Source organism: Pleurodeles waltl, chromosome 3_1 (genome assembly GCF_031143425.1).
Source record: "Pleurodeles waltl isolate 20211129_DDA chromosome 3_1, aPleWal1.hap1.20221129, whole genome shotgun sequence".
Classification (NCBI taxonomy): domain Eukaryota; kingdom Metazoa; phylum Chordata; class Amphibia; order Caudata; family Salamandridae; genus Pleurodeles; species Pleurodeles waltl.
The window spans coordinates 723,841,248-724,994,680 of NC_090440.1; the positions used below are offsets into that span (position 1 = coordinate 723,841,248).

General features: G+C 46.0%; 1 protein-coding gene across 1 annotated transcript; it reads right to left on the reverse strand.

Annotated features, from left to right (window-relative positions):
* Window positions 1-12,353: 12,353 nt before the first annotated feature.
* On the reverse strand, window positions 12,354-965,545 carry LOC138284568 (intermembrane lipid transfer protein VPS13C-like). Its single transcript, XM_069223471.1, has 22 exons — window positions 965,367-965,545; window positions 888,656-888,699; window positions 812,108-812,150; window positions 715,442-715,537; window positions 691,170-691,271; window positions 612,250-612,359; window positions 569,862-569,921; window positions 537,624-537,683; window positions 515,644-515,724; window positions 415,905-415,962; window positions 354,703-354,830; window positions 312,554-312,660; window positions 296,142-296,313; window positions 289,742-289,804; window positions 229,457-229,598; window positions 220,614-220,708; window positions 219,504-219,646; window positions 173,517-173,709; window positions 111,707-111,815; window positions 107,863-107,999; window positions 62,102-62,228; window positions 12,354-12,619 (listed from the first exon to the last, which is right to left on the reverse strand). Exons 1-22 carry the CDS (start codon window positions 965,464-965,466, stop codon window positions 12,453-12,455), a joined length of 2,337 nt encoding a protein of 778 aa, XP_069079572.1. The 5' UTR covers window positions 965,467-965,545; the 3' UTR covers window positions 12,354-12,452.
* Between the last annotated feature and the right edge of the window lie 187,888 nt (window positions 965,546-1,153,433).

Genomic DNA, 1,153,433 nt, shown 5'->3' on the forward strand with positions numbered 1-1,153,433 from the left:
TACACACCTGTATAGGATACCTAGCAGCCTGGAGATGGCGACATTTGACAATTTTTTGTTGCAGATCCCCCTACCGGCGCGGAGTCTAGTGGATAGGGACAGCCTAGGGGGGCCGGTGACTACGGAAGAGATAAACGATGCCATAGCGCAGCTGGCCCCTGGGAGGACCCCTGGTACAGACGGTCTTCCTATGGATTTTTACAAAAAATATAAATCCTTACTGGTTCCCAGGTTGGCGGAGATGTATGCGGAGGCAATGCAGTGTGGAGAGCTGCCACGCACACTGCTTGAGGCGCTGGTAGTGCCACTCCCCAAGACAACTAATAGGGAAGCCTCGGTGGCGATGGTTAACAGAGACTTCAAGATCCTCAGCAGGATCTTGGCCGGCCGACTGCTTCCCCACATGTCCACACTGATACATGCTGACCAAAATGGCTTTATCCCTGGTCGCAGCACCTCCCTGAATCTTAGGCAAATTTTCTCTATCTTACACATGCCCGAAGAATTGAAACCACCAGCGGGAACCCTGTTGGCGGTGGATTTCGAGAAGGCTTTCGACTCGGTTAGGTGGGACTATCTGAGGTCGGTGATGTTAAAAATGGGCCTGGGGGAGAGTTGGGTTAGATGGGTGGACCTGTTGTACTCGTCCCCACTAGCAAGAGTGAAGACGGGCAGAATAATCTCTAGAGCATATCCGGTGTTTCGTGGAACCAGACAGGGGTGCCACCTGTCCCCACTACTGTTTGCCCTGGTGATTGAGCCTCTGGCGGCCCGGTTGCAGGGGGAGGGTGTGGGAAGGGGGGTTGAATGGGGGCCAACTGAGCACATTGTCTCCCTGTATGCAGACGATATACTAATTTATCTTAGGGACGGCGCTGGTGGTCTCCCCTGGGCCCTAAGGGTGTTGGAGGACTTCGGGGAAGTTTCGGGACTGTGCCTTAACCGCGGCAAAACATATGCGTTTCCCTTGGCACCTGGCTGCACGCGCCCAGCAGTATGTCCGATAGACATGAACTGGGACCCACGGACCTTCAGATACCTGGGTATTCAAATATTCCACGAGTTGGGAGATCTCAGAGATGGTAATCTTGGCAAAGTGCTTCGATCCTGGAGGTCCTCGGCTGGGTTTTGGCGCTCTCTGAAATTATCAGTAATGGCCAGAGTGGCCCTGTCCAAAATGATTATGCTTCCCTGACTTCTCTACTACTTCGCCAACTTGCCATTGCTGATCCCCCCGGCATGGTTCCGTGATTTGAACGTGTTGCTCAGGGAGCTAATATGGGACGACGGACGTAGACGTACTGCACTTACGACCATCTGCAGGCCGACCCACATGGGTGGACTGGGTCCCCCTGACTTCAAGGCTTACTACTTGGCATCCCAACTACAGTGGGTGTCCGGCTGGCTGGTGGGCAGAGGACACCTGGACTTGTGTACTGCCCAGGGGGTAATGGATACGGCATGGATTGCGGCACGCATGGCAGACAGGAAAGTAGCCCTACCTGGAAACAACATAATGATAAGTGTTGCAATAGCATGCTGGAAAAGGTGTGCGAAAAGGGTAGGAGTGGGCCCGCCATATTCTCCGGCTCTACCGCTGTCGGCACTGGCTCTGGAATCTGGGGGAAAGGGACCGGGAAGTCTGGGGCTTGGTCCCTGGACTAGTGCAGGGATAGAGACAGTGGGTGGGCTCTTTGAGGGGGGAGTACTGAGGGAATTTGCTGACTTATTGGGCGTGGGTGTTCCCCGGGGACAGTTTCTGCTCTTCGGGAGGCTGGTGCATACTCTGAAGGACCACTAGAGCACGATAAACGCAGAGCCCGCTGCCCACGGGGTGTTGCACCTACTGCTGACATCAGGGGAGGAACCTCATTTGATCGCCAAAATATACCGGGCCCAGGTTCAGGCCGTATTAGATCCTTTACAGTCCTTGAGAGAACGATGGGGGAACACGATCGGGCGGGATTTGTCTGACTCAGAATGGAACAGAACACTGGCTTACCCCCGGGTGATCTCGCGTAACGCGCGGTTAAAATACATTCAATACAATTACCTACACAGGACGTACCTTACACCTCACCGACTATTCCGTATATACGGGGGGCCCCCCAGGACATGCCCGAGATGTTGGGGGCGAGATGCAGACTTTTACCATATGGTGTGGGGGTGCCCGGTACTTCAGGCTGGTTGGGCCACCCCTCGCTGTCTCACTGGAAAGGGAATGTCACGAGGTGGTCTAGGGCTGAACTGCAGGTCCTGAAGGCTGAGGAGGCCAGGGGCCTCCGTCAGGTTCCTATCGCCCTGGAGTGGGAAGATTTAGTGACGAATTGGGATGGTCTATTCAAGAGATCAGCAGACCCCGAAGTAGTAGTAGTAGGAGATGACTAGCACAGTCTATGAGGTTGACCCAGGGGGAGTCTCCCAAATATGTGCCCGAAGGTGACCGAACTTATAAATAGACCGCACCGAGGAACGTAATATGGAGACGCACGAGCCGCTAATTGCCACATCACCATTAGAGACGGGGTGGAGCGAGTGGACTGCCGTCCCCCCAGTACATTGGTGCGCCCTGGGCCTGGCCTCCCCATCTATGTTGCTATGCTTTAGTTCCTTAAATAATATCAGCCACAAATCCCACCCACGCAATGCTGTAAAGTTGACCTCTTGTTTTGTTTATTTACTCCCCCCCCCCCTTCTTTTCTCGTTTTTCCTTTTCCTATCGTTTTCTCCTCCAAGCCATAGCTTAGAACGGGTCTAAGTTTGTTGTTTATACATGTGATTCAAAACGATACTGCAGAACAGCGAGGAACATAGCACAGTTTGTCAATGGGATTAGTTTATTAGAGTCAAGGACAAATGAACAAATAAAGAATGTTAACAGTACCAAAGAAATATGCAACGAATCACAAGTAATGTATACCACAAATGCGGATTGTTTAATAATCATGTAGAATGAGTGTAAGATGTTAACATGAACAGACATACAAATGTAAAACAACAAAATGTTAATAAAATATATTAAAAAAAAAAAAAAAAAAAAAAAGGCGATTAATATGGATCACCCTCTTGGGGTCCTGCTAGTACCCAGGCCCACTAGGTAGATGACCTGACTCTTCTTCTCGAGCACTGGGTAAGGGCCACTCCATTTGTCCTGAAGTGCCCTGGGAGCCACAGGCTTCAGAACCCAGACTTACTGCCCTGGCTGAAACTCAACCATGGCAGCCTTTTGGTCATGCCACAACTTCTGGAGTTGTTGGCTGGCCTCAAGGTTTTTTCTTGCCATTTCCATGTACTCTGCCATCCTAGACCAGAGGCCTAGTACATAGTCCAATACATCTTGTTTAGGTTCATGGAGAGGTCTCTCCCAGCCTTCTTTTACAAGTGCCAGTGGTCCCCTGACAGTACAGCCAAACAGAAGCTCAAAGGGGGAAAACCCTAATTCCTTCTGTGGCACCTCTCTGTACGTGAAAAGCAGGCATGGCAAGAAGACATCCCATCTCCTTTTGAGTTTTTTAGGGAGCCCCATGATCATGCCCTTCAATGTCTTGTTAAACCTTCCTACAAGACCATTGGTTTGTGGGTGGTATGGTGTGGTGAATTTTTAAGTCACCCCACACTCATTACACATGTGCTTCAGGTAAGTCAACATGAAGTTGGTACCTCTGTCAGAAACCACCTTCTTAGGAAATCCCACTCTGGTAAAAATACCAATGAGTGCTTTAGCTACTGCAGGAGCAGTAGTGGACCTAAGGGGAATTGCTTCAGGGTACCTGGTAGCATGATCCCCTTCTACCAGAATATATTGGTTTCCCGATGGTGTGGAAAGTTCAAGTGGACCCACTATATCCACTCCCACTCTCTCAAAGGGGACCCCCACCACTGGAAGTGGAATGAGGGGGGCCTTTGGATGGCCACCTGTCTTACCACTGGCTTGACAGGTGACACAGGAGGTGCAAAACTCCTTAACCTTCTGGGACATACTGGGCCAATAGAAATGGTTGACTAACCTCTCCCATGTCTTGGTTTGTTCCAAATGCCCAGCAAGGCTCAGGTCAGAATGAACTCCCTAATCGCCTCAGGCACTACCACTCTCCTAACGGCACCAGGTTTGGGATCTCTTGCCTCAGTGTAAAGGAGTCCATCTTCCGAGTAGACCCTGTGGGTTCCACTGACAGTTCCTTTTTCTTGCTCAGCTGCTTGCTGTCTTAGGCCTTCAAGAGAGGGACAACTCTTTTGTCCCTTACACAGCTGTTTCCTTGAGGGTCTCCCTGGTCCCAAGAGCTCAACCTGGTAAGGCTCCAGCTCCATGGACTCAGTTCCCTCAGGGGATAGAACATCTTCCTGGGGAGAGAGGTTCTGTTTTTTTGTGCTCTGCTGAAGCTGGTTCCGCGGTCTTCTTTCCTTTTCTCTTGGAAGGTTGGGCCATTATTCCAGATTCCAACACTTCTTTTTCACCCTGAGCCCTGTACTGTGCCCTTGTCTTGACACACACCAGTTCAGGGATACCCAGCATGGCTGCATGGGTTTTGAGGTCTACCTCCGCCCATGCAGAGGACTCCAGATCATTCCCTAGCAGACGTTCTACTGGAATTGCAGAAGAGACTACCACCTGTTTCAGGCCATTGGCCTCTCCCCATTCTAAAGTTACCATTGCCATGGGATGGACTTTAGTTTGATTGTCAGCATTAGTGAATGGATATGTCTGTCCAGCCAGGTATTGTCCTGGGGAAACCAGTTTGTCTGTCACCATGGTGACACTGGCACCTGTATCCCTCAGGGCTTCTACTCTAGTGCCATTGATTAAGAGTTGCTGCCTGTATTTTTGCATGTTAGGTGGCCAGGCAGCAAGTGTGGCTAAATCCACCCAACCCTCAGACTAATGTAGCTTTAGTGTGAATCCTGATTTCCTCTGGGCACACTGTTGATCCCACCTGGAGACTGGCTATTCCAGTGCTAACTGGAGTAGTTGTTGTTGTGGGACTTTTCTTTGGACAGGCCTTGCCTCCAGTTTGGTGTCCATGCTGTCTATCGTTTTGACACCAGGCCTTCATGGGATCAAAGTTTTTACCCTTATACCCATTTGTGGACTGTGACGAGGCTAGGGCCCACCCTCCTGAGCAGGTTTTTGGGGCCGTGTAGAAGACTCCTCACTTTTGTCCTTGGCTGTCGCACCAATCTTCCCCTGAGGAGGCTTTGTGACCCCTTTCTTTTGGTCACCCCTATGGACGTCTTGGTCACCCTAGTCTTGACCCAGTGGTCTGCCTTCTTTCCCAATTCTTGGGGAGAAATAGGACCTAGGTCTGCCAGATATTGATGCAGTTTGTCATTGAAGCAATTATTTAACAGATGTTCTTTCATAAATAAATTATACAGCCCATCATAATCACTTACACCACTGCCAGTTATCCAACCATCTAGTGTTTTGACTGAGAAGTCAACAAAATCAAACCAGGCCTGGCTCGAGGATTTATGAGCCCCCCTGAACCTAATCCTGTACTCCTGAGTTGAGAATCCAAAGCCCTCAATCAGGGTAGCCTCCATGAGGTCAGAAGATTATGCATCTTTACCAGAGTGTGAGGAGTCTATCCCTACACTTTCCATTGAACATATCACAAACGAGAGCACCCCAGTGAGATCTGCTTACTTTTCTGGCTGCACAAGCCCTCTCAAAAGCTGTGAAACACTTGGTGATGTCATCACCCTATTTATATTTAGTGACAATCCCTTTGGGGATTTTTAGGAGGTCAGTATTTTCTCTGACCCTATTTAAGTTGCTGCCACCATTGATGGGAATTAAACCCATCTCTTTTCTTTCCCTTTCTATGGCTAGGAGCTGCCACTTCAAAACCAATCTCTTGGCCATCCTGGCTAACAGGAGGTCCTCTTCATTGAGGCTGCCCTCAATGCTTCCAGAGGTACTGGTCTCGCCTGTGTAAGAACCAGGCTCTCTGACTATGTTTTGTGGAGTCAGGGTTTTAGGAACCCTGTTATCCCTGATTAGGGCAGGAGGGGTGAGTTCTTCCTCCTGTTCACTAATTTCCCCATCTGAAGGAGCATCCTCCAACTCAGAGGGGTGGTCCCTTGTAAACTCTGCCAAGAGCTCCTGGAGCTTGATATTGGTAGGGTGGGACCCAGTCTATCTTTTTTTAGCTTACATTGAGTCCTTAGCTCTGCCATCCCTAGATGCAGGTAAAGTGTGAGGTTGAGTTCCACCACCATCTCATCTGTGCTAGACATTATCACTGTAAAAGTTGGGATTACTTTTTGAGAATCTAAAAACTACTTCTAGAACTTAAATCCTAACTTTTAAAAACTTTTAAACTCTTAAGGAAATGCTAACAGGGACTTACAGAAAGCCCTAGCAGGACTTTAATAAATATAGAAAAACTGTTCAAATTGCAAAAATCTATTTCTAATGACAATTTTGGGAATTTAGTCGTGTGATGGGATATTGGCTGAGTAGTCCAGCAAATGCAAGGTCTTAGACCCCACCGCTGATCACCAATGTAGGAAGTTGGCTCTGTATATACTATCTCAAAGTGGGCATAGTGCACAGAGTCCAAGGGTTCCCCTTAGAGGTCAGATAGTGGCAAAATTAGATAATACTAATGCTCTATTTTGTGGTAGTGTGGTCGAGCAGGAGGCTTATCACAGAGTAGTGTTAAGCATTTGTTGTATACACACAGGCAGTAAATGAGGAACACACACTCAAAGACTTAACTCCAGGCCAATAGGTTTTTATATAGAAAAATATATTTTCTTATTTTATTTTAGAACCACAAGATTCAAATTTGAGGTAAGTACATCAAATGCAAGGTACTTCACACAGGTAAGTATGGAACTTTGATTTAAAACAGTAGTACACACAGTTTTGGTTAAAATGTCAATAAGCTAGTTTAAAAGTGGACACAGTGCAAAAATCAACAGTTCCTGGGGGAGGTAAGTTTTGGTTAGTTTTTGCAGGTAAGTAAAGCACTTACAAGTTCAGTCTCCTGGGCATAGACAGCCCACCGTTGGGGGTTCAAGGCAACCCCAAGCCACAGCACCAGCAACACAGGGCCGTTCAGGTGCAGAGGTCAAAGGGGGTCCCAAAACACATAGGCACCTATGAAGAACAGGGGTGCTCTGGTCCTAGTCTGCTTACAGTTAAGTACCTACGTCATCGGTGAGTGGACCAGGGGGGTTTTGTAGAGCATTGGGGGAGGGACGTACACACACAACCACACAAAACACATCCTCAGTGGCACAGGGGCAGCCGGGTGCAGTGTGCAAAGCAGAGATCGGGTTTGCTATAGAAAGCAATGGAGGAACCCGGGGGTCACTTAGGCGATGCGGGCAGGGCACGGGGGGCTTCTCGGGCCAGCCACATGCTGGTCACTTCTGCATTGGTAGGTGGTTCCTCTCGCTCCTGGGGGCTGTGGTACAGTGCTTGGTCCAAGAGTCGGGTTCCTTTGTTACCAGGCAGTTGCGTTCAGGGGGAGCCTCTGGATCCTCTGTGCAGGCATCGCCGTGGGGGTGCAGGGCGGTTGACTCAGGGTGTCCACGTCGTCGGAGTCACCTGGGAGTCCTCTCTGCGGTGTTTGTCGTCCTGGACTTGAGCCGGGGGCGTCGGGTGCACAGTGTGAAGACTCACACTTCTGGCGGGAAGTGAGAGTCTCTTTAAAAGTTATTTCAAAGTTGGCAGTTTGTTGCTGTTTCTGAACAGTGCCACTGTTCTCGGGAGGTTCTTGGTCATTTAGAGATCACTAGTCCTGCTAGATGCGTCGCTGTGTAGGTTCTTGGAGTCTGGAGACAGGCCGGTAGGGCTGGGGCCAAGTCAGTCTGTGTCTCCGTCGTCTCTGCGGGGCTTTCAGGTCAGCAGTCCTTCTTTCTTCAGTTTGCAGGAATCTGATTTCCTGGGTTCAGGGTCACCCCTAAATACTCAATTTAGGGGTGTATTTAGGTCTGAGGTAGTAGCCAATGGCTACTGTCCTTGAGGGTGGCTACATCCTTTTTGTGCCTCCTCCCGGGGGGGGGGGGGGAACGCATCTCTATTCCTATTGGGGGAATCCCCCAAAATCAAGATGGAGGATTTCTAAAGGCAGGGGTCGCCTCAGCTTAGGGCACATTAGGGGCTGTCCTGACTGGTAGGTGATTCCTCCTTGTTTTTCTCATTATCTCCTCCGGACTTGCCACCAAGAGTGGGGGCTGTGTCCAGAGGGGCAGATATCTCCACTAGCTGGGATGGAAGAGAGGTGAGAAGCACCTCCACCCAGTGCAGGCTTTGTTCCTGGCCACAGAGTGACAAAGGCACTCACCCCATGTGGCCAGCAATTCGCCTGGTTGTGACAGGCTGGCAGGAACTCATCAGCTTAACACTAGCAGACGGACTGGCATACAGGGAGCATCTCTAAGATGCCCTCTGTGTGCATTGTTCTATAAATCCCACAGTGGCATAAGTGTGGATTTATTGTGCTGATAAATTTGATACCAAACTTCCCAGATTTCAGTGAAGCCATTATGGAACTGTGGAGTTCGCAACTGACAGACTCCCAGACCATATACTCTTTATGGCAACCCTGCACCTACAATGTCTACGATTTGGCTTAGACACTGTAGGGGCATATTGCTCATGCAACTATGCCCTCACCTGTGGTATAGTGACCCTGCCTTAGGGCTGTAAGGCCTGCTAGAGGGGTGACTTACCTATGCCACAGGCAGTGAGATGTGGGCATGGGACACTGAGGGGAGTGCCTTGTCGACTTAGTCATTTTCTCCCCACCAGCACACACAAGCTGTGAGGCAGTGTGCATGTGCTGAGTGAGGGGTCCCCAGGGTGGCATAATACATGCTGCAGCCTTTAGAGACCTTCCCTGGCCACAGAGCCCTTGGTACCACGGGTATCATTTACAAGGGACTTCTCTGTGTGCCAGGACTGTGCCAATTGTGGGAACTAAGGTACAGTTTACGGAAAGAACACTGGTGCTGGGGCCTGGTTAGCAAGATCCCAGCACACTTTCAATCATAACTGGCATCAACAAAAAGCAAAAAGTTAGGGGGTAACCATGCCAAGGAAGGCATTTCCTTACACTTGGGCATTGGGGAAGAGGGCGGCTGGGTGGTGGCTGACCTTTGGCTAGACCCTCTGGGTCTGAAGGTACCACAAACTTGTTCTCGCACAGGATGCTGTGAAGCCGAGGACGTTGGCTAACCTGTGGTTGGCGTTGTACCACGCCCCTCCCGAAGCCTCGAAAGGGACAATAGGCAGACTGCTGGCAAGCCGGCGCTGAAAGGCCCAAGGATCTAGCCGTAGCTCGAGAATCCTTGAACCTCTTAAGCACAGAGTGTCTTTTCACCAAAAAGGCGTGAGCCATCGAAAGGCATGTCCATCAAATTGGACTGTATATCCACTGAAAAGCCAGTGGTACGTAGCCAGGCGTCACATTCGAGGGCCACTGTCGAAGAAATCCCCCTGCCCAGCAAGTCGGTCGTGTCCAATCCACACCTGATGGTAAACCTGGCTGCATCTCTCCCATCCTTGACCGCTTACTTGAGAATGTCCCGTATGCCCTCTGGGACCCGGGGCAGCACTTGCGCCATTGTATCCCATAAAGTATGGGAAAAACAGCCCAATAGGCAAGAGGTGTTTACCGATCTCAATGCCAGGCTGGAGGAAGACAACATCTTCTTTCCAAGTTGGTCCAGCCTCTTGGATTCCCTATCGGGGGGAGCTGAAGGGAAGGCACCACAGGAAGTGGAGGCTTGGACCACCAAGTTCTTCGGGGTGGGGTGTTGGGTGAGGAAACTAGGGTCACCTCGACTATGGAGGCGGCCGATTGCCCTTTTCACAGGAGCCCCTGTGCTGGGTTTGGACCACGTTCCCAGAAGGACATCTGTGAGGGCTTCATTGAAGGGTAACATCGGCTCTGATGTAGCAACCCCTGGCTGAAGTACCTCAGTCAGGAGATTAGTCCTGACTGGCACCGTAGGTAAGTCTAGGTCGAAGACCTCAGCTGCCCTACCTACCACCTTGGCATAAGATGCCCCCCTCCTCCGTACCCACAGCAGTAGGAGAGAGCATGCCAGTATCTGGAGAGGTATTCAGCCCAATGGGCTTCCCCTAGATCCTCATACCAGTCCTGTTCATGCTCCAATCCATATTCTAAAGGGTCCTGAGACGCCTCCCACTCCTCATCTGTGCCGGCTGTTCTAAATAAACCTCGGGCACTGATCTGGGCCTAATCGGCGCAGTTGACGTCAGAATTGGCGTTGTACAACATTGTTCCTGCTCCAGATTATCCAGAATGAGGATGGGGCTACCACCACCAGAGGGGGCCAGCGGTGGAGGGAGTGTCGACGTCGGGCCCGGCGCCTGTGAGAACCCAGCACCGGTCTGGATCCACTATCGGATCCTGGGGCACCCACGGCACCGGGGCCAAAGCCGCCAGCGTCTAATCTGATGGGGCCTCTGCTGACCTCAGGGGGCCCAAAGACCCACCGAGGGGGCAGCCCGCTCAAAAACAAGATGCATAGCCTCGTAAAATTCCTTTAGTTGAGCGGGGGTCGCTCCAGCTCCCGGAAAGGGGGGTGAGATGCAGAGTTGGCACTGGCAACAGCTCAGCAGAACCACGCTCAGATTGTTGAGGTTCCGTAGACACCTCGTCAGCCGACGGGTGTGGCGAAGTCGAAGTAAGCTTGGACTTCTTCTTTTTGTGCCTCTTACCTGAATGCTCCGAGGACCTTGAGTGCGAGGAAGATAACTTGGAGCTCTTGGAGCGGTGCCGCAACCGCCTCCTTGAGCGGGACTGTGACCACCTTGGAGTTGCGCCGACCAAAAACGACTGCCAGGCTGCTAGAAATATGAGAGATCTCTCTCAACGCCTTCAGAGGCATGGCCTGACAGTCGGAGCACGACTTTGCGTCATGGTCCTTGTCAAGGCACCAGAGACAAACTTGATGTGGATCAGTGACCAACATGGCGCAATGACATGCGCCACACGGTTTGAATCCAGTCTTCTTTGAAGTCATTTGCACAGACAATCAAAAAAATCTTCGATAATGTGCTGAAAAGGGTAGCTCTATCCGGACCTGCGCGGAAGGAAAATAATTGACGTACACGTGCCAGGCGGTGCCTATATAAAAGACCATGATATCACAGTCGGCTCCAATGACGCTGACGATGCCACGCGGATCCGAAAGACACCACCCGACGGCACAAGCAAAATACTGCTCAGCAGAAAAATTCCAGATTCCAAGCTGACGTCAGGGAATTCTAAGGTAAGGAATCTGCAGCTAGAAGTCTCTATCAGATTCCTTGTGTGTGATGAGGGCAATGCTGCCTCTGTGCCTGTTAATGCGGTCATGGTGTTTCATTTTGCAGCCAGGGGTATTGCCATGGCGCGGTCCGGGGTCGAGACAGGGGTGAGCTATGTCTCTGTGATGATGGTTACATCAGGGGCGAGGGTGGAGACGGTATCCCAGACTTCAGTTGTGTGTTTGCAGAGCAATCTGGCATTGAACAGGATGTACCTGAGTTGTTCCAAGGCTGACTCAGTCAGCAGGGATGGCAGGTATTGGTGGCAGCGATGGCTGTCAGTCCTGAGGTGGAGAATTATTAGCAGTGGGTGCAGGTGATTAGTCCTGCTTTGCAGCTGGGTGATGCAATGCAGCAGCAGTAGTTGAATCTGGGTAGACAGCATGGAGATTTGCAGAGGAGTATCTGTGGGATTGAGTAGGGCAAGGGTTCCTGGTGCAGGGTGCAGTCCAGGCAGGTGCAGACGGACTAGTCTTTGGTGCATGCATGGCACACTCGCTGCACAGTAACGCAGCGGCTTCTATAAGTAGTTCTGGGAGGTGGGAAGGACTGGCAGGTTGGTGGGTGGGGGAGGGAAAAAGCAGCAGGAAAAAATGGAGAAACAGTACAGGCAACAACTGGGCACAGCAGGGAGCAAAACAGAACAGGGACCAGAAAGACAAGACTATAATTATACTTTACAAAAAAAAAACTTTACAAATAAACAATTACCGTGACACCAATTACAGCAATTATATAAGCCGAATAGTCAGTCCAGGCAGACTGCTGGATGGAACCAACAGCCTTGTGTGCTGCATCTGGGCAAGGCAGAGGCAATGAGGGAGAGCACTGAGACTTAAGTCAGAGACTACTTAAATGGATAAACTAAACCCAAGCCAGTAAAATGTAATGCTGATTTAATATTAACACAGTGTGTCGCTGAAATGTGTTTTTCTAAACTCTATCCTTGACAGATTTTACTTCTTTTATTTACTCAGATAAAATTACAATTGCCATTCCTCAACTCAGTGTACTCCATTCATCTCCTTTTCTTTGTTAAAAGGGGCTCTATACCAATGGTGGTGGTAGCCATACGTGCTCAAGGAAATCAGATCAGAAGTACAGGTTTTTGACAATGCTTGAGAGATGTCGTCATAAGGTAAGCACTCGCTTTTTCTTGTCACTGCCATGAGACAGAGACAATGCAACATAAGTTTGAAATCACATACTTGGCCATCCTGCTGTCCTTCTCCACCATAGCTTTAGAAAATTGAACTTGGACATCCATTGGCTGAAGTATATGTAATTTTGATGGATGTTGAAATCTAGCTGTTTTCCAGTTTTCACCTGAAAAAGCAACAATAAAGATAAGGTTACATTTAGCTGACCAGTAGTAATCGTCTCAAGAGGCTTTCTTATTATCAACTTACTTGTATGGCTAGAAGCTGCTTCTATAGCTGGTAAAATACACAAAAAGAGATGGATGCAATGTTTGCATTAACTTCAGCCACTGGTTATTAATCAGGGCTGCATCCCAATTCACACCATGCTACCTCAGTTTGGACCCAGCTATATGCAAATCAATCTTGACCCTGCTCCAGTGGGAATAGTTCAGCCTATACTGCCAAGCCAGGTCCTCCCTGAATTGGAATACAAGCAATCCAGGAACAATGTTGCTGTTGTTATGGGCTCATCTAAAGGGTATAACTTGGTTCCAGAAACACAGTGTGCATGGGACCCACGTTTTGACATACCGGTCCCATTGAGGGTGTCATACTAAAATCTACAAAAAGTGATGGATGGAATGCTTGAATTGATCTGATCCACTGGTAATTACTCAGGGCCACATCCCAATCCATTGCTATTTTGCACACCATGCCACCTCAGTTTGGACTCAGCTATAAGCAAAACGGTCTTCCCCATGTTCCAATGGGAACAATCCAGCACAAACTGCCAAGCCAGGTTTAAGGGCTTGTTGTCTGTCCTTGTGGTAGCTCGTCTGATGTACTTTATCTTCTTGTTAGTGATAGGATGCTACAAGAGGGTTGGCCAGAAGTTGAGAGGGATATTTACCACTAAATTGGTCAATAAAATGCAGGACGTTGAGGAGAACATATACACACAGATGGATACGTGCAAAAGGGAAGGTGAGGAAATAGTTGAAAGATTAACTAAAGGGGGGAATGTTATGGTGAATGTAGAAAACAGAGAAGGCCCACTCTTGCTAATGCACGCATCAGCAGAAAGAAGCACAGAATTGTATGTGGTTAAGGACCAACACAAGCCTAAGATGTTTATGAATACAGAATAGAGAGAATAATAGAGTGGGGCCTGGAGGGAAAGCAGACACGAGTTCTAGTAGATAGAGAAAAGTAATTAGTAAACACAGCAGAAATGGAAGGTCATAGCATGCACCACAGGCACGCGGTACAATTCACGTCTTTGAGAAAGAATGTAGATGACAGCAAACACGAAGGAACGAGATAAGCATGTGGTTACACATTGCAGAGCATCAGACGTGTAGGGAGGAAAGTACTGATATGCTTCAAAGAATAAGACTGTGAAGGACACCATGCTTCAGAGTACATAAAGTATGAATAACATGTGCATTTCAATCAGAGTCTGTGGTTAGATGATTTTGCAGAAACTATTGCTTCTTGCTGAAATGATAAGACATGTACTTGAGCAAGCACTTGATTTAATATGCATAAAAATGAATAACACATCGTTGTGGTTTTATACAAGCCATTGTCTGTTATTGAGTTCAATTTCAGTTTTACAGAACTGTTCTGACCTCCCAGCTTTATTTGATAAAACCTACACTATATTGTCAATGGGAATTGTGTTGCTTCTTTATTTCTTCTCCGACAACAGCATTATGCAGCTTTGTCTATCTCCCGGCATTTTCCTCCTAACTGTATCTATAACGGTTTCCCGTTCAGTTTACTTAAGTCCTCTTTGATGTGCATGTTTAACACCTATGCCCTGACAGTTCACTTTTCTATTCCATTTCTCTACTCTTTCAGTTACATATCTCTCTATCCTGACTTACCTATTTATCCACTGTATTCAATATAGCTCTATAATTCTTTCTTTGTCTTTCTGCCTCCTGCTTTCTGTTGATATCCATCTAATCACCTACATTTTATGCTCCTGTTCCCATTTTTTTAGTTTTCTCCTACTCTTTCAATCCTTTCTGCCCTTCACTTCTCTTTTTCGGATTCCTTTGTTCTCTCCCTTTGTTGTTCTATTCCATTTTAAATGTTTCTTTACCATTTTGCATTTCTTTGTTCATTCTCCCACCCCTTACTTCTATGCTTTTGCTATTACATCTCCTTTATTTTAAAACTCCCACTTTCACTATCCTTCAAGTTCTTCTCATTCTCTTAACTTAGCGGTCTTTCCTGTTTTTCCTTCTCACTCCTTTTAGCCCTTATTTTTATTTTCCTATTAATTTTTCTTCCTTTTATCCTTCCCCTTTCTCTTATGTCATATGCTTCTCTGTATGTGTGCTTTATTCCCAATTTTGTTACACTCTCTTGGTTTCTTTTTCAGTCATTGTCACTATGTTTGTCAGATCAGTGTCTTGCCCTCATTTACTTATAAGCCCCAGCCAGAGTGCGCTGAGTTGAAAGCGCAAACAGGAAACTCATTTTAAGGTCTGTCCAATCACTGTCAACAAACTCTGCGACCGGTGCTTGATTAAAATGACACCTTTAATGAAGTTTTTTCATAAACTTTTTTAAAAGTGAACAAATCATTCAAGTTTGCTACATACAGCAGAAGGCATGACTATATCCCAAGCTTTCCCTGCTCCAAAAGTCATGAAAATAATTCTATCTAGACACAGACGAAGAATGCATACATGATGCAATAAGTCATTCATCCACCAGAAAATCTGCTAGATTTTAAACCGAAGAGCCTCTTCTATTCAAAGCAAAAGACGACATCAAAGGGACCGACAAACGGACAAAATAAACTTCAACTTTATTGTAGGAAAGTACCCTCTTTCTTGGCATGTTTACCCCATTTTTTGCCTGTTGTCAGTGTGTTCGACTGTGTTCAATGGGACATTGCTAACTAGGAACCCCAGTGATTATGCTTGCTCCCTTCTAACTTGCTTTTTACACCACACATTTGGCACACTGGTGCCCCCATGTAAGTCCCTAGGATATGATACCTAGGTACCCAAGGCACTGGGGTACCAGGGGATCCCAATGGGTGGCGGCATGCATTATGCCACCCATAATGAGCCCATAGAAATCTTTCTGCAGGCCTGCCATTGCAGCCTGTGTGAAAGGGTGCATGCACCCTTTTCACTACAGGTCATTGCACCAGGTCACTGTAAGTTACCCCTACAGCAGTCCCTGTTAGCTCAGACGGCAGGGTGCTAGTACCTGTGTGTGAAGGCACCCGTGCACTAGCAGAGGTGTCCCCGTGCACTAGCAGAGGTGTCCCCATGCACTCCAGCTCCATTTTTCTGGACTTCCTGAGTGTGGGGCGCCATTTTATGCGTGTACTGGACTACCTATGTCCAGCTACACAATGGTAAATCCGAACCTAGGCATGTCTGGTATCAAACATGTCAGAATCATCCCTCAATACTATTGCCAGTATTGGAAGTATGAGTCTATGCATTCTGGGGGCTCCTTAGAGGACCCCCAGCATTGCTGCCGCCAGTCTTCCAGGGTTTCCGGGCAGCCCAAGCTGCTGCCACCCCTCAGACATACTCAGGAAGGCAAACAAAGGATTTCCTTTGGGAAAGGGAGGTAACACCCTCTCCCTTTGGAAATAGGTGTGACTGGCTTGGGAGGGGCAGCCTCCCCAAACCACTGGTATGCTTTGAAGGGCACAATTGGTGCCCTTCATGCATAAACCAGTCCACACTGGTTCAGGGATCCCCAGTCCTTGCTCTGGTGTGAAAGAACAAGTTACTTACCTTCGGTAACAAATTATCCGGTAGAGACTATCTAGCTGCAGATTCCTTATCCTAGATTTCCCTGGCATCAGCTTCGAATCCAGAATTTTTCTGCTGAGCAGTACCCTGCATGCGCCGTCGGGTGGTGTCGTTCGGATCTGCGCGCGTTGTCCGGCTCAGCGTGGCCTCGTCAGCATCACTGGAGCCGGCTGTGACGTCACGGTCTTCTATATAGGCACCACCCCAGCGTGTGTACGTCAGTTCTTTTCCACAAATTCCCAAGCCAGAAGCGCAGAGTCATGGAAGAATCAACTTTCTCTGTTTGTCTGTGTGAAATGACATGCCCTGAATGTGAGAAAGTAGACTCTTTCTAGCCTGGTTACCCCCATTGTTGGCCTGTTTTTTAGTGTTTGTCAGTGTGTTTTTACTGTGTCACTGGGATCCTGCTAGCCATCTGCAACCTTCATTCCAGCGTGGGACATCTTCTGCATCCCTCAGGAACACTTCTTCGGCTCCAGGGCTGCAGTGAGGACCTGATCTTCATCACCGTTGACCAACTCCTGCAAGTACAGCTGGGTGGTTAGTAGCTCCTACTCCTCCTGGATTCCACTGTGACTCTTGGACTAGGTCCCCTCTCCACAGGTCTTCCTCTCCAGGAAACAACCACTGGTTTCTTGCAGTCTTGTTTGGGTGTCTTATTTTCTTCTTTTTCCTCCTTTTGGGTAGTTTTGGGAAATTCCTGTGATTTATTCCTGCTTTCCTGGTTGCTTGGGGGTACTGTGTTACTTACCTCTTTAGTTGTCTAGCACTCCCAGGTCCCCTCTACACATTCCACTTACCTAGGTGGGGGTCCTGTGTTCGCATTCCATTTTTTTGTATATGGTTTTGGCTCCCTCTAGGGTCACTATTGTCTAAATGCATTTGCACTTTTTTCTAACCTTTTGTATGCCTATTGCTGTTTACTACTGTGTATAATTGGTGTATTAGTTACCTCCTATTGTAGGTTTGCCCTTCTAGTACTTTGTTATATTGTGTGACCAAAAATAAAGTATCTTTATTTTTGTACAACTGAGTGTTTTCTCTAATGTGTGTAAGTGCTGTGTGACTATAGTGGTTTTGCGTGAGCTTTGCATGTCTCCTAGATAGCCTTGGCTGGCCATCCACAGCTACCTCTAGAGAGTCTGGCTTCTAGACACTGCCTACACTTCACTAATATGGGATACCTGGACCTGGTATAAAGTGTAAGTACCTTAGATACCCACCACACATCAGGCAAGCTTCCTACAGTCATGCAGTGCTCAACCTGAATCTTATGCAAAACCTAGTGTCACTTGTACAGACCACAGCAGCGTGCTGCTTCCCAGGCCCCGACATCCAGCTTTGTTGAGTTCAGTGGTGTGTAAAGTGCCACTCTTTCAAACAAATAAGCAGTACCTGCTGGTTCCCCTGGCAACCACCATGTGTGGCACCTTGGGCGCATTATTATCTGAAGCTGTTGATCAATTTGTGGCAGCTCAGTGAGCGCTAGTGCCTAATTCCAAAGGTACTGGATATTTGAGAAGCACTGGATAGGTGAGATTCATTTCACCTTTTGAACAATGTCTCCAGCTGTCTTCCCTACTGGTTTTCAAGACAGATGTCAGTCAAAGCTGAAGAAAAAGAAAAATTGACATTTTTTTACCTGATGGTTTCCTACTGTGCTTCGTAGTTTTGCCTCTATTGATGCCACTAGTCAGATTCGTTTTCACATTGCTGGGGAGAGCTCAAAATACATTGCTTTTCTTGCTCTTACTGAAAAGATTTGGAAACTTGAATACAGTAGGCAATTCACCTTTTCTGTTATGGGATTTGGCTGTGGTGTTGCATGTCCTGCAATATGTTCTTTTTTTAACCACTTTATTTTTAACAGTTTATAAGAGAAATCGTAGAACAATTCAAAATGGAGAAAAGCAGAATTACATAAATTGAGACGGGAGTGAGATACACAAAACATTGGCCCACATGACATTGTCGAGAAGGTAATCAAATGATAAGGCTAGCTAAGTTGCATAGAAGTTGTCATTTGTGTGCCTATAGGGACTTGGCACAGTTGATCATTTCAATAGATAGTGAAATTTCAGACTCAGATCAGCACCTCTGTTGCCAGTATTAAGTGTTATACCAGGATCATTTAAGTGCTCTGGTCTTATTGGGATAAGTTGCAGATGCCAGAACTGCGTAGGACAGGTGCCACTACCGGTAGGACCCTTGCAGCACCGTGCTCTCTTTTCACATAGGCGATAAGGGGGCATCAGGTTTTCTCAAATTTGCACATGAGGTTATGGATCAAGGCAGGCAAATATGTTCTTTTCTCACTATAATGCTGGGTTTGCAGTGTTAGAGAAGCAACGCTTTTGTGTCAGAGCGGTTTCTTACTTTTTTTGGATAAGCTTGACCTGCAGTTATCTCAGTTTCAGCTGAAAACAGAATCCCCATTTCATGGCATAGCTTTGACAAAAAAAATGTAAACAGAAAGCCATAGCAAAGATAACAAAAATTGAAGACTTTCTCTCAAGGAGTAGATTTAGCAATGGTAGTGGCTTTGCCAGCTTTCAGCATAAAAAATAATAGGTGCAGCATGGCAGGAGGGCATTATTTACTCACACAGAGAACCGGTCTACCAGAAGCAGAACTGTGCAAAAGTCACTCTTACATATATCACAGGCTCAGTATATGTAGCAGCACTGCAGGCTTCACTTAGCCTCACCAAGTTCTGCATGTATAGGTGTGCAAGAATCTCTCATGTGTGGAGCAATTGGAGCAAAGTCTTGGAAAAGTATTTACCTTCCAGTGCGAAAGGTATTTTGCACTGGAAGGTGTCCTTTTTCAGTGTCAATAGCGCTTTGCAATGCTTTGTGCACTTCGAGTTAAGGGGTCAGTACACCGGGGTAACTTGGATGGATCAGTGCAAGCACCCATAGTATTGATGCAAAGCTCTTCAATCATGCACGTAAAGGCTGTGCATGGCACTAGACAGCCTGTTTGTGCACCAGTGCAGGGAAGGATAGCAGTAACATACCATATTTTAGGTCTCTCTCTTAGACAGCGCATGCGCTGTCTCTTCGAGACATATTGTTAACTTACAGTGGACTTCCAGCCCACCCATTACTCACCATTAGTTGGCTTCATTGTCACTTTAACTTGCTTGCTTCTCGTTGGTCAGCTGCTGTAAACTTCTCTCGTCTTCTTCATTTTTTCCCTTCGCCGGATCATGGATGCATTATGTGTGTATTTCACTGATACATTTTCGGGACCTACTTTTTCCTTTTCAACTAAAGACTCCACAAGAGTGCATGCTTTGACCAGCTGTGCCCCTTTTGTGTTTCTCTTTCCCTCCCTGGTTTTGTGTTGCTGTCTCTTCATCCTCTCCCCCTTCTGAGCTCACCCTCTTGTGCATTCCATTTCTCTTCTGGGCCTGTGACTGCCTTTGTTCCAGATCAAATTGCTCTCTCCCTGGCCAACCATCTTTTCTTGCCTCGTTCCTCGGAGTGACATGCTGCTTGGCCCCCGTTCACTTCGGTTTCCCTGACCATCGCATACCCCTCCTGGCCCCAGTTACGGTTTTATTGCACACCAATTTCTATCAGCAGTGCATGTAATTTAAAAAACAACTGAGCACAATAAAATCGGAAAATAAATGTTATGAGGAAAGGATTCTTGGAAATAATGATTTGAGTAGACCTTTAAGTGCTCTATTGCTGCTCATAGCATCGTTTGTATTGCACAGACATCACTGAGCCATACCTGTCATTCAGCGAAAAATCGGGTAAGAACATGATGAGTATTTTACTACCATTTTACAGCGAACTACATTAATAAATAGGAGTGCACCCTGTGTATTTGACAGCATACCCTGAATTTATGAAAGCGGGTGACCTCAGGTGACCGAGAGCTGATAATATCGTGTAACACATGGTGCCGCCCAGTCAGGCAGTGCCTCAAGCAGTGGCAAGCACCCACTGAGTGCTTGCTGTTATTGCAGGAGGTGAAGGTGCCCTGTTCCTTTCTCCACCTCAGCCATCCGCAGTTAGCCCCTGGTCTTAAGCCTTTCTTCTTTTAAGCGCCTGCCACTTTCCTGCCTTCTACTGGTCACCCAGCTGTCCCTCTCCTAAATAGGGTCTATCTACCAAGACTGGAAGGCACTTCCCTGTGGAGCTTTATTATTTTGTCAAGCGGATCAAAACAAAGCCTCTCTGTAGAGTTCCTCTTCTATTTGTTGCGCTTTCACACGTGGCAGCCATGTCTCCTTCAATAAACCTGTCCATTTTACAAGCTGAATTCAAAAGTACTTATCTGCAAGTTTGGCTTTGTGAGGGAAGTATTTGGTTACCAAGTGGAAGAGTGAATAATGAGCCAATGGCTGCTGTGTGGATACCATATGGAATAGTTCATTACCATCTTGTGGTTGATTTTTTATCTAGATTATATGGTGCATTTCCAGCTTGCTGCTGCTGACTACTAAATGGAATGGTGTTTTGCAATATGTGCTCTACATGGTCTCTGTGCCCACCTTAGAAACATCGTCCTAGCAGCTTTCTCTACCCTCAGTCACCCGGTCTCTTCCCTCCCCTTCCTCCTCCATGGCGCATCAGAAAGCAGCCTGGTAATGTTTAGGATAGTGTCCTGCTGCACGTTGCTGTGCCTCCCCCCTGTCTAGGTGTCTTCTACTACAGTAGTTCCCAACCTGTGGTCCGGGGACCCCTAGGGGTCCGCGAAGCATTCTCAGGGGGTCCGCGAGAGCCTAGAAAATTAAAAAATATTAACAAATATTGAGAAATTAGGTCTCCAGCTTTCAGTAATGACTCAGACGGGGGTCCCCGGATTCTAATGATGATTCAGTGGGGGTTCCTGGGTTCCATTAATGTTAAAGTGGGGGTCCACAGAAATCAAAAGGTTGGGAACCACTGTTCTACTAGACAGCGCTTGCGCTGCCTGCTGTGAGACATATGGTCCGTTTATAGTGGGCTTGGAGTCCAACCATTGTTTTTCACTGGTTGGCTTCATTATCACTTTCATCCGCTTGCTACCTATTTGTTAGCTTTCACTTTTTATGCTGCCATGACCCTGGAGCATGGATTCCTTATGTGTCCTTCCAAGGCTACCTTTTCGGGCCCTACTTTTTTCTTTTTAAGTACGGCATGGGTGTGAATATTTTTTCCAGTTGTCTTACTGAAGTACTTCTCTTCCTCTCTCCATGCTGCTCTCTCTCGCCAGTGTGCTTCTACCCACACCATCTGTGATATGCTTGCATTTGTGTGCTCTCCCATCCACGTTGCTTTCTCACCAATGTGCTTCTGCTCCCTCCCAGCTCCACATTGCTCCCCCCTCGCATGTTTGTGACACACGTGCTCTCTGTGTTGCTTCTCCCTCCTGTGCCCTTCAGGTTGCTTCAAACCCTGCCTGTGATGCTTCTGCAATTATTTCTTTTTTTTTTGGCCGATCCAAGTTGGATCAGTAAATAAAAAACAAACTGCCTGTGTCATTATGTAAGCACATAAAAATGTGGTTAGCCTTTTTATGTCCTACTTAGCAATACTAAACTGTAAAAAAAAAAAAACATTGACAAAGCAAATGGATCCCAAAGGCGAGACCTACTGGCTTTGCCAATGCTTGCTAATATATGGCTCTACTGTGCTTTTGACCCCATTTCCCCCTCCCACTCACACAAGCAGGGAAGCCCAGCAACTCTGACTAATGTGCTGCGTTTCATTAATTGTTAGTACATTTGCCCCAAAGTGTGCATATAGCGTAGGCAGCAGTAATTCAGGCGTTTCACACAGAGCAAATTCAGCAAAAGCAGCTTCAGTGCAAGTATCCCTCTCACAGGAGAATAGCCTACAGACACATCCATCAAGCTTTCCTGGCACGAAAGAGGTACAACACAGTCAGGAGCTGTGAAAAGCTCATTTCATACGGAGAACATTTACAACATGGCCCTCTAACAGCAGTCCCCTGTAACAGAAATCCCCTCTAGCAGAAAAACGCACAGGCAAAGCCAATAATTCTTGTATCAAGACTTATTGGCTTTACCAGTGGTTTAGTTTAAGCAGTGGTGGCTCCTCCATTATGGGAGAGGAGCATTGCCCCCCTGCCATCAGAGGCAAACGAAAAATACGATAGCAGTATTAGTATAATTGTATTTTTCGGCAGGAGCTGAGTCTTGGGGGCAGACCATCTGAAGAGTGGTGGGCAGTGCCGACAGTGCGCATGTTGGTTTGGACGGCCTTTTTAGGATGGCCAAACAAATATGCACAAGGACATCTCTCAAACCCAGCTGTGTTGCTGGATCGAGAACAACAGCAGAACAGGCTCCCAATCCCCGATGGAGCCCAAAACCAGCCCATTCTTCCCAATCCTGACCCTGCTCTCATTGATATTACAAGCATGAGAGCAGCATCTGGATTGGCTGTAGGGGGTCTGGGAGCCGCAGCCTGTGCACAGCAGAAGAGTGGCAAGTGAGCTAAACAACTGGGTGTTTCCTTTGTAAAATACGTGTGTTTTTTTTTTGGGAGCCAGAAGTAAACAAGGACAGTGCTGGAATAAAGCCAAAACAAATGTCAGTGATATGGGAGGTGGTGGGAGGAACGGAATGCTGCAATTAAACAGGCAGCTACCGGCCAAGAACACCCACATTGAAATGGGAGCAACAAACACATAGCAAAAAAGTCCATCACAGCAACAGATAAAGAAACCAAGGTAGAATAACACTGTAGGTGTCACTGGTCTGAAACAGAAAAAGGAGGCAGAAAAAGGCAGAACTGACCACTAGCGAGCAAGATTTTTAAAGGACACTGCAACCAAAAAATGCAATTGTGTTAAGCCATAAGAAGTATACTAACAGTATACACAAGGTTGAATGCTTATGCTCAACCTAAAAAAAAGTGCAAAAACTTTCTTTTTTCCGATAGCGGGTAGGAGACGCACCATGGGGGCACCGTTGGGGTAAAAGCAACACAGGACGAGGGACGGAAGTAGCATATGGGTGCAGGAGGGGGGTAGGCTTTAAAGCAGGTGGGGGGAGCAACATGGGATGTGAGTGGGGGACAGAAGTAACATGGGGGTCGAGGAGTGGAAGCAACATACACATTTAGGATACAGCATATGAAGGAAATAGCAATACAAGGCTTTCTCGCAAAATAGAGTAGACTACAGACAGTAATGAAAGGGTTGTTGTATACAGCTGACAAGTAAAACAATGAGATGTGTGACACCTTGGGGATCTCTTGGCTTTTTTATCCAAGAGCACTATTTAAACTGGGAAGTATTTTAACCCCATGCTCATAAAGGTAAAAACAAAACTAGCAGACTGGAACACACACAATAACACATACCTGCCAAGTTTACTAGGGCTATGTATGATGTGCTACTCTAGTCCTGTTTTTTTTCCCCCAATTCTGGGACGTATAGTCCTGTTTGAGAAAGGAATACACCCAAGATTACAAGTCCCAGAGTTCAAATAAAAAGCCTGGGCTGGAGCAGCACACCCTGCATGGACCAGAGAAACTTGGCAGAACTGATAATATGGAATAAGCTGGGAATGGTTTACGGCATCACATGTGAAATGGAGCTGTGTGTGAACCAACACAAACGCGCACCATAAACGCAGTGTCAAGATGGTGAGTTGCAATATGACTGAGATTTATGATTTATATTTTGAACCTAGCAAGTTGGATTTTGGGGTGGAGGTTCAGTTTCCTGAATGTCTAAATATTTGCAATCTAAACATCACCTACTTTATATGTCTACATTCTAAGGCCCTCATTACAACATTGGTGGTAAATGCTGCCTACCGCCGTGCTGATGGCCGCCAACATACCGTGACCACGGCGGTATACTGCTACAAGTATTATGACCCACACACACAAGTCCGCCAAACCAAAGGTCAGTGATAAACTGGCAGTACCAAAACCCACACTGTTACGCCAACAGAAATACGCCCACAATATCAGGACCCACAAATCACTGCGGCAGTCTTTCAATCGCGGTAAACCATTGGTGGTACACACCGTCATGCTCAGAATACACACACACTTACAAAACGACACCACATTGGACTTTTCAAACTACACACACCTGACACACATACACACACCACACCCACAACACTATAAAACACACATCCACATTACCCACAACCCTTTCAACGAAAAAAAAGATTGCTAACAGAGAGAGAGAAAGACGAGCCAGGAGCACCCACTCAATCTGAGCCACAGAACACCATCACCCATACACCATCCACGCACCTCACAGCACACACCACAACACATCACGCCACACATACTACTCACACCACATCCATGGCACCCCAAAGACACCCCAGGTTTTCAGAGGAGCTGCTAAGGGTCAGGGTGGAGGAAATCATCCGGGTACAGCCACAGCTATTCGGATCACAGGTGCAGCAGACGTCCATTGCTAGGAACATGGAGCTATAAGGGAATGTCGTGGACAGGGTCTATGCCGTGGGACAGCACACCAGAACAAGGGATGACATCAGGAAGAGGTGGAACGACCTACGGGGGAAGGAGCGTTCCGTGGTTGCAAGACACCAGGTAGCCATACAGAGAACTGGTGGTGGACCCCCACAACTAACAACATGGGAGGAGCAAGTCTTGGCGATCATGTATCCTGAGGGCCTTGCAGGAGTAGCAAGAGGACTGGACTCTGGTAAGTCAAATTGTTTCTACTATATCCCCACCCTACCTGCATGCCATCACAAACTCCTACCCCTACCCTCACCCCCCATCACTCCACCACCTCACATATACCCCAATATCACAACCCACCCATCCCAATATGAAGCCCTGCCTGCAACACCAATGCATGGACACCCATCACAGACCTGCATGGACACCCATCACCATAGCATGCACACTAGTGACAATCACTTAGCCAAACAAATCCAAACTCACACAAGTGAAAGCTGCCTTGGTAATAACAACCATAGAGGGAAACATACCCATGCACAAGATGACACATGCAGATACAATAACACTGCATTTACATCCCCACAGGACCCCCCCCCCCACTCAACATCACCGGAGAGGAGGTGCCACCAACATCCAGTTCCCCCCCACCCCCCAGAAGAGGCCCACAGTGATGAGAGCAGCTTTGCACGCTTGGATCATGATGACCAACCTGGCCCATCAGGGACCTCTGGACAGTCAGTTACCCTGCCACAGTCCCATACCATTACAGACCCTCCCCCCTTAGGAAACACCAGCACAGAACCCACCCAGCGGGCCCATACCATGTCCCCAGGACACGTCAATCAGCAGTGTGTCCACCACTACAGGGACCCCAGGCAACCCCACAAACCCAAGACAATCAGGGACCTGGGGTCAGTGGCAGTGGGCACACGGTTCAGGGGACAGAGGCACAGGACAACAGGGAAGCTGGGAGGACTGCTGTGCGACAGGTGGAGGACAGGCCCAGGGAACCCACTCTCAATGAGGCACTTGCAGGGATCCTGGGAGCATACCACCATTCCCAGGAGACCTTGGGCCAGATACTGGCCAAGTTGCAGGAGACCCAGCGGCTGCAGGAGGGACAGTACCTGGAGATCAGGGAGGACCTCAAACACATCAACACCATCCTGGTCACCATTGCAGGGGTGCTGGCTGACATGGTGTAGGAAGTTGGCCCTGTGTATATACTATCTCAAAGTAAGAGATAGTGTGCAAAGAGTCCAAGGGTTCCCCCTTAGAGGTAAGATAGTGGCAAAATTAGATAATTATAATGCTCTATTTTGTGGTAGTGTTGTCGAGCAGTAGGCTTATCAGAGGGTAGTGTTAAGCATTTTGTTGTACACACACAGGCAATAAATGAGGAACACACACTCAAAGACAATTCCAGGCCAATAGTTTTTATATGGAAAAATATATTTTCTTAATTTATTTTTAGAACCACAAGTTCAAGATTTGAAGTAAATACATAAAATGCAAGATACGCCACACAGGTAAGTTAGGAACTTTTAATTAGAGCAATAACATATTCAGTTTTTATTAAAATGGCAATAAGCTATTTTAAAAGTGGACACGGCAAAAATCAACAGTTCCTGGGAGAGGTAAGTATTGGTTAGATTGTGAGTTAAGTAAGCCACTTACAAGTCTCAGTTCTTGGGCATGGGCAGCCCACTGTTGGGGGTTCAAAGCAACCCCAAAGTTACCACACCAGCAGCTCAGGGCCAGTCAGGTGGCGAGGTCAAAGAGGTGCCCAAAACACATAGGTGCCTATGGAAAACAGGGGTGCTCCGGCTCCAGTCTGCCAGTAGGTAAGTACCCGCGTCCTTGGGGGGCAGACCAGGGGGGTTTTGTAGAGCACTGGGGGAGACACAAGTAGGCACACAAAACACACCCTCAGCGGCACAGGGGCAGCCGGGTGCAGTGTGCAAAGCAGGTGTCGGGTTTTGTATTGGTTTCAATTGAGGGACCAGGGGGTCACTCTAGAGATGCAGGCAGGGCACAGGGGAGCTTCTCGGGCCAGCCACCACCTGGGCTAGGCAGAGGGTCGCCTGGGGGTCACTCCTGCACTGAAGTTTGGTTCCTTCAGGTCCTGGGGGCTGCGGGTGCAGTGCTTGGTCCAGGCATCAGGTCCCTTGCTACAGGCAGTCGCGGTCAGGGGGAGCCTCTGGATTCTCTCTGCAGGTGTCGCTGTGGGGGTCCAGGGGGGTGGTCTTGGGCTACGCACGGGGTCGCAGTCACCAGGGAGTCCTCCCTATGGTGTTGGTTCTCTGAATCTCGAGCCGGGGGCGTCGGGTGCAGAGTGTGAAGTCTCACGCTTCCGGCGGGAAGAGTGATGTCTTTGAAGTTTGTAGAAAAGTTGCAAGTTTTCTGCTGGTTGTTGAGCAGAGCTGCTGCTCATGGGAGTTTCTTGGTCCTGAGATTCAGGGCAGTCCTCTGAGGCTTCGGACGTCGCTGGTCCCTGTTGGATGCGTCGCTGATTGCAGGTTTTCGAGTCAGGAGACAGGCTGGTAGGGCTGGGGCCAAAGCAGTTGTCGTTGTCTGTCGTCTCTGCAGGCTTGTAGGTCAGCAGTCCTTCTTCTTAGTTCAGGTTGCAGGAATCTGATTTCCTGGGTTCAGGGTCACCCCTAAATACTCAATTTAGGGGTGTGTTTGGGTTTGGGGGGCTACACCCTCTTCATGCCTCCTTCCTGAGAGGAGGGGGGTACATCCCTATTCCTATTGGGGGAATCCTCCAAAACCAAGATGGAGGATTTCTAAAGGCAGGGGTCACCTCAGCTCAGGGCTCCATAGGGGCTGTCCTGACTGGTGGGTGGTGACTCCTTTTTTTTTTCCTCACTATCTCCCCTGGACTTGCCGCCAAAAGTGGGGGCTGTGTCCAGGGGGCGGGCATCTCCACTAGCTAGAGTGCCCTGGGGCATTGTAACATGAAGCCTGAGCCTTTGAGGCTCACTGCTGGTGTTACAGTTCCTGCAGGGGGGAGGTGTGAAGCACCTCCACCCAGAGCAGGCTTTGTTTCTGGCCTCAGAGGGCACAAAGGCCCTAACCCCAGGGGGCCAGAAACTTGTCACTCAGCAGCAGGCTGGCACAGACCAGTCAGTCCTGCACTGAAGGATTGGGTAAAATACAGGGGGCATCTCTAAGATGCCCTCTGTGTGCATTTTTTAATAAATCCACCACTGGCATCAGTGTGGGTTTATTATTCTGAGAAGTTTGATACCAAATTTCAGTGTAGCCATTATGGAGCTGTTGAGTTCGTTATGACAAACTCCCAGACCATATATTTAATATGGTCACACTGTACTTACAATGTCTAAGAATAGACAGACACTGTAGGGGTATATTGCTCATGCAGTTATGTCCTCATCTGTGGTATAGTGCACCCTGCCTTAGTGCTGTAAGGCCTGCTAGAGAGGTGACTTACCTATGCCACAGGCAGTATTTTGTGGGCATGGCATCCTGAGGGGGATGCCATGTCGACTTTGCCTTTTTCTACCCTCTAACACACACAATCTACAATGGCAGTGTGCATGTGTTAGGTCAGGGGGTCCCTTACGGTAGCACAACATATGCTGCAGCCCTTAGGGACCTACCCTGGTCACAGGGCCCCTGGTACCTTTTACGAGGGACTTACCTGTGTTCCAGGGATGTGCCAATTGTGGTACAATGGTACATTTTTAAGGGAAGAACACTGGTGCTTGGGCCTGGTTAGCAGGGTCCCAGCACACTTCTCAGTCAAGTCAACATCAATATCAGGCAAAAAGTGGGGGGTAACTGCAACAGGGAGCCATTTTCCTACACAGGGCCAACACCATGAGGGAGGCAGTGGCACACCAACGGGCCACTGCAACTAGCCACACCAAAGCACAGCCATCCACCTCGGCCGGAGCTAGTGGACAGGAGGCCCCGCCACAGGACCAACAGGCCATCAGCACCCCACCCCCTTCAGAAGGAGAACCACCCCAAAAACGGTCCCTGCGATCCAGGCAGAAGCCAGAGAACATTGTCAAGACCCCCGCCAGGAAATAGGACTCTCCTTAATGTCACCCTTCTGTCCCACTATGCCATCCTGTCCACCTTGAACTGCCATTACTCCCCTTCCTATGCCCCCATGGACAATGCACCTCTGATACAAAAAGACTGGACTCTAACTGGACATTCCTCCACCATCACCCCCATCCCATTGCACATCCCCCTCCACCTCTTAGCACTTAAATAAACACCCTGGAACAAAGTCTGGAGTCTGTCAATTGATTGAAATATGTATTAGTTCAACAATCTGTAAACATTTCAATTCATATGTACAGTTATATATACATTGGTATGACCTGTAGTGGGTAGCAGTAAACACACCAGGAGCCAGAGTAGGGCACAGAGATCTGAAAATAGAGATGGCAAAGGGTACAGTAAGTGGCCATAGACATAGGGAAATCATGCTGCCATGTCCAATGCCCAACACAAAACTGCAATGTAAAGTGAAGTTACAGTGTCTTACCTGTGTGTCACTGGAAGTAAATCTGAATGAGAGAACTTCTGTTGTCCACATCTTCATCCTCTGCCTCCTCTTCCTCACTATCCACAGGCTCCACCACTGCCACAAGACCATCTCTAGGCTCATCCTCCTGCAGAAAAGGCACCTGGCGTCTCAAGGCCAGGTTGTGCAACATGCAACGATGATCTGGCACACCTTCTTGGGTAAGTAGTACAGGGATCCACCAGTTAGATGGAGGCACCTGAACCTGGCTTTCAGGAGGCCGAAGGTTCTCTCAATTATCCTCCTTGTTTGCCCATGTGTCTCAGTGTAGAGTTCCTCTGCCCTTGTCCTGGCATTCCTCACTGGGGTCAGTAGCCATGAGATGTTGGGGTGACTTGAGTCACCTTCAAATATCGAGGGATACCTGTTAGACATACACTCACCCTTAGGGACAACCCCCATACCATATACCAACATATACTGGGTGGGGACCTTGGACTCAACTATTAGCCACACCCACTGCCTCTTGAGTTGAGCCATCACATATGGGATGCTGCTATTCCTCAAGATAAAGGCATCATGCACAGAGCCAGGATACTTGCATTCACATGGGAGATGTACTGGTCCGCCAAACACACCATCTGCACATTCAGAGAGTGATAGCTTTTTCTATTCCTCAACACTTGTTCATTTCTCCGGGGGGACAAATGCTACATGGGTACCATCAATGGCACTAATGATGTTGGGGATATGTCCCAGGGCATAAAAGTCAGCCTTCACTGTGGCCAAATCCTCCACCTGGGGGAATACGATGTAGCTGCGCATGTGTTTCAGCAGGGCAGACAACACTCTGGTCAACACATTAGAGAACATTGGCTGAGACATCTCTGATGCCATGGCCACTGTTGTTTGGAAGGAACCACTTGCCAGGAAATGGAGCACTGACAGGACCTGCACTAGAGGGGGGGATACCTGTGGGGTGGCGGATAGCTGAAATCAGATCTGGCTCCAATTGGGCACACAGTTTTTGGATTGGATCAAGTCTGTAGGTAAGGATTATATGCCTGTCCTCCATAATCGCCAGGTCCACAAGGGGTCTGTACACGGGGGGATGTCTCCATCTCCTATTCATCCTCAGCGGTTGAACTCTAGGGTGGAAAACACTGAGCAGAGGGTAATAGTCACACATAAGTGAAAATAAAAATGCATTTCTTCCTTTACAGAAATAGTATATGAATTTGAAAGTCAGTTGATGTGCCAATGTCTGCTGTGACGCAGTTAGGTGCCATGGCCTGTGCCCCCCTGAAATGGCGGCTGCCTGACCTCTGAGGAGAGACAAGTGGAAATAAGTAATTCCGCTGGCATTGAGGGCCGTTGCCGTTGGCGGTCAATGACCACTGTGCAACTTCGCATTGGTTATCACTGGGCCCTATGGGATCCAGGAGCCAATGGCGATTTATGCCGGCGGTGATGGTATGCACCACAGCGGACGTGACTGCCATTTTCTATCTGATCAATCACTTGCTACCTGACCTTCAACAGGAGGGGACCTATACTGAAAGTGCTGCTGTGACCTGTGTCTGGAAGCGACAATGGCTCAAGTGTCTGGGGAAAGGGCCCCTGTCTTCACTTCGGAGGAGTTGGAGAGACTGGTGGATAGGGTCCTACCCACTCTATGGTCCTCCAGACAAACAGGTGAGTGCACTGTGAGCATGATGCGTGGGCCATGAATGTATGAAGTGCTGTGTGTGTAAGCCTTGTGTAGGGGGGCTGAGGGGTCCTGGGTAGATTGCTGCATGCCTGGTGGTCAATTTCTGTGCGTATGGGGATGGGAGGGATATTGTGGGACTTGAGTGTAACAGTCCGGACGGTATTACTAATCCCTTTTTTCTATGCATATTTCCCTGCAGGTCAGCGCCCATCAGAAAAAGGGTATTTGGCGAGCCATCGCCAAGGAGTTGCGGACCCTGGGGGTCTTTGACAAGTAGAGCACCCACTGCAGCAGACGGTGGGAGGACTTGCGCCGCTGGGCAACGAAGACAGCGGAGGCCCAGCTGGGGCTGACCTTCCAATGAGGAAGGGGTGCCCACCATACCCTGACCCCCCCGATGTTCTGCATCCTGGCGGTGGCCTATCCGGAGTTGGACTGGCACTTGAAGGCATCACAGCAGCCACAAGGGGTGAGTACAGAATCAGATTCATTACTTTGCGCGTGTTAAGGTTGTACATGGGTGGGGGATGTGAGCTGTGGGTGCCCATAGGCCAGGGCAAACTGGCAGGGTTAGGTCCCTTGTTGGTGAGGCTCTGAAGCACTCCAACTCCAATAGTGTTAGTGGGCATCTACTACTGGGCAGGGTCCTGTTGGTTTCAGGTGTGCAGCTGATGGCGTTAGGCAATCTACCCCATGGGCTGGTGACTAGCTTTGTAACTGGTAGTGCATGGCCTTGTGCATAGGGCTGATCCCTGTGTGTTGTGTACGCCAACTCTAGTGTTGTTGCTGGCATTGACTAAGTGTATCCTCTGTCTCTCCCCTCCCTTTTTTGTTTTGTCACCCTATCCTTGTGTGCATTAGCATCATCTGGCGGAGGACCAGAGGCACCGGCGACAGGGGGAGCTGCATCCCACATGGGCCTGGAGGCCGAATCCACCGACAGTGAGAGCTCCATTGGGACGGAGGGCGAGGGGAGCACCACGACGGAGACAGGAGGGGACACTACAGACAGTGACTCCTCCTCCGATTGAAGCTCCCTGGCAGTGGCAGACACCTCTGTGCCCACCCCAACAACAGGTACAGCCGCCACCCCCATACCAGCACCACCTTCCCAGCAGCTCCTCAGCGTGTTTCCCGTGCTTGCTCACCCAGTAGGGTGGGCATCTCCTTCGCCCCTGGCCCCTCAGGCCCTGCCCTAGTCAGCCTTGCTGCCCTCAGTGAGGAAGTTATTGACCTCCTGAGATCCCTCACTGTTGGGCAGTCAACCATTCTGAATGCCATCCAGGGTGTCAAGAGGCATTTGCAATAAACAAATGCATACCTGGAGGGCATTTACTCTGGCGTGGCGGCCCAACAGAGAGCATTTCAGGCTCAGGCCTCAGCACTGATGGCAGCCATTGTCCCTGTCTCCTGTCTCCTGTCTCCTGTCTCCAGCTTCTCCCTCCAACTTCCTCTACCCAGTCCCAATCCCCTCAACCCCATCCTATCCCAAGTACACCTTCAGACCAGCATTCACCCAAATCAACACACAGAAGTGGCTCAGGCAAACACAAGAACCACAAATCATCCCACAGGCACTCACACAAGCACCATCCAGAAGCAGACACACCAACATCCACTGCCTCCACTGTGTCCCCCTTCTCGTCCACCTCCCTCCCAGTAGTGTCTCCACTCTCACTTGCAGGCACTACATCCTCATCCACAACCTCCATCACCGGCATGCCTGTCACTACACGCCCCTCACTGGCAGTTACCACCCCCACATCCATGCACACGTCCCCTGTGTCCTCTCCCACTGTGTCTGTGACCCCCTCCTCGCAAAGTACACAAACGCAAGCACACACACACCCAAAAGCCATCCACCTCACAACGGCATCCAGCTCATGCACCTGCACCCACACACAGCAGACTGACACCTCCTACAACCACTCCCTCTTCCTCCACTCCCAAACCTTCACCCTATTCCCGCCCCAGAGTCCCTAAGAAGCTTTTCCTCGTCAACATTGACATCTTCCCTCCCTCTCCCCCTTCCGCTACCCTTCCCTCTTGCCCTCACAGTACTTAACCTCGGGCTAGGGTAGCATGAACCCAGCCCAGCACCTCAGCCACCAAGTCCACGTCCGCTGTGGTTTCTGCAGCTCAGAGAAGCTCTAAGGAGGCACTCGTCAGGCCAGCCAGTGTGCCACCAACACCTGCCAAGGACAAGAAGGTTCCGTCACCAGGAAAGTACAAAAAGGCGAGAGCATCCAGCAAGGAGAAGGAGGCACAACCAGGCAGCAAGGCAAAGGCAAAGACTCCAGCTGGCAGAAGCAAGGAGGCACCACCATCTGCCAAGGGCACGAAGAGGCACAGAACACCAGCCAGGGCACTTCAGCTGTCCGAGGCTGCAGGGGAAGGGCTGTAGCCTCCCCCTCCACTAGCAGCACCGCCACCTGCACCGCGACCAGCACGCCACCTGCCCTGCAGCCAGCAACGCCACCTGCCCCGCAGCCAGCACTGCCACCTGCCCCGCGGACAGCAGCACGACACCAGTAGCAGCAGCCTCAGTGGACAGCTGTCCGAGACTGCAGGGGGGAAGGGCTGGAGCCTCCCCCCTCCACTGGCAGCACTGCCACCTGCACCGCGGCCAGCACCGCCACCTGCACCACGGACAGCAGCACCGCCACCTGCACCACAGACAGCAGCACGGCCACCTGCACCACAGACAGCAGCACCGCCACCTGCACCACAGACAGCAGCACCACCAGCAGCAGCAGCCCCAGTGGGCAGCCGTCCGAGGCTGCAGGCGAAGGGCTGGAGCCTCCCCCCCTCCACTGGCAGCACTGCCACCTGCACCGTGGCCAGCACCGCCACCTGCACCACGGACAGCAGCACCCTCACCTGCACCACTGACAGCAGCACCGCCACCTGCACCACGGACAGCAGTACCGCCAGCAGCAGCCCCAGTGGGCAGCCGTCCGAGGCTGCAGGCGAAGGGATGGAGCCTCCCCCCACCACTGGCAGCACCGCCACCTGCACCGGCACTGCAACCACTGTATAGCGGTCCCCGTCGGAGGATGGACTGTAGTCATGCATCCATGGTGTGTCATGCATCCTGTCCACAGAAAATCGTGTGGATCTGACACCCAGGTGAGTGACTGACCTTGCACACCCCATGTGCTGCATCACTGGGCACCAAGCCCCCTCCAGAACCAGTGAAAGAAGGCATCCACTCACCCTATCCTAGGCAGGATGAAGCACACTGGGCACCAAGCCCCCTCTAGAACAAGTGGAAGAAGGCATCCACTCACCCTATCCTTAGCAGAATGAAGCACACTGGGCACAAAGCCCCCTCCAGAACCAGTGGAAGAAGGCATCCACTCATCCTATCATTGGCAGGATGAAGCACACTGGGCACAAAGCCCCCTCCAGAACCAGTGGAAAACTGGCACCCACTTGAGAGACTGTGGCTCTGCACTCCCCAGGACCAAGCAGTGGACAAACCGCCCACTTGAGAGACTGTGGCTTTGCAGCCTCCAGGACCAAACAGTGGGCATGGAGCCCCCTCCAAAAGCAGTGGCGTTGTATCATCTTCTGGCTGAGGTTCCCCCCTTCCCTATCCTCCTGAGGTGCCTGTGTGTTTTCGACCTGATGCCCCTGCAGTGTTCTCTCCGTATTGAGGCAGGAGTATTGTCCAACCTTTTGTGAATATTGTATATTTTGTAAATACAGTTTTTTAATTATTACTGTATTTCTACATATTTCAAATATAACACTCATTTGAATCCATTCCTTTTGTCCTTGCGTTATTCCTGAGGGTTATGGGGTGTATATGTAATGTTGCATGTGTTTGTGTGTATGGTGTTGGGGGTGAGGGTAGGGGTGTTGCGTGTGTGTCACTCTTTTTTTCCTCCTCCCCTCCCCTATGTGCTAGGTGCACTACTCACTGTGGTCGTCTTCGCCACCGTTGGTACTCCTGGTATATGAGCAGATACACCAGCATGGGGAAGACATGCAGCTCGGGCTCCATGGCGTCCTGGTTCTTCCTTGAGTGTTGAGAAGTGAGTAGATTCCCTTCAAAGTACTGTTTCCGCCATGCTTTTTTAATGGCGTTGGTACCGCCCCAGAAAAGCTGGCGGATGGGAGGGTTGTAATGGGGTGGGTGGTACATTGTCTTCCGCCGGCCTGTTGGAGGTATTACCGCCGCTTTAACACCGACCGCCAGGTTATAATGAGGGCCTAAATTTGATCTATTTTTATTTTATGGATATGGATTTTATAGATAATTCACCATCACACATCATAAGGCAAGATGAACTACCCATTTAAAAAGGAGCCATTTTATCACAGGTGTTTGCTTGAGACAACACATTAAAAATAAAAGGAAAAAATACAGTCAGCTGAATTCACATTGCACTCGCGACAGAAGACGGACGGACTACAGCAAGAGGCCTCCCCAGAAACAGCATGTTGCAGATGTAGGGTCACAGCACCCTATGCGAGCTCTCCGCTACTCTCTCTCAGTTTGAGAGGCAGGTCACATACAGAGCATCCGTTTTAGAACATCCTCATTCCTCACTCCTCATCCCTGCATCTCATTCCTCCTTCTCACCCATCATCCTTACTTCTCATCCATCATTTTACTTCTTATCCATGATCCCTGCTGCTCTTCCATCATCCCTACTTCTCCTCCATCATCCATCATCCCTACTTCTCCTCCATCATCCATCATCCCTACTTCTCCTCCATCATCCCTACTTCTCCTCCATCATCCCTACTTCTCCTCCATCATCCCTACTTCTCCTCCATCATCCCTACTTCTCCTCCATCATCCCTACTTCTCCTCCATCATCCCTACTTCTCCTCCATCATCCCTACTTCTCCTCCATCATCCCTACTTCTCCTCCATCATACATCATCCTTACTTCCCATCCATCATCCCTACTTCTCATTCATCATCCCTGCTTCTCATCCATACTTCTCATCCATCTACCATCATTCCTACTCCTACCTCATCCATCATCCCTACTCCTCATTCCTCATCCCTCAGTCATACCAACACATATTCAATTTTGTGAAACACCTTCAAACTGATTGGTTGGCAACATCCAATCAGAGTTGTAAGAGGCCTGCATTCTATTTCACTGAAAAAAAGGTTTCTCATTGCATGTGCTGGATGAAAATAGAGGAGAGGAAATGCAATTGTGTTGGTTACCAGTGAATTCAAGGCTGTACAACATTTAATTTTCTCTAATTAAGTGTGTTCTGTTGGCACAGGCCTCTGCAGAAAGCTCTGCTGGTTTGGGAACTACAAGAAACTCACACCTTGGGCCAATAATCATCTCTTGGCGAAACGGTTATACAGTTAATCTACAGTTCAACCGAGAACCTTTCTGGTTTCAGTTTCATATGTAGAATGCAGATGTTTAAAATCAACTCTGGTGACAGCGCAATCCAATTCTATGGCAGGACCAGAGGCTTCGGATTAAGCTTTCTCTTTCATTTACTGACAACATAGCAGCCAATGAAAACAGTAAAAACTTTAAATTACATATCCCATGAACACTCAGCCATCCAATCATAGCTCTTCTCTGTCAATAACAATAGCATTAACACTATAGTCCTTCCTCTTTATTTGCTGCTGCAGCAGCCAGTTAAGTGTTTAGTACCTCGTGCATAATTGATTTGTTGCATGTTATCTTGAATGTGTATATTTGATGTTTCAAGCATGCGTGCTCCCTCTCTAAATTTTGCCTTGCCACGCTATTCTTTTTTTACAGGGATCCCTTTTATCTGCCGGTGTGGATCGGGAGCAAGGCCGACAGAGGTTTCTCTGTGTCTCATTCTGAGGACGTAGTCCTCTTTCTATTATTCTTGTGAGGCACACACGGTGAGCCGGATCAGAGATTTTCCTTTCCGATCAGCACAAAGTGTGTGTCTTGTCCAGGGCACATGTTATACTGCAAATCGGCCTGTCAAACGCCCAACGAACTGTAATAATATGAATAGGGCCTGGAGAATTAATTAATTGATTGAGTATTTACCATCTTACATGAGCAGGTGGCTCCCTCCACAGGTAGTTTTTCTAGCTGATTTTTTTTTTCTACAGCTAGTGTACCTGCTTCAGGGTTTTTCCCCCCCCTTCAACTTCTCCATACCTTCCAGTCTTTAATATCATGGCATACCACGCCTCCGAGGAGGAGCAGTATCAGGAACTGCAAGAAGTGCCAGTGGAGCACCAAATGGAGGAAAGATTGGTGGAGGCACTTGGACACCATGTGCAGACTCCGTGATTTGGGCCCTGATCCAGGCCTCAAAACCTTTCACTCAACCCTTGACTAATTTGGCAGGAGAGAGTTCTAGGGTGAAGGCAGTCAGCAAACTTGCTTGCAAGCTGGTGAGTCTATGGAGGTGTCTGGCCTCGCTCTGGAGGATCTTCCTCAGCAGAAATACTGGCGCAGATGGCAGCTTCAGTGCCGCTATATCATGAATATTGGAGTTTCTTCCCACAAGAATCAAGAAATATCTTTCCCAAGTCCTCACTCTCTGTCGGGCTTGTAAGAGCATTCGTCTTCTAAGTCATAGTCGGATGACTCGCATGCAGATTCTGTCCAGTGCAAAAAGGAACCTCAAGTCCCGTCATGTTATTTCTGATGCACCGGCCCCAGATAGCCGGAATCTCCTATTCTCCCCTGAAGATATAATTCATCCACGTTCCTCCGAGTGGGTTCCCAGTGCTGAGGTGGCTCATTATGTGCAAGATAGGCTGCACACAAATTTATAAAAGAAAGTGCGCAACACTTTCAGATCTGAATGTCCACAGCCTTCAATGGTCAGCAAGGTAGCGAATAATCCAGAGTTGGAGCCCAGTATGGCGACGTTTCTGAGGAAATTCGTGAATGATCCCAAAAAGGGACTGGACCATCCTTGGCATTACTGTTAGATTTGTCAGGTCCCTTGACGAAAATCCTGGACTTAGCTGTCCCATCTAAAGAAACTTATACTCCTCTCGACCCCTAAGTCATGCTGGAATGGGCGCAGCGGGCTGTCTTTTGGGCAATGCCGACTGCGCCATGTCGACTGAATGCAGGCGCTCTTTCCTAATATGCCTAAATCCCAAATTGGCAGAGTTAGCAACTAACAAGGCTGGTTCCTTAGCCAATGGCATACTATTTCAGGTTCATCAAGGATTTCGGCAAATATGTCACAACTTTCACAGCTTTGGACAAAGCTCCATCCAACAGCAAGAAAGTATTCAACAATGCTCTTTTTGCCCGGGACGGGTGCTTCAGAGGCCGAAGATTCCAGGCTTCCAGATTTGCCACTCAAAGGGGCAGAGGAGTTCCTCCCACTATCAGGCCTTCAACCCCAATCACTATAGAGGACATGGCTGTTCCTTCACATGATATCATGGAGGTGGTTCCACTCAAGACAGCAATCCCTCAGGTAAGGATCATTCAATTTTTTGAAGTAGTTTTGGGGGTCAGGGTGCAGCAGTTCCTCCTGGCATTGTAAAATATCACACAAATCCCATGGGTGTTACAAACAGTCCAGGGATTCCACTTAGAGTTTTACCCTTCTCCAATTCAGAGGGTTCTTCCTCCTCCTCTTCTTTTTTCCCTTGCAGATCACATAATTATCTAAGAGGAGATTTTTGCGCTCACACAGAAGGGGCCAGTTGTAGACACTATGACTCATCCTCACAGGTTCGTAAGCACAATTTTCTTAGTGCAAAAGAAGGGAGGTGGTGGTTCCCATCTTGTATTAAATTTCAAACATTTCAATTCATGGGTTGTATACCGCCATTTCAAAATGGTGGGCATACATGTTCTCCGAGATATGTTAAGAAACAGTGACTGGATGGTATGATTGGATCTCAAAGATGCGTATCTTTCAGCACCGATTTTCGCTCCCCACAGACATTTTCTTCAATTCCAATGGGAGTCCCAATGGTTCAAGTTCACCGCTCTTCCCTTCGGGCTGTCCTCAGCTCTGTGGTGTTTCACAAGTGGTGGTACAATTTCTGAGGGAACGAGGAGTGGGACTTATTGTATACCTTGACGACATTCTAATTATGGCTCAGGACAAGGACAGATTCCTTTGTCATCTCAATTGGATAGTCGAATTGTTACAAGATCTCGGGTTCGTCATCAATTCTGAGAAATCCGGCATGGTGCCAGCACAGACTATTGAGTTCTTAGGTTTTCAGATAGACTCTGTCAAGGCCTTGTTACTTCTCCCTCTAAGCAAACAGATTTTGATCAAGAAAGAGTTGAGGAAAGCCGTTGCCTCTCTGACTGCATCATTGAGGACACTGGCATGCCTAGACGGCCTTCATGTGTCATCAATTAAAGCAATTCTTCAGGGGCTGCTGCATTACAGGGCCCTTCAGAGGCTAAAGATTTTACATCTTCAAAAAAGTCTTCAGTATTCAGAGTTGGTTCCACTCACAGAGGAAGCCAAGACTGAGATATCTGGGTGGCTCTCCCACATGAGCAATTTTTACATCCAGCCCAGATGTGAAACTAGAGTCGGATGCCAGCCGGTGGAGCTGAGGAGCTTGTTGTGGCTTAGTGGAGACAGGGGAGGGGGGTGTTGGTCCCAAGGGGAATTGAATTATCACATAAATTGTCTGGAACTCTTAGCGGGGCGTTTACAATCAGATTGCTTCCCCTCGCAGAGTCCTTTGTTACATCCTCCTTTGGATGGACAATGTGTCCACGGTCAGTTATATCAATCACGTAGGAGAGACCAGATCTCGCCTTTTAGCAGATATCGTGAAGGATTTTTGGCATTATTGTCTGCATCACCAGATTTTGGTGATAGTGGAATACATTCCGGGTCGTTCCAATACCACAGCAGATTGGAATTTGCGATTCCTGCAGCGATTGGAAGCTCAAACCGCAGATTTTCTATGCTCTTCAAATGAGGTGGGGGACTTGGCAAATAGATTTGTTTGCTTCCCGGTTGAACAACCAGGTTTTGTGTTACTTCACCTGGAGGCCGGATCCTCAGTTGATGGGAATGGATGCATTCCTTTAACGTGGCTAGGGGATCTGCTTTATGCATTTCCCCCCTTTGCTATGATTCCACATGCCCTAGCCCAAGTACTGCAACATCAAGCAGAAATTATCTTGGAGACTCCATTTTGGAAAGCACAGCCTTGGTTCCCATCTGCGATGGACCTGCTGGGTGACCTTCCAGTAATGCTGCCAGTGTGCGAGTATCTTCTTGAGGATCCGGTGGGCAGCTTGCATCCTCTGATTCTACAAGGACTATTGTCTCTGATGGCTTGGAGACTTTCAGGAGATAATGGCAAGTGCCTGGAGTTTCAGAATCTGCACTGTTTATTTTATCCCAGTCTTGGGCTCCCTCCACTCAAAAGATATGAGCAAGCCTGGAGGAACTGAAAGGACTCTGGATCCCGTGGGGTCAGAAATTCATGTCATAGCCAATTTTCTGTCCAACTTGGCTTCACAAGGTTTGGCTTACAGGACAATTATTAATGGTTGTTCAGCTCTTTTAGCTGGTCATCCTCTTATTCAGGGTAGTCCGGTGGGGGAACACCCTTTAATTTGTAAAATTCTTACGGGCATTCATATGGTTAAACCCCCTCAGCCAAAGTATACACCTTTATGGGATGTTAATATTGTCCTTCGTTTTCTTAGAAGTTGGCCTTCTAATGAGGACCTGTCCTGTAAGCAATTGTCAGAGAAACTTTCGATGTTACTATGTTTACTCTCTTGGCGAAGAGTTTCCAATGTCAAAGCTTTGGACTTATCAGGTAGAGTATTTTTCCTGAGGGAGTATCTTTTTCCATTACCAGACGTTATAAGACTTCATCAAGGTGTATTTTATACCCGTCTTTTCCACATAGTAAAAAGCTATGTGTTGTTTAATGTATAAAGGCTTATGAGGATTGTACTCGTGAATTCAGACAGCATGTTTCTAGTCAATTATTCATTTCTTTGCAGAAGCCTTTTCTACCAGTCACTGAGGAAACTTTAGCCTGTTGGGTCAAATGGTTATTGGCAGAACTGGGTATAGATGAAAACATCTTCGGAGCTCATTCTGTCAGAGGAGTTATGGCTTCTAAAGCATATTCAACAGGAGCTAGATTGGAGGATATTAAGGCTACAGCAGAATTGTCAAATGATTCTACTTTAAAAGTATTTGATCACAAACCTTTTGTTGATGTAGTATCAGAAGTAGTAAATAGACTTTAAACTAGAATAATCCGAAGCCTCCGGTCCTGCCATAGAATTAAACATTTTCTAGCTATTGCGTCAAGAATTTTAGATTCTATTAAGGACATGGAGGCGAGGATTATCTCACCCTTCGTAAGTTTATGCTGTGCATGCTTTGTATGATATAACTATTGTTTATCAAATATTAACATAAATGTTAATAGTTGGCAAAGGTACCTAACCCGATATATACGTGTAGATATTAGTTTTTGCTTGTCTTATTCTGCAGGGACGAATACTACTGTTTCTTGAAGTTTTCAGTTATGATGTTGGATCAAGTGGAGTTCTGATCTTTGGCTAAAGTCGCCATAAGAAAAAGTTTTTGGAAGGTTGGCACGTTCCAGGACGGTGTTGGTCGGCCCAGTGTTCTGCAAGTTCTATATTGACTCTTAATTTTTTTGTTTGTCGCAAAGAAAGAGGAAGGACTATAATTTTAATGCTATTTATATCGACAGAAAAGAGCTATGACTGGATGGCTGAGTGTTCATGGGATATGTAATTTAAGGTTTTTACTGTTTTCATTGGCTGCTGTGTTGTCAGTAAAAGAAAGAGAAAGCATAATCCTCGCCTCTGCGTCCTTAATACAATCTACAATTCTTGACGAGATAGCTAGAACATTTTTAATTCATCCAAACCTTTTCTGGTTTCATTTTTATTTGTAACAAATAACATGTTTAAATCTGAGGCTGCTTTTATCTCCGAGAGCTGTTTTTTTCTTTTCTGAAACCAGAAAGGTTTTCAGTGAACAGTAGATGAACTGTATTACCCTTTCTCCAAGAGATGATTTATGGCCCATGCAGTGGGCTCCTTGTATTTCCCAAACCAGCAGAGCTTTCTGCAGAGGCCTGTGTAAACGGAAAAACACTTAGTTAACCCCTTAAATGCGGGCGACGGCCACTGGCCGACGCCCGCACTACCTCCCTGGTGCGGGTCACGACCAGTGGCCGACACCAGGGAGGGTGTTAATAAATCCTCGGGTGCGTTGCGCCTGAGGATTTATTTATTTATTTTTTCTTTCCCCGGGAGACACAGAAGCTTCCGTAACTCCCCCCCACCCGCCCCTTTGTGACGTCAGCGCGCCGCGAGGCGCACTTACGTTACAATGTTGTTTTCCCCATCGAAAAAGGAAGCAGCCTTGCGGCCTCTTCCTGCATTGATGGGGAAAACGGCCTTCCCCACGTTCGGGAAGGCCTCGTAAGAAAGGGGAGAGTCTCCCCTTTCTTACAAGGCCTTCTGAAAGTGTTTCCTGGCCCCCGATTGCAGCACAGCTGCGATCGGGGGCCAGGAAACACCACTAGACGCCAGGGATTTCACTTGGAAAACGGGCCGACACCCCCATGGACAAACCCCCCCCCCCCCCCCCCAACCCCCCGGCATATTTTTTTTTTATTTCTTTTTTAAACAAGGTAGGTGCCCCCCCCCCCCATGGGATTTTTGTTTTTTAAATAAAAAAATAAAATAAAAGGACAGGGGGTTGCCCGTGGGCAGGGTGACCCCCTGTCGGGGCAATTTTTTTTTTTTTTTTTTAGATGTTGTAGGGTTTCCCTGGGGGCCATTTTGGCCCCCAAGGAAACCATACAACAACTAAAAAAAAATAGATCTATATATAGATCTATATGTATATCTATGTAGATAGATATATCTATGTACATGGATATATCTATAGATAGATCTATGTAGATAGATATATATATAGAGATAGATCTATATATATCAATCAGTCAATCAAAGAGATTTATAAAGCGCGCTACTCACCCGTGAGGGTCTCAAGGCGCTGGGGGAGGGGGTGGGGGGAGGGAAAGGGGCTGGGAGGTTCACTGTTCGAAAAGCCAGGTTTTGAGGCCCTTCCTGAAAAGAAGTAGGTTTTGGGTCTTGCGAAGGTGGGTTCGAAGGGCGTTCCAGGTTTTGGGTGCAAGGTAGGAGAAGGATCTGCCCCCGGTGGTGGTGTGTTTGATGCGGGGGACAGAGGCGAGAGACAGGTCAGCTGAGCGGAGGTTTTGTGTGGGGGTGTGGAAGGTGATTCTCGTTGAGGTAGGCAGGGCCTGTGTTGTGGAGTGATTTGTGTGCGAGGATGAGGATCTTGAAGGTGATCCTTTTGTCAATGGGGAGCCAGTGGAGGGATTTGAGGTGTGGAGAGATGGGTTTGTGTCGGGGGAGGTCGAGGATGAGTCGTGCTGCTGAGTTCTGGATGCATGTAGTTTGCGCTTGAGTTTTAGAGTGGTGCCGGCGTAGAGGGCGTTTCCGTAATCAAGTCTGCTGCCGATGAGTGCGTGAGTGACAGTTTTTCTGGTCTCTGTGGGGATCCATTTGAATGTTTTTTTCAGTATACGGAGTGTGTTGAAGCATGAGGAGGTGAGAGCGTTGATTTGTTGGGTCATCGAGAGGGAGGAGCCTAGGATGATGCTGAGGTTGCGTGCGTGGTTGGCGGGGGTGGATGCAGGGCCTAGCGTGGTGGGCCACCATGAGGGGTCCCAGGTGTTTTTGTGTGGGCCAAAGAGGATTATTTCGGTTTTGCTTGAGTTGAGTTTCAGGTGATTGGCTGTCATATATCTATCACTTTTGTCAATATGTGTGTGGTTTCCCTGGGGGGAAAAGGGTCAGACTTGTCTAGTTGCAGTTTTAGTGCCATAAAGAAGCGCAGAAGGTTTATATGCCTACTGCAAAGAGCAAATCTGTATTTTATGTAAATAGCTGAGTACATTAGTAAAGTCAGCCATTACCTGCGCTATAATACCAATTAAATGTATGTGCGGGGTGGAGGGCGGCTATGGAGAGATGAAGGGCACTTTTGCTGGGTGGTAATGAGGGAATCCGAGGAGGAGGGAGATGGAGCACCAATAATGATTTTTGGACTGGGCGCAGGAGGTGCTAAAGACTGTGACGAATGGTATGTGACAAGGTGTTTTTTAAGAACGTGCTGATTGAGGGAAGAAGCGCAGGTAAGGTGGCCTCTACTGTTGCACGTATCTCACACACACCATCGATTTTGTGACTGTCTACGTAGGCTAGTGTTTTAGAGCAACAGTTTAGCCAATAGCAGAGATGGCATCTTGATGGATGACTGCTGCCTGCACTCAGGTTATAGAGGACCGCTCTGACATAGGATCAGAGACTGAGACAGCATCTGAGGGATAGGACAATGGCGCAGACTCTGGGAGTGATATTTCAGGCGGAGGAGTCCCATTCGATAACTCCTCTTCCAGTACATTATGAGGGAGGTGATGAAGACAGTCCTGCTGTCCCTTCGCAAGCTGTTTGTGCAACTGGGTAATAGTGGGTTAGCCCAACCCAGAGAGCAGGTGAATGTGGCGGCAAGGAGAGAGAGAGAGAGAGAGAGAGAGAGAGAGAGAGAGAGAGAGAGAGAGAGAGAGAGAGAGAGAGAGAGAGAGAGAGAGAGAGAGAGAGAGAGAGAGAGAGAGAGAGAGAGAGAGAGAGAGAGAGATATATATATATATATATATATATATATATATATATATCTCTCTCTCTTGGGAGCTCCCCAATTTAGTTCAGCCCCAAATTCCACCACCCAAATCGTATTGTGGAGACATTAAAATTATCTATGGCAAAACAAACTGGTTTTGTAAGGCAGGCACCTGTGTTTTTGGTCCTGGATTTGGCGGCCATATAGAGAAACACACTAAACCCAAACATTTCTGGAAACTAGACATTCGGGGGAGTCCACAGAGGTGTGACTTGTGTGGATTCCCCAAAGTTTTCTTACCCAGAATACCCTGCAAAGCTGAAATGTTGAATAAAAACTCTATTTTTCTCGCATTTCTGTCACACAAACTACAGGAATATGATGGGATCCACAAAATTCCTACCACCCAGTGACTCCCCACCTGTCCTGATAAAAACACTACCCCACTTGAGTGCCTACACCTAGTGCCTGCGTCAGGAATGGATCACCCCAGGGTCAACAGCTGCTCACATAAGGACCAACATTCACCGTTGTGTGATCTATTCCTGTCGCGGGCACCAGGCCTACCCACACAAGTGAGGTATCATATTTATCGGGAGACTTGGGGGAACGCTGGGTGGAAGGAAATTTGGGCTCCTCTCAGATTCCAGAACTTTCTGTCACCGAAATGTGAGGAAAACCTGTTATTTTAGCCACATTTTGAGGTTTGCAAAGGATTCTGGGTAATAGAACCTGGTCAGAGCCCCACAAGTCACCTCATCTTGGATTCCCCTAGGTTTCTAGTTTTCAAAAATGCACTGGTTTGCTAGGTTTCCCCAGCTGCCGGCTGAGCTAGAGGCCAAAATCCACAGGTAGGCACTGTTTTCTATGAAAAAATGTGATGTGTCCACGTTGTGTTTTGGGGCATTTCCTGTCGCGGGCGCTAGGCCTAGCCACGCAAGTGAGGTATCATTTTTATCAGGAGACTTGGGGGAACTCTGGGTGGAAGGAAATTTGTGGCTCCTCTCAGATTCCAGAACTTTCTGTCACTGAATTGTGAGGAAAACGTGTTATTTTAGCCACATTTTGAGGTTTGCAAAGGATTCTGGGTAACAGAACCTGGTCAGAGCCCCACAAGTCACCCCATCTTGGATTCCCCTAGGTCTCTGTTTTTCACAAATGCACAGGTTTGGTAGGTTTCCCTATGTGCCGGCTGAGCTAGAGGCCAAAATCTACAGGTAGGCACTTTGCAAAAAACAGCTCTGTATTCTGTCAAAAAATGTGATGTGTCCACGTTGTGTTTTGGGGCATTTCCTGTCGCGGGCGCTAGGCCTACCCACACAAGTGAGGTATCATTTTTATCGGGAGACTTGGAGGAACGCTGGGTGGAAGGAAATTTGTGGCTCCTCTCAGATTCCAGAACTTTCCGTCACCGAAATGTGATGAAAACTTGTTTTTTTAGCCACTTTTTGAGGTTTGCAAAAGATTCTGGGTAACAGAACCTGGTCAGATCCCCACAAGTCACACCATCTTGGATTCCCCTAGGTCTCTCTAGTTTTAAAAAATGCACAGGTTTGGTAGGTTTCCCTATGTGCCGGCTGAGCTAGAGGCCAAAATCTCCAGGTAGGCACTTTGGAAAAAACAGCTGTGTTTTCTGTCGAAAAATGGGATGTGTCCACGTTGTGTTTTGGGGCATTTCATGTCGCGGGCACTAGGCCTACCCACACAAGTGAGGCGTCATTTTTATCGGGAGACTTGGGGGAACATAGAATTCCCCCTTATCTTTCTCTACATTTTTTCCTTCCAAATATAAGAGAGTGTGTAAAAAAGACGTCTATTTGAGAAATGCCCTGCAATTCACATGCTAGTATGGGCACCTCGGAATTCAGAGATGTGCAAATAACCACTGCTCCTTAAAACCTTATCTTGAGCCCATTTTGGAAATGCAAAGGTTTTCTTGATACCTCTTTTTCACTCTTCATATTTCAGCAAATGAATTGTTGTATACCCAGTATAGAATGAAAACCAACTGCAGGGTGCAGCTCATTTATTGGCTCTGGGTACCTAGGGTTCTTGATGAACCTACAAGCCCTTTATATCCCCGCAACCAGAAGAGTTCAGCAGACAAAACGGTATATTGCTTTCAGGAATCTGACATCGCAGGAAAAAGTTACAGAGTAAAACAAAGAAAAATGGCTGTTGTTTTCAGCTCAATTTCAATATTTATTTATTTCAGCTGTTATTTTCTGTAGGAAAACCTTGTAGGATCTACACAAATGACCCCTTGCTGAATTCAGACTTTTGTCTAGTTTTCAGAAATGTTTAGCTTTCCGAGATCCAGCATTGGTTTCACACCCATTCCTGTCACTAACTGGAAGGAGGCTGAAAGCACCAAAAATAGTAAAAATGGGGTATGTCTCAGTAAAATGCCAAATTTGTGTTGAAAAATGTGGTTTTCTGATTCAAGTCTGCCCGTTCCTGAAAGGTGGGAAGATAGTGATTTCAGCACCAGAAACCTTTTGTTGATGGCATTTTCAGGGAAAAAACCACAAGCCTTCTTCGGCAGCCCTTTTTTCCCATTTTTTTGGAAAAAACAACATTTTCACTGGATTTTGGCTATTTTCTTGGTCTCCTCCAGGGGAAACCACAAACTCTGGGTACCATTAGAATCCCTAGGATGTTGGAAAAAAGGACGCAAATTTGGCGTGGATAGCTTATGTGGACAAAAAGTTATGAAGGCTTAAGCGCGAACTACCCCAAATAGCCAAAAAAGGGCTCAGCACTGGGGGGGGAAAGGCCCAGCAGCTAAGAGGTTAAATAAAATGAAAGTACTGCCTTGAATTCACTGAAATCAAACACACAGTTACATTTTCTTTCCTCCCTCTTCACCCAGCACATGCAATGAGAAGGCTGTTTTTCAGTGAAATAGAATGCAGGCCTCTCTCACAACTCTGATTGACTGTTGCCAACCAATCAGTGTGAAGGTGTGTTTCACAAAAATGAAAATGTGTTGGTATGACTGAAGGATGAGGAATGAGGTGTATGGATGATGGATGAGGTATGAGAAGTAGGAATGATGGAAGATGGATGAGAAGTAGGAATGATAGAGGAGAAGTAGGGATGATGGAAGAGAAATAAGGATGAGAAGCAGAGATGAGGGAAGGGGAGTAAGGATGATGGGTGAGAAGTATGGATTATGTATGATTGATGAGAAGTAGGGAGGAAGAGAAGTAGGGATGATGGAAGAGAAGTAGGGATGATGGATGAATGGTAGGGATGAGAAGCAGGGATGAGAAGTAGGGATGCTGTATGATAGAAGAGAAGTAATGATGATGGATGAGAAGTAGGCATGATGGATGAGAAGTAGGCATGATGGATGAGAAGCAGGGATGATGGATGAGAAATGGGGATGATGGATGAGAAATGGGGATGATGGATGAGAAGCAGGGACAAGAAGTAGGGATGAGGATGTCCTAAAATGGATGTTGTACATGTGTGAAAGTGAAACTACAAACATTCCACGGAGAGGCCCCTTCTTCCGGTCTGAGAGGATATGGGTGGGCTTACACCAGAGAAGGAAGCCCTAAATCCCTACATCCATCACCAAATGAGCTGCGCGGTGATGGGTCATGCTTGCTTCGGGGCTTATATTTAAAATGCCTTTTGGTTATTTAGCTTTGGAGGCTCCCGTAAACTCAGGATACTAATGGGGGTGATGGGGGGGTGTACATTACGCCCCTGCAGCATATGTATGTCTATGACGACAGAGGTAACACTCTGCCATTATCCAAGTAAAAAAAAAACTTTCATCTTTGGAAGTACGTTTCTTCCTCTGAATATTATAAGGCAATTATCATGAGCAAAAGACGCTTTCACAAAGTCTAATAAAATTATTCTTAAATCTGAAAAAAAAGTTAACGTGCAGGCTCATTTACAAGAGAAACGGCCAAAGTAATATTTTCAAGGCTCCTGCGATGAGGATGGATAAGCAGAAAAGTAAGCAGGAGGACACAATCTGTGTTGTACATGAGTAAGCAGCAAGTCTTGCTAAATAGTGAGTCTGTTCTGTTGCTTATTTCAGTGCAACACACACTTGCTTAGCGGGAGAGCCGGGTGCAGACTTGTTTATCCGTACTTTTTTTTAAAGAGTCTGCTGTTTAGCAAGGCCGGACTGGACGTACCGGGCATCGGGAGTTTCCCTAGGAAGCTAGAGGGGGTGGGGGCGCTTTTGTTTCTGGGGGCCGGTTTTGTAGCAGTGCAGCGGTTTTAAAAGCACTGCAGAGTTCCTTGCATATCCAACAGTTTTCAGGGAACAATAAACGTGCCACAATAACTCTAGTGATTGATGTACCTGCTGGAGAGAGAGCACTATTTTATTTGCAGTGCTTTCGTCACAGAGATCCTTTTATTATTGTATAGTTCATAAGTTACAATCATAATCTAGCACAGTATGCTATGAACCGCCAAAAAAAGAACTGCATGCAACTGCATGGTCCAGGTTAGAAAGTTATGTTTTCTCCCAGTCTGTTTTTCTTAATCCTAATTTTGCTAAAAAGGGTTTGGTTAGGCACAAATAAATTGTTATTAGTAAAGTCAACCCTAACCACCGTGTAATGTTCTGAATCATGAGTTTATATTTTCTCAGACCAAGCACTCTTAAAATGCCTTTCAGTATGGATGGAATGTGAATTCTACACCTTGAAGTCTCCTTTGTCTTATCTAACATTTTCTGTACACTGATTTACACACGATTCATTGCCTCTGTATGTGTGTGTGTGTGTGATGTGAACACCCTACGCTGGTAAGAGGCGTTATAAAACAAATGAAATGCATGTAAGAGAGGGGTTATGGAGAGATGAGAGGAACTGTTAGAAGGTGATGTTGATGCAATCATTGAAGAACCCCAAAAAGGTCATGTAGGGGGCACTGTAAGGTCATCATATAGTAAGCTTTAAAAACAAATACAATTGAATAATGTGTTGTAGAATGCAACGTTTTTGCCAATTTCCCCAGATTTTCTTGGGGGTGGTGGGATCCCTCCAATCCCCATTGTAGTTGTCAGGCTCACTTGCTATGCACACTTGGGGGGGCTGGTCTGACAAAATTTGCCAGGGCTGTTTTGGGTTCCCACTCCGGCCCTGCTGTTTAGCTATTTTACTTATACGTAGGAGTCATTCTGGAAGACATTTAAAGCTTCTTTTTCGCATCAAGATGTTGATTTATTCCTTAAAGTACTTCTGAATGGTAGTTAGACAGTGTCTCCCGATGCTGTAGTAACAAAGACCCCACATAATTTATCGCATCTCGGTCGAAACACCATTGACTATTGTAAACATAGACTACCTTATCACTGACTGTTAACAGACAATGTATTTCATTCCTCGACTAAACCTCAATTTGAGGTCCATTAAAAAAATACACCCAACTCATTTTTTTTGTATTAGCCTGTTAATCGTTGTATACCAATTCAATACCACTCTGTCACCACTCACCTTTCAATGTCACCCTGGTTATGTTGAACACAATATTGCGATTAATTATATGTGCAGCATACCATACATTAAAATCTATTGTCTCAAGATTGAATGGTGTCATGCTGTACTGATTTTGCTGGTGTTCCACAGAAATATGAAAGTAGACAGTTGTATTTCTGCTACTTTTCAGACTACTACAGCAAAAAAGACACTTCCTAAAACTGGTGGACTAGGTGGCAAGACCAGTAGAGCCACTGTTGATGTATCTAGCTGTGAGAAAAGGCCTCTTTTGAAATGGTTAGCTCCCCACTTTTTGCCTGGTATGTGATGTAGCCTCAGAGTTGTTGGTGCCCAGGGCCCCTGCTAACCAGGTTCCCCAAGTCACATCTCTTTCCCAGAACTGTGCAGTGGCACAATTGGAAACACCTTTAGCTGCAATGATAAGTCCCTAGTAAATGGTACTTAGCTAGGTTCATCTGATAGAGACTTCTAGCTGCAGCTTCCTTACCTTAGAATAGATACCCAAGCTATAACCCATGGTGGTGGGTCTGAAGGAGATTTTTTTTTTTTTTTTTTTAATATAAGGAAGTCCTGCAAGACAGAACGGGCAAAATGCCCCTCTCTTCTCACCTGGCTATCCAGGCAGTAGTGCTTCGCAAACGTGTGTAAAGAAGCCCACGTTGCGGCCTGACATATGTCCACCACCGGTACGCCACGGGCTAACGCAGTGGTAGCAGCTTTCCCCCTAGTGGAATGAGCTCTCAAGCCCTCAGGAGGCTGCTTCTTCGCCAAAGCGTAGCATATTTTTATACAGAGAACGACCCAGCGCGAAATGGATAGTTTCTGTACTGCCCGACCCTTCTTTGCACCAACGTACCCCACAAAGAGTTGGTCGTCCACCCGGAACTCTTTAGTGCGGTCAAGGTAGAACGATAACGCTCTTTTTGGGTCCAGTCGATGGAGACGCTCCTCTTCCTTAGAGGGATGCGGTGGTGCAAAGAAGGTGGGCAGGGTGATATTTTGACCCAGATGGAAAGGGGTCACCACCTTGGGGAGAAAAGAGGCACGAGTTCTTAACACCACCTTGTCAGGATATATCATTAGATAAGGAGGTTTAGAAGATAAAGCCTGCAGCTCACTCACTCTCCTGGCAGATGTAATTGCCACCAAAATAATAGTCTTAATAGTGAGCAGCCGGAGAGGACAGTTATGCAAGGGCTCGAAAGGAGCACACATAAGGAAGGTAAGAACCAGATTAAGATCCCACTGGGGCATAACGAAAGGCACAGGCGGAAACAGATGTACAAGCCCTTTCAAAACCTCTGCACTATAGGTGATTTAAACAGAGATGGCTGATCAGGCAACTGAAGAAAAGCCGATAAGGCTGCAAGATAGCCCTTAAGAGTCCCCAAGGAAGAACCCTGCTGGGCGAGAGACAAAATAAACAAAAGGATGTTAGACAGAGAAGAAGAAAGAGGATCAATAGACCTCTCTGAACAATAAGAAACAAAACGTTTCCAATGGCAGGCATAGATCGACTTAGTTGAGGGATGCCTGGCAGCCAGAATGACATCACAGACCTCGGGAGGGAGGTCATAAACCATCAGCCGCTTAATCTCCACCCATGAAGGCGCAGAGTTGACAGGTTCGGGTGGAGAACCTTCCCCTGCTGCTGCGACAGAAGATCCTCCCGAAGAGGCAGCCTGATTGGAGGACCGATGCTCATTTTTAGATGCTCTGGATACCAAACTCTCCGTGCCCAATCCGGAGCACCAAGGATTATTTGGGCCCGGTCGTTCTCTATTTTCTTGAGAACTCTGGGCAGAAGTGGTATAGGCGGAAAAGCGTACAGGAGGCCTGAACTCCACTCGCGACGAAAAGCGTCACCTAGCGATAGCCCCCTTGGAAACTCCAACGCGCAAAACTGCTGACATTGCGCGTTCTCTGCGGAGGCGAACAGATCTAACCAAGGCTCTCCCCACTGATGAAAGAGTCCTTGCGCTACCTCCGGATGGAGACACCATTCATGATCCTCTAAGCATTTTCGGCTGAGGCTGAGGTCATCTGCTCTGGCGTTCAGAGAACCTGCCAGGTGTTGAACCACCAGGGTCATACCCTGCTGCTCCAGCCATGTCCAGAGGCGTAAAGCCTCTTGACAAAGGGTCCACGACCCCACACTGCCCTGCTTGTTGCAGTACCACATTGCGGTAGTGTTGTCCGTGAACACCTGCACCACCTTCCCTTTCACAACAGGAAGACATGCTTTTAATGCTAGCCGGATCGCCCGAAGCTCCAACAAGTTGATGTGGAGCCCTGATTCCGCCTGAGACGAGTGACCTCAGATCTCCACCTCCCCAGATAGCCGCCCCATCCCAGAAGTGACGCTACTGTCACTACCGTTAGATCTGATTGGGGAATGGAGAGGGGTCTGTCCTTGAGCCACTCGCAGTTCACTAACCACCACTGCAGATCTTCTGCAGTCCTCTCCGAGATCTGAACCACGTCGGTAAGATTTCCCTGATGCTGTGCCCATTGGAACTTCAGGTCCCACTGCAGAGCCCTCATGCGCCATCTGGCATGCTTGACCAACAGGATGCAGGAAGCCATGAGTCCCAGCAGCCTCAGAGTCTGTCTCACCGAGATCCAGGACAGAGGCTGAAACATCGGTATCATAACCTGAATATCCTGGACCTGCTGTTCAGGAGGATAAGCCCGATGCTGCACTGTGTCCAGAACAGCTCTGATGAAAGAGAGCTTCTGAGAGGGAGTCAGCTGTGACTTTGGGACATTTATAGTGAACCCCAGCGAATGCAAGAGGTCCGCCTTCGTCTGGAGGTGGGTGACGAGAGCCTGGGGCGTAGGAGCCTTCAAAAGCCAATCGTCCAGGTAGGGGAAGACTGAAATCCCTGACCTGCGCAAATGAGCTGCCACCACCGCCATCACCTTTGTGAACACCCGAGGGGCACTAGGGAGACCGAAAGGAAGCACGGTAAACTGAAAGTGCTCGTGGCCCACCTTGAACCGCTGGTAACGCCTGTGGCTGGGCAGGATAGGAATATGGAAATACGCATCCTGCAAATCCAACGCTACCATCCAGTCTCCTTGGTCTAGGGCAGACAAAACCTGAGCAAGAGTGAGCATCTTGAATTTCTCCTTCCTGAGGAAGAGATTGACGTCCCTTAAATCCAAAATAGGGCAAAGGCCTTTTTTCTTTTTGGGAATCAGAAAGTAGTGGGAATAACAACCACTGCCTACTTCTGATATCGGGACTCTTTCTATGGCTCCCTTGTTAACTTCCTCGCGGAGCAAAGCTAAATGGTTCTCCATCAGCCATTCCTTTGTCGGAGGGATAGAAGGAGGGAAAGACTGGAAGGGAAGGGAGTAGCCCTTCCATATGATCTGCAGGACCCACTTGTCTGTGGTGATGGACAGCCAGTGAGGGAGATGAAAACAAATCCTCCTCCAACTGGACGGACGTGATTCCGCAGAACCACACTAGGAGGGCTTGGGCGCAGTGGAGAGGGGGCTGTGTGGCAGCCGACCTCTGGCCAGACCCTCTGGGTCTGACGGTACCATGAGCACGTCCTCTTCCGGGATGCTGTGAAGCCTGAGGACGGTGGCTAAACTGTGGCTGGCGTGGTACCACACCCCTCCTGAACACTCGGAAGGGGCGAAAGACAGACTGCTGTCGTGCCGCGTTGAAAGGCCCAAACATCTGGCCGTGGCTCGAGAATCCTTGAACTTCTCAAGCGCGGAGTCTGCCTTTTCGCCAAAAAGGCGAGAGCCATCAAAGGGCATGTCCATCAAGCTGGACTGGACATCCCCTGAAAAACCAGTAGAACACAGCCAGGCGTGGCGACAAAGAGCCACTGACGATGAAATCGCTCTGCCCAGCGAGTTGGTCGTGTCCAAGCCACACCGGATTGTAAACTTGGCTGCATCACTCCCATCATTTACAGCCTGGGTGAGAGTGTCCTGTACGCCTTCCGGGACCTGGGGCAGCACTTGTGGTACCGTATCCCATAAAGTATGGGAATAACGGCCTAATAGGCAAGAGGTGTTTACAGTCCTCAATGCCAGGCTGGAGGAAGAAAACATTTTTCCCATGCTGATCCAGCCTCTTGGATTCCCTATCCGGGGGAGCGGAAGGGAAGGCACTGCGTGAAGTAGAGGCTTGGACAACCAAGCTCTCAGGAGTGGGGTGTTGTGTCAGGGAACTAGGGTCGCTGGGAGCGGGTCTACGGTGGCAGCCATCCGTCCTATTCACAGGAGCCCCAGTGCTGGGTTTGGACCAGGTACCCAGAAGGACGTCTGTAAGAGCCTCATTGAAGGCCAACAACGGTTCCGATGTTGACACCCCCGGCTGAAGCACTTCTGTCAGGATATTTGTCCTGACTGGCACCGTAGGCAAATCTAGGTAAAAAAGACCTCAGCTGCCCTACGCACCACCAGAGCGAAAGAAGCCCCCTCCTCCGTAGCCACATTCCTGATTCTAAAGGGTCCTCAGACCCGTCCCATTCCTCTCCTGTGTCTGGCTGTTCCAAATAATGCTCAGACAATGATCTGGGCCGTATCGGCTCCGTTGGAGTCGACGTCGTACGACGTTGCTCCGTCTCCGGATCATCTGGAATAAGGATGGGGCTGCCACCGGTGGGCGCCAGTGGCGGAATCGTCGACGTTGGACCCGGCGCCGAAGGAGGTCGATTGTGAGAGACCGGCGCCGGTCCAGATCCGTTATCGGATCCTGAGGTCCCCAATGGCGCCAAAGCCGCTGGCGTTGAATCCGAAGGGGCCCCTGCTGACCCCACGGGGCCCAAAGACCCACCCGAGGGTACAGCCCGCTCAAAGACGAGACGCATGGCCTTGTAGAATTCTTTAATTTGAGCGGGGGTCGATCCGGTCCCCGGAAAGGGGGGAAGACGCGGAATCAACCCTGGCGATGGCTCCGCAGAACCACGCTCGGAACGTCGACGTTCCCTAGACGCCTCGTCGGTAGACGGCCGTGGCGAAGACGAAGTCCACTTGGACTTCTTCTTCTTCCTCTGCCTCTTACCTTCCGATGACCTCGAATGCGAGGAAGAGGACTTGGGGCTCAGGGAGCAGTGCAGCGACCTCCTCCTACTGCAAGACCGTGACCTCCGCGGAGTCACTCCGACCCAAGACGAATGTCGGGCCACAAGAAGCTTAAGGGATCTCTCCCTCAAGGCCTTCGGCGCCATGGCCCGACAATTGGAGCACGAGGTGGAATCGTGGTCCTTGTCCAGGCACCAAAGACAAACTCGGTGCGGATCCGTCACCGACATGGTGCGATGACACGCACCACACAGCTTGAATCCTGTCTTTCTCAAAGACATGACTCCAAACAGTCAAAAAAGCATCGACAAACCGTCGAAGCAGGGTAGCTCTTTCCAAAACTGCGCTTAACCGGTGCGGAAGGAAAAGAACTGACGTACGCGCGCCGAGACGGCGTCTATATAGACAACCGTGACGTCAGATGACTCCAACGATGCACGCGGAGCTGGTCGACGCACGCGGATCCGAACGACGCCGTCCGACAGGGTACTGCTCAGAAAAAACTCCGGATTTGAAGCTGACGCCAGGGAATTCTAAGGTAAGGAAGCTGCAGCTAGAAGTCTCTTTTAGATTGTGCCTCCTTCTAGGACCATTCATCCAGATGCACCCAGCACTGTCATTGCAGACTGAGTGCCCTGGTGCAACTCTAAAACACAAACTCGACATGGCACACTGCCTGTGTGGCCTGTCCACTACACACTGCATGCAATTTAGGTAGGACACTCCTCTGGCAGGCCTTCCAGCAGGGTGCATTATACTGTATTTGAAAGCATAGCTGCATGAGCAATATACCCCCAATGTGCCCATTCCAAGCCTGGGACATAGTAAGTGAACAGAGCAGCCATTTTAAATTAATGTGCTGGGCAGTGGTCAGTACGAGTTTCACAGCTACATGATGGCCACTGTGAACCCTGGGTTGTTTGTTAGCAAGCTACTCAGAATGATAAATCCAAACTGGTACCAGTATTGAGTTTATTACAAAATGTACCCAGGGGTCACCTTAGAGCTGCCCCCTGCAAAAGCTAAAAACCCTGGCATGGTTGCTGGCCGTCCCAACCAGCCTGCCACCACCAGACAAATCTGAAACCGTGGGGTGAGAGATCCTGCTCTCTGGGTTTCAGAACAAAGCCCTTCCTGGGTGGAGGTGCTCACACCTCCTCGCTCAGGCATGTGCACTACCCTGCTTTTGAGCTTAAAAGGGCTTAACGCCCTTGAAACTTGACCCCCAGGCCTACTGCTAGCAACAGATGTCTGCCACTGTTGCAAACCCCCACTTTTGGTGGAAGCAACAGCAGGAAAACCAAACAAAGGACAGAAGGAGTGGTCCTACCTAGCTTGCACCACCCCGAGTTGTTGCATTCAAGTTGACCTTTCCATTTCATTTTCCTCCATTTTGGATGGACAGAAAATAGCCAATCAGGTGTAGGGAATTGACCTCAGATTCTATGGACATAAGAAGACTAGCAACAAGGAGGACCCAAGGCACGAAAACTGAAGACCTGCTGCACAAAGAAAAGGTGCCAAACCCTGCCTGCTGCAGCTAGGACTCGACAATCACCGCTGAGGGGTTGCTTCAGCACTGGAAGGACTCTAGAAACCCCAGAGGACCTCTACTCTACACAAATCACCAAAGAACTCCCTCCAGACTGAAGGTATCACTCCACATCGAAAAGGAGCCAACAAGCCAATGAGTTCCACTTCATTGACCGGCTGCTAACATCTGAACCAGACACTGCAGCCAGACCAAACTCCACCTGACGGATCGCAAGAACTAACCCTGCAAGTGTTCCAAGTTTGGTGACACTGTGTCCTCCAGCGACTGAACCATACCATTACCCTGGGTAGTGGTCACCTCAGCCCACACCTGACTATAAAAAGACCAGGAGGACACCCTTGTTGAGGTACTTCAGAAACCACAAGGACCTCTCACCAGAATGCTCCTGCTGACCTGCAAGCGATCCTTAAACCTACCTGCCTTCTGCTTCCAAGGGTATCTTCACACACTGCTCCTGGCTCACCGATTTGCACTGCACTCTGCTGCCATGTGGCTTGCATCGAAGATCCAACTGTGTGCTAAGGGTCCCCCACACCTTGTGACCTCAACACTCCAAGGGGACATGCTAGACTTACCTTGAAATCTGTCTGTGCAGTGCAGTGCTTTTGCAAGTGGCCCCCCGCAGTGGCCTGGCACCAGCTACAAAGACCACTTCCTGCTGCTCCTGCCGGAACCGGGAGGCACCTGAACTTCTGCAGCTGATTAATAGTGGCCATTGATGGCCTCAGCCTACCTGCAAAAGGAGAATTTGGTAATTGCACTGCCTGATTTTATAGGTATTTTTTAAGGTGATCCACCTTTGGTTCCTATGGTGTGTAATTACGAACAAAAAAAAGATTATATTTTTATTAAACTTAAAAAATTCATATCTCGAAAAGTACCAAACCAATCTTGATGATCTGGGTCTTATAATTTTCATAAAAATCTGAAGTATTGTTTAAAATTGGTCTCGAGTTATTCGTTTGAGTCTGTGCTGTGATTTATTAACATTGAGTACAACTAATGCTTTGCACTTCTCTAAGATTAGCCTAACTGCTCAACCAACCTACCCACAAAAATTCGAGCATTAGATGGTTTAGTTTCTTAGCTCTGTAAACCAACGTGTGGCTTCCCGGACCCTCTGCACAGTGTGCCTAGTTTTGCACACTACATAGAGGGCCAGCCTCCTATACTAGCCCACTGACATTTTGCAAGCCTAAATACAGCACTTCAGTGTAATGAGGTGGAAGGAGATTGTTTGCCTCCTTATCATCATCTGTGTTGCAAGCTGTGGCGGTGCTTTACACTCGGATACAACTGGTGTTGAGGGAAAGGCCAAAGCTGAAGCTCTGGCTGCATAATCACTGGTTGCACCTTTGCATTTTAATAAAGCGACATAGGCCTGGGCAGGCAGAAATCATATCTAGGTCTGAAACCAGTATCACAAATGGATTTGGTACTGTCGCCAGTACAGAAGGAGCTGGCATTCTCTCTATGTTTGGAGTGAAAGTCTGCATCAGTCTTGCTGTGGGCTCAGCAATGGGTCCAGAGGGGGCAGTCCGAGTCTGTAGAATGCACCAGCAGGGATCAAACTGGAAGCTCCATGGGGTCCAAAGGCACTCTAGAGGGAGCCAGTAGTGTCTGGAAAATTTGCAGCATGGCCTTCTTGAAGGCTGCTATCTGTTGGGGTGGTCAAGGGCAGCAGGGGTAATAAATAGTGCTCTGGGCCAGGTGCAGGACGGGCTCAGATAGTGACACCCTTCCATCTTTTCGCCAGGTTTTGAGTGGTGGGATGGGGATGAATCCAACTTGGCTCTTTTAGTGATTATGGTGTGTTTTTGACTACAATTCACTAGACGACCTAAAGCAAAAACAGGGTTTCTTGTGAAATTGAACTCATGATTTCAATCAAGTACGGACCACAATTTGGAGGGGGGCCTCTGTTTTGAATACAACCTCTTCTTATTCTCGACAGAGTAAAGCTTTGACTGGTCCATGATTGGCTTCAGGTGCACAATGAAGCACTTATTTATTTTTAGGACTGAGTTCTGACCAGAGACTAAGCAATATAAAACACAGTGTGCAAGGCCGTGACTGATATCTGTTTCCGGCAGTCATGGCACAGCTTAAAACCTGTTGTTTTGGGGAGAAAAATCTTTTCTGGCACACTGTCTTTGAAACAAAATGTAGGGTTGTCCTTAGGAAAGGAAGTGACATCATCATGCAGATGTGGTACGTATATGTGGTTCTGCTCTGTCTCTTCTGGGATAATAAGAAATCACCAAGAAGGTATATATCACCATCACCTGGTGTGTAGGGAGAATTGCTGAAAAAAAAAAAAAAATCAAGTCAGACACCTGGAAGTATTCTAAACATGAGGAATTTACAGTTCCAATTTTTTGACTGTATCTCTGCTGGGATTCTCGTAGCAATATTTAAGAGGAGAAAAGGAGGCCTAAATATATACCATGGGGACAAGTCAATTATAAAGGCTCTAGGTCTGATTGATTCACAGTGAAAAGTTATGTCACATGGCAAATATCTTATCTGTTTATTATACAACTGTTTTGCTTTACTGCTGACCGAGCCAAAATACACACACTGAAAGGAGTCAAAAAGAATCTCTGGAATGCACTTCTTATTCTAAAGAAGACATTATATCACTTCGCAAGGCTTGTGAAGGAAGGTCAGTACAACTGAAAATGCACCGTTAAAATGTGCAAGAAAGTGAGAACACGTACAAAGAATCTTCAATCTATAAAAAGCAAATATATACATGCAACGATATAAACACCTATATTGATATATATATATATATATATACATACATAATGCAAAGCAAATATTTAGTAAAAATACTTGCACCTTTAACGTGGCGGTGAAGCTAAGGCTAAGCTAAATACAAAATGGAGTCTATAACTTGTGACCGCTAATGTGACGGTGGACAGCTAAGCCAAGTGCAAAGTGTCGAGACGTGGAGTCAGTGGTCAAAACACAAATATCACTACAGTAGCAAGCTTATGTGTATATGTCAAAACCATATGTTAAATCAAATAGGCCTTTACAGATCTATTATTATTCCACTGTGTTAAAGCCTACAAAGATATTTTTACATTGAATCTCGCAATTTTATCTAGTGGGCAAGGTTTCTATCATTGGTTATCCCACTATGGCAAACCGTGGAAGTAGATTTGTCATTAAAATCCTTATTACAGCCCTCTTTAAGAGGTACTGTATATTATTTCCCCAACTGCAATTTTGTACATATTTATAATTTGATGCTTTCCATGTGAGAAACATTTTGCTCACTATAGCAGGCTTCAGCTTGTCATTGTGACAAGGCCACAATAAAGGCTGAAGGTCTGATTGGTCTATAGCCTTTGGCAAAGAAAGGACATTTGCCTTTAAGGGTAGATGTTATTAAACTGTGTTACCTCCTATATACAGTTACTTTGTTACACGGAAACCCAGAAACTTCTTTAGTAGGCAAGCGTTTTTGTACTGTATATCCCCTTTGACAAACTATGGGGGTATACGATTTGCACTGCGATAATACTTGCCAGGCCCTCATAGGCAAACCGATAGGTTTAGTTCCCTGCCAGGCCCTGTCATCAAAAAAGTAATAACAAGTACATACATGTATACACATTCATTGACATGCATAATGGGGATATTGGTTAGCTCTCTTCTGCCTGAGGTCTATTTGTATGTCATTAACATTTTGGTTCTGCCCATGACAACATGGAACAATTGGTCTATTGCAAACGGATGAAATTCTGCCTGATCAGTTGTGGACATCCACCTGAAAATGAGTGCATTTCAGTGCCAGGAATGGTGAACCAGTCTTTCAGTTTCCCTTTCTTATTTTCTCTAAGTCTCTGTTCATTTCTATCACTCTACGTTCATTTTTTTATAGAGCTTTCTGCAGCCCCGCAAACTGTGCTATGAAGCTGCTCGTCTTCCGCTTTAGCTGCTATGAATCACATCCAGTGTTGCCACTGCTTCTAATGCAGGCGGAGATTTTGAAGTGTATTGTCCACAGTGTATCAATGATTAACCCTTACAAAATGGCTGCCATATTTAGAAGTATTGTCAGCCATTTGTGATTTAAACCCTGATGCGCTATGCACCATACTATGTGTGCATTTTTGTGGATGGCAATATAAATGAATGCATAAATGAGTCATGGTTGAGTGATTGGATACATGAATGCAACACTGATTGATAGCGTATGAAGATGTAAGAAGATACATTATTTAATGCCCAAATGTATCCGCTACTGAAGAGGCAGTTTCAATAAAAGCCAGACCAATTTGCACTACTGGTGCATTGCTTGTTCCTGGTGTTATCCCTCACATAACTGACATGAAATGTGAGTAACAAAGGCTTAGAAAAGGCGTTGTTTATCAGGGGGCACAAACAAGTATTCATTATCCAGCCCATTTGCAGATGGCGTTGGGTGACAAAGTTTCTATTTTTGACATTTGGAGACAGCCTCTAATTGCCTTGATCCCCTCAGAACTAAGATTTCAATAGCTGTCTGTAAGTGTTCGTAATGTTTGATCCCTTTTGTGTCTCTGGTGTTTCTCTAGTGCACATGTAGAGCTTTGCACTGTTAACTCTGCATTTGTGTTTTTAGCCTCGAGCAAGAGCATCTGTTCGTTAGTTCCCTTTGATGTGGAACAGTTACTTGAACTGCATTTCAAATGCACTGCCTCCCAAGTTCTCCTTCGAGGTCTACAGAACTGGGGTTACGTTTTTAGAGGCCTGTAGTTGCAGGATACTACTGCTCGCCTACTACTATGGTGTTTTCAGTTCGCTTCAGTTTGTCACCTGCTTCCTGCTATAATTGGGTGCAATCTAGCTATTGCCTGTGTATGGAAAAATAAGTATTTGTAAAAAAAAAATATATATATATATATATATATATATATATACACACACGTATACACATACGTATGTGTATATATATATATATATTTGTATCTATCAGGTATCATAAATTAGTATGTACCATTTGATGATACGAAATGTCACATATGCAAATTAGTGCACAGTAACAGATTGCCTGCTAATCATGTGACGGAGCTTGGGCACAGAAACATCTAGATTACCATATCTGCTGTTGGCTGGACCAATACTGCTATTAACAAACACCAGTAATTGCTCAATTGTGAATTAGAATTTGGCAGAAATATTAACAAACAAAACGTCATCTTTGAGGAATTCCCTATTTCTGCTAGTTTCCTCAATCTTACATTTTCTTACCCTTTGAAACATTATTGATTTCTCTTATTTAGGAAAAGTCTTCGCTGGACCAGGATTAGAACGAACTTGCCTCAAGGTGAAAACCAAAAAGAAATTCCCCTTCTATAAATTGTGAAATTTCAACAGTCCCACCACACTTCTAAGATGCTTACTCCTATGTGGAAAGCATATTTTTTAGGGAGTCATCAACGCAGAAACGGCATTATCTTAATGTAATATTTGTTTTACGTTGTTAACATGAATTTTATACCTGGTCTGCTGAAAAGTAATTGCACGCTTTTTAGCTTGATATCGAACTTGTCATATGCTTCATCCATTAGCTCTTCCAGAGAAGACATGTTGGTAGTTCGATTAGCTCCTTTATTTATACTCCTGAGCTGTAATTAAATGAGGGTGTAAGTATAATCATTTGCATAGTTCGGCGAGAATATGGTTTAATATGCAAGACAGGTCTACTTAATACGAAAAAAATTAAAACTGGAAGACATCTTCAATAACCATCACTGATGAATACACAATACTGCAGATGTGTGCACAATGACCGCCATAGTTTGTGATGTTCATTGCCATTCCTCAAGTTAAATCACGTAAACAACTAAAACATTGAGTATTTTGTTGCATTTCCTGATTCCATAGGAAATGTCATATATGCTATTTTATATGCACACTGACCAAGTGATCAATGTTGTGCAATATCACTGATCCCATTAGTCGTCACGCCAGTTCTGCGATGTTTATGTACTTTTCGAGAACTATTAATTACATGTAGATACTTCTAACTAATACTAAAGTAACCTCCTTGAAGCATTTGTTTGGAAATTGGATTACTGATTGCAGAGGGTGTAAGAATCTTTGTCAGAATGAAATACAAGTAAACCCCAAATTAACTTGTACTTTCCCCACTGGTAGCTTGGCACAAAAACAGTCAGGCTTAACCCCAGAGTCATTGTGAAAAGTATTGGTAGGAAGCTGGCTCTGTGTATACTATATAAAAATGAGATGTAGCGTGAACAGACTCCAGGGGTTCCCGAGAGGCTTGACAGAGGCAATAATAGATAATACTAATGCTCTATTTGTGGTAGTGTAGTCGAACAGTTAGGCTTATCAGAGGGTAGTGTTAAGCATTTGCTGTACAGACACAAGCAATAGAAAAAACACACACTCAATGACAACTCCAGGCCAGTAGGTTTTTCTATAGAAAAATATTCTTTTGTTAATTTATTTTTAGAACCACAAGATTCAGATTGCAGGTAGGTACATTACACGAAAGGCACTTTGCATAGGTAAGTTCAGGACTTTGAATCAAATCGACAATACATACACTTTACTTTAAAATGGCAAAAAGCTATTTTAAAAGTGGACACAGTGCAATTTTCAACAGTTTCTGGGGGAGGTAAGTCAAGCACAGTTTCTGAGGTAAGTAACAAACTTACAGGTTTAGTCTCCGGGGCATAAGTAGCCCACTATTGGGGGTTCAAGATAACCCCAAATACCCAGCAACAAGGGGCCGGTTAGGTGCAGAGGTCAAACAAGAGCCAAAATAATGTGGGCCCCTAAGAAGACAGGAGGTACACCAGTTCCAGTCTGCCTGCAGGTAAGTACCTATGTTGTCGAAGGGCAGACCCGAGGCGTTTAGAAGAGCACTGGAGGTGCCCCAAGAAAGCACCAATCCCACACCCTCAGCAGCACAGGGGCGGCCTGGTGCAGAGTGCAAACAGGGTGTCGGGATCCAAATGGAAATCTATGAGGGGACCCCGGGGGCCACTTAGCAGCTGCAGGCAAGGCACAGGGGGGCTTCTCAGGCAAGCCACCTGCTGGATAAGGAGGAGGGCCGCCTGCTGGTCGTAGCTGCACCGGTGGTCGGTGTAGGAAGCTGGCCTGGCTTATAGTGGGTACCTGATGGTACTTACACCTTGTATCCTTTATTAGTAGTGTTCTAGCAGCTTAGGCTGATAGAGGTAGCTATAGTAGAGCAGTTTAGGCTGAACTAGGAGACATGCAAAGCTCCTACTATACCACTTATATCATATAGCATTATATCATACGAATCACAATACTCAGAGTTACTAAAAATAGAGGTACTTTATTTTAGTGACAATGTGCCAAAAAATATCTCAGAGGATATACTCCCTTAGGAGGTAAGTAAAATACACAAAATATACACACAAACCACAATCCGGTAAGCAAACAGTTAGAAAAATAGTGCAAACACTGTAGAATACAATAGGATGTAATAGGCTTAGGGGCAGCACAAACCATATACTAAGAAAGTGGAATGCAAACCACTTAGGGACCTCTGGCCTAGTGTGGTGTGTAGAGGGTCACTGGGAGTGTAAGAACACACTAAGGGTGTCCAAGATACCCCACCCCAAGAAGACCCTGAAAAGTAGGAGTAAAGTGATACTACTTCCCCAGAAACACACTAAAGTCGTGATAGGAGATTCTACAAAGACCACAACAGACTGCAAAGCACTGAAGATGGATTCCTGGACCTGAGGACCTGTAAAGGAAGGGGATCAAGTCCAAGAGTCACGAAAGTGTCCGGGGGGGGGGGGGGGGGGAGGGGGCAGGAGCCCACTAAACCCCGGATGAAGGTGCAAAATGGCTGTCTCAGGATGGAAGAAGCTGAAGATTCTGCAACAACGAAAGGTGCCAGGAACTTCTCCTTTGTATAGAAGATGTCCCATGAAGTGCTGCAGGATGCAGAGTTGTTTCTTTGGGGAAAGACCGCAAACAAGCCTTGCTAGCTGCAAAGGTCGCGGTTGAAGAAAACGGGTGCTGCCCAGGCCCAGGAAGGACCAGGAGGTAGCCACTTGGAAGAACAGAGGGGGGCCACAGCAACACAGAGAGCCCACACACAAGAAGGCAGCACCTGCAGAAGTACTTGAACACGGGTTCAAGAAAACTGAGCACGGCAGTCATCTCAACACTACAAAAGAGGGTCCCACAAAGCCGGTGGTCAACTCAGCGAGTTGAGCATCGCAGGACGGAGTGCTGGGGACCTGGGTTAGGCTGTGCACAAAGGATTCCTTGCAAAAGTCCTAGCATCTGCAGTTCACACAGTACACAGCATTACTGTCTGGAGAGGGGAGGCAAGGAATTACCTCCTCCAAATTTGGACAGTTGGACCACTGGACAGTCTGAGTCACTTGGGTCCACCACCTGTGTTCCAGGGGCCAGCTCATCAGAATGAGAGGGGACCCAGAGTACCAGTGACGCTGAAGTTTGGTGCCTGCTGGAGCAGGGGGAAGATTCCGTCGACCCACGGGAGATTTCTTCTTGGCTTGCAGTGCAGGGTGAAGGCAGACAGTCCCCAGAGCATGCACCACCAGGAAACAGTCGAGAAAGCCGGCAGGATTAGGCGCTACAATGTCGCTGGTAGTCTTCTTGCTACTTTGTTGCAGTTTTGCAGGTGTCCTGGAGCAGTCAGTGGTCGATCATTGGCAGAAGCCGAAGAGGGAGATGCAGAGGAACTCTGATGATTCTTGCACTTCGTTATCTGAGGAAAAGCCCACAGGAGAGACCCTAAATAGCCCTCAGAGGAGGATTGGCCACCTAGTGAGGTAAGCACCTATCAGGAGGGGTCTCTGACGTCACCTGCTAGCACTGGCCACTCAGAGGCCTCCATTGTGCCAGCAGACCTCTGGATTCAAGATGGCAGAGGTCTGGGACACACTAGAGGAGCTCTGGGCACCACCCCTGGGGTGGTGATGGACAGGGGAGTGGTAACTCCCCTTTTCTTTGTCTAGTTTCGTGCCAGAGCAGGGGCTGAGGGTTCCCTGAACTGGTGTAGAATGGCTTATGCAAGGAGGGAACCATCTGTGCCCTTCAAAGCATTTCCAGAGGCTGGGAGAGGCTACTCCTCCCAGCCCTTAACACCTATTTCCAAGGGGAGAGGATGTAACACCCTCTCTCACAGAAAATTCTTTGTTCTGCCTTCCAGGGACTGAGCTGCCCAGACCCCAGGAGGGCAGAAGCCTGTCTGTGGGTTGGCAGCAGCGGTAGCTGCAGAGAAAACCCCAGAGAGCTGGTTTGGAAGTACCCGGGGTCCATGGTGGAGCCCCGGGGATGCATGGGATTGGCACCTCAATACCAGATTTGGCATGGAGGGACAATTCTATGATCTTAGACATGTTACATGGCCATATTCGGAGTTACCATTGTGAAGCTACATATAGGTATTGACCTATATGTAGTGTACGCGTGTAATGGTGTCCCCACAATCACAAAGTCCAGGGAAATTGCCCTGAACTATGTGGGGGCACCTTGGCTAGTGCTAGGGTGCCCTCACACTTAGTAACTTTGCACCTAACCTTCACCAAGTGAGGGTTAGACATATAGGTGATTTATAAGGTACTTAAGTGCAGTGTAAAATGGCTGTGAAATAATGTGGCCGTTATTTCACTCAGGCTGCAGTGGCAGTCCTGTGTAAGAATTGTCTGAGCTCCCTATGGGTGGCAAAAGAAATGCTGCAGGCCATAGGGATCTCCTGGAACCCCAATACCCTGGGCACCTTGGTACCATATACTAGGGAATTATAAGGGTGTTCCAGTGTGCCAATTAGAATTGGTGAAAACCGTCACTAGCCTATACTGACAATTTTAAAGGCAGAGAGAGCATAAGCACAGAGGTTCTGATTAGCAGAGCCTCAGTGACACAGTTAGACACTACACAGGGACACACATTCAGGCCACAAACTATGAGCACGGGGCCCTGGCTAGCAGGATCCCAGTGAGACAGGCAAAAACAAACTTACATACATGTGAAAAATGGGGGTAACATGCCAGGCAAGAAGGTACTTTCCTACAGTCGGTTTCTCTAGAGTCTGGGGGCTGCGGGTGCAGTGCTTCTCCAGGCGTCGGATATCTTCGTTCCAGGCAGTCGCGGTCAGGGAGGTCCTCGGGATTCCCTTTGCAGGTGTCGTCGTGGTAGGGTAGAGAGGTCAGCCCCAGGGTGGACACTATCGGAATTGCCTGGGGATCCTCTCTGGCTAGTTGGGCCACCTGGACAAGGGCCGTGGGCTTCGGGTGCACGCTTCTGGAGTGAGGTGGAGTCCTTTAGAATCAGTTTCTTCTTCTTCCTTGTTGGACAGGTTCACTGTCCACAGGATTTTTGTGGCCCTGCAGAATGTGTTGCTCTTCTTTTGCAGCTTTTTGAAGCAGGAGACGGGCCCACAGGGCTGGGGACAAGTCAGTTGTTTCCTTCTCTTCCCTGTGGGGTTGTTAGCTTAGCAGTCCTTCTAGCAAGGTCATCAGAAATCTGGTGAGCTGGGTTCAGGGAAGCCCTTAAATTCTAGATTTAGAAGCATGTTAGGGTCAGGGGCCAGTAGCCAATGGCTATTATCCCTGAGGGTGGCTACACCCTCCTTGTGCCCCATCCCTTTGGGGAGGGAGACACATTCCTATCTCTATTGGTCCCTGTCCTCCAAACCAAGATAGAGGATTCTGCAGGGAGGGGAGTCACCTCAGCTCAGCTCGGGACACCTTAGGGCTGCCGGACTTGCCACCAAAAGTGGGGCTGTCCGGGGGGCGGCATCTTCACTAGCTGGAGTGCCCTGGGGGCACTGTAATCAGAGGCTTGAGCCTTTGAGGCTCACCACCAGGTGTTACAAAAGTGGGGCTGTCCGGGGGGCGGGCATCTTCACTAGCTGGAGTGCCCTGGGGGCACTGTAATCAGAGGCTTGAGCCTTTGAGGCTCACCAGCAGGTGTTACAGTTCCTGCAGGGAGAGGTGTGAAACACCTCCACCCAGGACAGGCTTTGTTTCTGACCCCAGAGTGCACAAAGGCACTCACCACAAGTGGTCAGAAACTCGTCTGGAAGTAGCAGGCTGGCACAGACCAATCAGTCTTACACTAGCAGTTGGGCTAACATACAGAGAGCATCTCTAAGAAGCCCTCTGTGCATTTTTCAATAAATCACACACTGGCATCAGTGTGGGTTTATTGTGCTGAGAAGTTTGATACCAAACTTCCCAGTATTCAGTGAAGCCATCATGGTGTTGTGGAGTTTTTAATGACTTTCAATCAAAGTTGACATCAACACTAGGCAAAAAGTGTGTGTGTGTGTGTGTGTGGGGGGGGGAGTAACCATGCTAGCAGTGGCACTTTCCTACAGTATTTATGCAGCATTTCAAACAGTAATAAAGTGAAAACACACAATATGAAAAATCCAACACCATTTTAGACGAATAGAGTAAAATGTAATAATATGATACCAAAATGTCAAAAATCTCATCAGTAGAACTACAGATATGCAATTTTAAAGATGTAAGTGAATACAGTGCCTAGAACCACGAAGCAACAACAGTGGTTATCTGGTCCCGATGGACCAGAACAAAGTCACAAGTTCAGGCCAAATGCAATGAAGCAGAACCGGATACAAGGAGCAGGTTACGTGCCCTTAAAAAAGTGCCTTAAGTACTGGCTGCTGAGGTTTGGGAGACCCCTTACCGGAGATGCGTCTCACTGCGGCAGTTCAGAGTAGTTGTAAGGCAGCGATGCAAGGTCCTGCATCGGTGTCGAGGGTGTCATCGGCGAGGGGTTCATGATGAGAAGTCTTGCTTCAAAGATATGTTTTGCAATAGCTTGTTCCAAAGATTAAGTTGCGGAGACTGGAGTTGTTGTTGAAAATGTTGTTGACAAGTGACTTGTGATGCGAAAGTCTGCGTCAAAGATACAAAGCACAGTGTCGGTTCTGAAGCGGAATGTGAAGAGATGTGTTGGTTCTGCCCACCAGAGCTAGGCTGACAGAGAATCGTAAGGCCCACTTCCAATGGTCCAGGACTGCAGTAGCACCACTTGGGTTTGTCAGACTCACAGAAAACAGAGCCTATGTGCTGAGTTCAAGGTGGTTGGAGCCTTCTGTCCCCCCTGTCCTTTCACGTAGGCAGTAGGGCAGCAGAGTAATAGTCCTCCTTGTAGAGCAGCACAGCAGTTCTTCTGAGTCTTCCAGAAGTCCAGAGGGATACTGAAGAGTTGGATCTTAGGGTTCAATATTTATACCTGCTGCCCGCTTTATAGTTGGAGAAGGTTCAGGAGGTTTCTATCCCTAGAGGTGCTTTGAATTTCCTGCCTCCCTGCCCTGGCCCCAGACTGTCTGGAGTCACAATAGGTGCTGAGGCAGAGACTTTGTGGTGTGCAAGTGCAGTAGGTGACAGCTCCCCCCCACATCAAGTAAGGGATGACCCATCTTGTCAGCTCCTATTGCCCTTTGTCTCACTGCCTGGGAGCAATACACAAAGACCAACTGCCTGCTATGCCTAGTCATGTGACCCAGGATACAGGTAGCAGGAACCAAATAGTAAGGAGGGAAAAATGGCATCTTTCTAAAAAACAAATTACGTTTTCAGAATTATAACTTAAAATCCAACTTAACCATTTAAAAAGAACTCTAAATTACAATTCTGTAGGCACCAAAATTCAAATTCCATTTGCTCCAAATTGAAAGGTATCACGTAATAAAGTTAACACGTTAAACCAGTGTTATCCTATGGGACAGGTAGGCCTCACAGTAGCCAAAATACAAATGTATGTGTTCTTTACTACCAGGACATGTGAAACTTAAAAGTACATGTCCAATTTTTTAAATACACTGCACCCTGTCCTATGGGCTATTTAGGGCCTACCACAGGGGTGACACATGTTTTAAAGACAATGCTTTGGGCCTGGCAAGAGGTTTATTTTGCCAGGTGGAAATGGCACATCAAACCTGCACACACAGGCTGCAGTTTCAGGCATGAGACAAGCTTAAGGGGTGACTGGAGTGCGTAACACAAGAGATGCATATCCACTAGCACAATTTAATTTTCAGCCCTGGGTACGCATAGTGCCACTTTTCTAGAGAATCAGAGGTAACTTAGATATGTCAGTTGGGTGTAAGTCAATGTTACTGTTGGACCTCGTCCCTTTATGCAGGGTTATCCCCAAACATTTAGACTTTTTCCTATTTTTTCTGACCCATTTGTGTTGGCTTTAGGACTCTAGGCACTTTACCACTGCTGACCAGTCCCAGTGCTCTCTGTCTAAATGGTATTGGTGATTGGTTTACCCATGATTGGCATATCTGATTTGTAAGTAAGTCACTAGTTTAGTGTATCATGTGTGCCCAGGGTCGGTAAATCAAATGGTATTAGTGGGCCTGCAACACTGATTGTGCCACCCACATGAGTAGCCCTGTAACCAGATCTTAGACCTGCCACTGCAGTGTCTTTGTGGGCAGTTTTAAACTGCCAGTTTGACCTGGTAAGTGCACTCACTTTCCAGGCCCACCACTTCTCTTTTACTACATGTAAGCCACCCCTAAGGTAGGCCCAAGGCTGACCCCACGCGCAGGGTGCAGTGTACATGAAAGATATAACATGTACTGTTTTGATTTACATATCCTGATAGTAAAACACTGCTAAACTTGGTTTTCACTATTGCAAGTGTAGGAAGGTCACTCTTTTTGGCATGATTACCCCCACTTTTTGCTTGTTTATCAGTGTGCTTAGACTGTTTTCACTGGAATCCTGCTAACCAGGACCACAGTGATTGTGCGCTCTCCTCTAAATTTGGTTGCTTTGGTAAACTCAACACACCACAATTGGCATACTGGTGTACCTCTGTAAGTCCCTAGTACATGTTACCTAGGTATCCAGGGCATTGGTACACCAGGGACCCCCCCCCCCCATGGGCTGCAGCATGAATTATGCCACCCATGGGAGCCCATGCAAACTATGCCTGAAGACCTGCCATTGCAGCCTGCATGAAAAGGTGGATGTACCCTTTCATTGCTGGTCACTACACCAGGTCACTAAGTCACTGCTATGGTAGGCCCTTTCAACCCAAAGGGCTGGGTGCAAGTTACTGTGTGTGAGGGCACCCCTGCATGAGGAAGAGGTGCCCCTACAAACTCCAGTTCCAATGCACTGGACTTCGTAAGTGTGGGAAAGCCATTTTACCCGTACACTGGCCACAGGTCACTCACTACCTGTGGTCCAGCTACATAATGTTAACTCCGAACCTCTGCATATTTGGTATCAAACAAGTCAGAATCATATCCCAAAACTAATGCCAGTATTGGTGGCACGATTCCATGCACTCTGAGGGCTCCTTAGAGGCCCCCCCAGTATTGCTTCTACCAGTCTTCCAGGGTTTGCGGGCAGCCCACACTGCTGCAGCCCCTCAGACAGGTTTTTGCCTCCAGCTGCTTGACCAGCTCAAGCAGGGGAAGGCAGAATAAAGGATTTCCTGTGGGAGAGGGGATACAATACCCTCTCCCATGGAAATTGGTGTTACAAGCCTGGGAAGGGGTAGCCTCCCCATGCCAGTGGCTTGCTCTCAAGGGCATATTTGGTGACCTCCTTGCATGATCCCGTTTGCACCAGTCCATGGACCCCGGTCCCTGCTCGGGCACAAAATCACACAAAGTAAAGGGGAGTGACCACTCCCCTGTCCATCACCACCCCAGGGGTGGTGCCCAGACCTCCTCCAGGTAGCCACTTGATTCTGCCATCTTGTTTTCAAGATGTGCAGAGGCCCTCTGGAGCACCTGGTTGGCCAGGACAGGTGACTAGACCTCAGTGACCCCTCTGATAAGCGGTCACCCTGCAGAGTATCCAGACCCCCTGTTAGGGCTATTTAGGGACTCTCTTGTGGGTGGGTCCCGAGATTCGGCTGCAGGATTCCACCACGTTGCCTCTGCATAGGCCTCTTCTGCTCCTGGCCACCAGAACCACTGCTGGACTTCACAGGAACCAAACAAGCCTGCAACTCGAGACAACCTCACCTAGCAACATTGTTTCTCTGGCATCTTCCAGCGATTTCTACATTTCCACAGCTGTGCATCCTCTGGAGTCGGCAAGACTTCGGCTGCACCAAAGAAGCAAGAAGGAATCTCCCTTGGAGCAAAGGAGTCACTCCCCTGCATCCGCAGGCACCTAAGGCAACAACGTCTGGCTGCTGGGATCTCCTCTCCACAGGAACTGTGGTTCCCTTGGTCCTCTGTCTTCTGTCTGACTTTGGAGATGGTGAGCCCTTGCCTCTCCTTGTAGGACAGAACCCCTGTGCACTACGACTCTTCAGCAACCAAGGCCTGTTGACTCCTGCTCCGAGGGATCTTCAGGCTCCAAGTAGCCCTGGCCTCCAGCACTCCATCCTTGCAAGCACAGTCTCTCCTCTGCTGCTCCAGCAACATGGGGCTCCTCTCCAGGGGTGCTGACTGGGCCTCACTGCAACTTACTGTGCCTGCGGCCAGTGGGTTGGCTGTGGGGGTTACAACAGTTTCTGCTGTCTCTCCCAACTGCTGAGGGTCAGCTTGGGCTCCCTTCCAAGGGTTGAGACCCCTGGGCCTTGCTGGTCCTCTTCTCTGCAAATCCTCTTATGCCCAGATTGGCGTTTGCCAAGGCTTGTTGGTGGTGGTCCTGACCACTGATCATCTGCGACCTGGCAACCGACGTGGGACATCTTCTGCATGACTCCAAGGAGCTCTCTGCAGCTCCTGGGTTCCACAGCTGATCTACATCTTCCTTTGACCCAGATCTTCATTCACAGAAGGGTGGGTAGCAGCTCCTGCCCCATCTGGATACTCCTGGGTGGACTGGACTCTGTCTCCTTCTTTTATAGGTACTCTTCATCTGGAATCCACCAATGGGTTTGACTGGACTGGTCCTGTTCTTGCAATCATCCTTTTCCAAGTCCCCTTGTTGGTCTTTGGGAAGACCAGATATCTTACCTCTGCTCTCCTGGACTCTGGGGTTCACCTAGGTACTCCCATTCAGGGGTACCAAGTTCTCCCAGCTCCTTTCTAGCTATTCCAGATCCTTGGGTGAGGGACTTTACTTTGCATTCCACTATTTTAGTATATAGTTTAGTTCCTCTATAGGGCCCTAGCTGTTTTCTGTTATGTCTTGCCAGTGCTTGTTGTTTCTTTAGGCTAATTCCTAATACTTACTGTGTATATATAGTGTGTACTTACCTCCATTTGGGGGACTGCCCTTAAATAATCTAGTTCAGTGTTACTGTAATAAAGTTCCTTTATTTTTGCAACACTGTGTGATGCTTTCACGTGAGATAAGTTGATGTGTGACCGCTGTGGTATAGCAAGTGCTTTACACTCCTCCTAGATAAGTCTTGGCTGTTCACCACAGCTATCACTAGAGAGCCCTGGCTTCCTAGACACTGTTTCACTAACTAATAGCGGTTGCCTGGATCTGATATAAGGTGCAAACACCACAGGTGTCCACCACACACCAGGCCAGCTTCCTAAAGCAAGGACTATCGTTTCCATAGGGTAGCATGGGGATTGCCTTGAAATATCTTTCAAGTGTAATTTTTCATTGAGAACAGATAGAGTTATGGAGTTTGGGGTCTCTGAACTTACAATTTAAAAATGCACCTTTGATGAAGATGTTTTTTAAACTGTAAGTTTGAAAATGACACTTTTAGAAAGTGGGCATTTTCTAACTTAACCATGCTGTGCCTCTGTCTGGCTGGGAAATACAAGCCTGGATCAGGATGACAGCTGGGCTGTATGTGAATTTACTCTATACAGTCACTCAAAGGGAGCTGATGTGTGCCCTGCATATCTTGTGCACTACAAAGACTTTCCTTTGAAGACTGCCTACTTCAAAGGCAAAAATTAGTAGAAATAATGGACTTCTGAGGCCCAACTTTAGTAATCCTTCTGGACTGAAGAAATTCTTTCTAGGAAGAAAAGCCAGTTGCCGTCGGAGGGACTCCCACTCTGCCTGTTGCTTAGCTGTGCTGGCCTGCTGCTTCTGTCCTGGGAAAGGACTGGACTTTGCTCTCTACATCCTGCATCCAACGATTCACCAAGGGCTTGGACTGTGCTTGCCTCCTGTTAAAAGTCTCTGGGACATCAAAGACTTTATCTGCCAGCACTTGGGCTCTCTTGGTGAGAGTCCTGACTTGCCAAGTGGTGCCAAATCTAGTCCTTGGGCCCTTAGGGGTGAGTTCTGGTTCAACCAAGAAGAAACCAAGTACATAGACTCCAGACTGCCTTCAGAACCAGCCCCGCTGTCGGACTCTGCGCCGCTGCCTGCACCGGAATCGTGGTCTCCGCTAAGTTCAACAACCATGACGCTGCAAGCCTAATGCAGCTACAGCACCTCTGAAGTCCTGCCACAGCATGAGTCCTGACTGCTGTGTCACAAACATCTGTGACTTCCAACATCTCTGGCATCTGTGGCCCTGTGGTGTGATTGGGACACTATGAAGTTGACTCCTCGCATCTTGACCTGCTGGATTAATCGACCCCGCCAGATCATAAGGAACCAACGCCACATCACCTCCCTTGCAACTGTAAGGAATCGACGCCTCATCTTCCATGCCTAGCAATAAGGAACAAAACGCACCGGCTCCAGCGACGCCTCACCTCCCCAGCTCCATGCAACGTCTTTGTTACCTCATTGTTTTCCAAGGTACTGTACTTGTGGTCCATGCAACTCTGTGACTGGCCCGCACTCCCTCGCGAGTGGCGTCAGACTGTTGGGAAATACTCCATCAAGACATTGTTATAGCCCTGGTTGGAGCTATTTTGTTTCTAAACACTTTACTGAGATTTAATCTTTAAAACTTCCTATCTGTGCTTGTGTATGCTGGATTGTTGACATTTTGGTCTTGTTTTACTCAAATAAATATTGGCTCTTAACTGGTGTGGAGTACTTTTGTGGTGTTTTCACTGTGTGTGTGTGTGTGTGTGTACCAATACTTTACACGTTGCCTCTGAGATAAGCTTGACTGCTCATGCCAAGCTACCAAGGGGGTGATCAGGGGTTACCCTTACCCTGACTAGAGTGAGGGTCCCTACTTGGATAGGGTGCAAACCACTGCCAACTAGAGACCCCATTTCTAACAGGTAGCATGTTCAAAGGAGAGATCACACGGATGTTAGCACTGGTTAGCTAGCAGTGGCAAAGTGTGCAGAGTTTTAAAGCCAACAAAAACAAATTCAGCAAATACAAGAGGCTAGAAGGCAAAATGTTGGGGGGGGGGAGGGGGGAACCACGCCAAGGATGTCAGGGCCAACAGGCTGTTCTTGCAGGATTTTTAAAAAAATTCTGCATTTTCCAAATAAATCTGTCTGCTCCAAAGAGGACCTCCACACAGCTCATAAATTATGACTGTCAACCACCATGTTCTACTGTTGTGTCTGTTATGAACCTGGGATAGAGCAGAACTGCTCATCTGAATCTGGGATTAAACGCTTAATCCACATTATTAAGGACTTGATAAAACTAGATTTAGGAATGAGGCAATTTTTATGAGGCTGGTGCTGGTTATCAAATACATTTCGACTTCCATACCTACATTTCTGAGAAAACAGATTACCTCTTCGTCCACTTCCCCATTTCAGTCATGACTATATGAAACATGTCCATCTACTACAGATAGGCGTTCCCCACCAGACATCAAACCATAAAACATAAGCCTAGCTTACTTACTGCAGAAACAAGATAGGACCACCTGCACCCATCACAAGCTGTTTTATACTGGACATGTAGTCAGTATAAACAGTGCTTTAGTTATAAAAATTGCCTCTGTGCTAAATTCAGCAAAGGAGCACTTCTGCGGGGATTATCCTGGAATGCGTGACTAGGAAGCTGGAGGTAGCTGTGGATGAGCAGCCAAGACGTATCTAGGAGACATGCAAAGTTTATGCAATACCACTATAGTCACACAGCACTCACACACATGAAAGAACCACAAAGTGTTACAAAAACAAAAGTACTTTATTATAGTAACACAATTACTAACATACTGTATAGGCAATTCCCCACTAGCAGGTGAGTAAACACACTATTATATACACATTAGAAGTCAGGGATTGGCATAGAACGCAATAGAAAACAGTGAAATACCAGAAAATAATGGAGACCCTGGGGAGAGACCAAACTATATACTAAATAAGTGGAAAGCAAAAGTCAGTCCCCCACACGAGGAAGTGGAATCTGTGGAGAGGAGCTGAAGGAACTAGGAACCCCAAAAGGTAAGCACCAGGGTAACCCAGCGACCAGGAGAGAAGAATTAAGTACCTAGTTTTTCCCCAAAACCCTTAGTACACTTTGGAAAAGGACTGTGCAAGCAAGACTGGAAGAAACCAGAGTTGGATCCTGACAGAAGAGGACCTGCAAATAAAGGGGACCCAGTCCAGTTCGAGTGTCCAGTGGGGGCAGGAGCCAGTACCAACCCTTCTGGAGATGTGGGACCAGGTTGACTGTAAAGACAAGGAGCAGGAGAAGAGTTCCAGAAGTGATGCAAATTATGTTCCACATCGAAAGATCAGTTGCAGTCAGTCAGTGGTGAGGAAAAGCCACCAACAAGCCTTAGCAAAGGCAAGGGTTGCAGATGAAGAGTTGCAGAGCTGCCGGGGACCAGGAAGGTCTAGCAGGACTTAACCCAAAGAGGGGAGTCCCAGGTGAACCTCAGCAGTGAGGAGAGTCAGAAGACAAGGATGCAGCCCCCACATACAACTCACGGACAACAGGCACAGGAGTCGCAGTAAGGCCCAGTCAGCACACCTGAAGAGGAGTTCTACATCACTGATGCAGCAGGCAGGGGACTGTGCTTTACAGGGAAGAGTGCTGGAGGCTGGGGCTACACGGAGCCTGAAGATCCCTTGGAAGAAGAGCTAACAAGTCTTGGTAGCTGCAAGAGTCGCAGTGCACATGGGTACTGTCCTGCAACGAGAGGCAAGGGCTTATCGCCTCCCAAGTTGGACAGCTGGTAGACAGGACCATGGGGACCACTCCAGACCACCATCTGTGTTGCAGGATCCACACAGTTTTGCAGGAGAGAAGATCCATGCAGCTAGACTTTGTTGCAGTTTGTGTCTGCTAATGCAAGGGAGTGACTCCAAGAGAGATTCCTTCTTGCTTCTTGTGCAAGCTGAATACTCGTGCCCTCAGAGGATGCACAGCCAGGGAAATGTTGCTGTTGCAGTGCTGGAAGGAGCTGGAGAAACTATGTGGCAAAGCAGAGCCATCACTGGATGTTGCAGATTGTCGGTTCCTGGAGAGTCCAGTTGCAGTCCTGGTGGCCAGAAGATAAAGTAAACAATGCAGAGGAGTCCTGCTGGAATCACGCACGTCGAATCGGACCCACCCTGGAGTGAGACCTTAAATAGCCAAGGAAGAGGGATTGGTCACCTAGCAGGGTGACCACTTATCAGGAGAGGGCTGTGATATCACCTGCCTGACCTGGCCACTCAGATGCTCCCAGGGACCTCTGCCCACCTTGGATTTCAGGATGGTAGAATCCATTGGCCACATGGAGGAGCTCTGGGCACCATCCCTGGGGTGGTGATGTACAGGGTACTCCCCTTTCTATTGTCCAGTTTCACGCTAAAGTAGGGACTGGCCTGGTGCAAACTGGTTTATGCAAAGAGGGCACCAAATGTGCCCTTCAAACCATACTGGTGGCTTGGGAAGCCTAACCCTCCCAAGCCATATAACACCTATTTCCAAAGGGAGAGGATGATGCCTCCCTCTCCCAAAGGAAATCCTTTGTTCTGCCTTCCTCTGCCTGAGCAGGTCGAGGAGCAGGAGGGCAGAAACCTGGCTGTGGGGTGGAAGCAGCACGGGCTCCCCGGAAAACCTCAGAAGACTGGTAGGAGCAATGGTGAGGGTCCTCTAAGGAGCCCCCAGAGTGCATGGAATCATACAACCAATACTGGTATGATTCCGAGATGTTTGATACAAAGGTTTGGAATTATGCAGCTGGACACTGTCCAGTACACTGGTAAAATGGCCTCCCCGCACTTACAAAGTCCAGTGCAATGGAGCTAGAGTTTTAGGGGCACCTCTGCTCATGCAGGGGTGCCCCCACACACAAGTACTTCCACCCTCCCCTCTGGGCTAGGAGGGCCTGCCATAGGGGTGACTTACAGTGACCTGGTGCAGTGACCTGTGGTGAAAGGGTGTATGCACCTTTTCACACAGGCTGCATTGGCAGGCCTACAGGCACATTTTGCCAGAGTTCCCATTGGTAGCACAATACATGCTGCAGCCCATGGGGAACTCCTGGTGCCCCAGTGCCCTGGTGTAGGAAGTTGGCTCTGTATATACTATCTCAAAGTAAGAGATAATGTGCACAGAGTCCAAGGGTTTCCCTTAGAGGTAAGATAGTGGCAAAATTAGTTAATTCCAATGCTCTATTTTGTGGTAGTATGGTCAAGCAGTAGGCTTATCAGAGAGTAGTGTTAAGTATTTGTTGTACACACACAAGCAATAAATGAGGAACACACACTCAAAGACTTAACTCCAGGCCAATAGTTTTAAAATAGAAAAATGCACTTTCTTAATTTATTTTTAGAACCACAATTTCAAGATTTGGAGTAAATACATAAATGCAAGGTACTCCACACAGGTAAGTTAGGAACTTTGGATTAGAGCAATAACAAATACAGTTTTTGTTAAAATGGCAATAAGCTATTTTAAAAGTAGACAGTGCAAAAATCAACAGTTCCTGGGGAAGGTAAGTATTGGTTAGATTGTGAGGTAAGTAAGACACTTACAAGTCTCAGTTCCTGGGCATAGGCAGCCCACTGTTGGGGATTCAAGGCAACCCCAAAGTTACCACACTAGCAGCTCAAGGCAGGTCAGGTGGCGAGGTCAAAGAGGTGCCCAAAACACATAGGCGCCTATGGAGAACAGGGGTGCTTCGGTTCCAGTCTGCCAGCAGGTAAATACCCGCGTCCTCAGGGGGGCACGCCAGGGGGTTTTTGTAGAGCACGGGGGGGACAAGTTGGCACACAAAACACACCCTCAGCGGCACAGGGGCGGCCGGGTGCAGTGTACAAAGCAGGCGTCTGGTTTTGTATTGCTTTCAATGGAGGGACCCGGGGATCACTAGCGGTACAGGCAGGGCACAGGGGGGCTTCTTGGGCCAGCCACCACCTGGGCTAGGCAGAGGGTCGCTTGGGGGTCACTCCTGTACTGAGGTTCGGTTCCTTCTGGTCCTGGGGGCTGCGGGTGCAGTGCTTGGTCCAGGCGTCGGGTCCCTTGCTACAAGCAGTCGCAGTCAGGGGGAGCCTCTGGATTCTCTCTGCAGGCGTCGCTGTGCGGGTCCAGGAAGGTCATCTCGGGCTACTCACGGGGTCGCAGTTGCTGGAGAGTCTTCCCTGCAGTGTTGCTTCTCTGGCTCTCGAGCCGGGGGCATCGGGTGCAGAGTGTGAAGTCTCATGCTTCCGGCGCGAAGAGTGAGGTCTTTGAAGTTGTAGAAAAGTTGCAAGTTTGTTGCAGGTTGTCGAGCAGAGCCGCTGCTCATGGGAGTTTCTTGGTCCTGGGAGTCAGGGCAGTCCTCTGAGGCTTCAGCGGTCGCTGGTCCCTGTAGGATGCGTAGCTGGTTGCAGGTTTTCAAGTCAGGAGACAGGCCGGTAGGGCTGGGGCCAAAGCAGTTGTCATCGTCCGTTGTCTCTGCAGGCTTGTAGGTCAGAAGACCTTTTTCGTTCATTCAGGTTCCAGGAATCGGTTTTCCTGGGTTCTTGGGTGCCCCTAAATACTAAATTTAGGGGTGTGTTTAGATCTGGGGTGGCTACACCCTCTTTGTGCCTCCTCCCTGAGGGGAGGGGGCACATCCCTAATCCTATTGGGGGACTCCTCCAAAACTAAGATGGAGGATTTGTAAAGGCAGGGGTCACCTCAACTAAGGGGCTGTCCTGACTAGTGGGTGACTCCTCCTTGTTTTTCTAATTATCTCCTCCAGCCTTGCCGCCAAAAGTGGGGGCAGTGGCTGGAGAGGCGGGCATCTCCACTAGCTGGGATGCCCTGTGGCGCTGTAACAAAAGGGGTGAGCCTTTGAGGCTCACCGCCAGGTGTAACAGTTCCTGCAGGGGGAGGTGAGAAGCACCTCCATCTAGTACAGGCTTTGTTCCTGGCCACAAAGCGACAAAGGCATTCTCCCCATGTGGCCAGCAACTCATCTGGTTGTGGCAGGGTGGCAGAAACTGGTCAGCCCCACACTAGAAATTGGATTGATTCAGGGGGCATCTCTAAGATGCCCTCTGGGTGCATGTTACAATAAATTCAACACTGGCATTTATTGTGCTGAGACGTTTGATACCAAACTTCCTTGATTTCAGTGTAGCCATTATGAAACTGTGGAGTTTGTGTTTGACAAACTCCCAGACCATATACTCTTATGGCTACCCTGCACTTACAATGTCTAAGGTTTTGCTTAGGCACTGTAGGGACATAGTGCTCATGCACATATGCCCTCACCTGTGGTATAGTGCACCCTGCCTTAGGGCTGTAGGGCCTGCTAGAGGGGTGTCTTATCTATGCCACAGGCAGTGTGAGGTTGGCATGCAACTCTGAGGGGATTGCCATGTCAACTTAGTCATTTTCTCCGCACCAGCACACACAATCTGTTAGGCAGTGTGCATGTGCTGAGTGACGGGTCCCCAGGGTGGCGTAAGACATGCTGCAGCCCTTAGAGTCCTTCCCTGGCATCAGGGCCCTTGATACCAGGGGTACCAGTTACAAGGGACTTATCTGAGTGCCAGTGCTGTGCCAATTTTAGAAGCAAAGGTACAGTTTAGGGAAAGAACACTGGTGCTGGGGCCCGGTTAGCAGGGTCCCAGCACACTTTCAATCATAACTTAGCATCAGCAAAGGCAATAAGTCAGGGGGTAACCATGCCAGGCATTTCCTTACACCTGGGTACCTAGGTACCATATACTAGGGACTTACAAATGGTAAGTATGCCAACTGTGGGGTGTGCTAAGTCTTATGTAACCAATTTGAGAGGTAGAGAGCACAGTCACTGGGGTACTGGTTAGCAGGATCCCAGTGAACACAGTCAAAACACACTGACAGCAGGCAAAAAGTGAGGGTAACCATGCCAAAAGTACAAGTACAAGTACAAGACTTTTTGGTGTGATCTTGGTTCCCAGCCCACCACCTGGGATGGTATTGCTTGGGTATCTATTCAGAAGTAAGGAATTTGCAACTAGAAGTCTCTATCAGATGTACAAGTTACTTACCTTCGGTAACAATATCTGGTAGAGTCATATAGCATCCATAGATACCCAGACCAATACATCCCAAGTGGTGGGCTGCGAACCAAGATCACACCAAAAAATCCTGCGCACAGAATGGCCAAAATAGCCGTCCCTGCGCACCTGACTGTCCAGGCAGTAGTGTTTGGTTAACGTATGTAAGGACACCACGTTGCGGCCTGACAGATATACAGGACTGCGACTCCGCATGCTAACGCTATGGTAGCAGCAGTTGCTCTGGTAGAATGAGCATGCAAACCCTCGGGGTTGCTTTTTCGCCAAAGCGTTTCACATCTTAATGCAGAGGACTACCCATCGTGAGATTGTCCTTTTCTGCACAGCCTTCCCTTTCTTCGCACCCATATATCCCACAAAGAGTTGATCATCCATCGGAAATCTTTGGTACGATCTAGATAGAAAGCCAACACTCTTTTTGGATCCAGGCAGTGAAGTCTCTCCTCCTCTTGAAAGGGATGTGGGGGTATATAAAAAGTAGGCAAGGTGATAGTTTGGCCTACGTGAAAAGGTGTTACCACTTAGGGAAGAAAGGAAGCCCTGGTACAAAGCACAACTTTGACAAGATGCACTGCTAGGACTGTTGGCATCACAGGAAAAATCCTGAAGCTCACTTACTCTGCGGGCAGAGGTGATGGCAATCAAAAAAGCTGTTTTAAGGGTTAAGAGGCACAAAGGACAGTTGTGGAGTGGCTCGAAAGGGGTGCACATGAGATATGTGATGAGCAAGTTCAAATCCCATTGGGGCATGATTAACGGGACGGGAGAAAACATGTGAGTGAGGCCAAATCTCCCAACAATGGGAGATTTGAAAAGAGAAGGTTGGTCTGATAGCCTTAAGAAGGCAGATATGGCAGACAAATATCCCTTGAGAGTGCCCTGAGTAGAGCCCTGCTGGGCAAGAGAGAGAATGAAGAGGAGAACCTCTGAGAGAGGTAGAGAGAGGGGATCAACAGATTTGTTAATAGACCATGCCATAAATTTCTTCCAATGACAGGCATATACTGTTTTGGTGGAGGACACCTGGCTGCCAAAATGACAGTACAGACTTCCAGTGGAACGTAAAAAAAAAATCTCCACACAAGGAGGCGGAGACTGGATAAGTTCGGGTGGATAACCGTCCCCTGCTGCTGCAACAGAAGATCCTCCCGAAGGGGCAGTCTGATCCGAGGATCGATGGCCAAGTTCAAGAGCTCAGGATACCAGACTCTTCGTGCCCAGTCCAGAACCACCAAGATGACTTGGGCCCACTCTTGCCTGATCTTCGTCAGAAGTCTGGGCAGAAGTGGTATTGGTGGGAAGGCGTACACGAGGCCTGAGTTCCACTCATGAGGAAAAGCGTCGGCGAACGAGTGCCACCTTGGAAAATCCAACGCGCAAAACAGCTGACATTGCACGTTCTCTGCGGAGGCGAACAGACCTAACCAAGACTCTCCCCACTGCTGAAACAGACCTTGCACCACCTCCGAATGGAGACGCCATTCGTGATAGACTACGCATCAATGGCGGAGTTCGTCTGCACTGTCGTTCAGAGAGCTTGCCAGATGTTGAACCACCAGGGAAATGCCCTGCCATTCCAGCCATGTCCAAAAGCAAAGAGCCTCTTGACAAAGGGTCCACGACCCCACGCCGCCCTGCTTTTTGCAATACCACATGGGGGTGGTGGTGTTGGTGAACACCTGCACCACTTTCCCTTTGAGAGAAGGAAGGAATGCTTTCAATGCAAGTCGGATCGCCCGAAGCTCCAAAAGGTTGATGTGGAGCCCGGTCTCCGCCGGAGACCAGAGGCCTCTGATCTCTGCCTCTCCCATGTGGCCGACCTTCCCAGGAGTGAGGCATCTGTAACTACTGTGAGATCTGGTTGGGGAAGGGAGAGGGATCGGCCATTGACCCAATCTGGGTTCGACAACTACCACTGCAGGTCTTTCGCAGTTCCCTCCGAGATCTGAGCCATGTCAGAGAGATTCCCCTGATGCGGCGCCCACTGGAAATTGAGGTCCCACTGCAGAGCCTTCATATGCCATCTGGCATGTTGGACCAGTAGCCTCAGAGTCATTCTCACTGAAATCCAGGATAGAGGCTGAAACATCAGTATAATAGCCCGAATATCCTGGACTCGCTTTTTGGGAGGGTAAGCCCGAAACTGCACTGTGTCCAGAACAGCTCTGATGAAAGGGAGTGTAGGAAAATGCCACTGTTGGCATGGTCACACCCCACTTTTGCCTAGGTGTTGATGCCAGCTTTGACTGGAAGTGTGCTAGGACCCTGCTAACCAGGCCCAAGCAGCAGTGTTCTTTCCCTACAAAGGTACCTTTGTTTCCACAATTGGCACAGCCCAGGCACACAGTTAAGTCCCTTGTAAAAGGTACCCATGGTACCAAGGGCCCTCTGGCCAGGGAAGGTCCCTAAGGGCTGCAGCATGTATTATGCACCCTCAGGGACCCCTCACTCAGTGCATGCACACTGCTTTGCAGCTTGTGTGTGCTGGTGGGTAGAAAAGACAAAGTTGACATAGTACTCCCCTCAGAGTGCCATGCCCACAAACCACTGCCTGTGGCATAGGTAAGTCACCCCTGTATCAGGCCTTACAGCCCTATGGCAGGGTGCACTATACCACAGGTGAGGGCATAGTTGCATGAGCACTATGCCCCTACAGTGTCTAAGCCAAATCTTAGACATTGTAAGTACAGTTGTGGCCATATTAAGTATATGGTCTGGGAGTTTGTCAAAAACGAACTCCACAGCTCCATAATGGCTACACTGAATACTGGGAAGTTTGGTATCAAACTTCTCAGAATAATAAACCCACACTGATGCCAGTGTTGGATTTATTAAAAAATGCACACAGAGGGCATACTAGAGATGCCCCCTTTATTTTACCCAATTGTTCAGTGCAGGACTGACTGGTCTGTGCCAGCCTGCTGCTGAGAGACGAGTTTCTGACCCCATGTGGTGAGGGCCTATGTGCTCTCTGAGGACAGAAACAAAAGCCTGCTCTGGGTGGAGGTGCTTCACACCTCCCCCCTGCAGGAACTGTAACACCTAGCAGTGAGCCTCAAAGGCTCAGGCTTCGTGTTACAATGCCCCAGGGCACTCCAGCTAGTGGAGATGGCCTCCCACCTGGACACAGCCCCCACTTTTGGCAGTAAGTCCAGGGGAGATAATGAGAAAAACAAGGAGGAGTCACCCACCAGTCTGGACAGCCCCTAAGGTGTCCTGAGCTGAGGTGACCCCTGCCTTTAGAAATCCTCCATCTTGATTTTGGAGGATTCCCCCAATAGGAATAGGGATGTGCCCCTCTCCCCTCAGGGAGGAGGCACAAAGAGGGTGTAGCCACCCTCAAGGACAGTAGCCATTGGCTACTGCCCTCCCAGACCTAAACACACCTCTAAATTCAGTATTTAGGGGCTCCCCAGAACCTAGGAAACTAGATTCCTGCAACCTAAAGAAGAAGACGGACTGCTGACCTGAAGCCCTGCAGTGAAGATGGAGACGACAACTGATTTGGCCCCAGCCCCACGGGCCTGTCTCCATACTTCGAAGAAAACTGCAACATTGACGTATCCAACAGGGTCCAGCGACCTCTGACGCCTCAGAGGACTACCCTGCATCTAAAGGACCAAGAAGCTCCTGAGAACAACGGCCCTGTTCAAGAAACTGCAACTTTTTTAAACAAAGAAGAAACTTTTAAAGACCACTCGTTTCCGGCGGAAGCGTGAGCATATCCACTCTGCACCCGACGCCCCCGGCTTGACCTGTGGAAAACTAACACTACAGGGAGGACTCCCCGGTGACTGCGAGCCTGTGAGTAGCCACAGTTGACCCCTCTGTACCCCAAAAGCGACACCTGCAGAGGAAATCCAGAGGCTCCCTCTGACCGCGACTGCCTGCTTCAAGGAACACAACGCCTGGAAACCACACTGCACCTGCAGCCCCCAGGACCTGAAGGAACCGAACTCCAGTGTAGGAGCAACCCCCAGGCGACCCTCTGCTTAGGCCAGGTGGTGGCTACACCGAGGAGCCCCCGTTCCTGCCTGCATCGTTGAAGAGACCCCCGGGTATCCCCATTGATTCCTATTAGAAACCCGACACCTGTTTGCACTCTGCACCCGGCCACCCCTGTGCCGCTGAGGGTGTACTTTCTGTGCCTGCTTGTGTCCCCCCCGGTGCCCTACAAAACCCCCCTGGTCTGCCCTCCGAAGACGCGGGTACTTACCTGCTAGCAGACTGGAACCGGGGCACCCCTATTTCCATTGAAGCCTATATGTTTTGGGCACCACTTTGACCTCTGCACCTGACCGGCCCTGAGCTGCTGGTGTGGTAACTTTGGGGTTGCCTTGAACCCCCAACGGTGGGCTACCTTGGACCCAAATTTGAACCCTGTAAGTGTTTTACTTACCTGTGAACTTAACAATTACTTACCTCCCCCAGGAACTGTTGATTTTTGCACTGTGTCCACTTTTAAAATAGCTTATTGCCATTTCTGTCAAAACTGTACATGCTATTGTGATTATTCAAAGTTCCTAGAATACCTGAGTGAAGTACCTTTCATTTGAAGTATTACTTGTAAATCTTGAACCTGTGGTTCTTAAAATAAACTAAGAAAATATATTTTTCTATATAAAAACCTATTTGCCTGGAGTAAGTCTTTGAGTGTGTGTTCCTCATTTATTGCTTGTGTGTGTAAAACAAATGCTTCAATACTTACAGTTTCAGTCTCCAGGTTTTAGGAAGTCCACCGGTTGGGGTTCAAGTTAACCCCAAACACCCACCACCAGCAACACGGGGCTGGCCAGGTGCAGAGGTCAAAGATGAGCAAAATTGACGTGGGCTCCTATGGAAACAGAGAATACTTTGGAATCAGGCCTATCTGCAGGTAAGTACCTGTGGCTTGGAGGTCAGACCAGGGTGGATTAGAAGAGCACTGGAGGGGCCACAAGTAGGCATCAAACACAAACCATCAGCGGCACAGGAGAGCCCGGGTGCGAACAGGGCGTCTGGTTTCCAAACCTGGTCTATGAGGAGACCCCGGGGTTCACTCAGAGGCTGCAGGTGAGGTCAAGGGGGTTGTCTCGGGCACACCACTGGTTGGACAGGGAGGAGGGCCGCCTTCTGAACATTGAGGCACCAGGGGTCGGTTACTCCAAGCCCTGGGGGTGCAGTGTGTTCTTAGATGTTGGATATCTTCGTCCGGAGCTTTGCGGTCAATGGGGTCCTCAGGATTCCCTCAGCAGACGTCATTGTGGGCGGGTGTAGCGGTCAACCCAATGTGGGCATATGCTTGCAATCGCGTGGGGACCCTCTCTTGCTGGGTGGACACCTGGACACCGGCTGTGGGTGTCTGGTGCACAGGGGTCAAGACTCACATACCTGGAGTGAGGTGGGTGTCCTTGGTTGTAAGTTTCTTTAGACAAAGCAACTGTCCTCTGGAGTTCTCGGTCCTTTTGGGTGCAGGGTAGTCCTCTGGAGTTGGTAGAGGTCGTTGGGCCCGCTGGACGTGTCACTGGACTTTTTGCAGGCTCTTTGAAGCAGGAGACAGGCTGGTAGGGGTAGTTGTCTTCCTTCTTCTCTGCTGGGGGTTTCAGCTAAGCAGTCCTCCTTCTTCTTGTAGTTCGCCAGGAATTTGGTGAGCTGGATTCAGGGAGGCACTTAAATCCCAGATTTAGGGGCCAGAGGGCAGCAGCCAATGGCTGCTGTCCCTGAGGGCGGCTACACCCTCCTTGTGCCCACTCCCACTGGGGAAGGGGGCACATTCCTATCCCTATTGGTCCCTGTCCTCCAAACCAAGATGGATGATTCTGCAGGGAGGGGGTCACCTCAGCTTCGGACACCTTAGGGGTGGTCCTGGCTGGGGTGGTCACTCCTCCCTGTTTTCCCTAATTTCCCTACCGGATCTGCTGCCAAAAGAGGGGCTTTCTCTGGGGGGGCGGACATCTCCACTAGCTGGAGTGCCCTGGGGCACTATAATCCGAGGCTCGAGTCTTTGAGGTTCACCGCCAGGTGTTACAGTTCCTGCAGGTGAGAGGTGTGAAGCACCTCCACCCAGGACAGGCTTTGTTTCTGGCCACAGAGTAGACAAAGGGACTCACCCCATGTGGTCAAAAACGTGTATAAAAGTGGCAGGCTGGCATAGACCAGTCAGTCCTACACTAGCAGTTTGGCCTGTGTGCATTTTTCAATAAATCCCACACTGGCATCAGTGTGGGTTTATTGTGCTGAGATGTTTGATACCAAACTTCCCAGTATTCAGTGAAGCCATTATGGAGCTGTGGAGTTCGTAATGACAAACGCCCAGACCATATACTCAAGATGGCTCCACTGCACTTAAAATGCTTAAGAATGGACTTAAGACACTGTAGGGGCATATTGCTCATGAAGTTATGCCCTCACCTGCGGTATAGTGCACCCTGTCTTAGGGCTGTAAGGCCTTCTATAGGGGTAATTTACCTATGCCACAGGCAGTGGTTTGTGGGCATGCACCCTGAGAGGGGTGCCATGTCAACTACCTTTTTCTCCCCACCAGCACACACAATCTGCAGTTGCAGTGTGCATGTGTTTGGTGAGGGTCTCCTAGGGTGGCACAATAATGCTTCAACCCTTAGGGACCCTCTCTGGTCACAGAGCCCTTGGTACCACTGATACCATTTTCAAGGGACATAGCTGTCTGCAGGGATGTACCAATTGTGGAAGCAATGGTACAGTTTTAGGGAAAGAACACTGATGCTGCAGTCAAGTCAGCATCAATATCAGGCAAAAAGTGTGTGTGTGTGGGAGGGGGGAAACCATGCCAAAAGGGGCATGTTCCTACAATAATGTCTTGAATAAATGGGTATAGACCTCCAAGTGGCTGCCTTACAGATCCATGAAAGGGACTTGTCTGGCCCAAGCTTTAGTAACTGCCTTTGTTCTTATAGAGTGTGCTTTGGGTTTACCTGTGGTGGGTACCTAAGGTACTTGCACCTTATACCGGGTCCAGGTATTCCCTCTTAGCGAAATGTAGGCAGTGTCTAGAAGCCAGGCTCTCTAGAGGTAGCTGTGGATGAGCAGCCAAGGCTTATCTAGGAGACATGCATAGCTCATGCAATACCACTTTAGTCACACAGCACTTACACACATGAAAGTATACACTCAGTGTTACAAAAATAAAGGTACTTTATTTCGGTAACAACACCAAAATTACTGTAGAAGGAATACTCCCTTAGGAGGCAATACAAGTTATATACCCTAGGTAAGTGGAGTGTGTAGGGGGGGGGGGGGTCGCTGGGGGCACCAGGGGAGTACAAAGGTAAGTACCACATCACCCCCCAGCAACCAGGAAAGCAGGAGTAAATTAATAGAATTTACCCAGAACACCAATTTAGAAGAAAAGAAGAGAATTGCAAAACCCAGAGTTGACAACAAGAAACCAACGGTGGATTCCTGAATAGGAAGACCTGTGGAAAGAGGAGACCAATTCCAGAAGAGACAGCAGAGTCCAGTTGGGGCAGGAGCCCCTACACAAAAAGCTGAGGATAGCAGGAGTTGGTCGACGGTGAAGAAGAAGAGTCAGAACTGCAGCCCGTGAGTTGGAGTTGAGTTCCTGGAGGATGTAGGTTATGTCCAACACCAAAAGGAAGATTGCAGTCAGGTTTGCGTTTCCGGATTCAACCAACAAGCCTTGGCACAGGCAAAACTCGCGGCTGACGGGAATAGGTGGTGCCGGGGACCAGCAAGGCCCAGGAAGACTCAACTCAGGAGAGGGAGTCAGAGGGAGACCTCAGCATCGCAGAGAGCCCACAGAAGCACAGGCAGCACTCACAGGAGTCCCTCAGGATGGGGACACAGAAGGTGCAAATAGAGCCCACGCAGCACTACGAAAAGAAGTCTCACACTTCAGGTGAGTCACTCAGGGAGCTGTGCGTCGCAGGAAGGAGTGCTGGGGGCTGGAGCTACACGAAGACTAAAGACCCCTTGGAATAAGTGCCAACAAGCTTTGGCAGCTGCAAAGGACGCCGTGCACGGGGGGTAATGCCCTCCAAGGGAGGGCAAGGGCTTACCTCCACCCAAGTTGGACAGCTGGTAGAGAGGACCATCTGGACCCCTTCCGACCTCCACACCTGTTGCAGGATCCACGCAGCTTAACAGGAGAGGGTATCCACGCAGCCAGTCGTCACTGCTGTTGGTGTCTGCAGATGCAGAGGGAGATTCCTTCTTTTTTCCTGTGCAGACTGAAGATGGGCTGTCCTCAGAGGATGCACGACTGGGGAAATGTTGCAGAAGCTGGAAGGAGCCGGAGAAACAATGTTGCAGGTGAAGTCTTCATCTTTGTTGCAGATTGTCGGGTCCTGGAGAGTCCAGATGCAGTTTCTTTGGTCAGAAGTTGAATTAAGAGATGAGCGAAGTGAGAGAAGAAAGTCTTTGAGAGCCAGATGTACTGCTTTGAGCTCCAACAAATTGATGTGATAAGACGTCTCCTTCTGGGACCAACGCCCTTGGATCGAGAGGTGGTCCATATCTGCACCCCATCCTGACAGAGACATGTCTGCTATGATAGTTTGAGAGGGTGTTTCCTTCTGAAATGGTAATCCCTCTAAGATATTGTGAGATTTGGTCCACCAGTTGAGGGATTGATGAGCATTCTCTGTTGGAGTGATTCTATCTTCCCAACAACTATTTTTTTGTGACCACTGGTCTTCCAGACAAGACTGCAGGGGTCTAATGAATAGTCGTGCATTTGGAACTATGAATATACAGAATGCCTTTGATCCTACAAGAGAGGCTATTTGACAAACAGTTGTAACTGTGTGCATTCTGTCTGGCTTGATGATACTCGCTCTTCCGAATGAAACACTTTTTTTCTCTGTGTATCTATTGTTGCACCTAGAAAGGTAAGGCACTGAACTGGGGTGGAGATTGGTTTTTCTGCATTGATTTGCAAGCCCAGATTTTTGTTAAAGTGGTGTTGTGGTTTTGAAGTTTGTCTTGTTTGAGAGAGACTGCTTTTATCAGCCAGTCATCCAAATATGGATACAGGAAAATGCCTTTTTTCCGTAAATGTGCTGCTGCTAACACCATGCTTTTGGAAAATGTTCAGGGAGCTGATTTGAGTCTGAAAGGAAATGCAGCATACTGATAATGATCTGTTCCTAGTACGAATCTGTGACCTTTTTCTGTGATGATGAACTTTTGGGATATGGAAGTATAAATGTTGAAGGTCTACTGCACAGAGCCAATCCCCCTTTTTATGTGTGCTTTGATGAAGAGATAGCATCTGAATTTTTCCTTTTTGATATATTTGTTGAGTAGCCTGAGATCCAGAGTAGGGTGAAACTGTTTGAATAGGCTTTTCTTTTGAACTGGAAATTATCTTGAGTAGACCCTCTTTGTTGATCCGATCCAAGAGATGTTTTCCATTGCTCTTTTCTGTAATAAAACAAGTCTTTCATTGTAGGTTGCCTAGATGAGGTGTTGAGTCAGGTAGTAGACAGACCAGTGGTGGAGTGTTCTTGAACCGGAGTGTGTACCCCTTTTGTATCATGTTTAAAACTCATCTGTCTGATGTAATGGTTCTCCACTCTTCCAAGAAGAATTTAATCACTCCCCCCATAGGAGTGGTAAACTGTGAAGGCAGTGTTTGAGCCTCATTTTTTGTTTGAAGAATTGTTTGCCCTTAGGTTGTGAGGGCTTAGCTGGGGTGGACCTTCTTTGGTAGAGACTCTGATATGGCCTTTGTGATTGTCTCTGTTTTTGGGCATAGTGGATACGGCCATCTAGGGGTTTGTGTCCTATGGTAGTAAAACTTCATATCTTTGGATCCGTACTGTTGTCTGAAGGCTTTCTTTTGCTCTTCCACATCCATTGCCTTCAGTGTCTCCGACATTTTCTCATCCTGATCATCTCTTCTTCCATATGTTGACCAAATAAGGAAGAACTTGAGAACAGTAAATCTGAAATCTTCTGTTGGGCCTCTGGCTTTAATGAAGATAATCTTATCCATGATGTACGCCTTCATGAAATACCATGGCAAAAGTATGTAGCTAGTAGCTCAATAGAATCCACAGCTGCAATGGTGGATTGATTAGATACTATGGAGTCCTCATTTAACATCTCCAGAAAATCCTGTTGCCTGTGAGCAGGTAGGTAAGACATGAAGGCCTTCATTCCTTCTCAGATCTCCTGGTGGGATCAGCATAGCAGGGCAGGTGCATTAGCATTCCTCAAGTGTGTGGAAAACCGTTATATTAATGGCATCCATTGTCTTGCTCTCTCTGTCTGATGGAGCCATAGATTCAGGAGGAGAAACCTGCCTTCGCCTCACCGCTATTGTGATTATTAAGTCTGGTTTTGAATTAGATCTCAGGAAATCCAGAAATTGTTGTGGAGGCCTGCATGTTTTTCAGGAGCCTTGGCATAGCAGATGGAATTTAACTGTAGCTGGCGTAGGAACTTTTCCTCCGTTTTGTCAATAAGACCAGGAAAAAATGGATGGCAATGTCTTGCCTGCAGGGTTTCCAGATCATCAGTACTGTAACAGAGGAGTGGAATGTAATAAAATATCTACTTATCCATGGTACAGTTTGCTTCTTAAATATACTTGTCCTGTAAAAAAATTTACTTCTCTCTTTGGTGCCATGAAATGAGGGTGACAAATTATTGCAGCAATCTAATTATGTACGAGCTCTGATAATAGCCTATTTGATTCTGCCAGGGCTAATTTCAAGCCCAACTATAGCAATTTCCTTATTTTGCAACCTTTCCGCAGATCTACATATTGGGGCTGGAGGAAGCGGTAAGCAATAGTTCCAAGGCTGCAATGCCTTTGAGCCTGTGCAAATCTACTAACTTGCATGTTTTTAGGATTGTCACCAGCTCTTCACTAATCTGTTGGAAACTTAATCCTGACAAGCACAGAAGTAAAAGTTCTTCCAGGGTTTAGAAAAAAATGGTTGGAGGGAAAATTAACTTGTAAATGCCCAACAGATTTTTGCATGAGTAAATCAACCTGTGCATATATTCTTGTGCTAAAATACAGTTCAGAAATATTTTCTAGGAGTACAATTTCCTCGTCTACTGCCGTAAATTCTTGGGAATTAATGAAAGCCACTAATTTAAATACATATACATAGTTGCGCTTCTGTGACTTTCTTCAAGAATTGGGCCCTTAATTAGGTCTGGCATTACCACAACATTTTGCTTTTATTAAAATTGCTTTTCTCTAGCTCTCGATCGGCTGGCTTTACTGTGAGTGATAGCATTCTGCTGTTCCAGAAAGTGCATATTGGCACACAAAGTAGTTTTGTTCGGTGACAGGAACTACTGTGGCAATGTGTGCTTTTTTTTTTTAGACCAAAAAACAATTTTTTGCTTTATGCCTATGTTTGGTACAATGGGGAGAGCCTGGCAGTTTCTGAAACAATAATGTGTTACAAAAGCCAAGTCTAAACAAGACACTCATTGAGAAACCAAAAGACTGACAACCAATGTCTGAATGGTTGGCTTTGCCAGTGCTTGTTTATTTTCATGTTTCCCATCACCTTGTTGAAAATTGTTACACTGATTTTCCATTAGGGATATTTTTTGGAAATGCTAGCATGCATCAACACATTTTACTAAATGATGCTTCAAAGCAATGGTACATAAATTTTCATAGTAATTTAGTAAACTTTTTTTTTCCTACTTGCATTTTTTTATACATTTTTTTTTTAAAGCAAAGAATCGTCAATTTTGCTTATAAGTATCTGTAAACATTTGCGTCTGATCACTTAGCATTCTTGGAGCAATATAAGTAACTTCATACTGTTAAACATTTCAAATGTGTACACTTTTTTTTTTACTGGAACCACTGTCAATAGTGCAGTGTCACGTTGCAACTTTTATTTAGAGCGCTCACCCTAATAATAAAGTCTTTGCACTAATGAACCATAAATACAAGCTCGAACAGCATTAAAATATGGACACAAATATTACCTCAACTGCAGACAGTTCCCTTTCCTGTAAACTGGCATCCAAAGGATTTGTGCTGTAGGGGGTTGGACCTACGTGTCTCAAGGACAAAATAAATATTAAAGCTTGTTATTCTTGACCCTAAACACTATGTTGTGGGCGTTGGGCTAGAGGAATTCCGCATCCCTGTGTAGGCTGGGGTGCATCTACGGTTGTGTTTGGTGGCAACCTTCACTAATGCTTCCTGATAAGTCTTAATGTCATCCACTGGGGAAATCTTAGCAGGAGACTGAGGTAGTGAAGTCGGGGTATATGAAGAATGAGTTGACGTGGTATAAGGCCATCTTGACCTTGACCGCAAAGAGGCAATTGATGCCAATAACTCCTGTGGTAAAAAAAGAAGCACTGTTTTCTTTATAGCTCATTTTAGAGTCTACCCAGTATAATTAATCTCACTCCCTGGGACACTCTCCATGTATTCATTGCATTCTCTGTTTCCTGCTTCAGTCTCTAAGTTCTGATATGTTAGTTGGAGTTATTTTTTCAAGACACTGTTGAAGCTGAAACCAGTGTCAATTTTAAGAAGGTGAATAGAACTGAGGTAAAGAAAATGTTTATAGTAGACATTTTGCTTATTATCCTTAATTCATCAGATTTCCAAACACTGGAAGAAAAAGGTGAAAGCAGGTGTGCATCCCAGTCCCATCCTAGGGCCAAGGAAGTGGGAACATAGGCACAGTGTGCCTAGGTGAACCCTGTATGTGACCTGCTCCAGTCGAGAGATGGAACTCACATCAGAAGCAAAGAATCAGTAAACTAATTGTCAGAAACATTATTTCCCAACTACACTTTACAAGATAGAAGTCTCACCCTCTAGGCATTTAATTCACCTACTTGTCTTGACAATTTTATTTCTACAAGCGTAACAACTCACAAGGAACAAAAACATATTGGGTCAAAGTGTGAGCTAATCAGACCTCAGTACCAGGTTCAAATCCAATGCTGACACAATGAAAGGAGTGGGAGTAAATCTAACATTTCAAGAAGTGAGTGTAAGGGAATGCCTCTTTTTGCATGATCACCCTCCAAGAGTTGGCCAGATGGTGCTGGTTCTGTGACCCAAAGTGCACTGAGGCCTGCTAACCAGACCTCAGTGCCAGTGCTCTGACCCTCAAAATTATATGTATAATTGGCTCATACCCAATTGGCATATTAACTCATACATCCCTAGTATATGGTAGCAGGGATACCCAGGACCTGTAAGTTTAAGTGTCTATCTTTGCCAGCAGTTTGGCACCATGACTGAGCAAAACATTGCATAGCAAAATGTGTCTCCCAGCTTGCCGTGAAGACTAGTAAAGCAGTTTTTAACTGTTAAGTCGACATTCGAAGCAATAACAAAGACCAGACCTCCTTTTTTAACACATATTTCACCCTTAAGGTAGGCGTGTCAAACCCTAGGGCAGGGTGCTGTATATAGAATTGAAGGACATGTAATTTTATGGGCCTGATTACAACTTTGGAACTCGTAATATGGTGGGCGGGATATCCGTCACATTTAGGACGGATTAACCCCGTCCGCCAAAGTTGGAATCAGGCCCTATATGTCCTAACAGAACAAAATGGTCATTTTTACTGTGGAAGAGCTAGTAGGCCCATTGGCAAGTACAGGGTTACATGGTGACAGCTCAGCTGTGCTAACTCTTAGTGGACTACTAAAGTTGGTACTGTAAGCTATCAAAAGAATTGTTAAATTAAATCCAACTTGTTGCCCAAGTCAAATTTAGAAAGCTGCCTCTCTGTTGACCAGGTTTTCCAGTGGCCATTTGCAGATTCAACAGCCTTCTGCCCACTTGGGGAGAGGAGGTGTGAACAACTGCAAGTAAAGGCCACAATAGAAATCTGGCGCTGGAAGAGGTGTTACCTCTCCCTGGCAGGAGGACACTTAAGGTGGGAGCCCAAAAGGAAGGCTTCAAAGGGGAATCCACCTTTAAAGGGAAAATGGTGGACACACAATAGAGGCTGCTCTTTTCTTCTGGTAGAAAAGTTTGCGTTAGGAACAGACAGGAGTAAAACAGCTGCCAAACACGTTTTTCAGTGAGCATGTGGCCCTCAGGTAGCCACATCTCCAGGGTGGGCTACCAAGCTCCACACACCAAGAGACAGGTCTGCCATCTTGGGACTGCAAAGAATATTGCCTCCTGGGAGTGCTAGATACCGCTTACTGCAGGAAGTCAATGTCAGGCAGAATGGGACCTAGTAGTCTATTGATTAGTAGAATCCACATCCCCAGATAGCATGTTGTGGGCATAAAAGTAGACACCCTGGCACCTGGACCTCAGATCACATTTGTATCTGAGAGGGGGCCAAAGATTAACGGCCCTAATGTTCCCTTGACCTGGCCAACAGAGGCTGCACAAGCGACTGGTCTGCACCTGCTGCTCTTGATATAACACAGACAGGACTTTGCCTGTGGTGTCCTGCTTAAGGAAAAGTCATCCCTCAAGCCCCAGAGAAAGGGTGAGCTCCAAGAGTCAGTTGGCTGACTTCATGTTACAGCACCAGGGCCAGAAAAGCTAAGGAATCTGCCTTGGCAAGTTGGTAGCCACAATCGCTTGATAACCACTGACCACCAAAGCACAGCTCAAGAGACTGAACCCAATGCTGAAAAGTTGCACCTTAGGCTGGTATACCCAGGAGTGCCAAAGTGAAGTTTGGACTCAGAAGACAGACACTAGCTGCAGTTAAAGAGAATTGCTGGTTTCACTTTGACGGGAGGCTAATAGCCAAGTGGTAACTGTTTTTTGGCTGGAGTTCACCTGGACTTCGAGGGACCAGTGTCACCACACCGTGTTCAGGCACTAAAGGATGGCTACAGTAAGATCCCCATTGACTGGATCAGTATCCTGTATTCGTAGCTTCAGGACCATCTATGTCCATGGCAGTTTGTCCAGAGAGCCTGGAACAGACTGGAAACTGATTTGACTGCAAGATAACTGTCCTACTCAGTCTTACTGCTCCCCTTGATTTTCTGCCTGCCATTGTTGGTTGTCCAATGTAGGTGGAGCTAGCAGAACACAACTTTACAATAATTTTCAAAAGTTTTCAGAGTAACCCCTAACCACAGCAGTTGCCAATTATTGTTTGCATTTTGAGTAAAAAGCAGTGATTAACCATGTGCTTAAAAATTCATATTCCCAGAACGCTATAATGGGTTTTGTTAGTTTTTTGTCTTTGGTGTCTACAAATTCATGCATTTGTGTTGTGTTTCTTTTTTATGGAATTGTTTTGGTACTTCTATGTACTTTGCATTTTTTAAAAACTTTTATGTATCGTGACTACTTGAAGCCACACCTACCCAGGTTTGACCTAAAATTTTACAAATGAGCCTGACAGAACCCAAGATAGGTTTATGAGTTTATAGTATTGTAGGAAGTTGGCTCTGTATGTACATTTCAAAGTAAGAAATAGTGCGCACAGAGTCCAAGGGTTCCCCTTAGGGGTAAGATAGTGGCAAAAAGAGTTAATTCTAATGCTCTATTTTGTGGTAGTGTGGTCGAGCAATAGGCTTATCAGAGGGTAGTGTTAAGCACTAGTTGTACACATACAGGCAATAAATGAGGAACACACACTCAAAGACAATTCCAGGCCAATAGGTTTTTACATAGAATAATATCTTTTCTAAGTTTATTTTAAGAACCACAGGTTCAAGATTTACAAACAATACTTTAAATGAAAGGTATTTCACTCAGGTATCTTAGGAACTTTGAATAATCACAATAGCATGTACAGTTTTGGCAAAAATTGCAGTAAGCTATTTTAAAAGTGGACACAGTGCAAAAATCAACAGTTCCAGGGGGAGGTAAGTAAATGTTAGGTTCACAGGTAAGTAAAGCACTTACAGGGTTCAAAGTTGGGTCCAAGGTAGCCCACCGTTGGGGGTTCAGGGCAACCCAAAAGTTACCACACCAGCTGCTCAGGGCCAGTCAGGTGCAGAGGTCAAAGTGGTGCCCAAAACACATAGGCTTCAATGGAAATAGGGGTGCCCCGGTTCCAGTCTGCCAGCAGGTAAGTACCCTCGACTTCAGAGAGCAGACCAGGGGGGTTCTGTAGGGCACCGGGGGGACACAAGTAGGCACAGAAAGTACACCCTCAGCGGCACAGGGGCAGCCGGGTGCAGAGTGCAAACAGGCATCAGGTTTGCAATAGAGATCAATGGGAGACCCGGGGGTCTTTTCAGCGATGCAGGCAGGCAAGGGGGGGCTCCTCGGGGTAGCCACCACCTGGGCTCGTAAGAGGGCCGCCTGGGGGTCGCTCCTGCACTGGAGTTCGGATCCTTCCGGTCCTGGGGGCTGCGGGTGCAGTGTGTTTCCCAGGCATCGGGTTCTTTGAAGCACGCAGTCGCGGTCAGGGGGAGCCTCTGGATTCCCTCTGCAGGCGTCGCTGTGGGGGCTCAGGCGGGTCAACTCTGGCTACTCACGGGCTCACAGTCGCCGGGGAGTCCTCCCTGTAGAGTTAGTTTTCCGCAGGTCGAGCCGGGGGCGTCGGGTGCAGAGTGGAAAGTCTCATGCTTCCGGCGGGAAAGGTGTGGTCTTTAAAAGTTGCTTCTTTTTTGCAAAGATGCAGTTCTGTGGAACAGGGCCGCTGTCCTCAGGAGTTTCTTGGTCCTTTTAGATGCAGGGTAGTCCTCTGAGGCTTCAGAGGTCCCTGGACCCTGGGGGACGCGTCACTGTTGCAGTTTTTCTCGAAGTGGGGAGACAGGCCGGTAGGGCTGGGGTCAAAGCAGTTGGTGTCTCCGTCTTCTCTGCAGGGCTTCAGGGCAGCAGTCCTTCTTTGTCTTCTGGTTGCAGGAATCTATCTTCCTTGGCTCTTGGGGCCCCTAAATACTCAATTTAGGGGGTGTTTAGGTCTGGGAGGATAGTAGCCAATGGCTACTAGCCCTGAGGGTGGCTACACCCTCTTTGTGCCTCCTCCCTGTGGGGAGGGACGCGCATCCCTAATCCTATTGGGGGAATCCTCCATCTGCAAGATGGAGGATTTCTAAAAGTCAGAGTCACCTCAGCTCAGGGCACCATAGGGGTTGTCCTGACTAGCCAGTGACTCCTCCTTGTTTTTCTCATTATCTCCTCCAGCCTTGCCACCAAAACTGGGGGCAATGGCCGGAGGGGCGGGAATCTCCACTAGTTGGGATGCCCTGTGGCGCTGTAACAAAGGGGGTGAGCCTTTGAGGCTCACCACCAGGTGTTACAGTTCCTGCAGGGGGAGGTGTGGAGCACCTCCACCCAGTACAGGCTTTGTTCCTAGCCAAAGAGTGACAAAGGCACTCTACCCCTGTGGCCAACAACATGTCTTGTGTGTGGCAGGCTGGCAAAAACTAGTCAGCCCACACTGGAAGTCGGGTATGTTTTCAGGGGGCATCTCTAAGATGCCCTCTGGGTGTATTTGTACAATAAAATGTACACTGGCATCAGTGTGCATTTATTGTGGTGAGAAGTTTGATACCAAACTTCCCAGTTTTCAGTGTAGCCATTATGGTGCTCTGGAGTTCGTGGTTGACAGACTCCCAGACCATATACTCTTATGGCTACCCTGCACTTACAATGTCTAAGGTTTTGCTTAGACACTGTAGGGGCATAGTGCTCATGCACCTATGCCCTCACCTGTGGTATAGTGCACCCTGCCTTAGTGCTGTAAGGCCTGCTAGAGGGGTGACTTACCTATGCCACAGGCAGTTTGAGGTTGGCATGGCACCCTGAGGGGCGTGCCATGTCGACTTAGTCATTTTCTCCCCAATAGCACACACAAGCTGGCAAGCAGTGGGTCTGTGCTGAGTGAGTGGTCTCTAGGGTGGCATAAGACATGCTGCAGCCCTTAGAGATCTTCCCTGGCATCAGGGCCCTTGGTACCAGGGGTACCAGTTACAAGGGACTTACCCGAGCGCCAGGGTTGTGCCAATTGTGGAGACAAAGGTACAGTTTAGGGAAAGAACACTGGTGCTGGGGCCTGGTTAGCAGGCCTCAGCACACTTTCAAATCATAACTTGGCATCAGCAAAGGCAAAAAGTCAGGGGGTAACCATGCCAAGGAGGAATTTCCTTACAAGTATGGTGAGTTTGCACAACCACAAAAATTAAAAAACTGCATCTTCTCACAGTGAGTTTTTTGGATTAAAAAACAATGATTAAAATGAGGTAGGTAAAGGTTTATTGTTTAGTTACTTAAAACTATAACAAAAGTAAAAAGAACCAAACACTTTTCAAATGCATTTGTGATATTGCTAAATCATCATCAGAGGGTTATGCGCATTCTCCAATAATTTCGATATGTGCTCCATATGAGCTCGTTTTGAAACATAGGGCCAGATGTACGAAAGGATTTTACCCATTCTGCGTCTATGGGAAAAAGCTTTCTTACATATGGGCCATAGTGAGAAATTGCTGCTTAACTTGCCCCAGTATGAGTAGAGCATCGCTCAATACCCTTAGAATCCATTGTCAGGCATTGAGCTGTGAACTATCCTCCTGTGAGACACAGGGAGGATGGTGCTGATTTGTTAAATGTTGCTTTTGCGTCACCAGTGATAGAAACATCACTAAAGCACAGTTCAGCTGCAGGTCCCCCGGTGCAAAGCACACCATCACTGCTTGTCTCCATGTCCGTATACCTTTTTCATTGAATTTGTTCTTTAGTAGCGCTTTTTGTTCTGGTGCAAGACGGTTACATGAGCAGAGGACATGCAGGAGATCTTCCGTGTCCTCACCACACAGGTTGAAGATAGAGTTGGATACGTCCCTCAGCCAAGGGGCTGCATTTGAAGCAAGTGACAGAGACGATACTTTAAGAATTGCTCCTTTGTTCGTCTCGAGAAACCCTGGCCTAGATATGATTGTGGTGCAAGAGAAGTGTGGGTCTGCAAAGTCCTCCATGCATGAGACCTCTGTGAGAAGGCTGCATTGTCCTCAGGTAGTGACTGAAGCCTAATTGATTTCCCAAATGCTTTCTTAAAGCGCCGTGCGGGATTGGGATCCTCCAAGGGTCAGTGAGCCCGGTCTATTTAAGTGGATTCTGAACGGGGAGGTGTGCTTGCGTTCGTGCTCTTGCTACATATAGTAGCAGAGTGTGTCCCGGGTGGCACCACGGGCTTTGCTCAAGAAGTTTATATATGCACTGCGTCGTGCCAGGGATTGGTTCAGTAGGACAAACTCCAGTCTTAATTGGGCAGGGGAGGTGAATCTGGGGATGTTGAAGATCATCCGGTAAACTTTGTACACTGCGTGGTTTAAGATAGCTAAATCCCTGCCTCTTTGTACTTCGCTCCCGTATGTTATTGTGGGCAGGAGCTTGGCTTTTAGCACTTTTAGGAGGGGGCGTGTATGAAGGCCCATTCAGATGAGTTTTAGTCTTTTTAAGGATAGTGCTATGGCTAGGCTTTTTCACATTAGGCTTTGTCTTTGATGCAGGAAGTTCCCTGATTTATCAGTAATGACTCCAAGATATTTGTACTTGTCTGTTTTAACAAGTCGTGTCTTACCCCAAAACCATGCTCTCGAGGGTACCTTTGATTTAATTGACAGAGTACGTGTTTTTCCAAAGTTTGCAGTCAAGGCATGAGTAATGTTGAGTAGCGTTTAATAGTCTCTGAAGGCCATTTTCTGTATGGCCGACCAGTACAAGGTCATCAGCGTACATGAGGCATGGTAGTTCCAGGTCCCCGATTTTTGGGGGGTGCGAGTTTGTGAGGGTGAGTGAGCTCGCTAAGTCTGCTAAATATAGATTGAACAGTGTGGGGGGCCAAAACACAAGCCTGTTTTAAACCTTTGATAGTAGGGATCCGCCTTGAAAGAGGAGTGCCTGTACCCAATTTTATCTGGACTCATGTATCCGAATGAAGGGCTATTATCAGGCGTAGAAGTGGATGTGGAAGCCCCCAGGTTTCAAGCTTCTTCCACAACAGGTTCCTGTCCACGTGGTCAAATGCGACCTTGAAGTCAACAAAAGCATAGATGGAGCTGACATTTTAGTGTTATAGCTTTGCCGATTAAGTGGGCAATGGCCATGATATTCGTGATGGTGCCAGTCTGTTTAGAAAATCCTGTTTGGATCATGGGGATTATTCCCTTTTCAGTAGTCCATGCAAGCAGATGATCCAATAACAGACCTGGGAAGTACTTTGCATCATTGTCAATTAAGGCAGTCAGACAATAGCTATTGGGGAGTGACCTGTCGCCAGTTTTAAAGATGGGGGAGATTATGGACCCCTATCAGGACTGTGGAATCGTTCCTGTCAGATCTATTTCCAGGTAGAGAGGTTCGAAAATCTTTTCCCAGAAGGGTCTGCTGTGCTTGAAGACTGCAGGCAGAAGTCCATTCAGGCCCGGGGTGCCCTCTATCCTGTCCTTGGCTATCTGATTGGTTATAGTAACGGAGTCAGTGAGTAGTGTAAGAGAGGGCTTTGATGAGGGCTTGTATGGGAGAAGAATTCCTGGCGAAGTCATGCTTTGTGTGGCCATGCTAAGTGATGTCTGGCTGTTAAAATGGACTCCAAGATGTTTGGCCCAGACAGCTTCTGGTATATGCGATGTAATGTCGCCGTGATATGGGCATGTAAGGTTGCATATTGTATGCCAGAAGCGTGCGCTGTTGCTCCTCGTGCCAGAGTGTAGCCTGGCCCACAAGTCTTTACTGCAATTCCTATTGATTGCCCATTTTAGTTTATTCATGGACTGTTTGTGGTGCCTTAATGTTGCCAGAAGGTCTGGATTGCCAGGGCTGCCACGGAGATGCCTTATACTCAAGTAAATGTTTCTCTTTGCGTCTCATAGTACTGTCCTATGGGCTTGTGCCAAGTGAGTTAAGGCTGAGGGAGGTGGCAGTCGCCTGTTAGTGATTGGCTCAGCACAAATTCCACTAAGCCTGGTTGTGAGTTGTTCCCATTTCTGCACTTCACTATCATAGTTTGTTTCTAATTCAAGTGCAAGATCCTTTGCTGCTTCGATGACCAGATCTATGTTTGATTGCCGACATTTGGCCCATTTGTGGTGAAAGTGGTAATGTGTGCAGTGTTCATTTTCTCCATTTTGGTTATCCCCAGGATGATGGATAATTTCTGTGGGCAGTGGTCGCTCTCACTCCTGTTGCCTAGATGGTAGGAGACTACTTGTTTGAATAGTGGAAGGGTGACAAACGTGTAGTCCATTGTGGTAGAGGCCGTGGTGGAAAAATTTGATGCTGTTGGAGGTGAGTCCTCAATAAATCTGCCGTTCAGGGCTCTTAGCTGTAACAATTCTAAGCCATTGAAATTCTGCTGGTCTTTGTGGGACGGCCGTGTTTGTTGGCCCCCCTGTATAGGGAGGTCCCAAGCGCTGGAAAGGGCAATTGAGGTTTCGTCTGTGGAGGACCCTAGTAGATGCAGATTGAAGTCGCCTGAGACGATGATATCAGCCGTATCGGCAATGCCACTGCTGCTTATATAACTCTCAAGTAGAGCCACTAGGTTATTAGCGTCACTGGGTTTAAGTTTGGGGTGAAGGTAGGTGTTTACAAGAACTATCTCTGCTGTGGGCACACTCGTTGTGGCGGCAATTGTCACAATATTGGTAAAGGAGAAGGTGGAGTGCAAAGGGGTTGCTCTGACCGATAGTGCTAAAGAGAGGTAAGTGGCCAGGCCACCTTGCAAGTGACCATACTTCACCGTCCTGGTTGTTGAGGTGGGATAGCACATATAGCCCTGCAAGTGGAATGGTTCATCAAGCCACGTTTCCTGCATTAAAATAATGTAAAAAATGCTGATGCATTGGATGAAATCAGGGTCCAAAGCTTTATAAAAGGAGGCAATTTACATTCCAAGAGCACAGGTAGAGGATCTCCTTTGACGATGTGGAGCCCCACTTTTTATCTGAGGTTTGTCACCCTTGCCTATTGCTGTTGATCGTTTTTGAGAAACACCTTAAGTCATTGTTATTTAAAGAGAAATTGGGTGAGGTGAAGAGGTTTTGGGGTAGAGAATCACCCCTAGCAGTAGTGGAGGAACTTGAGGTCACAGGAGAGCAGCCCCGGGCGCTCCTAAGTATCGAGCGTGTTTCCCTGCACTGGGGGCCTGATTCAAAGGCGGGGCCCGGAGTTAGTAAAGGGGTTGGATAGCCAACCTCACAGTGTGTGATAATACTGATGCCCCAACGTTCGAAGGTTGGGCTTTCTCCTAAGATTGTTTAGCCGATTAGTCTGGTCTTCCATGTGGCCTTAGAAGCTTCAAGGGCAAGGGCAGTAGCGTTAGTTGGGTGGAGAAAGTCTACTGCTAGGAGATCGGTTGTATTCAGGTCACTTGTGGAGGGAATGTGTGAAAGTAGCCGATGAATATTCCCCCTGTTCAAGATATCACCAGTTCCCCTGGATTTGTAGTGAGGATGACAAGTTAATGAATTGGTGGTTGAGGGATCTGGTTGAGTTTCATGTTTCTGCAGCGGACGGAGAGGATTCCCTGGTGGGTGGGGTGGGGGGAATCTCCTCCCAGATTCCAGCAGTTGTCAGACCTGTTGGTTGTAGAGATCCCCACTTGTGGATGATGTGTGGGGCTAGAAGGTATAATATTTGCTCCCTGGTCCTGTGGGGGAAGGGCCGTTAGCTGGGCCGGGGAGGGAATGGGGGAAGTTGCTTACATAGGCTGACTGTGACTGCTGGGAGATAGAGCCAAAGCAGTTCGCTGGAGCTGCTGGGAATGCAGTACCCTGGCACTGCCTGCCCCTTCTGGAGGCCAGGGGTGGTTATTCTTGGCTGTGTTCCTCTGCTTGATGGCCAAATTTGAGGGTGGGTCCTCAGAGATTGTTGCTGGAGCAGGTGACCCGGAAGACATCATTTAATTGGTGGCCCAGATGTCAGGTATTGTTAGTTTGGGGGCAGCTGCCAGGTTCACTCCATTCCCTGTGATTCCCTTCTTGCGGCCTTTCCTCTGCTGAGTGCGTCTCTGCTTGGCATTGAGTTTCACCAAGACGTTGCCCTCCACAGGGCTCCCAGTTCAGAGCTGGTTCCTTAAAAGTTCAGCTGCAGTAACTGTTGGAGTCAGATTGTAAGGGGATGCTATTGCAGGAGACACCTGGTTAGGACCATTTGTCCTGTCATCACTTCTTGTTCCCTGGCTGATGGTTGTAGTTACGGGTAGATCCAAGTAAGTTTTTCCAGGACATGTGTTGAAAGGTCAGATGAAGGGTGAGAGCGTGGATGATGACTGGAGGCTCCCACTTTTAGAGAGGCACAGAGGTTAGTAAGCATCAAAGGTAATGTGGAAAGTTTGTCTATTATTGGCCAGCATGAGCAGCTCGTGGAAGTGATCATGGGGTTTTTCTTGCGAGTGCATGAAGAGGGATTTGAGGTCACCTAATTTCTCATCAATACCTTCTACAAATACTGCCAAGGTGTTGAGCAGAGGTAGTTGGACGTCCATTTTGTCCGATCGGTAGTGAAGTGCTTCAACTAGAAGCTGCATGGTATTGAGCAGGGAGGCCCAGGCACCATCCATGTGCGGATTGTGACAGTTTGTAACAGGATCCTGACCAGTTGTTGATGCAACGCTTGTGTCTGTGCTTACTCTAATTCTTGCGCTGTCATTGGGAGACGGGTGACTGAGGGGTGGAATGGTCACGTTAATCCTTGCTTCGTCATCTGAAATCTGCTGGTTGGGATCTAAAGTAAATCGAGTAGCAGAAGGGGAATCTTGAGAGTATGCGACAAGTATGTCTTCCCACTCTTGCATGTTTAAGTAAGATAACGTTTCTTCATCCACCCTCCTACTGAGGCACTCTGTTTTCGTATTTACTGAAAGAGATAATGGGGAGGGGGGTGAGAACCTTTGTTTGTTGCGGTTCCCTGGAAAGCAGCGTCAGGAGCCAAAGGTGTGGCCAGGGCATCTGTGGGCAGCTGGCCCTCCTTATTGATGAAGTCGGGCTGTGCCGCTTTCAGTCCACGGAGAGGTAGATGGATTTGGTGGGGGCAAGCCCACCATGGGTTCTCTGGGGATTGCCTAGGCTTTGCATGCACCTCTGCCCTGAAGAATTTCGCAGGTTGCCCAGGGGCGACAAGGTTGTGTTGATTACGGGAGGCTGAGCAGGGTTCAGGCTTGGTGTAGCCCCTGTTGTGACAGAGTCCTTTTGTGAAGGAGAGCTTTCTGCTGTGTTTGTAAGGATTGATGGGATTGATGGGATTAATGGTGGCTGTAACCCCTGTGTGTCAATGCTATTTGAAAGGAGGACAGGTCCGCTGTTTTTTTTTTTTTAGAAAGGAGAACTTTGTGTAAGTTTTCGATTGGCAGTTAGTGTTGCGACGTTCTTTAGATTGTTCCAGGCTGTTTTTGGGTTCCAGACTATGCCCAGCATCAAGTCTGGAGATGGGTTGCTCCCATTCTTCTTCCTGATCTGGCTCTGACTCAATCTCAATAAGAGGTAGGACATTCTGTGCCTCATGATGGCTCCTCTTCCTTTTTCCCGTTGTGGTTTTGTTAGGGGCGTCTTTCTTGTTTTGCCTAACCGCATAGTCATGTGTTCCCTTTCCTTCTCTTCCTTCCCTTTTTTGCCTCCTGCAATCCCCGTGGGCTTCCGCTGATGGGGTAATAGAGGTAGTGGAAGTGGTAGTGCGGAGGAGTTGCCGGTTAGCTGTTGAAGCTGTCACTCGTAAGGACACTGGATTTCACTGGGGCAGAGTCAGGCGCAGCCTTAAGAGAACCTGGAGGTACCGGTGCTGGTGCTACTAATGCTGCTGGCTAGGCAAGTGGGGCTCACCAGCCGTCCGCAAGCCGCACCCACCTTAGGAGGGCCGCTTCCACGGATGCTGGGGCACACCCTTGGTGGTGGCTGAGTACAGTCACCACACTCGCCTGTCCGCTGACGCCCGCACACTGAAGAATAGGCCTAGCTGATCCAGGAATTGTCCCCAAAACTGAGGGCAGGTTGAGTTGCTTCAGGTTTGCAGCGTCTAGCCTAGGGTCAGAGAGTCCAAATGAAGGGGACCAGGGGGTCTGTTGAGCTGCAGGAGAGTCAGGGGGGGGCAGAACAGAGGGTGGGATGGTCAAGGGCAAGGCAGGGCCGGGCAGAGCGGTCTCCTGCTCCACCACCTGCCCCGACCAGCACCAACTTCCCTTGCCACCCTCTCCCCTCTGCCTGCCCCTACTGCTTATCAGCACCACCGGGTGCCTGGCCAGAGCTGGGAGGCTCAGGAGCTGAGAAGCTCAGAGGCTTGGAGGTCCCGGGGAGCAGGGGGCAAGATACAAGTCAGTGGGTGAGAGGGGCCCCCACCCGCAAGACGGAGACAGAGAAAGGTGGGAGAGTGAGGGCAGGGTGGGTAGGGTGGTCAGAGCCGAGTGGGTGGAGCAAGGAGGGAGGCAGGGTGCAGATGCCAATAGCAGCAGCAGCAGGACGGCAACTCAGGCAATCCAAGAGAGTGAAGCCCACAGACACGCCTCCACCTGGTCAGTCCTGCCTGCCCTGAGGCCGCATACCACGTCCTCCTGCCTCACCGCTCTCTCCTCTCCTGTCCCACTCCTCCTCCACAGCCTCTTCGCAGCCCCCTTGGCAGTGGGGGCCCGAACATGGACGCGGATGGCAGATGGCGAATGGCGCTCCTCTGCTCCCGGCTCGGTTCTGTCTCTCAGCTCTGAGTTTCTGCTTCCGGTGCAATCGCCTTACCAGGAGACATACACTCTTCAGCTCCAATAGGAGGGAATGATAATTTCTAATTGGCAGGAGAGAAACTGGCTGATCCCAATGGAAAGAGAAAGGCAACTATTACAACGAGAGATGTGCAAAAGTGGGTATTGCTGTCAAGCAACATCTGACTGTCGTCACGTAAAGTCTTTTGACGACCAAGGCTAAAGCAAAAAGTACCACATTGTTCACTTCTACATGTAGAGGGTACAGCTCATTTTCAAAACAATCTTCTAATTTATTTCTGTCTCACTACTATGCTGTATTGTTTTCCACAAAGGTAAAATAAAATCTGACCCTCATCAGGCTGAGAATATTATCTGAAATTATCTTTTACATTTTTACGCATTTCTGGACATCCTCTGGCCCAGAATACATCTGAGAGAACACTGGCATTCAGATCCTATTCGAATTTTGTTAAAGGCATCCTGCATAAGGTGCCTGATCTTCTGCTAGATGGCTGGCAAGCAGCACAATGTTTCTGTTCATGTTCCAATGCTGTTTTCTTATCTCCTCTGCTTGGGGAAGCTCTATCCTACACCTCGTATCTTGCTTATGTAGAGTCATTGCTGTGGTATTTGCAAAACAACCTGGGGTGAATCTTAGTGTGTTAGAGGGCGGGAGGAGGGGGTTTGAGGTGCGAGCCTGGTATTCCCCAAAAATTATGTGGTTTATTCAAGTAAGAAATATGTTGCAACTGGGGGTTAACTGGGGTTGGGTTTTGTTCAGGGATAGGCGTTTGGAGGAGGATGTAGGGGTGCCAGAGGGAAGTATGGTGATACTGGGGAATTAAAAAGCCGTCTTCGTAGCATAATTTATAGAAACCTAAACCCAACCAAAGTGAAAGCAGAATGCATTTAGATTTTAGCATCACCAATTGCAAAGCAAGTCAATACCATTGGTTACAGCCCTCATCCCAATTCTACCCAATTCTTGCAAAGTACCTCTGTCCTGACTTACTGTTTGTGCTGATAACTGAGTACTCTGACACTAACATTTTTGGTCTCAAAGTTTTTCAGTAGAGAGTTTTAGTAAATGCCAGGTCCAGGTAATGCAGTTCAGGGTTTAACATGTCTACTGCAGAGATAAACAGTTTAAATCTAGGAAGGGCAAACTCCACTTTTTATTCTTTCAAGTTGATAAAATGTATACAATTGAGTTTACTAGTAATAAAACTTTGTCTCAATGTAATTAGTTTTTAATTTACTGTCCAAATGCTTTGTGTCTTATCTATGCAGACTATAAGCATATACAAAATGAAAAAGGAGCAGTAACTGTGTAAAACTACTTTACACATATGCTTCATTTAATCTATTTAAAGTGTGACATGCATTTGATCAGCTAATTACTGTATTTAGGTACTTTCTGATGTTAAAATGTTAATCCTTACTTGCAAACTCCCAAAGTCCAATATCATAAGATCAGAGTTATCATGGTAGAATCCGGTCTGTGGAAGAACAAGGTATGAAGGCTTCAGATCAATCCTCAAGTCCAGGACTTTTCGTGTTTCAATAATATGTACTAATCCTGTAAACGAAAATACAGTGACTGAATTAGAACCGCAGAACGTATTAGTATCAGAACAAATATCATTCATTAATAATTAGAGTTTGGCAGATGACTGAACCTCGTGGTCACATAAGAATGTATAATTGCACAGAAACCCCCTACTTAAAAAAAAAAAAAAAAAAATATATATATATATATATATATATATATATATATATATATATATATATATATATATATAGGCTTTGTTTTTATGTATATTTTGATAATAAACATACTCCAATTATGTTAAATGTTGATTTCCTATTTTCAAACAACAATAACAGTGATTTAGAACACTGATATGGCAAGTTGAGGCCAAAAGTAAGGTAAAACAAACAAGAATAAAAAATGAAAAGTTCTCCACCACCCGTTCTTGTTGATCCTTTGAGTTGGTTGTTAGATGTAGACAATAAACTGAAATATGTCTCATCCCAAACCACTGGAAAAGACCACTAGAGCAGAATATGCGAGAAGGAGGAAAGCTATGGAGAGAGGGGCACCGGCTAGTAGATTGAGTGTATAACCAGAGTGTAAGAGATATGGAACAGGACCTGACAAAGAAGTCACGGCCTGACAGTACGAGAGAGGATTTACCGCCTGAAAGTGAGAACCTAGAACACAGCAATTGTGATTCCTTCAGTTCCTTCCACTGTACCCCTTTACTCTTCCCTAATCAGTGCATTCAGCAATAATTCGGTTTAACAGAACAATGCTTAAAGGACCAAAAGGAGAAATACTAGGCTTACATTTTAATTTTTCTAAGGACTGAGAGGCTGTAGGAGAGGACTTAATTTAGAGTGACATTGAATGTGTTGCAATGTAGACCCAGCCACTATACTTGCGTACAGCAGCCTATCCAGTCTACATGATGTTTATGGCTGTCCACAACTTGAGCAGGTGGTGGCTTAAGTGAGAGACGAACTTTAAAATAAGAACGATCAAGATGGAGAGGGGAAAAGGGCAGATGTTAGACACCAACCAATAGTTAAAATACATTTATCATGAAAAGGAGAACGTACTAGCAATACACAGCCGAGGCTGAAGTTTGTAAGTAAGCTTTTAATGAACACATTATAAACCGAGGATAAAATGATAATATGGGAAACACCTACAAGTGAAAAATCTAGCAAAATAGAAGTCTAGGCAAATTAGCATGACCTTGAAAAGACCAGGTCAGAAGTGAGGAATGAAGACTTCATCCTGAAAGATTAACACATAAAATCTTCTTACTTAAGATTAAACATTTGCTTACTGCAAAATACTTTAGTTGGCGAAAGACCTGCAACTAAATTACACCAGCAAAATATTAGTTTTTTTTTTTTTTTGCTGCACAGAACTTTATATGCAAGTAGATGTGCAAATGCACTCTACATCTAAATAACAGCATGAAACACTAACAAGGAACTGCACATTTTTCTGCAGTACCAATCAAATAAGTACTGAAACCACAGGTAAGTAAATTCATAAGACATTAAAAATATGGGTATAAAATTATCTATGTTAGTATGACCAGTCTGTGTCACAAGCCAACCAAAAATATTAATATAAATTGCACCCTTAATGGGGCCAGACCCATGCATGCTCACCCCATAAGAACTGTGGAAAGGACCACAGTATTTAAAGTCATAAAGACACTGAAAACACAGGGATAACGTTACCCATGACAGAAGAACAATTTCACCAATGACTCTGACTATAAATTTATTTGGTCATATATCCAGAGATGAACGGAGAGTTGAATACTTGTGACGCACAATTCACTGTGCCATGCCACTGAGCAATACGTTTTTGCTGTATAAAGTTCTATCCCAGCCAGACCTGCTCTATAAAAACACAGAGAAAGGCCCATCTCCTGTAGAGAAAGCATGACGAATGCTCTATTTAAAAAGAAGTCGAAGACAACAACAGCAATTATTGGCATAGAAGCAGTCTCTTCCCTAGGAAGATTAATTAGAGATAATATAAATACTTCTAGGATACCCCTAGTAAAATAAATACATGTGTATGTACTAACAATAGAAACATTATTACATAGAGATACAAAAATAAATCAGAGTAATCAGACAGACAATACTGTCTTAACAGTATGGACAGTATAGTGGGCATCATACCATTTAGGAAAGGAAAACCCATCCAAATCTTTAGAGTAACGCCAAGTGAAAACCAAGGTTATTACATTGCAATACTACATGATCGTAGACCCATCTGCAGATGAACTAGAAAAGACCTTCCATACTGAAACCAAAATAACCACATAAGAAAAACCCGAAATGTTGTATAGCCCACAAGCAGACCAGTGCCTCATGCTACACATTAGAATAGTGAATACTAACGCTTTTGAGGGCATGGGAAGAATAAGCCACCACCTTGGAAAATACTGCTCCTACAGCACTTATATTGGTTTCCATTATCTACTCTAAACCCACATTTCTCCTTCTTGACGGTAAAACCACTAGGTTTCAATTCCTTTAACACCTGCAAAAACTAAAATATCGTTTATGAAAAACATGGCCTAACATGCTCCACCTATGACCCATTTAATCATTATTTGAAAACAAACTTCAACAGATGCCAACCCGAAAGGCATAACCTCAAACTGAAATGCTTCAAGAGGTGTAACAAATTCTGTCAATGGCCTATATTCTTTCTGAAGCAAAACTTGATGATTGGCTGTGGATAAGAGTGGTATACTGAACTTTTTGGTATCACATAACATCGCAAAAGCCCCTGAAATACTGGGAAGGACCTGTCTGCCATCCTAAATATTCCTATTCAGGTTCCACAAACTGACACACATACACATCTTGCTACCACATCTTTAGCCGCCAGAAGCACTGGCACCAACCTCTCTGTGGCTTCCGTTTCCCCGATGACCCCTAGGCACAGCAATCTGTCGAGTTCCTCTTTGAGTGGTGCCATCATCAATTTAGGAACTCATCTCACTTTATGTGCCACAGGTTTGGCACGTTTCTTCTTTTACACAAAATCAGTTTTCTTTCCATCCATTTTCTATCTTCAAAAACCCTAGTGAACAAGTCCTCATCTGCTTGTAAATGTGCCACCACCATGCAGGCAGATCCTCCATACCACAGCAACTACCTTGCTCTCTAAATTAAAGCATTCCAAATTATGTGTTGGCATTTTAATGAGCAGGATTATCTGGCAACAGAATAAAACAGAAAACAGGCCTCAACATTAGTACTCAGGACTCACTTCAACATCATCAGGTATGCCTATGGAACACACATTTTCTCAATCTCCTACCAACGCACTAAGATATTAGAAGCTTATCCAAGATGGGTGATAGAATGACTGCAAACAGAATTAAACCATCATTCGCCTCAACCCCATGCAAAATATAATTGCCCTGAAGAGGGGGTCGTAATTGTCCATTACACATCCTTTCCATGGATGATAATTTCCTGTACTTTTTGCTCACCTTAATATACCAACAAAGTGATGAACGAAGTTGTGTTAGGCCACAAAAACAGGGCCTTCTTCAGAGTTAATGGGTGAATGACACCCTGCCTTCAGTAATTCCCATCCGTTCATCACTAGCACCTCAAGGAATTTAAATCAAAGAGATGAGGAAATGCTCGGAAAATGCAGTAACAATCACTCATGGTATTTACAACAAAAATGAGAACACGGTTGATTTTTATGTATTTTGTGAATTCTCAGACCTGCAGCAGTTCTTTCTTTGATTTCTTCCAACTTCATTAGAGTAACTGATTTCAACTGCTCAAGGTCCAGCCTTGTCTGGAAAAATTCCACCAATGCATTCATTGTTCTCTGTAAAATATTCAAACACGATTATGTTAAAAAAAATATATATATTTCCTATAAACTCAATATTTCACAATCAGAATAAGAAGGATATGTGCACACTCTGATGCTCCTGCTTAAAACAATTGAAGTGCATTTATCATGAAGATAAAGGGTCTGATGCTAGCCTTCCCCGATTCCACACCACTGGCACTGACCACAGGTACAATCCTTTGGACTAAAATCGGGCTAGCAAATAACCTTGCCCAAACACTTTTATCATCTATGCTATGAAGGAATCCATCACACATGCTTTTAAGTAAGCCATCGAGCTAGAGAAGATGTAAAGCATGAGCCTAGGCAATTTAAACGAAGGAACAAAACAAAGCTTTTGTCAGACTTGTGTAAAATTTACATATTTTACTTTTTATACTACACTGTGTCCCTCCACAGTGACAATCTTTGATAAGTGAAACATCTTTCCAACAAATAAGAAGTAAGGTCATTGTGATTGTTGAGATTTCTCTTAGAATATACGAGTATGTATGCTAATTGGCAGGGCAGGGAGGTCCTCATTCTAATCCTTCATACTTGAGACAGTGAGTAATTAGACTCACTCATTTGTGTAAGTTTCCTGCTGGGTGTATCATTACAGTAATAGACGCTGACATCTTCAGTGTATCTGCACTAAAAAGTTGAACTGAGATGAAAGACGGATAAAAGTAACCGTGATAATTTCATTTGAAAAGAGAAGCTTTCTTGAAATGCCCGTTTTCTAAAGCACGTGTTTTGCAAAGCAGCAGTAAATATCAGAGCGCATGGACTTTTCTGGGCAATACTACAAACACTGCATAACACTTTTGTATATGATGCTGACTAGCTGTTAACCAGTGTGTTAAAAGGGTTGATACTAGTTCCCTACAGTACCTCAAGGACATAATGACCTTCCACACCCCCTCCAGAAATTTACGTTTTTCACACCAAAACATACTAATCACACCTAATCAGCCCCACTTCTATGAACGGATTCTTCATCTGATAGGCTCGCACCACTGGACTGCTCCACCCTCAACTGTGCCAGCCCCACACAATGAATTTAAAACCAGCCTAAAGAGTTTTCATGCAATTGGAGAGAAAGTCTGAATGCACACATCAGATCCAAAATGTATTGTCCATCTATGAGCAATACCATGTAATGTATCTATTTGCTAGTTTTTTTCAATGATCATTTCTCACACCATCAAATGCTTCAAGAAACGTTTCTGGTTTATGTTTCCTCCCACAACTGCTTTGATTCTGTGTACCGCTTGTGATCTTATTTGTGACATATCTGGTCAATTCAATTTAAAATTATTTGATTTCAGAAAGCAGATCATAAAAGATACTAAATTAATTAAAAAAAAAAAGCTATGCATACATGCTAAACTCGAATACATTCATATATAGTGATTACAGGCACGATGAAAATAGACAAAAACTCGTTGTAGAATGCACACATCGAGTTTAAGATCAAAATATACAAGAGAAAAAGGAGACCTGTTAGTACCATATTAAACTAAGCAAAGTGCAGGCGTCATCATAAAAACATCCTACCAAAACCTTTTTTCTGCAGAGCCTAAGCAGGACATAGTGAATTACGTGCTTGGTCTTCGTTCCAGGATGGCTGAATACTTAGAAACAGTTTCCAAACATCTTGAGGCCAGGCAAGAGCTCAAGAAGCTCTAGTATGCCCTAAAAGCTGCAATGGTGGAGTTCCAACCAGGACAGAAGGTATGAGTACTGGTGCCTGTGGCTCCTAGGGCCCAGAGACAAATCGAGTGGACCCTACCCCATATTAGAAAGAAAAGGGAAGTCACCTAACTAGTGAACATTGGCTCTTGCAGGACCCCCAAAAGGGATATCCATGTAAACCCCCTCAAGCCCTACCATAACAGAGCTGAGATGGCCATGCTCATGTTCACTAATGAGACAGGAAGCGGAGAGTGAACCTCTCCTTGATCTCCTCTCCAGCAATCCAAAAGACGGCTCGGTAGATTGAGTGGTCTTTTCAGACATCCTCACTGGCCAACAGCAGGCTGACTGTAAGCAAGTCTTACAGCAGTATGTGGAGTTCTCTATGACCCCTGGCCAGACTACCTGGTGCACACAAGATGTAGGCAGTCTGACCATGTCAAAGAGAGTATTAAAGCTGAGGTCAGCAAGATGCTGGAATTGGGAGTCATTGAACACACTGGGCCAGCCCAGTGGTTTTAGTACCCAAATCTCATTCACAGGGTGGAAATGAGGTTGTGTGTGGACTATAGGGGTCTCAATGCTGTCACAAAAATGGATGGTAACCCAATTTCTAGGGCTGATGAGCTGATTGGCAGGTTAGGGAAAGCATTTCTCAGTACTTCTGATTTCACTGCAGGGTACTGGTAGATAGGTCTGACCCCTGGAGCAAAAGAAAAATCTGCATTCTTCACTTCTGATGGGCATTATCATTTTACTATTTTGCTCTTTGGACTAAAGAATGCTCCTGCCACACAACGCAGGAGGAGCTTGGAAGCTCTAGGCCTCCGTCTTCAGAGCCTCAGTCTGGGTCCGCTCCGTGCCTCCCCAAATTTTCGGGAGCCGGGGATAACCCTGCCCAACTAAAGGAGTTCTATGAGGCCATGCGCCTCACATTTGGGCAGCCGACCCACCCTCGGCACCTTCGGGCTCAGGGGAGTCGGTGAGGGCCCCCACAGGTTCAAAGTCAGTGACTTCGGTCCAGACTCTGGAGGGCACCTCAGGATCCACTTCAGGATCCGTTCCGATGCTGGTCGTGTCAACGCGACCTTCCCCAGCGTCTGGTCAGACGTTGATGCTCCCGCCATCGATTGGGCCCACAATCAACATCGACCCTATACTCATTCCCAACGACCTGGAGCCGGAACAACGTCATTTAACGCTGATTCCGTTTACCATAGGCTCTGCTGTGCCCAGGGTTGATCCTGAATCCTATTACTATGGGTATGGATACAGGGCTAGTGTAGAGGGGTCACTGGACCCTTTAGAAGACCAGCTTGAGCCTGAATTGGACTAGGTACAGGATTAGGGTGATGCCAGTGGGTTGGACGCCTTCCCTGACACTGGCATGTTCTGTCCCTGTACCATGGCTAAAGAGAAGGGAGCATCTTAATCTATGGTGGTGAGAAGGGCAGCTGAGGTTTTGAACCTCGAGCTTCCTTCTGTGGAGGTCAGGCCTAACCTCCTGACCAAAGTGCTTCAGCCTGGGGCCTCCAACTCGGAACCCCTTCTTCCCTTCAACGAAGCACTTACAGGCGCCCCTACTGGGGACTAGGTCCAAACCCAGCACAGGGGCTCCTGGTAATAGGACGATTGCCCACCGACATTGGCCTGCGCCGAATGACCCAAATTTCCTTACCCAACACCGTATGCCTGAGAGCCTTGTCATCCAGGCTTTTTCATCCTCTGGAGTATTCCCTACCGCTCCCCCAGACAGGGAATCAAAAAGACTGAACAACTTAGGGAAGATGATGTTTTCTTCTGCCAGTCTAGTGCTGCGGTCCGTGAACACAGCATACCTTTTGGGCCGCTATTCCCATACTCTCTGGGATACAGTCGCCCAAGTGCTGCCCCAAGTTCCGGAAGAGGCCCGGAACATTCTCTTCCAAGCCCTGACAGATGGGAGAGAAGCAGCCAAGTTCATGATCTGTTGTGGACAGAATAAGACTGACTCACTAGGCAGATCGGTTGCATAGATGGTGGCACAGACGCTACACCTGGTTGAGGACATCTGGCTTTTCGGGGAAATGTCCAGCAATCTTTGATGGACATGCCCTTTGATGGCACTCGTCTCTTCGGAGACAAGGTGGACTCAGCACTCGAGCGCTTTAAGGATTCCCGGGCTACAGCTCGGTCCTTTCGCCTTGCAGCCGCTCCTCGCCCTCCTCAGTCCACCTCTCTCTCCTTTCGTGGCTATGGAAGGGGCACCCAACTGTGTCCATTTGCACTGGGCTATCGACCCACACATGCTGCACAGCCCCTGCACGGACACGAGATTCCCTGAGCTTGTGGATCAGGGAGTCAGAGGGCCGCTGAGTCCACCCCCAACCACTCCTCTGCCTCAAAACCTTCCTAGTCCATTGGGACATCCAGGACCACTTGGCAGCAGAATTCACCATCATCTGCCCCACTGGGAATTCATTACCAAGGACAGGTGGTGTAGGAAGCTGGCTCTGTATATACTATATCAAAATGAGATACAGCGTGCACAGAGTCCAGGGATTCCCCAAGAGGCTTGACAGAGATAATAATAAATAATACTAATGCTCTATTTGTGGTAGTGTGGTCGAGCAGTTAGGCTTATCAGAGGGTAGTGTTAAGCATTTGTTGCACACAGACCGGTAAAAATTGAGAACACACACTCAATGACTTAACTCCATGCCAATAGGTTTTTATATAGAAAAATATTATTTTCTTAATTTATTTTAGAACCACAAGAGTAAATTGCAGGTAAGTACATTAAATGTAAGGTACTTTGCATAGGTATAGATAGACATTTGAATCAAAACAGTAATGTGCACAGTTTTTCATAAAATGGCAGTAAACTATTTTAAAAGTGGACAGTGCAAAATTCAACAGTTCCTGGGGAGGTAAGTACAGTTAGGTTAATGTGGTAAGTAAAGCACTTACAAGTTCAGTCTCTGGAGCATAGGCAGCCCACTGTTAAGGGTTCAAGTCAACCCCAAACACCAAGCACCAGCAACACAGGGCTGGTGAGGTGCAGAGGTCAAAGTGGAGCCAAAATAACATGGGCGCCTATGGAGACAGGGGGTGCTCTGGTTCCGGTTTGCTGGCAGGTAAGAACCCCCATCCTCGGGGAGCAGACCAGGGTGGTTTTGTAGAGCACTGAGGGGGGCCCCCAAGTAGGCACACAACACACACCCTCAGTGGCACAGGGGCGGTGGTGCAGTGGGCAAACAGGGCGTCAGGTTTGCAATAGATTTCAATGGAAGGACCCGGGGTTCACTCAGACGTTGCAGGCAGGGCCCAGGGAGGCTTCTCGGGCCAGCCACCGAACGGGCAAGGGTGAGGGCAGTCTGCTAGTCACTGCTGCAGCAGTGGTCGGTTCTTCATGGGCCTGGGGGCTGCAGGTGCAGTGCTTCTTCCAGGCATCAGATTTCTTTGTCCCGGGCAGGTCAGGGGGGTCCTCGGGATTCAATGTGCAGGCGTAGGTATGAAGAGAGGTCAGCCCAGGGTGGACATGTTGTCAGAGTCACCTGGGGGTCCCTCTGGGTCATTGGTTTCTCTGGACACAGGCCAGGGGCGTCAGGTGCAGAGTGGAGGGGACTCACGCTGCAGAAGTAAGGTGGGAGTCCCTTTAAAGATGGTTTATTTTCTTCTTGATGGACAGGTCCGCTGTCCACAGGAGATCTTGGTCCTTTTCTTAGGTGCAGGGCAGTCCTCTGAGTCGGCAGAGGTCGCTGATCCTTTAGAACGCGTCGCTGGTGCAGGGCTCTTTGAATCAGGAAACAGGTCGGTAGGGTTGGGGCCAAAGTAGTTGTCTTCCTTCTTCTCTGCAGGATTTTTCAGCTAGGCGGTGGTCCTTTGTAGGTCAGCAGGAATCTGATTTCCTGGGTTCAGGGTCACCCCTAATTAAAAAATTTAGGGGTGTGTTACGGCTGGAGGGCAGTAGCCAATGGCTACTGTCTCCGAGGGTGGCTACACCCTCTTTGTGCCTTCTCCCTTTGGGGTGGTGGCACATCTCTATTCCTATTGGGCTAAATCCTCCAAGACAAGATGGAGGATTTTCTAAGGAAGGGGTCACCTCAGCTCTGGACACCTTAGGGGTTGTCCTGGCTGGAGGGTGACTCATCCTTGTTTTTCTCATTATCTCCCCCTGGACTTGCCGCCAAAAGTGGGGGCTTGTCTGTGGGGCGGGTATCTCCACTGGCTGGATTGCCCTGGGGCACTGTAACACCGGCTTGAACTTTTGAGGCTCACCGCCAGGAGTTACATTTTCCTGCAGGGGGAGGTGAGAAGCACCTCCTCCAGGACAGACTTTGTTTCTGGCCATAGAGTGCACAAAGTCAATCACCCCATGTGGCCAGAAACTCATCGGGAAGTGGCAGGCTGGCACAGACCGGTCAGTCACACACTAGCAGAAGGGCTGGCATACAGGGGGCATCGCTATGATGCCCTCTGTGTGCATTTTTCAATAAATTCCACACTGCAGCTGTGTGGAATTATTGTGCTGAAAAGTTTGATACCAAACTTCCCAGTATTCAGTCTATTTATTATGGTACTTTGGAGTTCGTAATGACAGACTCCCAGACCATAATCTCTTTATGGCTACCCTGCACTTACAATGTCTAAGAATTGACTTAGACACTGTAGGGGCATTGTGCTCATGCAGTTAAGCCCTCACCTGTGGTAAAGTGCACCCTGCCTTAGGGCTGTAAGGCCTGCTACAGGGGTGACTTACCTATGCCAGAGGCAGTGGTTGGTAGGCATGGCACTCTGAAGGGCATGCCATGTTGACTTAGTCTTTTTTCTCCCCACCAGCACACACAAGCTGTGAGGCAGTGTGCATGTGCTGAGTGAGGGTTCCCCAGGGTGGCATAATACATGCTGCAGCCCTTAGAGACCTTCCCTGGCCACAGGACCCTTGGTACCAGGGGTATCTTTTACAAGGGAATAACTGTGTGCCAGGGCTGTGACAATTGTGGAAACAAAGGTACAGTTTTAGGGAAAGAACACTGGTGCTGGGGCCTAGTTAGCAGGGTCCCAGCGCACTTTCAATCAAAGCTAGCATCAACAAAAGGCAAAACATTAGGGGGTAACCATGCCAACAGTGGCATTTTCCTACAGGTGAGTTCTACAGATCGACCAAAGGGGCTACTCCCTCACCTTCAAGACGTCTCCTCCAGCCATGCTACCATCATTCGATCACCTGTCGGAGGATCATTTGGCCCTTCTCTGCGAGGAAGTCAAGGCTCTCCTGGCCAAGGAAGTCATAGATAGGGTCCCTGCACCAGAAGTAGGTCGTGGTTGCTATTCCCACTACTTTCTGGTGACCAAAAATGACAAGGGTCTTCGCCCTATCCTAGACCTCCAGTACCTCAATCTCGTCTCACGAAGGAGAAGCTCAAGATCTTAAGCCTGGCTCAGGTCCTTTCTGCCCTGAACCCTAGAGACTAGATGGTTGTGTTAGACTTGCAGGACGCCTATTTCCACTGCTCAAAGAAAAATCCTCCGGATCCAGTCTGATGCCTGGGGAAATTCAAAGGTAAGGAATCTGTATCTAGAAGTCTCTATCAGATACTGGTCATTAGGAGTTCCCCAGCTTCATGATGGCTTCTCTGAATCCCGGGATGTTTGTTATCAAACATCTCAGAACAATAAGCCTTCACTGACCCCAGTGATGGATTTATTAATCCACACAGAGGGCACCTTAGTGGTGCCCCCTGAAAATCTCCCAACTGCTGTTGTGTTGACTGACTGATCCTGACCATTTCAGCCACTACAAATGTGTTTCTGGCCCCCCTAGGTGACAACCAGTCTAAAGGGCCTCAGACAAAAGCTTGCACTGGGTAGAGGTGGGACCTCCTCTTCCATGCAGGATGGACATTCCAGGGCGAGGGAGCTTCAAAGGCCTTGCCACCTTTGTAATGCGACCCAGGTCTCTCCAGATGGTGGAGATGACCAACTCCCCTGACCTGACCCTACTTTTGGTGGCAACACAAGTGGAAAATTAGTTAAATTAGGAGGAGTGCCCACTTCATGTCAGTCCCACACCTAAGGTGGACAAGCTGCAGTGGACACTACTTTTCAAATTCCTCCATGTTGCTTGGAAGGAATTAGGCCACTAGGGTTAGGGTTATTGCCTACTTCCCAGTGTGAGTGGTCATAAGAAGGGTATAGTCATCCTGAAGGCAGTCAGCCCATTGGCTACCACCTGGCACTCGCTGCAATGCCCCTCAATTGAGTTTAGGTGGCACCCCTGAACCAAAGAACTCAGATTTCGACAACCTACGAAGACCAGACAAAGAAGAGTTGCACACACAGAAGAGGAAAAGAAGCAACAGCTGACCTGGAACCAGCTCCTCCAACCTGCCTTCTGACCTCAAAGGATCCTGCACAAGAAGCCAACTTGCCCAGTCTTCAATAAAGACTGAAGTCTCCTGTGGACAGCGGACCTGCTGTGCAAGAAGAAACTCCAAGGAAAATACTCTGCAGATGCTGGAATCCTGTAAGCCCGACACCAGAAGTGACTGCTGCACCCGACATCCATGAACCAAGGAGAAGTCACTGGACGGTGCCAGCATGGGTCCCCAACTGCCCAGAGACTAAGTCCAGTGTAGTCTCACCCATCTTGGACTTTCCTGAGACACCTGCAGCCTGTGCACGCAGGCCTCCTTTCCCAGAGGATTGTGGAGGGAGAAAATTCGACAGCTAGAGCAACCATTACATTCATGACCCCTTACCCCAGCTGAGGCGGGTCACCAGTGTCAACAATGTCCTCTGGCTCCTAAGAGTTCGAGTCCACCTTGGACTCACCCATGACGCCTGCAACCTCAAATGCCCACGGACCAGGAGTGCTCCCGGACGTGAAAACCATATGCCTAAAAACACCCCTGCATCCGTTGCCCCTGTACACAGGAGAAGAGGACCAAAGATGCACCCCCAAGTCTACTACCTACCTGCTTGCTGTCCCTGACTGGCTTCCTACCCAGAGCCTGCAGCCTGTCTTCACAAGGACCAAACTCCCATAGAAAACCATTGGGCACCTGACGCCTTACTATACCTATGCACCCGGCTGCCCCAGTGCCACCCGTTGTGACCGGTTGGTGTGGTTCAGATCAGTGCCCAGTACTTACCTTAACTCCCTGAGATTTGCTTTGTAAATCGTTGTTTTCCCTGTGTTGGCTGAACATTGTATTCCTCCCACAGGATAACATTGAGAGACATCTGAAAATTGTGCTTTGTTCATTCCTGAAACTGCAAAGTATTTATGCTTAAAAGTCTACTTTCCTGATTACAAAAAGTTCTTGGGGTTGAAAAATATACAAAAATAATTGTTATTTTTCTCAATTGATCTCGGATTTATTCTTTGAGTGTGTGTCTCGTTTATTGTCTCTAGGAAAAAATGCTTAGCACTATCCTCAAATAAGCCTAACTGCTCACCCACACTACCAGAAATGGAGCATTAATCCTATCTACCTTTGCCTCTGCAATACCAATTGGGGACCCACTGGACTCTCTTCACAGTGTACTCAGTTTCAGTGCACTATATGGAGAGCCAGCTTCCTGCAGCAGGTGAAAAGCTCTTTTTGGGATGAAGCTTGGCTACATTACATATATTTAGGCCCTCCAGTTGTAATAAAAAGAAGCCAACGCTGCAAATAAGATGGATGTAATTCTTAAAACATCAGTAGCTCTCGGCATTGGGCGACCTATTGCCTTTGACAATGGGCTGGGGGTAGTGAATGGGAGGGTGGTGGGGCTGGTTAATGGGATGGCAGGCATGGTTGTAAAAAACCATCAGCCCACGTCCTTCGCTGCTGCACTGCTGAGGGCGGAGCACTGATTGAGCAGAGTGGCAACAAGACTGAGCCTGTATTTGGGCCCCAAAGAAAGTCGCACTTCAGGACTAAGTACTCTCGGGTCATCCTGGTCACTGATAAGCCACAGAAGGGGTTGTAAAATTGGTATGACGTAACAACACATGCCTTTAATATGTGTTAAGTACAACACATGGTCATTACCACGCATGGACTTACCAAGCATATGTTTTTACCACGCATGCCTTTACCACAAAAATGTCATACTAAAGGCATGGTTGGTAAAGACATATGCATCGTCAAAGGTAGAGGTGAGTATAACATACATTATTTTTTATATATATATATATATATATATATATATATATATATATATATATATATATACACACACACATACATGTACCTTTGCACCCAAAAACCCTAACTACCCCAAAACCCATACCCACTCTAAAACTTAAACACCCCTTACCACACCCAAAGCACATGCTAACCCTAAACCCTAAAAATGCCCTTACCACCCCAAAACCCATACCCACCATAAAACCTAAAAAATCCCTTACCACCCCAAATCTCATACCCACCCTAAAACCTAAAAATACCCTTCCCACCCCAGACCCATCCTAAAACCCAAAAATGCCATTACCATCAAAAAACCCATACCCACCCTAACACCTAAAAATGGCCTTACCATCCAAAAACCCATACGCACCCTAAAACCTAAAAATGCCCTTATTATCCAAAAACCCATACCCACCCTAAACCCTAAAAATGCCCTTACCACCCCAAATCACATACCCACCCTAAAACCTAAAAATGTCCTTACCACCCCAAATCCCATACCCAACCTAAAACCTAAAAATGTCCTTACCACCCCAAATCTCATACCCACCCTAAAACCTACAAATACCCTTACCTCCCCATACCCACCCTGAAATCTAAAAATACACTTCCCACGCAAAAAGCCATACCAACCCTAAAACCTGAAAATGCCCTTACCATCCAAAAACCCATACCCACCCTAACACATAAAAATGCTGTTACCATCCAAAAACCCACACCCACCCTAACACCTAAAAATGCCCTTACCACCCCAAAACCCATACCCACCCTAACACCTAAAAATGCCCTTACCACCCCAAAACCAATAATCACCCTCAAACTTAAAAATGCCCTTACCACCCAAAACCCATACCCACCCTAAAATACAAAAATGCCCTTACCAACCACAAAATCCATACCCACCCTAAAACCTATAACACCCTTAGCACCCCAAAACTCATACCCACCCTATAACCTAAAAATGCCTTTCCCACCAATAACCATTACCCACCAAAACACTATGGGGGTTATTCTAACTTTGGAGGAGGTGTTAATCCGTCCCAAAAGTGACGGAAAAGTGACGGATTTACCAGTCCATTATATCCTATGGAACTCGTAATACGGCTGGTGGTATATCCGTGACTTTACCGTCACTTTTGGGACGGATTAACACTCCTCCAAAGTTAGAATAACCCCCTATGTGTGCTCCCTTGCGTCTGGACAAAGCTAAACCCCTCTGAAGAGCTCTAATGAGAGCAAAACGTGTCACTGGCTGCCTTTACTCATTCCAGGTTGGCTTGGATGGTATTTTACCAGTCCAAAGCTGTAATACTGTGCCTGGAGTGGTGAATGGCTTTTGTCATTTTATAGCTCAGCAGGGATGACACTGTCAATTCTATGCTTAAAGATTTTGCTGTACAAATGGCAAAAGACTTTGTCCCTATCTAGCTCGGCGTGGATAGCAATGTACTGATCCTATGCTTAAAAACTGCTAGATAAACATTTGAGGTGAGCAAATCTAGAGTGTTGCAAGGTGGCGTGACCTTCCCTCACCTAACCATCAGTGGTGCCGAACAGATGACGCTCGCCACCCCGTTATATATATATATATATATATATATATATATATAGCGAGAGAGCTCAAACCAATTAATACTTACCTTTAAAACCTTTACCACACACACCCCTTTTCCATTCATGCCTTTACAATGAGATTTGTTGTAAAGGCATACATGATGGACAAGTTACTTTCCTTCGGTAGCGCCTTTTCTGGTGGATACACTAGATACCTTCTTGCCACCGACCTGTTCACGGCAGTCGAAGTCACAGGCTTCTTCCACACCTCCCTAATAGGGTCCATAAGCGCCTCATTAAACGGAAGAAGTGGCTCTGCCATAGCTGACGATGGATGGCAGCCTCCTCCGTAAACTCCCCCGGAGAAGCCAAGTCCCATTCCGGGGAAGTGCCTAAACCACTTGCCGTGTCCAAGCCTTGCAGGTCTCCTGACGGCTCCACAATCTCTCCCTCCTCCAAGAGCTGCTTCTCATATTCCTGCTCGACCTCAGACGGCGTCGACCATCGGAGTCATCCGACGCCGGATCCATCGACGCCATAGGCTTCTTCATTGGAACTGAGGAGAACCCATCGGCGCCGGGGCGGTGGACATCGTCGGTGTCACCGGTCTTCTAGGCGACGCCATTGGTACCGGCACTGAACCAGCACTTCCTGAAGGAAGAAAGGGCATGAAGGGCGTTTGTCTATAAGAAGCCGGAAAACACCCATATCGAAGGCCAATGGACCTGACGGCCCTGCATGCACACCTCCCGGTGCCATGGTGGCGAAGATGTTAAACATTGCATTAAGGAATGCAGCCGGATCTTTACCCGCCGACTGGAACGATGGATAACTTTGCGGAGCCGGTTCATGACGCAAAGCCGGCGTCGGCTCAGGCATCTCCATCTGCGCCAGAGAAGCCCTTGGCTCCTGATGCAGATCCACTTCAAACACCAATAGTGGAGACGTTGGGGAAGCTGGATTCGTCGGACTGACCTCCCAAGTCGATCGACGCCGAGCCGATGGCGACCTCAAGCGTGTGCGGTCCTTACTCGACCGGCACCGCAACCCATGCAATGAGTCTCGATGACGCCGGTGAGATCTCGAGGATTTAGAAGAAGATTCATGACGATGATGCTTCTCCTTCTTCTTGGACCTTGCCAGGAACAACTTGGCCTCCCGCTCCTTTAGGGCCTTCGGATTCATGCGCTGACATGAACCACACGCCTCAACTTCATGGTCAGAACTGAGACACCACAAGCAATTTTATGTGGGTCCGTGACCGACATCCGAGCTCCACACTCTCTACAGGGTTTAAAACCGGACTTCCTTGGCTGCGACATTGTTACACCGAAGTGTAACAGTAGCTCCCTGGTAGCATCGAAGAAAAAACTGTTACTCGAAGGCACGGTGTAGGAAGTTGGCTCTGTATATACTATTTCAAAGTAAGAAATATTGTGCACAGAGTCCAAGGGTTCCCTTTAGAGGTAAGATAGTGGCAAAAAGAGAATTCCAATGCTCTATTTTGTGGTAGTGTGGTCGAGCAGTAGACTTATTAGAGGGTAGTGTTAAGCATTTGTTGTACATACACAGGCAATACATGAGGAACACACAATCAAATACAAATTCCAGGCCAATAAGTTTTAATATAGAAAAATATATTTTCTTACTTTATTTTAAGAACCACAGGTTCAAGATTTACAAACAATACTTTAAATGAACGGTATTTCACTCAGGTATCTTAGGAACTTTGAATTATCACAATAGCATGTACAGTTTTGACAAAAATGGCAATAAGCTATTTTAAAAGTGGACACTGCAAAAATCAACAGTTCCTGGGGGAGGTAAGTAAATGTTAAGTTCACAGGTACGTAAAACACGTACAGGGTTCAAAGTTGGGTCCAAGGTAGCCCACCGTTGGGGGTTCAAGGCAACCCCAAAGTTACCACACCAGCAGCTCAGGGCCGGTCAGGTGCAGAGGTCAAAGTGGTGCCCAAAACACATAGGCTTCAATGGAAATAGGGGTGCCCCGGTTCCAGTCTTCCAGCAGGTAAGTACCCGCGACTTTGGAGGGCAGACCAGGGGGGTTTTGTAGGGCACCAGGGGGGCCACAAGCAGGCACACAAAGTACACCCTCAGCAGCACTGGGGCAGCCGGGTGCAGAGTGCAAACAGGTGTCAGGTTTGCAATAGGATTCAATGGGGAGACCTGGGGGTCTCTACAACGATGCAGACAGGCAAAGGGGGGGCTCTCGGGGTAGCCACCACCTAGGCTAGGAAGAAGGCCACCTGGGGGTCGCTCCTGCACTGGAGTTCGGATCCTGGGGGCTGTGGGTGCAGTGTGTTTACCAGGCGTCGGTTTACTTGAAGCAGGCAGTCGCGGTCAGGGGGAGCCTCTGGATTCCCTCTGCAGGCATCGCTGTGGGGGCTTAGGGGGTTCAACTCTGGCTACTCACGGGCTCGGAGTCCCCGGGAGTCCTCCCTGTAGTGTTGGTTTTCCGCAGGTCGAGCCGGGGGCGTCGGTGCAGAGTGGAAAGTCTCACGCTTCCAGCGGGAAACGTGTGGTCTTTAAAAGTTGCTTCTTTGTTGCAAAGTTGCAGGTTTGTTGAACAGGGCCGCTTTCCTTGGGAGCTTCTTGGTCCTTTTAGATGCAGGGTAGTCCTCTGAGGCTTCAGAGGTCGCTGGACCATGGGGGATGTGTCGCTGTTGCAGTTTTTCTTGAAGTGGGGAGACAGGCCGGTAGGGCTGGGGCCAAAGCAGTTGGTGTCTCCGTCTTCCCTGCAGGGCTTTCAGGTTAGCAGTCCTTCGTCTTAGGTTGCAGGACTCTAGTTTCCTAGGTTCGGGGGGCCCCTAAATACTCAATTTAGAGGTGTGTTTAGGTCTGGGAGGATAAAAGCCAATAGCTACTAGCCCTGAGGGTGGCTACACTCTCTTTGTGCCTCCTCTCGGTGGGGAGGGGGTCACATCCCTAATCCTATTGGGGGAATCCTCCATCTGCAAGATGGAGGATTTCTAAAAGTCAGAGTCACCTCAGCTCAGGACACCTTAGGGGTTGTCCTGACTGGCCAGTGACTCCCCCTTGTTTTTCTCATTATCTCCGCCCCTCCTGCCAAAAGTGGGGGCAGTGGCCGGAGGGGCGGGCATCTCCACTAGCTGGGATGCCCTGCGGCACTTTAACAAAGGGGGTGAAGCCAGGTGTTACAGCACCTGCAGGGGGAGGTAACAAGCACCTCCACCCAGTACGGGCTTTGTTCCTGGCCACAGAGTGACAAAGGCACTCTCCCCATGTGGCCAGTAACATGTCTGGTGTGTGGCAAGCTGGCAAAAACTAGTCAGACCACACTGGAAGTCGGGTATGTTTTCAGGGGGCATCTCTAAGATGCCCTCTGGGTGTATGTCACAATAAAATGTACACTGGCATCAGTGTGCATTTATTGTTCTGAGAAGTTTGATACCAAACTTCCCAGTTTTCACTGTAGCCATTATGGTGCTGTGGAGTTCATGTAAGACAGACTCCCAGACCATATACTCTTATGGCTACCCTGTACTTACAATGTCTAAGGTTTTGCTTAGACACTGCAGGGGCATAGTGCTCATGCACCTTTGCCCTCACCTGTGGTATAGTGCACCCTGCCTTAAGGCTGTAAGGCCTGCTATAGGGGTGACTTATCTATGTGATAGGCAGTGTGAGGTTGGCATGGCACTCTGAGGGGAGTGCCATGTCGACTTAGTCATTTTCACCCCACCAGCACACACAAACTGGCAAGCAGTGTGCATGTGCTGAGTGAGGGGTCCCCAGGGTGGCATAAGACATGCTGCAGCCCTTAGAGACCTTCCCTGGCATCAGGGCCCTTGGTACCAGGGGTACCAGTTACAAGGGACTTACCTGGATGCCAGGGTGTGCCAATTGTGGAGACAAAGGTACAGTTTAGGGAAAGAACACTGGTGCGGGGGCCTGGTTAGCAGGCCTCAGCACACTTTCAAGTCATAACTTGGCATCAGCAAAGGCAAAAAGTCAGGGGGTAACCATGCCAAGGAGGCATTTCCTTACACACGGAAAAAAGGAAACTGACGTCTGCACGTCGAAGAGGACCTCTTATTGCCTGGATGACATCATACGGCGTCGCATGGGAGTCGGGCAATTGTGACGTAATCGTCGACGTGCAGAGCTAGAAGAAAATGTCTGTTGAAAGCTGTTGTGTGGGGAAAGTTCTTTAGGTGAGGAATCCATAGGGGGTTGTATCCATCAGAAAAAGGTATGTTTGCGGTAAAGGCATGCGTGTAAAGCCATGCATGGTAAACACATTTGCAGAGTAAAGGCATCGTGGTAGATGCATTGCGCTGTATAATGGAACAGTGATGTATAATGGAAGAACGCATGCACTTTCCACGCATGCCTTTACTACGTGGTAAGTACAAAGAATGGTCATTACCATCTATGCACTTACCACAAAATGTTTTTACCACACACATGCTTTAGCAAGCATGTCCTTACCATGAAAATTTCATAGTAAAGGCATGGTTGGTAAAGTCATATGCATGGTAAAAAGCAGTGGTAAGTATAACATACTATATTATAGATATATATATATATACACACATATATATATATATATATATATATACACACACACACACCCCTTTCCAACCAAAACCCTACCGACCCTAAACCCTTAAAATGACCTTACCACACCAAATCCCATACCCACCCAAAAACCTAAACATCCCTTACTACCCCAAAACACATGCTTACCCTAAAACCTTAAAAATGCCCTTACCACCCCAAAATACATACCCACCCCAAAAACCTAGAAATGCCTTTACCACCAATAACCACTACCCACCCTAAACACTATATATATATGTGATATATATGGAAAATGTCACTTACCCAGTGTACATCTGTTCGTGGCATGAGACGCTGCAGATTCACATGCTTTGCACATCCCGCCATCTAGTGTTGGGTTCAGAGTGTTACAAGTTGTTTTTCTTCGAAGCAGTCATTTCGAGTCACAAGATCAAGGGACTCCTCCCCTTTCGGCTCCATTGCGCATGGGCGTCGACTCCATCGTAGATTGTTTTCCCCGCAGAGGGTGAGGTAGGAGTTGTGTATTATAGTAATAGTGCCAATGCAATGGAGTAAATATGTATGTACATAATGTGGTTTACAGCGATATATTTACAAATTTACAAATGTTCAAGATCAACTTCAAACGGCTACAGGCTCCCGGGGAGGCGGGCGGGCTCATGTGAATCTGCAGCGTCTCATGCCACGAACAGATGTACACTGGGTAAGTGACATTTTCCGTTCGATGGCATGTGTAGCTGCAGATACACATGCTTTGCATAGACTAGTAAGCAGTTATCTCCCCAAAAGCGGTGGTTCAGCCTGTAGGAGTTGAAGTTGTTTGAAACAAAGTTCGTAGTACTGCTTGTCCTACTGTGGCTTGTTGTGCTATTAACACATCCACACAGTAGTGCTTGGTAAACGTATGAGGCGTAGACCATGTGGCTGCCTTACATATTTCAATCATTGGAATGTTTCCTAAAAAAAGGCCATGGTAGCACCTTTCTTTCTAGTTGAGTGTGCCTTTGGTGTTATAGGCAGCTCTCTTTTTGCTTTGAGATAACAGGTTTGAATGCATTTAACTATCCATCTAGCAATGCCTTGTTTGGATATTGGGTTCCCTGTATGAGGTTTTTGGAAAGCAACGAACAATTGTTTTGTTTTCCGAATTTGTTTTGTTCTGTCAATAGTACATTAACGCTCTTTTGATGTCTAATGTATGTAGCGCTCTTTCAGCTACAGAATCTGGCTCTGGAAAGAACACTGGTAGTTCTACTGTTTGATTCAAGTGGAACGGTGATATGACTTTTGGTAAGAACTTAGGATTTGTTCGTAAAACTACTTTATGCTTGTGTATCTGAATAAAGGGTTCTTGTATGGTAAATGCTTGTATCTCACTTACTCTTCTTAGAGATGTGATGGCAATTAGAAAAGCTACTTTCATGTTAAGTATTGTATCTCACATGAATGCATGGGTTCAAACGGAGGACCCATGAGCCGTGTTAAGACAATGTTAAGGTTCCACGAAGGAACTGGCGGCGTCCTTGGTGGGATAATTCTCTTCAGACCCTCCATAAAAGCCTTTATGACTGGGATCCTAAATAGTGATGTTGAGTGCGTAATTTGCAGATAAGCTGAAATTGCGGTGAGATGTATTTTAATGGATGAAAAAGCTAGCTTTGACTTTTGTAAGTGCAGTAGGTAGCTGACGATGTCTTTAGCAGATGCGTGTAAGGGTTGTATTTGTTTATTACGGCAGTAATAAACAAATCTTTTCCACTTATTTGCATAGCAATGTCTTGTGGTTGGTTTCCTAGCTTGTTTTATGACCTCCATACATTCCTGTGTGAGGTCCAAATGTCCGAATTTTAAGACTTCAGGAGCCAAATTGCTAGATTCAGCGAGGCTGGATTTGGGTGTCTGATCTGTTGTTTGTGTTGAGTTAACAGATCTGGTCTGTTTGGTAGTTTGACATGAGGCACTACTGAGAGGTCTAGCAGTGTTGTATACCAAGGTTGTCTTGCCCAAGTTGGTGCTATTAATATGAGTTTGAGTTTGTTTTGACTCAATTTGTTTACCAGATATGGAAGGAGTGGGAGAGGGGGAAAAGCGTATGCAAATATCCCTGACCAACTCATCCATAACACATTGCCCTGAGACTGCTTCTGTGGGTATCTGGATGCGAAGTTTTGGCATTTTGCGTTTTCTTTTGTTGCAAATAGGTCTATTTGTGGTGTTTCCCATTTTTGGAAGTACGTGTTTAGTATTTGGGGGTGAATCTCCCATTCGTGGATCTGTTGGTGATCCCGAGAGAGATTGTCTGCTAACTGATTCTGAATCCCTGGAATAAACTTTGCTATTAGGCGAATGTGGTTGCGAATCGCCCAATGCCATATTCTCTGTGCCAGGAGACACAACTGTGTCGAGTGTGTTCCTCCCTGTTTGTTCAGATAATACATCGTTGTCATGTTGTCTGTTTTGACAAGAATGTGTTTGTGGCTTATTATGGGTTGTAATGCTTTCAACGCTAGAAATACTGCCAGTAGTTCTAAGTGATTTATGTGAAACTGTCTTTGCTGAGTGTTCCATTGTCCTTGGATGCTGTGTTGGTTGAGGTGTGCTCCCCACCCTATCATGGAGGCATCTGTTGTTATTACGTATTGAGGCACTGGGCCTTGGAAAGGCCGCCCTTGGTTTAAATTTATATTGTTCCACCATTGAAGCGAGGTGTATGTTTGGCGGTCTATCAACACTAGATCTAGAAGTTGACCGTGTGCCTGTGACCATTGTGATGCTAGGCACTGTTGTAAGGGCTGCATGTGCAATCTTGCGTTTGGGACAATGGCTATGCATGAGGACATCATGCCTAGTAGTTTCAGCACCATCTTGACTTGTATCTTTTGTTTTGGATACATGGCCTGTATTACATTGTAAAATGCCTGTACTCTTTGTGGGCTTGGAGTGGCAATCCCTTTTGTTGTGTTGATTGTCACCCCTAAGTATTGCTGTGTTTGACACGGCTGAAGGTGTTGGTTTTGATTAACCAGTCGTCTAGGTACGGGAACACATGTATTTGCTGCTTTCTGATATGAGCAGCTACTACTGCCAGGCATTTTGGAAAAACTCTTGGCGCAGTTGTTATCCCGAATAGCAACACTTTGAATTGGTAATGTACCCTTTGGAATACAAACCTTAAGTACTTTCTGTGTGAAGGATGTATCGGTATATAGAAGTATGCATCCTTTAGGTCTAGTGATGTCATATAGTCTTGTTGTTTGAGCAATGGGATTACGTCCTGTAATGTCACCATGTGAAAGTGATATGATTTGATGTAGATATTTAGTGTTCTGAGATCTAATATAGGTCTTAAGAGTTTTGTCCTTTTTGGGTATGAGAAAGTACAGCGAGTAAACTCCTGTTCCTCTCTGATGAATTGGTACTATTTCTATTGCATCTTTTTGTAACAACGCTTGGACCTCCAGTTGTAGAAGATCCATGTGTTGTTTTGACATATTGTGTGTTTTCAGTGGGACATTTGGAGGGAATTTGAGAAATTCTATGCAATAACCATGCTGGATAATTGCTAGGACCCAAGTATCTGTTGTTATTTCCTCCCATTGTTTGTAGAACTTGGTTAGTCTCCCCCCCACAGGTGTTATGTGTTGGGGATTTGTGACGTCTAAGTCACTGCTTTTTTTGTGGAGTTTTGGGACTTTGGAACTTCCCTCTACTTTTTTGGAATTGTCCCCCTCTATATTGTCCTCGAAAACTTCCCTGCTGATATTGGCTCTGATAAGTGGGTCTTGTTTGTGAGGTTGTGGGTTCCGTGCTTTGTCCTCAAAACTGTGTTTTTTACGAAATGTGCCTCTGCTCTGTGGGGAGTAGAGTGCGCCCATGGCTTTTGCTGTATCAGTGTCCTTTTTAAGTTTTTCGATGGCAGTGTCCACCTCCGGGCCAACAACTGCTGTCCGTTAAATGGCATATTCAGCACGGCTTGTTGTATTTCCGGCTTGAATCCTGATGTACGCAGCCATGCGTGTCTCCTTATTGTCACTGCTGTGTTTACAGTTCTAGCAGCTGTGTCTGCTGCATCCATTGCTGACCGTATCTGATTGTTTGAGATACTCTGTCCTTCTTCCACCACTTGCTGTGCTCTCTTTTGGAACTCCTTGGGCAAATGCTCTATAAAGTGTTGCATTTCGTCCTAATGAGCCCTATCATATCTGGCCAACAAAGCTTGTGAGTTGGCAATACACCACTGGTTTGCTGCCTGTGCCGCCACCCTTTTCCCTGCTGCGTCGAACTTACGACTCTCTTTGTCTGGAGGTGGTGCATCTCCTGAAGTGTGTGAGTTCGCCCTCTTGCGAGCTGCCCCTACTACCACTGAGTCCGGTGTTAACTGTTGTGTGATGTACACGGGGTCTGTTGGTGGCGGTTTATATTTTTTCTCCACTCTTGGAGTAATGGCCCTTCCTTTCAAAGGCTCCTCAAACACTTGTTTGGAGTGTTTTAGCATTCCAGGTAGCATGGGGAGACTCTGGTACTGGCTGTGTGTGGACGACAGTGTATTAAATAGAAAGACGTCTTCAACTGGCTCTGCATGCAGGCTGACATTATGAAACGCCGCTGCCCTTGACACCACCTGTGCGTAGGCTGTACTATCTTCTGGTGGTGACAGTCTAGCTGGATAACAGTCAGGACTGTTATCTGACACTGGCGCATCATAAAGATCCCACGAGTCTGGATCATCCTGACTCATCCCTGTATGAGTTGGGGATTGCATCATTGGTGGAGTGGCTACCGGTGAAGGTTGCGGAGAGCGTTGTGGAGATGGTGGCGGGGTTACTTGTTTAGCCACCTTTGCCTGTGGCTGCTTGTCTTTCTCTTGGAAGGCAAGTTTGCGTTTCATTCGAATCGGAGGGAGAGTGCTGATCTTCCCTGTTTCTTTTTGGATGTGGAGCCTTCTTTGGGTGTAGTCTGGCTCCATTGTCTCCAGTTCCTGTCCAAATCTATGTGTTTGCATTTGTGAGGACAGGCCTTGTTCCTCTGTGTAGGAACTTGATTTCGGTTCCGAGGCCGGATGTTTCGGTATCGAAACCTTTTCAGCTGCCTTTTTCGTTTCCGACGACACTTTTTTGCTCTTCGCCGTACTGATTTCTCGGTGCCGACTTGGTTTGGTGCCGCACTCTCGGTGCCGAGATTGCTCTGACCCGGTGTCTCGGGGTCGAGTCTGCTCTGACCCGGTGTCTCGGGGTCGAGTGTGCTCAGTGCCGGTATCTCGACCGGAGTCGGATGACTTCAACACATGCATGCCCTTTTTCGGTGCCGATGCCCTGTCACCTATTTTTCGGGTTAAGCCATGGCCTGTTGGCGGTGGCGTCCCCTGGGCTTTACTGGTCTTTACGTGAGTCTTGTGTATCGACGTCTTACTCACGGTTTTCAGTGTCTGTTCAGGATCGACCTCTTCAGAGTCTGAATCCTCGATGGAGAAAGCTTCCTCTTCTTCCTCCATGTGTTTTTGACCTGTCGGCACCGACGCCATCTGTAGTCTTCTTGCTCTTCGGTCCCTTAAAGTCTTTCTGGACCGAAATGCTCGACAGGCCTCACAAGTATCCTCTTTGTGTTCTGGCGACAAACACAAATTACAGATCAAATGCTGATCTGTATAAGGATAATTGTTGTGACATTCGGGGCAGAAGCGGAATGGGGTCTGTTCCATTAGCCTTGAAGACGCACGCGGTCGGGCCAACCAGGCCCCGCCGGGGAATCGAAAACCCCAAAGGGCCACCAGAGCTCTTCCAAATTCGGTGTCAATCTGTTGTAACTAACCCGATACCGAACGCAAACAATACCGTCTAATTTTTCGAGTTTTCACTAACTTTCCGAACCGAAGCGCGGAGCGAAAAGGAAAACGTCCGAACCCGATGGCGGAAAGAAAACAATCTAAGATGGAGTCAATGCCCATGTGCAATGGAGCCGAAAGGGGAGGAGTCCCTCGATCTCGTGACTCAAAAAAACTTCTTCGAAGAAAAACAACTTGGAACACTCCGAGCCCAACACTAGATGGCGGGATGTGCAAAGCATGTGTATCTGCAGCTACACATGCCATCGAACATATATATATATATATATATATATCACTCAACCCATTTAATACTTACCTGTACTTACCTTTAAAACCTCTACCACACATACAACTTTACCGTTTATGCCTTTAGAATGAAATTGGTTGTAAAGGCTTGTGTGGTACAGGTATATTCGTCGTAAAGGCAGGCATGGTAAAGTCATGCCTGGTAAACGCATATGTGTGGTAAAGGCATCATGGTAAATGCATTGTGTTGCATTTGACGCATTGTAAGTGATGTTTCCTGTACAATCCAGACATGAAAGAAGGCAGGTGGGGGTGGGGAGGAGATCAAACCGGGACAGAGGCGGGTGGTGGTGAAGAAGAATGACGGGGTGGGTGGGTGTCATGGAAAAGAAGCAACAAGGGACAGGGATATGGCAAACAACATAGTAACAACAAGAAACGAGCAATGGGAGGGAGCCGGGAAAAAGAAATTTGATGACAGTGCAAAAGATGGAAAATAAACTGTACAACAATGCCAGCAGCCATGGATGTCCCCTAGAGACTGTCAAACTCGATGCTGCGCTCGACCATGCACAAATTGCGTACCAATGAACCACTTCCCTGTAGCCCGAGTCACTGCCATTCTGTCCTTAGAATATCAAGACACACAGTGCACATATAAGCATTGGAGCCCACTGGTACATAAACATCCCTTTAATAGAGCCTGCACAAATTGTAATCGAACCCCTCCCGGTACAGCTGTATGTAAAGGTGGCTGGAGGCAAGTATCTAAAACAGTTTCCCACAGAGTAAAAAGAGCAAACCTTTAATTACTTGCATAAGAAATCACAGGAAATTAATTGAGAAAGTAAATGTGGTAACAAGTGGGTGAAACAACACTGAACTTTAACAAAAACAAAGGACGGGTCCGAGGGCGAGCAATCTAAATCTGCAAAGGTCACTTGAAGTAATGTAGACAAACTTAATTGAGTCAGGATGGCTTTTTGCATGGTTACACTTTCAGCATGGGTCTTATCGCAACACGATAAACCAAATATACTGTGGAAAGCCTGCAAAAATACGGCCTTGCAGCAAGGAGAGGACACGTGGGGAAGTTCAACACTGCATCTTAGCATGGGGGAACACATATGAGCATTTGGAGGAAACGCCTAACATGCAAGCCATCTTCACAGCAGGGATCGGGGTGACAGAAAGGAGCACTTTCATGTGGAGATTACACCTGGAGTGCAAGAAGGCAATCTCAACACAGTATTAGCACTTGTAGATTTGAAAGGAACACTTTGGCATGGTGATGTACGTAAACATGGCAGAACAAACAAGATCAGAAAACTGCAGTTCAAAGGAAAGGTGCATGTCACACACGGATTCACACATGAGCAATAAAATGAACTTTAACAAGGATGCAAGAGTACAGACTTACAACACGGGGGCTTCGAGGGAGCACTTTAGAAAATACGGCAGTGAAGACTGAGACAAGGACCGAGGAGACACAAAGAAAGGACTACTATCCTCTTTGTGCCCAGTCCTGTATTGCATAATTTGGGTATCTAGACAATCTCTGGCATTTACTATGTTGAAACATTGAATCAGTAGGCTTAGTGCATTGAACAAGCAGATGAACAGTTCTGCTCAAAAGCTAATTACCATAAATACATTGTGTGGCAAAACCTGCACCCACGGAAAGTGCTCCCAGATGCACACACAATCATGCATTTAAAAAAAGAAGAGAGTAGTCCCAAAACAATGGATGAAAAGGGTGGCTGTATAGGTTTAAAAGTAGCTGTGCAGTGCTCTCGGGAAGGGCCAAATACCGGAAGAGGTATGATGTATGCATGCCATTGACAAATGGGGAGAACTAAAAATGGAACAACAATATTGCCAGCAAATGGGAAACAATGGTCCAGCTGTCAACACACACAGTAGATACAGTATGTCTCGGTTCAACACAGCACATGCGTACCATCTAGAGCACAGACCTAAAAAGAAGACAAACGCAAAACATGTATCATGATCTTCTAGCTGTAGTAAAAAGATTAGTGCCACTCAATACTTGCTGAATTTACATTTGCGAAGCAGAGGTAATAAAAACAGTTCGGTGTGCCAAAGATAGTATTTGCAAAACAAAAGAAAGTGTAAAAGGGTCTGAGGAGACAACTCATCACATGGGCAAACATGTATGTCTGAGAGAGCAAACTGACCTTACAGGAGGTACAAGAGTCATCTAATAGCACCTAAGATAATGCTAGTCAACAGTATCTGTTCCCAAGTTTCCTGGACCATGTTCAGATATGGAGCCACCTAATCAGTAGTTTGTAGAAGACAATCTCTGACGGTGGGTTTTATTACTTCCCTACCCTCATTCTGAGCCCATCTATAGGGAAAAAAGCAGTCCTTAACCCATCCTTTGTCCCTACTATTAATGCCCTCAGGCTTCTCCTATATATGGGGACAGCCTAAAGCAAAAGTTGTCTCCCTGATAGTTAAGCCAGAGAATTGTAGACCCCTGCAAACAGGAAAGGCAATCTGCAATAATTGCACGCATGTGTCCATATTGAACGGGCGAGATTTATTTAATCCTCCTCATATTCCTGCCCTAGCTCCAGGTGCAATTAGTGAGAAATAGACAGGGGAGACCCCTAGCACCCACCTACAAACTGTGTTTTCCTCCTTTTGTATTCTAGCCATAACCCTGCAACCCCATATCCCAGGGTGGGAAGACACTTTCTCCTAAAAATCTCCATGATGGGTGCAATAGGCTTTTTCCTATGGAGGCAGCTAGAAAAAACAGAGCCCACAGCAAATAGAAAGCTGTTAATCATGTTCCTGACACATGGGGGCCAAGTACAAGCATCATCAAATATCAACTCGAGATATGGGAACAGACTCACTTTTTCTATTCCCATCCCCCAATTAATGTTGGGCATATTTAAGTATTTTTTGGTCCGCACATCATTATACAGGTTTTTGAGAGGTTTGCTTCTAGATCCAGCTTTTTCGTGAAATCCACAAAGCTTGAGATTAACAATTTAAGACCATTGGCCGTCCTGGCAAGTAGCACACCATTTTGTGAAGAAGTGCTAGCAAGGGTTTTTTATTTATTAGATTTTTAAAGTTTCATGAGATCACCTTCTATGTCATTTAGGTACCTCAAGAATAAAATTAGGGCTAGCACGTAATCCTGGCACACTCCCAGGATAACCGGGAAAGGGAGTGTATACAGTGTCTTAAGAACACAATCATATCCACCTTAAGACCCAAAGAGATTAAAACTTCCCACAGTTTGGATCTATTTATGCAGTTGAATGCACATGTTAGATCCATAAATGCCAGTTGCAGGGAGCTACCCTGGGTAAATTTATATTTGGCTACCAAAGGATGGAGGTTTAAACACTCTTCTATGGTGCCAGGGCCTTTCCAAAAACCTTAGTGGGCTGGGGAGAGTATATTTCTCTCTGTCGTCCAAAGGAGCAAGCGATCCAGTATAATTCTCCTGATTATTGTAGTTACAGAGTCAAGTAGCGAGATTGGGCAGTAACATGCATATTGGGAGAAAAAATTGAATACATGACTATCTCCAATACTCACATACACTGTCTCCACTCACTTAGCTGCTGATCACTTCTCTCTGCATGAGTTGACAACAGCCAGCTCCTCCGCAGTGTTCTCAGAGTGGCGCTCCCCTCCTTCACAAATGTATTCCAACTCTGAATCTAGGCTCACACGCTGACCCCTGACACCTCCAACAGCTGTGCATACAAACCACTCCGAGACCCCAGGCCTTCCTCTAACGGACAATCCAGAGGCAAGGTCATAGCTTCCTTTAGCTGGGTACAATGAACAATTGTTTCCTATGTTTTGCTTATACAACATTCTCTATATGTTATATCTGGCACTGTACCTTGTGCTCATTTTGCTTCATTTTTATTTACTATGTGTTTGTCCATGTTTGGCACTGGGCTTCTTTTGGTTTCTGCTGATGCTGCTTTTCTGTATAGAATAAAACGGCTACACTCTGGCCACTCGAGGAGAAGGGGTCTGAAAGCATTGTTGTGCCCACTACCTTCTCCCTGCCTGCCCAGCAACCCTTGATACCTACAAATACATTTAATCTGTTCCTGGGCAACTGCTGTGTCTGGTGGTTTTCTTTCATTGCTCCGAAAGGGTTGTATAAGTGTGTCCCAAAAATGTACATTACCCTTTATTTTAAATATGGGGACAGTTATCAATTTGGGCCAGGAAGAAAGGGCTTCAGCTTTGCAGGCAATGTTAGTAACATTAGTGAGAAGGGAGGACCAGAACCCTGGGTTTTCCTTAAATAAATCCATTGGGATCTATTAGGATCCCATCTGGCCTAAGGGCCTTCTTAGAGGGACTATTCTTCTTAGAGGGACAAGGATAGATTTAAGATCCTCCTTTGGACAAATGTGTATAGTCAAGGGTAGAGAGCAGTTCAGCAGACCTATATCTGGGCTTGAAGAACTGAATAGGTAGATTGCACGAAAATGATCTAATCGGTTATCAGGTCCATTATGGGTACTCACTTTATCAGCGGAAATCCTTAGGGCAAGGCAAACACAGACTGCCTTTCAAAAGGGCTGGGGGGGGGGGGGGGGGGGGGGTCTTTATTCTGACAGGCAGTTACAAGGGTTTGCCACTTCTTGTCCTTGAGCTTAGCCCTTTTTGTTTGGGCCAAAGTGTATGCTTCTCTACATGCACTTATAATTTCCTTGTCCCTGGGGGGTTTGCTTCAGTTCCCTACGAAGGTTAGCATTGGCAAGTCTACAGGCTTTGTCAAACCATGACTTACTACGGCTTACATTTTTCCCAGTGGGCCTAGACATCAATTCTCTTACACAGGAGGTTAATCAAACTATTTAGTACATCAGGGTGCCCACATGTGTCTGATATGCAGGAGTTAACCAGCTCTTCTTGTCCCTTGATGACCGGTTTCTTTATTACCTTCATATCAGTGGAGTGCCAAACAAGCCTACACAGTCCATGTTTTCTGGTTAGGATAAACAAGCTTCCCTTGTCAGTCCTCTGACCCTTTGCAGGAATTTTTACAGAGAGCTAATGGATTATGGTCTCTATATATGGAAGGTAGAACCATCCTCGAAGAGGCTGGCTAGGTGTGTAGTGGGTATCTATGGTACTAACACCTTATACCATGCCCAGTTATCACTTATTAGTGTAGTGTAGGCAGTGTCTAGAAGGCAGGCTCTCTAGAGGTAGCTGTGGATGAGCAGCCAAGGCTTATCTAGGAGACATGCAAATCCCATGCAATACCACTTTAGTCACAGTTAGTACTTACACACATGAAAGAAAACATGCAGTGTTATAAAAATAAAGGTATTTTGGTTACACAAATACAAAAAATACCATAGAGACTATACTCCCTTCGGAGGTAAATAGTACACAAATTATATACACTAGTACAAAGAAATAGGCATAAAACAGTTATACAACAGTACAAATAGTGTAGGAGGCTGGCCTGGTTTGTAGTGGGTACCTTGGGTACTTACACCTTATACCAGGTCCTGTTATCCCTTATTAGTGAAATGTGGTAGTGTTCTGGCAGCTTAGGCTGACAGAGGTAGCTTTAGCAGAGCAACTTAGGGTGAACTAGGAGACATGCAAAGCTCATGCAATACCACTTTTAGTTACACAGTACTTATGCACAAGTAAAGACAATACTCAGTGTTACTAAAATAAAGGTAGTTTATTTGGGTGACAATACCAAAATATCTTAGAGACAATGCTGCTTCTGGAGGTAAGCATTATACACAATTTATACACAAGACACCAAAATTAGACAAGTAAATAGTCATAGAACAATGCAAACAGTAGGAAATGCTATAGAATGCAATAGGAGAAAATAGGTCCAGGGGCAACACAAACCATATACGAATAAATTGGAATGCGAATCAAAAATTCCCCCCTAGACAAGTGTAGTGTGTGCAGAATCACTGGGAGAGTAAGAATACAGTAAATGTAAGTAAATTACCCCACCCCAGAGCCCAGAAAAGCATGAGTAAAGCCCTGCTAGTTTCCTTAGGACACACTGCACCTCGTGACTGGGAATTTGCAGTAACCAACCAAGTCTGCGAACAACTGCTGGATTCCTGGACCTGAAGACCTGCAAAGGAAGGGGATCAAGTCCAGAAGTCGAAAGAAGTTCCAGGATGGACAGGAGCCCCTTCCAACCCAGAAGAGGGTGCAAAGGAAGAGTCCCCGGTTAGTTGAAGACTGCAGGAATGCACCCTAGGAAGATACCAGCGGGTTCCTGTGTGATGCAAAGGATGTCCCACGACGTGAAGCTCGTTGCAGACATGATTTCGTGTTGGAAGTCGCCAACAAGCCTTGTGTAAGGAAATGCCTCCTTGGCATGGTTACCCCCTGACTTTTTGCCTTTGTTGATGCCAAGTTATGATTTGAAAGTGTGCTGGGACCCTGCTAACCAGGCCCCTCAGCACCAGTGTTCTTTCCCTAAACTGTACCTTTGTCTACGCAATTGGCACACCCTGGCATCCAGGTAAGTCCCTTGTAACTGGTACCCCTGGTACCAAGGGCCCTGATGCCAGGGAAGGTCTCTAAGGGCTGCAGCATGTCTTATGCCACCTTGGGGACCCCTCAATCAGCACATACACACTGCTTGCCAGTTTGAGTGTGCTGGTGGGGAGAAAATGACTAAGTCGACATGGCACTACCCTCAGAGTGCCATGCCAGCCTCACACTGCCTGTGGCATAGGTAAGTCACCCCTCTAGCAGGCCTTACAGCCCTAAGGCAGGGTGCACTATACCACAGGTGAGGGCATATGTGCATGAGCACCTTTGCCCCTACAGTGTCTAAGCAAAACCTTAGACATTGTAAGTGCAGGGTAGCCATAAGAGTATATGGTCTGGGAGTCTGTCAACCACGAACTCCACAGCACCATAATGGCTACACTGAAAACTGGGAAGTTTGGTATCAAACTTCTCAGCACAATAAATGCACACTGATGCCAGTGTGCACTTTATTGTAAAATACACCCAGAGGGCATCTTAGAGATGCTCCCTAAAAACATACCTGACTTCCACTGTGGGCTGACTAGTTTTTGCCAGCTTGCCACACACCAGACATGTTGTTGGCCACATGGGGAGAGTGCCTTTGTCACTCTGTGGCCAGGAACAAAGCCTGTACTGGGTGGAGGTGCTTCTCACCTCCCACTGCAGGAACTGTAACACCTGTTGGTGAGCCTCAAAGGCTCATGCCTTTTGTTACAGTGCCCCAGGGCATCCCAGCTAGTGGAGATGCCCACCCCTCTGGCCACTGCCCCCACTTTTGGCAGCAAGGCTGGAGGAGATAATGAGCAAAACAAGGGGGAGTCACTCCCAGTTAGGACAGCACCTAAGGTGTCCTGAGCTGAGGTGACTCTTACTTTTAGAAATCCTCCATCTTGTAGAAGGAGGATTCCCCCAATAGGATTAGGGATGTGCCCCCCTCCCCACAAGGAGGAGGCTCAAAGAGGGTGTAGCCACCCTCAAGGACAGTAGCCATTGGATACTGCCCTCCCAGACCTAAACACACCCCTAAAACCATTATTTAGGGGCCCCCAGAACCGAGGAAGATAGATTCCTGCAACCTAAAGAAGAAGGACTGCTGACCTGAAGCCCTGCAGTGAAGACGGAGACGACAACTGACTTGGCTCCAGCCCCATCGGCCTGTCTCCCTACTTCGAAGAAAACTGCAACAGTGATGCATCCAACAGGGTCCAGCGACCTCTGAAGCCTCAGAGGACTACCCTGCATCTAAAGGACCAAGAAGCTCCCGAGAACAGCGGCCCTGTTCAACAAACTGCAACTTTCTGCAACAAAGAAGCACCTTTTAAAGGCCACACGTTTCCCGTCAGAAGCGTTCGACTTTCCACTCTGCACCCGACGCCCCCAGCTAAACCTGCAGAAAACTACAGGGAGGACTCTCACAGACTGGAACTGGGGCACCCCTATTTCCATTGAAGCCTATGTGTTTTGGGCACCACTTTAACCTCTGCACCTGACCGGCCTGGAGCTGCTGGTGTGGTAACTTTGGGGTTGCCTTGAACCCCCAACGGTGGGCTACCTTGGACCCAACTTTGAACCCTGTAAGTGTTTTACTTACCTGTGAACTTAACATCTACTTATCTCCCCCAGGAACTGTTGATTTTTGCAGTGTCCGCTTTTTAAAATAGCTCACTGCCATTTTTGTCAAAACTGTACATGCTATTGTGATTATTCAAAGTTCCTAAAATACCTGAGTGAAATACCTTTCATTTAAAGTATTACTTGTAAATCCTGAACCTGTGGTTCTTAAAATAAACTAAGAAAATATATTTTTCTATATAAAACCCTATTGGCCTGGAGTAAGTCTGAGTGTGTGCTCCTCATTTATTGCCTGTGTGTGTACAACAAATGCTTAACACTACCCTCTGATAAGCCTACTGCTCGACCACACTACCACAAAATAGAGCATTAGAATTATCTCTTTTTGCCACCATCTTACCTCTAAGGGGAAAACTTGGACTCTGTGCACACTATTTCTTACTTTGAAATAGTATATACAGAGCCAACTTCCTACACCTTGGTTAGGACAAAAGTGAGTTTTGCGTCAAAATGGGGCTGGATGGACCCAGGAGGGAGCTGGGGGCCTGAACTCTGTGTGAGGAGGAAGAGGGGGTTCTCAGTACTTTAGAGAGCCCTCAGGATGCCAGCCAGTACCCTCAGGAGTCGCAGGTTCCCTAAGACAAAGGAGGTGCAAAACGCGGTAGATGCAGCACAACAAAAGAAGGTCCCACGCCGCCGGAGACCAACTCAGCGAGTTGAGCGTCACAGGATGGAGTGCTGGGGACCTGAGCCAGGCCGTGCACGAAGTAATTTTGCAAATAGGGCACAGAGGCCTCAGGAGGTGAAGATGACGCAGTACACAGGGATACCATTGCTCTCTGGGAAGCCAAGGTCTTACCTCCTCCAAATTGCGTCAGCAGGACCTCAGGGCAGACTATGTCAATGATGACCACTGTCTGTGTCCTTAGGAGCACACTTGTCACTGTGAGAGGAGTCCAAGGGTACCAGTCGTCGTCTTGGAAGGTGCCTGCTGGAGCAGGGGAGTGACTCCATCACTCCACAGGATATTTCTTCGGCTCTTCTGGTGCAGGATGAAGACAGGGAGTCCTCAGAGTGTGCACACCGTGGAAACTATTGCAGCTGCTGACTTGGAGCTGAGGTTGCAGAAGAAAAGTATCTCTTGGGGATACTTTGTTGCATTTACAGCTTTTCTTGGAGCAGGCTGCAGTCTGAGGTCAGAGGATGCTAAAGTAGTTGCAGAGGATTCCTGAAGGAAACTTGCAAGCAGAATCTGAAGAGAACCCACAGGAGAGGCCCTAAATAACCCTGAGAGAGGGATTGGCTAGCTTATCAGGTATGGACCTATCAGGAGGTGTCTCTGATGTCACCTACTGACACTGGCCACTCAGAGGCCTCCAGAGTGCCCCTACACCTTGCAAAGCAAGATGGCTGAAGTCTGGGACACACTGGAGCCACTCGGAGCACCACCCCTAGGGTGGTGATGGACAGGAGAGTGGTCACTCCCCTTTCCTTTGTTTAGTTTCGGGCCAGAGCAGGGGAGAAGGGGCTCCTGAACCAGTGTAGACTGGCTTATGCAAGGAGGGCTCCATCTGTGCCCTTCAAAGCATTTCCAGAGGCTGTGGGAGGCTACCCCCCATCCTGTAACACCTATTTCCAAAGGGAGAGGGCGTAACACCCTGCTCTCAGAGGAAATACATTGTTCTGCCTTCCTGGGACTGGGCTGCCCAGATCCCAGGAGGACAGAACCCTGTCTCTGAGGTGGCAGCAGCTGTAGCTGCAGTGTAAGCCTTAGAGAGCTGGTTTGCAAGTACTAGGGGTCCATGGTGGAGCCCCCAGAATGCATGGAATTGGCTCCCCAATACCAGATTTGGAATGAGGGGACAATCCCATGATCTTAGACATGTTACATGGCCATATTCGGAGTTACCATTGTGAAGCTACATATAGGTATTGACTATATGTAGTGGACGCGTGTAATAGTGTCCCCGCACTCACAAAGTCCGGGGAAATGGCCCTAACTATGTGGGTGCACCTTTGCTAGAGCAAGGGTGCCCTCACATTTAGTAACTTTGCACCTAACCTTCAGCAAGTGAAGGTTAGACATATAGGTGACTTATAAGTTACTTAAGTGCAGTGATAATGGCCGTAAAATAACGTGTGCGTAATTTCACTCAGGCTGCAATGGCAGGTCTGTGCAAGGGTTTGTCTGAGCTCCCTATGGGTGGCAAAAGAAATGCTGCAGCCCATATGGATCTCCTGGAACCCCAATGCACTGGGTACCTAGGTACCATATACTAGGGATTTATAAGGGGGGGTCCAGTGTGCCAATTAAAATTGGTAAATGAAGTCACTAGCCTAAAGTGACAAATTTGAAAGCAGAGAGAGCAAAAGCACTGAAGTTCTGGTTAGCAGAGCCTCAGTGACACAGTTAAGCACTATACAGACACACACATTAGGCCATAAACTATGAGCACTAGGGGCCTGACCAGCAGGATGACAAATGAGACAGGCAAAAACATACTGACATACAGATAAAAATGGGGGAAACATGCCAAAGAAGATGGTACTTTCCTATAAATAGTGAAAAACACAATACTTAGAAATAAGCCTAGGGGGAGCACAAACCATATACTAAGAAAGTGGAATGCGCAAGTTGGTCCCCCACTTAGGCAAGTGTAGTGTGTAGAGGGGAGCTGTGAGTACTAGGAAAGCCCAAAGGTAAGTACCACAACCCACCACAGCGACCAGGAATACAGGAGTGAATCACAGTAAGTTTCCCAGAACACAAACAGAGAAGTAAAAAAGAATATTGCAAAACCCAGACAAGACTGCAAGACACCAACAATAGATTCTTGGGCAAGAAGGCCTGTGGAAAAGGGGACCAAGTCCAAGAAGCACAGAAGAGTCCAGGAAGAGCAGGAGCCCCTGCTAACCTGGATGAAGGTGCAAAAGGTGAACCTCCGGTGAAGAAGAAAAGTCCAAAGCACCAAGGAAGACGAAGTCGGGTTCCTGGAGAGTGCAAGTGATGTCCCATACCAGATGGAAGGTTGCAGTCGGGTTTGCGTCGTCGGAGTCCGCTAATGAACCTTGGCACACACAAAGCTCGCAATTAGCGGAAATTGGCTCTTCCGGGGACAAGGAAGGACCAGGTGGACTCTACCCAGGAGGTGGAGTCAGAGGGGGCCCTCATCAATACAGAGCCCACAGAAGGCCAGGCAGCGCACACAGGAGTCCCACAGGACTGGGACAAGAAAGTTTCAGAAGAGGCCCAAGCAGCACTACGACCAATCCTCCCACAGTGCCGGAGAATGACTCAGGAAGCTGTGCCTCGCAGGATAGAGTGCTGGGGGCCAGAGCTTCAAGAGGCATGAAGATCTTGGGGGAAGGATGCTAACAAGCTTTGGCAGCTGCAAAGGATGTGGCGCATGGGGTACTGTCTTGCTTGGGGAGGCAAGGTCTTACCTCCACCAAAGTTGGACAGCTGGAAAAGAGGACCGTCTGGACCACTTCAGTCCACCACCCATGATGCAGGATTCATGCAGCTCAGCAGGGGAGGGGATCCACACAGCCAGTCATCATCGCAGTTGGTGCTTGCAGAAGCAGGGAAGGGACTCCTTCACCAAGGGAGACTCCTTTCTTCTGATGTAGGGTGAAGATGGGCTGTCCTCAGAGGAATCACAACCGGGGAAATGTTGCAGTTGCTGGAAGGAGCCGGAGATACTATGTTTCAGGAGGAGTCTCTTCTTTGTTGCAGCATGTAGGGTCCTGAAGAGTCCAGATGCAATTTCTTCGGTCAGAAGTCGAAGTGAAGGATGCAGAGGATTCCTTCTAAAGTCTTGCAATCCGAATCTGAGGAACCACCCAAAAGAGAGACCCTAAATAGCCCTGAAAGGGGGATTGGTCACCTAATCAGGTAAGCACCTATCTGGGGAGGGCTCTGACGTCACCTGCTGGCACTGCCACTCAGATGCTCCCAGAGTGCCCTGCCAACCTTGAATCCAAGATGGCAAAACCCAGGGACCCTCTGGAGGAGCTCTGAATACCACTCCTGGGGTGGTGATGGACAGGGGAGTGGTCACTCCCCTTTCCTTTGTCCAGTTTCGTGCCAGAGCAGGGACTGGGCGTCCCTGAACCAGTGTAGGCTGGTTTATGCATGGAGGGCACCATATGTGCCCTTCAAAGCATTTCCAGTGGCTTGGGGAGGCTACCTCTCCCGAGCCTGTAACACTTATTTCCAAAGGGAGAGGGTGTAACACCTCTCTCCCAAAGGAAGTCCTTTGTTCTGCCTTCCTGGGCATGAGCTTCTCAAGCAACAGGAGGGCAGAAACCTGTCTGGGAGGTGGCAGCAGCTGGGGGTGTTTGGAAAACCTCAAAGCTGTAATGGCAATACTGGGGGGGTCCTCTAAGGAGCCCCCGAATGCATGGAATCATACAACCAATGCTTGCAAAAGCATTGGGTATGATTCCAACTTGTTTGATACCAGACATGCCTATATTTGGAGTGACCCATGTCCAGTACACGCGTAAAATGGCATCCCCGCACTCACAAAGTCTGGGAAAATTGGCCTGGTGTTCGTGCGGGCAACTCTGCTAGAGCAGGGGTGCCCTCACACACAGGTACTTTGCACCCTGCCCTCTGGGCTAGAAGGCCTACAATAGGATAGGGGTGACTTATAAATTACCTGGTGTAGTGAACAATGGCAGTGAAAGGGTGATTGCACCTTTTTTCACGCAGGCTGCAATGGCAGTTCTGCAGAAGCCTTTGCATGGGCTCCCCCAAGGGTGGCAAAATATATGCTGCAACCCATAGGGATCCCCTGGTACCACAATGCCCTGGGTACCTAGGTACCATATGCTAGGGACTTATAAGGGGGGCACTAGTGTGCCAATTGTAGGTGAAATACAGAGTTTTGGGAGAGAGAGCATAATCACTGGAGTCCTGGTTAGCAGGATCCCAGTAAACACAGTCAAGCACAGTGACATCAGGCAGAAAAAGGGGGTAACCATGTCAATAAAGAGGGTACTTTCCTACACATCACACATTATTAATAATTAGATAGATGCTCCGGAAAACATAAATCAATTGCAAAGCCACACCCCCTACCTAAGTATGTCAGAATATTAAGGGTCGCCGAAGTGGGAAGAAGACTCCCTAGGTCATGAGTTAGCACGAACGGGCACAGTGAGCGCCACCTAGAGTTCATAGTATCCATCCAACCAGCTTCATCAGAATCTGGGTAAAAGATGAATGGTAAGAAAGTCAGCACAGTGCCCACTTTTGCATTAAAATCTGTTTGATATTGCTACAAGCTCATGACAGATAAACAAAATTATATATCACTTTGAGCAAGATACAAAGCCCCCAGTTCCCAGGAAGGTATCTTGGCCAATATAGTTGTAACAATATACTCCAAACATTTTAAAATGAAGTCACTGAGGACATGAGGTCCGGCATTCTCAGGGTCAGTTTCACCGAAATCCAGGATAGAGGCCGAAACATCAATATCATAGCCTAACTATCCTGGACTTGCCACTCAGGAGGATAAGCCTAAAACTGCTCTGTGTCCAGAACAGCTCCGATAAAAGGGACCATCTTAGGAGTCAGGTCTTACTTCGGCACATTGATAGTGGATCCCCTGCGAATGCAGGTTTGCCGTAGTCTGGGGATGGGAGACGAAAGTCTGCGTCGAGCCCGCCTTCAACAGCTAGTCGTTGAGATAGGGGAAAACTGGCACCCCTGATCTCCACAGATGAGCTGCGACCACCCCCATCAGCTTGGTGCATACCCGAGGGGAGCTGGTAATGCCAAAAAGGTGCACGGTGAACTGGAAGTGCTTGTGACCTATCGTAAACCGCAGATAGCACCGATGGGCAGGCAAGATGAGTATATGGTTATAGGCATCCTGCAAGTCCAGCACTACCAGCCAGACTCCTGGGTCCAGGGCAGACAAGACCTGAGCCAAAAGGAACCTCTTGAACATCTCCTTTTTAGGAAGTAGTTGAGGGTTCAGAGATCTAGGATAGGACAAACACTTTTGTCCTTATTGGGACCACAAAGTAGCAGGAATAGCAACCACAGCCTACTTCTGGCACTGGTACCCTCTCTCTGGCTCCCTTGTCTAAGACAGTAAGGACAAATGATCCTCCGTCAGCCAGATGTAAGATAGAGGTATGGAGGTAGGGGTGGTTTCAAAGGGGAGGGCACAGCCCCTTCAAACTATCTGTAGAACTAACCTGTCTTATGTTATAGACTGCTAGCAGTGGAGACGCCCATGATCTAAAAGGGCAAGATTAGGAAGGCTTGGAGGCTGCAGATGCTGAGGGGGCTGGGGTTGTTTGGGCCAGACAGCTGGCTACCCGACCCACAGGTTCAGTAGGAACTGTGCCTTTGTCCATGCAGAGGCTGGGAAGCCTGCATGGGCCGGGGGCTGGGATAGGGTTGGCACGGTTAAAAACCCCACAAAAAGGAAGAAAAATAACCCACTTCCAATACACTGCTCTAAATAAAGAGTCAAATATACAGGATAATGAGAAACCCTTTTTTTCTTCAGAATGAATCAAAGTTTTATCTTTATTTTCACATTCATGTTCACAGTCCATTACTCAAGACATAATAACTTATCTAAATGCTTTGAACAAGAGAACCATCTCACGCTCTGCCAGGGACAAGGAAGGACCAGGTGGACTCTACCCAGGAGGAGGAGTCAGAGGGGGCCGTCAGTAACACAGAGAGCCCACAGAAGGCCAGGCAGTGCACACAGGAGTCCCACAGGACTGGGACAAGAAAGTTTCAGAAGAGGCCCAAGCAGCACTACGACCAATCCTCCCACACCGCCGGAGAATGACTCAGGAAGCTGTGCCTCGCAGGATAGAGTGCTGGGGGCCGGAGCTTGATGACTACCCACAAAACTCACAAACTTCAAACAAACCTCTCATACTGACATCTTCCAGTACATATTAAAACTGTCTTGTGACATAGCCCAGTGTCATGTACCAAACACAGATACAAAGTAAGCAAATAGATAATCTCACAAGTGCTTTGCCATATAGGAAATAATCCTTATACATTTCCAAAAGCCTACTGGCCTGACTAACATTTATACTTTATACACTTGATAATCATCATTCTCATCTCAATGCATCATATTCCTTTGTCATGCCCCAGGAGAGGTGGCGCAGGTGCCAACACATGTTTTGGTGTGAGGTGGCCAGCCGGCCGCATACCTTCTTCAGGGCACAATTAGAAAATAATTTTGTACAAGAAAAAACAAGGAGGTGAAAACACAGGACCAAGTCCCTCCAGTTTGCTAAAAGAAAGAAATATTATATACATATTACTAACTTAAAAGAAGCCAGGCACCCCCAAAGTGCATCCAAATGCCTCCATAGCGACATCAAACACCAGAAAACACACACACAAAGGAAGAAAAGAAGAGAAATTCCCTCACCAAATGCTTCATCTGGTGTCTGAGAAGTAATACGTCTCAGAAGACAAAGCCACAAAAGAGATAAAAATAGGATCACATACTTACTTCAGCTATATACAGTGCATAAGACAAGACATCACATATACAGGCCCAATAAGCAAATCACCCAAAATACAAGTGACAAACCATGTGCCCTATAATCACCAAACATAAGTGCATACTAAAGCTGTCATACGTGTCGCAGGCACTCCTACGTATTAAATTGACATAACCAAAGAAAAAAATCCAGCACCCCCACAAAAGGAGCGAAAGGCAGACTGGGGATGTCGTGGTGTAGATGAAAGGCCGAAAGACTTGGCAGTGACCCGCAAGTCCTTAAAGAGCTACAGTGCTAAGTCTCCCTTCTCTCTGAAGAGACAGGTGCCATGAAAGGGCATGTCCATGAGGGAAACCTGCACCTCCCCAGAAAAGCCAGAAGTTCTCAGCCATGTGTGGCATTTGAGTGTCACAGTTGTCTAAATTGCTCTGCCCAGCGAGTCGGTTGTGTCCAAACCACAACGTATAGCAAACTTTAACTCGTCTCTCCTGTCCGTGACTGCTTGGGAGAGAATTGCCCGGGAATTCTCTGGGACCTGTGGCAGCACTTGCACAACAGTTTCCCACAGTGCCTGGGAATAGCAGCCCAATAAGCATGCAGTGTTCACTGACCGCAATGCAAGGCTGGAGGAACAAATCATTTTCTTACTGACTCTGTGCAGCCTGTTGGATTCCCTGTCCGGGGGTGCAGCAGGCAAAGCGCCATGGAATGTAGAAGCTTGGACCTCCAAGCTCTCCAGGGTAGGGTGAGGAAAATTGAGTCCCCTGGGGCAGGGTTGTGGTGGTGGGAAATTGTCCTATTCACAGGAGTTCCTGTGCTGGATTTGGATCAGATCCCCATAAGACTGTCAGTGAGGGCTTTGCTGAACTAGAGCAAGGGTTCAGAGGAGGAGGCTCCCAGTTGCAGTGCCTGTCAAGATGTTGGTCTTGACTGCCACTGAGGGCAACTTAAGGTCAAGGACATCAGCTGTCCTCCGTACCACCATAGTGTAGGTAGCTGCCTCCTCCGTAGCCACAGTACGGGGAGAAAGCATGCTGGTATCTGGAGAAGTGTCCAGTCCACTGGCATCACCCAGCCCTCACACCAGTCCATAGCTTGCTCCCCAGGCTAGTATTCCAAAGGGTCTAGCGACCACTCCCATTCCTCCCGAGACCCTGCCCATCAGAATAAGGCTCATGCACCGACCTAGGAAACAATGGTCGTGTCAGAGCCAGAATTGGCATCGGTCAATGCCGCTCTAGCTCTGTGTCAGATGTGAGGTTCACAATAGGGCTGGCGTGGCCGATGGGCGACAGGGACGCTAGGATGGCAACAGAACAGGCATCAGGGAAGGTTGCAGTGGCATGACTGGCTCCGGTCTTGATCTATGACCAGATCCATGGGGGCCCATCGGAGCCACCAGCACATAACAAGATGAGGCTCTTGGACACTGTGGGACCCTAAGTCGCTCTGGAGGGATCAGGCTGCTCAGAAATGAGGCACATGGCCTCATAAAATTATTTTATTTGAGCGAGGTCACTCCAGCTCCTGGAATATTGAGGAGGGGCAGAGTGGGCCCAAGCGTGAGTACTGAGGAACCATGTCTCCAACCCGATGTTCCTTTTTCATGTCAGTCAACGGACAAGGAGAAGCCGAATCACGTTTCGACTTCTTGTTTTTTTTGTGCCTCTTACCTGAGTGTCCCAACGATCTTGAATGGGAAGAAGAGGACTTGGGACTCCTGGAACGGGCCCGGGACCTTCCTCTTGACTGGGACCGAGACTTCTGTGGAGTTGCATGACGTGGAGTCACCTGCTGGGACACTAGCAGCTTGAAGGTCCGCTCCCTCATAGCTTTCGACGCCATGGCCCCCAGTCTGAGTATGACCTGGAGTTGTGGTCGCACTACAGACACCACAGACACACGAGGTGTGGGTCCATCACCCACATGGTGCGTGCAAGTGCTACAAGGGTTAAAACCGGCCTTCCTCAATGACATTTCCTGGACACACCATGAGCATACATAAAAATAAACGTCCACAAAAGGCCTGTCAAAAACTGACAGAGGGATAGCTCTTCTCTCAGATCAGCGCTGTATGACGCAGAAAGAAAATAACTGACATCAGCGCACCAAGCTGGTGCCTCTATAGGTGAAGGGGAGGTCACTCCCAGCATGGACGATGCCATGCAAAGTCGACTGACACTACCTACGGGAGTGCAGGAGTACTGCTCATGAAAAATCTTCTAGATCCAGTCTGGCGCCTAGGGAGATTTCAAAGGTAAGGAATCTGCAGCTATGCGTCTCGATCTAGTGTTAAAATGCTAAAATGTAATTTGGAATGCTTTCAGTTAAATATTGAAGCAGTTGATGTTGGGTAGAGGATATTTCTGCACGTTGATGGCACTGCTGCACAACTATTAAAAAAACTTCCAGATTATCATTCATGTTGTGCATCATCAACTGAACAGTACACGTGCAGACAAGGATGGGACTACACAGGGCACTGTGGATACAGTTGAGGAGGGATCCATAACAAGAAGTTTAGGTATGGATGATGGCAAACTGATGAGCAGGGGGACAGTTCGGAAAAAGGAAGTGTCTGGAATGGAAGTGTAGGAGGTTGGCTCTGTATGCACTATTTCAAAGTAAGAAATAGCATGCACAGAGTCCAAGGGTTCCCCTTAGAGGTAAGGTAGTGGCAAAAAGAGATAATTCTAATGCTCTATTTTGTGGTAGTGTGGTCGAGCAGTAGGCTTATCATAGGGTAGTGTTCAGCATTTGTTGTACACACACAGGCAATAAATGAGGTACACACACTCAAAGACAATTCCAGGCCAATAGGTTTTTATATAGAAAAATATCTTTTCTTAGTTTATTTTAAGAACCACAGGTTCAAGATTTACAAACAATACTTTAAATGAAAGGTATTTCACTTAGGAACTTTGAATTAGCAAAATAGCTTATACAGTTTTCACACAAATGGCAATAAGCTATTTTAAAACTGGACAGTGCAATTTTCAACAGTTCCTGGGGGAGGTAAGTGTTTGTTAGTTTTGCAGGTAAGTAAACCACCTACAGGGTTCAAAGTTGGGTCCAAGGTAGCCCATCATTGGGAGCTCAGAGCAACCCCAAAGTTACCACACCAGCAACTCAGGGCTGGTCAGGTGCAGAGGTCAAAGTGGTGCCCAAAACACATAGGCTTCAATGGAGAAGGGGGTGCCCCGGTTCCAGTCTGCCAGCAGGTAAGTACCCGTGTCTTCGGAGGGCAGACCAGGGGCGTTTTGTAGGGCACCGGGGGGGGACACAAGTCAGCACAAAAAGTACACCCTCAGCGGCACGGGGCGGCCGGGTGCAGAGTGCAGACAGGCATTGGGTTTGCAATGTAGTTCAATGTGCGACCCAGGGGTCTCTTCAGCGAAGCAGGCAGGCAAGGGGGGGGGGGGCTCCTTGGGGTAGCCACCACCTGGGTAAGGGAGAGGGCCACCTGGTGGTTACTTCTGCACTGGAGGTCAGATCCTTCAGGTCCTGGTGGCTGCGGGTGCAGTGTCATTACCAGGCGTCGGCTTCTTAGAAGCAGGCAGTCGACGTCAGGGGGAGCCTCTGGATTCCCTCTGCAGGCGTCACTGTGGGGGCTCATGGGGTTCAACTCTGGCTACTCACGGGCTCGCAGTCACCGGGTAGTGTTGGTTCTCCACAAGTCGAGCCAGGGACGTCGGGTGCAGAGTGCAAAGTCTCACGCTTCCGGCAGGAAACGTGTGTTCTTTCAAAGTTGCTTCTTTGTTGCAAAGATGTTTCTTCTTTGGAGCAGAGCCGCTGTCCTCGGGAGTTCTTGGTCCTTTTAGATGCAGGGTAGGCCACTGAGGCTTCAGAGGTCGCTGGACCCTGTGGAACGCGTCGCTGTTGCAGTTTTTCTTGAAGTGGGGAGACAGGCCGGTAGAGCTGGGGCCAAAGCAGTTGGTGTCTCAGTCTTCTCTGCAGGGTTTTCAGCTCAGCAGTCCTTCTTCGTCTTTGGTTGCAGGAATCTAGTTACCTAGGTTCTGGGAGCCCCTAAATACTCGATTTAGGGGTGTGTTTAGGTCTGGGGAGTTAGTAGCCAATGGCTACTAGCCCTGAGGGTGGCAATACCCTCTTTGTGCCTCCTCCCTGAAGGGAGGGGGGCCACATCCCTAATCCTATTGGGGGAATCCTCCATCTGCAAGATGCAGGATTTCTAAAAGTCAGAGTCACCTCAGCTCAGGGCACCTTAGGGGCTGTCCTGACTGGCCAGTGACGACTTCTTGTTTTTCTCATTATCTCCTCCGGCATTGCCGCCAAAAGTGGGGCCGTGGCCGGAGGGGGCGGGCAACTCCACTAGCTGGAGTGCCCTGGAGTGCTGTAACAAAGGGAGTGAGCCTTTGAGGCTCACCGCCAGGTGTTACAGTGCCTGCAGGGGGAGGTCCGAAGCACCTCCACCCAGTGCAGGCTTGGTTACTAGCCACAGAGTGACAAAGGCACTCTCCCCCATGTGGCCAGCAACATGTCTGGTGTGTGGCAGGCTGGTAAAACTAGTCAGCCCACACTGGAAGTCAGGTATGGTTTCAGGGGGCATCTCTAAGATGCCCTCTGGGGTATATTTCACAATAAAATGTACACTGGCATCAGTGTGCATTTATTGTGCTGAGAAGTTTGATACTAAACTTCCCAGTTTTCAGTGTAGCCATTATGGTCCTGTGGAGTTCGTGCATGACAGACTCCCAGACCATATACTCTTATGGCTACCCTGCACTTACAATGTCTAAGGTTTTGCTTAGACACTGTAGGGGCATAGTGCTCATGCACTTATGCCCTCACCTATGGTATAGTGCACCCTGCCTTAGGGCTGTAAGGCTTACTAGAGGGGTAACTTATCTATGCCATAGGCAGTGTGAGGTTGGCATGGCACCCTGAGGGGAGTGCCATGTCGACTTAGTCATTTTCTCCCCACCAGCACACACAAGCTGACAAGCAGTGTGTCTGTGCTGAGTGATGGGTCCCCAGGGTGACATAAGACATGCTGCAGCCCTTAGAGACCTTCCTTGGCATCAGGGCCCTTGGTACCAGGGGTACCAGTTACAAGGGACTTACCTGGATGCCAGGGTGTGCCAATTGTGGAAACAAAGGTACAGGTTAGGGAAAGAACACTGGTGCTGGGGCTTGGTTAGCAGGCCTCAGCACACTTTCAAATCATAACTTGGCATCAGCAAAGGCAAAAAGTCAGGGGGTAACCATGCCAAGGAGGCATTTCCTTACGCAAGCAACAAATTTGATAGATGTGGCAACCCTAACCACTCGTCCACTAGCAACAGTTATTTTGTCAAAAATCCTGTGTGCAGAAAGTGTGACAAGAAAGGGCATTAATGCACGATGTTCAAGAATGTGCTCAGTGTGGAGGAAGCAAACAAGTATGTGAAGAAAATAATTCTTCAAGTAGGTATGGAAGGAGATAAAGTAAACAGTGACATGGTGACAATGCCTGAGTGGACATAAGTGGCAAGAAAGTGATTTGCCTTGGTAAACTCAGGTTCATCTTACACATTGATTGGGACAAGAAGTGGGAACAAACATTTGGAATTAAATCAGAATTGCTGCCTTCTAACAACAAAGTTTGATCTGATAGGATGTATAGTGAGCACATATTAAATTCAATGCCAGGGAAACTATAAGAAAAGTTTATGTCAGCAGGTGGGGAGATAACCTTTTGTGATGGAGGCACTAGCACAGCATTGGCATCATATCAATCCTAAAGTCACCCAATCAAGTCATGTTGGTGCCACGTTTAAGTGAAGATGAGGTTCAAGATTATTGAATAAAAACTGCGGTTGTTGAAGGATTTTGAGCATAAGATAGTTGTGAGAAAAGAAATGCCAAATCAGTACTGCACAAAGGGAGAACAGTTCATAATATGACAATTGTGCCACTCAATGAAGAAGAGGACAAATTATTGAGCCTAGAAATTATGGTGGAAATTAAAGCCTCAGAGAGGTTGGCACCAGTGGATCTGGTGGCAAAAGTTAGTGGTAGGAAGATTTGTATGTGTGTCAATCTGCAGGACCTAAATAAGAATAACTGAGTGTATAGATAGCCCTTGCCCAATAAATGAGAGGCTTTTTTGATGTTAGACAAGGCCAACATTTTTAGTGTGATGCACTTATTTGCAGACTATCATTTAGTATTGCTGCAGGATGACTGTCACTGACATCACTTCTGCAGGCATTTAAAGGTGATGCCTCTCAGGTTGGTTTACACTGCACTCTGTTTCAAAGGGTGATTGCTGGACTTGGCTCTTTCTGCAGGGTCAGCCCCAAACCTTTTTCCCTTTTCCCTCATGTTTTCTGAACCCGTTAATGCTTGCTTTTAGGACTCTGTGCACTTTATCAGTGGTAACCATTGCTAAACTGCTTTTGCTCTCTCCTTCACAAATTGTAAAATTAGCTTACACTCAATTGCCACATTTAATTATAAGTCCCTAGTACAGTGGTATTATATGAACCCAGGGCCAGTAAATTAAATGCTACTAGTGGGCCTGCAGTACAAACTGTACCACCCACCTATGTAGCGTTTATAACATGTCTCAGGCCTGCGTGTGTGTGTGTAGTTTTGAACTGCCACTGCAACCTGGCAAAATAAACCTTGTTCTTTTTAATCTATGTCACTCCTAGGGTAGACCTTAAATAGCCCTTAGGGCAGACTACAGTGTATTAAAAAAGTTGGACATGTACTTTTAACTTTTACATGTACTGATAGTACTCTTTTCTTTTATTACTGAAGGCCTGCCTCTTCAATAGGGTAACATTGGGTTACCTATTACATTTAATAAGTGATAGCTTTCAGTTAGGAGCAGGTAGGAATGGCAAGTTTGGTGTCTGAAGAGTTGTGATTAAAAATCCTCTTTAACAATAACATCGAATTTTGTATCACAGTTCTAAAAATGCCACTTTCAGAAAGCTGGCTTTTTCTTGTCCTAACCATTTGATGCCCACATCCTGTATCCTGGGTCACATGATTAGGTGTAGCTGGCAGTTAGTGTTTGTGTATTTTCTACCAGACAGCGAGGCAAAGGAGGAATAATATGGGTTGGCAGAATGGACCATCTTTGACTTGATAGGGGGGTGGAGCTGTTAACCTATCACACTTGCACATCACAAAGGCTCTGACTGAACATACTCACAAAGGGTTTGACACTACTCTTTTGTGCAAGGGAGGGAGGCAGAAAATTCCAAACACTTCTGGGGGTAGAAACCTCTAAAATCTTCTGCTACTTAAAGCTAGCACCAAGTATAAATATTTGGCACTCAGACCCAACACTTCAGTACACCTATGGACCTGTGGATACAACAGAAGAAAGACTGCTCTGCTACCAGAAGGACCACTACTCTGCAATCTGCTGCCTATTAGCTCAAAAAGAAGACTGGACCTACAACCTCCATATTAGGTTGAAGTGACTCCAAGGGTCATCTGACTGACCTCCAGTTCTGAGCTACATGGACATAACAAGCTTCAGAGGCCTCCCTGCATCTGCTCAGCTGACCTGCTGCCTGGACCTGCAACTGGGCCTGTCAGAGCCCTGCTGACCTCTGCTAGAGTGAGTTTCTGATTCCCAAGAGGTGCCCCTTAGGTCCTGGACCCTTGGCGTGGCATCAGTTGAAATCCCTCCTCATGGAAAGGAGGAAATCCTGAAGTTTTGGACACTTTGAAACAGCAAACGTGCCAGCTCATGCCAAGATCTTGCCGTCCACGCCACCTACCAATGGGAAGCTCTAGAGTACCAAACTCGTCCCGCCACAGCGATCACCAGCAATGGGAGAACTGCACTTCGTGCTTCAGCATCGACAGCCTGTGAATCTCCAGCAACAACCGTATATGACAATATCTTTGTGTTTCAGCCACGACCACCTACGACACCCTTCGAGCTACAGAAACGACAAGCCGCAACACTCGCTGCTACTCTTGGCCCCCTACATCGAAACGCGACTCTTCTCGCTGGACTCTGAAGGTAACACTTTCAGTGGCACTAACCTGGACCTGGTATCTGGCCTGCCCTCCCATCGCAGCTATCCTGAACTTGTGTTTTTTACCCAGTCTCGCACGACCAGATAAACGCAAATGACGCTTTGTGCCTTTACGTGCTATTCTTACCTGAAATCTTCGAAATTGCATATCTCTGGTCCTACTATTGGATTTTTTTTTCTGTATCACATAATTTACTACATTTTTGCACTGTGTTTTATGTTATTACTGTTTGAAATGCTGCATAAATCCTTTACACATTGCCATTAAGTAAAGCGTGACTGCTTTTGTGCCAAGCTACCAGAGGGTTGAACACAAGTTAATTTGGGTTTTGCTTGTATTTCACTCTGACAAGAATTATAGTTGCTGCCAAGTAGGTTTTCCACCTCTTAACAAGTAACTCAGTTTTCTACAGTGATGAAGAAGATCCTAGAGGGGACAAGACAGGATATGCATTTCCACTATTATATTCGAAAAAATGGAAAAAATCAAGATGATCACAACAGAGAAGATGTTACCAAAATTGCAACAGAGTAGTTTAAACCTCAAGATAGAGAAGTGCAGGTTAGCAATGCAGTTTTACTGGGGAGATAATTCAAGGAGAGCAAATTAGCCACAAATTGGCATTAGCATGTCATTATCAAGGCACCTGTGTGTAGGGATAAAGACCCAGTAAAATGCTTCCTAGGTTTGACAGAGCATTACTCCAAATTCATGCACAATTTGCCAGTGTCGTCCAGTGGATTAGACGTCTGTTGGAAAATGTTGTCAGGTATGAGTGGACTCCAGAATGTGAGGTGGTGATTGTTGGAATGGCCCTTTCTGTAGGATCATGTCAAACTTCTGCCTGTTTTTGTGACTCATTTATGCTGACGTTTAGGATTCTGAGCATTTTACTACTGCTGAGCTGTGCTAAAGTGCAGGTGCTCCATATTCAAAATATGGTAACATCAGATTCTCCACAACTGGCATACTTAATTTACTTGCAAGTCCCTATTAAAGTGCACTGTATGTGCCCAGGGCCTGTATATTCAATGCTACTAGTGGGCCTGCAGAAGTGATTGTGCCACCAACTACAATAGCCTTTCAAGCATGTCTCAAGCCTAACACTGCACAACCTGTGTGTGCAGTTTTAAACTGTCATTTCCCACTTGCCAGGCCCAAACCTTCCTTTTTATTACATGTAAGTCACCTCTAAGGTAGGCCCTAGTTAGCCCCAAGGGTACAGTGCAGTGTATTTAAAAAGCAGGACAAGTACTTTTAAGTTTAACATGTCCAGATCATGAAAAACGCTTACATTTGTTTTTTCACTATTGCAAGGCCTATCTCTGATAGGATAGCACTGGGGTTGCCTTAAAGAACAAGGTACTTACCTTCAGTAATGCCTTATCTGGTAGAGACACAGACAGCCGCAGATTTCTTATCTTAGAATTCTCTCTCCTCCCGGCGCCAGACTGGATCCAGAAACTTTTTCTCAGCAGTACCTCTGCGTGTTGGTAGAGGGTGTTGAGTGACTCCGCAGCGACACCGTCCCAGGACATGATGTCAGCGGAGTCCATATATTCCCTCCTCGGACGCACGGATGTCAGTTTCTTTGGTGACTTGAAGTTGCAGAACAACATGGAGCCACAGAGAAACTGGCAGTGAAATAGTAAAGCATAGTAATAGTGTATATGCCAACCAGAAAAGAAAAGACACGTCATGAGATGTACAAAACTAGAAAACACACAAAATCACCTTAAGCTAGACTGAAGAGTACAGAGTCTGCAAGCGGGAAGGATGAGTGGGTCGATAAGGAATCTGCGGCTAGTCTGTCTCTCTACCAGATAAGGGGTTACCGAAGGTAGGTAACTTGTTCATCTGACAGAGAGAACTAGCTGCATATTCCTTATCTTAGAATTAGATACCCAAGCAATCCCCCCCGGAGGAGGGGTGCGAACTGATCACACCAGTCTTGCAAAGGGCAACCCAGTAGCACAGAGGAACAACCAGGCTCGAGACAGAGAGGGCGAGAGAATAACATAAGTAACTCACATGAAAAAATGACCAGCATATCCAAAGGGGAAATGCTAATTCAGGACTGGTAAAGGAAAGTGTCCACAGGAAATTAGGCAGCCACCACTCCCATAGGGGAGTACAAGCTGCAAAAAAAAGTGAGAAACAGAACTAGAAAACATGTGAAAGAAATGTGTAAGAGAGTCAAAGTAGAAGGACAAGCGTAAGCATGCTATAGAAGCAATCCCCCAGTGAGAATGAGATAGTACCCGAGCAGAGGCAATATGTGACAACACACAAGCCAAGACAGAGCACAGGGCAAGGAAAAGAACAAATGAAAAACCAAAAGAGTGGCTTCCTTGCTTGTCTTAGAAGGAGCAGGGAATAGCTCCAGGCCCCAAACGAATAATAAAGGGGGGGAAAAACAGCAAGGCCCTGTGCAAAAGTGCAAAGTGTACGGATATACACAAGGCAGGGTATGAAAGAAAGGCAAATAGAGAACACTGAGCGGAACTGGAACGACATGGTAAAACACATTGAAGGTCCCATGTGAACCCAGAGCAAAACATGAATGCAAGAAAAGAAATTAAGGGGAACACAATAGCCTAGACAATGAAAACAGGCTTGAAAACAAAGAAGCAGTCTGACATGGGAACTGGAGGCAGAATAAGCATCCGCACACAAAGGAGCCCACAGAGCTGTGCAGCAGAAAAGCAGAGAACATATTGAAAGGAGCATAACCGAAACGCAAACCAATCATGGCACCCCAAAGGAAAACGAGGGCAAGAAAGGAACATGAAAGTGGAGGCATGTTAAGAGACAAGAGTCTGAAAAGACCCATTCCACGAAAGAGCGTGGGCCTATGACTGTGTCCAGGAGGATGTGGAAGCATGGAAGACAACCGGTGGCCATACCCAAGGAATAAAGATAGGAATTATGCAAGGTGGCAAAAACACCAGATGTATAGAGAAAACATAGAACTCTCCCTGAGCCAGAAGGATGAAATGTACGGGAAGGAACTGACATAATAAGTGCTCAGAAACAATGAACAGGCAGACAAAGGACAGTTGTGAAGGAAACAATCCCTGCAGGCATGCCCAGAAGGGGACCAAACTACCTGTCGTAAGCAGATCAACCAAGAATAATGGAAGGAAGACCGACAACAGGAATCAAATAGTAGCACGCTACCAAAGCCATCACAATGAACAAGGAAGGCGAGGAAAAAAAGGCACCAAGCAAGGCGTAAAAGGCCCGCACAAGGCAGGAGCACCATATCACTCCAGTCGAAGTGGGTGGTGGAATGTGGTGGCAGGATAAAACATTTTTTTTAAAAATCAAAGAACAAGGGATACCCCTGCATAGTTCAGAAGGAGGAACAGCACTGCCTTAAGTAGAGGGAGTACGGCAAAAGAATCCACAACATCCTGTGGGAAAGAAAGAACCCGTGAACAGCACAGGGAGAGCATAAATTCAGGGAGGACCCAAAAGGAACGAGCAAGAGGAAAAATGGAAGGAGCGGAAGTACCCTCCAGAGGAAAGAATAATAAGAGCACTGTCCGTGTATGCTTGTATACAGAAACAGTGTTGCATAGGCTAGCCGGAGACCCACCATATGGGGGAGGAGGTGCCACAAAAGGCAAGAGACACAAACACTGAGCCAGTGTATAATGGTCCTGGAAGAAATGTAATAACAAAGCTTATGGTAGAGTTAATGAAGAAAATCCCAAAAGACAGGGAGGGGAATCTGCAAGAAGCACCAATATGAGCCTGTAGCAGAGGAAAACAAGGACAATGTAGAATCCATGGAAAGATTGGGAAAAGAAGCCTTCCCAGAAGACAAAAGAAGAGGAAGCAATACCAGAGGTGGATTCCCTACAAAAAGTATGCAAGAAATTGCTCCCGGAGGAGTACACATCCACACCACACACATCTACCACACATCAGCATACTATACAGGCACCTGAATCCACATCTCGCACACCTACACCTGGTACGAGCCCTCTCTCAACCTCCACTCTCAGACCTGCCTCCAAAACCTCTCCAACTGCACCTAAGAAGCTTTTCCTATCCTATCCTATGTTGACCTGTTTGAATGCCCAAAGCAGTCTGGACAACAAACCCCCTAAGAGTAGGAGGGTGGCGATGGCACAAGGGATCTTCCTGTGCTGACCGATGTCTGTCTGAAATAGAACGGTGCACCGAAGGACCAGAGACCGGGCGATTCCAGACACCTGTAAGAATGACAGAAGACTGAGCTATGCAAAAAGGCAGAACCAGGTTATTATCGGCTTGATCGGGATTAAAAGTTAACAAGGGATATATAATTGCACCACAGGTAGCTTTAAATTCAAAACATCTGCCACCCTCCTCAATACATCTGTGAAATCAGTGGTGGCCTCCATCACCAATCCAGGGGACGAAAGTAAGCTAGACACCGGCGAGGAATCTAGGCCACTAGCCGTGGCCAAATCAAGCACCCAATTAGAAAATGAACCTGGAGGGGGCCCCATGACGGGATCTTGAGTATGTGCAGAAGGTCCAGATAATGGCTCAAGAACCGGCACAGCATCTAAGTTAACCAACACCGCTTCGGCATTAGTGTCGACGTTGATTGTGGGAAGCTGCTTTGGAAGCGGCATTGTCAGACTCCAGGAAAATAAGTATAGGTGTGTCAAGCGAAGGCGACAGGCCTAACGACGCTGTCAGGGGCGTCGGAACAACAGAATCAGGTGGAGGAGACGGAGGTTGTACGGGCCGTGCACCAATGCCGATCCGACTCCGGAGTTGGAGTCGAGAGTGTCAACGAGCACCGAGGTGGAAACTACAGTTGAAGATCCCGTCACAGCACCCACCACCTCCATAGGTCCCAAAGGCGCTACAGAGGGAGGGGAAGGACCAAAGATGGAATGAAGGGTCGCATAATAACGTCGCACTGGGTCCAAAGTGCCCCGGTGCCGTGATATGGTAGAAGGGAAGGGGTCGATTTGGGTGTGGACTCCACAGAAGGAGAACGCTGGGGCAGTGACACCAAAGAGCGTGATGGCATCCACGAGGACTTACATGAAGATGCCGAGGGACCCCCTGAGGTCGACGTCACCATCCGAGAATGACGCCTGGAGCGCTCCGAGACCACAAGGATGAAGAAGGACTGATGCCGGCAAGAAGAGGACTTGTCCGCTCGAGCCACGAGGAGTTTCATGAGACGCGACCTCAAAGACTTTGGCTTCAGAAGATGGCAGGTGTCGCAGTCATCGGCATCATGATGAGACCGCTGACACCACAAACACACAGAATGTGGATCCGTAAATGAAATCTGTTGGGAACAAGATCCACAGGGTTTAAACCAAGAAGACATAAACACTCAAATTTGAAAAGGTTGTAAAAGTATACCTGAAGTTGGGTAGAAAAGGTCAAAGGGTCCGAAGAACTCGCGACACCGGATCCACGTTGCTTGCGTAAAAAGAAGAAACTGACGTCAGTGCATAGGAGGAGGTAATATAGGGACCAGGAGGCTGAATGAATCAAACCCACAGCTGCCCAGGTAAGTTTGAATGATGAAGGACTCAGGGACACCATCGGTGCAGCTCCACAAGGTCAAGGGGCTCCGGATGCAAGGGTGTTCTTTGACATCAGAAATCTGCTTACTGATCGGTCGTGGTCAGGGGTAGTCTTCGCATTGTTGCTGCAGGCTTCGAGGCAGAGTTTAGCAGGGGTCAATCCATGGTGGACGCGAGCTCAGAACCGCTCGGGAACCTTCACAAGACTGGTGGGCCACTCCGGCCATGGGCGTCGGGTGGATTAGTGGGTCCAGGTGCTGTTTCGCATTTCCTCAGGGCAGAGTTCTTTTTCTTCAGAGATGGTTTCTTCTTGAACAGGTCAGCTGTTCTCAGGAGATCTTAGTCTTTACTGGAGGTAGGTAGTCCTCTCAAGGTTTTGGAGGTCACTGGGCTGCAGGATAGGCCGTCTTTTGGCACAGGATCGTCGAGGGCTGCAGACAGGCTGGAAGGGCTGGGGCCTATTCAGTTGGTGTCTACAGTCTTCTATGCTGGTGTGATGCTGTAGTGTCTGGCTCTACTTAGGTTGTCAGGAATCGGAGTTCTCAATTTATTGCCAGGCAGTAGCCAATGGGCTGACCACCTTCAGGGTGACTACACCCTTCTTATGACCACTTCTGCTGGGAAGTGGTCATAACCCTAACCTGAGTGGCCTAATGCCTTCCAAACGAGATGGAGGAACTTTAAAAGTAGTGTCCACTTCAGCTTGTCCACCTTAGGGGTGGAACTGGCATGTAGTGGGCACTCCTCCTAAATTAACCAATGTTCCTGCCTATACTGCTGGCAAATGTGGGATCAGGACAGGGGGTTAGGTCAGCGCCACCTGGAGAGACCTGGGTAATATTACAAAGGCATCATGGCCTTTGAAGCTCTCCACCCTGAAATGTCCATGTGTAGGAAGCTGGCCTTGTTTGTAGTGGGTACCAATGGTACTTACACCTTATGCCGGGTCCAGTTATCCCTTATTAGTAGCGTGTAGTAGTGTTCTAGCAGCTTAGGCTGATAGAGGTAGCTATAGCAGAGCAGCCAAGGCTGAACTAGGAGACATGCAAAGCTCATGCAATACTACTATCAAATAGGTACTATATCATAAGAAAGACAATACTCATAGTTACTAAAAATAAAGGTACTTTATTTTAGTGACAATGTGCCTTAGAAGGTAAGTAACATACACAAAATATACACAACTAACCAAATCATGTAAGTAAAACAGTCAGAAAGTAGTGCAAACCCTGTAGAATACAATAGGATGCAATAGGCCTAGGGGCAACACAAACCATATACCAAGAAAGTGGAATGCGAACCACGAATGGACCCCTAGGCAAGTATAGTGTGTAGAGGGTAGCTGGGAGTGTGAGAAAACACTAAGGGTGAACAGGAGACCCCACCCTAAGACCCTGGAAAGTAGGAGTAAAGTACTACTATTTCCCCCAAAACAAACTAAAGTTGTGATAAAGGATTTTGCAAGGACCACAACAGACTGCAAAGCACTGAAGACCGATTCCTTGACCTGAAGACCTGCAAAGGAAGGGGACCAAGTCTAAGAGTCACTAAAGTGACCAGGGGGGTCAGGAGCCCACTAAACCCCAGATGAAGGTGAAAAATGGCTGCCTCCGGTTGGAAGAAGCTGCAGGTTTTGCAACAACAAAAGGAGGTAGGAAGTTCTTCTTCATGCAGAAGATGTCCCACAGCATGCTGGAGGATGCATAGTTGTTGCCTTGGCAAAATACCACAAATAAGCCTTGCTACCTGCAAAAGTCGCAGTTGGAGAAAAAGGGTGCTGCCCGGGCCCAGGACGGACCAGGATGTCGCCACTTGGGAGCGGAGACAGAGGGGGCTCTCAGCAACGTAGAGAGCCCTTGGACAGGAAGGAAGCACCCACAGAAGTCCTTAAACACGGGTTCAAGAAGACTGAACACGGCGGTCGTCTCAACACTGCAAAGAGAGGTCCCACGACACCGGAGATCAACTCAGGGAGCTGAGCATCACAGGACGAAGTGCTGGGGACCTAGGCTCAGTTGTGCATGCAGGATTTCTTGGAAATGTGCACAGAAGCCTTTGTAGCTGCAGATCACACGGTGCACATGATTACTGTATGGGGAGGAGAGGCAAGGACTTACCTCCTCCAAATTTGGACAGTTGGACCACTGGACAGTCTGGGTAACTTGGGCCCACCACCTGTGTTCCAGGGGCCACGCTCATCAGGATGGGTGGGGACCCAGAGTACCAGTGAAGCTGAAGTTTGGTTCCTGCTGGAGCAGGGGGAAGATTCCGTCGACCCACAGGAGATTTCTTCATGGCTTCCAGTGCAGGGTGAAGGCAGGCAGCCCCCAGAGCATGCACCACCAGGAAACAGTCGAGAAAGCTGGCAGGATTAGGCGCTACAATGTCGCTGGTAGTCTTATGGCTACTTTGTTGCAGTTTTGCTGGAGCAGTCAGTGGTCGATCCTTGGCAAAAGTCAAAGAGAAAAGTGAAGAGGAACCCTGATGAATTCTTGCAAGTCGTAATCTGAGGAAAAGCCCACTGGAGAGACTCTAAATAGCCCTCAGAGGAGGATTGGCTACCTAGTCAGGTATTCACCTATCAGGAGGGGTCTCTGACATCACCTGTTGGCACTGGCCACTCAGAGGCCTCCAGAGTGCCCCCACACCTCTGGCAACAAGAAGCAGAGGTCTGAGACACACTGGAGGAGCTCTGGGCACCACCCCTGGGGTGGTGATGGACAGGGGAGTGGTCACTCCTATTTCCTTTGTCCAGTTTTGTGCCAGAGCAGGGACTGGGGGTTCACTAAACTGGTGTAGACTGGCTTATGCAAGGAGGGCACAATCTATGCCCTTCAAAGCATTTCCAGAGGCGGGGAGAGGATACCCCTCTCAGGCTTTTAACACCTATTTCCAAAGAGAGAGGGTGTAACACTCTGCTCTCAGAGGAAATGCTTTGTTCCAGAACCCTGTCTGTGGGGTGGCAGCAACTGTAGCTGCAGAGCTGGTTTGGCAGTACTGGGAGCCCCTGGTGGAGCCCCCAGAATACATGGAATTGGCTCCCCAATACCAGATTTGGAATGGGTTGACAATTCCATGATCTTAGACATGTTACGTGGCCATATTCGGAGTTACCATTGTGAAGCTACATATAGGTATTGGCCTATATGTAGTGCACGCGTGTAATGGTGTCCCCGCACTCACAAAGTCCGGGGAAATGGCCCTGAACTATGTGGGGGCACCTTTGCTAGTGCAAGGGTGCCCTCACACTGAGTAACTTTGCACCTAACCATCAGCAAGTGAAGGTTAGACATATAGGTGACTTATAAGTTACTTAAGCGCAGTGAAAACAGCTGTGAAATAACGTGTGCGTTATTTCACGCAGGCTGCAATGGCAGTCCTGTGTAAAGGTTTGTCTGACCTCCCTATGGGTGGCAAAAGAAATGCTGCAGCCCAAATGGATCTTCTGGAACCCCAATACCCTGGGTACCTAGGTACCATGTACTAGGGAATTATAAGGGTGTTCCAGTGTCCCAATTGGAATTAGTAAATGTAGTCACTAGCCTATAATGACAACTGTAAAGGCAGAGGGAGCATGAGCACTGAGGTTCTGATTAGCAGAGCCTCAGTGACACAGTTAGGCACTACACAGGCATACACATTTAGGCCACAAACTATGAGCACTGGGGTCCTGGCTAGCAGGATCCCAGTGAGACAGGCAAAAACATACTGACACACATGTAAAATTGGGGGTAACATGCCAAGAAAGATGGTACTTTCCTACACCATGCTGCCTGGGAGAGGAGGTAACACCTCTGCCCAGTACAGGCTTTTGTCTCTGGGCCTCGAGAGCACTAACTCTCACCGTGGGGGTCCAGAAACACAACTGTGGTGGCTGAACTGGTCGGTCAGTCATCACATTAGTAGCTGGTAGGTTTTCAGGGGGTCACCTCTATGGAGGACAGACACATTATCATTTCATACAAACTTGATCATGCCACAATCCAAGAACTGTGTGCCCAATTGAAGCCAGACCTGATGTCAGCTATCCGCCAGCCCACAGGTATCCCCTCTCTAGTGCAGGTCCTGTCAGTGCTCTATTTCCTGGCAAGTGGCCATGGCATCAGGGATGTCTCAGCTAATGTTCTCTAACGTGTTGACCAGAGTGTTGTCTGCCCTGCTGAAACACATGCGCAGCTACATCGTCTTCCCCCAGGTGGAGGATTTGGCCACAGTGAAGGCTGACTTTTATGCCCTGGGACATATCCCTAACATCATTGGTGCCATTGATGGTATACATGTGGCATTTGTTCCCTCCACCCCCCCGGAGAACTGAACAAGTTTACAGGAATAGAAAAAGCTATCACTCTCTGAATGTGCAGATGGTGTGTTTGGCAGACCAGAACATCTCCCATGTGACTGCCAAATATCCTGGCTCTGTGCATGACACCTTTATCTTGAGGAATAGCAGCATCCCATATGTGATGGGCCAAGTCCAGAAGCATGGGGTGTGGGTAATAGGTGAGCCAAAGGTCCCCACACAGTAGGAGTATGTGTCTGGGTATGGGGTTGACCCTAAGGGTTAGTTTGTGTCTAACAGTTGTCCCTCGATATTTGCAGGTGACTCTGGTTACCCCAACCTCTCACGGCTACTGACCCCAGTGAGGAATGCCAGGACAAGGGCAGAGGAACGTTACAGTGAGGCACATGGGCGTACAAGGAGGATTATAGAAAGGACCTTCGGCCTCCTGAAGGCTAGGTTCCGGTGCCTCCATCTGACAGGTGGATCCCTGTACTACTCAACCAAGAAGGTGTGCCAGATAATTGTTGCATGTTGCACAACCTTGCCTTTAGACGCCAGGTGCCTCTTTTGCAGGAGGATGTACCTGGAGATGGTCTTGTGGCAGCGGTGGAGCCTGTGGACAGTGAGGAAGAGGAGGCAGAGAAAGAATATGTTGACAAAAGAACCAATATTATTCAGCAGTACTTCCAGTGACACACAGGTAAGACATTGTAACTTCACTTAACATTTCAGTTATCTGTTGGACATTGTACAAGGCAGCCTGTTTCCCTATGTCGAAGGCCAATGACTGTACGCTTTGGCATCTCTATTTTCAGATCTCTGTGCCCCACTCTGGCTCCTGCTATGTGTACTGCTGCCCACCAAAGGTCATCCTAAGTATATTTCACTGTACTTTTGAGTTGCTATGCTTTGATAATGCTGTTCTAATACATTTGTGAATCATTTGACAGACTCCAGATTGGAATTTGTTCCAAGTGTGTTTATTTAGGTGCTCAGAAGTAGAGGGGGATGTGCAAAGGGCTGGGGATGATGGTGGAGGGAAGTTCAGGGTAGAGTCCAGTCTCTTGGTATCTCAGGTGCATTGTCCAATGGGGCATAGGAAGGGGCGTAATGGCAGTTCAAGTGGACAGGGTGATAGTGTGGGACAGAAGGGTGACAATCAGGAGAGTCTTATTTCCGGGGGGGGGGGGAGGGAGCTTGGCAATGTTCTCTGGCTTCTGCCTGGATCGCAGGGACCGCTTGTGGGGTGGTTCTCCTTCTGCAGGGGGTAGGGTGCTGGTGGCCTGTTGGTCGTGTGGCGGGCCTCCTGTCTACTAGCGCCAGCTGAGGTGGAAGGCTGTTCCTTGGTTTGGCTAGTGTCAGGCACCCGTTGTTGTGTCACTGCCTCCCTCGTGGTCTTGTCCATGTCAGCCAGCACTTCTGCAATGGTGACCAGGATGGTGTAGATTTTTGTTAGGTCATCTCAGATCTCCAGGTCTCCTGCAGCTTGGCCAGTGTCTGGCCCATCGTCTCCTGAGAATGGTGGTATGCTTACAGGAAGATGGAGAGTTCCTCATGCAGAGTGGGTTCCCTGGGCCTGTCCTCCCCCTGTCACACAGCAGTCCTCCCAGTTTCCCTGTTGTCCTGTGCCTCTGTCCCCTGAACCGTGTGCCCTCTGCCACTGACCCCAGGTCCTGGATCACCATGGGTTTGTGGGGTTGCCTGAGGTCCCTGTAGTGGTGGACACACTGCTGATTGACATGTCCTGGGGACAGTGGCATGGGCCCGCTGGGTGGGTGATGTGCTGGTGTTTCCTGAAGGGGGAGACTCTGTGGTGGGTTGGGACTGTGGCAGAGGAACCGACTGTCCAGAGGTCCCGGATGGGCCAGGTTGGTGATAGTGATCCAGGCGTGCAGAGCTGCTGTTGTCACTGTGGGCCTCTTCTGTGGGGGGACTGGATGTAGCTGGCACTTCCTCTCCAGTGACGTTGAGTATGGGTCCTGTGGGAATGTAAATGCAGTGTTAGTGTATCTGCGTGTGCCATCTTGTGCATGGGTGTGTTTCCCTGTATTATTGTGATTTCCCTGTCAGCTTGGCCTTGTGTGAGTGGTGATTTTGTGGGCTGAGTGAGTCTCTCTACTGGGCATGCTGTGGTGATGGGTGTCCATGCAGGTCTGTGATGGGTGTCCATGCATTGGTGTAGCATGCAGGGCTTGGTTTTGGGATGGGTGGGTTGTGTTAGTGGGGTATATGTGAGGGGATGGAGTTATGGGGGTGAGGGTAGGGGTAGGAGTTTGTGATGGCATGCGGGTTGGGTGGGGGGATAAAGCGATGTGTGAGGATGTTTGGGCTGATGTGCGGGGTGATGTGTTGGGGTGTATGCTGTGATGTGCGTGGATGGTGTATGGGTGATGGTGTTCTGTGCCTCTGATTGAGTGGGTGCTCCTGGCTTGTCTCTCTGTCTGTGCTATTGTTGTTTTCGCTGTAAGGGGTTGTGGGTAATGTGGGAGTGTGTTTTATATTGGATTGGGTGTGATGTGTGTCAAGTGCGTGTAGTTTGAATTGTCCAATGTGGTGGTGTTTTGTAAATGTGTGTGTATTTTGAGCACGGCTGTGTGTACCGCCAATGGTTTACCGCATCTTAAAGACCGCTGCAGTGATTCGTGAGTCGTGATACTGTGGGCGTATTCCTGTTGGCATAATGGTGTGGGTTTTGCTATCACCAGTTTATCACTGACCTTTGGGCTGGCGGACTTGTGTGACTGTCTGTATTGTGGCAGAATTCTCAGTGTGGGTCATAATACCCCTAGTGGAATACCACCGAGGGCACAGTATGTTGGCGGCCATCAGCATGGCGGTAGGCGGCATTTACAGCCACAGTTGTAATGGGGCCCTATAAATGGAGTTGAGGAACGCTCTGGATCCGAGCCCAGAGACGGAAATGCAGCACCGGAGGATGAGGTATGGCCAGCTTCGAGGGCACAGGCACTTGCAGAGGTCAAGCTGGGCTCTTTAGAGGATCTTCATTCAGAATTTCAACTAACTCTGGCTACGAGAACGAAGATCCTGTAGGGGTCTGAGAACATTTGGGCAACTTACCCCGTGCATGCTTTTTCAACTTCTTTTGATGCTTACACTGCTTGTTGGATGAGGAACATAGGTAGTGGGAGCAATGTAGGTAACGTTTCCTACACCAGCAGTCATCCTTCACTCTAGCCATAAAAAGTTTATCCTCCGGTTCCTTGAGGACTTTGAGGTTCATTCTGAGGCATGAGGAATAGGCCTTGGAGTCATGGTCAGACACCAGACATCACAAAAAAACTGAGTGGAGGTTGTGAGAGATAGATGTACATCACCAATCTTGACAGAGTTTAAAACCTGTTTTTTGATAGAAGACCTTTTGGTACTGCTATTTTAAGTTTTTAAAGGAATTTCCTCAGAGATCGAAGCTCCAGATCCACATCAAAGGTGCAAATACAAAAAAAGACATACACCTGGGTGGGTGCTTTATGGCCTCAGAAGGGTCGCCTGATGTCACTTCTGGTGCTGAGTCGGGTGCCCTTTACTGGCATCATTGTGTCTTTAAAGTTTTATGGATCCAGTCTGTCACCTGGGGATTGTTCTACAGGTTAGGAATCTTCAGTTATTAGTGTTCATCAGAACTGTGGAGTCTCAGACATATCTTTCTCTCTTTTAGGAGTTTAGCTTATGACCAGGTGCAGCTCAGCCTCATGCTGTACTGTCTCTCTGTATGGTTAACATTTCCCCCACCAGCTCATCAGCATTTTCCCAAGACCGTGATCTGCTCCTGGGATTGCAGCGCTAGTGGAGTCAACAACTCTCTCCAACTGCCAACTGGGTCTCTATTTGTTTCTCTATTTATGTATCAGGATGGTCATCACTTTCTCCTCATCCAGGATGGGCTTTCTAATACAGTTGACCCCTTTGAACTGTCTCTGTCCATTGTAGCTAGTCCCTGAACTCCAGTCTCCACCTCAAATGTGGGCCTGCTCTTCAAAAATCCAGGTGTGACCACCAATCCCTGTCCGCAAGATGCAGTGAATGCACACTGTCCCATTCCATTTAGCTTGAATTCCTATTTAGTGTATGTTGGTCCTGGAAGTGAAGATTGAGACAAATACACATTGGTTCTGGTATTCAGCACTAGCCGTCTTCTTTCCTGGTCTCAAGTTCCACCTCTTAACCTATTACATAGGCCTACAGTTTTCATTTTGATTCTCTCTTCTAGGAAACAACAGCACACTTTAAATAAATGGTCATTATCATCATATTACAGTACGCTTTTTCAGGAAGCTCACTAAGGGATGTAATGCTACCGGTCTACAGGTTTAGAGCTCCTCCTACAACTTGCATGTAATCTATGAAACTGGCTTCCTGATTTTCAACTAATTAGATAAAGCCACCCCGCAGGTCTTTTTTTCCTCTTTACATGCTTGGTGATGAAAATACCCCTTTAATTATATGTTTGTATACATCTGCAACATTCCACATAAATAACTGTAAGACATCCTCTTCTCATACACGGACTGGTGTTTGTGATAAGATTATGGGTAGGCTGTCAGGAAAATTCTAATTCAAACACATTGGTGGCGCAGGCCATCTGTAGCACTAATGTGCAAGGGTTGTAGTGCACATTGTCTGAGGCTGTCCTGCCCTGTTATTGGAACGGAAAGTGTTCTTGAAGCCAGAATGGAATAAATAATCTTTCCACACGTGCCGGCAGGCCATTATTAACGCACTCAATTCGGAAAATACAGTTTTAAATATTCAACTAGTTTAGTTTGTGGACTCGGCCATTAACAAATTAAACAGGCAGGATAACACTTGCGATGAGGCATAAACCATACGTTTAAATATCTTCAATGACTCCCGCGACAGCTTTGCCAGCGCACGGTGGCAGCCTCAGCCAGTAAAAAGATCTAAGCAAAACAAAGCGTAATCCACAGATTCCTTTGACAGCAAGTAACCTTTAATGGGCTGCATAATGGGGGAGAGGGGTTCTGGTATGAAGGAACGGTCAGCCGGCAGTATCAAGGAGGAGCTCGGCTGTCACGCTTATCTTGAGGAGTTCCTCATACGGGGGGAACTTGAACTTTGCACAAGTCTGGCTTGCGGGGTTTGCACTTTTTGCATTGTCAGTTTCTGTCTGGCCCTTCTCAGCGGAATGCGGGTGGGCTTTGTTAAAATGTAATGAATCACACGAATAGTTAGTTATGTGTAGGGTTCATTGAGGTTTATAGTTATTTATGGTTTGAAGGCATATCGACTTTATGTATTAGTTTTAAAAGAAAAAACCCGTCACTGTAACTAATTCTCATTAAAATAAGCGAGTTGCTCCCTTGTTGTATGCATTTTGGACAAACCTTGTATTATTTTGGTAGCATTTTTATGTAGTTACAACTTCCTTTTTTATAGCCAAATTTAATTGACTTCAAAAGTTGAATTACTTGCTAGGCCGTTTATTAATTCTTGTCTCACAGTAATAGCAGAATATTTGATTCACTTTTGAGTACTACTGATAATTTGTCTTTTTTAACGACATTTTTGTATAACTCATGAACTTTTTTTAAAATGAACTGTTCAGGTTGTCCTATTTGCAATGGTTTTAAGAAACCGAACAATACATGCAAATTTGAATTTACTCGCGTTGCTCTCAATGGCTAAAATTGCTTGCTTCCTACTGTCCAACAGCAAAGGTCGCATTTTTGTTTGTTATTTTTTTTAATGTTATTTTTCCATGAAGGCCCTTAACAGGTGCTCACATTTTAGCCGCCACAAACTGTTCTACATTTTATATTTAATTATTTTAATTGTGGAAGAGAGAGAGGGTAACAGTTTAAAAGAAAATGTAACCCAAATAATCTGGTGCTAAAACATGCAAATAATGATTCTCAATATAACAAATAACGAGATAATTTACTAACAGAAATACTAATTGTCGAATACAATAGCAGATACTAGAGTCAAAGGTACCATCTGACCCTCAACCCCCTTAACTGTTGAAATGCTACATTGCTTTTGGAAGAAGAGCAATTACCACAATCTCACCTGTCAGTAAACAAATGAAGCTCGGCACTTCCAAGTATTGAGTCCACAGTTTCATACAGATGGAGGTGATGCTATGTGAAGAGTTGTTGGTCATAAGTGGAATACAAAGTAATTTCAAAATGTTTGGGTACTTACTGCATCGTATATAATCTCAACGGGCTGAGAGTTCAATATAAGGGCTTGGTCTGCACTGCTGTCCTGGGGGTTGGTCTCAAACTGTATTTTTAGAAGGGATGAATCAGCATTGCCAATGGATGTTATCAAAGAAGGTACAGTGTTTTGTTGCCTCAATCCGGTTACATACCAGTGTTCCAATTTAGCTTCTAGTCTGAAAAAGTAAAGTAATGTGAATAGAACATTTAGGAAAGTAGGTTGAAGAATGCATAAGCAAGCTAAAAAAATACAAGAAACTGGATATAATGAAAAGGTTACATTCGCATTCCACACTCAAATTAATACATGCAAGAATCATATCTGTCAGCCTCTAGGAAACTGGCTGTAGCTCAGTTGCACCTTACTGACAGGTCCAAAAAGGCTGAAATAAGACTGGGATTGCTTGTGTTTCTTTTCAAAGAGTGTGTCCTCTTGGAGCAGGACAAAGGCTGATTTGCGTGCTGTTTTATCCTGCCTGAAGTGATGCAGTGGAGAGTAAAAAAAAACAAAGGACTGTAACATGGCCATAAATGACTGCCATTCACTGGGATTTATGCATGCAGTCCACCCATAATCTTTTGTTGTTTTAATGTGCTGCCCTGAGCATGTCTGGATAACGTAGACATGGATCTGGGCTGTTGTATTCACTCTATAGTAAACTGATAAGTATGAAACCAGTCTGAGTTGTTTTCGTTCCCAGTCAGAGAGGATGTCGGATAGCAGTTCAGGCTTCGCTGTTCTTGTTAGATCAGGACCAAGTCTGAACTACATATGGCTGTCCATTTCTTGGGCGGTGCAGTGGTAAAAAAGCAATGGACTGGAGTGTGATCCAGGGTGTTTGCCAGTGGCAAAGGCTTTTGTTACCATTCCACCCACCACGTTTTGGTTTTTTTTGCTACTATTTTCATGATTATGACACCAGTGGAGTTTGTTGGGAGTAACTGACTAATACATGATCCTTGTTATGGTACAGTGGCACATTCATTTAGTAATTTATGCTTGTGATTGAGGCTGAAAATGGAACATAAGTGGGGTTGCACTAATGAGGATGATTCTGTGTTGCATGCAATAGATCTTGGCATTTTTTTTCAATCATTGGCTTTGAAGCACACCAAGAGGTCCTACCAGATCTTCTAAGTTGTGTAGCGCAGGTTTCTCTCTGGTAAACAATTTGGTTTGGGTCTTCATTGATGTATTTGACATAGTATTCTTATACCCCCTCCAAATGATGGCTTGCGGGCCACAACAGGAACAGATGAAGGCAAGGTACTACCACAGTGGTTTTTGCAGTGTGCATAGGAGATAGTTTGCTCTTGATTCAGGTAATAGGCCCAGTCACATAAAAGGCAAGCAGTATTCGTCATAATTAAAGGAATGCCGGGTGGTGGGAATGCTGTGGCTCTCTGTAGAATGCAGAACTTTCCCACACAGATATATGAAGAAAAATTATGATTTTATCACTATTTTATGTTTGCATGCTATTCTGGGTAAGAAAACAGTGTGATTCACATAGGCTACACCAACTGGGATTTGTCTGGGTCTCACTAACCCTGCATGCAGATTCGATAGCTACAATATAAGCCACATGTAGGGAAACTTTATGATTTGGTTGAAACAGAGGGCTCATGAGTCTTGGGGGGGGATACTATTTAACTCTCATGGAAGGAAAGGTTTCTAGATCGTGATAAAACATTTTGTGAAGAACGATTTCTATAGGCAGTAGTACCTGCCAGATGGATTTTAAGTGATGAGAAGTGCAAGCATGACAGTGACAAATAAATAAGATTTGATGATATAGCATCTTCTTGACAGCTAGTGGGACTGAAGTTGTTCTGAGAACACTAGCTGTAAATTCTCTCCCATTTGAATGCTTAGGAAGCCCTTGCCGAGGGGAGGGGTTAGCCTCTTTTAGAATATCTATACACTCTCACGAAGGGTTCATGGGCCAGGATGCCACATTTGGTGAGAAAGGATGGAGAATTTGGCCCCAGAACTGGTGGAGGAGATTCAGTCTGCACGGCAACATTTTTGTGTGGACGCTTCAATAAGTGATGAAGGTCTGTAAACTGTCATTGCCAGGGCCACTCTGGTGCTAGTAAATCATTCTGGCCCATGAGCATTTCAGCTTGATAATGGCCACTGGTATCAAGGGAATGGGATGAAAAGCATAGATACATTTCTCTGAGCAGTTCTTCCACATGGCATTCCCTGCCGTCTATGGGTGGCAGTACCTGGAGGTGAAATGTGGGAATTTCTTGTTGCCTGACTTTGTGAAGAAGTCCAACTGATGAAAGGTCAGTCACAGAAGATGTTGTGTGGACCGGTGTTGTTTAAACCCAACTTATGATTTTCTTGGAGGATCATGCTTAGCAAATCAGTTTAAGTGTTTCTGATGCCTGGTAGGTAAACTGCAGTGATCCTCAGGTTCCTGGCTATGAGTCACTTCCAGGTTGACCTTGCTTCCTGTGACAATGCTCTGGATTTCATTTTGCCTTGGTTGTTCATGTAATGCATATATATTGTATTATCCATTTGAACCAGCACTTTAGAGTAAAGGCAGGATGCCTTCAGGGCCGTTAGTTGCAGACAAGAAATTTTGGTGGATGACCATGTCACTTAAATCTGAAGATGGTCCATATTAGTCCAACCTATTACAGAGGCATCAGTCAAAATTGTTTGAACAGGGAGGTCATGGTGGAAGTCTACACCACAAAGAAGATTTTGGGGTCAGCACCACCACTGAACGGACTGGGCCGCATGACAGGACAGGATGAGTTTGTCTTCCTATCTTGACGAGTATTGGCGCCACTGGTCCTCTATGCACTGCTGCAGGGGTTTCATATGAAGATGGTCATGTAGAATCCAGAAAATGCACAATGCAGTTGAGCCCAGAAGATATTAAATCATTCTAGATGTTGGGTGGATTGTTTTCAGAAGACTAACGTGTATGAAGCTACATTAAAAAATAACTACACTACAGTGCGTTTTCATAGTTGCCGTGCAACCCCAGATTGAGAACAGAGGATGTTGTCTGGGAACACTGAAGAACTTGTTTTGAAGTTCAGGGCCTCATCAAGCAAGCATCTAAACATAGATGATTGTAGGAAGTTGGCTCTATATATACTATTTCAAAGTAAGAAATAGCATGCACAGAGTCCAAGGGTTCCCCTTAGAGGTAAGATAGTGGCAAAAAGAGATAATTCTAATGCTCTATTTTGTGGTAGTGTGGTCGAGCAGTAGGCTTATCAGAGGGTAGTGTTAAGCATTTGTTGTACACACACAGGCAATAAATAAGGAACACACACTCAAAGACTGATTCCAGGCCAATAGGTTTTTCTATAGAAAAATACCTTTTCTTAGTTTATTTTAAGAACCACAGGTTCAAGATTTACCAGTAATGCATCAAATGAAAGGTATTTCATTCAGGTATTCTAGGAACCTTGAATAATCACAATAGCATGTACAGTTTTGACAACAATGGCAATAAGCTATTTTAAATGTGGACACAGTGCAAAAATCAACAGTTCCTGGGGGGAGGTAAGTAATTGTTAAGTTCACAGGTAAGTAAAACACTTACAGGGTTCAAAGTTGGGTCCAAGGTATCACACCTTTGGAGGTTCAAGGCAACTACAAAGTTACTACACCAGCAGCTCAGGGCCGGTCAGGTGCAGAGGTCAAAGTGGTGCCCAAAACACATAGGCTTCAATGGAAACAGGGGTGCCCCGGTTCCAGTCTGCCAGCAGGTAAGTACCCGCGTCCTCGGAGGGCAGACCGGGGGGGTTTTGTAGGGCACCGGGGGGGGACACAAGCAGGCACAGAAAGTAGACCCTCAGCGGCACAGGGGCGGCCGGGTGCAGAGTGCAAACAGGCGTCGGGTTTCAGTTGGGAATCAATGGGGAGACCCGGGGGTAGGGAGACAGGCCAGTGGGGCTGGGGCCAAATCAGTTGTGGTCTCCGTCTTCACTGCAGGGCTTCAGGACAGCAGTCCTTCTTCTTCTTTAGGTTGCCGGAATCTATCTTCCTCGGTCTTGGGAGCCCCTAAATACTCAATTTAGGGGTGCGTTTAGGTCTGGGAGGGCAGTAGCCAATGGCTACTGTCCTTGAGGGTGGCTACACCCTCTTTGAGCCTCCTCCCTGAGGTGAGGGGGGCACATCCCTATTCCTATTGGGGGAATCCCCCAAAATCAAGATGGAGGATTTCTAAAGGCAGGGGTCACCTCAGCTCAGGACACCTTAGGGGCTGTCCTGACTGTGGGGTGACTGCTCCTTGTTTTTCTCATTATCTCCTCCAGCCTTGCCACCAAGAATGGGGGCAGTGGCCGGAGGGGCAGGCATCTCCACTAGCTGGGATGCCCTGTGGCGCTGTAACAAAGGGGGTGGAGCCTTTGAGGCTCACCGCCAGGTGTTACAGTTCCGGCAGGGGGAGGTGAGAAGCACTTCCACCCAGTACAGGCTTTGTTCCTGGCCACAGAGTGACACAAGGCACTCTCACCATGTGGCCAGCAACATGTCTGGTGTGTGGCAGGCTGGCAAAAACTAGTAAGACCACACTGTAAGTCGGGTATGTTTTCAGGGGGCATCTCTAAGATGCCCTCTGGGTGCATTTTACAATAAAGTGCACACTGACATCAGTGTGCATTTATTGTGCTGAGAAGTGTGATACAAAACTTCCCAGTTTTCAGTGTAGCCATTACGGTGCTGTGGAGTTCATGTTTGACAGACTCCCAGACCATATACTCTTATGGCTACCCTGCACTTACTATGTCTAAGGTTTTGCTTAGACACTGTAGGGGCATAGTACTCATGCACATATGCCCTCACCTGTGGTATAGTGCACCCTTCCTTAGGGCTGTAAGGCCTGCTAGAAGGGTGATTTACCTATGCCACAGGCAGTGTGAGGTTGGCATGGTACTCTGGGGGGAGTGCGATGTTGACTTAGTCATTTTCTCCCCACCAGCACACACAAGCTGTGAAGCAGTGTGTATGTGCTGAGTGAGGGGTCCCTAGGGTGGCATAAGACATGCTGCAGCCCTTAGAGACCTTTCCAGGCATCAGGGCCCTTGGTACCAGGGGTACCAGTTACAAGGGACTTACCTGAGTGCCAGGATTGTGCCAATTGTGGAGACAAAGGTACAGTTTAGGGAAAGAACACTGGTGCTGGGGCCTCCTTAGCAGGGTCCCAGCACACTTTCAAATCATAACTTAGCATCAGCAAAGGCAAAAAGTCAGGGGGTAACCATGCCAAGGAGGCATTTCCTTACAATGAACATCTTTTGTATCCTTATATTTGCCAATACCACTACCATGTGGTCAATAATGTTCCTCAGGCCAAATGGAACAGTTCAAGCTGAATGGAAGGACCTTGTATACATAATGTTCACTCCCTATAATGATTCTCAGGAACCTTTGATATCTCTTTGCAATGGGAATATGGAAATAAGCACCCTGGAGAGCTATGGAGCATAGCCAGTCTCCCCATTGGAGTGGAGGATTGATTTGGTGGAGTACTAGCATACTCAACCTCTCTTTCTGTATCCATTTATTTGGCAGCTTGAGATCCAGAACTGGTCTGAACTTATTTTTGGGTCACTTTTTTATTTAACAAGAAGTAACAAGAATATATTCCCAATCCTTCCACAGTCTACATCTGAATATGGATGATAGACTCCTGTTTATGTTCATATAGATCACGTTGGTGTGACTTTTTTGGAAGTATTGCAAATGGCGGGGTTCTGAACCTGAGACAACAGCCATTTCACATAATATTCTTACTATTAGTTTGAAATGCTTTCCCCCACCGAAGTTGGAAATAGAAGAGGGGGAAGTGAGAAGTCACTGCTTGCCTCCTGCATGAGGTTTGCCCACGGCTACAGATGGTTAATGTCATCCTTTTCCTCAAGATTGACACCTTTGCTACTGATAAGGCTGTCTTGGCTACTGATGATGAAATTGAGGACTTGCACTCTCTGATGGAAATAGTGATCATAAGCTTGAAGGAATGTTGTCTTGGTTCCTTTAATTTCTCAAGGCCTAGGGCTTTAACATCTCTATCTTTGACATCTTGTAGACCATTTCTTCGTCCTAATGTGAGCAAAGTTTAGGGCCTTATTCAGAGTTTGGCATACAGGATACTCTGTCAAAGCATGGTGGATATCCCATCTGCTGTATTTTAAGTGCCATAAGATGCAATACACTTATATTATAGCATATGGGACGTCCATCCTATTTGTGATGAAGTGTCCCATTAGCCACACTTTAAATAAAGTCCTACGTATTACCTGACAAGGGAAGATTCATACCGATTTGTTGAGCTACTGGTTTGAGAACTGTATAAATGGTCTTCCTGCAAGGCCATGACAGTAGAAATTTGCACCTAGAACTGAATAGTCTGCAGCAGCACTAATGCTTTGGTTAAAGAAAATCATCCTCGGTGGGGTGTGTCTCAGCTGTCGAAGATGGAGGCCGCAAATTAGATCAGCTCCGCGCCACCTGCCTCTTAATTCCAAATCAGAACCCGAGGCTCTGATTATGCTTCTCTTTCTTTTACTACTCAAATATAGCAGACAATTAAATACCAGTAACCATAAACTTCATATCCCAAAATGCTCAGTCCATATGTCCACCAGTCAAGACCCCCAAGCACATATTAATACAGTCAGCATCATGTTTTGAGCCTCTTTCTTTGCTCCTCAAGCAATACGTTTTTTTTTTAGTATTCATGTTTAGTGACTCGTTATTAATTTTTTTCTGAAAATGTGTATGATGTGCGATAGATGAATTGATAGGATCTCTTATGCTGGTTTGCCTTCGGCATCTTATTGAACTGGTATTATTCCCTTTCAGGATGCATGTTTTTCATAGCATTCTGTGTCTCAGCGCTCCTGCCAGTCTGGGGTCTGCCCGACCCCTCACTGCTGAGCTACTGATTTCCAGGTAGTTAGCGATTTTTTCAACATTCTGTCCCTTCTCTTAACCCTCATCAGGTTAAATTACGCAGCCGTTGGCTTAATTGAAGCAGCTGCTTACTTGGAGCCTCTCTATATCAGGCCCAGGCTGAGTGTCGAGAAACTGCGCATTTAGCCCAATTTGGCTACGGCTGGTAGACAATTGGGCGGCATGCAGTCCTCTGTCTACCACCTCCTCACTGACGCGTTCTTTTAACACTCGGCACTGCTTCAACATTTAAACTCCTGACAGCACAGAGAAACACTTCCACTCAGGCTGCAAAAATAGAGTGAGCCCTGTATTTCAGAGTGGTGTGCACACTCCATTTATCCAGCTTTGGCTCTCCCCGCTCGTGCTTAGTTTACTGGTGAGGGCTGCAATAATTACAAGAACAGCACATGCTGAGGAGCTTATAATACTGTTGATTGCATGCACTTCGGGTTAGCTCCCCGGTAGCCCTTTAGGTAGACATGGCAGCATATTTTGTATATTTGACATAGATATACAGCAAAATTAACCAAAAAGGTGACCAAGTGGGTGCCTTTTGAGGAGGGGGAATACGGGCACTTATACTGGTGCCCCCATATATGTCTCTAATATATGGTACTTAAGTATCCAGGGCATTGGGGCACCAGGGGTGCCCCATGGGCTGCAGCATGTATTGTGCCACCCATGGGAGCCCATGCAAAGTGTGTCTGCAGGCCTGCCATTGCAGCCTGCATGAAACGGTGCATGCACCCTTTCACTACAGGTCACTGCACCAGGTCACTGTAAGTCACCCCTATGGTAGGCCCTCTTAACAGAGGGCAGGGTGCAGGTACCTGTGTGTGAGGGCACTCCTGCATGAGCAGAGGTGCCTCTAAGAAATCCAGCTCCATTTTCCTGGACTTCGTAAGTGCGAGGAAGCCATTTTACCCATGTACTGGACAGCTACATAATGGTAACTCTGAACCTGGGCATGTTTGTTATCAAACATGTCAGAATCATACCCCAATAATGTTGCCAGTATTGGTGGTATGATTCCATGCACTCTAGGGGCTCCTTAGGGGACCCCCAGCATTGCTCCTACCAGTCTTCTGGGGTTTTCCAGGAAATCCACACTGCTGCCACCCCTCAGAGAGGTTTCTGCCCTCCTGCTGCTTGACCAGCTCAAGCAGAGGAAGGCAGAATCAAGGATGTCCTGTGGGAGAGGGAGGTAACACCCTCTTCCATTGGAAATAGGTGTTACATGGCTTGGGAGGGGTAGCCTCCCAAGCCACCAGTATGCATTGAAGGGCACATTTAGTGTTCTCCTTGCATAAACTGATTGCACCACACAAGGGACCCCCGGTCCCAGCTATGGAGTGAAACTGAACAAAGGAAAGGGGAGTGACCACTTCCCGGTCCATCACCACCATAGGAGTTCTACCTAGAGCTCCTCCAGGTGCCACTTAATTCTGCCATCTTGAATTTAAGGTGGGCAGAGGCTGCTGGTAGCATCTGAGTGGCCAGGTCAGGTAGGTGATGTCACAGCCCCCTCCTGATAGGTGGTCACCCTGCAAAATGACCAACCCCCCTTCCTGGACTATTTAGGGTCTCCCTCTTAGGTGGGTCCTCAGATTCATTGTGCAACATTCCAGAAGGACTCCTCTGCATTGTTTACTACATCTGGCCACTGGGACTGCAACTGGACCCACCAGGAACTGACAATCTGCAACTTCAGCGATGCCTCCACTCTGCAACACTGTTTCTCCAGATCCTTTCAGCAACTGCAACATTTCCCTGGCTTTGCGTCCTCTGAGGGTGACGAGTCTTCAGCCTGCACAAGTAGCAAGAGTAAAGGAGTCACTCCCCTGCGCCCACAGGCATCACCTGCAACAACTGGCTGAGCGGATCCGCTCTCCATTGGAGCTGTGTGGATCCTGCATCATATTTGGTGGTCTGAGGTGGTCCTCTCTACCAGCTGTCCAACTTGGGAGATGGTAAGCCCTTGTCTCTCCTTGCAGGACAGTACCCCTGTGCATTGCAACTCTTGCAACTACCAAAGCTTGTTTGTTCCTCCTCCAAGGGATCTTCGGGCTCCATGTAGCCCCACCCAAGCACTTCTTCATGCAATGCACAGTCTCCTGCCTGCTACTCCAGCGATGTGGGACACTTCTTCTGGTGTGTTGAGTGGACCTCACTGTGACTCCTGTGCCTGCTGCCCGTGGGTTGCCTGTGGGGGCTGCCTCCTTCTTGTGACACTCCCAGCTGCTGTGAGTCACCCCAGACTCCCCTCCTTGGGTCAAGTCGCCTGGACCTTGCAAACCATTCTTCTCCAATTCTTGCATTTTCAAAGGCTTGTTGGTTGTTTTCCAGCACCACTGACCGACTGCAACACGACCACCTCCGTGGGAAATCACCCGCATCACTTCTGGAACTCATCTTCTGCTCCTGTGTTGTACTGCTGACCATCTTCACCCACCGTCTACCTGTTACTGCAAACACAGAAGGGTGGGACTCGAACTGGACTTGGTCCCCTTCCTTTGCAGGTCCTCTTCTGTCAGGATCCACCTTTGGGTTCTTCCAGTCTTGGTTGGGTCTTGCACAATCCTTTTCTGAAGTCCTCATGTTGGTTTTGGGAAAAACCAGGTACATACCTCTGCTCTCCTGGTCGCTGGAGGTCACTCTGGTACTCACCTCTTGGGGTTCCTCATTTCTCCACCTCTCTTCTACTGATTCCACTTCCTAGGGTAGGGGATTGCCTTTCGCATTTCACTTTTTAAGTATATGGTTTGGCCCTCCCCTAGGCCCCCCACTATTTGCTATTGCTTTTACCAATGCCTATTGCTTCCTATGCTATTTACTGATTTCTGATGTGCATATAATAGTGTGCTTACTTACCTCCGGTTGGGGTATTGCTTATACAATATTTTAATATTTGTGTTACTATAATAAAGTACCTTTATTTTTGTAACACTGAGTGGTTCTTTCATGTGTTTAAGTGTTGTGTGACTATAGTGGTATTGCATAAGCTTTGCATGCCTCCTAGATAAGCCTTGGCTGCTCATCCACAGCTACCTTTAGAGAGCCCTGGCTTCCTAGACACTGCCTACACTTCACTAATAGGGGATACCTGGACCTGGTATAAGGTGATAACACCATAGGTGCTCACCACACACCAGGCCAGCTTCTTGCACTGGTCACCCTCCAATCCCTTTAATTTCAACCCAGACGACATTATCCATCCCAGATCATCTGACAGGGTTCCCGCGCCAGCAGTCGTGGACTACCTCCACAATAAATTGCGCAAAGGTTTCAACAAGTAGTTTGCGCAACAGGCCTAGGCCCAAGTGCCACAGACCTGATATGCCCAGGAACTGACTCCAGCATGTTGATCTTTTTCAAGCAGTTTACAAAGGGCCCGAAAAAAGGGGTCTACCTTTCTTGGCACTCATGCCAAAACAAAATGTTAGACCTCACAGGTCCTTTGGGGAAAATTCTTCAGATGGCCTTTGCGGCCAAACAAACAGGAATTGCAGTTAATCCAGATGTACTGGTCAAACGGCCCCAACGGGCCATATGCCTTCTGGGGAACACCAATTGGGCCATGTCATCAGAGAGGCATAAGTACCTTTTGCTACACATAGAATCTAACCCAACTGAGTTAGAGAGGGCAGACGAGGGTCCAATGACCAATGGTCATCACTTTGCAGACAGAATTGTAAAAGACATTGCTTAGTATGTCAAAACATTCACCACACTAGATAAAACCCAAGCCAGCCTGAAGAAGGCTTTCCACTCTGGACTTTTTGAGCAGGCAGGGTGAGGCAGGGGCCGCTCGCTAGGCTGCCAATACTTCCAAAGCTCTCAGTGAGGCTCTTATGGTTGCGGACAAGGAGAATGGCAGGATTCCACCAAGAGAGGAACTTTCTTACCCTCCCGGAACCATTTCCCGAGACAGTGATTTCATTGAGGTGGTCCCAGGAACAAATACCAGTCACCTCTCTCTTCAGGGAAGGGTCCTCAATCTCTCCCAAGTACAATTGGGTGGTCGAGTTCAATATTTTCTTCACAATTGGAGTCAGTTGTCTCAAGATGTATGGATGCTACAAACTGTTCAGCGTTTCCACTTGGAATTCTATCAAACACCTCAACAACAGGCGCTTCATTCCCGCCTGCATTTTTCCCTACAAGAATCCAACTTTATAGTTGCGGAAATACAAGATTTGCTGCAAAAACGTGCCATGGCTTTCTGCAACCCTCATCCTGCGGGTTTCTGCAGCAACATGTTTCTAGTCCAGAAATGAGGTGGAGGACACAGTTTGCTATTACATCTTAGAGACTTCAATTATCATGTAGTATATTGACATTTCAAGATGGAAGGCATCCATCTGTTGGCAGACTTCAAGAACCTGGACCTAAAGGAAACGTACCAAACTATTCCCATTTTTCAACCGCTCAGAAAATTCATCCAATGCAGTTGGAATGACAGGTGGCTGGAATATTTGGTCCTTCCTTTTGGACACTCTTCAGCACCTTGGTGCTTCACCAAGATGCTCAACCCAGTTCCCATACCTCCACCAAACCATAGCCCACCACCCGGGAAAAAAGGAATTTGCATGAGTATTTACCTAGACAATATTCTGATCTTGGCGCAAACCCAATAGTCTTCAGAGGACTCTTCCTCTGCTTTAGTACTTTGGATTTAGGAAAAAAACAATCCTTTGTCCCTCCCAAGCCATAGAATTCCTGAGGATTTAAATCAATTCAGAGACATCTCAAATGTTGTTACCCAAGAACAAACTGCGAGACATCAAGAGGTCAGTTCTATCTCGCACCTCAGTGTCCCCCAGAACGATTGCTTGCATAGTGGGCCTTTTAGCCTCCTACATACAGGGGGTAATTCTGGGTCCCCTACATAATGGCGCCTTGCGGAGGATAAAGATTTAGCATCTGAAGAAGGGCCTTAATTATTCAAAAGAAGTTCCTCTAACAGATGAGGTAAGATCAGAGCTCAGATGGTGGTTGGGACACACTGACACTTGGAATGGCAAAATAGGCCTGTTTGCTTCCAGGCTGAATCACCAGCCAGACAAATTCTTCAGTTGGAGGCCTGACTCTCCAGTGAAGGTGACAGAGGCCTTCTCTCAGGACTGGTCTGGAGACATGATCTATGCCTTTCCCCCTTCTCCATGATTCCTAGAGTGGCGACCCAGATCAAGAGAGGGTAGCAGTAGTGGTGTTCATCACCCCTGTATGGAAAGCGCAACCTTAGTTTTCACTCCTCCTAGAATTGACTTGCAATCCTCCTCTTCTTTTTCCATGGTCACAGAGGATGCTCATGGATCCCTAAGAGAAATTACATCCACTAGTGGTAGAAGGGCAGTTGACCCTATTGGCCTGGAGGCTTTGCGGCAACAGTGGTGTTAGCTAGGCATTTTGGATGCGGCTTAAGACATCATTAGCAGTCATTGGCCCCTTCCACCAGGAAGCAATATTCCTCAGCGTGGAGATCTTGGCTGAGTTGGAACCTGGAATGGAATGTGGAAGCAGAGGTGTCTGATATAGTGAACTTTCTTTCTCAGAAGGTGACAGATTGGTAAAAAATGTTTGGTCTGCTGTTTCTGCGGGACATTCACAGGTTAACAATAATCCCATGGGCATTCACCCTGTCATAATTAAACTTCTTAAAGGCATCCGAGTTTCAAATCCTGCTTTTTGTGGGATGTAAACCTGGTTCTGAATCATTTTGAAAGATGGCCCAATAATGTGCAGGTGACTAGCACGCAAATGTCAGCTAAATTAGCAATGTTGTTATGCCTCACTGCATGTAGAGTGACTTTGAAAGTGAAAGCTCTGGATCTTGCAGGTAACGTTTTAACTCCTGAAGGAATTTCTTTTCCTATCACAACAATAACAAAAACCTTTTAAAAATGTATTGACTATTATGCTTTTCCTCTTAACGAAAAATTGTGTGTAGTTAAATGTTTAAAGACATATGAGGATCGTACAAATGTACTGAAAACTGATGCTTCCGGGCAATTATTGATTTCTTTGTAAAGGCCTTTTAAACCTGTTTCAGCTCCAACAATTGCAAGATGGTTAAAACCCATAATGGTCGAAGCGGGCTTTGATGTTCAGACTTTTGGGGCTTATTCAGTTTGGGTGCAATAGCATCAAGGTCTTTTGAGGTAGGTTCCACAATTAAAGATATATTGAAATCTGCTGACTGGTCTTCTGAGTCAACTTTTAAACAATTGTATTATAAACCTATGGGTGATGTTGCCTCTATGGTGTTTAATTAGCTTTAAACTAGCATAATCAGAGCCTCCGGTCATGACATAGAATATAAAATTTGCTAGCATTTGTGCCAAGAATTTTCAATTCTATTAAGAACACAGAGGTGAAGATTATCCCCACCCAGGCATATAAATTTTTATTGAGAGTGTGACCGGTTTTCGGAACTTAATTACATATTTTATCCACCCGCTATTCAAAGATGATAGACACAGATTATGGTGCCTTATGCTTTCATTTTAGGTACGGATCAGAACGCAGAATGAGGATGATGTTGTCATTCCAAAGATTGGCGCTTCACGCTTCTTTCGCTGGTTGAGCTGTTGGTCATGGATGGAGCATTTCTGCTGGATTTCATTTTGGATTCAGATTTGTTTTGTTGATTGCAAAATTCTGGGAGTCTTCAGATGAGCAAAGAGGCTTACAAGATGGTGCTGACTGTATTAATATTGGCTTGTGGGTTGTAGCATGTGGACTAAGCATTTTGGGATATGTAGTTTGTGTTTATTGTTTCTTTTTTTTAAATCTGTTTATTAAGCAAGATATAGAAACTGTCAATGCAATACAGCTGTTTCAAAGGAGTATGCAGCTTCTTAGCTCATACAATAAGAAGCTTTTAATAATGTGCATCAAGTAAAAAAAAGAGCAAAAAAGTAACCAAGAAGAGACAAGAAGAGAAGGAAAAAAAGAAAAAAAGAACTATACATTATATAACTGTGATCACTCTGGTTATATCTTTTTGCATGTGTGCATAATGGCGTTTGAGCATTAGGATTGTCGTTGGGTTGCCTGGTGGGGTGAAGGTGCACAGTTGATGTGGGTACAGGTTTTAAATAAAGGTGCATGTTCTTGCGTGGGCATGGCATATGCATATTCGTTTGGGGGAGTTTATGGCCATGTTGTCTTGATGAATCTAGCTAGTTCTTTAGGTTATGTGACCATTGAATGTTTTGTTGTGGGTGCTTATTAGTAAAGAAAATGTAGGGAGTCATGGGGGGAACATGTCGTCTCTAGTTTCTATTTTAACCACAAAGCTGTCCCATATTTCGATTCCTTCCTGTGGCTGGCCCGTCTGTTGTACTTATTTCAGTGTATGGGCTTCTGCTTGTGTACGGTTATATAGGTCGCGCAGCCAGGTTATGTAAGGAGGAGTTTGGGGCGCCTTCCAATGTATAGCGATCAGGCGTTTGTACGGTACAAACGCCAGAGCTATGAATTTGTGTTGGTGTTTATCACCTTTGGTGCGGTGGCAGATTCCTAGGAGACATGATTCTGGGGAGGGGGTGAGTACATGATCAGCAATTTCTGAGGTAGTTTCTGTGATTTTCTGCCAGCTTGCATTTATTGAGGAGCATTCCCAGACCATGTGGTAGAAATTGGCAGTGGATGCTGCACATCTAGGACATTCCGATTTGGCATTGGGGTAAATTCTGTTGATGCGTGCTGGGGATAAATACGTCTGATGAATATAATTAAATTGAGTGTATCTCAGTCTGGTGTTTTGTGATACCGTTTTGACCGTGGCTAGAATGATTTCCAATGTTTTTTGGGAGATTGGACCAGCTAGTGCGGTGTCCCATCGAGATTTAGCTGGTGTTAGGTCTACACGGGCATTTGCTGTTAGGTCTTTGTATATCCTTGAAATAGTACCCTTAGTGTTGCCTATTGTCAGGAGCGTTGTGAGCAACCCGGATTCATCGGGTTCATTATTACTATTGCCCCATAGGTCACGTATCAGTTTGGTGATGGCCCCATACATTAAAAAAGCTCCGGTGTGCATTACTCCCAACTCCGCCTGTTCCGTAAAAGTTTTCATGTGGGAGTCAGAGTTTAGATCGCCCACATTTAGGGTTGCAGTTTCCCGTATATCATGGTGTAGTGTCAAATTCTGTATTTTCGGGATCTGTGATAGGGGTATTGTAGGTGAATATGGAGGAAGGTTGGACTTGCCCTGAACATATCTTTTCCAGCAAAATTTAGCAGCTTCCAATATTGGGGATCTATTGGGCAGAGAGGGAGCGCCCGCTAACAATGTTGTTAATATTATTTGCGATGTTGTATATCCCTTCACTGTAGTTGGGCCGCTGCATAATACAGTTCCAGGTTTGGCATACCCAAACCACCTTCCGCTTGTGAGTGTTGTGCAATAGCCAGTGATACCCTTCATCTATCTCTGCCCCATAGCATTTCAGTTAGCAGGGAATGCAGTTTATGGAAGAATGTACGTGGTAATGTTAGCGGGAGGGCTGTGAAATAGTACAGGAAACGAGGTAGGATTAGCATTTTAGCTATTGTGGTACGGCCCATGGGGGATAGTGGGAGCGATATCCAGAATGAGAGGGAGCTCCGGGTGGATCTAAGTAGACGGTCTAGATTACCCTCCTTTAGGTCTTTCATAGAGTGATAGATCTGTATGCCTAAATACTTAAAGGTTAAGGCAGCCCAGGGTAGCTGATATTGGGGTAAACTGCTGTGCTGTTCATTTGGTATGGGTGTTAGGGGAAAGATAAATGATTTGGACCAATTTATATGTAGTCCCGAAACCTGTGCAAAGCGATCTAGTATTAGCATTATTTCTGTGATAGATGTTGTGTGTTGGCGTAGGTAGATCAGGGCATCGTCGGCGTATAGTGACACAATAGGATGTTGGTCCACCTCTAGTATGCCCCATTTGTGAGCGTCTTTACGAAGTCTAATTGCCAGTGGTTCCATTGCAATAGCAAATAATAGGGGGGACAGTGGGCAGCCTTGCCGGGTGCCTCTGCCTATTGGGATTTCTTCAGATATAATTTGACCTGTTTTGACTCTTGCTATGGGCTCGTGGTATAACGTCCTAATCCAGTTTATGAAGCCTCGCTGGAATCCGAATGCTTCTAATGTACTGTAGAGATACTCCCAGCTGAGTGTGTCAAAAGCTTTTTCTATGTCTAGGGACATAGCTACTGCTTCCGTCCCGTTAGTGCCGTTAAGCGAATCAGTCTTTTAATATTTAAGAAGGTGCTTCTACCTGGTATGAACCCTGATTGATCTGTGTGTGTTAGCTCCGACAGGTAAGTCTATTTGCCAGGATTTTCCCTAGGAGTTTACAATCAGAGTTAATAAGCGATAGGGGTCTGTATGACCTGACGTCTAAGGGATCACAGCCTGGTTTTGGGAGCACGGCTATTAATGCTTCTCGCATGGAATCTGGAAGTTGCTTTCTGTTGTGTGCTTCATTAAACACCTCAAGAAGGGGTTGTAATAAATGGTTAGGGTATGATTTATAGTATTCTACTGGCAATCCGTCAGGGCCAGGGGCCTTGTTGCTTGCCATTTGCCAAAGAGCAGTTTGTAGCTCTTCTATTGTGATGGGGCCGTCTAGCATTTCTGAGTTGCTTATTATGTATGGGCTTTGAGGAATCAATGTTAATAGTGTAGCAAGCTGTTGTTTAGGAGGGGGATTAGAAGTTTGATAAAGAGTGCAATAGTACGCATGGAAGGCTGTGTTAATTTCGACTTGGGTGTTGACGACACGGCCTGTGTGAAGTTTAATCGCTCATATGGGTGCTGTCTGTATTGGTTGACGGACCAACCAAGCTAATAATTTTCCTGATCTGTTGCCCTCTGCATGTTGTCTCGCCTGTAGGTGTCTGTAATCATGTTTGCATAGTCTGGTGTCTGTTTCTTTATAGTTTGCTCTGAGATCACTCAGTGTTTGCAGTGTGGATGGATTTATTGAGAGCTTGACCTCCGCCTTGCGCATTTTAATTTCTAATTCCTGTAGTTCTTTAGTAAGCACTTTTATGACTCCTACTGTGGCCGCTAAACAGTGGCCACAGCTCACAGCTTTATGGGCATCCCATTCAGTAGCGCGTGTTGAGGCGGTGTCTTTGTTTACCGTAAAATAATTTGATAAGCATTTGGATAACTCTGCTTTGAAGGGGGGGGGTCTGTGAGGGCTTCTGATTGTAAGCGCCAAGTTGGAATAAGAGTATGTGTGCGTCCCCATGTTATTGTGACATGCAATGGATTGTTGTCCGAGATAGTGCGAGCTAGGTATTCTGATTTATTTATTTTATGAATTATGGCAGGTGTTGCGAATAGCATGTCTATTCTTGTGCGTATTTTATGTACTGATGAGTAATAAGAGTATTCGCGATGCGTGGGATGTCCCGCCCTCCATGTTTCTTTCAAGCCATTATTTGCAGCCCATTCTACTAGGTCGGCAGTTGTGCGCCTGGCTGGTGCAGTGATCAATGGGGGAATAGATCGATCCATGTGTATGCCTAACACCGAGTTAAAATCCCCACCCCATATACTAGGCTCAAATGGGTCTCCGAGTTTGCTGTTGTTGAGTGTCCATGAAAATTCACGTTGACCTGTGTTCGGGGTGTATAGAGCAACTATTGCTAATGGTTGGCCATCTAGTTCCCCCTCCAATATCACATACCTTCGGTTTGGATCAATCTGCGTGCAGGATATTACAAACGGGACCCCTGGTGCTATCCATATCGCCACCCCTCGGGCGTAGGATGAAAAAATGGTGCCATATATTTGGCCCGCCATTTTGCGCGCATGTTTTCTAGTAAGGCCCAGTTGAAGTGAGTCTCTTGCAGCAAGGCTATGTGTATCCGGTGTCGCTTAAGGTACGCATAAATTTGTTGCCGTTTACGTATAGCTGCCATGCCCCTGAAGTTCCATGTAATTATTTTGTATTGTGGAGTGTTTAAGTTGTGTTGGTGTGCCATGTTATGTGTGTTGTTTTGCTAAGTTAGGAGGATATATTGTCTGTGTGTTGGACTCTACCCAGCATTTCCGACTATGCTTTATAATTAGGATATTACCGACTTTAGCAACGAGTACATTATTTGTGTTGTATGATTGTTTACCATGCCTATTGCTACAATCATGGGTTACGACATGTGCCTTGAGTGAATCACATCTAATAAAGTTTGAAACAACAACTATATATAACTGTAACTGTGCATACAACACGGCTGTAATAAAGCCTGTGTCTGCCTTCTTAAAGAATCTGTCCATATGGAGTGGGGGGCGCTGTGGACAAATGTATCCGAGTTGTCGAGCTTCTCGGCCCGTTCTGCTCCCTGTACTGGTGCGTCCCTTCGGGCACCTCCGGCGGCTGTGGGTCCAGGCCTGGCAGTTCTCCGCTTCCTTGCTAGTCATCAGGCTAGGTGGGTTTTTGACACTGTGAGGAAAACTGTTCCTGACTGTAAAGTTATTTTGGACTTTCCTGTTTAGCAAATATCATCTGCAGTGTGCGGGGTCAGGCTAGGGCCGCGGTTGGAGTCTGTGGAATCATATTGTGTTTCGAGGTCCGGCTCGCCTTTGTTTTGGATGAACTGGGACGTTGGGGATGTCTTGATGAAGTGTGTTGTGGCCTGTAATAATGAAGAGAGTTCTGCTTGGGATTGTTCAGGTGAGGGTTTCACCTCCTGTTTCTTTCGTGGCTTGCGCCTAGACTTAGGTGATGACCATTTTTCGGCTGTGTTTCCCAAATTCGTTTGATCGGCCAGGCCTTTAGCGTGTAACCAAGTCCAGGCATCCTCAGGAGTATTGAAAAAGAGAGTGTGATTGTCACTTTGGATACGCAATTTCGCAGGAAACAGAAGGGCATATTTTATGTTATGTTCTCGCAGTATTTCCTTGACCTTAAAAAAGGAGTTGCGTTTCTTCTCCATTTCCGTAGTGAAATCTGGGTAGGCCGTGATCTCTGCATTTTCGAAGCTTACAGGGCCTCATTTACGGAACAGTTGCAGGATAAGGTCTCTGTCACGGAAGTTAAGGAGTCTTGCAATAAGCGGACGGGGCTGGGCCCCTGGAGGGGGTGTCCTTCCAGGCACTCTATGTGCTCTTTCCACTGAGAAAAATTTTGGAATATTATTTTGTAATATTGTGTTCGTTAGCCATTGTTCAATAAATAGTTCTGCGCTGGGTTCTTCTGCCCGTTCTGGAAATCCCACGAATCGGACATTGTTCCGGCGTGATCTGCCTTCGGCGTCCTCGGCTCTGTGCTTTAGGACTTCAACTTCCGTTGTTACTGTCATTAGTTGTTGCCGAAGGTCATTTATCAATGGCGTTACCCGTGCCGTTTCTTTTTCGATCGTTGTTACTCTTTCCGCCAGTGCTTTTTGGTCCGTGCGTAGAAGGTTAACATCTTCCGTGATCGCTCCAATTTTTGCCTCCGATGTAGATTTGGTATCTAGGATGGCTTGTAATATTTTCTTGAATTGCGTTGTGTGCGACTGTAGGGTTGTCTCAAGATTCTGAAGTGCCTGGTGTGTGACCGAGGACTCCGGCGGTGGATTAGGCTCGTTTGATTCCATGTTGCTTGGTGGCGCTCTCGGGGGGTCTTTGGTTTGCCCATTAAGGGAGCGAGTATAGTTTGATTCGTTGCTAGTGAATTGGCGAGGTACTTATAGGTCGATCCGAGAGCAGTATTGATCGAATTCGTCGATGTTTTTCTAGTTCCGTTTAGTTCAGGTTTTTACTTCAGTAATGATGATCTGGCCTGTCCCTCGTAGAGTTTTTGGTACTGTTGAATGTTGCACCCACTGTGTACTTTTATTCTGTAGCGAGCAGTAGTTGTTGGAAGCTGCCTGATGTGGGCAGCCGCAGTACGCTGTATGGTGCCCTAGTGGAGAGCCCGTTGCTGTGGGACAGTTGGCGCATCTAGGCACTTGTGTGGTGTCTGGTATACGTTATGTGGCCCTGGGGTCCAATCAGTGCCGCTGAAAGGGCTTGCAGTTGTATTCTACTAGGTGTAAATTATTTACAAGCTTTGAATATTTGGTGCGTAGCTTACTGTGGGCAGCCGCAGTGCGTTATGCAGTGTCCTTACAGGCACTGTGCTGTGGCGGAATAGTTATTCTAGTCACCTGTGTGGTGTCTGATGCTCCTTGGGGGGCCTTGCAGCCCGGTCAATGCCGCCGATGAGGCACGCTGTTGTGGTCCGCCGAGTAATGAACTTTTGCAAGCGTTTAATATTTGATGCGTAGCTCGGGCCTCTCTTGCCCGCCTCTATGTCCGCGCTACGTCGCTGGTACCAACCGTGGGTCGGGTATTTTGCTTGCTAGGCCAGGACCTGCATGTATTGGGTGATTGGGGACAGGTCCGCCGTCTCATGCCGCCACGGCCTGTCCGAGAGGCCTCCGAGGTCTCTCCTCGCTGTGTTCTCTTACCTGTCGCCTCTGCCTCCCCGTCAGATCCCTTAGCCCGCACGCGGGTTCTGTCCTCATTTCAGCTCCACCTCCGTCCGGGGCGCTGGGGCCACGGAGTCCGGCTCCTTGTGTGGCCACGCTGCCCGTCTTAGCGATTGACCATTGCACCTGTCTTCGCAATCACGACACCGCTTCTCAGGGGCATTCAGGGTGCGTTTCAGAGCCTACCCCTCGTAGAATTTTTGCTGCTTTTGTATGCTGCGCACATGGTGTACTTTTATTTTGTAGCAGGCAGTGGTTGTTGGAGTATGCTGTATGGTGCCTTAACAGACAGCCCATTGCTGTGCGATCGATAGTGCGTCTTCTAAGCACTTGTTTGGAGTCTGATATACGTTGTGGGGCCCGGGGGTCCGTTCAGTGCCGCTGGAGGGGCTCGCCGTTGTGCTCCTCGATGTGTAGGTTATTTACAGGCATTGAATATTTGGTGCAAAGCTTAATGTGAACAACCACGGTGCATTATGTGGTGTCTTTACAGACATTGCGCTGTTGCGGGATAATTGTTGCATCTTCTAGTCACCTGTGTGGTGTCTGATGCGCCTTGGGGATCCCTGCGGCCAGGTCAGTGCTGCCGATAGGGCACGCAGTTATGGTACTCAGAGTGAAGAATTTTTACAAGCGTTAAATATTTTGATGCGTAGCTCGAACTTCTCTTGCCTGCCTCTATGTTCGCACTACCCCGCTGCTGCTAATCGTGGGCTGGATGCGCCTCTCACTAGGCCAGGCCCCGTGTGCATTGGCAGGTCGGGGACAGGTCCTCCATCTTAGGCCACCATGACCTGTCCGGGAGGCCTCTGAGGTCTCTCCTTGCGATCTCGGGAGCTCTCACCTGTCTCTCGGATCTTGTGCTGCCGCTTCTGCCTCCTCGCTGGCTCCTTCAGCCTGCACGCGGTTTCTGTCCTCGTTTCAGCTCCACCTCTGTCCGGGGCACAGCGGCCACGTAGTCTGGGTCCTCGCATGGCCACGCTGCCCAGCTTAGCGATTGGCCATCGCACCTTTCTCCGCAGTCACGATACCGCTTCTCGGTGGCATCCAAGGTGTGTTTCAGGGCCGCCGAAAAGTACCGGTGGCAGCATGTTCGGCGCCTACCGTGTTTAAGCACCACAGGTGTCTTTTGAAGGATTTTTATTTGGGCCGAGAGCGGAGCTGTGTTTTATGTTGGCCACGCCCCGTTTATTGTTTCTTAATTGGCTGCTGTAATAGTAAAAAAATAAATCAATCTTAATAGAATTGCGAATTCTTGGTGCAAATGCTAGCAAATTTTAAATTCTTCACCATCCTGCCTCCCCAGGACAATATAACGGTCCCCACCCAGGATCGAGTGACACAAGAGCTTGTGGCACTGTGGGAAAGAGTTTTTTTTTCTATGCTGTCCACATCCCCCACAGCTGCAGGGAAGACCAGGGATCCAAAGAGTGTTGGGAGCTGGACACGACATAGGTGGCATTTGTGTGGGAAGAAAGCCTGTGGCTGTTCCCAAGTGAAAAGGACCTGCATGCAAATGTGCTGCTCTTGGGTTCGGGCAGTGCTGCTGGGGCCTATTCCAGAGCTGAATTTGCCATGTGGGCCTCCCTGGGGGCTTAATTTACACTCCCACCGGTGAGACCAGGAATGCCCTGCTCCCCAGTTGCTGGGTGTGACACAAGCAGGACGTAGAGAGGGCACCATACCAACAGCCATTAAAGGTGAGAGATGGAGGGGAGGAAGTGACCAGGCCCTCGCACCATCTACACCCCAGCCAGGGATTCAAGGAGACGCAAACTCAGGGCTCATGAAACCTTGCCGGCTTATTATATACTGCCGATGGGGAACAGACACCCACAGAGAAGAACTGTCTTACCCTTTTTTTTTTTTTAAATATATTTTATTAGTTTACAAGTGGAAGAAACATACACCCTCAAGAGGTGGCAAGCATTACCCTTTCCCCGGTACCGTCCTCCCACCTCACAATTGGGCGCTCCTTGACCTGCATGGTCCACCCAGGTGGTAAACCTGATCAGAGTTAAGTTACATGTACCGTTATGAATTAGGGTCTTCATCAGCATCTGTTCAAGCGACTGATTGCAATTGATCGGATGCTGTATCACTTGGATTCTTGAGGCAATCAAGCAAGGAGTCCCATTGTCTTGCCGTGTCCCGAGATCCACAGCCCCTCGTTGCCTCCCCGTGCAATATGCTCCTCTCTGCCTCTGCCCACTTTACTACTGCGTTCTGCCATCTTTGTATGTGAGGGCCCCTGGTGTCTTTCCAGTGTGTCGTGATCTCTCTTTTAGCCAGAATTAATGCTAGGTCAATATATGTGTTGGTTGTTTTTTTGCCGTGAGGGTGGGGAAAATCCCCCAGTATTTCCACCAGTGGGGACAGTTTGAGTCTTCTATCTGTCACCGCAGACAGACTCTGGAACACTTCCTCCCAGTGAGGCACGATTTTTGGGCAGCTCCATAGCATATGCTCTATTCCTGCCTCCGAGCAGCAGGGACACCCTCCGCCCCCGGATGCAAACATTTTTGCTATTTTAAGGGGGTAAGATAGGCCCTGTGATAAATATAAAGGTTAATTAATTTGAAGCACGCATTCCTGGATACTGTGGGTATGTGTGTAGAAATTCTGGCCCATCTCTGCTCGTCTATCGGTGTCCCCAGATCTGCCTGCCATGTCAGACGTAGTTTGTCAAGAGAAGGGGATGTGTCTTTATGTAAAGCCCTATAAAGGGCTGATACCACTCCTCTCTCCCCCCGTGTATAGATAGCCTGGCATCTATCATGTATAGTGGGGCTCATGGGGTCCTGATTTCCAGGATCTCTGTATAACTCTTATGATTGCATTATATAAAAGGAACATTCCCGGGGGGACATCAAATCGCTCCCTTAACTCAGCAAAGGTAAGCAGTTCCCAGCTATGACTGTAAGTTGCTGGTTTCAAGACCCCGGTCAGAGCCCATCCCCCCGGCATCTGGGTCAAACCACCCATTGGTATTTCTGGTGCATACAGGAGTGCGGCTCGTGTGCGCTGTAGTCTACGTCCCCAACACATGCACATAGTGTGTAGTATCTGTGGGTGCCGTTCGTGTCGCCCCCGGGGGTTCAACAATATGTTCAGGAGGGCAGGGAGAGACTGACCCATACCGCGTTGTGCATCCCACCCCTCTCGTTCCTCATGTAGTGGTCTCGCCAGCCATTGCAGCTGACAGGCCAAATAATATACCTCCACATTTGGTGCAGCCAATCCCCCTTCTGATGTGGGTCTTTGGAGTGTACTTAAGGCCAGCTTATGTCTGCTCGATCCCCTTATGAAACCAGTTACCGTGGTATTAATGTCTCGGAATACCGACTTTGAGACAACCAATGGGAGGGTGGAAAAGTAGTACAGCAGTCTGCGTAATGCTACCATTTTTATCAGTGCCACTCTTCCTGTCACTAAAAGTGGAAGTGTTTTGCCAAAATAGAATATCAACTCGGTTTCCTAATTCCCAGATGTACATTACCCTCCAGTAAGTCTTCCGATTTATGATATATGTTGACCTCTAGATAGCGAAATGTGGAAGGGGTCCAATTAAGCCACCATGTGTTTCCCACTCACAGAGCTCCCTCTTTCAGGAGAAAGATGTGAGATTTCTGCCAGTTTATGCGCAGTCCAGATGCATCGCCAAATCGTTCCAGCATTGCCATCGCTCCTGGCAGACTGGCTTCCATGTCTCCTAGAAAGAGCAACATGTCGTCCGCATAGAGCGCAATGTGGTGCTCTCATGTCTCAACCTGGAGCCCTTCAAAGTAGGCTCCTGATCTTGCTGCTCGTGCAAGCAGCTCCACTGCGATTGCAAAGAGCAGGGGCTACAGGGGTCAAACCTGTTTGGTGCCCCTGCCAATCAGAAATGGTTCTGACTCTGTCCTACCTGTGCTGTAGGGTTTGTATAGAGCAGATTTGTCCATCTGACAACATCTCGCCCCAAACCCATTCTCAGCATTACCTGTTCCAAGAAAGCCCACCTAAGGCTCTCAGAAGCTTTCTCAATTTCTACTGCAAAAATTGCCGCATTCTGTAAGGCCGGGGAACCAGAGTGTAGGATCGAGATCAGCCGTCTTATATTCTGAGCTGTGCTGCAATGGGGGACGAACCCAGACTGGTCCATATGAATTGGTGTCATCAGATGGGGTAAAGAGTTGGGTAGAAAGTATTCGGCTAAGTACTTTAGAGTCCATGTTAAACATGGACAAAGGGCGATATGAGCGCACATCCACTGCCAGGTTTCAGGAGTGGTCTCATTATGGCTTAATTTGTGGACTGAGGCAGTGATCTCCCCTCCCTCACCTCCGCATAGAGGGCAGAAATGTGGAGACAACTGCTCCAAGTATGTGTCAAAACTCCACTGGGAGTCCGCCTGCCCCTGTTACTTCCCCAGATTGGTTCCCAACTGTGGGAGACGAAGGTCATCCAAGTCCCTTAGCTGCACCAGGCTCAGAGCCTCCACAGGTGGGGCATACAATAGAGAATAATAGTTAGTAAACCTATCATTGATTTCTTTCTGCCCATATAGATGGCGTCCTGTAGAGTCCTCAATCTCCATTACCAAGGTTTGGAGTCGTAGGAGAGCCGCAAGCCAGGACAGCAGTGACCCAGTCCTATCTCCCTCTGCGTGTTGTCTAGATAAGTACCTTTTATAATCAAAACGGCTCAATTGCTCTGTTGCAACCTTTTCTCTGGCATCTGTGAGAAAGGGGACCAGCACATATTCAGTGCTTAATTTGTAAATAAAAAGGTGCCGCTGCTCAGAGCTCTCCTCTTAAACAAGCGGCTGTTGCAATTAAAAGTGCGAGCCACTTCGGGCCTCTTCAATCCATTTACAGCCACTCCCTGCCCCTTCAGCTCACTCTTGCAGCTTCCTGCTTTTCCCATTTCTGACGCTTTTTCGTTTTTCTCTTCCTCCGTCTTTTCCACATGTCTTTTGCTCGCAGTAAATGCTTGGGGCAGAAAACTAAGCGCCGGCCCTCAGAAATAAGTGCCGGTGCTCAGCACCAGAAACAACAAGCACAAATTAAGCGCTGCTCATATTTGTGGATGTCTTGTTCTAGGGTCTTATGAACCCCCACTCTCTCCGCGATACATTTACCACTAATGACCGTTTTAAATGTCTCCCACTCAACCACACGGGACAATGCCGTTCCCGTGTTATGATCAAAGAAATCTCCTTTTGCAGTTGAAATCGAGTGTTTGAAGGTGTCGTCCACGAGCAATTCCGCTCTGAAATCGCCAACTTGGTATATGCGTTTTTTCTCTTTTCCAGGCCAGCATCAACAGCAGGGGATTATGATCAGAGATTGTGCGGCAGAGATATTCCGCTGCCTCCACCACACGGTTTACTTCAGGGGAGGCAATGAATGCGTCCAAACGGACGTGCAGGTCGTGTAGGGATGAGTAAAATGAATCCTCTCTGTCTGTAGGTGGAGGAGTCTCCAACTATCAGTAAAGCCCCATTGTCACTGCCCGTCAGAAAACGATCTAGCCATTTTAATAGTTTGGGAATGCTGCGGGGGGGGTGCGACCTATCTAACTCTGGGTCGGCAATACAGTTAAAGTCTCCCCCTGTAAGAGTTGCCTGCACTAGGTGGGGTCCTAGATTACGGGAAAGTGCCATGAAAAAAGGCACCCTGTTCTTGATTTGGTGCGTAAATGTCCCCAATCGTTATATCTCTGCCCTCCTGTAAGAAAATGCCTCCTTGGCATGGTTACCCCCCTGACTTTTTGCCTTTGCTGATGCCAAGTTATGATTTGAAAGTGTGCTGGGACCCTGCTAACCAGGCCCCAGTACCAGTGTTCTTTCCCTAACCTGTACCTTTGTTTCCACAATTGGCACACCCTGGCATCCAGGTAAGTCCCTTGTAACTGGTACCCCTGGTACCAAAGGCCCTGATGCCAGGGAAGGTCTCTAAGGGCTGCAGCATGTTTTATGTCGCCCTGGGGACCCCTCATTCAGCACAGACACACTGCTTGCCCGCTTGTGTGTGCTGGTGGGGGGAAAATGACTAAGTCGACCTGGCACTCCCCTCAGGGGATAGATAAGTCACCCCTCTAGCAGGCCTTACAGAACCTAAGGCAGGGTGCACCATACCATAGGTGAGGGCATAGGTGCATGAGCCCTATGCCCCTACAGTGTCTAAGCAAAACCTTAGACATTGTAAGTGCAGGGTAGCCATAAGAGTATATGGTCTGGGAGTCTGTCATACACGAACTCCACAGCACCATAATGACTACACTGAAAACTGGGAAGTTTGCTATCAAACTTCTCAGCACAATAAATGCACACGGATGCCAGTGTACATTTTATTGTGAAATACACCCCAGAGGGCATCTTAGAGATGCCCCCTGAAAACATACCTGACTTCCAGTGTGGGCTGACTAGTTTTGCCAGCCTGCCACACACCAGACATGTTGCTGGCCACATGGGGAGAGTGCCTTTGTCACTCTGTGGCTAGTAACAAAGCCTGTACTGGATGGAGGTGCTTCTCACCTCCCCCCCCTGCAGGAACTGTAACACCTGGCAGTGAGCTTCAAAGGCTCACCTCCTTTGTTACAGCGCCACAGGGCATTCCAGCTAGTGGAGATGCCCGCCCCCTCCGGCCACGGCCCCACTTTTGGCAGCAAGGCTGGAGGAGATAATGAGAAAAACAAGGAGTCGTCACTGGCCAGTCAGGACAACCCCTAAGGTGTCTTGAGCTGAGGTGACTCTGACTTTTAGAAATCCTCCATCTTGCAGATGAAGGATTCACCCAATAGGATTAGGGATGTGCTCCCCTCCCCTCAGGGAGGAGGCACAAAGAGGGTGTAGCCACTCTCTGAGCTAGTAGCCATTGGCTACTAACCCCCCAGACCTAAACACACCCCTAAATTGAGTATTTAGGGGCTCCCAGAACATATTCCTGCAACCTGAAGACGAAGGAGGACTGCTGACCTGAACGCCCTGCAGAGAAGACGGATATACCAACTGCTTTGGCCCCAGCCCTACCGGCCTGTCTCACCACTTCAAGAAAAACTGCAACAGCGACGCGTCCACCAGGGTCCAGCGACCTCTGAAGCCTCAGAGGACTACCCTGCATCTAAAAGGACCAAGAACTCCCGAGGACAGCGGCTCTGTTCCACAAAGACTGCAACTTTGCAACAAAGAAGCAACTTTGAAACAACACACGTTTCCTGCCAGAAGCGTGAGACTCTGCAACCGACGCCCCGGCTCGACTTGTGGAGAACAAACACCGCAGGGAGGACTCCCCGGTGACTACGAGACCGTGAGTAGCCAGAGTTGACCCCCCCCTGAGCCCCCACAGCGACACCTGCAGAGGGAATCCAGAGGCTCCACCTGACCGCGACTGCCTGCTTGAAAGACCCGACACCTGGTAAACACACTGCACCCGCAGCCCCCAGGACCTGAAGGGTCCGACCTCTAGTGCAGGAGCGACCCCCAGGTGGCCCCCTCCCTTGCCCAGGTGGTGGCTACCCGGAGGAGCCCTCCCACCCCTTGCCTGCATCGCTGAAGAGACCCCTGGGTCTCCCATTGAAACCTATTGCGAACCTGACGCCTGTTTGCACACTGCACCCGGCCGCCCCCATGCCGCTGAGGGTGTACTTTTTGTGCTAACTTGTGTCCCCCCCCGGTGCCCTACAAAACCCCCCTGGTCTGCCCTCCGAAGACACGGGTACTTACCTGCTGGCAGACTGGAACCGGGGCACCCCCTTCTCCATTGCAGCCTATGCGTTTTGGGCACCACTTTGACCTCTGCACCTGACCGGCCCTGAGCTGCTGGTGTGGTAACTTTGGGGTTGCCCTGAACCCCCAACAGTGGGCTACCTTGGACCCAACTTTGAACCCTGTAGGTGGTTTACTTACCTGCAAAACTAACAAACACTTACCTCCCCCAGGAACTGTTGAAAATTGCACTGTCTAGTTTTAAAATAGCTATATGCCATTTGTGAGAAAACTGTATATGCTATTTTGCTAATTCAAGGTTCCGAAAGTTCCTAAGTGAAATACATTTCATTTAAAGTATTGTTTGTGAATCTTGAGCCTGTGGTTCTTAAAATAAACTAAGAAAATATATTTTTCTATACAAAAACCTATTGGCCTGGAATTGTCTCCGAGTGTGTGTTCCTCATTTATTGCCTGTGTGTGTACAACAAATGCTTAACACTACCCTCTGATAACCCTACTGCTCGACCACACTACCACAAAATAGAGCATTAGAATTATCTCTTTGTGCCACTATCTTACCTCTAAGGGGAACCCTTGGACTCTGTGCATGCTATTTCTTACTTTGAAATAGTACATACAGAGCCAACTTCCTACAGGGAGGCCTAAGGGAAAGGGGCCACCAGTGGTCACCCGATCAATGTGTGTTTTTTGCCAGTAGAAAGACTTCAGTTTTGTTCACGTTTAGGCGGAGGCAATTGGCATTCATCCATTCTGCAACTGCTAGCAGTCCTGTTTGGAAATTAAACCAGTCAAGTTTTTAGTTATCTGCACAAGCTGGGTGTCATCAGCGTAGGATATCAGTGAAATCCCTGTGGATTTAATAACCTGTGCCAATTGTTGGATATACACATTGAACAGAGTGGGGCTCAGTGAGGAGCCTTAGGGAGCGTCAAGGGGTAAAGTGTGTGATTGAGAGCTGCGGGTGAGTAAAATGACCTGGAAGGAGCATTCAGATAAAAAAAGATGCAAACCAGGACAGCGCTGCACCACCTATACCAATACTTTGTAAGCGCTGAAATAAGATTGTGTGAGACAAGTATCAAATCCAGTGCTCAAATCTAACAAGATCAGGACTGAAGATCAGCCTTCATCCAGGGCACTATGGAGTTGTTCAGTGACTGCAATAAGCACAGATTTTGTAATGTGCCCTGGCCTGAAATCAGTTTGGGAGATATCTAAGGTATGGTTATCATCCAGGAACTTGGGCAGAATACCGTTAACATGTCTCTTTTTTACCTTCGCAAGAAAAGGAGGGAGATAAATAGGTCGAGAATTATCAGGTTTGAAGATATCCAAGGAAGGTTTCCTCAGGAGAGAAATCCCCTTGGCATGCTTCCAAAGGCCGGGCACGTAAACTGATGGCAAGGAGAGATTAATTACTTTTAAGCAAGGTGGGAGGAGAGGGCAATGAATTTTAAGGAACAGATAAGGTTTGAGCGGATCTGCAGATAAGCAAGATTTAACTTGCCTACAGAGGGGGAGGAGCTCAGGCAGACACAAGAGAGGAAGCAAATAAAGTGCTGGCATGAGGATGCTACCAGTTGGCAACACTGTAGTGTCTAGCCCGCTGCAGTGACATCTGAGGGGAAGTGCCAAAAAAGTATTCTGTTAACGTCTCATAATGCACATTACAGGAGTCGATGGGGTCAGCAGAAAGTGCTGGTTTAATAAGGCTATTCATTAAGATGAAATGGGATTCTTATTGTTCCTAATTTTAATAACAAAATAATCAGCCTTTGCTTTCAGAATCAGTTTATGATGTGATTTGATGTTGGCTCTGTATAGACGTTTTTGTGGGGGGATCGTAAGCTTTACTCCAAGAACGTTCTGGGACCTTACAGTGCGTTTTGGCTGCAATAAGGTACTCATTAAACCAAGGATTGGAATGCTTCTTTATGTTGGCAGTCTATCTAGCAGGAATTTAAACATCTGAAGCAAACCAAAATTGCAGTGTTTTGTTGGCTGTCTCTGCATTTGAGGAGAGCTGAAGCCGGTTTCCCTGAATGAAATCCTCAAATTTATGGGGGTCGAGTTTATGCAAAGGTGTAGGAAGTTGGCTCTGTATGTACTATTTCAAAGTAAGAAATAGCATGCACAGAGTCCAAGGGTTCCCCTTAGAGGTAAGATAGTGGCAAAAAGAGATAATTCTAATGCTCTATTTTGTGGTAGTGTGGTCGAGCAGTGGGCTTATCAGAGGGTAGTGTTAAGCATTTGTTGTACACACACAGGCAATAAATGAGGAACACACACTCAGACAATTCCAGGCCAATAGGTTTTTATATAGAAAAATATATTTTCTTAGTTTATTTTAAGAACCACAGGTTCAAGATTTACAATCAATACTTCAAATGAAAGGTACTTCACTTAGGTATCATAGGAACGTTGAATCAGCAAAATAGCATGTACAGTTTTGGCAAAAATGGCAATAAGCTATTTTAAAACTAGACAGTGCAAATTTCAACAGTTCCTGGGGGAGGTAAGTATTTGTTAGTTTTGCAGGTAAGTAAACCATCTACAGGGTTCAATGTTGGGTCCAAGGTAGCCCACCGTTGGGGGTTCAGGGCAACCCAAAGTTACCACACCAGCAGCTCAGGGCCGGTCAGGTGCAGAGGTCAAAGTGGTGCACAAAACGCATAGGCTTCAATGGAGAAGGGGGTGCCCCGGTTCCAGTCTGCCAGCAGGAAGATACCCGCGACTTCGGAGGGCAGACTGGGGGGGTTTTGGACTGCACTGGGTGAGAAGCACCTCCACCCAGTATAGGCTTTGTTACTAGCCACAGAGTGACGAAGGCACTCTCCGCATGTGGCCAGCAACATGTCTGGTGTGTGGCAGGCTGGCAAAACTAGTCAGCCCACACTGGAAGTCGGGTATGTTTTCAGGGGGCATCTCTAAGATGCCCTCTTGGGTGTATTTCACAATAAAATGTACACTGGCATCAGTGTGCATTTATTGTGCTGAGAAGTTTGATACCAAACTTCCCAGTTTTCAGTGTAGCCATTATGGTGCTGTGGAGTTCGTGTTTGACAGACTCCCAGACCATATATTCTTATGGCTACCCTGCACTTACAATGTCTAAGGTTTTGCTTAGACACTGTAGGGGCATAGTGCTCATGCACCTATGCCCTCACCTATGGTATAGTGCACCCTGCCTTAGGGCTGTAAGGCCTGCTAGAGGGGTAACTTATCTATGCCATAGGCAGTGTAAGGTTGGCATGGCACCCTGAGGGGAGTGCCATGTCGACTTAGTCATTTTCTCCCCACCAGTACACACAAGCTGGCAAGCAGTGTGTCTGTGCTGAGTGAGGGGTCCCCAGGGTGGCATAAGACATGCTGCAGCCGCCCTTAAAGACCTTCCCTGGCATCAGGGCCCTTGGTACCGGGGGTACCAGTTACAAGGGACTTACCTGGATGCCAGGGTGTGCCAATTGTGGAAACCACTTGTCCGTGGTGATGGAAAGCCACTGAGGGAGATGAAAACAAATCCTCCCTCCAACTGGACGGACGTGATCCCGCAGAACCATACTAGGAGGGCTTGGGCGCAGTGGAAGGGGGCTGTGTGGCGGCCGACCTCTGGCCAGACCCTCTGGGTCTGATGGTACCACAACCATGTCCTCTTCCGGGATGCTGTGAAGCCTGAGGGCGGTAGCTGTGGCTGGTGTGGTACCACGCCCCTTCCGAAGCCTTGAAAGGGGCAAAAGACAGACTGCTGTCGTGCTGGCGCTGAAAGGCCCAAGGATCTGGCCGTGGCTCGAGAATCCTTGAACCTCTCAAGCGCAGAGTCTGCCTTTTCACCAAAAAGGCGAGAGCCATAAAAAGGCATGTCCATCAAGCTGGACTGGACATCCCCCTGAGAAACCAGTAGAACGTAGCCAGGCGTGACGACGTAGGGCCACTGACGATGAAATCGCTCTGCCCAGCGAGTCGGTCCTATCCAAACCACACCGGATCGTAAACTTGGCTGCATCTCTCCCATCATTGACAGCCTGGGTGAGTGTGTCCCGTACGCCCTCGGGGACCTGTAGCAGCACCTGTGCCACCGTATCCTATAAGTATGGGAATAACGGCCCAATAGGCAAGAGGTGTTTACGGATCTCAATGCCAGGCTGGTGGAAGAAAACATCTTCTTTCCAAGCTGATCCAGCCTCTTGGATTCCCTATCCGGGGGAGCGGAAAGGAAGGCACCGCGGGAAGTGGAGGCTTGGACAACCAAGCTCTCAGGAGTGAGGTGTTGTGTCAGGAAACTAGGATCGCTCGGAGCGGGCCTATGGTGGCGGCCGACCGTCCTATTCACAGGAGCCCCTGTGCTGGGTTTGGACCACGTACCCAGAATTACGTCTGTAAGAGCCTCATTAAAGGGCAACATCAGCCCTGATGTTGTCACCCCTGGCTGAAGCACTTCTGTTAGGATATTCGTCCTGTCTGGCACCGTAGGCAAGTCTAGGTTCAAGACCTCAGCTGCCCTATGCACCACCATAGCGAAAGAAGCACCCTCCTCCGTAGCCACATTAGGAGGAGAGAGCATACCAGTATCTGGAGACGTGTCCAGTCCACTGGCCTCCCGTAGATCCTCATACCAGTCCTGTTGTAATCCACATGCTAAAGGGTCCTCAGACCCTTCCCATTCCTCTCCTGTGCCTGGCTGATCTAAATAATGCTCAGACAATGATCTGGGCTGAATTGGCTCCGTCGAAGACGACGTCGCTCCGGCTCCGGATCATCCGGAATAAGGATGGGGCTGCCACCGGTGGGCGCTGGTGGCAGAATCCTCGATGTCGGACCCAGCGCCGAAGGAGGTCGACTGTGAGAGACTGGCGCTGGTCCGGATCCAGTATCAGATCCTGGGGTCCCCAACGGGGCTGAGGCCGAAGCCACCGACGTCGAATCCGCAGGGGCCCCTGCTGATCCCGCGGGGCCCGAAGACCCACCCGATGGTGCAGCCCGCTCAAAAACAAGACGCATGGCCTTGTAAAACTCTTATTTGAGCGGGGGCGATCCGGTCCCGGGGGGAAGACGCGGAGTCGACCCTGGCGACGGCTCCGCAGAACCGCGCTTGGAACGTCGACGTTCCCTAGATGCCTCGTTGGCCGACGGGCGTAGCGAAGACGAAGTCCGCTTGGACTTCTTCTTCTTCTTGTGCCTCTTACCTTTGGATGACCTCGAATGCGAAGAAGAGGACCTGGGGCTCCGGGAGGAGTGTCGCGACCTCCTCCTACTGCGGGGCCGTGACCTCCGCGGAGTTGCGCCGACCGAAGAGGAATGTTGGGCCGCAAGAAGCTTAAGGGATCTCTCCCTCAAGGCCTTCGGCGCCATGGCCCGACAGTTGGAGCACGAGGTGGAATCGTGGTCCTTCTCCAGGCACCAAAGACAAACACGGTGCGGATCCGTCACCAACACAGTGCGGATCCGTCACCAACACGGTGCGGATCCGTCACCAACACGGTGCGGATCCGTCACCAACACGGTGCGGATCCGTCACCAACACGGTGCGGATCCGTCACCAACACGGTGCGGATCCGTCACCAACACGGTGCGATAACACGCACCACATGGCTTGAATCCTGTCTTTCTCAAAGACATGACTTCAAACAGTAAAAAAAAAGCGTTTACAAACCATTGAAGCAGGGTAGCTCTTTCCGGAACTGCACTTAACCGGCGCAGAAGGAAAAGAACTGACGTACGCGCGCCGAGATGGCGTCTATATAGACAACCGTGACATCATAGACGGCTCCAACGACGCTGGCGATGCACGCAGAGCTGGTCGACGCACGAGGATCCGAACGACGACGCCAAACGGCTCGCGCGCAGGGTGCTGCTCAGAAAAAACTCCGGATTCGAAGCTGACGCCAGGGAATTCTAAAGTAAGAAATCTGCAGCTAGAAGTCTCTATCAGATAGACTATTGTTATTAAACTTTAAAAATGTATATCTTGAAAATTACTTACCCAATCCTGCTCATCTTGGTCTTGAAATTTATATAAAAACGTGAAGTATTTTTATAAATTGGTCTGGAGTTATTCCTTTGAGTGTGTGAGTTGCAAGATTGATGCTGTGAGCACAACAAATGCTTTGCATTTCTCCAAGATTGGCCTAACTGCTCTACCAAGGTAACTTAAGAATTAGAGCACTAGGAGATCTAGTCTTTAGCCCTGTAAACCATTATGTGGTTGTCTGGATCCCCTGCACAGGGGGCTTAGCTTTTCAGATTACATACAGGGCCAGCCTCCTACACAGAGCAGCGAGATCATCTATCAAATTGGCAGCATCACATTCATGAGTACCGTCTAGGTGGAGAATGAGGTCTCCCAAAACTTTAAAGTTAGTTGCATTAATAATCAATGGAGAAATACCATTATTCAGTGCCTCCCTAAAGGCTTTGGAAAGGCAGAGTGGATGATAAATGAGAAGGCCTGAAAAAGTAAAATTGCAGTTAAAATTTTAAAAAGGGCACTTTCGCAGTCTAAGATGGCGCAGTGGAATAGGCTACAGACATAACTATCTCGATAGATCACAGCAATACCACCCCCTCTGCAGTTAGTCCTGTTAATACTCTTCAGCTGACAGCTGGGGCGGACCGCTAAGGCAGGTTCCACTACTGTGACCTGGCTAAGCCAGGTTTCAGTAAGAACCAGGACATCTGAGGCATTGTCCTTAATAAAGTCAAAGACATCGGCTTGGTATTTAACCAGGAAGTGGACGCTGATGCTGTAAAGCCTAACCTCCATAAACTTAGGCAAAGTCTGAGAGATCAGCCTAGTAATAGGTGCAGCAGACTAAGCAACATCAAGGCAACTCCTCAGGAGCCCACTTGTGCTCAGTGCAGGGCTGTGGGTGGATTCTAAGATCACAGAGTTCACTAGAATATACTAGGCTGTGAGAAAAAGCAAAGACAGGATGCCTGGCCCCTGGCGCAATCCAGGCACGGACAAGCACAGATAGGCTTGCCTTTGGCAGGACTATGGCGTGCCCGTGGTACACCCACTGCACGCATCTACTTCCGGTTTATGCCGCCTCCTCCATTAAATGCTCTAACAGGTTCCTCCCAGGCCTGTCTGTGATTGGATTCCCACCAGACCAATCAGAATGTGGCAGCTGACATCAATGCCGCCAATAGTAGCAGTGTGGTAAATTACGATAAGATACATGCAAGCTCCAATACAAATAACAGTTTTTAAAAACTACACAGTTCGTGAAAGTTCTAAAAGCTGTTAAAGAAAGATAATGTGCAAAAACTGCAGCCAAGCAACAGCCCCACTTCAGAGGCCATCGTGTTTGCGCCACAGCCTCCATTAAATGCAAGGGAAGCTCTAAAAGGCTCCTCCCAGGCCTGTCCATGACTGGATTCCCCCTAGACCAATCAGAATGTGGCAGCAGGCATCAATGCTGCAGATAGAAGCAGTGCAGGAAAAGCTCCAATACAAATAACAGTTTTTTTAAAGCTACATGGTTTGTGAAAATTCTAAAAGTCTTTATAAAAAGATGCTGTAAAAAAAACTGCAGACAAGCAACAGCATCAGAGGCTGGCGCATTCATGCTGTGGCCTCCATTAAATGTCAGGGAAGATCTAACAGGCTCCTCCCAGGCCTGTCCATAATTGGATTCCCCCTAGATCAATGAGAATGTGGCAGCTGGTGCCAATAGTAGCACTGCAGTAAATGCTGATAAGACAAGTGCAAGCTCATAAACAAAACATTTTTTTAAAACTTCATGGTTCGTGAAAGTTCTAAAACCCTTTATAAAGATATTGTGTATATACTGCTGCCAAGCAACAGAGTGACATCAGAGGCTGGCGGGTTCAGGGAAGCTTTAACAGGCTCCTCCTAGGCCTACCATGATTACAGTCCCCCTAGACCAATCAGTATGTAGCAGCTGGCGTCAATGCCGCCGATAGTAGCAGCGTAGTAAATGCTGATAGCATAGGTGCAATCTCAAATACAAATAACAGTTTTTAAAAACTACACAGTTCGTGAAAGTTCTAAAGGCATTTATAAAAAGATACTGCGCAAAAACTGCAGCCAAGCAACAGCATCACATCAGGGGCAATCACAATCCTGTTGATGCTATCTTAAAATGCTCTTTGGTTAAATCACAGATGCAAAATTCTTCCCCTGATTTTCACTTTCCTAAAAAGAATGGTATACGTCTCAAATGGGAAAATGCAGACCACAAACATTTTTGAAAGCATAATTACCCTACAGCAAGACAAGGTTATGAGCTCTCTAACTGAAGGTGGCAAAGGTTGGGGAGGTTCTGGAAAGTTTTGAATGCCTTTGTAAACTTGGATCCAGTCTGTTGGTTACCAGGAAAAAGCAAAGGGACCCCTCACTCACAAATGGTTTAACATGGCTTCTACCATTGCCTTAAAAATGTTAAAAAGGGTATCTAAAGTGTCTCCTCCCAATGCTGAGGATGTTAGACATGCTAGGACCAAATATAAGTCCACTTTAGAAAGAGGAAACAGAAGTTAAGGAGACAGGCATAGGAAGATTTGCAAGCTGCTTCCAAACTTAGGGACTTCCAGGGCTTTTTGGGAAGTGATAAAGAGGCTTTTCATCCCCGCGTAGAATATAATGTCATATTCCTGCCAAGGAGTGGGTCTGTCACTTCTCCAAAAATATTTGGGCAGGACAATCCATCTCGTGCCCCAGCAGAGGTAATGATTCCCACTGCTGCTGAAATTTTAGCTCTAAGCAATTCTATTGAAGTTAGTGCAGTAACCAGAGGTATATTAAAGTCAACTGCCGGAAAGGAGCCAGGACCAAATAGGGTGCCCATCAACGTTTTTAGAGAGAATACCATTTTTTGGCACCCCTGCTAACAAATGTTTTCTGTGTGGTGGTAAGAAGTGATATTACTAATTCCTGGAAAGAGTCTATTAACATCCCAATATTTCAGGTGACAGAAGCCAACCACCCTGATACCAAACTATCTTCATCTTGGACTCCTCTGTGAAGATCCTCGAGAGGGTAGTCCTGCAAAAACTGGAAGATAGGGCTGCAGAGAAAAAAAATTTCACAGATGTGCAATATGGTTCTCATATAGGTGTTGGTAGAGTTGAGCAAACGCTGAACCTGCTCCTGCTATCTGGGAAATATGTCCAAGGTACAGAAGGAGCCTTCCAAATGGCTTTCATGGACCTCTCCAGTAAGTTTGATCTCATTGACAGGGGCAAGTTATGGGCTATGATGGGTAACGCAGGGAGTGATTTTGGCCTGAGTGACCTTTTGAAAAGTTTGCACTGTGGTACGATAGCCCAGGTCCTATCGGTATAAATGCTGAAAACACTCCCTCCTTTTACTCTAGCAAAGGTTTGAGACAAGGTTACACTTCAGACCCTTTTTTATTTCTTTTCATACAAACGCTCTCTAAGTCGGAGCTTCTCACTAGAAGCAAGGATCTCCGCCATGGTTGGGAGCAACACATGCCTCGTTTTATGAGGACAACCTCCTTCTCTAGATTTGAGTTACACATCTGTTTCCGTCCTCTTTTGCCTAGACACTTCATTACTACGCTGTATTGTCTGGCCTGTCAGTAAACTGGTCCAAAACAGGTCTATTCCCCTTCAAGTTCACATTGCCCAACAAGACCTTACTCTCAGTGGCAACCTACCATGTTCAGGTATCCAATGATCTAGGTATATCGCTGACCCCTGGATCTTTTTGAAGGCAGCCTCACTTGGGCTGTCACATCATTCAGGTCAGAAATGTCCCTCTGGCGTTCATTATTTCTGTCAGTAGTTGGACACTTTGCCCTTCTTAAAATGGTAGCACTCCCCAGACTCCTGTATTATTTTGCAAATCTTCCACTCTATATCTCCCCATCCCTTTGTTTGCTCTCTTGAACATTTCCTTACAGAGTTTATCTGGAATAACTCTTCCTGCAGGATTGCTCTTTCAAACTTTTACCTACCGACGGACCAGGGAGGGCTAGCACTTCCTAATTTTGAACACTACTACCTTGCATCCCATCTTCAATGGGTGGCTAAATGGTTAGTGGGGTTGTAGTTGTCTGATACTGCTATGACAGTACCTGCCTTGACCCACAGTAGCACCCTCCAGCTGTTCCATCCTTGTTCCAAACCCCTTACGCCAACCCCGTCCTTCTACATGTGGCCACCTGAGGTTTCTGCTTCAGTTTCTTCCTAACACATTCTTTTACCCCCTATGCTCTAGCGATCCCCCTTCATAGTACAACCAGGGGGTCCCAGGGTCATCTTCTGTTAGAACTGACTGACTGGCAATCTACTGGTATTCACATTTATTAAAATCCATCAAACCCAGCAGCAAAAGCAACTGTACCCTTGTTTTCGGTATAAGGGCATTCACCTTGGTCTGCACATGATTTTGCTTGAGTTGTATTCCATTTTTTGTGAAACAGTGCCCCAAATACTCCACTTTTTTCATTTTAATTTACATTTTGATTCTTTAAGTGTTAACCCTTTCTGTTCCAATGGATGCAGCACAATCCTCAAATTGACTAAATGGTCTTCCTCATACTTGCCGTAGACTAAAATCCTGTAAATCAATGGTTACTTCATTGCCTTCTAGTGTCTCTTTCATTAAAGGTTGGAAGATAGATGTTGCACTGGCTAATCCAAGTGGCATTTTCAAATTGGAACATGCCTTCTGTAGTTACAAATGTTGTCAGATGATGGGATTCTTCATCCAACTCAACCTGGTGATTGGCACTCAAGATCTAAAGTGGAAAAAACTGTAGCTCCAGCCAATGTGTAAAATACCTCATACAAGTGTGGAAAAGGATGTCTATTCAGTAATATTTCATTGTTAAGGCTTCTAAGAGCTATGCACAACCTAAGTTAACCAGACTGTTTCAGGGAAATCACAGCAGGTATAACCCATGGTTGTGACTCAATGGGTTGAATAACCTGTATGTCACATAAATCTTTTAACAGCGCTTTTAGTTTTGCTCTGTAGGTAAGAGGTACATTTCGGACTTTGTGTCATACTTGAACTGCATTATCCAAAAAAAAACACCTTATGCCTAAATCATACAAATTTTCCTAACTTCTCATGAGACACCTCAGGAAAATTATTTTTTAGCTTTTTCACAAACTGTCATTCAACCCTTTCACTTAAACCAGTCCACATAACCACCACATAAACCAGTGGTACAGCACTGAGGTCTAACCTAATACTCAATTTCTGTTCATGAGGTCAACCCAAAAAACGATCACCTTTGGCAGCCACATAGATCTCACCATGGTTAACTCTATCAACAAGCTGTACGTTAGTCCAAAAATAAGCCAATAACCCCCTGGCCGCACATCAGGAGGTAACAGTTTCTAATTTCTCCAGTTTATTTCCCATACAAAGTTACTAATTATTCTGTGCCAAGCACACAAAGCCACCATGAATTCCACATTTAAACCATTAATGTTATTCATAAGTTTAGGAAAACTATTGACACCTTGTAGGAAGTTGGCTCTGTATGTACTATTTCAAAGTAAGAAATAGCATGCACAGAGTCCAAGGGTTCCCCCTAGAGGTAAGATAGTGGGAAAAAGAGATAATTCTAATGCTCTATTTTGTGGTAGTGTGGTCGAGCAGTAGGCTTATCAGAGGGTAGTGTTAAGCATTTGTTGTACACACACAGGCAATAAATGAGGAACACACACAGACAATTCCAGGCCAATAGGTTTTTGTATAGAAAAATATATTTTCTTGGTTTATTTTAAGAACCACAGGTTCAGGATTCACAAACAATACTTTAAATGAAAGGTACTTCACTTTAGAAACTTTGAATTAGCAAAATAGCATATACAGTTTTCACACAAATGGCATATAGCTATTTTAAAACTAGACAGTGATATTTTCAACAGTTCCTGGGGGAGGTAAGTGTTTGTTAGTTTTTGCAGGTAAGTAAACCACCTACGGGGTTCAAAGCTGGGTACAAGGTAGCCCACCGTTGGGGGTTCAGGGCAACCCCAAAGTTACCACACCAGCAGCTCAGGGCCGGTCAGGTGCAGAGGTCAAAGTGGTACCCAAAACGCATAGGCTTCAATGGAGAAGGGGGTGCCCCGGTTCCAGTCTGCCAGCAGTTAAGTACCCGCGTCTTCGGAGGGCAGACCTGGGGGGTTTTGTAGGGCATCGGGGACACACAAGACAGCAGAAAAAGTACACCCTCAGCGGCACGGGGGTAGCCGGGTGCAGTGTGCCAACAGGCGTCGGGTTTGCAATAGGTTTCAATGGGAGACCAAGGGGTCTCTTCAGCGATGCAGGCAGGCAAGGGGGGGGTCTCTCCTCGGGGTAGCCACCACCTGGGCAATGGAGAGGGCCACCTGGGGGTTGCTCCTACACTGGAGGTCGGATACTTCAGGTCCTGGGGGCTGCGGATGCAGAGTCATTACCAGGTGTCGGGTCTTTGAAGCAGGCAGTGGCGGTCAGGGGGAGCCTCTGGATTCCCTCTGGAGGCGTCACTGTGGGGGCTCAGGGGGGTCAACTCTGGCTACTCACGGTCTCGTAGTCGCCGGGGAGTCCTTCCTGTGGTGTTTGTTCTCCACAAGTCGAGCCGGGGGCGTTGGGTGCAGAGTGCAAAGTCTCACGCTTCCGGCGGGAAATGTGTGTTGTTTCAAAGTTGCTTCTTTGCTGGAAAGTTGAAGTCTTTGTGGAAAAGAGCCGCTGTCCTCTGGAGTTCTTGGTCCTTCTAGATGCAGGGCAGTCCTCTGAGGCTTCAGAGGTCGCTGGACCCTGTGGAACGCGTCGCTGGAGCAGTGTCTTTAAAAGTGGGGAGACAGGCCGGTAGAGCTGGGGCCAAAGCAGTTGGTGTCTCGAACTTCTCTGCAGGTTTTTGAGCTCAGCAGTCCTTCTTCGTCTTAGGTTGCAGGAATCTATTTTCCTTGGTTCTGGGGGCCCCTAAATACTTGATTTAGGGGTGTGTTTAGGTCTGGGGGTTAGTAGCCAATGGCTACTAGCCCTGAGGGTGGCTACACCCTCTTTGTGCCTCCTCCCTGAGGGGAGGGGGGCACATTCCTATCCCTATTGGGGGAATCCTCCATCTGCAAGATGGAGGATTTCTAAAAGTCAGAGTCACCTCAGCTCAGGACATCTTAGGGGCTGTCGTGACTGGCCAGTGACGCCTCCTTGTTTTTCTCATTATCTCCTCCGGCCTTGCCGCCAAAAGTGGGGCGGTGGCCGGAGGGGGCGGGCAACTCCACTAGTTGGAGTGCCCTGGGGTGCTGTAACAAAGGGGGCAAGCCTTTGAGGCTCATCACCAGGTGTTACAGTTCCTGCAGGGGGAGATGAGAAGCATCTCCACCCATTCAGCAATATTTCATTGTTAAGGCTTCTAAGAGCTATGCACAACCTAAGTTAACCAGACTGTTTCAGGGAAATCACAGCAGGTATAACCCATGGTTGTGACTCAATGGGTTGAATAACCTGTATGTCACATAAATCTTTTAACAGCGCTTTTAGTTTTGCTCTGTAGGTAAGAGGTACATTTCGGACTTTGTGTCATACTTGAACTGCATTATCCAAAAAAAAACACCTTATGCCTAAATCATACAAATTTTCCTAACTTCTCATGAGACACCTCAGGAAAATTATTTTTTAGCTTTTTCACAAACTGTCATTCAACCCTTTCACTTAAACCAGTCCACATAACCACCACATAAACCAGTGGTACAGCACTGAGGTCTAACCTAATACTCAATTTCTGTTCATGAGGTCAACCCAAAAAAGGATCACCTTTGGCAGCCACATAGATCTCACCATGGTTAACTCTATCAACAAGCTGTAGGTTAGTCCAAAAATAAGCCAATAACCCCCTGGCCGCACATCAGGAGGTAACAGTTTCTAATTTCTCCAGTTTATTCCCCATACAAAGTTACTAATTATTCTGTGCCAAGCACACAAAGCCACCATGAATTCCACATTTAAACAGGTGTTACAGTTCCTGCAGGGGGAGATGAGAAGCATCTCCACCCAGTACAGGCTTTGTTACTAGCCACAGAGTGACAAAGGCACTCTCCTCATGTGGCCAGCAACATGTCTGGTGTGTGGCAGGCTGCTAAAACTAGTCAGCCTACACAGGTAGTCAGTTAAGGTTTCAAGGGGCACCTCTAAGGTGCCCTCTGGGGTGTATGTTACAATAAAATGTACACTGGCATCAGTGTGCTGAGAAGTTTGATACCAAACTTCACAGTTATCAGGGTAGCCATTATGGTGCTGTGGAATCCGTGCATGACAGACTCCCAGACCATATACTCTTATGGTACCCTGCACTTACAATGTCTAAGGTTTTGATTAGACACTGTAGGGGCATAGTGCTCATGCACTTATGCCCTCACCTATGGTATAGTGCACCCCTCCTTAGGGCTGTAAGGCCTGCTAGAGGGGTGACTTATGTATACCTACAGGCAGTGTGAGGTTGGCATGGCACCCTGAGGGGAGTGCCATGTTGACTTAGTCTTTTTATCCCCACTAGCACACACAAGCCGGCAAGCAGTGTGTCTGTGCTGAGTGAGGGGTCCCCAGGGTGGCATAAGACATGCTGCAGCCCTTAGAGACCTTCCCTGGCATCAGGGCTCTTGGTACCAGAAGTACCAGTTACAAGGGAATTACCTGGATTCCAGGGTGTGCCAATTGTGGAAACAAAAGTACAGGTTAGGGAAAGAACACTGGTGCTGGGGCCTGGTTAGCAGGCCTCAGCACACTTTCAAATCATAACTTGGCATCAACAAAAGGCAAAACGTTAGGGGGTAACCATGCCAAGGAGGCATTTCCTTACACACCTCCACCTGTAGCATACATAATAGTATTAGGATTGAGGCTATCATCATTCCAAATGAATTAACATTTGTTTCAGCTTTGGTTCTGTGAACTCTTTCAAAATGTCTCTTCTTCCTGCAATAATTCCAAGTATTTTCAATCACAGGGCATCCCTTAGAAATTAACAAAATGATAACTACTACCACACCTATAACAACGAGTGGAAGGTTTTCTTCTGTTAGGCACAACTGTTTGTTCTTTGTCATTCTTAACTACATGAATTCCAGCACCAGATACCAAAATGCATCAATCCCCATTACCGTTCGTGCCACTTGATCTGATCTTCTCTGAAAATTTCTCCAATTGCTCAATAGTCCTTGGGAGTACTTAGTTGCATGAAGCATAATTTATGTTCTTAACCAAAGCCTTGCTTGCACTTTTTTGCTCTTAGTTTTCATCATGACATGATCTCTCAAAACCAGGTCATAGGTAATTGTTTTAAATTCACAAGATGCTACCAATGTTCTTACGCCTGATACATTTCTTTAATGCCCTCATCCTCTCTTTGTGCTCTTGCTCTTGAGTATAATTTAAACCTGTCTATTGCATTTTCCCCATCACTAATACCAAGTTGTTTTACAACATACTTAAACACATTCATATTTTCAGGATTTTCCAAAGGTGGTAAAGACTTGAATTTCAAAATCATCGGTGATTCTCCTTTAGTTTTCAGAAATAAAGTTGGTGGTGCAATACTAGCCATATTAGCAATTTGAATGTGCCCAAATTAAGAGAGAGAAGGAAATATACATTTGGAAACCACAAACCAGTGTAATCACAAATGTCATGTTAGATTTCTTTCCACCAAGTGTACAAATTTCTACTATGTTTACACACTATATTTAACTATCAAGCTACTGAGCACCAGTACACATAAATTACTTATGTACAGTTCATAGTAGAAAACTTGCACTTGACATACTTTAACTATAACATCTCATGTGCAAATGTTCAAAAAGGTGTGCGAATCACTGTCATCTCCGTGCCATTCTTATTTAGAAAGTATTTCAAGTTACTAAATTCCATACGTTTATGTTCCAGAGGTATGCAAATGACCCTTGTCTACACACCATTTCAATATGGCTCCCAAGAAATACAATAGTATCTGGCATTATCACTTCCTGGTTCTGCCTAGCCGAGGCCCGCCAGCTTTTGTCACTCTGCCACACATGCGATACACAAATCACGTGCTAGCACTGGCTCCTCCCATCTCAGCCTCCTCGCATGTGCGCTGATCCTTCTTACGGGGCTGCGTGCACGAATCTCCTTTTAAAGACAGTATGATTAAAACAGCGTTTCCATGGCTTCGCTGTTTCATAACCTGCACTGCTTCCGCAGTAACTCAGAGAACGTGATCAATTTATCTGTGTCAGTCTGCTCCTGCTCGCCCTCAGCATGCAATAAACACCCTTTCAGGGTTTCATTGATAAGCGTTTATTTCTTGCAAATTACAGGAGCAGCCACGACAACTTCGCCGACATTGCTCCTCTTGACCCTTACAACTGTCTCGTAGAACCTTCTTCAACATTCGGACTCAGTTTCCTCCACATTCTAGGCCCTCCACATCCTATGTCCTACCCGGAACACAGCACATTGGCCGGTGGATTGAAAGATTTAGCAGGACTTGGAGGAGAAATCTCTATAGGCACATGAGGCTTAAAGTTGACTGGGTTCTTGAAGGTGGAGAATTGGATTTGGGCTTTGTAGTACAGTAGGCCTGTGAGTACGCCGAGTCTGAGAACAAAGGCAGTGGTGTTTTGATGTTGTAAACTGCATACAAGTTGTTGAATGTCTATGATTTCTCCATTTTAAATGTCTCCTCTATGGTAAACATGCAGCCACTGTACCTTGCCTTGATGACCTGAAATTAGAAGTCAGTCAGTTATATGGTGCCATTTTTCATGATGGTGTCTTGTCTTGAATCTTCCTCTAGGTCCTCAGAGATGGATATTGTAGCCCTGCTAGAAGGTACCTCTTCTCCTCATTCTTCTGACCTTCCAAGTCCATCCTGAGAGGAACTCTTGATGTTTGTGCTGCTCTTTCTCATGTCCATGAAGATGGATTTTCTCCCTGTCCTTCAGGGGGTGGCTTGAAAAATTCCTACATTGGTAGCATCTGTCAAGAATATAGGTTTCTGGAAAAGGAACAGTACCTAGATCTTGAGGATCAATTTTCGTCTTTTTTCTACCACAAGAAGTGCACTTAACAAAAAGAGAAAGCAATTTCTGTGAAGAAAGAAACATGTTTCAGAAAATGACAGAAAAATACTATAAGTCGTAAGGGATGTTGAGCAAAATTAGTTAAAGGAGCTTTCTAAAGATTGCCATTGGAAAAAAAGCCAAAAGAGGCCAAGCTCAGTGATCCAGGATCTTATCACCAGGAGCCAGAAAAAAGGAATTGAAGGATGATGGGATACCGGATGATTTGTGATGTTGTTTGATGTACGTTTTCCCGCCTTTCACGGCTGCAACCTACATGGCTACACTGCACAATGTTTCCCTTAATTTCTTTTAAAGAAAATTTGTGAAAGAGGTTTTTACTTGTTATCTAGCTCTCCTGGTGATTTTTATATTTGTAATGGAGTTTTGATCTTAAAGAAAATAAATGAAATTGGTTAGTATACCATTTTAAATGGTTGCCAAATTATTTTACATAAGATGCAGCTACTCCAAGGAAAAGCCTAAATGAATTATCATTTCGTTTTGAAAGAGTCGTTGAATCTCACGCAGGTGTGGGACAATTTAGAACTATCCCTTGAAGAACCATAGAATCTTAAAAGGGTATGCTTTATTTTTCACATCACTATAGTCGTATAATAAGAATAACTTTAAGGGAAATATAAAATATTTCCCTTCTTTTCAGGAGTTTCATTAAAAATGCAGGCTGACTCACAGAAGTTTATGAAATAGGTCACTGACAATGTGCACCAAGTTGAGTGCAGTTAATAAAGCTTCAGTTATTTGAAGAGCATGGAAATTGCATCCATACAATTAATTACGGAACCACACGCATGCTTAAGTATTACTCACTTCATTGCCTGGGCACCTGGTCTCTGCAAGATGATTGTGCTCAAGTCAATTATCTGTACTTTCAGGATTTCTGGCACATGTTGGTTTTCTCGAATGGTTATTGAGGTGCTTAAAAGTTTGAACGATAATATATGAGCAATGTACTGTAAAAGAAGGAAAGCATAGTTAAGAAAACGTTGCAGAACCACAGAAAAAAAGTAAAGTTATTTTACGAGAATATAATCATTTTGTCTTGCTTTTGGCCGACCTATTCCGTGTTTTTCTGAGTGTTTCTCTGCCTATTCTATCTCACTCCATCTCTCCTTCTATGTAACATGTCAGTTGAAATCAAAAAAAGGTGTCAGTGTCTCTGTGCATCTACCTCTGTGGAAGCTTACTTACCCCTCGATCCTATCTTTCCCTCTATACTTTTTTATTTCACACCAGCCTTTCCTGACCCCGCTGTTAAGTCTCTCCCTCTCATCTCTCTTGCTACAAGTGACTAACTAACCTGCGAGGAATTTCCAACCAAAGATATATACAATATTCTTCCTAAAGTAGCCTGCGGTTGCTGCACTTCACCGATCTTCACTGAGCATGCAGTGGAATGAGGGCAGAGGTGATTGGAACAGGAGAGGAAGGACAAGCTAGAAGAGAAAGGTAAAGGAAAACGAGAGGGAGAGAATTGTAAAGAGATTGGGACAGTATGCGAGGAGTGCAGAGTTCTGAGTGGGCGGTGGCTCTGTACACCAATGCGTAGGTTTGTGTCGGGCACAGCTATAAAGAATGGACACTACTCTGGGGAAGGTTAAGCAAAGAATGTATGAAACATCGCCACGCCAACACTATCAGTGATATGATTTATGGCGTTGTGATACAGTCAAGGACTTTGTGAACATAAGCTGTTTTCTACTCTAGTACATTAACTTTGTCTGGTGGAGCTAAAGGTTTTTTGGCTAGACACAAAAGGGTGGAGACCAGCTAAAACAAACCAATCTACTAGCACACTGGCGGCTGTAAGCAATCTGGTACATTCAAGAAACCCATATAGGTTTATTTGAGTTAAAACGCTGCATACGGACTGCCGAATGAAACATTACTTATTATTACCCTTCTAAAATGTTAGTTTACCTCTGTTGGTAATGCAAGGTTGTTCAGGCTCTCACTGTATCCAATAGCGGTAAAAAGCTTTTTCTTTTCTTCAGGAGTCATAATGTCATCTATATCTACAGAAAGAAATGAGTTGTTTAAAAAGTTCTGTGCTAACAATATTTACTTCGAGCACTATAAAGTTTAAACAGTTTCAGTGCAGATCTGCTTGTTTCATCCCTGGAAGTAGAAGGCACAACATGTTTGTAATTTGCTTATTCACAAAAAGCACACTAAGGGCCAGATGTAGTAAAGAAGCATTTTGCGAGTTGCAAATAGCGAGTCTTACCGACTCGCTATTTGCAACTCGCAAAATGTTATGCAGAACGGTGTCTCAGACACCGTCTGCGAGTCGGTATGGGGTCGCAATGACCCACCTCATTAATATTAATGAGGTGGGTCGCAAATTGCGGCCCCATACCGACTATGGGCACTCGCAAACATGGAGGCCTGCTGTAGTCAGCAGACCTCCGTGTTCGTGACTGCTTTAAATAAAGCAGTTTTTTTTTTTTTTTTTTAAGTGTAGCCCGTTTTCCTTAAAGGAAAACAAGCTGCACTTAAAAAAAAAAAAAACGAAACCTTTAGTTTCGGTATTTTTTCAGGGCAGGGAGTGGTCCCTTGGACCACTCCCTGCCCTGAAAAAATGTTTTTGGGTCCAGTCACAAACTGGAAAGGGTCCCATGGGGACCCCTTCCAATTTGCGAGTGGGTTACCATCCACTTGAAGTGGATGGTAACTGCAACACCATTTGCGACCGCATATGCGGTCGCAAATTGTATTGCATACCACTAGGAATCGCAAATAGGAAGGGAACACCCCTTCCTATTTGCGATTCTGAAATGCATTTTGCGAGTCGGTCCGACTCGCAGAATGCATTTCTGCATAGGAAAATGCGATTTGCAACTCGCAAACGGCAGTTTTTGCCGTTTGCGAGTTGCAAATCCTTTCCTACATCTGGCCCTTAATACTTTCAAAGTTCTTTACCAACTTATAGCATACATAGAAATGTTCTTTCTTGGAGATCACATTTTCAATTTGCCTTCGTCACGGACACGCTTTTTTCCTTCCATTTACTTTTGCAATTAGGTGAATCAGTAGAGAGTTAATGGGGGGGGGTTCTCAAAGGTACTCCTGCAGTCAGCAGCAAACTGTCCCACACTACGGAAATAGTAGCTAGAAGTTCAGGTGTGGGCAGTGGGAGATTATGTAACGAATGGCAGATATGTTCCCATAAGGGCCAAGGTAACTGCATATCTAGCGACTTGAAAAACTATTCTAAATTAGAGTCTGTGGATGTGCTGTATACAGCGCAGACTACTGCAACCAATTATCATCTCAAGGCAAATTGAGCCTAAAGGAGAAGGACCCAATGCTAGCTCAACAATTTGGTTGCCCCGCTCTCGAAGAGACCCAGGAGGGTCCTTCAGACCAAAACAAAGTTTGGGACATCTCCTTTAAAACTTCACAATTAACTTTGGACGCTTGATCCTATCATCTACAAAGATGGATGTGCAGGTGGACCTACTGAACATAATGGCGCATTTGGTTGCCGGGATTGACCAAAAATTGGCAGACTTGTATGCTTTGATCCAACAAGCCCAGACCTATGCTTAAACAACAGAACATGATCTTATCTGCGCCCCAATGATCAATAAGTTAGCCTCAATTCATTAGGTTATAAACTCCCTGATGACCGATTTTAAAGTCAATCTGGACACCTCAAAAAGCTACGATATGGACTTAAAGTTAACTATGGGTGAACAGGTCGATGTTGGAAACAGCGAAGGGGAAGAAGGGGGTGAAATACGGGTTGGTAAACAAAAGGTTTGTCATTGCCCTGGTAATGAAGGTATTATATAGAGCTACTTGGTATAAGAGGGGACAGTGAAACTAAGGTTTATCATAGCCCTGCTAATGAATGCATTACAGTGCCACCAGTAAATGACTTAATAGGAGCATGGGGTGGGCTATCCGACCGACTTCTTTTGCCCCTTTCTTGTTCCTCCTCCCTGCCTATAAAAAGCCAACGTCGACAGCTATCTAAACCACCAGAAACTAAAAGGCAAAGAAAAAAGCAAAAAAAGGCTAGGAAAAGGTTGAAAGGTCCCCTTATGACTAATGACGCAGATATGCAAAATATTCCAATTCCTGCAAGTACCAATTCTAAAAAAGGGTAAAGTATTAACAACTCCTCAAAAATTGGGAATAGCCTTTTAACGACCAAGGTGTACCCTTTATTCAACATTCAAAAGGAGGGGGGGCTTTCAATTTAGGTGTGTGTCCACCCCTTGTTTAGAAGATGCTGAGGCTATATCAAATATGGATAATCTATGTTATAGATAAGTAGAAGCCTAAGTACAACAAGAGGTAGGGTGGAATTATCAAAATCTAGGTCCCGAAATGGAAATCAGGAAAAAAGAAGGTCAAAGAGGGAATTGTAAAAGGAAGGCAGATGAAAAAGCTTTAAAAAATGTAGCTGGTCAGGGCGGCGGGTTTATCGAACCCTCTACAGAGCCGATTACGAATGTTAGTATAAGAATAGATCTTGATCATGGCAAATTGCCATTGAATGGTAGAGAGTGCCCCTCACATACCTCTACTAGTGACCAGCTTGGACAGTCCCTTGAAGTAGGTCCGGACCGAGTAGCAGAGGGTTACCAGCAGGAACCAGCCGGGGGTGAAAACAAGCTTATTTTTCTCCTGAGATATCTAACTAGGGGTTCACAAGACATATTAAATCCTGGGAATATACTTAAATGTCTGCAAACCATACCCCTGCTGGAAAGTATTCAATCCGCAGACATAGAATCCATAGAATCTTTAACTGGGGAATGAATGCTAAATAGCCCCCACCAAGATTCCACCCTGGTGACCTGGTCTTTGGCATTTGTCGCCAACAGGGTTCTCAAGGAGAAAAATGTCTTTCATAAATGGGACTCCCCAGCTGATCGGTTAACCAGAATCTTTGGTCTCGGTTAGCCGTAAGGTAGATCCCACAGGAAAGAGTAAACCCTTAAAGCCTTATTCAATTTTGAGGACAGCAACTGGAAAGCTTACACCGGCTATTTATTACACAATAAATTACACGCTAGATAACGGATATGATCCAGGGCAATTGAATATAGGATGGCTTTCAGCGGTTTTCCACCATGGTGTGAACCCCTGACGAAATTACTTTCTTTTTAGATCTCCCAAAGTTAACTGTCATCGTAACTCATTAAAAGTCTGTTCCTGGAACATAAATGTGATAAGTGCCAATAACCAGCTAAAACAAATCTATCCCTGTTAAGACTTTCAAATTGTGCTTCTTCAGGAGACCTGGGCAATAAATTCTTTCACAATTGATGGCTATTTGGGTTTCTTCTCCCCAGCCTAGAAGGTGAAGAAATTTGGGAGGTCGAATTGGGGTCTGGCAACCTTTATAGCTGAAGGTAATGTATATACAATTAAAAGAAGACTATGCTGATATTTTGGTAATAAAACTGCTAGATTGGCCTAAGACGTTAGGTAGACCTCGGTGGGTAATAAATGTTTATATACACCCACATGCCCACTCCAAGAAGCTATTGTCCTCTAAACTTGTGGAACTAGTATTAATGGGGATGCAAGATTCTGATGCCCCAGGGCTACTAATAGCAGGAGATTTTAAAATGAAGTTACTGCCACCATATGCTAGAGAGGAACAGATAGTAAATCAGTATTTTATATGGTCTGTTACACAACAAACTTTGGGGAATCAAGTTAGGGGAGGGGGAGAGGCTAAAGTAGTTGCTTTCGTTAAAGATTTGGAGGTGCCCGGCCTCAGAATCTTGAATGGGAGATACCAGCAGGACACCCCTCCTACTCCTCAGTTTTGGGATTTCAGTCAGTAATTGATTATGCAATGGTTACTCTACCACTTTTGGCGTTAATCGGATCCTATTGTATTGTAAGGACAGATTTAAGTGACCAGGACTTGCAAAGTATTGAGATAAATTATAGTGTTCCTACGCATAAACCAGCTATTACCTCTCCTAGGAGCCTTATCTCAACCAATTACAAGAAGCTTTGGTTGCATGGGGACGCAATCAAAACTATTGGGAAAACGTCTGAGGAGCTACTTAACCAAATTAGGCGAGATTCAACTGATGAACCAATAACCCTATGGTCATTATTCATGGAGAAATTTGCAGCTAGATTTCTCTCTGACACCCCGCCCCCCCCGTAAACCTCATCTGCACTATGAGTTAGAGAAGGAAAAAACTGAAATAAAATAAAAATAACAGCGGTCACTACACTGTTGAGGAAAAAGAGGAACCAGTTATCAAGATTAGCCAAAAAACACTTTAATGATCCCGTTATACAAAATGACTTAATAGTCATAAATTGTCAATATCATAAACAGATATGGGAAGAAAAATCAAAGAAAAGAAAAGGCAAGAATTTTGGGCAAAGGCCTATTTCCTAAGCAAACAAAAAAAGTCTCAGGCCTTCTGGAAAATGATTGATAACCTAAATAGGGCACCTACAACTCTATCAAATTCAAATATCTCTGAGTTATCTTGGTACGATTTTCTTACTCAGTATTTTAATCATTATAAACTAAAGAAGAGGCGCTTTGCACAGGAAGTCTATCAGTGACTTATGGGCTGCAATCGGATGATAATTCAGTCAGTTATAGATCTACGGATGCTAATGATCAAATGTTCTCTGTTTCGCAGATAACAAAACTTATTAATAGAAGTAGGCAGGACAGGGCCCCAGGCCCAAATGGGATCCCAAATGCTTTATATAAAACCAACCCAGGTTTCTGGGCAGAGAGGCGGATCATGATCTATAATAGTGCGTTGGAGTGTGAAACTATCCCATGCTCCTGGAAAGGTGCCATTAGCCACCCGATTTTTAAAGGAGGTGATCGTTCCAACCCTGAGAATTATCATTCAATCATCTTAACTGACACTGAGGTTAAATACTATGCGGGTACTCTCTTGGAAGATCTACAGACGTGGCTGCTAAAAAAGAAAATGTATTCTGATTAATCATTCAGGATTTATAAAGGGGCCTGGAACAGCAGTAAACACCCTATCCCTCACTATTATTATAGATAAATGTAAACAAAGAAAACACCCTCTGTATGTATGTTTTGTGGATTTTAAATCTGCCTTTGACTCGGTACAGCGTAGCCTGCTGTGGGCAAAATTAAACTCCTGTGATAACCAGACGAAAATATTAAAATCAGTGCAGATGCTGTATTCTGACACATGGATTAGAGTGAAAATTGGGGATGGTACCTTTCTATCAAGGAAGGTGGGGACTGAACGCTGTCTTAAACAAGGCTGCTTCCTAGCACCCTCTCTTTTCAATCTTTATTTATCAGATCTGTCATATTAAACGGGGTAAATGGGCACCCCCCAAATATTGGGGATCTCTTCAACTCAAATCTGCTTTATGCTGATGATGTCCTTTTAAGTTACACGAAAATTGGATTACAGTGTTTAACAAAATTGGCAGATTTTTCAGCACAAAATGGTTTAGTTATAAATGAGAAGAAAACAAAGATTATGGAAATAAGCAGCAAAATACAGAAAAAATATAAGTGGTACCTTCAAGGCTCAAACCTTGAACAAGTCAAATTGTATAGATATTTGGGGGTATTATTAGGGGAGAGAGGGTCATTCTCCCCCCCAGATAACGGATTTAGTACGAAAAAGGAAATACCTTGCTGCTTGCTTTTCGTTCCTTATTAAGAATTTTAGATGGCCCCAGTTATAGGCCTCTGTTACAAGTGACAGCCACCAAGTTAATTCCAAGTGTTACCTACGGTAGCGAAGCCCTGAGGTGTAGGGATGCAATCGCCCTGAATGGGATTATTAGGAAAGTTTTTAGATCTCTTTTCCACCTTCCCAAGAAAGCATCCCAGGCCCAAATTAGGCTGGAGTTCAGGTATGTGAATCAAGTGACTGTAAGACAGGGGGCCTATATTAAACTCTGGAAAAACGTGCAAATGAAAATGGGTTAAGCAAAGCTCTTTGAAAAGAGCTAAATATGGAACCAAGGTCCTCCTCACTGTTATATTTTGACCAGTGTCTGGATGATCTGGGTGGCCATTAATTATGGCATCAGAGTTTGTCAGTGGCCGCTTTAAAAAAAAATATATTAATTGTATGGTAAAGAAATAGTCCCTGGTTGTGAATGAGTCTCCTTGTTGGTAGATCCCATTTGTGGTTTATAATCAAGGAATATAAAATGCTAACATGCCAGTTGTATCTGGAACGGGGGTGGTAAAAAAAAAAGCAAAAGATCTATTTATTAAATATAGATTTGGTCAACTTCCAGGAGTTCAAGATTTTGCACAAAGGGCTAGCTCAGGATTAACGTCCTCTTGCTCTCTATGTGGGAGTGGAGTCAGAGGTCTGTTACACCTGATTTGAATATGCCAAAGCTCAGGGCAAGAATGAAGAAGGTATCTCAAGGTCTTGTTCAATTGGAGACTCATGCGTACTTGTAAGCAGGCTGTGACCGCCTGTTATAATTCCTCTGATTTTTCTTTGAATGTTAGGTTTGTAAAGTTTCTAAGTCAGGCCTCGAAAAAACTGGAAGCTCGGAGTATGCTAAATTCAGTAGTGGGTGTGGAACGAGTTTGAGTTCTGGTCATTAGATTTTTAACTGACACGATGCCAGCTGACATACAGCGATTGCTAGTTAATATGGTCTTAGCCAATGAGATATTGGTACGGTAGGACTTTTATTTTATTAATCAAATTAACAGTCGACTGTTTTAGGGAGAACAAGTATTGACTAATTTATTTTTATAAATATCAATAAAAATGTAATGGAATTTTATTTAGGGTCTTAAAAATTGTATAAATTATTTGATTTTGTATTCTTTTTTAAATGTGTTATTGGTTAAGGTTTAGATATGAAATTGTACTGAATTAATTAATAATATGGTCTGTGTAAAGGGTTTGATTAAGCATGTTAATTAATAAATAAAGAAATAAAAACAGTCATTCGGGTGCCATACCACGATGACAGCCATTTCTGATCTAAGAGTGTAAACAAGGGCCCATTTACGGAGTTCTAACTCAAAAAGCCATTACAGAGAGAAAACAGCTAAGATAATCAAACTGCCTGTAAAACAGCAAACAAGGACAGAGTAGTTTAGGATTAAACCAGCATTTCTCTGTTGGGGGTGGGTTGGGGAGAAGTGGGAGCAGATGCGTGATGCTATGAAGGAGAAAGCAAGTTACTTGCCTTTGGTAACCTTCTTTCTGATGGACATAAGGACTCCTGCATAATCTTTACTTGAACCTCTTCCAAGGCTTTAGACTGGATCTGGAACATTTTTCTAGCCTATTCCACTTGACCAATTTCAGCAGTCACTATTCTTATTTAACACCCATGGCTTATTACTGCACTAGAAATAATTTGCCAACCAAACATAGAAGGTGCCACATACATCAATTCTGTTCATTTTGTTTCACTCAACAGATGAAAGGACGTAAAATGAGAAAATAAAAAAATAAATTGTATGCAGAATCGTCATGTACCCTCAAATGGGGAGGTGGAAGGGAGTAAGAAATTGCTCAGAGAGGCAGTCATGAGCATCTGAAAGAATGTTTCACGAAGTAACTTGTTCTTCTAACGGATATTGTCTGCCATGAATTCATTACTTAAACATGGTACTACTTTACAGGTGCAAAAGCCAATAAGCAGTCACCATAAGATGGATTGTATATAACTGGAAATATAGAAGTTATTTTAAAAGTTAAGGTTGGGCCAATGAGTTTAATCAATATAATCACAAAAAAGAATCACCTTTTCAGTAATAAATAGAGAGTTTTATTTCGAGGAAATATGGGAAGGTTTATTGCTTATTTAATTAGTTTTTTACATACAAAATATTTCTGAAAAATGAAGAACGGAAAACTATATTGAGTACGAAGTGCCAGAAAAGGGAGAATAGTAAAAGCTACTAAGAGCCCTAGGGGTGAAGATGTGTAGAAGGCCTTGCATAATATCCCTTTATGCATGCTTCCTTCGTCGAAATTAAGTAATTAAGCTGGATAGTCTTGTCCATGGAACTTTTTCCAAGTTTCATGGATTACAAGGAGGTGTGAACGTGAGACCTTAGTATTAGGATCTAGGGCAGAGTTATTCCCAAAGCCTGACCAACCACAGTGCTCTGTGGCATTGATTGGACGTGGGCAAGGGAAACAAGGGAAAGGGGGCATGTTGCACTTCAACCCATTCCACAGGTGGTTTTATAACCTAGATGTTCCAGCTGGTAGCATCATCCTTCAACCGGGAAACCCAGGTGCAGGCACACTGGACCACTCATGATTGAGCAGAGCAGAATTCCACATGGATATTCCAGTAAGTGCAACTTATATTTGAGGTGATACTGGTGTGCAAAGTATTAATTACACAAGAAAAGTCTCGCATATATCAAAGGATTGTTGGCTTATCTACAGTCCATATTTGAACGCGTTTCCTATGTTTATGCCGGCCTAGTTTTTATGTGCAAACTGATACTTATTTCCCAAGAGTGCCAATTAATGCTAAATATAGATATGCTTATTTCAAACACAGTTATTTCTTAAAATCATTTTTCTCACAACTGTGAGACTGCATGGAGATTGGTGATATTTTTCATGAAAACAACTTATAGGTGTTACAAAGTCACAATTTTCAAGTGTAAATTTACATGAGAACTACGTATGCTAATCGTGCTGTTTTCGTAAATGGCAGTAAATTAGAAAGAGAAAAGGAATTGAAAGTTCTTAAATACATCAATACCCGTTTTCATATTTCTAGCAAGAGATTAAAATATGTTAGGGGCCTACCTTCTGATGCTGATGTTTCTTCTTCGTCTTCCTTCTTTTTAGCCTCTTTCTTTCCCCAGAAGCCACCAAACCATCCCCCTCTGCGTTTTTCTCCACGATGCGAAGATTTTTTTCCAAGAGGTTTTTGCCCTGATCTCACCATCTAAAAGACAAACAGATTTCCAACTATACACAGCTATATACATCTAAAGGTTACAGTTTCATGACTATGCCTTGGGATAGACTCTCAAAAACAAAGTAAATCTTCTCCGCTGTAGTATCCTAAGAATGGGCGAAGATTTATTACTTTTGCAAAGTAAAGCTCCACCAGGCACAGGTTTCTAGGTGCACTACTTTCAATGGCATGTTAAATGTTACCGGGCTCCCATTTCACCCATCTGAACTTCTATGTAGTGTGTGTCGTTGCTGTCATTTTTTTCTTTCTACAGGGAAAGCATTTTTCCCCGTGAAGAAACCCATTGCAGCACACCCCACTCCAAGTCTGGAGATGACCCGTTCCCCTTTCCACTCTGAAAGGGAGTTATTCCAGCTTTTGGCAGAGAAATCCACAGTGGAAATAACATTTCGGCAGCCAGGAATCTTCTGTAAATTCCTGATGGGCAGTGATGCTGGGACAATTTTCAGAGTTGGGTTGCTGCCATCTACGTTGCACCATAGCAGTCATGGAGACTGTGAAAAACCCAAGCATCTAAGAAAGAACAAGTGTAGCAAATTAGATGCACCCCATTCATCAGTAGAATGGTAAGGATGTAGTATGTGTCTAGCGATGTGTTTTGGCGTACACTGCTGAAAGTATATTACTAAAGCATGGTGTGGTAATCACTGTCATTTACAGACAGCACATCTTCCATTGAAATGGTCACTGAATATGCAGACACATATACTTTTACTGTAAAAACTAAATAGCATACAAATGATAATGTTTGGAATTCTAGTTTTAGTGAAAATTTATCATTTGCGCATCACCAAGAAAGATGTCTTAATTTGCTCTGATCCTATTAAAATGTTTGTTTCCATCACACTTCAGAATTGCCTCGTTTGTGCTTTCCTTGCTGTGGATACATTTTGAAATATTTGTAGAGTTCATTTACAGGTATTAAAATTGTGTTATGCGTTAGGAAAAAATGCCATCCGATAGCCTTTACCTTCACTTTTTCATATTAGTCGGTAAATCAATGTGTAGGAAATGTTACTTAAAATGATAAGGACTAGGAGGTGTAGGAATCAAGTCATCCATACTGGTAGGCATTATATGAAAAGAGTGCTTGGTCCAAAAGGGCAGATTAACCTATGTTTTTACGATGCACAGTAGACAAAGTTGCTGTGCATAGTCATGAAAAGGAGAGAGAGAGCATAACAGCACCATGTCTATTGAGATATGGTGCTGTTCCCTCCTCTCTCTTCTAGCGCCTGCGTACCTTAGATTACTTTGCATCAATCCACACACCTTTGTACCATTGTGCAAGGATGTGTGCAGGGTTTTATACTGAATTGATACCCTTTGCAGTACACATTTCTATGCTTTGACAAAGTTGGAAAGTTTTTGAGAAACAAAATCTTATATCCAGGTTTACGACTGTCTCAAAGAGATGTAATTGTTTGATGCAAATCCCTTTTGGACAAAGTTAGTAGATTGGGATCAGCATCAAAATCCATGTGTGGATGCATTGGAACTTCCATGTACCCCCCACGGTATGTCCCCTTGAAGTAAAGTAGAGGATGGTGCTACTTTAGAGCTCTTGTCCAATACAAAGATTTACGCTGGAAAGTAGGCCCTCAAACAACACTTTATCAGGTTTGCATCGTTTTTGTGAAGCAAACTAGGCACAATGTGTTAGTAAATTTGCCCAGTAAATTCAGGATTTGAAACATAACAGTGCTTGGGGTATAATACTAATAAAACTGTATTACTAAGCTTAAGAGCATTATTTAGCAACAGGAAAATAATACAAAATTGAGGCAAAAAACAAAGTTCTAAACCTATAACTTTCAACTTGCAAGCAGCGTTATGATGCCAGTACATAGCCAGTATATAGCTCAATATTTAATATTAGGAGTGCAACTTAAAAACTCCACATAACAAAAGGATCTCTGTGACAAAACCAGTAACTCACTTGAAATGTGTCACAAGAACATTAACCCTCCATGCTACTTTATCATGACTCAGAACTGTGACTTAAATTACAGATCTCTCTATCAAGTGCATTAACCAGCAGAGATGATATGCTGTTGTAATTATGCCCTGAAAAATGCCAAACCTACAAAGATCGCAGCAGGCAGATCTTATCTCGCCTCAGCCTCTTTTGTAAAGGGTGCCCCTTTGACCTTGGCACTAGGTGCGACAGCATCGGTCACACCATCCTAAATCGGGCACTGGGCCACCCACTGTTTAGAACAGACCCTTATCATAATCTATACTTTGTTCAAATATGCATTTTTTCAAGCTGTCATTTACTGACCATGCAGCTATTTACCTCTCCAAGGCCTTCCATTCGAATAACAACCAGTTCCAACTTTTTAGCTCATCTATTTGATTGTCCACCATCTATTTTGGAGGATCCTTGTAATGCTTCTCTCAGATAAAGCTGTGTGACAGAAATGGCTCCTGCATGAAGTTTAATGATGTCCCTCTGTCCTGAGTGCCCAATGGTATCCCAGTCTGATAACTTTTTTGGCCCAAGCATGTGTGTGTTCCTGACAATGTTGATCCTGGACCTGTTCTTGAACTTAAGGGCACACCCAGAGTGTGAACAGAGAACTACTGTGCTAGTCCTGGGTTTAATATGTAAATGTAAAAGAAGTTTTGTCTGCATACTCTGTTTTTGAGATTGATGGTTTACCCAGGCCTTTTTATATCTGTTACCAACAGTATGGCCCATAGGCCTCTTTTGTTAGCAAGGGGCTGCTGAACAGGATGGTAGGGATGAGGGTTCGGACTGCAGTTTTTGCTGTGTTATGTCAGAAAGTTCCTAGGTCAGACCTGCCCTTTGTCTAACTCAGATTACTGCTTCAGAGAGGCTTAGGACAGCCAAGTGTAGAGACCTTACACTACATTGTGCTGTGGGTTTTCCAGCCCCAGTGCAACCTGCTTTATGAGGCATCACTCTGCACATAGATTGCATTTGGCGAGCAGCATGATAAGGCCACTTGAAAGGAGGACCACCTGTAGGAAGCTGGCCTGGTGTGTGGCGAGCACCTATGATTTTATCACCGTATACCAGGTGGAGGTATCCCCTATTAGTGAAGTGTAGGCAGTGTTTAGGAAGCCAGGGCTCTCTAGAGGTAGCTGTGCCTGAGCAGCCAAGACTTATCTAGGAGACATGCAAAGCTAATGCAGTACCAATATAGTCACACAGCACTATCTCACATGAAAGAACCAGTATTACAAAAATAAAGATACTTTATTAGGGCAACACAAATACCGGAATATTAATAGGCAGTCCCCCACCTGGTGCTAAGTAAACACTATTATATACATGAGAGCAATCAGTAAAGAGCATAGAAAGCAATAAGCACTGGCAAAAGCAATAGCAAATAGTGTAGGCCGAGGAGAGGGCCAAACCATATACTAAAAAAGAGGAATGCAAGATACAGTCCCCCACCCAAAGATGTGGAATCTTAAGAGGGGAGCTAGGAACTAGGAACCACAAGAGGTGAGTACCAAAGTGACCGGAGTGTCCGGTCGTGGCAGGAGCCACTGCCCACCCTTCTGTTGATGCAGGACTGGGTCAATAAGGCATGAAGAAGACTAGCTGTGAAGCACAGGAGATGAAGAGGAGTCCCTGAAGTGACGCAGATGGTGTCCCACGTCGTCTGTCGGGTTGCAGTTGGTTAGTGGTGCTGGAGAACCACCAAGTCTAAGCAAATGCTGAAGAAGAGGTGCAAGGCTGAAGAGGACCAGCAAGGACCAGGGGACTTGACCCAAGGAGACGAGTCCGGGGTGACCCTCAGCAGTCAGGAGAGTTACAAGAGGAGGAGGCAGCCCCCACTGGCAACCCACTGGCAGCAGACACATCAGCCATAGTGTGGCCCAATCAACACACCTGAAGAGGAGTCCCACATCCCAGGAGCAGCAGCGAGGAGACTGCTTGGCATGTACAAGTGCTGGGGCCGGGGCTACACAAAGCCTGAAGATCCCTTGGAGGAGGAGCAAACAAGCCTTGGTAGCTGCAAGAATCGGGGTGCACATGGGTACTGGCCTGCAAGGAGAGGCGAGGGTTTACAGTCTCCCAAGTTGGAAAGATGGCAGAGGGGACCAATGGGACCATCAATACCACCACCTATGATGCAGGATCCAGGCAGCCGGTCAGCATTGCAGTTGGTGCCTGCAGATGCAGGGGAGTGACTCCTTCACTCCATGGGAGATTCCTTCTTACTTCGTGGTGCAGGCTGAAGTCTTGGCGACCTCAGAGGATGCACAGCTGGGGAAATGTTGCAGTTGCTGGAAGGAGCCGTGGAAACAATGTTGCAAGCAGAGTCATCGCTGTGGATGCAGATTGTCGGTTTCTGGAGGGACCAGTTGCAGTTTCAGTGGCCAGAAGTTGAAGTAAACGTTGCAGAGAAATCCTGCTGGAATCTTGCACTTCGAATCTGAGGACCCCCCCCCAAGAGGGAGACCCTAAATAGCCCTAAAAGTGGGATTAGTCACCTAGTAGGATTACCACCTATCAGGAGGGGGCTATGAAATCACCTGCCTGACCTGGCCATTCAGATGCTCCCAGGGGCCTCTACCCACCTTGGAGTCAAGATGTCAGAATCAGGTGGCCACCTGGAGCAGCTCTGGGCACCATCCCTGGAGTGGTGATGGACAGAGGAGTGGTTACTACCCGTTCCATTGTCTAGTTTTATGCTAGAGCAGGGGACTGGGGGTCCCTGGACTGTTGCAAACCGGTTTATGCAAGGAGGGCACCAAATGTGCCCATCAAATCGTACCAGTGGCTTGGGGAGGCTACCTCTCCCAAGCCATGTACCACCTATTTCCAAAGGAAGAGGGTGTTGCCTCCCTCTCCCAAAAGAAATCCTTTACTCTGCCTTCCTGGGCTTGAGCTGTTCAAGCAGCAGGACGGCAGAAACATGTCTGTAAGATGGCAGCAGCACGGGCTGCCCGGGAAAACCCTGTAAACTAATAGGAGCAAAGCTGGGGGTCCTCTGTGGAGCCCCCAGAGTGCATGGAATCATGCAACCAATACTGGAACAGTATTGGGGTATGAATCTGACATGTTTGATACCAAACGTGCCCAGGTTCAGAGTTACCATTATGTAGCTGGACAGTACACGGGTAAAATGTCTTACCCGTACTATGGAGCTGGAGATTGTGAGGGCACCTCTGCTCATGCATGGGTGCCCTCACACACAGGTACTTGCACTCTGCACTCTGGGTTAGGAGGGCCTGCCATAGGCGGGACTTACAGTGACCTGGTTCAGTGACCTGTAGTGAAAAGAGTGCATACTCATTCTCACTACAGGCTGCAATGGCAGGCCTGCAGATACTTTTTCCATGGGTTTCCATGGGTGGCATAATACATGCTGCAGCCCATGGGGAACCTCTGGTGCCCCAATGCCCTGGGTACAATATACTAGGGACTTTTAAGGGGGCACCAGTATGCCAAATGTGGTGGTGTGAAGTCCCAAGCAACCAAATTTAGAGGGAGAGAGCACAGTCACTGGGGTCCTGGTTAGCAGGATCCCAGTGAACAGTCAAAAACACAATGACAGCAGACAAAAAGTGGGGGTAACCATGCCAAAAAGAGGGTACTTTCCTAAATACCCCCACCCCCAAATAAAGGACAATAAGGCTCACCTTGTCCAGATTGTCGTAGTTTGGACTCTTGCTTTAGGCAAGACTGCTGGTTAAAGGATGACGGTACTTTTGCTTGTAGGCGACTATGCCTCTCCTACTCTCGCAACTGTTGTCCCAACCTTACCGGCTCACTAGCAGTACCTCACCAGAAACACAATACTAAAAGGTGATTTGTTGCAGCCTTTGCCCATGGACTTGAGAATAAGACATCTCAGGGAGTGTCGTTGTTAAAGGGAGATTACCCCTTTCTCATAGATATATCATGTCTCATAAAAACACAGGAAATGACAAAGATGCAGTAAAGTTTCAATAGTTTTTATTTAACACAACTGCAGTTTGTGATATGTTGCATGGGCTGCAATGATTAGGATAATGAATAATGCAAGAAACAGAATTGTGAAGAAGAAAGTCTTTATTACAAAGACCCCCACCATCTTGCAATGCATAAAAAAGACATACAAGATGTAATATGCCCTAATACCCTAATGTGAGAGGCCTAACCTCCGACCTAAAGGAGAGCTGGGTTTGCTAAACCTAATTTGCCAATGCCATGTCCATGAGAGGAGCCCCCAACCCTTGTTACCTTGGAATGAGGTCTCTATCTCAGACTCTGTAAGGACACGAAGACTGGGTCAGCGTCAAGACGACGTGCAGCATCAATATCAGCGATGGTGGCGATGCCCTCTGGTTGGAATCCATCTGATTGTCTGTCTAAAGTGGGATGTATTTATACAGATCTACCAGGACCCCTGACGTAGGTGTGTTCCCAAACAATAGATAAAAGACATGCTTGGGACGGCAATTAATATAAACAATCCCTCGAAAGTACAGAGGGAAAATCCCTAAGTGTTAACACCTACTGTTTGTTTGTCTTTGTTGCTTGATTTTGACGCCTTAGCGCGGTGGCACTGATAATGCAAAGCATAACAAGTGGCCTAACTATAAAAAAGGCAGCCATCTTAGAAGAGTTAAGTAAATAAATAGGCTAAGACAGAGCAAGCTAAGTAGGTTAAAAGTCACTAGGTGATGGAGGCACGAGTCTGCAAGCCAGAGGCTAAGCTAACTCCTGTTATCCCATTAAAACATACTAGGATTCACTACACCCTCCCCATTGCCGTAACAGGTATGACGAAGGTACAGGAACCCAAATGGTAAAATTGCTCTGAACTAAAAAAGCTAAAAGCATAAAAACTAGCTAACAAATCATTAAAATGTGTTAAAAAAAGGAATAAAAACTGTTAAAATACATACAGAGATGTTAATGTCAACCATGACAAGTGCAGCGTGCCAAAGCAAATCAATTAAAATTTATAATTTTTTAATCGGGAATGGCAAGTCAATTCATCAAATTATTTTCTGTACGCATGATCTTGAAGAGTGTCATCGAAGTCACCAACCAAGGACCTCAAAAATGAGTCAACATCATCTGATGTTAAATTGAGTGCTGGGCGAACAAACGGATCCACAGAGCAGTAGTGAGCAGTACTTTCTGGTGTAAAGTCATTCGTTGCAGTACCATGGTAGATCTCAAAATGGAAGGCTCATAGGTAGCCTCGCGGAGCAACCTCAGTCTCAAGGGGCATGACCGTGTATGAACCCTCATCAGGGACATCAGCAGTTCGTGGTCCACAGGCGATGTCAGTGAAACAGCAAGACAGACCATAGGCAGATATTCAAAGAGGCACAATATTCAGCGGAAAACTGGTTGTACGCACCAGAGAAGGGGCCGAAATGACAACGACCAGTCATGCTCCAGTTCCACCAGCAAGGGTGCACCAAAGATCCGAACCATGCGTTCACGGCACAGTGGAGTTGGTGGGAGCTATTGCTCTGCGTAGCTGGAAAGAAACAACCACTGCGAATCAGAAGAAATAGCAGTAATATTCCGCCAATCAAAGCCAAAATAATTGGAAAGCCACCAAACACGCTTGAAAAGAGTGAGTGGATGGCTGACGGGATGACTCCGAAGACAGTCTGGAAGATGGACACGAAACCAGACCCGAAAGCCTTAAAGAAATGAACAATCCCAGTGGTGCTATGAAGCATTGAATATTCTGGATACCAGTTCTCCAAAGTGCTTGGGGAAGTTGGTATTTGATAGGGATTGTATCTCGGCTGATGATCTCCCAATCTGAAGAGCATACGTCTCCTTTGCGGATGTCAAGGCTACCTGTTTTTGAAACAATAGCGCCTTTAGCCTGCTCAGCTTGTCATTGTTCACATTAATAGTATCTATGTGGGGCCACATGTCAGATACTTTTATCTCTCATGTGGGGGGAACAAAACATGTCCACAACAAGTAACGACCTTCGAGACTGAGATTGCGTAGGCAATTCCTGGTTGCATGCCGTAACAACTTTGATCGTTCAGTACCACATAACTTCCATTGGAAAGTACATGAAATACCGGGCAAATCAAAGGAACGGGAGTACCCTTCAGCAAACAGGCCAAGTTTGCAACCCCCGCATTGCAAAGACCGTGAAGGGACACCTGCTTACATATCATGGAATGACTAACAGCAGTCTCACATTCGCTTCTGCTAAGAAAGACCTCTGTTTCGCTGTTCAGACATTTATAGGCAAAGGGCAACTCCCACTCTCCCTTAATATAGCTATCTCCTAGTTGCTCGTACCTTCCCACTGCAAGATGTTTCAGGCAGCTTGAGAAACCAAAGGTCCAAATGGGTAAATTAATTATGCCATGTAAGAGCCAGACAGTTGAAGGAGTCTCTGCTACCGTGAAGGGCAACTTAAACTTTTCTACGTGAAGCATGGTGAAACTAGCCTCCCTTTTAACCATTGTCTGTTGTTCTCTGGAAAAATTAAAAGCAGTGAAGAATTCACTCCTGTTAATATACTTCCATGGAATACAGCCATTTTTCAGTGTCTGTAAAGTCCAACCCAGCTGCATGATGGAACGTAGCTGTGTTTGCCCATGATATAACTGGGACAAGTCTGTCTGAGTGATATCAATAGCAGACAACACTATATTTGATACTGAATAAATTCTGTTGGACAGAGTATTCATGCCGTTGTCAACAACCGCTAAACGCCTTTTTCAAAATTTTCCTTTTCCAATTGCCTTAAACGTGCAGCAGCCTCAATCTGTGAAAGTTTCCAAATTTCATTGTACATAGCATATACAGTAGAGACCTTTTTGAGCCCTGTTTTCTAGGACCCAGCAGAAAATCCTGCAAGACTACATCTTCAGAAAGTGTGTTCAAGTGTTTCTTAACCGCAGCTAACGTGTTGGTCTGTACCCATTGCTGGCACAGTTTACCCACACTGTATGTCATAGCTATACCTGTATGTTGACCCGATACAAAGCGCGGGTCTGGCCTGTTAATTGAAAAACCCCTTGAAGAGTTCAAAAAACGCATTTGACACTCAGTGTCAGTGGGCCATATTAATCACCCGCCGGGACTGGAAAGTGAAGAATTATAGGTACCAGCCTTGACCATTGCATCCAACTTTTCCTCAGTGACATTAAGGAAATATTGCCAATCTTTAAACCTTGCCGGAGTGGGGATACTGGGCGTGTTCATGTATAATTTTTGCTAACCCCAGACAGGATGTCTGCTGAATAGTGTCATTTAAGAAAATAATTTGCACAGGAATCATGCATGCTCAAAATAAAGCTCCCCTACCCCGTATCTGCCAATCTTGTGTTCCCCATACACTTTAAGTCAATAGTGCTCTTCCAGTATTTGTAATCTTCAACTGCGAGCAGGGAAACAAAGGGATCTGAATAAATCAGTTTTTTGTCAGTTAGCAAAATGTTTCTAATTTGTGCTGGAGGTATTTTAAATAATACAACTCTTCTTTTTTTGTATCATGCCCAGAAAAATATGTAAATTTATCACTATAGTATTTTGGGCTCCCCACCGGTGGTGTAGAACAGTGTTCCCACTGTGTGTAGTTTAATACTGGCCTGTATTTAGTGGCACGGTGTAGGTAGTAGTGTCCCCAATTATTATAGCAGAACATTTCCCCATAATTCATTGTATGTTCATATACATCATCACTTTCAAATGCAGAATAGTCCTTTATTTCAGTTAGCATGGAATCAACTGTTTGGACATCCCAATCATCAGAGACAACATGAGGTGTAATTACATCTGTCATAGAAATTTTGATCACGTATGGTATTTGAATAATTTCTGTAGGCCCGTATATATCAAATGGAACTTTGTCCCACACAATCCCATCAGAAATCGGTATTGCTGTAACATTTACAGGGTACAAGTCTCTTCGGACCTTATGTGAGGAATGATATGGAGTTAAAACGTCATCAACAAGCTCAACAGAGAAGCGATCAGGAATATAGTGACCATTTATGAGAAAAAAAAGAAAACAGTCACAAAACCAATCCATAAAAATAATGCAAAAATTGTCAAACAGAACCATAAATAATTCCATGGGTATATTAAATAGTTCTTTTTAAGCCATTGATACAGCTTACTTTTTGTTGATACATTGTCAATCACAGAAGTGGATGAGTCTGAAGAAAAGTCATCAATGTCAATGAAATAGCCAGAGGCAGTCTCTGCAAACACGGGAGCCGGTGCACTATCCGTACTTTGGTCCACTTCACGTGGAGGCTCTTGGTAGACAGTGTCATTACTCTGTGATGTGTTTGTGTAAAAAACTGCCAAATCTTGGACAGGAGTGGTCACTGAAGTGGTGACAGGAACTAGCAAGAGTTCATTTTACACCCTCTCCATGGTCGAGGAGGTATCTGGAACAGCGTTTGACATTGTTGCATAGTCCGTAGTAGTGTTGTTCATCCTACTATGTAGATATATGTCCTGTTGGGTAGTGAGAGGGGATCGGGAACCACCCAAGGGACCTCTTGGTCTACTGTGAAGGATCGGCCACATGGTGTAATTTGATGTCATCGATGGAGATAAATCTGTTCGTGAGAGAGCCAGACAGCGGTGGTAAGAGGACAGTCCTGGTACCTTGAATTCCCAAGACCGGTACAGGTGCTCTATATGATGGACCGAATTCCTTCTTAACAGCGATCTTCTCACGAACCAGATCCCCAACTTTAGGAATCGATCCAGTCGAAGTTTTCGCTAAATCCCTTATTCCTAAGGTGGCAACACTTGCAGATGATTTATCATCACTCGAAATTGCTGAAGCTCCTGTAAAACAGTGAGACATTCATTTATGTCAAATGGGGTTTCTGCTGCCACCATACCAGAGGCATCAAGATCTGGGACATACATAGGTATCCCAAAGAGAACCTCATATGGAGTGCGTCCCCCCAAGGACCGTCTAGGCAGATTATTCAGTGCTCTCTAGACCCCATATATGTGATGTAACCAACTGTGGCCTGAACCTAATACTCGAGCTGTTAAGGACTGCTTTAGATCACGATTCCGCCTCTCTACGACCAAATTTCCCTCAGGATGGTATGGTGAGGAGAAATGGAGTTCAACTCCCATCGTACCCATGGTATCCCTGAATGCCTTAGAGGGAAATGCAGGGCCCTGGTCCGAATGGAATGCTGCAACCGCATATGTACCGATAAAGATCAGCAAGTCTTTTATAACAGTCCGAGCGTCAGCCGACCGCTGTGGCCATACCCACAGGAATCTAAAACAAGAATCTACAGCGACTAGTATGTATTTGTATGCACCATCAGGTTGTAAGGGACCACAATGGCCCAGGTACACACACTGTAGTGGCCTGTTGGAAGCTAAGAGGGATGTCTGTGGTGGGCGTTTGATATTAGAGCCCTTTATCTGCTGGTAAATGTCACAGCAAAGGACAGTTTTTTGTTTGTCTGCATACACCAGGCCACCAGAAGAGTTTCTGTAGGAGTGTTATTGTGGCCGATATACCAGCATGTGCAGAAGCGACACCCTCATGCGCTGCTTTTATTAGATCTAATCTCTGGTCTTCGTTGGGGATCACTCTATCTCCAACCCCAGGAATTGTTGCGTAGGCAACATTCTGTGCACTGATATGGTATGGTTTGTAGGGTATCCCTTCGGAAGGGGCTTGCCTGCAGCCGACGCTTTCACGGCAGTCTATATTTCATTATTGTAGGAAGCTGCCTCTGTATATACTACTATCTCAAAGTGAGAGATAGTGTGCACAGAGTCCAGGGGTCCCCCTTAGAGGTAAGATAGTGGCAAAAAGAGATCATTCTAATGCTCTATTTTGTGGTAGTGTGGTCGAGCAGTAGGCTTATCAGAGGGTAGTGTTAAGCATTTGTTGTCTACACACAGGTAATAAATGAGAACACACACTCAAAGACTTAACTCCAGGCCAATAGGTTTTTATATAGAAAAATATATTTTCTTAATTTATTTTTAGAACCACAAGATTCACATTTTAGGTAAGTTCATAAATTGTAAGGTACTTCACACAGGTAAGTATAGAACTGATTTAAAACAGTAGTACACACAGTTTTGGTTAAAATGGCAATAAGCTATTTTAAAAGTGGACACTGCAAAAATCAACGGTTCCTGGTGGAGGTAAGTATTGGTTAATTTTTCAGGTAAGTAAAGCACTTACAAGTTCAGTCTCCTGGGCATAGGCAGCCCACCGTTGGGGGTTCAAGGCAGCCCCAAAGCCACTGCACCAGCAACACAGGGCCGGTCGGGTGCAGAGGTCAAACGAGGGCCCAAAACACATAGGTGCCTATGGAGAACAGGGGTGCTCTGGTTCCAGTCTGCTTGTAGGTAAGTACCTGCTTCCTCAGGGGGCAGACCAGAGGGGGTTTGTAGAGCACTGGGGGGGGGACACACACAACCACACAAAACACACCCTTAGCAGCAAAGGGGATGCCGGGTGAAGTGTGCAAAGTAGGCGTCGTGTTTTGTATTTAAAACAATGGAGGGTCCCGGGGTCACTCTGGCGAAGCAGGCAGGGCACAGGGGGGGTCCTCTGGCCAGCCACTGACTGGGCTAAGATAAGGCCCGCCTGCTGGCCACTCCTGCACTGGTAGGTGGTTCCTCTCGGTCCTGGGGGCTTCGGGTGCAGTGCTTGGTCCAGACGTAAGGTTCCTTTGTTACCAGGCAGTCGCAGTCAGGGTGAGCCTCTGGATCCACTCTGTAGGCGTCGCTGTGGGGGTGCAGGGAGGACGTCTCAGGGTGTCCACATCATTGGATTTGCCTGGGAGTCCTCTCTGCAGTGTTGGTTGTCCTGAACTCGAGCCGGGGGCATCGGGTGCAGAGTGTGAAGACTCACGCTTCTGACGGGAAGTTGGAGTCTCTTTAAGGTTGCTTTCTTTGTTGTTGTTTCTGGACAGTGCCGCTGTCTTCAGGAGGTTCTTGGTCCTTTAGGTGCAAGTCAGTCCTCTGAGTCCTCAGAGGTCGCTTGTCCCGCTGGATGTGTCGCTGTGCAAGTTCTTTGAGTCTGGAGACAGACCGGTAGGGCTGGCACCAAGTCAGTTGTCGTCTCCTTCTCTGCGGGGCTTTCAGGTCAGAAGTCCTTTCTTCAGGTTGCAGAAATCAGATTTCCTGGGTTCAGGGTCACCCCCAAATACCAAATTTAGCGGGGTGTTCAGGTCGGGGGGGAGCAGTAGCCAATGGCTACTGTCCCTGAGGGTGGCCACACCCTCTTTGTGCCTCTTCCCTGAGGGGAGGGGGGCACATTCCTATTTGGGGGAATCCTCCAAAAGCAAAATGGAGGATTTCTTAAAGCAGGGGTCACCTCAGCTCAGGACACCTTAGGGGCTGTCCTGACTGGTGGGTGACTCGTCCTTGTTTTTCTCATTATCTCCTCCGGACTTGTTGCCAAAAGTGGGAGCTCTGTCCGGAGGTCGGGCATCTCCACTAGCTGAAGTGCCGTGGGGCATTGTAACATGAAGCCTGAGCCTTTGAGGTTCACTGCTAGGTGTTACAGTTCCTGCAGGGGGAGGTGTGAAGCACTTCCACCCAGGGCAGGCTTTGTTTACATAATATAGCACCAAGGATTTTTAAAACTAGAGGAAGAAGTTTTGCTCCCACCTCCAGAGACGTTTTGCGGGCGTGATGTAGACTTCTTGGATTTTTCTTTGTCCCCACCCTTCTCTTGATGCTTACCTGCTTCCTTCTTTTTGTGGTCAGCCCCTGTATGAGTTTTCCCACACACCTTGTCATTGACCTACTTGCCTGCCTTCTTTCCTAATTCTTGGTAAGAGGTCAGATCAGAGTCCATGAGGGACTGATGCAGCTGATCAGATACATAGTTATTCAAAATGTGCTCTTAAGATTAGGTTATACAAGCCCTGGTAATCACTAACTTCGCTCCCATGCAACCAGCATTCCAGAGCCTTCCACAAAATCTACTCAATCTTGGGAGGACTCTTTCCTGGTCTCTCTGACCTTGACCTTATACTGTTCAGTAGTCAGACCAAACCCATTTAACAGTGCTGTTTTCAAAACGGTTTAATTGTCTGCATCTTCTTCTCTGACAGTGAGGAGTCTGTCCCTACGGTTGTCAGAGAAGGAGAGCCACAAAATTACTGTGCACTGCCTCTGGAGGACCTTCTGAACCTTACAGTCACTCTCCGAAGTAGTGAACCACTTGTAGATGTCATCCCCCACTTTGTAAGGAGGCACTAGCTTGTTCAAATTCCTGGAATAAAAAGAGTCCTCCCTGAAACTAAAACTGCTGCCAACATGTGGTGCTAACCCCATATCCTGCCTCTCTCTCTCTCCAATGTCAAAGCCTCCCTATCCAGGGCCAGTTGTTGCTGCTGCAGCCTCAGCTTGGCCTGCTCCAGTCTAAGATGTATGAGCTCCCTGTCTAGGGAGTCTTCACCTGAAGTTGAGCAATGGGTTCCCTCAGAGACTGAGGAGATATGAGTGTGCAGAGGAGGATCATTTCTTATTTTTGGAAACCCTCTCAACTAGCCCTCTAGGGACAAGGGTGGACCTACTCTTTAAACCTGTCTGACTAAGTATTTTTTACCCATGATTCTAATTATGTATTGTATGTGCATATGTGTGTGTATTCGTGTGTGTGTGTGTGTGTATATATATATATATATATGTATGTGTATATGTTGTTTCTGTGCTTGGCATGTTCGTGGATCATTGCATGGCTCCTGGTTCTTTGGGTTGTTATACTAGATATCTATGAATTCCTGCTCTCATCTTATCACACTTTTCTACTCATCACTCTTATGTCATGTCTCTATCAAACTATCCTCCATTCTCACTCTGACTCATCCCAAATCCCTTCTACCACTTTCATCTCCTAAATATCTCTGCCTAAGCTCTTCCCTCCACCTCCACATCTAACTCACCAAACCTCACTCTACCTCTGTGACCTCCCACACAACCCTACTAAATTCTCCTGCATTCATCTCACCCTGCTACTATGCTCTCCCTAACCCTTCCACATACTCTTCCCTCTCCGCCCCCCTTTACTCATCCCAAGCCTTTGGGTTGAGTAAATGAAGGATATACTCCTAATTAACACTTCTGGATTTCTTTCCTCCTCCACCCCTCCATTACTCCAGTCAATCTAACTAACAAACTCTCATATCCGCGGCTCAAATTAACTCATAATAATACTAAAACTGTACTCATTATTTAATGATACTAATCCATCACTAATTCTTGTTGGGTTCCAGAGTAGCGTGCTACTCATCGAAAAGCGCTTCGACGCCTCGTCAGGGGTAGTAAGCGCTATATAAATATGATTACAATACAATACAATACTTGTATGCACCCCCTTTCCTACTGCAAGTAGTGCTTCTAGCAGGGCTGAGTGTTTCTATGTTCTCTCTGATCCTCTTTAGGTACTTCATGACCCTCCTCAATATCTAAATCTACTCTCTCTAACACTGGGGGTCAGTCTACGTATTCCTCCTCCTCCTCCTCTTCCTCTTTCTCTTTCTGCTCCTGGCTACCAGCATGGTCCTTGTCAGCCTGGAGGAGCATGCCCAGAAGCAAACTCTTGTTGGTATTGCTCCCGATCTTCGGTTTTCTCTCATCACACATTTCCCTCAACTCTTGGAAAGTTAGACCCCCATATTGGGAGTCCAGGGCCTGAGAGGTGTGCTCTATTGAGGGCATGTGGTCTAGTTAGGGTCACCTACACCACCATAGCTAATCTAACTACTAGGCTCCCAAAGAAGTTTGGTGCACGGGCTATGCTAGACCCCTAGCTTACCCAAGCTCAGGAGACTAGATCCCTGACACTAAGTACAGTGTGTACCTACTAGTTAGCAAATGGTCTTTCCTAGTGACAGAATGGTAAGGCAACTGCAAGTGCTTATCCCACAGCTGCACCACCAATATAGGAGGCAGGCCTTATGTGTGGTGAGCACCTATTGTGTTATCAACTTATATTAGGTCCAGGTATCCCCTATTAGTGAGCTGTAGTCGGTGTCTAGGAAGCCAGGCTCTCTAGAGGTAGCTATGGATGAGTAGCCTAGACTTATCTAGGAGATATGCAAAGCTTATGCAATAACACTGTAGTCACACAACGCTTTCACACATGAAAGAACCACACAGTATTACAAACATAAAGGTACTTTATTATGGTAACAAAACCACCAAAATACTATATAGGCAATACCCCAACTGGAGGTAAGTAAACACATTATTATATGTACATTGGACGTCAGGAATATTCATAGAATGCAATAGAAAACAGTGCAAGCAGAAATAAGTGCTGAAGACCCTTGGGGGGGACCAAACCATATACTTAGAAAGTGGAATGCAAAAGTTGGGCCCCCACCCAAGGAAGTGGAATCAGTAGAGGGGAGCTGGAGGAACTAGGAACCCCACAAGGTAAGTACCAAAGTGCCCCCCCAACGCCCAGGAGAAGAGAGGTAAGTACCTGGTTTTCCCCAAACCCACAGAAGAGGATAATGCAAGACCCAGACAAGACTGCAAGAAACCAAGGGTGGATCCTGGTAGAGGAAGACCTGTAAAGGAAGGGGACCAAGTACAGTTCACGTTGTAGTGTCCGTGGTGGCGGGAGCCACTACCCACCCGTATGTGGATGCAGGACCAGGACAACGATGGATAAGGACAGTCAGCAGTACAGCACTGGAGCAGCCGCAGAGTTCCTGAAGTGATGCAGTCGACATTCCACGTCGGAAGAAGGATTGCAGTGAGTAAGTGGTATGGAAAAACCACCAACAAGTCTTGGCAAAAGCAAATGTTGTAGGAAAAGAAATGCAGATTTGCCAGGAACCAGCAAAGTCCAGGGGGACTCAACTCATGTACGGGAGCCCCGGATGACCCTCAGCAGTGAGGAGAGTCACAGGAAGAGGAGGTAACCCCCCCACAGGCAACATGCAAGGAGCTGAGGTGAGGCCCACGTAGCACACCTAGAAAGGAGTCCCACCTCACTGGAGAAGCATGCTGAGGGTCACAGGGAAGAGTGCTGGGGCTACTCGGAGCCTGAAGATCCCTTGGAGGAGCTGTCAATAAGCCTTGATAGCTGCAACAGTCATGGGGACAGGGGTACTGTCCTGCGTGGAAAGGCAAGGACTTACCATCTCTCAAGTTGGACAGCTAGTAGAGAGGACCCAGGGGACCACACCAGATCACCACCACCATGCAGCCGGTCGCCGTTGGTGTCTGCAGATGCAGGGCGGTGACTCCTTCACTACAAGGTAGATTCCTTCTTGCTTCTCATTCATACTGAAGACTTGTCACCCTCAGAGGATGCACAACCGTGGAAATTTTGAAGTTGCTGGAAGAAGCAGTGGAAACAATGTTGCAAGCAGAGTTGTCACGGTGGATGCAGATTGTCGGTTCCTGGAGGGTCCAGTTGCAGTTTCAGCGGACAGAGGTTGAAGTAAACGCTGCAGAGCAATGCTGCTGGAATCTTGCATGTTGAATCTGAGGATCCACCCAAGGGGGAGACCCTAAATAGTCATAAAAGGGGGATTGGTCACCTAGCAGGGTGACCACCTACCCGGAGGGGGCTATGATGCCCCATGCCTGACCTGGCCACTCAGATGCTCCCAGGGGCCTCTGCTCACCTTGGTTTCAAGATGGCAGAATCACACTGGAGGAGCTCTGGACACCACCCCTGGGGTGGTGACGGATAGGGTAGTGGTTACTCCCCTTTCCATTGTCCAGTTTCGCACCAGAGCAGGGACTGGGGGTCTCTCGACTTGTGCAAACCGGTTAATGCAAGGAGGGCACCAAATGTGCACTTCAAAGCATACCAGTGGCTTGGGGAGTGTTAGACCTGGTATCCGTGGCGTGGTTTCCACTGTCTTTTTGCCTCTGCTTCCCAGGTTTTGACTGTGTACTGGACTGTTTTTGCTACTCTGAGCACTTTACCACGGCTCACCAGTGCTAAAGTGAAAGTGCTCCTGTGTAAAATGTACGTGTGATTGGGTTATCCATGATTGGCATACTTGATTTACTAGTAAAGTGCACTAAAGGTGCCCAGGGCCTGTAAATTAAATGCTACTAGTGGGCCTGCAGCACTGGTTGTGCCACCCCCACTGAGTAGCCCTGTAAACATGGCTCAGACCTGCCACGGCAGTGTCTGTGTGTGCAGTTTTAAACTGTCACTTCGACCTGTCAAGCGTACCCACTTGCCAGGCCCAAACCTTCTCTTTTTATACATGTAAGGCACCCCTAAGGTAGGCCCTTGGTAGCCCCATGGGCAGGGTGCAGTGTATGTTGAAGATGGGACATGTACTGATGTGTCTTACATGTCCTAACAGTGAAATCCTGCCAAATTCGGTTTTCACTGCTGCAAGGCCTATCTTTCTCATAGGTTAACATGGGGGCTGCCTTTAAATATCTTCTAAGTACAGATTCCCTTTGGGATCAGATAGAACTATGGAGTTTGGTGTCTCTGAACTCACAATTTAAAAATAAATCTTTTGGCAAAGTTGTTTTTTAAATTGTCAGTTTGAAAATGCCACTTTTGGAAAGTGGGCATTTTCCTGCTAACTATTCTGTGACCGTGCCTGTTTGTGGATTCTCTGTCTGGGTTAGACTGACATTTGGGCTGTTTGTAAATCCCCTCTAGACAGTGAGACTAAGGGAGCTGGGGAGTAGCCTGCATATCTTGTTGGGCCATCTGAGCTAGAGTGGAGGAAGGAGTGGTCACTCACACCTAAATGGGCTGTGCATGCCCTCACACAATGCAGTCTCCAACCCCCTGATGTATGTCTGGGGCCTGGCCTGGGCAAAGCAGGATCTTGTGAACAACCAAGACATTCCTTTGACGTTTGCCTACTTCAAAAGGCAGAAAGGGGTATAAGTAGTGGACCCAAAACCTCACATTTTCAGATTACTTCTGGGATCAAGAGGAACCTCTGCAAAGGAGAAGAGCTGAGGAGAAGTGCTGCCCCCGTCTGTGACTGTGCTTTGTTGGGCTAACCTGCAGTTGCTGGTGCTGCCTGTGAAAGTGGACAAAGACTGGACTTTGTTGTGCATTCCCGCTTCAGAAGAATTTTCAAGGGCTTGAGCTGAGCTTGCCTTCTATTTTGAAGTTTCGGGCCATCAAAGACTTCCTCTGCCAGCACCTGGACTCTCTGCTGAGACTCCTGCCCTGCCAAGTGGTGTCCTATCCAGTCCGTGGGCCCTTGAAAGGTGAAGTTGGCAGAACAAGGACTGAAATCCATGCACAGAACTCCGTGCGGTAACATTTTCGCACCACTTGCAACGCAGCTGAAAAACGACAAGCCACCAGCTTCAAAGCAAAAATCGACTCTCCACCTGCATCGTGGATGGTAGATTGACGCATCGCAGCTGAAGAAACAACGCAACTCTGCTTGCGGCTGCTAACGATGCAAACCTGACGTAGAGCAGTTTTCCATCACTGTGCGGCCGGACTTCATTCGCATCATCACTGGGATTCAAAAGGCAACGCAAGCATGCGCGGATCCGAGGGACCCGTATGAAAATCGATGCATCGCTCTCTTTCGGCAGAGAAAAACGATGCAGCACCTACCTAACGGAGAAGAAAATGATACGCGGTCTCGCTTGCGAGTGAGAAATCAACGCATCAATGACTTTTTTGACGCACCCTTGCCTGTGCAGCTTTATTTTCGACGCAAACCAGGTACTTTGTGTAACAGCAATGTTTCCATTGTTTTCTATGGAGTAAGACTTTGTTGATTTTTGTCGTTTTGGTCTTGTTTGATTTATATCAATATTACCTGTTTTTGTAAACTGGTGTGGTGTCCATTTTGTAGTGTTTTCACTGTATGACTGTGTGTGTTAGTACAAATACTTTACATATTGCTTCTGAATTAAGCGTGCCTGTTTGTGCCAAGCTACCAAGGGTGTGAGTGGGGGTTAACCAGGTGTGTTTCTCCTTTTCCCTGATTAGAGTGAGGGTCCTTGCTTGGACCCTGGGTAACCTGACTATCAACCAAAGATCCCATTTCTAACAGGGAGGCTACCATTCCAAAAGCCATCTAACACCTACCTCCAAAGGGAGAGGGTGTTGTCTCCCACTCCCAAAGGAAATCCTTTTTTCTACCTTCCTGGGCTTGAGCTGTTCAAACAGCAGGAAGGCAGATACCTGTCTGTAGGATGGCAGCAGCGCAGGCTGCCAGGAAAACCCTGCAAATGGGTGGGTGCAAAGCTGGAGGTCCTCTAAGGATCCCCCAGAGGGCATGGAATCATGCAACCAATACTGACAACAGTATGGGGGTAGGATTCTGACATCTTTGATACCAAACATGCCCAGGTTTGGAGTTACCATTATGTAGGTAGCTATAGGTAGTGACCTGCAGGTACATTTATATGGGCTCCCATGGGTGGCATAATACATGCTGCAGCCCATGGGGAAACCCTGGTGCCCTGAGGACTTATACTGGGGACTTACATATACTGGGGACTTATATGGGGGCACCAGTATGCCACAGGTGGGGGGGGGGTCTGAAGTCCCAAAGAACCAAATTTAGAGGAAGAGAGCACAGTCACTGGGGTCCTGGTTAGCATAATCCCAGTGAACACAGTCAAAAACACACTGACAGCAAGCAAAAAGTGGAGGTAACCATGCCAAAAAGAGAATACTTTCCTTCACTTGGCCTAAAGAACATCCGAAAATAAAATGAAAAAGAGTCTGTACGCATGCTGAGCAAGTTTAGCAAAAAAATCACTGTGGCGTGATCATCTGAATTCATAGGGTTTTGCTTCCAAACAGCTTTACCTTTAATGCTGTTATTAGCATGGCTTACTCTCAGAATTTTTAATATCACATTAGCTCCTCCGATACTTCTCATCTTTTCTAACTGCAGCAAAATCTCCATTCCTGCCTCTCACACGGTCTTAACACTCCTTGAATTATTTTCATGAAGGCTGAAAATATCTGCTTTACCTTTACTATGCACAAGCTATTTCATCCTTCTCCGTTTTTGCAGCACCCACTCATTTCTCTATTTCCCTCAAATTTTCCTGCCACCAGATTAAAAACCCATTCTATTCATGTTCTATGGGTATTATTTCCACTGACACCATTGTTCCCATTATTCTCAACTTTACAACATTTCATTTCACATGGATGCTGTTTGGTTGTCCTAGGAGAACAAACATTGTCATTTCACTATTAAGAAAACACTTGTTAAACAACTGTCAAATCATCAACATATTACCTCACCCCTTCCCCCCCATTCACTGTCTGAGTGACAGAAGCAGCTGGCACTGTCCAACTGTTTGCTCATATAAAGTTATGGAGCTTTTTTGACCCTGCCAAGGCTTCAACCTGTCAAGTTACCCAAGAGAATCTCTGCTTTCTGCTACTCTGGGTGAAGTGTGGATGTCTGCTGACACAAGAAACTTGGGCCGAGATGTATCAAAGGATACCCATTCAGTGTCTATGGGAAAATGTGTTCATACATATGGCCCTTACTGATGTAGTCCTCCTGGATCTCTCCATTGCATTTGTACATCTCTCCTACCCCAGATCATTATGACACTGTAGTTGGGGTACGGTGTAGTGCCTCATCAGGCTGGCATCTCTTCTTTCTTACTACTGACAAGATGACAGCTCTTGCTCTGTTTGATTCACAAATTAGAGATCTTCCAAGTAGGGACTCATAGGAGTCCTCTCTTAGACTGAGCAATTCAATGTTTATGAGATGCTCCAAAAGGTACATTGATGAGGGCATTCGAATTTCAAATTCACAGCTCTGTTTACCCCACACACCACTTATCTTGAGTCTTGATTAGAACCCTACATCCACCCAGAAGATATTCGACCTCTGCCTCATTGCCATCACATTTTGGATGCAGAAAAATCATTGAAATCTCAACGAGAAGACTAAACTTCTCATTGTGGCAGTAACAATAGATAGGAATTTGATATCTGGAGGCCTACCACAACTGGACTTGATCATGCACTGGTTGGTTTTGCCAGAAATCGTGGGATGCTTTTCTATATCGGTGTCAATGTCAAGTGTTCACATTATTAAAGTACAAAAATTGTATTAGAACTCTTTAGAAAAGACAATCTTACCACGGTTTTCCCTTTAATTTGAAAGGCCAACACTCCGATCTTGATTTCTTCAGGCCTAGTCTATAATAATCAAGGTTTTAGTTGGCATAAAAAATGGGGGGGGGGGGGTGGGTCTCTGATAGGGGCATGGCTTATGTAATTAAAGGTGTGGTTTAAAAACAAACAAAATTTCAGTGATTCCTGCAGTGTGCCATCCAACTGTTATTTTGTTGCCTTTCTGAGCTTTCAGTTACTTCATCCAGATATATAACACACAACAGACATACACCTAAAAACTGCCTGAACTACTGGCTTTGTTAATGATCGTTAGCTGTTTAAAATAAATGAGTAACCACAATGATTTTGCTGTAAAATAATTAATAAACAGAATGTCCAATTCTGAAATTGTGAGACTGTGAAGTAAACATTACTGAGGTCTGTAAAAGTGGTGGTGGTCTTCATTGCCACAATCATTCCTGTTATGACCTATCTATGTTAGACATGTTTGCTCTTTTTCTCTCCATATCTCCACTCTCGGCATATCTTGTACGTAACCTCTTACATGCAGTAGTGAACCCGAGGTCCTCTACTGGGTAATGTGCTAGTATACACTGCAAGACTTCCCAGTCATACCACAAAATACTGCCACCTTGCTACATCACCTTTCATTTAGTAACAATATGATTCTTCCTTTTAATATTTCCCATTAGGTCTTAATGCCCTTCAGAAACAAAATCTCCAGATACTTAACCCTTAAAAAGGAGCACCTAAATCAAACTTTAGTCGGGACAACTTTCCTCAGACTTAACTGCACAAATATCAAAAGGGTGAATCTATGAAATAGTTCTTCAGTCATGTGTTTCTGTGTTTTTAGTCGTGCTGTGCATTGAAGGCCGGTTAGCAGAATTGTTTTTTAAATGAAAACAACATATGTACAAAGCTAAGCAAACCTCCTGCAGCTTTAACGTGATACCCTCATAAACACTCTGCTTCATACCACTCTCTCTCCAACACTCTTGAATTAAACTCCTACTCAGTAAGGACGTTAGTGATTAGAAAAATACAGGGTGTCATTATCCCAAGTTGTGACAGTAATTTCATCATAATCATTATCAATCTTTTCTTTACCCTGCATGTCACGCAGAACAAAGCCTGTATGCAAATTACTCTAATCTGTACTTTCCTGAACATCACATCTCTGCACCGTAGTATTATTGACACCAAAGACCATTCAGCTTGGTCACCAGTAACACTACAATCTAACACAATTCTCCTACCCAGACATTCTCAAACTGAAACCAGAAACCATCTACGTCATGCATTTAGCAAACAAAAAAATTGTAGATTTCACCTAGAAAACAGGAGTTTTCATTGTTGTGTTTTACTGCCATTAGCGTGCAATACTTTTCTGTAGTTTGGGAAAAAATGACACAAATGTAAACCTTCCTGAGGAATCTCAATAGTAGATATTCCTTTTTACCAAAAATGATCATTGAAATAAACCATCAACTTGAATTTTTCCATTTTTTCCAAATGCTTTTGCTAGTTTCAGGTATAGAATTGGTCTTTGTACAATTAAACTATTTTAAAGATGAATCACGTGGGAGAGCCCCTGAAGCCTTTTCCATCTCAGATTCAAGTTTTTATGTCTTAATTCCCCAGAAAGAATATTTGCAGACAGTGTTTTATAGAAAAGACCATCACACTGATTGCAGTTCTGGCTTCTAATTACTCTTGGTACCCACTGTTTCAATATTATTACTTACCTTTGGTAAGGATTTTTGTGGTAGAGACATGTTCTAGTTGCAGATTCCTTACCATAGAATTTCCCCCAGGCATCAGTCTGGATTCGGAGATTTTTCTATGAGCAGTTCCCTTGCACGCCATTAGGGAGCGTTGGTTGACTCCGTGTCCGTCGTGGTTGCCATGGTGACATCTTGGTCGTAACATAGGCGCCACCCAGGTGTGCTGACGTCAGTTTCTTTTCACGGCTTTCCAAGCCAGTTGCGCGTAGCCATGAAGAACACTAAAATTGGTGCGCAAGAGCTAAGGACCTGAAAGAGGAATCCCTGTCCCTAGAAATCAGTTCGCAAGTGGGGAGGATGAGAGGGTCGGCAAGGAATTTTCACCTAGAACATGTCTCTACCAGATAAATCGTAACCTAAGGTAAGTAACTTGTTCATCTGAAAGAGACTTCTAGTTGCAGATACCTTACCTTAGAATAGAAACCCAAGCAATACCATGCTCGGTGGTGGACTGTGAACCAAGGTCATACTAAAATGTCCTGCAAGACCGAACGACCAAAGCAGCCGTCTCTGTGAATCTGGCTGTCCAGATGGCAATGTTTAGTGAACTTGTGCAGAGATGCCCACGTTGCTGCCTGACAGACATCCAGGACAGGAACTCCACATGCTAGAACTGTGGTAGCAGCAGTTGCTCTGGTGGAGTGAGCACGCAAGCCCTCAGGGGGTTGATTCTTTGTCAAAGCGCACACATTTTGATGCAGAGCAATACCTATTGCAAGATGGTACGCTTCTTCCCGCCTTCCCTTTCTTCACACCCCCATATCCAACAAATAGTTGATTGTCCACCCAGTAATCTTTAGTACAATTGAGGTAGAATGCCAACATTCTTTTTGGATCCAGAGGGTGGAGCCCCTCCTCTTCATGACCGGGATTTGTGGGTGCGCAAAAGGTAGGCAAATTGACGGATTGGCCTACATGAATAGACTTAACTACTTTAGGAAGGAGGCCCTTGTACGGAGCCCCCCCTTTGTCAGGGTGGACAGATAAAAAAATTGTGGCTTGGAAGAAAGAATTTGAAGCTCACTTACTCTGCGATCAGAGGTGATGGCAATAAGAAAAGCAGTCTTGATTGTTAGGAGCCGCAGGGGACAATTGTGCAGTGGCTCAAAAGGGGCACACATAAGGTAAGTTAGGACAAGGTTCAAGTCCCACTGGGGCATAATGAGCAGGGTCAGAGGAAACAAATGGGTAAGTCCCTTAAGAAACCTTCCAACAATGGGAGACTTGAATAAGGAAGGTGGGTCTGGCAAACTAAAAAAAGGCTGAAATGGCCAATTAGTAACCTTTAAGGGTGCCCAAAGCAGAGCCCTGCTGGACCAAAGAAATAATGAACAATAGAACCTCAGAAAGAGGTGCAGAAAAGGAATCAACAGACTTCACTCAACTTGTCCAGTCTTTGCCTTCTTGCATGGAGATTAAGCAACGGCAGTTGACAGCTTTCAACGTTACAACCGAAGTCTGTGATGTTATTCTGGCAGCCAGGCATCTCCACCAAAACGGTATACTCCTGTCGGCATAAATTTGTGGCATGCTGTACCAACAAGTCTGTTGATCCCTTTCCTGCACCTCTTTCTGAGGTTCTATTGTTCAAAAAGATTCCGTCGACCCACTGGAGATTTCTTCTTGGCTTCCAGTGCAGGGTGAAGGCAGCCAGCCCTCAGAGCATGCACCACCAGGAAACAGTTGAGAAACCCGGCAGGATTAGGCGCTACAATGTTGCTGGTAGTCGTCTGGCTATTTTGTTTTGGTTTTGCAGGCGTCCTGGAGCAGTCAGCGGTCAATCCTTGGCAGAAGTCGAAGAGAGAGATGCAGAGGAAATCTGTTGAGCTCTTGCATTCGTTATCTGAAGAGAAACCCACAGGAGAGACCCTAAACAGACCTCAGAAGAGGATTGGCCACCTAACCAGGTAAGCACCTATCAGGAGGGGTCTCTGACGTCACCTGCTGGCACTGGCCACTCAGAGGCCTCATTGTGCCCTCACATCTCTGCATTCAAGATGGCAGAGGTCTGGGATGCACTGGAGGAGCACTGGGCACCAACCCTGGGGTGGTGATGGACAGGGGAGTGGTCACTCCCCTTTCCTTTGTCCAGTTTCACGCCAGAGCAGGGGCTGGGGATCCCTGAACCAGTGTAGACTGGTTTATGCAAGGAGGGCACCATCTGTGCCCTTCAAAGCATTACCAGAGGCCAGGAGAGGCTACTCCTCTCAGGCCCTTAACACCTATTTCCAAAGGGAGAGGGTGTAACACCCTCTCTCAGAGGAAATCCTTTATTCTGCCTTCCTGGGCTGCCCAGACCCCAGGAGGGCAGAAACCTGTCTGGGGGTTGGCAGTAGCGGTAGCTGCAGTGAAAACCCCAGAGAGCTAATTTGGCAGTACCCGGGGTCCATGCTGGAGCCAAGGGGATGCATGGGATTGTCACCCCAATACCAGATTTGGCATGGTGGGGGACAATTTCATGATCTCAGACATGTTACATGGCCATGTTCGGAGTTACCATTGTGAAGCTACATATAGGTATTGACCTATATGTAGTGTACGCATGTAATGGTGTCCCCGCACTCAAAGTCCAGGGAAATTGCCCTGAACAATGGGGGGCGCCTTGGCTAGTGCTAGTAACTTTGCACCTAACCTTCACTAAGTGAGGGTTAGATATATAGGTGACTTATAAGTGCAGTGTAAAATGGCTGTGAAATAACGTGGACGTTATTTCACTCAGGCTGCAGTGGCAGTCCTGTGTAAGAATAGTCTGAGCTCCCTATGGGTGGCTAAAGAAATGATGCAGCCCATAGGGATCGCCTGGAACCCCTGACCATAAAGGTGCCGCAGGTGGTTCAGTCTGCCCAAAGATGAGGCGCATGGCCTTATAAAATTCCTTGAGTTGGGCAGGGGTGGCTCCGGCTCCCGGAAAGTCGGGGAGCTGCGTAGCGGACCCAGAAGTAGGCTCCATGGACAGAGGCCTTGAGCTTTTACGCTCTTCCCACTTCTCATCAGCCCAGCGACATGGTGAAGTCAAAGAACATTAAGCTTTCTTCTACTTCTTTTTCTTGTGATCCGAAAGTCCCGAAGATTTTGAATGGGTTCCTGGTTGTTGCAGACGATGTCCCTTGCCAGATGGATGAATGTAGTCTGGTTTGTGTCACTGGTTTCCGCCAACAAGCCTTGGCACACGCAAAAACACGGTTAGCGGAAAATGGCGCTGCCCGGGACCAGGAGTGACCTGGTGGACTCTACCCAGGAGGCGGAGCCAGAGGGGGCTCTCAGCAACTCAGAGAGCCCTCAGAAGACCAAGCACCGTGCACAGGAGTCCCACAGCACGGGGACAAAGAAGGTGAAAAAAGAGGCCCACGCAGCATTACACAAAGGGATCCCACACCGCCGGAGAACCACTCAAAGCTGTGCATCGCAGGAAAGAGTGCTGAGGGCCGGAGCTGCACAGTACATGAAGAGTTTTGTGGAAAGATGCCAACAAGCCTTGGCAACTACAAAACACATGGTGCAATGGGGTGCTGGGGGAAGCAAGCTCTTACCTGCACCAAAGTTGGACGTCTGGATGGTCGGGACTACTTCAGTCCACCACTTGTGTTGCTAGATCCACGCACTTCTTCAGGAGAGGGGACCCAAGCCACCAGTCATCGCTGCAGCGGGGTGCCTGCTGAAGCAGGGAAATGACTCTTTCACTTCAAGGGAGATTCCTTCATTCTTCTGGTGCAGGCTGAAGATAGGCAGTCCTTGGAGGATGCACGACCTGGAAAGAGTTGCAGTTGCTGGCAGGAGCTGAAGATACAATGTTGCAGAAGTCGTCTTTGTTTCAGTTTGTAGAGTTCCTGGAGGGTCCAGATGCAGGTTCTTCGGTAAGAAGGTGAAGTAAAGGATGCAGAAGATTCTTGCTGGAGTCTTACAATCTGAATCTGAAGAACCACCCAAGAGAGAGACCCTAAATAGCCCTGAAAGAGGGATTGGTCAGCTACACAGGTAAGCATCCATCAGGGGAAGGCTCTGACGTCACCTGCTGGCACTGGCCACTCAAGTGTTCCCAGAGTGCCCTGCCAACTTGGAATCCAAGATGGCAAAACCCAGGGACAATCTGGAGGAGCTCTGAGCAAAACCACTGTGGTGATGGACAGGGGAGTGGTCACTCCCCTTTCCTTTCCTTTGTCCAGTGTCATGCCAGAGCAGGGCCTGGGGGTCCCTGAACAGGTGTATACTGGATTATGCCAGGAGGACACCATCTGTGACCGTCAAAGCATTTCCAGAGGCTCTGGGAGGCTACCCCTCCCATGCCTGTAACACCTACGTCCAAAGGGAGAGGGTGTAACACCCCTCTCCAAAAGGAAATTCTTTGTTCTGCCTTCCTGGGCTCGAGCTGCCTGTGCAACAGGAGGGCAGACACCGGTCTGTGAGGTGGCTGCAGCTGGGGCTGCCTGGAAAACCTCAGAAGGCTGTAAAGGCAGTACTGGGGATCCTCTAAGGAGTCCCCACAGTGCATGAAATCATACAACCAATGCTTGCAAAACACTTGGGGTATGATTCCAACAAGTTGGACACCAAACATGGCCATATCCGGAGTTACCATTGTGAAGCTGTACATAGGTAGTGAAGTATGTTCAGTGCACACGTAAAATGGTGTCCCCGCACTCACGAAGTCTGGGAAAATGGTCCTGGACGACGTGGGGGCACCACTGAAAGTGCAGGGGTGCCCTCACACACAGGTACTCTGCACCTAGCCTTCAGGGTGACTTATAAGTGACCTGGTGCAGTGTAAATGGCAGTGAAAGGGTGCATGCACCATTTCACACAGGCTGCAATGGAAGTCCTATAGAAACCTTTGTATGGTCTCCCTATGGGTGGCAAAAGAAATGCTGCAGCCCATAGGGATCCCCTGGAACCCCAATGCCCTGGGTACCTAGGTACCTTGTACTAGGGACTTATAAGGGGACCAGTATGCCAATTTTGGGTGAAATACTGGGTTAACAGTATGGAGTGACAAAATGTAGAGGAGAGAGCATGACTACTGGGATCCTGGTTAGCAGGATCCCAGTAGACACAGTCAAACACACTGACAAACAGGCCAAAAATGGGGGTAACCATGCTAGAAAAAGGCTACTTTCCTACACAGGCCAACCCAGCAAAGCATGCACAGCAAACGGGCAGTACTCCTCCTCACATCTCTTCCACTCTTCTCCTTGGCAGAGTCTCCTCTTGATCCAGAAGTGTTCCAAAGGTTTGGGGGTTATGGGTCCAATAGTTATACTAATGTCTGCCTTTGAAGTAGGCAAACGTCAATGGAAAGTCTTTGTAGTGCACAAGACCCTGCCTTTCCTGCCCTGGTCTAAGACACACTACAGGGGGTTGGAGACTGCACTGTGTAAGGACAGGCAAAGCCCTATTCAGGTGCAAGTATCAGCTCCTCCCACCACTCTAGCCCAGGAAGACCCATCAGGATATGCAGGGCACACCTCAGATCCCTTTGTATGACTGTCTAGATTGAATTCAAAACCAGCCCAATTGTCATCCTGACCCAGACGTGTATTCCACAGCCAGATAGAGGCACAGAATGGTTAAGCAAGAAAACACCCACTTTCTAAAAGTGGCATTTTCAGACACACGAGTTAAAAACTACCTTCACAAATTTTTTTTTTTTTTAATTTGTGGATTCTGAGCCCCCAAAATCAATAGCTTTATCTGCTCCCAATGGGACATTACACTTAAGAGATATTTCAAGGCAATCCCCATGTTAACCTAGGGGAGAGATAGACCTTGCAACAGTGAAAAATGAATTTGGCAGTATTTCACTATCAGGACATGTAAAACACACCAGTATGTCTTACCTTTTAAATACACTCACCCTGCCCATGGGGTTACAGTGGGCCTACCTTATCAATGCCTTACATGTATTTTTTTTTTTTTTTATCTTTATTTCGGCCAATTTGGCCATAAAAAATGTACACAAAAAACACACATATGAACATGTAAAACCATCAAGGAAAAGTAAACAGGAAACACATCAGATAAAAGACCATACAATTAAAATAAAAACTTAAAGTTTGATAAGAGCCTGCAACTTTAAAATACAGGTACGAATATGCCAGACATTGGTAAGGAATTTGGCTAGTGCAAACACAATTGGACCTGAAACATCAGTTTTTAAAATTCTGTACACCGGGAGGTACTCCCTAAAACCAAGGTTTCTAATAAGTGGTAGGAGCCAATATTTCCTGGCAGCCTTGTAAGTTGGACAAAACAAGACCACATGCAGATCGCTTTCCTCTGCTCCCACACATGTCGGACATAGCTTGGTAGATGGCAGTGTTGACCAGGAGCAGGTGTAAGATCGCAGAGGCAATGTGCCATATCTCCATTGGAGAAAAAGCTTCCTGGCCAGCACAGGAGACATAGCATCCAGAACCCTCTCCAAGCGGTATGAGTCCTTGCTTTGCGCGAATACAGATGTTAATGACCCCTCGTTCTTGCAGTCTAGGGCCATAGCTAATTTCTGCTCGTGGTAAGCACTGACCAAAGCTCTTCGTGGGATCCTTAGTGAGGCGTTAGCTGGATCCGACCACAGGTCAGGGAGGCCCAATCCCATACAGGACTTTTTTATATATTTTATCCACGGGATCTGTGGAGCTTTAGGGTGGGTTAAAAACTCCCTCAGTTCCGCCCTATAAGAAGAGAGTTCTTCGGTGCTCCATAGCCTTCGCCAGAAGACTATGGGTCTGAGACCTAATTCATCTGCTATTGGTCTCAGACCCAGATCCATCCTCAGGGGGAGGAGCGGAGTACTGGACGGGAGTGCTACTATCTGTCTAATGAAGTTGTTCTCAGTTATAGACAAACTGCAGGAAGCTGTGTGACCCCACAGTTCCGCCCCGTACATCAGAGCTCCTCTAGCCTGTGCCTTGTATATCTGGATAAGCGGCCCCAGCGGTCGATATGTGGAGCTTCTCATCAACCGAGCAATGCCGCCAGTGGACTGCACTAATTTAAGATTAACCCTAGTCTGGTGAGTTCCCCAGGACATGGTTTCATTCAACGTTACACCTAGATATTCAAAGGTGGAGACTCTCTCTAAACGTGAAGCTCCCAGTAAGGGGTTCGGGCGTGATCTTGGGGTTGGGTTCATAACCATAAACTTGGTTTTGTTAGCGTTGATTTCTAACCCCCTATCTGTGCAAAAAGCCACAAAAGAATCAAGGATCCTCTGTATCCCCATGGGGGTTTTGGACAGCAGCAGGGTGTCATCTGCAAACATGATTGCAGGCACCCTGCTGCCATTCAATTTTGGGGCATCAGTGTATTCAGTTCCATTGAGATGGGCGATTACCCCGTTGACGAAGAGGCAGAACAGGGTCGGTGCCAATACACAGCCCTGTCTAACCCCCCTGTCAACGGGGAATCTGTCCGTTAATTCCCCGTATTTCCCGCACCTGACCCGGGCATAGTTATTATGGTGCAATCTCTTTAAAATTATCAGGATGTCTGGGGGGATCCCCATCTCAGCCAGAACACTCCAGAGTTTCCCTCTGGGCACGAGGTCGAACGCAGCCCTCAGGTCCACAAATATAGTGTATAAACTACCCCCTTCCAATATTGCTGCCCTCCAATAGATAACGTTCAGACGAAAAACCTGGTCCACTGTAGAAACTCCCTTTCTAAATCCCGCCTGATACGGACTGAGGGCACCCGTTTCTTCCACCCAGTCCTGAAGCCGATTCAGCAGTATCCTGCCAAACAGCTTCTGTGACACGTCAATTAGACTGATTGGTCTGTAGTTGGCTGGGAGCAGGGGCGAGCCCTTTTTAAATATAGGAACCACCTCTGCCCCCAGCCAAGTACTCGGAATTTCCATGCCACACAAAACTCCATTAAACACTGCAGCCAGATAGGGGGCCCAAACACCGGGCTCCTGCTTGAACAGGTCCCCGGGCAGGCCGTCCAATCCTGGCGCCTTTCCAGCTTTAAGTCCCATTAGTGCTACCTTCACCTCCCCCACTGTTATCAAATCCCCGCCATACTCTACCAGTCCAGTACCGAAATCAATCTTAGTTTCTCCCTGCTCGGAACTGTAGAGAGACTGGAAGTGTGCCTGCCACACCCCTGCTGCAATATTTGGTTCTATTGCCGAATGGAGGTTCCCCGACCCCCCGTTTACTACTCTCCAAAACATTCGGTGGTCTCTTGTTGCGAGGGAAGTGGTAAGCTCCTCCCACTGGTTCTCCTCCCATTCGGTTTTAGCATGGATGACCAGTTTTTTATAAGCCCGTCTACTTTCTCGCAGCTTCTCTCTATCTGTTCCCTCCTTGATGCATCTGAGGAGTTCTCCCTTTGCCTTCCTGCAGACTGCATTGTACCATAAGGAGTTATGTTGTTGGATCCTCTTCTGATTCTGGACCCTGGTACAAAGCTCAGAGGCCGCTCCCTTTATAAGGTCCTCATGAGCCTGATATAATTTCTCATGGTGGAATATATTGCCCACATCGTTGGCTAGCTCTCCCACTTTTTCCAAAATGGGGATTAAACCTGCGTAGAGCTTCGAAAGTTTCACTTGGCTCGTAGCTAGTTTATCCCACCTGATTCTTCTCCTGTTATTGTCTAATAGTAGTTCAGGTTTGGACTCCCCCATGGTTATTATGGAGGCCTTTGGCCCAGGATGGCTAAGATCGAGTTCGAGGGCGTTATGGTCACTATCCAGTCTCTCCACCACCCTAAAGTCCAGGATAGAAGACCAGTTCACTATCTGTACAAGAGCATAGTCCAAGCGGGACTCTCTTCCCACTCTGTTGTACGTGGTTTTGCTTGGTACATCAGACTTAATACGTCCATTGCAGGCTCTAATTCCATGCTTTAGGGTGAGAGCAGTAATCTGCAAAGCCACAGGCATCCATGCCTTTGGGGAAGGTGCTACAACAGAGGGTACTGACCACCTGAACTCTTCTTCCATGGGAAATCCCTCTACGAGACCGACCAACGGCTCGAAATGGGAATTTAAATCCCCTCCCACTATGTAAGGGATGTCTCTTGGCATTTCCGCTAAATATACTGAGAGCTCCTCTATAGTGGGGGATTCACGCGAAGCTCCCACTGGCCTGGAGTAAATGTTTATCAGGGCAAGTTTCGCTAGGTTCGGCCAGGCTAATAAAACCACTAGGATATCATCTGATGGCACCGGTAGGCGTGAAGCCTGACATCCTAAGTGGGAAGCCACCCAAGTTGTGAGTCCACCAGAGGGGCGGCCCTTACCCTCCCACCTAGCCGAGATGGAAAATGACTCGTAACCTTGATGGTTGTACATGTATTAAAAGGGAAGGTTTGGGCCTGACAAGTGGGTGCACTTGGTAGGTCGACATGGCAGTTTTAACTTACACACACACAGACACAGACACTGCAAAGGCAGCTCTGAGACACGTTCACAAGACTACTCATGTGGGTGGCACAATCAGTGCTGCAGGCCCACTAGTAGCATTTGATTTACAGGCCCTGGGCACACATGGTTCACTATACTAGAGACTTACTAGTAAATCAAATATGCTGATCATGGATGACCAATCATAATCACAATTTACACAAGGGGCACTTGCACTTGAGCACTGATCAGCAGTGGTGCCCACAGTGCCAATACCAGCAAAAACAGATCAGGAAAAAATAGGAGGAAGAGGACAAAAGGTTTGGGGATAACCCTGCAAGAAGCGCCATTTCCAACAGCCACCATTTCCCCATCAGCCACAACACTAAACTACTGCACCCCTGCTAAATACAAACTCTCTTCTCATCATTACTGACCCTTTTTTCTCAACCTTCCACCTTTCTCCGATACTGAGCCACTCTCCTTTTGTTCCATCTCTATTCTTCACCATACTAACCAGACCCTCTCTACACCACAAAAGATTCTGAAAAGCTGACCCACCCCCATCTCTTGTTTTTTTTTTTTAATTGATTTGCTGCTCACGCCAGATATTTCACCTTTTATTCTGAACCCTATATATTTTTTTTTACTATTTTTAATTCTCTCAACTTACTGCATCTAATCATTAGTTAGGGGCCTGTGCTCCCCCTTTTAAACATGGTTGAATTAACATGCTTCAGAATTGGCATATTTAACTTGCCTATAAGTACTTAGGATACGGTACAAAATGTACCCGTGCCTGGAAGTTAAATGCCACTATTGGACTGTAGCACCTATTGTGGCATATTGGCAGTGTAAATGATTCTAGTTCCATCACTGTAGCTGGATTATAGCAGTGCAAGACATGCACGGTCATCTGTCAAAATAAACCCTTTTTTGACAGTTAAAAACCTCCTTTTTAAATATTAGGAAGACATCCCTATTGTAGCTCACAAGTCGGAGTACATGGTATTTAAAAGAGGGACAGGTAGAAAAAATAATATTACCATGTCCCTAGAGTGACAAGGCTTTCCAAGCTATTTCCACTGTGGCAGGCCTAGTTGTCCTATGTGGAAAACCAGAGTACAGATAAAAATACTAATAATGTATTTCGGGAATGGGGACAGTTAGAAAAATAATTGAATAGCTATTTTGAATAGGTATTAAAAATCAGATTCAGTGGTGAAGTCAGGTTTTAATAAATATTAAGAAAAGGTAACTTTTAGAAAGTTACCTTTTCCCTACCTGAAGGTCCTGGAGGCTAATTTGCACTGGAACTTCAGCTTCTCCTAGCCAGTGAGTAGCCTTGGAAAGATGTAAAAAAGGTGTAAAATGCCTCTCAGGAGCAAGCAGTAGGTTAACATGAATGAGCAGAGATGGCTCCTATAAACTGTACAAAATATGCAGTCAACGCCTGCTTTACAGGTCTGCTCGATTCACTTATAAAACGTAGGGCACACTTCAAAAGGAGAGAAACAGGATACCAGGACAATTCTTATCTATACACTGCCTGGTTGCTGAAGGACCCTGTTTCCTTCTGTCTCTGGGTCTGTTGCGTACAGTACTGGCTTCAAACTGGATTTCAGTATTAAATGAGAGAATGCAATGGGATTACCATAGTACACTCCCCACACAACCACAGCCTTCAGAACTGAAGTTTAATGTGGCCGGAGACTTTTGACATCTTGAAAATACCCCGACATTGCATTTTAGGCCTGTTTGCGGTAAGACAACAGGACCTACTGAAGAAGTGGGTAAGGCTGGCAACTTTAACTCCATTGGCTAGAGAGGCCAGGAGTGACCCCATTCACTAGATCGTGCCAGGCATAAATGTGGCATCTCTAGTTACCCACTTCAGAAGGCTCTCTGCACCTGTGGTAGACCTGACCTGCTGTCAGTGACCTGAGAAGAGCCCTGAAGGACTGGACACGTTCCCTCTTGTATCCAGGTCAAAGAAGTGGATTCCAAGGGTGAACTGGCTGACCTCATGTGTGGCTACAGAAAGACAACAAGCTGCAAGAGGCCTTTTCCTGTAACTATCCAGCTGACCAGTGGCTACTTGACATGGACTAGAGCATGCTGTTAACCTCTGACTGACACCCAGCAAATTCTACTAATGCCTCTGGTGAGGTCCTAGGGAGCATTATATGTGTACTCCTGTGGTTGACTAGGACTTAAAAGTCTAAGCCACAAGGTAAAATTTTTGACCAGGACGAACCTGACTGGTGTGTCAGATGCATGATCCAACATGAGACAATTGACTATCATTGGCGCTTTGTGGTTCTTAGTGCCATTTCTACTTAAGTTGTTTTAAATTCACATCTTGAGTTCCCCTCATTGGATTTGTTTGACATTTTGTTTGTTAAATGTTACTATTTTTTTCTAGTTCAGTTTGGGATTTTTATTTTATTGCATTTTGACTTTATTATGGTTTTTGGTACTACATTAATACTTTACACACTGCCCTAAATTAAGCATATATGCACTGCGCCATAGCTACCTGGGGGTTGGGCTCAGGTTCATTTAGTGACTTTGGTGGTTCTCCCTGACAAGGGTTGTGATTATTCCTTGAGGTTGGTACTCACCTACACCAAATAATAAATGTTTCTGACACTTTCATTTTCATTCCCTCTCAAAACGACTCTTTTGTGTATTTTCACATCTATCCATTGTGGCATAAACTTTGTCTATTCTTCCCTACCAGAAATCCATAAAAAAGGGGTCATCCGTGTCAAAATATTGCAAGTGATGCAATAAGCTCAGACCATTTCATCTTCAGCTCCCTCACACTGTGGCTGCCACGGATGGTCATTTGCATGGTGTCTTTGATTAACCGATTGGTGCACTCCACATCTCATTTAGCCTGTGGTTTTAACAGTGAGGTTCTTATATGCCCCTAGTGTTTATTAGCTTTTATAATCTGTTGCATACATCATGGAAAGTGGTAGAGATTCCTGTGTCTGTCCTTATGTAACTGACCAATTCCCAGGCTGTCACAGTACCTCACACATAACATTCTCTCACGTTTCTAGACCACATTACTAAGTTGACCACATTCTAGAGAATGCAAATGTGTGGCATGCCAAATATTTTTTCTACAGGAGAACACAAGTAAAAATCCTCTTTGGCAAGTGAATGTTGTCTGCTTGTTCCATTTACGATTTGCCCCAAGTAATTTTCTGGGAGGAGCCATTAAGAATGAAGATTTATTAAAATGGAGCAATACTGAGCTTGTTATTCATTGAAAACATACTTGCATAGGTTGGTCATTGTCTGTTGAATAACTGTATAAATAAATGGAAGCACATCAAATTTTGAGACAGCCGCAGAGCTGTTTTATTTCTCATTTGTTACAACATTGACTGTTTTCCACATTCTGAGCACTGAAAAGGCAAATTTAGATATTAAGTGATTTCTTGACTTAATCTGATTTGAGTCTGGAAACCACAGTAAATGCTATGAGAACCACACTCCTCCGGGACACAAATATGCAAACGCGATGCTGGACAGGGCGTGTCAGTCCTAAAAAACTGTAGTGAAAGAACAAACTTGGATTTTCACCCACTGCAGGCACGACCTGCTGTTGAACACAAGGTGCACCCGGTCAGAAACAAGCATTTGCAATGCAATGGCTCTCACGTTTGCTCGAGTTAGAGCAATTAGCATTGTAAATTCCTAACGGAACTGTTCTTGCGACACAAATTGAAAAGGAAAAGTCTAACAGTTGACATAAGCGAGCCTATTCAAAGTGCCACAGCTGTCATGAGCGTGAGAGCGAAGGAGAGACACAAAAGGAAAAAGAAGTTTGCTCGCAGTACAATGTATCGAGAAACATGCAGTTATCCTTATGACAGGGTCGATGGCCAAGGTGGTAACAAAACTGCTCCAAGGAGGGACAAACGTAAAGCATTTACCAATGATAAAGGATTTTTTAAAGGCAAGCCCATGAACGAATGAGTGACGGGCATGCAGTGGGTGAGGTTAAAAGCCTATAGATACATTACAACACATCAGAGCACTTGTGGGCTCAACCTAAAAAACTATAGTAAGGTGAACAAGGGGTTGGTCCATAACCCCATTGCTGCGGGAGTCAGCTAGTGGCACCTCCTGCCTAGTGCGGGTCACGACCAGTGGGCGAGGCCAGGGAGGGGTTTTAAAAATCTTCCTTTTCCATCGATGCCTTCCTCGCACCATTTCCTGGCCATGGATCGCAGCGCGGCTGCCATCCATGGCCAAGAAACGTCCCTAGGCACCAGGGATCTTGTGTGGGTGGGGTCAGCCTCCATGTAGGTGGGCCGCCCCCCATTGGGGCAAAATTTTAAAGAAAAAAAACATGTTGGGGTACTTCGGAGGAGAGGGGTGCGATCATGCCCGGCAGACACTAAAATTAATGTTTTTTTTTTTTTTTTTTCTTTTTTTTTACAAAAAAAAGGAAAAAAATAAATAAATCACTAAATGGTGGGGTCGACCCTTCCTACACAGGCCAACCCCTGGAGGAAATGTATAATATTTTGTAGGTGGGGGGAATATAAAAAAAAATAATAAAAAAATGAAAATGTTGGGGGCATTTTTAAAAAAAATGTTTATTATACATGTGTGCGTTGCCATGGGGTCATGGGAGCAATACCACTGACGTGGTCAGTGAACTGCTCTGCCTCCTTTAACTCCTCCTGCAAGTAGAGGCCTCATTTCTTTGAACTCCTGACCTCTGTCAGGAGTTTGAAGCCCTCCTCCACCCGCAGGCTTCTGTGTTCCTCTAGGGCCTGGGGGCTGCAGGTGCAGTGCTTCTTCCAGGCGTCGGGTTCTTTGTTACCGAGCAGTCGCGGTCCCGGGGGATCCTCTGGATTCTCTCTGCAGCCATCGCCGTGGGGGTGCAGGGAGGTTGTCTCAGGGTGGACACACTGTGGGAGTCACCTGGGGGTCCTCGCTGCAGTGCTGGTTTCTCTGGCCACGGGCCGGGGGTGTCAGTGCAGAGTGTTGGGGACTCACGCTTCAGGAATGGGGTGGGAGTCCCTTTAAAGATGGTTTCTTCTTTGTTGTTTTGGACAGAGCTGCTGCCACTGGCGCTTCTTGGTCCTTTGGTTGCAGGGCAGTCCTCTGAGTCAGCAGAGGTTCCTGGTCTAGCTGGATGCATCGCTGTTGCAGGTTCTTTGAATCTGGAGACAGGCCGGTAGGGCTGGGGCCAAAGCAATTGTCTCCTTCTCTGCGGCGTTTTCAGGTAAGCAGTCCTTCTTGTTAGGTCATCAGGATTCTGATTTCCTGGGTTCAGGGTCACCCCTAAATACTAAATTTAGGGGTGTGTTTAGGGCTGGATGGCAGTAGCCAATGGCTACTGTCCCTTAGGGTGACTACACCCTCCTTGTGCCTCCTCCCTGTGGAGAGGGGGCACATCCCTAATCCTATTGGGCTAAATCCTCCATGCCAAGGTGGATGATTTTACAGGGAAGGGGGTCACCTCAGCTCTGGACACCTTAGGGGATGTCCTGGTTGGAGGGTGATGACTCCTTGTTTGTCTCCGGACTTGCCGCCAAAAGTGGGGGCTGTACCCAAACACAGACTCCACAGTTCCATAATGACTACAGTGAAATCTGGGAAGTTTGGTATCAAACTTCTCAGCACAATAAATGCACACTGATGCAAGTGTGGGATTTATTGTAAAATGCACCCATTGAGCATCTTAGAGATGCTCTCTGAATACCAGTCCAACTCCTAGTGCTAAGCTGACCAGTTTCTGCCAGCCTGCCACAACCAAACAAGTTTCTGGCCACATGGGGAGAGTGCCTTTGTCACTCTGTGGCCAGGAACAAAGCCTGTACAGGGTGGAGGTGCTTCTCACCTCCCCCTGCAGGAACTGTAACACCTGGTGGTGAGCCACAAAGGCTCATGGCTTTTGTTACAGCACCCCAGAGCATTCCAGCTTGTGGAGATGCCCGCCCCTCCAGCCACTGCCCATCTATTGGTGGCAAGGCTGGAGGAGATAATGAGAAAAACAAGGAGGAGTCACCCACCAGTCAGGACAGCCCCTAAGGTGCCCTGAGCTGAGGTGACCCCTGCCTTCAGAAATCCTTCATCTTGAGATTGGAAGATTCCCCCAATAGGATTAGGGATGTGCCCCCTCCCTTTAGGGAGGAGGCACAAGGAGGGTGTAGCCACCCTCCAGGACAGTAGCCATTGGCTACTGCCCTCCTAACCCAAAACACACCCCTATATCTAGTATTTAGGGGCGACCCAGAACCCAGGAAATCAGATTTCTGCAACCTACACAAAGAAGAAGGACTGCTGACCTGAAAGCCCTGCAGAGACGACGGAGATGACAACTGACTTGGCCCCAGCTCTACCGGCCTGTCACCAGACTCAACGAGCCTAACAGCGACGCATCCGACAGGGACCAGCGACCTATGAAGCCTCAGAGGACTGCCCTGAACCGAAGGACCAAGAAACTCCTGAGAACAGTGGCACTGTTCAAAAACAGCAACAACTTTGCAACTTTTTAGCAACTTTTAAAGACCTCACTCTTCCCGCCGGAAGCATGAGACTTGACACTTTGCACCCGACGCCCCCGGCTCGCGCTCCAGAGAACTAACACCACAGAAAGGACTCCCAGGCAACTGCAACAACATGAGTAACCTGAGACGACCCCCCCTGAATCCCCACAGCAACGCATGCAGAGAGGATCCAGGGGCTCCCCCTGACCGCAACTGCCTGGAACAGAGAACCCGACGCCTGGACCAAGCACTGCACCCGCAGCCCCCAGGACTGAAAGGAACCGAACTCCAGTACACGAGTGACCATCAGGCAACCCTCTGCCTAGCCCAGTCGGTGGCAGGCCCTAGAAGCCCCCCTGTGCCCTGCCTGCACCGCTAGAGTGACCCCTCGGTCCCTCCATTGACTTCTATTGAAAACCCGACGCCTGCTAAGCACACTGCATGCGCCCGCCCCTGTACCACTGAGGGTGTGTTGTGTATGCCTACTTGTGTCCCCCCCAGTGCTCTACAACACCCCCCTGGTCTGCCCTCCGAAGACACAGGTACTTACCTGTTGCCAGACTGGAACCGGAGAACCCCTGTTTCTCTATAGGTGACTATGTGTTTTTGGGCCCTCCTTTGACCTCTGCACCAGACCGGCCCTGTGCTGCTGGTGCGGTGACTTTGGGGTTGCCGTGAACCCCCAACAGTGGGCTGCCCACGCCCAGGAACTCTTACTTATCTGAAAAACTAACCAATACTTACCTCCCCCAGGAACTGTTGATTTTTGCAGTGTCCACTTTTAAAATAGCTTATTGCCATTTTAACCTATACTGTGTGTGTTACTGCTCTAATTCAAAGTTCCTTACTTACCTGTGTGGAGTACCTTGCATTTTATGTATTTACTTCAAATCTTGAGTCTTGTGGTTCTAAAATAAAGTAAGAAAAGAGATTTTTCTATATAAAAACGATTGGCCTGGAGTTAAGTCTTTGAGTGTGTGTTCCTCATTTATTGCCTGTGTGTGTACAACAAATGCTTAACACTACCCTCTGATAAGCCTACTGCTCGACCACACTACCACAAAATAGAGCATTAGAATTATCTACTTTTGCCACTATCAACCTCTAAGGGGAACCCTTGGACTCTGTGCACACCATCTCTCACTTTGAGATAGTATATACAGAGCCAACTTCCTACACAGATGACACCCAGCTCATCCTCTCCCTCACCAAGGACCCCACCACAACCAAAACTAACCTCCACGAAGGAATGAAGGCCATCGCCGAATGGATGAAGAAAAGCTGCCTGAAACTGAATTCTGACAAAACTCAGGTCCTCATCCTTGGCTCCAACCCCTCCACCTGGGATGACTCCTGGTGGCCTGCCACAATGGGAACCGCACTGACACCCACTGACCACGCAGGAAACCTGGGATTCATCCTGGACTCATTGCTCAATGACCCAGAAAGTCAACGCCGTCTCATCCTCCTGCTTCAACACCCTCTGCATGCTACAGAAGATCTACAAATGGATCCCCACTGGAACCAGAAGGACGGTAATCCAAGCCCTCGGTAAGCAGCAGACTGGACTATGGCGACACCCTCTATGCAGGAACCACAGCCAAGCTCCAGAAAAGACTGCAACACATACAGAACAACTCCGCATGCCTCATCCTGGACATCCCCCGTCACAGCCACATCACAGTTACCTGAGAGACCTGCACTGGCTCCCCGTAACCAAGAGAATCACGTTCAAACTCCTCACCCATGCTCACAAGGAACTGCACAACACTGGACCAGAATACCTCAACAGATGGCTTTCCTTCTACACCCCTACCAGACATTTTCGCTCCACTGACCTTGCCCTCGCCACCATCCAACGTATCCACAGGCGACAGATCGTTCCCCTGCCGCGCCGCCAAGACATGAACACTCTGATGTGACAGACACTGGACCTATTTACCTTCAGGAGCCACCTCAAGGCTTGGCTGTTCGAGCAGTAGCAGCCACCCCTGTCCCCTCAGCACCTTGGGACCCTCTCGGTTGAGTAGTGCTCTTTACAAATGCCTTGATTGATGATCAGCCCAAGGGAAAGCACACATGTATATTAAAAAAAAGAAGTGATGTAGAGAGTCAGTCTTTCTCTCTCTCTCTCTCTCTATATATATATATATATATATATATATATATATATATATATATATATATATATATATATATATATATATATCTCACTTTTTTACATGTGTTGGTTTCCATGAGCCACGATCGGCCCCTAGGGAAACCACACATATATGAAAGTGATGATTATGTGTATATATATATAGAGAGAGAGAGAGAGAGAGAGAGAGGGAGAGAGAGAGATTCTCTCTATATGGAATAGATCTGTCTTTTGTCTAGTGGCAGTTTTGATGCCATAAAGTAGCGCAGGTAGTTTATATGCCTAAAGGATATACATGTATTTAGCTGACAGAACTAGTAAACCCAGGCTTTACCTGTGCTTTAAAACAAATGAAATGTATGTGGAGGAGGGGCTATGGAGATATGAGGGGCACTTTTACTGGGTGGTACTGAGGGAGTTAGAAGAGGTGGTCATGGGAGCAGAGCACAAAAAATGAATGTCGCACTGGATGCCACCAACTCTAAAGGCTGTGATGATGGGTATGTGGTGAGGTGAAGTAATAGTGTTTCTTTTTTGTTTTTTTCAGTGTCTTTAGAGAATCTGCTGAATCATTTAGTGCTGGACATCTCACACTCCCACGAGCAATTTTGTGACTCTATCTTCTACGTAGGCTAGTACTTTAGAGGGACAGTTTAGCCAGTAGCAGAGATGGCATCTCTTTGGATGACTGCTGCTCAAGCCCTAACTCAGGTTATGGAGGATAGCTCTGAGGCAGGATCAGAGACAGACATCATCTGAGGGAGAGGACAATGGGGCAGAATCTGGGAGTGAATTTTCAGTCTGCGGAGTCCCATCAACGACACCTCTTCCAGTGATTCCGAGAGAGACGATGAGGACAGTTATGTTTTTCCTTCGCAAGCACAGTCTGTGCAGCAGGACATTGGGTTAGCCCAACCCAGAGAGCAGGTGCGTGCGGCGGCAAGCATAGAGAGAGTGCTCTCCTGGCAGCGCCCCGATTTAGTTCAGCCCCAAATTCCACCTTTTACTGGTGATGCTTGATATGGCCAACTTTTTGCCAGTCAACTACATCCATCTGTTTTTGGATGTTGACTTCCTTCAGAAAATTGTGCAGCAAACAAATTTGCATGCAGGCCAATTTCTAAGGTAGCATGGAGGCACTCTAGAGCCCCGTTCTAGGGCACGCCAGTAGATTCCCACTTCACTGGCAGACTTGAAGATATTTTTGGGCCTTATGCTCAAAATAGTGTTAGTGCAGAAACCTACCTTGCAGTCCTACTGGACGACTCGCACGGGTTGGGTCACCCCCATCTTTGCACCATACATGAGCAGAGATGTTTTTTTGCCACTGCAGCGCATGCTGTATTTCAATGACAATTCGGCTGCATTTCCCCGGAAACATACAGACCATGACAGGTTGTTCAAACTTCAGCCTGTCGTGAAACATCTGTCTGCCAGGCTTCCAGAGATCTACACTCCTGGAAGGAATATAGCAGCTGATGAGTCCTTGATCCTGTACAAAGGACGGCTGCTGTTCAGGCAGTACATTGTGGGCAAAAGAGCTCACAACTGCCTAAAGTGGTACATGCTGTGTGAGAGCTCTTCTGGCTATGTGTACAGCTTGAGAGTGTATACAGGGAAGGACTCTACCCTAAACCCTGTAGGTTGCCCTCCTGCGTTAGGGGTCACAGGTAGGATTGTATGGGAACTTGTACTGCCACTCCTTCACAAAGGACAGTTCTATACAGGAGTAGAGCTGTTCAGTAAGCTCTACAAAGCTAGCACTGTGGCCTGTGGTACAGTTCGGTGTAACCGCAAAGGATTCCCGCAGGAGCTTGTTTGCAAGAAGTTCCAGAAATCCCAGAATACTGAGTTGCATTCCAACAAACTGCTCACAGTCAAGTTCTTGCATAGGCGGGATGTATACGTGCTCACTACAATTAATGATGAGAGCACTTTCCCCACCACGGTTTGGGGTCAGAAGGCCAAAGTCCACAAGCCCATATGTATACTTGATTACAATAAGTACACGGGCGGAGTGGACAAGAACGACCAGATTCTTCAACCATACAATGCGTGCCGTAAAACTCGAACTTGGTACAAGAAACTGTTACCCACATGATCCAGGTGGCAACATATAATGCATAAGTTGTTTACCGTCAGACAACCACAGAAAGACTCATGACATTTCTTGACTTCCAGTTGTCTGCGATTAAAAGCCTCACTGCTTTAACAGAATCAGCAGCAGCTTCCACCACATATCTTCTGGAGGATGTGGCAAGGCTGCAGGAGCTACACTTTGCTGATCATATTCCTAAAACACCCAAAAAGGATTGTCCATGTTGTTGCTGTAAAGTGTGCTCGAAGCATGGAAAGCGACAGGAGAGTCGGTAATACTGTCCCCAGTGCCCATCTCAACCAGGCCCCTGTGTCCCTACTACCTTTATGTTGTATCACACTAAAGCAAAGCTCTGGGAAATCGATTGAGGTGGAACATCCGTTGGGTAATCCTTTCAGTAGCTGTGCATGGATACCGAACGTCCATGGGCCACTGCTTTGTTAGGCAAGCAGCCACAGAATTTTACTTCATCTACTTCAGGAAATCATGGACTTCCTTATGGCCTGCTTGACACCTATATCCACCGTCAGAACGTGGTAGGTGTTCTGATCAATTAACGTGCATTATAGTCACCATACTGCAAATACTAGTGGACAGAACATATGGCACATTGTCACTGAGTACCCTGTGTGGCAAAATGTTAAAGGCATGACTGAATTTTGAAGCGCTTGTTAGAGAACTTATGTATGCTACGCAAGGACCACAATGATTGCCAACCAGAACCAGAGTTAGTGTAAAAAGTCAAATAAATGTCCTTTCAGACATATTAACCAACATTTCTACTTGTTTGAAAGTGCACAAACTCAATTTGTAGCTTCACTTTCAAAGCAAAAGTAGAAGTGTTGGTGAATGAGTCCCACAGGATATTTGTTTTGACTTTTTACTTTAGAGACCTTAGGATTTCTTCACCAGCATGTCTGCCTTAGTTTCAACAGTAGATATGCTCGCTAGGTTTGAGGAATAGGCCTCCCAAGGCATACTCGGACACCCCTAACTTGCATCCACAAACTAGTATAGGTTCACTTGGCAATTATACAGGATTAGTCAGGACTCTGATGAGGACAGAGACATGAATGGGTAAGGAAAGCTTATGGTAGCTGTGCCTTCACAGGGATATTGCACAGGTAGAAGGCAGATAGTAAAGGTAGTTGTAGGAGGCTGGCCTGGCTTAAGGTGGGTACTTGATGGTACTTACACCTTGTGGCAGATCCAGTTATTCCTTATTAGTAGATTAATAGTGTTCTAGCAGCTTAGGCTGATAGAGGTAGCTATAGCAGAGCAGCTTAGGCTGAACTAGGAGACATGCAAACTCCTACTATACCACTTATATCATATAGCACTAAATCATAAGAAATACAATACTCAGAGTTACTAAAAATAAAGGTACTTTATTTTAGTAACAATGTGGCAAAAATATCTCAGAGGATACACTCCCCTAGGAGGCAAGTAAAATACACAAAATATACACACAAACCAAAGCCAGGTAAGTAAAACAGTCAGAAAGTAGTGCAAACACTGTAGAATACAATAGGATGCAATAGGCCTAGAGGAAACACAAACCATATACTAAGAAAGTGGAATGCGAACCACAAATGGATCCCTAGGCTAGTGTAGTGTGCAGAGGGTCGCTGGGAGTGTAAGAAAACACTAAGGCTGTCCAAGATACCCCACCCCAAGACCCTGAAAAGTAAGAGTAAAGTGATTCTACTGCCCCAGAACACACTAAACTCGTGATAGAGGATTCTGCAAAGACCACAACAGACTACAAAGCACTGAAGATGGATTCCTGGACCTGAGGACCTGCAAAGGAAGGGCACCAAGTCCAAGAGTCGTGAAAGTGTCCAGGGGGGCAGGAGCCCACTAAACCCCGGATGAAGGTGCAAAATGATTGCCTCCGGATGGAAGAAGCTGATTCTGCAACAACAAAAGGTGCTAGGAACTTCTCCTTTGTGCAGAGGATGTCCCACTGAGTGCTGGAGTATGCAGCTTTGTTTCCTTGGAGAAAGACCGCAAACAAACCTTGCTAGCTGCAAAGGTCGTGGTTGAAGAAAAAGGGGGCTGCCCGGGCTCAGGAAGAACCAGGATGTTGCCATTCGGGAGAGGAGACAGAGGGGGCCCTCAGCAACACAGAGAGCTAACGCACAAGAAGGCATCACCCGCAGAAGTCCTTGAACACAGGTTCAAGAAGACTGAGCACAGCGGTCGTCTCAACACTACAAAAGAGGGTCCCACGAAGCCAGAGGTCAACTCAGCAAGTTGAGCAATGCAGGACGGAGTGCTGGGGACCTGGGCTAGGCTGTGCATGAAGGATTCCTTGCAAAAGTGCACAGAAGCCCTAGCAGCTGCAGTTCTCGCGGTGCACAGGATTACTGTCGGGAGAGGGGAGGCAAGGACTTACCTCCTCCAAATTTGGACAGTTGGACCACTGGACAGTCTGGATCACTTGGGTCCAGGGGCCACGCTCGTCAGGATGAGAGGGGTCCCAGAGTACCGGTGACGCTGAAGTTTGGTACCTGCTGGAGCAGGGGGAAGATTCCGTCGACCCACGGGCAATTTCTTCATGTTTTCCAGTGCAGGATGAAGGCAGAGAGCCCCCAAAGCATGCACCACTGGAAACAGTTGTGAAAGCCGGCAGGATTAGGCGCTACAATGTCGCTGGTAGTCTTCTTGCTACTTTGTTACAGTTTTGCAGGCATCCTGGAGCAGTCAGCGGTCGATCCTTGGCAGAAGTCGAAGAAGGAGATGCAGAGGAACTCTGGTGAATTCTTGCATGTCGTTATCTGAGGAAATTCCCACAGGAGAGACCCTAAATAGCCCTCGGAGGAGGATTGGCCACTTGATGAGGTAAGCACCTATCAGGAGGGGTCTCTGACGTCACCTTCTGGCACTGGCCACTCAGAGGCCTCCATTGCGCCCTCACACCCCTGGATTCAAGATGGCAGAGGTCTGGGACACACTGGAGGAGCTCTGGGCACCACCCCTGGGGTGGTAATGGACAGGGAGTGGTCACTCCTTTCCTTTCTCCAGTTTTGTACCAGAGCAGGGACTGGGGGTTCCCTGAACCAGTGTAGACTGGCTTATGCAAGGAGGGCACCATCTGTGCCCTTCAAAGCATTTTTAAAGGCTGGGGGAGGCTACTCCTCCCCAGACCTTAACACCTATTTCCAAAGGGAGAGGGTGTAACACCCCCTCAGAGGAAATTCTTTGTTCTGCCTTCCTGGGACTGGGCTGCCCAGACTCCAGGAGGGCAGAACCCTGTCTGTGGGTTGGCAGCAGCGGTAGCTGCAGAGAAAACTCCAGAGAGCTGGTTTGGCAGTACCCGGGGTCCATAGTGTAGCCCCAGGGATGCATGGGATTGGCACCCCAATACCAGAGTTGGCATGGGGGGGACAATTCCATGTTCTTAGACATGTTACATGGCCATATTCGGAGTTACCATTGTGAAGCTACATATAGGTATTGACCTATATGTAGTGAACGCATGTAATGGTGTCCCCCCCACTCACAAAGTCCGGGGAAATTGCCCTGAACTAGGTGGGGGCACCTTGGATAGTGCCAGGGTGCCCTCACACTTAGTAACTTTGCACCTAACCTTCACTAAAAGAGGGTTAGACATATAGGTGACTTTTAAGTTACTTAAGTGCAGTGTAAAGTGGCTGTGAAATAACGTGCGTTATTTCAGTCAGGCTGCAGTGGCAGTCCTGTGTAAGATTTGTCTGAACTCCCTATGGGTGGCAAAAGAAATGTTGCAGCCCATAGGGATCTCCTGGAACCCCAATACCTGGGGTACCTAGGTACCATATACTAGGGAAACAAAAGGGTGTTCCAGTGTGTCAATTAGAATTGGTGAAAATGGTCACTAGCCTATAGTGACAATTGTGAAGGCAGAGAGAGCATAAGCACTGAGGTTCTGATTAGCAGAGCCTCAGTGACACAGTTAGTCACTACACAGGTACACACATTCAGGACACAAACTGTGAGCACTGGTGTCCTGGCTAGCAAGATCCCAGTGAGACAGGAAAAAACAATGGACATACATGTAAAAATGGGGGCAACATGCCAGGCAAGATGGTACTTTCCTAGAGTAGTACTGTTGTACACCTACAGATTCAAACCCATTGGTGCCATCCCAGCACTGAAGGAAAGTGACACGTATGGGTCAGTGTTTGACTTGCTTTTCATGTTCATCCTCCATCAGAACTTAGTAGATGTTTAATTCGCTGTATGTTAAGTGCATTACAGTCACAGCACTGCACATAATGTTGACTGGGACATATGCTACATTCTCATGGACTACCCTGTGTGCCAAACACTACCCTTTTTCATAGCCTATGACCTTCTCTTTAAGGAACATTGCGAGAATTCCCTAGCATGTCTGCTTTAGTTTCAAAGGTGGATAGGTAGGAGGAATCGCTTCGCACAGCATACTCAGGCACCCCCAACTTGCATCCACAAACTGGAAGGAGCTAGATTTAGCACAGTGAGTGTGCTAAAGGCGCATGAAAAACATGTCTTCCTGGCCTCTGGTGGCTGTCATGGGAGTCATTAGTAAAGATTTGTTACACATGCCTTAGGTAATGTTCAGGAACAAGGAGGCAGTTACTTGACAGGTGGTAAAATGTAGTCAAACTCTTTCCGTCATGTGGCGTATGAATGTGATGGGACCTTAACTGGCAGCGGTAAGCTAATGTGAGTGCAGTGATTGGTTGGATTGGGCCCGTGGTTGGCGGTATGAAAGGGTTGGTTGTTGTGCCTGAATGGCATGTGAATGCCCCATAAGGAGTTTGGTGCCTGGGTGTTGTTTTATGCCCCACCTTCATAAGGCTTGGTTTCAATATTTAGATTATTTGATAAGTATTCATGCTTTGAAACCATAATTTCTGGAGGTGCTAAAACCAACCAGTGTGAATGGTGGATTAACTCTAACATACTAGTACCATGGGATTCCAAGGGTCCAAGATTTGTGTGGCTCTCACCACTTTTCCCTCCCCCAGAATCCCCTGGAAATCACAAAGTTTGCTTAAAAAACACTTTTGCCTTGCATTTCAGTGAGGGGAAGTCCTGGAATCTGCAGGTAGCTCCAAATTTTCTTCCACCCAGCGTTCCACTAAGTCTCCAGAGTAAAACATTGCTTCACTTGTGTGGAAGTGACCGCAAAAGGGAAGTACTCAAAATGGATTGTGGAGACGTCAAAATTACAAACCACAAAACAGCCTGGTTTTGTAAGCTGGCCACCTGAGTATTTGGGTCCTGGGCTCGGCGACCATAAAGGGAAACCTACCAAACCCAGACATTTCTGAAAACTAGACACCCCGGGCAGCCCACGGAAGTGTGGCGTGTTTGGATTTCACAAGCTTTTCTTACCCAGAATACCCTGCAAAAGTGAAACATTGATTAAAAACACTATTTTTCCTTGCTTTTTCATCACACAAACTGCAAGAATGTGCAGGGATCCACATAATTCATACCACCCAGTGTTTCCCCACTTGTCCTGATAAAAACAACTCCAGTTGTGTGCCTGTGCCTACTGCCTGCGTCAGGAATGGATCACTCCAGGGTTAACAGTAACCCTCACGCAAGGACTATCATTGACCCTTGTGTGATCCATTCCTGTCGCAGGCACTAGCCTACCCACACAAGTGAGGTACCATTTTTTATCAGGAGACTTGGGGGAATGCTGCGTGGAAGGAAGTTTGTGGCTCCCCTTAGATTCCAGAACTTTCCATCAACGAAATGTGAGGAAAAAGTGTTTTTTTGTCAAATTATGAGGTTTGCCAAGGATTCTGGGTAACAGAACCTGGTGAGAGCCCCACAAGTCACCCCATCTTGGATTCCCCTAGATGTCTAGTTTTGAAAAATGTGTGGGAATTGGTAGGTTTCCCTAAGTGCCTGCTGAGCTACAGCCCAAAATCTAGAGCAAGGTACTTTCCAAAAAACCCATCTGTTTAATGTAAAAATGTGATGAGTCCATGTTGCATTTAGGGGCGTTTCCTGTTGCGGGTACTAGGCCTACCTACACAAGTGACGTACCATTTTTTATCGGGAGACTTGGGGGAATGCTGGGTGGAAAGAAGTTTGTGGTTCTCCTCAGATTCCAGAACTTTCCATCACTGAAATGTGAGGATGTTGTTTTTTTTTTTTTGCCAAATTTTGAGGTTTGCAAAGGATCTGGGTGACAGAACCCAGTTAGAGCCCCACAAGACACACCATCCTGGATTCCCCTAGGTGTCTAGTTTCAAAACATGTATAGGTTTGCTATGTTTACCTAGGTGCCGGCTGAGCTAGAGGCCAAATTTCACAGCTAGGTACTTTTTAAAAAACACGTCCGTTTTCCTTGGAAAAATGAGGTATGTCCACGTTGTGTTTGGGGCATTTCCTTTGGCGGGTACTAGGCCTATCTACACAAGTGAGGTACCATTTTTATCAGGAGACTTAGGGAAATGCTGGATGGAAGGAAGTTTCTGGCTCCCCTCAGATTCCAGAGCTTTCCTTCACCGAAATGTGAGGAGAAAGCGTTTTGTTTGCAAAATTCTGAGGTTTGCAAAGGATTCTGGGTAATAGAACCTGGTGAGAGCCCCACAAGTCAACCCATCCTAGGTTGCCCTAGGTGTCTAGTTTTCAAAAATGCATAGGTTTGGTAGGTTGCCCTAAATGCCGGCTGAGCTACAGCCCAAAATCCACAACTAGGCACTTCGCAAAAAACAGGTCAGTTTTCATTAGAAAAATGTGATGTGTTCATGTTGTATTTTGGAGCGTTTCCTGTTGGTACTAGGCCTACCTACACAAGTCAGGTACCATTTATAATTGGAAGACTTGGGGGAATACTAGGTGGAAATAAGTTTGTCGCTCCCCTCAGATTCCAGAACTTTCCATTACCGAAATGTGAGGAGAAAGTGTTTTTTTTGGGCAAATTTTGAGGTTTGCAAAGGATTCTGGTGATAGAACCTGGAGAGAGCGTCACAAGTCAATACAGCCTTGATTCCCCTAGGTGTTTAGTTTTTAAAAATGCACAGGTTTGCTAGGTTTCCCTAGGTGCTGGCTAAGCTAGAGGCAAAAATCCACAGCTAGGCACTTTCCAAAAAACACATCAGATTTCAATTAAAAAATGTGATGTGTCCATGTTGTGTTTCTGATCGTGGGCACTAGGCCTACCCACAAAAGTAAGGTACCATTTTTATTGGGAGACTTGGGGGAAGGGAACATAGAATAGAAGAAGTGTTATTGCCCTTTGTCTTTCTCTGCATTTTTTTCCTTCCAAATGTAAAACGGTGTATAAAAAAGAAGCCTATTTGAGAAATGCCCTGTAATTCACACGCTAGTATGGGGACCTCGGATTTCATAGATGTGCAAATAACCACTGCTTCTAAACACCTTATCTTGTGCCTATTTTGGAAAATACAAAGGTTTCCTTGATACCTATTTTTCACTCTTTATATTTCACCAAATGAATTGCTGTATCCAATGAAAACCTATTGTAAGGTGAAGCTCATTTATTGGCTCTTGGTACTAGGGTTCTTGATGAACCTACAAGCCCTATAAATCTCCGCAACCAGAAGAGTCCACCAGATGTATCAGTATATTGCTTTCAAAAATCTGCCACAGCTGGAAAAAGTTATAGAAGAAAACGTGAACAGAAATGGCTCTTTTTTCACCTCAATTTCAATATTTGTTTTGATTTCAGCTGTTACTTTCTGTAGGAAAACCTTGAAGGATCTGCACAAATTACCCCTTGCTGAAATCAGAATTGTGTCTACTTTTCTGAAATGTTTAGCTATCCGGGATCCAGCATTGGTTTCACACCCATTTCTGTCACTAACTGGAAGGAGGGTGAAAGCACAAAAAAATAGTAAAAATGGGGTATGTCCCAGTAAAATGCCAAAATTGTGTTGAAAAATGTGGTTTTCTGATTCAAGTCTACCTGTTCCTGAAGGCTAGGAAGATGGTGATTTTAGCACTGCTAACCCTTTGTTGATGCAATTTTTCAGAGAAAAAGCCACATGCTTTCTTCTGAAGCCCTTTTTTCTCATTTTTCTGAAAAAACGAAATTTTAGCTGTATTTTGGCTAATATCTTGGTCTCCTCCAAGGGAACCCCCTACCTCTGGGTACCTTTAGAATCTGTAGGATGCTGGAAAAAAAGCACGCAAACTTGGCATGAATAGCTTATGTGGACAAAAAGTTATGAAGGCCTAAGCACAAACTACCCCAAATAGCCAAAAAAGGTTGTTGGTGGGGGAAAGGCCAGCAGCTAAGGGGTTAATGAGTGCTCCAAAGATGTTCTCCCATGCACACATCAACAGTTGCAACAACAATAATACTAATGAGCAAGTTACTTACCTTCGGTAACGCTTTTTCTGGTGGATACATTAGCTACCTGTGGATTCCTCACCTAAAGAATTCTCCCCATGCGCAGCATTCGACGGAAACTTCTCTCTCTAGCTCTTCACGTTGGCGAGGACGTCACAATTGCCTGACTCCACGCGGCTCCGTGTGACATCATAGTGGCAATAAGAGGTCCTCGCTGCCATGCTGACGTCAGTTCCCTTTTTTCCGTGCCATCGATAACGGTTACTTTTCTGTTACCTACATCGTTAGCTTTTCGGAAGGGATACTTTGTGTATTTCCAGGATGTCGGCTCCGAAAATGTCGGGTTTCAAGCCCTGCAGGGAATGTGGAGGTTGCATGTCTGTGACTGATCCGTACAATGATTGTCTTTGGTGCCTCAGTTCCGATCACGAGGTCCAAGAATGCAGATCCTGCCAAAAGATGAATCATTGAAGGAAAGCGAGGCAAAGCTTTTCTTGGCAAGGTCCAAGAAGGAGAGGAAGCAGCACCACCGGTCCTCTTCTGGAAAGTCATCCCATAAGAAGCGCCGTCATCGTGACTCCCAACGTCGGTCGGCGTCGAGGTCTCCATCGTCCCGGGGCAGCAAGTCTTGGGGAGTGAGTCTGACGGTGTCCCCTCAACCTGCGACGCCACAGACGTCCCCGGCGCCGTCAGGCTTTGAAGTCGTGGAGCCTCAAAGTCATCTGGCTTCGCCAGTGCATCCTGAACCTGAAGAGTCCAGCCCGGCGCCGGCTCCACAGGCTTATCCTTCGTTCCTGGCTCCAGGTACGGATCCCGAGGCATTCCTTAATGCCATGTTTCAGATTTTTCAAAATATGGGTCCGGGAGGTGTGTGCGCCGGCTGGCCCCACTGGTCCCCTGGCTTTCAATCTCGGTGTTCCGGCTCCATATAAACAGATGCCGTTTATGCCATTTTGTTCGGCTGGAGATTCAAGTCAGGCCCCTCTGCAGACAGTGCAGCCCTCGACTATACCTAGTAGATCTCATTGTCTTACGTAACATTTCCTATACATTGGTTTACTCAACTGTATGATTCATGGTTTCTGTATTATATGTATATGATATGTATGATGTAAGTTGATATGTGCATGGTATGTAGGGTTTCCACTTACTATATAAGCATATGAAGTATGTATTTGTGCATTCGGACATACGAAAGAACACGTCTGCAGGAGAAAAGTTAGATACGCAGACACAGGTTTATTTTGTGGCAAATGTGAAATTTAGGGAAAGAAGAACCAGCACTAAGGTATAAATGACAGAGGGAGGTAAAGCAAAATGGAAGTTTAGTTAGCTTGAATACCACTTGCATTTTGGAAAAGATTCTCCGAGGTTTTTTTTTATTTTGAGATTAATCATACATATGTAGCCAGGGCTGAAACGTGTTCTGCTCCGACAAGTAAGCCATTGAGCTTTTTCAAGTCAAAACGTTCAGATTCCAAGTCCTATCCAAAACCTGTTTGTGTTCATATTCATTATTGTCATTTTAGTCATCTCAGCCACACTATGTTGCTGTCCAAAGTTAGAGAAAAGACAATCGAGCTCGTCAGTGAAAGTCCAAGATATTGGCTTTGTCAGTGCTCGTTTGCATTTGCATCAGCTACTGCTCAATGTCCACCAGTGCATCTTAATCCATATGTACGTATGTGGCAAGATGCATGTCCATACATACAGGTGCAGAGGAGGCCGTTTTGGCAAGGATTTTCTGTTTAAAAAAAAAAGTTATGACAAGATATCGACCGATGTGTACACGTGAGCACGACACACTGACAAAAGTTGGCATTTTTAATTTACCAGTCCAACATGGCGTACGGCCATTTGAGAATGGTTGAAAAATAGTTAAATAAGTGGGTGGGAGCGTGAAAATGCTAGCGAGAAGGAAGGAAGGAAGGAGGGCGGTTCGGAAGCAAAGATGGAGGGAGGGAAGAAGGAAGTTATCAAGGAAGGACGAACGCTGAAAATGCAGAACCCCTAATGGGATAGGAAGCAGGAGCCGGGGGCACGGATGAATTGGGTAGAGATAATAGAATTAGAGAGCAAGCTGGGAACAGCAACAATGAATTGGGGTGGGGAGGGGTGTGCATGAAAAGAGGAGCAATAGCACTCTTCAGAGGATAGAAAACGAAGGCAGAGAACATCAGAGAAGGGATCTTACAAGTATCAAGGAAACACGTAGTCCCACGGAGTGCTGAAAAGTGAAGAAGAAAACATCTCTCTCAAGTGAGCAGTGGAAGGGTGCCCCTCATCTCAAAATATTGTGAGACTGAAATGCTTGTGGGTCGGGCATACTGCAAAATAGAGAGGAAAGCCATTGAATCAGGAGCAGAGTATGTGAACGACAAAACAATTATCGAGTTAGGAGGAAGGTGCTGAGCCAATCAAAAGGTCTGAAATATGTAGTTAAAAACGAAGAGAAGGCATGTTTTTCCATTTACCCCAAATAGACAATAAAATGAATGAAATTGTGCATATTTGGGGACATGGCCAACAAGATGCCAGAGTAGACGTGCAGTCCTGGAGCTCTACCAGGGCCTATTATTATCCTGCTGTTATCTGCTGCCATGGAGACTCATCAGGCCCCCTAAATTGCCCCCCCCAGCACATTCTGGCCATTACTCAAGGGCCCAGTGGCGATGCAGCTGAGGCTGTGCTTTCCTGACTGCTGCAACACCAACAAGGCATTTCATGTGAAGCAGCCACAAATGGCACCCAACATGTATGCGGCGGTTGAGACAGGAGAGAAGCCTCCACTGGAGTCACACTGGAGGGCTGAGGAAACCTGGCTTGCCCTGCGGGGACACAGACTATCCCGGCTCCCCGGACGAGGAGCCTCGTATCCGCTGGCTGCCAGAGACACACCGACGCCTGGCAGGTCACAACATCGGCAGTGGGGCGAGACCTGAGACGTGGCCAAACGGCATCAGCAAGGCAATAGAGGTTGTTACCACATGTGCATACCAGCAGCGCCAAAACCGTAAGTGCCTCCTCCCTCAGTGACACTCTGGAGGTGTGGCCCTACATTGGAGATGAGGGGGCGAAGACAAGGAGTGGGAAAGAGAGAGTTGAGACCCAACAACGCCCCCTGCCACCCCCCAACCACCATTCACCATCCACCCACCCCAGCTCACCCAGGCAGACACAGTGACCATCACTGGGGGCCAAGCATTACAGCGACACGGCCTTCTAGTGGGCCACCTCCTTCCCCCAACCCAGGCCCTCTGAGCTAGACAGAACACTCGGAGGGCCTGGAGAAGAACTCTGCAAGCTAGCCACACTGTGCACGAACAACAGATGCTGGACCTCTGTGGCTGATTCCCCTAGTCAATCGGGGCCAGTCGGAGGGCCCATAAAGAAGCAAGATGCCCTGCCTAACGAGCACACAGGATCAGCTGTGCGTGAGAGGAGAGGCTGTATCCTCACCTTCCTACCTTTTCCACATGACTCCTACCTAAGACAAGTTCATTGGTAAATGCATTAATCTGCAGTCTCCACCAGTGGTAAACCACTTCATCACCTGCAAGGCATTCAATATCCTACACAGGTGGCAGATAACATGGCAACAGTGTCAGAATGACCTGTGGGGACACTACCCTAACTCAGTACTATGCCACTGCTTAGAGGATTAGTGACCACACTGGAGGGGATACTCTGGATGGAGACCTGGCACCACACAAGGCTGAGCCAACTGGTGCAATGAGGTACTGAGAGACATACAGGGGGAACAAAGCACAAGTGTGATACACAGTAAAGTCTGCCACCAGATATCCCAACATGATTGGTAAATAGGTAATCAGGGTATAGCAGTTGCTAGCCTCATTTATCACCCTCTTGGCCGCACAGCGTTTCAAAGGGCAGTCAACTTAGTCAACTTACAGACTGAGATACAGCTCAGTGAGTAAAGGCCAATTGAACTTGGGGTTATTGGCATTCCCTACTAGCAAAAGAGGACAGGCTGAAGAGATCCTATGAACAAGGCTAAAGACAAGAAATTGAGGCCGCCCCACTAAGGGAAGATAGATAGGTATGCCAAGGGGGTAGAGACCCCGTCAGACTTGGCCACACCACCCACAATGCCAGATAATGCGTCCCTCCTCAGTGCCACTGACACTGAAAACCAAGATTGGGGAGGTGAGGTTGGAGGTATCACTGTTTCAACAGGACCCAGGTAAAGTGGCCAAATGAGTGACAAAAATAGAAGAAAGAGTATCAGAAGTGGAAGATGTGAATCAAGATATGAGTCAAGACCTGAAGGTCCTGGAAATGGTGACCATACACTTATTGTGGTGAGTGGATGACGTAGAAAACAAGGCACAATGTAACAATATTAAACTAGTGTGCTTTCCTGAAGGGGAAGAAAAAAATGGACATGATGGGCTTTCTTGGTTAGTCGCTTAGATATAATTTCCCTGAGGAGAGACTGTCCAGCTGCTTTATAATAGAGAGAGCGAGCATACAGGACCTTAGCAGCTAGACCACCGCCGGGGAACCCTCGTCGAGCCATTGCAGCCCGACTACTGAATTTTCAAGACAGGGACATGATCCTACTAGAGGTGAAACAAATGAGAAATAAAATACGAGTCATCGGTGATCATGATATTTCCAGACTAATCCTGGTAGGTCCAGAAGCAGCGAGGAACATTTGAGTACTAAAAGCTAAACTCCGCTCACTTCCCTTGCAATACATGTTGCACTCCCCTGCAAAACTGAAAGTCATTTCATAACGATAGGACCCTTTTTTTTTCCAATACGCCAGAGGAGACATGGAGCGGACTTGAAGAGTGACCACAACTCAAAGCATCCATACAAGGGGTGGATCCGTCCCACCCAGAAAGGAATCAACTTGGACCTAGGCCCATACTCTGGTCATCAATCAGACAGAAATGTAACCGCTCACAAAGAGGCAGAGATAACCCAGAAATGGCTCAATACCAATCGGGAGAAATGGGGAGGAACCCTGGCCTCAGATAACTGCAGACAGGAATGGGAGAGGGGTCTGCCACTGAACCAATCACGGTCTGTGAGCCACCACTTCAGAGCTTTAGCAGTTCCCCTCGATATCTAGACCAGGGTGGAGAGATTTCCCTGATGCTGTTACCGCTGGGTCTTCAAATCCAGCTGCAGAGCATGGATATGTCAATGAGCATGTTTACCAACAGGCTGCAGGAGGAGATGTTATATTATGTTAAGGTTGCTTGTATAGGGAAGGCCTCCCAGCGCTAGTCCCGAACCTGTATGACAAAGTCTGAGGAACAAGCTCTAAAACTGCTCTAAAAGAGATGAAGCCCAGCAGCCTCAGAGTCAGTGTCATTAAAATCAGAAAAGTGAAAGTAATGGTTTCTCTTGGCTCTCGCCAGAGATTACATGAGCTGTTTAGTCAGCAGGGGCCCTAGACTCCTCCCCAACCCAGCACTACCCTGTCTGCGGTAAGGAAGTGGGATGTTGCCCTGAACAATTGCCAGTGGCTGAGATTAATTAAAACATTCCACCCATCACTTTGCTTTTGATGCCCTATTTGCAACATTAGCTCGCTTTGCCCATCTCTGATAAAATACTGTAAATTACAGTGGTCACAGAACACATGAAATCTGCAGTGGCATAAGAGGTTATACAAAGAAAGAAGGAGTCCTCTCATGATTAAGGAATGAGTGCCTGGAGCCATGACCTGCAGGGACTGGGCCTCCAAGCAGAAAGCTATGGCTTCACCCACTACTTTTGGAGGATAATGAGAGTGCTTCAGTGTGCAGGAAATACAGACTCTTCAGTGTTTGATGCCACCCTGCCCTGGGTAAGGAAGGTAGCCCTGCCCAGTGCCTGCAGCCCTGGCCTGCAGGGACTTGGCATCCCTGGCAAAAGCCATGGCTTCACCCACCTCTCACAGGTATTATGGCAGCCATTCAGCCCTCAGGAGCCTCGGACTCCCCTCTCGTCTGACACGACCCTGCCCCAGGATTTTCTCTGTGGCTGGGCCTTCACTTAGATCCAGTCTCCGCTCTCAGCTCTGGAGGGATACAAGAGTCCACCCCGATCTTCAGCCACCATGTACTAAGTAGTGACCCCAGACCACCAGCCATGGGTGACCTGGGTCACTGCCTTTCACCTCTTGGAACCTGTACCTGGGGAGCCAAGGAGATTCAAGCCTCCAGCAAACCCCACCCCTCTCTCCTTGGGCCTGCCTAAGAAGCCACCTTCCCTCAACTGTTAAGCCCCCATGAAGGGGGGGGACTTAGAAAACCCTAGTCCAAGTTAGCCATGCCAGCCAGTCCTTCAGTCACCTGCTCAAGGAGTCACCTACTGCTTATCTAGTCGGACAGCCTGGTGACCAGATGGCCTGGGCTGACCTGGCAACCAGAGTGCCCAGGCCTATGCCCACAGCAGCCAATGATGGTCAGAGTGCCATGCACACTGAGGCCAGTGTTCAAGAGGCTCTTCCACTGGCTTCTTGCCTCTTGTGGGCTCCGCTGGTATCTGTTCTGGGCATTCGATCATCCTGCTGGCTTGTGAAGGATTGTGCCCTCGTCTCTGCACCTGTCTGCTCAGGACAGGAGGGGGGGAGGCCCTTCTGTGCATGTCGTGTTGGAGGTAGCATCTCATGGGTCTGTGCATCATCACTCCAACCAACTGGGTGCAGAGGGACCCTACGGGGCAAAGGGTGCCCATGGCTGGAGACAAAAGTTTGGCTCAGAGGATGACTTTCAATAGACCTATTTTCAATAGAATGACATAACTGTTCTACTACTTAAGAAACCCTGACACAGAACCAGGTCATCTAGGAAAAATATCTCTGTACCAGGAGTGGTATAAAATAGTTAGAAAATTATCAAACCTCAAACTTTTGGATTACAAAGGCAGTTGTGAATATTAGAGAAACAATATCTAGAGGAAGACATCAATCATTTGCTACTTGTAGATTTAGCAAAAATCTATGTGAAACAGTTGTGCATGTGTCAGCTGCATGCCCTAAAGCAAAGGGCATAAGAATAAAAAAGCACCAACATTCTGAACCTATTTATTGATATAGCAAAACATTTGGTTGCACACACACAGGGAAACTGTCTGTATTTCCTGCACTCTGGCGAGAGCCAAGAGAACCCATTACTTTCACTTTGGAGGCCTGGTCCCTGCAGACCAGTGGTGCCAGCCAGCAGGTAAAGTCTCCTAACATGCCCAGGGCAGGGTGATGCCCAACACCCAAGGGTTTGCCAGGTTTGAAGATACCCAACAGTTAGCTTGTCAGCTTAGTGTTGGCAAAAATGTCACCAGTAACATTTCAATCCCAAGGCCAATCCAGCCAATGGGCGTGCCAAATAAGTGAACCATGTCACCAGCCAAGCAGGCCTAATTTCAATTACACCTCGGCCTAATATTATTTTACTAAAATCAAAAGGTCTTGGCTAACGGCAGATACAAACACAACATTTTCCAAAAGCTATTATCTCCAAGTAAGAAACAGCAACCATTATGAGACACACATCCCATTCAGTAAGGAGCCAGGTTGGAGGAGAGGTTCTATTTATGATGTGGAGCTGACTCAGCTTCCTCTCATAAGTTTCAAATCAATGTATAAACTTAAAGAAGATCATCACATTTCAACAAGCTCCTTCCAGTTCTCTGGAAGCTCACCACTTGTGCAGCATTGCAACAGCGCACGCCTAGCAGCAGGTCATTTCATAACATTTTTATGAGTTTGTGAGGTCATAATTTCTGTTGCACGGCATGATAATTTACACAATATGATTAACATAGTCCTACATAAATCATTCATTGGAATAGTCTACTTATAAACATAAAGCACACATTCTCAAAATTACAGTACTGAACCTGAAAGATGAATGTCAAAAACAAGAGTTGTTACCTCAACTTGAGCTTGTTGCCTTGCCAGAACAATGTTAAAAACATCAAGATTTTTTTCTGCAAGCTGCAAAATAAAAGATAAAGTACTCAAGATCAGCATAATCATTAAAAAGCATACATCCCAAAGAAGCAGGTACATTTGATGGCAGAAACAACAGCCTTGATAAAATGACATTTAGGCCCACATTATAACTTTGGCTGTAAGTACTGCCTACCGCCGCAGCGAGGGCCGCCAAAAAACCGTTGCCACAGCTAACATCTGTCCGCCATAATATGACCACAGCCGGATTTTCGCCACCAGAAGGGTGGAAATCCGGTTGTGGCCATGCTGGTGGACAGTGTTAAGGTGGCGCTGCTACCACCAGCAGCACCATCCCAGTAGACCGCCGCCAGCCATTTTATGAAAAATTATACAGCCTGGCGGTGTTCTGCTGGCAGGCGCTGCTGGCAGCAGCAGCAGCACCCTGTCCGGTCCTGTAAGGAAATGCCTCCTTGGCATGGTTACTCCCTGACTTTTTGCCTTTGATGATGCCAAGTTATGATTTGAAAGTGTGCGGAGACCTGCTAACCTGGCCCCAACACCAGTGTTCTTTCCCTAAAACTGTACCTGTGTCTCCACAATTGGCACACCCTGGCATCCAGGTAAGTCCCTTGTAACTGGTACCCCTGGTACCAAGGGCCCTGATACCAGGGAAGGTTTCTAAGGGCTGCAGCATGTCTTATGCCACCCTGGGGACCCCTCACTCAGGACAGACACACTGCTTGCCGACTTGTGTGTGCTATTGGGGAGAAAATGACTAAGTCGACATGGCACGCCCCTCAGGGTGCCATGCCAACCTCACACTGCCCGTGGCATAGCTAAGTCACCCCTCTAGCAGGCCTTACAGCCCTAAGGCAGGGTGCACTATACCACAGGTGAGGGCATAAGTGCATGAGCACTAAACCCCTACAGTGTCTAAGCAAAACCTTAGACATTGTAAGTGCAGGGTAGCCATAAGAGTATATGGTCTGGGAGTCTGTCATACACGAACTCCACAGCACCATAATGGCTACACTGAAAACTGGGAAGTTTGGTATCAAACTTATCAGCACAATAAATGCACACTGATGCCAGTGCACATTTTATTGTGAAATACATCCCAGAGGGCATCTTAGAGATGCCCCCTGAAAACATACCCGACTTCCAGTGTGGGCTGACTAGTTTTACCAGCCTTCCACACACCAGACATGTTGCTGGCCACATGGGGAGAGTGCCTTTGTCACTCTGTGGCTAGTAAAAAAAGCCTGTCCTGGGTGGAGGTGCTTCTCACCTCCCCCTGCAGGAACTGTAACACCTGGCGGTTACAGCGTCACAGGGCATCCCAGCTAGTGGAGATGCCTGTCCCCTCCGGCCACGGCCCCACTTTTGGCGGCAAGGCCGGAGGAGATCATGAGAAAAACAAGGAGTCACTGGCCAGTCAGGACAACCCCTAAGGTGTCCTGAGCTGAGGTGACTGACTTTTAGAAATCCTCCACCTTGCAGAAGGAGGATTCCCCCAATAGGATTAGGGATGTGCCCCCCTCTCCTCAGGGAGGAGGCACAAAGAGGGTGTAGCCACCCTCAGGGCTAGTAGCCATTGGCTACTAACCCCCCCAGACCTAAACACACCCCTAAATTGAGTATTTAGGGGCCCCCAGGACCTAGGAAAACAGATTCCTGCAACCCGAAGACGAAGAAGGACTGCTGACCTGAAGCCTTGCAGAGAAGACGGAGACACCAACTGCTTTGTCCCCAGCCCTACCGGCCTGTCTCCCCACTTCAAGAGAAACTGCAACAGCGACGCATTCCCCAGGGTCCAGCGACCTCTGAAGCCTCAGAGGACTACCCTGCATCTAAAAGGACCAAGAACTCAGAGGACAGCGGCCCTGTTCCAAAGCAACTACAACTTGCAACAAAGAAACAACTTTTAAAGGACTCCACGTTTCCCGCCGGAAGAGTGAGAATTTTCACTCTGCACCCAACGCCCCCGGCTCGACCTGCAGAGAAACAACACTACAGGGAGTACTCCACGGCGACTGCGAGCCCGTGAGTAGCCAGAGTTGACCCCCCACAGCGACGCCTGCAGAGGGAATCCAGAGGCTCCCCCTGACCACGACTGCCTGCTTCCAAGAACCAGACGCCTGGTAAAGACACTGCACCCGCAGCCCCCAGGACCTGAAGGATCCGACCTCCAGTGCAGAAGTGATTCCCAGGTGGCCTTCTCCCTTGCCCAGGTGGTGGCTACCCCGGGGAGCACCCCCCTTGCCTGCCTGCTTCGATGAAGAGACCCCTGGGTCTCCCATTGAAACCTATTGCAAACCTGATGCCTGTTTGCACTCTGCACCCAGCCACCCCATGCCGCTGAGGGTGTATTTTTGTGCTGACTTGTGTCCCCCCCCCTGGTGCCCTACAAAAACCCCCTGGTCTGCCCTCCGAAGTCACGGGTACTTACCTGCTGGCAGACTGGAACCAGGGCACCCCCTTTTCCATTGAAGCCTATGCGTTTTGGGCACCACTTTGACCTCTGCACCTGACCCGCCCTGAGCTGCTGGTGTGGTAACTTTGGGGTTGCCCTGAACCCCCAACCGTGGGCTACCTTGGACCCAACTTTGAACTTTGTAGGTGTTTTACTTACCTGCAAAACTAACCAATACTTACCTCCCCCAGGAACTGTTGAAATTTGCACTGTCTAGTTTTAAAATAGCTTATTGCCATTTTTGCCAAAACTGTACATGCTATTTTGCGGATTCAAAGTTCCTATGATACCTGAGTGAAGTACCTTTCATTTAAAGTATTGATTGTAAATCTTGAACCTGTGGTTCTTAAAATAAACTAAGAAAATATATTTTTCTATATAAAAACCTATTGGCCTGGAATTGTCTTTGAGTGTGTGTTCCTTATTTATTGCCTGTGTGTGTACAACAAATGCTTAACACTACCCTCTGATAAGCCTACTGCTCGACCACACTACCACAAAATAGAGCATTAGAATAATTTCTTTTTGCCACTATCTTACCTCTAAGGGGAACCCTTGGACTCTGTGCATGCTATTTCTTACTTTGAAATAGTACATACAGAGCCAACTTCCTACACGTCCCCTGCCGGAAGACCCCCTGGATTCAGCTAAGCTGGGATTCTGACAGGGAAAGGTGGTGATTTTTTTGTGTGTGTATGTGTTGGGGGGGTTCATGACTGTGTGAGTGTGCACGTGCATACAAATGAGTGTATACTGTTGCTTGTGTGTGTGTGCATGAATGAAAAAGCATGTATGAATGCGAATGTGTGTAAGTTTGAATGTGTGCACGGATGTGTGGATGAATGAATGTATGTGTGTATGAATGTGTGTATGAATGGATGCATGCATGTATGAATGTGTGTATGCCTGTGTAAGTGAGAGTGTGAATGCGTGGTGTGTGTCTGCGAGTGTGCGCGTATGGGGCGGGAGGATTAGAAGTGCAGGAGCGTGGATGGGGGGTGTGGTGGTTTTCAGGGGAGTGTTGGAGGGGGGTGATAGGCAGGGTCATAATGCCCCCGGTGGCACAGTAACAGCCGCTGGGTTGGAGATTGTTCTCTCCAGCCCGGCGGCTGCTACCACCATGGTGGTCGGTGTGCTACATTGGCGGGTTGGCTTCAGCCAACCTGCCAATTCTATAATGTGGCGGTATGTACCGCCAGCCTGTTGGCAATACTACCGCCACATTTCCACTGACCGCCGGGGTTATAATGACCCCCTTAGTGTCTGGTAGTAATGGGTATCTTATTCCTTAATCATGAGAGGATTCATTCTTACTTTGCAGAACCTCTTTATGCCACTGTGGCTTTTATGTATTCTGTGGCCTCTGCATTTTACAGTATTGTAGCAGAGACAGGTAAAGCGAGCCATTGTTGCAAATAGAGCCTCAAAAACAAAGTGATGGACAGAATGTTTGAATTAATCTAAGCCACTGGCAATTGTCCAGGGCAGCATCCCAACTCGCCCACTGTGTCCCCTCAGTTTCAACACAAGTATGCAAATCAATCTTGACCCTTCTCCAGTGAGAACAGTGCAGACCAAACTGCCCTTAATTGGAACCCAAGCAACCTAGGCATCCTCCAGGTATAGCTTGGTGCTAGAGGCACAGTCAGTATGGCACCCACATCTGGGCATACCCATCACACTTATGGCATAAAAACCAAAGTGATGGATGGAATGCTTGAATTAATTTCAGCCACTGGCAATTGCTGAGGGCTGCATCCCAATCTATCGTTTTTGCCCACCATGCCACCTCAGTTTGACCCAATGCAAATCAGTGTTGACCTTGGCCCAGTGGGAGCAGACCAGTCCACACTGCCAGGCCGGCTCCTCCCTGAACTGGAACACAAGCACCCCTGGATCAGTTCTGCCACTATTAAGGTTCATTATCCAGTTATAGCTTGGTTCCAGTAGCACAGTAAGCACGAGTTGCTCGTCTGGGCATACCTTCACACTAAGGGCAACAAAAACAAAGTGATGGATGGAATGCTTTAAATAATTTCAACCACTTGCAATGGCTCAATCCGCATCTAAATCCATAGTTTTTTGCCCACCATGCCACCTCAGTCTGGACCCAGCTATCTGAAAATGAGTCTTGTTCCTGCTCCAATGGGAGCAGTCCAGCCCAAACTGTAAAAAAGAGAACATGTGAAGAGTTTGCTTTTTGTACATCTATTTCAGAATACCTCATGTTATCAATTCTTCCAAAATATAGGAGAAAAAAAGTAAAGGAAGAGTATTTGATTTTAATCAGTCCCCTTCAGCCAATGGCTTTCATGTATTTTTCTTAGTCTGCTTGATCCATTAAGACCATGGACTTTCGGTATGGCTACATTATCACATTTGTGGTCCCATTCATTTTTGGTGATGGGGCTATAGTTAGACTGCAGATGCAACATTTAGCTTGAGATTAACGGCATGATTACAACCCTGGTGGATGGGATACTCCATCACATTTGTGTCAGATTATCCCATCCACCAAGATCATAATCAGGCCCTTAGTGTGTGCGTGTGCGTTGTTTGATGAATTTACTTTGCAAAGAGAATTACATTTTCATTACTAATATATGTATGTCTTTATTTAGGAGGTACTTGCTGTTTGGATGCCTTAGACTCTTGTTAACAATTGATCTTCAGTATTTGTCCAAGCACATCCATTTGTTTCACTTTGCTGTCGCAACATCATGTTGGATTTAAAGTCTTATTTGTTCTCAATGAAAGAACCTATACACATGCAGCCTTTCTTAAATAAACAATTAATCTACTAGCCATTTTCCAAATGTACCCAACGCGAAGTAGTTTGATTGGTATACTTTTCAACTGTCCTCGGTGTGTCATGATGCTATGGCAGCCATAGTGTTACTACATATGCCTGCAGATGCATCAACTAACATACACACAGATCCATCATCATGTGGTGGAGACAGTAATTTAGTTTTTTGTTTTAATTTATCATTCCAATATGGCAAATGCCCATCCTAAAGCAGTCAATTACAAAACAATAAAGGAATGGCCAAGCAGCAAACTAGAGCTGCCAGGCCCCTCAAAAGCTAAATGTAAATAAAAAAAAATTTAAAAAAAAGAGTGCGACTTGGAACAGGAGAGTGGGTGAGGGTGAAGGGGTTAATTCAGCACAGCTAGTCAGTGGGAGGAGCAGGGCAGAGCAAAAGATTAGTTAGGTGTAAAAATAAAACAGATACAAAAAAAGCAAAATCCAAGTAGGATGGGGAGAGGCCAGAAAGGTAATTGATGAGCTGTTGAGTGGGGGTGGTGAGGAACAAGACAGTAAAACGTAGGACAGGGTTTTGAGTGGGGAAGCAACACACAAGGAAGTGCGCAAGAAAACATATGCACTCCCATGTAGTGCTGACAGAAAAAAGAATAAGTAGGTCCTTGAAGGTAAGCCTTGAAAGGATACAACTTATCCAATCGAAAGGGTGATAAAAAAGCTATATTCCAGGGGAACATAATAGGTCTAAGCAAATCCATAAAATAAGAAACCAGTAAATAAGATTGTAAAGAAAAACAAACAATGGTAACTAATGGCTAACTAGAAAACTACTGTATGTATTGGTACTGTGCACAACAGGTCTTTGACAGCAGGCAGTTTTTAGCTGCCTTTTGGCGAGACCTAAAAAGTGATCATTGGTACCATGGTTAGAATTACTCGGGAGGTGCAGAAATCCATCCACTAGGTCAATCTCCATGCTAGTTATCTAGACGTTTTCATCATCGCTGGGGATCTCAAATTGAGGAAAAAAAAGGCTATTATTCAAGATACGCACAAGAAATAAAGTACTGTTACTAAAGTATGCATCACTTGTACTTTATGAAGAAAACAGAGCTTTGTGTAGAAATTCAAAAAAGCACCTGAAGTTGTTTCTGCAGGTCTTCCGGGATTTTGCTCAGAGTTAGTTTGTTTTTGTATAAGCTTTTATATGTTTTTAAATTCTGCCTGTGCTGCTGAATGTTGCGCCATGACCACATGCGACTGTATCTTCTGACATGGACTTCAAGGATGCTTGTGATTGCATACAGCCACCTGCAATACAAATATTTCGACTTTTCAGTACAGTGACATACAACATCAGCTGGTGTGCTACTTTTAAAGCTATGTATTATTTAAAAATGTACGCAAAACTTAGTAAATGTATTCATTTGATAATTTTAGACGTTGTTTGCAAATCACTCAGGGACCGTTCAAGAGAAACGAGGAAAGAGCAAGTAAAGGAAACACACTTGATTGAGTGCATTCCAGTCACTGTTCGGACAGCCTGGAAAGTGTGGCAGGGTTCACCTCATTTGCATAAGAAGACAGAAACATAGTTTTCTAGTTCCAGAAGCTTGCCTACTAGTATTAGGTCAATAAACCGTGAATGCTAAGTATTAAAATGCATAATGCCAGAGTAAAATGTATGCTAGAATGCCCAAACGTGAATAAACAATATTCAGAACAGTCTGTAGGGTAACAAATTCAGGTAAACGCAAAGCTTGTTATTCTAAAAAACAAAACTTACTTCTGAAGAGGGATGATGCCTGTCCTACCCATTTGTCTCAGTAAGTAGGGAGGGAAACGGTGTGCCTAGTCCTAGTGTCGCACCTTTCTACTACTGAACCAACTGGATTTTTAACAGACATATTTCTAGGTGGTTATTTTAACATACTGACGTTCAAGACCACTGAAATTGCTTCTTTAAAAAATAGATTAAAAAGGTCACTTACCTTCGGTAACGATCTTCATGACCGATCCAGCTGCAGTTTTCTCACCTAAAGATTCCCCCCCCAGGTGCCATGCTGGATCTAGAAATTTAGCAATAGTTCTCCTGAGCAGGCAAGCGGTTACATGGCTGCCAGACGATTCCGACTGTCACCCTTAGCATTCCATTGTGAATTGGATAAAATGAGCCCTGGCGGTTACTCAATGTTCGAGAATCAAGAGACTGCTTAGATTGAAATGTCTAATCTAAACCACGAGCACATCTTAAATACTGGAAGAATTAAGGAGTATTAACACTCCGGTGTTGGTGGTTAAATAAAAAGGCAAAAATTATATTTTACCATGCCTTATTTAGATATAAAAATGTTCTCAAGTAGATCGAAATGTTCTTCTTATTGTATTGTATTGTAATAGTATTTATATAGCGCTTACTACCCCCGACGAGGCTTCAAAGCGCTTTTCGGCGAGTAGCACGCTACTCCGGAGCCCAACAAGAATTAGTGATGGATTAGTATCAGGAAATATGAGTACAGTTTTAGTATTATTATGAGTTAATTTGAGCCGTGGATATGAGAGTTTATTAGTTAGATTGACTGGAGTAATGGAGGGATGGAGGAGGAAAGAAATCCAGAAGTGTTAATTGGGAGTATATGGTAATAGGATTTAGGGTTGGGATGAGAAAAGGGGGATGGAGGAGGGAAGAGTCTGTGGAAGGGTTAGGGAGATCAAGGAAGCAGAGTGAGGTAAATTAGGGCAAATTTAGTAGGGTTGTTTGGGAGGTCATTGTAGTAGAGGGAGGTTTGGTGAGTTAGATGTGGAAGCGGAGTAAAAAATAGTAGAATGAAAGTAGTAGAATGGATTTGGGAGGAGTCATAGTCTCGAATGTCGCTCAGATGACCCTACTATGCTATTTGTTTTGACTGTCCATACTAATATACTGCACTTTGTACATACAGATGTAAATTGCATGGTATGGGCTGGGGAGTAATAAAGAACAACTTACTTACCTTTGGTAACGATTTATCTGGTAGAGACATATTCTATTGCAGATTCCTTACATTAGAATTTCCCCCAGATGTCAGACTGGATCTGGAGATTTTACTTCGAGCAGTAACCTTGCATGCCATCAGGTGGTGTCGGTTGATTCTGAAGGCGTCATTGACATCGTGGTCAACGTAATGATGTTGCAGTCATATATAGGTGCCACCCCAGTGTGCTGATGTCAGTTTCTTTTCACAACTTTCCACACCAGTAGCGCTGAGCATGAAGAACACTGAGAATGGTGCACCAGAACTAGGGCCCTGAAAAGGGAATCCCTGTCCCTAGAAATCACCTCACAGTGAAGGGAGGGTGGGTGGGTCGGTAAGGAATCTGCAACTAGAATATGTCTCTACCAGATAAATCGTTACCCAAAAGTAAGTAACTTGTTCATCTGATAGAGACTTCTAGTTGCAGATTCCTTACCTTAGAATATATACCCAAGCAATACCATACTCAGCTGTATACTGCGAACCAAGATCATACTAGAAAGTCCTGCAGGACCGAACAGCCAAAGTAGCCATCTCTGCAGATCTGACTGTCCAGGCAGTAATGTTTAGTGAACGTGTGCAGGGAGGCCCATGTTGCTGCCTGACAAATATCCAGGACAGGAACTCTTCATGCCAACGCTGTGGTGGCAGCAGTTGCTCTGGCAGAGTGAGCACGCAAGGCCTCAGAGGGTTGCTTGTTCGTTAAAGCCTAGCACATTTTAATTCAGAGCACCACCCAATGCACAATAGTGCGCTTCTGCACCACCCACCCTTTTGTCGCACCCACATATACTTTAAAGAGTTGATAGTCTACCCGGAAATCTTTAGTATGATTGAAGTAGAATGCCAATGCTCTTTTTGGATCCAGATGGAGTCTCTCCTCTTCATGAGAGGGATGTGGAGGTGCAATAAGAGTAGGCAAGGTGATGGATTGGCCTACATGAAAAGGCGTAACAACCTTAGGAAGAAAGGAGGCCTTAATACAAAGCACTACTTTGTCAGGATAGACAGATAAAAATGGTGGCTTCGAAGAACGAACTTGAAACTCAATCACTTTGCGAACAGAGGTGATGGCAATCAGGAAAGCAGTTTTTAGTGTAAGGAGCCGCAGTGGACAGTTGTGAAGTGGCTCAAAAGGGACACACAAGGTAGGTAAGGACAAGGTTCAAGTCCCATTGGGGCATAATGAACTGTGTGGGAAGAAACAAATGGGCGAGTTCTTTAAGGAACCTCCCAGCAGTGGGAGACTTAAAAAAAAAAAAAAAAAAAAAAAAAAAAAAAAAAAAAAAAACAAAGGCTGGTCTGGCAGTCTGAGAAAGGCCGAGACGGCAGAAAAATAACCTATAAGGGTGCCCAAAGAACAGCCCTGTTGGGCAAGAGAAAGGATGAACAGGAGAACCTCAGACAGTTCAACTCCACGCAGGAAGACAGAAACTGGAGAGGTTCAGGTGGAGAACTGTCACCTGCTGCTGCAACAGAATATCCTCCCTGAAGGGGCAGTCTGCTGGGAGGATCCGTAGCTATGTTCAAAAGCTCTGGATACTAGACTCTTCATGCCCAATCTGGAGCCACAAGTATTACTTGGGCCCAGTCGATCTTGTTCTTCTATAGAACTCTGGGCAGAAGTGGTATTGGTAGGAAGGCGTAAAGGAGGCCTGAGCTCCATTTGAGTCAAAAAGAAACACTGAGCGAGTGCTGCCTTGGAAACTCCAATGTGCAAAACAGCTGACATTGTGCGTTCTCTGCAGAGGCAAAAAGATCTAAGCAAGGCTCCCCCACTGCTGAAAGAGGCCTTGCACAATCTCCGGATAGAAACACCATTCCGTCATCGACTATGCATTGACAGTTGAGTGTGTCGCTTTGGCTTTGAGACAGCTCACCAGATGTTGAACCACCAAGGGTACGCCCTGGTGTTCCAGTTACATCCAGATGCGAAGAGCCTCTTGACAGAACCAACGACCTCCCTCTGCCCTGCTTGTTGCAGTATCACGTGGCAGTGGTGTTGTCCATGAACACCTGCACCATTTTCACTTTTAGAGAGGGAGGGAATGCTTTCAATGCAAGCCTGATCGCTCGGAGCTCCAAAAGGTTGATGTGGATTCCGGACCTCTGATCTCCACCTCTCCCATGTGGCCACCCCATCCCAGAAGTGATGCATCGGTCACCCCGGTAAGATCTGGTTGGGGAAAGGAGAGGGATCTGCTGTTGACCCAATCGCGATTAATAAGACACCACTGCAGATCTTGAGCAGTTCCCTCTAAGATCTGGACCATGTCGGAGAGGTTTCCCTGGTTCTGCGCCCACTGAAACGTCAGGTCCCACTGCAGAGCCCGCATATGCCATCTGGCATGCATCACCAGCAGGATGCAGGAGGCCATGAGGCCCAGCAGCCTCAGAGTCAGGCTCACCAAACTACAGGATAAAGGCTGAAACATCGGAACCAAGCCTGAATATCCTGGACTCAACAGCACCAATGAAAGGGAACGTCTGAGAAGGAGTCAAGTGTGACTTAAGCATGTTTATAGAGAACCCCAGCAAGCGCACAAGGTTCACCGCAGTCTGAATGTAGGAGACAGCAGTCTAGGTCGTGCTCACCTTCAACAGCCAGTCGTCGAGGTAGGAGAAAAATGAAAACCCTAACCTGCGCAGATGAGCTGCAACCACCGCCATCACTTCTTTGAAGACCTGAGGGGTGCTGGTAAGGCCAAAGGGGAGCACAGTAAACAGAAAGTGCTCGTGGCCTACCACGAATTGCAAGTAGCGTCTGTGGGCAAGCAGGACGTGTATATGGAAGTAAAAGTCATGCAAGTCCAACAATACCATCAAGTCTCCAGGGTACAAGGCAGGCAGGACCTGAGCCACGATGAGCATTTTGAACTTCTCCTTCCTGAGGAAGAGATTGAGGGCCTGGAAGTCTTGAATAGGGCAGTGGCCCTTGTCCTTCTTGGCACCATAAAGTAGGAGGAAAAAACAACCATGACCTACTTCTGACATAGGAACCCACTCTATAGATCCCTTGGCCAAGAGAGCCATGATTACCTTGCTGAGAAGTGCCAAATGATATCCTAAGAAAAGGTCGTACGATGGTGGCATAGTCAGAGGTGTAGTCTTGAAGGAAAGGGAGGGAAGCCCCTTCTGGCTATTTGCACTCCTGTGAGATGATGCTCATGAAGGGCCCACATGTCAGCGTATTGGGATTGATTGGGAGCTATAGCCAGGGACAGTTTCTCCATGCTAAGAATAAACCACAACTTACGTAGCCACCAGGTGTGTTTGGTGGTTTAATCAGTGCCCCAGTTCGAGAGTATGACCTGGTGGGATGCATTCAGGGCCAGAGCCATCTGTCTGCCCCTGCACCAGCGCAAGGAGTATGTCACTGGATTGGAGAGCCCTAGGATAGTGTAGGACGGGAATCGCGGAATGGAAGTAGCAAAGGCACAGTCAATATCGTTGAGGGCTTGGGCCCAATAACGAGTGATCTTTGGATAGTACCACAATAGATGCAGTAAGGTGCCAGTATTGCAGCACCCCCTCCAGTATTCCTGTAATGTTCAATCTGCCCACTTCTGCAGTAATGGTGAGATTAGGTACCAATATGTAGCAATCTTATAAGCACTTTCAGTGCCTGCAATGTTATGTGCCATGTGATGAGCCCTGCAAAAAATGTCAGCCCGTTCTTTGTTGGAAAGCGTCCTACCCAGTTCCACCTCCCACCTTAGGTGTTCTTTGTTCCTAGTTACGGGTGCGTTCCGCCCCGCCACCCCCAATCATGGTGTAAAGTTCGGAAATGAGATGCTTATCATTGGTCTTAAGGATAATTATCTCTCAAAGGGCAACAAAGTTCACCCCCAACCAATGAGGATTCTGGTGCCACACGCCTAGTGGTGCAGTTGGAGATACTGGACGTGATCCAGATCTGTCAGGGAGTAGTCAGCCATCAGCTGATCGAAGGGGATGATCCCTGACACATAAAAGAGGGAACCCAAGCATTTACAGCCGTCCTCCTTCCAGCGCTTAAAATGCGCCTGGTGCAGACCGGGTGCAAAGTCAGGGTTAACCAGAATCAGGGTGATGTGTGATGGAAAATTTGTGGACCACCACAGTGTCTCAAACGTGCATTGTCGCACTTGTCACTGGGGAAGAATAAAGACCCCAGCCTCTGTGCTGCAAAGGCAGCCAGATCTCTTTCAAGATGTGGGAACCGCGCCTGAGTGGTCCATAAAAGTCCAATGTTTCTCTGTGAGTGGGCCGATCCACTCTACCACATATCTGAGATGGGCCACTTGATAATACCAAAAGATATAGGGTACCGCCAGCCCTCCTCTCCTTCATGCGGTAAAGCAAATGTTTATTCAGGCGTGGCCTCTTGCAGTCTGAAACATTTGTTAGACTGCTGGAGAACCTTTAGGACATGTCGTGGCACAGTAAGGGGTAGGGTTTGGAAGATGGATAAAATGCACAGGATTGTGGTCATTTTACCTGCTGCGATCCTGCCCATCCATGACAACTGAAGGTGACTCCAGGACTCTAAGGCCGGCTGCATCTGTGAGAGAAGACTGGAGTAATTAATTAGTAGTTAGTGTTTTGTGTGCCGACCATGCCAGAAAAACGCCCAGGTATGGGAGGGTATCCAGCGTCCATTCAAACGGGAACAAAGACCGTATAGCAGTTTCCTGAGTGGGGCTAAATGTAAGATTAATGAACTGTGATTTTAGCATATTAGTCTTAAAGCTCGCCACCTCTTTAAAGGTACTGAGCATTAAAGTCAGTGCCAAGAGGGAACTCAGGGGGTCTGTACTGGAGAGAATGACATTGTTTGCATACAGGCTGAACAAGTGGTGCCATTAACTTTAACAGGTGCGCTGGGGTCCCTCTAAATGCTGTCAAACTATTTGCAGAAACAGGTCCCTAAGTGGAGCTGCCATAGGGTGGCAAAGAGGTAAGGCCAGTGAATGCGGTTACGTTTTTCTCTGCATCAGTAGACAATGAAAGCACCAAATAGAGTATGCACTTGGTGTTGTCGCTTGATTGACGTGCAGGTACCAATTCGGCCTGGTCTGGATCAATCAGCCCGGCATCAGGGGATTAAGGTAGGATGCCAGGGTACTCACAAATAGTTTTGTATCTATGTTTAAAAGAGAAATAGGTCGATCTGACCCACACAGGGAAGGGTCCTTGCCCGGTTTCACGATGACCGAGATGGTAGCTCCGACATGGAGTATGTAACGGTGCTGGAGTCGGCAAAGGAGTCATACAACTAGGTGAGCTGTGGAGTCAGTTTGTGACAGAAAATCTTATAAAAATCTTATAAAATTGAGAGGTAAAGCCATTTGGGCCAGGGGCCTTCATGGAATTCAAGCGAGCTATAGCGGACATATAGGACTTCCTCTACATGGATAGAATGGTCTCTGTGCACCTGTACGTTTGTGAGTGGCCGCGAGTTCTGCCACCTCTTTTTCAAGGGATTCACGTTTTACTCTGCGACAGAGGTTGTTCTCTGCTGCAATTGCTATCGGCTCCCCCTGCATCACCAGCTTCAGGGACTCCCAAATGGATGCCAGCGGCACCTTGCATATATCATTGATTTACAGGTAAGACACTATCAGTGTCTTAAGGAAGCCTAAAGTAGTTTTAGGCTGCAGGACGTTGTTGAGTAACCGCTGAGGGGAGCTCGCTGGACATTTCCTGGGAAGTCTAATCGAGAGGTGCTGGGGGGCATGGTCCGAGAAGGAAAGTGGTGCAATGAAGACATCAGTTATGTGCTCCAGGAGGAAAGAGGTGGCAAGGAAGTAAATCGATGCACGCATATGTTTTATGCGTGGCTGAGTAATAGGGATAATCTCTGGCAGAGAGGAAAGAGTGTGCACCACACATCGTGCAGACAGCAGTCTGTGAGCCATCTGTATCTTGCAGCGGATAAAGCCCTTGATTGGCCAAAGTGTTGCCCACATCTGTCCATAGTCGACTCCATAACTAAGTTTAGGTCCACCCCAACTAATATAGCTGTGTCTGGAGTCTGTAGCATCAGTGCTAGGGAGGTGATCAGGATTGCCTCTTGTTGGTTGTTCGGAGCGTAAATATTCACCAGGGTAAGAGGGAGTGTTCCAATTCTAAAGTGGAGTGTCAGGAGACGCCCCTTAATCCCCTCCCATAGTTAAGGTCTCTCCCCTGATTTTGCTGGGGAAAAGCATGGCTACCCTCCTTTTTTCGTGGGACACGAGGACCAAAGTTGTCTAGGGAACCAGCGGGAGTGCATTCTATGAATATCCTTTGGGACCAAGTGCGTCTCCTGAAGAAGACAAATGTCTGCTCCCAATTGCTCAAGGCAGGAGAGGACAGCCAACTGTTTAGTGGGTTTGTTGAGTCGCCTTGCATTAAGGCTAAGAATCTTAAGATCTATATGTCTGCGAGTGAAAAACTGGCGATGTAGGGGAGCTAACAATAGAAGGGAGGGAGATTCACTGGAAACCAGCCTGCCACTGTGTTGCTGCATTTACAATCCTTAGATGAGCTAGAGGTAACACAGGGTTAGAACAAAGGTAAACATCCCAAATTAAGTAAACAACCATAACGACTTCAAACATGACAAACAGTCCATGCATTATGGAAAAATAGATCAAGTGATCCCTGAGGAGGCCGGGTGAGCCAACATCACTGGTCTCAGATAGATAAGGAACCTTTCTAAGGGAGACAGTGGAAACGAATTGAATCCCTGGGTACCACCTCCCTGTCCACACCATCATCTACCCTGCCCGCCCATATAGAGACTGAAACTATCACGCCCAGCTTATGTAGCCTCAGAGTGGGAAAGATCCCATGGGGGCCTCTCCAGCAGCCAGGTCAGTGATGCCAAGAACCTTGCAGGTTTCTTGTAGGGACCTCAGCTGATGCAATTTACAGTCGATTTGATAAATAATTCAAAAAGATGTTCCCAGAGTACGAAATCTCACCGTTTCTGATTCCAAAGGGGTGCGTGACCCCTGAAATGGAGGGGATGAAGCTCCAGGACTTTGTGCAGAATGGTTTCTTTCAGTACGAATTCACGCACACATACCAAAATGTGAGCAGGGGGGAGAGGGGAGGCGCTCGCAGTTGCCCGTGGAAGCCCCACTCAATGAAGTAGGTAGAGTTTCATCTCTGGGGGTGTCCCATCACCCAAGATAGAGCCAAAAAAGGCCTTCACTTAGCCCCCAAAATCTGCCCCAACCGCAGCAGTAGTGAATGCCCTTACGCAGATATTAGTCCACCGTAATCGGTTTTCGAGGTCCTGTGTGAGTGATTGGATATCAATTTGCTGTCCTTGGAGGCGCAGGATTTCTTGTTGGAGCCACTCAATCTCCTCACTGCGGCTGTCTTCTTTGCTTACCAGTGTCACAACCCTCTGTCCCACCTCGTCCAAGTCCCTCCGTACCTGCTTCAGATCCAAGGAGAGGTTCCTCCTGATGGCCTGGAGATTGTCGCATAGGGAGGTGAAGAGTGCCTCCATGAAGGAGCAGTAACCAGGCTTTCAAGGTCCTCTGCACCCAGGAAGCATTCACCTTCCATCTTCTCGCTTTTAGGTCCCCCTGTCATTTTTGTCAGCAAATCACAGCAGGGCCCTTTTTTTTTTTGCATTTGGCCACTGACATGGGCAGCTTCAACCAATACACTCGGTGAAATGCTCAGGGGGCCACAAAGACTAGCGGAGGGAGAAGGGAATCATTGTTGGGGCCCTAGCTCCCAAAGTCCATCTAGAAGGGAGCTCAGGCCTACCACCGGCACACTTAACGATGCTCCAGAACCCCTGTGCCAGCAGGGGGTCACAGCTACACACGGTTCGATTAGACAGGCCATCCGTGTATTTAGTTCTCTAGGATCATTGGTGTGAATGAGGCGCCAAGCCGGCACTCAGTCCTAAAAGAGTTGCCTACCTCTAGCAGGCCAGGGCAGTCCATAAAATGGTCAGCCAGGTGTTGACAATCTCAGGCCTCCATATCAGATGGCCAGACCCAGCTCACTGTGCTCTGCCTTGCTCAGTCCACCGGTGAAGTGTTATGGGCCAGGCATTAAAGAAATGCTGTGGGGCCCTCAAGGCTCTGAAACAGCACTGGGCCACATGTCCAATGCCTGTGCATGCAAAGTAGGCCCAGGTCAGCTGGCAGGGACCAATGCACTGCAACTCTGCTGGAAATAATATCCACCACCCTGGGCAGTCCAGACGTCTTCACCTGTGGAAAGGGGTCCCCGCCCAATAACTATAGGCATGGCCTCCCCCTGTCATCCTCAGCTGTACGCTGTCCCCAGGACCAGCAGCGCGATCGTGTAGGGGCTGGCCGACGTGACGTTCCAAGGCCATAGGCCCAAAATGAGGCTGCAAGAGAAGCTGGGGCGTGGCTCCCGTGAGCACCTTCATTGTGTCGCCACTCGCTTCATCTTCAGCCACCTCAGAGCACACGGGTGTCTAGCTGCGCTCTGGGCAAGTGGACGGGGGCACTCCCCCGGTCCGGAGATCGCACATTGTAGCAATCCACCATCCAGGCGTCACAGGTCCGACCTCAGATAGGCGCACCGAGGCTGGCTGTTTCAACAGTCAGATGGGAGTCTTGGGCCTCAGGGTAGCCTCCGCCAGCCCCCGAAGTGAATCTGTTGTGTGTCGCTCACTGGGCACAAATTATTTGATCTGCGGGTCGGAGAGACCAGGATGCATTTCTCACCAGTCCGCCATCTTGGTGGAGCTCCAGCACCCACGATAAGCAACCACCCTCACTGGGGGGGTGGGGGCATGGGGGGGGGGGGACGAAGAGGGGGAAATGGCACTTGGTTGCAGTAGCTTCCCACTTTTTGCCTGGTTTCTGGATGCAACTGGGACTGGAGGGCATTGGGATCCTGCTAACTAGGTCCTCAGTGCCAGTGATCTTTCCCTAAAAATTGCAAAGGTAATTGGCAACACCTTTAGCTGCCACTATAAGTCCCTAGTAAATGGTACTTAGGTACCTAGGGCATGGGGTACTAAGGGTGGGCCCCTGAGGGCAGCAGCACTGACTGTGCCACCCTCTAGGGCCATGCACCCAGATACACCCAGTCCTACCACTGTAGACTGAGTACTCTGGGGGCAAACCTATAATGCAAACTCGACATGGCACACTGCCTGTGTGCCCTGCCCACTATACACTGCATACACTATGGATAAGACACCACTCTGGCAGGCCTTCCAGCCCTAAGGCAGGATGTACCATATTATATGTGAGGGCATAGATGAATGAGCAATATGCCCCCCACTATGACCTTGTCAAACCTGGGACATAGTGAGTGAACAGAGCAGCCATTTTAATACATGTAAGGAAATGCCTTCCTTGGCATGGTTACCTCCTAACGTTTTGCCTTTTGTTGATGCCAGTTATGATTGAAAGTGTGCTGGGGCCCTGCTAACCAGGCCCAAGCACCAGTGTTCTTTCCCTAAACTATACCTTTGTACCCACAATTGGCACAGCCCTGGCAAACAGATAGGTCCCTTGTAAATGGTGCCCCTGGTACCAAGGGCCCTGTGGCCAGGGAAGGTCTCTAAGGGCTGCAGCATGTCTTATGCCACCTCCCACTCAGCACATGCACACTGCCTCACAGCTTGTGTGTGGTGGTGGGGAGAAAATGACTACATCGACATGGCACTCCCCTCAGGGTGCCATGCCCACCTCTCACTGCCTGTGGCATAGGTAAGTCACCCCTCTAGCAGGCCTTTCAGCCCTAAGGCAGGGTGCACTATACCACAGGTGAGGGCATAGCTGCATGAGCAATATGCCCCTACAGTGTCTAAGTCTATTCTTAGACATTGCAAGTACAGTTGTGGCCATATTAAGTATATGGTCTGGGAGTTTGTCAAAAACGAACTCCACAGCTCCATAATGGCGACACTGAAATCTGGGAAGTTTGGTATCAAACTTCTCAGCACCATAAATGCACACTGATGTCAGTGTGGAATTTATTGTAAAATACACCCAGAGGGTATCTTAGAGATGCCCCCTGAATACCAGTCAGACTCCTAGTGCTAGGCTGACCAGTTTCTACCAGCCTACCACATCCAGACCAGTTTCTGGCCTCATGGGGTGAGTGCCTTTGTCACTCTGTTGCCAGGAACAAAGCCTGTACTGGGTGGAGGTGCTTCTCAACTCCCCCTGCAGGAACTATAACACCTGGTGGTGAGCCTCAAAGGCTCCTGCCTTTTGTTACAGCGCCCAAGGGCATCCCAGCTAGTGGAGATGCCTGCCCCTCCGGCCACTGCCCCCACCTTTGGTGGCCAGGCTGGAGGAGATAATGAGGAAAATAAGGGGGAGTCACCCACCAGCCAGGACAGCCCATAAGGTGCCCTGAGCTGAGGTGACCCCTGCCTTTAGAAATCCTCCATCTTGAGATTGGAGGATTCCCCCAATAGGAATAGGGATATGCCCCCCTCACCTCAGAGAGGAGGCACAAAGAGGGTGTAGCCACCCTCTAGGACAGTAGCCATTGGCTATTGCCCCCCAGACCTAAACACACCCCTAGATTTAGCATTTAGGGGCGACCATGGACCCAGGAAATCAGATTCCTGCAACCTACAACAAGAAGATGGGCTGCTGACCTGAAATCCCTGCAGAGACGACGGAGACGACAACTGACTTGGTCTTAGCCTTACCGGCCTGTCTCCAGACTCAAAGAGCCTGCACAGCAACGCATCCAATAGGGACCAGCGACCTCGGAGGACTCAGAGGACTGCCCTGAACCCGAAGGACCAAGAAACTTCAGAGAACAGCGGCACTGTTCAAAAACTGCAACAACTTTGCAACGTTAAAGCAACTGTCAAAGAACTCTCTTCCCGCCAGGAGCGTGAGACTTCTCACTCTGCACCCTACGCCCCCGGCTCAAGTTCAAGAGAACTAATACCACAGAGAGGACTCCCAGGTGACTACATGAGTACCCGGAGTCGACCGCCCAGAACACCCACAGCGATGCCTGCAGAGAGGATCCAGAGGCTCCCCCTGACCGCGACTGCCCAGTAACAAAGAACCCAACACCTGGACCAAGCACTGCACCTGCAGCCCCCAGGACCGAAAGTAACCACCTACCAGTGCAGGAGTGACCAGCAGGCAGCCCTCATCCTAGCCCAGTTGGTGGCTGGCCCAAGAAGCTCCCCTGTGCCCTGCCTGCATCGCCTAAGTGACCCCCAGGTCCCTTCATTGCTTTTTATAGCAAACCCAACGCCTACTTTGCACACTGCACCCGGCCGCCCCTGTGCCGCTAAGGGTGTGTTTTATGAGCCTGCTTGTGTCCCCCCCCCCCCCAGTGCTCTACAAAGCCCCCCTGGTCTGCTCCCTGAGGACGCAGGAACTTACCTGCTAGCAGACTGGAACCGGAGCACCCCTGTTCTCCATAGGCACCTATGTGTTTTGGGCCCTCCTTTGACCGCTGCACCTGACCGGCCCTTTGTTGCTGGTGCTGTGGCTTTGAGGTTGCCTTGAACCCCCAACGGTGGGCCACCTATGCCCAGGAGACTAACTGTGTAAGTGTTCTACTTACCTGAGAAACCTAACCAAACTTACCTCCCTCAGGAACTGTTGATTTTTGCACTATGTCCACTTTTAAAATAGCTTGTTGCCATTTTAACCAAAACTGTGAGTACTACTGTTTTAAATCAAAGTTCCCAATTTACCTGTGTGAAGTACCTTGCATTTTATGTACTTACCTCAAATCTTGTGGTTCTAAAATAAATTAAGAAAATATATTTTTCCATATAAAAACTATTGGCCTGGAGTTAAGTCTTTTAGTGTGTGTTCCTCATTTTTTGCCTGTGTATGTACAACAAATGCTTAACACTACCCTCTGATAAGCCTGCTGCTCGACCACACTACCACAAAACAGAGCATTAGAATTTTCTAATTTTGCCACTATCAACCTCTAAGGGGAAACCCTTAGACTCTGTGCACACTACCTCTCACTTTGCGATAGTATATACAGAGCCAACTTCCTACAATACATGTGCTGGATACTGGTCAATACGAGTTTCCCACCTACATTATGACCACTCTGAACCCTGGGTTGTTTGGTAGCAAACAACTCAGAATGACAAATCCAAACTGATACCAGTTTTGAATTAAATACTAAATGTACTCAGGGGTCACCTTCGAGGTGCCCCCGCAAAAGCTAACTACCCTGGCATGGTTGGCGACGGTTCTAACCAGCCTGCCACTACAAGACGTCCAAACTACAACCTTGGGGGATAGACCCGTCTCTCTGGATTGTAGAACAATGCCCTTCTGGGAAGGGAATGCCCTTCCCTCAGAAATGTGCACTGCCCTGGCGGCAAACGTCCAAGGGCTTACCGCCTTTAAAACGTGACCTCCATGCCTGCTGCTAGCAGCAGATAATCACCCACAATTGTAAACCCCCACTTTTGGCAGGAGCAATGGCAGAAAAATACACAAAGGTTAGGATGAGTGGCCCCACGTGGCATGCACCACCCCTCAGCAGTTGCCTGTAAGGTGGGCACACCATTTCACTTTAATAGCCAACCAGGTATAGTGAAGTGGTCACTTAGTGGGTGTAGCCACCCTAAGGTAGATGACCCACAGGCCACTACCAAGTACCCACTAAAACGCCCACTAAATACAGTATTTAGTGGGCATCCCTAGACCAGAAAATCAGATGCGACGGCCAAAGGAAGACCAGCACCAAGAAGATTGAAGACCCAAGAACTGTGGACCTGCTGCAACAAAGAAAAGATGCCAAACCCTGCCCACTGCACCCAGTACCCGAAAAACACCGCTGAGGAGCTGCTGGAAAACTTGAAAACGCTAAAGAACCCCAGAGGACCTCCAGGCTTTGAAATTTGCCATAGACCTCCCTCCAGAGTGGAGGTACCACTCTACAACAGCAAGCAGCCAGCAAGCCAGTGAGGGTCACTACACTGACCACCCACTCACTCCCGAACCAGAAGCTGCAGCTGGACCAAATGACACACCAACAACCGCGAGGAGAAACCCTGTAAGTGTGCCACATTTGGTGGCACTGCGTCCACAAGTGGTCAAACCATACCAATATGCTGGGTATAGGTCAGCTAATGTTGGACACTGAGAAAACCAGCTTGCCTGGGGCTGCAAAAGGACCAGGAGGAAGACCCAGTAAAGGAACTTCAGGAACACCCTCGACCTCCCACTAGAGTGCCCCCATTGTCCTGCAAATGACCCTTGAACCAACTTACCTCCTGCTCTAGAGGCCATCCTTGCTCACAGCTCCTGGCTCACTGATTCGCTCTGCACCCAGCCGCCTTGTGCCCTGCAATGAAGAACCTGCTGTCCCCTAAAGGTCCCTCACCCCTTGCAACCTCGACACTCCAAGGGGACCCCAAAGAACCACCTTTAAATTTTCCTGTGCAGTGCTTTTCCAAGTGGTCCCAAGCAGCCGCCCGGAAATGGGAGCCACCTGAACATCCCCAGCTGGCACAATGTGACCACCGATGACCTCGACCCCAACCTGCAAAAGAAGAACTTGGTAAACGAACTGTACCATTTTATATGTATTTTTCTAGGTCATCATCCATTGATTCTTATGGTGCGTAATTACACACAAAAAAACTTTATTAAACTTGACAAATGCATATCTCAAAAAGTATTTAACAAATTTTTATAATCTTGGTTGTCAAAATTACATAAAAATCGGAAGTATTTTTATAAATTGGTCTTGAGTTATTCCTTTGAGTGTGTGAGTTGCAAGATTGATGCTGTGAATACAACAAAAGCTTTTCACTTCAAGAATGGCCTAACTGCTGATCAAGCTACCTTAAAAATTTGAGCATTAGGTGATCTAGCTTTTACCCCTGTAAACCAACGTGTGGTTGCCTGGACTCCTTGCACAGTATGCCTAGCTTTGCACACTACATACAGGGCTAGCCTCCTACAGAAGGACGAGATACCACTGTTAGGCTGCAGTTCTATTGGTTGCTCTTCGTACTGAATCAGTGCGTTACCCGGGTGGTATTTCCTCGAACGGATGTATGTATTGTTTCATGTGCAAACTACAACAACAAAAAAGAAGAAAAAAAAGGAATGAAAGGCAATGTAATCAAGCAATGCCTAACATGTAATCAAGCAATGCCTAACTGGGAGATGACTCAAAGAAACCAAAGGCCGAAGAGACAGACCCAAAGTCACTTTTTTGTGCATTGTATTTGCATGAAACCTAAATACAAGAAGTTGTCTCTAACTCGACCTCAAAAGAAAGGACTGTTAAATAGTACAATTTATTTTCTATCAACATGAAATTCAGTAAATGTGGACTGAATTAGAGTGTAGAGTTTGAATGAATTTAATATTGCACAGTTTTCTCTATCTTAGTATAACATCCTACATACATATAACGTGTATATATATATATATATATATATATATATATATATATATATATATATATATATATATATTGAAACGTGTTCTGCTTAAAACCTGGACACGTAGACTGATCCTAAAACGCAGAACTTGAATGACATTATCCTCAGTCAATACATATCTTGGTTGCACATCTGTACAGCTTACCACTGTTTGGAGTTGGCGTGCAGAGGTTTATCTGGCCTGTACTTCCTGTAGGGTGCATTTCGTACCATGTAATCTACAGACTCCAACAAATCAATCATACTGAGATACTGCAAACATCAAAGTAAAAAAAAAAGAAATTAAAGTTTACGACATTTGTATATTAAAAATGTAAATACATTTATTAAAGAGTAAAATATATGGGTATTTTCGTGCAATTCCTGTAGCATTCTTTGTTACTAACGAGACATATACCTTAATTAACTGTGCTTTGATGCTGAGAACTAACAAGGAATAGGCTAAAACAAGAGGACCACAGGCTGACAACCCTACATCGGCACCAGCAACCAACTCTTCCCCTTTGCACAAATTCACAAAGGATACCAAAAGAAACATAAGTAAGGCACACTTGCAGACACACATGCGTGTAACTTCTAGCAGATCCAGGGGACACAACATCAGGCCTTTCACAGAACCAAACAGATTTATCTTTTAATTTCCTCATCATCATCATCCACTTTACTTATGATTCTTTACAAAAACTTAAAAATAACAGTTCATAAACAAATAACAGTTCATATAAACAGAACTAGAGCAGTGCATAGTATCTTGTAAAATAGTGGAATCAACTTTGCACGAGGTCAGGGCTTTCACTTGCGACAAATATTTAGAACTATCAGTCCATAAAAACAGTTCAAAACAGTTCTTAAAACAGTTGAGAACAGTTAAGAATTCCACATCCTTCTTTGTTTAACTGTACACCTTCAAAAACTAGCTAACTTAAAACAGGTGAGGTAATCGCCTAACATGTGCAGATATAAAAGAGCAGGACTAACCTGCCTAAAATTCAAACGCTTCAACAGAGGGGTGTAAAGAACAAGTTACTTACCTTTGGTAACAAATTATATGGCAGAGTCTATCTAGCTGCAGATTCCTTACCTTAGAATTTGCTGCTGTTAGCTTTGAATCTGGAGTTTTTCTGCTGATCAGTACCCTGCGCACGCTGTTGAGTGGCATCGTTCGGATCCGCGTGCGTCGTCTGGCCAGAAGCACAGAGTCTTGGAAGAACCAACAGTATTTAGTTTTTTCACTTGATTGTTTGAAGAAAAAGACATGCCCTTAAGAAAGGCAAAAATACCAAAACATATCTATATATATCCGCAGAGTGGGGAGGCTTGGGTGGGTGTAAGGAATCTGCAGCTAGATAGAGTCTCTACCAGATAATTTGTTACCGAAGGTAAGTAACTTGTTCATCTAATAGAGACTTCTAGCTGCAGATTCCTTACCTTAGAATAGATACCCAATCTATGACTCCTGGAGGTGGGTCTTGAGGATATATTTCAAACCAGGAAGTCCTGCAGGACCGAACAGGCAAAATATCCCTCTCCTCACCTGGCTATCCAGGCACTAGTGTCTCACAAACGTGTGCAAAGAAGCCCACGTTGGCGCTTGTCAGATGTCAAGTACCGGCACGCCACGAGCTAACACAATGGTAGCAGCTTTTCCTCTGGTAGAGTGAGCCCTCAGACCCTCCGGAGGCTGCTTCTTAGCCAAAGCGTAGCACATTTTTATACAGAGCAAAATGGACCATTTCTGTTCTGCCCGACCCCTCTTTGCACCAACTTAGCCCACAAAGAGTTGGTCGTCCACCCAGAACTCTTTTGTGCGGTCAAGGTAGAACGATAACGCTCTTTTTGGTTCTAGCTGATGGAGACGCTCCTCTTCCTTAGAGGGATGCAGTGGCGCAAAGAAGGTGGGCAAGGTGATATTTTGACCCAGATGGAAAGAGGTCACCACCTTGGGGAGGAAAGAGGCACGAGTTCTGAGGACCACGTTATCGGGCTATATTGTGAGATACAGCGGTTTTGATGATAAAGCCTGCAGCTCACTCACTCTCCTGGCAGATGTAATTGCCACCAAAAAGGCATTTTTGATAGTGAGCAGCCGAAGAGGACAGTTATGTAAGGGCTCAAAAGCAGCACACTTTAGGAAAGTAAGAACAAGATTAAGATCCCACTGGGGCATGACAAAAAGGCACAGGTGGAAACATATGCACAAAGCCCTTTTAAAAATCTTTGTACAATGGAAGACTTGAACAAAGATGGTTGGTCAGGCAAGCGTAGAAAAGCCAATAAGGCAGCAAGATAGCCCTTAAGAGTCCCTAAAGAAGAACCCTGTTGGGCAAGTGATATAAAATAAACAAGAGGACATTAGATAGAGAAGAAGAAAGAGGATCAATAGATCTCTCTGTACAATATGAAACAAAACATTTCCACCGGCAGGCGTAATTCAACTTAGTAGAAGGATGCCAGGCTGCCAGAATGACATCACAGACTTCGAAAGGGAGGCCATAAACCATCAACTGTCACACCTCAACCTCCACGCATGAAGCCGTAAAGTTGACAGGTTCGGGTGGAGAACATTCCCCTGCTACTGCGACAGAAGATCCTCCCGAAGAGGCAACCTGATTGGAGGACTGATGCTCATTTCGAGAAGCTCTGGATACCAGGCTCTCTGTGTCTAATTCGGAGCCACTAGGATTACTTGGGCCCGGTCGTTCTAACCAAGGTTCTCCCCACTGCTGAAAGAGCCCTTGCGCCACTTCCGGATGGAGATACCATTCGTGATCCGCTAAGCATCGCCGGCTGAGTTTGGCCGCCCTGGCGTTCAGAGAACCTGCCAGGTGTTGAACCACCAGGGTTATGCCCTGCTGTTCCAGCCATGTCCAGAGATGCAGAGCCTCTTGACAAAGGGTCCATGACCCCCCACCACCCTGCTTGTTTCAGTACCACATTGTGGTGGTGTTGTCTGTGAACACCTGCACAGCCTTCCCTGTCACAACAGGAAGAAATGCCTTAAATGCTAGTCGGATTGCCCGAAGCTCCAACAAGCTGATATGGAGCCCGGATTCTGCTGGAGACCAAAGACCCCTTATCTTCACCTCTCCCAGATGGCCGCACCATCCCAGAAGTGACGCATCTGTCAATACTGTGAGATCTGGTTGGGGGAGGGAGAGGAGTCTGCCTTTGACCCAATCACAGTTCACTAACCACCACTGCAGATCCTTTGCAGTCCCCTCTGAAATCTGAACCACGTCCGTAAGATTTCCCTGATGCTGTGCCCATTGGAACTTCAGGTCCCACTGCAGAGACCTGATATGCCATCTGGCATGTCTAATAGGATGCAGGAAGCCATGAGTCCCAGCATCCTCAGAGTCTGTCTCACCAAATTTCAGGATAGGGGCCGAAACATCGGTATCATAACCTGAATATCCTGGACTCGCTGCTTGGGAGGATAGGCCCGATACTGCACTGTGTCCAGAACAGCTCAGATAAAAGTAAGCTTCTGAAGAGGAGTCAGATGTGACATATTGATAGCGAACCCCAGCGAATGCAGGAGGTCTGCCGTCGTCTGGAGATGGGTGAAGAGGGCATGGGGCATGGGAGCCTTCAACAGCCAATCATTAAGGTAGGGGAAGACTGAAATCCCTGACCTGAGCAGATGAGCTGCCACCAACGCCACCACCTTTGTGAACACCCGAGGGGCACTGGTGAGACCGAAAGGGAGCACAGTAAACTGAAAGTGCTTGTGGTCCTCAAGGAACCGCAGGGAACGCCTGTCGGCGGGCAGGATGGGGATATGAAAATACGCATCTTGCGAATGTAGGAAAGTACCATCTTGCCTGGCATGTTACCCCCATTTTTCACTGTATATATGTTGTTTTAGTTGTATGTGTCACTGGGACCCTGCCAGCCAGGGCCCCAGTGCTCATAAGTGTGCCTGAAAGTGTTACCTGTGTTATAACTAACTGTCTCACTGAGGCTCTGCTATCCAGAACCTCAGTGGTTATGCTCTCTCATTTCTTTCCAAATTGTCACTAACAGGCTAGTGACCAATTTTACCAATTCATATTGGCATACTGGAACACCCTTATAATTCCCTAGTATATGGTACTGAGGTACCCAGGGTATTGGGGTTCCAGGAGATCCCTATGGGCTGCAGCATTTCTTTTGCCACCCATAGGGAGCTCTGACAATTCTTACACAGGCCTGCCACTGCAGCCTGAGTGAAATAACGTCCACATTATTTCACAGCCATTTACCACTGCACTTAAGTAACTTATAAGTCACCTATATGTCTACCCTTTACCTGGTAAAGGTTAGGTGCAAAGTTACTTAGTGTGTGGGCACCCTGGCACTAGCCAAGGTGCCCCCACATTGTTCAGGGCAAATTCCCCGGACTTTGTGAGTGTGGGGACACCATTACACGCGTGCACTACACATAGGTCACTACCTATGTGTAGCTTCACAATGGTAACTCCGAATATGGCCATGTAACATGTCTAAGATCATGGAATTGCCCCCTCTATGCCATCCTGGCATTGTTGGCACAATCCCATGATCCCACGGGTCTGTAGCACAGACCCTGGTACTGCCAAACTGCCTTTTCAGGGGTTTCACTGCAGCTGCTGCTGCTGCCAACCCCTCAGACAGGTTTCTGCCCTCCTGGGGTCCAGCCAGGCTTGGCCCAGGATGGCAGAACAAAGGACATCCTCAGAGAGAGGGTGTTACACCCTCTCCCTTTTGAAAAAGGTGTTAAGGCAGGGGAGGAGTAGCCTCCCCCAGCCTCTGGAAATGCTTTCATGGGCACAGATGGTGCCCATTTCTGCATAAGCCAGTCTACACTGGTTCAGGGACCCCTCAGCCCTGCTCTGGCGTGAAACTGGACAAAGGGAAGGGGAGTGACCATTCCCCTGACCTGTACCTCCCCTGGGAGGTGCCCAGAGCTCCTCCAGTGTGCTCCAGACCTCTGCCATCTTGGAAACATAGGTGCTGCTGGCACACTGGACTGCTCTGAGTGGCCAGGGCCAGCAGGTGACGTCAGAGACTCCTTCTGATAGGCTCCTTTAGGTGTTGCTAGCCTATCCTCTCTCCTAGGTAGCCAAACCCTCTTTTCTGGCTATTTAGGGTCTCTGCTTTGGGGAATTCCTTAGATAACGAATGCAAGAGCTCATCAGAGTTCCTCTGCATCTCTCTCTTCACCTTCTGCCAAGGAATCGACTGCTGACCGCGCTGGAAGCCTGCAAAACTGCAACAAAGTAGCGAAGACGACTACTGCAACTCTGTAACGCTGATCCTGCCGCCTTCTCGACTGTTTTCCTGGTGGTGCATGCTGTGGGGGTAGTCTGCCTCCTCTCTGCACTAGAAGCTCCGAAGAAATCTCCTGTGGGTTGACGGAATCTTCCCCCTGCTACCGCAGGCACCAAAGAACTGCATCACCAGTCCCCTGGGTCTCCTCTCAGCACGACGAGCGAGGTCCCTTGAATCCAGCAACTTTGTCCAAGTGACTCCCACAGTCCAGTGACTCTTCAGTCCAAGTTTGGTGGAGGTAAGTCCTTGCCTCCCCATGCCAGACTGCATTGCTGGGAACCGCGTCTTTTGCAGCTACTCCAGCCTCTGTGCACTTCCGGCGGAAATCCTTTGTGCACAGCCAAGCCTGGGCCCATGGCACTCTAACCTGCATTGCACGACTTTCTAAGTTGTTCTCCGGCGGCGTGGGACTCCTTTGTGCAACTTCGGGTGAGCACTGTTTCATTCCTCTTCGTAGTGCCTGTTCCGGCACTTCTGCGGGTGCTGCCTGCTTCTGAGAGGGCTCTTTGTCTTGCTCCATGCCCCTCTGTCCCCAGACGCAATTGGCGACATCCTGGTCCCTCCTGGGCCACAGGATCATCCAAAAACCCTAACCGCACGATTTGCAGCTAGCAAGGCTTGTTGGCGGTCTTTCTTCAGGAAAACACTTCTGCACGACTCTCCACGGCGTGGGGGATCCATCCTCCAAAGGGGAAGTCTCTAGCCCTTGTCGTCCCTGCAGAATCCTCAGCTTCTACTGTCCAGTAGCAGCTTCTTTGCACCCACAGCTGGCATTTCCTGGGCATCTGCCCATCTCCGACTTGCTTTTGACTTTTGGACTTGGTCCCCTTGTTCCACAGGTACCCTCGACTGGAAATCCATTGTTGTTGCATTGCTGGTTTGTGTCTTTCCTGCAGAATTCCCCTATCACGACTTCTATGTCCTTTGGGGAACTTTAGTGCACTTTGCACTCACTTTTCAGGGTCTTGGGGTGGGCTATTTTTCTAACCCTCACTGTTTTCTTACAGTCCCAGCGACCCTCTACAAGGTCACATAGGTTTGGGGTCCATTCGTGGTTCGCATTCCACTTTTGGAGTATATGGTTTGTGTTGTCCCTATCCCTATGTGGACACATTCCATCCTATTGTAACTATACATTGTTTGCACTGTTTTCTAAGACTATACTGCATATATTTGGTATTGTGTACATATATCTTGTGTATATTTGCTATCCTCATACTGAGGGTACTCACTGAGATACTTTGGCATATTGTCATAAAAATAAAGTACCTTTATTTTTAGTATATCTGTGTATTGTGTTTTCTTATGATATTGTGCAAGTGACACTAGTGGTACTGTAGGAGCTTCACTCGTCTCCTAGTTCAACCTAAGCTGCTCTGCTAAGCTGCCATTATCTATCAGCCTAAGCTGCTAGACACCCTATACACTAATAAGGGATACCTGGGCCTGGTGCAAGGTGTGAGTACCCCTTGGTACTCACTACAAGCCAGTCCAGCCTCCTACAGCGAGTCGAAAGCTACCATCCAGTTTACTCGGTCTAGGGCAGAAAAGACCTGACCAAGAGTGAGCATCTTGAATTTCTCCTTCTTGAGGAAGAGATTGACGTCCCTTAAACCCAGGATAGGGCAAAGCCCGTTATTTTTGGGCATCAGAAAGTAGCGGGAATAACAACAACTGCCTACCCTTTTTCTATGGCTCCCTTGGCCAAGAGAGCTGTAACTTCCTTGCAGAGCAAAACCAAATGGTCCACCATCAGCCGTTCTTTTGTCGGAGGAATAGAGGGAGGAAAAGACTGGAAGGGGAGGGAACAGCCCTTCCATATGATCTGCAAGATCCATTTGTCCACTGTGATGGAAAGCCAGTGAGGGAGATTAAACTGAATCCTCTCTCCAACTGGATGGACATGGTCCTGCAGAACCACACTAGGTGGGCTTTGGCACAATGGAGGGGGGCTTTGTGGTGGCTGACCACTGGCCAGACCCTCTGGGTCTGATGGTACCACGACCACGTCCTCAAAACAAATTCAAATTCAAAATTCAAAAACAAAATAATTTAAATTACATTCACAGTGGCTAAGTTGTGGCTGGCGTGGTACCGTGCCCCTTCCGAAGCCTTGAAAGGGGCGGAAGACAGACTGCTGTCGAGCTGGCATTGAGAGGCCCAAGGATCTGGCCATAGCTCGTGAATCCTTAAACCTCTCAAGCGAGGAGTCTGCCTTCTATCCAAAAAGGTGATAACCACCAAAGGGCATGTCCATCAAACTCTACTGGACATCCCCTGAAAAGCCAGTTGAGCAAAGCCAGGCGTGGCGACGTAGGGCCACTGTCGATGCAAGTGCTCTACCTAATAAGACGGTTGTGTCCAATCCACAGCTGATAGTAAACTTGGCTGCATCTCTCCCATCCTTAACAGCCTGGGTGAGAGTGTCCTGTACGCCCTCCGGGACCTTGGGCAGCACCTGTGCCACTATATCCCATAAATAATGGGGAAAATGGCCCAACAGGCAAGAGGTGTTTAATGACCTCAATGCCAGGCTGGAGAATGAAACATTTTCTTTCCAATACGACCCAGCCTCTTGGATTCCCTATCCAGGGGAGCGGAAGGGAAGGCACCACAGGAAGTAGAGGCTTGGACAACCAAGCTCTCCAGGGAGGGGTGTTGGGTAAGGAAACTAGGGTCACTCAGAGTGGGTCTATGGCAGCGGCCAATCGTCCTAGTCACAGGAGCCCCTGTGATGGGTTTGGACCATGTTCCCAGAAGGACGTCCATTAGGGCCTCATTAAAGGGCAACATCAGCTCTGATGTACTCACCCCCGGCTGAAGCACCTCTGTCAGGAGATTCGTCCTGACTGGCACCGTGGGCAAGTCTAGGTCCAAGACCTCAGCTACCCTACGCACCACCAAAGCAGAAGAAGCTCCCTCCTCCGTAGCCACATTAGGAGGAGAGAACATACCAGTATCTGGAGATGTGTCCAGTCCACTTGCCTCCCCTAGATCCTCGTACCAGTCCTGTTCATGTTCCAGGTCATACTCCAAAGGGTCCTCAGACCTCTCCCTCTCCTCTCCTGTGCTTGGCTGATCAGAATAAGGCTAAGGCAATGATCTGGGTCGAATTGACGCAGTCTGAGTCAAATGACATCGCTCCGGCTCCGGATCTTCTGGAATGAGGATGGGGCTGGCACCGGTGGTGGAGGAATCATCGACGCCGGACCCAGCACCAGAGAAGGTCGACTGTGAGGGATCGGTGCCAGTCCGAATCTGGTATCTGATCCTGGGGTCCGCAGCGGCGCCGAGGCCGAAGCTGCTTATGTCTAACCTGATGGGGCCCCTGCTGACCCCCACAGGGCCCAAAGACCCACCCGAGGGTGCAGTCTGCTCAAAAACAAGGCACATGGCCTCGTAAAATTCCTTTAATTGAGCGGGGGTCGCTCTGGTCTCCAGAAAAGAGGGGAAGACGTGGAGTTGACCCTAGCGACAGCTCTGCGGAACCGCGCTCGGAACATTGACGGTCCCTAGACACATCGTCGGCCGACGGGCATGGCGAAGTCGAAGTCTGCCTGGACTTCTTCTTCTTGTGCCTCTTACCCGAGTTATCGGATGACCTCGAATGCAAGGAAGAGGACTTTGGGCTCCAGGAGCGGTGCCGTGACCTCCTCCTACTGCGGGACCTTGACCTCCTCATAGTCGCACTGACCGAAGACGGCGGTCAGGCCACAAGAGGTTTGAGGGATCTCTCCCTCAAGGCCTTCGGAGCCATGGCCCGACAGTCGGAACACGAAGTGGAGTCGTGATCCTTCTCTAAGCACCAGAGAACACTTGGTGCAGATCCGTAACCAACATGGTGCGATGACATGCACCACACGGTTTGAATCCAGTCTTTCTAGAAGACATGCTTCAAACAATCAAGAAAAAACCTTGATGTCCGTCGAAGAAAAGGGTAGCTCTTGTCCGGATCTGTGCTTATCTGGCGGGGAAGGAAAAGAACTGACGTACATGCGCCGAGGTGGCACCTATATAGACAATGTGACGTCACAGATGGCTCCAGCGGCGCTGACGACGCCACACGGATGCGAAAGACACCACCCGACGGCACGTGCAGGGTACTGCTCAGCAGAAAAATTCCTGATTCGAAGCAGACGCCAGGGAATTCTAAGGTAAGGAATCTGCAGCTAGAAGTCTCCATCAGATAGAGAATTTTAAAGTGCTGCAATAACAACATAACATAATTAAATACATTGTCTTACTGGGAAGTGCCATCACAGCCACACGAGGCCAAAGTTTTTACTTGCGACCACTTTGAGAACTATCACCTATTAATGGAATTAGTTCAGCCCGACTCTAGCTGTAAGTAAATGCGGATTAGCATTGGTGACAGATGGTAAATAGGGTTTTATGAGAAGGACAGTTTTCACTAGACATAGGAACGAAATGAAGGTTTCTTACGCTCAAAGTTTCCCCTCTGTGTTTGTATGACAGTCAAGAAATGTTTTTTCAGAACCCTAGGTTGCCTTTAACAATACGCTCCAGATGAAACAAGCATTTGCAATGTAATAGGTCTTGCATTAGCAAGAGTTAGAGCTGTTGGTGTTGTAAATGATAATGACAACCTTGCCTTTGGGACCTTATAAATATTTAGCCATGCAGCACATTAAGCTTTTATCTGAAATAACTGCATTTGTACATTCCGTCATACAATTGGCATTAGACTAATGGTTTGAACGGCCCCTAGAGAACACCACAATAAAAATAGCATTTTGCAGAAACATGGTTATATAAACATATATTCAGCCTCTAGAGGGCATAATCACATAAAAAAATATATTAATAAAGATTATTGCAGTATAATCATATAATCAGCCCCTTGAGGACATAGGGGGTAATTACGACCTCAGCGGTCTTTTTGCAAGACCGCCGAGGGACCACCGTGCGGAAGACCGCCTCTGCAGACGGTTTGCCGCTCGGCGTATTATGACTGTTGGCTGCTCTCCGTCGTTATTCCGACGGAGAGCCGCCAACAGCCATACTTGCGGGCGGCGGGGAAGTTGAGGTTGCTCCACCGCCACGCCAACAGAACACCGCCCAGCGAATCACGTCCTGTGATTCGCCGTGGCGGTGTTCTGTTGGCGGTGTGGTGTCGGCGGAGCTGCCCCCATGGCTCCCACCCTCTCCCGGAGGATTGACGGACCAGGTAAGTCGATCGTCCGTTAGGGGAGGGGGCTGGGGGAGGTGTTGTGTGCATGCATGGGGGTGTGCCTGTGTGTATGTAGGGTGTGTGTATGTAGGGTGGGTGTATGAGTGCGTGTATGCTTGCGGGGGTGTTGTGTGTATGGGAATGAGTGCGTGTATGGCTGTGGGTATGGCTGTATGGATGTGTGCATGTATGTTTGAATGTGGGTGTGCGTGTCTGACTGTGTGTGTGGATGTAGGCATGTATGTCGGGGTGTGTGCGTGTGTGTGTTGGTGGTGCCTGCATGCGTGTCGGGTGTGTATGAGTAATGTTATGTTGGGGGTCGGGGTGGGGAGGGGGCCCTGCCACCTTTGGGGGGTGGCAGGGGGTGGAGGGGAGGGAGTCGGGGTGGGGGAGACCCCTATCAGTGCCAGGGAAGGAATTCCCTGGCACTGGTAGTGCTTACCACCATGGATTTCATGGCGGTTGAAACCGCTGGAAATCCACGGCGGTAAGCCGGGTCCAAATACCGCCGGCGGTATACTGACAGGCGCCGGGCTGGAGACCCAGGTCTCCAGCCCGGCGGTTGTCTCCGCCCTGGTGGGCGGGACAGAAAACCAGCAGATGACCATGGTGGTAACCACCATGGTCATAATTCACCAAGGTAAGACCGCCAGCCTGTTGGCGGTCTTACCGCCGGTTCTCCGCCATCCACCAGGGTTGTAATGACCCCCATAGTGTTTTACACATTTTCCGGCCTAGCAGGCCTTTTAAATATAATTTAACTGTGGAGTCAGTAGCACAAGGGTGGCGTGTGCCACAGATCGTTACTAGATGTCCCTATAGAGTCAATAGCAGAAGGTGCAGTACTACTGGTCGTGGCTAGAAGTCCCTGTAGAATCAAAAACAGTAGGTGTGGTACTCCTGGTAATGGTTAGATGTCCCTGTTGAGCCAACTGAATTAGTAATGCCTTGGAATACATTATCCTTTTGAGTAAAGCGTAGTACATTGCATATTTGCAGGCCAAACATGACTGTCAAAATACTAATACCAACAAAGCCCTTATAACACAAACTTCTCTCAACCATAGAAACATAAGTTTCAGCTATGAACAAATTCAAATTTAAAGATGACTGAGTGGTAGAAGAGGTTCTGATATTTGGGCCCCCTCTCACCTAGTGTGACCCACAAGACTGCCTGAACACACAGAGTACAGCATTCTAAATGTTTAGGGGGTGGGTCCATTGCCCTAGGACCACCACAGGCTGAGTTATGGGCACAAATGTGCTGTAAACCGAATGCCTGCAAAGCATTATGGGCTGACTTTCTGTGAATACATTAAACCTTTATCCAAAATAAAGTGTGTTCGTTCATTAGCAGAAGGTGCAGTACCACTGGTAGTGGCATGTCCCTTCAGTAGAAGATGCAGTACCACATGTGGTGGCTGGATGTCCCTGTTGAGCCAATGAAATCAGTAGTGCCTTGGAGCAATTGTTTTTTTTTTTTTTTTTATATATATCGGAGGTATAGTGCATTATACACCTACAGGTCTGTGTAGTGCTTTCCTCTTATCTAGTTTCTAAGCACTAACATAACACAACAGAAATGCACTTCTGAGGTCAAAGAAGACTTTTATTGTTGTTAATTCTTCCCCAACCACAATATTTATGAATGACGAATTAGTAGCTTTCAAGTCCGCGTTAATCAAACAAAATATATCAGTTTGCAATATACACAGCAGGTTATATTTATAAGATATTGAATGCAAAGCAAAATAAATACTTCACCGTGTGGGAACTATCTACAGCTTCATCTTTCTAAGGTCTGCAAGCTGATGACCCCTGTCAGCCGCGGGAAAGAGATTCATCTACCCACACGGGATTGCTGGCAGCTCGCGCCAAGCTCCAGCACGAGGTCCGGCAGATTCGAATCTGACCCTCTGCAGCCTGTTACATTCGTTACAAAGGTGTGCCCCCTCCTCTCAGACCTGGGAAACTGAGCAAGCCTTTTGGAGACTGGCCAGGTCTCCAAGACTACTCCTGTTCCCAAGCTCAAGCAGAGAGAACAACACCATGTACCCTCTCTTATCAGGTCTAGTCTACTGTGAGAAAAACATCTTGGTTCAAAAACACAGCTTGGAAAAATACAGCTTGGATTCTCAACTGCAATGTCTAACTCCACGTTAAAGGCAATAGGCAGCTAACCTAAATATCAAATGCAATGTCATGTTAAAGGCAATAGGCAGCTAACCTAAATATCAAATGCAATGTCTAGTGTCATGTCAAAGCCAATAAGCATCTAAGCTGAATACAAAATGCAATGTCTTATATCATGTCAAAGCCCATAGGCAGCTGAGCTGAATATAAAATGCAATGTATAATATCATGTCAAAGCCAATAGGCAGCGGAGCTGAATACAAAATGTAATATATGATATCATGTCAAAGCCAATAGGCAGAATATCTAATAGCATGTCAAAGTCAATAGGCAGCTAAACTGAATACATCATGTCAAAGCCAATAGGAATGCAATGTCAAAGCCAATAGGCGGCTAGACTGGATACAGCATGTCAAAGCCAATAGGCAGAATACAGAATGTAATGGCTAATGCAATGTCAAAGCCCATAGGCGGCTAAACTGAACAAAACATACCATGTGCTACTGGTGAACATTGAGCAACTAATATGCGCAGTGGTGAAACACAAAGTCATTGGTCAAAACAAAATTTAACAAATGGCAGTACAGTCTGGCATAATTGTCAAAATACTAACAAGGCCCTTATAACAAACTCCTCTCAACTGTAAAAACACGTTTCAGCTATGAGAGAATTTAAAGATGCAAAAGGGCACGATATGGAATTAAATTGTATATGCTGTCTGAAAGTAGTACAGGATGTGTGTATAGTTTCCGTGTCTACACTGGTAGGGATTCCAATATTGACCCCCGTTTGTCCTCCCACTTTTGGAGCCACTGAGAAAATTGTGTGGGATCTTGGTAGACGACTGTTCAACAAAGGTCACCATTTGTATGTAGATAATTTCTACACTGGAGTGCAGTTGTTCAAGGAATTGTTTAAAGTGGACACCGTTGCTTGTGGCACAATTCGTTGTAACCGGAAAGGCTATCCAAGGGAGCTTGTTTGTAAAAAACTTGAGAGGGGACAGTGCTGTGCCTAGCGGAATGATGAGCTTTTCAGACAAGAGGGATGCTAAGTACCATCCATGATGAGAGTACTTCCCCCGTGACTGTTTGGGGCCAGATTGCTGAAGTGCGCAAACCTGTGTGCATTTTAGATTATAATAAGCACATGTGAGGTGTAGATAGAGTTGATCAGAGGTTGTAACCTTATACTGCTATTCGTAAGTCTTACGTTTGGTATAAGAAGATAGCAATTCACCTCTTCCACTTAGCAACCTTTAATGCTTTTATTGTGTTTAGGGATAGGTCTCCAGAGCCAAAGATGACATTTGTGAAATTTCAGGAGTCCGTGATAGAGAGCCTTATTGTGGTGGAACAGGCCAGAGTTCCTAGAGAAGCAGTGTTGGAGGATGTGGCTAGATTGAAAGATCGCCACTTTGCTGAGCACATTCCTCCCACACCCAAAAAAGACTTTCCAGCTAAGAAACGTAGAGTGTGTTTTCGAAGAGGTATCCGAAGGGAGACTCAAATGTACTGCCCAGATTGTCCTTCAAAGCCTGGGCTGCCAGCCAAACACCAGTCCACACACTCCCATCAGCTGGTGTGATTGTTGTATCAGGCATGTGGGCATATGTAAGTGATGGTCCCTTGAGTGGTGCTGTCTGTCAATATGAGTGTTGTAATGTGCTGAGCCCGTGGCCGGCGGTGCGAATGGTTGGTGCCTTGTCACGGCTTTACAGCTCATGAGCTGCGAGTCATTGGTTCAGTTTTTTGCCTTTCAGTTATTAACAGTGCATTTCATTTTTGTGAAATCTCTTGTTAATAAAATTTGATCCACTGAACCATCACTCACCCTCGTGCCAAATCCGACCAGTATGTGTGGTAAAAATGACAAAACCTGCTCCGCTGTAATCAGGCGTGGCAGCACACCTGTGACACGCTAGGTGCCTCGGATGGGACCCCGATGATGAAGCATGCCACCAACTTGGTTGGTGGGTGAGGGGTCTTTTTCACATAACCTAAGTGGGTTTCTTTTCACAATTTTAGTGTTTGGCACATCACAGACGTATGTGGACACATCAAAATGATATATTACAAAACTACCTGTGTTTGGGGGGAGGGGGCACCTATGTTTTTGTACCTGGGTGCGGCCTTCATCTAGGAAAACCTACCAAACCCAGACATTTTTTAAAACTAGACACCCCAAGGAGTCCAGGGAGGTGTGGCTTGCGCGGATCCCCCAACATTTTCTTACCCAGACTCCTCTGTAAACCTCAAATTTTCCTGACTTTTCTTAGTAGGATCACCGCTCCAGCACAAAATTCCTACTCCCCAGTGTTCTTCTCAGTCTCCCAAGTAAAATGACACCTCACTTATGTGGGTCCCCAAAGCAGAGTCAGCCTAAAGATGTATAAAAGAAGAATATGTCCTTATAAACTCGCTGTGCTATCCCCTCGATCTCTACAAGTTTTGGGCCTTATTCTGTTGCATGCACCTGGCCCACCCACACAAGTGAGGTATCATTTTTACCGGGAGACTTGGGGGAATGCTGGGTGGAAGGAAATTTGTGGCTCCTCTCAGATTCCAGAACTTTCTGTCACCGAAATGTGAGGAAAATGTGTTTTTTTAGCCACATTTTGAGGTTTGCAAAGGATTCTGGGTAACAGAACCTGGTCAGAGCCCCACAAGTCACCCCATCTTGGATTCCCCCAGGTCTCTAGTTTTCAAAAATGCACAGGTTTGGTAGGTTTCCCTAGGTGCTGGCTGAGCTAGATGCCAAAATCTACAGGTAGGCACTTTGCAAAAAACACCTCTGTTTTCTGTCAAAAAATGGGATGTGTCCACGTTGTGCTTTGGGGCATTTCCTGTCGCGGGCGCTAGGCCTACCCACACGAGTGAGGTATAATTTTTATCTGGAGACTTGGGGGAACGCTGGGTGGAAGGAAATTTGTGCCTCCTCTCAGATTCCAGAACTTTATGTTACCGAAATGACAGGAAAAAGTGTTTTTTTTTTTGCCAAATTTTGAGGTTTGCAAAGGATTCTGGGTAACAGAACCTGGTCAGAGCCCCACAAGTCACCCCATCTTGGATTCCCCTAGGTGTCTAGTTTTAAAAAATGCGCATGTTTGCTAGGTTTCCCCAGGTGCCGGCTGAGCTAGAGGCCAAAATCCACATCTAGGCACTTTGTAAAAAAACAGCTCTTTTTTCTTTCGGAAAATGTGATGTGTCCACGTTGCGTTTTGGGGCATATCCTGTCGCGGGCGCTAGGCCTACCCACACAAGTGATGTATAATTTTTATCGGGATACTTGGGAGAACATAGAATAGCAAAACAAGTGTTATTGCCCCTTGTCTTTCTCTAAATTTTTTCCTTCCAAATTTAAGACAGTGTGTGAAAAAGACGTCTATTTGAGAAATGCCCTGTAATTCACATGCAAGTATGGGCACCCCGGAATTCAGAGATGTGCAAATAACCACTGCTCCTCAACACCTTATCTTGTGCCCATTTTGGAAATACAAAGGTTTTCTGGATAGCTATTTTTTACTCTTTATATTTCAGCAAATTAATTGCTGTATACCCGGTATAGAATGAAAACCCACTGCAGGGTGCAGTTGGTTTATTGGCTCTGGGTACCTAGAGTTCTTGATGAACCTACAAGCCCTATATATCCCCGCAACCAGAAGAGTCCAGCAGAAGTAACAGTATATTGCTTTAAAAAAATCTGACACTGCAGGAAAAAGTTACAGAGTAAAACGTAGAGAAAAATTGCAGATTTGTTCACCTCAATTTCAATATTTCTTTTTTCAGTTGTTATTTTCTGTGTGGAAACCCTTGTAGGATATACACAAATTACCCCTTGCTGAATTCAAAATGTTGTCTACTTTTAAGAAATGTTCTGGTTTCTGGGATCCAGCATTGGTTTCATGCCCATTTCTGTCACTGACTGGAAGGAGGCTGAAAGCACAAAAAAACGTGAAAATGGGGTATGTCCCAGTAAAATGCCAAAATTGTGTTGAAAAATTGGGTTTTCTGATTCAAGTCTGCCTGTTCCTGAAAGCTGGGAAGCTGGTGATTTTAGCACCGCAAACCCTTTGTTGATGCCATTTTCAGGAAAAAAAACACAAGCCTTCTTCTGCAGCCCCTTTTTCCCATTTTGTTTTTTTTTTTAAACAAAATTTTCACTGTATTTTGGCTAATTTCTTGGCCTCCTTCTGGGGAACCCACAAAGTCTGGGTACCTCTAGAATCCCTAGGATGTTTGGGAAAAAAGGACGCAAATTTGGCGTGGGTAGCTTATGTGAACAAAAAGTTATGAGAGGCCAAAGCACGAACTGCCCCAAATAGCCAAAAAAAGTCTCGGCACAGGAGGGGGAAAAGGCCTGGCAGCGAAGGGGTTAAACCTTTATCAGAAATAAATTGTTTTCTTTAGGAGAAGGTACAGTACCAGTGGTGGTGGCTAGATGTCCCTGTTGAGCCAACTAAGTCAATACTACCTTGAAACAATTATTCTATTGATATTGTAGCGCATAACATGTCTGCAGGCCAGACCAGGCAGAATTATCAGAATACTAACTACCCCCTGATAACACAAACTCACACAAACTTCTTGCAGCCGTAGAAACAAAAGTTTCAGCTACAAAAAAGTTTAAACATCCACTGTGTGATGGAAGAGGTTATGGTATTTAGGCCCCCTCTCACCTAATATGACCCACATGATTACCTGAAGAGAAAGTACACATTATTCTAAATGTTTTTTTTGGGGAGGAGGAGGAGTCCCATTGCCCTAGGACCACCACAGGTTGAATTATCGGCACAAATGTGTTGTAAAACGAATGCTTGCAAAGCATTATGGGTCGAGGTTTCCCGAATGCAGTGAACATTGTAGTATCAGCTCTACCGCTGTGCCGGGAGAGCCTGAGGATTCATTCCTACATCGATTTCATGTTTTATATAGCGAGAAAAAAGTACAAAACAGGTACAACACTACTTGTTATTACTGACTATGTAAAGTAGGGACCCTGTGATAGGCAAACATGGAAATGAACTGCGCCCATGAACATGAGTGCTGACAAACACGAGAGGCAGAAAGCAAAGAAAAATAGTCTGTCTAAACAACAGTAAAACATGTGAGGCCTAGGTAAACTGTACTTGGCGAGTGCGCCTGGGCAAAGTACAGGAAGTGACGTATCGGCTGCCAAACCACTTAGAAGGCAGCACAACAAGAGCAACACTGCCTTCAACCTATTGGAACTGGAAGGCGGGTCAAAAATGCCTATATCCCTAAAAACAGGTCTTCCAGACATGCACGCTGTTGAGGCTCAACCTAAAAATGACTTTGGATGAAAAAATAACTCCAGACAACAAAGGGGAGTAAAATTCCTGTGATTAAAAGCGGTTTCGTTCCTGACCCAAATTGTAATCCACTGATGGTTTAAGGGCCAGTTCATCTCCGTACTTTAATTCCTCATGGAGAATAAAAGGAGTTGTAGGAAACTGGCCCATTGTTTGCAGTACCCCCACACTTTCTGCCTGATGAACAAGTTACTTACCTTTGGCAACATTTTTTCTGGTGGCTACAATAGCTACCTGTGGATTCCTCACCTTATGAATTCTTCCAATGCACCAGCATTCAAAAGAAACTTTCTTCCCAGCTCTTCACGTCGACGAGAACGTCACAATTGCACAGCTCCACTCAACATGTACCCAAAGTAGTTGTATCCATCAGAAATCTGAAACTAACTTGACTGAGTATGTCCTGGGATCCCGCTAACCTGGCTTCAGCACCTGTGTTCTTTCCCTAAAATTGTACCATTGGCACACCACTGGCACACAGCTAAGTCACTTGTAAAAGATACCCATGGTACCAAGAGCCCTGTGGCCTGGGAAGGTCCAAAAGGGCTGCAGCATTTATTATGCCACCCTAGGGGACCCCTCACCAAGCACATGCACACTGCCATTGCAGATTGTGTGTGCTGAGGGAGAAATGACAAAGTCAACATGACACCCTTTTCAGGGTGACATGCCCACAACCCACTGCCTGTGGCACAGCCCTAACGCAGGGTGCACTACACCACAGGTGAGGGCATAGCTGCATAAGCAATAAGCCCCTACAGTGTCAGAACTAGGGACCTCCGCAAGTGTGAGGCCAAATGGATTCTGAAACTCCGCGCAGTGGAACATGGACTGAACACTGACCACGAATTGCACTTTTTCCTTACCTAACTTGTGACAACTTTCAAGGGTCCGGAAATAATCACTCAACTGCAAAAAAAGACTTTATTTACTATTTAGCATTTATTGTTTACTATTTATTATTATTTAATTTTTTTTTTTTTTGCCTCAGGACAATGCATGGGCATGCAGTAACTACTATGGCCCACTTTATTTCATTATATTTTTTGTATATCCACGTGTCAATCTGGATCGTACCCCCTCTGTTGATTTCTCAATTTGAATATGTCTCATCCACAATGTTGCAAAGTAACTGTGTTTCACTCCTGCATACTTACTACTACGTCCTATGTTTGATTATTTCCTGAAATTTTACATTACGCATCGAAAATACTGTATTACATACGTTACACAGGAACCGTGTTCTACTTCTGGATGTTATTACTATATTGTGTGCTTGAGTCCATTCTTTTGGATTTACATCATGTATCGATAATACCAACTTTCATTTCTTTCGATTTCCTCAGTGATGTACTACCGCCTCTGTTTTTACTTATAGACACATCTCTATATACCACTCCTCTGATTCACCAGCATGTACCATCATCTCACGCTCTTATTTACCTAAGACTAGCTCACAACAATCCACTTGCTCTAAGCTATGTGCACCTTTCTGCTCCCGTCCTTTCCTTGTTGCCTCTTTCCTGTTCTTAGTTTCCATCTAAACTTTACCATTTCAAAATGGCCGCCTCCTTTTCCAGCGCTCGTGATACTCCCGCTGATGCCCCTCTGTATTTTAATCCCTTCTCTATGTCACTGCGGGCTGACCACTTACAAAGGAAGAGCGAGGCTCTCATACCCTAGACGTGCTCCATCGGACTGATTAGGTGCTCCCCGTGCACCGAGCAGGTATTTCTTTGTATTTCTCTAGACATACCACACCGTATACGGGACGTTTATGTCCCGCTGACTTATTTCAACTTTCATTGTCTTTACTTAAAATAATTTTTATATGACGCCGGTTGGGCGTGTTTCACTCCTTAAAGCGAGTCACACGCGTATGAGCGCCTACGCCTTTTTCAGTTGCTCATGCTTCCTTAACATGCCGCTCTCAATACTAGGCTTCTTTAATTGACTCTGCACCATCGTTTACTTAACATATGGATTTTATACAGTCATTCATGTACCTTATTGACAGGAACTTGCCTCGTTTCAAGACCACTGCCCTTCCTTCACTCATTTTTTCAGTCCTACACTTTCCCGGTCCCATACGCACTTCTTTAAGCCCCATCAATTTTGCCCCCTAAACCCTCTGGGTTTCCCGTGTGCCTTTTTCACAGGCGACATTCGGGTTTTTCTAACCCCAATACATATTACTTTACTCTGGATTCTCTTACTTACACAGGGTCTCTACTGGAGGCTTATCAGGGACTCCACATCCCAACCTATGATCACTGGATCACCCTACCTGCATATCGATTTTGCTGTTACTTATTCCCTTGGCCGGACTGGCCCAGGTATGTTCACACGAACAACCCCCTCTAACTCACGCCTCCTTCTCTACCTTACGTATATGTTCCCTTCTCCTAACTGGAGTCTTCTACTGGGTATTTCTTCCCTTTACTATCTCACGTTTTCTGTACTCCAATAACCTAGCACATGTGCTCTACGCTTTTTATTTTTTATGCGCATTTAACATTAATTTGATTTCTACGTGCTCACGGCTAAACGTTATCCACTTTTCACTCGCTTTTCATTTCTCTCTCTTTCACAACACAGCCAATTGGGATTCCCCTGTATCACTTGGTTTGCCATGCCTGTCTTTCTTCACTCACATGCGTGTGCATGTTCAAGCACTCACGCGGATCACGGGCACACAATCTTTTGTAGACACAGTATAGGTCCACTTTCCTTTGGATAACTTTACATACCATTCTGTATTGATTACTGTTTTGCAGCCTTGATAAAGTCACTTTAGTGACGAAACACGTGTTGGCTGTTTTCACAAACCTATGGCAAACTGTGTCTACGAATAAAGACACTGTGCAACACCAACCTGGGATCATCGCATTTTTCTCCGCTTCCTGATTCACATTACCAGGGATACTTTTCCCCAACACGTATTTGAACTTCATATCTCTGTGTGCCTTGGTCATTTTGTATTTAGTGTCTAAGTCCATTTCTAGACATTGTAACTGCAGTGTGGCCATATAAAGTACCTAGGCTGGGAGTTTGTCATTGTAAACTCCACAGACCCATGACAGCTTCACTGAAGGCTGGGAAGTTTGGTATCAGCCTTCTCAGCACAATAAACCCACACTGATGCCAGTGTTGGATTTATTGTACAATGCACACTCAGGGCATTTTAGAGATGTCCTCTGTATTTTTCCCAACCCTTTAGTGCAGGACTGACCAGTCTGTGCCAACCTGCTACTAACAGACAAGTTTCTGACCCCATGGGTTGAGAGCCTTTATGCCTGTGAATGATAACAATGTTGAAAATGAAGTTGAGCATGCCTGTCTCAATGTCACTTAATGATGCACCAAGCCAAGGCCTGACACAAGATATGCCACTTCCTGAATAAGATTTGGTAATGTTTGTTGATTGCCGCTGCTTACGAGAGACCATGAAGGAAACGGGGAGCTGCCTCTAAGTCTGTATTGTCTCAGGTGAGGTCAAAGCATCCTGGCTTCAAGGAATATTTTTGGCACAAGTGGCTACATTGATTGCCCTTTTGAGCTAATGCTGTGTTTCAGACTAACTGAAGGTGACCATTTTCACTAATAGTCAGTATGGCTTTGGTGTTGTCCATGACTTTGGAGAGTTATGGTCACAACAGGGATTTATGACCCGTTCTGGATCGCCAATCCGTAATAGGGAAAGAGTACTTGAATTGTTAAAAGCCTTACAGCCAGCTGCCCAAATTGTGGTTGTGAAGTATTCTGCACACTGCAAATGGAATGATTATCTAACTGTTGGAAGTAGATATGCTGACGAGGTCACCAGATATTGTGCCTTAAATGCTTGTGCTTTCAATGGTGAATATCAAAATGAGGTAACAGATGACACCAATTACAACCTCTTGCTGACTGCAGCAGATACATGGGAGGAAGACAAGAGACTACAGGAAAAAGTGTCAGAAGCAGAGCAGCAAGGTTTGATTAGAGCAGAATGTGTAAAAACAGATGAGGATGATATTTTGGTTTCGACTGATGGAAGACCTGTGTTGCCAGATAGTTTGCTGCCCCCTATGGCCAGGCATTACCACAAGCCAGCTCATTTAAGAAGGGATGTGATGGTGGGATTGTGTCAGAAGACATAGTTCAGAGGTTCAGTCTGATGGCTGAGGCATTGTGTCACAGATGTGTTGTGTGCCAACAGATGAAGGTATGCAAGAGAACTGCAGTAACACAGACACACAGGAAGATCGGGAAGTCCCTTCAATAGGATGCAGTTAGATTTCATTGAGCTACCTGTGTGCAATGGATTGAGAGATGTACTAGTGATTGTATGCATTTTCTCGCATTGGGTTGAAGCTTAGACTAGGAGAAATGACAGTCTCACTGTAACAAAGCTGTTGTTCAGAGAACTCATCCCACAGATATCGACTTGAGGCAATGGAACGCTGAAATCCAGACTGGCAAAAGTGTGTGCTTCCACTTCTTTGAAATGGCCTGATGCGTTGCCCCTTGTGTTGATGGGTCTTTGCAGACCTTTAAGGAGAATAGGACTGTATCCCCATGACATCATCTTAGGATGAGCCATGAGATTGACATCAGTCCCTGCAAGCTTGCGAACATAATAGATGACATGGTTCTTGATTACTGACCTGGGTGATGTATTGCCTTTTGTGTCAGGTTGGAGAGGCTACAGCTCTGCCGCAACAAGAGCAGGGCCATGATCTCAGTCCTGGCGACTGGGTTGTGAGGAAGAAGCACGTTCACAAGACGTGCTTGGAGCCTCAGTGGGAAGAATCATTTAATGGTAGCTTGGTCACTATGACAGCTGTGAATTGTGGAGGTCAAACTCGCAGAATCCCATGTCCCCTTGATGATGCAACAGCAACTCTAACCGAAGGCCCACTGGTTACAGTGAGACCAAGGGAAGCAGGTTAGTCAAGCTGTTGGGGATGAGCATAAGTCTAGGACACCACATGCTCAGTCTGAGGGGGGTCTGAGTGAGACAACAGCTGAAGTTGGTATAGAAAAGTCTCATCCAGAGGCAATCACTTTGTCAAACACAGATTCTAGTGAAGAACCTAGTGCTATAGCAAAGAAACTTATGTGTGGAGACCAGTGGCCAAGAGAACAGACGTTGCCAAAATATGAGCGCCACACCCTATTCCGGAAGAGACTGAGGAATCTGGCCTAAGTGATATTGAAGGGCCAGTAGTTCGGAGATCAACGCAAGTGAGAGTACCCTGTTGGAGGTTCTCCTCATCTGAATGGACATATTTTGCTGCCAATGACTGGGAGAACATTTTTTAAAATCTTTTATTATAACAATTCAAATCCAGCTGAACCTCCTTGAGCTGAACTTTGTGGCTCAACTGAGGCCTGAAATTGCATTGCCACTAGACGGACGGAGACATTTTAGTCTGGATGTGATTATTAGTGAATTTGAACCATGTATTTTCTAGAGACATTAAATAGACTTTGTAGAGATTAAAGAAGAGTACCAAGGTCCGAGTCTGCAGATACATCATAGGGTTGACATTTAGAAGAACACGGAGTAGGGTTAAGAAAGATTCGCAAAGATTTTGTAAATAATATTTGAACTTTGTTGTATGGACATTGTTTGCTGCTTTTACACAGGTGGGAACTAAAGAGAACTGTCACTGAATTTAGAGAAGTCATGGAACCTAGAAACAATAATAGTAGATTTAGATCCATACTTGTAGGAGTGTTAGTTGTAACATTTATAGTAATAATCGCTTTGCTTATAAGATTAAGTTTACCTACACATTCCAATATAGAGAACATTAGATCTATTAGTTTCCGTAAGATCCCATTTCCTACTGATGATAGAATGAGTTACTAAATACGAAAGATTTACACGTAGACCCTTCTAGGAGAGATCTTTCATCAAATGTTTATTATAAATTGCTTTACGAGAATATGACACTATGGATGCAAGGGAATTCTACGTGTGTATGCAATTGCCTGCGTCAGCTGCAGAGGAATAATGAATCACCATAATACTTTAACTCATGGTGTTCCATGTAGCTTGTTGATGAGCCTTCTGTATTAAGAAGAACATTTTCAATATTATTCAAATTTTGACTAAGGGCCTGATTTCGATATTGACGGATGAGTTACTACATCACAACGGTGATGGATTTCCTGTCCGCCAAAATCTAAATCCTATTGCATCCTATGGGATTTAGATTTCAGTGGACGGGATATCTGTCACAGTTGTAAAGGAGTAACTCATCCGCCAATTTCTAAATCAGTCTTTAGTCTTCTCAGAAGAAATCGCTATTCCTACACATTTGAACAAAACCCCCAAAGCAAAGGACATAGAAACAGTTGAAGGAATCTTTAAACCAACCATGTCATTAGATACAGTTTATGCTCACCGAAACAACCTAATGTTTTTGACAAGAAATGGAGAAGGATTTTCTGAACTTAGTTGAAGACCGGAGAGGAGGAATAAAATGTAGGGCAGAGAAAGTTAAAGTTGAACATAAATGGGGTTGAACATTTACCTGCAGGGAATCAAGCTGCCTTGACACTAGACTGGAGGTAAAGGGAAACTGTGCATATTTAGGGAGAGATCTAAAACAGACACAAGATTTGTGGCAAAAAGTGAGTGACCACACAATTGAAATAAAAAACATTTGAATGGATTTTCCACTGTTGGCAGATGGTTTGGAAATATAGGAAGTGTAACTGTTGGAAGAATCTTGAGACCTTTGTTGATAACTGCTCTTTGTGGATTAGTTTTATTTGGACTTTACAAGGGAGTGCAGATGAAGAAGTGAGTAAAGAGGAGCACAGCAGACATATAACTTGAGTCTAGACGTAGCTGAGATTATGATGACATGAAGCATCTAGAGCAATCCAGACAATCTTTACTGAATCAACCTCTGGGGTTTTAATCTCTCCGATGAGAGATTACAATCTGATGTAATGGCTTTTCAGCATCAGAAGGGGGATTGGTGCAGTGTAAATTTGGCTTCACTACTTAACCTATATGTAACATTTCATATCGTGTGTTCTAACATTATTAATGTATAGCACTTGAATTCAGTACTAAAGTGCATTCACTGTAGAACTAGGGAATCACGTATACTGTGTGTCTTATTAAATGCACTGTAATCCTTGAAATAAGTCAGAAAAGCCATCCCCATGTTAATGGAGTGCATTTGCCTTTGAAACAAGAACATTTTCTGTAGATGTGCACACTAATGTTTGTAATTCAATGTTAAAAATGTAGTTTTTGGTTACACTTATGTTTGTGTATTTACTAAGTGTACTCCATTTATTTTAGCTGTAACATGAAGCTGTATTTGAGATTATGTAACTGACATTTACATGACTATTGAAATTAATATGTGCATGAGTAACACAAAATGAAATGCATTTGGGAGTCTACCAAACAAGGCCTGTATTTCTTTCAAAGTGAGAAATGCCAACATGTCAATTCATTGCATTTCTGCCAACATGTCAATTCATTGCAGGTGCATTCACATGAAATGTTAGTTTGGAAAAAAATGTACTATTGTTTTTTAGTAATAGACAGTCTATGAAAGAAACCTTGATGGAAGAACATGAAGAAAGAGTATGAGATGACTGTCACTTATTCACATATGTTGCCAATGATGTCTAGAGGATCAAGGACAGCAACGTTCTCGGGACTGCTCTGGGAGAAAACATACATGCTTCAACTTGCAATGGGAGACTGAAGAATACAATGGAGCTCTGGTTGCCATGATGAGAAGTGTTACGTAACAGAATTGTGTGGCATTAACAAGTGTTCTCCCAGATTGATTTCAGGACACCTTTCTGTACACTTTGAGAGGTACAGACCTCTGACTTTTACCCTTGTTTCTATGCCTTGCTGAGTGTGTATTAGGCTAACACTTAACTCTATCTAAAGAAGACTCTTGACCAAACTTCTGAAATGCTGACAGTGTCTTTCTCTTCCTTATATGCCTATGCATATTTTTGTTTCCTTTTTGCCATAGCATTTTGACTTTTGAGCTTTTCCACACCATCTATATAGATTAATGAGCTAGGTGACCTAGTGTGTACCATGAATAGGAGAGAAGACCAAAGACTTTTCTCTGAGAATCAACTTCTATTGCTCATATTTTGTAGATAGTTTGCCTTATGCTAATCCACCCAAACGTCTTCAGGAGGTTTAGGTATCCTGTTATTATTCATGTTTTTAAGATTTGTTTATATTAACCTGGCTGTTTTACTTATATCAAAATCCTTAATTTTGTTTCCGATTGGGTCCTTATTGTGTGACCAAATGTGTTACACTGTAAATTGACGTTGACTTGGTAGAGAGCTAACTTCCTACATCCTTCCCTTTGAAGAAAAAAGACCCATCACCTAAGAAAGATGGGAAAAATACTCCATCATTTGTAAACCTGAGATTGTTTCTATGGAGAATTTCGTTAGGTATTTCCCCTTAATGTGTGTGTTCAAAAGGTAAATTATTATCATCAGAGCTCATAAAGGAATTTTTCCAAATTTGACATTGTTCACCACAGGGATGAATAGTAAAATACCCCATAAAACCAGGGAAGCAAACTGAGGCTGTTTTCCTCTGAATTTCTCAAGAAGTGCTTCCAGGGAATATAGAACCTCAGCCTTCTTTACTGAGCAGCTGGAATCATAATGATTGACAATCAGGTGCCTTCTACCTTTTGAAAAGGATTGAAGTGCAGCCATAAGGTGGGAGAACCCTGAGATAATTCCCACATAAAACAAAGTATAGGAACACAAGAGCAATAAGACCTACTCTTAGCCCTATCTGAAGAAGAGGGGCCTGCTGGATTGTGAAAAGTTATAAAACCATTCAAAAATTTTTAAAATCTCCCATGCTTTCTGCAGGGCAATACTACCATAACCTTTAACAGCGTTAAAAAAGAGACTCATAATGACTGGTCCCAAAACTGACAATATTCCAACTTCAAAAGCTTATAAAAACCCATCTGGGAGCCATGTTCCATAGGGAGATTAGAAGTCTTTGTACCTACAGTAGAGAGGTGAAAACATCTCTACAGCAGTAGACGAGTCAACCCACATGTGCCAATGAGTTCAGAAGTTTAAATCTGCTAGAAAGATGGAAAGAGGGAATGTCACTGACCGCACAGCTACTCCAATGTAGTCCCAGTGATCTGGGGACAGGGTAGCTTGTAGAAAAAGCCCACCAGGTACCACTGAATCTCAATTAATTGACTACGGACATAAAGAATGCTGAAAGAGCCAAAATTTACAACACAATAATCGCCCTAACGATTTATATCAGGCCCTATCCAATGCTCATGTCTGACTATGTTAATATGTTTACAGAAAGAGAAGTCTTTCTCATTGTGCTTATGAAAACCAGTGAATAAACTTATTTTTTAGTTGATCAAAGTTCTCTGTTTGCCCTTCTTTTAAACTCAAGACAGTTGCCATAACCACAACCTAGGGTTTAGTAGCAAGTGGAAGATTGATTGTGGGGAAGGATGTTGCTAATAGATACCTACACTGGTCCTTATTTGTGGGACAATTAACCCTCCCACAGTAAGAGGAGGAGAGGATTGATTATGAGGTGGAATCAGCGGGCCTGTTAAATGTTGGATCCCTAGCTGCGAGCATGTTTGTTGGATTGGGTTTGACCATCCCCAGCATTTACCAAACCTAAAGGCTGCAGGGAGGGAAACCCCCGGGACAAAGCTCTTTTTAAGTTGTCTCAGGTAAAATCACAAATTTAGAGACATTAATACCATTCGAAACTGCAAAAGTGGACAATAACGTTTCTATTGCAGTTGCTGCTGAATGCAAGAATAAAAACAAGTTTTTATCAGAAGTACCAGTTTAGACTAAGGGTCTCTAAACAAAGTCTTAAGCAAACTATGGTCTATGTCCATGTCCTTGCTTCTCACTGAGCCTCTTTTTCACATTCCCCTGCTGTCACCTCTGCTTGAATCTGGGCAGATCTACCTGATAAATCCTCCCTTTTTTCCCCATTTTGGAGCTTAGGGTTGGGAAGCAAGAGAAGTATCAGTACTTGGTTGATGAACCGTTGCCAACACAGTTAGCACAGGGGCTCACTAAGTAGATCATATGACTCTACTCTAAAGGAGATGCATCGTGACCAGTAGTCTGTGTAGTTGGCAAATTCTTTTGAATTAAATATACCTTGCCCATGTAATACCACCTCTAGTGTTTCTCAATAAGGTTCAATTCTTCTTGAGGGAGACATATTTTAACTTCGGAGGTCAGAAAAGACATAACTGAAGACTTTGGTCTTGCTCCTTTGTTGTTTGAAGAACAGAGTGGTTGAATTACCAGTGGCACAGGACTGGGTTTTGAGCCATTAATATTAGTTTTAAGCTTGCCCATGCACTAAGAGTGTCAAGGGACAGGTGAGAAAGAGGGCGTGGTCCAGTCTGGTATGGACGCAGGTACTACTTTTGGCCCTGGCACTTCCTGTGCTGTGGGGCTGACAAGCATGCTTAATAGTGCTGAGCCCCTCCTCCTAGGGGAAAGAATTCTGGACGATAAAGTGCCTCTTGCACCAAGGCCACATACAAGGTTGCAGCAAATACCAGCAAATACTCCCAAGTAGTTGCCTGACAAATGCTCAAAATAGGAACTCTGAGTTGGATTAGAGAATTAGCTCCCTTCCATTAGGAACAAACAAGACCTTCATCTTTTCCCTCTTTTGGTGCAGCTTTTCCGCCATCCAGTCTATTTTGTATTATCCAATGTTGTCAGCTGATATTTTCATTGTCTAGTCCATGCCAAAAGAGATCATTTTTCTCCTATCCAGGCACTCACACCTCGGTTAAAAGTTAAATGCCACTTGGGTTGGACATTTTGGATTGACACATAGTTGAAAGGTGTGACAATGGGATCCGTATTGTGAAACTTTGCCTGCAAGAACCTGCAAGAACCTGCATTGAGAGGTTGGTTTAAGTTATTGTGGAAAGGCTGAATAGTTATCTGTTGCAGATTTATTTGTTATCGTGCTTCCTTTATAAGCTTTTAGAAAAGCTTTGCTTTGTTTCTGCACTTTCGTTGGCATGGTCTCTGCTAATGTTGTAACCAAATTGTTGTATCATATTAATAATTTGTCCTCTTCTATCTCTATCATTGCATTAGCTATTTCCACAGACTCCAAACGCGGGTCTCCTTGCAGAAATTCCAAAAGTTGGTCTCCTTGCACAGACTCCAAAGGTGGGCCTCATTATTGATTTGAATCTGCGCTGCAGTAGACTGTCACATCTGCAGAGCAGTACTGCACAAGTGGGATCCCTTCTCAAACCACTGGGACCTAGTACAGTGGAGCCTAACAGTATGTCTGATGGAAGTTCTGTACAGAGCAGAAGCTACCAGCTAGATTACTGCCACTGGAGTTTTACAATATGGGAATAATACACCAGGCCTTGCTAATCCGCACCTGGAAGACAGATGTTCCTTCAGCTATAATGTTGTTGCAGAGAAATACGACGACCATCCACCAAGACTGAGTCTGCCGGGGATCGATGAAAATGAGCAACAACTTTCTTCTTTCCCTCTCTAGTAAGCTCTGCCCAAATCTGCACTGTCAGTAGCAGTGGAACATTATCTATTCTCCCCACCTAGCACCCACCTTAGTTACACTGCAAGTTGCAACTCAGATATCCTATTAATTTATGGCATTTTTTAAAAAAGTTTAGCATTCACCCTAAAACCGGTTCCATTGTTACAGCTGATATCTGCAAAAGTGGGCTCAAAGTAAGATTGGGATGTAAAGATCCAAGCTTTTACACTTTAACAGAATTTCCTTAGTTGTATTCTCGGAGGAGAATTCTCATAGATTTTCAGGCTTTCTGAAGAGCGTAGGTAGAAAACATCCTGCTTAAAGACCATAAATGTCAATTTACCAAAATGGCAGGGTAGCGGAAGAAACATCACACACCATCAGACAGGGCACAAAGGGGTACTGCTCAAACAAGTGTTTCTGGATCCAGTCTGACACCTGGGGAAATTCCAAAGTAAGGAATTCAAAGGTAAGGAATCTGCAGCTAGAAGTCTATCAGATCATATATATGAAGGGGAGGGAGCACCTCCCTGAGCCAAATCCAATCAAAAAAAGGGGAGGAGTCACATGGCCCCACCCCCCCAGCCTCACTAGGTCCTTGGGACCCCAACCTCTGGGGCTATATTTTATTAAAAAGGGTAGGGAGGGCACAGGCCCCTCCCTTAGCCTTCATAGGGCCCAGGGACCCCATAGCCTGAGTCCTTTTTTTTTTTTTTTTTTTTTTTTTTTTAAATAAAAGATGGGTCACACTGTGCCCATCCAGCTCCTTTTTATATGCTCCATCCGAGCAGTTTGCGTTTTGTTTCCCAGCCCACATCAGTGCAGGCAGGGAAACAGAACCAAAGCCTCCTCCCAGCCGGCGGAAGCATTTTTAATCCCCTGCTGGCTGGGAGCAGAATTAGGGCCTTATTACAAGTGTTGCAGTCTTGAGACCGCCACACTTGCAGTAGTGGTCAGATTGCCGCCAAAGTGGCGACCTGACCACCATATTACGACCTTGGCTGAGCCGCCACTGCCGGACCGCCTTGGCATGGGCAGTGCAGGGGCCCCCATGGACAGCCCCAATGTGCTTCTCACTGCCTGCAAAGAAAGCAAAGCAGGCAGTGAAAAGCCCGATGGGTGCTGTCGCCCCTGATGCACCGCAACATTATGTGCCAGCGTCACTGTTGTGGCCTATTTTCCACTGGCAGTGCTGCCGGTCTTAATCCACCAGGGCAGCGCTGCAAGCAGTGCTGCCCTCCGGATTACGAGTCCTGTGTCCTCCATCTTTTGCATGGCGGTTTCACCCTATGGACAGCCCCATTGCACTTTTCACTGCCTGCAAGTGAAAAGCGCGATAGGTGCTGTCACACCCGACGCACTGCAACACTGCCGCCAGCTCGATTACGAACCAGTGTCAATGTTGTGGCTTGTTTCCCGCTGGGCCAGTGGGAAACTCTTGGTGTATGTCTATAAAGCTTCCCCATTCAGGGTCTGAAAGTTAAGCATTTATGCCAGCAACATTCCATGACAATCTTAAACAGTCAGCTTCTGCCATGGTCATTCTCATTGCATCAGCAGCATTGGCTTTGTTCTGATTCTCCAAATGTATTTGACTAAGCTGATCAGGTTGAAGACTTGGGATGACTTCGGTTGGGATTTCACCCTGGCTTGTAGTCTTCGCGCTTATTGTACTTTCCCATTCTCTTTCCAAGATCATCCAATGGGAGGGCCCTGCATTACTTATATTTCCCTCTTGACATTAGTCTTCCTGTTGTCCGTCTATCCAACGATGTGTGAACTTGGTGGTATCAAGGGGCCTAATCTCATTTGGGTCACTAAGCCTTATTTGCAACATTTTAGGGGGCTGGAATCTCAGTTCAAGAGCTATTAGTCCTTCTATCAAGAACTGGGACCTTAGTTTCAGCCCTATTGTGTCATGGGATCTATTAGTATTGCTAAGACGCCTTATGTAGGGAAACGTCTCCCTTGGCATGGTTACCCCCTAACTTTGTGCCTTTTGTTAATGCTAGTTATGACTGAAAGTGTGGTAGGAACCTGCTAACCAGGCACCAGCACCAGTGTTCTTTCCCTAAACTGTACCTTTCTTCCCACAATTGGCACAGCCCTGGCACACAGATAAGTCCCTTGTAACTGGTACCAAGGGCCCTGTGGCCAGGGAAGGTCTCTAAGGGCTGCAACATGTATTATGCCACCCTGGGGAGACCTCATTCAGCACATGCCCACAGCTTGTGTGTGCTGGTGGGGAGAAAATGACTAAGTCGACATGGCACTCCCCTCAGGGTGCCATGCCCACCTCTCACTGCCTATGGCATAGGTAAGGCACCCCTCTAGCAGGCCTTACAGCCCTAAAGCAGGGTGCACTATACCACAGGTGAGGGCATATGTGCATGAGAACTATGTCCCTACAACATCTAAGCCAAACCTTAGACATTGTAAGTGTAGGGTAGCAATAAGGAGTATATGGTCTTAGAGTTTGTCAAACAAGAACTCCACAGTTCCATATTGGCTACACTGAAATCTGTGAAGTTTGGTATCAAACTTCTCAGCACAATAAATCCACATCAGTGCAGGCCCTCCTTTGACCTCTGCACCTGACCGGCCCTGAGTTGCTGGTGCGGTGGCTTTGGGGTTGACTTGAACCCCCAACGGTGGGCTGCCTATGCCCAGGAGACTGACTGTGTGAGTGTTTTACTTACCTGAGAAGCTAACCAATACTTACCTCCCCCAGGAACTGTTGATTTTTGCAGTGTCCACTTTTAAAATAGCTTATTGCCATTTTAACCAAAACTGTGTGTACTACTGTTTTAAATCAAAGATCTATACTTATCTGTGTGAAGTATCTTACAATTTATCTACTTACCTAAAATTTGAATCTTGTGGTTCTAAAAATAAAGAAAATATATTTTTCTATCTAAAAATCTACTGACCTGCAGGTAAGTCTTTGAGTGTGTGTTCTCATTTATTGCCTGTGTGTGTACAACAAATGCTTAACACTACCTTCTGATAAGCCTACTGCTCTACCACACTACCACAAAATAGAGCATTAGTATTATCCAATTGTGCCACTATCAACCTCTAAGGGGAATCCTTGGACTCTGTGCACACTATCTCTCACTTTGAGAATGTACAGAGCCACCTTCTTACACCTTACATAGAGGATGTCTTCTCTTTTGCCAGACCAGCAGCCGTTAGAATGTCTTATCCAGAGAATTACTTTATTGGTTAGCGCTTCTTGCGATTCCCTCCTTTCAAATGACAATTTAGGAATGTTAATCATGTGAATATCATATTGATCTTTATGTTCATTATTCACCCTCATTATTCTATTGGCTGTGTGCATGTTTCCCAGGTGGGGTTTCCTCTAATTATACTGTGAATAGCTTTTTCTCATTTCCCTGTGTGTGTGTTACCCTGGCCCATGGATAAATTTCCCCCTGTGTTCCTGGTTTCCATCAAGCCTTCTTTAGCTATGCTGCTGCAATCAAGGCAAAAGGCCAAATTCTCGTGCAGATAAAATCTAATATGTGAGGGTTGATTTGTGGCTATTAGTCCAGGCCTATCGCTTGAGTCTTTCCTTGTCTTGTTCGTTTTCATGACCAATGTTAATTTATCCAATTTCTCATTTAGATTATCGGCCAAATGGCTTATGCAGTACCATAGCTGCATAATTTCGCCCTTTAAGGATAGTATCTGTTTAATGAGGGGGATACTTTCTCTTTTGTGGGGTGGCCTGGGAGCAGCAGTTTCTGCCTCAATGGGATCCACAGTGTTCAATCCTGCGTACCTATTGGAGCATTCTACAGTGTTAATTATAGTTGTTAAAGTTATAGATTGCTCAGACACACAATCAAAGGATAATATTTCACGGGGGTGTTGGGCTGGGCAGTGGAGGGGACATGTTCCTTCACAAAAGGGCCTTGCTGTTGCAATTTGGGGACCCCACCTTTTCGGTTTATTTGAGAAAGAGCCTAATGCCCTTATGGGCTGGCCCATTAATTTTGGCCTTCGAAGCAGTCATTTTGCCTGACTTCCCATGACGTTTATTTTTATGGTCAAGCAGCCCTCCACTTCCTCAAATAACTTGTCAATCTCACACAAAGTACAGTTCTCTGTCGCATGTCTGGGGGCTTTCTTCACACCCCCTGGCCCCAAAGGCCCATCACCGCTTTCCGCTTCACCATGGCAATTCCTTTCCTCTTAATCAACTACACTCTATGTAACAAATGTGGCCTGCATCAATAAGATACTGATAAACTCCTGGTCTTATCAGTATGGGCTTATACAATAATATTCTAAAAATCAATGCAAACTCTAAAGCAGGACACCAAACTAATATGTTATCTTGTTTCAGTTCTACTGTTATTCCAGATCAGCTATGAGACCTTTCAGTCACACGTCAGGCCAGACAAGTACCTCAGTTATGGCAAAGACGAAATCTGAATTTGTCTGTCCTCCACACCTTTTTGGTAGTATAGTAGACCCTATAAACAATATTGCCAAGGTTTGAGAGCCCATCTTATTTGCTTCTGTGAAATTCTGGAGCCAGAAAGTATGCATTTACTGTAGGGTTTTTAATGTGGGTGGCATGACTTATCCAAGAAGCCTTGAAAGTGTAATGTCTTTGATATTATGTGCGTTAGGACCCTCGCAGTCCTGAGCGGACTACAGACAGGAATTACATAATCTGATGGGAGTTGTTAAAGTGTGTTTATAAAAGTTATGATGTAATGTGTACAGACAGCAACAGTATGTTGAAGAATAAATAACTCTGACCTCCAAGAATCTAAGCAAACATGTTGAAGACTCGAGAAAAAGTGGCGCCAGGAACAGACACTGGACAACCATACACCCTTTAAGAACGCCATCCGCAGACACCACCAACTCATCCGAACCACCAACCCACACAGCTACAAGGAGCTCTTCAACATTGTGAAGGAAATCTCCAACCTTGGCGCCAACATCAGCGCCATCCCAAGACCTCTGCGACTCCCTAGCCACCTTCTTCTACCACAAGATCGCAGACATCCATAACAGCGTCAACACCCAGACCCCCCCATCAGTCACCGATACCACAGACTCACTGCCCCATAGCCTCCTGCTCTCCTGGACCCACGTCAATGACGACACCATCAAAATCATGAACACCATCCACTCCAGCTCACCATCCAACCCCTACCCTCACCACATCTTCAACAATGCGAGCTCAGTCATTGCACCCCACCTCCGGAAGATCATCAACAGTTCCTTCGAGACAGCCACCTTCCCGGAGAGCTGGAAACATGCAGAGATAAACATCCTCCTCAAGAAACCTAAGCTGGACCCAAAGGACCTCAAGAACATCCAGCCCATCTCCCTGCTCCCCTTCCTGGCAAAAGTCACTGAGAAAACTGTCAACAAACAACTGACCCACTTCCTCGAGGAGAACACCACTCTGGACCCGCCCCGATTCTGCAGCAACCACAGCACCGAAACCGCCCTCATCGCCGCCACGATATCAGGACCATACTTGACAACAGCAAAACCACGGCCCTCATCCTCCTGGACCTCTCGCCGTGTTCCACATTCTCTGCCACCACACCCTACGCACACGCCTCAACGACGCAGGGATCCACAACAGAGCCCTGGACTGGATTACCTCCTTCCTCACCAGCAGAACCCAGAAAGTCCGCCTCCCTCCATTCCGCTCTGAAGCCACCAAAATCATCTGCGGGGTACTCCAGGGATCGTCCCTCAGCCCGACCAACTTTAACGTCTACATGGCTCCGCTCGCAAGCATCGTCCGATCTCACAACCTCAACATCATCTCATACGCTGATGACACCCAGCTGATCTTCTCCACCAACGACCCCACCACCACCAAAAAACGAACCTCCATGAAGGTATGAAGGCCATTGCCGAATGGATGATTAACAGCTGCCTGAAACGGATTTCTGAAAAAATTGAGGTCCTCATCCTTGGCTCCACCCCCTCTGTCTGTGACAACTCCTGGTGGCCTGCCACACTGGGAACCACACCGACACCAAACGACAACGCATGCAACCTGGGATTCATGCTGGAGTCATCGCCATCAATGACCCAGCAAGACACACCATCTCCTCTTCCTGCTTCAACACCCTCTGCATGCTTCGTAAGATCTACAAATGGATCCCCTCTGGAACGAGAAGTACGGTCACCCAAGCCCTCGTAAGCAGCAGACTGGACTACGGCAACGCCCTCTACACATGAACCATGGCCAAGCTCCAGGAAAGACTGAAATGCATACAGAACACCTCTGCACACCTCATCCTGGACATCCCCCGCCACAGCCACATCACAGCCCACCTGACAGACCTGCACTGACTCCCCGTCAACAAGAGAATCACGTTCAAACTCCTCACCCACGCTCACAAGGTACTGCACAACACCGGACCAGAATACCTCAACAGACAGCTCTCCTTCTACACCCCTACTCAACAGCTTTGCTCCGCTGACCTTGCCCTCGCCACAGTCCCACACAATCACAGAACGACCGTCGGTGGCAGATCCTTCTCCCACCTCGCCGACAAGATGTGGAACACTCTTCCCACCCACCTGCGACAGACACCGGACCTACTTACCTTCAGGAAACACCTCAAGACTTGGCTGTTCAAGCAGTAGCAGCCCCTCAGTGCCTTGAGACCTCACAGGTGAGTAGTGCGCTTCACAAATTATTTGATTGATTGATTGAATAAAGACATTGGTTACAGAGCTGTGCATGTGATGTACTCATTTGTATGCTTCAGGGCTGGGAAGTACACTACAGCTGGTCATGATGCTGGAATACATGCCCTGAAGAAACAAAGCTTCTCTCTCTGATAGGGTGCATCAAACTTCTTGTGCATGCCATGTGCGTCTCAGGTGGATGCAAAGCAGTCTACAATTTGGCTTATGTGGAGTCCAAGCCCTACTCTAGCCGATACACAGCAATCGAAAAAGTTGAAGGCTCTGCAGAGGAGCACTTTAGAAAAGACTGCCAAAACTTGCTGGTAAGGCTGAAAGAAGAGATACTGCGCTGTGCCATAACACAGAGCCATCATCGTTATGAAGCAAACGCTAAAGGGATGAAAACCAGAAACGTACTCACCGGAAAGTGAAGCGCTAAGCGACCTTGAAAATTGGAAAAGACTGCCAGACACAAGCAATGGGATGTTGCATGAAGAGGTTGCCGGTCCCGCTTTGTGAGAAAAACCCTGCCTGAACAGCATGTGCTCTCTATGGCGACAGAAGGGAGTGCAGAGTATGATGCTGTTACATTCCTGAAGCCACCACGTTTGTTTGATACAGTGAAGACACAGAACATTGGTGCCAGGTGGACAGCATGTATCAAAATGTTTGATGACCTCATAGATGCGCTAGTAAAAGAAGACAATAAGAAAATCATCAAATATTTAAAAATCCTTGCTGGTGATGGAGAGAAACAATGGCTAAAGACATTCTCACAAGCTGATGCAACGTCATACCAAAAGTTAAAAGAAACATGAGATACCAAGTTTAATCCAATGCGATTGTTGACTACGAGAGGTACATCTCCAACCAAGCATGACAACAAGCTGGTGAAAGTATGCATGAATTTGAGAGAATTGATGCACTTTTCAAACATTGCAAGTTCTGTAACTTTAAGATGAAGAAGCCATGCACCTCAGAGTCATTGATGGCTGCCTTTCAGCTTCCTTCAGAAGACTCATATTGAGAGAGCCACTCAGTTTAGAGATAATGCTAATGGCTACAAGAGGAAAAGAACAAGCAGATTGACAAGCTGCTAACTATTGAAGCTGGAACAGAGCTTAATAAATCAGTGCTGATCATAACAAGCAAGAAAAAGCACAAAATAGATGCACACAAGTCGATGTCTCTGAAGAAGAAAAAGTTATGCTTCCGATGTGGGTTATTTCCCTATGAAGGTAAATTTCCAGCCATAGGATGGACATGCAAAGACTGCAGGAAAGAAAACCTCTTCACGAAAGTCTGCAAAGCAAAGGAGATACCTAATGCATCACAGCAAGGAGAGAAAATGGATGTCAGAAGGTTCCAGAAGCATTCTGACCATGCCCACAAGGCCAAAAGGCTACATCAATTACGACAAGTAGAAACCAAGCAAAGTCAATCATTGTCAAATTCATCATATAAAGACTCTTCAACATGATTATCAAGCTGGAGCAAAGAAGGTGGATAGGCATTCAAAAAGGAATCACCAAATGAAGAAACCAAATTCATTTTGGTCACTGTCCTAAAATTAACTCAAAGGTGAACAATTTGGCACATAACCTTCATAGTAGTGCGTCAATTAACATCATGCCAGTAAAAAAGTTGAATGACCTGTCTCTTGTGCCACGTCTTACTCCGTCAAACATGAAGGTATACACACGTGGGCTGCTTCTAAACCATTACAGATTCAAGGGTCGTTTACAGCAACCTTGCGACATAAAACGACATCAGTGCAAGTGCCATGCAGGCAAAGGACCAGGATAAAAGACCGTCAACAAACAGCTGACCACCTTCCTGGAAGACAACAACCTGCTCGACCCTTCACAAACCAGATTCCGAACCAACCACAGCACGGAAACCGCCCTCATCTCAGTCACAGACGACATCAGAACCCTGATGGACAACGGTGAAACAGTCGCCCTCATTCTCCTCGACCTCTCGGCTGCCTTTGACACCGTCTGTCACCGCACCCTAATCACCCGCCTACGCTCCACCGGGATCCAAGGCCAGGCCCTGGACTGGATCGCCTCCTTCCTCGCTAACCGCTCCCAAAGAGTTTACCTCCCTCCGTTTCGCTCAGAACCCACCAAGATCATCTGCGGCGTACCTCAAGGCTCATCGCTCAGCCCGACACTCTTCAATGTCTACATGAGCCCCCTCGCCGACATCGTACGCAAGTACGACATCATCATCACCTCCTACGCCGACGACACCCAACTTGTACTCTCCCTCACCAAGGACCCCGCCAGCGCCAAGACCAACCTACAAGAGGGTATGAAGGACGTCGCAGATTGGATGAGGCTCAGCCGCCTAAAGCTGAACTCTGAAAAAACGGAAGTCCTCATCCTCGGCAACACCCCGTCCGCCTGGGACGACTCCTGGTGGCCCACGGCCCTCGGCACCGCACCGACCCCCGCAGACCACGCCCGCAACCTCGGCTTCATCTTGGACCCTCTTCTCACCATGACCAAGCAAGTCAACGCCGTGTCCTCCGCCTGCTTCCTCACTCTCCGCATGCTCCGCAAGATCTTCCGCTGGATCCCCGCCGACACCAGAAAAACCGTGACCCACGCCCTTGTCACGAGTCGCCTGGACTACGGCAACACCCTCTACGCCGGGACCACCGCCAAACTCCAAAACCGCCTGCAACGCATCCAAAACGGCTCGGCCCGCCTCATCCTCGACGTACCCCGCAACAGCCACATCTCCGCACACCTGAGACACCTGCATTGGCTCCCAGTCAGCAAAAGGATCACCTTCCGTCTTCTCACCCACGCACACAAAGCCCTCCACAACAAGGGACCGGAATACCTCAACAGACGCCTCAGCTTCTACGTCCCCACCCGCCCCCTCTGCTCCGCTGGCCTCGCACTTGCTGCCGTCCCTCGCACCCGCCGCTCCACGGCGGGTGGGAGATCTTTCTCCTTCCTGGCGGCCAAGACCTGGAACTCCCTCCCCACCAGCCTCAGGACCACCCAGGACCACTCCGCTTTCCGGAGACTCCTAAAGACTTGGCTGTTCGAGCAGCGATAACCCCCCCTTTCCCCCCTAGCGCCTTGAGACCCGCACGGGTGAGTAGCGCGCTTTATAAATGTTAATGATTTGATTTGATTTGAATTCATGCCCTTGAGGGAACTTCATCTACCTACTGCATGCCTACTTAGCTTTGTCACTGCTGCGGACATGGGACTCATATGTCTGGACTACAACATCCATGCTCAGGCTGAAATTATGTGTCAGTTTCCCATTGTTGTTTCATGGATTAGGAAGACTAAAGAAGATTAAAGTGCAACTTCATATTAATGAGGACATTCACTCTGTTACCCAATACAACCGCAGAGTCTCTTTTCACTAACAAGCAGTTGTTGAGAAACAACTAAAAACACTGCGGAAGCATGACATCATTAAAAGCTCCACTGTCCTATGCTGGGGCTTTCACTGATAGTTGCAGTGCCAAAAAAGGACAGTGGAGGTGCAGTGAGTATTTGTGTTGATATGCAAGAGTATCAATTACATGCTGATGCAGGTCTCACTCTGAATGCAGTAAAGCGTGAGTTTCACAAAATCAAATTTAAATTCTTTGGGAACATATTCTCCGATGGGGGATTGAATCCTGACCCAGAAAAGGTGAAAGCACTGTCATCTACCTGCCCCCACAGGATGTAACCATGCTTCAATTCTACTTAAGCAGGGCCAGTTATCTCTACAGGTACATTTGCGACCTTTCTGCAGAGTGCCCCATTTGGAGACAAAGTGGAATGACCCATTACAGTGGTCCCCTGAATGTGATCACACTTTCAAAGAAATAAAACATGCAATTGAGAATGCAACTGAAATGGCCTATTTTGACCCTAAGTTGTATGCTCAGATCACAGTAGATCTGAGCCCGGTGGGGCTGGGGGCAATCCTGGCTCAATACAGTGGGCATCCAAATGCCCAAAGACACATTCTGGCCTGTCAGTAGAAGTCTGTCTGAAACAGTACATGCTTACTCTCAGCCGGAAAAGGAGAGTCTGGCCGTAGTGTGGGCCTGCAATTATTTTCATATGTTTTTATATGAGAAACATTTCACTATCATTACAGACCACCAGGCATTGCTTACTGTATTTGGAAACCCGAAAACCAAGATGCCCCCTCACATCGAGAGGTGGAGGTTGCAACTGCAAGAGTATCACTACATGATTATACACAAGCCGGAGAAAGACAAAAACCCAGAAGATTACTTTTCATGAGTGCTGCTACATCACCACAGAGCGACATCCAAAGCGACTGAAGAGTATCTCAACTTCACTTTGAAGTCAAGCAGCTCTATCCACTGAGCAGATTTTTGCTGCTACCAAAGCAGATAAAGACATGCTCATCTTCAAAGATCTTATTATGAAGCAATCCTGGAAGAAAAGTATTTGACCATTTGATGTTATTGAATTCCAAAAATTAAAAAATGTACAGGATGAGCTATCCATGACCCCAGAGTATCATATTAAGAGACTCGAGAATTGTCATGCCTGAGAGCCTAAGACAGCAAGTGACTAAGACAGAAAGTCACTGAGCTAGCCCACGAAGGACTTTGTGGCATTGTAGCCACCAAAAGAGCCCTAAGAGACCAAGTGTGGTGCCGTCACCTAGATGAATGAGTTGAGAGAGGTAAAAGCATGCGGCCTTTGTAATTCTTTATCCCCCAAGGTGATGTAGCATCCATTGACAAAGTTTGATCTTCCTGTACATGCCTGGGAGAGAGTTGCAGTTAATTTCTTTGGGCATCTAGAAAATGGACATCATCTCATGGTAGTCATTGATGAATACTCGTGTTTTACTTTGGTGGAGGACAACCTATGATAAAGTAATTGAGTGACTTCATGACATCTCTGCAACGTGGGGCATCCTGGCTATTTTCAAATCTGACAAAGCCCTGCCTTTCATAGGCAAATAATTCAAGACGTTTCTTGTTCGATTCAATGTCAAACATCAAAAGAGTACACCTCTCTGGCCCCAATGATGTTGAACAATTTATAAGCACTCTTAAGAGCGTAATTCAGCAAGCGTCGATGGGCTCCAAAACTGGGGAGAGCCCTGCCATCTTGCTATATGGGACAGCCATCGGAACCAAACTACCACTCGATCAATGGATGCCGATAAGGTACATGTCACAGATACTTCTCAAAAGTGCAAAATGAAAAGAGATGCTGTTCAGCGTTGACGTGCTCAGGAAACCGCCTTTGAGAAAGGGAACTGGATACTGGTCAAACAGAAGTGAAAAATAAACAGACATTTCATTTGCAGCTGTCCCTTTGATGGCCATGAAGGATACAGGATGACTGAGCATCAGCCCATAAAATAAATCACACTGAACTAGTCACACTTTAAACACACACCTCAATGTTCAACAGCTCCTGCAGTCACAAACGAGGCGACCCCCTCTGAACGTCCAGTTCGCATATCTCAGCCTATGTCATTCATGCACAATGAAGATACATCTCACCTATCTCATACCACCCGATATGGCAAACCAGCGTAGGCGACTTATTGAGGAAATATAATGCTAATAATGGGTGTACTTTTTTATTTAACAAAAGGGAAGATGTATTGTATATCATGCGTGTTAAGACCTTTGCAGTCCTGGGTGGACTTCAGACAGGAATTACATAATCTGATGGGAGGTGTTAAGATGTGGTTATGAAGGTTATGACACAATGCGTGCAGAGCACAACAGTATGTTGAAGAACGAAGAAATGTTACAGAGCATTGTGTGTGGCAAATTAATTTCTATGCTCCCAGGCTGGGGAAGATGCTACAGAAAGGAGCAAGTCCACTGAAACAAAAGAGTGATAAACATTTATGAACTAATAATCAGTCTAGCTAAAACAAACTAAGCAGAGGCACTAATACATTAGCTATGTATTTCTGAAATTGTATTCTGCTATAATGTATGCAACAAAATGTAACAGAGATTTTAGGCACTTATGGGTATAAAGAACAGAGCCAGAGACAACAGTTCACATATGACAATAATACAAAATGCCTAGCAAAGAGTATAAGGTGTTTTTCACTTACCTGAGGTTTAGTTAATTCAATTCCAATATTCTGCACTTCCATTTTGCAGTCTAATTTAGGGGTCTGTAGCTCAGTTTCTGCATGTGGGTTGATGTAGAGCTTTGCAGAGGCTGACACTGGCTGAAAAACTAGAAAATGAAAATATACATATACAACTTCAGTTTTAGGTAATCTAAATTAATATGCACTGCTGTAATACTAGACTGATATAAATATTACTTTTTTGTTATTATCATTTGTGCATAGAGTTTCACATTGCATGCTATCGCTATTCTTTGTGGGAGTGGTTAAAGAAACCTCCCAAGCGGCAGACACTCACTTTAGTTGACTCTTTGTAATGCAAACATCCCTTCTTAATGAATTCTATGTGTAACGTTATCCATTTCCATTCCTTTGCGTGGGGGGGGATCATGCATCACTGTAGGCAAATCCTTGCGAGGGTCATAAAGCCCCTCCCCTTTCTCAACAATGGTAATAAATAGCATGTTACTCTCTATGAATCTGCATACATGGTTTATGTTATGATATTGTATCATCACGTGCAACAGTTATAGACAAAGTTATATTACCATATCTGGAGCACAGTGGGTAAAATGTAGAAATGGACAGACAGACAATAACTAGGCCTTCAGGGTATGGACTCTCATTCGTAAACAAATAGCAGAAGGGGATCTGTGAGGCAAGAAGTATTGTTTTGACAAAGCTGTTAGGTTGTATCATGGTGATAACATGGTATTTTTTCTTTGTACTATAGTAATACATTTGTGAATTTGTGCTAATTAGTAAAACTGCACATAAACTTCATTGGCAAGGGTTGTGTACATATGTATGTATGTATTTTCCCCCACATAAATCAAAGTTAAAGTCAAGCCAAGCCAAGAAGCTATGACTGTATGATTGCAAAATAAAACTAAAAACCCCTTGAAATGATGCTGTTGTGGTCAACTCAACAACTCATAGTTTGCACACCTGTCATCCAACCATCATAATGCTGGTGAACTAACCCTTAATTTAACAGATGGTTTTAAAAGTTGAATAAATGATCTCACCAGTGACATTACACAGTACCTTACTAGTAACGTCATAAGCATTCTCTCAACAATGGGAATAGCATATTACACTCTGCGCGCGCGCACACACACACACACATTTTATTTTCACTAAAAAAGCAAATGTTACAGGGATGTTATAGTTGGGTTCAGATTTTAAAAGCACAAGACCATAGAAATGCAGCTGTTAGAGTTATTTTAAGTAACTTTAAGTCGTGTCCTATGGTCACTGTAACTCGCACCCTTGCCATGCACATTTTCTTATCAATAATTTTACTCCAAATGTTAGTGATATTATCAATGATTTCAAAGAAGATGTCATGAGTGATGCAATAACTGGGGTAATTAGTAGTACTTAGTTACCTAAGGGCACAAGTTCTAGTTACTTAATATAACTAACTATAACACCTGAATTTTCTATGGTTTTGTGCATGTAAAATCTGAACCTAACTATAAAGTCCCTGTAACCTTTGTTTTTTTTTCAGTGAATTTCTAGTGTTTTTTTTTTAATGTTAAGTAAAAGGTCCATCGCAATGCACGGTGGGGGGTTCCGTGGGCATTGGACACAGGGCTTGACATTGTGCTGCCCCCACCCAAGCTTGCTGCTCCTACCCCCATCCTCCTTACCATCCATTGTCCAAGTCCATGCCCATGCTCATTACAATCATGTGTCGCCATTGTTCTACCACTGCCCTTGCCACCTGCCCAGAACAGTTAGCTTGCTGCCCCTTCCACCTCCTCCCTACCTACCTACCCTCTGTTGTCAAAGTCCATGCACCAACCCCCTTGCTCCTGCCCTACGTGGTTTGATGTGCTGTCACTGCCCTCTCCCTCCTGCCTTTCATGGACCATCATGCTGCAGCTGTCCCTTCTATCTGTCCGGTATGGTCAGCTTGCTGCCCTTGTCTCTTTCTCCTCTGTTCTCTGTTTGGGCACATGGCCTGGTCGCCGTCCCTATTGCTTTCCATGGTCTGTTGTGCAGCACTGCCGCCCGCTTGCCCTGTATGGTGTATTGTGCTGCGGCAACCACGGACGCTTGTCCTGTAAGGTCAGTTTGGTGCCCCTACCCCTCTCCTTTCTGCCCTCTGTTATTTGAGGACATTTCCCTACACCATACCTCTTCCCCTTTATACTGGCTAACTAGTAAGTGCTATTTCATTTAATATATATATAGCGTGTTTCCTACACTACAGGTGTGTGAAGGATGTCGAGGTAATATCTCCAGTTTGCCAATGTGGTTGTTCCTTGAACGCCTCCTTCAGATAACTTTACAAAGTGGAACTGCAGAGAAAACATGCTTGATGATTTGTACTTTACATTTTTTTCAGACTACTGTAGGGACTGCGGGGGGAGCCTCAAAGCCCCTATGGTCCCAGCTCGCTCCCTGCCTGCTGCGTAGCGGCATTGCTCCAGCACACAGGGAGCTGCTGAAAATGCAGCTCCTTGCGCGCAGGAGCAATAGTTTCATCTCTTTCCCTGTCAGCATGTTAGCAGACAGGGAAAGAGATAAAAAGTCCAGCAGAAGCATTTTGACAGCTCCCACTTGCTGGAAGTGGAGTGTTTGCTTTTGCTTGGTGTGAGCTGTTACAACTTCCGCCAAGCAAACACAAACAGCTGCCTCCCGAGAGTGAGCACCTCGGGAGGCAGCAGGAGAGGGCGCTGGGGGGTGGTGGTCTCCAGGGCCATGTAGGCCTCCAGAAGGGGGGAAGCTGGCACTCTCCTTCTTTCTAAATATCTATTTGGCCCAGGGAGGTGGTGGTCCCTGGGGATGGGGGGGGGGGTTCTGTGTGGACCTCTTGTTAAATGTTATTGTAGCCCCGGGGAGGTGGCGGTCCCCAGGGCCCAGGGGGTCCACACGATCCCCATACATTTATAAATTACAGCCCTTGTGAGGTGGTGGTCCCACTGCCCCATACGGGTTTCAAAAACAACCCCAGGATCTGGTGGTCCCCAAGCCCAGAGGTGGGTGGCCGCTCACCCCTGCGTACTTTCAAAATTTAGCCCCGGGTAGGTGGTGGTCTCCAGAGCTTTTAACAGCACTCCTAGGAGGGGAGGGCCTGTGCGCCCCCTTCCTTAATGACAAAAATAAGTATGACCCTGGGACCTGGACCACCCAGGGGGAAAATTTTTCTTTTTTTTATTTATATATGGCGAAATTCAGAAATGTTTGCAAATTTGCTCTGAATTAAAAAAAAGCCTTTTTGCCCTGGCTGGGTCCCATGGGGTACCCTAGACCAAGGCTAGACTGTTCCTACCCTGCTAGCTTTTCTTTTTTTTCCAGTTTTTGTTTGGGATTCATTTGAAGCAGAGTCCCAAAATGTCTGCCAGCACTTCATCGTTGAAGTGTTGACAGCTAATCAAATCTCAGCAAGTGATCAGGACTATTTGCGAAGCATTCACACTTCTAGATAAACAAACCTGGATTTCCTTTAATATCTCAAAAACTACTATATGGATTTACACCAAATAACAATAGGCGTGATCTGTGGACCAAAAACGACCTTTCTGCCAAATGTGGTGTAATTCCGTCAAGCAGTTTGGGCTGCAGGCGTGTCTAAAGAGTCTATTGGAATTTAAATGGGAACCACACCTATTTTGACAACACTTTTGCTCAGCCCCCAGCTTGACAGATCACACTGAAACATTCCATGCACAATAAGACCCTAGAGAACACTTTTTTTCAGAAAGTTCATGAAGACTCGACAAACAGCACCAAAGCTGTAGCCAAGTCAAAAATACTTTTTCTATGGAAACTAGGTCCTAACTAATACTACCTACTGGAGACTGAAAAAAAGAAAGGTTACAGGAACTTTATAATTAGGAAAAAGAATAACAAACATAGAAATACAAAGGTTACAAAGACGTTATAGTTAGGTTCACATTTCAAACGTACAAAACTATAGAAATTCCGAAGTTATAGGTATATCAAGTAACTATAACACATGCCCTAAGGTAACTATGACTCACACCCCCATCATGCACAGTTTCTTCATCAATAATCTTAGTGCAAATGTTGCAGTGTTAATTTCAAAGATGCCATAGAAGATATCATGATTGATATAGGGTAAATTAACAGTGCATGGTGAGAGGGTGAGTTACAATTACCTCAGGGCACAAATTATACTGCCTTTAAATAACTAACTATAACTACTGAATTTCTATGGTTTTGTACGTTTGAAATGTGAGCCTAACTAAACAGTGCTACAGTGCTTATGCTCTGTTCCCCTACAAATGCTACTAGTGGGCCTGTAGCACTGATGTGCCACCCACTTAAGTAGCCCCTTTGAACATGTCTCCGGCCTGCCATGGCACCCTGTGTGTTGAGTTTTAAATTGCCATTTTGACCTGGCAAAGTAATCCTTTGGCCAGTTGCAAACCTGTCTTTATCTTACATATTTGTCAACCCTAGGGTAGGCCCTGGCAGTCCAGAGTGCAAGGTGCAGTGTATTTAAAAATGGAGACATGTGCCATTCAGTTTTACATGTCCTGGTATGGAAAACACTTAAATTAATTTTTCACTACTTCAAGGTCTACCTCTCCTACAAGATAAAATTGGAGTTATCATATTACCATGAATAAGCTGTAATTTCCAAATGGTAGCAAGTAACTAATTCATGTTTGAGGTCTCAGAAACTGTAATAAAAATCCTAACTGAAGGTGAAGTTGGATTTTAATTTCCCATTTTAAAAATGCCACTTGGCACCTTCCTGCCTCAAACCATTTGGTGCCTGCAGCCAGTTTCTGGGTCACATGACTGGATGTAGTTGACAATTGGACTTTCACGCACAAGTGGGAGCATAGGTGTGGCTGGACCATCACTGGCAGGATCAGGATGGAAGAGAGGAGCTGGGCACAGCCCTACTTACCATTGAACAGGCTGTGTCTTGCCTCCACACAAAGGGCTGCATACCCAGTGTAGTTTATCTGGAGCCAGGACAGGGAAGGTAATGCACCTGTGCACTTTAAAGGGAAGCCTACAGAGGCTTCTCCATACTTCAAAGGTGCAACTGGGTGTACACACTCGACCTTAGGCACCACTGTTCAATATACTTCTGGACCTGTGGTTAGTCTGCTAGGAAGGACTGCAGTGCAGCTGAAAGGACTCAGAACCATTGCAAAGGCCCGCATCACACCTGTCACCTCTTCGAAACCACCACCGCTCAAAGCTTCCTCAGCGCAGGCCTTCACATCCCTATCGATGGCAGCCTTGTGATGACACCAGACTCCCCATCGCAGCCTTGGAGCTCCTTGGGCTAGATGCATCGCTTTGACTAGGCAATACATCCCCAACACCAGACTTCACATATTAAGCCCTTGTTGACAGGATCCTCAATGACGACGTAGGATCTCACACTGCATCCTCGCAGCATCTCAGAACCGACTATTTGGCTACATGACACATCTTTGACATGGACCATAGCAATGCTCTGCAAACCCGGAAGTAAGGTACTTTGTTCAGCTGAGCTATCTGGGTCCATGTAGCCATCCACGCTCCATCACGGTCCATCCCATCTTGTGACTTTGCCCCAGTTTGGCTTGACCAGATTTCCACAGTTGTTGCTTAAAACCTGCTTATCTCTGGTTCTACTGATTGGATTTTTCTTGTTTTTATGTTTTTTTTTTTTTTTAAAGCTACTGTAAATCTGTTGTAGGATACTTTTGTGATGTGTTTCCACTGTGTTACTGTTTGAAGTGTTCCACAAATACTTCACACATTGCCTGTGAGTTAAACTTGACCGTTGTGCCAAGCTACCAGGTTAATTTAAAGTTTGCTTGTGACTTCATACTGAGAAGAATTGCGGTTGCTACTTGAGAAGGGATTTAACACACACACACACACACACACACACATATATATTTTTTGTTTAACTTAGTGACGGTCACCACTGGGTAATTACAGTTCGATTGTGAAGCATTTTTTGCTTTACTTAGAGCTTTGGCCCTTTTTAACAAATCCTCCCAAAACTGTTCCAAAAATGTCTCATCCATCTCAGCTACTTCCTGGAAAGTTTCTGGGTGACCCATCAAGTGGAAGTCAAGAAAAAGGAGGGGGATTAAAATGCATTTTCTCCATTCATGATTCTAGTGGAAAATTAAGGTTCCACAAAAAATGGCTTAATCAAAATCACAGAAAGATAGATCTTAGTCCAGAAAGAGTGCTTTTTGTGATTTGGTGTAAATCCATTCAGCAGTGTTTGAGGAATAAGGCCTAATAAAATGACTATTTAGAACCACTGAAGATACACAGAGGTGACAGATGTCAAGATGAGATATTATCGACTGACACCACATCAACAATGATGTGGCGGCAGGCCTCTTGGTACTTGGGACTCTGTCTTGAGTTGTTGATAAAAGGTTAGGGAAGGGATACTCTGCCCATAGGCCTGGTAGGGGGTCCCAAAGAGACCCTCCTCCCTCCCATAGCCCAAAATACATATATGTATATATATATATTTTTTTTTTTACTTTGCCACAAACTCATGGTGGATCTGCAAACCCCAAAATAATAAAATAAAAAGACCCAAGCTTGAGTGCATTTAAAAAAAGGTGGGGAAGTGGTGGCGCAGGTGGGTCTCAAGGGGAGGGTACATTCAGCCCCCCTTTCTCGAGACTCTTCATCCTTCAGGGCCTATATCATCTTTAAGGAGAGAGGGACCACATGGCAATCCTGATCTTTAACAATGTCTCATGGAGCCCAACCTCAGGAGACTGTGGTTGCCTGCCTAGGAGAGTGTGGGCATACCATGCCCACACACTCCTGGGCAGGTAACAGAACTTTGCTCCTACCTAGGCTGGAGCAGTTGGAAAATACTGCTCCCGACCAGGAGAAGCAAAGGAAAGGTTTTCTGCTCCGGTCAGCACCCAGCATGATGCTTGCTAGGGAGCCAGCTGGGGGCATACGGGCCCTGGGGCTCCCCCAGCACCACCCAACTTAGCCAGAATTATGGGTGCCCCAGGTGTACAATCCAACATTTTAAAAAAAGAGCCTTTCCTGCTGGGGCTCCCCTCGCTGCCACCAACAAAAGTTGAGTTGTGGGTGCACAAGTGGACACCAGGACACCCACATAAGGAAAAAAACTGCTGGCTCCTGGGGTACCAACGAAGGGTGCTCGTTGGGGCCGTGGGGAACCTTGGGTTCGCTCCGCAGACTGAAACAAAATTTAAAATATGGGTGTCCCGGGTGGGCACTGGAACACCCACAAAAATATATTACAAAATGATTACTAAATGGGCACCAGGAGCTTCTCATGTATTATTCACTGCTCATTGGAGGAGTGCCCTATAATGCTATGTGAGGGGTCTTCACACTTTCCTTTGAGCTTGGTGATGTCCCCCAGAATGGGCAGAGGCACCACCAAGCATTGTTTTTTTAATGTTGCTGTGGGGAATGCAGCAGCCCACCCCAAGCAACATAAAAAAACAGTTAGTCTACTGGGTTACTAAATCCATGACTCTAGGAGAACTTACCATACTTTTCAAAAGCAAGCCTAGCTGGAGCTCTGTGCTCTTCAACTGGAGTGTAAGGTCCTCTTGTGTTTGTCTTTATGTTTTAATTTTGATAGATGAAAAATGTAAAAGGAAAACTCAGACATGTTGATTCTATTTAAAAAATAAAACTGTAATTTTACAACCCATAAAATGCAACTATAAAAACTATCTTGCATGAAAGATTCAGAGACATGTTTATGTAATTGTTTTTATTAAAACCCTTTTTATAATAATCACTTTTATTAAACATTTCTTTGTGCAAGATACAGAAATATACATTTGATATTGGGGATTTTTGGAGAAAATTGATAGATCTGATTCATATATATTTGTTAGACCTGACAGCCTTAGGGTGATCACCCTCAACTTTTTGCCTGCCTGCCTCCACTTTTTGACACTGGTTTTGCTGGTTTTAGGACTCAACGCACTTTACCACTGCTAATCCAGTGCTAAAGTGCATATGCTCTCTCCGTTGAAACATGGTGACCCTGGCTCATACTCAATTGGCTTATTTAATTTATTTATAAGTCCCATGTAAAAGTGCACTACATGTGCCAAAGGCCTGTAGATTAAATACTACTAGTGGGCCTGCAGCACTGATTGTGCCACCCACATAAGAAGCCCCCTAACCATGTCTCAGGCCTGCCATTGTAAGGCCTGTGGGTGCAGTTTCATTGCCAACTCGGCTTGGCATTTAAAAGTACTTGTCAAGCCTTAAACTCCCCTTTTTCTACATACAAGTCACCCCTAAGGTAGGCCCTAGGTAACCCAAAGGGCAGGATGCTATGTAGGGAAAAGGCAGGACATGTACCTGTGTAGTTTATATGTACTGGTAGTGTCAAACTCCTAAATTCGTTTTACACTGCTGTGAGGCCTGCTCCTTTCATTGGCTAACATTAGGGCTACCCTCATATACTGTTTGAGTGGTAGATTTTGATCAGAAATGAGTAACAAGGTCATATTTACTATGGCCAGAATGGTAACATAAAATCCTGCTGACGCTGGATTTAATATTACTATCTTAGAAATGCCACTTTTAGAAAGAGAGCATTTTTCTGCACTTAAATCCTTCTGTGCCTTACAATCCACGTCTCACTGGTTTAGTTGACAGCTTCCTAGTGCATTTCACTCAGAAAACCCCAACACAGGAAGCTCAGTCACACCTGCACACACTGACTGGGTCTTTCTGGGCTCGAAGGGTAGAGAGCCTGACACTTACATCTCAAAGCACAGTGGCCTACCCTCACACAATGGACTGCCAAATGCCCTACTGGGACCCTGGCAGACAGGATTGTACTGAAAGGAGACCTTGTGCACTTCTAAGCCACTCTTTGAAGTCTCCCCCAATTCAAAGGCACATTTGGGTATTTAAACAGGGCCTTTGACCCTACCAACTCAGACACTTCTTGACAAGATACCTACTGGGAAAGGAACTCTGAACCAGATCATGCAACCTGCCAAGAGAAGCTGCCTAGCTGCCCAAAGGACTCACCTGACTGCTTTGCTAAAAAGGTCTGCTGCCTTGCTGTTGCCCTGTTGCCTTGCTGCCCTATGGCTCTGCTGAGAAATGCTCTCCAAGGGCTTGGATTGAGCAGGGCCAAAAAGATTATTTCTTCAAAGAACTCCATATGTAGTGAAAATCGATGCACACCCTGTCGGAATCGACGCACAGCCTGCCCTGCGTTGAGAAAATCACCGCACACTGAACCGGAAAGATGCAGCCCGGCTCCCCGAGTGGAGATTAATGCAGCACCAGCATTGCGACCGTAACTTCGACGCACGGCCCACTGGATTGGCGCATTGCCGACCTGGAACGACGCAGCCCGACTTTCTGCAAGAAGAATCAACGCAGCGCCTGCAGTTCGACAGAAATTTCCCCGCATCGCCCACCGGATCAACGCAGTTCCTGTGACTTCGTCCTGCACGGTCAGGATTTCTCCGCATTGTCCCCGGGACGTCCCAATACCCCACAACCCGAAGAGGATCCAAGCCTGCGCGCCGAAATCAACGCAAAGCCTTTGCTGCATGGAAAAACATTGACGCATTGTCTATGTGCGCCCAGAGAAACTGACGCACACATCCCCGTTTTCTATGCACCTCCTCCTCTGTGCGGGTAATTTAGACACAAATCAGGTACTTTGTGCTTGCAAGAGACACTTATTGCTTTTTAAGAACTAGAGACACTATTTATCATTTCAAGAGTGATATTTCAACTTGAATTTATCAAATCTTGATTGTTTTAACCTTAATCTACGCAGATAAATATTCTATATTGTTCTAAATCTGTGTGGTGTATTTTTGTGGTGTTTATACTGTGTTATTGCATGATTTATTGCACAAATACTTTACACATTGCCTTCTAAATTAATCCTGACTGCTCAGTGCCAAGCTATCAGAGGGTGGGCACAGGATAATTTGGATTGTGTGTGACTTACTCTGACTAGAGTGAGGGTCCTTGCATGGACAGGTGGTAACCTGTCTGCCAACCAAAGACCCCATTTCTAACATTGGTGATCAGCGGTGAGGATACGACTTTTATTTGTGCAGTGACATACAATAGCTAAGTGTACACTAACTACCCAGGTCAACTTGATTTTTAATCTTTTTCTGCAATTTTGTTTTCTGCGTGACATTTTAACTTAATCCTCATTCAACATGTCTCTGGTTGGGTCTCAAGCAGGAGCTGAAGATTTTGACCTAGCCAAGCTGGAGACATACACTGTTAACAAGCTGATGGGGTTTTGTAAGGGGATGGCAGAACCTACCCGGGGTGCCTCCAGAAAGTAGGAATACCAAAAGGCACTGAGGGCCTGGGCAGAAGCCCATTTAGAAGAGAATGTTGAGGAGCAGGAGCCAGAGGATGGCCCCTCAGAGGATTTTTTGCCAGCAGTACAGGGGTTGTTACCCCTGGAATTGTGCCCCTGGCAATCCAGGGAGCAGTGTCTCTAGCCATGGCCTGACCGCAGGAAAAGGCGATAGGAGAGAGAATTTCAACTTCAAATAGCAAAGTTAAACATGGAGGCAGAGGAAAAGAAAGCAGAGAGAGCAGCTGAGAGCGCCTTGGCTGAAAAGAAACTTTTGTTGGCTCATGAACTGAGACTCAAAGAACTGGATATCAAGGCGAGGCAGTCTGAGTCCAGCAGTGATGGTGGCAGCATACATGCAGGACCTGCTGGGGAAAGGAAGGTTCGTATACCCAAAAATGTGGTGCCAAGTTATTTGGTGGGGGATGACATTGATAAGTGGTTAGCTGTTTATGAAGTTGCACTAAGGGCTCATGGGGTTTCTGAAGAGCAACGGGGGGCAGCCTTGCAGTGGTATGTACCAGTAGTGGGGAGGGACACATGCCTTGCATTGGATCCAAGGTATCAAAACACATACGTACCCATGCAAACTGCTTTACTTGCCAAGTTTGGGCTGACTCCTGAGAAATACCATCAGAGGTTTAGGGACAGCACCAAACTCTCCACACATAACTGGGTAAACTTTTTCGAATTCTCCAGTAAGGCACTGAATGGATGGTTGCGGGCAGTAAAGTAGATGAATATTTGGGGTTATACAATTTGATCCTGAAAGAGTATATGTTAAATGTTTGCTTTACAGAGTTACGCCAGCACCTAGCTGACAGTAAGCTGACTGATCCTAGAAAGCTTGCTGAGGAGGCAGACCTCTGGGTTAGCACCAGAGTGTCACGAAAGATACCTGGGGGGACACCCATAAAGGTGGTCATGGTCCCCACCAGAAGAAAGAGGGGGGAGAAAAACTTAAAAATAAGGACTTCTCAAAAGGCCCTCAAAGCAATTCCCAGGGGGGAAGTGGTAATCAGTCCCTGTCTGAATGGGAGAAGGGGCCAGGGTACTTTGACAAAAAGAAAGGAAAATGATCCCCAAATGCTTAGAGTGCTTCAAACATGAACACTTTAAGGGCGACTCTGTGTCCTAGGAGGACACAGCCCCACACTGGAGGGCAGACACCTGGGCTGGCTAGTGTAGCGCTCGGGGGGGGGGCAGTCCCAGTTAACTTTGGGGAGCAGATAGAGGGGTCCCTAGTATCCCTGGGGGATGAGGAAATGGTGCCCAAAGCCAACAGGCCTGCCAATACTTCCAAGTATAGGCAGTAGGTCACCATTAATGGGCAAAGGGTGGAGGCTCTGCATGACACAGGAGCCAGTATGACTACTGTCAGGGGTCAGCTGGTGTCAGCGGAGGCCATCCCTAATACATTTCACCAGGTGATAGTCGCTGACAATCATGAGAGCCACCTACTGGTAGCTCTGGTTCCCTTTGAGTGGGGGGGGGGGGGGTTCTGGTACTCTAAAAGTAGCTGTGAGTCCCGACATGCCTGTAGATTGTCTTTTAGGCAATGGTCTTGAGCACACTGCCTGGAAGGAGGTAGAGCTCAGACCCCACCTGCAGATGTTAGGTTTACCTGAATGGGTCTGCATGACCACACGGACCATGGCTGCCCGTGAAGGGAGTCAAGGGCGTCTGGAGCCTGGAACAATGGCACAGACAGCAGCACAGAGGAAGGGCAAGGGGCGCAGGAAACCCACCCCAGATATTCCTGCAGGAGGCCCCTGAGCCAACTGGGGAGGATATTGCCGTCCTGGGAAACCTGCCTGAGCTTGCTGGCTGGCAAGTAGAGGGTGGACCAACCAGAGAGGAATTCTGCAAAGCGCAGAAGGAGTGCCCCACTCTTGAGGGTCTGATGCAACAGGCCTCAGCCCAAGCAGCAGTTGAATCCTCTGGCGATCACCACATATATTGGGAGAATGATTTCCTCTACTGTGAGCCTAAGGTACCGGCCGCTGGGGCAGCACGTGTGCTGATGGTCCCCCAGTGCTACCGGGCCTTCCTACTGGGCCTGGCTCATGACATCCCCCTGCCAGGACATTCGGGGCAAGACAAGACCTTTGCCAGGCTTGTCACCCACTTTTATTGGACTCGAATGCAGGTAGCCTCTGATAATTTCTGTAGGTTCTGCCCAACCTGCCAGGCTAGTGGAAAGACAGGGAAAAGGCTCAAGGCCCCCTGATCCCACTCCCAGTCATTGGCACCCCCTTTGAAAGGGTCAACGTCATTGGTCCCTTGGACTCCAAAACCGCCGTGCTGTCCCTCCGCAACCAGATGCAGAATTTCTGGAAACAGGCCAAGAGCAACCTCAAGGCCAATCAAGAGGTGATGAAGGAATGGTATGACTAGAAGGCTACCCTGGTAGAATTCTCTCCTGGAGACAAAGTATGGGTGATGGAGCCAGTAGAGCCTAAAACTCTCCAGGACTGCTTAACTGGCCCATTTGAAGTCAAGGAGCGAAAGGGGGAGGCCATTTACCTAGTGGACCTCAAGACCCCCAGAAACTCCCTAAAGGGTTCTCCATCATAACCGACTGAAGCCTCATTTTGCGGGGTCTGAGGTCAGCATGCTTCTTGTGACAGATGAGGGCATGGAAGAGGAGAGTGAGCCTCTCTCCGACCTCCTCTCTTAAAAGGAAGGTGATGGGTCAGTGGAGGGTATTAATCTCTCTGACTCCCTTACCCTAGATCAGAGAGGAGACTGCTACGAGTTGTTGGAGCAGTTCTGTTCCCTGTTCTTCCTCATGCCTGGGCTCTCACATGTGACACAGGAGACAGTCCACCTGTGAAGAAACAAATTTACAGGGTGTCAGATAAAGTGAGGTTCATTATCAAGGGTGAAGTGGCCAGGATGCTGGCTCTTGGGGTGATAGAGAAGTCCAGCAGTCCCTGGTCCAGACCAGTGGTGTTGTTTCCCAAGGCTGCTGCTCCTGTTGCCAAGCCAGAACTTAGGTTTTGGGGGGACTACCGGGGTCTCAACTCCATCACAAAGACAGATGCTCACCCCATCCCCCGCGCTGATGAGCTCGTAAACAGGCTAGGTGCTGCCAAGTTCCTTAGTACCTTTGACCTCACGTCAGGGTACTGGCAGATCGCCTTGACTAAAGGGGCTCAAGAGAGATCCACTTTTTCTACTCCTGAGGGCCATTACCAGTTCAGAGTAATGCCCTTTGGATTGAAAAATGCCCCCACTACCTTCCAACAGTAGGTTAACTGGGTCCTAGCTGGCAAGGATGCCTTCTGTGCAGCCTACCTACACAACATTGCCGTCTATAGTTCCAGATGGAAGGAACACCTGCTCCACCTCAAGGAGGTGCTTCAGGCCCTGCAACAGGCAGGCCTGACCATCAAAGCCAGTAAGTGCCAGACTGAGCAGGGGTCCGTGGTGAACTTGGAACACCTAGTAGGTGGCGGTAAGGTGCAGCCCCTCCAGGCCAAGATTGAAATCATTAAGGCCTGGCAACCACCTAGAACCAAAACATAGGTGAGGGCCTTCTTAGGCCTCGCCGGATATTACCGCAGATTCGTTAAGGGATATAGCACCATACTAGCCCCCTTAATAGAACTGACATCCTAGAAACGACCTAAGTTGGTAAATTAAAAAGAGGCTTGTCAGAAAGCCTTTGACTCCTTGAAGGAAGCCATGTGCACGCCCCCGTGCTCAAGGCACTTGACTACTCCAGAGAATTCATCGTGCAGACAGACGCTTCTGAGCATGGCATAGAGGCGGTCCTAGCACAGCTGGATGAGGAGGGCCTAGACTAACCAGTAGTCTTTATTAGCAGAAGACTACTACCAAGGGAACAGAGGTGGAGTGCTATTGAGAGAGAAGCATTTGCTGTGGTCTGAGCACTGAAGAAGCTGTTTAGGACTCACTTCCGGGTTCAGACAGACCACAGGCCCCTGAGATGGCTCATGCAGATGAGGGGCGAAATTCCTAAACTCTTGAGGTGGTCCATTTACCTACAGGGGATGGACTTTATGGTGGAGCATCGCCCAGGGATTGACCACGCCAATGCGGATGGTCTTTCCAGATGCTTCTGCTTACCAAGAGGTTGTGTAGCTCTCCCCACTTTCAGCTGGGGGGGGGGGGGGGGACACATGTTAGACCTGACAGCCTTAGGGTGGTCACCCTCAACTTTTTGCCTGCCTCCCTCCACTTTTTGACACTGTTTTTAGGACTCTGAGCACTTCACCACTGCTAACCAGTGCTAAAGTTTTTATGCTCTCTCCCTTTAAACATGGTGACATTGGCTCATACACAATTGACTTATTTTATTTACTTTAAAGTAAAAATGCACTAAATGTGCTCATGGCCTGTAGATTAAATGCTACTAGTGGGCCTACAGCACTGATTGTGCCACCCACATAAGTAGCCCCCTAGACATGTCTCAGGCCTGCCATTGCAAGGCCTGTGGGTGCAGTTTCACTGCCAATTCGACTTGCCATTTAAAAGTACTCGCCAAGCCTTAACCCCTTCTGTGCCGCGGACGTAGTGGTTACGTCCCGCGGCACAGTGCTGCTGTGCCGAGGACGTAACCACTACGTCCTCGGCACACAGCCCAGAGGGAGCGCTCTCGCTCCCTCTGTGTGCTTCCCCCCACCCCCCCAAAGTCAGGGATGGAAGGGGAAGCCCTTCCCCTTCCACCCCCGACCCCCCCACCCCCCCATAATGACGTCAGCGCGCAATCGCGCGCTGACTTCATTATGGGGATTTCGCCGCACAGGAAGCCATTTGCTTCCTGTGCGGCGAACGGAGAAGAGGTGAGTTCCTCTTCCCGGTGGGTGGGGGGTTTGGGCTAAAGAGGCACCGGGGGAAAGGAAAGGCTTTTCCTTTCCCCCGGTGTCTCTGAGCATTCCTGCTGCCCGATCGCATTGCGATCGGGCAGCAGGAATGCCCACTAGACACCAGGTTTTTTTTTTTTTTGTTGTTCTTTACGGTTTCTTGTTTGCGGGGAGCGGCCCCTTGGGCAAGGGTCGCTCCCCTTGTGGGGGCAATTTGTTACGGCCATTTCAGCCCCCCTTGGGGGCAGATTGGCCTACTTTTTAGGCGGATCTGCCCCCAAGGGGGGCAGAAACCACTGGATCACCAGGGATTTTTATTTTCTGTGCATTTATGTTGGGGGGGGTGCCCCCTTGGGCAAGGGGCGCCCCCCCCAAGGGGGCAGAGAACTGTTGGCCTTTTCTGCCCCCCTTGGGGGCAGATCGGCCTATTTTTTTTAGGTCCATCTGCCCCCAAGGGGGGCAGAAGCCACTTAGGCACCAGGGATTGTGTGTGTAGTGGATGGGGGGGCGCCCCCTTGGGCAAGGGTCGCTCCCCTTTGGGGGGCATGTCTTTTAGGGCCATTTCTGCCCCCCTTGAGGGCAGATCAGCCTATTATTTTTAGGCTGATCTGCCCCCAAGGGGGGCAGAAACCACTAGAACGCCAGGGATGTTTTTTTATGTGTTTATTTTTGTGGGGGGGCGTCCCCTTGGGCATTGACCTGTTGGCCATTTCTGCCCCCCCCTGGGGGCAGATGGGCCTATTTTTCTAGACCCACCTGCCCCCAAGGGGGGCAGAAGCCACGTAGACACCAGGGATAGTGTGTGTGTGTGTGTGTGTTAGTGGATGGGGGGGGGCTTGGGCAAGGGTCGCCCCCCACTTTGGGGGCACATGTACCCAGGCCATTTCTGCACCCCTTGGAGACAGATCAGCCTATTATTTTTAGGCTGATCTGCCCCCAAGTGGGGGCAGAAACCACTAGAACGCCAGGGATTTTTTTTTATGTGTTTATTTTTGTGTGGGGGCGTCCCCTTGGGCACGGGCTCCCCCCCAAGGGGGGCATTGACCTGTTGGCCATTTCTGCCCCCCCTGGGGGCAGATGGGCCTATTTTTCTAGAACCACCTGCCCCCGAGGGGGGCAGAAGCCACGTAGACACCAGGGATAGTGTGTGTGTGTGTGTGTGTGTGTGTGTGTGTTAGTGGATGGGGGGGGGCTTGGGCAAGGGTCGCCCCCCACTTTGGGGGCACATGTACCCAGGCCATTTCTGCACCCCTTGGAGACAGATCAGCCTATTATTTTTAGGCTGATCTGCCCCCAAGGGGGGCAGAAACCACTAGAACGCCAGGGATTTTTTTTTTATTTATTTTTGTGGGGGGGGGGGGCGTCCCCTTGGTCACGGGGCGCCCCCCCAAGGGGGGCATTGACCTGTTGGCCATTTCTACACCCCCTGGGGGCAGATGGGCCTATTTTCTTAGGCCCACCTGCCCCCAAGGGGGCAGAAGCCACTTAGGCACCAGGGATAGTGTTGTGTGTGTTTTTTTTGTTTGAGGGCTGTCCCCTTTGGCAAGGGTCGCTCTCCATGGGGACACAGTACTAAAGGTATTTTTTGGCTTCCTTGGGGCAGACAGGCCTATTTTTTTAGTAGGCCCATCTGCCCCTATGGCAGAATCCACTTAGGCACCAATTTCTAAAATGTTTGATGGTGGGGTGTTTGTCAACTGAAGAAGTCTTTGCATTTGTGATAAAAAATGTTTTCCTCCTTTTTGTTCTAGTTCAAAGCTTTTGCTTTATTTGCTGTGGCTCCTTGCGGTTTTGGCGGTGGTTGACCTGCAGTTTGCACAGTTGCATGTTTTAGGTAAGTAAAAACAATTTACTCCAAAGGAGTATTGTTGCCATGCATGAATGACATGTTTGTAGGGGGTGTACTAAATGCAGGATTGTGTGTGAAATTGTCCTTAGGTTTGTGCACAATGATATTTGTTTTGTCTTATTTCTAATTTGCCTTTCTTTCTTTCTTTTTAGTGGGATATCATTGGTGATTGCTGTGTAGTTGCTGGTGAATCAAGCTTTTTCAGGCAAGTGAGCGGTATAGTTTTTGAGTTTGTAACTCTTACTAACAAAGCTACACTTTGTTACTTGTCTTACACAGTGCTGGTTGTTGGTGGTGAATTTGTCCAGTTAATTTTAGCAGGAGAGATCATGGCTAGCCGCAGGATGACCGCTCAAGCAGGTGGTTGGTATGCTTTTTGAGTCACAGTCTGATCATGACTATGAGACGGACTCTGCATCTGAGGCAGAGGAGGAAGTCAGAGATTCTGGCAGTGATGTTTCTGTTGGAGGGGAATCTTCTGATGATGAAGCCACACTCAGTGCAGATGAAGGTTCTGTTTTAGAGGAGGACATTGATGTGCCAATAGTGCAGCAACCTGGGGCTGAAAGGTTTCCCGTTAGAAGACCTGATGTCTGGGTTGCCCCAAACATGGAGCAGCCAGAGTTGCCTGCCTTTACTGGTCTCCCGGGGTGTAACGCCAATACAGAGAACTTTATGCCTATCAATTTCTTTGAGTTATTCATGGATGATGTGTTTTTGGAAGAGATTGTTGAGCAGACTAATTTGTATGCGGAGCAGCATTTGAGGGACAACGCTGCTAGACTTAGGCCACACTCTAGAGCTGCCCAGTGGATTCCCACAAATTTGGAGGAGCTAAAAAAGTTTTTGGGTTTGACTTTTTTGATGGGGTTGATAAGGAAGCCGTCACTGGCTTCTTATTGGTCTACTAGTCCCTTGATGGCAACAGCTATATTTCCAGCTACCATGAGTCGTAATCGGTATTTGCTTCTTCTTAGGATGCTGCATTTTGTTGACAATGCATTAGCCTTGCCACGAGATCACCCAGATTCTGACCGTCTTTTTAAGATTAGGCCTGTCCTTGATCATTTTGTAGATCGGTTTTCGGAGGTCTATGTTCCAGGCAAAGAGATAAGTGTGGACGAGTCTTTGGTCCTCTTCAAGGGTCGTTTGGTTTTTAGGCAGTACATTCCTAGCAAAAGGGCACGATATGGAATTAAATTGTATATGCTGTCTGAAAGTAGGACAGGATATGTGTATAGTTTCCGTGTGTACACTGGTAGGGATTCCAATATTGACCCCCCTGGTTGTCCTCCCACTTTTGGAGTTACTGAGAAAATAGTGTGGGATCTTGGTAGACGACTGTTCAACAAAGGTCACCATTTGTATGTAGATAACTTCTACACTGGTGTGCAGTTGTTCAAGGAATTGTTTAGAGTGGACACAGTTGCTTGTGGCACAATCCGTTCTAACCGGAAAGGCTATCCAAGGGAGCTTGTCTGTAAAAAACTTGAGAGGGGACAGTGCTGTGCCTTGCGGAACGAGGAGCTGCTAGCTTTGAAATTTTCAGACAAGAGGGATGTCTACATGCTAAGTACCATCCATGATGAGAGTACTTCCCCTGTGACTGTTTGGGGCCAGGTTGCTGAAGTGCGCAAACCTGTGTGCATTTTAGATTATAATAAGCACATGGGAGGTGTAGATAGAGTTGACCAGAGGTTGGAACCTTATACTGCTATTCGCAAGTCTTATGTTTGGTATAAGAAGTTAGCACTTCACCTCTTCCACTTAGCAACCTTCAATGCTTTTATTGTGTTTAGGGATAGGTCTCCAGACTCAAAGATGACATTTGTGAAATTTCAGGAGTCAGTGATAGAGAGCCTTATTGTGGTGGAACAGGCCAGAGTTCCTAGAGAAGCAGTGGTGGAGGATGTGGCTAGATTGAAAGATCGCCACTTTGCTGAGCACATTCCTCCCACACCCAAAAAAGACTTTCCAGCTAAGAAATGTAGAGTGTGTTTTCGAAGAGGTATCCGGAGGGAATCTCGAATGTACTGCCCAGATTGTCCTTCAAAGCCTGGGCTGTGTGTCGGTGCTTGTTTTAAGAATTACCACACCCAGAAGAATTTCTGGGAACAACCATGAGTGTAAACTCATGTCTGTTTTGTATTTTCATGTGTTTAGTTTCATGGTTAGCATTTCTGTCATGTTGTTAGTTAGAGCTTTTGTGTTTGTTGTTTTGTAATTCTTTCTACTTAGTTAGGGGTTCCTCTGTTTAAAAAAAAAAAAAAAAATATGATGCCATTGTGTGTGGAATGGGGCTTGGCTGAGACTGTACATATTGACTTGATGTTGGCTACTGCAACACACTGCCAGCCAAACACCAGTCCACACACTCCCATCAGCTGGTGTGATTGTTGTATCAGGCATGTGGGCGTATGTAAGTGATGGGCCCTTGAGTGGCGCTGTCTGTCGATGTGAGTGTTGTAATGTGCTGGGCCCGTGGCTGGCGGTGTGAATGGCCTTGTGTGTGTCATGTATGAAAGTTGTGTGAATGGACTGTAAAGCGGTTGGTGCCTTGTCGCGGCTTTACAGCTCACGAGCCGTGAGTCATTGGTTCAGTTTTTTGCCTTTCAGTTACTAACAGTGCTTTTCATTTTTGTGAAAGCTCTTGTTAGTAAAATTTGATCCACTGAACCATCACTCACCCTCGTGCCAAATCCAACCAGTATGTGTGGTAAAAATGACCAAACCTGCTCCGCTGTAATCAGGCGTCGCAGCACACCTATGACACGCTAGGTGCCTCAGGTGGGACCCCGATGATGAAGCATGCCACCAACTTGGTTGGTGGGTGAGGGGTCTTTTTCACATAACCTAAGTGTGTTTCTTTTCAAAATTTTAGTGTTTGGCACATCACGGACGTATGTGGGCACATCAAAACGATATATTACAAAACTACCTGTGTTTGGGGGGGGAGAGGGCACCTATGTTTTTGGTCCTGTGTGCGGCCTTCATCTAGGGAAACCTACCAAACCCAGACATTTTTTAAAACTAGACACCCCAAGGAGTCTAGGGAGGAGTGGCTTGCGTGGATCCCCCAACATTTTCTTACCCAGACTCCTCTGTAAACCTCAAAATGTGCTTAAAAAAAACATATTTTCCTGACTTTTCTTCGTACGATCACCACTCCAGCACAAAATTCCTACTCCCCAGTGTTCCCCTCAGTCTCCCAAATAAAATGACACCTCACGTATGTGGGTCCCCAAAGCAGAGTCAGTCTAAAGATGTATAAAAGAATATGTCCTTATAAACTCGCAGTACTATCCCCTGTATCTCTACAAGTTTTGGGCCTTATTCTGTTGGAGGCACCTGGCCCACCCACACAACTGAGGTATCATTTTTATCGGGAGACTTGGGGGAACGCTGGGTGGAAGGAAATTTGTGGCTCCACTCAGATTCCAGAACTTTCTGTCACCGAAATGTGTGAAAAATGCGTTTTTTTTAGCCAAAATTTGAGGTTTGGAAAGGATTCTGGGTAACAGAACCTGGTCAGAGCCCCTCAAGTCACCCCATCTTGGATTCCCCTAGGTCTCTAGTTTTCAGAAATGCACAGGTTTGGTAGGTTTCCCTAGGTGCTGGGTGAGCTACAGGCCAAAAACTACAGGTAGGCACTGTTTTCAATGAAAAAATGTGATGTGTCCACGCTGCGCTTTGGGGCGTTTCCTGTCGCGGGCGCTAGGCCTACCCACACAAGTGAGGTATCATTTTTATCGGGAGACGTGGGGGAACGCTGGGTGGATGAAATTTGTGGCCCCTCTCAGATTCCAGAACTTTCTGCCACAGAAATGTGAGGAACATGTGTTTTTTTAGCCAAATTTTGAGGTTTGCAAAGGATTCTGGGTAACAGAACCTGGTCCGAGCCACACAAATCACCCCATCTTGGATTCCCCTAGGTCTCTAGTTTTCAGAAATGCACAGGTTTGGTAGGTTTCCCTAGGTGGCGGCTGAGCTACAGGCCAAAATCTACAGGTAGGCACTTTGCTAAAAACAGGTCTGTTTTCTGTGATGTGTCCACGTTGCGCTTTGGGGCGTTTCCTGTCGCGGGCGCTAGGCCTACCCACACAAGTGAGGTATCATTTTTATCGGGAGACGTGGGGGAACGCTGGGTGGAAGGAAATTTGTGGCTCCTCTCAGATTCCAGAACTTTCTGCCACAGAAATGTGTGGAACATGTGTTTTTTTAGCCAATTTTTGAGCTTTGCAAAGGATTCTGGGTAACAGAACCTGGTCCGAGCCCCGCCAGTCACCCCTCCTTGGATTCCCCTAGGTCTCTAGTTTTCAGAAATGTACAGGTTTGGTAGGTTTCCCTAGGTGCCGGCTGAGCGAGCTAGAGGCCAAAATCTACAGGTAGTCACTTCGCAAAAAACACCTCTGTTTTCTTCCAAAATTTTGGTGGTGTCCACGTTGCGCTTTGGGGCGTTTCCTGTCGCGGGCGCTAGGCCTACCCACGCAAGTGAGGTATCATTTTTATCGGGAGACTTGGGGGAACGCTGGGTGGAAGGAAATTTGTGGCTCCTCCCAGATTCCAGAACTTTCTGCCACAGAAATGTGAGGAACATGTGTTTTTTTAGCCAATTTTTGAGCTTTGCAAAGGATTCTGGGTAACAGAACCTGGTCCGAGCCCCGCCAGTCACCCCTCCTTGGATTCCCCTAGGTCTCTAGTTTTCAGAAATGCACAGGTTTGGTAGGTTTCCCTAGGTGGCGGCTGAGCTAGAGGCCAAAATCTACAGGTAGGCACTTTGCTAAAAACAGGTCTTTTTTCTGTGATGTGTCCATGTTGCGCTTTGGGGCGTTTCCTGTCGCGGGCGCTAGGCCTACCCACACAAGTGAGGTATCATTTTTATCGGGAGACGTGGGGGAACGCTGGGTGGAAGGAAATTTGTGGCTCCTCTCGGATTCCAGAACTTTCTGCCACAGAAATGTGAGGAACATGTGTTTTTTTAGCCAATTTTTGAGCTTTGCAAAGGATTCTGGGTAACAGAACCTGGTCCGAGCCCCGCCAGTCACCCCTCCTTGGATTCCCTAGGTCTCTAGTTTTCAGAAATGTACAGGTTTGGTAGGTTTCCCTAGGTGCCGGCTGAGCTAGAGGCCAAAATCTACAGGTAGTCACTTCGCAAAAAACACCTCTGTTTTCTTCAAAAATTTTGGTGGTGTCCACGTTGCGCTTTGGGGCGTTTCCTGTTGCGGGCGCTAGGCCTACCCACGCAAGTGAGGTATAATTTTTATCGGGAGACTTGGGGGAACGCTGGGTGGAAGGAAATTTGTGGCTCCTCCCAGATTCCAGAACTTTCTGCCACAGAAATGTGAGGAACATGTGTTTTTTTAGCCAATTTTTGAGCTTTGCAAAGGATTCTGGGTAACAGAACCTGGTCCGAGCCCCGCCAGTCACCCCTCCTTGGATTCCCCTAGGTCTCTAGTTTTCAGAAATGCACAGGTTTGGTAGGTTTCCCTAGGTGGCAGCTGAGCTAGAGGCCAAAATCTACAGGTAGGCACTTTGCTAAAAACAGGTCTGTTTTCTGTGATGTGTCCACGTTGCGCTTTGGGGCGTTTCCTGTCGCGGGCGCTAGGCCTACCCACACAAGTGAGGTATCATTTTTATCGGGAGACTTGGGGGAACATAGAATAGCAAAACAAGTGTTATTGCCCCTTGTCTTTCTCTACATTTTTCCCTTCCAAATGTAAGACAGTGTGTAAAAAAGACGTCTATTTGAGAAATGCCCTGTAATTCACATGCTAGTATGGGCACCCCGGAATTCAGAGATGTGCAAATAACCACTGCTTCTCAACACCTTATCTTGTGCCCATTTTGGAAATACAAAGGTTTTCTTGATAGCTATTTTTTACTCTTTATATTTCAGCAAATGAATTGCTGTATACCCGGCATAGAATGAAAACCCACTGCAGGGTGCAGGTCATTTATTGGCTCTGGGTACCTAGAGTTCTTGATGAACCTACAAGCCCTATATATCCCCGCAACCAGAAGAGTCCAGCAGACGTAACGGTATATTGCTTTCGAAAATCTGACATTGCAGGAAAAAGTTACAGAGTAAAACTTAGAGAAAAATTGATGTTTTTTTCACCTCAATTTCAATATTTTTCTTTTTCAGTTGCTATTTTCTGTAGGAAACCCTTGTAGGATCTACACAAATTACCCCTTGCTGAATTCAGAATTTTGTCTACTTTTCAGAAATGTTGCGGTTTATGGGATCCAGCGTTGGTTTCATGCCCATTTCTGTCACTGACTGGAAGGAGGCTGAAAGCACAAAAAATCGTAAAAATGGGGTATGTCCCAGTAAAATGCCAAAATTGGGTTGAAAAATTGGGTTGAAAAATTGGGTTTTCTGATTCAAGTCTGCCTGTTCCTGAAAGCTGGGAAGCTGGTGATTTTATCACCGCAAACCCTTTGTTGATGCCCTTTTCAGGGAAAAAACCACAAGCCTTCTTCTGCAGCCCATTTTTCCAATTTTTTTTCAAAAAATGAAATTTTCACTGTTTTTTGGCTAATTTCTTGGCCTCCTTCTGGGGAACCCACAAAGTCTGGGTACCTCTAGAATCCCTAGGATGTTGGAAAAAAAGGACGCAAATTTGGCATGGGTAGCTTATGTGAACAAAAAGTTATGAGGGCCTAAGCGCGAACTGCTCCAAATAGCCAAAAAAAGGCTCGGCACAGGAGGGGGAAAAGGCCTGGCAGCGAAGGGGTTAAACTACCCTTTTTCTACATATAAGTCACCCCAAAGGTAGGCCCTCGGTAACCCAAAGGGCAGAGTGCTATGTAGGGAAAAGGCAGGGCATGTAACTGTGTAGTTTAGATGTCCTGGTACTGTAAAACTCCTAAATTAGTTTTACACTGCTGTGAGGCCTGCTCCTTTCATAGGCTAACATTAGGGCTACCCTCATATACTGTCTGATTGGTAGATTCTGATCTGAAAGGATTAACAAGGTTATATTTACTATGGCCAGAATGGTAATACAAAATCCTGCTGACTGGTGAAGTTGGATTTAATATTACTATTTTAGAAATGCCACTTTTAGAAAGTGAGCATTTTTCTGTACATAAATCCTTCTATGCCTTACTATCCACGTCTGTTCTTGTTAGTTGACAGCTTCCTTGTGCATTTCACTCAGACAACCCCAAACACAGTATGCTCAGTCACACCTGCACACATCTGCATACTGAATGGGTCTTCCTGGGCTGGAAGGGTGGAGAGCCTGACACTTACATTTCAAAGTACAGGGGCCTGCCCTCACACAATGGACTGCCAAACCCTCTACTGGGACCCTGGCAGACAGGATTGTACTGAAAGGGGACCTTGTGCACTTCTAAGCCATTCTTTGAAGTCTCCAGGCACATTTGGTTACTTAAACAGGGCCTCTGACCCTACCAACTCAGACACTTCTTGACAAGATACCTACTGGGAAAGAACTCTGAACCAGAACCTGCAATCTGCTAAGAGAAGCTGCCTGGCTGCCAAAAGGACTCACCTGACTCCTTTGCTGTAAAGCAGAGTTCCCCAAACCCCGGGCCGCGGACCGGTGCCGGTCTGCGGATCAATCGGCACCGGGCCGCCCGAGGTCTTCAAATCTTGAAGGCATGTTTAAATACAATTAAATGAAAATTATTAAATCAAAACAAGCAGGCCACGGAAAAATTATCAAACATTTACCGGTCCGCGGCGATAAAAAGGTTGGGATTCACTGCTGTAAAGGACTGCTGCCTTGCTGTTGCCCTGCTGCCTTGCTGCCCTCTGGTTCTGCTGAGAAGTGCTCTCCAAGGGCTTGGTTTGAGCTGGCCTCCTGTTTTCTGAAGTCTCAGGGCCAAAAAGACTTTTACTCTGCAAAGAACTCTATGTGCGGTGAAAATCAATGCACAGCCTGCCCTGCAATGAGAAAATCATTGCATGCCGAACCGGAATGAGGCTGCCCGGCTCCCCTCGTTGAGATCGATGCAGCGCCAGCATTGCAACCGGAACTTTGATGCATGGCCCACTGGATCGACTCATCATGACCCAAAACAACGCAGCCCTACTTCCTGCAAGAAGAATCGATGCAGCGCCTGCCGTGTGACAGAAATGTCCCTGCATCACCCACCAGATCGACGCAGTTGCTGTGACATTGTTCTGCATGCCCAGGATTTCTCCGCATTGTCCCCGGGGCGTCCCAGTACCCCAGAACCCAAAGAGGATCCAAGCCTGTGCCCTGGAAATCGATGCAAAGCCCTTGCTTTGTGGAAAAACATTGATGCACTGTCTGTGTGCGCCCGGAGAAACTGACACACACCTCCCTGTTTTCTACGCCACTCCTCTTCGGTCCTGTGCGGATAATTTAGACGCAAATCAGGTACTTTGTACTTGCGAGAGACACTTATTGCTTTTTAAGAACTAGATACACTATTTATTATTTCAAAAGTGATATTTCAACTTGTATTTATCAAATCTTGATCATTTTGACCTTCATCTACACAGATAAATATTATATATTTTTCTAAAGCTGCGTGGTGTATTTTTGTGGTGTTTATACTGTGTTATTGCATGAGTTATTGCACAAATACTTTACACATTGCCTTCTAAGTTAAGCCTGACTGCTCAGTGCCAAGCTACCAGAGAGTTGGCACAGGATAATTTGGATTGTGTGTGACTTACCCTGACTAGAGTGAGGGTCCTTGCTTGGACAGGGGGTAACCTGACCTCCAACCAAAGACCTAATTTCTAACAATATCGATATGCTCACCTCTTGACAAAGCCATTAGACCCACTTTTTAATATTATGGTGCTCTTACTTTGTCAAAACTCGCTGAGTCTGCCTGAGTGTGGCCAGGCCCTGCACCCAACCCCATGCTGCACATGGCTGAAGAATGCTTGCGCTGGGTGTACAGTGCTCACAGGTGAATTGGACCACATACCACATGTTCTGTTGCGATCAGGAATAGAAATAGTATAGAGATCGAGATAAAGGAACAAATGCTAGAAAAATGTTTTTTAAAAGAGTAGTGAGCCAAAGAATGAGGTTCTTGAACAGGTCTTCTCATTGGTAGGGTGGTTTCAAGAAGACGCTCAGATTTCCTCGAATATGCCTTCCACAGATCAGATCAAATATTACACTGTTTTATGATTTTGAAAAACACAAGTGAGAAATATGTCACAGACAGCTATGATACAGCCAAACAGGGAGGGGAAAAGTAAGAAAGAGCTCCAACTGATTAAGACTTAAAGCCCACGCTGATGACAGACATGTGCAGGGCGAGGAACTCCTTATTTACCCTTGCCATGGTCAGAATAGAATGACCACCCTGCTTAACAAAGGCTGCCACGTTTAGCTGTTGAATTCTGAGGCCTCTCCATGACCTGAAATAAGGCCCATCAGTTCATGTTGAAGCTATTCGAAAAAACTATATTTCAGTCCCAGTCATGAGAGGAGTGCTATTCTATTATATTAATTGCTGATTTTTGTGGTGTTTTGGTGCTGGTGGGTCCTCTTTTGAGAGATATAGATTTTAAATGTAATCTAGATTACCCTTATTGATAACTTTAAGTCCAACTGACAGATCAGTTGTCTAGAAATGCAGTAACTAGGTATTTTGATGAGTTTATGTCAAATCTAGCTGCCTCTATCGCATTGAACCTCTGACTTTGGTTGCAGGAGAGCATTCACTGTGATGCAGGCTTTTTCTACTGCCCAGAACAAACACCCAAACAAAATGTATAAACAGATTTGCAAGATGCCTATTGGATCTGAACGGTGGCGAAGTGTTACTTCAGTATTTGTTGAAGGGGACCCGCTCTACGGTGGCGCTGTCTGGCCCTGGAGGCAGAGTAGGAAACATCCTGCAATACCCACTTTCTACCTGGTGTGACAGGAAAGGGGAACCAAATGCTGCCCCCGTTAGCAAGTGTGTTAAATGCTATTAAATTGCATGAACCTATGCTTCCTATAATTTAAACAAAATGCATTAATCCTATCTAGGAGGCTAGCAGAGCTACATTCTAATGATCTTATATCAAGTACAAAAGCACCTATTATTTCGCTTCAAGGACCTGGTAAAGTTATACTTTTATGATTGACAAATACTGTGCAATTAGTAGCCTGGTTAAGAGTTTGAAGAGGAGGCCAGGCAAGTGGTGGCATTTCCACACTTTAGTCTATGGATTATTATTGGAACTATTTTGATCTTTTCCATGCTAGTATGTTATCTCGTGTTTAAAGCTCCATTTCAACAGGTGTTTATTATGAGAGATATGATCTTTTTTTATTTCTTAAAGCACATGTTGTGCCGGAGCAGCAAAATAATTCCATGTTGGTATCAACTTTTGAAATTATAGTTGCCATTGTCCAGAGGTATCAAGCTCAATGGTTCTAAATCGTGGTTGGTATTAATGTCAAAGAGCTAAATTTGCCTCAAATTCATTTAAAAACACAGAGTTGGAAGAAGTCTTCAATTTCTCTGAACCAACATTTCCACATTATTGAAAAGCTGACAATCATGGGGCAACTAACTGTAGAAATATTGACTGATAATCAACAGCTGTGTGGAATTCATAAAGACATGAACATCTCTTCTATAATTCTTTATACAATCTCCATTTATTAGACCTTCAACATTATCTCTGAAGTCGAGGCATTTGACACTACTTTATATAAAACATTCCATCCTAATTAATAAATAAGATATTGCATTTCATACAACTGGAATTTGAGCTAGGTCCAACTGACCTGAAGAAATCTTACCTTCCTATACACTGGAATCCTTAACGATACAACTTCTCTTAATCAGGTGTAGTCTAGACTTGCATAGTAATGGTGAGGGTGGCATAATCACAAAATCTAAACAACGTATCTATAAATTAGGGTCTACAATATACCAAAAAGGCCATTTTTAAAAAGGAAAAATGAGGCGGAGATATTAAAGAACGTAGAATATTTGCCTAAATAAATGGCTGGTGCACAGGCACTGAAGGTTGTATTCAATGGTTCAAGCAAGGTTAATGGTACTGTAGAGGAAGAAGTGTTCCAGATATCAAAATGCATTTAAAAGAATCACTGACTTGAACACAAGTAGTTAGACCGTCGCCAGTTAAAACAAACAGCACTGTACCCTCCATCTCTGGATACAAGAGAACAGTCATCAGAGCTCTGGCCTTTAAACATTTACTTTTGCTGAAAGTGTAAACAAACAATGGAAAAATCAGATTATGCTTGTGAGTACAACAGATCTTAATGAGGGCATGGTTTCAATATCAAAGTGCATATTGACTTTTTATTAGTCTAATGAATGTTGCTTTTTTTCTATGAGCTAAGTACATATGCCAATGCTGGGTGGTGATAGACTTTACTGGGGCTCCGAGTATAGCTACTGTTTGTCCTGAAAGAAGCAAGTAAAGACACCTCAAATGTTATATGGGTCTCATAAATGACGGTCACTTAGAATTGGCTTCTGTTAAAGGTGCTGGGAACCTACATGAACGTGGGTTTTTAAAGAGAGATCGCATTGTTAGTCAATCGCAAGTAAAATGTTATGTTGAAAATGGAAACATCAGCGAAATTCTATGGATTGATTTAGAACATGGCAGACACATCGTAAAAGCAATGTCTGAAAAAAGCTTGTTCAAACAAATCACTAGCTGATATGGGCTGACCAAAGATACAGTATTTATATGTTTTTCTGTTCATTTTGTGTTTAGTGCATATGCTCTCGTCCTGGGATTCTAACTGAGGCATGTAGGTAATCTACATATCTCTAAACAGTTGTTTAATTTACTGAGGAATGTGAGAAATAAATGCTGATTTATCATGCCTATTCTATAGGGAAAATCAAAAGATTTCTCCAGTAGCCTGGTGACTTTGAAATAGTAGGAAGACTGTAGCAGCACCACTATATATGAATGTTAATAGTTGTGTGACTTACCCATCCCCAGCCTTAGGAACATCTCAGTGGACTAACCTACAAGAAAATCTTAACCTTTCCCAAACGTCCAGAGCCTCTTATTAAGGCAACCCTCACAGGTGGCTGTCACTGTCCTACTGACCTCTGTTTAGATTAGCTATTACTAAGACGTTTCCTAAATGGCCAATTCATCTAAAAGTTTTTCAATATACAGCAATGTTTACCCTTAAAATGTGCACAACCTTACATTGATTCGCCTTCAGGTGCTTAAAACGTGTTAGCATTCCAGAAATCATAGTACTCATTTTATTGACCCTTAAAGAATGACTAATCTGCTGTGTCAACCCTTTGTGACTTCAGTATATGCAAGAGGTACAACATTTTCCAATCTTGACAGCGTTGTACCATGCAAGGGCATAGAAGGTGCATAAACCTTCACTAGGCTTAGCAAGGCACAACAGCAAGCCGGTGTGCAAACAAATAGTGTTCTTTCTACGTGAAAGTCCATGCAATTTAGATTTGAATCCTCATGATCATTTTATGATGCCATCTGAAAAAGGCACCACTCCTGGGTTTTTGATTGGCAGGGTAATATACCCTTCTCAAGTAACAACCACAATAACTGAGGGGGAACCACAGAAGTCACTAAATTCACCTATGCTTAACCGCCTGGTAGCTAGGCACAAAAGCAGTCGGGCTTACCTTAGAGGCAATGTGTAAAGTATTTATGCAGCACACAAACAGTAATACAGTGAAAACACAACATAATCAAAATCCAACACCAATTTAAAAAAAGAGACCAAATTTGAAAATTATTTTGAGACCAAAACGACAAAATCCGACAAGTATAGCACCCAAAACCACCAACCACCACTTTAGGTCATCCGGTCACTGAATACTAGAGGAATGATGGAGCATGGGCCAGATACAGGGACCATGTTAGTCCAATCAAAAAATGTATTTTCTCAAAGTCTGAAGCAAAGAGTACAGTTCACGCTGGAGGAGGTCATCGCTGTGGCACAAGGAGCAGGCTTGGCAATGTGGACGGTACTCGCTGTAGAGCAAAGATCTTATCAGATGTTATGGATAGTTCTTGCTGGAGCTGCATGATGGAGATCACCGCAGGCTGTCGTCACTGTAGCGCAAAGTACTGATCTTTTGTTTCCAGTTGTCAATGGGGGTCATTGTAGCCCAAAGACTCAGGATCACCGGAGCTTAGTGTTGGCGGTCATCTTTGGTGGCAAGATCTTCACATGAATGGGCCTGCTCGCGGTCACAAAGAGACCAAAATATCCAGATTTCTCCCTTTCTTCCCTGGAGGAGCTCACCTGAATGCCAGCCAGGGTTCCTAGACATGGGAAGGCACCTTTTGGGGATCAGGAAGTCACTCCGGCAAAGGGCAGAAGGGCTCAAGCAGGTTCAGAACCATGGAAGATGCAGTGGAGCAGGTCAGCAGCGCAGTTGCAGGAAGGCCTCTGGAGCTTATTGGCTGCCTGTAGCTCAGAACAGGAGGTCAGACGTCTGATGCTTGGAGTCACTCAGATTAGTCTGGGATGAAGCAAGCAAGTCCAGGTTTCCTTCTCAGAGAGCAAGACAGGCCTCAAGCAGCAGGGCAGTCTTTGTTCTGTAATGTCCAGAGGTCCAGGAGTGTACTGAAGAGTTGGTCTGAGGGTCCAATGTTTGTACCTGGTGCTACCTTGGAATAAGGAGAAACATCTACAGTCTCCCTCCACATCTGGTTCTGGGATCACCCTCCCTGCACAGGCACCAACAGATCTGCCAACTCACAGTGTCACAGTGTGACATCCAACATAGGATCCTTTTACACAGTCACTGGTGAGGAGCCAAAATCACATGGTGCAGGGAACACAAGCTGAAAAAACACTTTAAATAGCGGATTTCCAACTTGTTTTCAGAGGATTTGAACTGCCAACATCAAGTAAGAGATGTGAAAATACAACAGGCTATCCGTATCAGCCTTTTTATCCTTTTTAAAAAAAAATTTAAGGAGGGGGCTTTGGGGGCAGGATGGGGCCAAATGTGCCTCTTAACACGAGGCCCCATCTCCACCCCGCGCAGTGAAATGTTTGAGTGGGCAGGTCTGCACCAAGGGGTCTGGGTTGACAATAGACTGGTGTCAAGTTCTTTGTGAGTGTGCTGGAAGAAGCCTCTTTGAAATGTAATCGAACAGGGAACAGCTCTGTCCCTCCCATCCTGGCAGGCTGGCCCATTGTGCCAACACCTATTCCCCTTTTTTTGTCTCACAGTCTGGAAGGAGTACATAAAGGCCAACTGCACTTTGTCATGTCACACAGGCACCAAATGATTAGGATAAGAGAATTCCAACTTTCTAAAAGTTGCATTTCCAGAAGTGTGACTTAAAAATCAACTCTACCATTAAAGAGGATTTTAAATTCCAATTCTTTTGAGTGTAAACATGAAATTCCTAACTGCTCTGGATCAAAAGTTAGCACTTATTAAATGTAACACCATAACCTAACGTTATCCTACGAGAGAAGTAGACCTCTCAGTAGTGGAAAAACAAATTTGAGAGTTTTTCACTACCAAGACATGTAATACTTAAGGAACGTCCAAATTTTTAGATACACTGCATCTTGCCCAGTGGGCCATTTAAGGCTTCCCTTGGGGGTAACATTAAAAAGTGAATTTTAGGCCTTGTAAAGGGGTTATTTTGGCAAGTCAAATTGGCAGTTTAAAACTGCAATGGCGGGCCTGAGACATGTTTTGCAGGGCACCTTAAGTGGGTGTCACAATAGGTACTGCAGGCCCACCAGTTGCATTTAATTTACAGGCCTTTAGTACATGGAGTACCACTCTGCTAGGGATTTTTATGTAAATTAAACTTGCTAATTTTATGCAAGCCAATTTTATCAAGTTTTAAGGAGTGAGCATAAGCACTTTGGCACTGGTTAGCAGTGGTAAAGTGCACACAATCCTAAAGCCAACAAAACAAAATTTCAGCAAACAGGTGAGTAGGCAAAACGTTTGGGGGAAGACCACCCCTTAAGGGCTGTCATGTCTAACACTACCCCTTTTACTTCAACAACCTTCACTCATGATGGTTTCCACATGGCATTTACATGCTACTTTTTTTGGTAGTTGCGGTGTGGCTTTCTGTACATCAATGATGCGCTCCTAGCATCTGATCCTCCTGTTCTGGAACTCAAATACTTGTACACTGTTGACATGACTCGTTATGATTAAAAAATACTATTCATTGCACCAACTTCACATTTTATTTTTGGGTATGCCAATAAAATACATCACATGCTGGAGTGTTTGGATGAGTGTTTATGCAGTATTTCTGCTGATATGATGCACAAAAACATCTTTGGACTATCTTTATATTGTGTTGCCTTGCACCATTTGTATAGTGGTTCATACTTCTAAAACAGGAAAGAGGTCTTGTTCCTGTGTGCCTTTGAGACTATATTGATGGAGGGATGTTGGATGCACGAACCTATTTGTGTCAAGCGTGTAAGGTTCTGTGACCTGCTTCAAGCTTGGTGAGGAGTATGGCGTTAGCATGAGATTAGGGTGAGTGTGAGAATAGACTAATTTGCCATACCTACTGTAGGAAGTTGGCTCTGTATGTACTATTTCAAAGTAAGAAATAGCATGCACAGAGTCCAAGGGTTCCCCTTAGAGGTAAGATAGTGGCAAAAAGAGATAATTCTAATGCTCTATTTTGTGGTAGTGTGGTCGAGCAGTAGGCTTATCAGAGGGTAGTGTTAAGCATTTGTTGTACACACCCGTGCAATAAATGAGGAACACACACTCAAAGACAATTCCAGGCCAATAGGTTTTTGTATAGAAAAATATCTTTTCTTAGTTTATTTTAAGAACCACAGGTTCAAGATTTATAAGTAATACTTGAAATGAAAGGTATTTCACTTAGGAACTTTAGAAACTTTGAATTAGCAAAATAGCATATACAGTTTTCACACAAATGGCAATAAGCTATTTTAAAACTAGACAGTGCAATTTTCAACAGTTCCTGGGGGAGCTAAGTGTTTGTTAGTTTTGCAGGTAGGTAAACCACCTACAGGGTTCAAAGTTGGGTCCAAGGTAGCCCACCGTTGTGGGTTCAGAGCAACCCCAAAGTTACCACACCAGCAGCTCAGGGCCGGTCAGGTGCAGAGGTCAAAGTGGTGCCCAAAACGCATAGGCTTCAATGGAGAAGGGGGTGCCCCGGTTCAGTCTGCCAGCAGGTAAGTACCCGCGTCTTCGGAGGGCAGACCAGGGGGGTTTTGCAGGGCACCGGGGGGACACAAGTCAGCACAAAAAGTACACCCTCAGCGGCATGGGGGCGGCCGGGTGCAGAGTGCAAACAGGCATTGGGTTTGCAATGGAGTTCAATGGGAGACCCAGGGGTCTCTTCAGAGAAGCAGGCAGGCAAGGGGGGGGGGCTCCTTGGGGAAGCCACCACCTGGGCAAGGGAGAGGGCCACCTGGGGGTCACTTCTGCACTGGAGGTCGGATCCTTCAGGTCCTGGGGGCTGCGGGTGCTTTGTCTTTACCAGGCGTCAGGTTCTTTGAAGCAGGCAGTCGGGGTCAGGGGGAGCCTCTGGATTCCCTCTGCAGGCGTCGCTGGGGAGGTTCAGGGGGGTCAACTCTGGCTACTCACAGGGTCGTAGTCGCCGGGGAGTCCTCCCTGTAGTGTTGTTTCTCCGCAGGTCGAGCCGGGGGTGTCGGGTGCAGATTGCAAAGACTCACGCTTCCGGCGGGAAACGTGTGTTCATTAAAAGTTGCTTCTTTGTTGCAAAGATGTTTCTTCCTTGGAGCAGAGCCGCTGTCCTCGGGAGTTCTTGGTCCTTTTAGATGCAGGGTAGTCCTCTGAGGCTTCAGAGGTCGCTGGATCCTGTGGAACATGTCACTGCTGCAGTTTTTCTTGAAGTGGAAAGACAGGCCGGTAGAGCTGAGGCCAAAGCAGTTGGTGTCTCCGTCTTCTCTGCAGGGCTTTCAGGTCAGCAGTCCTTCGTCTTAGGTTGCAGGAATCTATCTTGCTAGGTTCTGGGAGCCCCTAAATACTCAATTTAGGGGTGTGTTTAGGTCTGGGGGGTTAGTAGCCAATGGCTACTAGCCCTGAGGGTGGCTACACCCTCTTTGTGCCTTCCCCCTGGGGGGGGGGGGGGGGTACATCCCTAATCCTATTGGGGGAATCCTCCATCTGCAAGATGGAGGATTTCTAAAAGTCAGAGTCACCTCAGCTCAGGACCCCTTAGGGGCTGTCCTGACTGGCCAGTGACTCCTCTTTGTTTTTCTCAATATCTCCTTCGGACTTGCTGCCAAAAGTGGGGCCGTGGCCGGAGGGGGTGGGCAACTCCAGGGCCCTGGGGGGCTGTAACAAAGGAGGTGAGCCTTTGAGGCTCACCGCCAGGTGTTACAGTGCCTGCAGGGGGAGGTGAGAAGCACCTCCACCCAGTACAGGCTTTGTTACTAGCCACAGAGTGACAAAGGCACTCTCCCCATTTGGCCAGCAACATGTCTGGTGTGTGGCAGGCTGCTAAAATTAGTCAGCCCACACACACTGGAAGTCGGGTATGGTTTTGGGGGCATCTCTAAGAGGCCCTCTGGGGTGTATTTTACAATAAAATGTACACTGGCATCAGTGTGCATTTATTGTGCTGAGAAGTTTGATACCAAACTTCCCAGTTTTCAGTGTAGCCATTATGGTGCTGTGGAGTTCGTGTATGACAGACTCCCAGACCATATACTCTTATGGCTACCCTGCACTTACAATGTCTAAGGTTTTGCTTAGACACTGTAGGGGCATAGTGCTCATGCACCTATGCCCTCACCTATGGTATAGTGCACCCTGCCTTAGGGCTTTAAGGCCTGCTAGAGGGGTGACTTATCTATGCCATAGGCAGTGTGAGGTTGGCATGGCACCCTGAGAAGAGTGCCATGTCGACTTAGTCGTTTTGTCCCCACCAGCACACACAAGCTGGCAAGCAGTGTGTCTGTGCTGAGTGAGGGGTCTCCAGGGTGGCATAAGACATGCTGCAGCCCTTAGAGACCTTCCCTGGCATCAGGGCCCTCGGTACCAGGGGTACCAGTTACAAGGGACTTACCTGGATGCCAGGGTGTGCCAATTGTAGAAACAAAGGTACAGGTTAGGGAAAGAACACTGGTGCTGGGGCCCGGTTAGCAGGCCTCAGCACACTTTCAAATCATAACTTGGCATCAGCAAAGGCAAAAAGTCAGGGGGTAACCATGCCAAGGAGGCATTTCCTTACACCTATTTTCCAATGTACATAGATCGATGTCTACATCTTGTGATCATATGGCTGGAAGAGCCAGTCTTTTAGTGCTCACTTGAAATTAAGGTGATTATGAAGTGATGTTATCTGTGCTTCATCAAGTCCTAAAGCTTGGCTGTCCGGAAGTAGATGGAACTTTCTACCATTAGCCAATTTTTTAACTGTGGATGGTTAAAGGGGGGCAAGGTGTAACATAATGGTCTTGTTTGATAATAGGCACAGAATTTCAGTTGAGGGAATGGTCTAATTCAATGGGATTCTCCATCAGCGTGATCAGTCTAGCTCCTCGCTGCTAGTGTCATAATAGGAAGTCTGGTGTAATCAAAGTCCAGACCCGGAATATGAGAACTGTCTCAACTGACAGCACAATTCTGAAAACTTAGTACTTTATGTAGTTGATACTGGAACCTCTGCATCCTTATCATAACAGGCCAAGAGCCCGATGCCGCTGGAAATATGAGAAGGCTCTTGTAACTAAACCAATGGAGTGAGATGACCTGCCTTAAACTAGATGCCTTCCAAAGTGCTTTCACCTAGAAGTACTTATGCACTCTTGAATGGTATCCACTTCTTGGGACCCATAAGCACTTGTAGTGCTGTGCAAATGCACTTGAGTTGTTTTTTTTGTGACCCCGTTCAAATGCTAGCTACACTAGATAGATCCCCAAAGACCCAAGTTTCCCAATCAATTTGTAGAATTATAAGTGAAAGACTTCCATATGGGTAAACGTTTGGTAGCTAAAACTATCCCTTTAACAATGATGTATAAAATGTCAGGAGACTAATGAACAAGTTACTTACCTTCGGTAACGAGGTATCTGGCAGAGACTATCTAGCTGCAGATTCCTTACCTTAGAATTCCCTGGCGTCACCTTCGAATCTGGAATTTTTTTGCTGAGCAGTACCCTGCATGCGCCGTCGGGCGGCATAGTTCGGATCCGCGTGCGTCAACCAGCTCCGCGTGCATTGTCAGCATCGTTGGAGTCGTCTACGACGTCACAGTTGTCTATATAGACGCTGTCTCGGCGCGCGTACATCAGTTCTTTTCCCACAACTTTCCACACCAGAAGGGCAGAGTCATGGAAGAACCAACAGATATGGATTTTATCTCTTTATTTGACTGTTTGAAGTAAAAATTGTTACATGCCTTTAAGAAAGGCAAAAATGCCCAGATTATTTATAAACATATATAATATATATATATATATATATATATATATATATATATATATATATATATATATATATAACACCTATATATATTTTTGTATAAAAATATCCGCAGAGCGGGGAGGCTTGGGCAGGTGTAAGGAATCTGCAGCTAGATAGAGTCTCTACCAGATACCTTGTTACCGAAGGTAACTAACCTGTTCATCTGATAGAGACTTCTAGCTGCAGCTTCCTTACCTTAGAATAGATACCCAAGCTATAACCCCTGGCGGTGGGTCTGAAGGAGATTTTTACACTATGAAGTCCTGCAAAACAGACCGGGCAAAATGCCCCTCTCTTCTCACCTGACTATCCAGGCAGTAGTGTTTTTCAAATGTGTGCAAAGCAGCCCACGTTCCAGCCTGACAGATGTCCATCACCGGTACGCCACGTGCTAACGCAGAAGTAGCAGCTTTCCCCCTAGTAGAATGAGCTCTCAAGCCCTCGGGAGGCTGCTTCTTTGCCAAAGCGTAGCAGATCTTTATACAGAGAACAACCCAGCGCAAAATGGATCGTTTCTCCACCGCCCAACCCTTCTTTGCACCAACGTACCCCACAAAGAGTTGGTTGTCCACCCGGAACTCTTTAGTGCGGTCAAGGTAGAACGATAACGCTCTTTTTGGGTCCAGCCGATGGAGACGCTCCTCTTCCTTAGAGGGATGCGGTGGTGCAAAGAAGGTGGGCAGGGTGATATTTTGACCCAGATGGAAAGGGGTCACCACCTTCGGGAGCAAAGAGGCACAAGTGCTTAACACTACCTTGTCAGGCTATATCGTGAGAAACGGTGGCTTTGAAGATAAAGCCTGCAGCTCACTCACTCTCCTGGCAGATGTAATTGCCACCAAAAATGCTGTTTTAGTAGTGAGCAGCCAGAGAGGACAGTTATGTAAGGGCTCAAAGGGAGCACACATAAGGAAGGTAAGAACAAGATTAAGATCCCACTGGGGCATAACGAAAGGCACAGGCGGGAACAGATGCACAAGCCCTTTCAAAAACCTCTGTACTATAGGTGATTTAAACAGAGATAGTTAATCCGCCAACTGAAGAAAAGCCGATAAGGCTGCAAGATAGCCCTTGAGAGTCCCCAAGGAGGAACCCTGCTGGGCGAGAGTCAATATAAACAAAAGGATGTTAGAGAAGAAGAAAGAGGATCAATAGACCTCTCTGTACAATATGAAACAAAACATTTCCAACGGCAGGCGTATATCGACTTAGTAGAGGGATGCCTGGCTGCCAGAATGACATCACAGACCTCGGGAGGGAGGTCATAAACCATCAACTGTTGCTGCTTAATCTCCACACATGAAGGCACAGAGTTGACAGGTTCGGGTGGAGAACCTTCCCCTGCTGCTGCGACAGAAGATCCTCCCGAAAAGGCAGACTGATTGGAGGACCAATGCTCATTTTGAGAAGCTCTGGATACTAAACTCTCTGTGCCCAATCCAGAGCCACTAGGATTACTTGGGCCTGGTCGTTCTTGATTTTCTTGAGAACTCTGGGTAGAAGTGGTATAAGCGGAAAGGCGTACAGGAGGCCTGAACTCCACTCGCGGCTAAAAGCGTCGCCTAGCGATAGCACCCTTGGAAACTCCAATGCGCAAAACTGCTGACATTGCACTTTCTCTACAGAGGCTAACAGATCTAACCAAGGCTCTCCCCACTGCTGAAAGAGTCCTTGCGCCACCTCCGGATGGAGACACCATTCATGATCCTCTAAGCATTTTCGGCTGAGCTTGTCTGCCCTGGCGTTCAGAGAACCTGCCAGGTGTTGAACCACCAGGGTCATGCCCTGCTGTTCCAACCATATCCAGAGACGTAAAGCCTCTTGACAAAGGGTCCACAACCCCGCACCACACTGCTTGTTGCAGTACCACATTGCGGTAGTGTTGTCCGTGAACACCTGCACCACCTACCCTTTCACAACAGGAAGAAATGCTTTTAATGCTAGCCGGATCGCCCGAAGCTCCAGCAAGTTGATTTGGAGCCCAGATTCTGCCAGAGACCAGTGACCTCTGATCTCCACCTCCCCCAGATGGCCGCCCCATCCCAGAAGTGACGCATCTGTCACTACTGTTAGATTTGGTTGAGGAAGGGAGAGGAGTCTGCCTTTGACCCAATCGCAGTTCACTAACAACCACTGCAGATCTTTTGCAGTCCCCTCCGAGATCTGAACCACGTCGGTAAGATTTCCCTGATGCTGTGCCCATTGCAACTTCAGGTCCCACTGCAGAGCCCTCATGTGCCATTTGGCATGCTTGACCAATAGGATGCAGGAAGCCATGAGGCCTCAGAGTCTGTCTCACCGAAATCCAGGATAGAGGCCGAAACATCGGTATCATAACCTGAATATCCTGGACCCGCTGATCGGGAGGATAAGCCCGATACTGCACTGTGTCCAGAACAGCTCAGATGAAAGTGAGCTTATGAGAGGGAGTCAGGTGTGACTTCGGCACATTTATAGTGAACCCCAGCGAATGCAGGAGGTCCGCCGTCATCTGGAAGTGGGTGACGAGAGCCTGGGGTGTAGAAACCTTCAATAGTCAATCGTCTAGGTAGGGAAAGCCTGAAATCCCTGACCTGCGCAGATGAGCTGCCACCACCACCATCACCTTTGTGAACACCCGAGGGGCACTGGTGAGACCGAAAGGAAGCACGGTAAGTGCTCGTGACCCACCTTGAACAGCAGGTAATGCCTGTGGGCTGGCAAGATAGGAATGTGGAAATACGCATCCAGCAAATCCAACGCTACCATCCAGTCTCCTTGGTCTAGGGCAGACAAAACCTGAGCAAGAGTGAGCATCTTGAATTTCTCCTTCTTGAGGAAAAGATTGATGTCCCTTAAATCCAAGATAGGGTGAAGGCCTTTGTTCTTTTTGGGAATCAGAAAGTAGCGGTAATAACGACCACTGCCTACTTCTGATATCGGGACTCTTTCTATGGCTCCCTTGGCCAAGAGAGTCGTAACTTCCTCGCAGAGAAAAGCTAAATGGTCCTCCATCAGCCATTCCTTTGTTGGAGGGATAGAAGGAGGAAAAGACTGGAAGGGAAGGGAGTAGCCCTTCCGTATGATCTGAAGGACCCACTTGTCCGTTGTGATGGAAAGCCAGTGAGGGAGATGAAAACGAATCCTCCCTCCAACTGGATGGACGTGATCCTGCAGAACCCTACTAGGAGGGCTTGGGCTCAGTGGAGGGGGGGCTGTGTGGCGGCCGACCTCTGGCCAGACCCTCTGTATCTGATGGTACCACAACCACGTCCTCTTCCGGGATGTTGTGAAGCCTGAGGACGGGGGCTGAACTGTGGCAGGCGTGGTACCACGCCCCTTCCGAAGCCTCGAATGGGGCGAAAGACGGACTGCTGTCATACTGGCGCTGAAAGGCCCAAGGATCTGGCCGTGGCTCGAGAATCCTTGAACCTCTCAAGTGCGGAGTCTGCCTTTTTGCCAAAAAGGCAAGAGCCATCAAAGGACATGTCCATCAAGCTGGACTGGACATCCCCTGAGAAACCAGTAGAACGTAGCCAGGCGTCGTGACGTAGGGCCACTGACTATGAAATCGCTCTGCCCAGTGAGTCGGTCGTGTCCAAACCACACCGGATCGTAAACTTGGCTGCATCTCTCCCATCCTTGACAGCCTGGGTGAGAGTGTCCCGTACGCCCTCCGCGACCTAGGGCTGCACCTGTGCCACTGTATCTCATAAAGTATTGGAATAACGGCCCAATAGGCAAGAGGTGTTTACAGACCTCAATGCCAGGCTGGTGGAAGAAAACTTCTTCCCAAGCTGATCCAGCCTCTTGGACTCCCTATCTAGGGGACCGAAAGGGAAGGCACCACGGGAAGTAGAGGCTTGGACAACCAAGCTCTCAGGAGTGGGGTGTTGTGTCAGGAAACTAGGGTCGCTCGGAGTGGGTCTATGGCGGCGGCCGAACGTCCTATTCACAGGAGCCCCTGTGCTGGGTTTGGATCACATACCCAGAAGGACAGCTGTAAGAGCCTCATTGAAGGGCAATATCTGCTCCAATGTTGTCACCCCCGGCTGAAGCACTTCTGTCAGGATATTCGTCCTGACTGGCACCGTAAGCAAATCTAGGTCCAAGACCTCAGCTGCCCTACGCACCACCATGGCAAAAGAAGCACCCTCCTCCGTAGCCACATTAGGAGGAGAGAGCATACCAGTATCTGGAGACATGTCCAGTCCACTCGCCTCCCCTAGATCCTCAAACCAGTCCTGTTGTAATCCACATTCTAAAGGGTCCTCAGACCCCTCCCATTCCTCTCCTGCATCTGGCTGATCTAAATAATGCTCAGACAATGACCTGGCTCTGATGACTGGCTCTGTCGAAGTCGGAGTCGACGTCGTATGCCGTCGCTCCGGCTCCGGATCATCCGGAATAAGGATGGGGCTGCCACCGGTGGGTGCCGGAATCGCCGATGTTGGACCCGCCGCCGAAGGAGGTCGACTATGAGGGACCGGAGCCGGTCTGGATCCAGTATCGGATACTGGGGTCCCCAATGGCTCAGAGGCTGAAGCAGACGGCGTCGAATCCGAAGGGGCCCCTGCTGACCCCGCGGAGCCCAAAGACCCACCCGAGGGTGCAGCCCGCTCAGAAACTAGACGCATGGCCTCGTAAAATTCTTTTGAGCGGGGTTCGATCCGGTCCCTGGAAAAGGGGGGATTGGGGGGATACGGGAAGACGCAGAGTCGACCCTGGCGACGGCTCCGTGGAACCGTGCTCGGAACGTCGATGTTCCCTAGACGCCTCGTCGCCCGACAGGCGTGGCGAAGACAAAGTCCACTTCTTCTTCTTGTGCCTCTTATCTTCGGATGACCTCGAATGCGAGGAAGAGGACTTGGGGCTCCGGGAGTGGTGCCGCAACCTCCTCCTACTGCGGGACCGGGACCTCTGCAGAGTTGCGCCGACCGAAGTCGAATGTCAGGCCGCAAGAAGCTTGAGGGATCTCTCCCTCAAGGCCTTCGGCGCCATGGCCCGTCAGTCGGAGCACGAGGTGGAATCGTGATCCTTCTCCAGGCACCAAAGACAAACACGGTGCGGGTCCGTCACCGACATGGTGCGATGACACGCACCACACAGCTTGAATCCTGTCTTTCTCGAAGACATGACTTCAAACAGTCAAAAAAGCCTCAACAAACCGAAGAAGGGTAGCTCTTTCCGGAACTGCGCTTAACCGGCGCAGAAGTAAAAGAACGGACGTACACGCGCCGAGACGGCATCTATATAGACAACCGTGACGTCAGACTGCTCCAACGACGCTGGTGATGCATGCGGAGCTGGTTTACGCACGCGGATCCGAACGACGCCGCCCGACGGCACGCGCAGTGTACTGCTCAGCAGAAAAATTCCAGATTCAAAGCGGATGCCAGGGAATTCTAAGGTAAGGAAGCTGCAGCTAGAAGTCTCTATGAGATATATCATTGTCCAAGCCTCAAAGTAAACTCTTTAATTCACCTAGCGTCCTGCTATTACATGCACTGGCAAAACCAAAAAGTCCTGCCTGGGGCACTGTTAGGCATCCCCTCAAACCTTTTGCCATGACACAGTTGGTTTTCAGAATTTGATTTTGTTGCATTTGTAGTTTGGGCAGTTTACCTCTGCTAACCAGTGCTAATGTGCTTGTGCTCTCTCTCTAAAACATGGTAAAATTGGCCTATACCTGGTTGGCACATTTAATTTACTTATAAGTCCCTAGTAAGCGGCATTACATGCAGCCAGGGGTTTTCAATTAAATGCTACTAGTAGGCCTACAGGACTCATTGTGCCATTTGCTAAAGTATCCCTTTAAAACGTGTCGCAGGCCCTTTATTACAGCCTATAGTGCAGTTATACTGCCATTTTGACCTGGCAAAATAAATCTTTTGCCAGGCCTAAACCTTCCTTTTTAATACATACAGGTCACTCCTAAGGTAACCTCTAAAAGTCCACGGGGAAGGGTGAATTTATTTAAAAATTAGGACATTTGGGTTTTAAGTCCTGGTAGTCAAATTCCTGAATTAGTTTTTCTCTAAGTTAAGGCATACCTCCCCATAGGCTTACAATGGGCTGCCCTATTTTATTTGATAAGTTCTAATTATTGTTTGGGAGAAGGTATAAATATCATGGTTAGACTCAAATGAATTGTAATTTAAAATCCTCTATAAGGGAAAAGTTGGCTTAAAGTCACAATTCAGAAAAATGCACTTTTAGAAAGTTGGCACTTCCTTGTCCTAACTATTTGTGCCTTCTGCCAGTGTTTTAGGTCAGATAACTGTAAATGGCCCTGTTATTCTGCTTTGTGTATTGCTCCCAGAGAGCGAGACAAAAGGTGACTAAATAATGGCAGGATTGCCCATCCCACCAGGTTGGGGGAGGAGCAGTTCCCTGCCCCACTGACACTACAAAAGGTTTGCAAAACAGCACATACAAAGGAACCCGGCACTGTTTTTTTTTCCTTACCCCAGACTTGTGGAGCCTTGGCAGGGTAAGGGAAGAACTTTCCAGAACTAGATTTGGGGTAATATAGGTAATTCTCTCACTTCTAAGGCTAGCACTAGGTATAAATATTTGGCCCTCAGAACAGCTATTTAGTTTACTCCTGGACTTGTGAAAGTCTTCAGAAGGAATGCCTTGACACCCAGAGGACTGTCTGCTGATGCTACTAGAGGACTACCTTCTTCCTTGAAGGAGAAATAGACCATCTCCTTGAACCTAGGACCACCAGAGGTGACTCCAAGGGCTAGTTGGCTGGCCTCCTGTGTGAGCAACAAGGATATAACAAGCTCCTGAGGCTTTGAACCCAGCACCTGGCCTCTGCTGGAGTGAGTCCTAACCCGCAAGTTGTTGCCCCCAGGCCCTGGACCATTGAAACTGGTGTTAAGGGTGCTGCTTTTGCCAAACCCTAAAACGTGGGGCTTAGAAAATGTTTCACCAAAAACTTCATGGGGAACCAACAGTAGACCGGGACCTACCTGCCAGTCAATCCGCCCAAAGTATATTGCCTGCTGGCCTGACTTTACCATTACCACAGCTACATTCTTATCTGCAGCAGCAAACAGTTCAGCTGGACCTCTCAGTGACAAGATTAGGCCTGTGAAGCCCTCCTTTTCTACAGCCTGCAGCTTCATCCCACTGGAGATTTTCAACTTCCAAAAAGTTGTCTAAGTCTGAAGGTAAAAATGTCCACCAAGCTCGGCGGTGACTGGCCTACTATCGACCACTTCCTCCTTGGCCAGAAAATCCAGGTTTCCCACTCTGGGTTTTTTCCTGCCAATGTCAACAGCTTCACTGAGACTTTGTCCAGCAGCTCCCTGGGAATGACTGCTGCTCGGACACAGCCTGCTGCCTTATCCCATTGAACTCTACCTTCTCCAGGACTTTTCTTCAAGGACATTTTTAACTCCAAAGGTAAGCCAAGATCGGGCCCAGTCCACACTTTGTACCCATCCCTCGCTCCATCACAATCAGCCTTAATATTTGCCTTTGCCCCGGTTTCGTGCAACTAGATACCCATGTTGGATCTGTTAGGTGCAAGATTTCACTAAAAACTTTAAAAATACATAACTCCGGTTCTAATTAACATGTTACTTACCTTCGGTAATGCCTTATCTTGTAGAGACAATATCTACCAACAGATACCTCACCTCTGAATTCTTCCCAGGTATCAGAGTGGATCTGGAAAATTTACACCTGTACGCCGATAGGTGGTGGTGGTCGGTTCGGCATGACGTGCTCTGCATCGTCCGCACCGGAAGTGACATCCGCTTCACCTATAGAGGCACCACCTCGGATCGCTGATGTAATTTACTTTTCATGACTTTATAAAGTCATAAAGAGCACTGACACTAGTGTGTCCGAACTAAGGCCCTAGAAATATGTCCACAGAGTGGGGAGGATGGGTGGGTCAGTAAGGAATCTGTGGTTAGATATTGTCTCTACCAGATAAGGCACTACCGAAGGTAAGTAATTTGTTCATCTGACAGACTTCTAGCCGCAGATTCCTTACCTTTGAATAGATACCCAAGCAATACCATCCCAGGTGCTGGGTCTGCAGGCAAATTTAAATTAGGAAGTCCTTCAGGACTAAACGGGCGAAATGCCCATCCCTACGGACATGACTATCCAGGCAGTAGTGCTTGGTAAACATGTGCAGAGAAACCCATGTTGCTGCCTGAAGACGTCCTAGGACTCTATGTGCTAACACAATGGTTGCAGCTTTAGCTCTGGTGGAATGAGCCTGTAAGCCTTCAGAAGGATGCTTGTTCATCAGTTCATAGCAGATCTTGATGCAGATAACGACCCGTAGAGAGATGGTCCAATTCTGCACTGCCGGACCTTTAGTCGCTCCAACATACCCACGAAGAGTTGCTATCCCCCTGGAACTCTTTTGTTCGATTAAGATAGAATCCCAATGCTCTTTTTGGGCCCAGACAGTGGAGTCACTCCTCATTCTTAGAGGAGCGTAAAAGATGGGTAGGGTGACAGATTGGTCCACATGAAATGATGTTACCATTTTCAGCAGGAAAGAAACCCTAGTGCGAAGCACCAGTTTGTCAGGATAAAAACTGAAAAGAATGGAGGCTTGGAAGGTAAAGCCTGCAGATTGCTCACCCTCTGGGCAGATGTAATGGCCACAAGGAAGGCTGTGTCTAGTTTAATCATGACCAGCTGAAAGGGACAACTGTGGAGAGGCTCAAAAGAAGCACAAATCAAAAAAGTGAGGACTAAATTAAGGTCTCACTGAGGCATAATAAAATGAGAAGTGGGAAGAACAAGTTACTTACCTTCGTTAACACTTTTTCTGGTGGATACAGTAGCTACCTGTGGATTCCTAACCTTATGAATTCTCACAATGCGCCCGCGTTTGACGGAAGTTTTCTTCCTAGCTCTTCACGTCGACAAGGACATCACAATAGCAAGGCTCTGTAACGCGACTCAGTCTAATGCCAACAGAGCCATAAGAAGTCCCCGCCGGCATGGTGATGTCAGTTTCACCAGTTTTCACTGTGCCTTCAAGGTGAACACGTTAAGACCGACATCACAAGCACAACATGTGCCAATCCCCCCCCCCAAAAAAAAAACCAATATATATATGTATTTACATATATATAAATTACAATAACTGTTTATATAAATAAACCCATAAAAATGAAAAATGTACATGCTATCTATGACAATAATTGAACTCTTGGTATGACCAGACAGGCAACAGGGAGGCGGGTGGGACTGTGAGGAATCCACAGGTAGCTACTGCATCCACTTGAAAATGCGTTACCGAAGGTAAGTAACTTATCTTCTGATGGATACAACTACCTGTGGATTCCTCACCTTACGAATAGAATCCCAAAGCAGTCCCGCACTCCGAGGTGGGTGCCTGACTGGTCAAACCAAGAAGTCCTGCAAAACAGAATGGGCAAAATGGCCATCCCTCCTAACTTCTGAGCCAGCGCTGATAAATAGCCTTTCACTGTTGCAACTGCGCAATCTTTCTGTGCAAAGGAAAGTGCAAAAAGCAAATATCAGATAAATGGGTTAAGGGATTGATTTGTCTCTCTCTACATCAAGTAACAAATTTCGCCCATCTACCGGCATAGACAGTCTTGGTGGAGTGTCGCCTGGACAATACAATAACATCCACCACTTCTGGAGGGAGAGAAAAAGAACTAAGATTGCCCCGTTCAATCTCCAGGCATTTAGGTGCAGGCTCTGGAGATGGGGCTGTAGAACCTGCCCCTGCAACTGCGAGAGGAGGCATACCCTGTGAGGGAGACGGAGCGGAGGGTACAGTGAGAGTTGAGTACCACACCCTTCTTGGCCAATCCGGGCCTATTAATATGACTTGGGCTCGATCTTGGTGAATCTTCCTCAGAACTCGAGGAATCAAGGGTATGGGAGGAAACGCGTAAAGCAGTTTGCCGCACAAGGACAGCTGAAATGTCCCCCAACACCCCCTGCACTGGATACTGGAGGCTGCAGAACGATGGGGAGTGTACCTTATCGCGAGTGGCAAACAGGTCTATCTGAAGAGCTCCCCATATCCGGAAGACTTGAACTACATCCAGATGGAGACGCCACTTGTGATCGGTCAAGAAGTGCCAACTGAGATTGTCTGCACGGACGTTGAAAACTCCGGCCAGTTGGTTTGCTACTATGCAAATCTGATAATCCTGCGCCCAGGACCAGAGCCGCAGAGCCTTTGCAGAGAAGGTACAACCCTACTCCCTGCTGCTTGTTGATGTACCACATTGTGGTAGTGTTGTCGGTCAAGACTTGTACAGACTGACCGCAAACGTATGGGAGGAAGGCCTGTAGACCCAGACTTATCGCTGGCAGTTCTTTAATTCTTGATTGATGTGAAACATCTGTTCTACTGGAGACAAAATGCCTTTGATCTCAGGTCCCTCAGATGAGCTCCCCACCCTAGAGTAGAAGCATCCGTTATGACCGTGGTCATCGGAGGTGGAAGACAAAATGGCCTGCCTTGAGAAAGGTTGTCGCCTATAATCCACCATCGCTGATCCACCGCAGCGTCTCTGGAGATCGTTATTGACTTCTTGAGATCTCCTTTGTGTTGAAACCAATGCCTCTGGAGGCACCACTGGAGAACGCTCATGTGCCATTGTGAATGAGTGACCAACAGAATGCAGGAAACGAACAGACCGAGAAGGATTGAGGACTGGAACAGCCGTTCCCTTTTGAAACATCGGAATAATCGACTGAATGTCCTGAATGCTCTGTGAAGGAGGATAGGCTCGATTCAATGTTGTGTCCAGTACTGCCTCTAGGAACAGGAAGTGCTGGGAAGGCTCCAGGTGAGACTTGGGCACATTTACTGTAAAGCCGAGGTTGAACAACAACTGGGTTGTCAACTGCTTTGATCAGCCAATCGTCCAGGTAAGGGAATACCTCCTTCTGAGGTCTGCTGCAGCCACTGCCATTACCTTTGCGAAGACTCGAGATGCGGAAGTAAGACCAAAAGGAAGGACCGCAAACTGGTAGTGTTGCAACCCTACCATGAACCGGAGATACTTCCTGTGCGATTTTAGAAAGGTCATATGAAAATAAGCATCCTGTAAGTCGAAAGACACCATCCAGTCTTCTTTGTTCAACGCAAGAAGCACCTGTGCTAGGGTCAGCATTTTGAACTTTTCCTGTCTGAGGAACCAATTCAAAATCCTCAGATCCAGGATAGGCCTCAAATGACCGTCCTTCTAGGGAATCAGGAAATACCTTGAATAACATCCCTGACCCTTTTCCTGCTCCGGAACCAACCCTACTGCACCTTTTAACGAAAGGGCATGCACTTCCTGCTGAAGCAACAGGAGATGCTCTTCTGTGTACAATGAATGACGGGCAGGGAAGGGGGGAGAAAACTCAGGAAAAGGAAGGGCATAACCTTTTACCACTATGCTTAGCACCCAAGAGTCTGATGTAATTAACTCCACTCATGGAGAATATGAAAGAGCCTTCCTCCTACGGGTAGAACATGCTGTTATATGAGTGAAAACTAGGGCTGCTTTTCTTGTTGGACTCCCCCAGAGGATGAGGATGAAGCGGAAGGCTGCTGTGTGGCTCCTCGCATCCTAACTCTCCCATGGCCCCAAAAGGACCTGTAAAGAGAGTTGACAGGGTGCTTGACATTGGATGGTAGTCTTCCACGAAAGGACGACCCACAACCAAATCCTCAATCTCCAAAAAGATCTGAAGGTTGCAGAAGATAAAGCCTGAAGAGCCAAAGATTTTGCAGTAGCCCTGCTATCTTTAAATCTTTCCAAGACCGAGTCCACCTTAGCCCCAAACAGACTCTCCCCATCAAAAGGGAGGTCCATCAGCGTAACCTGAACATCAGAGGAGAAACCAGAACCTCTGACCCAAGCATGCCTCCTGGTTGCAACAGAAGTACCCATGGCCATAGCAACCGAGTCTGCAGTGTCCGGACCTGATTGAATGACCTGCTTTGCTGCTTCTTGACTGTCCTGTAAGAGTTCACTAAAGTGCCCCTGCACATCCAGTGGCAATTTTGGAACAATTTCTTTTGCTGTGTCCATTAAGGCATAGATATATCTCCCTAGCACACATGTAGCATTCAGCTATTTTAAGGCCATACTGCCTGAGGAGAAGCACTTCTTAGCAGTCTGCTCCGTACATTTCAACTCCCTATCAGATGGAGTCGTAGGGAATAATCCCAGAGCCGACCGCGGAGAACAAGAGGCTTGCACCACCAAGCTCTCAGGTGTTGGATGCTGGGATAGGAACTGAGGATCACCTGGAGCAACCCTGTACCTTCTAGCCACAGTCTTAGAAACCACTGGTGTCCTAACTGGTTTCCTCCATATCTCCAATATGGGCTCTGTGAGGGCATCATTGAAAGGGAGGAGAGGCTCAGAAGAGGAAGCTGATGGATGCAAAACCTCAGTCAAAATATTTGTTTTTAACTCTGATGCAAGAAGTTATAAGTCCAAAAATTCAGCCACCTTCCTTATCACTTCGTGTAAATAATTGCTTGTGCCATGAGTTCACCTCCAGGGGATAAAAGCTCCCACTCAGGGGACATATCTAACCCACTAGCAGAATCTAGGCCCTGAAAATCACCTGCAGGCTCTGTTATTGCTCCTTCCTCCAATAGCTGTTCTTGATACTCTTGCTCCTCCAAAAGTCTCAAGGGCCTCCTTCTCGACCTCAGTCTGGACTCCAAACGTGGCGTTGACAGAGAGTTAACCGACGTCAAAGACGCAGGCTTCAAAGTAGAAGGAAGCACTGGCGGAGGAAGACAGGGAGGTGAATCCACACTCCGAGACACTCTGGACCCATCCGGTGCCGGTATCGACTCCGTTGGCACTGCTGTGCCATCATTCGGGGTAGAGGTGGTGACATCATCGGCGCCGAGGCAGTACCTTTACAAGGAGTCTCTGGAAGAAAGGGCACAAATGGGGCCTGCTTATACGGCACCAGCCACCCCAGTGTGAATGCCAATGGACCCGTGGGACCAGCAGGTGCACCAGAGGGGACCATTTCCCGGTTTAATATGCTAAACATAGCATTGAGGAATGATGGATCTGCTCCCGGAGCTGGAAAGGCAGGAAATCCTTGTTCCCATTGAGGTGGCCAAGCTGAATCCGCTGCTCACACACCGGACTCCTGACCATGAGAGGATGCAGGAGAAAAATGAGCCATTGTCCTTGCCGGGGACTCTGAGATCTCAATCAAGGTCGATGCCGGAGAAGCATGCAGGCTCTGAGGCTGAGGACACTGTAGGGCTGACATCCCACGCCGTGTGGCACCGTCTCGGATGGATGGTGTTGTGACTCATGCCGTCGGCATCGCTTAGAGGATCTACGCGACGAGTATCTCTTGCCTTCGATCTTCGGTGACCTCTCTGCTCTTTCTTAGCTTTCGCCAAGAAAAGCTTAGCCTCTCTCTCCTTCAAAGGCCTTTGGGTTCATGCGCTGGCAGGACGCGTAACCCTCCACGTCGTGATCAGAGCTCAGGCACCAAAAGCAATTTTCATGCGGATCCATCACCGACATGTGTCCTCTGCACTCGTTACAAGGCTTAAATACCGAATTTTTCAGTGGAGACATTGTAGCACTCCAAAACAATTCCTTCAAAATAGTCTACTACAAAGAGGTAGAAAAAACTGTTGGTGAATGTGCAGAAGTAAGGGAACTGATGTCAGCACGCCGGTGAGGACTTCTTATGGCTCTGTTGCCGTGTTATTGTGACATCCTCGTCGACTTGAAGAGCTAGGAAGAAAATGTCAGTCGAATGCTGGTGCATTGGGAGAATTCATAAGATAAGGAATCCACAGGTAGTTGTATCCATCAGAAACATATTTACAAGACCCTTCAGAAATCTATGTACAATAGGGGACTTAAGAGGGTTGGTCAAGCAGCCACAAGAAGGCCGACAGGGCAGAAAGATGTGTTCAGAGCGGCAAATGCAGAGTCCTGCTGAGCAAGGGTAGGGACAAAAATCAGAAAGGAAAGTAGAAAAGGGATTGATGGACTTTTCTGTAAAATATGATACAAATCTCTTCCAAGGGCAGGCTTATACCGTTTTGGCAGAGAGATATCTGGCTGCCAGAATAACATTGCAGACTTCGGAAGGGAGATCGAAAGCTGTCAACTGCACAGCTCGATCTCCACGGAAGAAGGCGGAGAGATAGAGGTTCAGGTGTAGAACCCTCCTCTGCTGCTGTGACAGAAGATCCTTCCAGAGGGGCAACCTGATTGGAGGATCCATGCTCATGTTTAGGAGCTAGGGATACCAGACTCTACGTTCCCAGACCACAGCCACAAGGATGACTTGGGCCCGGTCGTTCCTGATCTTCTTGAGCACTCTGGGCAGGAGTGGTACAGATGGAAAGGCATACAGAAGGCTTGCATTACACTTGAAACTAAAAGCATTTCCAAGTGAGCCTCTTTGGAAACTCCAGTGCATAAAACTGATGACATTGTGCATTCTCGGCAGACACTAACGGATCTAACCAAGGCTCTCCCCACTGCTGAAAGAGACCTTGGGCCATCTCTGGATGGAGACACCACTCATGATCCACTAGGCTTCATTCACCCCACTAGGATCCATCGACAGCTGAGTTCGTCCGCTTTGGTGTTCAGGAAACCTGCCAGGTGTTGAGCCACCAGGGATTTGCCCTGCTGTGCCAGCCATGTCCAGAGATGCAGTGCCTCTTGACAGAGGGTCCATGACCCCACCTCACCCTGTTTGTTGCAGTACCATGTGGCGGTGGTTTTGTCTGAATACCTGCACTAGCCTTCCCTTGATGGAAAGCAGAAAGGCGTTCAATGCCAAACAGATCGCACGGAGCTCCAGCATGTTTATGTGGAGGCTGGATTCTGCCAGAGACCAGAGTTCTCTGATCTCCACCTCTCCCTGGAGGCTGCCTCATCCCACGAGTGATGCATCTGTCACTACTGTGAGATTCACTTAGGGAAGAGAGAGAGGTCTGCCTCTGACCCAATAACGGTTTGTTAGCCACCACAGCAGGTCCTTTGCAGTTCCCTCCGAGATCTGGACCATGTCAGAGAGATTCTCCTAATGATGCGCACACTGGAACTTCAGGTCACATTGCAGAGCCCGCATATGTTATCTGGCATGTGTCACTAGCAGGATGCAGGAGGCCATGAGGTCCAGCACCCTCCGAGTCAGTCTCACCGAAACCCATGATGTAGGGTGAAGCATCCTGTTTCACAGCCTGATTATCCTGGACATGCGTCTTGGGAGGATAATCTAGAAACTGCAGTATTTCCAGAACAAGGGAGGGAGGGAGGACCTGAGAGGGAGTCAGGTGTGACTGTCATGTTTACAGTGAACCACACCAAATGCATGAGGCCCACCGTCGTGTGGAGGTGGGAGATGACAGCCTGGGGCGGGCTCACCTTCAGCAGCCAGACATCAAGATAGGGGAGCATGGTAAACTTGAAGTGCTTGTGGCCTACTGTGAACTGCAAGTAATGTCTTTAGAAAGGCAGGGCAAGGATGTGAAAATAGGTGTCCAGCAAGTTCAACACTACCATCCGGTCTTTAGTATCCATAGCAGAGAAGACCTGAGCCAATGTGAGCATCTTGAATTTCTCCTTTCTAAGGAAGAAGTTGAGGGTTCGGAGATCTAGGTCAGGGTAAAGATCCTGGTCAGTATTTTGGGGACCAGAAAGTAACGGGATTAGAAACCACAGCTGACGTATGGCACTGGAACCCTCTCTATGGTTCCCTTGGCCAAGAAAGCCCTGACTTCCTCACAGAGCAAGGGCAAATGATCCTCCTTCAACCAGTCATAAGATGGAGGCATGGAGGAAAGGGTGGTCTCAACGGGGAGAGAGTAGCCCCTTCGAACAGTCTGTAGAACCCACATGTCTGATGTTAAGGACTGCCACTGATGGCGGTGATGGTGGATCCTGCCACCAACCACAAGACCATGATCTAGAAGGGCAAGATTAGGAAGGTTTGGAAGCTGCAGCTGCTGGAGGGGTGGTGGTGGTGGCTGGAGTAGACTGCTGGCTGCTCGACCCACGGGATTGAAAAGAGCTGCGTCCTCATCCACGCAGAGGTTGGGAATATTGCCCAAGCCAGTGGCCGGGATAGGGTTGGTGCAGTTGAATGCCAAGAAAGGACAAAAGGCGGACTGGGGATGACGCAGGGCAGCTTAGAGTCCCAAAGATTTGGCCATAGCCTGCGAGTCCTTAAAGCGCTTCAACGCAGAGTCTGCCTTGTATCGAAGAGATGACTGCCATCAAAAGGCATGTCCATGAGGGAAGGCTGGACATCTCTTGAAAAGCCAGAAGTGGTGTCTGAGCACCACTGTTGTGGAAACCGCTCTGCCCAGCAAGTCAGTTGTGTCCAAACCACAGCGTTTAGTGAATTTAGGTGCATCTCTCTCGTCTGATTGCTTGGGAGAGAATGGCCTTGGCCACCTTTGGGACCTGTGGCAGCACTTGTGCAACTGTGTCCCACACCGTGTGGGAATAGTGGCCCAATATGCATGCAGTGTTCACTGACTGCAGTGCAAGGCTGATGGAAGTAAAAAAAAATCTTACCAATGCAGCCCCTTGAATTCCCTGTTTGAGGGTGCATGGGAAGTAGAAACCTGGACCACCAAGCTCTCCGGGGTAAGGTCTTGGATGAGGAAGCTTGGGTTCCCGGGGGTGGGGCACTGACAGCAGGCAGTCTTCCTATTTAGAGGAGGCCCTGTGCTGGGCTTGGCCCAGATTCCCAGAAGGACGTTGGTGAGTGCTTCATTGAAAGGGAGCAGGAATTCAGAGGAGGAAGCTCCCAGTTGCAGTACCTCCATCAAGATGTTGGTCTTGACTGCCCCTAAGAGCAACTCAGAGTCCAGGACCTCAGCCGCCCTCCACCACCATAGCATAGGTACCTCCCATCTTCGTAGCCAAGGTAGGGGAAGAAAGCATGTAGGTATCTAGAAACATGTCCTGTCCGCTGGCGTCACCCAATTCCTCACACCAGTCCATATCCTGTTCTTCTGACTGGTATTCCAAAGGGTCCGGTGACCAGTCCCATTCTTTCCTGATGACTAGCCCTTTAGAATAAGGCTAAGGCACCAAACTAGGACACAAGGGTCCTGTCGTCATTGGTGGTTGATGTGGCTCCGGCTTAGTGTCAGATATGAGGATCATAATGGGGCTTCATGCTGTGGTGTGTGCCAGGAAGGTCGCAGTGGCATGACCGGTGCCGGTCCGGATCTATGGAGGCCGGAGTCGCTGGTGCGGAATCAGATGGGTCCACTCCTCCAAACCCGCAGGCCCTGAAGACGCTCTGGAGGGGTCAGCCCACTCAAAAATGAGGCACATGGCCTTGTAGAATTCTTTAAATTGAGCATTTGTTGCTCTGGCTCATGGATTGGTGAAGTCGCCCTGGCATAGGCTCCGAAGAACCATGCCTCAAAACCTGATTTTCCTTTGTTACATCGTCGCCAGACAAGGAGAAGTAGAAGCTCATTTCGACTTCTTGTATTTCTTGTGCCTCTCGCCTGAGAGTCCCGATGACTTTGAATGAGACGAAGAGGACTTGGGACTCTTGGGATGATCCCAGGACCTCCATCTTGACTGGGATCAAGACCTCTGAGGAATCACATGATACAGAGTTACCTGGTGCAGGCAGCTTTAGGGCTGCCCCCTCAAAACCTTTGCTACCATGGCCCAGCAGTTGCAGCATGACTTGGAGTTGTGGTTGCGCTCCAGACACCACAGACACACGAGGTGTGGGTTTGTCACCAACATGGCATGGTGACAGGCACCACAGGGTTAAAAACCTGTCTTCCTCAATGACATTTTTCCTAAACACCCGAAAAAAAAGAAAAAAAAACTTCAAAAAATAAAGTCGACAAAATGTGGAAAAGAAATCCTGTCAAAACGTGACAGAAAGATAGCGCTCTCTGGATGTGCACTGGCTGGCATTGAAAGAAAGGAACTGACATCAGCGCACCAAGACCAAGGTGGCATCTGTATAGGTTAAATGGACATCACTTTCATTGCAGACAACACAGATGACCCCTGCATAGAGCCAACCGAAACCAACTACTGGGGTGCCGGGGTACTCACGAAAAATCTTCCAGATCCAGTCTGATGTCTGGGGAGAATGCAAAGGTAAGGAACTGCAGCTAGAAGTCTGTAACAGATAAATGGATTTAATTTGCTTTGGTGTCATTTTATTTATTAAAATTGTCTCTATTTTTCTAAATCGGTTTGGGATTTTTCTTGTGTTGTGTTTCACTTTATTACTGTTTGTGCTGAATAAGTGCTTTACACAGTGCCTCTAAGGTAAGCCCGACTGCTTTTGTGCAAAGCTACCAGAGAGTTAAGCAAGGGTTAATAAAGTGACTTTTGTGGTTCACCCTGACAAGGATTGTGGTTGTTGCTAACCCAATTTCCTACAGCCACAGAGCTATGAGCTTTACCAAGAGTAATTTCCTTTGTTATTATTTACGGTTAGCTTAGTATTCCAAGAAAGCTATCAGCTATCTCAATGGTAAACTAATGATCAAATGGAAAAAGCATTCCAGGATGGCTGCTATGGCATGCGTATTCATCTAAATGTGGGTGGACACACAGGAAGCCATCATGAAATGCTTTTTCTTATGTGTCATGTCAAAGAAAAAGAAACGGGCACTGGTGAAGCCAACAGCTCTGTGACCAAGGCCAGGCTTATTGGCATTGCCAATGATTTTAAAAATCTGTTTTGAGCTTCATATTTCTAGATGTAACTTTGGTTAAGGGGAAGGGCTTCAAAATCTATATGTCAATTAATTGACTGTTGCGAAACTGGATAACAGAAGCATCCCATATTTACAGCACTCTCCATCACCAACCCCTCTTTCCTGGGAGCATTAGAGGTGCCAGCCTTAGTGGCTTAGAATTAGGAACAATCAGTACAAGAAAAAGAGAATGGTGCCGACTTTTCCTGGAGGCATACTCGTTTTTAACCACCTTCACAACAGTATACACCCTCAGTGGAAACCTCAGAAGGCTGGTATGGCAGTACTGAGGGTCCTCTGTGAAGCCCCCAGAGTGCATGGGATTGTGCAACCAATACTGGAATCAGTATTGGCGTGCAATTCCCAGTTGTTGGACACCTTACTTGGCCATATTCGGAGTTACCATTGTAAAGCTGGGCATAGGTATTGACCTATGTACATTGCACACTTAAAATGGCGCCCCCGCACTCACGAAGTCCGAGAAAATGGGTCTGGACATGTGGGGGGCACCTCTGCTAGTGCAGGGATGCCCTCAAAAACAGGTACTTTGCATTCAGCCTTCAGAGTTGGAAGACCTGATATATAGGTGACTTATAAGTGAGCTGGTGCAGTGAAAACGGCTGTGAAATTGTGCATGCACTATGTCACACAGGCTGCAATGGCAGTCCTGAAGAAGCCTTTGTATGGTCTCGTTATGGGTGGCAAAGAAATTCTACACCCCATAAGAACTCCCTGGAACCCCAATGCCTTGGGTACCTGTAGGAAGTTGGCTCTGTATGTACTATTTCAAAGTAAGAAATAGCATGCACAGGGTCCAAGGATTTCCCTTAGAGGCAAGATAGTGGCAAAAATAGATAATTCTAATGCTCTCTAAGGCCTTTATGGTGCAAACAAGTGTCTGGTTTGCAATTGAGTTCAATGGGAGACCCAGGGGTCTCTTCAGCGAAGCAGGCAGGCAAGGGGGGGTAGCCACCACCTGGGCAAGGGAGAGGGCCACCTGGGGGTCGCTTCTGCACTGGAGGTCGGATCCTTCAGGTCCTGGGGCTGTGGGTGCAGTGTCTTTACCAGGCGTCGGGTTCTTAGAAGCAGGCAGTCGCGGTCAGGGGGAGCCTCTGGATTCCCTCTGCAGGCGTCACTGGGGGGGCTCAGGGGAGTCAACTCTGGCTACTCACAGGGGCGCAGTCGCTGGGGAGTCCTCCCTGTAGTGTTGTTTCTCTGCATGTCGAGCCGAGGGCGTCGGGTGCAGAGTGCAAAGTCTCACGCTTCCGGCGGGAAACGTGTTGTCTTTAAAAGTTAATTCTTTGTTGCAAAGTTGTTTCTTCTTTGGAGCAGAGCCGCTGTCCACGGGAGTTCTTGGTCCTTTTAGATGCAGGCTAGTCCTCTGAGGCTTCAGAGGTCTCTGGACCCTGGGGGACGCTTCGCTGTTGCAGTTTTTCTTGAAGTGGGGAGACAGGCTGGTAGGGCTGGGGCCAAAGCAGTCGGTGTCTCCATCTTCTCTGCAGGGCTTTCAGGTCAGCAGTCCTTCTTCGTCTTCAGGTTGCAGGAATCTATCTTGCTAGGTTCTGGGAGCCCCTAAATACTCAATTTAGGGGTGTGTTTAGGTCTGGGGGGTTAGTAGCCAATGGCTACTAGCCCTGAGGATGGCTACACCCTCTTTGTGCCTCCTCCATGAGGGGAGTGGGGCACATCCCTAATCCTATTGGGGGAATCCTCCATCTGCAAGATGGAGGATTTCTAAAAGTCAGAGTCACCTCAGCTTAGGACACCTTAGGGGCTGTCCTGACTGGCCAGTGACTCCTCCTTGTTTTTCTCATTATCTCCTCCGGCCTTGCCGCCAAAAGTGGGGCTGTGGCCGGAGGGGGCGGGCTTCTCCACTAGCTGGAGTGCCCAGGGGCGCTGTAACAAAGGGGGTGAGCCTTTGAGGCTCACCGCCAGGTGTTACAGTTCCTGCAGGGGGAGGTGAGAAGCACCTCCACCCAGGGCAGGCTTTGTTACTAGCCACAGAGTGACAAAGGCACTCTCCCCATGTGGCCAGCAACATGTCTGGTGTGTGGCAGGCTGGTAAAACTAGTCAGCCCACACTGGAAGTCGGGTACGTTTTCAGGGGGCATCTCTAAGATGCCCTCTGGGGTGTATTTCACAATAAAATGTACTCTGGCATCAGTGTGCATTTATTGTGCTGAGAAGTTTGATACCAAACTTCCCAGTTTTCAGTGTAGCCATTATGGTGCTGTGGAGTTCGTGTTTGACAGACTCCCAGACCATATACTCTTATGGCTACCCTGCACTTACAATGTCTAAGGTTTTGCTTAGACACTGTAGGGGCATAGTGCTCATCCACCTATGCCCTCACCTATGGTATAGTGCACCCTGCCTTAGGGCTGTAAGGCCTGCTAGAGGGGTGACTTACCTATGCCATAGGCAGTGCGAGGTTGGCATGGCACCCTGAGGGGAGTACCCTGTCGACTTAGTCATTTTCTCCCCACCACCACACACAAGCTGGCAAGCAGTGTCTCTGTGCTGAGTGAGGGGTCCCCAGGGTGGCATAAGACATGCTGCAGCCCTTAGAGACCTTCCCTGGGCTCAGGGCCCTTGGTACCAGGGGTACCAGTTACAAAGGACTTACCTGGATGCCAGGGTGTGCCAATTGTGGAAACAAAGGTACAGGTTAGGGAAAGACCACTGGTGCTGGGGCCTGGTTAGCCGGCCTCAGCACACTTTCAAATCATAACTTGGCATCAGCAAAGGCAAAAGGTCAGGGGGTAACCATGCCAAGGAGGCATTTCCTTACATGCATGTTTGGTTAACTCACAGACTAAAAGAACAGCCCAGACGCTAGACTTGAGAGGTCAATGGTATCTTCTTTTTGCCCATGCAAATTAAACAGAAATTCATAATCAAATGAATGACCTGGAATATTAGAGGCCTTGACAACCCCAGAAAACGCTGACTGATAGTGGCATACCTGGAAAGACAAGGAGTGGAAGTGGCCTTTCTGCATGAGACACATTGGCTCCTGAGGTAATCACTCACTTGAAATAAATAGGGAAGCACCAGCTATTTCACATCCAATAGCACATATGCAGCTGGAGAGATCATTGTGTTCCAAAGGACGTTATTTTTATTTGTTACTTGTGCCCCCATACCTCTTCAGGGAGGTATATATGGCTTTCCAGTTTGATGCAGGGCTGTCTGCTAACAGAATTACTGTAACAATATATGGGGGTCAACTTCAATTTGGTTCTTAATCCAGGCTAGACAGTATACATATACACAGAGTGGGTTGTCCTAATGCGGTGCACACACTGCACCAGTTTCTGGACTCTGACAGATAGATGGAAAGTTGGCATGAGATGAGGGAAGACACTGCACCATACTCTTACTCATTTGAACATGATACTGGTTCATGTGTAGCCTTTTTTTTCTTTTTACAATTGGCTGAGGCTGTCCTTTGGGTCTGATCCTTCGAGTACTTGCCACACACACTCTTGGATCCCTCCCTGGTCATGCTATCACCTACCAGAACGTATGCACAGATATAGACCACTGATGGATACACCTTGAGGGTGGATATTGCGATTGTCATTGAAGAATACCTTGTATTAAGTACTGGATCTGTCTCCTGTTTCTGGACAGTCTGGGAGGCCTTTATGGTTTATATATGGGGTCTGTCCATTTCAAAACAAACAAGGTTCCTTTGAGACATTCAGAGTTTACAACACACGTTTGTGGTGGAATTAGCACCATTATGAAATGGCACAGAATGCATCTACATTACGGTGGAAACAAGCATATTCTTGTCGCAGTTTAAAAAACCACCGACCCATGAGGTCATCTCTCTTGGCAAACATGCATTCCACTTCAGGGGAGGAAGAACACCCTTACAGGACCTTGGCCTGGCTGCTTTAGCGAACACAGCTCAGAACAGTGGTAGAGCACAGAGTTCCTACTACAGGTACGCTAATCACATGTAACAACACTATCCTACAAAAAATCCAAACCTACTATGAGAATTTGAATGCCTCCAAGTTAACATTTACACATAAGCAACTTGATAACTTCCTTGATGATATTGCACTGGATTGGATAGAGGGAGGAATGCCCGAATTTCTACTGGACCCTATAACTTTGACAGAGGTAAAAGTGGCCATAAATGGCTGTGCCAATGGAAAGGCCCCTAGCATGGAGGCCTCACAATATACTTTTTCAGCTAGTCCAAGGAACATCTGGCCCCTAGAATACTAAAGTTGTGTTAAGAGGCATACAAGGCATGGGCTCTCCTGGATACCATTAGGGAGGTCATGATTTATATCACTATACAGTCTGGCAGAGATTCCAGAGACATGAGTTCATGTTTACCCTTGGCACTGTCATATGCAGATGATAAAATATTGGCAAGATTGAGCCAACTGATGACAAAGTTGGTGTTGTGGGACCAGCTGGGCTTCATACCCAGTAGGGCTAAATCTAATAACTTGTGTACACTACTGGCGATGATTCATTGTATCAGACCTAAGATTCAGGTAGTCTTGGTGTTTCTTGATGCCCTGAAACCCTTGAATGGTCTTAGGGTACTATTTCATAAGAATGGTGGAATTATTATATACTGAACCAACAGCCAAGGTATGAGTCAATGGTTATCGACTGGAGTTGCAGAAACTTGCATTACAGGTGGAGCGATGGATCTCTCTACCAATATCCATGGCAGACAGAGTTGCACTGATAAAGATGATCCCTAAACTCCTCCATCTGTTCGTAAACATACCTATGCACTCTATGCCCACAGTGGACATTTTGGACACCAGTAGGGTATGCAGAGCTTTCAGACATACTACCCTGAAATACCTCGAAAGTGTAATTCATCTTTAACCCCTATAAATCGTCAAAGCTACACTGAATCACCTTGACTTAACAAGACTCGGTCAACTGATCATTCTCCATTGCACTGGAACAGTTTTGGTCTCTGGGTGAGGTCAATATGTTCAAACTATTAGCTTATTTTTATCTAAGACTTGCAGCCTCAGTACAATGAGCCTAAAGAGTTTCCAACTTTGAGACAGATGTTTTTGCTCTTCAACACTAGAGGATGGGTGTCCAGAGTATACTGGTTGACTGATGATGTTCTTCCTGTGCCTGATGATGTGATCAGAAAGCGATGCCAGGTGGACTTAGAGATGACCTTGCTTCTTAGGATACGGTGACACTTGTGAGCAAATTAAACATGGCTCTATAAATCAAAAGACAGAGGCTCAGACACTTCAGTTTATTAAGAGTTTATTACAGCCCCAAGTCCCTCCACCAAACAGACATAACACAAGCTTCTCTGCAGGCCCTGCAGATTTCATGCGCCTTGCTTGGTATTACTCGCTGATCAAAGCTTTCTGGTCTGTGACAGTTTCTATTATTAATGAGATTGCTGCCATTCCCTTGACATGTATGCCTCATCCCCTGATATTTGGTTTGTTGCATATATCCCTCAAAACAGACAAAAACTGGTGCATTAATATTGGTGTTCGCAAGCAGATGGATTGCAAGAGCCTGGCTTAAGTCATCTGTTCCTTAGTCTACCTTCTGACTATGAGAGGTGGTCTGCAGTAATGAAAAAGAAGAGACATACGTATCTTTGCAGGCTCCGAGACTATGACCCAAAGATATCTGGGGCCCATTCAGAGAAAACATGGTAGGTATACAGATGGCAAATGATGAGACTGCATCTGGGGCATCTAACCCTGACCTAGAGTAAATAAGATGGATACGATGTACTTATGGCTAGCTGAACCGTTATATACAGTCCAATGCTACGATGTGAGGTCAGTCCTTGGGATTGCGGATATTGATATGACGGTGTGTAACCGATAATAATAGTCTAACCGGACACTACTGTATGTTTGTTACCTGTACACTGGTTAACCCTGAATCAATTCCTTATCTGAGAATATTCTTTTTATTTGATATACGTGTTTGGGGTTTCTTTCTGTTTATGTACACAATTACAAAAACTCAAACAGATTTAGAAAGAAATACTTTAATTTTCATTTGATAAAATCACTACTTACTGTACTGAAAGTCTTTGTGTTCCATGAGGTTAGATGGAATTCCTTCTTTTAATTGCATCTGTAAAACAAAAACATAAAAGGTGTTTTTCAAAATTTGGTTGGTAAATTCTCTCAATTGGCTATGGCAGCAAACAGAAAATACTTATACATTACTGCACAAACGTTGAATAATGAAAATGTCACTTACCCAGTGTACATCTGTTCGTGGCATCAGTCGCTGAGATTCACATGGTATGCATGAGCTCGCCATCTGGTGTTGGGTCGGAGTGTTACAAGTTGTTTTTCTTCGAAGAAGTGTTTTCGAGTCACGGGACCGAGTGACTCCACCTTCTGTGCTCATTGCGCATGGGCGTCGACTCCATCTTCGATTGTTTTCCCCGCAGAGGGTGAGGTAGGAGTTGTACTATAGTAATAGTGCCCGCGCAATGAAAAATGTAAGTATGTACCTATTAAAGGATTAAGTAATATATATACAAATGTACAAAATTGAAGGTAACTTCTGAACTGCTACAGGCTTCCGGGGAGGTGGGTGGGTCCATGTGAATCTCAGCGACTGATGCCACGAACAGATGTACACTGGGTAAGTGACATTTTCAGTTCGATGGCATCTGTCGCTGTAGATACACATGGTATGCATAGACTAGTAAGCAGTTAGTTCCCCATAAGCGGTGGTTTAGCCTGTAGGAGTAGAAGTTGTCTGAAATAGAGTTCTTAATACAGCTTGACCTACTGTAGCTTGTTGTGCGGATAGCACATCTATACAGTAGTGTTTGGTGAATGTGTGAGGCGTAGACCAAGTGGCTGCCTTACAAATTTCTTGCATTGGGATGTTTCCTAAAAAGGCCATTGAAGCACCTTTTTTCCTTGTTGAATGTGCCCTGGGAGTAATGGGCAGTTGTCTTTTTGCTTTAAGGTAGCAGATTTGGATGCATTTAACTATCCATCTGGCTATACCTTGTTTTGATATTGGGTTACCTGCATGAGGTTTTTGGAATGCAATAAATAGCTGTTTAGTTTTTCTGATGTTCTTCGTTCTGTCAATGTAGTACATTAATGCTCTTTTGACATCTAATGTATGTAGTGCTCTTTCAGCCACAGAATCTGGCTGTGGGAAGAATACTGGTAGTTCTACCGTTTGATTTAGATGGAATGGAGAAATAACTTTTGGTAAAAATTTTGCATTAGGTCGTAGGACGACCTTATTTTTATGTATTTGTATAAAAGGTTCTTGTGTTGTGAACGCTTGAATTTTACTTACTCTTCTTAGAGATGTAATGGCGATGAGAAAGGCAACTTTCCAGGTGAGGAATTGTATTCCGCAAGAGTGCATGGGTTCGAAAGGTGGGCCCATGAGTCTTGTTAGAACCACGTTTAGGTTCCATGAAGGAACAGGTGGTGTTCTTGGTGGTATAATTCTTTTAAGCCCTTCTATGAATGCTTTGATAACTGGTATCCTATACAAGGAAGTTGAATATGTAGTTTGCAGGTATGCAGATATTGCTGCAAGGTGTATTTTAATAGAAGAGAAGGCTAGCTTTGCTTTTTGTAAATGGAGCAAGTAATTTACTATATGTTTTGGAGTTGCCTCTAGTGGTTGTATCTGATTATGATGGCAGTACCAAACAAATCTTTTCCACTTACTTGCGTAGCAGTGTCTAGTGGATGGCCTTCTGGCCTGCTTTATGACTTCCATACACTCTTGGCTAAGTTGTAAGTGTCCGAATTCTAGGATTTCAGGAGCCAGATTGCTAGATTCAGCGATGCTGGGTCCGGGTGTCTGATCTGTTGGTTGTGTTGCGTTAACAGATCTGGTTTGTTGGGCAGTTTGATGTGTGGTACTACAGACAGATCTAGCAGTGTTGTGTACCAGGGTTGTCTTGCCCACGTTGGTGCTATTAAAATGAGTTTGAGTTTGTTTTGACTCAATTTGTTTACTAGGTAAGGAAGGAGAGGGAGAGGAGGAAAAGCGTAAGCAAATATTCCTGACCAGTTCATCCATAGGGCATTGCCTTGGGATTGCTTGTGTGGGTATCTGGACGCGAAGTTTTGGCATTTTGCGTTCTCTTTTGTTGCAAATAAGTCTATTTGTGGTGTTCCCCAGAGTGTGAAGTAGGTGTTCAGAATTTGTGGGTGGATTTCCCATTCGTGGACTTGCTGGTGATCTCGAGAGAGATTGTCTGCCAGCTGATTCTGGATCCCCGGAATAAACTGTGCTATTAGACCAATTTGATGGTGGATTGCCCACTTCCATATTTTTTGAGCTAACAAGCTTAACTGCGTTGAATGTGTTCCTCCTTGTTTGTTTAGATAATACATCGTTGTCATGTTGTCTGTTTTGACAAGGATGTATTTGTGGGTTATGATTGGTTGGAAAGCTTTTAGTGCTTGAAAAACTGCTAATAATTCTAGATGATTTATATGCAGTTTTGTTTGATGTATGTTCCATTGTCCTCTTATGTTGTGTTGATTGAGATGTGCTCCCCACCCTGTCATGGAAGCATCTGTTGTTATTACGTACTGTGGCACTGGGTCTTGGAAAGGCCGCCCTATGTTTAAATTTATACTGTTCCACCATAGAAGCGATAGGTAAGTTTGGCGGTCTAGCAACACCAGATCTAGAAGGTGACCCTGTGCTTGAGACCACTGTGAGGCTAGGCACTGTTGTAAGGGCCTCATGTGCAGTCTTGCGTTTGGGACAATGGCTATGCATGAGGACATCATGCCTAGGAGCTGTAGTATTGTTCTTGCTTGTATTGTTTGGTTTGGAGACATGTGTTGAATGACCCTGTTGAAATTGTGGATCCTTTGTGGAGTTGGCGTTGCTACTCCTTTTGTCGTGTCTATTATGGCTCCTAGATATTGCTGTACTTTGCTTGGCAGAATGTTTGATTTTGCAAAGTTGACGGTGAACCCTAGATTGTAGAGGGTTTGTATGACTTGATTTGTGTGGTTTGAGCATTGTGTGAGCGAACTGGTTTTGATTATCCAGTCGTCTAGATACGGGAACACATGTATTTGCTGCCTTCTGATGTGTGCAGCGACTACTGCTAGGCACTTTGTGAATACTCTTGGAGCGGTTGTTAAACCAAAAGGCAATACTTTGAATTGGTAATGTATTCCTTTGAATACAAACCTTAGATATTTCCTGTGTGATTGATGGATTGGTATATGGAAATATGCGTCCTTGAGGTCTAGGGTTGTCATGTAGTCGTGTTTTCTGAGCAATGGTAACACTTCTTGTAGTGTGACCATGTGAAAGTGGTCTGATTTGATGAATGTGTTTACTACCCTGAGGTCTAGAATTGGTCTCAGTGTTTCGTCCTTTTTTGGTATCAAGAAGTACAGTGAATAAACTCCTGTGTTTATTTGTGTGCTTGGTACTAATTCTATTGCATTTTTTTGCAGTAGTGCTTGAACTTCTATCTCTAGAAGTTGTGAATGGTATTTTGATAAATTTTGTGATTTTGGTGGTATGTCTGGAGGGAATTGCATGAATTCTATGCAATAACCATGTTGGATAATTGCTAGGACCCATGTATCTGTAGTTATTTTGTCCCATGCTTCGTAATATTGATGTATCCTCCCCCCCACTGGTGTTGTGTGGGAGGGGTGAGTGACGTGTGAGTCACTGCTTGTTGGTAGTGGTTTTGGGGCTTTGAAATCTTCCTCTATTCCTAGGAAATTGCCCCCCTCTATACTGGCCCCGAAAACCTCCCCTGTACTGTCCCTGGTAGGTGGGCGGTGCGGACTGTGAGGTGCTAGCTTGTGTGGCCTGACCCCGAAACCCTCCTCTAAAAGGTGTTTTGCGGAAGGTGTTATAAGATCCTCTGCTCTGCGGGGAGTAGAGTGCGCCCATGGCCTTGGCAGTGTCAGTGTCCTTCTTGAGCTTTTCTATAGCTGTGTCGACCTCCGGACCGAACAGAAGTTTCTCGTTTACTGGCATGTTAAGCACTGCCTGCTGAATTTCTGGCTTGAATCCAGACGTTCTGAGCCATGCGTGCCTACGGATGGTAACCGACGTATTAATGGTTCTTGCGGCCGTGTCTGCTGCATCCATGGAGGAGCGTATTTGATTGTTGGAAATGTTTTGACCCTCCTCAACAACCTGTTTTGCTCTTTTTTGCAGATCTTTTGGGAGATGTTCAATGAGATGCTGCATCTCATCCCAGTGGGCTCTGTCGTATCGCGCTAGCAGCGCTTGTGAATTTGCGATGCGCCACTGGTTTGCTGCTTGGACAGCAACCCTCTTCCCGGCTGCATCGAACTTCCTACTTTCTTTATCTGGGGGAGGTGCATCCCCAGAAGTGTGTGAGTTTGCCCGTTTTCTGGCAGCCCCTACCACCACAGAGTCTGGTGGCAGCTGAGAGGTGATGAAGACAGGGTCCGTAGGAGGCGCCTTATACTTTTTGTCCACCCTAGGCGTCACTGCCCTACTTTTAACTGGCTCCTTGAAAATGTCCTTTGCATGGCGTAGCATGCCTGGGAGCATCGGCAGGCTTTGGTAGGAGCTGTGGGTTGAGGAGAGGGTGTTAAATAAAAAATCATCCTCTACTTGTTCCGAGTGTAGTTCCACATTATGGAATAGAGCTGCTCTAGCCACCACTTGCGAGTAGGCTGTGCTGTCTTCCGGTGGTGATGGCCTAGTTGGGTATGTGTCTGGGCTGTTATCAGACACTGGTGCGTCGTACAAGTCCCACGCATCCTGATCTTGGTCGTCGTGGCTCATGGCGGTGTGAGCTGGCGAATGTGACGGGGTGTAAGTTGGCGAAGCCGGAGTTACAGGTGGAGGCGAGGGAGGAGGTGTTACCTTTTGTGTTGTTTGTTGCTGAGGAGTAAACTGAAGCGTTCTCTTTCGTTTGACAGGTGGGAGGGTACTGATCTTCCCAGTCCCCTGCTGAATAAAGATACGCTTTTGCGTGTGATCCACGTCAGTGGATTGCAGTTCTTGTTCAAATCTATGTTTCTTCATTTGAGAAGACATAGAATGCTCTTCGGTATAGGAGCCAGAAACAGGGTCTGATGTCGCTTTTTTCGGTTCCGAAAGCCCTGTCGATTGTTTTTTCGGCTCCGAGGTAACCTTCCTCTTTTTCTGTGCCGAAAATTCTTGGCCTCTATGGTCTTCGGCGCCACTGTCTCGGCGTCGATCGGTGTCGACACCGAACTCTCGGTGTCGATGCTTCTGTTTAGCACTCTCTCGGTCCCGAGGAGGCTGCGTGCCGGTGTCTCGACCGAAGTCGGACGATCTCGACACTGAATGGGCCTTTTTCGGTGCCGATTGTTGGTCACCGAGAATTTGGGTGGAGCCATGGCCGGTTGGCAGTGGCGTCCCCTGGGCCTTCTTTCCTTTTTTAAGGTTTGATCTCGACGTCTTACTCACAGTTCTTGTAGAGTGTAGCTCGTCGGAGTCTGAATCCTGGATGGAAAAGGATTCCTCCTGTTCCTCTTCTGTCTCGAACTGTGGACGCTCTTTTGGCGTGGACGCCATCTGGAGTCTTCTCGCTCGACGGTCGCGCAGAGTTTTTCGGGACCGGAACGCCCGACAGGCCTCACAGGATTCTTCGCTGTGCTCGGGTGACAGGCACAGATTACAGACCGAGTGTAGGTCCGTATAAGGATATTTGTTGTGGCATTCGGGGCAGAATCGAAACGGGGTCCGATCCATCGGCGTTGTCCTCCACGCGGTCGGGCCGACTAGGCCCCGACGGGGTGCCGAAATCTACCCCGAAGGGCACCGAGGCGCTTCGATGTTGAACGCGTCGTCGTATGTGTCTATCTCTAACCGGATCGCAACGATACCGTCGAAAATCTTCCGTCTTCAGCTAACTTTCCGTTCCAAAACTCGGAGCGACAGGAACACGTCCGAACCCGATGGCGGAAAGAAAACAATCGAAGATGGAGTCGACGCCCATGCGCAATGAGCACAGAAGGTGGAGTCACTCGGTCCCGTGACTCGAAAACACTTCTTCGAAGAAAAACAACTTGTAACACTCCGACCCAACACCAGATGGCGAGCTCATGCATACCATGTGTATCTACAGCGACAGATGCCATCGAACCAAAGGTTACTGGCTTTAAATCGGGTGACACACTAACTGGATTAGACGTAATCTTTGTTTAAATTCTCTTAAGGGGTAGAAATCAGTCTGTGAATTTAATATGAATTTGCCAGGCAGGACTTTAATTAGATTTGTACCTCACTGTTACCCAGAAAGCTCTATTGGTTACAATTGCTGCTTTTTAAGCCTGGCTGGACTGGGAACCCAAAGCAACCCTGGCAAAGGTTGTCCGACCAGCCCCCTTAGAGTGCATAGCAAGCGAGCCTGAGGACTACAAAGGGACTTTTGGGGGAGAAGGGGGGTTTCTCCGGCCAAGAACATTTGCAAAAGAAAATGACAAATACAGTTCATTCTGCAACACATTTTTCATTATATATTCAATAGTATTAGTTTTTAAAGTATAGCAAATGATGATGTTACAGTGCATTAGGATATGGCAATCTTTATTAGGGCTCTTCAGCGATTCCCTCACCATCATCGTCCAATAAGGCCTCTCATCTCTCCATATCCCCCTCTCTCACATGTATTTCATTTGTTTCATAGCTCCTCTCTTACCCGGGTTGGAGCACTGTACATTCCATACACATACAGAAACAATGGATTATAGGTATGTAAATCAATGTTATGTAAGACAAAGGAGGCTACAAGGAGTAGGAGCCAGGTCATTCATACTGGTAGGCATTATTTTAAGTGTTTGGTCTGGGGGTGGGTACAGTGATTAGAGTTGACTTCACTAATAAAAAAACAATTATTTCTATATAAACACACTCTATTCAGCAATATTAGGATAATCAAAGACTGGGAAAAAAACATACCTTTCTAATCCATACCAGGCAGTTTGCATTCAGCTCTTTGATGGCAATTCATAGTTCACTTTGCTAGATTATGATTGTACTTCATGAACTGCACAGTAACAAAAGGATCTTGAGGTCAAAAGTAGCATCCCACTGTGCTATGCGCAAAAAAATACTGTTCTGTATAGTACACGCTCTTTCCAGCAGGCATATAAACCCTCTGCGCTACCTTACATGAGTCAAAACTGCTGACAGACCAAACTCCGATCTTTCTCCAGCAGGAACATTAATCACCAGTCTTGGCACTTTTATTGCTGCCTTTTGGATATACAAGAAACTCTGCAGTGCTTGTAAAACTGCGACACTGCTACAAAACCGGCCTTCCAGTAACAAAACAAGCATTTTGCAATGCAACGGGTCTCGCGTTGGCTCATGTTAGAGCTGATCGCGTTGTAAACTCCTAACCTGACTTTTGACCTATCAGCAAAAGTGCTTTTATGTACGTAACCCGAAAAAGAGCAATTAACTGTGTAAATCGCTCCACTTCTGCCAAGCAAAATCGCGCTAGGAAAATAGAGAAAAAAAGTAGTCCACGAGCCGGACAGAAAACAGCGAGCCTCGCATGTATTCTGTACTTGGTTGATGCGCTCGAGGAGGGCTAGCCACCGGAAAAGGCATGACGTATGCATGCCTTCGACTAATGAAAGCAAGCAGATTTTAATAGGCAAGCCCAGGAACCAATGAAAAACACTGATGTGACGACGACAGGGATCCGAGCCCTTTTTTAATACCTAAAGCGTCTCGCTGCGATACGCATGCGCGAGCGCATGCAACGCAGACTCGACCCTAAACAGCCCCCATCCTTCCAGCCTCTGGATGCCGATCCGGCCAGTGGGGCCATGTTTTTAAGTTCTACTGCCTGCAGGAATTCAGAAATGAATTTTTCAAAGCTGAGTGTGGCAGCTACAGCAATTAAGTAGATATGACTAATGAGATGTATAATTCAGAGGTACATTGAAGGAAAGTCTGGTACCACATTGTGCACGACCACTGTAAGGCTTCAGTATTTTGTCTGAGCAATAAAAGAGTCGTGACTCAATGAGTGGACTCATTAAAAAGACTGCCATCCATAACGCTGCCTCTGTTATTTGGGGACATTACTTATGGTCCACATAATTTAGATCCATGTAGTTTGCATTGCAAGGCTCTATAATGTTAGCTGTAGCCTTTTCATTTACTTAAGGTTAGTTGGATTTGAAATAAGGAATTTTTGTTGTGTGCCAAAGTGGCAAGTTCTTTTTGAGGCGGCACCGTTAATAAACACAAAAAAAGAGTAACCTGATATGGAAAAACAATGCCTCAAAGCAAACAGCTTGAGTATTCTACATGATATGTGAAGAGGTGAGCGCCTGTAGACAATGTGCATAGATACAATCCACGGATGGCTATTCTGCAAGATACATATCTGATAGTAGAATAATACTGACTCACAAAGACATTCATGAAAGTAAAAAAAGTGAAGAAAAATATTACTTGGGGCATTGTCATACATTGGTAAATTAGAGTAGACAAGTTCATGACCTTCAGATTCAGGTCCAAATTTAGAGTTTAGTGTGGCAGATACAGACAGGTCGTCAAAATACAGCTGTTCAGCCATCTGCCATTATGGAGAACCACCAGCCATATTAGTGTGATTTAATGGACGAACATCTGTTATCCAACCAACTGTATTTCACTGTGTCAATGGCGGTATCCCCTAAAACTGGCAGTTGGTGCGATGGAAAGTATGTACTAAGTCTACCATATTTAGAGTATAATTTCAATCAACGGGTGCATGGCATCTTAACTTCCACACATGTGTAGGAGGAAAAGAGAGCAAACGGCCAAACCTTGGCCACAACCCTCACCGAAACTATTAAACACCACCTCCCCGCTCTTACTAGACCCAGAACTCTTTGTGAAAGTGGTGGAGAAACACAATCACAATGTACATCAAAACGAAGGCAAGTACAACTTTTTAAACCCACTGTGTATCAATGGCACTACTACAATATCTGACAATAAGGGCGGATGGAAGAACGAGTTACTTACCTTCGGTAACGACTTTTCTGGTGGATACATTAGCTACCTGTGGATTCCTCACCTGATGAATACTCCCATGGCGCCAGCATTTGACGGAAATCTTCTTACTAGTCTCTGCACGTCGACGAGGACGTCACTCTAGCCCACGCGACGCCGTCTGACGTCATACAGGCAATAAGAAGTCCTCGCCGACGTGCCGATGACAGTACCAACATTTTTTACGTGCATGAGAATAATAATAATAACCCAATGCAATGAAAGAGCAAATCAACATCTCTTAATATTGTAAATCACACAACATTGCAATAAAATAGCTGTAGATTTAATATAACTTTTTTTTTTTTTTTTTTTTTTTTAAACAAATAAATATATTTATACATACGAATCATGTATATACCCAATATATATATAGATTTATATATAAATATACACATATATACAAATATCATACATGCAAAATGTATTGCAACTTTGAAGACCAAAAGGAGCACACTCAAGGATTGCTTGGAGAGACCAAAAAGGCAACGGGGAGGCGGGTGGGACCGTGAGGAATCCACAGGTAGCTAATGTATCCACCAGAAAAGTCGTTACCGAAGGTAAGTAACTCGTTCTTCTGATGGATACAACTACCTGTGGATTCCTCACCTGATGAATAGAGTCCCAAAGCAGTACCACGCCCGGCGGTGGGTGCCTAAATGGTCAAACCAAGAAATCCTGCAGCACTGACCGTGCAAAATGACCGTCCCTTCTGACCTCAGAGTCCAAACAGTAATGTTTCACAAAAGTGTGAAGGGACGACCAAGTTGCGGCCTTGCAGATGTCAACCACAGGAACACCCCTGGCCAAGGCCGAAGAGGCCGACTTAGCTCTGGTGGAGTGAGCTCTAATGCCCTCAGGCGGATCCTTCTTTGCCAAAGAGTAACAGATTTTAATGCAAAGAACAACCCACCTGGAGAGTGTTCTCTTGTGGACTGCCTTTCCTCTCCTCTTGCCCACGTATCCGACAAACAGCTGATCCTCCAGCCTGATATCCTTCATTCTGTCGATATAGAAGCTCAACGCCCTTTTTGGGTCCAGGCGATGTAGTCTTTCTTCCTCCTTTGAAGGATGAGGCGGAGGATAAAACGTGGACAAAGTGATTGTCTGAGCCAAATGGAAGGGTGAAACAACCTTCGGAAGGAAAGCAGCCTTGGTCCTCAACACCACCTTATCCCCATAAAACGTTATATAAGGGGGTTTAACCGATAAGGCCTGCAACTCACTCACTCTCCTTGCAGATGTTATAGCTACCAGGAATACTGTTTTAATAACCAAATATCTTAAGGGGCAAGAATGCATAGGCTCAAAAGGGGACCCCATAAGGAAAGTCAGGACCAAGGACAAATCCCATTGAGGCATAACGAATGGTTTTGGAGGATATTGATTCAGAAGACCTTTCAAGAATCTGAGAACAATAGGGGATTTAAATAACGATGGTTGGTCTGGAAGACAAATGAAGGCTGACAAGGCCGACAAATAACCCTTAATGGTAGCTACTGCACAACCTTTCTGCGCTAGAGACAGTGCAAAAGACAAAACATGTGACAGATGAGCATGTAAGGGATCAATCTGTCTCTCTCCACACCACATAACAAATTTAGACCACCTATTAGCGTAGATAGATTTAGTGGAGTGTCGCCTGGCCGCTAAGATAACATCCACTACATCAGGCGGGAGAGAGAAGGAACTCAGGTTGCCCCGTTCAATCTCCAAGCATGTAGGTGCAGACTCTGGAGGTTGGGGTGTAAAACCTGCCCCTGCGACTGCGAGAGGAGGTCTGCCCTGAGAGGGAGACGGAGCGGAGGGCACAGTGAGAGTTGGAGAAGGTCGGAGTACCATACCCTCCTTGGCCAATCCGGAGCTATTAAGATGACTTGGGCCCGGTCTTGGCGAATTTTCCTCAACACTCGAGGAATCAAGGGTATGGGGGGAAACGCGTAAAGCAACTGGTCGCACCAGGTTATCTGAAACGCGTCCCCCAACGCTCCCTGCATCGGATACTGGAGGCTGCAGAATAACGGGCAATGCGCGTTCTCCCGAGTGGCAAACAGATCTATCCGAGGAAACCCCCACATCTGGAAGATTAAACAGACTTGATCTGGATGGAGACGCCACTCGTGGTCTGCCGAGAATTGGCGACTGAGACTGTCCGCACGTACATTCAAGACCCCGGCCAGATGATTTGCCACCAAGCAAATCTGATGGTCCTTTGCCCAGGACCATAGCCGAAGAGCTTCTCTGCAGAGAAGGTACGACCCTACTCCTCCCTGTTTGTTTATGTACCACATCGTGGTAGTATTGTCCGTCAGGACCTGTACCGACTGACCACGAAGGGATGGGAGGAAGGCCTTGAGAGCCAAACGTACAGCCCGTAACTCCAAAAGATTGATATGAAACACCTGTTCCTCTGGAGACCAAAGCCCTTTGATCTCCAGATCCCCCAGATGAGCTCCCCATCCTAGGGTGGAGGCATCCGTTATTACCGTGGCCACTGGTGGCGACTGCGCGAACGGCTTCCCCTGTGAAAGATTGTTGCCCGCAATCCACCACTTCAATTCCACAGCAGCATCTCTGGAGATCTTGACAGTACCTTCTAAATCTCCCTTGTGTTGAGACCACTGGCTTCGGAGGCACCACTGAAGAGCCCTCATGTGCCAGCGAGCATGCGTGACCAACAGAATGCAGGAGGCGAACAGACCGAGCAGACGAAGGACCTTGAGGACTGGAACTACCGCTCCATTTCGAAACATTGGAACCAATTCCTGAATATCTTGAATCCGCTGAGGCGGAGGAAAGGCTCGACTCAATGTTGTATCCAGTACTGCCCCTATGAACAGGAGGCGCTGAGAGGGCTCCAGGTGAGATTTGGGCACGTTCACCGAAAAGCCCAGGTCGAACAACAACTGGGTTGTTGACTGCAGATGATGCGACACAAGCTCCGGGGACTTGGCTTTGATCAACCAGTCGTCCAAGTAAGGGAATACTGCTATCCCCTTCCTTCTGAGCTCCGCCGCAACCACTGACATCACCTTTGTGAAGACTCGAGGTGCTGAAGTAAGACCAAACGGGAGGACCGCAAACTGATAGTGCTGCGACCCTACCACAAACCGGAGATACTTCCTGTGCGACTTGAGTATCGGGACATGAAAGTAAGCATCCTGCAAGTCGACAGACACCATCCAATCTTCCTTGTTCAACGCCAAAAGCACCTGTGCTAGGGTCAGCATCTTGAACTTTTCCTGTTTGAGGAACCAATTCAAGATCCTCAGATCCAGGATTGGTCTCAACTGACCATCCTTTTTGGGAATCAGGAAGTATCTTGAGTAACAACCTCGACCCTTTTCCTGCTCTGGGACCAACTCTACCGCGCCCTTTGAAAGGAGGACTTGAACCTCCTGTTCTAGCAACAGGAGGTGTTCTTCTGAACAATAAGATGGGCGGGGCGGGATGAGGGGCGGGAACTCCCGAAAGGGAAGGGCGTAGCCTTTTCCCACAATGCCGAGAACCCAAGTGTCCGTTGTGATAGACTTCCACTTGTGGAGAAAACGCTGTAATCTTCCCCCTACAGGAGAGGAGTGAGTGGGAAACGGTGGAAGCCTAAGGCTGCTTCCCCTGCTGCACCCCTCCAGAGGACGAGGAAGAGGCAGAGTGCTGTTGAGAGGCTCCTCTGGTACGGACCCCACCCCTCCCCCTCCCTCTAAATGACCTATAGGGGAGGGAAGAGGCGGGTTGCTGGAACCTCCCCCGAAAGGAAGAGGAATAAGAGCCACGCCCAAATCCCCGAAACCTCCTGAAAATTCTAGAAGAGGCAGAGGAAGAAGGAGCTTGCAGTCCTAACGATTTGGCTGTGGCTCTGCTCTCCTTAAATCGTTCCAAGGCTGAATCTGCCTTGGCTCCAAACAGTCTGTCCCCATCAAACGGGAGGTCCAGCAGGGTCGACTGCACATCCGCAGAGAACCCTGAGTTTCGGAGCCAGGCCTGTCTTCTTGCCACCACAGCCGTGCCCATCGCCCTGGCCACCGAGTCGGTCGTGTCCAGCCCAGACTGGATAATCTGGGTCGCGGCAGCCTGGGCGTCCGAGACCACATCCAAAAGACCCTGGGGAAGCTCCGTGAATGAAGACGAAATATCATCCATCAGCGCATGGATGTACCTCCCCAGAATGCACGTGGCGTTGGTGGCCTTCAACGCCAAACTGCATGACGAAAATATTTTCTTGGACTGCGCATCCAGTTTCTTGGAGTCTCTGTCTCCAGGCACCGTCGGGAAGGAACCAGGCGCTGACTTTGAGGAACAGGAGGCTTGCACCACCAAGCTCTCCGGCGTAGGGTGTCTAGAGAGAAAGCCAGGGTCAGATGGTGCAGCTCGATACCTCCTGGCCACAGCCCTATGAACGGCCGAGGAAGACACCGGCTTCTTCCACACCTCCAACACCGGATCCAGCAAAGCCTCATTAAATGGCAAGAGAGGCTCAGCTGCAGCAGAGGCCGGATGCAATACCTCTGTCAGCAAATTCTGCTTTGCCTCTGCCACCGGCAAAGGCAGGTCCAAAAAGCTCGCTGCCTTCCTCACCACAGCATGAAAGGAAGCCGCCTCCTCCGTATATTCCCCTGGAGATGAAAGGTCCCACTCAGGGGAAGTGTCCAGCCCACTGGCTGTATCCAGACCATGCAGTCCGTCTCCAGAGTCCTCAATCTCTCCCTCCTCTAGGACTCGCTGGTACTCTTGCTCTTCTAAAAGACGGAGAGCACGCCTCCTCGAATGAAGTCTCTCCTCGATACGCGGAGTCGACATGGCCTCCGCCGACGTCGAAGAACGGCGCCGATCTCCAGAAGCATCTGACGCCGCGTCCGGCGCCACAGGCAGCTTCGGCGCCGAGGCAGGAGCCGGAGGACGAGGTCTTGGAGCCGATGGACCAACCGGAGTCACAGGGCAAAATCCTGACTTCGACGGAGGGGCAACCTCCGGGGCCGAAACATCCGAAGCCACCGGAGCGGCCACCGACGCCGGCACCGGCGCCGAGCCCACATTCCCAAAAGGGAGAAAGGGCATAAAGGGTGCCGGCCGAAGAGGCGCAGGATCACCCAACGAAAAGGCCAAGGGCCCCGAAGGACCAGCCGGAGCAGCTCCTGGAGCCATCTGCTGAAAGATGGTATACATCGCATTAAGAAACGCGGTACTATCGGCTCCAGGAGTGGGAAAAGCCGGATACTGGGGTGCCTGGATCAAGGGCGACCCCGACGCCGGCCTCGACGTCTGCGACGCCGGAGAAAACACAAGAGGCTGCACCACCTCAATCACTGACGCCTGACCAGGTGAAGTCGGTGACGCCGGAGAGGGCAACGGCGTCGATGGATGCGGCGTGACCGTGGGGCTGACCTCCCAAGTCCTCCGACGCCGAGCCGAAGGTGACCTCGAACGAGACTCCTTGCTGGAGTGACGTCGTGAGTCTCTACGGCGCCGGGAGTCTCGATGACGCCGGTGAGACCTTGGCGAAGAAGACTTCTTATGATGTTTCTCCTTCTTCTTTGACTTTGCCATGAATAACTTGGCCTCGCGCTCTTTGAGGGCCTTCGGATTCATGTGTTGACATGAATCGCAAGTCGAGACGTCGTGGTCGGAGCTCAAACACCATAGACAGTCGGAGTGAGGATCTGTAACTGACATCTTGCCCCCACACTCTCGACAGGGCTTGAAACCCGACTTCCTCTGAGACATTGTTACCGCAGAGAAGACTACGCAGCAGACAATACACTGTAACCACGAAGGTAACAGTAACTCCCTCGAAGATAACCGTTTCGAATGCACGGAAAAAAGGGAACTGTCATCGGCACGTCGGCGAGGACTTCTTATTGCCTGTATGACGTCAGACGGCGTCGCGTGGGCTAGAGTGACGTCCTCGTCGACGTGCAGAGACTAGTAAGAAGATTTCCGTCAAATGCTGGCGCCATGGGAGTATTCATCAGGTGAGGAATCCACAGGTAGTTGTATCCATCAGAAGTAAGCCATTGACTGTAGCATCAGTCATCTGTTTTGTTGCTACCATCAATAACAAATATACAGTCCCCAGTATAATCTACAGAGTTACGGAGTCAAATTATTAGTCAAGTTTGACGGAAATTAAAAACAATTGTTAAATGTAAGGAAATGGCTCCCTGTTGCAGTTACCCCCCACTTTTTGCCTGATACTGGCGCTGACTTGACTGAGAAGTGAGCTGGGACCCTGCTAATCCGGCCCCAGCACCAGTGTTCTTTCAGCTAAAATGTACCATTTTTTCCACAATTAGCACACCCCTGGCACACAGATAAGTCCTTGTAAAAGGTACCAGTGGTACCAAGGGCCCTGTGACCAGGGAAGGTCCCTAAGGGCTGCAGCATATGTTGTGCCTCACCTAACACATGCACACTGCCATTGCAGATTGTGTGTGTTTATGGGGAGAAAAAGGCAAAGTCGACATGGCATCCCCCTCAGAATGCCATGCACACAAAATACTGCCTGTGGCAAAGGTAAGTCACCCCTCTAGCAAGCCTTACAGCCCTAGGGCAGGGTGCACTATACCACAGGTGAGGGCATAGCTGCATGAGCAATATGCCCCTACAGTGTCTAAGTCTATTCTTAGACATTGTAAGTACAGTTGTGGCCATATTAAGTATATGGTCTGGGAGTTTGTCACAAACGAACTCCACAGCTCCATAATGGCTACACTGAATACTGGGAAGTTTGGTATCAAACTTCTCAGAATAATAAACCCAAACTGATGCCAGTGTTGGATGTATTAAAAAATGCACACAGAGGGCATCTTAGAGATTCCCCCTGTATTTTACCCAATTGTTCGGTGCAGGACTGACTGGTCTGTGCCAGCCTGCTGCACAGAGACGAGTTTCTGACCCCATGTGGTGAGGGCCTTTGTGCTCTCTGAGGACAGAAACAAAAGCCTGCTCATGGTGGAGGTGCTTCACACCTCCCCCTGCAGGAACTGTAACACCTAGCAGTGAGCCTCAAAGGCTCAGGCTTCGTGTTACAATGCCCCAGGGCACTCCAGCTAGTGGAGATGCCCGCCCCCTGGACACAGCCCCCACTTTTGGTAGCAAGTCCAGGGGAGATAATGAGAAACAAAAGGAGGAGTCACCCACCAGTCAGGACAGCCCCTAAGGTGTCCTGAGCTGAGGTGACCCCTGCCTTTAGAAATCCTCCATCTTGATTTTGGAGGATTCCCACAATAGGAATAGGGATGTGCCCCCCTCCCCTCAGGGAGGAGGCACAAGGAGGGTGTAGCCAACCTCAAGGACAGTAGCCATTGGCTACTGCCCTCCCAGACCTAAACACACCCCTAAAGTCAGTACTTAGGGGCTCCCCAGAACCTAGGAAACAAGATTCCTGCGACCTGAAGATGAAGGAGTGCTGACCTGAAGCCCTGCAGAGAAGACAGACACCAACTGCTTTGGCCCCAGCTCTACCAGCCTGTCTCCCCACTTCGAGAAAAACTACAACAGCGACGCATTCCCCAGGGTCCAGCGACCTCGGAAGACTCAGGGGACTACCCTGCATCTACAAGGACCAAGAAGCTCCGAGAACAGCGGCCCTGTTCAACAAACCTGCAACTTTGCAACAAAGAAGCAACTTTTAAAGACCACACGTTTCCCACCAGAAGTGTGAGACTTTCCACTCTGCACCCGGCGCCCCCGGGGCGACCTGCGGAAAACTAACTCTACAGGGAGGACTCCCCGGCGACTGCGAACCCGTGAGTAGCCAGAGTTGACCCCCTGAGCCCCCACAGTGACGCCTGCAGAGGAAATCCAGAGGCTCCCCTTGACCGCGACTGCCTGCTTCAAGGAACCCGATGCCTGGAAACCACACTGCACCCACAGCCCCCAGGCGACCCTCTGCCTAGCCCAAGTGGTGGTTACCCCAAGGAGCCGCCCCCCGTGCCTGCCTGCATCGTTGAAGAGACCACCGGGTCTCCCAAATGATCTCTATTGAAAACCCAACGCCTGTTTGCACTCTGCACCCGGCCGCCCCTGTGCCACTGAGGGTTTATTTTTTGTGCCTGCTTGTGTGTCCCCCGGTGCCCTACAAAACCCCCCTGGTCTGCCCTCTGAAGTAGCGGGTACTTATCTGCTGGCAGACTGGAACCGGGGCACCCCTATTTCCATTGAAGCCTATGTGTTTTGGGCACCACTTTGACCTCTGCACCTGACCGGCCCTGAGCTGCTGGTGTGGTAACTTTGGGGTTCCCTTGAACCCCCAACGGTGGGCTACCTTGGACCCAACTTTGAACCCTGTAAGTGTTTTACTTACCTGTGAACTTAACATTTACTTACCTCCCCTAGGAACTGTTGATTTTTGCCCTGTGTCCACTTGTAAAATAGCTTATTGTCATTTTTGTCAAAACTGTACATGCTATTGTGATAATTCAAAGTTCCTAAGATACCTGAGTGAAATACTGTTCATTTAAAGTATTTTTTGTAAATCTTGAACCTGTGGTTCTTAAAATAAACTAAGAAAATATATTTTTCTATATAAAAACCTATTGGCCTGGAATTGTCTGAGTGTGTGTTCCTCATTTATTGCCTGTGGGTGTACAACAAATGCTTAACACTACCCTCTGATAAGCCTACTGCTCGACCACACTACCACAAAATAGAGCATTAGAATTATCTCTTTTTGCCACTATCTTACCTTTAAGGGGAACCCTTGGACTCTGTGCACACTATTTCTTACTTTGAAATAGTATATACAGAGCCAACTTTCTACATTAAACTTTTGAAAAATGCTATTATATGAATATACATATATTTATTTCATGTCAAACTTTTTAAAATGTATTTTGGGGATTTTGTCTGTAGTTTATTAAAATAAATTAATGTATTATTATATTTACATTGCACTTAATAGGTGTTTGTATGTTTACAAATATAGGTTACTTGAGAGAGACTCAATGTAAAACCAAACATGTATTTGTTTGTCGCAAAATATTTTTGTGTTCGAGTTCCATCACAAACATTACTCACATTGTAGCCAAGTGACAATATGAGATTTTATAAAAATGTGATGGTCTACATTGTGCCTAGCAGTATCTTTTATACACTGCACTTATGATTATCCAGATATATCCATCAACAACACCAGGCAAGAAAGAGAGGATGCATCAACAGAATGAGAGTGTATACAAACCACATCTGGATCTACAGACCATGCAGGAAAGACACATCACTAAGAAGAACAGGCTTGACCACAACACTAAAGAGACAGCTTGAATTCTTGTTCAGAACTTTTTCTTGACATCAGGATTCAGATTGCTATCCCACCTATTGTGAAGAGCACATCAGTGTTATACTTCAATGCAATGGGATCATTTCAGAATTAAGTGGGATACTTAAATGGGATGTCTTAGCCAATTGATTCGGTTGTACTCAACCAGGTCCTGGATGTTATCCTCAGACACATGCCAGAGTACATATAATTTCCTACAGATATTGTAACTCTGAACATCAAGGCTGTATTTTATGGTTTTGGAGGGATACCACATGTACAAGATGGCATAGACGGACCCCAAGTTACATTGGCGCCACCTCATCAAACGGATCAGGTGTACTGCAACCAAAAGCACTTCCACTCCATCAATGTTTCACTGTAGACCTCTAAATCACCTGTGTGGCTGCTGCACAATTTCCTGGTTCTACCCATGACTTGCTGATGCTACACAATGGCAGTGTATCAAAACAAATGGCATGCCTTGCCCTAAGAAGGACCTGGCTTGTTGGATAAATAGCATCCACTGTTATTAAGCCATGTTTACTGTTATGATGTAAGCAGCCATACATCAGGTCTCTAAAATTAGTTTTTGTGTTTGTTTTTCAGGTAGGATTCAGTGTATCCTAGACACATCTGGTTGTTGAGACCCTAGGAAACCCAACACCACCTGGGGACGTCTTTCAATGAGATCCATGTACAAATGAAGGGTCTTATGGAGTGAACGTTTTGCTTCCTGCAGGTCTGGTTGATGTGCCTGGACAAGATCTGAGGGCCCTTCTACTCTCGTGGTAAGATCTACAGGACTGTGGTGCTCAGTTGTATGTTTCACAACATTCCCTTGTAAAGAAACATATAATTAATTCCAGACCACAATTGAGAGTGGCAAGCCCAAGGTAATCTTGTATCAGCAAGATGACAGTGATGAGGAAGGTGCTGATTTCACACAAGAACTCACTGAAAATATCTTCACCTGATGGTAAATGTCTGTCATTAAAGTATCATTTGGAGGTCAGTGATTTAGACATGTCTGAAAATAGAAACCAACCACTAAAAACTTTCATTTGATGATGTGTTTTTTCTGAGTTTACAATGCACTCTTCAAACAAGAAAGGCGAGAGATAGTGACACATATTGTTCACAGTACGAACTGCATGAGGATCATCCATTATGGCAAGTTTCCTTGGTCACATTCTGAGGGTATGTGAGGAAATTGGTGTATTATGTGATTTAGCTGAGCGACCACCTTGCAATACACTCATGATACAGACTTGGGCCCAGTAGTGCTAATTTGTTAAGCCTTAGGTCAACCTGGGTCGCTGTGGCTTCTACCAATCAGGTTTCAACAAAGCAACAAGTTTAAAGGATTTAAAAGTACCAAAGCAACACAATAAGTAAGTCACACAACACAAAAGAAATCTGAAACCAAGTTATAAAAATGGATCTTATTTTTATGAATTTTCAGACACCAAAACAAACAAAATCATCTGGAGGGTTCCAGAGAGAAAGATTTTTAAGTAAATGTGAAATGCTGTACTTTGTGCCTGCAATTCCAAAAAGCATTGGTAAGTGGAAAGTTTGGAAACTGTAAAACTATTATTAAGTAGGATTTGGCTATTCCGGCCCATTTTGCGCAACCAACGAAGGCAGAGAGAAGGTAAAGGGAGCAAATAAGGAGCTGTAGAAGAGTTACCTTGTTACCAAAGCAGTCTCTATTCCAGGCTCTATATGTGGACCACCATAGTCTTTAACTGAGTGGTCCTTATGCAAAGGGTACAGGATGCTGAAGAGGCTGGAAGCTGTTGACGATGCCGAGCTGTCCTGGGAGGGGTGTGGGGGGAAATGGCGTGGTAGGGGCGTTGGGGTTTTCCTGGGGCTCCTCCTTGGTCAACGGCAACTTTGGCCACAGGGGTTCAGTATCCCTCAAAGTCATCTTGGGTCCAGCAAAAGTCAAGTTGCCACTGGGCTACTGGTCTTCTGTCACAGTGAGACCAGTGGTTCAGTTTGGTGATGGCTATTGTCCGTCTTGAGAAACCAGAGAGCAAGCTGATGATTCTACCAAGTCCAGCAGACTCAGGAGAAACTTTTGAGTATTGGGACTAGACTTACCCGACTGCATGTCAGTGGTAGGTGGCAATCAGGTGATTGCATCTAATGACTAGCCAGGACGAGCTTCTTCAGCTTTTGTGACCCCGGTGCCAGGAAGTCAGCTATCTGACTCTTGTAGTTCACCTCTTCTGTCTGGGGCTCGGAAGATACTATCACATGAGCCAGGCACAATAGGCACAGTCCTCTCTTTGTTAGCCCAAAGATTATCAGGGCAGTCCAGCGGTTGGTGCAGCCTCTTTTGCCAGGGAACAGCAAAGCAGTCCTTCTGTCCTCTCTCCAGTCCAGATGTGATCTGAGGTGTGGGTGCTATATCTATGCACAGAAAATGCTCTCTAGAGTTGCAGCGGGTCTAACCAATGGGCTACTGGGACCTTTCCCGCCTGATGATGACTTCCTGCAGTCTTCCAGAGCATACTACTTTGCCCACTACCAGGTTCAGATTACCAAGACAGCAGAACTCCTGGCTTGGTGTATGGAGCTCTCAAGCCCACCCTTGAGGTGTGGCTACCTGAGGTCTACACGTCCACAGAGAAACATGTTTGGCACCAACCAGTCTATCTGAACCAAAAAGCAGCCACCCTTTGAAGCTAACCTTTTCAGCACACACCTTATATTGTTTCCTGCCAGGGAGAGGTAACAGCTCTTCCAATGGCAGGTCTCTATTTCGCATGAGGGCAGAAGGTTGTCTTGTGGCCAGCATCTGCGAATGGCCACTGGAAAACGTTATCAACAGAGCAGCAACTTTCTAAAAATTACATAGACTCAAACGTTACACTAAATTCAACTTTGACATGAAATTATTTTAATGTAAAAATTATTTGTATACCAACTTTAGTAGTACCATTCAGAAGTTAGCACAGCTGAGTAGCTACACTCACCAATGAGGCTTCTAGTTTTTCCACAGTAAAAACAACAATTTGGGGTTTTTACTGTTGGGGCATATATAAAATAAATAAAAAAATCCTAGTTTTGTAATGTATAGACACGACAGGCCTGATGTAGAGGGGGACTGAAACACACACTGAAAAAAAATAAAGGTTACAGGGACATTATAGTTAGGTTAATGTTTTACCCATACAAAACCATAGACATTCAGCAGTTACAGTTATAGTTATACTTAGGTTAAGAAACTATAACTCATGGCCTAAAGCTACTTTCTGGCCAGAGTTAGTTTCTTCAGATAAGTATAAGTATAAGTATAACTATAAAGCCTGAATTTCTATGATTTTGTATGGGTACAACGTCAACCTAATTATAATGTCCCTGTGACTTGTTTTTTTTCAGTGAATTTCTATTTTTTTTTAATGCACACGTTAATATTTGTGTCAGGTTGCGGCAAGCCAATTAGGGCCTTGGTTTTTCCCAGGATCCGAGAAGGATCCAAGAAGGACTCGAATCCACAGATCAGCCGGAACAAAATGCCAATATTTTGCCCATGAGGAGTCCCTGGGGTCAGGATACATGTATATTGACCCCTTATATGTTTTTTAAAAAAAAAATCCCATCCACCAGGCAACATGAGAAACAAAATGGTGGCTGCAACATTTCTGTCAGGTCGTGCCCAGTCAATCAGGGCCTTGGCTTTTCCGCTGAATCCACAGAGGAGAATTTGAGGAGGAACCAAGGAGGATCAGCGGTCTGGTTTTCATTTAATAACTAGAAAACTACACCAAATTACAAAAAGGCCGCTTTCTGGGCCAAGAGCTACCTTTCTGCTTTTTGGTGTAATTCCGACCAGTGGTTTCAACACTATCGCTATTCAAAATCCCTATGGGAAAAATGTGTTTTGGGACCTCCCCCTTTCTCAGCCCTCGCTTGACGGATCACCCCAACACTTTCCAGACAGCTGAAGTAACATCCGTTGGTTTTTGGGATATTTTGTGAAGATTCATCAAACGGTACCAAAGTAATTAGCAAAACAAAAAATGCTTTTTCTATAGAAGCTAGGTCTTAACTATAACTACCTAGTGGGCTTTGCCACTGGTGTAAATAGCAAAGCTAAGTTAGCAGTTAAAAACTGCTCTGCCAGAAGGCTGCAGTGGCAGACAGGGAGACATGTTTTCACATGTCCTCACATTGTCACATCCAGGATGACACAATAAGTGCTGCAGCCCTAGTGGGAGACTTTAACTGGCTACCCCTGGTACAATATGCTAGGGACGTATAGGTAAGTAAAGTTATACCAATTGGGTATAAAGCAATAAAACATATACTTTCAAGGGTCAGAGCACTGGCAGAGCATCAGTGCACTCTCAGAGTTGAAAAACCAGCAGCCATCAGTCCAAAACGTTTGGGGTGCTCATGCAAAAGGAGATATTTCCTTATAGGGTCCTTTTGAAAAATATGCATACTAACACTTTAAAAACAATGTTTGACTAATAATCATGATTTTATCTTCTTTTCCTTTCCTAGTTTGTCACCATGTTTTCGGCTGGGGCACTAGCAAGTCATTGGGGATACTTTGGATTATTGCACATATACTAGCTTTGGTGAGATCTGCAGTGCAAGCTGCCACCCTGCTGGTGGAATGGTGATGTTTTGTTTGCTGTATACTTTTCTGTCAGTCATGGAGAGATTCCAAAGTACAAGAACGTCAAAGGGACTTTGCACGGAAGTGTGTCTCTCAATGCCTCAAACTTGGAATTGGTGTTATCTGCTCTTCCCTAGCTATAGAAAGCTGGTGTGCCTGCATCAGAGCATAATGTCTGCAGAGAACCTGAGGGCAGCCAAATGTGTTCGGGAGGACTCTCTTTTGACCTGGTCACGTTTTTAGAGTATCAGTTGTCATCAATATATAACACTGTCTTAATGGGGACATTCCTATTGAAATTGAAAAACAATTTGTGACATTCATTAATTCTTGTGTGTACTTCTTAATGTGTTTTTTTCTGCCTGATCTGTATATACAATGGTGCCTGAACTCATCACTGATGTCTTCTTCCACCTTCCTGGGTTTCAGAATGTTTCCCACATTTTCTTTAAAGTATTGTTTGGATAGCATTTGCTGTTTGTTCAGGGACATATTATTTTGACTATTACTGTTGGTGATCCTGAAATGCGTATTTTGTGTTTTGATACATTGTCAGTGGTTTTAACAGCGCGGTGAAATATGTACAGGTTGTCATAAAATCTATTATACTACAGGGAGTGCAGAATTATTAGGCAAGTTGTATTTTTGAGGATTAATTTTATTATTGAACAACAACCATGTTCTCAATGAACCCAAAAAACTCATTAATATCAAAGCTGAAATTTTTGGAAGTAGTTTTTAGTTTGTTTTTAGTTTTAGCTATGTTAGGGGGATATCTGTGTGTGCAGGTGACTATTACTGTGCATAATTATTAGGCAACTTAACAAAAAAAAATATATACCCATTTCAATTATTTATTATTACCAGTGAAACCAATATAACATCTCAACATTCACAAATATACATTTCTGACATTCAAAAACAAAACAAAAACAAATCAGTGACCAATATAGCCACCTTTCTTTGCAAGGACACTCAAAAGCCTGCCATCCATGGATACTGTCAGTGTTTTGATCTGTTCACCATCAACATTGCGTGCAGCAGCAACCACAGCCTCCCAGACACTGTTCAGAGAGGTGTACTGTTTTCCCTCCTTGTAAATCTCACATTTGATGATGGACCACAGGTTCTCAATGGGGTTCAGATCAGGTGAACAAGGAGGCCATGTCATTAGATTTCCTTCTTTTATACCCTTTCTTGCCAGCCACGCTGTGGAGTACTTGGACGCATGTGATGGAGCATTGTCCTGCATGAAAATCATGCTTTTCTTGAAGGATGCAGACTTCTTCCCGTACCACTGCTTGAAGAAGGTGTCTTCCAGGAACTGGCAGTAGGACTGGGAGTTAAGCTTGACTCCATCCTCAACCCGAAAAGGCCCCACAAGCTCATCTTTGATGATACCAGCCCAAACCAGTACTCCACCTCCACCTTGCTGGCGTCTGAGTCGGACTGGAGCTCTCTGCCCTTTACCAATCCAGCCACGGGCCCATCCATCTGGCCCATCAAGACTCACTCTCATTTCATCAGTCCATAAAACCTTAGGAAAATCAGTCTTGAGATATTTCTTGGCCCAGTCTTGACGTTTCAGCTTGTGTGTCTTGTTCAGTGGTGGTCGTCTTTCAGCCTTTCTTACCTTGGCCATGTCTCTGAGTATTGCACACCTTGTGCTTTTGGGCACTCCAGTGATGTTGCAGCTCTGAAATATGGCCAAACTGGTGGCAAGTGGCATCGTGGCAGCTGCACGCTTGACTTTTCTCAGTTCATGGGCAGTTAATTTGCGCCTTGGTTTTTCCACACGCTTCTTGCCACCCTGTTGACTATTTTGAATGAAACGCTTGATTGTTCAATGATCACGCTTCAGAAGCTTTGCAATTTTAAGAGTGCTGCATCCCTCTGCAAGATATCTCACTATTTTTGACTTTTCTGAGCCTGTCACGTCCTTCTTTTGACCCATTTTGCCAAAGGAAAGGAAGTTGCCTAATAATTATGCACACCTGATATAGGGTGTTGATGTCATTAGACCACACCCCTTCTCATTACAGAGATGCACATCACCTAATATGCTTAATTGGTAGTAGGCTTTCGAGCCTATACAGCTTGGAGTAAGACAACATGCATAAAGAGGATGATGTGGTCAAAATACTCATTTGCCTAATAATTCTGCACTCCCTGTAAAATGTATTTCAAAAAGGAGTTACATAAACACATCATTTGAATTTTTGTTTTTTACATTATATCCGTAATACGTTTTGGTCATGATAGTCCACGTTTCATTCTCAGAAAATGAGGAACCTTGGGTGTTGAGCGACCAAATTAAAATTCCCCATCAGTTTGGAGTACTTTTCCAGGGAGCAGGTCTTGGCAGATGAGAAATGTGTGGTCAAGCAAGTCGATAAGGGGAATTGTCCGGGCACTCATATTAGGACATCGCTTTTCGTGCCTTATTTGTGATAGGTACTTTGGTGTTCTCAACCAAGTCAGATGAACCACCACTCCTAGGGACCACTGGAAGGTCTTGAGTGTGGAGGTCGCAAGTGTCTCCATGGGCAGCAATGTCCCGCTTTACGTGCTGCCAGATGGACACAGCTGGCAGCAGATGGTGCTTGACCATGGAAATCAGCAGCTAAATCAGACACCGCTGCAGTCAGTGCTTTGAAGCTATACCCAATTATCCCAGAATGCAGAGTTCTCACACAGGTGACACTCCAGGATATTGTTCTCAGCATTTATGTGTTGAATAATCTGATCAAGTTGATCCTCCTGTGAAGCTGCACCCATCATGGTGTTGACATTGTTGCCTGTACCTTGAATCTCTCTTCAAGGAGCAGGTCCTGCCCCAGCCACTTCCAAATTAATCTTTGGACTTGACTGGGCGGCCACACACTCCACAGCAGATGTTGTGGCTGTGGTTTCTATGGAAGCCACTACAGTGGTAGCTGCAGTTGTTGGTTGGGTGGAGTTCTTAGCTCCTCAGGAAGAGGTCTAGGATGCCGACTAACCAAACCTAATGGGCTAGGCTGTTTGTCAAGCTCTTCCTCATTGGCAGTGGTAATGCTGCTCCCACTGAAGGCTTGGGATATTGTACTCACAAGCAGGGAGGACAATGTTGTGAGTGAGAGGATTATGAACTTTCAGAGTCTCCTGGAAAATAAGTAAATACATAATGCTGTCATTGTTTATTAAAGATAGTTGTTATTATATATGTTGCAATGGTAGTCTATTCCCATGGCCATTTCCCCTTTATTTGAGGTTTGTAAGGTCAAACACCTCACCAATTTTCTTCTCATCCTACTGATGAGATGAAGGGGCATCCAATTTGTACAAAATAACATACAAAATATATCTGCAGTAGTATATTGATTCAATGAAATCCTGTGACTGAATGAGCTCTGTTTTTATATCCCTTTTTCCTAATAGAAGGATATAGAGTCAGTGTGATATGGTGTTTCTAGATATTATCATACAGTAAACTACTTCTGTGTTACATGTTCATTCACAGTTTAACTGAGGCCCTTGATATATAGCAAAATGTCCTATAACTTTGGAACAGACATTTGCGAGTAACTCAACAAGAGTTTACAGCTAATACTTCCAATTGTTTTTGCTGACACTGGGTTTCTTCATCTGTCATGTGTGTACGTGTATGCTCCTGGTTAGTGGGGTATTGCTATGGCATGTGTGATTGTTTTGAACTTGAAGAGACGAAACGTAGCATGGTGGCTGTGACCTATTATGCTCCTTCCATTTGTTGGACTAGGTGTACATTTTGTGTTGTTAATCATGTGTTTGACTATTACTAAATGCCTTCCATGTATGATTTTAAGAGCTAATTTCCTAGACACAGACATTCCAAGACATTTATCGTATTCCATGAGCTTTCTTTCTTGTTGCTTGGCATATTTTGTTACAAATGTATTATTATTAGTTGCGAGGCCTTGTCGAAGAAATCAAGTTCTACATTTATGTTTTCTTAATCAAACATGTGTGGGCTAATTTCTAAGAATTCACATATATCACAGCTTGTTGTCTTACCCATTGTAATCTGAGTGTTGTGTCCACAGAGCAGGCTTAGGCTACTAGGCCACAGCCATTGGGGCAAAGGGTGTTTTACTGCTCTTTGCCCATGGCCCATCCAACTAGGTCTTCGCATAACTGAGCCAAGTCCAAACTTTCCAGCACATTATTTTATGTCAATGTAAAGCACAATTACACACAAACTACAAAGAACAGCAATATAAGGGCATGAGTTTAACACAAAGGGCTGAGGATTCCCTGTTGACTCAATTCACATCCCTTTGTAGTGTAGGATCTCATAGGAAGGAAACACAGTGCAGGTGAAGCACTACATCTTAGTTATTACATAATATCTATTACTGTATTGCTGTTACAGACTGTCACCTGTTCTCTGCTCAGCCACAGGCCAGGGAGAGTATTCCACTTAGACTATGCTTATCAGAGATATACAGTGCTACAGTTGAGTCACACAGCTGCACCACTATGGTCAGCAGGTGAGAGCCACTCGACAGTGTCCTGGAGGGGCTTATATATACATTGTAGATGGGATGATGGATGTGGTGAATTGCTATAATGCTGAGTCCATGCATCTTTTAATCCCAAACCAACTTGGTATTTCGAGTGAAGAATGTGTGTGCTGCAGTTGTGCCTGTCCTGTGCCTTGTTTGAGCGAGCAAGGAGTGGCAGAGAACGAGCGGAGTTGAGTGCTGGAGCGGGGGTAAGCAGGAGAAGACAAAGAGGGAGTGTGAGAGCGGTGCAGTGTGGGGAGCTTGGTCCTTGAAGCGATTGTAAGCCACTATAAAACAAGTTTACATCTGAACACTAGTTGACATTCCTGCCCACCACTCACCAACCACCCACCAGCCTGCCCGACCCCTCCCCTGTGGCCTCCTGCGGCCTCCGACCACCTTAACATCTTAAACATCACCTCAACGCCACAGCGTCCATCTCCCAGTGCTCGCCCAATGTCGAGGACGATCAGAGAAACACCCCACCGTCACTGTGAAAGCTTATTGCCCTCAACATGCCCCTGCCGTCATGGACCACTGTTGGCGGTGCTTGGTGGGGGAGGGGGTACGGGGGGGGTGTGGCTGGAGGAGTAATCGGCAATAGGATGCAGAACTTGCGCACTGCACGGAGGGGGCTGGCATTAGGCTGGTGCAGCTTGTGTGTGAGAGGGGTCTGCATCAAGCATGTTTGCCACAGTAGTGTGTTAGGGTGGGCAGAGGCAACTATGTCACTCGGACAAAACAGTTCCATTCCATGACTTTGCATTTACATATCATTTGAATCATGTGTGGTGATTCAGTAGGCTCAATAAAATAGAAACAAAATGACAACTCCCAGTATGCAGTGTTATGTTAAATCAAAACCCAGAACTCAAACAGTTTTCTCTAAATGGCATCTGCCAACCTTGTACTACAGGCTATTTTTTGATATGGCACTGCTAGTGACTTTTGAGGGTTAGAATGCATTATTTGATTGTGATAGGTGTGGGTGCACTTTAAAGTGGGATGAGTTACTGGACAGATGTTGCCTTAACAGAGGGGAGGGTGTGAGTTGAGGTCAAAATGTAATCTCACATCTGTTTGAATGGGTTACTACTGTGTGTTACATAATACACAAAAGCTGTACTATCAGATACGAAATGTCAGGAGTAGTGACAGATCTAAGATAGAATACTTGTGAGAATAAGTTAGCATTATTGCAGAGATATGTTTAAGGGACTCCATAGTGAAAAGAACATGAATTTGTTAGTGAGCATGACAATGTGTTTGTACTTACCAGTGTCCACTCTGCCTGGACTTCCCACGATGCCTTCTGTGTAAAATGTACACAACACCCTTCTCCTCCCAGGGTATGAGGTTGTTGGGCCTGGGAACCACACCACTAGTTGCCAGGGCATCCTGGAGTCCCCTGTAAGTGAGGGAACTGACTTCCTCCCAAGGCTGGTCCACTACTTGCAGATGTCCTACTGTGAGCATCTTATATTGGATACTGCATTAAATTTATCCACAATTTTCCCTTCTCTGGCACCCTTGTTGATAGCTGGACCAGGTTGCCTAACAACTGGAGCTCACCATCACAGTTTGCTCTTTTTCCTAGAATCTCGGATGTCTTCTCCCAGACATATTGTAAGATTGTTCCAAAAAGGAGCTTGGATGCTCCTGCTTTTTGCTAGTTGTAAACGGTTTTGTATGTGTGGTTTGACAGGAATGTTTTGTAGTGGGAGCGTCAAGTGTCATAGAAGAATAGATTTAGAGCAGGTGTGTGTTGACAAACATTTCTGTCACCCCCATCTGCCATTGCTGTTGTCCACTGCAAGGGTCCCTCCACCCCTCTTTGATGGCAGACAACTCTAAATATGGTGGACTCAACATGGATAGTGGATAGTCCGTTTGCAGTGAAAACCCACACCAGAAGACTGACAGGGCAGCCAGTTAGCCACCAGCCTGATGATCAGATAAGTCCTATCATGACGGAGGAAGGATAGTGCACCTGCTGAACTTTACACCAGGCCCTTGGAATAATTTTTTGTATATGTTGTTGCAAAAACACCCCCTGAGCCCAGACATCTGGTGATATTTTCAGGAGACTATGCTGGTGGGCTTGACATAGAATGGGCATATCATAATTGTCTAAAGAATGTATTACATATTTGCCTAATAGAAAGAAGCTGGAACTAATTAGGTGATATGCAAAGTGTGGACATATTGAGATCATAAGGAAGAAAACAGATCTGTTACCACTTAACTCAACCACTGATACCTGTATGAGCTCTTTTTTTTTTTAAATATTCCACAGATGAAACTACTACAGGTAAAGCGTCACTAGCTCAGAGATGTAAAGAGGCACCTCTTCACCCCTTATTCTCACAGTTCTTTTCTATGAAGCTAGAAATTGGTATGGGCAGTCTTTGTGTGCATTCAGGTTCAGGGAGCCCTTGCTATGCCACTGATGCATTACGCAGTCTAATAACTAAATCAAACAAATAAAAGATACAAAATATCAATCTTTCATACCCTTTTCAGAGTTGAAGGCAACTGCATATTTATGCAAAAGAAAGGAGAATCTGTACTGTTAGTATAACAAAATACAAATGTATTTCATTTCCTTCAAATTAAATGGAGCAAGGGATCAACAATTCAACTAGGACAGTTTATAAGTAGTACAACAAAAATATACATAAATTTCATCACAACAGATAAACAAACCAGATGTGTAAAAAAGACCTGAACAGTTTCACAGCAACAGTTCTCAAGGTTCTAAACAAAAATGTTTGAAAAATCAGTTCTTTGGTCCCCTCTATTAACCTCATGCCTTGGACCGATCCCAAGATGATACAGTTACTGAGACCTTTTGCCTCCACACTAAAACAAGTAAAAAAAAAAAAAAAGTAAGTAAATACATCCCCCTCAGGGAAATAAGTAAAATACTATTCAATCTAACAACAGAAGCGGACAGGAAAAATATTTATAACGTTAGAACTGAAAAAGGCAATGTACAGAGTCACTGGTGGATTACTGACATATTACTATGAACACTCTCCACCTAAATTGGGAATCATGATCAGGAGTGTGCAGAACTGCAAAGTTGTGTAACCGATTTATTTTAAACTTTGTGAATTTCACAAAGTACAAAGCTTGAAAAGTTTTGGGAAAAAACACAACTTCAGGGTACCATCACAGCATCACAAAACTCTCCTCCTGCAGCAAAAAGCAGCCTAGGGCATTATGTGGACTCTGAATAGCAGCATCTCTAGCTTTGTTCCACACCCCAAATTCAACACAAAACCCTGACTGATGCATGTCTTACCTTCCACTACACTGGAGTGGTCCCCTGCTGACTTAGAATCCCTGCACTGAGCTTCCTCATTGTTATCCTCATATACCACAAGCAGGCGAGCTATTCCCGGCTGCCATGTTGTTGCCGTTAACCTCTTCACTACTTGCTTCCCATGTGTTGATGTATGTTGTTATTCACAACAGAATTCACAAAGAAGGATGACATGACTGTGGGACATCCTGTAGCAGGAATACCAGTCTGCAGTGGGGCCAGACTATTTTTACTTCATCTGGTCAAAGTTGGGAATAATTTCCAGGTAAAGTTATCCAACTTCACCAGACTATGCAGCTTATGTAAAAGTTCTCCTTAAAGGAACCTTTTCACATGCATGTGCACTGGCTCAGACCCTCTGACAGTGCCCGAACCGGTCAGTGGTAATACAGCAATATAATGTACAACAAGTAAGTGACTTTAGGACAATAAAATGCCAATTAATGCATTATTTTGTTCAGTTTAGAGACAGCACTCAAACTATTCAAGATTTCAATGCTGATAATACCATATTTTTCAGGTAATATACATATAACTTTTACATCTATTTGCTTTATGATTAAACTGGTTGCTAGGCCAATATTATAAATGATTTTGAAATTGGTAATTTATTTATAATTATGTGAAACATTTATTCTTATGATAAATTACAGTGAGCGTTTATTGCTATATTTTGACTAAATTTAAAGATATACTTAGCGCACATACCCCCAAAGAGTATTTTTCTGTGAAATATTATGTTAAGTACAAATTCTCTTATTAGACTATTTTTTTAATTGATTAATTTTTGGAAATTATGAATAAGCTCTGTATTGAAATATAATAACTACCCTTTCTATTTTCTGATACTATGCATTATGTATTTGTACAGCCCCGAGGAAGCAGCAGTGTATTTCCATTAAACATTTGTTGGTTGATTGCAACCTAACACATTGGATTAGAAAAGTCTAAATAGTATGTTCTGAAGGGCTGATGTTAAAATCTGTGAGTTCAAAAACTTTCTAGATTCAAGCTACAGAACTTTCTTGTCCATTGAACTGAATCAGTTTGGAAGGAAAGCAATATAGCTTTACACTAGAAAGAAATGAGAGGTCATTATTATTGTGAAAGATATTTTAATCTTAAATATTGTTTGCTCAGAAAATTGAATGTCTTGTATTTAAAATGGCACTACTGTAATGTGTACAGCTACAGCTTTCCCGTATAGACCTTTTTTGGATCTTGGTTTTCAAAGAAGCCATGGTTTCATTTCTCATTGATAGCACCCACAGCAAAATGTGTACTGATAATTTGTGATGACTGATGATTTTTGATGATATGCTGTTCTTTGGAGCTTTGGAGCAAACTGTCTTGTACATTTGTATCATTGCGAGGTCTCTTCCTGCTCAATCACTGTGGGTCTATGCATTTATCAGACTTCCTTTGTTTTTGTGTAACTAGATGTGTCCTCACTTCTAATAACATTAGTTCAGAGAGTAGCTCATAATTATTTTTTCAGAGGACAGTGCTCGAATGGAGTTATTGGATGATGCGGGAAGCGTGCTGCTTTGGAGACTGTGGTGAGGGCAGGAGCCCTTTAAATTTCCATCGCAGAGACTGCGGTGAGGGCAGGAGCCCTTTAAATTTCCATCGCGCTCACGCCTCGCGGGAAGCGCGCTGCTTTGGAGACTGTGGTGAGGGCAGGAGCCCTTTAAATTTCCTTCGCGCTCCCGCCTCGCGGGACGCGCGCGGGTGGCGCCCGGGCCAAGGGCGGGCCCGTCCTTGCCCGTCATTGCTAGGAAGAGGCAGGGCATGGCCACCCCCCTGACATTTTTCTTAAAAGACTTTTGGACTTCTGGAGTAGGCACCTTACAAGTGTATGGCTGCTTGAAGGTTCTGTGTTGGTGATTTGTTTGCTCTCCTTTCTTTCTTAATTTTCTCTTCCATCTGTCACGCTGTGTTCTGCCGAGGGGGCAGGAGCCCTTTAAATTTTGTCATCCCGATCGGACTGGCCGTGAGGCCTATTTCACGAAGGAAGCGTCCGCCCTTCACCTGTCATCGACTGGAAGAGGCTGGGCTGGACCGCCCTCTTTAATGTTGTGCCCTAAGCTGGTCCCCTAGTGACTAGAGCCCTTTTTTGTATTAAGGAAAATTGTTTTATACATACGAATACAGCCCCCTGAGTAAAAGGCCATTACGTAAAACATGGGTAAAAGGAAACACTCAAAATTAAATAACTCAACAAATTTAAAAGACAGTTCATCTATATTAAATTACATCTCTGGGGCGATGGGAATGATAGATAAGCAAATCGCCACCGTTGAAGGGAAAATGTCATTACCTAAAGAGCGATCTCACGAATCATTAGGGTCTGTACCATCGCAACATAACTCCCCATCTAGTGAACTTGGGGATGGACATTCAAGAGTAAGGCTTACAAATGGTTGTATTAAAGACTCTTCGAATTTAATTTATTCCGTGGATGAAATATCCCCTGTTAAGCGACCAAGGAAACCGGAGACGGGCCTGGTGGACAAGACCTAAAAAAAAACGCCAGTGATAGACTTAATAACTACCCCAATTAAAAAACACTCTAAAAAACTAACGCGGAAGAAACCCTCAAGCTCAGCAGGAGACACCATTCGATCGCTCCTTGTAAATCTTCACGAGATAGTAAATTCATTAAAATCATCTATCGGAGCCACTCTGGACTCCATGTCGGAGCGCCTAAAGGGGGTGGAGTGCAGCCTTGAGGCAGGTCTTGAAATAATAAAGTCCTTATAACGGGAAGACACGCATTTTGAAAGTAAAGACCCCAGAAACACATTCTCAGAACATGAGAATAATACACAATCTATCCCGTACAATAGGCCAATCAGTATACATCGGAAAATTAACTTCCAGAATGAGTCACAATCTCAACCAATAGCTCCTTCTCTGAACCAATATACCCAACCTTCTTTTTCACCTATTACACCACATAATCTTTCTCCAGATAAAAAAGTTCTAAATCCTACACTATGTAAGACAGCAAGTAATGCTATGCGTAGGGCAACGACCACCTATCCCCAGTTAAATCCAGGGAGAAATACAACTAGCAGGACTAGATCCCCGAATCTCGCTTACCTCCCTAGTGACCTGTTACATCTCCCCCCGGAGGCTACACCATATGTTGTGGTCTTGGCCAACGTCCCACCAATAGATGGTCAACAACGAGAAACATGGACGGCCTTGAGAAACGAGGCCCTCAATTGGATCGGGGCCCGAATGGGCCCTGGAACGGTGAGGACCCTTTTTGATGATATAAAAATGGTCAGAAGAATTAAATGGATAGGAAACAGCAAGAAAGCGCTGACTGGAGATTGTGTGGTCCTCTCTTTTGGCTCACCGAATCTAGTAAATAGAATTATTCATGACTTAGGAGCCAGACAAGTTATTTTACAAGGAATCTCGCTACTACCCCTGGGTTATTTCTATCAAAGACCAGTGGGGAATAATTCCATCTATCCACAGCGAGCTGTAGCACCCTCATCCAGCCCAGACTCATCTATAACGTGCAACAGATTCTATCCCCTTTCAACGCTGGAAAATATAGATTGACTCAATATGAAACAGTTATCTCTCCCTGATAGAGTATCCCAGATAATACATATACCAGGGACGGACCTACAAAAGGAAGGCACATCACATACAATGGTTCCTATAAGGAACGAGATATGACCTCATCTAAGGCAGTGCGATGATTCCAGAAATATACCAAACACAACTCATGGCGATATCCCCCCATATTCCCCAAAGGACCAGCACTGCAACTTTAAACAGAATCTTAATCAGAAATCGGAATTAGTCTTACTATTTTGGAATATTGCAGGTCTAGCTAATAAGTTAGGCAATGAGATCTGGGCTAACTTTTTAGAAGACCATTCATGTGTTTGCCTACAAGAGACATGGCTTTTAACCCCCGCCCATCTAAATGGCTACAAAACATTTCATACTCCTGCCGAGCAGTCTAGGTATGGTAGACCTAAAGGGGGACTGTGCACATATATTTCCAATAAGTTATCCTTACAGAATTTAGAGATGCAATTTATGGGTCCATACTACCAAATGATAGAGAGTAACCTGGACCACAAGACCCACTTAGTCATTATTAATTTTTATAACAATGTTGCTCCAGGAGAATTCTCCAACATTTTAGTGGAAATGGGAAATGATCTAAAAAAAATATGTGAAAAAAACAACTGCGAGATCCTATTGATTTGGGGTGGTGATTTTAACGTCCATCCGTGTAAGGAAACTTCTGATAAGATATGTGGTTGGGTCTCGGAAGGTGTAGGTGCAAGCCTCCATTTCTCTCACAACACTCAAGGAGATGAAATGAATCTATTGGCTCAAACCCATAACCTATCCTTTGTAAATGAATTATTTTTGGACGAACCACAGTTTAAACCAACGTATAGCGGAAGGGGCGTAAACACTGTGATCGACTATGTCCTAATGTCAACTCACTTCACTCACTATCTTACAAATTACACATTGCATGACATCGCAATTAGTGATCACTACCCCCAGAGCATGAATCTCCTACTATCCCCCCTTTTAGAAGCTAGGGAAGATAGTATTACACTGATAGACGATATTGAATTGGTGCCACGCAATGGATACACTATGAAGTGGTCACAGACAGACCCCAAGTCTTTGTTGAAACAGTTAATATGCCAATGTAAACATGCTTTTGCAGACTGTTTAAGAGAGAACCCACATCCAGGGCAATGTCTAAGTGCGTTTACAATGATTACTCAAACCATAAAAAATGCCCTCACTATCAGAAGTAGTAAGATAGGAAAAAAAAGGACGTGCGGTTGGTTTGACCATAACTGCACTCAAGCACATAAGAGACTGAAAAAGGGTCTAAATGACCCCAAAAAGGTGCTTAAGTGATATACGTAAACGAAGACAGGAATATAAGACAGCAATAAAGGAAAGGAAACTGACTATGAAAACAACCTTGTGGGAAACTCTCCACATAGCAAGTCGTAAGAAAGATACTATACTCTTTTGGCAGACAATAAATTCCCCCGTGCTAGGGGAGAGAGACATTCCTAGGATGGAAATTGCCATCTCTGAAGAAGACTGGGTTGTACATTTCTCTAAAATATATTCATTGACGAGTGATACAACAGACCGTATGCATGACCATGATTCACAGGAAGGTCGGAGCCTGGTTATAACCCCCCAATTTAGCCTTCAGGAGGTAGAGGAAGCTATAATAGTAAGCAAATCAGGGAAAGTGCCGGGCCCTGATGGTGTTCCGAGCGACATATTCAAGGCCAATATTGAGCTGTGGGGGCCTGTACTGACGCAGACATTGAGGGCTATCTGCATATGCGGACCCCTACAATCTTGGAGAGATTCCAACATTATTCCAATATACAAAAAGGGTGACCGCCTTAATCCAGCCTGCTACAGGCCAATCTCCCTGCAGGACACAACAGCTAAATTAGCAGGGAGAATAATTCTGAATAGGCTGCAAACATGGGCGGAAGAAAAGAACATTTTATCCCCGGTCCAGTATGGATTCCGCAAAAGGAATCGGAACAGTGGAGCAAAGTTTAAATTTAAGTCTCATTATTGGAAAGTATACTAAGATGAGAGCAGGCAATCTGTACCTGGCCTTTATTGACTTATCATCAGCTTTCGACTGTGTAATTCATGATAAATTATTGGACATTTTAAATAACATGGGGGTAGAACCGGCCTTAATTCAATTTATTCGTGAAATGTATACAGGGTGCAGAGCAAGAGTGAGGTATGGCTTAAGGGGAATGTACTCGCCCCTTTGGTCTATACAGAGGAGTACGCCAAGGCTGCGTTCCTGTTTTCAATGTATATAAATAACTTAGATAAAGAATTGGCCACTAAGTGTAAAGATCTACCCCAAATAGACAACCGACCCGTCCCGGCATTATTTTACACAGACGACGCAGTATTAATGGCCAGGACTCCAATAACTCTCCAGAAACTCCTAACAACCTGCATCACATATATGTCACAGCTGGGTCTTACTGTCAATCGCTCCAAAACTTTTATCATGAACTGTGGAGGGAAGCGCGGTAAGACTTATAACACCACTATTGTGGAAAGCAAGGTCGAAATCGCGCAAACCTTTTCGTACTTGGGCATAATGTTTGATAAGCTGGGTTCCTGGGCCAACTGTAGGAAGATGAAGAGAGTGCACCTGATCAAAACAACGATGGCATTACGACTCTTCTCCAAAAGGCTTGGGGGGATTACACCGCCAAACATGATAAAGATCTATAAAGCCAAGTGCATCCCGGCCGTCACGTATGGGGCAGGAATTTGGGGACATACAAATTGTGATTTAGTGCAGACAGTGGAAAACGATTTTCTAAGACATTTGCTGAGGGTACCAAATGGCACTTCATCGTGTGTCATTCATTCGGAACTCGGGGTTCCCTTTATTGCAGACTTGATAAAGATCCAGCCACTGTTATTATGGCATAAAGTTTGGACTTTGGAACATACCGGTTTTAATAAGGCCATCCTGACCGATTGTACGAAGTCATTATATACATCAAGGGTACCATGGTTAAAATATGTTATGACCTTTTTCGAAAAAATGGGCAATAAAGACTACTATACAAACCCAGTTTCGCTGGGGAAAATATCTAGGAAGGACCGGAGTATCCTGGCATTAAAGTATCTAGAAGACATACGTTGGGGGGCTAAATAAAAAAAAAACACCGTCATTCATAATCAAATAATTTTGACGGTTGAGGGCATGCAGCCGTACTTGGCAAACGTGGTACACCTTCGCCATCGTTACGTTCTTACTAGATTCAAGCTAGATACGTTTCATCGTCTAGTTTCATTTCCAATTATGAACGATTGGTCCACCTCGTTAAAACCATGCCCCTGTGATGCAAAGACACCTCAATCCACAATTCATGTGGTTTTATTCTGCAATTTCTATGCCTACCAGAGGAAGCGCCTAGTAGTTCCACTCTTAAGGTCAATCAATCTCTCCCAGTGTCAGACAGCTTACGCCTGTCTCCAGTCACTATCTTCTTTAGAGATGTGCGGAACTTTGGCTAACTTTTCATGTACTGTATTAAAGATAAGGAAATCTATGGGGGTGGTGATGTAATTGCAATTTACTGTGGTAGGGTTTTTTATCGATACACTAGACAGTTTATTGTTGTTTGCTTTTTACTCTTTTACTACTTTATTTACTCAACTTTTTTATTATATATTGAAATGTATTATAATTGGAGATCTTTTATGACTTTTATGACTTGTTGAAAGTCGAATAAAGTTTTGTATATGTATAACTCTATATTGTGATTTGTTAAACTTTGCTCACCCTATTGGGACTCTGATTTTCATTGATGTCTATAGTGAAATTTATTATAAAAAGCCATGACTCTGGGGGTAAACCTGACTTTTGTCTCAAGCCTCATGTGATGCCACTCTGGGCCCGATTACAACTTTGGAGGAGGTGTTAATCCGTCCCAAATGTGACGGATATACCACCAGCCGTATTACGAGTTCCATAGGATATAATGGACTCGTAATACGGCTGGTGGTATATCCGTCACTTTTGGGACGGATTAACACCTCCTCCAAAGTTGTAATCAGGCCATCTATGGCTTAGTATATTGATTTGCTGCATACCTTGAACTTCAACTATTTTGTTCATTTTGCTTGTGCTGTATCTATCTCACTAACAACTGCTGGCCTTTAAGGCAACTAATTTATGTACTTTATACTTATTCCCTATATTACACTTATTATGCATTTGGTCTCATTTTGAGAGCTATCATATATTTTTCCTTGAATAATGCAGTAAATATTTAAATAAACCTTTCCTGTTTCCAACCTTTACCTGATCAAGAGGCTTCTTAGGACTCAGGCTTATTTAATTAATTGAATGCTATTTGAAATGCTGTTCTGAAAGGTTATCTTTAGGGGTGAATTACCTCATCTATTCCTGAGGGTACCACCACCACCCATCCTGCAAAGATACTTTACTTATTATCTTACCAGATTATCAAAGATAGTGTTTCTCAAAACATTGACATTATTAGCTTTGACATTTGGACCGCTTTAATAGACATTTATATGTACATGTGTCTGTGTAAAATCATTTTTTTTATTGACCTTTTTAATTTTTAATACACAAACATTAAAGGTACATAACAATAATTTAAGTATTGAATGGAATTTCTCTCTGCCATTCCATGTATTTGTTGTGCATATATTGTATTGTAAGTGACAGGTTAGGGTACTGGCAGTGGGTGTGTGAACTTGTGCTGGGCAGTTGAGAATGTTGTTCTTTTCCACCAGTGACACTTTTTTCTCTGCTTTCCATCCCTAACCAGGGATGGCACATCACTTTCTCTGTTGAGTACCATAGTACTCTTTAGGTTCTACCCACAGTAATAATGAACTAAACTGGGTTAATATCAGAAAGGGAGGCTCTAGCAAACAAATCTGTTTGGAGACACAGACAAATTCAAAAAACTCTAATGACGTACAAAGAAATACAATTTCACTTGCCTTAAGAGAACTCTTCATTAAACTAAAGAGATTACTCATAAAATAATTTTACAAATGGTGGGACATTATGACACTTAAACAATATCTCGAATTTAAAAGGATACAGGGATGTCTCAGTATGAATATATGTTCCATAGTGGACAACTTAAGTAAATAAGATGCCACAAAATGGGAAAAACTGATTGAGTTAATGCTTAGGCTCACAGAACAAACACCGCCTGAGATAAGATACTTACAAAAAGAAACTGACAAAACTAAATAATAAATATCTAAATTAAACTTTCTGGAAACTACAGAGAAGAATTATGCAATCCTAGATGAGGTTCTCATGAAACATAAGGAAAATAGAGAGAAGAGAAATAAAATTCGGAGACATGAAAGATTATCGCTCTTGTAGGGTCCATACATATGCTAAAGTGTATGATGACTGTTAGAAATGGGGTTTTTGGTTGGCAGTCAGGTTACCCCTGTCCAAGCAAGGACCCACACTCTAGTCAGGGTAAAAGAGAATCACCCTCATCTAACCCCCGCTCACCCCCTTGGTAGCTTGGCACGAGCAGACAGGCTTAACTTCTGAGTGCAAGGTGTAAAGTATCTGTATCAACACACACAGTAATTCAATGAAAATACTAAAAATATGACAACACAGGTTTAGAAAAATAGAAAATGTTTATCTAAACAAAACAAGACCAAAACGACAAAAATCCACAATACACAAGTCAAGTTATCAATTAAAAACCAAAAAGAGTCTTCATGTAATTCTAAACACAATGCTAACGCTGTTAGCGTGAAAATGTACCTGGGCACATCAAAAATACCCCTGCACAGGCGAGTGTGCTCAAAAGGGGCTTGCGATGCGTAGATATCACTCACGAGCGAGACCTTGCGTCGTTTCTCCTTCTGTCGGGTCAGCATGCGTTGTTTCCTCTGCGCAGGAGAGCAATGCGTCGATCCAAACAGCACTCTCGGGTCCAGTCAGGCCATGTGTCGTTTTTACACACCCATCGATGTTTGCGTCGGAAATCCTGCCGCACGATGATTCGAAAACCACACAGCGTAGGTTGCGATCTCACCAGCCTACGTCAGTGATGCTGAGCGTCGTTTCTCCAGACGCGTGTATTGATCTTCCAGTCACACAACAGGCGGGCGTCGATTTCAGCTGCAAAGCCGGCAGTGCGACGATTTTTCAGACACGTCTCGGAGTGGCATCGATCTTTTCCCAGCACAGCGGTCTGTGCGTGGATTTCTCACTCTTGTTCTGCCAGCTTCTCCTTTTGGGATTCCAGGAACTGGATGGACACCACTTGGCAGGTCTCAGCAGAGGCTCCAGGTGCTGGCAGAGAAAAGCCTTTGCTGTCCCTGAGACTTCAACAACAGGAGGCAAGCTCTAGTCCAACCCCTTGGTGAGTTCTTTACAAGCAGGAAGGCAAACAAAGTACAACCATTGTCCTCTAGCACAGGCAGAAGCAGCAACTGCAGGATAGCTCCACAAAGCACAGTTACAGGCAGGGCAGCTCTTCTTCCTCAGTTCTTCAGCTCTTCTGAAGGCAGAGGTTCCTCTTGGTTTCCAGAAGTGATCTAAAGTCTGTGGTTTTGGATGCCCTTCTTCTACCCATTTTGCCCTTTGATGTAGGCTTACTTAAAAGCAAAGTCTCCCTTGTTTGAGAAATCTGGCCTTGCCCAGGCCAGGCCCCAGACACACACCAGGGGGTTGGAGACTGCATTGTGTGAGGACAGGCACAGCCCTTTCAGGTGTGAGTGACCACTCCTCCCCTACCTCCTAGCACAGATGGCTCATCAGGATATGTAGGCTACACCCCAGCTCCCTTTGTGTCACTGTCTAGAGAGGTGCAACCAGCCCAACTGTCAAGCTGACCCAGACAGGGAATCTACAAACAGGCAGAGTCACAGAATGGTTTAAGCAAGAAAATGCCCACTTTCTAAAAGTGGCATTTTCAAACACACAATTTTAAAATCAAGTTTACTAAAATATGTATTTTTAAATTGTGAGCTCAGAGACCCAAACTCCACATGTCTATCCGCTCCCAAAGATAATCTGCACTTTCATCATATTTAAAGGCAGCCCCTATGTTAACCTATTAGAGGGATAGGCCTTGCAACAGTGAAAACCGAATTTAGCAGTATTTCACTGTTAGGACATATAAAACACATTAGTACATGTCCTACCTTAAACATACACTGCACCCTGCCCATGGGGCTACCTGGGGACTACCTTAGGGATGTCTTACATTGAAGAAAGGGGAAGATTTAGGTCTGGAATGTGGGTACACTTGCCAAGTCGAACTAGCAGGTTAAAATTGCACACACAAACACTGCAGTGGCATGTCTGAGACATGATTACAGGGCTACTAATATGGGTGGCACAACCAGTGCTGCAGGCCCACTATTAGCATCTGATTTACAGTCCCTGCGCACCTCTAGTGCACTGTACTAGGGACTTACTAGCAAATCAAATATGCCACTCATGGATGGACCAATTACATACACATTTTGTATAGGATCACTTGCATTTTAGCACTGGTTAGCAGTGGTAAAGTGCTCAGAGTAACCAAAACCGCAAAAACAGAATCCAGCACACATCAACAACCTGGGAAACAGAGGCAAAAACGTAAGGGAGACCATGCCAAGGATGAAAAGTCTAACAATGACCCACTAATAAATGGAAGACCTAACAATCAATGTCATGTATCTAAACCACCAACAGTGACTTCAGAATCTTTCTCTCTTTGGTAATGAGAGATGATCAGATGGCAATGGCAGGACAGCAGTGAGCTACCCACAACCAGTTCTTAATTTTTAAAGGAGCTGAAACAAATCAGACTTGTTTGGAAAACAAGAACACATGGTCCATATCAGTAGTCCAAGGACATAAAAAAAGAAAAGGTAGAGGAAGGCAAAAGAGCACAAAAAGAAGATGAAAGCACAACCAATGGAGTAAAACCCAGGTTAAGAAAATGATCGCTGAAAAGGGGACCTGAATAGATTTGGTAGAATACTAAGCAACAGTGAAATGCAAGTATTGCAAGAAGGAATGTTTTTGCAAAGAGACGACAATACCATTATGGACACTAAAGATCACCTATACAAGTTTTTGAGGAAAAGAAGTAAAAAGAAATGTTGCTATAAATACAATTTAAACTGAAGCAAGTAGAGATAAGTTCAATCAATCAATCAATCAATCAATCAAGGATTTATAGAGCGCACTAATCACCCGTTAGGGTCTCAAGGCGCTGGGGGGGGGGGGGAAGCTACTGGTGGTAGAGCCATGTCTTGAGGCGTTTCCTGAATGTCAAGAGGTCTTGGGTCTGGCGAAGGTTAAGCGGTAGGGAGTTCCAGGACTTGGCGGCTAGATGAGAGAAGGATCTTCCTCCAGTGTGGTGCGGCGGATACAGGGGACGGAGGCGAGGGCGAGGATGGCGGAGCGAAGATTGTGGGTGGGGATGTGGAAGGTGAGTCTATCGTTGAGGATGGCTGGGCCTGTGTCGTGGAGGGTCTTGTGAGTGTGGATGAGGAGTTTGAAGGTGATCCTCTTTGATACTGGTAGCCAGTGAAGGTCTCTGAGGTGGGGGGGAAATGTGGTCGCGGCGTGGGACGTCCAGAATGAGGTGGGCGGATGCGTTCTGGATTCTTTGTAGCTTTGATAGGAGTTTGGTTGTTATTCCTGCATATAGGGCATTTCCGTAGTCCAGTCGTCTGCTGACCAGGGCGTGGGTGACAGTTTTCCTGGTTTCGACAGGAATCCACTTAGATTTTGCGGAGCGTGTTGTAGCAGGAAGAGGAGATGGCATTGACATGCTGAGTCATGCTGAGTGTGGAGTCCAAGATAAAGCCCAGGTTGCGTGCGTGGGTGAGGGCGCGGCTCCTAGGGAGGTGGGCCACCAGGAGTCATTCCAAGATGAGGGGTTGGTGCCAAAGATGAGGATTTCTGACTTGTCTGTGTTTAACTTGAGGTGGCTCGATTCCATCCAGTTGGCGATGGCATGAAGTTAGTTGTGGAGGTTGTTCTTTGCAGTTGTAGGGTCTTTCGTGAGGGAGAGGATGAGCTGAGTGTTGTTTGCCTAGGAAACTATGTTGATGTGGTGGGTTCGTGCGATGCTGGCGAGGGGGGCCATGTAAACGTTGAAGAGCGAGGGGCTGAGCGAAGATCCTTGGGGGATGCCACCGATGATTCTAGAGGCTTCTGACAGGAACGGTGGGAGGCGGACTCTCTGGGTTCTGCCGGAGAGAAATGACGAGATCCAGTCGAGTGCCTTGTCGCGGATTCCAGCGTTGTGGAGGCGTGTGCAGAGAGTGTGATGACATACCGTGTCGAAAGCTGCGGAAAGGTCCAGGAGGATGAGTACTGCTGTTTCTTCTTCGTCGAGCATGGTCCTAATGTCATCTGCGGCAGCAATGAGTGCAGTCTCAGTGCTGTGGTTTCTGCTGTGGGAGGTGTTGAGTACCTTGCTGTCTTCCAGGAACCGGGATAGTTGGCTGTTTATGATTTTTTTGATGACCATGGCTGGGAAGGGGAGGAGGGAGATCGGCCGGTAGTTCTTGGGGTCGTCTGGGTCTGCCTTTGGTTTCTTCAGCAGGGCGTTGATTTCTGCGTGCTTCCCTCTTTCTGGGAGGGCGGCTGACTCGAAGGAGCTGTTGATGGTTTTGCAGAGGTGAGGGGTGATGAGGATGTTTGCCTTATTGAAGATATGGTGTGGGCAGGGGTCCGATGGTGATCCGGAGTGGATGCAGGCCATGGTGGTGGCGGTGTCCTCTATGTTGACGGGGGTCCAGGTGTGGGTGTTGCTTGGAGCATTGGGTTCTTGGGTGTTTGTAGTCAGCTGGTGGGTTTGAAGCTATTGTGGATTTCTTCTATCTTTCGACGGAAGTGGGTTGCCAGTGAGTTGCAGAACTCCTGTGATGGCGGGGGTTCGTTGTAGCATGTCCTGGGGGTGGAGAGCTCATTGATGATGCCGAAGAGCTCTTTACTGTTATGAGCGTTGGCGTCGATGCAGTTTTTGAAGTGGGTCCTTTTGGTGGTGCGGATCAGTTGGTGATGTTTGCGTAGGGCATCCTTGAAAGCGATGTGGATGGAGTTGGTAGGGTCAAGGTGCCAGGTTTTTTCCATTCTGCGACATAGCCGTTTGGATTCCTGTAGTTCTGGGGTGAACCAGCTGGCCTCGATTCTGTGGGAGGTGTTTTGGTTTTTTTTGAGCGGTGCGAGCGTGTTGGTGCAATTTTCTATCCAGCAATGCAGGTTGGTGGTGGCTGTGTTGGTGTCTGGGGTCCCAGAGGGTGGGGCCCGGGTGAGAGTGGAGATCAGTTGATCTGGTGATATCTGTGTGCGGTGGTGGTGAGGGACTGGTTTCTGGTAGGAGAAGTGGATGCAGTGGTGGTCTGTCCATCTGAGTTCGGTGGTGTGGCTGAAAGACGTAGTTGCTGGCTGAGAAGTTGGGGTCGAGTGTGTGGCCTGCAGAGTCGGTGGGTGATGTGACGAGTTGCTTGAGGCCGAAGTTGGCGAGGTTGTTGATTAGGTTGGTGGTGTTGATATCATTGTTATTGCCTAGGTGGAAGTTTAGGTCACCGAGGAGGATGTAGTCTGTTAAGACGAGGGCTTGGGGGCTGATGGCGTTGGTGATATCGTCACAGAACTGCGGTCCGGGGGTTAGGGGGTCTGTAGACCAGTGTTCCTCTGAGTGTGTTGTTGGCGTTGATGTGGATTTTGAAATGGAGGTGCTCGGCGGCGTTGATGGTGTCGTGGGAGTTGGTGGAGATTCTTATGGTGTTTTTGTGTACTATGGCAATTCCTCCTGCTGGTCTGTTGATTCGGTCTCTTCTGGTGATCTTGTAGTTTTCTGGTATGGCTATGGCTGCGTCTGGTTCTGAGGCCGAATTCATCCAGGTTTTGGGGAGGAATGCGACGTCGGGCGAGGAGGTCCCAAAGTTCCATTTGCATGTTTGTGGATGGAGGATGTTAAGTAGGATGCATCTTAGGCAGTTGTCTGTTTTGATTTGGAGTTTGGTGGTTAGGTTGCAGGTGAAATTCCAGGCTTTACAGGACAAGGGTCCTTTAGTGTGCGTCGGTGTGGACTGGAAGCAGATGGAGGAGCGTCCTGGATTAAGGGCATGGAGTTCGTTGGCAGTGTAAAGGTGTTCAGTGGCGCGGGAAGCGCGTTGGCCAGGGGGTCTGGAGATGGGCGTGGTTTTGGTGCAGACTGGCTTGCCTTTGGCGGCGCTTCCGGCATAAGAGGGGAGGTGGGAGGGAGTGGCAGCTGGGAGGAGGGAGGGGAAACCTCCAATGGGAGTGCGGGGGGGTGGGGTCAGCAGGAGCATGGAGCAGGAAAAGCTCTGAGGAGGAGGGAGGGGGGGCACGGGGAAGCAGCGGCGCGAACCTTCCTGGAGAGGAGAAGCCAAGAAGCCCAAACAAAGCTTAAAACAATGGCAGCACTTACCGTAGCAGTGGTGAGGAGGAAGGGACCCGCCTGCAAGGATGCAGGGTCAGAGGTTGCTTCTGACCTTGCGCTGCGGCCGGCATAAGAGGGGAGGTGGGAGGGAGTGGCAGCTGGGAGGAGGGAGGGAAACCTCCAATGGGAGTGCGGGGAGCAGGAGTCAGGAGCGGGAAGAGCTCAGAGGAGGAGGGAGGGAGGGCAGGGCCGTGGGGAAGCAGCAGGGCAAACCTTCCGGGAGAGGAAAAGCCAAGAAGCCCAAACAAAGCCCAAAACAATGGCAGCACTTACCGGAGCAGTGGTGAGGAGGAAGCGACCTGTCTGCAAGGATGCAGGGTCAGACGTCGCTTCTAACCTCGCGCTGCGGCCGGCATAAGAGGGGAGGTGTGAGAGAGTGGCAGCTGGGAGGAGGGAGGGAGGGAAACCTCCAATGGGAGTGCGGGGGCAGGGGCAGCAGGAGTCAGGAGCGGGAAGAGCTCCGGGGAGGAGGGAGGGGGGCCGGCCACGGGGAAGCAGCGGCGCAAACCTTCCAGGAGAGGAGAAGCCAAGAAGCCCAAACAAAGCCCAAAACAATGGCAGCACTTACCGGAGCAGTGGTGAGGAGGAAGCGACCTGCCTGCAACGATGCAGGGTCAGAGTTCAACTATTTCCCCCTTAATGTTAAACAACTTAAAATCTATCCACTTGATACACTGCTTAGAGAAGAGTAGGAAGTTACAGTGGATTTAGAAGATTGCTTTCACACTAAACAGAGGATGTAATTGTAGATGATTGTGACCTAAAATATAAGTAATCTTTTACACCACAAATATGTAATGCAAATGCCATTGACATATTTGGTAAATGTGAAGCCCATGAGTTGGAAAAATGATGTACTTAAATATGTCAACATGAAGCAGATGCAGCAGGAAAGACTGACTCTTGACAACTTGAAGACTAATTTACCTATTATTGTACATGCTGCCAACAATGGGGGATATGCTATAGTAATGTCTTTCAGAACTATAATAAAGAAGTACTGAAACAAGTTAATCCAAAGACAAATTGGAAGAAAGTAGAAAGATCAGTCACAATACCATCTGTGACCGACATCTGATGAGCACAGGATCCACAAGGCTTAACATCAGAAGGCATAAACACTGTTTCAATGCCGAACCGCTGAAAAGGAAGGCCAAAATGGTCAGATACAACCACTTCTCTGGATCCGTGTTGCTGTGCAGTAAAGAAGAAACTGATGTCGGGCATCAGAGGAGGGATTACATGGACTCCGGCGACGTCATATCTAGAGGATGGCGTCAATACGTAGTCACACGAAACCCTCTACCGACACGCAGAGGTACTGCTGAAGAATTTTTCTGGATCCAGTCTGGCAACTAAGGAGAATTCTAAGGTAAGGAATCCGTGACTAGTTGTCTCTATCAGATATAGTGATCATTTCTTAACCATTAGGAATGGTACTGAGCACATTCACTGAGCTAGGGTACACAATCTGTAATCTGTTTGGATCATGAAACACATGTTTCATAATCCTATCACTTCCAGTAGTGTTTTATACTTATCAGGACAGCCATAATAAAAATATTCGATATGGCGAACTCCTGTGACTAAACAGAAACTGTAGCACTGTCCTCGATCTGAATTTGAACAATCACAGGCCGTTGCACAATTTGGAGCCGGCGCTATACAGAAAAAATGCTTCTTCAAGATGTAGTAAAAGCCACAACAGAGATGAGAGAACAGAAGATAACAAATTAAGATTCAGCACAAAGTTAGTCTTGAAAAACATATTTATATGAACTTTAAAAAACATTGGAATATACTCCTGTCTGAACAGCAACTGTCTTAAAACCATCATTAGGAATCCTCAGATTATATTCAGAAGGACTAACACATTAAGAAAGGTTCTCAGTAATAACATCAAATATGAATAAACAAAAAAGGTTTTGAAATAATTATCGGATCCCCATTCAAGGGCAAAGTATATAATTGCTGTAAATACATTTCAGAGATGGAAACCAGTTTTGAAGAAGCGCAATTTAAGATCAATGATATTATAAACTGCAAAACCAAATATTGTATTTATATCAACATTTATGTATGTTACAAGATGTATGTTGGCAGATGGCAAGAAAAATTTAGGGCTAACAAAAACCAGAACAAGAAATATCTAATCAAAAACAAAGATATAAAATATCCAGTTACTATTCACGTTTGGGAGCAACACAATTTGTGTTAGATGAAAAACTTCCAAATGTTTTGAAGTACAGTATATTAAGGCAAGCAGACTTCAAGGAGAAAGGGAATAACTCCAGAGGAGAAAAGGAACATGGTGGCTGTAAACAATAACTGCTGTAAAATTTGGTGTCAACAGTGACGATGAACCCAACACCAGGTTAGTGTAACATAATATGTATCCACACTTAATTCCCACCAATTATTCATTTGAAAATTGGTACTCAGGACAGACAATTGTTTCACTTGATTTTTCATAATAGATAGACTAAGGTCCAGGTTTGATTATAGATTATTTTTTGTTGCCTTTTGTGAATTACATTGTTTTACTTTTGATGGGACTAATACCCCTTCTACTGCCTTTTTCATCACTTTGGTTTGGGTGGATTCTCATTATAAGGCACTCAAGGAGAGTTCATCTCTTGGGATTTTGAATTTACCATCCTTGTCTGCAAAAGCTGCATTCAACTTTGTGTTGTGACATGCTTTTTTAATCTTACATGAATGTTCTTCATATTGTCTGCTTAGGATTAAAACTCATTTGTGTGTTATCTTCCCCTAAATGTGGTGTCTTGCTTTCACTATGTGTTTATTACACTTGTTATGTGATTTTGTGATTATTTAGATGGTGTTTTCTAAACAATGCATCACTCTAATTCTTCTGGCAAAATGCAATAAAATCAGCTTAAGTTATTTGAATGGTATTTCTACTTGTCGGTTTTCTTTCTATGTTCATATTATGTCCTTGGGGCAGAATCTTCTTTGATATTGTAAGGTATTTTGGTGTGACTAATGTATGTAGAATACATCTAAACACTTACTTTTCAATCCGAGATTCGATGATAAAAACAGTTGTTTTATTTAACATTTTCTCGTAGGTTTCACGTCATGTTGCTCAATTTATAAACAGGGATCTAATCAATCAAGATCCCAGTGCTCATCATGATACAAATGTTTTCAGTTACTAATCTATACACATAGACTTTAAATATATTTGCATTTTGATTACATTTAGCTGGTTTCGTTATTATTAACCATCTTTTGATATTAGTGTTTTTGTATAATTATGTGAAACATTTCTTCTAGTGATAAAATGCAATGAATCTATATTGCGAAATCTTTGCCTAAACTCAAAGATATTGTTGATAGCTACTTAGGAAAATAGATTATTATGTCACACTGCTTTGATTTTTATGTGTCTATGAATGCATTTTACCACGTCTAAAAAGAAATTAGAACTTATTGCACACACCCCCACAATGTATTATTCTGTAAAATGCCTTGTTAAATAATCTCTTATTAGACTATGTTTTCTCCTGGTTTATTGCATTTTACAAATAACCAACAATTTCTGTATTGAACTATAACAACCCTTTTTATCTTTCCATTTTCTTATATTATGTACATTGCATTTTGTAAAGCCCTGAGAAAGTTAGAAAGTGCTTCTGTGAAAAAAATATTGGCTAGCTGCAACCTACAATATTGGGCTATAAAAGGATGAATAGTATGTACTGAAGGACTCAGCTCCAGATCTGTCAGATGCAATTTAAACCAAGCATTTGCAATGCAATGGGTCTCGCGTTTGCTCGAGTTAGTGCTGTTAATGTTGTACATTCGTAACTGGACTTTCCTTGCCACTGAAGTTGAAAATGAAAAGCAAAACAGTTGACATAAGCGAGCCGATTCAAAGTGCCATGGCCACCATGAACATAAGCGCGAAGGAGAGACACAAAAGGAAAAAGAAGTTCGCTCACAGTCAAACATATCGGCAAACGTGCAATTATCCATGTAACAGGCTCGATGTTCCAGGCGGTAACCAAACCGCCCAAGGAACGACAAACAAAGCATTTACCAATGATAACAAAGGATTTTTGAACGGCAAGCCTACAAACGAGTGATAGTGATGGGTGTGCGGTAGGCGTGGTTAAAAGCCAACCGATAGATTACAACAGGCCAGAGTGCTTGCGCTCGAACTAAAAACATGTTGTTGATTTAAGCTACAGCATTTTTTGTTTCACTGTACTGAAATCAGTCTGAAAGTAAAGCAACATAACAATATACTAGGAAAAGAACTGTCATCTTTATGAGCAAATCTAGCAACTTTTGGATAATATCCTTTCCATCTGGTACTTTTTAAGCGACATTTTTATGTAAGTGTGCCTGTGTAACATCAGTTTCTTGTACTGACCTCTGTGCAGATAAAAATACAATTTTAATTTTAGTATGGATTGGAATTTCACTCTCTCCGAAGTCAAGTACGTATTGTTGGTGAAGCCATCTTAGGAGTTGAGGATTACTAAAATTCAGTTCTTTGTGCTCTGCTGTTGTTGCTACCAATGGAATTTGCAAATCTGCCAGAAAGGTAACTGGATCTGATGCACCTTTGCATATTAATTAGGGCTCTCCTATGGAGAGATTTAGCTGTCTGATGGCAAAGAGACTTATTGTTTCTCCGTACTCTTTACCATGTTTTCTGCTTCTCCTCAAATATCTGTCTCCCCTATACTCTCCATGTTGCTCCTTCCTACCCCCCCCCAAGCTCATCTGTTGATTGTCTTACCCATTCCTGTCCAGCTTTTTTAGCGTTTTATATTTTATTCCCCAAAGCATACCCACATCTCGGTTTCTCTATCCTTGCTCTCCACAGCTGTCCCCCTGTGTTGACTTCACCTCCACTGTCTTTTCCGTTGCTACCTCACCCCTCGAATAATTGCTTTAAGTTTTTTTTTTCATTATTTTCTGGAGGGCCTGTCAGCTACTATTCGGTAATGGGACACTCATTTCACTCTCCTGCACTTTCTTGTATATATATTTTTTAAATAAACTGCTAAAAAGACAGGTGACAGATCTGTTGGAACAGTAAATTACCATTTTAAAATGTACAACAAGTAAACAAATTTTGCCAAATAATCATTTTCCTCTTTTTGTGAAAGAAGCACGACATTGGCCAAAAGGACTACCAAAGCCAAAAGGTCAGGTCACGCTATTGACTGAGAGGTTTATTGGCTTTGCCAATGCTCATTTTTAGGTCAAGCGTTAATGTTCAACGTGTTGTATACTTTTAGTATACTTATACTGTGGTACAAAGCTATTTGATTTGTTAGTTGCAGTGTTCTTCAACAATCCTTGCTTGCTAGTGGTCAGTTCTGCCTCTTTGTCCTGCCTTTTTTCTCTTTGGGAGCAGCACAAACTACTGTCTAATTACGCTATGTCCTGTTTATCTCTTCTGACTGGGACTTTTTCTTTCAGTATTGGCCTGTTTGTCTTACACTGTGGGTGTATAATCAGCCCCTCCTCCCCACCAGCTCCCTCTGTAGACATAAACCAACAGCAGTGGGGGGCTTTTCCAGGGCCAGCTCGCTCTCTTCCTCTTATTTTCAGTGTGTGTGGCAAGAAAAGTCCAGTCAGTAATTTACAACGCTAAGAGCTCTAACTCGAGCAAACAAGAGACCATTGCATTCCAAATGCTTGTTTTCTTTTCTTTACAGAAACATCCACAGCATTCTCTTGTCTAAACATTACACGGATCCTCGTATCTAAACAGGGTCCCCGAGCTAGATACAGAGAGTAACACACAGGGAAGCAATACTAAGAGTATAACGTAGTTTACTCTCCATTAACATAGCAAACATAGGAATGGAAATTTTAAATTCAAATATACAACATACAATATATTTCAATTTAGATATTTATTATAGCTAATTAAACATTCAGTTCGCACATAATACAACCCCCTAACCTAAATGAAACATATATATATGAAAACATAAATAACATACCAGTAAATACGCAAAAATAAACAAATAACACAGAACCAACAAAATCACAAAATAGTATACATACAAATTTACAACCGCCTCATACATGAGAGGATATTTAAACAGTACAATAAAGTTACTGCTTTGATGCTACAATTATGCGTTGTAGTTTGGATTGTATAAAATTCAACATAATAACAGCCAATTCTAGGTTATAATTTCTTGATTCAAATTCTCGTATTACAGGCCTGATGCTAACTGCAAGGGAACAGGGGGGAGTCATGAGCCAGATAGAAATGACACAATCCAGACGGTATAAAATAATTCAATCCACAAAGGTTCAGCAAAGCTAGCCTACCAGTATCAGCAGGATCCAGGACATATGACCAGCACGATGATCTCTCGAGGAGCAATAACCCGTACTTCCCCAGCTGCCTTCTATTTAAACCAAATCACCACAGGTGATGTGATGAACATAGAAACAGGCACCGTAGGTGCCATCTAAAGAAATGGTCAAACATGCGCCATCTTAGAACCGTCAAAACAGCATGAAATATGCCCAAATTTACAGAGAAACAGAGTTCCCTTGCAGTTAGCAAGTTGTTCCCTACAAGTTTGGTATCCTTGCGGGTTTCCCCTGTGGATTACGTTTTTTAAACCATGTGAACTTGTAGGTAAGTCTGTAGTTAGCGATTGTACATATGAACAGATTTTTTCTTTTCTATCCTGTAGACTTTCCTGCCCTGTGCAAGCTAATGATTTCATTATGTTTGCTTTTAGAGTGAGAAAGCATAGCTTCATTTAGCTATATCCATGTGTTAGTCCTTCATTTTGGACTACAAATTTGAAGTTGGAGAGTGTTTAATCCAGCCTGTAAGGGATATCTAAGTTCGTTCATATCTAAGGTATTTTATCTTATTTTAATATGAACAAACTAGTCTTTTACTATTCTTGACTAGATTCTCTCGGTGGTAATCCAACACTTTTATGCTATAGGTGATTCTATTTCTGCACTTTATCTAGTATTTTGTTGGACACTAATGGTGCTTTCCTTGGATTTTTAGATTTATTTACCTTTATTAAGCTTTGGTTTTATAGATTTTGATCTTGGGCACTTTATCGATGTTTTTTCTTAATTAAGTCACTTGAGTTGGTCTGGCTGCAAATCTGATATGATTCGAGCCTTCCCCCTATGCAAAGAATTGTAATGAATAATTTTGATGTTTCTTTGATAGGCAGATTACAAGATGTACGTATGCCAATTATACAGAATCATAAAGTCCTGATGAAGGTGTATTTATATTTTTCTTCACTCACCGAAACGCGCGTCGGCTCGTAAATTGGCATGTCTTGAACATTGGCATGAAGTGTTTGAAATTGGCAAATTTGAAGCCCTGACCAGGATTGGCTACCATCAGGCCTGTAATACGAGAATTTGAATCAAGAAATTATAACCTAGAATTGGCTATTATGTTGAATTTTATACAATCCAAACTACAACGCATAATTGTAGCATCAAAGCAGTAACTTTATTGTACTGTTTAAATATCCTCTCATGTATGAGGCAGTTGTAAATTTGTATGTATACTATTTTGTGATTTTGTTGGTTCTGTGTTATTTGTTTATTTTTGCGTATTTACTGGTATGTTATTTATGTTTTCATATATGTATGTTTCATTTAGATTAGGGGGTTGTATTATGTGCGAACTGAATGTTTAATTAGCTATGATAAATATCTAAATTGAAATATATTGTATGTTGTATATTTGAATTTAAAATTTCCATTCCTATGTTTGCTATGTTAATGGAGAGTAAACTACGTTATACTCATAGTAAACATTACACGGAGACATTGCTAAGTTGATTTGACTCCTTTTGCATCTTTAATTACTGGCAAGCATCTTCTTTGCCTTTCCTGTTTGGTGCTTGCATCATGCGCGTCTCCAGCTCACTCAGGCGACCAGCCTCGGCTTCTATTTACATTCCTTGAACAAATAAATTAGAATGAAATAGCGAGCGAGAAATTCTGCACCTTGGGAAACAAGAAAACATACCGGACGCGGCGTGTTTTTACGAGGCCAACGGTGCATCGCGCACAATCACGGAGACAGGAGGGTTGGGTGGGGGAAAGGTCTTTGCTCTGTAGCTGCTCGGTTGTGATTCAGGAGCCAGGGCCCAGCCAATGCCCAAGTGTGTGAGCCATCGCTAGACACGAGTTGGCAGCTGTGACTAGCTGGGTGTTACAATGCTGCAGGCTGGGGATTGGCTTTTTCTCACTGCCAAAATACACAACCCTGGCTTCCCGAAGCACAATGGAGTGGCGCATTATTATACCTTAGTCTATTTATCGTGTTGATAACTACTTGACAGCGTGCTCAGGTGGAGGAGGTCAGGTGATGTCCCTATTGACGCAGACAGACAAAGCATGACAGAAGTGGCGGGGTTATTTTTTTCTGTTCAGCTGCACTGGAGTATCAGGCTCTATCTTGCAGAAACACGGATGTAAGAATACAAAGGGGCAGTAGTGTGTTAGTATAGCTCAAAGGGTTTGTCCTTGATGCAGCAATCTGTCTAAAAACTTTCTATACAGTTTCGAATCTCAAAGGAACATCCTCCAGAGTTCTTAAAATGACCACTCTCGTTTCTTACATATTCAGCCAATCTTATTTTCTTTTTTTTATCTTGCAACGCGAGAAATATGACGCTTCCAGTTTTTATGGGCGAGCACAAAGCGCTACGTCCATGCTGTAATTTCTCTTTGGGCTTCAAACCATGCCCATGTCATGTCAGTTAAACATTTACCAGAGAGCAGAGCTTGGGGTACAATTCAGCAATATGAGGAATTTTCGCCCTCCCTTGCCATTCCTACACATGGTACGGCCCCCTCTCCCTCTTCCCTCCTCCTCCTCCCCGCCCCCAGCACTCCTCTCTCTCTCTCTCTCTCCATGTTCACACTACCAGCAGCTTCTGTGATCGATCGATACCGGTGCCCTCACTCAAGCCAAAGAAGTGAGCGAGCAGGCAAGCGCTATGCTGGAGTGAACGTCCACTTGTGATTTAAGCAAAGCTCACAAATCATGCCCACTTGTTTTTCCTGTTACTGCTTTGCCCTCCCACTCATTATTTCTCCGTATGCTGTCCACTTCCCCTCACCCTCTGCCCCCGTCCTTGCTTGCCCATCACTGAGACCGCATCGGGTTTCCTAACCTCGATCGCACCAAACTGTGTTCCCATCCCCAGGGATTGAAGTGGGATTAAAAAACTGGGGGTGTCTCAAAAAGGGGTGGCCAATAGAATTATGGGCCTGGTTTAAAAACACGTAAGTTACAAATCTCTGCTTAGCATAGTGTGCCGCCCAGCTGGTATTGTTGCTGCTTCTTTCTGTTGTTGCATCCAGGGATATAATACAATAAGTAACGTTATACCTACACAAGTCAGGACTATTGGCTTTGTCAATGGTTGTTAGCTGCAGAGTTGATCAATTTATGTGGCAAGAAAAGTCCAGTTATGCATTTACAACGCCAGTAGCTCTAACTCTCATAAATGTGAGACCTATTGCATTGCAAATGCTTGTTATTTTTACTCTCAGACCTCCGCAGAGGTGCAATGCTTTGCTTGCACTCTTCCCTGTCTCCTCACCACTTTATGTCTTCAATGTTTTGCGTTTGTCAATATGCTCCATATTATACACAGCTCACAATTCTCACCTCACACTCTCCAATCAGCACATTATTTGTTTTAGCTCTTTGTTATTATTTTCATGAGGGTCACTTAGCTACACACTGCTATCAGGCTGCACCGCTGCCCCCACTTGCATGGATGCTTGTGCATACTTTATTTTTTAATGTTAAAATAGAGTACACGCACACGCATTGCAGTCATGGTTGAATGACTCTTTTGCTTTAATAAAAATAATTTAAATACGGCCATCATACATGAAGTCATACGGGCGGTGGCCATCTTGTAATGTTTTTGGTTAAAGTGAAAAAAAAATAATTCAAAGACGACCACTATGCACATGCACACACACAGCACCCATCTTGGGGAAAAACAAGTGTTGCCAAAGGCAATAGGTTTCATGGGCAATACCTATTGGCTTTGCAATGTTATTTTTTGTATGGAAGCCAATACACACCCTTGGCTAGGTGGGAAGACAGAATAACCCCTTATCACTCATTTGGATAATAATCAGTTGTGTATTCTATTTAGGCGTTGTATTTGATTTGATGAGAAGTTTCCATGTAAAAGTTTGAGAACGTTCTAGGAATGTGTATTTGGAACAAATTAAATAGAGGATTTTTCTGAGAGGCCTATGGTTTCATGGTCTGAGTGGTGTTTGGAGGTCATTCGTTAATTTGCTTGGTCTATGTTGGATTTAATTAGGAGTGCTAAGTGCATAATTTGAGCAGGTAGTTGCATGTCAGACCCACAGGCACTCCCTTTTGGGGACCAGCACTTATTTTGTATCATCAGAGTTTGACCCAGAGCAGTAGAGAGAAAAACATAAAAATAGAAAAAAGGAGGAAAAACAATGACAAGGAAGGAAAGTTTGAAAAAGAATCTGAAAGACTGAGGTAAAAAGGACAGTTTAGTTTATTATTAATGCACGGTTATTAAAATCATTGCAAAAAACAGTAAAACAATAAAAGATATAAAAAACCAAATGCCAGTCAAAATTGAAACACATCAATGGCAGTACTGTATCAAATAAACCATATTCACAGTTTGCTGTGTATACTGTATCAGTGCACAGTTCATCGCTGTTCCAATGCAGCCCTGTTTAAGTTTGGTTAGGCTCCTTTTAAGGTCGAGAGTAGCGTTCGATGTGCTGTATACTTTTTAAGTATACTTATACTGTGAGTTCCAGTGATTTCATTTGTTGGTTCCACTGTCATTCAAAAATCCTTGCTTAGTAGTGGTCACAGTTCTGCCTCTTTGTCCTGCCTTTTTCTCTTTGGGAGCAGCACATAGTACTATAGAATTACGCTATGTCCTGCTTATCTCTTCTGAAAGGGACTTTTTTTCTTAGTATTTGCCTGTTCGTCTTACACTGTGGGTGTGTGTTCAGTCCCTTCTCCCCACCAGCTCCCTCTGCAAACAAACCAGCAGCAGAGGGGGGATTTTCCAAGGCCAGCTCGCCCTCGCTCTCTTTCTCTTATTTTCAGTCTGTTTGGCAAGAAAAGTCCAGTCAGTAATTTACAACCCTAAGACCTTTAACTCGAGCAAACACGAGACCATTGTAATCTAAATGCTTGTTTCATTTTTTACTGCAGCCCCATTCTTCAAAGGGCATGGAACCTCCCACCGCATGCTAGCACGATGTCTGAGCCCACAGAACCCTTCGGCATCATATTATAGCAAACACTTGGTCTCTCTTGTTTATTAAAATATTTAAATGGAGCATGTGCCAGGGGAAGTGTAAAGGATAAAAGAGGGGGAGTTGAGTGCATGGTGTATGCAACGGTTCAAAAACGGCTTTAGTCGGCCTCTTAGAGTTGAACAAAAGCTTCATATCGTGAAATGAAATGCTCCACTCGCAGCGTGTCACCTGCCTCCACTAACCGATACACGCCAACATTTTAAAAGTAGAAAGTGAGAAATAAAAAAAAAACAATAATCAGGAGACTGCATTTCTCCCGCTGATTTCTATTGAAGGAGAGGGAATTCGGCAGACAGCCAAAATAAAGCCATTTTACCTTAACAAATCGGGAGTCTCCCGAGTGAATTGGTCCTATTAGCATGTATGCTAATGGTAAGGAGCTTTGAAGTCAGATTATCATGGCTTGGTGACTGCTGAAAGGGTTTGGGTGGAGTGGGGGTGTCAACGTGCAGAAAGCACAGGACAAGTCTCTGAAAATGCTAAGCTTCTCGCACTGCAAGTATGGCCTTCGAGGTACTCAAACAAAGTAGATAAGATACAGAAACAAGTGTGTATGGCTTTGAAGTGCAAGAGTCCACGGAGAGGATGGAGTTACACAGAGTGCAGGAAGCCAGGCAGAACTTCGAAGCCACATATTTCTTGCACCAAAGAAGTGGAGCCGCGTGGGTGTGATCCAGAGAGGAATGCAGTAGGCTTTCCTCTCATAATTAACACACCACACTTTACGCCTTTCACGCTCTGAGGGGACAAAAATGCGCAGGAAAAAAATGCACGGGCGCTAGGGGTCATATACCTCCTGCAGCAATGGAGGCTTAGGCATTTTATAGTGCTGCTCAGAGTAGCAGACAATGCACAGAAAATATGTGAGGGGGACTCTTAATGCCTCTGGGCTTACATTTGTATGTGTGTGTAAAAATCAGCTGTGCGATGGCTTCGGCTTGACTAGAGAACACCCCTTCCACATAAAAGGCGAAGACAAAATACAAAATAACCCATAGGGCCTCCAACACATGAATTCTATCACTTCTGGTGGTGATTGGGGGGGAGGGGGGACATGAGGGGGGTATGGGGGGTGGTAAACGAGGGCCAAGTGCACAATGACATGTCAAAGCCTTGAGTTACTCTCTCCCTTTGACTGTCTCACCAAGAACGACGTTTGCTCCCCGAAGCACTTTCACAGAAACTATGAGGTCCATCAACTACTACTTGGCTATATGCCGGGCTATGGGAATTATGCGTCAGGAGAGTGAAATAATGCAATAGGTTTGAGTACATTATGCAGCAAGAAAAGGCAAGTTACACAGCATAATGCAGCACTTTTTTTTTTTTTTTAAGTATTACTTCATTATTTTGTCATTTATAAACTGGAAAACACTCTCCGGGCATTGGGTACACCTTATTAGAACCAGCTTAACTCCAATACGCAACAGAAAAGTGACCAATCCAGCCTTGCAAGGCCATGTTGTTGCATATTTATTAACTTTTTATCCGTTTGCGCTCGAAACCATTTTTTTGTTAATTCATCGTCTTCCGCATAGTCTGCAGATTTTATGTGGCAAATCTATAATCATACAGAAATCGCTGTGGCCGTACAATCGCATAACTTCAGAGGCCCTGGCTATACGTTTAACAATGAACACGAGCTGGTGCAGCGTGCTTACAGGCCTGTGATGTCACAAGCATCTTGCCTAGTTGGCTTTCACTGGAGTTGACTCAGGCAGGACTCGAGAACACAATTGAGCAAGAAGACACTTCATTCTGCAAATGTATAACCAGATTAGAGGCTAGAATGCCAGGAGTGGTATCCTAAGATGACTAAGTCTCCTTCAAGAATTGTGGATGTTGTCATAATGGCTAACCACTTGGATAGGATGTTGTGTTTAACTCTAACATAGTTGATTTAATCTCTCGGTCATTCTTTTCTCTAAGGGGTGGTAGGAGAACTGAACTTGTGGATAGAGGAGCCCTCTTCCTCCTCAACATTTAAGGAAATGCTACTACTTAGGAAATTCTGGGCTTCCACCGGTTGAAGTGCGTAACCTGCTGGACAACAGCTTCCCTGGTGTTTGCTCATAGGCCCTTAGCACTACGCAAGGGCTTTATAAATAAACTTGACAGTATCCTGTGAAATCCCCATTCTCAGTTCTACTTTTTTAGGGTCGAGCACACAAAGCGCTCTGTCTCTGTTATCTCTCTACGGGCTTGTAACTACACCCATGTCAAGTTCATCAGATTGGTTGGTTCGTGGGCTTGCCTTTTAAAATTTGCTTAACTTGATTAGTAAAAAGCATTCACACGTCATGTCTTTTCCGGTGTTCAGCCCTCCTCGAGTGCACCGGCCAAATTCTGAAAACATACGAGGCTCAATATGTTCTCTTTGGTTTCTGGACTACTTTTTCCATATATTTTGAAGGCAGCGCGATGTCGCTGTGCAGTAGTCGAGCGCTTTGCGTGACATCGACCCAGTTACATACATAATTTCACTTTTGCCGGTTACATAGATAATTGCACATTTGCAGTTACATGGATAATTGCACTTTTGCCGATATGTTTCACTGCTAGCGAACTTCTACTTCCTTTTCTGTGTCTTCTTCACGCTAATGGCGACCGGCGGCTTGCTTATGTGAAACCGTTTTACTTTTCATTTTCAGTTTATGTGGCAAGAAAAGTCTGGTTAGGAGTTTACAATCCTAATAGCTCTAACTCGAGCAAACGCGAGACCCATTGGATTACAAATGCTTGTTAATTTTTGTGATGCAACTTTGTAAATAAGTGCCCCGGAACTCTGCAGAAAACAGATGAGCAAAATAGTGCATATTGGAACTTATCCCTCTGGGTTAAAAGGACCCTGCAGCACAGATTCAACCCCCGTGTGCAGAAATAGATAAATTCACGACTGAGGTATAAGGGTGTTACGTTGTCAGCTAATTGGCGGCTGGTTGTAACCTGGCAATTAATTATATGGTGCTGGGCCTTTGTGTAAACGTTAGCACTGTTGTGCTAATTCGCGAGATTTAACAGGAAAAGGTTAAATGGGTGTGCAATTTGGTTCTGTCAGAGCCGTGTACAGAACAGTGAAAAGAGGTAATGGGTCCCAGGCCCAGTCTGCCCAGATGCTCGTTTAGGTTCTTTTGCTAAGAAGTGCAATTTGGGCAGTTAGTTAACGGGTGGCCAGCCCTTTGTATGAGCTTTTAACTGTTATTGTAAAAATTCTCAAAGACTGGCAGGTAATAATAAAAGGAGCAAATGACTGAAGCTATCCCCACCGGCAGGGTTCTGTTATCACAATCTTAGATGCGGAGCAGCTGCTGTTTGAATTAGCTGATCGTCTGGCTCGTGCGATCGTTCATGGGGGAAAGGGGTCTAGGAGTGTTGGGATGCCCTGGTTGTGTTGGTAGTGTCGCCATTCTCGTTTCCACAATTCTGAGAAACTTCACTAAGCTGCAGTTCAACTGAATATCATCTGGAGCGAAGCAGGCCAGCACAGCCTATCTTTTTGTGCAGATACCTCTTTGGTTAAAAGACGTTTGTAAGAGTAGTCTTCAGGCCTGCGTGAAAGCAGATACTTATTAGATGAGGCACGTTCTCTACTCCTTCATTACATAAAGGGCACATATTTGGGCCTGTATTTCTCTGCCACAGGTGTAGATGTAAAGGCAGCAATCCAAAATAGTAATGTAAAATGTTCTCTTTGATTTTATTGCTGTACTCTACAGTGGAGATATGGTTGGAACTTAGGCAATTTGTAGGTGTTCAACACCATCCAAGTGTGGCTCCTTTTAGATAAAGCAGCCCTGTCTGCTAACCTAGAAACCACATTTTCAGTTTTGCTCACCAGTTTTGTAAGCACAGCTCACTGGTGATAATTTCCCAGAGTTGACTTAGCCCTGTTTTGATTAAAGATTTGTGATATTCCCTTGCTGCGTAGGAGACTCTAGTGTATAGTTCCTTCCATAATTAAAAGTTCAAAGTCTTGGGAGCTGCCTTCCTGGTGCTATTCAAGCAATTGGTCTTCAGATGCAGACCTTGGCAAGGAGAGGAGCCTATATCAAATTCCAGCCTTATTTCCGTCAGAGAGGTGTAACCAGGTAAACTGAAAATTATTCTGTATGTTTTGGTCAGGATTATATTCAGGTTCTTAGCATCTCTTCCTCTCGTAGCTTTGCACCCATAAACTATGGTTGGCATCAGTTTTGCATTGATTATGCAGAGAAGTGGCGTCATACTTGGGCCAGATAGTTTCATCTTCAGTTTCTTAAACACAAAAGCTAGTGCAATACCTTCCCTTCTCATCGCCTCCTTTTGCAGGATGAGAGATCCTGCTTTGTCAATGATTACTTCCCAGGTATTTGTCCTCCTACACCATATCAAGCCATTTCCTGTCTAGTGACCAGCGTAGGGGCTTTCTTCTTGCACCATTGATTGTCATGGTTTTTGTTTTTTCAACTTTGATAGTTAAGCCGCTTCCTTCAGATTATTCCAGCACAATGTTAAGTAAGCATTGGAGCCCCACCTGGTTGTGGCTGATTAAAAATAGAGAGTCAGCATATAAAAAGGTTGGAGAGGACCATTCCACCTAATTTGGGGGCATGCGAGTTGCCAATGTTTAGCTTTGGGGTTAAGTCTGTAAGAAAACGTTTCAACAAGGTGGGTGCCAGGACACACCTCTGCTTCAGTCCTTTAGTAGTTGGGATGCGTCTGAATAGGTGGGATCCTGTGCACAGCTTAATCTGTACCCATGTGTTGGTGTGTAAAGAAACAGGTTCAGAAGGGCTGTTGGAATCGCCATAAGCCAACTTCTGCCATAGTGTCTCCTGGGTGACATGGTCAAAGGCTGACCAATGGTCAATGAAACAGACATGCAATGGGTATCTTCTGTTTTTCACCCCATCGATCTGGAGTGATAGGGCCATTATAGTTGATGTGGTTCTGGTTAGTTTTGAGAAACCTCTTTGGTTGAGTGAATTGATGGGATTTTCTTATGCCCATGCTAGTAGCTCCTCAAGAATTGTTCCTGTGAAGTATTTTGCTTCATTATCAATAAGGGCTATAAGGCAGTAATATTTGGCTGATATTTCATCTCCTCCCTTAAAGGTAGGTGATATTATTGACCCTCTCCATGAAGCCGCAAAGGATCCTTCTGCACAGATTAAGTGGAAAACTGGTGTAAATATACCTGCCCATTAATCTGGACCAAGATTGTAGAGAGCCGAAAGGCCAGGCACGCCATTGCTTCTGCCCTTCGTTATCTGTCTTTTAACTTATTTGACATTTGTCTGCAGAGTGCTTGCAAGCTAAGCTGCTTGTGCTTGGGAGGAAGGAGTTAGTTCCCAAGTTTCCCTTGATGTGTAGCAATTAGTGCCTGGTGTTAGTTGGTCCCAGCTGGTCAAACTGGGTACTCCCACTGGGATAAACTGGTTAAAATGGTCAGTAAAGACATTGACCCAGGTTTCCTCCGTGAGGTGCAAGCTAATCCCACCCTGACCAGAGCAGACTATTAGCAGTGGTCCAGAAGCAATCGCTATTATAACTTTTACATCCCAGAGTGATTAAGTCTATAATGTATCGTCTTGCTGCCTTTTTATGGTCTATTTCAATTTCTTTAATGAGTTTTTGTTCATCCTTTGAATTATTTGTTGTTGGAAGTCCTCTGGTCTTTGACGTAGGCTTCTTGGTGCCTAGTTTAAAGCTCTTTTTAGCAATTCTGTTTGGTTAAATTGTGCCGGAGGAATAAACCCATTATTCCAGGAGCTTTGTATATGGGCCCCTATGCTTACTCGAGTTGCACATTCCTGAGCTAGCCCTTTAATGAAATGCTCCCAAGTTGTTATGGCATTGTCATAAATTAATGAAATTTGGTGAAAAAGGCCCTTCATTGAGTCCAATAGAGCGTTTATAGTTGAAGGGGAAACTTAAAATCTTTTATTAGTAATGGTGGATGTTGGACCCTTGACTACTATGGACTGTTGAAAGGCATCAGGGAGTACCTTAAAGGTCGCCTCTTGAGAGAGATGGTCAATTTCCTCCCTTACACAGAGATGGAATGAGAATACGCAAGCTAAAAGTGGTATGGTGACAAAAGTGTAATCAAATGTATAGCTACTGGAATTTGTATGATATGAAGTGGCCAGCAGGTTGTCCTCTGGATAACATCCATTAAATGGCAACAGATTTAGATGTGATTTGCTGGTTCTGCTTAATTGACCTGTTCTACTCCTCCCTTGAATGGGTATGAGCTGATGTGAATTTGTCTCCAGAGGAGAAGCCTAGAAGGTGAAGACTGAAATCTTGTGAGACCACAAGCTCAGTGATCTATTCTTGTTGTTGGAACCTTAGAACCTCCTCCACTAATGATCTAGAGACCTTTAGCTTCACTTTGGGATGAATATAAAAGTTGATAATGGAGACCTGCGTTTTGATTATATGGTAGTCAATTTGATTTCTAGTTGCATTTACGGACATGGAATTGGAGAGTAGTGCCTTGCATGTGCCTATTCTTGAGGTGATGTGTGTCACTAGGCCTCATTTCAGGTGGCCAAATTCTGTTTCTTTGTAAGCTGTTATAAACACCTCTGAATGGAGTTGGTCTTCTAGCCAAGTTTCCTGTAGAAGGATGATATGAAAGGATTGCAGATATGTTAGAACTTCTAGATTTGATACTTTGAAAGGGAGGTCATTCATGTTATAGGAGCACATGTGAAGGGGTTTAAATGTTGGCTTGCTTCTTGTGCTATTACCCAAATTTTGTCACAGATTGCGCAAGATGTTATATATTGCTTGAGAGAAAGTGCCAGATCAGATCTCTTACTGGGGGCTCTTATGTGTATGTTTGTGGGCCTGTAAGGGTAGTGGAAAAAGCTCTTGGTGATTCACCCAGGTCACCTTTCAGAACTGAGCATGTAGAAGTGCGCTGAAAATGGGATATTCGCCAAGGGGAATCATTCAGTTGGATTTTTTTTGTTCCAACCTTTTTTTCGTTGCTTCTGGTGAGGTTGGGTTTTGTTATTTTGCTTTGTGCTTTCCAGAGTGTTTGATGGATTTGTGTCTGTACTGGCTGGAGTGGCCTTCTGCGAATCTTGAGGGTATGTGTCAGCTTTGCAGGAATGAGCATTTTGAGTGCTTGCTGCCTCAATTTTTTGGACTGTGCCTCTTTTTGGTGTCGACTTATATCAAGCTATATCAGCTCTCCCATTGGATTCCTGTTTGCAGTCGGGAGCAGATGACTGTTAGACTAGTAGATTACTTTATGTCTGAGTAGATTGGTCAACATGGTGGGCAAGGATGATAGCTGGTCTAAAACAGGCACACAGGAGCAATTTTGTTGTAGTAAATGTGCTTCAGACTGCACGCAGCCATGCCTGAGATCCTTTCGGCAGGGGCAAGGGTCATGGGGGGGTGGGGGGGGGGGGGGAGGCCGTACAGAATTTACTACTAGTTTTGCTAAATTTTGAAGACCCAGCTTTTTGCTTCTAAGATTAGTAGGGATGATTGTATCCACGTCTTTGGTAGGCTCAGTTACTGTACATCCTGAGAGGGCACCCTGGGTTTGGAATTTTCTTATAGTTCTTTATCTTGTGATAGAGAGTTCAAAGTGAGGGGACAGGAGCATGGGAATCTTATATGGCTTAGATTAGTTCCACTATCACATCCTTCCTCATTTTTTACTTCCTTTAGGTCGATGAATCGTTATCCATTTGGACTGTGGAAGGGTTGGGTGCTGCCCTCTTTGGTGTCTGTCTGCCCTTGAGCTCCATTGCTAACTGAAGGTAGGGTGCCTGACTGAGGTTGGTGCAGGTCCCTTTCTTGAGGATAGGTGACGATTTCTGGTAAGAGCTGCGTCTCTAGCCCTGTTAAGCCTTCATTACTGGAGTGAAGCGCAGCTCCTGAGTCTCTTAAGAAGCTACATTTAGTGTAGATCTTTGGTTGGAAGTTCCCAGATGGAATGGTGAGAGTGGAAAGAGTGTCCTGCAGATTGTGGTTTTCTGCTAGAGAGCCTCCTCCAGGCTGTCCACTGGACCAATTAACTATAGGGGTAATGAGATCCTCGCTGATGCTGAATAAGTCCGAGAGTGTAAGGGATTGTGTAATGTGTTTCTTCCTGGTGGGGCCACAGGAAAGTAGACCCCCTCACCCTCCCTGACCTCATTGTGGAAGAGGCCAAGGGTCTCTCACTCAAATCTTGCTGTGCCCTATGGGGAGATGCTGTCTGGTAGAAATCCTCCTCAAAAGGGCACCTTTTGCAGATGTAGAACTAGCTCTTGAATAAAGATCTTGCTGCCCAGTGCTGCACCTTGATGAAATAGTGTCTGGCTCCTTAGTTACCAATGAAGTTGTAGCCTCCATTAAGATGCTGCTGGCAGTGGTGGAACAGAAGTACTGTGCCTCAAAGAAATAGTGAGGGGCAAGCTGCACCAGGACCTAGCATAGCTTCCACTTTCGCTGCTCTCCTCCTCCCTTGTAGTTTGGCCGCTAGTGATGTCTGCACCTCGCCTGGAAACCGGCAGGTGAATACTTGCACAGATGATGCTAGCTGATGCAAGTTAACATGGATTGTTGCGAGGGCTGTCTGGCTTGCTTGGAAGGCTTTCTCTTTTACAACTATTCATTACCTTTGTCACAATCAGTATACTAGTGCATCTCTGATTACAGTGGTGGTTTAAGATTACAATGGCTGAGGTAGGAGTGAGCTGAGGCTATCGGATGGGGTCCCAAGTGGCCTGCCCCTCACCGTTTGAGAGACGCCCAAGCCCACCTTGGACATTTGGTCCCCTGTGCCCACCACTTCAGCTGAATAATCGCTGATTTGACTAATTTCCAGTTTCCTCTGACCAGTCTCTGCCTGGTCTTGCTATAGCATGTGTTCTCCCTGATGCTACCCCAATATTCAATAAAACTTCTGTACTCCCCAAGTGCTGTAACAGCATGGAGCTAGAAGCAGGGAGAAGCTGTAGAGGGCAAGGCGTATGGCGTGCTTGTCGTAGAGAACAGTGCAAGAAACAAACGGAGGCGCAGGATGGTGGTGTGGAAGTGGCGGTAGTAGAGCCCAGCAGTGATAGGGTGACCAGACATCCCGGAATTCCCCGGACAGACCCGTTTTTTAGAGGACTGACCTGTGTCCCGACGCTTCTCTTAATTTTAAACAAATGTCCCGGTTTTTGGGAAAAAGATCAAATAGTCAAATCAATGTCCTGGTTTTTGGAAGAAAGGTCAGATCACGTAGGGGACCATAAGTAAAGTATTAAATAATTAAAGTAATTCATCTTGCACTGTCAGGCAACACAGTCTCCTGTCTGCTCCCAGCAGAGAGACTGAGTGGGGAGCAGAGAGAGGTGGGTGGGGGCGGGTTAGGTGTGCAGGGTAGGAGGTCAAACCATATCTAATTTTATATATGTAGTATTGTAAATGTGTGCGGGTGTGCACGTGTATGTATATATATATATATATATATATATATATATATATATATATATATATACACACATACATACACACACACATGTATGTATAGGCACACATTCAGAAAGCTAAGCAAAAAACAAAAAATACAAGCATTTGCAATGCAATAGGTCTCACATTTGCTTGAGTTAGAGCTATTGGCGTTGTAAATGCATGACTGGACTTTGCTTTCCATATAAATTGGTCATCTCTGCCATATAATTTGGCTCTCCCTCCACATAATTCCAGTGGGCCTGCATATAACTAAAGCACTTCCTCGCTCTGCAACAAAAAATGAAAATGTTGTTATTATTTATTATATTTGTTTATATTATTATTTGGTCCAGCCCAACCTAGCGTGGGGACCCAGAGATGACTTAGACAGAAAGATCACTTGTCCTGACCGTTTTGATGGTCCTAGGACCGCTACATGGTGAGTTATGGGCAAAAATGCTTTGTAAAAGTAATGCACCACAAAGCATTATGGGGCAAGAGTTTCCGAGTACAGCGAATATTGTAGTATCTTGACTGTAATGCCCAGAACAGTCTCTAGAAGGCACCACAATAAAGATAGCATTTGTAAGAAACATTGTCATCTAACCATATAGGTAGCCCCTATAGCGCATAACCATCTGAAAAGAAACTAGCGGAAAGTAATGCAGTGAACACCATATTTAGCCCCTAGAGGGCATAGTGCCATACACATTTTCAGATCCAGCAGGCCTATTACAAACAAGGCCCTTAAACACACAAACTACTCCCAGCCCTGTGAGAGTTTAAAAAGACGCTTAATGGTGGGAGAAGTTACTATTTTGGGGTTCCCTCTAACATATTGTAGGGGCCCAGAGTATGACCTGGACAGAAGGAAAGCGTTGTGCTGAACAGTTTGATGGTGGTCCCCATTGCCGTAGGACCACCACAGGCTGAGTTATGGGTCAAAATGTTTTGTAAAAGAAATGCCCTGCAAAGCCTTATGGGGCAAGTTCCAAGAGTACAGTGAATATTGTAGAATCTGCTCTCCTGCTGTGCCGGGAGATCTGCGTTGAGGATTTCTGTGTTTTTCGTCTGTTGAAAATACGCCAGTTTGTATATTTTTCAACTGCTAAACCTGCTTGTAAGTGGAACTCATTTAAAGTCCTCCTCCGATCGAGTTTGCACTATATGAAACTTTCAGACATACTTTAGCGAGTTCCTCTTTCTTTTTAACTCCTTTCTTGTTATGTTTTTCAAATTGATGCAGCGTCTCCGTATTCGAGTTTCCACTTTATTGAGTACAGTTTATCCTGCCAAAAACTAATTTCCAGTAGTTACAAAGAACTATCAAGACATATTTTCATGTTCTTAATAGCCATCAGAAAACATGTTTTGGAACTTCCGGTGGGAATCAGTTTCACTTTCAATCTCACAGAAAAAGGAAGTTCATTTGAGAAAGAAAAAAAAAACACTGACAAAAACATATTACGTGATCAAGAAAAGCAGCTTTATTTCACACCAGGTCTGTGTTCAGTGGCCAAACAACAGAATGTAAAGGGCAAAGTTTTACAATGCATACACGAATTACGTCATTTTAAGATGACATGCTTGGTTAAAACTTCCGGTTCCCACACTACTTTTTTTCATGCCCTTCTTCTGTGGATCACTACCAGCCAGTGAACTTCCATTATGCTTGAGAAACTTAGGGGATTGCAGGGTTTAACTTTGTTTAGGTCATTTTGGAAACGTGTTTGAAATTTGTTTGAGCATGGGGATATGCTAATTTAGTCAAATATGTTATGGGGATACTTTTGATTCTGTTTTGTGAAGTTTAGAGGATAGGTATCAAAAACAGTATCAGTAATTGATAGTGGACGTTCTTGTGCAAGTGGCACTCTACATATATGTGTGTTCTAATCAAAACGCAGGCTGTAAGCTGGGGTGATGTGAAAGTATCCTTCCAACCTTGATGCATTTCGAAGAGTCAACCACTGAAATTTCTAAAAAATATAGGTTGATCGTGTTGTATGTGTGCAGCGATGTTGGATCTGTAAGTAAGCACATTCTGTATTCCTTCACATCAGAATCTGTTAGGGCCCCGTCCCGTTTCGCGAGGTATTAGTGCTGTAGTTCTGCAGCTTTGAGAAATGGCATGAAGGAAAGCTGATGTACGAGTCTATGGTTAATGTCACCATCATAAATCTGCAACCAGCTTAAACAATGGGCAAAAACAAACGCTGAGCAAATGCGAACCTGGCGGGATCGGAAAATCCTTCTCAGCCTCACTTTACCGGGCAGAGCCGCCCCTTACATTGTTTTTAATGAAGAGCAATGCCCAGTTATATGTACAGTGGGGTATATTGCAGTGTTCAGCACATTCTATATGTTTACGCCCTATTGGTTCAGAGGCAGAGACAGGTGCAGTATTTGCCCAAGATCACACAATGTGAAGAGCTGCATGCCCGATTTTGTAGATTAATGTTTCCCTTCCTTTGAGGTTCCTCCTAAGAATGGGTTCTGCTGTTATAGGATAAACAGAAAGAGCGAATGGAGGGTGTAAGCTGAAATAAAAGGTGGTGTTAATGATTGCGATTGAGGACTGCTTTTGTGAGAAAAAGCAGTGCATGCCGTCATCGATGCGCTTGCTCACGTTTGGACGATGAATAGCAATCTTAAATGCAGAATGTAATGTCTGACGTGCATCATTTGCTGTTCTCTTCAGTTGCACTGCTTTAAAAGTGAATGCACTGTGCTAGCTGACCATCATGCCAAGCATGACACCTTAAGCCATTCCTGGATGTCCCCTGTGCAGCGCTTTGCATTGCAGACCTCATAGTTTCACTTTGTTGTTAAAGGCATGAGTCCATAAGCTCTGCAAATAAAGCACTGGGGCTGTAAAGTCTGGAGTGACAGGTGGGATCACACGACATGGATCCACTTGCCAGGCAAGAAGTTTCAGTTTAGTGGCCATTATGACTTGAAACTTAATTGAGCCTCACTGAAGTCCTTCTGTCGGACCGCACAAAACATGTACTGACAAACTACAACAAAAGAAGCCTGGCAGAGTCTAGAGCATCCATGCTGGCAATTCTCTGACTTTCTAGCTGTTTCCACTGCTTGTATGTTCAGCAGCGCTGTAGCAACTTCTCAAACATTCAGATAGAGTTTGTTTTTACAAACTTAAGGGTTAAGTGGGAATGAATGGGGCACACATACTACATCGTGCAGGGCTGGTGACACAGAGACCCGTCAGGGCGCTAGCTGCTCTGGTGACAGAAGAGGTCAGTGAGGCAGTGCAACTCTTCCCTTCACTCAAGGAGGAAATTAAGTGCGCAACTTGCAGAGGCCTCCCATTGTTTTCAGCCACCCGGGCCGCCTGACCGCTGTTCCCTCCCTGACAAGTCCCCACCTTGATTTACGAACCCTTTGCTCAAATCTCTCCGTTGTTATTGCACCAGCCGTAAAATAAATGTCATTCTCTCTGGAGCAAATGTTAACGCCAGGACAGAGGCAACTTGTCAGTCATGCCCTTGAATGATAGCAGTACAAAAATCACTCATGTAACGCCATACCATTCTCGGCAGTTCCCACTGCGTGTCATGGGCTAAACAAAACAAATATCAACTCAGCCAGCCAGCCAAATCTAATGAGGAAAGAACATGATTTATAGCCCTGTTTACAGAAACTGACCTGGAGTAACTGAAAACATTTAGCGCTTGTGTCAAATGCTCCTAGAGAGAGAGAAAAGTAGTCCCTAAATAAACTGTACAATGGAATAGGTGGAAGGATGCAAGTACTGGGGGCGTGCTCCATGGGAGTAGACAAAAGAGGAGAAGGTGGGACAAATAGGCAAGATTAACTACTTAGAAGCAAGGATTTTTAAAAGGACACTGACAAACTAATGAGAAGCAGTGGGCGGATTTGAAGCCCACAAAGAAGTATATACTAAAGTATATACAAGAGGTCTTGAAAGCTCGACCTAAAAACAGGACAGGCCAGAAATAAAAGTGAGAGTAACGTCTTTAGTCCTTGTTTTGTCTGACATGTCCCAGTTTTTGCTCCTCAAAATCTGGTCACTCTATGAGAGCAGGGTGTCGGGCAGGCCTCTGACAAGCCACACCTGCAACCCTCAATGAGCAACTTCCATGTCCGAGGTACACCGCTGCCTATGTCTAATGGGTCTGCTTGCTTTCACCCTTGAGGCCCCTCTCCCACTTCCCTCTTCGATACCCGAGTCGGGCCGCTCCACTGTACCTGCTTTTGGTTCACCGTTCAGCCTCCTCTATGATTTCAGGCACCTGCAGCTCCCCACAGCGGACTGAGAGTCTCTGATGGTGGGTGAAAGGCATATGAATGAAGACTAAACAGCCTTGGAATTCTGCTACCCCAATATTCGATAAAGCTGTCTGAGAGCTTTTGAGCAAAACTTTGGGCACCAGCAGTTATTCTTTCACAAATTAAGCAATGGGAACTTGGAATAAATGGTATTTATTTCTGCGCACATATTTACCAGGTGCATAGGGATACGGGTAACTGTGTAACAAACTGTGGGTGTCTAGATTTGGTAAATTATTTGGTTGATGTATGAAAAAGGTAATGGGCAGTTGTTCAATTTTCAGGTGATGTGTGGTTAAAAAATTGTTTGTCCTACATCCCCATCCATAGTTTCCTGCTCCAGGATATGTTTCAAGGAGGCATCTAACAGTCCATGGTGAATGGGCAGGATGCACCCTTCCTTGAGACGTAATTGGGCAACCAGATAACGGATGACAAGGACATGAAAGGTGTGGAGTGTCATGACAAGAAACAAAGGAGCCAGAGATGCTGTGCCTGGGAACATCCTGGAGGTAGGGTTGGCAGCCGTGAATTTCCAAGCGGATCGGGAGCTCAGAGCTCAATGTAGCTGAAAAAATATTGATGTAGCGTTCACGATCTCAAAAAACAAACAAAAAAAAAAAAAACGCAATTTACAGCTTGTCAGAATGTTTGTTATTTGTAATATATGGTAAAATATATGGTTGATGTCCGATTTGATATATTTTGGCAGGTTTGTTATTTTGCACTTCTCTGAAGATCTACGGAATATATTTTGCTCTGCCTCTTGACAGGACTGTCCATGTCCCATTTCCCAGATATTACCTTTATACCAAACTCAATTCGTCATTCTAAAATTGCTGAATTCTTTTCCCCAAGCTAGAAGCGAAATAGTGGTAAATGTGAAATCTACATACACGGTAAAGTTGGTGAAAATGTGAATAGTTTACACTTTTTCAGAGGCAATCTCATCTTTAAAAAATGTTATATAACAATGTCATAAAATCATATTAGAACTGAATTCCCATTGGTCATCAAACCTCACACCTCCACAACATATTAAAGCCGTACCTCTTTTAAATCACTATTGCCCAAAATCTTTCTCTCTTGTAGGTTATTGATGGCTCAATCCTTCCTCTCATATATATGATGAAATTAATTGTATATTTCTTTTTATTAAAATTTCAATGTAGCCAAAATTTTCTGCAGTAAGAGGAGTCATGTTACAATGTAAATACTTTAAAATCCTACGTCTGCGGTCAAACATATACTATCCATGTTTACAGTATACAGGAATAAGGTCTTGTTTATTGTCTTGGCAAATAACTGGAATTATGTCTTGGTTGGTTTGAGCTTCACGTAGGTGCTGGGCATCCATGTCTGGATGATATATAAGCAGTGTTAGAGGCTTTGGATATCTGAATCAGCAAAACCTTTCAAGTGGATTTGTAAAGAGAGGCTGGTTGTGTATAGCGGAGGTCTGTTCTAAGACAAGACACAAAGGTAAGAATTGTCATTGCTGCAATGGTCTGGAGACACTGTTTCTCTCTCTGCGACTTATTTGGTGTTCAGAGCTGCAAGGGAGACAAATAGTGACTTCAAGAAATAAATCATGACTTAATGGTAAGGCAACAACCATGAAGTCTGTTAGGGAAATGGCTGCCTTGCGGAAGGGTCATGAATCTACTGATCATTGTGGAGAAGGCAGGAGTGACATGGGTGGGGAAAAGCTTTCACAGAATTTAGAATGTTTGTGTGTACCCACATCCTAAAGCACTTGGGACGCTACAATAACTGAGTAGTAGGCCACTTGCCTGGTGAGTTCTCTACTAGCAACCCACCTGTCTAACTCTTTTCCTTATATATTTGTTTTTGCAAGTCTCCAAAAAATCTAGTAACGTTGTAGTTACATGAAGGTTGCCTTTTCCCCTCCTGTGGGACAGAAAACACTTTTAGATCAGTCTTATTTGAAACTCAACTCTACTCTAAAATTCCTATTGTTCTTCTCTCCTTTGCCTTTTTGTAATAAGGAGTGTGGGATCAGGAAAGCACGCCTGCATAAATCTGGAGCACCCGTGGTGCAACATTGAGGAGACGTGCTGGGCAAAGTTTTACATTTCTAGCAAAGCAAAAGCCTGAGTGAGTGAACGGTTAGGCAAAATGGAGGGTACTTGGGTTGGAACCATTGTCTGGGGGAAGCTTCCTGCTGCCAGACAGCACCTAGACTTAGGACTTCACTACAGTACACGAGCAGGTAACATACTGTAGGAGGCTGGCCTGGTTTGTAGTGAGTACCTTGGGTACTTACACCTTATGCCAGGTCCAGGTATCCCATATTAGTGAAATGTAGTAGTGTTCTAGCAGCTTAGGTTGTTAGAGGTAGCTGTAGCAGAGCAGCTTAGGCTGAACTAGGAGACATGCAAAGCTCCTGCAATACCACTATAGTTACACAGTATTTGTACACAATAAAAGAAAATACTCAGTGTTACCAAAAATAAAGGTACTTCATTTTAGTGGCACAAGGCCAAAAATATCTTAGAGGCAATACTCCTTCTGGAGGTAAGTATTATACACAATATATACACTAGACACCAAAATCAGGTAAGTAAATAGTCATAGGATAGTGCAAACAATAGAAAATACCATAGAATGCAATAGGAAGAAATAGGTCTTGGGGCAACAAACCATATACGAATTAAGTGGAATGTGAGTCACAAATTCCCCCCTAGACAAGTGTAGGGTGTAGAGAATCGCTGGGAGTGTAAGAAAACCATAAAGGTGAGTAAAATACCTGACCCCAGAGCCCAGGAAAGTAGGAGTAAAGTACTGCAAGTTTCCTTAGGACACACTACAAGTCGTGATTAGAGTTATTGCAAGAATCATGCAAGACTGCAAGCAACAAATGGTGGATTCCTGGACCTGAAGACCTGTGAAGAGAGGAGACCATGTTTAGAAGTCACAGAAGATTCCAGGAAAGACAAGAGCCCCTGCCAACCTAGAAGAGGGTGCAAAAGAGGATTATCCGGTTGGAAGAAGTCTGCAGAAGAGCACCAAAGAAGATCGCTGCGGGTTCCTGCATGATGCAAAGGATGCCCCACGTGGAGATGTTAGATGAAGGCAAGTTGCAGTGCTGGACTCGTCCAACAAGCCTTGGTTCAAGCAATGTCGCGGTTTGCGTCAAGATGGCGCTGCCTGAACCCAGGAGGCCTCAACTCGGACTGAGGAGGCAGAGGGTGCTCCCAACACTCGAGGGAACCCACAGATGACCAGCAGCACCCACGGAGGTCCCAGGACACCGGGACAAAGAAGGTGCAAATTGCGGTTGTTGCAGCACTATAAAAGAAGGTCCCATGCCACTCATAAGCGAGTTGAGCATCGCAGGATACAGTGCTGGGGACCTGGGCCAGGCTGTGCACAAAGGATTCTTGCAAATAGTGCACAGAGGCAGATGACGCGGTGCACAGGGGTTCTGTTGCAAACCGAGAAGGCAAGCTCTTACCACCTCCAAATTTGGACAGCAGGACCTTAGGACAGTCTGTGTCAAAGGGGTCCACCACCTGTGTTCCAAGGAGCACGCTCGTCACCAGGAGAGGAGTCCAAGCGAACCGGTCGACCTCTTAGAAGATGCCTGCTGGAGCAGGGAAGTGACTCCGTCACTCCACGTGAGATTTCTTCGGTCTTTCTGGTGCAGGGTGAAGAGAGGGAGTCCTCAGAGCGTGCACACTGTGGAAACTGTTGCAGTTGCTGGCTGGAGCTGAAGTTGCAGAGTGGAAGTAGCCCTTCTGGATACTTTGTTGCAGTTACAGCAGTTCCTGGAGGAGACTTCTGTTGGTCCGAGGGTGAAGCAGTGGTTGCAGAGAATTCCTGATGGAAACTTGCAAGCAGAATCTGAAGAGGAACCCACAGGAGAGACCCTAAATAGCCCTGAGAGGGGGATTGGCTACCTAACTGGTATGAACCTATCAGGAGGGGTCTCTGACTTCACCTGCTGGCACTGGCCACTCAGAGGCCTCCAGAGTGCCCCCACACCTCTGAAAACAAGATGGCTAACGCCAGGGACACACTGGAGGAGCTCTGGGCACCACCCTTGCAGTGGTGATGGACAGGGAAGTGATCACTCCCCTTTTCTTTGTCCAGTTTCACGCCAGAGCAGGGCCTGGGGGTCCCTGAACCGGTGTAGACTGGTTTATGCAAAGAGGGCTCCATCTGTGCCCTTCAAAGCATTTCCACAGGCTCCGGGAGGCTACCCCTCCCAAGCCTGTATCACCTATTTCCAAAGGGAGAGGGTGTAACACACTCACAAAGGAAATTCTTTGTTCTGCCTTCCTGGGTCTGAGCTGCGCAGACCCCAGGAGGGCAGGACCCTGTCTATGAGGTGGAGACAGCTGTAGCTGCAGTGCAAGCCTCAGAGAGCTGGTTTGGCAGTACTGGGAGTCCATGGTGGAGCCCCCAGGAAGCATGGGATTGGCCCCCTAACACCAGATTTGGAATGGGGGGGACAATTCCATGATCTTAGACACCTTACAAGGCCATATTCAGAGATACCATTGTGAAGCTACATATATGTATTGACCTATATGTATTGCACATGTGTAATGGTATCCCTGCACTCACAAGGTCTGGGGAATTGGCCCTGAACAGCGTGGGGGCACCTTTGCTAGTGCAAGGGTGCAGGGTGCCCTCACACTTAGTAACTTTGCACCTAGCCTTCAGTAAATGAAGGTTAGACATATAGGTGACTTATAAGTTACTAAAGTGCAGTGAAAATGGTTTTGAGATAGTGTGGGCACTATTTCACGACGGCAGCAGTGGCAGTCCTGTGAAAGTATTTGTCTGAGCTCCTTATGGGTGGCAAAAGAAATGCTGCAGCCCATAAGGATCTCCTGGAACCCCAATGACCTGGGGACCTCGGTATCATATACTAGGGACTTATATGGGGGGGTTCAGTGAGCCAATTGGAATTGGTAAATGAAGACACTAAACTACAGTGACTAATTTGGGAGCAGAGAGAGCATAAGCACTGAAGTTCTGGTTAGCAGAACTTCAGTGACACAGTTAAGCATTACTGACAACACACACATTACGCCACAAACTATGAGCACTGGAGTCCTGGCTAGCAGGATCCCAGTGAGACAGGGAAAACACACTGACACCCACTCACCAACAGGCCAAATGTGGGGGTAACCATGCTAGAAAGAGGCTACTTTCTCACACATACTCACTATAGAGATCCCAGCATAAATGTACACAGTGCAGAATATAGCACAGAGAATGGAAGGAAGACGAGAAATGTGTGAGTAATTTTTTAAAGAATGTTTTCCAATAAGAAACTTATTCCGCACATGGAGCTTCACCCATGAGCTCACTCATCACCTGCAAATGCATGGATGATTCCGGAATAGCCTACTTCCATGAATGCATCCTAGTTTGAGTCACAAATTGGACAGAATCTAACCATGAACAAGTTCAGTCAACAAGCCACCAGTCCAATCCAGTCCTCAAAGTGTTATGTTTATTTCGCTTCTATTTGTGTGTATGTGGCATTTGTATGGCACAACCTAGTCAAAAGGTGGCAGGGTAGTGCACAGTTCAAAAGCAAAGAAAGATAGGACAGAAGTGGACTAGTACTGTATTGTACTGTAGTATTATTTCAAGAGGCAAGTCTCTAGCGCTTTCCTAAATTGGAGAGCATTTGGAGCTTAGATAGGCCTTATGCACAGAAGGATGAAGTGCTTAATTTGTCAAAAGAGTAGGGGCAGTTGCCAAAGTTTTGTTCAGAAGCACACCGGAGCTACCGAATGTGCCAAATACCAAGGATGTTTAGTCTTGATGCAACCCCATGCCTCTTATCCACCACCAGACACTCCCTGCCCTTTATCTTGCAGGTTTGTCCTTCCTCAATTTATCATGGATTTTCAGTCTTTATCCTCCTCCTTTTCTACCTCCTATGAGTTTTGACATCTCTTGCTTTGGGTCAAAGTCTAATGAGAAGAATAAGTGCTGGTCTCCAAAAATGAGTGCTGGTGGACCCCGCGTGCAACCACTGGCTCAAAATAGGAACTGTAGTATTGTTGTTCCTTCAGTCTGTGGGTGTGTTGAGATGTTGAGCTTGTCTGCATGACAGACGGTGCTGCAGGCTTTGTAAATGATGTAGATGATCTTGAAGATGATACAGGCTCGTAAAGGGAGCCAAATAGATTTCCATAAGACTGGGGTGATCATATTTCTCACAGGTGAGATGTGCTGCAGTTGAGTGTGTAATCTGAGAGGGTATGGAGCAAGGCTTTGCCATCACCCAGATACTGGAGTGTGAGTGCTTGAAAAGCAGTTCTAAACATGTTTTCTAGTAGGAATGGTTTCACTTTGTTTAACAGTGAGAGCTGGTACCAGGCCATTTTACTTATTTGGATGATGTGTTAATTGATAATGACCCAGAAACTTGGCACTGGGTGAAAGATGTGGTTAGAATCCATAAAATTAATTGTCTTAACGCAATAGGGGACTAGTTATTGCTAGTTGTTGTTGGTGAACTGCAGGCATTCTATTTTAGGTGGGTTAACCTTTGGGTAGGTGCTGGACATCCAGGAATGGATGAGGTGAAGGTAGTGCTTGAGGTGTTGGATGTCTGGAGCACAGGGCACCTTCAAATACAGTTGTGGGTCATCAGCGTATGTTTCCATCGTAAATGGCGAGTATCAGTCTGGTCACCTGGGGTTTTGGCCATACCGTGAACCTGGATAAGCTTACAGATGGGTATGGTTTATCCACTAAATATTTCAATGGCTGCTGGCAGTTTCTTAGAAAGTCTAAAAGCTGTATTTACGTACCCTGGAAACAGAAAAACACTAAGAATTAAAACCCTTAACACCAAAGGAATTTGGAAACAGACCGAATTAGCAAATAAGATCGGACACCATCTATTATACTTAGTTTAGTTGCTGGAAATAGTCAAAAGAAGGCTGGAGATATTGCCTCAATTCAGAGCTGTTGCAGAGGTGTGGATAAAGAGTATGAGGCTGTGGATCATCTTAAAAGTTCTGGCACAGAAGGTAAGCAGCTGATGGTCACTTGCCATAAGAAGATTAAAAACCCATATGTTTTACACTCCTGATGCTATATTTTTCACTCTGAACTTTGGACCCATTTTCTTGCCTTTTCGACGATATAGCAGATCAAGATTAGATGTAGACTTAAACAAGCACAGAACTCCATTCTGGATAGCATTGGCTATTAGACAATCACGGATTTAAGGCAAGCACTGCAGACGTTGACTACCGGTAGTGGCTTGGCTCCGCCTGGAAAGCAGCCAACATTCACTTCACAGGTCTGAACACTGTGTGTAGCAAACATTGGGAGGCTGTGGTACATTAGGCACAAGGCCTCACACCGGTAGAGTGTTGGATGCCAAACCATACACCCAACTGCTGCATGTGGTGTATGATAACAAAGACAATAAATTCACTGAACAAAACAAAGGCAAACATATGGTTACAAAATAAAACGTAAGAACAGTAATGCTTGCCAGTTCTGGTTAGGTAAACTGTCCATTACTTGCACCTCAATCATGTACTGCACATCTGACATTACATAAGTGGACTCTGTTTCAAAGCAGAATTCTTCCAGAATAACAAGTCTTTTAGTCAGTTCAATTAAACCTTTAGTCACTTGCTCTTCTTCTAGACAAAACGTCAATTTTTTAAATAATGATGTTTACTTTGGAATATAGATGACAATGTAGGAATATGATGAATTAGTAAGGTTTCTCCTCATTTGAGTTCTTGTTTTTTATGGGTCTCTTCAGATGTCACTTGTACGTGGAAGCTCTTTCAGGGATGTCTTCACTATCTGACCAGGATACTTGTCTGTCTTACCCCTGACTTTTGCTCATTTTGTTGTGACACTTATAGGTCATTACAACTCAAATGTTTAATTTATATCATGTAAAAGACTGGGCTTGAGGTTTTAAAGTTTGAAACCAAACAAGGATATAAAGGCAGACAGCATGAGCCTACAGGTTATGTGTGGCCATGGGAGAGTAAGAATTCTATAACATGTAACCAAAGCTAACTGCCACAGCTTAATTACATGTGACCCTTACACATTACGGTATTGATAACCTGACTTGCTGGGAGATAACGGGTAAAGTTTCTGGGAGAAAGCAGTGGTTCCTCCGCTATGGCGGAGGAGTGTTGCTCCTCATCAGCAGCTGCAAACCTTTAATAAACTATGTTTATTATTGTTTAAGGGGCAGAGCCATCAGTGCGCATGTGTGTTTAGCTGGCTGTCTCAGGCTGGCCAAACACACATGAGCACTGTGCTCTCTCCAATCGGCACTGTGTTGCTGGGTTGGAGACAGCAGGCAGAGACTCCCAGTCTGCCTCGGAGCGCCAAGGCACTACAGCCAATCCTAATGCTGCTTTCATGCTGCTGGGAGCCTGTGCCTGCTTTGACGAGGACCAAGGAGTGGCGTAGCAGAGGCTAGTCCGGTGCATTTTTTTAAATGTATTTATTGTGTTTGTTGTTCCCCCTCCATGCGCTACACCACCCCACCCCTTTTGAGCACCGCGAGCCGTGCCTGAATCTATCACCTGTTCACAGCTCCAGGAATAGATATTTGGGTGCCACGTAGCCTCACTTACCAGTTAACTTGACACACACGCCTCCACAAGGATCATCCTGCCAATGCTACCCCACTAGCTTTAACCAATCACCCAATCACTCAATCACTCAGAACCAGATAGCTCAGGGTAAAAACAACCTTAATGTCCTTTCTCCAAATGTCAGAGGGGAAACCCACTCGCAAGATCTCACATATCTCTGCACGTTGCATCTCAACACAGCGTTCATACAAGAGACCCTTTTATCGGATGAGGAGAGCCTGAAACTGCAAACATATTGGGTGGCCAGGGAATGCCATGCAAATGGGGAAAAAAAAAACACAACCCCCTCACAGTCCCCCTCAAAGTATTTACAAAAAGGAGTCACCCTCCTCATACAAAAGAGTTTGCCAGTTAAAGTGCACAAAACGTGGCATGACCTGGATGGCCATTACATTATACTTTAAAGTGACAATTCAGAATCACACTGTTATTTGGGTCTATCTATGGTGCCTGAACCATAAGATAGAGGCTTGAAAAAATCTGAATTTTGCTCCAACATTCATGCATGAAAATTCTACTTTAGGGGACGGGATACTGGATCATTGCCCCAGTCCCTATTTAGGCAAGTCTGAGCACATACTAACACAGGCAAACAGGCAATCATTTTGGGACCTCCAGATTGATTTTTCCCTGCATGACTCATGGACACTTGTGCATCAAAAAGACAGGAATATTCTTTCATCTCCTGTGGATAGAGGACATGTTCCTGTATTGATTATTTCCTGTCTTCAGTATCTCTTCTAGACAGGGTCACAATGCAACTATATAGCTGAAAGGAGTGTTAGACCACAAAGTGATTCCAATCTAGTTAGATTTAGGAACAATAAAGGCTTCGGAGGGAGAAGGGCAGCTCAGCATGTACTACTACACACCCAATGAGAAATGTAAACTTGCTTCCACGCTACATACTTACCTGTATGAAAATGAACAAGCCTTACTCTCCACCCAGTCAGTTTTGGCAGCAAGTAGGACAAGGGTGAGAGGGATAATGCGAGACTCAGCCCTCTACTAACAGGCGACACTGAAACCCAGAACCGAACTAGAAGCCCAAGTGACATTGCTCTCCCGAATCTATTAAAATAGATATCACCATAGACGTTCTGCTGCAAGCTTTGAACAAACTGTTCACAACTCAGGCTAAGCTTGGTTTAGGCTGTAACAGTGCAACTAACAAAGAGGAGAAAAAGCAAGGAGGCTTTTAGCTAGGCAGTCAACAAGAGGTATAATATTCCACCCTCACCATACTTGATTTGACAGGTACTTAGATACTCAGTCATTAGAAATCCTCAACTCACTCAAAGATTATCATCACAACCTCTACAGCATAGAATGCCAGCAATTTAGAACAGAAGAGGACTTCTTCTCTTCGCTTTCCTTCCCTAGACTCTCCGCTGAACAAGTGGATTCCATTAATCAAGAAATCACTGACACTTTGACTTTTCCTGGGGACTCCATTGTCCAGATTCTGCTCCTGCTAGGCGGCAGGGAAACAGAATCTGGTGCATAAAAACAACATCTACAGCCCGCCGCACTGGACACATGCAGGAAACGACCGTGCACGTGCCTGGGTGAAGACCAGACCAAATGCACGCCCATGAGTGCACAAAGGAGACTGGGCCAGGCCCTCTCTCTTGTGCCTATGACACCGACCACAATCTAGAAATACTGAGGTGAGGCCTCTTATACCCGCAAGTATTCATCTTTATATACTAAACCATCAAATTCAGCTATATTGTCGAAGATTACGGGGAACTGTAAGGGGTGGAAAATTGCTGTCGGGCCACAAGACCTAAGAAGAAATTCCACCTGGGGATGGAGATACCTTAGTCATGTGCCCTGAGTGAGACTGAGGATTTGATTGAAGAAGTTGAAAACATACTGAACGCACATATCACACCATCGGCAGCTACTGCCAAGGCTATATCTAGCCTGTTTACCAAGGACAAATTGAAAACCAATAGAGCGAGATGGATACAGACTATTGCACCAATGTTTGAAAATACTACTGTAGCACAAATTCATTGTTCGTCTGAAATATTGAAGACAGTTTATTCAGCTACCAATGCAACTTTATTACCTGTTAGCAACAGATTCAAACCACTGTGGGCTCCTGATGGGCTTGCTGAGGAAACCTGTAAAAAAGAAGTAGTTGGCAGGAAATGTCAGCGTTTGCATACGGAGACTGCAAAAGTAATCAATCCTGCTGAATTGATTTCAATGGTGTTGGACATGACACTTCGTAGGAGATTACCCTGAAACTTTTTGATTTTTCCTTCCAGTTTTTTTTCTGACTCTCTTAGTGTGGCCTTAGGACTGTGGGCACTTTCTCACTGTACTGCAGTGGGAAAGTGCGTGCGCCCTTCCTACACATGCCGGGAAAGGGCACTTACGTGATTGGCTGAGGTGCTGTACCCAGGAGTGCCCCGTAAAGGTACACCACATACCTGGGGTGGGTACGGCCCTGACTACTAGTGGGATGCTGCACTGAGTGTGCCACCCACCATAAAGGCCTGTCAAACGGGCATCAGGCCTGTTGTTGCAGGCCTGGGGAGGCACAGTTGCGCTTAGGCTGACATTTCTCATTCCTTGGCCAACCGTGAGTGAGCCTTACACTACCCATAGAGAACCCCCCTGAAGGGCGGAGCAGGTGGTAGGCAGAATGGAGAGCAGGTACATATGGGTGTTCCATGCCCCAGTAGTGAAGAACCCCCACATGGGTTTTCTCTACCTAGGAGAATGGCTCTTTCCAAAGGGGTTGGTGATTCTCTTTTAGTGGCCTTATGGCCCTGGGCACTTTCTCACTGTAAGTATAGTGTCAAAGTGCGCTTGCACTACATATGTTAGGAAATTGTGCTAACCAGTGTGTGCACATCTGCGCCAAGGGTGTTGTCAAACATGTGCTGAGCCTGCTTGCACAATGGTGTTTTAACATGTGTCCAGCCAGCCATTGTAGGCTAGTGTGTGCATGCTTGCCCCAAGGGTATTTCTAAATGTAGTGAATAATACCCATGTGTGTTGTCACTAGCTCTGAGGGTTGCTCTCCCCATAGGCTAACATGGGGGAATGATTGAAATCAATCCCAACTACAATAGTGGATTACAGTGGAGCAGCCTCATGATGTTTCCTATCACTGGATTTGCATTGATTAACCCCTTCCTATTGTAAGGGAGGTTTTGTCATTAATAGCTGTGAAATGCCACTTCTGGAAAGTGTGTAACAGAGCAATGGGGTGACCCAAAAAGCCACAGGACCTTGGTATAATATAGTGCGTATTACATAACGGTCCCATGAAGACCTACAGAATAATATAATTAAAATATTACATAGTCCTCTACAGAGAGCATTTGCTGGTTTTGAACAAAAAGAGGAGAAAGAGCATAGAGAAGAAAAGTTGGTAAAACTAAACATAATTCATCCACTATATTTTCAAACAATAAGGAATAATGACATCAGGAAACTACTGTGGTTGCTCCTGCATACAGAGTTCCTAGGAAGGTATTGTGAAAGAATAGAAAAAGATACACAGGACATCCTACAAAAGTTCGTTCCCAGCCTGTCCGTGTAGGTTTTGTGGGATCATTTTGTTATAGGTACTTCTGGAAAGTGGGCATTTCTCTGCTCTAAAGTGCATTGTGTGCTTTTCTGCTTGGCTCCATTTGACACCAGAGGTTGAGGGAGCACATCTGTGCATTCCCCAGTAACATCTATAAACAATGGGCATGCAACTGGAACAACAGATCTCTATGACTTGAGGGCCTGGCTGGATAGAATGGAGGGAGAGGTTTTGACACTTGACCTCTGGTGCCAGATCATGGCCCCATTAAAGATTAAGATCTGCATTCCATGGCCCCATGTGAGACAAGATTGAAATGTAGGGGAGACATCTGTGGTTCAAACAGAACCATCAAAGCCACACTACAGTATAACTACTGGTGCCGTACTGCAGTAGGATAGAGATACACTTGTATGTACATAGGACCGGAGACCCTGGGCCACGTGGTGCCCACTGCCAGAAGAATATGGTATGCACAAGGAGGATTACTACCCTTGGAAGAGACCACTCACCCTTCCTGAATCATGGGTGGCAGGGGCAGACTGACTGCTGCTTTATGGCACCATGAAGTGATATCTTCAAGGGTTTGTCAGCTTGCCTCCTGTTCTCTTGTGGAAGTCTCACAGATATCAAAGACCTCCCGTGAGGGAGACACACCATCTGCTTCTGACACCTGGAGAGCAGTGCCCTCATAAGTGCCCACATCGTCTGCTGGATTCCATCTGACAGCACGGAGTGAGCATGATATTAAGAATTGGGCCTGGAGGCCGGATTGCCTGAAGTGGAAACCCAAAAGTATTGCCCGCATCCAAGGAGTGTGGCCCCTGCATTGCGGGGCCTCAGCACACACAAGTGTCTTGTTGGTGGTGAGCAGATTCACCGGTTGTGGGACAACATGTGGCCCGCTTCATCAATCGTGCTGCTTGTCGCTCGTGTATCACGTTGACTGCATACTCATTGCATGCGGTGTCCGATTCACAGGTTGCGACCCTCAGAGGTGGGAGCATCGGGTGTTCCATGCCTCATTCTACCTTGTGTAGAACTACTGAACTTGTGCCTGTGTGTGTGACCGGAACTGTCTGGTGTGACCCGTATCAACAAGCACTAGGCACTGTGCCTCATTTCCAGGGAGGTACTGAATTTGCATCTCTTCGACTGTGTGTGAGTGGAACCGTCTGGTGCGATCCATATCATCGTGCACCAGGCATTGTACCTTATTTCCAGGGAGGTACTAAATCTGCATCTCTTCGATTGTGTGTGATTGGAACTGTCCAGCGCCACCCGTATCAACGCGCACCAGACGTTGTGCCTCATTTACAGGGAGGCACGGAATTTGCAACTCATTGTGGTGTGTGAAGCCGGAACAGTCTGGTGTGACTCAGATTATTGTGAACCCGATATTGTGCCCGGATTGCCTGTGTGCAACTTTGATCGATGTGTACCTGACGGGACACCCCTACCTTCCAACAGGGTTCCCTGCTGCATTCCACCTTACATCGATCATTCCTTTTGAGCTCTCTGTGCGGCGAACGACCTGCCCTCTCCTCACTGAGTGCCAGGTAGTACTGCCCGGAGCGGGACTGGGTGGTGAGAGTAACTTACTGGGCTGAAGGAACGCTTATGGGAGTGATCAGAAGCGGGTCAAGAGACTACACAACCCTTTCTGCCCCCCACCCACAGTTGCTTTGCAGAACTAGGCTGGTGCAGGAAGACATGATACAAACTCCTTAAATTGGCTGGATTATTGCCCTCAGCTGCTTCTGCTGCACATCCCATGGGTGTACTTCTTGAGTTGAGGCCAACCATCTTTTGTCTGTCAACTGCCTCTTAATTAGACCTGCTACCTATCCCCCTCACCTTCTTCCCTGGGATCTCAACTAAGTGTGACTATGGGTGAGAGTGGCATAATCTCAGGGAGGGGGTTGAACTCTTTGTATTTCATGAGTGTGGGGTAGTCAAGGTGAGACGGAGGGTGGAAGAGGGTTTGGGCCACAGGGTGTGCACTGTGCACACCAACTGACCTACTGGATATCAGCTGTGTGTGTGAGTGAGTGAGTGTGAGTGTGAGTGTGTGTGTGTGTGAGTGTGTGTGAGTGTGTGTGTGTGAGTGAGTGTGAGTGAGTGTGTGTGAGAGAGTGTGAGAGAGAGTGTGAGAGAGAGTGTGTGAGAGAGAGTGTGTGAGAGAGAGTGTGTGAGAGAGAGTGTGTGAGAGAGAGAGAGTGTGTGTGTGTGTGTGAGAGAGTGTGTGTGTGAGAGAGAGAGAGTGTGTGTGAGAGAGAGAGAGTGTGTGTGTGTGAGAGAGTGTGTGTGTGTGTGTGTGTGAGAGAGTGTGTGTGTGAGAGAGAGTGTGTGTGTGAGAGAGAGTGTGTGTGTGAGAGAGAGTGTGTGTGTGAGAGAGAGTGTGTGTGTGAGAGAGAGTGTGTGTGTGAGAGAGAGTGTCTGTCTTTTCCATATGGACCTGCCTGATACCCGTAGCACCATTTGTCGGTGCTGAGTGAATGTGTGACTGTGGGTGTGCTTGCATGAAGACCGGCTACTAGTGATTACATAAACCGGCGGTGCTGTTTTACATGTTGATTTCTTGCTAACTGGATACCACGTTCGAAATTTGTTCTACTCATGCAACCGTGGGCCACAGTGCTACTAAAAGTGTTGTAATTATCTGTGTGTACATATTCCGGATATCATTGTGGTCTGCGGTGCATCCTAGAACTTGGTTATATCAATTGCCAGGGTGGGCCTAGTTCTGACAACATCTTGCACTGTTTAAGGGGGCTTGGGGTGGTGACATAGGATTTCTCTGTAAGTGTGCATGAAACTGACGTCATTTTAACATGATTGGGTTTAGTACTTCTAGTAATGTTACCAAGTGTGATTTATGCCCAGAAGTCATGATGTTTAGGTTGTGTTAAATAATTAGTAATGAATGTGTATATTTAATACAAATTTGTTTACCTACCACAGGTGTGAAGTTTCTTTTGTGATGCTCAGTGTATTTACTGTGTGAGAGTGCTGTGCCAATGATTTACACATTGCTTGTATTATAAGACTGACTGATCAGTACCAAGCTATACAAGGGTGAGCGCAGGTTGTACAGCGAGTGTAATAACCCACCCCTGATGGGAGTGGTAGGTTCTGCCTTGCTGGGGCCACACCACAGCCAACCAGAACATGCCACCCCTAACAAATGGTGAGCCTCAAGGTACTGGTGAGAGATCTAACTGCAAAAGTTATCAGTCTCCCAAGTAACAATCATTAGAAAGGATTGTGCAAAAAAGGCTACTCAAACCAACGCCTTAAATGCCAGCATCTCTGAATTAATGAGAAACAACATTCCTTTGGAGAAGCCCCTCATGAATGTATGCACGCCCATTTCTGATTAACAATGGCGGCAGGGATTTCGGTCTATTCAATCTGGGGGTAGCCTTAGTGGCATTATGCTGAGGGAGAACTCAGCACAGAATTTCCTACGAAAAGATTATGGCAATGGGCCAGTTCCGGCAATACCTCCTTGGGCCTATGCACATACCATCAGTGAGTTATCTGCCTTTCTGACTAGGCCATATATTTTTTGGCCAATTCAAGTGGACCAATTGCTTCCAAACACTTCATATTCATGCACAATGTTGCCAAATTATCCCATGGAGCTCACACAGATAGCGCACCTTAACAAATAAAGTAATTCACTGGGTAATGGAAAAGCGGGAATGTCGAGCTCTGATTCGCTAATGCAAAAGTGGGGATGTCGAGCTCGGATTTGCTCTGACATTTAAAAGCTATTTCCCATTCTTCTCCAGACCACATCAAAATAGTCCTGGGATCCCAAAACGAACTTATTGATGACCTAGTGGCATTGGATGTTCACTCATATCTTCCCCCAAACACCGAGATCCGCATGAAGTATAACCTGCCACAACTAGGAAATCCAATGGTGAGCCTAGCAGCCACTTGTGATATGGCACAAACTGTGTGGTTTGTCTTTTCGACATGTCTATACCAAACAACATCTTGTTACCAAACAGTGCTGAATCCAGCAAATGAAGCCTATTGTCATGGACTGAAGCAGAACTAAAATCAAAGTCTATAGATCCCAAATGCCTGAGGAGGCCACACTGTCTATTATAAACTTATACAATAGGAGCAGCAGCAGAAACATTGAGTATGCAACCATTAGCCAGCTAGAGGCAGTAAAAGAGGGGAACTAAGGTAATGGCCCTTTGTTAGTTGCAGTTGATTTGAACTTCACATACAAACCTTTACATTTCTCAGTTCATGCACTTACCAAGGACGAGAAATGGGGTGTCCTTAGGAAAGACTAGCAAGTCAAAACATGCTTAAAATTAGCAACCCAACTAATGGGCATGACTGTTAGCCATGGTCTTTGAGCATACAATGAGTGACCTATATCTGATGCTGTAGGAACCTCTACCTTCGGAAGAATTAAAAATTCTAGCAGAATGGATTTATGATGCTTGACTTGTGACTGTGGGTATTTTTTTTAAAGATATAGCTTTGCTTTAGGGGAGAGATAGTAATCATAATGCACTCCATCTAATGATGGAGGGCTCTTTAACCTGATTCCACAGGAGCCTGAGTTCTATTGATCACAGAGGCTTGCTTCTTTGGAATAATAATAGGCTTACATTGAATTGGACTCGAATTGTAGATACTCTGTGTTTACTATCCCAAATCTATAGCATACATATGTATTAGAAGAAATGGGACATAATATGAATGATTTTCTTGATCCCAAAGATAAACTGATAACCCATGAGAAATGTTTTGAGTATTTAAGACCAATAATCACTAAAACAGAAAGGGCATCTAAGCTTGGGCAAGCCAGAGTGACTTCCTGATATAACAATGTAGAGACATCAAAACTACACTTCTACACATATTCAAAAGCAAGGATCAAAACGCCGTTAAAAAAGCAAGGAGAAACTACAAAGGAGCATAGAAGTCTACAAGGGCTGAATAGTACAATGAGATGTAGAATGATTAATTAGTTGTTTTTAAAATTGGGGACAATAGACCTTTCTGGCACACTGTCACAAACTGAAGTTGCCAGATTGCTCCCATGGTCGATTTACATGTACAGCTCCATGTTTGGGTAGACCATTTTCAGAGGCTATATGATGACCCCAAAAAGTGAGAACCAACTCAAGCTACATACAGACACATATACTTGCCACAAACTATCAAAGGAATTAGTAATTTCATTAGAAGAAATTTATGAAGCTATACATTACACCAGTGGTTCCCAGCCTGTGGTCTGGTGACCACTGGGGGTCCGCAAAGCCTTCTCAGGGGGTCCGCGACTGCTTCGAAAATTAAATAATCTTAACAGATTAGGGCCCCAGCTTTAAGTAATGGCTCAGTGGGGGAGGGGTCCCCGGATTCCAGTCATGATTCAGTGGGGGTCCCTGGGTTCCAGTAATGATAAAGTGGGGGTCCACAGAAGTCAAAAGGTTGGAAACTATTGCATTACACAGATTTGGCAAGGCGCCAGGACCAGATTAGAAACCAAGTGACTAGTTCTTCTCAGAACCACATATCTGGGACCCTTATATAAACAACAAAATTCCCGTATCCTGGTGCAGCCCTGAAATTGTGCCAGTCTATAAAACAAACGAGACAGAGATGTCCCCAGCAATTATAGACCAATCGGTCTGATCAATAGTCTCCAAAAAATCTTCTGCCATCAAATACTAGGGAAACTGCTGACATGGATAGAATATAATAGGATACTATCAGACCTACACTCCGATTTTAGGAAACTGACAAGCACAGTAGATCAGGTTTTTAGGTTCTGGACAATGTATTGAAATACTGTTCAATTAGCTAGGAGGCATCTATACTTAACATTTTACCTCATAACCACCATTTGATCATTTCTCTCGCCCTACAAAGTGGAGTGTGCTAACCCAAATGGGAGCCCCCTCAAAATATTCTTTCTATCAGATGGGGTTACACAATAATAATTATGCCCTTGTGAGGTGGGGAAACTGGGTGAACTGACAATTTGCACAACAGTGGCTGAGGGAGTAAGAAACCCTTGCTCCAATCCTTTTGTCACTGTATATTAACAATGTGTCCACCCATTTGGACATTCCAGGCAGTAATGCCCCAAAAAACGAATGAGTGAAAGTTCCAGCTCTGCTTTTCACAGATGATACAATTTTGGCATCCAAAACTCCAGCAGGCCTAATGGTTTTAATAAATGGGTTCACTAATTACAGGCAGCATGGGTTGGAATTGAAGGCAGCCAAAGCAAGGTATATGTATATATGTAAATTATATATTTCTCAACCCACACAATTCCTGCAAGATTAGCCTACAGGCTGAGGGTGAAAGACTAGTGCGGGTTACTGATTTTGATTACCTGGGTGTAAGAGTGACTTATAATATGAAGCACCTATCCTAGATTGACAAGAGTACCTTAGAAATTCAACATTTGTTATCTTGGAAATACCTGCACCATTTCCCCAGATATATATATATATATATATATATATATATATTTTTTTTGTGAGCTTGCCACATAGTGCTCCTCTCCTGGCTATGTATATCGATTTTGGCCAGCGTCAAGGAGGAGCTTGGCCCCTGAAGGACAACACTGGAGGCAGTCCTACAGCGTAACAAACCTTTTTAAATTTTATGGCTAGCATACGTAAAATCTATGCTATATAGCTTGGGGCTACCAGCCCTATGGGATAGATCAGCAGATGCTCAATGGATAACAAAAAACATACCAAAGAAAGATTTTATAAATTTTACTGAGACACTGAATTACAGACATGCAAGGATGTGACAATCACCGATAGATTTTTGAACCATAAGAACACATCATTCTTTGACCCTATTTATATGTGATATTTGTCACAGATCTAAGCACATGTATATTAAATTTAGATATGAAATCCTGCCAACTAAAAAGTTTTGCATTAAATGGACTAAAGGCCGTCTTGGCTATGACTCTTGTCAAGTTTGCAAAAACACCTTGTTTTGCCCTGCGTATAGTGGCTCAGGGAGAAAATGGATTCTACCTATATGTCCTTGCTTGGGTGTTAGGCAGCACCAAGAAGCTTTATGAATCAAAAGAACCAGCACCGAAGAGAGCACTAGTTATACATGTGATTGAATCTTAAATGTTACATGGATCACAACAATGACGTTTTGCAGCACAGATATCTAAAAGCTATATTTGTTAATTTAGGGCAGCTTGCTCTTATTGTTGTACTTTGCTCGTGTTCGTTTCTAAACGACCTTACTTGATTAATTGTATTCCACTGTTTTAATTATTTATTTGGAAAGATATTTGTATATGTATTGCTGTGTTTTGAATGGATTTTTTGTCAGAAAGAAATGTATTGATGATCATGATAAACCGAACGGAACATTGCACGGGTAGTCAATTAACTTCCATACAGTAAGGCACCAGGAATAGACTCATAACCGATAGAATACCATAAGCTTAACTAACCTTTCTTAGTACCTCTATTATACAACTGTTTAAGGAACTAAAGGACAGCAAATCCCCCTAAGGGAAATACATAGGGATAGTATCACATTGTCAATGAAATCCAGAAAAGATATGTTGGATTGTGACAGCTAAAGGCTAATTTTATTGATAAAAGTGGATGAGAAAATCCTTGTGAAAGTGCTGGCCAATGGGCTGAAAAAAGTTCATACCCCTGTTGGTTCACAGAGAACAGGTCGACTTAGTGCCACGCCACACCTCCATGTCCCACTTGAGGTCATTCACAAATGTGTTATGGCAAATAAAAGACAAGCCTGATGAGAATGTGGCTTACATGTTGAATGCGGCAAATGTGATTGATAGTTGGATAGGTTGGAGTAGCCCTACTTGTTTTGAGTGCTCCCAAATGTTGGCACCTGGAAAACATCCCTAGGTACGGTTTGATGGTTGTACATGAAGCCTTCCTGGTAGTGGGATGCAATGACCACATTTTGGCCAAATTAGAGAAATATAGAGTGACAAGGTAAGGGTGCCCATTGTCTCCATTTTTGTTCATATTGGTATTTGAACCACTAACACAAGCCATAAGGCAAAATGAGAACATTGAAAGTATCATGACTAAGGCCGGGAAACACAAGTCCCTGCTACACATGAATTATATCCTGAAAATACTGCCCAACCCTCTTAAATCCATCCCACACTTCACTCAAATGATCTAATTCTCAGGATAGAAAATTAACTGGGGTAAATTTGAAGCACTACTTCTCACAAAATCCACAATGGCAGCTTCAATAGCAGATCACCCCTTCAAATGGAGATCATCCAACTTTAAATTAGGGATCCTTGTGAACACAGGACTAGCCAATATGTTTGAGAATATTATAGCTCTCTTAATTAAAAAAAAATACTTAGATGCTCCTCACTTCACTTATCTTTGTGGGGTAGCATACAAGTATACCTGTATGCATGGTACAGGAATTGAACAAGATAATGAAGATGTTCATTTGGGCAGATCGGAAACCATGACTCAATATGTGTGACCTACATGCTGCAATTGAATGTGGTGATCTTCAACTGCGCCATGTGAAATACCATTGGCTTGCATATCTGAAAACACAGATGTGCTACATGATGTAATTTAGCTCAGTGAGTACTCAGAGAGACTATTTTGGGGATGGGCAGGGAACGTTTACTCACTATACACTGGAACCATAAGACACTTACAGACCTTCAACCCTGTTTTATCCACAATATAAGAGTGCTTTTTGTAGTTTTGGGACACCATGCCACTCACATCAGTACATATAGCCCTACATGACTATACAATTCTTAAATATCTCTGTACAGTTAGTAAATTTAAGGCAATGATGTTAAGCCTATATATGTTCTTTATAGACCACACATTCTCAACCCAAACATCACAACAATTAAGGGTCTTGTGTCTAGATTGTTTACAACTGGAGTACACAGAGGAGGTCAGAACAGAATGATTAGTAGTTGTAACAATACACATAGATAGCTCTGAACTCCAAAACAACTCCATGAATCTGGTATATTACTGGAGGCCACCTGGATACAATACAACTTCCTCTGGTGTGACATCGGGCATATTCTCTGGGAGTGCCCTGCTTTAGAACACTTTTGTAAAAGACCAAAAAACAGTTACTTACATTTTGTAACACTTTTTCTGATAGAAACTATCTAGCCACATATTCCTCACCTTCTGAATATTCCTCAGCATCAGACTGGATCCAGAAACTTTTCATTAGTACCATGTGGCTCTGCAATGACACTGTTCTGGAAATGATGTGCGAAGCCCATATAGGTGCCATCCCTCTGCATTGACATTTAGTTGCTTTTGAGACTGTCCCCGCCTCCAACTGCAGAGCCTCAAGAGCAAATTGGTTATAATCACTGTGCACATTCCTATGGCTTAATGGATAGAGTCAAATCATAGAATGGGCAGGATTAGTGAAGAATCTGCAGCTAGATGGAGTCTCTACCAGAAAAAGCATTACTGATGGTAAATAACTTGTTCTTCTGATAGAGACTTCTAGCTGTAGATTCCTCACATTTGAATAGATACCAAAGCAGTACCTATTGGAAGCGGGTCTGTATAAGGACTCAAATCAGAAAGTCCTGCTGGACTAAACAGCCAAAGTGCCCCTCCTAGCTAACACAGCAGTCAAGACAATAGTGCTTCACGAATATATGGAGGGAAGCCCACGTAGCTGCCAAGCATATGTCTAGGACAGGGCCACGGCATGCTAGCACAGTGGTATGCACAGTCCTTTTGGAGGTTGCTTTTTAGAAATTGCATAACAGATACTAACACAGCATATGATCCAAGAGGTTGTCTTCTGCACAGCTTTGCCTTTTTTCGCACCAGTGTTCCCCACAAAGAGCCGATTATCCACCTGGTGTTCTTTGGTACGACCTATGGAGAAGCTCTGCACTCTCTTGGAGTTCAAATGATGGAGTCTCTCCTCCTCCTTAGAGGGGTGAGGCAGAGCATATAACACCGGAAGGGTGATGGTTTGACAGGCATGGAATGGATACAACTTTTTGCAGAAAATATGCCAGAGTCCACAGAATCTCTTTGTCTGGGAAGAAGATTTTACATTGTGTATTAACACAAAGAGTCTGAAGTTCACTGACATGAAGTGCCAAGGTGATGGTGATGACCAACATAGCCTTAGTACTAGAGAGATGTAAGGGCCAGCTCTAAAAGTGGTTCGAACATAGGCCATATCAAGTATGTATGGACCAGATTGAGGTCACATTGGAGCATCACAAAAAGAGGACGGGAAATGTGTTGAAGACCTTTCAAAAATTGTATCATCACTGGTGTCCTAAACAAGGAGGGCTGATCTGACAACCATAAGAAGGGAGAAAGGGCTGAAAGATAACCTTTAACCATGCCCAAGGCAAAACCTTGCAGAATAAAAGATAAAACAACCAAGAGAACATCGGATAATTTGGCTTTGAGGGAATCAATCTGGCATGAGCTGCACGAAACCACAAATTTGTCCCAACGAGGAATGTTGAAGGTGTTCAAGCATGAAGATGGTGCCACAAGGATGACTTGATGGTGGTCATTCCTGATCTTCTTGAGAACTCAGGCAGGAGTAGTATCAGCGGAAAGGCATACAGAAATCCCAAGTTCCACACAAGGCAGAACATGGCTCCGAGCGATAGAGGCCTTGGACGCTCCAATGCTCAGAAGAGCTGACATTATGCGTCTCTGCCAGTGGCCTCAACTGCAAAACTGCTGCGTTCTTTGTGGAGGCTGGACAGGCTGGCGGTAGAGGGCATCATGGCCAAAGCCACGAAAGAAACAGTGGAACTGTTGCGGGGGCTAGGTGGGGTGGAAAGGCTCAAAGAGCAGGCAGTGGCACGGTTCTCGTTAAAACGCTCTAAAGTGGAAGCTGTCCCCAAACAGGCAAGTCCCATCAAAGAGCATGTCCATCAGGGAGCACTGGACATTGCTTGGTAACACAGCTGGAATTGCCCTACACTTACTCAGGAGAATGCGGGTGCAGCAAGGGAGTGGAATTCCACTTTGATTTCTCAGACATTGCTTGATAACCCAGTTGATGGCAGCCACGCATGGCGGCAAATGGCAATGATGGTTCCCATCCGATTGAGAATTTTGCTGCATCCAGCCATCTTTAATCGCCTGAGTGGGAACAGGCTGAAGGTCTTCAGGTACACCAAAGAGGACTTGTGCCACCGAATCCCTAATGGCATGGGAGTAACGGCCCACCAAGCAGCTGGCATTAAGGGATCTTAGGGCCAGACCGGCGGACAAAAACACATGTTTGCCAAAGGTTTCTATGCATTTAGATTCTTTGTCAGGGGGAGTAGTAGGAAAGGTGTTAGGATGTAAGTGACTCAAGGAAGCTTGCACCACCAGGTAAAATCAGGGTTGCCTGGAGAAGAGTGATGGTGCCTGGCACTGATCCAGTGGGGGTGGAGCAAGGATTAGCCCACACCCCTAATAAGGTATCTACCAGCACCTCGTTAAATTGAAAAAGACGCTCTGAAAATGTCCGACCCATTTGAAGGACTTTTGTCAAGACACTGGTTTTAACGTCGATAGTGGGGAGTTGGAGGTCAAGGACTTCAGCCACACTTCGCATCACCATGTCCCAAAAACAGAAAGTAAAGTTTGTTGTTTCCCTTGTGGGGGTGGAAAATCAAGTGGAAGAAGTGGCAACCCAGTTGATCACAGCCATGCATGGAGGAAAATGGCAACAATGGTGCCCATCGCTCATCCAATGGGTTCGGTGGTGTCTAAGCCACAACAAATTGAGAATTTGGCTGCATCTGGCCATCTTGAATCACCTGAGTGGGAACAGGCTGAAGGTCTTCAGTTACACCAAAGAGGACTTGTGCCACTGAATCCCTAATGGCATGGCAATAATGGCCCACCAAGCAGCTGGAGTTAAGGAATCTGAGGGTCATACTGGCAGACAAAAACATACCTTTGTCAAAAGTTTCTATGCATTTATATTCCTTCTCTGGGGAGGTAGTAGGAAGTGTTAGGATATAAGCGACTCATGGATGCTTGCACAACCAGGCAAAAGCATGGTCGCCTGGAGAACAGAGACGGCGCCTGGTCTTGACTGGGAGGTTGAAGCAAGGGTTGGCCCACTCTTCTTCTTAGACTTACCTGAACATGTCAACCGCAACAAACATTGACCTCCTGAGTGGCAATGACTCAAGGGGAAAGAATGGGACCAGGACCAACCTTAGGACGTGGACTGCAACTTAGAGCGGTTCCATCAATTAGTCTTTTTGTGCTTAGTGATTTAGAGCTTTGCCTTTTCCTTTGAGTTCATTGAAATGCAGTCGCTGCAGACCTCGGAGTTCTGGCCTGGCACCAGACACCATAGGCATACCTGGTGGCGCTCTGTCACAGACATTTGTTTGCAGCAGTCCCTACAGGGCTTGAAACCGGTCTTTTTTTTTTTTAGTGACATCCCTAGCACTCTGGATAGACAAATTGAGGAAATGTCACTGATAGTTGTTAGGGAAGTTCTAGACCCACATCTGGTGGAATCACCAGACACAGCAGTAGCACTTCCGAGCTGTGTATATCACTCCTGGAGTGGAATGGCGCCAAATGACTGCTCACTGAGGTTCTACAGAAAATTTTAAGGCTCACGACTGACACCTGAGGAATATATAAAACGTGAGGAATCTGCGGTTAGAAGTCTCTTTAAAGAATTCATAACTATATCAATGCTGTATTAGGATCCCTAAATCTACAGTTTTCCCACGCAACCCTCTTGCATGATAGTGAAGACTACCTTTAAGTCACTCACCAGATGTCTAGGTGGCTTGCTATAGCACTAGAGACAGTGAAGCTTTGCATTCTCTGGCTGTGGACAGCCCCCATAGCCCTGAACTATTTATGTGGGTATCGGGAAATGAACAAAATGTGTACATATGAACAGGTGATCTATTTCATAAACAACCAAATGGAAACATTTGAAAGAAGTTGGGATAGATTTTTACACAACTCAGACACCTACATGCTGAGAGTTTCACAGGGGCTCAAATAGCTCATGCAACATATTTCGATACTACATGAGGTGCATGAATACTAAGGGTACTCATTATTTTCACGAATAACGCCCAATGTAACAATGCTTCTCCAAGGGACTGCTACAAAAGTACTTTGAAGGACAGACGATCTCAAATGTAGCAGATAACCCACGCACAGGTCTTAGGGTACAGGTCAATATTTTAAATCCTCATTATCATCCAAGGCCAAGGAGGAAGGTACCCTACTGTCACGGAACAGGTAGGACATAGTACTTGTGGCTTAAGGTACACAAACACCTCTTGTTTGCTTATTAAAACAGACCATTAGGGTGCATGGATTTAGCACCTCCATTACGGTTACATCCTCCTGGGATAAACTTTATATTTATTTTGCTGTACAAGAAACCATGATAATGTGCTTCTTGACACTCTTTTGGGGTAGTCATATATAATACATATTACATGAGAATTAAGAACCAAGACTTCAAGTTTGTATGATGTGATACAGAGTAGGCACTACGTGCGATGCATTTGATGTCTGTACATTTATAACACAGCAAAACTCTTGCTTGGCAGACGTGTAAATGAAACAATGTCTTGTGTTGTGTTGTATGAAACGTTTAAATCAATAAATAACAAATAAATACAAAAGGCAGAGCCAGTTACGAACAATTAGCCTAGCAACTTGTGTTGTAAGGTTCCAGCAAATCATACCAGTTTGCACTCTGTTTTCGCTTCTTTCACGTTTGTTTTGTTCTGTACCTTGGTTCCGTCATGTTTGTTTTGTTGGCTTATTTTTGCTTGGTTTCCCTTAAAATTAATTAAAATCTGTACCGCAATGCAGGGAAGTGCTCTGCTACTTCCCTTTGAGGGTTGTATCTCGGTTACCCTTGGGCTGGTCATCGCCGTCCTTTTGACACATGGTAAGACCTGAGACAAGTGGTCAAATAAATGCTGATGTGGGGAGATGTTTCAAATTAGAATTAATCGTACAGTCTGGTATGCTTTGCAGTGTATGGCCTGCAGAGGTTATCCAAATACCCATTTTAAGAGCCTGCAGCCAGACTGCTCACTTACGTCTTGTGGCTGTGAAGCGTTTACTTTTATTCCGGCCCAGTTTGGATCATCTGCGTTACGGCCTACCCTCTCGTTTCCCCTCAAGTATACCCCTGTGAACATGTGTCCATTCCTTAGCTATACTGAGGCAGAAGTTTGGAAATAGCATGCTGTCCAGAACCTCTTATACTGACAAATTCTCAATACTTCTGTGCTAGACTACAGCACAGTACTCCCATTAGGACTAGAGCAGAACGAGAGTGTAACTATGTCCTGTATTTCCTCCCTGTTGCACAAATTAAAAGAGTATGCCTAAAAATAAATCAATACATGGAATTACAGATTGAACCAATGAAAAGTGCAGATATTGAGGTTGCATGACGTCTTTCATAATGTACTGCAATTGTTTTAAAATGTTATAGTTCTTCCCTTGTAATGCATGATTTATCTACTGAGGCATACCCGTCTTCCCTCATATTACATGGTAAATCTTGTAAACCAGCCATAACATGCTTGAGTTGTGATGAAATACAGGGAGTGCAGAATTATTAGGCAAGTTGTATTTTTGAGGATTAATTTTATTATTGAACAACAACCATGTTCTCAATGAACCCAAAAAACTCATTAATATCAAAGCTGAATATTTTTGGAAGTAGTTTTTAGTTTGTTTTTAGTTTTAGCTATGTTAGGGGGATATCTGTGTGTGCAGGTGACTATTACTGTGCATAATTATTAGGCAACTTAACAAAAAAATATATATACCCATTTCAAATATTTATTATTACCAGTGAAACCAATATAACATCTCAACATTCACAAATATACATTTCTGACATTCAAAAACAAAACAAAAACAAATCAGTGACCAATATAGCCACCTTTCTTTGCAAGGACACTCAAAAGCCTGCCATCCATGGATTCTGTCAGTGTTTTGATCTGTTCACCATCAACATTGCGTGCAGCAGCAACCACAGCCTCCCAGACACTGTTCAGAGAGGTGTACTGTTTTCCCTCCTTGTAAATCTCACATTTGATGATGGACCACAGGTTCTCAATGAGGTTCAGATCAGGTGAACAAGGAGGCCATGTCATTAGATTTCCTTCTTTTATACCCTTTCTTGCCAGCCACGCTGTGGAGTACTTGGACGCGTGTGATGGAGCATTGTCCTGCATGAAAATCATGTTTTTCTTGAAGGATGCAGACTTCTTCCTGTACCACTGCTTGAAGAAGGTGTCTTCCAGGAACTGGCAGTAGGACTGGGAGTTGAGCTTGACTCCATCCTCAACCCGAAAAGGCCCCACAAGCTCATCTTTGATGATACCAGCCCAAACCAGTACTCCACCTCCACCTTGCTGGCGTCTGAGTCGGACTGGAGCTCTCTGCCCTTTACCAATCCAGCCACGGGCCCATCCATCTGGCCCATCAAGACTCACTCTCATTTCATCAGTCCATAAAACCTTAGAAAAATCAGTCTTGAGATATTTCTTGGCCCAGTCTTGACGTTTCAGCTTGTGTGTCTTGTTCAGTGGTGGTCGTCTTTCAGCCTTTCTTACCTTGGCCATGTCTCTGAGTATTGCACACCTTGTGCTTTTGGGCACTCCAGTGATGTTGCAGCTCTGAAATATGGCCAAACTGGTGGCAAGTGGCATCGTGGCAGCTGCACGCTTGACTTTTCTCAGTTCATGGGCAGTTATTTTGCGCCTTGGTTTTTCCACACGCTTCTTGCGACCCTGTTGACTATTTTGAATGAAACGCTTGATTGTTCGATGATCACGCTTCAGAAGCTTTGCAATTTTAAGAGTGCTGCATCCCTCTGCAAGATCTCTCACTATTTTTGACTTTTCTGAGCCTGTCAAGTCCTTCTTTTGACCCATTTTGCCAAAGGAAAGGAAGTTGCCTAATAATTATGCACACCTGATATAGGGTGTTGATGTCATTAGACCACACCCCTTCTCATTACAGAGATGCACATCACCTAATATGCTTAATTGGTAGTAGGCTTTCGAGCCTATTCAGCTTGGAGTAAGACAACATGCATAAAGAGGATGATGTGGTCAAAATACTCATTTGCCTAATAATTCTGCACTCCCTGTAGAAACCTTTGATTAACCTCACATGTTGTTCATCTTTTAGCACGTTCTTCAAACACTTGTTAACACCTTCACATATGAATTTATCAATATTGTTTTGTGAGAGAAGTGCTCTCTTGAAATTTATCCTGAGAGACCGCGGCAGTGGGGAAACTCACAAAGCCCTATTACGTCTCCCTGAAACTGAAGCTGGGCTGAGTAAAACGCGTTGACGTAAAAGTACGATTCATCTATCCTTTAGCAGTTTCAGATAGTGAAGAATTTGCTACTTGTACATAGTGACTATTTAGAGGTAGCAAGATTACTCACTGTAATGCTTTTACAGATATCATTGTGTAAAACTATGCACTCACAAGTAATGTCAATGACTTGCACTGCTGCCAGTGCCTTTTGTACTTTGTGATTATGCATCCGATTTTCTCCTTAACTAGCACATAATAAATTTGACCAGTGAAACTTGGACATAATATCTTTATGTGTGAATTATTAAAATTATAGAAATCATGCATGCTACAGTTGTCAGAAAAGTGAAAATTACCAATATTTTTTCTCTCGAATTGCGATAGTACAAGCTGCTATTCACATTCCAGTAGGCACTGAAGCAATCAAGGCGCACAAGCTAACCGTAAGAAGATAAAAAAACAGAAAAAACAAGTTATTACAATGAAATACTTAATGAAGCAAAGCGTTGTTATCAAGTTTGAAGGACGTGACATATCCAATACAATAAATGTATGTAAATGTCAAATTATTACCTAACATTACAACCATAGTTATAAAACATAATATTGTATCTAAAGACCCTTTAATTAATAGTGTAAATCCCTAATTTATCAAAGGTCGGCACCACACCCTGAGGGATTAATAGGGCAACTATTGTAGGAGGCCCCCGTGAAGCACGGTAGCCTGGACAGGATTCAAATGTCTATGTCATGTCCTATCATGTGTGAGTGACTGCCTTAGAGAAACCCTGGCACGGTGCAGTAAGCCTATGAACAATCATATGACTATATGGCAGGCTATAGTGCAACTGTAGCTGGCACCGTGAGCACTTAATGTTCAAATGATTATGTGACCAGTGTGTGCTACAGAAACTCAGAGCTCCATGCGTGCAACCAGGTCCATGTTAGAAATGATTATGAGAATATGTTGTACTGAAGTGCCCCAGAATATTAACAGTAACACAAAGAAGATGCAAATGCATAAATGCTTATAGAGGGTGTTAACTATCCAGGAACTAGATGTCCTGGTGCTATTTCTGCAAGAAAAGAACCGATTAACTCTTCTAGAGAAGGGAGACAACTCAGTAATTAGAAAGGCATGTTCAAGAAGTGGCACGTTTTGAGCCCCTTCTGAACAAGCATTGGCAATGCCGACTTCTCACTTGTTTTCGCAGTGAATAAGAATGTGAAATAGATACAGATTATGCTTACCTGCAGAAAAGGTAAAGCCATCTAGAGATCCCTGTAGTGAAATTATCTGGGGCAGTTCTGCTAAAGTTTGCACAATTAAAGTTTCTAAGATCTGGGTAAGTACTAGTCTTTCTTCTAAGGAATATGGGAGGAGGTTGGACAAAGATGACTTGGACAATAGTGGCAGGGAGACATCAATAGTATGTCATTGTTGAACTGTTCCGAGATGGCACCCATGTTTAGAAAAAACTTGATAGCCATCTTCGAATAGTTCAATACTGGCAGAATTTGCGAATACCATTTCATGATGGCTGAAGCAGGGCTCAATAATTAGATAAGTATTTGCTACCCAAATAATGGCAAATGGCCATCTTGGAATGGTACTATCCAAGTCTGTCATTGTTGTAGCATTCCAACATGGCCGGCCCTGTGGTTGTAGAATGGCCACAATGAATTAACCACACAGAGTTTAGTAAATACATTAACGTTTTACATGCTTACAATTTACTCTCAATTACTCAAAATCTATTCAATTTCCCTTACGTGCCACATCTTTATAAAGACATCTATAAATTGCCACATCCACTGGTGCATTTCACTATTCACTGATGCATTTCAAAATCCATTTGGGATGAAGTTATGTGCTTGGTAAGTACAACATAACACCTTAGGAACAATCTAATGTTACTACTTTCTGTTTTATACTGGAATCCCGCTGCATGCCCATGGCCACTCTCATGCCAGGACATATCTTTGTAAATTGAGCCTTGTGTGAACACAACCGCACCATAAGGGAACTCAAGGGCCTGTTGTTCAATAAGTGTCACGATAATGGATGGATAGAGCCTCAAATAGTCACTGAAACTAAAAATCTTGAAAATGAGCTTCAAAAAAGAGGTTATTGAAGAATAAAATTGATACTGCAAGAAAACGAATCACTTAGGTCTTCGTAGGAATGCATCTTTACAGGCACTAGTGTGTTCACCATAAACTTGCAAAAGAAGCATATTAACCTAGCTTTTACTGTGATTGACAGGTGCATTACAACAACAAATACACAGTGTTGCATTAATAATTGCTCAATCTGAAAGAGAAGGGACAAGTTGCACCGCATGTGGGAGCACATCTGTTGCCTGCCTCTAGTAAACATGCTTTGGCAAAGACAATAGGTCTAGTCTATGCAAGATCTATTAGCTTTGTCAGTGTTTTTTTAGACATGTTGTACAGCAGCACAGTTTAAAGTAAAGAAAAAAGTGATATGATGCAACCATCACTGACCACTTCATAGTGCTTTATTTTAAGCCAGATAGCACAGCAGCCAGCGCTGCTGTGCAATATGTTTAAAAAAAAAAAAAAAAACAGGGAGAGGGACAAAATGAGGGAGATCAAAGGAGGGAGCACAGATGGGGTCAGCAACATGGAAAAGGAATAGGTGGGACAGGAAAGAAGTATCATGCTTTGAGAGGAAGAAGAAATGGCATCTCAAACACGTTGGGAGCAGCGGATGGGCACTAATTAAGTTAAAGCAATCTGTGCTCAGTCTGTGGTGCACAGAAAGGTACAAACAATTATGCTTGGCATATGCTGGCCAATTAGGAGGCAGCAAAGAAGAGTGACACTGAACCCAACAAATGGAAAGCACTAGGCAGGCTCCAAGCTCTCTATTGTAAACAATACGTCTCAAGCAGGAGAGCGTGCACAGAACGCGCTTTTGCATGCTCAATTTAAAATGGCTCATACAGCATTTTGCATGAGCCACTCGATATAGGCTGTTGGCACAGCTGACCTAGGAGATCGCTTGCATCACGGTTGAAGATGTACGAGGCATAAATACTGGCAAAATACTGAATTACGGAATACTTGTTGACACAGATATGAGAGTGACTTGTATCATTATTTTGTACATTTTATGTATACATCTGTCATAAGCTGTGCTGTTAGTCTGATTTTTAAATATTCCCGTTGGTCATTATGGTGTTCCCTACCGCGTTTTCTAATATTTGCAATCTTTTAGCAATTTATTTCACCAGCTCACTGATTTTATTGTAAATCATTTTGAAACAAAGCGCTACAGAAATGTTTCTCTAATAAAAACAAAAAAAGTGTACAGTACACTGTTAAAATCAATGCTTGGTGTGATTATTTCCAAAATATTACATAAGGCACACTAAGCGAGAAGCATAATTACTTACAAGATAACTAACATATAATATTAGCAACAAACTGTGTGGCCAAGTTACTTGTAAAATTTCCACTAACAAACACTGACTATCACAAGAAGTGTTGCAGTACTACTGGCAAAATACCTTATGGGGCATCCTTGCCTGTGAATTAAATGAAGGGGAAAATCACTGGAGAATACCAGAGAAGCCTGATTACTGACATTGGATTCACAGTATTGGTAGTTGATGTCTTGCAGAATATTTACCTGATCATAATTATTGTCAAAATAACTAATGGGGTGTAATTTCGAGACCAATAACATAGCTCAGTGAGATGAATATTTCCCTTCTGAAATCTGTGTGCGATCTGCTTATCCTGAGTTTAATGCAACAAGGTTGACTTAGACTTTCATCTTTTTGCGGTAGATAGAATGCGTACTAATTTCAACTCAGTATTAACAATTGTAAAGAACATGTCCTCAGTACGGTGTGTAGATAAAATCAATACATAACTAAAATATAAGTTGAAACAATAATATTAACTACGTCGCGAGGTCACCTAGGCGTGCCGCACAGTGACTGTTACACAAGGTGACTTATGGAACAAAGACAGGATGAGCTGCAGCACGAGTTGTCCGGAGTTTGCAGCGGAGACACCAGACGGCCAGAATTGTGTTTACCAGCCGACATCTTTGCTGCAAAGTTTCGCAATTACAAGTGTTTCAGCAAAAAGAGAAAACAAGCCCAAAAGCCCTGAACCAGAGTATTGCAGAAGTCAAGGCAAGTCATAGGCATGGTCTGAATGATGGTTTTTGGAGAGGGAAAGTGAAGAAGAGGGAAAATCCAACCTTAAGAAGAAATAATTGGGTTTAAGTGGTGCTATTTATTTAGCTTTAGATTGAAAGGGCCGAGAGGGCTTCTCGGTACCTTGAGCTTTCTACTTGAGGAGGGAGGGAGGGGAACTATGTTGTAAGAGTACTAAGTCCTACCACGAGACTGTGGAAGATAACCAAAGATGAATGTCTTGTCCGAACCGAGTCTCAAAACAATTAGGCCCATGCAAGTGAAAAATCACATTTAAACCGTTTTTTCAACTTTAAATTTAAAGTGGCTATGTCACTACTGATGTAGACCATATATCATCCGCGTGAGCAGAGATTAAAGTGAGAGAGGGAATATATGCTGGCTTTTCGGGTGGATGAATATTAAATAGGGAAGATTAAGGGTTGAGACATGATCGACCCCACGACATATGAAATGGAAAGATGGCGTGAACAGGAGTAGGTAAACTCTTGAGCTTCGCCAATAGGATAAGACAGGATGCAGTAAAGAGTTCCCTCTCTCGCTCCAGCCCCACAGAGGAGTTCCATCAGAATGCAGTGAGGGGTCCGGTCTAAGGCTTCGGGAATCATAATGATAAGCACAGTCAATCCAACACTGAGAGTGCTGCACTGACCCACATGCACTATGTGTTTCTGACTGGCACAGCACACCTATCATTTCAACATCCTCTACTTATCTATCTGCAGTGCTTAATTTGTGCTTGTTGTTTCTGGTGCAGAGCACTGGCACTTATTTTTGAGGGTCGGCACTTATTCTTCTGCCTCAAGCATTTACTGCGAGCAAAAGACACATATGGCAAATAGTGAGGAAGAGAAACGGGAAAAAGCGTCACAATGGGAGAAAATAGAAAGCTGCAAGAGCAAGCTGAAGGGGCAGGGAGTGGCTGTAAATGGATTGAAGAGGCCCAAAATGGCTTTAAGATTACGCTGCCTCAGTATTCTGTACTCGGATATTTAATTGCACCAGACGCATGTTGGCACATTTTTATTTACAAATTAAGCACTGTTTGACAGGATTTGCCACATCACTGAAACAAACAATTATTTAAAAAAGACAGACGATTATTAACTCCCAAACTCAAGAAAGGCCTGCCCACTCACATAGGGGCCAGTCCGACTATGCCCTGGGCCTGAAAGCATTTCATTTCACTCACAGCTCATGAATGACAACTGAACGCAATTAAGTTTAAAGAGCCATGGACTGGCAGAACCATCAGTGCGGATTAATTTTCAAGGGTAACAAACTTAAAATTCCATCACAAAGTTTGTTAATCACCTTTTAAAAACTATTATATGGAACCCGACAATGTAGCCAGGTAAGTGCTCCAGATATCAGGTAATGCCTAGGAACATGAGTCTATTTGAAGGGGAATAATCTTAACATGAATCGTTCTATCAATGTTCCTTACAACAACCAGACCCCAATGCCAGCAGAGAAAGACGCCCGCAGTGACAGGAAGGTTTCCAGCCACTCCCTGCCCCTTCAGCTCACTCTTCGATATCTTTTTGCTTTGTTAAGAGAAGTGTGCGCTATATGCACAAACTGTAGCAATGTTACATTCTCAACACGACGTGCATACATAATTGTATTTATGGTCCAGCTCAAACATTAGTTTCTCATTCTACTTCCTTACCCCTTTTCCCTTTCCTTACCCTATGTATACAAACTCTGGCTTTTTCTGTGAGAAGAATGTAGAGAATGGATCGTTCGGGAAAAGATATCTGGAAGAGTTGCACTGTCAGTCTTGTGAGATGTCAATTTGTACTAATGTTTCTTGCCAGCAGTAATAAATCCTGCTTACCTTGAATCCACCAGGGGTATCTTTATTACACATATCCACTCAATCTTTATTAGAAGTAAAAGTGCCACAGCTTCTTTCTTCTCTTTAGTTCTTGTTTTTTATTTGATAAAAGATTAAAACTTTCCACAAGAATCTGTTCAAGTGTGTAACGTGTGTTTGAACTTATATAACAGTGTAAAAGAGACTTATTATTCTGATGGGATTAAAGCTATGCAACAGCTTGCCTGTAAACTGCTTGTATGCTGTAATAACTTTTATTGTGTGAAGCCTCAGATGCCCTTTTATATCTTGTTCCCGCAACATAAAATCAAGAAATAAATAAATAAATAGGACATCATGATAACCACTCATAACACAAATACCCCCACTATTCAACTGTCCAAAAGAGATGGCGGTAGTAACAAAATCATAGTATCTTTAGTGATTCTGTTTTTTTTTTTAAACCAGCTCAAGACCCAGAGATCAAGAGCATCAACTTCCAGTTTACATTTAGAAGGGTCCTGCAGTTTAACCACAAAATTCAACTTACTATAACACTGGTGCTGATCCACCTTTACTACTGTAACTGCACTCTAGAGATGGACATAGTGAAATTGCAGATTATGCAGAGCGTATATCTTTGTTTCTGAAGATGTTCATTGTCACCCAGTGATTGAAATATGTAATGTAATGTTCTTTGCATTATAAACCAGGGATTGGCTGAAGAAGGTCTAAAATACCTTTAGAAACTGGCACACCACTAGCCCTCCTGCCTGAACCTCAGATTCATTAGCACAAGAATATTCAGCCAATTTAAATATAAGAGGGAAAAGTAAGGAGATAAAACCGCTGGTGTACAAGAAACAGTTCGTAACTCTTTGGAAGTGTGGCTAATTGCTTTGGTCAGCCTTTGTTAATAATCTTTTCTAAAAAGCGAGTACATTGTTTTTTGGTGGTAAAAATGAGACAATAAAGCACTGAACGCCAAAATTGAAAGGAGAGCTAGGTCAGAATGGAAAAAGAGCGGCCACCCATTTTGTCTAACGCTAGTAACAAGGCAAGAGAATAAGACCGGGACTCCTACAGCACAATGATGATATTCCCTCTAACATTGTCTGGTTGGAACTTAACATTAACCTATTACAATTACCACAGAAATCCTTAGCAGCTCCCTGATAAAAACTGTTTGTTTCTGCCCATAAGGCTTAAAATTATACTGATCCATTTTTCAAATGTGCGCTACACTTAATCAAAAGGCCGATTCCTATTCACACAGTAAAAATATCTTTCTCCATGTGTCTCTCAAACATGGTGCCAATATATTCTTCATCTACAAGTCTTTCTTGCAGTTCCATAATGTATTACTATGAACGTAAATACCGGGCTAGTTTGTACAGGTGCGCGTTTCGTGGGGATAGTGTACCCATAGTAACCCTTCTTTAACTCTCTTTTGCTTGCTTCCAGACATTTAGCTTGATGTCTGTACTGCAATATCGCACCTCATGTCGTTTTTGCGCTCACTGCAATAGTTGGAGTTTTCTGATGCAGTTTCTGGATTTAAACAGTATGCCACTTCTTCATGTCCAACCAAGTCTAGAGTCACCCTTGGATCCATAATGAAGAAGAGTACAACAACAGATGTCATTGTGGAAGCCACGGAATCTAAAGTCACGTCGAAGTCGATGAAAGTGAACTTAACATGCTCACATGTGGCATTTTTCCTCAAACAGTTAGACCCAGCCAAAAACGCCTCAATGATGTGGGGGGCGGAGGGGGGGTAGAATGAATAACCACCCAGACTAGGACTAGGATTTGGAATTTGAGGACCAAGGCCACTGATCTACATTAAGCAACTTTTGTAACAATGATCACTCACATAGTGTACTGATGAAAGCAGAGAAAAGTCCTGATCGGTTTCTATGTGGAGCTTAAATGCTGTCAAAATGTTTTTGACCTTTTCCACTCTCATACCTGATCCAATTAGCAAATAACACCTCATTGTCCCACACTGGATGACAAAGACAAAGCCTGGTACACCCCTCCTCTCCCGTCTCCTACCACCTTTGGAATATTACTATATGCCATACAGCTTGCATATGGTGTACTGGGGCACCTCTGTGGGTGCTGTGCCTGTTGTTGGAAACAGCCTTTTTTGCAGGGTCACCCCCATAGTTTTTGCCTTTTCCCTCAACTGTTTGTTGAATATGTTTTTGTTTGCTGACCTTAGGACTCTGAGCACTTTACTGCTGCTGACCAGTGCTAAAGTGCATGTGCTTCTCTCTGTAAAATATGGTAACATTGGCGTATCCACAATTGGCATATTTAATTTACTTTTAAGTCCCTAGTAAAGTGCACTACATGTGCCCAGGGCCTGTAAATTAAATGGTACTAGTGGGCTTGCCGCACTGGTTGTGCCATCCACTTAAGTAGCCCTTTAAACATGTCTCAGGCCTGCCACTACAGAGCCTGTGTGTGCAGTTTGACTGCCATGTCGACATGGCATTCAAAACCCCTTATAAAGCCTTAAACTCCCCTTTTATTACATATACTTCACCCATAAGGTAGGCTCTAGGTGGCCAAAAGGGCAAGGTGCTATGTGATTAAAAGGCAGGACATATACTTTTACATTTTATATGTCCTGCTGGTGAAAAACTCCTGCATTATTTTTTCACTACTGTGAGGCCTACCTCTCTCGCAGGTTAACATTGGGGATTCCTTATTACATTCAATAAAGTGTTATTCCTGATTGAGAAGGACTATCCCTATCATGCTTAGCACCTATGGAATTATTATTTTTTAACAGTGGTAAATTTGGATTTACTATTACAAGTTTGAAAATACCATTTTTATGCAGTTGCCATTTTTCTTCTCTTAGTACTGTGTAACTGCAGTCTGTTTCCAATACATGTCTAGGCTCTGGTGACAGCTGGTTTCCTGCATTCCTTCTAGACAAGCTCAGTCAAAGGAAGGGTAGGTGTGACTGAGAGGCCATCTGCATGTTGATGGGTCATCCTGGGAAGTTTGGGAGTGAGGAGCTGACGCTTACACCCGAATAGGCAGTGTCCTGCTCTCAAAACACAAAGGACTGCTTAACCCCCTGTAGTGAGTCTAGAGTCATGGCAGGAAGGGAGGATCTCTGTGCACTTCAAAGAACCCTCTTTGAAGTCACCCCCACTTCAAATGCACATCTGGATATAAGTACTGGACCTCTGACCCTACCAAATAAGTACACTTCTGGACCTGTGGATACTCTCAGTGAAACGGACTCCTGTGCTACTACAAGGACTGCTACTTTGCTGAACTGCTGCTCTGGAACAACTGCTTTTTGGCTATGATGGCCTGTCTGCTGCCCTCTCTGCCTGGATGGGAAGGACTGGACCCGCACCATTTGAACCCAGAGTTAATCCAAGAGCTTGTCTGCTTGCCACCTGTTCTTTAGTCTCTGGGAAAGTAAAGACTTCCAGCAACTCTACAGCAGCACCTGGGCTGTGCCATCTGTGTGCCCTCCCTGACAAATGGTGCTAATCCAGCCTTGGGCCCTTGGAAGTGGGGGTTTTCCTGTGCTGATCCAGCCAAATTCCACGAATTGCTGGTGTTGCACCGGTCGGAACCGACACATCTCCTTTTTCAGCAGCATATCGCTGGTCGAGGACGTCAGATCGTCGACTGCACAGATTGATGACGACACATAACCTTCATCTTTTTTTTTTAAATCTCTTTTATTGTTATTTGGTGCACAATATCACATACATAACACCAAAACAAAACAAACAAGATATGGACATAGAGACGGGGGTTATATAACCACTTAAGGGTAATCACTGGTGGGGGGGATGTGAGTGGGTCAGGAAGGCTAGAAGGTGGAGAGGGGCACCCCTGACTCCCACTTATCCCGGATAGTCAGCTACTTAGATCATTGATATTATGGCGATTGATATTTGTTGATGAACGGTCTTAGTTCAGGTGGGAGTGTGGGTTCAACCAATCGCATTGTGTGCGTTGGCGCCACACATGTGGTGTATGCCTAGGTATATCTTAAAGGACTACGGTGAATACTCACTGCCCTCTGTTCCATTGCATATATGCTGCCTAGTGCAGATGTCGGCGACGGCTGCGTTGTGGAAGGCTCCGGATGAGTTCCTTATGGTGTTCTGGTTGACGGTGAGTACTTGGTTTGTGGAGTCTAGTACCTCATGTTAGGTCCACTCCCCATATGTGTATCCTCTATATAGTGTATCTGATGCACAAGGTGTATGCTTGTACTATGCGGTTTGTGGCTTCATGGAGGTCGAGTATCATCTTTAGCCTCGATTGAGGAAACAAAAGTGTCCCACATATTCAACCCTTTAATTATCAGCCCTTTATCCTGGAGGGAGTGCAGAACCTGTGCTTCCGCTCTTGCCCACTTCAACAGGTCGCGCAATCAACGCTGTATGTCTGGGGTGGACGGTGCTTTCCATTGCATCGCCAACAGTCGCTTAAACAGCACGAATGCTAAGTCAATGCACTTATGAACCTGTTTATTATTCTTAGTCTTTTGGCGGATCCCCAGCAGGCAAGATTCTGGCATGGGGGAGATTGGAAATTCCAGCAGCTCTGTGGTTAGTGCAGTTATGGTGTGCCAGGCCCGTAAAACCGGTGGGCATTCCCACATCAGATCTTTAATGTTGATGCATCCTCCATCCAGAGGTACTTTCGCAGCGGGACAAGGTTGGTCCCTGAATCTTTGACTTTTCTGATCTGACCTAGTGTAGTGAGACCACATAGCTGAGGTTGGCCCTTTAATCTTCTAAGCACTGTATATTGCAGAAAATCTTAAAAAATGGATATCCTGACTCCTACCTATTGGATATTTGTTGTTTTGGTCTTGTTTAACTCATAAAAATATACTCTATTGTTCTAACGTGGAGTCTTTTTCTGGTGTTTTCACTGTGTTTCTATTTTAAGTGGGTGGCACCAGAGTTAATTTTTGAGGACTGGCACCTATTTGAGACCAACAGAAGGAAAAACAAATAAAACAAAAAGACAGAAGAACAAGTTACTTACCTTCGGGAACGAGGTAACTGGTAGAGACTCTCTAGCTGCAGATTCCTTACCTTAGAATTCCCTGGCGTCAGCTTCGAATACGGAGTTTTTTCTGAGCAGTACCCTGCGCGCATGCCGTCGTCGCTCGGATATGCGTGCGTTGAGCAGCTCCGCGTGTGCGTCGTCAGCGTTGTTGGAGGCGTCTATGACGTCACGGTTGTCTATATAGACGCCGTCTCGGCGCGCGTACGTCAGTTCTTTTCCACAACTTCCCACGCCAGAAGCGCAGAGTCATGGAAGAACCAGCTATTATGTATTTTACCTCTTTGACTGTTTGGAGTAAAAATACTTTCATACCTTTAAGAAAGGCAAAAAAATGGCAAGATCAAAAATATACATATGTACACATAAATACATATATACATATATATACATATCTACATGAGAAAAATTTTCCCAGACCGGACGAGGCTTGGGCGTGTGTAAGGAATCTGCAGCTAGATAGAGTCTCTACCAGATACCTCGTTACCGAAGGTAAGTAACTTGTTCATCTGATAGATACTTCTAGCTGCAGCTTCCTTACCTTAGAATAGATACCCAAGCTATAACCCATGTGTAGGAAGTTGGCTCTGTATGCACTATTTCAAAGTAAGGAATAGTATGCACAGAGTCCAATGGTTCCCCTTAGAGGTAAGATAGTGGCAGAAAGAGATAATTCTAATGCTCTATTTTGTGGTAGTGTGGTCGAGCAGTAGGCTTATCAGAGGAGTAGTGTTGAGCATTTGTTGTATACACACAGGCAATAAATGAGGAACACACACTCAGACAATTCCAGGCCAATAGGTTTTTGTATAGAAAAATATATTTTCTTAGTTTATTTTAAGAACCACAGGTTCAAGATTTACAAGTAATACTTCAAATGAAAGGTATTTCATGTAGGAACTTTAGGAACTTTGAATTAGCAAAATAGCATATACAATTGTCACATAAATGACGAGTAGCTATTTTAAAACTAGACAGTGCAATTTTCAACAGTTCCTGGGGGAGGCAAGTGTTTGTTAGTTTTTGCAGGTAAGTAAACCACCTACAGGGTTCAAGTTTGGGTCCAAGGTAGCCCACCTTTGGGGGTTCAGAGCAACCCCAAAGTTACCACACCAGCAGCTCAGGGCCAGTCAGGTGCAGAGGTCAAAGTAGTGCCCAAAACGCATAGGCTTCAATGGCGAAGGGGGTGCCCCGGTTCCAGTCTGCCAGCAGGTAAGTACCCGCGTCTTCGGAGGGCAGACCAGGGGGGTTTTGTAGGGCACCAGGGGGGGTGGGGGGGGGGGGGACACAAGTCAGCGCAGAAAGTACACCCTCAGCGGCACGGGGGCGGCTGAGTGCAGTGTGCAAACAAGCGTCAGGTTTGCAATAGAAATCAATGGGAGACCAAGGGGTCTCTTCAGCGATGCAGGCAGGCAAGGGGGGGGGCTCCTCGGGGTAGCCACCACCTTGGCAAGGGAGAGGGCCACCTGGGGGTCGCTCCTGCACTGGAGGTCGGATCCTTCAGGTCCTGGGGGCTGCGGGTGCAGTCTTTACCAGGCATCGGGTCTTTGAAGCAGGCAGTCGCGGTCAGGGGGAGCCTCGGGATTCCCTCTGCAGGCGTCACTGTGGGGGCTCAGCGGGGTCCACTCTGGCTACTCACGGTCTCGTAGTCGCCGGGGAGTCCTGCCTGTGGTGTTTGTTCTCCACAAGTCGAGCCGGGGGCGTTGGGTGCAGAGTGCAAAGTCTCACGCTTCCGGCGGGAAACGTGTGTTGTTTCAAAGTTGCTTCTTTGTTGCAAAGTTGCAGTCTTTGGGGAACAGAGCCGCTGTCCTCTGGAGGTCTTGGTCCTTCTAGATGCAGGGTAGTCCTCTAAGGCTTCAGAGGTTGCTGGACCCTGGGAACGCGTCGCTGGAGCAGTGTCTTTAGAAGTGGGGAGAGAGGCCGGTAGAGCTGGGGCCAAAGCAGTTGGTATCTCCGTCTTCTCTGCAGGTTTTCAGTTCAGCAGTCCTCTTCTTAGGTTGCAGGAATATCAGTTCCTAGGTTCTGGGGAGCCCCTAAATACTGAATGTAGGGATGTGTTTAGGTCTGGGGGGTTAGTAGCCAATGGCTACTAGCCCGGAGGGTGGCTACATCCTCTTCGTGCCTCGTCCCTGAGGGGAGGGGGGCACATTCCTATCCCTATTGGGGGAATCCTCCATCTGCAAGATGGAAGATTTCTAAAAGTCAGAGTCACCTCAGCTCAGGACACATTAGGGCAGTGGTCTTCAAACTTTCTAATGCCGCGCCCCCCCAGTTGAAAAATAAAAATCATTGGGGGGCCCCCCTTCAGAATTTTTCACAATTATTTTAGAAAGATGGCAGTGTTTAAATATGTCTAAACCTATTTAAACATTACAGTTAAGTACTGTTACCTTTTTAAAATTGCAAAAACATGCTTCTGCTTAAAACAAAGGCATGTTATCTGTATAATATTTCTTTTGGACAGAGTTTGGCGCCACCCCTGGGATCACTTGAGGCCCCCCCAAGGGGGGCCCACCCCCCAGTTTGAAGACCTCTGCCTTAGGGGCTGTCCTGACTGGCCAGTGACGACTCCTTGTTTTTCTCATTATCTCCTCCGGCCTTGCCACCAGAAGTGGGGCCGTGGCCGGAGGGGGCGGGCAACTCCACTAGCTGGAGTGCCCTGGGGTGCTTTAACAAAGGGGGTGAGCCTTTGAGGCTCACCACCAGGTGTTACAGTTCCTGCAGGGGGAGGTGAGAAGCACCTCCACCCAGTACAGGCTTTGTTACTAGCCACAGAGTGACAAAGGCAATCTCCCCATGTGGCCAGCAACATATCTGGTGTGTGGCAGGCTGCTAAAACTAGTCAGCCTACACGGGTAGTCGGTTAAGGTTTCAGGGGGCACCTCTAAGGTGCCCTCTGGGGTGTATGTTACAATAAAATGTACACTGGCATCAGTGTGCATTTATTGTGCTGAGAAGTTTGATACCAAACTTCACAGTTTTCAGTGTAGCCATTATGGTGCTGTGGAGTTCGTGCATGACAGACTCCCAGACCATATACTCTTATGGCTACCCTGCACTTACAATGTTCTAAGGTTTTGCTTAGACACTGTAGGGGCATAGTGCTCATGCACTTATGCCCTCACCTATGGTATAGTGCACCCTGCCTTAGGGCTGTAAGGCCTGCTAGAGGGGTGACTTATCTATACCTATAGGCAGTGTGAGATTCGCATGGCACCCTGAGGGGAGTGCCATGTCGACTTAGTCATTTTATCCCCACTAGCACACACACGTTGGCAAGCAGTGTGTCTGTGCTGAGTGAGGGGTCCCAAGGGTAGCATAAGACATGCTGCAGCCCTTAGAGACCTTCCCTGGCATCAGGGCCCTTGGTACCAGAGGTACCAGTTGCAAGGGACTTACCTGGATGCCAGGGTGTGCCAATTGTGGAAACAAAAGTACAGGTTAGGGAAAGAACACTGGTGCTGGGGCCTGGTTAGCAGGCCTCAGCACATTTTCAAATCATAACTTGGCATGAGCAAAGGCAAAAAGTCAGGAGGTAACCATGCCAAGGAGGCATTTCCTTACACTGGGACTCTGTTGTTTAGCAGCACTTTTAACATTCTTGAATGCAGGATCTCAGACCATTTCCTGAGAAGTCTGAGCATCTGAATGCTAAAAAGACTATACTCTCCTCTATTTCTAGGCACAAAGAAGTGAAGAGAGACTCAGTGACCTCAGCTCAAGTGCTATGGGTGCTGGGAAACTTAACATGAAGAGGCCTCCTCATTTGAGAGGCTGCACTGGAATGGCAGAAGCCCAAGAATGAAATATTTGAATTCTGACAAATCAATATAGTGAAGCACCCACACTCTACCTACTGTGATAACCTGAACTTGAAATGCTCACCCACCATTTATGTTTCACAATGAAAGCCCTCAGTAAATTAGGATGGAGGCATTATGAGCATAGGAAAAAAGCAGGCAGAGTATTTGCCAGACAACTATGACAGAAAGAAGCTCAGATCCACCCTGTCGAAATATTGAAATGTGTTGCTTCCTTTTATGAAACCTTGTATGACAACACTTCATAACACTTTGAGCTGAAGAAGAATGTGTTGGCTCATTTAATTTCCCCACCTTATCACCAGATGTGTGATCTATATTAGAGGGTAAATAGCTGAGGTAATCTACAGGGGATGCTATACGCAATGTTAAAGATATATTCAACAACATTGCCATGGTCCAGTATCCAGAATATCTTACAATGTCTGTCTTTACTGGGAGATGTGGACATAAACAACCAAGATAATCTTGCCAATTCACTTACATCATCTTTAATCCCTACTTGGAACATCTTAGATTCTTATTCACTGTCAATGTCATTAAGTGCCACCAACAGGGTGATAACAGGCCACCTTACTTTAAAATATCCTAGACCAATGACATTCAAAGACTCAAAACCTGCCTCAAGCTAATGCAAAACCTAGCTAAAACTCAACCTCCTCTTATTCGCCAACAGCTCCAAATAATCAAAGACCAAAATTTGGCTATCTGACCCAAACCTAGTTTGTTTCACCCTCCAGATGATTAATTATGCAAAATAATTTGGATTACCATTTACATACAGACCTCATTTAAAACAACACATGGGAAGGAAAACCAGCACAGTCTAATGCCAGCTCTCCCACAAAAGCAATCCTTTCTTCCAGAAACCAATTTCAGAAAATCAGTGCCAGCTCTGCTACTTTAAGGTGCTGAACAGCCTGTACCGCACCAGTCTTAAGACACCTCGAGGGGTGTAAAGAAATGTGATCATGTTAACCCAATGTTGCAGGAAATATATTAGATCTTTCTTCAGGTCTGAGTCATCTTGAAGACCATCAGCATCACTTAAAGGCCATCAGAAATGGTAGCCAAACTTGCCTCGCCAGGAGACAACCTCAGACTGGAAGCAGCTTAACAAGGACTTAGGACATTGTCGGAGTGGAAATAAAAAAGCTAATATGATGTTTTGTCTGCTCCTTTAAAAAAGCAAACACTGATCCATGAATCTTTCTGCTACAACAGGATTACGCGATATCAATATTTTCTTGTAGAAAATGCGTGTAAACGCAGGTTAAATGAAGACAATGAACAGAAGTAGGACCAACAGCAATAATCTTATCCAATGAGACAGTATATGCAATCAGTTCATGTGCATTATGCACTGAGCTGCCATGCCTCTGATGATACATTTAATTTACAAGTTACTTACCTTCGGTAATGATATATCTGGTAGAGACATATTCTAGTTGCAGATTCCTTACCTTTGAATTTCCCCAGGCGTCAGACTGGATCCAGAGATTTTTCTTTGAGCAGTACCTCTGCGCGCCATCAGTTGGCATCGCTCAACTCTGCGGGCGTCATTGGCGCGGTGTTCACCGTGATGACATCACGGTCATATATAGGCACCATCCCAGCATGCTGAAGTCCGTTTCATTTCATGACTTTTCATGCCAGTAGTGCAGAGCCATGAAGAACACAGAGTGGTGTGCCAAAACTAGGGCTTTTAAGGGGCAGCTCCTGTCCCTAGAAATCAGTTTGCAGTGCGGGGAAGATGGGCAAGTCAATAAGGAATCTGCAACTAGAATGTGTCTGTTCCAGATATATTGTTACTGAAGGTAAGTAACTTGTACACCTGATAGAGACTTCTAGTTGCAGATTCCTTACCTTTGGACAGATACCCGAGCAATACCATCCCCGGAGGTGGGCTGCAAACCAAGATCACACCAAGAAGTCCTGCAGAACTGAACGGCCAAAGTAGCCATCCCTTCGGACCTGATGGTCCAGGTAGAGTGTTTGGTAAAAGTGTGCAGAGGTGCTCACGTCGCTGTCTGACAGATGTCCAGGACTGGAACGCCCCGTGCTAGCACTGTGGTAGCAGCAGTAGCTCGAGTGGAGTGAGCACACAAACATTCAGGAGGTTGCTTCTTAGACAGAGCATAGCACATCTTGATGCATAAGAGCACCCATTGTGAAATGGTCCCCTTCTTTGAACCCACATGTCCCAGAAAGAGTTGATCGTCCACCCGGAAGTCTTTGGTACGATGAAGGTAGAACGCCAACACTCTTTTTGGGTACAGACGGTGGAATCTCTCCTCTTCATGAGAGGGATGTGGGTGTGCATAAAAAGTAGGCAAGGTGATGGACTGTCCGACATGGAAGGGTGTCACTACTTTAGGTAGGAAAAAAGCTGTTGTGTGAAGTACCACTTTGTCAGGATATATGGCCAAGAAAGGTGGCTTAGATGACAGCCTGGAGTTCACGTACTCTGCGGGCAGAGGTAATGGCAACTAAAAAAACAGTCTTGATGCTTAAGAGCCATAAAGGGCAGTTGTGAAGCCGCTCAAACGGGGCACACAAAGTATATTAATACCAGGTTTAGATCCTATTAGGGCATGAGGAATGGGATAGGAGGAAAGATGTGTAAGGCCTTTAAGAAACCTCCCAACTATAGGAGATTTAAATAAGGAAGGCTGATCTGGTAACCTCAAGAAAGCAGAAAGATATCCCTTAAGAGTGCTCAGGGTGGAGCCCTGCTGGGCAAGGGAAAGAATAAAGAGGAGAACTTGATAAAGAGGAGCAGATAGAGGATCGACAGATTTGTCGATGCACCGTGCCACAAATTTCTTCCAACGACAGGCTTATACAGTTTTGGTTGAGGGACGCCCGGCTGCCAAGATAACATTAAAGACTTAAGGTGGAAGATCAAAAGATGTTAACTGTCACCGCTCAATCTCCACGCAAGGAGGCGGAGGGTGGACAGGTTCAGGCGGAGGACCCTCCCCTGCTGCTGTGACAGAAGATCCTCCCGAAGAGGCAGTCTGATCGGAGGAGCTATGGCCAACCTCAACAGCTCGGGATACCAGCCTCTTCGTGCCCAGTCCGGAGCCACCAGTATAACTTGCGCCCTGTCTTATCTGATCTTCTTCAGAACTCTGGGAAGAAGTGGTATGGGAGGAAAGGCGTACAGGAGGTCTGAATTCCACTTGTGACGAAAGGCGTTGCCAAGCGAGTGCCGCCCTGGAAACTCACATGAGCAAAACAGCTGACATTGTGCGTTCTCTACGGAGCCTAACAAGTCTAACCAAGATTCTCCCCACTGGTGGAAAAGACCTTGCGCCACCTCCGGATGGAGACACCATTCGTGATCGACCACGCATCGTTGGCTGAGTTTGTCTGCTCTGGCGTTCAAGGAGCCCACCAGGTGTTGAACCACCAGGGAAATGCCCTAATGTTCCAGCCAAGTCCAGAGGCGAAGAGCCTCTTGACAAAGGGTCCACAAACCCACTCTGCCTTGTTTGTTGCAGTACCACATAGCAGTGGTGTTGTCTGAACACTTGCACTGCTTTCCCCTTGAGAGAGGGAAGGACTGCTTTCAATGCAAGTCAAATTACTCGGAGCTCCAGATGGTTGATATAGAGCCTGGTTTCCGCTGGAGATGAGGCCTCTGATCTCCGCCTCTCCCATGTGGCCGCCCCATCCCAGGAGTGACACATCTGTCACGACTGTAAGATGTGGTTGGGTAAAGGAGAGGGATCTGCCCTTGACCCAATCCTGATTTGTTAGCCACCACTGCAGGTCTCTCGCAGTTCCTTCCAAGATCTGGACCTTGTCAAAGAGATTCCCATGATGCTGCACCCACTGAAACTTCAGGTCCCACTGCAGAACCCGCATATGCCATCTGGCCTTTTGAACAAGTAGGATGCAGGAGGCCATGAGGCCCAGCAGCTTCAGTCTCATTCTCATCGAAATCCAGAACAGAGGCTGAAACATCGGTATCATAGCCTGAATATCCTGGACTAGCTTTTCGGAAGGATATGCCAGAAACTGCACTGTATCCAGAACAGCTCCGATGAAAGGGAGCATCTAAGAAGGAGTCAGATGTGACTTCGGCACGTTGATAGTGAACCCCAGCAAATGCAAAAGGTTTGCCATAGTCTGGAGGTGGGACACAACTGTCTGGGGTGAGTTCACCTTTAACAGTCAATCATCGAGGTAGGGGAAAACTGGGACCCCTAACCTGTGCAGATGAGTTGCCACCACTACCTTCACTTTAGTGAACACCTGAGGGGCCCTGGTAAGACCAAAGGGGAGCACAGTAAACTGAAAGTGCTCGTGACCTACCACGAATCATAGGTAACGTCTGTGGGCCGGCAAGACGGAAATGTGGAAGTATTCGTCTTGCACGTCCAACGCTACTATCCAGTCTCCGGGATCCAGGGCCGATTGGCTCAGGTCCTGTGTCAACATTTTGAACAACTTCTTTTTGAGGAAGAGGTTGAGGGACCGAAGATCCAATATAGGACGAAGACTCTTGTCCTTTTTCGGCACCAGAGAGTAGCGGGAATAGCAACCACAACCTACTTCTGGTAACGGAACCCTCTCTATAGTGCCTTTGGCCAAAAGGGCTTGAACTTCCTCAAGGAGAAGCGCCATATGATCCTCAGATGTTAGATTGCATGAAGGTGGCATGGCTGGCAGTGGTGTCCCGAAGGGTAGGGAGTAGCCCCTTCGGACAATCTGGAGGACCCACCTGTCCGAGGTAATGGACTGCCATTGGGGAAGGTGATGGCGAATCCTGCCGCCATCTGGTTCCTGGTGTACCTGTGGACTAGGAAGGTTTGGAGGCTGAGGAGGGGGCGGGAGTGGACTGTGTGACCCGCTGGCTCCCTGATCCCCAGGGGTGTGGGATCCAGCGTCTACGCAGGAACTGTTCAGCATGCGCGGGTCGATGGCCGGGGGGAAGGACTCGGTTGGGTGCCCCTTCCATTGCCACGAAAGGGGCAAAAGGCAGACTGTTGGGGTCTAGAAGTTGGCGCAAGGCCAAGGGACAGGCCCGTGGCTCGGGAATCCTTAAAGCGCTTGAGCGCAGAGTCTGCCTTGTCTCCGAAGAGACGTATGCCATCAAAGGGCATGTCCATCAAGGACTGCTGGACATCCCCTGAAAAGCCAGAGGTTCTCAGACAGGCGTAGCATCTCAATGCCACCATCGATGCAACCAATCTGCACAGAGTCGGTCGTATCCAGTCTGCAACCAATCATGAACTTCGCTGCATCCCTCCCATCTGTTACGGCTTGGGAATGGATAGTCCGGGCATCCTCCGGAACGCTAGGCAGCACTCGTGCGACCATATCCCAGAGAGTATGGGAATAGAGGCCCAAAAGGCATGTGGTGGTCACGGATCACAGGGCTAGACTGTTGGAAGAAAACTTCTTCCCCCAATTGTCCAGTAGTTTTGATTCCTTATCTGGGGGTGCGACAAGCAATGCGCCAGAGGAAGCCTGGATGACAAGGCTCTCAGGCATGGGATGTTGGGTGAGGAATTTCAGGTCTGTCGGCTCAGGCCGATGGCGGCGGGCAATCGTCCTATTCACAGGAGCCCCTGTGCTGGGTCTGGACCAAGTACCCCAAAGGACGTCGGTCAGTGCCTCATCAAAGGGAAGAAGGGGTTCAGAAGAGGAAGACCCTGGCTGAAGCACGTCAGTTAGAATATTAGGCCTATCCTTCACAGAAGGTAGCTCCAGGTCCAGGACCTCAGCCACCCTTCTCACCACCATGGAATATGAGGCACCCTCCTCCGTATCCACGGTAGGAGGAGAGCGCATACCAGTATCAGGGGAGGTGTCTAGACCACTGGCATTACCCAAATCCTGCACCCAGTCCATTTGGGGGTCAAGCTGATATTCTAAAGGGTCAGGCATCCCCTCCATACTCTCCCCATATCCATACCCATAAGCATAAGCATAAGCATAAGGGTCTGGATCAACCCTGGGCCTAGGAGAGACCAAAGAGAAGGAATCGGCGTTGAGCACCTCGTTCCGGCTCCGAGTCGTCCAGTATGAGGATTGGATTGACGTCGATTGTGGACCCAACTGACTTCGGGAGCGTGGACGTCTGACCCGACACCGGGAAGGTTGCTGTGGCATGACCGGCGTCAGGACGGATCCGTGATTGGATCCGGAGGAGCCCTCTGGAGCCATGGCCAAAGCAGGCGACTTCGAACCCAAGGGGGCCACCACCAACTCACCTGTGTCCAAGGCAGCCGAAGGTGGGTCGGTCTGCCCAAAAATGAGGCGCATTGCTTCATAAAATTCTTTGAGTTGGGCAGGGGTTGCTCCGGCTCCTGGGATGTTGGGGGAAGCACGGAGCCGACCCAGATGAAGGCTCTGAGGACGGAGGTGTAGAGCGTCAACACTCTTCCCATGCCGCATCGTCAGAGCGACAGGGTGAAGTTGAAGAACGCTTGTCCTTCTTCGACGACTTCTTTTTGTGACCCGAATGTTCTGATGACTTTGAGGACGAAGAGTGGTGGTGACTCTGCGGCCGGTCTCAAGACCTTCCTCTCGAACTAGACTGTGAGCACCGCGGAGTCGAGTGTCAGGCCGCCATGAGCTTTAAGGACCACTCCCTCAAAGCTTTCGGGTTCATGGGCCGACACTCAGAGCACGACTTTGGATCGTCATCGCGCTCCAGGCACCAAAGACACATGAGGTGCGGATCCGTCACTGACCTCGTTCAGTGACAGGAGTCACAGGGCGTGAATCTGGTATGGCGTGACATCCCTCAACACATCCACAAATTTGTAAAAAAATGACTGAGGCAGCTCTCTCTAGATCTGCGCATAGGCTGGCGCAAAAAGAACTGACATCAGCGCTCCTAGGTGGTGACTATATACGACTGTGACGTCATCACAGTGAACACGACGCCAACGACGCCCAGTGAGTCGACCAACACCACCTGACAGCACGCAGAGGTACTGTTCGAAGAAAAATCTCCGGATCCTGACTGACGCCTGGGGTAATTCAAAGGTAATGAATTTGCAACTAAAAGTCTCTATCAGAAGCATGCATATGGACAATTGACTGGGGTAATAAAACGACACGTTCTGATCTATCAATATTATTTGAAAGGCAATACTGAGTTCAGGCTAGAAAGAGGATATCTGTCTGTTACTGCTCCTGTACAAAAGCGAGTTATACATTTCTGCTTGAAACATACTTAAACATGAATGCTAAATGGATAGGACTTAATAGATCCGAAAGTGAGATTCTCAGTCTTTGGACTATCCCAACCTCTTCAACCTACAAACACTTTTTTATGAACATCACATAACTCTAAATTAAAGTTGTGAAGTTTCTCTCTCAGCATTGACATTATGTCGACAAACTATTACAGTAAAACAGTAGAAAGAATTTGTGGATCACATGTGCAATAGCAACAATATTGCATTTACCTTGTATATAATTTTTGCTGCTTCGTTTAGAATGCAGGGTATCCAGGTTTCATTAGTGGTCTGCAGGTAAAATAAAAACATTGATTTTCATTATTTTTTCAATTTTATTGTATACATTAGAACCATAAACTCATTGCCAGTATTTCTTGTTGGTTGAGACAAAAGTGAAACACTGGTAACCTGACAATATTACATATGCTTTTCAACTTTAACTGTTGAATGTGTTCTGGGTTACATATTAGCACATATTTATTCATGCTTCGCACCAGAGACGTCCTTAACTTAATTGTAGAACCAGTCTACAAAAAAACACAAATTTTATCATGCAACTTCGCTGGCCTGACACATTGTTCCACATCGATACTGAAATAAATGTTGTTTTGGCCATCATTGTATTATTATTAGTAGTAGTAGTAGTAGTAGTAGTAGTAGTAGTAGTAGTAGTAGTAGTAGCAGTAGCAGTAGTAGTAGTAATAGTATTAGGTGTAGTAATCACTCGGGATTATTCTGAAGGAAAAAATAAATCGAACGGACATAGGATACAGTAAAACAAGGCAACCATAGCTCAATTGATAATCCAGTACCAAATCGAAGTTCTCAAATAACATCAGTCTTATGCGCAAAGAAAACGGACAAGAAAAAATGAATTCAGGCGAAAACCTCAACAAAATTGTGTTCAGAATTCAACTAACTTACACTGCATTTAAACGAGAAAACAATGTTCTTAACCAAAGACATCCTCTTTGCAGAAGTTTGTGTAAAAAACGTCTTCAACTGTATAAAATAATTTCCAAGACCAAACGCTTGCAGAATTCAACTTAAAAAATTAACAAGCATTTGCAATGCAACGAGTCTCGCGTTTGCTCGTGAAAGAGCTGATAGCGCTGTAAACTCCTAACCAGACTTTTCACTGGTAATGAAACCTATTGGCAAAAGTGCAATTATGTACGTAACCAGAAAAAGTGCAATTAACTGTGTAACAGGGTCGATATTATGTAAAGCGCTGGACTTCTGCCAAGCGAGATCGCGCTGGGAAAATAAAGAAAAAGTAGACCACGAGCCGGACGGAAAACAGCGAGCCTCGCATGTTTTCTGTACTTGGTCGATGCGCTCCAGGAGGGCTATCCACCGGAAAAGGCATGACTTCCACTAATGAAATCAAGCAGATTCTAACAGTCAAGCCCACGAGCCAATAAAAGACACTGATGTGACGTGGACAGGGCTCCGAGCCCTTTTTAATTCCCAAAGCATCTCGCTTAGCGAAATGCATGCGCAAGCGCATGCGACGCAGGCTCGACCCTAAAAATGGAAGAGCAAAAGAGAAAGCTCAGAAAGTAATACCCCTGTATTTATAATAAGCAAATAAAATGTCTACCACTGGTTAGACTGACACGCTCTATCAAAGGATAATTTATGGGGGATTTGCAATAAACTGAATTATTTTTTTATTTATATTGCTAAGGAGATTTCATTTTGAAACCAGGAATTACTTGAAATTACCTACATCGCATAATGACAATCTGGGGAATTTTTCAAAATAAGCGTAATGAGAAATGCTGAAAATTACACAAGATTCTGCTGACATAAAAATCTCACTTGGGCTTAGTGAAGAGTTGTGTCCTCTACCCGAGTGCCCAACTGTGAGTACCTGTCTGACAGCTATTTCCCCAGAGGTGAGAGGACATCACCTGGAGTGTGAATTGACAGAAGAGCTGTTGCTTTGCCTGGAAGGCCTGGAGCATCCTTCCTGGAAGGAGAGGAGAGTAGCGAGCCAACTCTGCAGAAGTGGACTATTGGCCTGGGCAACAGTATTTGACCCTGGTGCTGTGGATCTGTAGGACAAAGTCTTGTGGAAGCGGGCCTGGTGTGCTCCAAGCTCTGAGCTGGTCACTATCGGCAAAAGGGAAAATTCAAAGCACTGGTGAGTAGATTGTCCCATTGATCCTACTGTTGCAGCCCTGGCAATCTGCACTAGTACAGAGGAGACTAGACCTGTGTAAACCTCTGTACTTTCTGCAAGTGTGCCTGAATGGACTCATATCATAGCTATGTCCTAGGCACTTACCCAGTGTGAACCCTTGTGGACTAAGCCAGCAGTAGCGAAGCTACATCATCAAGACACTCATCACTGGGTGTCCCAGTGATTTGGCGGCTCCTAAGGCGCTGGCTTGAGGTGCACGTAATTAGATCTAATAGCCACTACACTAAAGCACATTGAAGCAAATAAGCTGCCATCCACAGAATTGGACCAGAAGTGGACCGCAATGCTGTCTCGACCCAGGGAGGACCAAGTCACTGACTCAAGGACTCATGTAATCCAAGAGGAATCATCGTTAACTGTAGGCTCATCCACCGCCAATGTCATGTCTGAAAGTGAGCATCCGACTGTACATATTTGCATGCATGCTGCTGTTTCCAGACCCTGCAGCACAGTCCATGTCTGCTCCGGAGTAGCCACATGACACACATGCATCTGACATTTCTTCCCCCCAGCACAGGAGGGCCAGGACTAAAAAGTGGGAAGCCACAGAGAGGCCTATTGCAGTCTTGAACTTTGGGCATGAAAAACAGAGACTGACTACCTGGTCGTCCCTACCAGATCAAAGTTAGTGAGTGCTGCACCTGTGCTGATTGTGGTAATTTAAACTTAGGGATGTAGAAGAAGCAAAGTAGGGAAATCTCTCCCATCCCTCCCATGGCAAGGGATGGGAGAGACAGACCAGGACTGCCTTGCGTGCCCCAGTTGCAGTGATATCTGGTTCCTTGGTAATGATTTTTGGTCATGAGTGAACATGAATCATGCATGTGCACTACAACCTAGGCCAGTATCATGGTCTTCTTAGACTAGGAGGGGCACCCAAAGCACTACTCTCAGGAGGTATAAGGCTACTGTCTTCACCTGGAGGTAAGTTACACGAGAGCAGTGGTAGTAGTATACTATGTTTTTAGTAATCAGTGGAGTGAACAAGGTCTGATTCAATGGGTACTCCGGGCTCACCAGTTCAGTAAAGTTCTGTTGCTTTGTGCTTAAATCAACACTTGACCCACATTCAGTTGTGTGTGCAGCACAAGGATGTGTTTGTGCCGAGAGATCGTACAGTGCAGGAGAAATAGTGCAAGCAGTTACATATGCATGAGAGGATGTACGTTTGCCTGAGAAATGGTACAGTGCATTAGAAACAGCATGAGCAACTGAGTGTGTTCGTTAGGATATGCATGTGCCTGTGGGAAGGTACAACACATAAGAGATGGAGCTTGATATGGCATGAAAGCACTAGAAGGTATATGTTCCCTGGAAGAGGTAAAATACATTAGAGACTGCGCACGTCTGAATGCATGTGCGAGCAGGGGTATGTGTACGTTTGTGAAGAGCACAGTAAATGGAAAACAATGGGTTCCATTTTGGGAGGCCCACAGCTTGCTGGTGTTGCCCAGAGAGGTTGTGGTTTCCCCAGACAGATTTGTGGATTGCTGAGAATTGGATTGGACACACATTGGAGGAAGGAAGAACCAGGGTCTTTGGTGCAATCCCATAGTAACTCTAGTTTCTGAAAGAAGGTCACTGGTCAGAGGGGCCTGGGGTCATCTAAGGAAGGAGATGAGACAGATCGAGAATCATAGAGAGTAGGGTTGGGGCTCTTTGGTTACCTTTTGAAGCACATAATCACTAAGATTGACATCCTGGTGTGAATGTATAGTCAATCCTTCACCTGTGTTTGAAACTATCAAGATTGGTGACTGTCCTGCTGTGATAAACTACTCTGCACGAAGACCACAACAAAGATGTGGGTATTTCAAAGTGACCAACCCCCTCTAGTTTCTCTCCCCCCCCCCCCCCCCAATGCCCCCGGAACACAAGGTTCATTTGCAGAAACACTAAATCTCAAGTGTGTCTGGAACCAGATTATATAAACGGGAGCTTGAGACGCCCAAATAGACAAACTGAAGCTGTATATAATTGTGAAGACTGTGTCTCATCACCAGGACTGGGAATTCCCATGTTGGGTTAAGGGGGCATCACCAAGGAGGATAAAAAACACACACCTGGAGCCTCTAGCACCTGCTTCAGCCTAACCCAAGAACAGTGGGCCATATGAGGTGAAGAAGATCACTTGGAGGAAGCAAGGTCCAGTGGGGACCCTGGGAGTGGAGTGTGAGATTCTGATCTGTCAGGACTGCCACACCGATTGAGCTGCCAACCCATGTGCATATGTCCAAATCCCCCATGCCAGGTGGGGGCCGTGGCGAAGAATAAGGGTTACAGCCCTTGGAGCAGCACTGTGAGAAATGGAGGGTAGTTGTCAAATATAACTCTGTGACCCAAAGAGGGCTGCTACCATGTTCATGCCAACAGCGACACCAGTATTGCACATGGGGGCTGCGGTGAAGAGAGAGGGTCATTGCCCTGAATGTGCTGCCGTGACCCTACCTGCACATCAGGAGGAAGGGGCAGTGAAGGAGGAAGGCGACCATTGCCCTGACCCCATATGCAACAGAGAAGACACTGCAGGTTGTGACCCCAGGACGAAGGATGGCAGCGACAAGGCACTCTGAACCACCATTCTGTGAGACTGACAAGCAGGATGTCTGGCCCTGGGGAACTTCCACTGATGTGACGCAATTTGATGGAGGGACTAGCAGACCTTGCTAAAGAGCCGCTTTAGAACCTGAAACATGAGACATGAAAATCTAAGCAGGGCCTACCTTGGATGGTACCACACTTGAATGGGGAATACTCTTCAGTCAAACAGGGAAGTGGGACTGGAAAGCTGATCTGGGTAACACTGGAGGGCCTGCCTCAAAAAGGATGTGTATATTGTTTGCAGTGTGTTGTACTGTTCTTGGTATTAGTAGATAAATAATCCTTTTTACATAAAGCAAGTATTTGAATGGACAATCATTTATTGGGATCGGTCAATGTATTTTGAGTTTGTCTCACCCAACACCTACCTCCTCCCTGACAAACCTTGACTTGCTCGCCCTGCACTACCACTGAGAGTCAAGTGCTTAAGTGGTACCTGGCCAAGTTGCTCAGAAGCCATAGTAGGCAGGACCTTAGGAAATCAGGAGTTAACAGCCTAAACCACCACCCGTGGGCCTAGTGATTCTTGCTTGCACAGTGACCATATGAGGGAGGGTTGTAACAATGCTTTAAAATAATTCTCTTTTTTTTAAAGATGAGCACTGGGCTGGACAATCACAACAATACCCTGTTGGGTATCTGTTGAATGATAGGCCCTTTGTACCCTACCTGAGAAGCCTGTAATGTCTCGCCATCACTACCAATGAGAGTCAATTTCTGAAAGGGTTGTACTTGATCCACTTTCCAGAGTCACAGTAGGTGGACCCTGTGACATCGGAGGCAAACAACCCTAACACCAACAGAAATAGCTGAGTAACAACAGCTTTCCCCAAGGCCCCTCCCACTGAACGTAGTTTGATAGTTCCATTACTGTAATTTATATAGCCATGCTCTCTTTAATTAATTCATCCCAATAAGCTAAATAAGCTTAATCACTTTTAGGAGAATGCTTTACATCAGAAAGAATACTTCAGACAAGATGTGGGTGAAAGATTTCAAGAGAAGTGCAATGATAAAATGTATCAGTAATCCGATACTAATTTATATTCTGCCAAAATCAATACACAGCATTTAGAGATACATGAATCGGTTTAAAAATCCACCTTGCAAATACCGATTGTCCATCACCTTGTTCACTAACAATTAGAACACATTCCATCAAAACCTTTGGAGCAAAATACGATGAAAAGAAATTTGAAAGCTTTCATCCTAACTAGACAATTCGTTTTCTGCTATCTTAGATGAAAGATCCTGATGTCTGGATGCAACAAGGAAAGAGTCTGCATTGGGGGCACAAAGAGGTACAGGAAGGTGCTTTGGAACAACACCCACGGCATCACCAAGCCTGCCATCCACCATGTAGTGTGCTGTGGAGGAGTCAACTGCCTCTCTGGTCTCATCTATGAAGATTCCTGCTGTGTGCTGAAGTTCTTCTGGGGAATGAGATCCGATATATCGTTACCTACACACAGCATGCAAAGAGGAAGAATGTCACCCACCCATTGAGTTGGTCTACACCCGAAGTGCCCACTTTACAGTACCTACAGGTTTAACAGCTAAACCCCAAAAATCAACACAAATCCAAAGGCTGATGTGCAGGCCCTACGTGTTAGGGTCAGAGGATAACTTGGATCAAAAGAGGGGTTACAGAAAGGAGTAAAGTCCTAAAACACTCACCTGGCATGACAAAAGAAAACGAATTGCAAAGACTAACTGAATAAAAAAGTACCAGAGACAATGGTGGTACACAACTCCATGTAGAACAAAACTGCCCATCTGAATGCTGATAGGTGAGGGGGGAAGGATAGGGCATAGGCACATTATGGGCACCTGTGCTTTGCGTACCTTTCAGCTAATTCAATGCTGTGCAAAATCTGACTAGCAATAAGAATACCAGTGCAAATAGCTCAGAAATCTGCTTGCAACCAGATCCGACAAAATGCCCAGCTGACTCAAACGTTCACCATTCCCAAGTAAAACTAGGAAGGGCCTGATTTATCACAATGGTGATGGATATCCTGTCTGCGAGATCTAAATGCCAAAGAATATAGGCCCTCATTACAGCCTTGCAGCCCGCCAAGGACTTACCGCCAAGAGGCCGCCAATGTGGCCACAATCCTGCCGGCCGCATTATGACATCCCCGCTGGGCCGGCAGGATGTCGGCCATAACATGGGAGCCGGCGGTGTTGTGACCGTGCGACGGGTGCAGATGCACCCATTGCACTTTTCACTGTCTGCTGTGCAGGCAGTGAAGAGCAGGGTGGGGCTGTGCCTGGGGGCCCCTGCACTGCCTATGCCATGGACAGGCTGGCGAGAAGGGGAGTAGTAATCCTCTGGGCAGCGCTGCAAGCTGTTCTGCCCTGGAGGATTGAAACCGCCAGGCAACCATGGCGGGAAACCGCCGATCCCGGCGCTACCGCCGTGGTCGTAATAAGGCACGCCAAAACAGCCCGACAGGGTTGTAATGAGGCCCTTAAAGTGATTTAGATTATGGAGGACAGGATATCCATTATCGTTGTGATGGAATAACCCGTCCGCCGAGTTCTAAATGAGGCCTTAAGTTGGATAACAGTACAATATGCTACATAGAAGATTAACCTATTTTTATAATTTTATATATATATATATATATATATATATATATATATATATATATATATATTCTTTTGCAGTGATAGTACATCCACTGCTATTAAAGTAAAAAAGAGAGAAGAGCAGTAACAGGTGGAAGAGACCAGCCACCCTCACCTCCACTCACATCCAATAGTTTGCAAATCTATCAACTAACACTTATCTTTACAATAACTCAAAGAATCAGCCACACATACGCATAGCTCATGCTTTCATTAAGCCATGAATGACTGAATTCATCAATGCTCCTCAATGCATTTATCTACCCATCCAGGTATGCACCAGTAATCCTCTGTGCTAATCCATTCCTCCTTTTTATGCAAACTACCATCAACACATCTATCCACAAATGTAGACATTCATAAATCACCCATTCAGACATACTAATGCATTCACCTGTCCATCCACCAGTACCTCAGCAATCACATCTGCTTAAAAATCAAAGAGCAACATAAATAAAACATATATCCCATATCATATATTAATCAAGGCCCCATCCGCACTCATGAAGTGAGCATCCCTGCTTCCATTTATTTGTTGTTGGTGACTCTTTGTATGTTGTGTATAAGTATGGCTGTGTACATGTGGATCAATGCATGTATTCTGTAGATACATCAGTGAATACAGATGCCTGCAGGTATGCTGCCCCGATTCTGCACATGCTGTATTTGTACTGACATTCTATGTGTCTAGGTAGTACATAAAAGAGAGACCACCTGGCTGTGTCAGTGCCTTTTAAAGTCCAATCTTCCCATAACTGGTAAGAGAAAAAGGTTTCAGACTACCTGCCCTACCGATCATGATAATTTGTGAGGAAAAGGGGTGTATTATATGGTGTGGTTGTGGGACTTCACTGTGTAATACAATACCAGCCGGGTGTGGTTGGCTAAACCTTAGCTCAATCCTGCATAGCTGTGGCTCTGAGCAGTCAGGCTTACATAAAGTGTAAAGCATTAAACAGCACCAAAACAACAGAAAAAAGAAAGACAACACTCAAGAAATCCAAAACGAATTTATAAAAATAGATTATATTATGGACAGCAAAATTAACAATATCCCCAAGAAGGTTCCAGAGATAGAGTTGACAAGAAACAATATATCAGGTTTTGTTTCCTTATCGCAAGCAAGCTTTGGCATAGTCAACGAATTTGACACTTAGAAAATGTTTTCAAGAAAAACTTTGTCAAGTTGGTATGCCGTTACTTAGAGTTACTTTGGATGACCAACTCTGGAAGGGAGCCAGCCACGGGCACCAGTAAGTTTCAAAGAAACAGTTACCTTGCCAAAGAAAGCAGTCTTCAGTCCAATTCCAGCATCAGTGGCTCCTTGCTGTTAACTTCTATGTGAGGATCCTGATGCAAGGATACAGGATGCTGAAGATGCCATGCAGTCAACAGGGGTCTTCCTGGGGCTAGTCCTCAGTCCATAGTCCTGATGAGGTGATTCTGGCCACAGGGGTCAACATTCCACAAAGTTCTTTCGGGGTCAGCAGAGGTGCAGTCGCCCAGCACAGAGGAATCAGCAGTTTCATTCTTTTGGCAATAACTCCCTTCAGGGTGACCAACACTGCAACTCTGATGACTCTCGGGTCTAGATGACTTCTGAGCATCTGGTCCTGCTCTCTCAAGCTGCACGTGGCGAGAAGTGGGGATCCGGTAAACTGGACTAAACTTCCCACACAGGCTTTTCAGCCCTTTTGGCCCTGTGCTGCAAAAAGTAAGTCAGCCAACTGACTCCTGGAATCTCCGCTTCTAACTGGACTCAGCTTGCACCGTATTTTCCTTTGCTAGCCCAAAGAGCAGCAGGTGAAGTCCAATTTCAGTGCAGCCTCTTCTTCGCTGGTTCCAGGGTCATAAATGCAGTCCTTCGTTGGTCCTTTTCTACAGTCAAGTGAGTTCTGAGTGCCAGGGGTGACCTTTTATGCCCAGAAAGTGCCTTGAGGAGAAGAAGCGGTCACTGGCCAATGACTACTATGTTCCCTCCCATCTGAGGACAACTTACTGTGAAGTGCTCTTTCTGCCCCTCCCATGATGTCTGTAACCCACTCTTGTTGTGTGGAGCTTGATAGCCAGCCCTAGAGGTGTAGTCACCTCTGGGCTACACGCCCAAGGGAAAAATGGTTTGGTTAGTATTTTCCACACACTGTCCTGGATGCCAACTTCTCTACTCTCTAGTGTGTTCATCATTTACCCTTCAAAAGGTGGCTTCCCTTTTGAAGCTTGCCATTTGGGCCAACACCCCATGTGGCTTTCTGCCAGGAGAAGGAAACACCTCCTCCAGTGGCAAGCCAGTATTGCTACCTGTCCAGGGAGTCATTGACACTTCTCCCCAGGAGGACAGATAACGGTCTCATGTTCCGCCTCAGCAAATGGTCACTGGAAAATTGGGCAACAGAGTGGCAGCTTTCTAAATGTTGTATGTGGCAACAAGTTATATTAAGTTTGACCATGGCATCAAGTCAGGCTTAATGCAGCGAGCTGTTCCAAGTAACAACTTTGGCAGTCCCATTCGGAAGTTAGCACAGTGGAGTTGTTCAGCATGTAACTCTGCAATAGCAGTAAAAATGGAAATTGCAGGTTTTTACAGTTAGAACATGTTAAACGTGTTCTACTTTACTAATATGCTGCATCCCGACTCGGGACTGGATGGATCTGCTGTAGGGGTGAGTTATACACATTAGATAAGGGAGTTTGGGCTTTGCCATTGGTTAAAATGGCAAAGTTGAGTTAGCAGTTTTAAGCTGCCCTTCCAGTCTGCAGTGGCAGACTGGGAGTCACATTTTCCCTTGTACCACACAGGGTGGCACAATAAGTGCTACAGACCCTGAGAAGAACCCTAACTTACAGGCCCTGGGTAGCCCTGGTACCATGTACTAGGGGCTTAGAGTAAGTTAGCTTATGCCAACTGGGTATAAGCCAATCAAATATACACTTTTTTTTGGGACAGAGCATTGGCACAGATGCCTGGTTAGCAGACCACAGTGCACTTTCAGAGTAAGAAATTCATGGGTACCTGTCCAAAACTTTAGGGGTGACTATACAAAAACAGTCACTTCCTTACACAATACAAAAGGGTTAAAATGTGGGGGAAAAAGTAGCTTCTTTCAAGAAAATGCCGGGGTTAAATACATGCAGTACATCTCCCAATTGTAAGAAAATACAAATTAGCCCTCTGTAAGCTTCAGAAGACTATGTTCTTGTGCCTGGTATTTAATAAAATAAAATAAAATAAAATAAAATGATTGTTAGCACATCTCTGATAATAGGAGCTATATCAAAACATGAATACGTAATTTTAAAAGTTCTTTCACATACTAACTGTTGGAATGAAAAAGTCCCTTGCATGGTGATGGAAATGTACCTCTGTTCTAAGTGCCTCAACTGAAATGATGTCTGGATCCCTGATGCTGATTTTTGTCGTCTTGGAGAAACTCGGATCAGGTGCGTACGCCATGACATAGGCCTGTCTTATGAACTGCAGACTTTTTGGACTGGGCGAGACACCCAAAGCTCTACCCTCATATTGGTGAAAGCCTACAGCCTTTGCCAGGAGTTAAGCAGCACAAGTGCGGTGTTAGCAACATACCTGTAGTGATCAGTAGAAGTGAACTGGCCTTTTTACTTGTGTCACTGGAGGATCATCGAGAAAACCTAGCTTCTATCCCCACAGTACCACATGTGAGGGACTTGAGGAAATCCCACCACTGGCCTAGCAGGGTCGCTTTTGCGAGAGTCACTGGAGACAGCAGCTGCATTTCCACCCCCTCAGGGGAGTGACCAAGGAGGGTCCGGTTCTGCAGGTCCTGCTGGTTCAGGTAAGACTGATTCATGGGATAGAAAGTTATGGGGAACTTGCCTGTTATGTAGTGCTTTGGTGCTGGAACACTTTTGACTTTAATTGGAGTCAGAGTATGTGTGAAATTGGGATGTTGCTTGAGAGAGGGTGAAACCAGGTGAAAGTCACAAGTTCAGGTTGACTGCGATGGAGCGGGGACCAGAGACCAGGACCAGGTTAGTCCTGCTGAAAATGTTACCTTCTAAGGTACAGCGTGAAGAGCTCCATCAGTCGTCGCAGACAGTCACTGCTGGAGATTAGTGTTGGCAGTCACTGTGGGTGTTGATACTGTATTGCGAAATGCATATCTCATGTTGCTGGTCATCGTTGGCAGTCACGACCAAAGCTTTGCATTGGCAACTGGCAAGATCTGAGGTGGAAATGACTTGTTTGTGGTAACAAAGATCCCTAAACATCAGGATTTCACATTTCGGAGTGAGAGGAGTGCACGCTGATGTCACATAAGGGTTCAAGACCTGGAGAAGCACTTCTTGGGAATCAGGGACTCACTCTAATGGAGGCCAGCAAGCCCAAAACAGTTTCATTTGCAGGGACTGGCAACATGTCAGTTAGGCAAATGCAGGGAGGTCTCTGGAGTTGGTTATGTTCATGTAGCTTAGAATGGAGGTCATTCAGCTGACCTTTGAAGCCACTCAACCTGGGATGAAGGGAGCAGGTCCAGTCATTCTTCTCAGCAAGCAGGGCAGGCCTCAAACAGCATGATGTCCTTCTTCTGTAGTATCCACAGGTCCATAGACAACCACCACTGAGAAAGGCAACTATTGCTGAAACGCGTCTGGCTGATGGTAATAAATCGAGTGGCTACTTACCTTTCATATATCATGTGACTACGTGCTATGGTCGTCGTTGCCGGGTGGCTGCCGGCGAGAGGAAACGTGAACTAGACACCTGGGAGACCACTGCAGATATGCAAAATTATGTTGAACTTTTGCTGTATACCTTGTACCTTGCAGCCCGTGGATACAGGGGATTCTGGTGCCCCCCCTCCATTCCCAGCCCTCCCAGCTCAGTGTATCCTTAGTGTATCCTCGCAGTTCTGCATAAACATCGTCATTGGATACTGGGCGAGCCGAATCGAAGGTGGTCGGTGGGGGTAGGAGGTGGCTGGATAAGGCATGAGGCATCTGTGCCTTTGATGCCCTGAAGCAGACTTGCCGGAGCTGTGGGGAGAGGACAAAGCTCCAGCAGAAAGGGTCATCCTCATGACCAGCTTCCATAACCAGTTTCCTTAAGGCAATGCAGCACAACAAGTAGCAACAAGCACAAGTAAGCATATTTCTGCATATATCGGCCCCAACCAAGTCTAGTATTGTGACCGTTTGATTGAGGGGCCAAGTTATAAGCTACAAGGAAACAGGGTCTAAGATAAGTCAAAGAAATAAGGAGACCTTTCTTACACCTTTGTTACACCAAGTAAATTAGTGGTTGGTACGAGTGCTATAAGAGCTTAGGTCGCAGCCCTCCCTAGTCGCACGGAAGATGTGGGTGTTAGGCTGGTGCAGCTTGTGCCTGAAGGGGGGACTGCATAGCACCGTAGCCTTGGTTGAATATTTTGATGCCACAGGTCCTTAAGTGTGCTAAAGAGTGAGTCTGAGAGTCCCATTTTACATCTGGTGCCCATTTTCAATGGATGGGAGAAGCTACCTCCCATTTTCCCTCTACAGAGGTGTCTGGAATTTCCAGTGTCCCTGCCCTGGTCCCAGTCTGTCGGGAAGCACAATAGGATAGTGTGTAGGTCTGTGTGCATCAGCAGGGCGAGTGCCTTTGAGGTGCAAATATGGTAGGTGACAGCTACCACCCTCATGAAACCAGGTTAGCCCATCCTGCCAACACCCAGACACTATACTGTGATGATGTTAGGGAAGAATATACAAAGGCCAACTATGCCTGGTCATGTAACTTAGACACAAACTGCAGGCACCAAATGGCTAGGACAGAAAAATTACAACTTTCTACAAGTGTCATTTTTACAATTGTGACTTAAAATTGGACTTTACCATTAAAGACAGTTTTCTATTAAAATAACCCAGACTCCAAAAATGACTTTATCTGCATCCAGTCAAATGTTATCACTTATTAAATGTAATAAAGTAACCCAATGGTATCCTATATGAAAGGTAGGTCTTGCAATAATGGAAAACACATTTGAGGATTTTTCACTACCAGGACATGTAAACTTAAATGTACATGTCCAAATTTTTCAAATAAAACTCTTCTTCCCAAAAGGTGGCTTAGGGCATACCCAATGGGTGATTTTTATGAATTAATATTCAAGGTTTCGAAAGGTTCATTTTGCTAGGTCAAAACAGTAGTTTAAACGAAACAAACAGGCAGCACTGGCAGGTCTAGGACATTTCAGAAAGGCTGCTTAAGAGGGTGGCGAAATCAATGCTGGAGGCCCACTAGTAATATTTAACTTACAGGCCCTGGGTACCTGTAGTATCACTTTACTAGGGATTTACAAGTAAATTAAATGTGGCATTTGGGAGTAAGCCAATTTCATGTGTAAAGGAGAAAACACAAGCACTTTAGCATGGGTTAGAAGTGATAAAGTGCACAGAGGCACAACGTTTGGAGTGGATGCTGCAAAGAGTGCTGTAGGAAGCTGGCTCTGTATGTACTATTTAAAAGTGAGAAATAGCATGCACAGAGTACAAGGGTTCCCCTTAGAGGTAAGATAGTGGCAAAAAGAGATAATTCTAATGCTCTATTTTGTGGTAGTGTGGTCGAGCAGTAGGCTTATCAGAGGGTAGTGTTAAGAATTTGTTGTACACACAAGCAGTAAATGAGGAACACACACTCAAAGACAATTCCAGGCCAATAGGTTTTTATAGAGAAAATTATCTTTTCTTAGTTTATTTTAAGAACCACAGGTTCAAGATTTACAAGTAATGCTTTAAATGAAAGGTATTTCATGTGGGAACTTTAGGAACTTTGAATTAGCAAAATAGCATATACAGTTTTCACATAATGACATATAGCTATTTTAAAACTAGACAGTGCAATTTTCAACAGTTCCTGGGGGAGGTAAGTGTTTGTTAGTTTTTGCAGGTAAGTAAACCACAGGTTCAAGATTTACAAACAATACTTTAAATGAAAGGTATTTCACTCAGGTATCTTAGGAACTTTGAATCATCACAATAGCATGTACAGTTTTGGCAAAAATGGCAATAAGCTATTTTAAAATTGGACACAGTTCAAAATTCAACAGTTCCTGGGGGAGGTAAGTAAATGTTAGGTTCACAGGTAAGTGCAACACTTACAGGGTTCAAAGTTGGGTCCAAGGTAGCCCACTGTTGGGGGTTCAGGGCAACCCCAAAGTTACCACACCAGCAGCTTAGGGCCGGTTAGGTGCAGAGGTCAAAGTGGTGCCCAAAACGCATAGGCTTCAATGGAGAAGGGGGTGCCCCGGTTCCAGTCTGCCAGCAGGTAAGTACCCGTGACTTCAGAGGGCAGACCAGGGGGGTTTTGTAGGGCACCGGGGGGGGGGACACAAATCAGCACAAAAAGTACAACCTCAGCAGCACAGGGGAGGCCGGGTGCAGAGTGCAAACAGGCGTCGGGTTTGCAATAGGTTTCAATGGGAGACCCAGGGGTCTCTTCAGTGGTGCAGGCAGGCAAGGGGGGGGGGGGGGTCCTTGGGGTAGCCACCACCTGGGCAAGGGAGACGGCCACCTGGGGGTCGCTCCTGCACTGGAGGTCGGATCCTTCAGGTCCTGGGGGCTGCGGGTGCAGTGTGTTTCCCAGGCGTCGGGTTCTTTGAAGCAGGCAGTCGCGGTCAGGGGGAGCCTCTGGATTCCCTCTGCAGGATTCGCTGGGGGGGCTCAGGGGGGGTCAACTCTGGCTACTCACAGGGTCGCAGTCGCCAGGGAGTCCTCCCTGTAGTGTTGGTTTTCCGCAGGTCGAGCCGGGGGCGTTGGGTGCAGAGTGAAAAGTCTCACGCTTCCGGCGGGAAATGTGTGGTCTTTAAAAGTTGCTTCTTTGTTGCAAAGTTGCGGTTTCTTTGGAACAGGGCCACTGTCCTCTGGAGTTCTTGGTCCTTTTAAATGCAGGGTAGTCCTCTGAGGCTTCAGAGGTCGCTGGACCCTGGGGGACGCGTCGCTGTTGCAGTTTTTCTTGAAGTGGGGAGACAGGCCGGTAGGGCTAGGGCAAAGCAGTTGGTGTCTCCGTCTTCTCTGCAGGGCTTCAGGTCAGCATTCCTTCTTCGTCTTCAGGTTGCAGGAATCTATCTTGCTTGGTTCTGGGGGCCCCTAAATACTAGATTTAGGGGTGTGTTTAGGTCTGAAGGCTACACCCTCTTTGTGCCTCCTCCCTGAGGGGAGGGGGGCACATCCCTAATCCGATTAGGGGAATCTTCCATCTGCAAGATGGAGGATTTCTAAAAGTCAGAGTCACCTCAGCTCAGGACACCTTAGGGGTTGTCCTGACTGGCCAGTGACTCCTCCTTGTTTTTCTCATTATCCCCTTCGGCCTTGCTGCCAAAAGAGTGACAAAGGCACTCTCCCCATGTGGCCAGCAACATGTCTGGTGTGTGGCAGGCTGGCGAACTAGTCAGCCAACACTGGAAGTCGGGTATGTTTTCAGGGGGCATCTCTAAGATGCCCTCTGGGTGTATTTCACAATAAAATGTACACTGGCATCAGTGTGCTTTTATTGTGCTGAGAAGTTTGATACCAAACTTCCCAGTTTTTAGTGTAGCCATTATGGTGCTGTGGAGTTCGTTTATGACAGACTCCCAGACCATATTCTCTTATGGCTACCCTAAACTTACAATGTCTAAGGTTTTGTTTAGACACTGTAGGGGCATAGTGCTCATGCACCTATGCCCTCACCTGTGGTATAGTGCACCCTGCCTTAGGGCTGTAAGGCCTGCTAGAGGGGTGACTTATCTATGCCATAGGCAGTGTGAGGTTGGCATGGCACCCTGAGGGGAGTGCCATGTCGACTTAGTCATTTTCTCCCCACCAGCACACACAAGCTGGCAAGCAGTGTGTCTGTGCCGGGTGAGGGGTCCCTAGGGTGGCATAAGACATTCTGCAGCCCTTAGAGACCTTCCCTGGCACCAGGGCCCTTGGTACCAGGGGTACCAGTTACAAGGGACTTACCTGGTTGCCAGGGTGTGCCAATTGTGGAGACAAAGGTACAGTAGGGAAAGAACACTGGTGCTGGGGCCTGGTTAGCAGGCCTCAGCACACTTTCAAATCATAACTTGGCATCAGCAAAGGCAAAAAGTCAGGGGGTAACCATGCCAAGGAGGCATTTCCTTACAAGGGCCAAGTCCAAGAATGTGGGACTGCTGAGATTCGTACTACTGGTAGGGATTAACCTGAAGGTCACCTGTACTGAATGGGGAATAACAATTACTGGTAGCGAGAGGGGTGTGGGACTCAGGAACCTGAATATTGAAACACTAGAGACCTTACTTTGGTGGCCTGTGTATATTGTTTGTGAAAGCTGTATTTTATTTTGTATTTGTATATAAAAATACTCCTTTAGCATAAAAGCAAGTATCTGACTGGGAAATAACGTATTTCTGCTATTGAACATATTTTGAGTGAAGAGCCTGTGTTCACCTCCTGTCTACCCCTATCCGCTTCTGAGAAGCCTTGGGCTGCTTGACCTGCGCTATCACTGAGATTAAAGTGCTATAGGGATACTTGGACCAGTTGCTCAAGATCCATAGTTGATCGGGTCCTGTGACATTGGGAGTAAAAGACCTCAACCCCCAAGATTGGACCCAGTAATTCTTGCATGCCCCATGGCCCTCTGAATTAGATTCTGAACTAATAACAAATATACAAAGTGATTAAAGGTTTGGGTATTTTGAATATATATTTTTCTGAACAATATTGCAAAATGTGTTATGTCCTCTTGTGGTTCTCAGTAATGGCTTAGTGAAAAAGTTATTAAAAGCAGAAACCTCTTGGTGGAGGTGGCACTTTCGAGGCCCTAGCCAAGCAGAACCTACCACTCCCATCAAGGGTTGTTGATTATACTCACTGTCTATCCTGCACTCACCCTTGGATAGATTGGCATGGACCAGTCAGGGTTATCACAGGGGCAATGTGTGAAGCACTGGCACAGCACTACCACCCAACAAATACGAGCACCACAAAAGAGACTTTACACAAGGTGTATCTAAATAAAGTTTGTATTCAACACACACATTAGTTGACAGAACATGAAAATCATGTAAATCTGGACATAAATCACATTTAGAAATATCACTAGCAGTACTAGGCCCAATTGTATTAAAACAACATTAGCAGTATATACACGTAAGAAAAATAATACTTTCCCTCCCAGGACCCTGATGCTATGCCAAAACATTGTCAGCACAGGACCCACTCTAGCAAGTACTCCAACTCAATATCACACAGTTATAGGACACACCCCAGTTCACAACGATAGCAGTAATATACAGAGAATAGCAGCACAGATAAAACCCAATGTCAACTATGACAATCCTCTGACAAAGAAACAACATGTACTGCACAATGCTGAGCAGTGTAGATAATCACAGACACTCACTCGGTCCGCACTGCTATGCAGTGCCACAGATTTTAAGCAGGCCAGTATAACATGCACCAGACAATACCAGTCACACACACAGAGACCCAAGTTCAGCGGTGCCGTCCGAAGCAGAATGCCTACCTCTGAGGGTTGCAACCAATGAATCCGACATCGCACACAATGAACATGCAGTCAGTGCCACACAAGAAAAATGTGCATGCTCGACAAAGGCGGACCACACTGGGACCTGCAACCGGTGAATCCGCTCACTACCAACAAAATGCTTATGCGAGTTATTGCCCCACGATGAAGGACCACACCCTTGAATGAGGGCAGTACTTTGAAGGCTCTGCACCAGGCAAATCCAGTCTCCAGGAGCAGTGCTTACTTCCACGCCTGCACCGCTTTTACCAGATGACATCCAGCAGATGATGTAGGGAGGGCACCGCTCTCCAGGTGACATAGGTAGAAGGTGCAGGTCCCTTGCAGGATGTCTTTGATGTCCTGGAGACCACCACAAAATAACAGGGGACAAACCAACATGCCCTTGGAGAGCAAACAATGTAGGAAATGTATGCGGTCCCTTCCTAGGGCAGTAATCCTTGTGCACAAACAATTCTTCTGGCACTGTGCACCACGTTCCTGCAAGTGTACCTCTACTTTGCTGCAGTGTGGCACCAGCAGTTATACTGTAGTGTGCCTTCAAAGTTGGGGGCGGTTCAGAAGATTCCCCTTTGAACCAACGATGTTTCCCCTAAATTTCAATCCTATCTGCCATGGGGCTGTGAAATGCAGATCTTAATCTTTAGTGGTGCCATGATTTGGCTCCGAGAGGCCAAGTGTCAGTACTTCTCCCTCCAATCAATCCGGCCAGGCCCACAAATGTCAGAGGTCTTTGTTCCAGTTGTGTGCCTAAGTTTTATAGCTGATGCTGAGGAATGCATAGATGTGCTCCTCTATCCCTGTGTGGACTCAAGTCGAATTAAAAGGCACACTAAGGCCCTCATTACAACCCTGAGGGTAAATTCCGATACCGCCATGCTGACGGCCGCAAAGATACCGCGGCCGAAATCCGCTACAGGTATTACAACCCACATCTCGTAATCCGCCACAATACAGACACCCACACAAGTCCGCCACACCAAAGGTCAGTGATAAACTGGCGATAGCAAAACCCACACTGTCACGCCAACAAGAATACACCCACACTATCACGACTCACGAATCAACGCAGCAGTCATTCAACCGCGGTAAACCACTGGAGGTACACACCACCACGCTCAAAATACACACACATTTACAAAACACAACCACGTTGGACAATTCGACATACACACAGGTGATACACATAAAACACACACCCACATTACCCACAACCCCTTACAATGACATTTTTGGAAGAAGCACAGAGAGAGAGAGAATAACAAACACAACACCAGCATCCACAGGCACACAACACCATCACTCACACAACATCCACGCACCTCAAAGAACACACACACCAACACAAAACATCACACAGCACAACAAACATTACTTCACACATCACCCACACCACATTATGGCACCTCAAAGACACCCCAGGTTTTCTGAGGAGGAGCTCAGGGTCATGGTAGAGGAAATCATCCGGGTAGAGACACAGCTATTTGGATCACAGGTGCAGCAGACCTTCATTGCAACGAAGATGAAGCTATGGTGGAGAATTGTCGACAGGGTCAATGCAGTGGGACAGCACCCCGAACACGGGATGACATCAGGAAGAGGTGGAATGACCTACGGGGGAAGGTGCGTTCTGTGGTATCTGGACACCAGGTAGCTGAACAGAGGACTGGCGGTGGACCACCATTACCTCTTCCCCCATAACTAACAACATGGGAGGAGCAAGTCTTGGCAATCATGCATCCTGAGGGCCTTGGAAGGAGTAGCAGGAGGACTGGACTCTGGTAAGTCAAGATCCAGAATCCTTCCTGGAGGTGAACTGATGATGTACTAGAACGTAATCTGTATCTGACTGTGACGCGCGGGTTCTATCTTCCTCTCCTGGAGGCACAGAGTAGAAGGTCTCCCTTTATGAAGCACCTGTAAGCTCCGCCCGCTGAGCCACGCCCCGTCCACCCTCGAAGTAGGTAGGGAATTCCCGCCTCTTGCCAGGATGACGGACAGCTTTCCAAAACGACCCCACTGCGTTTTACCGCCGATTCCGGTGGTGTGTTGTTGATGCGCAGAAGCACGAGGACATCTCCACAAAGACGCACTAGTAACAATAACATTGCCAAAGGCACACAAGGTTGCTGGAGACGTTTACCCCGTGGCCCATCACGTACCCCTATTGTACAATATAAACAGGGTATATAAAACATGCTAGGTAACGCTTACTGACATACTCGTAGAAAATACTCCGGTTGTGTAGGCCACGATGCTCATTTTACAGAAACTAAACCTCAAAGGAAGCACTTACCAATATAAACGTAGCAGGTGCCGCAGTCGAAGCTCAGCTTCTGGAAAGGACAAGCCACCCTAACTCTCGGGCTTGGCAAAGATAAAGCAAGGCTGTGCGCTCAGAGATCCCATAGCAGAGGAAGATCCAGAATCCTTCCTGGAGGTGAACTGATGATGTACTGGAGCGTAATCTGTATCTGACTGTGACGCGCGGTTTCTATCTTCCTCTCCTGGAGACACAGAGTAGAAGGTTCCCCCTTTATGAAGCACCTGTAAGCTCCGCCCGCTGAGCCACGCCCCGTCAACCCTCGAAATAGGTAGGGGAATTCCCACCTCTTGCCAGAATGATGGACAGCTTTCCAAGGCGACCCCACTGCGTTTGCCGCAGACTCGCGTGGTGCGTCGTTGATGCGCAGGGGCGCGAGGACATCTCCGCGGGGACGCACTAGTGGCAATGACCTTGCCGGGGCACACAAGGTTGCTGAAGACGTTTTGCCCCCGTGGCCCATCACGTACCCTAGTGTACAATGTGGACGCGGCAGATGCCGCGGTTTGAAGCTCACCTTCTGGAAAGGACGGCCCACCCTGGCTCTTGGGCTTAGCAGGGATGGGGCGGGGCGGGGCGGGGCGGGGCTGTGCGCTCAGAGATCCCATGGCGGAGGGGATCTGGAATCCTTCCTGGAGGTGAGCTGATGATGTGCTGGAGCGTGGTCTGTGTCTGACTGGGACGCGCGGTTTCTGTCTTCCTCTGCTGGAGACACAGAGTGGAGGGTTTCTCCCTTTGTGGAGCACCTGTGGGCTCCGCCCGCTGGGCCACGCCCCGTCCACCCTCGAGGTAGGTGGGGGAGTTCCCGCCTTTTTACCAGGATGATGGATGGACGACTAAGTATTTTTTACCCATGTTTCTAATTATGTATTGTATGTGCAGATGTGTGTGTATAGTCATGTGTGTGTGTGTGTGTGTATATAAATATATATATATATGTGTATATGTTGTTTCTGTGCCTGGCATGTTTCTATGAATTTCTGCTCTCTTTTTATCACACTTATCTACTCATCGCTCTTATGTCATGTCTCTATCAAACTATCCTCCATTCTCACTCGGACTCATCCCAAATCCCTTCGACCACTTCCATCTCCTAAATATCTCTGCCTAAGCTCATCCCTCCACCCCCACATCTAACTCACCAAACCTCACTCTACCTCTGTGACCTCCCACACAACCCTACTAAATTCTCCTGCATTCATCTCACCCTGCTACTATGCTCTCACTAACCCTTCCACATCCTCTTTCCCCTCCGCCCCCCTTTTATTCATCTCAAGCCTTTGGATTGAGCAAATGAAGGATAAACTCCCAATTAACACTTCTGGATTTCTTTCCTCCTCCACCCCTCCATTACTCCAGTCAATCTAACTAACAAACTCTCATATCCGCAACTCAAATTAACTCATAATAATACTAAAACTGTACTCCTTATTAAATTATACTAATCCATCACTAATTCTTGTTGGGTACCGGAGTAGCGTGCTACTCATCGAAAAGCGCTTCGACGCCTCGTCAGGGGTAGTAAGCGCTATATAAATACGATTACAATACAATACAATACTATCATATCCCCCACACCGTACCTGCATGCCATCACAAACTCCTACCCCTACCCTCACACCCATCACCCCAACACCCCACAGATACCCCACTATCACAACCCACACATCCCAATAACAAGCCCTGCATGTAACACCAATGCATGGACACCCATCACCAAAGCATGTCCAGTCGAGAGACTCACCCAGGCCACAAAATCATCAATCACACAAGGGCCAAGCCAATAATGCAAGCAAAGGAGTAGAGTGTAACTCACCCATTGCACAAGATGGCACACACCGATACAATAACTATGCATTTACACCCCAACAGGACCCCTACCCCAACGTCACCGGACAGGAGCTGCCACCCACATCCAGTCCCCCCACAGAAGAGGCCCACAGTGACGACAGCAGCTCTGCACGCCTGGATCAAGATGACCAGCCCGGCCCATCAGGGACCTCGGGACAATCGGTTCCCCTGCCACAGACACAAACCACCACTGAACCTCCCCCTCAGGAAACACCACCACAGCAGCCACCCAGCGGGCCCATCCCTCTGTCCCCAGGACACGTCAATCAGCAGTGTGTCCGCCACTACAGGGACCCCAGGCAACCCCACTAACCCAAGACAATCAGGGACCTGGGGTCAGTGGGCACACAGTTCAGGGGCCAGAGGCACAGGATAACAGGGAAGCTGGGAGGACTGGTGTGCGACAGGGGGAGGACAGGCCCAGGGAACCCACTCTCTACAAGGCACTCATGGGAGCATACCATCATTCCCAGGAGACCATGGGCACGGTACTGGTCAAGTTGCAGGAGACCCAGCGGCTGCAGGAGGGACAGTACCTGGGGATCAGGGAGGACTTAAAGTCCATTAACACCACCCTGGCCACCATTGCCGGGTGATGGCAGACATGGCCAACACTGTGAGGGAAGCAGTGGCACACCACCGGGCCCCTAAACGATGAACAGCCCTCCACCTATGCCGGCACTAGTGGACAGGAGGTCCTGCCACAGGACCAACAGGCCACCAGCACCCCACCCCCTGCAGAAAGAGAACCACCTTCTCTGATCTCTGAGATCTAGGGACAAGACAGAGAACATTGCCAAGACCCCGCCAGGAAATAAGACTCTCCTGATTGTCACCCTTCTGTCCCACTATGTCGCCCTGACAACCTTGAACTGCCATTACTCCACCTCCTATGCCCCCCTTGGACTATGCACCTGTGATACCAATAGACTGGACCCCACCATGGACATTCCTCCACCATCACCCCAGCCCATTGCACATACCCCTCCACTGAATAGCACTTAAACACCCTTGAATCACAAAACGATCTGGAGTCAGTCTGTACTTTCTCAAGTGTTATGACAACCTCTCTGACAAATAGCAATGTCAATGTTCATTTTCACATACCAATGTTCTACAGTTGTTGGGCAGCAGTAAACATAGCAGAAGGCAGAAAGTGGTACCCAGATCTGTGAAATGGAAACCCAAAGTGAACTGTCAGGGTCCATTCACAGAGGTAAAAAGGCAGAATCATGCAATGTCCTACAGTAGTAGGATATGAGAGGAGCAGTGCCAGTCTCTTACCTGTGTCTCATTGGAAGTATTGCATGATGATGTTGTATCGGTTGTCTATATCTTCTTCTTCTGCCTCTTCTTCCTCACTGTCCACAGGCTCCACAGCTGCCACAAGACCAACATCAGGCCCATCCTCCTGCAGAAAAGGCACCTGGTGTCGCAAAGCCAGGTTGTGCAACATGCAACAGGCAACGATGATCTGGCACACCTTCTTCGGTGAGTAGTACAGGGATCCACCTGTCAGATGGAGGCACCAGAACCTAGCCTTCAGGAGGCCGAAAGTCCACTTTATTATCCTCCTAGTTCGCCCATGTGCCTCATTGTAGCGTTCCTCTGCCCTTGTCCTTGGATTCCTCACTGAGTTCAGTAGCCATGACAGGTTGGGGTAACCAGAGTCAACTGCAAAAATCGAGGGACAACTGTTGGACACACACACCAACCCTTAGGGACTCACCCATACCCAGACACCTATGTCAACTGTGTTGGGACCTTGGGCTCACCTATTAGCCACACCCGGTGCCTCTGGAGTTGCCCCATCACATAAGGGATGCAGCTATTCCTCAAAATGTAAGCGTCATGCACTGAGCCAGGATATTTGGATGTACTGGTCTGCTAAACACACAATCTGCACATTCATGGAATGGTAGCTTTTGCGGTTTCTGTACACCTGTTCATTCCTGCGGGGTGGGACAAATGCCACATGTGTACCATCAATGGCACCAATGATGTTGGGGATATGTCCCAGGACACAGAAGTCACCCTTCAATGTGGGCAAATCCTCCACCTGAGGAAAAACGATGTAGCTGCGCATGTGTTTCAGCAGGGCAGACACTGTGGACAACACGTGAGAGAACATTGGCTGTGACATACCTGATGCCATGGCCACTGTTGTTTGAACGGACCCACTGGCCAGAAAATGGAGTACTGACATGACCTGCACTAGAGGGGGGATTCCTGTGGGATGGCGGATAGCTAGCATCAGGTCTGGCTCCAACTGGGCACACAATTCCAGGATTGTGGCACGATCAAGTCTGTAGGTGATAATGATGTGTCTGTCTTCCAGTGTCGACAGGTCCACCAGGGGTCTGTATACCGGAGGATGACGCCATCTCATCATCTGCCCCAGCAGATGTGCCCTATGGAGGAGAAGGGTGAGCAGAGGGTCAGACACCACATGGCTTGAAATAAGGGTGTTTTGAACAATTGTGATGTAATCGGTGTGTGGCGATGTCTGTCCATATTCCTGCCCAAAAGTGCTGTGATGCAGTTAGTTGCCCTGCCATGTGGCCCCCTGAAATGGCGGCTGCCTGACCTATAAGGAGGGACAAGGGGAAATGAGGTAACTGCACTGGCGTTGTGCAGTGTCGTGGTAGGTGGACAAAGACCGCGGCGCAATTCAGCATTGGTTATCATTGGGCCCTATGGGTTCCAGGAGCCAATGACAATGTACACTAGTGGGGACGGTACTCGCCGCCGCAGACATAACCGTCATTTTCTATCTCTTCACTCACTTGATACTTGACCGTCAACAGGAGAGGACCTACACTGCAAGTGCTGCTGTGACCTGAGTCTGGAAGCGACAATAGCTACAGTGTCTAGGGAAAGGACTCCTGCCTTCACCGCGGAGGAGTTGGACAACCTGGTGGCTGGACTCCTCCCCCAGTACACGCTACTCTACGGTCCTTCAGAAAAATAGGTGAGTACACTGTGAGCATGATGGATGGGACATGAATGTATGAAGTGGGGTGGATGGAAGATACGGGGGTGGGCTGAGGCCAGCATGTGGGGATGGTCAGTGTATGTATTTCTGGGCCAGGGTGGGAAGTTGTGGCCAATGAGTAAGAAGAACCGGACGGGGGAGTAAAATCCATTCTTACTTCACTTTTCCTCTAGGTCAGTGCCCACCAGAAGGGTATTTGGCATGCCATCGCCAAGGAAGTGCGGACCCTGGGGATCTACCATAAAAGGAGCACCCACTGCCGCAAAAGATGGGAGGACCTGCGCAGCTGGACCAAGACGACGGCTGAGGCCCAGCTGGGGATGGCCTCTCAACGTGGGAGGGGTGCCCTTTGCACCATGACCCCCGGGATCCTGGCGGTGGCATATCCTGAGTTGGATGGGCGCTTAAGGGCATCACAGCAGCCACAAGGGGGTGAGTACAGTCACATTCAGCTGACTGCGCGCTGTATGAGGTGTCTGGGTGGGGGAACTGGGCTGTGGGATCCCCTAGGCCAGGACAAACTTGCTAGGGTAGGTCCATTGTTAGGCAGGCTCTGTGGCACTCCAACCCCAAAAGTGGTAGTGGCCTTCTACACCTAGTCAGGCTCCTGTGGGTTCCAGGTGTGCATCAAATGGGCTTAGGCACAGTCCCTCATGGGCAGGTGATTTTCCCAAGTACAGTTAGTGCATTGCCTAGTGCATAGGGCTGCTCCCTGTGTATTGTGTCCGCCAATGGTGGTGTTGTTGCTGGAAATGACCATGTGTCTCGCCTGTCTTCCCCCCCCCCCTTTTGTTTTGTCACCCTGTCCTTGTGTGCATTAGCATCATCTGGCGGGGGAGCATTGGCACCGGAGCAGGAGGGAGCTGCAACCCACATGGCCCAGGAGGATGAATGTACGGAGTCTGAAGGCACCAGTGAGACGGAGGGCGAGGGGAGCTCCCCGATGGGGACAGGAGGAGACACTAGCGACATTGACTCCTCCTCTGATGGGAGCTCCCTTGGGGTGGCGGGCACCTCTGTGCCCCCTGCAACAACAGGTACAGCCGTCACCCCCCTACCAGCACAGCCCTCCCAGCAGCCATTCAGTGTGTTTCCCGTGCCCGCTCACCAAGGAGGGTGGGCATCTCCTTCGCCCCAGGCACCTCAGCCCCTGCCCCAGTCAGCCCTGGTGCCCTCAGTGAGGAGGCTATTGACCTCCTGAGATCCCTCACTGTTGGGCAGTCAACCCTTCTGAATGCCATCCAGGGTGTCGAGAGGCATCTGTAGCAAACAAATGCATACCTGGAGGGCATTCATTCTGGCGTGGCAGCCCAACAGAGAGCATTTCAGGCTCTGGCCTCAGCACTGATTGCAGCCATTGTCCCTGTGTCCAGCCTCGCCCCTCCAACTTCCACTACCCAGACCCAATCCCCTCTACCTCAGCCTATCCCAAGCACATCATCAGACCAGCATGCACACTCATCAACACACAAAAGTGGCTCAGGCAAACATAAGCACCACACATCCCACAGGCACTTACACAAGCACCATACCCATGCAGACACACCAACATCCACAGCCTCCACTGTGTCCCCCTCCCCCACGTCCTCCACCTCCCTCCCAGTCTGGTCTCCACTCACACCTGCATACACTACATCCTCAGCCACTACCTCCATCACCAGCACGCCCATCACCACTCACGTGCAATCATCACCCCCACTACCATGCACACATATCCCCTGTGTCCTCTCCCAGTGTGTGTGTGAGCCCTCCTACCAAAGTACACAAACGCAGGCATACACCCACTCAACAGCCATGGACCCTCACCCAAACTCAGACGTACACCTCCTACAACCTCTACCTCTTCCTCCACTCCCAAAGCCCCTCTATCTTCCCGACCCAGTGTGTCAAAGAAACTTTTCCTGGCTAACATTGTCCTTCCCCTAGGGCCAGGATGTCCAGATCCCAGCCCAGCACCTCAGCCACAAAATCCTCGAGCACTGTGGTCCCTGCAAGTCCAGCAACATTGCGCACGACACCCACCAGGGCTGCTAGTGTGCCACCTAGTAAGGCCAAGGATCACCCTATTCCGCCATCTGCCAAGGTGAAGAAGGGGCCCACATGCCGTAGGGGAAAGCCGCACCAACCACTCAGCAAGGCCTCCTCCAAGACAAAAGAGGACAGTGCCAAGGTCCTAGCAGCGACTTCCAAGGTGGGGAAGGTACACAAGGCCAAATGGAAGTCAGCTCCGGGCACGGAGCCTCCGGGTGAGGGACTGGTGTCACCAGTTCTGCAAGACAGAACAGCAAGCTGTACGGCGGTAGCCACCGCCACCTTCACATCTGCTGCCTCTGCTACAGTCCCCAGCATCATCCCCAGTGGGCAGCCGTCCAAGGCTGCAGGAGATGTCCTGCGGTCTCCCTCCACAGGTGCTGACACCAGCATCACCGGCAGCATCTGCGCCGCAAACACCGCCGCAGCCACTGCCACCTGCCCCGTGACATGTCCAACCAGTGCCACCACAGCCGACATCAGTATCATCCCCAGTGGGCAGTCGTCCAAGGCTGCAGGAGACATCCTGGACCCTGCACACACTACATGAGGCACCACAACCAGCACTGGCATTACCAGCAGTTGGCAGGCTAGGTCGCCACAGGGAGGAGTGTCTCTGCCGCCTTAGAGGATCATGCTACCTGTTCACAGAAAATCTCATGGCTCAGACACCCAGGTGAGGGAATGTGAACTGCCACACCCCACGTGCAGCACTCTGGGCACAAAGCCCCCTCCAGAACCAGTGGAGAACAGCATCAACTACCCCAGTCCTTGGCAGGATGAAGCACTCTGGGCACCAGGCCCCGTCAGAACCAGAGGAGAACAGCATTCACTACCCCAGTCCTTGGCAGGATGAAGCACTCTGCACACCATGCCCCTTCCAGAACCAGTGGAGAACAGCATCCACTACCCCAGTCCTTGGCAGGATGAAGCACTCTGGGCACCAGGTCCCCTCCAGAACCAGTGGAGAACAGCATCCACTTGAAAGACTGTGGCTTTGCGCTCCCCAGGATAAAGCAGTGGGCAAACCACCCACTTCAGAGACTTGGGAGACTGGCTTTGCACTCCCCAGGACCAAGCAGTGGGCATGGAGCCCCCTCGTGGAGCAGTGGTGCCGCCCATCATCCGCCTGAGGTGACCCCCCCTCCCCTTCCCCCTGAGGTGCCTGTGTTTTTTTCGACCTGATGCCCCAGCAGTGTTCTCTCCGTTTTGAGGCAGGTGTCAGGTGTGGGCTTCGCCCATGCTATTTGGGACCACTGGTCCACGGACATGTAACAGAAAAGTATCAGGACTTGTGTACTTACTGTGAATATTTGTATATACTGATCTTTTAAATTTATGTTGGCCTATCTGGATTTTCTATGATTACACTCGTTACAATCATTTCATTTGGTCCTTGCATTCTTCCAGGGGGCTACGGGGTGTCAACGTAATGTTGCTGCATGTGTTTATGTGTGTGTTGTTGGGGGTGGGGGTGTTGCGTGTGTGTGTCACTCTCTTTTTCCTCCCCCTCCCCTGTGTGCTAGGTACAGTACTCACTGTGGTCGTTGCCGCCGTATTTAATGTTCCTGGTAGAAGAGGAAGTAAACCAACATTGGTAACACCTGTAACTCGGGCTCCATGGCATCCTGGTTCCTTGTTGGGTGTCGAGAGGTGAGTGGTTTCCGTTCCAAGTACCGTTTCTGCCGTGCTTTTGATGGTGTTGGTACTGCCCCGGAAAAGCTGGCGGATTGGTGAGTCATAGTACAGTGGGCGGTACATTGTCTTCCGCTTGTCTGTTGGCGGTTACTGCCGCGGTGTTTGTTGCTACCGCTGTGGCGGTCAGAGTGTTAAAGTGGCTGTCTGTGCTGGCGGTTTCCGCCATGGTCGTGATTCCATTTTTTTTTTTTTTTACCGCTGGCCTGTTGGCGGTATTACCGCTGCTTTATCACCGACCGCCAGGGTTGTAATGAGGGCCTAAGTGTTTTAGGCAAAGAAATTCCCACTTTCTAGATGTGGCATTTCTCCATGATTATTGACAAACCCACCTTTACCATAGAAGGGGATATGTCAAGATGAATGCAATGATGGTAAACAATACGAGGCTACTCTGATGCAAACTGCTGTTGCAGCTACGAGTACCTGTAACACTTCAGCCATGTATGGGCACAACTAGACAGTGAAAGCACACAAGGGTATCTTTCACTTTCTGGGCATATGTGCCCTTGAGCACAGACAAGTCTGCATTAGAAGGCTGGACACATGTTTAAAAACACCATCGGTGCAAGTGTGCACACAGGCCTGCTAAATCAGATGGGGCAATTGTTTGAAGCACCCTAGGTGCTAGTGTGCACACCTAGGCCTGTTATGACAGGCTGCATGTATATTTAAAAACCCACTAGGGGCTAGTGCACATGCACAGGTCTGTTACGGCAGGCTGGAGACAGTTATAAAGCACCATAGGTGCGAGTGCACACCCCTAGGGACAAGTGTGCAAACAGGCCTGCTATGACAGGCTGGATACCTATTTAAACATGCCAAAGGGGCTAGTGTGTACACAGGCCTGCTAGGATAGGCTCAGCATATGTGTTGCATGCCAGTGAGAACGCGTACACAAACTGGCCAGCGCCACTTCCTGGTATAGGTAGGAAGGCATGCCCACTCCCATACTGTATTGCCAGAGGTAAGGGGCCCAGGGCCCTAAAGCCACTGGGTAGGGAATCAGCAAAAACCTGTTTCCGATATTGCATGGTGAAGAATCTGCCTCAAGGTAAACTGGAGTAAATGAAAATATGTCCATATTAAAAGGTACTCAACCACAATGTCTGCAGCACAAAAGACTGGAGAGCACTTTAAATACTTAGGTATAAAATTGGCGTAGTTGACCACCAGAGATGCTAGGAATTAAATATTGCCCCATTACACTATTCATCCGAACGGTACTTTTCCATGTATGTCTATTGCAAGTTTAAAGTTACATATTTAGTGCTGTGATCGTATTTTTTATGAACCCCTCTTGCTTAAGAGGTTGCGCATATGGGATCAGATCTGAAATAAAAATATAAGTGACAATTGTAATCTTTGGGATACCCTTTGAAATAATCCTGAAAAATGTTATTTTGAACGTATTTTGCTTTTTGAACAAATGATAACATTTGGGAGGGACTATTAGGTGCATTTTGAAGAAAAAAAAACATTAACGATATTTACGTTCAAGGGTTCACGTTTTAAGATGAAGAAATGTTTTGCACAAAAAAATAGACTCCAAACTAAATCGTGAATGGTATCATGTATACTTTTGCTCTAGGGCACAAATATTTCTTCTGTTTTTTTTTTTTGGGAGTTTTTTTTTGGTATATTAGCAATAGGGCTTATGGACCACGCCGATTTAGCAAAATCTTTCGCTTAAATTACTATTCAAACGTTAATTTTTACTATGCAGCCTTATAGTATTCCCAAATGTGGTTGGCCTTCGATTTTCTTCCATTGCAATGTGTATCTGGAGAAACCCTGAAAGCGGTTCCCTAACGTACTAATCTTGTATCTTTTTTATTTTCTTAGATCACTAACACTACAGGCCCTGTGTGTATGGCTCAGAAGCAGTCAGTCCGGCAAACAACAGGAAAACATTTTATGTGGAAGCTCCATCCATTATTGGCAGTCGCAAGACACTGCACGCTTTCTAAAAGAACTAACATTTCCTAATATTTGATATGTAGATGGATTAGCATGGGTATAGGCCTCTACAGAGGCATGTATTTTGCTGTATTTGGAAGCAGCTTAGACTGCCTACGTGGGAAGTAGGAATACCAATTTCCTATTTTACATTAGAGCCAATGGTACTCCTGCAACACAAATGCCTCCATTTTCCCTACCAACGGATCGTTGATATTCTCCAAAACGTTTAAAAAGCTGGATGTTCTTAGTTGCTTGCTTCTTGTAGACTGCCTTTGCTTTTGACATGAATTCTCAGTCACCAACTGGACCTTCCTTCGCGTAGCGTGTAGGGAGTCCAAATATTCCTCAGCTTCCAAGGATAGCATGGATGCTCAAATCTGCATTTTGCAGATAAATGATTTCAATATACAGAATACCACATTTGCTTTCTGTAAAATGTATTGATCCAACAACTTATTTTTAGCTGGTCCCCCGTGAACTTGGTGTATGCACTACATCTTTTTGCAAATTAAAGCTCTAATTTAAAACCTTTACATAACAGGAAACGAAAAGGTACCATGAATCTTTGCACAATTAAAATCTGAGTATTTCAATCTTGTCCTATCTGCATCTATTGTATATCCTATCATGGAAAAAAAACAGTTTATTAAACAATCTTGAAGTTAAAACTCACAGATGGGATCTGACTTCCAACTGTAGAGTACTTTAAGTTCTTAGCAGGTTAGTAAGGTAGGAATCTCTAAGCAGTTGTAGTCCGTAATGGTAAAAATGGTTGGACATTTTGTGGGAAGAAAAAAAACGATAGAGACAATTGTCTCTCAAAACCACCACCATCAATCCCTACTTTGGTAAACGTGCAGTTCCAAGCAATGCTCAAAATTATTAAATTGTGAAAATATGCACATCTAGCCTGGCAGCACTCGCTTCTATCCCTCAACAGGACAGTGTTTATTGAAAGCTCAGTGGTTACTTATTTGTGTAAAACTGAAAGAAAACATCAGTTTACCGTTTTCCGGTCCTAGAAGTTCAGCAAAACGTTGGTGAATATATGGACATTTATGAGACTAACTATTGGGGTTAACTCTTTGTGATTGCTCCTAAGATTTTCATTGTGTTATAGCATTTCCTTAGTGAATCTCTGATTCCATAGGTAGGAAAAAGGGCATTAGGGAACATTAGGCCTTCTCAAGCTTTGAAGGGCATTTAGGTCAGAATCAGAGCAAATGTTTTAGATGATGCTTCCTATTATTTCAACTTGCATATCTTTCCTCTTAATGCACAACTTACAGCCTGCTGTACTTGCAGTTTTAAGCTGTATGGATGAGTTAACATATTGTATTTGTAAAAAGGAAATATTGTTGGACAGTTACCACATAAATGAAAGTGCTTGAATGGCATCATTTGCATAGCATCCTGGTAAATAGACTAATACATGAGATTTTTGAAACACAGGTATACATTTTTATACACAACTTCTGTCCACTAATTAGGTATTCATTAGTTTGCTGCCTGCTTTACTTTGCATTTACAAGAAGTCCCTTCTAGCTATTACAATACATTCTTCAGCAATAAGTGATCTTTGAGATGAACATGTGTGACATTATTTGAAGAAGAGAATAAAAAAACAGATGTATTACCAAAAGACTCAGTTCTCCTAAGGTAACACCAAAAGAAAATGGCATGGTTGGATCCGTTATCTGAAACAAAAATAAACAATCCAGCTTTAAGCACAATGTTACTATGAAAGCTTTCTCAAAACTGTCTACTTCTTTTTATTATTTGCATTAATCAACAGGGTAAAATCACATACTTAACCAAAATATGAATTCTTAACAACTACCGCTATTCTAAAGTGTAAGAAATTGTCTCGTTAGTAGAGAGGGGTGAGAGTCCCACTTAAGCGATCAACACAATTCCTGTCAGGGTGAATCACAAAAGTCACTAAATAAGCCTGTGCTTAATACTCTCGTAGATTGGCATAGAGCAGTCAGGCTTAATTCAGAGGCAATGTGTGAGATATGTATGAAAATGACATCAAAAGAGTAAAAACGCAATCAGTAGAACCAGAGTTACAAGTTCCTAAATGTTCATGTAAAAATAGCGCCAAATGGAGCAAAGCACCATCTGTGGGTATCTGGTTGCTGTGGACCCGGACACAGCCCAAGTTCAGGCCGACTGCGATGGCTCACGAGCTGGGTACAGTACAGAGTTAGGCCCGCTGGGAGTTGTACTTTCTATCCTTGATGTGCAGCCTTGCTTTACAAGGCCCTATGTCAGATCAGCTACAGCTTTCAGCTAAGTGGCAAGGCTTCACATTGCTTGGCATGGCTCTGCTGGTCTCTACATTACTCTGTGATGGATCCAGTGCAGCTTTCGCACAGGATCTGCGAAGCGTGGCGCTCAGTGTCAGATCTGGTAAAGCTTTCAGCAGTGTGGAGGACTCTGCGTTGGATCTGGCGAAGCCTTCAAGGGGAAGCTGTGTGGCTCTGTGAGGCTCTGCACATTTCAGATCTCATGGAACCTTTGGTTGGGCAGGGAGAAGTACACTGACTCCAGCTAGGCGTCCAAGAACTTGACAATAGCACTGGGAGAGCGGTCAGGACCACACCAAGAGGCCAACAGAGGGTGCCAGGTGTAGGCCAGCTGGGTCTGGTCAGCTGGAAAGCAAAAACGGCCTCTGGGAGCTTGCTGTGACCCTGTAGCTCTAATAGGAGGTCAGACAACCGGCCCCTGGAGTCACTCCTATGCTTCTGGGTTGGAGGTAAGCAGGCACCATCTTCCTTCTTCAGACTGCAGCACAGTTCGTTTCTGAATCTTCTCAGGTCCAGAAGTGTTGTGATGACAGTTTGAGTAAGCCACTGCTAGCCTAGGTCTGTCGGAAACCACCTTTGTCTAACCCTAAGCTGGCTCGGGTCAGTTCTTCCCTTTTACCTGGGTTTGGGCCCAAGCTGTCTAGTGAAACAATGGACAGGCAGGACCACGAGTGAGTTGTATTTACCAGTGATGGTAGGCATCTTCAGAAGTTAGAAAGGAGTGCATAGGCCTTATGCGACGCTTTGATGCTTAGGAAGGAGTTGGGAACAATGCTCCAGACCATCCTGCTCAGACGTGGATTTCCCTCTCCACACCCAAGGCCCTTTTGTCCCTTGTCTTGAAGTAATATATTTCACACCACAGGAGAGCCATTAACAGTCACGTGACTCTTTTACACTGATAGAAAGGTATATTTCAAATGAGCAGAAAAGAATAAGTTACTTACCTTCGGTAACAAGGTATCTGGTAGAGACTATCTAGCTGCAGATTCCTTACCTTAGAATTCCCTGGCGTCCGCTTTGAATCCGGACTTTTTTCTGAGCACTACCCTGCGCGCGCGACGTTGGGCGGCGTCGTTCGGATCCGAGTGTGTCGACCAGCTCCACGTGCATCGTCAGCATCGTTGGAGCCATCTATGACGTCACGGTTGTCTATATAGACGCCGTCTCGGTGCGCGTACGTCAGTTCTTTTCCACAACTTCCCACGCCAGAAGGGCAGAGTCATGGAAGAACCAACCATTATGGATTTTACCTCTGACTGTTTGAAGCAAAAATTCTTTCATGCCTTTAAGAAAGGCAAAAACGCGAAGATCAAAAATATACATATGTACACATAAATACATACACATATATATATAGATCTATCTACATAAGAAAAATATCCGCAGAGCGGGGAGGCGTGGGCGGGTGTAAGGAATCTGTAGCTAGATAGTCTCTACCAGATACCTCGTTACCAAAGGTAAGTAACTTGTTCATCTGATAGAAACTTCTAGCTGCAGCTTCCTTACCTTAGAATAGATACCCAAGCTATAACCCATGGTGGTGGGTCTGAAGGAGATTTTTACACCAGAAAGTCCTGGAAAACAGACCGGGCAAAATGCCCCTCTCTTCTCACCTGACTATCTAGGCAGTAGTGTTTTGCAAACATGTGCAAAGAAGCCCACGTTGCAGACTGGCAGATGTCCACCACCGGTATGCCACGTGCTAACGCAGTAGTAGCAGCTTTCCCCATAGTAGAATGATCTCTCAAGCCCTCGGGAGGCTGCTTCTTCGCCAAAGCGTAGCACATCTTTATACAGAGAATGACCCAGCGCAAAATATATAGTTTCTGCACTGCCCGACCCTTCTTTGCACCAACGTACCCCACAAAAAGTTGGTCGTCCACCCGGAACTCTTTAGTGAGGTCAAGGTAGAACGATAACGCTCTTTCTGGGTCAAGCCGATGGAGATGCTCCTCTTCCTTAGAGGGATGCGGTGGTGCAAAGAAGGTGGGCAGGGTGATATTTTGACCCAGATGGAAAGGGGTCACCCCTTGGGGAGGAAAGAGGCACGAGTTCTTAATACTACCTTGTCAGGATATATCGTGAGGTACGGTGGCTTTGAAGGTAAAGCCTGCAGCTCACTCACTCTCCTGGCAGATGTAATTGCCACCAAAAAGGCAGTCTTAATAGTAAGCAGCCGGAGAGGACAGTTATGCAAGGGCACGAAGGGAGCACACAAGGAAGGTAAGAACCAAATTAAGATCCCACTGGGGCATAACGAAAGGCACAGGCGGGAATAGATGCACAAGCCCTTTCAAAAACCTCTGTACTATAGGTGATTTAAACAGAGATGGCTGATCGGGCAACTGAAGAAAAGCCGATAAGGCTGCAAGATAGCCCTTGAGAGTCCCCAAGGAGGAACCCTGCTGGACGAGAGACAATATAAACAAAAGGATGTTAAACAGAGAAGAAGAAAGAGGATCAATAGACCTCTCTGAACAATATGAAACAAAGCGTTTCCAACGGCAGGCGTAGATTGACTTAGTAGAGGGACGCCTGGCTTCCAGAATGACGTCACAGACCTCGGGAGGGAGGTCATAAACCATCAACTGTCGCCGCTCAATCTCCACGCATGAAGGCGCAGAGTTGACAGGTTCGGGTGGAGAACCTTCCCCTGCTGCTGCGACAGAAGATCCTCCCGAAGAGGCAGCCTGATTGGAGGACCGATGCTCATTTTGAGAAGCTCTGGATACCAAACTCTCCGTGCCCAATCTGGAGCCACTAGGATTACTTGGGCCCGGTCGTTCTTGATTTTCTTGAGAACTCTGGGCAGAAGTGGTATAGGCGGAAAGGCGTACAGGAGGCCTGAACTCCACTCACGGCGAAAAGCGGCGCCTAGCGATAGCCCCCTTGGAAACTCCAACGCGCAAAACTGCTGACATTGCGCGTTCTCTGCGGAGGCGAACAGATCTAACCAAGGCTCTCCCCACTGCTGAAAGAGTGCTTGCGCACCTCCGGATGGAGACACCATTCGTGATCCTCTAAGCGTTTTCGGCTGAGTTTGTCTGCTCTGGCATTCAGAGAACTTGCCAGGTGTTGAACCACCAGGGTCATTCCCTGCTGTTCCAGCCATGTCCAGAGACGTAAAGCATCTTGACAAAGGGTCTACGCCCCCACACCGCCCTTCTTGTTGCAGTACCACATTGCTGTAGTATTGTCCGTGAACACCTGCACCACCTTCCCTTTCACAACAGGAAGAAATGCTTTTAATGCTAGCCGGATCGCCTGAAGCTCCAGCAAGTTGATGTGGAGCCCGGATTACACCGCAGACTCTGATCTCCACCTCCCCCAGATGGCGGCCCCATCCCAGAAGTGATGCATCTGTCACTACTGTTAGATCTGGTTGGGGAAGAGAGAGTGGTCTGCCTTTGACCCACTCGCAGTTCACTTACCACCACTGCAGATCTTTCACAGTCCCCTCCGAGATCTGAACCACGTCGGTAAGATTTCCCTGATGCTGTGCCCATTGGAACTTGAGGTCCCACTGCAAAGCCCTCATGCGCCATCTGGCATGCTTGACCAACAGGATGCAGGAAGCCAGGAGTCCCAGCAGCCTCAGAGTCTGTCTCACCGAGATCCAGGACAGAGGCTGAAACATCGGTATCATAACCTGAATATCCTGGACCTGCTGTTCAGGAGGATAAGCCCGATGCTGCACTGTGTCCAGAACAGCTCCGATGAAAGTGCTTCTGAGAGGGAGTCAGGTGTGACTTCGGCACATTTATAGTGAACCCCAGCGAATGCAAGAGGTCCACAGTCGTCTGGAGGTGGGTGACGAGAGCCTGGGGCGTAGGAGCCTTCAACAGCCAATCGTCTCGGTAGGGGAAGACTGAAATCCCTGACCTGTGCAAATGAGCTGCCACCACCGCCGTCATCTTTGTGAACACCCGAGGGGCACTGGTGAGGCCAAAAGGAAGCACGGTAAACTGAAAGTGCTTGTGGCCCTTCTTGAACCGCAGGTAACGTCTGTGGGCTGGCAGGATAGGAATATGGAAATATGCATTCTGCAAATCCAACGCTACCATCCAGTCTCCTTGGTCTAGGGCAGACAAAACCTGAGCAAGAGTGAGCATCTTGAATTTCTCCTTCTTGAGGAAGAGATTGACGTCCCTTAAATCCAAGCTAGGGAGTAGGCCTTTGTTCTTCTTGGGAATCAGAAAGTAGTGGGGATAACAACCACTACCTACTTCTGATATCGGGACTCTTTCTATGGCTCCCTTGGCCAAGAGAGCTGTAAATTCTTTGTGAAGCAAAGCTAGATGGTCCTCCATCAGCCATTCCTTTGTCGGAGGGACAGAAGGAGGGAAAGACTGGAAGGGAAGGGAGTAGTCCTTCCATATGATCTGCAGGACCCACTTGTCCGTGGTGATGGAAAGCCAGTGAGGGAGATGAAAACAAATCCTCCCTCCAACTGGACAGACATGATTCCGCAGAACCATACTAGGAGGGCTTGGGCGCAGTGGAGGGGGGCTGTGTGGCGGCCGACCTCTGGCCAGACCGTCTGGGTATGATGGTACCACGACCACGTCCTCTTCTGGGATACTGTGAAGCCTGAGGACGGTGGCTGAACTGTGGCTGGCGTGGTACCACACCCCTTCTGAAGCCTCGAAAGGGACGAAAGACAGACTGCTGTCGTGCTGACGCTGAAAGGCCTGAGGATCTGGCCGTGGCTCGAGAATCCTTGAACCTCTTAAGCGCTGAGTCTGCCTTTTTGCCAAAAAGGCAAGAACCATCAAAGGGCATGTCCATCAAGCTGGACTGGACATCCCCTGAAAAACCAGTAGAACGTAGCCAGGCGTGGCGACGTAGGGCCACTGACAATGAAATCGCTCTGCCCAGCGAGTCAGTCGTGTCCAAACCACACCGGATAAAGTATGGGAATAACGGCCCAATAGGCAAGAGGTGTTTACGGACCTCAATGCTAGGCTGGTGGAAGAAAACATCTTCTTCCCAAGCTGATCCAGTCTATTGGATTCCCTATCCGGGGGAGCGGAAGGGAAGGCACCACGGGAAGTAAAGGCTTGGACAACCAAGCTCTCAGGAGTGGGGTGTTGAGTCAGGAAACTAGGGTTGCTGGGAGCGGGCCTATGGCGGCGGCCGACCGTCCTATTCATAGGAGCCCCTGTGCTGGGTTTGGACCACGTACCCAGAAGGACGTCTGTAAGAGCCTCATTGAAGGGCAACAATGGCTCCGATGTTGACACCCCTGGCTGAAGCACTTCTATCAGGATATTCGTCCTGACTGGCACCGTAGGGAAATCTAGGTCCAAGACCTCAGCTGCCCTATGCACCACCATAGCGAAAGAAGCACCCTCTTCCGTAGCCACATTAGGAGGAGAGAGCATACCAGTATCTGGAGACGTGTCCAGTCCACTGACCTCCCCTAGATCCTCATACCAGTCCTGTTGCAATCCAGATTCTAAAGGGTCCTCAGAACCCTCCAATTCCTCTCCTGCATCTGGCTGATCTAAATAATGCTCAGACAATGATCTGGGCCGAATTGGCTCCGTCAAAGTCAGAGTCGACGTCACTCCGGATCATCTGGAATAAGGATGGGGATGTTACCGGTGGGCGCCGGTGGCGGAATCGTCGACGTCGGACCAGGTGCCGAAAGGAGGTCGACTGTGAGAGACCGGCGCCGGCCCGGATATGGTATCTGATCCTGGGGTCCCCAACGGCATCCAAGCCGAAGCAGCCGTCGTCGAATCCGAAGGGGCCCCTGCTGACCCCACAGGGCCCAAAGACCCACCCGAGGGTGCAGCCCGCTCAAAAACGAGACGCATTGCCTCGTAAAACTCTTATTTGAGCGGGGGTCGATCCGGTACCCGGAAAGGGGGGAAGGCGCGGAGTCCACCCTGGCGATGGCTCTGCAGAACCGCGCTCGGAACATCGACGTTCCCTAGACGCCTTGTTGGCCGACGGGCGTGGCGAAGACGAAGTCCGCTGAGACTTCTTCTTCTTATGCCTCATACCTTCGGATGACCTCGAATGCGAGGAAGAGGACTTGGTGCTCCGGGAGCGGTGACGCGACCTCCTCCTACTGCAGGAGGGTGACCTCCGCGGAGTCGCGCCAACCGAAGAAGAATGTCGGGCCGCAACAAGCTTAAGGGATCTCTCCCTCAAGGACTTCGGCGCCATGGTCCGACAGTCTGAGCACGAGGTGGAATCGTGGTCTTTCTCCAGGCACCAAAGACAAACACGGTGCGGATCCGTCACCGACATGGTGCGATGACACGCACCACATGGCTTGAATCCTGTCTTTCTCTAAGACATGACTTCAAACAGTCAAAAAAGGGTCAACAAACCGTCGAAGCAGGGTAGCTCTTTCCAAAACTGCGCTTAACCGGCGTGGAAGGAAAAGAACTGACATACGCGCGCCGAAACGGCGTCTATATAGACAACCGTAATGTCATAGATGGCTCCAACAACGCTGACGACGCACGCAGAGCTGGTCGACGCACTCTGATCCAAACGACAACGCCCGACGCCGCGCGTGCAGGGTACTGCTCAGAAAAAAATCCATATTCAAAGCCGACGCCAGGGAATTCTAAGGTAAGGAAGCTGCAGCTAGAAGTCTCTATCAGATATGCCAAATTTCTAAAACTGTCATAATAAAACAGTAATTTAAAATCTAACTGTGCCAATAAAGAGGATTTTAAACTACAGTTCAAATGAATGGAAGAGGTATCTATAAAGCTGTTACCACATATAACTTCTTAACGTAATAAGGTAAGCCAGTGTTAGTCTGTGGAAGAGCTAGCCTTGCTGCAGTGAAAAACGAATTTGGAGGTATTCACTGCCAGGACACATGAAACTTTAGTACACATACCCTGCTTTTCAAATACAATGCATCTTGCACTCTGAGCCTTTAGGACCTTCCATAGGAGTGACCTAGAAGAATTAAAAAGGGAGGTTTAGGCCTGGCCAAAGGCTTATTTTACCAGATTGAAATGACAGTTTAAAACTACCCTAGCAGTGGCAGTGGCAAGCATCAGACATGTTCTACAGTGCAATTTAAGTGGGTGGGACAAGTAGTGCTGCAGCCCACCTGTAGCATTTAATTTGCAGGCCTTGGGTACATGTAGTACCATATTCTAGGGATTTATATAACAATTGAATCATGTTTGGGAGGGAGAGCACAAGCACGTTACCACTGGTCAGCAGGAGGTTAGTGCACAGAGTACTCCTATGCTACCTCTGCATTGGAATATCCAGAAAATTGATCATGGTGCTAAACTAAAGGTCCTAAAGTATTGGATTAGATTACAGACTACCCCTGGGTTGGCATCATAAAAATGGCTTTGAAGGAGATAATTGCTCTTGATACGAATTGAGCCACACCCTGGCTAAAGGCAGTCAAGGAGCTATGCTTCAGCTTACAGTTGTGGAAAAACCCAGAAAACATGAAAAGAAATATGGGTTCTTTGATGAAGAGCTTGTACTGGGATTACATTTGTAGAAAGTTGGCCTGGTGTGTGGTGAACACCAATCATGTTATCACCTTATACCAGGTCCAGGTATACCTTATTAGTGAAGTGTAGGCAGCGTCTAGGAAGCCAGGGCTCTCTAGAGGTAGCTGTGGGTGAGCAGCCAAGACTTATTTAGGAGACATGCAAAGCTTATACAATACCACTATAGTCACGCAGCACTATCATACATGAAAGAACGACACAGTGTTACAATAATAAAGGTACTTTATTATAGTAACATAAATACTAGAATACTGAATAGGCAATCCCCCAACTGGAGGCAAGAAAACACCCCACTACATACACAATAGCAATCAGTAGAGAACAGAAAGCAATAAGAATTGGCAAAAGTAGAAGTAAACAGTGAGGGCCCTTGGGGAGGGCCCAACCATATACTAAAAAAAGTGGATTGTGAAAGGTAGTCCCCCACCCAATGAAGTGGAATTAGTAGAAGAGAGCTGGAGGAATTAGGAACCCAAAGAGGTGAGTACCAGTGTTGACCCCCAGCGTCTAGGTGACCAGAGATAAGTACCTGGTTTTCCCCAAAACCAACAGGAGGACTTAGTATAAGGATTATGCCAGACCCAACCACGACTGAAGAACTCAAAGGTGGATCCTGACAGAAGAGGACATGCAAAGGAAGGGAACCAAGTCCAGTTTGTGCTGGAGTGTCTGGGAGTGGCAGGAGGCATTACCTAACCCTTCTGTGGATGCAGAACCAGGTCGATGGAGGACGAAGAAGGCCAGCAGTGCAGCACAGGAGATGAACAGTAGTCCCAGGAGAGATGCTAGTTGTGTCCCACATTGGCAGTCGAGATGCAATCAGTCAGTAGTGCTGATAAACCACCAACAAAGCTTTGGCAAATGCAACAGATGGAGGAGAAGTTCGGCAAAGCTGAAGAGGACCAGCAATGTCCAGGGGACTCAACCCAAGGATGGGAGTCAAGGGTGAACCTCAGCAGTCAGGAGAGTCACAAGAAGAGGCAGCCCCCACAGGCAACCCATTGGCAGCAGGCACAGCAGTCGCAGTGAGGCCCACCTGAAGAGGAGTCCCATGTTGCTGGAGCAATAGGCAGGAGACTGTGCTTTGCAGGAAGGAGTGCTGGAGCTACACAGAGCCTGAAGATCCCTTGGAGGAGGAGCAAACGAGCCTTGATAGCTGCAAGAGTCACACTGTCCATCTCCCAAGTTGGAAAGCTGGTAGACAGGACCAATGGGACCACTCCAGACCAGGACCTGTGATGGAGGATCCATGCGGCCATGGAAGAGAGGAGATCCACGCGGCCAGTTGTTGCAGTTGGTGCCTGCAGATGCAGGGGAGTGACACTTTCAATCCAAAGGAGATTCCTTCTTACTTCTTGTGTAGGCTGAAAACTTGCCATCCTCAAAGGATGCACAGGCAGGGAAATGTTGCAACTGCTGGAAGCAGCCAGAGAAAAAATGCTGCAGAGTGGAATCATGGCTGAAGTTGAGATCGCCGGTTCCTGGAGGGTCCAGTTGCAGTCCCAGTAGCCAGAAGATGAAGTAAACGATACAGGGGAATCCTGCTGGAATCTCACATGTCGAATCTGAGGATCCCACCCAAGAGGGAGACCCTAAATAGCCCAGGAAGGGAGATTGGTCACCTAGCAGGGTGACCACCTATCAGGAGGGGGCTTTGACATCACCTACCTGACCTGGCCACTCAGAGGCTCCCAGGGACCTCGGCCCACAGTGGATTCAAGATGGCAGAATCAAGTGGCCACCTGGAGGAGCTCTGGGCACCATTCCTAGAGTGGTGATGGATAGGGTAGTGGTCACTCCCCTTTACTTTGCCCAGTTTCTCACAAGAGCAGGGACCTGGGGTCCATGGCCTGGGGAAAACTGGTTACGCAAGGAGGGCACCAAATGAGCCCTTCAAAGCATACAGGTGGGCTTGGGGAGGTTACCTTCCTCTACCACATGAAATCCTCTGTTCTGCCTTACTCTGCCTGAGCTGGTCAAACAGCAGGAGGGCAGATACCTGTCTGAGGGTGGCAGTAGTGCGGGATGCCCAGAAAACCCCAGAAGACTGGTAGGAGCAATGCTAGGGGTCCTATAAGGAGCCCCCAGATAGCATGTAATCATACAACCAATACTGGCAACAGTATTGGGGTATCATTCCAAAATGTTTGATATCGAACAAGCCCACGTTCGGAGTTACCATTATGTAGCTGGACAGAGGCCAGTGTCCAGTACACAGGTAAAATGGATTCCCTGCACTTATGAAGTCCAGTGCAGTGGAGCTGGATTTTGTAACAGCACCTCTGCTCAAGCAGGGATGCCCTCACACACAGGTTCCTGCACCCTGCCTTATGGGCTAGGAGGGCCTACCATAGGGGTGACTTACATTGACCTTTAGTGAAAGTGTGCATGCACCTGCTCATGCAGGCTTCAATGGCAGGCCTGCAGACACATATTGCATGGGCTCCCATGGGTGGCACAATACATGCTGCAGCCTATGGGGAACCACTGATGCCCCAATGCTCTGGGTACCTAAGTACCATATAATAGGGAATTACAAAGGGGTGCCTGCATGCCAATTGTGGGGTGTGCAAAGTGCTAGGCAATCAAATTTAGAGGGAGAGAGCACAATTGCTGGGGTCCTGGTTAGTAGGATCCCAGTGAAAACAGTCAAAGTATACTGACAGCAGGCAAAAAGTGGGGGTAACCATGTCAAAAAGAGAGTACTTTCCTACAATATCCAGTCAAATCTGGTGTGAATAAGGTCCAGAGGATATGATTGATAAGTTCCTGGCTCACAAGTTTTTGCCAAAATATGAAACATTCTGGACAGGATTACTTACCACGCAGCTAAAACACTGTATATCCAGTTTAGTATTGTCTCCTTTCCCCTAAAAAACGCTGATTGAACAATGGAAGGGAAAAGATGGTGAAATGGGGTAATGTCCTTTCTGCCTGGCATCTAGGGAAATGGAAAACCATTTTTGTATTTTTTTTGTCCAGTGTATAGCCGGCCTTGCAGTACGTGGACTGTCCTGATCTGTCAGCATTTAGTTTTTGACCATGATAAGGAGGCACTGCATATCGTTAGATTTGACATTTGTGAACCGTATTTTCAATTTAATGATTTTTAAACTGGGCATGGTACATAAAACAGAAGCTGCAAACAGAATGCTGATTATTTGATCATATTTATTCTGGGGAAGTCACCGTTCATTTTAAGATTAAGCATGAGCTACTTTAATATGTATCCCCTGCTTCTGTAAAAACAATTTTTTATCATACCATTGCTTACCTTCTCTATGGAAATTGTTGACACTCTAAATTAGGCCAAATCCAGTTAATGTAACATCTATTCGGTACTGGTATTTTAACATGGTTTTATTCTGTGTTTTTATCTGTACTTTTATGGTTATATTTGTGTAACCGAAATATAGTTATTTATTTACTTACTGATGCGCAGAATCTAAAAAAAGTCAACAAAACTGATCAAGAAAAAATAGTGAAGTGACAGCAAAAATGCCACGCAAGAGATGGTCATCTCCACCAGAAATAATCTTAACCTCTACAATTGTGAAGATCTATGTGAAATGAAGTTCTTTATGACAGTCTTCTAAAACAAATTAGCTCCATCAGTTCAAAACTCTTTGTGGAAATAAAACGTTTTATAAATAGAAAAATGACTTTCAAGATTGCAAAGCTTAGTTAACTAATAACATTTGAGTAATCAGAGTATGATATGCCATTTATAAATGATGTTAAGAGGCCTAATGAAATAATTGTTGATGGTCCAATATCCACCCGGGTTTTATTCATGTAGTGCAGAGAGAAACAGAGGAACTATCCATGTTTTTATCTGGGGCAATGTTAACATTGCATCAATTTTATGGTAATTTATGTCCTTGATTTATTCGGATTACCGTTGCCTATGAAAGCACAATATTTGTCATGAACACATGAACACATTCCATAGGTGAGTGCCAGCTTTCAGCATACACTGTCCCTGGTGTGTAAAGTTAAAGAGCCTTAAGTCACAGATATAGGAAAATAATCACTGGCCTTGAATAAATGGTCAAATGGGTAAACGAGCAAATGCAGAATAATTTATGTATTTCCAAAAATCTTCAGTACAAAATACAAGCTCAACAGAAGCAAAACTGACCCATCCTACCCATTGCTATACAATTATAGCTGGCTTTTAAGCTTACCAACAGCTGTTATGATTTTTAAACAGTGCGCAAATGTTAAGGAAAGTGGAAGAGAAGTTACAGTGCAAACATTTTAAAAATCAACATTTTTACAAAAGGACCCTTAGTAGCTAAAATCAACGAGTGCACACAATTAATCACTGCCTTAAAGCATAGAATGAAACATATTAATTTGTGAATACAAGAATTTTCTCAGAAACCTCTACATAGCCCTATGTCAACTAAATTAATTTGAATGGATGTCATTGGCCAAACCAGCTAATAAAAAGTAATTGAAAGTAATACAAAGACAGTGCCAGGCTAAGTAGTATCCAGCATACCATGGACTGTGTTTATCCTCGGCTCACTTGCCAGTACTACGTTTCATGCTCAAGGGATGGCCATCGAATCAACATACTGAAAGTATTCTTACTTTAAACATTATGGCTCATAACAAATCTATGAAAATTTACACAAACCATTCTCATTATTGTTGAACAGGAAATTATATACTTTGACACAGCCTTATTTAATGTTTGCAATATAACATTGTTATCACAGATACAATATAGATTTGTCACCCAGAATTGTTATTAGGAAGGATCACACTTTAAAAACAACTTGCTTATATAAATATGTTTAGTAAAAAAAATAATCTTAAAAACATCAATTGAGCAGATAAATATCACAAGTGAAATAAAAGCAATAGGCACCCACATTACACTCAATGCATACTGATCACAATTTCAACAGACATGCAAAACAAAGAATGCAGCCTGTTGGGAAATTACACAAGATTATTGCAATACAGTTTGTGAATAAATAGCTATACATTCAGGAAACCTTTTTGGCTCCAGTTTTAGGGGTGGGGTTGGACTACACCTTTAAATATTGTTTTGTATTGTATTGTAATAGTATTTATATAGCGCTTACTACCCCTGACGAGGCGTCGAATCGCTTTTTGGCAAGTAGCATGCTACTCCGGTACCCAACAAGAATTAGTGATGGAGTGGTATTGGGAAATATGAGTACAGTTTTAGTATTATTATGAGTTCATTTGAGCCGTGGATATGAGAGTTTCTTAGTTAGATTGACTGGAGTAATGGAGGGGTGGAGGAGGAAAGAAATCCAGAAGTGTTAATTGGGAGTATATCCCTCATTTACTCATCCCAAAGGCTTGGGATGAGTAAAAGGGGGTGGAGGAGGGAAGGGTTAGGGAGATCATAGTAGCAGGGCGAGATAAATGAGGGAGAATTTAGTAGAGTTATTTGGGAGGTCATGGTAGTAGAGTGAGGTTTGGTGAGTTAGATGTGGAAGCGGAGGGAAGAGGTTAGGCAGAGTTATTTAGGAGATGAAAGTAGTAGAATGGATTTGGAATGAGTCAGAGTGGGAATGGAGGATAGATTGATAGAGACATGACATATGATGATGGGTAGATAAGTGTGATAAGATGAGAGCAGGGTTTCATAGATAACTAGTATAACAACCCAGCCAGGAGCCATGCAATGACCCACAAACATGCCAAGCACAGAACATACACACACACACACACACACATATATATATATATATACACACACACACAAACACACATGAATATGCACACACAAATATGTACATACAATACATAATTAGAACAATGGGTAAATATACTTAGTCAAACACGTTTAAAGAGTCTGTATTTTATTGTTATGACATTAGCAATACATATTTTCTAAAGAACTATACATAACTAGAAATAGACATACTCAGAAAACATATTTATCAACATAGGCATATGCAGTCCATAGTTGTTTGAATATGGTGGTTATGAAGGAAAGAGCCAACTCTTGACTAGTCTTCTGAAGACAAGAAAACTATCTGTGGCTCTTATAGTCGGTGGTAATGAATTCCATAGTTTGGCTGCTTGAACGGAGAAGGATGTACCACCTATAGTCTTTTTCTTGTATGGTGGTGTTCTAAGACGGGGTGCCAATCTTGAGCGGAGGTTTCTTTGTTGGATGGATTTGGTTATTTTGTTTCTGATAAAAAGGGGTCCTGTTCCATGGATAGCTTTGCGGGTGATACAAAGAAGCTTGAAAGTGCATCTTCTGACAACAGGTAACCTGTGTAGTGCTCTCAAGGCAGGGGAGATGTGGGCTTGCAGCTTTACATGTAATAGTAGCCTGGTTGCGGAGTTCTGAATACGTTGTAGTTTTTTCATAATAGATAGAGATGATCCATGGTAGAGGCCATTGGCATAATCCAGTTTGGATAGTACAAGTGAGATAGTAGCTTGCACCTTGTGTGGAAATCCGAGTTGGGGGGGGAAGATGCGTCGTAGAGTCTTCAAGGTGATGAAGCTTGTTCATGCTAATTTGTCCACTCGGACATTCATAGTTAACTTGGAATCCATGGTGAATCCAAGGTTTTAACTTGCTTGGATAATTGAGGCGGTGGTCCGAGATAGTCAGGCCAGATGCACAGAAGGTCATAACATTTCCAGTCACCACATATGAGTATTTCTGTTTTGGAGGTATTTAGTTTGAGATGGCTCCAGGTCATCCACTGATCAAAGGCTCTGAGGCAACTGAAGATTTCTGAGTTCAATGTTTTTGGGGCATTCTAATTTAAGTAGTAGTTGTGTGTCATCTGCATAGCTGTAGCATGTGAGATGGAAATCATTGATCAGTTCTGGTAATGATATCATGTAGATGTTGAAAAGCAAAGCTGAGATGATTGATCCTTGGGGGACCCCTGCTTTTGTGAGGTAGGGTTTGGACGAGAAGGGGGGCGAGTAGATGATATTAGATCTTTTTTGAAGAGAGGAAGCAATCCAGTCGAGAGCAGTCCATTGTATGCCTGCTTCGTGGAGTCTTTGAATTAGGGTGTCATGGTCAACCGTATCAAAGGCAGCCGAGAGGTCCAAGAGAAGTAGTGCAGCAACTCCATTGCGGTCAACTGTGTTTTTAAGATCATCCCAGATTGCTTTGAGTGCCAATTCCGTACCGCTTCCTGGGCTGAATCCAGTTTGGAAGACTGAAAGTATAGAATTGTCTTCAATGAATTGTGACATCTGGGCGAATGCTGCTCTTTCTATCAATTTGCCCAGGAAAGGTCCATTTGTGATTGGTCTGTAGTTGTTGGGGTCTTGCAGATCTAGGTTTGTTTTCTTTAATAACGGTTGTATGTATGCCTTTTTCAGGTCTATAGGAAAAGTTCCTGTAGTTAAAGAGTTGTTGATGATTCTTCTTACAGGTGTGGCAGCAGAAGTAGATCGAAGAATGTTCTTGAAGATTTGTGGTGGGCAAGGGTCAGAAGGGCAACTGGAAGGTCCGCTTGCTTTGACCAAATCCATAAATTCACCATGTGATATTTGTTGGAAGGATTGTAGAGGCTGGGTTGGTTTATTCTTAGAGGGTATTTTAGGAAAGGGGTTGGTGCTGATGGTTTTCTTCTGTTTTAAATAGGAGTCCAATGTGTCTGCCTTGGTTGGGTAATGAGTTGCCAATTTGTGAGATCTTGACTTCCTTCCATGCATGTAGGTTTTCGAAATTCATTGAGAATTTTATAAAATTCCTTGGTTGTAGATTGAGCATTTTGAATTCTGTCTGAGTAGTACCTTTTTTAGCCTTTTTGATTGATGATTTGTATATTCTGTTAAGTTTGTGTAGCTGCAGTTTGTCTTGACTGTTGTTTCTTTTGAGCCAGGTCCGCTGCAACTTTCTGATTTGTTGCTTTATCTTTTTAAGTTCTATGTTTCTCCAAGGTGTTGGTTTTCTTTTGTCGTGTTTAGTTTTTCTGAGTGGTATTAGGATATCAAAAGCTTCCTGTAGCCACTCAAAGTTTTGGAACAGAACTAAATGTATCTAGATCTGTGTTGGCTGTTAGTTGTGTTTCTAAGTCATCCAAATTGAGTTTGCTCCATGGTCGATAGGTGCATGCATGTAAGTAGTTGTGGGGTGTGTTTATTTGTGGAGTTTTATGTCGGAAAGTTATCAAATGGTGGTCTGACCAAGTGATTGGCTTGATGCTATTAACTGTAACTAGTTCAATTGGTTAGTATGAGCAGAGAGCGTGTATCTGGAAGGCTGAGAGTGAGAGACATGTATACTGTAGTTTTGTGTCATGTGGGTGATGGCAGGTTGTGTTAGTGGGAGTGGACAGAGTAGTTGTTGCTGTGAGAATGAAGGTGTTTGACTGTTGTAGTTGTGGAGGATATGTGTATATGTGTTGTATAATTGGTATTGTGTTGGGTGATGGGACATTGCAATCTACCCGTGGTCAGTTTGTGAAGCATGAGTTGGCTGTCTTTGCAGATAATGTGTTTGCATGTTGATGAATGTGTAGGGACTGATATCAATCCTGGTCAATAGAGAATTGGGCAGCATTTCTGTCCCTAGTCCCTAGTCCCTACCTGTCCCAAACAGGCCCAAACAGGCAACTGCCCTGGTCCTCTCCGCCGATATGTTGTCATTCACCCCACTTCTCATTTTGCAATACTGCTAGTTACTGCGGCAAGCTACAAGTAAGTCACGTTACAGGGTTCTACTGAATGTTCTGCATGATTCAACTATGACTGTATGTAAGATCCTCTATTACTAAAAGGCAGCAAAAAAACAGATTTAAACAAAAAATGAGTGACAAGAAAACCATTCAATGATTTTAAAACAATGGACTGAACCACAGCCCATTCTAATTGGTGCTGCAAACAGGTCTTTGACAACAGCACTCTAAAAACGTCCATAGGTGAAAACTAAAATGTCCTTGAGTGATGTCCTCCTTTCATGCCATGTTTGGTATAAATCGCTCCAGCTGTTTTTGCTACACAGAAGAACAAATAGGAGCTAAAATGGGAGGCTTTTTTATGGCCACTCTGCCCCTCTCCCCTTCTTAGTAGATCATGCACACAACCTGTCATGCTGAAACTTAAAAGCAAAATAAAAAAAAGCACAATAGGTGACATGGTACTATATGAGCATCTCAAAGTTTTGGTGACAGGGATAGTTGACGATCCACAGGTCTGTGTTGTCAGGTGTCTTCATAACCTGCTATGCTCCCCTGAGTTTGTTTGCTGGTTGGCATGGGAAGCTACCATGTAATTGTATAGAAGTGTAAATTAAGCTGTAGCACTCAAAAGGTCATAGCAGTGCACTTCAGAGCAACTCCCGAAAAGGAACTAGAGATCCAATCTTGAAAATCTGTTCCACCCACAGTTCCACCTACTCCCCCAGAGGATTTTATCAGCAAACACAAGCAAAATTGTTGTAACGAATAGATATCCGCACTTAGGGCCTGATTCACAAAGGTAACTTGGTTTAAGTTGCACTTTTGGAGTTAATTTACCTTTGGATTTTGCGACCAGCCAAAACTTACTCAGAAGTACAGGTTACACCTTGTGAATGAGGACCATATTCTCCTCTACCACAAACCAATGTGCCAGCAACACTGGAGATTAAAACTCGATTTCGGGATAGGGTAGAAGAACAAGTTACTTACCTTCGAAAAAGCTTTTTCTGGTGGATACAATAGCTACCTGTGGATTCTTCACCCCACGAACCCGTCCCCGCACCAGCACCCGACGGAAAGTCCTTCCCCCAGCCCTCCATGTTGACGAGAATGCCACAACCGCACAGCTCCACGCGACTCCGTCCGACGCCACCGCGCCAACAAGAGGTCCTCGCCAGCGCGCTGACGCCAGACTCACCCATTTTTACGTGCCTTTGAGGCGAACAGGTGAGAACCGACCCACAATAACACCAATAGATGTATACATACAAAAAACCTTCATGACGCAACATAATCAAACACATCATTAACAAATACAAGAAAAACATCAAAATATACATAAAATTCATATATACAAATACCACACATCCTAGTGCTATCAGGCAGGCAACGGGGAGGCGGTTGGGACTGTGAGGAATCCACAGGTAGCTATTGCATTCACCAGAAAAAGCGTTACCGAAGGTAAGTAACTTGTTCTTCTGATGGATACAAACTACCTGTGGATTCCTCACCTTATGAATAGAGTCCCAAAGCAGTACCCTTACTCGGAGGAGGGTGTCTGCCCGATTATACTATGAAATCCAGTAATACATAACGCGCAAAATGTCCGTCCCTCCTAACCTCTGAATCCAAACAGTAATGGTTTGCGAAGGTATGGAGGGACGCCCAAGTCGACACTTTACAAATGTCCACAACTGGAACACCCTTGCCGAAGTGGTTGACTTAGCCCTGGTGGAATGGGCTCGGATACCCTCCGGGGGAACTTTCTTTGCCAACGAGTAGCAAACCTTAATACAAAAAATGACCCACCTGGAGATAGTTCTTTTATGGACTGCTCTGCCCTTTCGCTGTCCCAAATATCCCACGAACAGCTGATCCTCCAAGTGAAAGTCTTTCGTCTTCTCAATGTAACAGGGAGGGAGACGGAGCGGTGGGCACAGTGAGAGTTGGAGAAGGTCTGTGTGCCACACTCTTCTTGGCCAATCCGGAGCTATTAAGAGGACTTGGGCCCGGTCTTGGTGAATCTTACTCAGAACCCGAGCAATCAATGGTATGGGGGGGAAACGCGTAAAACAAATGGCTGTACCAGGACATCTGAAACGCGCCCCCCAATGCTCCTTCCACCGGATACTGAAGGCTGCAGAATGTCAGGCAGTGCGCGTTCTCCCGAGTGGCAAACAGATCTACCTGAGGAGATCCCCACATCTGAAAGATGTAAAGGACCAGGTCTGGATGGAGACACTAATGATCGTCCGAGAAGTGCTGACAGACTGTCCGCACATACATTCAAGACTCCGGCCAAATGATTTGCCATCAAGCAAATCTGATGGTCCTGATCCCAGGACCAGAGCCGCAGAGCCTCTCTGCAGAGAAGGTACGACCCTACTCCTCCCTGCTTGTTGATGTACCACATCGTGGTCGTGTTGTCCATCAGGACTTGACCCAACTGACCACGAAGGGAAGGGAGGAAGGCCTTGAGAGCCAGACGTATCGCCCACAATTCTAACAGATTGATGTGAAACATCTGTTCCGCTGGAGACCAATGACCTTTGATATCCAGGTCCCCAGATGAGCTCCCCCCCCCCAGAGTGGAAGCATCCGTTATAACCGTCGTCATTGGTGGTGGTAGCGAAAACGGCCTTCCTCAAGAAAGACTGCACCCACAGCCCATCATTGGCTATCCGCTGCAGCATATGGATATCTAATGACTCAGAGCCTAACAACCACAGAATGCAAGAACCGAAAAATCCAACCCACTGTGTAGTTATTCCTTCCCTGCTACTTTTAATTTGAAGCACTCAAACCATTCTCCCTGGGATGATATACTGGATTTTTAGAATGTTTGATTCCCCACTTCTCCAAAAATTCACAGAATTGTTCAGAAATGAATAGTGGAATATTCTCAGATAGTATTTCTGCAGGACATCCTTCTCTGGGAAATATGTATTTCCAAAATGCAATCACATTCTGTGCTTTTACTTCTCTCATAAAAGCTACTTCAGGCCATTTTGAAAAGTAGTTCACCATTACTACCGCATACTTCTCACCCACACCTAAACACTCAAATGGCCCGCAAATGTCTATGGTAACCCTTTCCCGGGCCCGCTTTGGCAATGCCAAAGATTACATAGTAGATTCTTGTAGGATGTGCTATTTATCACTACCCATGCAAGGGATACATTCCCGGACAAACCTTTCTATCTCATTGTCCATGCCCGGCCACAAAAAGTCAACACATGCTTTCCTTTTCATAGACTTCATCTCTCCATGCCCTTCATACAATAATTTCAACAATCTTTCTTGCAGCTTCATGGGTATGACCAGTCTTTCACTTCTTCTCATGATACCATTCACAACAGATAACTCCTCCCACACATTCCAAACACTTCCAACTTCTTCTCCACTTTCAAATTTCGGGCATGTGACAAGGCTTCCATCAATTTCACCAAACGAGAGTCCGCTAACACTGCCTACTTTCAATCATTCTCTCCTATGGCTCCTGGAGGAAAGTACCCTCTTTCTTTGGTACCCTATTTTCTGCCTGTGGTCACTGTGTTTGACTGTGTTCACTAGGATCCTGCTAATCAGGACCCCAGTGATTATGCTCTCTCCCTTCTAACTTGTTAACTTGTTCCATTTTCACATTTGGCATACTGGTGCCCCAATGCAAGTCCCTGGTATATTGTTCTCAGGTACCCAGGGGATTGAGGTACCAGGGGATTCCCATGTGCTGCAGCGGGTATTAAGGAACCCATGGGGAGCCAATACAAAGTGTTCTGCAGGCCTGCCATTGCAGCCTGTGTGGCAGAGTGCATGCACCCTTTTAAACTACTGGTCACTCCACCATGCCACTGTAAGTCACCTCTATGGCAGGCCCTCCTACCCCAGAGAAATGGTGCAAGTACCTGTGTATGAGGTCACTCCTGCACTAGCAGAGGTGCCCCCACAAACTCCAGTTCCATTTTCATAGACCTCGTGAGTGCAGGGACGCCATTTTATGTATGTTAAGGACATAGGTCACAAACTATGTCCAGCTACTTAATGGTAACTCTGAACCTAGGCATGCTTGGTATCATACATGTCGGAATCATACCCAAATACTGTTGTCAGTATTGGAAGTATGATTCCATGCACTCTGGGGGCTCCTTAGAGGACACCCAGCATTGATCCTACCAGCCTTCTGGGGTTTTCTGGCAGCCCAAGCTGCTGCCACCCTTCAGACAGGCTTCTGCCCTCCTGCTGCTTGAATAGCTCAAGCCCAAGAAGGCAGAACAAAGGATTTCGTTTGGGAGGGGGGGGTAACACCTGCTTCCTTTGGAAATAGGTGTTACATGGCAAGGGAGGGAGAGCCTCCCTAAGCCACTGGTATGCTTTGAAGGGTACATTTGGTGCCCGCTGTGCATAGATTAGTCTACACCGGTTCATGGACCCTCAGTCCCTGCTCTGGTGTAAAACTGGACAATGGAAATGGGAATGACCATTCTCCTGTCGATCACCACCCCATGGGTGGAGCCCAGAGCACCTCCAGAGGGTCCCTGGCTTCTGCCACCTTGAATCCAAGGTTGGCAGGGACCTCTGGGAGCATCTGAGTGGCCAGGCCAGGCAGGTGACGTCAGAGCCCCCTCCTGATAGGTGCTCACCTGGCTCGGTGGCCAATCCCCCTTTCAGGGCTATTTAGAGTCTCTTTCTTGGGTGGGTCCTCAGATTCAGCTTGCAAGAATCCAGCAGAACTCCTCTGCAACCTCTACTTTGACTTCTAGCCACTGGAACCGCGACTGGACCCTCCAGGAAACGATAACCTTCATCCACAATTAAGACTCCGGTTGCAACATTGTTTGCACGGCTCCTTTCAGCTTCTGCAACATTTCCCCAGCTGTGCATCCTCTGAGGGTGGCAAGTCTTCAGCCTGCACAAAAAGGAAAAAGGAATCACCCTTAGAGTGAAAGAGTCACTCCCCTGCATCTGCAGGCACCAACTGCAATGACGACTGGCTGCATGGATCGCCTCTCATCCTGAACTGTGTAGATCCTGCATCACGGGTAGTCCTCTGGGTCCTCTCTGCAGCTGTCCAACTTTGGTGGAGGTAAGCCCTTGCCTTCCCACACAGGACAGTACCTCTGTGCACCTCATCTCTTGCAGCTGCCAAGGCTTATTTGCTTCTCTCCAAGTGATCTTCAGGCTCCATGTGGCCCCAGCACTCCTTCCTTCGACGCACAGCCCTGTGGATGCTTCTCCTACGGCGTGGGACCCTTATCCATTTGTGCTACATGGGCTCCTCTGTGACTCCTGGTTCCTCGTCCAGCGGGTCTCCTGAGGGGGCTGCGTCTTCTTCTGTGGACTCTCTGCCTTGCTGAGGGTCCCCCTTAGACTCCCCCCATGGGTTGAGTCCTCCTGGACCTTGCTGGTCACTGGCAGCTCCACTTTTGCTTTACTGTGGCATTGCCTTTACCAAAGGCTTGTTGGTGGCTTTTCCACACCACTGACCGACTGCAATCTTCCATCCAGCATGGGACGTTGACTGCATCCTCCAGGAACTCTTCACTTGTTCCAAGGGTGCATTCCTGACCATCGTTGTCCTACCGTCGACCAACTCCTGCATCCACAGCTGGGTGGGTAGTAGCCCCCGCTCCTCCTCAACTCTTCTGACTTCTGGACTAGATCCCCTTCTCCCACAGGTATTCCTCTTCAGGAACTCACCACTGGTTTCTTCTCTCTTCTCCTTCCTTCTGGGTGATTTGGGGAAAATCTAATAATTTGCTCCTTTCCTCCTGTTTGCTAAGGGACACTGTGGTACTTACCTTTGGCGTTTCCTAGTACCCCCAGCTCCCCTCTACACATTCCACTTACCAAGGAGGGGGTCCTGTGTTCGTATTCCATTTTTTTAGTATATGGTTTGGGCTCCACCCAGGGTCACTAGTGTCTAATTGTATTTGCACTGTTTATTTCACTTTCTATGCCTATTGCAGATTGCTAGTGTATATATTTAGTGTGTTAATTACCTTCTATTAGAGGTTTGCCTCTCTAGTACTTTTTGGTATTGGGTCATTAAAAATAAACTACCTTTATTGTTGTAACACTGAGGGCTTTCTTTCATGTGTGAGTAAGTGCTGTGTGAATACAGTGGTATTGTAAGAGCTTTGCATGTCTCCTAAATAAGCCTTGGCTGCTCATCCACAGCTACCTCTAGAGAGCCTGGCTTCTAGAAACTGCCTACACTACACTAATAGGGTATATCTGGACCTGGTATAAGATGTGAGTACCTTAGGTACCCACCACACACCAGGCCATCTTCCTACAGCTCCACATACCTGTGACACTTTAACCACCATTCACTCGTCCTCCTCACTTTCCGTCACATCTTTCAAAACTAGTCTTGACAAGCAATCTGTGTTGATATTTTTCACACGCGGTACATATTTCAAGGTAAATATGTATTATTGAAGGTGATACAACCAATTTGAAGTGCGTTTGCCACACCTGCCATAGAAAACAAACCCACCAGTGGTCTATGATCCATGTGGATTTCAAACTCCACACCCCACAAAAAAAAAAAAAAAAAAAAAAAAAAAAAAAAAAAAAAAAAGGTTACACCCCACAGCTGGTGCCTCTTTTTCACTCTGTGGAATATGTTCTCTCTGCTCCCTTCAGAGTACATGACGCAAAAGCAACCAATCTTTCTTGCCCCTCATGCACCAGTACTAATGCTGCCCCTAGGCCATAACTACTTGCAACAGTTAATATTATTGTTTTGTCCTCATGATCAAATAGCTTCAGCACAACAGCTTTCACAATGGAATCTTTCACCAAAACAAATGCCTGATGACATTCCTCTGACCAATGAAATGTAATTCCTCTCCTCTAACTTCTAATGCATGAACCTTGTCAGCAAAATTGTGTACGAACTTTGCACAGTATTCCGCAAGGCCCAGGAAAGACCTTAACTGATCTTTATTCAAGGAGATGGAGCTTTCTTGATTGCTTCTACTAAACTGAGATTGGGTTTAACCCCTTCATAACTCAATGTATGCCCTAAATGTTCAGTTCATTCGCAGAAATTTTGCATTCTTCTAAACCACTAGAATTCCCCGCTTACTCCAATCTACTGAACACCTCCTGGAGAATTTCATCAAGTTGTTGACTGCTCTGCCCCAATCCAATACGTCATTCAGGAACACATTCAGAAAGTCTTTCAACACACACTGTATGTCTCTGTGGAAGACAGCTGACACAGATGCCAATGTGAAGGGCATGCAAATTAATTGATATGCCCCTTCAGGTGTGATAAACGATGTAATTGTCTTGATTCGTAGTGCAAACATACCTGGTGATTGCCACTGGATAGGGCCAAAGCAGAGAAGAACAAGTTACTTACCTTCGGTAACGAGATATCTGGTAGAGACTATCTAGCTGCAGATTCCTTACCTTAGAATTCCCCTGGCGTCAGCTTCGAATCCGGAGTTTTTTCTGAGCAGTGCCCTGCACGTGCGCCGTCTGGCGGTGTCGTCCGGATCCGCGTGCGTCGACCAGCTCCGCGTGCGTCGTCAGCGTTGTTGGAGTCATCTATGACGTCACGGTTGTCTAAATAGACGCCGTCTCGGCGCGCGTACGTCAGTTCTTTTCCACAACTTCCCGCGCCAGAAGCACAGAGTCATGGAAGAACTGACCAACACACTTTTAACCTCTTTGACTGTTTGGAGAAAAACACCTTCATGCCTGTAAGAAAGGCAAAAGTTGCCAAAATGAAACATATACATATGTTCACATAGAAACATATACATATATATACACATATGCACATGAGAAAAAATTTCCCCAGAGCGGGGAGGCTTGGGTGGGTGTAAGGAATCTGCAGCTAGAGTCTCTACCAGATACCTCGTTACCGAAGGTAAGTAACTTTTTCATCTGATAGAGACTTCTAGCTGCAGCTTCCTTACCTTAGAATAGATACCCAAGTTATAACCCATGGTGGTGGGTCTGAGGGAGATTTTTTTTTTCAAACTCGGAAGTCCTGCAAGACAGAACGGGCAAAATGCCCCTCTCTTCTCATCTGGCTATCCAGGCAGTAGTGCTTCGCAAACGTGTGTAAAGAAGCCCACGTTGCGGCCTGACATATGTCCACCACTGGTACGCCACGTGCTAACGCAGTGGTAGCAGCTTTTCCCCTAGTGGAATGAGCTCTCAAGCCCTCGGGAGGCTGCTTCTTCGCCAAAGCGTAGCATATTTTTATACAGCGTGAAATGGATCGTTTCTGTACTGCCCGACCCTTCTTTGCACCAACGTACCCCACAAAGAGTTGGTCGTCCACACGGAACTCTTTAGTGCAGTCAAGGTAGAACGATAACGCTCTTTTTGAGTCCAGTCAATGGAGACGCTCCTCTTCCTTAGAGGGATGCGGTGGTGCAAAGAAGGTGGGCAGGGTGATATTTTGACCAAGATGGAAAGGGGTCACCACCTTGGGGAGAAAAGAGGCACGAGTTCTTAACACCACCTTGTCAGGATATATCACGAGATAAGAAGATTTAGAAGATAAAGCCTGCAGCTCACTCACTCTCCTGGCAGATGTAATTGCCACCAAAAAGGCTGTCTTAATAGTGAGCAGCTGGAGAGGACAGTTATGCAAGGGCTCGAAAGGAGCACACATAAGGAAGGTAAGAACCAGATTAAGATCCCACTGGGGCATAACGAAAGGCACAGGCGGAAACAGATGTACAAGCCCTTTCAAAAACCTCTGTACTATAGGTGATTTAAACAGAGATGGTTGATCAGACAACTGAAGAAAAGCCAATAAGGCAGCAAGATAGCCCTTGAGAGTCCCCAAGGAGGAACCCTGCTGGGCGAGAGACAAAATAAACAAAAGGATGATAGATAGAGAAGAAGAAAGAGGATCAATAGACCTCTCTGAACAATAAGAAACAAAACGTTTCCAACGGCAGGTGCAGATCGACTTAGTTGAGGGACGCCTGGCTGCCAGAATGACATTGCAGACCTCGGGAGGGAGGTCATAAACCATCAACTGTCGCCGCTCAATCTCCACGCATGAAGGCGCAGAGTTGACAGGTTCGGGTGGAGAACCTTCCCCTGCTGCTGTGACAGAAGATCCTCCCAAAGAGGCAGCCTGATTGGAGGACCGATGCTCATTTTGAGAAGCTCTGGATACCAAACTCTCCGTGCCCAATCCAGAGCCACAAGGATTACTTGGGCCCGGTCATTCTGGATTTTCTTGAGAACTCTGGGCAGAAGTGGTGTAGGCGGAAAAGCGTAAAGGAGGCCTGAACTCCACTCGCGACGAAAAGTGTCACCTAGCGATAGCCCCCTTGGAAACTCCAACACGCAAAACTGCTGACATTGCGTGTTCTCTGCGGAGGCGAACAGATCTAACCAAGGCTCTCCCCATTGCTGAAAGAGTCCTTGCGCCACCTCCGGATGGAGACACCATTCGTGATCCTCTAAGCGTTTTCGGCTGAGTTCGTCTGCTTTGGCGTTCAGAGAACCTGCCAGGTGTTGAACCACCAGGGTCATGCCCTGCTGTTCCAGCCATGTCCAGAGACGTAAAGCCTCTTGACAAAGGGTCCACGACCCCACACCGCCCTGCTTATTGCAGTACCACATTGCGGTAGTGTTGTCCGTGAACACCTGCACCACCTTCCCTTTCACAACAGGAAGAAATGCTTTTAAAGCTAGTCGGATCGCCCGAAGCTCCAACAAGTTGATGTGGAGCCCAGATTCCGCCGGAGACCAGTGACCTCTGATCTCCACCTCCCCCAGATGGCCGCCCCATCCCAGAAGTGACGCATCTCTCACTACCGTTAGATCTGGTTGGGGAAGGGAGACGGGTCTGCCCTTGACCCACTCGCAGTTCACTAACCACCACTGCAGATCTTCCGCAGTCCTCTCTGAGATCTGAACCACGTCGGTAAGATTTTCCCTGATGCTCTGCCCATTGGAACTTCAGGTCCCACTGCAGAGCCCTCATGCGCCATCTGGCATGCTTGACCAACAGGATGCAGGAAGCCATAAGTCCCAGCAGCCTCAGAGTCTGTCTCACCGAGATCCAGGATAGAGGCCGAAACATCGGAATCATAACCTGAATATCCTGAACCCGCTGATCGGGAGGATAAGCTCGATACTGTACTGTGTCCAGAACAGCTCTGATAAAAGAGATTCTGAGAGGGAGTCAGGTGTGACTTCGGCACATTTATAGTGAACCCCAGCGAATGCAAGAGGTCCGCCGTCGTCTGGAGGTGGGCGACGAGAGCCTGGGGCATAGGAGCCTTCAACAGCCAATTGTCCAGGTAGGGGAAGACTGAAATCCCTGACCTGCGCAAATGAGCTGCCACCACCTTTGTGAACACCCGAGGGGCATTGGTGAGACCGAAAGGAAGCACGGTAAACTGAAAGTGCTCGTGGCCCACCTTGAACCGCAGGTAACGCCTGTGGGCTGGCAGGATAGGAATATGGAAATATGCATCCTGCAAATCCAACGCTACCATCCAGTCTCCTTGGTCTAAGGCAGACAAAACCTGAGCAAGAGTGAGCATCTTGAATTTCTCCTTCTTGAGGAAGAGAGTGACATCCCTTAAATCCAAAATAGGTCGAAGGCCTTTTTTATTATTGGAAATCAGAAAGTAGCAGGAATAACAACCACTGTCTACTTCTGATATCGGGACTCTTTCTATGGCTCCCTTGGCCAAAAGAGCTGCAACTTCCTCGCGGAGCAAAGCTAAATGGTCCTCCATCAGCCATTCCTTTGTTGGAGGGATAGAAGGAGGAAAAGACTGGAAGGGAAGGGAGTAGCCCTTCCGTATGATCTGCAGGACCCACTTGTCCGTGGTGATGGAAACAAGTGAGGGAGATGAAAACGAATCCTCCCTCCAACTGGATGGACGTGATCCCGCAGAACCACACTAGGAGGGCTTGGGCGCAGTGGAGGGGGGCTGTGTGGCGGCCGACCTCTGGCCAGACCCTCTGGGTCTGATGGTACCACGACCACGTCCTCTTCCGGGATGCTGTGAAGCCTAAAGACGGTGGCTAAACTGTGGCTGGCGTGGTACCACGCCCCTCCCGAAGCCTCAGAAAGGGCGAAAGGCAGACTGCTGTTGTGCCAGCGTTGAAAGGCCCAAGGATCTGGCCGTGGCTCGAGAATCCATGAACCTCTCCAGCGTGGAGTCTGCCTTTTCGCCTAAAAAGGCGAGAGCCATCAAAGGGCATGTCCATCAAGCTGGACTGGACATCCCCTGAAAAACCAGTAGAACGTAGCCAGGCGTGGCAACGAAGGGCCACTGACGATGAAATCGCTCTGCCCAGCGAGTCGGTCGTGTCCAAGCCACATCGGATTGTAAACTTGGCTGCATCTCTCCCATCCTTTACAGCCTGGGTGAGAGTGTCCCGTACGCCCTCCGGGACCTGGGGCAGCACTTGTGCCACCATATCCCATAAAGTATGGGAATAATGGCCCAATACGCAAGATGTGTTTACAGACCTCAATGCCAGGCTGGAGGAAGAAAACATCTTCTTCCCAAGCTGATCCAGCCTCTTGGATTCCCTATCCGGGGGAGCGGAAGGGAAGGCACCACGTGAAGTAAAGGCTTGGACAACCAAGCTCTCAGGAGTGGGGTGTTGTGTCAGGAAACTAGGGTCGCTGGGAGCGGGTCTCTGGCGGCAGCCGACCGTCCTTTTCACAGGAGCCCCTGTGCTGGGTTTGGACCACGTACCCAGAAGGACGTCCGTAAGAGCCTCATTGAAGGGCAACAACGGTTCCGATGTTGACACCCCCGGCTGAAGCACTTCTGTCAGGATATTTGTCCTGACTGGCATCGTAGGCAAATCTAGGTCCAAGACCTCAGCTGCCCTACGCACCACCATAGCAAAAGAAGCCCCCTCCTCCGTAGCCACATTAGGAGGGAGAGAGCATACCAGTATCTGGAGATGTGTCCAGTCCACTGGCCTCCCCTAGATCCTCATACCAGTCCTGCTGCAATCCTGATTGCAGAGGGTCCTCAGACCCCTCCCATTCCTCTCTTGCATCTGGCTGTTCCAAATAATGCTCAGACAATGATCTGGGCCGGATCGGCTCCGTCGAAGTCGACGTCGTACGACGTCGCTCCGGCTCATCCGGAATAAGGATGGGGCTGCCACCGGTGGGCGATGGTGGCGGAATCGTCGATGTCGGACCCGGCGCCGAAGGAGGTAGAGTGTGAGACCAGCGCAGGTCCAGATCCGTTATTGGATCCTGAGGTCCCCAACAGCGCGAGGCCGAAGCCGCCGGCGTCGAATCCAAAGGGGCCCCTGCTGACCCTGCGGGGCCTGAAGACCCACCCGAGGGTACAGCTCACTCAAAGACGAGACGCATGGCCTCGTAGAATTCTTTAATTTGAGCGGGGGTCGATTCGGTCCCCGGAAAGGGGGCAATACGCGGAATCGACCCTGGTGACTGGTCCGCAGAACCGCGCTCGGAACGTCGACGTTCCCTAGACGCCTCGTCAGTCGACGGGTGTGGCGAAGACGAAGTCCGCTTGGACTTCTTCTTCTTCTTTTTGTGCCTCTTACCTTCTGATGACCTCGAATGCGAGGAAGAGAACTTGGTGCTCCGGGAGCGGTGCTGCGACCTCCTCCTACTGCGAGACCGTGACCTCTGCGGAGTCGTGCCGACCGAAGACGAATGTCGGGCCGCAAGAAGCTTAAGGGATCTCTCCCTCAAGGCCTTCGGCGCCATGGCCCGACAATCGGAGCACAAGGTGGAATCGTGGTCCTTGTCCAGGCACCAAAGAAACTCGGTTCGGATCCGTCACCGACCTGAACTGATGTACGCACGCAGAGACGGCGTCTATATAGACAACCGTGACGTCATAGCCTACTCCAACGACGCACGCGGAGCTTGTCGACGCACGCGGATCCGAACAACGCTGTCCAACGGCGTGCGCGCAGGGTACTGCTCAGAAAAAACTCCAGATTCCAAGCTGACGCCAGGCAATTCTAAGGTAAGGAAGCTGCAGCTAGAAGTCTATCACATATATTTACCACCCTTCACACTCGCCAACATCTCATTTATACCTGGAGGGGGATGATGATCTATGCAAATACAAACATTCATATCTCTTAAGTCCACGCACATGTGAATCTTTCCATTGGATTTTTTGCAAAAACTTTTGGACGTAGCCATTCTGAAGCTTGACTGGGTTCTATCACTCCTTCCGCACACACTCTGTGTAGCTCGTTTTTAAACAATCCTCAAAGCCAATGGAACATTCTGCACTTTGTGTAGCTTGGAAACTGCTCCCTCTTTAAGCACAATCTGGTGTTCAAACTTCCTTAAAGATCCTCCTTTTTGAACAAGTTAAGAAACTTGTTAACAGAAGAACATCACACAAATTAATGGGTTATCAACACTTGCTTAGGATGATTGGAGTTCCGGATTATTCCCAACGCACGTTGTTCCTTCCATCCCACAAAGACTTCCCCTTATCCACAAAGTATATTTTTCCCTTTGCTCTTCTTCCTTCAAATTCCAATTCAGCCATGAAATATCCCAAAACCAGAAATTTGACACCGCAGTAACTTCAGCTTCTACATCAGTGGAATATAATTCCCCCAAATTCACTTTGTCCCAAATTGTTTTATTTATAAAGGCAAATGGTGAACATGAATCCACCCAACAAGCACATCTTTCCCATCCATTTTAATCAAGCATTTTGGGGCACAATAAACATTTGCCATCTCACTGAAGTATCCACTCATGTTTGGCTCTACTCCACACATCACAAGTATCTCAATATTGTCAACATAATACTCCTCACTCACAATCACTTTTTCATACCCAGATAGCCCATCTTTGTATACCATATTCACAGATCTCTTGGTGTTAGAATTCCCTACCATCTTGCAAACTCTTGAAAAATGCCCCCCCCCCCTTTTTTTTTTTTTTTTTTTTTTTACAATCGAAACGAACGAGTTACTTACCTTCGGTAACGACTTTTCTGGTGGATACATTAGCTACCTGTGGATTCCTCACCTGATGAATACTCCCATGGCGCCAGCATTTGACGGAAATCTTCTTACTAGTCTCTGCACGTCGACGAGGACGTCACTCTAGCCCACGCGACGCCGTCTGACGTCATACAGGCAATAAGAAGTCCTCGCCGACGTGCCGATGACAGTACCAACATTTTTTACGTGCATGAGAATAATAATAATAACCCAATGCAATGAAAGAGCAAAGCAACATCTCTTAATATTGTAAATCACACAACATTGCAATAAAATAGCTGTAGATTTAATATAACCTTTTTTTTTTTTTTTTTTTTTAAACAAATAAATATATTTATACATACGAATCATGTATATACCCAATATATATATAGATTTATATATAAATATACACATATATACAAATATCATACATGCAAAATGTATTGCAACTTTGAAGACCAAAAGGAGCACACTCAAGGATTGCTTGGAGAGACCAAAAAGGCAACGGGGAGGCGGGTGGGACCGTGAGGAATCCACAGGTAGCTAATGTATCCACCAGAAAAGTCGTTACCGAAGGTAAGTAACTCGTTCTTCTGATGGATACAACTACCTGTGGATTCCTCACCTGATGAATAGAGTCCCAAAGCAGTACCACGCCCGGCGGTGGGTGCCTAAATGGTCAAACCAAGAAATCCTGCAGCACTGACCGTGCAAAATGACCGTCCCTTCTGACCTCAGAGTCCAAACAGTAATGTTTCACAAAAGTGTGAAGGGACGACCAAGTTGCGGCCTTGCAGATGTCAACCACAGGAACACCCCTGGCCAAGGCCGAAGAGGCCGACTTAGCTCTGGTGGAGTGAGCTCTAATGCCCTCAGGCGGATCCTTCTTTGCCAAAGAGTAACAGATTTTAATGCAAAGAACAACCCACCTGGAGAGTGTTCTCTTGTGGACTGCCTTTCCTCTCCTCTTGCCCACGTATCCGACAAACAGCTGATCCTCCAGCCTGATATCCTTCATTCTGTCGATATAGAAGCTCAACGCCCTTTTTGGGTCCAGGCGATGTAGTCTTTCTTCCTCCTTTGAAGGATGAGGCGGAGGATAAAACGTGGACAAAGTGATTGTCTGAGCCAAATGGAAGGGTGAAACAACCTTCGGAAGGAAAGCAGCCTTGGTCCTCAACACCACCTTATCCCCATAAAACGTTATATAAGGGGGTTTAACCGATAAGGCCTGCAACTCACTCACTCTCCTTGCAGATGTTATAGCTACCAGGAATACTGTTTTAATAACCAAATACCTTAAGGGGCAAGAATGCATAGGCTCAAAAGGGGACCCCATAAGGAAAGTCAGGACCAAGGACAAATCCCATTGAGGCATAACGAATGGTTTTGGAGGATATTGATTCAGAAGACCTTTCAAGAATCTGAGAACAATAGGGGATTTAAATAACGATGGTTGGTCTGGAAGACAAATGAAGGCTGACAAGGCCGACAAATAACCCTTAATGGTAGCTACTGCACAACCTTTCTGCGCTAGAGACAGTGCAAAAGACAAAACATGTGACAGATGAGCATGTAAGGGATCAATCTGTCTCTCTCCACACCACATAACAAATTTAGACCACCTATTAGCGTAGATAGATTTAGTGGAGTGTCGCCTGGCCGCTAAGATAACATCCACTACATCAGGCGGGAGAGAGAAGGAACTCAGGTTGCCCCGTTCAATCTCCAAGCATGTAGGTGCAGACTCTGGAGGTTGGGGTGTAAAACCTGCCCCTGCGACTGCGAGAGGAGGTCTGCCCTGAGAGGGAGACGGAGCGGAGGGCACAGTGAGAGTTGGAGAAGGTCGGAGTACCATACCCTCCTTGGCCAATCCGGAGCTATTAAGATGACTTGGGCCCGGTCTTGGCGAATTTTCCTCAACACTCGAGGAATCAAGGGTATGGGGGGAAACGCGTAAAGCAACTGGTCGCACCAGGTTATCTGAAACGCGTCCCCCAACGCTCCCTGCATCGGATACTGGAGGCTGCAGAATAACGGGCAATGCGCGTTCTCCCGAGTGGCAAACAGATCTATCCGAGGAAACCCCCACATCTGGAAGATTAAACAGACTTGATCTGGATGGAGACGCCACTCGTGGTCTGCCGAGAATTGGCGACTGAGACTGTCCGCACGTACATTCAAGACCCCGGCCAGATGATTTGCCACCAAGCAAATCTGATGGTCCTTTGCCCAGGACCATAGCCGAAGAGCTTCTCTGCAGAGAAGGTACGACCCTACTCCTCCCTGTTTGTTTATGTACCACATCGTGGTAGTATTGTCCGTCAGGACCTGTACCGACTGACCACGAAGGGATGGGAGGAAGGCCTTGAGAGCCAAACGTACAGCCCGTAACTCCAACAGATTGATATGAAACACCTGTTCCTCTGGAGACCAAAGCCCTTTGATCTCCAGATCCCCCAGATGAGCTCCCCATCCTAGGGTGGAGGCATCCGTTATTACCGTGGCCACTGGTGGCGACTGCGCGAACGGCTTCCCCTGTGAAAGATTGTTGCCCGCAATCCACCACTTCAATTCCACAGCAGCATCTCTGGAGATCTTGACAGTACCTTCTAAATCTCCCTTGTGTTGAGACCACTGCCTTCGGAGGCACCACTGAAGAGCCCTCATGTGCCAGCGAGCATGCGTGACCAACAGAATGCAGGAGGCGAACAGACCGAGCAGACGAAGGACCTTGAGGACTGGAACTACCGCTCCATTTCGAAACATTGGAACCAATTCCTGAATATCTTGAATCCGCTGAGGCGGAGGAAAGGCTCGACTCAATGTTGTATCCAGTACTGCCCCTATGAACAGGAGGCGCTGAGAGGGCTCCAGGTGAGATTTGGGCACGTTCACCGAAAAGCCCAGGTCGAACAACAACTGGGTTGTTGACTGCAGATGATGCGACACAAGCTCCGGGGACTTGGCTTTGATCAACCAGTCGTCCAAGTAAGGGAATACTGCTATCCCCCTCCTTCTGAGCTCCGCCGCAACCACTGACATCACCTTTGTGAAGACTCGAGGTGCTGAAGTAAGACCAAACGGGAGGACCGCAAACTGATAGTGCTGCGACCCTACCACAAACCGGAGATACTTCCTGTGCGACTTGAGTATCGGGATATGAAAGTAAGCATCCTGCAAGTCGACAGACACCATCCAATCTTCCTTGTTCAACGCCAAAAGCACCTGTGCTAGGGTCAGCATCTTGAACTTTTCCTGTTTGAGGAACCAATTCAAGATCCTCAGATCCAGGATTGGTCTCAACTGACCATCCTTTTTGGGAATCAGGAAGTATCTTGAGTAACAACCTCGACCCTTTTCCTGCTCTGGGACCAACTCTACCGCGCCCTTTGAAAGGAGGACTTGAACCTCCTGTTCTAGCAACAGGAGGTGTTCTTCTGAACAATAAGATGGGCGGGGCGGGATGAGGGGCGGGAACTCCCGAAAGGGAAGGGCGTAGCCTTTTCCCACAATGCCGAGAACCCAAGTGTCCGTTGTGATAGACTTCCACTTGTGGAGAAAACGCTGTAATCTTCCCCCTACAGGAGAGGAGTGAGTGGGAAACGGTGGAAGCCTAAGGCTGCTTCCCCTGCTGCACCCCTCCAGAGGACGAGGAAGAGGCAGAGTGCTGTTGAGAGGCTCCTCTGGTACGGACCCCACCCCTCCCCCTCCCTCTAAATGACCTATAGGGGAGGGAAGAGGCGGGTTGCTGGAACCTCCCCCGAAAGGAAGAGGAATAAGAGCCACGCCCAAATCCCCGAAACCTCCTGAAAATTCTAGAAGAGGCAGAGGAAGAAGGAGCTTGCAGTCCTAACGATTTGGCTGTGGCTCTGCTCTCCTTAAATCGTTCCAAGGCTGAATCTGCCTTGGCTCCAAACAGTCTGTCCCCATCAAACGGGAGGTCCAGCAGGGTCGACTGCACATCCGCAGAGAACCCTGAGTTTCGGAGCCAGGCCTGTCTTCTTGCCACCACAGCCGTGCCCATCGCCCTGGCCACCGAGTCGGTCGTGTCCAGCCCAGACTGGATAATCTGGGTCGCGGCAGCCTGGGCGTCCGAGACCACATCCAAAAGACCCTGGGGAAGCTCCGTGAATGAAGACGAAATATCATCCATCAGCGCATGGATGTACCTCCCCAGAATGCACGTGGCGTTGGTGGCCTTCAACGCCAAACTGCATGACGAAAATATTTTCTTGGACTGCGCATCCAGTTTCTTGGAGTCTCTGTCTCCAGGCACCGTCGGGAAGGAACCAGGCGCTGACTTTGAGGAACAGGAGGCTTGCACCACCAAGCTCTCCGGCGTAGGGTGTCTAGAGAGAAAGCCAGGGTCAGATGGTGCAGCTCGATACCTCCTGGCCACAGCCCTATGAACGGCCGAGGAAGACACCGGCTTCTTCCACACCTCCAACACCGGATCCAGCAAAGCCTCATTAAATGGCAAGAGAGGCTCAGCTGCAGCAGAGGCCGGATGCAATACCTCTGTCAGCAAATTCTGCTTTGCCTCTGCCACCGGCAAAGGCAGGTCCAAAAAGCTTGCTGCCTTCCTCACCACAGCATGAAAGGAAGCAGCCTCCTCCGTATATTCCCCTGGAGATGAAAGGTCCCACTCAGGGGAAGTGTCCAGCCCACTGGCTGTATCCAGACCATGCAGTCCGTCTCCAGAGTCCTCAATCTCTCCCTCCTCTAGGACTCGCTGGTACTCTTGCTCTTCTAAAAGACGGAGAGCACGCCTCCTCGAATGAAGTCTCTCCTCGATACGCGGAGTCGACATGGCCTCCGCCGACGTCGAAGAACGGCGCCGATCTCCAGAAGCATCTGACGCCGCGTCCGGCGCCACAGGCAGCTTCGGCGCCGAGGCAGGAGCCGATGGACCAACCGGAGTCACAGGGCAAAATCCTGACTTCGACGGAGGGGCAACCTCCGGGCCGAAACATCCGAAGCCACCGGAGCGGCCACCGACGCCGGCACCGGCGCCGAGCCCACATTCCCAAAAGGGAGAAAGGGCATAAAGGGTGCCGGCCGAAGAGGCGCAGGATCACCCAACGAAAAGGCCAAGGGCCCCGAAGGACCAGCCGGAGCAGCTCCTGGAGCCATCTGCTGAAAGATGGTATACATCGCATTAAGAAACGCGGTACTATCGGCTCCAGGAGTGGGAAAAGCCGGATACTGGGGTGCCTGGATCGAGGGCGACCCCGACGCCGGCCTCGACGTCTGCGACGCCGGAGAAAACACAAGAGGCTGCACCACCTCAATCACTGACGCCTGACCAGGTGAAGTCGGTGACGCCGGAGAGGGCAACGGCGTCGATGGATGCGGCGTGACCGTGGGGCTGACCTCCCAAGTCCTCCGACGCCGAGCCGAAGGTGACCTCGAACGAGACTCCTTGCTGGAGTGGCGTCGTGAGTCTCTACGGCGCCGGGAGTCTCGATGACGCCGGTGAGACCTTGGCGAAGAAGACTTCTTATGATGTTTCTCCTTCTTCTTTGACTTTGCCATGAATAACTTGGCCTCGCGCTCTTTGAGGGCCTTCGGATTCATGTGTTGACATGAATCGCAAGTCGAGACGTCGTGGTCGGAGCTCAAACACCATAGACAGTCGGAGTGAGGATCTGTAACTGACATCTTGCCCCCACACTCTCGACAGGGCTTGAAACCCGACTTCCTCTGAGACATTGTTACCGCAGAGAAGACTACGCAGCAGACAATACACTGTAACCACGAAGGTAACAGTAACTCCCTCGAAGATAACCGTTTCGAATGCACGGAAAAAAGGGAACTGTCATCGGCACGTCGGCGAGGACTTCTTATTGCCTGTATGACGTCAGACGGCGTCGCGTGGGCTAGAGTGACGTCCTCGTCGACGTGCAGAGACTAGTAAGAAGATTTCCGTCAAATGCTGGCGCCATGGGAGTATTCATCAGGTGAGGAATCCACAGGTAGTTGTATCCATCAGAAGTATACTGTTGGCGGTGGGACAGTTATCCATCTCAGCTGTGTGCTTAGGACTTCCACGCCTGTAACACTTTCTTTCCCACATCTTTCCTGCCGCATTTTCTTTCGTGCACTTGTTTACTGCATTTATATCATACTCTTTATCAGAATCATAATTACATTTAGCCCTGAACTCCTTGATGCACTGAAACTTGTTTCCTTATGTCTGGCTGTAGAAAAGTACCATCTTGCCTGGCATGTTACCCCCATTTTCACTGTATGTATGTTTGTTTTTGCCCTTGTGTCACTGGAATCCTGCCAGGCAGGACTCCAGTGCTCATAGTATGTGCCCTGTACGTGTTCCCTGTGTGGTGCCTAACTATCACTGAGGCTCTGCTAACCAGAACCTCAGTGTTTATGCTCTCTCTGCTTCTTAAATGTGTCACTGCAGGCTAGTGACTAAATTTACCAATTCTCATTGGCACACTGGTACATCCATATAATCCCCTTGTATATGGTACTTAGGTACCTAGGGTATTGGGGTTCCAGGAGATCCCTATGGGCTGCAGCGTTTCTTTTGCCACCCATAGGGAGCTCAGACAATTTTTACACAGGCCTGCCACTGCAGCCTGAGTGAAATAACGTCCACGTATTTCACAGGCATTTTTCACTACATATAAGTAACTTATAAGTCACCTATATGTCTAACCCTCCCTTGGTGAAGGTTGGGTGTGAAGTTACTTAGTGTGTGGGCACCCTGGCACTAGCCACCCTCACATTGTTCAGGGCAAATTCCCCGAGCTTTGTGAGTGCGGAGACACCATTACATGTGTGCACTATACATAGGTCACTACCTATGTATAGCATCACAATGGTAACTCCGAACATGGCCATGTAACATGTAAGATCATGGAATTGTCACCCCAATACCATTCTGGTATTGGGAGGACAATTCCATGATCCCCCGGGTCTCTAGCACAGAACCCGGGTACTGCCAAACTGCCTTTCCGGGGTTTCCACTGCAGCTGCTGTCAACCCCTCAGACAGGATTCTGCCCTCCTGGGGTCTGGGCAGCCCAGGCCCAGGAATGCAGAACAAAGGATTTCCTCTGAGAGAGGGTGTTACACCCTCTCCCTTTGGAAATAGGTGTGAAGGGCTGGGGAGGAGTAGCCTCCCCCAGCCTCTGGAAATGCTTTGATGGGCACATATGGTGCCCATCTCTGCATAAGCCGGTCTACACTGGTTCAGGGATCCCCCAGCCCTGCTCTGGCGCGAAACTGGACAAACGAAAGGGGAGTGACCACTCCCCTGACCAGTACCTCCCAGGGGTGGTGCCCAGAGCTCCTCCAGTGTGTCCCAGACCTCTGCCATCTTGGATTCAGAGGTGTTGGGGGCACACTGGACTGCTCTGAGTGGCCAGTGCCAGCAGGTGACATTAGAGACCCCCTCTGATAGGCTCTTACATCTCTTGGTAGCCAATCTTCCTTTCTTGGTAGCCAAATCTCTTTTTCTGGCTACATAGGGTCTCTCCTCTGGGGTATCCTTCAGATAACAAATGCAAGAGCTCACCAGAGTTCCTCTGCACTTTCCTCTTCGACTTCTGCCAAGGATCGACCGCTGACTGCTCCAGGATGCCTGCAAAACTGCCACAAAGTAGCATGACGACTACCAGCAACATTGTAGCGCCTCATCCTGCCGGCTTTCTCAACTGTTTCCTGGTGATGCATGCTCTGGGGGCTGTCTGCCTTCACCCTACACTGGAAGCCAAGAAGAAATCTCCTGTGGGTCGACGGAATCTTCCCCCTGCTAATGCAGGCACCAAAAGACTGCATCACTGATCCTCTGGGTCCCCTCTCATCCTGACGAGCGTGGTCCCTGGAACACAGGAGCTAGATCCAAGTGACCCCCACAGTCCAGTGATCCTTCAGTCCAGGTTTGGTGGAGTTAAGTCCTTGCCTCCCCACGCTAGACTGCAAACCTGTGTACTGCGTGATTTGCAGCTGCTCCGGCTTCTGTGCACTTCTCCAAGGATTCCTTTGGGCACAGCCTAGCCTGGGTCCCCAGCACTCCATCCTGCAGTGCTCAACTCTCTGAGTTGGACTCCGATGTCGTGGGACCCTCCTTTTGTGACTCCGGTTACACCAATCTTCTAAGTGCCTGCTCCGGTACTTCTGCGGGTGCTGCCTGCATCTGTGGGGGCTCTCTGAGTTGCTGAGCACCCCCTCTGTCTCCTCCTCCAAGGGGCGACATCCTGGTCCTTCCTAGTCCCCAGCAGCACCCAAAAGCCTCTACTGCGAGCCCTTGCAGCTAGCAAGGCTAGTTTGCGGTATTTCTGTGGGGAAACACTTCTGCAACATCCAGCACGCCGTGGGACATCTTCCATCTAAAGGAGAAGTTCCTAGCCCTTTTTGTTGTTGCAGAATTTTTGGCTTCTTCCACCCGGAGGCAGCCGTCTTGCACCTTCATCCGGGGTTTCCTGGGCTCCTGCCCCCACCTTGGACACTCTCGCAACTCTTGGACTTGGTCCCCTTGCCTTGCAGGTCCTCAGGTCCAGAAATCCATCTTCAGTGCTTTGCTGGTGTTTGTGGTTCTTGCAGAATCCGCCTATCGCGACTTTTGTGTCCTTTTGGGGTAGTAGGGGAACTTTACTCCTACTTTTCAAGGTCTTGGGGTGGGGTACCTTGAACACCCTGACTGTTTTCTTACAGTCCCAGCAACCCTCTACAAGCTCCCATAGGGCTGGGGTCCATTCGTGATTCGCATTCCACTTTTGGAGTATATGGTTTGTGTTGCCCCCAGACCTATGTTCACCTATTGCATCCTATTGTGATTCTACATTGTTTGCACTACTTTTCTTACTGTTACTTACCTGTTTTAGGTTTGTGTACATATAACTTGTGTATATTACTTACCTCCTAAATGAGGGTATTCTCTGAGATACTTTTGGCATATTGTCACTAAAATAAAGTACCTTTATTTGTAGTAACTGAGTAGTGAGTTTTCTTATGATATTGTGCTATAAGATATAAGTGGTACAGTAGGAGCTTTGCATGTATCCTAGTTCAGCCCAAGTGGCTTTGCCATAGCTACCTTCTATCAGCCTACGCTGCTAGAAACACCTCTATCCTACTAAGGGATAACTGGACCTGGCACAGGGTGTAAGTACCACAAGGTACCCACTATAAGCCAGGCCAGCCTCCTACACTGGCCACATCAATTGTTTTGTCTAAAGTAGAATCCTTTAAACCTAACAAGTTTTCTTGATTCTTAAAATTGTTCATCCTGTTGATTATTTGGTTCCTTATTCTTTCATCTCCGAGATCTCTGAATCTGCAGGTGACTGATACCCTTCGCAAAACAGCTACTTATCTTTTTACTTATTCTCCTTGTTTCGGAGTTCAGGAAAAAAAATTGTGTCTTTCAACCACAATACTTATTTATTTCCTGTAATTCTAAGGCTCTCAGTACACTTTGAGGCACATCCTCTTCCTCTGTGTCAGATCCAGGATGTCTCGCTCTCTCTCATTCTTGCTTCTATTTCAGGCCTAGGCAATGTTTTAGTACCTTTCTTCCTTCTACCCCTAGACTGTGTTTAAGGATATCCAGCTTCCTTTTTGCAGCAAATACATCACCCCTATGGCATCAAAGTAAGTTTCAAAGGATTCTTTCCAGTCTTCCCATGCCATGCAAGGCTTCCCATGATCATGTAAGAATGTAGGAGGTGCAGATATGTTTTGGCATGACATGCCTGATCTATCCCTCCACGCACACAGTGCAGCAGCGTGCATGCGCAAAACTTTCACCCAGATAAAAATATTATTGTGTCACTGACAGAACATATGTGCATTCAAGCCAATACAAGATCATAATAACCCTATGATCATTCTCATAAGAGACTGATGCCTCAAAGTAATTCACAAATTCTGTACATTGACATTGATACATTTAATGTTTGCACTCCTACTTTAAATACCAACTGCCGTGCACCACTCTATCAGTATCTTATGGTACTACACCAAGCTGTGCACATCAGCGTGACTCTTATTGCCCATCCAGGCCTTTTTTTTTTTTTTTTTTTACTCCCAAACTGTGTGCATCAGTGAGGTTATCTCAGACTGCACACTTTCAAAAATTTCCAAGCAGTGCCCATTGGTGTGACACATAAAATATGTGTGTCACTCTCAAGGTTTTTGCATCAGCGATGTTGCAGACTGATTCATACCCAAAATCTAACCGTGTTATTGTAATGCTGTGCACATCAGTATTAATTCCTGGTATGTGCGTTTTCTCTTTCTGCTCGTGATCACCAGAAGAATTCCACGATGCACAGACACTGCAAGTCTCGTGTTTAGCTGAGTTATCTCAGATACGCTCAAAGACACACACTTTTGGCATACACAAACTTCAATGTGATGCGCAGTACTTGGGCACCTACGTTTCACCCTAACGCACGTCAGGGATGAAAGTCCAGCACCTAAAAGTCTCCTCGTTTCCTCCTTCTCCATGCAATGGCTCTCAAACTCTCCTCCTTCGTAGTCAAGTGAATACAATTACGCGTCGGAACGCTTTTATCTCTGTGCAATGGTCCTCGAGCACATCTCTGCAGATTTCAATGTGTACACAATTGGTAAGCTGTTTACTTATCACACTATGAGGCCCGTTGAATGCCCCTGACTCCTCCCATCAAACTCACACCTTACTGATACTGTAAACAGAAGATCACTTACATTTTCTGAATCTCTGTCTTTGGTCAACTACTCTCCAGATTACTCTTGATTTAGTAGCTGTCACCACTGTGACTCTTCACACCAACTGCAGTCGCTCTAATATGGAACCCTGAATAGCTTTAACAAGTCGATGTAAAAAGTCCATACATGCCCATAGTCCAAATGTTGGTCGCAACCACTATAACAACAACTCTTGCCAGGGGTCGCAATCAGAGACAATGCTCGTGTGAATAGTAACCTCCTTCTTGCGGATGGTGTCTTTCCTCCCAGCATCCCATCCTCATCCCACTTTTGGGACTCAGGACACGGTACACATATGTAGCAATATTTATGAGGTACATCCAATCACCCCTGGCAGACAGTGATCCTCAGCAGCTGTTAACTTCTCAGCCTCTGTCAATCCACAATCCGGATTCCAAACGTGGAAGCGCACCGTTGCTAAGCACAGAATAAATGCACCAGGGAAAACAACATTCTACAATACAACACAGTACAACTTGATTCAAGATAGTAGCAATTGCTACAAACCGAAATACGTTGAGAATTAACTTAAATATGTCTTTAATCTCATTTGTTGCTATTGGTTCAGAGGTGTATATTTTTTTGGGCAATCCTATATTCTTCTAACTACATCTTCCATACATTCCAAGTAAAAAGCAATTTTGTATTCTTTGAGACCGGTCAGTATTAAGTTAGTGCTCCTACTTAATATCAGAAAGCATTTTGGATACTATGGTGCCAAAATAGGATGGCAGCTGAACCCATAAAGGCAAAGGCCTAAGTCTATGATATAATAATAAGTTTATATTAATGCCTATAATAACAATGTCTATAATAATAATACTACTACTAAGTCTAGAAAACGTATTAAGTTACTTACATCATCTTCAAATCGGACATGGATGCTTGTTATTTTGACTTGGAGATTTTTTACAATCTGAGTTGCAAGCTTTTCCAAAAATGTATCTTTCTTTTCTTCCTTTTTTTTGTCTAAGAGAAAAACAAGGGACCGTTGTCACATTTCATTTAAATCTTTCCAGAAGCATTACAGAAACCTTTACTAAGCAAGGGTCATGGATTTTCAACGTTCCTTAGCTTAAAATGCTAACAGAAACCAGAAGTGTCATACCATCTATCAAAAAACAAGGATCACAAAGTCAATACTCTCACTTTTTGTAAAATTCAGTGTCAAAGGTAATAGGTCTGGCTTTTGTCAGCGCAAGTGTAATAGTCGAGCAACAGTGTGAGTTGCTGCCATTTGACCTGAACAAAAGTACCACAATGAAACAATCCCCTTGGGCTACAATAATATTAGAGCTGGGCGTAGCAACCTTTTGTTGGACAGGCTGAAAAAGCAGATTTAGGTTGTATCCTCAAAAAAGTGTTATAAAAATGAGGCAGAAGATGAGGTTTGTCGTGTAAGCGGTGAACTTAATATGCCTAAACAACAAAATATTGCAAGGAAGATACTTTGATAAGCAGCCAGTATTTTCAAGAAAGCAAAGCCAAACAAATTAACTAGCAATAGCAAGCCATAAAGATCAACGGGACACACAAACAAAAACAAACCAGCCAGCAAAATGTCAGGTCAGTAAAGTCATCACAGAATGCACACTAACTGGCTTATTCAGTCTTGAAAAAATAAAAGTTCTACTGAGCATTATAACCAATGGCCACACAAATGGGATAATTTAACACACTAAGAAATAACATGGAGGACAGTCAATTCAAGCAGTGGCAAACCATAAACACCAAATGAAACTAAAGCCTACTTTTTTTTGTCTGTAGCAAGCCTAACAAGCATTTGCAGTGCAATAGGTCTTGCATTTGCTTGAGTTATAGCTATTGGCGTTGCAAATGCATAACTGGACTTTTCTTGCCACGTAAATTGGTCGACCCTTTCACATAATTTGGTCCTCTCTGCCACATAATTCCAATGCCCCTGCATATAACATTTACTGCAGAGAATCTCGCCCTGAGGACCTTTAACATTTCTTATATTGTTTTTAGTACTGTTTTCTTTTAGCTTATTTTTAATGTGGGTGATGTGTGAGGGACTGTTACTGACATTTTCTGAGAAATGTTTGTTTCATGCAGCATCCATAAAAAGGTTCTTTAAGACCAAAACAGAACCTTACATATGAGAAATCCGTGGTTGTCAAGTAGGTTATTTGCAGTCATATTAGTGAGCTGCTGCTTTATTACAAGTATTGAAAACACACATCACTATTCCAGAATATTAGATTTAAACACATTAAGAATTTGGACAGGTGTGCCTGCGCATTGTCAGAGACCTGGCCAAAGAGGGTGTTAAAGAAATGGAACTGGATTATAAATTCTAATTTGTTATGAAAAGGGGGAGCCCAAAATATGTTTGGCCTAGGGCCCCTTAAATCCTTAAGATGCCCCAGGGGAGAACTAGGGCAAAAATATGATCAATGTGGCAGCACAAGTAGAGACGTGGATTAGGCTGCAGTTGTCATTAGCTGGTAGAGAATATCTTGTGAAGACGGTTCTTATCCTGAAAAGTGTTCGCTAAAGAGTTTACGACAGGTGTGGAGCTCTACATGGGGCACAATTGAGCCATGATGGCTGACACCTCGCTGCTCTTACTAAGAAGTTGGAACTGAAGGGGCAGCTTTTAATCAACATGCCTAGCCCTAATCTATGTTAACACACTTTTTCATCCCAAGCTTTCAGTGAATGAAACATACTATTACATGGTAAGCAAGGAGCATGAGAAGGGCGTAAGGGACAGCGGAAAGAGAGGAATGTGGATTTGTATGTGTAGTAAATGGGATAAAGCACATTACTTTGTGAAGTGACCAACATTTTTGAAGTCTTTCCAAACAGAGGGAGAGAGTGTGGATGCGTTTTTGCCTGTGTGGAAAAGTTCCTGGTGAAATCCGACAGACAGAGCACCATACCCGACTGAAAGCACCTTTCCATGCCACAAAGGATGACAGGGTATACATTTTAAATTGACTTCAAGCTCAGCATCGATGTGAATTATTTGTGCTGGACGACTTATGGTTTAAAATCTTCTCCAAAATCACTGCTGATATTTTGCAGTTTTGTATAGCGTGAACTCGACCAGCAGGTATCAAAGTGCTTTACAGGAGCACCAATTATATTACACAAGTGCAGATTAATATTTTGGGGGTACAGGGAGATTAAGTGAATTGGCCAGAATCATAGGATGGTGAACTGATGCCGAAACTCGAACATGGTTCCCCCAGTTACAAATGGAGAAGCTTTGGTGCTACGCCACATTCGAGACATCTGTTGATGGAGTGTTAATTACAGTGGGAATGCTTTGAACAGTGTGGACTAAAAAACTATGAGATTAAGTAAAGCATGTGAAATGTAATCAGGAAGAGCATGGTTATGTTAACACTTTTACACTCTTAATGTGCTGTCTGAAAAAAAACCTGCAACTATTACTGTTCTAATGTGCACAAAGCAGGGAAAGGGTGCAGTATCACAGGCTGTCCCTAAGAATCTCTTGGGACCTCTTTTGGCCACGTAAGGTATTGCACCCTGCAATCTTGAATTCCACACATCCTCGATGACGTTTGGGTGCTGGTGCTAATAAATAAAGCACAGTGCCATTTTGTGAGAAGTTTTACGCTGTACGTTCATGTTATGAAGGAGGGGCAACAAGAGTAATCTGCTGGCTAAAAAAAATAAGTAACAACATCCTGGAAAAAACAAACACTCATAGAGGATATTAGATTAAGTAAAGCATGTGAAATGTGAGCAGGAACAACATAGTTATGTTAGCTGAGAGCAAGAATGCTCTGCAAATGAAAAAGGGAAGCTTCGCCAAACACAAGCAGAAAAGCAAGAAAAAAAAGTCCCCCAAAGAACAGATAAACACAACAAAGCTTAATTATACAGTAGCTAGGTTCTGCTCCCAAAGAGAAAAATAAGGGACAAAAAGGCAAGGCTGACCACTAGCAAGCAAGGATTTTAAATTACACTGAAACGAACAAATGAAATTGCTTTAACCCCACAGAACTATACTAAACATATACAAGAGGCTGTACGCTTACGCTCGACCTACAAGCACAAACTATACTTGTATGATTGCCTATTCAATCAATAATAGATAAGCAGTTTACATTCTTTATGTCTCTCCGCGGTCCTGAAACTATGTGGATCAACTTACTGGAGGGAAGACTCCACTTCAGACAGCGTAAGTGACAGGAACATGTCTGGTGGGACTCAATTAAAGGGTCCAGATAGCCACTGACTATTAGTAGAACACTGACCACAAACTGAAATAGAGACTAAATACTATTATAAATCATTGCACACATTAATCGCTGCCAATGGACCAATAGCATATATATAGGACATATGAGGGCATGCTGGAACATGCAGGGCCCTTTCTTATTTTTTGGAAAAGCACACCTACAAGTCACGCATTGCAAATACATTTTTTTTAACTAAAAAGTCAGGACTGACTGAAGATAGCACACACATACATAGGCCCACTTAAGAATTAAGTTCTATGCTATCACACCCAGAATGTTGAGAAGTAAAGTCAACCCTGTTGTAGTACCAACTTGGGCCTGGCAGTTCAATCTTCCATGCAGATATCGCTAGGAGGCACATAACCAACTGAGCTGTGAGTAGCTGAGCATCCCAGATAGAACATTTTCACAATGGCTATAACGGTCTGCAGAAATCACATTTTTAGATCAGTCACACGGTGAAGGAGCATGTCATCAGCACCTTTCCAAAGTCCATTATTTTCTGATGTGGATTAATTGGCTTGATCTCTGGAGAATTTGGCATTCTGCTGCATGATTAACCCTTTCTCCCAATCTGCTAATTTGTTTCCAAAAAAGGGGAATTTAAATAATCTGTAAAAACATGTTTTACTTCAGTGCACACAACAAATCAACACTCCGAAAAACACAATGCAATCCGCCTATCTATGTTAATTACAGACCCATCACCTTGTTCACCTAAGACCACCACCAGCTTGTTTCATACTGTACACACTGTATTGTATTGTAATAGTAATTATATAACGCTTACTACCCCTGACGAGGCGTTGAAGCGCTTTTCAGTGAGTAGCATGCTACTCTGGAACCCAACAAGAATTAGTGATGGATTAGTATCGGGAAATAGGAGTACAGTTTTAGTATTGTTATGAGTTAATTTGAGCCACGGATATGAGAGTTTGTTAGTTAGATTGACTGGAGTAATGGAGGGTGGAGGAGGAAAGAAATCCAGAAGTGTTAATTGGGAGTATATCCCTCATTTACTCAACCCAAAGGCTTGGGATGAGTAAAGGGGGATGGAGGAGGGAAGTGTGGGGAAGGGTTATGGATAGCATAGTAGCAGGGTAAGATAAATGAGGGAGAATTTAGTAGGGTTGTGTGGGAGGTCATGGTAGTAGAGTGAGGTTTGTTGAGTTAGATGTGGAAGCGGAGGGAAGAGGTTAGGCAGAGTTGTTTAGGAGATAAAAGTAGTAGAAAGGATTTGGGATGAGTCAGAGTGGGAAAGGAGGATAGATTGATAGAGAAATGACATATGATGATGGGTAGATAAGTGTGATAAGATGAGAGCATGGATTCATAGATATCTAGTATATAACAACCCACCCAGGACCCATGCAATGACCCACGAACATGCCAAGCACAGAAACAACATATACACATACATACATATATATACATATACATACACACACAAACACACATAAATACACACAAATACATACACATATGTACATACACTACATTATTAGAACCATGGGTAAATATATAAGGTATAAGGTGTAAGTATCTAGGGTACCCACTACAAACCAGGCCAGCCTCCTACAACAGTACCTTCCGTTCGGTTCACAAAAGGCTACCAAGAACACAGTTTTAGACAGAGGTTTAGTGATCTTAGTTTAGAGTTTATGGGGTGCTTAAATATCAACTCCTGGCAAAAGATTTCAAAATTACAGCACATGGTGTGGGGTGGAAAATTTAGACATGCATACAGTTTACAGGACAGATGTGTAGAAGTGTGCAGATTATACTGGCAGTTATCATATTTACAAGAGGCTCAGGAGACTGGAAAGCCTGATCAAATACCTCATACGAGATTAGCAGTATTCTCTTTAGAATTTTTATGTGGCTACCCATTCAAATGGTCTGCTTCAGCTTCTGGTAAGACTTGTGTAGACCAGTGTGACCTCAATCAGTTTAGTGTCAACATTTGCCCTAGTCATTCATTTATATATATTGCAGTTTTCTAGCATGCAGACAAGACTTAAATTGGGGGGCGTGGGTCAAATAGCTTTATACAGAACGTAATTACAAGTGAGAACCAACGCATCAAAACGTTGTACTATTTTTTAATAAGGCCTTTTCCATGGCTCTATATAGACTTATCACAGGTAGTGCGATACAGAAGTAACTGATATTTTGATCCTCTTTAGAAGGTTTTGAAGAAATTCTTTTGGCACACACTCAGACAAGGGTTGTCAAAGTGTTCTTTTCATTTGGAAGGCTGTAGCTCAGTAAGGAGGATACAATATGTTCAGTTTACCCAAGGCTAACATATAGGCTCATAATGCACTGGGAGAAAGATTTAGTCACACTGGCTGGTGTGAAAATGTAAGAGGTGGAAAGAGCCAGCCCAGTACAACACTTGGCCTCTTAAGCCATCACCATGAGTCAAACACCAACATCGTATACATGAAACTAAGCTCACGTAAGGAGGATCTGCTTCTCTAAACCTCTAGGTAGGCCATAATTCAAACTATCACATCTACCTCTGTGCTGCCTTGGTGTAGAAGACCGTGTCATGCCTGCACACAAATACAGTCAAAGTCATTTTTTGTCCCGGCAGCCATCACTTGGAGTCGATTATGTATTCAAGGAACAGCCAGAATAACGTGATACTCAAAGTGCCAGATTGTAACCATCCCATCTACAAATACTCAAGACACATTCTAAGCAGGATACATCTTGCTAAATATTGCTTTGTTCTACAATCAGACCAGAAACCATTTTTGACATCCCCTGATCAGAGGGCTAAACCCAAGTACAACTTATCAACAGTGTGTTAAAGAATCCCTCTCATAACTTGCACTTCACTACCCAACAAATTCATAATTATCCATGTAATCATCATATTTCATCATAACTCCTGCTATACCATCCATACTGGGACCATAGTCAAGGGCAGAACTAATTGCAGAAAGTTAATGTTCTGGTATAGTTCTGTAAAGTAAAAATTCATATCCCTTTCTATAGTGGCCAACACATTGTGTTTATGACCCTGGGGGCTGGTTGTCACCATGCTGGACTCCACTCCCTATCTACTAGTAGCCCAAAACATCTGCTATAATCACTGGTGCACTGCAAATTTCCAAGGTATAGACTACTGCCTGGCAGCAGATGTGGCCCTGTGGGTGGAGAGTGGAGAGCAGAGAAGAAGAGTGGGCTAGAAGGGATAGCTGACCCTGGTTAGACCATAGCTGACGTGTGACAGAGGCTGGGGACACAATCAAGGGGAGAGGGCTTCGCCCCCATTTCCAGGTTTCCTTCTGGGGCAAGCTATGTAGCACAAGAAAAGGCAGGCTGGGGCTTGGTCAGCCTTCTTCAAAGAAAGCAATGCCTGCCAGACAGGCATAGCCCGCAGTTAAGGAAGAACCAACAGGTCAATAGGCATTGTAAAGGCTGACTGTGATGGTTGTTGTTGTCTGTGATGAACCTGACCCACCCACCTCTTGCCCATCACCAGTTCAGATGCTACCAATGCAAATCAACTCAAACACAGTGGTAGGTGTAGTCAGCACCTCAAGATCAGGATCAGTGCAATGTGGCAGCTCTTTGGGGAATTGAGTGAGAATGGCAACGTTATTGTCAATGGAGAGGCTTTGGGGCAGCCAGAGAAGGAGAATTCAATGACAAACTGCAACCAGAGCACAAGGAAAAAGGAAGCTTGGCAGCATAGAACACACGCAGCGAGCAGCTCATGAGGAGAACAGAACAGCAGCGCTGGCCAGGGGGCAGCGACACTAACTGGCGTGCTACCGCTCAAATGAAGAGGATGAGCGCAGCCCATGGTGTGAGCTGGAAGAGTGATGCCCCCCAAATAGGAGGAAGCGTTTACCCCTTTTGCCCATCTGGCAGCAAAACAAAGAAGGACTGGTCCAAGCAAGGCAGCGGGTTGAAGTAATACCCCATGAACAAAAGCGCCAGAGGTTTTACAGTCATTTGCTGGAAGTATGACAAAGGCAAATGCAAGTGGAGGCAACCATGTAAGTTCAGGCACATGTGTGGGAACTGCAGAGGAGTGCACCCCAATAGTGAACGTCAGAAGTGGAAGGACTCATTTGACAAGAACAACACACAGAAGAAGCAGTAGTGAGGAAAGAATCCAAACTAGGTGTTGGGGCGGGAAGAAAACAGGCACAGGAGACCTACACCTACTAACAAAGTCAGGATCCGACACTTACTTAGTCACCACAAGAGGGAGGATGCAACACTGTTAGCAAGAGGGTTTGAAGAGGGATTCCTGATACCATACAAGGGCCCGCAGTGTAAGCATTTCAACAAGAACCTAAAATGCATTACAGAGCATAGAAGCGAGTGAAGTGTCTGAGCAAAAAAAATAGCAAATACAATTCAGCTAGGTCATGTTGCTGGCCTGTTTTGGAACCCAGCTCTCCAGTATTTCATGGTATCAACACTAGGGTTAGTTCCCTAAAAGAAGGCAGGGAAATTCACATTGATCCACCATCTGTTTTATCCATAAGGGTTCTCCATTAATGATGATTACATCAGGACCAATGTTCGTCACCTATGCAACTCTTGACAACACAACCAATCTTGTGAGAAGAGCAGGAAAAGCTGCACTGATGGCCAAAGCGGATATAGAGTCTGCATTCCGATTACTCCTAGTACGCTCCAATAGCTTCCATTTTCTAGGCTTTAAACTGGAATGGCTGCTACTTCCACAAATGCCTACCTATGGGCTGTGCAATCTGATGTTCCTTGTTCGGAACCTTTAGCACCATCCTGCAGTGGGTGCTTAACGAGTTGCTCCCAGAAGGGGGAAAACTCCACTACTTAGATAACTTTTTATTCATAGGTGGACCAGGCTCAGACTAGTGCCAGAAGCTCCTTGAGCAATTTGTCCCAGTAGTGAAATGCAAGGTGTGACACTAGTGGCACACGACAGCAAGTCAAATGACCAACCTGACCTTCTTGGGCATTGCACTGGATTCAGAGAAGGGTTCTACAGACTGCTGAGTGAGAGACGGGTGGAGCTAAAGCTGCTCACACAGAAGCTAGCAGTGAAGTGGAAACCCACACTAAATGGAAACTACAGCAGCTGCCGAGTAAACTGAACCTTGCACCCAGAGTAATATCAGCTTTAATGAAGAGGCTTGCAGCCCTCTCAAAAGGTTTCACTAAAATACACCACTGTATCAGGCTAATGGTTGGGGTTAAACAGAACATGGAGCAATACATGGTTTCCTGTCCAACTTCAATGGGACACTGATTTAGAGGCAACCGTGGGTAACAGCAGCTCAGGTAGGGTCTGTTTACAACCTTGGTGGAAGGGATTACTCAGTCACAAACGTGACGGATATCCTGTCTGCCGAATTACAAGTTCCATTATATCCTATGGAGCCTGTAATATGGTGGACGGGATATCCATAACGTTTGTGATGGAGGAATCACCTCTGCCAAGGTGGTGATCAGGCCCTTAAAGATTTTCATTGATGCAACTGGTGGTGAAGAATTCGGACCAATAATGGGCCACTGCTGGTGCGATGCTGAGTGGCTGTCAGAATGGCATTATAAAGGTGCCACAAAAAACAGGTTATTGCTCAAATTGTTCCCCATGAGTGGCATTGGTGAGGAGTAGAGTCTTTCTAAACACGAATGAAGGTACTGCTTAAAAGAAAAACATTAAAGTTCAGGAGCCAAGAAAGGGCCCTTGACCTAAAGGTAAAGTTCTGGGAAAAACAGTAAAAAAATAAATGAAAAAAACAGACCTTAGCATCAGGGGTACATAATGTTTTCAGCAGTTAATATATCGAACAGAACATTAATTAATAAAGCACAAGGACTTTTTTTTGTGTCGCAGACATTCTATGAATTGTATTAACATATTTATTTTCTATCTCTCTTTCGGCAGCTTTTACAGCATCCCTCTTAAAAATATAAACAGAGTTACTATATTTCTAAAACACATAAGCTTATGTGTTGGTCTGAAACAATGCACTATGAACTCATGACAAAAATAGCACATGCAATATATCCACAGCACAATATTGGTAGACAAAGAGCCATCACATGCAATAGCATCAATAAACGAATGCAGCACAACATCAGTGGTCAATTATTAAATATGTGCAATTTTGTAAACGGTAATAAGTCATCATAATTTTCTTTCTGCAGTTGTTCTACGGTTTCACTTCTTCAGATTGCATATAATCACAAAACACCTCCTGCCACCATATTCTAAAACTCTGATCTTCATTAATAACTGTAAGTGGTTTCCCCTTTTTTCTTTCAAATGACCTACCTGTTCATGACATCCATCCTCCGTGCGACTCCTCTCACCGGCTATAGCCCATTGCCGTATTCGAAGTCGCTTGCCTGTCTACCTTAGTCTCCTTAATTGAATTCCTGCAAATGCCACACACCTTCTTGCATAGAACAGAACCTCTTGGTCTTTAAAACTATATACCTACAATCAAGCAATAACTTATCTTCTCTGGGCTACATTTTCATCCCACCAGCCATTTGCATGAACTCACACAGCCCCACTAACTATCCCACTTTGGGTTCCAGAATAGCGTGTTACTTCCAGTAAAGTAGTTTAGCCTCCGTCAGCGGCAATAAGCCCTACAAAAATCCAATTCCAATCCAATACGCACACATTAATACACTGATAGACTAACAGAGCTCACATGGAATCTGCTCATACAACAACATTACTAGACAAATAGACACTGCATGCAATGTCGAGGAGGGACAGCAAGGGTTACAAAAGACCTGAAATATGCAACAAGGTCACAAGCCAAGTTAACCAAAATATTGCAATGACTCATAATAACACAACTGTTCTATTAAAAATATTAAACGTATAACATAGCGGGAGGATGTCAGATATATATTTTACTAAATGCACATGTACTTTTTCCCTCAGTTTTTTTGTGTATGTGTGGTGTGTGCAGTCGGGAACAACAAGGGGCAGCGACATGGAGAAGCACAGGATTCAAGTAAACAACGTTGAAAAATATATATTTACAAAAACGCACCGAAATTGAAACAGAGCATAAATTCACACACTCACATTCATGGGCCTCTGTGTTTTAAAAAAAAATTATAATATTAGAATAAATCGCCAGTGCAGCATTGCAGAGAGCTGTTATTTCTCATGTTTGTGGTTCTTCGTAGGGGGTGTAATAAAGTAAGTAGATAAGCACGTTATTGCCCTAAGTGAAAGGTACCATTGTGCACTGAATGTCCCCAGCACGGAGGGAGAGATTACAGCAAGGTGGCACGAGGATCTTAGTAAGGGAGCACAATGTGGCTGGCTATAGACAGCCAAGCAGGCAATTACAAACTAACCAGAACACAGCTCTGAGAAATCCTGAGCTGATGCTATTCCCCGCTGTTAACAAATGTCCGTTTTTGGTGCCTTTAATCTCAAGTGGGGAACATTCTGTAAGAGTTGATGAACGCTCACTGAACATGTCCTATCCCTGCCGCACATTTACAAAAATAAACAAGCATTTGCATGCAATAGGTCTCACATTTTCTTGAGTTAGAACTATTGGCATTGTAAATTCATAACTGGACTTTTCTTGCCACATAAATTAGTCAACCCTGCCTCATAAATTCGTCTTTTCCTGCCATAATTCCAGTGGCCCCGCATTTAACGAAAGCACTTTCATTTACCTTGTTCCACTATCTTAAAACATATACAATTACCATATAAACCTTTATCAGAAATTAACTTTTGGCATTAGAATGCAATGCTCAAAACACTAAGAAAAATATAATTTGGGACGTATTGGAAGGTGAAAGGGAAGAGGGAGTCTGAAGTAAAGATGGAGAGGACAAGTAGCGTAGTAGAAGTGTCATAGGCCCTGTCAATTTCAGAAGGAAAATACAGCAGTAATTAGAGTTGAGTGAGGTCCATAGGTCTTTGTGCCCCAGTGCCACTGCACCTGTTGCTCCATTGATAACTAGGCCTCAGGAGAGAAAGTGGATGGGACAGAAAAAGAGAAGCGAAAGGAATACAACAGACAAAAGGAAGAAAGAGAAGGGGTCACAAAGAATTAAAAGAAAGAAGGGAAAAAAAGAATGTGAAAATGAAAACACACCTAAGAGGAGAAATACAGCAAACATGAGACAAAAGAAAAAAGGGAAGTAAGCTAACGAACGAAAGATAGAGGAAAAAATAAAGAATTGTGTAAATAAAGCGAAAAATGAACAGTAGAGAAAAAAAAGACGATGAGAAAAACAAGCAGCGAAAGAACCAGGGTATGTATGTACTGACACATTTTTCACAGACAGAATGGGAAAACGACTTTGACTCTTCCACATACAGACGGGAAAAAGAGGGATTTATACAAAAACGCGAAGTGACAGATAAAAGATAAGAAAAACCCAAAAGAAAGGAAGGAGAATTTTTTTTTTAAAAAAGTGAAAGGACGCTTACTGAGTCAAATGAAAGAGCAAATGAAAAAGAAAGAAAGGATGAAAGGAAGAGAAAAAATAGTGAAAGAATAAACGCCTGAAGAAGAAAAAAAGAGGTACGGAACAAGGAAAGAAATAACCAACATTTTTGGGAGTTTGAAAGAGGAGGTAGAAAGAGGAAGAGGGAAATAGAAAAAAGGGAGACGAGTAGAGATAAACAATTGAAAGAAAGTGCAGAACTGTTAACGTGTGGATTTTAAGAGCTGGAAAGAGAAACGTCGGGGAGAAAGAAAACATTGAGAGTAAACAGAGTAAGGGAAAGAACGGAGTGAGAAAGGTGAAACAGACACTCCCAAATAAAGATGGCAGCTAAGAATAGATTTAATTGGCTCCTCCACATCCTCTAACAGAAGTCACAGTGTGGAACAGCAGGGGGTGCATTAGCAGAATTGTACGTGAACCCCAAAACAGCACTATTAGTGCACTTCAGATTATGATTGGGGGTATAGACAGAGCTGCGTCCCGGCCATTTGCTGGAATAACAGAAAGGCAGCGGGAGAGGAATGAGAAACGGATCGCCGTGTAATTCTTGGCAATGGAATAATGGGGCGCTGCAGGTTAGGGTTAAGGTGCACTGACAGATTTGTATGTGGGTCGCAGTACTGGAATAGTAACGGGCACATAGGTTCAGAAGTAGGTATGTTAATGAAGCTATATGTGGAACCCAGTATTGGCGTGCCAGTGTAGCAAAGGGTTAGCCTGCAGGTGGCCTGGTGAAGCTGCAAGTGGGGCCCACTAAGGGAGTGGCATTGCCTCTGAACCATAGAAGTGAGGAGTCCTGAAGGGCGTGTGTGTGTGTGTGAGCCTTAGTACTGAAAAGGAATTGCAGAGAATGTTAGAATTTATGGATTCTGGTGGAGATGTGGAGGTTCCCATCAACAGTGGCGTTGGATGTTAGACTTGAGGTGCACTGGCTGAGCTGTGTTTTGCTGTTTTGGGTCCAGCACTGGCTTGGCAGTGGGATTGAATATTAGAATTGGGCTTCTGTAATGGAACTGTATGTGAGCGCGGTCCCACTACAGGAAAGGAAGTGACCTTGTTGGGGTAGAACTGATGTGCACTGATGGAGATGCGATCGAGGTCCTAGTACCGGAACAGCAGAGTCTACTGACTGTAAGAACTGAGGTGCTCTGGCAGACATCGTGTGTGGGGTTCTGGCATGGGCATGGCTGAGGGGCTTGGAGTGTGTGAACTAAGGTGCACTGATGGTGCTGCACCCGAGGTCCCAGTACTGGAACAGCAGAGTGTACTGACTGTAAGAATTGAGGTGCTCTGGCAGACGGTGTGTGTGTGGAGTTTTGGCACAGGCACAGCTGAGGGCTTGGTGTGTGAACTGCAGTGCATGGATGGAACTGCACCCCAGGTCAGATTACTGGAGCAGAAGGTGTAGTGACTGCAAGAACTGAGGTGCTCTGGCAGACAGCCTGTGTGGGGTTGCTGGCAGTGGCACAACTGAGGGCATGGTGTATGTGAACTGAGGTGCACTGATGGAGCTGCAATTGGGATCCCAGTATGGATCAGAAGTAGGCAATGTCTCTAAGGATTGCTGAACCCTGGTAGAGCTGGGTGCTTAGGCTATAAGCAATTACATGTGATCCTCCGCCCTTGCTCTTAGCACACAGGCAGGCAGACTTGGTAAAGAACATCCAAGCCAAGGAAGGGCATGAGCCAGGTGTGAGAAAGTAGCCTCTTTTTAGCACGGTTACCCCCACTTTTGGTGGCCAGGACCCCAGTGCTCATAGATAAAAACCTACATGTCAGTGTGTTTTGCCTGTCTCACTGGGATCCTGCTAGCCAGGACCCCAGTGCTCATATTTTATGGCCTAATGTGTATGCCTGTGTAGTGCCTAACTGTGTCACTGAGGCTCTGCTAATAAGAACCTTGGTGCTTATGCTCTCTCTGCTTTTAAATTTGTCACTGTAGGTCAGTGACTTCATTTACCAATTTCAATTGGCATACTGGAACACCCTTATAATTCCCTAGGTTATGGTACCAAGGGTACTGGGGTTCCATGAGATCCATATGGGCTGCAGCATTTCTTTTGCCACCCGTAGGGAGCTCAGACAAACCCTTACACAGGACTGCCATTGCAGCCTGCGTGAAATAGTGCACACATTATTTCACAGCCATTTTCACTGCACTTAAGTAACTTATAAGTCACCTATATGCCTAACCTTCACTTGCTGAAGGTAAGGTGAAAAGTTACTTAGTGTGAGGGAACCCTTGCACTAGCAAAGGTGCCCCCACATAGTTCAGGGCCATTTTCCCGGACTTTGTGAGTGTGGGGATGCCAATACACGTGTGCACTACATATAGGTCAATACCTATATGTAGCTTCACAATGGTGACTCCGAATATGGCCATGTAACATGTAAGATCATGGAATTATCCCCCCATTTCAAATCTGGTATTGGGGAGCCAATTCCATGCATCCTGGGGCTCCACCATGGACCCCCAGTAATGCCAAACCAGCTCTCTGAGGCTTGAACTGCAGCTACAGCTGCTGCCACCTCACAGACAGGGTTCCGCCCTTCTGGGCAGCCCAGTCCCGGGAAGGCAGAACAAAGCATTTCCTCTGAGTGCAGGGTGTAATACCCTCTCCCTTTGGAAATAGGTGTTACAGGCTGGGGAGGGTTAACCTCCGACAGCCTCTGGAAATGCTTTGAAGGGCACATATGGTGCCCTCCTTGCACAAACCAGTCTACACTAGTTCAGGGACCCCTTCTCCCCTGCTCTGGTGGGAAACTGGACAAAGGAAAGGAGAGCAACCACTCCCCTGTGGTCTATCTATCTGGGGTGGTGCCCGGAGCTCCTCCAGTGTGTCCCAGACTTCAGCCATCTTGCTTTGCAAAGTGTGGGGGCACTCTGGAGGGCTCAGAGTGGCCAGTGCCAGCAGGTGACGTCAGAGACCCCACCTGATAGGTCCATACCTGATAAGGTAGCCAGTCCCCCTCTCGGGGCTATTTAGGGTCTCTCCTGTGGGTTCTCTTCAGATTCTGCTTGCAAGTTTCCTTCAGGAATCCTCTGCAACAACTTCAGACTCTTTTGACCTTCGATCAACCGCAGCCTGCTCCAAGAAATGCTGTAACCTCAAAGTGTCTACAAGAGACACTTTTCTTCAGGAACCTCATCTCCAAGTCAACAACTGCAACAGTTTCCTCTGTGTGCACGCTCTGGGGACTCCCTGTCTTCATCCTGCACCAGAAGGACTGAGGAAGTTTCCCGTGGAGTGACAGAGTCACTTCCCTGCTCCAAGCAGGAACCTTCCAAGATGACGACTGGTACCCCGAGACTCCTCTCACAACGACGAGCGTGCTCCTAAGGACACAGAGGGTGGACATCATTGACAGACTGTCCTGAGGTCCTGCTCACGCAATTTGGACGAGGTAAGACCTTGCCTTCCCCCAGAATGACGGTACCCCTGTGTACTGTCTCTTCTTCGCCTCCTGAGGCCTCTGTGCACTCTCTGCAAAATTCCTTCATGCACAGGCTGGCCCAGGTCCCCAGCACTCCACCTTGTGACACTCAGCTCACTGGGTTGTTCTCCAGCGGCGTGGGAACTTCTTTTGTTGTGCTGCATCAACCACATTTTGCACCATCTTTGAACCTGGATCCTGCGGCTTCTGGGGGTGCTGGCTGGCATCCGGAGGGCTCTCTAAAGTGCTGAGCGCCCCCTCTTTCTCCTCACACACAGTAGAGGTCCCCAGGTTCCTCCTGGGTCCATCCAGCGCCATTGTGACATAAAATGCACTTTTGTCATAGCCAAGGCTTGTTGGTGCCTTCCAACACGAAATCTCATCTGCAACGATCTTCACGCCGTGGGACATCTTTGGCATCATGCAGGAACCCGCTGGAATCTTACTAGGGTGCATTTCTGCAATCTTTGACTAACTGGGGACTCTTCTGGGTTGGCAGGGGCTCCTGTCCTTCCTGGAACTTCTTTCGACTTCTGGACTTGGTCCCTTTCCTTTGCAGGTCTTCAGGTCCAATATTCCAGAAGTTGTTCTTTGCAGACTTGGTTGGTTGCTGCAAAATCCTAATCACTTGGTGTAGTGTGTCCTAAGGAAACTTGCAGTACTTTACTCCTGCTTTTCTGGGCTCTGGGGTGGGGTAATTTACTTACCTTTACTGTATTCTTACTCTCCCAGGGATTCACTGCACACTACACTTGTATAGGGGTGAATTAATGGTTCGCCTTTCACTTTCTTAGTGTATGGTTTGTGTTGCCCCTAGACCTATTTTCTCCCATTGCATTTTATAGCATTTCCTACTGTTTGCACTATCCTATGTCTAATTACTTACCTTATTTTGGTGTCTAGTGTATATATTGTGTATAATACTTGACCTCCAGAAGGAGTATTGTCTCTAAGATATTTTTGGCCTTGTGCCACCCAAATAAACTACCTTTATTTTTGTTAACACTGAATATTGTCTTTACTTGTGTATAAGTACTGTGTAACTATAAATGGTATTGCATGAGCTTTGCATGTCTCATAGTTTAGCCTAAGCTGCTCTGCTATAGCTACTTCTATCAGCCTAAGCTGCTAGAACACTACTACTTCACCAATAAGGGATAACTGGACCTGGTATAAGGTGTAAGTACCCAAGGTACTCACTACAAACCAGGCCAGCCTCCTACACCAGGCAGCTGAGAAAGGGTGCTGCGAGTCCAGAAAGACCAAGATAACAGTCTGATTTTTATCCTTGTTTAAAGCTAAGCTCATAGGAAGAATGCTCTGCAAATGAAAAGGGAAGCTTCCCTGGACAGGAGCAGGAAACAAAGTAAAACTAAAGTCCCTGCAGACCAGATAAACAGGACAAAGCGTAATTATACAGTAGTTTTTCCCTGTTCCCACACAGAAGGAGGCATTACTGACCACTAGCAAGCAAGGATTTTTAAATGACAAACTAACAAATTAAATAGCTGGAAGCTCACAGAAGAAGTATACTTAAAGGTATATAAGAGGTCGTACCCTTACAGTCGACCCAATAAATGATGGTGCATCACAAAGGAAGCCTTGTTAGCTCCTGCAACCTCTGTAGAGCTAAATAGATGTTACAGAAGCCAGCAAATTTGCTCAGTGACTAATATTGCCAGTTCATAACTGCTGAAAGCTGTGTCATGATGTGAACTCTTTTGTGTTCCCTGGCACTGAAGTAAACTATTTTATGTAGGGAAGGTCACACTGTACACAAGTAAAATGTAGTCATTCAAACTGAAGCCAGCCAATGACAAGTAGGCTGATCCATCCTGTAAGCTGTGGTGGGTGAAAGCAAAGTATGATTGACTATTCTAACAGTCCTATGGGTGAACAGCGCTGACGAAAAACCACTATATGCAAGTACAAATTCTATTTTTATTTTTTGATGAAACAATAGTCTGGCGAGCTTTCTCGAAGGCCCGACATAAAAATTATAGTGAAACTCCAAGGGTTATAACAAAACAATTGTAATGCTGCTGGTTGTGCACCGTTAGAAACGTTTGCTTATAGCAAAATTCCAGGCAGGCCATGTACTGTAAATTTGATGTATGTATGTTTTTACTAACAATTTAAATGCTTCTTGATGAATCTATATTAAATTTAGCAGCGACTTGGCTTGTTCAAAAATTTCTTGCACCCTGATCAAGAAGAGGCAAAATTAACTAAAATAGGAATTTTTCCTCTTTGCTTCAGCAAAATCGCTTAAAAGAAATACATCAAACTTGGCTATGAAGATGTGCGAAAAGATCATTTTGTTTGGTGTAAACACATTCATTTTTTTAAAGGTTTTTTAATGAATCATGGGAACGATCCCAGAAGTACAAGTAGGAAAAGTTCTACATTCCTAAAGGGTACCATAACAAGTTATGGAGTTAACAGGCACGATCTTGAGAGAGAAAGTGGTGTGCATGGCCAAAAAGCATGTTGAGCAGGTACTGGGGATACAGGGAATGGGCACAGAGCCACAACCGGGCATTGATCATTTTGGGGCACAGTGAATGGGATGGTTGCAAATATACAGTACACCCAGAGTGCACAGCCCACTGACTGTGCACAAAGGCTTTAAAAAGGTTGTTAGGGCTGGCCAAAGGGACCTAAAGGAAATCTCAGGTAAATAGTGTTTTACTGTGTGGGAGCACAGTCTCATAGCTGTTATCCGTCGATCTATTTTATGTAGGGAAGACCAAACTCTGCAAAAGCCTCAAATAAAGAGTCACTAAAAACGAAGATAGCCAGTGACTGGAGTATGCTGTTCCACTGCCCTATCCTGTAAGCTGTAGTGGGCAAAAGCAAAGTGTGATTGACAACTTAACAGTTACTCTCAGTGCACTCTAATAGCATCCATCTACTAGGCTTTCAAGTGGAAGGACTCGCTACTTCGACAACGCCTTCCTATTGGCTGCGTGAGCTCATGCTCTTTGTTTGAAATCTTTAATAACTTGGTCTGTCAGATGGATTATCTATACCCAGAAGATATTATTCTTTAATGTTCCGTAGAGAAGCAAAAAATTAGACAGTTCAAATTGTAATTTCAAAAAGATGTATTTTTATGAATCAGATCAATCCTGCTGAAGTAAACAGTAGCAACTGAGAAAATTGTGCTCCTGTCACTTCTTGTAAAAGGGACCTAAAACAGACACTTTTGTGGTAATACTGAGATACTAGCAAAGTAACTGTAATTACTTCAGTTGATATTTCTGTTTCTTAGCCGGAGGTCATCGCCCGTTTTCATGGAAAAGATAAACTACAGGTTGCTTGGAAATTGGCAATGCCAGTGTGCTATAATTTTGCTTTTATTTAAAATGTATAGCTTCATTTTGAGTACAAAGGCGGGGCTAGAGGCACCGCCCCCACCTCTGCACCCTATATAGAGTTTCTGGCTGTGCTTCATGACGGAAGCTGCTTTGTTGTAAGAATAAACACCCAGTGACGTTAGATCTGCCATGCCATGGAACCTGTCCCAGTGCTTCCTGGGCTCTCTGCTTGCTCGGATTTCGATGCCCTCGCTCTCCTCACATTAAAAAGGTGACAATCTGTCAAGGCCGAAATGGCTGTGCTGGGAATCGGGCCTTTCCCAGGAATTATTACTGGGGGCCAGTTTTGTTTCAGTGCAGCAGTCTTTGAAGTACTGCAGCGTTCCTTGTACACCCAATAGTGTTCAGGCAACGATAAAAGTGCCAAGGTAACTCTGGACATTAATGTGCTTGCTGGAGAGGGATCAGAGTTTTATCTAGTGGTGATTTTGACTCATCTAAGGTAGCACAGAGAGTTAACAGAACAGTATTTTATGTCGATGCTTAGTGGGATACTGCTTTTGTCATACAGATCCTTTTGAAACTGTACAGTTCATAAAATACAATCATAATCTAGCACAGTGAGCTATGAACTGCAATCAAAGAGCTGCATGTAATTTCATGGCGCAGGTTAGAAAGTTATGCTTTTCCCCAAGTCTTTTATTATACTAATTGTGCTAAAAAGGGTTTGTTTGGGCACAGATAAACTGTTATTAGTAAAGTCAACCCTAACGATTGTGTTACATTCTTAAAAAATGCCTACCAGTACGTTAATTCTACACATTGTAATCCTCTTTGTCTTATCTATACACTGATTTACACACTTATGATTCATTGTCTCTGTATGTTGGGTGTGATGTAAAGTGCTCCAACGCTCTACGCTGACAAGAGAGGGCTATAAAACAAATGAAATACATGTGAGGGGCTATGGAGAAATGAGAGGCCTTGTTGGAGGGTGATGTGGGGAAACCACTGAAGAGCCCCAATAAAGATTGCCATATCCTGGTACACTCCAAGGTCATCATTTACTATACTTTAAAAAAGAATACAATTGAATATATAATGAATAATGTGTTGTAGAATTGAACGTTTTTGCCATTTTACCCAAATTCTCTGGGGGCGGGATGCCCCCAATCTCCATAGCAGTGGTCAGGCTCACTTTCTATGCAGCCTACATGGGCTTGTCTGGCAAAATACACCAGAGCTGCTTTGGATTGTCAGTCTGGCCATTTCGTCCATGTATCCATCATTATGCCTTGGCCTCCTACTAAATATAATTTGTAAGGGATAGCTGAGCTGATGAGGATTGGACATGGCATGTGCTATTTTTTCACATTGTATCTAATGTGCCATATGCAGCTTTTGCAAGGCTCTCTTTGGTATTGTATTTCATCTATGCCCAAGACTCATGCAATGCCTATATCAAGAAGAACATTGAAGAAAGTACCAGTGAGCCCTTTCAGCTGAAAGGCAAACTATGAGTTTGCGGCCTGTAGAATTTAATGCTCAACAGATGTTTTCTATGCTTTTATATCATAGACCGCAAATAGGGCAACAGAACATTTAAGCATAATTACATCAAACTGAAAGCCATATCCTTTAAGTATAGTTGATACACTGTATAATTGCAACGTCAGTCAGGAGGAAGTGCCCAAAGTACCAACTTCAAGATTAGAACCCCGGGTGCACAGGTTCTAAGGCTGACAGCTCCGGCAATAGATCTCAGCAGTAGGGGCTGGTGAACGTGTCGGACGTAAAACCAAATACTAAATTTGCCTTCACGAGGGAACACAGCTGCCCTCTGCATGAGACCAGATATTTAGTTAGCATGCTGGGACTTGTAGTTCCATATTTATAATGGACTAACTTATAAGACTACAAGTGCAAGAATGCAAGTAAAAAACCTTAACTGGATGAGCTGCTCGGGCATGGTCCATGACAACGTGAGAGATCTGCATTCGGTCATGTCCTTATGGCTGCTTACAGATGAAATTGTGGACAGTGTACCACATGCAGCATCAAAGACCTAAGGTCCTGCTATTGGCTGGAACTGCAGCACTTTTTTTTTTTATACACATTGTTCCGCTCTCCTCCCCTACCTTCACTTCAGTGTCACATCACTCTCAACCTCGGAGGGGCAATAGAAATGAAGACCTGCAGGCCTTACTAACGCTGCACTGCGGTACAAAATCATGGGATGGTGCATTGTGCATACTCCTTGTCTGCATTAGGGAAGAAAAGGTGGGAGGGAATGTCAACCTCTTCTATCTATTCCAGCTGAGCAACAAACTGCAAACTGCAGAGGGATTTGCTGAAAGGAACATCTGCTCATGCCATGTTCACCCAGTGCCGGCTATGGCACTGGTGGTGCCTGATGTGACAGCCCTCTCTCACTTGCATTCATTTGTTTTATTGTGCTACTCATACCAGTTTAAGATGTCAAAGAACTTAAGACCACTCACTTGATACAGTAGCGGCCGGCAGTTTTAGGAGGGAGGGGGCGGGCGGGAAGCACACTCACTTTTACACACACATGCACACACGCACATCCATTAACAACACTCATCAACATTCAAACATACACGCACCAAACATTCATTTAAAAAGATCACACACACTAACCTTCAGCCTCGGAGGTCCCAGGAGGGTTGGGACTGCTGCCTTCCCTCACTGGCTGACTTTAGGTCAGCTAATGAGGGAAGGCAGCAGTCCCAGCCTTGTCAAAGAGTGGGATGGGGTCAGTGAGACTGATGACCCAACCCCACCCCACTCTGTGACTAAGTGTCACTGATTGACACTCACCCTGGGTGCTTCAGGGCTTAAACCTGAAGCACCCAGTTCAAAATCAATTGGTGACGCTTTCCTCGTCACCTGGGGAGGGCCTCGAGGCACCTTTTGCTGAGCCGAGGAGGTCACGCCCATAGGAGCTGTGACCTTTTCAGCCCAGCAAAGTTCAGCTCAGGGAGCCAGGAGTCTGCGCATATCGCGCATGTCTGCTTCTGGCTGCCTGACCTGAACATGAAGAGTGTCTGTCAGGCTGACCTTTGCTCAGCCTGACAAACACTCTTCATGAGGGGCAAAAGGTGGGGGGGTGGCCCCTCTACCCTAAAGGACGGGTTGCGCCTGACTTTATATACAGACAGTGAACCATACGGCTGTAAATCAGTCATTAGGAAAAGTTACATTAGACAATGATAAGTAGGCAGTATATTTGAAGAGTGTTTGGTATGGAGAAGCATAAATTTAGCAGTTAAAGTGTGCCACCGTGGTTGGGGTTAGTTTTGCTAATTTGTCATGGATTTGTACCCAAACTAGCACCTTTTTTGAAATATTAAACTAATGAAAGACCAAGGAAAAACAATGTTCTAACCTATAGCTTGCAGTTTGCATGCAGCACTTTAAAGAAAATGTATAGGTCACTGTGCCATATTAGAAATGTAACCTATGAAATGCAAGTGAGAAAAGGATATCTGTGACAAAAGCAGTAACCCACTGAGCTATCCACATAAAATACAGTTTTCATCTTCCTGATGCAGGATCTTTGCAGCAGGAACATCAACTCTCCAGATGAGTCACAATTGCCACTAAACAAAAATCCATCCTCTTCCATCAGGAACATTGATCACCAGCGTTATCATGACATTTGTATTTTTGTTTGACAACTGCTGGACACACAAGGAACTCTACAGTGGGTGAGTTTAAACCCATGAGTTATATCTAAAAACAGCACTAGCGCTCAACGCCAGGCATACTGTAAAGGCAGCCCTGATGTTCGTTCACCATAAAGTTAAATAGTTTAGAAAATGGTACACAGACATGAGCACTTAAAAGACTCTACAAATGTGTGTTGATGCTGCAGCACATTTGTCCAGTGTGATCATGTCTATGTAACATATTTTGAATCGTTTAACTTTGTGGTGAGTGAACATGAGGCTCCAATTCATCCAAGAGGAACGGAATCACACAACACAAGAATGCTCCCAACTTCACAAGTCTTTCACTGACAGCTTTTTGTATTTAGTTTTTTGATGGTGTGTGGTGTGAAGGTCACTGAATCAAGGCCTGTTTAAGGCCAGTTTTGAGGCCAGTTTTTTTTCTCCTTTTGCTTGTTTGCCCACTCTTGCCTTAAACGCCAACTTGCAGCAGCGGCATACTCCAATCTTCTTAATTCACAGCCTTGTGTGCACCTCACCCATTTCTTAACTCCTACGAGGAAGGGGTCCATGGAGGCTTCTTACCACCCCACCCTATGTTGAGTTTGTAAATAAGTGGGGTTGCACTGGTACGTTGATTTACAAACAGCATCGGTAAAGCTAGGGCTTAAGTTTAAGGTTCTCAGGCTGTTTTCAATCAGCGAGTCTGCAATGCACTTTCATAGGAGACAGTGGCCCTGAAGTCTTGCAGGGCACATAGGATCAGGGCTGAAACAAAGTAAGCCCTGTAAATCCTGCGATGGCACGCACCTGCGCACTAGTGCACGTGTATTTCTAAAGAGCCTGCTTTTGCCTGAGCTCGTACAGAGTGAGGGTCAGGGGCTTCAATCAATTCACTACAGTCACAGTTCTAAAAATAAGTAAGAGGTAAGAACTGAGGCAGGGTGAGGGGTCGCAGCCCCTTTACTCTCATAAAGCAGCCACCCCTGCAACTCAGCTTCTCTCACGTCTTTTTACTAAGATTTAATAGAAACCTGGTACTCGGGAAAAATTCACTGAAAATTCACTGAACCAAGCTGTAGCAAAAGGTCATTTTTAAGCCTGGCATTAGTCACGACCGTTTGATTTTACTAAAATTATGTATAAAACATATTTACCTTCAGCCAGACCTTTTCAATCATTGGTCTGTTTTTATTCTATCCACATTTTCCTTCCACCCCATAAAAGCATTTATTATGGAGATATGGATCAGCAAGTAAAGTAGTTCCTTTCAGTGCTAGGTTCTAATATGACAATCTACACTTTTTTAAATCAATAATTGTTTTGCTGTTAGCCAGTGTACTTTTTTTTTTTTTTTTATATCAGTGAGGGCTGGTGGATCTCATCACAAAGTTTTAGAAAAATCTGACAAAACAAGCAGTGACAAAGCCAAAATGTTGGCAGCCAATGAAAAGCCAGTTGGTTTTGCCAATGCTCGTTTTAAAAAGCAAAGGAGACTGACTCGTTCTTAGCAGCTGTGTTTAACGAGACCAAACATAATTTTATTAATTTTCCTGCTGTCAGAGCCTGGATAATTTCATGGTTCTTTGTAAAATGTGGAGTACTCCTCATAAAAGAAGCAGAAGTGAGGGAGACGGACTTTTACTAGGACTGTGAAAGTTGTCTGAGTTAACAAAGTTGCTGTGTTGTTATACACAATATGTAGGATAATGCAAACAACGGCCAGACATGTTGGTGAGTACTGGTAGAGGGGTGTATGAGGCAAACTAGAAAGCTTTACAGAAGTAGGGTAGCTGAGCACAATGTATTGTTAGGACTGCTAAATGCAAGCAACGTAATCACACAAAAATATATTTGCAGATGCTGAGGATAAGTGAAGCAAAAGCAAACAGACGTAGAGACCTAGGAAGAACTTTGGAGACTGAGCATTAACCAACATAAAGCAGAGAGAATAAAAGCTTCAAATCATTGCTCACTTTGAAAATACTAGTATATTTCATTAGTGCTCTTTCAGATCCTATTGCACTTTAGCAATATTGTGCTGCAAAATGTACTATTTAACCTTGTTTTTTCAAAAGTTCCCTTGGAGTGAAGCACCTGAACTCCCTCTTGAGGATGTTGGTTAGTTGCTTCACTCACTTGATTCCTTTTTTCGTGATGTCCAGCGGACGTGCCACAACAGTGGTGAAAGTTGGCAGCAACAGTAGAAAAAGAAAAAATCTGGAGGCACCTGCAATTATTCGTATTATTTATTTTTGTTTAAATTAAGCATTGCGTACAGTACACATCCGAATCACCACCGGGATTGCACAACATGTGCCAGACAGTTATTGTTTGGCTCCCATAATCCAAATATGCGCAAGGACAGAGGTCAATTGTCAGTATCACGCCCACCACTCTGACCTTAGGCTAATTCAGAAGGCAGACGTTAACAGGCCTGGCCTCGAATTCAGGTTTCTCTTTTTCATTTCCAAGTGTGAGGTAGTAAAGTAAACATCTGTAAACTTGCTCTCATAGTCCATGAGAACAGCCAACAGAGGAGTAACGTGACCTCCGTCCTTATTACCTAGTGTCTTAAAGCCTGGTATGCATCTCGTTGTATGTGGCACTGTAGAATAAAAGGCTGTGGTGAATGCCTCCGAGTCGCTTTTAGACTGAAGAACACTCTCACATATGTGCTCACCAGCTCAATGACTATCACCCTACCTGAAGGCACAGGACCCTAACACATAGTGCATTTTCATGTAATTAGTGAACAAGTGTCATTTGTGACCTGGGCTAACCCAGATACTTCCTTTTTAGGTCTCAGCTGAAAACAGTGTTAGCTGTCTGTTGGCAAGACCCTTTGTTTCCAATACCTAACATATATATTTATTTAAATTGTGCTTCAATCGCATGAAACTAGCCAAAAGGCAGTGGAGGGCTTTACAGGCTCAAAAACAAGCATAAACGTAAAGAATGATAGGAGAAAAAGCTAGGTTGTGAATGGTTAATGCACTGCAATGTGGTGGTCTTTAAAGATGGGAGTCTCCAACTTTTTTCTAAATAGAAGCAGTGCTGGAGTGGTCTTGAATGGAATACCGGGAGGTTGATCCAGAACCTGGCTGCATAGATGGAAAAGGCCTGTTGCTTTGTTTTGTTTGTTGTTTTTTAAAGATTTTTCACTTCTTAGTCTGAAGGCTGATGGGGTCCTGGCTGCCTGTACGCCGAGAAACACCAGACATAGCTAGGTTGTCTATAAGATAAGCAGCGGTGCTGGTCAGAATGGCTTTGTAAATGAGTCGCCTTCCACTTGCTTCTTACAGATGCCTTCGTTGTCTCTCTTCTGCTTTTGATTTGCTTGCTTTTCACCCTATTGTTGAATTTGTATCACCCATGAACATTTCTGTCTCGCAGTTCTGAACGGATGAAGTGTGTACTTCCACTGCTGATTTCATCATACTGTTATTTTGCAATTAGCACTTCATGTGAAGGCCCGTTTCCTTGCTCCCTCCACCTTTTTTTCTGAGAATCACTGTACGGTCCCCACTTTACATTTTTTTTCATTCATTTAGTTTTTTTGCATGGTCAGCAGGTTCCTTTATTCATGCTTACGTTTATTTTTTGTTTTCTTTGTTTAACAAAAAACTTTTTTTGTGCTTCTGTGCTCTATGTTTAGTCCTCTCCCTAATATTCCACAGCCGGATTTACCCATTTCTTATTGGTATATGTTGAAATATTTACACAGATTATATATATATATATATATATACATACATACACACACAATTTAATTTTGTTTTTCACTTTTAGTTTACTGTTATAACATAGCTGTTCACCGCGTTAAAACATATATACATACATACAACTCCACTTTTAATTTACTTTTGTAACATAGCTGTTCATCAGCTGTAAACTAAAAATGGCACCCATGCATCACTATGCATGAGGATGCATGTGTCTTGACACACCTTGTACATCTGCGTCATGATGTCTGTATATCCATTGGCATCTATTTTGGAACGGTGCATTTTTTTTCAATGAGAAATCCCATTGCAATTATCAGTCATGTATATGCATGCATCTTGATACATGTACTCAAATGCTAACAAAAAAGCACTGGCATAGCCATGCGGTCAGCCGTTCAGAGCAACTTATTGGTTTTGTCAGTGCTCATGTTTTTATTTGCATGTGCTCAAAGACAAAGGAAAGTTTGGGTATGGCCGAAAGATTAAAATCCCCCGGCGCCATAAATATGTAAGGTTTCTAACAAAAACTCAATTCTAAGTTTATCCAGTTCAATATCTTAGTCCATAATATGAAGCTCCAAATATTTCTGTGACTTTCTTTTAACTAACAATGAAAGCAGTTTGTAACAAAAGAAATATAAGAGTGAAACACACCCCTCAGAATAAAACCATTGGACAGGCACTAAATAACATCAATGAAGCGAGAGGGTGGAAGGATGAGTATTGCAACGGACAAACATTTAACAAGTCTTCTCAGGAATCCATTCGACAAACACATCACCATGTTCAGACAAGTTACAGGATGCGTCCAAACACTACCCACCTTTCTTTTGGTCATGACCTTTAAAATGTTTCTTAAAATATTTATGCTTTTTACGTTTGTGTCCTTTTTCGTGCAAGCATTTTTGTGAAAGAAGGATTAAATACAAATTAGTACTGTGCTTTGGTAAAAAAAAAAAAGATAATGAACGTTTTCAAGCAAAAAGCTTTTCAAGATAAACATAGCTGAGCATATCTTTTTCGACTTAAGGGTGACATTTTTAATATTTTTTTCAATCTCTTTAATAAACAAAATGCATTTTATACATGAAGAAAATAGATTTTATGCGATGCACTACAGACAATCCTTTCTTTTAAGTCCACAGAGAAGCAACAGTATGGGAGACGTTGCAATTCGATGTCTTGGAAAAGCACTGTCTCTTTGTCAAAGGAAAGGCGTAACATTAAAGCATTTTAATTCAGTTACCATCTAATTGAATAGGTTTCGTATATTTCTAATGCCAAAGTGTATGCCACGCCACGATGAACACAGATTAAAACTAAACTCACTTTATACAAACTTCCCAAACAGCACAACTCATCTTGAAATACAGAAGGCTTTTAATTCCAGTATCCAATGCTGTTAGAACATGTTACCTACCTGCAAAGCGGCAGCTGCTGATAAGCCATTGCCACCACATTCCGGCATCTGGACTATTCCATGCTGCAAGTATGTCAAGAGTTTCCATTGGTATACACTTTAGGATTTTGGTGCTTAGAAACCATCTGTCAAGCATAAACATCTTAACATCATACTCCTCAGAAGCAGGGTGGTGCGATAAATGACGAATGACGTTTAGTTATCAGTCAAACTGTTTTAGCTTCATAAAAGATAACGGCTGTAAAGACACAAACTATTAACTGAATCCCTATCTATTGCACCAAACATTCGGTGGGGAAAGGTTGATGAAATTCAGGGTAGTTCTTATGTGGCCATCTTAGCACAGCAAATGGACAATGTGAATAAAGGAAAAATGAATATGATATAATGAATTTCAGTGTCACGTTTTGTGCCACGCAATCTCCAATTAGAACTGCACAGCTGTGCTTTCAATAGTCTAAGGGCTAACTTTCAAATGGTTTCGAGGTCATTTTTTTATTTTTATATAACAGACCAGAGTCGGATTCTTTGTGCTTGATGGGTTATCATTAAACAAGATGGGGCTGAAGTAAACAGCACCAGATGTTTCAACGTGTCAGTTATCTTCACTATCATGTGTTGTGTTTTTTCCTACACCACAACCTGTGGTAGATAAAAAGTGATATGTGGTGGGGAGGGCACTCCCACGCAGTTATTGATTCTCTACAGGCATTGCTTTGGTAAGTGAGCTATTAAGGACGTGGCTGTATTTCCCTACATTATTTGCTGTGTTTTAAGGGACCTCATTAGATAGACGCTCACAAGGAATATACTACTCAAATGGGAGACCCGCCATCCTATTTGGTAAGCTAACGGTGAAATAGCAGTTATGACAACCACCTAGCATTTCAAAAGCCCGCACAGTCCCAGACTTAGGGCAATTTGTCATTTATTTAGCAATGTACATTTGAAACTGACAGTTGTTATGAAAACAAGGTGTAGCGAAAAGCAGGCTGTGTCCGATTTTGCTGGTAACTTCTACCAGCTGTGATTTACCCAGGTAACCATTGACATGCGAGGAACGAACCAAAACGCACAATTTTGTTGTTGCAAAGCTGTACGATGGGACTGAGGGCCCCTTTTCACAGCTGATAAATCTATAATAATTTTCAAGTATTCCTTTTCAGCTCCTCCCCTACAGATTAGGTTGCATTTGCAAGCAGGAACAATTCATTGTTTTTATTTTTGAGCTGTTGCCATATGAGCTTGAGACCCCAGGAGTCTCCCATTATTAGTTTCCCAAGATCAGTTTTTCTGCTGTTTCCTGTATCATTACAAACTTGTGCAAGATGAATCTAGCCATGTACAGCATTTCCACTTGTGTTTATCTATGTGGTTCCACCTTTCCTGCTTTTATGGAGGATTAGATGTATTCTTTGTACGTTAAAGTAGGCCCATGTACTTTTGTGCCCAGCGTCCTTTACTTAAATCTTTTTTATTAATTGCCTTGTCACATTGGTAATCCTCTAAACTTCCCTCATCTGTAACCTACATATTTACTGGGATTCTCCATTTCATCAGGGGTTCAGTTCTTTTTGGGCCCAAGTCAATATCAGGATTTTCTCTGGAGGCGTTGTAGCATCCAGCCTGTCATTTCAAGACAGGACATTGCAGTTAATATGTAAGAACAATAGGTATTTTACACAGAGTCCCAGGGTTATGCCTGCCTTTGTGATCCCAGTTCAGTTTGGTATTACAGAAGGGGCCACAAAGGACTGCACAGCCCCTTCTGTAAAAGTATTTATGCTTACACTGAATATGCACTGGAATGGTCCCAAGAGGGGCACACCCTCATTTGCATTGAGGTGTGGTCCTATACAAATGAAATAATAATTTGCTTTTGCGTCAGTGATGTTACAGATGTTGGACATGAGGCAAATGGACTATTAGGAAATGCACTGACTGGGTGCTATAGTAAGTGGATCTTCAAGGGTGCTTCTTGGCGGGGGGCACAGAGTTTTCAGAGAACCCACAGGCTCTCTCCTGGTGGTGGGTGCAGTTTGCACCCTGCAACAGTCGACAGGGTGATCTGTACCCTAACTGAAACTGACCAGGTCATCAACTCGCCAGTTCATCTTTAACTAAGGTACGTTTCACAGTCCACTTTCTTTCTTTGGGCTGCAGCACATCCAGTTAAGGAGAAAGTGTGTCACCTACCAATACTGCAGTGATCTGAAGTCAACAGATTTCTTCCTATTTTTATTAAATGAAACACGGAGCTTTCAGCCTCTCAAAACGTAAATCATTCACTCGATTCTCTGGGTGGAAGAGAAAAGAAGGCTCACAAAATACATCAACCTCCATCTATGACCATTAACATCACTCGCTTGTTTCACTTGTATGAATCTACTAAACATCCCATGGAAAGGAAAGAAAGGTAATTAGTATATACTAGCTTCCTCCCAAGCCCAGCCTCTTCGAAAATCTTAAAACACTTGCCTGCTGAAGAAAAAAGTAAGTGGAAAGAAGGTTGTCCAGATACATCCACAGGCCTCCTTTACCAATCTAAGACGGACCACTTCGCAATGTCAAATCTTCCCTTCCATCCCTTCTTTCAATCAACTATTATGGATAGGATGCAAAACCATTCTAATAAACATTGGACCAACCCTCAATATAGAAACAGTAATGATCAAACTCTCAAGGTGCATTCCATCCCTTTATTTCCAGACATTGTTTCTAAAAGTTATGACAAGACGGGGGTTCTATTATTCAGCCTCACCTTCCTCCCTTTCACAGCAACTACTGAGAATTTCAAAGATAGACTTTAAAAGAACTATGCATCCCATAAAGATGCTGCTCTTCAGCATGAAAAGCAAACTCCATTGTATTCTCCCCTCAATCGATCAGGGAATGACAGTCATCACTTCCACCCTCTTTTGTTGTAGCTTGTTGGCTAAAGATTATTAATTGTTTATCTCGGGTCTTTATACTGCCAGTTACATTCATTAGCTTGTTTTGCTTTCTTGCATTCAATGATTCCTTTACTTGGCATTCACAGAATACCTATTGATGCAGGTAACTTCATTAGCACAGATCCTCACATGAAGCTCTTTTGTCATTTGGCACTTAGCGCAGCAACTTCATGAGTCGAAGCTCACTGATAGTACTGCTCAGCAGCTGACACTGTGCATAAGCTCCTTAGCTCTCTATTTACTCTGGCCTGAGTGACTGATTCAACACGCTTATTTGAAAAGGGCCAGTGGCATAACTTGCCATCAATAACCCTGTGCTGTTTTTTTAGCTAGGTTTGTGTTATCAATTATTGACAAGTGTTTTAATTACTGAATTAAGCTACTGTTTCATTCAATGGGGGATGGCTCACATTGTATAAGCAGTCAGGGTGCTCAACTGGATGGAGAGAAGGAGGTCAATAAGAACCTTTACATTTTGCCATCTTGCAGTCTCCATATATTGAAAAGGTGATGTTGTCTTCATTCAAAAGCTTGTCTGGTGTCATAGCTAGATATGAAGCTGGATAACCTTCTGGTAAATTGACTTATCTTGTCTATAGTAACAGGTTACTGATCAAGAAGCTGCACTATCATATGGAGGGTTGTCTGCTATGAGCAAGTGTTTAGGCAAATTAAAGAGGATCTGCCACATCTATGGGGAGCAGTAATCCACTCGTAGACCCTACGTTGTACCCGAGTTCCTCTATTTGGGAGGTAAGCTATATGTCACTAATGCAATCAAAACAATGAAGTGGTTTTAATGGAAAGTCTTAACTTATTGATGATGTGTATAATAATGATGATGACTTGATTTATTATGGCACAGACTGATGGTGATCTGTTTGAAGGTAGTGAAAATTATTGGCCGACTGGCCTGATAGACAAACATTAATCAATCCATTTGTTGCTGAGAATTTCACGATACAGTGACCTTCTACGATTTCTCTATATGATATTGGGCAACCTCTATTTTACTCTTCCTTAATCCCACACCATAATTATTCTATGGGGCTTCCTCGTCACAATGTGGCAGAGTATGTTAACAACAGAATTGGACAGCCTTTAATTTTATCTACTCAATCTAAAATGAGAGCCGAAAGAACTTGTGTCACTAACTACAATAATGCAGAAGTTTTTCCTAACCTGGATAGAATTTTTTTATCTATTTAGTTAAAGAGTGTCACAATCCGGGGCTATTGACAGGGCTTGTGTGGGCTGTCAAGTTAAACTTCTAGACACCGCAGGCCTCCTTACTAAATATTTATTATGGATGAAAATTCCTAACTGTCAGGAGAGTCAGTGTATGTGTGTGTGTATATATATATATATATATATATATATATATATATATATATATATATATATATCCTATCTAACTGAGTGCAAAGGGTTTCTTCTTCCAGGCAGGAGACCTCATTATAGGGGAAAATTGTGTTTATTAATGAAGATACACCTAATGCTGGGGCACTAGCAGGTTCTGAGCCTGGTAATGAGGCACAAGGCCTTCTCTATGGTAATATGTTCATGAGAGAAAGAGGTTTAAGTATATCTGAGAACTTTCATCATTGGACAAGGCACATTTCTATTTGGGCAGTATTTTTTAAGACTGTTTTCCCCAGGGCCAGCAGATACCCAGGCTGATTTGTTGACCATTACGTCTTTGATCAAAGACTCCTGCATGGTGCTCAGATTCTCTTATATGAACAACACACGCTCTTCTCACAGAGAAGAAGGTGAGGCCGTTTACCCATCAGAAGAGGTCAAAGAAGGGTGAAGCCATCCAATGTAAGGAATGTGGCTGCTGCAAAGTGCCCAGGGAATTCATATACAACTCTTGCCCATCAATGTCAGGATTTCCTCCAATCAATTTTTCCAAAGCTGAAACACATATTGTAGGAGCTGTCTGAAAGTATATCAAAGGGGACAACAGAAGCATGCCCTCTTTATCCCAATAACTTTATAAGCAACATCTTCTTAGTAATTAAAACAAACAATAAGTTTCACTCACATTATAAACCTGAGGGACCTCAACCAATTGATAATGTACTATTATTGGAAACCATTGATCATCTCAGTGATATGTTTGCATGGTGTGAACAGATTTGAACCATGAATATCTTTCGATTCTTATCTTTTGGTTCCCATATTGTGCCCTCACAAGACATTTCTTCAGTTTAATTGGCAAGATCAGACATACAGGTTAACCTCCCTTGCTTCTGTGCTGTCTTCTGCTCATTGGTGCTTCACCAAGCTTCTACAACTTCTGCTTATGACACTTGGAGCCCAAGGTCTTCTGATGTTAATATATGTGGAAAATATATATTTCTTAGCCATGGATTAGGTACTACTGGTTTCTCAAATTCAAGTAGCCAGTCAGCTCCTCCAAGACCTAAGCTAGACCAAAGCAGAAACCATGCAATATCGGTTAAACAAGCTGGCACTGAAAGAAAAAGCTGAGACAAGCCCAATTTCATCTGATATTTCTCCACCACTTGACCAGGTACATTGGACTGTTGGCATCATCCACACAGGTGGTATTCCTCAGGCCTCTACATTACTGCATTTTTCAGTGCCTGAAAACAAGATGACATTTGCAGAGAGGGTGATCCTAAAAGTACCCAGCTCCTTTCAACTGCAAACCAGCAGGAAAAATAGCATAGTTAGTTAGGTCATCTGGACATATGAAATAGGTGCATCATCTTTCCTACATCCACAGATGTTGCCTTAGAGTCCGACTGAAGGTGGTAGGGATGAGGATCTGTCAAAACAGCTCACTGCTGCTTCATGGTACAGCTTAAGTGACAATGGCCCAACAGCACAACATCACCTGCCCCTTGAGCCCCTGCATACTCCCACCCTCTCTACAACCATCATGTCCTGAAAATGATGGCCTGGCAGGGGATGACACTGATTCTGGGTCTGCCACATAAGGCAGGGAGGGTCCTGAGGTGAGAATGTCCAAAGGGCTAGAGCAATACTTGGCCCCCAGCCTCAATTTACAGCATGGCAGAGGAGTGAACAAGAAACCATCTCCACATTAAAGTCACCTGTTGGCGATTGGGTTTACAGAGGCCCTAAATAACTAACCCATAGGTGACTCAGACACCAGCCCATTGCCTATTGCATGACTGCCTGCCTTACCAATCCGACCTTAGTCGGCAGATAACAATAATTTTGGGGCTCATTCTTTAAGAGGAGTGAGGGCATCAAAAGCATTCTGGGTTGAAGCAAATTTGGAAGAAATTCTTAATTCAGCTAATAGGTCAAGAGTGTCTACATTTAGAGCCTTTATTTTAAACCTGTTGAACATATTTTACAAACTGTGACTCCGGAACTGGCAGAAAAGAGCCTCTAGCCTTGTAATAAAATGCAGATTGCCTTAGGTAGCTAGTGACAAAGTCCTGCATTTATTAAAGACACAGAGGCAAATATTAACCCTCCACATTGAGGTTTATTCAATCCATTGTTTTCTTGCTCTTCCATCTATTGTTTGTAATGCTTATAATTTTTGGTTTATTTTACTCCAGTTTCATTCTCCACATCACCTACTGCTTCCTAAGACAGCTGTTAGATGATCGCAAGTGAACACGTTGATCGGAGCCTCCTTTCTTTCCAAAAGTTTTATTGTGCTTTTTTTTTGCAACATAACAGATATTAAGCTTATGTACAGTGTATACACTGTATATGAAGAAAGATATTGGAAATAACAGAAATTATGCTTTTCCCCAAGTCTTGGTAAAACAAGATTCATTACGATAGATGTGAACTTGGCTATATTGGTATCAAGAAAGCTGGAACCCGACATCTAGGGTGCATAAACATACTGCCTCGATAATAGGCCAGCATGTGGGTTACATGGAGTCCATCCATGGGCCCCACAATCCAATGTTTTTAAAAGGACGTCTTTGCACCCTATACACTACCCTCTAAAGGTTGCAACAGTGATCAATACCACTTTTCCATTTATTCATCGTCAGGAGGTGTTGGGCTCTCCAGTGTTTTCTTATGTCGCGCTTTGCTATCAAGTAGCAGAGACAGCTAAAACTGCACTGGGCCAGGCTGTCACCCATGTCTTCCATAATTCCCAAGAGGGCCGTTTTGGGTGATAAGTCGATTGGGAGGCCTAATACTGAGGTCATCTCTCACTGGATTTGCTTCCAATATGGTTGAATGGTAGGACACTCCCAGACCATGTGGGGAAGGGTTTCTCGTGAGGCCTGGCATCTAGTGCAGAATGGAGAGACAGGTGATTTTTATTAATATAGACAGTTCGGGTTTAGTATATCCTGTGAAGGTAATGAAGCTGACCGAGTAGAAGTCTATTGTATATAGCGAATACACAAGAAGTCATTTTGGCTTCCCTCCAATCATAGTCAATGGGGCCTATGTCTGCGTTCCATGTCTCTCGTAAAGACACCATTGGGTCTAGGACATGAGGTAACTATGTGTAATGTGTCTCTTCACCTATGGTTCCATCGTTAATCTGGCTTCTATTAGTCTATATTCTGGGAGGTGTATTAAGCAGTCGCGTAGGGGGTGAAGTGAAGTTGAAGGAAATGAAACAGCTATAACTTTCACAACTGAAAGTTCATTTGCAGTTCTTTTTGGTATTTGAAGTATTTGAAGTTAGAATGCAGGATGCAGAGTTGTGGTTGCCATAGCGCCTCTTCAACATCTCCTATCAGTGGTATAATGGCAGATTTGTTCCAGTTACTTCCGAGGGTTCAAGCTTCTTCATATAATTTGAAGAACACAGGGGCCTACTAGGTGAGGTGCGTGAATGAAAAGGAGTAGGTCATTAGTGTAGAGAGAGACACTGTACTTCGCTTAGCCGATCGACTCCAGTCCACAAAACAACGCTTCCATAGGTATCCGTATAGCCAGAAGTTCAACAGCCAAAAGCAAATAAGAAGTGGAACAATGGTCAGCCCTGTCTGGTTCCCTGTTTAATGGGAAATGGTTCCAAAAGAAATCCAATCAGTCCTAGCCTCATCCATGGTTGGTTGTGAGTATCGCATTTCAACATACAATAGAAAGTCAGTTCCTATATTGATGCAAGGAAGGATCTGAAATTGAAAGGCCATTCAATGGACTTGAATGCCTCCTCAAAGTAGAACGTAAGTAGTGTGTGAGGGCCAATCAGTGGGCAATACCTGTTGAGTATGAGATGTAGTCCTCAGATTCACTGTCTGGTGCCTCGACCAGGCAGCAAGCCATGTTGTGTTGGTGAACCAATGATGTAATGACCTGAACCAGCCGGTTTTTGCAAGCACCTTGGCTAGGATTTTGGCCTTGTTCCACCTCTCAGCCTTAGCGTGGTCTTCCCCCAACTTTCTTTTTGCTTACTCCTCCTGTTTTTGCTGAATTTGTTTTTGTTGGCCTTAGGACTCTTGCACTTTAACCATGGTGAAATTGGTTTACACACAATATGCACATTTACTTTACCAGTAAGTCCTTAGTAAAGTGATACTACCTGTACCCAAGTCCTGTAAATTAAATGCTACTACTGGCCTGCAGCACTGTTTGTGCCACCCACTTAAGTAGTCTTTTAAACATACCTCAGGTCTGCCATTGCAGCCTGTGCGTGTAGTTTTAAACCTTTTGCCAGACATACACCTTCCTTTTTAATACATATAGGTTACCCTTAGGAAAGGCCCTATAATGGCCAAAGAGCAGGGTGCAGTGTATTTAAAAGTGGGACATGTACTGTCAACTTTACATATTCTCATAGTGAAAAACTCTTACATTTGTTTTTCACTACTGCAAGGCCTACCTCTCCCATCAATTAACATTGGATTACCTCATACCAATTAATAAGTGATAACTTTCATTTGGGCGCAGGTAGAAATGTTGAGTTTAGTGTCAAATAATTTATTAAAATGTACTCTATCTTTGTAAATTGGTGTGTGAGTTTTTCTTGTGCATGTTTTCACTTAATTTACAGTTGAAGTGCTGCATAACTTCTTAACACATTGCCTCTAAGTTAAGCCTGACTTCTTTGTTCCAAGCTACCAGAGGGTTAAGCACAGGTTAATTTGGAGTTTGTTTGTGTGTCACCGTGACAAGGATTGAGACTGTTGTCTGAGCAGGGTTCACTTCCCTAACCAGCAGCCCAAGTTCTCACAGGCCCCTACATTGATGGGGAAGGTCAGGCTCTAAGAGGAGCACAGATTCGGCGGTTTCCCAGGTTTAGGAAGGACGATGATGGTAGGCAATCATAAGGCAAACACTTGGCAGTTGACATTAATCCTTAAAGACTCACTGAAATGCAAGATCTTGGATGAGTGCAAACTCAAACACAAGGAATGCCATACAATTGAAATCACACCTATTAACAAGGCATCTGATTACTATTATATATTTACCACAATTTAGTTATTTTACAGTTGGTTAATAACACATTTGTTTTTAAACTAAATCCTTCTCCAAGTAACCCACTGACTATCTATCCCACCCTCAGCTATCCATGACATTGTTTTGTGTGGCCAAGTGCGTCCAGTTGCATAATAGTTAGAACTCTGTCCAGCTATTTATGGAATGGGTAGATGTCCCTCTTATATCCACCCAGGCTCCTCCATTGGCATGCCACTACATCTGACCCCTTGCAACTTCCCCCTGTCCTCAGAGCTATGCACAATGACTAACAGAAAAATACTGCAGCACCCGGCGTCTCAGTGTGATCAGCCTACAAAATTCCAATATAGGGATTGCTATTTTTTTCCAATGCAAGAACTTGCCAGAGCTAATAGGCAAATGTGTTAAGTGGAAAGACTCCCACGGTTTGCAGCAAAGGCTACTGATTGCTGTGCTGCCCCCAAAATGTGAGAAATCAATACCCATTTCAAGAACACAATAGCTTCAATAACCTGCAGCCTTAGGGGTTGGATGCATACAGGTGGGTCAGCTGGTATAAGATATCCGGTTATGCCTTTGACAACATTAAGTTTCTCCTTGAAAAATGTTTCTATATCTAAGCAGTCCCACCAAATGTGGAGAAATTACCCTTCCTGCTTTTTACATCTCCAACAGAGATCTAATGAGCAGGGAAATGCCTTGAGGAGTCTCACAGGGATTCTGTACCTCTGAAACGTGAGTTGTAAGCTGTTCCCCATTGGTTGATATTTTAACAAATTTTAGAGATATCTGCCCATAGGGTTTCCCATTGCATGTTGGATATTTCTCTGCCTGTGTCTTGATCCAATGGTGTTGAATTTTGCTATAGTAGAAGATTTTGTATATAGTTGAGGCGAAACCTTTAGCTTTTCATGAGTATAGTGACTGCTTTTTCAAAAGGAGTTCATTCACACATGGCTGCGGCTGTGTATAAGGTAGAGGACCCACTGTCTGTTCTAGTAACATTGTAATTGTTTCTGTTCTGTGAGGTGGTATTGTGCTTTATAGTTCTGTATTCTCCCCTATCCTATTTTTTTAAAAAAAGTATTTGGGTTTATTGCACGAATAAAACCAGGGTTGTGGAACAGTGGAGTGTAGTAAGAGGACAGGATTGTTAATCCTCCTGTAATTGTGATATGGTCCCACACAGCCATTGTTGATTTCAAGAGAAAGGCTTCATATGCGTTACATGGGTGTTTTGATGTTGGTCACTAAATTAGGTTGCACAAGGACAACCTGGCCACAACCATTGTTTTGTAGTTTTATATAGAGCGAATATGGCCCAAAAGCATCAGATCAATCCGCAAAGTCAGATCTTTTTGTTTATGGCATCTGAAGATAAAGTGATTTCCCCAGAATCACAGGATATTGAGCCAACACTGGGACTTGAAACTGGTTTTCCAGTTCCAAAGTCAGCAGGTTTGGCCACTGGGCCACATCTTCAACCAGTGAGTATCCACGAATAGCCATTTTTTCTCCAGGTGTCTAGTTCCCCACTTCACTATTATATGAAAACGGGCTGCTCTTTATTAATAAATCCGTCAGGTCAGAGTCCCAAAAACCTTCAGAGACAGAAGTAATTTCTTTTGAATGCAGGATTTCTTCACGCCCAAATATATAACAGGAGCATAATGTCCAGTTCCTAGATAGTATTTATTGGGACGATTGTTGGAAGAAATTGGAACAGGTATAAAACTTGAGGCAAGATGTTCATTTTGAATACGTTAATGAAACCAAGCCTGAGATATAGCGTGCCAGCATCGTAAGTCTTCATTTATTTGTTTCATTAGCCTAGGTCAGTAGGCCTGGCTCCACCCCTCCACTCCCTTTGTTATTTGCAGCTCTAGGTATTTGATTAAATGGTTATTGAGTTGGGGTTAAAGGTTGGAGTCTTGAAATTTCTCCATCTGACAATATGATGTTTAAGATTACTGGTTTAGGTGTGTTAATGTTGAAGCCTGAAGCCTTTTCAAAAGCTCCCAGCTCCTCCAGGGCAGCCTGCATCAAGTTTTCTGGCTCAGTCAGGGTCAAGAGAATGTTTTATGCGCTGAGAAGAAAAGTTTGTGTAATTCACTTGCAAATTTGATTCCCTTGATAGCTTCTCTAGTTCTTATCTATTAAAGTATTGCATGGAATGCTTGAATTAATTTCAGCCACTGGAAATTACCAGAGGCCACATTCCAGTCCATCATTATTTTGTACACTATGCCATCTCAGTTTTGGATCCAGCCATCTAGAAACCAGTTTTGACCCTTCTCCAATGGGAACCGTCCAGTCCCAACTGCAAGGTCAGATCCTCCCTATAGTGGAACATAAGCAACCCTGGGCCTGTTCCACCCTTATAAGGGCTCATCCCCCGGACGTAGCTTGGATCCTGAGGCACAGTGTGCATGGGACCCATGTTTTGGCATACCCATACCAGTTAGGGTGATACACTGACGTATACAAAAAAGTGAATGATAGAATGCTTTAATTATTCTCAGCCACTAATTGCTAATTGGTAATTACTTTGGGCTGCATCCCAGTCTATTGTTATTTTGCACACCCTGCCACCTCAGTTTGGACCAAGCCATATGCAAATCGGTCATGACCCTGAGTCAAGGGGAGTAAACTCTCCTGGGGAAAAATCAATTCTGGGTCATGTCTCTGGAAAATGTATTTTTTGAGGGGCGTAAAGGTATCACATTGAGGGAGGTGAGTTTAAGGGACATAACAGGTTTAAGGCGTGAAGAGAGTGTGTATTTATCTGGAAAAGTGTTGGTATTTGTGTAGAGTGTCTATTTCCACACCACTTACACAACTTTCCATGAACAGCAGTCAGCAGGGCCAAACTATATTCTCTTATTTTCTCCATCATGTTTCTATGTTTCTTCACTTTCCCTATGTAACTCTTAATGGACCTCCCTAATGAAGAACCATTGGGTGGTGACATAACTTTTACCTCTGATGTGGTGCACTCACCACCCACCAGATGTAAAATTTAACAACAAACTACAACATTGCTACATCAACTGTACATGAAACTCTGCACGATTCTCTAAGAATTTTAACTAAGAGAGAAAATCAGTGATAATGTTCGAAAGGCACTTTAGCCCCAATCTGAATAAAGTGATATCAGCCAGAAGGAACTACGGTAAAATATACTCAAAATGAAAGCTAGCTTCTTCCAACACGAAAGACCACAAATACAGACTGAAACTATGTAAGGTGAAAACACACAAATCACTAAACCACCACAATCAGCTATTCTGGACCTAACAAAAAATACTTGTGAGCAATTTGCAATATTTTTCTTTGACAAGAGATAAAAACTCAAGAACAGTATCATGTGCTCAAACAAAGGAAACCCCGGCAATTGTACTTGTGTAATGGTTCTATTATTTTATGGACAAAACACTAGATAGATTGGTCACTGTACAGATGAATAAAGATATTAAACAAACAGCCTTCTAAAGTCAGACCTAACCAATCTAGGTTTGTAGAGAGTTGTAGCATGTAAACAGCAACACTTCCAGTTATTAATTATGCACTTAAGACCATAGAGAAAGGACAGTCTTGTATCCTAGTTCGACTTCACAGCAGAATTTCACGCTATTCAAAACCATCCAAAAATGGTGGGAATGGACTGCATAGCCAAAATAATACTAATTTCTACCTGACAGACAAAGCAAACACTCCAATTACTCAAAACAAACCGAAATGTAGGCTTAAATGTGCACCAACATGGTGATGTTTCTCAGCTCTATATGTGCGCACATTAGCTTGGAACAAAATGCCAAAGATCTAAAGAAATGCATTGAAATAACTCAGACAGGTCCTAAAACTCAACTTATGCAAACTAAAATGTATTCTTATCTACCCAAACAATAAAAGCATTCCTGCCCGCAAGGGGATCATGGAATCAAACCTAGCAGCAATGAAATCACAAAATATTAAATAAAAAAACAGTGTTCCCAAGTTTTATACTTGGCAACAGCTGCAATCCGTCCATACAGGTGAATAGGCCACGCCCCATCACCTTTTGCGGAAGAAGAAGAAGTGTGTCAGTCTGAGCACAAGTCAGCCTGACAGACACTGGTCTTGTTGAGGTCAGTAGAGCCAGGAGCTAGACATGCACTATATGTTCAGGCTCCTGGCTGAGGAGAACTTTGCCAGGCTGAGAATTTCACAGCACTTGTGGGCATGACTGCTTCAGCCTGGCAAAAATGCCTTGGGCCCCCCACCCCTTTTTGTGAAGAGGAGATGGCCAGTGACTGCCTCTGACCTGGGCGCTTAAGTTTTAAGCCCTGAAGTGCCCAGGGCTGAATGTTACTCATTGACACCTTGTCACAGAGGAGGGTGGGACAGGACTGCTGTTGGTCAGCCAAAGAAGGGGAGCAGCAGACCCAACCCTCCTGGAATCTCTGAGGTTTTCCTCTCTGTGAGACACAGGGCAGGTAATTTTTATGTTTATTGAATGTTTTCCTATGTGTATGTATAAATGTATGAATGTATCATTACTATATTAGAATATGGGATGAACTTACGGACAACCCTCCTAAATCAAACAATAAACACATAAATAAATGAAAAGATAAATCAATAAATAAATAAGTGAATCGCACCAATAGTTAAGTCCTTTAAGGTGTCTTCCAGAGAACAACAGCTGAGTGCAATGCATGACATGAATAACTTACAAAGTCTTACATCATAATGTCAATGCTTCAGCATCTAGAGGCAATACAAGCTCCAGAAGTGAGACTAAGCAAAAACATGTTCTGACAATCCTTCGATGGCATGAGGTCTACAACGCGCTACTGACCTTTCTTTCCACTTGCTGATTTACTGCATTTTGTTTTTAAAAAGCTGATGAAATAGTTCAGAAATTTGAACAAATAAGTAACAATGTATGTAAGAAAGTGAATTATTAATTTGGGTGGATGGTAGTCGATCACAAAAATAAGGCAACTAACCTGCTAGGGCCATTCAAAGGTTTAAGTAATTTAAACCGGAGGTCAACCTCTGGCAGCTGTACCACAAAGCATAAAGGCTTAATTTAAAAAAAAAAATGTGTAAAAAATTTAGAAGCACGAAAATAGTAAAAATTTCAAAGACACAACACAATAAATATCCCAATGTATAAAAGGAGAGAGAAATGTAATAAGCAAGATGACACCACGGGGAACTGGAGATATGCATTTTTAAAGATTTAAGTGGAAAATACATTGGGAACTTTATTGTTCTTGGTGCAAGTCAATAGACATGATAATCCAGGCTCTAGATGCAATTTCAGGTCAACTGTGATGGAGCCCAAGTTGGATACACCAAGTGGATTGGTCCCAGTTAAAATCTCAAAATGTTTCTAAGTCCCAATTCAGAAAAGGACTTTTTTGAAGAAAAATGTTAAAATTTCTTTAAGTCCAAACGCAGAATGGAACTCACTTTTTGAGAAGGAAAATCATTTACATGTGGGCTGCTGCTGAAATTGTAGCTGCCGCTATGAAACCAAAGGCCGGACAACTGAAGTAGGTTGATCTTGCTGGGGCATTTTCACTGAAAATTTTGTAGATCCCAACACTAAATGGGATTTAGCTGTTTTTTTCAGAGGTACAGAGACCTTTGAAAGGGACGAAGCTGAACACCAATCAAACGCTGTGGCACTGCCAGTTGGCAACTTTTTCTAGCAGGTCACGCTGAAGCACTGGAGGAAAAGATTTCAAAAGATTCAAAATTTTCTTCTGGAGTCCAAACAGCCACAGGTATAGACTTGGAAGGCTCCCAGCACAGGGTTGGGGGGAAGGTGCGTTGGGGGTGGATGTCAAGGCAGAGGCCAAGAGGAGGGTCCAGTTGCTACTGGTCAGGTGATCACTTCAGGAAAAAGGCCTGGCCACTTTTTCAATAGCTCCTGTTTGATGTACTGAAAAGCAGGTCATAAAAGTCATGTGCCAGGGAAGTCTTCACACTAAAAGTCGGCTCTGAGAGCTGGGGAATGTATGGGAGGGTACTAAGGAAATCACCAGTTTTATTGCATACTTGATGATGAAATATAATTTGAAGAAGGCCGCAGATCCACAACAGCAGCAAGAGTGATCAATGGACAAGGCATAGAGGGGAAAGATAAAAGGAAGACAGGATAGTGGCGTGCAGAGGTGACAAAATGGATACAAAGAAGCATGGAAAAGGGAGGAGAAGGGAAAGTGGCAAGGAAATATAACTATGCAAGGGAATTAAGAAGAGTGTCAGAGAGAAATAGTCAAAGGAAGAGGAAAGTATCAATATGAAGCACTAACAGAGAAAACATTAAAGAAGAGAATTAAATATATGCAATGAAAGGCTTAACACGGGGGTAATACAGAGGAGATAAGGCTGAGGATGATTAAAGTGGTAATGCTGTGGGCAAGGAGGGAAGTCTTTATACAGACTGAAAAATGTACAATGAGGTAACTAAAGAGATTAATAAGAGCCAGACATTGGGTTATAAGCAGCTATGGTAATTTGTGAGTCACATGTAGATAGGGATAAAGAAACGGAGGGTAGAGGGTGAGAAATAAAGGTAAAGTGATCTTAGGAATGATGAAGAGTATATAAGTGAACTGACTGGAGGAACAATAGAAAATAATAGGAAGGAACAGGTGAAGAAAAGACAGGTGAAACAAAGAGACCAAGGTTAAAGTGAGAGAAGCATGTGGGCATTATATGTAAAGGGATAAAGAAAGCAAAGTAGTGAACACACAAAAAGAGCTGGATGAAAAAGTAATGAGAGGAAAAGATTAGAGGGAGACAGAGGAGACAATATATGGGGCAAACTAGGGCTGGAAGAACATAGAAGAAATAGGAAGTTGGAGTGGAAGACCCAAAAGTAAAGGAAGTGCATGATGGCAGTTAAAGGCAATGTAAGAGTGAATAGGTGGCAGAGCTCACAGAGGGAACAACCGTTTGAGATATGCCCAGCGAGAGTCTGGCAGGTGGGCAAGGTGCTCAAGGGCAGTAAAGCGCAGATGGACATGAGCTTATTGTCACACTACACACTAGTCCAGTGTAACTATGCCCACTGTGCGACATGTTTCGTGCCCTATTCAGACGGCCCCTAGAGGTGGATGACCAAGCTGAGCCTGCTGATTAGCTAATCTGGATGTTAAAGCCAAGGGCATTAACTGTATAGTGTGCAGGCATGGCAAAACCACTACTTCCTGGCATCTACTCCGTTTCATGAATTATGCCCCCACAATTCTTTTCTTCTAGAGCTGCCAAAGTGCCAATATTCCTAAATGCAGAAGACTATTTTGGCATACCTGCATTCAAATGATGAAAGATATTGACTTTACTCCTGTTAGGTCAAGCCATGCAGTGATAAGTTGGTGGATTCCCTGTTCTTCTAAGCTGATCAGCTGGCAGGAGGTACTTTGGGGGAGGATATCACATTTAATCTCCTCCTATGGTCATGTGCCCAGTGGTGGGCCTGCAGAACTTCTATCTTCTGCTTATTCTGTGTCAATAACACTAAAGTGAAAGGTACGACAGACACCAACTTCTTTGATGCAGTCACTATGGCACCTACATTGTCAAATTTGTATCCTGGATACAGCATTTTGCAGAAGCCAAAGAAGAGTGAAGCAACACAAGGAGCAAACATTGCAGTAGACCAAGCTGCATGAGTGCCAGGAAAGCAAAGGGCTCATCAGCAAACATGTAGTATAAAGGAAACAACACTTAGGAGAAGTGTAAAGCACTTGCAATACCACAGCAGTCACACAGTAACTTATCACATCTGAAAGGAACCACACAGTGCAACAAAAAAAAACAAAACAAAAAAAAAAAAGGTACTTTAATTCAATAGCACTGAACTGGATTACTTATAGGCAGTCCCCAATTGGAGATAAGTATACACACTATATATCTATCTGCATATATATATATATATATATATATATATATATATATATATATATATATATATATATATCTATATCTATATCTATATGGAAAATGTCACTTACCCAGTGTACATCTGTTCGTGGCATGAGACGCTGCAGATTCACATGCTGTGCACATCCCGCCATCTAGTGTTGGGCTCGGAGTGTTACAAGTTGTTTTTCTTCGAAGAAGTCTTTTTCGAGTCACAAGCTCGAGGGACTCCTCCCCTTTCGGCTCCAATGCGCATGGGCGTCGACTCCATCTTAGATTGTTTTCCCCGCAGAGGGTGAGGTAGGAGTTGTGTATGTAGTAATAGTGCCCATGCAATGGAGTAAATATGCATGTACATAATGTGGTTTAAAGTGATATATTTACAAATTTACAAATGTTCAAGACTATTTTTTCTCAACTTAAAAACGGCTACAGGCTCCCGGGGAGGTGGGAGGGCGCATGTGAATCTGCAGCGTCTCATGCCACAAACAGATGTACACTGGGTAAGTGACATTTTCCGTTCGATGGCATGTGTAGCTGTAGATACAGATGCTGTGCATAGACTAGTAAGCAGTTATCTCCCCAAAAGCGGTGGTTCAGCCTGTAGGAGTTGAAGTTGTTTGAAATAAAGTCCGTAATACTGCTTGTCCTACTGTGGCTTGCTGTGTTGTTAACACTTCCACGCAGTAATGCTTGGTAAATGTATGAGGCATAGACCATGTGGCTGCCTTACAGATTTCAGTCATTGGTATGTTTCCTAGAAAGGCCATGGTAGCACCTTTCTTTCTAGTTGAGTGTGCCTTTGGTGTAATAGGCAGTTCTCTTTTTGCTTTTATATAACAGGTTTGAATACATTTAACTATCCATCTGGCAATGCCTTGTTTGGATATTGGATTCCCTGTATGAGGTTTTTGGAAAGCAACAAACAATTGTTTTGTTTTGTGAATTTGTTTTGTTCTATCAATGTAGTACATTAGTGCCCTTTTGATGTCTAATGTATGTAATGCTCTCTCAGCTACAGAATCTGGTTCTGGAAAGAACACTGGGAGTTCCACTGTTTGATTTAAGTGGAATGGTGATATGACCTTAGGTAAGAATTTAGGATTTGTTCGTAGAACTACTTTATGTTTGTGTATCTAAAGGGTTCTTGTATGGTAAAGGCTTGTATTTCACTTACTCTTCTGAGAGATGTGATAGCTATTAGAAATGCTACTTTCCATGTTAAGTACTGTATCTCACATGAGTGCATGGGCTCAAAAGGTGGACCCATGAGTCGTGTCAATACAATGTTGAGGTTCCACGAAGGAACTGGTGGTGTTCTTGGTGGGATTATCCTTTTCAGACCCTCCATAAATGCTTTTATGACTGGGATTCTGAATAATGAAGTTGAGTGCGTAATTTGCAGATAAGCTGAAATCGCAGTGAGATGTATTGTAATGGATGAAAAAGCTAACAGACTTTTGTAAGTGTAGTAGGTAGCTTACGATGTTTTTTGCAGATGCGTGTAATGGTTGAATTTGATTATTATGGCAGTAATAAACAAATCTTTTCCACTTATTTGCGTAGCAATGTCTTGTGGTTGGTTTCCTAGCTTGTTTTAGGACCTCCATACATTCTTGAGTAAGGTCCAAGTGTCCGAATTCTAAGATTTCAGGAGCCAAATTGCTAGATTCAGCGATGCTGGATTTGGGTGTCTGATCTGTTGTCTGTGTTGAGTTAATAGATCTGGTCTATTTGGCAGTTTGACATGAGGCACTACTGAGAGGTCTAGTAGTGTTGTGTACCAAGGTTGTCGTGCCCACGTTGGTGCTATTAGTATGAGTTTGAGTTTGTTTTGACTCAATTTGTTTACTAGATACAGAAGGAGTGGGAGAGGGGGAAAAGCGTATGCAAATATCCCTGACCAACTCATCCATAACGCATTGCCTTGAGAGTGAGCCTGTGGATACTTGGATGCGAAGTTTTGGCATTTTGCGTTTTCTTTTGTTGCAAATAGGTCTATTTGCGGTGTTCCCCATCTTTGGAAGTAAGTGTTTAGTATTTGGGAATGAATTTCCCATTCGTGGATCTGTTGGTGATACGGAGAGAGATTGTTGGCTAACTGGTTTTGAATTCCCAGTATGAACTGCGCTATTAGGCGAATGTGGTTGTGAACCGCCCAATGCCATATCTTTTGTGCTAAGAGACACAACTGTGTCGAGTGTGTCCCTCCCTGTTTGTTCAGATAATACATTGTTGTCATGTTGTCTGTTTTGACAAGAATGTGTTTGTGGGTTATTATGGGTTGAAATGCTTTCAACGCTAGAAATACTGCTAGTAGTTCTAAGTGATTTATATGAAGCTGTCTCTGCTGAGTGTCCCATTGTCCTTGGATACTGTGTTGGTTGAGGTGCGCTACCCACCCTATCATGGAGGCATCCGTTGTGATCACGTATTGAGGCACTGGGTCTTGAAAAGGCCGCCCTGTGTTCAAATTTATAGTGTTCCACCATTGAAGCGAGGTGTATGTTTGGCGGTCTATCAACACTAGATCTTGAAGTTGAGCCTGTGCTTGTGACCATTGTGATGCTAGGCACTGTTGTAAGGGCCGCATGTGTAATCTTGCGTTTGGGACAATGGCTATGCATGAGGACATCATGCCTAGTAGCTTCATCACTAGTTTTACTTGGAACTTTTGTTTTGGGTGCATGGCTTGTATTACGTTTTGGAATGCCTGTACCCTTTGTGGACTTGGAGTGGCAATCCCTTTTGTTGTGTTGATTGTTGCTCCTAAGTACTGTTGTATTTGACACGGCTGTAGGTGTGATTTGTTGTAGTTGAGAGAGAAACCTAGCCTGTGAAGGGTTTCTATGACATATTTTGTGTGTTGTGAACACCGTTCTTGTGTATTGGTTTTGATTAACCAATCGTCTAGGTACGAGAACACATGTATTTGCTGCCTTCTGATATGGGCTGCCACTACGGCCAGGCATTTTGTAAAAACTCTTGGCGCTGTTATTCCGAATGCCAACACTTTGAACTGGTAATGTACTCCTTGGATTACAAACCTTAAGTACTTTCTGTGGGAAGGATGTATAGGTATATGGAAATACTCATCCTTGAGGTCTAGTGTTGTCATGTAATCTTGTTGTTTGAGCAATGGGATCACGTGTTGCAGTGTCACCATGTGAAAGTGATCTGATTTGATGTAAATGTTTAATGTTCTGAGATCTAGTATTGGTCTTAGAGTTTTGTCTTTTTTGGGTATGAGAAAGTACAGGGAGTAAACTCCTGTTCCTTTCTGATGAATTGGTACTAGTTCTATTGCATCTTTTTGTAACAACGCTTGGACCTCTAGTTGTAATAGATCCATGTGTTGTTTGGACATGTGTGTTTTCGGAGGTACATTTGGAGGGAATTGTAGAAATTCTATGCAATAACCATGTTGGATAATGGCTAGGACCCACGTGTCTGTTGTTATTTCCTCCCAGTTTTTGTAGAAATTGGTTAGTCTCCCCCCACTGGTGTTGTGTTGGGGATTTGTGACGCTGAAGTCACTGATAATTCTGCAGTGTTTTGGGACTCTGGAACTTCCCTCTAGTTTTAGGGAATTGTCCCCCTCTGTATTGTCCCCGAAAACTTCCCCTCTGATATAGACTCTGGTAAGTGGGTCTTGTTTGTGAGGTTGAGGGTTCTGTGCTCTGTCCCCGAAACCCCCCTCTAAACTGTGATTTACGAAATGTGCCTCTGCTCTGTGGGAAATAGAGTGCGCCCATGGCTTTGGCCGTATCTGTGTCCTTTTTAAGTTTTTCGATAGCAGTGTCCACCTCCGGCCCAAACAACTGCTGTCCGTTAAAAGGCATATTCAGCACCGCTTGTTGAATTTCCGGCTTGAATCCTGAGGTGCGTAGCCATGCGTGTCTCCGTATGGTGACTGCTGTATTTACAGTCCTAGCAGCTGTATCAGCTGAGCCATTGCCGACCGTATCTGATTGTTAGAGATACTCAGGTCTTCTTCCGCCACTTGTTGTGCCCTCTTTTGGAACTCTTTGGGTAGGTGTTCTATGAAATGTTGCATTTCGTCCCAATGAGCTCTATCATATCTAGCCAGCAGGGCCTGTGAATTGGCAATGCGCCATTGCTTGGCTGCCTGTGCCGCGATCCCTTTTCCCCGCTGCGTCGAACTTGCGACTTTCCTTGTCTGGTGGTGGTGCATCTCACAAAGTGTGTGAGTTCGCTCTTTTGCGAGCTGCCCCTACTACCACTGAGTCTGGTGTTAATTGCTGCGTGATGTACACAGGGTCTGTTGGTGGCGGTTTGTACTTTTTCTCCACCCTTGGAGTAATGGCCCTGCCTTTCACAGTCTCCTGAAACACTTGATTGTAGTGTTTCAACATTCCCGGTAACATAGGGAGACTCTGGTACTGGCTATGTGTGGACGACAGTGTATTAAACAGAAAGTCATCTTCTATTGGTTCAGCGTGCAGGGTGACATTGTGAAACGCAGCTGCTCTTGACACCACTTGTGTGTTGGCAGTACTGTCCTCAGGTGGTGACGGTCTCGCTGGATAACAGTCGGGACTGTTATCTGATAGAGGCGCATCAAAGATCCCATGCGTCAGGATCATCCTGACTCATTCCTGTATGAGTTGGATACTGCATCATTGGTGGAGTGGCCACCGGTGATGGTTGTGGTGATGGTGGTGGAGTTATTTGCTTTGTCACCTTTGCTTGTGGTTGCTTGTCTTTCTCTTGGAAGGCAAGTTTTCTTTTAATTCGGATTGGAGGGAGAGTACTGATTTTCCCTGTGTCCTTTTGAATGTGGAGCCTCCTTTGAGTGTAATCTGGCTCCCCTGCCTCTAGTTCCTGTCCGAATCTGTGTCCTTGCATCTGTGAGGACAGGCCCTGTTCCTCGGTGTAGGAACTTGGTTTCGGCTCCGAGGCCTGATATTTCGGTATCGAAACCTTTTCGACCGTCTTTTTGGGCTCCGAAGACACTTTTTTTTGCCTTTCGGTGTTCCGACCTCTCGGTGCCGAATCATTTCGGTGCCGCCCTCTCGGTGTCAAGCTTGCTCTGACCCAGTGTCTCGGGGTAGAGTCTGTTCTGTGCCGGTATCTCGACTGGAGTCGGATGACTTCGACACATGCATGCCCTTTTTCGGTGCCAATGGCAGGTCACCTAATTTTCGGGTTAAGCCATGGCCTGTTGGCGGTGGCTTCCCCTGGGCTTTAGTGTATTTTCCGTGAGTTTTGGGCATCAACGTCTTACTCACGGTTCTCGGTGTCTGTTCGGGATCGACCTCGTCCCAGTCCGAATCCGCGATGGTGAAGGTTTCTTCCTCTTCCAAGTGTTATTGTCCTGCCGGCGCCGACGCCATTTGTAGTCTTCTTGCTCTTCGGTCTCTTAGCGTTTTCCTCGACCGAAACGCTCGACAGGCCTCGCAGGTATCCTCTTTGTGTTCGGGAGACAAACACAAATTACAGACCAGATGCTGATCTGTGTAAGGATACTTGTTGTGGCATTCGGGGCAGAAGCGGAATGGGGTCCGTTCCATTAGCCTTGAAGACGCACGAGGTCGGGCCGTAAAGGCCCCGCCGGGGAATCGAAAACCCCGAAGGGCCACCGGAGCTCTTCAAAATTCAGTGTTGATGTGTTGTAACTAACCAGATACCGAAAGCAAACAATACCGTCGAATTTTCCAAGATTCAACTAACTTTCCGAACCGAAACACGGAGCGAAAAGGAACACGTCCGAACCTGATGGCAGAAAGAAAACAATCTAAGATGGAGTCGACTCCCATGCGCAATGGAGCCGAAAGGGGAGGAGTCCCTCGAGCTCGTGACTCGAAAAGGACTTCGTCGAAGAAAAACAACTTGTAACACTCCGAGCCCAACACTAGATGGCGGGATGTGCACAGCATGGGTATCTGCAGCTACACATGCCATCGAACATAAATATATATATAAATATAAAACAACAAGCATTAGCAAGAAACTATAAAAAATAGGGAAGTGCCAAACCATATTTCAAAATAGTGGAATGCGAAGTGAAATCCCCCACCCAAGGATATGGAGTCATTAAAGGGGAGCTGGGAGAACACGGGACCCCAAGGGGTGAGTATCTCAGTGACTCCCCAGTAACCAGGAGAGCAAAGGTAAGTATCTGGTCTTCCCAAGGACCAAGAGGAGGACTTAGAAAAGGAACTTTGTAAGTACAGGACCAGGCCAGAGTAACCAAAAGGTGGATTTTGGGGGAAGAATACCCGTAAAAGAAGGGGACAGAGTTCAGTGCATGATGGAGTGTCCAGACAGGGCAGGAGCCATTACCCACCCTTTTGTGGATGAAGATCTGGGTTGATGGGGGAGGAAGGAGATCAGCTTTGGAGCCCAGGAGCTGCAGAGAAGTCCTTGTAGCCATGCAGGTGATGTCCCACGGCAGTCGCCGGGTTGCAGTCGGTCACCAACAAGCCTTGGCAAATGCAAGTCGGAGCAAAAGAGTGTGCAAGGCTGAAAAGGTCCAGCAAGATCAAGGGGACTTGACTCTTGGAGGGGAGTCCAGGTTGACCCTCAGCAGTCATGAGAACCAGCCGAAGCAGTCACAGCCCCCACAGACAACCCACTATCAGCAGGCACAGTAAGTTGCACTGAGGCCCAATCAGCACACCTGGAGAGGAGTCCCACATCGCTGGAGCAGCAGAGGAGAGACTGTTTTTGCAAGAATGAAGTGCTGGACGCCGGGGCTACTTGGAGCATGAAGTACCCTTGGAGTCAACAAGCCTTGGTTGCTGCAAGAGTTGCTGTGCACAGGAGTACTGTCCTGCAAGGACATGCAAGGGCTCACCATCTCTCAAAATGGACAGAGGGCAAAGAGGACCATGGAGACCACTCTGGACCACCACTTGTGTTGCATGATCCATGCAGTTCCAGAGAAGAACAGATCCACGCAGCCAGACATCATTGCTGTAGGTGCCTGCAGGTGCAAGGGAGATTCCTTCTTGCTTCCTGGTGCAGGTGAAGTCTTGCTGACCCCAGAGGATGCACAGCCCTGAAAATATTGTAGTTGCTGGAAGGAGACAGGGAAACAATGTTGCAAGGTGAGGTTGTCTCGGGAGTTGCAGTCTTGTTGGTTCCTGAAGTGTTCAGTTGCAGTTCCGGTGGCCCGGGGCAAAAGAGGTTGATGCAGGGGAGTCCCGGTGGAGGCTTGCATGCTGAATCTGGGGACCCACCTGCAAGGGAGTCCCCAAATAGCCCTAACAGGGGGCTTGGTCAGTGTGCATGGTGATCACCTACCAGAGGGGGTCACTGACGTCACCTGCCTCACCTGGCCACTTAGATGCTCCCAGGGTCCTCTGCACATCTTGTTTTCAAGATGGCAGGTTCAAGTGGACACCTGGAGGAGCTCTAGGCAACACCCCTGGAGTGGTGATGGACAGTGGAGTAGTCACTCCCTTTTTCGTTAGTCCAGTTTCACACCAGAGCAGGGCCTGGGGGGCCCTGGACTGGTGAAAACCGCTTTATGCAAGGAGAGTACCAAATGTGCCCTTCAAAGTAAAGTAGTGGCCTAGGGAGGCTATCCCTCCCAAGCCTTGTAACACATTTCCCAGGAGAGAGTGCTGCCATCCTCCCCCACAGGAAACCCTTTGTTCTGCCTTCCCCTGCCTGAGCTGGTCAAGCAGCAGGAGGGGAAAAACCTGTCTGAGGGTCTGCAGCTGCACAGGCTGCTGGCAAACCCTGAAAGACTGGTAAGTGCAATACTGGGGATCCTCTAAGGAGCCCCCAGAATGCATGGAATCATGCCACCAACACTGGCATTAGTATTGGGGTATGATTTCGACATATTTGATACCAAACATGCCCAGGTTCGGAGTTACCATTATGTAGCTAGACCACAGCTAGTGACCTGTGGTCAGTACACAGGTAAAATGGTTTCCTAGCACCTAGAAGTCCAGTGCATTGGAACTGGAGTTTGTAGGGGCACCTCTGCTCATGCAGTGGTGCCCTCACACACAGGAACCTGCACCCTTCCCCCTGGGCTAGGAGGGCCTACCACAGCTGTGACTTACAGTGACCAGTAATAAAAGAGTGCATGCACCTTTTCACGCAGGCTGCTAAAGACAGGCCTGCAAACATAGTTTGCATCGGCTCAAAATATGGGCGACATAATACAACTTGCAGCCCATGTGGGACCCCTGGTGTACCAATACCCTGGGTACCCAAGTTCCAAATACTAGAGACTTACAGGGGTACACCAGTATGCCAATTGTGGGCGTAAAGAGTACCAAGGCAACCACATTTGGAGGAAAGAATACAATCACCGGGGTTCTGGTTAGCAGGATCCTAGTGAAGACAGCCTAAACATACTGAGAAACAAGCAAAAAGTGGGGGTAACCATGCCAAGAAGAGTGACTTTCCTACACTATGTACCCATGAAGGGCTACTTGATTGAGGGATGTAGACTCACACCTGAAGTGTCCAGGAACAGGTTTAGGGAAGCTTGAAAAAAAAAAAAAAAAACAGTCAGCCCTGTGTAGATTTTGTAGACTTCTCAGTTAAGACACTAGGTAGCTGGTTGAAAGGTAACAATGTGCATTATTATGATGGACTTTACAACTTAATTACGAAAGCGAATCTGTTAAGTAATTGTGTTCAAGAGAGGTTACATCACTAGGTCCACTTTCTCCTCAAGAGTTCAGAAAGAAGGCAGACCCCCGGGTCAAGACAAGACTGACCAAAACTACCACTGGTGGGGGAGATCACAAAAAAGCAGGCCAAAAGGCCCCCCAAGGGAAAGATAGTAACCAAAACAAAGATAAATACAAGTTTTCTAAAGGCCCCCAAAAACCTGCTTAGGAGGGTGGGACCCAAGACTCTCGGGTGCAAAGGTAAGAACTAGGATCTCAAAAAGGAAAGGTGTCATGACTCCAAAGCTTTTGGACATTGAACTGGACACTCTACATGTCCCAACAAAAAGACTGCCTCTATTGCACCTGCAGTAAATGCAGTAGTAAGTCTCCAGATGGGTTTCAGGGTGGGTCCTGAGCACGTCAGTGAACCAACTGAGGCAACTCTTGTTTCAGATGGCAGGGTGTTTAAAGCTGCCTTGGCTGTCTGGCCCAGTAATCTGGAGAGAGAGAGACAACAGCCACATATCAATGGAGTTTGAGTTGAAGCACTAAGAGACACTGGCGCAAGTGTCACCATAGTAACTAAGCAGCTGGTATCCTCAGAACAATACTTGACTGGTGAGACATACAGTCTTCAGTGCTGATAATCAGGCTAAGGTACATTCCATGTCGATGGTATCCTTATAATGGGGGGAGGGTCAGTGGCCAAAAGAAGGTAGTGTAATCCTGTAATTCCTGTACACTGTCCGCTAAGCAATGATCTGGAGTCCTCAGCATGGGTTAAGGAAGTTGAAATAAAGGACCATATGGTGGGTATACCTGAATGGGATTGTGTGAAAACCAGATCACAGTACAGAGTTCATGGTGAAAACGTAGAGCTGGAGCCTGGGATAATGTCCCAACGTACCAAGAGAAATGGCAAGAAGATTGGGAAACCAGCTTCAAAACAGATACCAGCTCCAGTCCCCTCTCCTCAGGGAGAAGACCTGTCAGCCCCAGAGGGAACTGAGCCCCAGGAGCTTGGACCTTACTAAGCAGAGCTCTTAGGCTCAGGGGGACCCTCTAGGGAGGTTCTGTGGCACAGGACCTGTCCCACTCTTCAAGGTCTGAGACAGCAAGCTGCTGATCAGGAAAAGGAAGATGTCAGTGGCTCCCACAGGACCTACGGTGAGAAGGGACTTCTTTACACTGAGGCCAGAGACCCTAAACCTTGTGCCACTAGGAGAGTGGTAGTGCCTCAGCAGTCAGTAAAGATAATTTCTCCTCACATTGGCCCACTAGCTGGGTATCTTGGCCGGGCTAAAACATGGAGTAGGTTGGTGGACCACTTCTACTGGCCAGGAATGTCCCAGAAGGTGAAGTAGTTTTGTAACTCCTTTAACCACCTGTCAAGCCAGTGGCAAGACAGGTGGCCACCCAAAGCCCCCCTTAAATCCACTAACAGTAGTTGGGGTTCCCTTTGAGAGGGTAGGAAATTACATTGTCAGTCCCCTTGACCCTCTAACTGCATCTGGAAATAGATTTGTATGGGCTGCAGTGGATCATGCAACCGGGTATCCTGAAGCAATTCCCCTGAAGACTACTAGTGCTCCTGCAGTAGCTAGAGCCCTCATTGGTATCTTTACCAGAGTGGGCTTTCCACAGGAGGTGGTGTTGGACAGTGGTACAAACTTCATGTCTGGCTACCTGAAGCACATGTGGGCTGAATGTGGAGTGACTTACAAGCTCAGTACCCCATATCATCCACAGTTCGATTGCCTTGTTGAAAGATTCAACAAGACATTGAAAGGCATGATTGGTGGACTCCCTGAAAAACTCAGAAGGAGATGAAATGTCATACATCCATGCCTGCTTTTTGCCTACCGGGATGTGCAACAGAAGGGAGTAGTGTTTCCACCTTTGAACTTCTGGTTAGTCATTCTGTGAGGGGACCATTATGTCCTGTAAAGAAGGATGGGAGAGGGCTCTCAAAGAATCCAAACAAGACATTGTGGACTATGTGCTTGGTCTTTGCACCAGAAGAACGAGTTACTTACCTTCGGTAACGACTTTTCTGGTGGATACATTAGCTACCTGTGGATTCCTCACCTAATGAATAATTCCTCACCTAATGAATACTCCCATGGCGCCAGCATTCGACGGAAATCTTCTTACTAGTCTCTGCACGTCGACGAGGACGTCACTCTAGCCCACGCGACGCCTTCGGACGTCATACAGGCAATAAGAGGTCCTCGACGACGTGCGGACGTCAGTACCAATCATTTTTTACGTGCATGAGAACAACCAGGCAATGCAATGAAAGAGCAAGGCAACATCCCATTACATTGTAAAAATACACAACATTGCATGAATAACTGTAAATCTTTTATATATATATATATATATATATATATATATATATATATATATATAACTCTCTCTTTTTTTTTTTTTTAAATATATATCTACACATCAAGTATATACACAAAGATATATACATATATACATATATATAAATATAATATAAACAACATCTATTGCACCCTCAAAGACCAAGAGGAGCGTACTCAAGGATTACTTGGTAAGACCAGAAAGGCAACGGGGAGGCGGGTGGGACCGTGAGGAATCCACAGGTAGCTAATGTATCCACCAGAAAAGTCGTTACCGAAGGTAAGTAACTCGTTCTTCTGATGGATACAACTACCTGTGGATTCCTCACCTAATGAATAGAGTCCCAAAGCAGTACCACGCCCGGCGGTGGGTGCCTAAATGGTCAAACCAAGAAATCCTGCAGCACTGACCGTGCAAAATGGCCGTCCCTTCTAACCTCAGAATCCAAACAGTAATGTTTTGCAAAAGTGTGAAGGGACGACCAAGTTGCGGCCTTGCAGATGTCGACCACAGGAACACCTCTGGCCAAGGCCGAAGTGGCCGACTTAGCTCTGGTGGAATGAGCTCTAATGCCCTCAGGAGGATCCTTCTTTGCCAAAGAGTAACAGATTTTAATGCAAAGAACAACCCACCTGGATAGTGTTCTCTTGTGGACTGCCTTTCCTCTCCTCTTGCCCACGTATCCAATAAACAGCTGATCCTCCAGCCTGAAATCCTTTGTTCTATCAATAAAGAAGCTCAATGCCCTCTTTGGGTCCAGACGGTGCAGTCTTTCTTCCTCTTTGGAAGGATGAGGCGGAGGATAGAACGTGGACAAAGTAATTGCCTGAGCCAAATGGAAGGGTGAAACAACCTTCGGGAGGAAAGCAGCCTTGGTCCTCAACACCACCTTATCCCCATAAAAAGTTGTGTAAGGGGGCTTTACTGATAAGGCCTGCAACTCACTCACTCTCCTTGCTGATGTTATAGCTATCAGGAAGACTGTTTTTAAAACCAAATACCTTAAGGGGCAAGAATGCATAGGTTCAAAAGGGGTCCCCATAAGGAAAGTCAGGACCAAGGACAAATCCCATTGTGGCATAACGAATGGCTTTGGAGGATATTTATTTATAAGACCTTTCAAGAATCTGATAACAATAGGGGATTTAAATAAAGATGGTTGGTCTGGAAGACATATGAAGGCTGACAAGGCCGATAAATAACCCTTAATGGTAGCCACTGCACAACCTTTCTGCGCTAGAGACAGAGCAAAAGACAAAACGTCCGATAGATGAGCATGCAAAGGATCAATCTGCCTCTCTCCACACCACGCAACAAATTTAGACCATCTATTAGCGTAGATAGATTTAGTGGAGTGTCGCCTGGCCGCTAATATAACATCCACTACCTCAGGCGGGAGAGCGAAGGAACTCCGGTTGCCCCGTTCAATCTCCAGGCATGTAGGTGCAGACTCTGGAGGTTGGGGTGTAGAACCTGCCCCTGCGACTGCTAGAGGAGGTCTGCCCTGAAAGGGAGACGGAGCGGAGGGCACATTGAGAGTTGGAGAAGGTCGGAGTACCATACCGTCCTCGGCCAATCCGGAGCTATTAGGATGACTAGAGCCCGGTCCTGGCGAATCTTCCTCAATACTCGAGGAATCAAGGGTATGGGAGGAAACGCGTAAAGCAACTGGCCGCACCAGGTTATTTGAAACGCGTCCCCCAACGCTCCCTGCATCGGATACTGGAGGCTGCAGAATAACGGACAATGCGCGTTCTCTCGAGTGGCAAACAGATCTACCCGAGGAAACCCCCACCTCTGGAAGATTAAACGGACTTGATCTGGATGGAGACGCCACTCGTGGTCTGCCGAGAAATGGCGACTGAGACTGTCCGCACGCACGTTCAAGACTCCGGCCAGATGGTTTGCTATCAAGCAAATCTGATGGTCCTTTGCCCAGGACCATAGTCGAAGAGCTTCTCTGCAGAGAAGGTACGACCCCACTCCTCCCTGTTAGTTTATGTACCACATCGTGGTAGTATTGTCCGTTAGGACCTGTACCGACTGACCACGAAGGGAAGGGAGGAAGGCCTTGAGAGCCAGACGTACAGCCCGTAACTCCAACAGATTGATATGAAACATCTGTTCCTCTGGAGACCAAAGGCCTTTGATCTCCAGATCCCCCAGATGAGCTCCCCACCCTAGAGTGGAAGCATCCGTTATGACCGTGGCCACTGGTGGCGACTGTTCGAACGGCTTTCCTTGTGAAAGATTGTTGCTCGCAATCCACCACTTCAAGTCCACCGCAGCATCTCTGGAGATCTTGACAGCACCTTCTAGATCCCCTTTGTGTTGAGACCACTGCCTTCGGAGGCACCACTGAAGAGCCCTCATGTGCCAGCGAGCATGCGTGACCAACAGAATGCAGGAGGCAAACAGACCGAGCAGACGAAGGACCTTGAGGACTGGAACTACCGCTCCATTTCGAAACATTGGAACCAAATCCTGAATATCTTGAATCCGCTGAGGCGGAGGAAAGGCCCGACCCAATGTTGTATCCAGTACTGCCCCTATGAACAGGAGGCGCTGAGAGGGCTCTAGGTGAGATTTGGGCTCGTTCACCGAAAAACCCAGGTCGAACAACAACTGGGTTGTTGACTGCAGATGACGCGACACAAGCTCCGGGGACTTGGCTTTGATCAACCAGTCGTCCAAGTAAGGGAATACTGCTATCCCCTTCCTTCTGAGTTCTGCCGCAACCACCGACATCACCTTCGTGAAGACTCGAGGTGCTGAAGTAAGACCAAACGGAAGGACCGCAAACTGATAGTGCTGCGATCCCACCACAAACCGGAGATACTTCCTGTGTGACTTGAGTATCGGGATATGAAAGTAAGCATCCTGCAAGTCGACAGACACCATCCAGTCTTCCTTGTTCAACGCCAAAAGCACCTGTGCTAGGGTCAGCATCTTGAACTTTTCCTGCTTGAGGAACCAATTCAAGATCCTCAGGTCCAAAATTTGTCTCAAACGACCATCCTTCTTGGGAATCAGGAAATACCTTGAGTAACATCCTCGACCCCTTTCCTGCTCTGGGACCAACTCCACCGCGCCCTTTGAAAGGAGGACTTGTACCTCCTGTTCTAGCAACAGGAGGTGTTCTTCTGAACAATAAGAAGGGCGGGCGGGATGAGGGGCGGGAACTCCCGAAAGGGAAGGGTGTAGCCTTTTCCCACAATACTGAGAACCCAAGTGTCCGTTGTAACAGTCTTCCATTTGGTGAGAAAATGCTGTAATCTTCCCCCTACAGGAGAGGAGTGAGTGGGAAATGGTGGAAGCCTAAGGCTGCTTCCCCTGCTGCACCCCGCCAGAGGATGAGGAAGAGGCAGAGTGCTGCTGAGAGGCTCCTCTGGTGCGGACCCTACCTCTCCCCCTAAAAGGTCTATAGGGATGGGAAGAGGCAGGTTGCTGATATCTTCCCCGAAAGGAAGAGGAGGAAGAGCCACGCCCAAATCCACGAAACCTCCTGAAAAATCTGGAAGAGGCCGTGGAAGAAGGAGCTAGGAGCCCTAACGACTTAGCCGTGGCCCTGCTTTCCTTAAAACGTTCCAAGGCCGAATCAGCCTTGGCTCCAAACAGTTTGTCCCCATCAAACGAGAGATCCAACAATGTGGACTGTACATCCGCAGAAAAGCCCGGGTTACGGAGCCAGGCCTGTCTCCTTGCCACCACAGTTGTGCCCATTGCTCTGGCTACCGAGTCGGTGGTATCCAGTCCCGTCTGGATAATCTGGGTCGCAGCAGCCTGGGCATTTGAAACAAGATCCAAAAGACCCTGGGGAAGCTCTGTAAACGATGAGGAAATGTCATCCATCAGAGCATGAATATACCTCCCCAGGATACAGGTTGCATTGGTGGCTTTTAACGCCAGATGCAGGACGAAAAAATCTTCTTGGACTGCGCCTCTAGTTTCTTTGAATCTCTGTCCCCAGGCACCGTCGGGAAAGAACCAGGCGCTGACTTGGATGAACAGGAGGCCTGCACCACCAAGCTCTCCGGCGTAGGGTGCCTAGATAGAAAACCAGGGTCAGTCGGAGCCGCCCGATACCTCCTGGCCACGGCTCTGTGAACTGCTGGGGAAGATGCCGGCCTCTTCCACACCTCTAACACCGGATCCAGCAGAGCGTCATTAAATGGCAAAAGAGGCTCCGCCGCAGCTGAGGCCGGATGTAGCACCTCTGTTAAAAGGTTTTGTTTAGCCTCCACCACCGGCAAAGGCAGATCCAAAAAACTAGCTGCCTTCCGTACCACTGCATGAAAGGAAGCAGCCTCCTCAGTATATTCTCCCGGGGACGAAAGATCCCACTCAGGGGAAGTGTCCAGCCCACTGGCCGACTCCAGACCACGCAGCCCATCACCCGAGTCCTCTAGCTCTCCTTCCTCCAGGGCTCGTTGGTACTCCTGCTCCTCTAATACACGGAGAGCACGTCTCCTAGAATGAAGTCGTTGTTCAATACGCGGAGTCGACAATGCCTCCGCCGAAGTCGAAGATCGGCGCCGATCTTCAGAAGCCACCGACGCCGCGTCCGGCGCCACAGGTAACTTCGGCGCCGACGAAAGAGCAGTCGAAGCAGATGGACCCACCGGAGTCACAGGCCGAAATCCCGACGTAGACGGGATGGAAATCCCCGGGGCCAATCCCTCTGAAGCCACCGGAGCGGCCACCGGCGCCGACACTGGCGCCGAGCCCACGTTCCCAAAAGGGAGAAAGGGCATAAAGGGTGCCGGCCGAAGAGGCGCAGGATCACCCAATGAAAAGGCCAAAGGCCCAGCCGGAGCACCCCCTGGAGCCATCTGTTGGAAGATGTCATACATCGCATTCAAGAATGCGGAACTATCGGCTCCAGGGGTGGGAAAAGCCAGATACTGGGGTGCCTGTCTCGGAGGCGACCCCGACGCCGGCCTCGACGTCTGCAACGCCGGAGAAAACACCTGAGGCTCCAATACCTCAAATCACCGACGCCTGTCCAGGTGAAGTTGGAGACGCCGGAGAGGGCAACGGCGTCGAAGGATGCGGCGTAACCGTGGGACTGATCTCCCATGTCCTTCGGCGCCGATCCGAAGACCTGGAACGAGTCTCCTTCGAATGACGTCGAGATTCTCTACGGCGCCGGGAGTCTCGATGACGCCGATGTCTTGGAGAAGAAGACTTCTTGTGATGCTTCTCCTTCGATTTTGCCATAAACAGCTTCGCCTCACGTTCCTTGAGGGCCTTTGGATTCATGTGCTGGCATGAATCACAAGTCGAGACGTCGTGGTCGGAGCTCAAACACCAAAGGCAATCGGAATGAGGATCCGTCACCGACATCTTGCCTCCACACTCACGACAAGGCTTAAATCCAGACTTTCTCTGCGACATTATTACCACAGCGAAAGACTACGCAGCAAAAATACACTGTAACCACAAAAGTAACAGTTGCTCCCTCGAAGATAACCGTTTCGAATGCACGGAAAAAAGGGAACTGACGTCCGCACGTCGTCGAGGACCTCTTATTGCCTGTAGGACGTCAGACGGCGTCGCGTGGGCTAGAGTGACGTCCTCGTCGACGTGCAGAGACTAGTAAGAAGATTTCCGTCGAATGCTGGCGCCATGGGAGTATTCATTAGGTGAGGAATTATTCATTAGGTGAGGAATCCACAGGTAGTTGTATCCATCAGAATGGCTGAATACAGGGAAAAAGCATCCAAAAATCTTGAGGTCAGCCAAGTGCTCCAGAGGTTCTGGTATGACCAAAAGGCTGCACTCATGGAGTTACAACCAGGGCAAAAGGTGTGGGTTTTGGAGACTGTGGCTCCTAGGGCTCTCCAGAACAGATGAAGTGCGCCCTACCCTATCCTAGAAAGAAAAGGGTCAGTCACCTCCCTGGTGGAATTTGGCCTTTGCATGAACCCCAAGAGCAACATCCATGCCAATCGCCTTAAACCCTATCATGACAGGCCTAAGATGACCATGCTCATGATCACTTCACTGATAAAGGCCAAGAAGCAGAGATTGAACCTCTCCTTGACCTCCTCCCCAACAACCGTAAAGATGGATCAGTTGAAGGAGTGGTCTTTTCAGACACCCTCACTGATCAACAGCAGGTTGACTGCTGGCAATTACTGCATCAGTAAGCTATACTCTTTTCTTTAATCCCTGGCCGTATCAACTGGTGTACACATGATGAGGTCAGTGGGGACAGCCTACCTATCAATAGCAACATCTACAAGCAGTCTGATTATGTCAAAGAGAGCATCGAAGCTGAAGTAAGCAAGATGCTGGAGTTGGGAGTCATTGAGCACTCTGAGAGCCCTTGAGCCAGCCCATTTGTCTTAGTCCTGAAACCTCACAGCCAGGGTGGAAAGAAAGAGTTGAGGGGGGTCATGTATGAAAATGACTTTTTTTTTTTTACATAGTTACCCTCCACTTTTTGCATGGTACATGGTGTAATTTCGACTAGAAGTGTTTTGGGTTCCTGCTAACCAGGTCCCTAGTGCCTGTTCTCTTTCCCAAACTTGTACAGCTGCTTTTCCCAATTTGCACAACCTTTAGCACCCTCTGTAAGTCCCTAGTAAATTGTACCCCTGGTACCTATGGCTTGGGGTACTAAAGAAGGTCCCTAAGGGCTGCAGGACGAATTGGCCCACCCTAAAGGACCCCTCACCAAACACACACAGTGCTGCCATTGCAGGCTGTGTCTTTTGCTGCAGACAAACGTGAAAACATGACCTGTTACAAATCCCTGTGTTCCAGGTCCCTTATCCCTACATATGATAATTGTAAGTCATCCCTACGAAAGGCCTTACAGACCTAAGACAGTGTGCATTTTCTCACATGCAAGAACATATCTGCATGAGGGTACATGCCCCTGCTACTTCTTTGTCGAGTTTTAGACATAAGTCAATAAGAGTTCCCCAGCTAAATGATAGCTTCTCTGAACATAGGGATGTTTGGTATCAAACATCTCAGATTAATAAACCCTCACTGAATCCAGTGATGGCTGTATTAATACATGCACCCAGAGGTCACTTTAGAGATGCCCCCTGAAAAACCTACCAACTGCTAGTGTGTGGACTGATTGGTCTTGACCAATTCAGCCACCACAGACACATAATTTCTGACCTCCTAAAGTGAGAGCCTGTCTTCTTAGAGACCAGGAACAAAGCCTACTCTGGGCGGCAGTGTTGACAGCTCCTCTATGCAGGATGTGCATTTGAGGGTGGGAAGCTTGTGTTATGTGACCCAGGTCTCTCGAGATGGAGGAGAGGACCATCCCACTGTCCTGACCCCACTTCTTGGCAGCAAGATGGGTGTGAAAATTAGTAAGATAAGGAGGTGTGTCTACATCATGCCAGTCTTGCCTTTACAGTGGACTAACTGATGTAGACACCACTTTTCAAATTCCTCCATCTTGTATTAGATGGAATATGCATTTTAGGGTCCTGGTTATGCCCACTTTCTGTCGGAAGTGGTCATACAGAGGGTGTAGTCACCCTGAAGGAGGCAACCCTTTGGCTGCTATTTGGCAGTCCCCTTAATGCCCCTAAGTTGAGTATTTAGGTGGCACTCTTGAACTCAAGAACTCATACTCGATGGATCAAGAGAAGGATAAAGAACAGTCACTGCCTGGCGACAATAGCAGAAGAGCTGTGAACTTTTGGCATGAAACCCTGCCTGCTTGCAAATCTCTTGACAGTTGTGACAGAGTGACTTCCTCTAAGCTGGAGAACTACCAATGCCTCAGGTAGCCGACCAGCACTTTGGAAATCACCACCCGTCTTCCTTGGAGTAGAGAAGCTACTTCCCTGCAGACCACAAGCACGGACAAGCAGAGTCCAGTCCCCTGCCTTGCAGCTCCCTGGCCCGACCAACGCCACAGACAACAAGGAGAAAGCTCATGCCCTGGAGGACCAGATCTGTCTCCACACCAAGTGTAAAGACACAAAGATCAAACAAAGCCATGCAGCACCAATGCTTGGGGTACCAGATGCCCTGCACCATCAGTGAGAGTCCATTCTGGATTCCAAATACACCAGGACTGAGCAGCCGTCGAAGGGTGACAGCACCACTGAGACCCACTTCATGAGTGGTCCAGCAGTCTTGATTTTGCTCCTGCCAGCTGTTGATCCATGCCCGCAAGGAACATCTTTGAGCACTAGCCCAGCCATCCTAACGACCATGCACCCAAGCCGCCCGGCCACTGAAGAACCAGTTGCACCCCTTCTCTAAGACACCTCATGACCCACGCCCCTGTTGTGGAGTTCTCTGACTTGTCCCAAAGTATCACAGACTGTTTCCAGGTCACCTCCCCCCCACACCAAAGCACGCCCAGCCACAACCCCATCAGCACCCTGCTGCCGGTGAAACCTGTGCACCTCCCGAAGAACTGCTGGTAGTACTTTGGACCTTGGCCCACTATGACTCCAAACCCAGAAGGTGAACCCCTGAATTCGAATATCTGCCTCTTTGCATCACTGACTTTTCCTTCCATAGGATTGCACTGTGCGTAAAAGTGTACAGGTTTGAATGTTTTACTTACCTGTGAAAATTGATAATAAAAACAGTACTTACTTGCAAACAAAGTTCTTGCTTTCACAACATATATAAAAAAGTATTATAATAATTGGGTCTCTGATTTATTTTTTAAGTGTCTGTCTCATTTATTGCATCAGTGAGTACAGCAAATGCTTAGCACTGCCCTCTGATAAGCCTCACTGCTCACCCACACTACCACTAAAGAGTGTTAGCATTATCTACTTTTGCCTATGTAAACCAATTGGGGATCCACTGGACACTCTGCACTGTGTACTGTGTACTGTGTACTTCTTTTTAGTGCACACTAAAGAAAGCCAGTTTCATACATGAGGGTAGTGATTTTGGCCCCCCCTGCCCGTCCAACAAGACCACAATCCGTGAGAGAGGACAATGTCATGGTGCACATGCCTGGTTCTTGTTTGCCCATGACAACAAGAGAATCAGGATTAGGGATCCAGACATCAGTACATTACCATGTGAGGGACTTTTCCACCTCAACAGTGCCTTAGGTAGTGGTGATGAACCTTCTGTATTATCAATCCGAAAAGCAACCAAAGGACAATAAAAATTGATAGAACACCACAAGCATGGTGCAATGAAGAGTGCAGCGTATACCTTCAAAGTTACTTTTCCCATTTATCCATTCGTCTGGGAACACAGGGGTGGATAAAAGTCCAAGGGAACGTGTAATTGAGTTGCCTCCTGCCTGCCTCGTTTGCAACAGGCAGAATACTCGTAACTTTCATGGAACACAATAGCTGTATAAAATCAATGTATCATCAATGACTTCATAAGTAAACCAGCGCTCGTATTAAATATTACCTTTGATTTGAAGAGTCTGTGAAAGTGAGAGAACCCCACCAGAAAGCTAGGATTAGAGTCTTTGCTCTGATATGATAATATTAATCTTTAAAATAATTCCTTCTCTGAAATGTACACAAACATTATTCCCTGAAAAGCTTCTAAAGCTCGTGGAGGGTGTGGGGGTTTCTTTATCCTCCTTTCAGTCTCAAGAATTTGATTTTCATGGGCCCTTCTACGTAGTCTTGGAGCTCAGGATCAATGACTAAAAGACTATCACTTGTGTTGGGGATTATGGGGATTAAGTGACAGAGGCAAGTAACAGGTTGCCATTCACTGGGAACAAGCAGGCTGTGACCACTTTCCCCACACATTCAGGAAGCCTCTAGAAAGGATGCAACTGCTGAAGAATTCATGTGACTGAAGAACTTGGCCTTAAAAACAGTCATGTGCCAAAAAATGGAAAGCATCTATGCAAACGAGAAATGCTGTCATGAAGGAACAAAATGCAGTGCCATACAAATTCGAATGGCCCACCTTTCATGGAGATAAAATAAATGATCTTAAGCACAAGACAACAAACATTGAGTCCACCTTCAGGTAGAACCTTTAGAAACAGCCTTTCAGGCGTAGTTTAAACTAGAGCCACAACACATCTTAACAAAAAGCACAGAGCACAGCACCATGAGGCCTACAACACTGGCAAAGTTTGAAGAAAAACTAAAAGTTTATGAAGTAGCATTAGGCAATATTTAACAATTTACAACTTTTCTCACACATATTTACATTAAGCTTTTTGGACCGTTGGTTGATTCAACTTATAAAGGTTAGTAGTAAAACTGAGGTCTAAAGCCAGGTGATAGATCAGAAATAGGTTCCCTAAATTTTGGGAAAAAAAAAATAATCTAATGAGAGCTGAAGCAGCTGACATTTTGATCTCTCTTCTAAAGATCTTAAGAGACATATAAGAGAAGATAAGTTTAGAAAAACCATGAAAGCTGTCATTGTATTCTTCAAACTCTGGTAGCCCGGAATGTCGCCCCTCACTCCTTTGTGTAAGGCTTTGTGTCTCTGAAGGACACTCTACAAACTGGAGCTTGAATGAAAACTACATTTCCCATGGATCTCCTGAATTCTTACACTGTGCGGAAATGGTGGAGGCAAATTTCCTTGTGATTCACTTGCCAAGCAATCCAGACACTTTGTTGCTGCCAATGGTCGCTTGCTGCTTTTTAAAGAGGCAGGGTGGGTGCGGCACCGGTGGGAGGGTTGAGAAGTGAGGGGGGGGACATTTAATACATAAATAAACTTAAGAGAAAAAAATTACCTCTCCGGTCCGTCGCTCCAGCTGCAGGCACAGGCTCCTGTGGCCAATCCTGAGACTGCTCATAGCAGTGTCGGGTTTGGTGGGAGCGCCCAGCCAGGGCACTCCCAGGCAGACTGGGAGCCTTGCAGGCTCTCTCCAGCCCGGCAACTGTGTTGCTGAGCTGGAGAGAGCCTACTGCGCATGCGCGTTTGGCCGGACCAAGACAGGCGGCCAAACACACACCCGCTCTGAGGGTAGTGCTCTGTGCACTCCCCTCAAGTGATTGTCACTCCCAATGCCCCACCCATTTAAAAAAACTTAAAAAAAACTATAATAAACACAGTTTATTATCGTTTTGATGAAAAGGTTTTGCAGCTGCCGCTGCTGGTGGGGTGGGGCAAAGCTCCTCTGCCCTAAAGGAGGAGCCGCCCCTGGTTGCTGCAGCTCGTACCTTGCTACTAGACCACTGGGAAATGCTGGATATAGTTTTCCTTTGAAAGTGGTTCTAGAAATGAAAGCTAAACAAAAAATGATTTTAAGAACTGGAGTAATTTTTGAAAAACAATATTTAATTAACATAAGTAATTATTTTGATTTATTTTGGACGAGTAGAGAACTACATTTTTGTTCCGCTGTATTAGTCTATGTGTCAGGAATATCAGCTCTCACTGAAATGGAGTCTCAGACAGATATTATGATGGTATATAATTTTTATAATATGTGATAGATGATTGTAAATTAATCAGGTACTACAAATATTCATCTCCTCTTTATATATCTACAACTACCTGTAGACGTCAGTGTCCTGTAGTACAACAAGTCTTACTGGTGCTATCCAGCGTTTCTGTTTTCTCATTCCTCTTTCTATGGGGAGCTGTATATAGCTAGATCTGGTTACTGAGAAGTACAGAAACATTCACCACCCATCTCTATCTGTAAGCCTAAAAGTTCTAACAAGACTTCCTTGTGTAAATGGCCAACGAGCCATTTGTAATCTAGCTGCTGTTAATATCTCTGCAGTGATGGCTGAATTGCACATAAGTATTAAAAACACTTTTTGATTTCTGATATTTTTGGCCCAGGGAGACTGATCACTACATAATTTTGGGAAAAAACATACATGACAATACATTTGATCCTATGATAGTTCGTGCGTATTTCTTAATGAAAGGAACATTTTCTAGGGTGTTCCATTGAAATTCATATAGGAATTTCTGCCACAAAAGCTGGATGGAGCCCCACAGGAGTAACTACCAGAAGGTAGGACTTGGTTGGTTCAAAGAAGGTGGTAGATAATACGTTTTACAAGACAAAACATCAATGTCAAGATACTGGGTCATCACATCATGTTTACAATCCAAAACGCAAGTGAAATACTCATGGTATTCTCGTGCCATTGTTACCTTGCATTGAAAGGGATTATTCTTTTCCTAATAGGCATCCTGACTTGTAATTAAAGTTGTTTCCAGTCAATGTAGAGATATGTTGATGCTGAGCGTGGTTCCCCCGCCTTAAAACTGCATTTAAGGTGTTTAATGTGATCTGTTTGCGAGTCACTGTAGCTGCCTTTTTCAAAATAATTTTTAGGAGGAAGGCAATGGGGAGGGCAAGTAAATATTCACAATGTCCCAAAAGCCAGACAACTGCTTTTAATGTCTAAAGAGTGATACATTCGAGAAGAACTGCACCAGAATATAAATTATCTACAGAAATATCTAGATGTTAGCCATGGTGCTGTAGCCACACCAATGCTCTCATCATCTGTCAGATTGCCCATCTCTTCTGAAGTAAACTGTATTAAGTCTGAAACTCTAATGTAAGATGCATCAGTGTGTTAGAGAAGTATGGCAGTGTGTTAGGGAAATAATTAATTTCTCAATTTATGTTATTTATAATGTTCTGAGCAATGTGCTCGGTGCGAGAGGGGGTGGCGGTATTATTCCATAGCTGGCTATCACTTGAAACTCGCAGTTATTTGCTTTGCATCATTCTAATAACATTCCTTTATCTAAGATATAAGGGACTTAAGTTTTTTTTTATATATTTTTTTTTTAATATTGTTGGTCAATAACTGTTCTTAGTACACAACCGCAGCATCAGTTAACCAAAGATCTTTTTTATGAAACTGTGTAATATGTTAATTTCTTTTGCGCTATGAAATAAAACTTGTATAGCAGCCAGCAACAAATAACTGATGGTAACAAAGCTGATGACTCATTTTTTCTAAAGATTTGCGATGGTCAGATAAATAAAGGATCAAAATAGTAAGCATAGAGACATAGCTACACTCCATCAGTACAGATGTGATGAGAGGAATCTTAGTTTTAAGAGTGTCGATTTTGAAAGGAGAACAACCAAATGCTAAACACTTTATCTCTACTCAGAGCATTACATTCAAGACAGTGATGCTCAATCTCTTGTGAGGTGCCATTAAATTCCATGTTGAGCCATTTGTTCTGATATTTTAGTTGTATAAAAACAAGAATTAACAGTCTCTCTTTTTCCATTTTTTATTCGTTTTACAAAGTGAAACATGATCAACAGTAGGACTAGCACTCAAGGCAGAACCAGGAACAAACACAGTGGAGTTATAAATGCATATGTTGACATACAAACGTCACCTGGTATTCAGCAATACAGTTAGCATAAAAAACACCATCTCACCCACATATGTCATTATACATGAAGGCAAATCCTCACAAAGTGGGTGTCTAAAGAGGGGGGCAGGGAGCCAGTCCTTAGCCGCCAGTCCACTGTGCCCCTACCATCACGGAGGGGCCGGTGTAACATGTGATGGGGTACAGAAAGAAATCTACGGGGGAGGGGCTACACATGTAGTGTGTGTGTCACAGCCCACAGCATGATTCTCACCTATATTGTGAGCATGGCAAGGCAGGCAATAGCAGTGCCAAAGCACTCAATGTCCCAAAGGGTCACTCCGCAGAACACACCATTCGGACACCAACAGGCTCACTAAAACTGACAGGAATGTGTAAGGGTGGTGTGTGCCTAAGACCGCTTAAGGGTGGCGTATGTTGTCCTTTGCTTCCAAGTTCCTAACATATAGGTCCCGGATCACTCTCCCCAGCCCCACTATAGCTACAGACGTCAGATTTAGCCCATGCCCAAGCCATCAAGGGCCACTTGGGATTTCCATGATATCGCAATCTGCCCCTTTAACAAGATAAATGCCAGGTTGATCAACCTGTGCAAAGACTTATCCCCCCTTTGGCCTAGGGCAAAAGTCCAACCAGCAGGATTACGGAATGCCGAAACCATGCCACCAACCAGTAAGGAGGTAGGTTCCTTCAATCACCGAGCACTCCCAAAGCATGTGGTAAAAGCCCGCATCCAGTGCTCTGCATCTGGGGCACTTAGAGGGAACAGCTGAGCACATACATGTTATGCACCCTGTTGTCAGATATTTGATATAAATAATTAAACTGTGTGAAGCGAAAAAGTGAGTTGTGTGAGACCCCTTTACCCTGCTGTAGGGTTTGTGTTTTTTTATCAGAAACTTTTGCCCCAAGATGGAGTACCCAGCTTCCGTCGACTTTAATGTCGGGCTTGAGGTGGGGAGTCAGCAAGGCACTGTAAAGGGCTTTTATAAACTTGTGTGTGCCACCATGGGACAGTCATATGCAATGGCAGTGCTGTGGGTGGCTCAGTGTGCCCCTGTCTCCATTGTGTGGCAACCACCAGTTGCACAGCAATGTATGTCAGAAAATGTCCCCTAGGAGTGCTGTAGGCATCCCTGAGCTTCTAAGAAACCGTGAATGCATCCGCCTTAAAAAACAAAAAAAATTAAATTGTGCGCACAATATTCGCATCCCTCCAGCTCGGTAGATCGTGATGACGGCTAACTCCTGAAGAGCATCTGTGTGCCAAACAATTAGTTTGGGGTGGGCTGTTTCACAGTGTATATATATTTTTGTCAGCAGTGGCGTATGGTCCTCATCTGATGCATCTCATGGGCGAAGTGTAGGCCGGGGTGGACAACCAGACTGGGATTGGCAAGGAGGGCAATAGGGCAGCTGCCGATGGGCCTGTGCCTGAGGGCAGTTAATGGGCTGCTTTTGCAGTCTAACAGTGCAACCTATTTTGCCATCTCCGATGCCAACAAGTGCATAACATGAAAGGCTGCTATAACACCTTTCTCACACATATGCTGAGCCTGACCCCGTGCAAATGAAGTCAGGGAAGCTGGTTAATTGTCAGAGGCAGAATGACAATGGGCTGTCTGACTGTCACAGCATGCCCCTTGACTCCCTGCAGTCAAGGGGCAGTCAAGGGGCATGCACGTCCCTGAGCTGCTGATGGGAAACAGTTATCACTTGCTTTGTAGGGTATTGGGACAGAGGAAAAGACCTGAGAGTTGGGTGGTGGGGGGGTTGGTGAAAGGCAGAGGGAACTCCACAGTTTATTTTTGTTCCCCTGCCCTCCATGGAACAGGGTGGGATAAATGAGTCTCTGCTCTTCTTTCCCTGCCCCATATCAGTTCCTGCAGTCAAAAGGGGAGGTTGTGGCCTTAGCGGACTTTGAAATTGTGAAACCAGGTTTAGGTCCCAGCATTAGCTCAACATACTGTGATACTGGGCAAATCAGATAATCTACCTGAGCCTATAAAGAAATTAAGGGCCTCTGCACTGCCCATGCACTTGGCATGGGCAGTGCAGAGGCCCTCATGCACAGCCCCCCTCACACATTTCACTGCCCGATTTACGGGCAGTGAAATGCGCGACAGGTGCTGCTGCACCCACTGCACTGCTACATTGCTGCCGGCTCCATTTGGAGCTGGCATCAATCTTCAGGCCCTGCTGGATGTTCATAATGTGGCCGGCAGGGTGTTCTGCGCACTGGCGGTCTTCTGTTGACCATCAGTGCTTATCTCGGTGGGTTTCCCCTCCGAGATTGTACTGACCCCCTATGTCTTAAGTGACTAGGAAATAAGAATGTGAGATGGCAGGCATGGCGTGTCATTATATGCAGGCAATTTGTTAGTATACTTAACTAATCCAAGGATATTCCTGAATGTTCTGCTTGGGGAGTAGGAAATATTTGGGCAGTAGTCCAGCCTCAAAATTAACAAACAAAAATCAGTTATATACTGTAGGAGGCTGGCTCAGTTTATGGTACACCTATGGTGTGGCACCCTATACTGAGTGCAGGCAACAATTAGTGATTGTATTTCGGTATCCAGATGGTAAAAGCTCTCTAGGGGTAGCTTTGGTGAGCAGTTAAAGATTATCTAGGAGGAGTGTAAAGCACTTGCAATACTGCAATAGTCAGTCAGTAACTGATCGCAAGAAAGAACCACACCAGGTGTTGGAAAAATAAAATATTCTTTATTACATCAGTAAAGTTATACTAAAATTGGTATATCACCACTTGGAGATATCAACACACAACATATACACTTAGCAACAAAGATAACAAGCATTTGCAATGCAAAGGGTCTCTCGTTTGCCCGTGTTAGAGCTGATAGCGTTGTAAACTCCTAACCCGACTTTTCACTGGTAATCAAACCTATCAGCAAAAGTGCATTTATGTAAGTAACCCGAAAAAGTGCAATTAACTGTGTAACAGGGCCGATATTATGTAAAGCGCTTGACTTCTGCCAAGCGAGATCGCGCTGGGAAAATCGAGAAAAAGTAGTCCACGAGCCGGACAGAAAACAGCGAGCCTCGCATGTTTTCTGTAGTTGGTCAGTGCGCTCGAGGAGGGCTATCCACCGGAAAAGGCATGACATGTGCATGCCTTCCACTAATGAAATCAAGCAAATTCTAACAGGCAAGCCCACAAGCCAATGACAGACACTGACGTGACGTGGACAGGGCTCTGAGCCCTTTTTAATTACCAAAGCGTCTCGCTTAGCATAACGCAAGCGCATGCGACACAGGCTAGACCCTAAAAAGCATAGAAATACATGGGGCCCTATGGCGGGGGGCAAACTATATACTAAAGGGTTATAAGAATAGAGGTGCCCAACCAAGGCAAGTGTGTTAGGATCTAAGGGGTTGGTGTAGTAGCAAATTACCAGAGTTAAGTACTAGAAATCCCACAGGTGCCAGGCTGCATAGTTATTATCAAGCCAGGTGTCCCATACGCTAACCCAGGGCTATCGTAGTCAGATTTTTATGGATTCAGGACACTTCCAGGTGAACCGGAGGAAACCAGTTGGTACAAGGATGGTTGGAAAGTGCCCCCACCAGTGGATACCCATAAGACCAGAGTAACTACACCAGTGAGCCCAGGTGCATAGGGGTGAAGTGGCATCGGAAACCCTTGTTAAAGTCAATGGAAGCCTCGATTGTCCAGCTGCTGTCGGGGCTCTTGGAGCAGTTCAGTGGAATCCAAGAGTGGATTCCAGATGTGAAGAACCTGAAAAAGGGGACAGTATCCAGATCACTCGGAGATATCCAGGAAATACAGGTAGGCAATGCCTAACATCTGGGAGGTCAAGTTCCTGCAGGAGGGTGAAGGAAGAAGTCAAACTGCAAAGTCCAAGGGGGTGCAGAAGAGCCTTGGAGTTGGCCAAGAGCTGTCCCACGTCGGCCACTGGATTGCAGGAGGGTCAGTGGCCAGCAGGACCACCAACAAGCCTTGGCAAATGCAAATTGCTGATGCAAGGAAGATTGAAGATTTTGGAGGACCAGCAAGGTCCTAGTGACTTGACCCTTGGAGAGAAGTTAGGGCAGGCCTTCATCAGGAAGGAAAGCCAGCCATAGTTGGAGGAGCCCGCCACAAGAACCCACTGGTAGCAGGCACAGGGAGTCGCAGGGAGGCCTCAGCAGTACAACAAAACAGGTGTCTCACGTTACAGGTTTTGCAGAGTGGAAGCTAAAACTGGAATTTGAGAGTGCTGGGGCTTCGAGGAGCTCAAAGGTCCTCTTGGAGGAAGAACCAACAAGCCTTGGCAAGAGCAACAGTCTCAGTGCACAGGGATTCTGTTCCAGCGGCTGCATCAAGGGTCCACCATGTCCCAAGTTGACCAAAAGACAGATTGGACCGGGAGAGTACCCACACAACCACCACCTTTGAGCAGAGGCTTTACGTTGTCCGGGGGACATCAGAATCCACCAGCCAGTCGTCGTCATCTTGAGATGACTGCAGAAGCAGGGGCGTGACCCCTTCACTCCAAGGTAGATTCCTTCTTGCTTCTTGGATGCAGGCAGAGTCCTTGTGACCCTGGAGGATGCACAGTCACGGATGTTTCAGAAATCTTGCTGGAGAAACAATGTTGCAGTGGGGGCCCTCCCAACTGGGTACAGTCTTGTTTCAGTTCCAAAAGCAGACCAGCAGTGGTTCCAGAGGCCAGAAGCAGAGGATGAATTCCAGAGAGTTCCTTGAAGAGTCTTGCTCAATGAATCAGAGGACCCACCCCCCGGGGGAGCCCTTAAGTAACCCTAAAAGTGGGGTTGGTAATTTTCTGTAGTGACCTACCTATCGGAGAGAGTCAGGGATGTCATGTACCTGGCCTAACCAGTCAGATACTCCAAGGGGCTTCTGCCCACCTAGATTCTAAACTGGCACAATTAACCGGCCACCTGGCAGAACTCTGTGCACCTCCCTAGGGGAGGAGCTGGATGGGGGTGTTCACTCCCCTGCGCTTAATGTAGTTTCATGCCAGAGCGCGAACCGGGGTTCATGAATTAGTGCAAACCAGATTATGCAAGGAGGGCAACAAGTGTGCCCTTCAAAGGAGTCTGGTGGCACTCAGAGTCCTCTCCACCCGAGCCCAGAGACACCTATTTCAAAGGAGGAGGTGGTCACACCTCTCCTTTGCAGGAAATATTTTGTCCGGACTTCCCTTCCTTGAGTTAGTTCAGCAGCAGGAGGGCAGAACAGTGTCTGGGGTGGCAAGCAGTGTGGGTTAGCAGCCAAACTCCAAAGAACCCCCAGAGTCCATGGCATCATGCAACTAGCACTGGAATTGGTGTAGTTGCGTGATTCCAACACGTTTGATACCAAACATGCCTAGGGTCAGAGAAGCCGTTATGTAGATGGACAACTTGTGTTGACCAGTGTCCACTACATACCTTAAGATGGCTCTCAGCACTTACAAAGCCAAGGAAATGAAGTCTGGGGTTTGTAGGGGTACCCTCACCCTTAGGGTCATGCACCCTGCCCTTTGACATGAAGGGCCTACCAGAGGGGTGACTTAGTGTCTAAGTGCAGTGACCATGATATAAGGCAAGCTTACATCTGAGGTGAATGGTGCATGCACCATTTTACGCAGGCTGCAATGGTAGGCCTTCAGACACAGTTGGCAGGAGCTCCAATGAGTTGCACAATACGTGCTGCAGCCCATGGGAGTCCCCTGGTGTACCACTATCCCGGGTACATAAGTACCATATACTAGGGACCTTCATGGGTGCACCAGTATGCCAATTGTGGGGTGTAAACGTTTACCAGCAACCAAATTTAGAGGGGGAGAGCACAGACACTGGGATCCTGATTAACAGGAGCTCAGTGTACTACAGTCTAAACACACTGACAGCAGGCAAAAAGTGGGGGTAATCATGTCAGAAAGATGCTACTTTCCTACATATACTGTGTGGGAGGACTAAGTGGGGCTGCAGAAGACCAGCTCCCACTGTCGGACTAGCCTCGGAATGTACCTCATTTAGGTATCTGGAGATACAGGTGGCCAGTGAGTAAGAAGGTGGATATCACTGAACCCAGCTAAATGTCTGGCGGATATACAGGGTAGGCTAGACTACTGGATAGATCTACCTCTATCAATGGTTTGCAGAATAGCAATAGCTAACATTCTAGTGTTCCCCAGGTTTTTGTATTTATTTCAGTGTAGTATGTTCCTGATACCGCAAGGTATGCTCATCAAACTTAAGGTGGCACTGATCAGCCTAGTGTGGGTAAAGCAGAGGAGCAGGGTAAAATTTTATATAGTACAGGATAACTAAAAGGAGGGACTGCTCTATATTCCGGTCCAGGGAGAGTAATATCAGGCCTCCCAGCTGTAATTTATGGCAGTTGATATGGTGGGGGAAAATGGTATAGGCAGAGCCCTGCAACAAGAGGCAAAAACACAGTCAGAACATACACAACTATCTAAAGCGGAAAGGCCATGCAGCTGGCTGATGAACGATCCTGTGTCTTTCACTGAATGTCTGGAATATGTTTGGTGCTCAGTGGGGGTCGCAGCTTTCCTTACTCTCGAACAACGCCATTATGGGATCTCCCTGGGTTTAAGCAGATAAAGAGCTCAATATGAGGCACTGGAAGTCGGGGGATGCATGTAGCCGGACATTTACCCACATAGGTCCAAGCAAAAGAACTCGTCAGAGTGGGAGACAGTCAATTCTTGCACTATTGGGCACTCCTCAGGGTGCCCCAAAAAACACATGAGACGCACACGACAGCGAACCGCAGAGCTCAGAAACATTGACAATACTCTTACAAACAGACAAGGGTTTGGGAATAATAACACGCCTATACCGAGCAATCCGAGGTGACATAACTAGACCCCTGTTGCATACAAAACAAAAGTGAGACTGATTTTAATGCGCACTTCTGGGACCAAAAAAGGCAGGAAGCTCTTAAACGGCATCCAGCAATGGCAGATTCCGTTTAATACAGTTCAACTTTATACACCGTACATATACAATGCCAGACTTGCTTCATAGACTAGACAACACTAAATCATTAGAATTCCATAAATGTGGTCAGAATGGAGCAACATACCACCACTGGACATGCACACATATCCAGAGTTACAGGGAACGAGTGGCAGACATATACAGAGATAGGTTGGGTTTGAAGCTGTGAGACAGTCTGCAAGGCTACTTGTTTAGGATGGAGGTCCCTCCTGTTAAAGCCCAACAATAAAGAAGTTTGTGGATTTTACTCCATTGCTGACCAGAGGGTGGCTGATAATGCCCTGGCCAAGTAACAGAACCCAACGGTGGAAGACTGGCTGAAAGATGTGGCAGAATAATGCAAAGCAGAGGAGCTCGAATGAAACTAGTACACACTGACCCTAAGCTCCTGGATGATTTGGATCTTTGGCATGAGCTGCTTAGGGCACTGCTGTGATTCCCACCAGATGAACGCCCACCTTGAATGAGGCCTTGTTGGGCTGAGCACAACTGAGACTTAAGCATGTGGTACTTTCAAAACCTGGGCTCCTCCCTATAACAGCGAAATTGTATTGAGCTGCTACGTGCCCTCGCATCGTACATATGAATAATCTTATACAAATTACCTGCCCGTGTCCACGTGTAGTTAAGTTACAGGTTGAGATATGAACTGTTCTAATAAGTTGTTGTTTAAATAGTGACGCACGTTTACTTTACTGAAAAAAACATGGAGATGTTACCTGATGGCTTCTTGCAAACGGATGTGCCTTGTGGTAATGCATAAAAACAATATAAATATTTAAAAACATGTTTATACATTGGTAAAATGTAAAAAAAAAAAAAAAAAGACTTTTAAAATATATACACTATATAGACATTACTAAACGAAGAGCAGAATGACAAGACATTATACATTTTGACATTTGAGAAGCTGATATGCAAGAAAAGCTCAATTACCCAATTCCACACAACCTTTCATGCTGATGGAAAGGTACCAGCACAGACTGTATATTGGAAACTGAAACTACAACAAACTGCATAACACTGTCACGCTGATAAAACTCTAATGCTGAGGCAAAACCGAAGTCACAGTTTTCTTATTCCAGTGGAGAAAAAGTAAAGGAATACATGGGAGGAGGAATGAGATCAATATTATCCCACATTTACGACAAATGCACAAACAAATGCCAAATGCCAGAATGTTTCAATGCAACAGATTTCCGAATAGGCAAGTAACATGGCGGATATTTACAATGAGTGACGAGCAAAGTATGTGGGGTAGGTCAGTCTAATTATAAATGGTTTTCTTTATATGTCATATGAAAAGTAGTTTAAAAGAAGTGTGAAAATGATTCAAATGGTTAACATTGAAATAACCATGCATACCCACCAGCTGTGTTTTCTGTGTAAACAAAGCTCTCCAGATTATAGCAGTCCGCGGGATGCAATCCTTCATCCCATGGTAGCAAAAGTATAAAAAGCAGAATTCAAAGCTGTGAATTTACTGTTATGTATGGAAATAAAAAAGTAAACCCACAAGATAACAACATTTGCAGAATCAATGACAGTGCAAGTTTGTTATTTTCATACCTCTGATTGCAATTTAGTGGGAAACTAACAGTATATATTTTGTTCATTACTGCCAAAAGTTGTGACAACAGATTAACACATTATCTCGTAGTTCTGTGGTATATGCCTTCGGAATGAGCTGCTCAGGGCGGTGCGATTTGCACCAGATAAACACACACCGTGAATGGGGCATTGGTGGGCTGAACACAATCGAGACTTCAGCATGTGGTCATTTCAGAACCCGGAGGACCAGCGAGATGTGCGTTAGTGACAATATATCAACAAAAAACACTAATGTCAATGACTAGGATTATTTCCAGGAAAGGGTTCTTCTAAATAACAGACTCTGTCACGAGATCACCACCATGGACTAGTGAACGAGCAAAACAGGGCTTGAAAGGTTGAGGAATGCCCCTAAAGGCAGGTTCCCCTTAAAGTGATGGCTTCAAGGATGGAGAACAAAACGGCTTAAGCTGACACAGTTTGCCTCATACGAGGTGAGCAGCCATGAGTGGGGAAGGGCAAGTGCTGCACCTTCCACCAATTAACTTACTAATGCACGTGTTCAATAATATGTGAATTTTCTAGAGTCAGACACACTCCAAAGACATATTTTTACCTGAATCCTTCACGGTTTCTGAGAAACTTTGAAAATGGATTTGAGAATGGGGTTTGGAAGATAAACAAGTAGTTTTTGTGTACTTTACTGTCGTAATTAGAACAAGCTAGAGCTACCTCAAAAGAATGAAAATGTATTTGGCAAAATTGCGATGTTACTGTCAAAACAATATAAATATACTTATCTCCGGAAATCAACAAATGGATCAGCAAATGAATTTAAATCGCAAGAAATGACAGTGAGGAGGAGTGAGGCTAACTGGAGGCACATTTTGAAATTCACTGCACTGGTTTTCGCCACAGTTCTTAATGACAATGCCAATCACCGCATGGTCACAGGGGAAGAGTCTTCCTCGCTGTTCTTTGAATGGATTGCAAGTGCATCTGCATGCCTTTTTAATAATTATTTTTCTGGTCATCAACCTGTAATTGGGCGAATTTATTAGATCTGTGCTGCAGTTATTCTAGACAAAGAGCTAGACCTCATCGTAACAGGCTATCATTAAAAACATCTAACGTTTATGGAAAAAACTGGATGAAATTTAACAACACAGGGAACATGCATTTCTAGCGATGAATGTAAGAGTCGAGAATGAAATGAAAACGTGATAACTATCAGTTTAGCACCTTCTATCCAGTGTCTACAACTTGAAAGAGTGATTTTATACAGTATCAATCACTAACGTGTAATCTACCTGCAAAGGCAAGAGCAAACGGAGAATGTAAAATGTTAATGTTAATAACAAACGAATGAAAATACAAATGTAAAATGTCCGTCTGTGTGTAATCGTTACCTTTGTCAGCAGCTTTTTGTAGAGCTTCTTCGATTTTGGATAGCTCCCGCTGCTTAGCTTCCTGAAGTTGTTTGTCTTCTTTTTCTGCATCATACTTAATGCCTTGAGAAAAAACACAATAAAAATGACAACAAAAGTTCAAAAATGTACCCATGTATATATTGTATTACATATAAAACTTATATAAATCATGTAAGCAAAGAGCTGTGTGTGACACGATTTAGATTCCTACGGCCTGGACACAGCTCTCTACCGTTCCAAATTATTTCACTTATTTCATTTTATATATGAATAAGCTATACTATTAAACAAGCATTTGCAATGCAACGTGTCTCGCATTTGGTCGAGTTAGAGGTATTAGCGTTGTAAACTCCTAACCGGACTTTTCTTGCCACATAAATTGGGGGGGGGGGGGGGGAACAAGCATGATCGCGCTAAGTAAAACCCAGCACGATTGCGCTGCATGGAAAATAAAAAGATAAAGTAGTGCAGAAACCGGGCTGAAAACATGGAGCCTAGTGTGTTGTCACTGTTGCTGTGTAGGTGGGCAAGACACTGGAAAAGGCATGACGTATGTATGCCTTTAACTAATGAAAACAAGCAGATTCTAAATTCAAGGCCACGAACCAATGAAAGTGACAGGCATGACCTGGGTGTGGTTAAAGCCCAAAGAGATATTACAACAGGGACAGAGCGCTTGTGCGCTCAACCCTAAAATAAGCATGTTTATCATGTTACATCACCTATTTATAGAGATCTCTTTTAACCATCAATAGCAAATTGCACAGTCTAAATGAACAACCCTAATATGATCATTACAAAAATGGCATCACTGACCGAGCCAATGGGGTTGGCTTCTATTTTTTTTAAATGATTTCCATAGCTGCCACGTTTTCAGTATGCTTATGTGTGACATTTCCATTACTTCAGTTTGTCTGTGTGACATTTAATTGCCACATGTGTGACACTCAGTGACACTACGCAGTCAGAGGAAAAAAAGCGGTCATGATCATGTTATCAGTCAGAGGTGATGTACTGTATTACTTCCTTCTGTGCAATAATCTGGACTACAGGTCACCAACATATATTTTCGAATCATTTGTAACTTCCTAAAAAAATAAAACCCCATGTCATGAGTGGACAAGATGTCACAAGGACCCTGAATCAGTGAACATCTCAATGTAGAAAGTCATGTGAATGGGCAGCATTTATTTACATGGGATGAAAGGGTTCTATCACAGAAGATGTAAACTAATGTTGCTGAATCAATATTAAGCAACATCATAAATCTGTACATAGTTCTTTTACACTATAGATATGAAGTTAGGGGTACTTGTAATAACCATTTTTTATAACAGTAGCATATTTCCTTTTTGAGCAAATAACTTACTCTCCAGTAACTTCATGAAGACTGCATGCAGCCTTTTTAAGTCTCACCTAACCACGCGCATGTGCTGTCGCAGCAGGGTACTGAATACAGTGAAGGGCTTGGAGACCCGCTATCACTTACCATTTGCAGGCTCAATTGTCACTCTTGTTAGTTGCCTCCTAATTGGCCACCATATGCCTGACATAACTTCCTTTAATTTTTCCGGTGCATGGACAAAGTACTAATTAATTTAGTTACATTTTTGTCCTAATGCTATTTTGCACTCTTTTAGATCACTGTTTTTTTTACATTTCACTTTTTTTGGACAACATTTTTTGCATCAGCATTTTTTCCAGATCAGCATTTTTTTTTTTTTTTAAACTTTGACTTTGTTCTATAGAAGTTTTTTCAATGACACCTATTATTAAAGCAGTCCATGTAACTGCAGTGCTTGTAGGTTGTGTTCACTGCCATTTTTGTTTTTTGGTGTGAGTGTGTGTATATTAGAACTTCAGTGCAACCCGCACCCTTATTGCTTTCTCTCTTGCACCCCTCTCCTATTTCTCTTCCTCCTCCTTATTCCTGAAGTTTTTTTATTTCCTTTTGTTTGCAGTTTTGTATATTGACATCTCCACCGATATGTATTGGAGCACTCTAAATGAGCACCCCGCTGGCATTATGCAAGGTCACATTCCTTCTTTTTTAAGGTACAGGGAGATTAAGTAATTTGCCCAGAATCACAGGATACTGGGTCAACACCGGGACTCGAACCTGGTTCCCCATTTCCAAAGTCGGCTGCTCTGATCATTGTGCCACATCCTATCTTGTTTATTATTCGGTATATTAGTTTTGCATTTAGAATAATAATAAGCATTTTTTTTTTTTTTTTTTTTTTAACTTTCACTTTGTTCAATATGGCTTTTTCAATGGCATGGATTAGTAAAGTAATCCGCGTGACTGCAGTGTTTGTATTACTACTTTTTCAGATCAGCATTTTATTTCCTCAATCGTCACTTTTGTGTGCAGCCTTTTACTATTTTGGATGTTACTTTAAAAAAAAAAAGCACTAAATATTAATATTAAAGCAGTTTGTGAGACTGTTTGTGTTTTTAGTTTGCATTAATTGCCTTCTTGTTGTTTTGATTTGTGTGAAAGTGCATTTGCTTTAGGACTTTGGTGCAACTCGCACCCATATTGCTTTCTCTCTCGCACCCCTCTCTGCATTTCTCCTCCTTATCGCTGCCACTTTTGGTTTCTTGTTTGCAGTTTTGTATAGCGACAACTCAATGCAAAGGTATTGGAGAGCTTCACATGAGCACCAGTTATAACACACAAGGTCACATTCCTCTTTTTTTTAGACACAAGGAGATTACATGAGTTGTGCAGAATCACAGGATGTTGAGCTGACACCGGACTCAAACCTGGTTCCTCAGTTTCAAAGTTGCAGCTCTGACTATTACACCACATCCTATCTTGTATATATCTCAGTATGATATTAGGTTTGTATTTAGAGTATCAGCAAATGTGACATTTTATTTGAAATGTTGTACGGGTGTCCATTCCATGAGGTGGATACATGAACTATTTTTTTTTTTTTTTACAAATTGTTTTGGTAATTGACTCGGATCTTTTTTCTCGTCGATCTGCTTCCTCACATTTGTCTGTGGTTTTCACAGCAGTCAGTTGACAGTGATTGATCGATAAAGAGTCTGGGAGCAAAAATCTGATCATTTGTTTATTACTAGTGCAAACTGAAGTTGCCAGTAGGTGCGCTCTCAGGACTTCTCTTTTTGGTGCTGTTAAATTTGAAACTGTGTATCTGTAAGTATAGCTGGAAGCTTATCTGTGATGCCAACGCACCCCATTTATTTCATGTGCACAAGACTGCTGCCACAGTTGTGGCACTTGACTAAGACATCATTTGTGGGGCATAGTAATTCTCAAGGTTTGTTGATCAGCACTCATTTTCTTTGTATGTGCTTCAATTAATTTAGATTATCACCTTAGCTTTAGCACTGTGGCTGCTTTGCTTGTGCCTTATTTTCCAAACATCTGGTTTCAAATCAAATTGACTTTTCGTTTCCTTAACAGTCACAATATTCTTTTTTTTCACATGATAGGCAATTGCAAGCTGCATGAACTGCAGTTTCTAGAAGGTAGGTCGCATTGTATTAATTTAAAATAAACCCTTTAATCAGTTCCAAATTTCTGACTTATGTGCGGGTGATGAACTGCCTGACGTTTTACACACCTTTTTGGATTGCAGTAGATTTATTAATGAAAACGCATTGCTTTGATATAATGGATCAAAATGTGTCACTGAAACTTTTCTCTGCAAGGAAAAGTACAATCCTACCAGCATGTCTGTAGGAGGTTGGTCCTCTATCTAGTGTATGGAGTCCAGGCAACTACACCTTGGTTTCCAGAGGCTAACATGAGATCACCTAATGCTTTAAAATTTGAAGTAGCTTAGTCGAGCAGTTAGGGTAATCTTGGGAAAGTGCAAAGCATTTGTTGTGCTCACAATATCAATCATGTGACTCACATCCTCAAAGGAAAAACTCGAGATCAATTTATAAAAATACTTCAGGTTTTTATATCATTTTTGAAACCAAGATTATCAAAATTGGTTAAGTACTTTTTAAGTCATTCGTTTTTCAAGTTTTAATAAATGCAGTCTGTGTGCGTATTTACTCATCATAGGAATCAATGGAAGGTCACCTGTAAAAATGCATATAAAATCATACGTTCGCTTTACCAAGTTCAGCTTTGGCAGGTTGGTCACAGTCATTGGTGGGCATGCTGTGCCAGCAGGAGAAGTTAGGGGGCTTCTGGATCCAGCAGGTGCATGCAGCGTTGGAAAATCTCTTGGAGCTGGTGCAGGGCCACTGCGAGGGACCACTTGGAAAAGGTCTGCAGGGGCAAGTTTAAAAGTGGTGCCTTGGGGTCCCCTTACGGTGTCAAGGTTGCAAGGGGAGACGGACCATTGGGGCACAGCTGGTTCCTCGTTGCAGGGCAGCTGGGTGCAGTACGAGTTGTTGATCCAAGGGCTGTGCACAAAGATGCCTCTCTGGTCTAGATGCAGGTCACGGGCAGGGTCGCTTGCAGGCCAACGGGGGCACTCTGGCAGAAGGTCTTGGGTGTTCCTGAAGTCCCTTAACTTCGGCTTCCTTCTGGTCCAGTTGCAGCTTAAGGGGAGCTGTTTTACTTGGTTTCCGATGTGCACTGACCAGTACCTGGGGTATTGGCACAACTCAACCACTGGAGGGCGAAGTCCCACCAAACTCGGCACACTTGTGGAGTTTGTCCTGGTGGTCGATGGTGTGTCATTGGGTCTGGCTGCGACTTCTGGTTCAGGAGCTATCAGCCAGTCAGTGAAGTGACCATCACTGGCTTGTTGGCTCTTGCTTTGTTGCAGAGTGGTGCCTCCACTGAGAAGGGAGATCTTGGGTGATGAGTGAAGCCTGGAGGTCCCCATGGATTGTAGGGGTCCATCCAGTGTCCAGCTTCTCCTCAGCGGCGAGGGTCCTTGGTGCAGCAGCAGGGTTTGGTACCTTTTCGTGGTGCAGCAGGTCCACGGTTCTCTTGCTTTGCATCTTTGGTACTGGTCCTTTTTGTCCTTTCAAATCTAAAATCTTGGTCTAGGGGTGCCCACTAAATACTAAATTTAGTGGGCGTTTTAGGGGGAACATGGTAGTGCCCAATGGGACACTTACCTTTGGGTGGCTACACCCAGAATAGTGACCACTTCCTGTGGGAAGGGTTACTGCCCTAAACCTCATTGGCTATTTTCCTCTATTCCAAGATGGAGGAAACTGAAAAAGAGGGTCCACCTTGCAGGCAACACCTTAGGGGTGGTGCATGCCAGGTGAGGACACTCATCCTACCCTTTATTAGGTTTCCAACCTTTGCTCCCGCCAAAAGTGAGTGTTTGCAAAGGGGGATGCAAGCTGGTGCTGGCAGCAGGCTTTGGGGTTGAGTTTCAAAAGCAGTAAGCCCTTTGAAGCTCACTGCCAGGACAGAACACATTCCTGAGTGAGGGGTGTTAGCTCCTCCACCCAGGAAGGTTATTGTCTCACAAACTGGAGAGGCAGAGCTCTCCCCCAAGGTTTGTATTTTGGCTGTCTGGTGGTGGCAGCTGAATAGGACCAGTTAGCAACCATACCAGGATAGTTAGCTTTTGCAGGGGGGCACCTCTAATGTGGCCCCTGGGTACATTTAGGGATACATCAAAGACTGGCAGCAGTTTCGATTTATCATTTTGAGTTTTTGATACCAAACAACCCAGGGTTCAGAGGGGCCATCATGTAACTGGGAAACTCGTGTTGACCAGTGTCCAGCACATGTATTAAAATGGCTGCTCTGTTCACTCACTACATCCCAGGTTTGGCAAGGACACAGTGGGGGACATGTTACACATGCAGCTATGCCCTCACATATAATATGGAGCACCCTGCCTTAGGGCTATAAGGCCTGCCAGAGGGGTGTCTTACCCATAGTAAATGCAGTGTATGGTGAACAGGCACACATGCCATGTCAAGTTTGAGTTTTAGGTTTGCACCAGAACACTCAGCCTGCAATGGCAGTGCTGGGTGCATCTGGATGCATGGCTCGCAAGGGTGGCACAACCAGTGCTGCTGCCCTCAGGGGCCTACCCCTAGTACCTAACACCCTGGGTACATAGGTACCCACTTACTAGGGCCTTACAGTGGTAGTTAAGGGTGTATCCAATTGTGCCAATGCATCACAACAGATTTAGGGAAAGAGCTCCGGGCCAGGGAAACTGGTTAGCAGGGGCCCTGGGCACTACAGTTTCTAGGGCACATCAATATCAGGCACAAAGTGGGGGGATAACCATGTCAAAAAGAGGCCCTAACTCAAAATGTCTTCTTGTCCTCCACTGTATAAATCACTGAGGGTCATGCATGAGAGGTGCCACTTGTCTGTTTTGGCAACGGGCATGTAAGGAAATAAAACAAAGCTGCTGTCCACAGCCTCAATCTACCTGGGCCAATTGAGAAACTCTACCATCTGTATAGTCATGATCCAGCTGTTAAATGTTTCACCCGATCAAGCTTCCCTTAGGTAGTCTACATGGTACATCCAGAAAGGCTTCCCTTAGACATACCACATGGTCCATCCAGAGTGGTTTAGAGGCTGGGTTTACTCATTGGAAGAAACCCGGGCTTCTTTCCTATAAATAACAGTGCAATCACTGCCAGTGCAACCCAATGCTTTCATTAAATGGAGCCCCCTGGATTGTGCCTTGTACTCTAGTAAACCCAGCGGCACTATTATGCATGATTAATGCATTGTTGTGTTGTGATGTGGTCACCAGCACTAAAAAGTGTTGCATGGCACTTGGCAAGGCTGGATTTCTGTAAGAGCAAACAAGTTAATATAAAAGATTCTAAATGAAGTTGCACCTCTTTAGGGGTGTGGCCAGGATGGTGGACTGGGCGGCTGCATGAGCGCTAGCTCCGAGATCGGCCCACCAATTATTCACCATTATCTTGTGGCATCCGGGTCCCCCAGATGTTGGAATGTGCCCTGGGGCAGTTGGCAGCAATAAACGGCAGCGCTGCCTGCATGCGAGGGCGACGGTCACGCTCCGGAATCGTGCGGCCTACCTATAAGGAGCGTGGATTTGTGCCACTGTACCTGGCTTCCTGGAAGCTGCAGTATGCAATCAGCCTAATGACCTGGAGGTTAGAGTTCGTCGGGCTGCTGGTAGAGGGTGGCTGCTCTGCGAGGGACCCGCAAGGTAATAGGACGGCTCGAGCCCTACCTAAGATCATCTCAGTATTAGCAGGCACCCGGGCGAGATAAGGGGCCACAAGGCGCAGGCCCCCGGACCAGGGAGGTGTGCTGATATGCCTCCAAGGTAGAAGGATTGCATGCCAGAGACTGCATTCTCCTTCTCCCCCCGTTGAGTCACGCTTGCATCTGCCTGGAGTTTACTTAGGAGGCCTTGCCCGGATTGGAGGGCTATGGTGGAATAGGTAGCACCTGGAGATCCACTGCCTGTACTTTTGGGATGCTGCCTGGTTTCCTGCACATGGCAGCCTGGGCCTGACCTGTGATTGGCTGAGGTGAGCGGGGGGGGGGGCATCTAGCTCTGCTCCCCTCCTATTTTGTTGTGCATGTGACCTGTGCCCACATCTGGTGTCCAACAGCTTGTGGCTGTCTGGAACCACATCCTCCTTGGCCTTGGGGACATAATTAATCACCTCTGCCTATCAGAAAGTGGCTTGCTCGCCAGCCCTACAGCCCCTATAATGAGGTGCAGGGCTCCCTGTTTGCCCTTCTGGTGGTCCTCTAGAGACACGCTTCAAGGGGCGCCCTGGCTTGCAGCTATCCTGTTTGGAGGCATTTTCTACTCCCATCATGATGAAGCCTAAGGTGAATAAATTGGCCATGCACCCTGACGGAGATCATGCCCCTAAATCTCCAGCGCTCAAAGATCCCACTTTGGACACTACTACAAATGAGCACTACCCTGCACACTCACTCTGCACAATTCGAAAAAGTCCTACAAGCTATCTCAGATACCCAAACATCTCTAGAGGCCAGAATAGACGTGATTTCTAAAAATGTCAGTTTACTGAGGTATGATCTTTGTAAACTGTCGGATGGAGTGGATGAGGTAGAATGAACAGTGGCGACCCCCGAAACCATCAGTACAAGTGCTGCAGGACCACCTACTGAAAATGGAACAAGACGTAAACTTGCTGCATTGCAGAGTCGAGGATGCAGAGGGGGCAATCCTGCCGAAATAATATTCGATTTTTGGAATTTCCTGAGTGAGCGGAGGGCCCTAGTATTGAGTTGTTTCTAGAGGGCTGCTTGATGACAACGGTGCTGTTGGACAAGGTCCCAAAATTGTTTTCGGTAGAAAGGGTACACTGGACCTTTGGCAAGCCACCCCCACTGGGTGCGAGTCCTCACCTCATTATAGCACGGATGCTTAATTAGAGACAGACTTATTGCTTCAGTTATTTTGCTCTAAAGGCCCTTAGTACTTTAACGATGCTCAGATTACGGCTTACTCAGACTTCACTGTGGTGGTTCAACATCAAAGGAGCTTCTTTCAGAAGGTTAAACAACAATTGCGAGAACTGAACTTCAAATATGCTTTTCTGTTCCCTGCCAAGCTCTGCGTTGTCAAGAGAGTTAAAACTTATATCTTTCTGATGCAGGAGTAGGCTTGCTTATGGTTGCACGCTAGACATATCAAACCAGATCCGGAACAGGTCGCAGACGCGGTGACCTGGTTGGTGGCAAAATCTCGCAGACACAGGCGCAGGCTGTTGGTCTCCAAGCCGCCCGAGACATGGTGAGAGAGGAGCAAGCCTGTGTTGTCATGGAGATTTCCCAACATGAGTATAATCCCTTCACACTGCTATGTACTGAGGAACCACCTGCCTCCGAGTCAGAGACTGGGGGCTCTGGACTCTCCTTATCGGATATTAACCGGGGCCCGCAATTTACACCATGATTGGCAGGTGATCTGTGATGGGCCTTGTGGCCCCCCGGGCTGGAATGTTGTGTCCGGGTCTGGCCGGTTGTATTGGATGGCTATAGTGCATTCTAAGGGGGGGGGGGGGAATAGCGGGGTGCAGCATAGGTGAAGAGTTTATTCCTGTAGTAATCAGATACTGTGTTGATATGTTTTTTACTTATTCACTGAACAGCTCTCTTCCTTCTAGGTAATATTGCCCTATTGCTAACACCTGTTATATGACTTGATGGGGTACCGGAGGCCCGAGACACTGTTATGGGCTCAGTCTGCGGACATTTTGCTCTTCCCCCACCATCGATACCGAATGGACATGTTAATTTTGTTAATATTTACTGTGTATATTTTACGCTTTCTATGGGGTTGTGGCAAGGGTGCATTCGGTGCACAGGCCTGGGACACAGGAGTTATGTTACATGCTTGTTTCATTGTAAACGGTTCCTATGTTATGATGAGTGACAACATGATGGGGCACGGGAAGAGGGATAGGTGGGCTACTGGAACTGTGATGCCTTAGTTTAGAGCCTTTGGTGATCATGACTGTTACTTTTACAGCATTGACTTGGAATATACATGGCAAAGCAACTCCAGCCAGATGGCATAAAATGTATGTGTACTTGCGACACATACATGTACATATAGTATGCCTTCAGAAAACTCATCTCACCCACAGGGAGTTACAGAAAGTGAAGAGGCAATGGAGTGGGCAGGTTTATGGGACTAGTTACTCAGCATATGCCAGAAGGGTACTCATCTGGGTCATCCCTGAAGTACCTCTGGTAAACTCTAAGACACTCATTGACCCCGAAGGCAGATATGTTATACTCAAAGGGAAATTAGCAGGGTGACCTTTATATGTGATATCAGAATATGCACCCAATACGGCTCAGGGTGCCAAATTATACCCTCTCTCCGACCATGCTTCTGGACCACCAGGGACCAGGTTTTTGGGAAGGTAACTTTAATTGTATTCATGACACTCATCTTGCTAGATCACTACACACTCTCCCGGGAACTCTGGGCATATTGGTGACCAAACACTTCCAACAATTCGGTCTGGTCATACTAGCTTGATAGATGTCTGGTGCTTGGGACACCCAGGAGAGTCAGAGTACTCCTACTATGCCCCAGGCCATCAGGTGCACACCCACTTATATTACTTTTTCTAGAACGCATAATGCTGGCCCCTCATTCACATTTTCGGTTATTTGGGTAGGACTCTCAGACCACAATCCCCTAATGGTAACATTTTATCAGGGGGGACACGGACATCCATACCAACATGGCATTCCAGCACAGAGACACTCCAAGATGCTGCCTACAGAGCAATATTGGCCGCCCACATCACTGGTTATTTTGGGGGATAAAAGAGGGACTGCAGGATATAGGGGGCTAGAGTGGGATGCCTTGAAGGTTGTCATAAGGGGACACTGTATGGCCACTAGCTGGGGTATGCGGACTGGCTTACCCACTCTGTGTTAGATCTGGGGTGTCACATAAGGATGTTTGAGAAAGACGAGGACAGCTCCTGTCCAATAAGCACACATCGTCAATACCAAGAGGAATCCCGGAGGCTGTGTGATTATGATTATAAGATTTACATCACTCAACAGCACACACAGGGAGATAAACCTGGCCGTACATTAGCATGGCTGCTACACACCTAGTCCCCCTGCACACTGATTGGTGTTATACGTGACAGGGACGGGCTTCTACAAAACAAAAAGTGCGTGATTTTTTGGATTCGCTTTCGCTACACCCACTACCCCCATTACAACTTTTGGAGTTGGAACAGCCACTCCAAATAGAAGAGATCCACCAAGCTATACACTAAATGGCATGTGGGAAAACCCCTAGTATCGATGGGTTTCCTGGGCTACTATGCCTCTCTGGTTCCACAATTGCTCTAGGTCTACCAAGAGGGCCACCATCTGAGTACATTGCCTGACAGCATGTGGGAAGCTCGGATAGTGGTGGTACCGAAATCGGGATGGGACCCCCTGGATGTAGGCTCATAATGGCCCCTATTAATGCTAAACATTGATTATAGGATTGTAAGTAAAACCCTGGCCAACTGGCTGCTCCCAACTCTCAAATCACTTGTCCACCCCGATCAATGTGGATTAGTACCCCACAGAGTGATGCATAACAATATTCGTATTCTCTGCCATATTATAGATGCTATGTCCATGAGATATGATATACCAGTAGATGTATCCTCAGTTTTTGAAAAGGTGTTTGATTGGACATATCTGCTCCAGGTTCTGGAGGCTTTTGGAGTGGGTCCTTATTTCTCCTGTTGGATTAAGCTGATGTACACTACCCTATGCGCCCAGGTCTGCATGGGCCATCAGATCTCGCGCATTTTCGAGGTTCATAAAGGAACTCGACAGGGCTGCTCCCTCTAACCTATACTTTTTTGCTCTTGCCATGGAGCCCTTGGCAGCCCAATTACGGAAGAGGGGCCCTGATTGGGGGTATCAAGATTAAAACTGACTGACATGTCATGTCCTTGTACGTGGATGATGTACTTATTTATTTGCGGGATCATGCAGTCACACTGCGTAGGCAGTATGACTTAGTGGATGATTTCTAAATATTATCTGGTCTCAGGATTAATGGGAACAAGTCCTGTATTTTTCCATTACTTCAGAGAGAAGTGCCTCAACATGAGGCATTACATACGGAATGACTTCCATGGTCTTTTGACTCTTTTTAATATCCCTGTGTTAACATTTATCACTCGGAAAGGGATCTGGTTGATGCCAATCATGGCAGGGCCCTCGATTCCAAGCGCCGGTCTCTGGATTTCTGTACCCGTCTCCCCCACTCTGCCATCAGTAGGGCTTCTGTGGCCAAAATGGTGGTTCTGCCGTGACTTCACTACTATTTACTGCTCTTCCTCCTAGATCCTTTTTTCGAACCCTTGCGGAGCTTAGAGCAGGATCTGATTTAGGGGCCGATTGAAAGCGAGTAGCATTCAATTTATTGTGTTGCCCTAACTTAGAGGGGGGCTTGGCTATTCATGACCTAGAATTGAATTTTGTGGTGGCTCAGTTGCAGTGGCCAATTGTGATGGTTTGCAGGTGCTGGGGCGGTAGAATGAGGCTTGGTTAAGACAGACCTAGGGACTATTAATGTACTGGGCTGGCTGCTTGCCTCTGGCCTGCCAGTCAAGACACTTGGGAGACTTACCTAAGCGCTAAAGATGGTCTGGAATTGCTATGTCCAATCCTCATGCGCACCAACGCCTTACGCCCCCCGCAGCTGCCGCTTTGGTGCGTGACAGCTCATGACTCGCTCCCGTGGCGAGATGCTGGGCTTGAGCACTTAGGAGACTTGTATAAGGAAGGGACTTTGATGTCTTTCTAGGAGCTGAGAGGGACTTATGGGGTTGGGGTTGGGGCTGGTCTCTTTTTGACTAATATGGGACTCTGGGCAGTGATAGGGGAGATCTGGGCCTTAGGTCAGTGTGAGCCGCTGGTACACTTAGGGTTGCGGTGCTTCTTGACCCGTGGGTTGGGCTGGTGGACGGTCTCAGTCTTGTATGCAACATTGCGGGCAACAGCCGCCACACACAGATCACAGTAGAAAGAAATGGGAGGTAGGTCTTAAAATAGAACTGTCCAACAATGGTCCATGGCACTGGAAAGGGTGAAAATGATCTTGTGAAATGCTTGCTTAAAATTCACTCACTTCAACTTCTTACATGAGACTTATCTTGCACCACATAGTCTACATAAGATATTTCCAACGTCCTCACCAATGTGCCCCTGATGTGGCTGTGCGGATGCCACTTTCCTTCACGTGGTATGGGAGTGCTTGCCGTTACAATGTGCATGAGAACAGGTACAAGAGCATCTCTTGGCCATCATTGATGTTCCCTTTGCCTGTGAGCTGCTACAGTGCTTATTGGGAATTATGAAACTTTCTAAACGCACCAAGGATTATCTGAGATTTGTGGACTGAGCTCAGACTTTGTTCAAAAGACTTATAGCTATTGCCTGGAAGGCCCCTCAGCCGCCAGCAATAGACAGCTGGCTCAGAGTGATGCATAAATGGGCCCTTGCAGAGGCAGATGCAATGGCTAAGGACTGCAGGATCCAGGTCGGCACTGTTACTGCTACTATGTGGGACGCTTGTATACTCAGATTACATGCCAAACTACACCCACTCCCGCAGGGTGCCAGCGATGGCCCGGGAGCAGAGGTAGGCCGTTCTACTTGATTTATTTCTTGCTTCACACCACCTCAGCTTATCTGCCCTGCCAAGCTTCTTTGAGGAGGGGTATCGTGGCCTGGCTGCCCCTCGCCTTCCCCACTATTTTTCACTGCAATCACAAGAAGGACAACCAATATATAGGATGCTTGTTTTCCCCCTTTAGATGCCCCACTGTTGGAGTTCATGTGGAGGCCTCCTAGGGCTGATTCCTGACCATGGGAGGGGCCTCCTGCTAATCAGTCAGCTGATCTGTTATGGTTTCAGTTTAGGATTTATGCACTTGCACCAGGATTGATTTTGCAAAATCAATCATTTTTCATCACTTGTATCAATTATTCATATTGTGTCGGCTCCATTTATGTATCACATAATGTATCACAAAAGTGTGATATACAAACTGTGTTTGAAACTTTGTATTAACCCCTTATTCTACAACACCGGTTATGCATGTTTATCACTGTGGAGGCATTTGTGTGATATACATCCGCATAAATCTAAATAAAGAGGTTAAAAAAAAAAAATGAAGATGCATCTCTCCCATCTTGCACTGTTTGGGAGAGGATGTTCTCCTCCGGGACCTGTGGCAGCACTTGTGCAACCGTATCCCACAAGGTATGGAAATAACGGTCCGCGAGGCATGCAGTGTTTACTGACCACAATGCTAAGTGGTGCAAGAAAACATTTTCTTGCCTAAGCTATTGGGCCTCTTGGATTCCCTGCCCGGGGGAGAGACAGAGGAATGCAGCATGGGAAGCTAAGGGTTGGACTATCAAGCTCTCAAGGGTGCAGTGTTGGGTGAGGAAAATAGGATCACTCGGGGGAAGGCATGGCAGCTGGCAATTGTCCTAATCACAGGAGCCCTCGTGCTGGGCTCGGATAAGTTCCCAGAAGGACATCAGTCAGTGTTTCATTAGTGGGCAATAGGGTTTTGGATGAGGAAGCCCCAGCTGAAGCACTTCGAACAAGACGTTAGTCTTACCACCACTGAGGGAAGTTCAAGGTCAAGGACCTCTGTTGCCCTCTTCACCACCACTGCATAAGATGCTGCTTCCTCCGTAGCCATGGTGGGTGAAAAAAGCAAGCCAGTATCTGCAGAGGTGTCCAGTCCACTGGCATTACCTAGCTCCTCATCCCAGTCCAATGATTTTGGGATCTCTAACTGGTATTCTAAAGGGTCCAGTGACCCCTCCCACTCATCCCCCATGCCTGGCTGCTTTATAAACTGCTCAGGCAATGACCTAGGACCAATCGGCCCTGCCGCCACCAGAACCGGCATCAATCAACGTTGTTCCGACTCCAAGTCGTTAGGGATGAGAATGCCAACACCATGAGAATTGGCATCAGGATCAGCACTGGAGAAGGTTGCGTTGGCACAATCGGCATCGATCTGTGAGACCCTATCAGAGTCGAGGCCGGAGCCATCGGCGCAGAACCTAATTGGGCCTCCTCCAACTCTGTGGGCCCCAAAGGCGTTCACGGAGGGGTCAGCCGGCACAAAGACGAGGCGCATGACCTCATCAAATACTTTAAATTGAATGGGGGTTGCTCCAGCTCCCAGATACAGGGGGAGGCACAGAGTCAGACTAGGCTATGGCTCCACAAAACCGTGCACGGAACGCCTATTTTCCTCACTTGTAGCATTGGCCGATGGAGGTGAAGTGGAAGTCAATTCAGACTTCTTCTTGTGCCTCTTCCCCAAGTGCCCTGAGGATCTCGAGTTGGACGAAGAGGAGTTGGGGCTCCTGGAGTGGTCCTGTGACCTTCTCCTCGATCTGGACTGAGACCTCCTAGGAGTCGTGCTTGCTGGTTCCAACTGCTGGGGCCGCAAGCAGCTTTAGGGACCGCTTCCTCAAAGCTTTCGGTGTCATGGCCCGGCAGTCCGACCATGACTGAGTCATGGTTGCACTTGAGACACCATAAACAGAACAAATGGGGGTCCATAACCAACATCGTACTGTGACATGCGTAACACGGCTTAAAACCTGTCTACCTTGAAGACATCCTCCACACACTCTAAAAATGGTTGACAAAAAGTAAAAAAAAAAACTGGCAAAGAGAGGCAGAGGGGTAGCTCTTCCCCCGTTAAGTGTTAACTGCCACGATAAGTAAATAACTGACATCCGGGATTCTAGGTGGCACCCATATAGGTGACAGCAACATCACTTCTGGCACCAACAAAACCGTGCGAAATCAAACAAAGCCACTCAACAGCATGCAGGATAACTGCACACGCAAAAGTTTCTGGATACAGTCTAACACCTGGGGAAATACAAAGGTAAAGAATCTGCAGCTAGAAGTCTCCAGCAGATTACAGTTACCACACTAGAGACAACAGCACTACAGCCGTCACCATAGCAAGAACAACAACTAACAACAACGACCATTAATGTAGCTGCAAACACATATAAAAGCACTCAGGAAACAAAATGGCAAGAGGCATGCAAGTAATAATCTCAAACAGGTAATCTGGATTGCATTCCAGTATATAGTTTTTTTTGTTGGCTATGCCACTATAGTGAGGAAGCAAATGTGCAAATCAGCCTTAGTCCTGCTCCAATAAGAACAGACCAGCCCAAATATGAAGCTGTGTCCTATCAACACAAAATCCCTAGACTTGTTTCGGCCTGTTGGGTCACATCGAGGCACAACTTGAGTCCTAAGGAACAACAAGAGCAGGTCCCAAGTCTAGGTACATTCTTTGCAGCTAGGGCCATCACACTAAGGAACAACACAAAGAAGCTTTGCTAAGCCAATACGTCTGGTTTCAATTTGATATATGTGCATAAATACAGCCATGCACAAATATGCATTGTAGAAACTTGGGTTGTTATTGGAGTAGGGTACAACCCTGCTGAAGCAAAAGCCACACTCCGTGTCAGGAAGAAACACCAGCAAATGCCAAATTAAACTGTGCTTAACATACTGGTAGCTTGGCACAAAGCAGCCAGACTTAATTTAAAGGCAATCTGTGGAACACGCAACACACACACACACACAACACACACACCCACTTGAAGAATCCTACACAAATTTTGAAAAACAGAAGGAAATTTAATAAATAATTCAAGACCAAAATGACAAAAATCCAGTTAGTAGACCCAGAGTGAATACATTTTAAAGGTTTTGGTGGTTACAGTCCAAATGCAATAACAACATTTATCTGGTCGCAGGGGACTGGGTCCAAGTCACATGTTCAGGCAGACCATGATAGAGCGTGGGCCAGACACAGGACTGAGTTTCGTCTGTTGACAAAGTACCTTCTGGCCTGGGTGTCAATATGTGGAATTCTTGCGTTGAGCTGCGTGGGCAGCATTGAGGGTTCGTTGTAGAGGAGCAGTGATGCAAGGTCAGGCATCGAGATGTGTTGTATAAAGGCAGAGTCAATGAAGCTGAGTGATGGGAGATTGCAAGGAAGTCTGGAGTTGAGATGCAGCGTGCTATGTCATCATCCAGGAAACTCTTGGGGCTGTGAGGACTTGCACTGAGATGCGTTGTTGTCTAGTGTGAGATGTGTTGCGCTGGGTCGGTGCTAGCATCAAACTGCGTTGTACTGCATTGAGATGCACAGAGTTTTGTCAGCACCGACAAGCCTCTTATGAGCCTTAAGTCAGAACAGGAGGCCAGCTAATTGACCCTTTGAAACTGACAGGTCAGGCACGCTGGCCACAGCAAGTCAACCCACAGGAGCATAAGAGCCTTTAACAGGAAAGCAGGCCTTTGGGCAGCAAAGCAATTCCCAGCAGCAAGTCAGCCTTCAAGGTTGGGCAGTCCTTGTTCCCAGCAAAGTTCACAGGTTCAGAAGTGAAGAATGGGTTGGAGGATCCTAATTCTATATCTGGTGCCTCAATTTCAATAGGATAGATTTCTGGATGCCCCCCTTTCAAAAGTGTTTGGAATTTCCTGCCTCCCTGACCTGGTCCAAGTCTGTCTGCAGGCACAATAGGCTAGTGTGAAGTCCTTTGTTTGAGGGCAGGGCACAGTCCATTGAAGTGAGGGCAGGGCACAGTACATTGAAGTGGAAGTCTCCTAGATGACAGTTCTGCTCCCCATCAGGTCAGAGACGGCTCATTCTGCCAACACCCAGGCCGTCTACTTTGATGCTGTCTCAGAGGAATATACAAAGGACACCTGCCAACTACACTTAGTCATGTGACCCAGGAACAGCCTACAGGCACCAAATGGTTAGGACAAGAACATTCCAACTTTCTTAGTGTCATTTTCAGAATTGGGACTTAAAATCAGACTTTACCTTAAAAGAGGATTTTAAATTACAATTCCTCAGGCACCAAACTTGACTTTCCTACCTGCTCCCAATCAAAAGGCAGCATTTAATAACTCAATGTTATCCTATTCAGAGTAGTGAAACAATTTTCTGAGTTTTTTTTTTTTAACTAAGACAAAATGTAAACTTAAATATACACATCCAACTTTTTAATTACAATGCACCCTGCCCTATGGGCTGTTCAGGGCCTACATTAGAGGGTCAAAATGCATTTAAAAGGAAGGTATAGGCCTGACAAAATGTTTACTTTGCCAGGTTGAAACTGCAATGTAGGAAAGCCCCTCTTTTAGCATGGTCACACCCCCCCCCCCCCCCATCCTCATCCCCACTTTTTGGCTGATTTCAGTTGTAGTTTCAACTGAAAGTGCACTGGGTCCCTGCTAACAAGGGCCCCGGTGCCAGATCTCTTTCCCCTAAAACTGCATAGTTGTTTCTCCAATTGGCAAAACCTTTAACACCCTCTGTAAGTCCCTATTAAATGGTACCCCTAATACAGAGGGCCTGGGTTACTAAAAAGTGTCTCTAAGGACTGCAGCATGAATTGTGCTACCTTAAGGGACACCTCACCAAGCACATGACAGGCTGCCATTGAGACGGCATTTCTTGGTGCAGATAAAAGTGAAAAAAACAACATGGCATAAAGGCTAACTGTAGGAAGCTGGCTCTCTATATACTATATCAAAATGAGTTATAGGGTGCACAGAGTCCAGGGGTTCCCCAGAGGCTTAACAGAGGCTAAAGTAGATAATACTAATGCTGTCCTTTGTGGTAGTGTGGTCGAGCAGCTAGGCTTATCAGAGGGTAGCGCAAACATTTGTTGTACACTCACAGGCAATAATTGAAGCATACACTCAATGACTAACTCCAGTACAATTGATTTTATGTAACAAAAATATATTATGTTACTTTATTTTTAGCACCACAAGATTCAGGTTGCAGTTAAGTACATTTGTAAGTAAGTATCAGACATATGTATCAACGCCACTTTGTTTCAATTTGGCGAGTTAAACGTTTTTCGAGTAAATAGCATATAGGTTTTAAAAGTAGTGCAATTTTCAGAACCAGTTCTGGGGAAAAAAGTAAGTACGATTTTGAGGTAAGTACAAGACTTACAGTTACAGTTTCTAGGGATTTGGATGTTCACAGGTTGGGGTTCAGGTTAAACCCAAACACCCTCCATCAGCAATAAGAGGCCGGCTGGGTGCAGAGGTCAAAAGGTGATGTAGATTTAACATGGGTTCCTATGGAGATTGGGGGCACTCTGAATCAGGCCTGCTTGCAGGTAAGTACCAACGTCTTCAGAGTGCAGACCTGGGGGGTTTAGGTGAGCAGCGGAGGGGCCACAGGTCAGCACCAAACACAGACCCTCAGTGGAGCCGGGGCAGCTGGTGCAGGGTGCAAATACCGCATCGGGCTCCAAATGCTTTTGAAAAGGGGGGACCCTGGAGGTCACAAGTAGGCTGCAGGCTGGGTTCAGGAGGTTGGTTTAGGAGAACCACAGGCTGGACAAGGAGGAGGGCCATCTGCTGGACGTTGCCGGAAGGGTGTTTAGATTCCCCAAGGCAAGGGGGCTGCGGGTGCAGAGGTACTTCCGCCTGGCACTCTTGCGGTCAGGGGGGTCCTCTGGATTTAGGCTTCAGGCATCAGTGTTGGACAAGAGAGGTCAATCCAGGTTGGACACTAGGTCAGAATCACCTGGGGACCAGCTCTAATCGGTGAAGTCACCTGACACGGGCCGGGGGTGTCAGGTGCAGAGTCGGCAGGCCTTGCGGATCTGGGACAGTGCTGGATTATCTTCCTGGACAGGGCCACTGTCCATGGGAGATCTTGGTCCTTTTGTGTGCAGGCAGTCTGCTTGAGGCTTTTAGGGGGTTGCTGGTCCTGCAGGATGTGTCGCCTTTTTGTAGCAGGGCTTCAGACCCTGGAGACAAGGCTTTGGGGCTGGGGCAAAGTCAGTTGGTGTCTTCAGTCTTCTCTGCTGAGGGTCAGCTTAGTAGTCCTTCTTTCTTCTGGTCATCTTCTTGAGGTCACCAGGAATCTGACGTGACAGGTTCAGAGGAGCCCTTTAATCCTTGATTTCGGGGTGTTACCGGGGTCAGAGGACAGTGGCCAATGGTTACTGTCCCTGCGGGTGACTACACCCTCCGGTGACCTCTCCTTATGCGGCGGGGTGTTCTGAGACCTAACCCTATTGGTCCCTATCCTCCAAACCAAGATGGTGGATTTTGCAAGGAGGCGGTCACTTCAGTGCTAGACACCTTAGGGTTGGTCCCAGCTGAAGTGGTCACTCCTACTTGCTTTCCCTAATTTTCCCACAAGACTTGCCACCAAAAGTGGGACTTTGCCTAAGGGCCAGGCATCTCCAGTAGCTGTAGTGCCCTGTGGCACTGTAACAAGAGGCCTTTGCCTGTGAGGCTCACCACCAGGTGTTACAGTTCCTGCAGGAGGGAGGCGTTCAGCATCTCCACCCAGGACAGCCTTTGTTTATGGCCACAGAAAACACAAATGCTGTAACCCCACATGGTCCGAAACTCATCTGGAAGTGGCAGGGTGGCATAGACTGGTCAGTCTTGCACTAGAAGTTTGGTTAAAATACAGGGCCCATTTCTAAGATGCCCTCTGGGCGCATTTTTCAATAAATCCAACACTGACATTAGTGTGGGTTTATTGTGCTGAAAAGTTTGATATCAAACTTCCCAGAAGTCAGTGAAGCTATTATGGAGCTCTGGAGTTTGTAATGAGAAACTCCCAGCCCATATACTCAGCACGGCCACACTGCACTTACAATGTTTAGAAATGGACTTAGACACTGTAGGGGTATATTGCTCATGCAACTATGGCCTTACCTGTGGTATGGTGCACCCTACCTTAGGGCTGTCAGGCGTGCTTGAGGGGTGACTTACCTATGCCACAGGCAGCGGTTTGTAGGCATGGCACCCTGAGAGGGGTGTCATTTCGACTTTGTCTTTTTCTCCTCACCAGCACACACAAACTGCAATGGCAGTGTGTATGTGCTTGGTGAGGGGTCCCCCAGGTGGCGTAATACAAGCTGCAGCCATTTAGGGCATTCCCTGGTCACAGGGCGTTTGGTACCAGGGTTACCTTTTACAAGGGACTTAACTGTGTGCCAGGGGTGTGCCACTTGCGGGAACAATGGTACAGTTTTTGGGAAAGAACACTGGTGCTGGGGCCTGTTAGCAGTATCCCAGCACACTCTCAGTCAAGTCCGCATCAATATCACGCAAAAATTGTGTGTGGGGGGGTAACCATGCCAAAAGGGGCACTTTCCTACACTAACACAGCATACGTAAGTCACTCCTCTAGCAGGCCTTACAGCCTTAGTCCAAGGGTTCCCCTTAGAGGTAAGATAGTGGCAAAATTAGAGAATCCTAATGCTCTATTTTGTGGTAGTGTTGTCGAGCAGTAGGCTTATCAGAGGGTAGTGTTAAGCATTTGTTGTACACACACAGGCAATAAATGAGGCACACACACTCAGACAATTCCAGGCCACTAGGTTTTTATATAGAAAAATATATTTTCTTAGTTTATTTTAAGAACCACAGGTTCAAGATTTACAAACAACACTTTAAATGAAAGGTATTTCACTCAGGTATCTTAAGAACTTTGAATTGTCACAATAGCATGTACAGTTTTGGCAAAAATGGCAATAAGCTATTTTAAAAGTGGGCACTGCAAAAATCAACAATTCCTGGGGGAGGTATGTAAATGTTAAGTTCACAGGTAAGTAAAACACTTACAGGGTTCAAAGTTGGGTCCAAGGTAGCCCACCGTTGGGGGTTCAAGGCAATCCCAAAGTTACCACACCAGCAGCTCAGGGCCGGGCAGGTGCAGAGGTCAAAGTGGGGCCCAAAACACATAGGCTTCAGTGGAAATAGGGGTGCCCCGGTTCCAGTCTGCCAGCAGGTAAGTACCTGTGACTTTGGAGGGCAGACCAGGGGGGTTTTGTAGGGCACCGGGGGGGACACAAGCAGGCACAGAAGGTACACCCTCTGCGGCACAGGGGCGGCCAGGTGCAGAGTGCAAACAGGTGTCGGGTTTTCAATAGAGATCAATGGGGTGAACCGGCGGTCTCTTCCACGATGCAGGCAGGCACGGGGGTCTCCTCGGGGTAGCCACCACCTGGGCTAGGCAGAGGCTCGCTCCTGCACTGGAGTTCGGTTCCTTCAGATCCTGGTGGCTGCGGGTGCAGTGTGGTTTCCAGGCGTCGGGTTACTTGAAGCAGGCAGTCGCGGTCAGGGGGAGCCTCTGGATTTCCTCTGCAGGCGTCGCTATGGAGGCCCAGGGGGATCAACTCTGGCTATTCACGGGCTCGCAGTCGCTGGGGAGTCCTCCCTGTAGAGTTAGTTTTCCGCAGGTTGAGCCGGGGGCAGAGTGGAAAGTCTCATGCTTCCGGCGGGAAACGTGTGGTTTTTAAAAGTTGCTTCTTTGTTGCAAAGTTGCAGGTTTGTTGAACAGGGCCCTGTTCTCAGGAGCTTCTTGGTCCTTTTAGATGCAGGGTAGTCCTCTGAGGCTTCAGAGGTCGCTGGACCCTGGGGTATGCGTCGCTGTTGCAGTTTTTCCTGAAGTGGGGAGACAGGCCGGTAGGGCTGGGGCCAAAGCAGTTGTTGTCTCAGTCTTCTCTGCAGGGCTTCAGGTCAGCAGTCCTTCTTCGTCTTCAGGTTGCAGGAATCTAGTTTTCTAGGTTCTGGGGAGCCCCTAAATCCTGAATTTAAGGGTGTGTTTAGGTCTGGGAGGGCAGTAGCCAATGGCTAATGTCCTTGTGGGTGGCTACATCCTCTTTGTGCCTCCTCCCTGAGGTGAGGGGGGCACATCCCTATTCCTATTGGGGGAATCCTCCAAAATCAAGATGGAGGATTTCTAAAGGCAGGGGTCATCTCAGCTCAGGACACCTTGGGGGCTGTCCTGACTGGTGGGTGACTCCTCCTTGTTTTTCTCATGATCTCCCCTGGACTTGCCGCCAAAAGTGGGGGCCTGTGTCCACGGGACAGGCATCTCCACTAGCTGGAGTGCCCTGGGGCATTGTAACACGAAGCCTGAGCCTTTGAGGCTCACTGCTAGGTGTTACAGTTCCTGCAGGGGGTAGGTGTGAAGCACCTCCACCCAGAGCAGGCTTTTGTTTCTGTCCTCAGAGAGCACAAAGGCCCTCACCACATGGGGTCAGAAACTCGTCTCTCAGCAGCAGGCTGGCACAGACCAGTCTGTCCTGCACTGAACAATTGGGTAAAATACAGAGGGTATCTCTAAGATGCCCTCTGTGTGCATTTTTTAATAAATCCAACACTGGCATCAGTGTTGGTTTATTATTCTGAGAAGTTTGATACCAAACTTCCCAGTATTCAGTGTAGCCATTATGGAGCTGTGGAGTTCGTTTTTGACAAACTCCCAGACCATATACTTAATATGGCCACAACTGTACTTACAATGTCTAAGAATAGACTTAAACACTGTAGGGGCATATTGCTCATGCAGCTATGCCCTCACCTGTGGTATAGTGCACCCTGCCTTAGGGCTGTAAGGGCTGCTAGAGGGGTGACTTACCTATGCCACAGGCAGCATTTTGTGTGCATGGCATCCTGAGGGGGGTGCCATGTCGACTTTGCCTTTTCCTCCCCACCAACACACACAATCTGCAATGGCAGTGTGCATGTGTTAGTTGAGGGGTCCCTTAGGGTGGCAAAACATATGCTGAAGCCCTTAGGGACCTTCCCTGGTCACAGGGCCCTTGATACCACTGGTACCTTTTACAAGGGACTTATCTGTGTGCCTGGGGTGTGCCAATTGTGGAAACAATGGTACAATTTAGGTGAAAGAACACTGGTGCTGGGGCCTGGTTAGCAGGGTCCCAGCACACTTCTCAGTCAAGTCAGCATCAGTATCAGGCAAAAAGTGGGGGGTAACTGCAACAGGGAGCCATTTCATTACAGTATTTATTTACAGTTCCTATGTATAAGGTATACCACTTTACCAGGGACATATAAGTAAATGCTATACACCAACCAGGTCTAAGTCAATTTTACCATGTTTTAGGAAGTGAGCACAAGGACTTTAGCACCGATTACCCGCAGTAAAGTGCACAGAGTCCTAAGGCCAACAAAAACAGCTTTAGAAAAATAGGAGGGGTAAAGTCAAAATGTTTGGGGAAGATTATCTTAAGGCTGGCAAGTCTAACATACATAGATGATTTATGCCTGGTCTCAGGGCAACTTGCCTAATACATTTTCTCCTACGTGTATTTTATTTGCCTGAACATACTATGTAGCAGGCCATGCCTCTGTTTGCATACATTGGCACATTGGAAAAAAAAAAAAAAAACTTGCCCTTTTGCCAATACATGCTTTATGGAAATTTGGGGGAAACCCTATTCCCCCATCTTTTGTTAGCCTTGCATAATTCTCTCTACCAGTGTACCATTGTCTTTTTAATCTAAACTCCTAATTTGATTCATTTACCTGCAAACATCCCATCCAGTTGTTTATGTTGATGTAATTCCACATCTTGCCTATGCTCTTCCTTTGGCCAAAAATGCCGATAATTACTTTTCTCGTAACATTCCTTACACTTTATTGTATTATAGGTACATTTTAAATGTCATACTACCGATCAGACTGAAATTCTCTGTACTATACTACTGGGTGTATAATGGACTTTAAAAAGGTCACCTACTGAAATACACTCAACGTTTGTACACAAAATTGACAAATTTTAAACTCACAATATTATTATGGTCAGTGTGTTTTTCAGCAGTACTGTATCGGGTGTGCACAACATATTAATACGTAATTTTTCGCACATCTGCTATTACAAATATATTTAAATGGAAAATGCACCCGGATGCAATTTACACATTAGAAATAACTTACTTGATCCAGGGACAACAAGGATGTATAAGCCTTGAAGAGTGGCAACCACTGCCTCGCCGTATAAATTCTTCCAAGGTATTTTCAGATTAAGTTTATCTAAATAAAAAAATACAACATTAACATTCAGCAGTATTCAACACAACAACACAGATTACTGACAAATGCACTTCACTGGCATCCATCCACGTCATGGTGAATTAGTCTAAGTTATGGAGAGACGTTCACATATTTTGTTACTAGGTACTGAGTTTTGCTATAAAGGCTTTACATTTCAAAAAATACAAATGTATTTGTGAGCTTTTTCAACAGAATATACAAAACACTGGAGCATAGAAAAGGATGCGACTTGACGGGTAGAAAGCTATCTTTTATCAAACCACTCAAGAACTATCATTTTGCGACATAACTTAAAGCTTGAATGCTGATTTCCTAACGACAATAACCTCAAATAAGGCTGACTCATTCTGAAAAGTGCTATTGCAAACCAGCACGTTCTTCCCTGTCCAGGAAGGCCCGTTTTAGATCAAGGCGGGTTGGGCCGATACAATGCAAAGCACTGAAAGGACAAGTCACACTTCAAAACGTATTCATTCATACCCCTTATGGAAACAGATGTGTTCACCTGTACGATGCACTTTCTTACATTTTTTTCTTCAAAACGAAATAATACCTAGTAACATCACTGTCTAAAGCACAAAAAGAAAAAACACATCCCGCCACATACACGTGGCATCAATTTGCTTTCGATATAAATGCTGTTCTTAAAAACATGAACAATTGCACATGATTGTCGTGCAGATAAAGAAAACTGAGGACAATCCACTATACCGAGTAGGAACCTAGGTTAAAGTACGAGAAACAATAATTCAGTAGGGATTCATTTCCCAATATTTACAATGTAATCTTCAGGTGTATATATGTCAAAATATTCCAGGTAGCACACTGAACACTTTAGCTATAAAAATAAAGCATATCTTATAAATACTTAAGAAGATGCAAACCAAAGAAGGTGCTAGGTTCCGAGCCATATAATAACAATTTACTAAGGGCAAGTAAGCCAGATTGAGTTCTAAAATATAAGAAATAATTCCTTGACAATACAATGAAGACCGAGTCTGTTTGGTGGGATGTTCACATTTCGCCCCCTTTGATGAGTTATAAGGTCATCATTAGGCAGGGTAAAGTTAAGGGGCGCCCGGACAAGAAAAATAATACAAGAAACCGTCCTTAAACAGGCTGCAGACCATGACTTTTGGGAGAGTCTACACCAAAAAAATGTTTTCATACTTTGCAGGAAGAGCGGTCTTATATGCAAAAAAATAATGAGAGATTCATAAGGGGGCCAAATCCTAACAGTAAGATTACTGTCAAAGAACATTTAAAATTGTTTTTTTTATAACAAAATACTAAAATAGTGACCGAGGGGTGACAATGCCACTGTTTGTACATGGTATCTTTAGGAACCTCACTCTTTTTCACATTGTCAAGAAATGAATCTTTGTATCTGTATGGAAGTACCCAGACAAGATAACTTGACCTTAGTACATTATTAGGGTACATAAACAAAGTTGCATTGTGTCATCACACATTTGACTGTGTATACTTCAGGGCACCTAGCACTCTGATTTGCCTAGTGTAGGGAGCTGGCTCTGTATATATTATATCAAAATGAGATATAGTGTGCACAGAGTCCAGGGGTTCCCGAAGAGGCTTGACAGAGGCGATAATAGTAATGCTCGGTTTGTGGCAGTTTGGTCGAGCAGTTAGGCTTATCAGAGGGTAGTGTTAAGCATTAGTTGTACAAACACAAGCAATAAGTGAAAACACACACTCAATAACTTACCTCCAGGCCAATAGGTTTCTATACAGAAAAATATTTTGTTAATTTATTCTTAGAACCACAAGATTCACTTAGCAGGTAAGTACATCAAATGAAATGGACTTTGCATAGTAATACTTAGGACTTTGAGTAGATTCAATACTGTACACAGATTTCTTTAAAATGTCAAAAACCTATTTTAAAAGTGGACACTGCAATTTTCAAAAGTTCCTGGGGGAGGTAGGAAAAGTACAATTTCTGAGGTAAGTACCACATTTACAGGTTCAGTCTCTGGGGCATAGGTATCCCACTGCTGGGGGTTCAAGGCAACCCCTAACACCCAGGACCAGCAACACAGGGCTGCTCAGGTACAGAGGTCAAACAGGAGCCAGAATAATGTGGGCGCCTATGGAGACGAGGGGGTACTCCGGTTCCAGTCTGCTTGCAGTCAAGTACCCGCATTGTCGGGGGCAGACCAGGGGGATTTGGAGGAGTCCCAAGTAGGCACAAAAACCTCACCCTCCGGGGGCAGGTGCAGGGTGCAAACAGGGCATCAGGTTCTCAATAGAACTCTATGGAGGGACCCAGGGGTCACTTAGGCGCTGCAGGCAGGGCACAGGGGGACCTCTCGGGCAAGCCACCGGCTGGGCTAGGGTGAGGGCCGCTTGTTGATCGTTGCTTCACCAGTAGACAGTTTCTCACTGGCCCGGGGGCTGCGGGTGCAGTGCTTCTCCAGGCGTCGGATATCTCCGTCCCGGGCAGTCGCGGTTAGGGAGGTCCTTGGGATTCCCCCTGCAGGCGTCATCGTAGGGGTGCAGAGAGGTCAGCCCAGGATGGACAAGTCGTTGGAGCCGCCTGGGGGGTCCTCTCTGGATAGTTGGTTTCTCTGAACATGGGCTGGGGGCGTCGGGTGCAGAGCAGTTGGACTCACGTTTCTGGAGTGAGGTGAGAGTCCCTTTAAAGTTGGTCTCCTGGTCTTTTCTTTAGACAGGGCCACTGTCCACTGGAGTTTTCCTGGTCCTCGGTGAGGCAGGCAGTTCCCTGGAGGCCTTTCCCGTGTCGCTGGTCCGGCAGGACGCGTTGCTTCTTCTCTTTCAGCTTCTTGATGTAGGAGACAGGCCGGTAGGCTTGGGGCCGAGTCAGTTGGTGTCTCCTCTTCTCTGCGGGGTTTTCAGCTCAGCAATCCTCCTTTCTTGAGATCAGCAGGAATCTGGAGAGCTGGGTTCAGGGTCGACCCTAAATACTAAACTTGGGGGTGTGTTAGGGTCAGAGGGCAGTAGTCAATAGATACTGTCCCTGAGGGTGGCTACACCCTCCTGGTGCCCACTCCCTCTGGGGAGGGGGGCAGATCCCTATTGGTCCTAATCCTCCAAAGCAAGATAGAGGATTTCTCAAGGAGGGGTTCACTTCAGCTCTGGACACCTTAGAGGTGGCCCTGGCTGAAGGGGTGACTTCTACTTGTTTTTCTCATTATCCCTCTGGACTTTCCGCCAAAAGTGGGGGCTCATCCGGTTGGGCATCTCCACTAGCTGGAGTGCCTTAGGGCACTGCAACACCACGCTTGAGCCTTTGAGGCTCACCGCCAGATGCTACAGTTCCTGCAGGGAGAGGTGTGAAGCATCTCCACCCAGGAAAGGCTTTGTTTCTGACCACAGAGTGCACAAAGGAGGCACTCACCCCATGTGGCCAGAAACTCGTCTAGAAGTGGCAGGCTGGCACTGACCGGTCAGCCTTGCACTAGCAGTTGGGCTAGCATACAGGGGGCATCTCTAAGATGCCCTCTGTGTGCATTTTTCAATAAATCCCACACTGGCATCAGTGTGGATTTATTGTGCTGAGAGGTTTGATACCAAACTTCCCAGTATTCAGTGTAGCCATTATGGTGCTGTGGAGTTTGTAATCACAGACTCCCAGACCATATACTCAGAATGGCTACCTAGCACTTACAATGTGTAAGAATTGACAGACACTGTAGGGGCATAGTGCTCATGCAGCTATGCCCTCACCTGTGGTATAGTGCACCCTGCCTTAGGGTTGTAAGGCCTGCTAGAGGGGTGACTTACCCATGCCACAGGCAGTGGTTTGTGGGCATGGCACTCTGAGGGGAGTGCCATGTCGACTGCCTTCTCTCCACTGACACACACAAGCTGCAAAGCAGTGTGCATGTACTGAGTGAGGGGTCCTTGAGGGTGGCATAATACATTCTGCAGCCCTTAGGGACGTTCCCTGGCCAAAGGGCCCTTGGTACCAGGGGTACCTTTTAGAAGGGACCTAACTGTGTGCCAGGGCTGTGCCAATTATGGAAACAAAGGTACAGTTTTAGGGAAAGAACAGTGGTGCTGGGGCCTGGTTAGCAGGGTCCCGGCACACTTCTAATCAAAGCTGGCATCAACACTATGCTAAAAGTGGGGGGTGACCATGCCAACAGTGCCATTTTGCTACACCTTGTCTTAAGGATCTTTAATAAATACTTTATTTCAAGGTTGAACTGTACTGTATGTAGCACTGGAAGTTTTGGACCTGCTCTACCAAAGATTATATTGCATATTTTAGGAAATGAGTCCCTGGTGAACCATTGTTTCATAAAATAATATAATATTTTCAGTCATGGCCGGCGGCTCAGCATAGTGGCAGGGCACGGGCAAGCAAAACAAAAATACAAAAAACAAATATATATACATTTTTTTAAATCTACTTACCTAGTCTCTGCGCTGCTGCTGTTGCACTCAAGGGACAGGCTCCCCATAGCCTGCCCTGCACCAATCATGATGCTGCTGGGCGCTCCAATGCAGACTGTGCGCATGTGTGTTTGGTTGGCCGGAGACGGCTGGCCAAACATATGTGCGCACTGAGGGGAGTGCTCTGTGCACTCCCCCCACTGATTGTCATCACTATGGCCCAGCCCCTTTAGAAATAAAACATTTATTCTCATTTTGTGTTGAAAGGTTTGCAGCTCCTGCTGCTGCTGGCGGGGTGTGGCGACGCTCCTCCACTTAACAGAGGAGCCACCCTTGATTATTTTATCAGGATAGTACAAGGTAATTTCCAGCAGTAGGTGTAAAAAAGATATAGAAACCCTTTTTTAGATCGAATGAGTTCATGGGACAACAGGTTTACTTGAGTACTAGGGCAGTTGGTTTTTCCTGAGCTCAAGTCGCATTAATTGGAGATTGTTAGACACTGGGTATGCACCTTGTCCAAGTAGGGAACTAAAGTCCTAGTCAGAATAAGTCAGATACATACCCTAAGTTAACCTGTGCTCACCCTCTGGTAGCTAGGCACAGCGCAGTCAGGCTTAACTTAAGAGGCGATGTGCAGCACACAAACAGGCACAACATGAAAGCACCACAAAAAGACTCCACACCAGTGTAGATAAATAGACAATATTTTCTGAATAGCATAACAACAACAAAAACAAATATCCAATCAGTAGATGTCGGGATATTAATTTTTAAAGTATAAATGTGAAAACAGTGCTTAAAAGTCACTAGTGGTTCACTAGTGGTCAAAAGATTACTTGAAGTCGCAAGGGACCATGAGTCCTAAGGCCAACAAAAAGATACAACAAAAACAGGAGGTAAAAGACAAAATGTCTGAGGGAAGATCACTAGTGTCCTGTAGTCACAGTACTACTGCACCCAAACGGGTTAACCAAATACTCCTCTACAGGGTAGCAGACAGAGCAGCCCAAGGCTTTCTCAAGAAGGTGAGGTAGCTTAGGCTTTCAGATACTGTTTAGACTGCAATACCAGTTAATACGATTAATGTCCAACAGTTCTCTACATTTTAAATGAAAACTGCTTTATGACATGAAAAACTTAAAATACATAAAACTAAGATACACCGAAACAAACTGAAGTCTCTACAGCCCTCTGGGCCACAGTTCTGACCCAAGCAATATTACAGCACCTGAATGCTAAGGACTATAAAAAACACAGTTAAAACTGCATTATAAAGGCAATGGTGCACAGGGTTACTCTTCAAAGCTAGAGTATTGGTACCAATATTGCAGTGATTTGGTTTTAGCAGTGGATATGAGGTCAAAGGTTCCTCGTCTGCCTACTTTCCCACCATTCAAGGCAACATAAGTGCCCACCCTATTTGACAACTCTGCCCTACTATCAAGTCAGACATGGCCTACCCCGCCAACACCAAGGCCATCCTTTGTGATACTGTCTGGGAGGAATACACACACCCCAACTGCCATCTGCACCTAGGCATGTGACTCAGGAACAGGCAACAAATGGGTAGGCAAGAAAATGTCAACTTTCTAAAAGTAGCATTTTTAGAACTGTGACTTAAAATAGGCCCTTTCTATTTAGAGGGTTTTTCATTACAATTCCTGAGATACCAAACATGGCTTTCACTTTTCTATCTGCTCCCAACCAATCAAAACTTATCACTCATGAAATGTGATAAGGTAACCCAATGTTTTCTTATGGGCGAGGTAGGCCTCTGAGCAATGAGAAATTAATTTAGGAGTTGGTCACTACCAGGACATACAAACTTATTGGTACATCTCCAATTTTCTAAATATAATGCAGTCTGTTCTATGGGCTGTTCAGGGCCTATACTAGTAGGATTAAAAATGGAGGTTAAGATGCGGGCAGAAGGTTTATTTTGCCACGTCGAAATGGCAGTTTAAAACTGTACATACAGGCTGCAGTGGTTGGCCTGAGGCATGGTTGAAGGACTACTTAAGTAGATGGCACAATCAGTACTGGAGGTGGGCTAGTAGCATTTAGTTTACATGGCCTAGGCACTTATAGTTCCACTTTAATAGGGATGTATAAGCACATGAACTGTGCCAATTAGGTGCAAGCTAATTTCACCATGTTTAAAGGAGATAACACAAGCACTTTAGCACTAGTTAACAGTGGTAAAGTGTGCAGAGTCCTATGGCCAACGAAAACAAATTCAGCAGAACAGGAGTGAAAGCAAAAAATTGGAGGGGGAAGACCACCCTAAGACGGACAAGTCTAACATGCAGCAAGTTTCCTTATCTCGTACAGCTGTGTGCAGTCTCCTGCTCTCCTTGTATGTCAAAGTGCCAACTACCTCCATAAGACTAACAGATAGTAAATTCTCTGCTGGGATGCAACCTAAAGAGCCGAGCCATTTCTTTTCGACAGAATTTCCAATTCCTTTCAAAGGTAATTCGTCACAGAGACGACTTCTCAGGTCCAAACTCTGTACCAGGGTCAGATAGAACGGCAATCCAGCCCTCCTGAATTCCAGGACTAGATCCCGGCTTCCTCAACTACCTTGGTCTGTGTCTGGTAAGAAAAGTATAACAGCCTTAAACAAACAACTGGCTGATGAGGCCAAACTAATCATTTCCTGACTGACATTCAGATCCAATCAGCGGGATCTGCTACTTTTCTATCCTGTGTCCACCGCAATTACCCAAACCCTTTTAGCTTCTACAGGGAATAGGGAGGGGCACCAGGGGGCTGGAATACCCTGCAGAACAGATATCAGCTCAGCTCTCATTAAGCAAAATGACTTTCTGTCCTCGCTCAAAGAAACCACCGGTTCTTAAAACACATCACAGATAGGACATAGGTAAAAAATAATTCTGGTAACCGGGACTGCACAGAGGGAGCAGGAAGGCAAATCCCCTACACGGTACATAGGTACAGGTGCCTCTCAGTATAGATGCTTGCACCCCTGACTTCAGAACCAAACTCTAGGACTTCAATCGATGTAAATAGTGAAACCCTCAGTGGACACGCATGATTGTCATGTTTACAAGACAGATCAAGAAAAGTACAAATTTACAGTGACTTGTCAGGAGATCAACATAGGGCAGGAAAGTACACTCTCTATATCCATGCAGAAGACCTCTCGCCCCAACAGTACATCTGGTACATACTGGTGCAAAGAAAAGGTTGTTCAGGTTTTAAATTACTGTAACCTGAAAGAGACAATTTAAACACACAGGGATGACTAAAATATTAAAAGGGATAAAGAATGAAAATAAAATCGGCAAAGCAAAGTATTGGTCCTCCAGTCCTGCTACTGAAGCATAATTCATTTTAGGAAGTTGTGCACGCATAATCAGTAACAATGCCATCTCTTATGGGGGAAGACAGCCAATAAATGAACTGGGCTCACCCACTGCCACATACTATAAAGTGTGTTAGCACAATGTGTATGAACGTTGAAAAGACAATTGATAGAAAGGGCTAATTCAAGGCTTCTATGTTTATGTATTTTTTATTTGTGATTTTTGAAACTGCATCAGGCAGGCAAAAAGCTAAACCTGGCTTTAACTCTACTCTTCTAGCTTTACCTAATATGTTTGAGATACTATCTTTTCCAATGAGTGTTGTCAGGTTAGAGTGGTAACCTGCACAGACTGAAAGTCTTGGGAATTCGATGTGGCATGTATTTTTTTCCAGTCAGTCAAATGGTACATGCACGTAGTTATTCTTTGGATCCTCTTCCACAGCTGATGCGACCTACACAGTTGACCACATATTCAAACCAACAGAAGCGGTCAGATTGATTTTTGAATCCTAGCATATGCCCTGCGATTAATGTCCATACAATACTAGGTTATGAAAATTAGCACAGAAGCCCTCAAACAGCCTTGCAAACTTCAAACATAGTAATGTTACTGAGCGCAGTATTAGAGTTTCTTCTGGGCATGTGTTTATTAGCAAAATCAAATCACTGATAATTTATCGAGGTATGGCATCCTTAATGGCATCTGAACAAAACATTCTGGCCCAAAAACAAGCTTTCACAAAGCTAGTAATGTCTGGCCTTGTCAAACCTAGAATGTTATTTTATTGCTTTGCATGCACAGGTATTAGAGTCCATTAGAAGCTAAAAAGTAAAAAAACAAAACACAGTTAAGAGTGGATAGCAGATGTTTGCAAAAATTAAAGTAAAAAATAGTCAGTAGCACAAATAAATATCAAAAACCAGGAAAGAAGAAACTGGCCGACTAGTCCTGTAACTATAGTTGACTGCTTTAGGCAGATGTGCACAAGCAAAATAAAGTTGCTCACAGTAAATAGAGACAATGGATGAAGTAGGCTGACCCACTGCCCCATTGGTTGGCAGAAGCAAAATATCACTTCAGATGTCTGTCAAATATATGAGAGAGAAGACAAAGAGAAAAGAGGGGGAGAGAGAGCAAGAGAGAGAGAGAGAGAGAGAATGTGTGTGTATGTGTGTGTGTATATGTGTTTGTATATGTCTATAAGATGTGTCAAACAACCCCTAAGTTAGTAAGGACCTAGTTTCCAAAGGAAAATTGTTTATTGTTTTGCTAATAAAACTTTGGCCAGCTTGACGAATCTTCACAACATTTTCAAAACTAGTTTGCCACTCACTTCAGCTTCTGTCTGAAAAAAGTAATGGTGATATGTCAAGTGGGGGCTGAACAGAAGGAGGGGTGAAAAATAAAAGTATTTTTTCCATGCAATTTCCCACAGGGATTTTAGATAAGACTACAGCCCGAACCACTGAACAAAATTACACTAAATTTAGCAGAAAGCTATATCTTGCTCCAGAAAGATCTCTTTTTTGTAATTTGCTGTAAATCTGTTCAGTAGTTTTGGAGTTACTGAAGAAAAAAGATTTATATATATCTAGAGATACCGATCCACTGTGGCGTATCTGCGGATCCATGTGCCAATTGCAATTCTGTGATTGGCTGAATGCAACCGGACAGGAAAGGTGCGTCACTATTTTGTGTATCAGGACTCAGTTCTTGGGGGATACAGGGGAATAAAACATAAAAATGATAGAAGGGGTCAGTCAGGGTAGAGGTATCCTGACCCCCATGGGACTGACGGCGGGGTCTCTGAAGGACCTCTCAAGGTCGTGAAATTACCCAAATATGTTTTTTTTGGGGGGGTACGCAAGGATCCACGGACCCTCCACGGCACTCCCAACCCCATGCAACCCCATGATCTGTGGATCCAGACCGCAATTTAAAAAAACACACACACAGACCTCAGACAGTAGCTCACAGACCCACACTCCCACTCAGAGCCACTCATAGACCCACAATCCATTTGCACACCCACTCACTGACCCACAAAGCCACACCCACCCACACAACAACTCACAGACCCACAAAACCACTCACAAAGAGCCACTCACACACCCACTTACACATCCACACAACCACACCCGTACAGCCACTCACACACACTGTCTGACCTACATAACCACTCACACCCACTCACAGACCCACATAGCCACGCACACACCCATACAACTACTCACACATCCATACAGATACACACACCCACTCACAGACCTACAAAACTACTCAAACACTCTCATACACCGAAAAGGCCACTCACAGACACTCATAGTCACTCACAAATCCAGTCATACACTCAGTCACACAACCACATCATCACTTACACCCCCAATTAAAGGCCCGTAGCAGAGGGTTAGGTGCATGTGGGGAGGTTGGCCACAGTAAGGCCCTTTAGCCAACCTCACTGCCATACATGGTTGAAGCCCATTCGCAGTGTGAGGTAGGCTGCAGCCAAGGGTTGGCAGCATAGCCTAGCCAACGACCAGGCCCTGCAGTCATCCCCCTGCCGCACACAGCCAAAGGCTGTGCATGACAGCAGTTGGATTAACGTAGTTTTTAACTATGTTAAAAAAAAAAAAAAAAAGACATTCCTTGGAAAAATACAAGGATTGCAGGGATAGTTAAACTGATTTTACAGACAAAAAAGCACAATAGAAATTCAGCAATTATAGTTATTGTTATCTCAAGAATTTATAACTCACACCCTAAGGTGTCAATAACTCGCACCCTCCCCATGCACTGCTAAGTACCCCACATATTACATCAGCTGTGACATCCTCTATGACATCATTGCTAACATCACTGCAACATTTGTCATAAAATTATTGATGAGAAAACTCGGCCTGGCGGGAGCCCGAGTAATATTTTCTTGAGATACCTATAACTGCTGAATTTCTATGGTTTTATGAGTGTAAAATCTGATACTAACTAGAACAGCCCTGTAACCTTTGGTTTGTAGTGAATATATATATGTATATAACAAAGTAGTACTATTTCAGGCTTAGAGTGCCACAGTAATTATGCAAAAAAAGGAAGGAAGGCTGGGCTTCTGGTAGAGAGCAGTTCTTTTATATGGAACACTCTGCAACACACCAACATGCTAAAACTGCTTAAACACACCACAAAAAAACAGACATTTGAGATGAGCAGTTTTAGATTGTTGCTGGTGTAGTAAAGTCCTGAATAGAACGGTCTTTAGTGGCAAACATACGGATGCAAGACTGTGCTGTTCAATGTCATTAGAGGCCATGTAAGGTGCCTCACATCGTGTCACCGAATACTTTGTCTCACCCAGTTAACCGCCTGTATACTTCAAGGTTCAACAACACTGTCCTCAAATTTCTGCATGTAGGAATGTTTTTGTTTGCCTTCTGCATTTTGCCCAACACGTCACAGATCATAGATTGTGTTCTAAGGGTAGCTGGGAGCCCCATGTCCTCTTTGTGGTACGTGATCAGACATAGTCTTTCAATAAACAGCATTTTATATGCTGAGATTAATGTTTTTGTTTGAATATCGGTGTGGGATGGATGTTTCCAGTGTCAGGGAGCAGCAAATGGACTATGGTGAACTAGAAGCATTTATTCATTTTCTTTATTTTTATTCAAAATTATTTTTGTGGAAAGACAAGGATATATTTTGTGAATGCAACCTTGACAGATCTTGAAAGAAGTCTATTATTTTTAGGTCTGGCTTAACAGTGCAGCTATCACCTGAAATTATGTGAATAACAGAACAAGACCTTTAAGAACCACTATTAGAGAGGACTTTGGTACCCCCTACATGTTGACTCCCTTAAATACAGCATTGGTTGAGCAGACATTTAATGCTCCCACTAAAAATGAGTGCTTGTATTACACTTTATGCCCTGGTGGAAAGCTTATGCTCAACACAGAAGGCAGGAATTGGTTATTAATTTAAGCCATTTGTTAGATATCATAGGTCTGATTTGCTATTATGAAAAGCTACAAAGGCAGTATGACTTATTATGAAAAGCATCTGTTAACATAACCACAGCTGTAACAGTGATTTGTCTCCATTGTGGTAAATTCTGTATACAGGTATTTTGTCACATGGAATGTCATGGATTACAGTGGTAGGCAAGGATTTTGCTGTTCTTACCCTCTCTGATGAACCTTTAGGGAAGAAGACTTACACTGTGAGAATCGGTGTTATGCTCACTTATGAGAGGTGTTTATTGTTTTATCTATTGTAATTGTGTGCATATTTGTTATTTTATGACTTTATGCAAATGGTTGTCATGTGGATCTGTGTAGGCCTAAACTGGTTATGGCGACAAGTTAATGATAAAGGCTATAGCCCTGACTGGTTCTTTGGGAAAAGTTAAGTAAATGCCATGGGTCTGAACTGTTTTTATGAAGAGCTGAAAGAAAGACAATACAGCCAATTTGTTTATAAAGCAAAATTCAAAAACACATGTCAAAGGTAATATAGCTTTATGGGTGGATTGTTCATACGCTGTGGTAATGTTTGTATACAATTATGTATGTATATAGAATCTCTGACTGTGTTTGTAGGAAAGGGCTTTTATGTTGTTTACCCTCTGTAACAGGCCCATCATCGGGCAGACTGTTTGTACTATGAGAATTTCTTCAGGCCTTCATAGAAGGTGGTGTATATTATTTTGGCTGTTGTAATTTTGTACATATATTGAATTTTACGGCTGTAAAACTGAAGGTTGATTTGCGGAACAGCATAGGCTCAACACAACAGGACAATGTTTTTTCATGATTACAAGTCAATGATAAAGGCTACAGGGCTGTTTAGTGCATTAGGAAAAGATAAGTCAGATGACACAGCTCTGTTTTGTTTTGAAAAGCTACAAAAAAAGCTATTTGGGCGACTAAATTAGAGTGAAAACATATCTTAAAGCCAACAGGCCTTTAAAGGTTGATTGCTATGACAATGTTTGTAGACAGTTAATTTGTCATATAATCTCAAAGTTTACCATAGCAGGCAAGGGTGCTGCCATTGGGTAACCCATCTAAAAAAAAAACCCTGAGAGTAAAAGATTTGCATTATGATAATCCTTATTATGCTCCCTTGGGTGGACCTGTATATTAATTCACCTTTTTAATTGTGCACATGTGTGTAACTTTAGGACTATTGCCTTGTGGGAAAGGGTAGACTAAAAACTGAATTTAGTAATCTAATTTTTTTGACAAGCCAATGACAAAGGCTACACACCTAACTGGTTCACATGGGATAAGTTATGTACTATGTCATAGGTCTGATCGGACTATAATCAAACGTTACAACAAAAGAAAAAGAAAAAAAAAAAAAAAAAAAAAAGGAGTAGGGCAAACTCATGTTTTAGTGACAGTCATGTGTTGGAGCCAATAGTCCTTTAACGATGGAAAGGTGTAAATTGGCTAGTAAGATCATTTTGCTACAGGGAGAATACTATGGTAAGAGATTTTGCCTAGGCCTCACTATATGACAAGCCTTCGGGGAAGAAGATTTTCACTGTGATAATCGCCGTTATACAATTTTAAGAGGGGTTCTATATGTTTTTTGCCAATTGTTATTTTGCACATATTTGTAACTTAATGGCTATGTCTGGTGGTTGTCTTATGCTCAACACATTAGGCCAGTATTCATTATGGTGAAAGGCCATTATTAAAGGCTGCAGACCTTATTGAATAATTGGAAAATGTTAAGTCACATGACCTGTGTCTGTTCTGTTTACCTGTATACCTTGTATGGTGAAAAACACATGCTAACAACAGCTGCCTTTAAGGGTTGATTGTTATTACATGTGTTAAAAACTGCAAACAGTAGTTTTGCTACATGAAATCTGAGATTTCTGTAGTAGGCAAGGGCTTTGGGGACAGATGTACAAAGACAGGATTTGCAAAAAGAGGTCACAAATTGCGCACTGACTATTTGCAATCCTATGGTATTTTATGAACCGATCTATGTACTAATAAGTCAATTCACAAAATAGCGAATGGAAATGGGTCGCAATTTAATGTACCTCATGACTTAATAAGGTAGGGCACAAATTGCAACCCACTACGATTTTCTGCCATCACAGTGATGGTGGCCTGCTGGGGTCCGCAGACCACCATGTCTGTGACTACTTTTAAATAATGCATGCGTTTTAAATGCAGCCTGTTTTCCTTCAAGGAAAACTGGATGGTTTTTACAAAAGGTTTTTAAAACTGTACTATGCACCACTGCCTACTCCCAAAAATGTTTTTTGACCATTCACAAAGAGAAGAGATCCATTATGGACCCCTCCTCATTTGTGATTGGTTACCACTACCTTTCAGTAGTGGGTAAAATACTAATGTTCTGTGGCTGGATTTTGGTCACAAAACATTAATACATACCATAAGGAATCACCATGTGGAAGGGACGCCCTAAACATCCTCCTTCACATAGTGATTCCTAATGGTTTCCTAAACTTATTTAGCAATTGGCAAGATGTTACTATATAGCTAAATAGGTTTAGTACATTAAAAAAACACATTTTTGTCACAAACCCTGTGATTTACTGAATTACACGGTTTGCGCCCTGAAACAGCATTTGAACAGGTGATCCCCGTTTGTTACCCCCCCACAAGTCCTAGGATTACATTTGCATTCTTGATTCCATCATATGACTCTAGAGAAGTTGCATTGTGTTGTGCATATAATATAGTGGTGTGTGTATTAAAGTTATTTATTATGTATGGCTGTTAGCTTTAGATGGCTGCCTGACTCTACATAGAGGGTTCAGACAACGTCAGACATCGGCTCAACTAAATATTTCTCTATTCATTATTTATTTACAGTTTTCTGTAGTGCCAATTAACTAGGTAGGTGTAAGCAGCTTTACATAACTACCTAGGAAGCCTCAATATCAAATACGAAAAATACTGAGTACAGAATAGCTAATAAGAATTGAGAGGAGAGAATGATGAGCTCATGCTGAATCTAGCAGGGACCGAAGAGGTGCCTGAAAGTAGGGGTTGGAGGGATTGTTTGATGTGAACGCAGAATAGGTGAGTTTTTAGAAATTTCCTGAAGGTAAATCAGATTGGGGTCTGGAGAAAGGAGGAAAGGAGTTCCAGAATATGGCTGCAGGTCCAGAGAAAGACTGTCTTAGTGCTAGTTAGTTGTTAAGGTAGGATTTTCCAAAAGTAGAGAATGAGTGTAACAAAGTCCTCTCTCACCACCAAAGATAGTGAGGGGAGCAGGGAGGCAAGGAGAGGGCTGGAGCTGGATGGCCTTGTGGATGATGCATCTGATTTTGAAATTAACTCTGGAGTGACAGGGAGCCAATGGAGTTCCCTGAGGACTAGAGTCAAATTTCCTAGAGAAGGCAACCAGTAGAGCAAGTTGCATGGAAAACCACTTTGATGGTGGCAAGAAGTCAAAGTGATCCTCAAAAACGGTATTGCCATAGTCAAGATGGGAGGTGATTAGGCTGTGGGCCGCAGTTGTAAGATCCCTGGTGGTCAGTAGATGATGTATTTTTTCAGGGCATGAATGAAGCTACAAGCTGAATGAGTTAGTTTATTGATGTGCGGGATAAGGGACATGTAAATGTTGGTGAAGAAACCAAGGGATTTTAAAGTTAATGTGATGATAGGAAGGGAGTAGTTGCTAGATTGATTATTAGAGTTAGATCCAGTTTGCGTTTATTTCTGGGAGAGAGGGGTGAGAATTCTGTATTTTGTATGTAGGTAGAGTAAGCAGATTGATATCCATATCTGTATTTTTAGAAGGCAGTCCATCGTGATGTGGCAGTCCCTTGGCCATGAAAACTTCAGGTATCATTTATTACACTCAGAGGACAGAATTTTGCATGATCACAGATGTGCATCCAGCAGAAATGAAGTGTGCTTCAAAGCCAGGACTTGTGCACCAATTGCTTTAGCTTTGCATTTTCTCTTTTCACAGGGCCCCTGTTTTCTTGGCATTTTAATTATATATTTTTTCCTCTTTGGAGTGCCAGACAGCTCCCTAGACAATGCTACAAGGTCACTAGTTTACTGCTCATTTTATCTGCGGTGCACTGCATCCCACATAGCCATTGATTCTAAGCTGGGCAGCCATCTTGAAGTGTATTGCTCACAGTGTATGATTCTTTTACCGTTCCAAGGCGAACACCACGTTTAGAAGCAGCATTTCATGATCATTGGACTGATACAGCAATTAATCTCCATTTATAATACCATATGAAGATGGCTGCTCACTGCAATGTTTAATTTATTATTCTTAATTGCAAGCACGTTTGCCGTGTTTATGAGGTAGCATTTTTCTTTTTTCTACTTTTGTTCTTTTGGTTTACATTACATATGCTCATTGACTTTGTGGGTATCCTTTACCGTGGATGGCTAAATGGATGATTGGGATAATAAGTCAGCAGTTGAATGATGGATGCAAGAGTGAGAGCGCACACGAGTGATGAGGTATTAAGTACCTGAACTCGGCATTAACTGAAAAGGCACTCTGAGTTATAAGTAGGCTTATTTGTATTTCCAGAGCTCATTTATACGCTGAGTGTAGCAGTGCTCAAGCGCTGCTTTTTGACTTATTGTTATCTATCTGTGAGCTTTAACCACACCCACCTCATGCACATCATTTTCATTCGGTTTTAGGCTTGCCTTGCAAAAATCACTTGATGCCACTGGTAAATGCTTTACCTTTGCCCTGCCCTGAGGCTATTTCGTCACGCCTTGCAGACTGACTCTGTTACTTGGATAATTGCAGCATTCCCATATACTGCAGTGTGGACGAACTACTGTTTTTTCTTTTGACTCTCTCCTTGGTGCTCCATGGCGCTCTGAAGTTGAAAACATAAACTCGATTGGCGTTATTGGAGTGCTTTCCATGAGCACCAGTTAATTCACACCATTTGCTTTCTCTTTCCATCGCGCTCCATGGCGGCGACGGAGCCGAAATGCTTCGGCTTGTTTTTTTTTAATGCACTTGGACCACTTGTCTGAACTTGATTCTCCCTGTTGGAATCAACCTCCGCTATCCCCGACGGTGCTCATTTTGAATCTACTGCATGGGCTTCAAAGCACTGACTCTAGTAATGGTGCACGTGACCCTCCATAGCGTTCTGTATTAACCTCCCATCGGTGCCTGGGGAGTACAGTCCTTGCTCAACTTGAAGCACACCTCAGAACACCACTTACACACACCCCCCGCCCCCTAAAAAAAAAAAAAAAAAACACAAAGATGCTTAATTTAAACGGGAAGATATATATGGAAGTACCCTTGTTGGAAATTATTGGATTCCCAGAGATGACAATAATTCCACCATGTGCCTAGAAGCGAATACCTGAAAAACTCTGGGGTGCAAACTTTGTGTTCAGTTGTTTCCTCACCTCTCGTTGGATGATACCATGTTTAATCGTGGTTCTCTCAACGGATGGACTCCCTCCCGGACTTGAGGGCGACGGGACAACTCTGCACAAGCAGTTCAGCGCTGGAGGCTGCAGGAGTTGTCAGTGCTAGGCAGAGAGCCATGCCCTCATGTGCATTCCAAGATTGTACTGATACGTTAAATAAAGGTCACCTTCAGGAGAAATAATGTTATGTGCGCACAGGGGGTGATTTACATGTACTGGACTTGAATGGAAGAGATATCGGTTCAGTGTGGTGCTTCAAAGCTGTATAAACTTTACTTCAGCACTTACGACCAAACTAGTTCTGAACACCTGGGGTCCGGGGTTGGCTTTCTTGCTCCTAGCATCAGGTTTCTAATTATTGTGTTGTCAGAACGTTTGTTGACCTATTACGTTCTAGGATTTGAAGTCTGTTTTTTCTATTTCTTGTGAATGACTGTACATGGAAGCGGTGAGTAGTGAGAAAGGAAGACATTACTCCTGCCTCCCAAAATGAACTCAGCTGGGCACCATTATTTTTTCTGAAAGCATGTTGGGAAGCATCTCTATACTGCACGTCACGCTTAAGTTAATGGTGGATTTGGTGTACATGCTCTGCGTTGGATTTTTTTTGTGACCGATACCTGCGAAGCAGTGCTTAGTTTGTAAATGAAAGAGTGCCAGTGCCCACAGCTCTGCTCTGATACACGCAGCCAGTGCAATCAAATGTGCACGCACTGAACACCAAGGCTGCATAGTCCTAAATCCACCTCAAGCTTCTTTAATATACTATCAGGCAGTCTCTTCCCCTTCGGCTCATTCTTGCAGCTTGCTGCTTTCTCCTTTTGCCACGATGAATCAGTATTTCTCTACCTCTGATGTCTCAGTTTGTGTCTGTTTCACTCTTGTGCCCTCTGTAAATGTTGGATGCAGGAAAAATAGGTACCAGTCCACAAAAAAACGGGGGGTGCCCCCACCCTCAAATTAAACACCACTTGTGAAGTGTTCCTTAGCAGGGCACCTCATCTCCCTGCTGCTCCCTGTGGAGCTCTGCAACAGTCTCTTGGCTGCTCGTGCTGGGATCTCCCTGCCTCAGGGAGCTTCATCTCTTTCCCTCTGGCCTTCACAAAAGGTGCCTCCAAGATGTCAGAGCGCTTCATAAGGTCTGCCCTCCTCACTTCCCCACAGCAAGCCCCACTCCTGTTTTCTTCCCCCCCCCCTTGGTAGGCCCTGTTCTACATCTCAGCAGGTGCTTCTCTCCCCCACCACACACACCCAGAACAGACCTTGCTCTCCCACTCTCCAGTCCTTCCTGGCTGCTTCTGTGTTTACACCTAGACACACACTTTGCCTCCCCCAGCTCATTAAAAAAAACTCTTAACACTCACTTTTACTTCTGAGATCTCCCTGGCTTTTGGGGCCCAGTCAGCAGGTCTTGCCAGACATTCATGACAAGTGAAGAAACCTTGAGTTGTCCTTTGTGTTTGGGTAGCGGCAAAAGGGATGAGGCTGTGAGGAGAGGCAGCTTTTCTAGTGAAGTGATTATGAAGTTTGTGGGGTGTGTCTGTGTCTCTCTTGTGGGGTTGGTGGGGGGCAGAGTTGCCACTAGTTGAGCTTCTTGTATAATCACCCACCAGATCATGGTATTTTTCAGCTTGAGCCCCCAAGGCCCTATTGGGACTAGGTGGTAAGGAGGGGGGGATTGGGTAAGTGTTATCCTCTCCCTCACCGAGGACTCCACCAAGACCAACCTGATGAAGAGCAGCTGCCTCAAACTCAATTCCGACAAGACGGAAGTCCTCATCTTCGGTGCCACCCCCTCTGCATGGGATGATTCTTGGTGGCCTGCCACTCTCAGAACCGCTCCAACTCCCACCGACCACGCACTCATCCTAGGATTCATCTTGGACCCCTCACTATCCATGACCCAGCAAGTCAACCCCATCTCCTCCTCCTGCTTCAACACCCTCCGCATGCTCCGAAAGATCTACAAATGGATACCCACCGAAATCAGAACAGCCACCCAAGCCCTCCTAAGCATCAAACTGGACTACGGCAATCCCTTCTATGCAGGAACCACGGCCAAACTCCAGAAGAAGCTGTAACGCAAACAGAACGCCTCCTCACGCCTCATCCTGCGCATCCCCCGCCACTTCCACATCACAGACCACCTGAAAAACCTGCACTGGCTCCCAGTCAACAAGAGAATCACCTTCAAACTCCTCACAAAGCATTGCACAACACTGGACCAGAATACCTCAAAAGATGACTCTCCTTCTACACCCCGACCAATCATCTCCGCTCCGCCGACCTTGCAACCGTCCACGCATCCGCAGAACTACAACTGGGGTGGATCATTCTCGCACCTCGCTGCCAAAAAGTGGCGCACACTTCCCACCCACCTGCGCCAGACCAAAGACCTCCTTACCTTCAGGAAACTTCAAGACCTGGCTGTTTGACCTGACTGTTTGAGACCCTCATGGTTGAGTAGTGCGCTTTACAAATTCCTGATTGATTGTGTGTTCACTGGATTTGAATTAGAATATCACAGCACTGCAGCACTTTTTCCTTGGTCTTAAATTATCATTACCCAGCTACATAGTGCTCTACCAATGGGTTATATCTTATCGAGCTTGGGCACATTTTGAACACATGATCCATGAGTGACGCACATCTGTTCAACTTGCTCACTAGGCCAACATTTTAACCATTGATCTGCAGGTTGAACATCCCCAAGCACATTGAGCCAACATTTCAACCTTTGGTTTGCTGGTTAAATAGATCTGTGCAATATGCACCCCAGGCAAGCATTTCATCCAACCGTCTGCGGGTAAAACATATATGTCTAACATGCACACAAGGCCAGCATTTCATCCTTTGGTCTGCGTGTTAAACAGGTCTGTGCAGCTTGCACACTTGACCAACATTTCAACCTTTGTTGCACAGATCTATCTACAAGCCCTTCACATTGGCACATTTTTAGGTTGAGCATAAGCATACAGCCCCTTGTATACATTTAGCATACTTCTGTAGGCTTAAAGCTATTTCACTTGTTTGTTTCAGTGTGATTTTAAATTTCTTGCCTGCTAGTGGCCAGTCATGCCTCTTTGGCCCTCATTTTTTACCCAGCTTTGTCGTGCTTATCTGTTCTTTGGGGGACATTTTATTTTTCTTGGTTTCCTGCTCGTGTTCGGCAAAGCTTCCCTTTTCATTCCCATAGCATTCTTGCACTCAGCTAACGTAACTATGTTGTTCCTGCTGACATTTGCCATGCTTCATCAGCATATTATAAGTGTAAAAGCGTGAACATAACCATGTTGTTCCTGCTTACATTTCACATGCTTTACTTAATCTTGCATTCTCTATGAGTGTTTGCTTATTCAGGATGTTGTTACTTTTTTTTCCCCATCAGCCAGCATATTACTCTTGTATCCCTCCCTCGTAACCTATTTCCCACTTTGTGGTTTTCCAGCACCGCAAGGTCATACGAATGGCAATAGTGCTATGCATATATTATTCTACTGCAAACAAAAAAAAAAGTTAAAAAGCCATTTTCAACGCCAGGAGCTCTAACTTTCACAAATGCGAGACTTACTGCATTGTAAATGCTTGTTTTGTATACTTCCACTCACTGCCTAGCTCTTTGCTGTTGGCATAGTAATTTCAATCAAAGGTGTTTAAATAAAAAATGTTTTAAGACATTAGATTAACTTATTTTCTAAAGTGCTCTTCAACCCTGAACACTAAGTTTATCAAGCAAATTCTTAACAAAAAAAAAAAAACAACTAAGTAATACACATTTTTTTTCCTGAACCCCTAAACGTTGGATGTTAGTCCCAACTGAAATAATAATTAAATTAAAATGATTTTTTTTAAACTGCAACTGCAAAAAAGGCAACGGTTCCTGAGCAGAGAACAATGCAAATGAATCTACATGAAGTGTAATAATTTACAAAGAGATTAAAAACTGATGGTTGAACCTCTGTTTACACCCTTAAAGGCCATCCTCAGCACAAGAGCTTCAATGTGAATTATTAATTTCAATATGGTAAACGTTTGTCTCTGGGTAACTCCAGCTATGAGCAAGTAGCTTTCTTCAACAGAATTAAATCTTTCAAAGATGCACATGCTTCAAATAGAATATCTCTAAGACTACCATCGGGGACAGGAGTCAAGCATGTCTTACGGAGGTGAACTTAGCTTCATATTCGGTTCCTTTTTCACTTCTCTTTAGGATTGGAAGTTCATGCAACAGTGTTTGGTAAGGGTTTGTGGAATACTTCACACTTCTTGACAAATTTCTAATATTACCATCCCACACGGTTGCCATTCATACTCTAGAACAGGCAGTCACTCTTCCATGCTGCAATGCATTATTATTACCATGGCGCCTATCCTTGCATATTGAGATAGAATACGCCACCTGACAATAATATTAGATCCTAAAAATGGCTTACAAAATATCTCCAAAATGGGTTTAACAATACAAAATCTACACCCAAAGGGGTGATATTTTTTAATGAAATTTAGGACACTGTATTTATGTCAGAAAATACTTTTAGTGTACAGAATTCTGAAATACACCAACTGATATCTATCGCTTGGAAAGGACATGACCTTAAAGAACGAGTTACTTACCTTCGGTAGCGACTTTTCTGGTGGATACATAAGCTACCTGTGGATTCCTCACCTAATGAATACTCCCATGGTGCCAGCATTCGACGGAAATCTTCTTCCTAGTCTCTGCACGTCGACGAGGACGTCACTCTAGCCCACGCGACGCCGTCTGACGTCATACAGGCAATAAGAGGTCCTCGACGACGTGCCGACGTCAGTACCAACAATTTTTTACGTGCATGAGAACAACAACCCAATGCAATGAAAGAGCAAGGTAAAATACCATAACATTGTAAAATACACAACATTGCAATGAATAGCTGTAAATTTAATATAACTCTCTTTTTTTTTTTATTAAAACAACAAATATATGCAAATCATGTATATACACAAAGATATATACATACATATATATATATACATATATACAGATAAATATACACAAATATCCATATATACAACATCTACTGCAACCTTGAAGACCAAGAGGAGCACACTCAAGGATTACTTGGTAAGACCAGAAAGGCAACGGGGAGGCGGGTGGGACCGTGAGGAATCCACAGGTAGCTTATGTATCCACCAGAAAAGTCGCTACCGAAGGTAAGTAACTCTTTCTTCTGATGGATACAACTACCTGTGGATTCCTCACCTAATGAATAGAGTCCCAAAGCAGTACCACGCCCGGTGGCGGGTGCCTAAATGGTCAAACCAAGAAATCCTGCAGCACTGACCGTGCAAAATGGCCGTCCCTTCTAACCTCAGAATCCAAACAGTAATGTTTCGCAAAAGTGTGAAGGGACGACCAAGTTGCGGCCTTGCAGATGTCGAACACAGGAACACCTCTGGCCAAGGTCGAAGTGGTCGACTTAGCTCTGGTGGAATGAGCTCTAATGCCCTCAGGAGGATCCTTCTTTGCCAAAGAGTAACAGATTTTAATGCAAAGAACAACCCACCTGGATAGTGTTCTCTTGTGGACTGCCTTTCCTCTCCTCTTGCCCACGTATCCAATGAACAGCTGATCCTCCAGCCTGAAATCCTTCGTTCTATCAATAAAGAAGCTTAACGCTCTCTTTGGGTCCAGCCGGTGCAGTCTTTCTTCCTCTTTAGAAGGATGAGGCGGAGGATAGAACGTGGACAAAGTAATTGTCTGTGCCAAATGGAAAGGTGAAACAACCTTCGGGAGGAAAGCAGCCTTGGTCCTCAACACCACCTTATCCCCATAAAAAGTTGTATAAGGGGGCTATACCGATAAGTCCTGCAACTCACTCACTCTCCTTGCAGATGTTATAGCAACCAGGAAGACTGTTTTTATAACCAAATACCTTAAGGGGCAAGAATGCATAGGTTCAAAAGGGGACCCCATAAGGAAAGTCAAGACCAAGGACAAATCCCATTGCGGCATAACGAATGGTTTTGGAGGATATTTATTTAGAAGACCTTTCAAAAATCTGACAACAATAGGGGATTTAAATAACGATGGTTGGTCTGGAAGACATATGAAGGCTGACAAGGCCGATAAATAACCCTTAATGGTAGCCACTGCACAGCCTTTCTGCGCTAGATACAGAGCAAAAGACAAAACATCCGATAGATGAGCTTGTAAGGGATTAATCTGCCTCTCTCCACACCACGCCACAAATTTAGACCACCTATTAGAGTAAATAGATTTAGTGGAGTGTCGCCTGGCCGCTAATATAACATCCACTACATCAGGCGGGAGAGAGAAGGAACTCAGGTTGCCCCGTTCAATCTCCAGGCATGTAGGTGCAGACTCTGGAGGTTGGGGTGTAAAACCTGCCCCTGCGACTGCGAGAGGAGGTCTGCCCTGATAGGGAGATGGAGCGGAGGGCACATTGAGAGTTGGAGAAGGTCGGAGTACCACACCCTCCTTGGCCAATCCGGAGCTATTAAGATTACTAGAGCCCGGTCTTGGCGAATCTTCCTCAATACTCGAGGAATCAAGGGTATGGGAGGAAACGCGTAAAGCAACTGGCCGCACCAGGTTATTTGAAACGCGTCCTCTAACGCTCCCTGCATCGGATACTGGAGGCTGCAGAATAACGGACAATGCGCGTTCTCCAGAGTGGCAAACAGATCTACCCGAGGAAACCCCCACCTTTGGAAGATTAAACGGACTTGATCTGGATGGAGACGCCACTCGTGGTCTGCCGAGAATTGGCGACTGAGACTGTCCGCACGTACATTCAAGACCCCGGCCAGATGATTTGCTACCAAGCAAATCTGATGGTCCTTTGCCCAGGACCATAGTCGAAGAGCTTCTTTGCAGAGAAGGTACGACCCTACTCCTCCCTGTTAGTTTATGTACCACATCGTGGTAGTATTGTCCGTTAGGACCTGTACCGACTGACCACGAAGGGAAGGGAGGAAGGCCTTGAGAGCCAGACGTACAGCCCGTAACTCCAACAGATTGATATGAAACATCTGTTCCTCTGGAGACCAAAGGCCTTTGATCTCCAGATCCCCCAGATGAGCTCCCCACCCTAGAGTGGAAGCATCCGTTATGACCGTGGCCACTGGTGGCGACTGTTCGAACGGCTTTCCTTGTGAAAGATTGTTGCTCGCAATCCACCACTTCAAGTCCACCGCAGCATCTCTGGAGATCTTGACAGCACCTTCTAGATCCCCTTTGTGTTGAGACCACTGCCTTCGGAGGCACCACTGAAGAGCCCTCATGTGCCAGCGAGCATGCGTGACCAACAGAATGCAGGAAGCAAACAGACCGAGCAGACGAAGGACCTTGAGGACTGGAACTACCGCTCCATTTCGAAACATTGGAACCAATTCCTGAATAACTTGAATCCGCTGAGGCGGAGGAAAGGCTCGACCCAATGTTGTATCCAGTACTGCCCCTATGAACAGGAGGCGCTGAGAGGGCTCCAGGTGAGATTTGGGCTTGTTCACCGAAAAACCCAGGTCGAACAACAACTGAGTCGTTGACTGCAGATGATGCGACAAGCTCCGGAGACTTGGCTTTGATCAACCAGTCGTCCAAGTAAGGGAATACTGCTATCCCCTTCCTTCTGAGCTCTGCCGCAACCACCGACATCACCTTCGTGAAGACTCGAGGTGCTGAAGTAAGACCAAACGGAAGGACCGCAAACTGATAGTGCTGCGATCCCACCATAAACCGGAGATACTTCCTGTGTGACTTGAGTATCGGGATATGAAAGTAAGCATCCTGCAAGTCGACAGACACCATCCAATCTTCCTTGTTCAACGCCAAAAGCACCTGAGCTAGGGTCAACATCTTGAACTTTTCCTGTTTGAGGAACCAATTCAAGATCCTCAGGTCCAGGATTGGTCTCAACCGACCATCCTTCTTGGGAATCAGGAAATACCTTGAGTAACAACCTCGATCCCTTTCCTGCTCTGGGACCAACTCTACCGCGCCCTTTGAAAGGAAGACTTGTACCTCCTGTTCTAGCAACAGGAGGTGTTCTTCTGAACAATAAGATGGGCGGGGCGGGAACTCCCGAAAGGGAAGGGTGTAGCCTTTTCCCACAATACTGAGAACCCAAGTGTCTGTTGTAATAGTCTTCCAGTTGCGGAGAAAATGCTGTAATCTTCCCCCTACAGGAGAGGAGTGAGTGGGAAATGGTGGAAGCCTAAAGCTGCTTTCCCTGCTGCATCCCTCCAGAGGACGAGGAAGAGGCAGAGTGCTGCTGAGAGGCTCCTCTGGTGCGGGCCCTCCCTCTCCCTCTAAAAGATCTATAGGGATGGGAAGAGGCAGGTTGCTGGAATCTCCCCCGAAAGGAAGAGGAGGAAGAGCCACGCCCAAATCCCCGAAACCTCCTGAAAATCCTGGAAGAGGCAGAGGAAGAAGGAGCTTGGAGCCCTAACGATTTGGCTGTGGCCCTGCTCTCCTTAAAACGTTCCAAGGCCGAATCTGCCTTGGCGACAAACAGCTTGTCCCCATCAAAAGGGAGATCCAATAGGGTTGACTGCACATCCGCAGAAAACCCCGAATTACGGAGCCAGGCCTGTCTTCTTGCCACCACAGTCGTGCCCATTGCTCTGGCCACCGAGTCAGTCGTGTCCAGTCCAGACTGAATAATCTGGGTCGCGGCAGCCTGGGCATCTGAAACAACATCCAAAAGACCCTGGGGAAGCTCCGTAAATGATGAGGAAATGTCATCCATAAGAGCATGATTGTATCTCCCCAGGATACAAGTTGCGTTGGTGGCCTTCAATGCCAGACTGCAGGACGAAAAAATCTATTGAAGCCTCTGGTGTTGTCTCCGGCATCGCAGACGTCGAGGCCGGCGTCGGGGTCGCCTTCGATACAGGCACCCCAGTATCCGCCTTTTCCCACCCGTGGAGCCGATAGTACCGCATTCCTAAATGCGATGTATACCATCTTGCAACAGATGGCTCCAGGGGGTGCTCCGGCTGGCCCTTTGGCCTTTTCATTGGGTGATCCTGCGCCTCTACGGCCGGCACCCTTTATGCCCTTTCTCCCTTTTGGGAACGTGGGCTCGGCGCCGGTGTGTCTTTCCACTGTTTTGCTTTCATTGTTTTTAACATGCCTTCAGCTAAGATTAGCAGGGGCAGTCGTTTTAGACTGGAATAAGAGTTCTTTATTAAGTGGCAGTATATCCGACGAGAGCCTATCACTTTAGTTTTGGAAGAATGGATGTTTTTGACTGGCATGGTGCACTGAGCTCCAAATTATTTTGAGGAATTTACATTTCCTTATCTGCACAAAGTGACTATGGGATACACTTGAATTGATGCACTTTGAAGTCTGAATGCAACACTTAGCTTCCTTTCGGTCCTCCGCAACCTCTCAGCAGCTTTAGACACAGTCTACTATCCAGCACCGATCCACACTCTGAACATTCTCATGGGTTTCTGTTGCCACAATTCTACAGTGCTTCCCACTCTATCTCACCAACTAAAAGCAACTCTTTGAGATAGCAACTACCAGATCCCAGACTCTCCCAGTCACCTGCAAAGACTCCTGGGGATCCATTTTGTAAGGAAATTACTTTTTGCCTTTTGTTGATGCCAGTTATGATTGAAAGTGTGCTGGGACCCTGCTAACCAGGCCCCAGCACCAGTGTTCTTTCCCTAAACTGTACCTTTGTTCCCACAATTGGCAGAGCCCTGGCACACAGATAAGTCCCTTGCAAATGGTACCCCTGGTACTAAGGGCCCTTTTGCCAGGGAAGGTCTCTAAGGGCTGACGCATGTCTTATGTCACCCTGGGAACCCTCACTCAGCACATGTACACTGCCTCACAGCTTGTGTGTGCTGGTGGGGAGAAAATGACTAAGTCGACATGGCACCCCCCTCAGAGTGCCATGCCCACCTCTCACCTGCCTTAGGTAAGTCACCCCTCTAGCAGGCCTTACAGCCCTAAGGCAGGGTGCGCCATACCACAGGTGAGGGCAGATGTGCATGAGCACTATGCCCCTACAGTGTCTAAGCAAAACCATAGACATTGTAAGTGCAGGGTATCCATAAGAGTATATGGTCTGGGAGTTTGTCAAACACAAACTGCACAGTTCCATAATGGCTACACTGAAATCTGGGAAGTTAGGTATCAAACTTCTCAGCACAATAAATGCACACTGATGCCAGTGTGGGATTTATTGTAAAATACATCCAGATGGCATCTTATAGATGCCCCCTGAATATCAGTCCGACTCCTAGTGCTAGGCTGACCAGTTTCTGCCAGCGTGCCACAACCAGACAAGTTTCTGGCCACACAGGGTGAGTCCCTTTGTCACTCTGTGGCCAGGAACAAAGCCTGTACTGGGTGGAGGTGCTTCTCACCTGCCCTTGCAGGGACTGTAACACCTGGCGGTGAGCCTCAAAGGCTCATGCCTTTTGTTACATCATCCCAGCTAGTGGAGATGCCCGCCCCTCCGGCCACTGCCCGCACTTTTGGCGGCAAGGCAGGAGAGGATAGTGAGAAAAACAAGGAGGAGTCACCCACCAGTCAGGACAGCCCATAAGGTGTCCTGAGCTGAGGTGACTTCTACCTTTAGAAATCTTCCATCTTGAGATTGGAGGATTCCCCCAATAGGATTCGGATGTGCCCTCGCCTCCCTTCAGGGAGGAGGCACAAAGAGGGTGTAGCCACCCTCCAGGACAGTAGCCATTGGCTATTGCCCCCCAGACCTAAACACACCCCTAAATTTAGTATTTAGGGGTGACCCTGAACCCAGGAAATCAGATTCCTGCAACTTGAAGAAAGAAGGACTTCTGACCTGAAAGCCCTGCAGAGACGACGAAGACGACAACTGACTTGGCCCCAGCCCTACCGGCTTGTCTCCAGACTCAAAGAATCTGCACAGCAACGCATCAGACAGGGACCAGCGACCTCTGAGGACTCAGAGGACTGCCCTGAAACCAAAGGACCAAGAAACTCCAGAGAACAGCAACACTGTTCACCAACAGCAACAGTTTTGCAACAAAGAAACAACTTTCAAAGAACTCTCCCTTCCCGCCGGAAGCGCAAGACTTCTCACTTTGCACCAGACGCCCCCAGCTCGAGTTCCAGAGAACAAACACTGCATAGAGGACTCCTAGGCGACTGCGACGATGTGAGTAACCTGAGTCTGCCCCCAGTGCAGGAGTGACGTGCAGGAGTGACCAGCAGGCAGCCCTCTTCCTAGCCCAGTCAGTGGCTGGCCGAGAAGCTCCCCTGTGCCCTGCCTGCATCGCCTAAGTGGCCTCCGGGTCCCTCCATTGCTTCCTATAGCAAACCAGACGCCTACTTCGCAGACTGCACCCGACCGCCCCTGTGCCGCTGAGGGTGTTTTTTGTGTGCCTGTTTGTGTCGCCCCCCCAGTGCTCTACAAAACCCCCCTGGTCTGCTCCCCGAGGACGTAGGTACTTACCTGCCAGCAGACTGGAACCGGAGCACCCCTGTTCTCCATAGGCGCCTATGTGTTTTGGGTCCTCCTTTGACCTCTGCACCTGATGGGACCTGTGTTGCTGGTGCGGTGACTTTGGGGATGCCTTGAATCCCCAACGGTGGGCTGCCTATGCCCAGGAGACTGACAGTGTAAGTGCTTTACTTACCTGAGAAACCTAACCATACTTCCTTCCCCCAGGAACTGTTGATTTTTGCACTTAGTCAGCTTTTAAAACAGATTATTGCCATTTTAACCTATACTGTGTGTACTACTGCTTTAATTCAAAGTTCCCTACTCACCTGGTTAAAGTACCTTGCATTTTATGTACTTACATCAAATCTTGAATTTTGTGGTTCTAAAATAATGTAAGAAAATGTATTTTTCTATATAAAAACTATTGGCCTGGAGTTAGGTCTTTGAGTGTGTTCCTCATTTATTGCCTGTGTGTTTACAACAATGCTTAACACTATCCTCTGATAAGCCTACTGCTCGACCACACTACCACAAAATAGGGCATTATAATTATCTAATTGTGCCACCATCAACCTCCAAGAGGAACCCTTGGACTCCGTGTACACTATCTCTCACTTTGAGATAGTATATACAGAGCCAACTTCCTACACATTTTATCATCCATCATTTTCAACTTTTATGTGGATCTCTTACGGACAGCAAAATCAAGACCCACTATTATGCTGACAACACCCACCTCTAACTAAAACTCTCTTCACCTAATGACAGACAGGGATTCAAAGCCTGCCTTAAATGCATTAAAAACCTGGCTTTCACCTAACTATGTGATGCTAAACTCTAAAAAGACTTAGGGGGTTATTCTAACTTTGGAGGAGGTGTTAATCCGTCCCAAAAGTGACGGAAAAGTGACGGATTTACCACCAGCCGTATTACGACTCCATTATATCCTATGGAACTCGTAATACGGCTGGTGGTATATCCGTCACTTTACCGTCACTTTTGGGACGGATTAACACTCCTCCAAAGTTAGAATAACCCCCATAATTCTTCCTCTTTGCCAACCAAACCAAACAGTAGCCGAGTCAGTCAGGGCATTAAACTTAAGCTTAACAGGATTCACATCTGACCTGGCAGAACAGAAAAACCCTTCTAATACACCCACAACTCGAATCTCTAACTCAAAGGACACACTGCCAAAAAGACCAAAACCCTGGTTCGAACACTCCCTCCTCAAAAAATGAAAACCCTTTTCCTCCACGAGAAGACTACCAAATGAGAGTTAAAGTTCTCAACCGCCTACAAGGAGCTGAAGCCCTGCTCAAGGGTATCCCAGAGACCACTCTCACTCCCCTGAACAACATCTTTGATGCAGCAGCACAGCTGTTCATGGGGCTGGAACAAATCTCACATCACCCTTCTACTAAAGGATCCACATTGGCAAGCCCATTTACATGCAAGGGTATCTGCTTCCATTACCACACTCTCTGCACCAAGACCTCTGTTTAACTAGTTAAACTCTGAAATTGATAGTTTAAAGACTAACCACTGAAGAAAGGATAAAACAAGGCTTTAAACTACACACATCAAGGATGTGGAAAAATACCCCCTCCAGCATTAGAACTGCACCAACTCTCCTCAGGAAAAAAACTAAAAAAAAAAAACTTAAAAAAAATTGAAAACTACCCTCTTTAAGCAAAATGGCTTCACAGCCCTTCCACTACACTACTGTAGTATGCATGAGAGGATAGTAAGAGAACCTTGAGGAGTAGTGTAGAACTGGGTGAGGTCATAGAACTGTGAGGTAGGAGAGGAGGCTGTGAGTTGAGCTGGCAGTTGGATGCTGTTTGGATGGGACCTCTGTCATTGGAATAAACTCATATTGGATTACGTCTGTGGCATCTTTCTTTCATCTTGGAGCAGCTTAAAGAACATTACACTGGCGACGAGGATGGGATCAGAGTTTTTTTAACCCTGTGCCTCCATCATTCCATCGTAAAAAGGGGAACAGAGGTCTCAACAAGGAACAAGCAACAAGGAACAAAGAACGGTGAGCGTCTTTCCGCTTTCAAGGAAGTTTTACATGTTTTTTCTGTAAGCGCGTCCATTTAAAACAATTTTTGACGCTGTTTGGCTGGAGCCGGCAGTTGGATGCGTGCCGGCTGTCTCGCGTCCATCGCCATGGAAACTGTTTAGCTCCAGGCGCGCGTCAGCTGAGCCGCGTGCATTCCATGAATATTTGGAGCATGCCGCGCGTCAGCTGTGCTGCGTGCGTTTCCAGGGAGATGTAATACGCGCGCCACTCCGCTTTCTCGATGTGCATAAAACAGAAGCCGAAACTAGATATTGACTTCAACTGAACTGTGCGCCAGCTGCATCGTCTGTATTTTTTTTATAGCTGTAGCTATAAGCGGAGTGTCTACTGGGTTCTACAAGGATCTAAGGAGTAACCTGACATGAAATTCCAGAGTGCAGTGAATACCACAAACAAAGCAGATAGTAGTCGGAAAGGGATAATAATTCACGATTTGCACTGTGAATTAGTAAACAAATTAGGAATACATTCCTAATTTGTGAGTCTTTGTTTTTCAACCGTGTTGTCCCAGTAAAAGACTTTTGGAGGCTGCTTTGGAAGCTGCAGTTTCTTTCAAACAGGAAGTTCTTCATGATGCAGAATGTCACTGCACCTTCTTTTTTTTTGGCCATGCCAGGAGAACCACCTATTAAATGGCAAAAGTGGAAGAAGGTTTTTGAGAGATATGCAAAGGTGTGTGCCGCATCTTTAAGCATTGAAAGGAAGACTGCGCTACTTTTACATAGTTTAGGTTCAGAGGGTCAGGAAGTGTTTGATAATCTTCCGGACATTTTTGATGAGAACCTAAATGAATATGAGATTTGCCTAGAAAAACTAGATAGACATTACATTCCAAAAATTAGTACTATACTAGAAAGATATCATTTTGGCAGGAGGAATCAAGAAGAGTGTGAAACTGTGGAAGGGTATGTTACAGCCCTTAGAAAATTGGCTTCATCTTGCAAGTTTGGACCTTTGTCAGAGGAGAGGATAAGAGATCAGTTTATGTTGGGCTGTAACATAGAAAGAGTTAGGGAGGAAATTTGGCAAAAGGATGATCCATCATTGGATGAAGTCTTAGTGTTAGCCAAGAAAATTGAACACTCACTGATGTGTGTTAAAACAATAAAGAAGGAAGAGGACAAGAGGGAAGAGGTACAACTGGTAAAGGACAAACGAGAGATTCCAGCAAAGCAGAATTATAGGAAGGAAAAGAGAACTATTTTTCAAGGGAAGTGTTTTCGTTGTGGCAAGCAGGGTCACATGGCGAATGATAAGAACTGCACGGCAATTAAGGTGGTTTGCAACTTGTGTAAAAAGAAAGGGCATTTTGCTAGTGTGTGCAAATCCAAAAATAGTGTATATGGTGTCAATAATGATTCAGACACCAATGATGGGGACGAATTCGAATGTGGCCAAATTGTCCTTCAGGTTGGAGGAGAGAGAAGAAAAGGACCTGTTGATGAAGTTTTGGTGGATGGTGAAAGAACTAAGGTTCTGTTCGATTCTGGAGCAAAGATAACCATCATTTCAAAAGAGTTGTATTTGGGAAAACTCAAAGACAAAGTAAAGTTATGTAAACCAGATATAACGCCTCATGCATATGGTGGACAACCTATTAAGCTGCATGGGTATTTTTGGGGTATACTTCAATATAAACACAAATATACTAATGCGAAGATTTATGTATCCAAAAAGGGTGACAGTGTTCTGAGTTGGTTCCATCAGAAAGATTTGGACGTGATACTTGATCCAAATAATGACCCCCCTGTGAAAATTAGAGATCAAGTGGGGGTGAATGAGATTGTGGAATCTGGAGGGGCTACTGCTCAACAATCCACAGGTAATGTTGATTTTGTGAAAAAACTCAAATTGAGAGTTCCTGTGATTTTTCAAAATAAACTGGGGTGTCTTCGACACTATGTGCATCATATTCGCCTCAAAGAAGGAGCAAAACCAGTATGCAGCAAAGTTCGTGGTGTACCAGTAGCTTTGCGGGAAGAAATGAAATTGGAACTCGGGAGACTTCAGAAGGAAGGGATCATCGAAGAAGTCGAGGGAACTGAATGGTTGGCACCAGTGGTTGCAGCCAGGAAACCAAATGGGAGTCTTCGCTTATGTGTGGACTTGAGAGAGTTAAACAAACATGTGATTGTAGATAGATATCCTTTGCCAAACATTTCAGATATGTTGATGTTATTGCAAGGAGCAAAAGTGTTTTCTACAATAGATCTGACGTCGGCATATCATCAGATTAGATTAACTGAACAATCTAAAGATCTCACTGCTTTTATCACTCCATTTGGAACATTTAGGTACACCAGGTTACCATTTGGGTTGATATCTGCAGCCTCGGTCTTTCAAAGGATGTTGGAGAAAGTTTTGAAGGATTTGGAGGGTGTTAGAATTTACCAAGACGATGTCTTGGTATTTGGGAAAAATAGTTCTGAGCATGAAAGAAGAGTATTGGGAGTCTTGGAGAGGCTGGGAGAGTGTGGTTTGACCGTTAAAATGGAGAAGTGTAAATTTCAAAGGGACTCCATTGAGTATTTGGGACATACGATCACTGGAGCAGGTATATCACCAAAGAAAGAACTGGTAGATACCATTAAGAAGTTACAGTCACCACTTAATAAAGAGGAAGCTGATGAAGTTCATTGGGATGGCTGAGTATTATGGGAAGTTTATCAAGAATTTTGCGGAATTGTGTGTGAATATGAGGAGATTATTACGGAAAGGAGTAGAGTTTGTATGGAGTGAGGAGTGTGAAAGTGAATTTAAAGGAATTAAAGAGGAGTTAGTTAAGGCTCCCAAATTGAAGAATTTTAATCCTAATCTTTCATCAGTTTTGATCACTGATGCCAGTGTGAAAGGTCTTGGAGCTGTTCTGCAACAAGGTGATCATAAGTCTGAGCAAGTGGTTTTGTTTTTGTCGCGAGCTCTAAGAAATGCTGAGTTGAACTACTCAGTAATAGAGAAGGAAGCTTTAGCAGTACACTGGGCTGTGAAAAAGCTCAAGAACTTGCTGTGGGGCACCAAGTTTGAGGTTAGAACAGATCATAAACCCCTTTGTGAGATCTTTAAAAGGAAAGGAATTGATGCGATATCAAGTAGGATCACGAAGTGGGTAGTATCATTACAGGACTTTGATTTTGAGATGAGATACATTCCTGGAGCGCAAAATAGGGTGGCTGACACATTATCAAGGCTGGTACGCTTGACAAAAGATAACCAGTTGGCAGAAGGGAGTGAAGAGGATTTGGATGATGAGATGGTATGTGAAATTGAAGGAAGTGGGTTTGATGACAGTGTTGTGACTAAGGAGAGATGGAGGAGAGAATGTGAATTAGATTGCACAATGGTTGAAATACTTTCCTTGGTAGAGAGAGGTTGGAAAAACAGAAATTAAGGGAGTTTGGAGACGCAGAAGTTTTGGCATGTGAGAGGGGAATTGTCAAGTAGAGATGGTCTGTTGTTTAGGGGTACAAGACTAATTCCTCCCATCACGTTGAGACAGGAGCTTATTTCTCTTGCCCACTCGGGTCATCAAGGTGTTTCAAAAACCAAAGGAAGATTGCGTTTGACATACTGGTGGCCAGGAATGGACAGTCAGGTAGAGAGGATCATTAGAGAGTGTATGCAGTGTGTTATGAGCGAGAAATCTATCAAACCCAGGGTCCAACCCATGGAGATTAGAGATCGTCCCACTCAACCGTGGGAGGAAGTTGCGCTTGATATTTTAGGACCTATTCGTGGAGAGGGTTGTGATGTATATCTCCTCGTGCTGGTGGATGTTTTCTCAAGGTGGCCGGAGATTAAATTTACCAGGGGCATTGAGACAAAGCATGTCATTGGTTTTTTGAAAGAAGTGTTTGGCAGAGAGGGTTTTCCCAAAGTTATCCTCACTGACAATGGTGTGCAGTTGGTGTCGAGGGAGATGGAACAATTTTTAGCGGACTGTTCCATACGGCACAAGAAGTGTGCGTTTTATCATCCCGAAACCAACGGTATGGTAGAGCGTTTCAATAGGGTATTGAAGGAGACTATAGCGCTGGCCAAGGGTAGTGGATTGAATTGGAGGAAAGAAGTGACGAAAAGGGTTGAGGCTTATAGGGTCTCACCTCACTCCACTACAGGTAAAACACCATTTGAATTACTCAGAGCCAGACACCCTAATACCTTGTTGTCTCCCAGGTGGGTGAATGATATGGAGTCAAGGACAGGTGTGATTTTGTCAGATGGATGTTGGAGAGAGGGGGAGCAAAAGAAAATAGAAGCTCGGAAAAAGTATTTTGATTCAAGAAAGTCAACACAAACAACTAAAGTTAAAGTAGGTGATTGGGTACTTATTCGGGGACCTTTGAACAAAGGGAGAGGCATGAATAAGTCTAAGCCTATAAGAGTAGTTAAAGTGTTCAACAATGCGGTAAGAACAGAAGATTCTAAGATGTGGAATCTTAATCGGGTGGTGGTTCTCAGATGTAATAGGTTTAGGAACACTATTAATGATAGTTTGGTCAATTTTGTTAATTAGAACATATGTTGTAGCAATGTTATTTTCTTCATGCTTATTATTGAACAAATGTATATAGTAATTTTTGTTTAATTTTTAGTTATTAATGTTTGGTTTTTCATTTTTAGTTATTATTGTTAGTTGATAAAAGGGGGAGGTGTGTAGTATGCATGAGAGGATAGTAAGAGAACCTTGAGGAGTAGTGTAGAACTGGGTGAGGTCATAGAACTGTGAGGTAGGAGAGGAGGCTGTGAGTTGAGCTGGCAGTTGGATGCTGTTTGGATGGGACCTCTGTCATTGGAATAAACTCATATTGGATTACGTCTGTGGCATCTTTCTTTCATCTTGGAGCAGCTTAAAGAACATTACAACTACCTTTTCCTTGTGTCCTCCCAAACACTTCTCCACTGAAGCTCGTTTCCGGTACAGGGCACTGTTGCTTGCCAGCTAGGTTCACATTTTAGAAATACTAAAACTACATACACCACATCTATGACTGTCACTGTCATGATTCCCACTCGTTAGTTGTTGTACTTCCATGATCTTACGAACGTTCTGCTGTCTTAAATCTGACTGTTCCTGCAATTAAACATTTACTTACATTTTTGCCCAGCTACTCCTGCACTGGTCTTAGTCACACTCTTCAGTATAGAACCAGCGGAAAACAAAAATCTATTGCCATTCGTCTGTACATTTTTAATGTACAGATTACATGTCTCATATTTGTAAACCTGCACTAGGGACTACAGTCATCCCTCCTCCTTTTGTATTATCATTTTGAAGTTGCCCACTATAAACCTCATCTTCTGTGATTATCTCAGACCCAGTATTTTCATATTAATGGAAAAATGTTCGAACTTAACAGGCCTGATCATGACCTTATTGAGAGACTACTAGGTATACATAGAAGTGGCAGCATGCTCTCTGTAAATTTTCAGAGCAGAACTAAAACCAGTGGGTAGTAAGTTATACTGGTGCAAACTAAGGAACATTGCATTTGATCCCTAAGACATGTCCCTTTGGCAGTAGTGGGATGATGTACTTTAAGGTATCTATCTGAAATGTCTTTTCTATCAGGAACTTGTCCAGAAATATTTAGTCTATAATAGTCTTCATCCTTTCGCCGTGTTCCAAAATTGAAATATGAATAGGTCATATTACTTTCTCCCAAAGTCACTGTAGGAATGCACCTTTTTTGACATGTTTACCCACCACTTTTGGCCTGGTTTTTGATGTGGCTTTGATCGTTAGTGCACTGGGTTCCTGCTAACCAGGTCCCCAGTGCCATATCTCTTTCCCCAAAACTGCACAGTTGCTTTGAACAATTGGGGAACGATTTAGGTACACTGTAAGTCCCAAGTAATGGTACCTCTGGTACCTAGGGCACTAAGAAAAGTCGGAGGGCTGCAGCACCAAATGTGTCACTCCCAGAGACCCCTCACCAAACCCACACAGTGCTGCCATTGCAGACCGCATGTGTTGTTGCAGGCTAGAATTGAAAACACAACCTGTCACACACCCCTGTGCACCAGGTACCTTAACACTGCATGGTGTAAGTCATCTCTATGGCAGAGTGCATCAAGGCACACATGAGGGCATATATGAACGGGCAGATATGCCCCTGCTATGTCTGTAGATTTCTGAAACATAGTAAGTGAACAGAAAAAACATTTTAAATGGCACCTGTCAGAGTTTCCCAGCTACATGATAGCTACTCTGAATCCTGGAATGTTCTATCAAACAACGCAGAATAATAAACCCTCGCTCATCCCAGTGATGGAGTTATTAATAAATGCATACAGAGGGCATCTTAGAGGTGCCTCCTGAAAACCTACAAACCACTAGTGTGTTGACTGATTGGTCTGCCACCACAGACATGTTTCTGGTCCCAAAGTTGAGAGCCAGTGCTCTCGAAGGCCTGAAACAAAAGCCTGCACTGGCGGAGGTGTTATAACCTCATCCAGGCAGGATGGACATTCCACAGCGGGGAGCGTCAAAGGCCTTGCCACCTTTGTAATGTGAGCCCAGTCTCCCAGACGGTGGATATGACCAACCCCTCTGTCCCGACTCCACTTTTGGCAGTAGAACAGGGCAGGAAAATTAGGCAGATCAGGAGGTGTGCCCACTTCATGCCAGTCCCACCCCTAAGGTGGACAAGCTGAAGTGGACAATACTTTTAAATTTTCTCCATCTTGCTTGAAAGGAATTAGGCCACTAGGGTTAGGGTTATGTCCACTTCCCAGTGGAAGTGGTCATAGAAGAGGTGTAGTCACCCTAAAGTTGGGCAGTCCATTGGCTACCACCTGACACTCCCTGTAATGTCCCTAAATTGAGTATTTAGGTGGCACACCTGAATCCTACAACTCAGATGACCTAAGAAAACAGAGACATAAAAGAGTTGCACCCGCAGAAGAGGAAATGAGTAAGCAGCTGACCACGCCAGACTGCCTGCTGACCTCAAAGGACTCTGCCCCAGAAGTCAACTCGTCCGGCCTTCCATACAGACTCAAGTCACCCGTGAGAAACTGACCTGCTCTGCAACACAAACTTCAAGAAAGGAACCCTGCAGTTGCTGGAACCTCAGAAACCTGACACCTGAAGTGACCAATGCACTTGACTTCCACAACCCGACGTGATGCCAACTAATGTTGCCAATGCAGGTCCCCATCTTTGACTCACCAGAGAGGCCTACAACCTCTGCATGTAGGCCCCATCTCCCACAGCCTGGTGGTGCGAGAAACCCAAACACCTCCAGCAACCACTAAACCAGTCGCCCCTGAACCGATCCAGGTGGGTCACTGGTGCCAACGAAGTCCCCCGGCTCCTAAGAGCTCGAAACCACCCTGGGTCCAACCCTGCAGGACTCGCCATTGATTGTGAATAATGGAACCATGTATGTATGGAATCTCTGTCATGCTTTAACACTCTAAAGAACCCATTGTTACCTCAATGGGTTTATCTGAATGTATGCAGTTGAATGCTGTAATACTTAGATCAGCTTGGAGGAGCGGTGCAAAATCATTTACATAGTGTTTGCATGGTTTGCACTCACTGTGGTTTTGGGGGGGGGGGGGTAACCGGTCTTTCTTTTATGTTCATTATGTTTTTTGTTACGCGTTATAAGCACATATTTAGGGCACCTCGGTTTAGCTCATCTAGTTCAGAACAGTAATTCATGAGGTTAGGCACAGTAAACTAACAGGACAGGTATGGCATACTTTGTTACCATGGTATTCCATGGTCACTGTAGTAAGCACGCTCACGAGCATTATGCTTATATATTAGGAATCTCATTGAATTGATTTGGAAAACAGACATTGGTCCGCGTTGTGTATAGGCGCGAGTCATCAACAGTAATTCCGGGGGAGGCATAGCTCTGTATATATAGTGAGTAAAGAGCAAGTTACTTACCTTCGGTAACGCTTTTTCTGGTGGATACACTAGCTACCTGTGGATTCCTCACCTAATGAATTCTCCCCAATGTGCAGAATTAAACGGAAACTTCTTTCCAGCTCTGCACGTCGGCGATGACGTCACAATTGCCCGACTCCACACGGCTCCGTCTGACGTCATTGTGGCAATAAGAGGTCCTCGCCGGCGTGCTGACATCAGTTTACACCATTTCTGACGTGCCTTTGAGGCAGACAGGTGAATACCGACAGACCATACCCATTATGATTGTAACCAAGAAAACTTTTATACAAAATTTAATCAAATAGAAATAGCAAACAATATCAATATATAGCCACAAGAATACATAGTCATAACTATATACAAATACATATATATATATATATATATATATATATGTGTATATATATATGGAAAATGTCACTTACCCAGTGTACATCTGTTCGTGGCATGTTGCGGTGCAGATTCACATGCTGTGCACTGTTCCTGCCATTTAGTGTTGGGCTCGGAGTGTTACAAGTTGTTTTTCTTCGAATAAGTCTTTTCGAGTCATGGGACCAAGTGACTCCTCCCTTTCGGCTCCATTGTGCATGGGCATCGACTCCATCTTAGATTGTTTTCCCGCAGAGGGTAAGGTAGGAGTGGTAGAGTGAGAACAGTAAAGATATCCATGCAATGGAATAGAGATGTATGTACAAAGTTGAGGTAAAGGAATGTTTATTTACATATGTACAATTTTTAATTGCAACTTAAACGGCTACAGGCTCCCGGGGAGGTGGGAGGGCGCATGTGAATCTGCAGTGGAACATGCCACAAACAGATGTACACTGGGTAAGTGACATTTTCCATTCGGTGGCATGTGTAGCTGCAGATACACATGCTGTGCATAGACTACAAAGCAGTAATCCTCCCAAAAGCAGTGGTCAGCCTGTAGGAGTTCAAGCTGTTTGAAATAATGTCCTTAGTACAGCCTGTCCTACTGTGGCTTGTTGTGCTGCTAACACATCTACACAGTAGTGTTTGGTAAAAGTATGAGGTGTGGACTAAGTGGCTGCCTTACAAATCTCTGTCATTGGTATGTTACCTAGAAAGGCCATAAGTTGCTCCTTTCTTTCTAGTGGAGTGTGCCTTTGGTGTAATGAGTGGTTCTCTTTTAGCTTTTAGGTAAAAAGTTTGTATACATTTCACTATCCATCTGGATATGCCTTGTTTGGATATAGGGTTACCAGCATGGGGTTTCTGGAATGCGACAAACAACTGTTTAGTTTTACGAAATGGTTTTGTTATGTCTATATAGTACATTAGAGCTCTTTTATATCTAATGTATGCAGTGCTCTTTCTGCCACTGAGTCTGGCTGTGGGAAGAAGACCGGGAGTTCCACTGTTTGGTTTAAATGAAACGGTGAAATTACCTTTGGTAGAAATTTTGGATTTGTGCGGACAACAACTTTATGTTTGTGTACTTGCATAAAGGGTTCCTTAATAGTGTAAGCCTGTATTTCACTAACTCTTCGTAATGAAGTGATTGCTACTAGAAATGCCACTTTCCAAGTTAAGAATTTGATCTGACAAGAATGCATGGGTTCAAAAGGTGGACCCATGAGTCGTGTAAGTACAATATTAAGATTCCACAAAGATACGGTGGAGTTCTTGGAGGTATGATCCGTTTTAGTCCTTCCATGAAGGTTTTTAATGACTGGTATTCTAAAAAGGGATTTTGTGTGTTTAATTTGCAAATAAGCCGAAATTGCAGTGAAGTGTATTTTGATGGATGAAAAAGCTAGATTTGCTTATTCTAGGTGTAGTAAATAACCTACGATGTCTTGTATGGACGCATTCAACGGTGTGATGTGTTTTGCTTGGCAGTAGAAGACAAATCTTTTCCATTTGTTAGCATAGCAATGCCTGGTGGTAGGTTTTCTTGCCTGTTTAATGACTTCCATACACTCGTTTGGAAGATTTAGATATCCAAACTAAGACTTCAGGAGCCAGATTGCTAGATGGAGCATTGCTGGATTGGGGTGTCTGTTCTGTTTGTGTTGCGTTAACAGATCTGGTCTGTTTGGAAGCTTGATGTGAGGTATCACTGATAGGTCCAACAGTGTGGCGTACCACGGTTGGCGTGCCCACGTTGGTGCTATAAGTATTAGTTTGAGTTTGTTTTGACGCAGTTTGTTTACTATAAAAGGAATGAGTGGGAGAGGGGGAAAAGCGTAAGAAAACTTCCCTGACCAATTGATCCATAGAGCATTGCCCTTGGCCTGAGGGTGTGGGTTCCTGGATGCAAAGTTTTGGCATTTTGCGTTTTGGTTTGTCGCGAACAAATCTATGTCTGGTGTCCCCCACTGGCAAAACTGTTTTTGTAGTACCTGGGGATGTATTTCCCACTCGTGAGTTTGCTGGCGATCCCGACAGATTGTCCGCTAATTGATTGTGAATCCCTGGGATGTATTGAGCTATTAGGCGTATATTGTTGTGAATTGCCCAATGCCAAATTTTTTGTGCTAGGAGGCAAAGTTGTGATGAGTGTGTTCCCCCCTGTTTGTTTAAGTAATACATTGTTGTCATATTGTATGTTTTGACAAGAATGTGTTTGTGAGCCAGAAGAGGTTGAAAAGCTTTTAGTGCTAGAAAGACTGCTAGCAGCTCTAAGTGATTTATGTGTAGCTGTTTTTGCTTGTTGTCCCACTGTCCTTGTATACTGTGATTGTTGAGGTGTGCTCCCCACCCAATCATTGATACATCTGTTGTGAGAATAGCGTGAGGCACAGAGTCTTGAAAAGGCCACCCTTGTTTAAATATATAGGGTTCCACCACTGAAGCGAATAGTGTGTTTGGTGGTCTATCAACACTAGATCTTGGAGATGACCCTGTGCCTGCGACCATTGTTTTGCAAGGCACTGCTGTAAGGGCCGCATGTGTAACCGTGCATTTGGGACAACTGCGATGCATGATGCCATCATGCCTAGGAGTTTCATCACAAATCTGACTTTGTGATGCTGATTTGGTTGTATTTTTGGTACCATGGTGTGGAATGATTGTTCCCTTTGTGGGCTTGGACTTGCAATCGCTTTTTGAGTGTGGAGTGTAGCTCCCAAGTATTGCTGAATTTGGGATGGTTGCAAGTGTGATATTTGGTAATTTATTGAAAACCCTAGTGTGTGTAGGGTATCTATTACGTAACATGTGTGATCTTGACACTGCTTCTGAGTGTTGGCCTTTATTAGCCAATCGTCGAGATATAGGAATACATGCATGTGTTGTCTCCTTAAGTATGCTGCTGCTACTACGGCAAGGCATTTTGTAAATACTCTGGGGGCTGTTGTTATCCCGAAGGGTAACACCTTGAATTGGTAATGTTTTCCTTGTATAACAAACCTGAGGTATTTTCTATGAGATGGATGGATGGGTATGTGAAAATACGCATCTTTTAAATCCAGTGTTGACATGTATTCCCCCTGTTTCAGTAATGGGACTACATCTTGTAGTGTCACCATATGAAAGTTTTCTGATTTGATGTATAGGTTGAGAGTCCTGAGATCTAATATTGGCCTTAGTGTTTTGTCCTTTTTGGGAATAAGTAAGTACAGGGAATAGACCCCTGTTCCTTTGTGTTGATGAGGTACTAGTTCTATGGCTTGTTTTGTTAATAGTGCCTGCATTTCTGTTTGTAACATTGTTAGATGTTGCAACGATAGTTTGTGCGCTTTTGGGGGAATACCTGGAGGAAAATGTGTAAATTCTATGCAGTAACCATGTTGGATAATTGATAGCACTCATGAGTCTGTTATGTTTGACCATTGATTGTGGAACATTTCCAGTCTTCCTCCCACAGGGGATGTGTGTTGTGGGAAGGTGATGGCAAATTCACTGTTTGTTGCTAGTGGCTTGTTTTGTAGTTAGGAATTTTCCCCTGGATTTGGAAAATTGCCCTCTGAAGGACCCTTGAAACCCCCCTCTTTGATACTGGGATAGGTATGATGGTTTTGTCTGTGAGGTAGATGGTTCTGAAGGCTATGGCCTGAACCCCCCCCCCCTATACTGCGGCTTCCTAAATGTCCCTTTGTATTGGGATGAGTAAAACGCTCCCATCGCTTTGGCTGTATCTGTATCCTTTTTCATTTTCTCTATGGCAGGGTCCACTTGTGTGCCAAATAGCTGTTGCTGGTTGAATGGCATGTTGAGGACCGCCGGTTTAAAACCTGATGATCTAAGCCATGCATGGTGTATAATTGTCACTGCAGTGTTTAATGTTCTTGTGGCAGTATCAGCTGAATCTAATGCAGACCTTATTTGATTATTAGTTATAGCCTGTCCCTCCTCTACTATCTGCTGAGCTCTTTTTTGGTATTCTTTGGGGAGATGTTGAACGATGACGCTCATCCCATCCCAATGAGCTCTGTCATATCTTGCGAGGAGGGCCTGAGAGTTTGCTATGTGCCACTGGTGCTACCCTCTTTCCTGCCGCATCAAACTTTTTACTCTCCTTATCTGGAAGGGGTGCATCTCCAGATGACTGTGAGTTGGCCCTCTTCCTTGCAGTGCTGACCACTACAGAGTCTGGGGGCAGATGCTGGGTGATAAATACTGGGTCTGACAGTGGTGGTTTGTTTTTCTTCACCACCCTTGGTGTTATGGGCTTTCCCTTGACAGGCTCCTGAAAAATCTGTTGGGCATGTTTAAGCATGCCTAGGAGCATTGGTAGACTTTGGTAGGATGTATGCGTTGAGGACAAGGTATTAAAAAGAAAGTCGTCCTCTAGTGGTTCGGTGTACATGCTCACATTGTGGAAAGCAGCAGCCCTAGCCAAAACCTGTGTGTAGGAGGTGCTATCTTCAGGTGGAGAGGGTTTAGACGGATAGCACTCCGGGCTATTGTCTGACACAGGGTCATCATAAAGGTCCCACGGGTCTGTATCTTGTGACTGCACAGTGTGTGTGGGTGGGTGACTGTGCAGGGGGTGTAGCAAGAGGAGAAACAGTTCTTTGAGGAGAATGCGAAGGAGAATGTGCTGGGGAAGACTGGCGTGGTGGAGATTGCTCTCTTGGCACTTTAGCCTTAGGCTGCTCAGTGTCCGAACGTCCTTGGAAAGCCAGTTTCCTTTTAAATGTGAGAGGAGGTGCTGTAAGGACTTTTCCAGTATCCTTGTGGATCTGTATCCTTGCTTGTCTCTCATCAAATTCGTCCATTTGGTGAAGTTCTTCCTCAAATCTGTGGCTTTCTTTCATCTGTATAGAAAGTCCACGTTCCTCGGTTTATGAGGCTTTTTTCGGTTCCAAAGCCGTTTTTTTCAGCACCGAAATGCCCATGGTGACAGTAGGCCTCAGTTCCGAAAGACTCTTTCAGGGTTTCGATTCGACGAGTCAATGTCGAACTTTTTTGGAGACTGTGTCTCGACTCGAGTCTGAAGGCTTCGATGGGGATGTCGCCTTTTTCGGTGCCGAGGGTGTTGCTGGTCACCGCTTGATCTCTTGCGGGTAGAGCCATGGCGTTCCGGCAGTGGCGTCCCGAGGCCTTTTGTTTGGTCTTGGACTGGTTCTGGGCAGACGTACTCACGTGTTGGCCTGCTGTCGGTGGTCGGTCTGCGTCGGAATCGGATCCTTGAGTGGAGATGGCCATCTCCTCTTCTTCGACGTCGAGGTGCTCGGTACTCTTCAACACCATTTGTAGTCGTCTCGCCCTTCGATCCCTCAAGGGTCTTCTTGGAACGGAAGGACCTGCAGGCCTTACAAGTATCCTCTCGGTGGTCCGGTGACAAACACAGATTATAGACCCCATGTTGATCTGTGTAGGGATACTTGGCGTGGCACCGAGGGCAGAATCGGAACGGGGTCCAGTCCATGAGGCTTCGACGCTTCTTGCGGTCGGGCTGACCAGGCCCAGGATGGGCGCGGGTGCCCCGAAGGGCAACCGAAGGTGAGTTTCGCCAGTGCTGAGGTGTCGATGCAAGATGGTTCGCGCTCGAAACAATACAGATGCTTTCGGTGATTAATGAATTTTCTCCGAATCGAATAACCGGAGCGAAGAGGAACACGTCTGAACCCAATGGCGGAAAGAAAACAATCTGAAATGGAGTCTATGCCCATGCGCAATGGAGCCGAAAGGGAGGAGTCACTCGGTCCTGTGACTCGAAAAGACTTCTTCGAAGAAAAATAACTTAACACTCCGAGCCCAAGATCGCAGGAACAGTGTACAGCATGTGTATCTGCAGCTACACATGCCACCGAATATATATATACATACATACATACATATATATATATATATACACACACACACACATACATACACATCCTCTCATAATTCAGCAATATACAAATATATATATATATATATATATATATATATATACACCCAAGGAAATCTCTGTGTGACCAGACGACTACGGGGAGGCGGGTGGGACCGTAAGGAATCCACAGGTATCTAGTGTATCCACCAGAAAAGCGTTACCGAAGGTAAGTAACTTGCTCTTCTGATGGATACAACTACCTGTGGATTCCTCACCTATTGAATAGAGTCCCAAAGTAGTACTGCCTCAGAGGTGGATGTCTGAATGGTCACACCAAGAAATCCTGCAGCACAGACCGCGCAAAATGGCCATCCCTCCTCACCTCCGAGACCAAGCAATAATGCTTTACAAAGGTGTGGAAGGACGCCCAAGTCGCAGTCTTACAAATGTCTGCCACTGGAACACCTCTAGCCAGGGCCGACGTAGCCGACTTAGCCATGGTGGAATGGGCTCTTATACCAACCGGAGGAACTTTCTTTGCTAATGAATAACACATTTTAATACAAAGAACGACCCACCTGGATAGTGTTCGTTTGTGGACGGCCTTCCCCTCCTCTTCCCCACGTATCCGACAAAGAGTTGGTCATCCAAGCGGAACTCTCTCGTCTTGTCTATGTAAAAACTCAAGGCCCTCCATGGGTCCAGTCGATGTAGTCTCTCCGCCTCTTTAGATGGATGTCGAGGAGGATAGAATGACGAGAGTGTGACAGACTGCCCTAAATGAAAAGGAGTCACTACCTTGGGGAGGAAAGCCGACCTGGTCCTCAGCACCACCTTGTCCGCATGAAAGGTCGTAAAAGGAAGGTGAACACAAAGAGCTTGAAGCTCACTTCCACGCCTAGCAGACGTGATGGCCGTAAGAAAAACAATCTCAAAGGGCAAGAATGTAGCGGCTCAAAAGGGGAACCCATTAAAAAGGTTAGAACCAGATTTAAATCCCCCAGGGGCATAAGAAACAGAGTGGGAGGAAACCTATTGGTAAGCCCCTTCAAAAACCTCAATACTAAGGGGGATTTGAACAAAGAGGGTTGATCAGGTAGGCATAAGAAGGCTGAGAGAGCCGAAAGACAGCCCTTGACAGTAGCAACAGCGCAGCCTTGCTGTGCCAAGGACCAAGCAAACAACAATATGTCCGACAAATGGGCACTTAAGGGATTAATTTGCCGCTCTCCACACCAAGCCACAAATTTAGCCCATGTGCTCGCATAGACAGATTTGGTGGAGTGTCGCCTGGCCAATAAAAACGTCCACCACATCCGGTGGGAGAGAAAAATAACTCAGATTGACCTGTTCAATCTCCAGGCATGAAGGTGCAGGCTCTGGAGGTTGGGGTGTAGAACCTTTCCCTGCGACTGCCAGAGGAGGTCTGTCCTGTAAGGGAGATGGAGCGGAGGGCACATTGAGAGATGGAGAAGGTCCGTGTACCACACCCTTCTGGGCCAATCCAGAGCTATCAAGATGACTTGGGCCCGGTCTTGGCGAATCTTCCTCAGAACTCGAGGAATCAAGGGTATGGGGGGGGGGGGAAACGCGTAAAGCAACTGGCCATTCCAGGACATCTGAAACGCGTCCCACAATGCTTCCTGCATCGGATACTGAAGGCTGCAGAACGACTGGCAGTGCACGTTCTTCCGAGTGGCAAATAGGTTTATCTGGGGAAATCCCCACATCCGAAAGATGTAAAGAACCAGATCTGGATGAAGACGCCACTCTTGATCGGCTGAGAGGAGCCGACTGAGACTGTCCGCACGCACGTTTTGAACCCCGGCCAGATGGTTTGCCATTAAGCAAATCCAATGGTCCTCTGCCCAGGACCAGAGCCGCAGAGCCTCTCTGCAGAGAAGGTACGACCCTACGCCTCCCTGCTTGTTGATGTACACATTGCAGTCGTGTTGTCCGCCAGGACCTGAACCGACTGACCGTGAAGGGAAGGGAGGAAAGCCTTGAGAGCCCAACGTATCGCCCACAATTCCAGCAGATTGATATGAAACATCTTCTCCACTGGAGACTAATGACCCTTGATTTCTAGGTCCCCCAGAAGAGCTCCCCAGCCCAGAGTGGAAGCATCCGTTATCACCGTGGCCACTCAAGGTGGTAGTGAAAAAGGCCTTCCTTGAGAAAGGCTGCCGTCCACAGACCACCGTCGTAGATCCGCTGCAGTGTCTCTGGAGTTCTTTATCGACTCGGTGAGATCCCCTTTGTGCTGAAACCACTGTGTAGGAAGTTGGCTCTGTATGTACTATTTCAAAGTAAGAAATAGCATGCACAGAGGCCAAGGGTTCCCCTTAGAGGTAAGATAGTGGCAAAAAGAGAAAATTCTAATGCTCTATTTTGTGGTAGCGTGGCCGAGCAGTAGGCTTATCAGAGGGTAGTGTTAAGCATTTGTTGTACACACACAGGCAATAAATGAGGAACACACACTCAAAGACTTAACTCCAGGCCAATAGGTTTTTATATAAAAAAATATCTTTTCTTAGTTTATATTAAGAACCACAGGGTCAAGATTTACAAACAATACTTTAAATGAAAGGTATTTCACTCAGGTATCTTAGGAACTTTGAATAATCAGGCAAAAATGGCAATAAGCTATTTTAAAAGTGGACAGTGCAAAAATCAACAGTTCCTGGGGGAGGTAAGTAAATGTTAAGTTCACAGGTAAGTAAAACACTTACAAGGTTCACAGTTGGGTCCAAGGTAGCCCACCGTTGGGTGTTCAAGGCAACCCCAAAGTTACCACACCAGCAGCTCAGGGCCGGTCAGGTGCAGAGGTCAAAGTGGTGCCCAAAACACATAGGCTTCAATGGAAATAGGGGTGCCCTGCTTCCAGTCTGCCAGCAGGTAAGTACCCGCGACTTCGGAGGGCAGACCAGGGGGGTTTTGTGGGGCACCGGGGGGGGGGGGGGGGGAGGGACACAAGCAGGCACAAAAAGTACACGTTCAGCGGCACAGGGGCGGCCGGGGGCAGAGTGCAAACAGGCGTCGGGTTTTCAATAGGATTCAATGGGGAGACCTGGGGGTCTCTTCAACGATGCAGGCAGGCAAAGGGTGGGCTCCTCGGGGTAGCCACCACCTGGTCTAGGAAGAGGGCTGCCTGGGGGTCACTCCTGTACTGGAGTTCGGTTCCTTCAGGTCCTGGGGGATGCGGGTCCAGTGTTTTTTCCAGGCGTCTGGTTCCTTGAAGCAGGCAGTCGCGGTCAGGGGGAGCCTCTGGATTCGCTCTGCAGGCGTCGCTGTGGGGGCTCAGGGGGGTCAACTCTGGCTACTCACGGGCTCGCAGTCGCCGGGGAGTCCTCCCTGTAGTGTTGGTTTTCCACAGGTCGAGCCGGAGGCGTCAGGTGCAGAGTGGAAAGTCTCATGCTGCCAGCGGGAAACGTGTGGTCTTTAAAAGTTGCTTCTTTGTTGCAAAGATGCAGTTCTGTGGAACAGGGCCGCAGTCCTCGGGAGTTTCTTGGTCCTTTTAGATGCAGGGTAGTCCTCTGAGGCTTCAGAGGTTGCTGGACCCTGTGGGATGCGTCGCTGTTGCAGTTTGTGGACACAAAGGTACAGTTTAGGGAAAGAACACTGGTGCTGGGGCCTGGTTAGCAGGGTCCCAGCACACTTTCAAGTCATAACTTAGCATCAGCAAAGGCAAAAAGTCAGGGGGTAACCATGCCAAGGAGGCATTTCCTTACACTTGGCTTTGATAAACCAATCATCCAGGTAAGGGAATACTGCTATTCCACTCCTCCTGAGATTTGCTGCAACCACCGCCATCACCTTCGTGAAGACTCAAGGCGCGGAAGTAAGACCAAAAGGAAGGACTGCAAACTGGTAGTGTTGCGACCCCACTACAAACCAGAGATACTTTGTGTGACTTGAGAACAGGAATATGAAAATAAGCATCCTGCAAGTCGATAGACACCATCCAATCCTCCTTGTTCAACACCATAAGCACCTGTGCTAGAGTCAGTATTTTGAATTTCTCCTGTTTGAGGAACCAATTCAAAATCCTCAGGTCCAGGATAGGCCTCAAACGTCCATCCTTTTTGGGGATCAGAAAATACCTTGAATAACATCACTGACACCTCTCCTGCTCGGGAACCAACTCCACTGCACCTTTTGACAATAGGGATAGAACCTCCTGTTCTAACAGGAGATGGTCTTCTGAACAAAAGGAAAGACGGGCAGGGAAGGGAGGAGGAATCTCCCGAAAGGGAAGGGCATAGCCTTTCCTCACCACACTGATGACCCAGGAGTCTGATGTGATCGACTCCCACATGGGAAGAAAAAGAGACAAACTTCCCCCTACAGGGGATACATGGGATGCAATGGTTAGACGACTAGGGTTGCTTCCCCTGTTGCACCCCGCCTGAGGAAGAGGTAGGGTGCTGCTGTTGGGCGGCCCCTCTAGTGCGGACTCTACCCCGCCCCCTCAAAGATCTGTAAGGGAGACTTGAGGGCTGCTGGCCTGTCTGCCGCGATCTTCCACAAAAGGAAGCCCCTCATCCAAACACCCTAAAACGTCTAAATGACCTAAAAGGAGTTGAAGCAGCTTACAGGCCCAAGGACTTTTCCGTTGCCCTTCACTCTTTGAAGTGCTCCAACGCAGCGTCAGCTTTAGTGCCAAATAACTTATCGCCATCAAAGGGCAAGTCTAACAGAGTGGCTTGGACATCCGAAGAGAACCCAGACGTTTGTAACCAAGCATGACGTCTGATAGCGATGGAAGTTCCCATGGCTCTAGCAACCGAGTCCTTGGTGTCAAGTCCTGATTGTATGACTTGCGTCGCTGCAGCTTGGGCATCCGTAAGGAGTCCTTGCAAGTCCTGGGGCATATTCGGCAACGCAGTTCTAGCCACATCCATAATAGCATGAATGTATCTACCCAGGATACATGTGCAATTTGCTGACTTAAGCGCCATGCTGCAGGACGAGAAAACCTTCTTTGCAGACAGTTCCATCCTTTTGGACTCCCTGTCGGATGGCACACCAGGGAAGGAGCCAGGAGCAGACCACGATGAACAAGTCGCCTGTACCACCAGACTCTCCGGAGATGGGTGTTTCGAAAGGAACCCAGGGTCCCCTGGAGCTGATCTATATCTCCTGGCCACAGACCTGTTCACTGCTGATGAAGAAACAGGCTTTCTCCAAACCTTGACACTGGGATCCATGAGAGCTTCATTAAAAGGCAGCAATGGATCCGCAACAGCAGTGGCAGGATGTAGCACCTCCGTCAGGATATTTGTCTTGACCTGGGCAACAGAAAGCGGGATATCTAAGAAATCAGCAGCCTTTCTTATCACAGAATGAAACGAGGCTGCCTCCTCTTAACACTCCCCTGGAGAGGCTAAATCACATTCCAGGGAAATATCCAGCCCACTGGCAGTGTCTAACCCCTGAAAGTCACCCAGGGGCTCCTCAATCTCCCCTTCCTCAAGGAGCTGTCTCCGGTACTCTCCTTCCTCCAACAATCTCAGGGCCTTTTTTGAGAATGCAACTTTGCATCCAGACCAGGCGTCGACTAAGAGTTGACCGACGTTGAAGAATGGAGTCAGGTAGGTGTCAACACTCGATTTCCAGACCCATCAGACGCCGGAGATGGATCCATTGGCGCCGTGGGCAGCTCATCTCCACCAACAGACGCCATCCGGCTTCGGGACGACTCCATCTGGATAGACACCGGCACCGGGCTAGTGTCCCCCTGTGGGACAGAATGGCATGAACGGCGCCGGTCTATAAGGTGCCGGAGCGCCTATATTAAATGCCAAGGGACCGGTGGGGCCAGCTGGCGCACCACCTCCCGACACCATGCTCTGAAACATGGCATTAAGGAATGCTGCTGGATCTGATCCCGAAGTAGGGAAGACAGGATACTCCTGTGGAGTCTGAGCCGGATCCTGGATAGCCGAATGCGCCGGAGAAAAGGTAGGACTCCGAGGTTCCACCACCTCAAAGACCAGCGGTGCCGAGAAGTCTGCGGAGTCGAAGGCTGAGGAGTCACTGTCGGGCTGACCTACCATGAAGTATGGTGCCAAGCAGATGGAGACCTCGACCTCTAACAACTTCCTCTGGAACGACACCGGGAATTGTGATGGCACCGCTTTCTATGACTCTTCGCCGACTTCCCCGACGAAGATCTATGGTGACTCTTCTTCACTTTTTTAGCCTTTGCTAAAAACAACTTGGCTTCACGCTCCTGCAGAGCCTTGGGATTCATTTTCTGGCACAAACCACACTCATGAACGTCATGGTCCGAGCTCAGACACCAGAGGCAGTCATTATGCGGGTCAGTAACCGACCCCCGCATTCTCTGCAAGGCTTGAACCCTGACTTCTTCGGAGAAGACATTTTCCAAAAATACAAAGTATCCCTTTCAACAGCAATCAATACAAGAGCTCGAGAAATAACAGTTATCGAAGGCATGGAAAAAAAGGGAACTGACGTCAGCATGCCAGCGAGGACCTCTTATTGCCACGATGATGTCAGACAGAGCCGCATAGAGTCGGGCAATTGTGACGTCATCACCAATGTGCAGAGCTGGGAAGAAGTTTCCGTCGAATGCTGCGCTTTGGGGAGAATTAATTAGGTGAGGAATCCACAGGTAGTTGTATCCATCAGAACTTGCATGCTAGAACGCACACTGTCCTTTGATACACCGGGATATATATATTTATTTACAAAAGTAAAAACCGCACTCCAAAGGTCTTCATTTTCAACTGCTTTAATGCTGGGCTTGATATACTTCACAAGGAATACAAAAACGCCCTCAAACTCCTGATCCACGGTCACAAGGCTCTCCATGACGCAGGTCCTGCCTACCTCAACGTGTGTCTCAGCTTCCACGTTCCCACCCACCAGCTCCGCCCCCGCCAACCTCGCCACCGTCCTCTGCATCCACCATACCACAACCGGCAGCAGATCCTTCTCCCACCTTGCCGCCAAAACCTGGAACTCCCTCCCCGTCAACCTACGTCTGACCCAGGACCTCCTGACCTTCAGGAAACGTATCAAGACCTGGCTAGTCTAGCAGAAGCACCCCGCTTCCCCCCCCTCCCAGCGCCTTGAGACCCTATCGAGTGAGTAGCGTGCTTAACAAGTGACTGATTGATTGATTGATGGTTGATCATACAATAATATCAATTTTTGATGTCTAAGGTGAGCACAGTGTGTGTCAAGTGTGGAACTCTGCCCTCCTGCTTACAGAATGCTTAATTTATTTCTACGTTATGACGTTTTTCAATCATTCCTTTATTTATTGGTTTCAGCTACCTCTGATGAAGGGTGTTAAAACCCAAAATGCAATGGGTCTCAATAACAGAAATGTTAGGTTAACACGGGTCTATAACAATTTATGTACTGAAAGTACATTGAATGTGAAGCAACATTCTTATGATACTTCTATCAATAATGCGACAACAATAAGAATTTGTTTATCATGTTATAAATAGAAGTCGTATGATAGTATGAGAAATTTCTATTTAACTTGCTGAATTTCAAAACATTGCAGATTTGTTTGGCCTACAGTCCTTTCTGTAGTGAGTTATGGTTCTAGTCCACCTCTTGGTTTTCTAGTTCGACTCTAAAATAAACTCTTTGCCACACCTAAACTTACCCTTTTAATACATGTAAGTATCCCTAAAGGTAGGCCCTAAACAGCCCATAGAGTAGGGTGCAGTGTTTTAAAAAAGTTAGAAAGTACTTTTAACTTTTACACATCCTGGCAGTGAAAAACTGTTGTTTTTCACTAATGCAAGGCCTGCATCTCCCATAGGATAACTTTGGGTTAACGTATTGCATTTAAAAAGTATTAACTCCCCAACTGGGAGCAGTTAGTGTAGGGAAGAGCCCTTTTGAAATGGTCTTCCCCCAACCCCCACATTTTTCCACATTGGCAAAACATTTAGCTACAACTATAAATTCGTAGTAAAAGGTACCCCTGGTACCTACGGCATGGGGTACTAAAGGAAGGCCCCTCGTGGCTGCAGCATGAATTGTGCCACCCTCAGGGACCCTCTCACTAGATGCACACAGTGCTACTTTTGCAAGTTGTGTGTCTTGGTGCTGAACTAAAATGAAAACACGATTCGGCACACAGCACCTATTACACTGCATGCAATTTATGTAAGTCACCCTTCAAGCAGGCCTTCCAGCCATAACGACAGGGTACATTATATTACGTGCGAGGGCATGCCTGTATGTGCATATATGTCCCTGCTATGTCTTTGTCGATTCTCAAGACATAGTAAGTGAACAGGGAATCAATTTTCAGTACATGTGCTGGACACTAGTCATTATAAGTTCCCAAGCTAAGTGATGGCTTCACTGAAGATAGGGATGTTTGGTATCAAACATCTCATATTAATAAACCCTCACTGAATCCAGTTATGGATTTATTAACACATGCGCTCAGAGGTCAACTTAGAGAAACCCCCTGAAAACCTACCAACTCCTAGCATGAATACTGACTGCTAAAAACCAGTGCTGCCACCTTAGAGTTCTGGCCCTCTGAGGTGAGAGCAAATGCTCTTGAGGGCTCAGAACAAAGGCCTGCTCTGGGCAGAAGTGTGACCTCTTCACCCAGGCAGGATGGACATTCCAGGGTGGGGAGCTTCAAAGGCCTTGCTGCCTGTGTAATGCGACCCAGGTCTCTCTAGATGGTGGAGGTGACCAACCCCCCTGTCCTGACCCCACTTTGGGTGGCAGCACAGGTGGGAAAATGTGTTAAATTAGGAGGAGTGCCCACTTCATACCAGTCCCACCCCTAAGGAAGATGAGTTGAAGTGGACACTACTTTTTAAATCCCCCCTTGTTTGGAAGAAATTTGGCCACTAGGGTTAGGGTTATACCCATGTGCCAACTGAAGTGGTCATCAAAAGCGTGCAGTCACCCTAAAGGTGAGTAGCCCATTGGCTACCACCTGGCACTCGCTGTAACACCCCTAAATTTAGTATTTAGGTGGCACCCCTGAACCCTAGAACTCAGAATCCTGATGACCTAAGAAAAGCCAAACACTAAAGAGTTGCACCAGCAGAGAAGACTACAGACCCCAACTAACTTGGCCCCATTCCTAAAGGCTTGTCTGCAACCCTCAACAAGCCTGTGCCAAAAAACGACCTGTCCTGTAGCCAAGCAACCTTCAAAGCTTTGGGAGGACTGCCTGCCTTTGACAAAGATCAAGATCGCCTGAGAACAGCGGACCTGTTCAAGAAGAAACCAACTTTAAAGAAAAGAACCCTTCCCTGAGGAACTGCAATACCACCTCCGGACCCATCTCTGCACCCCACACCCATGGCCCGAGTCCAAGCGGCCCACCGGTCCTGTGAAGGTTCCCCAGCGATTCTGAGTCTACCCTGGGCTGACCCCTGCAGGACTCTGCCTTAAAGCCTGCAGCCTCAAACTGAAGGCTCCTCCTAAACTGGACCTGACTGGTAAGCTCTTCCCAAAGTCAAAGGACACTGCTTCATTCGGAGTGCCTGGGCCTTGGGGAGCTGGACCATCGGGGTCCCTATGTCTCATAACATCAGAATTTACCCGGGCATCTGTGGGTTTTCTTCATTCAGTTTCCTGACCCGAGCCTGCAGCATTTTTCCAAAACTGATCTCCCCCATTGGTTAACATTAGGCAGCGAGGCTGTGTTGGCACTCTGCACCCGGCTGCCCCTGTGCCGATGAGGGTCTAAGTTTGGTGCTGGCTTGTGGTCCTCCTTGTACTTGTCTTAACCATAGGAGATTGAGCCCTGGCACTGCTTTACTCCCTTGTGGACAGCACATATTTGGTTATCTCCAGTCTCCATTGGTTAACATTGGGCACCCAATGCATATTGGCACTCTGTACCAGGCCGGCCCTATGACGCTGAAAGTTTGGTGCTGCCTTGTGGCTGCCCTTGTACTTACCTGAACTCCAGGTGATTGACCCTTGACACCGCTTTATTGGTTAACATTGGGCACCGACTCCGAATTTGAGCTCTGCACCTGGCCACCCCTGTGTCGCTGTGGGTGCTCTTTTGGTACTGATTTGAACCATGCCTGGTGTTGACCTAAAACCCTGAAGTCTGGATTTCTAAGTTGTGTACTTACCTGCAAAACTGCATTCTTGTTTTCCTCCCAGAGGTTAACATAGCTGGACTGAAAAAATGCACTGTGTTGATTTTTTAAACTGCAAAGTATTTATGCCTGAAAATCTACTTATCTCATTATGAAGTTCTTGGGTTTGAAACCTACATAAAAAATAAATAATATTTTTCTAAATTGCTCTCAGATTTATTCTTTGAGTGTGTGTCTCATGTATTGCCTCTGTGAGTACAACAAATGCTTAGCACTTCCCTCTGATAAGGCTAACTGCTCGCCAACACTACCACAAATAGAGCATTAGACCTATCTACTTTTGTCTCTGCAATATTAATTTGGGGTCCACTGGACTTTCCGAGCAGTGTACTTCACTTTAGTGCACTATTTAGAGAACCAGCTTCCTACAGTTAGGAATGTTGAGATTGTTTTTCTAAGGAATTGTAATTTAAAGCCCTTTTTCACAGTAAAGTTGGATTTTAAATCATAATTCTGAAAATGCCACTTTTAGAACATTGCCATTTTCTTGTCCTTACCATTTGGTGCCCATTATTCTGGGTTAAATGATGTCAAGAACCCTCAGACTTGCCATGTACTAACAGCAAAATGTACGGGAAAAGCTATAGGAGTGCTGGTAAATAAGTATCCACAGTAGAAGAAGTGATGTCTTTCCTGGAGAAAGGTTTGTCGTGTAACGCACGTTGCAAGGAAAATGCAGAAGAAAGACGCGAAGTTCAAACGTTGTCGTTCTCGTGTTGCACTCCTTTTAGTTCCTAGGATACATGTGAGCCGCTAGAGAGCTTCGTGCTTCAACTGTGCCCTGACAGGAATCCAGATGTGTTGATACTGCGCTCAATGTGAGGTAAACGTTATCTGAGGCAAATTTGGCTTCGCATGCATTTCACGGACTATTCGAATAACCACAGATAATATTTAATTTCTTAGAAGAAAAGGCAGTAACAGAAGGTTTTCGCAGCTTATAAATGAGTTTCCAGCTGGAAACATTTCTTGTGAACATTCAAAGAATATGAAAATATTATCAATCAGAGTTTGAAAGGTTTACTGGAGAATATAAACACCACGAGTTAAAGAAGTCTATAGATATTTCTTAACAGGAAAGATAAACATACAACAAACAGGAAATACAATCTTGACACATTATCGTATCATACTTGACATATATCCTATCATACTTGACACATATATATATATATATATATATATATATCACACACAAACACACACAGAGCAACTATTCAAAATTATTTAATAACACGCAATCAAACAAACTCAAAAACATCTATATATCAGCATGAAGTTTGAGAAGTAAGCTAATCTTCACTTACAAAAACGAAGAACAACTTCTAACAAAACTATATGCTAAAAACTTCTGTTATTCAACATTCAACGGTAATAGAGAAAGGAAGAGGCAAAAAGCTCAGGGACCTCAGGGTAAGAGTGATAAATGATTGTTAAGCGAACCTAATTATTAGCAAATGTAAATGAATGACGTAGTTACCATAGCATGTTCCTAGTAATTGTAATTTTGCAGGTGCCGTTATCCAGTTAAGATAAGTGAATGGCAGACTGAGTATTAGAAGAAACACCATCTCTGAGGCTGTCTCTCTAAATCCCTTTCCCCTTCCCCCCTCTAGGGTGCTCAAAATGGAGATTCAATTTCATTGTGAGTAGTCTGGGTTGGGACCAAGGATTTATCTTCTGCTCCTGAGGAAATCGAACTAAGGTACTCTGACACATGACTTAGTGTAGCTTGCAGCTGATTTTTGTGTACTGTTTCCAGACAGTAAGACAAAAGGCAATAGGTGTTGGCAGGATTGGCCATCTCTGACTTGATGAGGGAGAGGAGCTTTTCACCTTCCACACTTACATACCACAAAGGCTCTGCCTGAGTACTCTCACAAAGGGCCTGACAGTAGTCTTTTGTGATGTCAGATAAGCTGGGGCCAGGGTAGGGAGACAGGACATTCCAAACACCTCTGCAGGTGGAAACGTCCAAAACCTTCTCCTACTTAAAAGCTGGAACCAGGTATAAAAAATGGACCTCAGACCCCATCTTCAGTGCACCTCTGGACCTGTGGAAGACTTAGAAGAACTGATGTGCTGCTCTGGATGAAGGACGACTACTCTGTTGCCCGAGTAAGAAAAAATGGACCTGCATCTCAAAAAATTTATTACATTTTACTGTATGGGATTTTTCTTGTGCTGTGTTTTCACTTTAATATTTTTTGAAGAGTTGCATAAATACTTTACACATTGCCTCTAAGTTAATACTGACTGCTTTGTGCCATGCTACTAGAGGGTTAAGCACAGGTAAATTTGTAGTTTGCTTGGGTTTCACATTGACTGAGATTGTGCTCATTGCTTGAGTACATTTTCACCCCCCTCAACGAGTGACCTAATTTCCAACCTTGGTGTTCAGAGGTGAGATCTGGATTTGTGTTTGAGCAGTGCCACACAGTGATTTTGTGTTACACTAAAATCCCAGATAAATAGTTTGACTCCAATTTATGTTTTTTAATTTCCCCTTGTCTCTTTTGCTTTTCCAAATCTACTCTCAATGCTATCTGTAAACCAAAAAACAGTCCAAGAAGTTGGAGTTTTAGTAATCTCTGATAGCCTAGACATAGGTACACCAGTTGCACAGAGAATGGTGATGAGGAGGATGATATAGATGAGCAGGAACAGGGCCTGGTTTCAAGTCCTGAGATGCACCATGCAGAGGAAGGGGATGACTCATCTCCTGAGTTGGAACACTGCCAAAGTGAGGCAGTCTATCTTCCTTCATATGGCCTGTCCCCTGTGAAGCTGGAAGACAGGAAGGCAGAAAGGAAGTTTAGGCTACAGATGCTCCCACTTGAGTTGGAGAAGAATGCTGAGGCTTAGACAGCATTGGCAATGGCAAAGGTAAAGGCTGAGGCTGAAAAAGCATTGGAGGGAAAGAGACGAGCCATAGAAAAGAAGGGAATGGCTGGACATCAGAGCCAAGCAAGTGGAGTCCAGCAGTAATGGTTGCAGCACAGCCACAGTGTCTGAGGGGAACAAGAACGTTCACATACCTAAATATATTGCTGCCAGTTATTTGGTAGGGGATGAGACAGACAAAGGGATGTCTGCTTAGGAGGTGGTCCTTAGGGTGCACAGGGTCCCAGAAGAATTGTGGGGGGCATCACTCTAGAAACATATGCCTACTGTGGGGAGGGATACCTTGCTTACACTGGAGGTGGGGGACCAGATGAAGTACATCCCAATGAAATCCATCCTTGTCACCAAGTTTGGACTCATCCCGGAGAAGTACTGCCTTAGATTCTGAGATAGCCAAAAGATCAGTCTTGGATGGATTTCCTTGATTACGCAAGCAAGGTGCTGAATGGCTGGGTGCGGGCAGCTAAGCTGATGATTTTAATGGGTTGTTTATTGTGATACTAAGATAGCATATGTTCAATATTTGTTTTACAGAGCTGCACCAGCACCTAGTTTATAGTAAGCTCACTAACCCCAGGGAGCTTGCTAAAGAAGTAGACCAAGGGAACCATTGTAACCAGTCCCAATCTGAACAAAAGAAGAAGGGGTTCTTTGAAAAGCAGAGAGGGAGGTTCATCCGAGTGAAATGGGTGCTACAATTAGAACTACAAGGGAGATGCCAGATGTCCCAAAAAGGCACAGCCCCCTCAACCCCCACAATAGGGCATACACCTGGGTCATAGAATGTAGCATTTGTGGAGGTGGTGGTGGTCCAAAGGGGCTTAGGGGAGATGACAGAAGTTACCTTAGTGTCCCTAGTGGATGGAGAGGTGGTGCCAAGAGCCCATACGGCGTGACATACTAGTAAGTATAGGCAGTGGGTCACCATCAATGGGCAAAGGGTGGCAGCTCTGAGGGACATAGAAGACAGCTTGACTACTGTGAGATATCATCTGGTGTCCTCAGAGCAGGTCATCCCCCATACATTCCACCATGTCATAGTTGCAGGCAACCGTAAGAGTCACTACCCTGTGGCTCTGGTCCCATTTGAGTGGGGGGTTGGGTCTCAGGTTCTCAAAAGAAACAAGTTATATACCTGTAAACTCTGGTTCTCCAGTATTAAATCTATCATAGATTCACAAACTTGAATCTTCCCCATTGTAATGGTGGAAGCCCCACAACATTTAGAAAACAAGCAGTACTATGTAAGTACATTAAAAGACAGAGAAAGCAATTAATATTGTTAACCAATTCCCACTGTTTAAATAGACCCAAACTTCAGCCAATCCTTCTGACATCCAGAGAAAGGAGAGCCCTCTCTGCCATGGAAGAAGAGTTCTTAAAATAGGTTGACAGAACAATAGGTTCATTTAAGTGAAAAGAAGTTGGAACCTTCGGGATGAACTTAGGGTTAGTCCTTAGCAACACTTTAACCTCTGAATTGTAGAAAAGGTTCACTGACTGTAAAGGCTTGAATTTGGCTGACCCTTCTGGCTGACATGAGGGCTAATATAAGGGCTCTCATCCATGAGACATACTTCATATCTGCCTTATGGATCGGCTCAAGTGGGGCTTTCATGAGTTTAGAAAGAACCATATTCAGCTACCAGGATATTGCAGAAGGCTTTACTGGTGGGAATGCCCTGAATAAACCTTTCATGAAATCTTTCATAAGTCTAGTGGACCACAGCAAGATTTCACCTGTTTTTCTCCTGAATCTGGAAATTGCTGCTAAATGCACTTTTATTGGAGTGTGACAAGCATGACTTTGCCAGGTAAAGTAGATATGGCAATAGCTTTTCTGGGGAAGAACGAAAAGGACGCAGATCATTTTTGACGCACCAGTAGCAGAATCTCTTCCATTTTGTCAGTTAAGACTTATTTGTGGAAAAAGCATGTGACTGTACCAGGATAGACTTGCATTCTGCTGGTATGCTCAGAGATACAAACTCATTGTCATGAGGTGCCATGCCGACAAATTGAGAGATTTTATTTGAAGTTTTAATATCTGGCCATTGCTCATCAAAATCAGGTTCTCTAATGGCTGACACTGGATGGGTGGACACAGAAATAGGAGGAGGAGCTCCATGTACCAATACTGTCTCAGGTATGCAGGGGCTATGAGAATGAGATGCATGGCTCCCTCTATCTTGCGTATCACCATGGGAATGAAAGGAAAGGGAAGAAACACATAGGCAAACATTCTTGTCTATTGTATCAGAAAAGCATTCCCCCAAAACACTCTGAGTGGACCTGTTTGCGAACAGCGTCATTTGTTGTTCAGTAGAGTTGCAAAGATATCCAGATTTGGGGTACCCCATTTTTTGAAGATGTGAGACAATTGTTTCTGATTAATTTTCCATTCATGGTGTTGACTCATTGTTCTGCTTAGAGAGTCAGCCCATTCGTTTTTATATGCCTGGGACTTTGAATGTCAGAGAAATGCCACACATTGGTAACCACTTCCAAATTTGCTGAGCTTGAGAGGAGAGGCTTTTTGATCGTGTTCCCCCTTGTTTGGCGAAATAGAACTTGGTGGTGGTACTGTCCATTCTCACCAGGTCAGAGGAGTTGCAAATTCTTGGCAGGAACATTTTCTGCCCCAGGAATACAGGTATTCAGTTCTAGAAGACAGATGTGCATTTGTGCTTCCTGTACAGATCATTTTCTGTGGATATCCAGCTCCTGAAGATGCCCTCCCTAAAGCTTGCAAGGAAGTGAATGCTGTTATTATGAAGCATGGATGTGGTGCCTAGAAAGAGAGACCAAGAGAGATGAATAAGTTACTTACCTTCGGTAACGCTTTTTCTGGTGGATACAGTAACTGCCTGTGGATTCCTCACCAAAAGAATTCTCCCCCGCGCCAGGCTCGACGAAATTTCTTCTAGCTCTGCACGTCGACGATGATGTCACAATCGCCCGACTCCACGCGACACTGTATGACGTCGTCCAGGCAATAAGAAGCCCTTGTCGAAGTGCAGACGTCAGTTATCACCATTTTTTACGTGCCATAGAGGCGAACAGGTTAACCCATAAGAGTACATATTCATCTCGAATGAATGAAAATAGAACATTTATTATTAATACATATTATAAATACCAGTAATGAAAGCTCAATACAAAAGAGAAATATATATATAAACCAAGTCCAAACATGCCTTTCTTTGAACTATCTTAATTTGCAATGGAAATGTATACACAATTATCACAACTATATACATGAATCAGTTAAATACATATATACAAGACCAAGAATGCTCACCCAAGGATATCTCGGTTTGACCAGTCAGGCAACAGGGAGGCGGGTGGGACCATGAGGAATCCACAGGTAGTTACTGTATCCACCAGAAAAAGCATTAAGGAAGGTAAGTAACTTATTCTTCTGATGGATACACCTACCTGTGGATTCCTCACCAAAAGAATAGAGTCTCAAAGCAATACTACCTCCGGAGGTGGGTGCCCGAATGGTCAAACCAAGAAACCCTGCAGCACTGAGCGAGCAAAATGGCCAACCCTCCTAACCTCAGAATCCAAACAGTAATGTTTGACAAAAGTATGGAGGGACGCCCAGGTCACTGCCCTGCAGATGTCAGCCACAGGAACACCTCTAGCCAAAGCCGATGAAGCTGCTTTAGCCCTGGTGGAATGGGCACGAAGCCCCACAGGTGGTTCTTTCTTCGCCAAAGAATAAAGAATCTTAATACATAGAATGACCCACCTGGATAGTGTTCTCTTGTGGACCGCTCTACCTTTCCTCTTCCCCACGTATCCAACGAAGAGCTGATCATCTTGTCTGAACTCTCTCGTCCAGGCGACGTCGAAGCTCAGCGCTCTTCGTGGATCCAGCCGGTGGAGCCTCTCTTCCTCCCTGGATGGGTGAGGTGGAGGGTAAAAGAAAGAGAGTAATCGACTGCCCCAGGTGAAAGGGTGTAACAACCTTCGGTAGGAAAGCCGCCTTGGTCCTTAACACCACTTTGTCCTTAAAGAAAGAAAGGTAAGCGGGTTCTACACTAAGAGCCTGCAGCTCACTAACCCTTCTGGCAGATGTTATGGCCACCAGGAAAACAGTCTTGAAAACTAGCAACCGTAAAGAGCAAGAATGCATCGGTTCAAAAGGGGACCCCATTAGAAACGCTAAAACTAAGTTAAGGTCCCACTGAGGCATAACGAATGGTGTTGGTGGAAATTTGTTAGTGAGTCCCTTTAGAAACCTTAAAACAATAGGAGATTTAAAGAAGGATGGCTGATCAGGAAGGCACAGAAAAGTGGATAGCGCAGACAAATAACCTTTGACTGTGGCAATCGCACAACCCTTCTGTGCCAGACAAAGAGCAAATGACAATATGTCAGATAAACCAGCTTTTAAGGGATCGATTCTGTTCTCTCCACACCAGTATGCAAATTTAGCCCAACAACTAGCATAGATTGATTTGGTGGAGTGTCGCCTGGCCGATAAAATAACATCCACCACTTCTGGTGGGAGAGAAAAGGAACTCAGATTGCCCCATTCAATCTCCAGGCATGAAGGTGCAGACTCTGGAGGTGGGGGTGTAGAATCTGCCCCTGCGACTGCGAGAGGAGGTCCACCCTGTAAGGGAGACGGAGCGGCGGGCACAGAGAGTTGGAGAAGGTCTGAATACCACACCCTTCTTGGCCAATCCAGAGCTATTAAGATGACTTGAGCTCGGTCTTGGCGGATCTTCCTCAGAACTCGAGGAATCAAGGGTATGGGGGGAAACGCGTAAAGCAACTGATCCTTCCAGGACATATGAAACTCGTCCCCCCAAAGCTCCTTGCACCGGATACTGGAGGCTGCAAAATAGCGGGCACTGCGCATTCTCTTGAGTTGAAAACAGATCTATTTTTGGCTATCCCCACATCCGGAAGATATACAGAACCAGATCTGGATGAAGACGCCACTCGTGGTCGACCGAGCTGCATCGACTGAACATCCGCACGCACGTTCAGGACTCCGGCCAAATGATGTGCTACCAAGCAGATCTTGTGTTCCTGAAGCCAGGACCAGAGTCAAAGAGCTTTTCTGCAGAGAAGATACGACCCCACTCCTCCCTATTTGTTTATATACCACATCGAGGTAGTGTTGTCGTTAGAATCTGGACTGACTGACCGCAAATGGAAGGGAGGAAGGCCTTGAGAGCTAGACGTACTGCCCGCAATTCCAACAGATTGATGTGTAATCTCTGTTCTACCGGAGACCAAAGGTCTTTGACCTCCAGGTCCCCCAGATGAGCTCCCCACCCTAGAGTTGAAGCATCCGTTACTACTGTGGCCACTGGTGGGGGCAGCGAGAACGGCCTTCCTTGTGACAGGTTGTCGACCGCTGCCCACCATTGAAGATCCACTGCAGTGTCTCTGGAGATCTTCATAGACTCCTCGAGATCCCCTTTGTGCTGAAACCACTGCCTGCGGACGCACCACGGAAGAGCCCTCATGTGACAGCGTGCATGAGTGACCAACATTATGCAAGAAGCGAACAGACCGAGCAGACGAAGGACCTTGAGGACTGGAACTACCTCTCCATTTCGAAACATTGGGACCAACGCCTGAATGTCCTGGACCCGCTGGGGCGGAGGAAAGGCCCGATTCAATGTTGTGTCCAATACTGCCCCTATGAACAGGAGGCGTTGAGAGGGCTCCAGGTGAGATTTGGGTACATTGACTGAAAAACCCAGGTCGTACAACAATTGAGCTGTCGACTGGAGATGTCGCTGCACGAGCTCCGGAGTCTTGGCTTTGATCAACCAATCGTCCAGATAGGGGAACACCGCTATCCCACTTCTTCTGAGCTCTGCCGCTACCACCGCCATCACCTTTGTGAAGACTCGAGGTGCTGAAGTAAGACCAAATGGGAGGACAGCAAACTAATAATGTTGCGATCCCACAACAAACCGGAGATACTTCCTGTGCGATTTGAGGATCGGAATATGAAAATACGCATCCTGCAAATCGACCGACACCATCCAGTCTCCTTCGTTCAACGTCAAAAGAACCTGTGATAGGGTCAGCATTTTGAACTTTTCCTGTTCGAGGAACCAATTCAAAACCCTCAAGTCCACAATCGGTCTCAACCGACCATCCTTTTTGGGGATCAGGAAGTATCTTGAATAACAGCCCTGACCCCTCTCCTGCTCGGGAACCAACTCTATCGCGCCTTTTGCCAATAGGGACAACACTTCCTGTTGTAATAGGAGAAGATGGTCTTCCGAACAGAAGGATGGGCGGGGAGGGAAGGGAGGAGGGAATTCCCGAAAGGGAAGAGCGTACCCCTTCTTCACAATGTCGATGACCCAGGAGTCCGATGTTATAACCTCCCACATTGGAAGAAAATGGGCAAGTCTCCCCCCTATCGGAGACAAGTGGACAGGGAGTGGAGGAGGACTACGGCTGCTTTCCTTGCTGCACCCCTCCCGAGGAAGAGGAAGAGGCAGAGTGCTGTTGGGTGGCTCCTCTTGTCCGGACTCTGCCCCTGCCCCTGAAAGATCTGTATGGCAGGGTGGATGCAGTCTGTTGTGGTCCTTGAAATCTGCCACGAAAGGAGGAGCCACGTCCAAATCCTTTAAACCTCCTATAACCTCTAAAGGAGGATGAGGCAGAAGACTGAAGCCCCAAAGATCTCGCACTAGCTCTGCTCTCCTTAAAATGCTCCAGAGCAGAATCCGCCTTAGTTCCAAAGAGCTTTTCACCATCAAAGGGTGGATCGAGAAGAGTCGCCTGCACGTCAGACGAGAAGCCAGATGAACGTAGCCAAGATTGTCGCCTAGAAACTATGGTCGTGCCCATAGCTCTAGCCACCGAGTCTGAAGTGTCCAATTCCGACTGGATCACCTGAGTCGCTGCCGCCTGAGTATCCGCCAGTAGCTGCAACATTTCCTGGGACAAGTTCGGGTGGCCTTTCGCTTCCTCCATAAGGGCATGGATGTAACGTCCCAATATGCAGGTCGCGTTGGATGACTTTAAGGCCATACTACAAGATGAAAAGGCCTTTTTAGCAGTATGGTCCATCTTCTTCGATTCCCTGTCCGCAGGTGTTCCGGGAAACGAGCCAGGAGAGGACCTGGACGAACAAGAGGCCTGTACTACTAAACTCTCCGGTGTTGGGTGTTTGGAGAGAAACACAGGATCACCTGGTGCCACCCGATAGCGATGAGCCACCGCCCTGTTGACAGCAGCCGTAGACACAGGTTTCCTCCAGATGTCTTTTATGGGATCCAGTAGTGCCTCATTAAAGGGCAAAAGAGGCTCAGCAGATACAGAAGCTGGGTGCAAAACCTCCGTCAATAGATTTCTCTTGACTTCCGCAGCTGGAAGGGGAAGGTCTAAAAAGTCTGCAGCCTTCCGAATAACCGCGTGGAATGATGCTGCTTCCTCTCAACTTTCCAGGGGAAGCTAGATCCCACTCCGGGGAGGTATCTATGCCACTGGCTGTATCAAGACCCTGGAAGTCACCAGAAGGCTCCAAAACCTCACCCTCTTCCAGGTGCTGCCTTGCATATTCTTCTTCCTCCAATAGTTGCAGAGCCAGACGCCTGGATCGAAGCCTTGACTCCAGACCCGGCGTCGATAAGGCATCGGCCGACGCCGAAGATCTCCGTCGGCGCCAAACCTCGGATTCATCCGACTCCAGACCCTCCGGCTCCACAGGAACCTTGACTGTGGATCGGATCCGAGGCAAATCCAACGGCGCCATAGCGGGTGTAGCAGGTCGCCTGGGCGACGTCAAGGGCATTGGCGCCGCTTCAGGTGCAGCAGTCAAAAATGGAGTGAAAGGCGTCGATTTGTAAGACACCGGAACACCCAAATTAAAGGCCAAAGGGCCAGATGGACCTGCTGGACTTCCACCCGGCGCCATGGAAGTAAAAGTGTTAAACATGGCGTTCAAGAACGCCGCAGGATCCGTTCCCGGAGTCGGGAAAGCCGGGTATTGTTGCTGCACCGGCGCCGGCATAGACGCCGAAGAAGGGCCAGGTAACTCCTGGCTAGGTGAACCCTCTGGCCTCTGGGGAGGCGGGGTAGTAGGAGGTGACGGTCGGGCTAATCTCCCACGTCGGACGGCGCCGAGCTGACGGAGAAGCCGATCTCGATCTTGACCGTCCCTTGTTCGATCGGCGCCGGGAACCGTGACAGCGCGAGAGTCACCATGGTGATGACGAGATCTCGAGGATCTTGAAGAGGACTCCCTCCGATGACGCCTCGCCTTCTTTTTCTTGGAACGAGCCAAGAACAATTTTGCCTCCCTCTCTAAGTGCCTTAGGATTCATGCGCTGGCAGGAGCCGCATGACTCGACCTCATGGTCGGAGCTAAGGCACCAGAGGCAATTCTCATGGGGATCGGTAACCGACATCCGACCCCCGCACTGGTTACATGGTTTAAAGCCAGATTTCCTTGGCTGCGACATTGTAACCGTCGTTCGAAACAGTAGCTCCCTGTGAGCCTCGAAGAAATAACAGTTACTCGGAGGCACGGAAAAAAGGGAACTGACGTCTGCACGTCGACGAGGGCTTCTTATTGCCTGGATGACGTCATACGGCGTCGCGTGGAGTCGGGCGATTGTGACGTCATCGTCGACGTGCAGAGCTAGAAGAAATTTCCGTCGAGGCTGGCACGGGGGGAGAATTCTTTTAGTGAGGAATCCACAGGTAGGTGTATCCATCAGAAATTGTATTTTCTTCTTCACCATGACAAAGTTTGCTTCATTGTAGGGGTCATGTTTATCATGTCTTCAAACAAATTGTGAATCTGTATCCACTGTGCATCTAATTGCTCCGCCAATGTCCTCATGTGAAGATTGCAGTTTGAAATTAATGGAATACACGAAGATAGCATCCCCAACATTGACTTGATTATTCTCACTGAAGCGGACTTTTTTTTTTTTTTTTTTAAAGAAGGGAAGCTACTGTCTCCATTATTTTCTGAACCCTCTCCGCAGTCTGGTAAGCTTAGGCTTATGCGGTGTCCAAAATGGACACTAGAAACACCAATGATTGGGATGGAGTTTTTCTATATTCAATTTCAGCCCCAAAGACTTGAATGCTGCTGACAGGCTAAGGTGGATCTTTTTGCAGACAGGAACATGGGTCCCTTGATTAACCAGTCGTGCAGGCAAGGAAAAACCTGGTGCCCGTTTCTTCTTAAGAAAGCAGCTATGCACTCAAGACCCTGGGAGCCGATTGTATTGCAAACAGTAGGACCTTGAACTGGTAGTGGCACCCTGCAACCTCGAACCTAGGAAACTGCTGATGTTTCACATCAATGAGAATGTGACAAAGATCGAGAGACGTCATGAAAATCCTGACCAGCAGTAACATTTCTTCCAGAGACAGCATTTGAAAAGGTTGTGTCTTTATATACTTGTTCGGCTGCCTGAGATCCATAACCTGTCTCCATTCCCAGGACTTTGTGTTGGTGAAAAAGATGTTTGAACAGAAACCTTGGTCAGGCTGCTAGAAAGGAACTTGCTCTATAGCCCCTTTCCAGAGAAGCCGACATATCTCTTGTTTTAAGAGAGTGAGATGTTAAGTTTCCTTAAGAGGGGGATGATTTGGGGGCTTCTGAACAAATTCCAGGGTGTGACCATGATGTATGATGTCTAACAGCCATTTGTGTGAAGATGATTGAATGATTGTAAAATGTGGATAGTGGTTCAAAGGTTGTTTTTGAGGTTGTGAGGTGACTAGTGCCCAAAAAATGTCACTGGCTTCTTGAAGTATCCTGGGCTTTTTCTCCAGCTGGAAGTCATGTTCGCGCTGGCTGCTTTGGGTATGTATTGCAGGAATTCCTGTATGACTGTTGCCAATATATTGAGGATGATATCCTTGTTGTGCATATGGCTGATAGCTGCAGGACTGGTTTAAAGGCTTTTGAGTGACCTGTCCTCTTCCTCCACAAAAGACTGAATGTGCCTTTGGTGTAAAGTTCCAAGGTAACATGTCGTTTCAGTATCAGCCTTGATGGCCTGAAGAACCTCATCTACATGTTTACCAAATAAGTTTTCCCCATCAAAGAGCATACCCAGAATCTTTGCTTGAACCTCAGGGAGGAAAGAGGTGGCTCTTAACCAGCCCTGTCAGCGCAATGCTGCTGCACCTGCCATTTGCCTAAATGCAGAGGAGGAGACATCCATTAAAGTATTTATAAATTTCAGAGAACGCCTTCATGCCTTCTTGTAAGATTTCTCTTACCTTCTTTTTCTTATCTTCTAGAAGCAAATGTAAGAAAGCTACTAGATAGGACCACATTTGGTGGTCGTAGTGACCCAGAATAGCCACTGCATTTGAGGCTCTGATGGAAGTAGCTGCCATTGCTGCAAAATGTTTGCCAAGGTTATCTAGCCTCCTACTCTTTATCTGGTGGTGCGAGGCAGAAGGATTTCTGGAGCGTCACCGTGCAGCTTGCACAACTACTGAATCTGGGTGAGAATGCCCTATCAAATAGGCTGGCGAAGAATCTGGTGCCTTATATTTTTTGTCTAGTCGGTGAACAGCAGTGCCCGAAGCTGGGTTCTTCATCAGTTTAAGGGCTTCTTCCCAAATATACACATTGGGGATAGATCTAATGGATGTTCTTGCTTTGTCCTGAAAATAATACAGAAAACATTGTTTCACTGGGAGAGGCAGATCAAACCTCTTGGATGCACGTCAGAGTGACAGTCATCACTGTGGTGACTGGAAGTGACAGGTAATGTATAATCAGTGACGTTCTCGTTACAGCAGCTGCCATCGACAACGGGTGCTTCCACATTCTAATTTTCGTCAACAGAGTCTTTCTGAGGAGTGACAGGCACAGAAGAAGAGCTAGATCCCATCAGAGTGGAACCTGAAGTGGAGACCTAAGTGACTGATTTTCCAGAGCCAGAGGTTTTATCAGTAGCTTTCAGTCTTTTTGGGTCTTTGACATATGAGGAAGAGCCCTCATGTAGGAAGCTGGCTCTGTATATACTATATCAAAATGAGATAGTTTGCACATAGTCCAGGGGTTCCCCAAGAGGCTTGACAGAGGCAATAATAGATAACACTAATGCTGTATTTGTGGTAGTGTGGTCGAGCAGTTAGGCTTAGCAGAGGGTAATGTTAAGCATTTGTTGTACACACACAAGCAATAAGTGAGAACAAACACTCAATGTCTTAACTCCTGGCCAATAGGTTTTTACATAGAAAAATATTATTTTGTTAATTTATTTTTAGAACCACAAGATTCATTTAGCAGGTAAGTACATTAAATGAAAGGTAATTTGCATAGCAATAGTTGAGGCTTTGAAAAGATTCAATATTGTACACAGTTTTAATTAAAATGGCAAAAAGCTATTTTAAAAGTGAACACTGAAACTTTCAACAGTTTCTGAGGGAGGTATGTACCAGACTTACGGGTTCAATCTCCTGGGCATAGGTAGTCCACCATTAAGGGTTCAAGGCAACCCCAAACACCCAGCACCAGCAACACAGGGCCGGTCAGGTGCAGAGGTCAAACAGGAGCCAAAATAACGTGGGCGCCTATGGAGATGGGGGGGTACTCCGGTTCCAGTCTGCTGGCAGGTAAGTACCTGTGTTCGTGGAGGGTAGACCAGGGGGGTTTGGAGGAGTACTAGAGGGGCCACCAGTAGGCACAAAAACCACACCCTCAGTGGCACTGGGGCGGCCAGGTGCCGTGTGCCAACACAGCGTTGGGTTCTCAATAGAACTCTATGGAGGGTCCCGGGGGTCACTTAGGCACTGCAGACAGGGCAGCCTCTCTGGCAAGCCACTGACTGGGCAAGGGTGAAGGCCGTCTGCTGATCATTGCTGCAGTCACAGTCAGGGGGGTCCTCAGGATTCCCTCTGCAGGTGTCATCGTGGGGGTGCAGGGAGGTCAGCCCAGAGTGGACACATCGGAGTCACCTGGGAGTCCTTTCTGGATAGTTGGTTTCTCAGGACACGGGCCGGGGGCATCGGGTGCAGAGTGTTGGGGACTCACGCTTCTGGAGTAAGGTGCGAGTCCCTTTAAAGATGGTTTCTTCTGTCTTGGTTGGACAGATCCGCTGTCCACGGGAGTTCTCGATCCTTCTTGGGTACAGGGCAGTGCTCTGAGTCGGCAGAGGTCACTGGGCCCGCAGGATGCATCGTCGTTTGTTGTGCAGGTTCTCTGAAGCAGGAGACAGGCCAGTAGGGCTGGGGCCAAAGCAGTTGTCGTCTTCCTTCTTCTCTGCAGGGTTTTTCAGGTCATCAGTCCTTCTTTGTAGGTCGTCAGGAATCTGATGATCTAGGTTCAGGGTCACTCCTAAATACTAAATTTAGGGGTATGTTAGGGTCAGAGAGCAGTAGTCAATGGCTACTGTCCATGAGGGTGGCTACACCCACATTGTGTCCACTCCCTCTGGGGGGGTGGGGGGGGTCACTTCAGCTCTGGTCACCTTCGGGGTGGACCTGGCTGGAGGGGTGACTCCTTGTTTTTCTCATTCCTCTGGACTTGCCGCCAAAAGTGGGGGCTCGTCCGAGGGGTGGGCATCTCCACTGGCTGGAGTGCCCTGGGGGCATTGTAACACCAGGCCTGAGCCTTTGAGGGCACAAAGGCTCCCACCCCAGGGAGTCAAAAACTCGTCCCTCAGTTGCAAACTGGCACAGACCAGTCAGTCCTGCACTGAAGGATTGGGTAAAATACAGGGGGGCATCTCTAAGATGCCCTCTGTGTGCATTTCTCAATAAATCCCACACTGGCAGCAGTGTGGGTTTATTGTGCTGAGAAGTTGGATACCAAACTTCCCAGTATTCAGTGTAGCCATTATGGTGCTGTGGAGTTCGTAATGACAAACTCCCAGACCATATACTCAGTATGGTTACCCTGCACTTACAATGTTTAAGAATTGATTTAGACACTGTCGGGGCATAGTGCTCATGCAGCTATGCCCTCAACTGTGGTATAGTGCACCCTGGCTTAGGGCTTTAAGGCCTGCTAGAGGGGTAACTTACCTATGCCACAGCCAGTGTTTTGTGTGCATGGCACCCTGAGAGGAATGCAATGTCGACTTTGCCTTTTTCTCCCCACCAACACACAATTTGCAATGGCAGTGGACATGTGTTAGGTGAGGGGTCCCTTAGGGTGGCACAACACATGCTGCAGCCCTTAGGGACCTTCCCTGGTCACAGGGCCCTTGGTAACACTGGTACCTTTTACAAAGGACTTATCTGTGTGCCAGGGGTGTGCCAATTGTGGAAACAATGGTACATTTTTGGTGAAAGAACACTGGTGCTGGGGTCTGGTTAGCAGGGTCCTAGCACACTCTCAATCAGTATAAATATCAGGCAAAAAGTATGCGTGTGGGGGAGGGGGCAACTCCAACAAGGAGCCATTTTCCTACACCTTATCTTTGCATATACTCTCAGGTGGAGAGCGACTCGGACTCATCTTCATAAGATTCAGATTCTGACCGGAACTACTTCTTTTGGGGCCACAGAAGTAGTCTAGTTTCCCTGCCCTTCAATGTCTTTGGCACAAAAGGTTCTGCAGAATTTACATTCTTTAGGCTTGCAATTAGGATGTAATCAGTACAGGCACTACTTAGGAAGATCTTCTGAGAAACGTCTTTGCTTTCTGCAAGACTTGCATGTTCTAAAGAACCATTTCTTAGATTCCTCTGTCATGATGTAAAAATTACTGAGTAAAATGGTACCTCAGGAGTAGCAGTCCAATGTTTCCTTCCTTGAGAAGAGAAAGGTCAAAAGTTGACTAATCCCTAACAACTGAGCAGAGCTCAGGGAGACTCCCTCACCCACAACATGGAGTTAGAAATCTGAGGTATGGTGGCTCTTTAGGGGAGGAGTGGTTCAGTTTCTTGTCTCCGATTTGCTGCAGTTTGGGTCTTTTAAAACAACGGAAAATGGTTAACAATGCCAACTGCTTTCTCTAGGTTTTTTAATGTACGTACATAGTACTTCTTGTTTTCTAAATACAGTAGGGTTCCAACCAGGACAACGGGGAAGATTCAAGCATGTGAATCTATGAGATTCAATACAGGAAAAGTAGTTGTGAGTCCTTCAATGCCTGTAGATTGTCTGGAAGGCTATGACCTAGAGCACACTGTCTGGAAGGAAGGGGATCTCAAGTCACACCTGCATGTGTTAGGCATGCCTGAATGGGCCTGCCTGACCAGACGGTCCATGACTATCCGAAAGTGGATTCAAGGTAGCTTGGAACAATGACCCAGGAGGCAGCCATGAAGAGGAAGGGCAGGGGGACCGGGAAACCTGCTGCTGAAATTCCACAGTCCAGGTTGACAGGGCACCTAAGAACTTGCACCTGAGCCTACCGGGGAGGACACTGTTGCCCTGGAAGACCTGCCTGAGCTTGCTGGATGTTAAGTTAACACAAGGTCACCAGGAAGGAGTACTGCAAGGTGCAGAAAGAGTGCCCACTTCTAAAAGGCTTGAGATGGCAAGCTGAGGCCTAATCACAAGGTGATACTTCTGGAGAACACCTTATCTATAGAGAGAATGACCTCCTATACAAGTCACAAGGACAAGCTCCCAGAAACCCCCCCTCAGTATGTACTTAGCTGCATAACCAGATGCAGTGCTTCTGGAAGAAGGTGAAGGCCAATCTGGAGGCCAGGCAAAAGGTCATGGCACTCTGGTATGACCAGAAGGCCACTCTGGTGGAGTTTTAAACTGGCCAGAAGATGTAGGTCATGGAGCCTCTACAGCCAGGATCCCAGATCATTGGACAGGCCCATATGAGGTGAAGGAAAAGAGATGATATCGCCTACCTGGTGGATCTCAAGACCTCTAGAAACCCCTTAAGGGTGCTCCACATAAACACTTCAAGCCCTTCTTTCCGATGTCTGAAGTCACCATGCTCTTGGTGACAGGTGATGGAATAGAAGAGGAGAAAATCTTTCCCTGACCAGTCTACCCAGCAACCTGATCCCAGAACAGCAGAATGACTGTCGCCAGTTACTGGGTCAGTTTTCCACTCGGTTTTCCTTCACCCCAGGGCTTACACACTATGTTAACTGTAAAGACTTTTCAAAACCTATCATGAAGCATTTTTTTAAGAGTCATACAGTTTTGTGCAAATGTGTGATTCCACTGACTGGCAGGAAAATAGAAGAACTGTGTTCCAAGGACAAAACGACTATTTCAGACCTAGGATAACATGGACTTATCTGTCTTCCCTGTTTGATCATTTTGTGCGATTACGGGCAATGCAGCTTATCTCCCTGTGCTTCAGCTCTCGTATCTGTCAACACTAAGGCCCTCATTCTGACCCTGGCGGTTTGTAACCGCCAGAGCAGAGGGCAGAGGGCAGAGGATGCACCGCCAACAGGCTGGCGGTGCTTCCGGGGCAATTCTGACCGCAGCGGTAAAGCCGCGGTCACAAAAGGGGAACCGGCGGTTTCCCGCCGGTTTTCCCCTGCCCCAGGGAATCCTCCATTGCGGCGCTGAATGCAGCGCCGCCATGGTGATTCCGACCCCCTTCCCGCCAGCCTGTTCCTGGCGGTTTACACCGCCAGGAAGAGGCTGGCGGGAACGGGTGTCGTGCGGCCCCTGGTGGCCCCTGCAGTGCCCATGCCACTGGCATGGGCACTGTAGGGGCCCCCTAACAGGGCCCCATTAAGATTTTCAGTGTCTGCAAAGCAGACACTGAAAATCGCGACGGGTGCCACTGCACCCGTCGCACCCCAGCAAATCCGCCGGCTCCATTCGGAGCCGGCTTCATCTTTGCTGGGGCTTTCCCGCTGGGCCGGCGGGCGATCTGCTTGAGATCGCCCGCCGGCCCAGCGGGAAAGTTGTGATCACCGCCGCGGTCATTTAACCGCGGTGCGGTGTTTGGGCGGTTTCCGCCCGGCGGGCGGTGCCCGCCGGGGTCGGAATGACCCCCTAAGTGTTTAAGATGGGTAAAATAGTAATATGGGGAGTTTGGACTTTTTATTTTAGGGAGCGTCCACTCACATCACATTTTCACTGTGATTTGTCTGCACTGGGGAACACATTCAGGTTTAGGGCAAAAAGAAACAATAATTGTTTGGACCAGCTGCCTAATGTTTGAATCAAATTCAGTTGAGTTGCAGTGAGTATTCCCCACTTATAGGTGAGATGTACACAGGTTCTTACTCATGAAAACTTGTATAAATGTCGTTCGTAAGCAACATGTCCTCCTTTTGGTCTTGCTTTATCCGTCGCAGCTAGTTTGCAGGAGCTCTGACTCATAGTATGCATTTACCTGCAAGGTCTCTTGGAGATACCCGGCTCGTGCAGGGAAAGGAAGGATAAAGGACGTTTTTTTAAAAAGTGCCTGTACAATATTTTTTTAACAGGGAGTGGGCACTGGACACACGTACAGGGGCACACGCACAAAATATACACAGATATTTTGCCTTTTTAAAAAAAAAAATTTAAATACTGACCGCTGCTGTCTAATTCCAAATCCGAGGTGGCTGCCAGGATTTACGTGTACATCATAAGGCGAAGCGTGAAAAGCCTCACTGGCAGCATGAGATCTGATTGAGCCCTGTGCTCGTAATCGAAGCGTGAATCCGAGAATCTGACCCTACCAACTCTTAAAAGTCAGGACACAAATTCAAATGCTGCTTGTCTAAGATGGACGCAGATATACTCTGCTCCGACTGTCTCGATGTAAGGGGTACCTGTACCTGCCAACACCACCGAGGCCCGGCTACCCCTCTGAGCATCAGTACTCATACACCAAGGAGAAATTAAATGTATTCAAGGAGATAAGATTCAGATGTGCTGGTACTCATTACCTGTGTGTACCAACCCACGTAAACCACTAGGAATTAGCACACCCTGGTGACTTGGGTAAAATAAGAGGAGTCTTGGGACACCTCTAGCACTTTAAAAAATTGCATATAGGAACCCACATATTTTACATATAGTTCTGTTTATTTATAAGAAGTTATCAGTGAGACCATATTAGGCTGCTCTCGATATGGCAGCAGCTCCGGGCACAATGCCCTTTTCCTGACTTCAGCAAGATTGTAGACTCCCATTTGCCTTCATCACTGACCTTGTCTTTGCATTACCATGTGTCTGTCTGTTGCACCTCCTAGTGGGCAGTTACCCTCCAATACCAGGACGCATATCTGCAGGCACTAGTTTTCATGTCCGAACAACTGTGTGATGCGCTGTGCTGTAAGAAAGAGATATTCTTACCTCAGATTTGCCAAGTCCAGGCTCAACCAGTCATGTTCCCTTCAAATTCAGCCTCTCATACTGTCACAGGCCGTCTTATCTTTCTCAACCCTTGGTCAGCAGTTTAGTGAGAGGTGGCCAAGCGCTGATAGTTTTGCAACAAATTTTAAAAGCTTTTGATCTCATTTTAGCAGCACAGAGGTGTAGAAACCACAGCCATTACTGTGGTTACAATCACTGTGGCTACAATCACTTTGGTAGGTAGGTCATAGGCAATAGGTGAGGGTGGTCAACCCATTGCTCATGCAGCCAGATGAACAAAAGCAAATCTGATCACAAACTGAGATGAAATTCCAGTGTATAAGTAGGTCTGTACTACACAAAACACAAATAATCTTTACTAATAACTTAGAAACTGAATATTCATGCCACATACTGGCATTAAAATTACCAAAGGATAAAAGACTGTGCCGACCAGGTTGCACGCAGACGGCTGAGCAGGCACAAGAAACCACTGAGCTGTCGACACCCTGCATGTGTACTATGCTATAAATGATGACTGCTCAAGTTATGTGCTTTAAAATCCACAGACAAACACCTGGTGCAGATCCTAAGCTCGGTCAACAGAAAGTACACTAACTTTTTATGGACCTCTTTTTATGTGTTGTCCTGTATGCACGTTGTCAGGTGCTGTTTAAGTATTTATTAAGCATTTTATTAGGAACTACATCCGTTTAAACTTTGTAATTTCAGGTTGTGGCAATGGTTCAGGCCATCATTCGGATACTTCAGCTCAAACTTTCGATCTCATAGAAACCAGTTGTTTTCTTGACAGGCCTTTCTCTGAAAAGGTGAAAATATGCGTCCATCTACACCCATAACAGTACTCCCAGGGACAAGTCATAGCTTTTCAGTCATACCAATGGGAATGACATCTAGCATTCCGTTCAAGTTGGGATATCCCCTCATTGTTTTTACTTTTTATTTTACTTATTCACAGGAAACAGTGTCCCTGAAGAAAAGTTTTCCCTACATGGCAAGGAGGTTTGGACATATTGCATTCCCATTCCCATGCTGGGGGACGGGCTACTCCAACCCTTTGCTTCAGTAAATCTGGCCACTCCAAGGTGGGAAAATGTGAGAGGAGTTCGTGACGACAACAACCTCTCCATTTTGTGGCCGTTCATAAACTCTTAAGGCAAACCAAGCTTTTATCCAACCACTCCCCACTCTTGCATGTGGTTTAATATTGCACAAAGGTACACAGTTTTGACGTACAATTACACAGTAGGAAATTCAATTATCCTGCTCGATTTTCCGTGTGGATTCTGGACATAAGCAAACGGAGCTGTTTTATGCAATCAGCATAGGTTTAGAGCATTAAATGGCTTTGTGAATCGGGCCTAATATGTTTGTCAGTGATGTTTGTTGGGGAATTGAAGATATACCCCAACATGACAGTGACTCTCACTGTTTTTTTATTCTTTAGAAGAGTCATGGTCAGAAGTAGAGGGCTGAAAAGCTAGGCTGACAAGTTAGTATCTTCAGGGCTGTATTGGAGAGAAGAAAGTGAAGGGGAAATATGAAAATGTAACTGTTTTTGAAAGGCATAATCTGTCATACGTCAGACGAAACCAACTTTCACGAGAAACCTTATATTGTTTATGCACAAGCTATTTGTGATAATGTTAAAATGAGCAACCTCGTTGAAATAGGTACAGGGTCGTCCTGTTTGGCTTAATACTAGAGGTGCTGTTTTTTTCACAAATGTACCCAAGTTTTATTCAAAAAGGCAGTTCTGAGGAAGCAGCCTTTTGAAAATTAACGATTGAACAATAGTATGTAGAGCACAAAATAGAAACGGGTACACCTTAGAATTGTGTTTGATACATGGTCTCACACTCCTTAAATGAGAGAAAACGGATACCTTATTTTTCATGGCAACAATTCACTTAAGAAATTAAATAAGCTACGAATTTCACTATTCATCAACCCGGATACGAATTGTTGGGCATGATACACAGATAGATACACACACACACACACACACACTTTAACAATAAAACATTTGTTAAGATGACATGAGAGGAGAACCACGAAGACAGTCAATAATTCAAAAATGTAAGATCAACATTTTGTATAAAATGGTTATATGTTTTTTCACAGGCTCTATGACCAACATTTTTTACAAATCTAATGCAAATTATATATCATGCCCCACAGGACCCCACCTCCATTATGAACTTGGTCCACACAGGGGCCCCACCAACCCATGCTCTCACCACATCTTCAACCTAGGCGAAGCCAGAATGAGCCACAAATTCATCACCTTGTTCAACACCTCAGTTTTCCACTCGGTTTTCCTTTACCCCAGGGCTTACACACTATGTTAACTGTAAAGACTTTTCAAAACCTATCATGAAGCATTTTTTTAAGAGTCATACAGTTTTGTGCAAATGTGTGATTCCACTGACTGGCAGGAAAATAGAAGAACTGTGTTCCAAGGACAAAACGACTATTTCAGACCTAGGATAACATGGACTTATCTGTCTTCCCTGTTTGATCATTTTGTGCGATTACGGGCAATGCAGCTTATCTCCCTGTGCTTCAGCTCTCGTATCTGTCAACACTAAGGCCCTCATTCTGACCCTGGCGGTTTGTAACCGCCAGAGCAGAGGGCAGAGGGCAGAGGATGCACCGCCAACAGGCTGGCGGTGCTTCCGGGGCAATTCTGACCGCAGCGGTAAAGCCGCGGTCACAAAAGGGGAACCGGCGGTTTCCCGCCGGTTTTCCCCTGCCCCAGGGAATCCTCCATTGCGGCGCTGAATGCAGCGCCGCCATGGTGATTCCGACCCCCTTCCCGCCAGCCTGTTCCTGGCGGTTTACACCGCCAGGAAGAGGCTGGCGGGAACGGGTGTCGTGGGGCCCCTGGTGGCCCCTGCAGTGCCCATGCCACTGGCATGGGCACTGTAGGGGCCCCCTAACAGGGCCCCATTAAGATTTTCAGTGTCTGCAAAGCAGACACTGAAAATCGCGACGGGTGCCACTGCACCCGTCGCACCCCAGCAAATCCGCCGGCTCCATTCGGAGCCGGCTTCATCTTTGCTGGGGCTTTCCCGCTGGGCCGGCGGGCGATCTGCTTGAGATCGCCCGCCGGCCCAGCGGGAAAGTTGTGATCACCGCCGCGGTCATTTAACCGCGGTGCGGTGTTTGGGCGGTTTCCGCCCGGCGGGCGGTGCCCGCCGGGGTCGGAATGACCCCCTAAGTGTTTAAGATGGGTAAAATAGTAATATGGGGAGTTTGGACTTTTTATTTTAGGGAGCGTCCACTCACATCACATTTTCACTGTGATTTGTCTGCACTGGGGAACACATTCAGGTTTAGGGCAAAAAGAAACAATAATTGTTTGGACCAGCTGCCTAATGTTTGAATCAAATTCAGTTGAGTTGCAGTGAGTATTCCCCACTTATAGGTGAGATGTACACAGGTTCTTACTCATGAAAACTTGTATAAATGTCGTTCGTAAGCAACATGTCCTCCTTTTGGTCTTGCTTTATCCGTCGCAGCTAGTTTGCAGGAGCTCTGACTCATAGTATGCATTTACCTGCAAGGTCTCTTGGAGATACCCGGCTCGTGCAGGGAAAGGAAGGATAAAGGACGTTTTTTTAAAAAGTGCCTGTACAATATTTTTTTAACAGGGAGTGGGCACTGGACACACGTACAGGGGCACACGCACAAAATATACACAGATATTTTGCCTTTTTAAAAAAAAAAAATTTAAATACTGACCGCTGCTGTCTAATTCCAAATCCGAGGTGGCTGCCAGGATTTACGTGTACATCATAAGGCGAAGCGTGTAAAGCCTCACTGGCAGCATGAGATCTGATTGAGCCCTGTGCTCGTAATCGAAGCGTGAATCCGAGAATCTGACCCTACCAACTCTTAAAAGTCAGGACACAAATTCAAATGCTGCTTGTCTAAGATGGACGCAGATATACTCTGCTCCGACTGTCTCGATGTAAGGGGTACCTGTACCTGCCAACACCACCGAGGCCCGGCTACCCCTCTGAGCATCAGTACTCATACACCAAGGAGAAATTAAATGTATTCAAGGAGATAAGATTCAGATGTGCTGGTACTCATTACCTGTGTGTACCAACCCACGTAAACCACTAGGAATTAGCACACCCTGGTGACTTGGGTAAAATAAGAGGAGTCTTGGGACACCTCTAGCACTTTAAAAAATTGCATATAGGAACCCACATATTTTACATATAGTTCTGTTTATTTATAAGAAGTTATCAGTGAGACCATATTAGGCTGCTCTCGATATGGCAGCAGCTCCGGGCACAATGCCCTTTTCCTGACTTCAGCAAGATTGTAGACTCCCATTTGCCTTCATCACTGACCTTGTCTTTGCATTACCATGTGTCTGTCTGTTGCACCTCCTAGTGGGCAGTTACCCTCCAATACCAGGACGCATATCTGCAGGCACTAGTTTTCATGTCCGAACAACTGTGTGATGCGCTGTGCTGTAAGAAAGAGATATTCTTACCTCAGATTTGCCAAGTCCAGGCTCAACCAGTCATGTTCCCTTCAAATTCAGCCTCTCATACTGTCACAGGCCGTCTTATCTTTCTCAACCCTTGGTCAGCAGTTTAGTGAGAGGTGGCCAAGCGCTGATAGTTTTGCAACAAATTTTAAAAGCTTTTGATCTCATTTTAGCAGCACAGAGGTGTAGAAACCACAGCCATTACTGTGGTTACAATCACTGTGGCTACAATCACTTTGGTAGGTAGGTCATAGGCAATAGGTGAGGGTGGTCAACCCATTGCTCATGCAGCCAGATGAACAAAAGCAAATCTGATCACAAACTGAGATGAAATTCCAGTGTATAAGTAGGTCTGTACTACACAAAACACAAATAATCTTTACTAATAACTTAGAAACTGAATATTCATGCCACATACTGGCATTAAAATTACCAAAGGATAAAAGACTGTGCCGACCAGGTTGCACGCAGACGGCTGAGCAGGCACAAGAAACCACTGAGCTGTCGACACCCTGCATGTGTACTATGCTATAAATGATGACTGCTCAAGTTATGTGCTTTAAAATCCACAGACAAACACCTGGTGCAGATCCTAAGCTCGGTCAACAGAAAGTACACTAACTTTTTATGGACCTCTTTTTATGTGTTGTCCTGTATGCACGTTGTCAGGTGCTGTTTAAGTATTTATTAAGCATTTTATTAGGAACTACATCCGTTTAAACTTTGTAATTTCAGGTTGTGGCAATGGTTCAGGCCATCATTCGGATACTTCAGCTCAAACTTTCGATCTCATAGAAACCAGTTGTTTTCTTGACAGGCCTTTCTCTGAAAAGGTGAAAATATGCGTCCATCTACACCCATAACAGTACTCCCAGGGACAAGTCATAGCTTTTCAGTCATACCAATGGGAATGACATCTAGCATTCCGTTCAAGTTGGGATATCCCCTCATTGTTTTTACTTTTTATTTTACTTATTCACAGGAAACAGTGTCCCTGAAGAAAAGTTTTCCCTACATGGCAAGGAGGTTTGGACATATTGCATTCCCATTCCCATGCTGGGGGACGGGCTACTCCAACCCTTTGCTTCAGTAAATCTGGCCACTCCAAGGTGGGAAAATGTGAGAGGAGTTCGTGACGACAACAACCTCTCCATTTTGTGGCCGTTCATAAACTCTTAAGGCAAACCAAGCTTTTATCCAACCACTCCCCACTCTTGCATGTGGTTTAATATTGCACAAAGGTACACAGTTTTGACGTACAATTACACAGTAGGAAATTCAATTATCCTGCTCGATTTTCCGTGTGGATTCTGGACATAAGCAAACGGAGCTGTTTTATGCAATCAGCATAGGTTTAGAGCATTAAATGGCTTTGTGAATCGGGCCTAATATGTTTGTCAGTGATGTTTGTTGGGGAATTGAAGATATACCCCAACATGACAGTGACTCTCACTGTTTTTTTATTCTTTAGAAGAGTCATGGTCAGAAGTAGAGGGCTGAAAAGCTAGGCTGACAAGTTAGTATCTTCAGGGCTGTATTGGAGAGAAGAAAGTGAAGGGGAAATATGAAAATGTAACTGTTTTTGAAAGGCATAATCTGTCATACGTCAGACGAAACCAACTTTCACGAGAAACCTTATATTGTTTATGCACAAGCTATTTGTGATAATGTTAAAATGAGCAACCTCGTTGAAATAGGTACAGGGTCGTCCTGTTTGGCTTAATACTAGAGGTGCTGTTTTTTTCACAAATGTACCCAAGTTTTATTCAAAAAGGCAGTTCTGAGGAAGCAGCCTTTTGAAAATTAACGATTGAACAATAGTATGTAGAGCACAAAATAGAAACGGGTACACCTTAGAATTGTGTTTGATACATGGTCTCACACTCCTTAAATGAGAGAAAACGGATACCTTATTTTTCATGGCAACAATTCACTTAAGAAATTAAATAAGCTACGAATTTCACTATTCATCAACCCGGATACGAATTGTTGGGCATGATACACAGATAGATACACACACACACACACACTTTAACAATAAAACATTTGTTAAGATGACATGAGAGGAGAACCACGAAGACAGTCAATAATTCAAAAATGTAAGATCAACATTTTGTATAAAATGGTTATATGTTTTTTCACAGGCTCTATGACCAACATTTTTTACAAATCTAATGCAAATTATATATCATGCCCCACAGGACCCCACCTCCATTATGAACTTGGTCCACACAGGGGCCCCACCAACCCATGCTCTCACCACATCTTCAACCTAGGCGAAGCCAGAATGAGCCACAAATTCATCACCTTGTTCAACACCTCAGTTGTCACGGTCACCGTCCCCAAGGACTGGAAACATGCAGAGGTAAATGCTCTACTAAAAGAAACATCAGTAGACCCCAGCAAACTCAACAGCTAACAACACTTTTCTTGCTCCCGTTCCCAGCCAGAGTATTAGAATAAGTCATCAACCAGCAACTCTCCTCACATCTGGAATGGAACCTCCTATTTGACTCCTCCCAATCCAGATTCCACAGAACCAAGACACCCCTCATCACTGCTACTGACGGCATCTGAGCCCTACTCGACCAAGGAGAGACTGCGGCTCTGATCCTCCTAGACCTCTCAGCAGCCTTCAATACGGTCTCCCACCACATGCTAATTCCAAGGCTACACACTGACTAATTGAAAAAAAAAAAAAAAAAAAAGAATAAGGCCCAGGGCCCTCGCCTGGAGGTCACTGCAGCTTACATTACCCACTCCTCCTGCCAGTGCTGCCAACGATAGTATCAGCACAACTACTAACCATCACACTTCTACAAGTGTGACTATTCTAGGCACCCAACTCAATAAGAATGGCTTGGTTAGTAGGTATTAGCCCTTTTTAATCTATATTGAATTATTAAACAACTGTTGTTGTGCTCATTTTCAAATTAGACAGGTGGTACCACTTTGAAGCAGACGGTCATAAGTACTGGTGTTGAAAATGAAATGCCGGTGACAAGCACCGAAAACCACAAGCTCAAATTTAGTACTGAGGCTGCACAACATAAGCATCTAAGGAGCCACCCTCAGATGGATCGCCTCTTTCTCCACTGGAAGAAGGTAAACAGACTCACCATCTTGAGGAGGCCCTAAAAACTCTGACCTACTCCTACCTTCACTGACCATGCTAGGAACCTAGGCAATATTCTGGACAACAAGCTCAGGTGAACTCTCTCTGCTCCTGCTCCCTCATCCTCCGCATGCTTTGTAAGATATTCAAATGGCTATCCCAAAGACTCACCATCACCCAGGCCCTCATCGCCATCCGGCTGGACTACAGCAATGCCCTCTATGCAGAAATTGCAGCTCCTCTCCTCTGACAACTACAGACCAAACAGAACACCGCTGCTAGACTCATCCTGGACCTCCCTAGACAAACCAGTATTACTCCCTACCTCAGGGAACTTTACAGAAAAGAAGCCAGTTCAAGCTCCTCACCCATGCATACAAGGCCCTACTCAACTGCAGACATGCCTACTTGGACCATAGCATATACTTCCATCAGCCCAGCAGACACCTTTGCTCAGTTTCCTTTTCTCTAATCCTCACCCCTGCATATGATGTAGCAGATGCAAAGGTTGCATCTTTTCCTACCTAGCAGCGAAGACATGGAATGAGATATCCTTTAATCTCCAGACCTCCCCATTTCTTTCAGAGTTTTGAAAATCCCTCAAAACCTGGCTATTGGGCTAATCAACTGGACCCTGCCAGTGCCTTGATACCCTCACGGGTGACAAGAAGCGCTTTACAAATCTGATTGATTGGTTACTGAAAGTACTTATCTATACAGATATACTTACTGTTTAAGCTGTACCTGCTTACGTTTGAGGCAAACTTGCACTGATTATGCTTCCCATGTAGAACTCTTTCTCTGAAGACTAAAGGCCTGGTTATGAGTGGCCCAACTCATATGCAATAATTTTCAAACTTGATATAAACTCAACACCAATGTGTTAGAAATTAATCAGATGCAATAATTATGGCATATTCTGTGTTTTAGGGAATCATTTGATGAATCAGGTGCTTACTGCAATAAAATCAATAAGTATACCGTACACTTGTTATCTTTTAAATTCTAGCTGCTGAATTTTAACAGAGGGTAAGGTCTTTATCGTAGGCGGGAATTACCAAGTGCAGTATATACCCAACAAATCAGAATTCTGAACCCTGTGCCCAAGAGAGGTGCCCAAATGGGTCAGAAAAAAATGACTCACTCATATTCAGGGCCTAAGAAAATCTTTTACCCAATATGAAAGGCAAGGAATTGACTTTCTCAATGCATGTTTATACTCGGCACCACAAAACATAAAATTATGTATCCTCGCCCTGTTTTGGGTCACCCTGTATATAAACGGGTTAGAAAAGGTTTTAGTGACCGCCAATCGGACTGCCCTATCGGATGACGCCCCCCGCCAGTGCTGTTAAGTGAGGACGGCCCACTTTTGATAGTGAGAATGGCTAACTGATTAAAAACCTTGTTGTACTCGTTTGACAGTTTTATGAGAAAACGTAGGTCTGTATGAACCTCTATAAATCTTATATTATGGTGGTGGGCCCTAAACTCTTAGGAATTAATACTTATACTATAAATCAACACCCTCTAGCGAGAGTGGGAAGTTTCCTTTATTGGGGGGTGCTGTTCGACTCAAAATGAAGCTGGAAACCATTGGTTGAAGCTACGAAACAAGAGCTTAGTATGTCAGTAGGAGCTGTCTTTAGGTTTGCCTCCAGGTTGGGCAGTAGACCCCCTTAAAGCCTTAGTAAAAATCTACGTGGCCAAGTGTATATCTAATGTTATGTAAGGGTGTGATATTTGGGGTATCTGCTAGTAAGTGAGCTACAGATAGAGGAAAACAAATTTCTTAGACTTGTACTCTGTGTTCCTCAGAGCACGCCAACCTATGTTGTGCATGAGGAGTTAAGTATTTAAGTGACCCATTAGCCTTGCGCCCACTGCAGACTTGGATCAGGATTTGGTCAAGGTAGGAGCTGGCCTTGAATCGTCTAATTATGTGGGATTGTTTCTCACTCGACTATGCCTTAAAACTACCATGTTTAAGATGTATAAGGGACTCCTTCATGATGTTAGGCAGAGAGGAGTTTTTTTTTTTTTTTCACTCCGACGCATCGGTAAAGGAGATTTAATACGGGTCGAAGAGCGTGTTAGGGCACGGGCAACTTTAGTCAGGGAAGAGGTTGAGCTGGTAAAACCTTCAGTCGTTATGTATGTATTGACAACTACAACATTGGACAAGCAGCCCTACCTAACCCAGGTTAAAAACAATATGATCGATATCTGTTAACTTGCTTTAGACTTTCAATCCCTGGGCTCCTGTGGCTGTGATAATAAATCTCCACAGGACACTTTGCATTTTATGCTGTTTTGTACATTTGATATGGATTCCAAGATGCGTTTTATAGTTCCTTTATTTAAAGGAGGTGGTTTTAAACAAGTCCCACCAGCCTTTCTATTCTTGTAAATGCTGGCAGGAGGATTTGTCATTGCAAATGTTACTCAGTTTCCAAGTGCTGCTGTGTCCCTACTGAGTTCACAGGAAGAATGAGTATGTTTGTTAGGCCTACAGTTTCCTGTTTATAGATGAACTGATTTTTATATGCACTGTTTAAGTTTTACGTTTCATGTTGCTTTATACCACTTCTGTCTTTTATGGTTTTATGCGTCAAACCGAAGAAAGGAAATTAAATGAAACATAAAATGACACCACAGCACTAGACCAAATCAATTTGTGGAAGCGCAAGATCTCGTAGCAACCTATGATTTATTAAACTCACAGAGATGACCGTCCGCAACAGGTAAAGGAATGCACTTTGCATAGAAGAGATCTTCTAGGAACAAAAATGTTTGACAATCTGTGCCATCTCCACCATATTCTCTCTGTCCATTAAAGTTTCCCTGTCTCTTTAAATTTTAGCAACAAGCTTGTGGAGCATCTGCTCCCTAAGATACTACTCCAACTGCAAATTAGTGCTCCTCAGGGTCTGCACTTTGGAATACATTGAGATGGAGACCATAACTTTGTTCCTTCTCCAAACTTTCACAGCAAAGCGTAGACTCTCTGGAGCCATTCTGTTTAAATATGCGGCCACCATTGAGGACTGTAGTTTCAGGGTACACGGCTGTACCCAGGAAAGCTGTCTACTGGCATCCAAGTGTATATTACGTCTAGAATCTTGGGACAGAAGTGAGTACCTTTATATTTATTATGCTTTGTATGTTTGAGAAGATTGTGATAATAACTTTTGCAATACATTTTGGCGGTCATCAAATAAGGCACATGTGGTAAATATTTTGAGAACACTGCCTATTCACTTGTCATCAATGGTTCCCCGAAAATATTCAAAAATATCTACTTTTGTAAATTATTGGCCGCAGGATGGATGCTGCCTATAGAAAACAACCCAATCCCCCATTGCCGCCTCCCTTGCTGTCTGGAGGTAACACAAACGTTTTTCTGCCAGAGCAGCCATTAGGAAGGAGCACAAGGTTATCTGTATCAAGCAGTGACCACTGCATTACCTTCTAGGGAAAGTCCGATCTGAGATTCCTGTCTGAGCAAGGAATCTTTGTCCCAGCCTGATTTGCTGGACGGTTTGAACTTGGACATATCTGCTGGAGCTTCCGTCCACGTAGCTGAAGAAAATCACTTTTGGACTTAGACCCTGTGAACCAGACTGCTGCATTCAGAATGTGGATCAGAGTACTGACTGATTATTTCGTCCTGGAAAGGAACAAGCCGGGAAGTTGGGGGGGGGGGGGGGGGGGGGGGAAAGAAGGGGCAAGCTGCTCAAACTCTGCTAGTCTTTCCTTCTGCTGACCTTGTCTGTGTGGTAGTCTCTTACCAACCTAAGGAGTCAAGATACGTGTATAAGGTGCCTTTACATTATTTCTATCCTGTGCCACTACTATACAAATCCTATTGCTAGAAATGCAGGTGAGCAGAGTAGTGATGGTGCATAGTTCACAACTCGCTGATCGCACCTCATTTTGTGATTTTCTTACTCATTGACCCTGCTGTTGTTGCACTGGTGCAGCACCTGGACGGCTTGCCAGTTAAACAATTAAAATGAATCTAGTGTGGCCCAAGTGAATTCCCCTATGAATATGTTCTTGCACAGAATTCGGTCCTCAGTCATCACTGAGCCAGGGCCAGCTTTAGCGCTGGTGGTGTCCTGTGCGACAGTCTTTTTTGGCACCCCACACCCTATGACCACCTCATTGCATTCACTCACTTTCACCCAGCAAATGGGCCCCTCATCTCTCAATAGCCCCCCTTTCACATACATTCATTTGTTTTAAAGTGCTTGTAAAGGCTGGCTTTACTAATCCACTCAGTCATCAACATAAAATATAGCTCTGTTCTTTGCAGCAGTCAAATTACCCTCTATACTTCTTTATGACAAATCAAAGCTGCTGCTAGACAAAACTCCCACCTCTCTCTCTACCAGCAACATTAATCACAAGCTGTATCTTGACATTGTAATTGTTTTCTGAAGGCTGGACACGCAAGGAACTTCTTACCAGGGACTTTTAAATTGCAAGTTTTGTAAGTTATTGCTAAACAGCGCACCCCTGAGGTCAGCACTCCCTCTCCCCCAAAACCAGGTCAGCACCCAGTGCGGCTGCAGCACCTTAAATCCGGCCCTGTACTGAGCTTTATGTCCTTTTGGCATGAGAACACGGACCCTGGGGGCCACCAAGGCCCCTGCTAGAGAACCATCCCCGATTTAAACAAGACACAATTAACCCAAATCCAGCAGGTAGGCGTACCTTCATAAAGCCATTACACACATTGTTCTAGCCCCAAGACTCAACACCTTCTTTGGCAGATTGCCTAGCAGTCTGTTAATTACCATTGCTTTAACATTCCTATGTACGTTTTTGAAAGTTAGCCAAGACCAAGTTTGTGAACAGTTCAGCCTGATTGACTTCTGAAACTTCCAGAAAATCAACGCAACACCAGTAATACAACAGACATGCACAACCAACATGCATTTATACCCAATAGTTATTTCAAATAGTATTTACATTTGTCTAGAAGACACGTATTTAAAATGATAGGAAGTTAAAGGTTGCAAATCTAACATTTATACTATCTCTAAGCCTTCCACATATCATTTGCAATGCTAAATTGGACAGCCACACTCAAAATTCTTTATATAGTTTGAGGGCGGGCCTTCAACCTAGACCACGGCCCTTAATATAGTAATGGTTTCAGCCAATAGGATATTAGATTTCATAAAAGCATGCATAGAAATAATAAATGTGACTCCCCTTTCCACTCAAATTACAGATTAATACCTCTGACTGATCTTTGCACTATTTAAAAATAAAACTCCTAAAAAGGGAAGGTCCAGAGTCTGAACCTGCAAGAACAGTGGGATGGCCCAGTCGGGACAGGCTTTTAACCTGCAAAAACAAGTAAGCAAGGACAAAAGTAGTGTGTTACATGCATCAGTATTAATTCTTTCCATAATTGGCCTCAAACCAGAATTAAGTAATATCTAGCAATTTGTTCTATTCTCACTATAGATTTGGTAGTCACGTGATCCAAGGGTACTAGAGCACCAGGACTATTGAAACGTGTTTTCAAGTCTAAGAATCTCTAGTAAACTATATTAAAACATTATTGAAAAGGCTTCGGAGAGTGTGCTCCTCCAGAAGGAAACATGCCTAATATTAGTGAGTCTGGTAATATTTTTCTTCATATTCCTGTCTTGGGTAAATGATCAGGGTCGATTGTAGTAAACTACACAGACTCCTTGGAAATGTATTTGAGACACTCACATCGAAATGGCCCACAACTCAGCTCCACATACATTGCTGGTTTGTATCTTAACCTAGAACGTCTCATTGCATGGATATTGGAGCTACCCCAGATTTAAAAGTATAGTCAAATAAAATTTAAGCTGTGGTTAGTGGAATTTATTGTTAAAATATAAGCTCAAATAGTTAAATTCATCTGCTTGTTTTAATATTATAACATTAAGGTTAAAGTTCCTTTTCATGGGTTACATTATTCCTATTACCAGGAGCACCATATTTCCCAGCAGTGATTTGGAGATTTTTTCGACATATAAATATTCAAAGGACCAAAGCAATTTTTGACTGGCTAGTTTGGTATTCACAATGAAAATCATGTCAACCGCATATAGGAAGTACTGGCATTAGAGCACCATTCAGACTGCTGCCCTGGTTTACATGACAGCAAAAAACAAAGCAAGGATAGTAACGTTTTAATTAATCTCAGCCATTGGTGATCTCTTGGGTCACATTCAAGTCCATCTTGTTTTGCAGATTATGCCAGTCTAGAAAGTCAACTGAGCTTTGCTCCAGCCAGAACAGCCAGCTCGAACTGCCAGACCACGTCTCCTCAGAGAGAACCACAAGTAAGCCCAGATTGGCTCTGGCTTACCTGGGCCTCGTCAGTGAGGAATAGCTTAAGAGTTGTGTCACAGACCCACGTCTGGGCATAGCTTTCCCTGTTTGACAAAAATGTTAAATAAAAGAGCACACTTTTGCTGGACCTCTTTGTTGACCTTAACATAAGATGTGCACGACCCTGATCGTACAAATTATACGTGATTAGGTCCTAACAAAGTAACTCCATTTTGATGTGAAGTTTACAAATCCGCCGTTTTGTAGTGTATTATTGATCGTTTTCAAATAGAGATTACTATTATTGCTTTTCTTTGCAAACATTGTTTCACCTCACTATCTTTTCCATGGCTGCATTGTTGTGATATTGCGATTTTTGTTGCAGGATTGCGAGGAAGGTCTCAATCATTTAGTGATCAGAACAATATATAGAGTGCATAGCCAGGGACCCTGGTTTTACTACTAAATTGTCTCGTTTTATTGGTAGCTATTTACGAGGTATTATTTTTGTACTTTCTAGAATTGAACTTACTATTTGTATTCTAAATAATTTTGTGTAGGGAAGTGCCAATGTTGGCATGGTTACACCCCCACACTCTTTGCCTAATGTTGATGCCAAGTTTAATTGAAAGTGTGCTGGGATCCTGCTAATCTGGCCCCAGCACCAGTGTTCTTTCCCAAACTCTGTACCTTTGTTTTCACAATTGGCACACCCATGGCACACAGTTAAGTTTCTTGTAAAGGTACCCCTGGCACCGAGGGCCCTGTGGCCAGGGAAAGTCCCTAAGGGCTGCAGCATGTATTATACGCTCACCAAGTGCATGCACACTGCCCCTGCAGCTTGTGTGTTCTGGTGGGTAGAAAAAGACCAAGTCGACCACTGCCTGTGGCATAGGTCCATCACCCCACTAGCAGGCCTTACAGCCATAAGGCAGGGTGCACTATACCACAGGTGAGGGCATTGCTGCATGAGCAATATGCCCCTACAGTGTCTAAATCAATTCTTAGACATTGTAAGTACAGTGTGGCCATATTAGTTATATGGTATGGGAGTTTGTCAAAACGAATTCCACAGTTCCATAATGGCTTCACTGAATACTGGGAAGTTTGATATCAAACGTCTCAGCACAATAAACCCGCACTGATGACAGTGTGAGATTTAGTGAAAAATGCAACCCAGAGGGCATCTCAGAGATGCTCCCTGTATGTTAGCTAAACTGCCAGTGCAGGACTGCCAGACTGCCACTTTCAGACGACTTTCTGACCACATGGGGTGAGAGCCTTTGTGCTCTCTGTGGTCAGAAACAAAGCCTGTCCTGTGTGGAGGTGCTTCACACCTCTCCCCTGCAGTAACTAACACCTGGCAGTGAGCCTCAAAGGCTCAGGCCTAGTGTTACAGGGCCCCAGGACACTTCAGCTAGTGGAGTTGCCCGCCTCACGGACAAAGCTCCACTTTTGGCACAAGTCCAGCAGGAAAATTAGGGAAAACGGGGAGGAGTGACCACCCCAGCCAGGACCACTTCTAAGGAGTCCTTAGTTGAGGTGACCCTCTACCTGCAGTACCCTCCATCTTGGTTTGGAGGACAGGGACCAATAGTGTAAGGTTTGTGCCCCCCTCCCCAAAGGGAGTGTGCACAAGAAGGGTGTAGCCACCCTAAAGGGATAGTAGCCATTGGCTACTGCCCTCTGACCCCTGAAACGGCCCTAAATACAGGATTTAAGGGCCTCCCTGAACCCAGCTCACCAGATTACTGGCGATGTGACAAGAAGAAGAAGGACTGCATAGCTGAAATCCCAGCAGCGAAGAAGGAAGACGACAACTGACATAGCCCCAGAATTACCGGCCTGTCTCCTGCTTCAAAGAACCTGCACAAGAACAGCGACGGATCCGGCGGGACCAGCAACCTCTGCCAAGCTCCAGAGGACTGCCCTGCACCCAAAAGGACCAAGAACTTCCTTGGACAGCGGCCCTGTCCAAGAAGAAACAACAGCCAATGACTCCAGTCTCACTCCTATGCGAGAGTCCTGACCACTCTGCACTTGACACCCATGGCCCGTGTCGAGGTGGCCCAACCAACCAGAGAGGACCCCCAGGCAATTGCAAGCAAGTGCCCACCCTGGGTTGACCTCGCTACGACAATGCCTGCAGAGGTAATCCCGAGGACCCCCCTGACCGCGAGAGCTTCAGACAAAGATATTACGCCTAAAGACACACTGCACCCGCAGCCCATAGGCCTTTAATAACCTAACCTCTGGTGCAGCGATATTCAGCAGGCAGCCCTCCTCCCTGTCCAGCCTGTAGTTTGCCCGAGCCGACCTCCTGGTCCTCGCCTGCAGCCCCTGAGGGACCCCCGGGGTCCCCTCATTGAGAATCACTGGAGACCAGACACTTTGTTTTCACCCGCCCCCCCCCCCCCCCATGCCGCTCACTGTGTATGTTTGGTGTCAACTTGTGACCCCCCCAGTGCTCATCTAAACCCCCCAGGTCTGCTCTAAGAAGACATGGGTACTTACCTGCAGGCAGGCCTGATTCCAAGTGCCCCCAGTCTCCATAGGAGCCCATGTTAATTTTTCCTACATTTTGACCTCTGCACCCAGCTGGCCCCGTGTTGCTGGTGGTGGGTGTTTGCGGTTAACTTGAACACCAACCTGTAGACTTCCTAACCCCCGAAGACCAGAACTGTAAGTGTTGTACTTACCTGCAAATCAATCTAACTTTTCTTCCCCCAGGAACTGTTTCTGAAAATTCCACTGTCAACTTTTAAAACACATAATTGACAATATTATTCCAATTTCAAAGAAAGTGCTATTGATACATGTGTGAAATAAGAAACTATTGAAGTACTTACCTGTAACTTGAATCTTGTGGTTCTAAAAATAAAAAGATATTTTTGCGATATAAAAACCATTGGTATGGAGTTAAGTCATTGAGTGTGTGCTTCTTCTATTCTCTGTGTGTACAACAAATGCTTTGCACTACCTTGTGATAAGCCAAACTGCTCAACCACACTGCCACAAAAGAGAACATTAGTATTATCTACTTTAGCCTCTGTTAAGCCTCTGGAGAACCCCTGGACTCTGTGCACACTATACCTCATTTTGATATAATATATATCGAGCCAGCTTCCTACATTTTGCATAGTTTCAACTCTGGCCATCTTTGAGTCAGGTCTGGACTCCTACTTAGCTTAGTTTAGAATGCTTGTTGCTCCAAGGAAATAAGCCGGATAGGTTAAAAACACGTTTTCCATCTCCAGTCTTCACTGACAAAAAATATATAGGCTTCAGGCTGTTGGTGATACAAACTTTCCCCAGAACAGCAAGAAGCTTAAGAATAACTTAATAAGGGTCTTTTTTGATTTGTAAAATCCCATTACAAAACTAACCAGGCAATAGCAAGCCAAAATGCGTAGCTTGCATTTTGAGTCTTCAAATCTTTTTTTATTTTATTTTTTTAATATGCTTCTGTAAAAAGCAAAACAAAAAAACAAAAAAAATATTGCCTTCTGTAGATGATGTCAAGATGTTGAGGGATAGCTGAATGCGCATTTGAAATTCAACCTGTTGGGTGCCTTGGACGCAACGGTTACGTCCTGGGCAGCACTGCTCATCGGAGGCCTGCCCCTCTCCAGCACGGATTGGAGGAGAAATGCAAAAGCATTTCTCCTCCGATCACGTGGAGGGGCCGAAAGAGGCATCAAAAGGAAAGGAAAAGCCTTTCCTTTCCTTTGATGTCTCTCAGCAGAAATGCCCACTAGACACTAGTTATTATTCTTTTTTTTTTTTTTTTAGTTATTGAATAAAGGGAGCGGTCCCAATTTATTTTTAGCCCGATGTGCCCCAGGGGGCCAGAAACCGCTAGACACCAGGAATAATTTATTTTTTGTTTATTTTTTATTTATATATGTGGGGAGCGACCCCTTAGTCCAGGTTCGCTCCCTTGGGGCAAATTTACTTTTAGGCCATTTCTGCCCTCCTTGTGGGTAGATTGGCCTATTTTTATTAGGCCAATCTGCCCTGAATGGGGGCAGAAACCACTAGACACCAGGGAGTTTTGTTTTTTATGTTTATACATGAGGGGAGCGGCCCCTTGGGCAAGGGCCTCTCCCCAGGGGAAAAAATATTTTTAGGCCTTCCACCCCCACCCCCGGGGGGGCAGATTGGCCTATTTTTATTAGGCCAATCTGCTCCTAAAGTGGGCAGAATCCACCAGACACCAGGGATTTTTGTCAGTTTCATGAGAGGGGAGCGACCCCTTAGGCAAGGGTTGCTCCCCTCGGGGGGGGGGAGAATTTGTTGCAGGCCATTTCTGCCCCCCTTGGGGGGGGAGATCGGCCTGTTGTAATTAGGCCGATCTGCCCCCGGGGGGCAGAAACCACTAAGGCACCAGGGATTGGTGTATGTGTGTGTTTTGTTTGGGGGAAGGGCAGCCCCTTGGGCAAGGGTCCCCGCCCCATGGGGGCACATTACTGTTGGCCATGGACCAATTCAATTTTGGAAGGCCCATCAGCCCCCAAAGGAGGCAGAAAGCCCATCAGAGACCAGGAAGATTTATTTGTCAAAATAAGAGGGTGAGGGGTTCCCCCACCCCAAATGAATGGGGACAAAGTTGTTCTGCCCACCAGTGGGCAGATGGTGCAACTACCCCTGATCCACAACCTGTGGGGTGGGAAACAGAAAGTCAACTAGATGCCATGGAATAAAAAAAAAAAAAAATAGTGGGGTGGTGGCTACCAACCAGTATGGGCCTGGTTATGCCCCCACCCCAACTGAAGGGAACAGTCTTTCAGCTCTCCCCTCGAACACTAAAACATCTTATCCCATGGCAAGCAAGAGGGCATTTGATTATTTAGGGCCTTGGTTTTACATTTGGCCATTAAAGCTTGGCAAACTCTCACAATCGTCCCACTTGGAATGGTGAGGGCTGCACTTTTTGGACTTTGGGACGCTGCCATGTAGAAAAATCCACAAGACCTAGACACATCTGAAAACTAAACATCTGGGTGATTCAAGGGTGGTGTGCTTCACATGCACCCCGCACCATTTTCTTACCCACAATGCCCTGCAAACCTCCAACTTTGCTGGAAATCACACATTTTTCCCACATTTTTTGTATTGGAACCTTCTGGAATCTGCAGGAATCCACAACATTTCTACCACCCAGCATTGTCTCATCTATTCAAATAAAAATTCTGCCACACTTGACAGCCTAAAAATGATTTTTTTCCCAAACTGCCCTTTGTAGCCCGCTTTGGTTCCCCCTCAATTTTTACATGTTTTTGGCTCTTCCCTGTCACAGGCACTTGGCCCACCTACACAAGTGAGGTATCATTTTTACCGGGAGACTGAGGCGGAACGTTGGGTGGTAGGAAATTTGTCCCAGTGGGGTGATCAGACACAGAAATGTGGGAAAAAAGTTTTTTTTTTTTTAGCTAAATTTGAAGTTTGCGGAGGATTCTGGGTAAGAAAACATTGGGGGATCCACGCAAGTCACATCTCCATGGATTCCCTCTGGTGCCTGGTTTTCAGAAATGTTTGGGTTTGGTAGGTTTCCCTAGATGGCTGCTGAGCCCAGGAACAAAAACGCAGGTCCCCACCCCGGAAAACCAGGTAGCATTTGATAATTCTCATGGGTCCACATAGTATTTTGGGGCATTTCCTTTCACGGGCAGTAGGCCTAACCACACAAGTAAGGTACCATGTTTATCGGGAGACTTGGGGGGAATGCTGGATGGAAGGAAATTAGTGGCTCCTCTCAGCTTCCAGAACTTTCATTCACTGAAATATGAGGAAAAAGTGTTCTTTTTGGCCATAGTTTGAGGTTTGCAAAGTATTCTGGGTAACAGAACCTGGTGAGAACCCAACAAGTCACCCCATCTTGGATTCCCCTAGGTGTCTAGTTTTCACAAATGCACAGTTTTGGTAGGTTTTCCTAGGCGCCGGCTGAGCTAGAGGCCAAAATCCACAGCTAGGCACTTTCCAAAAAACATGTCAGTTGTGATGTGTCCATGTTGCGTGTCTTGTTGTGGACATTTGGCCTAACCACACAAGTGAGGACCATTTTTATCAGGAGACTTGGGGGAACACAGACTAGCAGGAACAAGTGTTTTTGCCCTTTGTTTTTCTCTACATTTTTTCCTTCCAAATGTAAGACAGTGTGTAAAATAGATGTCTATTTGAGAAATGCCCTGTAATTCACATGCTAGTATGGAGACCCCAGAATTCAGAGATGTGCAAATAATCATTTCTTCTCAACACCTTATCTGGTGCCCATTTTGGAAATACAAAGGTTTTCTTGATACCTATTTTTCACTCTTTATAATTCATCAAATGAATTGCTGTATGCCCGGTATAGAATGAAAACCCATTGCAAGGTGCAGCTCATTTATTGGCTCTGGGTACCTAGGGTTCTTGATGAACCTACAAGCCCTATATATCCCCGCAACCAGAAGAGTCTAGCATACGTAACGGTATATTGCTTCCAAAAATCTGACGTAGCAGGAAAAAGTTGCAGATTAAAACGTGGAGAAAAATTGCTGTTTTTTTTCACCTCAATTTCATTTTCGTTTTATTTCAGCTGTTATTTTCTGCAGGAAAACCTTGTAGGATCTACACATATCACCCTTTGCTGAATTCAGAATCTTGTCTACTTTTCAGGGATGTTTAGCTTTCTGGGATCTAGCACTGGTTTCTTACCCATTTCTGTCACTAACTGGAAGGAGGCTGAAACCACAAAAAAATAGTAAAAATGGGGTTTGTCCCAGTAAAATGCCAAAATTGTGTTGGAAAATTGGGTTTTCTGATTTATGTCTGCCTGTTCCTGAAAGTTGTGAAGATGGTGATTTTAGCACCATAACCCTTTTGTTGATGCCATTTTTAGGGAAAAAAAACCACAAGCCTTCTTCTGCAGACCTTTTTTCCAATAATTTTATTTTTTTTTTAACAAAATTTTGGCTAATTTCTTGGTCTCCTTCAGGGGAACCCACAAACTCTGGGTACCTCTAGAATCCCTAGGATGTTGGAAAAAAAGGATGCAAATTTGGCGTGGATCGCTTATGTGGACAAAAATTTATGAGGGTATAAGAGTGAACTGCCCCAAATAGCCAAAAAAAGGCCTGGCAGCGAAGGGGTTAAAACAGTTCCTCAGACTTTTCAATGCAAGCACTAGAGAGGGATAAGGAAAATGCACCACACACCCTGTAGCTCCTCATGCAGGAGCGAAACTCCACTCTATATAGATATCAAAACAATGGTAACCATAGTTATACAAGATGGCAGACAAATGTAGGAGGTTGATTTTATGAGCCTGAATTAAAGAAACGGGGATCCACATTGAAAACAAAAATGCCATCAAAGGAGGTTTTTAAAAAAAATATACATCATTTTTTTTTTTTAAAGGTCTTCCATAATAACCCCAAATGCATTTTATGCTCAAGCACAGTCACATCCAATTTTTCCAACAGTGCAAGTTGCATTTTAAAGAAAGCGATTAAAAAAATAAAATTCTGACTTACCAATCTGACCAAACTTGACTTTGAAAGGAACATCCAATTCACTCTAAGCAATATAAAAAGGTGATCTATTAGAAACATTTACATGAAAAGGACATTCAGTCTAATATGTTATTAACACAAGGCTCCAGAACTCTTAACATAAACCTGTTATATCTATTTTAGATTTACTTTTAGCTCACTGAGAAAAAATACTATTTGTTCAAGCGATGCACAAAGTAATCAGACAGTACATTTCAATACGATTGACTGGATAGTTGCATATAGATGTAATGTTGATGGTGGAGATGAAGGTTACTTATGAAAATAGGCATTCCAGAACATACATTGATCTTACATCTGCTACAAAGTTTTTGAAATAAGCAAGGACGATGGAGAGGGAGTTGGAGCAGGCCTCAGCTCGGTCTGAAGTCTCCAACATCTGGAAATGGGTCTTCAACATGATTATAACAGCAGCCAGCCTGCATGCAATGATCAAAGGTGGGATGCTGATGGGATTACTGTGTGGGGACGTTGATCACTACCAGACTACAGTAATAGCCTGTTATGAAGACTGTCAAAGTACACTTCCTCACTCCTTGGGCAGTCTGTAAAGCCATATACTACTGAGCACAGACTTTAGCATATAGTCATGCCATGCAACTAGATGGCCTACCGTTAAAACCCAATAGGTATGGTCAAATGACATGACCAGCAGCTTTTCAGAGCAGGGTGTGGTTACACGCCTGTACTTTCATTCTCAATAAATGGATATGGAAAGGAGCTATCTTTGTTAATTCAGAGATGACAATGATATTATTATAGTAATGCAATACGTAATGTCACAAAATGAGGAAATTCATGATTTCATTTCTGATAGCATTTGTGTGTATAACTAAAATGTGCTTCAAATACATCATCTAGCATTACATTGCGGGTCCTAGTGGCAGCTCTAATTTGGTCTGCAGGTGTAGTCAGGCCTCCTCAGACCATTTTTTGGCCTCCCTCCTAATGGAAGTCTTAAACAACTGCCTCTTCCACACTCAAGCAAGGGTAGTGTGGCTATTGCAGCTATGGTTTGCCCTAGCATCCCACATGCATTCCACGAATGCATCCCAGACCAATGAGCTCTTGTTGCACAGCTTTGGGACACTCATCAAATACTTATTGGCACTGCTTGCATCAGTGTCATGCTGGGTGAGAGTAAGACAACTGTTTAAATGATCTTCTGGCCCTTCTGGGATTCACTTGTACTCTCGTTTTAAATGTAAGCATGCCAATGGCATCGGGTGGTTACCAGGCACCCATTCTTATTGGGAGGACACATTCATCCATTTATCAACCTTCACAAGAGTCCTTTCTTTCGTTAAATGGCCAAAGAGTATGGTTGAGAAGCTGACAGGGGGGTTGGGACTAACAGCCAAAGGGAAATTAATCCCTGGCCTCTGGGAGTGGTCAGAGAGCTAACAAATTGTAGGGGAGGGTTTGACTTCCAGTTGCTGAGACTTACTCTGACACCTGGCAAAGATGGAGAACATGTACATGGTGGGGGTTCTTGCAGCCCCTCCATGCCCTTGGACAAAAGCAGGCATTTTCGTAACACCCCACCACCAGGTTTAAACTGGCTGGTGGGAGACGGAGCACCTCGTTTTTTTCATTAACTTTGTCCAGCTTACATTATGACCAGGGGTAGGTCAGTAGCATAATCCTGCAAGGATTGTTTAGCCCCTCCTCGTGATAGGGCCCCTTGTAAATGTTTCCTACCAAGAGTGTTTGTTTTATTTTCTTTACTTGGGTGTTTGTTTGCCTGATTAGCAGTTTGTCTCTTCCACCATCACGCCAAGGTAAAAGGTAGAAGGCACTCTGCACCTCCCCACAATTTTCGTTAAGCTGTAATGCCAGTTCTTAACACACTATATTTCTTTTAATTATTATTAATAAGGGTGTTTTTGTTCCTTTTGGGGGTATGCTCACCCTGTCTCCACATAGACTATTGACCTACTCTGGAAATCATTAGCTACTTGTGGCCAATCAGATTGAATCTTCTCTCATTCAAAAGTATTGAGCGGTTTGAGCACATGCTTCCGAGGTTTTAGAACAATGCAAAGGGTAGGTAAATATTTGGTGCGTCTGTTCAATCCAATTCGAATTTTCATTAGAAGATTGGTCCTCAAAGCATTTAGAGAACTCAACTGTTAACACATCGCTTTTTCTTCATCTAATATTTCAAACACTACCTCACAGATCTCAAATCACAAAAGAAACTGAACATGAACCAAGCATGACATTAGTGGCAAATATAGTATAAATTGGCTGGGTAGGTTTTGCTGTGTTTGAGAAAATATTCCTATGATGTTTTGAATGTAAACATGTTTGGATACACCCATAACGTTTACCCCCAGTGGCATACTATACACACAGGGACGGTAAATTAAATTCTACTAGTAGGACCGCAGCACTTATTGTGCCACCCAATTAAACAACTCCATAAAGCATGCCCCATGCCTGCCATTGCAGCCTGTGTGCTGTTTTAAACTGCCAGTTCAATTTGGGAAAATAAACCCTTTGCCAAGCCTAAAAAACCCCTTTAATACATATGTCTCTTCTAGTGTAGGCTCTAAACAGCCCAAAGGACAAGGTGTATTTTATTTAAAAAGTTGGAATGTACTTTTAAGTTTTACATGTCCTGGTAGAGAAAAACTCACAAATTATTTTTTTCAGCGAGGCCTACCCCTTCCAAAGGATAACAATGGGTTACCTTATTACATTAAACAGGCGATAACTTTAGTTTGAGAGCAGGTAGAAATGTCATGTTTGGTGTCCAATGAGCTGTAATTTAAAATCCTCTTTACTATTAAAGTCTGATTTTAAGTCAGTCACAATTCTGAAAATTCCACTTTTGGAATTTGGCATTTTCTTGTACTAAACATTTGGTGCCAGCAGCTTGTTTTCATGCCTCATATGGTTAGGTATAGTTAGCAGTTGGCCTTTTTGTATTAATCCAAAACAGCCACACCAAAGGGGAACTGGGTGTTGGTAGGATGGGCGATCATGGCAGGATGGTAGGGGATGGTGGAGTTGTTCACAGTCCTACTTGCACTTCAGAGCAGCTGCCCCAGACCAGACCTCCCAGACAAAAAATAATAATAATAATAATAATAATAATAATAATAATCACACTAGCCCCTTTTGCCCTCTGACATCCTGGGACCAGGGCAGGAGGCAGGAAATTCCCGACACTTCTGAGGTGGGGGCTCAGGAAGTTTCTTCCACTTCAAAGCTGGCACCAGCTATAAAAATCAGGACCCCAGACTGACTCTTCAGTTCATTTCTGGACCTGTGTAGGACTCTGAGGATTGCCCGGTTGCCTGTGGCCTGTTGTGTACTTCAGAGGATTGGCCTGCTGCACCAAGAGGTGTGCCCTGCTGCCTGAAGTGTGTTCTGTTGCCTTAGAGGACTGGCCTGCTGCTTAAGACCTGCTTTTCTGCTTGTATACAGGACTACCAAAGTTGGCTGGCCTCCTGATCAGAGACTCAGGGAGAGAAAATGCTGCAACCATCTTTAATGCAGCCTGAGTGAGTCCTGACCCTCCAAATGGTGTCCCTCAGTTCTGGACCCTATGAAGTGGCGCTAAAGGTACCCACATTGCACAAATCCACATCTTTGGACTTAAAATCCTTTCAGCCAAAAAGTGCCATGAGAACTGAAAGGGGACCAGGACACAACTGCTCGCCGATCCACCCAGGGTCGTCGGCGTTACTTCACAGTAGCTCCCGCTAGTTCTTCTCTGCAGCAGCAAATCCTGTTCAGTGGTTCCTCACAAAAAGGGTATTGTGCCTTGTAGAGTCTTGTCAGCTATAGCCTGCAGCTTTGTCCCACTGGAGATTTCGGACTTCCAAGAAAGAGACAAAGGGCCTGGTTTAGATGTTGGTGGCAATGGTCCTGCTGTCGACTGACTGAAAACCCGTCTGTGGTCCCATAGCCGAAAGCCAACATTCAAGCCGCCGCCTCTGCCAAGAAACACCACCTGTGTCAATGACGGGAGAGGGGAAAAGAGAATGTAGGTGGAACCCCAGCTACCCTTCCTGTCATGCAGATTTGGATGTGCCTTACTGCCAAGGAAAAAGTGGTGGTTTGACCTCTACATGTGAGTTGGCTGATTAGGACTGTAAAGGGGGTTAAAACCTCAACTTTTCCCCCATTTCACCTCTCTCTACAACTGGACAACACCTGCCGTCACTGCTGCCACCATCCCATGGATAAAACACAGCCTCCAGCCCCCCATCCCGTTGCCGGACTCGCATGTAGGAACGCTGCATTGCCAGAATACGGTGGGTGGGCACTGCATGAGAAGTTGGGACCCCTGCAGGCATATATGTCACAGTATTTTTTTAAATCACTGTGGCATGCATATCTCGGCAACACAAGTAGGTCACACATGGATGGGGACACTCTTGCACAACCTACATATCGCACAAATACACAACTGTCACTGGTGTCATCATTCATTGTCAAATGAATGCTGGCACCACAATGACGGTACACTCACACTAGACAATCGTGTCCATGTGTGGGCATTGAAAGAGGAACTGTACTTGTAGGTTTGTGGTAGCTTTTGTGTATGTGACTCAGTATGTGTATGGATTGGCTGATTGAGCTAGAGTGGGTGGTGTGGTTGTGTCAGTATGTGTGCCACTTGCATGTGAGACCAATGTTGTGTTGTGTTGCCCTATGACACATTCCGGTGAGTGTTGTGTGGCGGATGTTGTCATGCTTGTGATGTGTGTAGGTGTGATGTTGTGTGGTTGTGTTTGTGTGGATGAGTGTGTAGTTGTGTTGGTTGTTGTGGCTGTGTTGTATGTGGGTGCAGTGTTAATGTGGTGTGTGTGTGTTGTGTCATGGATGTATGGCAATGTGTTTTCGCCATGTATGGGTTGAGTTGTAATTGTAATGGATGATGGTGTGTATGTAGTGTGTTGTGTAGCATGTAATGCAGGGGGACACATATGGCTACGGTACAGTGTGTGTATGTGACTTCTCTATTCCATAGCCCCTGCCATCGTACAAAGTCCACTGGGTCCTGCTGACGTCTCCCCCCATCAGCAATCTGTCACCAGTGCGCAGCTTGCAGAGCTGTAACATCTAAATACGGCAGGCGGAACACCGTCAACTTGACGGTCTTGTCGGGATCACTGTTGACTCTGCTTGGTGGTAACACCGCCAAGATCTAAATCAGGCTCTAAGTCTGAACAAAGAAAAGGTAAGCAGAGACCGGGCAAAATCCACTTTGTGTATCCGAACCACACTCCATTGCGGTTGGACCTAACTTTCCGCTGTACCCAGCTTTGCGCAACTACATGTTCGTGGTTGCCACTTTGATATTTTAGGCGCCATTTTTACTTTAAAATTTCATAACTCTGGTTCTACGGATTGGATTTTGTTGTTTTGGAGGTGTAGGAAAATGTCACTGTTGGCATGGGTAAACCCCCTCCTCCCTTCTCCCCCCCCCCCCACACACAAACACACTTTTTTGCCTAGTGCTGATGCCAACTTTGATTGAAAGTGGGCTGGAACCCTTCTAACCAACCCCAGTGTTCTTTCTCTAAAAACTGTAGCTTTGTTTCCACAATTGGCACAACCCTGGCACACAGTTAAGTCACTTGTAAAAGGCACCTATGGTACCAAGGGCCTTGTGACCAAGGAAGGTCTCTAAGGGCTGCAGCATGCATTATACCACCCTAGGGCACCCCTCACCAAGCACATACACACTGCCTTGCAGCTTGTGTGTGCTGGTGAGGAGAAAAATACAAAGTCAACATGGAACCCCTCTCAGGGTGCCATGCTCACAAATCACTGCCTGTGGCATAGTTAAGTCACCCCTCTAGCTGGCCTTACAGCCCTAAGGTAGGGTGCACTATACCACAGGTGAGGGCATAGCTGAATGGGCAATATGCCCATACAGTGTCTAAGTCAGTTCTTAGACATTGTAAGTACAGTTTGGCCATATTGGGTATATGGTCTGGGAGTTTGTCATTACAAACTCCATAGCTCCATAATGGCTTCACTAAATAATGGGGAGTTTAGTATCAAACTTCTCAGCCCAATAAACCCACAATGATACCAGTGTGGGATTTATTGAAAAATGCACACAGAGGGCATCTTAGAAATGCCCCCTGTATGTTAGCCAAACTGTAAGTGTAGGACTGGCCATTCTGTGCCAGCCTGCCACTTTCAGACAAGTTTCTGACCAGATGGGGTGAGAGCCTTTGTGCACTTTGTGGTGAGAAACAAAGCCTGTCCTGAGAGGAGGTGCTTCACTCCCCCGACCCCCCCTAACAGGAAATGTAACACCTGGTGGTGAGCCTCAAAGGCTCAGGCTTAGTATTACAGTGTCCCAGGGCACTCCAGCTAGTGGAGATGCCCAACCCCCTGGACAAAGCCCCACTTTTGGAGGCAAGTCCGGTGGGAAAATTAGGGAAAACAGGGAGGAGTGACCACCCCAGCCACTTCCACACCTAAATTGTCCAGAGCGGAGGTGACCCCCTACCTGCAGAATCCTCCATCTTGGTTTGGAGGACACGGACCAATAGGATTAGGTTTTGCTCCTCCCCACCCCCTCCCCCCCCCCCCAAAGGGATACTTTGGGGAAACCTAAGGTTCTTACCTGCAACTTGAATCTTGTGGTTCTAAAAATAAATTAAGAAAATATATTTTTGCTATATAAAAACCATTGGTCTGGAGTTAAGTAATTGAGTGTGTGCTTCTTCCACTGTCTGTGAGTACAACAAATGCTTAGCATTACCCTCTGATAAGCCTAACTGCTCAACCACACTACCACAAAAGAGAGCATTAATATTATCTACTTTAGCCTGTCAAGCCTCTGTGGAACCCCTGGACTCTGTGCACACTATACCTCACTTAGATATAATATATAAAGAGCCAGCTTCCTACAGGTGCCAAATAATGTATTACATTTTACTTCATTATTGTAAATTGGTGTGGGATTTTTCATGTATGTTTTCACTTTATTGCTGTTCCCGTGCTGCAAAAACACTTTACATATAACTTCTAAATTAAGCCTGACCTCTTTTGTGCCAATCTACCAAAGGGTAATGTAAAGGATAATTTAGTAACTTTTTCTTGATCACTCTGACAAGGATGGTGGCAGTTTCTTGAGTAGGGTTTCAACCCCCTGAAACCAACAAACCAATTTTTCACACTCCAGTTGGTCAATACACAAGAACTTTGCCAAACAATCCTGAGGTTGCCAAAATTCATTTTGAAATTACTGTGCAGATTTGCGAAATGGAGCCAAAGTCATTAACCACCAAGAAAATACTTTTCCAGTGTATAAGATCTCAATCATGTCTGAAAAGTTACCGTCACAGAATCATTATTATAAAAACAATGTGCTTTTAAAAAATGAAATAGAAAATCCAAAAACTGAACTACTGGCCCACATAATTAAGGTTCACAGCTACGCATGTGTAAAACATAATTAGGTATTTTCTGGACAATGCTATCTATTAAAATACACCTCCATGGCCTCCTATTCTCCCTTATAATTTGGATTATGAAACTCCCATGATCCTAATCCTACATGCTTGCAAGAAAACCAAGAGATAATCACTTAACTACACAACCTTCAAAACAGCACTGCCAGGGTCATCACTCAAACCAAGAAGAGTCTAGATTGCCCAGGCCAAAATATGAGCCATATTCAAACTCATTATCCTCACATGGAATTCAATCCACATAATTGCAAAGCAATATAATCTGTAATATCCTTAACAGGTCATTTAAGATTATCAAATGACAGGTTCAAAAGGTCTGTTAGACCATACTGACAGAGTGGCTCTTGTACGGAGGAATGCCCTGATACCACTGAACTGCCTTATGGGATTTTTTTATAGCTCTCAAAAAAGATGTGTAACTTGGTACTATTGTGTTCACAGGCTTTATCATATTGTTGACATTCACCATCTTCCCGATTTTTCAAGACTGCATTCTGCTTTAAAGAAGTAAAACACGGATTCTTTACCATCTTGTTTTGACTAACATACATTTTGGACTTTAGCCCTTGTTTTGATTTATGTTTTTTCACTTACTTGCTTTAGTGCAACCAGAGTCCTTTGAGGACCATCCTTTTGCCACTGTGTAGTTATAGTTAGGACCACGTGAAGAGCATCTTTTTGGTTCTCTAACAACTGTGCAGCTGTATGAGAAATATCCAGAGAACTTTCCAAAACTAAAGTAAATCCATCCACCTCAGCTTATTCCAGGAAGGTTTTAGGGGAATATGTCAAGTGAGGAAGAGGGGAAGACATGGAGTGCTTGGCGAAGCTGGCTGAGAAATAAAGGGGGGGGGGGGGGGGAGGGGTCGCAAAACATAATTCCCAGAAAGTGTGCTTGTTTTGATTTGGAGTAAAGCCGTTCAGTAGTTTAAGAAATTAAGGTTCAAAATATTTGTATATCTGGGTGGCTGGATTTGCAGGAAGCTCACAAGCAATCTGCAATCATGCAGTTTTAAATAGAGCAAAGTGATTGGCTGGGGGGGGGGGGGGGCTTTTTTTCTGTAGGCCATCTCACTCCCATGGGAGTAAGAGGCTCGCACAAGCTCCTGTGGAAGTTAGATGCTGCAATTGGCTGGCTGCAACATGTTGGGGCTGCCATTTCAGGACACAATTCCCATGTCCTGAAAATGAAAATAAGATGACATAAGGGGGTGGGGTAGGGACACACTGAACCCTTGGAACTTGTGCCCCCTGTGGGGACAATTTGGTGAATTTCTGCGATTCCATGCTCGTCCCACAGGAGAAGTGCTTGCTCATGTGAGAGACTTTCAGGATTGGAAAAGATTAAAGAAAAAAAGAAGTGAGGTGCACTGGCATGAATGGGCAGTAGGCCCGGCTACTAACCTAAGCCATACCAAGCCAAAGGCCCTGCATGGCAAAGGGTGGGCATCCAAGTTGGTTTGGCTGCATAGACCAGTCCCTGAGGCCAACCCCATGTCACAAGCCAAAGAACCTGCACAGTGAGGGGTGCCAGCCTGTGAGATTTGGCACAGGGCCTGGTTGCAGGCCCTGCAACCAACCTCTTACAGCACACGGCCAAAGGCCATGTGTATTGGGGGTTGGCTGCCCTCGGGGGGTCTGGCCTCAGTGTAGGCTACACTTGGTCTGGGGTGGGCTTGAGCGCATGGTCCCTTCTCACTGAAAACTGTAGTGTAGATACACCATTATTTCTGCTCATGCCTGCAACTGTGCCTTAATTAATTAACTCTTTAACTTTGCTGGCAAATTACCTTAAAGGAGAGGGTAGTCACCCTAGTGACATCATAGGGCCATAACGACTACTGCCATTCTCTTCTGCAGGCTGTCCTTTCAATTCACTGGGATGCCTAGTCTGCTAATTTACCAGTGAAGACCGGCTGGCTGTGTTCAACTTACGAAAATCAGAGAACAATAACATGCTGAACTACTAATAGCCTATTTTCATTTAATGGTTCCTTTATGTCTGGTTATCAGTGTTTCTCTGCCTTCTAGAAAGATTATCTGTAAAGACAGGGTCACCTGGGCCTTGAACGACAGAGGTGATGCTAGAATTTAACCGTTTAATGCTACCCATAATTTCTATAATTGGAGTGATTCAGTGGATGCAACCTGAAAGGACCAGCGCGGGGTTAAGTTTCTGGATATTACATCCTGAGTCACAAATATTCTCTTTCCGTTCTGTTGGTGTAAACCCATCTAGGTTTCCTCAGCCTTTTACTGTTTCAAAGCTGTGAAAAGCGGACACCAGAAGGCACCTGCAAGGCAGGCAAAAGGAAGCAGGGACAATGGGAAAAGAGAGGGAAGAAGCATCGCTCTCCATGAAAACAAATATGTTTTCAAGCTTCATTTTTTTTATGAAGCATTATTTGCCTTTCCTGCCTCTATGCTGCTGTGTCTCTGATTGGAGAAATGTCAGAGTTGATGCTTCAACACAGTGACTGGCTACTCTGATTCCGCCAATCAGAAAGAATACATTTGCTGTGGCCACGATTCCAGAGAAGAAACCGAAGTAAACGTACTTCAGAGGTCACGTCTCCTCCTAGGCGTTCCACGTCCCCCTAGGGGGTGCGCACCACAGTTTGAAGACCACTGGTCTAGAAGCTTCTCTCACCTTCCACAACCAGGGCATCAGGGTATAAGAGAAAAACCTCAGACACCCACTCTTCAGTACACTTCTGGACCTGTGAGTGGCCCGTTCGCATCGAACTGTGCCACTCACACAAAAAACCCACACAAGCTACCGCCAGCCGGTTTCTATTTACACAGAAGCATTGACCACTCACAGCGGATTGCCAGCATGATGCACCAGCCCACCCGTCCGTGGCACCCAGGCTGTTCCTCGCAGATCACCACACGCTATGCTCTCCTTGCACCTCATGACCCTCGCCAACATGTGTGGAAATCTTGGCACAAAACTTGAGAAGGCAAACCATCAGCAAGACTTGTGTGGCTGTATCCAACCCACACTCCATTGGCTTGAACTTTTGACTTTGACTCAGTCAACTACAACCAAATAGCTGTGGTTGGCTCTTTATGTTTTAGGGACTATATTGCAGTTTATTCTTTATAAATTACATACCTCTGATTCTACCGATTGGATTTTTACCGTTTTTGTTTTTTATTTAATAATTTTTTCTCACCTTCTTCTAATCTGGTGTGGGATTTTTATGCAGTGTTTTCACTATTTTATTGCTTGAAGTGTTGCACAAATACTTTACACATTGCCTTTATGTTAAGCCTGACTGCTCTGTGCTGAGCTACCAGGGGGATAAACACAGGCCAACCAATGAAGAGTAGGAAGTCTTAACTTGAATTTTAATGTGTCTTGCGTTGATGATGAATCATTTTTTTTTTATTATTCTACCCTTATTTGAAAATCAGGAAATGTTGATGTTAGAAATGGGGTCTCTAGTTGGCAGAGGTATGAACCTTGTCCAAGTAGGGACTACAATCATAGACAGGGTAAGTCAGACACACACTTTAAATTAACCTGTGCTCACCTTCTGGTAGTTTGGCACAGAACAGGTAGGCTTAACTTGAGGCAACACATGCATACACACACAGTAACACAATGAAAACACCACAAAAAGGCTCCACACAGGTTTAGAAAAATAGAGAAACAAGACCAAAATGACAAACAAAAACAATCAGTAGAAGTCAAGATATGAAAGAATAAACTAAAAAGAGGTCTTAAAAGTCACTAGCAGTCAAAGGGTTATTTGAGGTTTGTGAGGGACCGGTGCAAACCTAAAGTTCATGCTGACCATGCTGGAGGGTAGGCTGGCTACAGAAACCACAGAGGATTTGCTGAAAAAGTACCATAAATATAGCAAAGCGTCTATATGGGGGCATGATGTACCAATCTTTTTCACGTAGTCGGGTCACTGCATCATCCTCGGCCTCTGTTGGAATCTAGGCAATGTATAATCGTCATGCTGCGCAGAGCGTAGTCGTCATCAGACAGCGCAGGCTGTCGATCTGCTGTCAAAAAGCCTATGTGTCACGGTCGAAGGGTGATGCATTTGTTCAGACCAGCGCAGTAGTGACGATGCGTCAGATTTTGCAGAAAACAGCTGCAGATCCCACTTCTGAGGCCCAGGATTGGAGGGGGCACCTCAGCCAAGAGTAGGACTCCCAGATGGCCAGAGGCATCAGGAGAGTTGCGAGAAGACTTTTGTGTCCCTGAGGCTTCAGAAAACAGCAGGCAAGCCAGAAAGCCCTTGGACTCACTTTGGATTCAAGTGAGATGGATCCAGTCCTTGTCCTCAGCAGGGCATAGATCACCAGGCAGCAGGGCAGTACAAAGCAGAGAAGCAGTTCCTCAAAACAGTCAGTCCAAGCAAAGTGGCAAAGCAGTCTTTACTTCAGAAGAGTTCTTTCTAGGTCCAGTAGTGTACTCTCTTGGCAGGGTCAGAGCCCCAGTACTTATAGCTAAATGTGCCTTTGAAGTGGGGGTGATTCAAAACAGCCCTTTGAAGTGCACAGGTCCTCCTTTCATCTCAGCCCTGGTTTCAGACTACCAGTTGGGGGTAATCTGCCTTTTGTGAGGGGACAGGCACTTGCCTATTCAAGTGTGTCAGCTCCCCCCATCCTTCCTGCCGAGGAAGACCCATCAAAAAGCAGATGAGTGCTCAGGCACACCTAACCTTCTTGTGTTTGTGGCTATCTCGGTGGAATGCGAAAAGTGTAGCTGTCACCTACCACTGATCTGTATTGGAGACAGGCTGCATGACAGACAGCAGTAAGAGCAAAGAAATGCCACCGTTTAAAAGTGGCATTTCTAAAATAGTAATGTTAAATCTGACTTTACCAGTAAACGGGATTCATCATTACCATTCTAAAGATATGAAGCATGACAAGGTTACTCCTTTCGGATCAGGAATTACAGCTTAAAAGTATATTAAGCAATTCACATTGCTGGCCAATGAGAGGAGTAGGCCTCACAGTATTGAAAAACGAATTTGGGAGTTTTCACTACCAGGACATGTAAAACCTAAAAGTACATGTCCTTCCTTTTTACTTACATAGCACCCTGCCCTTTTGGCTACCCATGGCCTACCTTAGTGGTGACATATATGTCATAAAAGGGGAGTTTAGGTCTTGGAAAGGGGTTTTAAGCGTCAAGTCGAAGTGGCAGTGAAACTGCACCCACAGGCTCTGCAATGGCAGGCCTGAGACATGTTTAAGGGCTACTGGCACAATCAGTGCTGCATGCCCGCAAGTAGTATTTAATTTACAGGCCCTGGATATATGGTTTACCACTTCACAAGGAACTTACAAGGAAATTGTATGTGCAAATTATATATCCACCAATGTTACCATGTTTATGAGATAAGCACATGCAGTTTAGCACTGGTCAGCAATGGTAAAGTGCTCAGGGTCCTAAGGCCAACATAAAGATACAGCACAAATGTGAGGCAAACAGGCAAAAAGATTGGGGGACGACCGCTCTAAGACTGTTAGGTCTAACAGTTGACATAAGCCTATCTTTTCCCAGTGTGGTATTAAGTACAGCTAATATGTTATCCTGTAATGTAAACATTCTTCAAACGTGTGCATTTAATTTGGTGTTGCTATTTTATTTGGTGAATGAGAGTATGGGATAGCAGTTATTGCATGTGAAAATTGCTTGATTTTATGAAATTATATTTCAAGCAAATCAATCAAAACAAACACATCAAGTAATGTTCTGCAGCGCTGTATGAAGCAACAACTTGCAACATCTTAGGCTTTAATTTAATACCCTATTTCCTCATCTGTTTAGTATGGTTCCATGGACGCAATACGCTCCAAAAGGTTGCAACATAGCAAAAGTCGATTACAAAAACGTATTCAGAAACAAACAAAATTATTCCAAAAACTATAAGTCAAGGACAGAGTGAGAACCTTAGGAACAGAATTGTTAGGCGGACCACTACACCTGAAACAAACTTAAGTGGATGCACTCCGGGACAAAGCAGTTCAAATTCATTAGGACTCCGTCTGTGGAAACAAGGAGGGTGAGGGCAATGCAAAACCACGAAGAAAGTTTATTTTCAAAAGTATCCCCATGACGATAAATCCAGGTACAATCTCAAGGTCAAATCTATGTTTAGATCTAATATGGAATCTATCCTACAAGGGTATCAATTTTCACTGTGAAGTGGGCTTTCAACAGTACACACTAAAAAGGGCTTCCATGTTAATCGCAAAAGAGCCCATGGGGAATGATAAAAGAACCCAAAGTGGAGAGGGAAAGAAAAGAAACGCAACTCTTATCAGTTCATTCATGTAAAGCAAGCAGTACATTTTTTTACCTGTGCCTTCTTATTTTTGTTTAAAGATTTGCTCTCGCTCACCCACCCCAAATGTTAGCAGGCGATTCTACTTATTTGGCAAGTACTACAGAATCACCCGCACAGTGTGTGCATGAAAACCTTACAAAAAACGGTCAATTAATAGTGTGCGCTTATTGATTTTACTTGAAGAAGCAGCCTTAAGCAATTTTCACTACTAGGATGAAGCTGCTGAAATGTGATTTGTATCTGGAATGCTGTACATTGGCAGATAAAAGCAATATACATACTATAGAACTGCATAGCTACGAATACCTTCCAGTAAGAGACTGACTACATACCATATGTAAAAAAAAAAAAAAAAAAAAAAAAATTATGATGTGCACTTGTGTAGGTAAAGACTGATTGATCTGATGATGGTCAGCCAGGGCAGATGACATGAATTGTATTTCATTTTTCCTCTATTTCAAAGCAAAAATCTGGATATTTCTTCTAGTGTGTACACATAACCTATGCGTGGGAGGGGAATATGTGGGTTAAATGCTGCTTACAATGAAGAATGCTGTCACAAATGCAATCACTATAAATAGCATTTCATTGAGACTTGTCCTATCCTTAGTTTAAAACACCAGACTGATAATTACATTTCAGCTCATAAAGTTTTGTACAACAGTGTGTCAAGTTAAGGCCCTCGGCCTCAACGGCCTCCCACTAGAATACTACTTTACATTGTCGGCGGTACTCGCGCCCAGTCTTACAGAGATGTACGAAGCAGCCCTTCCTTCTGGAGAACATCCCCAGTCCTAGTGGGACTGACCGTGATCCTCTGCTTTTGGAATCCTGATGACCTGGCCATCTTGGACACAGACTATAAAATCTTAGGTAAGATTCTGGCCAGCAGATACTTACAGGTTGTTCTAGTTATCATCCATGCGAACCAGAAAAGGTTTGTTCCCTGCTGCAACACCTCTCAGGATATTTGGCGCCTTTTCTACATCCAGGATCAGATCCAACACCATGCCCCGACTGCCGCTTGCTTATATTAGACCAAAAGAAAGTGTTTGATATGCTGTTTTGGGATTACTTCTTCAAAGTGCTCACAGGCATGGGCGTCGGAAAACGCCTACTCCCATATACCCGACTGTTCTATAATAACCCCTTGTCCCAGATCCGGTAGGGCCCCCTCATCTTGGAACCTTTCCCAGTAGGCTGAGGTACTCGACAGGGATGCTGACTCTCCCCTACCGCCCTACTCTTCACCCTAGTGATAGAACTGTTGGCTTTATGACTTTGCAAAAAGGGCAGTTTATGGGGCATGTAAGAAAGTACCCTCTTTTTGGCATGGTTATCCCCACTTTTTGTCTGCTATCAGTGCTTAGACTGTTTTCACTGGGATCCTGCTAACCAGGACCCCAGTGATTGTGCTTGCTCCCTCCAAATCTGGTTACCTTAGACCTTTGTGCACAATTGACATACCGGGGTCCCCTGATAGGTACCTAGTATATGGTACCTAGATACCCACAGCACTGGACACCAGGGGTCCCCCATGGGCTGCAGCATGTATTATTCCATCCATGGGAGCCCATGCAAAATGTGACTGGAGGCCTACCATTGCAGCCTGCGTGAAAAGGTGCATACACCCTTTCACCACAGGTCAATACACCAGGTCACTATAGGTCAACCCTAGGAAAGGCCCTTCCAGCTCAAAGGGCAGGGTGTAGGTTCCTGTGTGTGAGGGCACCCCTGCATGAGCAGAGGTGCCCCTACAAACTCCATTTCCAATGCACTGGACTTCGTAAGTGCTTCGAAGCCATTTCAGCCATGTGCTGGACACCCTACTGCCACCACCTACATAATGCTATTGGTGGCATGATTCCCTGCGCTCTAGAGGCTTCTTAGAGGACCCTCCAGTTTTGCTACTCCCAGTTTTTCAGGGTTTTGTAAGCACCCCATGCTGCTGCCACCCCTCAGACAGGTTTCTGCCCTTCTGCTGCTTGACCAGCTCAGGAAGGTGAAGGCAGAACAACAGATTTCCTGTGGGTGAGGGAGACAACACCCTCCTCCCTGGAAATATGTGTTTCAGGACTGGGGAGGGGTAGTCTCCCCAGGCCACTGGTTTGCTTTGAATGGCATATTTGGTGCCATCCTTGCATAAACTTGTTTGCCTCAGTCCAGGGACCCCTTGTCCCCTGCTCTGACGCTAAACTGGACAAAGGAAGGGGGAGTGACCACTCCCCTGTCCATCACTACCCCAAGGGTGATGCCCAGCACACCTACAGGTGGCCACTTGATTCTGACATCTTGAAAAACAAGATGTGCATTGGCCCCTGGGAGCATCTGAGTGGCTAGGTCAGGCAGGTGACGTCAGTGACCCCCCCCCCCCCCCTCCGATAGGTGGTCACCATGCAAAGTGACCAATTCCCCTGGTAGGGCTATTTAGGGACCCCCTTATGGGTGGGTCCCCAGATTCAGTGTGCAAGACTCCAACATGAGTCCTCTGCACCGTTTACTTCTGCTCCTGGCGACCGGAAGCGCAACTGTACACTTCTGGAACTGACAAGACTGTAACTCCTGAGACGACCTCGCCTTGCAACATTGTTTCCCCAACTCCTTCCAGCAACTGCAACATTTCCACAGCTGTACATCCTCTGGGGTCGGCAAGACTTCAGCTGCACCAAGAAGCAATCTCCCTTGGAGTGAAGGAGTCATTCCCCTGCATCTGCAGGCCCCTACAGCAATGATGACCGGTTGCATGGATCTGCTCTACTTTGGAACTGTGTGAATCCAGCAATACAGGTGGTGGTCTGGAGTGGTCCCCTTGGTCCTCTCTGCCCTCTGCCCATTTTTGGATACGGTGAGCCCATGCCTCTCCTTGCAGGACACTACCACTCTACACCATGACTCCTGCAGCAACCAAGGCTTGTTGCCTCCTGTTTCAAGGGATCTTAAGGCTCCAAATAGCCCCAGTCCCTAGCACTTCATCTTTTCAAGGACAGTCTCTCCTCTGCTTCTCCAGTGACGTGGGACTCCTCTCATGGTGTGCTTATTGGGCCTCACTACAACTTACTGTGCCTACTGCTAGTGGGTTGCCTGTGGGGGCTGCGACTGCTTCTGCTGGCTCACACCACTGCCGAGGGTCTGCCTGGACTCCTTCCAATGGTCGAGTCCCCTGGACCTTGCTCGTCCTCTTCAGCCTTGCAACTATTCTTTTGCTCCCTCATGCATTTGCCAACGCTTGTTGGCGGTTCTCCTGAACACTGACTGACTGCAACCGCCCTATGGCACCACCCCTATACTTAATGCTTAGCTCCAAATCATGCTATTGCCTCGCTGAGTTGCACGACCCCACATCCTTAACCGCACATGCACATGCAGCAAAGCTCAATTCGCAGCCCACACCTAGGTATTATTGACATTCACTTTCCCCTTGCTCTATTGTTTTCCTCCGGTCACTCATTCTCAGACACAGCAACAATAAACTAATTTAATCTCTCCGCTCTGCTTATTCTTTGTGACCCATGTGTGCAATAATGTTTACTGCATGTTGCATTTTCCCCTGATATTCAATGTTGTATATACTCTCAAAACCTAACAAAAAGATGTTTCAAATATAAAATAGTGTGTCAAGTTAGGTTTCAGCTCAAGTATCTGCCTTAGCAAACACTTTATTTGGTAAGGCGTATCTATTGCACAAACACACAGCAAAGTCTGCTACAAAATTCAAATGAAGGTAAAGTTGCTTCATCTTGACGGGGCACATTGGCAGTCCTGGGCTTCATTTGATGCATTCTGGGAATTGTAGTCTCAGTACACGTCACTGACTACGGCCCGCATGTTTTGTCCTTTTAAGAGCGCTTAGGAAGGCGTTAAAATGGTTCCAGTGGAATCACGCAAAGGTCCAAGGGGTGATTTTTTTCGTGCCTTGATTATGGAAATGAGCTCAACCTAGGGTGTCCTAAAGCAGTAATAAACAGATTACCGATTATTCAGAACGCCGCTGCTCACAGCCTGTTGGCAATACGGAAAACAGAGTTAGCGAGCATAGCACCTAAAATTCTCCATTGGCTGCCGATAAAGAGCAGAATACAATTTAAGTCTCTCTGCTTTCTGCACCATGCAAAGCACAGAGTAGGCCCTACTCTCTTGCAAAATATGGCGTTGCCATATAAGATGAGTAGGGTTTTGAGGTCCAACAAGCAAGAGCTGCTGGTCATTCCAAACATTCAAAGAGGAAGAATCTGGGAGAGGTCATACAAGTACATAGCACCTAAAATGTGGAATGCGTTACCAAGAAGTCTCCGAGAGGATAATAGTCATTTGAATTTCAGAAAAAAGTTAGTTATTTTACCTTAATTTTCTGGTTAGATTTTGCACGCCTTCCTTTCACATCGTGCTGGGAAACCCAAAATGTGGTTAGCCATGCGCATGTGTGTCACACATTCTTGCTAAAACCGGGCAGCTCTCTGCTACCACGTAGAATCACGCCTCATTGAACTGCGCTTCTTCAGGTCCCTTCGTGTCCCAGACATGGCCTCTGTTTTTTTTTTTCTTGAGGCTGTAGTTAATTTTGATGGCCCGGAAATAAAATCACAGCAACTGCTTTGAAACCAGAGCTTTATTGGTATCCTCTGGCTCTTTTCTCTACACTCGCCCCGGAGGTTAATTTCCCCAAGCGGCTTGTTTGTTTGTTTAGGATTAATTTAGAAAACAAGTTAATCCTTTAATGATTCTTGCCTTTCACGCTGGAGTGGAAGTTTCTCTAGAGTGCATTGTTTACTATAGTTAACTTGTGTACAAAAGTTAATCCCCTAATGTACTTCTCCCTTCATGGTTCTGCATTGGGTTTCCCCTACCCCTAGTCTGTTTGCTTGCTTGCTTAACAATTAACTCAAACCCAAGTTAATCCTTTATTTTCTTATTGCTTCAGTCAGTCTCCCTACACCAAGCAGATGCTCTGCTTGCTTGCGGAACTACATGGAATTTGGCGCAGTTTTTCATTAACTCTCAGTGGTGGCTGGTGATTGAAAGCAGTGGTGGGGTACAAATACAAGACTGAATTGCACCTTGTGAGTGAGCCTCACTATCCACTTATTTCCATTCACCTACTCACCCACTGCCTTTGGTCACCTACCCATTCACTTATCCACATTGTCATCCACTGCCATTCACACAACTCTTACACACAGACACCCACATTCTCTCAGCCACTCAGGCAAGCCCTGTAAACACTTATTCAAACAAACACACATCGCCACACCCATCCAGTCTCCAGCAGTTCCAGTGATAAAAGCTATGCTTTTATTTGAGCTGCAGATTACATGTTTAATATGACATATCACGTCATTAGTCTGCCGAAGAAATAAAATGAGTATAACTAGCCATGCTAAATTACTGGAACCATTACTGCATTTGAGAGAGTGAAGGGACGGGAGAGAGCCGAGAGAACAGATTTTTTTCTTATTGTCTGTTAAAAGGATAGAGCTCCAACTTACTTGTGTGCAGGGTTGTCTTTGGGAGAGGGGAGTATGATCTGAAGACCTCAAGTCATAAATATGCCAGAGAGCCCTGGATGAAGTTATTTATTGTATTTCTCTGCCACAGACTCCTTGTAATGCAGAAAAAGGGGATTTCTTTTGTGCAATGCCACATTCTCTTAATAAAATGTGACCTCTGGTAACATGCTGCTCAACCGACCCTTAACCATTTTGTCAGAGTGGGGCGTGGTCAGTAAGGCCTTCTGATCACACCCCACCATTTGAGCATATAGGAAAGGGTGGAGTAATAATAGAGTGACATACAGTTTTTATAAACCGGGGCTGAGCAGAAAAATGCTCCAGGCTGTTTACTGTCAGGGCTCCTGGTGGAGGAGGAGATAAGCCAGGGACGTCACTGCATTCTCACAGCCCTACTGTGCAGCTTTCAGTCACATACTCACGCAGGTGCAGTGGGGCTTTTGAACGTGCACAACTTTCACTCTGAAAATGTTGTGCAGAAACTGTTTAACTTTCATCATGTATTTAAATATATGTGTCACTAGAGAGGCCAGAAAAGGCTAGGGGCGCAGCCCCTTAAGCCCTTGAACCCCAGCCGCCCCTGGTAACTCTGCAGAATTCCGTAGAGAAAAACTCTGTCCTTGACCCAGGCCTAAAGCAGACATAATTTCTGTTTTCTGTCAGCATGGAATTTGCACAAGGTCAAATCTGCATGCAGACCTTAACCACTATGTGTGCGGAACAATATAATGGATGTTGTTTGCTGGCTAACACAACATGAGCAGAATAAACCAAATGACAATTTAGCACCTACACATTCAATTACCTAAATTGGCCCCAAGAACAGCACGTTAATAGAGGCCTACCACAATTTTAATAAATAAATGCTCAAAATCATTCGGTGCACAAATAGAATAACGCGTAGGAAAGTGCAGTTGTTGTCATGGTTACCCCCCACTTTCTGCCTGATATTGATGCCAACTTTGATTGAGAGTATACTAGGATCCTGCTAACCATGCCCTAGCATCAATGTTCTTTCCCAAAATATATACCTTTGTTTACACAATCGGCACACCCCTGCACCCAGATAAGTCCCTTGTGAAGGTACCCATGGCCCTGTGGCCTTGGAAGGTCTCCCAAGGGCTGCAACATGTATTATGCCATCCCCGGGGACCCCTCACCAAGCACATGCACACTACTTTTGCAGCTTGTGTGTGCTGGTGGGGAGAAAAAGGCAGAGTCGACCTAGCAACCCTCTCAGGGGGCCATGCCCACAAACCACTGCCTGTGGCGCAGGTAAGTCACCCTTCTAGCAGGCCTTACAGCCCTAAGCAGGGTGTACTATACAACAGGTGAGCAACAGGTGAGCAATTTGCCCCCTAAGTCCATTCTTACATAGTATAAGTGTAGTGTAGCCATATTGAGTATATGGTCCGGGAGTTTGTGATTACAAACTCCACAGCACCATAATGGCTTTACTGAATACTGGGTATCAGACTTCTCAGCACAATAAACCCGCACTGTAGGAAAGTAGCCTCTTTCTTGTTACCCCCACTTTTGGCCTGTTTGTGAGTATAGGTCAGGGTGTTTTCACTGTCTCACTGGGATCCTGCTAGCTAGGGCCCAGTGCTCATAGTGAAAACCCTATGTTGTAAGTGTGTTTGTTGTGTCACTGGGATCCTGCTAGCCAGGACCCCAGTGCTCATAAGTTTGTGGCCTATATGTGTTCCCTGTGCGGTGGCTAACTGTCTCACTGAGGCTATGCTGACCAGAACCTCAGTGGTTATGCTCTCTCTCTCTGCTTTCCAAATTTGTCACTACAGGCTAGTGACTAAATTTACAAATTCACATTGGCATACTGGTACACCCATATAATTCCCTTGTATATGGTACTGAGGTACCCAGGGTATTGGGGTTCCAGGAGATCCCTATGGGCTGCAGCATTTCTTTTGCCACCCATAGGGAGCTCTGACAATTCTTACACAGGCCTGCCACTGCAGCCTGAGTGAAATAACGTCCACGTTACTTCACAGCCATTTACCACTGCACATAAGTAACTTATAAGTCACCTATATGTCTAACCTTCACCTGGTGAAGGTTGGGTGCAAAGTTACTTAGTGTGTGGGCACCCTGGCACTAGCCAAGGTGCCCCCACATTGTTCAGGGCAAATTCTCCGGACTTTGTGAGTGCGGGGACACCATTACACGTGTGCACTATACACAGGTCACTACCTATGTATAGCGTCACAATGGTAACTCCGAACATGGCCATGTAACATGTCTAAGATTATGGAATTGTCACCCCAATACCATCATGGTACTGGGGGTGACAATTCCATGATCCCCTGGGTCTCTAGCACAGTACCCGGGTACTGCCAAACTGCCTTTCTGGGGTCTCCACTGCAGCTGCTGCTGCCAACCCCTCAGACAGGTTTCTGCCCTCCTGGGTTCCAGGCAGCCCTGGCCAAGGAAGGCAGAACAAAGGATTTCCTCTGAGAGAGGGTGTTACACCCTCTCCCTTTGGAAATAGGTGTGAAGGGCTGGGGAGGAGTAGCCTCCCCCAGCCTCAGGAAATGCTTTGAAGGGCATAGATGGTGCCCATCTCTGCATAAGCTAGTCTACACCGGTTCAGGGATCCCCCAGCCCTGCTCTGGCGTGAAACTGGACAAAGGAAAGGGGAATGACCACTCCCCTGACCTGCACCTCCCAGGGAAGGTGCCCAGAGCTCCTCCAGTGTGTCCCAGACCACTGCCATCTTGGAAACAGAGGTGTTGGGGGCACACTGGACTGCTCTGAGTGGCCAGTGCCAGCAGGTGACGTCAGAGGCTCCTTCTGATAGGCTCTTACCTCTCTTGGTAGCCAATCCTCCTAACCTGGTAGCCAAACCTCCTTTTCTGGCTATTTAGGGTCTCTTCTTTGGGGAATCCTTCAGATAACGAATGCAAGAGCTCACCAGAGTTCCTCTGCATCTCCCTCTTCAACTTCTACCAAAGGATCGACCATTGACTGCTCAGGACGCCTGAAAAACCGCAACAAAGTAGCAAGATGACTACCAGCAACATTGTAGCGCCTAATCCTGCTGGCTTTCTCGACTGTTTCCAGGTGGTGCATGCTCTGGGGGTAGCCTGCCTTCACCCTGCACCAGGAGCTCTGAAGAAATCTCCCGTGGGTTGACGGAATCTTCCCCCTGCTAACACAGGCCCCAAAAGACTGCAACATTGGTCCTCTGGGTCCCCTCTCATCTGGACGAGTGTGGTCCCTGGAACTCAGCAACTCTGTACAAGTGACTCCCACAGTCCAAGTTTGGTGGAGGTAAGTCCTTGCCTCCCCACGCTTGACTGCATTGCTTGGTACCGCGTGATTTGCAGCTACTCTGGCTCCTGTGCACTCTTCCAGGATTTCCTTCATGCACAGCCAAGCCTGGGTCCCCGGCACTCCTTCCTGCAGTGCCCAACCTTCTGAGTTGTCCTCCGGCGTCGTGGGACTCCCTTTTGTGACTTCGCGTGGGCTCCGGTTCACTTTCCTTCCAAGTGCCTGTTCAGGTACTTTTGTGTGTGCTGCCTGCTTCTGTGAGGGCTCCCTGAGTTGCTGGGCGCCCCCCCTCCCCCGGTCTCATTCACCAAGTGGCAACATCCTGGTCCCTCCTGGGCCACAGCAGCACCCAAAAACCTCTACTGCGACCCTTGCAGCTAGCAAGGCTTGTTTGCGGTCCTTCTGCATGGGAACACCTCTGCAAGCTTCATCACGACGTGGGACATCCATCCTCCAAAAGGAGACGTTCCTAGTCCTCTTCTTTCTTGCAGAACTCTAAGTGGCCCTGTCCAAGAAGAAACTACCTCTAAGGACTCCAGAAGCCTCCCCAGAACCCAGAGTTCTGACCACTCTGCACCTGACACCCACGTCCCTTGTCCAGGTGGTTCAACTGACTAGAGAGGATCCCCAGGCGATTCCGAAGGAGTGGCCATCCTGGGTTGACCTCTCCTGTCCCCCACGACGACACCTGAAGTGTGAATCCAGAGAACCCCACTGACCACGAAAGCTCCGGACAAAGATATCCAACACCAAAAGGTACACTGCTCCCACAGCCCCCAGGCCTTGGAGAACACAACCTCTGGTGCAGCAACATTCACCAGGGGGCTCTCCTACTTGTCCAACCTGTGGTTTTCCAGAACCGACTACCTTGACCTAGCCTACAGCATCTAAGTGACCCCCGGGGTTCCCTCTCAGGAAAGCATTGGGAGCCTAATGCTCTGCTTGCACCCGGCCGGCCCTGCGCTGCTGAGAGTGTGAATTTGGTGCCTACTTGTGGTCCCACCCCCTCCTGGTGCTCCTCCAAACACCCCCAGGTATGTCCTCCAAAGACGCAGGTACCTATCTGCAAGCAGGCCTGATTCCAAGTGCCCCCAGTCTCCATAGGAGCCCATGTTAAACTTGCCTCACTTTTTTACCTATGCACCCGGCTGGCCTCGTGGTGCTGGTGGTGGGTGTTTGGGGTTAACCTGAGCCCCAACCAGTGGACTTCCTAACCCCCAGAGACTGAAACTGTAAGTGTAGTACTTACCTGCAAAACATACTCACTTTTCTTCCCCCTGGAACTGTCCTGAAAATTGCAGTGTCAACTTTAAAAAAAAGACTGCCATTTATTCAAAAACTGTACAACTTACAAATCAAAGTAGTATTGATAACTTATTGATTTCAAACAGAGTGCTATTAATACACGTGTCAAAATATGAAACTATTGAAGTATTTACCTGCAACTTGAATCTTGTGGTTCTAAAAATAAATTAACAAAAGCTATTTGTAGGAAGTTGGCTCTGTATGTACTATTTCAAAGTAAGAAATAGCATGCACAGAGTCCAATGGTTCCCCTTAGTGGTAAGATAGTGGCAAAAAGAGATAATTCTAATGCTCTATTTTGTGGTAGTGTGGTCGAGCAGTAGGCTTATCAGAGGGTAGTGTTAAGCATTTGTTGTCCCAGAATTCAAAGGGAAAAACTGACCCGGAGCAACACATCATGCCTGGACTAGGGAAACTTGACAGCTATGGTCCTGCCTTTTAAATACACTGCACCCTGCCCTCTGGGTTGTCCAGGGCCTAACCTAGGGGTGACATATGTAGAAAAAAAGAAAAAAAAGAGATGCTTTGGGTCTGGCAAATGGTTTGTTTCGCCAGGTTGAAATGGCAGTTTAAAAATGTCCACACAGGCTCTGCAAAAGGGCTACATAACTGAATGGGACAACCTGTGCTGCAGGCCCACTATAAGCATTCAATTTACAGGTCCTGGGTAAATATAGTACCACATTAACAGGGACTTACAAATATATTAAATATGCCAATTGGGGATAAGCCAATATTACCATGTTTAGACGAGTGAGCATATGCACTTTAGCAGTGGTAAAGTGCACAGAGTCCTAATGCCAGCAAAACAGAGGTCAGAAAAATGGAGGAAGAAGGCAAAACACTGGGGGAGAAGACCACCCTAAGGCTGACGGGTCGAACAGTCATACAATAATGTTTTTAGAACTAGATTAGACAGAGCTTTTATAAATAAAACAAAAATCACAATATTAACAAGGCATTGAGAGGCTTTGGGGGAGCTCTGAGGTTAAAAAGGAGGATAAGGATACAAAGAAAGATATGGAGGAAGATTAAGAGAAGGATGAAGAGGAGAGAGGTGAGGATGAAGAAGATGAGGATGAAGAAGATGAGGAGAAAGAAAAAGAGGAGGAGAAAGAAAAAGAGGAGTAGAGTAGTGGTGGTGGCAGTAGTAGTATTTGGAACCTTGTAAAACACTGGTGATTGTGAAGGGCATCCGGGTGCTGATTGGAGCAATATGGAGAGTGACCATAGAAAAGTGTACAGGGGGGGGGGTGCAACAGTCAACCTGCTTCAGCCACTGAGTTTGTCAGCAGTGTCAGTCACATTTTCTATCAGCCCACAGGATATTGATGCGATTGTTGGCTGGTTGGTGACATTAAGTGATGTTATTTTGCCCCTTAACATATGAATGCACTAGAAAGTTGCAAGCAGAGAGGTGCACATGAATTGGACACTAGCCCAAGCTGCAGTGGATGCCAAATCCACTTCTTGTGAAGTCTTTGTGTGCAGTCTAAATGATGAGGCCGTGACTGCAATTGGCTCCAATGAATAGAGAGTGACTTGGGCTCTGAAAAAAATGAATAAATTAAAAAAGCATGTCAAAACTCATATTAACCAAAGAGAGCAAGCTCAAATAGAAAGACTACCCTAATCAAGCAAATACACTGATGGCTCCCTGTAAGTATTTCTCCTCAGTCTCTCTGCGCAGAAGGAGCTTGTTCCACGTGCACTTATCTTGAAGTACCAGCACATTTAAGATTTGCCTTTTCTTTCAGTGGGAGGTGGCCTCGTACTGCCCATTTCCTGCCATTGTGTTATTTTAGTGTACTTGGCTGCTTTTGGGGACATAACCTGAAAAATAAAATCTAATTATACGGATATTGTTAAAGGACTATTTGTGCATTTTGTGGTGTGCTTGCTGGCTTTCTCTTCAAGACCATTACAAGTTTATGTTGAACAGGTAGCTAATGGGTGTGCCTCATGGACCTTGTACCAGTGGACCAACAGCAGGAACATTACGCAAGTCCTGCCCAGGGTGACTTCCTACTGGAGTAAAAAGAGAACAAATATTTTAGCAAAAAATAAGTCATGTGAGAGTCTATTGACAATGGCTTATGTTACACTGGCAGCTTCATATTGCCATAACTGTTTATTATCGTTATGAGGATCATCAGTTGAGGCAATTTCAAGTTCTTGGTAAAGTGTAGAAATTAGATTTTCCAATTTAGTGTTTTGTTCAAAATATCGAGATTCTGGACATAGTATGATGAAGGATTAAAACTATTTATTTTGTTATCTTCATCTTTGTTTCACCAAGATTGCTACTGTCCGGTAAATAACTATGCTAGTAATTATGCGGTTTCAGTCATGTCAGTACTTAAGAGGTCCTGTCTAAAAAGCTCTACTCGCCAGCTATTTTTAGAACCTACTCATCCTTTCTGGCCATTTGACAAAGAACAGGTGTTCTGTTCAGTCAGAAAGTGAAGGAGCAATAAAGACACCTTTAAATCTTATTCTCAAATTTGCTGTGTATTTAGAGAGATAGAGGTCAGAAGTCAGTTTGTTTTTTTACAACTAATGTTCCTTCTGACCGCAGAGTTCCAGGATTTTGCATGGTGAACTGTCTGACCTGCTGTACAGAGTGCGAAATGAAAGACTGTAGGGTGTCAGGTTTTTCCTAATACACAACATTTAAATAACTAAGTCATCTATACAAACTTTTTAAAATATTTCAGTAGTTGTGAAAGCCCATTTGTTGTACTTCTGTATGATGAAAAAAGATTTTAATAGGATGAAAACAAATCAGAACACTTTTACTTGGTGATGCACAAAGGATAAATATGTTTTCTGAAGGCCAATTTTCACAGATTTTATCAGTAAAGCTGTAAATTAGTGTTAAGGTTTTTGGACATTTCTTGGAAATGTACTGTTTATAAATGACAGTGTGCTAACAAATCATGCTTCAGTAATATATTTATTAAAAGTGAGTGTTTAAACAAACTGAGAAACACTCCTGTCCCAATGCAATGATATTCGTAAACTAGTAGGCAAGTCATGGATCATGTGTCCCCTGTATGTGGGCTAGATTCTTATTATATATGGAGCAAATGTTTAGTCTATTTAATCAAACAAAAGAGGGGTTTTTTGTACAGCAGAAATGCTGAGCTCAGATATTTGCACTCATGTGAGAAGGAAGAAAAAGGCAACTATGTAAACTAAAATATTTGCCTAGTATCACACAATTTGAGACCAGTTTAAAGCTGAAGTACATTAAAGTTAGGTCAAGTAGATTATTCAACTTACTAGACCTGCAGGTCTGGTAAAATTTTTATGATTTTTCAAGGCATGGGGTTGTATTTTACATTCAGCATTGGCTCTGCAGTATTATCACTTAGGTTGGTAATACTGTTCAGTAACAGTAAGTCCCAATAAGCATTGTTCCCCACCCACTTACTCTGACAGTATTAGTGTGCGAGTGGGTCAATTCAGATCAGTGAGTTGCAGAGTTTTAGTTTTGGGTCACAGATACAGACAGCTTTACCGGTCTGAAGGCAGGTCAATTGTTTCCAATGCATACAGTATTTCCATTGGGTATCACATTAGCTCATTGTTCCTGGCTGAACGGCTTGGAGTCTATTTCAGATGTCTGCTCTTGATCTGATGTCTATTCTTCCGCTTTCGGTGCCCCTTGCATTCCTAAAGGTCAGCGCTGCAGACTTTGGACCTGGAGAACATAGTTCGATGCTGGATTCAAAGGTCGCCTGGACATCCTGTGATTCTGGGCAAGTCACTTAATCTCCCTGTGCCCAGAAAAAAATCTGATCTTGTGTAATGTAGTCTGGTGCTTATGGAACGCACGCTGATGCCTTTGGGACTAGTTTGCACTATATAAAACTGCAGAAACAAAATAGCTGCTGTGCCTCTCAGTTAATTGTTTGTGTTCCTTCACATAGTCCTTTCAAACCTCTTTATCTCCACCCCATGATTTGCTTAATTTTCTTTATTCCAATGTTTTTTCCTAGGTGCCGGCGCTGCAAAATGATGCAGGGCTGCTTCATCCAATGTCTGATTCATGCGCACTTTATATTCTTTCCAGCATTTTAAGTTAATGTTCTAACATTACCAAACAGCTATGCACATGGCAAAGTAAAATGGGCTTCAAACATCAAGACCACGCACACAAACAGATCATGAATCACATGTCAATGCATCACTTCACCTGGCTGCATGCAAATCCGTGACCATTTTCGAATAGGTTTGCTTTCGTACAAAACCCATGCCAAGATTACCAGCTATGCTTGTGCATGCGCTTTGAGGCATGTACACATATGGGATTGGGGAAAAATCTTACGCAATGCCAAAAGCTCAGACTTTTACATCCGATACCTGCTGACTTGCACATTTTTCGTTAGGATAGACACGGGTTTACTCAGTCTCCTAAATTTGTTCATCAAGAGGAGTGCATGCCTCTTCCCGTGTTTAACTTCAAGGTACCATTTAAACTTTATAGTAGACAAAAAAAAAAAAAAAACAGACAGAAGATTTGGCAACTAAATCGCAATTGGATCCCAGGAAAGAAAGCTTGCTCGTGAGCACCATGAAACGTACGGTGTACCTGTGACAAGTAATCAAGATGAATATTCCAAGTAGATGGCGCTTTGGCATGCTAAACGTAAGCCGATACGGCAAGCCATCTTTTTTTAGAAACAAATATCGTATGTTTACTTAGCAGTGCTATTCAGTGGGTCAGACACTGGATGGGTTGTGTAGCGTCAGTCACTTGTGAGAGATATCACATAAGGTATTGTGTTGTAGACTTTATGTTGTACTTAATACCGCGGACGAAGCCATAGACTGTGTGAAATCAAGCAGAAAAGCGGAAACAAGGATGCCCAAGTTCAAGTAAGTTTATTCAGAAAGAGGATATCCCAGCCACAGCGCCTTGACAGGTACCCTGACTCCCTAGGAATCTCACCACCTCTTCATATCTTAACATTCCAAAGTGATTAGCAGGTCATGAGCACTCCAAGCATCACTCTCCGGTTCTCTTTTAAGTGTTGGTGTGAGACCGTTGGACCTGAACTGTCCCAAAGCTGCGCAAGTCTCTCATCAACACTTCAGTACACTGTGCACAGCACGTGAGTAAAAAGTACGACCACTAAAGACCCGATAATGAGAAACGTCAGTAAGACCATGAAGCATCACCTGATCTAATACATCGCCATTTATTAACGTCCACGTTGGACCAAGAATATTTACTGAATTGACTCTGTGTTTAATATTCAGTGTTATTTACATACTCAGTAGAGTCACTTCCTTGTTCACTCCTGCTGTATGAGAGACCAGGCCGCCCTGGATAACACTAAGACATAGCATGGGAGTTACATAACTATATGTACACAAAATGTGCATTATTCCACTGTTTCTCTTTCTGGTTTCAAATATGCAACCTAAACTTTGCCTACTGAAGCCTGCGGTGGCTACTCCCTTTGATCGGAGGTCTGCATCCTGTTCTGAGAGCAAAAGGCTAGATCCACTTAGACTGTGTGCCATTCAAGGGAGTTTAAATGACAGACATTAATGCTAGCCCAGCCGAGGCACAGTTCATTGTATTTGGACAGCAGAACTGCACCTCCGATGTCAGACCTAACATAACACCTAAGACAGGAGGCAATTTAGTTATACAACTCACTGTAACGAGGACGAGGACATGCAGCTTTAGCTCTAATCTTTGTAATGTCAAGTTCTGCCATTGAAGGAAAGGGGATTTCAGGAGGTGGCGCTAAAGAAGACGGCTGTGTCAACACAGTTCCCGAGGACAGAGCCAATATCTGCTAAATGTATCCTTCAATTACAACCACTGAACGCTGATATCAGAGTGCGCAGACGCAGCAAGCTTTGGGGAATAAAAAGAATTGACAACAGGATCGAAATAAGTGGCCGAACCCATAAGTCACGTTGGAGGAAGTGAAGCAGTCGGTGGCAGCAAAAGGGAGCGAAACTCTGGCTTTGGAACTCTGCCCTGAACACCCAGTGATTCCCGTAGGGAGACGAGGTACAGCAAGGATTCGGTCGACTGAAATGTCCGGAGCATCGACGACGACGACAGCCGTCAGGCGCAGGGCACGTCCCGCGAGAAGTCACTCTATCATAACTGCGGTCGTGGAGCCTGTGTGAGTAAATGCTGCCACAGGGACGGAGTGCAAAAGAACCGCTCCTTTGTGAGCCCTGAGGGCAGGAGAGGGCGTGTGTGACACCAACAGTGCAAATGTACTATTCTAACTCTAGTCCCAGAATATTTGAGGTTAAGAGCACATTTCCCCCAAATATTTCAGAAGGCTTTTTACCGTTTTAACACTAGTCCTGTAATATTTTTGGCAAAGTTATACATTTCCCAAGTATTTTCAGGAGGGGTTGAAAAGTAATAATTGTGAATGGCAGAAAATACTGCCCCGAAGGTGCAGCTCAGGCAAAAAAAAAAAAAAAAAAAAAACAACACCTAGAGTTGGTGGGCGATCCTCCAGCTTCAAAAACTAAGTCGCAGCACTGATACTTTATCAGACCTAAGTACTCATAATTAATGGACACTAATAGACGTTGGATATGAGCTTCAAGCTGGAATTTAAAAAAAAAAAAAAAAATCACTGATGTCTTTGGGAAGCCTCAATATCACTGGACCTGCAAAGGGTTTTGAACACTACACCTTCTGAGAGCTGGCTGCTGGAACATTTTGTGCGACCTTACTTGCCTATAAACCTTTGAAAGAAACACCTGTCCAGCTATAACCAGCTAGATTTGAACTAAACAGGGAAGGTGTGTGCTGCCAAATGTATACCGCTAAACCTGACAATATGGTCCATCATCCCACCGGTGCAGCGCTGCGACCTGGGACAGTCCATAGCCTCAATCAGCGATAGGTGCGCACAACATTATAGACTGACAGACAATATTCAAAGGTCACAGCCACAGTGGTAAACCAGCTACGAAACACCCCAAGCTCACATTTGAAGGGCATAACAAAGCAAGTCACTCACAAGAAAGAGAACAAGATCAAGCTGCTGCTTCTAGAAGTACTGAAATAACTGATTTAGAAGATGCATCAGACGTTAATACCATTTTACTAGAGATGAGAAGTAGCCTAGCAATAATAGACATGAAAATGGATTCCCTCACTAAGCATGTGGGTGACAGGAAGGTCCATCTGGATGATGGCTGTACAACACTGATATAGCTGAACAACGTATTTCAGACAGAAGATGAAGAGGTAGCTCAATCCAACATGCAAAAAGAGCTCAAAACTGAAATGGAGAAAGTGAATGACAAAACAAAGACCGTAAGACCAGTTAACATAAAAGCAATTTACACATTGTGGAGATCCTGGAATTTACAAAAATAGGGCAAATACAGGAGTATGTGCAAAGACTACTGATCCAAGTCTTTGGCTGTGAGAACCTGTCCTCAGTCTTTGTGATCGAATAAGCACATTGTACTGTTGCTCCAAGGCCTGTACCGGTTACTCCACCCTGCCCCATTATTGCTCAACTGTTTATTTAGATCGAGACAAAATCTTGCATTTGAAGTGGAGAGTACAGGAGGAAGACAACATGAAAGAAAATAGCTTTCTTTCTAGAGGTACTTCACGCAGTTTGTACAGGATGCCTGGAGGAAGCTTACTCCTACAAAACAAAAAACTGCATGATCTGGGGGATACAATATGCCTTATTTCACCAAGCAAGACTGATGAAGTACATATTTTCCATGGACCCTGATGCACAAATAAATACATGGACAAATTGTCCGACACCGGCAGAGGGAGCAGTAAGAGCGTACTGAACTCCTCATTTAGTCATCTAAGTGATGTGGAATGACACTGCTGTACTCCCATATCAAGTGGCCAACTGGAGCTGCTACTGAAAGCGATGCCTGGGTCCACTGGCCACAATGATAGTGGGACACTACCCCTTGACTAGCTGGAACTTGTGGTAAAAGCACTGCATTGAATTGAACACTAATATGATTAGCCGTCGAGTTTCAGTTAGAAGCCGGTAGAACTTTATTATGCTGTCTATAGCCACACTACACTCACATATTCCTTGAGATAAGACAATCATAAGAGATCGATAAAATGGCATGTAAGAAATTGGGTTATTAGTTGAGAGGGGTGGAAGCCCCACTCAATTAATAAAAGCAATCCTGGTCAGGGAGAACCACAAAAGTCACAAAATTAACCTGTATTTAGACCTCAGGTAGCCTGATACAAAGCAGTCAGTTTTAACTTAGAGGCAAAGCGTAAAGTATTTATAAAGCACACAAACAGTATTAAAGTGAAAACACAAACACAAGAAAAACCCTAAACTAATCTCGAAAAATGGAATACACTTTAATAAATAAAATGATACCAGAATGACAAAAAATCCAATCAATAGAAACAGAGATATCAATTTTTAAAGTCTTAGGTGAAAATACCACCAAGAAGCACAAATATCCACTTGCAGTTATCTGGCCATGCTAAACTGGGGGAATGTCACAAGAAGGGGCCTCACACGAAGGAGCATGGGTCGGATACAAAGACCAGGTTAGTTCTGCTGAAGTTACCTTCTCAAAGTCCACATGAAGAGTTCCTTTCACACGGTTAGGGGCCGCAAGGGGGTTATCAGTGCGAAGTGCTGGTCTTCACTGAAGTGCTGACTGATTGTTGCGGTTGGTCGCTGTTGGCATTAAGGGTAGATCTTGCATTGCTGGTCATTGCAGAAGCTCTCTGTCGGCACAAAACACATGTCCTGCTCGAGTCTTGCATTGGTGGTTGTCGCAAAGAGCCCAACACTTCTCTAACTTCACTTTTGGCTCTGGAGAAGTTCTCATTGATGTCAGCCAAGGGTCTAGGACCTGGGGGCCCACTTGGACATTAGAACTCATTCCAGCAGAGGCCAGAGGCCAGTGGCAGGGCTCAGACAGGTGCAGTTGGTGCTGGTCTGCTGGGCAGCTCAGGATGCTTGTTGTATCCCTGTAGGTAACATGGGAAGTCAGACAAATGACATTGGAGTCACTGTGGAGCCGGGGTTTATGGCAAGGAGGTCCATTCTCCTTCAGTCAGCAGGGCAGTCTCTGTTCCTCAGAGATCAGGGCAGTCCTTCTTCTGAACCTTCTATAGGTCTAGCCGTGATCACGAGAGGTTTTGAAGGCCCCATTTTCACACCTGGTGCCTTCCTTTGAGTGGGGAAATCTCCTGACCTACCCCCAAAACTGGTTCTTGTCAGTTCTTCCCATTCCCTTGGACCTGGGTCCAAACTGTGTAGGGTGACAAAGGCAAAGCCGGTGTTTTGTTCCTTTGAGTGTGCTGCAGACAGGGCCCTTTGAAGTGCAACCAGGGCAGGATACACCTACTCCTCAGTCATCCCATCATCTGTAAGTTAGCATTTATTAAATGTAAGAAGGCAACCCAGTGTTGGTTTATAGGAGAGATGGCCTCAAAAATGACTTTAGGAGTTTTTCCACTGCCAGGACATGTAAAAGTTAAATACATGTGTCTGACTTTTCAAATACCATGCACGCTGCCCAATGAGCGTTTAGAGTCTACCTTAGGAGTAACTTAAACGTATTAAAATGGAAAGTTTAGGCCTAGCAAAATCTGTATTTTGCCAGGTCAAAATGGCACATTAAAACTACACTGCAAGCTACAATGGCAAGCCTGAGGTATGTTTCAAAGGATACTTTACTGGATGGCATAATGCTGCAGCCCAGTAGTAGTGTTCAATTTACAGGCCCCCATTTACTAGGGACTTTCAAGTAAATAAATGTGCCAATTAGGTGTAATCCAATTTTGCAATGTTTTAAGGAGAGAGAGCACAAGCACTTTAGCACTATTTAGCAGGGGTAAAGTGCAGAGAGTCCTAATGCTAACAAAACAAGTTCTTCAAAGTAAAGGAGTGAAGGCAAAATTTTTGGGGGTATAACGTATAAATGTCAGATCAAACATTGCAGTAAATGTCACTAATGTATTTCTGGCTGTCCCCCTGGAGTGGGTGTATTTAGCTGTACCAGCATAATTTGAACGTTGTTAATTTGAGTTACTTTAAAATAGCAAGACTTGTCACCTGGGTTCTCATCGAGGAGTTTGGGCTCGAAGTGAGTGAAGGTGGTTGAGAGAGGTAACTGAGGAAACTACGATTCAAAAGGAGGCAGTAGGACACAGTTTGCAGAAGAGAATCTATTCAACATGTGGACATAAGAGTGGATAGAGCAAGAGATAACAAATTGCCAAGTACCCAGCCATAAGCTTGAATGCACTATTAGATTGATAACATGGAATGTCTGAGAGATAAACAATTACCGTAAAGCTCACCAGGTTATAACACACTTCTATAGACACAAGATTGACATTGCACCAATTCAAGAGACACACTTGTTTTAGAATGGAACAAGTCCATATGCTAGAAACTGGTCATGCCACAGATATTTCTCATATGTAGGAAAGTGCCCTCTTTCTTGGAATGGTTACCCCGTTTTCAGCCTGTTGTCAGTGTGCTTGCCTGTGTCTACTGGGATCCTGCTAACCAGGACCCCAGTGGTTGTGCTCTCTCCCTTCTACTTGGAGAATGTACCTTTTTCTTCCCATAATTGGCATACTGGCGCCCCCCTGGAAGTCCCTAGTACATGGTACCTAGGTACCCAGGGCACTGGGGTTCCAGGGGGGACCCTAAGTGCTGCAGCAGTTATTCTTCCACCCATAGGGAGCCCATGCAAAGGGTTCTGCAGGCCTGCCAGTGCAGTCTGCGTGAAACAGGTGCATGCACCCGTTTTCACTTCAGGCCACTGCACCAAGTCACTATAAGTCACCCCTATGGTAGGTCCTTTCAGCCCAGTGGGCAGGGGCGGGTACCTGTGTGTGAGGGCACCCCTGCACTAACAGAGGTGCCCCCACAAACACCAGATCAATTTTCTTGGATTTTGTGAGTGCAGGGATGCCATTTTGTGGGTGTGCTGGACATAGGTCACTATTTATGTCCAGCTACATAATGATAACTCCGATCCTGGGCATGTTTGGTATCAAACATGTCGAAATCATACACCAATACTGTTTCAATTATTGGACGTATGATTCCATGCACTCTGGGGGCTCCTTAGAGGACCCCCAGCATTGCTACTCTAGTCTTACAGGGTTTTCCGGGCAGCTCAGTTGCTGCCACCCCTCAGACAAGTTTCCGCCCTTCTGCTGCTTGATCTGATCAAGCCCAGGAAGGCAGCACAAAGGATTTCTTTTGGGAGAGGGAGGTAACACCCTCTCCTTTTGGAAATAGGTGTGACTGGCTTGGGAGGGGTAGCCTGCCCAAGCCACTGGTATGCTTTGAAGGGGACATTTGGTGCCCTCCATGCATAAACCAGTCCACACTGGTTGAGGGACCCCCAGTCCCTAAACTGGTGTGAAACTGGACAATGGAAAGGGGAGTGACCACTAACCTGTCCATCACCACCCCAGGGGTGGTGCTCAGTGCTCCTCCAGAGGGTCCCTGGGTTCTGCCATCTTGTTTCGAAGGTTGGCAGGGAACTCTGGCAGCATCTGAGTGGCCAGGCCAGGCAGGTGACGTCCGAGCCCTCTCTTGATAGGTGCTTACCGGACTAGGTGACCAATCCCCCTTTCTGGGCTTTTTAGGGTCTCTCTCTTGGGTGGGTCCTCAGATTCGACGTGCAAGACTCCAGCAGGATTCCCCTGCAACCTTCACTTTGACTTCTGGCCACTGAAACTGTGACTGGACCCTCCAGGAACGAACAACGCTGCAATCCAAGAAGACTACTATTCTGCAACTTTGTTTCCACGACTCCCACCAGCTTTGCAACATTTCCCAGCTGTGCATTATCAGAAGACAGCAAATCTCCTGCCTGAACAAGAAGAAGAAGCAATCTCTCTTGGAGTGAAGTCGTCACTCCCCTGCATCGGCAGGCACCTACTACAATGACGACAAACTCCGTGGATCTCCTCCCACCCTGAGCTGCATGGATCCTACATCATGGGTGGTGGTCCAGAGTAGTCCCCTTGGTCCTCTCTGCCAGCTACCCAAATTTGGTGGAGGTAAGCCTTTGCCTTCCCATGAAGGACAGTACCACCATGCACTGCGTCTCTTGCAGCTGCCATGGCTTGTTTGCATCCCCTCCAAGGGATCTTCAGGCGACGTGTAGCTCCAGTCCCCAGCACTCCTTCCTGTGACGCTCAGCCCTCTGTGTGGTTCTCCTGCGGCATGGGTTCCTTTTCTGTAGTGCTGCATGGGCTCCTTCTGAAACTCCAGTCTCCCCATCCTGTGGGACTCCTGTGGGTGCTTCCTCTGGACTCTCTGCGACGCAGAGGGTCCCTTGTGACTCCCCCTCCTGGGTTGAGTCCTCCGGGGCCTTGCTGGTCCCCAGCAGCACCACTTTTCCACTAAATGCGAGTTTGCCATTGCCAAGGATTGTGGGTGGAATTCCTGCACCAACACCCGTCAGCAATCTTCACATGGAACATCTTCTGCATCCATCTGGAACTCTTCTCCGGCTCCAGGGCTGCAGTGCTGACCTGTTCTTCTTCACCAACGACCAACTCCTGCAAGTACAGCTGGGTGGGTAGTAGCTCCTACTCTTCCTGGACTCCACTGTGATTTTTGGACTTGGTCCCCTCTCTCCACGGGTCTTCTCCAGGAATCCACAGCTGGTTTCTTGCAGTCTGGTCTGGGTGTCTTCTTTTTCTTCCTTTTGGGTAGTTTGGGAAAATTCCAGTGATTTACTCTGCTTTCCTGGTTGTTTTGGGGGGGGGGGGGGGGGTTGTATTGTATTGCTTACCTCTGTGTTTTTCTAGTACCACCAGGTCTCCTCTACAAATTCCACTTACCCAGGTGGTGATCTTGTGTTCGCATTCTATTTTTTTAGTATATGGTTTGGGCTCCTCCTAGGGTCACTATAGCTTGTTGCCATTTGCACTGTTTTCTTACATTTTCTATGCCTATTTCAGACATAATCAGGCAAGTGAGGCACTTTGGGACATCATACACCAATTTGAGCTATTGCACTTTCATTGAGTAAAGGATCCACTTTCTGGAAGTTCTATACTTCATTCAGCTGTACACCTGTTGTAAGGAAATGCCTCCTTGGCATGGCTACCCCCTAACGTTTTGTCTTTGCTGATGCTAAGTTTTGATTGAAAGTGCGCTGGGACCCTGCTAACCAGTCCCCAGCAACAGTGTTCTTTCCCTAAACTGTACCTTTGCTTCCCCAATTGGCACAGCCCTGGCACTCAGATAAGTCCCTTATAAATGGAACCCCTAGTACCAATGGCCCTGATGCCAGGGAAGGTCTCTAAGGGCTGCAGCATGTCTTATGCCACCCTGGGGACCCCTAACTCAGCACATGCACACTGCTTGCCAGCTTGTGTGTGCTGGTGGGGAGAAAATGACAGTCGACATGGCACTCCCCTCAGAGTCCCATGCCAACCTCACACTGCCTGTGGCTTAGGTAAGTCACCCCTTTAGCAGGCCTTACAGCCCTAAGGCAGGGTGCACTATACCACAGATGAGGGCATATGTGCAAGAGCACTATGTTCCTACAGTGTCTAAGCAAAACCTTAGCCATTGTAAGTGCAGGGTAGCTATAAGAGTACATGGTCTGGGAGTTTATCAAACATGAACTCCACAGTTCTATAATGGCTACACTGAAAACTGATGCCAGTATGCAATTTATTGTAAAATACACCCAGAGGGCATCTTAGAGATGCCCCCTGAATACCAACCAGACTTAGTGTAGGCTGATCAGTTACTGCCAGCCTGCCACACACCAGACATGTTGCTGGCCACATGGGGAGAGTGCCTTTGTCACTCTGTGGCCAGGAACAAAGCCTGCTTCTCACCTCCCCCTGCAGGAACTTTAACACCTGGCGGTGAGCCTCAAAGGCTCACCCCTTTTGTTTCAGCACCGCAGGGCATCCCAGCTAGTGGAGATGCCCGCCCCTCCGGCCACTGCCTCCACTTTTGGCGGCAAGGCTGGAGGAGATAATAAGAAAAACAAGGAGGAGTCACCCACCAGTCAGGACAGCCCCTAAGGTGTCCTGAGCTGAGGTGACCCCAGCCTTGAGAAATCCTCCATCTTGAGTTTGGAGGATTCTCACAATAGGATTAGGGATGTGCCCCCCCCTTCCCACAGGGAGGAGGCACAAAGAGGGTGTAGCCACCCTCCAGGACAGTAGCCATTGGCTACTGCCCTCCCAGACCTAAACACACCCCTAAATTCAGTATTTAGGGGCACCCCAGATCCCAGGAAATCAGATTCCTGCAACCTGAAGAAACAAGGACTGCTGACCTATAAGCCTGCAGAGAAGACGGACAACGACAACTGCTTTGGCCTGAGCCCTACCGACCTGTCTCCAACTTCGAAAACCTGCAACCAGCGACGCATCCGACAGGGACCAGCGACCTCTGAAGCCTCAGGGGACTGCCCTGGACCAAAGGACCAAGAAACTCCTATGAGCAGCGGCTCTGCTTAAAAACAGCAATTTCTTTGCAACAAAGAAGCAACTTTCAAAGACTGAATGTTTCCCGCCGGAAGCGTGAAACTTCACACACTGCACCCGACGCCCCGGTCTTGAGATCCAGAGAACAAACACCACAGGGAGGCCTCCCCAGCGACTGCGAGCCTGTGAGTAGCCAAAGACGACCCCCATGAGCCCTGACAGCAGCACCTGAGAGAGAATCCAGAGGCTCCCCCTGACTGACTGCCTGTAACAAGGGACCAGACGCCTGGAACAAGCACTGCACCAGCAGCCCCCAGGACCTGAACCTCAGCGCAGGAGTGACCCTCTGCCTAGCCCAGGTGGTGGCTTTCCCGCGAAGCACCCCCTGTACCTGCCTGTACAGCTAGAGTGAGCCGCGGGTCCCTCCATTGATTCCTATCTGAAACCTGACGCCTGCTTTGCACACTGCACCAAGCCGCCCCTATGCCACTGAGGGTGTGTTTTGTGTGCCTACTTGTGTCCCCCCCCTCCCCCACAGTGCTCTACAAAACCCCCCTGGTCTGTGCCCCAAGGACGCGGGTACTTACCTTCTGGCAGACTGGAACCGGAGCACCCCTGTTCTCCATAGGCACCTATGTGTTTAGGGCACCATTTTGACCTCTGCACCTGACCGGCCCTGAGCTGCTGGTGTGGTAACTTTGGAGTTGCCTTGAACCCCCAACGGTGGGCAGCCTATGCCCGAGAACTGAGACTTGTAAGTGTTTTACTTACCTCACAAACTAACCTTTATTTACCTTCCCCAGGAACTATTGATTTTTGCAGTGTCCACTTTGAAAATAGCTTATTGCCACTTTAACAAATACTGTATATGATATTGCTTTTATTCAAAGTTCGTAAGATACCTATGTGAAGTACCTTGCATTTTATGTGTTTACTTCAAATCTTAAATCTTGTGGTTCTTAAAATAAACTAAGAAAATATATTTATCTATATAAAAACCTATTGGCCTGGAATTTGTCTTTGAGTGTGTGCTCCTCATTTATTGCCTGTGTATGTACAACAAATGCTTAACACTACCCTCTGATAAGCCTACTGCTCGATCACACTACCACAAAATAGAGCACTAGAATTATCTAATTTTGACACTATCTTACCTCTAAGGGGAACCCTTGGACTCTGTGCACACTATTTCTTACTTTGAAATAGTATATACAGAGTCAACTTCCTACACCGGTCCTCCTCAAGGAAAGGTTTCTGGTTGGGTTCTAAAGATGTGATGGACTGTGACAACCATAGAGCACCTAATCAGGATCTTGTCAGACTACTTATCTGTTATTCTCCCACTAAATGTTCCCAGTTATGCAGACTCACACAAGCTGTGGTAACTACAACCCACTGAGCTATTAGAAACTGAAATACGTTGGCTGAGCCAGTTATTTTTCAACATTAAATCAGCCGTCTGTGGCCACATATGCAACATTATGGAAGGTGTTCAAGACAGTTGTGTGGGGTGAGTGCATTTCTAAAGCCCACAGTATCCTCAAACCTATATACAACAGGTTGGACTTGCTTGAAGGGAAATCTTGGCACTGAAGTAGAGGAGAGACCAAATGGGGCTAGACTATCCAAATTGAATGCGATATGGCTGGAACTCTGTGACCCACTAAACAGGGAGGTTAAGTTCTTAGGTACACATGCCGCAGCTAGGAGATATGGTGAGGGGCAGGGATCATGTTGTACATTGGCCGGGATGATTTGGCCTGCTTGGGTGGTCTCAGACAGTTCAGATAGGTAACCAGATGGGGGAACTAAGTGGTAATCATTCCGACATTCTACATGACTTCACAGACTACTGCACAGGAATATACTGCTCAATTGTAAATTTATCTGAACAAGGCCTAAATGATTACTTGGGCAGGGCTACATTAAAATGGCCTGAAAAGCATCAGCTTGGACCACTATGCATCCCATTAACACTAGAAGAAATAAAAAGTGCGATAAAGTCCATGAGGAATGCCTGGCTACCAGCTGAATTTTATTTAAAAAAGTATGCTGAAGACCTAGCAATGTTTTTACATGCAGTCTATAACGAAGTAATCAAAAGTAAAACACTTCCCCCAACTATGCATGCGGCCTCCAACATTTATGGGAAGAGTTGTGCAAAAATAATGCTCCTTCCGAAACTACTTTATTTATTTCACAACACCCTCATTCTGTTAAACAGGGCTTTCTTTGAACAGCTCCTTTCACGGATGGTCAGACTATGGTGGGCCGGTCACCAAACCAGTATAGCCTGTAGCAAGATACAAATTCTTTACCAAAGGGTGGTTTTGCAGCCCCCAGGTTTGAATTTTTATATCTAGTAGCCCAATATGCCCTGAAGGGAAGGGGGCACATCCCTATTCCTATTGGGAGAAATCCTCCAAAACAAAATGGAGTATTTCTTAAGCCAGGGGTCACCTCATCTCAGGACACCTTGGGGGGCTTGTCCCGCCTTGTGGGTGACTCCTTGTTTTTCTCATGATCTCCTCAGCACTTGCCGCCAAAAGTGGGGGCTTTGTCTGGAGGAGGTAGGGGGGCATCTCCACTAGCTGGAGTGCCTCGGGGAGTTATAACACCAGGCTTGAGCGTTTGAGGCTCACCACCAGCTGTTACAGTTCCTGCAGGGGGAGGTGTGAAGCACCTCCACCCAGTATAGGCTTGTTCCTGGCCACAGAAGGACAAAGTCACTCACCTCATGTGGCCAGAAACCAGTCGGGATGTGGCAGGCTGGCAGAAACTGGTCAGCCAAGCACTAGTAGGTGGACTAGTATAGAAGGAGCATCTCTAAGATGCCCTCTGTGTACATTTCTTAATAAATCCCACACTGGCATAAGTGTGGATTTATTGTGCTGAGAAGTTTGACACCAAACTTCCCAGTATTCAGTGTAGCCATTATGGAACTGTGGAGTTCGTGTTTGACAAACTCACAGTCCATACACTCTTTATGGCTACCCTGCACTTACAATATCCAAGGTTTTGCTTACACACTGTAGGGGCATAGTGCTCATGCAACTATGCCCTCACCTGTGGTATAGTGCACCCTGCCTTAGGGCTGTAAGGACTGCTAGCGGGGTGACTTACCTATGCCACAGGCAGTGGGTTGTGGGTATGGCACTCTGAGGGGAGCGCCATGTTGACTTAGTCATTTTCTCCCCACCAGCACAAACAAGCTGTGAGGCAGTGTGCATGTGCTCAGTGAGGGGTCCCCAGGGTGGGATAATACATGCTGAAGCACTTTGAGACCTTTCCTGGTCACAGGGCCCTTGGTACCAGGGGTACCATATACAAGGGTACTATCTGTGTGCCAGGGCTGTGCCAATTGTGGAGACAAAGGTACAGTTTAGGGAAAGAACACTGGCGCTGGGGCCTGGTTAGCAGGGTCCCAGCACACTTCCAATCATAACTTGGCATCAGCAAAAGGCAAAAAGTCAGGGGGTAACCATGCCAAGGATGCGCTGCACCCACAGCCCCCAGGACCTGAAGGATCTGACCTCCAGGGCAGAAGCGACCCCCAGGTGGCCCTCTCCCTTGCCCAGGTGGTGGCTACCCTGAGGAGCCCCCCCCTTGCCTGCCTGCTTTGCTGAAGAGACCCCTTGGTCTCCAATTGAACTCCATTACAAACCCAACGCCTGTTTGCACTCTGCACCCGGCCGCTGAGGGTGTACTTTCTGTGCTGACTTGTGTCCCCCCCTGGTGCCCTACAAAACCCCCCTGGTCTGCCCTCCGAAGTCACGGGTACTCACCTGCTGGCAGACTGGAACCGGGGCACCCCCTTCTCCATTGAAGCCTATGCGCTTTGGGCACCACTTTGACCTCTGCACCTGACCGGCCCTGAGCTGCTGGTGTGGTAACTTTGGGGTTGCCCTGAACCCCCCCAACGGTGGGCTACCTTGGACCCAACTTTGAACCCTGTAGGTGGTTTAATTACCTGCAAAACTAACAAACACTTACCTACCCCAGGAACTGTTGAAAATTGCACTGTCTAGTTTTAAAATAGCTTATTGCCATTTTTGTGAAAACTGTACATGCTATTTTGCTGATTCAAAGTTCCTAAGTTACCCAAGTGAAATACCTTTCATTTAAAGTATTACTTGTAAATCTTGAACCTGTGGTTCGTAAAATAAACGAAGAAAAGTTACTTTTCTATACAAAAACCTATTGGCCTGGAATTGTCTTCAAGTGTGTGTTCCAAATTTATTGCCTGTGTGTGTACAACAAATGCTTAACACTACCCTCTGATAAGCCTACTGCTCGACCACACTACCACAAAATAGAGCATCATTTTTGCCACTATCTTACCTCTAAGGGGACCCTTGGACTCTGTGCATGCTATTTCTTACTTTGAAATAGTGCATACAGAGCCAACTTCCTACAAGTACCAAACAGGTATGGTCTCAACTTCTTCAGGGACCAAACCACAGCAAAGGTCTCCCTCTCATTGGCAGTCCAACGCTGCTCCCTGGTGAGTAACCTCCTGCTAATAAAAGCAACAGGCTGGTCAAGGCCATCATCATTGGTTTGGGATAGGACTGCTCCTATCCCATGTTCAGAGGCATCAGTCTGCACAATTAATTGCTTAGAATAATCTGGAACTCTCAAAACTGGTGGTGAGCACATAGTTTCTTTCAGGGTGTCAAAGGCCTTTTGACAGTCCAAGGTCCAGTTAACTTTTCTGGGCATTGTCTTGGAGGTAAGTTCTGTGAGAGGTTTCACTATGGATCCATATCCCTTCACAAACTTCCTATAGTACCCAGTCAAACCAAGAAATGCCCTGACTTGAGTCTGGGATTTTGGAGCTTCCCAGTCCAGAATAGTCTGGATCTTGGGTTATAATGGCTGAACTTGGCCACCACCTACAAGGTGTCCCAAGTAAACCACTGTGACCTGCCCTATCTGACATGTGGATGCCTTGATAGAGAGGCCTGCAAAACCTTCTTCAAGTGGACCAGGTGATCCTGCCAGTTGTAGCTAAAGACAGCTATATCATCTAGTTATGCTGCACTAAAGGACTCCAAGGCAGCAAGGACTTTATTCACCAACCTTTGGAAGGTGGTAGGGGCATTCTTTAAGCCAAAGGGCACAACAGAAAACTGATAATGCCCATCAGGTGTCGAGAATGCTGTCCTTTCTTTTGCTCCAGGTGCCATTTTGATTTGCCAGTACCCCGCTGTCAAGTCAAAGGTACTTAAGAATTTGGCTGCATCTAATTTATCAATCAGTTTATCTGCCCTTGGTATGGGGTGAGCATCTGTCTTGGTGACAGGATTGAGTCCTCTGTAGTCCACACAAAACCTCATCTCTCTCTTTCCATCCTTGGTGTGAGGTTTGGGGACCAAGACCACCGGGCTAGCCCAGGGACTGTCAGAGTGGTTCATCACTTCCAATTCCATCATCTTGTGGAGTTCCACTTTAATGGTTTCTTTGACTTGGTCAGACTCTCTGAATATTTTATTCTTCACAGACATACTGCCTCCTGTGTCCACATCATGGGTACACAAGTTTGTCTGACCAGGGGTCAAAGAAAAGAGCTCAGCAAACAGCTGGAGGACTTTCCTGCAGTCATCTTGCTGTTGGCCAGAGAGGGTATCTGAGTAGACAACTCCATCCACTGAAACATCTTTTGGGTCAGTTGAGAGGAGGTCAGGGAGAGGTTCACACTCTGCTTCCTGATCCTCATCAGTAACCATCAGCATGTCTGCCCTATCACTGTACAGTTTGAGGCGGTTAACATGGATCACCCTCTTTGGTGTCCTGCTAGTGCCCAGGTCCACTAAGTAAGTGACCTGACTCTTCTTTTCTAGCACTGGGTAAGGGTCACTCCATCTGTCCTGGAGTGCCCCGGAAGCCACAGGCTCCAGAACCCAGACTTTCTGCCCTGGCTGAAACTCAACCATTGCAGCTTTTTGGTCATACCACAACCTTTGGAGTTGTTGGCCGCCTCAAGGTTTTTGCCTGCCTTTTCCATGTACTCTGCCATCCTGGAGCAGAGGCATAGTACATAGCTCACTACATCTTGCTTAGGCCCATGGAGAGGTCTCTCCCAGCCTTCTTTCACAAGAGCTAGTGGTCCCCTAACAGGATGGCCGAACAGAAGCTCAAAGGGGGAAAACCCTACTCCCTTCTGAGGCACCTATCTGTAGGCGAAAAGCAGGCATGGCAAGAGGACATCCCATCTCCTTTGGAGTTTTTCAGGGAGCCCCATGATCATGCTGTTCAATGTCTTGTTAAACCTTTCTACAAGATCATTAGTTTGTGGATGGTATGGTGTGGTGGACTTGTAAATCACCCCACACTCATTCCACATATGTTTCAGGGAAGCGGACATGAAGTTGGTACCTGTAGGAAAATGCCTCTGATGGCATGGTTACCCCCTAACCTTTTACCTTTTGTTGATGCTAGTTATGATTGAAAGTGTGCTGGGGCCCTGCTAACAAAGCCCCAGCACCAGTGTTCTTTCCTTAAACTGTACCTTTGTTCCTTCAATTGGCACAGCCTTGGCACACAGATATTACCTTTGTAAATGGTACCCCTGGTACCAAGGGCCCTGTGACCAGGGAAGGTCTCCAAGGGCTGCAGCATGTATTATGCCACCCTGGGGAACCCTCACTCAGCACATGCACACTGCCTTACAGCTTGTGTGTGCTGGTGGGGAGAAAATGACTAAGTCGATATGGCACTCCCCTCAGAGTGCCATGCCCACAACCCACTGCCTGTGGCATAGGTAAGTCACCCCTGTACCAGGCCTTAACACCCGAAGGCAGGGTGCACTATACCACAGGTGAGGGCATAGTTGCAAGAGCACTATACCCCTACAGTGTCTAAGGCAATTCTTAGACATTGTAAGTGCTTAGATAACCAGTAAAAGAAAAGTAAAGCAATGAATTCATTATTAGATGATATTTAAAATAGTAATGAAACAATTGAGGCAGTACAATATTATCTCAGTTTAAAACATCAACCCATCCTTTTTCCTAATCAGCCAAACAACATATAAAAAATGGCTAACTCTCCATCCAAATGATAGCCTGCCCCAAATTCGAATGCAATATCCTTCGATATTTATCTCCAGGCATGAAGGTGCAGGCTCTGGAGGTTGCAGTGTAGAACCTGCCCCTCCGACTGCGAGAGGAGGTCTGCCCTGTGAGGGAGACGGAGCGGAGGGCACAGTGAGAGTTGTAGTAAGTCTGTGCACCACACCCTTCGTGGCCAATCCGGAGCTATTAGAATGACTTGGGCCCGGTCCTGGCGAATCTTCCTCAGAACCCAAGGAATCAAGGGTATGGAGGAAACATGTAAAGCAACTGGCCGCACCAGGACATCCAAAACGCGTCCCCCAACGCTCCCTGCATCGGATACTGAAGGCTGCAGAACAAACGGGCCGTGCGCGTTCTCCCGAGTGGCAAATAGGTCTATCCGCGGAAACCCCCACATCCAAAAGATGTAAAGAACCAGATCCGGATGAAGACGCCACTCGTGATCGTCTGAGAAGAGCCGACAGACTGTCTGCACGCACGTTTTGAACCCCGGACAGATGGTTTGCTATTACGCAAAGCCGATGGTCCTGTGCCCAGGACTAGAGCTGCAGAGCCTCTCTGCAGAGAAGGTACGACCCTACTCCTCCCTGCTTGTTGATGTACCACATCGTGGCCGTGTTCTCCGTCAGGACTTGAACCGACGGACCGAAGGGAAGGGAGGAAGGAAGGAAGGCCTTGAGGGCCAAACGAATCGCCCACAGTTCCAGCAGATTGATATGAAAAATCTGCCCCACTGGAGACCAACAACCCTTGATCTCCAGGTCCCCCAAATGAGCTCCCCACCCCAAAGTGGAGGCATCCGTTATCACTGTGGTCACTGGAGGAGGCAGCGAAAACGGCTTTCCTTGAGACAGGTTGCCACCCCCAGCCCACCATTGTAGGTCCGCAGCAGTGTCTCTGGAGATCTTTGTCGACCTCGAAATCCCCTTTGTGTTGAAACCACTGCCTGCGGAGGCATCACTGAAGAGCCCTCATGTGCCAGTGTGCATGAGTGACCAACAGAATGCAAGAAGCGAACAAACCGAGCAAACGAAGGACCTTGAGGACCGTAACAACCGCTCCTTCTTGAAACATCGGACTCAACGCCTGAATGTCCTGAATCCGCTGTGGCGGAGGAAAGGCCCGATACAATGTCGTGTCCAATACTGCCCCAAAGAACAGGAGGCATTGAGAGGGCTGCAGGTGAGACTTGGGCACATTTATTGAAAAGCCCAGACTGAACAACAACTGGGTTGCCAGCTGCAGATGATGCAACACAAGCTCCGGAGACTTGGCTTTGATCAACCAGTCGTCCAGGTAAGGGAATACCGCTATCCCTTTCCTCCTGAGGTTCGCTGCAACAACCGCCATCACCTTCGTGAAAACTCGAGGTGCGGAAGTAAGTCCAAAAGGAAGGACCGCAAACTGGTAGTATTGCGACCCTACCACAAAACGGAGATGCTTCCTGTGAGACTTGAGAATGGGAATATGGAAATACGCATCCTGCAAGTCGACAGACACCATCCAATCCTCCTTGTTTAACGCCATAAGTACCTGTGCTAGAGTCAGCATTTTGAATTTCTCCTGCTTGAGGAACCAATTCAAAATCCTCAAGTCCAAGATAGGTCTCAAACGACCATCCTTTTTGGGGATCAGAATGTACCTTGAATAACATCCCTGACCCCTCTCCTGCTCGGGAACCAACTCCACTGCACCTTTTGACAATAGGGACAGAACCTCCTGTTCTAGCAACAGGAGATGATCGTGTGACCAAAAGGAAGGACGGGGAGGGAAGTGAGGAGGAATCTCCCGAAAGGGAAGGGCATAGCCTTTCCTTACCACGCTGATGACCCAAGAATCGGATGTTATTGACTCCACATTGGAAGAAAAAGAGACAACCTTACCCCTACCGGAGAGGTATGGGACGTGATGGAGAGAGGAATAGGGCTGCTTCCCCTGTTGCATCCCCCCTGAGGAAGAGGAAGGGTGCTGCTGCTGGGTGGCACCTCTAGTGCGGACCCTACCCCGCCCCCTTAATGATCTATAAGGGAGGCTCGAAGAATGCTGTCCTGCCTGCTGCGATCTCCCACGAAAGGAAGCCCCTGGTCCAAAAACTAAATGGATCTAAATGGGGTCGAAACAGCCTGCAGGCCCAAGGATTTCGCAGTGGCTCTACACTGCTTAAAGGGCTCTAACGCAGAGTCAGCTATAGAGCCAAACAATTTAGCCGCATCAAAAGGCAAGTCCAAGAGTGTGGCCTGAACATCTGATGAGAATCCAGATGTGCGCAACCAAGCATGGCGCCTGGTAGCAATAGAGGTCCCCATGACTCTAGCAACAGAGTCCGTGGTATCCAGCCCTGACTGTATGACTTGAGTAGCCGCTGCCTGAGCATCCGAGAGGAGCCCATGCAAGTCTTGGGGCATGTCCGGTAATGCTGTCTTTGCCGCATCCATTATTGCATTAATGTATCTGCCAAGGATACACGTAGCATTAGCAGATTTCAATGCCATACTACACGAGGAGAAAACCTTCTTGGCAGACTGTTCCATACGCTTGGACTCCCAGTCAGATGGTAGTCCAGGAAAGGAGCCGGGAGCAGATCGTGAAGAACAGGATGCCTGTACGACCAGACTCTCTGGAGACCGATGCTTAGAAAGAAACTCTGGGTCTCCAGGTGCAGACCTATATTGTCTGGCCTCCGATCTGCTCCCTCAACGAAGAAACAGGTTTCTTCCACACCTCTCCTATTGTCTCCATGAGAGCTTCATTGAATGGCAACAGAGGATCCGCAATGGCCGTGGTGGGATGAAGTACCTTGGTCAGGATATTAGTTTTAACTTGCGCCGTAGGCAGGGGAAGTTCCAGTAAATCAGCAGCCTACCTGATGACTGAATGGAACATGGCTGCTTCCTCAGTATACTCCCCTGGGGAGGCCAGATCCCACTCCGGGGAAGTATACAGTCCACTGGCCATATCAAACCCCTGAAACTCACTCTGGGGCTCAGCAACCTCCCCTTCCTCAAGGATCTGCCGCTGGTACTCTCTCTCCTCCAACAACCTGAGGGCCTTCCTTCTGGACCGCAATTTGGCCTCCAACCCCGGCATCGACATGGAGTGTGACGACATCGGAGAGTGGCGCCGATAAGGCGTCAGCACAGGATCTCCGGATCCTCCCAACACCGTAGATGGATCCATCGGCGCCGTGGATACACGACCTGCACCTGTCGATGCCATCCGGCTTCGGGGCTCCTCCATCTCAACGGACACCGGCGTCAAAGGCCTCTCCCTCGACGTCTGCACCGCCGCCGGGCTAGTGTCTCCTGCCGGACAGAATGGCATGAACGGTGTCGGCCTGTACGGAGCCAGAACGCCCAAGTTGAATGCCAGGGGACCAGAAGGCCAGCCGGCACACCACCTCCCAGAAAATAGTAAACATGGCATTAAGAAATGACGCCAGATCCGTACCTGGAGCCGGGAAAGCAGGATAGTCCTGAGGAGCCAGAGCTGGCACCTGACCCGAATCCTGAGCGCCTGGATGCGCCAGAGAGGCATGCTGACTCTGAGGCTCCACCACCTCAAAGACCAATGGCGCCGGAGATGATTGCGGAGTCATCGGTTGAGGAGACTGCGTCGGGCTGACCTCCCAGGACTTGCGGCGTCAGGGTGACGACGACTTCGACTCCTACCGGCTTCCTCTGGATCGACGCCTGGAGTCACGATGACGGCGCTTCTTGTGACTTTACTTCCCCAACGATGATCTATGGTGCCGTTTTCTCTCCTTCTTAGCTTTTGCTAAGAACAATTTAGCCTCACGTTCCTTCAAGGCTTTAGGGTTCATTTTTTTGCCATGAACGACATTCCTGGACATTGTGGTCCGAACTCAGGCACCAAAGGCAGTCGTTATGGGGGTCAGTCACCAACATCCGACCTCCGCATTCCCTGCAGGGCTTAAAGCCTGACTTCTTCGGGCAGACATGTCAACAAAACACAAAGTACCCCTTCTGAACAGCAAACGATACAGGTAAGTGGAAAAGTAACCGTTATCGAAGGCACGGAAAAAAGTGAACTGATGTCGGCACGCCAGCGAGGGCCTCTTATTGCCTCGATGTCAGGCGGAGCCACGTGGAGTCGGGCAATTGTGACTTCCTGGCCGACGTGCAGATCTGGAGAAAAGTTTCAGTTGAATGCTACGCATGGGGAGAATTCATTAGGTGAGGAATCCACAGGTAGTTGTATCCATCAGAAAAACGTATCACTACTAGTGTATGTCATTAGCAACTAATTGTGAGAAACTGACCCCTTGTTGCAGTACCCCCACACTTTTTGCCTGGTTTCTGAATGCAACTTGGCCTGGAGTTCACTGGGACCTTGCGAACCAGGTTCCCAGTGCTCTTTCCCTAAAACATTGAAAAATTAATTGGATACACCTTTAGCTACCACTAAAAGTCCTTAGTAAAAAGGAACTTCGGTACCTAGGGCATGGGGTACTATGGGTAAGCCTCGGAGGGCAACAGCACAGATTGTGCCTCCCTCAGGGGCCATGCATCCAGATGCACCCAGCACTGCCATAGCAGGCTGAATGTCCTGGTAAAAAACGAAAATGCAAACTTGATACGGCACACTCCCTGTGTACGCTGTCCACCCTACACTACATATGTTATGGGTACGTCATCCTCACCCTTCTAGAAGGCGTTCCAGCCCTATGGCAGGGTGCACCATCTTATATGTGATGGCATAAAAGCATGAGCAATATGGCCCCCACTGTGTCCTTGCCAAACCAGGGACATAGTGAGTGAAAACAGCAGTCATTTTAATGTATGCGCGGGACACTGGTCAATACGAGTTTACCAGCTACGTAACGGCTACCCTGAACCGTGGGTTGCTTGGTGTCAAACTGGATTTATTATAAAATGTACCCAGGGGTCACCTTAGAGGTGCCCTCTGCAAAAACGAACTATCCTTGCACGGTTGCGGACTGGTTCCAGCAAGCCTGCCACATCCAGACGGCCAATATACAAACCTGGAGGAGAGCCAGGCCTCTCTGGTTTGTAAAACAATGCCCATCCTGGGTGGAGGAGCCAACACCCTCTCCCTCAGGAAAATGCATTGCCCTAGCAGTGACCTTCAAAGGGCTACTGCCCTTGGAACTCGATCCCCAGGCCTGTGGCTACAAGCAGATGGCCTCCCCTTTGCAACCCTCCTCTTTTGGAGGGAGAAAAGGCAGGAAGCCACACAAAGGATAGGTGGAGTGTCCTCACTGAGCATGCACCACCCCCTAGGGGCTTGCAGGAGAAGTGGCGTAGGTTTGTGGTGGGTACCTATGGTACTTACACCATATACCAGGTCCAGTTGTCCCTTATTAGTGAAATGTAGACAGTGTCTAGAAGCCAAGCTCTCTAAAGGTAGCTGTAGCTGAGCAGCCAGGGCTTATCTAGGAGACATGCAAAGCTCATGCAATACCACTGTAGTCATACATTACTCACACACATGAAAGAAAATACTCAGTCTTGCAAACATAAAGGTACTTTATTTTGGTGACACAATTGCCAAAAATACCATAGAGATTATACTCCATTAGGCGGTAAGTAATAAAAAATTATATACAATAGTATGCAGAAATGTGCATAAAAACAGTTAGAAAACTGTGCAATTAGTTAAAATCACAATAGTTAGCAATGGGCCTAGGGGGAACACAAACCATATATGAAGAAAGTGGAATGCAAATGACAGTTTCCCACCTAGGCAATTGTAGTGTGTAGAGAGGCGCTAGGAGTATTAGAAAACACCAAGAGGAAGTAATAGAACCCACACAGTCCCCAGGAAAGCAGGAGTATATCACAGTAACTTTCCAAGAACACACAAAAACACAAGATTATGCAAGAACCAAAAGAGACTGAAAGACACCAACAGTAGATTCCTGGACTTAATGACCTGTGGAAGAAGGGGACTAAGTCCAAGAAGCACAGAAGAGTCCAGGGAGAACAGGAGCCCCTGCTAACCCGGATGAAGGTGCAAAAGAAGGATCACCGGTGAAGAACGCCAGTCAGTACTGCACCCAAGAAGACGGATGCAAGTTCCTGGTTGGTGCAGATGATGTCCCACACTGGATGGAAGACTGCAGTCTAGTTTGCGTCGCTGGATTACGCCAACAAGCCTTGGCACACGCAAAGCTCGCAGTTAGCAGAAAATGGTGCTTCCCAGGACCAGGTTGACTCTACCCCGGAGGTGGGAGTCAGAGGGGGCTCTCAGCAACTCAGAGAGCCCACAGAAGACCAGGCATTGTGCACAAGAGTACCAAAGCATGGGGACAAAGAAGGCGCAAAAAGGAGGCCCACGCAGCACAACAACAAAGGATCCCCCGCTGCCAGAGAACAACTCAATAAGCTGTGCATCGCAGGATAAAGTGCTGGGGGCTGGCGCTGCATGGTACATGAAGAACTTCATGGAAGGATGCCAACAAGCCTTGGCAACTGCAAAACATGCTGTGCATGAGGGTACAGTCTTGCGTGGGGAGGCAAGCTCTTACCTCCACCACAGTTGGCAGTAGGAAGTCAGGACCACTTCAGTCCACCACCCGTGATGTAGGATCCACACAACTCGTCAGGAGAGGGGACCCACGCAGCCAGTTGTCATTGCTGAGAGGTGCCTTCTGAAGCAGGGGAGTGACTCCTTCAGTCCCACGGAGATTCCTTTGTTCTTCTGGTGCAGGCTGAAGACAGGCTGCCCTCTGAGCATGTACAACCGGGAAACAGTGGCAGGCAGGAGCTGAAGATACAATATTGCAGAAGCCATCTTTGCTTCTTTCTTGCAGTTTGCAGAGTTCCTAGAGGGTCCAGATGCAGTTTCTTCAGTGAGAAGGTGAAGTAAAGGATGCAGAGGATTCCTGCTGGAGAGATACCCTAAAATAGCCCTCAAAGGGGGATTGGTCAGCTGAAAAGGTAACCACCTATCAGGGGAGGGCTCTGACTTCACCTGCTGGCACTGGCCACTCAGATGATCCCAGAGTTCCCTGCCAACTTGGAATCCAAGATGACAAAACTCAGGGAACCTCTGGAGTGGTGATTGACAGAGGAGTGGTCACTCACCTTTCCTTTGTCCAGTTTTGCGCCAGAGCAGGGCCTGGTGGTCCCTGGACCATTATAAACTGGATTATGCAGGGAGGGCACCAAATGTGCCCTTCAAAGCATTTCCAGTGGCTTGGGGAGGCTACCCCTCCCTAGACTGTAACACCTATCTCCAAAGGGAGAGGGTGTAACACCACTCTCCCAACAGAAATCCTTTGTTCTGCCTTCCTGGGCTTGAGATGCTCAGGCAACAGGAGGGCAGAAACCTGTCAGATGTGGCAGAAGCTGGGGCTGCCTGGAAAACCTCAGAAGGCTGTAATGGCAATACTGGGGGTCCTCTAAGAAGCTCCCCAGAGTGCGTGGAATCATACAACCAATGCTTGCAAAAGCATTGGGGTATGATTACAACATGTTTGCTACCAAACATGCCTATGTTCGGAGTTACCAATATGTAGCTGGACATAGGTGACTACTTAAATACGTAAAAAGGCGTCCCGCACTCACGAAGTCTGGGAAAATAGTCCTGGAGGTCGTGGGTGCACCTGTGCTAGTGCAGGGGTGCCCTCACACACAAGTACGCTGCACCTTGCCCTCAGGGCTGGAGGGCCTTCAATAGGGGTGACTTATAAGTGACCTGGTGCAGTGTAAATGGCATTGAAAGGGTTCATGCACTTTTTCATGTAGGCTGCAATGGCAGTTCTGCAGAAGCCTTTGCATGGGCTCCCTATGGGTGGCAAAAGAAATCCTGAAGCCCATAGGGATCACCTGGAACCCCAATGCCCTGGGCACCTAAGTACTATATACTAGGGACTTATAAGGGGGCACCAGTATGACAATTGTGGGTTAGAAACTGGGTTACCAGTATGCAACAACAACATTTAGAGGCGAGAGAGCATAATTACTGTGGTCCTGGTTAGCAGTCAAGCACACTGACATCAGGCAGAAAATGGGGGTAACCATGGCAAAAAGAGGGTACTTTCCTACAAGTGGACCCTTCATTTAATTTTCCTCCATTTTGCATAGCAGGAAAATAGCCAATTAGGTGTGGGGAAGTGAGCAATCCAACGGGAAGTGGTCACTGTAGAGGGTGTAGGCACCCAAGGTTAAGTGTCCCATTGGACCCTACCAGGTTCCCCCTAAAACTCCCACTAACTTTAGTATTTAGTGAGCTCCCATAGACCACGAAATCCGATTTGAAAAGACAAAGAAAACCAGCACCAAAGAAGGTCCAAAGCGAGAGAACTGTGGATCTGCTGCACAAGAAAAGGCGCCAAACCCTGCCTGCTGCACCCAAGACCTGAAAATTGCTGCAGAGGAGGAGCTGGACACTGGACCGACTCCAAGAAACCCAGGGGACCTTCAGGCTTCAAGAACCACCCCCAATCTCCCTTCAGAGTGGAGGCACCACTCAAAAACCAAGCAAAAACCAACAAACTGGTGAGGGTCATTTCACCGAATGGCTGATATCTCCACCACCGCAAGTCCTAACCAGACCAGACAACATACCGACGACCGTCCAGACGGGACCTACAAGTGTGAGAAGTTTGGTGAACTGCGCAGTCCAGTGGCCGAGTTACGTCAATACTATGGGTACTGGTCAGCTGACAGACAATTAGAAAAACAGCTCCCTCAGAGGAAGCTCCAGTTGAGGGACTTCAGGAACACCTTGGACCTCCGACCAGAGTGCCCCTCTTGTCCTGTAAGCGGCCCTCAAGGAGACTCACCTCCATCTCCAAAGAACTCTGTTGCTCACAGGTCATGGATCTCCAACTTGCCCTGCACCTGGCCACCCTGCGTGTTCCCTGGGTCCCCCCCACCCCCCTTGCGACCGCAACAGCCCAATGGGACCCCAAGGCACCTTCTTTAAATCTGAAAACCAGCTCCTTTTCCAAGAGGCCCCTCCAGGTGGCCCTATGCCTGTGCCAAGAGACTTTCCAATGCTGCTCTCGCCGGAATCGGGTGCCACCCGAGGCTCTCCAGCTCACACAGTGTTTCCACCAACCACTCTGGCCACCCTGCAAAAGAAGAGACTGTAACCCAACTGTACGATTTTTAAATCTGACTGCCTATTGATTCCTATGGTGCGTAATTACGCACAGATAGACTGATTTTATTAAAACTTCAAAAAGTCATAACTCAAAAAGTACTTAACGTACTCTAAAGATTTTGGTCTTAATATTTAGATAGGAGTCTGAAGTATTTTTTTCATAAGTTCTGGTCTCGAGTTATTCATTGAGTGTGTGTGATGCATGATTGGATTTGTGAGTACAGCAAATACTTAGCACATCTGCTGGATTAACCTAACTGCTCGACCAGCTAACTTAAAAATTGGGGCATTAGGTGGTCTAATTTTTACCTCTGGAAACAAACCTGTGGTTTCCTGGACCCCCTGCATAGTATGCCTAGTTTTGCACACTACATAGAGAGCCACTAATACAGCACCATCTTCACAAACAATGTGGTTTCTTTCTGCAGTCTTGTATCCTCAAATCGCATGCCTCAAACATGAAAAACTTGACCTTTACCTAAACCGTCTGACTGCTGCCTCTCCTTTTCCCTTTCAAATACCAAACTTATTTTTCATGCCTTGCATGCTTCCTCTCTATATGAAGATTACTCTAAATCATGTGTGTGTTTGCTTGATTATATATTTATTTAATCCACCACTAGGAAACTGGAGTGAATGCATCTAACGGTTTGCGTGAGAGCTCAAGACTAATCCCAATAACAAACGATTGCCATTAGATAAAGTGCTAACCCTAGGTTTTGGGGCGCATGCTGCTTGGCATAGAGTACTTGAATGCCTCTTCAGAGGTAATATGCGCTATATAGATGAAATTATAATACAATGAGGTAGGTGCACAAAAGTTAGCTACTCTTCCCTCTGAGGAAATTTTCATGCTACCTATAGAAAGCCAGGAATATACAAAGACCGTTTCCAGAGATAAACGACGGGTGTGGGATGAATTTCTTCTTGTATTTATTTCATTTGTAATGAGCAATAGACTATTGCTCATTACAAATGAAATAAATAGTGCTTTAAATGGGCCGGTACTGTCCGGTACTGAGTACCGGCACTTTTTTATTTTGAGAGGGAGAGTACCGGCACATCTCAAGAAAAACGTAATACTTTTAATTGGAGAGTACCGGCACTTCTCAGAAACAAGTAGGTACTCTGGCACAGAGTACCTGCACTTTAATTTTTCCATTTCAAGCACTGGCAATAGTGAAAAACCAGTCGAACTTCATGGCTTAAATAGATCGACTTAAACATTACAACTTCCTAATGTAGTGCAATACAGATAAAAGATAATAAATATGGGAAATCAGGAAACCTAAGGCAATAGCTAGGATTTCAAGTCTTTCATACATCAACTATTGAAATGAAGATTTGTGCGGATGATAAATAGGCGGATAGGCAACACATTCCAAAACGTTAATTCATGCCACATTTGGCAACCTGACACCAAGTTCAGTACAACTCCACCTGCTGCTAATCCGCTTATTGTCTCTGGCTGAACATACATTTTTAATGTGCCTACGGAGCTGAATATGGTCCTTCAGGTAATTTGGGCATTCTTGAAATACTTTCCATGTTAAACAAATACATCGAACAAGTTCTTGGACGGAAGCCAAGCAGTATTTTGTCAAACTGTCAGCTGTTCTATTACGATTTAGACAGATCGGTTTTAAAGTACCTGCAATTTAGGCCATGTTGTACTAAGACAACATAACATTCATCTGCAAGTAATATGATCGGTTGAAGAAAGCCACACCTTCAATCAACAGGATGAGTTTGAAATTCTCAAATGAGATGCAGTATTTGACGGCTTATATTGCTGTTGATAACAAGCTGCTTTGTACACAGAGGAAGGGGCGCAACACCCATTAGGCTGAGAGGGCTTTAGCAGTCCCTCCCCCCGAGTCAGCCACCCTCGTCTGGGATGAGCCTCGGAGTCAGGATGCCAAATATCATTAGCTTATGGCGATGCTCTGACCTTTCCTCTAAAACCCGTTTATGGCACATCAAACCTTCAATGTCTCCCCGTTCTCCACTCCATTCAAGCCTCTGTTTATCCTGTTTATCCTTGTAGCCTGTGTGATGCCACAAATCTCTTACGGTCATTTAATTATCTTTAATTTATCGCCAAAAAACAGGCGAAAATGCATAGAATTACTTCCCTGAATACACAAGGCTAAACATAATAACCAATGATGTACAAGAGACTAAGAACTAACCCTGGTTTCCGGTAGTACTGTGCAACTCACCATAAACCGCCTTGATGTCCCTTAAGGGGTAGTTAGTGCTATGTATATGTAATTACAAGATAAAACATTTCTTTCATCAAAAACGGTGTCACACTCAGGGCCGGCTTTAGGGTGGTGCAACCACACTAGGCACCAAGTTCGAGGTGGTGCCCTTTGCATGACAGGCTTGGACGAGGTAAGAGGAATTTACAGAGATCTTTGGGTGACCTGCTTTTTTCAGGGAAAATCACAGCATGAGAGCTGATGGTTAGTGCACTTGATGAAGAGATCAGTGATTTGTCGTATGTCACTTAGAGCTCATGAGTTACAAACCTTTTAATACAGAAGTTTGAGCCAAAAACGGGCTTCAGAGCACTGCATGCAAATTGCCAGACATACATTTAGAACCTTAATATTTTTATCCTCAATCTTTGGTTATTCCAAGGTTGTTGAAAAGGGTTCCTTTGGCTGGGAGTAAAAGTTTATTAGTATGACATCAATTGTTGCATTACGTTTTACATCCTGAGTTTATAGGGCAGATTTAATAGCACTTTGCGTCTGGCTTGCAACATAAAAGTGACAAAAAACTAGGTGCAAAATGTTATGAGCTTCATCCTGCTTGTCCAAATCCTGAATTGCATTGGAAAGTGGCCCTAAAGTAACACAAAGTAGAGCTATGCGGTGTCAAAGCATAGAATTTTGGGTTGAAAGGGTACCTTTCCAGTGTAAAACCTATGCGTGACGAACACCTTTGCATAATGGTGCAAAGGTGTGTGCATTTGTATAAGGCAGCCTAACGCACACATGCACTAGATGACAGAGGAACAGCACCATATCTTAAAAGATATGGTGCAGTTTTGTAGGACTGGGCGAAATTTAAATCACACCGGTACAATTCATGCAATTTCAAGAATTATGAGTATCCACAAGCTACCTGCAATTCCAAAGATTATGCCATTTCACCACTTTATGTTGTGTAGTTACTTGTGATTTGCAAGTAAAATTTGCCGCAACTGGTGCAAATTGCAGTAAAATTCCACTGTGAATACATCGGAACAATAGAGTGCAAGTGGCTGTTATTCACGATGCTCTTTTAAATGCATCCTTGCATTAAAAATTGATGTGAGAATATATTGTGCAATAAAATATAGCAAAAAATGATGAAGCTGTATTCCTGCAATGATGCTTAATTTTGCATTTTTTTTGTAATTACGCAATAGCAAATTACACAAAATTCACACACCTACTTTTGCGTTCTCTTCTTTTTACGCAGCGCATGCACCCTGTTCCTTTCTGCATGCAAACACAGTGAATCTGCCTCTGTTTCTCCAGACAAAGCACTCTTAACATATCACGCCTACCAGAATGGATGACATTGGATCCCCTACATCTAGTAGTCCTAGTTGTATTATGTAACATTTCCTATACATTAACTTACACACTTGTATGACCCATTGTCTCTGTATAATATGTTTGTGATGTAAAGGGTTCTAACACTCTACAATGGAATGATTAGCACTATAAAAAAATACATTTAAGAGCAAGACTAACGAGCGGTGATAGGTATCATTGGAGTTTGGTAGAGATGGAATCTGTGAAGGAGGTCATGGACAGGGCATTAACAAAGGTTGTCGCACAGGGCACTACCAACGCTATAGCCAGCCCTGCCCACTCTAACCCTACCATATTTATCATCATTATTTGTTATGGTGACTGAGGGATGAGCTGCTTCTGTTGTGCTTTGTGAATAGGTGTAAGTAGGTTTGTAGCCTAGGGTCTGACCCAAAGAAAATCAACAGCAATCATTATAACATGCTGAAAATGATAGCAGAGATGCACTTACACAAGATGATCAAGTGAAATCATTAATTTATGAGTGTATGGAAACCACTCATGGCTGGAGATTGTATGACCCAAGAAAATCAACAGCCACTTTTCTAGTATGAGCCTCAGTGGCACGGAGTGGAGGTGCGGCAGCCCTAAGAAATCATCTATCTGTTGGGTCCACTCAGGAGCAGAAGATGTTATCTCAGGAAAATCAAGAGATACCACTTTTACCTACGGACATGAGATCCGTATAAAAGTAAAAGTGGCAACCGTAGCAAACTGGTTGACACCACTTGTACATAGGCCTCTGGGGCCCACACAGGAACAGAACAATCTACATCCCAATCTTTTGGTGAGAACAGTATTGATAAATTTACTTGTTTTTTAGAGTCTCTAAAGATGGAAAGTCCATGTTGGGACAAAACACCCCTTGAATGGCTTTGAAGAGTGTGCTGCCCTCGTTGTTTTTCCTGTTACTGTCTCTGGTTGTTTTGTTTTCCCCCAGTGATTCCAACAATTCATCAAGATCACTGATGCACCTAAATTTTCCTTTGATGTATGCCACAGAGCACTGCTCTAAAGTCAAGAAAGTACTCGCTCTCTTTAGGGCTTGTCAGAATGGTGGTAATGACAGCATGATTCCTGCTGAAGGTACAGGTCTGTTTGTCTGTCGTCTTCGGAGATGGTGCAGGGTCTGCCCCATATAAATTTTTTTGCACATCTCTCTAAACCATTTGTTTACATATAATTACGATATCTGTGGAAAAGAATTCACACTGCAGGGAAACTGTGATTCAAGGCCAGCGGCTCCCTGACTACCACCCTTCTGCAGGTTGTGGATTGAGTATGGAACAAGAATCCTGCTGGAAGCCTTTCGAAGAGACAAACCCTTTCTATTGCTAAAGGGAATTGTTGGCCTACATCTTTCAGAACAGAACCTGTCAAGAAAGAGCTTAACAGCCTTGCTGCATGAGGACACGTGGAAGACGTTGCAGGTGTGAAGTTTGTGTTACTACAGGACCCAACATCTGTACTGGGAAACCCATACATCTGTCTGCATCACTCAGTGCCTTGGGGAAGGATTTTCACCAGCATCACTGTTTGAACCCTTTTTGTCCCTGACCCTACTAGTACTGCAGGGAAACCAGAGCATTTCTCTATGTGTCTCCTGGAATTTTGACATCTTCAATTGGATCTCCTGGTCTGGAAAAATCTGACAGGTAATAAAGTCAGGACAATTGGCGTCCATAAACGCATACTGTACCTAATTCAGTAGTATATATATATTTATTTAAACATCAAATCTCTGGCTCCAGTTCCACTTAGAGTAAAAAGACTGTGCACATTGAAGCCCATCCCCCCAGTACTGTGGCCCTACTCCATCAAAGAGAAAACTCAGCAATGACTAGTGGCTCCGAAGACAGAGGGCTACAGATATGTCAGTTTCAATATAAAATGAACACTTATGCACGCATATATTTTTGCTAAAGGCGGGTTGAAGACTTATTTGAGATTCTCGTGCCAGCATGTGGAGAGGCATTGACATCTTGCCTCCATCCATGGCCAAAAGAATCAGCAAAGTAACTACTAAAGAGAATGATCTTTTGTTCAAGATGCCATACCACACATTTGATAACATTTCCAGAACCGTTTTTAGGTGTTTTTGTTGGAAATGCACTCGGAACATGACGGATTTCAGTTTACCAAAGTTCATGCTTGGATGTAAATCAAGGGGAATTAAACTAGAGAAACAAAGGTGAGGAAGTTGATGCTCATGCAAATTAGTGCACCTGTAGCATGCAGGGTGCAGGTGTACATTATGAACACTTGAGGTGGTGAAGGTGCAGCTTCTGCAAGAGCAGAAGAGTGCAATTTCACTACATGTACACATCTGAGATGGTGCAATGCAGTTGTATTATTGCTGATTGGCTCCTGAAAAGACAGAGGCGTATCCACTCACCTAAATCGTACCAGAAATCCTGAAAAACATACTAAACCCATTAAATGTGGAACTGAAGCACAACTGTGCCAGATCAATACTGGATTGTTCAGAGAAGCCCAACTTAGTGATGTTTACAGTAAAAGGACGTCTTCTCTGCAAAGCTTTATATATGTGAGGGACTTCCAACTTGACCCTTCAAAGAGTGTGAATATCACCACCTCCAACAGCCCAACATACATTTTTTAGAAACGTATTCAATACGAGTTTGTTTTGCACACGTCTATGTCATGGCCATGGATACGTCCAGAATACTGTTTGTACTGTTGCTGTACAACATACTAGTCTCTAGGCGTCTTTTGATTAAAACCCTTATACAAAAGCTACAAATTCTCAAGAATTTCATTTCATGACATCATTATAGTATGATATAAGTTGAAAGTTAGCATTACGATCAAAATCTTTACATGTTTTTGCCAATAATGGTTTTCTGTAATACCATAGCTCTCTCAAATTCCTGCTCATGCTCTTAAGGCATGACCTGGAGCTGTTAACCATGCTATAGGTAATTGATAGGCATGGCTTTGCTGGATTCAATAATCCAGACTTGTCCAGTAACCATATGTTGCAATACCTGATGTCCTGGTTTTGCAGTTTCCGTACTTGATAACATTTGGCAACAGTGAGTCTGCACAACCTTCTAAATGTGTTGCACATGTTGAAGGCATGCTGCATATCACAGAGGACATGCAGATTTTAAGAGTGCATTAAAGTCCCTGATTAATCAAATAAATGTTAGAAATTAACGTAGAAAGCAAAAAGAGATAGGGACATAATCAGATCTAGAGGCAAAAGAAAAAAAAAACATGAATATAAAAAGCACTAGGGAGGGATGAGAGAAAAGGAGGTGAGAAGAAAGAAGTAGAAGTTAACCAGTGACAGAAAAGCTGTTAATGGAACCAAACAACCAAGGTTAGAGATGACCGTGGGTTCAACCAACAGGAATGGCTCTTCTTGAAATGGAAAATGCCAAGAGCAGGTGTTTATTATCCTGTAGCACTTGTCTTCTGGCCAGAAGGGTCAGTACTCTACCTCTGGAATTCAAATGAGTTTGGGATTAGGATTGCTTTGTTTATTGTTTCCTCTCAATAGAAACTAATACTCCTGCAACTCACTTGTTTTCTTCCACTATCAATATTTCTGGTTGTCCTGAACCTTTCCAGAACTCCAGTTTCTGATTTCATTTAGCCCAATCACTCTTGATGGTAGCCAGTTTCATGCATTTCTCATTCTTTATTCTATTAGGATAGTAATGAACATTGTCTCTGTTCTTATTTCAGTTATTTAGTTACCAACCTCAATGGTATTCATTTTATTGAGTTCAGGAGGATAAAAGGTTGGTTGAGTCTGCTGGAATTCAAACTTTTTACCATGCATGGGAATGCTTGAATCCACTCAACCTCACAAGAATTCCACTGAAGGACACTTATTATTCATCTGTAAAATTTTCCACTTACATAAGTTGAAGGAGACTGCAATCAACGTTGCCAAAAAGTTTTTTTTATAAAGTTTATTACTATTTAACATTCTACAGATGTTTAGATATGTTGCAAGTTCTGACATTGATTTGGTGCTATTGTGGCACCTTGGATAATCATACCATACTCAGTTTCTGTTTTTCTTGAGTGTCTGATACAGATTCAACATTCTAGGCACTATGTGCAGAGATAGTTTAAAATATTGAGCAATTTACACATGTAATATATCCTTACAATTAGAGTAACTTTATTCTCGGAAGTGAATAGTTAAAATATAGTATAAGTTACTCAAAAGTGTAAGAATAAATTATGTGCATATATTACTCAAAACTGTAAGTTTTCTTTATGAATAACCTCTCTCATTTAGGAATAACCCCTAGGCCTTTTAATTTGATGGAGACATGTAAATTACACCTTTGGAATAAATTTACACCCTAATTTTGTGAACAGCCAAAAAGTAGTAAACGTACTCAAAAGTATAAATTACTTAAAAGTTTGTCATCTTTGTGAATAAGGCCCCAAGTGTGTTACAAACCCCAGACAAGAGGTATTCTTCCCCTTGAAAGCCAGAAAGTTGACTCACATACTAAGGGCAAGAGTCTTAGCAGTCAGGGTACTCTGTGACGGAGTACTCTTTCCACCAAACCCTTGGTCTTCTTGCCTGATAGAGACGAGCGGACCTTAAATATTCTGTTGACAAAGCCCTCTGTTGGTTCCGATGGCCCAGTAGAGTAGGACCCAAAATGCCACACCTTAGCAGGATTAATAGTATAATGGGTCACTCACTGACCCCACTGTATAAATTGGGGCTTCTTACAGTGAGAAAAATAATAATTACAAGTGTGCTTAAAAATGTATTATTGGCTGCATATATTTGACAATAATTACACCTCATTTCATCACACTGTACAAGACGAGTGAAGGCAGCCCCCACAAGTGATTTTTATTCTGCTCTGAAGACGGCTTTGCCTCCACCGCTAGCCACCCTCCCTCCAAAGGTTGGGTCTAGTTGCGCCCCTGCACATGGGCTACCTGAAAAACAAACATTAATTTGACACTAAATTCCTGACAGACTGCACCAGCAGCAGCACATCCTGGCTAGGTGCTCCCAGGCAATCCTGACGCTGCTCTAAGCAGCATTAATATTGGCATTAGGCTGGGAGCCTGTGCCTGCAGCAGAGGAGCAGTGCGGTGGTGATCGAGGTAAGTGTTTCTTTTAAAAACTAATTATGCTGGTAGCAGCATGAGGATGAAGAATGAACTAACACATATGGGTTTGAATACACTGAGGAGTCTTTATGAGACAAGAAACTAAAGCAAAGTTCCTGCAAGGTGGGGGGGGGGGGGGGGAAGTCTCCTTTCAAAGACTGAGGTGCAATGCATGGTTGTTGGGTTCTCCAAAGACAGTGACCGAGTTTGTTTTCTTTTTTTATTACTTCATTTAGCTCTCGCAGTGCCCCTGGGTGATAAGATCACTTGCATTTTACATGGGATCCAGGGGAATGGACTACAGTTTCCGGCGCTCAGAATTAACAGCTTTAGCAAAACTGCAGTTTTTTTCCAGGGAGGAAAAGGCATTTTCCTACTTTAAGGAATTCCAATCTTTCCCTGATGGGTACCACAAATCCATGTCAATTCTCTGTTGGATGTCTGCAAAAAAGGAAAGATTTCTTTGATGATAAGAATGCCGCTATTCTGTAGCAGCTGAAACAGGCTAGCCAAGATGGTATTTGTTAAATCTACGGGACTGGTTGTAAACAGGTTGCCTAAAACCACTGCAAGCTGAGTACTTTAAATTGACTAGTCCACCAGGGTAGACAACAGGAATTCATCACAATGGCCTGTGACTCTTCGATTCATGACCTTTCAGCGTCTGTTTTCCCCAGTCTCAGAATCCAAAGCCCCTGGACAGTAGCAACCATATACATAAAGAAAATTGACACTTTAAATCAGATTGAATATATAACCCATTCAAGGCTATTCAAAAGCCTTTTTCCGCGGTCAAGCAACAAATAGCAATACCTGATCTTTTCCTAGCCGTTGCAAATGCAGGAGGGCCTTCTGAGCATAATTCTGACAAAGACCTCAACGGTAACAACTAATCCAAGAGTTCAAAATGCATTGCCTTGACAAAATACCAGCAGGGCATATGTACAGAAGCACTAATATTGTTAAAAAATGTTTGTTTTCCTTTTCACGCTTCACTTGGCAGACATCGAATCTTGGGACTTTGACAACCCTTAAACTATTGCATCTAACAAAGGGCTGCCTAAACGAGAGACCTGAATTACTCTACAATCCCAAAACTGCTGATCAAAGATGTTTTGCAATGGTATCAAACATTTGTTCTATCACGCATTCACACAAATGACTGAAGAGTGGGTTTTGTGGACAAACACAATTATCTTACCAATTATGTAACAAATACAATTTTATAAACATATTTTTCATTAAAGAAAACTTGTGCAGACAACCACTTCCATAAAACAAGAATTGGTAAAGCCAAAAATCTTCCACTATTTGAGAACTAATGGTTCTGTCAATGTCATTTAGCCATGTGCACCATAGCTAACAGTTAGAAAAAAAGCAATAGGATGCATCCGAATCATAACGTTTTTTTCTGATATAAAGGGTGAGGCAACTTGGGCAACGGGTGGAAAGGTGGGAAAGAACAAGAAACAAACAATGGGAAGGTGGGAGGGAACAATCAACATGGACAATGGGCGGAGGGGTGTTAACAACACGGACAACTGGTGGGGGGGTGGAACAACCGCCACGGACAACGGAAGGGGGGGGGGGGCAAGCAACACTGGCAATTTCCAAGACACACTGGCAATTTCCAGGTAACATGGACAATGAACAGGTAACACAGACAGTGGGATAGTGGGCGAGAACAAGCAACACAGACAACTGGAAGGTGATAGGGTAAAGCAAGAGGGCCAATGGGAGTGTAGGAGGGAACAAGCAACACAGGCAACAGAACTAGCAACACTGACAACATAACAAGCAACATGAACAACGGGAGCGTGAGAGTTAACAAGCAACAGGCACAATTAATAAGCAACACAGACAGCGGGGTGGAGAGAACAAGCAACTCTGACAACAGGGGGTTGGGAGGGGACAAGCAATGCAGACAACGGGGGGGTTGGGAGGGGACAAGCAATGCAGACAACGGGAGGGTGGGTTGGAGCAAGCAATGCCAACAAGGGGAGAGTGGGGTGAAACAAGCAATGCCAACAAGGGGAGAGTGGGGTGAAACAAGCAATGCCAACAAGGGGAGAGTGGGGTGAAACAAGCAATGCCAACAAGGGGAGAGTGGGGTGAAACAAGCAATGCCAACAAGGGGAGAGTGGGGTGAAACAAGCAATGCCAACAAGGGGAGAGTGGGGTGAAACAAGCAATGCCAACAAGGGGAGAGTGGGGTGAAACAAGCAATGCCAACAAGGGGAGAGTGGGGTGAAACAAGCAATGCCAACAACGGGAGAGTGGGGTGGAACAAGCAATGCCAACAACGGGAGAGTGGGGTGGAACAAGCAATGCCAACAACGGGAGAGTGGGGTGGAACAAGCAATGCCAACAACGGGAGAGTGGGGTGGAACAAGCAATGCCAACAACGGAAGGGTGGGGGGGGGGGGACAAGCAAAGCAGACTTGGGGAGGGCAGGAGGGAACAAGCGGGAGATAACAAGCAACGCAGACATGGGGAGTGCGGGAGGGAACAAGCGGGAGATAACAAGCAACGCAGCCATGGGGAGGGAACAAGCCACGCAGACATGGGGAGGGCGAGAGGGAGGGAAAAAGCCATGCAGACATGGGGAGGGCGGGAGGGAGGGAACAAGCCACGCAGACATGGGGAGGGAGGGAACAAGCCACGCAGACATGGGGAGGGCGGGAACAAGCCATGCAGACATGGGGAGGGAGGGAACAAGCGGGAGATAACAAGCCACGCAGCCATGGGGAGGGAACAAGCCACGCAGCCATGGGGAGGGAACAAGCCACGCAGCCATGGGGAGGGAGGGAAAAAGCCACGCAGACATGGGGAGGGCGGGAGGGAGGGAAAAAGCCACGCAGACATGGGGAGGGCAGGAGGGAGGGAAAAAGCCACGCAGACATGGGGAGGGCGGGAACAAGCCACGCAGACATGGGGAGGGCGGGAGGGAGGGAACAAGACACGCAGACATGGGGAGGGCGGGAGGGAGGGAGCAAGCCACGCAGACATGGGGAGGGCGGGAGGGAACAAGCGGGAGATAACAAGCCACGCAGCCATGGGGAGGGCGGGAGGGAGGGAACAAGCCACGCAGACATGGGGAGGGCGGGAGGGACAGAACAAGCCACGCAGCCATGGGGAGGGCGGGAGGGAACAAGCCACGCAGCCATGGGGAGGGCGGGAGGGAACAAGCCACACAGCCATGGGGAGGGCGGGAGGGAACAGGCCACGCAGCCATGGGGAGGGCGGGAGGGAACAGGCCACGCAGCCATGGGGAGGGCGGGAGGGAACAGGCCACGCAGCCATGGGGAGGGAACAGGCCACGCAGCCATGGGGAGGGCGGGAGGGAACAGGCCACGCAGCCATGGGGAGGGCGGGAGGGAACAGGCCACGCAGCCATGGGGAGGGCGGGAGGGAACAGGCCACGCAGCCATGGGGAGGGCGGGAGGGAACAGGCCACGCAGCCATGGGGAGGGCGGGAGGGAACAGGCCACGCAGCCATGGGGAGGGCGGGAGGGAACAGGCCACGCAGCCATGGGGAGGGCGGGAGGGAACAGGCCACGCAGCCATGGGGAGGGCGGGAGGGAACAAGCCACGCAGCCATGGGGAGGGAGGGTGGGAACAAGCCACGCAGCCATGGGGAGGGTGGGAGGGAACAAGCCACGCAGCCATGGGGAGAGCGGGAGGGAACAAGCCACGCAGCCATGGGAAGGGAACAAGCCACGCAGCCATGGGGAGGGCGGGAGGGAACAAGCCACGCAGCCATGGGGAGGGCGGGAGGGAACAAGCCACGCAGCCATGGGGAGGGCGGGAGGGAACAAGCCACGCAGCCATGGGGAGGGCGGGAGGGAACAAGCCACGCAGCCATGGGGAGGGCGGGAGGGAACAAGCCACGCAGCCATGGGGAGGGCGGGAGGGAACAAGCCATGCAGCCATGGGGAGGGAACAAGCCACGCAGCCATGGGGAGGGAACAGGCCACGCAGCCATGGGGAGGGCGGGAGGGAACAGGCCACGCAGCCATGGGGAGGGCGGGAGGGAACAAGCCACACAGCCATGGGGAGGGAGGGAGGGAACAAGCCACACAGCCATGGGGAGGGAGGGAGGGAACAAGCCACGCAGCCATGGGGAGGGAGGGAGGGAACAAGCCACGCAGCCATGGGGAGGGCGGGAACAAGCCACGCAGCCATGGGGAGGGAGGGAGGGAACAAGCCACGCAGACATGGGGAGGGCGGGAGGGAGGGAACAAGCCACGCAGACATGGGGAGGGCAGGAGGGAGGGAACAAGCCACGCAGACATGGGGAGGGCGGGAACAAGCCACGCAGACATGGGGAGGGCGGGAACAAGCCACGCAGACATGGGGAGGGTGGGAGGGAACAAGCAGCACGGACAACGGGAGGGTGGGAGGGAACAAGCAGCACGGACAACGGGAGGGTGGGAGGGAACAAGCAGCACGGACAACGGGAGGGTGGGAGGGAACAAGCAGCACGGACAACGGGAGGGTGGGAGGGAACAAGCAGCACGGACAACGGGAGGGTGGGAGGGAACAAGCAGCACGGACAACGGGAGGGTGGGAGGGAACAAGCAGCACGGACAACGGGAGGGTGGGAGGGAACAAGCAGCACGGACAACGGGAGGGTGGGAGGGAACAAGCAGCACGGACAACGGGAGGGTGGGAGGGAACAAGCAGCACGGACAACGGGAGGGTGGGAGGGAACAAGCAGCACGGACAACGGGAGGGTGGGAGGGAACAAGCAGCACGGACAACGGGAGGGTGGGAGGGAACAAGCAGCACGGACAACGGGAGGGTGAGAGGGAACAAGCAGCACGGACAACGGGAGGGTGAGAGGGAACAAGCAGCACGGACAACGGGAGGGTGGGAGGGAACAAGCAGCACGGACAACGGGAGGGTGGGAGGGAACAAGCAGCACGGACAACGGGAGGGTGGGAGGGAACAAGCAGCACGGACAACAAGCAAGTAATACGGTAACAACAGGAGAACAACAAAGAATAAACACTAACTCAATCACAGCACGAATACCAGAAGGACAAATCAAAATGAAGCAATCAGTACATGCTCCAAACGAAAGAAGAGGAAGTAAAACTGGCATGCGCTGAACAATTAGGAGGCAGCAAAGAAGACTGACAATGAAGCCATGAATGGTGAACAATAGGCAGGCTCCAAGTACATTTCAGTTAACAAAATGTCTTATTTGGGAAAGCGCATATGTACCGGTCTTAGGTAAGACCCAAAAAGATGCTGTGGTATTTTTGTTGCAAATATATCTTTCAGGATATGCACAAATGCTGAATCAGTGACATAACTAATCCATGGAACCCTAGCTAATTTAAGCATGAACCCCTCGCTGTAGGCAGAATCTTCTTTCTGTTCATGAACTGGAAATCTATAAGCTTCCATGTAGATTGAACTGGCCAATTCCCATTGCATCAAAGTGGTACTGGTACTCAGATCCTTCAAGAGGTTGCTTTAATGGGTGCAAGATCATAGACTGAGAAGTCGCCCTATTCCAAATAAGAAGGAAGCATTTTTGTTGGAGATGTTACAGTAGTTAAACCTCATTCAAATAAAGATCACATGAGGTAAGCAGCAGCACGTGAGTTGTGTTACTATTAAAAGAAAGGTTTTTAGTCACTTTGCTGTGGCTGCATAATATTTAGGGCTCATATGACTGGACTGGTAGTACCAGTCTTTCAAATATTCAGAATTTTTGTACTGACAAGTAAATCATTCTATGTTTACTGAGACAGACTTTGTTTAACCTGTTCTACCTCTGAGAATTTTGAAGGTTGCTTTTGTTAAGTCAAGCTCACAAGAAGGATAGTTAACTTATCTTATTTTATTCTATTATTTTTCACATTTCAGACAAACATTATCAACAAAAGGAACAACTGAAAATGCTATAGGTCACCTATTAGCCGCATACCTTCTCAATAGTTCTCTCCACCCCACCCCTCACCCCCTCTTACTCCACTATCCCAGCCTGAGAGGAATGGCCCCACAATCAAATTCTTGCCATTTTTCCTCAGAATAGGTTTTTTATAATTCTTCAAATTCAGGGACGAACTAGGCTTCATGTGACATGCTGACCCATTACCTGATGCTCTTTATGGAAGTTTTAAATGGTGAGTATGCGCGTGTTGGTATAAAGAGATTTCTGAACTATTTCAGGGTTTTCTTTAATAAAATTACATAATGCAAAGAAAATAAACAAATGTAGAAATAGAATGGGAAAATAACACCCATAGCTAATTTGTTATAAGGTTATAATGGAGCATGCTACTGATAAAGAAAAAAAATCCTATTGATTAATACCTTGGTCTGACATCAATACACAATGCAGAAAAAGAAATTGAGCAATAATTTGGAGTAGGTTTTTGTAATCTGTTTTTTCATATTTCAGGTTGCCTTTTGAAACTACAGTAATGTAACTGCAGACCAAATGCAGACACTTTTTTATTATAAAATGGCATGGACCAACTATCATCATGCACCAGTACTTGACTACAGCACTGAAAACCCTAGCACAACTAGCTACTGCAAGAATATATGGTTTAGCCTCAGTTGCTTATTTTAGGATAAAAAGGCACCAGAGATTCTTTAGCTCACTTAATTGAGACATACTAAGAACCCGGAGCCTTTACATTTTCAGACTGTTACTGTAGTCGATTTCACTAAGTACCAGTGAGTGATCAATGTTTTGGTTGCATGGAACAGGATAATGGGCGGTTCACGTTGATTATGTGTATTGAGAACTCAGCACTACGCAGCAGGGGCTGTGGTATGATGAGTTTTAAGGCTCATAGATAGATAGATAGATAGCACCAAGGATTCTGACAGAGGAGGCAAAAGACTGAGTCAAAAGCAGCCATAATCATTTACAATGAGGGCAGAGGACCCAGAAAGAAATTGCCTCTGTCTTAGATTAGTTTAACGTTGGCTACTGTGAGGCCATCCAAACGTGAATAGCAATGATACACTGGGATGTGCTTTCAGTGGACTTGAGAAAGTGATGGAAATGGGAAAAACAATTGTGTACGATTGGCATAAAGGTGATGGAAGAAACCAAAAGAGGAGATTAGGTAACGGAGGGAAATGATGTAGAGAGATTTTACGGTGCAGTTATAAATTATCTGATCTATTTAGATAATTGCTTATGAAGTGCCTTTGTGGGCAATTGCTATATTACAATACTGACAGCCAGTGAATGTAAGCCATGCTGGTGAAAAACAAGCGCTTTCAGATTCAACTTTGACAGAGCTGTCTCTACATGGTGTTTTACCAGTTGTAAACATGAAATGGCAATTTCTGATAGACAACTGCATACATCAATTTACAGTAGCCTATCCTGGACAGGATGGTCGACATGGAGTGTTATTGAAATTTCAGACACACCAAAAAAAAAAAAGGACGACGTGTGCCAACTGCAGAAAGCAAATACAGGTTTTGACCACTTGGGTCATTTATTGAATTAAATCTCTTGAACCGCCTACACAAGGAGATCACATACATCTTGGAATACTTCTGTGGGTATGTGAGCGGGGTCAACGTAAAAGTAAATTGACAGGCCCACTGTGCTTAATAAAAAGCATCTAAATATCACTTAACTCAACACCAACATGCTCTGCTTCGTCCATCATTAAAGGCCCATCAAGCTGGTGGAAATTGCTTAGGTTGATCACTTCTCAACTTGAACCATTGGATACGTATAAGTCATGTAAGAGTCACACCACCAACTCCTGCCACTGCTTCAAATAAATGAAGAAGTAGTTTGTATTCTACCATGTTTAAACAGAGCTCCAATTAAATAAATACATCTACCAGTGTGACCTCCCAGGAACCTGACAGTTGATTTTTAATTTCTAGTACTGACTCCATCCAAACACAGAGTGATGGATTTATAGGTTGTGAGAATTCTGGGCCCTTTGTGTTGTTTGCAGACAACTGTCACAGTAACGTTAATGAGAAGTTCAAGTTGTTATGCAGCACGTGTAATACTGTCTACAGTAAAATGTATGTTTTGATGCACTAGAGCATCACACAGCTTCTATATTATCCTGGAACAATACCAGGAGGCATTAAATCCATGCAAGCAGGGAAGGTAATCCGTGAAAATATTCCATCCACTACATACTCTTGTTGCTGCATAAACTCGGTCTCTGGCTCAGCTCTACAAGAGTGACAAGAGTGAACTTAGCCCAATGAACCAGTGCCGAATGTGAAAGACAGGTAGGCCCACAGAACCCAACCCAGTGTATAAGTGACATGGTGTCAATGCTTTTGGGTTACTAACAAGAAGCAGTGGTAACCCAAACAATCATTCATTACTGATTTACCAACTCAAGAGAAACGGAATAGGTATTTCAACATATCTATTTTAAAAAAAGTGAAATTAAAATGCTGATATTTAGGGAAAAATCATAACATCACAATTTAGAGACCTTACATTCTCACTGTGCTATCTCTAAACGCTATGCTAGTTCCAGCAGATGAGTTCTGGAGGTGGTGCACATACCTGGACAACAGGATTTGTTGTCTCTTTGGAATATCCGGTCAACTATTTTGAGTACAAGAGCTAGGAGAACATGTCTACGAGTGAACACGAACCAGGCACCAGTTTGTGAAGGCAAAATGGAATGCTTTGCAGAGCATTGAGAATTCTTCTGGAGGATTCTTTGTTCAAGATGTGATATGATGCCATGCTCAGATCAGTGTCCACAACCTGGGTGAAGTTTAACTCCTAAATGGTCAAGCGGTAGTCCTTATATATTGTATCTAATCTAAGATGGAATTTGCAATATCACCTTACAAATGTTTTGACATAAATCAAATACATCAGTGGATGTACTAATAACGTAGAAATACATCAATATAGACTACTTTATTTGGCTTATGGTTCTTATATGAACTTGAAAAAGGCACATGTTCCCGACTGATTTCGAAGTAGGAGTTTCGTTGATGTGTATTTTTAAATGATTTGACACTTTTGCAGTTCTTGGAGAGTTAGGCACAGACAGCATCTGCATCAAATGCAGACATTTTGATAATGATGATGCATATTTTAGGAAAAATGTCAGCCTCCATTGTCAAAGACAGCAGCCTTCATGGTCTAAGATAGCAACCGCCATTACCTAAGATGGATTTGAGCCAAAGGTAAACAAGCTGGACAGGATAACTAAAATGGAGACTATAGCTAAAATAGAACTTGTCCTGTAAGAACCAAACATAAAAAGAAAGAAGCATAAAAGCAAGTGATTAAAATAGATGAAATAACAGAAATATGGAGGGAAACAATCATAAGATTTATGACATCCCTGGAATACTTTCTAAGCTACATAGTCACCAAGTTATCACTGAATGTGTTTTTGATTGATTTTGCTTAACAGACATATTCATTATACATCTATCTAATAAAAACACATGCCAGAAACATGCATTTGATGACATAGCAGTTCATCACTTGTTACATATTCATTAACACATGTCTTCAAATTGAAATAAAAAAGGGTCTCTGAGCTGTAAGACATGATCCCTACAACATTATCCTTTCACATTTTGGCCAATACTGGTAACACGTCTTCACTCAATCTCAAGGGTAAGGCCTTTTTAGTGGAATGATGATCAGACCAATAGAGACAACTGGTCACCTTTTGTACAATTTTCAGCCTGAAGGTCAAAGGCAATACAATTGGTGGCATGTATAAGACCATTAACCACATAGAAAAACCCTAGTCCTCTTCAGCCTTCATTACTTCGCGTACGTCATGTAACACACTGCACAATATCCATGTTGATACGGAAGCACCTGATGGTAAAGATAATGTTCAAATTAGATCCCTTTTGTTTTAGTAGTTTAAGAAACAATAGAGTGAAGCTGAAAGAAGAACCTGTGGCTGGTTAACTAGACAACCCAAGAAAGTGTTGGGACATAATGAACAAACGAAAGTGAAGCATTCAGAGCCTGAATAAAAGTTGTTGCCCTGGACAGGGGACTCCCCCCCCCCCCCCCATTAAAGACTGTCAAGCCTCCCCCTTTATTAAATCAAAGGGTATGAAAACAAGTGGAGGGGAAATCGAGCATGCCTCTCTTCATTCCTAAATGAAGATTCAGTTATCCGCATGCAGATCAGTCTCTGCAATTAGGTCTTGTAACATAAGGATCATATTCACAATGAGAGGGGAGTTTCCTAGGCACTTGGTAACACTTCATTGATCTCCTTATGACCATTGCTTTAAAGGCAAATGTGATGAATCCCTAAGCCAAGTGGATTCTTAGATTTCAAATGAATTTGCAGAACAATACTAAACTGATATATGAGAAATGTACTAATATACTTAGAGGCTGTAATCCTGAGTAAGTAATGCAATTGCATAAGGCTTCAGGTGACTGCTGCTTGTGCACAATGAAACATTTAAGTAGTTTTGCTTTTTCCCTTGTAAGACATTTTAGTTACAAGAAGGCCATAAGGTACATCAGCTGCTTGTTAATATATGAAGGGAGTCATTAGCAGTGCATCAGTAGGGAACAGTTATCTTGCAGATGGCTTTGTCAGTACCAGGTGAGTGCATGGAAGGCATACATATAATGAATGACTGCGAGTGTGGTGGTTACATAGGGAGGAATGTTGAACCATGAAGGTGTGCGCAGAATATCTGCATGCCAAATATGTATATGAGAACTGAGATAACCTGTTTAGATATAAAGGCACAGGTCAGACACACCTGTCTCAAAGGAATGTGAATAAACTGGTATCTATTATAACATTTCAGTCTCACAAAAAACTTTTGACAGTGGAGTCAAAGCTACAATATCCATGTCAGACACCATTCACCAAGGGAAAAAAAAGGGTGTTGGGGATATCAGGCAAGAGAGCAGAAATGGGCTACTGGGCCCCAAACATGGTCGTTGAAGTAGTTTGCCACTGGTGTCCTGGGTCTGTGCTCCTATGGCTTAGCAGACTGTGCCAAGTACACCCCCTCAGGGTACCGAGAGGAAGCAGACAAATATTTTTTAAAGGGGGGAATTAGCAAGGGGTGCAGGGAGTGATGGGTGCTATTAGATTGAGAGCTCAGAACCCAACAGTCAGCCAATAGACACAATAAATAAGTATTGTCCAGAATAGTCATCTTTTTAATGAAAAGAAAATAGGTTACAGCATAATGTAATACTACACAGCGCAAGTAGTGGAACTAGACAGAGGGCTGCAAGTCTTAAGTTCATTACATAGACCTCAGTCTGCTACTGAGTCTATCATTCCGCTCAGTTTTAAGCCCTGTGGATACCGGTGCTCAGTTTGGGTGGGATGGAATGGAATGGAATAGACATGTGCAGCAGTGCTCCTCCTTCGTTGGAGGTTCTTAAACTGTAGGGGACATGGGTGTGGCCTTTCTTAGAACGTGAAAGCTGAGAGATTTCTGCTCATCTGGCAGTAGCAATCTCCCTAAGCCAAGTGCACAAAGGATGCTGGAATACTAGGAGCAGCATCCAGGTCAATCTAGAACTTGTGGATCTCTTTGTTAGTTGCTTGTTAGGGGCTGGCCAGGGCACACATCTCAGAGCATTTTGATTTAGAAGTCCACAGGACCAGCCTCTCAATCATGGCAGACTTCCAAACACACATTGTTGGTATTTGTAGAAAGCTTTATGCAATTCATGACGAGAACCATTCAAGGAGATCAAGGAGCTCCTGGCTTTGCTCCATTGTAGTTGGTTGCTTCCTCTGGTTAGACACCATGCCAAGAACATGCTTGGATTCTCTTCCTTAACAATCTGTCCTCTTGGAGGACTAGGCACCTTCCTTCCGTCTCTGCTAGCAGTCAGTGCAGCTTCTAGTCTCTAAGGAGACCTTGAGCCTCTCCAGCAGAAAGTACAGGTTTCAGGTCATGTCTCTAAGAGTCTCTGAGAGACTTTATGCCATGCAGACACCAGCCCTTGTCACACATCAGTCCTTTGAATGCTCTGCAGAACACTCTTTCCTTGGTATTTACAACTGGAACAAAGGGGGATGGTTTGCATCCCATGTTTGTACACAATTTCCAGACAGAGAAAGTAGATCCACCGTCTAATCGTTGACAGCTGGTTTGGGGGAGGACATCTTTCAAAATTCATTTTCAGGCTGCCATCTCAAGCATAGCATTTGTGCTAGGTAATGGCTGTCGTAGAAGGGAGCAATGGTACTAGCTAGAAGGATGAACATTCAAAACAACAGCAAAATAAATGGTGAGAGTTCTGCATCTGGCAGCCATAAGCATTCCTAAAGCAGTAATCAGGGAAAGAAAACAAGGGGAGGCCCTGCCTGGATGCTTCCTAATCTTAAACAGAAACTTCAATCCCACCCTAAATAACAATGCTCAGGAATGCCCAATCAGCAGTGCTTTGCTAACAAGTTCCTCAATGAATTTCTAAGGGGAGCCCTGTCTCCATCCTCCTTCACTCAAGTGCCTAGGTCTCGACTATCCAGCCCCAGGAATGCAGTGTATACATGTCCACTGTCTGGAGAAGTTGCATCTCCCCTCCACCTTTTGCCATGCTAAACCATGGGGCATCCCAATGGTCTTAGTATTCAGCCTCGCACAGCATTCAGTCCTGTTACCACACACTCACAGCACAGATATGCACTAGATACATATACTTAATGTCAGTTTAAGGGCCTAGGATTCACATTACAGCACAACTTTACACTAAAATGGTCACTAGACCACTCTCTACTATACTGATCTACATAATACTTGGTGCATTGCCACCACTGCTTTAAGTAACTCAAATAGGGAATGGACCGTAGTCCTGTGCCTGCTACAATGGCACACTTGGTGCTACCCGCCATATCAAACAACAGATTATGAAACCTGCATCCAAAAAGTAAAGATGCCAGTTTTACAAGCACTTGGGAACTCAGCAGGGGTATAAGCCTGTTCACCATGGAGAGGACATTCCCTTCACAACAAATGGCTTTCTAAGAGATATCACAACATTTAAAAAAAACAGTGCTTGTAAAAGTTCCTGCAACAGCTCTGGTGCTTTTGAGAGCAAGAATTGTGTTTGAACAGCAATTTCAAAATCAGCTGCGACTTTGTGGTGATGCAATCAAAGCACGAAGCAATGGAACAGGACATGGTAAAAAGCAAGGCCTACTATCAGTTTTTTTTTCTTTTGATAGAGCCGTTTTAACACTGACCATAATGCTGTTTTGCAATCAATACAAAGAAATACACACAATCTAATATATGGTACAAGAATACGAGTTAAGATACCACATGGCATATTGTTCATTGATTCTGACATACTCACCAATGCATTTTCTCTTATCTGCAGGTTATCTAAAGCCACATTACCTGTAAAACAAAGACATTTATAGGTATGCTTTGAAATATGACAGTAGGAAAATTGTTTATTATAGTAAAAACAAAGACGAAATTTCATGAATAGGTTACATGTGAATTAGGACACAATTTGCTACAAGTATTGTAAAATATTGGCCTTAAAATGGCAGTGACTACTCGAGTCTGCGATTTAGTGCAAATTCCTCTAACAACCCTTTATAATTTTTTGGTAACTTTTATCCTTTCAGGGAAAGGTGTGCGCATGAATCTGAAAGAAGCCAGCATTTCAACAGCAACGACCGTAAAACAATCTGAGGAAGTTCGAAAAGGAAGCAGGCTCTGGAAACAAAACAAGCAACGACAATGCTAATAGGTCTGGCTGAAGAGTGAAAATGCCGTTTGTGCCACTGAAGCTTTTAGACACTCAATAATTCATCAAAGTGCACCCTTGTCAGCCCTCTTTGCACTCATTGTTCCACCACTGATTTATTCTTGCATCAACTCTTTGACACAAATAAATACAATGAACACCTCAACATACACACGATAAATTAAAAGAGAAAAAAAGGAAACATTATACACATTGTCTTCTAAAGCTGTGATTTTTGCAGACATTTTGAACAGTTACCTTTTCCATGCCTAAAGTGCCTGGAGGGTAATTTACATTAGCCTCCAGCTGCATCCCTCTAAGGGTTCAAATCCTGAATGAGGTGTAAAAACTTACCAGAGCAGAGACAAAAACAAGGGTCTGGGAAGATGTTTCTGTTCCTCAGACAGGGTGACCATTTGGGCAGTGCACATGAACTATTGTAGTTTCAAAGGGGCTTCTCCTGTCACAGGCAGATGCAAGATGACATCTGCTCTTGCCCCTTCTTTGTTCCCCCATTTATGCAGGCACCACTCACAGTGGGCAGGGAGCTATCCCCAAATATTGGATTGAAGTGACCACAAAGGGTCACTGCAACCCTATATGCCTGTATCTTCTCAATGTAAATCAGAATAGGGGATTTTATTACACTGACTGCACTGGTCAGCTATGCAAGCTGTGAGATAGAGGATTGTATTTTCACAATATATCCAAGTTATTTTCCTCTATTAACTCTGTGAATGACCTAATGGCATTGTATGATACTAAGTGCACTATATTGCCGTTAATGAGTGATTCACCTATTTTAACACTATTGTTGTCCCACATTGGGCTTGATGATAAAGCTATGGATTTACACAAAATAATCTTTGTGCACCACTCGAAGTCTGGAACATGCATATTATAACTGGGTTATTAGTTAATGTATTTTGAGCCAGTATTTGTATAAATATCAAGATTATGTTCACAGTTCGGTATTTCCACCCTATAGCAGTCCACTAGGGTGGATCTTCAATTTAGGGGCTGTAGTATATCAGCTGGGAAAAGTGATCAGCTACACAGTACGTACCCAGAGCCCACCTGTTGTGGCGCATGTGTCGAATTAGTTCATTTTTCAATCGTTTAATTGTCTGCATTTTATGTGCTCAAAGTACCCGAAATTACGCCATCGCACCACATATTTTTTGTCTGGTCAGAGAAAAATAGTTAAGCAGGAACATGGGAACATGCAAATCTGTTTCTTTCCGCAGTCCTACATGCTCAAATTGAACGCTCTCATATAAAACATTTGACATATTTCCAAAATTCAGCTGAAATCTCACCATTACTCAAAATGTCGATTTTCCTTTTTTCTTTCAGTGGTACCTCATACTTTGCCTCCTCTCGCTGAGGACATGGACAACCTTTTCTGAACAAATGCATGCGCACCTAAATGTTAAATGTGTTTTTTTCTTGCAATTTTCCTATTCATTTGAACCGCCACAGCCTCTTGTTCCCTGAAAGTCATGGCCCTGTAAACCAACCAGACCTTATCGCCGCTAGAGCTTCTGCTAACACCCCTAACCAATCTGTATGAACTCACATACCTGCACTGCCCCACTAATGATCTCTCCTAATTCCTGTTACCTCAAAGTACCACAAAGAAACTAGTGCGAATGCAAGAACGGTTCACTTGAGTGCACAATGCACAAAACTGATCCCTATGACAAACAGTAACTAACGAAACTGGAATAACCATTAATCATGAGCTCCGGCGCACCATGCAGCCTGGTGTAAAGGGCTTCAACGCCTCATCAGCGGTAGTAAGCGCTATATAAATGTAATTACAAATACATATGTAATTGCAAACATGCTGTTGTCTAAACAAACAACAAAACTAAATGTAGTAGCAGGTGTCCAGCTTGCAAATGTATTGTATTGTTTTAAAATCAAGTATGGACACCACATTTAGAACCAAGACGTTCATCTTGGAGTGGCAAAGCAATGATACACTGTGGACAATAGTAATCCATAATGGTCTCCTGGTTTATAGGAAAATACCACGTGGGATGCAGCACACTGCAGAAGAAATGAGTGGCAAGCAAGTGACATATTAATGCTGCCTGGAGAGCAGTAGTATCCTAAGAAACATTAAAATAAAAAAGAAACTAAGCAAAGAATAGAAAGGGGAACCATAAAAGAAAAGTATTCAAAAACTAAAAAGGACAGGCCAACCAGCCTGAACACTAAAACACATTAATTTGCAGGCAGAATTACACAGAAAACGCTGGCGTTCATAGGCAAGTTAGCCAGTGACTGATGTGGATTGAAACATTACCCCGAGCGCTTCGCTATCTAGGAGAGAAGCGAAGTGTAAAACACTCAGACCAAAGGCAGAACAGTGCTGACCCAGAGGCCCTCTGTGTATCTATATGGATATGTATTATCAATATGTGTCAGCTCTTGGCATGGTTTCCCCAGTCTTTTTGCTACTGACCTGATGTTTTTGATCCTGTGCGGAATTTAGTTTTTGTTGGCTTTAGGACTCTGGGCACTTTACCACAGTGCTAAAGTGCAAGTGCTCCCTGTCTATACTGTATTGGTTTATCCATGAGTGGCATATTTGATTTACCAGTAAGTAACTAGTAAAGTGCACTATGTGTTTCTAAGGCCCGTAAATCAAATGCTACTAGCGGGCCTGCAGCACTGATTGTGCCACCCACATGAGTAGCCTTGTAAACATCTCAGACCTGCCACTGCAGGGTTTGTGTGTGCAGTTTTAAACTGCTATTTTGACCTGGTAAGCACACCCACTTGCCAGGCCCAAACCTTCCCTTTTACTAAATGTAAGGCACCGATATAGTAGGCCCAAGGCAGCCCCATGGGCAGGGTGCAGTGTATTTAAAAGATAGGATATGTACTTGTGTGTTTTACATGTCCCGATATTGAAATACTGCTAAATGAAGTCTTCACTATTGCAAGGACAATCTCTACCATAGGCTAAGATGGGGATTGCCTTGAAATATATTTTAAGTGTAATTTCCCATTGGGAGCAGAAAAAGATATGAAGTTTGTGGTCTCTGAGCTCACAATTCAAAAATACATATTTTGGTGAAGTTGGTTTTCGTATTGCAAGTTTGAAAATGCCACTTTTAGAAAAATACCATTTCTTGCTTAACCATTCTGTGCCTCTGCCTGTCTGCTGAATACACGTCTGGGTCATGATGGCAGTTGAGCTGTTTGTGCATTCACTCTAGACACTCACACAAAGGGATCTGAGGTGTGCCCTATATATCCTGATAGCCCATCACCAGGCTGGTTTTCCTAAGCTGGAGCGGTGGGAGGAGTGAACACTTGCACATGAATGAGGCATTGCCTATCCTCATACAAAGCAGTTGTCAACCCCCTAGAGTGTGTCTGGGGCCAGGGCAGGGAAAGGCAGGGTCTTGTGCCCTACAAAGACTTCTCTTTGAAGTTTGCTTACATCAAAGGCAGAAACGGGTATAAGTACTGGACATCTGATACCACATAGTTGGATTTCTTCTGGACTGAGGAGATTCTGCCAGGAAGAAGAGATGGATGCCGTAGGAGGGACTGCCTTTTGCTTTGTTGTGCTGGCCTGCAGCTTGCCACTTCTGTCCTGGAAGTGAAAGGAGTGGACTTGGCTTTTTACATCCTGCTTCCAAAGGTACTCCAAGGGCTTGGACTGAGCTTCCCTCCTGTTAAGAAGTCTCAGGGACATCAAAAACTTCACCTGACAGTGCCTGGGCTCTATTGCAGAGAGTCCTGACTTGCCAATTGGAGGCAAATCCAGTTGCTGAGCCTTTGGGAGTGGATTCTGGTGCAGCAAGGAAGAAAGTAGTGCATCGACATCCAGAATTACTTTGGAACAGGCGCCGCTGTCCGACGCCGCGCTGCTGCCTGCACTGGAGTCATGGTCCCCACTGAGTACAACAACCGTGACCTACAACACAGGCCCAACAGTGCTGCAGTACCTCCCAAGTCCTGCCACAGTGCGAGTTCAGAGTGCCAGGTCTCTGACGCCTGTGACACCCGACTCAGACTCCACCACAACACTTGTGGTTCGGTGGTGTGATTGAGACACTGCAAAGTCCACATCGTGTTTTGGCCTGGATTCATCGAGCCCACCTTGTTGTAAGGCACTGACTTCTCACTGACAACGTCGCATCAACTCCTCTGCAACAGTTAGAAACCAACGCTTCACCTCGCCTGTCTAACAGTAAGGAACCGATGTCTCACCTCCCCGGTGAGAGTAAGGAACTGATGCCGCACTGGGTCCAGTGACGCCTTATCTTCCCGACTTCATGCAACGTCTTGGTTTCCTAATCGTTTTCTAACGGTACCGTAACCGGAGTCTACACAACTCTGTGGCGGGCGACTTTTAACAGGTGGCACCGGACTGTTGGAAGCGACTCCGTCAAGCCTTTTTGATAGAAGCACAATAACTCCAACTGGGGCTAAGTGTTATATTACATTTAATCTTTCAAAATTTGAATCTTCACTTGTGCATGCTGGATTTTTGATGTTTTGGTCTGGTTTTACTCAATAAATATTGACTATGTACCTAAACTATTGTGAAATACTTTTGTGGTGTTTTCACTGTGTTACTGTGTGCGATTGTACAAATGCTTTACATAATGCCTCTTAGATAAGCCAAACTGCTTGAACCAAGCTACTAAGGGGGAGAGCAGGAGTTATCTTAGCTGTTACCCTGACTTGAATGAGTGTCCCTACTTGGACAGGGTGCAAACCACTGCCTACTAGAGGCCCCCTTTCTAACAATCCAATTTTCAAACAAAAATGACGCTTCACTCCAGGAACGTTCGTACGCTTTAATATCAACTTCGTAGATCACCTACATCACAAAGGTGATCTACGAAGTTGATATTAAAGCGTACAAACTTTCCTGGAGTGCAGTGTAATTTTTGTTTAAAAAAAATATATATATATATATATATGTATATTTTTGTATGTATTATGCAATGTTTCTTTAATTATGAGATCCCTGCAGACAGCTAAGAAGAGATTTTATTACAATGCAAATCTTCGACCCCTAGGATTTGGCCTAGGTTTTGTGGGAGACCGTATTACGCTTTCACCACTTCTACTCTGGATTGTGGTCTGGGGGGATACACACACTAAATTTAATAGGGAGATTATTTCGGACTATTTGCATTGGTATCTGGGCTATAGAATTCATGGTGAAGTTATACCAGGAGCACTGCTAACAGATTGCGAGGGTTGGAGTTGATTTCACCCCCACATTTGCTGAATAAAAGGGAGGCCAGTTGGACCATAAAAAAAAAAAAAAAGAGAAGAGTTCGAGACTTGCATCGGCTGCTAGAGAGGGTACCAAACCTTATCTTGCCTGGGTTCAGAATGTTTGGGAAAGATCACTCCTGACTAGGTTCCAGCTGGGCATTATCAGATGCAATCTTTGCTTCCCTTTGGGTCAGTATGACACTAATTGTATATGGAGTGCCTTTCCTTCAAACACCTAAGCAATGTACCATTTTTAGGTGGAGCGAGCAAGCACTTTGACCTGTTGTAACTATTGTGGGCTTTTAACCACGCCCACCGCACGCCCATCACACTCATTCGTTCGTTCGTTCGTGGGTTTGCCTTTCAAAAATTCTTTATCATTGGTAAATGCGTTACGTTTGTCCCTCATGGGGCAAATATGTTACCGCCTTGCAGACTGCCCCGTTACATGGATATTAGAAATCCACCTATTACATTTTGTGCTTTTCTATCTTAGTTAGTCAGGAACTTCTCTTTGGCACATACAGCATCAGCGCATACTGAATTCTGAAGGGATTCCTCTCATTGAAGTTGGCTGACACATTTTGAATGAATAAATTAGTTGATAATTATAATAGCTGCAATTTTAAGCACAGTCCTAAAACAATATCCATAAATCAGTAAAACATATGCCATCTAAGTAACACTCCATTTTATCAACTCCGCATCATAGCAAAAAATACAACTTAATATGCACTTTGCCTACCCTATTACAGAAAATAAAACCATAATTAATCCCCACTTTTTATTTGAAGTAGGTCTTGCTTTTTACACAATTAACTGCCACCAAATTTCTCAAAACATGTTCTGACAACAAGGTCCAGTGGTATTCCCTAAGAAACTTTATTTCAATATGAACATTTCTACTCTACCATCAGTGCAAATTTAGTAACCCTGAACAAAGTTGCATATCTCCAAAAACGAAGAGGAGCAGAGCGTATACACACGTGAAAATTCTCAGCCTTAAAAGGGTAGTTTAAATATAGTCTCAACTAATCAACAAGGGGGGGGGGAACCAAATGATATTGAGCAATATTCAGACTTATAAACTTTATAAAACATACAACAGAGTACTTAGATTTCTGAACTCAGCCTTAGCCCTGAAAACTGTGGAGACCAAACCAATCTCAGCTTGTTTGTTTTTATTGCTTTTACTGCATTAAAATGGATAAGGAGGTCTCCGAATCTACTTAATATTACTTCAACTTAATAATTCTTTGGTATTCTAAGTAAATATGGTCCACGATTAGTTTTCAACTCTCTAGCAAAAGTGAAAGCTCAATGCCAAGATACCAACTAGAGACAGGAAACATGGTGGACTGTAGTTCACAAACCACCTTTGCATTATATGAGGATGGTGCATTCTGTGTAACAATCCGTCCTGTAAGGCTCACATGATTATTTGTTGTTAGTTAATTCCGAACCCATTTTAACCATAAATGGACACACTGATGAAAACATGAGATGAGTAAGCTTATGATTTTCATTAAAGTCACAGTCCTATCCTAGTGCATAAAATGTGTATAGCTGCAACTGCATAAATGAACAAAACAGTGGCAATAAAAGCAATTAGTAAGCAAAATATTAAAATGAGTTGCACAGCTAACAGTATTTTAGCATTTCCTTGCATGTAAAGAACTGAACATGTCCCTATTCTCCAACCCCTTCCTTTTTGCCTCTAAGCTGTCATTGCACCAAAAGGACCTTTATGCGTATCTGCAGTGGCATCTCACCTGCATACCTTAGTGGAACAAAACATAAGTATTGATGTGTATCAAGAAGGTCATTGTCTGTCTCTATGCTGAGGAGTGTTGGAGTCCCAGCAAACTGATAAGGCCAGGCTGGCTTACAGAGTCCTGCCTGTGGCTTGAAGAGTGTTTACTGCTTCTGCATGCTTGATCTTAGTCACCAAGGAAGTTGAAGATTTTTCTGTAAGTTGTTACTTATCTATACCCAGCTTAAAAACATATGTTCTAATTATTTTGAAAAGGGCAGGCCTCACACCAAATTATGCCAAATGCATCAATTAACATATTAATCTTGTTACACCTTCACTTAAATTAATTCTATAAAGCTTTATAAACCATATGAATACATATGTGAATAATTGATACACTATAATAAAGAAAATGTTACACATGTGCGAACAGAACTGAATGCAATATACATTTTTAAATGAAAAACAAAATACATGAAATGAATGGGGGTGAGGTGGGGAAGTACATAAGCACTGAAGACATTAAACAAATATCCTAAACATGTTACTTATGCAGAGCAATCACATCTTTTGATACACTACTTGAACAGAGATTTTTCACATTAATCTCACTTCTTAATCGTGACCAGAGCATCCCGGTTATGGTACCAATATTTGTGTTTGCATTTCAGAACTAAATGTGCAGCAGTTCAGCTTGTGTAGCAATATACTATTTGATCAGAAATTAAGCCTCATTTAGGGGTAAGCAAAACTTGTGTTCAGTCAAATACATTTGCAAGGAAAAGTAGTACAATCATAGATCATTAGAGGTAGATATTTTGTTCAAATTACAATAAGGAATGTATTTTTAGAAGGGCCCGAAATCTCAGCAATTCGCCAGGGCAAAGAAAAACTTAACCATGCTGCTGTTGGATTGAAAAATTATAAGGTGAATAATTACATTCTCCTTCAGTTAAATCACAACCCCAGGCGTTGTGTGGAATTGCACTATGAATGACATACTAGTTTAAGATCCATCTCCCCGTTTAACCATCCTGCAAACATTTACTACGTTGGACATTGATATATTTATTGCAAGAATTTTTAGCAACTTCAAGACCATAAACTCCATTGATCTATTCCGCTGATGTCAATTAAGATTGTGTTGTCTGCGTATTGCAGAAGAAACATGGGCTGCACCCTTCGGGATATATATATATATATATATATATATATATATATATATATATATATATATGTAGTCCCTCAGTGACATTCTAGAGTCGTTTGTCCATGTCTTCGAAGGCATATGGTGTTTAAAGAAGTCACACTGCACATTGACAGATCAGTTCAACCAGTGGCTCTAAGACACGGAAGGATAGCGTTTCACCTCAGACCCATAGTGGAGAGGGAGTTAAGCAAACTAGAATCTGCAGGGATCATCGAGAAAGTGAATGGCCCTACACCATGGGTGTCTGATTGTGGTAGCAAAAAAAAAAAAAAAAAAAAACCCGGAGAAGTTAGGATTTGTGTCGATATGAGACTACCAAATGCAGCTATAAAGCGAGAACGATCTTATAGGGGAGCTGAGTGAGGCAAGGTGTTTTTCAAAACTGGACTTAAGGTCTGGGTATCACCAATTGGTTCTGGCAGAGGAGTCCAGGTATATTACAACCTTCTTCACCCATGTTGGACTTCGTCGCTACACGAGATTGAATTTTGGAATCTCAAGTGCAGCAGAGGTTTTCCAAAATACCATACAAGAACTACTGAGAGACTTGAAGGGTGTCATCAATGTCAGGGATGACATTCTAATCTTTGCCAAAACCATTCAGGAACATCATACCTAACTCAAGAAAGTTCTCCAATGCATTCATGAGTCAGGTCTCACCCTTCACAAAGAAAAGTGTGAGTTCTTAAAAGAAACAATACAATTCTTTGGATATACTTTTTCATCAAATGGCATTGCGCCGAATCCTGAAAAAGTGGCAGATATAAAGAACGCTCTTCCCCCAACGACGGTGACCGGAGTCCGAAGCTTCTTGGGTATGGTGAATTACTGCGGTCGTTTCATAAAAAACCTCAAGTTACTAACCCAACCTCTGAGAGACCTCACAAAAGCCACAGCAACCTAGTCCTGGGGCCCGGAACAAGAGAATGCATTTCAGGCAAGTAAGGAAGCACGGTCGGCGGATACTACGCTGCGATACTTTGATCCACAGCGAGAAACTTCCATTGCCGTGGATGCCAGTCCAATGGGGTTAGGGGCTGTACTCCTTCAGAAGGTTCAAGCTGATGACTGGGCCCGGTTGCGTATGCGAGCCGCTCACCGACAGATACAGAGAAAAGGTATTCCCAGATTGAGCGCAAAGCGATTTCCATCCACTGGGGGTGCAAACACTTCCATCTGTATGTGTATGGGCACCCATTCGTTGTCACCACGGACCACAAACCACTGATAGCACTCTTCCAAGGCACTGCTTCCAAACCGCCTCCACGCATTGAAAAGTGGATGCTCCAGTTGCAAAAGTACAACTGCAAAGTGGAATATTGCCCAGGGGCAAACAACCCGGCGGATTATCTTTCAAGGCACTCCAGACCTGCCAACCCTGTCGAAGAAAGTGAAGCCCTCGAGACACGGAGGAGTATGTGAGATCCCGACCTCTACCCATCTCGATGGACATCACAAGACAGGGCACTGAAGCGGATGATAACCTCCAGAGAGCGATGCACGCTATGGAAAATAACAACTTGCATGCTGGACAGAAACAGTGGCAGTCTCTTACCCCTGAAGCACGAATGGTCATGGAAGGTTTGCACAGGGTACAACAAGAGTTGACAATCAGTGAAGATGGATGCCTTCTCCGAGGCCACAGGTTAGTGATCCCTTCCAGCCTCGCTGATCAAGTAGTTCAGCTTGCGCATGCTGGTCACCCAGGAATGGTGAAAACCAAAAGCAGACTAAGAACAAAGGTATGGTTCCCAAGGATGGATGAGAAGGTAGAAGAGTTGGTACGTTCATGCCATTGGTGTCAAACAACTGGGATGCCTAATGCGCCTGTCCCGATAGAGACAGGGAAACGACCTCACAAGCCTTTGGTATTAGTCAGTCTTGATTTCAGAAGCCTACCCAATGGGGATCATCTGATGGTAATGATTGAGGACTATTCTCGTTACCCAAAAGTAGAGCTAGACGGAACCCTGACAGCATCTGAAGTAATCCCAAAAATGAAGAAAATATTTGCCACTCATGGATTAGTGGAAGAGGTTAAGACTGACAACGGTCCGCCATTTCATGGAAGTGAGCTGCAGAGTATTTTAGGTCACTAGGTATCAAGCACACAAAAAATTACACCCTGATGGCCTCAAGCCAATGGAGAGGTCGAAAGATTCATGAGGACATTGAACAAAGTGGTCCAGACTGCAGTGGCTAAGAGCGAAATGCCAGAAAGAGCTGTGTACTCCTTTCTTTGCGATTATTGAATGACACCCCACTTAACTACCGGAGTAGCTCCGTGTCACCTGTCGATGGGCCGAGTGGTGACCAATGTCATACTGCATCAAGAATCGTGAAAGCCCGTCCCTGTCAATGAAGGGAGGGAATACGCCAAAAGGAAACGATTGAATGACTTGGCGAGCAGTCACAGGAGATCACGTCCATCGGATGTTCGAGTTGGAGACTCTGTACTGGTTCGAGACAGGTTCCCAGGTAGCAAATTCAGTCTGCCGTTCAAGGACAAACCATGGACTGTCACTAAGCGCCAGGGTTCAATCGTGGTGGCAGAAAGAGGGTCCGAACAGGTTGCTCGGAATATATCCTGGTTCAAGAGGTTGCAACCTCCTAGAGAGTCACCCGGTGCCAACCTAGAACAAAACCTCCCTGCGACAGAATTGGAGGAATCTGGGGAGGACTATGAGCCCGAGAATGCTCGGACTAGCCCGAACCCAAATAACACTGACCATGTACCAGAGAGGCTCGATAGTGAACCAGTCACAAACCCCAGTGAGGTGGTGTCATCTAAAGGAAGAGTGTGCCATTCGAGGTATCAGCTAAGAAGTAACCCGGTGCCCTCTACGAAGCTGCGTGATTTCCTGTTATAAGTTAATTAATGTTGCAAGTTCTATGTCTCGTGTGTAATTTACTTGTGATTTTGTTTGTTGTGTAATTTTGGGAGGGATGTAGTGTCGCGCCCGTGACGTAACGGGAGCACCGGCACTACCATGGAGAAGCCACGGAGAGGGGCGTTGCACATGAAATCCCCGTCCTGGAATATATGTTGGTGTGGCCTAATGGCCACATGTGGTTTGTTAATTAAAGTGAGGCCGGGAAGGAACAGGACGTGGAAGACAGACCTTCACCTCCGACTCAAGCACTCAGCATTCAACGCAATTTGCTGTGAGTCATAATTTCCCCCGCATAGTGGCCCCCATTACATGACACAACACACCCTCCATCCCCCATTTTAGGTGTAAGTGAGCTTCTGCTTTCTAGGGCAGCTCACGTATTGGAAACACACTGGTTTGAAAGCAACGACGCAAATAAGTACTACTTTATGAGAAAAGGAAGAAATATCTCCAATCTTCACATGGACCCAGATGTTTCGGTACAGCATTTGGATGACATTCTGTAACAGCAGAGGGAATTCTACACTTTTTAATTTGCTCAAGGGCACATGTCCATGAATTCCTTCAAACAAGTCAAAAAGGAAAATACACAGTGACATCATTATTATTATGCATGTGTTTTGTCACTGACAGAGCCAAAATGGTATCCAAAGGTCCACATTCAGTTCTGAAACAAGTCTGATACCAGAGAATTACACAGTTGCCACACAATTACCGTTCAAATTACTAAAACTGTAGGGTAGTCCATAGTTTCTACAGATGAACTCAGCAAATCTACATGTAATATAATACTAGAATTTGATACAAAACTTAAATTTCTCACCACTCAGAGAGTCCCCAAAGGATGAATGCAACTGTTGATAAGACCCAATTGAAGCTCCTAAATGACTGGATCAATCATCACTCTTGGGCCTCTGCGCCATAGTACAATCTTTTGTTGTGGTAAATGAGGATGCAGGGTAAACAGTAGTATTGGTGAAACAGGCTAAGCTTTATTCACAAGATAGGCATCTCAGGTTAAAGGTGGAAGATGTTCTGAAGGTAGCAGAAAGGCCTCACCAAGAGCAGCATCCCTGCTGCACAGCCCACACATTCCAACTGACACTCACTTAAACCATGCACACATCATCATTCTATTACCTCACAGTCACACTGGCTGAGCAGCAGGGGACATATACCTAGGGAGAAAATGCATGGCATAGAAATGAGGATACCACACACGTCCCTTATTTACTGAAACAGTATAAAATAACAATGCAGATAAGGAGTAATCCTAAACCTCATAAAAAGAAGACAGATGGAGGAAGTACAAATTCAATCACATAATACATAAATCAAATGGGCCAGAGAAGGAAATAATGATAACTCAGATAAGAAACAATCACATAGACTAATAGTCCTAAATGGAAATACTAAGGACAGGGGAACAAATCACATGGGAGAACCACCCACACTCTCCCCCCTCAGCAGAAAATAAAATATTGAGGTGCAGAAGTAGTGCCACCTCAAACTAAAAGGCACAGACTCTAATGTAGCACAAGGGTTCAATACATGTGCTCAAACGGGTGCAAAACACCAGCCCCATCAAACAACCACATAGATACGATAAAGTGCTAAAATGTATGCCCCAATGGGTGCAACACATGTCCCAAAGAAAAGGTTTGAGAGCAAAGAAAATGTCCCAATCACCAGCAATAGTAAGTAGTAGGAATTTAAGTATTGCGTGGGTTGCAACTAACAACCACAACACAAAGCAACATCTGGGTGCAAATACTGTGCCCCAACACAAGCAACAGAAAATATGGTATGGGCGCAATGAACATGCCCCATCACCAGCAAAGGAAGCAATGTCTGGGTGCATTCACTATGCCCCGAGACATGTAACAATTAGTATGATTTGGGTGCTACACAGATGCCCCAGCACCAGTAAGAGTAAGTAATGTCTGGTGTAACCCAATACAAGTAAAAGCAAATATGGTTTGGACGCAATGCAAAAATACAAAACACCAGCAACATGAATGTAAGTACGGTTTGGGTTCCAGGATCCCTGCCCAATCACGAGAAACTGTAAGATCAAGTAAAAGTAAGAAACATACGGGCAAAAAACATAACCCCTCACTATAAGTAACATTGACATAAGGTGCAACACGCACACAGTATACTGTCTAACACACAAACAGCACGCAGGGGTTTACTTCTTAGAGTACAGCAAGGCCAAGTAAAAACTGTAAAACCAGACCACAGCTAAATAAAATTATCAGACACAAAGTCAGTAAATGCACTACACAGTAAATGCAGACCAGCATAGATCATACAAAAGGACAGTATAAACCAATAGTTAGAATATAAATAACTGTTAGAAATGGGGTCTCTAGTTGGCAGTTGGTTTGCACCCTGTCCAAGTAGGAACCCTCACTCTAGTCAGGATAAGGGAGATACCTGCTCAGATAACCCCTGCTCACCCCCTTGGTAGCCTGGCACGAGCAGTCAGGCTTATCTCAGAAGAAATGTGTAAAGCATTTGCACATAACACACAGTAATAAGTGAAAACACTACAAAAGGACACCACACCAGTTTTAGAAAAATAGCCAATATTTATCTATATAAAACAAGACAAAATATGATTAAAAAAAAAATCCAACATACAGTAATAAAAATATGAATGCTTCAAGATGTACTTAACAATACAGTTCCTTGAAGTCAATAACTCCACCTGGGGCTATCACGGCGTAGTGAACAAGAAAACCACAAATTCAGGCTGGCCAAAAATTCAGGCTGGCCTAGGCATCGCGGGCCAGCTGCGGTGTCGGAAAGATCCACAAACAGTACCTTGGATTCGTAGGACGTCGTGATCCTCGCGGTGAGCTCCTGAGAGCAGCGTCACTGGCGTTGGTTCCAGAGTCAAAGCAGGAGTCGTCGGGCCCTTGAAGTCACGCACCTCGGGGATCGAACTCCGGGCTGATTAAATCAGGTGCGCTGTTGTGGATGGCATCGGGGCTGTGGTGCGAAGCGGGACGATGTGACATGCGATGCCCACAGGTCACGGTGCAGGCAACGGCTCGGTGACGGTGTCCAGTGGCGTCGGAGAGATCAGGGCTGCAGTGTGAAGCGGGGCAGTGCAATGTGCGGTGTCCACAGGTCACAGTGCAGGCAGCAGCATCATCGTTGCGGAAGCGCTGTAGTCTGTAGGCCCATGCCAGCGGTGCAGGACGGGACAGTGCTTTGTGACCCTCACGAGCGGTGTCCGCAGGCTACGGTGCAGGCTAGGATGCCTCGTAACAACACTGCAGCCGATGGTGCTGGCGTCGGTGGACCGGGGCTGTGGCGCGGGATGGGACGGTGCTTCGTGCTCCTCACGAGCAGTGTCCGCAGGCCACGGAGCAGGCAGCGGTGCCGGTGTCAGCAGGAGTGACGTCGTTGGGGAGGCCCAGGCTGCGGTGTGAGCAGGTGATGCCAGAGTGCGGGGCCCTCAGGTCGCAGTGAGAGCAGCAGCTCGGTGAAGTCGTCCGATGACTGCGTCGGTGAGACCAGGGTCGCGGTGCAAAGCGGGCAATGCGACTGTGTGGCATCAGCAGGTCACGGTGCAGGCCAGTGTCGTCGTTGGTGGCGTCACAGTGGTTTCTCCTCTTGAACAGCACAAAACACACAGTTCCCAGTGCTGCAGGTCGAGGAAACTGAAGTCATTGGTGTCCCTGAGCTTTCCAACAGGAGGCAAGCTCTACTCCAAGCCCTTAGAGAATTTTCCCAAGCAGGACACACAGCAAAGTTCACCCTTTGCACTCTTTTCAGGCAGAAGCAGCAACTGCAGGCCAGTCCAGCAAAGCAACACAGCAAAGGGACAGAACTCCTCCTCCAGCTCTTCAGCTCTTCTCCTGGGCAGATGTTCCTCTTGATTCCAGAAAGATTCTAAAATTCTGGGGTTTTGGGTCTGCTTCTTATACCCAGTTCTACCTTTGAAGTTTGCAAACTTCAAAGCAAAGTCTCAAGTGTTTGCAAGATCCTTCCTTGTTCAGGCCAGGCCAGGCTCGACACTCACCTGGGGGTCGGAGACGGCATTGTGTGAGGGCAGGCACAGTCCTTTAAGGTGTGAGTGACCACTCCTCCCCTCCCCTCCCCTCCAGCACAGATGGCTAATCAAGATTATGCAGGCTACACCCCAGCCCCCTTTGTGTCACTGTCTAGAGGAGAGGTGTGAACAGCCAAACTGTCAAACTGACCCAGACAGGGAATCCACAAACAGGCAGAGTCACAGAATGGATTCAGCAAGAAAATGCCTACTTTCTAAAAGTGGCATTTTCAAATGTACAATCTTAAAATCAACTTTACTAAAAAGATGTATGTAGGAAGTTGGCTCTGTATATACTATTTCAAAGTAAGAAATAGTGTGCACAGAGTCCAAGGGTTCCCCTTAGAGGTAAGATAGTGGCAAAAAGATGATAATTCTAATGCTCTATTTTGTGGTAGTGTGGTCGAGCAGTAGGCTTATCAGAGGGTAGTGTTAAGCATTTGTTGTACACACACAGGCAATAAAGGAGGAACAAACACTCAAAGACTTACTCCAGGCTAATAGTTTTTATATAGAAAAATATATTTTCTTAATTTATTTTAGGAACCACAGGTTCAAGATTTACAAACAATACTTTAAATGAAAGGTATTTCACTCAGTTATTCTAGGAACGTTGAATTATCACAATAGCATGTACAGTTTTGACAACAATGGCAATAAGCTTTTTTTAAAGTGGACACTGCAAAAATCAACAGTTCCTGGGGGAGGTAAGTAAATGTTAAGTACACAGATAAGTAAAACACTTACAGGGTTCAAAGTTGGGTCCAAGGTAGCCCATCGTTGGGGGTTCAAGGCAACCCCAAAGTTACCACACCAGCAGCTCAGGGCCGGTCAGGTGCAGAGGTCAAAGTGGTGCCCAAAACACATAGGCTTCAATGGAAATAGGGGTGCCCCGGTTCAAGTCTGCCAGCAGGTAAGTACCCGCGACTTCGGAGGGCAGACCAGGGGAGCTTTGTAGGGCACCAGGGGGGACACAACCAGCACAGAAAGTACACCCTCAGCGGCACAGGGGCGGCCAGGTGCAGAGTGCAAACAGGCGCCGGGTTTCTAATAGGAATCAATGGGGAGACCCGGGGGGTCTCTTCACCGATGCAGGCAGGCACAGGGGGGCTCCTCGGGGAAGCCACCGCCTGTGCTAGGCAGAGGGTCAGCTGGGGGTCGCTCCTGCACTGGAGTTCGGTTCCATCAGGTCCTGGGGGATGCGGGTGCAGTGTGGTTTACAGGCATCGGGTTCCTTGAAGCAGGCAGTCGCGGTCAGGGGGAGCCTCTGGATTTCTTCTGCAGGCGTCGCTGTGGGGGCTCAGAGGGGTCAACTCGGCTACTCATGGGCTCGCAGTCGCCGGAGAGTCATCCCTGTAGTGTTGGTTTTCCACAGGTCGAGCCGGGGCATCGGGTGCAGAGTGGAAAGTCTCATGCTTCCAGCGGGAAACGTGTGGTCTTTAAAAGTTGCTTCTTTGTTGCAGAAAGTTGCAGTTTCTTGAACAGGGCCACTGTTCTCAGGAGCTTCTTGGTCCTTTAGATGCAGGGTAGTCCTCTGAGGCCTCAGAAGTCGCTGGACCCTGTTGGATGAGTCGCTGTTGCAGGTTTCTTCGAAGTAGGGAGACAGGCCGGTGGGGCTGGGGCCAAATCAGTTGTCGTCTCCGTCTTCACTGCAGGACTTCAGGTCAGCAGTCGTCCTTCTTTAGGTTGCAGGAATCTCATTTCCTAGGTTCTGGGGAGCCCCTAAATACTGAATTTAGGGGTGTGTTTAGGTCTGGGAGTAGTGAATGGCTACTGTCCTGGAGGGTGGCTACACCCTTTGTGCCTCCTCCCTGTGGGGAGGGGCACATCGCTATTCCTATTGGGTGAATCCTCCAAAATCAAGATGGATCACCAGAATCACCTTAGGGGCTGTCCTGACTGGTGGGTGATTCCTCCTTGTTTTTCTCATTATCTCCACTGGACTTGCCGCCAAAAGTGGGGGCTGTGTCCAGGAGGCGGGCATCTCCACAGTGGCGTAGCGTGGGGGGTGCAGGGGGGGCCGGCCGCACCGGGCGCAACATCTTGGAAGAGACTCGAGTGCTAAAATCCACGGGTTAGGGGGCGCAAATTACTTGCCTTGCCCCGGGGGCTGACAACCCACGCTACGCCACTGCATCTCCACTAGCCGGAGTGCCCTGGGGCATTCTAACAAGAAGCCTGAGCCTTTGAGGCTCACTGCTAGGTGTTACAGTTCCTGCAGGGGGGAAGTGTGAAGCACCTCCACCCAGAGCAGGCTTTGTTTCTGGCCTCAGAGGGCACAAAGGCCCTCACAACATGGGGTCAGAAACTCATCTCTCAGCAGCAGGCTGGCACAGACCAGTCAGTCCTGCACTGAACAATTGGGTAAAATACAGGGGGCATCTCTAAGATGCCCTCTGTGTGCATTTTCTTTAATAAATCCAACACTGGCATCAGTGTGGGTTTATTATTCTGAGAAGTTTGATACCAAACTTCCCAGTATTCAGTGTAGCCATTATGGAGCTGTGGAGTTCGTTTTTGACAAACTCCCAGACCATATACTTAATATGGCCACAACTGTACTTACAATGTCTAAGAATATACTTAGACACTGTTGGGGCATATTGCTCATGCAGCTATGCCCTCACCTGTGGTATAGTGCACCCTGCCCTACGTCTGTAAGGCCTGCTAGAGGGGTGACTTACCTATGCCAATGGCAGCATTTTGTGTGCATGGCATCCTGAGGGGGATGCCATGTCGACTTTGCCTTTTTCTTCCCAACACACACAATCTGCAATGGCAGTGTGCATGTGTTAGGTGAGGGGCCCCTTAGGGTCGCACAACATATGCTGCAGCCCTTCACAGGGCCTTTGGTACCACTGGTACCTTTTACAAGGGACTTATCTGTGTGCCAGGGATGTGCCAATTGTGGAAACAATGGTACATTTTAGGTGAAAGAACACTGGTGCTGGGGCCTGGTTAGCAGGATCCCAGCACACTTCTCAGTCAAGTCAGCATCAGTAGCAGGCAAAAAGTGGGGGCTAACTGCAACAGGGAGCCATTTCCTTACAATGTATTTTTAAATTGTGAGCTCAGAGACCACAAATTCCACATGTCCATCCGCTCCCAGAGGGAAACTACACTTTAATCAGGTTTAAAGGTAGTCCCCATGTTAACCTATGAGAGGGACAGGCCTTGCAACAGTGAAAAACGAATTTAGCAATATGTCACTGTCAGGACATATAAAAAACATTACTATATGTCCTACCTTAACCATACACTGCACCCTGCCATTGGGGCTACCTAGGGCCTACCTTAGGGGTGCCTTACATGTAAGAAAAGGGACGGTTTAGGCCTGGCAAGTGGGTTCACTTGCCAAGTCAAAGTTACAGTCAAAACTGCACACAGACACTGCAGTGGCAGGTCTGAGACATGATTACAGAGCTACTTATGTGGGTGGCACACCCAGTGCTGCAGGCCCACTAGTAGCATTTGATTTACAGGCCCTGGGCACCTCTAGTGCACTTTACTAGGGACATACCAGTAAATCAAATATGCCAATCATAGATAAATCAATCAACAGTACAATTTCTATAGGGAGCAGTTGCACTTTAGCACTGATTAGCAGTGGTAAAGTGCGCAGAGACAATAAACCAGCAAAAACAGACCTGAAAAAAATAGGAGGAAGAAGGCAAAAAGTTTGGGGATAACCCTGCAAAAAGGGCCATTTCCAACAAGAACCATATCCAGCAATAATAATAATAAATGTTCCTAATGAGCAATCTCTCACCCGAAATTGTTTGAAGTGCAAGATACCTGGAGACACTGTACAGAATCACAGAACAGGAATAATAAAGACCCTTTGGTATCATAGAGAATGACCATGTTGCAAATGCTGCAGAAAATAGTACTACTTCACTTTCAGTGGTATGTTTTGGAGGTACTGATGTCCTTTACTGTTGATGAGTGCAGCACAGCAAGAGATGAAGTAAACAAAGAAGTAGGAGTCAGAACAGAGAAGATAGGCACGAGTAAAACGGGTCAACCGCTCACTTGCTAAAGGTTCAGTGCTCATTCAGAATTATTAAGAAATTAACTGAAAACCCTGCTGGGTGATTCATCAGCAGCATTTCAGATGGTTTCAGGGCTGCATAAAGTTCAGCAGGCCAGTTCTTTGGTGCTTGCCAACCCTTAAGTGTAAATACAGCATTCAGTAGAAATGGGTCCAATCAGGCAAGTAGGCACGCACTTTTAACTTGTGTAGACTTCAGGCTGTCAGAAGAGCTGCCATCTTCCTGCTTTGATCATGCCCCAAAAACTGCAGGCTGTCAGCTGTTAAAGACACTGGTGGGGCTGTTAGGGCGTTTCACTTCCTTCAGGTTGCATTTTCAGTTTTAGTATTAGGCCTCTTGAATAGTTTCAGGTAATCTTCAGTTTTAATCTCCTCTTGTGGATCTGCAGTAGCGCTGCTGTCTTCACACTAGGTCCCTTTTCCGCTCATCGCCATTGTGGTAAATGAGGACGCAGGGTAAAAAGTAGTATTGGTGAAACAGGATAAGCTTTATTCACAAGGTCGGAGTCTCAGGTTACAGGTAGAAGATGTTATGAAGGTAGCAGAAAGGGCCCACCGGTAGCAGCATCCTTGCTGCTCAGCCTACGCATTCCAACTGACCCTCAACCAAGCCATGCACACAGCAGCATTTCATTACCTCACAGGCACACTGGCTGAGCAGCAATGACCTATAAATAGGCTGAAAATGCATGGCATAGAAATGAGGATACCACATTTATAGAAACTAAATAATTAAAAAAAAAAAAAAAAAAGGCATAATCGAAAACTGCTTCCCTACATTTAGACAAACGTTCCTACTGCATCGGTATGTCTGTCAAACTGCTAATATGTGCATGCCCACACTGTGAAACTGATCCAATATGTCAGCCTCCAATTTGCCTTTACATTGACACACGATAAACATTCTGATATGAAACAAATGTAACTTTGGTCTGAAAACAAAATATCTCTGTATTAAATACCAGTGGATATCCCCTTAAATTATAAAGTAAATTTAGTCACATCATTGCTTCAAATCAAAGAGAACAACAGTCAACCCATTTACAGAAGGCACTTTGTGAGAAATAGCCTGGCTAATATAAACATGTAAAAATTGTAATCAAGTTCATAAAGTACTCATTTCATTACTTTAGAAAAAAAATACCTGAAATAACGGACAAGTCATGTTGTGTTATTCTTTTCATTGGTAGCATAATCTTTGGCGATACAAATTGATAATCTACCCACTATCCTACCTTTACCCTAGGACTTAAATGTGGGCACATCAAAGTCATGATGTCCCAGGAATGAGATCAATGCAGTGGACCATGTCTTTTCAAGTGATGTAAAGTAAAGATTTATGATGTATCCTGTCTAAGGGACAGACAAACCCACTGTGTATCTTTTTTCCTTACCATAAGGCTAGGATAGCTGTATGCAGATGACAGGCTGGCTGCACGTTTGTCCCGACATTAATGCTGAGATTAGACGTTCCACAATTTAATTATTCTGATCTGTGACCTAACAGCTGTGACCTGTTCTTGTTTTCCATGGGACAGCTAGGCTACCTCTCTGAATAAATCTTAGGACTCTAGGCTTCTGGCAATTTCTAAAGACAGTTACAAGTGATTATGGAAATTAAATTGTCTGTGCTAAAACGAGCTTGAAGGATTGTTGGGTACTACGTCAAAAAGTTTTTTAATGGAAGTGGCCAATTTGGCAAAAAATATCTACATCTGGTAATAAAAGGTCGATGTATGCTCTGACCAATCTACAACTGTAACCCACCCCTGATATCACTTGATAGAAACTAATGCCCTCAATGGCTCTTGTGTCCAGCTACCTCAGGACTGGTGAGCTTGCAGCAATAGCGAGGCATTGCCTCAAATGAGCATTCCATTGGTGTCTAACGGTCAGTTTGAGGAAGGTCTTTAAGCTAAATAAAGTCCTCAAATTAGTTGATCTCTTCATCTAAGATTGCTGCTGCATCTAGGTTATGAAACACCTCCATATTAGATGAGGAGTCCCCTCTCCCCTTTCTGCTTCACTTATAGATGATTATAATTATATATGCCTACAAAATATGTTTTCAAATACTGATGGGGCAGCAAAGCATACTCTTACAGTACAGCATTGAGTCCTGCAGACCACCTACCACAACACCCCTATGACTGGGCATACAGTAAGTCAGCGTACATGAAAGAGTTCCCGAGCCTGTGCTCCCCTTACTATTTTTTTTTTATATAATTCAGTCTTTCTGCCCACTCTGGGGGTAGATGCGGGCAATTAACCCCCATTTGCCACCCTGGGGGATTGAAAGCCCACTAGACACAAAAGATTACTTTTCTTTTTGTTAGAATTGTAGAGGCTGGGCTGCCCAGAATGGGCATGGCCATGCGCCCACCCCCACAAAATGGGGGGGGGGGGGGGGGAGTCAGATTAGAGTGGTTACCCCAGATCTGCCCTTGGGTGCAAAAAGCCCACTAGAAACCGGGGAATTTGTTTTTGTCTTCTTAAATATAGGGGTGGGGGCTGCCCAGCATGATGTAAAGTAAATGGAGTTTCTGCCCACCCACCCCCAGGGGTAGTGGTGTAATTACCCTGGATCCGCCCTAAAGCACACTGGAGAGCAAGGATTTTTTTATTTAAAAAAATATAGGAGTGGGGCTGCCCACCATGAGCATGGGCATGTCCCCAAACAAACCAAATGGGGCAATAGTTTTTCTGCCTCCCCATGAGGGGCAGATTAGGATAATTATCACCATCTGCCCCCAGGGGGCAGAAAGCCCACTAGAAGCCAAGGATTTTTTTTAATATAGAGAAGGGGGCTGTTCAGCATGGACATGGCTATGCCCACACCAAAAGCAAATGGGGCAACAATTGTTCTGCTCCGCTGAGGGCAGAAGGGGTAATTATCCCCAATCTGGCCCCGGCCTCCCAGGGCAGCAACATCTAGAATCTGCAGAGAGCCACGAAGTTCCTACCACATAGAATTCCCCCAAGTCTCCTAATAAAAAAGGGACCTCACTTGTGTGGGTGGGCCAAAGCACCTTGACCCAAAAGGCATTAAAGTGCTATGTGGAGAGATCAGCAATAGGGGTAGCTGTGGAATTTGGGACCATGCTCTGCTGTTTCCCATAGAAACCTACCAACCAAAGAAATTCTGGAGAAGTAGACACCCAGCAGATTGCAGGGTGGTGTGGCTTGTGAGAGTCCAATGAGGTTTACTTATCCACAAAGCCTTGCAAATCTCTAATCTTGCCTGAAATCAAACATTGTCCCTACATTTCTTTGATTGAAACGCCTATAATCCACAGGAATCCACAACATTTCTACTAGCATTGCCCCACTCATGCCAATAAAAATACTTTGTAACTAGTTCACCTGAGCCTACTGCCAGTGACAGGAACAAATCCAACCAAGGTCCATAGGAGTGTCCATGCAAGGGCTCCCATTGGCCTTGGCATGATCCCTTCCTGTTGCACGCTCTAGGCCCAGTCAATCAACACAAGTGGGGCAGCGTTTTTATGTGCACAGGCGGGGCAATGCTGAGTGGTAGGAATTGTGTGGATTACTGTTTCAATCACAGAAATGTACGGAAAATGTGTGATTTCAGGCAAAGTTTGAGGTTTGTAGGGCTTTGTGAGTTTAAAAAAAAAAAAAAAAAAAAAAACACACCTCATGGATCCAAATAAGTCACTTTATCCTTGATTCCCTTGGTATCCAGTTTTCTAAAATGTACATGTTTCCTAGGTTTCCTGAGGTGCCAGTTAAGCTAGGGCCAAAAATCAACAGCTATCCACTTTGCAAAAAAACGGGTCCGTCTTGGGTGGAAAAATGTGATGTACCCATGTTGCATTTGGGGTTATTTCCTGTTGCAGGCACTAGGCCGAGCACACAAGTGAAGTACCATTTTTATCGTAAGACTTAGGGGAATGCTGTGTGGAAGGCTGTCTGTGGCTCCCGGGAGAGTCCAGAACTTTCCATCACAGAAATATGAGAAAAATGTGCTTGTTTAGTAGAAGTTTGAGGTCTCCAAGGGATTTTGGGTTAAAACTGGTAACAGCCATGCAAGTTACCTCTATCCTGAATTCCCCTGGGTGTCTAGTTTCCAACAATGTACAGGTTTGCTAGATGTTCTTAGGTTCCAGATGAGATAAGGCCCAAAATCCGCAGCTACCCACTATGTAAAAAACGGGCAGTTTCAAGTTGAAAAATGTGATGTAGCCATGTAGTGTTTTGGGCAATTTCACATCACAGGCACTACGCCTTCCCACACAAGTGAGTTAGCATTTTTATGAGAAGACGTGGGAGCATGGAACAATAGGATATTTGTTATTACCAACTGAAGTTCTCTACATTTGTGCCTTCCAAAGGTAAGGCAATGTGCATACTCTCGAAATCTTAAGTACGGGTATCCACAAATTCAGAGATGTACAAATAATTATGGTTTATAAACTCTATATCCTGTGCCCATTTCAGAAGTACATAGGTTTCCTTGAGACCCATTTTTCCACTCTACATATTTCGCCATATGAACTTGTCTGTACTCAATACACAATGAAAAACCACTGTATGGTTCAGCTCAGTTGTTGGCTCTGGGTAACTTGGGTTCTTAGAAAACCTACAAACCCTATATATCACCACAACCTGAAGGCCCTTGTAGGCGTAATGGTATGCTGTTTTTGTAAATCGTCCATTGGGACAAAAACGTACAGATAAAAACATGTCACAAATGTCCATTTTTTCCTACGCATTTTCAGTATTTTGTTTCAATAGTTAGTTTCTTTGGGAAAAGCTTGATGGATCTACATGTGAACCCTTGCTGAATTCTGAATTTTGACTGCTTTTCAGAATGTATAGCTTTTCTGGATCACCCACGGGATTCACACTGGTTTCCACCACAAACTGGAAGCAGAATGAGAGCATAAACATAGGAAAAATGGGCTACATCTTTGAAAAATGCACAAAAACCGGATTTATAGATATATATATTTTTTTATATTATTAAGCTCTGCATGTTCCTGAAATTTGGGACGATGGTGGCTTTAGAACAGCAAACCTTTTGTTGGTTCAATTTTTAGAAAAAAAAGACACTTTTAGCCAGAGCATTTTTTCATATTTTTCCTAATTTACCTATATTTTGCCAATTGTCTCTGCCCCCTCCACGGGAATCCACAAATTCTAGATACTTTTAGAATCCCCAGAATGTTTGAAAAAAGGACATAAATGTGGTGTGGATACCTTACGTAGAAAAAAAAGTTGAGCTCTAAGCAGGAACTACCCCGAAATAGCCAAAAAAGGCCTCAGCACTGCTGCCTCAGCACTGCGGAAATAAGGCCAAACACTAAAGGGTTAATGTACATATCTGCATCAACGCATTCGTCATCACAAGCCTGCTTACCACTGGAATAAGTGTCCTCAGAGTGCCACACAGCGCTCCAGCTCAAAATAAAGAGAAGAGTTGACAGTTATATATATATTCATATTCAAGAACAACAAAGGCGCTGCACTCCCGGAGGTTTCTCTCTGTAATTTCCATTTATTCTTCAAAGCAGCATGAAGCAAGACCCCACAACACGTTTCGACTGTCGTCTTTATCAAGTGGTATGTAGTCTGTGTTCACATTATTCACGCAATCAAAGCTTTTATATGCACAAAGCATTCTGGGACATGTTCATTCATGTCGATGCATTCTGGGATGTGCAGTTCTCATATGTAATCCACCTGGGGCTTGTTAATGCACTGTGACATCATTATTCTCATATTAACGCTCAGCACGTATTCGATAATGTTTTCATTTTTTTCAAAGAGGCTTCCATAAATCCATTTAATTACTTCATTTCCTTTTTCTCTGTGTACCTGCACATTTCAGTCTAATGCCGATATTTTCAGTCCTCTTACAACAGCATTGACAAGCCGTGCCCCTGTCTTTAAAACAGTACCATTGTCACAGGAATTATTACATTTCAGTTTTTCGGCCCACATTTCTTGAGACCAAACCAAATATTATATTTCATTTAACATCGCCTTCTGGCCCTTATTCAAGTAAAGGGCCGCATCGGTATTGTGACAAGTAAAGGGGCATATGCTCACCATATTTCTCGATGAGATTGTCCCACAAGGGGCAGAGTGGCGCAAGGCGCATTAGGAGTTCTGACATACCAGTCCATAGTCTTCCATTCAAAAGTACAAACTTTACACTTAAATTTGAATCAACAGCCATTTTTTTTTAACCCCAAAAGCTTTGCTCTGTAACTATAGCACATGATCTTCACCGATGTGAGGAGCCTTAAAGGCATCATCATACAAGCTCCTCCATCTGCCCGAAGCACCACATAGCAGAACAACATCATTCATCTAGATTCAGATTTTTGGAAGAAAAAAAAAAAAAACGTTCCTCAATAATATTGTAGTAACAGAGACGAACGAGTTACTTACCTTCGGTAACGACTTTTCTGGTGGATACATTAGCTACCTGTGGATTCCTCACCTCATGAATACTCCCATGGCGCCAGCATTCGACGGAAATCTTCTTACTAGTCTCTGCACGTCGACGAGGACGTCACTGTCTCGCACGCGACGCCGTCTGACGTCATACAGGCAATAAGAGGTCCTCGACGACGTGCAGACGTCAGTATCAATCATTTTTTACGTGCATGAGAACAACCAGGCAATGCAATGAAAGAGCAAGGCAACATCCATTATATTGTAAAAATACACCACATTGTATGAATAACTGTAAATCTTTTTATGTACATATATATATATATATATATATATATATATATAAAACTCTCTCTTTTCAAAATATATACACACACCAAGTATATACATAAAGATATATACACCTATACATATATATATATATATATAAATATATTATATATACATCTATTGCACCCTCAAAGACCAAGAGGAGCGCACTCAAGGATTACTTGGCAAGACCATAGAGGCAACGGGGAGGCGGGTGGGACCGTGAGGAATCCACAGGTAGCTAATGTATCCACCAGAAAAGTCGTTACCGAAGGTAAGTAACTCGTTCTTCTGATGGATACAACTACCTGTGGATTCCTCACCTCATGAATAGAGTCCCAAAGCAGTACCACGCCCGGCGGTGGGTGCCTAAATGGTCAAACCAAGAAATCCTGCAGCACTGACCGTGCAAAATGACCGTCCCTTCTAACCTCAGAATCTAAACAGTAATGTTTTGCAAAAGTGTGAAGGGACGACCAAGTTGCGGCCTTGCAGATGTCGACCACAGGAACACCTCTGGCTAAGGCCGAAGTGGCCGACTTAGCTCTGGTGGAATGAGCTCTAATGCCCTCAGGAGGATCCTTCTTTGCCAAAGAGTAACATATTTTAATGCAAAGAACAACCCACCTGGATAGTGTTCTCTTGTGGACTGCCTTTCCTCTCCTCTTGCCCACGTATCCAATAAACAGCTGATCCTCCAGCCTGAAATCCCTTGTTCTATCGATAAAGAAGCTCAACGCTCTCTTTGGGTCCAGACGGTGCAGTCTTTCTTCCTCTTTGGAAGGATGAGGCGGAGGATAGAACGTGGACAAAGTAATTGCCTGAGCCAAATGGAAGGGTGAAACAACCTTCGGGAGGAAAGCAGCCTTGGTCCTCAACACCACCTTATCCCCATAAAAAGTTGTATAAGGGGGTTTTACTGATAAGGCCTGCAACTCACTCACTCTCCTTGCTGATGTTATAGCTATCAGGAAGACTGTTTTTAAAACCAAATACCTCAAGGGGCAAGAATGCATAGGTTCAAAAGGGGACCCCATAAGGAAAGTCAGGACTAAGGACAAATCCCATTGCGGCATAACGAATGGCTTTGGAGGATATTGATTTAGAAGACCTTTCAAGAACCTGATAACAATAGGGGATTTAAATAAAGATGGTTGGTCTGGAAGACATATGAAGGCTGACAAGGCTGATAAATAACCTTTAATGGTAGCCACTGCACAACCTTTCTGCGCCAGAGATAGAGCAAAAGACAAAACGTCCGATAGATGAGCATGTAAAGGATCAATCTGCCTCTCTCCACACCACGCAACAAATTTAGACCACCTATTAGCGTAGATAGATTTAGTGGAGTGTCGCCTGGCCGCTAATATAACATCCACTACCTCAGGCGGGAGAGAGAAGGAACTCAGGTTGCCCCGTTCAATCTCCAGGCATGTAGGTGCAGACTCTGGAGGTTGGGGTGTAGAACCTGCCCCTGCGACTGTGAGAGGAGGTCTGCCCTGAAAGGGAGACGGAGCGGCGGGCACGTTGAGAGTTGGAGAAGGTCGGAGTACCACACCCTCCTTGGCCAATCCGGAGCTATTAAGATTACTAGAGCCCGGTCTTGGCGAATCTTCCTCAATACTCGAGGAATCAAGGGTATGGGAGGAAACGCGTAAAGCAACTGGCCGCACCAGGTCATTTGAAACGCGTCCCCCAACGCTTCCTGCATCGGATACTGAAGGCTGCAGAACAACGGACAATGCGCGTTCTCTCGAGTGGCGAACAGATCTACCCGAGGAAACCCCCACTTCTGGAAGATTAAACGGACTTGATCTGGATGGAGACGCCACTCGTGGTCTGCCGAGAAGTGGCGACTGAGACTGTCCGCACGCACAAAACTCCGGCCAGATGGTTTGCTATCAAGCAAATCCGATGGTCCTTTGCCCAGGACCATAGTCGAAGAGCTTCTCTGCAGAGAAGGTACGACCCCACTCCTCCCTGCTTGTTTATGTACCACATCGTGGTAGTATTGTCCGTTAGGACCTGTACCGACTGACCACGAAGGGAAGGGAGGAAGGCCTTGAGAGCCAGACGTACAGCCCGTAACTCTAACAGATTGATGTGAAAAATCGGTTCCTCTGGAGACCAAAGACCTTTGATCTCCAGATCCCCCAGATGAGCTCCCCACCCTAGAGTGGAAGCATCCGTTATGACTGTGGCCACTGGTGGCGACTGCTGGAACGGCTTTCCTTGTGAAAGATTGTTGCTTGCAATCCACCACTTCAAATCCACAGCAGCATCTCTGGAGATCTTGACAGTACCCTCTAGATCCCCTCTGTGTTGAGACCACTGCCTTCGGAGGCACCACTGAAGAGCCCTCATGTGCCAGCGAGCATGCGTGACCAACAGAATGCAGGAGGCAAAAAGACCGAGCAGACGAAGGACCTTGAGGACTGGAACCACCGCTCCATTTCGAAACATTGGAACCAAATCCTGAATATCTTGAATCCGCTGAGGCGGAGGAAAGGCCCGACCCAATGTTGTATCCAGTACTGCCCCTATGAACAGGAGGCGCTGAGAGGGCTCTAGGTGAGATTTGGGCTCGTTCACCGAAAAGCCCAGGTCGAACAACAACTGGGTTGTTGACTGCAGATGACGCAACACAAGCTCCGGGGACTTGGCTTTGATCAACCAATCGTCCAAGTAAGGGAATACTGCTATCCCCTTCCTTCTGAGCTCTGCCGCAACCACCGACATCACCATCGTGAAGACTCGAGGTGCTGAAGTAAGACCAAACGGAAGGACCGCAAACTGGTAGTGTTGCGATACCACCACAAACCGGAGATACTTCCTGTGTGACTTGAGTATCGGGATATGAAAGTAAGCATCCTGCAAGTCGACAGACACCATCCAGTCTTCCATGTTCAACGCCAAAAGCACCTGTGCTAGGGTCAGCATCTTGAACTTTTCCTGCTTGAGGAACCAATTCAAGATCCTCAGGTCCAGAATTGGTCTCAAACGACCATCCTTCTTGGGAATCAGGAAATACCTTGAGTAAACTCCTTGACCCCTTTCCTGCTCCGGGACCAACTCCACCGCGCCCTTTAAAAGGAGGACTTCTACCTCCTGTTCTAGCAACAGGAGGTGTTCTTGTGAACAATACGAAGGGCGGGGCGGGATGAGGGGCGGAAACTCCCGAAAAGGAAGGGTGTAGCCTTTTCCCACAACACTGAGAACCCAAGTGTCCGACGTAACAGTCTCCCATTTGGTGAGAAAATGCTGTAATCTTCCCCCTACAGGAGAGGAGTGAGTGGGAAATGGTGGAAGCCTAAGGCTGCTTCCCCTGCTGCACCCCACCAGAGGATGAGGAAGAGGCAGAGTGCTGCTGAGAAGCTCCCCTGGTGCGGACCCTACCCCTCCCCCTAAAAGATCTATAGGGATGGGAAGAGGCAGGTTGCTGATATATTCCCCGAAAGGAAGAGGAGGAAGAGCCACGCCCAAATCCACGAAACCTCCTGAAGAATCTGGAAGAGGCCGTGGAAGAAGGAGCTTGGAGTCCCAACGACTTAGCCGTGGCCCTGCTCTCCTTAAACCGTTCCAAGGCCGAATCAGCCTTAGCCCCAAACAGTTTGTCCCCATCAAACGGGAGATCCAACAATGTGGACTGCACATCTGCCGAAAAGCCCGAGTTACGGAGCCAGGCCTGTCTCCTTTCCACCACAGTTGTGCCCATTGCTCTGGCTACCGAGTCGGTGGTATCCAGTCCCGTCTGGATAATTTGGGTCGCAGCAGCCTGGGCATCAGAGACAAGATCCAAAAGACCCTGGGGAAGCTCTGTAAACGAAGAGGAGATGTCATCCATCAGAGCATGAATATACCTCCCCAGGATACAGGTTGCATTGGTGGCTTTTAATGCCAGACTGCAGGCCAAAAAAATCTTCTTCGACTGCGCCTCCAGCTTTTTTGAATCTCTGTCCCCAGGCACCGTCGGAAAGGAACCAGGCGCTGACTTGGACGAACAGGAGGCCTGCACAACCAAGCTCTCCGGCGTAGGGTGCCTAGATAGGAAACCAGGATCAGTTGGAGCCGTCCGATACCTCCTGGCCACGGCTCTGTGAACTGCTGGGGAAGATGCCGGCTTCTTCCACACCTCTAAAACCGGATCCAGCAGAGCGTCATTAAAAGGTAATAGAGGCTCCGCCGCGGCTGAGGCCGGATGCAACACCTCTGTCAAAAGGTTTTGTTTCGCCTCCACCACCGGCAAAGGCAGGTCCAAAAATCTAGCTGCCTTCCGTACCACTGTATGAAAGGAAGCAGCTTCCTCGGTATATTCCCCCGGGGACGAAAGGTCCCACTCAGGGGAAGTGTCCAGCCCACTGGCCGACTCCAGTCCACGCAGCCCATCACCCGAGTCCTCTAGCTCTCCTTCCTCTAGGGCTCGTTGGTACTCCTGCTCTTCTAGTACCCGGAGAGCACGCCTCCTTGAATGCAGTCGTTGCTCAATCCGCGGAGTCGACAATACCTCCGCCGAAGTCGGAGATCGGCGCCGATCTTCCGAAGCCACCGACGCCGCATCCGGCGCCACAGGTAACTTCGGCGCCGACTGAAGAGCAGTTGAAACGGATGGACCCACCGGAGTCACAGGCCGAAATCTCGACGTCGACGGGATGGAAATCCCTGGGGCCAATCCCTCCGAAGCCACCGGAGCGGCCACCGGCGCCGACACTGGCGCCGAGCCCACGTTCCCAAACGGGAGAAAGGGCATAAAGGGTGCCGGCCGAAGAGGCGCAGGATCACCCAAAGAAAAGGCCAAAGGCCCAGCCGGAGCACCCCCTGGAGCCATCTGTTGGAAGATGGCATACATCGCATTCAAGAATGCGGAACTATCGGCTCCAGGGGTGGGAAAAGCCGGATACTGGGGTGCCTGACTCGGAGGCGACCCCGACGCCGGCCTCGGCGTCTGCGCCGGCGAAAACACTTGAGGCTCCAATACCTCAATCACCGACGCCTGTCCAGGCGAAGTTGGAGACGCCGGAGAGGGCAACGGCGTCGAAGGATGCGGCGTCACCGTGGGGCTGACCTCCCATGTCCTTCGGCGCCGATCCGGAGACCTGGAACGAGCCTCCCTTGAATGACGCCGAGATTCTCTACAGCGCCGGGAGTCTCGATGACGCCGATGTCTTGGAGAAGACTTTTTCTTGTGATGCTTCTCCTTTGACTTGGCCATAAACAGCTTCGCCTCGCGTTCTTTAAGGGCCTTGGGATTCATGTGCTGACATGAATCACAAGTCGAGACGTCGTGGTCGGAGCTCAAACACCAAAGGCAATCGGAATGAGGATCCGTCACCGACATCTTGCCTCCACACTCACGACAAGGCTTAAATCCAGACTTTCTCTGCGACATTATTTCCACAGAGAAAGAGTACGCAGCAAGATATACACTGTAACCGCAAGAGTAACAGTTGCTCCCTCGAAGATAACCGTTTCGAATGCACGAAAAAAAGGGAACTGACGTCTGCACGTCGTCGAGGACCTCTTATTGCCTGTATGACGTCAGACGGCGTCGCGTGCGAGACAGTGACGTCCTCGTCGACGTGCAGAGACTAGTAAGAAGATTTCCGTCGAATGCTGGCGCCATGGGAGTATTCATGAGGTGAGGAATCCACAGGTAGTTGTATCCATCAGAAATTACTATTCTAAATCCAGCCCTAAAATATTTGTGGCACGGTTATTGTTATGGATTCTTCGTTTTACAATAACATGTAACGGTAGTTTTCCAGATTAACAAAATAAAATACTAAATCGATTTGCAGCGATTGACTTTACTCATTTGATTTCTCCACTCCTACGTTTCTACCATTTTATACAACGTAAGACCAGAAACCTTCACTGAACTTGAAATTATCAGTTGCACAACACCAGTTGATCCTAACAAAGAGGGAGGGAGAGTAATAGTAAAGTCATGATTCAAACCTGCCCATTAAAATTAACTTAAATGGGAATTAAGTGTATTTCAACTATTTCTCCCATCTGGCACAACAAAGCACAAACATCACAGAAACTCAAACCTGTAATCAACAAAAGGTCTGTCTAGGATAAATAATTGGGACTTATAGAAAAAAAAGTGTACCCCCGGACACAGGCACCACAATATAGACAATTGCATGCTGTTTTGCACAAACATCACAGTGAAGTTTTTTCTTTTTTTTATATAAACACACTATGGCCCTCATTTTGGCTTTGGCGGTCTTTTTCCAACACCACCAAAGCCACGGGCACCAGAAGACCGCCAGTGCTAGCAGACTTCCGCCCACCAGATCACGAGTACTGAAGGATTTCCACCACATTTTAGGTGTAAATCCTCCAGTAGTCGTGCTGGCAGCCGGAGGCGCATGGGCGGTTCCACCACTGGCCCCGCCCTGCCAAAAGGACAGCCGTAATATGAGCAGTAATATGACCTGGCGGTGTCCTGACGGTGGGGGGCTGCCGGCGGTGCCCATTCCCGTTACCTGCGGTAGGACCTCCTCACAGGACAAGGTAAGTTGGGAGTTTGACAGGGGAGGAGGGTAGGAGGGTCGGGGTGTTGTGTGTGCGTGTGTGAGTGGGTGTAGTCTGCGTGTGTGCATTTAGGGTGTATGCGTGGTTGAATGTGTGTATGAATGTTGAATTGAGTGCATGTATGCGTCTGTGAATGCGTATATGTCAGTGTTGGTGTATCAGTTTATGCGAGGTGCGTCAACGAGTATGTGGAGTGTGTGTGGGTGTCTGTGTGTGTACATACATGCAGGGGTGGGGGGGCCCTGCTCTAAAAGGGGGTGGGGAGCTGAACTAGAAGGGGCTGTGTAGGGGGGGTTCTGGTATGGAGGGTGGGTGGAAAGAAATTTCCTGTCACCTGTTGTCTTTCCTCCAGGGTTTTCGTGGCAGTGCTACTGCTGCGGAAACCCTGTGGGAAAGCCGGCTGAAAATACCGCCGGCGGTCTTCATTGGACCACTGGGTCAGAAATGCTGATCTCCGGCCAGGTGGGTCCAACCGCCCTGGCAGTATAGGTGGGGATGTGGTGGGCGAAACCGACACTGTGACCCTGGAGGTCAGAAGACTGCGAGGGTCATAATGAGGGCCTATGTTTTTGTGCCTTGGAATTTAGATAGGGATGCAGCCAGAGTAATTACCGGTGGCTGAGTTTAATTCAAAAATACCATCCACCGCTCATTTATATACTTTAGTTTGTCACCCTCAGTGGGAAAGGTATACCCAAATATGGATCCCTTGCATACTGTGTTATTGGAAACAAGCTGTACCTGGCTGATGCACTCTGGACTTTGGCAAAAACCAGTCCTGGGTTGTTTGTGTTCTGGTTCAGGGAGAACTTGGCTTGGCAGTTCGGACTGGACTGCTCCGACTGAAGCAGGGTCAAGACTGATTTGGATATAGCTAGGTCCACACTGTGGTGACCTGGTGTGCAAACAAAACTGTGGATTGGGATGAGTGAATACCAGTGGCTGAGATTAATTCAAGTATTCCATCCATTACTTTTGCGTATACTTTAGTAAGAATTTGCTAAGCCAACTGAATATAATATCGATATCCAGGTGTCTAAATTACCTAAAATGTGCCAGAGTAAAACCATTTATTAGCTATATATAATTTATGCTGCGTTACATATACAAAATGTGCAAATGTAATGCTTGCTATACATTTAAAGTGCTGATCCATGTCAATGTACTGGTATCGGTGTCTACGAGAAGACAATTGAATAATATAGACCTAGGTAAAAAGAGATACTTAGCAATCACGCAAATTGAAAATGTGACGTGTTATTGTGATATGAGAAAAATCACAGCATTTATAACCACATAGGGGATTTTTATTAATTCAACGTGGTCACAGATGTTTGGCACAGTACTCTCTGTTTTATCACAATGTATAATTAAATAATTTTGTTAAGTTTCTTAATTTTATATTTAGGAAACGCACATTTTTCAACAAAATGTTAATCAGTTGATTTTTTGACTCATACCTCTGACTATGCATAACATTAAGCAAGTACTCTGTACTATGTGCATGAGCTTTGTTTACACATCTAGATCAGGTTGAAAGTATGTAGCTGTTGCATTATTTCTTATAACTAGGTTTTCAAAGCCTGGGTGTACCTGACTTCAAGGACTTTATAAGAGACATAAAGGGTTCAAATTTGGTAGATCATAAAATATTTTTGGTTGGTGTCATTTCATATCCTTGGTGGTACATTAAGGGATCCCTTGCTGAAAACTGTTTTTATCACCGCATTATAAAAGCAAGTTTCTGGAGGTGGTAATGTGGGACATGAATGTTTGGACACTTTGCTGTGTGGCCTTTTATTGTGATGTGCTCTGTTTGTGCTGCTGTGTTTTTCTGCTGATTATTGCAATCTGATATGATCTTGTTGTACTATGGTTGTTGTGTTCTTCTGTTTTGTTCTGTTTTAAATTATGTGTTGTAGTTTTGGCTTTAAATTGGTGTATTCCTTCTGTTTACCTTATAGGTCAAAACATGTAGCTATATTTCCAGCCAATAGTAGCACATGCTTTCAGAGTTCCTGTGACAAGCAACCATTTACCATTGTCTAAAGTGGTAAAATAGCACTGCTCCTGCTCTGCATCTATTAAGACACTAGCCGTGCCAAACCTTTGGTAAATTTAGTGTCTTAAAGAGCACTTGCAGAACTCACTTTATGTAATACAATCCCCTAACTCTGTGTTTTGTGTTACATTAGACCCTCCCAGCAGTGGTGCAATACACTGGTTCCGATCCAGTCGTTAGGTGCACATGCCATGCTAATTTGTAGAGTGTACATTTCACCCCTTAGGGATCCAGGTGGTTTATAAGGAAGGGACTGACCTAGGTGAGTCTGATGTCTAGGTGTGAAGTCATGTCTTCAGTTTCTTGTGGAATTCAAGGACTAAGGAGGTGGCTCTGATGTGCAGTTAGACGTCGTTCCAGGCCTTGGGTGCATAGAAGTGTTTTAATGATGTATATTTTTGTGGATCATTAACAATGTGTAATATGCATTTTTACACACAATTATTCATCTACATACTGAGGTAGTGCAATTGCCGTTCTTTTAATTGTTTATTGAGATTTATATTCATGAAGTAGTGGAAAGATACAAACCATGTCATAAGTACATAAAATTAAAACATTCTCAGATTAGTTAATGGCAATACATTCAGAAAGATACAAAACATTATGCAAGGAACTTAAGAAAAAAGGGAGGGAAATCAAAGAAGAGGATAAAGGAAATGTGTGATAAGGAGGGAGGCAAAGAGGGGGAGAAAAAGAGGGTTTACAGCCCTGAGGAATTAGGGATCAAGGGAAGCGGTCAGGTATAATCTCCGATCATGGATCGTTGTGCAGGAAGGACAACCACACCTAAAGAAAGACATCTGCTTTACCATGTAAATTGCAGATAAGCTTCTCATAGGCAGAAATCTTGTACATTTCAGCGAGCCATTCGGGGTGGGCGCGGGGATCACCTGTGATGTAATATGCAGAGCTTTGCCGCTGTGAGGGATGTCAGCAGCAATCGGTGCTCCTGTTTGGCCAATGAAGACGTAGTCCGCTGTATCGTGAAGCATTATCAGGTGCAGCAGCCACAGACTTGGATTTCTACCACACTGCTGAACGTGTGTCTAGTCATGAGGTTATTTTAGCTTAATTTTATGAGCACATTATTTTAGCCTTAGGCCTGCAGCTTGAGCCATTTAGCCTAGAAATAATTCATTTTTTTCTTGTATTCAATTAGCAGAAGCTTCATTCTGCAGTGTCTGCGGAGACTAGACATCTTTTCCGCCTACATGGAAGAGGACTCTTGGTAGACCAATAACCCTCTTTGCTACTACCAAATTCAAGTATGGGGGATGGTGTCTTCTCAGGGGTCCTGAAGGGCGGATTAGGGCCAACACTGCTGTGCTCTAGTATAGAACCTTGGTGTTATAGGTAGGAATTCTGACACAGCATTGTGGCAGTATAGTGGGACTTTTCTTTGCCACTGCTCTAGTATTATTATGTTTTGTTGTACTTATTGCAGTACATGCCTTTTTATCTAAGATGCAGTTAATTCAATAACATTAATTGAACCAAGTCCTGCTTCCATTTGTCTTTGCATGTGTGAGACAAATGTAACAGACAGAAAAGTATAAGATCTGTTCCACCATGATTTCCCTGAGAAATCAGAATGTCATGTGCACGGCTGCCACAAATCATGTCTATTCTTGAGTACTGGTGAGGTACTGCCACCATTCCGAAAGGGTTAGGCTGACAGTTGTCACATGGTGTGGGATTGGATTCAGTTCCTCACAATCCTGTAGTGCTGCCGCCTGAATCTGGCACTGATGACTTTTTAGAAGTCATAACTGCAGACATGCCCCTCACAATAGGGTGTATAAAATAAAAATACAATTAGAGGGAAGACATTGAGTGCATGATTGATATTATATTTTGGAAACCATTAACTGGTATTTATGACATTTTATTGGCTGAAAAAGATTGGCCGCCAAAATTTGTCAGATTATGCACAACACATTAAGCCATTATATGATTTAATACACTGACTTTTCAAGCAAATATTGGACAATCAAACACACGCATTCTTGAAGCATTGCAACAAGACATGCTTGCAGCAAAACACTTAAACACAAGGGACAACAAAACACAGCAGAGTAATTACAGTGCCATTGGCTTCACCTATGAAGATATTGTCCCGAATGCATACAAATCACATTTATATTCCACAGTGGAACAACCCTTTGCTCCCACATAAAAGATTCTGACTGCTGTTAAGATGGTCGTCATTAAAGAGAGACCTCTAGATCAGGGGAAACATATTACTGTTGTGTCTCTAATCCCGGAAGTGGAGGATGTCACAAAGGCCATCATTTTAAATGCCAAAGCATTATATCCACGCTGGATACAATGGGCAATATCTCTGACAGCCACTGATGTATATAACATTTTTGACCCAAAATTACAAACTCAAGAATTCCTTCAATACGAAATGGAATATCCAATACCAGCAAACACTTTGCCTATTGATCAATATCATACAATAATTTATACTGATGGTTCAGCCCAAAGAGCCATAGGCAGTAAACACCAATACTCCGCTGCTTGCATGGCTGTGAGTGGCTACATGAAAGATGGTGAATTCCATCCACAAAATACTAAAACACAGACCTTACAGAGACAGTACTGCACAATTAGCAGAGCTTAAGGTTCTAGTGATGGCACTGGAACACACAGCTCAAGAACAACCAACTTTATTAGTCTGTGATTCGTACTACTGTGTCCAGTCTTTCAATGCATATTTGCCTTACTGACATCAGAATGGGTTCAAAGAGTCAAAAGGCTCATAACCTGCATACCATTTTCACACTCCTCCATCATCAAGACTCAGACTTGCAAGCAGCTTCGGTGCTGCTTGATGCAGCCAAAGCCTGTGACTCCCTTGAGTGGACCTATATTTTTTCTGTACTTGGTCGCATGGGGATACCGCAGATGTTATTTCAGTGGACACAACTGTAATATGCTGAACCAATGGCCAGAGTGAGAGTTAATGGTCATACCTCTCAGCCACTGTCTCTATCCAAGGGCACAATACAGGGCTGCCTCCTTTCCCCCCCATTTTATTTGAACTGGCCCTTGAAACAATAGCATTCATAATCATGCAAAGACATGCAGCAGTTGCTCTGCACTTTACTAGCCTTCCATTGGCCATCTCTCTATACGCAGACACCATGGTACTGTACATCCGGGAGCCCCAGATATACCTTGCACAGCTCATCCAGAAGTATATCCGACACAAGCGCTATTCAGGCCCGGAAATCATTTGGGCAAAATCCACTGTATTGTCTCTTACCCAAAGCACAGTACCACACCACCTAGATTATCCCTTGGAGGGGAGTGATCACCCAGTCAAGTACCCAGAGCACATTCTTCGTTATAACTATGGCATAGCCATGACATGGCTAGACATGGTCTAGTCTGGTCGTCTGACATGGCTAGACGACCAGAACTCCAAATGGGTAGGGCCAACATTATCGCTGGCCAATAGGGTGGCGCTGCTCAAAATGATAGTGCTCCCTAGACTTCCATAGCTGTTCAATAACCTACCCATCCCGCTGACAATTGTTTTTCAAGACCCTACGCTCACAGGTGTTGACCTTAGTCTGGGTTGGAAACAGCAAAGGGTAGGGTGGACAATGCACACTTTTGCAGTATGGTCAAGAGGGAAATCTAGGTACCTGAATTCCAGTTATACTACCTCTGTGCCCAAACACAATACGTACATTTTTGGCTGTACCCCCAGACATACATGCCCCACTAGGCGGTCGAAAGGGACTGCCTACTGTTCCCCTTGTGGCGCGGTTACAAAATGGCAGGCAGCCACAGTGCACAAGCAAGATCAATACAGTCTAATGTATTGACAGCAGCTTGGTGCTCACTGGGAGCCAGGGCACGCAATCGTCTGCTGTATGCACCAGTGCTCCTGTTGCAATATCACCCAAGCTTTTCTATTACACATGAAAAACAGGCGCCTGACCTCTTGAAAACTCTGGCTATTAACTCTAAGGGGGGAATGTGTTTCAAGGGGGCCACTTTATAGAGCTGACAGACCTCACACCAGGTCAACTGCCTGCACCACTATTGATCATTATGTACTACCGTCTTTGCTCAGCTATGAAAGACCACTATCTGACCTTCCCAGCAGAAACCCCCCACCCCCCCAATCAAAACTCTACAATATATACTCACTAATATCTCCCCAAAGAAAATGGTGATGCACTTATATCATATATCACTCACAGATGATCCGGAGTGTTACGAAAGTGGAATGCAGTTTTAGACGACAATTTGAGCCCAGAGGACAGGCGTTTCTGCTGTACACTCACAGGTGCACTCACACCCAATTATAGCCTTATAATAATCCATTTTAAATACTTACAACAAATATATTATACTGGGGTGGCAAGATGGCCCAAATGACAAACTTGGTTACTGGACATGTGCTACTGCCAAAAACAATTGGAATTGTACACTGAAGAGCTCCCACTGACTTCCAGGCCTAAGGATATATGGGACCCACTCACAACATATCTATTGACTAGACGTGTGCCACAGATGAGAGGAGCAGGGCTGAGAATCTAAAACGTAGACTTGTGGCCGCAAGCTCAGATTGATTATGGAGGCTGAGGAAATTATGTTCTGTGTCTAACATTGTGGTGTATAGTGTTGTATACCTGAGAAAATTCAATAAAAAAAAAAAAAAGAAGATTCAAAAGGCAACACCATCAAACACAGGTTACTGTGGAGGAAAATAGCAGCTCAGAAAGAAAACGATGCCCAATGCCCATGTAGTTTATACATTGGGACATCAATGTGTAGGACTATCCATTACAGGCAATACCTTGGCTGCTGAAGCGGCCAAATCAGCAGTAACTACGGCTTCTGTTGCTGCAATTACTCATTCACGAACAAGGACGGATCATGAAACACTGTTTGCTGTGAAAGCTTCGGCTGATGGCAAACCATTACCAAAGGCATATATCCTGCCAAATATTCCAACCGCATACCTAGCCTTAATACTCCCTTAGTAACAATACCGGGGTGGGTGATTGTGTGATACCCACCAAGACCAAAGATAGGAGTTGAGAAAAGAAGAACAAGGGTGTTGCTTCTGCCCATGCAGGTGTAGCAGCTACTATTTCTTCACTACAAAAACACCATTGGTTGCCAAGTCTATACAAACAGACAAAACAGTATGTACTTTGCTGTGACATCTGTCAACAAGTAACAGGGTACATGGCCAAATGCCAACCACAGACACCCCTTCTTATTTCCAATAAACCACTGCAATGTGTGTACCTGGACCATTGTGGTCCTCTGACACCTGATGGGGCATCCAAATACATTTTAGTTCCTTTCGACTCACACTCCAGATTTCTACGAGTATGACCACAATGATCATCTGACACTCAAACTGTTATTAAAGATTTGAAAGTCTGTATTGGTACATATGCAGTTGCAGCTTTCAACTTGGACCAGGCCCTGCCTTTGCCTCAAGGGCATTCACGGACACCATGGCTTAGTTAGGGGTTCTACTACATTTCTCGTTCCCACCACCATCCCGAGGATAACAGTGTAGTGGACCTTAAGAATCAAGACTTAAAGCAATCCTTAACAGTAAGAATATTAGGCATGGGCCGTAGTTGGCTTAATCACCTGTATGGAGTCCAGAGAGCACTTAACAAACCGCCCAGAAGGTCCCTGGGAGGGCACACACCATATGCGGTGCTGTCTGGGACACACATGTATATTCCAGATCTTGATGGCCCTGCTAGAAAGGCGGCAGACACATCTTTTGACATAAAAGAACATGTTACTACCTTGCAGGAATTACAACAGTTCTGTGATGAAAACACTTCTGCTTGTGCCACCTCCTTGGGAATAAGGGATACAACAGTAACATCTACCGGCTGGATTCCAAAAGTGGGGGAATCTAGTGTGAGAAAAGATTGCTGTGAAGAAGGAGTTTGGCCCTTCATATCGTGCACCAGTTCCAGTCCTGGGAATACACAGCACCGGAACTGTTTTTCTACCACCTCTGCCTGGTTCAAATGAAAACCGCTTGGTCTCCATTTATAACGTCAAGTTACACCATGTGGTCTATCCTACAGAGCAGACCTAGAGGACTCCTCGGTAGTTCCTGAATCCCTTTCACTAAAGACCAGGAAGTTCCCCTACAGGGTTTGAGCAGCGATGCTGACATGTCCCCCGAGTTTGCGGAGGGTGGAAAATGATCTTTCATTAGTACCACTATCTTCATATGTGACAAGAAACAATTAGAACAACGAGCAACACTAATCAAAGTCAACTCAAATTGATGGCATTGTTTAATACGAACCACCAATGGAGACTTTTGCCAGTTCTCCACTTCCTCACACGGCTCCAGCTTTTGTGCGAACTGCTTCTGGTTATTTTTCCAACATCAATGACTCTTCCACCAACTCATCTACTTTTTCTGTGACACCACTGTCAAGACTATGTAAGCTGATAAATTGTCTCACAATTAACCATTTTATTCATCCCTGGAACTATGTTTGATTCTTACTAACTGTGCTTGCTTTTTTCCTTTGAATTGAGTTGGTCATCGTCTTTCTTACTGATGCATGGTCATTACCTTCCTGAACTCTCTACAGTCGAACTGGTCGAAGAGGTCCTAAAACAGCATTTTTCCTGATAAAAGGTCCGTCGAGATTTGTCCCTAGTGAACATTTCAGCTATACCAATTCCTGATGGGATTGTTTGGGATAAAGTATCTTTTGATATATTTGGTCTGACAAAGGTTCTTCAAACTTCATATGTTTTTAAAATTCCATTGAATGATGTGATAACACTTCGGATGTTTATTATAACTGGGATATAAAAACAGTTGATTCTATGCTTTCTGAGCTAGAGTATTTTACTGTATTTGAAAGTGAAAAGATTTACCAAACAAAAGAAAATTACAGACCTATTTTCTGTTAGAATTATTATGAACATCATTTCATTCTTAGAGCAAGCACCAGAAAAACTGTTTTAATTATACAGAATGAAAACACCAACCTACCCCACCAGCGGTGAGTTCTAAAACATATATGGAAAAGTTTACAAAGTTTTCTGGGTACAATGTTAAAAATAATGTGTCTTGGTTGGCTATAGAAGGCTATGAATATTGGATGAAGTTGATGGGCTTGAACAGTGTTTGGGAACTAAAAATTGGCAAATACAGGGAAGGGAAGCTTTATTAAGAGTGTGACTCATACCTTTACAAATAATATTTTTAAATGACAGGGCAACAGAAAGGCCGTCTACGCTTGGCAAAAATGAAAGAATTGAATGCGCCCCGTTTGTCCACGCCAGCAAAATTTTACAATTGACAAAAATACACGAATGCAACTGAAGAACAGCTCGATGAGTGGGTCTAGAACAATATATTTAACACAACCCTTTCAAGTCCTGGTGGTTGGTTATTGGGGCCAATAGACACAAATGGTTGTCATGCGCATTTTGTAACCTCCACAGTGGGTTTTAGAGGGATCAAACCAGACTCTCATTATGTGTCATCAGAACATTTGGGTATTGTAACATCCAGTTTAGGGAAATTATGCCAGCAATGGTTAAAATGTTCCTCACTAGACGCTGTAAAAGAACACCTCAGTCTCCTGTTAAATAGCAGATTTACAAGATTCCCTGTTAGGCCCCAGAAGACGATGAAAAAAGTGCTTTTTATAAGCAGTTTACAACAAAGTTCGGAAACTTTCACAACAAGAAGTTGCTGCCCGGCTAAGATAAATAGATCAGGAAAACTTACAGGAAAGCATTAGACACTGTCGAGAACGGGATTAACACCTTGTCTGACCACATATACATTCTTAACATCATCATTTCTTCCTCAATTGACATTATGCGAACTGGCATGTCATCTTTACAACATGGACAGATTCAACTTAGGTCTATTATGTAGTTAGGTTGGACAGTACAGACATTGAAAAGTGGTCGTGTTCTATGGCAATACGTTAGAGCAAAAGACCTGTTTGCTGCATTTAATTTAACACAACAAATAAAGGCTAAGAAAGAAGCAACTTATGTTATGTTGAAAATCGAAAAGTTAGAAAAGTTGCCTTCTACTGTGGCAGAAATTCCATCTGCAGTCTGGTTAATTCATGGGGTTATCAATCTGTCTATTTTAACACTCCAATTAACATCTTGCTTGAAACACATTCTGTAGGCAGATATAAAGAGGCGAGGAGATAGTTATATTCATGACGTGTAGAAGCTACCCATCTTGTACAAATGTTTCATTTGCATGAAAGAGGTGTTTCTTAGGGGCAGCGAATATGAGACCTCTTTGAGCCTTTCAGTGGTTTGCAAACAGCTTCCCTCGCACTAAGCGTGCAATGTTTCTGAAGCAAAACTGGCTTGTTATCTGAAGGGAATTCCTGTCTCCTTGATTCAACCAATGTTTAAGGTGCTCTCAAACAAAGGTTATGTGCCTCTAAACAGTGAAATCTGTTGTGGAATGTGAGCTGGAATTGCCTATGTAGTTTCGGTCTCCAAACTTGTTACTTGCTGCATTAATGCGCGCACACACACACACACAAAAAAACGAAAGTGGAATTTGGCCTCTTATTGCTACTTCGAATGTAAATTTTAAAAAGCAAAGCAGTCTAAAAGCTCTATTGTTTCAGAAACACGTACTGCTGACATCTGGCAATGAGACCTATGCATTCCAAGTAGTGAGGTCATCTGCAGAGATCCAGTCCCTTTCAAGTACACATTTTCTCGGACACTTTGGTGAACTTGTGGGACCGATTTGTAACGTGTCAATTTATGCCAGGTTTGTACATATCTTTAAGGCTGTTGGTTCTGGGTTCATCAGCACCTTTTCATCTATATTTGGTTTAAATCCTTCAGCCATGCACTCATTATTTTCAGGAGTTTGTGGGGGATTCCGAATTACTTTGACCTTAATTGATGACATTTTGCTGTTGCTAATTTTTGTTTGCAATGGCTGCCCCCTCTCAGCAAGGGGGGCTGATGGCGCTTCCACCAGCGCAACTGTGTCATGAATGCATGATGCAGTATTTCAGAGCACAACTCCTTGAAAACCTGGAGCGCCACTGGTCTTTGTCATTTAGACCGGTCCTGGACTGTGTGCAGCCCGTGTTTCATTGCCTTTGGAGTCTTTTCGAATATACGTACTGAATTTGTGTCTGTCTATGTGGAGCTTACTTTCAGTGGACGCTGATCTGTTGATTTTCTTGTTAAGGGCGCATTACCACACATGCATGTTGAGGGTGAGTTTGCTACAGGGAGCCTCAAATAAGCAGCTCTTTGTGGATCCAAACATGAACACCTGCGGGAGTGAGACCTTCCTTGAGTCAATTGTCATGGATACAATTGGCAATTTTCAAACAGACAATGACTTTTGATATGATATGGACATGAAGCTTTTTTTTAATTTTTTTTTAATAAGGTTGCTAAATTCTAAATTGACCGTTTTATTTGTCCTACTTCAGTTTATTTTGCTTGTCATTTATGTACATAGTTTAGCTTATTTTAATTTATTTTTTTAACACAGAACACTTAGGCTAACCTCTACACTTTGAACCGACAAGGGAATGGTGTTGAGGTAATTTTAACGTCATTTTATCAGCATATTATTTCAGCCTTAGGTCTGCAGCTTGTGCCATTTAAGCTCAAAACAATTCATTTAATTCTTTTAACAGAAGCTTCATTCTGCGGTGATTTAAAAAAAGATTATTTTATCTATTACACGTTTAGCCTCGAAATTGTTTTAATTTCTTAGCCCAACATCTTCACTCTTTTCTTGCTCATGGCTGTACATGATTATGTTGTCGGTACAAAATAGAACATCACATTCCCCGTCATTTTACAGACACATACATGTTCTTAAGTTAGGGGCAGTTTTCTTAGAATGCCCGCTTTTTTATTATGAAACATCTCTGCCCCCTATATGTTAGAGGGAAATGCCATTGCATGCTGTTGCTTCACTGCAGCTGTCTGCTGAGACTTGACGTCTGTTCCGCCTACATGGGAGAGTACTCTCTGTAGACCAATCAATCAGTCTAGGATTTGTTAAGCACAGCTATTCACCCATAGGATCTCCAGGTGCTGAACATAGGTGTGCTGCTCAGTTGAAGAGCCAGGTCTTGAGGTCATTCCTGAACTGCTTCAGTGATGAAGTCTGCCTGAGCTTGAGGGGAAGTGTGTTCCATGTCCAGGCTGCTAGGTAGGAGAAGGATCTTCCTCCTGCTGTACTTTTTCAGATCTTGGGGACAGCTCCAAGGGTGAGCTGGGAGGAACAGAAATGTCTGTTGGGTACGTAGAAGGTGGGGGTTGAAGTATGCCAGTCCTATGTTGAGCAGTGCCATCAAGGTGTGGATCAGGAGTTTGTATGTGATGCGCTTGTTGACTGGGCCAGTGTAGGTCTCTTGAGGTGAGAGGAGATTCAGCTGTGTTGGGGGATGTCCAGGATGAGTCTGGATGCTGCATTCTGGACTCTTTCTAGTCTTGACTGAAGTTTCTTGGTAATGCCGGCATAGAGTGCATTGCTGTAGTCCAGTTTGCTGGTGATGAGTGAGTGGGCGATTGTCTCTCTCGTGTCAGGGGGAATCCATTTGAAAATCTTCAGCAGGCAACGGAGGGTGCGGAAGCTGGATGAGGAGATGGCGTTAGCTTGACATGTCATCAATAGAGAGGAGTCCAGGATGATGCCCAGGTTCCGTGCATGGTCAGTGGAAGCAGGGGCATTACCCAGAGTGGTGGACCACCACGAGTCGATCCAGGCAGAAGGGGGGAGCCGATCATGAGGATCTTGGTCTTGTCCGCCCTCTTTGCTACTACCTTATTCAGGCATAGGGGATAGTGTCTTTCCAGGGGTCCCGAAGGGTGGATTAGGGCTAACACTGCTGTGCTCTAGTATAGAACCAAAGTGGGGTAGGTAGGAATTCTGACAATTAGCATTGTGACACTATGGTGGGACTTTTTTTATGTTTCACTCTCTTTGTCACTACTCTATTACTATTGTTTCATTATCCTGATCATTGCAGTACATGCCTTTTTATCTAAAATGCGGTTGATTAAATAAAATTCATTAAACCAAGTCCTGCTTCTGTTTGTCTTTGCAAGTTTGAGACAAATGTGACTGAGAGCAAAGCATAAGATCTATTCCACCACGATTTCCTTGAGAAATCAGAATATCATGCTCATAGCTGCCACAAATCACTTCTACTCTTGGGTACTGGTGCGGTACTGCTGGCTGGCCGAAAGGGGTATGCCAACAGTTGTCACAGTGTGGGACTGGACTCAGTTCCTCAAAATCCTGTGGTGCTGCTACCCAATTCAATGGTACGATGAGAGCCACCATTTTGAGCCTCACAGGCCTCCAGTGCCAGTCTTTGAGCATTTTGAAGAGGCAGTTTCATTCTGTCCTCTTGAGCTAAATTATCCAGTATCTCGATCCAGTCCTCGTTCTCGTATTCCACCTGAATTAGTGCCTGCCACATGAAATGTAACCACTTGACCTATGGCTGGGAGTAGAGATGTCTTATCAAGAGATATAGAGGCCCAACATCGCTCCCTTGAAACGTCCCCATGTATCCAGATAGATTATCACTAGGGATGTTGGAAAAGCCCAAGGTGTCACCCCAAATCTTCTAGAGAGACACTGATGCAAATGCATGGATCTGTGCCATTTGTTCAGTGGTAAATAGAATTCCTCATGAAGCATCTCAAAAGATTTTGGAGAACCTTGTGTTATGACCTGGTGCAAGGATAGGCTCCCTGCCCTTCACCGTAGGTCCCAGTTGAGCATATCACTTCCATTGTGTATTTCAGCATTGTGCCATACCAGCATTTTATTGTGAAAATGAGTGTTCACCAATAGGAGCCAGTGTACCTGCCCCCAATTTTTTTTACCATGGCCTAGTTAATGGGATTCAGATTTGCAAGTGTGGGTGTTTCATACTTATTGAGCATGTGGCACCCTGGTGGGTTTTCCATAACTGCACTCTCAATCACGACCCAGATGTGGGGGTCCTGATCATGTGGCTACATTTCACCCACTTGCATAATATGGAGTTGTAACTAGTACTGTTCCACAGAAGGGAGAGGAGAGACCTAGGCCTCCACAGGTCCTATGGGCAAACATTTAATTATGGCCAGTCTAAGGCATGCTGTGTCCCAGATAAAGTTGTTAATTCTTTGAATCAACCGATCTCAGCAGCTTTAAGGGCATCAGTAGCGGTTCCTGGCAAATACATCTTGCGAGTACCACCATCTTTACTGCTTGCGTCCTACCTCACACAGATAAGTCTAAAAGAAAAAGCAAATGTCCTTTCGGGCAGGTATTTGGCTATTCATAGAGAGTGGGCCAGTGTGAGGAGGTGGTTACGGGACGATCTCCCAGGGATAAAACCCAACTGTCCATTTATAGAACTCTGTGGGGAAGCGGACCTCCCCGGGGGAGTTGTGAAATGGAAGTTTAGAAATGGCTTGGAGTATCTCCTCTTTGGTGAGTACAGCAGTCAGGAGGTCACGGTCTGCATCATTAAGCCTGGGGAGGCAGGTTTTACTAAACAATTCTCTATCTGGGCCTGGTCCATGATCACTTCAAAGGTATGAGGAGTCCGCTAATAGGTAGCAAATGCGGAGACTACCTCCTGCTTGTGTCTAGCTAATAGGCTAGGGTCAGCCTTAGTGGCTGGGATAGCCATTCCCGCCTTCCTGTGTCTTAGTTGCGCAGCTAGCAACCCCCCAGCCTTCCCGTCCTGTTCGTGACGACGAGCCTTCAGTTTTTGGAGAGCTAATTGCACATTAGAGGTGGAAAGTGTGTTTAGGGCCATGTTTGCTTTCTCAAGTCACTGACCTTTGTTGGTGGTTTAGGGTGACATCTCTCATTAGTTGCCCCTGGATGACTACATTGACGGCCACCCACAGAGTCTGTGCTGAAGTAACCAACCCTTTATTTTCGCAGAGATAGGTAGTGACATGAGATCTGAGCAGGGCTTTGCCATCAGACAATTTACATTGTGATGGCTTAAGGGACCAGAGTTTATGGATATATGTTACTAGTCCCAGGTCTGCCGTGAGGAGGATTTAGGAGTGGCCCAACAGTGCCCCTTCTAATACCTGGGAATCTTACATCAGTGTGGTCATGGGCTGGGAGATGAGAAAGTGTAGTTTTGATTGGGTGCCATGAGTGGGGAGACGTGTATTCCTTATTATCAGAATGGAGCAGATATCAAATGTCGAGAAGGCCTTCATCCCTGTCTGAGTCGCTGGTCATGTCTATAGGGCAGGTGCGATCTAATATCACATCATACACCAGATTCCATCCCTCCACCCACCTTCACTCCCCCTGCGCCCCCACAAGTAGATGCTGAGTACATATTTCCATGAGCAAATGAGTCAACTGTAGCAGATATTACCATATTGGGCTGGTCCCTACTTTGATGGAGCCTATACAGAGTACCCCGTCATGGAAGCACAACTTGACAATGTATATCGCCCCTCTGTGATGGTCCAGGTCTGAAGAACCATGCATGATACTGATCTATGTAAAAGGACAGCCACTCCGCATTTCCAAGGTGTTGCCGGCCCCACCTCCAACGATGGAGGATGCCTAGTGTGAAAGACCCTGTCAACCCAGTTCTGCCAGGGCTTCTCTGCCTCTACGCTTGAGAGGTGCATTTCTCGGAGAACAGCCACCTCCATGTGCTTGTCACTGAGGTAAGTCTGTGCTTTTTGGCATTTAATGAAGTGAGTATGGTCACTCAAATTACTAGAAACGACTGTCAGTACCGTTGGTGATGTCATTGCAGTAATAGTCAAATGGTAGAATGTCAGAGCTGTGTCCCTTGGAAGGGTGGGTTTGGTGTAGAGTGGGCAGTGTGGTGTGCAAAGTGGGGTGAGAGGGTGGTGAGAGAGAGACCTTTTACTGTGGGGAAAGCCACGGATCCAGGAAGGAAGGGATGAGGGAGAAGGGGGAAGTATTGCACTGGGTGGGAGGAGTGGATAGTTTTATGTATGGATGTGGGATGAATATGTGGTGAGATGGGTCGGAGGCCAGAGGCCAGAAAAAAAAAAAGAAGTTCCAGTTCTCATGTTCTGAGTGCTGATATCTGCTACCAGCTCCGCCAGTCATGCTGTGTGCCGAGAACCAATCTAAAACTGCCCGTAGTGGGCCCTAGCCTGTGGCATCCGCTGCATGCATGAGGCCAATGGGGGATGCCAGGGTATAAGCCAACTATGTTGTCAGGGGTGGGGGGGTGGGAGGGTAGGGGAGTAATTCCCCTCCCTAGGAAGGGCAGGAGGATCCAAGCCACCCAAACCCCATATCTAGACTAAGGGCCTGATTTAGATCATGGTGGAGGGAATACTCGGTCACAAACATTACGGATATCCCACCCACCTTATTACGATCTCCATAAGATATCATAGGATCGTAATAAGGTGGATGGGAAATAAGTCACATTTATGATGGATTATTCCCCTCTGCCAAGACTTAAATCAGGCCCTAGGGCATGTTCCATGGACAGACACCAGTGTGTGTATGGGGGTGGGGGGGGGGGGGGGGGGGGAGGAAGTGGGCAAATAATGGGCATTCAGCTTAGAAATTCATTGTGCATCAAATAGCATGTGGAAGTTAGGGTGAAAACACGCAGGGAGTACTCATCTGCTGACATCGGGTGGACATCACAGAGCCATTAGCAAAGCAGTGAATCAGTTTTCTTCTGGTCTAGTATTCATGGGGAGCAGGGTTATCATGGCCCCTGCCTTGATTACATTTTCAATCACTGTTCAGATTGCGTTATCCTTGTCACTCTGTGACCTGACAGGTCTGTCCCCCACGAAGCTGGCACTCAGTATGGGGTGCTGTAGATTCTGTCGGTAATGGAGGGATCGGCAAAGTAATATCAGATGTGTCCATGGTCGTTTCTGGATGTCTTTAAGGAAATAATGCAGCTTCTCTGGGTCGTAGATGTCTTGTACTCTGCCAGCAAATATGATCCACATGTATGCAGGTTCAAACGCCCATATTTGACATCCCGTTGTTGCATCAGAGGCCCAAGAGCCAGAAAGGCCTTCCATTTTTCATTTGTTTCCTTGGAGAAATTAGCTGAGATGTGAGTTTTGTGGCCTTCATAGTCATATGGTCTGAGGGTGCGGGCTGCCATTAGGGTGAGGCGCACCGCTTCATGACAGATGAAATGGGCTATGTTGGGCCTAGTCTTCCCATTGTTGCTCAGCCTGGGAGAACACATCAAGGAGCTCTTTAGATCTCCAGATGGGTTGGGGGTGGGTAGGGGAGGAAGAAGAAGGTTAGGTCCATCAGGCAAGGAAGGAAGTTGCAGTGGAAGCTGCGTATGTCAGTCTCTTCTACATTTTCAGGGATACCAAATAAGTGCACATTTTCTCTATGGCTTCCGTCATCAAGCTCAATAACCTTATTGCACAGGTGCCAACGTTTGGGGTCTCTGGACGGACAGTGATCCAGGTATGTCTCCAGTGCCATGAGAGGTTGTTCCAGGCCACCCACCTTGTCATGAAAGCCACTTGAATTCGCTCGGATGGACTTAGTTTCCAAGATGAGGTCCATCATTTTTGCATACAAGACCTCTAACCAATGGCCCACTACTGTGATTTCTTTCAGGATTAGGTCCATGGTGTGGTCTGGCTGGATGGGGCAGCAGGGAAAGGCTTCCCTGAGGTGATTGCCTCTGTGAAGAGCAGATGCTGAGACAGTTTACTGGAGGCCATTGTGCCCTATATAGCAAGGCACACGCACGCTGGTGGTTCACTGTTCCTGTGCTTGTGCCACTTGGTGGGAATGGAAGAAATGGTGGAGACTTCAATCTGTGTTGTCTGGTGAGTGATACAGGAAGAGAGCAACATCAATATTGTGCATCACAGTCTTATCCATAGTTCTTCTAAACGTGCACCATGGTGTGGCCATAGAAAAGTGCTACAGGATGTTTGTGCCATGCAATGCTTAGTATGTGCCTGATTGGGAGATGGGAGGGAGGAGAGCTGAAGAGGAATTCTAAGACAGAATAGGGCCATTGAGGGACCAGGGACCCTTTGCACGGAGCTGAAGGTAGGTAGTGCCACTAATATATTCTCACCCCTGGGACTGTCTATGTCCTACTGGTGGGTGGGGTCCACACTCACCACCTCACCATGCTAGTCGCTCCCCAGAAGATGGTATGCCTGTGGTTGCTATTAGCTCAGGAAGTATTTTCCTCATACACCAAGCCAGGGTCACAGAGTGAAAGCTCAGGCTTCAGTTGGCAGTTCCAGATGGAAGAGTACAGTGGGGAAGCATTGCCATGGATTGGAAAACACTGGTACTTCTTTGGTCCCGCTCCAGGAATGCTGGCCTGTGTCCTTGTTTGCTGCTCATATGAGGGCTGATGTTTGCCTAGGCCTCCTAGCGAGTGCATGGCCAAAGTCATGCACAACTAAAGGAGGTGCCGTCACAGTTGCTCCCCGGGTGTAGTCCCAGATCATCGGTGCTGTGCAGAGCTGCGAGAAAAAAAAAAAAAAAAAACACTCATCATTAGCCCGGGCCGAGTGTTTTTTTTTGTTTTTTTCCCCTCTAGCCCCGACTGCAGTCAGTGTGCAGCCCACTGTAAGCTACTGGTGGCCCCCTGAGGACTCACCAGGTAGCAGAGCTACAGCTTCAGGCAGCCATAATCTTCCACACATAGTGCAAACAAATTTCCAATGATGCATAGAAGTGCATGTGTTTTAGCTATGCCACATTTCTGTGCAGACACCATCTTGAAAAGACAGAAGCCACTCGGTCACTCACTTGTGCTTCTTCCTCTACAGCAATAACCTCTCCCCACAGTCTCTGCAGCACACAATTAAGCTGAGGCCATATTACTTCATTTTCATTGCTATTAATGGTTTGCTCACAATGACCTTTGCATGGTGTGGATGTAAAATTGTTGCTTGTAAGTACATCTTACATTTCTACACTGGACCCATTTACTTGAAGAAAAGTCTTATTGTCAATGTTTCATATTTTGTTTGAACATCTCCAGTTTACATTAACATAGATGGTACAGAATACTCATAAAAAGGGCTAGTGCTTAGGTGCTAAAGCAATCAGACGTTTTTTTTTTATTTGCTGAATAATTTATACATTTCCACACACACAATGAAGCTTTGGATTTGATATGCACAAATTATGTATAAACCATCTTGAGTTTGGGGGCGAGACAGATTTTCCTGAGATCTCCTCTGCTGCTAGGGATGCTGTCTGATTTTCTGAGGATTTTGCTGCCCATTGGAACTTTAGTATATTTTCTGACTTCGGTGTACTCAGTATACCTTTGCATCTGAAAGCCTAAATGGCATGGACTCTTGTAGGAAGCTGGCCTGGTGTGTGGTGGATACCTAAGGTACTTACACCTCAAACCAGGTCCAGGTATTCCCTCTTAGTGAAGGGTAGACAGTGTCTAGAAGCCAGGCTCTCTAGAGGTAGCTGTGGATGAGCAGCCAAGGCTCATCTAGGAGACATGCAAAGCTCATGCAATACCACTGTAGTCACACAGCACTTATACACATGAAAGAAAACACTCAGTTGTACAAATATAAAAGGTACTTTATTTTTGGAACACAATACCACAAAATACTAGAAGAGAAACCCTCCAATAGGAGGTAAGTAATACACTAATTATATACACTAACAATCGGAAATAAGCAGAGAAAAGGTTTGAACACAGTGCAGATAGCAATAACCAATAGTGACCCGTAAGGAAATGCCTCCTTGGCATGGTTACCCCCCGACTTTTTGCCTTTGCTGATGCCAAGTTATGATTTGAAAGTGTGCCCCAGCACCAGTGTTCTTTCCCTAAAACTGTACCTTTGTTTCCACAATTGGCACCCCCTGGCATCCAGGTAAGTCCCTTGTAACTGGTTCCCCTGGTACCAAGGGCCCTGATGCCAGGGAAGGTCTCTAAGGGCTGCAGCACGTCTTATGCCACCCTGGGGACCCCTCACTCAGCACAGACACACTGCTTGCCAGCTTGTGTGTGCTGGTGGGGAGAAAATGACTAAGTCGACATGGCACTCCCCTCAGAGTGCCATGCCAACCTCACACTGCCTATGGCATAGATAAGTCACCCCTCTAGCAGGCCTTACAGCCCTAAGGCAGGGTGCACTATCCCACAGGTGAGGGCATATATGCATGAGCACTATGCCCCTACAGTGTCTGAGCAAAACCTTAGACATTGTAAGTGCAGGGTAGTCATAAGAGTATATGGTCTGGGAGTCTGTCAAACACGAACTCCACAGCACCATAATGGCTGCACTGAAAACTGGGAAGTTTGTTATCAACCTTCTGAGCACAATACATGCACACTGATGCCAGTGTACATTTTATTGTGAAATACACCCTAGAGGGCATCTTAGAGATGCCCCCTGAAAACATACCCGACTTCCAGTGTGGGCTGACTAGTTTCTGCCAGCCTGCCACACACCACCAGACATGTTGCTGGCCACATGGGGAGAGTGCCTTTGTCACTCTGTGGCTAGTAACAAAGCCTGTACTGGGTGGAGGTGCTTCTCACCTCCCCCTGCAGGAACTGGAACACCTGGCGGTGAGCCTCAAAGGCTCACCCCCTTTGTTACAGAACCACAGGGCAATCCAGCTAGTGGAGATGCCCGCCCCCTCCGGCCACGGCCCCACTTCTGGCGGCAAGGCCGGAGGAGATAATGAGAAAAACAAGGAGGAGTCACTGGCCAGTTAGGACAACCCCTAAGGTGTCCTGAGCTGAGGTGACTGACTTTTTGAAATCCTCCATCTTGCAGATTCCCCCAATAGGATTAGGATGTGCCCCCTCCCCTCAGGGAGGAGGCACAAAGAGGGTGTAGCCACCCTCAGGGCTAGTAGCCATTGGCTACTAACCCCCCAGACATAAACACACCCCTAAATTGAGTATTTAGGGGCCCCCAGAACCAAGCAAGATGGATTCCTGCAACCTAAGACGAAGAAGGACTGCTGACCTGAAGCCCTGCAGAGAAGACGGAGACACCAACTGCTTTGGCCCCAGCCCTACCAGCCTGTCTCCCCACTTCAAGAAAAACTGCAACAGTGACGCGTTCCCCAGGGTGCAGCGACCTCTGAAGCCTCAGAGGACTACCCTGCATCTAAAAGGACCAAGAACTCCAGAGGACAGCGGCTCTGCTCCAAAGAAGAAACAACTTTGCAACAAAGAAACAACTTTTAAAGGACTGCACATTTCCCACCGGAAGCGTGAGACTTTCCACTCTGCACCCGATGCCCCCGGCTCGACCTGCGGAGAAACACTACAGGGAGGACTCCCCGGCGACTGCGACCCTGTGAGTAGCCAGAGTTGACCCCCCCATGAGCCCCCACAGCGACGCCTGCAGAGGGAATCCAGAGGCTCCCCCTGACCGCGACTGCCTGCTTCTAAGAACCCGACGCCTGGTAAAGACACTGCACCCGCAGCCCCCAGGACCTGAAGGATCCGACCTCCAGTGCAGAAGCAACCCCCAGGTGGCCCTCTCCCTTGCCCAGGTGGTGGCTACCCCGAGGAGCTCCCCCCTTGCCTGCCTGCTTTGCTGAAGAGACCCCCGGGTCTCCCATTGAACTCCATTGCAAACCCGACGCATGTTTGCACTCTGCACCCGGCCACCCCCGTGCCGCTGGGTGTACTTTTTGTGCTGACTTGTGTCCCCCACCCGGTGCCCTACAAATCCCCCCTGGTCTGCCATCCGAAGACGCAGGTACTTACCTGCTGGCAGACTGGAACCGGGGCACCCCCTTCTCCACTGAAGCCTATGCGTTTTGGGCACCACTTTGACCTCTGCACCTGACCGGCCCTGAGCTGCTGGTGTAGTAACTTTGGGGTTGCCCTGAACCCCACTTTGAACCCTGTAGGTGGTTTACTGTTGAAATTTGCACTGTCTAGTTTTAAAATAGCTTATTGTCAATTTTGCTAAAACTGTATCTAATATTGTGTTGATTCAAAGTTCCTAAGATACCTGAGTGAAATACCTTTCATTTAAAGTATTGTGTGTAAATCTTTAACCTGTGGTTCTTAAAATAAACTAAGAAAATATATTTTTCTATATAAAAACCTATTGGCCTGGAATTGTCTTTGAGTGTGTGTTCCTCATTTATTGCCTGTGTGTGTACAACAAATGCTTAACACTATCCTCTGATAAGCCTACTGCTCGACCACACTACCACAAAATAGAGCATTAGAATTATCTATTTTTCCCACTATCTTACCTCTAAGGGGAACCCTTGGACTCTGTGCATGCCATTTCTTACTTTGAAATAGTACATACAGAGCCATCTTCCTACAGTGACCCTAGGGGTAGCCAAAACCATTTACTAAACAAATGGAACGTGAATACAGGACTTCCACCTAGGTAACTGGAATGTGTATAGGGAAGCTGGAAGTACTAGAAAACCACAGAGTTAAGTAATACAGTACCCCCCAGCAACCAGGAAAGCAGGAGTAAAATCAATGGACTTTCCCCAGACCACCCAAAAGGAGGAAAATAAGAAAAAGAAGACACCCAGACAAGACTGCAAGAAACCAACTGTGGATTCTTGAAGAAGACCTGGGGAGAGAGGGGACCAAGTCCAAAACTCACAGTGGAGTCCAGGAGGAGTAGGACCTACTACCAACCCAGAAGTACTTGCAGGAGTTGGTCAACGGTGAAGAAGAACAGGTCAGCACTGCAGCCCGAGAATAGTTCCTGATGGATGCAGAAGATGTCCCACGCTGGAGTGAAGATTGCAGACAGATGACTGTGCAGGAATTCCACCAACAAGTCGTGGCAAAGGCAATCTCGCGGTTAGTGGAAAAGGGGTGCTTCCGGGGACCAGCTAGGCCCAGAAGGACTCATCCCAGGAGGTGGGAGTCACAGGGGACCCTCAGTGTTGCAGAGAGTCCACAGGAACAGAGGCAGCACCCACATGAGTCTCACAGGATGGGGACACAGGAGTCACAGCAGGAACCCACGTAGCACTACAGAAAGGGATCCCACGCCGCAGGAGAACCACACAGATGGCTGGGCATTGTGGGAAGGAGTGCTGGGGAATGGAGCTACATGACATCTGAAGATCCCTTGAAGGAGAAGCAAACAAGCCTTGGCAGCAGCAAGAGGCGTAGTGCACGGGGTACTGTCCTGAGTGGGAAGGCAAATTCTTACCTCCACCAAAGTTGGACAGCTGGCAGAGAGTACCAAGAGGACTACTCTGGACCACCGCCTGTGATGCAGGATCCATGCAGCTCACGATGAGAGCAGATCCACGCAGCCAGTTGTCGTTGCAGGAGGTGCCTGAGGATGCAGGGGAGTGACTCCTTCCCTCCAAGGGAGATTCCTCCTTCTTGTGCAGGGTGAAGGGTTGCTGTCGTCTGGGGATGCACAGCCAGGGAAATGTTGCAAAGCTGGCAGGAGCAGTAGAAACAAAGTTGCAGAAGAGTCTTCTTCGTGGTTTGCAGCATTGTCGGTTCCTGGAGGGTCCAGTTGCATTTCCAGTGGCCTAAAGTCGAAGTAGAGGTTGCAGAGGAATCCTGCTGGAGTCTTGCAAGCCGAATCGGAGGACCCACCCAAGACACAGACCCTAAATAGTCCTGAAAGGGGGAATTGGTCACCTAGCCAGGTAAGCATCTATCAGGAGAGGGCTCTGATATCACCTGCCTGGTCAGGCCACTCAGCTCAGATGCTCCCAGAATTCCCTGCCAACCTTGGAAACAAAATGACAGAACTAAGGGACCATTTGGAGGAGCTCTGAGCACCGCCCCTGGGGTAGTGATGCACAGGGGAGTGGTCACACCCCTTTCTATTGTCCAGTTTTGCACCAGAGCAGGTACTGGGGGTAATTGAACTGGTTAGGACTGATTTATGCATAGAGGACATCAAATGTGCCCTTGGGGCATACCAGTGGCTTGGGGGGGCTACCCCTCCCAACCCAGTCACACCTATTTCCAAAGGGAGATGGTGTTACCTCCCACTCCAAGAGGAAATGCTTTTTTCTGCCTTCCTGGGCTTCATCAGATCAAGCAGCAGACACCTGTCTGAGGGTTGGCAGCAGCTTGGGCTGCCCGGAAAACCCTGTAAGATTGGTGGTAGCAATGCTGGGGTTCCACTAAGGAGCCCCCAGGATGCATAAAATCATACTTCCAATACTTGCAAGAGTATTGGGGTCCGATTCCGACATGTTTGATACCAAACATTCCCAGGTTCGGAGTTACCATTATGTGACCTATGTCCAGTACACGCGTATAATGGCATCCCAGCACTCACAAATTCCAGGAAAATGGATCAGGAGTTTGTGGGTGTACCTCTGCTAGTGCAGGGGGTGCCCTCAGACAACAGTACCTGCAGCCTGCCCTCTAGGCTGAAAGGGCCTACCATAGGGGTGGCTTACGGTGACCCTGTGCAGTGACCTGTAGGGAAAACGGGTGCATGCATCTGTTTCACGCAGACTGCAATGGCAGGCCTGCAGAACACTTTGCAAGGGCTCCCTATGAATGGTAGAATAACTGCTGCAGCCCAAAAGGATCCCCGGTACACACACAATGTCCTGGGTACCTAGGTACCCTATACTAGGGACTTACATGGGGGGGGGGGCGCAATACGCCAATTGTGGGAAGAAAAAGTGCACGTTTGTGGACAGTGAGCAAGCTGAGCTCTTTGAGGCGTGAGGGGATGTGTGTGTGAGGTGTGAGCCTGAATGTGTGTCTGGCCACTGTGTTTTGTTTAACATGGAGTCTTCTGGTCAATTGGATGGTGATGCCAATGAGTACCATAGGAAGTGCTCTAACAGAGAGTACCATTTATTTTTTGTCAGTGTTGAGTTTCAGGCAGCACACAAGTTTTCAATGCACTTTTTCGACTTGCACCATGTATTTTGCATTGTGTTACCATTCTCCGTGGATCAGGGGGACTCAAGGCCCAAGGCAGAAAGAAGGCAAATCTCTCCAAAATTGAGAGAGAGAGAGAAAGAGAGAGAAAGAGAGAGAAAGAGAGAGAGAAAGAGAGAGAGAAAGAGAGAGAGAAAGAGAGAGAGAAAGAGAGAGAGAAAGAGAGAGAGAAAGAGAGAGAGAAAGAGAGAGAGAGAAAGAGAGAGAGAAAGAGAGAGAGAGAAAGAGAGAGAGAGAAAGAGAGAGAGAGAGAGAGAGAGAGAGAGAGAGAGAGAGAGAGAGAGAGAGAGAGAGAGAGAGAGAGAGAGAGAGAGAGAGAGAGAGAGAGTGTGTGTGTGTGTGTACTTTACATTTTAAGATTAATTGACTACTTAGTCGGGACTTCAAAATCACCTATCGCCTCCAAGTGAGTTTTTCACGATTAATACTGATGCGGCCCTTGATTGGAATACTTATTCGGTGATAAAGAGCCGGGAAGAATGGTGTAACATTTTTCATCTAATTTAATATTTTCTGTCCTTGCCAAAAGCATTTTTTAAACTGGGATCATATTATCAATACTGGGTGGCTGTGAGAAGGTGGCTGGCTACCTGAAATAATGTACAGATTGCTGTGTTAATTATGCCACGGCTTCGAGAACGGCTTCCAGGTGAGCCATATAGTTAACTGTAATACCCAGGATGCTTTGGTGTTGTCAATCAGCGGACGGATATTAACAACGTATAATTGATTTAAACCGCTTGAGTCTGGGATTACAAGTTGAATACTGCATTGCTGTGGGACATTGGCTGTTTCACAGTAATATCATACAGACTGCTATATATAAAATTTTAATGAAGAATGACATATGAACAACACTAATATAGCTTTAAACAACGGTCTCCAGGTGAACTATATGTGTAATTGAAATTCCCAGAATGATTTGGAGTTGATAAAAAAAAAAAAGCTAACAAGGAATAATAATAGATAACCGTGACCAAATCCACTTGAGAAAGACGTAAGTCAAAACGCGTTGTGGCGGTCTGATGGATTGCTGGTTGACGAATAAATGGAAAATGCAGAATAAAGCCTCCGGGAGTGCAGCATTTTTCTTTTGATGGCAATTAATAGGGGTTGTGGTCTTTACCCCCACACTGGCACCAGCAGTTGGCCCTCCCGCTTTGGGAGCGTGTTGTTTTGGGATAGGTAGACACACACACTCACACTCACTCTACAGGTCAGAACTGGAGAGAATCTCACCCCTCAGCGATCTTGTGTGTTCTTGAGCAGTGTGGTCATGCCCACCCCACCCCCTCCTGCAATCTACTGGCTGTGCTACACTATAGGGTTGGTGAGGCGGCACTGGGAGAAGGAACTGGGGTGTCTGTTATTTGTAGTAAACCACTCTATTTCATCTCATCTCAACAGACTGCAGTTGAAGTTTGGTGGATTTGCGGTATCATTGTGAAGGGCATTGGTAGAAAGTGGATGAGAGCCATCTTGTGTGTGCTTCTCGATGAACAGTATAGTTCGAGATGACCATAGCACTATGGAAGTATTTAAACAAACTGAAGTGGAACATGTACACTTCCCAATCATGCTTTGGTGTTTGTTTGCATGAAGTTGCTAATCGCTAGGAGACTGTTCAGGGTCAAAGCAAGGAACTTTCATTCATGTGATTTATTTATTTTAATGTAAAGTAACGGGTCTTAATCTTAAGACTTCTGTGGGCCCCCACTAAGTTACTACTGTAAACTGGGGTACCCCTCCTATGCAATTTCAAGGAATCGAACCTCAAAATAATAAACAAATATAGAAACAAGTATGGATCAAACAAAAACATCCAAAGTGTTATAATTTATTTAAAGAGGACGGAAGAAGCTTCTCAAAATTTTATTTTATTTAAAAAAGATTTAGTGATATGCTACACTCTTGCATATCACTCTGTTTTGCTCCTAGTGCATGCTCTCTATTTATTGGTGCACAGCAGTGCTGCATGAACTGAGGCTACCAATCACCTGTACTAGATTCGGTTTGCTGTACTTGTGCTGCTCCCACAAATCAAGATAAAATAATACCAACGTAATTTCTTGTTTCGATTTTCTAATTCCTTCACATATATAGAGCACTTTAAAACGTGCAATCTTCAATTTTGCATTTTTATGTTTATTTACCATATTCATCTGCTAATATTATTTAATTTTCTCAACAGTCATGGACCCACTGACTAGGCATCGCAGACTGTTAGGGGTCCATCGACCAAACGTTATGAACCACTTAGGTAGAGTCTTACCATGCTGGTGATTAAAATCTCAAATATACCCTTCGTTAGTTTGTGAATGATCACCATAGATCTATGGGTTTTAGAAGAATTTTACAAGTATACCTCAGTCCCGAATATTATACAGTGAATGGGCAAATTAACCCTTCAGAAAAAATAGAAAATTGTTTTTGGAATACAAAAGTCCATTCTGGAACACTTAAAAACTATGTTGACTTTAAAAACAATTTATGGTAGGCAATTGTGGTCACATGTTAGACGTGTGATGATACAGATATTCAAATGTTACTAAATTTGAAATTCTTGGTAAGCTTTCCCATCAGTAAACTAAAGACCCGAGTCAATCAAGAAGAAGCTAGTAATGTATAATGTCAATGGACAGTATTATTCTTTGTATGGCCAGAGGTAAAAGACCGATTAATAATGTATGTTTATTTTTCTCACCTTCTGGTCATCTCATTGCTGCGACTTCTCCTTTTCCCCAGGAATGTATATCATCCTAATGGAGCCTAGTGTCTCGGGTTAAGGTGTAAAATTTCAATGATAGTTCCTGATATTCCTGCAGTGGAGAACAGGTATTTCACTACCCTCTGCAATATTCTTGACAGTTCAAAACCTTAAGACCTCCTTACAGCATCCATGAGGCTTTTCCATGAAGAACCAGCTCCTAGCCACAAACTTTCAGCATAATCAGATGACAAGGCATCCAGCTTATCAGCTTCACAGAACCTTCTTGCTAAACTATCAGACAAATCCTGGAGTGTAGGAAAGGTCCAGTCACCCTCATGGTTTCACCCTCTAGAATTCTCTTCCCATCGACATAAGACCTAAGATTTCAGATTCTAATACGCCCACTTTTCATGAAAGGTTACAACACTGGTGACATAAGTCTCCACTCAGATCTGCACTCCACATGATTGGAAAAACAGTAGAAACTCACCTATTCTACTTCCCAATTCATTCTTTCCACAAGTGTTTTAAAAAGTCTCAAATGCAGAATCAATGCTAAATAAACCAATTATGTAACACTTCCAATTTTAGAAAATGACTCCATTACCAATCTTTTCTGCATTTTAGGATAAATTCATCAAAGCTGGCTACAGAAGCATGGTCATAAAGATCCACATTAACTGCCCTTATCAAAGTATGCAGAATCTTCTAGTGCCCAATTTGATGGTGCACTGCGCACTTGAATGCCATTGCCTTCTAAATAAGGGTTATTTCCATTTGTGGTTAAAGTAAACTGTCACATTGAACCAACACTGAATAAAGTGTATAGCACAAACATATAACAGGACGTCTCATCTGGCAAAGATTGGATAACTTGTGTACTGAACAATGAGATTTAATGCTGCCTAATGAGTAGAGTCTGACAAGCTAGCATTACGCTGAACTGAAAAGCCCTGGGAAAATCCAATGTTTCAATGCCCACTCTCATCCAAACCCCTGGCATCTCCCTGCGATGTGGAAGAGACTCCATGCACGGTCCCTTCTATAGCAGTGGTTGAAACCAGACTCTCCCAGAAACCTTACAACCTTCTAGAGAAACAAGGGCACAAGTAGCACCAAGGTACCTGGCCTTATAATCCTCGTCATTATCTTGACTTTCTTTAATTGTTTTCTTTCACTATTGTCAAAGTTTGACTTTTTGATACTTTATTACCAGAAACCTAAGGTTGCAGAAATGCTGGATTTCCTCTGAAACAGAACAATGATCAATTGAGGTCCCTACCACAGTCTCTGTGTGCTCCTACTGTTATATTGGGATCTTGATGGACTTTTTTGGGTAATGCTATGCTATCACAGGTATGGTCAACTCTTCAGTTCAAGTCGTTATTTGAATCTCTTCACCATCAGTGATATCCAAATCATTAGATGGGAGACTCTGCATGCTGACAGATTTGTGCTCCTTCTGTAGCTTTGCACTAAATGTCTCTAGTCAGGGACATCCTTGTTTTTCTAGGTTCAGCACAATTGGGTGAAAGGTGTTCATGGCAAATACAAATGTGTGCCATTAAATCTGATTCTTCATAACAGGATACTATCAAAACCCTTCACGGTGTAATAAACTGATGATCATAAATAACCACTAGTGCAAGCCTGACCAAAACTAGTAATTAAGGGCCTGATTTGAAGATGGTGGATGGGTTACTCCATCACAATGGTGATGGATATCCTGTGTCAGAATCTAAAGCTCATAGAATATAATGGGATTTAGATTTCGGTGGACAGGATATCCATCACTGTTGTGATGTTGCCACCTGTCCACCAAGTTACAAATCATGCCCAATGACTTTGAAAGTGACAGGCTAAATCGATCAAATTGTCAGAAAGTATCAGAACTTATGTTCAGATAAAATGAAGAATACTCCTGTTGTGCTTGCCTTACTTTGACATAAACAATAGCCCCGATATTCAATCTATCCATAAACTACTGGCATTTTCCAGCACACATTTCTTGCCAAATTAGTTCAATTTAAGGATAATTGTGTGTGAGAACAGAAGAGTACATTTTAAATATATAATGTGAAGTTTTGTTAGAGTGCTGCCACTGCTACAGAAAAGTTTAAATGTCTAACCAATTCTAACCAAACAGAGCCACAGTCCTAATCGGCATTCGTTGCTTAGTATCTCAAACGTTAGACCTCAAAAGTCAGTCTGGTCTAGACACAATGGTAATGTCAATTGCTGTTTTAAAACAGGCTGCAGTACACAGTCGTTTATGTTGTTGGGGAACAGAAATCAGGAAGTTTGAATACATTACTATCTGTCGTAAAATATCTGTGTTCATACGAAATTAAGCAAGGGTATCTCAGAACACGTGAAAAGCTGCATTTTCAATGGAAATCATTGCAGTGAAAAGACACAGCTACAGTTAAAAGCAAGAACTGGCAAAGCCAACAGTTCCCAGCTATGAGAGCTGATGCTTTGCATGGATAAAATTAGTTTTAAAAAGTGCTATGATACAGCCAGGGCTAATCTGCTTCTCTTTTTTAAAAAGATGCTCATATGTCTTTTTTTAATTGACAGTTTTAACAACACTGCTATACAGCAACGCTACAAATCATTGCCGAAGTCGGCTGTGGAAATGCAGGACAGCAGGAACAAAAGGCAATGGCAAAGCCAAGAGTCTCAAAGGCGAGACCTATTGGCTATGTCAATGCTCATTAGTCCTCTGCACAATATTCCTAGGATTCTGAGTAAATCAGTTAATCTCCCCATGTATGAAAAATAACAATTCAACACCTGTTGTCGCAAATATCCAAATACAGTTGCAAATGGCAAAAGCTTAAACGGGGAGGACTAGGAAGAAGAAGAAAAAATAATAAAAATAGTACCTCAAGCACAACGCGATCAGCAGAACAGCCATCAAGCTGAAGTCATCAGTACTTGATCCATGCTCCAGCTGACAGAACAGGAAGTGAAGCCAGCATGCTCTGGCGAATTAGAAGGCACCAAATAAGAGTGACAATGAAGCTGACCCAATGTTAGGCAATGGGCAGGCTACCAGTCCCCTGCTGTATAAAACATCTCTTGCAAGTGGGAGCATATAGAATGCATGCACTATCAAAGCCAAGGCCTAAAAACCACTGGTATGTAAAAATCACAAGCCAAAAATTGATATTTCCAAGATGCTGCCATTATGCCCGTACACTAATCTTGTCAGGTCTTCTTATGATTTCTCCTTACTCCTGAAATACTGCTACTTCTATTCTGTTCCTCCATTGTGCCTGGCAAATGGTGTGGCCTGTAAATGAGCTAAAGGGGTTAGGATAGCTTCTGCTAGCTTTTGTATAAGTGCTGGCCCCAACCTCTCACCAAGCACACAGATGGACAAGTGTGTTGTAGCGAGGAGAAAGGTGAATAATATATAGCATCAGAGCAAAGTAAAGCAATTTAGGTAGAGAAGCGGCATAAAGAACTCTCAAAATTTCTGATTCCATTGGTGAGTACATATTCCTTCGCATACTTTTACATATAATCTGAAATGTATAATGTCATAAATTAAACTGGTAGTAGATTGCACAGAACAATTGAACATAAGCTGGTCAAAAGCATGGAATTAGTCAATTTCAGAGTGCTGGTGAGATGGAGAAGCAGGGTATCATATCAGTTGGTGGCACTTCGCCTACTTTGAAAAATCATGTAATTGAAAGAGTTAAAAGAATTAACAGTACTTAAGGATTTAAATATTATTTGTGAGCTAAAAATAACACTCAGTTTCGTAGCCAACTGGTATTTATCTAGTACTTCAGATTGTGGGTGTGGGTCTATTTAAAATACACTGCACCCGTTTTTTGCTCTCATTCACTCAGTTTCTCTTGCTCTCACAATACTGCACCATCACTATGAGGACCACAATGGAGCCTATAATGTGGTTCAGGCAGACATATGGACGCATGCATACATATACTATGTCTACGCTCTTTCTTCTCATTCATCTACATATACCTGTCTATTTTTACAGAAATGACCTCCCATACATACATTTGAGCAATCCTTGTTCTCACAACAATATACGCAACTAGCTAACAAAGAATAGATTTGTTAAAATTTGTTCACAAATTGCACACAGATTTTACCACATCTTTTTGATTTTGGGAACAGACGTATGTACCTATAGGCCATTCAAGTACAGAATATTAGCAGGTCGTAAGTTGAATTACCTCATCAATATTCAGGAGGTACTTCCAGTGCTTAATTTGTAACTGGTTGAGTACCAGCGGTGAAAGCTCTGCTCAGAGGCCACATCCAGCACTATTAAATGTCAGCACACCAGAGACAAAGGCTGCTTAGTTTTCAATCCACCTCATACCTCTTTCATCCACTACCAGACACTCCCTTCCCCTTTCTTTTGCAGGTTCCTGCTTTCTCCCTTTGTGACAGGTTGAAATTTCAGTCTTTGTCTTCCTCCTGCTTTCCCCTTTCTATATTTTTTCTCTTTCTTGATTTTAAGACTTGTTCAGTCAGGAAAAAGAAACATTAGTCCCCAAAAATGAATGCCAGCAGCCTCCACTGGCTCAAATTGAGCACTGGGAATCCTGCAAACAGCGATCCACTATGATTGCCCAAAATCACATGGATGATAGCTTGCTGGGGTCAGTAGACATTCATGTGTGATTGGTTTTAAATAAAGCATTTTTTTTAATGAGTTAAAATAATAAATATATATATATATACATACATACATATACATACATACATATATACATACATAAACAAAAACCTTTTTAGAAGTAGGCAGTGGCTAGAAACTTTTTTGCTAACATTCATAAAGGAGGGGGGGGTCCTTTACATTTGCAAATTGGTTACTACCTCCCTTGAGTTGAAGGCTTTGTGATTGGATTTCAGTCACTGAACATTAATACATGACGTACACAAATCGGTATTTCAAAGGGATGCCCTGAATATGCCCTTCCAAATACAGAAATGCTTATCCTTTCCAAAACTAATTTAATGATTCTAGATTTTTTTTTTTTTTTTTTTTTTTTAATTGTTAGTTGGGTGTAATACATTTCAAAAGGTGTTGTAGCCATCACAAACCCACAGACTTAGCAAATCTGAGAGTTTTACGACTGTTAAAATACTTTGAACAGGCGGCCCTTAGTGTCTTAAGGCATAACCACAGACAGACTGATGCGGAGCATGTATTTGTTGAACAATCTAGGGTTCTAAGAGATGTCCAATTTCCTCTCAGTAAAAAAAGGTCTTAATGGTCTCATTTACGACACCTTAGAAGTAGGTCTTGGAATAAAAATACACTACTGAACTTACTGTTTTACAAGTCATATGACCAGCAGTACAGCTCTAATAAGCTTACTGCTTGCACACTCAAGAACACACATTTAACTAAGAAGCATTTGCTGTATGCCTTTCCCAATAGGCAGTTAATTCTGGTGGAAAAGTTTACATACAAATATCTGTCTTTACCCATGCAAGACATGACAAGCATTTGCAATGCAACGGGTCTCTCATTTGCTCAAGTTAGAGCTATTGGCATTGTAAATTCCTATTCGGACTTTTCTTGCCACATAAACAGAAAGAAAAAAAATTGCGCAATCTTAGCTGAAATTGAAAACAAAAAAACGAGTTTGATTGTGCTATGTAAAACCTAGCACAATGGCACTGTGTGGAAAATAAAAAGATAAAGTAGTGCAGAAATTAGGCTGAAAACATGGAGCCTCGTATGTTTTCAGAAGATGGCCAGTGCGCTCAAGGAGGGTTAAACACCGGAAAAGGTATGACGTATGCATGCCTTTCACTAATGAAATCAAGCAGATTTTAAAGGGCAAGCCCACGAACCAATGAAAATAACAGGCATGGCATGGGCATGGTTAAAAGCCCAAAGAGAGATTATAACAGGGATGGAGTGCTTGTGCGCTAGCCCTTAAAAAGGACAGGGTAGAATATGGACGCTCCCACCTGACCATTTCTGGTTGTTAGTTCAAGTTACAGTATATATTTAATGAAGAATTCTGCCCACCACCAACTGATTAGTTTTTATGACTCATTCCTTATGAAGAGGCACAGTACCCAACACCTGCCTTTTGTAGGAGAAGGGATGTCACAAGAGGTCTCCCTATTGCTCTCCACAGCTACATCCGGACTAAGATCTGCAGAAAGCGGGGGTTATTTTTGATGGGTTTACCACCTCAGGTACTGGCAATGTAGCTAAGGAAATCATACTTCTGTTCAGTGCAAGAAGGCGAACTTCCTTTGCATATGGGACATACCAATGTAAATTAAGTCACTATATATGAAGTCGCTTTGACGGATGAAAACAAGTCTGATTTCTCCAGCAATTGAGTCTACCCAGAAATGCACTCTACTGAGTAATGCGAATTTATCCATAATGGGTGTTAGCATTTTCCTGTGTAGCAACTTGGGTTACCATCTGCTGGTATGCTACCACCCTATGTTCTGGGGGCCTTGGTCCTGAGACTCATTCTTTTTCAGTTAATTAGGAGTAAATAATTGGAGATATTTTACAAGTTATTGTTTACACGAGGATGCACAGCATCTCCAAAGAAACTCAAATGGATTCAAATGACTGCAAAATCAGGCAGCTAGAGTGGGCCTGAACCCTACAAACATGACCGCATTAAATCAGCAATTGACGTTTTATGTAGTGGCAAATACATTTCTCTTTCCCTCACCATCTGCTTTCCCTGCAGCTCACTCTTTGTGGTAGTGTCTCATGCACCACTTGGTGGTGTTTCCTTGTGCCCTGTGTCCTCTACAGCCTCATGCCATTCTACATCTTTTTGTGACATGGATGTCTCAAGATGGGTCTAGGGATGGAGTACGACTGAATGAATGAATGAATGACTCCACCTGGGCGTGTGCCGCTATTTTGCCACAGGCATTGTATTAACTGACCAACCCTGGAAAAAGAAGCTGGGCCTCCTACCCACACCGCTGCTGTTCTCTAGGGGCCTATCACTAAAGAATCCAGGGCGTCTGATACTTCAGGTAAACCAACAAAGTTAACGCGAACATTGCTTGTGCCTCTACTGTTAAACTGAATTTTATTTTTCTACTACACACATTGAACCTCTGATAAAATATTTTACTAGTAGGACACGATTGAAATGACCTACATTAGCATGAAAGCTGCTTGGCCATTCCATATTGATCTCGCACCTTTGCCATATTCTTAACTATTCTCGCATATTCAGCGAGATTATAATCTCATACCAGCCCTATTAGAAATCTGTGCCTGACTGCCCTTACTTTGTGTGGTATTATGTTTTGTTTAGTTAAAAAAGTAATTTTATTTTCCTCGAATGAGTGTCACCGGGCTCCTCGGCTTTTATTTTGTTGCATACATTTTTTTTTTTTATTATTCTGAGATGCTACCCCTCCTCCGTACTCGATCCCTAAGAAGCCTTAGACTGCTTGCCTTGCGAGTCAAGTGCTAAAAGAGTTTACATGGCACATTGTTTTCAGTTATATATACCCTCAACTGCGCATTCCAATGTCTTACAATTTCAATGGATTATCCCCTGTTCAATTAAGTGCTACTAAGGAGTGTGTTCCACCCGTTTACACACAAATCATGACACTGATAGCTTCTCCTGATGGTAGAAGCAGTTCCACGGTGCACATATTTCCTCCTAAAGCCTGATGCCCACAGGCTACATTAAAAAATGTTTTTAAATCACGTGTTCTCAGTTTATAAATGTATTATAACATTGTTACAGTGTTTCAATTCATCAATCTGATTTGAATAGTAAACACGACTTAATTTACAACTTTCCTGGCGCAGAACTGCAAGATTCGCACCAAACAATCACTATGTAAAATGCTCATCATTGAACAGAGGTTTCTCTCCAAATTATAAGGTAAGCACCATTTTTGCCTCGATGCATTTTGGACCGAATGCGCCTTCTTCAGTGGGGACTCCCCGAAAACATGAACCCCTATGTTTCACAGCATTTTAGGCATGCTCAACAAGAGTGAAACAAAATAGTACTCCTCCTAACATCAGGAGCAGTTATCATTGACATTGTTTTCAGATTCATAAATTGATCAGGGCCTAGGACATTAGTGGTAAAAAAAAGCCTCAGCCCCGAAGGTCGAGGCTCAGTAAACCCTTCCTGCTTCCTGGCAACTAAACGGGTTATGACACACATTGACATTAGAGTTTGCCTCTTTCCTTATTACATCATTGCTGCTAACCAAACACACGGGCTTGTAAGTTATAGTATCCCTTCTTTTTAGACCTCGATACGAAAAAGCGTAAAAAATATTTTAGTCATATTTGAGGAAAACGTTTAGTCAGGCGAGGTCATGTTATTGTTACAACAACAAAAACGTTCCAGCATGTTGACGTTCGAAGACGTGGAACAGTGAGAAGGCAGCTTCAACAACATCACGAGTTCTCATGCGCTATCAACTAAACTAAACCAGCTAAGTAATGTTATGATCTATTTTATAGAAAAGAGTCACCAAGATGTGTTTTTGATGTGGTATGTTAATGACAAAACGAACCAATCCAAATTGTGAAGAAAGGGATTTGCATATTTTTTTAATTCAATCAGCACAACGATCAAAGTTGTAAAATGTATAAACGCTCAGTTGGGTGCATTTTGTGAAATTATTGACAGGCTACTGTATCACAATGGCCATAATCAGTATCGGGAAACTCACTTGTGTGGAATATACATGGTTCCCAATTTTAGGTTTCTTACCCACTCAAAAAACTTCAAAAGAGAAGTGTGAGTGAAAGCGAAAGAAGAGAGGTTATGAATCATGAAAGATCTGGAAAAACACATCTATACGTTTGTAATAATTAGTTGCCTGATAACCAACTTTAACAGTAAACATTTACAATCTAAATATATGTTGTTCTCATAGCAGAGCCATTTAATAAACACAGCTGTGAGTGCAGCCTAAAATGTTCAGTCATTGATCAACACATCTGAAACAAAAGATACCGGAAAGCAGCTGCCAAACTTCTACAATAAAACTTCTACAATAAAACGATAATAAACTGTGTTTATTATTGTTTTATTGTAGAAGGGGTGGGGACACGAGCTGTGACAAGCACATAGGACTCCTCCTCAGTGTGCATGTATGTTTGGCTGGCCATCTCAGGGTGATCAAACATACATGTGCACTAAGCTCCATCCAACCAGAGATCAGGCAGACGCACCCAGTCTGCCTTGAAGCGCTCTGGCTGGGCACTCTGACCAGTCCAAATGCTGCTGTCATTCTGCAAGAAGCATGACAGCAGCATTCAGATTGGCCGCAGGGCAGACTGGGAGCCTGTGCCTTCAGCCTGCGGTGATGGAAAGAGGAGCAGCGAAGTGGAGGGGCAGAGGCGCGTCAGATACTTTTTATTTTTATTTATTTTTATTGATTTTTCTTTCGCATACTCTCTTCCCACGCCACAAGATGCTTCCGGTATTAACCACAGTCCTGGTTGGTCTCAACTAGCAGAAGATAAACAGATCATGCCAATTAGTCCTGCTGTTGAATACCCCTGAAGGGTCAGGGAGGGGGAAAAGAAGAAGCACAAGATGAATGAAGCAATGCACCAGTTAGGTATGAGGACAAAGAATAACAGTCTTTTTTATTTGAAATCAACAATACACAAACTAGAAAAGATTAAGGAGGTCAGCACTGATTCCATTTTATTTTTTATATATGGCAAGGAAATGCCACTGCAATAGATTCTACTTGCTACTATTCTGTGGAAGTCTTTATGCAACAATTCAGATGGCGGATAAGGTGATTTTGTGTGAACATTTATGTATATAAAACATTCACTGTCCTTTGTTTTAAACCTTTTTGTGACCAGTTGCTTTTTCTCCCGGTGTTGAGCTGTCCATGAGCCAATGGTTTTCCAGAACCTCTGATTCCACAATGAAGTCCTCCTGACCCCTCTATTTCACTGAAGCGTCTTCACCATCCAAAGAAAACCTAAAAATCATCTATGAACTATGCAATAACAATATGAAAAAATAATTATGTGATCCAGATTACATATCACCAATATCTCTCACCCTTTAAGCCCTCTGTGTCATACTAGACGATCACTTCATCTCTAAAGACCCAAGAAAACTCCCTTTATCAGCAATTCCAAGTCTTTTAGCCGCACAACCCATGGAGACACTAAGCCCAAAAGTGTTCCATATTCCTTCAAACAGCACTCATTCAGAAACTTCGAGGAAATCCACAAGGCCTGCAACCCCTAAAGCCCTCCAGTGTATCCATGCTTGCCATGAGTAAATACAAGCATATTCCTCTCCATCACTCACTTGAGACATCAATGACTCCTCAGCCTCCAGCATGTGTAACAGCAACTTCAAATGTGCTACAACAAACTGACCATCACAAAACCTCGATCCAAAAGAAATTAACGTTTTGACTATTTTCTGATTGTGTACTTCTCACAAACTCTTTGAAAGAGCTATATTCACTCATCTCATGATGGTTCGAAAATAAAAACCTGCTACTGAATCATCAAATGGTATTTTGCTCTGCCTGGGGTTGGGGGGGGGGGGGGGGGGGGGAGATAGGGTGTCTGCTTTGAATAAAAGAGCAAAACCTACACAAATAAAATGGCCACCCCTCAGCTTTAAATGGTGACAACAGAAAGTCTCTACAAAGACTGAACAATTTTGATATCTAAGGTACCATCTTAGACCGCAGACTTTCTGCCATCTACGTAGATCCAGCATTGTCACCACTACTCTAGCCATCCAAGCCCTTCCACTCCACATCTGTAATCCTGCAAAGTTTCATCATTGCACCACACCACTCTTTAATGCATACATCAGCCTGCTACTGGCCCCACATCAAATATATCACTCAAACCTATAAATCTAGGTGAAGCAATAAGTACTTGGTCAAATACAAGTTAATTTATTGTGTCAGCCTAACATATCTAGGCCATACAATATATAAGAAATGCATGTTACATTCTAAAACAATTTCAGAGCATAAAAACAAATACCCTCATTAAAAACCGAGTAAAGAAATAAGATTTATACAACATACAAAATCCTAAAAGAAAACCCTGCTAACAAGAGAAAGTGTGAGAACATAGGAGCTTTGGGTAATTTCTAAGCATGTTACAGCCAATTTATTGCAACACTCCTGCAGCAACTTGCACTGGGTTCATGTAACTCTGCAATCCAGTACTGTGTTGAGGATGCTATTCAGTATCTACCAGGGTTGCCTCCTGGACGCACAATACAACACTTATAATACTTTATAGCCCAAATCAAATCTGACTAAGGTGATAGAAAAAAACAAAAACAAAAAAAAACTCATGCAGATTTCAAGTGCTTCACGCAGTGGCCCTCCCATTTTTATGGCCAAAAGTGCTAGTGCATAGGCCTTAGATGACCCTTTGCGCAGAAAGGCTGCAAAATGATATACTAATGCACCTGCAATACCACCTCAATGTACTTAGCTTTGGGCATAAGTTGCACACGCTCATATAAACATAAGACTGGAAAAGGGGCAAATGTGTGGTCCCCATCTTGAGGCCCTTCTAGGTTGGCTCTACATCTATTTGCCTAAAACAGCACAATGATGGGAGTAAAAACTAATTCAAGTTTAGGGTGCTTTATAGAAACATCTTATCATTCAAAACACAAAATGCTAGTGCATCAACTTTGAGCAACCACTGGATCAAGGAGTCATTATGAGGCAAAATATTACCTTGTGTTCCACCCAGTCACCTGCTGGGTTAAGCTTGTTTTTAGACTTTACAACTAAAACACATGTCCATGTATATACATAAGGGCCACTTAGGTAGCACTGCCTATGGGAACCCCATTTCCTTTACTAGCCAGGCACAGGTAAATACGTATTTTAGGTGGTCTTTGCAGTATAAACTATCTACCACTAGCTAGCCAGTATTTGGTAAGTGCTCCAGCTGAAAGACGAGGAAGTGAAGCCGGCTCACGCTGCCTAATTAGAAGGCAACAAATTAGAATGAGAATGAAGCCCACAAATGGTAAGCAATGGGCGTGCTTCAGCCCCTTGTTGAACACAATATCTCTTGTGAGCAAGAGTATGTGCGCTGATAGAGGGGAAAACTAAAAATAGGTTAAATAGAAACAAATTCCTATGTTCCTGATGTGCTACAGATCAAGTGTACTAAGGCTGCTTGCACAGTGTGTTAAAATTGTATCAGTTGAGTTGAAATAAAAAAAAAAAAAAAAAAAAAATGTTGTTTCTTCTAAAGCAGTTACTAGACTGAACAGCAAATCATTGGAAAGTACTGTATCACTGTGAATGTAAGAACACTCCTTAGTATTAACTCTGTTTAGTGCTCGTTGGTGTGTTAGTGAATGCTGAAAATAATAAACCCGAAGTAAAAATTAACTGACTAAGTGAAGGCACATGATAATAACGGGCACATCGTGATTATTTACCAGACTCTTGTTGTGAAACACCAACAAGGCACACTAATCAAACCCAAGTATTCACACTGCAGACCGAAAGGACTCAGTTGACATTTGGTCTTGGAATCGTGACAGTTACAGGCTAGCCACTCTCCGGTGTGGAGTTTTTTTTTTTTTGTTTTAATGTAACAGGACCAAAGAAGTGTACTAGGGAGAAAATTGTGCTTTTCCACTTTGGAAATCGTGCTGGCTTTCTGGAAATGAAGGTTGTAACAAAGTGTGGATAAAATAATTGAGGGAGTGAGTGGTTCACTACTACACGTTTGGAACAACCATTCAAATTTCATGTAGGAGACCAAAACTCTTACTACATATGTCACTCTACAAACCCGCGCACCACAAACAAAGGACAATAAATGGAGAAGCCTCTGACTCGCTCATCCAAAAGCGCTTGGTGGCTTCTTCGGTGGTATGAGAAACTACGCAAATGTAAGAGTTGCTACACTTTACAAAACCACTAAATCGAGGACTCAACGAAATGAAGTTCAGAAACTTAATTTCAGGGACAACCGGACAAGTATTCTCAGCCACCATTTAAGTCAACTGGCAAACTGTATACTGTTACGAAACATTATCCACAGGCATCTATGTGCTCCTCGCTGTATTCAGATACCAGGTGATTTTGCCCCAGAGTTGACGCTCATGCAAATGACGTGGTTTTCCAAATTATCACAGAGGTCGAACAAAGTTTAAGTTGGCTGGTTCCAAAACTAAGCCAACACAATCTTTACTTTACGAGTGACTGTCACCCAAATGCACACAAATCTTAACTTTTTTTACCTGCCACAAACATATGTTTATTTGTGTGTGATTTGTACAGCGACGCAGTTCACTGATAGGACAGAATCTTGAGTTTTGACCGCAATGAAACAACGTCTATGGAAAATGAAGTAAAATGTATGTAGAAAAGCAGGAGCGTAGCTTGGTCAGTAAATTGGGGTGGGACGAGCTTCAGATTTGCCAACAATCAATCTGGCATATAATGTTATAATACAATATGCGACAAGCAGGGTGCACGAGAGAGGCCTGTAGGGCAGTGGACAGGGAGGAGTGTAGATTGGCAGGAGTATTTAGACAAAACATAATAATTTGTAAAATAACTAACATTATTAGGACTTTAAATCCGGGGAGAGGGTGTGATTTTGTCTGTGTGTATGTAAACATTTCGGGTGAAATTCGACAGGTAACTCGACATACCCGACTGAGAACCCCTGCACTCAATTATTTATCAGAAAATACAATTAGCAGGGGTAACACCATCCCCCAGCTCCAAAGCTACGCTCCTGTATACAAACGCCCACTGAAATATGCAGTAGAAAAATACCGACTACTAGAACATGTAAATGAACACCGCTAGGACTTCACCTCAACGCATATGGGTTGACAGCATCACACAAAGAAAGACTAAGTTTCGATTAAAACATTATACTACACTTTTGATTGTAATCATTTCATTAGAATAAAACGGGAGTATTCACTCGGAATCTGGCCACAATGACGTAGGAAGGAGCATTTCTTTCACAATACTGGTGTACAATAATGAAGATTTGTTGTGGTAGAAAATAAATAAATATTCAGCTTGTTTATTTATCCCAACCCTCTCTGGCCTTGCCTTTCATGATACAACCTTACCACAGAACAAACAAATACGAACTGGAAAAACTAAACTTTTTTATTGGCTATTCGGGTTATATCAATCCCAGCGAGATTTAAGGACCGGCGAGAATCGGATATAGTGCTAAGCAATGGAGATATTCCTTAAGAATACAATGAAACTGTTATTTAGAACTATAAGAGTAACATAGCCAACTCTACGTCAACAACTTAAAAACACTTCAGACTACAACCCACAAAATGAAAAAAATGGATGCCCCAAATGAGTCATGTACGGGGATTACAGTAATGAACGTTTGGACAACGTATTATTTATTTATAGACAAGACGAAGTATTCACAATTTATAAACGCACGTTACAGTTAAAATCGGTTCAGGGCCATGGAACCTGAACTTATGCAGGAGTGGCTTGAAACATTAAGAAAAGATAGGCATTATTCGGAGGCACGTGGTCCATAGTAAACGAAAGCTATCTACCACATGGTATTATTGACAATGGGCGGTGTCCTTAAGCAAGCTGACTGCAGTCACGCGCTACGAACAGCTAGTTCATTGCAATAGACATTATTATGCGAATTAAGTTGAGTTACACAGAACTGGCAATAGTTATTTTTTCCCTATCGTTTCACAAACATTACTTCAAATGACGTATTTGGAATTATGATTGTCCCTAGGCTTGTATGTAACCATATTAGCATAGAGTGACAGTTTCTCGCTCAACAGATGGATAATCAAACTTTCCGGGTCTGCTTTTAATTTGGCGCGATAATGTTTTTACCGGCGATGAATGATTCAAAGTTCAATCAATACATCGGGAGTAATGATACACCAAACAATCAATTTCAATCTTTAAAAAAACCTTTACCAGAAGGTGGTTTAGGGGTTTATCTGGGATTTCTACATTAATAGTTCTTTGACGTCAGAATTCCGTGCGAAAGCAAACGGGTAGCGTCGTTAGTTGGGTGCTAGAAACTCCACGTTTCTAGGCTAAAACTTTACTTTTCCAGACCTTTGTAATCCGGTCCTTCGACCAAAGCACAAATTGTGTGAACCACTGCCAGAATGCTTTAGGTTACTAAATGAAAGAACGGGAAAAATAATGAAACCTCTCTGCACGTGAAACAAACAGACGAACAGCCAGGCGGAAATATCAGGGAACCGCGAGAGACATAAGGGCAGTAATTTTTTAGACTCCTCCTCGGAGATATATCATGAACAACTTCAGATTAGTAGATTTCAACACGGACCCCACAAAAGGAGAGAAGGCAAAAGTAGCGGCCTAGGAGTTACATTTGTAGAAGTCAAATTGGGAAACGTTCTAAATGTACACTGTAACACTTAAGACAACATCTTAGTTGTTACTGTTGCAGTTTTTCACATGGTTCGATTTTCCATTCCAAATGCAGCAAAACGCGCATGTCATGGTAAAACACTTATAAACATGTTCCAAATGCTCGACTGAACTCGAGGTGATGAGCAATGAGCATTAGCGAGTAGAGCGCTCTCTTATTTTTTGTGCTCGAGTGGAAGTTAATTTCATTGTGCACGTGAGAGTGGAAGCCCTGTTATCGGACGTGTAAAGAGAAACCTCTGAACTTGTACACTGTCAAGTGTAACACTGTTACTAGAGTGTAAACAGAAGCGCGTGTACTCTTTCACGTCAATGGAGACGTTATTGTGCACATAAGAGCGAAACCAGTGCGAGCGGAGGACCACACTATATCTTAAATTCACGTTATTGTGTTCGCTACGAGAATATAATTGTACTGAGCACATGTGTGTGGACAACCCCGTTAGTCTGCACCTGCAAGTGCAAGTCCGTGATCGCGTTATTTACGTGTGGGTAATTTAAGGATATTGGGGCTTCTCTGAAAAAATACATTTGTTTAAAGGAAAGGGACCAACCCTCACAATGCCTACCCTGTGTCACCCGCATGAACCGCATGGTCACCCTTAAACCAGCTGGGTCTCCCTCACACAGTGGCGGGGTTTGGAGGGTCACCCTCATACAACGATTACGCGCATGCCCTTCTCTTACCCCCCCAGATCCCAAGCTTGAGCTGAGACCGGTCCAAGTTCTCCACGTAATCTCCCAGGTACCGGTTCAGGAGGTCGGCGACCACCGACTCCAACACCATAGTGACAGCTACTGCGGGCGCGCTCCTGCTCACACTGATAGAGCCTCCCTCTGCGCGCTCCCGCCCTGACAGCCACACCGCGCGCTCGCGCGCCCCCGCCCCTGATAGCCACTGCCGGCGCGCATTACGCAGCTGCGCACGAGCTCTAGACCTGCTTTTTACAGGCGTAAGAATACTGAAAGCGCCCCACCCCTCAAAACAGCTCTAGAGTGAAAGTAAAACCGCCGCGCGCAGCCTTCGGTCTTGTGACGTAGGGGAAGGAAGCGCGAGCCGATGCCGTTTGCTCTCGAATGAGAAACACAAGAGAAAGCAAAGACATGGAGAAAAGACTGCACGCTCCTCCAGTAGTCTATGCAGTGGCATTCGTGCGGAAGTTTTAGTTACGTTGTAGCTCCCCAAAATTACGTTACCACTTTGCAATTAATGTTGCGAATCCGCCAAAAGCAAAGCACACGTTTTGTAAATATTTAAGAACAAAGTAACTTTGTTGGTAAATGGTGTTCTGAGTCTTTGTTTTTAGCAGTTATAATCGCAGTACAATTGGCCTTCTTATTGCAGGTTCCGCACTAATTTCAAAGGTCCTGTATGTTTTTTTTTTGTATAAAGCTGAGAAAACGTACTTGCAGTATTGCATCTGAGACACAAGAGCTTGTATTCAGCTCTTTAACCCCTTCGCTGCCAGGCCTTTTCCCCCTCCTGTGCCGAGCCTTTTTTTGGCTATTCGGGGCAGTTCGCGCATAGGCCCTCATAACTTTTTTTTCACATAAGCTACCCACGCCAAATTTGCGTCCTTTTTTTCCAACATCCTAGGGATTCTAAAGGTACCCAGACTTTGTAGGTTCCCCAGAAGGAGGCCAAGAAATTAGCCAAAATACAGTGAAAATTTAGTTTTTTTCAAAACAAATGGGAAAAAGGGGCTGCAGAAGAAGGCTTGTGTTTTTTTCCCTGAAAATGGCATCAACAAAGGGTTTGTGGTGCTAAAATCACCAGCTTCCCAGCTTTCAGGATCAGGCAGACTTGAATCAGAAAACCCAATTTTTCAACACAATTTTGGCATTTTACTGGGACATACCCCATTTTACGATTTTTTGTGCTTTCAGCCTCCTTCCAGTCAGTGACAGAAATGGGCATGAATCCAATGCTGGATCCCAGAAACCGAAACATTTCTGAAAAGTAGACAACATTCTGAATTCTATAAACAAATGTAGGGACTGGGAGATTTTCTGGTCCAGTGCACAGTCTCCCTAAATTGACCTATAATAGCAATATAAGTGCACTGTTCCACAAAAGAGAGAAATAAGGCAACCAATGTTTGTACTGAGTATACTCAGGAGAGCCCTCAAGCACCCACTTGGGTGACAGGTATCATCATCGGGCTTACTCCTCGCCAGACTGGTGCTGCAATGCCTGGCGGGCAACCCAGCATTCTGGGTGGCACTCAACCGTAGTAAGATTGCTAACAACAAGGGTCTGGAAAAAACTAGATAAGAAATGGAGAGTGTAGAAAACAAGACAGAATGCTGAAAATTAGCTCTGAACCTGAGCCATTATTTTAATGCGGTAGAGATAGGGTTCAGGCCAAGATTAAAAACAGAGATTTCAGAATGTTACTGGAAATAATGTACCAGTACGTTCTATAATTAGGGAAGGTAGTTTACCTAATCCTATATGGTCAACATGTTTCGCGTCTATGGTTGGTCACAAAGTGATCCCGTGACGCTTCTTCAGGACCCACGAAAAACAACCTTTGATTATTGAACTACTTCTCCTATGTGTCAGAAATTAATCGGGTGCATTTATAGTCACTTACAGAGTAGGAGACAAAATATGTCTATGTCAGTTGGTCAGTACAGTCGCCCTGCATATAATCAAAGAGACACACAACAGTTAGTGCCAGTGGACAACGCAGAGAAAAAACACACAATTTCAAACAATGACAGTGGTAATCACCCTTAATCAGTGAATAATAAATACACACTTATGTAAAGAAAGTGTGATGAATCAAACAAATTTGTAAGTTGTTGCGATGCTTACCATCCCTTATTAGAGATTGGGCTCCCTAGGTCTGCGCTAGCATCAACCAAGGAGAATGAACTGAATAAAAATAATAATAATGATATGTGGTAATTTAGCATCGCATAGAGGTACATGGAAACATGGAGTTGAACAAGTTTGAATATTGATATCAGAATTGAATCAATGATTACGATATTGAATGCGTATGTACACAAATCTAAATAGAACCACCCATTTATGATGTTAGGTAAAGGCACTCGAATAGAAAGAAAAGAGTGTATGGCCCTGTCTCAAACATTGAAAAGTGTTGCTACCAATTGGCTGCGCAATATTGCCAGAGTAAAGTCTTGAGATTGCCACAAATCTACATTGAAAACCGAATCTATGCCGAAGCGTATCTAGATAACCTATGTTTCTAACGGTTGCCCAGGAAAGAGAAGAAAAAGACCACCATGCGGGGGAATTAATCATATGATGTAAAAATTAGGTCCTTTTGGTATGCCCCCGGTGATCCCGCACTTACTTCATAGCTTCCTCAGTTCGTCCAGGGACCTACCCCTGCCGCGCGCCTGTAGACGGCGTGTTAGTGCGGCTCGGGGTTATTTAAACCAGCGCTGAGTAGCGCGACCATCCCGGAACCAACCAGCTGGTTGTTCCGGGTTATCAAAATAAACGGAGGACTAACGTTGCAGCGGCCATATTGGGTAGTCCGTGAATAATGGGTGCATGTTCCAATGACTATCTAGGCCCCATAGAAAGACGAAGTAAGTTGTGGGGGCCATATTGTGTTCTCACAACGAAAGTGAGCAGTTATAAGGATATTATAGTCGAACCACAACAAGGTGAAAACTTCCCTAAAATTGACCCTTTCTTTATTTTAGATTTAGAACAATTATTCTACAGACCAAAAGTAATATTAAAGGATTCTTGTCCTATAAAAAAAAAAATGAAAAAGGAGTATAAACTTCAGCGAGTGAATCAACCCTGTTAACGAGAGAATTCCCAAGTATGTTGGAATCTCTTTAAAGGATGTTGTAAAGATGCATTTCGATAAAGTGTGAAGAGAAAGGCAAAAAACAGGTAGATGTCGGTCTGTCAAAATAGTACATAATACAACTGGAATGTAAAGAACCCTAGCTCTGTCTAAAGTTTAGGGTGTTAATAAATTCCAGGGTATGTCATCGTTCAGTCCTTCTTTATGGGTTTTCAATCAGAAAACCCATCTCTGTTCGATCTTAAATAGTAAGTTTGAGTTGCTGCTGTCATATCTTGGTGCTTGTAGTACTATCCACCACATATCATCAGGACCGTGTTTTGCATCCAAGAAATGTGCACTGAGCTTTGTGGTGATGCGGGAGCATCTGATATTGCTCCGGTGTTCATTAATTCGTAATTTGACAGGGCGAGTAGTCAGCAAGAGGTAATTTGTGTAGATCCTACAAGGGTTTCCTACAGAAAATACCAACTAAAAAAAAGAAAATATTGAAATTGAGGTGAAAAAATCTGCAATTTTTCTCTACGTTTTACTCTGTAACTTTTTCCTGCAATGTCAGAGGTTTGAAAGCAATATACCGTTACGTCTGCAGGACTCTTCTGGTTGTGGGGATATGTAGGGCTTGTAGGTTCATCAAGAACTCTAGGTACCCAGAGCCAATAAATGACCTGCACCCTGCAGCAGGTTTTCATTCTATACCGGGTATACAGCAATTCATTTGCTGAAATATAAAGAGTAAAAAATAGCTATCAAGAAAACCTTTGTATTTCCAAAATGGGCACCAGATAAGGTGTTGAGGAGCAGTGGTTATTTGCACATCTCTGAATTCCGGGGTGCCCATACTAGCATGTGAATTACAGGACATTTCTCAAATAGACGTCTTTTTTACACACTCTCTTATATTTGGAAGGAAAAAATGTAGAGAAAGACAAGGGGCAATAACACTTGTTTTGCTATTCTATGTTCCCCCAAGTCTCCCGATAAAAATGATACCTCACTTGTGTGGGTAGGCCCAGCGCCCGCGACAGGAAAGGCCACAAAACACAACGTGGACACATCCCATTTTTTGACAGAAAACAGAGGTGTTTTTTGCAAAGTGCCTACCTGTAGATTTTGGCCTCTAGCTCAGCCGGCACCTAGGGAAACCTACCAAACCTGTGTATTTTTTAAAACTAGAGACCTAGGGGAATCCAAGATGGGGTGACTTGTGGGGCTCTGACCAGGTTCTGTTACCCAGAATCCTTTGCAAACCTCAAAATTTGGCTAAAAAAACACATTTTCCTCACATTTCGGTGACAGACAGTTCTGGAATCTGAGAGGAGCCACAAATTTCCTTCCACCCAGCGTTCCCCCAAGTCTCCCAATAAAAATGGTACCTCACTTGTGTGGGTGGGCCTAGCGCCCACGAAAGGAAATGGCCCAAAACACAACGTGGACACATCCCATTTTTTTTTTACAGAAAACAGAGGTGTTTTTTGCAAAGTGCCTACCTGTAGATTTTGGCCCCTAGCTCAGCCGGCACCTAGGGAAACCTACCAAACCTGTGCATTTGTGAAAACTAGAGACCTAGGGGAATCAAAGATGGGGTGACTTGTGGGGCTCTGACCAGGTTCTGTTACCCAGAATCCTTTGCAAACCTCAAAATTTGGCTAAAAAAACACATTTTCCTCACATTTCGGTGACAGACAGTTCTGGAATCTGAGAGGAGCCACAAATTTCCTTCCACCCAGCGTTCCCCCAAGTCTCCCAATAAAAATGGTACCTCACTTGTGTGGGTAGGCCTAGAGCCCACGAAAGGAAATGGCCCAAAACACAACATGGACACATCCCATTTGTTTACAGAAAACAGAGGTGTTTTTTGCAAAGTGCCTACCTGTACATTGGGGCCCCTAGCTCAGCCGGCACCTAGGGAAACCTACCAAACCTGTGCATTTTTGAAAACTAGAGACCTAGGGGAATCCAAGATGGGGTGACTTGTGGGGCTATGACCAGGTTCTGTTACCCAGAATCCTTTGCAAACCTCAAAATTTGGCTAAAAAACACATTTTCCTCCCATTTCAGTGACAGAAAGTTCTGGAATCTGAGAGGAGCCACAAATTTCCTTCCACCCAGCGTTCCCCCAAGTCTCCCGATAAAAATGGTACCTCACTTGTGTGGGTAGGCCTAGCGCCCACGAAAGGAAATGGCCCAAAACACAACATGGACACATCACATTTTTTCACAGAAAACAGTGCCTACCTGTGGATTTTGGCATCTAGCTCAGCCGGCACCTGGGCAAACCAGCACATTTCTGTAAACTAGACACCTAGGGGAATCCAAGATGGGGTGAATTGTGGGGCTCTGACTAGGTTCTGTTACCCAGAATCCTTTGCAAACCTCAAAATTTGGTCAAGAAACACTTTTTCCTCTCATTTCGGTGACAGAAAGTTATGGAATCTGAGAGGAGCCACAAATGTCCTTTCACCCAGCGTTCCACCAAGTCTCCCGATAAAAATGGTACCTCACTTGTGTGGGTGGGCCTAGCGCCCACGAAAGGAAATGGCCCAAAACACAACGTGGACACATCACATTTTTTCACAGAAAACAGAGGTGTTTTTTGCAAAGTGCCTACCTGTGGATTTTGGCCTCTAGCTCAGCCGGCCCCAGGGGGGGCAGAAATGGCCTAAAATAAATTTGCACCCCCGGGGGCAACCCTTGCCTAATGGGTCGCTCCCCATCTCTAAAAAAACAAACAAACCAAAAAAAAAAAAAATACAATCGGCCGGCCGATCTGCCCCCAAAGCGGGCCGAAATGGCCTAAATACAATTTGCCCCTCCGGGGGAGCGACCCTTGCCTAAGGGGTCGCCCCCCATCTGTAAAACAACAACAACAACAAAAAATCCCCGGTGCCTAGTGGTTTCTGCCCCCCTTGGGGGCAGATCGGCCTAATTAAATTAGGCTGATCTGCCCCCCTGGGGGGCAGAAATGGTCTTCAAAAAAATGCCCCCCCCCTGGGAGCGACCCTTGCCCAAGGGGTCGCTCCCTTTTGTCAATTTCATTTTTTAAATAAAATCCCTGGTGTCTAGTGGGCGTTTTGACAGCCGGATTGCTTTCAATCCGGCTTCCAAAACGCAGAGAGAGACTTCAAAGGGAAGGAAATAAGTTTCCTTCCCTTTGAAGCCTCTCTCGGCCTCTCCCACGTGATCGGAAGAGAAATGCAAAGCATTTCTCTCCTGATCGCGCTGGAAGCTGAGCTTCCAGCGTGATGGGAGGAGGCTCTGTGACAATCAGCGTGCGCTCGCGCGCTGACGTCACGGGGGGATGGAGGGGTTGGGTTGTAAGGGGAAGGGCTTCCCCTTCCATCCCTGCCTTGGGGGGGAGGGGGGTAACCCCACAGAGGGAGCGCTAGCACTCCCTCTGGGATGTGTGCCCAGGACGTAATGGTTACGTCCTGGGGACAGCAGCACTGTGCCGCAGGACATAACCATTACGTCTGTGGCACAGAAGTGGTTAAATGTCAAGTTTCCCAGGTCCATGGCTGATGTGTTGCTCCAGTCCAGGTTTTTTCTTTGAATTCTGTGACTTGTCTTGTGTATGCCATTATGAAACAGGACAACAAGTTCCAGAATTTAAAGGTTAAAAAACATGACTGGCGTAGCACAGCACTTATGGATCTGGGAAACCTGACAGCTATGCACTACTTAGAATTCTAGTTCACTCTTGTGAAGCACATTCCCATTAAATGTAATGTAATGTAATTTAAAGCACCGCTTGTACTGATAACATTAAGTGGTCTTAAATTAAGTGACACACTTTAGTAATCTGCTTTCATGCGTAGTATTTGTAGTGAGAGACACCTGGCGTGGATGATCCAAATGGGTGATGATGTAGAACGCACCTCTCAGTTGCTCAGGCGCATGGGACCTATGGTGACCATCTGGCATGAAGGCAAATTCTGGACAGTGACTAAAAATTCAGGACAAAGGTTCAACATTCAGGGTAAAAATTCAGGACAAAGGGCCATTTTTACACATACATCAGAGTAGATTAGGCAGTAATATGAAACCAAGTAGAAAGTTGACACAAGTAAAAGTCAAACTTTCTTGTATGATACATAGCAGTTCTGAACAAACATTTGCATGTTATTAGGCCTATTAAAAAATGAAAAAAAACTAGCAAACATGTGCACACTAAGCACACTTTGACAGCTCGCATGAGAGACAGTTGTCGAACAATACTACCCCCATACCACGATTGATAGTACTTGTGGCAGTGAACATTTGAAAAGTACAATTGCTCTTTTCTTCCGCTAAATTACTTTCAGTTCATTGCCAAATTTCACTTTTGTAGAACCTTGAAGCATATCATAGGCTGTTCCTTTAAACATAAGTCTATGTTTTGTAAAAAAAAAAAAAACTTACCTAAGGTTGCCTAAGGGCAGTCATCACTAACTTTGATAGACAACTCTATCATAACAATGTCACATTTACCATCCACAAACAAATAAGTCACCACCATAACCACAGTCATTATCAGCATAATTTATAATGTGTTCATAACTGTTTGCCTTCTCAGGATTGTAAATTGAGATTTTCCTAGCCTTGGTGTCTGAGAGGCTAGATTTTATTAAAGACATGAAGGCGATTATTATGCTTTCTTTTCCTGCTTCAGTAACACAACAGCCAAGAAAACTTCAATATCCAGAAACCCTTGGGAAAGAACTAGAACATTACATCACAATAGAGCAACCAATCAAACGTCAAGTATATCAATAATCTTGACTGAGAGCAACAAGCCCTCTTTTCTTGCAAGTCAGTGAATATGAGGTTCAGAAAAGAAAATTATGACCGAACATAAAGCTAACAAGCCTGTTATCAAATCCTTATGGGTGTCCAAAAGGAAAGAAATAGTCACAACTGGAAGACTTGTAGAAGGTTGGGAAATCCATAAAGAGGAATCCAGTGAAAGAGATGCTCCATGTTAGTTAACTGGATGCAGCAGAGCTTGTTGAAGGCACTGGAACTGTGGAAAAAAGAACAAGGGAGGGTTAAGGAAACTGTGATGGGATAACACTTACCTCCGTGTCTTTATTAAAATCTAGCCTTTCAGACACAGAGGCTAGGAAAATCTAAAATTTTATTACAAGACTGAAGGCTCATATTATGTTTGTTTAAAGCAATGATATAAGGTCAGAAGGATAATCAATTGGTTTACAATAAAAGTTTTTAAATGTATAAACATTTGATGAATCTGCAGGTCTGAGAATGTCATGTAAACTTGCCCCTGCCCAAAAAGCCAGAGAGCCCATAGCCCCTGTGACTGAATTGACCCCAAAGGAATTAGTAGAAATGCCAGCTAAGGATATGACCTACCTAACCCAATAGGCCAAAGTAGGAGCAGACACAGGCTTATTGGGTTTTTGAAAAGAAATAAGGAGTTGGGAAGAGGAGGAACTTCTGAGATCTGCAGTTCGAGAAACACACGTTTTAGACAATTGCCAATATATAATGTAGGTTGAGTGGGGAAAAAAGGATAATAACTTGAAGATAAATTAGTTTTGGTATGTCTATTGACCTGAAAATAAACTCTTGTAGAGGAATAATGGAAAGAGGAAACATCTAGTGCTTTAACAACAAGGCACATTTCATAGAAGACAAACACAAAAGCATAGTCAATGTAGCAGATAAATACAAAATTGAGTGATAAATCAGTATTGTATGTCCATGAGATAAGCAATCAAAGAACCAAGTTATATTTGGGAACAGGAGGTTTAGCAAAACATATTCCCTTTAACAGGTGACAAACCAGTGGGTGTTCACCAATAGGTCTTCCATCCACTCCGACATGTTCTGTGGATATTGCTGGTCTGTAAGTATTAATGGTATGATATGCTTTCCCTTGAGATGCAATGGAAGCAATAAAGTTCACTTATAAAGTTACATTTGCTGAAAGGGGATCTGAATCTCCAGGACCTTTGCTGTTCCTGGAGCCCAGGATTGTTGGATAAATTGAGCAGACTCCTCTGAAATTCCTGGGGTAGTCCAGGAAGAATCAAAATTCTCTAAACAATGAGGGATAGGGAGCCTTCTAGAATGAGAGTGTGGTGCAGACCCTGAGGATTGAGAAGCAAATCTGGAAATAAAGGAATCCACACTGGAATGTCCGACGATAGTTCCAATAACGTTGGGTACTAAGGTTGGGACTGCCAATATGGGGTGATCAGAAGAAGGGACGACTGTTGTCTGCAGGCTTGAGCAAGGACTCTGGCAATAAAAATAAATGGAGGGAAGGCATAAAGGAGGGACTGAGGCCATGACTGAAGGAAAGCATCCATGGTGAGAGCTAGAGGATCTGGTCTCCAACTGAAAAAGGAAGGGAGATGGGCATCAGTACAGGAAGCAAAGATGTCTATTGATATGACTCCAAATATGGAAGAAAGATGATTGAATACTAAAGAAAGAAGTTTCCAGTTCCTTGAATCCTGAAAATGTCTGGAAAACCAGTTGGCCACCACATTAACTTTGCCTGGCAGATACTCTGCTTTGGCAGAAAAATTCCTTTTCAGGCAAAATTTCTAAAGACTCTTGGCAGGAGATGCCAGAGGTTTAGACCTCGTGCCCCCAAGACCATTTATGTACCTGACAGCAGACAGATTGTCCATCCTTAGTAGGACTGTGCATTTTATTCAGTCTTTTATAAAGGACTGGATGGCAAAGGAACCTGCAAGCATCTCTAAACAATTGATGTGCAGTGATGACTACTGAATAGACCATGTACCTCCTGTCGAGTGTTGACCACATCTACCTGACTTGCATCTGACTCTGAGACAAGACCTGGGGTGGCAGAGACAATGTTCTCCTGTTTCAAGGACTAAGTCACTCAGCCACCAGAGGACTTCTTGTTTGGATTCTGAATCTAGTACCACTGGATCCGCATAAGCCAACCCTGTGCATAGATGGTGGATCTTCAGTCTTTGAAGGGCTCTGCAATGTAGAGGTCCTGGAAAAATGGCCTGAATGGAGGACGCAAGAAGACCTATAAGATGGGATATTGACCTGAGGGAGTAGAGACGCAAAGACAAAGCCTGACGTATATCCTTTTTTTTTAGATCTACTTTCTGTTGAGGGAGTTGAAGGATTGACCGAGAGGTGTCTATTACAAAACCTAGACATTTCAGACATTGAAAAGGAATCAGAGAAGACTTTTGAAAGTTTATTACAAACCCTAGTCTTGATAAAAGATCTTGACAGAGATTTAAATGGGCTATAAGATAAGATTTGTCTTGGGCCATGATCAACGAATCATCGAGATAGACTATGAGTCTCACATCTTGACTTCTGACGAAGGCCACCACTGTTTTGAAAATCTAGGTGAAACACCAAGTGGCTGAAGAGAGACCGAAAGGAAGAGTTTTGAATTGGAAAACAGACTGTCCCCATTTAAACTGTAGAAATTTCCTGTATGAAGGATGAACTGGAACTGTTAAGTAAGCGTCTTGAAGATCGAGATGCACTAACCAATCCTTCTGAAGAAGTAAGTCTCTTAGATAAAGAATGGTTTCCATTTTGAAATGACGGCATACCACAAAGTTGTTGCACAGTTTTACATTTAACACTGGGCATTTTTCCTGTCCTTCTTGAGAACTAGGAACAGGGAACTGAGGAAACCTGAAGGTTTGAAAGTAGTTTGTTCTGTTGCCTGTTTTGAAAGAAGGGATTTCACTTCCTCTTGAACAAGGAGAAACAGTTCCTGAGAGAAATGTAGAGGGTGGGATCTGATACAATTCTTTGCAATAACCGGGAATAGTTTGCATCACCTAAATTTCTGAAGTTAGGGACAACCAAGCATTTAGACAATATGCCAACCTGTCTCCTTTAGGAGGAAGGCCAAAATTGGAAGTTCTTACCTGAGAACTGGTCCCCTTAGGTTCTACATCCTCTGTTCCGGAAACCACAAGAATAACAGGGATAGAATTGTGGTTTATATTCTTGATAGTAGTCTTGCTGGGAGCCTTGATTATAGGAACCTCTATTGAGGGATTGCCTCTTAATGAATGGCGGCCAGCAAATTGACTCCTTCTTTTACGGCCCTGCCAAAAACATGAGAGGAGAATATCTTCTTCTTTCAAAATTGAGTTTTATCTATTGTCACAAATGTTGAGTCATAATTGTCCCTTCCTCTATAAAGGAATCTCCAAACAAGAGTCTATTAGCCTTAGGACCTTCTGCTTCAGTAGCTAGGCTGTTTAAGTTTGGGTCCATTATAAGAAGAAGATTCTTAGGCCGTGTAGGAAGTTGGCTCTGTATATACTATCTCAAAGTAAGAGATAGTGTGCACAGAGTCCAAGAGTTCCCCTTAGAGGTAAGATAGTGGCAAAATGTGATAATTATAATGCTCTATTTTGTGGTAGTGTGGTCGAGCAGTAGGCTTATCACAGGGTAGTGTTAAGCATTTGTTGTACACACACAGGCAATAAATGAGGAACACACACTCAAAGACTTCACTCCAGGCCAATAGTTTTTATATAGAAAAATGTATTTTCTTAATTTATTTTTAGAACCACAAGTTCAAGATTTGAAATAAATACATAAAATGCAAGGCACTCCACACAAGTAAGTTAGGAACTTTGAATTAGAGCAATAACATATACAGTTTATGTTAAAATGGCAATAAGCTATTTTAAAAGTGGACACTGCAAAAATCAACAGTTCCTGGGGGAGGTAAGTAATGGTTAGTTTGTCAGGTAAGAAAAGCACTTACAAGTCTCAGTTCCTGGCCATAGGCAGCCCACTGTTGGGGGTTCAAGGCAACCCCAAAGTTACCACACCAGCAGCTCAGGGCCGGTCAGGTGCAGAGGTCAAAGAGGTGCCCAAAACACACAGGCGTCTACGGAGAACAGGGGTGCTCCGGTTGCAGTCTGCCAGCAGGTAAGTACCCGCGTCCTCGGGGAGGCAGACCAGGGGGGTTTTGTAGAGCATTGTGGGGGACACAAGTAGGCACACAAAACACACCCTCAGCTGCACAGGGGTGGCCACTGACAGGGCTAGGCAGAGGGTTGCCTGGGGGTCACTCCTGCACTGAGGTTCAGTTCCTTCTGGTCCTGGGGGCTGCGGGTGTAGTTCTTTGTCCAGGCGTCGGGTTCCTTGTTACAGGCAGTCGCCCTCAGGGGGAGCCTCTGGATTCTCTCTGCATGCGTTGCTGTGGAGGTCCAGGGGGGGGTCGTCTCGGGCTACTCACGAGGTTGCAGTCGCTTGGGAGTCCTCCCTGTGGTGTGGGTTCTCTGGATCTCGAGCCAGGGGCGTTGGGTGCAGAGGGAGAAGTCTCACGCTTCCGACGGAAAGAGTGAAGTCCTTTAAAAGTTGCAAGAAGTTGCAATATTGTTGCTGTTTGTTGAGCAGACCGGCTACTCATGGGAGTTTTTTGGTCCTTAGGTTCAGGGCAGTCCTCTGAGGCTTCAGAGGTCACTGGTCCCTGTTGGATGCGTCGCTGTTGCAATTTTTCGAGTTAGGAGACAGGCTGGTAGGGCTGGGGCCAAAGCAGTAGTCATCTCCGTCGTCTCTGCAGGGCTTTCAAGTCAGCAGTCCTTCTTCTTGGTTCAGGTTGCAGGAATCTGATTTCCTGGGTTCTGGGGTGCCCTTAAATACTAAAGTTAAGGGTATGTTTAGGTATGGGGAGCAGTAGCTAATGGCTACTTGTAGGAAAGTACCTTCTTGCCTGGCATGTTACCCCCATTTTACTTGTGTGTCAGTTTGTTTTTGCCTGTGTCACTGGGGTCCTGCTAGCCAGGATCCCAGTGCTCATAACCTGTGCCCTGTATGTGTTCGCTGTGTGGTGCCTAACTGTATCACTGAGGCTCTGCTAACAAGAACCTCTCTGCTTTTAAAATTGTCACTGCAGGCTAGTGACTATTTTCACCAATTCTGATTGGCACACTGGAACACCCTTATGATACCCTAGTATATGGTACCTAGGTAACCAGGGTATTTGGGGTTCCAGGACATCCCTATGGGCTGCAGCATTTCTTTTGCGCCCCATAGGGAGCTCAGACAATTCTTACACAGGACTGCCACTGCAGCCTGAGTGAAATAACGTCCACATTATTTCACAGCCATTTTACACTGCACTTAAGTAACTTATAAGTCACCTATATGTCTAACCCTCACTTAGTGAAGGTTAGGTGCAAAGTTACTAAGTGTGAGGGCACCCTAGCACTAGCCAAGGTACCCCGACATTGTTCAGGGCAATTTCCCCGGACTTTGTGAGTGCGCGTGAACTACATATAGGTCAATACCCCGGGTACTGCCAAACTAGCTCTCTGGGGTTTTCTCTGCAGCTACCGCTGCTGCCAACCCTCAGACAGGTTTCTGCCCCTCTGGGGCCTGGGCAGCCCAGTCCCAGGAAGGCAGAACAAAGGATTTCCTCTGAGAGAGGGTGTTAAACCCTCTCCCTTTGGAAATAGGTGTTAAGGGCCTTAGAGGAGTAGCCTCTCCTGGCCTCTGGGAATGCTATGAAGGGCACAGATGGTGTCCTCCTTGCATAAACCAGTCTACACCTGTTCAGGGAGCTCCCAGCCCCTGCTCTGGCATGAAACTGGACAAAAGAAAGGGGAGAGACCACCATCAGGGTGGTGTCCAGAGCTCCTCCAGTGTGTCCCAGACCTCTGCCATCTTGAATGAAGAGGTGTGAGGGCACAATACAGACCTCTGAGTGGCCAGTGCCAGCAGGTGACGTCAGAGACCCCTCCTGATAGGCTCTTACCTGGTTAGGTAGCCAATCCTCCTCTGAGGGCTATTTAGGGTCTCTCCTGTGGGTTCCTCTTCAGATAACGAATGCAAGAGCTCACCAGAGTTCCTCTGCACTTCTCTTTTCGGCTTCTGCAAAGGATCGACCGCTGACTGCTCCAGGATGCCTGCAAAACCGCAACAAAGTAGCAAGAAGACTACCAGCAACATTGTAGCGCCTAATCCTGCTGGCTTTCTCAACTGTTTCCTGGTGGTGCATGCTCTGAGGGCTGTCTGCCTTCACCCTGCACTTGAAGCCAAGAAGAAATCTCCAGTGGGTCGACGGAATCTTCCCCCTGCCAATGCAGGCACCAAACTTTTGCATCACCGGTCCTCTGGGTCCCTTCTCATCTTGACGAGCGTGGTCCCTGGAACACAGGAGCTGGATCCAAGTGACCCCGACATTCCAGTGGTCCTTCTTTCCAAATTTGGTGGAGGTAAGTCTTTGCCTCCCTACACCACACAGTAATCCCTTGTACTGCGTGATCTGCAGCTGCTAGGGCTTCTGTGCACTTTTGCAAGGATTCCTTTGTGCACAGCATAGCCCAGGTCCCCAGAACTTCGTCCTGCATTGCCCAACTCACTTAGTTGACCTCCGACTTCGTGGGACCCTCTTTTGTCGTGCTGAGACAACTGCTGTGCTCAGATTTCTTGAACGCCTGTTCAAATGCTTCTGCGGGTGCTACCTGCTCCTGCATGGGCTTTATCTGTTGCTGAGTGCCCCCTCTGTCTCCTCCTCCAAGGGGCAACCTCCTGGTCCTTCCTGGGCCCTGGCAGCACCCATTATCTTTAACTCGGACTCTTGCAGCTAGCAAGGCTTGTTGGTGATTTTTCTGCGTGGAAACAACTCTGCATCCTATAGCACGCCATGGGACATCTTCTGACCAAAGGAGAAGCTCCTGTCACCTTCCGTTGTTTCAGAATCTTTGACTTCCTCCACCTGGAGGCAGCCCTTTTGCACCTTCATCCGGGGTTTAGTGGGCTCCTGCCACCCTGGACACTTGCATGACTCTTGGATTTGGTCCCCTTCTTTTGCAGGTCCTCAGGTCTAGGAATCCATCTTCAGTGCTTTGTAGTCAGTTGTTGTCTTTGCAGAATCCCCTACCTCGACTTTACTGTCTTTCTGGAGTAGTAGAGTAACTTAACTTCTACTTTTCATGGTCTTGGGGTGGGGTATCTTGGACACCCTTAGTATTTTATTACACTCTCAGCAACCCTCTACACACTACATTAGGCCTGGGGTCCTTTTGTGGTTCGCATTCCACTTTTGGAGTATACGGTTTGTGTTGCCCCTAGGCCTATTTTCTCCTACTGCATTCTCTTGTGTTCTATGGTGTTTGCACTACTTTTCTAAGTGTTTTACTAACCTGATTTTGGTTTGTGTGTATATTTTGTGTACTACTTTACTTACCTGCTAAGGAAGTATATCCTCTGAGATACTTTTGGCATATTGTCACTAAAATAAAGCACCTTTTATTTTTAGTAACTCTGAGTATTGTGTTTCTTATGATATAGTGCTATATGATATAAGTGATATAGTAGGAGCTTTGCATGTCTCCTAGTTCAGCCTAAGCTGCTCTGCTATAGCTACCTCTATCAGCCTAAGCTGTAAGAACACTACTAATCTACTAATAAGGGATAACTGGACCTGGCACAAGATGTAAGTACCATCAGGTACCCACTACAAGCCAGGCCAGCCTCCTACATTGGTGGTGCAGCGCTGGGATAAGTACTTGTAACTGCTTTACCACTTCGTCATTGGTGCTTTTCATAAGAAAAACATATGCCAAATACTTCAGAATATACACAGTAACCTAAACAGTTTAACTTTCCTTCTCTCAAAGTTTCTGAAAAGTTTCTGAAAACTTTTAAAAGTTTTCAAAAGTTTGAAAAGGTTTTTCTCTCTCTGTCTTAAACCTTTTCTATCATGTCTACAGTAGAGCTTACTCCCACAGTTGTCCAGGCAACATATGGGAATCTAAACTTTAAAAGTTTGAGGGGTCTCTGCATAGAAAGCGGTTTGGCAATTGGTAAGAATCCTACTAAAGATCTTCTCCTTAGCCTTCTCCTAGAAAGTGACCAGAACCAGTCTGGCCCATCCCAGGATCAGGATGTAGAGGAGGGGGTACCAAGCCAGACTCAGAGGAGTTCCCTGAGGGTGCTGGGGAGGGTTCTTCCAAGGACTGGTCAGCTAACAGGCCACCTAGTGACACTGGTAGTGAGAGGCGGTCACACATTAGTAGGGCACCTTTCACCCCTAAAGGCCAGGTTACTAGAGTCCAGTCAGTTAGGGACAGGTCCAACTCTGGCAATTTCCACATTTCTTCTGTGTCTCACAATTCCCAAGCCTTCCACCCTGAGGATAACTTAATGGAAGGGGAACTCAGAAAGCTGAGGTTGGAAGAGGCCAGGCTGAAGCTTAAATAGCAGCAGCTGGCCTTAGACAGGGAATCCCTGGATGTGGAAAGGGAAAGGCAGAGGTTGGGGTTAGTTCCCCATGGTGGCAGCAGCAGTGTTTTTGATGGCAATCCTGTTAGAGAGCAACATTCCAGAAACCTGCATAAGATAGTCCCCCCTTACAAGGAGGGGGATGACATTAACAAGTGGTTTGCTGCACTTGAGAGGGCCTCTATGGTACAGTTGGTCCCTCAAAGGCAGTGGGCTGCTATCTTGTGGCTATCTTTCACTGGTAAGGGTAGGGATAGGCTCCTTACTGTCAGAGAAAGTGATGCAAACAATTACAAAATTTTGAAGGATGCACTATTGGATGGATTTGGCTTAACCACTGAACAATACAGAATTAAGTTCATAGACACCAGAAAAGAGTCCTCTCAAGACTGGACAGACTTTGTAGACTGTTCAGTGAAGGCCTTGGAGGGTTTGTTACATGGCAGTAAGGTAACTGACTATGAAAGCCTGTATAATCTAATTCTGAGAGAGCATATTTTGAAAAAGTGTGTGTCTGATGTGTTGCACTAGTACTTGGTAGACTCAGATCTGACCTCTCCCCAAGAATTGGGAAAGAAGGCAGACAAATGGGTCAGAACAAGAGTGAACAGAAAAGTTCATACAGGGGGTGACAAGGATGGCAAGAAGAAGGATGGTAATTCTTCAGACAAGGGTGGGGACAAAAATAAAAAGCATACTGAGTCTTCATCAGGCCCACAGAAATCCTCTGGGGGAGGTGGGTCCAAATCCTCTTCTCACAATCAGAAAAAGCCATGGTGTTATTTATGTAAAGTAAAAGGCCATTGGGCAAGTGATGCCACTAGTCCAAAGAAATATCACCAAGGCTCCCACAACCCCAACTGCAACCTCTAGTGCCCCAAGTAATAGCAGTGGTGGTGGGAAGTCTACTACAAATAGCCAATCCAAGGGTGTAGCTGGGTTCACTATTGGCAGTGTAGTTGGGGTGTGGTCTAGTTAGGGGAACCACAGAGGCTGTTTTAGTCTCTGATGGTGGCATTGACTTTGCCACCTTAGTTGTTTGTCCCCTTAATATGGGTAAGTACAAACAGCTGCTCCTAATCAATGGTGTTGAGGTTGAGGCCTACAGGGCCACAGGAGCCAGTGTAATTATGGTTGTAGAGAAACTGGTTCACCCTGATTAACACCTACTTGGTTAGCAGGACCAAGTGACTGATGCTCACAATAACACACTTAGCCACCCCATGGCTGTTGTGAATCTCAACTGGGGGGGGGCGGGGTTAACGGTCCAAAGAAAGTTGTGGTAGCCACTGAATTACCTGTAGATTGTTTACTAGGCAATGATTTGGAGACATCAGCTCGGGCTGATGTAGAGTTGGAGGCTCATGCAGCAATGCTGGGCACTCCTGGGCATATTTTTGCTTTGACAAGGGCTCAGGCCAAAAAGCAAAAAGGACGGGGGAACTCGGATCCTGGAACAATGGACCAAGTGCTCCGAATAGCTAAGGGTAGGAAGGGTAAATCCTTGCCCACTATCCCTCCCTCACCAGAATATTCCCCTTTTGAGGAAGAGGAATCCTCTCCCTGTGCAGAACCTACACCAGATGAGCTGGCAGCAGACACTGCTGAGCTTTTGGGTACGGGGGGCCTGCTAGGGAAGAGCTGAGTGTGGCACAGCAGACCTGTCCCACACTAGAGGGTTTAAGACAGCAAGCTGTCAAACTGCAGAATGGGGATGTCAATAATAGCCATAAGGTGTTTTGGGAAGAGAACCTCCTGTATACTGAATCAAGGGACCCTAAACCTGGAGCTGTCAGGAGATTGGTCACCCCTTTGCAATACAGAGATTTTCTTCTTACCTTGGCACATGACATTCCGTTGGCTGGGCATTTGGGCCAAAGTAAAACTTGGGACAGACTTGTTCCCCTGTTTTACTGGCCTCACATGTCAGAGGACACTAAAGAGTTTTGTCGCTCTTGTGTGACCTGCCAAGCCAGTGGCAGACTGGTGGCTCCCCAAAGGCCCCCTTAATCCCACTTCCTGTGGTTGGGGTGCCCTTTGATAGGGTAGGGGTTGACATAGTTGGCCCCCTTGACCCTCCAACAGCTTCAGGCAATAGGTTTATCCTTGTGGTAGTGGACCATGTCACTAGGTATCCTGAAGCTATCCCCTTAAGGACCACTACAGCTCCTGCAGTGACAAAAGCCATCCTCGGAATGTTTTCCAGAGTGGGCTTCCCTAAGGAAGTGGTGTCAGACAGAGGTAGTAACTTCATGTCTGCACACCTCAAAGCAATATGGAAGGAGTGTGGTGTAACATACACGTTCACTACTCATTATCATCCACAAACAAATGGTCTGGTTGAGAGGTTTAATACAACTCTCAAAGGTATGATAATGGGACTCCCTGAAAAACTCAGAAGGAGATGGGATGTCCTGTTACCTTGCCTCCTTTTTGCTTACAGGGAGGTACCCCAAAAACGTGTGTGCTTTACCCTTTTGAACTCCTCTTTGGGCACCCTGTGAGAGGTCCCCTTGCACTTGTTAAGGAGGGTTGGGAACAACCTTTAGAAGCTCCTAAACAGGACATTGTGGACTATGTACTTTGCCTAAGATCAAGAATTACTGAATACATGAAAAAGGCCAGTAAAAACCTTCAGGACAGCTAGGAACTGCAAAAGCAATGGCATGACCAGAAGGCTGTCCTGACACGGTACCACCCAGGACAGAGGGTGTGGGTATTGGAGCCTGTGGCCACAAGAGCACTCCAAGACAAATGGAGTGGCCCCCATCTAATTGTTGAGAAAAAGGGTGAGGTTACCTACTTAGTAGACCTGGGCACTGCCACGAGTCCCCTTAGGGTGCTCCATGTCAACCGCCTAAAACCCTACTATGACAGGGCTGATCTCACCCTGCTCATGGCAACTGATGAGGGATAGGTAGAAGAGAGTGACCCTCTCCCTGATCTCTTCTCCACCACTGAAGCTGATGGCTTGGTGGAGGGAGTAGTACTTGCAGATTGTCGTACTGCTGAGCAGAAGGACAACTGTGTAAACCTCTTAAGTCAGTTTTCTGAACTCTTCTCACTGATGCCAGGTACCACTACTTGGTGTGAGTACACAATCAATACTGGAGACAGTTTACCTGTCAAAAGTAAGATTTATAGGCAGCCTGATCATGTCAGGGACTGCATTAACAAGAGGTTCAGAAAATGTTAGACTTAGGAGTGATTGAGCCTTCAGAAAGCCCATGGGCTAGCCCAGTGGTGCTTGTTCCAAAACCTCACAGTAAGGATGGGAAAAGAGAGATTAGGTTTTGTGTTGACTATAGAGGGCCCAACCAAGTAACCAAGACAGATCATCACTCTATACCCAGGGCAGATGAGCTAATAGATACACTGGCTTCTGCCAAGTATCTAAGCACTTTTGATTTAACTGAGGGTATTGGCAGATTAAATTATCAGAAGATGCTAAACCCAAGACTGCATTTTCAACCATTGGAGGGCACTATCAATTCACTGTGATGCCATTTGGTCTGAAGAATGCACTTGCCACTTTTCAAAGATTGGTGAACACAGTCCTGCAAGGGTTGGAAGCTTTTAGTGCAGCATATCTGGATGAAATAGCTGTCTTTAGCTCCACCTGGAATGATCACCTGGTCCACCCGTGGAAAGTTTTGGAGGCCCTGCAAAAGGCAGGCCTCACTATCAAGGCCTCAAAGTGCCAGATAGGGCAGGGGAAAGTGGTTTATCTGGGCCACCTTGTAGGCGGAGAACAGATTGCACCACTGCAGCGGAAGATCCAGACCATTATGGAATGGGCTCTCCCTACAACTCAAACCCAGGTGAGAGCCTTTTTAGGCCTCACAGGGTACTATAGGAGGTTCATCAAGAAATATGGCTCCATTGCAGCTCCTCTTAATGACCTCACTAGTAAGAAGATGCCTCAAAAGGTATTGTGGACAGCTAGCTGTCAAAAAGCTTTTGATGAGCTCAAACAGGCCATGTGCTCTGCACCTGTCCTAAAAAGCCCTTGCTACTCCAAAAAGTTCATAGTCCAGACTGATGCTTCTGAATTGGGGGTTGGGGCAGTGCTATCACAGCTTAATAATGAGGGCCAGGATCAACCTGTTGCTTTTATCAGCAGGAGGTTGAACCCTAGAGAAAAGCGTTGGTCTGCCATAGAGAGGGAGGCCTTTGCTGTGGTCTGGGCACTGAAAAAGTTGAGACCATATCTGTTTGGTACTCACTTTATTGTTCAGACAGACCACAAACCTCTACTTTGGCTAAAACAAATGAAAGGTGAAAACCATAAATTGTTGAGGTGGTCCATCTCCCTACAGGGAATGGACTATACAGTGGAACATAGATCTGGGAGTACCCACTCCAATGCAGATGGACTCTCCAGATATTTCCACTTAGACAATGAAGACTCATCTGGGCAAGGTTAGCCTTATTGTCCCTTGTTTGGGGGGGGGGTAGGAAAGTACCACCTTGCCTGGCATGTTACCCCCATTTTTACTTGTGTGTCATTTTGTTTTTGCCTGTGTCACTTAGATCCTGCTAGCCAGGACCCCAGTGCTCATAACTTGTGTCCTGTTTGTGTTCCCTGTGTGGTGCCTAACTGTATCACCGAGGCTCTGCTAACCAGAACCTCAGTGTTTATGCTCTCACTGCTTTTAAAATTGCCACTGCAGGCTAGTGACTGTGTTCACCAATTCTGATTGGCACACTGGAACACCCTTATGATCCCCTAGTATATGGTACCTAGGTACCAAGGATATTGGGGTTTCAGGAGATCCCTGTGGGCTGCAGCATTTCTTTTGCCACCCATAGGGAGCTCAGACAATTCTTACACAGGACTGCCACTGCAGCCTGAGTGAAATAACGTCCACGTTATTTCACTGCAATTTTACACTGCACTTAAGCAACTTATAAGTCACCTATATGTCTAACCCTCACTTAGTGAAGGTTAGGTGCAAAGGGCACCCTAGCAGAAGCCAAGGTACCCCGACATTGTTCAGGGCAATTTCCTCGGACTTTGTGAGTGCGCGTGAACTACATATAGGTCAATACCTATGTGTAGCTTCACAATGGTAACTCCGAACATGGCCATGTAACAAGTCTAAGATCATGGAATTATCCCTCCAAGCCAAATCTGGTATTGGGGTGCCAATCCCATGCATCCCTGGGGCTCCAGCATGGACCCCGGGTACTGCCAAACTAGCTCTCGGGGGTTTTCTCTGCAGCTACCGCTGCTGCCAACCCTCAGACAGGTTTCTTCCCCTCTGGGGCCTGGGCAGCCCAGTCCCAGGAAGGCAGAACAAAAGATTTCCTCTGAGAGAGGGTGTTACACCCTCTCCCTTTGGAAATAGGTGTTAAGGGCCTGAGAGGAGTAACCTCTCCTGGCCTCTGGGAATGCTTTGAAGGGCACAGATGGTGCCCTCCTTGCCTAAACCAGTCTACACCGATTCAGGGAGCCCCCAGCCCCTGCTCTGGTGTGAAACTGGACAAAGGAAAGGGGAGTGACCACTCCCCTGTCCATCACCACCCCAGGGGTGGTGCCCATAGCTCCTCCAGTGTGTCCCAGACCTCTGCCATCTTGAATGAAGAGGTGTGAGGGCACAATGGAGACCTCTGAGTGGCCAGTGCCAGCAGGTGACGTCAGAGACCCCTCCTGATAGGCTCTTATCTGGATAGGTAGCCAATCCTCCCCTGAGGGCTATTTAGAGTCTCTCCTGTGAGTTCCTCTTCAGATAACGAATGCAAGAGCTCACCAGAGTTTTTCTGCACTTCTCTCTTTGACTTCTGCCAAGGATCAACCGCTGACTGCTCCAGGACGCCTGCAAAACTGCAACAAAGTAGCAAGAAGACTACCAGCAACATTGTAGCGCCTAATCCTGCCAGCTTTCTCAACTGTTTCCTGGTGGTGCATGCTCTAAGGGCTGTCTGCCTTCACCCTGCACTGGAAGCCAAGAAGAAATCTCCTGTGGGTCGACAGAATCTTCTCCCTGCCAAAGCAGGCACCAAACGTCTGCATCACCGATCCTCTTGGTCCCCTCTCATCTTGACAAGTGTGGTCCCTGGAACGAAGGAGCTGGATCCAAGTGACCCGACAGTCCAATGGTCCTTCTGTCCAAATTTGGTGGAGGTAAGACCTTGCCTCCCCACTCCAGACAGTAATCATGTGTACTGTGTGATCTGCAGCTGCTAGGGCTTCTGTGCAAGGATTCCTTCATGCACAGCATATCCAGGGTCCCCAGCACTCCGTACTGCATTGCCCACATCGCTGAGTTGACCTCCGACTTCGTGGGACCCTCTTTTGTTGTGCTGAGATGACCGCCGTGCTCAGATTTCTTGAACACCTGTTCAAGTGCTTCTGCCGGTGTTGCCTGCTCCTGCATGGGCTCTCTCTGTTGCTGAGCGCCCCCTCTCTCCTCCTCCAAGGGGCGACCTCCTGGTCCTTCCTGGGCCCTGGCAGCCCCCATTGTCTTGAACCACAGCTCCTGCAGCTAGCAAGGCTTGTTGGCAATCGTTCTGTGTGGAAACAACTCTGCGTCCTCCAGCACATTGTAGGACATCTTCTGACCAAAGGAGAAGTTTATGGCGCCTTCCGTTGTTGCAGAATCTTCAGCTTCTTCCACCCAGAGGCAGTCCTTTTGCACCTTCATCCGGGGTTTAGTGGGCTCCTGCCCCCCAGACACTTGTGTGACTCTTGGACTTGGTCCCCTTCCTTTGCAGGTCCTCAGGTCCAGGAATCCATCTTCAGTGCTTTGCATTCAGTTGTTGTCTTTGCAGAATCCCCTATCTCGACTTTACTGTCTTTCTGGGGTAGTAGGGTAACTTTACTCCTACTTTTAAGTGTCTTGGGGTGGGGTATCTTGGACACCCTTAATGTTTTCTTACACTCCCAGCAACCCTCCATACACTACATTAGGCCTGGGGTACATTTGTGGTTCGCATTCCACTTTTGGAGTATTTGGTTTGTGTTGCCCGTAAGCCTATTTTCTCCTATTGCACTCTATTGTGTTCTATAGTGTTTGCACTACTTTTCTAAGTGTTTTACTTACCTGATTTTGGTTTGTGTGTATATTTTGTGTATTTTACTTACCTCCTAAGGGAGTATACCCTCTGAGATACTTTTGGCATATTTTCACTAAAATAAAGCACCTTTTATTTTTAGTAACTCTGAGTATTGTGTTTCTTATTATGTAGTGCTATATGATATAAGTGGTATAGTAGGAGCTTTGCATGTCTCCTACTTCAGCCTACGCTGCTCTGCTATAGCTACCTCTATCAGTCTATGAGGCTAGAATACTACTAATCTACTAATAAGGGATAATTGGATCTGGCACAAGGTGTAAGTACCATCAGGTACCCACTACAAGCCTGGCCAGCCTCCTACACTACTGTCCTGGGTGGTGGCTACACCCTCTTTGTGCCTCCTCCCTGGGGGAAGGTGGAACATCCCTAATCCTATTGGGGGAATCCTCCTAAACTAAGATGGAGGATTTCTAAAGGCAGGGGTCCCCTCAGCTCAGGGCACCTTAGGGGCTGTCCTGACTGGTGGGCGACTCCTCTTTGTTTTTCTACTTATCTCCTCCAGCCTTGCCGCCAAAAGTGGGGGCTGTGGCCAGAGGCGCGGGCATCTCCACTAGCTGGGATGCCCTGTGGCACTGTAACAAAAGCGGTGAGCCTTTGAGGCTCACTGCCAGGTGTTACAGTTCCTGCAGGGGGAGGTGAGAAGTACCTCCACCCAGTACAGGCTTTGTTCCTGCCTTCAGAGCGACAAAGACAATCTCCCCATGTGGCCAGCAACTCGTCTGGTTGTGGCAGGCTGGCAGAAACTTGTCTACCTAGCCCTAGGAGTCGGACTGGTATTCAGGGGGCATCTCTAAGATGCCGTTTGGGTGTATTTTACAATAAATCCCACACTGGCATTAGTGCAGTGTACATTTATTGTGCTGAGAAGTTTGATACCAAACTTCCCAGTTTTCAGTGTAGCCATTATGGTGCTGTGGAGTTCGTGTATGACAGACACCCAGACCATATACTCTTATGGCTACCCTGCACTTACAATGTCTAAGGTTTTGCTTAGACACTGTAGGGGCATAGTGCGCATGCACCTCTGCCCTCACCTATGGTTTAGTGCACCCTGCCTTAGGGCTGTAAGGCCTGCTAGAGGGGTGACTTACCTATGCCATAGGCAGTGTGAGGTTGGCATGGCACCCTGAGGGGAGTGCAATGTCGACTTAGTCATTTTCTCCACACCAGCACACACAAGATGCCAAGCAGTATGTCTGTGCTGAGTGAGGGGTCTCCAGGGTGGCATAAGACATGCTGCAGCCCTTAGAGACCTTCCCTGGCATCAGGGCCCTTGGTACCAGGGGTACCAGTTACAATGGACTTACCTGGATGCCAGGGGGTGCCAATTGTGGGAACAAAGGTACAGGTTTAGGGAAAGAACACTGGTGTTGGGGCCTGCTTAGCAGGCCTCAGCACACTTTCAAATCATAACTTGGCATCAGCAAAGGCAAAAAGTCAAGGGGTAACCATGCCAAGGAGGCATTTCCTTACATTTAGTAACAAATATTAACATTTTTGGGTCAATAATGGGGAAATCAGCCACCTTATTGGGAAAGGATGGGCGAGGACACTCCGATTTTAATTTATTTCTGGAGGACTTATCTAATATGTGTCTTAAATAAAAGGAAGCTGTAGGAAGTTGGCTCTGTCTATACTATCTCAAAGTGAGAGATAGTGTGCACAGAGTCCAAGGGTTCCCCTTAGAGGTTGATAGTGGCAAAATTAGATAATACCAATGCTCTATTTTGTGTTAGTGTGGTCGAGCAGTAGGCTTATCAGAGGGTAGTGTTAAGCATTTGTTGTATCCACACAGGCAATAAATGAAAACACACATCAAAGGCTTAACTCCAGGCCAATAGGTTTTTATATAGAAAAATATATTTTTTTAAATTTATTTTAGAACCCCAAGATTAAAAATTCAAGTAAATACATAAATTGTAAGGTACTGGGCGTAGGTAAGTATGGAACTTTGAATTAAAACAGTAATGTGCACGGTTTGGTCAATCATGGCAATAAGCTATTTTAAAAGTGGACACAGTGAAAAAATCAACAGTGCCTGGGGGAGGTAAGTACAAGTTAGTTTATCAGGTAAGTAAAGCACTTGCAAGTTCAGTCTCCAGGGCATAGGCAGCCCACCATTGGGGGTTCAAGTCAACCCCAAACACCCAGCACCAACAACAGGGGGCCGGTCAGGAGCAGAGGTCAAAGTAGGGCCCAAATAACATAGGCGCCTATGGAGACTTGGGGTGCTCCGGTTTCAGTGTGCTAGCAGGTAAGTACCTGCGTCTTCGATGAGCAGACCAGGGGGTCTTCGTAGAGCACTGGGGGGGGGGTCACAAACAGACACACAAAATCCACCCTCAGCGGCACAGGGGCAGCCGGGTGCAGTGTGCGGAGTAGGTGTAGGGTTTTAGGTTGAAATCAAAGGAGAGACCCGGGGGACACTCTGGCGATGCAGGCAGGGCACAGGGGGGGCTTCTCGGGTCAGCCACCAAGTGGGAAAGGATGAGAGCCGCCTGCTGGTCACTCCTGCACCAGTAGTTGGTTTCTCTCAGGCCTGGGGGCTGCAGGTGCAGTGCTTCTTCCAGGCGTCGGGTTCTTTGTTACTGGCAGTCACAGTCAGGGGGAGCCTCTGGATTCTCTCTGCAGGTGTCGCTGTGGGGGTGCAGGGAGGTCGTCTGAGGGTGTCCACATCATTTGAGTCACCTGGGGGTCCTCTCTGCAGGGTTAGTTCTTCTGGACACGAGCCGGGGGTGTCGGGTGCAGAGTGTTGGGGACTCACGCTTCTGAAGTGAGGCTGGAGTCCCTTTAAAGATGGTTTCTTTGTTGCTGTTTGGACAGAGCCGCTGTCCACAGGAGTTTCTTGGTCCTTTTGGTTGCAGGGCAGTCCTCTGAGTCCTAAGAGGTCACTGGCCCCGCTGGATGTGTCGCTGTGCTGGTTCTTTGAGTCGGGAGACAGGCCGGTAGGGCTGGGGCCAAGTCAGTCGTCTCCGTCGTGTCTCTGGGGGCTTTCAGGTCAGCAGTCCTTTTTCTTGTTGCAGGTCGTCCGGAATCTGGTATCCTGGGTTCAGAGTCGCCCCTAAATACTCAATTTAGGGGTGTGTTTAGGTCTGGGGGGCAGTAGCCAATGTCCTTGACGCTATTTGTGCCTCCTCCCTGTGGGGAGGGGGGCACATCCCTGATCCTATTGGGGGGAATCCTCCAAAGCAAGATGGAGGATTTCCTAAGGCAGGGGTCACCTCATATCTGGACACCTTAGGGGCTGTCCTGGCTAAAGGGTGACTCCTTGTTTTTCTCATCATCTCCTCTGGACTTGCTGCCAAAAAGTGGGGTCTGTGTCCGGGGGCCGGGCATCTCCACTAGCTGGAGTGCCCTGGGGCGCTTTAACACCAGGCTTGAGCCTTTGAGGCTCACCGCCAGGTGTTACAGTTCCTGCAGGGGGAGGTGTGAAACACCTCCACCCAGTATAGACGTTGTTCCTGGCCACAGAGTGCTCAAAGGCACTCACTTCATGTGGCCAGAAACCCGTCTGGATGTGGCAGGCTGGCAGAAACTGGTCAGCCTATAACTAGTAGTCGGACTGGTATACAGGGGGCATCTTTACAATGCCCTCTGTGTGCATTTCTCAATAAATCCCACACTGGCATCAGTGTGGATTTATTATGCTGAGAGGTTTGATACCAAACATCCCAGTATTCAGTGTAGCCATTACGGAACTGTGGAGTTCGTGTTTGCTTAGACACTGTAGGGGCATAGTGCTCTTGCAGCGATGCCCTCACCTGTGGTGTAGTGCACCCTGCCTTAGGGCTGTAAGGCCTGCTACATGGGTGACTTACCTGTGCCACAGGCAGTGGGTTTGTGGGCATGGCACTCTGAGAGGAGTGCCATGTTGACTTAGTCTTTTTTTCCCCACCAGCACACACAAGCTGTGAGGCAGTGTGCATGTTCTGAGTGAGGGGTCCCCAGGGTGGCACAATACATGCTGCAGACCTTCCCTGGCCACAGGGCACTTTGTACCAGGGGTACCATTTACAAGGGACTTATCTGTGTGCCAGGGCTGTGCCAATTGTGGAAACAAAGTTACAGTTTAGGGAAAGAACACTAGTGCTGGGTCCTGGTTAGCAGGGTCCCAGCACACTTCCAAGCATAACTAGCATCAACAAAAGGTGAAAAGTTAGGGGGTAACCATGCCAACAGTGGCATTTTCCTACAGAAGCGTAATCTGACACCTGGTCAGAAGGAAACTATTCAGGGGAGTTTGGATATTGAATTAATACAGGGTCAAACATAGGTTCCCCTAAATGGTCCACTAGATAATTGGACACTTGATGAGATGTGTCATTTGAAGGAGAAATTTGATGTCTTTTCTCCGAAGGCCCATTATCAGAAGTCTCACCCTTGACATTAAAATTAGCCCTGTCATCATCAAAACATCCATCGCCATCACTATTGGTGTCCTGTAAATTAACAATGTTAAGGGGGGAGGAGGGGAGCCCTGAAAGTTCAACCTCTCAGGTGGTTGGACCAAATTTAATGGAAACACCTTTAGAAGACACATTCTGAGGTGCCACGTGTTTTTTACTTTTTTCAGAAGGAAACTCTTTAGAGCCTTGTACCATTTTTGAAACAGAAGTTTCGAATTTTTTGAAATGTCTAACATAGATATGGAAAAAACATGCTGAACTGAGTCTTCAATGAGAGATTTTGTTATCCTTCATTATCTGAGATTCTTCATCTTTTGACATTGTAAAACATATAAAGATAAATATAGTACAAAGAAATACAATTTGGACTATTTCAAATCATGTGAAACTGTGAAAAATGCACTCAAAACTACATTTCTGAGGCTTAATAACAGAGAGTTGCCATTGAAGGGTTAAAAAGTACTGAGAGCCTAAAGGGAGGGCCAAACAGGCGCAGGAGCTGACGGGAGGCGTGTTTGAGGATGGACCATAGGTTGAAAGGTGGTCGGAAAGCAGGGAGTCAGACACTCTGAAGTGAATTTAAACGTGCTTCAGAAACGAGTGCAAACACAGCGCTCTAGCACAAGATCCTCCAGGAACGCAAATCGGCCTGTCAGAATGACAGTGAAATGCGTATGCCTCGGGGAGTTGGAAACAAGCATTAATAAACGTTCCAACCGAGCTCTGCGAGTACGAGAAAGACAGCACACAGTAAGATTAACACCTAAATAGTAATACATGCAAATAAATGTGATGAAATACAATAAACATGCATAAAAATTATCTGGCTTGTGAGCAGGGTACTAATTCTTGACTGCTAGCATCAAGAGCTTGTTGCTCTCAGTCAAGATAATTATTGTTATACTCAACGTTTGATTGGTTGCTTTATTGTGATGTAATGTACTAGATCTTTCCCAGGGGTTTCTGGGTATTGAAGTTTTCTTGGCTGCTGTGTTATTAAAGCAGGAAAAGAATGCATAATATGAACCTCTAGTCTTGTAATAAAATCTCCAGTCTATTTGTAAGGATGCAGGTGCTGCATTATAGAGGCCATATTCCACCAGTGTTAATGCCTTAAAATGAATCCTCTTCTCAACTGGCAGCCGATCTGTGTAATTTAAAATAGGTGACATATGCTCTCTCCCTTCAATGCTGACTGCTGCCCTTGGTGTGGAATTTTGAAGCACCTAAAGTTTCTTTGTGAGAGGAGGCCTCTTTTTGCATGGTTAGCCACCCCCCCCCCAATTTTTTGTCTGATTTTGATATGTCATAGAAGCTGTAGTGCCCAGGGCCCCTGCTTACCAGGTTCCCTGGGCCAGAGCTTTTTCTCTAAATCTTTAGTGATACTTGGCACAAATGGATACACTCCTAAACATCACTTTAAGTTCCTAGTAAATGGGTACACATGTACCAAGGGCATGCAATATTAGGGGTAGGCCCCTGAGGGCAGCAGCACTGACTGTGCCACCCTCTAGGGCCCTGGACCTAGATGCACCCAGCACTGCCATCGCAGGCAGAGTGTTCTGGGGTAAATCTAAAAAGACAAATTCGACATGGCACAGTCCCTGTGTGCCTTGTCTACCCTACACTGCAAATGTTATTGGTAAGTCACCCCTCTGGCAAGCCTTATAGCCTTAAGGCAGGGTGCACCATACTATATGCGAGGGCATAGTTGCATGAGCAGTATGCCCCCACTGTGTCCTTGTGAAACCTGGGACCTAGTAAGTGAACTGAGCAGCCATTTTAAGTACATGTACTGGGCACTGGTCAAACACGAGTTCCCCAGCTAAATGATAGCCACTCTGCACCCTGGGTTGTTTGGTAACAAATAACTCAGGATGATAAATCCAAACTGGTACCAGTATTGGATTTATCCCTAAAGGTACCTAGGGATCACTTTAGAGGGGACCCCTGCAAAAGCTAACCTAACTGCATGGTTTTGGACTGGTTCCATCCAGCATACCATCTCCAGACAGCCAATGCACAAACCTTGGGTGAGAGCCCTGGCTCCCTGGTTTGTAAGACAATGCCCTTCCTGGGTGGAGGAGCTAACACACCACTCCCTCAGGAATGTGCAACTCCCTGGTGGTGAGCTTCAAAGGGCTGCTGCCCATGAAACTCAAACCCCCAGGCCTGCTGCTATCAGCAGATAGCTCTCCCCTTTGCCAACTCCCACTTTTGGTGGGAGCAAAGGTGGGAAAACACACAAAGGGGAGGAGGAGGGGTCTCACTGAGCATCCACCACCCATAGGGGCTTGCAGGCGAAGGTGGACCCCCATCTAATTTTCCTTCATTTGGATGACAGGAAAATAGCTAATGAGGTTTAGGGTAGTGACCATTCCAACAGGAAGTGGTCAATTTAGATGGTGTAGCCTGTAGGAGGCTGGCCTGGTTTGTAGTGGGTACCTTGGGTACTTACACCTTATACCAGGTCCAGTTATCCCTTATTAGTGAAATGTAGTAGTGTTCTAGCAGCTTAGGCTGATAGAGGGAGCTGTAGCAGAGCAGCTTAGGCTGAACTAGGAGACATGCAAAGCTCCTGCAATGCCACTAGAGTTACACAGTACTTATACACAATAAAAGACAATACTAAGTGTTACCAAAAATAAAGGTACTCTATTTTAGTGACACTAGGCCAAAAATATCTTAGAGGCAATACGGCCTCTGGAGGTAAGTATTATACACAATATATACACTAGACACCAAAATCAAGTAAGTAATAGTCATAGGATAGTGCAAACAATAGAAAAATACCATAGAATGCAATAGGAAGAAATAGGTCTAGGGGCAACACAAACCATATACTAAGAAAGTGGAATGCAAATCATGAATTCCCCCCTAGACAAGTGCAGTGTGTAGAGAATCGCTGGGAGAGTAAGAAAACCTCAAAGGTGAGTAAAATACCCCACCCCAGAGCCCAGGAAAGTAGGAGTAAAGTACTGAAGGTTCCCTTAGGACACACTACTAGTCGTGACTAGAATTATTACAAGAACCAAGTAAGTCGGCAAGCAACAAATGGTGGATTCCTGGTCCTGAAGACCGGTAAAGAGAGGAGACCAAGTCCAGAAGTCGCAGAAGATTCCAGGAAGGACAGGAGCCCCTGCCAACCTAGAAGATGGTGCAAAAGAGGATTCTACGGTTGGAAAAAGTCTGCAGAGGAGCACCAAAGAAGATGGCTGCGGGTTCCTGCATGATGCAAAGGATATCCCACGTAGAGATTGGATGCAGGCGAGTTGCAGCACTGGATTCATCCAACAAGCCTTGGTTCAATCAATGTCGCGGATTGCAGCAAAATGGCGCTGCCTGGACCCAGGAGGGACCTGGGGGCCTCAACTCAGACTGTTGAGGCGGAGGGGGCTCCCAACACTGGAAGGGGTCCACAGATGACCATGCAGCACCCACGGAGGTCCCAGGACACAGGGACAAAGAAGGTGCAAATTGCGGTTGCTGCAGCACTACAAAAGAAGGTCCCACGCCGCCGGAGAATAACTCAGCGAGTTGAGCGTTGCAGGATAGAGTGCTGGGGACCTGGGCCAGGCTGTGCATGAAGGATTCTTGCAAATAGTGCACAGAGGCCTCGGGAGGTGAAGATGATGCGGTGCACAGGGGTACTGTCACAAACAGGGAAGACAAGCTCTTACCTCCTCCACATTTGGACAGCAGGACCTTAGGACAGTCCGTGTCGAAGGGGTCCACCACCTGTGTTCCAAGGAGCATGCTCGTCGGCAGTAGAGGAGTCCAAGAAAACCGGTTGTCGTCTTAGAAGGTGCCTGCTGGAGCAGGGAAGTGACTCTGTCACTCCACGTGAGATTTATTTGGTCCTTCTAGTGCAGGTTGAAGACAGGGAGTCTCCAGAGCGTGCACACCATGAAAACTGTTGCAGTTGCTGGGTGGAGCTGAAGTTGCAGTGTCGAAGTAGCCCTTCTGGATACTTTGTTGCAGTTACAGTGGTTCCTGGAACAGTCTGCAGTTGATCCGAGGTCAGAGGATGAAGCAGTAGTTGAAGAGGATTCCTGATGGAAACTTGCAAGCAGAATCAGGAGAGGAATCCACAGGAGGGAGAGGCCCTAAATAGCCCTGACAGGGGGATTGGCTACCTAACCAGGTATGCACCTATCAGGAAGGGTCTCTGACGTCACCTGCTGGTGCTGGCCACTCAGAGGCCTCCAGAGTTTCCCCACACCTTGGAAAACAAGATGGCTGAAGTCTGGGACACACTGGAGGAGTTCTGGGCACCACCCTTGAGGTGGTGATGGACGGGGGTCACTTCCATTTCCTTGGTCCAGTTTTATGGCAGAGCAGGGACTGGGGGTCCATGAACTGGTGTAGACTGGCTTATGCAAGGAGGGCACCATCTGTGCCTTTCAAAGGATTTCCAGAGGCTTTGTTCTGTCTTTCTGGGTCTGAGGTGCTCAGACCCCGGGAGGCCATAACCCTGTCTGTGAGGTGGCTGCAGCTGTAGCTGCAGTGCAAGCCTCAGAGAGCTGGTTTGGCCTCTCCGGGGGTCCATGGTGGAGCCCACAGGATGCTTGGAATTTCCTCCCCAATACCATAGGAATGGGGGGACAATTCCATTATCTTAGACACCTTACATGGCCATACTCGGAGTTACTATTGCGAAGCTACATATAGGTATTGACCTATATGTAGTGCACACGTGTAATTGTGTCCTCGCACTCACGAAGTCCAGGGATTTGGCCATGGACAGCATGGGGGCACCTTTGCTAGTGCAAGGGTGCCTTCACACTTAGTAACTTTGCACTTAGCCTTCAGTAAATGAGGTTAGACATTTAGGTGACTTATAAGTTACTTAAGTGCAGTGAAAATGGCTGTGAAATAGTGTGTGCACTATTTCACGCAGGCTGCAGTGGCAGTCCTCTCAGAAGGTTTGTCTGAGTTCCTTATGTGTGGCAAAAGAAATGCTCCAGCCCATAAGGATCTCCTGGAACCCCAATGCCCTGGGTACGTAGGTACCATATACTAGGGGCTTATAAGGGGGGTCCAGTGTGCCAATTGGATTTGGTAAGTGAAGTCACTAACCTATAGTGACTAATTTGGTAGTAGAGAGAGCAGAAGCACTGAAGCTCTGGTTAGCAGAACTTCAGTGACACAGTTAAGCACTACTGACAATACACACATTAGGCCACAAACTATGAGCACTGGGGTCCTGGCTAGCAGGATCCCAGTGAGACAGGTAAAACACACTGACATATAGGGTTTTCACTATGAGCACTGGGGTCCTGGCTAACAGGATCCCAGTGACACAGTAAAAACACACTGACACACACTCACAAACAGACCAAAAGTGGGGGTAATTATGCTAGAAAGAGGCTACTTTCTCACATAGCCACACAAGGGTAAATGTCTTATTGGACACTACCAGGCTCCCCCTAAAACACCTACTAAATTCAGTATTTACTGGGCTCCCCTAGATCAAGAAATCAGATTCATCAGGAAGAAAAGAAGACAGCACCAAAGAACCCAACAGCATGAGAACAGAGGACCTGCTGCACCAAAAGAGGCTCCAAGATCCCTGCTTCCTGCCCCATAGTCCCGACAATCACAGCTGCGGAGGAGCTGACCACTGCACCAACCTCAAAAGCCCCAGAACACCTCCAGGCTTCACAAATAGCCCAAGATCGACCTTTTGAGTGGAGGCACCACTCTAGAAATTAAGGAACCCTGCAAAGAACCGGCAAACCAGTGAGAGTCACTTCAATGACCGGACAATATCTCAGCAACTGGAAGTTTCAGCCAGACCCAACGACACACCAATGACAACCTAGACAAGACCTACAAGTGTGCCAACTTTAGTGACACTGCACCCTCCCGTTGTTGTCCTGAGTTGTGCAAATACCTTAGGTACCGGTCAGTGTATGTCGGACAACAGCAAAAACAGCTCACCCATGGCTGCAAGTGAACCTGGAGGAAGCCCCAGTTGAGGGACTTCTGGAACACCCCGGACCTCACACCAGAGCGCCCTTATCATCCTGTAAAATCCCCGGAAGGAGACTTACCTCGAGGTCCAAAGGGTTCCATTGTGCACAGCCTCCAAGACCTCCAACTCGCCCTGCATCCAGCCTCTGTGAGCCCTGCATCATGAAAAACACTGTGCACCACCGGTTCCTAACCCCTTGTGATCTCGACAGCCCATGGGGTCCAAAAGGCACCACCATTAAACCTGCAAGCCACCTCCTTTTCCAGGTGGCCCCTCCAAGTGGCCTTGTGCCTGTGCCAAGAGACTTTCCAGCACTGCTCCTGCCAAAACCAAGAGCCACCCAAGACTTTCCAGCTGACACGGTGTGCCCACCAACATCATCGACCATCCTGAAAAAGAAGAGACTGGTAACTCACCTGTGTGATGTTATTTGCATTTGTATAGGTGGTCTTCTATTGATTCCTGTGGTGCGTAATTACGCTCAGAAAGGCTAACTTTATTAAAATTTTGAAAAAACATAACTCAAAAATTACTTAACATATCTTAACCATTTTGGTCTGAAAAATTATATAAAAATCTGAAGTATTTTTTATAAATTTGGTCTCCAGTTATTCATTGAATGAATGATTGATACTGTGAGTGCAACAAATGCTTAGCACATTTCCAGGATTAGCCTAACTGCTGGACCAGCTACCTCAGAAATTGGAGCATTAGGTGATCTAATTTTTGCCTCAGGAAACCAATGTGTGGTTGCCTGGATCCCTTGCACAGTGTGCCTAGTTTTGCACACTACATAGAGAGCCAGCCTCCTACATTCTTCACATTGGACTTTGCGATAATGGAATATTACATCCATGTCAGAGATACAAACGTTATTGTGCATCTGGACAGAGGTCTCAGCAGACAGGACAAGAACTGAAAAGACAAAGCATCTGAATGAGTGGACCACCTTGGAAAACTCTGGTGGTGGATGGGTGGTAGTTTTTGTGTAAGGAGGGCAGGAGTTGGGTTGGTCATACCGCTTGCCTATTGGCCTGGCCAGGCCAGGGTAGGCCCAGGTTAGGGGCTAGCTCCAGTCATCACCATACAAGTCAATTGGCATCTAGGTAGAACAAAAGTCAGAAACAAGTGCAGTGCATCCTAGGAGAAGAGGCCATTAATTGGCCATAGGCAGACTAAGATGCTAGTAAGTAACAACTATAATGCACTTTTAGGGCTATTGAGCAGAGAGCATGCTGTGTAGATTGCACTAGGACTGGCTGTCCGACATACCAGCCAGTCCAAGTTCAGCATACATACTGTGGCTTCAGTTTATAGCAATGATTGGAGAATGTAGTGAGCAGCATGATTGGGTGTCAAAAAGCAACATTAACATTGTATACAAATGCAGTGCTTAATATGTAACAAACGAAGTGCCAAGGCCCTCGTCAGGAGGTCACCACAGCTTGCACCACCAATGCACCTGCTAGCACTACCAATGAAAGTCTCAACACGACTTCTAACCATCACACGTGTACAGATGTGACAATGCAGACTATTCAAGGTCCCAGAGTTACAACAATGACTTGGGTAGCATGTTTAATCATTTGGTAGACTGTCATAAGTGCTTGTGTCCAGCACTGGAAACTACCGGCTCAGATTAAGCACTGGACAAATGTCATCCAGTAAAGAATTGGCTATGGACAATGGACAAGCCTGCTGTTTAACATCCTGTGATTTGGACTGCCTCGCTGTAGAAAGCGGGGCAGTGCCAAAATTATGAACAAATCATGTCTGATTCCAGATCAGTAACAGAGAATGGGCATTACACTCAATTTATGAACAGTTTGTGTAATTAGTGGACATGTGGGCAACCTACAGTAAGAAGAGAAAATAAATTGCATAGCCACAATAGTGAAAGCCAGAAAAAATAAGCACAAGCAACAGGCTGAAGCTTTTCAAATGCCATAAAATATTATTGAGTTCTGTTAAAAATATCTCTCTTTTCTATTCAGTATTCATTAACCTCCGACGCTGTACTGAAAGCCTGTTCCGATATCTGCATCATGTATATGCATGCAGTATATTAAAACAAAGCTGTTGAAAATAACAGTGTCGAAATTATGGACAAATGTTGTCCGTTACCAGATCAGTAACGGACAACAGACATCAGGCAGAAATCACAGAGTCCGTGTAAGATATGGACATGTAGTAATCCTACTGGCGCCACTCAAGGTTTCAAGTGGTTTGCACTCAGTAAGACACTTGAGGTGCATCTTTCACCAGCCAGTGCTATACACTGTGCCCTATACCGATGACCGCCAAGGTAACACCACAGATGGCGATGAGGAGCTAGATGCACCCCTCAGCAAGCATGCATGCCAACATTTTGAAACTGGGAAGTGGAAGATTTTGAAAAAAAATTCAGCGGATGTATTTTCCCCATTGACGTTTATTGAAGCAGAGGCAATTTTAGGTGGAACACACTTATAATAAAGCAATTTTTGCCTTAAAAAATCTGGAGTCTCCCCACATGAATCGAGCCTATGAAAGTGGATTAGCAAGCACCTACTAGAGAGAACCACAGTCAGGCTGCTACCTTTGTTAGTCCCCAGGAGAAATCTGCTAATTTCAGAGATCTGGTGAAAGTGAACAAGTATGTCTGCTTGTATGCCCTGGGCAGCAGCACCCCCACAGGTGAAATGCAGGTGTAATGGACAGATAAAGTATACAGTATAGACATGCAGTACCATCTGGTGATAGGGAAGGAGCACCACATTTTCCATAACTAATAAAACTGTTCTATATGTGCAATAAATGTCAGTGAACAAACTGACAAAGGAGGTGACCAACTCAAATACGTTTTAAGGCATGGCTAAAGGGGGCATTGCATAGGGAAGCCCATCCACCAAAGCTTTCCCTGGGGAAAATTAACTTTTTCTCCTTGAACGCTATCTATTCTATTTCTCTGTCTAAACCTCCCTCCTTATCTGCCCATCTCTACCTTTGACTTTGTCTCTCTCACTCATGTAATCTTAAGGATTTTGGGGTTCTCGGGTAAGACTCTTCAACTGCTTTGTGCCTTACAAGGACCCCCAAAATGTGCCGCCCCTGGAGCCTCCCAAATTCTTAACATGACAGTGGACCAACAGCACAGCACAATAACCAGTGGTAACACACTGTGGTGCCAGCAGGGGAGAAATTGCAATGTCAAGTGACCACAGTGTCTTAGATCAGAAGACCAGAGGCAACAATCAAGATAATCAGAGGCTAGAGCGCGGCCTCACATAAATCACTCCAATGGAAGACATGGCTGGGAAAGCTAGAGAACTACTTCAGAGCAACAAGAGTGACAATTTACACAATAAAAAGATCTTTGGTGTTTGGAGTGAAGAGATCTGTAAGAACTTCCAAAACTCAGGGAATGGAGATAACTATGTGGTGTCCATTAACACATAAATGGACACTTTGACCCCCAAATTATTCCTATGAATGTTTTAAACTGCGCCAAGCCATTTAGGTGGGCAGCAAGTCAGTGGACTTTTCTATTGAATGTTGCGTGAGCTAGCGAGTATGTGCCCCGCAGATGAACCTGTGAAGGAAGAAAGGGCACAAATCATTTAAGGCTGTCGGTTGTTAGTGTTCCAGAGCTGCATGCTGACAGAGCCAGGAATGATACTTGAAATCATACTATTCGTTGCATGATCCCACAAACATTCCAATAGCCATGCAGAACAAATGCAATTAGTGCTGGCTCACGTGGCCATAAAGGTAGAAGTAGAACGAAAACCAAGTATCAAGGAGGAGACTGTCAGTGCCATTGGAGTAGACATACCCAACAGAAGCATAGTGGACAGGCCAAAAACAAGTGGTGGACCATGCATGAACTGTGGGATGGCTCCCCATCCTTGAAGAAGTGTGCAGCATTTGGCAAAAAGTGCTGCAAGTGTGGAAAAATTCATTACTTCGCTAAGGTATGTCGCATTGGAGAAAGATGGCAGAAGGTGTGGGGAAGAACCACAGGTGCGCCCATTCTAAAGAACCTCAATACGATATCAGCAGACGTGCAAGACTACAAGAAAAGAATGACAGAATAACAGTGACAGTAGTGAAGAAGACATCAAAGTTTTCACCACATTATACACCATTGAGGATGGGAAGACTCTCTGCTCACACTCAACCTGCAATGTGAAAATCCTAGGAAAGACTATAATAGTTCTTATTGACTATGGGCTCTTGATGGACTTAATCCATTCAAAATGTTCATGCCCACTCCAAAGCTGCGAGTTACCATGATCCATATACATGGGTACAGGAGCGAAGCATCATTCAATTTAGCTGAAGTAGTTGATAACGCCGACTGCACATCACAGCTATGAGACTGTGAAGAAGGTGCACGTGACCAAGAAAAGGAGGGGGACGCTGATCAGTTGCAATACAGCTAAAGACCTTGGTCTCATCGCTTTTTCCCAACATGCTGGAGACTGCTGGATAGAAGGCATACTAGTTGAATTCGAGCACTCAATTCAGGGTCTGTGGCGCCTAAAAGGAAAAAGAAATTGCACATGAACAGATAGTTGATATCTGTAGTGCTGCAGCACCACAGAGTACCTTCTCACCTCAGACTGTTAGTGGAGAAAGAACTTCAAAAGATGGAAGACTTGTGAGACATCAAGAAAGTCTTGAGTTCACTCTGCCGGTTTCTCCAATGGTGATGGCAGCTGAGCTCAAGCTGCCAAGGGTGGTGCAACTATGTATTGTCATGAGGCTTCTTAACTTAGCCATCTGTCAAGAGAGACACATTGCTCTGAGGCTCGATGACATAATCACAAATATCAGTGGTGCCTGATGGTGTACCAAAATGGACTGAAACACTGGGTACCATCAGCTCCTCCTCAACAAGGAAAGTCACTACGTAACAATTCTCAACATATGTAGTGCTACTGAGGTATTAGCAACTACGTTTCTGAATTTCATTGGTGGTCAACATTTTTGAAGATAAGATTAGAGGGGTGCTATCAGGGTTTCAAAGGGTACTCAACATAAGTAACAACTTTCTAATTTACTCAAAGAAAAAGGCTGCATATTGCAAAGGAGTAAGAGCAACTCTTCAAGACTGTCTGAACAAGGGCTAACCCAGCATAATAGCAAATGTGAATTTCTCAAAGAAAGTATACAATTCTGTGGGTACAGGATGTTGCTAGGTATTGCTAATTACTGCAGGAGGGTCACCTGGAGCTGGCAACACTAACATAGCCCATGAGGAAGCTCATAAAAGCTCAAGCCCTGTGGGAATGGCCTTCAGTACATGAACAGTGATTTCAGAAAGTGAAAGATGCTCTATTGATTGAATTGACAATGACATATTTTGACTCACATAGGGGGTCATTATAACCTCGGCGGTCTTTTAACAAGACCGCTGAGGGACTGCTGTGCAGAAGCCCCCCAGTAGTGGCGGTTTGCCGCTCGGCGTATTATGACTGTTGGCTGCTCTCCGTCCTTTTTAGGATGGAGAGCCGCCAACAGCCATACTGGCGGGTGGCGGGGAAGTGGAGGTTGCTCCACCTCCACCGCCATGCCAACAGAACATCGCCCAGCGAATCACGTCCTGTGATCCGGCGCGGCGGTGTTCTGTTGGCGGTGTGGTGTCGGCGGAGCAGCCCCTATGGCTCCCGTCCCCTCCCGGAGAATCGACGGAACAGGTAAGTCGATCGTCCGTTAGGGGAGGGGGGTGGGGGGTGTTGTGTGGGTGCATGGGGGTGTGCGTCTGTGTATGTAGAGGGTGTGTGTGAGTGCGTGTATGCTTGCGGGTGTGTTGAGTGTTTTGGGAATGAGTGCGTGTATGTCTGTATGTATGTCTGTATGGATGTGTGCGTGTATGTCTGTATATGGGTGTGCGTGTCTGACTGAGTGTGTGGATGTAGGCATGTATGTCGGTGTGTGTGCATGTTTGTGTTGGTGGTGCCTGTGTGCGTGTCATGTGTGTGTGAGTGATGTGATGTTGGGGGTCGGGTGGGGAGGGGGGCCCTGCCACCTTTGGGGGGTGGCAGTGGTGGTGGGGGTGTAGGGGAGGGAGTCGGGGTGGGGGTGGGGGAGACCCCTATCAGTGCCAGGGAAGGAATTCCCTGGCACTGATAGTGCTGACCGACATGGATTTCATGGCGGTTCCTACCGCTGTAAATCCACGGCGGTAAGCCGGGTCAAAATACCAGCGGCGGTATTGTGACGGCCGCCGGGCTGGAGACCCAGGTCTCCAGCCCAGCGGTCGTCTCCACCCTGGCGGGCGGAACGGAGAAGCAGCGGATGACCATGGCGGTAGCCGCCATGGTCATAATACAAAAAAAAAGACCGCCAGCCTGTTAGCGGTCTTACTGCCGCTTTAACACCGTCCGCCAGGGTTGTAATGACCCCCATAATCTCTTGACAATGATCATGGATGCCAGTCCCATAGTATTGGGGCCTGTGATAGTGTAGGAAGTGAAGCCAGGGAGGTGGGTGCCCATAGCTTGTGCAAGCAAAGCTCTAACTAAAAAAAAACAATATTTGCAGATCAAACGTGAGACATTGGTTGGTGGGGCTGTGTTAATTTCCACCTATATGTTAATTGTAAAGAGTATTAGGTAACTGACCGCAAGCTTCTCCTAAATGTATTTAAAGGAGTTTCTCAACACCCACCCGCCAGAATTGAGAATTGGTTTCTGCAACTGCAGAAGTATAATTTTGAGGTAATATACCAATCAAGGGCTCACAATTCAGCCAACTACCTTTTGCATCATTTATAGGGAGGAAGTGACAACTACAAGAGTGGTCAGGCACAAAGTGAGGTCTACATTCAGAGTATCACTGAGCTCACTTGTCCCAAAGCAATCACTCTGGATGTGATGGCCAGAGCAATAAAAGAAAATACGTACTTATAGACAACCAAAGTAGCAATGTGCAATGGCAAATGGAAGATGCTCCTTGCCACACCTCTGGCGAGGAAGAAACAATCTCAGTGTTTCATCTGAGGTACTCATTTGCCCCATGGCTGTCCCTTGTATTTGTAAGACATCAAGGAATGGTGAAGCCATATAGTGTCAACTGTGTGAAAAGTATGGCTTTCTGGCATGAACAAAAAGGTGGGGGAGCAGGTCAGTGAATGTCATGTTGAACATTGCAAACCCAAACTGGGGAAGATTCTTGCCACGTTTGAATTTGCCAACGCAATCAAAATGGACAGTGATCCCTCATTTTACTGAGCAGAGTTTCAAAGCTTCATGGACCATTTTGACATCCACCATTGCAATGTCCCTGATTACCTCAAGCAAACAGGGAGGTAGAGCTATTCAAGTGCACTCTCAACAAGATGGTCTGTGTTAGCATACAGTGGGGAGTACCTCCAGTGGGCAATGTATTCTTTCTTGAGGGTGTAGCAAAGCATACCCCATTGCGCAGCGAACTGTGCCTCTGCAATACTTCTGCTTGAATGTCCAAAAATGATTTCTGCTAAAAAGGGACCAGAAGTGCTCATGAGGAATATGTCCATGTTTAAGAAGGTGTCCAGGAGTACAGTCAAAGCTCTAGGTCCATAAGATGCTGTCAAGCCCATGGAGGCAAATTCGTTGACCATGGAGTATAGAGGGTTGGAAAATAATCTGCTGTCACTGTCAGCCAAGGTATGATACGTGTTAATCATGTTGTACATTAATTTTAATGTTGGAATGAATTTAGCAAGCTACCTGGCATGGACAAACCAGCCAGATGACGTAGCATGCACGTCTCAGCCAGTCGCAGCCACTAGGATAAATATAGGTGACTTAAGACTGCTTGGGGTCTCAGGTTTGCATTCAGTAAGGCACATGTGGCATGTGATCACTACTGCACATCTTTCATCAGCTGACACTGTAGGCCAGGCCCGATACTGGTGACCTCCAAGATATTCTGCTTTCTTTTCTACCTTTATTTCTATAAATGAATCCTGGGTGAGTCCTGGTTCCATACTCATTTAAGTCATGCTGCGGAGCCTTGAGATAGTCAGTTAGACAAACTGACTCTTGATGTGTACCAGTGTTTAGGTTGTTATCAATGAATCAATCCTGATTATACAGCAGTTGTAAGATCGTGAAAGCAACCCAGACCTTAGACTAAATGCTGGTTAGTCATTTTGATAACTACGTTGATCAAGGAGTCAAGGGTACATAGTGGGGGGAGGGTGTGGCTAGCGGTGAATGGCGTGAGACAGAGCCCCGAGAACTCCAGGGCGCCAGGCCCCATCTGACCTGTAGGAAGCTGGCCTGGTGTGTGGTGAGTACCTAAGGTACTTATACCTTATACCAGATATCCCTTGTTAGTGTAGATTGGGCAGTGTCTAGAAGTCAGACTCTCTAAAGATAGCTGTGGATGAGCAACCACAGCTTATCTAGGAGACATGCAAAGCTCATGCAATACCATTCTAGTCACACAGCACTTACACACATGAAAGAAAACACTCAGTGGTACAAAAATAAAGGTACTTTATTTTAGAGTCACAGGCCCTCATTACAACCTCGGCGGTCGGAGATAAAGCAGCGGTAATACCGCCAACAGGCTGGCGGACAAAACAATGGGATCACGACCACGGCGGAAACCGCCATCATAGACAGCCACTTTAACACTCCGACCGCCAGGGTGGTAGCAACAAACACCACGGCGGACACCGCCAACAGACAGGCAGAAGACAATGTACTGCCCACTGTATTATGAGAGGCCAAGCCGCCAGCTTTTCCAGGGCAGTACCAACGACATCAAAAGCATGGCGGAAACAGTACACTGAAGGGGAACCGCTCACGTTCCAACACTCAACGAAGAACCAGGACGCCATGGAGCCCGAACTGCAGGTCCTCCCCATGCTGGTGTATTTACTAATACACCAGGAATTTGAAAGAAGGCGGCGGCACGATGACGGTGAGTACTGCACCTAGCACACAGGGGAGGGGTGGAGGAAAAAGAGAGTGACACACACACACGCAACACACAACACCCCCAACCCCCACCCTCACCCACAACACCATACACACTAACACACCCAACAACATTACAGATACACCCCGTAACCCATTGGACGAACACAAGGAAAAAAGGAATTGAGTCAAATCTGTGATATGTAGAAAATGCATATAAAGTGAATGATTGTAAACAACAGTATATACAAATATTTACAATATGTACAGAGGGCCATTGCAAATGTCCGTGGACCACTGGCCCAAAAAATCATGGGCGAAGCCCACACGTGTCTCCTGCCTCAAAACGGAGAGAACACTGCAGGGGCATCAGGTTGAAAAAATACAGGCACCTCAGGGGGAAAGGAAGGGGGGCACCTCAGCCGGAAGATGGTACTACGCCACTGCTCCCCAAGGGGGCAACATGCCCATAGCGATGTCTGGGGGAGTGCAAAGCCACAGTCTCTCAAGTCTCTCAAGTGGGTGCTCTGCCCACTGCAAAGCCACAGTCTCTCAAGACTCTCAAGTGGGTGGTTTGCCCACTGCTGGCTCCTGTGGAGTGCAAAGCCACAGTCTTTCAAGTGGGTGACTTGTTCCACTGGTTCTGGAGGGGGCCTTGCGCCCAGTCTGCTTCATCCTGCCAAGGATTGGGTGAGTAGATGCATTTCTCCACTGGTTCTGGAGGGGGCCTTGTGCCCAGTCTGCTTCATCCTGCCAAGGATTGGGTGAGTGGATGCCTTTCTCCACTGGTTCTGGAGGGGGCCTTGTGCCCAGTCTGCTTCATCCTGCCAAGTATTGGGTGAGTGGATGCATTTCTCCACTGGTTCTGGAGGGGGCATTGTGCCCAGTGATGCTGCACCTGGGGTGTGGCAGTTCACATTCCCTCACCTGGGTGTCTTAGGCACGAGATGTGAAGGGAACAGGTAGCATGATACTCCATGGAGGCAGAGCCACACTCCATTCTGCGGCGACTTAGGCTGCAAACTGTTGGTACTGCCAGTGCTGGTGGTGTTGCCTCAAATGGTGTGTGCAGGGTTCAGGACGTCTCCTGCAGCCTCGGATGGCTGCCCACTGGGGATGCTGCTGATGTCCGATGTAGTGGCACCGGCTGGGCATGTGGTGGTGCATATGGCGGTGCAGGTGGCTGTGCCTGTGGCGGTGTCTGCGGCGGAGATGCTGCCGGTGCTTCCCGTGGTGCAGGTGCTTGTAGCAGTGGACGGAGACACCAGGCCGTCTCCAGCAGCCTCTGACAGCTGCCCACTGGGGATGATCCTGGTGACTGTCGTTGTGGCAGCAGTGGTGCAGGGGGCGGTGGCGGTGCAGGTGGTGGTCGTTGCGGCGGTGCTTACCGTGGTACAAGTTGCTGGCCTGTCAGGACAAATGGTGGTCACCAGTCCCTCACCTGGGGACTCCAAGCCCTGAAGTGACTTGCCCTTGCTTTTGTGTCCCTTCCCCACCTTGGTAGATGCTGCTGGGACCTTGGCACTGTCCTCTTTTGTTTTGGATGAGGCCTTGCAGGGTGGGTGGTGCGTCCTGTCCGTGCTTCATGATGGCCCCTTCTTAACCTTGGCAGGTGGCGGAATCGGGTGGTCTTTACCATCGGCAGGTGGCACACTGCCAGCCCTGACGGGTGCCCCCTTCGATCCCCTCGGACTTGCAGGGACCACAGCAGACGCCAACTTGGTGGCTGAGGTGGTGGCCTGGGATCTAGACATCCTGGCCCTAGGGGAAGGACGGTGGGGGAGGCATAGGGAAAAGGTCAACGTTAGCCAGGAAAAGTTTTTTTGACACACTGGGACGGGAAGATGGAGGGGGTGTGGGAGTGGAGGAAGAGGTAGTGGTTGTAGGAGGTGTACGTCTGCTGAGTTTGGGTGAAGGTGCATGGGCTGGAGGCTGTTGTGAGGTGGATGGCTGTTGAGTGGGTGTTTGCCTGCATTTGTGTACTTTGGGAGGAGGGCTCACAGACACACTGGGAGAGGACTCAGGGCACGTGTGCATGGTTGTGGGGGTGGTGATTGCTTGTGATGGGAGTGCTGGTGATGGAGGCAGTGGCTGATCATGTAGTGCATGCAGGTGTGAGTGGAGACGAGACTGGGAGGGAGGTGGAAGAAGAGGAGGAGGGGGACACAGTGGAGGAAGTAGATGTTGGTATGTGTGCATGGGTCTGGTGCTTGTGTGAGTGCCTGAGTGATGATGTGTGGTGCTTATGTTTTCCTGAGCCACTTTTGTGTGTTGATGTTTGTGCATGCTGGTCTGAAGGTGTGCTTGGGATAGGGTGGGGTAGAGGGGATTGGGTCTGGGTATTGGAAGTTGGAGAGGGGAGGCTGGGCACAGGGACAATGGCTGCAATCAGAGCCTGAAATGCTCTCTGTTGGGCCGCCACGCCAGAATGAATGCCCTCCAGGTATGCATTTGTTTGTTGCAAAGACTCTCGACACCTTGGATGGCATTCAGAATGGTTAACTGCCCAACAGTGAGGGATCTCAGGAGGTCAATAGCCTCCTCACTGAGGGCAGCAGGGCTGACTGGGGCAGGGCTTGAGGTGCCTGGGGAGAAGGAGATGCCCACCCTCCTGGGTGAGCGGGCATGGGAAACACGCTGAGGGGCTGCTGGGAGGGCCGTGCTGGTAGGGGGAGTGACGACTGTACCTGTTGTTGGGTTGGGCACAGAGGTGTCCATCACCGCCAGGGAGCTTCCATTGGAGGAGGAGTCGCTGTCACTGGTATCCCCTCCTGTCCCCATCGTGGAGCTCCCCTCACCCTCTGAATCAGTGGATTCGCCCTCATGGGCCATGTGGGATGCAGCTCCCTACATTGCTGGTGCCTCTGCTCCTCCGCCAGATGTTGCTAATGCACACAAGGACAGGGTGACAAAACAAGAAGGGGGGGATAGACAGAGGATACACATGGTCAATGCCAGCAACACCACTACCGTTGGCGTACACAACACACACTGAGCTGCCCTATACACTAGGCCATGCCTAACCACTCACTAAGGTAGTCACCAGCCCATGGGGTACAATGCCTAACGCCAGCATCTGCACACATGACACCCACAGGACCCTGTCCAGTAGTAGTTGGCCACTTGTACAATTGGGGTAGGGGTGCTTCTGAGCCTGCAAACAAGGGACCTACCCTGCCATGTTCGCCCTGGCCTAGGGGCACCCACAGCCCACATTCCCCACCCAGCTAGTTCCTAAAGCACGCAAAGTCAGCTTTCTGAATCTGTACTCACCCACTTTTGGCTGCTGTGATACCCTCAAGCACCCATTCAACTCCGGATAGGCCACCGCCAGGATGCGGAACATCAGGGGGATCATGGTGCGACGGGCACCCCTTCCACGTTAGGAGGCCAGCCCCAGCTGGGCCTCCGCCATCTTCTTGGTCCAGCGGTGCAGGTCCTCCCATCTCTTGAGGCAGTGGGTGCTCCGCCTGTGATAGACCCCAGTGTCCGCACCTCCTTGGCGATGGCATCCCAAATACCCTTTTTCTGGTAGGTTCTGACCTAGAGGGACAAGACAGTGGAAAATGTAATTACTCACCCTTCTGGACCGTCATACTCATTTCCCACCAGTTCCCACCCATGCCCTGACGCATAGTAACCACCTCTCATGCAGCATTCAGGCCAGGATGCTTTAGCACCCCACAACATGTGGCTTACATCCACACCACTCCAAACATTCATAGCCCACACATCATGCTCACAGTGTACTCACCTGTTTGTCTGGAGGACCGTAGAGTAATGTGTACTGGGAGGACCACATCCACCAGTTTCTCCAACTCCTCTACAGTGAAGGCAGGGGCCCTTTCCCCAGACACTCTAGCCATTGTCGCTTCCAGACTCAGGTCACAGCAGCACTTGCAGTGTAGGTCCTCTCCTGTTGATGGTCAGGTAGCAAGTGAGTGAATAGGTAGAAAATGGCGGTGATGTCAGCGGTGGTGCGTACCGCCACCACCGGCATACATCGCCATTGGCTCCTGGGCCCCATAGGGCCCAATAATAACCAATACAGAGTTGCACGGCGGTCATCGACTACTGCGATGCAGCACAACGCCAGCGCAGTTACCTCATTTCCCCTTGTCCCCCTCACAGGTCAGGAAACCACCATTTCAGGGGGGCACATGGCATGGCACCTAACTGCGTCACAGCACATATTGGCACATATACTGACTCTTGAATTCACACACTGCTTCTGTGAGATTAATTCAAACACAGTTGTGCTGTCTATGTGGTAAATGACCTTCTGATCACCGTTCTCCTCCATAGGCTACAACCCCTGAGGCAGATGATGAGATGGCGGCATCCTCCGGTGTACAGACCCCTGGTGGACCTGTCAACAATGGAGGACAGGCACATTATCATCACATACAGACTTGATCGTGCCACAATCCAAGAACTGTGTGCCCAATTGGAGCCAGACCTGATGTCAGCTATCCGCCAGCCCACAGGAATACCCCCTCTAATGCAGGTTCTGTCAGTGCTCCTTTTCCTGCAAATGGTTCCTTCCAAACAACAGTGGCCATGGCATCAGGGATGTCTCAGCCAATGTTCTCCATTGTGTTGACCAGAGTGTTGTCTGCCCTGCTGAAACACATGCGCAGCCACATCGTGTTCCCCCAGGTGGAGGATTTGGCCACAGTGAAAGCTGACTTGTATGCCCTGGGACATATCCCCAACATTATTGGTGCCATTGATGGGACACATGTGGCATTTGCGCCCCCCCGCAGAAATGAACAGGTGTACAGGAATAGAAAAAGCTATCATTCGATGAATGTGCAAATGGTTTTGGCAGACCAGTACATCTCCCATGTGAATGCCAAATATCCTGGCTCAGCGTATGACGTATATATCTTGAGGAATAGCAGCATCCCTTATGTGATGGGCCAACTCCAGAGGCACCGGGGGTGGCTAATAGGTGAGCCCAAGGTCCCCACACAGTATAAGTAGGTGCATGGGTTTGTCCCTAAGGGTTAGTGTGTGTCTAACAGTTGTCCCTCGATATTTGCAGGTGACTCTGGTTACCCCAACCTCTCATGGCTACTGACCCCAGTGAGGAATCTCAGGTCAAGGGCAGAGGATCATTACAATGAGGCACATGGGCGAACAAAGAGGATTATTGAGAGGACCTTCGGCCTCCTGAAGGCCAGGTTCCGGTGCCTCCATCTGACAGGTGGATCCCTGTACTACTCACCCAAGAAGGTGTGCAAGATCATCGTGGCATGCTGTATGTTACACAAACTGGCCTTGAGACGCCAGATGCCTTTTCTGCAGGAGGATGAGCCTGGTGATGGTCTTGTGGCAGCGGTGGAGCCTGTGGACAGTGAGGAAGAGGAGGTAGATGAAGAAGATGTGGACAATAGAGCAAACATTATACAGCAGTACTTCCAGTGACACACAGGTAAGAGACTGTAACTCCTCTTCACATTTCAGTATACTTTTGGACATTGTACATGGCAGCCTTTTACCCTCTGTCTATGGCCACTGACTGTTCCCTTTGGATTCCCTTTTTTCAGATCTGTGTACCCCATTCTGGCTCCTGCTATGTGTACTGCTGCCCACCACCTGTCATACATTGGTATAATTCAATGAACACACTGCTTCTGTGAGATTAATTCAAACACAGTTGTGCTGTCTATGTGGTAAATGACCTTCTGCTCACCGTTCTCCTCCATAGGCTACAACCCCTGAGGCAGATGATGAGATGGCGGCATCCTCCGGTGTACAGACCCCTGGTGGACCTGTCAACAATGGAGGACAGGCACATTATCATCACATACAGACTTGATCGTGCCACAATCCAAGAACTGTGTGCCCAATTGGAGCCAGACCTGATGTCAGCTATCCGCCAGCCCACAGGCATACCCCCTCTAATGCAGGTTCTGTCAGTGCTCCTTTTCCTGCAAGTGGTTCTTTCCAAACAACAGTGGCCATGGCATCAGGAATGTCTCAGCCAATGTTCTCCATTGTGTTGACCAGAGTGTTGTCTGCCCTGCTGAAACACATGCGCAGCCACATTGTGTTCCCCCAGGTGGAGGATTTGGCCACAGTGAAAGCTGACTTGTATGCCCTGGGACATATCCCCAACATCATTGGTGCCATTGATGGGACACATGTGGCATTTGCGCCCCCCGCAGAAATGAACAGGTGTACAGGAATAGAAAAAGCTATCATTCGATGAATGTGCAAATGGTTTTTGGCAGACCAGTACATCTCCCATGTGAATGCCAAATATCCTGGCTCAGCGTATGACGCATATATCTTGAGGAATAGCAGCATCCCTTATGTGATGGGCCAACTCCAGAGGCACCGGGGGTGGCTAATAGGTGAGCCCAAGGTCCCCACACAGTATAAGTAGGTGCATGGGTTTGTCCCTAAGGGTTAGTGTGTGTCTAACAGTTGTCCCTCGATATTAGCAGGTGACTCTGGTTACCCCAACCTCTCATGGCTACTGACCCCAGTGAGGAATCTCAGGTCAAGGGCAGAGGATCATTACAATGAGGCACATGGGCGAACAAAGAGGATTATTGAGAGGACCTTCGGCCTCCTGAAGGCCAGGTTCCGGTGCCTCCATCTGACAGGTGGATCCCTGTACTACTCACCCAAGAAGGTGTGCAAGATCATCGTGGCATGCTGTATGTTACACAACCTGGCCTTGAGATGCCAGATGCCTTTTCTGCAGGAGGATGAGCCTGGTGATGGTCTTGTGGCAGCGGTGGAGCCTGTGGACAGTGAGGAAGAGGAGGTAGATGAAGAAGATGTGGACAATAGAGCAAACATTATACAGCAGTACTTCCAGTGACACACAGGTAAGAGACTGTAACTCCTCTTCACATTTCAGTATACTTTTGGACATTGTACATGGCAGCCTTTTACCCTCTGTCTATGGCCACTGACTGTTCCCTTTGGATTCCCTTTTTTCAGATCTGTGTACCCCATTCTGGCTCCTGCTATGTGTACTGCTGCCCACCACCTGTCATACATTGGTATAATTCAATGAACATAGAAGTTGCAATGCTTTGAGAATGTTGTAAGAATACATCTTCCCAATCATTACACTGACTCCAGCATTATATTTCAATGGTGTTTATTTTTTGTGATAAATAGTATGGGGGTACATGCAAGGGGCTGGGGTGATGGTGGAGGAAGGTCCATGGTAGAGTCCAGTCTCTTGGTATCACAGGTGCATTGTCCACTGGGGCATAGGAAGGGGGGTAATGGCAGTTCAAGGTGGACAGGGTGACAGAGTGTGACAGAAGGGTGACAATCAGGAGAGTCCTATTTCCTGGCTGGGGTCTTGGCAACGTTCTCTGTCTTCTGCCTGGATCGCAGGGACCGTTTGCGGGGGTGGTTCTCCTTCTGCAGGGGGTGGGGTACTGGTGGCCTGTTGGTCCTGTGGCGGGCCACCTGTCCACTAGCGCTGGCAGAGGTGGAAGGCTGTTCACCGGTTTGGCTAGTGTCAGGGGCCCTTTGTTGTGCCACTGCCTCCCTCATGAGCTTTCCCATGTCAGCAAACACCCCTGCTATGGTGGCCAGGATGGTGTAGATTTTTGTGAGGTCCTCCCTGATCCCCAGGTACTATCCCTCCTGCAGCCGTTGGGTCTCCTGTATCTTGGCAAGTACCGTGCCCATGGTCTCCTGGGAATGGTGGTATGCTCCCATGATGTTGGTGAGTGCCTCATGAAGGGTCGGTTCCCTGGGCCTGTCCTCCCCCTGTCGCACAGCAGTCCTCCCAGCTTCCCTGTTGTCCTGTGCCTCTGTCCCCTGAACCGTTTACCCACTGCCACTGACCCCAGGTCCCTGATCGTCCTGTGTTAGTGGGGTTGCCTGGGGTCCCTGTAGTGGTGGACACACTGCTGATTGGCGTGCCTTGGGGACAGAGGTATGGGCCCGCTGGGTGGGTGCTGTGCTGGTGTTTCCTGAGGGAGGAGGCTCTGTGGTGGGTTGGGACTGTGGCAGGGGAACCAACTGTTCAGAGGTCCATGATGGGCCAGGTTGGTCATCGTGATCTAGGCGTGCAGAGCTGCTATCATCACTGTGGGCCTCTTCTGTGGGGGGACTGGATGTTGGTGGCATCTCCTCTCCGGTTACGTTGGGTAGGGGTCCTGTTGGGATGCAAATGCATTGTTATTGTATCTGTGTGTGCCATCTTGTGCAATGGGTGTGTTCCCCTGTACAATTGCGATTTCCCTGTCAGCTTGGCCTTGTGTGAGTGGTGATTTTGTGGGCTGGGTGAGTCTCTCTACTGGGCATGCTCTGGTGATGGGTGTCCATGCAGGGCTGTGATGGGTGTCCATGCATTGTTGTTGCATGCAGGGCTTGGTAGTGGGATGTGTGGGTTGTGATGATGGGGTATATGTGAGGTGTTGGAGTGATGGGTGTGAGGGTAGGGGTAGGAGTTTGTGATGGCATGCAGGTAGGGTGGGGGATATAATGGTAACGATATAACTTACCAGAGTCCAGTCCTCTTGCTACTCCTGCGAGACCCTCAGGATGCATGATCGCAAGACCTACTCCTCCCATGTTGTTAGTTGTGGGGAGGAGGTGAGGGTCCACCACCAGTCCTCTGTACAGCAATCTGGTGTCTTGAAACCACAGAACGCACCTTCCACTGTAGGTCGTTCCACTTCTTCCTGATGTCATCCCTGATTCTTGGGTGCTGTCCCACGGCATTGACCCTGTCCACAATTCTCCGCCATAGGTCCATCTGCCTTGCAATGGACATCTGCTGCACCTGTGATCCGAATAGCTGTGGCTCTACCTGGATGATTTCCTCCACCATGACCCTTAGCTCCTCCTAAGAAAACCTGGGGTGTCTTTGTGGTGCCATGGATGTGGTGTGAGTGATATGTGTGAGGTGATGTGTGGGGTGATGTGTTGGTGTGTATACTGTGATGTGCGTGGATGGTGTATGAGTGATGGTGTTCTGTGCCTCTGAATGAGTGTGTGCTCTTTGCTTGTCTCTCTGTGCTTGGTCTCTTTTTTGTTGTTGTTAGGGGTTGTGGGTATTATGGGTGTGTGTTTTATAGTGGTGTGAGTGTGTGGGTGTGGTGTGTGTATGTGTGTCAAGTGTTTATATTTTGAATTGTACAATGTGGTGTAGTTTTGTTAGTGTGTGTGTATTTTAAGCGCAGCGGTGTGTACCGCCAATGGTTTACCGTAGTTGAAAGACCGCTGCGTTGATTCGTGGGTCGTGATACTGTGGCCGTATTCCTGTTGGCGTAACGGTGTGGGTTTTGCTATCGGCAGTTTATCACTGACCTTTGGTCTGGCGGACTTGTGTGGGTGTCTGTATTGTGACGGTATTCTCTGTGGGTCATAATACCCGTTGCGGATTACCACAGTGGGCACGGTATCTTGGTGCCCGTCAGCACGGCGGTAAGCGGGATTTACCGCCAGGGTTGTAATGAGGGCCACAATGCAGGAAAGTGGCTCCCTGTTGCAGTTACCCCCCTACTTTTTGCCTGATATTGATGCTGACTTGACTAAGAAGTGTGCTGCGACCCTGCTAACCAGGCCCAAGCACCAGTGTTCTTTCACTAAAAATGTACCTGTGTTCCCACTATTGGCACAGCCCTGGCACACAGATAAGTCCCTTGTAACTGGTGCCCCTGGTACTAAGGGCCCTGTGGCCAGGGAAGGTCTCCAAGGGCTGAAGCATGTATTATGCCACCCTGGGGACCCCTCACTCAGCACATGCACATTGCCTCACAGCTTGTGTGTGCTGGTGGGGAGAAAATCACTAAGTCGACATGGCACTCCCTTCAGAATGCCATGCCATCAACCCACTACCTGTGGCATAGGTAAGTCACCCCTCTAGCAGGCCTTACAGCCCTAAGGCAGGGTGCACTATACCACAGGTTAGGCCATAGTTGCATGAGCACTATGCCCCTACAGTGTCTAAGCCAAAACTTAGACATTGTAAGTGCTGGGTAGCCATAAAGAGTATATGGTCTGGGAGTCTATCAGTTACGAACTCCACAATTCCATAATGGCTACACTGAAATCTGGGAAGTTTGGTATCAAACTACTCAGCACAATAAATCCACACTGATGCCAGTGTGGGATTTATTGAAAAATGCACAGAGAGAGCATCTTACAGATGCCCCCTGTATACCAGTCCAATTCCTAGTGTTAGGCTGACGACTTCCTGCCAGCCTGCCACAACCAGACGAGTTTCTGGGCACATGTGGTGAGTGCCTTTGTCACACTGTGGCCAGGAACAAATCCTGCACTGGGTGGAGGTGCTTCTTACCTCCCCCTGCAGGAACTGTAACACCTGGTGGTGAGCCTCAAAGGCTCAGACCTGTTGTTACAGCACCCCAGGGCATCCCAGCTAGTGGAGCTGCCCGTCCCCCCGGACAAAGCCCTCACTTTTGGCGGCAAGTCTGGAGGAGATAATGAGAGAAACAAGGAGGAGTCACCCACCAGTCAGGACAGCCCCTAAGGTGTCCTGAGCTGAGGCGACCCCTGCCTTAAGAAATCCTCCATCTTGGTTTTGGAGGTTTCCCCAATAGGAATAGGGATGTGCCCCCCTCCCCTCAGGGAGGAGGCACAAAGAGGGTGTAGCCACCCTCCAGGGCAGTAGCCATTGGCTACTGCCCCCCAGACCTAAATACACTCCTAAATTCAGTATTTAGGGGTGACCCTGAACCCAGGAAATCAGATTCCTGCAACCTGAAGAAAGAAGAAGGACTGCTGACCTGAAAGCCCCGCAGAGACGATGGAGACAACAACTGACTTGGCCCCAGCCCTACCGGCCTGTCTCCAGACTCAAAGAACCTGAACAGCGATACATCCAGCGGGACTAGCTACCTCTGAGGGCTCAGAGGACTGACATGCACCTAAAAGACCAAGAACCTCCTGAGGACAGCGGCTCTGTCAAGAAACAACTACAAAACAGCAACAAGAAACCAACTTTATAGAGACTCTCACTTCCTGCCAAAAGAGTGAGTCTTCACACTCTGCACCGAGGCCCCCGGCTCGAGTTTGGAGAAACCAACACTGCAGAGAGGACTCCCAGGCAACTCCAATGACGTGGACACCCTGAGTCGACCTCCCTGCACCCCCACAGCGACGCCTGCAGAGAGGATCTAGAGGCTGTCCCTGACCGCGACTGCCTGGTAACAAAGGAACCCGACGTCTGGACCAAGCACTGCACCCGCAGCCCCCAGGACCGAGAGGAACTACCTACCAGTGCAGGAGTTACCAGCAGGTGGCCCTCATCCTGGCTCAGTCAGTGGCTGGCCCGAGATGCCCCCCTGTGCCCTGCCTGCATCGCAGGAGTAAACCCGGGTCCCTCCATTATTTTCAATACAAAACCCAATGGCTACTTTGCACACTGCACCCAGCTACCCCTGTGCCTCTGAGGGTGTGTTTTGTTTGCCTGTGTGTCCCCCCCCAGTGCTCTACAAAACCCTCCTGGTCTGCTCCCCGAGGACCTGCTAGCAGACTGGAACCGGGGCACCCCTGTTCTCCATAGGCGCCTATGTGTTTTGGGCCCTCCTTTAACCTCTGCACCTGACCGGCCCTGTGTTGCTGGTGCAGTGGCTTTGGGGTTGCCTTGAACCCCCAACAGTGGGCTGTCTATGCCCAGGAGACTGACTGTTTATGTGCTCTACTTACCTGAAAGACTAACTATTACTCACCTCCCCCAGGAACTGTTGATTTTTGCAGTGTCCACTTTTAAAATAGCTATTTGCCATTTTAACCAAACCTGTGTGTGTTGTTTTAAATCAAAGTTCTATACAAACCTGTGTGAAGTACCTTGCAATTTATGTACTTACCTAAAATTTGAATCTTGTGGTTCTAAAAATAAATTAAGCAAAGATATTTTTATATATAAAAACCTATTGGCCTAGAGTTGTCTTTGAGTGTGTGTTCCTCGTTTATTGCCTGTGTGTGTACAACAAATGCTTAACACTACCCTCTGATAAGCCTACTGCTTGACCACACTACCACAAAATAGAGCATTAGTACTATCTAATTTTGCCACTATCAGCCTCTAAGGGGAACACTTGGACTCTGTGCACACTATCTCTCACTTTGAGATAGTATATACAGAGCCAACTTCCTACACACAATTACCTAAAAGTACTAGAGAGGCAACCCTCCAAAAGGTGTCTGTGATGTGCTACCCCTGACAGTGACCTCGAGTGACCTAGATAGAGGGTATAATTGCTCCAGCTCTTACAGCGAGTGGTGGGAATCATTTGGCACTGGCCCAGTGAACGATACAAGTGGTAGCAGCATTCGTCTGAGATTTCTGGCATTGCAATCACCCCCACGCTAGAGACTACTCATTTTTCTCCCTACTCCATGAGCTTCATGTACGCCTTGACACTTTACTGTGATTATCAACCACTCCTTCTGGTAAATGTTGATTATAAAATATTGAGAAAAATATTGGCCACCCGGCTGCCTTCATTCATGAAAAAGTTGATTAATTGTGATCAGGCAGGTTTAATTCCAGGACACAATACTGCCATTAACGTGAGGCGATTACTGGCACTCCTGGAGGCCACCATGTATGAAAGAGGGCAACAGAATTGTCTGTTGACATTTAGAAGGCCTTTGATAGCCTAGAGTGGAACTACTTATATGACGTCGTAGCACGCACGGAGATGGAGTCTGACTTCGTGAACTGGACGTGCTTACTCTACACTAATCCCACTGCCTGAGTATGCACAGGTCATGACTTGTGACGCTTGCCCGCTCAGGATCTCACTATAGTGGCATCTGGGAGGATGTAACTACATAGCGGATAGCTTGATATGGCTCATAATCTCCTACTGTTTCTTAGTAATACAGGGGATGACCTAATGGGTGCCAGAACACTCCTGGAGATTTTCTACACCATATCAGGACTGAAGGTGAACTGGTAAAAAAACAAGACTATTCCCTTTAGCAAGGTATGCCATGGTCCTGGATTATGTTGGCAATCTCTTTTGGGAGCCTTTATGTCTCTCCTACTTGGGAGTGACAGTTTCCCATAATCATGCAGACATTCTGGATGGAACTTCGGCCTTGTGGTCCGTAATCTAAAATCCCATATTGAATTCTGGAAGACACACCACCTGTCTGTGGCAGGCTGCATAGCCATCATTAAGATGGTGGTATTGTCCCGTCTTTTATACCTATTTGGGACACTCCAACTCTGGCTTCCTCAATCTTTTTTTTTGGACCTTAACACTATCATAACAGCCTTTATATGGAGCATGGGGTGCTGACGAGTGGCACTGTCCACTCTGCAATGCGTTACTTTCAAAGGGGGGTCTGGTTGTCCCAGACTTGGAATCGTACTACTTAGTGGCCCAACTCCAGTGGTTAATACAGTGGATGGCCAGCAGACAGTCCCCAGATGGGAATGTAGGCCCCTTTGACACTCTCTACAAGACCCTGATCAAAGCGCTCTTTAAAGTGAACCATATGTCTGCTGTGGATTCTCGGGAATACACAACCATTCAGAAATGCTGGGACTGATGCCTGCGGAAGACGTGCACCAGGGTCCCCTTTTTCCCAGACTTACCAATAAAAATGCTAGCGCTGCTCCCACATGGGGAAAACTAGGCTGGGATACAGGACTGGATCGCAGCAGAGGTTAACAAGATGCGGGACCTGTTTTGAGACTCAACTCTGCTCCCATTTGCAGATTTCTGGGAGGAATTTGACCTACTGCAGGGTAATTTCTTGCTACACGGGTCGGTAATAGCCACCGTCTGTAGGCACTGGAAGGCAGGAAAATCTGAACCCAAGAGTCACCTTTGTTGTCGTTATGTGCTGTTATCCACAGGTACATATGAAGCTATCACCGCTTATACCGCTTGTTGCAAGCAGATACCCTATGACCCCTAGAGGCACTTCGGATCTACTGGGAGTTGGACCTGGGGACTCCGATTTCAGAACAGGCTTGGGAGGCCATTTTAGAGCATATTCCCGAGGTATCCAGGAATGCGAGATTCAAATTAATCAGTTTCTACATCTTACATAGAGCGTAGCTCCTCGGAGGAAGAATTAACAGATAATTTAGAGTGACAGATGCCTCCTGCCCTAGATGTAGAGAGGTGGGCGCTAACTTCCTCCATATGGTATATGCATGCACCCACTTGACATCATATTGGACAGAAGTCACCCAATTACTTGCAACACCAGTCCCATTAACACCGGGCCACTGCCTTCTACACTGGTTCTCCCACACATCTAAAACCAAAGTGACCAGTAAATTTTAGGATCTAACACTGGTCCTGACCAAGCACAAGATCACACAACATTATAAAGACCCTAAGGGACCAAACCTGCTAGTATGGCATAAAGAATTGGAAAGATGGGTGGACTCTGAGGGCATACTGTTACAGAGGGAAACACGGAGGGAGATAGGCCAGATAGAAATGGTCCAGGCAAGGGGGTAATTGTTAATAGCCTGAAGAATCCTAAGTCTCCATCACAGTAGTGACACCTACGGCCTCTCCTAGATGAGACGAAATTCTACTTAACTTTAGATGTGGCTCAACACATAGCCTTGTGTTGTCACTAGGATTGCCCTGATCTTTGTACTCAAAATACATATCACCTCACAGTCCCGTGGGAAGCCTGACTGCTACCGGGGATCTGTATACCAAAACCATTACACTCAGCGAAAACTATAACACTGACTCAGAGGGAAGGGTGGGAGTTATTATGGGATCACAATATTGGGAACATGATATTGTCTGCCTAATGAGAAATATCTTTGATACTTTTGATATTATGAGACGTCTTCCCACATCAAGTTACAATGTGCTGTTTCTTTGTCAACCAATAATCAATAAAATCTGTACCAAAAAAACGGGGTAGACAGTGGAAGCTGTTGGAAAGGAAAGCCATAACAAGCATTGAAAAAGCCTATAGGTTTCTGCCTATCAAGCTAACGTCTGCATCGTAAGGACATCAAAGCCAGCAGCAGCAGTTAGAAAGTGTTATAGCTGTAAAGTTGTCTCTTGTTCAGTTCAAAGCAAGCACTCGAGTTAAGACAGAAGGATACGCCCTATCGGGCAATTGTATTAGACGAGATGAATGCCCCATTGGGCTATGCCAAGAAGTGATTTACAACGTCTCAAGCCAATGACTGACAGAGGCTAGATGAAGAAAGCCAAAGGTTAAGATCAACCCAAAGCCCCCTCTATGGCCTCAATTCCAGTTTTGTCAGATAATTAACTAAATCCTAGGGTACATTATTTATTAGGTGCGAGAAATAGCACCTATTAGGAGTTTCTGGGAAATAACATAGATCTTTGTGCTTAAAGCACCAAAATGTGCATGGTATGGTGAATACCACACACTGCCCCTGTTAAATTCCAAGAGGTCTGGCCGACTTACTTTTAACAAAGGTTAAAATATTTAATGCACTCAGTAATTACAGGATGCAGTAAATACCACCCAACTCATAATTCTCAGCCTTGCACAAACAAGGGTTTAGAAAAGGGTCAGAAAGCACTGACCAACTCGTAATCAGGTCCTATGTGTAATGTAAGCAATAGGTCTGCTTGTTAGTTTCATTTTCAAAATCCAGACCTAAAACCAGAAATGTAGACTTCCCAAGGCTGTAAAAGACCGTGAGAAGTCCCCAGATATACTTAGGATATGCTGGGCCTACTAGATGGCAGGTCCATTACAGCTGGACCACCGCATCCGTTCATCTCAAAGATATTGTGCCATGACTTGGGATACTTAAAGTATATAGGTAACGTGTGACATCACAGTAGGGATGAATGCTCCTGTATCATACCCCATCCCATCTACAAAAACATTTTGGGCGCCCTGCAACACTCTCGCTATAACAAAATTCTGAGAATATGCTCCCATCACAAGGCAAGCAGTGATATGTCTGATGTATTTTACCTACCATAGAACATTATACATGTTTGTGTGGCATTGGAATATACATCTTAATAGTAGGATACAGTGGATTTGTTTATGATCATTCTCTGGTACAGGGGGTGGGGCCACGGGGGTGACGAGCTGTGAGGGGAAGTGCACACCACTCCCCCTCAGAGCACATGTGTATTTGGCCAGCCATCTTGGGCCAGGCAAACACACATGCGCACAGGGTTCTCTCCAGCCCAGCAACCAAGTTCCTGGGCTGAAGAGAGCCTGCACAGGCTCCCAGTCTGCCTGGGAGTACCCTGGCTCGGTGCTCCCAGCCAATCCTAACACTGCTCTGAGCAGCATCAGGATTGGCGCAGGGCAGGCTGGGAGCCTCTGCGTGCAGCATCGGGCGACGGAGTGGAGCGGCGGCGAGGAAAGGTAAGTGTTTTATTTTCTTATTAAATTAAATAAATTTTTATTCCCTCCCTCCCCCTGTGCGCCGCCCTGCCCCTTCAGCGCCCCGCAAGCCGCCACTGGTAGGTTGTTTAATTTCTTAGTGCTGTGAACTATTTGTAATAGTAAGAAAATAATATTATTTCGATCATTCTACTTGATATGTATCCGCATATACGTATATGTCAGTGTTTGTGTTCCCTCTGCAGCTATAACTGTTTATTCTGCAGGAGTTTGGAACTCCTGACACCTCAGCCTTACATCCTGATATCCTCCTGAGACCCATGCAATTGATACTCTCGAGTTGAGACAAAGCATTTGTCATTTGTAGTGCTGCGACGCTTCAATATCTGCTGTAGCAAGATCTATGTAGAACACCTAATTATCTGTTTGTTAAATGAAGCAAGCATCGGCTAAGTCACTAGGTCAGGGTTCTGCCAAGCCCAGCCTAGTGTCACTTATAAGGGTTTATACTAATGCAAGTTTGAAATTTTCCCTGTTTAAACACACTCGAATCAGTAGTCACACAAAATAAGCTGCTCTGTGGGAGCTCATAGTGATTGCTGTAGTGCCTCAAACAGGATGGCACACACTTTTCTGCTCTGGCTCTCCTAGGTATTAGCTGCTCCCTTAACATATAGGGCGAGGTGGCTGTCATGGTGATGGATACATTGTGTCCAATCTCTGCTCTCAGTAGTCAATGTCTTGGAGCTGCCTGGATTGGGCAGCTCGCTGCTGCAAAGCAACAAGTGCAGAGGACGCAGAAAAAATATCTTCAGTGTTTAAAGACTCTAGAGTCAAGTTCCCCAAAGCTACCACTTTAAAACACTTTACTCTACAATACTCTAGTAAACTATACACTGTATGCAACTCTTGGTATGTCACTGCATCCCACTTTACTCCACTCTACTCCAGTACTCCACTGTGCGCAACTCCACTCTACGCAACCCAATGCCATTGTACTCTATGACACTGTTTGCCAGTCCACTGTAACACACTCTACAACACTGTACTGTGCACCACTCCAACAAATCAGCTAGGCTTTATGCCACACTACTCGACTGTAGTCTACATCACTTTCCAATACTGTACGACACCTCACTACACTCTTCTGTACAACATGGTACTCCAATGTATGACACTTTACTCAACTGTATGATACCCAACTCCACCCTACTGCACTCCATGCCACTATAGTCTATGACATGCCACTCCATTTTATGACACTTTACTGCAATTTACAGGACCCCACACCAGTGTACTCAACCTCACTATACTCCACTCAGCTACACAGTACTACACTCTGTGCCACCCTATGACACTCTGTTCCACTATGTGCCCATCCACTTTATGCCACTGTACTACACTGTATGGCACTCGACGACACATACCTCAACTTCTCTCTATGTTACACCACTCTGCTTATATGACACAGAACTCCACTCTACAACACTCTCCTCCTCTGTTTTGTACAACACTCCACTTGAGGATACTCCGTTCTATGACACTCTACTTCACCCTGCTCCACTCTAAAACATGCTACTCCACTCAATGAAAGATTTTGACACCGTACACTACTTTTGGACATGTCATTCCAGTGTACAGCTTGCTACCCCAGACTTCGATACTTGACACCCCGATATGAGACACCATGCCATTACACTATATAACATTTTACTACACTGTAAAATACACTACTACAGTCTTCTTTACTCCACGTGACCTATAATACTCCTGTCAATGACAATAGACTTTACAACACTCTACTCCACTGTACTGTATGACACTCCACATAACTGTCTACTTGCGACAGTGGACTCTAGGATTTGAAACACATTTTCTAATAAAATGTAAAAAGATGATTTAAAAAAATGATATTCAATGAAAAAACAAAGTTTAAAGCTTAGTTATAGTTAGGAAAATGTATTTTCTATATACAAACCAAGTCTGAACTACACAAACTGTAAGTTATAGCCATAACTTTCATTTACAATTTATCCACCACCTTCAAATTATTGTTAGACACTATTTTCACCTTGGTAACCAGACAACATTAACTGTAAATAATTACCCTAAATATTACATCATTCATGACATCTTCTATGGCATCATTGTTATTATAACTGCAACATTTGCAATACAATTGTTGATGAGAAAACTGTGCATGGCGGGGGTGCGAGTTATAGTTACCTTAGGGCAAGAGTTATAGTTACTCAAAATAACTGTAACAACTGAATTGTGTTGGTTGTGTGCTTGTAAATTCTGAACCTAACTATAACATCCCTGTGACTTTTGTTTTCTTAGTGTGTGTGTGTATTTGTTTTTTTTTTAATTGGGGGAATCCCAACAACCCCCATTTTTAAAAAGGTGGTGTTTTTGAGTGGGTTCTACATAGTTGTTTGCGGTTTCCTAATACCATTAGCAAAAATTCACTATTAGAAAATCACAAACCAAAAGCTCAGTACATCTGGCCGCAGGTGTGTTGGTGACAGGAAGTACCTGTACTTCATCAGGTACAAGGAGCAAAGTTGGACTGGATTCCACTTGAAACCCCAGGTGCTGAGTGCTTGACTCACCGACCAGGTGAGCGCTCTTCAAAACATATGTAATATTAACTCTGTGTTTATTGACTGTAAGGAGATTTCTACTGAAATCCTCATCTGTGAAGGTGGCAATTGAATAATCTAGTTTTGGGTTGGTATATGGGAGTCCCAGACTATCAGTAGTTACAGCAATGAACACAATACTCTAGAAGGGAACAGGGGGGGCGAGTGGGACAAGGAGAGCCTAGAAACCTCAGAAAAGAGTCAAGTGGACAAATGTGTGAATGAAAGAGGTGGACTGATCTAGCCAACCTGGAACTTCTGCAAGTCCTAAATTACTGTGACCACGGGTTTTTGAACATAAGGGGTGGGAAGTAGTGTACACGCATGGATGAGCTCTGAAATAGCTCACCTAACTCTCTCAACAAGAGGAGATGGGAAGACCAACCCTTACTGTTTCTCCCCTTGTAGCACTTGCCACAGGATGAGTTGAAGCACAACACTGGTAGACACCTAACTGCATACCTGGTTGTGAATAAGGGTGTGGCAAGGAAATGGAGACAATTCTAAGGTTAAAAGCCCCTAGCAAAGGGGATTCTCGTCAGTGTTGAGTATCAACAGTATGTAAAAAGCATATGCAGGAACTTTGAAGATATATTGAAGATTGGGCTAAGTGCACTATCAGTGAGAATGCTTAGTAGTTTCCATAAGAAGGTGCCTTTGCCATTGAGATATTGAATAACTGTACAAAAATATTTAAAGCTTAAAGTATAAATCCAGTCAAGAACAACAGCCATGTACCTTAAGCAGGAATGGGTTGGGGCTTGTGCCCTCATTGTACTGCCACCATATATTTGTTTTCAGATCACTAGTGAAAACCCAGAAGCAACAGAAAAAAAGGAGGAGGATATTCTAGATGATCTGATATTCCCCCTACCAGCAGAAGATGCTGGTGAGCCACACTAATGTGAACCTGGGGATGGAGCAGTGCTAGTCAATGGGCCAGACAAGAGGGCGACAGACCAATTCTAAGCAAGTGAGTACAGTAAGTGTTGCAAGCGTGATGACTGTGTTATGAGATGGCATGAATGATTTGAGGGACAAGGAAAGTGGCTAATTGACTATGAGATAGAGAGCTTGAAAGAGTGACCCATTACAATTGACATATTCCTGTGGCTAGGAAGAAGACAGGGATGACTCCAATGACATTGCTGACATCAAACCAGATGCCTTATTACAATTGCAAGAGTACCCATGTCCTGGAGCTGGAGATAGAGACATCATACATGTCTCCTTGCCCATCCTGACCTGTTGAATATCAAACAATACCATAGCATATGTGATAACGTTAAAAATTCTGTGAAGAATCACAAATTGAATTTGAATGTCTGATAGATTCCTAACACTGAGTTTCCTAGGCTTCAGACTGAATCCGGAAACTTTTGTGTGAGCAGTACCCCTGCTTGCCGTTGGGTGGCTTCATTCAGGTCCGGCTGCCAGGGTCATTGGTGCCGGAAGTGACATTGTGGTTACCTATATAGGTGCCACCGAGGTGCGCAGATGTCAGTTCTTTTAGTTCCGCACCAGCTAGCGCTGATCCCTCTGTCGCTTTTTGACAGTTTTTTTTAAACTTGTTGTCAGCTATTTTCCAAAGTATGTCGAAGGAAGGTTTTAAGCCGTGTGGCTCCTGTCACTGTGCTATGGCGGTAACGGACATGCACTTGATGTGCTTATGGTGTCTCGAGCATGACCACGACTTGAAGTCGTGCTCATGCTACTGGGCTATGACCCGAAATACTTTGAGAGAGTGGTTGCTAAAGTTACTCACTGCCCTGTGGTGGACAACAGTTAGCGTGACTCCTACGAGGTTTCGGTCCCAATCAAGCCCAAAGTCCTCTTCTTTGCACTCAAGGTCCTCAAGACACTTGAGGAAGAGGCACAAGAAGAAAAAGAAGTTGACTACACCTCGTCCGTCGCCCGACACGATGAGTGAGGAACATTGGCATTCCATGCACAGTTTGCGGAGCCATTGCAGGTCTGACTGAGCACCTTCCACCGTTTCCAGGAGCCAGAGTAACACTACTCAATTAAAGGACTTTTACAAGGCCATGTTCCATGTATTCGAGAGAGCCGACCCATCCGGGGCATTCTTGGGCCCTGCGGGGGTGGAGGAGGCTCCATCTGGTTCCTTACAGATGGCTCTGGCCTCGGCTCTGATGGGGTCTCCCGGATCTGATCTCTGTTCTGGATCAGTGCCAGTCATGCCAATGCAAACTTCTCTGGCACCGATCTAACGCCGATGCTCCAGGCACCACCACAACCTACTGGCGGCACCAGCCTCTTTCTAATCCCCGGCGACTCAGAGTTCGAACAGTGTGGCTCGACACTGATTCTGGCACTGGCAGGGCCCACTGGACCTTGGTCATTGCCGGAATGTTTTCTGGAGCAGCCAGGCATAGGAGAAGAGTAGGAGGGGCCACTGGACACTTTAGAATGCCAGTTAGAGAGCCCAACTTCATTGGACTGGTACTTCCCTCTGTGGCAGTCAAGACTAACCTCTTGATGGTAGTTCTTCAGCCTGGAGCTTCCTCATCCAAACCCCTATTGCCCTGTAATGAAGACCTGACTGATGTCCTGCTGGGAACTTGGTCCAAGCCCAGCACAGGGTTCCTGTGAACAGGACAATTGCCTTCTTCCATCTCTCTGCCCCGGGTAATTCCGGTTTCCTCACTAAACACTCCTGACAGCGTAGTAGTCCAAGCCTAAACTTCCCATGACGCATTCCCTGAGCTCCCCCAGACAGGAAATCTATGAGGCTGGATAGCTTAGGAAAGAAAATGTTTTGTTCCACCAGCCTAGCGTTGCGGTCAGTAAACACTGCATGCTTGTTGGGCCGTTATTCTCATACTTTGTGGGATATGGTTGCGCAAGTGCTGCCACAGATCCCAGAGTAAGTCCAGGCCATCCTCTCCCAAGCAGTGAAAGACAGGAGAGATGCAGTGAACGTCACCACTAGGTGTGGAAACAATGGACTCGCTGAGTAGAGCGGTTTCCTTCACAGTGGCCTTGAAGCGCCACACCTGGCTGAGAACAACTGACTTTTCAGGGGATGTCAGGCCAACCTCATGGACATACCCTTCGACAGGACTCGTTTCTTTGGAGAAAATGTGGACTCTGCCCTGGAGCACTTCAAGGACTTGCGAGCTATGGCCAAGTCCTTGGGCTTCTCAGTGACACCTCACCTCCAGTCTGCCTTTCACCCCTTCTGTGACTATGGAAGGGGCGTGCCACTGCACCAGCCCTATGCCAGCCACCGTCCTGGACAAGTTTCCCAAGCTGTGTGAGGACACGGATAAGGTGCATTCTGACGTCATGGGTCTTGTAGCCAGAAATCGTTGACTACCAACCCCCCTGCAGCTGAAGCCTCTAAGCCCTTCTAGTCTGGTTCTTCAAGCCCATGGGTGCCCAGCTGGACGGAGAATCCAAGTTCAACTCCTCCATTGGCATGCCATTACATCAGACAAATGGGTCTTGCAGATCAGTCAGAGGGACTACTCCCTCCCTTTCCAATCATTTCCTTCACCAAAACTGCCAACAAAAGAACGGCTGGCAGAGGATCATCTGTCTTTCCTCTGAGAGAAAGTTACATCTCTGTTGGCCAAAGGAGCTATAGAAAGGGTTTCAATATCAGAAGTAGGCAGTGGTTGTTATTCCCGCTACTTTCTGATTTCGTAGAGGAGCAAGGGTATTCGCCCTATTCTAGACCCCCAAACCATCAATCTCTTCCCCAAAAATGAGAAGTTCAAGCTGCTCACTTTGGCTCAAGTCTTGTCTGCCCTAGACCAAGAAGGCTGGTTGGTAGCATTGGACTTTGCAGGATCATATTTACACATCCCCATCCTGCCTGCCCACAGGCACAACCTGCGGTTCAAGGTAGACCATGAGCACTTTCAGTTCACCATGTTCCCCCTTGGCATTACCAGCACTTCTGTGGTGTTCACATAGGTGATGGTGGTGGTCGCAGCTCATCTGCGCAGGTCAGGAGTGTAGGAAGGCAGCCTCTTTCTAGCATTGTTACCCCCACTTTTGGCCTGTTTGTGAGTATATGTCAATGTGTGTTTACTGTCTCACTGGGATCCTACTAGCCAGGACCCCATTGTTTATAGTGAAAACCCTAATTGTCAGTGTGTTTTGCCTGTCTCACTGGGATCCTGCTAGCCAGGACCCCAGCACTCATAGTTTGTGGCCTAAATGTATATGCCTGTGTAGTGCCTATCTGTGTCACTGAGGCTCTGCTAATCAGAACCTCAGTGCTTATGCTGTCTCTGCCTTTACATTTGTCACTATAGGCTAGTGACCACTTTTACCAATTTCAATTGGCACACTTGAACACCCTTCATATGGTACCCAGGGTATTGGGGTTCCAGGAGATCCCTATGGGCTGCAGCATTTCTTTTGCCACCCATAGGGAGCTCAGACAAACCTTTACACGGGACTGCCATTGCAGCATGAGTGAAATAATGCACACGTTATTTCACAGCCATTTTCACTGCACTTAAGTAACTTATAAGTCACCTATATGTCTATCCTTCACTTGCTGAAGGTTAGGTGCAAAGTTACTAAGTGTGAGGGCACCCTTGCACTAGCAAAGGTGCCCCACATAGTTCAGGGCCATTTCCCCAGACTTTGTGAGTGCGGGGACACCATTACACGCGCGCACTCCATATTGGTCAATACCGACATGTAGCTTCACAATGATAACTCCGAACATGGCCATGTAACATGTCTAAGATCATGGAATTGTCCCCCCATGCCAAATCTGGTATTGGGGAGCCAATTCCATGCATCCCCAGGGCTACACTATGGACCCCGGGTACTGCCAAACCAGCTCTCTGGGGTTTTCTCTGCAGCTACCGCTGCTGCCATCCTACATACAGGGTCTGCCCTCCCGGGGTCTGGGTAGCCCAGCCCCAGGACAGCAGAACAAAGAATTTCCTCTGAGAGAGGGTGTTACACCCTTTCCTTTTGGAAATAGGTGTTAAAGGATGGGGAGGGGTAGCCTCTCCCAGCCTCTGGAAATGCTTTGAAGGGCACAGATGGTGCCCTCCTTGCAAGAGCCAGTCTACACCGGTTTAGGGAACCCCCAGTCCCTGCTCTGGGGCGAAACTGGACAAAGGAAAGGGGAGTAACCACTCCCCTGCCCATAACCACCCCAGGGGTGGTGCCCAGAGCTCCTCCAGTGTGTCTCAGACCTCTGCCATCTGGTTTCCAGAGGTGTGAGGGCACTCTGGAGGCCTCGGAGTGGCCAGTGCCAGCAGGTGACATCAGAGACCCCCTCCTGATAGGTGCTTACCTGACTAGTTGGCCAATCCTCCTCTGAGGGCTATTTAGGGTGGGCTTTTCCTCTGATAACGACTTGCAAGAATTCACCAGAGTTCCTCTGCACTTCTCTCTTCGACTTCTGCCAAGGATTGACCGCTAACTGCCCCAAGACGCCTGCAAAACTGCAACAAAGTAGCAGGAAGACTACCAGCGACATTGTAGCACCTAATCCTGCTGGCTTTCTCAACTGTTTCCTGGTGGTGCATACTCTGGGGGCTGCCTGCCTTCACCCTGCACTGGAAGTCATGAAGAAATCTCCTGTGGGTCCAAGGAATCTTCTTCCTGCTTCAGCAGGCACCAAACTTCAGCGTCACTGGTACTCTGGGACCCCTCTCATCATGACGAGCGCGTCCCCTGGAACACAGGTGGTGGACTCAAGTGACCCAGACTGTCCAGTGGCCCAACTGTCCAAATTGGAGGAGGTAACTCCTTGCCACCCCTCTCCAGACAGTAATCCTGTGCACCGCGTGAACTGCAGCTACAAGGGCTTGTAGGAGGCTGGACTGGCTTGTAGTGGGTACCAAGAGGTACTTACACCTTGCACAAGGCCCAGGTATCCCTTATTAGTGTAGAGGGGTGCCCCAGAATCAGAGTGGGAACCATCAGCTAATTTCTCACCAGAAGTGTCAACTAAGGTCTTATCTTGTTCAATGAGCATATTAACTAACAGTTGTCTTGAGGGATTCTTCCCTACCCCTAAACCACTATCTATGCATAGACTCCTTGCTTCTTTCCAGCTAAGGTTGTCATAAGCTATGCTGGCCAGATCAAGAGTTTGGCCTGTACCAGACATGATAGACAAGAGTTTAAGGGACAGAAAGAGAAAGAAAAAGTTTCAGAACTTTTTAAAGAACAGAAAAAAAAACGTTTTAAACTTTTAAAGAAATTTTTGAAAGTTTAGAGGTACTTTTCAGCACTTAGTAAAAGAGTAAGAGAAGAAAAGCAAAACTTTTTGGTTAGGTGTACATACACTGAACTTGTTTTGTATATTTTTCTCTTATGAAAAGTACAAAATGACAAAGTGGTGAGTAGTTGCAAGTACTTATCCCACCGCTGCACAACCAATATAGGAGGCTGGACTGGCTTGTAGTGGGTACCAAGAGGTACTTACACCTTGCACCAGGCCCAGGTATCCCTTATTAGTGTGGAGGGGTGTCTAGCAGCTTAGGCTGATAGAAAAGGTAGCTTAGCAGAGAAGCTTAGGCTGAACTAGGAGACGAGTGAAGCTCCTACAGTACCACTAGTGTCATATGCACAATATCATAAGAAAACACAATACACAGATATACTAAAAATAAAGGTACTTTATTTTTATGACAATATGCCAAAAGTATCTCAGTGAGTACCCTCAGTATGAGGATAGCAAATATACACAAGATATATGTACACAATACCAAAATATGCAGTAATAGCAATAGAAAACAGTGCAGACAATGTATAGTCACAATAGAATGCAATGGGGGCACATAGGGATAGGGGCAACACAAACCATATACTCTAGAAGTGGAATGCGAACCACGAATGGACTCCAAACCTATGTGACCTTGTAGAGGGTCGCTGGGACTGTAAGAAAACAGTGAGGGTTAGAAAAATAGACCACCGCAAGACCCTGAAAAGTGGGTGCAAAGTGCACCTAAGTTCCCCAAAGAGCACAGAAGTCGTGATAGGGGAATTCTGCAAGGAAGACCAACACCAGCAACGCAAAAACAATGGATTTCCTGACGAGAGTACCTGTGGAACAAGGGGACCAAGTCCAAGAGTCACGATCAAGTCGGGAGTGGGCAGATGCCCAGGAAATGCCAGCTGTGGGTGCAAAGAAGCTGCCACTGGATGGTAGAAGCTGTGAATTCTGCAAGAACGACAAGGGCTAGAAACTTCCCCTTTGGAGGAGGGATGTCCCACGTCGTGAAGAGTTGTGCAGAGGTGTTTCCGTGCAGAAAGACCACAAACAAGCCTTGCTAGCTGCAAGGGTCACAGTTAGGGTTTTTGGATGCTGCTGTGGCCCATGAGGGACCAGGATGTCGCCAATTGCGTGAAGAGACAGTGGGGGCGTCCAGCAAGAAAAAGAGCCCACTCAGAAGCAAGCAGCACCCGCAGAAGTGCTGGAATAGGCACTACAAAGTGGAGTGAACTGGAGCTCACCCGAAGTCACAAAGGAGGGTCCCACGATGCCGGAGGACAACTCAGGAGATCATGCACAGCAGGTTAGAGTGCCGGGGACACAGGCTTGGATGTGCACAAAGGAAATCCTGGAAGAGTGCACAGGAGCCGGAGAAGCTGCAAAACACGCGGTTCCAAGCAATGCAGTCTAGCGTGGGGAGGCAAGGACTTACCTCCACCAAACTTGGGCTGAAGAGTCACTGGACTGTGGGAGTCACTTGGACAGAGTTGCTGAGTTCAAGGGACCTCGCTCGTCGTGCTGAGAGGAGACCCAGAGGACCGGTGATGCAGTCTTTTGGTGCCTGCGGTTGCAGGGGGAAGATTCCGTCGACCCACGGGAGATTTCTTCGGAGCTTCTAGTGCAGAGAGGAGGCAGACTACCCCCACAGCATTCACCACCAGGAAAACAGTCGAGAAGGCGGCAGGATCAGCGTTACAAGGTCGCAGTAGTCGTCTTTGCTACTTTGTTGCAGTTTTGCAGGCTTCCAGCGCGGTCAGCAGTCGATTCCTTGGCAGAAGGTGAAGAGAGAGATGCAGAGGAACTCTGATGAGCTCTTGCATTCGTTATCTAAGGAATTCCCCAAAGCAGAGACCCTAAATAGCCAGAAAAGGAGGGTTGGCTACTTAGGAGAGAGGATAGGCTAGCAACACCTGAAGGAGCCTATCAGAAGGAGTCTTTGACGTCACCTGCTGGCACTGGCCACTCAGAGCAGTCCAGTGTGCCAGCAGCACCTCTGTTTCCAAGATGGCAGAGGTCTGGAGCACACTGGAGGAGCTCTGGGCACCTCCCAGGGAAGGTGCAGGTCAGGGGAGTGGTCACTCCCCTTTCCTTTGTCCAGTTTCGCGCCAGAGCAGGGCTGAGGGATCCCTGAACCGGTGTAGACTGGCTTATGCAGAGATGGGCACCATCTGTGCCCATCAAATCATTTCCAGAGGCTGGGGGAGGCTACTCCTCCCCAGCCCTGACACCTTTTTCCAAAGGGAGAGGGTGTAACACCCTCTCTCTGAGGAAGTCCTTTGTTCTGCCTTCCTGGGCCAAGCCTGGCTGGACCCCAGGAGGGCAGAAACCTGTCTGAGGGGTTGGCAGCAGCTGCAGTGAAACCCCGGGAAAGGCAGTTTGGCAGTACCTGGGTCTGTGCTAGAGACTCGGGGGATCATGGAATTGTCTCCCCAATGCCAGAATGGCATTGGGGTGACAATTCCATGATCTTAGACATGTTACATGGCCATGTTCGGAGTTACCATTGTGACGCTATACATATGTCGTGACATATGTATAGTGCACACGTGTAATGGTGTCCCCGCACTCACAAAGTATGGGGAATTTGCCCTGAACAATGTGGGAGCACCTTGGCTAGTGCCAGGGTGCTCACACACTAAGGAACTTACCACACAACCTTTACCAGGTAAAGGTTAGACATATAGGTGACTTATAAGTTACTTAAGTGCAGTGGTAAATGGCTGTGAAATAATGTGGATGTTATTTCACTCAGGCTGCAGTAGCAGGCCTGTGGAAGAATTGTCAGAGCTCCCTATGGGTGGCACAAGAAATGCTGCAGCCCATAGGGATCTCCTGGAACCCCAATACCCTGGGTACCTCAGTACCATATACTAGGGAATTATAAGGGTGTTCCAGTATGCCAATGTAAATTGGTGAAATTGGTCACTAGCCTGTTAGTGACAATTTGGAAAGAAATGAGAGAGCATAACCACTGAAGTTCTGGATAGCAGAGCCTCAGACAGACAGTTAGTCATAACACAGGTAACACATACAGGGCACACTTATGAGCACTGGGGCCCTGGCTGGCAGGGTCCCAGTGACACATACAACTAAAACAACATATATACAGTGAAATATGGGGGTAACATGCCAGGCAAGATGGTACTTTCCTACACAACCCCTCCCAAACGAAGGACAATAAGACTAGCCATGACCTGATGAGTCTTCATTGTCTAAGTGGAAATATCTGGAAAGTCCATCTGCATTGGAGTGGGTACTCCCAGGTCTATGTTACACTGTATAGTCCATTCCCTGTAGGGATATAGACCACCTCAACAATTTAGGATTTTCACCTTTCATTTGTTTTAGCCAAAGTAGAGGTTTGTGGTCTGTCTGAACAATGAAGTGAGTGCCAAACAGGTATGGCCTAAACTTCTTCAGTGCCCAGACCACAGCAAAGGCCTCCCTCTCTATGGCAGACCAACGCTTTTCTGGAGCTAAAGACAGCTATATCATCTAGGTATGCTGCACTAAAAGCTTCCAGCCCTTGAAGGACTGTGTTCACCAACCTTTGAAAAGTGGCAGGTGCATTTTTCAATCCAAAAGGCATTACTGTGAATTGGTAGTGCCCTCCAATGGTTGAAAATGCAGTTTTTGCTTTTGCATCCTCTGATAACTTGATCTGCCAATACCCTGCAGTCAAATCAAAGGTGCTTAGATACTTGGCAGATGCCAGTGTATCTATTAGCTCATCTGCCCTGGGTATAGGGTGAGCATCAGTTTTGGTTACCTGGTTGAGACCTCTGTAGTCAACACAAAATCTCATTTCCCTTTTACCATCTTTGGAATGAGGTTTTGGTATAAGTACCACAGGAGAGGCCCATGGACTTTCAGAGTGCTCAACCCCTCCCAGTTCAAGCATTTTCTGCACCTCTTGTTTTATGCAGTCTCTGACATGGTCAGGATGCCTATAGATCTTACTTTTGACAGGCAAGCTGTCTCCAGTATCTATATTGTGCTCACACCAAGAAGTGGTGCCTGGCACAGTAGAAAAGAGTTCAGAAAACTGACCCAGGAGATTTATGCAGTGGTCTTTCTGCTCAGCAGTAAGACAATCTGCCAGTACTACACCTTCCACTAGAGCATCTTGTTCTGTGGAAGATAAGAGATCAGGGAGAGGGTCACTCTCTTCTTCCTGTCCTTCATCTGTTGCCATGAGCAGGGTGAGATCAGCCCTGTCATAGTAGGTTTCAGGCGATTGACATGGAGCACCCTAAGGGGACTCCTGGGAGTGCCTAAGTCAACTAAGTAGGTGACTTCACTCTTTTTCTCAACAATAATGTGGGGACCACTCCATTTGTCTTGGAGTGCTCTTGGGGCCACAGGCTCCAAGACCCACACTTTCTGCCCTGGTTGGTACTGAACCAGAACAGCCTTCTGGTCATGCCATTGCTTTTGGAGCTCTTGGCTGGCCTGAAGGTTTTTACTGGCCTTTTTCATGTACTCAGCCATCTTAGACCTTAGGCCAAGTACATAGTCCACTATGTCTTGCTTTGGAGCTTTTAAAGGTTGTTCCCAACCCTCCTTCACAAGTGTTAGAGGACCTCTTACAGGGTGTCCAAATAGGAGTTCAAAGGGGCTGAAGCCCACTCCTTTCTGGGGTACCTCCCTGTAAGCAAAAAGGAGGCAAGGTAACAGGACATCCCATCTCCTCCTGAGTTTTTCAGGGAGTCCCATTATCATTCCTTTGAGAGTTTTATTAAACCTCTCAACCAGTCCATTTGTTTGTGGATGATAGGGTGTAGTGAACTTGTATGTAACACCACATTCCTTCCACATGGCCTTTAAGTAAGCAGACATGAAATTGCTTCCCCTGTCTGATACCACCTCTTTTGGGAAGCCCACCCTGGAAAATATTCCCAGGAGGGCCTTTGCCACTGCAGGAGCTGTAGTGGTCCTTAGAGGAATTGCTCCAGGATATCTGGTGGCATGGTCCACTACCACCAAGATAAACCTGTTGCCTGAAGCAGTAGGAGGGTCAAGGGGGCCAACTATTTCAACCCCTACCCTTTCAAATGGAACCCCAACCACAGGCAGTAGAATAAGGGGTGCCTTTGGAGTGCCACCTGTCTTGCCACTGGCTTGACGGGTTTCACAGGACTTACAAAATTCCTTTGTGTCCTCTGACATTCTAGGCCAATGAAACAAGGGGACAAGCCTGTCCCAAGTTTTCATTTGCCCCAAATGTCCAGCTAAGGGAATGTTGTGGGCTAGAGTTAGGAGGAACTTTCTGTATTCCTGAGGAATCACCAATCTCCTGGCAGCTCCAGGTTTTGGATCCCTTGCTTCAGTATACAAGAGGTTGTCTTCCCAGTAAACTCTGTGAGAGTCACTGGCATCCCCATTTGCTTGTTTGATACCTTGCTGCCTTAGACCCTCCAGTGTGGGACAGGTATGCTGTGTCACACTCAGCTCCTCCCTGGCAGGCCCCCCTTCACCCAAAAGCTCAGCAGTGTCTGCTTCCAGCTCCTCTGGTGTAGGTTCTGCAAAGGGTGGGAATTCTTCTTCCTCAGAAGTTGAATCCACTGTAGAGGGAGGGATAGTAGGTAGTGTTTTACCTTTACTAACCCTAGCTTTAGGGAGCACTTGGTCCATTCTACCAGGATCCAAGTCACCCTGTCCTTTTTGCTTTTTGGCCTGAGCCCTGGTTAAAGCTAAAATATGCCCTGGAATGCCCAGCATTGCTGCATGAGCCTCCAACTCCACTTCTGCCCAAGCTGATGTCTCTAAATCGTTCCCTAGTAGACAGTCTACGGGGAAATCTGAGGCAACCACAACTTTCTTTGGACCAGTAACCCCCTCCCAGTTGAGATTCACAACAGCCATGGGGTGGCTAAGAGTGTTGTTATGAGCATCAGTCACTTGGTACTGGTGACCAAGTAGGTGTTGTTCAGGGTGGACCAGTTTCTCCATTACCATTGTAACACTGGCACCTGTGTCCCTGTAGGCCTGAACCTCAACACCATTTATCAGGGAAAGTTGCTTGTACTTATCCATATTAAGGGGACAAGCAACCAAGGTGGCCAAATCAATGGCCCCCTCAGAGACTAACACAGCCTCTGTGGTCTCCCTAACAAGACCAACCCCAACTAAATTACCAAAAGTGAGCCCAGCTACTCCCTTGGATTGGCTATTAGTAGGTTTGCTCCCACCACCACTGCTATTACTAGGGGCACTAGGTGTAGCAGCAGGGGTTGTAGTGGTAGGAGGCTTGGTGCTTTTCTTTGGGCAACTGGGATCAGTTGTCCAATGGCCTTTTATTTTACATAAATAGCACCATGGTTTCTTTTCCTTGTTTTGATTTGAAGAGGATTTGGGCCCACCACCCCCACCAGAGTGTTTTTGTGGGCCTGATGAAGACTCATTTTTAGATTTGTCCCCACCCTTGTCAGAAGACTTACCATCCTTCTTCTTGCCATCCTTGTCACCCCCTGTATGAACTTTTCTGTTCACCCTTGTTCTGACCCATTTGTCTGCCTTCTTTCCCTATTCTTGGGGAGAGGTCAGATCAGAGTCTACCAGGTACTGGTGTAACAAATCAGACACACAATTATTAAGAATATGCACTCTCAGGATTAAGTTATACAGGCTTTCATAGTCAGAAGCTTTACTGCCATGTAACCACCCCTCCAAGGCCTTCACTGAATGGCCAACAAAGTCTACCCAGTCTTGTGAAGACTCCTTTTTGGTTTCTCTGAACTTGATCCTGTACTGTTCAGTGGTTAAGCCATAACCATCTAGGAGTGCATTTTTAAGAACTGTAAAATTATTGGCATCACTTTCCTTAACAGTAAGGAGCCTATCCCTACCCTTTCCACTGAAAGATAGCCATAGGATAGCAGCCCACTGCCTTTGAGGGACCTCCTGTACAACACAGGCCCTCTCAAGTGCAGCAAACCACTTGTTAATGTCATCCCCCTCCTTGTAAGGGGGAACTATCTTGTGCAGATTCCTAGAATCATGCTCTTTTGCAGGATGACTATTTGGAATACTGCTGCTGCCACTATGGAGTCCTAACCCCAACCTCTGTCTTTCTTTTTCTAAATCAAAGGTTTGCCTATCTAAATCCAGCTGTTGCTTCTTGAGCTTCAGCCTGGATTCTTCCACTCTCAATCTATTGAGCTCCATTTCTAACACTCTGTCATCAGGGTGGGTGGGTTGGGCATGCCTTGACACAGAAGAATGGTGAGAATGAACAGAGGGAGACCTGTCCCTAACAGATGGCACTCTAACAACCTGGCTTACAGAAGTAACACTCCTACTGTGATGAGAACTCACATTAGTACCAGCAATGCTAGGTGGCCTGCTAATGGGCAGGTTGGGAAGGTTCCCTTCCAAATCTTTCACTGGGGGTGCCCCAGAATCAGAGTGGGAACCATCAGCTAATTTCTCACCAGAAGTGTCAACTAAGGTCTTATCTTGTTCAATGAGCATATTAACTAACAGTTGTCTTGAGGGATTCTTCCCTACCCCTAAACCACTATCTATGCATAGACTCCTTGCTTCTTTCCAGCTAAGGTTGTCATAAGCTATGCTGGCCAGATCAAGAGTTTGGCCTGTACCAGACATGATAGACAAGAGTTTAAGGGACAGAAAGAGAAAGAAAAAGTTTCAGAACTTTTTAAAGAACAGAAAAAAAAACGTTTTAAACTTTTAAAGACATTTTTGAAAGTTTAGAGGTACTTTTCAGCACTTAGTAAAAGAGTAAGAGAAGAAAAGCAAAACTTTTTGGTTAGGTGTACATACACTGAACTTGTTTTGTATATTTTTCTCTTATGAAAAGTACAAAATGACAAAGTGGTAAGTAGTTGCAAGTACTTATCCCACCGCTGCACAACCAATATAGGAGGCTGGACTGGCTTGTAGTGGGTACCAAGAGGTACTTACACCTTGCACCAGGCCCAGGTATCCCTTATTAGTGTAGAGGGGTGTCTAGCAGCTTAGGCTGATAGAAAAGGTAGCTTAGCAGAGCAGCTTAGGCTGAACTAGGAGACGAGTGAAGCTCCTACAGTACCACTAGTGTCATATGCACAATATCATAAGAAAACACAATTCACAGATATACTAAAAATAAAGGTACTTTATTTTTATGACAATATGCCAAAAGTATCTCAGTGAGTACCCTCAGTATGAGGATAGCAAATATACACAAGATATATGTACACAATACCAAAATATGCAGTAATAGCAATAGAAAACAGTGCAGACAATGTATAGTCACAATAGAATGCAATGGGGGCACATAATGATAGGGGCAACACAAACCATATACTCTAGAAGTGGAATGCAAACCACAAATGGACCCCAAACCTATGTGACCTTGTAGAGGGTCACTGGGACTGTAAGAAAACAGTGAGGGTTAGAAAAATAGCCCACCCCAAGACCCTGAAAAGTGGGTGCAAAGTGCACCTAAGTTCCCCAAAGAGCACAGAAGTTGTGATAGGGAAATTCTGCAAGGAAGACCAACACCAGCAATGCAACAACAATGGATTTCCTGACGAGAGTACCTGTGGAACAAGGGGACCAAGTCCAAGAGTCACGATCAAGTCGGGAGTGGGCAGATGCCCAGGAAATGCCAGCTGTGGGTGCAAAGAAGCTGCCACTGGATGGTAGAAGCTGTGGATTTTGCAAGAACGACAAGGGCTAGAAACTTCCCCTTTGGAGGATGGATGTCGCACGTCGTGGAGAGTCGCACAGACGTATTTCCGTGCAGAAAAAACGCAAACAAGCCTTGCTAGCTGCAAGGGTCGCGGTTAGGGTTTTTGGATGCTGCTGTGGCCCAGGAGGGACCAGGATGTAGCCAATTGCGTGAAGAGACAGAGGGGGTGTCCAGCAAGACAAAGAGCCCACTCAGAAGCAAGCAGCACCCACATAAGTGCCGGAACAGGCACTGTGAAGTGGAGTGAACCGGAGCTCACCCGAAGTCACAAAGGAGGGTCCCACAACGCCGGAGGACAACTCAGGAGGTCATGCACTGCAGGTTAGAGTGACGGGGACCCAGGCTTGGCTGTGCACAAAGGAAATCCTGGAAGAGTGCACAGGAGCCGGAGTAGCTGCAAAACACGCAGTTCCCAGCAATGCAGTCTAGCGTGGGGAGGCAAGGACTTACCTCCACCAAACTTGGACTGAAGAGTCACTGGACTGTGGGAGACACTTGGACAGAGTTGCTGAGTTCAAGGGACCTCGCTCGTTGTGCTGAGAGGAGACCCAGAGGACCGGTGATGCAGTCTTTTGGTGCCTGCGGTTGCAGGGGGAAGATTCCGTCGACCCACGGGAGATTTCTTCGGAGCTTCTAGTGCAGAGAGGAGGCACACTACCCCCACAGCATGCACCACCAGGAAAACAGTCGAGAAGGCGGCAGGATCAGCGTTACAAGGTCGCAGTAGTCGTCTTTGCTACTTTGTTGCAGTTTTGCAGGCTTCCAGCGCGGTCAGCAGTCGATTCCTTGGCAGAAGGTGAAGAGAGAGATGCAGGGGAACTCTGATGAGCTCTTGCATTAGTTATCTAAGGAATTCCCCAAAGCAGAGACCCTAAATAGCCAGAAAAGGAGGGTTGGCTACTTAGGAGAGAGGATAGGCTAGCAACACCTGAAGGAGCCTATCAGAAGGAGTCTCTGACGTCACCTGCTGGCACTGGCCACTTAGAGCAGTCCAGTGTGCCAGCAGGACCTCTGTTTCCAAGATGGCAGAGGTCTGGAGCACACTGGAGGAGCACTGGGCACCTCCCAGGGGAGGTGCAGGTCAGGGGAGTGGTCACTCCCCTTTCCTTTGTCCAGTTTCGCGCCAGAGCAGGGCTGAGGGATCCCTGAACCGGTGTAGACTACCTTATGCAGAGATGGGCACCATCTGTGCCCATCAAAGCATTTCCAGAGGCTGGGGGAGGCTACTCCTCCCCAGCCCTGACACCTTTTTCCAAAGGGAGAGGGTGTAACACCCTCTCTCTGAGGAAGTCCTTTGTTCTGCCTTCCTGGGCCAAGCCTGGCTGGACCCCAGGAGGGCAGAAACCTGTCTGATGGGTTGGCAGCAGCTGCAGTGAAACCCCGGGAAAGGCAGTTTGGCAGTACCCGGGTCTGTGCTAGAGACTCAGGGGATCATGGAATTGTCTCCCCAATGCCAGAATGGCATTGGGGTGACAATTCCATGATCTTAGACATGTTACATGGCCATGTTCGGAGTTACCATTGTGACGCTATACATATGTTGTGACATATGTATAGTGCACGCGTGTAATGGTGTCCCCACACTCACAAAGTCCGGGGAATTTGCCCTGAACAATGTGGGAGCACCTTGGCTAGTGCCAGGGTGCTCACACACTAAGTAACTTACCACCCAACCTTTACCAGGTAAAGGTTAGACATATAGGTGACTTATAAGTTACTTAAGTGCAGTGGTAAATGGCTGTGAAATAACGTGGACGTTATTTCACTCAGGCTGCAGTAGCAGGCCTGTGTAAGAATTGTCAGAGCTCCCTATGGGTGGCACAAGAAATGCTGCAGCCCATAGGGATCTCCTGGAACCCCAGTACCCTGGGTACCTCAGTACCATATACTAGGGAATTATAAGGGTGTTCCAGTATGCCAATGTAAATTGGTGAAATTGGTCCCTAGCCTGTTAGTGACAATTTGGAAAGAAATGAGAGAGCATAACCACTGAGGTTCTGGATAGCAGAGCCTCAGTGAGACAGTTAGTCATAACACAGGTAACACATACAGGGCACACTTATGAGCACTGGGGCCCTGGCTGGCAGGGTCCCAGTGACACGTACAACTAAAACAACATATATACAGTGAAATATGGGGGTAACATGCCAAGCAAGATTGTACTTTCCTACAGGGCTTCTGTGCAAATTTCCAAGAAATCGTGCATGCACAGCCGAGCCTATGTCCCCAGCACTCTGTCCTGCAATGCTCAGCTCCCTGAGTTGATCTCCGGTGTCGTGGGACCTCCTTTTGCAGTGTTGTAATGACCACCATGTTCCGACTTCTTGAACCCGTGTTCAAGGAACTTCTGCGGGTGCCTTCTTCTTGAGTGAGGGCTTGTAGGAAAGTACCATCTTGCCTGGCATGTTACCCCCATATTTCACTGTATATATGTTGTTTTAGTTGTATGTGTCACTGGGACCCTGCCAGCCAGGGCCCCAGTGCTCATAAGTGTGCCCTGTATGTGTTACCTGTGTTATGACTAACTGTCTCACTGAGGCTCTGCTATCCAGAACCTCAGTGGTTATGCTCTCTCATTTCTTTCCAAATTGTCACTAACAGGGTAGTGACCAATTTCACCAATTTACATTGGCATACTGGAACACCCTTATAATTCCCTAGTATATGGTACTGAGGTACCCAGGGTATTGGGGTTCCAGGAGATCCCTATGGGCTGCAGCATTTCTTTTGCCACCCATAGGGAGCTCTGACAATTCTTACACAGGCCTACCCTTGCAGCCTGAGTGAAATAACGTCCACGTTATTTCACAGCCATTTACCACTGCACTTAAGTAACTTATAAGTCACATATATATCTAACCTTTACCTGGTAAAGGTTGGGTGCTAAGTTACTTAGTGTGTGGGCACCCTGGCACTAGCCAAGGTGCTCCCACATTGTTCAGGGCAAATTACCCGGACTTTGTGAGTGCGGGGACACCATTACACGTGTGCACTATACATATGTCACGACATATGTATAGCGTCTTACTGGTAACTCCGAACATGGTCATGTAACATGTCTAAGATCATGGAATTGTCACCCCAATGCCATTCTGGCATTGGGGAGACAATTCCATGATCCCCCGAGTCTCTAGCTCAGACCAGGGTACTGCCAAACTACCTTTCCCGGGGTTTCACTGCAGCTGCTGCTGCTGCCAACCCCTCAGACAGGTTTCTGCCCTCCTGGGGTCCAGCCAGGCTTGGCACAGGAAGGCAGAACAAAGGACCTCCTCAGAGAGAGGGTGTTACACCCTCTCCCTTTGGAAAAAGGTGTTAGGGCTGGGGAGGAGTAGCCTCCCCCAGCCTCTGGAAATGCTTTCATGGGCACAGATGGTGCCCATTTCTGCATAAGCCAGTCTACAACGGTTCAGGGATCCCCCAGCCCTGCTCTGGCGCGAAACTGGACAAAGGAAAGGGGAGTGACCACTCCCCTGACCTGCACCTCCCCTGGGAGGTGCCCAGAGCTCCTCCAGTGTGCTCCAGACCTCTGCCATCTTGGAAACAGAGGTGCTGCTGGCACACTGGACTGCTCTGAGTGGCCAGTGCCAGGAGGTGACGTCAGAGACTCCTTCTGATAGGCTCCTCCAGGTGTTGCTAGCCTATCCTCTCTCCTAAGTAGCCAAACCTCCTTTTCTGGCTGGAACGAATTGGCCAAAGCACACAGAATATAGTGTCCAATAGTGTTGCAAGGATAAGGATCCCTGATAGTGTAATGAAAATCAGAGTAAGTATGAGGTTGAAGAAAAGTCCTGGCTCTCATTGGTAGATGATGTCTTTATTCGTGAGTGTTGTAGAACATAGCAACATCATAGATAGACAGCCTTAGTAACATCATAGATAGACAGCCAACACGTGTTTCGTCACACAAGTGACTTCATCAAGGCTGGGCCGTAAGGCGAGAACGCTCAATGTTAATTAGGTATGTGGGCTAGAATAGGTGATATTGATCTTGATAGTTTAGTAAATTCAAAGTAGTATGGCTGCCCGAGGAGCAGCAGGGTTAGTAGGTGTTGGGTACGTAGGTAAGTTCAGGTATAAGCAGGCCCTGATAAGCCATGAGACAAAACCTTGTAGAGGCAGGCCGGAGAGGCGCGGTAAGCAGCCAAGGAGCGCTCCTTGGCTGCTTACCGCGCCTCTCCGGCCTGCCTCTACAAGGTTTTGTCTCATGGCTTATCAGGGCCTGCTTATACCTGAACTTACCTACGTACCCAACACCTACTAACCCTGCTGCTCCTCGGGCAGCCATACTACTTTGAATTTACTAAACTATCAAGATCAATATCACCTATTCTAGCCCACATACCTAATTAACATTGAGCGTTCTCGCCTTACGGCCCAGCCTTGATGAAGTCACTTGTGTGACGAAACACGTGTTGGCTGTCTATCTATGATGTTACTAAGGCTGTCTATCTATGATGTTGCTATGTTCTACAACACTCACGAATAAAGACATCATCTACCAATGAGAGCCAGGACTTTTCTTCAACCTCATACTTACTCTGATTTTCATTACACTATCAGGGATCCTTATCCTTGCAACACTATTGGACACTATATTCTGTGTGCTTTGGCCAATTCGTTCCAGTTTTTCCCGTGGGTACTTTGTTACCCGTTTGGTGCCTTTTGGGTAGTAGGGCACTCGGCCAGTTTGCACCAGACTTTGCTTTCTTCTTAAGATATTTGTTAAAAATAATTGCTTTACTACCTTTAAGTGCGGCATTCTGTACCCTTACTACCCTTGTGTTTCTTTTTTCTAAATATTCTCCTTTTCTGGCTATTTAGGGTCTCTGCTTTGGGGAATTCTTTAGATAACGAATGCAAGAGCTCACCAGAGTTCCTCTGCATCTCTCTCTTCACCTTCTGCCAAGGAATCGACCGCTGACTGCTCTGGAAGCCTGCAAAACTGCAACAAAGTAGCAAAGACGACTACTGCGACCTTGTAACGCTGATCTGGCCTCCTTCTCGACTGTTTTCCTGGTTGTGCATGCTGTGGGGGTAGTCTGCCTCCTCTCTGCACTAGAAGCTCCGAAGAAATCTCCCTTGGATCGACGGATTCTTCCCCCTGCAACCGCAGGCACCAAAGAACTGCATCACCGGTCCTCTGGGTCTCCTCCCAGCACGACCAGCGAGGTCCCTTGAACTCAGCAACTCTGTCCAAGTGACTCCCACAGTCCAGTGACTCTTCAGTCCAAGTTTGGTGGAGGTAAGTCCTTGCCTCCCCACGCTAGACTGCATTGCTGGGAACCGCGTGTTTTGCAGCTACTCCGGCTCCTGTGCACTCTTCCAGGATTTCCTTTGTGCACATCCAAGCCTGGGTCCCCGGCACTCTAACCTGCAGTGCACGACCTCCTGAGTTGTCCTCCGGCGTCGTGGGACCCTCCTTTGTGACTTCAGGTGAGCTCTGGTTCACTCCACTTTGTAGTGCCTCTTCTGGCACTTCTGCGGGTGCTGCTTGCTTCTGAGTGGGCTCTTTGTCTTGCAGGACGCCCCCTCTGTCTTCTCACGCAATTGACGACATCCTGGTCCTTCCTGGGCCACAGCAGCATCCAAAAACCCTAACCGCAACCCTTGCAGCTAGCAAGGCTTGTTTGTGGTCTTTCTGCACGGATGTACCTCTGCACGACTCTTCACAACGTGGGACATCCCTCCTCAAAAGGGGAAGTTTCTAGCCCTTGTGGTTCTTGTAGAATCCACAGCTTCTACCATCCGGTGGCAGCTTCTTTGCACCCACAGCTTGCATTTCCTGGCCATCTGCCCACTCCCGACTTGATCGTGACTCTTGGACTTGGTCCCCTTGTTCCACAGGTACTCTCGTCAGGAAATCCATTGTTGTTGCATTGCTGGTGTTGGTCTTCCTTGCAGAATTCCCTTATCACTACTTCTGTGCTCTCTGGGGAACTTAGGTGCACTTTGCACCCACTTTTCAGGGTCTTGGGGTGGGCTATTTTTCTAACCCTCTCTGTTTTCTTACAGTCCCAGCGACCCTCTACAAGGTCACATAGGTTTGGGGTCCATTCGTGGTTCGCATTCCACTTCTAGAGTATATGGTTTGTGTTGCTCCTATCCCTATGTGCCCCCATTGCATTCTATTGTGACTATACATTGTTTGCACTGTTTTCTATTGCTATTACTGCATATTTTGGTATTGTGTACATATATCTTGTGTATATTTGCTATCCTCATACTGAGGGTACTCACTGAGATACTTTGGCATATTGTCATAAAAATAAAGTACCTTTATTTTTAGTATATCTGTGTATTGTTTTTTCTTATGATATTGTGCATATGACACTAGTGGTACTGTAGGAGCTTCACTCGTCTCCTCGTTCAGCCTAAGCTGCTCTGCTAAGCTACCTTTTCTATCAGCCTAAGCTGCTAGACACCCCTCTACACTAATAAGGGATACCTGGGCCTGGTGCAAAGTGTAAGTACCCCTTGGTACCCACTACAAGCCAGTCCAGCCTCCTACATTGGTTGTGCAGCAGTGGGATAAGTACTTGCAACTACTTACCACTTTGTCATTTTGTACTTTTCATAAGAGAAAATATACAAAACAAGTTCAGTGTATGTACGCCTAACCAAAAAGTTTTGCTTTTCTCTTACTCCTTTGCTAAGTGCTGAAACGTACATCTAAAACTTTCAAAAAGTTCTTAAAAAGTTTTAAAAGTTTTTTTTCTGTTCTTTAAAAAGTTCTGAAAACTTTTTCTTTCTCTTTCTGTCCCTTAAACCTTTTCTATAATGTCTGGTACAGGTCAAACTGTTGATCTGACTAAACTTGCTTATGACCACCTTAGCTGGAAAGGAGCAAGGAGTCTCTGCGTTGAAAGAGGTTTAGGGGTAGGGAAGAATCCCTCAAGAGAACTGATAGTTAATATGCTCATTGAACAAGATAAGACCTTAGTTGGCACTTCTGGTGAGAGATTAGCTGATGGTTCCCACTCTGATTCTGGGGCACCCCTGGTAAAAGAGGTAGAGGGGAACCTTCCCAACCTGCCCATTAGCAGACCACCTAGCATAGCTGGTACTAATGTGAGTTCTCATCACAGTAGGAGTGTTACTTCTGTAGGCCAAGTTGTTAGAGTGCCATCTGTTAGGGACAGGTCTCCCTCTGTTCATTCACACCATTCTTCTGTGTCAAGGCATGCCCAGCCCACCCACCCTGATGACAGAGTGTTAGAAAGGGAGCTCAATAGATTGAGAGTGGAAGAATCCAGGCTGAAGCTCAAGAAGCAACAGCTGGATTTAGATAGGCAAGCATTTGACTTAGAAAAAGAAAGACAGAGGTTGGGGTTTGGACCCCATGGTGGCAGCAGCAGTATTACAGATAGTAATCCTGTTAAAGAGCATGATTCTAGGAATCTGCATAAGATAGTTCCCCCTTACAAGGAGGATAATGACATTAACAAGTGGTTTGCTGCACTTGAGATGGCCTTTAATGTACAGGGGGTCCCTCAAAAGCAGTGGGCTGCTATCCTATGGCTATCTTTCAGTGGAAAGGGTAGGGATAGTCTCCTTACTGTGAAGGAAAGTGATGCCAATGATTTTACAGTTCTTAAGAATGCACTCCTTGATGGTTATGGCTTAACCACTGAACAGTACAGGATCAAGTTCAGAGAGACCAAAAAGGAGTCTTCACAAGACTGGGTAGACTTTGTTGACCATTCAGTGAAGGCCTTGGAGGGGTGGTTACATGGCAGTAAAGTTTCTGACTATGAAAGCTTGTATAACTTAATCCTGAGAAAGCATATTCTTAATAATTGTGCGTCTTATTTGTTACACTAGTACCTGGTAGACTCTGATCTGACCTCTCCCCAAGAATTGGGAAAGAAGGCAGACAAATGGGTCAGAACAAGGGTGAACAGAAAAGTTCATACAGGGGGTGACAAGGATGGCAAGAAGAAGGATGGTAAGTCTTCTGACAAGGGTGGGGACAAATCTAAAAATGAGTCTTTATCAGGCCCACAAAAACACTCTGGTGGGGGTGGTGGGCCCAAATCCTCTTCAAATCAAAATAAAGAAAAGAAACCATGGTGCTATTAATGTAAAATAAAAGGCTATTGGACAACTGATCCCAGTTGCCCAAAGAAAAGCACCAAGCCTCCTACCACTACAACCCCTGCTGCTACACCTAGTGCCCCTAGTAATAGCAGTGGTGGTGGGAGCAAACCTACTAATAGCCAATCCGAGGGAGTAGCTGGGCTCACTTTTAGTAATTTAGTTGGGGTTGGTCTTGTTAGGGAGACGACAGAGGCTGTGTTAGTCTCTGAGGGGGGCATTGATTTGGCCACCTTGGTTGCTTGTCCCCTTAACATGGATAAGTACAAGCAACTACCCCTAATAAATGGTGTTGAGGTTCAGGCCTACAGGGACACAGGTGCCAGTGTTACAATGGTAATAGAGAAACTGGTCCACCCTGAACAACACCTACTTGGTCACCAGTACCAAGTGACTGATGCTCATAACAACACTCTTAGCCACCCCATGGCTGTTGTGAATCTCAACTGGGGGTGGAGGGGGGGTTACTGGTCCAAGGAAAGTTGTGGTTGCCTCAGATTTACCTGTAGACTGTCTACTAGGGAACGATTTAGAGACATCAGCTTGGGCAGAAGTGGAGTTGGAGGCTCATGCAGCAATGCTTGGCATTCCAGGGCATATTTTTGCTTTAACCAGGGCTCAGGCCAAAAAGCAAAAAGGACAGGGTGACTTGGATCCTGGAAGAATGGACCAAGTGCTCCCTAAAGCTAGGGTAAGTAAAGGTAAAACACTACCTACTATCCCTCCCTCTACAGTGGATTCAACTTCTGAGGAAGAAGAATTTCCACCCTGTGCTGAACCTACACCAGAGGAGCTGGAAGCAGACACTGCTGAGCTTTTGGGTGGGGGGGGCCTGCCAGGGAGGAGCTGAGTGTGGCACAGCAGACCTGTCCCACACTAGAGGGTCTAAGACAGCAAGCTGTCAAACAATCAAATGGGGATGTCAGTGACTCTCACAGAGTTTACTGGGAGGACAACCTCTTGTATACTGAAGCAAGGGATCCAAAACCTGGAGCTGCCAGGAGATTGGTGATTCCTCAGCAATACAGAGAGTTCCTCCCAAATATAGCCCATGACATCCCCTAAGCTGGACATTTAGGGCAAATGAAAACTTGGGACAGGCTTGTTCCTTTGTTCTATTGGCCTAGAATGTCAGAGGACACAAAGGAATTTTGTAAGTCCTGTGAAACCTGTCAAGCCAGTGGCAAAACAGGTGGCACCCCAAAGGCACCCCTTATTCCACTACCTGTGGTTGGGGTTCCCTTTGAAAGGGTAGGGGTTGACATAGTTGGCCCCTTTGGCCCTCCTACTGCTTCAGGCAATAGGTTTATCTTGGTGGTAGTGGACCATGCCACCATATATCCTGAAGCAATTCCTCTAAGGACCACTACAGCTCCTGCAGTGGCAGAAGCCCTCCTGGGAATCTTTTCCAGGGTGGGCTTCCCAAAAGAGGTGGTATCAGACAGGGGAAGCAATTTCATGTCTGCTTACTTAAAGGCCATGTGGAAGGAATGTGGTGTGACATACAAGTTCACTACACCCTATCATCCACAAACAAATGGACTGGTTGAGAGGTTTAATAAAACTCTCAAAGGAATGATAATGGGACTCCCTGAAAAACTCAGGAGGAGATGGGATGTCCTGTTAGCTTGCCTCCTTTTTGCTTACAGGGAGGTACCCCAAAAAGGAGTGGGCTTCAGCCCCTTTGAACTCCTATTTGGACACCCTGTAAGGGGTCCTCTAACACTTGTGAAGGAGGTTTGGGAACAACCTTTAAAAGCTCCTAAACAAGACATAGTGGACTATGTACTTGGCCTAAGATCTAGGATGGCTGAGTACATGAAAAAGGCCAGTAAAAACCTTCAGGCCAGCCAAGAGCTCCAACAGCAATGGCATGACCAGAAGGCTGTTCTGATTCAGTACCAACCAGGGCAGAAAGTGTGGGTCTTGGAGCCTGTGGCCCCAAGAGCACTCCAAGACAAATGGAGTGGACCCCACATTATTGTTGAGAAAAAGGGAGAAGTCACCTACTTGGTTGACTTAGGCACTGCCAGGAGTCCCCTTAGGGTGCTCCATGTCAATCGCCTTAAACCCTACTATGACAGGGCTGATCTCACCCTGCTCATGGCAACAGATGAAGGACAGGAAGAAGAGAGTGACCCTCTCCCTGATCTCTTCTCTTCCACAGAACAAGAGGCTCTAGTGGAAGGTGTAGTACTGGCAGATTGTCTTACTGCTGAGCAGAAAGACCACTGCATAAATCTCCTGGGTCAGTTTTCTGAACTCTTTTCTACTGTGCCAGGCACCACTTCTTGGTGTGAGCACACTATAGATACTGGATACAGCTTGCCTGTCAAAAGTAAGATCTATAGGCAGCCTGACCATGTCAGAGACTGCATAAAACAAGAGGTGCAGAAAATGCTTGAACTGGGAGTGGTTGAGCACTCTGAAAGTCCATGGGTCTCTCCTGTGGTACTTGTACCAAAACCTCATTCCAAAGATGGTAAAAGGGAAATGAGATTTTGTGTTGACTACAGAGGTCTCAACCAGGTAACCAAAACTGATGCTCACCCTATACCCAGGGCAGATGAGCTAATAGATACACTGGCATCTGCCAAGTATCTAAGCACCTTTGATTTGACTGCAGGGTATTGGCAGATCAAGTTATCAGAGGATGCAAAAGCAAAAACTGCATTTTCAACCATTGGAGGGCACTACCAATTCACAGTAATGCCTTTTGGATTGAAAAATGCACCTGCCACTTTTCAAAGGTTGGTGAACACAGTCCTGCAAGGGCTGGAAGCTTTTAGTGCAGCATACCTAGATGATATAGCTGTCTTTAGCTCCAGCTGGGATGATCACCTGGTCCACCTATGTTAAGTTTTGGAGGCCCTGCAGAAGGCAGGCCTCACTATCAAGGCTTCAAAGTGCCAGATAGGGCAGGGGAAAGTGGTTTATCTGGGACACCTGGTAGGTGGGGAACAGATTGCACCACTTCAGGGGAAAATCCAAACTATTATAGATTGGGTTCCCCCTACAACTCAGACTCAGGTGAGAGCCTTCTTAGGCCTCACTGGGTACTACAGGAGGTTCATAAAGAACTATGGCTCCATTGCAGCCCCTCTTAATGACCTCACATCTAAGAAAATGCCTAAAAAGGTATTATGGACAGCAAACTTTCAGAAAGCTTTTGAGGAGCTGAAGCAGGCCATGTGCTCTGCACCTGTTCTGAAAAGCCCCTGTTACTCCAAAAAATTAATTGTCCGAACTGATGCATCTGAATTAGGGGTAGGGGCAGTCTTATCACAACTTAATTCTGAGGGTCAGGATCAACCTGTTGCTTTTATCAGCAGGAGGTTGACCCCTAGAGAAAAGCGTTGGTCTGCCATAGAGAGGGAGGCCTTTGTTGTGGTCTGGGCACTGAAGAAGTTGAGGCCATACCTGTTTGGCACTCACTTCATTGTTCAGACAGACCACAAACCTCTACTTTGGCTAAAACAAATGAAAGGTGAAAATCCTAAATTGTTGAGGTGGTCCATATCCCTACATGGAATGGACTATACAGTGGAACATAGACCTGGGAGTACCCACTCCAATGCAGATGGACTCTCCAGATATTTCCACTTAGACAATGAAGACTCATCAGGTCATGGCTAGTCTTATTGTCCTTCGTTTGGGGGGGGGGGGGGGGGGTTTGTGTAGGAAAGTACCATCTTGCCTGGCATGTTACCCCCATATTTCACTGTATATATGTTGTTTTAGTTGTATGTGTCACTGGGACCCTGCCAGCCAGGGCCCCAGTGCTCATAAGTGTGCTCTGTATGTGTTACCTGTGTTATGACTAACTGTCTCACTGAGGCTCTGCTATCCAGAACCTCAGTGGTTATGCTCTCTCATTTCTTTCCAAATTGTCACTAACATTTACATTGGCATACTGGTGCACCCTAATAATTCCCTTGTATATGGTACTTAGGTACCCAGGGTATTGCCATTCCAGGAGATCCCTATGGGCTGCAGCATTTCTTTTGCCACCCATAGGGAGCTCTGACAATTCTTACACAGGCCTGCCCTTGCAGCCTGAGTGAAATAACGTCCACGTTATTTCACAGCCATTTACCACTGCACTTAAGTAACTTATAAGTCACCTATATGTCTAACCTTTACCTGGTAAAGGTTGGGTGCTAAGTTACTTAGTGTGTGGGCACCCTGGCACTAGCCAAGGTGCTCCCACATTGTTCAGGGCAAATTCCCCGGACTTTGTGAGTGCGGGGACACCATTACACGCGTGCACTATACATATGTCACGACATATGTATAGCGTCACAATGGTAACTCCGAACATGGTCATGTAACATGTCTAAGATCATGGAATTGTCACCCCAATGCCATTCTGGCATTGGGGAGACAATTCCATGATCCCCCGAGTCTCTAGCTCAGACCCAGGTACTGCCAAACTACCTTTCCCGGGGTTTCACTGCCGCTGCTGCTGCTGCCAACCCCTCAGACAGGTTTCTGCCCTCCTGGGGTCCAGCCAGGCTTGGCCCAGGAAGGCAGAACTAAGGACCTCCTCAGAGAGAGGGTGTTACACCCTCTCCCTTTGGAAAAAGTTGTTAGGGCTGGGGAGGAGTAGCCTCCCCCAGCCTCTGGAAATGCTTTCATGGGCACAGATGGTGCCCATTTCTGCATAAGCCAGTCTACACCGGTTCAGGGATCCCCCAGCCCTGCTCTGGTGCGAAACTGGACAAAGGAAAGGGGAGTGACCACTCCCCTGACCTGCACCTCCCCTGGGAGGTGCCCAGAGCTCCTCCAGTGTGCTCCAGACCTCTGCCATCTTGGAAACAGAGGTGCTGCTGGCACACTGGACTGCTCTGAGTGGCCAGTGCCAGCAGGTGACGTCAGAGACTCCTTCTGATAGGCTCCTCCAGGTGTTGCTACCCTATCCTCTCTCCTAAGTAGCCAAACCTCCTTTTCTGGCTATTTAGGGTCTCTGCTTTGGGGAATTCTTTAGATAACGAATGCAAGAGCTCATCAGAGTTCCTCTGCATCTCTCTCTTCACCTTCTGCCAAGGAATCGACCGCTGACTGCTCTGGAAGCCTGCAAAACTGCAACAAAGTAGCAAAGACGACTACTGCGACCTTGTAACGCTGATCCGGCCGCCTTCTCAACTGTTTTTCTGGTGGTGAATGCTGTGGGGGTAGTCTGCCTCCTCTCTGCACTAGAAGCTCCGAAGAAATCTCCCGTGGGTCGACGGAATCTTCCCCCCGCAACCGCAGGCACCAAAAGACTGCTTCACCGGTCCTCTGGGTCTCCTCTCAGCACGACGAGCGAGGTCCCTTGAACTCAGCAACTCTGTCCAAGTGACTCCCACAGTCCAGTGACTCTTCAGCCCAAGTTTGGTGGAGGTTAGTCCTTGCCTCCCCACGCTAGACTGCATTGCTGGGAACCGCGTGTTTTGCAGCTTCTCCGGCTCCTGTGCACTCTTCCAGGATTTCCTTTGTGCACAGCCAAGCCTGTGTCCCCGGCACTCTAACCTGCAGTGCACGACCTCCTGAGTTGTCCTCCGGCATCGTGGGACCCTCCTTTGTGACTTCGGGTGAGCTCCGGTTCACTCCACTTTGTAGTGCCTATTCCAGCACTTCTGCGGGTGCTGCTTGCTTCTGAGTGGGCTCTTTTTCTTGCTGGACGCCCCCACTGTCTCCTCACGCAATTGGCGACATCCTGGTCCCTCATGGGCCACAGCACCATCCAAAAACCCTAACTGTGACCCTTGCAGCTAGCAAGGCTTGTTTGCGGTCTTTCTGCACGGAAACACCTCTGCACAACTCTTCACGACGTGGGACATCCCTCCTCAAAAGGGGAAGTTTCTAGCCCTTGTCGTTCTCACAGAATCCACAGCTTCTACCATCCAGTGGCAGCTTCTTTGCACCCACAGCTGGCATTTCCTGGGCATCTGCCCACTCCCGACTTGATCGTGACTCTTGGACTTGGTCCCCTTGTTCCACAGGTACTCTCGTCAGGAAATCCATTGTTTTTGCATTGCTGGTGTTGGTCTTCCTTGCAGAATTCCCCTATCACGACTTCTGTGCTCTTTGGGGAACTTAGGTGCACTTTGCACCCACTTTTCAGGGTCTTGCGGTGGTCTATTTTTCTAAACCTCACTGTTTTCTTACAGTCCCAGCGACCCTCTACAAGGTCACATAGGTTTGGGGTCCATTCGTGGTTCGCATTCCACTTCTAGAGTATATGGTTTGTGTTGCCCCTATCCCTATGTGCCCCCATTGCATTCTATTGTGACTATACATTGTCTGCACTGTTTTCTATTGCTATTACTGCATATTTTGGTATTGTGTACATATATCTTGTGAATATTTGCTATCCTCATACTGAGGGTACTCACTGAGATACTTTTGGCATATTGTCATAAAAATAAAGTACCTTTATTTTTAGTATATCTGTGTATTGTGTTTTCTTATGATATTGTGCATATGACACTAGTGGTACTGTAGGAGCTTCACTCGTCTCCTAGTTCAGCCTAAGCTTCTCTGCTAAGCTACCTTTTCTATCAGCCTAAGCTGCTAGACACCCCTCTACACTAATAAGGGATACCTGGGCCTGGTGCAAAGTGTAAGTACCCCTTGGTACCCACTACAAGCCAGTCCAGCCTCCTACAGGGCTCTCTTCGTTACTGAGGGCTCCCTCCGTCTCCTCTTCCAAGTGGAGACATCCTGGTCTATCCTGGGCTCAACCAGCACCCTTTTTCTCTAACTGTGATTCTTGCAACTAGCAAGGCTTGTTTGTGTTTTTTGCCAAGGAAAGAACACTGCATCCTGCAGCACTCTGTGGACATCTTCTGCATGAAGGAGAAATTCTTACCACTTTTCGTTATTGCATTATCTTCAGCTTCTTCCATCCGGAGGCAGCCATTTTGCACCTTCATCAGGAGTTTAGTGGGCTCATGCCCCCCCCCCGGACACTTTAATGACTCATGGACTTGGTCCCATTCCTTTGCAGGTCATCAGGTCCAGGAATCCGTCTTCGGTGCTTTGCAGTCTGTTGTGGTCTTCCCTTATCACAACTTTAGTGTGTTTCTGGGGAAATAGTAGTACTTTACTTCTACTTTCTAGGGTCTTGGGGTGGGGTATCTTGGACACCCTTAGTGTTTTCTTACACTCCCACTGACCCTCTACACAATACCCTTGCCTAGGGGTCCATTCCTGGTTCGCATTCCACTTTCTTTGTATATGGTTTGTGTTGCCCCTAGGCCTATTGCAGCTTATTGTATTCTACAGTGTTTGCACTACTTTCTGACTGTTTTACTTACCTGATTTGGTTTGTGTGTATATTTTGTGCATTTTACTTACCTCTTAAGGGAGTATATCCTCTGAGATATTTTTGGCACATTGTCAACAAAATAAAGTACCATTATTTTGAGTAACACTGAGTATTATCTTTCTTATGATATAGTACCTATATGATATAAGTGGCACATGAGCTTTGCATGTCTCCTAGTTCAGCCTTGGCTGCTCTGCTACCTCTATCAGCCTAAGCTGCTGGAACACTACTACTCTACTAATAAGGGGTAACTGGACCTGGCACAAGGTGTAAGTACCATTGGTACCCACTATAAGCCTGGCCAGCCTCCTACAAGGAGTTTTAGGGGGTGATTCTTACCTTGGCGGGCGGCGTAGGCCGCCCGCCAAAGTACCCCCGCCAGAACACCGCACCGCGGTCGTAAGACCGCTGCGGTGATTCTGGGTTTTCCACTGGGCTGGCGGGCGACCGCCAAAAGGCCGCCCGCCAGCCCAGTGGAAAACAACCTTCCCACGAGGACGCCGGCTCTGAATGGAGCCGGCGGAGTGGGAAGGTGCGACGGGTGCAGTTGCACCCGTCACGAATTTCACTGTCTGCAATGCAGACAGTGAAATTCAAAGTGGGGCCCTCTTACGGGGGCCCCTGCAGTGCCCATGCCATTGGCATGGGCACTGCAGGGGCCCCCAGGGGCCCCACGACACCCCATACCGCCATCCTGTTCCTGGCGGCAGAGCCGCCAGGAACAGGATGGCGGTATGGGGTGTCAGAATCCCCATGGCGGCGCAGCGAGCTGCGCCGCCATGGAGGATTCTTTTGGGCAGCGGAAAACCGGCGGGAGACCGCCGGTTTTCCACTTCTGACCGCGGCCAAACCTCCGCGGTCAGAATGCCCTGCGGGGCACCGCCAGCCTGTTGGCGGTGCTCCCGCCAACCCTGGCCCCGGCGGTCCATGACCGCCGGGGTCAGAATGACCCCCTTAGTCTTTCCGTGCCTCTACGATGACTGTCTGTTAAAGGCGGGCTCGACCCAGGCTGTTGTCACCCACCTTCGGACTGGGATGGCCTCCTACATTTGCTGAGGTTCACTATTAACATGCAGAAGTTATACCTGACTCCTTTTCAGACACTCTCTTTCATCAGAGAAGTTCTGAACACAGTTCAGTTCTGGGCTTATCCTTCCGAGCACCGAGTCCAGGATATTCAGGCTATGATACCAATGTTTCAGCCTCTGTCCTGGATTTCAGCAAGAATGACGCTGAGGTTGCTGGGCCTCAAGGCCTCCTGCATCCTGCTGGTGTATCATGATAGATGGCATTTGGGGGCTCTGCAGTTGGACCTTAAGTACCAGTGAGCACAGCATCACGGGAATCTCTCCGATATGGTCAGATCTCGGAGGGAACTGCAAAAAATGTACAGTGGTGGGTGATGAACTGCAATGGGCCAAAGGCAGACTCCTCTCCCTTCCCAAACCAAATCTGACAGTAGTGACAGGTGTGTCTCTCAGGGGATGGGGTGGCCATCTGGGAGAGAGGGAGATTAAAGGAGTCTGGTCTCTGGCGGAATCCAGACTCCACATCAACTTGCTGGAGCCCCGTGCAATCCGGTTAGCATTGAAAGCATTTCTTCTCTCTTTCAAGGGTAAGTTAGGGCAGGTGTTCACGGACAGCACCACCGCCATCTGGTGCTGCAACAAGCAGGGCGGGGTGAGGTTGTATGCCCTTTGTCAAGGGGCCATGCATCTCTGGACATAGCTGGAACAGCCGGGAATAACCCTGATAGTTCAGCACCTCACAGGTTCTCTGAATGCAAAGGCGGACAAACTCAGTCACCGATGCCTACCGAAATATGAATAGCATCTCCATTTGTAGGTGGCACAAGGACTCTTTCAGCAATGGGGAGAGCTTTGGTTAGATCTTTATGCCTCTGAAGAGAATACACAATGTCAGCAGAGTTTCCAAGGCAGCTATCACTCGGAGCTGGTTTTTGTCTTGAGCGGAGATCAGGCCTCCTGTACCAACCCATACCACTCCCTTTCCACCCATATCACTTCTGCCCAAAATTCTTAAGAAGATCAGGAATGACCAGGCCCAAGTTATCCTTGTGGCTCCAGACTGGGCACAGAGAGTCTGGTATTCCAAGCTTCTGAAAATGAGCATCGATGCTCTGATCAGGCTGCCCCTTTGGGAGGATCTTATGTCACAGCAGTAGGGGAGGGTACTGCACCCGAACCTGTCAACACTCTGCCTCCTTGCATGGAGATTGAGTGGTGACAGTTGATAGCTTTTGACCTTTCTCCCAAAGTCTGTAACGATATCTTGGCAGCCAGGCATTCCTCCACTAAAATGGTATATGCCTGCCGATATTTGTTAAATATTTTACAGAAAAGTCTATTGATGCTCTTTCTGACTCTCTTTCTGATATTTTTCTGTTATTTCTTACCCTTGCCCATCAGGGCTCTATTCTGGGCACTCTTAAAGGTTATCGCTCTGCTCTGTCTGCCTTCCTGTGGCTGCCTGACTAACCTTCTTTATTACATCCCCTATTGCAAATAGGTTTCTCAAATGGCTTGTACATATGTATTCCCCCTACGACCTTTATCATGCCTCAGTGGGATCTTAAATTAGTTCTCACATAGCTCATCTGTGCTCCCTTTGTGCCGCTGCACAATTGTCCCCTTCAACTGCTTACCATCAAGGCAGCCTTCCTAGAGTTAATAACATCTGCCCAGATGGTGAGTGAGCTGCAGGCTTTATCTTCCAAGCCTCCTCATCTATCTGTGTTATCAGATAAAGTGGTGCTTTGCACCAGGGCCTATTACCTGCCAAAGGTGGTGACCCCATTCCATCTTGGGCAGTCTGTCACCCTGCGCACCTTTTACGTTCCTCCACATCCCTCTAAAGAAGAGAAGCTACTCCACCATCTTGACCCAAAAAGAGAGTTGTCATTCTACCTTGATCACACAAAAGAGTTCTGAGTGGATGACCAGCTCTTTGTGGGGTATGTTGGAGCAAAAAAAAGTTGGGCAGTACAGAAGCGAACCATTTCATGCTGGGTCAATCTCTGTACCATAATCTGCTACGCCCTGGCTAAAACGTAGCCTCCTGAGGGCCTAAGGGCCCATTCCATCAGAGGAAAAGCTGCACCCACAGATTTGCCTTTTGGCGGCCCAAGTCGAACATCCCTGTACAATTCACCATCCATAATACACAGCTCATTCCATAAACATTTTTGTCTTCAGCTGACAAAATAGAACAGCCTGGCCCTCCTACCATCACATATTTCATCACACTTTGCCAAATGTCAGCCTTTACAATTTCAGACACCCAACCCTCTTCCTTCAAAGTTATGTCTTTAACCCACATGATAATCCACCTCTGTTACTATGGCTCTCTCCAAAGGCATCATAGAAAGACAATTTGCAGAAGTGTTTCTGACTCCAGTGAAATACTCCACCTTAAAACTGAATTCCAATACTCCCTCTATCCAAATCTTGATCCTCTGAGTTACTCTTTACATCCCCTTACAGGTAAATAACTGAGTCAGCAGGCTCTCAAACAATAACCGTGGTGTTACAAAGAATCTCAAACAATAGCTGATGCTCCTGAGTCTTGGATTGATCTGCTTTGGCTAGCTGATATTGCATATAACAATGCATATCATTCCTTAGTTGGAGCTTTATCATTCTTTAGCATTTACAGACATCATCCACACTTCTTACCAATTCACTGTCCAAATGCTCAAGATAACATCAGTACAGTTCAAAAAGTAATTTAACATATCAAACAGTTTTACTCTTAGGTTCATCAACAACTGATAAAAGCAGAACCTCATTATAAGAGGACTGCAAGTCAGCATAAATTTACAGACACAACAACATTGTAGGAGGTGGAGTCTGGCAAACCCCTGAAAACCTTGAGTTTCCAATAAAAAGAAGGATTTCCATTCATTACACGTCAAATAAATGCAGTTTCCTATTAACTGAAACTACCAGCAACTCTAAACCATCCTCCAGTATTCCATACTTCACTTTTAAAACCGGAACAACCCGTGTGTAAGACTCACTCACCACAGAGCCTAATTCACGGTCAGATAGAGTTTAAAACCCTTCAAATTTTACACTCCTGAAAATGATAAACTAAATTGAGGTATTCAGTTTCTTGGAAAGGCTATGATCCTGAGGTTAATTCTTGGGAACCAGCTAAGGCAGTTCATGCACCACATTTTGTGGCAATCTTTCATGCTCAACATCCACTCAAATCAGGAACTTGAGCCCGCATTGGAGGTCGAGTACTAGCAGGATCCTGTGGTTTGTCAACCACAACAGCTAACAACCTCAAGGCTCACATTTGGCAAAGGGCATCTAGGAGTCCATAGATTCAAATGGTGGCTTGGGTGTCAACTCTCTCAATGTGGTGGTGGGTCTTAAGTTCAAATTCCTCTCCACAGGTTTTAGTGATTAGCATTGAAGTAACTATCATCAAATTCTATATGATTCACATGAGTCTTCAGAGAGGAGTTGGGTTGTTTAAATAACTAATGACACAGGATTCACTTGAAAGCAGGTTCAGTCCCAGTAGTGAATAAGGTAAAGTGACTACCACTCAATGTGGGGGAAGCAGTGGAGAATGAGTTGACTAAGGTGGGTGAGATGGAAGTTATAAAGGTGCATAACAGTTGTATGGTATGTTAATAGTGACTTGTATATCGGACAGCCTTCCATTGCCACTTCTGCCCACAGAAAAGGACTAAACTTGAATCTTTTAGTAGGAATATGAACTAGATGATGTGTAAGCCGCTGTCCTGCCATCTTCTCTGCAAAGTCCAAGCAAACGGCTAAAATATGAGTGCAGACGTTATGTTGAAACAATAAATAAAATAACTGACAATGATAACGTATTTTATAACTAATATTAATGGATGACCAGAGTTTGCAGACAATGCAGAATTCATAAGTCTTAAAAACACATTGGACTAATGTAACAAATGAAACCTCTTCATAATTGCTGCAGGAAACAGAGTCATAGATACTACCGCAGTTACACATCAAAGACCTTGACGATGACTGCATCATGTACTTGACACAGGCAACATTGAGATTTTCTTGCTCTATTGTACGTCGTGACCTTCAGTCAGGATTTTCACTCACATCTACCTAAAAAAAAACAGTTTACATTTTCCAGCCGTATGTACAGCACAATATTTTCCAGTTCACAAAGTCAAGGCCAATTAGGGCTGCTTATTTTTGTTTCAAATGAGATCAGAACGTCTGCTAACCATGGTCTGCTACACTGTCAGAATATCCAGCACATGAAGGTGCAGCACTGCTGCGTGTGTGTTAAAAATGAGAAACCTGACATAGGTTAAAAAAACTCTTGTGCTGTGGGCAGTAGTCCATTGCTTTACACCTAGGTTTGTGCTACACAACTTCACAATTGTACTCATCCTATAATAATCTGGCATTTAAAAAGAAAGGACGAGTCCAGGTTCTCTCCATATCACATAATTATGCGTTGGGTATAACACACTTGCATGACTATGGTGACTTTTTCCAGAGGTAGGTAGTTTTTTTAAAATATATTGTAAGATAGAATCACAAAAAAGGCAGAATAACTTGCACCACAAGAATTCATCTTGTGGACTACACAGGGCAACAAAGTCTTATGATAGGCAATTCAATTACCTTCACAATTGCATCAAATTAAATACATGGCCCTTTTCGTGGTCTCGTTCAACCCCTTTCTCATGAGCATCTTTTTACCCTCTTTCTTAGGCTGACATAATGAATCAATTTTTCTATTTTACAATTCGTTTATGATTTACCACTGTAGAAGAGCACAAGTTCTGCTTCTTCCTCTGGCTCTCAGTGTATCTACATACATAAGACATTTGGCCTAATGGCCAGAGAAGCCAACCTTGGAATGGGGAACCAGGTTCAAGTCTTAGCTTGGCACAACTGGGGAAATCACTAAGGCGGTCATTATGAACACAGCGGGAAACACCGCCGTGGCGGTGGTGAACAGAAGGCCGCCGTTGGCAGTGAATAAAAACCCGCCATATAATGAACGAAAATTCCGACCCCGCCAAAAATCACCAGACCACCACTCCCCGCCATGACCCTGTCGGTAGGAATGCCGGACCTCTCCACCCTGCCACCACCGAGCACACCCACATCCCGCCCTCCAATATATGATGTACAAATCACCTTGGCGGACAGTGGAGGCCGGACGACCATTGGTGGTGCTGACCGCCACGGGCAGCAAGTGGACTTAACAGCAAGAAGTGCACACATTGGTTAGGCGTGCAACCCACACACCTGACACACATCCATAACCCCATAAAACACCCCTAGACATACCCCACAATCCTTTGCAATGAAACCAGGCCAAGAAGACGGAGAGCACCAGAGGCAGACACTGAACGCCACCATACACGAGATGCACACTGACCCACAGAAGAGCACCCTCACCGCGTTCCCAGCCCCAACACCATTCACCACACTCACCATGTCACCCCCCAATCATCCACGCTTCACAGAAAGGGAGTTAAGGACCATGGGGGACGAGATCTTGAAGGAGCAGCGACAAATATTCGGGCCGAGGTGCAGCACACACCCATTGCAAGGAAGATGGAGCTATGGCAGACCATTGTGAACAGGGTCAATGCAGTGGGACACCATCCACGCACCAGGGACGACATCCGGAAGAGATGGAACGACCTGTGGGGGAAGGTCAGGGGCATGGCATCAAGGCACCACATTGCAGTCCAGAAGACTTGGGGAGGACCGCCACCAAAACCACCAGAATACACAGACTGGGAGGAAAAGGTACTGGCCATCCTGCACCCTGAGGGACTCACTGGACTCACTGGAGGAATGGACTCGGGTAAGTCATCAACATTTAACCCATATACACTATACCCGTAATGCATGCACCAACCCACCCCACCCACACCCACCAGGACCAACACCCCACCCAGGCAACAGCCACTAAATCCACCCTGCTGCATGACCACAAACCCACTAACAGGCCCACATCCCTCCCCCTGTGCACAGCCACCTACCCCTGCAAGCACCCACAATGGAACAACACCCCCACCACAAGACGAAGCAAAATGCAGTGTAAACCTCACAAAGGCACCCTGTAAGGCCACTGAAAGTAACCCCAGCACAAAATAGCCCAGTCTTGTGCACCCCGAACGGTCATGCATCTGTAACAGACATGTCTATGTCCCCCAACAGGCACCACCAACCATGGCACCCTAACGGATGTGACAAGGAGTGCCAGTGCCCCCCAGGGAGACAGAGGCATCTCACAGGACACTGGTGAAGGATCCCTGGACACTGATGAGCGGGCTGGCCCCTCACACAGCCCAGGACTGTCACCATGCAGCAGCCCCACCCAGGAAACCACTGTCACACCTACCACCTAGTCAAGACCAGCAGCCCAGGGCAAGCGTCCCCACACCAGTGTATCCAGGCCACAGCCTAGTGGAACACAGGTACAGAGGCCACAGTCTCCCACTCCCAAAATGTAAGAAGGCGAGGGCCCCAGTACAAGTGGTACTGCCAGACCTGTGCATGGGACACAGGCACAGGGGGCTAGGGCAAGTGCAAGGGTCTCAGTGGGCCAGGGGGGAGGCCACAAGATGGATGCATTAGCCCAGGATGTGATATCAGAGGTATTGGGGGCCTACCAACATACCCATGACAGGTTGGCACAGATAGTGTCCACCCTGGAGCACAATCAGAGGATGCAGCAGGAACAACACCAACAGGCCATGGAGCAGTGGAAACAGCACAACGCCACAATGGGCACCATAGCAGGAGCACTGCTGCAGCAGGTACAAACCCAGTCTGAGACCCACACAGGACAGGAGGCCCCCATTACAGCACTGGACACCCACCATGAAATTACACCATCAGCAGAAACATCCTAGGAACTTCCCTGTTGCGCCGCGGCCGCGAGCACGGGCCGCTGCGGCACAGCTCGAGGAGTCTGCGGCAGCCCGTGGGCGGGCCGCAAGAGAAGCCGCAGCTCGGTTCAAGGGTCTCAGCACCCGCCGCGGCCCTTTTCTCCGGCCGCGAGTTTCAAGGCAAGCGCGGCAGGGCCGGAGACCCTGATTCGGGTCACGGTCCTTGCCGCGCTCAGCGCGCACAACATATTAACGCGCTTTGGATGCCCGGGACCCACCTCCTCTTTTACATGTCATTCTAGTAACTTCCCTTTTATCTCCCAGCCCCCCTTTCCCTGTGCCACCTACTATTTACCCACTTACCTGTCTCACAGTCAAAAGCCGCCTGCCTGCACATGACTAGTTTTTATGCATGCCTTTCTCCTTCCCAGCATGCTGTTCACTTCCTCTCTTCCCTGCATGCATTGTTTCTCTTTTCTCTGGAGCATGTTTTCTATTTTAAGTTATGACCTTGCCCCAAACCAAGATGGTGGTATTACTACTTCCTGTTTCCCACTTCCTTTCTAGGGGTATATAAGGGGAATCTATCTTCCTTCTCATTGCGTTGCAACACTCCTGTGGTGGTAGTCACGCTCCGGCTGGTTTCCTCTTGTGGCGCCAGTTGTTCTTGATCTATCTTCAGTCTCCAGAATTCCTGAATTCCAGAATCTTAAGTCCTAATTCCTTGTGTCCTCCATCTGTTTCAGGGAGTTCCTGTTGGAGGTTTTTTACCCTTTTGGGGTTTTTCCTCTGGGACTCCTTCTGGAGGGCACGGACTGTAGTGGCTTACTATTGTCAAACAGCACCGTGGCTACTGGAAGGGGTCGTCCCTACCTCGGCCAGAGCAGGACGTGCAGGAACCGGGGCCGCTCTCCACCTCTCTCAAACATCGACAGTAAGCTCAGGGTGAATCGTGACATTCCCTTACAGGAAACCCAAGGGCCTACCATGTCATCCCTGAAGATCAAGTAGAACTGATGCGATGCAGTCTCTCTTTCTTCTCTTCTCCAGCTTTTTTACCTCTCCCTGCTTTCTCTACCTCTTCTTCCTCTTTCTGGCCACCCCTCTCTTGTATCTATTTTACTGCTTTATGCTGTCACAGATTCGGGCGGGTCTGATCAGGACTCTGGTTGGGACACCCCTTGAGGTCACCGAATATCCTAAAGAGATAGTGTACTGGGGCAGAAGAGCACCTAAAGGCATACACTGGAAAGGACAGCTATGGACAGGCACAGGAAACAGGAAAGTAAAAGCAGAGCAACCCTTATGTGAACAAACAGGAAACGGATTACTAATGGACAAACACGCTGGGGTTGTACACAGAGTAGGGCGCAGAATCTCCCACAGTGACAGGGAATGTCAATGCCTCTGTGCAGTTTGCTCTTACAGATAGTCACCCTGCCAGTCCCATAGAAGTGATTCTGTTTCTGGACCCTAGAGCACAAACAAGGATAGTACTTACATACACAAGACACGCTCTTGTGGGTTCAGCTGGATACACAGTGGCGATTCCTGGAAAACAGCAATAGCACACTGTCACTGTTAGGCAGGATAGACAAAGTATAACACTAGACAAGGATGGGAACTGGAATTGCCTCCTGGAAACCAGGAGCCAACCCCAGTACAAAGGAGGACACTTATACACTGGTGAAGACTGATTGAACACTTACCAGACACAAATACCGAGAGGAAGCAGAAACAGAAGGAAACAAACTAAGAGGCAGAGGCAAGAACTGGGAACAGACTCAGGCTGAAGCAAAGGTAGGACTAGAACTGGAAAACAGGGTGCAAACTTCTGGCTGTAAAAAACAGAGACAGGACTGGGAAACAGAGAGCAGGTTCAGGCTGTAACAAGGCAGGAGCAGGACAGAGAGACAGGGAGCAGGCTCTGGAACAAACAAATATGTACAAGGCTAAGAGATAGTGAGTAGACTCTGGCTGGATCAACCAGGAGCAGGGCAGAGAAACAGGAAACAGGATCAAGCTGGAACAGAACAGGAAAAAAACTGGAACACCATCTGATAAGGGGTCTGTAACACAAAGGAATAGAATTCCAATGCACGATGGGGATCTTGAGGAAATGGCAGCTTATAAGCAGTTCCAAGCTGCAGAAAACCCCAGGTGGAATCACATGACTGGGCTGCACAGGAGAGGTCTCAGGTGTGTGTAGTTTCAGACACTCGCAAGTCCTGGAGCAGAAGATCCGGTGAAAAGGAGCAAGTGGACTTCTCCCATAGAAAACAATAGGAAACAGAATCCAGGCTTTCCTGACTACCAGGCTGTGCATTATGGGATTTGCAGTCCCAGGAAGCAAATGTAATACGAAAAATGTATACCATGGCGAAAAGAGAAACAAATGGGAGTCAGCAAGGGACTCTAGATAAGTGTTCAAAGTGATTCCCAGGCTACTGAGAGTCCCCTTACAGCACACCCTAGAAATGGGATGAGAGAGTGATAAAAGTATGCCCCCTCCCACCAGTCTGCTCAAGAAGAGAAGGCGATCCTTTGGCTGAAAAAAGTTGAAGAGTTAAAGCCACAGCAAGAAAATCCAACACCAACCTTGGTTGATAAGTTTACAGTCCTGCCACAGGTCACTCATCCAATGAACAAAGCATGTGTTAAACCCATATGGGCTACGATGTCTTTCCTCTTTATTGTTCGATTGATATGGGAGGAGTGCATGGAGTTGGTTTCTGGTGAAGTGGATTCAGGAGCAAGGAGATCTGGAATGGCATTATGGGCGGTATTCTTTAGGACATTAGTTTCCTGTTCAGTACTTTCTTCTTTGGAGGAGATAATTGGCGTATTAGTAACTGTCAGGTCTGTAACACCTTCCGACAAGCAGGATATGTCTGTTTCTGCAGCAATATTTGCATTGATTGTGGTCTGAGGCTTTCAAAGCATAGAGACTTGGGAGACATGGGTAACTGGTGTTCTCGAGGTAAACATGAAAAAGTCAGAATTTCTTTTAGTTTTGGATGACTTCGGAGTATCAAATTCAGGAGCAACAAGAGTTTTTAAGTCTTGAGAAACTGGATTAACATCTGAAAATGTAGAAGTTCTACAAGCTAATTCTTTAGGGTGATCTTCAGACAAGTCTGAGATTTCTTCATTGCAAGTGCTCTGTGATGTATTCGTGGTAACAGAAATGGTTTCTTTGCAAAGCGTTTCTACTACAGGTAGTTGATCTTTGTAGGAGGCTGGACTGGCTTGTAGTGAGTACCAAGGGGTACTTACACCTTGCACCAGGCCCAGGTATCCCTTATTAGTGTATAGGGTGTCTAGCAGCTTAGGCTGATAGATAATGGTAGCTTAGCAGAGCAGCTTAGGCTGAACTAGGAGACGAGTGAAGCTCCTACAGTACCACTAGTGTCACTTGCACAATATCATAAGAAAACACAATACACAGATATACTAAAAATAAAGGTACTTTATTTTTATGACAATATGCCAAAGTATCTCAGTGAGTACCCTCAGTATGAGGATAGCAAATATACACAAGATATATGTACACAATACCAAAAATATGCAGTATAGTCTTAGAAAACAGTGCAAACAATGTATAGTTACAATAGGATGCAATGGGGACACATAGGAATAGGGGCAACACAAACCATATACTCCAAAAGTGGAATGCGAACCACGAATGGACCCCAAACCTATGTGACCTTATAGAGGGTCGCTGGGACTGTAAGAAAACAGTGAGGGTTAGAAAAATAGCCCACCCCAAGACCCTGAAAGTGAGTGCAAAGTGCACTAAAGTTCCCCAAAGGACATAGAAGACGTGATAGGGGAATTCTGCAGGAAAGACACAAACCAGCAATGCAACAATGATGGATTTCCAGTCGAGGGTACCTGTGGAACAAGGGGACCAAGTCCAAAAGTCACAAGCAAGTCGGAGATGGGCATATGCCCAGGAAATGCCAGCTGTGGGTGCAAAGAAGCTGCTACTGGATAGTAGAAGCTGAGGATTCTGCAGGAACGACAAGGGCTAGAAACATCTCCTTTGGAGGACGGATGCCCCACGCCGTGGAGAGTCGTGCAGAAGTGTTTTCCCGCCGAAAGACCGCCAACAAGCCTTGCTAGCTGCAAATCGTGTGGTTAGGGTTTTTGGATGCTGCTGTGGCCCAGGAGGGACCAGGATGTCGCCAATTGCGTCAGGGGACAGAGGGGGCGTCGAGCAAGACAAGGAGCCCTCTCAGAAGTAGGCAGCACCTGCAGAAGTGCCGGAACAGGCACTATGAAGAGGAGTGAAACGGTGCTCACCCGAAGTTGCACAAAGGAGTCCCACGCCGCCGGAGGACAACTTAGAAAGTCGTGCAATGCAGGTTAGAGTGCCGTGGACCCAGGCTTGGCTGTGCACAAAGGATTTCCGCCGGAAGAGCACAGAGGCCGGAGTAGCTGCAAAAGACGCGGTTCCCAGCAATGCAGTCTGGCGTGGGGAGGCAAGGACTTACCTCCACCAAACTTGGACTGAAGAGTCACTGGACTGTGGGAGTCACTTGGACAGAGTTGCTGGATTCAAGGGACCTCGCTCGTCGTGCTGAGAGGAGACCCAGGGGACCGGTGATGCAGTTCTTTGGTGCCTGCGGTAGCAGGGAGAAGATTCCGTCGACCCACGGGAGATTTCTTCGGAGCTTCTAGTGCAGAGAGGAGGCAGACTACCCCCACAGCATGCACCACCAGGAAAACAGTCAAGAAGGTGGCAGGATCAGCGTTACAGAGTTGCAGTAGTCGTCTTTGCTACTTTGTTGCAGTTTTGCAGGCTTCCAGCACGGTCAGCAGTCGATTCCTTGGCAGAAGGTGAAGAGAGAGATGCAGAGGAACTCTGATGAGCTCTTGCATTCGTTATCTAAGGAATTCCCCAAAGCAGAGACCCTAAATAGCCAGAAAAGAGGGTTTGGCTACTTAGGAGAGAGGATAGGCTAGCAACAACTGAAGGAGCCTATCAGAAGGAGTCTCTGACGTCACCTGCTGGCCCTGGCCACTCAGAGCAGTCCAGTGTGCCAGCAGCACCTCTGTTTCCAAGATGGCAGAGGTCTGGAGCACACTGGAGGAGCAGGTCAGGGGAGTGGTCACTCCCCTTCCCTTTGTCCAGTTTCGCGCCAGAGCAGGGCTGAGGGGTCCCTGAACCGGTGTAGACTGGCTTATGCAGAAATGGGCACCATCTGTGCCCATGAAAGCATTTCCAGAGGCTGGGGGAGGCTACTCCTCCCCTGCCTTAACACCTTTTTCCAAAGGGAGAGGGTGTAACACCCTCTCTCTGAGGAAGTCCTTTGTTCTGCCATCCTGGGCCAAGCCTGGCTGGACCCCAGGAGGGCAGAAACCTGTCTGAGGGGTTGGCAGCAGCTGCAGCTGCAGTGAAACCCCTGAAAAGGCAGTTTGGCAGTACCCGGGTCTGAGCTACAGACCCGTGGGATCATGGGATTGTGCCAACAATGCCAGGATGGCATAGAGGGGGCAATTCCATGATGTTAGACATGTTACATGGCCATATTCGGAGTTACCATTGTGAAGCTACACATAGGTATTGACCTACGTGTAGTGCACGCGTTTAATGGTGTCCCCGCACTCACAAAGTCTGGGGAATTTGCCCTGAACTATGTGGGAGCACCTTGGCTAGTGCCAGGGTGCCCACACACTAAGTAACTTTGCACCTAACCTTTACCAGGTAAAGGTTAGACATATAGGTGACTTATAAGTTACTTAAGTGCAGTGAAAATGGCTGTGAAATAATGTGTGCATTATTTCACTCAGGCTGCAGTGGCAGGCCTGTGTAGGATTTGTCAGAGCTCCCTATGGGTGGCAAAAGAAATGCTGCAGCCCATAGGGATCTCCTGGAACCCCAATACCCTGGGTACCTCAGTACCATATACTAGGGAATTATAAGGGTGTTCCAGTATGCCAATGTGAATTGGTGAAATTGGTCACTAGCCTGTTAGTGACAATTTGGAAAGAAATGAGAGAGCATGACCACTGAGGTTCTGGATAGCAGAGCCTCAGTGAGACAGTTATTCATAAGGTAACACATTCAGGCACACTTATGAGCACTGGGGCCCTGGCTGGCAGGGTCCCAGTGACACATACAACTAAAAGAACATATATACAGTGAAAAATGGGGGTAACATGCCAGGCAAGATGGTACTTTCCTACAATCTTCAACTCTGTTAACACTGAAAGGTTGTTCTTTGGAAAGAAATAGAACTGAAGTCTCTTCAGAAATTACCCTTACATTGTTATCTAAATGTTCAGCTCTTGTCTTTGAATTGATGATGGTTTCTTGCAATAACACATTAAGGGGGTCATTACAACATTGGCGGTAAAAGCCGCTTACCGCCGTGCAGAATACCGCCAACACACCGCTGCGGCAGCGGAATTCCGCCACGGTCATTATGACCCACAGCTCGGAATCCGACAAAATTGAGACACCCACACAAGTCCGCCACACCAAAGGTCAGTGATAAACTGGCGAAAACAAAACCTCAACCGTCACGCCAACAGATATACGCCCACACTATCATGACCCACAAATCCACACGGTGGTCTTTCAACCGTGGTATTCCACTGGCGGTACACACCGCCGCGCTTAAAATACACACACTCTTACAAAACACTACGGCATTGGACAATTCAAAATACACACACCTGATACACATACACACACCACTGCCACACACCCAATACAATATAAAACACACACCCACATCACCCACAAACCCCTACAACCACAATTGCGACAGAAGGCCAGAGAGAGACACTACAATCTACAACCAAGCATCCACAGGCACACAATTCCATCACCCACATAACATCCACGCACCTCACACAACATACCACTAAATATCACCCCACATATCACAACACACACAACCCCACACATCACCCACACCACCCCATGGCACGGCAAAGACACCCCAGGTTCTATGAGGAGGAACTCAGGGTCATGGTGGAGGAAATCATCCGGGTAGAGCCACAGCTATTCGGATCACAGGTGCCACACTCCTCCATAGCTAGGAAGATGGAGCTATGGCGAAGAAGAGTGGACAGGGTCAACGCAGTGGGACAGCACCCAAGAAATAGGGATGACATCAGGAAGAGGTGGAACGACCTACGGGGGAAGGTGCATTCCGTGGTCTCAAGACACCACCTTGCGGTTCAGAGGATTGGTGGCAGACTCCACCTCCTCCCCCACAACTAACAACATGGGAGGAGCAAGTCTTGGCTATTCTGCATCCTGAGGGCCTTGAAGGAGTAGCTGGAGGAATGGACTCTGGTAAGTCAAACTTTAACTACTATATCCCCCACCCTACGTGCATGCCTTCTCATACCCCCACACTCCTCCTCACACCCATCACTCCTACTCCTCACAAATGTCCCAATATCACAAACCACACATCCCAACACCAAGCCCTGCATGCAACAACAAAGCATGGACACCCATCACCAATGCATGGCCAATTCACATACCCATACACAACCCTAAGCCATCATCATGCAAGGTCCCCCACACGGATGCAAGCACTGGGGTACACGGGCACCCACCCTTTGCACACCATGACACACCCAGATGCAATAATCATGCTTTTACACCCCTCCAAGACCCCTACCCAACGTCACCACACAGGAGGGTCCACACATATCCACACCACCAACAGAAGAGGCTCACAGTGATGACAGCAGCTCTGTCCAACTGGATCTAGATGACCAGCACGGCCCATCTGGGACCTTGGGACAGTCGGTTCCCCTCACACTGGCACAGGCCACTACAGAGCTTGCCCCCTCTGGAAACACCAGGACAGCACCCACCCAGCGGACCCAAACCTCTGTCCCCAGGACACGTCAAGCAGCAGTGTGTCCACCACTACAGGGAACCCAGGCTAACCCACCACCCCAACAACAACAGGGACCTGGGGGCAGTGGGCACACGTTCAGGGGACAGAGGCCCAGGGAAACAGGGGAACTGGGAGGGCTGCTGTGCGACAGGGGGAGGACAGGCCCAGGGAACCCACTCTCCACGAGGCCCTCGCCAACATCATGGGAGCCTACCATCATTCCCAGGAGACGATGGCAACGGTACTGGCCAAGTTTCAGGAGACCCAGTGGCTGCAGGAGGAATAGTATTTGGGCTTCAGGGAGGAACCCAGATCCATCATTTCCACCCTGGGCACCATTGTAGGGGTGCTGAAGGAAGTCCTCAACACCAGGAGGGACACTGTGGCACAACAAGGGGCCCCTGACACTAGCCTGGATGATGAACTGCCCACCACCTCCACCGGCGCTAGTGGACAGGAGGCACCCCCACAGGACCACCACACCAGAACCCCACCCCCTGCAGAGGGAGAACCACCCCGCAAACGGTCCCTGAGATCCAGGACAAAGACAGAGAATGATGCCAAGACCCCCGCCAAGAAATGAGACCGCCCTGAATGTCATCCTTTTGTCCCTCCTTGTCACCCTGTCCATCCTCAAACTGCCCCAGCTCCACTTCATATGCCCCTTTGGACAATGCACCTGTGAGACTATTAGCTTGGACTCTACCATGGACATTCCTCCACCATCACCCCTCACCATTTTACAACCCCCTCCAATATTGAGCCCTCAAATAAACACCCTTAAAGCACAAAACAATCTGGAGTCTGTCTGTGATTTCGAAATAGTGTATTAGCAATTACAGTGACAAAATGCTCTTTCTATTGTAATGCCAATATACCTATGTCACAAAGCTCTAGTCCATGAGGAAACAAAGCAGATGTCACACAGTGGGACCCACATCTGTGAAATCGTAAGGGAAAGTGACAACTCAGTGACCATACACTGGGTGAAAAGGACAGACAGTAGAGAGGTAGTAGTGTTAAAGTACATGTAGTAGGCAGGTTTGTATTCTTACCTGTGTCTCACTGGAAGTATTGCAGGATCACAGAGTTCCTGTTGTCGATGTCCTCTTCTCCTGCTTCCTCGTCTTCGCTGTCCACAGGCTCCACAGCTGCCACAACAGCTCCATCTGGACCATCCTCCTGCAGAAAAGGCACCTGTTGTCGCAAAGCTAAGCTGTGAAGCATACAGCAGGCCACGATGATCTGGCACACCTTCTTTGGTGAGCAGAATAGGGAACCACCTGTCATATGGAGGCACCGGAACCTGGCCTTCAGGAGGCCGAAGGTCCGCTCTATAATCGTCCTAGTTTGCCCATGTGGCTCATTGTAGCGTTCCTCTACCCTTGTCTTGGGATTCCTCACTGGGGTCAGTAGCCATGACAGGTTGGGGTACCCAGAGTCACTTGCAAATGGCGAGGGACAACTGTTAGATACACACTAACTCTCAGGGACATCCCGAGACCCAGACACCTTGTCACACTGTATTGGGTCCATGTCCTCACCTCATAGCCACACACTGTGTCTCTGGAGTTGCCCCATCACATAAGGGATGCTGCTATTCCACAGAATGTAAGCGTCATGCACTGAGCCAGGGAATTTGGCATTAACGTGGGAGATGTACTGGTCTGCCAAACACACCATCTGCACTTTCATCGAACGGTAACTCTTCCGGTTTCTGTACATCTGTTCACTCCAGTGGGGGGGACCAAGGCCACATGTGTCCCATCAGTGGCACCTATGATGTTGGGGATATGTCCAAGGGCATAGAAGTCACTTTTCACTATAGGCAAATCCTCCACCTGAGGGAACACGATGTAGCTCTGCATGTGTTTCAGCAGGGCAGACAACACTCTGGCCAACACGTTGGAAAACATAGGCTGGGACATCCCTGATGCTATGGCCACTGTAGTTTGAAAAGACCCACTTGCAAGGAAATGGAGTACTGACAGCACCTGCAGTTGAGGAGGGATTCCTGTGGGATGGCGGATAGCTGACATCAGGTCTGGCTCCAACTGGGCACACAGTTCCATGATTGTGGCACGATCAAGCCTGTAGGTGATGATTACATGTCTTTCCTCCATTGTTGACAGGTCCACCAGCGGTCTATACACCAGAGGATGCCGCCATCTCCTTACATGTCCCAGCAGACGGTGCCTATGAAGGACAACAGCGAGCACAGAGTCAACCAACTCAGAGGTACATAAACACAGCTTACTCAGAAAACCATTCATAACCCGAATTTTGCCTGTATGAGTGTTGAGGCAAGGACTAGGTATGTGTGACGCAGTTACAAATAAAGCCATGTGGGCCCCTGAAATGGCGGCTGCCTGACCTGTAAAGTAGGACAATGGGATGTGAGGTAACTGCGCTGGCGTTGTACACCGTCGCAGTAGGCGGTCAAAGACCGCGGCGCAATTCTGCATTGGTTAACATGGGACACTATGGGTCCCAGGAGCCAATGATGATGTGATGTACGGCGGAGGTGACTGTATGCACCGCCATGGACGTGACCACCATTTTCTATCTGTTCAATCACTCGATACCTGATCTTCGACAGGAGAGGACCTACACTGCAAGTGCTGCTGTGACCTCAGTCTGGAAGAGACAATGGCTCGTGCGTCTGGGGAAAGGGCCCCTGCCTTCAGCACGGAGGAGTTGGAGAAACTCGTGGATGGGGTCCTCCCCCAGTACACGCTACTTTACGGTCCTCCAGACAAACAGGTAAGTACACTGTGAGCATGCTGTATGGGCAATGCCTGTGTGGAGTGGTGTGGATGAAAGATAGGGGGGGAGAATGATGCGTGCATGAAACGATGGCGAGTGCATGTGCCACATGGCAAGGATAGGGATGCGTGCCAATGACTGTGATGGTGCAGTTGGTAATAACTTCTCTTTTTTCCCTGTACAATTCAGCGCCCACCAGAAGAAGGATATTTGGCGAGCCATCGCCAAGGACGTCTGGACCCTGGGGGTCTATCACAGACGGAGCACCCACTGCCGTAAGAGATGGGAGGACATTCACCACTGGAGCAGGAAGACAGCGAAGGCCCAGCTGGGGATGGCCTCCCAACGTGGGAGGGGTGCCCGTTGCACCACGACCCCCCTGATGTTCAGGATCCTGGCGGTGGCGTACCCGGAGTTGGATGGGCACTTGAGGGAATCACAGCAACAACAAAGGGGTGAGTACACTCTCATTCTGCTGATTCAGCACACAATGGAGGTGTCTGGGTGGTGGAGGTGGGCTGTGGGTTTCCCTAGTCCAGGGCGCGTGTGCTAGTAAAGTCCCCTTTTTCAGGCAGACCCTGTGGCACCCCACCCCACCTGGGTACAGTGCCAACTACACCTCGTCAGGCTCCTGTGACATCCATGTGTGCAGATATCGGCCATAGACTTGTAGGCCATATCCCAGGGATTGAATAGTGGACCCCAAGTGCGTGGCGTAGTGCAGGGGGCTTCTGTATCTGTCGTGTCCACCAACGGTAGCGGTGATGCATGCACTCAACATGTCTTTCTTCTGTCTCCCCCCCCTTTTTGTGGTCTCCCTGTACATGTGTGCATCAGCATCATCAGGCGGAAAAGCAGTGGCAGCGGAGCAGGAGGGAGCTGCATCCCACATGATTTCACCAGTCGGACGGAGGGCGAGGGGAGCTCCACGGCGGGGACAGGAGCTGACACCAGTGATACGGACTCGTCCTCTGATGGGAGCTCCCTTGTGGTGGCAGCCCCATCTGTGCCCCCGCATCTACAGGTACAGACGCCAACCCCCCTCCAGCACCGCCCTCCCAGCAGCCCCTCAGCCTTTGCCCCGTGCCCGCTCACCCAGGAGGGTGGGCATCTCCTTCGTCCCAGGCACCTCAAGCCCCTGCCCCAGTCACCCCTGCTGCCCTCAGTGAGGAGGCCATTGACCTTCTCAGGTCCCTCACTGTTGGGCAGTCTACCATTTTGAATGCCATCCAGGGTGTAGAGAGACAGTTGCAACAAACCATTGCATTCCTGGTGGGCATTCATTCTGGTCAGGCAGCCCTTCAGCGAGCTTTTCATACTGGCCTCAGCACTGATGGCAGCCATTGTCTGTGTCTCTAGCCTCCCCTCTCCAACTTCCTCCACCCAGACCCAATCCCCTGTCCCAGACAGGACCGCCAGCATCAGCCCCGCTGCCCACGAGGCGACCGCCAGCAGCAGCCCCGCTGGCCAGGAGGCGACCGCCAGCATCAGCCCCGCTGCCCAGGAGGCGACCGCCAGCATCAGCCCCGATACCCAGGAGACGACTGCCAACAGCAGCCCCGCTGGCCCAGACAGGACCGCCAGCAGCAGCCCCGCTGCCTAGGAGGCGACTGCCAGCATCAGCCCCACTGGCCCAGACAGGACCGCCAGCATCAGCCCCGCTGCCCAGGAGGTGACCGCCAGCAGCCCTGCTGGCCCAGACAGGACCACCAGCATCAGCCCCTCTGCCCACGAGGCGACCGCCAGCAACAGCCCCGCTGCCCAGGAGGCGACCGCCAGCAGCAGCCCCGCTGGCCAGGAGGCGAGCACCAGCATCAGCCCCGCTGCCCAGGAGGCGAGCGCCAGCATCAGCCCCGCTGCCCAAGACAGGACCGCCAGCAGCTGAAGCGCTGCCAAGGACACTGCTGCCACAAGCACCGCTACCAAGGACTCCGCCACCACAAGCACCGCTGCCAAGGACACTGCCGCCACAAGCACCGCTGCCAAGGACACTGCCGCCACAAACACCGCTGCCAAGGACACCGCTGCCACAAGCACCGCTGCCAAAGACACCGCCGCCACAAGCACCGCAGGCCCATGAGCGCCAAAAACACTGACAATACTGAGGCCGCCACGAGCAGGATGAAGCACTCTGGGCACAAAGCCCCCTCCAGAACCAGTGGAGATTTACATCCACTAACTCTGTCCTTGGCAGGATGAAGCACTCTGGGCACCAAGCCCCCCCCAGAACCAGTGGAGTATCACATCCACTACCTCTGTCCTTGGCAGGATGTAGTACTCTGGGCACCAAGCCCCCTCTAGAACCAGTGGAGACTGTTATCCACTTGAGAGACTGTGGCTTTACACTCCCCAGGATTGAACAGTGGGCAACCCACCCACTGTAGAGACTTGAGAGACTCTGGCTTTGCACTCCCCAGGATTGAACAGTGGGCATGGGGCCCCCTCGTGGATTTGGCGTCATGCACTCAACCGGCTGAGGTGCCCCCCTTTCCCTTCCCCCTGAGGTGCCTGTTTTATTTCTATCTGATGCCCCTGCAGTGTTCTCTCCATCATGTTTGGGTATCTTGTGTGGGCCTCGCCCATGCATTTGGGGCCCAGTGGTCCACGGACTTTAAGGGTGGAATACCCTGGACTAATATTCTTGGTGTTTATATTTGTAAATAGTGTATGTATATTATTTGACTACTGAATTTTAATATATTACAATCGTTCACCTCATTTCCTTTTGTCTTTGCATTCTTCCGGGGGGGTTGAGGGGTGTAACTGTAATGTATCATGCTGCATTAATGTGTGTCTTGTCGTGGGTGAGGGTGGGGGTGTTGCGTGTTGCGTGTGTGTGTCACAGTTTTTTTCCTCCCCCCTTCCCTGTGTCATAGGTGCAGTACTCACCGTGGTCTTCGCCGCCGGCGTTCGTGCTCCTGGTAGAGGAGCAAGAAGATAAAGGCTGGTAAAATGTGGAGCTCGGGTTCCATGGCTTCCTGGTTCCTCGTGGGTTGTGCAGAGGTGAGCCCTTTGAAGTCCTGTTTCTGCCGTGTTTTTGTTCGCGGTGAATCCACCCCAGAAAAGGTGGCGGATTGGTAGGTTGTGATACTGTGGGCGGTACATTGTCTCCCGCCTGTCTGTTGGCGGTGACCGCCGCGTTGTTTGTTTGTACTGCCGTGGCGGTCGGAGTGTTAAAGTGGCTGTCTTTGTTGGCGGTTTCCGCCATGGTTGTAATTCCATTTTTTTTCCGCCGGCATGTTCGCAGCCTTACCGCCACTTTAACACCGACTGCCAGGGTTGTAATGACCACCTAAGTACAGTACTTATCATCAGATCTTCAAATACAAGATTCAAGTTCATGTCTTTAGTTTTAGTGGGAAATATTACATCTTTCAGTACTTGAGCTTTGGTTTCAGATTGCTGGTTTTCAGGAGTCTTGAATTTCAGAGACACAGCAGGTGGCATTGGTGTGGCATTGGTGTGGCTGGTTTTACATCAAGATCAGATACCGGTTGATCAAAGATCTGTTCTTCACTAACCGTTGAGCTGGAAACAGGCAACACAGTGGCAGGGAACAGCAAGTCAGGATCAGTGGTTGAGGCTCCAACTGTGTCCTGTTCTAGGAGATGGCTATAATTTCTTATGACATGCTGTTCAGTTTCAGATTGCTGGCTTTCTTCCTTGTCTGACATTTCCATGGCTTGCTTTGACACAGAAGAGATTTTTAGACTTTCTGAGAAGTCCGTTACATTCTTAGTAACTGCGGGTATTTCTTCACGGACAGAGAAATCCATTAATTCACTTGAAACAGGAATTGTCTCTTCATCATCTGAAAATTCTATGAATACGTTTGAAAGGGCAGGAGTATCCCCACAAGCTGAAAATTCTGGTGTTTGCGTTGTTTGAACAGCACTATCTTCAGGTTTGTTTACCGCAGGGCAGGAACCACTGTCATCACTAGATTCAGATCCTTCAGCACTGTTGCACAACTTGCCCTTACTCTCCAGTAAAGTCATATCTTGGTTTCTTATGGTGCAGCTATTGGAGTCTGCAACAGCATTGTCTTCTTCCTTTGACTTTATTTGCTCTGATAGAGGGGCTGAGACACTTCCTTCTGAAGACTCTGATTCATCCTTTAAATCAAGAGGTGTCAAATCTCTCAGAGATGTCAGAAATTCAGTCAACTGTTCAGGGATATTCTCTGGAGAACTACAAGCTGAGCGAGAGTCTGAAGAAGAGGCTGATATATTTATAACAGGAGCTGTCTCTTGACTGTCAATAATAGAAGGGACAATCTGCTCTATAGTAGTCTTTGGAGAGGCACATGAAGTAGCATACTGTTCTTTGAGCCAAAGCTGGTGATCATTTTCTTTTTTCAGGTTTTCAAATTGCCTTGCAGTAGTTTCCATCAGCTGCTCTGTTACTTCTTCTACCTTACAGAGAAACAGAATGTCTGGTTCTGGCAACAGTGAAATATGCATTGATGAAAAGAGCCCACGTGCAAGATTTATTGTGTATGTTACAACATTTTCATCATAGAACTCCGATATCTGCCTTTTAATCTGCCAAAACTGCTCTTTTAGTATGTGTATGTCCATATTGTTATCAAACCCACTCACAATAGAAAAGGGTTTAGCAGAGCTTTTAGGGATTGAGACTGGTGTAGTATCATCCAGTTTGGGAAGAGCACAAGCCTTTTGAGTTGAACTAAGGAATCCCACAGTCTTTACTGATCCCTTTGATACAGAGTCTAACCTGCTGACTTGAAAGCTCTGAGGGACTGGTAAGTCTTTACAAGAGTCAGCACAGCACTTAGGAATTGAGACTGATGTACTGTCATCCAATTTGGGGAGAGCACAAGCCATTTGAGTTGAACTAAGGAACCCCACAGTCTTTACTGATCCCTTAAATACAGGGTCTAGCCTGCTGACTTGAAAGCTCTGAATGACTGGTAGGTCTTTATAAGAGTCAGCACTGCACTTTGAATTCTGAGAAACTGACCCAGATGGGCTGAAGCACGCATCAGAAAACAAGGGGATCTCTAGGGTGGCTTCTTGGACAGTGTCAGGGTTCTTTGTTATAGCAAAGTCCTGGAAATGAACTTGGGATGCACTAGCATGAGTCAAGGAATTAACCATCTCTGCACAAGTGTGAGTGTCTTGTGCAGAGGTAGCAAAAGCACTTCCCCGGTTACAAACATTCTTACTGGCTTCAGCTAATAGATACTGCAAAAACTTATTACGTCCTTGTAATTCTACAGACAGGGACTGGGGGCCATAGCCACAAATAACATAATAGTCTATCACTGAAAGATTAGCAAGCCACTCAGTGTAGTACTGAACTTGCAAGTTATGGTTTTCTTTAACAAGTCTATCCTTTAAACTAAGGAATTTCTTAGAGGTTTACAGAGAATGTATAGGTTTAGAAAGGGGTGTCTTAACATGACAGTAAAGCATTTTAGGTCTGTGTGTGCCTTTGCTGCCCGAGGAGCTTGACATTTTTGGGTTGTGCATTCTGTCACAGATTCGGGCGGGTCTGATCAGGACTCTGGTTGGGACACCCCTTGAGGTCACCGAATATCCTAAAGAGGTAGTGTACTGGGGCAGAAGATCAGCTAAAGGCATACACGGGAAAGGACAGTTATGGACAGGCACAGGAAACAGGAAAGTAAAAGCAGAGCTACCCTTGTGTGAACAAACAGGAAACGGATTAGTAATGGACAAACACGCTGGGGTTGTACACAGAGTAGGGCGCAGAACCTCCCACAGTGACAGGGAATGTCAATGCCTCTGTGCAGTTTGCTCTTACAGATAGTCACCCTGCCAGCCCCATAAAAAGGAGGCCGCAGAAGTGATTCTGTCTCTGGACCCTAGAGCACAAACAAGGATAGTACTTACATTCACAAGACACGCTCTTGTGGGTCCAGCTGGAAACACAGTAGCGATTCCTGGAAAAACAGCAATAGCATGCTGTCACTGTTAGGCACGAAAGACAACGGATAACACTAGACAAGGATGGGGACTGGAATTGCCTCCTGGAAACCAGGAGCCAACCCCAGTACAAAGGAGGACACTTATACACTGGTGAAGACTGATTGAACACTTACCAGACACAAATACCGAGAGGAAACAGAAACAGAAGGAAACAAACTAAGAGGCAGAGGCAGAGCCAAGAACTGGGAACAGACTCAGGCTGAAGCAAAGGCAGGACTAGAACTGGAAAACAGGATGCAAACTTCTAGCTGGAACAAACAGAGACAGGACTGGGAAACAGAGAGCAGGTTCAGGCTGTAACAAGGCAGGAGCAGGACAGAGAAACAGGGAGCAGGCTCTGGAACAAACAAATAGGTACAAGGCTAAGAGATAGAGAGTAGACTCTGGCTGGATCAACCAGGAGCAGGGCAGAGAAACAGGAAACAGGATCAAGCTGGAACAGAACAGGAACAAAACTGAACACCATCCCATAAGGGGTCTGTAACACAAAGGAATAGAACTCCAATGCACGACGGGGATCTTGAGAAAATGGCCGCTTATAAGCAGTTCCAAGCTGCAGAAAACCCCAGGTGGAATCACATGAGTGGGCTGCACAGGAGAGGTCTCAGGTGTGTGTAGTTTCAGACATGCGCAAGTCCTGGAGCAGAAGATCCGGTAAAAAGGAGCAACTGGACTTCTCCCATAGAAAACAATGGGAAACAGAATCCTGGCTTTCCTGACTACCAGGCTGTGCATTAGGGATTTGCAGTCCCAGGAAGCAAATGTAATATGAAAGAAGTATATCATGGTGAAAAGAGAAACAAACGGGAGTCAGCAAGGGACTCTAGATAAGTGTTCAAGGTGATTCCCAGGCTACCGAGAGTCCCCTTACTGCGCCCCATAGAAATGGGATGACAGAGTCGTAACATATCCTGGCCATCACTATCAGCTTTGCTAGTGCCAAATGTTTATAAGATGCACTGCCAAGAGAGGTGACTTCAAAGTGTATTTGCTATACTTTCAAGAAAGTTGTCAAGTTCCATGATACAACATGATGTGACCCAACATGGTGGCTATCTTGAAAGCATAACGTTATTCGGTGTGCTTTCTTGATGGCAGCCACCTTGCGCCAAACACATTGCTCCAGTTCAAATTATGTCATGCAAAGAGGTGGTTATTTTGAAAATAAAAGAGACTTTCAAGATGGGCGGTTGACGGTATTGGCCTTGCCAATGTAGGAGCATTTTAAAAACATCTGATGTTGACAAAGCCAATAGCAGTGACCAAAGCAAGACCAATTGGCTTTCCCAACACTATTTCCTTAATAAACTTCACATCGCTAGTGGAAGCAGTTAAAAACAATCTAATTAGTTTGCAGGATCCCTGGCATTGTAAACAGGAAGATACCATAATCACTACATACTGAAAATGGTATTTAACTATACCTTGGAAATTATTGGTTTCCATGTTCCTCAAAATATAACATAATTGAGTGTTTTTATACCTAGAGGGCTGCTTCTAAGAGTGGTTCTGTGTCTGAGATTAAAGAAGCTGGCATCTGTTTCAGAGTATCCATAGATATGTTTACAAAGTTGGCATGATTTCCCTTCATACAGAGGCATGGAATTAGCTCTTCCAACAGATTGCATTAGGGAAGACTGCTGGGGGATGCTATTGGCATGCTGTGATCCTAATGAATTCTCCTTTCCATAATAGCATACATCTGTTTTTAATTTTGGCATAATACCACTAGGGAGAACCTTTTGGACTGGTACTACAACACTGTGGCCTGGTGCATTAAGTTACAAGATTCTTTATGTTTGTTACATACATTCAAATACTGCTTCTATTACTTTGCATTCTGATAGAAGTGCAGAGTGTCTTGCACTGATCCCATTTAATGCAACTCAATAGGGAAACTTTTGTTTTAGCATTCATCATAAGACTCAAATGTATATACTGATTATTCAGCAGTATTGGATCTTCCATAGATTCACATGCTTTAATCATCCCTGTCAGTGAGAAGGGAGAGCCACAGTACATATAGTGAGGACTACAATGTTAAACATACACCCAGGTAGCTTTATAATAGTCACACCAGTAGCCTATCCGCCACTTTATAGAACACCCAAGCTCAATCAATCAGAGCAAAGCACAACATCCCCTTCTCCTCATTCAGGCCAGCAAGTTTAGATTTCTATCACACGCTGTGTGTGAAGGGAGTCCCTGTGAGCCCCGCTTTCTCAGTCAGATGAGTGACCGTTTCTTGTAAAAAGAGTTATTAAGCTGTACAAATCAGACTATGACTGAAGCTAACAAGGAAAACCTTTTTAGGCCATGTTGTAAAAAGAGATTTCGCTCTGAAGACCCTCATAAAGACTGCATATTTTGTCTTTACCATGCCCACAAAGCCAAGGAATGTAAAATATGTCAAACAGTTTCTACAAAAAGACTTAAAGGCAAAAAGGCAAGAGTTTTACTTTGGCTGCAAAAGTCAAGAATCCCACTCTAGTAAAGAAGGTGAATCCTCCTCAAAATCCTTTAAAAGAGAATATTTCCATTCTGGTCATTCTTTAAGGGATAAGTCTGAGGGCTCTCCTCACTAAAAGCCCTTACCAAGTTAAAAGGGGACACGACTGCTTCAGAGTCAGGTCATAAGTCTGACAAAAACCTGACATAAAAAAGCCAAAGAGTATCATCAGCTCCGTCGAGTTCTACAAAAAAAAAAAATTAACAGCTAAGCCTTTGAAGCAATCTTCATCTTCACCAGTGACTAAGGGGCTGATTTAGAACTCAGCGGACGGATTACTCTGTCACAACGGTGATGGATATCTCATCCTCCGAAATCTAAATCCCATTCTATTCTATGGGATTTCGACTTCAGCGGATGGGATATCCACCACCGCTGTGATGGCTGTAGGAAGCTGGCTCTGTATATACTATCTCAAAGTGAGAGATATTTAGCACAGAGTCCAGGGGTTCCCCTTAGAGGTTGATAGTGGCAATAATAGATAATACTAATGCTCTTTTGTGGTAATATGGTCGATCAGTTAGGCTTATCAGAGGGTAGTGTCAAGCATTTGTTGTACACACACAGGCAATACATGGGAACACACACTCAAAGACAACTCCAGGCCAATAGGTTTTTATCTAGAAAAATATTATTTTTTAAATTTATTTTAGAACCACATGATTCAGCTATCAAGTAAGTACATTAAATGTAAGGTACTTTGCATAGGTATAGTTAGGACTTTGAATGAAAACAGTAATGTACACAGTTTGGCTTAAAATGGCAATAAGCTATTTTAAAAGTGGACACTGCAAAATTCAATTGTTCCTGGGGGAGGTAAGTAAAGGTTAGTTTGTCAGATAAGTAAAGCACAAAAGAAGTTTAATCTCTGGGGCATTGGTAGCCCACCGTTTAAGGTTCAAGTCAAACCCAAACACCCAGCACCAGCAACACAGGGCCGGTCTGGTGCAGAGGTCAAAGAGGGGCCCAAACAGCATAGGCGCCTATGGAGACTATGGGTGCTCCAGTTACAGTCTGCAACCAGGTAAGTACCTGAGTCCTTGGGGAGCAGACCAGGGGTGTTTTGTAGAGCACTGGGGGAGTCCCAAACAGGCACACAAAATACATCCTCAGCGGCACAGGAGCAGCCGGGTGCAGTGTGCTAACAAGGCATCGGGTTTTGAATTGGCTTCAATAGAGCGACCCGGGGGGGTCACTCTGGCGATGCAGGCAGGGTACAGGGGGGGCTTCTTGGGCCAGCCACTGACTGGGCAAAGATGAGGGCCGCGTGCTGGTCACTCCTGCACTGGTAGTTGGTTCCTCTCAGGCCTGGGGACTGCGGGTGCAGTGCTTCTTCCAGACATTGGGTTCTTTGTTACTGGGCAGTCGTGGTCAGGGCGATCCTCTAGATTCTCCCTGCAGGCATCGCCGTGGGGGTGCAGGGAGGTCATCTCAGGGTGGACATGCCGTAGGAGTCCCCTGGGGGCCCTCGCTGCAGTGTTAGTTTCTCTGGACACGGGTCGGGGGCGTCAGGTGCAGAGTGTTGGGGACTCACGCTACAGGAGTGAGTCCCTTTAAAGATGGTTTCTTCTTGGTTGTTTTGGACAGAGCCGCTATCCAGAGGAGTTTCTTGGTCCTTTCGGTTGCGGGGCAGTCCTCTGAGTCTGCAGAGGTCGCTGGTCCCGCTGGATGCGTCGCTGTTGCAGGTTCTTTGAATCAGGAGACAGGCCGTTAGGGCTGGGGCCAAAGCAGTTGTTGTCTTCCTTCTTTTCTATGGGGTTTTCAGGTCAGCAGTCCTTCTTCTTTGTAGGTCATGGGTCGCCCCTAAATACTAGATTTAGGGGTGTGTTTAGAGCTGGGGGGCAGTAGCCAGTGGCTACACCCTCCTTGTGCCTCCTCCCTTTGGGGCGGGGGGCACATCCCTAATCCTATTGGGCTAAATCCTCCAAAGCAAGATGGAGGATTTACTAAGGAAGGGGCCACCTCAGCTAAGGACACCTTAGGGGCTGTCCTGGCTGGAAGGTGACTCCTCCTTGTTTTTCTCATTATCTCCTCCGGACTTGCCGCCAAAAGTGGGGGCTGTGTCCGGGGGGGGCAGCATCTCCACTAGCTGGAGTGCCCTGGGGTGTTGTAACACCAGGCTTGAGCCTTTGAGTCTCACCATCAGGTGTTACAGTTCCTGCAGGAGGGAGGTGAGAAGCACCTCCACCGATGACAGGCTTTGTTCCTGGTCACAGATTGCACAAAGGCACTCATCCCATGTGGCCAGAAACTAGTCTGGAAGTGGCAGGCTGGCAGAGACTGGTCAGCCTAGCACTAGCAGTTGGCCTGGAATGTATGGGGCATCTCTAAGATGCCCTCTATGTGCATTTCTCAATAAATCCCACACTGGCATCAGTGTGGATGTATTGTGTTGAGAAGCTTAATACCAAACTTCCCAGTATTCAGTGTAGCCATTATGGAACTGTGGAGTTTGTGTTTGACAAACTCCCAGACCATATACTCTTTATGGCTACCCTGCACTTACAATGCCTAAGAATTGGCTTAGACACTGTAGGTGCATAGTGCTCATGCAGCTATGCCCTCACCTGTGGTATAGTGCACCCTGCCTTAGGGCTGTAAGGCCTGCTAGAGGGGTAACTTACCTATGCCACCGGCAGTGGGTTGTGGGCATGGTACCCTGAGGGAAATCCCATGTCGGCTTATAATTTTATTTCCCCACCAGCACACGCAAGCAGTGAGGCAGTGTGCATGTGCTGAGTGAGGGGTCCCCAGGGTGGCATAATACATGCTGCAGCCCTTAGAGACCTTCCCTGGCCACAGGGCCCTTGGTACCAGGGGTACCATTTACAAGGGACTTATCTATGTGTCAGGGCTGTGCCAATTGTGGGGACAAAGATACAGTTTTAGGGAAAGAACACTGGTGCTGGAGCCTGGTTAGCAGGGTCCCAGCACACTTTCAATCAAATCTGGCATCAACAAAAGGCAGAAAGTTAGGGGGTAACCATGCCAACAGTGGCATTTTTGTACAATGACATAACCTGTCTGCTGAGTTCTAAATCAGCCCCAAAGTCTCAAAATTGTCTGTATCAAAATAAATGGTGATGAAGGCTGTGTAAACAACACCATTTACAAAAATTTCACTGTCAACAAAGACACTATCACCATTGACATGAATTCCGTTGACGAAAGAATCAATTACTACACCACCTACGAGGTCATTGACGAAGATATCATCAATGACAATAGTGTGAAAAAAGTCTACTACTATGACACTGCCCATGCTGTCGACTGCTACATCATCCACAGCTACATTTTTGATAGCCATAGTGTTGACTGCTACATCATTGATGGCTACATAATCCATGGCTACATCATCAACAGCACTGTCAACAAGAAAACCAGCAAATAGACTACAATCAACCATAACCTATTCAACTGCTTGATCAACACAACATTTACCACAACAAAACCATCAATAAAGATGATGAGAACTGCAAAAGAACCTGAAATAGCTATAATTTCAGATTAAGGCATGTCATGCACTTCAATACTAGAACACACTTCTCCTAACAAAGTGTCCCCTTAACCACCGAGACAATTATTCAATACAGAGGAATTAGATGAGGAAGGTCCTTTTGGGCCAGCTTATAACCTAACTTAGTTGAACGTAAAAACCATGTCTCCGATGAAGAGGATGAAGAATATGATCGAAAGGTTTTTACTCTTGCAAATGGTAAAAGCAGTTATCAATCTTTTGGGCGAACTGAGGATGATGATGGCAACATTGTATGGAACATCTTGAACTACCTATGCATGATAAATGGAAACAGATGGTACAAGTTCCATTGGGCCTGGGTAAAGATGTATGCCTAATGGTACCTGATTACTACAAATGCTTCCCACAAGTGCAAGTTGCTCATTTGAACCAACAAACGTCAATGCAGGCAAACCAAATATTTCCAGACCTCAGGTGAGGCTTGCTACAACTCCTTCTTCAGGACAGTTCTTTCAGCCTGCTCAAATGTCCTCGCCACAATTGTCTCTAGCACCATCTCAATCCTTGCCAAAACAATCAGATATAGATGTTTATCAGGAGGAAGTGTAGTTACCAGTTTCACCTCAGTATTCATTTCCCAAATGCAAGCAGTATGTGGCTATAACACTGGATGATGCCACTGCTTCAGCAATAGATTCACCACATAGATGGCATTTCGTCATTGTAAAGAAAGAAAATCAAAGAGGTTTGACTTACTTATTACTGAAAATGAGACTGATTGTTTTTTATGATTTCAAAGAGCCTGCCAGAAAGACTGTGAAATCAATCCCTATAGTAGATCACATTTGGGAAGAAGATCTAAAAATTGTGGCTACACCAGCCACAAGTGTAGCGGTAATACCATGATTGGACAAAAAGTAAAAACACCCTGATATGTCTGCTAGGTCACCCTTGAGCAGATTCTGTCATTACTCAAAGCACTCAAAGATGGTCCAGAAACCCATCAGCACCGTGTACTGCTCATCCAAATAGAGAAGCTAAAAAGCTAGACAACATTGAAAAGCATTTTATGTAACTGCTGCTACCACTACAAGTGCCTCAAATGCTCTGATAATTCTAGCAAGATATGATCCTCAGATGTGGTCTAATATAGCTATGTATCTTGAACACATATAGCGGAAGTTAAGAGTGGATACAAAAACAATTCCACAGGAAGGAGAAAGAACATCCTCGGCAATCTTTTATGTTGCCATGGATATTTCATCTACATGTTTTAGAGAATTGGCAGGAGCATCTGTACTGCAAAGGCAAGGATGGCTGAGGGCAGCTTCCTTTAGACCTCAAGCACAAAGTAGAATTCTATACATGCCATACAATGTTGAATCCCTCTTTGGTTGGCACGCTGGTGACCATGCAGCGCTATTGATGTTGGATCTTAGTGCTGCATTTGATACTGTGTGCCACAGCATTATGTTAGGGAGACTCTGGAAATGTGGGATAGGACACAAAGCTTTGCGATGGGTTGAGTCCTTTTGCACATAAGCCAATCAAGGGTGCTCCAGTTGAAGCAAGGAGTGCCATGCAGCTCTTCCTTGAGCCCAACCCTGATTAATGTATGTATGCGCATGCTAGCGGGGGTAATTCAGAGCTGTGGATTCTCGATTGTGTCATATGCTGATGAAACTCAGTTTATTATCACAAAAATGCTGTCCAGATGGCTGTGTCTCTCTGCTTCTGCCTGGAAGAAGTCGCAAAGTGGATGAACCTTAAGTTTCTGTAGCTCAATGCAGAAAAAACAGAGATTTTGACTTTTGGTAACCAGGCTAATATTTGGTAATCGCCCTGGTGGCCCCTAGAGCTAGGCCCTGTTCTGGAAGCTGAACCTAAGATCAAGAATCTCGGCACCTGGGAGAATGATACATTTTCTTTTGATATCCAAATCTCAGCAGTGGCAGGAAAGTGTTTTGGACTCCTGAAAATGCTGAGAAAAATAGTGTGCTTTTTGCCAACAGAATCTAGGAAGACAGTGGTTCAGTCCATGAACGTGTCAGGGTTGGACTACTGTGATGTGTAATACCTTTGAGTGACACAAAGTAGACCCAACAGATTTCCAAAGAGTGCAGAATGTGGCAGCTAGGCTCATTCTGAATCTGCCTAGACAAGCACTCATGAGGACACACTTAGGCGGCTTCACTGGCTCCCTGCGAGACAAAGAGCAGCCTTCAAAGCCTTATGCTTCTATATAAAGGGCCACAGTACCTGCAATCACTGGTGAGATCTCACATACACTAAAGGAATCTCAGCTCATCAAGGGAGCTGTTGGCTATAGTGCCCAGAGTGAGGAAAGCACGAATAGGCAGAAAGTTGTTCGGCTAACTAGCACCTAAACTGTGGAATTCTCTGCCCTTAACAGTTAGGCAGGCCCAGTCAGAGGAAATGCTCCAGAAAAAAACTTAAAACATGTTTTTTTCAGATCAAGATGTAGGGGGGATTGAGAAATGCATGCAGACGGATGGACTTCGGTACTGAGCGTTGGGACAACTCTCATGAGGTAGTTACGCACTGAAGAAATGTCATTATTATTCTTATTATTATTGATGAAGCACTGTAATCCATTAAGTAAGACATGGATAGAGCAAAATCTGTAGGTGCCTTACAGTAAAGACAATCACAGTCCTTTTGAGAAGTTTGAGGGAGTGGCATTTACTCCTACAGAAGAGGTTATCAACCACATAGATGCCAACAATATGGTACATTGCAATTTTAATACAAAAAAGCTTACCCGCAACAATTTAGAGTACCACGAAAACACCAACAGAAGCCTGTCATAGATAAACCCCTTGTGAAAGGACAGGAAACCAGGGCAGAGGAATGAGAGCTACAGAAGACAATGACACAATTCTGGACGTTACGGATCACAGAGTTGTACATATTGACAACCTAGACTCTCACCCTTACCACATTTTGGCCAGCATCATATCTAACCACTGTGTGTTCAATTCGATAAACTGAAGTTATGCATTAGAATTTGTAGAAAGACCACCAGGGATGCCACCACTTAAAGTAAAATATTGACATCTGCCACACATCATGCCAAGAAGGTAACAATAGAACTGGTTTCCAAAGCTCAGTAGAACAATTTTACTCTCATTTCTTCCTCATAAAGAAAATCACTGGAAACTGGAGACCAGTATTGGATCTTTGAAACCTCAACAAATATTTAAAGAAGCAAACGTTTTGTATGCTAACAATGCAGGAAGTTCTCACATTTCTAAGGCATGAGACTTCATGACTTCTCTGGCTCACCAGGATGCATACTTTCATATTCCCAAATACTCTACACATCAAAAATTTCTACGATTCAGAGTAGCCAATCATCATTAACAATTTAAAGTCCTCCATTTTGGTCTGAAATCTGCTCCCAGAATCTTACCTAAGTGCATGGCACCAGTGGCCACCCATCTCAGAAAAAAAATCATCAAATATTCCCTTATCTAGATAACTTGATAATGAATGCAAGAACTTCGTGAGCAGCTCTGGGGGCAACAGCAGCTACTGTTGCATTATAAAAAAAACTGTCCTTGCATTAAACAAAGAGAAATCTTTCTAATAACCCCAGGAACATTTTTTATTCTATGGGACAGTTCTCCTTACAAAAATAGACAAGGCTTTTCCCACAGAAGAAAGATTGTCCTGTTAAACATCCGTGGTGGCACTCCTACAAAAATTTTAAAAAACACTCACTGTGAATCTTTAAGTCCTCTTAAGGGACACTACTGACCTCAAATGAGGCCATTTCAAGATACATTAGAAAGAGAGTGGTCACAGAAGACAGGTACGTTCAAAGGCATTCACATGGTGGCTTCAAAACCACAGCACTTGGGCTGTCCTTACCGTAAAGGAAGATGCATTTTGTAATGACAACAGATTTCTCATTGAAAGGCTGGGGTGCACACTTACAAGAGTTGTCAGTCAGCGGAAAATGTACAGAAAAAAACCCAGGATCCACATCAATATCTTGGAACTGAGGCAATCACGTTAGGGCTCCACTCTTTTGTTCCCCAGATAAGGAACTCATCAGTTTTGATAAGAACAGACAATACAACCAGAATGTAGTTTGCCAATAAAAAGGAGGACACAATCCCTTCCCTTGTCCAAAAAAGCACCAAAATATGGAATTGTGTTATATACTGTCATATCAAGATAAAAGCAGGGCATCTACCAGGCTTTTTGAACCTCTGAACAGACAGTCTCAGCAGAACAACAAATGAATTTTACAAATGGAAACTGAACCAGTTCAAGCTATGGAAAATATTCACAAAATGGGTCAGACAAAACTAGACTTGTTTGCTACCAATTGGAACAAGAAATGCCAGTATTACGCCAGCAGGCATCATCTACCAGGTTTGTGGGAGAATACACTTATGATGAATTTGTCAGGGGCTTTGCGTATGCATTTCCTCTGAACCAATTGATATCAACAGTAATATTGAAAATGAATGGCACCATGCCAAATAATCCTCATAGCTCCTTCTTGGCCAAAACAATATTGGTTCAGAGAGTTGCTTCTCCTGTCAGAATAGCAACAAATACTATTGGAACCCACATCAGCTTTAGTGTCTTGCCATAATGGGCAAGTCTTTGCTCTCTCATCTTGTCAGCTTGGATCCTGAATTCAATCAATTCCATTTATGAGACACCCCACTGGAATGAAAATAGAGACTTTCCAAAGCCAGAGCAGGATCCACAAACAGGGCATGTTCAGCAAAATGCAAAGGTTTTTGTCACTGTTGTATGCAGAAAAACGTTACATCAAATATCAGCCCTGCCTCAGCAAATAATATCATATTTCCTACATCTGTCAAATTCAGGACTCAGTCATGCTTCAGTTAAATTCTGGCTACTATTACTCGTTTAAAAAAAAAAAACTGGGAATCTACTATCTCTTTGGTCCGACAGACTTAGAAATAAGACTCCCAGTTTTCCATTTTTACTGACTTTTTCGGAACATACAGACAGAAATCAATGTGTTTATTGCCTGTATTTAATTTTAAAACTGAAAAGATGCTGACAATTTGGCATCTTTTCAGTGGCTTTACATGTTGTTCATGAATTCCCAGCCAATAATTGCTCAGATTGAGAGCATGTGGAATTAAAAAAAGGATGATATTTCCTTTAGTAACTGCATATCTCAACGCATGTTTATGCTATTATGCAAATGTATTCCTATGTGAATTTATTATTTTATTATTTGTGGTCACCTAATGTACTAAAACTGGACAGGCGTCAGAGTATGATTTCACATTTCGTGTTACTGTATCACCAATTAACACTTTCTGGATTGTTCCCTCTTCTATTCCTCCATTATACTAATCAATCCAACTAACAGACTCATATGGCCACTGCTCAAATTACCCCATATTTCCCTATATTAATAATATACTCATATTTTCCTACACTAATCCACCACTAATCCTTTTGACTTCCGGAGTAATGTGCCACTCACCGAGAAGCCTTTCAACGCCTTGCCAGGGGTAGTAAGTGCTATAGAAATACAATTACAGTTACAGTTTATTCACAAAGTACACAATAAATATGGATAAATACTGATAAGATGACTAAAAATAAATATGGATAATTACAGACGGATATGTTAAAAAAACAAATACCATACACGCAGGTGTTCTACTTATAATAAAGGAATTTCTGAAAGGTCTCTTCAGGACATTTCCTGCTATAAAACATTCTACTCCTTCGTGGAGGCTTAAGAGAGTGCTGGCTTAACTAATAAAGAAACCATTTGAACCAATTCACAAACCAGGCCTAAAATATATCTCATGGAAAGTAGTGCTTTTGTTAGCTCTCACATCAGCCAGAAGGATAGGGGAGATCCAAACCTTCATGATAAAAGAGCCTTTCCTACAATTTGGAGATTTTGGACCTGGCCTTTGTTGCACGTTCATCCCCTGACTTTTTGCCTCCTTCCTCCTATTTTTTCTGACCTCTGGCTGTTGGCTCTAGAACTCTGAGCACTTTATCACTGCTGATCAGTGCTAAAGTGCAGGTGCTCTCCCTTCTAAAGTTGTTACGATTTGCTGATACCTATTTGGCATATTTAATTTACCTGTAAGTCCCTTATACAGTGGTATCTGTATACCCATGGTCTGTAAATTAAATACTACTAGTGGGCCTGCAGCGCTGTTTGCTCAACACACTAAAGTAGCCTTTCAAACCTGTCTCAGGCCTGCTAGCGCAGGGCCTGTGTGCACAATTTTCTGCCACAGGGACCTGACATCTAAATTTACTTGCCAGGCCTAGAACTCCCCTTTTACTACATGTAAGTCACCCCTAAGGTAGGCCCTAGCTAGCTCTATGGGCAGGGTGCTATGTATGTAGAAGGCAGGGCATGTGCCAGGTAGCGTGGCCTGTCCTGGTAGTGACAAACAGCCTATTCGGATTCTCACTGCTGTAAGTGCTGCCTTCTGATAGGATTGCATTGGAAATGCCCTGCCTTATGTGCAGGGGGTATTGTCTGATTTATGAGAGGTAGCGTAGGCATGTTTGGTATGGTTGTAGTGGTGATGAGAAATGGTGCTTACTGGTGTAAGTGGATTTCTATTACTATTACAGAAATGCCTCTAGAAAGTGAGCATTTCTCTGTGCTTATGACTCTGGTGTTTTGCAGCTTGACTCCAATCCACGTCTGGGCAGAGTGACAGTTGGACTTGGTGCATACTTTTCAGACAGCCTGCACACAGGGAGGGTGGAGGTGTCACAGAGGTGCATCTGCATACTGAATAGTCTGCCTAGTCTGAGGGAAAGGAGAGACAGGGCACACCTGCATTTGTAAAGGCTGTGCCTTGGCCTCACACAGTAGGGTTGTTTACCCCCAACTGATGTTTGGAGCCTGTGCTGTGGGACAGAGGGGGCACTCCCAGAACCAGCTGTAACTAGTTGGATCCTCCTTTCCCCCTTCTTTGTAAACACACTGTAAAACTGAGTATAGGTACAGGGGAATTTTCTCCACAATTCGGAGACACTTTGGAGCTTACTTGAAACTGGACACAGAATGCTGGAGGAACTCACAAGGAACCGCAATGGACTGCTGCTGCTGTGCAGACCTGTGACCTGCAGAGTCACTAGGAGAGACTGCCATCTGCCTACATCCCCCTTGCTCTGGCCTGCTGCTGAGCCCTACCACCTCTGCTCCTTTTTCTCTGACTGTTGTCCCCCAGGGGCAGGGTGCCGTGGACCCTGACCTCTGCAACTGCCAAAGCACATGACGAGTGCTTCTCCTCCATCACATAGCGCCTGGAGAGCACTTGATTTGCGAGTCACAAAGCACCCTGAGAGCGCCTTCTGTTGTTGAGCAATAGCACCACGAGGAGCGCTGTCTATTAAGATTATTGGTGATTGAAAGCGCATTGCCGCCGTGGGAGAATCACCACCGCGACCCAGGCATTGTAAAATGACGTGCTGTTTCTGGGACTCCTGGAGCACCTGTGATTGGAAAGAAGGAGCAAGTGTGCTGCTACCATGTCCCCGGGGTGAAGCACGCTCTGAGGAGCGCCCCCGGGGCACAAGCAGACACCTACTTTGGTGCCTGCACACCTCTGCGGCCCGGGCGGGCCGGGATGCAAAAGGAGACGTTGGGCAGGGAAGGAAGCCTCATCTGAGGCTCCCCACCCCTCCAGAGCCCCTGTTGTTTTGTGGACTGGCAGGGGGGAAAGGAAGCCTCATCGGGGGCTCCCCGTGCCCCAATGAAGCTCTGATCTTGTTCGTGGAGAGCGCAGGCAGGGTGGAAGCCTCGATGGAGGCCCCCCGCACAGCAGGTCCCCCTTTTTCTGCTCCAACTGTGGCCCTTGTTGTTGGTTGGCTTCTGTGCCCCCCACCCGTTTTAAAACCAGAGGGGGTGCGTGTCACCCCCCCTCCTATACCAATCTTCAGAGTGGTCCCCAGAACGAGCGTACAGAGCGTCAGGAGCCCCATTTTATTACCCGTGGCACCAGGAGTGCCTTTTCATCAGGACAACCAGGTACTTTTAAAAGGCATCCCTATTTCTTATGTTCCTAATATGGACTTAATGGATTTATATGCTAACCTGTCTGTTTTATGATGGGCTACATATATGTTTTGCTGATGTTCCTTTTATGGATATGTTTGCGTGAGTTGCCATATGTTTTAGAATGTTCCTGATAAGGGCGTTTATGATATTTCTATGACAAGTGCTTTTGTGTAGCAATGTGATTCCTGACTACTACTTAAGTTGCAGAATAATAAGTAACCTGTGTGCTATATGTGACTACTGCTGGTTCTGCAGAGTAACTAATGTGTAACGTTCTGACAACTGCTAAGGTAGCAGGATATTACTGACGTGGTTTTTGGTCCAATAATTGCGTTGTGTACAATACAGTATATTTTCATATAACTTGGTATTGGGTTTCCTTTGTGGTGGGGATAGTACATCACGTGTGTTGTGTGTGTTGTGCAAACACTTTACACATTGCCTCTGGGATAGGCCTGACTGCTCGGGCCAAGCGACCAAGTGGGTGAGCAGGGGTTATCTTGGACGTGTAACTCCCTTGCCCTGACTAGAGTGGGTGGGTTCTGCCTGGCTTAGGTGCATACCCTAGCCAACCAGAAACCCCATTTCTAACATGAGAGGATAAAGTCATCCTACAAACTAATCCTCACTTCGGGCCAGATGTAGAACGTCTTTTGCATGGCGCAAACTGCGAAAATCGCGCCATGCAAAACGCAGTACTGACTCGCAAAATGGAAATGCAACTCGCAAATAGGAAGGGGTGTTCCCTTCCTATTTGCGACTCACACTGCAATGCAGAATTGCTTTGTGACCTAAACGGGGTCGCAAAGCAATTCGCAAGTGTCACCCTGGTGGTAACTCATTCGCAAAAGGGAAGGGGTCCCCATGCCCCCTTCCCCTTTGTGAATGTCGCTATTAATGGTTTTTCAGAGCAGGAAGTGGTCCAATGCACCACTGCCTACTCTGAAAAAATGAAATTAAATGGTTTTGTTATTTTTTTGTATTGCAACTCGTTTTCCTTTAAGGAAAACGGGCTGCAATACAAATTAAAAAAAAATGCTTTATTGAAAAAACATTTACAGACATGGAGGTCTGCTGTCTCCAGCAGGCCACCATCCCTGTGAGTTCAGGGAATCTCAATAGGGTCGCAAAATACGACCCACCTCCTTAATATTAATGAGGTGGGTCTTTGCGACCCCCTTGAGAGTCACAGAAGGTGTCTGAGACACCATTCTGCATACGATATTGCGAATCGGAAATTGAGAGCCACACTGACTTGCAATGTCCGATTCGCAAAATGGATTTTTTCTAGATCTAGTCCTTCATCCTAAAAGAACCCTCAGATTTCTTCTGAATAAGCCAGTAGAATCTATGAATGATCCAATACTGCAGAAGAAAAAAGTTGTTTAGCTGTAAATTACATTCACTAGTATTGATATCTTTCATTAGTTTACATTTAACCCACCCTCCTCCCCACCTCAGGCAAACAAAGAGATAAATTAGTACAGAGGAAACATGAAGACTGTTCTCCAATGCTCTGAAACCTGAACTTGCTTGCCTGAGTGGGAAGAGAATGCTGTGTTTTGCTCTGATTGGTTAAGTTTGGGTGTTTCCTGAGGATGTGGTAGGCTACTGTTGTGTCTATGTTAAAGCTATCTAGGTGTATGCTTAACATTGTACTGCTCACTATATGTACTGTGGGACTCCCAGCTCGCAACAGGGATGATCCAAGCATGCAAGTCTATGAAAGATAGCAATACTGGAGAACTTCAGTTACAGGTTAAAATGTTGTTTCTCCTCTTCAAAGAGTACAAGCAGTCTAAATTTGTGAATGTGAATTTAGAAAACATATACACCAAAACTGATCATAATAATAATAATAATAATAATAATAATAATAATAATAATAAAAAATCACTTATAAAGTGCATGGCTACTTCACACTGAAGTGTACCAGTCTATGTGAAAATGACCACCTTTTTAACAGTGGGAACCAATGCTAGTAAATACCCACCAGCAGGTCTTAGATTCCTGGCAGGAACATAGGGCTTAAGAAAGGGTACAAGCAACAGGGGCCTTTATTTCTGAGGATCCTATGACAGTAGCACATAGCTTTAAAGATAAGTCATTTTTCAAGTGGCAGCCAGCGCAACTTTGACAGAGCAGATCCCATAGATGACCGCCTAGGCTTACATTTTTGTCAGTTAAACCACTGAACCAGAAGAGGTATCTGTAAGATGGAGGGAGATTGTGTTTACTACTGTCTGTGTTGAATGGTCAATGTTTTTAAAACTATAACAAAAAGTGGAAGATAGCTGCCTTTTTAATAACTTCAAACACAGACAGTCTACTAAAATGCTGCTGCCCACAACAAATTGCTGTTAATGTACTTGGAAAAGATAATTATTTTTTTCTCTAAACTATCTATTAGCACGTTTAGATTCTGTAGGAATGTTTTATGCAGTTTTTTTTGGACATGGTATTTACACTGCATGTGTCTCATGGTTTGTGTGACTATTACCAAGCAGTTTTCTTTCTGTTAATGAAGCACAGGAAAAAATGAAAATGGGCAAATCCTTTAAATAACACTTAATATGAAAAGATTTATGAGCACATCCAGTTTGTAGATGTGTCCAGGTGGTCATGGTGGGAGAGCTGAGATTAGAACAAGATGCTTAAAGGACTCAATCGGACAGCTTTTCTGGAGCAACTGCTTTTCTGCTTGTTGCCCTGCTGCCTGCTGCTCCCTGACTCTGCTGGAAAGACTTTGCCTTCCCTCCAAGTGATCTCCAACTGCTTGTTAGCTTGCCTCTTGTTGTCTGAAGTCTCAGGGACTCAAAAGACTTCCTACAATTCTGCTGGTGCTGCTGGACTCTGCCTTCTGTTAGTTTTACCCTTGTTTGAGGTGCCCTCTCTATGCTGTGGGTCTCAGAAGTGGGTTCTGCAGCTGTTTCTGCACAAACTGTTGCATTGCATCCAATGCAGGAGAAATTGCCCTTCAAAACCGTATTGCCTTTCGACGCCAACGCAGAAGCTGCTCGATGACAGCAGATTTGCAGCCTGCATAGCTCAACAACGCATCATATTCACTTCAACGGAGCTCTATGACGAAGAGGGTAGTTCCTTTGCACGGTTCGACGATGATGCAACGTGCTCTCGACCTCAGTGATTTGCTTCATGTAAGGTAATTTCTCAGCTGACCCTGCGTGGGTCCTGTAGCCGGCCAACCCTCCATTGTGTTCAGCCTGAACTTTGCATTTTCATCGGTCCCTCATGACCACAAGTAACATTTTGACTGCAAGTGACTTCTAAGCACTATTTTAAGTAATGTTTAAAAATTCATACCCCGACTTCTACTTATTGGATTTTTGTCGTTTTGATCTCATTTTAGTCAGATAAATATTCTCTATTTTACTAAACCTGAATGGGGTCTTTTGTAGTGTTTTCATTCTGTAACTGTGTGTGTGTTGCACAAATACTTTACACATTGCCTCTTAAGTTAAACCTGTCTGCTCTGTGTCAAGCTACGAGAGGGTGAGCACAGGTTAATTTAAACTGTGTACGTGACTTACCCTGACTAGAGAGGTGGTTCCTGCTTGTACAGAGTGCATGCTTTCACAACTAGAAACCCCATTTCTAACAAACCTCATTATAATTAGACAATTAATTCTGACCAGGCCAGTAGCAGGAGTTACAGCAACAACAGCTGCCATGACAGCAGCAAATGCAGTTGTAACTCAAGCAAGAACAACAACCACAACAGCAGCTGCCAGCATGGTAGATACTAAGACAACAACCACCACTGTAACCAAAGAAGGCACCATAGCAGGGACAACAGAACAGAGCATGACAGTAACAGACAGGAAAACAAGAGCTGCCAGTAAGGCAAGGGCAACAGCAGTGTCCACAGTTAAAAAACAGTAGGGAAAACAACAACTGTCACCTCAATTGGGGCCACATCAGCAACAAGAGCTGCCACCATAGCAGCCACTAAAGCTGTAATAACAGTCACCACTGCAGCAGCAACAGCAGCTGCAAGCAAAACAGTGAATGCAGCAGTAATCACAGCTCTAATAACACAACGACGACCATAGTGGCTACCACAGTACGAACCAGATCAGTGACCATAGATGTATGCACAGCAAGGACCACAAAATGATTCAGAACTGCCACTATGGCAGCAACAATAGTTTCTACCGCAACAGGAAGTACAGTCTAATAGCATCCTCTGTATAAAGGAATGCGAGTGAAACAATTCTTGGCCTACTACATGGGATATCACATACATTGTACAGGTGCTGAATTAGGCAGTTTCACACCACACAGGACTAACCCGCAAGAAAGCTTAGCGGATGGAACAATTCCTTTTGAGATTTGTTTGTCAATAGCATAGGATCTATCACTGCAATTCTAGAGACGCTTAACTGTCATCAGCTCCCTCCGCCCAGGAAAGTATCAACCAAAATGGCCAGAGCTATAGGAGTTAGCGATACTTCAAGAAACGTGACCTATGAAATAATACTAAGGTGCCCCAGAAAATATTACTGCGTAATCAGAGCGTTCTTACTATCTCAACGGTTCAATGGAATGGACTTTGATTCAATACGATAGCTAGCATTGTTTTTGTTTCCAAAGTGTGTTAATAATTGCGGGAACACTTGAAGTAGCACTGCGACGGATACCAATGAAATGACAGTCTGTTAAATGTGATTCCGATTTCGTTTTGAAATTTTCATTCTTGAACAAAAGATGATCAATGACGGCATAACCTATCTGAACCTCGTGCATACCTCACCAGCAGCCTTACTTCACAAACAAATAACAGAAGTGACAGAGTTTTGTATGAGCCATAACCATCTTGAAATCCATTACTCTAAAAGGGAGACAACCAAGCCACAGCAATATGGCCCGTACTATTGTGTTTTTATATAATATAAATTAATGATTAATGTAGGTGCATTAGTTAGTATCACTCGGCTAAAGACTATTCATACGTACTTAAGAAAAAAGTCTGTTTATTTTATAGATATGTGCTTTCTATGTGCAGGAGTCTTTATCTCTTTTCAAATATTCATTTGAAAATACAGCCTCAGCCATGGTCTCTGTGTACAAATCTAATTTGTTCAGTTCTAGAAGGAAGGTGGAAGAACGTTTTAATTAAACAATGTCAAGGCTACTTAGCTTAGCGCGAGATCACATCCTTAATTACACACTGCCCTAACCAGTAGGCTGTAATAGGAAATAGATGCTGCAGGAATGTAATAGAAACTAATAGTTTGATTGGCTGTTGTAATTGAAACCTTGTCTTTCTAAGTAAAATAATGTTATGAAATCTGTGTATTCCGTACCAAATCCATTATAAAAGGGCATACAATGTGGATATGGTGTAGAAAAGTGCCCTTTTGCATGGTTTACCCCAACCGTTTGCCTGTTATTGATGCTAACTTGACTAAGAATGTGCTGGGATCCTGCTAACTAGGCCCCAGCACCACTGTTCTTTACCTAAAACTGTACCATTGCTTACACAATTGGCACACCCCTGACACAAAGCTAAGTACCTTGTAAAAGGTACCAGTGGTACCAAGGGCTCTGTTACCAGGAAGAGTCCCTAAGGGCTGCAGCTTATATTGTGCCACTCTAGGGGACACCTCACGAAGCACATGCACACTGCCATGGGTGGGGAGAAAAAGTAAAGTCAACATGGAATTCCTCATGGGGCACCATGCCCGCCAACCACTGCCTGTGCACAAGTAAGTCACCCCTCTAGCAAGCCTTACAGCCTTAAGGCCGGGTGCACTATATCACAGGTGAGGGCATTGCTGCATGAGTAATCTTCCCCTACATTGTCTAAGTCCATTCTTGGAAATTGTAAGTGCAGTGTGGCCATATTGAGTTCATGGGCTTGGAGTTTGTCATTACGATCTCCACAGCTCCATGATGGCTTTACTGAATGCTGGGAAGTTTGGTATCAAACGTCTCAGCACAATAAATCCATACTGAAGCTAGTGTTGGATTTATTGTATAATGCACCCAGAAGGCATCTTAGAGATGCCCCCTGTATTTTGACCAACCCTTTAGTGTAAGGCTGACCAGTGTGTGCCAGCCTGCCACTGAAAGACACATTTCTGACCCCATGGGGTGAGAGCCTTTGCACTCTTTGGAGTCAGAAACAAAGCCTGCTCTGGGTGGAGGTGCTTCACACCTTCCCCCTGCAGGAACTGCAACACTTGGTGGTGAGCCTCAAAGGCTCAGGCCTCCTGTTACAGTGCCCCAGGGCATTCCAGCTAGTGGAGTTGCCCGCCTCCCACCCCAGACAAAGCCCCACTTTTGGCAGCAAGTCCAAAGGTAAAATTAGCTAAAACAGGGAGGAGTGACCATCCAGCTAGGACCACCTCTAAAGTGTCCAGAGCTGAAGTGACCCCATCGCTGTAAAGTCCCCCATCTTGGTTTGGAAGACAGGAACCAATAGGGTTAGGAATGTGGCACCCTCCCCAAAGGGAGTGGGCACAGGAAGGGTGTAGCCACCCTCAGGAACAGTAGCCATTGGCTTCTTCCTTGTGAGCCCTGTAATGCCCCTGAATCTAGGATTTAAGGGCTCCCCTGAACCTAAATCACCAGATTCCTGGAGACCTCAAGACGAGAAGAAAGAAGAAGGACTGCTAAGCAGACCTCCCAGCAGTGAAGACTCCAGACGACAACTGACTTGGCCCAACCCTGGTCGGCAGCTTCAAGGACTCTGCTACAAAAAGGTGAGACATCCTGCAGGACCAGCAACCTCTGCAAAGCCCGAGAGGACTGCCTGTCCACCAGAGGACCAAGAACTCTTTAGGACAGAAACACCAAAAGGGACTCCAAAACTTCCCCAGATCTGCGAGTCCTGCCCACTCTGCACCCGAGGCCCACAGCCTGAGACTAGGCGGCCCACCAGTTCAGAGCAGGTCCCCTGGCAATTCTGACCTTGTGTCTACCCTGGGTTGATCCCTCCAACCAACACGACGATGCCTGCAGCCTAAATCCAAAGGACCCCGACTGTGAGAGAGCTGGTTGCAGATTCCTGACACCTAAAGGTATCCCAGCCCCTGCAGCCCCCAGGCCTTGGGAATCCGACCAACCGTCCAGCAACATTCAGCAGGCAGCCCTCCTCCTTGTCTAGCCTGCCATTTTCTGGAACTAACCCCCTGGATCCAGCCTGCAACATCGTGTGACCCGCAGGGTTCCCTAATTGAAAAGCATTAGGAGCCAACGCTGTGTTTGCACTCTGCACCTGGCCTTCCCAGTGCCACTGAGAGTGTGTGTTTGGTGCTGACCTGTGCCCACCTAAACCCTCCCAGTGCTCACCTAAACCCCCTAGGTCTGCCCTCTGAAATCACGAATACTTACCTGCCAGCAGATCTGTTTTTCGAGTGCCCCCAGTCTCCATAGGATCCCATTCAACATCTAGCACCAACTTCGACTTCTGCACCCAACTGACCCTGTGATGCTGGTGGTGTATGTTTGGGGTCATCTTGAACCGTGAACAGTGGACATCCTAACCCCCCAGAGATTGGAACTGTAAGTCATGTACTTACCTGTGTTCTGTGATAATACTTTTCCCCCCTGGGACTCTCTGGACTCCTATGGAAAATTGCCCTGTCAACTTTTGAAATAGAAAATTGCTATTTACTTTTAAACGACTTTATCTGCTAAACCCAAACAAAGTACATGTGGTACGTATGCTTGATAATTACTTACAACTGTACTTACCTACAGCAAAGTTCTTCTGGTTCTAGTAATAAAGTAACAAAATATATGTTTTACTATATAAACACAATTGACCTGAAGTTAGTCATTGACTGTTTGCCTCATTTCTTGACTGTGTGTGTACAACGAATGCTTTGCCCTACCCTCTGATAAGCCTAACTGCTCCACCACACTTCCATGAAAGAGAGCATAGTATTATTTATTTTAGCCTCTGTTGAGCCTCTGGGGAACTCCTGGACTCTGTGCACACTATATCTCATATTGATATACTATACACAGAGCCATCTTCCTACAGATGCCTTCAGAACTCGAGATATTTTTTTATTAGGCTTCTCGTTACAGATGTCCCTTGAATCGCTGCTAGCACATATATTTGCTCTGTCTAAGACCTTTGATTTGAGATTTATTTTATGCTTTGAGAACTGTTTGAGCTCTTCTTATGGGATGGCCCTTATGTCAGTTTAATCTATTTAACATTTAACTACTTTGATTTCTTTACAGAAATGCATTTTTTGAATAAACGCACAAGGTGGTAACTTTAGGATATGTGTTGTGTTCAGTTTATAAGTAGCCTTTAACTAAGTCTGTGAGAGTCTCAAATAGTCCTGTTACTGCATATGACCCTGAATTAATAATTAGAGCATCAACAGTATGGAGAGATAGCTGTCTCCATGGTAATCCTGTCTGCTTCGGCTTGGGTCAGGTCCGGGGTCAGATAGATAAGAATTCTAAGACGGTTAAGGTCCAGATGGTGAAGCTGAAGCTGGCCTTCTTTAATGTACTCCTCGTGTACCATTCGAAGTGGTAGGCATGGTTGGAGCAGCGCCGCCCATGCCAATAACCACTGATGCTCTGTGCCCAGCAGTCAACTGACTCTGTGCTGAAGGTCAACAGTCTGGTGCCTTCCTTTTAAGCAGCGCATTTTCCAAAGAAATATTGCGAGTCCATGAACAAATATTAAGCAAGTCGAATTTGGATTTTGGTGTAAACACCTATTAGCGCACAAGAATGTTTACAAAATATTCACATACAAATAGTACAAACAGGCAGGACAACGATACCTTATTTTCACTTTCACTAAAAGAGATGGGCGTCGCAATGCTGGTCGGAATATAACATCTCTAAAAGATTACTTCTGTAGTACTACTTCCTGATCTTTCCAGTGTTTGCTGATTCAGTTTTATCTTCTAATATTCATTGTTTGACCATCAGTCTCCGTTCCCCCCAATTTCTACAGTGGCCCTGTGTGCCTCTGCTGCTGCTTCTATTATTTCACCCCTCTCCATCAGCGCCGATTCATGGATGATTACATTCACTTTTTACACCAAGTACATAGTGTGAATGTATGTAAATTGACCTGGAGTGGGAGGCTTCGTGTGTTCAAAACATACACTTAATCCCATGAACTAAAAGGATAGTCGTGGCAGATTCAACTTCTGGTAACAACTCCTGGTATCAGATAGGAATGCACCAAGTAAGCCCCAGTCCCATTTCTGTTCGCTAAACAGAGCTCTGGCATTGTCCATTCACTTTTGTGGCTGAGTCCATATGGTCCCTGTGGCCTTCGTGGATACGTTTTTAAATACATCTTCATTTTAGAGGGAGTTCTTGGTATATTGTGGATAATACACATGATTTCTGTGGGTTTTATTCAATGTAGAATATTAAATCCAGATGACCCTGAAATACAAAGTAGGACCATACAACAAAGTGGGCATATATACCTTAGTCCAGCCGTTGTGTACTGCATATACACTTATCTCGACGCTTAGCAAGACGCTTATCTCGAAGCAGTTTCCGAGTCACATGTACTTCTTGAATGCCTCTCTAGCGAATGAATGAAATTACAGTCTTGATGGCATCTTGCACTAGCAACATGAGTGCTGTTCAAGTCATCTCTCAATTGATGTAGACAGCCCATATCCTTGTCATGATCGAGCATTACCCCGTTAAATACTGATGAAATAATTAGACACAACTAGTATACAATAGTAATCAGTGCCTCCACCCAATTGCTTTATTGTAGAGAGGAGAAAATATAATAATAATAAAATACGAGAAAGGAAATCCTTCCTCTCACCTTTTTGGGCAACAAAAATAATTTTCCAATTTCGTTATCTCTTCTTTGGTAATCTAAACCAATATTCAGAATTACATGGAGGTAAATTGCACACCATATTATTAACGTGATTACTTAAAGTACAATATTATTGGATACATATCGAAAATAGCATGTAGCACACTATGGAACAGTACCTGAACAGCATGCACATAAACACTTCTACTATTACGCATCTCTCTTGCTCTATTTAAAATGTGGCTAAAACTACACTAAGCTGGCGACTAAGAAACACGCCTTTGACTTTTAGCAAGAAGGTTCATCGTACTTCTCTGCTATTTCAAGTGGTTATTGGGATATGACGTTTTCGCAGCCAAACAATGGCACAACGCACAATCCATTGTGTTAACGGCGTACATATATGACGACTCATTTGAAAAATGCACAATAACAGCAATTGAAGTACATTCACCACTCTGCTTTTGAACATACCCGAGAATCAGATGTTTCAGGCCCCTCCACTGGGGAATCTAAATACTTCCTGAAACTTATCTGTGAACAGTAGATCAGGCAGAGTCCAAACTGCCTCTCTGACTGATTCAGTCAAAAGTTACTTTTGGAAGTTGGCTCTGTAATTAGTGCACTAAAATGAAGCACACTGTGCAGAGTCCAGTGGATCCTTAATTGATATTGCTGAGGCAAAAGTAGATAGGACTAATGCTCTATTTGGAGTAGTGTGGGTGAGCAGCTAAGCTTTTTAGAGGGTAGTGCTAAGCATTTGTGGCACTTACAGAGGCAATAAATGAGACAAACTCAAATAATAAATCCAAGACCAAGTTAGAAAAATAATTCTTCTTATATATGTTTCAAACCGAAGAACGTCATAATCAAGTAAGTAGACTTTCAAGCATAAATTCTTTGCAGTTTCAGAAATAGACACTGCAATTTACAGAGTTCTCTCAATGTTATTCTGTGGAGGAAAACAATATTCAGCAAACATAGGGTAAACAATGACTTAGAAAGCCAATCTTAGGAAGTTAAGGTAAGTACTGGGCACTGATCAGAACCACACCAACAGGTCTCACCGGGTGGCACTAGGGTGGCTGGGTGCAAGGGTGCCGTAAGGTGTCGGGTGCCAATGGTTTCCTATAGGACTTTGACCCCATGACGAACAGGCTGCAGGCTCTGGCTGGGAAGACAGTCAGGGAAAACTAACAGGTAGGTAGTAGACTTGGGGTGCTCGGGGACGTAGGTGCACCTTTGGTCCTCTTCTTCTGTGCCCAGGGGTGATGGATGCATGGGTCTCTTTAGGCATCCCACGGTCAGGGGGTCCTGTGTGTTGAGGTTGCAGACATAGTGGTGGAGTCCGGCCAGGGTGGACTCAGGGTGGACTTGAGATCTTTGTAACCAGAGGCCGTTGTTGGCACCCGTGAACCACCTCATCTGGGGTCAGGGATCACAGGTGAAGTGGTTGCTCTGGCTGTCTGATTTCTACTCTCCTCAAGCTTTTGGAGAGGGGGCCAGTGTGCAGAGGCTGCAGGCATCTCAGAAGACTCCAAGATGGGTAAGACCACACTGGACTAGGTCTCAGGGCAGGTGGGGACCCACGTTGGCACCATCGGTTGGCTTCACCTAGGGTTGTGGACTCCAGGTGCAGTGGTCACTTCTGGTGTCGGGTTTCCAGGGATCCAGCAGCTGCAAAATCTTTTCTCTGGAGTTTCTTGTTGCAGGACAGGTCCGGTGCCTATGGAGACTTGAGTCTTTAATAAAGGCTGGATGAGTTGGCTTCTTGTGCAGGATCCTTTGCAGTCAGCAGGCAGGTCGGACGGGCTAGTTCCAGATCAGCGGCTTCTTCTTTTCCGCTTCTGCGGGTGCAACTCTTCTTTGTCCAGGTCTTCTTAGGTTGTTGAGAAATCCGTTATAGGGTTCAGGGGTGCCACCTAAATACTCAATTTAGGGGCATTACAGGGAGCGTCAGGAGGTAGCCAATGGGCTGACCACCTTGAGGGTGACTACACACTTCTTATGGTCACTTCCGCTGAGAAGTGGGCATAACCCTAACTTTAGTGGCCTAATTCCTTCCACACAAGATGGAGTAATTTCAAAAGTAGTGTCCACTTCAGCTTATCCACTTTAGGGGCAGGACCGCCATGAAGTGGGCACTCCTTCTAACTTAACTGGTTATCCTGCTTGTGCTGCTGCCAGAAGTGGGGTCAGGACAGGGAGGAGGGGTTGGTCATCTCCACCATCCAGGGAGACCTGGGTCACATTACAAAGGCAGACGGGCCTTTGATGCTCCCGGCCCTGAGATGTCCATCCTGCCAGGGAGAAGTGGTCATGCCTCTGCCCATGCAGGCTTTGGTCTCAGGCCCTCGAGAATGCTAGCTTCCTCCTTTGGGGAGGGGGGAGGCAGAAAAGTGTCTGTTGTGCCTGAACTGGTCAGGACCAGTCAGTCAGTACACTAGTAGCTGGTTGGTTTTCAGGGGCATCTCTAAGGTGCCCTCTGTGTGCATTTTTCATAAATCCATCACTGGGGTCAGTGAGGGCGTACTATTCTGAGATGTTTGATTCTAAACATCCCAGGTTTCAGAGAAGCCATCAAGAAGCTGGGGAACTTGTAATGATCAGGGTCCAACACATGCATTTAAAATGGCTTCCCTGTGCAGTTACTATGTCTCAGAATTAGCGGAGATATAGCAGGGGCAGATCTGCTCATGCATAAATGCCCTCACATGTGCCTGGAAGCACCCTGCCCTAGGAGTGACTTACACCTGGCACATGCAATGATTGGGGACCTGGCACACAGGGGTGTGTGATAGGTCAGATTTTCAATTTAGCCTTCACCAACACATGCAGTCTGCAACAGCAGCACTGTGTGGGGTCCCTGAGTGTGGCACAATTGGTGCTGCAGCCCTCAGAGACCTTCCTTAGTATCCCAGACCTAGGTACCAGGGGTACCATTTAATAGGGACCTACAGTGGGAACTAAAGAGTTTTCCAACTGTGCAAAACAACTGTGCAGTTTTGGGGAAGGCGATCTGGCACTGGAGAAATGGTTAGTAGGGACCCAGTGAACTAACAGTCAAAGCCACATCAGAAACCAGGCAAAAAGTGAAGGCTAACCATGTCTAAAAGTGTGATTTCCTGCGGTTATGTTACCAGCTCAGAAGGGCCATGGTCTGTAGCAAGAGCTCCCAACTTTCAGCAGATCTCTTCAGATAACTTCACTGCGACAAACATCTAAAACCTCACAGCCGCATTCCAATGGCACTTTTTCAGCAGTCACTATCTTCAATTTCCTCAGACATTCTAACCAAATATCTGCTTCCAGTCTGCATTCAGTCAGCATGTGAACCAGAGCCATCAGCCAATCAAACACTGCCAGAACATCTTCAAGCACACCTTGCATGCTATGTAAAATATATCTCTTTAAGACTTTAATGAGTGTTTATCATTCCCTTAACTAAACCCCCTCATCCAGGGCTGAGCCTTTCTTTTGCCTATTTGGGGTAGTATGTGTTTAAGGCTGCATAAATTATTTTTCAACATATGGTATCCACACCAAATTTGCATCCTTTTTTCCAACATCTTGGGGATTCTAAAGGTACCCAGGGTTTGTGGACTGTGCTGGATCCCCTGGAGGAGACTGAGTAAATAGGCAAAATATAGCTACATTTAGAGATTTTGGGGAAAAATAGATACAAAGTGCTGTGGATAAAACTGTCTGTTTTAGTTTTCCTATAAATGGCTTCAACAAATGTTTGCAGTATTAAAGTCACCAACTTCTCAGCTTCCAGCAGCATGCAGAGCTGAATGAAAAAATCTCATTTTTTGCCACAGTTTTGGCATTTTTCACAGAGGTAGCCCATTGTTTCTGTTCTTTGTGCTTTGAACGTACCACCAGCTCATGGTGAAAAACAGTAGTGAAACCATGAGTGATCCAGGAAAGCAATAGATTTCTAGAAAGCAGATACAATTCTGAATTCAGCAAGGCATCATAGGTGTAAATTCCTCAAACATTTCCCAAAGAAACAAAGAAATACTGAAAATGAGTAGGACAAAAACGCCTATTTGCATTGGTAACTTTTTGTCATGATGGCTGATTTACACAAGCAATATACCAAGCTTCTGGTTGCAGGGATATATAGGGTTTGTAGGTTGCCCAATAACCCAAGGCACCTAGGCCAACAACTGGGCTGCACTGTATAATTACTTTTCAGACCAAGTTATATGCTGATATATGTAGAGTGAAAAATGGGTATCAAGGAAACCTATATATTTTGAAAATGGGCACAAGGTAAGGGGTTTAGGGGCAATGGTTATTTGTGCGTTGTAGGAAAATGCCTCTCATGGCATGGTTACCCCCTAACTTTTTTCCTTTTGTTGATGCTAGTCATTATTGAAAGAGTGCCGGGACCCGGCTAACCAGGCCCCAGCACCAGTGTTCTTATCCTAAACTGTACCTTTGTCTCCACAATTGGCCCGGCCTGGCACACAGATCAGTCCCTTGTAACTGGTACCCCTGGTACCAAGGGCCCTGTGGCCAGGGAAGGTCTCTAAGGGCTGCAGCATGTATTATGCTACCCCGGAGACCCCTCACTCAGCACATGCATACTGCCTCACAGCTTGTGTGTGCTGGTGGGGAGGAAACGACTAAGTCGACATGGCACTCCCCTCAGAGTGCCATGCCCACAACTCACTGCCTGTGGCATAGGTAAGTCACCCCCTGTAGCAGGCCTGTGACTGGATGGTAGGGAAGGAATCACTCCGACAGAAGTCCTAAGTGTAAAAACAAAGAGGTTTTATTGGAATTATATGGATGAAGCAAGTGCAGGTACGTCTTTTCTGATCATTAATTGCTGGATAGAAGGTTGTGAGGGTTTGTTTGTATTCAGGGTTTCACTCTCCTCTTCTCTGCTCCACTTCCTTAGGGAGTTCCCGGGAGGTACATGCAGAAAGAAGAGAACAGAAGTGGTAAGTGGACTGGGTATTATGGCCGTATGGTAGGTATCAAATTCCTTATCCTTCTATCCCCACTTTCTATTACTGATATTAGTTGTTTCAGTGTTTCTGTTATCTTTAACCTCCTTTCTTTCTATGGTTTTTATTTACTTTTTCTCCCCCCTTTTCTTTATAGTGCTCGTGATCCTGTGCGTGGTGACTTCGGTGATATACACTCTTATTGTTTTACGTGGTTAGTGGTAAGTGAAGTTTTCAGCTGTTCTCCCCCCCCCTTCCCTGCACTCCTTCCCCCCCCCCTTTATTGTGTTCGGTAGTGCCCTTGTTCAACTCTCTCTCTCTCTCTCTCTCTCTCTCTCTCCGCAGTTATTCAGGTTCAGGCTCGTGATCCCACGCACCTGTACTGCCACGCTTCTCCAGAAGCGTGGCGGGCTGCAGCAGCTCGTCCTCCCGGTCTCTGGGCTTCAGGATGGCTGATGTCCGTTCCCCACCGTCACTGCCAAGATACGAGTGCTCCGCCTGCCTCCTTGGACTCCTTTGGCTCCGTCCTCTGCTCCCGATATCCGTATGGTTGTCATCCGTCTCCTTGGTTTGATGGGATTTCCCTGGTCCTTGATCTCCTCCGACTCCTTCCTCATAAACCCCGGACACCGAAAACTCCGACAGCGGCGATTTTAACTTCCTGACATCCAGCCGTTTACAAACGTCCAGCCAACCACGTAGCGGTAAACTGGGCTGCCTAAGCCCACCGGTGGCAGTGGCAGCACAAGTGAAGTCCGCGTACGGGCGAACAGCGTCCAGCCCGTCACATACACTCCCCCTAGAGAGCGGCCTGTCGAGCCGCTCAGAGATCGGGAGAGGAAATCTGCAGTCACCATTTGTTTTCCGGGCAGATGTTGAATTTGAAATGAAAAAGGCTGTAGGGAAAGAAACCACCGGAGAACGCGGGGGTTAGTGTCCTTATTATGGGCGAGCCATGTAAGAGGAGCGTGATCAGTAATGAGGGTAAAGGATCTGCCAGGTAGATAATATCGGAGGGATTCCACAGCCCACTTTATTGCCAGGCATTCTTTCTCAATAATCGGATAATGTGTTTCACGGGGCAGTAATTTCCGGCTGATGTAGAGAATGGGGTGGGATGTCCCATCCTCTTGGGGTTGTGACAATACAGCCCCAAGGCCCACGTCGGAGGCATCAGTGTGTAGCAGAAAGGGTTTTTTGAAATCAGGACAACATAATACTGGTTCAGAGAAGAGCAGCTTTAAGACGGTTAAAGCTTTATAACGCAGTCACTGAAGGGGACCCTAGGGTGTTGGGATATGATTTCTTTAACAATTTCGTAATGGGTTCGGCTACTGTGGAGAAGTGAGGAATGAAACGTCTGTAATACCCCACCAATCCCAGAAAAGCCTGAACATCTTTCTTTCTTTTAGGGAACGTCATATTGGAGATAGCTTCTACCTTTTCGACTTGGGGAAAGATCTTACCACCTCCTACAATGTAACCCAGATATCTAATGCTCGTTTGACCTAGCCGGCATTTCTCAGGATTGGCAGTTAACTTTGCATTTCGTAACGCCTGTAAAATGGTATTGAGATGGGTCATGTGTTCTTCCCAGGAATTGCTATAGATAACAATGTCATCCAGATAGGCTGCGGCATATTGTCTAAAAGGTCGTAAGATGTCGTCCATGAGTCTTTGGAAGGTGGCCGGAGCTCCGTGGAGCCCGAAAGGGAGGACTGTAAAGTGGTACAATCCCGAAGGGGTAGCAAACACGGTTTTCTCTTTATCTTCTTTCCTTAGGGGTATCTGCCAGTACCCCTTAGTAAGATCTAAGGTAGATAGGTATTTGGCCTGACCCAGTCTCTCAATGAGTTCATCAATTCTCGGCATAGGATATGCGTCAAAATAGGTCACATTATTGACTCCCCTATAGTCTACGCAAAACCTGGTACTACCATCTGGTTTAGGTACCAGTACTACAGACGAACACCACGGGCTGGTTGATGGTTCTATAATCCCAGCAGCTAACATGGTTTTGACTTCTTTTTCTATAATCATTTGTTTGGCTTCAGGGATGCGGTATGGTCTCTGGCGGTGAACCGTATTGGTGTTAAGGCGGATGTGATGTTGGACTAGGAGGGTTCTTCCCGGATATTTGGAGAAGACATCATGATTGTGTCGTACTAGGTGGGTTAGTTGGTTGTGATAAGACACAGTAAGGTCAGGATTGATCCAGGGTAAGGATGGGTTAGGGAGTTCAGGTTTGGTTAGGGTGGGGTATGGAATGTCTTCATTAATGTCAGTATTGATGTACCGAATGTTATGGTCTTCTGTAGGATCTAACCATTTTTTAAGCAGGTTAATGTGATAAATCTGTTCCCTGCTGCTTCCTTGTGGTATGGCCAATTTGTACGTGGTGGGATTAATCTGAGCTGTCACTTCAAATGGCCCTTGCCTACGAGCCAATAACTTATTATCTGTGCTAGGAAGCAACACCAGTGCCTTGTCCCCTACGGTCAAGGTTCGTATTGTTCTTCGGGTATCATATAGTCTTTTCTGTTTTTCCTGGGCCTCTCGCAAAGCAGTATGGGCTTCTTCCCAAACCGTATGTAAATTCTCTCTTAACTCCCGGGTATATGTTAATAAATCTTTCACTTCCTCTTCCGTATCCTCCCATTGTTCGGCTAACATATCCAACAAAGTACGAGGTTGGCGGCCGAACAGTAATTCGAATGGGTTATGACCTAGGGACGCCTGTACATGTGTACGGATGGCATATAAGACTAACTGTAACTTTTTCTCCCAATCTTTGCCTGCGTCTGATATACTCTTTCGGAGGAGGGATTTAATAGTTTTATTGTATCTTTCTACCAGTCCGTCGGTTTGCGGATGGTAGACTGAGGTGCGAATTTGTTTGACCCCTAATAAGTGGCATACTTCCGCCATCAGTCGGGACATAAATGGGGTTCCTTGGTCTGTTAATACTTCTTTCGGGAAACCCACCCTCGAAAAAAATTCAATCATTGCTTGGGCAATGGTTTTAGTGTGTATACTGGGAAGAGCTATGGCCTCTGGATACCGTGTAGCATAGTCTACCAACACCAATACGTATTTCCTACCCCGCGTGGAGGGCGTGAGGGGGCCAATGAGATCCATCCCAACTCGTGTAAAAGGGATATCAATAATCGGAAGGGGTTGGAGTGGAGCAGGAATTTGAGAAGAGGGGTTGTATAACTGGCATTTGGGACATTCCGCACAATGTCTACGTATTTCACCATAAACCCCGGGCCACTAAAACCGTCTAAGTACTGCCTCTTCAGTTTTCTCCCTTCCCAAGTGTCCTTCCCCGTTATCACCCTTGTGCAAGTTGTAATACTTGTTGCCGATGACTTCTGGGTACCACTAACTGAAGGTCATTTTCCCGGGTGGGTGTGGGTTTGCGATACAGTAATTGGTTGTGAACTATGACCTTGGGACCTACCCCTTGTATGTCCCGGAACTGCGCCTGTTGCCATGCATGTTTTAAGGAGGGATCCTCGTTCTGATTCCGCCGGAAATCTCCTGTTATCGTACAAACTCTCCCAAATGGAGTACAATCTTTATCGGACGGGAGGGATTGCCAATAGGAGTGTCTTTTCTCTCTTTTTTTTCTTTTACTGAGGGTAACTCGAATTCTTCTTGTCCCCTCTGGCATGTCTCCTTCGGGTGCTTCCGTCCACCAAGACGTCAGCATGTGTTCTTGCCCTGCTCGTTCCAATAAGGAGGAAAAATCCACATAATCGGTACCAATGATTATGTCTTCCTCTAGTTTGGAGAGTACTCCGACTCTGAGGTCCTCTGACCGCTCTCTCCATTGTAATTTTATTGTAGCTAAGGGATAGTACCGCTGATCTCCATGTACACAGGTGATTAGAACTTGTTGCCCTTTTTCTATTTGTTCTGACAATACTAGATTTCTTCTTATTACGCTGTGACTACAACCGGAGTCAATGAGGGCTGTTCTTTTCTCATTATTGACGACAATGGGAAGGATATATTTGGGTTTGTCTCCTCCAGACCAGAACACCCTTCCCTTAGTTAGCCCTATCTCCATGGGTTGTTCGGTTTCCTTTATATGCGGACAATTGCGGGCAATATGTCCCCACTCTGAACAACTGTAACATTGGGGTCCAGGGCCCGCGTTTCCGGATAGCCCTGGGCCGGTGGCGGATGATCTATCCATACCATGTGTTATTACAGGTCGCTGAAGACTATTTCTTGATGTGGTTGGTCGCATGGGGGAAGGGGAATCCGACTTGTGGTAGCACGGAAGTCTGCACCTCTATGATAAGCGCAGGCAAGATCTACCGCAGTGTCATTTGTTAGCCCAGGATGTTGTCTTACCCAGTTCCTGGTGGTGGGTGGTAAAGCATCCAAATACTGTTCTAAGACTATGACATTAAACATATCGTCTTTTGTGTTTTCCGTGGGTTGTAACCATCTCCCGGCAGCATGTTGAACTCGGTACTACAAGGTGCAGGGTTCTCTTGATGCTGCCGTTTCGTCTGTCTAAACTTGGTACGATAACTTTCAGGATCTAAGCCCACTCGTTCTAGAATCGTCTTTTTAAGGTCTTTATAAGGCAGGTTCCCACTTGGATTAAAAGCTTGGTACGTGGTTTGTAATTGTCCAGTGAGCAGGGGGCGATATATTGACCCCATTTGTCCTCAGGCCAGTTAGCAGTGCTGGCCACTCTTTCAAAGTTTGTAAAAAAAAAGTCGAGATCGTCCTGCTCCTGATACTTTTGTAACACACTACTGGGCACCGTAGGATGTACTTTAGTATGGGCGATGGTATCAGTGAGCTTACCTAATGCGGTTTCATGTACCAGCTGATTATTGGCCATAATTGTTGCCTGGCTTTTAAGTGCGGTCTGCAACGCCTCCCTTTCTTATTTGGCTTCTTTCATCTGTTGTTCCCATATCATTTGGAGATGCCGTTGCCCTTCAGCCAACTGGACGACAACATCAGCTATTGTGGGTTTTTCCTCCATGGTGGCGGTTTCCTTCAAATCCCACTTCTGACACCACTTGTGACTGGATGGTAGGGAAGGAATCACTCCGACAGAAGTCCAAGTGTAAAAAAAAAGAGGTTTTATTGGAATTATATGGATGAAGCAAGTGCAGGTACACCTTTTCTGATCATTAATTGCTGGATAGAAGGTGGTGAGGGTTTGTTTGTATTCAGGGTTTCACTCTCCTCTTCTCTGCTCCACTTCCTTAGGGAGTTCCCGGGTGGTACATGCAGAAAGAAGAGAACAGAAGTGGTAAGTGGACTGGGTATTATGGCCGTATGGTAAGTATCAAATTCCTTATACTTCTATCCCCACTTTCTATTACTGATATTAGTTGTTTCAGTGTTTCTGTTATCTTTAACCTCCTTTCTTTCTATGGTTTTTATTTACTTTTTCTCCCCCCCTTTTCTTTATAGTGCTCGTGATCCTGTGCGTGGTGACTTCGGTGATATACACTCTTATTGTTTTACGTGGTTAGTGGTAAGTGAAGTTTTCAGCTGTTCTCCCACCCCCTTCCCTGTACTCCTTCCCCCCCCTTTTATAGTGTTCCGTTGTGCCCTCGTTCAACTCTCTCTCTCTCTCGCTCTCTCTCTCCGCAGTTATTCAGGTTCAGGCTTGTGATCCCACGCACCTGTACTGCCACGCTTCTCCAGAAGCATGGCGGGCTGCAGCAGCTTGTCCTCCCGGTCTCTGGGCTTCAGGATGGCTGATGTCCGTTCCCCACCGTCACTGCCAAGATACGAGTGCTCCGCCTGCCTCCTTGGACTCCTTTGGCTCCGTCCTCTGCTCCCGATATCCGTATGGTTGTCATCTGTCTCCTTGGTTTGATGGGATTTCCCTGGTCCTTGATCTCCTCCGACTCCTTCCTCATAATCCCGGGACACCGAAAACTCCGACAGCGGCGATTTTAACTTCCTGACATCCCGCCGTTTACAAACGTCCAGCCAATCACGTAGCGGTATACTGGGCTGCCTAGGCCCACCGGTGGCAGTGTCAGCACAAGTGAAGTCCGAGTACGGGCGAACAGCGTCCAGCCCGTCACAAGGCCTTACAGCCCTAAGGCAGGGTGTACTATACCACAGGTGAGGGCATAGTTGCAAGAGCACTATGCCACTACAGTGTCTAATCCAAATCTTCGACATTGTAAGTGCAGGGTAGCCATAAAGAGTATATGGTCTAGGAGTTTGTAAAGCACAAACTCCACAGTTCCATAATGGCTACACTGAATTCTGGGAAGTTTGGTATCAAACTTCTCAGCAGAATTAATCCACACTGATGACAGAGTGGGATTTTTTTTAAAATGCACACAGACGGCATCTTAGTGATGCCCCCTGTATACCAGTCCAAATGTTAGTGTTAGGCTGACCAGTTCCTGCCAGCCTGCCACATCCAGATGGGTTTCTGGCCACATGGGAGTAGTGCCTTTGTCACTCTGTGGCCAGGAACAAAGCCTGCACTGGGTGGAGGTGCTTCTCACCTCCCCTGCAGGAACTGTAACACCTGGCGATAAGCCTCAAAGGCTCAAACCTGTTGTTACAGCGCCCCAGGCCACTACAGCTAGTGGAGATGCCCTCACCTCCGGACAGAGCCCCCACTTTTGGCGGCAAGTCCAGAGGAGATAATGAGAAAAACAAGGAGGGGTCACCCACCAGTCAAGACAGGTCCTAAGATGTCCTGAGCTGAGGTGACCCCTGCCTTAAGAAATCCTCCATCTTGTTTTGGAGGATTCCCCCAATTGGATTAGAGATGTGCCCCCCTCCCCCTAGGGAGGAGGCACAAAGAGGGTGTAGCCACCCTCCAGGACAGTAGCCATTGGCTACTGAACCCCAGACCTCTGAGCCTGAACCCAGGAAAACAGATTCCTGCAACCTGAAGAAAGAAGAAGGACTGCTGACCTGAAAGCCCTGCAGACGGAGACAACAACTGACTTGGCCGCAGCCCTACCGTCCTGTCTCAAAGAACCTGCACAGTGACGCATCCAGCGGGACCAGCGACCTCTGAGGACTCAGAGGACTGCCCTGCACGTAAAGGACCAAGAACCTCCCTAGAACAGTGGCTCTGTTCAAAAACAGCAACCAAGAAACCAACTTTAAAGAGACTCTCGCCTCACTCCGGAAGCGTGAGTCTTCACACTCTGCACCCGACACCCCTGGCTCGAGTTCAGGAGAACTAACCCCGCAGAGAGGACTCCCAGGTGACTCCAACGATGTAGACACCCTGAGTCGACCTTCCTACACCCCCACAGCGATGCCTGCAGAGAGGATCCAGAGGCTCCCCCTGACTGCGACTGCCCGGTAACAAAGGAACCCGTTGCCTGGACCAAGCACTGCACCCGCAGTCCCCAGGACTGAGAGGAGCCACCTACCAGTACAGGAGTGACCAGCAGGTGGCCCTTATCGTAGCCCAGTCAGTGGCTGGCCCGAGAAGCCCCCCTATGCCCTGCCTGCAACACCAGAGTGACCCCCGGGTCCCTCCATTGCTTTCAATGCAAAACCAGAAACCAGGCACACTGCACCCGGCCGCCCCTGTTTCGCCGAGGGTGTATTTTGTGTGCCTGTGTGTGTTCCCCCCAGTGCTCTACAGAACTCCCCTGGTCTGCTCCTCGAGGACGCGGGTACTTACCTGAAAGCAGACTGGAAATGGAGCACCCCTGTTCTCCATAGGCACCTATGTTATTTGGGCCGTCCTGTGACCTCTGCACCTGACCGGCCCTGTGTAGCTGGTACTGTGGGTTTGGGGTTGCCTTGAACCCCCAACTGTGGGCTGCCTATGCCCAGGAGACTGAACTTGTAAGTGCTTTACTTACCTGAGAAATTAACTATTACTTACCTCCCCCAGGAACTGTTGATTTTTGCAGTGTCCACTTTTAAAATAGCTTATTGCCATTTTTGCCAACACAGTGTATAATACTGTTTTAATTCAAAGTTCCATACTTACCTGTCTGAAGTACCTTACTATTTATGTACTTACCTAAATTCTGCATTGTGTGGTTCTAAAATAAATTAAGAAAATAATATTTTTCTATATAAAAACCTATTGGCCTGGAGTTAAGTCTTTGAGTGTGTGGTCTCATTTATTGCCTGTGTGTGTACAACAAATGCTAAGCACTACCCTCTAATAAGCCTACTGCTCGACCACACTACCACAAAATAGAGCATTAGTATTATCTAATTTTGCCACTATCAACCTCTAAGGGGAACCCTTGGACTCTGTGCACACTATCTCTCACTTTGAGATAGTATATACAGAGCCAACTTCCTACATACGTTTAGGAATTTGTGGGTACCCATACTAGCATGTGATTCACAGGGCAACATTTGGAAGGCACAAGTGCAGCAAAATCTAATAGATATTCCATGTTCCCACATATCCTCCAAAATAGTACATACCTTATTTGGGAAGCCATAGTTCCTGCGACAGGAAACATCCCAAAAACGCAAGATGAACACATCACATTTTTCCACAGTAAACTGACCCTTCTTTTGCAAATTGTGTAGCTGTAGATTTGGGGCCCTAAGTCATCTAGCACCTAGGGAAACATAGCAACCCTGCACATTTTGGAAAACTAAACACCGGGGGGAATCCAGGGAGGGGTAGCTTGCATGGCTCTCATGAGATTTTCCTACCAAGAATCCCTCTAATACTTCAAACATTGACTAAAAACACATAGGGCCATATTTATACTTTTGACGCAAAGCTGCGCCGGCGAAGTTTTGCGTAATTTTTTTTACCGCCGGCTAATGCCATTTCGATGCGCCGTGCGGGCGTCAAATTTATACTTTGATGCACGGCGGCGCAACCAACAGGTGGGAGTCATTTTTTTTTGACGCACACAGCGGCGTCAAGTCGTAAAGGAAAACAACGCTAACGCGACGTAAATGACTGTGGGTCGATTTACGACAGCGCAACCCGGAAAGCGCCGTTTATTTTGACGCAATAGCGTCAAAATTACCCGCGAACACTGCCCTTTCAGCAGAGGAGAGCCAAAATGGATCCCAGATGCCACTACAGACCCCAGGAAGATGACAGCAGACCAGGAACCAGCCAGGATGATCCATACAGGAACCAGGACATATATAGAAAAAAAAGAAAGTGTCGCTTCAGTGCAGAGGAGCAGGAAATCCTGGTTAAAGAGGTGACGGAACACCAGCACCAACTGTTCATCACCTCTAAGTTGCCAATCAGCAGGAGAGAGGCCATATGGCAACAAATTGTTGACAAGATCAACAGTGGGGCTGAAGTACGCAGGACAGTCACCGAGTGTAAGAAACGCTGGCATGACTGCAAACGTAGGACAAAGGAAAAAATGGCCAGGAACAGGAAGGCAGCACTGCAGACTGGAGGGGGGAGTCCAGCACACCAGGAGGCCCTGGACCACATGGAGGAGATGGTCGCAGCCGTCATCCCTGAGGAGATCGTCACAGGGATTCAAGGACAGGACAGCGCAGACTACCACGAGACAACGCACATGCAGGGTAAGTCGCATGGGGAATTATAATGCAATTATGTTAACTGCAACCGGGGTGGGGAATACCTGCTACACAATGCATGTAAGTCAGCATATATATGGAGTGGCATGGGTAAAGGGGCATGGCAGGGGGGCATGCCCAGCACAGACAGAAGCTGGGGCACGACATACAACAGCACCAACAACAGTCCCATGGGGGCATCCTGTCATGACAACAATGGAGCTAAGGGAAAGCCGCGACAGGTGGGAAGGCCACTACGTCAAACTTACATCCTGGCACTCGTCAGTCAAAATATATCCTACATCAACTAGGTCCCTATCAGTAATCCAGTAGCCAAAACAACAACTGCAATGTAACTGCAACAACAGTTGACACTAACACCTCTGATCTCTGTGCAGCTATAGTAACCAATGGCAGTAAGCTCCCCAAGGAACATACATACCTAAATTAGGGGGTGAGGATGACATCTGCAACAATCTCCAGAAATAAGACAAAGGCACCAGTACACTCAAATGTCAATGCCCATAGTTGACACATACATCAGCCAAAGTAAACAGCAATAGGAGCCACACAGCACTAAGGACACACACATGCTGCATACGTCAGGGTCCCTCACGTGTCTGGCTAACAAGGCAACATCACTAATGTCATACTGCTCAGACAACAACATTGAGGAGGGGACACATGCAACTGGTCACTGAAACACACCTGCACAGTCAGAGGACCAAATAGGACATTGATACGATAAACAGGGCAATCCAATTAAACACACATTACCCAACATCAGCTGGAAACATCAACAATGTCTACATCCATATCACATCGTAACATTGCCATGCATAGGATATGCCACTTAACAATTACAATTAGGTCAATGTGAACAAACAGATTTTGGGGCAGGTCCTGAGAGGCAAGTGTGCTGCCAGGGCAATCACAACACCCACAGCCAGTGAAAGGTCTCACCATAAGAATAGATATACACGGAGGGTCGAATAGGACAAAAAGATGGCTATTCCCTAATTGGTACAAAGCAACACCTAGAGGCGATTAGGCAAACAAGTCTGATAACTCTATATCATACATGTGACACACAGGTGGGCCATAGGCCTATAACAATGCCCATATGAAGGACAGCAGATACCATTACCAAACAAGATCACAAAGTAAAGTCATCAAAAGGCTTGCATGTTACGTCAAAATTGTCACAACACAGACACACTAATTGTACCCTGTTTCATTGCAGAGGAACATGGATCTCCTGCCGATATGCCTGTCCCTGATTTCCCTGATGACATGGATGACGAGCCCATAAACATTCCCCAGGAGACCATCCAAAAGGTCCTTGAAACCCTCCAGACCCCACCTTCAGTCACAAGGAGGAGCACAGAACAAGCAGCCATCACAGAAGAACCACCCACCACCCCAATTGTAAGACCTGCCAGCTCCAATACAGCTGAGGACTCTGATGACACTGGCACCAGCTTTGAAAGAACTGTAGTTGGTGTACAGCGGGAGCTGGCCAAGGAGGTGCGGGTGGGGATGCAAAATATGTCAGCCAGCCTTGAGGGGGTGCGCTCGTGCATGTTGTCATCTGCAGATCAGGCAGCAGCTATGCAAGCCCTAACATCCATACTGCAAGGACTACAAGAAACTATAAAGGAATTCACCACTGCAGTAAGGGAGTTGCCCCAACACCTCGCACCCCATGACTCCCTCAGGGCTGACCTGGCTGCCTACCATCGTGATGTGGCTGCTATTCTCAAAAACCAGCAGGCCCTCCTTGCAGCAGTACTGCCCTTAAGAACTTCACAGGGAGCAGCCCCCGGGATGTCTGACTCCACGTCTTCTAACACTGAGGTGTGTGTTGCCCCTTCACAACCAACAATAACAAGGACAAACCAGGCAACACACACATCAGAAGAAGAAGACATGGAACAGATCACATTCTCACAGAAGAGTACCCGGAAGCACTAGTCCCTGCACCATGGCCTACTTTGACCAAGGTCCTACGTTTTGTCAAATGCCAGTCTCACTACAACTATACTCAATGACTGTTCTGCTAACCACTGTATGACTTGTCAGCATTGCCAGTGAATGTCTCTCTCTCTACTATTCGACAAATCCTGTCCCTCTGCACTGTCTGTTACATCACCCCAGCATGTCAGGAGCATCATCCACCCCCCTTCTGTAGGATCACCATGTAAGAATGCACCAGAACGGACTCAGCAAACATGGACAATGTACATTTTGCACTACAGCACCTATCAATAAATAGCACTTCCACACCTTATATGTCTCTGTGTAATTTGACACATCAACTGTGCAGTAGGTAACTCTAAAGTGCCTGTGTGACAACCATGTAGCTTGTCAATACAACTGTCCTGACATCATTTAGTCTGATACATCTGTGCAGTGGCCAGGATTGCATCATAGCCTGACCATCCTGAGGAGAATAACTGATGAAGGGACAAACCACACACAATTATGCTGTGTTGGACAGAATAATGCTCCATCTATAGCAATCCAAGTCAACTGATGGTGGCTGAGAAATGTAGGCACCATGCAATACTAAAAAATGAATTTATGCAGCATAATCTAAGCAAACACAACTAAACACTGCATCAATCACCCTTTCTGAGTATACTTCCATGAAGGGAAGTCATGCTGAATTTTTACACACATGATCTATGTCAGCAATGAAGACAACAAGACAAGAGTGTTAACAACACCTCATCTACAAAGATGTCCCTGAACATCACACTGCAGTCCGACCTAATAAATTTACCACAATACCAAGTCTGGAAGCACACTTTGTGATGTAGAATACCTTCTCATCAACACAAATCCTTGGTGATCGATGTAAACTACTAATGGTGGGTCTACCAAATGATGGATACTTACCAAGTTAGCACAGGGGTAGCTGGCATGTTAAACCTCCATTTTCTGTGGTGTGTAGCATAGGACACAAATGTCATAGAAAAACATTCACCTACACTGATGTCAAGCCCATGATCAAGTAGCAGTTAACGCATAATGCAAAGGGTTAACTATATGTTTATTCCTATGTATTCACACCAGAGGCAACTAAGGGAAAAGTCATACCTACACTAATCTAACCTGACTACTCCTAACCCACAACTGTCCCTAACTAACCTAAGCTAAAATTACTCTACACATATAACGAATCGATCTAAACATCAACCCCCCACCCACCATTATGAGACAGGACACATGCAGGACAACACATACTAACCTACACACATACTATACTATCCTAAACAATCATATATTTTGTTGTGTATTTTTTTTTGGGGATTTTTTTTAATTTTTTTATAAACAGACAGGAACCCCAACATTGACCCCCCATACCCACACAAAAATGAAAAATAGAAAGAATAAGGACCCCCACCCTCCTCCCTACCACTAACTAAGCTAACAACCTACACTAACCTAACACTAATCCCCAAAACCCAACTATCATTACAAAAAGGAAAGAGGAGAGAGGGAAGGGATAAATTTAAATCAAGCAATAAAGTCCTAGAGGTTGGCCCTCCGTAGGGTCCGCCTGATGGACCGAACCCTTTTCTTAATGTAGGCCACATCCTGGCTTAGCTTGTCCACGTTGGTAATAAACTTGTCCATTTTCCTGTTTAATGCCAGGAATGCTGCAGGGTCAATAGGAGGGGCTGCTGCAGTCTGTGTGCTGGCAGAGGTGCACGGTGTTGGAGTTGTTTGCCCACTGGACTGTCCTGTAGCTCGGAAATTGCTGGGTCCAGGTCGTGCTGCAGAGGCAGGGTCAACTGTCCCCGCCGTTGCTGGGGCCACTTGGGGAGAACTGGTGGGGGTGGCTGTTGTGGGCAATGTTGGGCCACCCTGTGGTGAGGCCCACCATGCTCCGGAGGCCCGATCCGCTTGGTATTTTCGGGCCATCCTTCTGAACCCCGACTGCACCTGCAGGATGTGCCGGTATCTCATTGCACGCCTTTCGAACTGATGTCTCTGTGCGGCACTCATGTTTGCAGCTGTGAAGAGAAAGGGCAACTATTTACCATAGGAAGTGCATTGGGTGGAATAGCACAATGGGTCAATTGCACATTACTTGTACTGTATTTGTTACAGCGATTTTCACAACATAGATCATTGAAAGTCTCAGAGGAAGTACATGGGAATCCTGCATACAAAAGGGCATCTCACTCCTAGCATATCCATGTCTCTACATGATGGGTGACATCAGCCTAAACTTCTCATCCAAATAATGGGTAATGCAGCTGACATTATGGCTGAACCTCTTCCGCCTACTGACTTCACTACATATGTCACTCTATGTGATAACAATCACAACCCTCAATATATGCCATTTGTAATTGTTTTTTGCTAATATAGAACTCATGTGCCATAACCGAATGTGTACACTAGGTTCAAAACAAAGTTGCCAAAGGTCACAAGTATGTGTAACATACTGGTTGCTACAGTCCTAGGTACCCTATTCCCAAACACATGGCAGTCTTTGAGGGTGGGGTGGGAAGAACAACCAACAATCCCATATTCAATGCACACCCAGGAGTGTATAGAAAGCTCAACAAGTATTTGCCTCCACACACAGCACCAATGAAGGGCTAGCAAGAAATTGGAGTCAGCCAAACCTTGTCCTATCCAAGGTCCACACATGTCAAAATGTACTGACTTAGGCCAACATCACATACTACCAGTGAGGAATATTTTACCACACACACACAGAGGAGCAAGAACACCCATGATCATGAGTAGAATGAACACCTAGGCCATTGCACTCTAGTCCCACACACTTCTAGTTCAACTTGTGGTAGTACATGCCCCCGGAAGATCCAACCTACAGTGTACTCAGTCCATCCTCAACTAGGGAAGCTGCATATTTAAGACAAGCCTTTCGCAGAAGCTATCTGGGAGAATGTCAGTCTGAAATGCAGACTCAGTCCAAGCCAAGTCCCAGAGCAACTCTTACATTAACCAGTGTATTCCACATGACTCATCCCATTCCCCATAGCGGGCCCGACTGGTATGGCCTACAGACCCTAAATCTGAGAGATGGATAAGCATAGGTCTACTGAAACTGAAGTGATATTTGAAATCCCACTAATGGAACAATACTAATGAATGGGCAGCGCATCAAACCTTGAATTCTGTTGAACACACAGTAGTCCATCATGCATCACTAGCAAACAATAAAAATAGCACACATGCAACACTCACTGTAGGTGTCGGGGTCCTCAAAATGAGCCACCTCTCCCACGGTGTACGGTGCAGGTCCACCTGTAAAGCATGGAAGGAAGAATATACTCAGACTCCGTGCACTGACAAACAATTGCAATTACAAAGACAATGTGAGAATATGACATGCATAATGAAACACTTTCACACATGTTCATACTGCATGGAATAATTCTTGATCAACATTTACATTGGATGAGTCTCCTGCTACAGTTACACACCCTACTACACACATGCAGTGGCCAGGACAGTCATGTGGTGTCAAAGATGCACCTCCATTAGTATGCCCCAACAATATCGGGGTGCATTCATCTCATCATGTGCATCCCAGAGAGACATCCAAAAGCTGGTTACTTGAGGACTGCATGACCCCTCAAACTCAAACAGCCTATGTGGTCATTTTCAACACACACCAACCAGACACACATGTGACATATGTGTGGACAACATAGCTAACTTCAATTGACGTGAAGGCAGCACTCATTTATAGCATCATATTGGGTTTACAAATTTCAGTCTAGCTATGGCGTCTACATATGTAGGTATGATGTTTCAACATCCATTTTTCACTGGCTATTGTGACCTGTAGAGTTCAAATAGAGGCATTAACATGTTGCTTGTCTGACACAAAGGCAACACTACATTACATACAGCTACAGGCAACCGGTATGTGTAGAAAACATGAGCTACCTGACTGCTAGCATTTGTCTTCCTACACATTGTGCAACAATTACCCAGTAGGTTTCCCTAGCATTACACACAGTCAGCTACTTATCTAGCAGATTGGGTAACAATCATCACATGTCCCCACACAGCTTTCAATTGTTCACATGTAATTGATTTGTACTCACCAACATGGCCACCAATCCTGATTCCCAGGTGGTCCAGCAGATCCTGCTCCCTGGATATCAGATCAGCCCAGCAGTGCTTGAGTTGATGGTCATTCCTCAGGCTACCATAGACACGGACCAAGTGATGGCGCACCTTCCCCCACCGGACTTTACGTGCCTCCGTGTGATACCCCTGTATCACACGACCCCCAGCCTCCAGCATGAGTGGCAGGAAATGGCAAACAAGCCATATAAATCCCCCCAATTCCTCCTCACCTATCCTGGCAAGCCGTGGCCTACCTGACATCTCTGCACTAACAAAGTGTAAAAAGTTGGACAAAAAGGAAAAGGGGGAAATGGGGAAAGGTAGAGTAGTGAAAAACAAAGAAAACTTAAGAATAAGAGCCCAACTAACCCCAAAATTACACTACCCAGAACAGACTCCCACAGACAATAAAAGAAACAATGGACTTGACAAAAGTATACAATACAGACTCAGACAGTATTCAAAAACAAGACAATGATGTCAAAAGCACAATAGAGAAGTACACTGGACACAAAAGCACTAAAACACAGGACAACACTTTCCACACAGCCACACAGTCTAGAATAATCTGAGACTGCAAAGTGAAAGTGAAAGTTCACCCACAGTAAGAATCTGTAAACAGGATATCCTATTACATCACATCCTGAATAAAATGGCCGCCATTTTTCTTTTTCCGTTATGCGTCATTTTTTCACGCATACAGATTGTGCGTCATATTTTTTGACGCATAAGAGTGCACATAATGCAGAGTCAAAAAAAAAATCGGCATTGTTCCCTTATATTTGTGTGAGGCTTATTTTACAGTTCTAGAGTTGAAATTTAAGCCGCTGGCAAATATGATGACCAAATATGAAAATTAATTTTGACTCTGCATTATATGCACTCCTGTGCGTCAAAAATTTATGACGCCCAAGCTGTATGCGTGGAAATATGACGCATTATAGAAAATATGGTGGCCATGTAATGCTGGTTATTAATATATTTATTTTAAAATGATATTTTTTGACTCAGCATAATGTGCACTCCTGTACGTCAAAAATTTATGACGCCCAAGCTGTATGCGTGGAAATATGACGCATTATAGAAAATATGGTGGCATGTACTGCTGGTTATTAATATATTTATTTTAAAATGATATTTTTTGACTCAGCATTATGTGCACTCCTGTACGTCAAAAATTTATGACGCCCAAGCTGTATGCGTGGAAATATGACGCATTATGGAAAATATGGTGGCCATGTAATGCTGGTTATTAATAAATTTATTTTAAAATGATATTTTTTGACTCAGCATTATGTGCACTCCTGTACGTCAAAAATTTATGACGCCCAAGCTGTATGCGTGGAAATATGACGCATTATGGAAAATATGGTGGCCATGTAATGCTGGTTATTAATAAATTTATTTTAAAATGATATTTTTTGACTCAGCATTATGTGCACTCCTGTACATCAAAAATTTATGACGCCCAAGCTGTATGCGTGGAAATATGACGCATTATGGAAAATATGGTGGCCATGTAATGCTGGTTATTAATATATTTATTTTAAAATGATATTTTTTGACTCAGCATTATGTGCACTCCTGTACGTCAAACATTTATGACGCCCAAGCTGTATGCGTGGAAATATGACGCATTATAGAAAATATGGTGCCATGTAATGCTGGTTATTAATATATTTATTTTAAAATGATATTTTTGGACTCAGCATTAAGTGCACTCCTGTACATCAAAAATGTATGACGCCCAAGCTGTATGCGTGGAAATATGACGCATTATAGAAAATATGGTGGCCATGTAATGCTGGTTATTAATATATTTATTTTAAAATGATATTTTTTGACTCAGCATTATGTGCACTCCTGTACGTCAAAAATTTATGACGCCCAAGCTGTATGCGTGGAAATATGACCCATTATAGAAAATATGGTGGCATGTAATGCTGGTTATTAATATATTTATTTTAAAATTATATTTTTTGACTCAGCATTATGTGCACTCCTGTACGTAAAAAATTTATGACGCCCAAGCTGTATGCGTGGAAATATGACGCATTATAGAAAATATGGTGGCCATGTAATGCTGGTTATCAATATATCTATTTTAAAATTATATTTTTTGACTCAACATTATGTGCACTCCTGTACGTCAAAAATTTATGACGCCCAAGCTGTATGCGTGGAAATAGGACGCATTATAGAAAATATGGTGGCCATGTAATGCTGTTTGTTAATATATTTATTTTAAAATGATATTTTTTGACTCAGCATTATGTGCACTCCTGTACGTCAAAAATTTATGACGCCCAAGCTGTATGCGTGGAAATATGACGCATTATAGAAAATATGGTGGCCATGTAATGCTGGTTATTAATATATTTATTTGAAAATGATATTTTTTGACTCAGAATTATGTGCACTCCTGTACGTTAAAAAATTTATGACGCCCAAGCTGTATGCGTGGAAATATGACGCATTATAGAAAATATGGTGGCCATGTAATGCTGGTTATTAATATATTTATTTGAAAATGATATTTTTTGACTCAGCATTATGTGCACTCCTGTACGTCAAAAATTTATGACGCCCAAGCTGTATGCGTGGAAATATGACGCATTATAGAAATTATGGTGGCCATGTAATGCTGGTATGTGCACTCCTATGCGTCAAAATTTATGACGCAGAGGCTGTATGCGTGGAAATATGACGCATTATAGAAAATATAGTGGCATGTAATGCTGGTTATTAATATATTTATTTTAAAATGATATTTTTTGACTCAGCATTATGTGCACTCCTGTACGTCAAACATTTATGACGCCCAAGCTGTATGCGTGGAAATATGACGCATTATAGAAAATATGGTGCCATGTAATGCTGGTTATTAATATATTTATTTTAAAATGATATTTTTTGACTCAGCATTATGTGCACTCCTGTACATCAAAAATTTATGACGCCCAAGCTGTATGCGTGGAAATATGACGCATTATAGAAAATATGGTGGCCATGTAATGCTGGTTATTAATATATTTATTTTAAAATTATATTTTTTGACTCAGCATTATGTGCACTCCTGTACGTCAAAAATTTATGACGCCCAAGCTGTATGCGTGGAAATATGACCCATTATAGAAAATATGGTGGCATGTAATGCTGGTTATTAATATATTTATTTTAAAATGATATTTTTTGACTCAGCATTATGTGCACTCCTGTACGTCAAAAATTTATGACGCCCAAGCTGTATGCGTGGAAATATGACGCATTATAGAAAATATGGTGGCCATGTAATGCTGGTTACTAATATATTTATTTTAAAATGATATTTTTTGACTTAGCATTATGTGCACTCCTGTACGTCAAACATTTATGACGCCCAAGCTGTATGCGTGGAAATATGACGCATTATAGAAAATACGGTGGCCATGTAATGCTGGTTATTAATATATTTATTTGAAAATGATATTTTTTGACTCAGCATTATGTGCACTCCTGTACGTCAAAAATTTATGACGCCCAAGCTGTATGCGTGGAAATATGACGCATTATAGAAATTATGGTGGCCATGTAATGCTGGTTATTAATATATTTATTTGAAAATGATATTTTTTGACTCAGCATTATGTGCACTCCTATGTGTCAAAATTTATGACGCACAGGTTGTAAGCATGGAAATATGACGCATTTTGACAAATATGTCTTTATTTTGTCAAATTGTGAAAAGAATTTTGTCATGACCAAACGGTGCTAAGTGATACACATTTGGGCTTAGCTATGGCACATGTCCCTTATAGGATGTATAGAAGGCATTCACAGTGTAATAGTAATGATTGCTCCAAATGGTTATTACCCATAATTGTACACATATTTTGGGTAATTGCTGATGGCTAATTTCAAATGATGAATGTGATACCAGGATGTATTCCTTAGCAAAAATGTGTCCACATTTATCACGGTAATCCAAATTATCTATAGGCCAAATAGGTAGTGCAATTGTCACCTACACTTTTTATGGGGGTAACCATGTCCTAATTATGAATTTGTGTATCTTATATGTGTTTTACTTTTGACATGTAGGCCACACATGCGCCTTATGCATGTGTGTACTTCACATGTGCATATTTCATGTATATTTGGGGGGCGGTAGAGGTAGACTTAGGCCCCCAGCACCCTAGGGTTTGCCCTTCCAGAGTTGCTAATTTATCCAAGGGTTTCATTTATTCAGTAATGCTAAACCTGCAGCAGCAGGCTCATGGAAGCCCATAGGGTATGATTCACTGTTTGACATTCAATAATCCCATTTGCCCATTTGACGTTTGCCCTAATGATTCTTTGGAGCAATCTGACATACCATTTTGCATTGATATTTTTTGCTAAATCTCGACGTTCCTCATGTGCTGATGACAAATAGGTTGTTGTATGTGGCCCTTTATGCATTACCTGGTTTAGTGGCATGTTTCATTCTTCCTGCTAGGTTCCAACTGGGACACTACTGTGATCGGCTGCTTGCAAATATTTTGTTGATTGGATGGCACATGTTTATATGTGTGGTCCAATGTAGATCCACTATCAACTGTCAGGGTGTATGTTGTCACTGTAACATCCAGGTCTCCTCATGAGTTAGTGGCAGCTAATCTTGTTCCAATTGGGCATTGTTTGTAGCAAAAATGGAGAGAAGCCATTGAGGACATGGTCACCTACACATGGATGGTCCCACCCTGTCACTGAACACGTGTAATGAGACTTTCGAATGGGCAACCTTTTTGTGCTGAGTGAGAGAATGTCTCAGGTGTCTGGATCTGGCATGTGTCATTGCCACATTTGTACTCCAGTTGGCCTCTGTGGATGGTAATGTATCATGAAACATCATAGCCTCTGTGCAGAAGTAAATGGCTGGTATTCAACACACGACTCATCTTTATCATTTGAAAAAGTGTTACTCAGCGTTTTGAACAGTCAGGGTCCTCATATGTGTTGACTTTTCATGGACATTATCTGAGGTTGCTGGTTTTGATGGAGGCCATTTACACCATCATACACTATGGTCCTGGTCCACTGTCACACTTTTAAGTTTAGGCATTAATGAAGGTCAGACAACGGAAGGGCCAAGATTTGGCTATTCATGGGCACTGTCTCAAATCTGATGCAAATGACAGTCAGATGATGCACTACTATGTATTTGAGTATACATTGATGAGGCTAATGACAAATTATTGTCTGAGGTACAAAAGGTATTGGACAGCATGTGTGGTCCATAGGTGGACCCCAGGTATCTGTAGAGTGACCCACGGACAGGTGCCATTCAGGCTGACAGGATGCTGGGTCAATCAGGTGCAAGCTCTTTGAGTAATCACATGATCACGTGTTCTGACTAGGACTGGTCAGAGGGAGCATTAGACTGTTGAGATGTCACACTGTGTATGTCCTGTGTTGCTTTGAAGGTGACACATGAACCCTATTAAAGTGTTACACTGCAACATTAGTGTCAAAGCTTAATGATGTAATGGCTCACATTCAAACATGTATGCAGTAGGAGGCATCTGCAGGGACAGGGCATGTACATTTGGGTGGTGTGCATGGAGGGGATCACAGGTGTGGCCTCCATCTGTGTCTCACTAGTCCTGTCAGATGGGATTAGCTGATAAATAGCCTACAGTACCTTTCACAGAAGAATCAATCTACAGGTGATACTAGGCCTTATAAACTCCAAGGCAGTGTATTATATGAGCTGTCTTCCATGCAGTGAGATGGTAGTATGACAATGGTCGGCATAGTAAAGGGTGTGGCACACTGGATGACTCTTGTGAGTGTGTGTGTGTAGATGAGGGAATCTGAGTGTACACAAATCGGCATTCCAGGGACCTCTTCAGACCGGTGGGGTGTGAGCAGCTGCAAGTGTGTGTATTGTTTTTAGAAAAGGGCTGACATGTAGATGGGATGTGATGTGCTGGATGCTTGTCATAGGTATAGCACTTGTGCTGTGTATGTTCTGCTTATGTGTAACTCTAGTGACAGATAGTCATTGCAATGATAGTAAGTAGTTGGAATTACTGTTGGCAAGAGTCTAGTACTACATTCCTGTTCCTGAAGCATTAGCATGTGAACTGGCTGATGTATGAGGCCTGTTTTCCCCTAGTTGAGTGATGGTGTTTTAGTTGTGTGCCATCTGCTGCGATGATCCATGTTTCCTACATGTATGTGAGCCATATGTGTGGTCCTCAGCTATTGCCCTTCAAAGGTGAACTGTACAGGATGTCTGTCATTTACATGGTGTGTGTATTTGACCATTGTATGGTGGCCATTACATTTGTGGTGTATATTTTTTGTGTGATGATTGTTATGTCATTATTGATCAATGAGACGACATTCTTCTTCAGCAATTTCAAACTAAAGGTGGGCAGAAATTAATAGGCCAAACCATGATGTGGTGTTTGTTATCTGTGTTTATTTACAATTGTGCATTAAGTGGTGATAGTAAAAATTAAGAAAATAAATTATTTACAATGTGTTGGCGCCTATGCACTCCAGCAGCCGTGTTTGGTTGTTCCCCCTCCTGTTGCAGGCCAGCATCCTCCTATTCGTCGTCTTCAGGCATGTATGGGTCTGGTTCCAGGAGGGGAATGTTCCTTTTTACACAAATGTTGTGCAATATGGCACAAGTGAGTATGATCCTACAGACCATCTCTGGGGAATATAGTAGGCTACCACCAGTGATGTCAAGGCAGCGGAACCTTGACTTTAGGATCCCAAAGGTGCGCTCGACAATCCTGCGTGTCCTCTTATGGGCGTCATTGTATGCCCGCTCTGCAGCAGTAGTCGGGTTCCCAAATGGTGTCATTATCCACGGCTGGATGCCATACCCCTGATCAGCTGAAAGAAAAACACAGAATGGGATCATGTAGATGTAGCTGGCACTATTGAAAAGACCTTTAATGGAAGTAGTTGTCTTGTGTTGTCTGTGACTCTTTTGTGTACTAATGTGACAACCTATACTTGTAGTCTATACCTTCTGCATTGTGTTTTTTCCTTGGCTGAGCAAGTGTTTGTCTGCTTGTCAGCAGTATGTTTTGGGAATTGCAATAGAGTGTGTCCTCCCTAGCATTGTGACTTGTGATACAGGTGTCCGTGTGTCTTCACTGGGGGTGAGATGATAGTTCCATGCAGAGTTAAAATTGAAAGTGTTGTTAACACGTTCATATCAAAGTACCCTGGACATCCCATCCCTTGAAACTTATGCAATGTATTAATGTAAAGGTTATTGTGACACTTACAATTTGCAAGGTGACATTTAGGCAACCACACTCATTAATGTCTTCACATTAAGCTGTACAGTAAATTCCAATGTGTGACAGGTTCAATGGTGAGTTAAGAAACATGGCTAGTGATGTGAGGACCTCAGTGTGTTCCTGTCTAGGTGTTGCTGTTGTGGTGTATGTGTTGTGTGTCCTAGAGGGTTGCTGTGCAGTGTGTTTATGAGTAGGTTTCTGTACTTACCAACAAGTAGTCCATTGCCATACCGTCCATCCTGGAAGTGTTGGTTGATGGTGCTGTGACGGAAGATGAATGAGTCACGTACACTCCCAGGATATTTAGCCACAATGTTGCTGATCAATCCCTGGTGATTGACTATGGCCTGCACGTTGATTGAATGTGTGTGCGGTAGAGGTGTTCTGTTGCAGCAGGTGGCACAAGGCGTGCGTGTGTGCAGTCGATTGCACCAAGGACGTGTGGGAAGCCACTGATGGCATAGAACCCCTGTTTAGTTTCCTGCTGCTTCTGCAGTGTGTTAGGGAAGCAGATGTGGAGGGGTGTCAGGCGAATTATGGCATCCAGTACTTTTGGCAGAAATGCGGAGAATGATGGCTGTGATATTCCGCCAACCAGGACACCAGTTGTTTGAAAGGAGCCACTTGCCAGCAGGTGAAGTACGGCAAGCAGCTTTGTTTCTGTTGGGATAGTGCGGGGTGTCACCAAAGTGGGGGCCAACTGCTGTTCAATGTTTCGCAGCAGCTGCTGAATGGCCTGCCAGTTCAACCGGTACCTCTGGATGATGTCGTGTTCCCTGAGGCCATGCAGGGTTGTTCTTGGGCGAAATATCCTCTCCTGCCTTCTGCGCTGCCTTTGGGGTTCCTGCTGTTGTTGTTGTAGCTGCTGTTGTTGCTGCAGGGCTCTGCGTCTACGTGCACGCTGGATAAAAATCACCTCCATGTCTCCCTGTTGCTGCTCTGCTGCTCTGCTGCTCTGTTGTTTGTTCCGTGTGTTCTGATACAGGTGTGTTTGGCCCATTTTAACACCTGCCCTGACCCAGGCGTTAAATTTTGACGCACATCGGGCTTTGTGTCATTTTTTTGCTCCGCCTCCCGGCCGAGAGTAATTTTTGCCCGGAAGCATAAATACGACGCACGGCCGTGTGCGTCGTTTTTTGGACGGGAACGCCTACCCTGCATATCATTAATGCAGGGCGGGTTGCCGCATCCAGAAAATGACGCACACTGCGGATTTTTGTCATCCGCGGGCTCGGGCGTCAGGGTTTAAATATGGGGCAACGTTTGCGCTGATTGTGCGTCAAATTTTTTGACTCACAATCGGCGCAAACAGAGTATATATATGCCCCATATTTTCTCACATTTCTGTGATGGAAAGTTGTGGAATCTGTGGGGATCCACAAACTTCCTACAAACTAGTATTTCCCCACGTCTTCGGATAAAAATGGTACCACACTTTTGTGGGTAAGCCAAGTACCTGCTACAACGCAGACATATTGCATTTTTCCACAAAAAAGGACCTTTTTTTTTTCCAAAGTGGGTAGCTGTAGATTTTTGGGCCCTAGGTCAACTGACACCTATGGAAACCCAGGATGCCTGCACATTCTTTAGAACTAGACACCTAGTGGAATCCAACGTAGGGTGGGTTGCATGGCTCTCACCAAGTGTTCCTCACTAGAATCCCTTGCAAACCTCAAACTGTGACTAAAAACACACGTTTTCCTCACATTTCTGTGATGGAAAGTTCTGGAATCGGTGGGGAGACACAAACATCCTACCATGTAGCATTCCTCCAAGTCTCCCATTAAAAATGCTACCTCACTTGTGTGGGTAGGCCTCACGTCTGCAACAGGGAATGGCCCAAAACGTAATAGGCACACCACATTTTTCCACAGAAAATGTATACTTTTTTTTTTCCAAAGAGGGTAGCTGTAAATTTGTAGAACATGCCCAGTTGGAGAGGATTTAGCCACATGCTTGTTATGGGATTTATTAAGGCTCTCACGTTGTCTTTTCATCAATTGCATATTACCTGCGGCTTGGTCACTTGTTGCTTCGTGACTTTAGAGCAAGTTTTCCAGGGAGAAATTCTGATGAACCTGGTTCATTGCTTTGATGTTATTTTCAATGTCTCCTTCTTCCACCTGACCCGGAACTGTAAGTTGTTGCACTGAAACCTGCTGGGATCTAGAGATACAATTATTGAGATCTTCAGATATTACATTATTACAAGAGACAATTTTTTGTATAACTGAAGAGTCAGATTTCAAGTGAGCTTTTACATCTCATAGCACCATATTCAAAGCGTCCGGTAAGCCTGCCAACTTGTCAAGAATTGATTTGCATGCACAGGATGGAACTGACTGTGCCGCGTCAGCTTGTGCACGTTAGATCAATGAGTTTAAAGCTCCAATTTTTGTATCAATTGCTGTAACAGAAATAGCCAGAGTACTAAGGAGATCCACCTGTAGGTCTAATTTGCCAGAATGGTATTTTAGTGCATTTACTACAGATTGGAAGTCACGAAGCAAAACGTCCCATGTGTTACTTGTCTTGCCTTTGCGCCGAGACATAGGACATAGTGGAAGTTCTGGTCTACATCTGTGGAGGGAGATGTCAGGGCTTGCTGACAGATGTGAATCATTTAGTCGCCTCCTTTGATCTCTCAAAGCCATAGGCCCTCATTACAACCCTGGCGGTCAGTGATAAAGCGACGTTAACACCGCCAAAAGGCTGGCAGTAAATACCACCAAATTATGACCAAGGCAGAAACAGCTCAGACAGACAGCCACTTTAACACACCGACCGCCAGGGCGGAATTGACAGGCACCACAGCGGTAGCCGCCTACAGTCAGGCGGATATCAATGTTCCACCCACTGTATTATGACACATCAATCCGCCACCTTTTCCAAGGCGGTACCAATGACATCAAAAGCCTCACGGAAACAATGCACAGAAGGGAAATGGCTCACCTGTGGAGACTCTGGGAAGAACCACGCCACCATGGAGCCCGAGCTGCATATCTTCCTAATGATCCTCTACTTCCTGCTCCACCATGAACATCAACACCGGCGAAGACGACCACAGTGAGTATTGCCACCTAGTACGCATGAGAGGGGGGGAGGAAAAAGAGAGTGACACACACATGCAACACGCTATACCCCCATCCCTAACACCACACACACAAGCAGATGCAGTAACATAACATATTTACCCCGTACTCCTCAGGAATAATGCAAGGACAACAGCAATGGATCAAAGTGAGTGTAATAAGATAAATATAGTAGAAATACGTGCATCCAAATCCAAAACTATATACATTATTAATAATGAAGGGACACTGCTGAGTCCTCAATGTTCGTAGGCCAAAGGACCACAATACAAAGTCCAAGGCCCCACTTAATTAAGTATAAACCATACTACAGACCCCGTACTGTCATTGTTTGACCCCAAATACAGACTTACCTGATCACCCGAGCCTTTTGAACACTATCTGCAAACTGCCTGGCCCTGGCCTTGAGAAAGTCAATGTGACGAAACATGTGTCGGCTGTTTTGGATGTACCAGGCTGTTTTGGATGTACTGTTGTTCAAAGAGAAATAAACATCAATCAACTATTGAACAGATTTTGAACTTTGAACTTATTTCTCCACTTTGGATTAACTCGTTGGACCACTTAGGTGTTCCCTGGTTTATGGTTAATTCTGTCCAGTTCTGTTTGGCTTTCCAATCAGTATCCTCACTCCCGTGGTGGTTGGGTGTGACACCAGTTTGGCACCCCGACATTCGTCAGCATACAAGCTAATTTTCTTTATGACTGATATGATTTGAACTGGATGTGCGAACTTTAGGGCGCTAACCACCTTTTGCTTGCCTGTATTCAAGGCCCCACTTGTCTCCTGCAGCAACATGGAGAGAACACTGCAGGGGCATCAGTTTGAAAATAGGCAGGCACCTCAGGGGGCTGGGAACGGGGGGGCACCTCAGCTGGAAAATGGAACAAATCCACTGGTCCTGGAGGGGGCAACATGCCCTGTGTTTGGTCCTGGGGAGTGCAAGGCCACAGTCTCTCAAGTGGGTGACTTACCCACATGCTATGGAGGGGGCAACATGCCCTGTACTTGGTCCTGGGGAGTGCAAGGCCAAAGTCTCTTGAGTGGGTGACTTGCCCACATGCTCTGGAGGGTATAGCATGCCCTGTGCTTGGTCCTGGGGAGTGCAAGGTCACAGTCTCTTGAGTTTGTGACTTGCCCACATTCTCTGGAGGGGGAAACACGCCCTGTGCTTGGTCCTGGGGAGTGCAAGACCACAGTCTCTCGGGTGGGTGACTTGCCCACATGCTCTGGAGGGGACAACATGCCCTGTGCTTGGTCCTGGGGAGCTAAAGGCCACAGTCTCTCGAGTGGGTGACTTGCCCACATGCTCTGGAAGGGCCATGCCCTGTGCTCTTGATCCTGGGGAGGATGGGGTGAGTGGATGGCATCTCCACTGGTTCTGTAGGGGGCATCGTGACCTGTGCTCTTGATCCTGGGGAGGATGGGGAGTGGATGCTATCTCCACGGGTTCTGGAGGATGCATTGTGCCATGTGATCTTCATCCTGTGGAGGATGGGGTGAGTGGATGGCATCTCCACTGGTTCTGGAGGGGGCATTGTGCCCTGCGATCTTCATCCTGGGGAGGACGGGGTGAGTGGATGGTATCTCCACTGGTTCTGGAGGGGGCATCGTGGCCTGTGATCTTCATCCTGAGGAGGATAGGGTTAGTGGATGGCTACTTCACTGGTTCTGGAGGGGGCACTGTGCCCTGTGATGCCAGTCTTGGAGAGTGCAAGGTCACAGTCTCTCAGCTGGGTGTCATACCCACATGATTTGCAGGGGCAGGCCGCACAACAGCCCATGGATACAGGACTACACACTGTCCGCCAGCGGTGATGGCTGCTCGGTGGTGGAAGTGGTGGTGCTGCTGCTGGTAGTGGTAGGGGGAGGCTTCAGCACATCCCCTGCAGCCTCAGAGAGCTGCCCACTGGTGATGCTGGTGCTGGTGGCGGTGCTGCTGATGGAGCTGGTGATGGGGGAAGGCTCCAGCCCATCCCCTGCAGCCTTGGACAGCTTCACCACCATGGTTGGTGGTGTGGGCTCAGACTGAGTCCCAGCACCAGGCCCCTTGTCCTTTCTGCCTGCTGCTGCAGCCCCCTTGCCCTTCCTGGCAGCAGCTGGGGATTCTTCCTTCCACTTCCTGGCAGCAGCTGGGGATTCCTCCTTGCCCTTCCTTACAGCAGCTGGGGGTGGCACCTTTCCCTTCCTTTCAGCAGCTGGGGGTGGCATCTTTCCCATCCTTTCAGCAGCTGGGGGTGGCACCTTGCCCTTCTTGGCAGCACTTGGGGCAGGCACCGTTTCTGTGTGGCTGCCTGGTGCCTGGGATCCTTTCCCACCAGGAGTTGCTGTGGACACTACTGGGTCCGTGGGCTGGGTGGCTGAGGTGCTTGTCTGGGTTTTACACACCCTGGCCAGACGTGAAGGACGGGGGAGGAGGGGTAGGGAAGAGGTCAACGGTGGAGAGGAAAAGCTTCTTAAGGTCATTGGGGCGGGAAGAGGGAGAAGGTTTGGGAGAGGAGGAAGAGGGAGTGGTTGTAGGAGGTGTCTGTCTGCTGTGTCTGGGTGCAGGTGCATGGGCTGGATGCTGTTGTGATGTGGATAGCTGTTGGGTGTCTGAGTGCATGCGTTAGTGTACCTTGGGAGGGGGGCACAGGCACAGTGGGAGAGGAAACAGGGGATGTGTGCATGGCTGAGGGGTGGTGTCTGCAGGTGAGGTGTGTGTTATGGTAGGTGAGGTGGTGATGCTGGTAGTGGATGATGGTGTAGTGCATGCAGGTGTGAGTGTAGACGCAACTGGGAGGGAGGTGAAGGAGGAGGAGGAAGAGGAGGAGGAGGGGGACACAGTGGTGGCAGTGGATGTTGTTCTGTCTGCACATGGATGGTTTTTGTGTGAGGCCTGTGGGATGATGTGTGGTGCCTGTGTTTGCCTGTGCCACTCTTGTGTGCTGTCCTGTGTGCATGCACGTCTGCCTGTGTGCTTGGGATAGGTTGAGGTTGAGGGGAATGGGACTGGGTAGAGGAAGTTGGAGGGGGAGGGTGAAACAGGGACAATGGCTGCCATCAGAGAGGAGGCCAGAGCCTGGATTGATCTCTGTTGGGCTGCCAAGCCAGTGTGAATGACCTCCAGAAATGCATTGGTCTGTTGCATTTGGGCTGCTAGCCCTGGATAGCATTCACAATGGTTGACTGCCCAACAGAGATGGATAACAGGAGGTCAATAGCCTCCTCACTCAGGGCAGCAGGGCTCACTGGGGCAGGGCCTGAGGTGCCTGGGGCGAAGGAGATGCCCACCCTCCTGGGTAAGTGGGCACGGGCTACTCGCTCAGGGGCTGCAGGGAGGGTGGTGCTGGTACGGGGTGGCGGTTGTCCCTGTAGCTGGGGTGGGCACAGAGGTGTCTGCTACCACCAGGGAGCTTCCATCGGAGGAGGTATCTGTGTCCGAACTGTCCCCTCCTGAAAAAGTGCTTTTATGTACGTAACCCAAAAAAGTGAAATTAACTGTTTAAAGCGCTCGACTTCTGCCAAGCAAAATCGCGCTAAGAAAATAGGGAAAAAGTAGTCCACGATCCGACAGAAAACAGCGAGCCTCGCATGTTTTCTGTACTTGGTCGCTGCGCTCAAGGAGGGCTAACCACCGGAAAAGGCATGACGTGTGCATGTCTTCCACTAATGAAAGCAAGCAGATTTTACTAGGCAAGCCCACGAACCAATCAAACACACTGACGTGATGTCGACAGGGCTCCGAGCCCTTTTCTAATAACGAAAGCGTCTCGCTGCGATACGCATGCGCGACCCTAAAAGGGGGGATAGACAAAGGATACATTTGGTCAATTGCTGCACCAAAACCACCATTGGCGTACACAACACACTCACACACAGGGAACAGCCCTACGCACTAGACAATGAACTACCAGTAACAATGCTAGTTCCTAGGGCATGGGGAGGGACACATACCGCCAACTGCAGCATACCTGGGACCCACATAGCCCTGGCAAGTAGTGGATGCCCACTAGCTAGGTTGAAGGAAATTCACATCAGAACCCTGCCTAACATGGAACCTACTCTGCAATGTCAGGTCTGACCTAGGGGCACCCACAGGCATACATCCCCCACCCGGATACCACCTCACCAGGCGTAAGTAGTGAGGATGGGCACTGAACTCACCCCCTTGTGGCTGCTGTGATGCCCCCAAGTGCCTATCCAGCTCCGGATAGGCCACCACCAGTATGCGGGCCATCAGGGGGGTCAGGGTTCGACAGGCACCCCTTCCTCATTGGGAGGCCATCCCCAGCTCGGCCTCCGCCTTCTTCCATGTCCAGCGTCTCAGGCCCTCCCACCGTGTCCGCACATCCTTGGCGATGGCACGCCATATGCCCTTCTTTTGATGAGCGCTGACCTGCAGCGGAAATATACATAGGAAAAGGTATAAGTTAGACCATCCTGCCTGTTACCCTCATGGCCCACCATACCCCTTGCCCTTATGCACAGACATGGCCCAGCATAAATGCTGCACGCTGCCCAGGGCCCATCCACCACCCCCCCAACACAAGGCCATCACACACCCCACTCCATGCATTCATGCCACATGCATCGTGCTCATAGTGTACTCACCTGTTAGTCTGGAGGCCCATACAGCAGTCCGTACTGGGGTAGGACCCCATCCACCAGTCTCTCCAACTCCGCCGAGGTGAAGGCAGGGGCCCTTTTTCCCAGTTACATGAGCCATGGTAGATTCCAGACACAGATCACAGCAGCACATGCAGTGTAGGCCCTCTCCTGTTGAAGGTCAGGTAGCAAGTGAGTGTACAGATAGAAAATGGCAGTGACGTCCGCGGTGGTGCATACAGTCACTGCCAGCGTACATCACCATTGGCCACAGTATCCCATAGGGCCCAATGATAACCAATGAGGAGTTGCACAGCGGTTCCTGACCACCTTCCGCAACGGCGCACAACGTCAGCAGAATTTCCTCACTTCCACCTGTCCCTCCATACAGAACAGGTGGACGCCATTTCAGGGCGGGGCAGGCCATAGATCCTAAATGCATCACTGTTCACAATTGTACATTCAGGACGTATGCCACTAATGAATTATTAAAATCACATCATGCATTGAACTGTAGTGGTTACAATGTACAGAAAATGACCGGCTCCTCACTCTTTTGCCCCATAGATTGCAACTGCTGCGGATGAATAGGAGATGGAGACACCCACCTGTGTACAGACCCCTGGTGGACTTGGCAACAATGGAGGACAGGCACATAATACTCACCTATAGACTTGACAGGGCCACAATCACAGAGCTGTGTGCCCAATTGGAGTCTGACCTGATATCTGGTATCCGTCACCCCACTGGGATCCCCCCTCTTGTGCAAGTCCTATCTGTGCTCCATTTCTTGGCAACTAGTTCTTTCCAAGTGACAGTGGGCTTGGTAGCAGGAATGTCACAGCCAGTGTTTTTAATCGTGCTGACAACAGTGTTGTCTGCCCTGATTAATCACATGTGCAGATACATCGTTTTCCCCCAGGTGGAGGCTTTGGCCATAGTGAAGGCTGACTTCTATGCAATGGGACATATCCCCAACATTATTGGGGTGATTGACGGAACACATATAGCATTTGTCCCCCCCCCCATCCGGCGAAATGAACAGGTCTTCAGAAATCAAAAAGGTTTTCAGTCAATGAATGTGCAGATGGTGTGTTTGGTGGACCAGTACATCTCCCATGTCAATGCTAAGTATCCTGGGTCTGTGCATGATGCTTTTATCCTGAGGAATAGCAGCTTCCCAAATGGGATGGGCCAACTTCAGAGGCACAGGGTGTGGCTAATAGGTGAGCCCTGGTTCCCACCCAGTTGATGCTGGTATGGTGTGGGCCATACGGGTTAGTGATTGGCTAACAGTTGTCCCTCGATATTTGCAGGTGACTATGGTTACCCCAACCTCTCATGGCCACTGACCACTGTGAGGAATGCCAGGACAAGGGCAGAGGAACGTTATAATGAAGCACATGGGCAAACAAGAAGCATAATTGAATGTACATTTGGCCTCCCTGAAGGCGAGGCTTCGGTGCGTCCATCTAACAAGTGGATGCCTGTGCTACTCACCCAAGAAGGTCTGCCAGATCATCGTGACCTGCTGTATGTTGCAGAACCTTGCCTTGAGACGCCATGTGCCTTTTCTGCAAGAGTAGGAGGCTGGAGATGGCCGTGTGGCAGGTATGGATCCTGGGGACAGTGAAGATGAGGAGCCCGAGGATGAGGATGAGGACAACAGAATTGCAGTGATACGCAAATACTTCCAATGACACACAGGTAAGACAGTCTAGCTTTACATTTTATTGACAGTTTAATGTTTGACATTGTCACTGGCAGGCTGTGACTTCCTACTTCTATGGCCACTCACTGTACCCTTTGGCATCTCTATTTGCATATATTGGTGCCCCTCTATCGCTCCTGGTGTGTTCACTGCAGCCACCTAGAAGTCTTTCCTATGTATACTTTACTGTACAGTTGAATTGCAATGTTTTAACCTTGTTAAAGGAATACATGCTTAAATCATTTGACATACTCCGTACTTGTATTTTTTCAAAGTGTGTTTATTGCAGTTCTCTGAAGAAAAGTGGGGACTGCATTGGGCTGGGTTGATGATGGAGAAAAGTCCGGGGTAGAGTCCAATCTATTTGTAGCACAGGTGCATTGTCCAAGGGGGCATAGGAAGGGGAGCAATGGCAGTTCAAGGTGGACTGGGTGACAGAGTGAAACAAAAAGGTGACATTCAGGAGAGTCTTATTTCCTGGCGGTGGTCTTGGCAATAGTCTCTGACTTCTGCCTGGATCACAGGGAACGTTTGTGGGGTGGTTCTCCTTCTGCAGGGGGCAGGGGTGCTGGTGACCTGTTGGTCCTTGTGGCGGGGCCTCTTATCCACTAGCGGCAGCAGAGGTAGAGGGCTGTTTAGTAGTCTGGCTAGTGGCAGGGGCCCGCTGGTGTGACACTGCTTCTCTCATAATGTTGACCATGTCTGCCAGCACCCCGGCAATGGAGACCAGGGTGGTGTTAATGGACTTCAAGTCCTCCCTGATGCCCAGGTACAGCCTCATGTTCTCCTGCAACTTGTCCATGATCTGGCCCTGCGTATCGTGGGAATGTTGGTATACTCCCAGGATTGTGGTGAATGCCTCCTGGAGAGCCGGTTCCCTGGGCCTGTCCTTCCCCTGGCGCACAGCAGTCCTCCCAGCTTCCCTGTTGTCCTGTGCCTCTGTCCCCCGAACCGTTTGCCCACTGCCATTAACTCCAGGCCCCTGATTGTCCTGGGTTTGTGGGGTGATCTGGGGTCCCTGTAAAGGTGAACACACTGCTGATTGACGTGTCCTGGGGACAGTGGTATGGGCCCGCTGGGTGGTGCTGTGGTGGTGTTTCCTGAGGGGGGAGGCTTTGTGGTGGTATGTGACTGGGATTGGGTAACCGACTGTCCGGAGGTCACTGATGGGCCAGGTTGGTCATCCAGATCCAGGCGAGCAGAGCTGCTGTCATCACCGTGGGCCTCTTCTGTGGGGAGACTGGATGTTGCTGATTGCCCTCTATGGTTGTTATTGCCCTAGCAGCTTTGCCTTGTGTGAGTTGTTTTTTGGTGGGCTAGCTGTTTCCCTCTGGTGTGCATGCTTTAGTGATAGGTGTCCATGCAGGTTTGTGAGTGGTGTCCATGCGTTGGTGGTGCATGCAGGGCTTGGGATGGGTGAGATGTGATGGTGGGGTGTGTGGCTGGTGTTGGAGTGATGGGAGTGAAGGTGGGGGTATATGATGGCATGCAGGTAGTGGGGTGATAGAAATAGTAGAGAGTTTACTTACCAGAGTCTAGTCCTCCTCCTACTCCTGCTAGGCCCTCAGGATGCATGATTGCCAAGACTTGCTCCTCCCATGTTGTTAGTTGTGGGGGAGGAGGTAGGGTCCACCGCCAGTCCTCTGTACAGCTAGTTTGTGTGTTGCTGCTACGGAACTTTACCTTCCCCTGTAGGTCGTTCTACCTCTCCCTCATGTCATTCCTTGTTCTGGGGTACTATCCCACGGCATGGACCCTGTCCACGATTCTCCGCCATAGCTCCATCTTCCTTGCAATGGATATCTGCTGCACCTGTGATCCAAATAGATGAGGCTCTACCCGGATGATTTCCTCCACCATGGCCCTCAGCTCCTCCTCAGAGAATCTGGGATGTCGTTGTGGTGCCATGGGTGTTGTGTGAGTGGTGTGTGAGGGTGTGTAGGACCACGTGTTGGGGCGTGTGTTGTGAGCTGTGTGGGTGGTGTATAGGTGATGGTGGTAGGTGGCTCTTGATGTGTGGGTGCTCTTGCTGTCTCTCTCTGTTGCCAATGGTTTGTATTCGTAAAGGGTTGTGGGTAGGGTGGGAGTGTTTTTTATAGTGATGTCAGTGTGTGGGTGTGGTGTGTATATGTGTGTCAGGTGTGTGTAATTTGAATTGTCCAACATGGTGTTGTTTTGTTTGAGTGTGTGTATTTTGAGTGCAGTTTTGAATGTCCGCTGTGGTGATTCGTGGATCATAATGTGATGAGCGTGGTTGTGTTGGCGTAACGGTGTGCGCTTTGCTACCGCAAGTTTATCTCTGACCTTTGGTGTGGTGGAGTTGTGTCTGTGGCGGTATAGTGATGGATTGGAATGTGTTCCCCCAGCCCCTCAGAGCCTTTTTGAAGTTTTGATAATCCCCAACAGCAGGATGGGAAAAAGGAAAGCCAGTGGCAACTACACAAGACAGGGATCGATCAAGAAATTACCTAGACACTCGGCCGAGAACTGTACCATGGAACAAATAGACAAACTTATAGAGGAAGTGGAGAGTTTACTAGCCCCAAATTCCAAAATGTCTGTGAAGAGGGGGGCTGACGTTCCAAGGAAGGACATAAAGTCCTTCTTTCCCCCCACAAGTAGTGAGACCCAGGCAAACTCCCCAAGGAGGAACCACTCAGAGCCTATGCCCCCCACAACCTCTATATCTCCCACAGATCACTTTCAAGTGAGGGTGCCAATTTTACATGGGCCCATAGCAACCACCATAGAGTGCTCCAATCGTTTTGCACCACTTGCATCCCTACTGACCAGCAATAACGATCACAATAGATCTAAGGGTACAGAGGAGATATTAAACCAGACAGGCAATTTGGGGGAAGATCCTGTCGGGTCCCAGTTAATCAAATTGAGAGGTGAGATTGTGACCCTAAGAGAGTATATGATAAAGCTTGAGTAACACGATTCACGAGAAACTGGATGGTTTAACTACTATAATTGGGAATATAAGAAAAGCGTCCCCTGTGCCTTGAACCACAAACCCAGCTAAGTGGAACCCACTTCCTTGGAGGGCATAAGGAAGAGAGAGTAAACACGGCACTACCGAGCAAAAATGGAAAGGTATGTGCAGCCCATGGTGCAGCTAGCACACAATCAAGTGGCAGTAACACATTGGGAGGGGGCAGACGTGTAGCACAAAAAAGAGTGGCTGGAACCTAGGAACAGATATACCCCTTGGAAACACCCCCAGGCTCCTAATGGTCTCAGTCAGCATGATCTGTACCTGACGAACATCCCAAAGTTAACTTATGGACATAAAGAATCTGGGGACTCACTAAAAAAACAAAGTAATCCATTGGATTAGGGGAACAAGGACCAAGATCTGTAGATCAGTCATACTAGAAGATATAGTTCATGCCCAGAGATATTCAGGTGAAGGACTTGGAATGGACTTCGTAGGCCTGAAACTAACCAACCAGTCCCTAGTAAAAGGAATACTAGCACTCGAACACAGACCAAGACCCTGCATCTAGTCTCAAATTAGCCTCAGCCGGTCAACCCCACCTGACAATTGTAAACTTTTGTTGCAGGGGAAACCAAAGTACTCCATCTTCCCAAAACACACATAGCTTAGATCAAGCCCTAAGGGACAAAATTTCAAACGTCGACTGACAAAAGGCCCCCTTCCCAAATGGATTGGGAAAGGGCCTGCCGACCAACATAACTGTGGAGTGCTGTGAATCAACTAGCCCTACACCTGGCCATGTGGAAGTGAAGGATACAGTGCATTGGAACACCCCCAGCGGACGTCAGGTCGGGAGGGATAGGGAAGTAATCATCACTCCCACCAGGGGCACAGAGCAGAGGTTGGACTCGGGAGGCCATGATGACTTTCACATCAAACTTCTATCTTGGAACGTGGCAGGATTGAGATCCAAAACAAATAACCCAGAATGGTGTAACTTTATAAGTCAGCACCAAGTTATCCTGCTATAGGAAACATGGGCACCTTCACCAACCCATAGACCAGGCTATCTGACTTTTCAGAGAGCTGCTCTCCCTTCTCCATCTGGGAGAGCCTCAGGGGGGGCTAATAATCTGGCTGAAACAAGACTTGTTCCCGAAGGCAAAAGAGTTACCTTGCCCCACTAGCGACATGTTGACAGTGGAGCTGGGAATCAGGAATCCTAAGGGCTACACTCGCGTAGTGATTGTAAATATCTATATTAGACCTGGGTCACGAAGCGCACTGATTGCTATTCTGAACCTTCTTTTAGATTTCCTGATTCAGCTGCCTGGGGGAACAGGCCTAATTGTAGCAGGGGATTGCAATATGCAATTAAGTGCCAAGGATGACTTTTCTCGACCAGGAACTCAGTATGTAGACCCTTGGGATAGATCAGACCCAGTTCAGGAAATGACAAAGCAAGCTGGCGGAGTGATAGCCTTATTCGAGAACTTAATAAACAATGTAGGGTTAAGGCAAGTAAATGGGAATACCAAGTCGGACACCCCGGCTGTGCCTACATACAAAAAAGGAACTTATATGAGCTTCCATGACTACTTTTTGTTGACAATACCCTTTTGCATTCCCTCAGTGATACAGCAGCTATCCCTAGGGTTGATAGTGACCACCAAGCCACATTTAGAAGCAGCAGCCTTTCCCAATGGGTGATGGGCAATAATGTAATGATAACAAAAATGCTAAATGGGCAGCGGTGACAAATGATAAGAAGATACAGGTTGCAATCTATGATGCAGTTAAAACGGTTTTATTTCCCGGAAGTATATTGATTTTTCATTATTGGACTTCATTCATTTGCACTGCTCCTTGATGAATCGGTTGAGGCCACTCTTTCTGGTAGTGAGAGAAAGTGGGAAAGCCACAGGTAGACCATTGAGATGGTTCTCTAGTTCTTGCCGCCAGGCCAAACTGCAGCTGCTGAGAGCGTTGCAAATAGGGAATCGCCCTGATATAAGAGTGGCGAGGAATTTATACAAAAGAACCTTAAAAAATGCAGAAAATGATTGGGAAAACATCAAATGGAACTCCCTGGTTTATGCTCTCCAAGAGGGTGATAAAAAATTGTTTTGGAAAATGATGGCAGAGAGGAAAGACCTTCAGAAAGACGACAGTGATTCAGCAATCCAGCCAGCAAGTTGGGTGGCACACTTTGAGAACATCTACAGGGTAGGCCCCAACTGTTGTAACAAACAATTTCAACTAACACCCGTAGAGACCTGCACCTCCCCCAACTCACTCCCTAGAAATGCAAGTCTGCAAAGCTTTGGTTTAGTCCATTTCCCATTTATCCCTGAAAGAAACCTCTTTGGCTCTCCAATCACTGCGTAGAGGGAAGGCTAGAGGTCCAGATGGCATTCCAGGTGATCTGTATCTATCATGACCTGGAACTTGGTCGCTGTATTTAAGTACTCTTAGCAATGCCATCCTGAGGGGAGGTGACCTCCCCCCTACGTGGCGAGGAGCAACAATAGTCCCCATTTATAAAAAGGGGGCAAGAGAGCTACCAGCTAAGTACAGGCCAATAAGCTTAATCGATGTTAGCCAGAAGGTATTCTGCAAGCAGGTCCTGGCCAGACTGCATTCCTGGATCAATGATCATCAGATCCTCTCAGATTTCTAGGCTGGATTTAGGAAAGGGGTTAGTACAATTGACCAGGTCTATAGATTTAAACTCCTTTGTTGGAAATACCTGAAGCTAAAAAGAGATCACTTGTATGTTGCCTTTATTGATCTAAAGACTGCGTTCCATTTGGTCCCACGTGACTTGCTATGGAATGTTTTGGAACTTTACGACCTCGACAGCGAACTGCTGAGACTGATAAAGCATCTTCACTAGGGAATTTATGCTCAGGTCCGATGGACCCAAGGTGGTGATTTGACAGCCGCCATCCCCATTGAGAGAGGGGTCAGACAGGGGTGTGTTTTGGACCCCACCTTGTTTAGCCTCTATATCAATGGGACAGTAGATCAGCTGATGCTGGGTAACCATGATGCCCCCAAGCTAGCAGGAGTACCAGTTCCGGCTAGCAGGAGTACCAGTTCCGATCCTTGTGTTTGCAGACGACACTCTACTGATGTCAAGAACTCCTCTGGGTCTCCAAAACAAATTAGATGCTTTTGCTACGTTTTGTGAGAAGAGGGGCCTTGAAATTAACACAGACAAAACTAAGTTTATGGTTTTAAACCCACACAAGACCTTCAGGGGGAAAATGATCATTGGTGGCCAACCTATAGAACAGGTTAGCCAATTTGACTACCTGGGGATAAGACTAACAGATGTCCACCAATGGTCGGCACAAATTGAGAAGAGTGTCACTGTCCTTCAACAGCAGTCAGTGGTGATTGGAAGGAAAATCAAAAACTCCATGGGATGGCAAATCACACCAGCTATCACCGTATATAAGGCTGCGGCAGTGACGGCTGCAACTTATGGCGCTGTGCTTTGGGGCCATTATAACTCTAAGAATTTGACCCTGGTTGAAAACAGGTTCATATGTTTTTTGTTGCATTTACAGATGAACACACCTCTTATTCCTCTTAGATTTGACTTAGCGCTTAATCAGATTCACAATGAAATTTCCTTGAGACCGCTCATATATTGGGTGCTCCTTTGGTCTTCTGATCATTTGGCTCCTTACCAAGCAGTCGTAGCAGAGCTATTAGCTCTTGATGGCGTGGTGTCAATTCCTTGGTTCAAATATATTATAGACATGTGCCATCACATTAGAATGGAGGCGGCGTGTAAAGCTCCTCGTGACTTAACAAAGGAGGTGACACCATGCATAAAGCGATGCTACTGGGAGATGGTCCTCATGCAGATATGGTCTAGCCAGGGACAAGGTAGCAGGACAGTCCAAATTTTAAATCACAAATGTTCACCGAAGTTTGAAACCTACATGGACAATGCACAACCAGCTTACATTAAAAGCCTTTTTATCAAATTCAGATTGGGTATCCTGCCACTGAAGTCCTTTACCTCGGGGTTAAACAAGGCCGATTCCACTCTGGGTTTTTTGCCACTTTTGCCCAATGCAACTTGAGACCTTGGCCCACTTTGTTTTTTTCTGCCCTAGTTATTTGATCCCTAGGAGGAAGTGGATTATTCCCCTATGTAGACTGCTTGGAATAAGGAACTATAGAGAATCTCTCTGCATATTGATAAGCGACACAAGTGATAAGGTAGTGTTCGCAGTAGTGAGGTATCGTCAATGTGCTTGGGCAGTAAGATCCAGAGAGTCCCCATTTGATTGACTTGTAACCTCGCAAAGAGGTCTGGTTGACTACTGATCTGTTAAGATGTCATTGACCGACAGGTCACTAACCGTGTGACATTACAGATTGATCTCAATTAATTTGATACTTTTAAGATTTAATGTATATATGTATTTATTACCTTGTAAATGTTTTAGGGCTCTGGATAGCTTACTAATTGTGTGATGTTTTATATTACTTTTTAAAGCTAAGTCTTATTCTTTGAGACTAACGTTCACATGTATCTATTTTCTTCAAATGCTTTTATGGCTTTTAGCTGAAATAAAGAAATATTATATACTGAATATGTGTGTCATAATATGGTAAGCATATATCTGCCGCGGCAGCAGCATGTTGGCAGCAGTTAGCATGGCAGTAAGTGGGATTTGCCGCCAATGTCATAATGAGGGCCATAGTCTCTCCATGTGATGAAGGAAAATTCTCATCGCCCGGGCTTGAGGGCACTCATTTTGGGAGTGTCCTCTAGCCTGATTTCACCAATATCACACTTGTTCAGAAATGTATTTAACTGATCCTCTGAAGATGGTGATGCACTTCCACATAAATCTGTATGGTCGGCCTAATTTTTAAGGACTCTTGTATAAGGACTCTTATTGACTTTTATATCCATAATGCCGATGAGGATCTCCATTTCAGCATTGCTCTGAACACGCTCTCTTTATCCCTTGATTCCAAGAGGGGCATAGTCCCCACATCCTTAGCTTCTATGCTTTTTTTGCCCAGGATTCCCACTGAAAAGAAGCCTTCAGCTTCGATGTGGAACAGACTTGTTTCTCTCCAGACCGGGAGTTAAACAAATATGGCACTTTGGGCTGTATGAGCAATTGTGGACAATGAGCAACTTTTTTGGGGAGAAGAAGTCCATTCGTTGGATTTTTTAGGAAAGCAAATGTATTCCATGCAGCACCCAAGTGACTTGGAGGGGGAGCTGCCATTGCTGGTGGTAGGAGCTGGGACCCCACCCCCTGTTTCAGGCTACCTGTCACAAAGCCCCTCGCGAGGATTCAGTTATGGCAGTTATGGCAGTGTTGATCTTATTATTGCTATTTTTATTTTTATTTGGAGGTGAATTAGGTGATTTTGCATGCGCCTCCTGATTACCGGAGTCGACCTTGTCCTGCTGGAGCGCATGATAGTTCTTAACCTTAATCCTCAGAACACATGTCTCTCCTGAAACTTCTGCAGTGTGCCACAAGCCTTTGGCAGGCCTCCCGAGTGGTTAACCAAGTGATGTGCTACCCCCCCCTTGGCCCTTACATCTCCCTGCAACCCTTTGGCCTAGAGGAGCACGCTTATAGTGTAGATCGCAGGCAAGAAGACTGAGCAAAGTCACAATATGACAAAGTCACTTGGCGACCTGGGGGTTTTAGCAAAAGGTCTTTGCAGATTAGGAGGTCTCCTGGTTAATCATCCAGGTTATTGGGGTCTTTAGTGTCTGTAAGTGCCTTTATGTAGCTTTTAGATTTTTTAAAAATATAACTTTAGTTGAATCCTGGCTCAACCCACAGAGCAGATGACTGAAGCTGGGTAAGACCCAGAGTAGATTGGTAAATAAAAGCACTTTCATCCTTTAAAAGAAAAAGCATTTGGTGTGCCTTTTCTCTAGGTTGTTCCTTAATGCTGGTTATTCCTACAACTGCCTTGCAGGGAACAACAAAAGGCTTTTGAACGCTGCCTCACCCCTTACGCCTTCCTATGGGGCATAAGAACGCTCAGCCTGGGGGAGCTGGGCGTAGGAAAGAGATGTCACAGAATCACTAATAAAGAATGAGCAGCGATTAAAATAGCAACCCCAAACTCTCTGGGGAGGATCAGCCAAGCAGTTGTGTCTGTGGAGGAAAACAGATGTAGAGGTGCATGCAAGAACCCAATTCATTTAGTTCACTAACTCGGTGCCAACTAATTAGTTAGTTGGCCCTCTGTAAAAAACGTTTTGAAGTCGCTGATAACAATTGTCTCAGCAGTGACTCTGCACACCCTGAAGCGCAGCCTTACTCCTCGCACAAACCTATGAGGGCACAAGCAAGCTTAGTCAAGGAGCCTTTGGGAGTCATGTGGTGGGGGCGTGTTGTCTGAGTGTTGTCTGTTGTCTGTGGGCCCTTTTGAGTCCCCCTGAGTGGTATGAGGCCAAGTGTTAAGCAGAATGCTGAGTGGACCGTTAACTCAGTGGACGGGGTGGGCCTACTGCGGAAGCAAGACACACCAGCCTGCACCTGGCCACTTCTGCCCTCCCAGCAGGACCTACGGCTGCTAAGCTGGTTGACCCCTCCTCAAGCCTCGCACATCCACGTTGCCTTACCACCACTTACTGAGCGTCTCGGCGCCTGTTGTGCCCTGAGGAGCACTTGTCCGCCATTCTCCTTCTCCATCCACATGCTGGGGCTGGGGAAAGGGGTGGCAGAAGTTGGAGCCGGCGGTAGAACAATAGTGCAATAGAACAGGAGCCGGTGGTAGGGAGATGGGTCAGGAACCAGCAATGGTGAAGGCAAACGTTTAGGAGCAGAGCCTCCTTGGTTCCTATTCCCGGATCCTGTTTCCTGCCTCTCACTGTATCCATCACTTGCTTGCGACTAACTAGCTGCTTCCCAGGAGATCGAGAAATAACCAAGTGTTTCTATTTTTTCCTTCGGAAGTTCTGACTTCAATACCCGATGGCACCAAGAGGTAATCAGAAATCTTGTTTTCTTAAGATATGAGTTTTTTAAGTTTTATTCAATGTAGCCTTTCTGTGCGTAATTACACACCATAGAAATCAATAGGCAGTCACTTTTAAAAATGCATTAAAAATTGCACGGTTAGGTTACCAGGTTCCGCTTTTGCAGGTTGGTCGAGGCCATCGGTGGACACACTGTGCCAGTTGGAAAGTCTCTTGGAGCAGGTACAGGGCCACTCAGGGAGGATCTTGCAGATTTAAAGGTGGTGCCTTGGGGTCCCCTGGGGTGTCGAGGTTGCAAGGAGTGTGGGACTCTCAGGTCACAGTTGGTTTCTCGTTGCAGGGCACTGGGCCGCCGGGTGCAGAGAGAGTTGGTGATCAAGGAGCTGTGCACTACGGAGCCCTTTAGAGCTAGAAGTGAGTCTCTAGGAGATTGGCTTACAGGACAACGGGGATGTTCCGGTGGGAGATCCAGGGTGTTCCTGAAGTCCCTCGACTAGGGCTTACTCCTGATCCTTTTTTAGCTCTGGGGGAGCTTGTTTTCTGGTTCTCCGATGTCAGCTGGCCAGTGCTCATGGTAT

Coding starts and splice junctions, on each gene's coding strand:
- LOC138284568 (XM_069223471.1), bottom strand. CDS start 965,466: ATGGTGTTGGAGTCGGTGGTCGCCGACCTCCTGAACCGGTACCTGGGA. Junction 888,700..965,366: donor CAAGCTTGGGATCTGGGGGG/GTAAGAGAAGGG, acceptor TTTGTTTTACAG/GTAATGTGGCTTTAGATAAC. Junction 108,000..111,706: donor CAAAGAAAGAACTGCTGCAG/GTCTGAGAATTC, acceptor TTTCGTTTACAG/GATTAGTACATATTATTGAA.